This window comes from Leptopilina boulardi, unplaced genomic scaffold (genome assembly GCF_019393585.1).
Source record: "Leptopilina boulardi isolate dan_hultmark-lab unplaced genomic scaffold, ZJU_Lbou_2.1 LbouV2_405, whole genome shotgun sequence".
NCBI lineage: Eukaryota > Metazoa > Arthropoda > Insecta > Hymenoptera > Figitidae > Leptopilina > Leptopilina boulardi.
Genome location: NW_026137980.1, coordinates 1 through 822,726, shown reverse-complemented (window position 1 = coordinate 822,726; position 822,726 = coordinate 1). Strand labels below are relative to the sequence as shown.

The 822,726-nt window shown below is 26.1% G+C and overlaps 37 protein-coding genes across 63 annotated transcripts; 21 read left to right on the top strand and 16 right to left on the bottom strand.

Annotated features, from left to right (window-relative positions):
- Nucleotides 1-788: 788 nt before the first annotated feature.
- Nucleotides 789-15,919, top strand: LOC127289299 (dynein axonemal heavy chain 7-like; the record flags this gene model as incomplete). Of its 3 annotated transcripts, XM_051317146.1 has the most annotated exon segments (20): nucleotides 789-1,028; nucleotides 3,307-3,536; nucleotides 3,831-4,050; nucleotides 4,406-4,594; nucleotides 4,765-5,139; nucleotides 6,775-6,947; nucleotides 7,384-7,629; nucleotides 7,808-8,095; nucleotides 8,363-8,554; nucleotides 8,875-9,101; nucleotides 9,896-10,266; nucleotides 10,625-10,805; nucleotides 11,153-11,341; nucleotides 11,640-12,237; nucleotides 13,213-13,423; nucleotides 13,633-13,650; nucleotides 13,754-13,985; nucleotides 14,475-14,626; nucleotides 15,184-15,465; nucleotides 15,651-15,919. In XM_051317146.1, coding segments are annotated over 20 exon segments (4,821 nt in total), but the record flags the coding sequence as incomplete, so codon positions are not given.
- Nucleotides 15,920-17,214: 1,295 nt separating this feature from the next.
- Nucleotides 17,215-68,078, top strand: LOC127289329 (dmX-like protein 2). 2 transcript variants are annotated; one of them, XM_051317189.1, is made up of 26 exons: nucleotides 17,215-17,469; nucleotides 18,476-18,673; nucleotides 21,487-21,640; nucleotides 22,870-23,082; nucleotides 26,172-26,304; nucleotides 26,746-26,943; nucleotides 27,268-27,449; nucleotides 27,572-27,690; nucleotides 27,859-27,952; nucleotides 30,074-30,230; nucleotides 30,444-32,008; nucleotides 41,350-45,623; nucleotides 45,776-45,960; nucleotides 46,045-46,639; nucleotides 48,578-48,830; nucleotides 51,020-51,224; nucleotides 51,440-51,713; nucleotides 51,901-52,074; nucleotides 53,315-53,413; nucleotides 58,436-58,522; nucleotides 61,364-61,424; nucleotides 61,803-62,011; nucleotides 62,605-62,749; nucleotides 63,041-63,258; nucleotides 63,340-63,423; nucleotides 65,183-68,078. In XM_051317189.1, the coding sequence occupies exons 1-26, from the start codon at nucleotides 17,383-17,385 to the stop codon at nucleotides 65,297-65,299; spliced, it is 10,080 nt and encodes a 3,359-aa protein (XP_051173146.1). In that variant the 5' UTR covers nucleotides 17,215-17,382; the 3' UTR covers nucleotides 65,300-68,078. The 2 variants fall into 2 exon arrangements, with proteins under 2 accessions (XP_051173146.1, XP_051173147.1); XM_051317190.1 differs by lacking the exon at nucleotides 58,436-58,522.
- Nucleotides 68,079-78,302: 10,224 nt separating this feature from the next.
- Nucleotides 78,303-84,730, bottom strand: LOC127289333 (toll-like receptor 6). The gene is made up of 5 exons (XM_051317199.1): nucleotides 84,596-84,730; nucleotides 83,298-84,460; nucleotides 82,257-82,488; nucleotides 81,515-82,147; nucleotides 78,303-79,448 (listed from the first exon to the last, which is right to left on the bottom strand). The coding sequence occupies exons 2-5, from the start codon at nucleotides 84,443-84,445 to the stop codon at nucleotides 79,197-79,199; spliced, it is 2,265 nt and encodes a 754-aa protein (XP_051173156.1). The 5' UTR covers nucleotides 84,446-84,460; nucleotides 84,596-84,730; the 3' UTR covers nucleotides 78,303-79,196.
- Nucleotides 84,731-85,316: 586 nt separating this feature from the next.
- LOC127289334 (uncharacterized) lies at nucleotides 85,317-88,591 on the top strand. The gene is made up of 8 exons (XM_051317200.1): nucleotides 85,317-85,423; nucleotides 85,495-85,625; nucleotides 86,195-86,614; nucleotides 86,742-86,881; nucleotides 86,981-87,047; nucleotides 87,229-87,751; nucleotides 87,832-87,971; nucleotides 88,205-88,591. The coding sequence occupies exons 1-8, from the start codon at nucleotides 85,357-85,359 to the stop codon at nucleotides 88,580-88,582; spliced, it is 1,866 nt and encodes a 621-aa protein (XP_051173157.1). The 5' UTR covers nucleotides 85,317-85,356; the 3' UTR covers nucleotides 88,583-88,591.
- Nucleotides 88,592-94,083: 5,492 nt separating this feature from the next.
- On the top strand, nucleotides 94,084-116,601 carry LOC127289335 (cytochrome P450 4C1-like). Of its 7 annotated transcripts, XM_051317208.1 has the most exons (14): nucleotides 94,392-94,595; nucleotides 94,774-94,880; nucleotides 107,376-107,460; nucleotides 107,542-107,727; nucleotides 108,637-108,703; nucleotides 109,035-109,161; nucleotides 109,469-109,520; nucleotides 111,146-111,264; nucleotides 111,483-111,551; nucleotides 111,705-111,882; nucleotides 112,020-112,199; nucleotides 112,773-112,827; nucleotides 115,222-115,323; nucleotides 116,105-116,195. In XM_051317208.1, exons 1-13 carry the CDS (start codon nucleotides 94,433-94,435, stop codon nucleotides 115,286-115,288), a joined length of 1,455 nt encoding a protein of 484 aa, XP_051173165.1. In that variant the 5' UTR covers nucleotides 94,392-94,432; the 3' UTR covers nucleotides 115,289-115,323; nucleotides 116,105-116,195. The 7 variants fall into 7 exon arrangements, with proteins under 7 accessions (XP_051173160.1, XP_051173161.1, XP_051173158.1 ...); XM_051317203.1 differs by lacking the exons at nucleotides 94,392-94,595; nucleotides 115,222-115,323 and adding an exon at nucleotides 94,084-94,135 and having other exon boundaries at nucleotides 116,105-116,598; XM_051317204.1 differs by lacking the exons at nucleotides 94,392-94,595; nucleotides 115,222-115,323 and adding an exon at nucleotides 94,284-94,380 and having other exon boundaries at nucleotides 116,105-116,598.
- Nucleotides 94,892-107,128, bottom strand: LOC127289331 (protein slit-like). Its single transcript, XM_051317197.1, has 5 exons — nucleotides 107,058-107,128; nucleotides 104,749-105,915; nucleotides 103,108-103,342; nucleotides 98,899-99,537; nucleotides 94,892-97,648 (listed from the first exon to the last, which is right to left on the bottom strand). Exons 2-5 carry the CDS (start codon nucleotides 105,894-105,896, stop codon nucleotides 97,397-97,399), a joined length of 2,274 nt encoding a protein of 757 aa, XP_051173154.1. The 5' UTR covers nucleotides 105,897-105,915; nucleotides 107,058-107,128; the 3' UTR covers nucleotides 94,892-97,396.
- Nucleotides 116,602-130,617: 14,016 nt separating the features above from the next.
- LOC127289330 (vitellogenin receptor-like) lies at nucleotides 130,618-208,122 on the bottom strand. 6 transcript variants are annotated; one of them, XM_051317191.1, is made up of 34 exons: nucleotides 208,010-208,122; nucleotides 203,814-204,001; nucleotides 200,758-200,935; nucleotides 199,470-199,667; nucleotides 198,043-198,177; nucleotides 193,902-193,943; nucleotides 182,598-182,712; nucleotides 180,629-180,775; nucleotides 180,317-180,421; nucleotides 179,385-179,543; nucleotides 178,449-178,667; nucleotides 176,140-176,305; nucleotides 171,510-171,705; nucleotides 170,519-170,707; nucleotides 165,603-165,723; nucleotides 162,044-162,184; nucleotides 161,557-161,809; nucleotides 159,399-159,610; nucleotides 159,064-159,210; nucleotides 158,742-158,875; nucleotides 158,393-158,514; nucleotides 158,099-158,289; nucleotides 156,951-157,132; nucleotides 156,517-156,761; nucleotides 155,554-155,861; nucleotides 154,998-155,249; nucleotides 147,570-147,722; nucleotides 147,315-147,457; nucleotides 146,873-146,964; nucleotides 146,509-146,740; nucleotides 132,176-132,362; nucleotides 131,476-131,788; nucleotides 131,268-131,373; nucleotides 130,618-130,997 (listed from the first exon to the last, which is right to left on the bottom strand). In XM_051317191.1, the coding sequence occupies exons 4-34, from the start codon at nucleotides 199,662-199,664 to the stop codon at nucleotides 130,896-130,898; spliced, it is 5,304 nt and encodes a 1,767-aa protein (XP_051173148.1). In that variant the 5' UTR covers nucleotides 199,665-199,667; nucleotides 200,758-200,935; nucleotides 203,814-204,001; nucleotides 208,010-208,122; the 3' UTR covers nucleotides 130,618-130,895. The 6 variants fall into 6 exon arrangements, with proteins under 6 accessions (XP_051173148.1, XP_051173151.1, XP_051173152.1 ...); XM_051317194.1 differs by lacking the exon at nucleotides 193,902-193,943; XM_051317195.1 differs by lacking the exons at nucleotides 180,629-180,775; nucleotides 193,902-193,943.
- LOC127289337 (zinc finger and SCAN domain-containing protein 31-like) lies at nucleotides 200,006-207,172 on the top strand. Of its 3 annotated transcripts, none has more exons than XM_051317211.1 (3): nucleotides 200,006-200,086; nucleotides 204,750-205,677; nucleotides 206,685-207,169. In XM_051317211.1, exons 2-3 carry the CDS (start codon nucleotides 204,902-204,904, stop codon nucleotides 206,842-206,844), a joined length of 936 nt encoding a protein of 311 aa, XP_051173168.1. In that variant the 5' UTR covers nucleotides 200,006-200,086; nucleotides 204,750-204,901; the 3' UTR covers nucleotides 206,845-207,169. The 3 variants fall into 3 exon arrangements, with proteins under 3 accessions (XP_051173168.1, XP_051173170.1, XP_051173167.1); XM_051317213.1 differs by having other exon boundaries at nucleotides 200,023-200,172; nucleotides 206,685-207,170; XM_051317210.1 differs by lacking the exon at nucleotides 200,006-200,086 and adding an exon at nucleotides 203,543-203,764 and having other exon boundaries at nucleotides 206,685-207,172.
- Nucleotides 208,123-208,165: 43 nt separating the features above from the next.
- LOC127289336 (ATP-dependent RNA helicase me31b) lies at nucleotides 208,166-222,835 on the top strand. Its single transcript, XM_051317209.1, has 8 exons — nucleotides 208,166-208,507; nucleotides 209,980-210,150; nucleotides 211,279-211,485; nucleotides 212,454-212,625; nucleotides 212,775-212,925; nucleotides 213,502-213,697; nucleotides 214,114-214,284; nucleotides 217,841-222,835. Exons 2-8 carry the CDS (start codon nucleotides 210,010-210,012, stop codon nucleotides 218,135-218,137), a joined length of 1,335 nt encoding a protein of 444 aa, XP_051173166.1. The 5' UTR covers nucleotides 208,166-208,507; nucleotides 209,980-210,009; the 3' UTR covers nucleotides 218,138-222,835.
- A 5,667-nt stretch (nucleotides 222,836-228,502) lies between these two features.
- Nucleotides 228,503-239,490, bottom strand: LOC127289319 (protein toll-like). Its single transcript, XM_051317177.1, has 5 exons — nucleotides 239,432-239,490; nucleotides 236,301-237,127; nucleotides 232,159-232,495; nucleotides 231,436-232,029; nucleotides 228,503-231,365 (listed from the first exon to the last, which is right to left on the bottom strand). The coding sequence occupies exons 2-5, from the start codon at nucleotides 237,071-237,073 to the stop codon at nucleotides 231,039-231,041; spliced, it is 2,031 nt and encodes a 676-aa protein (XP_051173134.1). The 5' UTR covers nucleotides 237,074-237,127; nucleotides 239,432-239,490; the 3' UTR covers nucleotides 228,503-231,038.
- On the top strand, nucleotides 238,923-608,386 carry LOC127289325 (speckle-type POZ protein-like). The gene is made up of 3 exons (XM_051317184.1): nucleotides 238,923-238,933; nucleotides 606,157-606,277; nucleotides 607,325-608,386. Exon 3 carries the CDS (start codon nucleotides 607,367-607,369, stop codon nucleotides 608,264-608,266), a length of 900 nt encoding a protein of 299 aa, XP_051173141.1. The 5' UTR covers nucleotides 238,923-238,933; nucleotides 606,157-606,277; nucleotides 607,325-607,366; the 3' UTR covers nucleotides 608,267-608,386.
- LOC127289320 (leucine-rich repeat-containing protein 24) lies at nucleotides 267,898-271,683 on the top strand. The gene has a single exon (XM_051317179.1). It carries the CDS (start codon nucleotides 268,854-268,856, stop codon nucleotides 270,696-270,698), a length of 1,845 nt encoding a protein of 614 aa, XP_051173136.1. The 5' UTR covers nucleotides 267,898-268,853; the 3' UTR covers nucleotides 270,699-271,683.
- LOC127289328 (uncharacterized) lies at nucleotides 324,721-348,017 on the bottom strand. Of its 2 annotated transcripts, XM_051317186.1 has the most exons (7): nucleotides 347,415-348,011; nucleotides 341,272-341,394; nucleotides 333,624-333,686; nucleotides 333,190-333,252; nucleotides 333,006-333,047; nucleotides 331,989-332,063; nucleotides 324,721-325,020 (listed from the first exon to the last, which is right to left on the bottom strand). In XM_051317186.1, the coding sequence occupies exons 1-7, from the start codon at nucleotides 347,472-347,474 to the stop codon at nucleotides 324,916-324,918; spliced, it is 531 nt and encodes a 176-aa protein (XP_051173143.1). In that variant the 5' UTR covers nucleotides 347,475-348,011; the 3' UTR covers nucleotides 324,721-324,915. The 2 variants fall into 2 exon arrangements, with proteins under 2 accessions (XP_051173143.1, XP_051173144.1); XM_051317187.1 differs by lacking the exon at nucleotides 333,006-333,047 and having other exon boundaries at nucleotides 347,415-348,017.
- On the bottom strand, nucleotides 412,712-498,525 carry LOC127289317 (uncharacterized). 4 transcript variants are annotated; one of them, XM_051317175.1, is made up of 14 exons: nucleotides 497,962-498,520; nucleotides 496,805-497,565; nucleotides 495,362-495,587; nucleotides 481,269-481,384; nucleotides 479,553-479,789; nucleotides 473,805-473,956; nucleotides 447,473-447,689; nucleotides 444,107-444,268; nucleotides 438,829-439,026; nucleotides 437,636-437,745; nucleotides 435,739-436,076; nucleotides 426,608-426,910; nucleotides 413,711-413,993; nucleotides 412,712-413,465 (listed from the first exon to the last, which is right to left on the bottom strand). In XM_051317175.1, the coding sequence occupies exons 2-14, from the start codon at nucleotides 497,438-497,440 to the stop codon at nucleotides 413,303-413,305; spliced, it is 3,141 nt and encodes a 1,046-aa protein (XP_051173132.1). In that variant the 5' UTR covers nucleotides 497,441-497,565; nucleotides 497,962-498,520; the 3' UTR covers nucleotides 412,712-413,302. The 4 variants fall into 4 exon arrangements, with proteins under 4 accessions (XP_051173132.1, XP_051173131.1, XP_051173130.1 ...); XM_051317174.1 differs by having other exon boundaries at nucleotides 479,553-479,783; nucleotides 496,805-498,525; XM_051317173.1 differs by having other exon boundaries at nucleotides 496,805-498,523.
- On the top strand, nucleotides 526,370-588,820 carry LOC127289326 (icarapin-like). Its single transcript, XM_051317185.1, has 4 exons — nucleotides 526,370-526,575; nucleotides 568,508-568,693; nucleotides 584,886-584,989; nucleotides 588,236-588,820. Exons 1-4 carry the CDS (start codon nucleotides 526,512-526,514, stop codon nucleotides 588,509-588,511), a joined length of 630 nt encoding a protein of 209 aa, XP_051173142.1. The 5' UTR covers nucleotides 526,370-526,511; the 3' UTR covers nucleotides 588,512-588,820.
- Nucleotides 593,202-595,662, top strand: LOC127289322 (speckle-type POZ protein B-like). Its single transcript, XM_051317181.1, has 2 exons — nucleotides 593,202-593,503; nucleotides 594,455-595,662. Exon 2 carries the CDS (start codon nucleotides 594,476-594,478, stop codon nucleotides 595,520-595,522), a length of 1,047 nt encoding a protein of 348 aa, XP_051173138.1. The 5' UTR covers nucleotides 593,202-593,503; nucleotides 594,455-594,475; the 3' UTR covers nucleotides 595,523-595,662.
- On the top strand, nucleotides 597,143-600,726 carry LOC127289321 (TD and POZ domain-containing protein 4-like). Its single transcript, XM_051317180.1, has 2 exons — nucleotides 597,143-597,445; nucleotides 599,197-600,726. Exon 2 carries the CDS (start codon nucleotides 599,226-599,228, stop codon nucleotides 600,276-600,278), a length of 1,053 nt encoding a protein of 350 aa, XP_051173137.1. The 5' UTR covers nucleotides 597,143-597,445; nucleotides 599,197-599,225; the 3' UTR covers nucleotides 600,279-600,726.
- Nucleotides 601,888-605,616, top strand: LOC127289323 (speckle-type POZ protein-like). Its single transcript, XM_051317182.1, has 2 exons — nucleotides 601,888-602,024; nucleotides 603,894-605,616. The coding sequence occupies exons 1-2, from the start codon at nucleotides 601,986-601,988 to the stop codon at nucleotides 604,893-604,895; spliced, it is 1,041 nt and encodes a 346-aa protein (XP_051173139.1). The 5' UTR covers nucleotides 601,888-601,985; the 3' UTR covers nucleotides 604,896-605,616.
- A 1,117-nt stretch (nucleotides 608,387-609,503) lies between the features above and the next one.
- Nucleotides 609,504-614,939, top strand: LOC127289324 (speckle-type POZ protein-like). Its single transcript, XM_051317183.1, has 2 exons — nucleotides 609,504-609,669; nucleotides 613,557-614,939. Exon 2 carries the CDS (start codon nucleotides 613,560-613,562, stop codon nucleotides 614,538-614,540), a length of 981 nt encoding a protein of 326 aa, XP_051173140.1. The 5' UTR covers nucleotides 609,504-609,669; nucleotides 613,557-613,559; the 3' UTR covers nucleotides 614,541-614,939.
- A 4,148-nt stretch (nucleotides 614,940-619,087) lies between these two features.
- LOC127289309 (probable phenylalanine--tRNA ligase, mitochondrial) lies at nucleotides 619,088-629,681 on the top strand. The gene is made up of 4 exons (XM_051317164.1): nucleotides 619,088-619,496; nucleotides 621,763-622,463; nucleotides 623,086-623,378; nucleotides 628,996-629,681. The coding sequence occupies exons 1-4, from the start codon at nucleotides 619,447-619,449 to the stop codon at nucleotides 629,284-629,286; spliced, it is 1,335 nt and encodes a 444-aa protein (XP_051173121.1). The 5' UTR covers nucleotides 619,088-619,446; the 3' UTR covers nucleotides 629,287-629,681.
- LOC127289308 (uncharacterized) lies at nucleotides 623,415-628,470 on the top strand. The gene is made up of 2 exons (XM_051317163.1): nucleotides 623,415-625,171; nucleotides 626,983-628,470. Exon 1 carries the CDS (start codon nucleotides 623,832-623,834, stop codon nucleotides 625,167-625,169), a length of 1,338 nt encoding a protein of 445 aa, XP_051173120.1. The 5' UTR covers nucleotides 623,415-623,831; the 3' UTR covers nucleotides 625,170-625,171; nucleotides 626,983-628,470.
- A 261-nt stretch (nucleotides 629,682-629,942) lies between the features above and the next one.
- On the bottom strand, nucleotides 629,943-663,763 carry LOC127289302 (probable phospholipid-transporting ATPase IIA). 4 transcript variants are annotated; one of them, XM_051317155.1, is made up of 15 exons: nucleotides 662,603-662,834; nucleotides 661,852-661,992; nucleotides 660,438-660,582; nucleotides 654,014-654,286; nucleotides 653,259-653,510; nucleotides 652,726-652,917; nucleotides 650,643-651,256; nucleotides 638,875-638,925; nucleotides 638,298-638,714; nucleotides 636,993-637,158; nucleotides 636,135-636,513; nucleotides 634,210-634,450; nucleotides 633,814-633,980; nucleotides 631,004-631,207; nucleotides 629,943-630,144 (listed from the first exon to the last, which is right to left on the bottom strand). In XM_051317155.1, the coding sequence occupies exons 2-15, from the start codon at nucleotides 661,908-661,910 to the stop codon at nucleotides 630,011-630,013; spliced, it is 3,294 nt and encodes a 1,097-aa protein (XP_051173112.1). In that variant the 5' UTR covers nucleotides 661,911-661,992; nucleotides 662,603-662,834; the 3' UTR covers nucleotides 629,943-630,010. The 4 variants fall into 4 exon arrangements, with proteins under 4 accessions (XP_051173112.1, XP_051173109.1, XP_051173111.1 ...); XM_051317152.1 differs by lacking the exons at nucleotides 661,852-661,992; nucleotides 662,603-662,834 and adding an exon at nucleotides 663,181-663,763; XM_051317154.1 differs by lacking the exon at nucleotides 661,852-661,992.
- LOC127289307 (uncharacterized protein MAL13P1.304-like) lies at nucleotides 640,746-648,875 on the top strand. Its single transcript, XM_051317162.1, has 2 exons — nucleotides 640,746-640,911; nucleotides 647,019-648,875. The coding sequence occupies exon 2, from the start codon at nucleotides 647,024-647,026 to the stop codon at nucleotides 648,470-648,472; it is 1,449 nt and encodes a 482-aa protein (XP_051173119.1). The 5' UTR covers nucleotides 640,746-640,911; nucleotides 647,019-647,023; the 3' UTR covers nucleotides 648,473-648,875.
- LOC127289304 (recQ-mediated genome instability protein 1-like) lies at nucleotides 641,906-645,788 on the top strand. 2 transcript variants are annotated; one of them, XM_051317157.1, is made up of 8 exons: nucleotides 641,907-642,219; nucleotides 642,403-642,546; nucleotides 642,791-642,997; nucleotides 643,116-643,273; nucleotides 643,349-644,633; nucleotides 644,730-645,023; nucleotides 645,099-645,194; nucleotides 645,324-645,787. In XM_051317157.1, exons 1-8 carry the CDS (start codon nucleotides 642,106-642,108, stop codon nucleotides 645,486-645,488), a joined length of 2,463 nt encoding a protein of 820 aa, XP_051173114.1. In that variant the 5' UTR covers nucleotides 641,907-642,105; the 3' UTR covers nucleotides 645,489-645,787. The 2 variants fall into 2 exon arrangements, with proteins under 2 accessions (XP_051173116.1, XP_051173114.1); XM_051317159.1 differs by lacking the exon at nucleotides 642,791-642,997 and having other exon boundaries at nucleotides 641,906-642,219; nucleotides 645,324-645,788.
- On the top strand, nucleotides 654,917-658,588 carry LOC127289314 (speckle-type POZ protein homolog). Its single transcript, XM_051317170.1, has 2 exons — nucleotides 654,917-655,083; nucleotides 657,008-658,588. Exon 2 carries the CDS (start codon nucleotides 657,031-657,033, stop codon nucleotides 658,054-658,056), a length of 1,026 nt encoding a protein of 341 aa, XP_051173127.1. The 5' UTR covers nucleotides 654,917-655,083; nucleotides 657,008-657,030; the 3' UTR covers nucleotides 658,057-658,588.
- Nucleotides 663,764-664,334: 571 nt separating the features above from the next.
- LOC127289301 (coiled-coil domain-containing protein 103) lies at nucleotides 664,335-667,413 on the bottom strand. The gene is made up of 3 exons (XM_051317151.1): nucleotides 667,254-667,413; nucleotides 664,801-665,057; nucleotides 664,335-664,611 (listed from the first exon to the last, which is right to left on the bottom strand). Exons 1-3 carry the CDS (start codon nucleotides 667,404-667,406, stop codon nucleotides 664,335-664,337), a joined length of 687 nt encoding a protein of 228 aa, XP_051173108.1. The 5' UTR covers nucleotides 667,407-667,413.
- A 2,521-nt stretch (nucleotides 667,414-669,934) lies between these two features.
- Nucleotides 669,935-674,569, bottom strand: LOC127289312 (actin, muscle). The gene is made up of 3 exons (XM_051317168.1): nucleotides 674,415-674,569; nucleotides 672,525-672,672; nucleotides 669,935-671,079 (listed from the first exon to the last, which is right to left on the bottom strand). The coding sequence occupies exons 2-3, from the start codon at nucleotides 672,648-672,650 to the stop codon at nucleotides 670,075-670,077; spliced, it is 1,131 nt and encodes a 376-aa protein (XP_051173125.1). The 5' UTR covers nucleotides 672,651-672,672; nucleotides 674,415-674,569; the 3' UTR covers nucleotides 669,935-670,074.
- Nucleotides 674,570-678,429: 3,860 nt separating this feature from the next.
- On the bottom strand, nucleotides 678,430-685,159 carry LOC127289311 (actin, muscle-like). The gene is made up of 2 exons (XM_051317167.1): nucleotides 685,006-685,159; nucleotides 678,430-679,834 (listed from the first exon to the last, which is right to left on the bottom strand). The coding sequence occupies exon 2, from the start codon at nucleotides 679,807-679,809 to the stop codon at nucleotides 678,679-678,681; it is 1,131 nt and encodes a 376-aa protein (XP_051173124.1). The 5' UTR covers nucleotides 679,810-679,834; nucleotides 685,006-685,159; the 3' UTR covers nucleotides 678,430-678,678.
- A 5,458-nt stretch (nucleotides 685,160-690,617) lies between these two features.
- LOC127289313 (actin, muscle-like) lies at nucleotides 690,618-695,270 on the bottom strand. The gene is made up of 2 exons (XM_051317169.1): nucleotides 695,112-695,270; nucleotides 690,618-692,536 (listed from the first exon to the last, which is right to left on the bottom strand). The coding sequence occupies exon 2, from the start codon at nucleotides 692,509-692,511 to the stop codon at nucleotides 691,381-691,383; it is 1,131 nt and encodes a 376-aa protein (XP_051173126.1). The 5' UTR covers nucleotides 692,512-692,536; nucleotides 695,112-695,270; the 3' UTR covers nucleotides 690,618-691,380.
- A 5,811-nt stretch (nucleotides 695,271-701,081) lies between these two features.
- Nucleotides 701,082-709,038, top strand: LOC127289306 (angiotensin-converting enzyme-like). 2 transcript variants are annotated; one of them, XM_051317160.1, is made up of 9 exons: nucleotides 701,082-701,227; nucleotides 702,793-703,058; nucleotides 703,604-703,973; nucleotides 704,159-704,477; nucleotides 706,152-706,376; nucleotides 706,644-707,169; nucleotides 707,293-707,547; nucleotides 708,443-708,618; nucleotides 708,789-709,038. In XM_051317160.1, exons 2-9 carry the CDS (start codon nucleotides 703,048-703,050, stop codon nucleotides 708,818-708,820), a joined length of 1,914 nt encoding a protein of 637 aa, XP_051173117.1. In that variant the 5' UTR covers nucleotides 701,082-701,227; nucleotides 702,793-703,047; the 3' UTR covers nucleotides 708,821-709,038. The 2 variants fall into 2 exon arrangements, with proteins under 2 accessions (XP_051173117.1, XP_051173118.1); XM_051317161.1 differs by lacking the exon at nucleotides 701,082-701,227 and having other exon boundaries at nucleotides 702,713-703,058.
- On the bottom strand, nucleotides 708,882-715,159 carry LOC127289303 (replication factor C subunit 1). The gene is made up of 12 exons (XM_051317156.1): nucleotides 714,992-715,159; nucleotides 714,478-714,594; nucleotides 713,984-714,214; nucleotides 713,744-713,897; nucleotides 712,437-713,657; nucleotides 711,757-711,986; nucleotides 711,167-711,504; nucleotides 710,850-711,068; nucleotides 710,600-710,764; nucleotides 710,329-710,404; nucleotides 709,803-709,988; nucleotides 708,882-709,671 (listed from the first exon to the last, which is right to left on the bottom strand). Exons 1-12 carry the CDS (start codon nucleotides 714,998-715,000, stop codon nucleotides 709,546-709,548), a joined length of 3,072 nt encoding a protein of 1,023 aa, XP_051173113.1. The 5' UTR covers nucleotides 715,001-715,159; the 3' UTR covers nucleotides 708,882-709,545.
- An 8,295-nt stretch (nucleotides 715,160-723,454) lies between these two features.
- LOC127289316 (odorant receptor coreceptor-like) lies at nucleotides 723,455-724,237 on the bottom strand. Its single transcript, XM_051317172.1, has 3 exons — nucleotides 724,107-724,237; nucleotides 723,819-723,951; nucleotides 723,455-723,700 (listed from the first exon to the last, which is right to left on the bottom strand). Exons 1-3 carry the CDS (start codon nucleotides 724,211-724,213, stop codon nucleotides 723,650-723,652), a joined length of 291 nt encoding a protein of 96 aa, XP_051173129.1. The 5' UTR covers nucleotides 724,214-724,237; the 3' UTR covers nucleotides 723,455-723,649.
- Nucleotides 724,238-728,789: 4,552 nt separating this feature from the next.
- Nucleotides 728,790-736,130, bottom strand: LOC127289300 (uncharacterized). Its single transcript, XM_051317150.1, has 4 exons — nucleotides 735,896-736,130; nucleotides 733,431-733,563; nucleotides 729,051-729,176; nucleotides 728,790-728,843 (listed from the first exon to the last, which is right to left on the bottom strand). Exons 1-4 carry the CDS (start codon nucleotides 736,069-736,071, stop codon nucleotides 728,790-728,792), a joined length of 489 nt encoding a protein of 162 aa, XP_051173107.1. The 5' UTR covers nucleotides 736,072-736,130.
- Nucleotides 736,131-744,110: 7,980 nt separating this feature from the next.
- LOC127289315 (odorant receptor 9a-like) lies at nucleotides 744,111-754,046 on the bottom strand. Its single transcript, XM_051317171.1, has 7 exons — nucleotides 753,868-754,046; nucleotides 746,320-746,578; nucleotides 745,996-746,118; nucleotides 745,813-745,903; nucleotides 745,012-745,148; nucleotides 744,474-744,606; nucleotides 744,111-744,338 (listed from the first exon to the last, which is right to left on the bottom strand). Exons 2-7 carry the CDS (start codon nucleotides 746,547-746,549, stop codon nucleotides 744,282-744,284), a joined length of 771 nt encoding a protein of 256 aa, XP_051173128.1. The 5' UTR covers nucleotides 746,550-746,578; nucleotides 753,868-754,046; the 3' UTR covers nucleotides 744,111-744,281.
- A 247-nt stretch (nucleotides 754,047-754,293) lies between these two features.
- On the top strand, nucleotides 754,294-779,850 carry LOC127289310 (uncharacterized). 2 transcript variants are annotated; one of them, XR_007844153.1, is made up of 11 exons: nucleotides 754,294-754,485; nucleotides 754,544-754,663; nucleotides 757,874-757,991; nucleotides 758,080-758,335; nucleotides 763,322-763,438; nucleotides 764,513-764,603; nucleotides 767,411-767,547; nucleotides 767,933-768,065; nucleotides 774,842-774,959; nucleotides 775,048-775,303; nucleotides 779,401-779,850. XR_007844153.1 is itself a non-coding variant. In XM_051317165.1 (9 exons), the coding sequence occupies exons 1-9, from the start codon at nucleotides 754,342-754,344 to the stop codon at nucleotides 768,244-768,246; spliced, it is 1,170 nt and encodes a 389-aa protein (XP_051173122.1). In that variant the 5' UTR covers nucleotides 754,294-754,341; the 3' UTR covers nucleotides 768,247-768,582. The 2 variants fall into 2 exon arrangements, 1 of the variants encoding a protein (XP_051173122.1); XM_051317165.1 differs by lacking the exons at nucleotides 774,842-774,959; nucleotides 775,048-775,303; nucleotides 779,401-779,850 and adding an exon at nucleotides 768,193-768,582.
- Nucleotides 779,851-783,252: 3,402 nt separating this feature from the next.
- On the bottom strand, nucleotides 783,253-787,349 carry LOC127289298 (uncharacterized). The gene is made up of 3 exons (XM_051317145.1): nucleotides 787,202-787,349; nucleotides 786,075-786,927; nucleotides 783,253-784,260 (listed from the first exon to the last, which is right to left on the bottom strand). The coding sequence occupies exons 1-2, from the start codon at nucleotides 787,347-787,349 to the stop codon at nucleotides 786,080-786,082; spliced, it is 996 nt and encodes a 331-aa protein (XP_051173102.1). The 3' UTR covers nucleotides 783,253-784,260; nucleotides 786,075-786,079.
- A 211-nt stretch (nucleotides 787,350-787,560) lies between these two features.
- On the top strand, nucleotides 787,561-791,930 carry LOC127289296 (odorant receptor 42b-like). Its single transcript, XM_051317144.1, has 8 exons — nucleotides 787,561-788,369; nucleotides 788,804-788,921; nucleotides 789,003-789,258; nucleotides 790,391-790,507; nucleotides 790,829-790,919; nucleotides 791,143-791,279; nucleotides 791,377-791,509; nucleotides 791,720-791,930. Exons 2-8 carry the CDS (start codon nucleotides 788,804-788,806, stop codon nucleotides 791,771-791,773), a joined length of 906 nt encoding a protein of 301 aa, XP_051173101.1. The 5' UTR covers nucleotides 787,561-788,369; the 3' UTR covers nucleotides 791,774-791,930.
- Nucleotides 791,931-822,726: the final 30,796 nt, after the last annotated feature.

The following is an 822,726-nucleotide window of genomic DNA, read 5'->3' as shown; positions in this document are numbered from 1 at the left end:
CTAATTCTAGTCAGGAAAGAAAATAAGTTTTGTTTTTTTAGTTTACAATAGAGATTCGTTGTCACATATTAAAGTTGGTCGTTTCATTTTTGTTTTTGTGTTTTTTTTTTACTTATTTCCCATCTCAAAAAGGATGAAAAAATTGACTTTTTCTTAATTTCAGTTGAGAAGGAAAATAGAAATTTTTTTTTTGTTGTTTTCAATGAAGAGTCGTTGTCAAAGATAAGGGTTGCTTGTGTCACGGGTTGTTTGGTGGTTTTTCTCCTTAGAATGAGAAGTAAAATAGTTCCTTAGTTATATTGTGTTAAGAAATTAGGAATTTTTTTTTAATTTTTCAATGAAGAATAGTTGTCGAATTTTTCTAATTTCTGTTATTGGTTTATCTTGTTTTTTAAGCTAGTGTAACTCGCGCTTGATAAATTTTAATTGTATATTAAGTTACAAGAATAGGAGCAGTCGTCAAAGTTAACATTTGTCCACCTTAAATCCATGATACGATTTGTTTTTTTCCAAAGGCACAAACGTCGCGCTTTTATGTTATCTGACGGCGGGCGATAAAGCCATTCATTAGTTCTACCGTTTGAAAATGCTGTTCATTTTTACCCTAGGGTTAATATAGACTCCTTTTTCAGACGGGAGAATAAATGATTTCCTTTATACTTGGATTTTAGGTATCTAAAATCGCCATGTTTGTGCCTGAGAGATAAAGAAATTTTTTTTTATTTATTTATTTAATATTGTTGAAAATAAACTTAAAAAATGTTCTCTTGTATATAATTTAGGTGCCGAATTTGTTTAACGCTGACGAGAAAGCTGAGATTTGTGAAAAAATGCGTCAAGTGGATCGTCAAAGGGAAAGAACAATGCAAACTGATGGAAGTCCAGTGGCTCTTTTTAATTTATTTGTTCAATTGGCTCGTGAGCAATTACACATTGTGGTAGCGATGTCAGCAATTGGAGATGGTTTTCGAAATAGAATCAGAAAATTTCCTGCACTTGTCAATTGTTGTACCATCGATTGGTTGCAGGTTAGTATCCCAAAAGAAATATAAAAATTTCAATTAATCCATTTTTTCAATATCTTTATTATTTTTCAAATTAATGATCTATTATTTATTTTTCTTTACATTCACTATTTTATTTTATCCTTTTATTAATTTTCTTCTTCTTATTAACTATTTATTATTTTTGTTTATTTATTTTTCCTTTTATATTCACCTAGTTTTGTTAATTAATTTTTAAAATTTTATTTCATTTTTTATATTACTTTTTATATTCTGAACACTGTTTTATGAAATTTCTTGATTCTATTCTTTAATTTTTTTTCCCTTCTGTGCAAGTCCATGTAAGATTTCAGCTATTTCGGAGTGTGTAAACCAAATTTCAATAAAATTAAATAATTTTAATCTCTATATAAAAAGTAATAATTTCACTAAATATAAAATCCAAATATTCACTAGTTTTTGGGATTAAAAATTTAGCAAAAATTTTGAAATCGTCCTTTTTTTTCATTTGGACGGAATCACTTAATTTTTTTTTAATTCATCGTAAAAAACTAGTGAATATTTTGATTTCATATTTAGTTGACACATTTCGTTTTATATGTAGATTAATATTCCTGAGTTTCTTTGCAATTGTTTTATTACTCCGAAATAACTGAAATCTTAGTTAGACTTGCATTTTAATTTTATTTTCTAATTTGTTTTCAAATTAGGGTCAGTCGGGTTAAATCCGAACGGGGGGTAAATCCGAACGCTAATTATTTCAGCTTAATTAAAATTTTTAAAAATAAGTTCGATATGAGAATTTTTACCTCAGATCCTCTTGAAGAGATTCTAAGTATTATCCCATTTTTTGTTTGTTAATTAGCAACAGCATAAACAAAGATAACAAGTATTGCAAAAAAGATTGAAAATCAAAGATGACACTCTTTCAGTATTTTGTCTCGTATTTGAAGAAAAAGAAGCTAAAAATTCATTTTATTATTTATAATTGTTTGTTATGAATACTAGAACAGAAACTATATTTGATTTTTGCCTTCTGTAAAATTTTATTAATAATATCAGACCGTTCGTATTTACCCAAGAAAATTGGAAAACTGGGGTAAATCCGAACGGTATTTTTAATAATTTTTTTTTACATCAAAGCCACACAAAATTGTTTTTATTTGATTACACTATTATTTTAACATTATAAAAGTACATAGAAAAAAGTTTTTCTTTCTATACGTATCCTCGTTAGTAATTAATAAGCAGAAACTTAATCTCTGTTCTCTCGAAGGAGTGTTTCAATTTTTTTGCCAAATGGTTTGTTGAAAAAAGTTTTTCAGGATCTTAATAAAATTTGGTATTCTACGGTTTTTGGGGTCGCTAATTACCAATTTGAAGTCAGTTTTTCAAAATTCAAAATGGCGGACGAGAATTAAAAAATTCATTGGATTCGCTCGAAAATTGTTACTCGGGAGGTTTCAGGGTTAGCAAATTTGATCATTTTTAAAAAAAAGTTTTAGGAAAGTCCGCCATTTTGAATTTAAAAAATTTGACTTTTATTTTTGTATTTACATTCAATCACTCCAAAATACTTTCTGTACCAAGTTTTGCAAAAATCCGTTATGATTTGATAAAGTTATTGAAGGTTTTAATTGTGTAATGCATTTTAATTTTTAACCTGTTTGATTTTTGTATTTATATATGATGCATTATTACATAATAGGTTTATTATCGTATTTTTTTGAGTTTTTATATAAGTTTAACAATTGCAATACTTTAAATTTATTTTCCCTAAGATTTTTCTGAAATACAGTGGCGTTCGTATTTACCCCCATATTTTAGGAAAGTTGCAAAGTATCGAGGTAAATACGAACGCTAAGTTTCCTGCGATTGTAATTTATCAAAAAATTTTTCTACCCCATAAAATTGTTCTATGGAAGTAAAGTAACAACTTCATGCACCAGAATACCGGAAGTATTTTTTTTTTAAAGAAAAAACTTATGTTATTGTTGAAACTTACTAAAAGCGTTCGGATTTACCCCAGTTGACCCTACTATTTTTTTCTTTTTTTCTAAAGATTTCCTAAATATTTATTTGAAATGTTCGGAATATTTAATTGCAATGTTTAGTGAAAATTGTGTAAAGATTTAAATGTCCCGATTAAATAAATGTTTAGTGTAAAACTTTGTAAAACTTTCCTGAACATTTAAATAAAATTTTCTCCTAATTATAATTATTATTATAATTAGGAAGGAAAGTTTCGGTGCTGTGGGGGCACGGACTTGTTATTTGTTTATTTTTTTAAATTTGTAATTAGCCGTGGCCTGAAGATGCTCTATTGGCTGTTGCAACACGATTTCTTGGGGAAGTAGAATTAACAGAGCACGAGAGAAAAGCTGGAATAGATATGTGTCAATTTTTCCACATTTCCACTCAAAATTTAAGTCGAGAATTTTTCATACGTCTTGGACGACAAACTTACGTTACACCAACTTCTTATTTGGAAATGATAAACACCTTTAAAGATTTGCTGAATAAGAAGAGAAGGTGAATTTATTTTTTATATTTTACAAATAATTGATATGATTTATTTTATTCAATTTTTATTTAACTCCTTAACTGCGATGACGAAGATTTGACGATCAAAATCTTCGTCATCAGCAATTAAGGGGTTAAACACATGGACAAAAAATATAGTAATATTTAAAATACTTACTATATATTTAATATTTACTAAACTAATGAAATTAAAATATTACATTACTAGATAAGACAAAACATTTTAACAAAATAAGTATTGTAAACTGTAAAGTAAATAAAAAATTTTTTTCTTTAATTCAGCGAAATTCTCTTGGCCAAAGCGAGATACGAAGGTGGTCTTGGAAGATTAGACACAACACGACAAGAAGTTCACGAAATGCAGGAAACATTGAAACGACTTCAACCTCTTTTAGTTACAGCTGCGCAGGATGTTCAAAAGATTTTAGCCTCCGTTGAGAAAGAAAGTTCTGAAGTTGCAGAAATAGAAAAAATTGTTAAAATCGACGAAGAAGCAGCTATGGTATTGAAATTTACTAATTATAATAATTATTTGCTTTTTATTAACTAGTTTTCCATTAAATATTTCAAATAAAATGTTTTTCATTTAAATTACAAAAATTCGTAAAGTTGCATAAATTTAAAAAGAATTTTATTTATTTTCACATTTACGTTAAGCTTTTTGCGTTTCCAGTTTAAAAATGCATTTATTTAGTCAAAAAAAAAGCTTTTAACTTAATTAAAAATTGCTATAAAATTTAAAAACAAAATTTAATTCGAAATAAAAAAATAAAATTCTTTGTCTATAAAAGAAAATTTTAATACAAAATGCAAAAAAGAAGAGAAATATTAAATTTTGATATTATTATTGTGAGTAGGAAGTTGCTGGAAAAGCTGCAGAAATAAAAGCTGAATGTGATGCAAATTTATCGGAAGCATTGCCAATTTTGTTGAAAGCACAAACCGCACTCAACACTCTAACTGTAACTGATATTGCTGTAGTCAAGGCAATGAAAAGTCCTCCAGCTGGAGTGAAATTAGTCATGGAAAGTGTCTGTATTCTTAAGGTAATAATCAATTTATTTTCCCAAAAAAAAATATTCTAATTATATTAATGTATAATAAATTTTTTTAATTTATTATCAATTTTGCTCTAAATTGGATTTATTAGATTTTCAATTTTACTGAATTTCATTACCTGGAATTTACTATTAATTATTTATAAAAAAAACTATAGGAAATGAAGCCGGAAAGAGTACAACAGCCGGACGGAAGAATGGGTGATGATTATTGGAAGGTGTCATTAAAAGTATTAAGTGATGTGAAATTTTTGGATTCATTAATAAATTTTGACAAGGACAATATTCCAGAGAATGTGATGGATAAAATTCGCAAGCACTATTTGACGAATATCAATTTTGATTCAGATAAAATAAAAACAGCGTCAACAGCTTGCGAAGGTCTGTGCAAATGGGTTTATGCAATTTCTGAATACGATAAAGTTGCAAAAGTTGTTGCACCAAAGAAAAAAGCATTGGCCGAAGCTGAAGCGGTTTATAATGATGCTATTGAAAAATTGAATATTAAGAGAAAGCAGCTACAATTAATTCAGGTAATATAATTAATAATAATAATAATAATAATAATAATACTTTAATCTTCCATTGCGAAATTAAATTAAAATTATTATTATTATAACAATATAACTAACAATAATAATATTAATAATAATTTGTTTATTTATATATACGTAAATATTTTTCAAAATAATTAATTATTTTTTAATTGGCTGATAAAAAAATTTTTAACTTTAAAATTTTTCCAGCGAAAATCTTTAAAAAGTAAAAATTGTGCTAAATAATATTGTAAAATATTTTTTTCAAAAAAATTTATTATTTTTTAATTGGCTGATAAAAAAATTTTTAATTTTAAAATTTTTCCAGAGAGAATCTTTAAAAAGTAAAAATTGTGCTAAATAATATTGTAAAATAATATTTTTTTCAAAAATTTAGCACAACTTAAGTTTTATTAAGAGAATATTTTCATTTTTCAATACTTAGTTGCTAGTAAATTTTTATTTTTAAAAAGAACATTTTGTGTTATAATAAATTAATTTTTATTTTAATTTTACGGAACTTTAAAACACAGTCTAATCAATATAATGATTATTTTTTTAATACTTATTTGAATTTATTTGTTTTTTTATGATTTAAATATTAAAAAACCTTGTAATTTTTTTATAACCTATAAAAAGCCGTAAAAAATTAGTTTTATTAGAGTATGTGTTTTCCCGAAACACGGACACTTTTTACAAAATCGGCCAAAATACCAAAGAGTTTTATTTTATAAATCTACTAAATTCAAAAGATTGTGCGAATCCATACAAAATCGCAATTGCAAAGTGAAAAGTAGGAAAGTAATATAATGAGAGGTTCATTACGTCCTGCCTCCGTCAGATGGCAGAAGAGAGCAGGGAGGACAAAGTCGCAGTTGTTATTATATTACATTCCTACTTTTCGTCTTACAATCGCGTTTTTGTATGGATTTGCACAATCTTTTGTATTTAGTAAATTTATAAAATAAAACTCCTTAATATTTTGACCGATTTTGTAAAAAATTTCCGTGTATCGAGAAAAAAGTATTTTAAAATCAATGTTTATCATTTTCACGTTCAATGTCGTTTTTTTTATCTTTTCAGTATTTATGTTTTTTTCATTGATAACTTATTTAAAGGCTTTTTTCATCAAATTCTAAAGAATTAATTCTATGAATTTTTAGAAATTTCAATTTTTTCAAAAAATTAAATTTCTAAACAAGGCACAAAAAAAATGGTGAAAAATCATTTTTCTTCAATTTTTCATTATGAAAAAAATATGGTTTTAGATTTTATAGAAGTAAATAATTTTTTAATACCTCTTTTGTAATTTTGAACAAATTAATTGTATGGGTTTGAAAAATTTTTTTACTTGTCTATCGCTTCTTAAGGACATGTAGAAAATTATCGCCTGATCTAGTATGGGAAAATGTGTTTTGTAAAAAATGAAAACTAAACTTTCTTTAAAATGTGAAAAGATTTTGGGTTAACATTTTTTAGTGTATAATAGAGAAGGGTACAATGTACCTTACTTTTCTGAAAAAATATAAATTTGAGTGAAATTTAAAAAAAAAATATGTTTAAAATGCATATTTTGAAACTAGAAAATTTTTAGTTAGAAAAATTTAAAAAAATTTCACTTTTCACTAATAGGAAAAACTTGGAGCATTAGAGGAAAAGTTATTAGCAAAAAAAGCCGATTATCAAGCAATGACGGATAAAGTTAGTGATTGTGAGCTGAAATTAAAACGAGCTGAGGAATTAATTGGCGGTTTAGGTGGAGAATACATTAGATGGTCTGATTCTGCTAAAGCATTAGGAGAAAGGTATATTTTTATTTAATTTCCTTTAATTATTATTACAAAATAATTTTTAATTTTAAATTTATTTTTAAATTAATTTATACAAGAATAAAAAAAAAAATTTTAATTATGTAGATAATATATTTTGAAATTAATAAACATTTCCGATTTTTAATAACGCTTTTGAATTTATTACATTTCAAAAAGCAAAAAAAAAAACTAAATAAATTTAGTTCCTTTTATTTTAATTTTTTTGAATTATTTTTAAAAAACATTATAAATTCTTCTTTTTCTATAGTTTTTACAAGATGAGAAATTAAAAATTTTCAGCAAATTGTCTTATTTTTAACTAATGAAAATTGTTAATTTTTTTTAATTTATAAATTTATTTTTGTTTTTAATAATTCACTTAATTTCACTGTTAGAAATTTTCAAAAAAAAACCTGAAAATTTTTTTCAGATATCATCGTCTAACGGGAGATGTGATTATTGCCTCGGGTATTGTCGCCTATTTGGGACCATTTACAATGCCCTTTAGAATTCAACAAATTGAAAATTGGATTCATCTATGTAACAGTTTAAGCGTTATTTGTTCTCGAGATTTTCAGTTACGTGACATATTAGGCGATCAAGTTTCGATTAGATCTTGGAACATAGCCGGCTTACCGTCAGATTCATTTTCCATTGACAACGGCATCATTGTCAAGTAATTAAATCGACATCTCCTCGTACACAGCACAAGCTATTGATAAACAGAAAAAAAAACTAAAAATATTGATAACAGAAATCGAAAAATAATTATTTCGAAAGAAAATGATAAAAATACTAATTTCTATATTATTAATAATAAATAATTAAAATTTGTAATTTAATTAAAATTTCAGAAATTCAAGACGATGGCCACTTATGATTGATCCTCAGAGCCAGGCTAATAAATGGATTAAAAATATGGAGAAGCAAAATAATATGAGTATCATTCGATTGTCACAGGTCGATTATCCTCGAATTCTCGAAAATGCCATTCAATTTGGTCAACCAATTTTATTGGAAAATGTTGGCGATGAATTGGATGCAATGTTAGAGCCAGTATTGTTGAAATTGACTTTCAAACAAGGTGGAGCCCTGTGCATTAAACTTGGAGAATCTATTGTCGAGTACAATACTGATTTTAGGTAATCTATAGTATTTGCTTTTTAAAATTATTCAAAATAAAAATAAATTGAAACTATTGTAAAAATATTTCATCAAATTTTCATAAAAATTTATTAATTTTTTTTAAATTTCAATTTCACTGTATAGTAATAAATGTTTATTATTTAGAGATAATAAAATACTAATTAAATAATAAATAATCATATTTTTAATTCGACTAATTAATAAATTTAAAAATATCTAAATTTTTTTTATTTAAAAAAAATTTTTTTTTTTTAAACTTTTAGACTATATATTACGACAAAAATGGGCAATCCGCATTACCTGCCTGAAATTGCGGTTAAGGTGACACTCATAAATTTTGTGATAACTCCAGATGGATTAGAGGATCAACTACTCGGAATCGTTGTAGCTAAAGAAAGACCTGACCTAGAATCAGAAAAAAATACCCTTATCATTCAAGGCGCTGCAAACAAAAAGTATTTTATTTTTTAAATATTTAATTTAATATAAAAGAAATACTTAAATAAATAATAAAAAAAAGCGATCAAAAATCTATTGAATAAATTAAATTTTAAGTCAAAAATCACTTTTTATAGAAATTTATTTAATTATTTTACAATAATATCAAAGGGGAAAAATTTTTAAAAAATTGAAAATAGAAATAATTATAAATCGATAATTTTTCATTGAAAAATATATTATTTCATATTCTGATAATAATAATAATAATAATATTCATGTAAAATTTTATTCAAAAAAATGATCAGAATCTAATGAGAGATAAATTTCATTTCAGACTTTTAAAAGAAACCGAGGATAAAATATTGGAAGTTCTGTCAGTGGCAGAGGGAAATATTCTCGAAGACGAGGAAGCAATTAATGTTTTGACTTCCTCGAAAGTATTGAGCAACGAAATCCAAGTCAAACAAGCGACGTCTGAAGTAACTGAGAAGTCGATCGATGCCACTAGATTGCAGTATAAACCAATAGCAGTGCACTCAACTGTTCTCTTTTTTACCACCGGTAATATTTGCATAATTAATAAAAAAAAAATTTTTATTTAAAAATTCGAAAAAAAACCAACTAGATTATATTTATATGAAAAAATGGAGACACATCAAAATTCCCCACATTATTTTTACATCGAAATTTTTGTGGTAACAAATTAAAAATTATCGAATTTTTATTTAGCGGAATTTTGTAAAGTAGATTTTATAATGAGACGAATTTTCATATCGAAGAATTTCTATTAAACTAAATTTTGATTTAATTGAATTTCTATTTATCTGAACTTTTGCCTAGCAGTTTTTTTAATATACATATAGAATTCTGCTAAATAAAAATTTGATAATTTTCAATTCGATATCTCAAAAAAATTCCAACAAGTTTAATGTGAGGAATCAATTAAATTTTTTCAGAAGAAACTTTTCTTTTTCCTAACATTTTGTTTTTGAAACTTTTTTATGATTCGAAATGTAAAAGGTATTTAAAAACTCAATTTTTGAGTTTATGACATGTTTTTTTTAATTAATGAAATTTTAAGAGAAATACTTATAGAAACACTCAAATTTTGTGTAAGGTAAAAGAAAGATAAACATGAGATGAAAAAAAAACATTTAAAATCGATATAAGAAACAATTTTCTAATTATTGAAATTTAGATAATTATTTATATTTTTTATATTATAGAAATTATATTTATTTTCTTGGTTTATTTTTATATTTTTTAATTTTATATAAATATTATTAATTTAAATTTAAATTACAAATTTTATTTATAAATTTAATGAAATAAAAAAAATATAATTATGTTTTCAGCAATTTTATCAAATATAGATCCAATGTATCAGTATTCATTGATGTGGTTTGTGAATCTTTTTAAAATGTCAATTGACAATACAGAGCCACAGGAGAATGTCGAAATACGTTTAAATGATTTAACCAAGCACTTTACTTATTCTCTCTACGTAAATATCTGCAGGTCGTTATTTGAGAAAGACAAACTACTTTTTTCACTTTTACTCGCTGTGAATCTTTTAAACAATCAAGGGGGAATTTTAAAATCTCAGTGGATGTTCCTATTGACCGGAGGCGTTGCTCTTGAAAATCCTCACGAGAATCCAACAGACTGGCTTCCTGTTAAAATGTGGAATGAACTTTGCCGTCTCAATCAAGTCGAAGGATTTCAAGTTAGTTTCTTTTATGTACATATTTAATAGAAAGTTAAATCTCGCTCATTTATATAAATTAATGCGATTTTTAACTAAAGAAAAATAATTTAAAAAAAAAAGAATCTCTAAATATAAATTGAATATTAAGTTAAAACAAATAGAATCAAATAAAATAATTAAAATTTTGCTGACAAAATTTCATCGTATAATTAAAATTAATTCAAGGGAAATTTAAGAGAAATTATGAATATAGTTCTTATGCTTTGAATTATTTTGAGAAATGAACAATTTTTAAGAAGTCTAAAATAAAGAATAAAGAAATGAAACTGTAAAAAAAAAAAATTTATCGTTAATCGAAATTATTTTATGGACGCAGAATATTCGTGAGGAATTTACAAAAAATATAAATGACTGGAGGGCATTTTTTGACGCAAAAGAACCTCAATTGTCAATAATTCCAAAACCTTTTCATAATCTAACGAAATTTCAAAAACTTTTAATTCTGAGATGCATTCGTCCTGATAAAGTTATTCCTGGTATTCAAGACTTTGTTGAAGGTTTGTTAAATTTTTTCCCCACAAAATTTTCTTTATAATTTCAATTTTTCTCATTCAATATCACAATAATATTCAACTAAAGAAGTTTCAATTCTTTTGGGTTTTTTTTTCTGTGTAAAATATAAATTATAATTTATAAGTTTAGGGAGAGACACCACCTTTATTTTATAATTAAAAAAAAAAAATTGTTGTTATTTAATTTATATGTATACTTAAAATTTTCTGAAATTTTTTTTTGTTATTACAGAAAATGTAAATTTAGTAAAGAACTTGTTAGTGAAATAAATAAAATAAAATGTGAGATAAAAAAATGTTTTCAGTGAAATAAATTTTTTTTTTTTCCTCAGCTCAAATGGGAACAAAATTTGTGGATCCACCTCCATTTGACTTGACAGCTTCTTATGCCGATTCCAACTGTTGCATTCCATTGATATTTGTTCTAACTCCTGGAGCGGATCCAGCACAAGTGCTTCTTAAATTCGCTGACGATCAGGGTTTCGGTGCAAATAGATTATTCTCTCTCTCCTTAGGACAAGGTAACATTTTTCACTTTTTTCTTATCCAAACAAACATTTAGTAAACTTTACTAAATGTTTAAAAAAAAATTACTTTTTTAAACTAATTTTTTTTCGAACATTATTTACCTATTTATTTATAACATTTTTTTAAAAATTTTTTGTAAAACACAGTTAATTTAATACATTTTTTTTGTATTTTAGAAAAAATTGAACACAAAATAATATGTCTAATTAATTTTTTTTAAAAAAGGATTTTTCAAGTTAAAATTGAAAATTAATTTTGGGGAAAAATGAAAAAAAATTTTTTTTTTTTTAGGACAAGGTCCAATTGCAGTACAATTAATAAATGACGGTGTGAAATATGGACATTGGGTGGTATTGCAAAATTGTCATCTTGCAAAAAGTTGGATGGGAACATTGGAGAAAATTTGCGAAGGTCTATTACCCGATACAATTCATTCTGATTTTCGTCTTTGGTTAACGAGTTATCCAGCGGAACATTTTCCCGTGTCAATATTACAAAATGGAATAAAAATGACAAATGAACCGCCAAAAGGCTTGAGAGCCAATATTATTAGATCATATTTAAGTGATCCAATAAGTGATATAGAATTTTTTGAATCATGTAATCAGAGTGAGACATTTAAAAAACTTCTCTATTCGTTGTGCTTTTTTCATGCCATTGTTCAAGAACGAAGAAAATTTGGTCCCATTGGATGGAATAAACCATATGAATTTAATGAAACTGATTTACGCGTTAGTGTACTACAATTGCATATTTTTCTTGATCAATATAATGATGTTCAATTTGAGGCATTGAAATATTTGACCGGTGAATGTAATTACGGTGGTCGTGTCACTGACGAATGGGATCGAAGAACTCTTGTCACTATTTTGGAAAAGTTCTACAATGAGTAAGTACATAAATGGAGTTTTTTTTTTATTTATATTAAATTATTTATTTATTAAATTTATCTAAAATCAATTTTTTACAATTTTCATTTGACAGAATTTCATTATCTATAGAATTTAATTTTAGATGATTTTTCCTTTCTTCGAATTATTATTTAACAGAAATTCCATGTGAACGAATTTTTATATTACAGAATTTTTATTTAAGGTCATGTGATTCCACATGTAAATATTCTCCTCAGGTTCTCTCATAAAAATTATTCTCGGATTAATCTAAAATTTTGTGGAGAACTCAAAATTTGTATAAGGATTTTCATTAGACAGAATTATTATTAAAAATCCCAAAAATAACGAATTTTTATTTTAAAAAATTTCTGTTTGTCCAAATGAATAGCTCAAAGAAATTTGGCCAACTAATTTTTAAATTAACCAATTGGCACAAATCAACAAAATTATTATTAGTTAATTTTTAAATTTGTGCATAAATTTGTCTGTCAAATGCTTATTCGAACAAATGAAAGTTTTGTAAAATAAAAATTCGGCGTTTTTTAAAAATTCTGTCAAATACAAATTCTATTATTCTTTGTGTAAAATAAAAATTCTTTTAAATAACTATTCTGTTTAATAAAAAATTAGAGCAAATAAAAAAAAATTCAAAAAATTTAATAAAATTTCTGTCAAATAATAATTTGAAGAAAAGAAAATTTGGCTAAAAGTCATTTTTCTTTCTTATAAAATGTAAAAAAAAAATATTTTTGACTATTTTTATTTTATTTTTTCTTTCTAATTATTTATTTCGTACGAAAATTTTATTTAGAACAATCATTATATAACTGAAATTCCTTTATATATATATATAGAAAAAGAAAATTCCGTTATATTAAAACTTGTCATAAAAAAAATTGCTTGATTATAATAATTTTAATAAATATTTCGAATAAAAGAATTTTTATCAAAATTTTTTTACGAATTTTCAGAGAACTTTTGGAGGAAAAAATGTATAATTTTGATGAAACATCCGATATTTACTATTGTCCAAATGCAAAAGAATACGAGGTTTATTTAGAGTATAGTAAAAAGCTTCCGCTCATCACGTCACCAAGTGTATTTGGAATGAATGAAAATGCTGACATCATCAAGGATCAAAATGAAACGGAACTTTTATTCTCCTCTCTTTTACTCACTCAAGTATGTTTTTTTTACTTTTCGTAAAATTCTTATATTAAAAATTAGTTAATTGCTAATAATAATAATAATAACTACAAAATTTTTAATATCATGCCTTCAGGATCGAAAGGTAAAAAAATATTAATTAATTAATTATTAAAATATTACATTTATTATTTAAAAATAATGTTATGTTTATGAAATGCTTTTTTTTTGTTATCTACTATCAGGATATTTGGGACCTTAAGGTAAGAAAATTAGTGTCAATTTTAATAAATTAATATTAGTGTCATTAATGTTTTCTGTTTTTAGTTAAAAATCTAGATATGATATTTGAATTTTTATTGTTAGGAAACATCAACTGGAACTGGAGAACTATCAAGCGATGATATTGTTTCTGGAGTAGCTACGGATATACTCAGTAAACTTCCGAGTGATTACAATTTAATCGATGCACTTGAAAAGTATCCAACTTCTTACAATCAAAGTATGAATACTGTGTTGGTTCAAGAAATGGGAAGATTCAACAAACTCTTGCAATGCATCAGGATTAGTCTCATAAATTTAAAAAGAGCTATTCGAGGTTGTCAAACGTTTTATTTTTTTATTAATATTATTTATTTTGGAGAATTTAAGAAATTTTTGAAAATTAATTTTTGAAACAAATATAATATAATAATTTTTATTTTGAAAATAAGTTTAAAAATTATAAATTAAGGACAAATTTTTGAAAAAATTAAAAAACTATTTTACACTATTTTAAATATTTTAATCATTAACAATAAAAATCATATATTTTTTAAATTGCATTGTTTTCTAATCAATTTTAAACCAATTTCACGATTTTCGGATCAAAATCGCGATTTTCGAATTTCATTTTTTTTTAAATTGTGTAATAAAAATAATTAAATTAAAATTTATTAATTTTTTGTATTAAAATTAAAGTAATTATTAATATGAAACTGAAACCTACTTATCAGTACCAAAGTTAATTTTCGAAAAAAATTTAATGATCTAATTAATTACTTAGACTAATTATTTATTTATTTGCCTATTTGTGTGGTTCGTTCAGGTCTTATTGTTATGTCATTCGAACTCGAAGAAGTATTTGGATCTATATTGACTGGAAAAATTCCAACTCTCTGGAAGCAGAATTCTTATCCATCTTTAAAACCCCTAGGAAGTTATATAATCGATTTTCTCGAACGTCTCAAATTTCTTCAGGTTCGTTATTTATTTTTTTTTCATTTCTTCCTTTTTACAGGCCTTGGATTGTATGACTTTTTCTGACTTTTTTTTGACTTATTTTACAAAATGAATTTATTTAAAAACAAAATACCTATGACTTTCTTTTTGTACAAAGAGTAGTTCTTCAAAAATTCAATTATTTTGAAAATTTGAATGTAAAAAGTCTTAGCGAAATGAATTATTTTCAAATAATTTAAAAAACAATTCTTTGAAAATTGAATTATTTAAAACATTTTTTAATTTGGAAATATTATTTATTTATTTAAATAAAAATTCTTGATAAATTTCTATGCAATTATTTTTATTAAGGAATTATTAAAATTTATTTTTATAATATCTAATAACAATTATTAATAGAAATAAAATATTTATTAAATTATAAATTTACATATTAACATTTAAAAAATCGATTTTTACTTCTAATTTAAATCGAATAAAACGATTTTTTGGGACTTAAAATCGATTCGAGACCTGATTTTATTACAGTTCAATTTCCAAAACTGTATCAAATTTTTTTTTTATATTTTTTACAGTTATGGTATGAAAATGGACCACCCGTAACATTTTGGCTATCGGGATTTTTTTTCACTCAAGCTTTTTTAACTGGCGCACGACAAAATTTTGCTCGAAAATATGGAATTCCTATTGACCTTTTGATATATGATTTTAAAATAATGAAAGAGAAAAAATTTGATATTTCACCAGAGGATGGAGTTTATGTTTATGGTTTATTTTTGGATGGCGCAAGATTCAATATGGAAAAAATGATTGTCGACGAAAGTCTACCAAAAGTTTTGTACAATACAGTACCATATGTAAGTTATGTATTAATTATTGTTTTTTAACAAATCGATGAAACTAAAATTTGTTTATTAAAAATGAGCAGTTTTTTAACTTTTTTTTTAATTAATTAAAAATTAGTAATTTTAATTTTTTTTAATGTAAAGTAAAAATTAACAAATATTTTAATTTGCTATAATTATATTTTATTTTTTTCTAGCTTTGGCTTATTCCTATGAAAAAAGATGAAATTAAAGAGAGAAAAACATACAATTGTCCAGTTTATAAAACTGGTGAAAGGAAAGGTGTTCTTTCTACAACGGGTCATTCTACTAATTTTGTTATTGCAATGAAACTTCCAACGGAAAAACCAGCAGAGCATTGGATTATAAGGGGCGTTGCTATGCTTTGTCAATTGACACAGTAAAAAAATGCATATTGTTTTGAAATCATATTTTCATTTAAAATTCACGAATGTAAGTAAATAACTTTTAATAAAATAAAATTTCGAATAAAAATTTATTTTAATAATTAGAACGCATTATTACGTTCTATATTATAATTACAATATTATACTTCTAATGTGATCAATATATTTCAAAATATATAAGAACAAAAAAAAAATTTTTTGTTTGTTAAATTTATTAACAATTGAAATTGAAAAAAAATTTGTTTTTTAATTTTTAGTGTCAAAATAAATGAAAAAAAACACTTGACACACTTTCGTCATTGATTTTCAAATGGTTTATTTTTTTATTGATACATCTATACATATTATTTTCCCCATAAAATTTTTTTTCAAAAATATTTATTTTTGAAGTAATTGATGATTTTTTTTTTGATAATGAATGTCTAAATCTTATTAACAATGTTTTTAAACAATTACGATTTAAAATAATATGTTCTCAATGTCACTGAAAAATCAGATTATTTTCTTTTGGTACGCAAAAGTTTAAGGATTAGATTAAAAAAAAAAAAAAAGAAAAATGAATAACCATTAAAATAACAGTTTTTTTCATTTATTTTGATTCTTCAGTAATTAAAAAAAAATTTTTTTCTAATTCCATTTTTGACTAATTTAAAAATAAAAAACAGGATTTTATTTGTCTTGAAATTTATTGTTCAAAAATAAATGAGCGTTCAAATGAACGAAATATTTTTTTCAATCTATAAATTATTAAAAATTATTATGTCAATTTAAAAATTAAACAATAATTTAATTAAATAACTTCTTTTTAGATATTTAAAACAATATTTTGTAATAAAATTCGTACTTAAAGAAGTTGCAAAAAAAATTTCGTTTAATGGGAAAATCACATCGACTTTGACCTGCCCTTAATGTTCATTTTAAGATTTTTGAAGAATTTTTCAATAATTATAAAACAAATTACTATAATTATTAAAAAAAAATTTCAAAGTTCTTAAAATGAATTTTAAAATTCTATCAAATACTAAAAAATAAATCAATTACAATTATTTTTCGATTATTCGATTATTTTTTAAAAACAGTATTAAAATATTTTTAACACTTTTTTGTTCCGCGTAAATGTCAATTGTTTGATTGAAATTGATTAAAAGAGCAGTTAATATATTTTTTTTATTATTAAAAATTAAATAGTTTTGATATTTTTAAAAAATGCTTTATTTCAAAATAAAATTTGAAAATATATTTTCAAATTTGAAATTGAGCGACATCCGTCGTTGGGAATATAAACTACTTATCCAAAAAGTGTGGTAAAATGAAGAAATGTGGCAACAGCGCAAAATCAAGAGTTCCATTTAAAGATGGCCGACACTCTACTGCTAGATTACTGTGTGTCACGTCAACTATTAAATTCCTTTTCGGGAATTTAGTTTTTAAAATAACGTGTGTTTGTCATAACGACAGCTAAATTAATATCTAGTATTATATAAATTTATTCGTGAAAATGATCTAAGTCAATCGAACAATTATGAATTGTCATCAAATATTAAGCGGAGCTTGCAATGCAGGTGATCGTTGCTTTGCTGTCGGCTCTGTTGAAGGAATATCATTTACCGTGAGTTGTTTTCTTTTTCATTATATTTAATTCTTTTATTAATTATTATTATTAATCGTTTCGTAAAAAAAAAAATTTATTTATTTTTCATCATTGTTTATAATTTTTATTTTACTCACAATTGTCACACGCAAAGTAAAGAAAAAAAAAAAAAATTCAGGCGATTAAAAGTATATGTGTGTGATTATAAAGAAAAGTCAATACGTATTTAACAGATCTTACATTGAAAGTCAGCTGATTTAATGACACTTGTCTCTTCTATTTAGAAAATGTATTTCATTTCACCCAAGGGAACATAAATTATCCTGACTAATGATTGTTATACAATATTCTTTTGTTTTACAAATTTATCATTTGTATTTTCTGTTGAAGGTTTAAAAAAAAAAATAAATAAATAACTTTTTTTAATGAAATAATTTCAATTTAGAATTAAATTAAAAATATTACTTTAATTTAATTGCTTTTACTTTTATTTTCTATTATAATAAAATAAGAATATACATTTAATTGAATCATTTGAAAAATTATTGATTTTTTTTTATTTTTAGGTTATATTTTGATATGTGGTGTAAATATTTTATTTTTGTTATTATTTTTTGGGAGAAATAAATAAATTGTAATTATATATTAATTATTTGAAAAAGATGAGTTTAAATAAATAATTTAATATTTGACACAGATATAATGGCTTTTTAATTGATTTTTACTGTTAATTTAATTACTTTAAAAATCAAATATTTTAAAATGAATAAATTAAGTTTTTTTTTATGTACTTTTAATTGAAATTTTAATAGAATGTTATAATTAAAATAATGGTAGAAATAAAATGAGTAGTTCATGTAAAAATTGTGAATAAATATTGATATTATGTGACTGAAATGCAGATAAAATGATAAGTGTAAAATATCTCTGCTTATATCAAAAGTTGCGTTTCAATTTTGAAACTTATATGAAAAGATGAAAAATATTATAAAATATGTTTTTTTTTCTTTTTTAAAAATTTTAGGCTTACGCTGCTGGATGTAACATTGTGATTCTCGCTAGTAATTTTGAGCGTGTTCAAATTATTCCTGGTGCTGTGCATAATTACATACGAATAAGTTGTTTGGATTGTAGCACCGATACAGGAAAAATTGCAGCTGCTTACGAAAATCAAGTTTGCATTTTTGAGCCAACACCGTTAATTCACAGCACTTGCTCTCACGTTAGTAATGTTTTAATTACAAAATATTTTTTAATTTCGTTACTTTTTTTTTTAATTTAAAAAATGACTATTTAATAATATCTTGAATACAAATTTTGATTTATTGTTTTGTTAAAACAGTATTTTTAATTGTTCAGATTTTTTTACAGACTCACATTAAAAAAAAAAAAAAAAAAAAAAAAAAAAAATCCTATTAATTTAACAAAAATAGGCCTCGGATTGTAAGACTTATTCGACTTTTTCTAACTTTTTTTCAATAATGTGATTTTTTCTACAAAAGTTTTAATTAAAATACGATTCTCTTTTAGTATACAATGCAGCTTTTGCAAAATTTAATTATTTGATAAATTTTTAACTAAAATTCTTCAAAAATTCAATTATCTGAAAATATATTTCAATTAAATGTTTTTAAAAATTGAATAATTGATCTAAATTTCAAAAAAAAAAAAATAACAATTTGAGCAATTAAAATTTTTAATTTGAAATCTTTTGAAATTCAATTACCTACTTTAAAAAATTTCAATTTAAAATCTTCTAAAATTTAATTACTTCTAAAATTTTCAATATAAAACTATGAACTTTAATTATTTCTAAAACTTTCAATTATAGCTCTTCCAAAATTCAATTACTTAAAAAGAAAATTGTTAAATTATTTTCAATTCTGCAAAATTTTTACAAAATTTTTTGAAATTCAATTATTTCTAAAAATTTTAACTGTAACTCATAGAAAATTCAATTATTATTTTTAATAATTTTAATATTTCTTTAAAAATTCAATTACTTAATAAAGTTTCAACTTAATTAATTTCCAAAATTTTTTTTTTAACCATTAAAACTAAAAACTATGTAAAAATTTTAAATTCAAATTATTTGCATAAATCAGACTTTAAAAAAAAAATTTTAATAAAACTTTAAAATTTTTTTTAGAAATTTATCCTGCTTAATTAAAATTTTGAAAATTTGTCCTACTTTGATTTTGAAATATTCGAAATAAATTTTTTTGTTAATATTCTGGTAGAATTATTCTTATTAAGGAATGAAAAAATAAATTAATAAATAATATACAATAACATTAGATATTTAAAGTAAAATATTTATTAACTAATTAAATTAAAAAATCGATTTTTTCGACTTTTTTTGCAATGTATATCGACTAAAACGACTTTTTTGCGCCTTAAAGTCGATCTGAGGCCTGAATAAATAATCCATTGTTTACTATAATTAAAGGATTGCATTAATTAATTAGTTGGAGTTATTTAAATTTAAAAGATATATATTAATGTGTTTTTTGTTCAGAAAATAAAAAGTAGTTTTCTAATTTTTGCAATAGAAATTTATATCTTTCTATCTTTAATTGAAGATTAATTTAATAAATTAATTAATAATTAATTAATCTATTTTATTGTAAATAAATAATCAGGATGTTCAGCGGTCAGGGAATTTAATTAAAAGTTAGGGAATTTTTTTTAAATTTGCCAAAAATGTACATTTTTATGAATTTTTAAAAAAATTTTCGATGCCATACAAAGTTTATAATGCTAATAAATAAAATGTTTTTTATTATCTTAAAAATACTTTAATATTTAATCCTGTTCATTTTTTAAATATAAAATATATTTATTAAAAAAAAGTTGGAAGAACCTTAGGAAAAAGTCAGGGAATTTTTTTTTGGACTTCTTGCTGGACACCTTGAATAATAAAAAGATTTTATTTTCAACAAAAATAACATAATTATGAATTGAACGTCAGGAAATTTATATTATTTTTTTCAAATTCAAAACATAATCGATATTTTTTAAAAAAAATTTGAATTATATCTGAATTATTTTCTATATTAAATTACTTTGTAAATTCAATTATTTTTATTGATCGTTTAAAAAAATAAAATAAAAACTTCAGTACCGCGATTTTGATATCGTAAAGCACAAAATTGGTTAAATTTTTATTTGTAACTAAAAAATGTTCGGAATATATTTTTTAAAATAAATTTTTTCTATATGTAGAAAATTCAAAAATTTTAATAGAATTGAATTTTTTCAATACCGTCAAGCGGGGAAATTATGTAACAAAAAATGCGATATTTTCAATTTTTTCTTCATTAAATATCTAAATTGTTAATAAAAATATTTTTTTAAATATTCATATAGATATTGTGAACATCCTTTTGAAGATTTCCTCCAATTTTCATTAACAGAAAAAAATGTTTGCCTCGCATTTATAGAATAACTATTGAGAATTTAAAAAAAAATTGTTATTTTAATTGTAAAAGCAAGTAAAACATATTTTCTTTTTCTGTATATTAAGAAAACTTTTTACTTAATACTTTAGAGTAAAGTAATAAAAGAAAAAAAATTATTATTTAATACCTTTTATTGAATTCGAAGAAATTCATGCGGATTTTCGCACTTTTTTGAAGTTTTATCATTTTTTTCTTATTGCCAATTACAATAAAAATAAAAATATTTGTCTTACTTTGTAGGCAAAATATTAAACTGTTATTTAAAACAAGAATCAAATTGAAACAATTTACTATGAATATTTTACATAAAAACGAATTGTGCGTTCGATATTTATTTCTGATGATCTATAAATTAAATAATGAACAATATTTAAACGACAGTAATTAAATTAAAAATAAAAAAAAATTAAATGCTAAAAAAATTCAAAGAAATTAATAATGCAATACAGTTTTTACGCGTGCGTATAATTTGCTAGTAAATAAATAAAAAAAATTGCAGAAACGAAAATTATTTATTACCATTTTTCAGATGATAGAAAATTTTGTTTTTAAAAAATTCTTGTTAAATTTATAGCAATTGGAATATCGATGGGTACAAACGGGTTCTCTTCAAACGGAATCAAATATCACTTCTCTATCATGGAATTTAGAGGGCACTCGTCTTTTAACTGGTGGAGAACTCTTACAACTTTGGCATCAAAATATTCTTCCTTTCCAAGAGGAACAACGTAAGTTTCAATTTCAAAAATAAAAAGATAAAAATTAATTCTCGAATTAAATTTAAAAAATTTTTTTTTTTTTGCCAAACAAAAAATAATTAACTTTTTTTGGGATTTATTAAATTTTTATAATATTAAATTAAATTATATAAATAACATTGAATGTACAATAGCGGCAAAGGCGAAACCGACACAAACAGAAGAAGTTACAACAACAGGAGTTGATCAAAATGTAACGGGGAATAATTCTTCGCAAGATCGTGAGTTCATTCGCTTAATGAATGAACGTATTGTCGCCTTTTTTTGCATGATTTTTTAAAAAAAAATGAACGATATAAAAAATACGATTTCACATTATTTTTTCTCATTTTAAGCACATATTATCATTGTCATCTATTTTTCAAGTTAAAATGAAATTATCATAAGTATCTCATTGCTAAAGAGGATTATTCGATTATTTTTGTTGTCAATTTTCTTGCAACTAGGCCACATTAAGAAAGTTCTCTCCTCCTACTATGTACTTGAAGCATGTTCTTTTGATAAGCAAGTTTTGAAGCATGAATGCTTAGAAAGTCATGCCCTGCAAATTTTATTTTTATTTTATCTTAATAATAATTGTAAATATTTATTAATTCTCTTTTTATCATAATTTATGAATACTGTTATTTTGAAAATAGTTGTAAAATAATTTATTGAAAATACTTTTGTTTCGATTCCTAATTAAATTTAATTAAATTTTAAATTAAGTTAAAAATAAATAGAATTAAAACTAATGAAGATCTTTCTAAATATTAAAGAAATAATTGAAAGTTATTATATTATTTATTTATTTAATTTAGTTTCTGTTTAATTTTTAAATTAATAGTAAATTTTTCTTGTCATTTAAAATTATTGCAGAATAAATATCTCGAATAGACAAAAAAATTTAACGATTTAAACGAATATTATCAACCCTTTGTTATATTGAACTTTCTGATTTAGATATTATTTATTTAAAAATTGAAATTTGTATATCATTTACTTATAAATATTATTTATTATAAATATTAGTTAAGATTCGTCACTTTTTTTGTCCCTAATTTCGACATTAATTGTGTATTTTTTTAATATGAATTTATTTCTAGGCTTTATTAAAAAAAAAAAAAAAAAATTGTCGCCTCAGTGTGATTTTTCAGAAAAATTTTGCAAAAAAAAAGAAAGAATTGTTTCTATAACGACAACATTTTGTGAATGTATAGCTAGCGCCGTGACATTTTCCATCGGCGGTGAAGCAGAGAGTCCAGGACCTGGTGATACGGGACCAACCAACGACGTTGGAACATGGAATTGTGTGTGGAAATGTCGTACGGCGACTCCGGTACATCTAATGACTTTTAGTCCCGATGGTACACTTTTTGCAACAACAGGAATGAACGACAGACTTGTGAAAATTTGGTTCGAGAATAAACAACGTGAGTTCATTTTTATATTTTTTTTCGTTTATTGAAAATTATCCCTTCATCTTTTTCTTCTTATTCAAGAAATTTTTTTATTAAAATGCAAAATAAAAATAATTATACAATTTTTTTTTTTTATAAAAAATGATTATTCTCGAATAGGATATTTTTCGAATTTTAGTTTGAAGAAGTAATAAACAAAAATTTTATTTTAAACACATAAATTAAAAAATTAAAAATTTAACAAAAGAGTGGCCACAAGTCAGGAAAGTCAGGGAAATTATTTACTTCCTGCATATATGTAAAAAGTTTTAAGAATTTTTGCCTCTAAAAGGGATCACAGGTTATCATCACCTGTTCACCTTTTTTAACCGTATTTAAAATTTTGTCACCTTTTTTTTTACCTATTTTGATAACTTGTTACCTTTTTCACTTTTCTCATACCACCAGTTTGATTTTTTAAACATAGAAAATAATTTTTTTTTTTACATTAATATACGTATTTATATACCTGCTAATAATGTATAATTGGATTTTTAATTGATTTTATTGTTTCCGTAAAAAAATCTTATAATTTGGTTTAATTTTCGTGCTCTACAACTTATATTAATTTAGAAAATATAAAATAGAGACTTTCATATTTTCTATAAATGATTCAATTGATCCAAGCTTGAATTTATCAAAAATTTCCATTGATTTAAAAATGATTTAGGTAAAACTTCAATAAATCTAAATTTAAATAAATTAAATCACTTATTGATTAAAATAGTAATCGATCTAAAATTTAAATTTCTTTTAATTCTAATCAACTATCAATTGAATCAATTCATAATTAAATTTATCCAATTGAATCTGTTCAAATTTTAATTAAATTAAATTTAATTCAATTCAAATTTTAATCGATACAAATTTCAATTCAATCTTAATTTTTAATATTTAAAAACAAACGACTTTTTTTGCGCCTTAAAGTCGATTCGAGGTCTGAAAAGAGAGAAATAGTAGGAAAACGCGTTTTTCGAACTTCAAATTATTAGATTTCTATTGAAATTCATTTTTAATGAAGAATTTTTGTCAAGGAAGGAAATGTCTGGAAATTAAAAAATTTATTCGTTTATCAACCATGAAGTTGTAGGGAAGTATGTAATGAAAGTTAAATGTTATTAAATTTCCCATTTAAATCAAACAATAATAATTAAAATTGAGCTTATTATTCAGAGAAAATAATATATATAATGAACATAAATAGGGTCAGTTGGGGTAAATGTGGACAAAATCCCTATTTTTGACAAATTACGTAAGTTTCTTCCTTTAAAAGGTAATATTTGCGGGTTTATTTTTTTTAAGTTGTTATTTACATTCCCAGGATTAATTTTATGCAGGAAAAAAAAATTTAAATAAGCTTTAAACGAATGAAACTGACTGTCCCCCTTTACCCCAAGATTTAGAAAATTTTATAAAATTTTGGGTAAATGGGGACAGCATAGTTCCTAAAAAAGTTTTTCGATTTTTAATTTTTGTTTTATAAATTTTTAATGTTAATGCAAACTGTAAAACTATTATTTTTTAAACATTTTGGTTTATTTTGCCTTCAAAATTTTTTTTGTGGTTAAGAGTGTCGAACGGTCTCTGAAATTCTTTGCCGAATCCATACAAAAACGCAATTGAAAAATGAAAAGTAGGAAAGTAATATAATAAATAGCTATACGACTTTGTGCTCCCTGCTTGCTTCTGCCATCTGACGTCGGCAGAACGTAACGAAACATAAACAAATATTTCAAGTAATATTAATATTTAATTTCAATATTCAGGTATAGAAGGACAATTAATACAATAGGGTTGTCATAAATGGTTTATTATAACCAGACTTTCAGTCCACTCTATTGTTGTTATGTCCCCTTTTCTCCTTATTTTTCTTTTAGAATATTTAATATATTAATTTAATATTTTATCACAAATTAACTTTTAAACCACAATTTTGAACCAAATTTAAAAATTCTTGTTTCCTCTAACTCAGAAATAAATTCTAAACTGATTAAAAATTCAATTAATTTCTGACAAAAATTATGGTACAGCGTACATATTTGTTTATAAAAATTGTTTCAAAAAAATATAAAAAATATCTAAATAAATATAAATTGATTTAAACTGTTCTTGAAATATTTTTTAAAAATGAAAAAAATATAATAACAGCTGTGACTTTGTGTTGATTGCATGCTTCTGCCATCTGACGGCGGCAAAACGTAATTTGGTTGATAATAACAAGCTGTCTCCATTTACCCCAAAAATTTGAAAACTCAGGGTAAATGTGGACAGCTTGTTATTATTAACCAAATTGATAAAAATCAAAGAATTTAAATGAATTTCTGTTATAGGAGTCATAAGGAATAAGAAAAAATTTTTGTATGATTTTTAAGTCTGTTTTCTTTGAAATGCTCGACAAAATACTGAAACAGTTTGACTTTGATTTTCAAGTTTTTATGCATTGAGCTATAACTTGAATTATCTTGTTGCCAATTGTCAAGATAAAAGCTTGTCAATACTCAGAACTTCTTGTAAGTGATCTGAGGTTAAAATATTGACGTTGAACTTAATTTTAAAACTTTAAATTAAGCTCCAACACTTCTTGTTCTAATTTACCCCCTGTCCCCATTTACCCCAACTGACCCTAAATATTGCATATTTATCATGTAAAACGTATTTTAATAACAGCATCAATTTCCAAGGATGTTGAAGTTCACAACGTTTGTTATCAAACAATTTTTAAAGAAATATTTTTTTAAATGAAAAATTCTATAAATTTTTGTCTCAGAAATATTTCTTTCAATGTTTATTGATCAAAAAATTATTAAAAAAAACACATTTTTTCTTGATAAAAATTTTTCGTCTTAAAAAATAATTTGTTTTCTAATCGTTGATCATAAAAAAACGATCATCTTTGTTAATAAATAAATATATATTTATTATTTTAAAAATCAAACATTGTTTTAAATTCATTATAAATATACAAAGTTTTTATATATGTTAATGCATAATTCTTAAATGAAGTAAACTAATTTAAATTTAAATTTTAAATGATCTAAATTTGATTATTTTTTTTATTTCAGTGTTCCCATCAAAGAGTATTGATCACTCGTCGTTTAATCTGACAGTCAATGATAGTTATAGTTTCGTTTACGTTGCTCATCCTCGTGCTGTCACTCACATTTCATGGCGAAAAACTAGTAAATACATGCCAAAGTAAGAAACTTGATTGAAAAGTCTTTAAGGTAGTTCGTCGACTACAGTCACTGAAAAAAGTTTAAATGTTTAAAATTGAAAATATATTTTCTAGAATGAAAATTTCAATTTTTATTAAATAAAAAATTAATATTATAATTATTAATCATCCACTTGTTTGAGAAACATTATTTTTTTAGATTTTTTCATTTGTTTCAAAATCAAATTGTAAAAGAAATTTAATAATTAGTTTATTATTATTTTTTATTTTAAATTTAGATGTAAATTAATTTTCTAAAAAAAATTACATTTATTTTGAAATGTTAGTAAAAATAAAATTGGTTCTTTTTTTTTGGTAAATTTTCGACATTAACTTTTTGCATTGACTATTGATGATGATGGAATTTTATTTCTTTTTTTGTGAAATGTAAAATAAAAAAAAAAATAATTCTGTTTAAATAGGGGATCAGTTTCAAATATGTTAGTTACTTCCTGTCGTGATAATATTTGCCGAGTTTGGACAGAGACGATACCACCGGAAATTGAAGGCTTAGCCAATATGAGTCAATTTGAAGGCAGTGATAGACATGGACATCATGGAAAAAATCGTCATCATAATATGCATAAACACAGGTTTATGCAACGCCTTAAACACATGAAGTAAGTTTATTTATTTTTTTTTTTTTGAGTCGTTATTTATACTAACTTCATGGGTTTAAAATTTTAAATCCAGAAGAAAAGATTTCAAGAATAAATTTTTTCTTTTTTTTATTATAAAATTTTTCATTTTTATTTTGTTTACCCAATTTTTAAAAAATCCATTTTTTGTTTTAAAATTAAATTATTGGGTAAAAAAAATGTAAAAATTGATTTTAAAGTTTGGTTTATTTGAAATTTGTAATAGTTTTTTTGAAGACAAAAAAATTTGACTTTAAAAATTCTCCAAAAACAAGCAGAAAAATAAAATTGTGCAATTATTTACAGAACGTGTTTTCATATTCGTCGTCATGCAAAACAACAACAACACCAGGCAGGACACACTGCCCCAACTCTTCCGACATTACCGTCAACGTATTCAGTTCATGATTTTCATAATAATTATCAAACATCAGCGCACTATCCTGGAATGCATTTTCATCTTGCCGCAAGCATTAATGCTGAAACAGGTGCAATAAATTTCATTTTATTCTCTTTATTTGATACGTGATAAATTAAAATTTTTCAATTTTACAATAATTTAACTAACTTAAACTAAACAATTGAAACGAAGAATTAACGAATGTTACAGATATTCCACTTGTACCAAGTTTAATTACCGGTGATCCTGATCGAGAACCGAATTTCATTTTACATTGGTTGAATAATAAGGAAATGCATTTTACAATGCAGGCGGAAAATATTTTACAGGTTGGTTCTTTTATATTTTTTCTTTGAAATTTAAATTTGAAAGTATACTTTTATTTTATATTTAAACAAATAATAAACAAATTTTTTTTTTTATTTTTTAGAACTGAAATATATTATGATGAAAATAAATTAAGTAAAAATATAAAAATTATTTTATAATAATTTCAGGAATTGACGCGGAAAGTCGTGGAAAAGGAGGAAGGTATGCAAAATCAGGAAGTAGAACAAACGGAACACGATTCAGAAGACGAGCATACACCAAGTACGTAAAATTTTGTTTGTTTGTTTTTTTTTAATGATTGTTTCTGATAATTTTTTCGAGTTTGTTCACTTTCTTAAATGCACTAACTCTACCATGAATTGAACTAACATTTTGCTTATATTTTGCATTTATTTAAAAAAAAATCAATGATTTGCGAAATAATAATTTATACTTTATTAATAATTTTTAATAATAATAAAATAATAATAGATAATAATAAAAACTTCATAATGACGTAGGTACCTAACTTAATAATAATTTTAAATTTATAAAGAAAATAAATTTGATATTATAACAAAATATTAAAGATTTTTTTTTATTATTAAAACATTTAAGTTAAAGTGCAAAATTTTTAAATTCACTCAAAATTTTGAAAAAAATACTTCAGTTATTAAATACATTTTTTTTTTTTTTGACAATTAAATATGTACTGTCAATTAAAAATCAAAAAAGTTAAAGAAGAATTGGACAGACAGTAAAAATAAAAAATAGTCCTATTTCATATTTTTGTATTTTTAATTTAAAAGTTTTTCAATAAAAATGTGAGCAATTTTACTTTTTAATACATTAAATCATTAAAAATTGTAATTGCAATTTTATTAAATATTTGAATTTTATCTATGATTTATTCTTTTATTAGAAAATTATGAAACTAATTAATTTATTTAATATTTGACAGTAAAAGTTAATCAATCCGAAACCTTTAATGGATAAAAAGTTTTAATTTAAATGTTTACACTTGCATTGAAATACTTTTAAAATTGTTAAAAGGTTCTTTATTTAAAATTACAGAAATATAAAGTTTGATTAATTTTTCTTCTGATTGTTTGTTCAATTCTTTTTTAAATATTCTAGACTTTGCCTTGCCAGTTTAAAATTTCTTAAAAATGAAATAATGAATAATTAAATAATTTAATTTTTGATATTTCTCTTATAAATCCGTAGCTTCTCTTAAAATGTTTTGCATTATTATAATTAACAATATTTTATCGCATCTATTTATTTAAATATAATTTTATTACATTTTTCGCTTTATTTCAATATTTTACACACTTACATTAAAAAGTATTTTCTCTCTTCGCTTCTATTAAACAAAAAATTGAATAATTTACTAATTAAATGTTGCACAATTCATCTTATATTTTTGCATAAAAAGAAAATTTCTGAACACAATAAGAAGAAATGAAAAATTAATTTATTTGTGTGATTCTCTCGAAATATTTCTTTTCATGAGTTTAAAATTATTTTTTATTTATTATATTTATCTATAAAAAATTGGAGATTTTTAAGGACTTACTAGAATAAAAAATTTCTTAGTAATTGTTCTTTTGATTTTTGGACCTATTTTTCACTGATAGTTTGTAAAAAATAGATTTTAATTACATAATTTATATTTCACATAATCGGAATTTCAATTTGTCTAAATTTTAATTGATTTAAGTTTCAAATTATCTGAATTTAAATTTTCTCAAATTTTAATTGATTTAAGTTTCTGATTATCCGAATTTTAATTTATCTTTATTTTAATTGATTTATGTTTCACATAATCCAAATTTTAATTGATTTAAATTTTTAATTATTCGCATATTAATTTGTCCAAATTTTTTATTGATTTAACTTTCAAATTATTCGAATTTCAATTTGTCCAATTTTTTATTGATTTGAGTTTCAAAATATCGGAATTTTAATTTTTTCCAATTTTAATTGAATGAAGCTTCAGATTATTCGAATTTTAATTTGTCCAAATTTTAATTGATTTAAGATGCAATTTATCCAAAATTTAATTTACCCAAAAACTAATAAAATATGATTAGATTTTTTTTTAAAAATAATTACTACAGTTAGAAAATCTTGAGGGTATTCAAAAGGAATATTTCGTGAAAATCACTTAATTATTTCTATAAAATTAAATTAAAATAAAAAATAAATAAATTAAATTTATGTAGAAAAAAAAGTTTCTCTCGAGAGATTGGTTCTAAATAAAGAATTTTGCAATTAAATTTATATTTATAGTAAACATATATAATTAGGTGATATTGGTGCATGTTTGCATGGTTGTTGGGTAGAAATATGGTTTATTAGGCAGCATCTTATCGTGTTATGGTATCGTGCGACCAACAGAGAAAGGCACTAAACATCAATCCAGTCAAAAAACAAATGTTGTTGGTGGACGAGCGATGAGTCAAGAGGATCACAGTAGCGATGAACATCATACGGCACATACAACATCGTCCCATCCTAGTCTTCCTCACAGTGCCCATTCTCACCAAAGCCTTAGGTAAAATATTTTCTCAAAAAAAAAATTTGTCTTGGTTTTCCCCCTTAAAAATAAAAAACTATTTTTTTTTCTTCTAAATATTGTCGTGAACTGACCAAAAATAATGGAATTTTTTTTCTTTCTCTCATTTTCGTTTTCCAAAACTGAAAATTTTTGTCATTTTTCTTTAAATTAAGGTCAAAAAAAATAATAATTTTATCTTAATTTTTACAGTAATACAACATCAATTAATTCAATAGCAACGGATGCAACATCGTCAATGAATCATGCACCCGATTCTTTGGATACAAAAATTGAAACACTACTTCGCGATTGGCATCACAATCCCGATCTTTTATTTTCAATTCATCCAATTGATGGTTCATTTTTAATTTGGCATATTGAATGGTTAGATGAATATCATCCAGGATCATTTCGTCAGGCACAAATATCATTTTCCACACGTATTCCAAATGCTTTTCCATTGGGCGATGCATCAACAATGAGTCACAATGTATCAATGTATTCGCACAATACAGGTGGTCCATTGTTAAGTATTCGTGAAGTTGCAAAATCATCGACAAGACATTCAGAAACAAATGAAGTGACAACACCATTGCCAAGTCTCATTGAACAAGACGAGGAACAATCGACACTAACATCAAAAGCTGGACAGGAATTAATGAAAAATGTACAAAATTTTTCAATAAATCAAGAAACAATACAAGAGAATGGCACTACGACAACAATGGAAAATGGAAAATCAACACAAGATAATGTCAACGATATATTAACACAACCAAGTCCAATTGTTTCAATGGTATCAAAACATGAGAATGGAACATTAAATCTTTGGCAATTGACATTTGCCGATAAGACAAAATTTTCACAAGTATTAAGTATTGGTCATGCTTGTCGTGCATCGGGTCATCGTTTTCGTGTCAATGATATTACTTGTCATCCGGTATTGCCACTATTAGTGACAACATCACATCATAATGTTGCATTACCTGATTTTCCAAATGTTGATCAACAGCACAATGAAGCTGAATCAATTGAGACAATTATCAATAAAGAAGATAAGGATATAATGTCACCTACTGGATTTTGCAGTGAATTAATACTTTGGCGTGTTGATGCTGTGGGTCCATTATCAAAAAGTGGCGGTGTTTCTGAATTGGCGCGCATTAATTCACCGGAAATATCGGCATTCAGTAATGTCGCCTGGATACCAACACTTCTTCCTAGTACAACATTGGGAAATTTGTCAAATTCACCGAGTGCATGTTTTGTCGCAAGTGACGGTGAATCATTACGTGTTTATCAAGCTGTCATTGATGCACGAACATTATTGGCTGAAGTTTCAATTAGTGAGAGACGAAGTCGAATGATGGATTCAATGGCAAGTTTATCGACTGATATTTCATCTGATGATGGTATTCGACATTCAATACATGATCGTATTAAAATTGTTTCACAACAATCGACAGCGCGACCTGGTTGTGTTATTCAATTGGATGCAATTTCTGATGCGACACATGATTGGCAGAATACCCAATTTCTTCATGTTTTTCAAGAGCAATTAATAACTGGCGAGAGAAATGATGAGAAATTACCTGGTCTTGATACGACAATTAATGATTTGGGTTTAATGGAATCGACACTCGATGCAATGGTGGATTTACAACAATCGGCAGTATTTGAGGAGCCGTTTTATATTGTTGTCTTGGAAAGGACACAAAGAGGAACGACTGTTCATATGTGGCGATTGGTAATTGCATCGCAGCCAGAATCAAATGGTTTGTATATCAATTTAATAATTGAGGAGTAAGTTTTTAAAAATTGATAAATCCATGTTTTCTTATTTTGAGAAATTTAAATTTAAACCTAATAACATGTCTCACATATCCACTTAAGAGTGTTGAACGGTCTCTGAAATTCTTTAGTTAAGAGAGACTTTTAATTATCGCCCTATAATAAACGGCACTGAACGTGAAAATGATAAACATTGATTTTGAAATACTTTTTTTCTCGAAACACGGAAACTTTTACAAAATCGGCAAAAATATCAAGGATTCTTAGCTTATAAATTTTCTAAATCCGAAAGATTTTGCGAATCCATACAAAAACGCGATTGAAAAACGAAAAAGTAGGAAAGTTATATAATAACGGCTGCGAGTTTGTACTCCCTGCATGCTTCTGCCATCTGACGGCGGGAGGACGTAATGATCCTGTCATTATATTACTTTCTTACTTTTTGTTTTGCAATCGCGTTTTTATATGAATTATTATTTAATTATTATTATTTATTATTATTATTATTATTATTATTATTATTATTATTATATATAATGATAATAAAATAATTATTAAAAAAATAATAATAAAAATAAAAAAAGCGATAATTAAAGTCTATCATAATTGGAGATTATTATGGTTTTAGTGATTTTTTCTAATAAAAAGAATTAAAACTATATATAAATTATCATGATTAAAACCAGATATTTTTAAATTGAAATTTCTTTGTTAATAAAATTTTTTTGTAATTCGTCAGTGACAGAGCGATTAGAAAAGGTCTTGTAATATGTTAAATCAGCGCGTTTATCTCCACTTTTATGAAAAATGGATTTATCGACTTTTGAAAACTTGTTTCACATATTATAAGAATTATAGAAATTTTTTGAAGATTTTGAGGATTACTGATGGTAATCTGTTTTGTTCGAAAAGTTTCCAAATAGTAATTGTCAAATATTTAGAATAAGACGCACATATTATTTTTTCGTTGATCCACTTGTGCTCTTTGATTTTTTTTTCACTTTAAAAACCTTAATATTAAAGAATTTTATTTACTTTTAATTTTTGAAATTATTTTTTCTTTAATAATCAAAAGCAAATTTACTTAAACAAAAAATTTTTTTTTTATTTGACCACAAACAGCCTTAAAGTGCAATTGTTATATAATTTGTTTATAACAATTTTTAAGTGTAAAAACTTTTTTTTACTACTTGTCTAATCTAAACACTAGGGGTAACTGCAAGTCTTTCATTTTTTTTTTATTTTCAGTCTATTTAAATAATTTTAAACTATAAATTTGAATACACCTATACAATTTTTGAATTAAATATTAAAGAATACATTATTGTTATTTTATTCTAAAATATGATTATTTAGATAAAAAAATAATAACAACATTAAAGTGACCGGTTTAGACAAATTTCCCATACTTCCAGTAATATTGCTAAATAATTTCAATATACAGGGTGATTTTTATATTCCGGACCCCCAAAATATCTTGAAAGGAAATAGTTTTTGAGAAAAATGTTGTATACAAAAGTTGTCAGGTTGAAAAAAATCTATTAAATTGAATAATTAAAAAACGGGCCCAGGGCCTTATGTGGGCCCTACAGACAAAAAAGTAAATTTTTTAAATGGAACCAAGTATTTTCAAACTCAGATTCTTGTAGCCAGTGATTTCCTCTTTTCAGACATGTGGTAACTTGTGGGCCCAAAGTTAAATTTGGGCCCAAAATTCGATTTTTTGTGGTTTTAAAGGTGATTTTAGTGTAACTTAGTTCCAAGGGGTTTTCGGGATCCCTGATTACGAATATGAAGTCAGTTTTTAATAATTTTCAATAACGGACCCAAAATGACTAATTAAAAATGAAAAAAATTAAGGAAAATTATGAAACTTCTTATTTTAGACTTACTTAGCCTGCTAATTGTTAATTCAATGTTACTTTTATTGCTGTTAATTTAGTATCATAAAACTAGGGGTAAAATAAACAATAGATTTTTTCAAATTTTAATATTTAGGGGCTTATAAGGCCCAAAATTAGATTTTCTTTGGTTTTAAAAGTGATTTTAGTGTGACTTAGTTTCGAAGGGGTTTTCGTGGTCCCTGATTACGAATCTGAAATCAGTTTTTAAAAATTTTCAATAGCGGACCCAAAATGACTAATTAAAAATGAAAAAAATTAAGGGAAATTATGAAACTCCATATTTTAGACTTATTTAGCCTTCTAATTATTAATTAAATGTTATTTTTATTGCTTTTAAATTAGTATCATAAACCATGGGGTAAAAAATTAGATTTTTATACAAATTTTAAATTTATGGGCTTATAAGGCCCAAAATTCGTTTTTTTGTGATTTTAAAGGTGATTTTAGTGTGAATTAGTTCTAAGGGGTTTTTGGGGTCCCTGATTACGAATCTGAAATCAGTTTTTAAAAATTTTTAATAACGGACCCAGAATGACTGATTAAATATGAAAAAAATGAAGGAAAATAATGAAATTTCTCATTTTAGACTTATTTAGCCTTCTAATTGTTAATTCAATTTTACTTTTATTGCTTTTAATTTAGTATCATAAACCTTGGGGTAAAAAATTAGATTTTTACCAATTTTAATATTTACGGTCTTATAAGGCCCAAAATTAGATTTTCTTTGGTTTTAAAAATAATTTTAGTGTGACTTAGTTTCGAAGGGTTTTCGGGGTCCCAAATTATGAATCTGACATCGATTTTTAAAAATTCAAAACAGCGGACCAAAAATGACATAGAAATTAATAAAATTAAGGAAAATTATAAATCTTTTTATTTTAGACTTATTTAGCCTTCTAATTGTTAATTCAATGTTACTTTTATAGTTTTTAATTTAGTATCATAAACTTTAAGGGAAAAAAAATTGATAGATTCTTACTAACATTAATGTTTAGGGGCTTATAAGGCTGAAAATTCTGTTTTTAGTTGTTTTAAAACTCATTTTTAATCAACAAAATTCGATTTTTTGTGGTTTTAAAGGGGATTTTAGTGTAAATTAGTTCTAAGGGGTTTTTGGGTTCCCTGATTACGTTTTAAATTCATTTTAGTGTAACTTAGTTCCGATGGGTTTTCGAGCTTCTTGATTACGAATCTAAAATCAGTTTTTAAAAATTCAAAATAGCAGACCCAAAATGACTGATTAAAAATAAAAAAAATTAAGGAAAATTATGAAATTTATTATTTTAGACCTATTTAGCATTTTACTTGTTAACTTAATGTTACTTTTACACAGCTCTAAATTTACTATCCTTTGGGGGCAAAAAGGAAGATTGGTTTATTTTTTAAATTTAAATTTTGGGGGCTTATGGGTTCCAAAATTGGATCTTCTGTGGTTTTAAGAGTCATTTTAGTTTAAGGAAACTTTCTGCTTTAGAATTGAAAAAAGACACGTTTTAAAACTTTTATTGTAAGGAAAGTATTAAATAAAATGCCAAAATTTTTTGGACATTGTTGCAAATTACATAGAGAAAATTAAAAAAAAAATTTTCAGTGTTTTTCATTTTTAATCAGTCTTTTTGGGTCCACTTTTTTGATTTTTTAGAAACTGATGTCCGATTTTTAATCAGGGACTAAAAAGACCCCTTGGAAATAAGTCACACAAAATAACTTTTAAAACTACTGAAAATCTAATTTTGGGCCTTATAAGCCCCTAAATATTAAAATTGGTAAAAATCTAATTTTTTACCCCAAGGTTTATGATACTAAATTAAAAGCAATAAAAATAAAATTGAATTAACAATTAGAAGGCTAAATAAGTCTAAAATAAGAAGTTTCATTATTTTCCTTCATTTTTTTCATATTTAATCAGTCATTCTGGGTCCGTTATTAAAAATTTTTAAAAACTGATTTCAGATTCGTAATCAGGGACCCCAAAAACCCCTTAGAACTAATTCACACTAAAATCACCTTTAAAATCACAAAAAAACGAATTTTGGGCCTTATAAGCCCATAAATTTAAAATTTGTAAAAATCTAATTTTTTACCCCAAGGTTTATGATACTAATTTAAAAGCAATAAAAGTAAAATTGAATTAACAATTAGAAGGCTAAATAAGTCTAAAATATGAAGTTTCATAATTTCCCTTAATTTTTTTCATTTTTAATTAGTCATTTTGGGTCCGCTATTGAAAATTTTTAAAAACAGATTTCAGATTCGTAATCAGGGACCACAAAAACCCCTTCGAAATTAAGTCACACTAAAATCACTTTTAAAACCAAAGAAAATCTAATTTTGGGCCTTATAAGTCCCTAAATATTAAAATTTGAAAAAATCTATTGTTTATTTTACCCCTAGTTTTATGATACTAAATTAACAGCAATAAAAGTAACATTGAATTAACAATTAGCAGGCTAAGTAAGTCTAAAATAAGAAGTTTCATAATTTTCCTTAATTTTTTTCATTTTTAATTAGTCATTTTGGGTCCGTTATTGAAAATTTTTAAAAACTGACTTCATATTCGTAATCAGGGATCCCGAAAACCCCTTGGAACTAAGTTACACTAAAATCACCTTTAAAACCACAAAAAATCGAATTTTGGGCCCAAATTTAACTTTGGGCCCACAAGTTACCACATTTCTGAAAAGAGGAAATCACTGGCTACAAGAATCTGAGTTTGAAAATACTTGGTTCCATTTAAAAAATTTACTTTTTTGTCTGTAGGGCCCACATAAGGCCCTGGGCCCGTTTTTTAATTATTCAATTTAATAGATTTTTTTCAACCTGACAACTTTTGTATACAACATTTTTCTCAAAAACTATTTCCTTTCAAGATATTTTGGGGGTCCGGAACATAAAAATCACCCTGTATATATTGAAAGTAAAAGTAGAAAAGTAATATAATAACAATTGCGACTTTGTGCTCCCTGCTTGCTTCTGCCATCTGACGGCGGCAGAACGTAATGAAACATAAACAAATATTTCAAGTAATATTATTATTTAATTTCAATATTCAGGTATTGAAGGACAACTAATACAATAGGGTGTCATAAATAGTTTATTATGACTAGACTTCCAGTCGACTTTATTGTTTTTATGTTCCTTTTTCTCATTATTTTTCTCTTGAAATATTTAATATTTAAATACAAATTAACTTTTCGACCACAAAAAAAATTTATATCCTTTTAAATTGTTCTAAAAAATATTAAATATGTTATATAATATTTATATAAATATTATATATAAAAAGTTGCATTTCAAATATTTTTTTAATTTTTTAAAACAATTTTTATAAACAAAAATACACATTAAGGTCAATTTAGATAAGAAGTTAATCGAATTTTTTAAAATTAATATTAAAAATCTAAGTCGCTATGATGAAAAAAAAATATATTAGCAGTTAATTTTATCATTTGTATAAATAAATCTTATAAACAATTACTCATTTTGGCTGTTTGTGTGCAAAAAAATTTGCGTTTTTTATAAAGTTTGGGATTTTTGCGCTTGCGTTTCCTTTTAATTAAACAATTGTTTTGCGATAAATTTTCTTATATCTTTAAACAGTTTATTTTAACAAATACACTGTCCAAATTTTTTTGTCCTTAAATTAATTGAATTTTTAATCTGCTCTGTTTTTACAAAAAATATTCATTTATTAAATTTAGTAGGTTTTATTTAAACAATATTTATATACTTTTTAGAAATAATTCATGTTTAATGTAATTTATTAATTTTTAATATTAAAATTGCTATATGTAATATAATAACAGCTGCGACTTTGCGCTCCCTGCATGCTTCTGCCATCTGACGGCGGCAGAACGTAATGAAACATAAACAAATATTTCAAGTAATATTATTATTTAATTTCAATATTCAGGTATTGAAGAACAACTAATACAATAGGGGGTCATAAATGGTTTATTATGACTACACTTCCAGTCGACTCTATTGTTGTTATCTCTCCTTATTTTTCTTTTGGAATATTTAATATTTTAATTTAAATATTTTAATACAAATTAATTTTTTGACCATAATAATGAACCAAATTTGAAAATTCTTGTTTTTCTCCTAATTCAGAACTAAATTCTGAACAGGTTAAAAATTCGATTAGTTTATGACCAAAAATTGCGGTACAATGTATTATTGTCTATATAAATTGTTTGTAAAATATGAAAAATTATATTTTAAAATAATTGAAATTTACGCACAAAAATCTAAACCAAATTTATTCACAAAAATAATTGAATGAAAAAAAATTTAAATACCTAAATGATTGAACATCTAATTAATTTACTTTTTTAGACCATTGATTTGTATTGTGAATAAATTAATAGTACAAATTGATTTAAAAATTTTCTTTTATACTATTGATAATTTTTTAGTTTATTTTAGAAAAATAGTTTTTTTATATTATTTGTTTAACTGCAACTTTGTGCTCCCTGCATGGTTCTGCCATCTGACGGCGGCAGGAAGTAACGAAACATAAATTCAAGTAATATTACTATATAATTTCAATATTCAGGTTTAAAAGGACAACTAATACAATAGGGGGTCATAAATGGTTTATTATGACTGGACTTCCAGTCGATTCTATTGTTATCTTTCCTTATTTTTCTATTGAAATATTTAATAATTTAATTTAATATTTTATCACAAATTAACTTTTAGACCACAATTATGAAGCAATTATAATATTCTTCGAAAATTCAAGTATCTTAAAGCATTTCCCAATTAAAAACTTTTGGAATTCAATTTTTGTATGTGATTTCTAATTAATTCTTCTCAACGAAATCACTTAAAACTCTTAGGGCCAGTTTCACCAACTCCGGTTAAAAGTTAATCATCGATTAAAGCCAATTTAACCGCTCATGATTGGTCGGTTAGGGATTTAATCGCTGATTTACTTTTAACCAGAATTGGTGAAATTGGCCCTTATTATAATTATTGTCTGAAATTTAACACAATCCTCGACACAATCTTTTGAAATTCAATTATCCTCAAAAATTTCAATTTAAAAGTTTCTAATATTTAATCATTTCTAAAATTTTTTGAAATTAATAACTTCAATTATAACTCTCTCGAAATTCAATTATTATTTTCAATAATTTTAATAATATTCTCCGAAAATTCAACTATCTGAAACCATTTTTAACTTAAAACGTTTTCAAATTATTGTATTTTTGTCTGCAATTTCTAATAAATTTTTTATTAACAGAAATCATCAAAAATTTGAAATTAAAATTATGACAAAAGTTTTAATTCAAATAAATTGCTTAAATCAGACTTGAAAAAATTATAAAAATGGAACTTTAAAAATTTTTTTTTTTTTAGAAATTTGTCCTATTTAAATAAAATTTTGAAAATATGTTTTACAATTAGTTCGATTCTGAAATGTTCAAAATAAATTTTCTTGATAATATTTTTATAGAATTATTCTCATTACAAAATTAATAAAATGAATCAAGATTCGCGGTAGAGAATCGACGTCAAGTAAAAAAAAAATTTTTCCGCGAATATATTTTCTCAAAATATTGTCATTTTTCAACCAAAATTGGATATCTCGAAAAGTTCTTTACCGATTTTGTTCAAACCTTTTTTGCCGGGTAAAAAATGTAAAAAAAATAATTTTTAGTGGTGAAAATGGGAGGAAGCCCAAAAAATTATAAAAATTAGGCTCAAGAAAGTGAAAAATTTATGATTGTTTGATTTTTAGCCACGCCTGGAGCCTATACAGTTTAACGGATTCGCATGAAACTTATAAATAATAATTATTAGTTTATAATCTCGATATACATTTCAGAAAATGTCAAAACACTCAAAAAATTTAAAAATTTTCAATTTTTTATGAAAAAAATTGTTTGCTTGATTTTTAGGTAGACGAGGAGCACATTATTTTTTACCGATTCGCATAAAACTTACTAAAAATATCAATTATGTTAAAAACTCGATAATAATCAAAGAAATCTGAATACAATCAAAAATTTTTGAAATTTTCAATTTTTTACGAAAAAGAATTGAATTTTTGGCTAATTAGACACACCTGGAGCCTATAATTCTTTACCGATTCGCATGAAACTTACCAATAATATCAATTAGGTTAAAATCTGAATACATAATTGTAGATATTTGAATACACTCAAAAAATTTTTTAATTTTCACTTTTTTATGATAAAAAATCGATTTTTTTGATAATTAGACACACCTGGAGCCTATAATTCATGACCGATTTAAATGAAACTTACCAATAATATCAGTTAGGTTAAAATCTCGATATATAATTGTAGATATTTGAATACACTCAAAAAATTTTGAAATTCTTAATTTTTTATTGTAATTTTTTTTGTAACTTTTGCTAGTAAATTTTTATTGTCTTTGATAACATTATGTTTATTTAAAAAGTTTTTTTTTTAATTTTTTCTTTTCTTTACTAACTTATTAAAATGTGATACGCGGGACCTGATCCCAACAAAAACATCTTCGATGCAAAAAGTTACGCCAAGCAAAAATTATCTTAACCATCGAAACAATTTGTGAAATGAATGTTAGCCAAGTAAATTTTAGGATTATGTTAAGTTTTAATTAATTATTTTTAATATAAATAATTAAATTTAAAAATGGGAAATTATACAAATTATAATTTTAAAATATGCGTGCTATGTAGAAAAAAAGAATTGTTTTGGTCTAAATATGAATTAGAGTTATTAATTATCAAAATAATTAATTGAAATCAATTTTTGATTAAGAAAAATTTCTATCGTACGCGCAGTTATAAAAACTTAATTATTTTGATAATTATTAACTCTAATTCATATTTAGACCAAAACAATTCTTTTTTTCTACATAGCACGCATATTTTAAAATTATAATTTCTATAATTTCCCATTTTTAAATTTAATTATTTATATTAAAAATAATTAATTAAAATTTAACATAATCCTAAAATTTACTTGGCTAACATTCATTTCACGAATTGTTTCGATGGTTAAAATAATTTTTGCTTGGGGTAACTTTTTGCATCGAAGATGTTTTTGTTCGAATTTAATATCTAATAACATTAGTTATTTAAAGTAAAATATTCATTAACCTTTTAAATTTTGTTAGAATAAAAAATCGACTTTCTCGACTTCTTTTGGAATATAAAAACGACTTTTTGTGCCTTAAAGTCTATCCGAGGCCTTTTTTCAAAAAAATTCCGTATACCCTGTTACAAAAAAGACGATTGTTTTGAATGAAAGCGAAAGTCAACTTTTCGAAAGATTTAAAAAAGAATTAAATATAGTCTTATCCCAAAATTTTTGCCTTCAATCTCCGGCAATTATTATTATTGTTAAAAAACCTTTGAATCTTAATAATCTTCAGACTTTTTTTTGTCTGTAAATTTACAGGTTTATCAGAATCAATGATGTACGTACCAGATTCCCAGTTGGTCCAGGACGAAGATGATGAAGGTACACCAGGACGATATAGTCACGCCGATGGACGTAGATCACGACGACCAAGTCAAAGTGGAAATCGAAGTCGTCGCGAGAGTCAAGCCGATTATGATTCAACATTTTTTCATCGACGACATCACAATAGTCATGTACTGATAACAACAACAAAAGTTTGTACACAAGATTTACCCTTACCAGATGGTGTTGAAGTTGTTCATGCAGCACCAGCCGCTGGACATTTGAGTAGTTCATCAATTTATCCCGCTTGTTTTGCGCCCTATATCGTTGTAACAGCGTGCAGTGATAGTACAGTGAGATTTTGGAAGTGTAAAGTGACAAAAGTAGGTGAGGAAAATCAATTAAATTATGAATGGTGTGAATGGGAAATGATACGCAAGGATAAAGAATCAACGATTGATATTACGGGACAACCATTAAATATCAGCGCTGCTTATAGTGGTAGAATTGCGTGTGCCTATAAATATGGAAAATCATTTACACGACCAACAAAAAGTGATCCAGATTCACGTTATGTGAATCTTTGTGTTGCAATTTATGAATGTGAAAGTACAGGTGGTAGTGAATGGATATTAGAGGATACAATTCATTTGAAGAATATTCATTTACCGAGAATTCAGGTTGATCAACATTTGGATTTGAGTTATTTATATGATAGTAGATTTTTACAAAAGAAACAAAGATTAACGCAAGTTTTACAAACATTGAGTCATGAGGATGTGAGATCGCCAAGAAATGGTGAGAATGGTGATAGTACAAAAGCTGGACTATTGGCTGTACCATCGTTTAGTACATTGCAATCGTTGAGAAAATCAATAATTGAAAATGGAAATACATGTCCATTGACACAAAAGCATTTAGTACAACTTGATTGGGTTTCAAAAGAGGATGGATCACATATATTGACTGTTGGTGTTGGTTCAAAAGTAATGTTATTCACGCCAGTTTGTTCAGATCTTGCTCAAGCTAATATGAAAGCAATGAAAGAATCACAGGGTACAAATCGACCGATATTACGTAAAACATCATCGCTTGCACAACCACAATTTGTTGATGAGATACGATGGATGAAATTAAGAAAAATTGAATTAACAACAGCCGATGGTTTACCACCATTACCAATGCAAATATCATGGGTTAGAGATGGTATTTTAGTTGTTGGAATGGATTCAGAGATGCATGTCTATTCACAATGGAAACCAAATCCAAAGAATGATTGTTTTCATTCGGGATTACAACATCAAGAATCGGATGAATTTCAAGCGAGTCGAAATTTACGCGATGAAGATTTACGAACATTGGCTAATGAAACATCACAGAGACGATTGGCAAATGTATCATCGATGACACATTTATCGCGTGTGAGTAGTATTAATTTAACAATGTTGGACGCTAAGAAAAAACGTGGCCTACAAACGGAAGGCGCTAATTATGATTATATGCCGGATTATGGATTATTTGAGGCATCACGTATTGCATGTCCTGTATTGCCGCAATATCATCCAAAGCAATTGATGGAATTATTGAATTCGGGTAAAATTCGATGGGTTAAAGCGATATTGGCACATTTGGTGAGATGTATAGCGAGTTCGTGTACAATACGTGCGGATGATGAGAATTTAATGAAACAACGTAGTGGTTGGTCGAGATCGAGGACAATGTCAGTGAGTTATGTTGGTACAACATCGCCATTGGAACCAAGGGGTTCAACAACACAAATACCCGAGGAATTGACATTGGATTATGCGGAGATAACGTCGATATCACCATTGCCATTGTGGACATTGTTGATAGCTGATAAGGAGACGAATACAATAATACAACAAAAGGAGGATAAACAGGATTATAATGAATTGTTTGATGGTAATGTTGATGAGGGTGATTCATTGGACGATATGCTCGATGATGATTATGATTCATCGCGACAAAAAGATAGGAGATCATCGGTACCGGAGCGTCAAGGAATTTCTCATTTTGGTCCAAGGCAGGGACGACTGTTGTCACGTCTATTGACACATACACATTTACCTGGTTTATCGAGTTTGGATCAAATGCATTTGCTTGCATTGGCCGATACTGTGTCAACGTGTAATGTTGATTTTGCCGAACGTTTTGCAATTGATGCGGCTAAAAATGCAATTGCAAAGGAAAATTTAACGGGTATACCTGATGGTGAAGCTGTATCGACAGATTCATTAGATGATTGTGGTCTTCGTTTTCTTTTGGCAATGAAGCACTATAATTATTTAATTCGTTGTTTGCCAATGTCACAGAGAGCACAATTTCAAAAACAAGGTGTTTCATCGAATAATCTTGTTTGGGCATTTCATTCAGAATCGGAGGAGGAATTATTGGGATTGATACCGTCTTATGCTAAGGGACAACCAAAATGGATGATATTAAAAGAATTGGGCGTTGGATGGTGGATTAGAAGTAATGCAGTGTTAAAAACATGTATTGAAAAAGTTGCTAAAGCTGCTTTTCAACAAAAACAAGATCCATTGGATGCTGCTATTTATTATTTGGCAATGAAAAAGAAAAATTTAGTTTGGGGTTTATTTAGAAATCAAAAAGATGATAGAATGACGGCATTTTTTGCGAATAATTTCACTGAGGATAGATGGCGAAAGGCGGCATTGAAGAATGCATTTGCATTACTTGGTAAACAGAGATTTGAACATGCGGCGGCTTTCTTTTTATTGGCCGGTGCATTGAAAGATGCAATTGATGTGTGTTTAAATAAATTAAATGATATTCAATTGGCAATGGTAATTGCAAGACTCTATGAGGATGATACAACATCGCCAAATTTAAAGAGATTATTATTTGAGGAAATTTTAGGCTGTGACAAAGAGGGTAATAATCAGGATATGAGTAAATTTCATCCAGATCCATTTTTACGTAGTATGGCATTGTGGATTCTTAAGGATTATTCGGGTTCGCTTAATACTTTATTGTTGACGAATGTTGGAACAATGCATCCGCAATATAATGACGAATCAGAGAAACCTGAGGGAACAACAGCGAATCCAAATGTTTTTAATTTCTATGTGTATTTAAGAACACATCCGCTATTGATTAGACAGTATATTGCATCGACTGCACAGGATAGAAAGAAGGGACATTCGGTGGTGATTTCGGGTTTTAGCTATGGTACAGAATCAAAAGGACAGCCTGATAAACAATTAACGTTGGAGGATAGTATTACACCATTGGAGAGACAACTTTATTTTACAACAGCACATGCACATTTTAAAGCTGGATGTCCTGCTCTTGCACTTGAAGTTTTATCGAAATTACCCAGTAAAGTTATGGATTCAAATTGTGAAGATTCGCCGAGTCTTCTTAATAGTCCGGTTAAATCGAGAGCTCAAGATTTGCAAATTGATACGGGAATTATTAGTTGGGGTGGTTCAAAAGCGCCGGAAATTAAGCAGGAGTCATCGACGGCCTTTGATTGGTCACAGCCGGAGGTTAAAAAGAGTGATGAATTGGTTTTGGATTGGGGAAATGATGATGATGATAATGAAGATGGTGAGAGTCCACCTTTGAGTATGAATTTTGATAAAAAGGAAAAGAAAATCGAAATTGAGAAAGATAAGGAAGAGGAAGTTAAGACAAATGGATCATTGGATATAATGGCACAGCAATTGAAATTTGTTGCGTGTCTTAAGATTCTTATGGAGGAATTATCAACTTTGGCAACGGGTTTTGAAGTTGATGGTGGACAATTGCGATATCAACTTTATGTATGGCTGGAAAGAGAAGTCGATGCTTTGAAGCAACTTTGTAATTATAGCGCCAACACTGATGGTGATACAATTAATTCCTCGGAATATGAAGGTGGAATGGTGGATGATGTTCCACCTTATAGACCTGGTGAACAGCCGACGTTACATGAAATTTTACTCTCTGAGAAACTTGATTTTGAAGCAAAAGTTCAACGGGCAGCGAAAAGAAAAAAATGGCTTAAAGCTAATGAAACATTACTCAGAACACTTTTGTCTTATTGTTCATTGCATGGAGCATCGGGTGGTGGATTAGCGTCAGTGAGAATGGAATTACTTTTGTTGCTTCAGGAACTTCAACAGGAAAAAACGCAACAACAATTGTTGAGTCCTCTTCCCTTTCCAACAACACTGCCATTACTCAGTGCAAGTGTAGCTTGCAATAAGACTGTCATTGCTGATCCAGTTCGTCATTTACAGGTAAATTATTATTTTTGATGCATGGTAAATTAAATTCATCTCAATCTTGAAATATTGAAAAAAGTGGTGAAAAATTCTCTTACTCCGAAATTTTGAATAATTGATTTGTTAATGTATTTTTGTGTATTAAATTGTGAATATATTTTTTTCAGTCTTTGACTCATGATATGCTGCAAACATTGGTGGAATTGAGAAATACTCCAATGCCTCATAAAAACACTCATTACTGTGAAGTTTTTATCATGAGAGATCTTGCCGTAGCTCTCAGTGCCTGCATCTATCAATCTCTCTGTGATTCCGATACATTTGTCATGAAACATCATCAGTTCGATAACAGGTATAATTTTAATTTGAAAAAAAAAATTCTTTTCCTTTAATTTAAAAATTTTGTTAATCACTGATTTTATAATTAAAAAATTAGCTTTCCGGCGTCCTCGGAAGTAGAACCATTCTCAGGTGGTCATTTGGTGGCGTCAAATAAATATCATCGTCGTTATTCCACGGAAGATGGAATTGTAATAACAACATCGCCGACAAAATGGCCCGGTGTAACAAGTTTACGAGCACTTTTGGCACGTGAAAAAGATGAAGATACACCAAAATTAAATATTCTTTTGTCCGAGGCATTTGTTGCGACTTACATGAGTCTTTTTGTTTATGCTCTGTCGAGCTGTGACAGTCATATTTTATATCGATTGGTGGGTCAAAAATTTGACAATAACACGTGGTCAACACTTTTTGGTGGTGGTGTTAAGAAACTTTTACGTGTCGCAAGCACTGGAGCACAATCATCTGGAACACCGGTGGTCGAACGAACTGAGAGTATCAGTGAAATTCAAACTGCAACTGGCATGTGGAATACAATGACATCATTGACGAAACAACGAATGAAATTAAATATGAAACTTCTTGGACAATTCACGGGACAACAGCCAAATATGAAGGAGGATAAGCCAACATATCGTGAACAATTTGTCTCGCCGCTAATGAGTATGATATCATATTTTCTTATAAAGGTGAGTTATTAAAATTATTCAACTTTAATAGCGTAGAAAATAGAAAGATTTTTTCAAAACTTAATTAGTTTTAAGTAATTTTTATTTTTTCAAAAAATTTAAATTTTATTTTTTATTTATTTTTATTTTCACAAAAATGTATTTCAAATTAAAAATATACTTGATTAAAATGTAAAATTTTAGATGTCAAAATAATTTAAAACAGCCACTTGAAATTCTTTTGTTTCCGAATGTCATGATGTTTATTGTGGATTCCAAAATCAGTTCATTACACTTATTTTCTTGACTAAATTACAAGCCTCGGATTGTATGAATTTTTCGATTTATTTTACAAAATGAAATTAAAAATTAATTAATTTATTAAATTACAAAAAAAAAAATACCTATGACTTTTTTACTACAATTTTTTGACTTATTTTACAAAATTAAATTAAAAATTTTTAAAACGTCTTCAGCAATTAAAAAATTTTCAATTCAAAATCTTCTTTAATTTTATTAATTCTAAAAATCTAGACTGTAGCTCTTCTGGAATTCAATTATTTTTAAATTTTCTATTCAAAAATTCTTCGCCAAGTTAATTATTTAATTAAATATTTTTTTAATACTCAATTATTGTCTGTAATTTGTAAAAAATATTCAGCAATTCCATTTTAAAAATTTTAAATTCTTCACCAATTTATTTATTTTTAATAATTTTAACCAAGTTCTTCTAAAATTCGATTATTTACAATATTTTTTAATATTCAATCATTATTTGTAATTTGTAACAAAAAATCTTTAGCAATTTAATTTTACAAAAATTTCCATTTAAAATCTCTTAAAATTCAATTATAATCTATAAATCTTAAATATGTAACTCTTTCAAAATTCAATTATTTTTAAAATTATCTAAAAAATTTTTGTCTTAAAACAAGAGTTCAAAAATGGTAATTTGCTGCTACATTAAATGAAAAATATTGTTTCAAATAATTATTTTTTTTTTTACATTTTGATTTTGTTTCTTTAAGTTCAGACAAAATTCAAAATTTTCATCCAATTTTTATAAACAATTAAATAGCTTTTTTTACTCATTGATACAACTTCTGTAATCGTAATTTTTGCAATGTTATTAAAAAATTATTTAATAAAAACAATTTGGATTTATTTATAATTTCTGAAAAAAGAAATAATTTTAACAACATTGAAAAATTTACAATTTGTTAAGAATGAAATTTTAATGAGTAAAATCAGCTATTGTTTATAAAAATTGGATGAAAATTTCAAATTTTGTCAAAACTAAAAGAAAAAAATCAAAATAAAAAAAAAAATTATTTGATGCAAGATATTTACTCAACATCATTTTTTCTGTAAGTGTAATTATTACAATTATTATAAGTTTTAACAAAAAAAAGTATAAAATAAATAAATGAAGAGTTTAATTATTAAGTGTCCTAATTGATACTAAGTAGAGCATTGTAGATAATATTTTCCATATGTATGCAAACGATTAGTAAAATTAACAAAAAAAAAACAAATTACGTTTCTTAAAAAATAGTTGTTTAATTTTTGAAAGATTCAAAAAAAAAATTTATTTTTTTCTTTGAATTTAATTTTAATTAAAAATATGCTCAAAGTATATTCTAATTTTTGAATGACATTGAAAACATTTTCAATTGTAATTGTTAAATGAAAAATTCATTGTCAAAGAGCTCAATCCCCAATTACTACCAAAATAAATATTTTTGAAAAATATTCAAGGGAGTAAAAATGTATACCTATAAAAAAACATAGATAACTTACAAATCGAAGACGAAAGTGTTTCACACTTTCAAGTGGTTGTTTTCACTTATTTTGACCCTTGAGAATTTTAAATTGAACATTGAAAATTAATAAATTTAAAAAAAAGAAGAAATTATTTTCTAAACGATTGAAATTTTGTTATTAAATAATTATTTGTAGCCGAGAATCGAGAACGAGTACGCTGATGAAATTGATTATGACTCATCGGATTCGGCGGTATCGGATCTCGATTCATCGGAGGATGAGGAAGACGTTTTTGATACGAATGCAAAACCAAAGAGTAAACCAAAGGATAATACCGAGCACTCGAATCCTAATTCGTACAGCTGGAGTATTCTAAGATTAGCCATTGTTCGAATTCTACAGCAGCAAATGCAAGACTTCTTGAATATCGCAGGAATTGAAATGCAAGGTATGTTTTTGAAAATTCATTTCAACAATTTTGTTAAATTTTCATTGTTTTCAATTTTTTCGAATTTAAACAAAAATGCGACTTATTTTGACTTTTCTTTAGTGTAAACTGGGACTTTTCAACTTTTTTTAAACTCGAATAGAATTTTTTTTTGTTTAAAATTGAAATGAAGTAGCAAAAATCTTTTTCCATAAAGGGTCAATCCATTATATTTCGACTGAAGTCGTCGCTGACTAATTTTTAAAAATTATAATACTTTGCAGGAATGATTTTGAAGTTATCAAGATCACGAAATGAAAAGAATTTTATTAAAATTTTAATTATTTATTGCAAAATATGAATTTAAAGTTTATGAGGTGCTGAAAACTGTCAATTTTTTAGCCATTAGAAAATATGCAAAAAAAACAGAATTTACCATAAAAATAAAAAAAAACTTGTTGTAATTTACTAAGAATGAATAAATTTCTCATTATCAATTGATATAATTATTTAAATATGTGAAATAATATATAAAATATGATTTTTCAAGTTCGCCTGTCAAATAACCTAAATTTGCAAATTTCATCTATTAAATGTGAGAAAGAGAAGTCATTAAATTGAAAAAAACCTTACCAAATATAAAGTACCTGTGACTAACTTTTAGTTTTTCTTAGCACTTTTTTCCTTTTTTCTTCATAAATGTGAAATAAAAAGCAATAAAAATTGGCACTTTGCTTATTTTCACTATTTTCAAATGTAAATAACTTTCTTGGAGAAAACTGAAAAATTACAAAACTTGGGCAATATCTAATTGATCACTAACTACACACACTGGAAAAAAATTCGCTTTGGTCCCGAAGATACTTTTTGAGATAATTATGTTTAAATTTTTCACAATTTTTATCAGGTTAATGCATGTGATTTTTATAAAATTGAAGTTAGTTCAAAATGTTTAACCAATAAAACCTAACTTCGTCCTTAAAAAACTACATGTATTAACCTGATAAAAATTGTGAAAAATTTAAACACAATTATCTCAAAAAGTATCTTCGGGACCAGAGCGAATTTTTTTCCAGTGTGTGTAGTTAGTGATCAATTAGATATTGCCCAAGTTTTGTAATTTTTCAGTTTTCTCCAAGAAAGTTATTTACATTTGAAAATAGTGAAAATAAGCAAAGTGCCAATTTTTTATTGCTTTTTATTTCACATTCATGAAGAAAAAAGGAAAAAAGTGCTAAGAAAAACTGAAAGTTAGTCACAGGTACTTTATATTTGGTAAGGTTTTTTTCAATTTAATGACTTCTCTTTCTCACATTTAATAGATGAAATTTGCAAATTTAGGTTATTTGATAGGCGAACTTGAAAATCATATTTTATATATTATTTCACATATTTAAATAATTATATCAATTGATAATGAGAAATTTATTCATTCTTAGTAAATTACAAAAAAAAAAATTTATTTTTATGGTAAATTATACGTATTTTTGCATATTTTCTAATGGCTAAAAAATTGACAGTTTTCAGCACCTCATATACTTTAAATTCATATTTTGCAATAAATAATTAAAATTTTAATAAAATTCTTTTCATTTCGTGATCTTGATAACTTCAAAATCATTCCTGCAAAGTATTATAATTTTTAAAAATTAGTCAGCGACGACTTCATTCGAAATATAATGGATTGACCCTAAAATATCTTATATTATTGAATAACACAGAACAATTATAATTAATTTTTTTAATATAACAAAGCAGATTTTTTTGCTCAAAAAGTGAAAATCTCAAATTATTAATATAAAGAATTAAAAATATAGTTTTGAAGAATTTTTGTAAATTTTGAATTAAACTTTTTTAAAAAAATCTCATTAGTTTAAATCTTGAAGATACAATTTAACCATAAATGAGATTTTTGAAAAACTGTTTTATTTAAAAAGGATATGCAAAATTTTTTAAAAATATAATTTATTAAATTCTATCTGGAAATTTTGTCTAAGAATTATTTTTATTTATTTAATTTTTTTTTCTTTGTTTACATTATTATTAAAGAATTAATTAAATTAATTAATTTATTTATTATAGTTGTAGTTTAATAAGAATTAAAAATATCGATTTTTTGTGACATTTGTTTATATAAAATAATGAAACTAAAGCAAACTTTTTTTTGCGCTTTCAAATTAATTCGAAGCCTATGAATTTTGCATTTTTAGAATTGCCAGTGTGTAGTCCATTGATTCATGGAACATTAGGGATCGTAGCTCAATGGCAAGAGTCATTACGTGAGGAACTCGATTCTAAAGGACCGCCATCAGCGAATTTTATTCCTGGTTGCGCTCCCGATCCTGCGCCTACGCCTGGAAAACCTGCAATTCATAAATATCGATCACTTTTAGAAAAAGGAAATACACCATTCAAGTAATTAAAAAGTTTTACATTAAAAAAATTAAAAAAAAGATGTTTCTTGCTGAACTACGTAAATTGAGATAATTTATAAAATTTAATATTCTATAATTTATTTTTACTAAAAGTAATTAATTAATAGAAAATAACAAAATTTTTGAATTATTATTATATTTGGTATATTATATTTGGTAATTTGTTTATATTTGGAAAATTTCTTTCTTTTCTAGTACTCGATTATCAGCTGCAGCTTCAGTGAATCGTTTATGGTGTTATTTGGTGAGACAAGAGGCTGTGCAGGATATATTTATTAGATCAGTATTTGGTAAAAGAAGATCACTATCAGCGTTATTAGATTCTAATCAAAGTGGAGTAGATAATCTTAATCGAGGATCAGGAACTGGAGAAGACAAAGGAAGCGACAGTGGTACGACCAGTTTGCCAGAGCCTGTTAGAATTATTCACAAGGAACAAGACAGCATTAGTGCCTTTTGTTTAAATCAGGTATGAAATATATATATATATATATATTTATAATTAAAAGAAAATATTATGAGTCTACAAAAATAATTCAGGGTTGCAATGTCACTTGGAAAACTGAAAATTCAGGAAAAATACGAGAATAAATAATATTAGAGTGAAAAAATTTCAAATTTTATTTACATTATGTAATTAAATATTATTGAAATAGGTAAACGCAGGACTGATGGCCTTGGCAACTCCACGAGAGGTGCAAGAAATGGACATATCGCTACTTCTTGAACTACCTTCGTGGTTGGAAGATGAATGCGAATTTGATTTAATTAATCTTAATAAGCAACCTGATCCAGAACCTCTTCAGCCCACTAGTTTTCTAGTCATACAGGTGAAAAATATTTTTTTCTATATATATATATTTCAGAAAAAATTGAACAAACAGAATCAAAATTATCTCTCTTTAAAAATGTTGCAAAATTAATACACAAAATGTTGACTTTTTAGGACTTAATACTTAATTTTTTAAATTTTTTTGGGGGAGAAATTTCAATTTTTGAGAACTTTATTATTGAAGTTTAAAAATTGAAATTACTTTTTCCATTAGAAATATTCAACTTTTTTCAAAAACAATTGAATTTTTTAAAATAAACTTTAATTTTTTTGTGACAAATATTTATCGATCAACAAATTTTAAAAAACAACTTTTTTAGAGAAAAAATTTTACATTTTTTGTTTATTAATATTCTTTTTTAAAATGTCATGTTTTATTTATTATTTATCTAGATGTTATTTTTACCTATTCTATTTATCATCAAAAGGAGGACCATAGTTTTTTAAAATTACTTACATTTTTTTTTTTTTAGGTAATAGAATTGTTTTACACAAGGAGAAAAATGGAAAAACGATTAAAGTAATTTTTACTACTTTAAAAGTAAAACCGGAACTGTCCGAAGTTTCTGCGCATTTCTATCAATTTTTACTCTAGAAATAGTAAAATTTACTATTCCCGAAATCATTTTTACTATTTTCAGAGTAAATTTTACTATTTCTGGAGTAAAAATTGACCCGTTTTACTTTTAAAGTAGTAAAAGTTACCTTGAAACATTATTATCAAATAAAATTTAATTATAGGATTATTTTATACGTCTCATATTTATAAATTAAGTTTTTGATTTTGAAAAAGAATTTTTATTTTTGTTAATTTTTATTCAAATTTTTATTTTTTAAACCAAATTTTTTGCAGTACAAATATGCACAAATCTGTTATAATAATAAATTTTAAATTTCATGTTCTTTTTTTTTAATAATATTATTAAATTTGTTAATTGATTTATTTTTTAATAATAATTTAAAATAATTTTAATTTTTTTTCTCTGTTTTTAAAGAAAAAATTGCATCTGTTTATCTTTTTTTTTTAATAAGTACATAGTACCAAGTAGGTACTATTATCAATATTTGCATTTTTATAGAAAATGTTCCTGAATTCTTTATTTAAAATTTAATTTAACAATTTTTTTTTTAATTTCTAGTGAATTGTTTGTTATATTTCCACTGTATTTTTTTTCAAATTTAAAGGAATTATTTTTGTATTTTTCATTACAATTTTTCAATATATATTTTTTTTGTAGACGGCAGCCGATAGACCTCTACTTGCACAAAGTCCGCAGCAAAATAGTCCACAACCACAGTCAGGCATAGCTAGTCAAAGCGGACGAGGCGCAAGTGTGGTAAGAAATTTCATTAATTTTATTTTAATTCACTCTTTTGTAGAAATATCGTAAATAATATCACTTTTATTGTGTATTTAAAGCCCTTCACTTGTAATAGATTACTTATATACAAAACTTACTTTCATTATAATCGTAACCGTGGCTTTTTATTCACACAAAAGTAACATTTTTACAAAGGCTACATTATAAACAAATTGATGATTTATTTTTTTTAAATATAAAATATAATTTATTTAATTTTCTTTATTAATTATTGACATTTAATACAATAATCTTTTCTTATATTGTAAAAAAAATCTCAAATGTTTAGTATTTACGAATATTATTGACATATAATTAAAGTGAATTACAGCGAAATTAAGAATTAAAGTTTTTGGTTATTAATGTACAGCTAAATATCTAAAAAAGAAATATAATTTATACTTTTTGCCCTGATCTTTCACAAAAAAAAAAACTCGTGAGGAATATTGAGTATGAACCAATTTGAAACACATGTAAAGTATTAACACACCTATTCGCACATATCTTTCTATATTATAGCTTCCGCTTATATTGACTTTGACTATTTTCATGTGAATTTTTTTTTCTCTTTCTAAAAAGTATCATTTCTCAACTTTTTTGAATATTTAAAATGAAAGTCTATTTATTCTTTGCTTTTGTTGAATTATATACAGTGAATACAATCAGATATAAATTATAAAAACGATAATTTTTTTTTATTATTATGGTAAAAAATTGTCAGTCATCACTTCTGTTATTCGAAAATTAGATTTTTTTCAATTTAATTTATCATTTCTACAATTTTTACACAATATAATTTGTGGGATAAATATATAACGTAGACAAATATATATTTTTTTAAATTAAGTTTTTAAAATTGTTTATTTAATTAAATTGTCAATTTAGTATGTGATTAACGCACCTGAACTCTTTAACTTCGAAAATTGATTAACTAATTTTTAAATGTCTGTTTTATATTAATTAATAAAAAAAATAAAAGTTAAGTAACAATTAATTGGTCGGACTTTCAAAACAAAAGTTAGTTCAACTTCATATTTTCTTATTTTAAAATAAAACTTAAAAAAAAAAACAGAATTTGGTTCAAATTAACTTTTAGACCACAATTATGAACTAAATTCAAAAATCCATACAAAAACGTGATTGAAAAATAAAAATTAGGAAAGTAATATAATAAATAGCTACGACTTTGTGCTCCCTGCATGCTTCTGCCATCTGACGGGGGCAGAACGTAACGAAACATAAACAAATATTTCAAGTAATATTAATATTTAATTTCAATATTCAGGTATAGAAGGACAATTAATACAATAGGGTGTCATAAATGGTTTATTATGACCAGACTTCCAGTCGACTTTATTGTTGTTATCTCTCCTTATTTTTATTTTAGAATATTTAATATTTTAATTTAAATATTTTAATACAAATTAATTTTTTGACCATAATAATGAACCAAATTTGAAAATTCTTGTTTTTCTCCTAACTCAGAACTAAATTCTGAACAGGTTAAAAATTCGATTAATTTATGACCAAAAATTGAGGTACAGTGTATTATTGTCTATATAAATTGTTTGCAAAATATGAAAAATTATATTTTAAAATAATTGAAATTTACGCACAAAAATCTAAACCAAATTTATTCACAAAAATAATTGAATTAAAAAAAATTAAAATACCTAAATAATTGAACATCTAATTAGTTTACTTTTTTAGACCATTGATTTGTATTGTGAATAAATTAATAGTACAAATTGATTTAAAAATTTTCTTTAAATATTTTTTAAAAATGTAAAAAAATAAAAATTTTTTTTTTAATATTATATTTTTAATTTGAAAAAAATAATAGATATTTTATTTAAAAATCTTTTATTCAATTGATAATTCTTTAGTTTATTTCAGAAAAATAGTTTTTTTATATTATTTGTTTAACTGCAACTTTGTGCTCCCTGCATGGTTCTGCCATCTGACGGCGGCAGGAAGTAACGAAACATAAACAAATACTTCAAGTAATATTTTTATTTAATTTCAATATTCAGGTATAGAAGGACAACTAATAAAATAGGGGGTCATAAACGGTTTATTATAACCAGACTTTCAGTCGACTCGATTGTTGTTATCTCTCCTTATTTTTCTTTTAGAATATTTAATATATTATAATTTAATATTTTACCAAATGTAAAAATTCTTGTTCCCTCTAACTCAGAAATAAATTCTGAACTGATTAAAAATTCAATTAATTTCTAAAAAAAATTGCGGTACAGTGTAAATATTTGTTTATAAAAATTGTTTCAAAAAAATATAAAATATCAAAATAAATATAAATTGATTTAAAAGTGGTCTTGAAATATTTTTTAAGAATATTTTGTTTTTAATTTGTAACAAGAATAATAGATATTTTATTTGAAATCTTTTATTCAAATTGATAATTCTTTAGTTTATTTTTGAAATAAAGTTTTTTTTTATATTATTTGTTTAAATTAAAATTGGAAGAATGTGAACAATTTTGTAAAATTATTTTTGCATATTAAAATAAAAAAATTATTATTAAATTAATTAATTGATCATTAATTATCATTAAAAATTATTATTATTAAATTATTATTATTAACATAATTATTATTATTATTAAAAATATTATGTTTTTAATTTATGAGCCAAAAGTTGTGAACGTTCAAATGAATGAAATATTTTTTTCACTCTATAAATTATTAAAAATTATGATGTCAATGTAAAGTAAAACAGTAAATTAAACAATAATTAAATTAATAACTTCTTTTTAGATATTTAAAACAATATTTTGTAATAAAATAAGAAATTTATGCTCATTGCATGCTTCTGCCATCTGACGGCGACAAAACGTAATGAACCTTTCATTATATTACTTTTCTACATTTCGTTTTGGAATTGCGTTTTTGTATGGATTCAGGTAATATTACTATTATAATTTCAATATTCAGGTATAGAAGGACAATTAATACAATAGGGTGTCATAAATGGTTTATTATGACTAGACTTCTAGTCGACACTATTGTTATTATCTCTCCTTCTCTTCTTATTTTTCTATTGGAATATTTAATATTTTAATTTAATATTTTAACACAAATTTAGACCACAAAAAAAAGATTTTACACTTTAAAATTGTTGTAAACAAATTATATAATAATATTGCAATTTAAGGCTGTTTGTGGGCAAGAAGAAAAATTTTTGTTTAGTAAATTTGCTTTCGATTATTGCGGTTAAACTTTTTTTTAATTATAATGTTGTTTCTCGATAAATTTTCTTATTTTTTTCAAACAATTTTTATAAACAAATACACTATACGGTCATTTTTGATAAGAAATTAATCGAATTTTTTACAATTTATCTTAAATCCAAGCCACTAAATTATTATTCTTATAAATAAAATTTTTTTACAATTAACTTTATCATTTTTATAAATAAATTTTATAAACAATTATTTTACTGCTATTTATGGGCAAAAAAGTTTTTATAAATTTTTTTTTACAATTTGCATTACATTAAAAATTTATAAAATAAAAATTAAAAAATCGTCTCTTACAGATCTCGACAGATCTATTCAAAATTTGGTTCTTAGTTAGAGGAAACAAAAATTTTTGAATTTGGTTCATAATTGTTGGTTAAAAGTTAATTTGAACCAAATTTTTTTTATTTTGTACCTCTGTGAAATGTAAAGAAGCCTTTTTCGATTTTTATCAATATAAATACGACTTTTGTATGTTTATAATGAGGCTTATTTTGGCTTTTATAGTGTCGAATGTGATTAATTTTTTATTTATTAGATATTTATATAATAATGTGCGGCTAACTTAGCACTTTAAAAAAAAATTTTAATTATAAATCAATGAGATATGTAAAAGAAAAGACGTAGTTTAAAATAATTTTTGAGTTAAATTTATTTAAAAAATTTGTATAAATTCAAATTTTTAAAACTTTTTCTTAAAAAATGTTTTTGAGATTCTTGATAACATACAATAATATTTCCATAAATCAGATTCGAAAAAATTTTAAAGAAAAAAGTTATTAAATCTAAAAATTAGTTCAATTCTGAAATATTCTAAATTCTCTATATAAATAATAGTATAAAAATAATAAGTACTATTTCTTACTATTATTATTATTTCTTACTATTATTAAATTGTAGGTTATTTTACGTATTTTATTGGCAAGAAATTGCAATTTTTTGAAAAATATAAATTTTATTAGTTGAAAATATTAAATAATTACATCGATGAAGTCATAAAAAATATTTTGTAACATATCAACAATTTTTAAAAGAAATATTTTATTATTTTCCGAATAAAATATATTTCTTTTAATCGTTGGTGATAAATTTTGTCAACTTCATCGATGTAAATTATTTACTCTTAGTAAACAAATTTATATATTTTTTTTATTTAAAAATTCGAAAATACAAATGAGTTAGACTAACTTTTGTTTCGATTGTTTGTCCGATTTCATCTTGAAACTTGATTTAAATATGAAAAATAATATTAGTTAATTAAAACATTTGGAATCTAAACGATGCATTAAGAAATTAATATATTGTGGTTTTGAATTTAAATTAATTAATTTCAAATCCTCAAGTTAATTTTAATAAATTTGAAATAGTGCGCAAAGGGGTAAAATGTTACTCTATAAAACTCTGTTGATCATGTTTGCATGAGAATGAGAGCCAAACAGTGTGCATTGCACTTCAAATTCCTGAATGATGTGATTCTCAAAATTGATTCATTATTTATTATTGAAAATTATAGTTTTATGTTCTTTTTTTTTTTTTTTATTAGAGTAAAAAGAAAAGAAAAATTTTAATTGATAGCAAATCAAAATTTGAAAATCACAGGGGAAAAAAATGAATTTTGGGTGGGTGGGAGGATTAGAGAGTAGCACAAGTGGTGACGGAGACAATGTTGCTTGTTCAATGCTTTCCTAACATCTAATTTGGTCTGCGTCACTGATCTGGTGGCTCACTCGCTCGCTCAGATGAAGGGGATGCCCGCTTTTCCTGGCTCCCACGATCTTCGTTTCTGTCAGTTTGTCGCTGATAGGAGTAAACACTTATTGAAGCCGGTGAGACTAACATCTAACAAGACCCTATGCCATTCCTAGTGCAATTTTCATTATTTCTCTCAATTATTTATTTATACTATAATATTTATATATATATTACACTTTCAATGACTTACAATATCCTTCATTATTTTCCCAATCAAATTGTTTCGAACAAAATTTTTTTCTAGAAATATTTTTCTAAATTCCAGGGTGCCTAGCGGTCAGGGAAAAGTCAGGGAATTTTTTATAAATAAATTAAAGTAACTATTAGTTTCAAATTTTTTTTTTTTTTTTACTTTTTTCCCAAAGCAAATGTAAATTAAAAATTTTGGCTTTCACACTCAATTATTAAGCATGTGATATATCTTATATTTATTAAGTAAATAATTATTTAATACTATTTATTGAATCTAATAAATGATTTTTTAAACTTGGTTAAAAATTAATTAATTTCTTTCAGTGAAATATTTGGTTTTTTAATAAAAATAAAAATTATATGATACAATTTTATTTTATCGGTTCAACTTCAAATAAAGTAAATTATTCATTAATACGAATATTATTTAATGCCAAAAAAACCACATTTAACTTATAAAAATTTTTACGGCGTCGAATATTAAATTATCGAATTTCTATTTAGCAAAATTGTATAAAGTGAATTTTTATATTATGCAAAATTTTCAATTTACATTTAACTAAAATTCGATTTAAAAGAATTTCTATTTAGCAGAACTCTTATAAAGAATTTTTTCTAATACTTTTTAAAAATTTTAAATTAATATAATTTCAATTTACCAATGTCTATAAAAATTGACAAAAAAAAGAACCAAGTAGAATTTTTCTCAAATGAGAATTCTGTTAAATATAAAAATTAGTTGGAATTAAAATTTTCTTTAATAAAAACTTTTCTAATTAAGAATTTTTTAAAATAGAAATTCTGTTAATTGTGGATTTATTCAATGACAATTCTGTTAAGTAAATATTTTGATAAATCGAAATTTACTAAAATAACAATTTTTTGTTAAAAAAAATTTTTCTTTATGCAATTTTTCTTGACAAAAATTCCGTTAAATTGAAATTGTATTAATTTGAAATTCCATGCATTAGAAAATCTGCTTTATATAATTTAACTAAATAAAAAATTGATAATTTAAGATTTAAGGCCGTAAAAATTCTTTTAAATTAAATGTTGAGAATATTTATACATCCTCAATTAGTTTATTTATTTCATTTAAATATTTTATTTTTTACAAAACATTATTTATTTGGTTCAAATACATATGAAATTAGTGGATAATAAACAGGTAAATGATTTAATTGTATCAAAATAAATTTTATTTGACCAAAATAAAAATTTTTTAGTGTAATTTAGGTCAGGGAAAACTCAGTGAAAAGTCAGGGAATTTTTTTCTAGCATTTGTTAGACACCCTGAATTCGAACAATTTTTTTTTTTATTGAAACAAAAAATGAGAGATGAATTTCTCATAAAAATCATTACGTTTAAATTTTCATTTTAAAGAATTTTATTAGATATAATTATTTTTTTAGACGAATATTCATTTTTCGAATTTTGACAGATGGTAATTCTGCTAAATTAATTAATTCGAAATTAGAATTAAAAAAAAAAAGTTTGGACAGAAAAAATCGGTAAAATAAAAATTCGTTCAAATAGAAAACCTAAAATTTTTGTTCGGAAGAAATTTTGTTAAATGCAATTCGAAAAATGAGAATTCAAAAAAAAAATTATATGTATAATAAAAATCTTTAAAATGATTTTGATGAAAAATTGATACGAATTTTTTTTTTAAATTAAAACATAATGAATATATTTGTAATTTCGTGATTTTTTCTTTTTTCCAGTACTGAAACGAAAAATAGACAATTTGAGATTATACATATATATATATCTATGGAAAATGTGTAATAAGGATATTGGAAGTCTTTCAAAATTAGTCCCACATTTAGGCATGATAGTGAATAAAAAGAAAATATGGACAAAATAAACACCCTTCTTTTTTTTCTCGCTCATTAACAATAAATTCCCTTTCGCTTGTTATTTTAGCAGTAATTAACATAAATATTTATATAAAAGTGACTTTGGATATTCGATTGATCGACATTCAAATGCGAATTTAGTCTGCATTTTTCTCTTTTAAATATAACAGTCGTTTCTTTTATAATTCCACATTTTTTTTCTCCACTCGATCCTATAGTATTGTACATTTTAATTAATCTTCAAATTATTGCAAAAATTTTTTCTTATTCTGCATGGTAGATATATATTTAATTTTCTTTATTTAGGAATATATTCTGCGCACGTTTTATACTATTTATAGTTTTGTAGAAAATTAGAAGTAGATTTAACCATTAAATTTCTATATAATTCTTCTTTCTCATTTAATTGAAAATAATATTGTGATAATTTTTTTAATTATTACAAAAACTCAGGAATTATTAACAAAGAACTATTTATAAATTATTTACATTACATTAAAAGTTATATAGTAATTATAATTAAAGTGATTCTGAAATTTAATGGTTTATAAAATATTATATCCGCTTGATAATTATTATTATTCTGAAACGTTTATGGTATTATATGAAATTAAAGCACATCAGCGATTTACAGAATGCCGATATATAATTTTATTAATTATTAATTGCAATAAAAATTAATTAATTATTATTAATTTTATTGACAGCAGTTTTGCAGAATTTAGTTGGCGTTTGCAGTGTTCGTTCTTCCCCTCCCTCCCTTTTTTTTTAATTTAAAATTTAAGTGTTAGTTTGACATTATTTTTTTTTTTTTTTACCAATTTACTATTATTCACGCATTTTCTTTATTTCTGCCGGTACAGATCTTGAAACATAAAATTGATGGTATTAGAAGAGTCTCTTCACATCCGCTGTTACCGCTGTGTAAGTATATTATTTTGTTCTAAAAAATTCATTCTTAATTTAATTGTTTTTTTATAAAGAGAAGCAAATTATTATTTTATTATTTTGAACACCATTATAATTGACAAAAAATAAATAATAATAATAATTATTATTATTATTCGTCACAGGATTTTCGTTCAATTTTATTTTGAATAAATAAAAAAAAATTTATTTGGACAAATAGGATTATATTTAAACAAATTTTTCAAAATTTTAATTTTAATTTAATATTTCAAATATTTAATTATAATAATATGTAATAATTATTATTTTTCTTTTGAGAAAAAGGATAACTTACGTTATTTATTATTAATTATAAAAATTATTTGTTTCTTATTATTTTTCTTTTGCCTGTAGACTTAACAGGATCTCAAGATGGATCAGTGTCATTGTGGGAATGGGGTCATCAAACTGCAGTCGCAACCCCAAGACCATCGGGCACTTTTGCAAAAGTCACTCGAGTGCGTTTCTCTCAACATGGAAACAAATTTGGAGTCGCCGATTCAGACGGACATCTCAGTTTGTTCCAAGTGGCTTGTAGAGACGGAACGGCAAGACCTTTCTTCGTGAGTTTCTATTTTTGTTTTTAAAAAAAAAGAATTTAATAAAATTGCTGCGCATGATTATTCCATAAAAATCATTAATTACCATTTTCATTTTACAGGCAGAATTTCTTTTTATACGAATTTTTACTTAACAAAATTTTTAGCTAGCAATTTTTATTTGTCAGAATTTTGGTATTTTATAGTCATTTAATTTACATGACTTTTTATTTAAGAGAATTTCAATTTAATCGATTTTTAATCTACCATAATTTTCATTCAATTTAATTTTATGTGTTTTGAATTTTTAAATGACAGAAATTCCAACTCACCGAATATTAATATGCTCAAATTTTTATTTACGTACTAATTTTTAATTGATAGAATTTTTAAGACACCGAATTTTCATTTGTCCGAACAAACAATCGATAGAAAGATTTTGGCGCAATTTTTAAAATTAACCAATCACAAAATTTTCTTGATAATTTCTAATTGGTCAATTTTAAAAAATGCGCCGAAATATGCCCTATAAAAGTGAAATGAAAATAAATTTGAAAAAAAAATTTTAATGAAAATCTATTATTTTTTGTTAATGAAAATTTTTTGTCTATTTTTAGAATTATCAGTGTCATAGTAAAGTCACAGCCGATTTTGTCTTCCTTGGAGCGTGTAGTCTTGTTGCCACTGCTGGTCATGGCTCTGAAGGACGAAACGTTGCTCTCTGGGATACTCTACTTCCACAAAATAAATCCCAAGTACAAGGTACGTTTATTTATTTATTTATTTATACATATTTCCCCGCGGTCACATTATTGGACCATAATTGAGTTACAAATAATTATGGTAGTGTTCCATATATCAAAATAAAAATAGAGAAAGGTTATTTATTTATTATTATTTATAATTAGCATTTATTTATTAATTTAAATAATTTAAATATTTATAATAGAAATAGAAAAATAACAGAAATATGTAATTAAGTATTTAGAAAATGAAAATATGAATATTTCTTTTCTGTTTGTAATTTATGTTTATTTTTTTTCATTTTGCCAGGATTTGTGTGTCACGATCAGGGAGCGAGTTCAGTGATATTAGCCCCACAGCATCAGCTGTTGATCAGCGGTGGGAAAAAGGGCGATATCAATATTTTTGACGTTAGACAAAGGCAACAACGTCACAGATTTCAAGCTCATGAGTCTGCGATTAAGTGCTTGGCACTTGATCCACACGAAGAGTTTTTTGTTAGCGGTGCCGGAGATGGTGATATAAAAGTAACATCTTTTTTTTTCTAATCAAAAATTTCAAATTAATTTTCGAATCTTTATTAATATTTTTTTTTATTTTAATTTCAGGTGTGGGGTCTAACCGTCCATTCTCTTCTTTACTCATTTCCTGGAGAACATCCTAGATCTAGCTTTTTCAAGAATATAGGCCAAGTGAGTGAATAAAATTTTTTTTAATATAAATAAAAATTTTTGTGACAAAATTTAAATTATATATATATACTAGCTGTCGCACCCGTCTTCGACGGTTATAATATTTAGATTTAATAAATTTTGAAATTTATAATTACATCCAACTATACGTGTTCTCCTGTATTAAAATATCTTTTTATAAATTTTTAATTATTATTTATTCAATTCAATTTAATTTTTTCACTGCTTTTAATAAAATTAAAATAATTTAAAATTGTATTTAATTTTATAGTATTGAAAATAAAAATTATTTTAATCAATACAATTTAAATTAAAATTTTAAAAAACTTTAAAAATTATTTGAAGAATAAATTTTTAATAGAAAAATTTCTTTTAAAAATTTATTCTTCAAATAATTTTTAAAGTTTTTAAAAATTTTAATTTAAATTGTATTGATTAAAATAATTTTTATTTTCAATACTATAAAATTAAATACAATTTTAAATTATTTTAATTTTATTAAAAGCAGTGAAAAAATTAAATTGAATTGAATAAATAATAATTAAAAATTTATAAAAAGATATTTTAATACAGGAGAACACGTATAGTTGGATGTAATTATGAAAATAATTTAATTTTATTATATCTATTATATTATATTTAAGTTTATTTAGTTTATTTAGTTTTATTATATTTAAAAATAATTTGTATCTATAATAATAATAATAATAATAATATTCAATAATAATAATAATAATTTAAATATAATAATTGTTAACTTCAAAGAGTAAAAAAGTAATTTTCGATTTTTTATTTTTACAATATCTGATTTCATATTCAGATTTGCAATTATTAATTTTAAAATTCTGATAAAATTCTTAAATTAAAATTCTTAAAATTTCTTGTTAAAAGCATACTTAATTGGTCACAAAATTTAAAAAAAAGAACGTTTAGTAAAGAATTATCAAAAAATAAAAAATGTTAAATTTTAAAAATTTTTTGAAAGTGTCATATTTTTGTTTAAATTAATATTTTTCATTGGTGTGCAGCTAAGATTGCGTTTAATACCCAACAGACTAAAAACATTATTGTTTTACTTATAAAAAGTTGAACATAACGAATTCTTATATTACAATGTTATTAAAAAAATTGGAAATTCAAAAATTTGATTTAGACTTTTAAATTCAGACTATTTATTAATTTAATAAAAAAATTGATTGTATTTATGTGAAAAAATTAGGTACAAATAGTTTCAAATCAATCTTACAAAAAATAAAAAATTTGCATTTTTTTGATTTTTTAAAATTTTTTGAAAAAATGTCATAACTTTCGTTCATGTTAATATTTTTTAATCAAATATGGCTAAGATTTTAAGTTACGTTAAGACTGAATACACTGCCAAGTTTCACCTCAATCGGTTGAGCCGTTTTAAAGTTTTGCCGGTACAAAATATTGACGACAGACAGACAGATAGACAGACAGACAGAATTTTTATTTATGGCATATTTGTTATCTTTACTACTTAAAATGATAAACTATGCAAGAAAAAATTAATTTGGAGCAATGTACAGACAAAAGTCTGATTTTATTAATATAGATATATATATATATATATATATTAATTAAATTGGAATTATATTTTAAACTAAAACTTTTCTATTAAATTACAGAAAAATTTTTAAGCACCTTTATAAAGTTAATTTTTAAATTACTTAAAAAAAATACGAAAAAATCGGATTAAATTATTTCATTTTGAAAAAAACAAAAACTTTTCTTTCAGGGCGTTACTCAATTACACGTGGATTCAGCAGGTCGTCTATTTTCCTGTGGGGCGGACGGTTCAATGAAAGTACGCCAATTACCAGAACGGGACTGTATAATTCAGAACTATTATTAGAAATTAAAGGATATTTAATAATGAGACACGGAAATAATGTAAGTAAGCCAGAGCAACTGCTACGATATCTTAAAAAAAAAACTAAAAAAAAAAAACGCAAAATGGCCTTTGATACGTGAGGTTATAATCGTAAAAGGGAACGAAGGAACAAAACCAAAAAAAAGTCGACACAATCTTGAAAGTATACTTGAAAATTAGAAAAAAAATATTTACAAAAAAAAAATATGACTCGTTAGGGCAAAACACGATTAACTAGTTCCCACGAAAAAAAAATTACGCCTTTGACGATGACAATGAAAAAAAAAAAAACCGAGAATTATTCATCTATTTTTCAAAAAAAAAAAAAAAAAGATAAAAAGCACTGCCAACGTCTTTAAAAACTATCGTGTAATACGGAAGAACAAAAAAAAAAAACTCAATTGGCTAATTTGCTTTCTTTTTGCAAAAAAAATCTCTACGTACACATTGAATAATTAATTACTGATCCTATATTTAAGTAATCACTAAGTAATTAATTATGACACTTATTAAATAGACGTTGATTTTTCAAAAACAATTTAATTTCAAATCGAAAAATCTCTTTTTCAAAAAAAAAAAAATCGATATTAATAAATTTGCGACAGTATTCGCAATTTTCAAAAACAGTGACAATTTTCATAAAAATCTTTTATATAAAAAAAACAAATTCTTTATTCTTAGACGTAAAAAATTGTCTTCTTCAAAATTTATCTTCAAATAAAAAACTGTCGTGTAAAAATTTTTAGAAAAAAAAAATACGTAATTTAAAAGAAAATTAAAATAAACTTTTTCCTCTAAAAGTGAAATTTTTGTGTGAATATTTTAATGAGAAAAAAAAATTGCTTTTTTCTTGTAAAAATTTACTTCTTTTTTTTTAACTTAATCCGTGTTACCGAAGCTTTTTCGAAAAGTAGCTTTCTTAACTGACAATATCTTTAATCGCTATCGTATCTACTAAATAATATCTCCTCTGAAGCCTATTTCATAATTGTATTATATCAAGAAAAAAAAATTATAATAATAATCTTAAACGTCAGTTTAATTATGTCCTAATAATAGTCTAATCTTGAAGAAAAAGAAGAAAAAAAAATAAAGGGAAAAAAAATTGACGTCGAATCTCTAACGATGCTACTCGTTTATTATAATATCAATTTCTCTCAAACATCTTTGGAGATATCTTTATACGTCTTATTACGAATTTATTAAATTTATTCCATTTTCAAGAATCGTCATTCATATAATGTTTGTTATATATATATATAAATATAAAAAAAAATTATTGTCACGTAGTCTATTTGTGTTTTGTAAATACTTAATTATAAAAAGAAAAAGAAAAAGACCGAACCGAAATAGCAAATTATATCAACTGAGATACCTCTCGTTGTTTTTAAGTCGAAGCGAATTAATTGTTATTAATTATAACCTGGTTGACATTTTCTGATTTTATATATATATACACATATATTTATTGTCAAATTTATTTTCTTATTAATCTGATATGGATAAGAATTTTTTAATGTTGTCCTTGTGAAATTTTTTTTTTTTTAATCATTATTGAATGAAGATAATTTTAAAAAAATGGATCTTTTGATCTCTAAATTATAGACGCATGAATATTTATAAAAATATTTTACTCTCGATTTTTATTAGATCAAATTTTAATAAGGTCGAAAATTTATTTTCTTACATTTTTCAAAAAGATGTAAAATTTTCATTTAACAGAATTTTTATTTACATTTTTATTAAATTTTTTTATTTTCTATAATGTAGCAAATAAAATAGAAATTCTTTCATTTAAACATTTTAAATTAAATTCAACTTCGGCCTAAATTGAAATTTTCTTAAATGAAAAAATTACGTAACAATTTTTAAGGTTTGAGAATTTATTATAAAAAGGGAATAAATATAAATTTAATTTTAGTTTTATAAAATTTAATCCACTGGAAATTTGAAATAATTATTTGAAAATATTCATGCAAATCCCATAAATTAATTTTTTTCAGTAGCTTTTAAAATTTTTAAATTTAAATACAACTATTTTCCCGATTTTGTACTTGCAATAATAGTTTTTCGATTTAAAAAAAAAAAAAAAATGAAATTACAAACCGGACGGTAAATATTTTCCAATAAGAATGTAAAATTCAAAGCAAAAAAAAAATTGAAATAATTTCCAAAAAATCTCAATTTCTAATCAAAATTTCAAGTACGAAAAGAAGGAAAATTTCAATTCAAAAATTATAATTTTTAACTTATCAATTTAATTGAATAATATATTGTTATTGTTTTTATTGCACGAATATCTGGAAAAACAATTAATTTCGAAAATTCGAAATAAATATTAAATTAATATAAAAAATTGTTATCACTCTATTGTTAAAAAAAAAATATATATATATATATACAAAAAAAATTATTACAAAATGCTACTAAAATGTATACATGTGATGCCGAGTTGATAAAGAAAAAAAAAAACCAAATTATTTCGATGAAACTTTTACAGCCATAACTTTGTCAAAAAAAATTCAAGATATATTCGAAATTAGTTGACAAAAAAAAAAAAAATTGTCAAAAATTTTTTCATGAATCACTTGAAATTTGTTGAACGAAAAACAAAAAAAAAGTCGAAACGAAATAATAAAACCACAGTCTCATCAGTACTTGATCGTGATTCACTGCTTTAATATTTAGACAATATAAAATTATTATTATTATAAAACATGAAGATAGTTGCAAATTAAACAGACAAATAAAAAAAAAACAATTGTCTAACATCGAATTTAAAATAACGAATTTGTAATTAATTAATTAGTTACTTAAATAATTAACTAATTAATGACAAAATTAATACAGCATTAATTAATAAAATCATTTTACAGGAAATTAGTTAATTAATCAAAATTATCTATTATTTAAAAATATTGATTGTAAATTAATTAGATAAATGTTAATTAATGCAACCATTATTAAAAAAAAGACATTTAAAAATTGAAACTAGAAAAATTAATTGACTCATAAAAACAAATTGACGAAACGAAAAAAAATTGATTAAAATTAATCAAAAAAATTTAATTCCATTATTATAATATTAATTATTAAAAATTTGATATAAATTATAAAATATATTTCAATGTACATTAAAAATAATAATAATAATAATAATAATAGAGAATTGGAATGATTTATTGTCCTTTTCTCATATTCTTCGATACGTGTGCCTCTTGTCTCACCATGTGTGCAATTTATTGTTACCAGGCCGTAAACCACGATAGATATTTTTTAAAACAAAAAATAAATAAAATTGCACTTGATCATTAATCACAAATCTAAAATTAATCGATGAAAAAAAGAACATTTTGATTTACAAAAAAAAAATTCTAATCAACCAATTTTACTAGATTGATATAAAAAAGAACTAAAATTACAAGTTTAGAAATTAATCATCAAATTGTTCCTTTTGAAACGATTTATTGGATTTTTGATTTCGATAAATGACAATTTTTCCATTTTTAAAACGAATTTATATTCGTTATACACTAATGATGATTTAAATTCCTATGATTATTAGGAAGAAAATATTTTTGAGAGTTCAAAATGTTTTTAATTCTTGTTAAACGCATAATATTTTATATATTTAAAAAGAAAAAGAAAGAATTTCCATATAATATAGAAAATGAGATTTTTTTTCAGTAAGAAATTGAGACAATTTTAGTAATTGTAAAGAAAGTTTCTTGATGAAAAAAATGTAGAAGAATAAAAACAAAAAAAAAGTAATTGAGACTTGCAAGACTTAAACTCTTATAAAGAAATATAAAAATACGTGCATCACTGCTTTTGATCAATGGCTGATGAGAATAGTCTATCATTGCGCAATTTGTTAGTGTTAATCGTATATAATTATTATAATATATGTATATGTCAATAATGTAGTAATTATTGAATAATATATAGCAATTATATTTGTGCATGTATATATATAAATATTCTGTAGAAATAGTACCAGATAGTAATATATATAAATATATTATATATTATAATGTTATTAAATATACAATTTGATTATAAGTTAAATTAATTTTCCTGGAATATTCATAGTGTTTATAAACACTAAAAAAATTCCAGAACCAGTATTGTATACACTGTGAGAATAAAAATAAAATTCACACTAATAACTATTATAAAAGATGTAAAAGTTGCTTTGGATTGCTTATCAATACACCAGAGTGATGACTTATATATATATATATATAAAAAACATCAAACTCACATCGTGTTTGACTATACGTAATAATTGTATGTAAATTGTAACTATTAAAGAGTCAGCTTGAAAGAGAATTCTCTTTTTTTTTGTGTTAAAAATTTTTTTTCTTTACACTTTTTTTGGTTAAAAAATTTTATCATACAAATTTTTTTTTCTTTACATAAAAAAATTCTTCAAATTAAATTAAACATTATTGGGGTAATAACGAATTGAATGTTTTTACAATTTTGTGAGTTAGGAGTGTCGAACGATCTCTGAAATTCTTTGGCATTTAATTATTGCCCTATAAAAACGGCATTTAACGTGAAAATGATAAACATTGATTTTAAAATACTTTTTTCTTGAAACGCGGACACTTTTATTTAAAATCGGCTAAAATATCAAGGATTCTTAGCTTATAAATTTCCTAAATCCAAAAGATTGTGTGAATTTATACAAAAACGAGATTGCAAAACGAAAAGAAGGAAAGTAATATAATAACAGTTGCGACTTTGTACTCCCTGCATGCTACTGCCATCTGACGGCGGCAGGACGTAATGAATCTGTCATTATATTACTTTTCTACTTTTCGTTTTGCAATCGCGTTTTTGTATGAATTCGCACAATTTTTTGGATTTAAGAAATTTATGAGATAATGATCCTTAGTATTTTTGCCGATTTTGAAAAAAGTGTCCGCGTTTCGAGAAAAAAGTATTTTAAAATCAATATTTATCATTTTCACATTCAGTGCCGTTTTTATATGGCGATAATTAAATCCCAAAGAATTTCAGAGACCGTTCGACAATCTTAAAAAAAAATTTTTGTCAATTAGAATATAGCAATATATATACAGGATGGCCACATGTCAGTAAAGTCAGGGAAAAAAATTTTTTGTCAAGGAGATTATAGAAATTGAGATGGCTATGACATTCGTTAGTTTTAAAATAGTTTGAAACCATATCCTATCAAAAATAATCCTCCTTATTATATTAAGTTCAAGAACGACCGACACCAAAACAAATTTTTTTTTGTTCTCTTTAATAATTTATTTACATTTTTCATTCCAATTTATAATTCACATGCCTAACGTACATATATGTATTGGAAATTTTTTTTAAAAGTTATTTACATGAATTTTGCCAAAAAAAATTTTCTACTGTAAAACTTATATTTAATATTTAACATCAACCGAGCGAGCGTCAGCGAGTGAGGAATATATCGCTAGTTTTTAGAATTGAGGAGTAAGTTTTCAAAAATTGATAAATCCATGTTTTCTTATTTTGAGAAATTTAAATTTAAACAAATGACATTTCTCACATATCCACTTCAGAGTGTTGAACGGTCTCTGAAATTCTTTGGTTAAGAGAGACTTTTAATTATCGCCCTATAATAAACGGCACTGAACGTGAAAATGATAAACATTGATTTTGAAATACTTTTTTTCTCGAAACACGGAAACTTTTTACAAAATCGGTCAAAATACCAAGGATTCTTAGCTTATAAATTTTCTAAATCCGAAAGATTTTGCGAATCCATACAAAAACGCGATTGAAAAACGAAAAAGTAGGAAAGTTATATAATAACAGCTGCGAGATTGTACTCCCTGCATGCTTCTGCCATCTGAGGGCGGGAGGACGTAATGATCCTGTCATTATATTACTTTCTTACTTTTTGTTTTGCAATTGCGTTTTTGTATGAATTATTATTTAATTATTTATTATTATTATTATTAATTATTATATTATATATAATAATAATAAAATAATTATTAAAAAAAAATAATATAAAAATAAAAAAAGCGATAATTAAAGTCTATCATAATTGGAGATTATTATGGTTTTAGTGATTTTTTCTAATAAAAAGAATTAAAACTATAAATATCATGATTTTTAAATTGAAATTTCTTTGTTAATAAAATTTTTTTGTAATTCGACAGTGAGAGAGCGATTAGAAAAGGTCTTTAATATGTTAAATCAGCGGCTTTATTTCCACTTTTATGAAAAATTTTATTAAAAAAAAAATTTTATAATAATTTTTGGCAGTAGTTTCGACATCCTGGGTTTAAGATGTTTGTCTTTAAATGGAAAAAACTTATTTCTTAATAGTACAACAAACATGACTAGTGAGTAAAAAATTCTATATTTTATAGAAAATTTTAAGGTTATATAATTGTTGTGATTTCACATGTAAATATTCTCCGCTAATTTTCTCTCAAAATACTCGATTGATTGAACTAAAATTTTGTGGAGAACTTAAAAAAATTGGTCAAGTACAAGTTACACTCGCTTACCTAGGGTTCCGTTCACGATTATTTGAAAAATATTTAAATATAATATTTCAAAAGGGTTAGATATATTTTTCGTGAAATCTACACATAAAATTAAATATGTGTATCAAGTTTTAGCTTCTTAGCTCTGAAACTGTAAAAGTTAAAGCGGGGAAGGATACGTTTTTTCCGAAATTTCGAGTTTTTGGAATATAACAATATTTAATTCAATTCCAATTGGGTTTTCTATAATTTTCCTTGAATCTACTTGTAAAATTATGTACGTATATTAAATTTGAATATCCTAACTCTAAAACTGTAAAAGTTAAGGGGAGACACGCTCTTTTCCGAAATTTCGAGTTTTTGTACTATAACTATATTAAATTAAATTCCAATTGGGTTCGCTATAATTTTTCTTTAATCTACTCTTAAAAATACGTATGTATACTAAGTTTGAGCCCAATGGGTTAAGATGGCTAGATTTTAGAGGGGGGGGGACAGGATTTTGTGGACCGACACGAGTGAAACCATAAGGGTTCCGTGTCGGTTCACTGCGTGAATGGAACCCTAAAAAATATAATGATTTGATTGTTATGTGCCAGAGTATATATTAATATTTTATGAAAAAGTTTATTCTTAAAACAATGAATATTAGGAGAAGTGCGACTAAAATCTTATTGCCGCCATATTGAATTTTCCTCAAATATGGAATAATAATATGTATAAAAATATAAACTTTTTGACAAAATATTAATACTTTGGTATATAAATAAAGCAACTCCTTGTACTATTTTTAAGTACTCTACAAAATTTATTTCTATAAAGTTAGCGTTGACGCTCAGCGCTGAAAATTATTTTTCACAGGACCAAAAATGTCAAATTATTTTTTCTTATGATTTTCGGTCCAAATAATGCCTTGAGAAATACTTTTTAATGTATTATGTGGACCCAAAACTTTTTTAAAAAAAGATTTAATATTTTTGGTTCCGTGAAAAATAAATTTCGACGCTAAGCGTCGACACCAACTTCATGGAGGTCAAAATTTTACCTCAATCAGTAATAATTTTTGAGAAAACATACGAAAAATATTTACACGTGAAATCACAATCACAAATAGTCAAAAAATTTATTTTTTAAAAATTGCATAGGTAGTTGAAAAAAATGACTAAAAACGTATTGCCGTTTTGCCGATGCACGGACCTGAAAGACCTGGGTGGGAGAAAGAGTCGAGTGATTTGACGGTCACAATTGGGAAGGGATAATGGGAAAACAGAATACCCCCACTATCAAAGTGAGTCGAGCTCTACCCGAGATCGAGTTCTCCTTCTTAGTTGTGACTGTCCATTAGCTCGACTCATTCTACCGCCTACAGTTATATTTTATATTTTATATCTTCGGTTAGGTCGTCTGATTAAGTCGAACAATTAAATTCTTCGTGATTTGTGAAAATTTCGTATTATTATTCAAAAAAGGTACAGTTACTTTGTTTTATATTTCAATTTACTACATTTACAAAGTAAATGAGAAATTTTTGTATTCAAATGAGATGCATCAAAACATTTGCATGCATATTGTTTACATTTTCTTTTTTTATAATTTCGCAACTTGAATGTTTACCCTTAACATAAAAAAATTAATTTTAATGTTACAAAAAGTATATAGTATTAAAATTAGGATAAATTTTTTCTTTTCCAAATATTTTTATGTAACGTCACATCATGTCACACGTTCTTAGAGATATAATTTTCACATTCACATAGATAAAAATGAATAGTATAATAATCATTAATTAATTTAAATTCATATTCGTATAATAATAATTATAATAAATATGTGACACGCTCTGAAGAAAGTGACTTAAGAAGCAATGACGAATTATATGTTATGTTTACAATAGTTTTATTTTAATTAAAAATTCCTTAATAATTATATGTAAAATTAAATTAGTTTTTATTGAATATTTTGGATGTAATGAAGTACATCAATTGTTTGTATATTGATCAGTTGATCCTCTATGTATTTTTTTTTAAACTTGAAACACAACCTATAATTTTTACGTCCCTTTCTTCATGTGGTTACATAATATTATTTAAGGAGAGATAATTTTTCAGATTTATAATCTTTATTTTTACTGCCGTGTTTTCTAAAAACTTAGGTAACTACAAAAAAATCGAAAAATGAGTTTTTTATATCGTTGGAATCGTGGAAAAAAGATACACCTGTTAATGCAAATTATTTTTAAAAATTGTTAATATTATTAATAATAATTTTTGCATAAATAATTGAAAATACCGGTACCTCCTTTTTCGAGCCCTCGTCGCATGGAAAACTTAGGTAACTACAGAGTGCTATCAGAGCACTGTAGTTACCTAAGTTTTCTATGCGACGAGGCCTCGAAAAAGGAGGTCCGTGTTTTGAAGGACCAAGTAACTGCAAAATCTTATACATTTCTTTAAAATTACAATGTTTTTTGTGCAATTAATAATTTATAATGACAATAAATAATGAAATAAAAAACTCCAATACTATACCCTGGCGGATTCGATTTGCGTAATGTCTACTTAACTAAGCGGACTTTAGGTAGACATTAGGTAGACATGTAAAAAAACGTATAAAAAAGCTATTAATCGACTTATTATGATAAAAAAAAGTTGATAAAAGGGTAAATGAATGTTTATAGAGTAAATTCGTACAAAATTTGTAATTAATAAAGCAATAAATAATTAATAATGAATGGAAATGTGCGCGAGGTACCTGATCAGTTCAGCTGTACAATTATTTTCGTGCTATTTTCATGGAAAGAATATAAATTAACTGCAAAAACAATTGATATTTATAAAAAAGTGTAAAATTGATTTAATTTTATTGTTTGCAATACGAATTATTAAATAATAATTAAGTTTTTATCAAATGTGAATAGTGTTGTGAAAACCTGTGAAAACTAATGAGTTACTACATTACCGATCGCATATGATAATAAAAAGTTCTCTATGAGTGTAACAAAAAAGCTGCAATCATGTCCGTAATTTTGGACGAGAAACAATTATGAAATCAATAATTATTTGTATAACTTTATTCTGCATTTTAAAATTCACTTTTTATTTTCTTTCAAAGCAAAAGCTTGGAAGAAAACATGCTCGCACTGTATTGTAAAGACTGGTGGCGCCATCTCTCATATGCGATCGGTAATGTAGTAACTCATTAGTTTTCACAGGTTTTCACAACACTATTCACATTTGATAAAAACTTAATTATTATTTAATAATTCGTATTGCAAACAATAAAATTAAATCAATTTTACACTTTTTTATAAATATCAATTGTTTTTGCAGTTAATTTATATTCTTTTCATGAAAATAGCACGAAAATAATTGTACAGCTGAACTGATCAGGTACCTCGCGCACATTTCCATTCATTATTAATTATTTATTGCTTTATTAATTACAAATTTTGTACGAATTTACTCTATAAACATTCATTTACCCTTTTATCAACTTTTTTTATCATAATAAGTCGATTAATAGCTTTTTTATACGTTTTTTTACATGTCTACCTAATGTCTACCTAAAGTCCGCTTAGTTAAGTAGACATTACGCAAATCGAATCCGCCAGGGTATATATATATATATATAATTATACCTAAATAATAATTTATCAATTATATTGAAAAATTAAGTATTAATTTTAATAAATAACATAAAAGCATTAATAAATTAAGAAAATGAAGTTCAGCAATATGTTTATTTCATGATTAATATATAATTAATTTAGTTCAATTATTTAAAAAATTAAAATCGTTTTTAATTATTTAAATAAACGTTAATAAAGCAGCGAACTACATTACCTACAATAATTTGACTTTAATATTGTATAATTAAAATGAATTCAATCATATAGTTTAATATTTGTAAAAAACAATAATTATAATGATAACTTTCGCATCTTATTAAATAATTACACTTTATTATTTATTATTTTTTTTTATTTATTTTTATTTTATTTCATATAATTATTTAATATATTTTTACTATTTTTTAATTTAATTTAATTTATTTTTTTAATTTTATTTATGTATTTTATTTTATATTATTATTTAATATATTCTGAGTTAATACAATATTTGACTCTAATATTGTATAATTAAAATAAATTTAACCATAAAATTAAATATTTGTAAAAAACAATAATTATAGTGACAACTTTCGCAGCTTATTAAATAATTATAGTTTATTATTTAATATATTTTTACTATTTTTTGCCCAGAAAGATGAAAATTCTTATATATTCCCTGCAGTTACCTAAGTTTTCTGTGCGACGAGAGGCCTAATACGGGCGCTCGTAGCACGAGGGACCAAGTAACTACCAGTTAAGCAGCGTCTACAATAAGCGCGTCGAACGTGGACGCGCTTATTGTAGACGCTGCTTTACCTAAGTTTCTCGTGCGACGACCCTCGAATCAGCATACCGGTAACTACATTTTTAATAATTTATTGAATGTTTAAACAAATACAACATTTATTTTTACATAATTAAAAAGAATAAATTTAGACGAATCGAAGGAACAAAACGGCATTTAAAAATTTTAATTACGCTTTGCGGTACATATCAATGAAGTTTAAACAGTTTTTCGCGTTTTTCTCGAAATCTTTCATTCTGCAGTTACCTAAGTTTTTAGAAAACACGGCAGTATTTTACTCATTTTTTGGATCCATATTAATTTTATATATAACAGTAATTTAATACATTTATTATTAATTAAAGCCTTGTAAGAAATTAACACGTGACAACACAGCACCTACACTTGTAGCAATCGCTGAGCAGTTCATTACATGAAAAATGACCAGCACTTTCTCACATCTTTTTTCTCTTAATTTCATTATTATTATATATAAATTGTTTTAAATTGGCTTGATAAATAATTTTTTTTTTTATTATTTATCATGTGTATATATATATTTATTTGTTTATATTTAAAAATACAACTCAATAATAAAAATTAGAATCGGAAATGACAACATGGCGGTAAATATTCAGAGACGTCACGTGAGTGTGTCAGTGGTCTAGAAAACAACGTCAATGCGCGCTTGTGTCTGCTGAATGAACTAGGAAAAACCGCAGATTAGGTTACAATTTACTGCTTTATTTTTATCATTTTTGCTTATTTTTTTGAATTGCAATTTTTTAGATGTCTTCAATTCAAGAATTCTCCATCATCATCATCATCAATTATGACGCTGATTAAATACAGGTAAGATAGAAATTTCATTATTATTCTTTTTTTTAATATACCTACCCAGTAAAAAATAAAAGATACAAGAACGGCGGATTGCGGTTACAAGCTCAATAGCTGGTAAACGAATCCATGATAATCTCGGATACAAGCACTTTTCGGTATCCTAAATGATCATAAGCTTGTAAACGCACTGAAACTGACGACTTTTGTAGGTCTTTTAATCAAATAAAAGCAATTAAATGGATGTAGAAACGATAGAAAATTAAATTACAAGCAAAAATAAATAATTATATTTATTAAAGAAACGTACATTTAAACAAAAAACAATTATTTTGACTAATTCTAACCTCTCCATTAAAAACATTGTAAAATCAGTGTTTTGTTGGTAATTTTATCTTGCTATTCGGAAAATATGGTTTTCTACCTTACCGACGTTGAATATTAATTTAACGAGGGTTTTTTTCGAATTTTCTATTTTAAAAGCAATCTAAAATTATTTAATTAAAAGGGGAAGAGGTAATTAAAAATGACCACCGTATTCTGTTTAATAATATTTTGATTATTTTGAATTGTTTCTGAAATTGGAAAATCGAAAAATCTACGTTAAATTAAAATCTAATGTTGGTAAGGTAGGAAACCATATTTTCCGAATAGCAAGGTAAAATTACCAACAAAACACTGTTTTTACAATGTTTTTAATGCAGAGGTTAGAATTAGTAAGATTAATTGTTTTTTATTTAAATGTACGTTTTTTTAATAAATAATTATTTATTTTTGCTTCTAATTTAATTTCCCATCGTTTCTGCATCCATTTAATTGCTTTTATAGATTAAAAGACCTACAAAAATCCTCCGTTTCAGTGCGTTTACAAGCTTATGATCATTTCGGATACCGAAAAGTGCTTGTATCCGAGATTTTCATGGATTCGTTTACCAGCTATTAAGCTTGTAACCGCAATCCGCCGTTCTTGTATCTTTTATTTTTTACTGGGTATATATCTATAAGGAATCTATGAATTTTAATTTGTCAATAGGGTTGACATTGGATTTGTGAGAAAATATGAAAAACTAGGCAGAAAATATGGTTTTTTTTAGATTTCCTCTTAAACCCAATGTTGTCCCATTTTTAAATTTATACAATTATGTTGGAAAAATCTAATACACTTTAAATAAATACAAAAAAAAAAAAACAATTTTTAAGGGGGCATAAGTGGTTAAAAATCGAAAATAAATGTTAATTTAAAAATAATAGGGTTAAATTTTTTTTATTGGCATTGAAAACTACATAAAAAATCCTTTAAGGCGCTTTCACACCTTTTTGGCTGCCTGCAGGTTACCATGGCAACGCATGAGAGTGAGTGCGACAGAAAATTTAAAAACTTGAATATTCAAATTTTCTGTCTCACTCACACTCGTGCGTTGCCATGGTAACCTGCAGGCAGACAGGGCAGCCAATAAGGTGTGAAACTTACACTAATTTTTCATTATTAATTTAAAATTAAAAAGGTATAAATGAAAAAAAAAATCTATACTCATTTTTTTTACAGAAAAATTTATTATAGTCGAAACCCAAATAGCACCATTATTTTGTCAATTTTTTTTTAATTTAAATAATTAAATCACAGAATAGAAAAGGAGAAATAGTGAAACAAGTTACTAACATCGTGGCTAATAAATTGTACTCCATTTTAAAAATGTTTCATAACAAATGTTTCCATATGTTTCCAAAGAATAAATTAAAAAAATTGTTTCGCTATTTCTCCTTTTCTATTCTGTGATTTAATTATTTAAATTCAAAAGAAATTGACAAAATTATTTTCCATAAAACTATTAAATATTTATTTTACTAAAAATTGCATTTTAAAATTTCTAAAAAATTTTCCGCGCAATTTTACTACAAATTGTTCTTGAAACTTTTCGACAATTTTGCTTAGCATGTTTGCAGAAAGTTTTTGTTGCTAAATTGCAAAGGGAGGACATTTCAATATTTGCCACAAGTTTTCTGCAAACTTACCTTACAAACTTTCAAACCTTGCACTGCAAAGTTGCTGCAAGTTTCCATGCTATTTGGGAAGTTAATTTAATTTTTAGTTATATTATTAAATCCTGTTCAGGAACAAGAGAAAAAAATTATAATGAATTTTTATTGTGACAATGTTAATTTTTCAAAGGGATAAATTAATTCGTTTGTATCAGGCTGCACACAAGATAATTGTCGAACATTCGAAATTAATTTAAACATTCTATAATTTTTTAGATTATTTATATTATTATTGCACACAAATAGACTCCTGTGTAAGGAAATTTGCTGCAAATGCTTCATATTACTTATTTCATTAATTTCATTCTCAGTTATTTCCCATGCAGTTTTTTGATTATAATTAATTTCTAAAATCTGAAAAAAATTATACCATCAAAACTAAAAATTCAACTCAAAACTTTTGTATTGACAATATAAATAATTTTTGTCAATTTAAGAAAAAAATCATTTCTTTAAATATATGTAGTGGATAACACAGGCTAACAAAATTAGAACATTTTTTTTTGGTAGGGGAGAGTGGTCCTATGTCGGCCCTGTGGGTAAAGTCGGCCCCCCCGGGTTTCTCAGAGCTGGCGTTCGCGGCGAATTAATAATTTTAAACAAACTCTTTTTTTACATACACTAAAATAATTATTTTAGTGTTTGTTAATATGTCACACTACAAAATTATTAATTTGACGCGAACGCCAGCTCTGAGAAACCCGGGGGGGCCAACTTTACCCACAGGGCCGACATAGGACCACTCTCCCCTACGGCAAATGTCTGATAGGTTTTTTTATGTTGAACACGAATCCGTAAACGAAAAGTTTCTATCAGCTCTAGTTTTTAAGAAAAACGGGTTTAAAATGTCAAGAAATCGTATTTTTTGCAAACTTTAAGTACCTCTATCACTGAAACAAAAGATCGTAGAAGCTTCCACTTGGATTTAAATTGAAGCTTAATGTTATTACTACAATCCCCAAAAAGCACCTTTCTGGTACCATGAACTCAAGGTCATTTGTAATCCATTTTTGAGTTGTAAAAATTAATTTTGGAATAATTTGGGTACGTACCTCCAGCGATGAAATTTATTTATTTACAGTGTGAACTCTCTATTACGAATTTCAAGGGACCGGGCATTTTGTTTCGTTATAGGGAGTTTTCGTTATATCGAGTGAGCAAAAAAAACAGTATTTCACATTAAATTTTAATTTTAAAAAAATAGACAGAATTAAAGAAAAAGAAGCTAATCCTTTGTGATCATGAAAACAAATTATTTATAATAGTCTTATCTTATCTTTATTCTTCCAAATAGTCGCCACAGTAGATGCACTAAGATCAAAACATTTCCCGACATCACTTTTCTTTTCGCCTTTTTCAATTGCATGAATTAACGAAACCTTTTCGTCTATAGAAAAACTTTTTCTTTTACAAGCCATGTACAATTAGTCACATTCGACTTCTAGTAAACTCAAACAGAGACTAAATTAATTTTTCACAATAACGAATACATTCTTATCTATCTACCTATACCATCAGAAATTGTCTGGCAGCAATAACAGCACACAGAAGTAAACAAATGAAGCAAAATTGGGAAAAAATATTTTTATTTTGAGACATTGTACTTTCGTTATAGTGAGTGACTGCTTCGTTAAAGAGAGTTTATCTATATACAGATTTTAATACAAACCAACCAAATTGAACAGATATTTACGTTATGGAGAGTTTTATCTTATAAAGAGTTTCGTTATAGAGAGTTTCCACTGTATTTGGAACATAACGGGACAATTTTGAAGTTATTGTTGCATCAATATAATTTTTATGGATTGTAGTCTAAAGTTTAAACTTTAGTTTAAGCCTAAATAAAAGGTTCTATGGCCTTTTGTTTCATTGCTAGAGGTACGCGCTCAAACTTTTCCAAAATTAATTTTTGCGACTTAAAAATGTAATACAAATAACTTTGAGGTCATGGTACCAGAAAGGTGCTTTTTGTGGATTGTTGTAAAAACATTAAGCTTCAATTTAAGCCCAAGTGGAAGGTTCTACGACCTTTTGTTTCAGTGCTAGAAGTACTCAAAGTTTGTCAAAAACGCGATTTTTTTGACACTTTAAACTCGTTTTTCTCAAAAACTACAGCTGATAGAAACTTGTCGTTTACGGATTCGCATTCACACTCTAAATCTGAATCAGTGGAAATTTCACTGAATTCAAATCAGTGGCTCAGTTTTCTTTAATTCACCAGTGGAATTTCACTGAGAATCAGTGGTTTTTACTGATTCCCAGTGAAATTTCACTGGTGAATTAAAGAAAACTGAGCCATTGATTTGAATTCAGTGAAATTTTCACTGATTCAAATTTAGAGTGCAGCATGAAAAATCCTATCAGAAAGAGCTTTGACATTTAATGCATCAAAATCAATGTTGACCTGTGTAATTTATTACCTCGAGATTTTTATATGATGAAATATCTTGAAGGTTGTAAATGGAATTGTTGGACAAAATTAATTTTCTCACTGCATCACAATAGTATTTATTGTCAAAAATTGGAATTTTATCGAATTCATTGTTTGTCAAATCTAGTTCTACACTGGTTCCTGGTACGATGCATATATCTTTTGGAAGCATCCGAAGATATTTATTAGTGCAATTGAATTTATAAATTTCATTTTCATTAGTACCATTAATTTCCATTGGTTGCTGCTTTTCAATGTCAATTTTAACATCACATTTTTTATTACATAAACTATTGTCATTGTTATGAAGAAGAAGTGATGGTTCACAGAATAAATGATCAACTTTCAAAAATGAAAGTAAATGTCCCTCGAGATTTTTCGGACGTTGACATTTTAAATTATCCATTATTATGTTCAAAAATTTCATTCTTTTAGAATTTTGATACTCCAATAAGCCGGAAATTTGACATTCACAATTAATGGGATTGTCATTTATAATGACAGTTATTGGTACTGGAGTTGTAATTTTTATATTTGATAAATTGAAGGGAACAATAGCTGCTAGTTGATTGTGAGACAAATCAATGGAAAAATTGTTTATCTGTACCAAACCTTGGTTAAACTGAAAAAAAATTTTTTTTATTCATTCTTATTAATTTGCATTTTTATAAAATTATAAATTATCTATTAATTAGAAATCTCATAAATGGCAAATAAATAAAGTGACTCACATCTAATTCAGATATTTTATTATGATCAAGATTTAAACTTTGTAATTTTAGTTTAGACAATAGAAACCAATCGTCATATATTTTTTTTATGTTATTATATGAAAGATCTAGATGCATTAAATTTAAACAATTGAAAAATATTGAAACAAAAGGATAATCTTTTGTCCAAAGTGTGTCAAATATTTTTAAAGTATTTATAAAATATCCCATTACTCTGCTTTCGAATCTAGAACTAAATAAAAAAGAAAAATATTTTTCAAAAAATATATAATATGAGGTATTTTATGTGAGGAATTTTTTTTTTGAAAACAATTTTTTTGGCATTGATTACTAGATGAAAAATTTTTTTTAAAAAAACCCCATTGACAAATTTAAATCCATAAAAAGATTTTTAGAAGTTATACGGATTTGAAAATGACAGTGTTAACTGAAAACTCAAAAATTTAACGCCCTCTACTTTTTATAACTTTTTTAAAAATGAGATTATATTTTAAGATTTTGTTACTTTCATATAAAACACCAATTTTCCAAAGTAACAAGCCAATTTCAGAACTTTTTTTTGATTGGTAATATATGCATTTTTGAAAAATAAATTTTACTTTTTCAAGGTGAAAGGTACGATTTTTCTTTTAATCGAAGGTTAAGGTTTTTTCATATAAAAATTTATAGTTGAAAAAATGGAACAAGAATGTTTAAATATTGAAAAATAATAAAAAATGATCAAAAATAACCAAAAATGGTCAAAGAAAGCAAAAAATGTTAATTATCAATATTTAAACATTCTTGTCCCATTTTTTCAACTGTATATTTTTATAGGAAAGAAGCTCAGCATTTGATTAAAAAAAATCGTACATTTCACCCCGAAAAAATCAAATTTATTTTTGAGTTTCATTTTTTTGGACAAAAAATTTTTTTTTCAAAAATACATATTACCAATTGAAAGAGCATCAAAACTGGTTTCGAAACTGATATTAATAACATTTTTTTATTTTAATATTTAATGTTTATTTATAATATAATTAAATTAACATAATTTCATACTCAGCAAGATTATCGAGTTGATTTTGACGAAGATTCAAATTCTGAAGTTTAATTAAATTTTGAAATGTCCGATCGCTAAAAGATTTAAATTTATTCCCACTAAGATTGAGAGAAGTAAGATTTACAAGCTTGGAAAATATATCCTGTGGTATCTGTTCCATTTGATTATTGCCAATATTTAATGTTTCTAGATTAATTAATTCATGGAATATTTCGCTTGGTAATGTTTTTAATTGATTATTTTGCAAATTAAGTGACGTGAGTTTCTTATTGTTTCGAAATATAGTTTCTAATAATGATATTAAACCAGTTGACGTTAAATCAAGATATTTCAAATTCGTTAATTTCTTGAAAGCGTATTCTGGCAGCCATGTAAAATTATTGTTATTGAGCGATAGAGTTTCCAAATTAATCATTGCATCAAAAATATCGTGTTCAAAATCATTTATTTTGTTATAGGATAAATCTAAATATTTTAAGATATTTAGATTTTTAAAAATTCTTGGTTCCAAATAATGTATATCATTGTAGTTCAATCTTAAATAACGAAGAGTTGAAGGAAGTTTAAAAAAATTATCTCGATTGCTAATTAATTTACAGTTAATTAAGAAAAAAGTAGAAATATTTGAAAAAAAATCAAGTAAATCATTGTTAATTATTATTTTTAAATTATCATTCATAATAAAGAGAGTTTCTACTTTGTGAAATTCTTTAAATAATTCTTTATTAAAGCCAATAGTATCCAGCTGAATAGTGTTTGTAAATTCTAGTTTTTGAACATTTATTGCATTAATATGTTTAGCGAATTCGCTTAGATTGGTATTTTTTTCTAGAGTACAATTCTCTAAAGAAAGTACTCTTTGCTCAACCATGTGGTTTCCAAAATTGTAATGAAATTTTGACCAATTTGGTGAATGAAAACATGTTAGTTCTACTTTATCTGTAAAAAAATTCACTTTAAAATATCCCATATTATTGGAATTTGTATTTAATAGTGGTCTGGTACAGTTAATATCTACGTAGCCAATAGAACGAATATCTCTACAAATACAATAGGGAGTTGAAGTCATGTCAGAGGGACATTTATTTGAGGTAATATTTTTTTCTATCAGAAGAAGAACATACAGTCTCAATAAGAAGTATCTCATTTTTTTTTCGAAATTCTGAAACCATAAAAATGGAATGATTGAGAAATTGCTTTTTTTAAAAGTATTTTGTTTGAAATTTGATGTTTTTACTGAAAATCAGAGTTTGGAATCGTAAAATAGTACTTATACCCTAATTATATTTAAACTTACCCTTTAATACGGACTGAAGTTAGGAGGAAGTATATTTCCTTTATAAAACTGCTTTTTCAAAAAAATTTTTTTTTTATTTCACTCAAATTTTAAAACAATTATGTGAAACTTTGAGTAGTATCAACGAACATAAAGTTTGAAAATAAAAAAAATATGCTATGGTATATTTCATGTTTTAGCATTATAAATATTTTATTACAAGGTCAGGTTTGTTGATAAATATTATTGTTTTACGTAAATTTAAAAAAACTTTATCTACCCTGCTTTAAAATAAGTTTAATGTTTTTGAAATATAGGATTTGGAATAATTTTCTTCTTTACATTTTTATTATTGTCCATTTATATTCTACATTTAATTACAAACTACGATTTTTCATGTTAAACTTTGTTTATTTATAAATCCGATTTAAAAAATTTTTTTTTTATTTTTACACACATGCACCGAAAAAAATAAAATCTCCAAATGAGAATAAAATTCCTCTCATAAATTACTTTTACATTTTATTTTCAATATACGAATATTCATCTACAAAAAGGAGGATTTTTATTCTTTATTTGAGAATATTTATATTAAAGGATAACTTTTAATCTTTTCTCTTTGATTGAATTTATTCATTTGCATTTAAGATTTTTTTTCTATAATTGAGATTATTCCTCTCAAAATTAAACAAATTTATGCTGTAAAAAAGATTTTTAAAGTTTTATTTTGTTTTGTTGTGCGCATCTTCAGACTTATTCACAAAGTGACAGTTCAAAATAAAATGGACACCGAGCTGAAAAACGTATTATTTGAAATTGGACTCGGAGATTACGTTTCCAGTTTTGAAAGTAATTGAATTTTTATAACTTTTTGTTGACTCTTTAAATTAACTTTCTTGTTGCTAAATTACGTTTTATAGATAATAAGGTTCTAAATCTTCAAACGTTGAAGCAAATTCAAAAAGTCCCTTTCCTGCTGCACGAATTAATTAAACCTATTGGAGATTTGGCAATTCTTTTATCCCGTTTAGAAGAAATTCAAAAAGCCGAGGTAACATAAATGAAAAATTTAAAGTAAATATAAATAAATAATATTAATAAATGATCGATTTAATGTGAGTTTTAAAGGTTAACGGCGTAAATAATAAACTTTCATGTAACTCAAAAATATTAAATCTCAAAATGTTGGAAACTTTTTGAATTCGGTATATCTCACGTTCTATTTGAAAAAAAAACTTCGTTTTAGTTTTGAAAAATTTATAATGAAAAATCGAAAATAATATATTTGGTGTTTTCCATGAATTCTTAAATAAAAAAATATTTAAACAATTTTACTTATGTTTTAATTTGTCAATCCAATTATAAAATTAAAAAGGTCAAAATAATCTTCAAAACTTTCTGTTTAATAATAGATTTTTTCAGGATTATTAAGAAGAAGGTTTTAAGATTATTTTGATCTTTTTATTTCTGAAATTGGACTAACAAATTAAAAGGTAAGTAAATTTACTTTGAAAAAGTCATGTAGCATCGATCAATTAAAAAAAAATAATTAAAATATAAGTTTACTAAAAACGAAAAATAAAATAAATATATAAAATAAATATTGCGTGCTTTTCCTAGAATGATCACTCTGAATTTTCCAATACCAAGAATCCAAACGATTTCGCAGATCCTTCACTTTTAAATGATGATCTATTGCGAGAAATAAATGAAAATTATATTGTACAACCTGGATGCAGCCAGGATATTCTATTTCATAAAACACCCAGCGGTAACCAACAAATTATTAAAAGTCTTCTACAGTCCAATAGTAGCAAAGATATTCAAATTATTGAACAAACTGTACAATCAGAACTCAACTGGAATCAAGACACTGAAAATATTGAAAAACTTGTAAACTCTATCTGTAGTGACAAAACTGAAATTGTTGACAATATTGGACAACCCAGCTGCAGTAGAAAAAGAGATAAACAGACACCAAGAGAAAGTAAATCTAAGCGCGTTTGCAAATGGATTGTGAGTCAAGAAATTTTGCAAATTGTAAGATTTGATTTTTAAAAATTTTTGTAAAACTTCCTGCAAACAACCTTTTAGAAGGACTTTTTTCATTTAAAAAAATACTTTAATACTTAATACTTTAATATTATAAAGATATTTTTGTTTCTAGAACCTTGAGGATTTATTAAAAAATTCTAGTAAAGGAAGGACCATCTTGCAATTTTATCAACAAAATAAATTATTGAATTCACAATCTCGTTCAATTTTGATTCACATTGTTGGTGAGAAATTGTTAGAGCTGAACAGGAAGTAGGTTTAATAATTAACTAAATTATTTTTAATTTGTGTATATCTAATTATTAAAATAGTAATCATGAAAATAAAATTTATTTTCTTTTTTACACACAGCCCCAGTGCAAACGATTATGAACAAGTTGACACAAAAATTAGGCAACTATTTCCATCGGAACCTCAAGTGAGTGTGATAAAGTTTTATGGAATTTTCTAAATTATATACGATTTGAAGTGAAAATTAAAAAAAATTCATTTTTTTTATTTTTGAACCGTTTTCTGAGCACATCTGTAGAATAAGAAATAAGAACCAATATAAAAATTCTGACCTCGGATTTTTAGTTATAAAACCTTTTCTTTTCTAGTTCGTTTATTTTATACGTGCAAAAGTTAATGGTAAAAATCAAAAAAATCACGAAGGAAAGTTGCCAAATTATATTAGAAACGTAAAATATCGCAATGCCAAGTTACTACACCAAGAAGGCGTAGTAGATACTGAAGATTCGGATGAAGCAGAAGTGAATGTTGAATCGAAAGTGAGCAATGACGTGTTAAATGCAGATGGATGGTTGAAAGAAAATTTAGAACCCTGGTCTGAAGTCGAAAAGAAATGGAAATCCACACATCATTTTCGTTTAAACAGTCTGACCTCATCTGAAAACACATTTCTGCCAATTAGTCAATATTATGAAAACTATAAGGTCCTCAGATTAGTGTTAGGATACACTCTGCTTGAAGCAGATTTCGAATTGAGATATCCAAACTCCGTTCAAGCATTATCTTCTGATTGGAACCTAAAACAAGCAGCATTACTAAAATTGATAGGACTAGAATGTCATTCTGCAGAAATAAAAGATACTATTGACAACTTTAAGTCATTTACAAACGGTATACTAGAATATTTTACACTTTGTATGAATAATACTGATTCCTAGTTTTACATTTTATTAAATATCACATATTTTTAGATGAAAAAGATAATTTACTTTTTCAACTGCTGCCTTACCTATTTCCTAAGCAGCCAAAGTCAAGGGGTAAAAAAAGTCAGTCGATTACACCCCGTCCAACGCAAATAGAATCTCAAGAAGCTTTTATTCTCCATGTGAAAGTATGTTAGGAAAATTTTTATGTTTTTGTAAAAAAGCATAATAAAAAAACAATCAAACAATTGAGCTGCCGGATCAAAGAAGGGCACATAACCCATTTGAATTACATTGGTTATGTGCCCTTCTTTGATCCGACAGCTTAATTAATTTAATTATCTTAATTATTTAATTTAATTAAATTTAATTAATAAAAAATTAAATTAAAAAACAAATAATAAATCATTTTGCATTGTAGTCACCTAATGACATTGATCCTGCCATAATGAGACGATTAAATCAAATGAAAAAAAAAGAGAAACTTCAACCTTTCATTCTATGTGTTGGAACAACTCGTGCAAAATTGTCAAGAAGTTATTGTATTATCGACACCATCAAGTACGAATTCCCCAACTTGAAAAAAGCTTTCGACGTTTGCTTTAAAGCCATCTTTGCTCTTCATACGGAATATTCACAAGAAGCTTATCAGCCTTGGCTCTTTGTTCAACAAGCTCTATACGATATTTTTACAGAGTATGATAAGAAGAGCGCAAATATTTCGACAATGGTGGGCAATTTTAAAACTTTAGTGAATATTCAGCGTACAACTGAAATTGTAAATTTAGAAGAGCATTAGAACGACATTAACTTTTGCATTAGAATTTGTTAATACTTTAATTTCTCTAAAACGGAATTTGAAGTGATATCGTTTTTATTTTCATCGTATTAAATCTTACAATACTCGAATTAAAATTAACAAAATGGTCTACTCGTGTTTCGCGTGTAAACATTTTCAATGCCTCAATGTGGACAACTTAATTTTTCATATAAAACTTTGTCACAAATCAGTTGATATATATAGATGTACAAACTCTAATTGTTTAAGATCCTATAAGAGTTTAAAATCGTTCATAAAACATTTCAAGGATAAAATATTACATTCCGAATACTCAGAAGTCGATAAAGGTAATTCCTCTTCCTCAGTTTTCATTAAAATGAATTTTGATGATAAAACTAGCACTGATTCCATTTCTTTTTGTGATAATGACAATGATAAGTTTGAGGATAGTTCGAAAAATGTAGAGTACAATCCTACCAATATTGAGCTTAAGGAAGACGTAGCAGATGCTGCTCTTTTATTTACGTCAAAACTATATTCATCTAGTATAGTGACTCGTAGCACAGTGCAAACTGTAGTGGAAGGTGTTTCAGAATTGTTAAGTGGTCCTTACATTTCATTTCTTGAAAAAAAAGTTTTAAATATTTTAAAATCAAATTCTGTGCCTGATAAAGACATTTTAGATATTCAAACTGGTTTTCAAACCATTTCAAATCCTTTCGATGGTCTAGAAACTGATTATTTGAGAATTCAGGCTTTCAAGGAAACGGGCATGTACATTGAACCAGAACCATATATCATTGGATCTGAATATGATACTAAAAAAGATGATCAAACAACACAACTTCAGCACTGTAATGTGTATGGTCAACATATCCCAATGAAGGAGGTTCTATCTCGTTTTCTTCAATTGCCTGGAGCACTCGAAAGTATTTTGAAAAATCTTGAAGAACTTTATAAATCAAAGAACGATGATTTAATTACAAATATTGTTCAAGGAGAAATGTGGCAAAAAAAGATTAAAAATTTTGGTGATAAAATAGTACTTCCAATTCTTCTTTATTTTGATGATTTTGAACCAGATAACGCTTTAGGATCACATGCCACAGATCATAAGATTGGTGCATTATATTATTCTATAGCTTGCCTTCCTCCAGAATTAATATCAAAAATTGAAAATATTTTCCTAGGTTTGCTTTTTCTATCAGAAAATAAAGTTTTCGGAAATGCTAATGTTTTTAAACCTATAATTGACGATCTTATTGATTTAGAAGTGAATGGAATAGAAATTAATGGACAGAGAATTTATTTTTGTCTTTGCGCAATTCTCGGGGATAATTTAGGACTTAACGAAATATTAGGATTTATTAAAGGATTCAACTCGAATTATCCTTGCAGAATATGTACCATTCACAAAGACAAACTTCACTCGCAATTATTTGTTGACCACTCTCTTCTCCGAAATTCTAAAAATTACATTGATGACGTTGAGACAAATAATGCAACAGAAACTGGAATTCATGAAATGTGTATGTTAAATAGAATTCCTAGTTACGTTGACCCAACTGAAAATCCTCATTTAGATATTATGCATGACGTTTTTGAAGGCGTTGCAAGATATGATATGGGTGAAATTATTTATTACATTGTAGTGGTTAAGAAATTCCTTAATCTTCTCACTTTAAACGAACGTATTCGAAGTTTTGATTATTCTTTAACAGATGATGGAAATGTTATCCCTACCATCTCGGAAGAAAACTTGCGCTCAAAAAATATAAAGTTATCTGCATCAGAAATGCTAACTCTTGTTAGAAATTTTGCTCTAATGGTCGGAGATTACATTCCTGAGGATGATCCCGTCTGGTGTTTTTTCTTAAGACTTAGGGAAATTGTTGATTTTATAACAGCTCCCTATGTTAACAAGGAAATGACAGAATATTTAAGGGTAATAATATCCGAGCACAATGAAATGTACATCTCGCAATTTGAGCAAACCCTTAAACCAAAATTTCACAACATGGAGCATATTCCTGACTTGCAACCGATACTTGGACCTTTGATTTTTATTGAATCTCGTCGTTGGGAGTCGAATCACAGACCTTTTAAACAAGCTGCTCATGTTTCTAATTCGAGAACTAATTTGCCATTGTCGTTGGCTACGCGATTTCAATTAAAACAATGCAGTAGATTTCTTGCAAACGAACCTTTATACATTGATCTTGTTTGTGGACCCATTTCGCGTAATAATGAGACACTTCATTCTGTTAAGGAATATTCTATGTTTAGAAATATCTTGCCGAATACATTAACGCAATCAAAAAGTACAGTAATAAACTGGGTTTTAATAAAAGGCACAAAGTACGAAACAAATGTCGCAATTGTATTGGGCTTCAAAAACGAACTCCCTCAATTTGGTTTAGTAAGATTTATTGTACTACAAGAAAATACTGTCTATTTTATTTTGTCGTTGATCAAAACAATAGGGTTTAATAATCATTTTTACTCATACGAATTGACAGATACGAAAAAATGGAAGTGTTGTCAATATAAAGATTTTTTTTATTATCTTCCACATAAGATAATAATAGCGCCCCGAAGTGGATCAAAAATGATAACACCTAAATTTAAATTTTAAATTTATGTACATGGTTATTTAAATAAATTTATAACTTGTAATCCATGTTGTATATTTTTTTATCATTTTTAGAGTTTAAAAAAAATAAAAGTTTAAAAATATATTGATGTATTTATTTATTTATAAAAAGTATTTACAATTAAAATTAAATTTAAAAGAAAAAAGATACTAATTTATTTTTTAGTAAAAATTAATGTAAAAATAAAATACAAAATATTGTGTGCAATTAATACTTAAAAAATACATAAAAAAATAAAATAAAATTCATAAAATTCATTCAGTTTCAAAAAACCACTTTTTTACATTAATTATTTAATTAACAAATTCTTCACTGCAAATTAAAGTTTTAATTTATAAAAACTTATTTCTGTTTAAATTAAAAACTGTCATAAATGTACTGTAATAAATTTATCAACAATGTTATGTGTTTAACATCTATTTTTTCTAGGGTTAGAATTTAATAATATTGCAATGAGAATTTAATATTTCAGCAATTTAACCTTTAAATTTTTTTAAATATATATTCACTTTAAATTAAATAATCCATAAGCCCTTTTTCACTTTTATACTGAGTACTTTATTTTAAAATTAACAAAAACTAAAAACATTTTAACAAACTGAAAATTTTTGGTAATTTATTGTATAGAAACTCAGCTCGTGTTTTCGCCGTCAATATTTTTTTTTCAAAAATGGTTCCTTTCACTATAAATTACATAATCCAAATAATAACAGGTAAATTAACCCATAAATTGCTTTTAACCAAGTAAAGAAGGTTGACATTTCTGAATTTGACGTAAGATTGAAACAAGATGAATAAATCTTATTTTGAAATTATTCCTCTCAAAATATAAGAGAGGAAAATCCTCTCAATTTGATATTAAAACTTTAGTGCCCATATATAAAAGGAAAAGTTGCTGCAAAAGAAGAGGAATCCTCTAAATTTGAGAACTTTTTTTTTTCGGTGTGAAAATAATACGAAAATGTTGTAATTACTTTTGAAGTTGGCCTGATAATCCTTTTGTTTATATAAATTGTTTAAAAAAATTTTTTACTTTTTTTTTATTTTTTAAAATAAAATGTATTTTAATTTTCTTTTCTATGAGTTTACTAAAAGATCCTAGTGCCCAAAACACTTTTCACTTCAAAAAATAAAAAAAAATAAAATAAAAATTTTTTTTTAAACAAATTATATAAACAAAAGGATCATCAGTCCCACTCCAAAACTTATTACAAAATTTTCGTAATATTTTCATATGTGTAAAAATAAAAAAAATCGGGCTTAAATTTAAAAAAATTTAATTTGTTTATAAAAAATCGTTATTTTTTATAAACAAACTCAAATTTTTTTTTTTTCGTTAACATATTTTGAAAATCGATGAAAAACTGAAACTTTTTTGTATCTTGGTCATAATTTCTAAATTCAATAATTTTAAAGTTAGATGTCATTGTAATTTGGTGTATTTTTAAAAAACTCGGAAAAATCAGATTTTTAAAAATTCATAACTCGAAAATTTGAGCACTTATAAAAAAATACGTAAACTTTTTCATCATTTACTACAACTTAACGCAAAAATAATAAAAATAAAGCAATAAATAGTAAAATAATGTGTTTTATCATAGTTCATTAAGCGGTCACTCTCTCGAATTGGCGCTGTTTACTAAAGCACTGACACACTTAAGCAACGTCTGTGTATACGCCGCCATGTTTCTTTTCATTTTTGTTTAAAAATGCCAATCTTTAAACTTCATTTTTTAATAATTTAACGCAAAATTATGTATTTTTCGGGGAACAGGGAGATTCCTTGTACCCAAATCTATCATCCCTGAAAATTTTAGACAAAAATCTTTTCTCGTTTTAGAGTAAGATGTTTACTACCAAACACTTTTTCCCATACTAGGTCACGTGGAAGATTCCCACATACCCTTAAACATACTTTTGTAATAATAATAGTGAAAAATAAAATAATAATAGTGTGAAATAAAAAGTATTATTTTATATTTACGCATTTTTATCTATTAAATAGATTTTTAAATACTATAATTTAAAAATTAAATAAATATTTTAAATAGAAATTAAATGCACTAAACCTGCATTTCCACGTCACGCCGTGCGTCACATATGAGGATGCATCTGCTTGCTCAAATGAAGAATATTTATTTTTAAAAAATTGCATACTTGATAAAAATTTAATAATATCGGCAATAAGATTTTAATCATTTCCCAAAATATGGAATTTGTTAAAAATAAATTTTTTAATATAATATGGCACATGACAACGAATTTTTATACTATTTTTGAGCTCTCCACAAAATTTTAGCTCAATCTATTAAATATTTTACGAGAAAATTTGCGGAGAATATTATAATGTGAAATCACATAATTTTAACTTATCGGAAAGATTACTGTGGTTTGTTATGCAGTATACTTTTTTAATGGGACAGGATGATTAAAATAAAAGCATATTCTAATTCCTTTTTATTAATTTTTATGATTCAAGATCATTGGATTTGCATTTATTAAGATGGAATAAGTGTTCATTGTATATGATAGGAAGGAAATTTAAATGAGGATCAGAGGAAAAAATTTAAATGCCTACATAATATCCTTCTAAATCATAAGTAGTTTTTTCATCAGTTTATCAATAATCTTTATTTATTTTAATTGAAAGAAAAAGGCAAAAAACAAAATTCACGCGCGCAATAATTAATAAATTATATTTACATCATACATTGAACATTTCAGTTTTATTTCGAACTAACAAAAAGTGAAATAAGAAATTGTTTACCTGCATTTTATTTACATTCGTTAAGTATTAAGTTAACTATTATGAATAAAAAATTTGTGTAATTAATAAAAATTTACATTTTCTTATTTATTGATAATGAAAAAAGAAAATTGTATTAATTCAGTTTGTTTCTGATTTTAGACTTATCAAGTAAAGTTTTTCTTATCAGAAATATAATTTCCTATGAAAATAATAAATTATTATTATTATTATTATTATTATTATTGTTATTAATAAATCAATTTTGATAGTCTAAAAATTAATTATATTTAACAATATTTAATCAATTTTGACAATATATAGTAAAATTATAAGTTTAATTATACCTATCTGCAGAAAAAATAATTAAAATAATTTCACTCATTAATTTTAAAAATAATGACAAATATTCAATGGTGAATCGATGTGTTATACATATAATTAATTGCATATTATTTCTTTTTGAAAATGTGGACTTTAATATTATTGTGTATTGTATTATTAATTTTTATAGTTATTTTTGATTTTTTTCAAAATAAAGAATTTTATAAATATGCATCTCGATTTCCTGGACCAAAATGTTTGCCATTAATTGGAAATACTTATTTGTTTAGTCTTACAAATTTGACTAGTGAGTAAAAAAAATTACTGTGTTGCATTTTTTTAAAATATTTAATCTGTTGAACAGTTGAACAGATTTATAAGAACATGTGAACATGTGTAATTTTAATTACTCGAACCTTGTTAAAAGTGAATAATTATTATTAATATTAGATTAATAAGTAATATTGAATTACAATTTTTTTTAGATGTCCTCAAAACGTACATGAGAATTCTTCATACATATCCATCACCAAGCCGATTATGGATGGGCAAATCTTTTTGGATTAATGTTTATGATGCTGATCAAATTCAGGTAAGAGAATATTTTTGTATTATTAAATTTTCCTATATGGTTCTTATTTTTTTATTCAGTTATTTTTGAGGCAAGAATTTCTTCTAATTATTATTTAACCAAAAAAAATAATCCATAAATATGTTCTAAAAATTAGTTCGAATTTTTATTTGTCAGAATTTTTATTTTCTCTTGTTTTCATTTTACATAATAGGCATTTTAAAGAACTTTTATTGGGTAGAATTTCGTTGCATTTAATTTTCTTTCAAATGAATTTTCATTTATTCGAATTCTGAGGTCAATTTAAAAGTTTGCGCATCAATTCTTCTGTCAGATATATTTATTCGAACAAATAAAAGTTCTGTAAAATACAAATTTTCACCATTTTAAGATTTCTGTAAAAATTAAATTCGAACAAATGAAAAGTCGACTATAAAAGAATTTTTTAATATTCTGTCTCTGTAAAATCTAAATTCTGTTAAATGGAATTTCTGTTAAATAATATTTCTCAAAATTCTGCTAAAAATAAATACTGAGTAATGAAGTCCTATCAAATGGAAATTGTAACATATTAATTTTAGAGCTTATTCATACGTCTCTTGTCTTTAAGTTATATGACAAATGTTATTTTATTTTATTTCTCTTTTGTGTAAGTTAACACAAATTTTTCATTATTTATTTAAAAATTAAATAAGTGTAAATAAAAAAATCTATATATACATTTTTTTGCAGAAAAAATTGTTATAGTCGAAAATTTATTTAAATTTTTAAGTAGGGCCAGTTGGGGTAAATGCGGACAAAATCCCTATTTTTCACAAATTACGTAAGTTTCTTTCTTTAAAAGGTAATATTTGCGGGTTTATTTTTTTTAAGTTGTTATTTACGTTCCCAGGATTAATTTTATGCAGCAGAAAAAATTTAGAAAAGATTTAAACGCATGAAACTGACTGTCCCTATTTACCCCAAGATTTAGAAAATTTCATAAAATTTGGGTTAAATGGGGAGAGCATAGTTTCTAAAAAAAAGGTTTAAGAAAAAAGTTTCCTTAATTATATTACTGTATTAAGGGATGAAAAACTTGAAAAAAAATTGTATTAGATATATAATAGTTGAACCAATTGAAATTTTTTTTTTTATTTGAGTATTTTGTATCGCATTTGAAAAAAAAAACAGACTTAAAAATAATACAAACATTTTTTCTTATTCCTTATGACTCCCATAACAGAAATTCACTTGAATTTTTGATTTTTGTCAATTTGGTTAATAATAACAAGCTGTTCCCATTTACCCCGAGTTTTGAAAATTCTTAGGGTAAATGGGGACAGCTTGTTATTATTAACCAAATTGATAAAAATAAGAAATTCAAGTGAATTTCTGTTATAGGAGTCATAAGGAATAAGAAAAAAATTTGGTATGATTTTTAAGCCTGTTTTCATTGAAATGCGAGACAAAATACTGAAAAAGTTTGACTTTGATTTTGAAGTTTTTATGCATTGAGCGATAACTTGAATTATCTTGCTGCCAACTGTCAGGATAAAAGCTTGGTAATACTCAAATCCTCTTGTAGGTGATCTGAGGTTAAAATATTGACGTTGAACTTAATTTTAAAACTGTAAATTAAGTTCTAACACCTCTTGTCCCCATTTACCCCAACTGACCTTATATCATTAAATTCTGTTTAGGACCAAGAGATTAAAATTATAATGAAGTTTTGAGGCCCATGATTAAACCCCAAATTTGTTTTTTTTCGAATTTTTATTTTCTCGAAAATCGTTTTATTTAAAAGGAATTGACTATAATTTTTTCAATTCGAATATTCAGATTATATGATAAAAATACTTTCAAATTATTATTTGACAAAGAATTTTTTAACTTCGAAAGAACATTTTTTATAATTTTCAATTCATCGAATAATCATTTCTCATAATTATTATTGTAGCGAATTGAAAAAATTATATAGTCAATTCCTTTTAAATAAAACGATTTTCGAGAAAATAAAAATTTGAAAAAACAAATTTGTGGTTTAAGGAGGTTCATCCCAAAATCGATTTTCTACAGATTTTTTAAAAATTTTTAAGATGTATTATTGACATCACTTTACATGTGTTGTTCAAATTTTATTGAATTTTACCGTATCATTTTCAAGATAAAAATTGATAAAGTTTGAAGTTTTACATGGGAACAGTGAAAAAACATGAAAAATGACCATATTTTCATTAATTAAAAAAAAAACGGTTCTACAGATTTTTTTCAAAAACTAATATGTTTTAAATTATGAGTTTTAACAGTCTTTACAAAAATATGAAATTTTTTTACCGTTTGGTTGTGAAGTAAATGTTAATCAAAGTTAGCAACTTTTGAACTTATCCCATGTAAATAAAAGAAAGAAGAGGAGAAACGGCAAATTAACCTCTAAATTGGCCAGTGGAGCTCAACTTTTATGAACTATAGCTGTCGGTTTTAAACTTACGGAAAACCCCTAATAGAATGAGTACTGCTTGAAGGGATGAACCTCCTTAATCATGCGCCTCGATTTTTTATCGTGACAATATTAATGTTTCAAAGGGATAAATTAATTCCTTTGTAACAGGCTGCACACAAGATAATTGTCGAACATTCGAAATTAATGTAAACATTCTATAATTTATTAAATTATTTATATTACTATTGCACACAAATAGACTCCTGTGTAAGGAAATTTGCTGCAGATGCTTCATTTTACTTATTTCATTAATTTCATTCTCAGTTATATCCCATGCTATCTGTTGATTATTATTAATTTCCAAAATCTGAAAATAATAACACCAACAAAATTAAAAATTCAACTTAAAACTTTTGTGTTGAGAATATAAATAATTTTTATTGGCAATTTTTTTTTAATTATTTCACTCAGGGGCTGTCTCGAAATATTTGTGTCGTGTCGTGTAGTGTCGCAACTCGACACATTTGGAAACAATTAATCGTATCGTGGAGGGACCCGACACTTTTAGAAAATTTTCAATCGTATTGTGGCGCGACCCAACACATTTACAAATTCATAATCGTATCGTGGCGAAGCACGATACGTTTAGAAATTTCTAATCGTGGCGCGACTGGACACAATAACAATTTGAGAATCGTATCGTGGGGCTGACCTACACGACACAATACAAAAATAATTATGAATTTCGTGTCGCATACAATAAAACTTGTTGATCAACATCTTGACAGTTTATTAAATGTTCAATAACATTAAATGTAAATTATTAAATTTTTATTATATTATATTATTTCCACGTATTTATGTTTTCATCCTACACTGTTTATTTTCATGTATTTCTTTTTGTATTATCAACAACTTATTGTATTTGTATGTAAACAAACCACATTGAAAATTAAAAAAATTTTTGTTTAATAAAATAATTAGATTAATTTAACTTATTAACGTTTTAATTATGATTTAAAGAATTTAAAAAAATGTAATCCCTGATTACGAATCCAATATCAGTTTAAAAAATTTTTTTAAATCAATATGGCGCATCCAATATGACGGATGAGAAAATAAAAAATTAAATAATTGCCTACAGGTGCAAACTGATGTTTGCTATCTGATCTATCAAAATTAGTAACCACAGCTAAATTTTTTGCTATGCGTGTAAATAAATATTCCATGATTTATATATATTTTCTGATAGTACCCGGTTATGATACACCCTGTATATTTAGTCTATATTTATTTTAATTAATGCGACTTTTTTATTTTATTTGTTTACTATATTGTATAAAATTTTCAATTTCTTTGAAATCTTTGAAATATAATATAATATAAAAATTATATGTCGTATCAAGTCATAATACGATACATTTCTCCATTTCTAAACGTATCGTACTTCGCCACGATACGATTATGAATTTGTAAATGTGTTGTGTCGCACCACGATACGATTTATTGTTTTTAAACGTGCCAAATCGTGACACGACACGACACTTTCTTAAAATTCAACAACATTTTGTGTCCGAGACAGTCCCTGATTTCACTAAATAAGGAATAATTTATTACCTCGAGATTTTTATACGATGAAATACCTCGAAAGTTGTTAATTAAATTGTTGGACAAAATTAATTTCGTCACTGTATCATAATAATCTTCATTGTCAAAAACTGGAATTTCTTTCAATTCATTATTTGTCAAATCTAGTTCTACATATGTTTCTGGAAATATACACATGTCCTTTGGAAGTGTTTTGAGATATCTGTTAGTGCAGTTGAATTTATGAATTTGTTTCATTTTTACATTAGTTTCATCATTACATATACGTTTTTCAAATTGAACATTAACATTACATTTTTTATTACAGCAACTATTGTAGCATTGATTAAGTGATAACTCACAAGATAATTCACTAGATCGCAATGAAGAAAACAAACGTCCCTTTAGTTTCTCTGGACGTTGACATTTTAAATTTTCCGATACTATGTTCAAAATGCTTACCACCAAATGTTTTATTTCAAAATTCATATAACGCAATAGATCTATAGTTTTACAATCGCAATTAATGGGATTGTCATTTATAATCACAGTTATTGGAACTAGGGATACAATTTTTATATCTGAGAAATTGGTGGGTACTATACCAACTATTTCGTTGTGAGACAAATCAATATAAAAAACTTCTTTTTGTATCAAACCTTGGTCAAACTAAAAATAAAATTATTTTTTATTTTTATTTATCATTATTATTTATATTATTATAAAATTATATTTTGTAACTATTTATAAATGGGGGGGTCTACGCCATATAGCGTTAATTCTTTTGATTTGGTTTAATTTAAAAAATTTTTTTGTATTCTACAAATAAGGGTTCCATGATTTTTTAAATTAAGTATTTTATAAATCTAAATTTTTTGCAATTTAAATGTTAAAATCTTATTTTACCAATCTAAAAATCACATTTTTAAAAAATGTCGTTGTATATATATATATATATATATATACACTACATTTTCATAAATATATCACGAATATTATAAGAGCTAAACGGATAATTTTTTTAAAATTGTAGATCTCATTGGCGGACAAATAATGAGAGTACTTTGATCCATATTAGTAAAGATTAACTATTATTCTTTTGCATTTTTTTTTCTTTTTTAGTATTAACTGGTTAATAAGGTTATCGTCTGCGTTTTTTTTGAAAACATCGAATTGAGGTTCAAAAAATCGGAACATATAGGAAAAAGTCAAATCACAGAAGTGGATGCACAGTTGTTTCATTTGCATTTTAATTGTTAAGATACATAAACAAATTTTAATATACTTTTAGGTAGTAGTTGAGCAAAACAAAAATTTTATAATTAAAATCATAAACCAAAATTTAATTTTTTCTTTACAATAATAAAAATTGCACGGAAAAAAAAGTATTCTAAAATTTAGTGTATATACTTGCCACCTATTTTAGAATATTTTATACTTAATTTCAGTATGTAATATTTTTAAAATTAGAATATATTCTTAGTATTCAGTATATATGTTACCGGCAAAACCCGAAGTCCAGGCAAAACCCGATTTGCCTAGGCATTTCGGGGTTAACCTATGATTTTAGGAAATACCAGAATTTCCTAGAGGTTCAAAGACATTTTCCGAATTGCTTAGGAAATTCAGGTTTTGCCTGGGTAAATCGGGTTATGCCGAGGTCGTTTTAGGCAAATTGAAAATTAAATTAAAGTTAATGGTATTGAGTCATGTATTGATGTAAACACAGAGTAAATGATCAATTCTTTATAGCTGGAATATATATATATATATATATATATATATTGTTCACTATAGTAATTAGTGTCTCTTCTGACTTGAATTTGTACACATCTTTCGAAATGAGTAAACGAAATTTCTATACAGAAATGGAAACGTGAGTTTTTTTCTGCAGTTAATAAATCTGCAAATTACAAAGTAATTAATCAAGCAGAGTATGACGAGATTTTAGCTGATATAAAAAGTGCAAAATTAAGTGAATCAAAAAGTAGTCTTCAGTACCGAAGGTTGAAGAGATACGATATTTTAGAAGTTGCGGGCGTTTCAAAATTAATAGCTATAAGTGTGACGACGGTGAAGTTAAATATTATGTAGCATTAGAAGAAACTTTCGATATTTTTCAATCTGCACATATCGGGACTGGTCATAGAGGACGTGATCGTTTAATAAGTGAAACCTCAAAAAATACGCCAATATAACTCATGAAATTATTTCAACTTTTTTGTCGATGTGCTAAACATGTCACAGTCAAGTCAGAAGAGACACTAATTACTATAGTGAACAATATATTATATATTCCAGCTATGAAGAATTGATCATTTACTCTTTGTTTACATCAATACATGACTCAATACCATTAAATTTAATTTAATTTTCAATTTGCCTAAAACGACCTCGGCGTAACCCGATTTACCTAGGCAAAACCTGAATTGCCTAGGCAATTCGGAAAATGTCTATGAACCTCTAGGAAATTCTGGTATTTCCTAAAATCATAGGAAACGTTCTAAGAACGTCCTTAAAACGTTTTTAGAACGAACATGGTTTTTTGCCCACAGGAAAGGCTCGCGCTCGCACTACGTAACTCGAGTTAACCAAGTTTTGCTTATAAAAAATAAAACGTAAGTCAATTATTTAATATAATTTCTTTAAATAATTAACTTTTGACTTCAGAATTAAAAAGAACTCTATCAAATTACCTAGGAAGTGAAGTTAGATTAAAGAATTATTTATATAACATTAGGTTTTTAAATACAAACAGTTTTTCGTCATTTTCTCCGTTCGAACAAAATATGACTTAACTAAGTTTTTATTTCGCACGGCAGTATACTCTTAGCATTTAGAATATATTCTAATTTTAAGAGTATTACATACTGAATTTTTGAGACCTACAACCTCTAATAGGTCGGATACGGAGTTTTTCTATTTGTTTAATATCGGTTTTTTTGAAATCGTGTACCCCCCCCCCCCCTAGCGGCCACACAAATTTATCTGGAGGGCTGAAAATTAGTACACATATGTATTTTCGCGTGTAGATTACAGGAAAAATATAGCGAACTTGATTGGAATTGATTAACATAGCGTTGTCAAGGAAAAACCATGAATTTTTACGAAAAATGCCTAAAAATGACTATGTACCCCCCCCCCCCCTAGCGGCCACATCTTTTGACATAAAGAGCTCAAATTTGGTACACTTACGTATTTTTACGTGAAAATTACAGGAAAAATATAGCGAACTTGATTTGGATCAATTTACATAGCGTTGTCAAGGAAAAATAAAAAATTTCGAAAAAAATGATTTATTCTCCCTAGCGCACACAATATTCAACCCAAATTGTTCATATTTGCTGTAAAACTGTATTTTTGCGTAAAAAATACAGGGATAAAATGTAAGCACGATTGGAGTTGATGATCAATTTTTATCAAATTTTTGAAGAAAAATGATAAATTTAAGAAAAAAATGTATTTTTCCGCAAAAAAGTTGATCTAAAGTGATTTAAATTAATATATTTTTACGTATTTTTACGTGTAGATTACAAAAAAAATATAGCGAGGATGATTGGAGTTGATTTTTCTGGGGCTGTCAAGAAAAAACTGATAATTTTCGAAAAAATCATGAATTTTCTCCCAATAAAGGAAAAAATTTTTTCTAAAGGGCTTCAAATTTACTATTTTTACGTATTTTTATGTGTAGATTATAGAAATAATTTAATAAACATGATTGAGTTTATTCCTTCAGTCGTTACAACTCTAAAATAAATAAAATCGAGTTACACTCGCACTGAAATCGAGGGTTCCGTACTCGAAGCGAACTTATTTGGTATAAAAAAAAATGTTTAAAAAATATATGTTGTATGTCAAATAAAATAAGTGATACAAAAAGGAACAATTTTGTAAAATTCAAGAAAATTGTTCCTCTTCGTATCACTTATAATAGTTGTCATACAACACATATTTTTTAAACATTTGTTTTTATACCAAATAAGTTCGCTTCGAGTACGGAACCCTCGATTTCAGTGCGAGTGTAACTCGCACTTGTCCGATTTTTTTTGTAACACAGTGTTATAAGTATTCAAAAAAAAAAATGTTTAATCTGAAATTTTCGAAAAATTTGCACCTTATTGTAAACTGCTTAATAAAAAAAATTTGAAAAAATCATGAACCCTTTTTCATGGAGTACAAAAAATTTTCTTGGATAATAACAATATGTTATTTATGATAATATAAAGTAAAATGACTTACATTTAATTCAGATATTCTATTATGAGTTAGGTTCAAAGATTGTAATTTTAGTTTAGACAATAGAAACCAATCGTCATGTATCTTTTGAATATTGTTATATGCAAGATCTAGATGAATTAGATTAAAACAATTGAAAATTATTGAAACAAGAGGATAATTATTTTTCCAATCACTTCTTTGAAATAGCTCTGAAGTAATAAGAAAATCTTGCATTTGCCTTCTCTCGAATCTGGAACTAAATAAAAGAGAAAATTTATTTTTCTCTTACTCCCTAGAATGTTAGTGTATTATATTTAAAAAAAAGGTACCCTTGTTTTTTTTTAAATCATTAAAATCTGGGAAAATTAATATTTTTCAACCGTACTTTTAAAAAGAGTGCAAAAAATGACATCCATATATTTATCTATTTGAAACGAAAAAAAATTCTTATAAAAATTGAAATAAAAATTATTTTCGTTTTTTAGAAATCTGTAAAAAAATATTAAAATTGAAAAAAATTGATAAAAAATCTATTTCATGTCATTTGTTGAATATTTCGAAAAATAAACAAAGTCATCAGTTTGAAAAATATCTTTTTTTTTTAAATTTTATAATATAGAGGCCGTGAAGTTGGCACACCAAGTGCAAGGAAAACAGGTTTTGTTGTATGGAATCGTTTGGTGGTGTTTGGCATCCAAGTTTGGAGGTTTGGTAGTCAAAATTAAAAAAATTCTACGGATTTCAAGTTTAGAGTGATAAGTTCACGACTTCACTGCACATTTATATATTTTTCAAAAATTCCTTTTCATATTATTGGGTGGTACTTACCAAAACTCCAAACTTGGACACCAAACACCACCAAACGATTCCATACAACAAAACAATGAAAACGGCCTCATATACTGTCAACCGGGGCTATTATATACTCACCCAGGGGCTATTATACACAGCGCCACTTTTTTAAATTAATTAAATTTTTATATTGAAAATTGTTTAAACTTGACGTTTGTATACATTTTTTACATCCTTTTGTGTAAAAAAAACCAGAACAATATAAATTATAATTTTGTAACTATTTCTCCCAAGAATAACTTAAAAAGATTGTTAGAAATTATATTGAGTTGTTTACTTAATCTAAAAAATGTTGATTTTAAAAATTTTTACTTTTTTTAATAAATATAAAATTTATTAAATTTTCAATGTTTAACTTTCAAATTTCTTAAACAATTTAAAAAAAATTTTTTTTAGATTTTCTATTTTTTTATCGTAATTTAGACTACATATTTGCAAAAAAGATTTCATATAGATAAAGCTATATAAAAAAAAATGTTGAGAATATTTTATAAATGAACAAACTTTGCTGAGTATAATAACATGGGGCTATTATACTTACCACTTCAAGTTTCTATAACTCTGGTAAAAAATTTTTTCTTGTCTTCTAACTTACAGCATATCTTCAGACGGATATTCACAACATAACATAAGAGTTAAAATTTTTTTATTTAAATTCTTAATTTCGCTAAAGCACTGAGTAAAAAAGTATCGTTTTTTGAGTATAATAGCCCCGGTTGACAGAAAAAAATGATTTTTTTCCATTTTTAAAAAATTTAAAGGGTTTTAAAGCACAGTTTAATTTAATATTTTACAAATATAATTTCATACTCAGCAAGATTATCGAGTTGATTATGACGAAGATTCAAATTCTGAAGATTAATTAAATTTTGAAAGGTGAAATCGCCAAAAAATTTAAATTGATTCCCACTAAGATTAAGAGAAGTAAGATTTACAAGCTTGGAAAATATATCCTGTGGTATCTGTTCCATTTGATTATTGCAAATATTTAATGTTTCTAGATTAATTAATTCGTGGAATATTTTGCTTGGTAATGTTTTTAATTGATTATTTTTCAAATTAAGTGACGTGAGTTTCTTATTGTTTCGAAATACAGTTTCTAATAATGATATTAAACCAGTTGACGTTAAATCAAGATATTTTAAATTCGTTAATTTCTTGAAAGCGTATTCTGGCAGCCATGTAAAATTATTGTTATCAAGTAAAAGAATTTTCAAATTAATCATTGCATCAAAAATATTGGGTTGTAGATCGTTTATTTTGTTGTAGGATAAATCCAAATATGTTAATGCAGTTAGATTCTGAAAGGAATTTGATGACAAAGATTGAATATTATTTCTGCTTAATCGTAGAATATTAAGATTTGGAAGATATCCAAAAAGATTTTCCGGTATCCTCTTTAAATTATTGTTGACTAGATGAAGATTTACAAGATGTGGCAAAAATTCAAATAAATCACTATTAATTGTTGTCAAATTTAAATTATTGGTAATGCGAAGAATTTTTATTTCGTCAAATCCTTGAAATAAGTTTTTATTAAAACCAATAGTATTCAATTGAATGGTGTTATCTGTTAGATGTATTTCTTCGACATTTATTGCATTAATCATTTTAGCGAATTTGCTTAGATTGGTATTTTGTTCAAAAGTACAATGCTTTAGAGTAAATACCTTACGTTCTTGTGCGTATTTTTGAAAATTATAATTAAATTTCGACCAATCTGGTGAATGAGAACAATTTAGTTTTACTTCATTATCAAAAAATTTTAGATGAAAGAATTTTATTTCATCGGTATTTGTTTCTATTATGGGTTTGGCACAATAAATATTTATTTTGTCAGGAGAAAAAAGTCCTTCACAAAAACAATGAGGAGTTGAATGAAATACTGTAGGACATCGGTTTGACGTAATATCTTTTGCTATGAGAAGAAAAATAAATGATGTCAAGAAATACCACATTTCTCGCTTTTTCCAACAACTGAAATAATTATGAATGAATTCATTATATTTCGACCAAAGCCGTTAAGATCTATTTTTTGAAAATTCTAATATTTTAAATATTTTTGTATATAGAAATAATCTTAAATGTTTTAATAATACATATTTGACCATGATTTTCTACATTTTTACTAGTTTACTTTCTAAATTGAATTCAGATTACAAAACAAGTAGATTTTATCAAACTAAAGATAGCTTGTGACAGACATCCTTCTCAATTTCATAACAGTAAAAAGAAAATAAGGGACGCATGATTATGTTCTAAAACTCATTGGTTTGAATTTCCATTTTATGGAATTTCATTTGTTATAATTATTTTTGAGCCGAATTTTTATTTTTTCAAATTAGTATTTTGCAGAATTTTCATCAAAACGATTTTCTATATTACACAATTTTTATATAATCGATAAATTCCCTTCAAAGAATTTTTATTTGTTCAAATTTTTATTCGAATCGACAGAAAGATTTCGGTGCGATTTTTAAAATCAAACAATCAAAAATTATCCATAAAATTGTGACTGGTTGATTTTAAAAATCTCACCGAAATCTTTCTGTCGATTGTTTGTTTGGCCATTTGCAAATTCGGACAAATGAAAATTCTATGAATTAGAAATTCTGTTAAATGATTTTTTGGTTAAGTAAAAATTCTGTAGCATGATAAATCGGTTATATGGAAATTCTATTAAATAATAATTCGAAAAAATGAAAATTCATCTGAAAGAAAATTCTATGCAATGAAATTTTACCTAATAAAAATTTTTTAAAATGCCCATTAATTATGTTAAATGTAAATTCCAGCAAATAAAAATTCTGTGAAGTTAATTTTCGGTAATATAAAAATTCTGTAATATAGAAAATAGTTTTGATGAAAATTCTGCAAAATACTAATTCGAACAAATAAAAATTCTGTTCAAAAAAAAATTATGACAAATGAAATTCCAGAAAATGAAAATTCTATAACTAATCATTTTTAGAACATAATCATGCGTCCCGAAAATAAATGAAATAATAAAAAAAAATAAAAATGTTGTGGGTATAAAATTAAAAGTTTGTATAACTTATAGTTATTTGACTTTAGATTGATTTTAAAAAAAGATATAATTGTTTAATTTAATAACTTACGCGTGTCAATTATTTTATAACTTGAAGCGAGAAAGACTGACACTTAAATAAATTTTTAACTAAATAGATGATATCTTTTATTTAAGTATAAAAGTTACAAAAAATTATTTCGTTTGTTTACTTATAAAAACATTCCACATATGCAAGAATGATTTATTAATATAAATTACCATAAAAGTATGTGTTTGTTAGATACGTGTCTGTAGATAAAGAAACACTTTTTTAATTAAAATATTTGATCTGTTCAGTATATTTTTAATCGATTAAATAATTGTTTAAATATTAAAAAGAGAATATTAAAGTTATTTTAATTTAAAGAGTATTCTCACAAAACTGATGGAGAAGGGATCATTTTATAAATTTTCCAAGCCCTGGCTAGGTAATGGACTTGCAGTTGGTCCAGGTAATATAATATAATTAACTATTTTTGTAGAATGTACATTTTTCATTTAATCAAAAATGAAAATTTTCTATTATTACTCAGAATCAATTTGGCATTATCATCGAAAATTTCTGCGTCCTGCATTTAGCATTAATGTATTGCGACCTTTTCTTCAAGTTTTTCAAAAGCATTCAAAAATTTTAACTGAAAATTTGTCAGTTAAACTTGATGGCAATGAATTTCAAATACTTCCTTATGTAGTAGATGCTTGTCTTGATATCACACTTGGTAAATATATCGATTGATAATAAATTTTATTGTTATATAAATTTTGTTTTAATTTATTAAAGAACCCCGCACTATATATACGTGGGAATTTGGGGTCCGGTGAAATTTTCTGCAACTTTGTAATTTTTGACCTCCTGAACAAAAAATGTAAATGGCAAAATTCCAAAAAATGGATAGATTTTTTTAAAAATTAAGGTTTTAGTTTAAAAAATAGTGTTAAACAACACACGACAAGCCATACTTATGTTGAGTCGTTTTAGTGTTTGTAACAAACCTGTAACGTGAGTCTAAAATGAGCATATAATCGGTACGTTATAACGTTAACTTAAAAAAATTGGTCGGCCATTTTGGATTTTCCTAAACTGTTGTCGAATTCGTAATCAGCGACTCCGAAAACTCTCGTGTAACGAGATTCAAGTGAATTCGATGCATTAAAAAAAATGGTCATCCATTTTGAATCCGCCATTTTGGATTTTCAAAAATTGACATCGAATTTGTAATCAGCGACCCCGAAAACCCCCGAGTAACGATATTTAAGAAAGCTTTTATTTAGTTCTTTTGGTTTTACTCATTTTTGAATTTTTTTCGCTTTTAACACTATTTTTTAAACTTAAACCTTAATTTTTAAAAAATCTGTCCATTTTTTGGAATTTTGCCATTTACATTTTTTGTTCAGGAGGTCAAAAATTACAAAGTTGCAGAAAATTTCACCGGACCTTAAATTCATATGTATATGGTGCGGGGTTCTTTATTTTATTTTATAAAATAATAATAATAATAATAATAATAATAATAATAATAATAATAATAATAATAATAATAATAATAATATTAATAACAATTAAAAAATGAAAAAAAATTTTAAGTTATCAAATAGATTATATTATTATAATTATTTCCTTTTTTTAGAAACCACAGCCGGCGTTTCCAAATATTCAAAAGCAAATTATGCTAAATATTCGAAAGAAGTTAGCAGGTAATTCTCATTTTTAATTAATCGTTTGTCTACATTATAAAGTTTTATCAATTATTATAATGAAAAAGTTTTTTTAAATTAACTGATAAAAGAAGATAACTTATTTTTAATACAATTTTTTTTGTTATAAAAGGCATTTTTTCCATCATGGAAGAATTTCTTTTTCAAACAAATGTGAAAGAAAAATATCATCAATTATTGTTTTTAAATTTATTATTATTATTATTTTTGTATAAATTTTCAAATTTAAAATCCTGAGAATTAAAACATTTTTATTTTAATTTAAAGTTTTAAGTAAAATAACAAATGAAATTTTTTTTTGTTTATATAGAGTTCTAGATTTAATGTTGAAAAGAGGTCTCTCTTTTTGGTTATATCCGGATGTAATTTACAAATTAACAAAAAACTCTCAAATATTTAACGAATCGGTTCAATTTTTACGCAACACTACACTTGATGTAAGTTATAATAATACTTTTTGAAAATTATAATATTTTTATTATATGCTCAACTGTTTCGTGTATAAATATTTAAATATCATTGTGGAATAGTTAATAAGACGTTGCAAATAGTTTAATATAAAAAAAGATAATTCTTTTTATTTACATCCTTTTATAAAAAAAGAATGAAAAAATTATTTCCATATTACATTTTAAATATTATAATAATGCAACAAGAATCAGTTTTTTATTTAAAGTTTTTTTTTTTAATTTTGTTATACTATTTAACATAATTAATAATTATATATAAAAATTTTATTCACAGATAATAAAACAAAAACGAATGGAATTATTGCAAACGGATAAAAATGTGAAAGGTAACAATAATATTGTTTTATACCGGTAATAAATTATTTTATTTATAATAAATATCTGAAATATATCAATTCATATAAGTTGAGATGATAAAAAATAAATATTTTTTTAAAAATTCGATAGCTCAGCTATCCTCATAAGAAACTATAAAAATTTATTTAAATATTAATTTCAAGATATAAATATAAATAATTATGTTATACAAATGAATATATAAATTTATCGTAAAAATGTAAAATTGAATAAATAAAATAAGTTACCTAAATAAAATGATTATTAAAATAACGAGGAGAATAATTAAAATATTTAAAAATTACACTGAGAAAAATGTTTAGTCAGAGCAACCAAAATTTGGTTGGGCCAACAACAAAATTGTATTGGTATTTAAGCAACCAAACTATTTGTTTGAGTCAACCAAAAAATTTGGTTGCATGTTTTTTGTTGGCCTAACAAAATGTTTGGTTGAAATAACTCTACGACTTTGTTTCAGCCAACCAAAATTTGGTTACAAGAACCAAAATCGTCTAACCAAACAATTTTGTTGCAAACACTACATTTTTTTCTCAGTGTATGTAGGGGAATAGTGTCAGGGTTGGACACTTGGCTTTTTTTAAATAAGAACACTAGCGCCACCTGTGTGCGTACGTGACGAATCTTCTAGTAGTGTAACCTAACTTTTTGTGCGGTATTACATTTTTTGAGAATCAAAAGTAGCGTCTCCTGTGACTTCGGTGCAATCGAAGAGACAAAAAAAGTTTTGTTTGACTTGTGAATAAACCTAAAAAATGTGTAAAAAAAAAGCAAGAATTCGGCAAGATAAGCTTATTGAATGTATTGTGGGGTACATAATTTAAGAAGAAAAAAAGTAAAAAATCGAATCGCGACACATGTCTGGTTATGGTTAGCACAATTCGAAAATGATGCTTCTAGTTAGGGTTGGACACTTTATACAGTTAGGGTTGGACACCCATATTAATTATGAATTTGACACAATTTATAAATAAATTTTATTTTATTGATATTTCAGTGCAAAATTGTGCCAAAGATATTAGAGAAATACTACTTAAATTGTATAAATTTTGTTCATCATTTCATTGAGTTATTTGGCACAATAAAGCGTTATTTTTTGTAATTTGAGTTCATTTCTTTTTTAAACCCATGAAGCTTTACAATTTGTAAACAATAAGTAAAGATAAACATGAAAAAATAAGAATAAAAAACATTACAAATGTTATTTTACGTTTTTACCAATAATGCGTTTCGATTTTCGAAAAGTCTCCAACCCTGCGTGAAAAGTCCAACCCTGACTAGATTTTTTTTTAAATGTTCATAACTTTTTTAATTTTGGACCAATCAATTTACGATCCACAGCAAAAGTGTTCCTCTTTTGTAGATCTTTCCACCCATATACCACAATTGACTGAATTTATCTAAACAAAATATTTATAAACAAAAAACCAAAACTGTGTCCAACCCTGACACTATTCCCCTATTTTTATCACATTCAATTGAATAGATTTTGATATATTATAGCTTTTATATTATATATTACTAACAAGTGATAATATCATATTCTAACTAATTTATATTATACATTTAAAGTGTGAAAATTTTTCATTCTTTTCAGACGAAACTGAAAGTGATGAAAAAAAATCATTTTTAGAATTTGTCATTAAATTAGCAGATAATGACAAGAAATTTACGGATACAGATATTATTGATGAATGTAACAATCTTCTTGCTGCTGTGAATAGATTTTTAAAAAATTTTTAAATCTTTGCTAAATTTTAATTTACTTTGGAAATTAAAATTCAACAAATTTACTAATTTATAATTTTTTAGTATATTTTTAATTTTTATTTTACTTTTTAAAATATCCATTTAGTAGTTGTTTCTAATTTTTTTTTTTAAATTTTTTGTACCGTTATTTATTTTGCTATTTTAATTTTGAAATTGCTTTTTAGGGGAATGATACAATAAGTTCTGCTCTACAATTTACATTACTCATTTTGGCTTCTCTGCCAGAAGTGCAGGTATTTCTTTAATTAATTATTCAATAAATATTTTTCAAAAATAATTATGTTCAAATAAAATTTTAAAAAATGGTTTAAAAAATTTTCTAGTTTCATTATCAGGCAAGATTCAGGAAAGAATAAAAAAATTTTGTAATATATATTTTTTTTCAGGAAGCAGTTTATCAAGAATTGTATAATATTTTTGGTAATGAAAGTCCTGAAAGTATTGCCATTACTACAGATATTTTAGCACGAATGGATTACACGGAGAGAGTAATTAAAGAATCTATGCGATTATTTCCACCACTACCAATTATTTTACGGCAAAGTGTTGAAGATGTTCAGATAGGTAGGTAAGCGTTTATTTTATTAATTTAATTTTTTTTGCCAATCTAATTTTAAATATGTAAACTTTAAAGTTTTAAATTAAAAAAACTTTAAATTTGAAATTTAATGTGTATATCATAAAAAAAATATTTTTTTAAGATGACTACATTTATCCAAAAAACAGTACAATATTCATTGTGATCTCAAAAATTCATCGAGATGAGAAATATTGGCCTGATCCATTGAAGTTTGATCCAGATAGATTTCTACCTGAGAAAATTGCAGAAAGACATTCCCATGCTTATTTGCCATTTAGTGCTGGTCCAAGAAATTGTATAGGTTTAATTTCATATATAAAAAATATAAGAAAAATTCCTGCGATATTTTTTATTGCAAAAAAGCTTAATATAAGTTTTCTAAGAACATCTCTAGAATTTATAGTACATATTATTAAATGTTTTAAAAATAAAAATAATTCGTTAAATAAAAAAAAATTAATTAATAATTTCAAAATAAAATACACTGTAAATTGAAGTGAAACTTGCAAATGAAATATTGAGTAAAGATATTTTTTTAACATTGAGGAAAATTAATTAATTTTCTCAATATTTTTGTGGAAGTTGTTTTTCCCTAATATTTCGATTTAAAAATTTTGTATGACAATTATTTTGAAATCTATTACTGAAAGTTGAGCGAAGCTTAGAAAATACATGCAAAGCTAAAATATAAATATTACTTAAATTAAAAATCTATTTTATAAAATTCGAAACATAAGATATTTTTTCTAATAAATTTTTGGGGTATATTTATGCGTCAAGAAAAACTAACATTAAGCATATACAGTTTTTAAAATATCGTTCAAGAAATTGCAAAATATATATTTTACTAAATTGATAATATTATTTTTTACAGGATTCGCCTACGCAATTATGGAAATGAAAATTATTTTAGCAACACTTCTTTACAGGTATGTTTTTAAAAAGGACAAAATTCAAGAAATCGCCGATATTAAATTAACATTGCATCCCGTTTGCACTCCCGTTGAACCTATTTTTTTGAAAATAGAGAAAAGAAATAATCGTAAATTATAAATTTTATATATACACTGAAAGAAAATTCATACTACTAAGTATTAAACTCATATTAGAGTTTAATATAAATGTTACAATTTCGGGAAAAAGTGCACCTATACTGATTACTATTACAGTTTTTATGAAAATATATAATGAATTTAAGAGTAACTATTATTTTAAGAAATAAGAATTAGTATATTTATTTTAAAAATTAGTATTTTCTTTATGAATTCACAGAATACGAAATATTATAATAAATAATTTCACAAAATAGTAAGAAAAATAACATATATCCGTATACTTATTTCACATTTTGTAAAACTTTATATTAAAAGTCACGGATTTTCCCGAGAGACTACGAATTTAACCGAAGTTCTGTCTGTTTGCGGCTTCGTGTCCTACTCGAACTTCTACGACTTGATCCGATTTTCGAAAGTGTTGTTAACCAGCAGAACGTATCTAATTTATTTTCAATTTATAAAAAATGTTTTATTAAAGTTATTTAATAATAATAAATTTATTATTATTTTTATTAATTTTTATTTTTTGATGTCATCTTTACAATTATTTAATTTTTATTTGCAATAAAAATTTTTATAACAATCATAATTTTTAATCTGAAAAAAAGAAAAATCTATATAAACAATTAATAATAAAAATGAACCCAGCGTAACCTCTATAAAATTACACCATTGGCACTAGTAAACTATTTTTTATTATTAAGTTATTATAAGTAAACTTCTTTCTCGCAAGTGGTAAAAATATTCAGTAGTTAGTATATAAGAAAACGATATATGCCGACCCCCAGCGAAATTTATCGTTATGCGTGTAGAATTGTAAGTGTAGGTTTCGTTGCGATCGTGTAATGTCTATGTATAAGCGAAATGAACGTGCGTGTTCATTAGTATGTGTATTAACCTGTATCGTAAGTGTGAATGTGTTGTTCCTAGTCTCACTCCTCTTCCTCCCGAGAATTAACGGAAACGTCCGAGTTTCCACTTTTTTTCCCTTTTCTTCCGACATTCTGAATTTTTCGTATAAAGTTTTACAAATATTAGAACGCTACATTCCATATAATGCAACAACTCTATGAGAATTTAATATAATATTTTCAAATATTGGTAATCTTTTTACGTTCTTTCTACAATAATTATTAATATTTGAAAAAAGATTTTAAGTTGGAACTTTAATATAAAGTATATTGAATTTTAATAAAAAGTACACTTTTCCCTAAATTCTAAAAGAATATATTAAAATGTAATACGCATTTTGTTATTTTTTCCTATGAAATTTCTTTCAGTGTAGTCTTTTATAACAAATCCCATATAAAAAAGTGAAAATTCTGCAGATTAAACCTGTTTAAGGGTATGTGGGGAAAGGGTGTTTTTTTTTGTAGTTTGAATCTTTCTCTGAAATAAAAAATGATTTCAGGTTGAAAATTTGGAGAAATGATTTAGTTTGGTACAAGAAATGTCGCTGTTCTACTCATTTACTACAACTTAACGCAAAAATAATAAAAATAAAGCAATAAATAGTAAAATCATGTGTTTTATCATAGTTCATTCAGCGGCCACTCGCTCGAATTGGCGCTGTTTACTGGAGCACTGACACTCTCAAGCAACGTCTGTGTATGCGCCGCCATGTTTCTTTTCATTTTCGTTTAAAAATGCCACTTTTTAATCTTCATTTTTTAATAATTTATCGCAAAATTATGTATTTTTCGAAGAACAGCGAGATTCCTTGTACCCAAATCTATCATCCCTCAAAATTTTAGACAAAAATCTTTTTTCGTTTTAGAGTAAGATGTGTACTACCAAAACACATTTTCCCATACTAGGTCACGTGGGAGGTTCCCACATACCCTTAATCAAAGTGGACATTTTAATATTTATATAACCTTTACTTAACCTCGCAGAAATAATAAAAATGTAATAGACATAAATAATATACAAAATATTAGATAAAAAGTTTTTTAAATCGTTCATCTGTTTGTAAAGACCAATAAAAATGCTTGCACCTTCAAAATGATTTTTTCTTCTCTTCAGATGGTTAAGCAGTAATCGGGAAATAAACAGGACAACAATGAATGATGATTTGATTGCATATAATTATCTTTTCCTCGGTCTCCATAATCTCGCCTGAGCCGCAATTACCTATTTTTCACCCTTGATACGAAAATAATTATTCTAGAAGAAATTTTTAATACTATAACATTAAAAATAAAATAAAAGAATATTAACAAAAAGACTAATTATTTTCAGTTTTTAATACGTACTAAATGTTTCCAGTGCAATATGTTATGAGTCTAACGCTTTACCAACAACGCCACACACGCTACGTGAAAACGAATGTTAACTTCTTGATGCTATTTAAACTTGCAAAATACCTAGGTGAATTTTCAAAAAAAGTGAAAATATATTTTTATTAAAAACGCGTTTTTCCTTGTTCTGAATCATTGTAAACATTAATTTTTTGGTTCCTGCAAGGTGCGCTCGTGTAGTTCCACAACTTCGAGGTTCGTTTTTTTAAAAAAGTTAATTAATGTTTATTTCAAATGCTTTAAAATGTTATTTAATGCATATTCCACACGGGCACCTAAATAAATAAAATTAAATTTATAATTACAGCTTTTAATCAAAAAACTATAAATTATTTAATTTAATTTTATCTCATGTAGAATATATTTTTAAAAAATTTGATTTGAAGTTTTAAGGAAAATTTAATATTAAAAACTACTTTATTATTATACCTGAAATTTATCTCCGATAAAATATTATATACATTTTTCTTTAACATAAAATTAAACTTGTTCAATATACCGCTATTGAAAACAATTTTGTAAGCAAATCGGAAAGAAGTGAAACAGTGAGGGTAAAAAAAAATGTGTCACATAATTGTTGAATGGCCCCTTATAAAAAATAGTTTATTTTATCTCTTAAAGGATATTTAAAAAAAAAATTCTTGAATAATTTTGCGCTTTTTATAGAGGAATAGGCTTTTACAGACTATTATATATCAAATTGTAATTTATTATTCAACCTAAAAATCATTTCCGATAAATTATACTAAACATATTGTGAATTTATTGTAATTATTTATATTATTGTTTATAATAATTATCATTGTTAAAGTGGAAAATATTAATTCTTATATTATTTATTGAATTTTCAGACAATTCCTAAGAAGAAGAGATCAAAGACAACATCAGGAAATGTTGAAAACAATTCTATATGGACACCGGAAAGAAATTCAATATCAATTTTTAATAAAAACTGGAATTTTGGTCATCGAAGAATTCAAATTTAAATGGGCGCGCGGCATTTCCAGTAGAGTAATATTATTAGCCAATGAACGTCAGGCGTTTGGTGTTTCACCACCAACAGCGTCCCGCGCCACTTCCAATAAAGAGAAATTATTTGCAACCAATCAACGCCCGGCATTCCTAGCGCCCCACCACTTCCATCGACACTTTTCGACGCTGCAGCCATTTAGTCCGCCATGAGCCACGTGCCAAAGAAGATGTCCTGAATTTTGGTGAGTTTTTCTCTTTTACGTAACCCTGATACTACCTCCTTTTCCAGGAAGTTAACCAGGTGAAGTTCCATACTTAATCTGTTAACTTCCAGTTAAGTTCCATGCATGTCTATATATTTCCCTTCTTTTTTTTCCTTTGTTAACTTTCTAGTATTTATCAATTATTTACTAGAAAAATACAAAGGATTTTTTTGTGAAAAATTAAAGTCTTAAGATTTAAAGATTGTGGTTTTAAATTTTTTATATGAAACTGTAACTGGCACATGGCTATCAGCCCCGAGTTAATTATGAAAAAAATTATGTTAGCATTAACATAAATAAAGATAATAAAATTTACTCTAGTTAATAGAGTTAATTTTTATTAACATTATTTATACTATTGCTAACATAAATTTTTTCAAAATTAACTCGGGGCTGATAACCATGTGCCAGTTACAGTTTCATAATTTTTTTTTAAAGTATCCAATCAAAGTACTTTAAATAATAACATTTGAATTTCCTCGAAAATAAAAATATAAATTTTTTTAAAATGAGATTTTTTATTTGAAGCAGACAACCTCGATCTTGTTTTTTTTTTAATATTGTTTCTTTAAACATTATTAATTTATTTAAAATTCATTAAACAAGAGAAAATATGTGTATACTTTGTATTAAATTTAATACAAAATATTCACCTATTTTTCTTCATTTGATGGATTTTTAATAAAATAATCATATTTCAAAGTAATAATAATAAAAAGAAACAAGAGGGGGTTGTCCGCTTTATTTAAAAGGTCATAAATATCATTAGATAATGTAAATACATATTTATATGTAACCTGGACAGTGAAAAAGGGGCTTACGTGCGAAAATTGTTTTTTTTATTGATCAGTGATTCTGATAGAAAAAAAGTTTTCTCTTTCAGAATCACCAATCAATAAAAAAGCGATTTTTTCGCACGTAAGCCCCCTTTTCACTGTCCAGGTAACATATAATATTTAATTATATATAATTAATTTTTACTTTATTTTTTAATTAATACTTTTGTATGAATATTATTGTCAATATTATTGTTATTATAAATAAAATATCTACAATAAAATAAATAAATAGTTTTTTACAGTAAAAAATATTAGTAAATAATAAAAATAACAATAAAATAATAATACAGAATAATATTCATACAAAACTACTAAGTAAATAAATAAAGTAAAAAATATGAAATATATAAATAAATATTTTTAAAAATATGTAAAATAATTTAACTAACCGAGGAAATTCAAATGTAAATAAACATTTAAAGTACTTTGAACAGATATTTTAAAGAAAAACTTAAAACTATAAACAATCTTTAAAACTTAAAAAGACTTTAAAATTTCAGAAAAAAATCCACTGTATTCTTGTAGTAAATAAACAATTGATAAATACAAGAAAGATAAGAAAGGAAATGAAAAAAAGAAGGGAGATGTAGATAGACATCCGTGGAAGATAACTGGAAGTTGCAGAATTAAAACAGAAACGGACCCTGGTCAACAGAGAGGAAAGGGAACCGGTAGAAGGAGAAGTAAAAGAAGAACTCTACTAAATCTCTGGACACGAGGCACCTGGTTCGAAGGAGGAGAGAGGAGGACACAGGAGACTGTTGAAGAAGAAAGAATTGTTAATAAATATTTTATTAATTGATCTTCTACATATTATTATACAGTCCTTCATTCATCAGGTCCTTTCCTTCTTTCGGTGTAGTCTTTCTCTTACTTCTCCTTCTACCGGTTCCCTTTCCTCTCTGTTGACCAGGGTGTGTTCCTGTCTTAATTCTGCAACTTCCAGTTATCTTCCACGGATGTCTATCTATATCTCTCTTCTTTTTTTTCCTTTCTCATCTTTCTTTTATTTATCAATTGTTTATTTACTACAAAAATACAGAGGATTTTTTTATGAAATTTTAAAGTCTTCTTAAGGTTTAAAGATTGTTTATAGTTTTAAATTTTTCTTTAAAAGTATCTGTTCAAAGTACTTTCAATGTTTATTAACATTTGAATTTCCTCGGTTAGTTAAGTTATTTTACATATTTTTTAAAATATTTATTTATATATTTCATATTTTTTACTTTATTTATTTACTTAGTAGTTTTGTATGAATATTATTCTGTATTATTATTTTATTGTTATTTTTATTATTTACTAATATTTTTTACTGTAAAAAACTATTTATTTATTTTATTGTAGATATTTTATTTATCTGTAGACAATAATATTCATACAAAAGTATTAATTAAAAAATAAAGTAAAAATTAATTATATATAATTAAATATTATATGTGACCTGGACAGTGAAAAGGGGGCTTACGTGCGAAAAAATCGCTTTTTTATTGATTGGTGATTCTGACAGAGAAAACTTTATTCTATCAGAATCACTGATCAATAAAAAAAACAATTTTCGCACGTAAGCCCTTTTTTCACTGTCCAGGTTACATATAAATATGTATTTAAATTATTTAATGATATTTAGGGCCTTTTAAATAAAGCGGACAACCCCCTCTTGTTTCTTTTTATTATAATTACTTTGAAATATGATTATTTTATTAAAAATCCATCAAATGAAGAAAAATAGGTGAATATTTTGTATTAAATTTAATGAAGTCAAAGCAACTAAATTTAATTCAAAATATACAAATATTTTCCTTTCTTTAATGAATTTTTAAAATAATAATATTTAAAGAAACAATATTAAAAAACAAGATCGAAGTTGTCTGCTTCAAGTAAAATATCTCATTTTACAAAAATTTATAGTTTTATTTTCGAGGAAATTCAAATGTTATTATTTAAAGTACTTTGATTGGATACTTTAAAAAAAATTATGAAACTATAACTGGCACATGACTATCAGCCCCGAGTTAATTTTGAAAAAATTTATGTTAGCAATAACATAAATAATAAAGTTAATAAAATTAATTATATTAACTTAATTTTTTGTATTGCTAACATAAATTTTTTCATAATGAACTCGGGGCTGATAGCCATGTGCCAGTTACAGTGTCATAAAAAAATTTAAAACCACAATCTTTAAATCTTAGACTTTAATTTTTCACAAAAAAATCCTTTGTATTTTTCTAGTAAATAATTGATAAATACTAGAAAGTTAACAAAGGAAAAAAAAGAAGGGAAATATATAGACATGCATGGAACTTAACTGGAAGTTAAGAGATTAAGTATGGAACTTCACCTGGTTAACTTCCTGGAAAAGGAGGTGGTATCAGGGTTACGTAAAAGAGAAAAACTCACCAAAATTCAGGACATCTTCTTCGGCACGTGGCTCATGGCGGACTAAATGGCTGCAGCGTCGAAAAGTGTCGATGGAAGTGGTGGGGCGCTAGGAATGCCGGGCGTTGATTGGTTGCAAATAATTTCTCCTTATTGGAAGTGGCGCGCGACGCTGTTGGTGGGGAAACACAAAACGCCTGACGTCCATTGGCTAATAATATTACTCTGCTGGAAATGCCGCGCGGTCCATTTAAATTTGAATTCTTCGATGACCAAAATTTCTTTCCGGTGTCCATATAGAATTGTTTTCAACATTTCCTGATGTTGTCTTTGATCTCTTCTTCTTAGGAATTGTCTGAAAATTCAATAAATAATATAATAATTATTATTTTCCACTTTAACAATGATAATTATTATTATCAATAATATAAATAATTACAATAAATTCACAGTATGTTTAGTTTAATTTATCGGAAATTATTTTTAGGTTAAATAATAATATTTAAATATATGTTAAAGAAAAATGTATATAATATTTTATTGGAGATAATTTCCAGGAATAATAATAAATTACTTTTTAATATAAAATTTTACTAAAACTTCAAATCAAATTTTTTTGAAATACATCTATACATACATCATAATCCATAGGTTTGATTCCCCCCATGCGTTATATTTATTTATTTCTCAGGTGTGCGTTTAATCATTAATTCTATGTATGAATTAGTTGAAAAATGAAAATATCTGTTAAATGTATGCAAAAATTACAAATTTTTTTTAATTAATTTATTTATTGTATGTATATTACAGTTAATTAATTAGAACTTTAATTAATAAATTTAATTTGAGTAAGAATTTAATTTAGAAATGGAAGAATTAGTAAATAAATATGTTATTTATTCATAATTTAAGCTTATTTATTATTAATTAACTATTATTATTAATATTGTTGATTAAAAAACATTAAGGCAAACTTGAGGGCAAGATGAGAGCAATCGTGAAAATCCATATAGAATCCATGAGGATATTCCATGAGGGCACCCATGAGGGAAAGCATTTCACGCCTTTAAGGGCCCCCACAGGGGTTGCCCCTATGGATTTCATACGGGATGAGGGCAATCCATGGGGGGTCCTCGCGGGGCCCTCACCATTTTTCCACACGGGTATAGATTACAAAAAAAATTAAAGAATTATTTTGAATTTTATCTAAATTTTTTAAGTAATTGTGGTTCATTAAACGTAAGAATAAATAATAAAAAATACTTTTTAACTCATATACATGGGGAGTTTCATATGAGAACAATTATGATGTCGCAGATTTTCCTTAACCCCTTGACAGTCGATAGCCCATATATGTCCAAAACAAGTTGTGCCACCTTTGTGATTTTGAAATGAATTTTGAAATGATTTTTGAATGAAAAGGGACCACTTTGTCAATTACAATAAGGATTATTTTTGCGTGAACATCATGAATATCGCCCTCATGAAAGAAACTAAAGTGGTTCCTTTTCATGCGGACGTACACATATGTCCACATTAGAAAAAAAATATACTAAACATAATTTAATTAGAGTATCAATGTATATACTAAGGTTTTCGGGGTCGCTGAATCCAAAATTTAGGCCAGATTTAAAAAATTGAAAAGAGCGAACTCAATATGGCGGAAAATTCCAAATTAATTCGATGCGTTCAAAATTTGATTTTAGAAGGTTTTTGGGGTCGCTGAATCCAACTTTGAATTCAGCGACCCAAAAGACCCCCAAATACCGAATTTTAAACAAATCGAATCAATTGCTTCCTCATGAAGGAAGCATTGTAATACCGAAATTTTTGTGAACTTGATTTTCTACTTTCGTACTAATGTTTTTTGACTCCCGGCTTAATTTAGAATAATGCATTGAAAAATTTGACAAATTTACAACATAATCTTTAAGGTCTTAGTTTTAATTTGCATTTTTGAAACTTAAAAAATGTTTTGTGGTTCCTGAAATATGTTAAAAATGGTCCCGAGCATGTTTTTCTACAACTCAGCCGCCAATCGTCACTTTTCGCCGCCTCGCTGCTGGGTTGTAAAAAAACATTCTCGAACATTTTTTAACATATTTCAGGAACCACAAAACATTTTTTAAGTTTCAAAAATGCAAATTAAAACTAAGACCTTAAAGATTATGTTGTAAATTTGTCAAATTTTTCCATGCATTATTCTAGATTAAGCCGGGAGTCAAAAAACATTAGTACGAAAGTAGAAAATTGCATAATATTTTCTTGAAATCTTTTCGGTGTAATAAATACCAAAAAAAAGAAAAAAAATTTCTTAATATATACATTGAGAAGCAGAGTCTCTATCTTTTTTCTAACTTAAAATATCTTGCTTTAAAGTCAGCACCAAATTTGTACTCCTCGCACCTTAGCCGTACCGACAATTTCCGACGGTAGTGTATTTACACTACATTTTCTTAAATATCTCGAATACTATAAAAGCTAAGGGGATAATTTGTTTTAAATTGTAGGTCTCACTGGCGGACAAATAATGAGAGTACTTTGAGCAATATTAATAAAGATTAACTATTATTTTTTTGCATTTACAAATTTTTGAAAAATCGTTTTTTGCCCATAACTTTAAAAAAATGTTAGGACACCTATGTATATTTTTCTATAATTTTGTAGAAATTTTTAAGACGCATCTTTTGAACCTTTAGCGAATATTCTACTTATATTCTATCAAAAGTTATTGAATTTTTAAAAATTAAAGGAAATTGTTTTTTGCCCATAACTTAAAAAAATGTATTAATACCAATAGATATTTATCTCTAGTTTTGTAGAGTTTTTTAAGACACATCTTTTGACCTATTAGGAAATATCCTACTATTATTTTATCTGAAGTTATTGACATTTTGAAATTGAAAAATTTTGAAAATCCTCCCTTTTTTTGCCTTATTTATTAAAAAATATTTATGTATCTTTAAAAGTACTTGGAGAACAACTTGGAGAATGATTAAAAACGAATCAATTGACCTATTATTAAACCTTTTATTGTGAAATATTACGAAGTTATTGATGTTAAAAATCTATCTCTGCAAATACCCAAAAATACAATTTACCACCTTCTTAAAATTATAATAATACCAAATAAGTTACCATAAATTGATCATAAAAAATCTCCATGAGGAAGCAAAGTGTTCATTTTATGAACACAAAAAGTTCATACTTCAAATTGGCAGCGGTTTTTAAATTTTTCCTCCACATTGGGTGGCAATATTGCGTCCGCCATTTTGAATTTTTAAAATCTGACATCAAATTTGGATTCAGCGACCCCGAAAACCCTTGAGTACCAAATTTTGAAGGAATCGAATCTACTTTAAATTTTTTCCGCCATATTTAATTATTTAAATCTGACCTTAAATTTGGATTCAACGACACCAAAAACTTTTAATACGATGATATGATATTTTCTTGGTAACCTTTTTTTTTGGCCGTTTTGGGCCCACGTACGATTTTTCTACTAGACTGCGAAGGGGTTAACTTCTGGGTTTTGAGAGACATTTTGGTGTTAAATAAGCACGTAAATTTTTAATTAAATTTTTAAAAATATTTTTTAGAGATATTTGCATTAAAAAATTATTGTAACATGTTTATTGTATATGTTCTTTTGATCCTACAAAAAAAGTTCTAAATGTTTTTACTCTAAATTGTTGAAAGGCCGTAGCCGGATAAGCAGGGTCCTGCGGCCCCCGCTCAAATTTCGTCGATATTTACAGGATCAATTAGTCTCAGTATGAAACTTTTTTTCGCCAAGTTTCAACTTCTAAAAATAATTTTGAAAAAAGATATGGCATTTTTAAAAAAAAATTAAAAATTGGATTTTCTCTTAAGCGTTTATAGTTTTTTAATCGGGTAAAAAATATGTTATAGGGGAAGCAAAAATGCATCTAACAAAAATTTGGCGACCATTTTTGTGTAGTGGAAGGGGTAAAAAAAATTTTTTTTTTACTTTTTATATTTTTTAAAAATATTAATTGACTTGGCACAATCACCATATTTTTTTCCTACATTCTTTAACATCCAAGAAGCAACATATTTTTTTGGCAGCTCGATCTGAGGGGTACTTGCCCGTTAAAATTTAAAAAAACTTATTTTTGGCCCCTAAAATGTATAGTATCTCTTGAAAATGGGAGGCCAACATCACCGGGCAAAGAAAATGTTAAAAAGGAAGCAAAAATCCATCTAACAAAAATTGGGCGACCATTTTTGTGGAGTGGAAGAGGTAAAAAAATATTTTTTTTAATGTTTATATTTTTTTAAAATATTAATTGACTTGGCACAATCACCATATTTTTTTCCTACATTTTTTAACATCCAAGAAGCAACATATTTTTTTGGCGCCACGATCTGAAAGGTACTTGCCCGTTAAAATTTAATAAAACTGATTTTTGGCCCCTAAAATGCATGGTATCTCATGAATATGGGGGGCCAACATAATCGAGCAAACAATATGTTAAAAGGACAGCAAAAATGCATTTAAAAAAAATTTGGTGTTCAATTTTCTGCAGTGGAAGGTGTAAGAATATATTTTACTTCTTACTTTCTTTTAAAATTTTTAATTGACTTGGCACAATCGCCCTATTTTTTCTTCCCTTCTTTTTTACATGCAAATGTGTGCCTTCTTTTAGCAGCTTTATGAGTGAAACTGAACACAGTAAAAAGAGAATCTTATTTTAAGGGCGGAATTAAGTCTTATTTTAAGACGCAACATTTAAAAAAAAAAAATTTTTTTACCCCTTCCACTACACAAAAATGGTCGCCAAATTTTTGTTAGATGCATTTTTGCTTCCCCTATAACATATTTTTTACCCGATTAAAAAACTATAAACGCTTAAGAGAAAATCCAATTTTTAATTTTTTTTTTAAAAATGCCATATCTTTTTTCAAAATTATTTTTAGAAGTTGAAACTGGGCGAAAAAAAGTTTCATACTGAGACTAATTGATCCTGTAAATATCGACGAAATTTGAGCGGGGGCCGCAGGACCCTGCTTTTCCGGCTACGGCCTTTATGAGAATATAAAAATTATTGCAATAAAAAGTTATTAAATTTTAATTAATTTATTTAAAAAATAAAAATTAATTTTACCTTTTAAACATGTTCTTCCTATTTCTTAACCCTGAAAAAATCATGAATGAAGTTGATAATGTAATGAAGAATTCCTGAAATTTTCAGCTTAACGTTATTTTTTGTTTTCGAAATAAAAAAACTCAATTAAGTTCCTTGAATTGGTATATGTCACCCGATTTTTCTTCATGGTCTTAACTTCCTGGAAGTAATTAATTTAAATTTACTGGAAACATGCAAAGGATAGTTTGTTAAATATTTTTTATATATTTTAAAATATATTCCGAACTCACTGTTAAGTCCAAGTCCATGTCCTGCCTCATTCTTCTGAATTCAGTAATTCAAAAAATAGAAATGATTTGACAATAATAAAACATGTACATGGGTGATTCCACGTCAGATTTTAGTTCAAATTTTAAATTCGTCCAAAACTATTTTTTTTTCATTCTTCATAGTAAAAAAACGTATACGTATTTTTTTTTTTTTTTGGTGCCCAAATTTTTGAGTTATGAATTTTCAAAATTTTGGTTTTTGAAAAGTAGACCTATTTTCAACGACCTACAACTTGAAAACTATTGAATTTAGAAAAATTTCATTAAGAGAAAAAAGTTTCGATTTTTTGTCGACTTTTTAATAATGTCAAAAAAAAAATTATTTTTGAATTTTTATTAAAAAAATAATAATTTTTTATAAACAAATTCATTTTTTTTCAATTTGGACATTTTTTTTTCATTAGATACCTGAAAATAATAAAAAACGTTTGCACAAAGTTTTGGAGTGGGCCTGATGAGTTTAATGGGTGAAAATGAATTTTTAAACTCTGCGTGCAAGTTGAGCGCGCGACGTACAATCCGAATTTTGCTAGTTTAAGTAGGAGTGTTTTTTTAAAGTTAGTTTTTAATTTGTTTTTTTTATTTTATAACATATCTATTACAATTAATACTTTAAAATAATAATACTGATAATATAATTATTATTTTCTTATATATATTCAGTTTATGTTTTTCGTTGAGATTTAGTTGTTTACTTATTTTTTGTTATTCGTCCATTTTTATTTCAACTAAACGTCAACGAGCAACAAAATCTGACGAAAAAACCAAATCTAAGAAAACTGGTGAACCTCAACGAAAAAGAAAATCTCCGCGAACGACAAAATCTGGACGAATAACAAAAAATAAGTAAACAACTAAATCTCAACGAAAAACATAAACTGAATATATATAAGAAAATAATAATTATATTATCAGTATTATTATTTTAAAGTATTAATTGTAATAGATATGTTATAAAATAAAAAAACAAATTAAAAACTAACTTTAAAAAAACACTCCTACTTAAACTAGCAAAATTCGGATTGTACGTCGCGCGCTCAACTTGCACGCAGATTTTAAAAATTCATTTTCACCCATTAAACTCATTAGGCCCACTCCAAAACTTTGTGCAAACGTTTTTTATTATTTTCAGGTATCTAATGAAAAAAAAAATTAAAAAAAAAATGTCCAAATTAAAAAAAAATGAATTTGTTTATAAAAAATTATTATTTTTTTAATAAAAATTCAAAAATAATTTTTTTTTTGACATTATTAAAAAGTCGACAAAAAATCGAAACTTTTTTCTCTTAATGAAATTTTTCTAAATTCAATAGTTTTCAAGTTGTAGGTCGTTGAAAATAGGTCTACTTTTCAAAAACCAAAATTTTGAAAATTCATAACTCAAAAATTTGGGCACCAAAAAAAAAAAAATACGTATACGTTTTTTTACTATGAAGAATGAAAAAAAAATAGTTTTGGACGAATTTAAAATTTGAACTAAAATCTGACGTGGAATCACCCACATATATCACTTTTGTATATTTAAACATTGGAATATTTGTTGCATCCTGCTTATACACATGAGACCCTTGACTCCCCTGCAAAATTACCCAGCAGTCTATGCTAAATTTCTAATTACAATTTTTACTTTCGTTTACATTTTGAATAAAGGCTTTAATAAATAATAACTGAAAGCAATATTTTTTAAGTTATAAAGATGTCGGAGTCCAGGTCAGATGTATTATAGACAATAGTTTTTAACTTTTCAGATTTAATAAAGTTTGTATTTCAAATTACATCAAAATCAACGTTGTGCTACTATAATTTCAACAATTACATTAATATTAAAAAGAGGCTTGTTTATAATTTAAGGATTATAGTTCACAAGGACTATTGGTAACGGTTCGTACTCTACAATATCCTATTGCCCATCCTAATTGTGTATAACAAAATCCTGTACAACAATAGGTTAACATGGTTACACTGCTCAAGTAGCACGGAATATTGCTTGAATGTCAAGGTGATATCAAGTGCAAATATTCCTGTGCCATTCAGGCGATATCATAATGTCCTCTTTACGGGATCATTCCACGGTGATATTCCTGTGACATTCGTATGATACCGAGGGAATATTCTCGTGAAATTTGTGTGGTTTGCGGGAAAATCCCTGTGATATTAAGTTGAATATTCCTCTGATATTAAGGGAATATCCGTTTCATATTCAGAGAATATTCCTGTAATTTATATAATTCTAAAATGTTATTTGTTTTAATTGTTTTGAATATTTAAATAAAAAAATAAATAAATGGAAAAAAAAGGAAATTTTTATTTAGAATTTTATAAATTATCTCATCAATATCACTGGAATATTCCCTCAATATCAAAGGAATATTACCTCAATATCACAGTAATATTTCACTCAATATCACAAGGATATTCCCTCAACATCACACAAATTTCATAGAAGTATTCCCACTTGATATCTCCGTCCCACACAGAACATGAGATTTCCTAAATATTTCTGAAATATTTCATTGAAATTTTGAAATATTCCAATGCGAAGTCCTTGAAATATTGCTGAAATTAGGGAAATGTCCGCCTATAAGAAATATTGCCGTGTAATTTTGCTGAAATATTTCATTAAAATATTGTAGAAAATTTCCAACTTAAATGATGCGCACTGGTCGATCTCAGTTTCTATGGCCTGTACAGCTGCGCAGTAGTTTTTAATTTTCTAGGATCCTAAGCTGTTGAACATATTAGAAAATAACGATTGATAACATATTTTAAAAAAGTTTCTAACTTTCTTTGAAATATTTCCTGAATATTGCAGAATCTTCATGTGTAATATTGCAGGAGTCTTAAAGTGTAATATTTCAGCAAAATTGTACGGCAATATTTCTTATAGGCGGACATTTTCCTGTTGTCATAAACATTTCATGAACCTTGCATTGAAATATTTCAAATCTTTCAATGAAATATTCATGAAATGTTTAGGAAATATAATGTGCTGTGTGGGGTGACATTTAACCAATACTCCGTGCTACATGGGTGTGTTACAAAAAAATGGTGATGTGGTGTTTATTTAATATTTATATGTTGCGTTTATTGAAAGTTTTTGTCTCACTGAACAAGAATATACAAAAAAAAAAAATTTCTTTCTGTCAGTTCCATAAAAAACGTGATTAAAGTTTCAAAAAATCGCTTTTTCAGCATATTTTCAAGCACTATACTCTCTTAATTTGAAAACCTAACATGATAAAAATTCTACGAGGGCTTAAATGAAAGTTTAAACTTTCAAATAATAATTTTTTTTTATTTATACAAAATTGATGTCTCTTCTGCACTGAGAGAACAAAGTGGTTGAGGCAACTAATAAAATGGTCACGAATACCATTTTTGTTAGTAAACTATACTGCAGTTAATTTGATAGTCAGGAATACCATTTATGATAGTAAAAAGTTAAATAGTTGCCGTTACCATTTTATTAGTAAGAGGAACTTACTTCAGTTAGTACCAACAATTAATAAATATTGTAACAGATAACACTTAGTTAGTTAACTTTACTAATAAAATATGTAATTCTATATTAAAAAAAAAACTACTGCAATTATTTATTTAATATTATTCACATTCAAAAAAATCTGTTTATTATAACCCAGTGGGCAAAAAACCATGTTCGTTTTAAAAACGTTTCATGTCTGCCAAATAATATTCTAGAACATTATTTGAACATCTATTTTCTTAAAATATTTCAGAACATTATTTGGCAGACATGAAACTTTCTAAAAACGTTCTTTAAATGTTTTTAAAACGAACATGGTTTTTTGCCCACTGGGAAGGTTAATAAAACTTTCTTGCTGTACCACACAGTTTTCCTAAAAGTATCAAATTGAGACCAAAAATTGCATCAAATCTTTGCAACGTTTTGATGCACATAATTTATATCAAAAAGAGATCGTTTTGTGTATCATTTTTAGAAATGATACAAGAAACGGTCTCATTTTTTGATGCAAAAAATTTAATCAATTTATATCAATCATGGCCGAATTGAATCGACTCAAAATTAAACGAATTTTTTTCAGATATTTTGGTAATAGTACAATTGCGGAGACCATTTCACTATTTAATTTGAAAATGAAAATAACAGAAAATCAAAGACAATGTGCAATTCGATAATTAAAAAGTGACAGCTTATAAACATAACCTAAAATGCATGAGAAAAAATTTGTCGATAAAATCAATATAGCGGAGCTTTTTAGAAGGTAGATGGCAGTTTTGCTTTCTATAAAAACGATTCAGAAAAAATTTAAAGAAGGAAAATAGGTGAGTGCTGCCATCTACCTTCTAAAAAGCTCGGCTATATTGATTTTATTGACAAATTTTTTCTCATGTAGTTTAGGTTATGTTTATAAGCTGTCACTTTTTAATTATCGAATTGCACATTGTCTTTGATTTTCTGTTATTTTCATTTTCAAATTAAATAGTGAAATGGTCTCCGCAATTGTACTATTACCAAAATATCTGAAAAAAATTCGTTTAATTTTGAGTCGATTCAATTCGGTCATGATTGATATAAATTGATTAAATTTTTTGCATCAAAAAATGAGACCGTTTCTTGTATCATTTCTAAAAATGATACACAAAACGATCTCTTTTTGATATAACTTATCTGCATCAAAACGTTGCAATAGAAAAAGATACAACCAAGTTTACTGTGCATGTAAGATATAAATCTTATATTAAACATATTCTTTGTATGATGCGAATAATAATAAATAAATTTTATAGGTTAGATTTATTGATTAAATTGTAACTTACATTCAAAATGATCTACATAATCTTCGAATCCCCCTTAGATTAATAAATTTCGCAAATCCACGCACTTTTTTAACACTCAATAAAATAATTTATATAGAAATAATACAATTATAACATAAACACAAATGACCACGTTTTCTTACGACATTGCTTCACGAGCATGAGCAAGCATGAGTGTGCTTCACAGTGTTGCCAACCGAATTGCTAACAATTGCTAACTGCGTTTACTAAAAATAATGGTAAACCCAACTACTCTGTCAGTTAAACTTTTTCATGGAACTGTTTTGGTAGGTTCGGTTATTATTTCCTGTTGACCAATTCTAAGTAGTTGCGCTTGACATCGAAAATATTAAAATTTACTAAAAACAATACTGAATTTTACTAACTAAATAGAAAGAAGAATAAATACCTCCTGTACTAATAAAAAAAGATTAGTAGCCCCAACCATTCATTTCTCTCACTGTGAATATCAAAGACTGCAATGCAAGAAATTTTTTAGTTCATACGTCATTTAATTTTGTCATCTCGCTGAAAAATTAACTTTATTTATTCAAATAACTTAGTTAATTAATAAATTATGAAAAAAATGTTAGTAACACAAAAATTCCAACAAGTTTAATGTGGAAAATATTCATTCGTTCCAAAAAAATGTGTTACATTGAGTTGTTTTAAAATATTTATTAAACCCTGCTTGATATTACAATAATAGATTCGGTAAGCTTCTTATTATTGGATATTATAAAAAATGTACATATTTAAAGAGACTTATATTAATAAACAAAAATAAATAATATTGAATATTTACGCAATTAAAAATTATAAATATTATTCAATTCTGATAAAAGTATGTAAAAATCGATTAATTAAAAAAATTATTCACAGAATCAATGCGCCAAGTATCTTTTGTATGAGAAAAATCTAAAATTATATTACATTTAATTTCTTAACTTTAGGTAGGTTTTGGATGAGGTCCAATATTAAAATCTGTTAGTGACAATTGTTCTTTGTTAATTAAATTTCTCCTCTCACTGTCAGTCTCTACGCTATTTCTCTGAAAAAAATATTATGTCTACTTTAAAAATTATTTAAAACATTTTTTTCTCCTTTTTTCTTTAATCTAATCAGAATTTTATATACAATACTTTCTTCAATATTCTAAACTGCAATATAGTTAAAAGAATGTTTAAGAAATACTTAAAATTTTGTATAAATATTATCACAGTAAAAATTTTGAGTTCTGTTAAATCAATTTTAAAACTATTAATTATTTTTTTCATTTTTATGAATTGTAATAATACTTTATTTATATTTTGTACTTTACCGGAAGAGATGGTGATTGTTCATCTTGAAACATTGGATTTTCAAATTCACTGCCAACTAATCTCAATTCTCTGTCACGATCTTGAGATAAATTTGCATTACTTGTTCTGAAAGGCAAATAAATAATAAATAAAAGACAAATATTTTAAAAATTAATAAAAATTTAATTATTTTTTAAAATAATTTCATAAATTTGTATCATTCCAAACCTGTTATTATTACTCAATCGTTCCATTAATGATCCAACAATAGAAATATTGGAAAATCTTTTTTTGAAATAAAATTTATAAACAAAAAATCCAAGAAAAATAATTACAACTGGTACAATTCCAATGTAAATATATTTCCTTCGTGAATAATATTTCGTTGGTTTTGAATGATTAATTATTGTTAATTCAGTTTCTGTACTTGTACATGTTCCATTTGTTCTCGAGGGATAACCATGTTCACAAATACACGCTGAATCATCTTTCGTCAAGACGCATATGTGCTCACATTTATGTTCTGCACATCTATCTTTTACTGCAAAAAAAAAGAAGAAATTCATAATTTATTATATTAACAATATTATTATTTTTATATTTTATTTTTATTTATATTCATATTTATTATATATTAATTATTATAATATTATTTTAGTTATTCATTTATTTATCAATATTATAAAAGTATGATTTTTATCAATTAACCTTAGCAGTGAATTAATGATGAATTGTTTAGTCTTTAAAGAAATATATCAAAATCAAAAAATTTATTTATAATTAAAAAACGGAACATAATTATGAAATAATGAATTATTTTTAATTATTTTATTTTTCATTTTGCAAATAAATAATATTAGATTTTGATAAATTTTTTATGTTTTCAATATTTATATTAAAAAATTAATAATAATAAATTTATCAATACCGAAAGGTTGTCGTGATTTTTGCATAATAGTGAAGAATTTGTGAATATCTGACATTCCTGTATCAATTATCTCACATTCTTCTGTATTATTATTATTTAATAGTGGACATTTTTGAATTTTTTCACTAATGCCTGACAACCAATATAAATGGTCTTCGAATATATTTAGTTGCATTGGATGATAAACCTGTAAATTTAACAATAAATTTATCAAATCAAATAATGTAAATGTAAAAAATATCTTTCATTGAGTTATTTATTATTTTTTGCATTTGAACCGCGTAAAGTATTCAAAAATAAATTGTCCTTTTTTGGGAAAAAAAAATTATTTAAATATGAGATGAATCGTATAACCCCAAAAAGAAGGTAATCCCGCCACTGATTCTGATCCAGTGAAAAGCTCCAGTAGTCAAAATTTACCCCATGGATTTATTGAGGGGGACCAAAAATACAAGGAACGAAGGAATGTGCAGAAACTTTGAGGAAAACGTTGCTGAACAATTTAATATTATTCCGCAAGTTTTGGAGAGTATGCGCCAAGCTTGTAAGAAAAATATTAGTATAGACATTTAAGATGAAATGGCTGCTTTAGGGAAGGTGTTCGATATAATTAGCAATAATTTGCGTTTTATTCCCGTTCCCTTCAAATTCTCAGAGTAGCAAAATTCAAACTCTGAAACGCCAGTACATATGCTTCATTGGGCAAAAGATGAAAAAACGTCGCAGAGATGGACGTAGACCAGATGCAAGCCCCCAACCGGCGAATCTAACAGGAAAAAGAGTAAAGCTTTGGAGATGGATTTTAAACCAACAAACGATGGGGAAGCCTCAGGTAAAATCATAAATAAAAAAAGAGGCGTAAAGAAAAAGTCCCCAAAGAAAACAAAAAAAAAAGAGCAACAGAAGCGCCCTTCAAAGCTCAGAACCAACGAGGCAGTCCAGATTTCAGAAAAGAACCCAGAGTGCTACAACGAAATCTTCACAGAAAAAAACTGAACTCAGAATGAGCCGTGTAGGCGGCTCATTTTGATGTGCAACAAAAATGAACCAGGTTGGTGGCGCCACTGTCTATGTCGTTTAGCATTGGCTCATTTTGATTTGCATCAAAAATAAGACAAGGTTTTTTCTGTGTTGAAAGCCACAAAAACTACGGTAAAACTAAAGAAAACTGGTACCGAGATATTAAGCATCAGGAGAACTCAGAAGAATAAGGTTCTTCTAGTAGTAAAGAAAGGAGAAAAAACCTTCAAGTTTGCACAATCAAATACCTCTGCATTGCTCGACAAATCCAAGATTGAACGAAAGCACATTACAACCAACTGTAAATAGAAAAACAAAATCAATGTCTCCATTTCTCAGGTAGAAAATGAGTTAAAAAACTGCCAGAAAACAGATGATACGATTCACTTTTGTTTTTGCCAAAGATTATATCTTAAAAAGTGCAGAAAAAATTCATACCTACATATTTCACTAAAATAAACTGAAAAAAAATTTTTATCTGGAATTCTAAAGTGGAAAATGAGTAGGAAAACTACTAGAAAACTGATGTTACGATCAAGTTTTTTTTGACAAAGATTTTTCCTTGAAAACAACACAAAAAGCCTACATACTTTCTTCCTTGACTAGAATTAAGTAAAAGACAATTTTTGTCTCCCTATCTGAGGTGGAAAATAAGAAGAAAAATTGGTCAATACGAGTTACACTCGCTTACCTAGGGTTCCGTTCAGGATTACTGAAATTTAAATATAATATTTCAAAAGGGTTAACTATATTTTTCGTGAAATCTACACATAAAAAATAAAAATGTGTACGCAGTTTCAGCTTCTTAGGTCCAAAACTGTAAAAGTTAAAGCGGGAAAGGATAAGTTTTTTCATAAATTTCGAATTTTTGAAATATAAAAATATTCAATTCAATTCCAATCGGGATCTATATAATTATCCTTTAATCTACTTGCAAAATTATGTACGTATATCAAATTTAAATATCCCAGATTAAAAACTGTAAAAGTTAAGGGGAGTCACGCTTTTTTCCAAAATTTCGAAAAGGGTTACGTTTAGGTCCACTGCGAGAACAGAACCCTGAAAATTCCCAAGAAATTTAATTTTTCTAAAACAGACAATTTTATTGCAATTTCTTGCACAAAATACACCTAAAAGTGTAGAAAAAAATTGACGGCCAAATCCAAGTAGAGGATGACACATATTACCACTAAAAAGCCATCCAAAATCATAAAAAAGTTGCCAAAAAAATTCAAATTTTCTTAGGCAGACAATTTTAACGCAATTTCTTGCACGAAATACTCCTAAAAGTGTAGCAAAAAATTGAGGGCCAAATCCAAGTAGAGGAAGACACATATTACCACCAAAAAGCCATCCAAAATCATAAAAAAGTTGCCAAAAAAATTCAATTTTTCTTAGGCAGACGATTTTAATGCAATTTCTTGCACAAAATACTCCTAAAAGTGTAGCAAAAAATTGAGGGCCAAATCCCAGTAGAGGAAGAAACATATTACCACCAAATAGCCATCCAAAATCATAAAAAAGTTGCCAAAAAAATTAAAATTTTCTTAGGCAGACGATTTTAATGCAATTTCTTGCACAAAATACACCTAAAAGTGTCGAAAAAAATTGACAGCCAAATCCAAGTAGAGGAAGACACATATTACCACCAAAAAGCGATCCAAAATCATAAAAAAGTTGCCAAAAAAATTCAATTTTTCTTAGGCAGACGATTTTAATGCAATTTTTTACACAAAATACTCCTAAAAGTGTAGCAAAAAATTGAGGGCCAAATCCAAGTAGAGGAAGAAAAATATTACCACCAAAAAGCCATCCAAAATCATAAAAAAGTTGCCAAAAAAATTCAATTTTTCTTAGGCAGACGATTTTAATGCAATTTCTTGCACAAAATACTCCTAAAAGTGTAGCAAAAAATTGACGGCCAAATCCCAGTAGAGGAAGAAACATATTACCACCAAAAAGCCATCCAAAATCATAAAAAAGTTGCCAAAAAAATTCAATTTTTCTAAGGCGGAAGATTTTAATGCAATTTCTTGCACAAAATACACCTAAAAGTTTAGCAAAAAATTGACGGCCAAATCTAAGTAGAGGAAGACACATATTACCACCAAAAAGCCATCCAAAATCATAAAAAAGTTGCCAAAATAATTCAATTTTTCTTAGGCAGACGATTTTAATGCAATTTCTTGCACAAAATACTCCTAAAAGTGTAGCAAAAAATTGAGGGCCAAATCCCAGTAGAGGAAGACACATATTACCACCAAAAAGCCATCCAAAATCATAAAAAAGTTGCCAAAATAATTCAATTTTTCTAAGGCAGACGATTTTAATGCAATTTCTTGCACAAAATACTCCTAAAAGTGTAGCAAAAAATTGAGGGCCAAATCCCAGTAGAGGAAGAAACATATTACCACCAAAAAGCCATCCAAAATCATAAAAAAGTTGCCAAAAAAATTCAATTTTTCTTAGGCAGACGATTTTAATGCAATTTCTTGCAAAAAATACACCAAAAAGTGTCGAAAAAAATTGATGGCCAAATCCAAGTAGAGGAAGACACATATTACCACCAAAAAGCCATCCAAAATCATAAAAAAGTTGCCAAAAAAATTCAATTTTTCTTAGGCAGACGATTTTAATGCAATTTTTTACACAAAATACTCCTAAAAGTGTAGCAAAAAATTGAGGGCCAAATCCCAGTAGAGGAAGAAACATATTACCACCAAAAAGCCATCCAAAATCATAAAAAAGTTGCCAAAAAAATTCAATTTTTCTTAGGCAGACGATTTTAATGCAATTTCTTGCACAAAATACTCCTAAAAGTGTAGGAAAAAATTGAGGGCCAAATCCAAGTAGAGGAAGACACATATTACCACCAAAAAGCCATCCAAAATCATAAAAAAGTTGCCAAAAAAATTCAATTTTTCTTAGGCAGACGATTTTAATGCAATTTCTTGCACAAAATACTCCTAAAAGTGTAGCAAAAAATTGAGGGCCAAATCCAAGTAGAGGAAGACACATATTACCACCAAAAAGCCATCCAAAATCATAAAAAAGTTGCCAAAAAAATTCAATTTTTCTTAGGCAGACGATTTTAATGCAATTTCTGGGACAAAATACACCTAAAAGTGTCGAAAAAAATTGACAGCCAAATCCAAGTAGAGGAAGACACATATTACCACCAAAAAGCCATCCAAAATCATAAAAAAGTTGCCAAAAAAATTCAATTTTTCTTAGGCAGACGATTTTAATGCAATTTCTTGCACAAAATACTCCTAAAAGTGTAGCAAAAAATTGACGGCCAAATCCAAGTAGAGGAAGACACATATTACCACCAAAAAGCCATCCAAAATCATAAAAAAGTTGCCAAAAAAATTCAATTTTTCTTAGGCAGACGATTTTAATGCAATTTCTTGCACAAAATACTCCTAAAAGTGTAGCAAAAAATTGAGGGCCAAATCCAAGTTTAGGAAGACACATATTTCCACCAAAAAGCCATCCAAAATCATAAAAAAGTTGCCAAAAAAATTCAATTTTTCTTAGGCAGACGATTTTAATGCAATTTCTTGCACAAAATACTCCTAAAAGTGTAGCAAAAAATTGACGGCCAAATCCCAGTAGAGGAAGAAACATATTACCACCAAAAAGCCATCCAAAATCATAAAAAAGTTGCCAAAAAAATTCAATTTTTCTAAGGCGGACGATTTTAATGCAATTTCTTGCACAAAATACACCTAAAAGTTTAGCAAAAAATTGACGGCCAAATCTAAGTAGAGGAAGACACATATTACCACCAAAAAGCCATCCAAAATCATAAAAAAGTTGCCAAAATAATTCAATTTTTCTTAGGCAGACGATTTTAATGCAATTTCTGGGACAAAATACACCTAAAAGTGTCGAAAAAAATTGACAGCCAAATCCAAGTAGAGGAAGACACATATTACCACCAAAAAGTCATCCAAAATCATAAAAAAGTTGCCAAAAAAATTCAATTTTTCTTAGGCAGACGATTTTAATGCAATTTCTTGCACAAAATACTCCTAAAAGTGTAGCAAAAAATTGACGGCCAAATCCAAGTAGAGGAAGACACATATTACCACCAAAAAGCCTTTGAAAATCATAAAAAAGTTGCCAAAAAAATTCAATTTTTCTTAGGCAGACGATTTTAATGCAATTTCTTGCAAAAAATACACCAAAAAGTGTCGAAAAAAATTGATGGCCAAATCCAAGTAGAGGAAGACACATATTACCGCCAAAAAGCCATCCAAAATCATAAAAAAGTTGCCAAAAAAATTCAATTTTTCTTAGGCAGACGATTTTAATGCAATTTCTTGCACAAAATACTCCTAAAAGTGTAGCAAAAAATTGAGGGCCAAATCCCAGTAGAGGAAGAAAAATATTACCACCAAAAAGCCATCCAAAATCATAAAAAAGTTGCCAAAAAAATTCAATTTTTCTTAGGCAGACGATTTTAATGCAATTTCTTGCACAAAATACTCCTAAAAGTGTAGCAAAAAATTGAGGGCCAAATCCAAGTAGAGGAAGACACATATTACCACCAAAAAGCCATCCAAAATCATAAAAAAGTTGCCAAAAAAATTCAATTTTTCTTAGGCAGACGATTTTAATGCAATTTCTTGCACAAAATACTCCTAAAAGTGTAGCAAAAAATTGAGGGCCAAATCCCAGTAGAGGAAGAAAAATATTACCACCAAAAAGCCATCCAAAATCATAAAAAAGTTGCCAAAAAAATTCAATTTTTCTTAGGCAGACGATTTTAATGCAATTTCTTGCACAAAATACTCCTAAAAGTGTAGCAAAAAATTGAGGGCCAAATCCAAGTAGAGGAAGACACATATTACCACCAAAAAGCCATCCAAAATCATAAAAAAGTTGCCAAAAAAATTCAATTTTTCTTAGGCAGACGATTTTAATGCAATTTCTTGCACAAAATACTCCTAAAAGTGTAGCAAAAAATTGAGGGCCAAATCCAAGTAGAGGAAGACACATATTACCACCAAAAAGCCATCCAAAATCATAAAAAAGTTGCCAAAAAAATTCAATTTTTCTTAGGCAGACGATTTTAATGCAATTTCTTGCACAAAATACTCCTAAAAGTGTAGCAAAAAATTGAGGGCCAAATCCAAGTTTAGGAAGACACATATTTCCACCAAAAAGCCATCCAAAATCATAAAAAAGTTGCCAAAAAAATTCAATTTTTCTTAGGCAGACGATTTTAATGCAATTTCTTGCACAAAATACTCCTAAAAGTGTAGCAAAAAATTGACGGCCAAATCCCAGTAGAGGAAGAAACATATTACCACCAAAAAGCCATCCAAAATCATAAAAAAGTTGCCAAAAAAATTCAATTTTTCTAAGGCGGACGATTTTAATGCAATTTCTTGCACAAAATACACCTAAAAGTTTAGCAAAAAATTGACGGCCAAATCTAAGTAGAGGAAGACACATATTACCACCAAAAAGCCATCCAAAATCATAAAAAAGTTGCCAAAATAATTCAATTTTTCTTAGGCAGACGATTTTAATGCAATTTCTTGCACAAAATACTCCTAAAAGTGTAGCAAAAAATTGACGGCCAAATCCAAGTAGAGGAAGACACATATTTCCACCAAAAAGCCATCCAAAATCATAAAAAAGTTGCCAAAAAAATTCAATTTTTCTTAGGCAGACGATTTTAATGCAATTTCTTGCAAAAAATACTCCTAAAAGTGTAGCAAAAAATTGAGGGCCAAATCCCAGTAGAGGAAGACACATATTACCACCAAAAAGCCATCCAAAATCATAAAAAAGTTGCCAAAAAAATTCAATTTTTCTTAGGCAGTCGATTTTAATGCAATTTCTTGCACAAAATACACCTAAAAGTGTCGAAAAAAATTGACAGCCAAATCCAAGTAGAGGAAGACACATATTACCACCAAAAAGCGATCCAAAATCATAAAAAAGTTGCCAAAAAAATTCAATTTTTCTTAGGCAGACGATTTTAATGCAATCTTTTACACAAAATACTCCTAAAAGTGTAGCAAAAAATTGAGGGCCAAATCCCAGTAGAGGAAGAAACATATTACCACCAAAAAGCCATCCAAAATCATAAAAAAGTTGCCAAAAAAATTCAATTTTTCTTAGGCAGACGATTTTAATGCAATTTCTTGCAAAAAATACTCCTAAAAGTGTAGCAAAAAATTGAGGGCCAAATCCCAGTAGAGGAAGACACATATTACCACCAAAAAGCCATCCAAAATCATAAAAAAGTTGCCAAAAAAATTCAATTTTTCTTAGGCAGACGATTTTAATGCAATTTTTTACACAAAATACTCCTAAAAGTGTAGCAAAAAATTGACGGCCAAATCCCAGTAGAGGAAGAAACATATTACCACCAAAAAGCCATCCAAAATCATAAAAAAGTTGCCAAAAAAATTCAATTTTTCTAAGGCGGACGATTTTAATGTAATTTCTTGCAAAAAATACACCAAAAAGTGTCGAAAAAAATTGATGGCCAAATCCAAGTAGAGGAAGACACATATTACCACCAAAAAGCCATCCAAAATCATAAAAAAGTTGCCAAAAAAATTCAATTTTTCTTAGGCAGACGATTTTAATGCAATTTCTTGCACAAAATACTCCTAAAAGTGTAGCAAAAAATTGATGGCCAAATCCAAGTAGAGGAAGACACATATTACCACCAAAAAGCCATCCAAAATCATAAAAAAGTTGCCAAAAAAATTCAATTTTTCTAAGGCGGACGATTTTAATGTAATTTCTTGCAAAAAATACACCAAAAAGTGTCGAAAAAAATTGATGGCCAAATCCAAGTAGAGGAAGACACATATTACCACCAAAAAGCCATCCAAAATCATAAAAAAGTTGCCAAAAAAATTCAATTTTTCTAAGGCAGACGATTTTAATGCAATTTCTTGCAAAAAATACTCCTAAAAGTGTAGCAAAAAATTGAGGGCCAAATCCCAGTAGAGGAAGAAACATATTACCACCAAAAAGCCATCCAAAATCATAAAAAAGTTGCCAAAAAAATTCAATTTTTCTTAGGCAGACGATTTTAATGCAATTTCTTGCACAAAATACTCCTAAAACTGTAGCAAAAAATTGACGGCCAAATCCCAGTAGAGGAAGAAACATATTACCACCAAAAAGCCATCCAAAATCATAAAAAAGTTGCCAAAAAAATTCAATTTTTCTTAGGCAGACGATTTTAATGCAATTTCTTGCACAAAATACTCCTAAAAGTGTAGCAAAAAATTGACGGCCAAATCCAAGTAGAGGAAGACACATATTTCCACCAAAAAGCCATCCAAAATCATAAAAAAGTTGCCAAAAAAATTCAATTTTTCTTAGGCAGACGATTTTAATGCAATTTCTTGCAAAAAATACACCAAAAAGTGTCGAAAAAAATTGATGGCCAAATCCAAGTAGAGGAAGACACATATTACCACCAAAAAGCCATCCAAAATCATAAAAAAGTTGCCAAAAAAATTCAATTTTTCTTAGGCAGACGATTTTAATGCAATTTCTTGCAAAAAATACACCAAAAAGTGTCGAAAAAAATTGATGGCCAAATCCAAGTAGAGGAAGACACATATTACCACCAAAAAGCCATCCAAAATCATAAAAAAGTTGCCAAAAAAATTCAATTTTTCTTAGGCAGACGATTTTAATGCAATTTCTTGCAAAAAATACTCCTAAAAGTGTAGCAAAAAATTGAGGGCCAAATCCCAGTAGAGGAAGACACATATTACCACCAAAAAGCCATCCAAAATCATAAAAAAGTTGCCAAAAAAATTCAATTTTTCTAAGGCGGACGATTTTAATGCAATTTCTTGCACAAAATACACCTAAAAGTGTAGCAAAAAATTGACGGCCAAATCTAAGTAGAGGAAGACACATATTACCACCAAAAAGCCATCCAAAATCATAAAAAAGTTGCCAAAATAATTCAATTTTTCTTAGGCAGACGATTTTAATGCAATTTCTTGCACAAAATACTCCTAAAAGTGTAGCAAAAAATTGACGGCCAAATCCCAGTAGAGGAAGAAACATATTACCACCAAAAAGCCATCCAAAATCATAAAAAAGTTGCCAAAAAAATTCAATTTTTCTAAGGCGGACGATTTTAATGCAATTTCTTGCACAAAATACTCCTAAAAGTGTATCAAAAAATTGAGGGCCAAATCCCAGTAGAGGAAGACACATATTACCACCAAAAAGCCATCCAAAATCATAAAAAAGTTGCCAAAAAAATTCAATTTTTCTAAGGCGGACGATTTTAATGCAATTTCTTGCACAAAATACACCTAAAAGTTTAGCAAAAAATTGACGGCCAAATCTAAGTAGAGGAAAACACATATTACCACCAAAAAGCCATCCAAAATCATAAAAAAGTTGCCAAAATAATTCAATTTTTCTTAGGCAGACGATTTTAATGCAATTTCTTGCAAAAAATACACCAAAAAGTGTCGAAAAAAATTGATGGCCAAATCCAAGTAGAGGAAGACACATATTACCACCAAAAAGCCATCCAAAATCATAAAAAAGTTGCCAAAAAAATTCAATTTTTCTAAGGCAGACGATTTTAATGCAATTTCTTACAAAAAATACTCCTAAAAGTGTAGCAAAAAATTGAGGGCCAAATCCCAGTAGAGGAAGAAACATATTACCACCAAAAAGCCATCCAAAATCATAAAAAAGTTGCCAAAAAAATTCAATTTTTCCTAGGCAGACGATTTTAATGCAATTTCTTGCACAAAATACTCCTAAAAGTGTAGCAAAAAATTGACGGCCAAATCCAAGTAGAGGAAGACACATATTTCCACCAAAAAGCCATCCAAAATCATAAAAAAGTTGCCAAAAAAATTCAATTTTTCTTAGGCAGACGATTTTAATGCAATTTCTTGCACAAAATACTCCTAAAAGTGTAGCAAAAAATTGACGGCCAAATCCAAGTAGAGGAAGACACATATTTCCACCAAAAAGCCATCCAAAATCATAAAAAAGTTGCCAAAAAAATTCAATTTTTCTTAGGCAGACGATTTTAATGCAATTTTTTACACAAAATACTCCTAAAAGTGTAGCAAAAAATTGAGGGCCAAATCCCAGTAGAGGAAGACACATATTACCACCAAAAAGCCATCCAAAATCATAAAAAAGTTGCCAAAAAAATTCAATTTTTCTAAGGCGGACGATTTTAATGCAATTTCTTGCACAAAATACACCTAAAAGTTTAGCAAAAAATTGAGGGCCAAATCCCAGTAGAGGAAGAAACATATTACCACCAAAAAGCCATCCAAAATCATAAAAAAGTTGCCAAAAAAATTCAATTTTTCCTAGGCAGACGATTTTAATGCAATTTCTTGCACAAAATACTCCTAAAAGTGTAGCAAAAAATTGACGGCCAAATCCAAGTTTAGGAAGACACATATTTCCACCAAAAAGCCATCCAAAATCATAAAAAAGTTGCCAAAAAAATTCAATTTTTCTTAGGCAGACGATTTTAATGCAATTTCTTGCACAAAATACTCCTAAAAGTGTAGCAAAAAATTGACGGCCAAATCCCAGTAGCGGAAGAAACATATTACCACCAAAAAGCCATCCAAAATCATAAAAAAGTTGCCAAAAAAATTCAATTTTTCTTAGGCAGACGATTTTAATGCAATTTTTTACACAAAATACTCCTAAAAGTGTAGAAAAAAATTGAGGGCCAAATCCCAGTAGAGGAAGAAACATATTACCACCAAAAAGCCATCCAAAATCATAAAAAAGTTGCCAAAAAAATTCAATTTTTCCTAGGCAGACGATTTTAATGCAATTTCTTGCACAAAATACTCCTAAAAGTGTAGCAAAAAATTGACGGCCAAATCCAAGTTTAGGAAGACACATATTTCCACCAAAAAGCCATCCAAAATCATAAAAAAGTTGCCAAAAAAATTCAATTTTTCTTAGGCAGACGATTTTAATGCAATTTCTTGCACAAAATACTCCTAAAAGTGTAGCAAAAAATTGACGGCCAAATCCCAGTAGCGGAAGAAACATATTACCACCAAAAAGCCATCCAAAATCATAAAAAAGTTGCCAAAAAAATTCAATTTTTCTTAGGCAGACGATTTTAATGCAATTTCTGGGACAAAATACACCTAAAAGTGTCGAAAAAAATTGACAGCCAAATCCAAGTAGAGGAAGACACATATTACCATCAAAAAGCCATCCAAAATCATAAAAAAGTTGCCAAAAAAATTCAATTTTTCTTAGGCAGACGATTTTAATGCAATTTTTTACACAAAATACTCCTAAAAGTGTAGCAAAAAATTGAGGGCCAAATCCCAGTAGAGGAAGAAACATATTACCACCAAAAAGCCATCCAAAATCATAAAAAAGTTGCCAAAAAAATTCAATTTTTCCTAGGCAGACGATTTTAATGCAATTTCTTGCACAAAATACTCCTAAAAGTGTAGCAAAAAATTGACGGCCAAATCCAAGTTTAGGAAGACACATATTTCCACCAAAAAGCCATCCAAAATCATAAAAAAGTTGCCAAAAAAATTCAATTTTTCTTAGGCAGACGATTTTAATGCAATTTCTTGCACAAAATACTCCTAAAAGTGTAGCAAAAAATTGACGGCCAAATCCAAGTAGAGGAAGACACATATTTCCACCAAAAAGCCATCCAAAATCATAAAAAAGTTGCCAAAAAAATTCAATTTTTCCTAGGCAGACGATTTTAATGCAATTTCTTGCACAAAATACTCCTAAAAGTGTAGCAAAAAATTGACGGCCAAATCCATGTAGAGGAAGACACATATTACCACCAAAAAGCCATCCAAAATCATAAAAAAGTTGCCAAAAAAATTCAATTTTTCTAAGGCGGACGATTTTAATGCAATTTCTTGCACAAAATACACCTAAAAGTGTAGCAAAAAATTGACGGCCAAATCCAAGTAGAGGAAGACACATATTACCGCCAAAAAGCCATCCAAAATCATAAGAAAGTTGCCAAAAAAATTCAATTTTTCTTAGGCAGACTATTTTAGTGTAATTTCTTGCAGAAAATACTCCCAAAAGTGTAAGAAAAATTGACAGCCTGATACGAGTAGAGGAAGACCCATATTACTGAAGGCAACCCCTATCTTAAAAAATTTCCAATAAATTCAATTTTTCTTAGACAGACAATTTTATTGCAATTTCTTGCAGAAAGTACAACAAAAATTGCAGAAAAAATTCCCTTTTTTTTCTTGACTAGAATTAACTTGTACAAACTGTTTGTTTCTCTTTCTGAAGTGGAAAATAAGTTGAAAAACTGTAAGAAAACCAATGATACGATTAACATTTGTTTTTGCTGAAGATTTTATCTTGAAAACTACAGAAAGAATTTCTACCTATTTACTTTACTAAAATTAACTGAAAAAAAATTTTGTTTCCAATTGTAAGGTGGAAAATGAGTTGGAAATCTGCTAGAAAACCTACTATACGATTAACTTTTTTTTTTGATGAAGATTTTGTCCTGAAAAGTACAGAAAAAATTTTTTTTTAGTTAATTTTAGTAAAGTAAGCTTCACTAAAATTAACTAAAAAAAAATTTTTGCCCATATTTCTGTGGTGGAAAATGAGTAGAAAAACTACTAGAGAACCGGTGATACGATATATATAATTGAGGAGCAAATTTTCAAAACTTGATAAATCCATTTTTCAAAAAAATTGAGATAACCATAAATTTAATATTTTAAGGACCTCACAAATCGATCTGTCACTGTTAAATTTAAGGAAAAAAATTTATTAATTACAAATTTTTTATTTAAAAACTTATTGACATAACCAAGATGATTTACAATTTGTATGTTTTATATTAGAAAAAATTACCAGAACCTGTAAATCACTCAATTATGACAAAGTTCAATTAGAAATATAACGTCTTGAATATAAAAACATTGTTATAGAAATAAATTATTATAAATTTTTTATTTTAAAATTAACTCTAGTGGTTATGTGTGGAAAGTCATTTGTTTGAATTTCTCGAAATAAGAAAATATGGATTTATCAGGTTTTGAAAACTTGCTCCTCAATTATAGGCGGACATCGGGAGCAAATAGGAGACTAGTGGGAATGTCGTCTATGCTAAGTTGATTTACGCAACATCAGCGTGGGTCCCATTCCTGAGAACAAAATCATGTACGGAGAGAAATTTCTCACTTTAAAAGTGCCAATACTATACTAGCGATTTTCGTATGTCCGTTTTCTTTACAAAAACGCTTAAAGTTATACTAAAATAGTTCCAAAAATTCCCATGCGTTAAAAGATCAATGGTATTAACTTTATTAGTAGCAGTTTTTTTTGTCTATTTTGCACGAATGACGAGTGAACATGGTTCCCCGCTCTGCCGTGCGAGATTCGTTCAAGGCATATACCAATATAGCGTCAACATTTAGCGATTATTCCAATTAGTTGTCAAATAATCGCTAGACGTTTGACGCTATATTAGTATGTGCGTTGAACGAAATTCGCATAGCAGGATGAAGAACTATATTCACATGAAATTCATACGAATATAGAATTATCAACGACACTTTATTTTACATAAAGCAAAAATATTTTATGTTTAAAACTTAAAACATGTCTCAAATTTTTTTCAATAACTACTACATATTACCATCCCAATCAGCACGAAAACTTGCAGGAAGTTTGTCGTGCAAGATTGCAGTGCAAACATGTAGTAAGTTTGGTGCAAGCAACAAAATGTTCTCTTGTGGCAAGGTTGTTAAGCAAGCTTGTAGCGAACTTGCGAAAACCTTGCTGCAAGCTTGTATAATACAAAAAAAAAAATTTTTCGAAACAATTTTTTACTAAATAAACATAAAGGGCACCCTGCTTTAAGGGTTAAAAACTTTATTGCGCAGCCATAGGAGCTTCCGTTTACAACTGTGCATCGTATTAAGTTTTGAAAATTTGCAGCAAGGTTGCACTAACGTTGTCTTGCAAGCTTGCCACAAGAGGACATTTTGTTGCTTGCACCAAACTTGCTACATGTTTGCACTGCAATCTTGAACGGCAAGCTTCTTGCAAGTTTGCTGCAAGTTTTCGTGCTGATTGGGATGTGGGATCCTATGTGAGATCTCATGTAGTATCTCATATGACAAACCATAAGTGATCTTATACGAGATCACATACGGGCATTTACAATAGAGTTGTTTATCGGACAATATCTACGAATGTTGTTGAGGGAAAAAAATAAAATATCTCCTTCAATAATAATAATAATAATAATAATAATAATAATAAAGAGAAGAAAAACTACTCACATCATTTTCGTAAATTAATTTTCGATCATTTCCATCAAAATCGCAACTTTCAATGACTCTTAAAAGAATATCACACCAATAAAGTCGGGATCTTTCATGATCGATAGCAAGACCAGAAATAATTGTCACTCTTGATTTTACAATACTGATTGGATTAATTCCGCTCAATTCGGCACGATATATTTCCGATTTACTGTAACTTCCTTGTTTACTGAGACTCCAAAAGATCCATCTATAAGGTTTTTTTTTTACTATTTGTGATAATTTTGATTAGACTCTTTTATTTTACATTATTATAAAGTGAACTTTTACTTTAATTTTAATATTTTATATACAATATGGAAAATATAATTTAAAATCTTACCCATTTACAGAATCGACAATAAGAGCAAATACATTTCCAACTTTATCGAGAGATATTGCATTCGCGCAAATACCTTTATTGAGATTGCAAACCTAAATTATTATTAAAAATAGAATACAATTTGACAAGTTTTTCTTTTTAAAAAAAAGTATGGAAACTTATAAATATCTCAAAAAGTACGCATTTTTGTGATATTTCTTTTTTCACTATTGGGTCTCGGGCCCAATGTTTTGGGTTCAAAAATGTGTTCCTTTTTATTGGGAACAATTTTTGTGTTAAACATTTTTCACAAAAATGCGTATTTTTCAAAATATTTGTAAGTTTCCATTCATTTTGAAGAACCTGTATAATTATTTTTATATATTATTTAAATTTTAATGAACATTGAAAAATATTTTTAAAAAGCTAATTAATTTTAGTATTATTTATTTATTTTTTGTACCTTAATTGAAGCAAGTGATGTTTTACTGTAAACGTAGACATTATCAGTTGCCCAATCAACTGCCAAACGATCAGGATTTTGAAAGAATATTTCCTTCCTTTCTCCTGTTGTTAAATTTAATCTCGAAATGGTTTTCATATTTTCTAGAAGAAAAAAAAAACAAAAAAAACCCAAACGATTAAATCTTATAAATAAACTGTTTTTAAGAAATAAGAAAAGAATGGTAAAATTATTCAAATAATACCGCTAATTTACCGTTGCTCCAATAAATTGTATTTTTTGCAATATTCACATCTAAACCGGAAATTTCATCATTCATATCGGAAACAATAATTTCGGTTGCAATTCCGCCTAGAGACACTTTTTTGATACCCTCATTACTGGCTATGATGAATTTCATTGATAAATCTGTCAATTGGATTAAGAGTAATTTATCAGATGAATACACAGTGGTACAAAATGACAAAATTTAGTTTAAATTGACTTTTGGACAACAATTATGAAACAAATTCAAAAATTCTTATTTCCTCTCACGGGGTACCTAAACAAACTTTAAATGACCACTTTTTTTACTTCGGATTTTTTTCTTGCATTCGATTCAGCAACTTAAAAATAGTGTGAAATAGGTAGATTAATAAAATTACAGATTTTATTCTTTAAATAGAATGAAAACTAATGTTTACATATCATAAGATATTAAAAAATTAACATTTTGTTAACAAACAATGTTATACATTAAATTTTATATTTTTCTTTTGTTTATTATATACGTAAATTACCGCAACATTGGTAGATTTTGAATAAATCAAAATTAATTTTTTTTTTTGAAAAAATTGATTTTTAACATAAAAAATATTTTTTTTTAAAAAACGGCTCGATGAACTTCGCTAAAAATAATTTTACACACTATATTTATTTATTTATTTATTTTATTTTACACTTTATTTACTATATTTATTTTATTTATTTCTATTCAGAAATTAATCGAAATTTTTTACAATTAATTTTAATTTTTTTTGTAATTAACTTTATCATTTTTATAAACAATTACAATTTATGACTATTACTAGGTAAAATTTTTTGTTGTAAATTTGCTTTTGGTTATTAAGGGTGAATTTCCTTTTAATTTTTGTCAGAAATTAATCGATTTTTTAATTTATTTAGAATTAAGTTATAAGTTAGAGGAAACAAGAATTTTCGAATTTGGTTCATAATAAATTGTGGTCTAAAAGTTAAATTGTGTTAAAATATTAATTTAAAATATTAAATATTTTAAAATAAAAATAAGGTAGAAAGAGAATTTATACAAAACAATAGAATCGACTGAAAGTCTAGTCATAATAAACCATTTATGACACCCTATTGTATTAATTGTCCTTCTATACCTGAATATTGAAATTATATTAGAAACTAGCTAAAAGAAACGCGCGTAAACGCGCGCGATATCTACAATTTTTTATGAAAAATTAAAAATTTATTTTTATTTGACGGACACTTATTGGACTTTTGATCTCACAAAAATAATAATATTATTTTACAAGTACGCCTAAGATATGTATGCTTAAGGTTAACAGTCCATCCAGGATCACCAAAAGGAAACAATGTAGGATATGTCATGGGATTAAAATTTTCCCTAACAATAAGACTAGAAATTATTTTCTTATTATTTTCTGTTGTGCATACTGAATTTACATCAACATGTAAATCCCTCGTCAATTTTTGTAGATAATTTCTTCATCTTACAGGACAAATTTTTTTCTTTGGGTATTTTCTTTTCATTCTTAGTTTCAGTAGACAGAACTCTGTTGTCATTTTTACTGGGAAAAGTCTTTACAAAATATGAAAGGTTTAGCTCACCATTTTGAAGTTCTTTAGCTCGATTTATGAAAAGACAATTCCAATCATTCTCTATAAATCGAAATCCTAATATTAGACATTCTAAATGCCGGAAAATGATTTAATTAATTGTTTTCAAAAAATGATATCAAAATGCTTGCTCATTACATTATTATCAGTTCCATAAATTAATCTTTTAATTTACACTGTTAACCAATACAGATGTTGCAAATGCTATTGCATTATACTTCACACTTAACTGTACCAACCGGTTCTTGATCAACATCTACAAAAAATTCTGTTGGTTTAAAAGGGAACAATCTAATTAAATATTCTATTTGAAGAATATTCGAACACCCTGCATTAAGGTTATCAAAAATATAAAGTCTTACTTCATCGTAATAAACACAAATCAAATGACCAGAATTGTTATTACCGCTAAAAACTATTTGAATATGTTTATCTCTTTCTCTAATTGGAACAATTAAATCAAGCATTTGTAAATACAAAAGTACTTTGCATAATGAAAAGAGAATTTGAATCATTTTTTGATAATTCTTGAAATTTATACATATGCATATCATTTAACATTTCATTTACATTTTCAATAATTTTAAAATCTTCATTACTTAAAATAAAATACTCTTCTATGTTCGACATGGTATCCTTCTTCTACTTTCAAACTGTTGATAAAGCCAATTTTCAAAACATATCGTTTATTTTAGTTTATTGCTTTAAAAAATTTACTTACATGTGTTTCACCTATAAAAAATTTCATTAACTATAATTCAGCTAACTAATGCAACAATGATAGTCTTACATGAACGTGAATTAGCGTTGTTTAATCTTTTTCCATATTATATTATTTTCGATAATGATTATTATTTAACTTATTTTCCTCTGCACTTTTTATTAACTTTTTTTTGACTTTTTTCCGGGTAAAAAAATTTTTTTTTTTCATGAACTATTTTTTTCTTAAAATAGCATCTTTTTGTGAGAAATTTGAAAAAAATTGATCTCATTTGTATAACAGGAAAAAAAGTTACATGGTTTTTTTTTTAAAAAATGACATAAATTTTTAATTAGAGATATCTCAAAAAATTTTGAACATTTTTAAAAATTGTCAAAAATTCTTGTGATCACATCCCATGGAATTGCTCTATACCCAACGAATCTTTAGACAGTTCTTGGGAAAAATATTTTCTAAAAAATCTTGTTTCTATCTTATTGGCTTGAAATTTGTTACTCGGGGGTTTTTGTGGTCGCTGATTACGAATCTGAAGTCGGATTTTAAAAATTCAAAATAACGGATCAAATATGTCGGACAAATTTTACAAAAAATGATCAGATTTCCTTGAAACTCGTTACTCGGGGGTTTTCGGGGTCGCTGATTACGAATCTAAAGTCGGATTTTAAAAATTGAAAATGGCGGATCCAATAAGGCGGACGAATTTTACAAAAAATGATCTAATTTGCTTGAAACTCGTTACTCGGGGGATTTCGGGGTCGCTGATTACGAATGTGAAATCGGATTTTAAAAATTCAAAATGGCGGATCCAATATGTCAGAAAAAATTAAAAATTCATTGTATTCGCTTGAAATTTGTTACTCGGGGGTTTTGGGGTCGCTGCTTGCGAATATGAAGTCAAATTTTCAAAACTCAAAATGGCGGATCCAATATGGCGGACGTATTTTATTAGAAATTGTCGGAATACCTTGAAAATTGTAACTCAAGGGTTTTTGTGGTCACTTATACAAAATCTATTGTCAGTTTTAATTATTCAAAATGTGCGATCCAAAATGGCCTACATTTTTGAAAGAATTTCAATAAAATTTCGTTTCTCTGAGGTTTTTGAACCAGTTAAGACAGGCCATATTGGATCCGCCATTTTGAATTTTTAAAATCCGATTTCACATTCGTAATCAGCGACCCCGAAATCCCCCGAGTAACGAGTTTCAAGCAAATTAGATCATTTTTTGTAAAATTTGTCCGCCATATTTGATCCGACATTTTGAATTTTTAAAATCCGACTTCAGATTCGTAATCAGCGATCCCAAAAACCCCCGAGTAACAAATTTCAAGCCAATAAGATAGAAACAAGATTTTTTAGAAAATATTTTTCCCAAGAACTGTCTAAAGATTCGTTGGGTATAACGTCTATTGGCGTAACTGAAACTGTTAATTTTAACATGTCATAACTTTTTTTTAAAAAATCCTACAATAATTTTGAAAAATAGGTTTTAAAGCTAAAGAGTTGTACTATGCGACTTTTTCGTCGAAAATTGAAAAAAAATTTCTATCCCAAAAAAAATTATCAAAAATGGCTAAAATGGTCATTTTTTTACCTTTTAGGCTTCATTTACTAAAAATCCTGACGGGATGAAGCATTTTTAAGGTCAGATTCGTTTTCAGCGCATAAAAAGCTACAAGAAACAAGTACAGCCATTCTAGAAACTCACCCTCGCAGGACTGTGTAATAAATGTTAATGTTCAAAAGTTTTATAATTTTAGTTCCATTCAATAAACGTACATGATGTGTTGTAAATCGATTTAACCCAATGGTGCTGGCACCAAAAATTTTCTTCTTGTTTTTTATTCTCCAGTACATATAACCACATGGTGATTGTTCAAACCGGGCTGGTAAAGTGGGGGACACAACTTCACCTCTCAGGACAGTATTTAAAAGGTCATCGACCATCTTACGAACCCTTAACCGAAAGCTGTTTTGACAAATCAAATTTCAGGTAGAAACCTTCGAGAACCCTAATTATCAAAGTAAAGATATATATGTATATATAATCTAATAATAATGAGAAAATTCAAGTACTAAGAAAATGTGAATGAATGACGGAATGAATACAAAGATTATTATTCTATAATATTACTTGAAGTACTTGTTTATGTTTCGTTACTTCCTGCCACCGTCAGATGGCAGAAGCATGCAGGGAGCACAATTTGAGTTGAAATATTAAATTAAAACATTAAATTTTCGACCTTAAATAAATAGATAAAAAAAAAGAATTTTCGAATTTCATAATTGTGGTCTAAAAATTAATTTTTGTTAAAATATTATATTAAAATATTAAATATTTGAAAGAAAAATAAGGAGAAAAGGGGACATAACAACAATAGAGTCGACTGGAATTCTAGTCATAATAAACCATTTATGACACCCTATTGTATTAATTGTCCTTCTATACCTGAATATTGAAATTATATTAGAAATATTACTTGAAGTACTTGTTTATGTTTCGTTACTTCCTGCCACCGTCAGATGGCAGAAGCATGCAGGGAGCACAATTTGAGTTGAAATATTAAATTAAAACATTAAATTTTCGACCTTAAATAAATAGATAAAAAAAAAGAATTTTCGAATTTCATAATTGTGGTCTAAAAATTAATTTTTGTTAAAATATTATATTAAAATATTAAATATTTGAAAGAAAAATAAGGAGAAAAGGGGACATAACAACAATAGAGTCGACTGGAATTCTAGTCATAATAAACCATTTATGACACCCTATTGTATTAATTGTCCTTCTATACCTGAATATTGAAATGATAATAGTAATATAACTTGAAGTATTTGTTTATGGTTCGTTACGTCATGTCGCCGTCAGATGGCAGAAGCATGCAGGAAGCACAAAATTAAAGCTACATATTTAAAAAAAACTTTTTTCGAAAAAAAACTAAAGAATTATGAATTGAATGAAAGATTTTAAATGAAATATTCTATTTTTTTTCAAATTAAAAATAAAATACCCAAATATTCTTAACAAATTTTTGACTTTTTTCATTTTTAAAAAATATTTAAAGAACATTTTTAAATCAATTTATACTATTAATTTATTCACAATACAAATTAATCAATGATTGAAAAAAGTAAATTAATTAGATGTTCAATCATTTAGCTATTTAAATTTTTTTAATTTAATTATTTTTTTAAAATAAATTTGCTTTCGATTATTGCGATTGAACTTTTTTTATTAAGAAGTTTTTCTTCGACAAATTTTCTTATTTTTTAAAAAAAATTTATAAACAAATACACTGAACCGCAATTTTTGATAGAAATTAATCGAATTTTTAATTTGTTCAGAATTTATTTCTGAGTAAAAGGAAACATGAATTTTTAAATTTGGTTAAAAATTGTGGTCTAAAAGTTAATTTGTTCTAAAATATTAAGTTAAAATATTAAATATTTCAAAAGAAAAATAAAGAGAGATAACAACAATAGAGACAACTGGAAGTCTAGTCATAATAAACCATTTATGACACCCTATTGTATTAATAATTGTCCTTCTATACCTGAAATTATTGAAATTATAATAGTAATATTACTTGAAGTATTTGTTTATGTTTCGTTACGTCCTGTCGCCGTCAGATGGCAGAAGCATACAGGGAGCATAAATTGCAGTTAAACAAATAAGTTAAAAAAACTATATTTAGAAAATAAACTTAAGAATTATCAATTGAATAAAAGATTTTAAAATATAATTTCTATTATTTTTTTCAAATTAAAAACAAAAAATATTCTTAAAATTTTTTTTTTCATTTTTAAAAAATATTTAAAGAACATTTGTAAATCAATATTTATACTATTAACTTATTCAAAATACAAATCAATAGTCTAAAAAATTAAATTAATTAGATGTTCAATTATTTAGCTATTTAAATTTTTTTGAGTAAATTTGCTTTTGATTATTGCGATTGAACTTTTTTTTACTAAGAAGTTGTTTTTCGATAAATTTTCTAATTTTTTTGAAACAATTCTTATAAACAAATACAATGTTTTGCAATTTTTGTCAGAAATTAATTACATTTCTAATCTGTTCATAATTTATTTTTGATTTAGAGGAAACAAGAATTTATTTAGTTAAAAATTGTGGTCTAAAAGTTAATTTGTTTTAAAATATTAAATATTTCAAAAGAAAAATAAGGAGAGATAACAACAATAGAGTCGACTGGAAGTCTAGTCATAATAAACCATTTATGACACTCTTTTGTATTAATTTTCTTTCTATACCTGAATATTGAAATTAAAATAGTAATATTACTTAAAGTATTTGTTTATGTTTCGTTACGTCCTGTCGCCGTCAGATGGCAGAAGCATACAGGAAGCATAAATTGCAGTTAAACAGATAATTTTAAAAAAATTATATATTGAGAAAATAAACTAAAGAATTATCAATTGAATAAAAGATTTTAAAATAAAATATTGTTTGAATAAAATAACTATAACAAAAAGTTTTTATGTTTAAAAATGGTTATAAAAATTTTTTTTAACAATTGCCGTTTAAGGATATTAACTATCAAATGAAAAATGTTTTTAAGTAAATTTGCTTTTGATTACAGCGATTGAACTTTTTCTTATCATGAAGTTTTTTTTCTAAAAATTCTCTTATTTTTTAAATAATTTTTATAAACAAATACACTGTACGGTCATTTCTGATCAGAAATTAATCGAATTTTCTACGATTAATGTTAAAACTAAGTATTATTCTTATGACAAAATATTTTTTTAACTATTATTTTTATAATAAAATTTAATAGTGCTTTTGAAGTATTTAAATTTTTGATACAATTTTATAAAAATTGTTTGAATAAATAAAATTTATTGAAAGCAACTTTTTAATAAAAGAAAGTTCAATGGCAATAATAAAAAGCAAATTTATTTAAACTTTTCTTTTTATTTGACCTCAAACAGTTTTAAATTGCAATTATTTATATAATTTGTTTATAACAATTTTTAAGTTTAAAAACCTTTTTTTTGTACTACTGTGAAACGCAACGTCAAAAAATAATAAAATATTAAAAGAAAATTTTGGTAAAATAAAAGTGTTCTTTACCTGTACTTTTACATGTTATTCCATCGTTACGAAGCGTATAACCATTATAGCAATCACATTTGTACGATCCTAAAGAATTGATACAAATTTGACTGCAAAATTTTGTTCCCGTTGGTAAACTACATTCGTCAATGTCCTTACAAGATTTACCATCTTCTTGCAATTTATATCCTTCAACACACTGACAAACTGGTCCTTTTGGAGATTTAATACATAATTGTTCGCAAGAAGATGTATGATTACAAGAAGATTCTATAACAAAAAAAAAAAACAAAAAATAGATTTTAAATTTCTTTTTCTCAGTGAAAGAATAATTTTAAAAATCTAAAAACACATAATTAAAAGAAGGAAAATTTAAATTAATTAATTATCAATGAATTAATATTAAAAATTAGAAGAAGATTAAAATAAAAAAAATAGTATTTGAATTGTGCTCCCTACATGCTTCTGCCATCTGACGGCGACAGGAGGTAACGAAACATAAACAAATACTTCTTTTTTTATTTTAAAATCTTGAAATAATGTTTTTTTTCATTGAAAAAATTTGGATCATTACCACACTGTCCTTGTTCATCGCTTTTATCATTACAATCGTAAATTTGATTGCAAAGTTTGCTATATGAAATACATCCACCGTCATCACATTTATATTCTTCACATGAACTTGTTATTGATGGCGAATTGTTCACTTGACGAGCAGTTCCGCAATGTGTCTCATCTGAATTATCTCCACAATCATTTTTGCTGTCGCACATCCAAGACAAATCAATGCATCGCAAATTTTCACATTTAAATTCTGATTCTTCACATTGAAAACAATTTTTCTCATCGTCACCATGTGGACAATCTAATTTGTTATTGCATCTGAAATTAATTTTTTCCTAATAGTAATAAGTTGAAAATAAAACTCTAATTCACTTTTTTTTAAGCAACTTTTCGGTGTCTTGGTTTGACACCATCATCAGATCACTTTATTCAATAAAAAGAAATTAACGTTTCATATTAACAAATTAAAAACAATGTATTTAAAAAAAATTAATATCTACTTGGTCATTTTTTAATTAAATAATAATAATATAAATAATTTTAATTTAATTAAACGCGATCGCAAAATTAGAAATAAAAAATTAATATAATGACAGCTCAGAGACTATGTGCTCCCTGCATGCTTCTGCCATCTGACGGGGACATAAAGTAATAAACCTGTCATTGTATTGCTTTCCTATTTCCAATTTTGAAATCGTGTTTTTGCATGGAACTTCTTCTCGTTTATACGAAAGTATGGTTTTTTTTACAGTCAAAATACTATTTACAGTTTTTTAGTACTAATAATCAATAAAGAGCATCATAATTTTTATCAAATAAAAAAATACGTATTTTCTTATTTTTCATAAAGATTTCAAAAAAAAAAAATATATATATATATCAGTAAAAAAAAATAACTGGAAACGCCACATATGAAAGTAATTATAATTATAAACTGTATAATTATAAATTAATTTTTAAAAAAATTGTTTACCGCAAATTTTGAGGAATACAAATTTCACTTTTGTTGCATTTATATTCAGTGGCATTACAATTGATGGGATCAATTTTTTTATAATTTATACATCCTGTTTCATCAGATAAATCGCCACAATCATCGTAACCATTGCAAACTAATAGCTGATCAACGCAATTACTATTTTTACATTGAAACATTTTTTGAGAACAAATTTTGGATATGCATTTTTCACCTTCGTCCGAACCATCCGAGCAATCAATCTGAAAAATATGTGAAGAATTATTATATTTAATAAAATAATAATTATTATGTTTCCAAATCAGCATTGAAAAATCTGCTAATTAGAAAGATGAATTTTTACGGGTTTGTAATTATTTCAAATTTAAAAAAATACTTTATATTTTCCTGATTTTTTTTCTTTTCTTTTTTTTAAAATAATCTCTCCTTACCTCTCCATCACATTCCCAGTGTTTTGGAATACAAACGTCTGTTATATTACATTTGAAATGATTTGAGTTGCAAGTAAAATTTTTACAATTAAATTCATCGGAAGTGTCAAGACAGTCGATTCGTCCATTACAGACAAGTGATTTCATTATACATTGACCTTTATCGTGACACTGGAATTCTCCTAAAATTATTTCTTAATTTTATTTTATCAATTTTATTTTTCATAATATAAAAAATTAAAAAGAAAAAAAGATTTTGCAAATTTTATTCAAATAAAAATTGAATCTTTATTTACTCTAAAAATATACTTTTATAATTTAAAATATATACATTTAACTAATTAAATTTTAATTTTTAACTAACATTTTTTATAACTAATTAAATCTTCAGAACAATTGTAATTGAAAGTACATAATAATGAAAAATATAAAAATAAATAATTAAAACAAATTTATAAAAGTATTTTTATAAATAAATAGGGTAAGTGTACTAATTACGGCGAGTGCACCAATAACGGCGCGTTCATAAAAAATAACTATTATTACTATTATATTTAATATAACTGTTGCCAAATGATTAAAAAAAATTATTTCAATCTTTTTTTGATACAAATACTTATAAAGATGCACATTTAAACAATTATTAATTTAATTATTTGAGATCAAATTTTTTTCCGCGCCGCAATTGAAACATTTTTAAGATTTCCATTGGCTTCAATTTCGGCGGGCAAAGTATCTTCAAAATACACGTAATTTTGGTCACCGCAATTGATACACCGAAACTGATACAAACTCGCCGCAATAGAAAATTACGGTATTAGTTTTAATTTCTCATATTTGTTTAAATAATCGATTTTTATAGAGTTAAAAATTTTTTTTAATATCTTAATAACATAAGCTTTAAGTTTAATAAGTCTTAAATTGAGTTTATGCAATAGAAATGTCGAATTTTCTATTTCAAAAGTGTTTTGACTCGAATCGCGCCGCAATTAGTGCATTTACCCTATAAAAAAAAATGTAAAAATAAACAATATTCTGTAAGATTAGAAAATAAATATATTTCCTTTTTTTAATTTTTTTCTAATTAGAGAAATAATTTCTTTTTTTCAAAATTCTTCTTTTTAAAAAAAAATCATAAATAATGTTACCCTCGTCACAAGATTTTCTTGTACAATTTTTCTCGTCTGTCTCATCGAAACAATCAAAAATATAATCACAATGGCCTTTAATGTCGATACATTGTCCATTTTGGCAACGAAACTCTAAATTTGAACACTGACTATTTGAATTGCAACTTATTTCATCTTCTCCACCAAGACAATCGACTTTTCCATCACATCTGTAATCGTGAAAAAAAATTACAATTGTGTTTATTAAAAAAAATTTGAAAATTATTATTTAAAAAATTAAAATTAAATAATTATTTTAATCATTGAAATCACTTTTTCCTTATATCGATGCAATGACCAGTTCTTACGCATCTCCATTCATCTGTTTGACATGTTCTTGTCTCGCATGTTTTTCCATCATCATTCAAACTCATTCCATAGGGACACTCACAAATCTAAAAAATAAAATGATAAAATTTATTAACTATTTTACTTTATTATTTAATTAGTTATTTAATTATATAGTCTATTACAAAAAGGACACATTTTGAGAGATTGAACGTTACAAGATAATGATCATATCAAAAAGTTCCTCCTTGAAACAAAATTTTTTCTTAACGTGATTTATGAATTTAAAAAAAAATAATAATAATTAAATTAAAATAAATAATAATTCACTTACATAATTATCTGTTCCTGTTGTAATGCAAATATGTGAACAAGGTGATCCCTGGCTACAATTGTGATTATTCATATGCCTGTTATGTAAAACTGTCAATTGCATGGACATTAACTTTCCCCTAATAGCATTATATTCTGTAGATTAAAATTATACTTTAAATTAATATTAGAAATAAAAACTAAATTTTTTTTATAAAACTCTTATTTCATTTTTTTTTTATTTCAAATATTTCCAAATAGAAATAAAAAAAAAATTATAATAAAATTAAATTCATCTTTCTATATATTTATTAAAATAAATTAAATATTTTGTCGACATTTACCAATTTTTAATTCACTACTATGAAATCTATTTTTATTAGACCAAATTAATTTTGGATCATCTCGTTCCGTCCAATATATTAAATCGTCCATAACCGCCAGGCTCACCGGTCTAAAAAGTGAGCTAGTGAAGAACCTTTCACTACTGCCTATAAAAAAAATTTTAATTAATTGTCATTTAAATTTTTTCAACTAATAAAAAAAAATATATTAAATTTAATTTTATAAAATTTTTTATTAAATTGTAATAATAGCAAAAAATAAAATCAAATATATGTAAAATTAACGAAATTTAAATTTAATGAAATTAAAAAAAAGAAAAATTTTGTTAACACACCTTGTTTAGATATACTGTAAATAGTATGGCTGCTGATATCATTGGCCAAATATAATTTCTCATCATAAAAATCATAAGCGAGAAATATTTTTATCTCCCTATTTAAAAAATTGATGATTTCAAAAAAGTTTTGAGATTTTACTTTTCCTGACATGTCCAACTTTCTTAAAACATACTTCTTCATTTTCGTTTGAAATACCACGAACATAATTCTGAAGTAATTAAAAAAAAATTTTTTAATCATTAAATTTAAAAAACTTTCAAGATTATTACAAAAAATTGCCAACACTCCATAAGTTAAGTTTTCTATTAAAAAAAAAAATCTTTTATTTGGAGAATACTTTTTTGACATTCTGACAGGACTGCAATGCCTTAAGGCCAGGTCCAAGTGAGGCAGCGCCATCTACATTGATACTAAAATTTTGGAAAATTTTCAACAGCCTTTTCTTGAAAACAAGATGGTAAAATGCTTTTTCCTTTATGGATAATTGATTATTGGCAAGATATATACCAGCTAAAACTTTTTTTGAGTTAAAATAATAAAAAAAATTTCATGTCGATAAATTAAATATGAGCACTTTTTTTCACAAAAACTGTAACAGTACTTTCTCACAAATTACAATCAAAAATGCAATTTCCATTTGGAAAATTAATAAACGCTAAAAAATACACCACCTAACATTTACCAATCACGAAAATAACAAAAAAAAAATTTTATTAAATATTTAACATATTGATACTGCTTTACTGATTGTGACAGCCCTTTGGTAGATTATGTATTTCAGGTGGTTAGCAACAGCGCCAATCTCCTCCTTTCGGCAAAACTGCGAAACGTCTGGTGACATATATATAACCTACCAAACGGCTGTCATAATGAGTAAAATATGTTATGTTAAAAAACTTTTTTTTTGTTATTTTCGTGATTGGTAAATCTTAGGTCGTGTATTTTTTAGCGTTTTCTACTTTTCCAAATGGAAATTGCATTTTTGATTGTAATTTATGAGAAAGTACTGTTACAGTTTTTGTGAAAAAAAGTGCTCATATTTAATTTATTGACATGAAATTTTTTTTATTATTTTAACTCAAAAAAAGTTTTAGCTGGTGTATATCTTGCCAATAATCAATTATCCATAAAGGAGAAAGCATTTTACCTTCTTGTTTCCAAGAAAAGGCTGTTGAAAATTTTCCAAAATTTTAGTTTCAATGTAGATGGCGCTGCCTCACTTGGACCTGGCCTTAAATCAAAAGGTATAATTTAAATTTATCTAAAGTTCTTTACTTTTTATTTTTTAAGAATAAAAAAATTATAATATGAAATTTGGAAAATGAAAGGTAGATTGACAAAAGGAAGACACGATTTGACATATAGGAATAGACATGGGAAATTTAAAACGTTGGTCTATGTATAAAACCATATGAATTCCTACGTGGGATCCCATATAGGTTCCTCTACAAAAACCCATATGAAATCCCAAGTCAACATATAATGAAAATGTGAAACGTAATATGGTGTTTGCATCACGCGTTTCTTTTTGTGTGTGGTGTGACGCTAAACGACGCGTGAGTCAGTGTTGAGCCACCCAAAAATTTTGCAATTATGAAGGGTTCTTGCTATGGAAATTCATTTGTCAACTTAAAGAGGTGTCAAAAACTTTATTTCCATTAGAAAGAAAGGAAATACAAATTTTTAATAATTTTTTTTTTTCACTTTTCAGACCAGCTTTGCGATACAAGCGAAAATCTGAAAATTATACAATAAGGGCTTTTTATTTCAATTTCACTGTTCCTTTTCTCATTTTCAAGTGTATTTGAGCGCCATTCTATTATTTGAAGGTCATTATTAATCAATTTATCTGCATATTTCATTGATTTTCTACAGTTGCTCAACCCTGACTACCTGGTTCAACTCTAAATACCTTTTTTTTAATTGACTATAACTCTGAAACTTTTGATCAAATATTTTTACAATGCTCAGTAAAAACATTACATTTTAGTAGATCTTTCGAACCATATGCGAGAAATCTCAAAATTAGGCCTACAGGGGAAGTTATAGAGAAAAGTCAAAACTATGTCTAACACTGACTACACTCCCTTATGTATATGTATATATTAATATTATATATGAGTTACTATATATTGTAATAAAATTGAACATTACCCTTCCTCTGGTACGAGAGCAATTTCATGTGGTTGATCGACAAAAGGAATTTCTAATCTACTTTGCGTCTTCATACTGTAAATTTCAATGGCATTAAATTCCATGTTTGACAAATATAAATTATTACCAGCATAATCAAAATCCATGCCACCAATATACTGATTTGTTATGTCTAAAATTAATTTCACTTCACCACTTTTCCAATTAAAACTGAACAATGAGTCTGTAAATCGATCGGCTACAAGTATATTGTCTGTAAAATAAAATGTGATAATTAACAAAATTTATTCGAATAAAACAAAATATTGGTAGAAAATTAAATTCTTTGTTAATAAACATATATTATTTAATTAATTATTATTCTATTAATAAATTTTTATATATATTTTTTATTTTCTCCATACATAAAAGCAGGATTCAAGACTCTCAATCACAATTCTTACCCTAATTACACTTAAACACACTTTTAGGTACATATTCAATTTACCTGCAATTGAATCATATACGATATGTGTAATGTCTTTTAATGTGTCATTTGATTTCATTGATGGTCGTCCAAGAAGATTTTTGTAAAATTTAAATAATTTATTGCCATATCCAATTATAATGTGTTCATAATTCAAAGATTCTAAAACAAGATTTAACAGTACGTAGATAATCAAGTAATAAAATTATTACATTCTAGTCTCCGTACTAACAAGGTATATACAAGCAACAGAAATTCCAAAGTAGATTCAAATTTTTCAGTTATGTCCCACACAGCACCTAAACTTGCATCAATATTCGCAATATTGTCTCAATATTTTAAAATTGCAAAAATAATGAGATTTAAATGAAATTTCAGGTGCTGTTGGAGGTTAAGCGAAAATTGCATTTAATTTGTTTTATAAGCATAGAAAAAATTTTCTGTGGCAGCGAATTATTTGCTGTCACATCAAATTACGTCTAGCTAATATAGGGACAGCGAAGAAATTTACTGTGCACGGAGAGAAAAATCTAGCTTTTATAGTATGAGGAGGCATACGTTTAAGGTATGAAACTTTTTCATGCAATTTTAGTCAAAAAATTCTAGCGATAGCTGTAAGAACTCTTGCGTTTGCAGCATGAAAGCAATCAATGGTAAAATGGTATGTTGAACATACTCTCATAGGAAGAACTTCATGCTCTGAAAGCAGGAGCGCCATGCGGCAAAAGTATAGAACACAGTCCTACTAGGATTGCAGGAGTCTCATGCTTTTTCGGTATGAGACTCTTGCAACAGGAGTTTAAGCCACGCCCCCTTTAAATTTACATCGTTCAAAATGATTTACGCGTTTTTATTAAACTGTGAGATACTGTACCTATACGAATAAGTAAATGTAGATAAATGATTTTAATATATATAAATATATATATATATATATATAAATTTGTTGCGACTAGATATAATTTTTATATTAAATAATATATAGTTATATAATGATAAATATCTTATTTCAAAAATAATGTTAAAAAATTATATAATATAAATAAAAAAGTATTATATTTTATTAAAATCTAATATAGTATTGTAAAAATATTTTGAACTTATATTCATATTTAGTAATTAAATATAAACTATTTATATATATGTCGCGCTACAAAGAAAGGTACATAAGAAGCAAATAATTTTAGATTATGTTTTAAATTTTAGGAATGGAAATACACAAATAGGATCAACTTATAATACAAACCATTGATCTTCAAGTTTTCATTACACCAAAAATATTTAATAAAAACTAATTTTGATCTTACTTAATGAAATAGAAACTTCTCATCAAGGTAAAATTGTATCAAACATTATAATAATGCAATAAATTTATACTGTCTGTTATCAATCACTGCGATTCACATACTGATATCAGAAATTCGAAATAGCCCATGCCTCGCTAACGTTTTCACGCAAAGTATATAAGTGGGCGTGGCTTAAACTCCTGTTGCAAAAGTCTCATACCGAAAAAGCATGAGACTCCTGCAATCCTAGTACGACTGTGTTCTATACTTTTGCCGCATGGCGCTCCTGCTTTCAGAGCATGAAGTTCTTCCTATGAGAGTATGTTCAACATACCTTTTTACCATTGATTGCTTTCATGCTGAGAACGCATGAATTCTTGCTCTAATTGTAGGAAAAATTCATGCTGGAATAGTAAGAACTACTTTCATACTATAAAAGCCAGATTTTTCTCTCCGTGTGGGGTCAAAAAAATTTGCTGTGATAGTAAATTTTTAAAAATTAAAACTAATATTGTTTATCATAGCAAACTTTTTTGTTGTCATAGCAAAAAATTTAGCTGTAGTTACTAATTTTGATAGATCCGATAGCAAACATCAGTAAGCATCTGTAAACAATTCCTCATCTTTATCCATGTAATTATATATAATTATATGAATAATGTAAAATATTATATTATAATAATAATAATAACAATAAAAGTTAAGTTACTTAAGGGTATGTAGGAACCTCCCACGTGACCTAGTATGGGATGATAAATTTGGGTACAAGAAATCTCGCTGTTCTCCGAAAAATACATAATTTTACATTAAATTATTAAAAAATGAAGTTTAAAAAGTGTAATTTTTAAAATGATAAAATACATTACTGTACTATATTTATTGCTTTATTTTTATTATTTTTGCGTTAAGTCATCGTAGGGGAGAGTGGGGTAAAACCGGGTACCCCTAGTTTTCCATGATAGGTATTTCCATTTGTGTCACCCATTATACATATATCTTTTATATTACAATCAACATCATTTTAATTATATATCCGCTGTATAAAAATTTATTTATTATATTTTATGCGACTTTTAAATTTTAGGTCAAAAGAAAATCCATTTTTGATCGAAAGTAAATCACTTATAAAAATTTTTGTGTCGATATATTCTTTTAGGCAAGTATATAATATATTTTGATTAAATTTATTGAATATTAATTATTTTCTATAATGTTAGTGAAGGATAATAATAATTGAATAAAAAGTTAAATAATATTTCATGATTTAAATATTTTCTTGATAGTACCCGGTTTTGCCTCACCATCGGGGCAAAACCGGGTACTTTGCATTTTTTTTTTTGAAAAACCTTGCTTAAATTGGTCAAAAAAATTTTTTCCATGCCATCGACCTTATTTTCTGATTCTCTAATGTTCAAGGAAGAATTTTCAATGAGACTTGAACTAATTTGTTTGATAGATTCTTTGTAAACCGAGAATTACAAAAAAGGTACCCGGTTTTTCTCCCACTCTCCCCTAAATGAGTAAAACAGCGAAATTCCTTGCACTTAACAAAATTATTTCACCAAAATTTTAATCTAAAATCATTCTTTATTTCAGAGAAATTTTGGAACCACAAAAAACGTCGTTTGCCCACATACCCTTAAGGCCAGGTCCAAGTTGAGTCAGCTGTTCCTTTGAAGTTTCAATGGAACAGCTGACACGACTTGGACCTGGCCTTAAAGGCGCTTACCACCTCACAATTTTTGAGTATAGACAAAAGTGAAAAGAGCCTTTTTCGTCTAAAATTTTGTAAAGGTTCAATTTCGTGACAGAGAATTTGTAATTAAATTAAAAAAAAACTTTTGTTAAATTCAAAGATTTAAAGTAGTTATAAATGAAGAATAAATTATAATTATAATATTTAATAAACATAAAATTATGTTTTCTGTGATTTCTATAAGAATATTGTTATAATTATTGTAAAAGATGATTTTTAACATGAATAAGCTGATGTTCTTGAAAAAGGTTATATTTTACAACAATTATAAAAATATTCTTATAGAAATTGCAGAAAACATAATTTTATGTCTATTAAATATTATAATTATAATTTATTCTTCATTTATACATTAAATCTTTGCATTCATCAAAAGTATTTTAAATTCAATTTCAAATTCTTTGCCACGAACAAGAAACATTTACAATATTTTAGACGAAAAAAGCGCTTTCCATTTTTGCGAGTTGGCTATACTAAAAAATTGTGAGGAGTCCGGGATATATGTAATTAATTAAAATAAATAATTTTTCAAAAATACCTTTACAAGTTTGATTATCTGACGCTAATTCATGATCTAAAGTACAAGCACAGGAATAATTTCCAGTTCCAGTCGGAAGACAAAGTTGTGAGCATGGATGCCGATAACAAGGATTATCTTTCTATAAATTTTTGTAATTGGTCACAAAATAAATAATATATAAATTTATAAAAATTTCACTTAATATTAGTTACAAAAATAAATTAATTTCAAATTAATCACAGTGGGCACCGGAACGTCTAAAATACAGTATCGTTGCGGAAATTGTTGGTACACCTGACGTGCAAGGAGTGGAAATTTGATGCTGACTTTATAAAAATATATTTTAAATTAAAAAAAAGTTAGTAACTTGTAACTTAGATGGTTGGAAAGCTGATAAAATTCTGTGTTTGAATGTATATCAAGAAATTTTTTTCTTTTTTTTTTAGCATTTATAACACCCAAAAAGGATTCAAGAAAAAATTATGCAATTTTCCTACTTTCGTACTAATGTAATGTTCTTGACTACTGGCATAATCTAGAATAATGTATGGAAAAATTTGACAACATAATCTTTAAGGTCTTAGCTTCAAATTGCATTTTTGAAAATTAAAAAGTGTCTTGTGGTTTTTGAAATATGTTAAAAAAGGACCGAGCATGTTTTTCTACAACTCAGCCGTCGATAATTTAAAAAAATATATTTTAGAAGACGACTTTTGGCCCAGACGTAGAATCTCTTTAGAAAATATCTAAAATATTAATGACTTCTTTTTCCAAAGTCTAAAAGACATCCACAAAAACACATATTCAAGACGTCTTACACTGAGAAAAAAATGTTGTTGAATCAATGACATATGGGTTTGATTCATTAAATAGTGTCATATCGGGCTGCCTAACTGATATATATGTCATTGTTTTGAAATCTATAGTATATGCTTTTGAGTCAATCGAAAAAGTTTTTAAATTTAAAGCATATGCTACAAAATCTATAGAATATGCTCTTAGTTTAATAGCACCATGCTATAAATTCAATCCTCTTATGAGGTTAAAGGAAAACAACCATAAATTAAAAAAACTAATCTAAGCTCATAAATTTTTTATATATTATAATTATTTCTCATATTCACACTTCTATATATTTATTTTTTTTAATTTGCACTCTCACATACACACCACACTTTTATATATATATATATGTCATTACTATATTATAAAAAGATATCGCCGCCGCTGATTCAAGAATGAACGCTAGGCGAGAACTTCGACGCTACGCGGAATTTCACAGTACCTCCTACCATTCAACTCAGGAAGCATTCAGACTCACATACCATTCATAATTTGTCTCAAATGAACACTAGGCGAGAACTTCGACGCTACGCGGGAGCTCACAGTACTCGCCTACTGTTCAACTCGCGAAGCATTAAAACTCGCGTAGGGTGACTGCCCCCCCCCCAGTGAATGAACATTCGTCTGAAAAGTACATATAACTAAGGCTAAAAATTATTATTTAATAAAAGAATGGTTCATTAATTATAACACAGCCCCACAAAAAAAAAAGTGTCATGTACTTTTGACCGGAATACCCTAACCCTATGTATTTTGACGCGCTGAACACGAATCCGAAGTCCGTTTTGCTCCATCACGTCAGGATTTTTTTCTAACCTCAAAAAACATGTCGGATTTTGAGAAGTAGGCGATTTTTTTAAAAATTGATGTATTAACTTCAAACTTGGTATCTGGGGGTTTTTTGAGTCGCTGATTACGAATCTGAAGTTAGATTTTCAAAATCCAAAATGGCGGATCCAATATGGCGGACGAATTTTGAAAAAATTTTAAGATTTACTTCAAACTTGGTATCTAGGGGTTTTTTGGGTCGCTGATTACGAATCTGATGTCAGTTTTCAAAAATTGATAATGGCGTATCTAATGTGGCCGATAGAAGTCCATGTTGGATATTCCATTTTGAATTTTTGAAATCTGACATCAGATTCGTAATCAGTGACCCAAAAAACCCCCAGATACACTATTGCACATTAATTTTTGAAAAATTTCGTAAAATAATGTCTCCCTACCAAAAAAAATTCAAGGGGTATTTCCCCCCCATAAATCAGCTTTTGGGGAAAAACAAAACATACGTGTCAAATTGTTTTCAAAAAACTACAAAACTGCCAAGTTTCAGGAAAATTGGCGTATGGCACTTCCCTAGTGTTACTTGTCAGCAACTTAGAAAACCTGTAGATACCAAATTTCATAATAATCTGACAATTTTTTAAAAATAATTCCTTAATATTGAATCAGACATATCGAATTTCGGAAATCTGACATCAGATTCGTAATCAGCGACCCAAAAAACCCCTAGATACCAAGTTTGAAGTAAATCTTAAAATTTTTTCAAAATTCGTCCGCCATATTGGATCCGCCATTTTGGATTTTGAAAATCTAACTTCAGATTCGTAATCAGCGACACAAAAAACCCTCAGATACCAAGTTTGAAGTTAATACATCAATTTTAAAAAAAATCGCCTACTTCTCAAAATCCGACATGTTTTTTGAGGTTAGAAAAAAATCCTGACGTGATGGAGCAAAACGGACTTCGGATTCGTGTTCAGCGCGTCAAAATACATAGGGTTAGGGTATTCCGGTCAAAAGTACATGACACTTTTTTTTTTTTGTGGGGCTGTGTTATTTAAAAGGTTCTTTTTATTAAAGAACATAAAAATTATGAAAAATCATTTTAAAATAAAATAAATTTTAAAGGAATACCCGATTTTGCGATCTAGAATCAGAATAATAATTAGATTACATAGAGAGCGCACTCAAAATTAAAACATTTTTTTAAAATATAATTCTTTCATAAAATATATAAAATAGGTTATCATTAAATTTTTGTAGCTTTAAAGTTTCATTATCAATATTTTTTTACAAAAAAATATTTATATTACTGAAAGTTTTAAACTGTTCAAACACTGGTACATTTTTTTCAATGATTCAGTAAATAGCCACTGTTTATTCACTGGTGCAAACAGTTTTTATCTTTTGATCCAGTGAATGAACACTCACTTTAAATCGATTCAGCTAGGAGGCGCTAATGTCAAAAAGAGCTGTCAGAATAATCCAAAGCAAATTGAAGGTTAGGAAAATATAAACAAGTGTTTTAAATAAACATCTGCATTAAATATTTGTAGTAATGCCACCTAAAAAAAGAAAATACGAAAGATTTCGTTATTCGAACGAACAATTACAAAGTGCAGTAGAACAAGTGAAAAAGTTTGGCTTTACTTGCTCTATTTTATAAGAAAATATTTTTGTCATTTATTTTTATAAATTTTTAATACTACATTGTAAATTGTAATTCTTAAAACGACTGATTAAGTTTACTTGTTATTTATTTAAAGTTGTTTGTTTAAATAATATTAATTTCTATTATATATTACTAATATAAACAACTACACCGAAAAAATGGTATTCTAGTTTTAAGATTATTATTTTCTTAAAAAAATATTCTTAAAAATATTCTTAAAATATTCTAGTTTTAAGAATGTTATATTCTTACATAAATATTCTTAATAATATTCTTAAGCATATTCTAACTTTAAGAATATTTTCTATGTACTAAATCTTCTTCTTCTTAAAACAAGAATATGCGCTAGAATTGACGTGCTGCTAGCTTGTTCGCGTCGCCATTGACTAACGAGTCGTCGTGCAATTATTTTATTAATATAATTATAGTTTTTTTGATTAAATGTTGATTACCAAAAGTGGTCAACATTACCTCTATTTGCCGCGAAAACTGTCAAGCGTGTGTGCAGTCGTCGCCACGATCCAACAACGTGTATATAGCTATATAGCTGTTATCGATTGCTTTTTCAGTGTAGCATCGATAAAGACGAGTGTTCTAACGTTGTTGTTGTTTTTTGCTTTTTTTTGTTCTATTTTTCAATGTTTTATATTATTATTTATATTTGTGTGTTGTGTGTAGGTAATAATATAAACACCATGAAAAGAGTGAGAGGTCTTACTATGGATTTGATAATTAAGTTTATAGTATTCTTAAAACTGCTAAAAGTATATTTCTTGATACAAGAAGAAAATATACTTATTTTAAGATTATATTCTAAAAAAGTGATTCTAAGAAAATATTCTTAATATAAGAAGATTCTATTCTTAATTTAAGAATATATTCGTGGCACCTATTTAAGTCTCGCATATTCTTAAAATAAGTTGAAAATTCTTAAAATTAGAATATCGTTTTTTCGGTGTATAGTGCAGTCACCTCAAAGAATTTGTATTTCTGATTCTAGTCGATATTTCTTTAACAATAATATTTAATGTTAAATTTTAAAAGAATATCTTTTTAAAACAAAGGATATAAGGAGGGGCTCGCTTCATTGAAGTAAACAATTTTTCGTATGATTCAAACTTACACACATTTTCTTCAAATTCACCTTTTACTCTCTAAATTTGAATCAGCGGAATCTCGCTGATTCTCAGCTATAAGTATACCACTGATTCCAATCAGCTTATATGCACTGATGAATTAGTGGAATTTCACTGATTTTTCAGCGTATATCCGCTGATTGGTACCAGTGGTATACTTATCGCTGATTCAAATTTAGAGAGTAGATGCTTGAAATAAAAATTGTCAAAGAATCAATAAATTATTCTGCTGATATAAATAGATTAACTATAGCATCAATTTACACAATGGCATTAATTTTACAGTACCATACTTTTAATTTAAATAGTTTCGTTTTTTCGTTTTATGTAATATACTTTTCAATCAATAAAATTGTTATTGAATCAATAATGGGAAAATGCAATAGCATTGAACTATTTGATTCAACAGTATTTTTTTCTCAGTGTATAAGCAAGTGCGTGCCCACTGTTATTTAATGTTTTTTTTATTTATAATTTAAATATTTATAATTAAAATATACCGCAGAATGATTTTGTAGACCGTGATAAATAATATTATCATATAGAACTTTATCGCTATTAATTACAGTTTTTAAATTCTTGCAAGTAAATTTGTTACAGGATTGAATTTGATCAAGAGACGCAAAATACAAATCGTCTTCGAATACTCCAAAAACAGAAAAACTGTTCCGCACAGTTTTCAACACTATCTAAAATTAATGAATTATTTTATATTAATGAAAAAGTATAATAATAAATACGCTGGGTTAGTGGAAAAAAAGGACACGTCGGATTTTCGTTGAAAAAGAGGACACGTCGCGTTTGAGTTGAAGAAAAGGACACGTCGAATTTTATATTTTTTTTAAGAAAATTTAAGTTAGTAACACTTTTTTTGAGGTTGACATTTAAATATTTATTTATTTATCACTTAACTGAAATAAATTATATTGGATAGAATGGTTAAAAATTAAATTATAATATTGAAAATTTAACCTTGTAATTTTATCTTAATTAAATTAAATTAAAAAATTTATAACTGTTATAAATTTTTTGCTGCATATACATCTTTCATCTTTTAATAAAGATAATTATAATTTTAATTTTTGTAACTTAGCGAAAACTGAAAATTGTATTAAACAAAAATATTAATTAAGATAGAATTACAAGGTTAAATTTTCAATATTATAATTTAATTTTTAACCATTCTAACCAATATAATTTATTTCAGTTAAGTGATAAATATTTAAATGTCAACCTCAAAAAAAGTGTTACCAACTTAAATTTTCTTAAAAAAATATAAAATTCGACGTGTCCTTTTCTTCAACTCAAACGCGACGTGTCCTCTTTTTCAACGAAAATCCGACGTGTCCTTTTTTTCCACTAACTCAGCGAATAATATTATTTTTTATATATGAATAATAGTATAAAATAAATTTAATGAAAAAGTAAACTTATTAATAATATTATTATTAATAATAATAATGACAATAAAACAATAAAAACAAATTATACCCTCATATCGGTCCCATCTAACTTAATTGATTGGATCATATGGTATTTTAAATCAAGCCAATACAATCGTTTATTGTATTCATCAATAGCCAATGCAAGTGGAGTAGTCACATTCTGTATGAGAATCTTTTGATTTTTTCCATTCATTCCAGCTACTAATATAGAGTTTGTTTCCCTACTATACCAATATATTAATCTGTAAAACAAAATTTACCAATTTTCTTCCTCTTCTGTAGTTATATCTCAGATATAGTATAATTTCTTACATGGAATTTGACACGGTGTTACAGGGTAAGTTTGGAAATATTACATTGCTATATTCAAGCAAGGTTTTAGGAAGAAAAGAATTTAAGTATGTTTCTAAAATAATTTAAATATACTACAAGTTTAGCTCGTTGGTTAAACTCAGGACTCACGCGGAGTAGGTGTACGATGTTTCAATACTTAGGATTTTACTTACACAATAAAAAGAAAACAAAAGAAAAAAAACTTGCAGTTTTTAATTATTTGAATTTTATTATATATATATATGTCGTAGGCCGATGGACATTTCAGGCCGTTAGCCAAAAGCATGGCTTATATTCTAATGGCCGGCCAGTAGAATACTGCGCTAATGGGCTACTAGACTGACATTCTTCAGGCCGTTAGAAGAAACTCTGTTTACATTATAATTCAACACACGTTAATTAATATAAATATTAGTAATTGCCTAAGGAGAAAACGAGGTATACAATTGAAAAGGTAAACAGAAGTAATAAGCTTTCATTTTGATTTATTTTACCAGGCAGAATATTCTGCTAATATAAAATTTTAAGAAATTCGAATTTTTAAATGTCATAATTTTCAATTCGATGAATTTTCATTTTCCGAAAATTAAAAGGGCTGAACAAACAATCGACAAAAAGATTTATTTATTATCAATTATTAATAATAATTATCTTTATTATTATTTTTATTATGCTGAAAGTTTAATTTATTTTTAGCGTTTACGAGACTCAACCTTCTATTTCGAAAGTCTGTGGTGAAGATGATGAGGCAAGTTCTTCAGAAGCTTCTGGTATTAATGCAGTCCTAAATTCTATTCCTCCATAATGTTCAATTTGTTAAATGAACATTGAAAATGATCACGGGAATCCATTGACAAATGATGAGCAAGATTTGATTTGTTCATTATGTGTAAGAGGAAAGTGTTTGAAAGATGTGCAAAATATCTTTAGCTGTACCGACTGTCGATCGCGGCACTTAGGTTTTAATAATATTCTTGGTGTCATAACTGACTTTAAAAATAACGTGTATCAAATTGGTACAAAACACGGTTTTATAAAAGGATGGTTTCCCAGGACTGATATAAAAAGTGTAGAAACTACGGTTTTATTAATAAATGACGTGCTTATGGGTGAATATTTAAGTTTACGAGAAGCTGCATCTCTGCAGTCCCTAAGTGGAGGTCAGGGGTACAAAAAATGCAATTGCAAAATTAATGAACATCAGTGCAGAACGAGAAGATGTGCTTGTTTTAAGGCAAATATTCTGTGCAACTCACGATGCCATTTGAGTTCTTCGTATTGCAATAAAATTTAACATAAAAATAGAAATTTGAACATGAAATCGTTAAATTATTAATGTTTCCTATAAATTGTTTCTTTTAATGGCCTAAAAATTGTCAGGCTAGTAGCCATCCAGCAAGTTATTCGGCTAATGGCCTATGCTATTGACTACTGGCCGGCCATTAGAATATAAGCCAGGATTTTGACTAACGGCCTGAAATGTCTATCGGCCTACGACATATATACTTATGTTGTTTCAAGGAAGAACGTCAACGAACTGTCTGAACGCGAGACTAACAGGTAATAGGAAAAACCCTTAGATCCTACATCACAATATAAATATATCATCTGATGTGAAAAAAATAGTTAAATATTAATAAATAATATTCATTAATATTAATTAACAGTAGTGTAAGCTTAAAGGAAGTTTACATGAGGCTTATAGTAATTTTATATGAAAGCATACATTAAGACTACACGAAGCTTACAGTAAGTTTACGGGAAGCTTACATTAAGGTTATATTAAGGTTAACTGTAAACTGACTACAATCTTACTCTGCACGGAAAAAAAAGTTCCGTAGGAATTCCCAAAATCGTTCCGAAAACGAGGATTTGTGCAAAAACCCGTAATTATTACAGACCTTTTATTCAGAAAAAGGATGGAACTTTTGAAGTAGATATTCCTGAATTATACGTAAAAATTCCGAACTATACAGTAATATTCAGTAATATTTAGAATTTTAGCGTTTTTTAATATACTGCTTTATTATTATTAGTTATTTTTTAATTTAAAGAATAGGTAATTATTTAAATTTATATATATTTTTTTGATGTAAGAAATTTATTACTTTATAAACAATTTTTAATTAAATATATATAATATTTATAGGTCTACACTGGACACAGACGACTAATTGAAATATCGCTCCACGTTGACGCTATATTAGTATGTCCCTTGAACGAATCTCGCACGGCAGAAAGGGGAACTATATTCACTCGTCATTCATGAAATAGAGCCATAAAGTTGCTACTAATAACGTTAATACCGTGATCTTTTAACGCTTGGGAATTTTTGGAACTATTTTAAGATAACTTTAATGCTCATATCGTACAAATTTATATAAATACAGCACAAATTTTACGCATATGGGGCATGTAAATTCTTTTGCGAAATAAGGATGACTGTTCATACTTCAAACGCTTGATTTTTATCTTCGTGTAACTTTTTCAATCTTCGACAAAAAGAGTTAAAACTTACAATTAGTACCTATACGTACTAACATGTAGATTACAGGAAAAATATAGCTAAACCTCCCTTAACTTCTACAATTTTTGACCTAAAGAAATACAAATTAGTATATGGGCATATCTCTAGAACCTTTAACTTTAATGTCCCTCGCATATATTTTGGTAATTTTAATAAATTTTTCGTTGGTTTTTGTTGGAAATATTAATGCTTGATACAATCAATCATTTCCAAAAGATTCCACTTTAATTTATTAAATACATAAATAATTATTTCAATTTTAATACGCGATTTTTAACAATGTCTACTTGTCCTTAACCATCCTTTCTGATGCTTTAAACGATATAGTTTTAGATTTAATAAAAATTACTAATTCTGAAATATGTTTTTTCAATGTTAATTAATCGGTGAACACATTTTCGCAGGGAAATTAATATTTTATTAGTTGTGAAAAAATTTATAAGCTTTTAAAAGTTGTCCCTCACTTTTAACCTTTTCGACCGTAATCATCGTATTAATGATTTTTCTTTTATAAGACAAGCGGCACGTTAAAATAACTTATGGGAAATCAAAGATCAAGTTACTATAATTATTTTGAGACATAATAAATTGATGTGCTTCATGTCTTCAAAAAACTATTATAAGTTAAATAAACGAAAACACGCGTGGACAAAATTTGAAAACAACCGTAATACGAGTGATACTTGATGAAAATCATATAAAAGTATTCGAAAAGTACTTGTATATATTTTCACATGTGCCATTTAACATCCCGTGAATGTGCTTCGAGAAAAAATATTTTATTGCAAAGATAATGTAAAAATATTCATCAATTACGGTCGACCGTAATCGACCGAAATTTTTTAGAAAGAAATTGTTATGTACGAAGTTGCCGATTATAATTTTTTTTATAGAAACTGTCATTAATTATTATTAAAACCTGAAGGTTAAGTTTTAATGTTTATTTCGAGACACAAAAATGGATCCAAAAAAATTCATTCTGAAAAAAGATAAGATGCGAGAGAAAAGAAAAATAGAAAAGGAAAAAAGAGAAAAGAAATTGGAAAGTTTACGAATATTAAATTTAAATAGAAAAAAGTCTATGAAAATTGTATGGTAAATTTTAAAAATTACAATTTTACATTTTTAAAACAATTCACTATAATAAAAATCTATTTTAAAATGTAATGTAAATATTCAAATAAAAAATTTATATATCTAGTTAATTTTTGATACATGCTTTTATACCCAGTGCATTATTTCAGTATTTTATTATTCATATAAATAATGAAAATATTAAACGAATTTTATTGCTTTTTAAAATTATAACCTATTAGAAAATTCCCTTCAACTGTTTTTTATCCTAAAAAGCAAACACCTGTTGAATATTTTTTTGTTACAGGTTAAAAATAATTCTCAATTTTAAATATTTATAACTTTTTGAAGACAACTTGTTTTATCTGTCCACTTGTATAATTGGAAAGCTTAGTTCTTGAAGTTTATGTAGACAGAGTTTCAATACTGTGCTCAAAAAAAAAAAAATTTTCTTATTGAAAAGTTAAAGGTTTCAAAGGTATGCCCATATATGTGCATTTTTACGTGTTGATTACAGGAATATTATATCGAACGGTTATAAGTTAATAAGGAAAGAAAGAAATTTTTTTTTTGAAAAATGACGAATAAAGGCACTTTAGCCCTCCTTAACAAACTATCGAGTTTGCATTTGTGTATGGTTTTAGAGCGAGTGCAACTCGCATTTATACAATTTTTAATTTTTAAATTAATAATGGAAATTTATAATATGATTTAAAAAATATTTTAAAGTTTTATATCTCACCCTGTCGTTGAACTAAGGGCAATGCATGTGGTGATTTGTTCAGTGATAATTACAGTACAATAATCTCCATCCTTGTTGCAAACTGCAATATGTTTGTTTCTGATATCTGAGAAGAAAATATTTTCAGTTTCACGATCTACAAACATATCTTGAGAACTAAGGAGACCTAATGAACAAAAAAATTCTTATTATATCACATTTTTAAGATTCTTCATCTATATTTTTAAACTTTTCAGTTTATTATTGAGAATGCTATCATCATAACCCCTCATCACGATTTATTCACTCTAAATTTGAATCAGCGAAAAGTATACAACTGATTCCAATTAGCGTATATACGCTGCAAAATCAGTGAAATTTCACTAATTCAGCAGTATATATATGCTGATTGGAATCAGTTGTATACTTATAGCTGAGAATCAGCGAAATTTCGCTGGTTCAAATTTAGATAGTTCGTATTAAAATGTTGATTAAAATCTACTGCGCAACCGTAAAAGCTACAATAAAGTGCTGCGCATAAATAATTGTTTAATTTATTTATTAAAATTTATTAATATTAATGTAAGCTTAACTGTAAGCTGACTACAATCTTACACTGCAGCTTGCGCACGGAAAAAAAACTCCGTAAGAATTACCGAATTTGTACCGAAATCGAGGATTTGTGCAAAAAACCGTAACTTTTCATGAATATTACGTAACATCTATCTAACTGTTCTGAAAGAATTCCGGAACTGTATCCGTAAGTCTTTGAACTTATCAATAAAAATAAATTCCTGAAAAAGTCTACAACTATTTCATAATATTTCAGGAATTCTCCCGTAGAAGTTACGTTTTTTTTTGCCGGAATATTTACAATCACCTTATTCGAAAAACCTACGTTTACAATTCCGGAAGAATTCCCGAACTCTGCCGTATGATAGGCGCACAAACTCTTCGTGCACGTTTTAATAGTGTGTGTTTGTGTCTATAAATTTTTTTAACATCAAAAGCATTTTTTACTGAAAATATTGCATCTAGGTAATAAATAATTAAAAATCGCTGTCAAGTTAAAGTATGAACTTTTTGTGTTGATGAAATGAACACTTTGTTTCCCCATGCAGATTTTTTGTTATCAATTTATGGTAACTTATTTAGTATTATAATAATTTTAAAACGGTGGTAAGTTGTACTTTTTGGGCGTTTGGAGTGATAGATTTTTAACATCAATTACTTCGTAATATTTTACAATAAAAGGTTCAATAATAGATCAATTCAGTCGTTTTTAAATATTCTCCAAGTTGTTCATAATATTGTTAAAGATACATACAGATTTTTTAATAAATAATGCAAAAAAGGTAATTTTTAAAAAATTTTCAATTTCAAAATTGAAAAATGCTTTTTCCTTTATGAATTATTGGCAAGATATATACCAGCTAAAACTTTTTTTGAGTTAAAATAATAAAAAAAATTTCATGTCGATAAATTAAATATGAGCACTTTTTTCACAAAAACTGTAACAGTACTTTCTCAGAAATTACAATCAAAAATGCAATTTCCATTTGGAAAATTAATAAACGCTAAAAACTACACGACCTAAGATTTACCAATCACGAAAATAACAAAAAAAAAATTTTTTAACACAACATATTTTACTCATTATGACAGCCGTTTGACAGGTTATATATGTCACCAGACGTTTCACGGTTTTGCCGAAAGGAGGAGATTGGCGCTGTTGCTAACCACCTGAAATACATAATCTACCAAAGGGCTGTCACAATCAGTAAAGCAGTATCAATATGTTAAATATTTAATAAAATTTTTTTTTGTTATTTTCGTGATTGGTAAATCTTAGGTCGTGTATTTTTTAGCGTTTATTAATTTTCCAAATAGAAATTGCATTTTTGATTGTAATTTCTGAGAAAGTACTGTTACAGTTTTTGTGAAAAAAGTGCTCATATTTAATTTATGGACATGAAATTTTTTTCATTATTTTAACTCAAAAAAAGTTTTAGCTGGTATATATCTTGCCAACAATCAATTATCCATAAAGGAAAAAGCATTTTACCATCTTGTTTTCAAGAAAAGGCTGTTGAAAATTTTCCAAAATTTTAGTATCAATGTAGATGGCGCTGCCTCACTTGGACCTGGCCTTAATAGAATGTATGCATTGTGTAGAAAAGAGTTCAAACTTTATGGTAATACCAAAAATTGTTCAAAAATTTTCAAAATTGACATATTAATATGTCTTTGAAAAAAAGGTGTCCCTTTGTTGGTCACTCTCCTTTACTATAATAAAATAAGAATAATAATAATAATAATATATACCTTACCTGTATTCAATATGATTTCTGGATTCGATCCATTTTTAAAACTTTTGTAAATTAATTGAGTGTTAATATTATCTTCGACAATCCAATAAATGTAATTCTCATGACGAGCAATACTAATAACTTTCGATTTACTTGAAACCAAATTTGAAATCTTTCTCGTTGCTAATTGCATTTTATGAATTTCTCTTTGCGTCGCAAATAATAATTCAGCGTCATTACCTGTTAATAATAAATTGCGGTGTATAATACATAAAATAATACATTTTTCAGAAAAAAAAATTATTTTTTGCAACACTAACCTCTAAAGTTAAATTTTACACACCGAAAATTGTGTATAGAAGCTCTTTTTCAAACGGTGTGTAAAGTGATTCACTTTACGCACTTAAATTTACTTTACGCACTGAAATATTACTTTACACACTGAAATTTACTTTACGCACCGAAATTTCTCTCACATAATATAAGGATTGTTTTAGACCATACAAAACCACAAAATTAAAAAACGAACTTTACTATTAAATTTATACACTCCTACTTAATGATATTTTTCCTGATCTTCAATTGATTTTTTTAATTCTATACAATCGAAATTATTCTAATAGAGAGTTGGAATTCTTCATAATAGGTACTTAACTTTAGAGGTGGGTGTTGCAAAAAATGTTGTATGATACACGTGCGTAAATCTGATTATACTCGTGTGATTTGCATCACTCGTAAAATCACTCACTTTACGCACTTGTATCATAAATAACTATTTTTTAATAAACAAAAAAATAAATAAAGCTGAATACTTCTTTTAATTTCTCGATTAATTTCAAAAAAATTTGAGAAAAATATCTTGACAATTATTCAAATGTATTCAAAATATTGATCTTTTGAAAAAATTATAAAATTTAATTTAATTATTTTATATACATAATTAAAATTTATTTTTACCTTCATATTTACAAGAACTTTTAACAGAAGTATTATGAATAATATCCCAAGGTGATACATGATATGCAACATATCCTGGGCTACAACGGCATTCATAGCCACCTATTGTATTTATACATTCATGACTGCAAATTCCATAAATTTCACATTCATTAATATCTGAAAAATAAATAAAGCAAAAATTTCCCACTTACATGTATCTAGAATAATAAAAAATTAATTTTAAAAATGTGCGTGAAAATTTTATAAAGAAATTTATTTTTCTCCTATTTAATAATTTTTCCGTTTATTTTAATTATCCATTTTTTTTATAGAAAAAAAAACATTTCACTTATGAAAAAAAATATAAGTAAAAAAAAATAATTAAAATAATTTTTTTTTTTAATATCGAAAATTGAATCTAATTAAGGAGGTTATATCGCTTTACTGAACTAGTCAAAACATAATACATTTTTTTCTGATTTGATTCACTTTGTAAATTAGAAAGTTTGGCAACACTGCTTATATTATTATAGAATTAAAAAATTATAACATTAATATAATAAATTAATAATAAAATATAATATTATATTATTATATTATTTTTCATAATTTATCTTATTTATATGGGCGATTCCACGTGAAATTTACCTATGACCCTCTAAATTCGTTTAAATACATTTTTTCTCGTTTCTTTGTAAAAAAAATATGAAATACGTATTTTTTTATTTTTGTATAATTATAGCCAAATTTTTTAGTTATGAATTTTCAAAATTTTGACTTTGTGAAAGTAGACCTTTTTTCAATGACTTATATCTCTGAAAATATTGAATTTGGTAAAGTCTTTTAAAAGAATAAAAATTTTAATTTTTCTTCAACTTTTAAGAAATTTAAGAAAAAAATCAAAAAAGATCAAATTCAAAAGAGAATTATTTATATATTTTATTTATTACCTTCACAGAATGAATTATTTTTTAATGTAAAACCTTCTCTACAGGAACAAAGCGGTCCACGAGGTGTATTTTTACAAAAATGTTGACATGTGCATCGTTTGGTCGCTAAAAAAAAACTTTTAAAATATATATTTAATACTTAATTTAATCATATTTAAATATTCAACTAATTTTTCTTATAAAAAAAACTCTATTGTAAAAGTAAATGAAATAAATAATAATAATAATAATTTCCCAAAAAATTATCAAAGAAATTATGAAAAGTGATTACAATTATAGGGCTTAAAATACAATTTTTAAAAATATTCTTACAATTTTTACAATCGCCACCTTCATCGGAATTATCACCACAATCATTGTTTTCATCGCAAGTTAAATTTAACGAAATACATTTAGTATTGTTACACAAATAACGATTAATCGTTTGATTACAATCCTTGGGCGACACTCGAAGATTTTCTATAACAATTTTTTATTTCTTTTAAATAAAATTTTTGTGCACAACATAAACATATAAAAATTTTTCATTTTATAAATTTGAAAAGAATAATTTTAATGAATTCTCTTACTAAAGAGAATATACTTATTTATTTAAAAATATTTTATTTTTTTTACAAAATTTTGTTTATAATATTTAAAAAAAAGGGTAAGTGCATCAATTACGGTGCGTTTATAAAAAATAACTATTATTGGGAGAGACCGGGGCTATTTGGCGCAGGGGTTGCTTGGCGCACTTGAGTTTATTTTAAAAGTGTTAAGTTACATTAATTTTTCTCTTTATTCTGCTTAAAGTACTTGATGAACTGTAAGTTTGTACAAAATTTCATTAATATTCATTAATTATTGTGGAGTATTAGATTAAAATAACTGATTTTGGCACTCCAAAGTAATTTTTTAACTTCTTCATTTTTTTATGATATCTCTTTAAAAAATTAATTTTAGAAAAGCTCAAATATTAAGTTTTGAGCTCTATACATTTGTTATTAAGAAACAAAAAAATTTTTTTGATTTATATTAACAGTTTTTATAAAAAATTAATAAATATTGCAAAAGTACATTCGGGGTTAAGTGGCGCGGTTATCTGAAAATTTCGTTAAATATTAATAAAATGAAGTTGATTATATGAAATTTACACATTAATAAGCACCAATAACAATCCTGTTAAAAAAATTTAACCGAATAATGGTTTTTAAATATTCACAGCGTTATTATAAAAAAAAAAATATTTTTTGGTAATTTTACGATTTCATTTAAATCAAATTTCATTTAATTTAAATGAAATTTTCTAATTTTTAAATTTAAAATAATTTTATTGTAAAATTACAATACAAGACTTATTTTGTTAAGTCTTATATTATTTAAAATTTAAATCATATAATTTAATTTTAATTTCACTCCTGCGCCACGCATCCCCGGGCCGGGGTTGCTTGGCGCGCTTAGCGCAGCTTCAAATAAAGTGGTATAAAAATAAAAGTATTAAATATATTTCAACTTTTTTTTTTTTTTTTTTTTAATTAAAGCTGATATGTTACAACAAGTTTTCTATAAATTAACTTTTTAAAAAAAGGAAAAATGAGTGAGTTACACAACAAAGAGTAAAAAGTGCGCCAAGTAACCCCGGTCTCCCCTACTATTATATTTAATATATAACTGTTGCAAAATGATTTTTAAAAAAAATTTTTAATCTTTTTGATACAATAATTACTAATAAAGATGCAAATTTAAACAATTATTTATTTAATTTTTTGATATGAAATTTTTCCCCTCACCGTAATTAAAATATTTTTAAGATTTCTATTGGCTTTCAATTACGGTGAGCAAAGTATCTTCAAAATATACGTAATTTTAGTCACCATTATATTGACAAACAAAAACTAATTCAAATGGACCTTAATATAAAATTATGGTACTAGTTTTAATTTCTCATATTTGTTTAAATAATCAATTTTTATAAAGTTAAAATTTTTTTTATTATCTAAATAACATAAACTTTTAGTTTAATAAGTCTTAAATTGACTTTTTACCATAGAAATGTCGAATTTTCTATTTCAAAGATGTGACTATAATCGCGCTGTAATTAACACATATTTACCCTATAGAATTTATTTTTATTTCTCTTTTTTAATTATTTAAAATTGTAATTTTTGTCAATAAAATATTCTAATATGCATTAAATAAATCTAGAATAATGTTTTGTGATTTATTTACATACAGAAATTATATAATTTAATGAAATTTTAATCATTTAGTAAAATTATATAAAAAAAAAAAAAATTCTCACCACAATTTATTTCATCGCTTCCATCGGGACAATCTTGTGTGCCATCACAACGTGAATTATTATTGATACAAACTCCGTCTTTGCACTTAAAACCCGAGCAGGATATTTGTTTTAACTAAAAATAACAAATGTATTTTCAATACATAAAGAAGCCAAATAATTGAAATTAATACTTATATCGAAACTAAAATTTTGTAAAATTTTCCACAGTATTTACTTGAAAACAAGACAATAAAATGCTTTTTTCCTTTAGGATAATTGATTATTGTCAAGAAATACACCAGCTAAAACTTTTTTTGAGTTAAAATAATGAAAAAAAATTAATGACAATAAATTAAATATGAGCATATTTTTTTATGAAAACTTTTAAAATATTTTCTCGGAAATAACAAAAAAGAATGCAATTTTCATTTGGAGAATTAATGAACACCAAAAAATACACAAGATAAGGTTCACCAATCACGAAAATAACAACAAAAACTTTTTTTTAACTATAACACATCAACACTATATAATTGATTTTGACAGCCATTTGATAGGTAATATATGTCATAAGACGTTTTGCGATTCTGTCAACAGGAAGAGATTATTGTTGCTAACTAAAAAAAATATCACTTCCCAAATGGCAGTCAAAATTAGTAAAATAATGTCGATATGTTATATTTAAAAAAAAATAGTTTTTGTTGTTATTTTCGTGATTAGTGAACCTTAGCTGGCGTATTTTTTAGTGTTTATTAATTCTTCAAATGAAAATTGCATTCCTTTTTGTTATTTTCGAGAAAATATTTAAAAAGTTTTCGTAAAAATATATGCTTCATATTTCATTTATCGTCATTAAGAGCATTTGAACCTTCGTGACGTCACAAATCATGGCGCATGACACGCAAACTTCTCAGGTATGTGAAAAGCACAATTTTGAATATTTTTTAAAAAAAACCTTTTGGAAAATGTTCAGAATAACATAGACTCTGTCTGTTATGTGCGGAAAATTCAAAATTTTGCGTTTAAAACGTTTTTTAAACAATGTTTAAGTTGGTTGTCACAAGTAAGGAAAAATACACGAATTGCTTATATGTAGGCCATTTTTGGAAAGACTAGGATAAAAATTGGAAAATTCTCATGTAATTTATCAAATATTTAAATTAATTTTATTATAAATAATAATTAAAATTGCTTATTACTAATTGAACAATAAATTGTTGTTGTTTATTTACTTTTTTTAAAAAGCACATATAAGAAAGCATTTTTTTGACAGCTTTCTAAATTATTCATCTCAATTTTGTAAAAAATAAAGGCCAAAAAACCAATTTATTTTTCAATTTTTCAACTAAATAATTATTGTTTTTTATTTAAAAAATTGCAAAATGTTTGAATTTTCAACATTTTTTACAACATTGAGATGAGTAATTTAAAAAATTCTCAAAAAATTGCTTTTTTATATGTGCTTTTTGAAAAAAGTACATAAAAAAACAATAATTATTTATTTAAAAAATTAAAAATAATTGGATTTTTAACTTTTTGTACAACATTGAGATGAGTAATTTTAAAAATTCTGAAAAACATGCTATTTTATATGTTCTCCTTTAAAAAAAAGATGAAAAACAATAATTAATTATTTGCAAAATTGAAATACAATTTGAAATTTAATCTCTTTTTTATACAATATTGAGAATAGCAATTTAAAAAATTGTCAAAAGATTGCATTTTTATATGTTCTTTTTGAAAAAATTATATGAAAAACAATAATTATTAATTTAAAAAATTAAAGAATAATTCAATTTTTAAACAAATATTTTTCACAACTTTGAAATTTGCAAATAGCAAAATTAGGAAAAAACTGCATTTTTGTATTTTTTTTTTTTTAAAGTAAATAAACAACAATTTATTGTTTAATTAGTAATAAACAATTTTAATTATTATTTATAATAAAAATTAATTTAAATATTTGATAAATTACATGAGAATTTTCCAATTTTTATCCTAGTCTTTCCAAAAATGGCCTACATATAAGCAATTCGTGTATTTTTCCTTACTTGTGACAACCAACTTAAACATTGTTTAAAAAACGTTTTAAACGCAAAATTTTGAATTTTCCGCACATAACAGACAGTGTCTATGTTATTCTGAACATTTTCCAAAAGGTTTTTTTAAAAAATATTCAAAATTGTGCTTTTCACATACCTGAGAAGTTTGCGTGTCATGCGCCATGATTTAAGATTTAACATTAAAACAACACGTAATACCTTTAAAAAAAACCTACCAATTGAACCTAAATTGCAGTAGACTAAGAATAATCAATTTTATTCCATTTTCTGGGATAGAATGTTTTCCTGGAAAATGAAAAAATTCCTTACAAATTCAAATAAAATTAATCAGCATGTCTCTATTATTTTTTTACCTTAAAACAACACGTAATACCTTTAAAAAACCTACCAATTGAACCTAATTTGCAATAGACTAAGAATAATCAATTTTATTCCATATTTTGGGATAGAATGTTTTCCTGGAAAATGAAAAAATTCCTTACAAATTCAAATAAAATTAATCAGAATGTCTGTATTATTTTTTTACCTCAAAACAACACGTAATACCTTTAAAAAACCTACCAATTGAACCTAAATTGCAATAAACTAAGAATAATCAATTTTATTACATTTTGTGGGATAGAATGTTTTCCTGGAAAATGAAAAAATTCCTTACAAATTCAAATAAAATTAATCAGCATGTCTCTATTATTTTTTTACCTTAAAAAAACACGTAATACCTTCAAAAAAACCTACTATTTGAACCTAAATTGCAATAGACTAAGAATAATCAATTTTATTCCATATTTTGGGATAGAATGTTTTCCTGGAAAATGAAAAAATTCCTTACAAATTCAAATAAAATTAATCAGCATGTCTCTATTATTTTTTTACCTTAAAACAACACGTAATACCTTCAAAAAAACATACTATTTGAACCTAAATTGCAATAGACTAAGAATAATCAATTTTATTCCATATTTTGGGATAGAATGTTTTCCTGGAAAATGAAAAAATTCCTTACAAATTCAAATAAAATTAATCAGAATGTCTGTATTATTTTTTTACCTCAAAACAACACGTAATACCTTTAAAAAACCTACCAATTGAAATTAAATTGCAATAAACTAAGAATAATCAATTTTATTACATTTTGTGGGATAGAATGTTTTCCTGGAAAATGAAAAAATTCCTTACAAATTCAAATAAAATTAATCAGCATGTCTCTATTATTTTTTTACCTTAAAAAAACACGTAATACCTTCAAAAAAACCTACTATTTGAACCTAAATTGCAATAGACTAAGAATAATCAATTTTATTCCATATTTTGGGATAGAATGTTTTCCTGGAAAATGAAAAAATTCCTTACAAATTCAAATAAAATTAATCAGCATGTCTCTATTATTTTTTTACCTCAAAACAACACGTAATACCTTTAAAAAACCTACCAATTGAACCTAAATTGCAATAAACTAAGAATAATCAATTTTATTACATTTTGTGGGATAGAATGTTTTCCTGGAAAATGAAAAAATTCCTTACAAATTCAAATAAAATTAATCAGCATGTCTCTATTATTTTTTTACCTTAAAAAAACACGTAATACCTTCAAAAAAACCTACTATTTGAACCTAAATTGCAATAGACTAAGAATAATCAATTTTATTCCATATTTTGGGATAGAATGTTTTCCTGGAAAATGAAAAAATTCCTTACAAATTCAAATAAAATTAATCAGCATGTCTCTATTATTTTTTTACCTCAAAACAACACGTAATACCTTTAAAAAACCTACCAATTGAACCTAAATTGCAATAAACTAAGAATAATCAATTTTATTACATTTTGTGGGATAGAATGTTTTCCTGGAAAATGAAAAAATTCCTTACAAATTCAAATAAAATTAATCAGCATGTCTCTATTATTTTTTTACCTTAAAAAAACACGTAATACCTTCAAAAAAACCTACTATTTGAACCTAAATTGCAATAGACTAAGAATAATCAATTTTATTACATTTTGTGGGATAGAATGTTTTCCTGGAAAATGAAAAAATTCCTTACAAATTCAAATAAAATTAATCAGAATGTCTCTATTATTTTTTTACCTTAAAAAAACACGTAATACCTTCAAAAAAACCTACTATTTGAACCTAAATTGCAATAGACTAAGAATAATCAATTTTATTCCATATTTTGGGATAGAATGTTTTCCTGGAAAATGAAAAAATTCCTTACAAATTCAAATAAAATTAATCAGCATGTCTCTATTATTTTTTTACCTTAAAACAACACGTAATACCTTCAAAAAAACATACTATTTGAACCTAAATTGCAATAGACTAAGAATAATCAATTTTATTCCATATTTTGGGATAGAATGTTTTCCTGGAAAATGAAAAAATTCGTTACAAATTCAAATAAAATTAATCAGAATGTCTGTATTATTTTTTTACCTCAAAACAACACGTAATACCTTTAAAAAACCTACCAATTGAACCTAAATTGCAATAAACTAAGAATAATCAATTTTATTACATTTTGTGGGATAGAATGTTTTCCTGGAAAATGAAAAAATTCCTTACAAATTCAAATAAAATTAATCAGCATGTCTCTATTATTTTTTTACCTTAAAAAAACACGTAATACCTTCAAAAAAACCTACTATTTGAACCTAAATTGCAATAGACTAAGAATAATCAATTTTATTACATTTTGTGGGATAGAATGTTTTCCTGGAAAATGAAAAAATTCCTTACAAATTCAAATAAAATTAATCAGAATGTCTGTATTATTTTTTTACCTCAAAACAACACGTAATACCTTTAAAAAACCTACCAATTGAACCTAAATTGCAATAAACTAAGAATAATCAATTTTATTCCATTTTCTGGGATAGAATGTTTTCCTGGAAAATGAAAAAATTCCTTACAAATTCAAATAAAATTAATCAGCATGTCTCTATTATTTTTTTACCTTAAAAAAACACGTAATACCTTCAAAAAAACCTACTATTTGAACCTAAATTGCAATAGACTAAGAATAATCAATTTTATTCCATATTTTGGGATAGAATGTTTTCCTGGAAAATGAAAAAATTCCTTACAAATTCAAATAAAATTAATCAGCATGTCTATTATTTTTTTACCTTAAAACAACACGTAATACCTTCAAAAAAACATACTATTTGAACCTAAATTGCAATAGACTAAGAATAATCAATTTTATTCCATATTTTGGGATAGAATGTTTTCCTGGAAAATGAAAAAATTCCTTACAAATTCAAATAAAATTAATCAGAATGTCTGTATTATTTTTTTACCTCAAAACAACACGTAATACCTTTAAAAAACCTACCAATTGAACCTAAATTGCAATAAACTAAGAATAATCAATTTTATTACATTTTGTGGGATAGAATGTTTTCCTGGAAAATGAAAAAATTCCTTACAAATTCAAATAAAATTAATCAGCATGTCTCTATTATTTTTTTACCTTAAAAAAACACGTAATACCTTCAAAAAAACCTACTATTTGAACCTAAATTGCAATAGACTAAGAATAATCAATTTTATTCCATATTTTGGGATAGAATGTTTTCCTGGAAAATGAAAAAATTCCTTACAAATTCAAATAAAATTAATCAGAATGTCTGTATTATTTTTTTACCTCAAAACAACACGTAATACCTTTAAAAAACCTACCAATTGAACCTAAATTGCAATAAACTAAGAATAATCAATTTTATTACATTTTGTGGGATAGAATGTTTTCCTGGAAAATGAAAAAATTCCTTACAAATTCAAATAAAATTAATCAGCATGTCTCTATTATTTTTTTACCTTAAAAAAACACGTAATACCTTCAAAAAAACCTACTATTTAAACTTAAATTGCAATAGACTAAGAATAATCAATTTTATTACATTTTCTGGGATAGAATGTTTTCCTGGAAAATGAAAAAATTCCTTACAAATTCAAATAAAATTAATCAGCATGTCTCTATTATTTTTTTACCTTAAAAAAACACGTAATACCTTCAAAAAAACCTACTATTTGAACCTAAATTGCAATAGACTAAGAATAATCAATTTTATTCCATATTTTGGGATAGAATGTTTTCCTGGAAAATGAAAAAATTCCTTACAAATTCAAATAAAATTAATCAGCATGTCTATTATTTTTTTACCTTAAAACAACACGTAATACCTTCAAAAAAACATACTATTTGAACCTAAATTGCAATAGACTAAGAATAATCAATTTTATTCCATATTTTGGGATAGAATGTTTTCCTGGAAAATGAAAAAATTCCTTACAAATTCAAATAAAATTAATCAGAATGTCTGTATTATTTTTTTACCTCAAAACAACACGTAATACCTTTAAAAAACCTACCAATTGAACCTAAATTGCAATAAACTAAGAATAATCAATTTTATTACATTTTGTGGGATAGAATGTTTTCCTGGAAAATGAAAAAATTCCTTACAAATTCAAATAAAATTAATCAGCATGTCTCTATTATTTTTTTACCTTAAAAAAACACGTAATACCTTCAAAAAAACCTACTATTTGAACCTAAATTGCAATAGACTAAGAATAATCAATTTTATTCCATATTTTGGGATAGAATGTTTTCCTGGAAAATGAAAAAATTCCTTACAAATTCAAATAAAATTAATCAGAATGTCTGTATTATTTTTTTACCTCAAAACAACACGTAATACCTTTAAAAAACCTACCAATTGAACCTAAATTGCAATAAACTAAGAATAATCAATTTTATTACATTTTGTGGGATAGAATGTTTTCCTGGAAAATGAAAAAATTCCTTACAAATTCAAATAAAATTAATCAGCATGTCTCTATTATTTTTTTACCTTAAAAAAACACGTAATACCTTCAAAAAAACCTACTATTTAAACTTAAATTGCAATAGACTAAGAATAATCAATTTTATTTCATATTTTGGGATAGAATGTTTTCCTGGAAAATGAAAAAATTCCTTACAAATTCAAATAAAATTAATCAGCATGTCTCTATTATTTTTTTACCTTAAAACAACACGTAATACCTTCAAAAAAACATACTATTTGAACCTAAATTGCAATAGACTAAGAATAATCAATTTTATTCCATATTTTGGGATAGAATGTTTTCCTGGAAAATGAAAAAATTCCTTACAAATTCAAATAAAATTAATCAGCATGTCTCTATTATTTTTTTACCTCAAAACAACACGTAATACCTTTAAAAAACCTACCAATTGAACCTAAATTGCAATAAACTAAGAATAATCAATTTTATTACATTTTGTGGGATAGAATGTTTTCCTGGAAAATGAAAAAATTCCTTACAAATTCAAATAAAATTAATCAGCATGTCTCTATTATTTTTTTACCTTAAAAAAACACGTAATACCTTCAAAAAAACCTACTATTTGAACCTAAATTGCAATAGACTAAGAATAATCAATTTTATTACATTTTGTGGGATAGAATGTTTTCCTGGAAAATGAAAAAATTCCTTACAAATTCAAATAAAATTAATCAGAATGTCTCTATTATTTTTTTACCTTAAAAAAACACGTAATACCTTCAAAAAAACCTACTATTTGAACCTAAATTGCAATAGACTAAGAATAATCAATTTTATTCCATATTTTGGGATAGAATGTTTTCCTGGAAAATGAAAAAATTCCTTACAAATTCAAATAAAATTAATCAGCATGTCTCTATTATTTTTTTACCTTAAAACAACACGTAATACCTTCAAAAAAACATACTATTTGAACCTAAATTGCAATAGACTAAGAATAATCAATTTTATTCCATATTTTGGGATAGAATGTTTTCCTGGAAAATGAAAAAATTCGTTACAAATTCAAATAAAATTAATCAGAATGTCTGTATTATTTTTTTACCTCAAAACAACACGTAATACCTTTAAAAAACCTACCAATTGAACCTAAATTGCAATAAACTAAGAATAATCAATTTTATTACATTTTGTGGGATAGAATGTTTTCCTGGAAAATGAAAAAATTCCTTACAAATTCAAATAAAATTAATCAGCATGTCTCTATTATTTTTTTACCTTAAAAAAACACGTAATACCTTCAAAAAAACCTACTATTTGAACCTAAATTGCAATAGACTAAGAATAATCAATTTTATTACATTTTGTGGGATAGAATGTTTTCCTGGAAAATGAAAAAATTCCTTACAAATTCAAATAAAATTAATCAGCATGTCTCTATTATTTTTTTACCTTAAAACAACACGTAATACCTTCAAAAAAACCTACCAATTGAACCTAAATTGCAATAGACTAAGAATAATCAATTTTATTCCATATTTTGGGATAGAATGTTTTCCTGGAAAATGAAAAAATTCCTTACAAATTCAAATAAAATTAATCAGTATGTCTCTATTATTTTTTTATCTTAAAACAACACGTAATACCTTCAAAAAACCTACTATTTGAACCTAAATTGCAATAGACTAAGAATAATCAATTTTATTCCATATTTTGGGATAGAATGTTTTCCTGGAAAATGAAAAAATTCCTTACAAATTCAAATAAAATTAATCAGCATGTCTCTATTATTTTTTTACCTTAAAAAAACACGTAATACCTTCAAAAAAACCTACTATTTGAACCTAAATTGCAATAGACTAAGAATAATCAATTTTATTCCATATTTTGGGATAGAATGTTTTCCTGGAAAATGAAAAAATTCCTTACAAATTCAAATAAAATTAATCAGAATGTCTGTATTATTTTTTTACCTCAAAACAACACGTAATACCTTTAAAAAACCTACCAATTGAACCTAAATTGCAATAAACTAAGAATAATCAATTTTATTACATTTTGTGGGATAGAATGTTTTCCTGGAAAATGAAAAAATTCCTTACAAATTCAAATAAAATTAATCAGCATGTCTCTATTATTTTTTTACCTTAAAAAAACACGTAATACCTTCAAAAAAACCTACTATTTGAACCTAAATTGCAATAGACTAAGAATAATCAATTTTATTCCATATTTTGGGATAGAATGTTTTCCTGGAAAATGAAAAAATTCCTTACAAATTCAAATAAAATTAATCAGAATGTCTGTATTATTTTTTTACCTCAAAACAACACGTAATACCTTTAAAAAACCTACCAATTGAACCTAAATTGCAATAAACTAAGAATAATCAATTTTATTACATTTTGTGGGATAGAATGTTTTCCTGGAAAATGAAAAAATTCCTTACAAATTCAAATAAAATTAATCAGCATGTCTCTATTATTTTTTTACCTTAAAAAAACACGTAATACCTTCAAAAAAACCTACTATTTGAACCTAAATTGCAATAGACTAAGAATAATCAATTTTATTCCATATTTTGGGATAGAATGTTTTCCTGGAAAATGAAAAAATTCCTTACAAATTCAAATAAAATTAATCAGAATGTCTGTATTATTTTTTTACCTCAAAACAACACGTAATACCTTTAAAAAACCTACCAATTGAACCTAAATTGCAATAAACTAAGAATAATCAATTTTATTCCATTTTTTGGGATAGAATGTTTTCCTGGAAAATGAAAAAATTCCTTACAAATTCAAATAAAATTAATCAGCATGTCTGTATTATTTTTTTACCTCAAAACAACACGTAATACCTTTAAAAAACCTACCAATTGAACCTAAATTGCAATAAACTAAGAATAATCAATTTTACTCCATTTTTTGGGATAGAATGTTTTCCTGGAAAATGAAAAAATTCCTTACAAATTCAAATGAAATTAATCAGCATGTCTGTATTATTTTTTTACCTCAAAACAACACGTAATACCTTTAAAAAACCTACCAATTGAACCTAAATTGCAATAAACTAAGAATAATCAATTTTATTCCATTTTTTGGGATAGAATGTTTTCCTGGAAAATGAAAAAATTCATTACAAATTCAAACTTAATTAATCAGCATGTCTGTATTATTTTTTTACCTTAAAACAACACGTAATACCTTCAAAAAAACCTACTATTTGAACCTAAATTGCAATAGACTAAGAATAATCAATTTTATTCCATATTTTGGGATAGAATGTTTTCCTGGAAAATGAAAAAATTCCTTACAAATTCAAATAAAATTAATCAGAATGTCTGTATTATTTTTTTACCTCAAAACAACACGTAATACCTTTAAAAAACCTACCAATTGAACCTAAATTGCAATAAACTAAGAATAATCAATTTTATTTCATTTTTTGGGATAGAATGTTTTCCTGGAAAATGAAAAAATTCCTTACAAATTCAAATAAAATTAATCATCATGTCTCTATTATTTTTTTACCCTAGAACAACACGTATAATCTTAAAAAAAACCTACCAATTGATTATTGTTTAATTAGTAATAAACAATTTTAATTATTAGTTATAATAAAATTAATTTATCCTGGTCTTTCCAAAAATGGCCAACATATGAGCAATTCGTGTATTTTTCCTTACTTGTGACAACCAACTTAAACATTGTTTAAAAAACGTTTTAAACGTAATATTTTGAATTTTCCGCACATAACAGACAGTGTCTATGTTATTCTGAACATTTTCCAAAAGGTTTTTTTAAAAAATATTCAAAATTGTGCTTTTCACATACCTGAGAAGTTTGCGTGTCATGCGCCATGATTTGTGACGTCACGAAGGTTCAAATGCTCTTAATTTTTTTCATTATTTTAACTTAAAAAAAGTTTTAGCTGGTGTATTTCTTGACAATATAATAAATTATCTTAAAGGAAAAAGCATTTTATTGTCTTGTTTTCAAGTAAATACTGTGGAAAATTTTTCGAAATTTTATTTCGATATAGGTGGTTCTGCCATACTAGGACCTATCTTTAAGGCCAGGTCCAAGTCGTGTTAGCTGTTTCATTGAAACTTCAATGGAACTACGAATCACAAATGCAAAGAATTTAGGATAAATATCGTAAAATTAATGAGATATTGGCAAAAGAAAATTGTTATACCGAGTGACTCACAAAAAATTCATTTAAACTAAAATCATTATAAATTATAATTATTTGAACGATTTTATGTGTATTATCTATCTGTGAAATACACTAACACTAAGAATAGCTAAAAGTAAAATCTTTTTCAAAATACATTAAGGGGGGCGCCTACTTTAGAAGGTAAAAAACTGCGTACATTTCAGGAAATTTTTTCTCAAACACATTTAAATAAATCGATGCGAGATTTAGTGTATGTTTTCTTATATACCATATATACCTTATGTACCATTGCGTACAACCTAGGGTCCACAATTCTTATCTAAAACAAAAAAAAATTTTTTTCTTTAAATATACATTATTGCCTTCTGTATGAATTAAAAGATTTCAATAGAAAGTAAAAACTGACATTTTTACATGACTTTTTTAAAAAAAATTTAATTTTCGCCAAAAAAAATCTCATTTTTTCTTTAAAAGAAAGCACTAAATTTAACTCTATCAAAAACAAATTTAATTCATACAGAAGAGACACTTTTTATCTTCAAAACAAGCCCAGGTAGACCTTAATCGGTTGAATAGATTTTTGTCTATCGTGTACGCAAACTACAAAAACAGTGTTTTGAGAAAAACGAGTTTAAAGATTGAAAAACATATAAGTGCTGTTTATTAAAAACTTACGGCAGTCACAGGCCTCGATGAACGACTATTTTTTTTATGGGTAGCTCTTGGATAAGACGACATTTTACTGATAAATGGTAATTTTAATGGTAGGTGTAATAGTAGATAAGCGCAACAAATTATGAAAAGTATTAGAGACCGCGAGTGGAGTCGCGCGCCAGGCCACGCGCTTTATTGCATTCTACAAGCTGTAATTCGAAAAATACTTTGTATTTTGACGTAATATTTTAAGAGCATATTCTCTGATAATTGTACTTTCAGTTAAGACAACTTTTAAAAAATCGATTTTTTTGACCCGATAAAGTAGGCGCCCCCCTTAAGAATTATAGATTCTATATCCAAATTTGAAAAAACGAATAAAATTTTTAAGAAACGTTGCAATGATGCATTTGATTGAATATTATAAATAACCTTTTTTGAATCGCGTAGTATAATCAGCAGTCTTTTGTTTATGTTTTACTGTCACTGATGACATCAGATAAATAAACATAGCGTCTGAAATTAATTTATTTAAAGACAAAATGACGAATGGCAAGTTGTCGAAAAGCCAATACGTCGAATGGACAAAATGTCGAAAAGCCAATACATACGTCGAACTCATGTCGAACTGACAAAATGTCGAAAAGCCAATTCATCGAACGAACAAAATGTCGAATATTTTTATTGTAATAATTATACTTACTTCAATACAAATATTCGACATTTTGTCCGTTCGATGTATTGGTTGTTCGACGTCTTGACTTTTCGAGGTTATGGCTTTTCGACATTTTTGTCTGTTCGACGCATGAAGTAAGAATAAGGAGTCTTCACTCCATACGTGGATTCGAGGAAAAATGTCCCCAATTCTGGTAACATCATTCCGAAAAATTAGAATACTCGGAGGTGGTGATTATAAAATTACATAATTCCATATATTTTTGAAAAATTAAGTAATTGAATAAATATTAAATGTGAAATATGAAATATTATTTGTATCTAAAAAGTCATTTACAAATTAATTAATTTTATTAATTTTAATGAAGTTTTTTAAAAATTCACTAACTTTAAACTTCTTTTTAATACACATTCTTTAACAAACAATTATTGTTTTTACAGTACGACGACCGACAATTCGAAAGGTAATTTAATTATACCTTTCCAATGGTATATTATTTATTTTTGACAAGCTAATTTTTTTACAGGTGAATTTAAGTAACGTCACACCTCGAAAATGTGTTTTTTTAGATTCAGCAAAATTGCACGAAAGAAAAAAATATCCAAAAATATGTTTTTCTTACTCAAAAAACAAAAAAATGTTTCGTTCAATTGGCAATTTCACTGTAAACTGGTGTGATTTATGACAATTTGAAGAGTTTTTAAAATGTTTTAAATTATTGAATTTTACTTAAATATGATTAAAAACATTTTTATTACATTTACTTATTTATAAAGAATTTTAAAAATAATTGAATTTCGGAAGTCATATATTCGCAAGATTCTTAGATCGAATTAATTTAATTATAAGAGATTTTTAATGGAAACTTTTTTTTACAATTAAATAGCTACAGATTACTGTAAAAACAAAAAAAAAACAATAATTGATTGTTAAAGAATGTGTATTAAAAAGAAATTCAAAGTTAGTGAATTTTTAAAGAACTTCATGAAAATTAATAAAATTAATTAATTTGTAAATGCCTTTTTAGATACAAATAATATTTCATATTTAACATTTACTATTTACTATTTATTCAATTACTTAATTTTTCAAAAATATGGAATTATGTGATTTTATAATAAATATACTTTTCAAAAATAGCAGACGACTTTCATTAGGGAAATCAATAGTTTAAGGTTTTTCCCGTTACGAACGCCACCTTCGACTATTCTATCTTTCCGGAATGATATCTCATGTTTTTGTGTAGCAGTTTTTAAATTTCGCGCCAAATTACGTTTAATTAAAAAAATGCAATGTTGCCATGTTTCACGGAACTTTTGCTGAAATATTTATTTAGCTCACTTTAATTTTCATATATTTATCGACGATGAAAAAAAAGCAGACGTTGAAAATTGTTTAAACTTTATACAAAATTACGTAAAATTAATTCAACTTTAATATATTTTAAAAGCATGAAAAAATCTTTACTTTTTGTTATGGCACATTCCTCTTTAAATTAACTGTATAAATTATATAAAATTATGATATAGGGTCAGTTGGGGTAAATGGGGACAAGAGGTTTTGGAGCTTAATTTACAGTTTTAAAATTAAGTTCAACGTCAATATTTTAACCTCAGATCATCTGCAAGAGGTTTTGAGTATTGCCAAGCTTTTATCTTGACAATTGGCAGCAAGATAAAAAAAGTTATCGATCAATGCATAAAAACTTGAAAATCAAAGTCAAACTGTTTCAGTCATAAGGAATAAGAAAAAAATTTGGTATGATTTTAAAAAAAAAATAAAAAAATTTCAATTGGTTCAACTATTATATATCTACTACAAATTTTTTTCAAGTTTTTTTTATCTCTTAATATAGTAATATATTTAAGGCCAGGTCCAAGTGAGGCAGCACCATCTACATTGAAACTAAAATTTTGGAAAATTTTCAACAGCCTTTTCTTGAAAACAAGAAGGTAAAATACTTTTTCCTTTATGGATAATTGATTATTGGCAAGATATACACCAGCTAAAACTTTTTTTGAGTTAAAATAACAAAAAAAATTTCATGTCAATAAATTAAATATGAGCACTTTTTTCACAAAAACTGTAACAGTACTTTCTCAGAAATTACAATCAAAAATGCAATTTCCATTTGGAAAATTAATAAACGCTAAAAAATACACGACCTAAGATTTACCAATCACGAAAATAACAAAAAAAAAGTTTTTTAACATAACATATTTTACTCATTATGACAGCCGTTTGGCAGGTTATATATGTCACCAGACATTTCGCGATTTTGCCGAAAGAAGGTGATTGGCGCTGTTGCTAACCACCTGAAATACATAATCTACCAAAGGGCTGTCACAATCAGTAAAGCAGTATCAATATGTTAAATATTTAATAAAATTTTTTTTTGTTATTTTCGTGATTGGTAAATCTTAGGTCGTGTATTTTTTAGCGTTTATTAATTTTCCAAATGGAAATTGCATTTTTGATTGTAATTTCTGAGAAAGTACTGTTACAGTTTTTGTGAAAAAAGTGCTCATATTTAATTTATTGACATGAAATTTTTTTTATTATTTTAACTCAAAAAAAGTTTTAGCTAGTGTATATCTTGCCAATAATCAATTATCCATAAAGGAAAAAGCATTTTACCTTCTTGTTTTCAAGAAAAGGCTGTTGAAAATTTTTCAAAATTTTAGTTTCAATGTAGATGGCGCTGCCTCACTTGGACCTGGCCTTAAGGAAACTTTTTTCTTAAAACTTTCTTAGAAACTGTGCTGACCCCATTTACCCAAAATTTTATGAAATTTTCTAAATTTTGGGGTAAATAGGAACAGTCAATTTCATGTATTTAAAGCTTATCTAAATTTTTTTCTGCTGCATAAAATTAATCCTGGGAACGTAAATAACAACTTAAAAAAAATAAACCCACAAATATTACCTTTTAAAGGAAGAAATTTACGTAATTTGTGAAAAATAGCGATTTTGGCCCCATTTACTCCAACTGACCCTAATTAATTTAGAAAATTTTTTTTAACCAATTATATATGTAATTTTGAATAATTAAAAACAAAATTGCATTGAATTAAAAAAAAAATCGAACCATTCTTTCGCAGCCGTCATATTCATCGCTTCCGTCTAAGCAATCTTCGCGTATATCGCAAAAATCATTTATCGGTATGCATAATTTATTTCGACATTGAAACTCATCCTTTGTACAGTTATGAATTGTTGGTGGCTGAAATCAGAAAATAAATATCAGTGAAATTAATAATTACCTTTATTATTTTAATAAATAAATAAAACAATTTTAATAAATAAATACATTATCTAATATTTTTTCTCTAACTTTCAATACAAATTATCAATATACAATTATGAGCAAAAAATTACAAGCCAGATAGAAGAACTTTAAAAAAAAAAAAATAAATAAAATTTTTTTTTACAACTTTTTGTCAGCAGATAATATTAGGAAATTAATATTTGCAAATTCAATATTAAAATAAAGTGAATAATTCATCATTGAAGACATTTGAATTTAAAATAAAAAAATTTATAATTATAATTTAATTTTAAAGCTTTAAAAAAAATGTTCAAGTTGGATTTAGATTTTTTAAAATTTGTCAAATTAAAAAATTACAAGTGCTATTAAATTAAAATTTTTTAAAAATATATTTATTTAATTATTCCCTTCTATAGAAATGTCTATTGTCCCCGCAATCGTATTTTTTAATCGTGTTCTTACAATTGAGGACGATTGACTTTCTTATAATATTCAATTGTTTTTATAATCGTGTATTATAGGAGGCATTTTACATGTAATGTTCTGAGTTAAAAAATTGATTTCTGGAAAAAAAGTAAAACTTAGGGAAATTGTTATCCTACCTGATAGTAAAATATTCCCAAAAAATTTTTTCTACTATTTGAATTTTTGATGTCTATAAATACAATAAAAAAAATTTTGGCAGGTATGTTTTTTGAAGGTTTTTTCATGCTCTTTCCAATGGTGAATTTTGTTTTTAAAAATTTTTGAATTTTGATCTTCATTTTCTATAATTATAGAAATTTAATTTAATTATAATTAAACATAAATTTGCTATTTTCACTGAAATCGGTCCGTTTTTTTTTTTTAAATAAATAATTGCAAACGAAAGCTGAGGTTTTTTCCGATCTATATATAACAGTCTAGAAAAATATCATTCTTTCAAAGATTATTTTTCAAATTAAAAAATTTAAATATTTATCGTTTTATTTGTCACCAATCAAGAAGAAAATCAAATATTTTAGCACAAAATTAATTTAAAGTTATTTTTTAATTTTTCTTTGAATGAAGCTGCACAAGACGAAATTTTAAAATGGAAGAAATAAAATTTTTTTTTCTTATATTTATTTTTATATGTACCTAATTATTTATTTTATTTCTGTTTATATATGTAAAAATAAAAATAATAAAATAATTCAAAACAATTAAGAAATTTCTTTTTTCTAAAAAGGTTAATATGAATAATTTTTTATAATAAAAAGACAAACCTTGAACTCTTCACAATTATCTTCATCGGAATTATCACCACAGTCATTGTAACCATTACATTTTGCAGTAAAAAATAGACATTTTTCATTATTGCAAAGAAAATATCTTTTTGGATATATCACACACAAATATTTACTAACAGTAGGTAAAGTTATTACGCTGAAAGGCAATAACAAAAAAAGCACTCGATACATAATCTGAAAATAAATTAAATTTTATAATTTAAAATTTTCTAAATTAATAAACTAAGATAAAAAAAAATTAGTTAAATACTAAATATTTATCTATAAAATTTAAGTTATCTGAATTTTAAAATATCAAAAATTTATATTAAAAAATAAATAAATAAATAAAAACTGCTACTAAGTTGAAGTATAAATTTTTTGTATTTTTTTTTGTGCTTCCTCATGGAGATTTTTTGTGATCAATTTATTGTAATTTATTTAGTATTATAATAATTTAAAAAAAGCCGTTAAGTTATAGTTGAAAAAAAAACTTCACGATGTCTGTTGGATGGGAAGAGTATTCTATCAATCAGACGATGTGAAAGAGCCCTACTGATAACAACTAAATCTACTTATACAATTTATTAAGTGCTAGGGAGCAATCATATCAGGTTGTTCACAATTTATAATACACGATCATAAAATTTAAACAAGAAATTCAAACATAATATTCATTTAATAAATATTTTCACAATCGGTAAATATAAAAAATATTTGTTTAAATTTCAACATAATTGAAAATTTCAATTATTATTAGTAAATAAATAATTTGTAAAAAAAAACAACGTTAAATTGCTATTATTACATATAATTATTAAATAAATAAATTAATTATTAATAAATTTTTACACTGTTATTAGATATAAATAAAAATTATTAAAAATATATATGACTAGGTAATATCATATTTTTTTTACTTTTATAAATAAAAATGTGATGAACAAAAAAATTTAATTAACAAAATTATTAAATAAAATCAATCAAAATTTCTGGAAAAACCAGATAATTTAGTTGCTTTTGAAAGAAGTTTTCTTTTTTTTTCAAAAAAAAAGTCTAAATGGAAAAAAAAATTTTTAAAAGAAAATAAATTGTTTGAGATAAAAAAAATGTAAAAATCTACTATTTAAATGATCGAGTAAATTATTAAATTAAAAATAAATCGTGTATATCTATTGTAAATAAAAACAATATTGCTCACATATGAAATATCTTATAAAATAGTAGAAATTGGTTCATCAATAATCTTAAACGAATAATATAATAACGGGTAAATAAAACTTACGAATGAAGAGAATCATAGAAAATTTTCACAAATTTGTAAATGATAACACAAACTTGATATAAGTTTCATCTTTGTTTGTAATATTAAATTGTTGTCATTGTCATTTATCAATGAGGATCGTATACTTCCTTTATTTCTTTATTATTTCTATTATTCCATGGATTATATTTTGAAAAATCTGTAAATTTTAAAGCAAAAAGTAAAATTAGTTTTATAAAAAAAATAATTTCATTATATTACGTGTTGTGTGATGTAATATAATAATATTATTTATTTATATAATATCTTGGAAAAAATTATTTTTCAATTATTATTATTAAATGAAAAAAAAACACAAATATTTTAATTATTTAATTAATAAATAATACTAATAATAATTAAACAAATTTTAAACCGAAATTGCATAAATAAATTTAAAAAATACAAACTAAAATTATTGTCATAATTATTTGTTTGATTTATTAACTTAACTTTATAAAAATTATATTGTAATTAACCAGAATTGTATTTAAATTATTATTTAGAATTTACAATTTTTATACAAAAAGCTACAGTTTTTGTAATTCCTTTTACATGTATTTTAAATAAATAATTGAGGAAAATTAAAAGTTTGAAAAGATAAATCAATTAAGAATATAAATAAACGTATACCTAAAATAAAATAAAAACAATTAAATTAAAATAGTTAATAAAATTGTATTTTATATTTTTTTTATTTGATTTTTTTCAATCTCTGAAAATAAAAAATTATAATTTTTTAAAATAAAAATAGAAATTAATGATTCAATTCAAAAATCAATGAACAATACAATTGTATTTTTTTACTTTTTTAATTGAAATTACACTTTTTTTTTTACTTATATGAAAATGAAAACTAGAAAAAAGGAAATATGATTCAATAATATAAATAATTAAATAAATTAATAAATTGATCACAATTTTTCTTTAATCGATTAAATAAAAAATATTGCAAACAAAATAATAATAAAGTGTAATAATAAAAAAACACATTTTAGGAATTATTTTTTTAATTTTCAAAATTAAAAAAAAATTATTCAATTAAGAAATTAATTAGTAGAAAAAACTGAACAATACAATTGTATTTATTTTATTTTTTAATTTAAATTACCTATTATTTTTTTTTAATTGCATGATACAGGCTTCGAAGCGTTAGTAAGAGACTAAGAAAAGTATGAAAAAATACCATTTTTAAAAAAAAGTATCCCCAAAATTGAAAAAAAGTATTAAAAAAACGGCATCTTTAGAATGAAGTAAATTTAGTTTTCTAAGTTTGACGTTAAAGTGAATATATTTTCTTGTCTAAAAAAATTGAAAGAAAAATTCTGAGGAATAAAATTAACATCATTTTTCTCCTGATTATTTAAAAAAAACTATCTATTGTTAAATTTCGATTAACTTTTTGTTTTTAGCACAACGGCAGGAGCTTATGATTATTCCATAAAAAAGATTTTTCACATAAATTTTTATTTTACAAAAAAAGCATTTAATACAGAATTATTTTTAAACAAATGTTTACTCAACAGAATTTTCAAAGTACCGAATTTTTATTTGACAGAATTTTTATTTTACAAAATTTCTCTTTACCCAAATTGTTTCTTGAACTAATTCTAATTTAACCTATTTTTAATTTATTTAAATTCTCATTAAGTAGAATTTTAAGTAATTTGAATTTCTAAATACTAGAACTTGGAATCAGAAACTAATATAAAATATTTAGTATTTTAAAACAAACAATTTTAATTAAAAATCTCCAAAAATTCAATTATTTCTAAAAATCTTAACTCGAACTCTTTCAAAATTCAATTATTTTTAAAATTTGTAACTAAAATTCTTTGCTAAATTAATAATTTCAATAAATTTTATCCAATTATTCAAAAATTCAATTAAATAAAACATTTTTTTTAATTAAAAATTCTCTAAAATTCAATGACTGTTTGAAACTTTGTTAATAATTTTCAGTAATTCTAATTTATAAAAATTTTAATTCAAAATCTGAAATTCAATTATTATTAAAAATTTTAATTCAAATTTTCGGTTAAAATAATTATTTCTATTGACTTTAATCAAGATCTAGGCATTTCAATTTATTTAAAACATTTTTCAATTCAAAATACTCTAAAATTAAATTATTGTCTGAATTTTGGTTAAATTAGAATTATTAAAAAAAAAAAAAAACAACGGTTGAGTAAAGAGAAATTTTGTAAAATAAAAAATCTATCAAAAAAAAAATTTGACAAATTAAAAATTCTATTCAGTAAAAGGTCGTTTAAAAAGAAATTATGTTAAATGCTATTTTGAAAAATGAAAATTCGTGTAAAAAAAATTATTATATAGTAGTTTACGCGGCCAATAATAAATTATCAACTTGGCAAGCTTTCAGGAATCAAAAAATTCGCTAAAATTTAAAATTCTTGAATTCTGTCATTTTTTAAAATTATTTTTTGAAAAAAGTAGCATTTAGTGACTTTTGGCCAAAAATAGTAGTAAAAAAAGTATCAAAAAAATAAAAAAGTGTGTCACTTCGAAGCCTGATGAAAGTAAAAAAAAAAAGAAAAAATATTGTTCATTGAATAATATAAAAAAAAATTAAATAAATCGATTAAAATTTTTCACCAATTGTCTGAATAAAAAATATTGCAAATAAAAAAAATAATAATAATAATAATAAGAAGTATAATAATGAAAAAACACCTTTTTATCTGCCGGGCGGTTTTTATATGTGATTTAAAAAATTAACTCCCATTTGTTTTGCGCTTGCAGCGTCATGTGAAAAACAATTGACTGTCGCTTATGGCCACAGTAGTAGTGATAGTGATTTTATATGCTTTCTTTCACTGTTCTCTTTTTTAACATGTAAAATTATTTGCAATTTTATTTTTCTGTTAAATGTGAGTTGCTGTTTTTTTTTTCATTATTCCAATCGAAATGCCACGTTGTTTAATAAAATGTCTATTACGTTATAATCGAATCAACAAAAATGAAGAAGGTAATTAATATCATAATAAAAATCGAATATAGATTTCACATATACATACTTGACAAGTTGTTATCCTCAATAGTGTTGAACACAGTTTAAAAAGAAAAAAAATGTCCACTCTCTTTACAATTTATCTTCTCATATCATAATTGTTTGAATTTAATTTCTTTTCTTTCATCCTTGAACATGAGTAATTGAAAAATATTCGTCTTTTTGAATCGAGAAAGTTTGTTGTTTTCCATATTTCTGAAATATTAAGAATATTTTTAAATATCTTTATTTATCATTGAAATTTTTATTTTTAAAGAAGAAATTTTTTTTTTAATTTTATAAAAAAAATTAGGATGATAGCAATAAAAATTTTTTATTTTTTATTGATGATATTTCTTCAATTCTTTGTGTCAAAAATTTGAATTTTTTAATTATAGAATAACATTTTTTTATTTATGTGACAAATTTTTTATTGTGCGTTAATAATTTTTTTTTATTTACTTCTATTATTTAAATTAGATGGATAATTTAATAAAAAAAAAAAATTTTTTTAATAAACGAATATTAATCATTTATTTTATTTATATACTCTAAAATTATTGTAATAATTAATTAATATTAATTTCTACGTTTATTTTACGATATCGTTTTGATTTTCTCTCAAAATTTCAATTCTTTGCTTAACTTTATATTTTCATTTTAACTTCCTTTTTTACTTTTGTCATGAAAAAAAAAAATTATTATTCTCTTCTGTTATAATTAGAAAATTTTTTAAATAATCGTAAACCTAAATCATAAAAGAAAATTGATTAAATCTGAATATTTTTTATTTTTTTATTTTCATTTTCTAAAAATTCCAACTAAACAAATAAGTAACTAAAATAATTAAAAATCAATATTTTTCCAATTTTTCCGAAATAAAAATATTGAAAATTAATTAAAAAATACCTTTTTGTATTTGTAATAAAAAATAATAAATTTAAAAAAACAAAAAAAATTTCAGATTTAAATTCGAGTATCGCGTGGATTGCGCCTGTGACGAGTACAAGAAAAAAGAAAATAATCAAAAATAATAATTACAAAAAATTTCCAACTCTATGGAATTGTTCGAAATTGTCAATTGTTACAAGATATGGATTCAAAGACAATGATGAAATGCTTTGCAATTCAGAAGTTCCCGAGGAGCTTGGATTGTGTCTTATTGCTAAACAAGACGAGAATAATTTCGAATCAACAATTTCTCTATCTGATGATGATAATGATAATGATAATGACGATAATTCCAATCCAAGTGATCCTGAAATTTCCGACGAGTCTCAAAACGATCTCGAAATAACAGACGAATCATCGCCAAATGATCCTGACGATATATCGGATGACTCGCAAAATGATTCAAATTCATCAAATTCATCTGAATCTCCAAATGTCGTGACACAAAATAATTTTGAAATTTATTGTGATAAATTTGAGACTGAGAAAAAAAATTCCCATGAATTATTATTTAATAATAATAATAATAATAATATTATTATTAATTATCCATCGGATAAAATTATTGAAAGAGAAAAAATTTCCACTATTTTGGAAATGAAAAAAAAACAACAAAATGAATCGGAGATATCGATGAATGTTTTACAATTACAAGATTATGATGAATTAATTGAAATTTCTGAAAATTGTAATGAAATTCAAATTGAAGAAACATTATCATTAGATAGTCAATGTTTACAGTCAAAGGAAAAATTAATGGAAAAAACGACAATAATTAATGAAAGTGATCAGTCAAATTGGAAACGAAATAAAGTTATGCATTGTTGTCCATTTTGTAATAAAAGTTTCGATCGTCCTTGGGTATTAAAAGGACATTTGCGACTTCACACTGGTGAACGACCATTTGAATGTCCCGTTTGCAATAAATCATTTGCTGATCGGTGAGTTATGAAATTTTTTTCAAAATATTTTACAATTTTTTCTCATTTTAAATATTCAAATAATTAATAATAATAAAATATATTTATTTTAATTATTTTATTTAATTTTAAATAACAGGCCTTGGATCGATTTTAAACTCTAAAAAAAAAAAACACACATTATATTATAAACAAAAATAGTTAAAAATCGAATTTTTTAATTATTAATAAATTTAATAAGTTTATGAATATTTTATAATAATAATAATAATAATAATAATAATTATTATTATTATTATTATTATTATTATTATAATTATTATTATTAATTATAGTAATTCTTAGACAAAATTACAAATATGAATTCAGTAAAATATATATTTAAAAAAAAATTCTAATTTTCTTTTTTCTTGAAAGATTTTCAAAGTTTGATTTATGTAAAATAATCGAATTCAAATTTTTTATAAAATTTTTAAAATGAAATCAAGAAATTTTGTATTTTTTATATAGATTTATATAAAAAAAAATTTACTATGACAATTGAGTTTATTTATTGAGATAAAAATTTTAATGAATTTTTTAGTTAAAATAATTCTCAAGATTTGACATCAAAAAAAAATTTTTTTTTAAAAAAGACTAACTCAAAAATAAATTTCCCCTACATTATTTAAAACTATCTAAACTATTTTTTCATGATATCATTTAAAAAAAAAAATAATTAATCGAATGTATATTAATATTTATGATCAACAAAATTTAGAAGAAATTATATCTTTGTAAATTATTATAAACATTTTTGTCTAATATAATTTTTTCAATTTTTTATGATCAACAAATTTTTAAAGGAAAAATTTCTAGGCAAAAAATTAATTATTTTTTCGAATAAAAATATAGAATTTTTGAATCGTTGATCATAAACGTTATAAATGTTAATTTAAATTTAAATTTTCTGTGATTTAATTTGAAATATAAAAAATTACGGTACTTTATGTAAAATTTAATTTTAATTGAATAATAATAATTTATAGATCAAATCTGAGAGCCCATCAAAGAACAAGAAATCATCATCAATGGGAATGGAAATGTGGAATTTGTTTAAAAGCATTTTCTCAACGTCGTTATTTAGAACGTCATTGTCCAGAAGCATGTCGTAAATATAAAATATCCCAAAAACGAAATAATCAGTAATATATTATGTTTATTAAAAATTAAATTTGTAAAACATTAATTTTTTGTTGTATAGCGATTTATCAAAGACGATTCCTGCAAATGTATAATATGATTTTAAATATTATTTTTATCTTCCCTCTACTTATTTACTATTATTATTATTATTATTATTATTGTTATTCTTATTAATTAAAAATTAAAATTCAAAATAGCAATTTTAAGAGAAAAAAATTCATTTTTATTTAAATAAATATGATATAAATCATTATATAAGTAAAAAAAAAAATTTTATCTTATAAAAAAATTTGATAAGTCATTCATGTAAATAAATATTACAAAATTCGTAGAATTTTAACAAAATGTAAAAATTTAATAAATAATAAATGAAAAAAAATTATTTATTTATTTATTTATTTATTTAAAATAAAAATTATATTTTGTTGAAATATTTATAATTAACAAATTAAAAAAAAATATAATAAAATAGTTATAAATATTTATTAAAAAGAAATAGGAGAAAATTTCTCAAACATATTATATAAAATTAAAAAATGAAATTTTCAAATGTTAAATCGTTTTTTTATTTATAATTATTTATTTAGTTATTTTTTAAATTGAGCAACTGGATCTCGAGAAAAAAAAAATTTATAAAATTAAATTTAGTTTATTAACAATTAAAGTAATTCAAAAATAGTTTTATAAGAAAAATATTAAACTTGTAGAATAAAAAAAAGTACTAGTCAAATTTAACCTATAATATTATAAAATAAAATAATTTTTCTCACATGATATAATATTAAAATAGAATATAAATAAAAAAAATAGTAAAATAGTTATACCTAAATATATTGTAAAAAGAAATGGAAAAATATTGATTATTTGAAATATTTTTCCATTAAAAAAAAAAAATTATAAAGAAAATAAACAAATGAAAAATATATTTTTCTCTCAACAATGTTAATTATTTCAAATATCCCGCCTCAGTTTATTTTCCATGTTTCGCTTTGTCAGAAAAATCTGTCATCACACACGAACATAACCCTCAAAATTTCATCAAAGAAATTCAAAATCAACATTTAAAAAATAACATCATTAACAAACACAATTTTTGTGATTATTTCATTTTTAAAATATTAATACAATTAATCTTTATAAATAATTTATAGAAATTAAAATTTATTACCTGTAATTTGTGATGAAACATTTGCGCATCTTTGTTTTAAATGCTTGAAGAGTGGGGGAGCAGGTCATCATTGGTCATCCAAATGGTGGCGACAATTCCAATTTCCACGTTCCAGTCTTTATGATTTCTTTGCCCATGACAGAAGCCGTGTATATTCTTGTTCGCCGCCTTGTCGACAGTTAACAAAATATTCTCGCATTTGACGCAGTGCGTTAATTTGCAAAAAAAAAAAAAAACTTATATTTCTTTTGAAAAAAGGACGATAAAATTGATAATCGATAAAAAAATAAATTACGTGAAATATTTCCCGAACGAAAATAACAGAAAAGAGACAAAAAAAAAAAAAAAAACCATAAGTGCTTTCGACGGGGGTTATATACATCTCTGCAACTTTATACCGTGTTGCAAGATTTCTAGACTTGACATTGGAACGGCCATTTTGGCTTGTTGTTTCCTAATCGAGTGCTTCGAACAGCATCGACATCCATCCGTTTTAAGGTAAGATATATAAGTTTTCTGAGTTGTTTTTTCATTAATTAACATTGAAAATGAAATTATTTTTGTTGTCGTTTTTTTGACAATTTTGTCTATCGCATTTTTTTTCACCTTTGAAAAATGCTCATCCCCCATCTTAAGAAGAAACCAGTTTATGCTGTATAGCTTTCGTTTCGAACGACCGTTACGTTATTATTCGACGAGAATTAAGATTTTGGAGTTTTTTTTTCTTTTTGTAAGGGAAAATTAGTTTTCACTAATTGTTTTGTTTTTTTGTCTTACTTTTTTTTTAAGGTTATACAGAGTAAATTTGTATAAATTATGTTCTTTTTGAATTTCCACTAGTATCCTGATAACCATACGGATGTTCACAAGAGTATGGCTTTTTTTTTGTTAAAGTAATGACATTTGGTTTCTTTTCGTTTCTAATTGAAAGTTAAAGAGAAAATTTTCTCTTCAATTAATTTACTAGTTTTTTTTTCCACTCCCAAGCAATTTCTAGGTGTTTATTTAATTTTTATCTTGTTTATTTTCCAAATGCTTTTGAATAGTTTTAAATCTCAAATTTTGAAGGAAAAAAAAAACCTAATCTTTTTTTTATCTCATTTTACTTTTTTTGTATTGAACTTTAGACACTAAAATTATCGTTGAATTTATTTTTCTTTTTTTTTTTGTTATGTATCGATGAAAAATTTTAATGATGCAAAATTGATATAAAAATGAGGAGAAATTCTTATTTAAGAAATAAAAGGTTTATTTGTCGATTTAGAAGTTTTTCTATTTAATTGTGTACTTTGATGTTTACATTGAAGACCCAAACATAAAAACTTTGCCTCGTGTTAGGTATCTATCTCTCTTTATTTCTTTTTGTTATTGTAGCTACTATTTTCAATTTTAATTTAATGATTTTGAAATATTTTCCCTTCACGTGTACAATAAAATTTTAGGCGAAAATTTTGTCTAAAGTTAAATGAGTCATTTAATTTTCAACTATTTAAAACAATGCAAAATTTTCTTTGAAAAAAATAGATAGCTTTAAAAATTTTAACATTTTTTTTTTTTTAAATTTGAGAAAATAAAATTTCCAGAAAAGATTCTTTTTTAACATTTTAAAAAATTTAGGTTGTAATTTTTAATTTTCGTTTAATAAAATTAAATAAGAAAAATTTCTTTATTTATTTTTTTTTTTGAATGGTGAAATTTTTTCAATTAAATTCTCATTTATAATTTGTTTAGGCGTATTATCTTTTTAATTTATAATTATTTTTCCCCACTTTATTTGGATAAAATAATGAGTGGTTTTTTTTTTTTGTTTGTTGAGTGAGAAAGAAAAAAAAAAACAAAAGTCAATGAAGCCTTTTTGAAAGAAAGCGCCAAGTTTTATCGGAGCATTTAATCTAATTTCTATATTTGGAACAATGGAAATGCAAGAGAGATTATAAAAAAAAAATTGTTTTTTATTTATGTTGATGCAGGACGTTAGAAGCACTTAAATATTTTCCAAGATGATGACCGAAACACATATGAATTCCAATCACATGCTAAATTCTGGTTTGGGTCCAAAAACAGATCTAGCAAAAATGGATGATGCAGGTTGGAAAGCCAAGCTAAAAATCCCACCGAAGGATGCACGAATAAAAACAAGTGTAAGCTATTCAAAAAATATTGTTTTTGTTTCATTTTTTTTTTAAATTTGTTTCTATTTTAATAATTATGAAAAATAATTATACTGAAATTCGAAAATTTATTTAATTATTAATCAAATTATTATTTAATTAAAATGTTTTTATTAATTAAATTTATATTATATATTATTAAATTGAAACTAAAAATTTATGTTTATCAAAAAATAAATATGGATTGTTGATTAAAGTCGAGAAGAAAGAATATCCTTTAAAATTATTTAGTAAAAAATTTCCATTGATTAAAATGTTATAAGATTGAATTTGTATTTTTAAACAAAATTTTATAAAGTTTATAGAGAAAAAAAATTGAATTGAATTTTCACAAATTAGAATTTTTATTTTGAACAAAGTTTATTTTATATAACAAAATTTCTACTTTATTTTTTTCCGACACTTTCTTTAGTTGATGAAATTTTTAATTAATGGACAAATGTTTCATGTAACAAATTGTTTATTAAATGGAATTTTTTTTTTTTTTGTATTCAAAATTGATATAAAACCGAATTTTCGAATAAGTCTTGTAATGAAATTTGTTAAAGTACGAAAAAGATTTTTATTTTCATTTTGTTATTAATATTAAAAAAAATATATATTTATTTATTTGTAATTTACGAGCGAAATAAAAATATTGCCCGTAAAAGTATTTACCCATAAATTAAAGAATTATAAAATAAACATGAAAAATATATTTACATTATTCTTTCAAATAAAAAATTAAATTTTTTATACAAGTTTTTCTTTTTTTCCAATATAATAATTTTAAATTAAAAAAAAAAAAAATTAAAATAGAATCATTGAATGTAAAAATAATTAAATTGCAAAGAAAATTAATTGTAGTTTATTATAATTGAATTTTTTAGTTTTTTTTTAAAAAAAGTTGTTGATTCTAGAAAAAAAACATAAAATTTGTAAGAAAACAATTTTTTTTTTAATTTGAAAGAACAAATTTGTAAATATTCTGCAATTTATTAATCTTTAATTTATTTTTCAACAAAATTGTGTTTTTTTTCTCTTTTTGGTTTAATTTGTTAAAATAAAATTGTTTTCTTTTTTTTAAATAAATTTAATTAAATGATTGAATTTTTGTAGGATGTAACAGACACACGTGGCAACGAGTTCGAGGAGTTTTGCCTGAAACGAGAATTGTTGATGGGAATTTTTGAAAAAGGCTGGGAAAAGCCTTCTCCAATTCAAGAAGCGAGCATTCCCATTGCACTCTCCGGCAAAGACATATTGGCGCGTGCCAAAAACGGAACAGGCAAAACTGGAGCATATTCTATTCCTGTTCTCGAACAGGTGAGAAAAAAAGTTTTTTTTTTTCTTTTTTTTAAGAATTTTTTTTTTTAAACCTAAATCTTTATTTTCTTTAAATAAAATTTTTCAATTTTAATATTCTTTTATTTTGATTTCATTTTTTTTTCGAGTTTTCTTGATTTTATTATAATTTAGTAATTTAATATATAAAATGAATGAATTTATAATTTAATTAAAATTTCAATTTCTCATTATTTGACAAATTAAAAACAATATTTTTGGAAAAATCTTTGATTTAAATTGTATGGAAACTTTAAATTACGTATTCTGTAAATAAGTTTTAAAAAGTTTTAAGACACTTTTCTCCTAAAATACTTAATAAAAAGTTTGCCCATCGAGTATATATTTTTATAACTAAATTTTTAACATGTATCTTAAATATTTCTGAAACTAACCTTTATGAATTTTTATAATTGATATAGATTTTCACAGAATTATGAAGCTGAAGTACGTAACGTTTATGATGAATGATTTTTAAAGAAATAATTTTTTAAAATGAAAAATTCTATAATTTTTTGCCTAAAAAGTATTTTTTTTTTATATATATAATTTGTTGATTAATGAAAAATACAAAAAAATATTATTTAGGCAAAAAATTATAGAATTTTTCATTTTAAAAAATCGTTTATCTTAAACGTTGCGTACTTCAGCTTTGTACAGAATTTTCCAATTTCCAACAAAATTTATTCGTCATAAATTTTTTTTCTGATTTCTAAAACCGAATTTACTAAATAAATTTACTAAATGTGACAAAATTATAGTTACGTGTAAAAATTTTAACATTTCGAAATGAATATTTTACAAGTTAAAAACTAGTGTATACCATAATAGCTCCTGGTGTACCATAATAGCCCCGATTTACAGTATTTGTAATTAAAAAAAAAAAAAGGTTTATTAATTTTTGATGATGAATGATTTTCGATTTTCTTTTTTGTGTGTTTCGTCTAAAGGTTGACTCAAAGAGAGATGTGATACAGGCGTTAGTAATTGTGCCCACCAGAGAGTTGGCATTACAGACTTCACAAATATTGATCGAGCTTGCAAAGCACTTGGAGATTAAAGTGATGGTTACCACTGGTGGAACAAACTTGCGTGATGATATCATGAGGATTTATCAGAAAGGTATACACACACATTATTATTATTATTGTTATTCTAACGAGAGAATACTTTTATAAATTAACTAGCGTTGTCTCTCACTCTTTTTTTTTCTCTTGAAAATCTTGATCTCATAAATTTTATTAATTTGCTCTTTTTTTTTTTTGAAACAGTGCAAGTTATCATAGCCACACCAGGTAGAATTCTTGATCTCATCGATCAGAATGTCGCAAATATGGAGCACTGCAAGATTCTCGTGTTAGACGAAGCTGACAAACTTCTGTCTCAAGACTTTAAAGGAATGTTGGATCACGTGATCTCGAGGTGTGTTTTTATTATATTTGCCACTGTAAAAAGGGTATGGTATTGACAAGCAAACGTTTTGTTGGTATTTAAGCAACCAAAATTTTTTTGTTGAATCAACAAAATTTTAATTGTCTCAATCAGACACAACCAAAATTAGAAAAAAAGGATTTTTGTTGTCCTAACTAAAGTTTGATTTGAACAACCAAAATTTTGTTGATTCAACAAAAAAAAATTTGGTTGCTTAAATACCAACTAAACGTTTGGTTATCAATATCAAACCCTTTTTTCAGTGTGTACATAATTTAAAAGAAAAAATTTATTATTATAATTAATTTAAATATAAATTAAATTTCCGAATTCGAATATTCGTGTTACAATTTTTAATATTTTTTATTTATCTTTGAAATTTTATTGGGGTAAGGAGAGTATATAACTATTATTATATGTATTTTTTATTTTTAGAATACAAAATAAGAGAAATTTAAAATATTACTTTTTTGCATTGCTGAAGAAAAAAAATTTTTCAATTGAGAAAATTTATTTTGAAAAATTGTTTTTTTTTATATTTATGATATTTTATAAATTTATTTTCAGATTACCGCAGAGACGTCAAATATTGCTGTATTCAGCCACATTTCCTCTGACTGTGAAGCAATTCATGGAAAAACACTTGAGAGATCCATATGAGATCAATTTGATGGAAGAGCTGACTCTAAAGGGTGTGACACAATATTATGCTTTTGTACAGGAAAGACAGAAAGTTCACTGCCTTAACACGTTATTTTCCAAGGTTTGTTTATTTTTATTATTACTTTTCAAATAAATTTTTCTATTAATAAAAAAGAATTCAATTTCAAATAGCATTTTTCAAAATTATCTTCAGAAATATTATTAAACATGGCATCGAAAATCTAAAAAAAAAAAAAAAAACGAAAATATCTATTATAATAAAAGAAGAGAAATATTTTGAAATGGTTAAAACTTTTTTTTTTTTTAAATACACAGTGATAAACATTTAGGATAAAACAATAATTTACAAAGTATGTAAAATATTTTTAAAATTACAAAATTTTTGAAAACAACAAAAACTTAATTTTTTTAAAATGAATTTTGTTAATTCGATGTTTAATAATAAAAATTAGTAATAATTATTTATAGATTATTATTAATATTAAATAATAAATATTTGTTTGTTTATTTTTATAGCTGCAAATAAATCAGAGTATAATATTCTGTAATACGACACAGCGCGTGGAATTACTGGCAAAGAAAATTACGGATTTAGGATATTGTTGTTATTATATCCACGCAAAAATGGCTCAGGCTCATCGTAACCGCGTTTTCCACGATTTTCGCGCAGGGCTGTGCCGAAATTTGGTAAGCAACTATTTATTATTTTTTCATTCTTTACTATTTGACGATGTTTTCTTCCCGCTCTAAAAAAACTCATTTCAAATATTTTCTTAAACAAATTTTAAATGTTTAATATTATTACCTACAAATTAATAGATCTAAATAAATAATTAATAAAAAAAAAAAAAAAAAAAAAACTGAAAAATGGGGAAATGATGTTAATTGAGTTATGCCTTGAAAAAACTATGAATTTTTAAAACTCATTCATTTCAAAATAGAAGAATCTTCTGATTTTACTTTGAATATAAATTAAATAATTTTCTATGCAAATTATTATAATTTAAAAAAAAAATTTCCGCAATGCTCTTCGAGCAATAATTTTTAGAAGAAATATTTGTAGTCAAAAAATTATTATTTTTCGAGTTAAAAAATATATTTTTTTTTCAATCATTGATCATAAACTTAGTGAACTTCACTGAAGTGTTTTTATTTTGAAAAAATAATTTGTAAACATTGTTTATGTTCAATTTCTATTTCGTTAATTTGTTGAACATTTTTGAATGAAAATTTGTTTTTAATTTGAAGCAAATTTTACTATTTTTAGAAAAAAAAAAACATTTTTACTTTAGGTATAGAGAGTTCAAGTTTTTGAATTTTTATTATTATAATATATAAAAAAATTTAGACCAAATAATAAACTTATTTATTATTTGAAGATTATTTGATGTAAATTTTTATGTAATACATTTTTACATATAATTTTTTTTTTTATTTTCATACGATGTATAACAAGATGATTATTTTTTTTTTTTAATAGGTAATTATTTGGAATTTATTTGTCTGTTACTGTAAAATTTTTAATTTAGAAAACCTTGAATTTTTTTTTAAACCGGAAAAAAACAATAAATTTTATTATGAAATTTTAATGGATTCCGTGAATTAATTTTTTTTTTTCAACGAAAATTATTTCAATAAAAAAAATTAATTACTAACTAAAGAAATATTTTTTTAAGTCAATAAAAGACAATTTTTTAAACCAAATTCTTGGCTAATTTAATTATTTTCAATTATTCTAAAAAAAAATCTTCAAAAATTCAATTACATATCTAAAAATACTTTTCAATTAAATATTTTTAAAAATTCAATAATTCTTTGAAATTTTTAAAGAAAACAATTACAGCAAATAAAATTACCAATAATTTCAAATCAAAATCACATGAAATTCAAGTATTTTTAAATACCTAAACTTAATAATTTAATAATTAATAATAATTTTAACCAATAATTTCCATCAAATTCTTCAAACAAAAAAAAATAAATTATTTAAAACATTTTTTAATTAAAAATTCTGTAAAATTTAATTATTGCCTAAATTTAGAAAAATTTAAAAATAATTTAAACTACGTTGGTTTCTCTTCTAAAATTCAAGTTTTTAAAATTATTAAAAAAATTTTTTTTTGAAATTTAGGCCATTAAAAAAAGTTTTAATTAAAAACTTTGACGTCCGAGAAGTTGGGAACGCCATTTTATTTTTTCAAAAAAGCAATTTTTGTGCTAATTTAATTATTATTATTATTTAATTATTTTTAATTAAAAATAGGGGTCAAAATTTGGGAAAAACAGTTTTAGTCTCAAAATTTATAATTAATTTTTATTCCAATCAAATCATTCTGCAAGTTATCATGTAAAACCAATAAAATCTACAAAAAAGATTTAAAAAAAAAATTTTTTTTCATAAAAACGAAAATTTATTAATTAAAATCCCTACAAAAAAAGCTAAAAAAACATTTTTGAAAAATTGTTTAAATTCCAAAGAAATTGCAATTTTACTACTCAAAAATGACATTTTCAATCCTAAAATGGGCAAATACTAAAATTTTTGTAAATCAATTTTTGTGCTATATTCTGCACGACTAGCACAAAAAAAAATCTGTAAAAACATTTTGGAAAAATTTAAAAGGAATAGCAATTTTATTACTCAAAATTAAAAAATGTAACTCTAAGATGGTCAAAGATCAAAATTTTTATAAATTAATTTTTGTGCTGAATTCTTCTCGACTAGCACAAAAATAAACACCAAAAACATTTTAGAAAAATTGTGTAAATTTCAAAGAAATAGTAATTTTATTACTCGAAAACAATATTTTTAAGCCAAAAATGGACAAATGTCAAAATTTTTGAAGTTCAATTTTAGTTGTGTTTTTTTTTATGTAAGCTTAAAGCAAAAAAGAATTATTATAAATAATAAATAAAGCACAAAAATTGATTTTTGAAAATTTTGATATTTGCCCATTTTAGGGATGAAAATTATATTTTTGAATAATAAAATTGTAATTTCTTTGGAATTTATACATTTTTTTTTTTTCTAAAATATTTTTAGGAATTATTTTTGTGCTAGTCGTGCAGAATACAGCACAAAAATTGGTTTTCAAAAATTTTGATATTTGCCCATTTTAGGGTTAAAAATGTTAATTTTGAGTAGTAAAATTGCAATTTCTTTGGAATTTAAACAATTTTTCAAAAATGTTTCTTTTAGCTTATTTTTGTACTAGTCGTGCAGAATACAGCACAAAAATTGATTTTGAAAAATTTTGATATTTTCCCATTTTAGAATTAAAAATTTTAATTTTGATTATTAAAATTTCCTTTTTTTTTGAAACAAAAATTTTTTTTTAAATCTTTTTTTTGTAGATTTTATTGGTATTACATTATAACTTGCAGAATGATTTGATTGGAATAAAAATTTATCATTTTTGAGTCTAAATCTGTTTTTTTTTTTTCAAATTTTGACCCCTATTTTTAATTTTTTCAAAAAAATTTTTGCAGCACAATTTAGCACAAAAATAGCTTTTTTGAAAAAATAAAATATAGTTGCCAACTTCTCGAACGTAAAACTTTGACAAATTCAATTGGTGTAAAAAATTAAAAAATCTACAGCTATTCAAATTTGCAAAAATTTATTTTAATTTAAAATCTTCTTACATACCTGTGTTTCTGAAATGTCTAGATCTTCAATTTCCAATTAGGATCATGACAAACCGTGTTTTTTTTTTTTTTTTATTGACGAGATATAATACATTTGGTCACCCCGAGTTACCTCGAGTCTAACCATAGGGGGGGGGGGGGGGGGTTAATTCAATATTTAATCAAAATAGTTATTAGAAATAAAATATTTATTAACTAATTAAATTTATTAGAAATAAAAAATCGACTTTTTCGACTTTTTTTTAGGATTGTAAATCGACTAAAACAATTTCTTTTGTATCTTAAAGTCATGAGCCAAAAGTTTTGAACTTTCAAATGAACAAAATTTTTTTTGTAACTTCTTTAAATACGAATTTTATCAAAAATTATTGTTTTAAATATCTAAAAAGAAGTTATTAATTTAATATTAGTTTAATTTATTGTTTTATTTAACATTGACATTAAAATTTTTAATAATTTATAGATTGAAAAAAATATTTTATTCATTTGAACGTTGAAAACTTTTGGCTCATCTTAAAATCCATCCAATGCCTGATAGTAAAAAATTCTAATGTAATTTTGTTTTTTTTTTCTTTTCTTATTTTTTTTATTATAGGTTTGCAGTGATCTATTCACACGAGGAATTGACGTGCAAGCAGTGAATGTTGTGATCAATTTTGATTTCCCAAAAATGGCAGAGACATATCTGCATCGTATCGGTCGTTCAGGAAGGTTCGGCCATTTAGGTATTGCAATTAATCTAATCACATATGAGGATCGTTTCAATCTTCATCGTATTGAACAAGAACTTGGCACTGAAATTAAACCGATTCCAAAAGTGATCGATCCCAGTTTATACGTCTCGCGGCCAGAAGACAATAATAGTTTGGAAGAGGGTAATGTGTCGAAGTAGTTTCCATAATAAAAATAAAATCGCTTTTTATTATCGCTCAAAGAGACATGAAGAATAAGAAGATGAAGAAAAGAAAACGAAGGAAAAAAGTTTCAAAGTGTGTGTGATTTTTTTTTTTTTTTTTTTTTTTGGTCAAGAAGAAGAAGAAGAAGAAGCGAAAGTGATATTGAAACTTGAACTTGGAAAAATTTAGATGATGATTAAAAAAAAAAATAAATAAACAAGTGTGAAAAGTTTCAAGTTACTTAAGTCTGATGAAGATTTATTTACAAAAAAATGTGCATTGAAAGTGTATTATGGGAAAAAAATAATAATAGTAAGTAGAAGTGAGATAAGGAACAGTGCTATACAAACATTTAGATAAACATGTTTGCACGCGAAGAAACTATGATGATGATGAAAAAAAAACAAACACAATAATTATCCTCGAGACTTATATATGGACAAAAAACAAATGGTTTACTTGTAAATAATGGTATACTGAGCATGAAATAATCATTCGCTAAGCGCTCGGTAAACTCAGTGAATGAAGTGATTTGAGTGCCAGTGCGAGTCATTCTTTGTATATAAAACAAAAAAAAAAAATATCTTTAAGTGTACATAATGCTAATTCAAAGTCAAGCCATTATCTAAAAAAAAAAAGTAGCACGCAAAAAATAAGAATTTTCATCTCATTCTGCCGAAAATGTATATACAAACATTTCATATATTGTCATTTTCAAACAGCAGATTTTTATACCGATTCTATCTCATTCTAAACGGTTTTCTTTTCTTTTTTTTTCATTTTACAACATAAAAATGGGTTTAAAAAGGAAAAAAGAACTCTTGCTGTTAATCGATATTCAATGTATAGAATTAAAAAAAAAAAACACCCATAACATTTATTATTTTCGAGATTTATGTATAAACGTTTTTTTTTTTTATTTTTTAAATCGATTTTGGCTTGATTTTGTTTCAATTCTTTACTGTCATACAACTCTGAAATTCAAATCACTAAATTGTTTTTTTTTTTTTTTCAAAAAGAATTTTTTTTTTCCATTTTTAATAGACATTTTTTTTTTCGTTTCTTTTTTAAGTTTTCAAAATGTGATTGGATTTTTTACTGATATTTATATAAATATATACATACTGTGATTGAGTGTCAGATGTTGTAAAATTGACCAGTTTTATACAATTATTTTTATAAATAATCTGGCTGGTGGATGTAAAATAGTAAACAAACAAAAATGTATTCGTAAGAAATCGGGAAATTCTTTATTTAAAAAAAAGAAAGAAAACAATCTTTTTCTTAAAAACAAAACAAACAATCGCACATATTAATTGAGAATTTTTTTTTTAATGATTACGAAAAAAAAAAGAAATTATATTCAAATCGAAATATTGTGTGATTGAAAAGAAAAGGAAACCCTCTTCAACAAAAAAAAAAAAACAAAAAAACATTGAAAACGAAAAGTTTTCAAAAAAAAAAAAAAAATGACTTGAAATTAATTGATTGAAAAAGAATTTCTCCATTCCTTTGAGAAGCATTTTTTTTTTTCTTTTCCTGCATTATTTGCACATCTCACAACAAAAAAATTAAGAAACTGTCCAAATGAAAAAAGCGCTAAAAACTATATATATATATAATTTGCAATTTTAGCATATTTAATATTTTCAATTAATTTATGGAAAAGAAAAAAAATTTTTTTTTTTTTTTTTCAATATTCATTAAACCACCAGCCGAATATGTGACCTAGATTTATGAAAAGAATTTCGTAATACACAAACAATTAAACAAAACAAAACAAAAATCAAGTATTTCGTAATCGAAGAAAAAAAAAGTGACATTTTTCTTTACGAAATCTTCATTTATATACGACAAAAAAGAAGTAAAACAAACGGTTTACAATGCTTTTGGGTATATTAATCATTATTTAAAGTTAAATTAAATTTAGTGTGCGATTGTGAGAAATATATCAAGAAATCAATGGCAAAAGATATTTCTTTTTTTTTATTCACGTGAAAAAAAAAAGAAAAAGAACGACAATTTTAAAACGTGTTTTTTCTTTGGCTACACAAATTTTATTCGTCAATTTGCCAAAATGTCAAGTTAAAAAAAAAAAACACGTTGAAGACTGGCAGAAAAAAAAAAATCTCATTGAACTCTTGGTATGTTTCAAAAAAAAAAAAAAAAAAAGTATGTGTCAAAATCGGTGCGTTTGTTGTGCGAATGTTTGGCGGGTCCATTGATGGTAAAAAAAAAAAGAAAGAAAATTTCCGTATATGAAATTTTTTTTTTTTTTTTAAATACTGAGAGCATTATAAACCGTTCCCCCCCTCTACCCTCCCCCCCAGAAAAAAAACATCTTTTTTCTCGCGAGGTTTACTAAATTCACTATTATATGCATTCTATAAGAAGTAGTGAATATATATAAAAAAAAATGAATTCCAATGAGATAAAAACCTCGCGTCTTAGATTGATTCATTTTTTTTTTTTTTTTTAAATTATGCGTTTCTTTTTTTTTCTCTTCCGATAAATGATTTAATTGAAAAGAAGTACAATCGGCTTTTTTTTATTCTTCAGTATTTAAAAAAAAACTCTTTAACAGCTTTTTTAAAAAATTTCTATTTATCTAGTGAAAAAAAAATATATAAAAGCCAATTTAGAAAAAAGTTTAACGGCTTAGAAACTAAAAAATCAACAAATGAACTAGCTTGTGATCTTTTATCTGCAATTTTTGCCTCTATTATTATAATTATTATTATTGTATTATTATTATAATTATTATTATTATTATTAACATCGATTACCGGTTTTTTTTTGTCAATTACTTCAAATGAAGTGTGATCTCTTCCGAAATATATAATTTTTTTATTATGGATTTTTTTCGATTCTTTTTTTCTCATCAAAAAAAAAAAAAAAAAAAAAAAAAAGAATTGAAAAAACACACCCTCACCCCAAACCCCATGTTAGATGTGATATTGAAACAAAAGAAAAAAAAATATGATAAAAAGTCACGAGTCTGATTATAAGAGTAAAATTTGTGATGATAAATTTATTTACTTGTTGCAAACTGTAAAATTAAATTTTTATTTAAATTTTTTTCTATTATTTTGGGCGCATTCGTTTTGACTGCCTTTCAAACGATTTATTTTCAAAGAAATAAATTTTTAAATATTATTTTTTTTTTTCTTTAGAAATTTATCGTGATGAAAGAAAAAAAAAATTTTTTTCCACTATGGCAGTTTTGACGATTGAAAGATAACAAAAAAAAAAATCACGCAGAAAATGCGTGAATCAATTTTTTTTTTAATCTACGTGAAATTTCAATTTACATTGAAATAATTTTTTTTTTTGTGAAATGACGAAAAAAAATGTCTGATGAAATAAATTTGAATGATAAAAAAAAAATTCTTTCAATGTAAAATTGTAAAAAAAAAAAAAGAAAATAAGAAAATTTCAATGTAGATAAAAAAAAAAATTCACGCATTTTTTATGTGTGTGTATGCGTGCGTGTATGTATGTGAAAAAAAAAAATCAGTCGCAAAATACATCGAATTATTATCAAGGTGTTGTGTGAAGTCCATAATATTGTTCCTTGGTGATTATAATATCAATTGATATTTTGTACAGAAACTTTTTGATATTTGAAATTTTTTTCGTTTTTTTTTTTTATTTGACAAATTTTTTGGAACTTCACACACGCAATTTTTCTTGATAAAGCGACTCTCACTTTTCTCTGTCCAAATTATATATAAAATATATACAATAATTCGAGAATTGTTGCAGTTGTGCGCCGAAAAAAAAAACACGAAAGTAAATAAATGGTTCTTTTTTTTTTTAGAAAAAAAAAAACAAAATGAAAAAAGGAAAAAAAAAGAAAAAGTGTGACGGAGTATTTGTATAATCGTTGATTAGCGACGTTTATAGGTCTAGTTTTTGAAAACAGTGAATTTTTTCCTTCCCTTTTTTCGGTTCTTATTTTCCTTTTTTTTTTTGAAAAATGATAAAAATTCACAAGATTGAAAAAAACACTGTTTTCAAAATTAGTAGTGAAGAAGAAAAATTCCAAGTGAAGAAAAAGGAATTTTCTTGTAAAAAAGAAAAGAAATCGTTTCACGGAATTGTTGTGAAATGTTTTTTTAAGCGATTGTTAACATCGGATAGGCGAAAAAAAAAGCGAAGCGAAGAAAATAATTTCAAAAATAAAATCGAGTGGAATTATTTTCTTTTTTAACGAAATTTTTTTTTTATATATATATATTATAATCGTACAACTATTTTGTACGTTTGAGAAAAGAAATGAGATCTTTACTGACTCTTTTTTTTTCTTTTTTTGAGAAATTAAAGTTCTCATTCCGTTTCTTATATAGGAAAAAAAAAAAATTTTGTTCTCTCTTTCTCTCTCTTTTTTCTCAATATTAATACAATGTACATTTTTTTAAATAAGCAGAAAAAAAGATTTTTGTTTGTATTTTTGAAATATCTTTCAAAAATCTTTATGATGCTTTAAAAATCACATTATATTTGTATAATATTGGAAAAATTAATAAAATCCCCTCCATAAAAAAAAAGAAGAGTCGAAAATTAAATGAACAATTTTTAGTTAAAGTTCTGTGAACCACTAAAATTGTCTTGAGTGATTTCGTTTTAGTTTAAAAACTGAAATTCAATAATTTATTGTCACATGACAAAAATGAAAAAAAATAAAATAAAAATAAATTGTTGTTCTTTTATGAAGCTTATGGATAATTGTTATCAATTCAATTTGATATTTGCTACATCAAGACAAATTAAAATAAAATTAATTGTCAAGTGACAATAACATTTGGTTTTTTGACATAAAAATTTGAAAAAACAAAAAAAATAAATAAATATATATCGGCACTAGAGCATTGCGATATTTTTTTATAATTACAATTTAAGTAATTGTGGCGAATTTTAATTAATAAAAAGTTAAATTTTGAAATCGATAATAAAATCAATTGATTTGACAATGAAATTTCGCAATGCTTTATTAAAAAAAAAAATTTTTTTTTCCACAAAATTTTGAAACAAAAAAATAGAATAATAAAACAAATGTTGCGTAAATTTTAAATTTTTTTTTTTTTTTAATTGAGTGATAAAAATTTTTTTGTAACGCTCAATGTAAGAATGATAAACCATTGGAAAAAAATAGTCTTGTAAAAAAAAAAAATAATTCTGGTAAATTGGCCATTATTTTTTGTAGCCAACAATAGTAGATTTAATAATTTTTTTTTTGGGTAAAAATGATTGAGTGCACATTTATATTATATTCAGTGAAAAAAAAAACAAAACAAAAAGAACTTCTTTTTCATGTTGAAAATTTTCTGTTGGCACATATACATTTTCGAACGCAACGCATGTTAAAATTTTATTTTTCTTTGAGAATGAATTAGTGAAGATTTATTCCATAAATAAAAGTCCGATATGAACATGTAAATATGTCTTTGTTTTTTTATTTACGATGTAATTATAGGCTATTTTTCAAAGTTCTTATAGTTCTTTTTTTTATTTTATTAAAAATATTATAATTTTATATATTATTTATTAAGTTACTTATTAAATATTTCCTTTTTAATACTATTTTTTGTATTAATAATATTATAAAATGAAAAGGAAGAACAGTTCTAGGCCTTTTGATTTTATAATTATTAATATAGAAAATTTATAATTTTTTTTTTTAATTTAAAATTTAAAAGAATTTACACTATATTTAATTTATTAGCAACCTTAATTTTATAATTTTTTGTTTATGTATCTAGAAAAATTTGTTTCATTAATGTTTAAAAGCAAATACTACCCTTCACGTAGTTAAAAGTTGGAACCTCTGTTAAACTATTTTTATGAAAAGTTGTTATACTATTTCTAACTTTTCATTAGAGAGTGAAGCTGGGGAAAGTTGATATACGATTTTGAGAAAATCTCTTAGTTACTATATTGAGTTTAACTCTATTTGTTTTGTCCATGTGATTAAATTACACTAAAGACATTAATTGTTTTTTAGTTAAATAATTAAAATTCGTAATTTATTTATTTCAGGGAGCTATTAAGCCATTCTTTTATCATTATTATTATTATTACTAATTTATTAATTAATTTAAGAATTACTAATTTATTTTAAATCAAATTACTATTGTTTGAAAATTGCATTTATTATTAATTTTTTTTATGATTTTTAATTAGATAATTATTAAAAGTTAAATTTTTTTTAAAACGTGATTTATTAAATATTGTATATTTTTCCGAATCCTTGAATCATTATTTTAACAATAATAATTTTTTTTATATAAATTTTCCAGTGCAGAAAAAATATTTTTATTATAAAGTTTAGTTGTTTTTTTTTCTTCTTGAAATTGCGAACATAAAAATGTTCATGGAAATAAATTCTAATAATATAAAAAAAAAGAAGGTGAAATTAAAGCTCACACTTTAAATTCAAGGTCTCCTCAATGGAAATTGCAGATTTTTGATTTATTTTAGTATATTTAATTACTCATGACTAATTTGTAAGTCGGTAATTTATAAGGCATGTCGTGCTTGACGTATTAGGGGGTATAATTATAAGAGTTATAATTTATAATTTAAAATTTAAATTTACACTCAGTGATAATAATGAGTGCATTTTTTACCTACCTATAAAATTAATATTACATAAATATTTAAATATAATATTCGTTTGAGAAATATTTTGTGATGAAATATAAAAAAAATTTTTTTTTACCGTTCAATTTTCATATATAAACAACCTGTGTGTAAATGTCGTAAAAATAATTGTCCAATAAAATATTAAATTCATAATATATTTTAAATTTAAATATCAATTTTTTTATTTTATAATAGATATTTAATATAGCAATTTTTTTAAATTTTATTTATTTACAATCTACTTTAAAAGGAATATTATTATAATTTTTTTTTATTCACTACAACATTATTTGTACGATAAAAAAATAATTATTTAATGAGAGAGAAATTTTGAAGTTTATAGGATAGGATTATTTGAAAATATATCAATAATCAATATAAAAATATCAATTTTCGCGGTAATATAAATAGTTCGAGTAATCAACACCAATGCGCTTCGACCCTCTATATCGAAGAAAGAGGGATGTGGGCACTCGGCCGATAACGTCGTAGAAAGTATATAGTGATTGTGTATTGTTGAAGAAGAAGAAGAAAAGTAGAGTGATCATCATCAAACAATAATAGTTGATTTAATTACAATTACGAATAACAAAAATTAAAAGTGTATAAATATTTTGAAGCGGATTTCATAATAAAATTAAACTTGAAGCAAAATAAGTAATAAAAAACATGTTATTCTTGAAAAAGGTTAGTATACTATTTTTTGAGGTTAGTAAATCTATTATTATGATTATTATGTATACTATAAAAAATCTTTCGATGAAAATTATCCACATATGATTTATATTTGTATCGAAATTCGTAAAATTGCATATATAATATATATTGAATAAGGTTATGTTCGCACTTTAAATATATAATTACTGTAAAAAATCTTTATGGTATTTATTCATATAAACGGTTTATTGTGTCAAAGTCGCTGTAAAATTATAATATTCAATAATATATTTAAATTTTTCTTATTTTTTTTTATTATAATAAATATCATTATTAATTTAAATATAGCACTTTTCCATTATATATATATCGATATTTTTTACACTTATTCAAATAACTAGGAAATAATTGAAAAATATTACCTTATTGTTTGAAAGTATTAAAAAAAATACAATTCAACAGATTTTTTTTATAAAAATACGAATCATACATGGATAATTCGAGTAAAATTTACTTACTATTGGATAAAAAAATAAGGTAAATTTATTTCTTCATTGTACGCACGTGTTTTAAGTTTAACAATATATTATTTCCCATCAATTTTTCTCTTATTTTTTAACACAATTAAATTATTTATAATATAAAGTTCAAACAAGTAGTATATACCTCGAATTTACTTTTGACCGAATTTTTATTTCTTCGAATTATTATTGTCCATTTAATCGAATTTTTATATTACAGAATTTTGTTACTTAAGGCCAGGTCCAAGTCGAGTCAGCTATTCCTTTGAAGTTTCAATGGAACAGCTGACATGACTTGAACCTGGCCTTAAGGAGAGAATGCGCGGTGACCTTAATAACATAACCTCAAACTGAAAAATGGTTTTTATTGAAAACAGAAACATTAGAAAATACAATCGTAATTTTTTCAATGTTATTAAAAAATCATTTAATATAAACAATTTGATTTGTTTACAATTTCTGAAGAAATATATATTTATAACAACATTGAAAAAATTACAATTGTCAAGAATATTTCAAGGAGTAAAAACTGAGCTATTGTCTATAAAATTTGCGATTTTTGTTTAAACTGAAAGGAAAATTTTTAAAATTAAAAAAATAATTTTTTGACTCATGATTTTTAGTCATCAATTTTTTTTTAAAAAAAAGTGTATTTAATTATATATATTACAAAATTGATTAAAATTAATTTTTATTATATTTTATTTTGTGTTATAAATATATAGTTAAAAATCATTTTTTAATATCAATAAATTCTAAAATTTGTTAGAAAATACATTTAACAGAATTTCATTAACTCGAATTTACTTTCAGGAGAATTTTCATTTCTTCGAATTATGTTTTAACCAAAGAACCCCGCACAAAATGTACAGAAAATAGATCCCTGTCGATTTTGATTAAACTTTGGGAAATTGTTGCTTTTGTAGTACCAAAGAAAAAAGTCTTATGATAAAATCCAAAAAATGGACAGATTTTTTGTTAATTAATGTTTAAGTTGACAATTGACTGTACATTAGTTATCAGCGACTCCGAAAACTCCCGTGCAACAAGTATCAAGCATTTTAATTTAATTATTTTCGTTTTGTTCACTTGTAAGCATCACCGACTTTTACACTGTGAATTGTCAACTTAAACATTAATTAACAAAAAATCTGTTCATTTTTTTGGATTTTATCATAAGACTTTTTTCTTTGGTACTACAAAAGCAACAATTTCCCAAAGTTTAATCAAAATCGACAGGGATCTATTTTCTGTACATTTTGTGCGGGGTTCTTTCTATATTACAAAATTGTTTCTTAAGGGTATGTGGGAACCTCCCACGTGACCCAGAATAGGAAAATGTGTTTTCGTAGTATACATTTTACTCTAAAACGAGAAAATATTTTTGTCTAAAATTTTTAGGGAAGATAGATTTGGATACAAGGAATCTCGCTGTTCCCCGAATAGTACATAATTTTGCGTTAAATTATTAAAAAATGAAGTTTAAAAAGTGTCATTTTTAAACGAAAATAAAAAGAAAAATGGCGGCGCATACACAAACGTTGCTTGAGTGTGTCAGTGCTTCAGTAAACAGCGCCAATTCGAGCGAGTGGTCGCTGAATGAACTATGATAAAACACATTATTTTACTATTTATTGCTTTATTTTTATTATTTTTGCGTTAAGTTATGGTAAATGAGTAGAACAGCGAGATTCCTTGTACTAAATTAAATCATTTCTCCAAAATTTTAAACCGAAATCATTTTTTATTTCAGAGAAAGATTCAAACCACAAAAAAACGTCCTTTGCCCACATACCCTTAAGGAGAGAATGCGGTGAACTTAATAACATAACATAACTTCAAACTAAAAAATAGTTTTTATTGAAAACAGAAATATTAGAAAATACAATTGTAATTTTTTCAATTTTATTAAAAAATCATTTAATATAAACAATTTGATTTGTTTATGATTTCTGAAGAAATATATTTATAACAACATTGGAAAAATTACGATTGTCAAGAATATTTCAAGGAGTAAAAACTGAGCTATTGTCTATAAAATTTGCGATGTTTGTTTAAACTGAAAGGAAAATTTTTAAAATTAAAAAAATAATTTTTCCACGCATGATTTTTAGTCAACATTAATTTTTTTTAAAAAAAGTGTATATAATTATATATAGTCAAGCTTTTATCTTGACAATTGGCAGCAAGATAAAAAAAGTTATCGCTCAATGTATAAAAACTTGAAAATTAAAGTCAAACTGTTTCAGTATTTTGTCTCGCATTTCAAAGAAAACAGACTTAAAAATCATACCAATTTTTTTTCTTATTCCTTATGACTTCTATAACAGAAATTCACTTGAATTTTTGATTTTTGTCAATTTGGTTAATAATGACAAGCTGTCCCCATTTACCCTGAGTTTTCAAATTTTTGGGGTAAATGGGGACAGCTTGTTATTATTAACCAAATTGACAAAAATCAAAAATTCAAGTGAATTTCTGTTATAGAAGTCATAAGGAATAAGAAAAAAAATTGGTATGATTTTTAAGTCTGTCTTTTTCAAATGCGAGACAAAATACTGAAATAAAAAAAAAATAAAAAAAATTTCAATTGGTTCAACTATTATATATCTGCTACAAATTTTTTTTTAAGTTTTTTCATCCCTTAATAGAGTAATATACTTAAGGAAACTTTTTTCTTAAAACTTCCTTAGAAACTATGCTGTCTCCATTTACCCCAAATTTTATGAAATTTTCTAAATTTTTGTAAGGAGAATCTGTAGTGATTTCCCCACTTGGTGCCCAAGGTTGTGTCCCTTCCTTGAAATAAACTTACTTTATTTCTATCTATGAAAATGATTTAAGGAAATACATACAGAACTAAATGTAGACATTGTGATTTATAGAAAATCAGTATTATTGAACAATAACAATTATTTTTGAAATTAATTGATATAATGGTAAAGCAGATTCAATTTATCAAAAATTAATCTTCTCCTTTGATAATAATGTAATTAGATTTATGTTATTCTTTACTGTATAAACTTATACTGAACTTTAACCATTATAGCGCCTACCTAGATTTAGTTAATATTTTATATTTTGTATTGTTACTGACGTAACTTTTAGAATTTAGGAGTACTTTTGTACGAAAGGGCATGTCCCGTTAATAAATGAAATTGAAATTGAAATTAAATGGGGACAGTCAGTTTCATGCGTTTAAAGCTTATCTAAATTTTTTCTGCTGCATAAAATTAATCCTTGGAATGTAAATAACAACTTAAAAAAATATAAACCCGCAAATATTATATATTTTAAAGGAAGAAACTTACGTAATTTGTAAAAAAAAAAGCGATTTTGTCCCCATTTACCCCAACTGACCCTATTACAAAATTGATTAAAATTAATTTTTATTATATTTTATTTTGTGTCATAAACATATAGTTAAAAATCATTTTTTAATTTGAATAAATTCTAAAATTTTTTAGAAAATACATTTAAAAGAATTTCATTACCTCGAATTTACTTTCAGTAGAATTTTCATTTCATCGAATTATGTTTTAACCAAATTTCTATATTACAAAATTGTTTCTTAAACGAATTTTCATTTAACAAACTATTTATGTTTTATCAAAATCCAATTTGACAGAATTATTATTTGCTTGAATTTTCATTAGACAGAATGGTCATTTAAAAAAATTTTTATTTTAAAGAAAAAATATTAAAAAAGAATTTTTTTCTATCCGAATTTTCATTTGTTCGAATTTATATTTTACAGAATTATTAAAACGCAGAATTTTTCTATTTACAGAACTTTTTATTTGTCCGCATAAATATCTGGCATAAAAATTTGGTTTTTTAGTTTTTCTTTCTAAAATTTATTCGATCAAGTGAAAATTCTGTAAAATAAAAATTTTAAAATTAAGAATTCTGTAAAATATAAATTCGAGTAAGAGGTCATTCAAATATTACGTAAGCATCTAAGGGGGAGGGGGGGAGGTTCCTCAGTTGCTTACGCACCATATAAAATTCTTATTTTTTCCATTACAATATGCTTATTTGGGGGGAGGAGTGGGTTCAAAATCCTTGAAAATATGCTTACGTAATACTTGAATGGCCTCTAAATAAAAATTTTAGATGGAAAAAAATTTTTTATAAATATTTTTTCTTTAAGGATGTTCAACCCATTAACATAATCTCAAACTAAAAAGTAGTTTTTAACAGAACTAAAAATATATTTAAAATTTATTACACCCAAATTCGACAGATCCAATTGTACAATTTTGGAAAAAATTATTTTGAGTTAAAATTTGTTAAGGGTATGTGGGCAAAGGACGTTTTTTTGTGGTTTGAAACTTTCTCTGAAATAAAAAATGATTTCGGTTTAAAATTTAGGAGAAATGATTTAGTTTGGTACAAGGAATCTCGCTGTTCTACTCATTTACCATAACTTAACGCAAAAATAATAAAAATAAAGCAATAAATAGTAGAATAATGTGTTTTATCATAGTTCATTCGGCGGCCACTCGCTCGAATTGGCGCTGTTTACTGGAGCACTGACACACTCAAGCAACGTCTGTGTATGCGCCGCCATGTTTCTTTTCATTTTTGTTTGAAAATGCCATTTTTTAAACTTCATTTTTTAATAATTTAACGCAAAATTATGTACTATTCGGAGAACAGCGAGATTCCTTGTACCCAAATCTATCATCCCTCAAAATTTTAGACAAAAATATTTTCTCGTTTTAGAGTAAGATGTATATTACGAAAACACATTTTCCTATACTAGGTCACGTGGGAGGTTCCCATATAACCTTAAATAATAATTCAAAGAAATAAAAATTCGGCTAAAAATAAATTCTACATAATGAAATTCTGTCTAATGAAAATTTTTATTTTATAGCTCGATTTTCTCGATGATTGTCATAAAGATTTTTTTACAGTGATAGCACTTTTCTGTTTTCGATATTTTTTGCCACTTTTAAAGTAGATAATATATTGATTTGGTCGATGTGTGTCAATTATTACCTAATTTGAATATGATAAAAATACCGAAAATAGAAAATTGATATATTTAAAAGTGTGATAACATAATTTATAGCACTTTATTTTTTGCCTTGATTGAACAAGTATTTTCCCAAATTTGCTCAACCTCTTCTCTATCTTGATGACATAACGAAAGTTTTGCATATTCAGAATAAATTATTTGTTTTCCTTCCTCAATTGTTTTTAGTGGTTCATCATGACAAGTTAAATTATTTCTATCCTCAATTTTGATATAATTTTTAAGTACATTAAAATTTGAATCACAAATGAAAGGATTACCACTCAGAGTAATGTGTTTGAGATTTTTTAAACTCTTAAAAATCCATATATCATTATTTCTTAAGTTACTTATTTCATTATTCTTGAGTTCTAAAACCTGCAAGAAAAAGAAGACATTACTCTATATATATTGTAGATTTTTCACAATTTTACAAAACAAATATTACCTGAAGATTTTCAAACAATTCAATACCAGAGATTCCTTTAATTTTATTTCCAGAAAGATTTAATTTTGTAATTGATTTTTGTTCGGCAATACTAAATTCTGGAATATATTCGAAATTATTATTTTCTAAATTAATTTCATTACTGAAACTAACTATAATTCCAAGATGTTCCGGAACCAATGAATAATCATTATTAGCACAATTAATTATTGTTAGCATTTTTTCAATATAATACTTTGGAGTACATGATTCTTTTATATTGTCAATTTTTACATTTACTTCACACGATAAATCATGCATGCTTAGAGCAGACAACATTTTTCCCTCATGTTCTTCTGGTCCATTGCATATTAAATTTGTTGTATCAATATTTAAATGTTCATAGATTTTACTTTCAATATTGCCCTTTATGTACTGTAATAGTTTGTCATTTAAACAATCGCAAATAATTGGATTATCTCTTGCGTCTATATACATTTTAAATGGTGTTTTAAATTCTAATGATGATAGGGAAAATAAATTAATTCCTTTTATCATGTTACTGGTCAAGTTGATGTGAAAATCTGATTTCATATTCAAATTTTTTTCGGATAACTGTAAAAGAAATTTATTATTAATAAATGAAATTTCAAAGTTTAGATTAGTGTGTTATCTTATAGAAACGATATACATCTTTTATAACAATTCGATATTTGAAATTAAAATTATTGTTCAGCAACTTACTTTAAAAAAAGGTATCTGATTGTGAGAAAGTTTTAAAGAATTCAATTTCAATTCGGTTAATTCAATCCAATCGTCATAAAATTGTTGAATATTATTGTAGGAAAGATCCAGTTCTTTTAAATTATGACATAAAGTAAATACTGAATAGTTATTCCAAAATACAGCTATATTTGTCATTGTTTTTTCATTCATGCTTGTTAGATCGGTAATATTATTTTTTCTTAGATTTATTCGTTCTAATTTTAACAATTTTATAAATGCATTTTTATGAATTGTGGATATTAAATTTTCAGCTGCATTAAATTCTTCCAAACTGTATAGTTTGTCTAACAAAAATCTAAATGAAATACAATTTTATTATTAATACAATGAAACTGAAGTATGCAACGTTTATGATAAACAATTTTTAAAGAAATAAATTTTAAAAATGAAAAATTCTATAATTTTTTGCCTAAAAAATATTTCTTGTAGTTTTCATTAATCAATAAATTATAAAAAAATATTTTTTAGGCAAAAAATTATAGAATTTTTCATTTTTAAAATTTATTTCTTTAAAAATCGTTTATCATAAACGTTGCGCGTACTTCAACTTCGTATTAATATATGAGGTATTCCACGCCGAATCAGACACCATTTTGTATTTACAACTCTGATTTTTTTTTGAAACTTTCTTTTCATTTAACTGTCCTCGGATTGTACTTACGACTTTTTTCGAAAATACAACTTTTTTCAACTTATTAAACCTTTATGGAACTGAGGAAAAAACATTGCTAATAAAAAATTATCATTATTAGTTGATTCACAATTTCATTGATCTTTCATTGAATAGTATCCGTGTACCTATATAATAGGTACATATAACAGGTACATATTTAGGTGGATTATTTATGAAATCAAATATAAAAATTTATGAAATTTATTTTTTATCATTTAAAATACATTTTTAATACAAATTAATTCTATTCAGACTTCATTTTTATGGTAATTTTGAAGTTAAAAGCTGACGATTTCTTATATGAATATTATTATTTAACTATAGTAAATAAATTACATATTTTATAAAAAAAAATTATGTGCATTACTATAAAAATTAATAAAAATTGTTTAATGTAATTTTTCAAAATTTTTTAAGGAGGTTCATCCCTTCAAGCGGTACTCATTCTATTAGGGGTTTTCCGTAAGTTTAAAACCGACAGCTATAGTCCATAAAAGTTGAGCTCCACTGGCCAATTTAGAGGTTAATTTGCCGTTTCTCCTCTTCTTTCTTTTATTTATATGGGATAAGTTCAAAAGTTGCTAACTTTGATTAACATTTACTTCACAACCAAACGGTAAAAAAATTTCATATTTTTGTAAAAACTGTTAAAACTCATAATTTAAAACATATTAGTTTTTGAAAAAAATCTGTAGAACCGTTTTTTTTTAATTAATGAAAACATGGTCATTTTTCATGTTTTTTCACTGTTCCCATGTAAAACTTCAAACTTTATCAATTTTTATCTTGAAAATGATACGGTAAAATTTAATAAAATTTGAACAACACATGTAAAGTGATGTCAATAATACATCTTAAAAATTTTTTAAAAATCTGTAGAAAATCGATTTTGGGATGAACCTCCTTAGAAATTTCTACATTTATCTGCATAAAATGTACAGAGGTAACCGGGTACCTTGTCCGCCTTCTAAGGGTGAAGAAACTTTGTTTATTATTTCCGAATAAATAAATAAAAAAGGTACATTATAAATAATATTAAAACACTTTGTATTGATAAATTTGAGATGTTAAAAAAACTTTAGGTCAATACGATTTTAAAAATTATGAAAAAAATCAATTTGAAAATGCAAAAGGTACACGGGTACCTCGTCAGTCCCATAAAGGTTAAATAAGATGCAACTTTTTCGACTTTTTTTTTACAAAATTTTTAAACAAAATATATCTTTTTTTTAGTAGGTATACAATGCAGATCTTCTTCAGATCCATTTTTTCAAAATTTCAGAATTTTAATGATATTAATTTTAAAATTTTTTTCATTTAATTGTGTTTTTATGTGCACTTTTCAAAAATTCGTTGCGAAAAATTCGAGATAAATAATTTACTACCTATATTTTTTGCAATTTAAAGATTAAAAATTTTATTTTAAAAACAGTTCGATTTTTTTTTAATTTTCAAAAAAAAACTACTCCCTCTTACAAATATTTTAAGTCTGATCCGGTCGTAGTGAAACAATTTAAAAAAATTTTTTAAAATATTTTCGGTTTTTTTATACTATACGTACATTTATGTATTTTGTTGATTACGAAAATCGTAGTAAAAATACGTAATCAGCGCATTAAAATACATAAATGTACGTATAGTCTAAAAAAACTGGAAGTATTTTTTAAAAATTCAATATTTCGAAATTTTTAAAAAATTGTTTCCCCATGACCGGACCAGGCTTCGAATTTTTGTAAAAGGAAGTAGTTTTTTAAAAAAAGTTTAAAAATACATTGAAGGATACAAACAGTTTTAAAAATAAAATTTTTATTTTTCAATTGCAAAAAATATAGTAAATTAATTTTCTAGAATTTTTCGTATCGAATTTTTGAAAAGTTCACGTAACTACAGACAATTTAAAAAAACTTAAATTGTTGCATTTTTAAGGAAATTTTATGATTATTCAAAAATATAAGATCATTAAAATTCTACGAAATTTTGAAAAATTAAAAAATTCATATCTCGTAAACAGTTTGATAAAAAACATTGAAAAATATCATGAAAGCAAATTCAATTAGTACTAATAGAAAAAAAAGTTTTAATAAAATCAAAGATGTAAATGCAAAATAGTGTCTGATGTGTTGTGTAATACCTTATTTACCTCAGCATTTATAAAAAATATTTAGGCAAAAATAAAATTAAGAATTTCTGTTGCAAAATAATAAAATTTTGTTTTTAAATTAATGTTAACATAGTTTCGAAAATTAATATCCATATTTTACGTATAGTAAAACATAACAAAAAAAAGTTGTTGTAACCAGAAACCACACTACACTTTTTCTTTATATTTGGGGGATTTCACGTCAAGTTATCGGGACGCTTGAATATGTTCTAAAAATAATTAGTTAGAACTTTCATTTTATAGAATTTCATTTGTCATAATTATTTTTGACCCGAATTTTTATTTGTTCGAATTAGTATTTTGCAGAATTTTCATCAAAACGATTTTCTATATTACAGAATTTTTATATAATTAAAAATTCACTTCACAGAATTTTCATTTGTTCGAATTTTTATTTGTCAGAATTTTTATTTGCTCGAATTTTCATTTAACATAATAGGCATTTTAAAGAATTTTTATTGGGTAGAATTTCATTGCATAGAATTTTCATTTTATTCTTTCAGATGAATTTTTATTTGTTCGAATTATTATTTCATATAATTTCCATATAACCGATTTTTTATTACTGCAGAATTTTTACTTAACCGAAAAATCATTTAACAGAATTTCTAATTGATAGAACTTTCATTTGTCCGAAATTACAAATGGCCAAACAAACAATCGACAGAAAGATTTCGGCGCGATTTTTAAAATCAACCAATCAAAAATTAACCATAAAATTGTGATTGGTTGATTTTAAAAATCGCGCCGAACTCTTTTTGTCGATTGTTTGTTCTGTCATTTGCAATTTCGGACAAATAAAAATTCTATAAATTAGAAATTCTGTTAAAGGATTTTTCTGTTAATTAAAAATTCTGCAGTATCGGTTATATGGAAATTATATCAAATAATTCGAATAAATGGAAATTCATCTGAAAAAAAAAATGAAAATAAAAAAGTAAATTAGCCTTTTTTTGGGTGAAAGACACAATTTTTTTTAACGAGTCTTTAAAAAATCTACTCATTACAAAATTTTTAAACATCATATTAGTTTCAAAATACGTAGAAAAATTATAATTTCTAATTCAGACAACTTTTTTTTGTGAATATGTATAAATTATAATAAATTGTACAAAAATGATATAAATATATGTAAATTAAAAAAAAAAATTGAACTTGAAATTAAATTATATACTGTATAAATACAATTGGCAATTTAAATTCTTAATTTCATGATATAATAATATTAAAACTAATTTTCATAAAAGAAAATAATATAAAAATTACTCTGATATTGTTGTGAGTTTATTTTTTTCAAGATTCAAATTCTTCAGAACTTGTAAATTTTGAAAAATTTTATCATCAAGTATTTCAAGTTGATTTCCACTGAGATCAAGATCAGTTAGTTCATGTAAACTATTGAATATTTCCGATGGAATATTTTTCAATTTATTTTGCGATAAATTCAATTTTATTAATTGTTTTAAATTAATAAATGCATTTGGTGTAATTGTTTGAACAAAACATCTTTTTATTGTAAGATAATAAATATTAGGAACATTGTGAAATAGTTTGATATTTACTAATTTTAAATTATTATCATCCATAATATTTAATCGAAGCAGTGAATATAATTCATAAGATGGATTTTGAATGAGAATATTATTTAGTTGAGAATTATTAACTAAATTAATCTTGCTCACATACTCAGTGGCAGTTAGTTCTTTAATTTTCGATATATCTGTTTTTCTATTAATATTACAATTGTCTAGAACAATTGTTGTTAAATCAGTTTTTAAAAAACGAAAGTCATAATGAAAATTTTCTAAACTTGCTGAATTTATGCATTTTATTGTTGTTTCAAAAGTTCCAATTGAAATTTCAAAGTGTCGTAAATTGATGGAATTTTTCATTTCCATTGGATCAATACATGAATATTGAATTATTCCATTATCAAGATCATTACAAGTGCAATAATTTATATTATTTTCAAAACAATTGTATGATGTAATAATTTTTACTATCAGAAAAAATGAGATCAATCTCAAAAAATTCTTCATTGTATTTTATTGATTTCTGTATGCTTATATTTTACTTTTATATATTATATACAGCTGAAAATAATAGAAGGAAAAAAGTGACATCAATTCGTTGAATTTCGAGAAAATTATTATTTAAACCAGCAAAATTAAACGCGCGCAAGCGCGCCAAATTGAGTATTTACTTGTTTGTTCTAAAGAAATTAAAGATTAATATTATCAATAATAATTTAATTTATTAGAATATTATTACATATTAAATGATAATAATGAAAATTATATGTTTACAGGCCTCGGATTATACGACTTTTTCCGACTTTTTTCAAAAATACGACTTTTATCGACTTATTTTAATAAAATGCGACATTTTTTTTTACATTTGAAAAAATGTAAATAAAATGCATTTTTTAGTATAAAATGTAGATCTTCTTCAGATCTTCTTCAATTCAATTATTTAACAAATTTTGAACTAAAATGATTCTTCACTAAATTAATTATTTTTAATAATTTTAATGCAATACATCACAAATTCAATTATATCAAAATTATTTTTTCAATTAAAATTTTTATGAAATTTAACAATTGTTTATAATTTTAAAAAAATATCACAATAAAATTGAATTATTCTTCAAAAATTTCAATTCAAAATAAACTAAAATTAAATTATTACCCGAAATTTTAATTCAAAATCAATTAAAAATTCAATAATTATCAAAAATTTTCAATTTAAAATTTAATTATTTACCAAGTTTTCAATTTGAAATGTAATAAAATTCAATTATTTTCTAAAATTTCTATTCAAAATTAATTATCCAAATTTTCAATCAAAAATGAACTTCAATTAAATTATTATCCAAAATTTCAATTAAAATTCAATTACATATTTCCCAAAATTTTCAATTCAAAATGAACTGAAATTCAATTGTTTTCCAAATTTAAAATCAAATAAAATTTCATTATTCTCAAAAATTTGAATTCAAAATTAATTGAATTTTCAATAATTTGAATTTAAAAGCATCTAAAATTTAATTATTTCTAAAATTTTACATCGAAATTTTTTTTTTTAAATTTAATAATTTCATTTATAACTCTAAGGAAATTCAATTATTTTTAACTATTTTAATAATATTCTTTGAAAATTTAACTATCTATAACCATTTTTCAATTAAAAATGATTTTCAAATTATTGTATTTTGTCCGCATTTTCTAATAAATTTTTAGTGAAATCATCTAAAATTTTAATTACAAAACACTTAAAGTTTCAATTAATTTCAAAAATCTCAATTTTAAATCTTTGAAAATTCAATTAAATTTAAAAAATGTTTTCCAAAAATTGTTTGATAAATTATTTTTAGTTCTGTAAAACTTAATAATTGTTTGAATATTAACAATATCTTTTGCAATTTAATTATTTCTAAAAATTTCAATTTTAACCCTTAGAAAAGGATTATTATTAAACAAAAAATTTTTATTTAAAAATCTGTAAAATATTTTTGTTAAAATAAAAAACAAATCCACTTTTTTTTGGAATATAAATCGACTAAAACGACTTTTTGTGTCTTTAAGTTGATTCGAGGCCTGTGTTTTTATAATTAATATTTAATAGGTATTTGTTGGCCCCTTGTACCTTAAAAATTAATTTTTAAAAATAAATTTTTTTCAAATTACTATCTTTTACGAAATTTCCTGGCGCATCTTTTTTCTCATCATAAATTTTTTGTATTTGTATACAATTTTTGAATCAATATACAACTTTAAAAAAAGTTTCGTTGGTAAACGAATTTTCGAATTTGGAATTTTAAAGAAACTTATTCCGAAATTTGGAAACACAATTATACAACTTTGGCAAAAATGAGAAAAAGAATTGTCAAAATTTGACACGTCATAAGATTACTATTCAAAAAAACACGTGAAATCAGAAAAGGCCAACATCAAGTTAGGACAGAAGGACAGAACAAGCATTTTATTATTATATAATTGTGTGAATATTACTTCTTTGGTTTTTAACTTAATTAAGGGTATGTGGGAATCTCCCACGTGACCTAGTGTGGGAAAATGTGTTTTGGTAGAATACATCTTACTCTAAAACGAGAAAAGATTTTTGTCTAAAATGAATGAACTATGATAAAAAACATTATTTTACTATTTATTGCTTTATTTTTATTATTTTTGCATTAAGTTGTTGTAAATGAGTAGAACAGCGAGATTCCTTGTACCAAACTAAATCATTTCTCCAAAATTTTAAACCAAAATCATTTTTTATTTCAGAGAAAATTTCAAACCACAAAAAAACATCCTTTGCCCACATACCCTTAAAACTAATTTCAATTTTAATGTAATTTCTTAATGATTTTTTTTACATAAAAAACATTTACTTACTTCGTTTTATTTTTAAACGTAATAAAATTACTTTTATTTAAGAAGCTTTAAAACAAAACCGTTTTAGAGTAATATAAATACAATTGTAATAATTTGAAACTATTTATTGCTTCAATTATTTAGTTTGTATACACAACTGAAAAAATTGATATCTTATCAATGATAAAATATTTTCTAATTTCCATTTCTATAATGAAGTATAATTTATTTGTATGTTCAAATTGCTGGAAAAAATTAAATATTTGATAAAAATTTTAATAAAACACATATCACATTTATTTCTTTTATTTTATGTAATTAAATAAAAAAAAAATAAGTTTCTGAAAATATTAGCCCAAAAAACTTTTTTTTGGTAAAGTTATTAAAAATTGTAATTTTAAAGAATTTTTAAATTTTACATCAAAAACACTATTTTTGTTTTTAAATTGATCAGTTTATAATTTTAACACTTTTTTTTTATTTAATATTTTCAGTAACTTATATTGATTTTAAAGTACACTGAAAAAAAATATTTGATTCAAATAATGTGTTAATTGACTATTATCAAATAAATATTTATTTGTATCAAATAATTATTATTTAAGTCAAGTAAATATTTATTTGATAATAGTCAAGTATTATTTGAATCAATTTAATCGTTTTTTCAGTGTAGGAGTAAAAAAAAAACCATTTAACATTGAAAATTAAATTTGTTTAATTTTATTGATGCTTCGTTGGAGAAATTATGAGCCACAGTAATAAAAATTAATATAAAAAAAAAATACAAATAATTTGGATTTGAATTTTTACTGTATATATGTGCGGGGTTATACATCACATTAGATTAAATAGCGAGCGTTATAGTAGCTTAAATGAAAATAATTGAGAAAATTAAAGGGACCCCAGAGTACGTTCCATTTTATAATTCTCCTTCATCTCCTCGGTGTGCTTTATATACCTATACGTATATATATGTATATGCAAAATCGAGCTTGGAAAACTATGAAATTAAACATTGCACTCTGCGGACAAAACGATCTATCGACTTTTTTTTTTTTTACCTCTGTATAATGAATTTACGTGAAAAATGGTTTAATGATAAAATCGGCAGATGAATCAAATGACCAATAAATCTCTTCCTTGCAATTTGTTCGATTGTTTTCAATCTCTATATAACCCAATGTACATGCAGTGAAAGTATTAAATGATCAGATTCAATCTTTAGTTGCGGAAAAAAAACACACCTTTTCCCCCCAATTGAAAATAAATTTTGTTTTTTATTACACATTTTTTTTTTCACTATTGTTATTATTTTCTTTGTTTATTATATTTAATAAATTTCGCGCGCGCCAACCCCAATTATTTTCCAATATTAATGATTAATTTTTTAAAGGCTTGCAAAGTATTAAAATTATTAAAATTTTATATAAATTTTGAGGTTATGTTCGTTTCTTGGTTAGGGGAATTTGAAGTTATGTTTTTTGGACATAGCCTCAAACCCAACGGTCCCTTGACCTATGTCCTTGAATTTTGAGGTTATGTTTGAACTAAGGCTTTGAATTTTGGAAACCTATGGTCTGGAATTTGCAGGTTATGTTTGATCTCTGACCTTGAATCCTGGAACCCTATGCCCTTGAATTTTAAGGTTATGTTTGATCCATGACCTTGAATCCTGGAGGCCTATAGGATCTTGAATTTTGAGGTTATGTTCATTTTAATACTAATATAGGTGGAGATATATATGGGTCGCGTACCATATCAATTCACCTGTGGGTTTGAGGTTAAAATCAGAACCAAAATACTAATATAGGTATATATGTGGTTCATTCCATATCAAGTGTAACCAACCCATGTTTTTGACATGGTTAGTACAATGGTTGGTTACACTTGAGCCATTCTTAACCTAACCTAACCTAACCTAACCTAACCTAACCTAACCTAACCTAACCTTGTAAATAACATGGGTTGGGTACACTTGCGATGGAATGACCCATACTGGAGACAGCGGCGAATTTTTTTTATAATATAGAGAGATATAAAATAAATAATATAAATAAAAGTTAATTTTATTAAAAAAAAAAAGAATAGTTTTTAAACAATATTTTTGTCGTGTGCGCAAAATTGAGAGAGAAAAGATTTTTGTAATCGCAATTGAATGGAACTTATACATATGCTGTGTAACTTCATTAATCCGTTTCCTGCCTTATATAAAAGCCGCACGGAGAAACAATTTTCAATATAAAAGTATATATATTGTACTTTTTTATAAAACACACAATGTTTAGTGCCAGTTATATAGTGCATAAAATTCTATTGCAGAATAAATAATGTACTTTTAAAACTTGGAAAATTGAGTAAACTTTTTTTTTTCAAAATTTTATTACATTGCTTATTATATTTAATTTATTGATATATACGTTTATAATTTAATTTTTTTTTTATTTCGTATTTTGTCAATTTCGCAATAAAATGGAATAATTAAAAAATTCTATTGTTAAAAAATTATAATAAAAAATTTTATATTTTATTTTTATAATGAAATGTTTGATTTTTTATTCAGATATACTGCAAATTACTTCTTCTTTCTTTTTTAAAATGAAAACTCATAAAAGCGTAAAATAATATAATGATTATTTTTTTTAAACAAATATAGTTTTAGTATTGTATATATATATATACTTTTTACATCAATAAATATTTCTTTCCACGAATTGCATATAACAAGTGCAATTTATCGATTTCAATCAGTGCAATATTCTAAAATCAAATTGTTTCTTTACTGAATATATGCATATAAATTTACTCGAGATTTAAATTTGTTTTAATTGAAAACTGAAGCAGAGAGTATACAAAAATTTATTTTAAAATATTTTTTTCTTTTTTTTTCGTTTATTAATAAATTTTTATGTACAATATTTTGTATCATTTGCTATCAAAAAATATTCTCTTTCATTTTTTATTACATTTTATTATTAATAGAATATATATATATATAAAGTTAAATAATATTTAGGTCATGTTTCGATAATTTTTTTTTCATATACATTTATATTTTTAAATTGCACCGAAAAGAATTACCTTCAAGAAGTTAGTAACAGTATTTTGTTTTTTAAATTAAAAAACAATTAATAATATTGGGTCTGCCATTTTGAATTTTTAAAATCTGACATCAAATTTAGATTCAGCGACCCCTAAAACCCCCAAGTACCAAATTTTGAACGAATCGAATCAACTTTAAATTTTTTCCACCATTTTGGGTCCGACATTTTGAATTTTTTAAATCAGACCTTAAATTTGTATTCAGCGACCCCAAAAACTTTTAATACGATGATATGATATTTTTTTGAAAACTTTTTTTGTTTTGGGCCCACAAACGATTTTTCTACTAGACTGCAAAGGGGTTAAAGTATTTTTTTTAAATTTGACTACTAATTGACATTTAACCCTTTGCGGCATAGTGACACTTCTGAGTGTCATCTTTTTTCTTGCACTTTTTTGAATACTCCAGCCACTATTTTACACATTTCAGTAACAAAATGTATTTAAAATGTATTTTAGAATGTCTATTACAATATAACTACATTAAAAAAGTGTTTTTTATAAATAAAATAAATGTTATAAATAAATTAACTTTAAAAATAGCGTTTTTTTACAATAAATGTAATGGTGACTAAACAACAATAGTAAATAACCTAACAATAATGTCTATAAAGTTTTCGGGGTCGCTGATTACGAATCTGGCATCAGATTTTCAAAATTCAAAATGGCGGATCCAATATGGCGGATGACAAAATGAAAAATTGATCGGATTTGCTTGAAACTTGTAACTCGTGGGTTTTTGGGGGCGCTGATTACGAATATGACGTTAGATTTTCAAAATTCAAAATGGCGGATCCAATATGGCGGATGACAAAATGAAAAATTGATTGGATTTGCTTGAAACTTGTTACTACAGTGTTTTTGATGTCGCTGTTTATGAATATGACTTTGGATTTTTATAATTCAAAATGGCGCTTTTGTGTGTGTGTCTGTGATCAATTTGATCAATTTTAACAAAATTGTCCGCTATATTGGATCCGCCATTTTGAATTTTGAAAAACTGACATCGGATTCGTAATCAGCTACCCCGAAAACCCCTGAGTCACCAGTTTCGAGCGGATATGATCAATTTAAAAAAAATTGTCCGCCATATTGGATCCGCCATTTTGAATTTTGAAAATTTTTTAAATCTGGCTTAGGATTCGTAATCAGCGACCCTTAAAACCCCCTATAATGCACTTTAAAGATAAATTCCTGTTAAAGAAAAATGTATGCTTTAAAGGGTTAGAAAAAAAATTCTTTGCAGTATAAATTAGCACAAAAATTGGCATAAAAAATAATTTTAAAAAAAAACTAAATCTCGGACGTAAAAGAATTGTCTTTTGAGACTATCTTTTTATTATATTTATTATAATTTATAGTTTCAATTGTATATATTTGGGGTTAATAAAAATGTATTGCTTTGAGAAATATGACATATATTTTGAAAAGTTTTTATAAGAAAGTGATGATGTTATACCAACAAGGTTTTGAGAAGCTACCCCATTATGTGACACAACCCCTAACGTTTCACTAACCCCATCCACTAAATTCTCCCCCTTGATAAATGTTTTACATACTTCATATATGTTCTGGAATAGATTAAACTCACAGACTATAAAAAACAGTTGATCCTGATAAATCAACTTTATTAAAAATACTTTCAAAATATCTTCTTTAACGTGCGTGTTTCAAATTTCAAAAGATAACAAAAAAAAAATTTAAACTAATTTCTGAATTTTCAAAATCTTATTTTTCAAATACAATTATTTATTTTATTATTTATTTTTATTATATTAGACTAAATATTAAATAAATTTTTGTACTCTTGATGATTCTATTATAACCATAGAATTGCTTTATTTTCTTTTTCTAATTTTCCCTTAATTATTTTTCTCTAGATTTCTTTATTATAAAAGTATGCTCCATATATATATATAAATAGTTTTGGAAAATTTATTCCTAGAACCTTTTTTTTTTGATGCGGCTAAAATAGCCTTAGTCATGAAAAGTTTCAGTAAAAGAAATTTTTTATCAAGTACTTTTATTTACCAGCACATAAAGAACTCTCCATCCATTCACACAAAACTTTTTATTATAAAAAGAATGCTTAAGGAAACATCTTTTTCTTGCCAGAATGGTCTCTAAGGACCAATTTCTTTTTTCCCCCCTCTATAGACAAAATTTATGTTCAAGTCAACCTCCAGTCATCCAATCAGAATTTAAGATTTCAAGACTATATATATATGGCGAATTTTTGGGGACGAATCATAGTAGTAAAATAAATCCCGATAATGGTCAATTCTTGGGATCCTAATTGAATAAAACTCACTGGGCATAAATACCCTAAACATCATAAATTCACAATTTTAATATTAAAAAAAAAAAAAGAAAGAAAAAAATGAATAAAATTTAATTAATTATATACGTAGATTTTTATCAGTTGGGCGACTACATATACAAATCATATTTAATTTTATTGAGAAGGGGAGAAAAAAATTTTAATTCAGTAAAAACACGAGATTCAAAATATATGGAATATAATCTTGGCTTTTATTTATAAGAACATTTTAATCTTACAGTTAAAATATTGTAATAAATAAATTATTTTTAAATTAAAAAATAATATTCTTCTATTAAAATTATAATATTTTAATTATAAAATATAATTATCGAATTACTCTTATCGAAAAACTTACAAAATTACTAAGAATATGTCAAACTTATATTTTAAAATATAAAAAATATTCAAAAGTTACACATTCAATTAATTTGAGCTCAAAAATATGTTCGGGTCTACTGGACCCATTGTGCAATGTAAAAAATCCATAGAAGAAATTATCTGAATTTACAAATTGTTGTAACCTTCATTGTTTGTTAACTTTATTTGTTTATAATTTTTAAAATTTTATCTCTACAATTTTTTTTTGTTTAAGGGGTACTACAAAAATTATTTTCACTACTTTTTAATACATAATATTCAATTATATCAAAGGGAGAGCAAATTCTTTTCAAAATTGTTACTTTTGTTCAACTTTGCAATAAACAAATAATTATAAACAAATAAAAAATTTTAAATCGGACTCGACAAAGCTCTTCTAAATGTTATAACCTTCAATTTAAAAAAAAGTAATAATAAAATCGGTTGAAAAATAAAGCCTGTAGACCTTTTTGAAACTCAATTTTCAGATTTGCACCACTGTGGCGCCCGCATGGGCCCTCACGTTATCCTTAACTATGCCTCAAGTTTGCCTTAATGTTTTTTTTTAATCAACAATATTAATAATAATAGTTAATTAATAATAAATAAGCTTAAATTATGAATAAATAACATATTTATTTACTAATTCTTTCATTTTTAAATTAAATTCTTACTCAAATTGTATTTATTAATTAACGTTCTAATTAATTAACTGTCGGATATAGATTAAAAGCAATAATAAATAAATTAATTAATAAAATAAAAAATATGTTATGATCGGATATTTTAATTTTTCAACTAATTCATACATAGAATTAATGATCAAACGCAAACCTGAGAAATAAATAAATCTAACGCATGGGGGGAATCGAACCTACGACCTACGGACTATGAGCCCAACGCTTTACCAACTACGCTACGCACGTTACGTGAAAACGAATGCTAACTTCTTGATGACATTTAAACTTGCAAAATACCTAACTCAGAAAAGTGCTTAACATCATTTAGTTACAGTCAAATTTAGTTTCCAATCAAATGCAATTTATAAGCAATTTATAAGCGAGATTCCTTGTACCCAAATCTATCATCCCTCAAAATTTTAGACAAAAATATTTTCTCGTTTTAGAGTAGGATGTATACTACGAAAACACATTTTCCCATACTAGGTCACATGGGAGGTTCCCACATACCCTTAAATAATAATTATTTCGCTTTTTATATTTTTTGTTTAAAGTTCGTAAATCATTGTATTTTTATATATATGTAATATATCCATAATATTTACAAACAATAGCTCATTTAGCTCTTTGAAATATTTTCTATAGTTCTGTTCGTTGAATTTTATTAACAATATTTTATTCAAAAGTTTATAAACAAATAAAATTTTTATTTTTTATATTAAAAAGAAACCATTCATCAACAAAAATATAAAATAAAAATTGTATGAGCCGAAAGTTTTGAACGTTCAAATGAACGAAATTTTTTTTGCAACTTCTCTAAGTACGAATTTTTATTACAAAATATTGTTTTAAATATCTAAAAAGAAGTTATTAATTAATAATTGTTTAATTTACTGTTTTATTTTACATTACCATTATACTTTCTAATCATTTATAGATTGGAAAAAATATTTTGTTCATTTGAACGTTCACAATTTTTGGCTCATAAAATTGTAGAGAATCTTTCAAAAAGAAAAATAAACTATTGTTTGCGTAAAAATTTTATAAAAATTAGAATTGTTCACTAACTTTTCAGAAAAAACACAAAATATTTATTAATAACTAGCGATGTATTCCTCGCTCGCTAACGCTCGCTCGGTTAAAATTGTACTTATTGTTGTTAACTTATTGTAGTTTATGTATATTATATATATAATTTATGTTTTAAATTGATATCTTATTAATATTGTATAAAATTTATCTTAAAATTGAAAAAAGATGTTACATAAAAATAGATTGTAAGATTTTCTAAAAGCATATATGCAAAGTATTTTGATTGATTTGAAAATAATTGAAAATAGATTTTTCAAGGACGGTGTCGAGGTCACGGGGTCGGTGTCGTTTTCCGAAATTTGTTAACTTAATATAATAGAAGATGTTTCGTTTTAAATTAAGAAATGTTAAAATTATTAAGTTAAAAACATTTGATTTTAATGACACTTAAAATTAGACACGTTATTATAGGTTACTAACTAAAAATTGAAAAAACAACAATAAATAATAAAAAATAATAATAAAAAATTGAAAAAATCAAAAAATTCTTAAAAAATTGCAAAATAACCCTTTTTCGGGATAAAATTGCAAAATAACCCTTTTTTGGGTTAAAATTGAAAAATAACCCTTTTTCGGATTAAAATTGAAAAAAGATGTTACATAAAAATAGTTTGTAAGATTTTCTAAAAGCATATATGCAAAGTATGTTGATTTATTTGAAAATAATTGAAAATAGATTTTTCAAGGACGGTGTCGAGGTCACGGGGTCGGTGTCGTTTTTCGAAATTTGTTAACTTAATATAATAGAAGATTTTTTTAACAACAAATTTTAACACAAAATAAATTTTTTTTTTTTGAACAACTGAATCTTTCCAATTTGGGTGAAATCAATTTTAAATACATTTTTAGTTCTGTTAAAAACTATACTTTTTAGTCTAAGGTTCTGTTAATGGATTGAACCTCCTTAAAACAATATTATATTATTAGATTTTTAAGTTTCAAAATTATCTCGTTATTTTTAATAAATATATATATGTATTGGATAATTTAAAAAAAAAACATTTTTGTAAAAAATTATTACTTATTTTTATTATTCATTAACAGAAGAAGATACAATTATTTTAATAATAAAATACAAAAAATAATTTATTTTTTATAAATAAATATTAGTTAATTTAATATAATTATTTGTGAGATTTTTGATTCTGTCTGATGAATAAGAAAAGAAAAATTATTTATATACAAAATAGAAATAATAATAAATGTAATAATCGGTACGTTCAGTTTTCCAGGAATGGCAGCAAAACATTGGCTTTCGGAGAATCGGACTTCTGTTTCTAATTTGAGCCATATACTGTGTTTGACGTTTGATTGTCGGAACTATCAAGTCGGTTCGAATAGCAGTTCAAAACAGATGATATTTAAAATTCTCAAATAATAACTTTGATTTTTAAATTTGTGAATTGTCGTGTTATAACAAGTATAACATATATCCTCGATGGGGAAAATTCAAGTTGTGGACGTTTAGATTTCGCGTAAGCTTGCGTTGTGCTTAGAGGAATAAATAAAACTCACTTGGTCAGTGTAGATTTTGAGTGGGGGCAAAAAAGAAAAAATTCAAATTTTTTTTCGATTATTGAAAATTTGTGAACGATTTTATGAATGTTTTTTTTAAATACGTATATTTTTATCTAATTTTTATTTTTTTTTTAACAAATTATTTTTATCTCGGGAGTGTTTGAATTTATATTATCTTAAATTGCCAACGTATTAATATATTTTTTTATAATTTTAAAAATTTTATTTATATTTTATTTCGATTCTAACCTTCACGTGGTTTTGTGAGTGCTCGGAAGTTTTTTTAAAACCGTATTCGTTCGACAATAGTGTAGGTATTTAATGTAATTATCGGGAGTGTTCGAAATTCTTAAAATCGGGTGTGAGTGTTGTGTGTTAGTTTGGTAAACAACCTTGAAGTGGCACTCCAGGATGGAGATCGGGCATAGGCGCATGAAGTCCATGGTAAGATTTTTTGTTTTATAGTTACAATAATAATTACATAACATATACGATTATAATAATTATTGTCGAAATGATATGGTAACCATTACCATAATTACAGGGCAGTACAATAAATTATGGCCACATATTTTCTACAATGCATTTTTTAATAACCCATATAGCATGTAAGCTTGCAGCAACCTTGCGGCAAGCTTGCCGCGCAATTTTGCCAACCTTGCACGGCAAACTTGCCGCAAGCTAACTGCAAACTTCAAATGTTACACCTGACCCAAGCTTGCATGGTAAGCTTACCGAAAGATTGCAGTGTAAGGTTACTGCAAGATTGCACAATATGATTACCGAAAGATTGCAGTGGAAGATTACTGCAAGATTGCACAATAAGATTATCGGAAGATTGCTCAGTAAGCTTGTAGCAAGGTTGGTGCACGGTTGCCAAATAACCTTACTTTGAACCTAAAAAAATTTTTTTTTACTGTTTCGTCCAAATTTATGCAATTTTATTATATAAAGATTATATAAGTTAGACGAAGCATTAAAAAAAAATTTTAGGTTTAAAGCAAGGTTATTTGGCAACCGTGCACTAACCTTGCTACAAGCTTACTGAGCAATCTTGCAACAATCTTATTGTGCAATCTTGTAGTAACCTTACACTGCAATCTTTCGGTAAGCTTACCATGCTAGCTTAGGTCAGGTGAGTCAGCTTACGGTAAGTTTGCCGTTCAAGGTTGCTGCAAGTTTACGTGATATCTGGGAAAATTTTTCTAATTTTTAAATATATATTTTTTTCTTAATGTTTCAGATTGAAGGACACGAAGGATGGATGTTGCAATCGCTATATTGAAAAATTCTGCGATCGGTAAGTCGAGTTTTTTTTTTTAAGAAAAATATATTAGCTTTACACAAAGCAAATATATTTTTTATGTCCCAGTCGAAAATCAGAAATTTCCCTGGAGCGTTCATACGGCCTTCAGGCAATTGTTATAAAAGTCTCAAATGCTTTGTGACAACTATTTGTACATTAGACCTAAAAAAAATTATTATTTGCTTGCTGGCTTCTAAACAGAAAACTTTTTCTAACATTTGTTAAATATCTTTGGATAGCTTGTCGCAATATATCTGACAGTTTGCTAGTCTAATGCTCTCTAAATACCTGGTTTAATTTATAAAAAAAGCAATTTTATTCGCTTTTCACTAATTATTTGAGAATATGTATTATCATTATTTTTTTATAATTCCTAGGAACTAGGTGTATCTATTTATATTAATATTTATAAATTGAATTTTAAACTAACCTGAATTTTTTAAAATTTAATAATAATTTGTAAATACGATTATATAAAATTAATTAGTTATATCTTTTCTTCCAATTATTTCTTCTTTCTGCATATTTTGATTCAAAACTATATAAAATCATAAACGAGTATTATATTTTTCTAAAATACCTTTGTTGTTTCTATAGCAAAATGTTCTTACATATGATGTTCTTTAAAACTATTTGAAGGGTAGAATGACAAAAGGGGTCAAGCGCCAATTCACTGTTTTTACAGGAAGTAAAAAAAACATTTTTAAAAATTTTGCAGGTCATTTAAAAAAAAACTGAGAAAACCGTTTCGATATATTAGTATGTTTTAATAAATAAACAACAATTTGTTGAAATAAACCTACATATTAACGATAAAATTAAAAAAAACTGTGGTGCCTTGAGGTTATATCAACTGCGCACATTTTCTTTAAGCATTAATTATAAAAAAAATATACAGTTTAAAGAAAAACTGGAAAATTAGTTTCTTTCTATGGAATCGACGAAATGAATAGAAAAAAAAATTCCTTTAAAAAATTGTTTGTTTTCAAGAAAATTACGAATTAATTGCTTGCTTTGGAATTGAGCAATACTTTCATCTTTAAATTCAATTGTTCACTTAGTATAATCATAAAAATATTTAAAAATTAATAACAAAATGATTTTAAAATTGTTTAAAATTGAAAATATATTATTATTATTATTAATTTTATTAATTAAAATAAAATTAAAATAAAATTAAAATAAAATATTAAAATAAAACCTAAAAAAATAATATTTTTGATCAAAATTGAACACCACTTTCTTTTGTTTTTTAATCAGGTTGCAATAAAGTAAATTTGAGGCTATTTTATTAATTTAATTTTTATTAAAAACTGATTTAAATACGCAATAAAAAAGGAAATCCTTCTACAGAAATGTGTAAATGAATTTTCTTGATTTTTTTATGCAAAAACCTCATTTTCGATAAATTGGCGCTTGACCCCTTTTGTCATTCTACCCTTCATTTGATGTAAAAGAATACTTTAAAATAAATACAAATAATTAATTTGAAGAAACGTTGTTAAAATTCTTTACGAAATTATACAATGAAATGAAAAATTTTCAGTCATAAATCTGTATAATTTATAACTTAGAGAATAAAAATCTGTTTGAATGTTTCTATAAATGAAACATTAAATTATTAACCAATATTAATTGTGTAATTTTATTATGAAAAATTCATTCACAATTTTAACTTATAATTAAAAGAAGATAATATTTAACTTAAGACAAAAGTATTTAATATTACCACAGGATAGATATTAATAACCTAGACAGCACAAAAACTCAAGTAACAAAATGTCCTACCTTAGCAAGCTTGCAATGAAAGATTGCAGCAACCTTTCATGACAAGCTTGCTGAGGTGGGACATTTAGTTACTTGAGGCAGTCTTGCTGGAAGCTTGCCGCGCAAGCTTGGGAACCTGGCATTTTTATAATGCTGCAAGGTTGATGCAAGTTTTTGTGCTATCTGGGAATAATCAAATGAATAAAATTTTAATGAGATAAATAAAGATGGAAAAGAAGGTTAGATTTAACTTTTGATACACATCCCAGGCGCGAAGTGACGATAAGTTGAGGTTTTATAAATATTGTCTGAGCATTGGTCAATATTGCGATTGAGCCTTGGTGAGAAAGCGGAAGTAAGGCTGCTCCAGTCTAGAATGTAACACCGATCTAAACCTGACGCTTGAGGCTGGGTTGAGCATTGGCGTCCAAGACTAAATCAATTTTGCCGAATTCTGATTCAGGCTTGGTCAAGACTGCTCCCACTGTTACTTACTATTCTCGCGTTCATATAATTACTACAAATGATACAAATTATGTATCATATAATTACTATTTTAATAAATTAAATAGTATTTCTTTCAAATACAAAAATTATTGGTTCAAATAATTTTTATAATTAATTAATTTTTTTAAAAAATTTTATTATATAAATTAGACGAACCATTAAAAATTTTTTTTTAGGTTTAAAGCAAGGTTATTTGGCAACCTTGCACCAACCTTGCTACAAGCTTACCGTGCAAGCTTACTGAGCAATCTTGCAGTAATCTAACACTGTAATCTTTCGGTAAGCTTATCGAGCAATCTTGCGATAATCTTGTAGTAACCTTACACTGCAATCTTTCGGTATGCTTACCACGCAAGCTTTCTGTCAGGTGGGACATTTGAAGCTTGCCGCAAGCTTACGTACTATCTGGGTAGCAAACTTATTTCAAATTTTTTTTTTTTTACTTGAAAATGTCTTTTCGGGGGTTTTTGGGATCGCTGAATTAGAATATGTGGTCAAAATTAAAAAAACCAAAATGGCGGGTTCAACATGGACGATTTTTTTTCCGAAAATTCATATTTCCTTTAGAAATTTCCACTCAGAGGTTTAGGGGGTTGCTGAAACTGAATCCATTTTTAGTTTTTTTATAAAAAATTTAACTCGGAGTTTTTAGATTTGCCGAAAACGAATTTAATGTCTATGAATTATATTGTTTCTATATATAATATTATCTGATTATTATTTTTGAAAACAGGTGTATTAGATAGCCGAAATTATTTTTATTAATATATATATATATATATATATATATGTAAAAACTAAGATAACAGAAAAGACTCATGGTAATTATTTTTTTAAATAAATAAAAATAAATTTTTGATATTAAATTTCTTATAAAACAGACAAATAATTAATATATCTAGCTTACGTAAGCGTAATCGTTACAGTGGCGAACTAATAGTCCTGTTTTCGTTATAGTCGGAAGTGGGCAAATCCATATGATGGGATTGGAATGGATAATTCGTATGCGCAAAGGGAGACGTCACAATCGAGAAACGATGCTATATATATATATATATACACCTATGGCTATTGTTATATTGGCAACGGATAGGTCTTTTGTAATTGGTATGCTTTCGAGAAAAAAAAAGCTGGTTAAGTTTTTCATTGGCACAGTATATTGACATTCGCATCACGATGGCGCGCGGATCTCAATAGCAAAGAAAAAGTCGTCAAATTGGTCAGTCCCGACTCAAGTGAGAATTACGATCCCCTCGCTGTACTTGGCGAAATCTAGACTCACGTTATTGATTTTATCCAATGGCTTCAAAACGAAACTTTGACCACCTATATAGTTCACACAATATCGAACACAAATTTCCAATTTATATTGTTTCTTTTTTCTTCCTTTTCTTTTTTTTTTCTTCCTTTTTTTTGACGAAATTCACTCACACCGCTTAATTTATTTCAAATCGATTTAACAGCCGATTGTTCAGAACCTTATGATTTTGTTGTCCTAGTTAGAAGAGAGCGTTTTAGAATAGAATAAAAGCACTTATAGTGAAAAAAGATTTTCTTAGTGAAAAATTTCTTGCAACATATATAGTTCTCTAAAGTAGCGCGTAATATTACAAAATTTTTAAAAAAATGACAATCAGAAAATATCAAAGGTATTTTGAAAATATAAAAAAAATTATTTTATTCCTTTAAAAAAAAATTTGTATTCTTTTTTATCATACACACTGGGGGTCAATTACGTAACTTTTTCCGGATTCCACTTTTCAGTAATTCCGTATTTCAGATTCCACATTCCAGATCAGATATTTCACATTCCGGATTTCACTTTCAAAATTCCGTATTCCAGATCCTATATTCAACATTCCGGATTCCACTTTCAGAATTTGGGATGTGAAATCCGAAATTTTGAAAGTAGAATCCGAAAGGTGAAAAGTGCAATTCAGAATGTGGAATCCACTTTTCACATTCCGGATTCCATATTCTGAATTCCACATTCCTGATCCTACTTTTCACATTCCGCATTCCGAATTCCGGATCCCATTTTTTACATTCCGGATCCCACATTGCGAATTCCATTTTCCACATTTTGGGAAGAATGTTGAATCCGGAATGTGGAAAATGGAATTCGCTATGTGGGATCCAGAATACAAAATGTGAAATGTGGAAACCGGATTACGGTATTTTGAAAGTGGATTCCAGAATGTGGAATTTGAAATACGGAATGTGAAAAGTGGAATCCGGAATGTTGAATTTGGAAAACAGAATTTGAAAAGTAAAATACGGAATCTGGAATCCGAAATGTAAATAGTGGATTCCGGAATGTGGAATCCTGAATACGGAATTTGGAATTACACTTTTCAAATTCCGTATTCAGGATCCCACATTCCGGATTCCACTTTTCACATTCCGGATTCCACATTCTACGTCCCAAATTTCACATTCCGGATTCCACATTTCGGATTCCATATTCCGATTTACATATTTTGAATTCCACATTCCTGATCCTACTTTCCACATTCCACATTCCGGATCCCACATTGCGAATTCTATTTTCCACATTTTGAAAGTGGAATCCTGAATGTGGAAAGTGTTATCGGGAATATGGGATTCAGAATGTAGTATCTGGAATGTGAAAAGTAGAATCCGGAATGTGGGATCCAGAATACGAAATGTGGAAACCGGATTACGGTATTTTAAAAGTGGATTCCGGAATGTGGAATTTGAAATACGGAATTTGAAAAGTGGAATCCGGAATGTTGAATTTGGAAAACGGAATTTGAAAAGTAAAATACGGAATCTAGAATTCGAAATGTGAAAAGTGGATTCCGGAATGTGGAATGTGAAATATGGAATTTTGAAATTGGGATCCGGAAAAAGTTACGTAAATGACCCGTTGAAAAATTTTTTATTCTTAACAATTAAAATTTATTTGCATTAAATAAAAATATATATATTTGTCTCTAAAGCTAAAATAACTATTTATTTGTTTTAAAAAAATAAAAATTATTTAGTGCAAAATAAAATTTTATTTCAAATAAATTTTTTGTTTTAAATCCAATAAAATTTATTTGAAACAAATAAATATTTTTTTTTAAAGCCAATAAAATTTATTTGAAAAGAATAAATATGAGAAACGCGCAAATATACATTTTTTTCTCTTGTGTGTGTATATGAGATTTTCAATTCACTGTTATATTTAAGTTTAACTATATAAAGTTATTAAGAAAGTTGGACTGAAAAATTTTAAAAATTCAAACATGAAACTTTTCTCAAACAAATTGTATATAATGGGAGGGTATCGTTTCGAAAACTTTTGTTTTTTATCTGCAAATTTTATGAAGAGATAAAAAATTTATAACCTAAAAAACAAGAGAAGAAAAAACTTATATTAGCTAAAATATCATATTCTCTGATTGAAAATTGATGTTTTGTTTTTATATATATATATATATATAGAATTTGAGACTAAAATTTAAAAAAAAATTAAATGATTTAGAGAGAAAAAGTATGGGAATAAAGTTTTTTTTTATTAGTTACTTGTCTGCGTGTATAAATTGAGAACAGAATATAATTCTAGCTTCTCTCCTGTCATGCCTACTTTAAATGATAAAAAGGAGAAGCTGAAAATTTCTGATAATAAAAGGGCTTCATGTTCGTATATATATATATATATATATGTATAAAGAAAAAGTTATATTCGTCATAATTTTTTTTACTTAATTTTGAAAGCTGTTTTTGCTTCGCTCATTTTTTCCCCCCCTAATTCCCGGTATTATTTTTTTTATGCGTTCTCTAAAATACAACAATTGTCGGTGTAGATTTATTTATTAGTCCATTCGCTGTTTTTTTTCTCTCTCTCTCTCTCTGTTCCTCTTTCATTTTTTCCCCACTTTAAAAAAGTTTATATTCGTCCAAAAACTTTTCATCAACACATTTTTTGAAAAATATGAATTATTAACTCTATAAAACAATAATAATACGTTGTTTTTTTTTTTTTTTTTTTGCAAAAAAATAATGTGTTTAACTTTGTGTTAACAATTATTTGCTCGTATGCATAATTACAAATAATTAAATAGTCTGAGTTTATTACTAATTTAATAATTTCTTTGTTAAATAAAGTTAGTATAAAAAATTATTTAAAAAAAGAATTTACGTTGTTTATTATACACGGAGAAAAAAGGATTGTTGTGACAACTAAAAATTAAGTCCGCACAACAATTCCAGTTTGCTAATATAGAACTAGCAAATCTATTTGTTGTGGAGACAAAAAAAATTTGTTAAAGCGAGATTGTTATAAAAACTATTCCGATTTGTTCGGTGAACAAGCAGAATTGTTTTCAGCAATATACCTGGATTGTTAGTTTGACAAAATAATTTGTTGTACTAACAAAGCGTTGATCAAATAAATTTTTCTCACCTTAATTAATATTTTTTTAGAAATAATAAAATTAATTGATAATTAAGTACAAAATTTATTAAAACTTTTTTCTTTACAATTATAAAACATTATTTTAGTACATTAAATATTAAAAATTAAGAATTACAGCCGAGTATCACAATAAAGTCTATACTTGGTTATGTTTAACACTATTTAAACACGTACCAATATAATCAGACACAGTCTTCTCATCAAGTCCCCATTTTAACAACAATTCCCGCACTTTTGCCTCCTCTCCTGGGAGCATTTTCACTTCACTATATAATAAAAACTTAAGTTAAAATAAATAAATAGAAAGGCACAAGTGCCCTAATCGCGAGACCGACGCGCAAGTAAAGATGAACACGTCACATTGAGCAGTAAACCTGTCAGCTCAACAAATCCGAATTGTTCCATCAGCAATCGCATGATGCGCTACCAGAAGTTTGTTACTATAACAGTACGGATTTGTAGACTGAACAAGTTAAACGTAGCAAATTCGTATAATCGTTAAAACAAGACACATTTGTATTGACAACAATCCGAATTGTCATTTCAACATTCCGAATTGTAGCAACAACAAATCTGTCAACAACAATCCAAAAATTGTTATCGCAACAATATCTTTTTTCTCCGTGTAGGGTTGCAAATTTGTATTATTTCGAATTTAAAATTATAAAAGCTAGATATAATCATAAAAAAAATTGAAATCAAAATTTACTGGTCAATTTATATTTTATTATTATAAACTTGAAATTCTGGAAAAATTAAAATATTAACTTTTTCTATCATTTTACAGTGAAATTTTTTTTTTGTTTTTTATGATTCTGAATAATCAATCAATAATGGTCCTTGTCGACCATTAATGAGTAAGCAATGTTAATCGAAAAACTATTCAAAAATTAAAGAGAACAAAAAATATTCTTTTTCAATTTTGAAAAAATATTCCACCATATTGTATCCGCCATTTTGAATTTTGAAAATCTAATGTTAAATTCATGTTATCAACGAGTGATAACTAGGTGCCAGTTTCAGTTTTATCAAAAAAAATCCTAAATGTCGATTTTTTAAGTGAATTCAATAAATTTTGTTTAAAAAATAACTAATTTTTAGTCAAAATATAATTTTTAAAAATTATCAAATTTTATTAATAAATTGAATTTGTTACTAGAAATTTTTATTTTGACATAACCTAAAAATGAATTTAACTAATTATTGGGTCAGAATTTCTCAAATAGATCATCTGAACTTTTCAAAAAGTAATTAATTTTTAATGTTAAATGGTTTTTTTTTACTTCCACTGTAATCAAAATTTTCTGAAAATATTAGAACAAAAAAAATTGTTCATTAAAGTTATAAACAACTGATATTTTTAGCTGTCTTAAATAAAAAAAAAAATTTCTCGACATCCAGTTTTTCTCATTTTCAAATGTAGTAATTAAAAATAATTTTTTAATTTTTTTAATTCTTTAATTATAAAATGTTAATAAAAAATATTGTTCTTCATGTCCTATGTAAAATTTAAAAAATTATTTTATATTCCGCATATACATTTCTGAGTATAAAATCATTAAGAAAAAAAATGACATTTAAATGGAAAAAAGTTAATTAATAATAATGATTAATTTAAATAATAAAAATCATTATCATTAATTATAAATAATAATGACGTCTAACGAGATATAATTATTAGGAATTAACTTTTTTCCAATTATTGAGTGTTGTTTTTATTCTCAACAGTTTTATAATGAAAAATTTATGCGGAATACCTATGAAACAATTTTTAAATACATAGGACATGAAAACGCTATATTTTATTAACATTTTATAAATAAAAAATTTCAAAAACTGTTTTTAATTGAATTTTTTTTTTTTGTAACAAAAATTTATTATTAAATATTATACATTCCAAGACGCGAGAAAAATTTATTATTTTATTTTTAAATGTCAACTACTGGATATTGAGAAACATTTTTTTCTTATTTAAAACCTCTAACAATTTCAATTGTTTAAAATTTTAACAAATTTTTTTGCTGCTATATTTTCAAAAAGTTATTTTAATCTTATTTTAACATAAAAATTAAATTTGTTAATTATAAGTGATCCGTTTAAGAAATTCTGACCCTACTAGTTATTTTTAACTAAGCAATTAATAGAGATATTACTATTTGAATCAGTGACTAACCTCTTTTTATCAAATTGGTTATTTTTATATAATTTAAATTTAAAGATTATATTTTCTTATTCATGATTAATAATTATAGTAATAAAAGTAATAATAAAAATAATTATATATGGGCAAATCCACGAAACTTTTAACTTTTGTGATTCTCGAATCGAACACTTAAAAATCTGAATTATTTTTAATTAAAACTTTGGGTATAATTTTTTTTTTTTTTTGCTAAATTATATACAAAGGAACATTTATGTACAGTATTAGAACAAAATATTTATTTGACAATTAGTTTTATAAGTTAAAAAGTGAAAAAATGCTTAAATTTCATTTGAATTTCTTGAAAAAGTTTATATTCTTAACGTTTTTATTTTTGCGGCGTGTAAAATATTACTTCATAGCTACTATGGAAATATCTACAGACATATTTTGTCAAAAAATTTTCACTATCCTATTAGTGTCTTCTTATGAAAATATCTATTACGGCGTTGGATAAAAATAAAAGTTCAATGCATTTCTTAAAAGGTGATGAAAAAACAAAAATTTTAAGACCTTTTTCAATGATGTGCCTCTAATTGCATTCCTGTGGCAACAATTTAAAGATAATAATAAAAATCGTGATTTCATTTAAATTTATACATTTTTGAAAGGCACAACTGCATTTTTGCCTTAAACAGGTCAATCTATGGTGTGATCGAAACATTTTCATACATATATTTGAACACAAAAACGCCGCTTAAGGATTTTGAGTGAAATAAATTTTATTAAGTTGAGAATATGTTGAAAAAACTTTTTTGGAGTCTTTACCCCCTCTTTTCTCAAAATCCTGACGTGCTAAGCAAATTTTGGAGCCAGAATCGTGTTCAGAGGACGAAAATACTTTGGAAACCACTCCGATATCAAAAATAAAAAAAGTTGAATTTTTCAATTTTATATGTAATTTATTAACATTAAAGAGTTAAACATTGACGGCGTGAGCTAAAAATGAATCACGCATATGAATTTGTAGTGCTAAAATGTACTTAAACATGTATACAAAGTGACATCAATATGCCTGCAAATTAAAAAAAGAAATTTTCTTTTCTTGAAAGTTAAAAGTTTCGTGGATTTGCCCATACACCGAAAAAACGATATTCTAATTTTAAGAATTTTCAACTTATTTTAAGAATATGTGAGACTTAAATAGGCGCCACGAATATATTCTTAAATTAAGAATAGAATCTTCTTATATTAAGAATATTTTCTTAGAATCACTTTTTTAGAATATAATCTTAAAATAAGTATATTTTCTTCTTGTATCAAGAAATATACTTTTAGCAGTTTTAAGAATACTATAAACTTAATTATCAAATCCATAGTAAGACCTCTCACTCTTTTCATGGTGTTTATATTATTACCTACACACAACACACAAATATAAATAATAATATAAAACAGTGAAAAATAGAACAAAAAAAAGCAAAAAACAAGAACAACGTTAGAACACTCGTCTTTATCGATGCTACACTGAAAAAGCAATCGATAACAGCTATATAGCTATATACACGTTGTTGGATCGTGGCGACGACTGCACACACGCTTGACAGTTTTCGCGGCAAATAGAGGTAATGTTGACCACTTTTGGTAATCAACATTTAATCAAAAAAACTATAATTATATTAATAAAATAATTGCACGACGACTCGTTAGTCAATGGCGACGCGAACAAGCTAGCAGCACGTCAATTCTAGCGCATATTCTTGTTTTAAGAAGAAGAAGATTTAGTACATAGAAAATATTCTTAAAGTTAGAATATGCTTAAGAATATTATTAAGAATATTTATGTAAGAATATAACATTCTTAAAACTAGAATATTTTAAGAATATTTTTAAGAATATTTTTTTAAGAAAATAATAATCTTAAAACTAGAATACCGTTTTTTCGGTGTATACACTACCGTCGGAAATTGTCGGTACGATTAACGTTTGAGGAGTGGAAATTCGGCACTGACTTTAAAGCAAGATATTTCAAATTAGAAAAAAGTTTGAGACTTCTAACTTAGATGGTTGGAAAGCTGATAAAATTCTGCTTCTGAATATATATCAAGAAAATTTTTTTCCTTTTTTTTGTATTTATAACACCGAAAAGATTTCAAGCAAAAATTATGCAATTTTCGTATGTCGTACTAATGTTTTTGACTTCAGACATACATAATCTAGAATAATGTATGGAAAAATTTGACAATTTTACAACATAATCTTTAAGATCTCAGCTTTAATTTGCATTTTTAAAAAACTTAAAAAATGTTTTGTGGTTTCTGAAATATGTTAAAAAAGATCCGAGCATGTTTTTCTACAAATTAGCCGTCGATCATCACTTTTTGCCGCCTCGCTGCTGGCTTGTAGAAAAACATGCTCGAACATTTTTTAATGTTTAATTTTTTTTTTTTTTTAATATTTCAGGAACTACAAAACATTTTTTAAGTTTTCAAAATTTTAACACAGTCTTTAAGTTCTTAGCTTTAATTTGATGTTTTGAAACTTAAAAAATGTTTTGTAGTTCCTGAAATATGTTAAAAAATGTTCAAGCATGTTTTTCTACAACCCAGCAGCGAGGCGGCACAAAGTGATAATCGACGGCTGATTTGTAGAAAAACATGCTCGGATCTTTTTTTAACATATTTCAGGAACCACAAAACATTTTTTAAGTTTCAAAAATGCAAATTAAAGCTGAGATCTTAAAGATTATGTTGTAAAATTGTCAAATTTTTCCACACATTATTCTAGATTATGCCGGAAGTCAAAAACATTAGTACGAAAGTACGAAAATTGCATAATTTTTGCTTGAAATCTTTTCGGTGTTATAAATACAAAAAAAAAGACAAAAATTTTCTTGATATACATTCAGAAGCAGAATTTTATCAGCTTTCTAACCATCTAAGTTAGAAGTCTCAAACTTTTTTCTAACTTGAAATATTTTGCTTTAAAATCAGCGCCGAGTTTCCACTCCTTGAGCGTTAATCGTACCGACAATTTCCGACGGTATAGTGTATATGAAAAATAATTAGGTATAATTATAATAATAGTAATAATAAAATTTATTAGTGTATAATATATAAATAAACTTTAAACTGTTTTTTCTAAAATTTTAATTTCTGGTAAATATATAATCACGGGAATTGTCATTTACAGAAAACATTTTGTATAATAGTTTGAAATGCTGAAATTATAGAACATGAATGCATTTTGACCCCTGAGGTATAATTAAGTTTCACCCCTTAACCTTAAAGAATGTGTGTTGACCCTTCATGGGTTATAAATGAAATTCTATGAAAGTTAGATGTACGGTGGATTGTATAACTAGTCCCCTATTTTAATTATATGGTCAAAGACCCCTTTTTCGGATTACGTCAACATTTTAAATATTTTATTAAGTTTATAACAGGCTTTCATATGAGAATTTTGCTAAATGAGACTAATTCACGTTTAGCGGGTTTATATGTGTAGAATCATTATGAAGTAATGAAGATCCTTCTCTTTGTATATATATATATATATATATATATATATATATATATATATATATATATATATATATATATATATGTGGGTGATTCTCTCAAAAAGGACAAATTACGCTTTTAAGATATTTTGTTAAAAAATATGAAAATTAATTGAAATTATTTAAAATTCTGTCAGCCATACGTTAGGATTTAACAATTTTCAATCGGACCACTAAAGAAAATTTTAAAAAAAGGTAAAATAACTAAAATATTGAATAAAAACTGATGTTACGGAATGGAGTTACGGAATGGAGTTTTAACACTAGTTTTCATTCAATAATTCAGTTGTTTGCCATTTTTTTGAAATTTTCTTTAGTGATCCCATAAAAATTTGTTGAATTTTATCGTATGGCTGGGAGAATGTTTATTAATTGAAATTAATGTTATTATTTTTTAACAAAAACCTCGTTCAAAATTGTGCACAAATAATTTGTTCTTTTTGAGAGAATCACCCATATATATATATATACATGTTTGTGTATACCTATCTGTATACCTTTTACGCTAGCAGAATCAAAATTAAGGCAAAAGCTACAAGTAGCTGTATATATATATATATATATATATATACTTTTAAAACAGAATCTCTTATTTTATGGATTTTCGTGTAAACTTTTTTCTATTTCTAAAGCAGAGAAAATTTCTTTGAAATTATGTATAATGAACTGATTGTGGTTTGAGAGAATTAATGAAAATATGAAATCTACTTTTTTTTTAATTAAAATTTATAATCACTGAGAAAAATATATGGGTGATTCTTTGTGTGGTGTACAATTTGGTTGCTGATATTATTAAAAAAAAATTACACAGAAAATTAAAGGGCATTAAAATAAGCTGCAACGCTTATTATTTTAATCCAATTTTGCTTATTTTAATCCATTTTGGTATTAAAATAAGCAAAATTGGATTAAAATAATAAGCGTTGCAGCTTATTTTAATGCCTTTTAATTTTCTGTGTATACCAATATCATACATATCAATACATATATTCTTTAAGAAAAAAGGTCTAAAATAAAATATATTGACGTAATAAAGACATATCTTTAAAACGTTCAAAGAAGGGTAACTGACCCAGTTATTTGCACTTTAAGCTTAATTTCGACTTCATGAATTAAATTAGTATGTAAAAGATATAAGAATCTGTCATTTATGATATATTATATATATATATATATATATGGTATTATATGGTATTATATGGTAAAACGTTCTAATTAAATTGAAATGAAAATGTTTTTACCTAACCTCACTTTTTTCGTACAGGTTAAAAATCACCTACTTACACCAGTTAATGGCACTATAGATAAAAGTTTATTAATTATTTACAAATTAAATATTTACTTATGATAGATAGGATTCAATCCACTCCCTTACTAAAACTTCAAAATTTGTACACAATTTCATTTTTTTAAAATATTTTTATTACCATATTATGTGCAACTGATTTTTTAAAAAATATAAGAGATATGAAATTGTGCGCTATACGAAGAATCACACATATTTTGCTTTGCTAACAAATTATTGATATTTTTATAAAATTTATTTTTGTTTTCTTAGTCTCTTTTCTTGTTTGTAAAAAATTTTAGATCATTATTACATCACTAAATTCCACTTCTCGTAGTGAATAACTTTTTAATCTTTCACTTATGTATATAATACAGATAACAATTTTTCATCGTTATTCCCCTGACAACATCTTTAACAATTATCAGCCAACGATGACTTAACAATTTTGACTTAGTAAATACTTTCGTTATTTTTGATATATTGAAAGAAATGGTATAAGGTATAGTCGATAGAGTCGTTTGATCCCCTATTGTAAATATATTATCCTAGTGGATTTGCAGTAGTCTTAAACAATGTTTCTCGGTAAAATGAAAATATCCACGTACGTTACTGCGCTATTATTTTTTTTGTGTTAGGGTCAGTAGAGAAAAAGCCCCTAAAGTTGAAGGAAGAATGTATACATATATAGTAACCCCTCATGATGAACGTCTTTGCACGTCCCTTCCCTTCCCTCCCTCTCTTTTTCTTATTATCTCCCTTTCTGTTTGTAGTTTTTTTTCACATTTCTTGAAGAAAATAAAAAAAAAACACATTGCATTTTAATATTTTTAGGTTAGAAATAAATTTGTTTATTATAATGAATTTTAAATCGTTTTTCATTTACTTTTCAATGCCAAAACAAGTTTTTAAAAAAAAACTTAACCTCTTTTTTTTTAAGTTACACTATTATCGGAAAATATTTATTCCGTTCATTATTCAAAAGAAAGAGAATTGCGTGTTAAAATATCGGAATATATTATTTGAAAATATTTTGAAATATTTGAAATTATCTTGAAATATCTGAAAGTATCATCATATATGCAGAGCGATAAAATGAAATATCTTGAATTATTTTCAAGTATTGAAAAAGTTATATATGTGCGAATATGAAGTCAGATTTTTGAAAAATTCAAATTGACGAATCAAATATGACAACTTTTTTTTCAAAAAATTGATCCGCTTTGAAACTTATATAAAACTTGGGGATTTTCTTGGTAGTCACTGAATACAAATCTAAAATCAGATTTGTAGTTTTTAAAATTTGATTGCAGAATCGTAATCAAAAACTCGGGAAGTTTTGATAATTTTTCTAAACAGAAAGTAAATTTACCAGTCATACATATTAAAATAGATTTATTGCATTTTATAAATTCTGTTATAGGATTCAAAGAAAAAATTTTATTTAATTTGATAAGCAACGAAAATGAGCCCACGGGTTTTTTTTTTTTTTTTGTATATTTTTCTGATAAATTAAATATTTTTGTGAAAAAAATATATGTAACGTAAACTGTATTTATTTTGTTCATTTAAAGAAAATCACATTTCTAGAGCTAGTGAGCCCTCTGAGTAACAAAGTACATTATTGTATAATTGATTACATTATATATATAACGTTTCATTCGGTGAGGTCATAAAAGAACACCCTACAATAGTAATAATAGTATTAATACTGAGTTTTGACGTGTTTCTAAATTATAGTAACTTTTAATCTAATTACAGATTAATTTAACATAATAAAAAAACATTAATCTTCTATATCTAAATATATAACAAATGTACATATGTTATGTTGAATATTTAATTATTTCAAACTTTTACGGGTTTATGAAGCAAACTTTTTCGTATACAGAAAATATCTGATTGTTGTTTCTAAATATTAAAAATTGAAGTAATCATTTTTAAATATCCAATGCTTCCGTATACATCACGTATCATATTTGACGACTTAAAAAGGAGTCTGTATTATTTAGTCACAAATTTTTTCATAGTAGATTATAATTTCTTTTAAAATTTTTGCAATTTTTTAGGTCAGGAAAGATATATCTAAAAACATCTTTAACGTTTCGAAACCAGTAGCGGTTTCCACATAAGAATATAAATCTATAATTATATAAATGAGTATTAAAAATTATTTGTTTTATAAAAAAATTAATTACTACAAATTCAATCAGAAAACTACATTCCCGTCAAATTCTGACAAATTAATACAAATTTTCGAGTATTATTGTGATTAAATTCAATGGATTAATATAACCTATAAAAAATTGTTTACTATTTGGTCAAAATTTACCAAAAATATAATTTATGTTAACTTATGTTTTTTCAATAATATATGTAATTTGATGATTGTTTTTATATATTTAATGAAATAGTTAAAAATTTCATATAGGTTATATTAATCCATTGGATATAATCACAATAATACTCGAAAATTTGTATTAATTTGCCAAAATTTGACAGTATGTACCCAGATAGCACGGAAACTTGCGGCAAGCTTGTCTGAGCTAGCGAAATGTCCCACACAGGGCAAGCTTGCCGTGAAAGCTTGCTGTAAGCTTTCCAGGAAAGGTTGCTGCAATCTTGCCATGAAAGATTGCTACAAGATTGCTGCAAGCATACTAAGAATGATTGCGGCAAGCTTGCCGTGAAAGATTGCTGTAAGCTTGTTACGTAAGGTTGCAGGAGAATTTCAACAAGCTTCTGGAAAGGTTGTTGCAAGGTTGCTGCAATTTTTAAAAAATACATTTTTAATACTCATTTATATAATTATTATTTATATAATTATTTAAAAATGTTTTTCGATGTATCTCATCTGTTCCAAAAAATTGCCAAAATTTTTAAAGAAATTAATTAATTTATTATTAATTGGGACAAAATATCATATGAAGATTTTGATAATGGTTATACTGTACAACTGGCGATAATGTTAGTTTGCACTACTATTAAAATACAAAATGTTATTTTTTACTAATAATATATTTTCAATTTTAAGAATAAATTACCTTTATTTATTTTCTATAGTACAAAATAATATTTTGAATTTTAATACAGTTGTAATAAAAAACCAATAAAACTAGATAGTTGTTAAAACCAATTTTTTGTTTTCTCAATAGTTTTATTGTTATTACAATTTCGAATTGTTTGTTGTAACAAAAAAAAATTTGTTGCAACAACAAAACACATTTTTTACTTGTATATTAACAAGCCGATTGACATAGTGTAACTTTATATATGTGATTTTGCGTCAAAATAATACCGACACAAAAAAGTAGCATTGTTTAAAAAATAAAACCTTGTCCGTATCTGATAAAATTTTCTTAGATCAAAAAAATATTGAATTAGATACGGACAAGTAGATGGGTGATTTAATTCTAAATTTCTCTTTCCAGTGAATTTGTTATACATATTCTCATACCACTAACAATAATAAATTTTTGCAAACTACTAAAAATAATCCATAGAATCTGATTAAAAAAGACTTAACACATTTCAGAAACAATAACATTCAATTGAATGAATTAGATACAATAATGTTTTTGAAATGGGTCAATGAACTATTATTATGATTTTCGTAATCAATGCATGAAAATTATGTAATTACAGTGAAAGTAAACAATTGTTGAGAAATGGAATTTTAGAAATTTTATTCTGTTTTCTAAAAAACATGTTGTTTATTTCTTTTTTTGAAAATTTTCTCACAAAACGTTATTCAAGCAACAATATTGCGAATCGATAAACACATGGAATGCTGCAAGAAGACAGACAAGCGAGACAGAGAGTGCACTTGAGCCAGCTGCAGTACCATTCAGCACTCGTATCATCAATATTCTTCCTCGGTCTGTCGGCAGCAGCCGAGAGTGATATCGATCCAATAGCCAATTAGGGCTAAAAGGTCCTTCAAGGAAAATTAGTGCTCCTCAAGCCTCTTTTCTCATTCTCTCTATTCTTTTCAAGTTTCTCTCTCTCTCTCTCTCTCTCTCTTATTCTTACATTCTAGTCTCATAAAAAGAGATCCCTTGCAGAAAAAATGTTAGAGGTGTCTTCTTCCTACAAAAAAAAAGGAAATCTTTTCGCTGCAATTATAGAGGTTAGGTCATGAGCAGAAAATTCCTCTTTTCTAAAACAGAATTAATACATATTTTTGTGATGGAATAGTGAAATAAAAAAAAAAAAAAAAAAAAAAAGAAGCAAACGAACTGAAACAAACCATCCCACGCGGTATTGGTCTAGCGTAATCTGACAGTGCATTTAACCACTTTACGAAATAGCCGTATATCTCTCGTAGCGTGACGTAGTATTCGATACCTTGGCAAGTGATGCGCGCGCGCGCGCCCTCTCTCTTTCTCTCTCACTCTCAGTTGGTACGCGTGGAAGTGGGGATATGGAAGTGGAGTTGAAGTCTGGAACGAGAAGTGGGATAAGGGTGAGTTTAGTATCGAGGGAGCACGAACTATTGGGGGTGGTTGTGGAATCACGGAGTGTGTGTCGGTCTATAGTTCGCCAACGAGAGAAAGCAAGAAGGGTGCGCCCACTTCGCGTCAACGTTTACCCTCGCGACAAGAGAAAGAGAGAGAGAGAGATAGATAGAAATTGTACATGTTGTGTGGTGCGGTTTTGCTTACGAATGTTTTTTTTTTCATTTCAATATAATTTCAGCTCTCGATCGGGGTTTAGAGAAGAAAAGATTCATAGGTTCCATTTTGTCGCCGCGAATGTTGTTCATCAGAGTGTCGGTTGAGAAATAGTGTATACCGAGTCTCGCGCAATGAAATGCATTGTGCAATGTATCGAGACTCGTGTTCGCCATAGAGTGTCGGTATAGTGAGCAAGAGATATAATCCTGTGGATATTACAAGATTTCATATACAGGAGATGTTTTTTTTACTATATGTATATAGTGGATGTTAAAATAGTGTTTGTTTGGTGGGATTTTTGTGTTCGGAGTGTGTGATTCGGAATGGAGATCCGGAGATATGTTCATGAATCAACCGGGAGGAACTTAAATATATCCCTTTGCTCTCGTTTATATAATTAGTTTGCGTGCGGGTTAAAATTACCAGTTGAAGGGAAAGAGAACGTGTGTAAGAGCCCTTTGATCGTACGTAACCAACTGGAGTACTTGGTGAAAAAAGGGAGCAAAGAGAGAGAAAGAGAGAGAGATGAGTGCGAGTGCACCGGCCTCAGAAGGGTTTGTCGAGAAAGCTAGGGTGAAAATGTTTTTTGCTCGCTGAAAGAGAAGCTGCGAGAGATAGAGGAACAAACTCTGGAGAGAGAGAGAGAGTGAGAGAGAAAAACAAAGAGACTTGGTAAAAATCGGAGACAAAGGCTTATCAAACGTCATGGATTTACTTCTGGTTTTCGCCATCTCGACCCTTTGCTGTTTTGCTTTTGGGGACAAGTGCGCGAACGAGTGTTCTTGCAAGTGGAAAGGTGGCAAACGGACCGTAGAGTGCACTGATCGTGACCTGACCAGCATACCCGACTCGATCGATCCGGAGACCCAGGTCCTGGACATCAGCGGCAACCTCATCAAGATATTGCCGGAAAATATTTTTGCCAAAGTGTACCTGACAAATTTGCAACGTCTCTATTTACGTGAATGTCGTATCGACCAGATTGACGACAATGCCCTGTCCGGTTTGACGAACTTGGTTGAACTCGACTTGAGTGGCAATCAATTGAAAGCCGTTCCCAGTCAAAGCTTTGCTAAAGCTCCATTTTTAAGGGACGTGGTACTCGCTGGTAATCCTCTTGAACGAATTCCCTCTTTTGCCTTTAAAAAGACACCAAATCTTGTTAAGTTAGATCTCTCTAATACAAAGTTAATTGAACTTCAGGAGAATGCTTTTTTGGGCTTAGAAAATCTCGAGAGTCTTAGGTTGAATAATAATAAACTTTCAACCCTTCAACAGGGGACCTTACATCCCCTTAATAAACTTCGGAGTATCGAACTTCACGAGAACCCCTGGTTTTGTGATTGTCATCTAAGGGAGTTGAAGATGTGCCTCGTCAAGCACAATATACCCACGCTTATTGCCCCTGTTTGTCATGGACCCGAGCAAAATCTCAACAAAATGTTTACCGATCTTGTAGTTGAGGATTTTGCATGTCAACCTGTTTTGTTAATTGCCAGTCGATATGCTGAGGCAACTATTGGAGAAAATGCCAGTATTATTTGCAGGGTATCTGCTGTACCACCGGCAAAAGTAAAATGGTATTGGAATGGAAGATTATTGGCAAATCATTCAGCGTTCAGTAGTTATCAAAAAGTTCTCATTTACGAAGAGGGACAATTTCGAAAAAGAAGCACTTTAGTTCTCACCAACGCCCAAGAATCAGATTCAAGTGAATTTTTTTGCGTGGCTGAAAATCGTGCAGGAAGTGTTGAGGCTAATTTTACATTGCACGTATCATTAAGAACAGCGGGTATGTCAACATTAGGATCGGGTCAAATAGCAGGAATTTCAGCAGCACTTGTCGTTTTGATTCTCTTTATTTTGTTGATAATTCTCGTGTTATTCCTTCGTTTGAGAAGAATGCCACAAAAAGATCACAAGAGTCCAACTCCAGCGGAAATGGCACCAGCTGAAAATGTGGACAATATGCAATCTGCAACATCGACAATTAGTCGAAGAAAACAAGAAGTTGTTGAAACAACATCTTTCACCGAAACAAAGCATCCAGTTTCATTAAATTTGAGTTATGTCCAAAGGCCGCAACCATGTGTCGCTGAAAGTGAATACGTGGTAAAACGATTTGAAAATCATCAGGAAAATCATCAGCCAATAATTCCTGGTCCTTGTTTTTCATCAACGACATCACTGATGCCAATTGATAATCCTGATCTTATAAGGGATACTAGAAGAGGTTCCGGTGATGAACCAACAGTTGTTCCCTACAATGGGGAATATAGTCGCGTCGAGCTTGAGGACAAACTATTGTACGGTGGATGCCTCTGGGAGAGAGACGTCAGGACCACAGTCTCCGTTAATCCTTATACGTCCAAGGAGATGTTGGCCAGTATGGCTTCTGTTGAAGCCTTTCCACCTGGAGCAAAACAAATGCGAGTCTGGCAAAAGGGTGTTCCAGTTCTACCTCCAGTTTCAGCATTGAAACGTGTTCTTGGATCAACACGAAGTTCACCTGACGAAGGATATCAAGAAGGTACTGGTACAGATGTCTAGGTACCACTACTTCATTACTGTGACGCCCGACATCGATACATGGAGCTTCGCAGACGACATCAAGAGGAAACAGACTGTTAATAAATATTAAATAATAATAATAATTGTAGTATCACGTTGGGTGACCGGTAGTGAATACCTCGGCATTGTGCAGTTTTTTTTTTTGGTCTATTCTTTTTTTTGGCTTGAAGACTTAAAATTCAGTGGTGAATTTCTATTTCAAGGATATCAAGAAAAAAAAAATTGGGGTGAGGATACCGACATAATCCATAATAAGATATTCTTGACTTGCGTAATATTATAGTCAAGAAAAATATCTTTAAATATAATACATCTGGATTTTTAGGCTTTAGACACACACATATCCGGATTATAATCTTCGAAGACATCTTAATTATAATCTGTGAAGATATCTTGTATAAATAGAAAAAGGGGGAAAACGAATTGTATTATCAGTGAAGGAATTAGGGATTGTAATATCTGTGAAGGCATTAGGATTGTAATCAGTGTGAAAGCATTTTTGGCTTTTTCTAATCAGTGAAGAAATCTTATTTGAGATTGTTGTCTAAAGAGATGTCGTTGTCGAAAAAGTAGAGGTGATATCAGAAACTAAATCGAGACAATATCGTTGTTCAGTGTTCTCACGCAGCACAATATTGACGGGTAATTTCTGTTGCGGATATATGCTCGTACGTTATCGTAACGACAGATTTCTAAAGTATACAAAGACTGTTTAATGTTCCAAAGATATATAGGTAGAAAAAAAAAAAACAAGTGAATCAATTAAAGGGGACATTATGTGTATGTGTGAATTATACGAATGGATTTTTTCTAGTCAATTCTGTAATTAGTTTGAAGGTTTAAATAACTCGTTTGAATGAATCTTATCAGGATATTCAATCACAAATTGGATGATGTTATTTGAAAGAGGGTGTTTGGCCGAAATAAACCCTTTTTTGGATTTATCAGATTTTCAAGAAGTTTTTTTTTTCTATTAATGTTAGGTAGTGGTAGTTGGGAATATTTGGAAATCTTTATTCGGAGTTTGGTATTTAATTATTTAGTATTCTTTTTTTTTTTTTTGAAGTTGTAAGAAATTAATTTTCTTTTTATCTTTTGTGAATTAATTATTATCAAACGCATTTTTTGTGACATATTTTTTTATCATTCATTTTTTTCGTTTATATTTAAAAAATGAGAAAAGATATGTCAGAATTGGGGTTTTGATAAAGAATTCTCGTTTTTCATATATATGAATAACCCATTAGTACTGAAATGAGAACATCATTTTTGAAAATTCTTCTATAATTTGCCAATGTGGTTTTATTATATACATATCTAATCCTCAAAAGGCTTCAAAAGAGAGGCTTATGGAAAATGGTATCTATTCATTCACGCTTACTTCCTGGGAAATTATTGGAAGTCCCGCGCTACTAAAGCCGGAAGACAATGTGACCTACTCTATTGCAGTGTCAATATTATTGATGTGCAAATTCAAGAACTTTTCTCTATTCCCATATACATATATATATATAAATATATTTATATACTGAACATGGGCTTCCATTTTTCATATATTTATGTACAAGAGTTTCTTCGAATACCAATTTATTGTATTTACTCTTGTCATTTATTTATATAGTGACAAGTTACCAATAATAATAATAATAATATAAAATTGTGTCAAGGCACGCTTAGTGTTTACTTTGGTAAATATTTATTAGTTCATTTTCCATATTTACAAAATTTTATTTATTTAGTAATCAATTTTATCCATTTTATAAATTATTGTGATGGATTGTTTTTTTTTTTCTTATTTTTATTTATATATAATTCTCGATATGCATTAACTTTTTTTGTATAGGTGAAATTATATATTTAATGGAATTTATTATAAGAAAATTAAACAAAGAAATTAATAATCTGATTATTATTAATTAGTAGAAATATTTACCGAAGCACATAATAAGCGATATATAATGACACTTATCTTTTTGTTTTCATTATATATATATATAATAGTATAATATAGTATATCTAATAGAATTATTTTCATAAAAAAAAAAGTTAATTAACGTTTGAAAGGTGTGTTTTTCATTTCTCTTATTAATTTGATCTAAATTGCATTTAATATAATAATATGTAAATAAATTAAATTTTAGTAACTTATATAGATTTTGTTGAAATAAAATGTAATTCAATTTTGGTTTACAAAATGGTTCTTCTCTTTTATCAGATAATTTTATTTCGTACAATTTTTTTTTAAACTAAAGCAGTCTTTTTTTAACTAGGAAAAAAATTTAATTAAAGGGAGTTTTTAAAGAATTTTAGTAATTTTTTTTTTTTACATTTTTTTAAAAAATTAACTTTTTTGTTTTATTTAGATGTCACAAAAACAAATTGAGGAAATTGAGTTTTATAAAAACAAACAAAACAAAAAAATAAAAAAGAAACAAAGAGAAACCGAATATAAATTTCTAAATTTAAAGAACAGGTGAACAACAATTTCATCATGTTTCAAAGGCTTATCCCCTAACGTGAAAGCTTTTAACAAAACATTGTCAACGCATTTTTTTTTTGCTCGAAACAATTTAAGGGTTGATCCTATTAGTTATATGTAACAATTGTTTTGTTTTTTTTTTTGTTATTTACAAACACAAATTGTTGAAAATAATTTTTTTTTTTGAATTCACATAAAGTATTTAGAGTAAAAAAATGTAAAATATAAATAATAAATTAAATTAAAAAATTTTGTAATTAAAATTTTTTTAAATTTAATAATTAAATATATAAATTGTAATAAAGATAAAAAATTTTTATTTATTTTATTCTTTTTGAAATGTGTGAAAATTTTTTATTGATATTTTTATAATGAAGTTTTTATTTTTTTGATGTTTAAAAGTTTTTTTTTCTTTTCGTTAAACAAAAACGATTTTCTGTTAACGCATGAAGGATTTTTTTTACATTATTATGTTTAATAAAGTTTTCATGTTAAAACTTTAACGTTAAATAGACGTGTGAAAGGTCTTGTTATCGATTAATATAGAGGTAAAATATTCTGAAAATATATTATATGCTTTTAACCAAAAAGTGGGACATTTTTATTGTTAGAAATAATTCGAAGTTTTATTTAAAAAAAAAAAAAAAAAAAAAAAATTAATTATTTAATAAATTTTATATTACTTATTAAGAATATAAATTTTTAATTACTAGAATTTAAATATTTTCTATAATATTATATTTGAATTTCAAACAAATTCTAAACCATTTATGATAGAAAAAAAATTAAATTTTTTATTTTCATTCTTTTGTAACATATTTTTTTGTGATTTTTTATATATTTAATATTTACTTTTGTCACGTATATTATTTATATGTTGTAATGGAAAAATGACATTTTGTCATGAGAAATACTCCAGAGGGAATTTTCATGGTTCCATAGTGACATTTATTAATTTACTAACCGTTTTGAAAAAAAAAAAAAAAAAAAAAAAGGAGAACGCATAATTTTCTCGAGCGAATCTCACAAATTGGATTAGAGGTTATTGTACTCCAGCAAAAAAAAAAAAGAAAAAAAAACGAATTTTTTTTTCGTACCACCATAATCGATATTTCCTTACGTATATATATATATATTCTTGGAGAAAAAAATGCCTCTATATATTATTTTCTTCAAACACATATGTCTTTTACCCTGATGAAAAAAATTCTTTATACGTTCCGACATATTATTCTTTAAGAAATCTATCGAAAAAAAATATTCTCAATATTAGAGGATTTTCTCAATTTGATTCATTTGGACGAAAATTTTTTTTTTTTTTTTATAAAGAGAGGATTTTCCTCTCATTGTAATAACTCTTTCTTCTATCATGAAATCTTCTCCAATATAGAGGAATGCTTTGAAACATAAAGACATAATTTCTACCCCAAGGGAAAATTTGAGAATCTCATATTTATTTAATTTATTCTGATTTTAAGTGGAATTTTGAATTCCTTTCAATTTGAGAGTAATTTTTTTACAATCAGAAAAAAGTATATAATATAATTTGTGTTTTAGTGAAGTTTTTTCATTTTCATGGCACTTTCTTTATTGTATATTATATCGAAAAATATTTCCTCTTCATTTGATAGGAGAAATCACTGATTCTCATTGAAATTCTACTGACATTCTGTGAAGATTTTTTACAAAATGATTTACTAGTTTTTATTATTTTATTAAAATAATTTTAAATTCAAATTTTTCCTCTTTAAGTCCTAAACAAAAACTCTCAATCGAAGAGGAAAAGCCGCTCTTTTTGTCATTTTTCTTCTAAAACGAATCTTCTATTTCAAAGAGGAATGATCTTTTTTTGAGAGGATAATGTAAGGGGCTATTAGAAAGGAAATTTTCCTCTTACTATGAGATTATATATACTTTTATTTGATTAAAGTGTTCTGGTAGGAAATTTTTTTTATAGATTTTAGGGTTTAAATATCAGATTTGGGTCAGAATTTCTCAAACAGATCACCTAAAATTCAGAAATTTTTTTTTAGTCTCATTTTTTTTCTCAACGGTTTCTTACACAAAATTGTGTGAAGAGTTCAAAAAAAAAAAATTTAATTTTCTGTAGGACGTCAAGAACACTATTTTTTAATAACTTTTTATAAATAAATAATATAAAAATCTATTAAATATGAAATTTTTTCAAAATAAAAATTATATTTAGAAACTACATTTTAAGACGAGAAAAACCCTTTTTTTTTAATTAGTGAACAGGAACTCGAGAAAAAAATTTTTTAAAATAAGACTGCAAAAAATTTCAATTGTTTATAACTTTAATAAAAAAATTTTTTTTACCTAAAAATTTCAGGGACTTATTTTTACCATGTAAGGAGTCAAAAGAAATGATTTTTGTTTAAAAAAAAAATTTCTGATTTTTAGGTGATCCGTTTGAGAAATTCTGACCCATTTAATACAAATTTAGTGCATTTTTTTTTTAAATATTGATGTGCTATAATTTTTTTTTTAGTAATCTTTTTGATTGACGTAATGTATGCTGATGATGTGCTAAATATATTAATTCAATTTTAAAAACAAATTTTGATAGAAGCAACTGTCAAACTTTTGAAAAGGAGATTTATTTAGGGATTTTACAATTTGAAATAATTTTAGAATTTTGTTTATCCAAATGCAAGTGCTTTTTGAAACGATCAAATCAGAAATTTCAATATATAATTTTGATCTTTGACAGCTGTCAATATGTTGAAATTTGTTGAAAACGTTATTTTTTGAAATTTATGTATTTCACTTTAATTTATACCAAAACAAAAAAGTATTTTTTTAAAACATTGAGATCAAAGAAAATAGCAACATATTATTTTGACGAAACTGTCATTTTGATATTTAATTTCATCTTTCAATGTTTTAAAAAAAAAATACATTTTCAATTTAGTAAATTAATGTAAAATTTCAACAATAAAAAAACTATTGTTTTCATAATTTTGACAGCTGTCATATGTCAAAACTACCTTTTGCTATTTGGTTTAATCTCTCAGTGTTCTAAAATTTTTTTTTTTTTTTTTTTGGTAAATGTAAAAATTTTCAAAAATTCTCATTTTCAAAACTTTAACAGCTTTTCTGACTGAACTGGCTTTTGTTAAAAATTATTTTTGACAGTAAAAACAAAAATATTAATAGAAAATAAAGTTAGCATAAAAAAAATTTAAAAAGTGCACTAAATCTTTGTTAAACTTCATTTAAATTTTAACCCTTTTGTTGAAGAATTTTTATTTAGTCGAAAATTTAATTTCCATTCTTGCAATTTTATTATTCGAAAAAAATTTGACAAAACAAACCAATTTTCTAAATTGTACAACCAATAAAAAATTATTCATAAAATTGTGATTGGTAACTTTTAAAAATCGTGCCGAAATCTTTATGCGTTCTAAAATTTTATAATTTGAAAATGGATATAAAATTTAGCTTCGGATAAATTCGGAATAAAATTTTACTATTAGGATTCAAAAGTATTAAAATTAAGATATTCAAAATGAAACGGATTGATTTGTAATGATCCGGAAAATTTTTTTTTTTCTTGTGTTATGTAGAAATTTTGATTTCGAATAAAAACTGATTTGCTCGGAAACAAATTTCGAAAAAACCTCTAAATAATATTTAACAAAACTAATTGAACATAAATCGGAAACTTTTTTCAGGGCAGTATTAACTAACTTTACGATATTTATGAGGCATTTTATCTTAAATCGTTCCACCTTTAAAAGACGATCGCCGGCAGAGCGTTTTTTAAGTTAATTTTTTTTATATAAAAAAGACATAATTTATATAATGCGTCACACACTATTTCGAAAGAGAATTTAACGAGCTTTTCGATTGGTCTTAATATTTTTCTTAATTTTCCACAATTTCATAAAGAAATTTCGTTTTGAAATATTAACCTCTTGATATCTTAAAATACCTTCATTTAAAATTTTCTTGTAACTTACGTGAAAATAAAATTTATAATTTTTCTAGTTTCCAATTCCCTGTGATTTATTATGAATATTTTTGAAGATTTTTGGATAACATAAATTCAAAATGTGTGTTTTTTGAAAAATTTGACACAAAGCATAAAGTTGAATACAGCCTTTATCAGAGACGAATTTCATTGTTTTAAAGCAATAATAATAATAATAATAACACAGCCCCACAAAAAAAAAGTGTCATGTACTTTTGACCGGAATACCCTAACCCTATATATTTTGACGCGCTGAACACGAATCCGAAGTCCGTTTTTCTCCATCACGTCAGGATTTTTTTCTAACCTCAAAAAACATATCGGATTTTGAGAAGTAGGCGATTTTTTTAAAAATTGATGTATTAACTTCAAACTTGGTATCTGGGGGTTTTTTGTGTCGCTGATTACGAATCTGAAGTTAGATTTTCAAAATCCAAAATGGCGGATCCAATATGGCGGACGAATTTTGAAAAAATTTTAAGATTTACTTCAAACTTGGTATCTAGGGGTTTTTTGGGTCGCTGATTATGAATCTGATGTCAGATTTCCGAAATTCGATATGTCTGATTAAATATTAAGAAATTATTTTTAAAAAATTGTCAGATTTTTGTGAAATTTGGTATCTACAGGTTTTCCATGTTGCTGACAAGTAACAAGTGCCGTACGCAGTTTTTTCTGAAACTTGGCAGTTTTGTAGTTTTTTGAAAACAATTTGACACGTATTTTTTTTTTTTTTTTTTTTTTTGAAAATCTGACGTCAGATTCGTAATCAGCGACCCAAAAAAACCCTAGATACCAAGTTTAAAGTAAATAAATTAATTTTTTAAGAAATCGCCTACTTCTCAAAATCCGATAAGTTTTTTGAGGTTAGAAAAAAATCCTGACGTGATGGAGCAAAACGGACTTCGGATTCGTGTTCAGCGCGTCAAAATACATAGAGGTGGGGTATTCCGGTCAAAAGTACGTGACACTTTTTTTTTGTGGGGCTGTGTAATTATAATTATTTTTGAGCCGAATTTTCATTTGTCCGAAATTGTAAATGTCCGAACAAACAATCGACAGGAAGATTTAGGCGCGATTTTTGAAATCAAGCAATCACAATTTTATGGATAATTTTTGATTGGTTGATTTTAAAATTAGTCTGTAACGCGGTTTGAGATAGAATGCCTCTCATATAAATTTTTTTTTTTTTACACTTATATAAAAGTATATCTAATTAAAGAGAAGAACCTATTGGGAAAGAGAGAGAAAAAGCACTCATAATATTTTGCCAATAGAGTATAAAATTATAGCAAATATTGATATGATGATACAGATTTAAGAGATAGGGGAAAAAAAAAAGTGAATCTATTAAATTTGAATACTAAACTATTAGGATTTAAAAATATTGTAAGAAGAAGAGCGTGGATGTATAGAAACAATATATATATATATACATTTGTTGTCTATATAGGTGTTGAAAGGTTTGAACTCGGTACTAATGGGTTATAAGTGATAGTTTGAAAAAAAGGGAATATTGGCCATATTGATATATGAAGAAGGAATGACTATATATATATACACGTGTATATGTAAAATGGTACGTTTATTTCAAGAATATCGATCGAACCTCGTATATATATATATTCCAGAGAAAGAAAGACAGAAAATGTATGTATGTATGAGTGAGAGTGGAAAGCAGGGATTTCGATATCAGGAAAATTTTCCCAATGGGAATATATCTCTCTTTTATAGTAGATGTTCTGTCTTAACACACACACACACACATACACACAAAAAAAATCACAAGGAGAGAGAAAGAATCTGCTCAGAAAAAAAAAAAATATATATATATAAAGTGCAACAAGATCTTTAAAACAGGGTATATACCATATAATCGCGTATATATAAGCAAGTCAACCAAAAGAAATAAAAAAAAAAAAAAAAAAGTATTAAATGTCTCTTTGCTCATTCGTTTTAACGAAGCTGCGCTTTGGGGTGCATTGCACTTTCACAGGCATTGCATGTTATTGCTCACTGACTATAATAAAAGTCGTGTCCAAGATTGGTTGTCTCGCTTATGTCTTCTTTTGTACATTATTTCTTTCGTGTATTATTGCACTCTATATATATATATATATATATATATATATATATATATATATATATATATATATATATATATATATATATATATATATATATATATATATATATATACATATTGTTCAATATCGATATAACGACATCGATTGTTCAATGAGAGGAATAGAATTTTTATAGAGTTGTAACACGACAATTGTTATAACTTTATAATAATGTTTATTATTGTCGATAAGCTTTATATGGGACATTCCATGTGAGAATTTTGTTCAAAAAACACTTTCTTTTGACTGGAACATTAAAAAATTTTTAACTTTACACTACAACCCCTAAAAATTATATTGATGGAACAATAATCTCAAAATTTTTGGTAATCATTGTTAAAATAGCTTCATTTGTTGAAAGTAAACACTTTATTACTAATGATTTTGAGGTCAAGAAAATTAATTTTCAGTGATTGTAGTCTAAAGTTCAAACTTTAGTTTAAGCCCAAAAAAAAGGTTATATGACCTTTTCATTTCATCGTTAGAGGTACGCACTTAAATTATTCCAAAATTAATTTTTGCAACTCAATAATGTAATACAAATTACTTTGATATCATGGTGCTAGAAAGGTGCTTTTTGGGGATTGTAGTAAAAACCTATTAGCTTCAATTTAAGTTTAAGTGAAAGGTTCTAAAACCTTTTGTTTCAGTGCTAGAGGTACTTAAAGTTTGCACAAAAAATACGATTTCTTGAAATTTAAAATCTGTTTTTCTTAAAAACTCGAACTGATAGAAACTTTTCGTTTACTGATTCGTGTTCAGAATGAAAAAACATATCAGAAACAGCTGTGACATTTCACTGAGAAAAAAAAATTTAGTGTTTGCAACAAAATTATTTGGTTAGGCAATTTTGGTTCTTATAACGAAATTTTGGTTGGCTGAAACAAAGTCGTAGAGTTATCTCAACCAAACATTTGGTTAGGCCAACAAAATTATTTGGTTGAACATTTTTAAATTCCAACCAAAATTTGAATACGACAAGAAAATAATTTGGTTAACACTACAAAATACAAAAGACATAATATGGTAGAATAAAATTTTTAATTTTACAAAAAAAAGGTAGGTTTGATCAACTAAACATTTTTGTTGACCTAAACATAAAAAATTTGGTTGAGCTTACCAAACATTTTTAGTATGCCAACAAAAAACACAACCAAATTTTTTGGTTGACTCAAACAAATAGTTTGGTTGCTTAAATAACAACAAAATTTTTTTGTTGGCCCAACCAAATTTTGGTTGCTCTCACTAAACATTTTTCTCAGTGTTGCTGCACCAAAATCAGTTTTGATCTGACTTACACTGAGAAAAATGTTTAGTGAGAGAACCAAAATTTGGTTGGGCCAACAACAAAATTTTGTTGGTATTTAAGCAATCAAACTATTTGTTTGAGTTAACCAAAAAATTTGGTTGAATGTTTTTTGTTGGCATAACAAAAATGTTTGGTTAGCTCAAACAAATTTTTTTTGTTACGTCAACAAAAATGTTTGGTTGATCAAACAAACAGTTTTTTTTGTAAAATTAAAATTTTTATTCTACCTTATTTCTTTTCTTTTTATTTATTTCATTATTTATTTATTATCAATTTAACATTGAATTTATATTTATCCAATTGAAATATTTGTGGACTTTGAAAAATCTCATCTCCACCTGGGATCGAACCTCTGTTTTAAAACTGAAGATCGGGAGCTCTGACCACAGGACTACCCATCCTTGTGAGAGATTTAAACTAAATGTTCTCTTAAGCTATGAGATGAGAGCGAATCAAATTATTTAGTTGTCGCAACCAAATTTTGGTTAGGACAACAAACGATCATTTGGTTTTTTAGACTAAACTATTTTGTTGTGTTAACCAAATTATTTTGTTGTCGTATTCAAATTTTGGTTGGAATTTAAAAACGTTTAACCAAATAATTTTGTTGGCCTAACCAAATGTTTGGTTGAGATAACTCTGCGACTTTGTTTCAGCCAACCAAAATTTGGTTTCAAGAACCAAAATTACCTAATCAAACAATTTTGTTGCAAACACTAAATTTTTTTTCTCAGTGTACTATTGTATGTAAAATTTCAAAAGGGTCAACTTTGAGAGACTAGTATATCAGAAACTGTTAGAGCTATTATATTGTTCTTTTTTGCAAATTTTCAGGAATTTAGTCAGCTTTAGCTTTCCTGTTGGTAATTTTTTTTTCAAAAAATCATTAGTTTCAAAGCTATATTGGAAAAACTGAAAAATACAAAATTTTGGCTAAAATCACCAAAAAGTGGGTAATTTTGCAAATTGCAAAAAACTATATTTTTGCACGTATTTTTTAAAAAAAATTTAGGTTCCGGTAGGAGTTCGAAGTACCAAATTTAGGTACTTTATTTTTACCCCAAAATAAAGAGTTTAAACAAAAAAAAAAAAAAAAAAAAAAAAAAAAAAAAATTGAGGTTCTGAGTTAAAACATGATATGCTTTGTTTTTCAATTAATGTGACTGGATTAGTAGGGGAATGTATATCACTGAAAAAATTATATTCTAATTTTAAGACTATTTTCTTGGCGTCTATTTAAGAATATTTCGCATGCATTTTATTCTTAAAGTTAGAATATAATATTCTTAAAATAAGAAACATTTTTTAAATTAAGCATTTTTTTATTTTGTCTGTAGAATATTTCTTAGTTTAAGAATTGTTTTTTATTTTAAGAATATTATATTCTAACTTTAAGACTAAAATAAATGGGAAATATTTTTAAATAGGAGCCAAGAAGTTGTTCTTAAATTAAGAATATAATTTTTTCAGTGTGTATTTAATATAAATTATCAGGGTTGTCAATTATGGAAAAGTCTGAAAATTTTATAAATCTGGAAAAATCTAGCATAAAAAATTTACGAAATTTTCCTCCAAATACTGGAAAAAAAAACAAATTTAAAAATATAAAAATATATTATCCCAGTTAAAATTTTGCGATTCACTGAGAAAAAAAGTTGTATAATTGAAGTTACTAAATGCATTTGGTTAAAAGAAATTTTCAATTTTTGATTGAAAATATCACATGGAATAATGCCCTCTATATATATACTCTCATACGATGTCGAAAAATTTGTTTTCTCTCTCTAATGGAATTTTTTTCTGTTTTTTTTTGTAAGTAACAAAATTTTTTTTTTTATAGAATTTTCTATTTAAAAGCGGATTATTGAATATGCAAAAAATTATTGAATTTTGTAGAGAGAAATTCTAATTTTTCAATTTGAAAAATAAAATTAAACATTTATTTCCTTTTATATTTGATTTTTTTTTTTTAAATAATTAAAAAGAAAATGAAGTTATATCTTTTTATTTTGTGGAATAATGTTTAATTTCGCTTTTTTATATTGACATATAGACGTGAATTTTGCACTTTCTTTTTTTAAATCATATCAACTATTCATTGAAAAATTTTTATTAACAAAAATTTTCTTAAAACGCAAATGAATGAAAAATGTGTCAAATATATACTCTCGTATTCATGTTTCTACTATTAATAATCATCTAAAATATTACACGAAATATGTTTAATTGATTCAATAAAGTAAATGCAGTGCAATAATCCACTTTTTATAAAATAATTTATTTGCCTTTTTTTTTTGTCGAAATGGTATTTTAAGCTGAAAATGCGCATATCATTATATAATAATTGTAGTTTTAATTTCTTTTATTGTTTTTAATATAATTTACTATTAAAAATATTATATAATAATTTGAAATTTCAAAAATTACATATCTTATTGTTATAGAAAAAAAATTATGCGAATATTTAAATTTGATTTTTTTTATTGCATCTTGAAAAGAAGCAATATAAAATTTTTAAACTGCGATATTATCGTAGATTTTTTTTTTTAGAAATTTTGATGATTAGGAGTCAATTAATAAAAATAGGAAAATGCATATCTTTACATATTTCATATATTAATAGGAATGGATTTTTTGTATTAAAAAATTATTACAGTATTTTCTCATATAATGAGATAATATCGAAAAAAGATGTCGCTGGGAAAATAAATTTATATTTTATTGAATCGATAATATACAATTTTTAGCATACCACACATAAAATTGAAACTACCATTATTTTAAATTATTACTAAATGATAAAACAAAATTAATTGTACCAATTACTGCGAATTGAAATCCAAAGCCAATTTTAATTAATTTAAAAAAATGTGTTAAAAAATAATTTCACATTTAATCTTGATAATTTTGACACTTAAAATGAGGCGATTTATTTTACAAAGAACAACAATAATAGTAATAATAATAATAATAATAATTTATAATTACTAAATTATTAGTTTATACATTCAATGTAAAGACATACTAAAAGGTAAAAAAAAGGAATAAATATAAAATAATTATAAATACCCAGTGGGAAATTTACCATTGGCCTAATATTGGCCCAATATTGGACCATCATTGGTCCTATAATGGCCCAATGGTTATAATTGGCAATTTCCCACTGGGTAATAAATTATTAGTTTATTATTAATTATTATTATCTCCTGTAAATTTATATTTACAGGTATTTTGAAACCGTAGTAATTGGATGACACAATAAATTTTTATTGTACCAAATACTGTGTTGTCAAATGTAAAAAAAAAATGTATAAACTACAATCGCAGTAATTGGTACATTAACTTCATTGTCTATATTGAATAACAAACAGTATAGTTTGCAAATATAAAAGATTAATGTATTTTTTAAATAATGATGATCGTTTCAATAATAAAAATATAAATCCAATGAAAAAATTAATTTCTCCGGAAAATGAAATTTTTTTTATTAAAAATATTTCATCTCTTCTTTTTTTTGTAAAATTATTGGAAAATTAAGCTCGCCCATCCATCTATTATAGTTATTGGATGTTGAACTGGCACTATTGTATTATATTATATTATATTATATATATATATATATCACCTATTATTTAATGCTTTTGAAGTCAATACATATTGATTAAAGCAATAGTCTAACTGCTTCGGGCACAAATAATAACCAATATCATTCCTTCATAAAGTGCATTATCTGATTAAATTAGTCTCCAACAGGTGGATGTTTCGTTTCAACGACACATATATATATATTAATAATAGAAATGACTGTTTCAGTTTTGTCAATATTCATTTCCTTATTACTCAATTATTGTATTGAACTTTGATTGACATATAAATAATAAAGTAAACTTCATTTTATATATATATATATAAATATTCATTTATTCAAAAAAAGTAATAAGTATAATTTAAAGTGATAAGAATATCCTACTCTTTCTTCAGCGATATTTTTTCTATATCTATATATAATACAAATGTATTATTCCTTTTTTTATCTCTAATTTGATCAGAAACATTTACAATTGAAATATACGAGTTGGATCTAAAGTAGAATTTCATTTACGAAAATCGAAACTGAAAAATTATATAATAGAATATAATACAATTTTGCCGTGGTTTAAAAATAAGTTTCAAATCCACTTAAGTGATTCATTATAATTTTATGGAGTGGTGTTTATGTATATTGAGGTGTACGTATGTATATATTACATGCGGAAAGAGATATTTTTATCCATTATTATTTTTAAGAAATTTTTTATAGGTCGACGCTCCATGAGAGAAGGGACCTTATACGTCAAAAAAAAAAAAAATTTTAGGTTATGTTTAAGTCTCCATTACATTCAAAAAATTCAATAAATAGTATAATTTTCATTTTATCTAATTTTTTAAAAAAAAGAAAAGATTAAGAATGAAAGGAATGACTTTTTACCATCAAATGGTTAAACTATCACTAAACATAACCTAAAATTTTTTTGACGTAAGGTCCCTTCTATCGTGAAGCGTCACATATTGTGTCCATTAGAGTGTCCATCAAAAGTTATAAAAATCAGTATATTAAGTGGTTTTATAATTATATTATTATACCAATAGAGTTTTGTTTTGATTTTTGTTGTTGAATTAAAATATAATATAATATAATAATATATTATAATAGAATGAATATTAAAATATATTTTATTACTTTTATATATATTTATTTTATATTTTTTATATTTATTTATTTATTATGTAATTAAAAAAAAAGTAATTTTAATTATCATGATAACTATTGCCATGGTAACTGATGGCATATAGCAACCGTTGCTATACACAGGAAAAAAATAGTATTAAATCAAAGAAACTCACTTGACTCAATTGTTTTTTTGAAACAAGAAAATTTTATTAGTTATTTTCACAAAACAGTTATTTTTAACTAATTCAAATTTAGAAAGTAATAACTAAATAAAGTTACTAAATAAATATGTAATTTTTCTTTGCAACTTAAATAAAAATTTATTTTTCATATTACATTAAATTTTAATCTTATGAATAATAAAATAAGTTTTAGTACCATATAAAATGAATTTAATTAACATAAAATGAAATTAAGTAAAACAATCCTGTTTATTTTCAAATAGAGACGGCATTAAATCAAACTAAATTGATTTAATTAGTATTAATTAAATTAATTAAGGGTGATAGAATAAAATGTTTAAATTTATAATGAGAAATTAGTTATATCCTATTATTGAAAATATAATTGTTCCTTTAATAATATAAAATCATTCTTTTTTTTCCTTTTCATTCGCTATAATTAAATTTTTTTCATTTTATCACACTACACTAATTTAAAATGATCAAATTTATACCAAAAATATCAAATTGATAGAAAAAGAATTTATTTGAAAATTTCAGTATCAAGTTTATAAATTAATGTGGAATTTATTTTTAAAAAATTTTTTTATTGTTAACAATTGGATTTATTTATATTATGTAATTTTTCTCCAGTATTAAAATTTTTTCCTGTTATATTTATTACAAAATTAAAATATTTTATTATAAATTATACACGGAGAAAATTTATTATTTGTTTCAGAGCCATAAATAAATATTTATTTGATAAATGAAAATTTACATATAAATAATAACATAAATATTTATTTGTGTTAAATAAATTTTTATTTGGTTTAAAAAAACATTTTATTTGCGCTAAATATAAAAAATTTATTAGATTATGTGACAAATATATTTTTATTTCATTGAAATAAATTTTATTTGTCTTAAATAAAACGCAAGTATGTAAAATATTTCTTTTAGGTGTATATATTTAAAAATAAATTATTAATAAATTATTATTGAAATTAAAAATTTATTAATTGATAAGATAAGATAAGATTTATTTCATTGATGCTACATATTATATTAATTATATAAAAATTCTGATAAAAAATTCCACTATTTTGACTGACACTCTAATGACAATTAGTAATCTCTAAATTTGAATTAGTGAAAATTTGTCCACTAATTGAAATTAGTAGAAATTTTCACTAATTTTTAGTAAAATATTAAAGTATGATATTGTAATTTATTTATTTAGTTATTTTTTTACTGAAATTTTAGTGACAATTGATTAAAAATTAGTAGAAATTTTTACTAATTTTTAGTAAAATATTACTATATGATTTAGTAATTTTTTTTACTACAGTTTTAGGGGACGCATGATTATGTTCTAAAAATTATTAGTTAATATTGTCATTTTATGGAATTTTATTTGTCATAATTATTATTTTTGAGTTATATTTTTATTTGTTCGAATTAGTATTTTGCAAAATTTTCTATATTACAGAATTTTTATATAACTAAAAATTCATTTCACAGAATTTTTATTTGTTCGAAATAATTATTTCATATAATTTCCATATAACCGATTTTTTACACTACTGAATTTTTACTTAAGGGTATGTGGGAACCTCCCACGTGACCTAATATGGGAAAATGTGTTTTGGTAGTATACATCTTACTTTAAAACGAGAAAAGATTTTTCTCTAAAATTTTGAGGGATGATAGATTTGGGTACAAGGAATCTCGCTGTTTTCTGAAAAATACATAATTTTGCGTTAAATTATTAAAAAATGAAGTTTAAAAAGTGGCATTTTTAAACGAAAATGAAAACAAACATGGCGGCGCATACACAGACGTTGCTTGAGTGTGTCAGTGCTCCAGTAAACAGCGCCAATTCGAGCGAGTGGCCGCTGATTGAACTATGATAAAACACATTATTTTACTATTTATTGCTTTATTTTTATTATTTTTGCATTAAGTTGTAGTAAATGAGTAGAACAGCGAGATTCCTTGTACCAAACTAAATCATTTTTCCAAAATTTTAACCCGAAATCATATCAAATAATAATTCGAACAAATGAAAATTCATCTAAATGAAAATTCTATGCAATATGAAATTCTACCCAATAAAAATTTTTTAAAATGCCTATTATATTAAATGAAAATTCGAGTAAATAAAAATTCTGACAAATAAAAATTCTGTGAAGTGAATTTTTGGTTATATAAAAATTCTGTAATATAGAAAATAGTTTTGATGAAAATTTTTCAAAATACTAATTTAAACAAATTCAGCTCAAAAATAATTTTGATAAATGAAATTTCATAAAATGACAATTCTAACTAATTATTTTTAAGAACATAATCATGCGTCTCAGTTTTAGTGACAATTGATTAAAAATTAGTAGAAATTTTGGTAAAATATTCACTAATTTAAATTTAGTGAGCAAATTCTCACTAATTCAAATTTAGAGAGTATCTAATTTTTTTTTTTTATAAAGAAAAGACCATGTGTTCAGAGGTTTATTAAGATCTGTTTTACAAGAAATAATTTTTGTAATTATCATTTTTTTTTACCAGACATCTTAATTGCAAAATTGAAACTATTAGTCATATCAGGAGAAAAATATTCGTGGAGTAGATGATTTTATCTTAGCTTTTGCATATCAGTGATTTTTTTACACTCGGTTATATGAAAACACCCAGTTACTAAATTTATAAGTATACAATTATACATATATATTTATAAAAAAAAAAAAAATTTGTGCTTATACATGAACCATCATTTTATGCATATCTTGGTTTATATGGATGCATATCGGACGGAATGTCTACGACATTAAAAGAGAATTATATAGAAAAGAAAAAAAAAGTTAATAAAGTGTACATGTGAGTGTATAAGAAAATAGAGTATGCGTTTGTGTGAATGTGTATTTTGTGTGCGAATAATTTGTATATGTATGTGTGGAAAAGAGAACGCGAGATGATACCTTTTTGCGTGATAATTATATAAATGAACCCTTGCATAACAGGCAAGAGGTTATGAACGTATATATATAAATATATATATTCTATAACGAACTCGAAGCTAGGTAATAATCCTTAAACAAAGCAAACTTAATGATGTTAATGATGTACAAATGTGTAATTTAGTGTTGCAGAAATCCGTCTTCGGATCGTATGAAAATTCCTTTTATTTTACAAATGAAAGAAAAAAAAAAAAAGAAATGAAAGCGAAAACCGTTTAGATCCACGACCATAGTTCGCCAATTATTTACAAAATAGAAAATCTTTTAATAGTCAACGTTATTGGGAATGAAAATCGAATTTTTTTTTTTTCTTGAAAACTTTTTGTAAATTTTGGTTTAAGAAAAATGTGTTTTGATTCGAGAAACGCAATAAGCAAATGAAAAAGATGGCAATAATTTTTACTAAACGCAAAAACTGCGTTTGCGCAACTACAACTCTCTCATTGGTAGAAAAAGGCGCTCTTATTTGAAATTATTTAATAGAAGAAAATTTAAAGAACAACAAAAAAATGGTAGGCAACAAATTTATTGTGTTTATGTTTAGTTATGTTTTCTCGATTAAAATTAATTATCAATTATTATTATTAATTAATTATCAAGGGAATTTTTTAAATTTAAATTTATAAATGATAATAGTAATAGGTAATAATAAATATCTTATAATAATTGTTAAGAATTAATTTTGATTAAAAAACATTGCATCTAAATATAAAGACAATAAATTTAACACTTAAATTATTTTTTTTTTTTTTTGCTTTTTAGATAATTTTTTATATTAAAGCATTTGAAATAAGAGCGCCTTTTTGTACCAATGAGAGAGCTGTAGTAACGCAAGCGCAGTTGGGAATAGGAGACACGAAATCAAAGTGGGGAGATGAGTGTGAGAGAGAAGGGACTCAGAGACTAGTTTTGTCTCTCTCACTCCCATCTCCTCAACTTAATTCAAGGTCATGCTTATTTCACTAGTCTCGAATCAACGCAAAATTAATCGCTCAGTGTTTTAATAAATAAAAATAAAACAAATATTATCAATTTTTTTTTTATTTTCTTTCTTTTTTCTCTGATTCTATCATTAAATGTACAGAGAATAAAATAATTTTTATTAAATTTTATAAAAATTTTTTGTACACATTTAAATTACTTATGTTACTAAAAGTCAGATTTAGAAAATAAAATTTACTTTTTTTTATCCTTATCGATCATTGAAATTGATTTTCATTCCTCGAAACATAATCATTTTATTGAAAAAATATTATAATTCTATAAATATATATATATATAAATTAAAAATAAACAAAAAAAAAAAGCAGAACGTTGTTTTGATTGAAAATTTTTTTGCGTGACCATTTTTCTTTTCAAAATCTCCGAGAGCAAATTTGCTGTATTTTATATAATTTAAAAAAATATAGACTGGATCATTTATACTTCCGGTTTTTGAAGACTGTTTGCAATGCGTATATATTTAATATACAAAGCTCTCGAGAAATTGAAAGCAATGGTAAATCGATTTTATGCTTTGTTTACTAGATTTGTGTAGAGCGCGAGGGTAAAAAAAAATCGAGCTTTATCTTAAATCTTTCATCGTCATCTCTATTTATATACATATGAAGTTTTTTTTTTTTTTTTTTTGCATAAAAAATAATAGAGGTTAATCAAACGAGAGTGCGGTACTCAATGATATGTACTGACTGTTTCATTTTAGTTTTTTTTCCTTTTTTTTTTTCTTTATGAAACATTAAACTGCACTTTGAAAAGCATTGTTAAAATAATACCCGAAACAAAAACCAACTCATATTTTTCTCTCGACAGTATCATATATTTTTTTCTCATGTCACTTTTTTTTTTAAAATGAAACTTCGAGTTTTTCTTCCGTCTCTCTTTTTTTTTTTTTGTTGTTTGATGTTTTTCGACAAGAGATGATCATTAGTGAAATGTATGTGAGTGTGTGTGTGTGATTTTTTTTAATTCTTTTTTTCCTCCTGGATAAATGGAGGCGAAACATGTCGATAAAAACAAAGTTCTGCTTTTTTTTTTTGAGAAAGAAAAATCCTTAATGACTGGTGGATAGAATGAACAATTAGTAACTACTACTGTTATCGAGTATCATACACACATGCATTCATTGTAAACAGAATATCACACACGCGATTTGTAAATTAAAGATGATCATATACAAATAATATGATGAAATGATCCTGAACAGGTGTTTTTTTTTTTGGTATATTATAATTTCAATGAATTATTATTGAATCGAATGCGAGTTGCAATTATAAAAAAAAAAAACATATCGAAACGAACAAATATTTTCAATATTATTGTGGAATCCTAATTATTTTTAGTGTTTATTTTTTTAATATCAAATTGTAAAATAAATTCAATAAGTCGCACAAGTATATTATATATAGTATGTGTAAAAAAAATTGGAGGTTATGTTCGTATTAATTGCCAAAGTCAAAGTAGCACGTTTTATTACATGGAAAATTTGTAATATTATATAAATATTATTATTATATAATTATAATTATATTATATAATATTATTATACATATTATAATATTATAGAATGTAATATTATTATAATATTCTACAAAGTAATATAGAGAGAATTTTTGTTTTAAGAAAAATATCTTGCAGTTGTTTACAGTTATTGATATTTAGCAAAAAATGTTAAATACTATACAAGTCATATTGGTTCATTGGTTAACATTTCCGACTTGTGTCCCAAAGGTTCGGAGTTCGATTCCCATTAGCGAGATTTTTTCCATTAAACCAAGTGTCTCTGAATATTAAATTGTAATATTACCTTAATATTATCACAATATTACATGTAATATTACAGTGATATTACAGTAATATTAAAAAAGATATTATAGTGATATTACAGTGATATTACATGTAATATTATAGTGATATTTCAGTGATATTACAAAGATATTACAGTGATATTATAGTGATATTGCAGTAATATTACAGAGATATTACAATGATATTACATGTAATATTATAGTGATATTACAGTGATATTACAGTTATATTACAGTGATATTACAGTAATATTCCAACAAAATATTATCAATCTTTCACATAATATCCCAGTGATATTAAAATAATATTACCTGCTACTTGGAGGAGGTAATTGGTTATTGTTCTTATAAAAAAATATAGTCCAGGATTCTCCAAATTTGAAAAATTAGTTCGTTTCCTTGATATATAGTAGTGTGATGAGGGTTTATTGTAACAAAAAAAAGAGACAGTTGAGATATTAAAAAAAAAAAAATAAAAAAAAATGAAAAGAATTATTGTAAAATGTTGATTGGTGACTGATTGGCGAACGTTGGTAATATTATAGACATGTATTTCCAAGGTTACAACACTCTTGAACATAAAAAAAAAGAAACCCATACACAATAGAGAGATACGTAAATTTAACGCAAACACATCACAAAAGTCAAACAACAAGATAAATTCACGAAAAAAAAAGAAAAAAAAAATATCGTGAAACGTGGTAAATATGTGCTATAAACGAAAGTTGTCGAAATAAACTTTTTTTGATCAAAGTACATGTGGTTTTTTTTCTACCGTTTACGCGCATATCATATATCCCATATATAAATATATTTAAAATACGAATTTTCACCTTTGTTTATAAAATATAAAATGATTAAAAAAATTGTTCATTTTTGTTGTATTTTATTTTTTATATTTGGTTACCAATTAAGAGTTGAAATAATATAAATTTTTCAGTTTTTAATAATAATTTTGAGTTTTTTTTTTAATTGAGTAAATAGACACGTTATATAGTTGCTGTTTAATTAACTTATTGTTAGCATAATTAAACTATTTTACTATTTTTCAATTATGAGTGAAAAATTTGTTAAAGTTGTTGTTTCAGGATTTTTTTTCAACCATTTTGAGAAAATAGGTTTTTAAAAAGTTTTATTTACTTTCTAAGATTAAAAATACTATTTTCTTTTCACGGATTACAAAAGGTAGTTTATTTCTTGTGATTAAAAGGGTTATTTTTGTTCTGAGGACTAAACTAAATAAACTAAACTAAACTAAACTCTTAATTTAGTCCGTAAGATTAAAAAAAAAGGTTTATTTTTGTCCCTAGTATTAAAAAACGTATTTTAGACCCTAAGTTTACAAATGTTTTAATTTCTTCCCTAGAATTAAAAATGCTTATTTTAGTCCCTGAGGTTAAAAAGATTTAATTTTGTCTCTAGGTTCAAAAATTCTCATTTTAGCCCCTAAGATTAAAATGGGTTAGTTTTTTTGCTAAGATTAACCCCTTGACAGTCGATGGTCCATATATATCAAAAAAAAGTTGTGCCACCTTTGTGATTTTTGACATATATGTCCACATTAGAAAAAAAAAATACTAAACATAATTCGATTTGAGTGGCAATGGATATACTAAGGTTTTCGGGATCGCTGAATCTGAATTTGAGGTCAGATTTAAAAAATTCAAAATGGCGGACCCAATATGGCGTCCATAAAATTTTTAAATTGATTAAATGTGCATAAAAAGGGTTCCTTTAGGGTTTTTGGGGTCGCTGAGAAAAATTTAAAATTGATTCGATTCGTTCAAAACTCGTTACTTGGGGTTTTTGGGGTCGCTGAATCCAAACTTGACCTCAAATTTGGATTCAGCGACCCAAAAAACCCCCAAGTGCCGGATTTTGAACGAATGGAATCAATTTTAAATTTTTTCCGCCATATTGGGTGCGCCATTTTGAATTTTTAAAATCTGACCTTAAATTTGGATTCAGCGACCCCAAAAACCCCCGAGTACGAAATTTTGAACGAATCGAATCAACTTTAAATTTTTCCGCCATCTTGGGTCCGACATTTTGATTTTTTTTTAATCTAACCTTAAATTTGAATTCAGAGACCCCAAAAACTTTTAATACAATGATATGATATTTTTTTGGAAACTTTTTTTTTTGACCGTTTTGAGACCACAAACGATTTTTCTACTAGACTGCGAAGGGGTTAAATAGGTTTAATTTTAGTTACTAAGATTAAAATTGCTTACTTTAGTTCCTAAGATTGAAATGAGCATTGTTTTTATCCCTAGGATTAAATAAACTTATTTTAGTCACTAAGATTAAAAAGATTTAATTTTGTCTCTAGGGTAAAAAACACTTATTTTAGTCCCTAAGATTAAAAGTAGTTGTTTTTGTCCCTAAGGTTAAAAAGGTTTAATTTTAGTTATAAAGATTAAAAATGTTTATTTTAGTCTCTACTATTAAAATTTTTATTAATAATAAATAATAAGATAATAAACTAACTAAAACTAAAACTTTAAACTACTAAGTTTTCTTATTATGAGAAAATTTTTACAATTTGGAATTACACTGTTAAAAATCGGGCTTCAACTTTACACTAAAAAGATTGAAATAATATATTTTCAATCCGAAAAGTGTAAATGTTTGCATGTCATTGGTTGGACAAAAAACTTTAAGCCAATGAAATAAAAACATTCGCACTTGTCGAGATTGAAAATATATAATTTCAATCTTTTTAGTGTAAAGTTGAAGCCTGATTTTTAACAGTGTAAAATACCAAATATTAATCTATTTTGTGAAATAATAAAATAAATAATGAAAATAAGGAAAAAATTCATTATTGCACAATTTAATGTATAAATGAAATAAAAAGTTGAATCTAATTTAGAAAATAGTCATATAGGGAAAGGTAATATATACCTATACATATATATATATATATATGTGAAATAAAATGCAACATCTCGCGCACTCCACTCGAATTTGTTTCCAGGTCAAAAGTAAAATGTCAATTTGGCTTCTTGTGACATTTTACATGCGAGAAATTTTATATATTTTTAAAAACCTCATTTTGAGGTTCACAGAGTTGAAAATGAGGTGTAGTATTTTTTTTCTCTTCTTATCTGTAGCGAAATAATAGTCTCGTTCTTTTTAAATATATTTGTATATTTTTCATACGGTATCTTAGAAACAACTTCTTTTGTTTAGTAAAAATTTGCTATTTTTTTTTTTTTTTTTTAATTGAATTTTGTAAAATTTTGCATTCTTACGAATTTTATTTTCAATTTTTCCTAATGAAGTCAATGAGAATGAAATTCGTTTTTATCCCCCTACCACCACCTTAATAACACTTGAGGTCGCGTTAGGTTTTCGTTTATTTTTTTTTCCATGTCGTTTTTTTTTTCTTTTTTTTTTTTCATTTCATGCTACTAGTCTTTCAAGTAGTCCTCATGAATCAACCAAAAAGCGAGACGCGGTTTGCTGCTGATGTCAAGAGTATAGAGAGAAAGAGAAAGAGAGCTGTATAATGGAAAAGCTGCTATTTTTCGAGCAGGAAATGCATGTTTCAGCACCCGGTGAAAATTCATATTGAGGCCTAATAATGATACTGAAGGTTTTACAAGCTGCGAATTTTTTTCGAATTTCCGGACCTCTCTACAACACACATCACACGGAGATATCCAATGATGATGAGCAGAGAGAAATCCGAGCAGATGAACATTTTACTCTCTCTCTCTCTCTTTCTCTCCTTTTATTCACATTTATATAGTATAGTGGCAGTGGGCGACGATCGATATTACATGGAAACTCGAAGTATAGAGGATGATGATTAGGTGAAAGGTGACGCGCACCGAAGCTCGTTACAGAAGTGAATTACTATGTGTACAAAGATCGTACAAGAACAGTGACTTGTACCTTAATTTTAATATCCTCTGCTTTTGATTTCTCTCTATTTACCCTTTAATTAAAAGATATTATTGCTTCATTTCGTCAAATTTTTTCTCTTAAAATATTTCACTTTACTTGTATATATGTACTCATTACTAAATCGAAATTATCGAACAAAAATCTGCAGATGATAATTGAGCCGCCAGAAAGTAAAAGGGCGCATAAAATTTGTACAGCCGGCCAACTTAAACGGCCGTACAAACTTTATGCGCCCTTTTACTTTCCGGCGGCTCAATTATAATTTTTCCTAATTCAAAAATTTTTTTGTTTTAAATTCACTCGTGAAAGAGTATTTACTAGAATTATCCTAATAGAAAAGGCAACCATATTAATTCTGGAAAGTTCATTTATTCAAATTTTTTCTGTTTAACGATTTTTATTTGGTTAAAGTTTCATTGAATCGATTTTCAAATCTAAAATACAAAAATTTAAAGGAAAATTAACAATTCACTGCAAAAAGAAGTATCTTAATATAAGATGATTTGGTAGTCGCACGTTTTAGTCATTTGAAATATCTTATTATTAGTTTAAAGATGTTAATAGTATCTTTGACAAAGTGCTTTACATATTTTTGGGACCCATGAATATGTTCTAAAAATCATTAGTTAGAATTTTCATTTTTTGAAATTTCATTTGTCATAATTATTTTTGAGCCGAATTTTTATTTATTCGAATCAGTATTTTGTAAAATTTTCATCAAAACGTTTTTTTATATTATTCAATTTTTATATAACCGAAAATTTATTTCACAGAATTTTTATTTGCTCGAATTTTCATTTAACATAATAGGCATTTTAAAGAATTTTTATTGGGTAGAATTTCATTGCATAAAATTTTCTTTCAGATGATCAGTCATTTGTTTGAATTATTATTTGATATAATTTCCATATAACCGATTTTTCATATACTACAGAATTTTTACTTAACTGAAAAATCATTTAACAGAATTTCTAATTGATAGAATTTTCATTTGTCCGAAATTGCAAATGTCTGAACAAAGAATCGACAGAAAGATTTCGGCGCAATTTTTTGAATATCAAAAATCATCCATAAAATTGTGATTAGCTGATTTTAAAAATCGCACCAAAATCTCTCTGTCGATTGTTTGTTCGGCCATTTGCAATTTCGGACAAATGAAAATTCTATCAATTAGAAATTCTGTTAAATTATTTTCCGGTTAAGTGAAAATTCTGTAGTGTGAAAAATCGGTTATATGGAAATTATATCAAATAATAATACGAACAAATGAAAATTCATCTAAAATAAAAAAATAAAAATTCAATGCAATGAAATTTTACCCAATAAAAATTCTTTAAAATGCCTATTATGTTATAAATGAAAATTCGAGCAATTAAAAATTGTGACAAATAAAAATTCTGTGAAGTGAATTTTCGATTACATAAAAATTGTGTAATATAAAAAATCGTTTTGATGAAAATTCCACAAACTACTAATTCGAACAAATAAAAATTTGGCTCCAAAATAATTATGACAAATGATATTCCATAAAATGAAAATTTTAATTAATGATTTTTAGAATATAATCATGCGTTCCAAAACTACACATTAAAAAACGTCGACAAATCGCGTCAAAATGAAGAAAGAGAGACAGTGAAGAAATGAGGAAATTTTTCGATTTGAAATTACTGGAAGCATTTGATATTTTTAGTCGTGCGGACAATAAAAAATGAACTTTTACAATAGTTTACTTAAAAAAAAAAAGTTTTCAGAAAAGTTTACCACTCCCGCGCGCGCGTTGCTTTCAATCTTTTTCCCTTTTCACAGCTTTCTTTCATATATCGAAGGAAGGGAAATTCAGCGCGCACTCTTCTCTCAAGGAATGGTTCGACTAAAAGTCAGGGTATATTTTACACTCAGGTGCTCTTAAATCACCACCCATTGTATCTTCCTGCTCGTAAAAGTGTCTTATACTTTCTTTTACTATTTGTTTTCCACTTGAGAAACGACATCGCCCATCAATTACCATTACTTGAAAAATAAAATAATATATATTAAAAAAGAAGGAACTTCTTTTTGCTCTCTTATATATTTATAGATGGCAGTTTAAAAAAAAATGTCATTATCGCACAATGTAATATAAATGGAGGCTAATTTTGTTTAAAATGGATTTTATATTTCAGTTAGAATATATAATATTCTTTTATTTGGAATATAATATTCTTAAAAAAAAAAAGAGTAATCTATTCTTAATGCATTAGGGTCATTTAGGGTAAATGTAAACAGAATATCTATTTTTAACCAAAAACGTAAGTTTTTTTTTCGTTTAACGATAAAATTGACGGATTTCTTTGGAAGAAATTGTTACTTCACTTTCCTAGCATAAATTTTATGGGGTACAAAAAAATATTAATGATCTTGAATCGTATATAACTGAACTGTTTACATTTACCTCGAGATTTTGAAATTTTCCTAAAATTTGGGGTAAATGTAAATACCAATGTACACTGAGAGAAATGGATAGTAAGAATTTGATAGTAAAAAGAAAGATTGTACAAGGTACCATCATTGTGTTACTGACAAGAATCTACTATCAACATTTTACTATCCAAGATGTTACCCAAAGACGTAAAATATGTTAGCTTTTGGATTGTAGTCACTACTATCAAATATTGTAAAAATTAAATGTGAGCGCATGCGCTGATTGTGGTGTATACTTCGCCTATTCAATTGCGGTCCTTGTGTTTTCACGCACGTGTTTATATATAGTGAAAAAAGTTGTGAATAAAAAAATGGACGAGTTTGTTAAAAATTTATTAATGTCGTGGAATATGGAATCTTTGATTCCATCTTTTGGAGGTAGGTTTATTATTTTGATTGAATTAGCGAAGACTGAAGTGTGAACGTGTTTATAACCTCAAAACAATTTTGCGTTGTTTAGACGGTGAAATTGATGAAGAATCGTTTTACTTACTGGACAATGATACAATATCACTCATTATACCAAAACCAGAACCTCGCTTAAAATTTTTTAAAAAATTTCAAGATTACAAAAATCAAGTAAGTTTTTTTTCGTTTGTATAAATGTACATGTGTTTATTGAAATTTTTTTTTGTAAAAAAAACTTTTTCATATTTTTTCTTACTTTTTTTAAACTTAAAAATTAGTAAAATGATACAAATTCAATTGACTCTCTGAAAAAAATATACCGTTTGATAAATATATTTATGTTTAAGCAAGTCCTTTTTATAGACGGAGTGAAAAAATAGACATACTCTTTTTTATGTAAAAAGTTTAAAGTTTAAATTCTTATCGAAATGTCTTATTAAAATAAAATGAAATTATTTAAGTTTACAAAAAAAGCGAGGTTAGGTTCGTGTATATTTGCCACTCAAGAACGTAAAGAGATCGTATAAAATTTTTAACATCAAAGATTGTAAATTGTACAATCAAATTTCTATAATCATCTGATAGTAAATACTACAATCTATATCGCTGTCTGTATATTTAGCACTAAATATGGTTGCCTTTAACATCATTATGTTACCCAGTAGCATAAATTTCTCTCCGTATAGTTAAGAAAGAGTCAGAAAAAAACTTCTCTGAAGTATACTACTGTATTAAATCACTGCGATATCTAAAAAAAAATCTGATTTTTAAAAATTTATAACTTATAAATTTGGACACTTCACAGAAAAAACGCTGGGTAAATTTTGTTGCGGGTAATTTTCACCAATGCTAATTAACATAGACGGTGGCGCCCTCAACTAGGATAAAATTTGTTGCAGGTAATTTTTATACCGATTTTGGGTTAAAAATTCTACTTTTTTTTCGTGTGTTATAAAAAAAATATAAAAACACATAATATCTACCATTTTTTTCTTTAAAGAAGGAAAAAAAATATTTATCCGTATTTAAAAAGTCATGGGTAAATTTCACGTCGAATAAATATATATTTATATATACCATAATTTTTAAAGTCTTTGTTTAACGAAGCAGTAAATGCGAAGAATATAAAATGATTAATTCTGACGTGTTCCAGGTGTACTGTTTAGCATTTTTCTCGCGTGTTATGACGCCCCTGCGAATTGATAAAAATCTGCATTTTACGATTTATTTACCACGTGTCCCATTAGGGATGATATTAATCTCTCACATCACTTTATTCTGTTTTAACAATCAAACACATATTCCAAAGTCATTCACGTGTGCTATTCACATATTTGATGCTGATTCACTTTTTTTTTTCTTTTTTACTGCAAAACGATAGAATTATTGTGTCTTATAATCCTACGCAGTCAATATCTCATATCAGCTAATAAAAATATTTCCCGGCCCTTGTATATATATATGGGGCATTCCGCGAGAAATTTTCATTCAAAATTTTTTTTTGCCCGAAACATTTTTTTTTTAATCTATATGAAAAATAAGAAAATAGGCATTTTTTGATTTTTAGGGTTCCGTACCCGAAGTGGGAACCCTATTAATGAGACTAGTGAAGCAAGGCATGTACCCCCCCCCTAGCTGCCACACGAATTCATCTAGAGGGCTGAAATTTGGTATACATATGTATTTTAGCGTGTAGATTACAGGAAAAATAATTAATTATCATAGCGTTGTCAAGGAAAAACCATGAATTTTTACGAAAAATCCCTAAAAATGACTATGTACGCCCCCTTGGTTGCCACATCTTTTTACATAGAGAGCTCAAATTTGGTACACTTATGTATTTTTACGTGAAAATTACAGGAAAAATATAGCGAACATGATTCGGATTAATTTACATAGCGTTGTCAAGGAAAAATCAAAAATTTTGAAAAAAAGCGATTAATCCTCCTAGGGCACACAATATTTGACGAAGGCAGTTCATATTTGGTATACTTACGTATTTTTGAGTGTAGATTACAAAAAAAATATAGCGAGAACGATTGGAGTTAATTATCATAGTGTTTTCAAGGAAAAACTGATAATTTTCGATAAAAATCATGATTTTTCCCCAAAAAACGAAGAATATTTTATCTAAAGAGTTTCAAATTTATACACTTTTATGTATTTTTGCGTGTAGATTACAAAAAAAATTTAGCGAGAACTCCAATATTTTCATGCTCACATTACAGGAAAAATTAAGCAAAATTGGAATTTTTCCATCGGCCTTCACACTTTAAACCCCTCAAATTTTAGGATTAGGGGTATGGAACCCTCGGTTTTAATGCAAGTGTAACTCGCACTTGTCCGATTTTTTTTATTTGATATAAATGAAGGAAGTTATGATTTTTTCAAAATTTAACGTCATCAAATGCAGTGTATTTTTGAATAATTTTTTTTATTGTTGTTACTTTACTTCCATAGAACAATTTTATGGGGTAGCAAAAATTTTTGATAAATTACAATCGCAGGAAACTTAGCGTTCGTATTTACCTCGATATACTTTGCAACTTTACTAAAATACCGGGGTAAATACGAACGCCACTGTATTTCAGAAAAATCTTAGGGAAAATAAATTTAAAGTATTGCAATTGTTAAACTTATATAAAAACTCAAAAAAAATACGATAATAAACCTATTATGTAATAATGCATCATATATAAATACAAAAATCAAACAGGTTAAAAATTAAAATGCATTATACAATTAAAACTTTCAATAAGTTTATCAAATCATAACGGATTTTTGCAAAACTTGGTACAGAAAGTATTTTGGAGTGATTGAATGTAAATACAAAAATAAAAGTCAAATTTTTTAAATTCAAAATGGTGGACTTTCCTAAAACTTATTTTTAAAAATGATCAAATTTGCTAACTCCAAATTCGTAATCAGCGACCCTGAAACCCCCCGAGTAACAATTTTCGAGCGAATCCAATGAATTTTTTAATTCCCGTCCGCCATATTGGATCCGCCATTTTGAATTTTGAAAAACTGACTTCAAATTGGTAATTAGCGACCCCAAAAACCGTAGAATACCAAATTTTATTAAGATTCTGATAAACTTTTTTCAATAAACCATTTAGCAAAAAAAGTGGAACACTCCTTCGAAAGAACCCAATCAAAAATTTACTAATGGCGCAGTACTGGCGCAGTACTGACAAGTGTTCGCGCAGTACTGGCACCCAGTATTGGCGCCAGAGTTGGCGTAACTTTGGGATGATAACATTTTACCAGTATTGGCTGCCAGAGTTGGCACCAGTACTGGTAACCACTGCTGGTTCAGTACAGGTCGAGTACTGGCAGTTTTGTAATTTATTGTATACGAAAAGAAAGCTTTAACTGTAACAGAGATAAGTTTCACTGCAATAGTGAAATCTCTGCTCCAGGTAATACTTTTTTTTCAGGAAAAAGTGTGTGAAATTTTTAGTAACCCAACACAAATTAAATATTATTGAAATTAGTCAACTAACTAATTAATATTTTATTATATATATAAAATCGAAAACACCAAGAGTTTTTATTTTTTATTAAGTATAAAATATATTGCAAATTATTATTTAAAAATATCAAAAAAAAAATATAAAAATATGTTTATTATAAAACCAAAGTTTTTATGATATATATAAAAACAGTTCAGTAAAAATAAAAATGTTTATAAAATAATTATAATGTATATAATTATACAATTAGCTATTTAATTATTTTATTATTCACTTTAATTATTTGCATCAAAATAAATTTCCAAAAAAACTTTTTTAAGAAAATAAAAGTTGTTTTTTAATATTTAACAAGTGTTGTCAAGAAAATTTTTTTGAATTTTTATTTTAAAAATTATTAATTTTTTTATAAAAAAATTTATTTATTTTTAGTTTGATCGTTTTAAAATGTTTTTGGTTTATTGCGCATATCTGAAAACAATAAAAAAAAAAAATTGCAAAATGTTTTGGAATTAGTCTCAGGAAACTTTTTGTTTAAATAATTTTACCCACAAAAAAGCAAAATAAAATACCTTTTAATTTTCAAAAATAACATCAAAGTAAAAAAAATTTTTATAAACAAAATATTTAAATAAAAAGATTCATCAGGTTCACTCTAGAACTTTTTGTAAACTAGTATTAATCAAAAAGAAAATCTATTTGAGCCAGTACTGGCTCAATATCGGCTCAGTACTGGTTTGCCAGTACTGGAAGGTTGGTACTGCACCAGTACTGATACAATGAAAATACCAGTACTGGTTCAGTACAGACTGCCCAGCCTCGGCAGCCAATACTGAACCAGTACTGCGCCAGTAGTTAACTCTGGTATAATACTGAAATTTTTGGTTGGGAACAGAGATTAAGTTTCTGCTTATTAATTACTAACGAGGATACATATAAAAAGAAACACTTTTTTCTATGTACTTTTATAATGTTAAAATAATAGTGTAATCAAATAAAAACAATTTTTGATATAAGAAAAAATGATTGAAAATACAGTTCGGATTTACCCCGGTTTTCTAAATTTTCCGGGGTAAATACGAACGGTCTGATATTATTAATAAAATTTTACAGAAGGCAAAAATGAAAAATAGTTTCTGTTCTAGTATTCATAACAAACAATTATAAATAATAAAATGAATTTTTAGCTTCTTTTTCTTTAAATACGAGACAAAATACTGAAAGAGTGTCATCTTTGATTTTCAATCTTTTTTGCAATACTCGTTATCTTTGTTTATGCTGTTGCTAATTAACAAACGAAAAATGGGATAACACTTAGAATCTCTTGAAGAGGATCTGAGGTAAAAATTCTCATGTCTAACTTATTTTTTAAAATTTTAATTAAGCTGAAATAATTAGCGTTCGGATTTACCCTGGCTGACCCTAATGGATTTAAAAACTACATTAAATTTTAAAATAGATAGACTATAGATTAAAACAAAAAGTTCTCATTTTACTAGCATTTTATTTATAAAGTTTTCTCCCCACTTGGAAAGATTCCATGGAAAGTGTCCCCTGGAGGTTCTATCAGAATTCCGCCGGAACTTCCAACGTAATTCCGTCGGAATTCCATCGGAGTTCCAAAGAATTTCCGATGGGATTCCGACGGAGTTCCGACGAAATTAGGACTCTAAAAATTTTGAAAAAATTAATCGGAATTCCGTCAGAATTCTGTCGGAAATTTTTTGGAACTCCGATGGAATTCCGACGGAATTACGTTGGAAGTTCCGGCGGAATTCTGATAGAACCTCCAGGGGGCAATTTCCAGGGAATCTTTCCAAGTGGGTCAAAATTGGCACTTTCAGCCCCGGTCTCCCCTACAGCATAAGTTTTTATTCATTAGTACAATAGATAAAAAAAATGTTTCAAAAATACACTGCCTTTGATGACGTTAAATTAAAAAAAATCATAACTTCCTTCATTTTTATCAAATAAAAAAATTAAAAAATACTTATTTTCTTATTTTTCATATAGATTTTGAAAAAAATGTTTCGGGCAAAAAATAATTTTAAATGAAAATTTCCCGTGGAATTCCTTTATATATTTTTACACGTTTGATTAAAATTTACTCCCTTTTTTTTATTATTACAATATTTATCGCGTTAATTCTATCAGTTTCCGGATAAAGAAGAAAAAATCGCACCCCCTGAGCGCACTGGGATTTATATATACAAAATATTTATAGTGAAAATAAAGTCACATGTTATATGAAAATATTATTTGATACATTACAGTATACACACTACTGTGAAAAGGTTACACAACTTCTTAAGAAAACTTTATTATACCTAGGTTCTAGAGAGACGCGTGAAAAAATAAAAAAAAAATTATAAGTAATGTAGAGATAAAAATATATATTTTTTTTGTCAAGAGAAATCATTAATTTTTTTTTTTTTGTTTTTTGCGAATAAATTATTTCATGTCTCAACAAAAATTTTAACTAATTCAAGCAAAATTTTTAATAACAAATTGATAATTATTTCATCGCTAAAATTAAATCTACACAGCGAGTGATAAATTTGAAATATGTATTTAAAATACGTAAATAATTTTTTTAAATTGTAGTGCAAAGGTAATTTTTATTTTAAGACAGAGTGTGAGATATAATATTTTTTTTTTATAACACTGGCTAGCTGCTTCAATTATTTTTTTTAACATCTCCTAAAATGGACTTGAAGCAAAGAATAAGTGCTTTTCAAGCTCTCCTTGTTCAAACTTCTCAAGAGGAACCGCAAGACTTTATTCTGAATCGTGTAAAATTCAACGTCTAAGAAAAATAAAATAATTCTCAGAGACAATAAGTTATCTTATTTTTTTTTTTTTTTTGCTATATCGCGCGTGTTCTTTTTTTGGGGGGAGATCTCGAATACAAATTTTAAATTACAGAAAAAAATAAAAATTGCAATATAGAAAATGTTAAAATTTATATATTCATGGAATGAATAATTTATTTTAAATCTGTGCTAATTTTTTTTTATTTAGAATCATTTAAATTTTTAAATGGTAACTTTATTTTACGATTCAATGTATATATGTGCATCTAACTATAAAATGGATGTAAGAAAGTCCTCGTAACTCTTGAAAAAGTTTAGACGAATCTATTAAACTTCTGTTTTTTATATTTAGTTGATCTTCTTGAAAAATTACAAAATGTCTACTTTGTTACATAAAGATTTAACTTCATGTACACTAAAAAAAAAATTTTGTGTTTACAACAAAATCGTTTGGTTAAACAATTTTAGTTCTTGGAACCCAATTTTGGTTGGTTGAAACATATTCGTAGATTTATTTCAACCAAACATTTGGTTAGATCAAGAAAATAATTTGCTTAACACAACAAAATAGTTTGGTCTAATAAACCAAATGATCGTTTGTTGTCCTAACCAAAATTTGGTTACGACAACCAAATAATTTAATTCGCTCTCAGCTCGTACCTTAAGAGAACAATTAGTTTAAATCTCTCACAAAGATGGGTAGTCCAGTGGTCAGAGCTCCCGACTCGCACTTTAAAAACAGAGGTTCGATCCCAAGTGGAGATAAGATTTTTCAAAGTCTACAAATATTTCAATTGGATAAAGATAAATTAAACGTTAAATTGATAATAAATAAATAATAAAATAAATGAAAAAGATAAAATGAAAAAAAATAAGGTAGAATAAAATTTTTAATTTTACTCGAGGGGGAATTTACTAGTTAAAAACGTGTACACTTGACTACCGGTATTACACCTTATATTACCCTTATTACTAAGTTATTACACGTTATTACAGAGTATTACACATTATTACAGAGATATTACAGATTTTTTTGCGTTATTACAGCACCGTAATAACGCATTATTACACGGTATTACACGTTATTACACAAATATTACAGGAAGAGTGTACACTTGACTACCTGAGTAAATTCCCCCTCGATTTTACTAAACAAAACTAGGGCTTCTCACGAGACTTTGATAAGTCTCGTCTCGGTCTCGGTCTCATTAAAGTCTCGAGCAGAAGAATAAAAAAAAGAATTGATTCCTTTTAAACAATAGTATATTTATTTAAATTGAAATTTAAATACATAAATTAAAAAGATAAATGAAATAAAAATTATTTTTTAAAATTGTAATATAATATTAGAGGAGAGGGCCCCAAGATGGACATTTGATATAAAATTTTCGTATAAGTATATATCGCCTCGTGGTTTTTTTTTACTGATTTAGTTTGTTTAGATGATGCTTTTTATATAAACACGGATCGGAAGGAATTATTTTTCTTCCTGTAACACATATCACATGGATTTTTCGTTTTAAAAAGTTTTGTAACAGTTTTTATTTCAGTCGGTAAAATTATTTATATTTTTGATTTCGAATAGGTGCATATCGTAATAACCTCATTTATTTATCGTATAATAGTATTTTAAAATGATTCGTTTGACACTGTGTTTGTAAATAATTTTTATTTGCGCCAAAAAAATGATGTCATTGGTCTTAAGATGGATATCACACCTTAATTTCTTAATTTTATTTATTTTCAATCTTACAGTTCCTTAACCCTTTCAGGGGCAGTGGGACGTATACGTCCCACCTTTTTTGTTGTTGTATTTTTGGTATTTCCGGCATATTTATCTAATAATAATCATATATTTCTTATTTTTAGATTCTAAGGATATAATATAACGAATCTATAATATTGTTTATGAATAATTTATTATTGTTAACATAATATTATTCCATCAATCTGAAAAATATACATTTTTTTAATAATTAATTCAGCTATTTGTAAACGCGAAGTGCTACGACTTTGAAAATCTTTACTCGGGGGTTTTTGGGGTCCCTGATTACGAATCTGAGGTCAGTTTTTCAAAATTCAAAATGGCGGATCCTATATGGCGGACGACTTTTTAAAAATATAATGCAATTTGTATGAAACTCGTTACTCGGGGGTTTTCGGGGTTGCTGATTACGAATCAGATGTCAGTTTTTTTAAAATTCAAAATGGCGGATCCAATATGGCGAATATATTGAATTTTAAAAAAAATGTCCGCCATATTGGATTCGCCATTTTGAATTTTTTAAATTTGCAAAATCTGACCTCGGATTTGTATTCAGCGACCCAAAAAACGTATAAATACGTAATGAAACAAAAATTTGTATGCTTAGAATAATGTGCCCCTGAAAGGGTTAATAATGCTCTAAGCCTCATCATTGAAATTTTTTCTTTTTCTACTTCGAAATTGTGTTGTTATCAATAGGGAATTGAAATCTGTCAAAGAGAAGTGCACTTAAAGTGCGCCAAAATCTGCGGACCCTGGTACGAATGTCCAAATTGCGATTCAAACAATTCAGCTTAGAGCAGGATTTATTGTTAATTTCTTTTAATTAATTATAAAATAACTAATCTCTTATTAAATAAATTATAAATTAAATAAATTAATTTTATTTAATTATTCTCGTTATAATTAATTTTCTTACAATATTATTTAATTTTTAACATTTAAAAATGTTTGGTCTTTTAAAAAATATAATAAAGTAACAGAAAATTGGTTTAAAAATTCTTACTTGATATTTTATTTTTATTTTACCCGTTTTTTAATGCATTTTATGAAGGTGTCCATCTTGGGGACACTTTTTTTCAAATCGAAATTTACAACAATTTGAAAAAATTCTTTAAAAAATGTTTGTTTGCAAATTAAAATTTTTTCTTAATGCAGGATACCTTATTTATTGTACTTTCATACGGTATGCACTAAATATCATAAAACGTTTGGATTCTAGAGCACAAAATCAAAACTATGTCAATTTTGGGGTCCTCTCCTCTATAAATAATGTAAAAAAAGATAATAATTTTTAAGATAAAAAAGGCATATTGAAATTTTTAACTCTGACTTTAATTCAGATGAGGCCTCAGAATTTAAGCACAAAAGTGATCGATTCATTTTTTAATGAATTTCTGAGTCGAGTTACAACTAAACCTTTTAAAGAGAAGAGCCTCTCAACGGGAACCGATGATGCAGTAACCGAAAATACATCGCGGGACATTTTTTATTAAAAATAAAAGATTCACAGATTGTTCTCTATTTTTATTAGATAATATTTAATAATATAAAACTATTATGATTCAAATTAAAAATATTTTATTATAAAAACATATTTTTACAAAATTATATGTATGAAAATCTAGTCAGTCGAGACTCTCGACGAGAATTCGAGACTTTTACTAGTCTCGTCTCGGTCTCGTCTCGAATTTTTTTGTTTTGTCTCCTCTCGGTCTCGTTATTGAAAATCGAGACGAGACCGAGACTAGTCTCGTCCCGTGAGCAGCCCTAAAAAAACTGTTTGTTTGATCAGCCAAACATTTTTGTTCACCTAACAAAAAAATTTGGTTAAATTTGGTATTTAATTTGGTTAAATACTTCGGTTGCTTAAACAACCAAATTTTTCTGTTGGCCCATCCAAATTTTGTATGCTCTGACTAAACATTTTTCTCAGTGTATCCTTTGAAAAGTCATAATTATTATATATGGTTAAAAAAAAATGTTTGGCCTAGATATGTTTACGAATAGTATATTATGTGGCAAGCACGTAAAGTAGTACTTTTTAGGTGAGGATGTAATTTTCAGTACGAGCTGTCGTTAGTGCGACGTAGGTGAGATGAAGACGAGCCGAAAGCGAGCCAAGTCGAACCGAAGTCGCACAGACAGCGAGTATTGAAATCATCCGAACCTAAAAATTACTACGTGCGAGCCACATACGCTATTTTTTCGCCACTGTTATGAAAAAGTGATATATAATATATAATATAAATATATATATATAATATATATATATTATATATATATATTTAATTATAAATGAATTAATATGTTATAAATATATATATATATATATATATATATATATATATATATATTTATATAATATATATAAAATAGTTTATAAAATAAAATAATAAAAATTGATAAATAAAATAAAAGCAGTTTACTGCCTAAAAAAGTCTTTTTTAGGCAGTTGGCTCAAACTGCTTTAAAAAGTGCTACTTTATCTGCCCAAAAAAGTCACTTTTTCATGTCAATGGCAAAAAAAGGTATTTTTGACTTTTTCTAAAAAAACGTCAATTAAATTTTTTTTTTTTTATTCTGAATTTTATGTGTAGAGTAAAAAAAATAACGTTTTTGTGGGTATAATTACTCTGGTTAACGGTAATTAATTTAATTTGAAAAATGTATCGTATTACTACCTAATTTTATTTTTATATCTCATCTATACTTATATGTTAGATAATTTTAATTTAATCCTGTATAAAATTGTAATTACTTAAATAACGTTGATTATAAGGATTTAAAATACAAACATTGTTTCAAATTCTATTCTGATGTGTATATAATTATCTGGGATAAATTCTATAAATACTAGAAATTTATACTTAAATATAAATATATATTTAAATATTTTAAATGAATAAAGAAGAGTATTTAAATTACTTGTGTCCTTGTTTCCGGTTTCTTTTATAATTATCATACCTACACTGGAAATTGCAAGACTTTCTTAATTTAAAAAAAAAAGTAGGCAGATGCTTTTAATTGTTAAAATGACCTTGCAGTGAAATAAAAAATAGCTAGCTTGAAATTGTATCTTCTATTTTTAAATTTCAAGCTTGTTTTGTTATTTTTAAAAAAATTTTTTCTATATATTTATATTATATACTTTATTATAAATATTTATTTATTCATCCACTATTTACAATATAATAATTTAACAGTTATAATTTACTTGTAATTTGCTTTTTTATTGTAATTCACTATTCAGATATTGAGGATTTTTGAATTAATTTATGCCTCATAACAAAAGGATATTCCTAGGATATCCATAGGATATCCATATCAATGGTCGATATCCTAGAATGGTTCCCAGGATATCTTAGGATATCCATAGGATATGCCTAGGATATCCAAACCGACGGTCTGTGGGACATCAACAGGACATCCATAGGATATCCACAGGATATCCCTAAGACATCCACAAAATATCTATTGGATATTATATCGCAGGATATCCATGGGATATCCTCAGGATGTCCGTGGGATATTCTTAGGATATTCACGGGATATCTAATATAATGAATAATATAATATAATAAAAAGAAAAATCTTATGAGCTTCTAATTTATTTTAAATGAAGATTTGAAACGCATTTTTCAAAGTTTTTAAATAAACTCATGCACTTAATGTACACTGAGAAAACTGTTTGGTATCATCTACTGAAGTTTGGTTCTCCAAACCAAATTTTTTATTTGATATATGTGCAACTAATCGGGTATACCTAAAGATCATCTTCGAGGATTTAGGTAGGCACCGCCTGCTTTAATATTCTGTTTCTCACAAAATTATTGTTGTCCCACTTTCATATTTACATAGCTCATGGGAAAAAACCTCAGCTTTCCAATGAAAATAAAAAAAATAGAAAAAAAAATTCCCGAAGGGGTGAAAATCGAAAAATAAGGGTTGATTTTAAAAAAAAGGGGTCAAAAATTTTTTTTTTTAATTTTGGATACATTTTTGAAAAGTACGTGAAAAATGCATTAAAATTCATTATAGATAAATTAAAATCCATTAACTTTTGTCATAGTTATACGGATTTGAAAATGACAATGTTACCCTTAACGTCAAAACTTCAACCCCCTCTACTTTCTACAAATATTTTTTTAATGAGTTTATATTTTAGGGATTTATTACTATCATATAGGACAACAATTTACCAAAGTATGAAGCCAATCCCAGAACATTGACTTTTTGGGCTGGGGCGATTGAAAAAGAATCTCTCATATACAGTTACATTTAAAATTAATTTTCTGGTATAAATATATTTCTATGCAATGAAAATGAAGTGTTTCTGACCAATGTAAAGGATATGTTAATTTTGTTGCTCATGAACAATAAATAAATATTAATTACATCAATGTGAATAAATTCTCTAATTAAAAATGAAGTTTAATTATACATTAACTAAATTAATTAAAAATTAGTTAGATGCATATTAACATTAATTAATTTAAATGCATTATATACTGGTTTTTTTTATTGACGAATTAATTATAAATTACAATCATTTACAATTAGTGAAATATTAATTTATTTTAAAAGAAAAATTAATATTTTTTCAAATTAAAAATTTTAAATTAAAAACAATTTGTTTTTGAATTCAGAGTTAATAATTTTCTAAATTAAAAATAATTTTTTTTTAAAACTAGTTTTTTCTAAACGAATGTTTGAAAATTTGCATTTTAATTTTTCAAAACTCAATCTTGTGAACTTTTCAGAAGAAACTACTAAATTTAATTAAAGAAAGTACTGAATTATTTTGAGATTTTTCTGTTACTTTTTCGGACTTTAAACTGAACATTCATGAATATATCTGAATTTTTCCCTCGTATCCATAGTTACTGAATTATTTCAGGACTTTTTCCTGAACTTTTTCTTTCCGTTTACAAAAACGCGCCGTAATAGAAAATTACGGTATTAGTTTTAATTTCAATACTTTTTCGAGTTCTGTATAGTGCGACTCAGCTTTGAAGCTGTAAAGCCATGATACCATTTTTTAGTGCATTTGTGGATTTTTCTTTTATTAATTTATTTTAAAATTTAACATTTTTATTAAATAGAAAAACTTAAATAAAAAATAAAATACAAAAAAAAAACTTTTTCGTTAAGGTAGGTCGGTTGGTTCAGGAGGAGGTGGAACTCGATGCGCAGCCACCTTCATGTGGTGAGTTCTGAGTAGTTTTCTAAAAACTAACAACAGCTGCAATAAGAAATTAAATATGACCTATTTGACCTAAAAACATGACATTAGTGTTTTTTACATAAAAATTCTTGCCCTGACGATTCATTGCATAAAAACTTGATCTTTCTTCATGAAAAATTATTTAATCTAGACTAGACCTATAAGCAAGGCCTTGTAGGTGAAATTGATTATGACCTATTTGACCTGAATAGGTCGACCTGTCGAATAAAGTACTTTGACCCCGTATATTTTTTCACAACGTGGAATTTCCTGCTCTTCCGATTTGTAAGATGAAAAGTAGATGATACAATTAAAAAAAAAAAAAATGAGTTGATATTAAAATGACCTAATTAAGGTTATTTAGAACAAATTTAAGGTCATCACTGAATGTTCCCCTTTAACCACAACAACTTTTGACTGAAACATGTTTTTGTAAAATTAATTAGTTTAAAGTTTTTTACCCAAATACAATAATAATTAAATGACCTATATTTGTCCTAAATAAGTCGATCTATCGAAAAAAAGTGCATCAACGATTTCGACGTGGAATTTCCTGCTCTATCGATTTAGGTCAAATTCAAGTTTACCACTGGATGTCCCTCTTTGAGCACAATAACTTTTGTCTCTGAAACATTTTTTTGTAAAATCAACTGATTAAAAGTTATTTCGCCTAAAAGATTAAAATGGGACACCCTGTATAGAACAATTATTACTTGAAACAAATTTCCGAAAAAATCTCATAGGTACTTTATATGTATATAGATGAAATATTGGGTTTCGATTTTGATTTCCATTTTTCAATATCATCTTGATGGAAATGCAACCAGAAATCTTTTAACTTTGATATTTCGTTTTACCAATTTTATATATATATATATAAGTTTGGAGGTGGCGTGGGGGGAAGAGGATTGAATCAAGTCGTCATATCGGCTACGACAGTGAATCCAATTTGTCAATTTTTTCGCTCGGACAAGCCCGATTTGTTCGGAAGTGGTATACGCGAAATCTGGAGACCATCTTGAAGTAAAGGGAGTTCCCCTAAATCAATAACGAAAAAAGGGAATGTGCCTGTCCCGCGTTTGGCTCGTTGAGCCTGGCTGAAAGGCGTAAATCTTGAAAATTGCTCTACCTCGAAAAAGTATTGCAATATTAAGAGAAAACAGATGTTAAAATCGATATTGACTGCTCTCCCCCCCCATCTAATGCTTTATTTTTCGTTCGACAATTTTCGCGGACGCAAAAAAAACAAATAAAGCTGAAAATTTGTTGAAAACATTTTTTTTTCTTTACTAATTTTTATAATTTATTTTCTTTATATAATAACTTTTTTTTAATTATAAATTAATAATTTATTTAATTAATTATTATGTAGTATTAGAATAAAAAAATTGTTTAAACAAATTAAAAAATTTATGAAAAAAAATTTTAAAGCTTAAAAATAGTAGTACTATAATGATAGTTTCGGTAATACAAGGTTCTTAATTTTTTCTGCATAAAATTGTTCTATTATGCACAAAATGTTGCAAAAAAATATAATTACTAATTTTTAAATAATAAAATGAGAGAAATCATTTAAAAATATTTCCTAGCAGAGTTGTGTTTAATGTCAATTTTTAAAGATAAAAATTTTAAACTAATACTCGTTATGTCACAGTTAATGGAGAAAAAAAATACAAGAATTCTGGACGTTAATTTGAAACAATAAAGCACAAACTTGGCTGTGGTCCCTATGACCCAAGTGTGTATGCCATCTAAGGGTTAGAAAGCTAGTATATTAATTAAGCACGACTGTAGTTCATATATGATCGTATCATTTTAATTTTTTTCTTCATCTACAAAATTTTTATTTGTGAGTCTCCCGAAATATTTTTTTAAAAATGATGTTCTCAAGATTTTATAAATAACACAGCCTTGCAAAAAAATAAAAGTATCCTGCCCGGCAGACGACATTTTACATTTTAAAACTTCAAAATGGCGGATCCAATATGGCGATCAAGTTTTTCGAAAATTAGTAATTTTTTAGAAATAATTTTCTTAAATATTTAGGGATTTATAAATTAAACATATATCAAATGTAAATTATTAAATTTCTATTATATTATATTCGTGTTAAAAAGATTTTTGAATTATTTTGCTTCCTCGTGAAGGTCCTTTCGTTTAAAAATTTTTAAAAATGGTGAAAACAAATTTTCCTCTATATAGAAACATGTTATATGAGATCCTGATCAATTGTCCGGATGTATGTATGTGTGTGTGTGGATAATTTTTGTGAACACGATATCTTTAACAGGTTTTAATGGATTTGGGTAAAATTTGGTAGGCTTATTTAACACATTAATCTCTCAAAAATGACGAGAGGATTTTTAAAAATACCCCAAAAAAAAATTTTATCGTCTTTTTTCCAAAAATTTTTTTTTTAATTGAAAAAATTTTTAAATCGAAAAATTTAAGGTAATATATAATATAATCGTCTTCTTTATGTCAAGATGAATCACAGTAAAAACAAAGTCTTAAACCGTTTACACCTTAAATTAAGCCCATATATTTTGCATAAGTCTGTCCTTTTTTAATTGGTCTTACTCCGTTTACACCTTAAATTTAGCCTCAAAAATAGGCTGAAATCAAGATTTCTTTTTTAATGTGATCGATTGATATATATATATAAAGTATAGATTTGATTGAAATTTAAAGAATTAATGAAAGTTACAAAATCAAAAATTCTCATTTTAGCTAAAAAATGATGTGTTTATTTAAATTCATGTTTATATATGAAATAATTTTATTCCCTGCATTGAAACGAATTGATTGGTATATATAAAGTATAGATTTGATTGAAAATTTGAGAATTAATAAAAATTGAAAAATCGAAAATTCATATTTTAGCTAAAAAATTTTGTGTTTTTTTAAAATTCAAGTTGATGAATAAAATAATTGTATTCCTTGCATTAAAACGAATTGATTCGTATATATAAAGTTTATGTTACACTCAAAATTAATAAAAATTTTCTTTATTTTTCAAAAAATTTAATTAATTTAAAACATTTTTAACTCGAAATTTTTTAAATCAATCAATTGTATTGGACAAATTCATTGCTTCCTTCACGAGGAAGCGAATTTTTTGCTTCACATAATGAGGAAGCATAATGTTTATGAAATAAACATAAAGGTCCCCTCCTTGTTTATATCTGTGCAACCCGAGCTCTTTATGTTTACATTTAAGTACAAAGGGTAACTGAAACACTGAGTAATAAACAATGCGTGCAGGTAGAAAATCTCAAGTGATAATTCAATCAGTTGCAATTCGTGTATCAACCTGTTTAGTCATGATCGCAACTTGAGTGTAAATTTTGTAAATTAAATAGCAAAATTTGTATTTATTAAATATTAAATATATATTTTCTTTATCGTCTTTTCATATTTAAAGTAAATAGTTTCGTAAGTGTTCGAATTTTTTTAATTCGTGAATTAAGAATTTTCAAAACTTTTTTTTATCATTTTAATTTTGTTCCAGGAGTGTTCAAGATTCTTAAAATCGCGATCGTTTAAATATTTAGGAAAATTAATTTGTTTTTTTAAATTTATTAAACGTGATTTTGGGAGTGTTAGAAATTTTTTAAATATCGCGTGTGTTTATACTACAGATTTCATTGTTCAAAGTATAATATATGATACATCGGCTGTTGTCCAAGGTTAGAAATATATTTTTTTAAGTAATAATTACATGCATATGTTTTTTACCAAAAAAAATTGGAATATATTACATTCATGTTTTTACAAAAAAGTTATTACTATTTTCAAGCTCATGAAAATTATTATTTTTTTTATATTGTTATATTACATATATTATGAGCACGTTTTCACCTTGTGGATAAATTTAATCTTCCTTGAGATTAAAGGCAGTAGATATTTTCTGCGTCTGCGCAGATGCTGTAAACAAACATTCTGCGCAGATGCAGAATATATCTACTGCCTATAACCTCAAAGGAGATTAAAAATTCATTCATACAGTGAAAACAGACTCTATTATTATTATTATTAATTATTATTATTATTATTTTTTCAAAACATTAATTACAATTTATATTTATTAAAATATTTTATTATATATATTATATAGGAAATAAATAAAATAAATAAGTCGCATACAATAAAAATTGTTGATCAACACCTTGACAAGCTATTAAAGATGTTTAATAAGATTTCCGAGAATTTTAATTGAAATAAAATAGATATAGACTAAATATATAGAGTGTATCATAATCGGGTACTATCAAGAAAATATAAAAATCATGGAATATTCTTTAACTTTTTACTCAATCATTATTATTATATATCACTTACATTATAGAAAATAAATAATATTTAACAGATTTAATTAAAATATTTATATTAATAATGAATAACATTTTAAAAAATTGTTTGGCATATTAAATACACCATTTTGAATTTTGAAAAACTGGCATTGGATTCATAACACAGGCACACAAAAAGTAAAATGTGGTTTGGCCGAGATACTACACTAGTCTATTTCCATGTATTTTTTCACGCTGAATCCGAATCCGAAGTCAGAATTATCAGATTGGCTTTTATTTTTGAGATAAACTCAAAAACTGCTCAGAAAGAAAAATAAAATCAAAAAGATACAAAATTTTTGAATGTCACTGCGATAGTGTAATTCCATGTATTTTTTGTCGCTGAATCCGAATTCGAAGTCAGAATTGACAGATTGGCTCAAATTTTGAAGATAATTCCAAAAAACTGATTTTGAGTATTTTGAGTTTTTTGTTACTTGCGTTTTTTTGCAATTATCTCAAAAATTTGAGCGAATCTAACTATTTTGACTTTAGATTCGGATTCAGCGACAAAAAATACATGGAATTACACTATCGCAGTGACATTCAAAAATTTTTTAACTTTTTGATTTTATTTTTCTTTCTGAGCAGTTTTTTGAGTTTATCTCAAAAATAAAAGCCAATCTGATAATTCTGACTTCGGATTCGGATTCAGCGTGAAAAAATACATGGAAATAGACTAGTGTAGTGTCTCGGCCAAACAGCTTTTTATTTTTTGTGTGCCTGTGTAATTAGCGACCCTGAAAACCCCTGTAAAACTAGTTTCAAGCCATTCCGATTAATTTTTTATTTTCTCGTCCGACATATTAAATCCGCCATTTTGAATTTTGAGAAACTGACATTGGATTCATAATTAGCGATCGTGAAAACCCCTATATAAGGAGTTTCAGAAGAATCCGACTATTTTCTGTAAATTTTCGGCCATATTAAATTTTGAAAAACTGTTGTCACATTCGTAATTAGCGACCTCGAAAACCCCTCAGTGACAAGTTTTAGACGAATATGCCCATTTTTAGTAATTTTGATTTGCTATATTGTATCCGCTATTTTGAAAATTTTGAAAAACTGACATTAGATTCTTAATGACCGATTAAATTTTTTTAAATTCTTTAAATTATAATGAAAACGTTAATAAATTAAATTAATCTAATTCTTGAAAATAATTATTATTTTTATTTGGATTTTAAAAAATACCAAAAAAAAAAATTTATCGTCTTTTTTCCAAAATTTGTTTTAATCGAAAAAATTTTTATATGGAAAAATTTAAGGTTATATATAATAAAATCGTATTCCTTACGTCAAGACAAATCGATTGGTATATATAAAGTATAGTTTCAGTTTAAATTTAAAGAATTAATGAAAGTTAAAAAATCAAAAATTCACATTTTGTCAATAAAATTTTATGATTTTTTAAATTGAAGTTTATATATGAAATAATTGTATTCCTTGCATGAAAACGAATCGCTTGGTATATAAAGTATACATTTGAGGTAAATTTAATAAATTAATGAAAGTTAAAAAAAAAAATTCCCATTTTAGCTGAAAAATTTTGTATTTATTTAAGGCCAGGCTCCTCCAAAAACCGTGTTTTTTTCAAACAAATTTTATTTATATTACAAAAAATATTTATAAATCAAAGTTTTTATAAATTAAAAGACTTATAAAAGTACTACTTGAAAAAAATTTTTTTTCTTATTTTTTCAAAATGGCGGCTCCTAAAATCGCTGCCGAAACGCGTCCTTCGTGTTGGTGGGTGACAGGATAACTCAAAAACGAATCATCTGAAAGCAAAAATCAAAACGGTTTCTTAATCTGTATCACATTGGCTATGGTGTGAACTACAATAAAATATTTTCACCAAAAAAAAACAAAATGGCAGACTTTTTAAGTTTTTTACCCTTTTTTTTCACTTTTAATTGTTTATAACTTTTGTAAATAACAATGAATATTTTTTGTTGTAGTTTACACCATAGCCAATGTGATACAGATTAAGAAACCGTTTTGATTTTTGCTTTAAGATGATTCGTTTTTGAGTTATCCTGTCACCCACCAACACGAAGGAAGCGTTTCGGCAGCGATTTTAGGAGCCGCCATTTTGAAAAAATAAGAAAAAAAATTTTTTTCAAGTAGTACTTTTATAAGTCTTTTAATTTATAAAAACTTTGATTTATAAATATTTTTTGTAATATAAATAAAATTTGTTTGAAAAAAACACGGTTTTTGGAGGAGCCTGGCCTTAAATTCAAGTTTAAATATAAAATAATTGTGTTCCTTGCATTAATACGAATCGATATAATTGTAAATAATTATAAATTATATATTATTTTTCTTTAATTTTCCGAAATTTCAGCTAAAATGTGAATTTTTGATTTTTTAACTTCCATTAATTCTTTAAATTTAACTCAAATCTACACTGAGAAAAATAATTTCGTAATAATAAGAAAATAATTTAGTTGAGCTTTTTTAGTTGGCGTTACTAAAATATGGTTGTCACAACAGAATAGAAAGTGGCAATAAATCGGGAAGTTTAGTTGGCTCTACCAAAAAATATATTTGAAGCTTTCATGTTTACGAACTAAATAGTTTGGTTCCCAGTACTAAATAGCTGACATGCTGTATTGCGCACGCGCTCTTCTCGTAAATATGGCGTCGCTTCCCATTCACGGGATGTCAACATTAACCATATGTCGTTCGCGTCGTGAAGTTTCAGTGTTGAAGTTTTTATGTTTTTCAGACATTTTTTAAAAAAAAAGTTTGTGTAGTGAAAATAAATAAATAAAACTTGTTACAAGAACGAAAGTTTTTTTCCAGCTTTTATACATTGTGAAAATGATTTAATCTCAAATTGTTAGTAGGATTCGTAGAGTAGTGGTCAGCGTTCTCGACTAGCGTTGCGTAGTCTGAGGGTTCGAGCCCCAGCAGTGTTAGGTTTTTTCCGCGATAGAAATTAATTTAAGTAGGCATAGGTAGGTTATATAAAGAGAAAAGGGTGAAACAAAAAAATAAGTTGGTTGAGAAAACAAAAAAAAATTTTCATTTAACTAAATTTTTTGTTTGCTTAAAAACAATAAGTTAGTTGTGCAAAACAAAAAATTTGGTAGACCGAACAAAATGATTCAACGAAAAAATTTAGTAGCCCGAACCAAACGGATTAGTTGCACATATATCAAATAAAAAATTTGGTAGAGAGAACCAAACTTTGGTAGATGATACTAAACATTTTTCTCAGTGTATTGGTACTCAAATGTTTATATTATTATTACACCATCCGACAAAATTCAACTTTCTTTTTTGACCCACAAAAAAATCCAACATTTTCGGAAACTAGGACCAAAAAAAAATTACCCGTGTCTGGCCTTTTTGCTAGATCAAGTCGTTTGTGGTTTTTAGGGGTGAAAACAATCCCTGAATGAAAAGTGACAAGATATCTTTTAAAAATTATTAATATTTTATAAAATTTGGTATCTGGGTGTTTTTGGGGTCGCTGATTATTAATCTGATGTCAGATTTTCAAAATTCAAAATGGCGGATCCAATATGGCGGTCAAAATTTTAACAAGTTATTAATTTTTCACTTTAAATCCGAAATTTTGAAAATTTAATATCTGATTCGACATCAGCGACCCCAAAAACCCCTAGATACCAAATTTTATAAAAAATTAATAACTTCTTAAAATTTTGACCGCCATATTGGATCCGCCATTTTGAATTTTGAAAATCTGACATCAGATTAATAATCAGCGACCCCGAAAACCCCCAGATACCAAATTTTATAAAATATTAATAATTTTTAAAAGATATCTTGACACTTTTCTTGTTTTCACCCCTAAAAACCACAAACGACTTGATCTAGCAAAACAGCCAGACACGGGTATTTTTAATTTGGGTCTTAGTTTCCGAAAATGTTGGATTTTTTTGTGGGTCAAAAATCGTGTCGGACGGTGTTATATTATTTTTGTATGTTTATTTCAATGTTAACCCCTTCGCAGTCGAGGCCAAAATCTCATAAGTGGGCCCAAAATGTCAGTAAATTTTTGAATAACCAAAATTTGTGCAAATGTGTATACTATGGTATTTAAGGTCGCGGAGCCAATATGGCAGACGATTTTTCAAAAAATGGCAAAAATGATTTTAATATACTTAAAATTGATTACTCAGGGGTTTTGAGGGTCGCTGATTACGATATTCAAGTCAGATTTTGAAAATTCAAAATAGCATAGTATGGGTGTGATTATTATTGTATCCATTTTGAAATTTTGTAATTCTTACATCAAATTCGGAATCAGCGACCCCAAAAACCCCCGAGTAACAAGTTTCAAGCGAATATGGTCAATTTTCAAAATTTTTGGTCGCCATATTGGATCCGCCATTTTGAATTTTCAAATTTTGTAATTCTGACATCAAATTCGGAAGCAGCGACCCCAAAAACACCCGAGTAACGAGTTTCAAGCGAATATGGTCAATTTTCAAAATTTTTTGGTCGCCATATTGGATCCGCCATTTTGAATTTTGTAAATCTGACATCAAATTCGGAAGCAGCGACCCCAAAAACACCCGAGTAACAAATTGTAGGCCAATTCCGTCTTATTTTTGGGCTCAAAATTTATTTGCGTGTATACACGTCATCGACACTTTGAGCCCACCTATTCCATGACGTGTATACACATCATCGACACCCAAGGGGTTAATGCTTTCTCCACGAGGAAGCAAATTTTTTTGCTGATCTTAAAGAGAAAGCAAAATATTCATGTAATGAACATCTAAATTTACAACTTGTTACTTTTATTTCCAATTTCATAAAAAAGGGAAAAATTTCGAGAGAATCATTCATATATATATATTTTTTTTTTTAAACACTGTATTATATGAATGAGAAAAAAGAAAAATTCTTTTTAGACTAGTTACTTCACCACAGCTTCTTTTCTTTTTGGAAAATATGTTTGCCGATATGGATTTAAAATGTATGAAGTGATTGTGATAGACATTATGGAATATGTTGGAGACAGTAAGTCGAATTTGCTCGCTTGGTCGGGTCGCAAGCTTCGCGCATGTCGATGCTTACAGTGGCCAATGGACTGGTTAAAATATTAAACGGGAGCAAAGACCCTCCGTATCTATATAGCAGGCTGTCGCGGTTCAGTTTGTCAGTGCTTTTAGAGGGTGAGAGAAGAGAGAAAGAGAGAGGGAGAAAGAAGGGTGTGGGTTGACGGAATGAAGAGGTGAGAGAGGGTCGGGGAAAAGTGTTGGAAGGGGGTGTGGGTGAACGCTCAACGGGAGGTGGGAGGGTATAGGAGAGAAGGGAAAAAGGTGAAGAGTGACTGAACCAAGGAAAGAGACAAAGTAAAGTGAGATAGCTATATATACGTTGGCAAAAGAGTATAAGGGTAAGAGTGTAAGGATAAGGGTAGAGAGGGTGAGGGAGGGGGGAATGGTTGGGTGGGCTGTCAAAGCTACCAACCATGAACCTACACTGCCATCTACAAAATCATCAGCTCTTTGAGCATGCGCCACCTATATACTCCATCCACTTCTCGCCGAGAGTACGCGTACGTGGGCTTTTCAAGATTACAGAGTCTTACGTTTCTTTTAACGTTGTTTCGGACCAAAGAAGCGCGAGCAGACTATATATATATATATACTTTCAGATCACTTGAATTTCTCCTGATTTCGCTCTTCTTTTCCAAAAAATAAACTTGCAAGACACGAGAGAAACTTTCTTCTTCTTCTTCTTCTTCTTCTTTTTTTTGGCCTCTTCAAGAGTAAAGGTTAATCCATCTAATATGTGGGTAGGGAAAACAAAAAGATTTCAAAAATAAGTTTTTTTTTGGGACTAAAGTAGGAAAGTACATTTTTGGGACAAAAATCAAGAGCTGTCAATCGATTTTGTTGAAATTGATTGATGTAGAAAGAGTATAAGAGCTTTTTTCGAAAATTGTTTTCTTTTTGTTGAAACTTTGTCTTTTAATGAAGCTCGACAATTTAGTAAAATATTATAGTCGATTTGTAACCCTTTAGATACATTGAAAAAAATAGTATTGAATCAAGAAAACCTATGTACTTGACTGTATTCAATACAAATATTTTCTTGATCCAAGAAATTTTTATTAGTTTAAAGTAAATTTTCTTGGATCAAGAAAATATTGGTATTGAATATACGGTCAAGTACATAGGTTTTCTTGATTCAATACTATTTTTTTTAGTGTATCAAATTTTCGATTTTGTGTAAAAACAACATTTATGTGATTCTCTACCCCTCACAACAAAAGGATATCCCGAGGATATCCTCAGGATATCCTAAACTAATGTAGGATATCCTGAAAACGTCCATAGGATATCCTAGGATATCCTGAGGATATCCTCAGAACATCCAAACCGCCGTTACGTAGGATATTTTTGGGATATCCTGGGGATATACTCAGGATATTCTAGGGATATCGTGGGGATATTCTTGGGATAAACTTGGTATATCGTTAAAATATACTAGAAATATCGCTAAGATCTCCCTAGGATATCATTATGATTCAAATTTTGACTATTTGAGATAGCGATTTTTTGATACAAATAGATTTCCCGTGATTGTCAATCATCTTTCAAATCTGGGCCTTAAAGTTGATAATTAGAGCATATATTTAAGACAAAAATGCGATTTTCGACACTTTAAATTCGTTTTTTATGGGACTGACCGAATGAAATTTTTTTTTTCTAACACACGCACCGAAAGTACATTTTAGATATCTTGGAAATACATTATAAATACATCCAAAAAATATGTTTTCCACTTTTATTTAATTAATTTGTAGGGTCGTTTTATGGATACCTTAGGGACATTTTTAGAACGACTCAAGGATATTCTAACCCTTAAGATAATATAGACATACTGTGGATATCCTTAGGACGTCCTAAGGACATCCCTAATTATTCCAGGGATATCCTTAGGATATCCTAATAATATCCGGGGAAATGATTAGGATATCCCTGGGACGTCCTAGGGACATCCTTAGATATCCCTAGGATATCCTAACCACCGCTACTTTGGATATCCTTAAAGTATCTTTAGGATATCCCTGGGGTATCCCTAGGATATCCAAGGGCTATTTTTGGAATATCCTAGGATATCTAGTGCTGTGAGGGACAGTGCGAAAGGGACCTTATCTGCAAACAAATTTTAGGTTATGTTTAATTTTTTTTTAGAGTAATACTACAAAAAGATTTTTTTATAAACAAATGAATTTTTTTTAACTTTGAACCCAATTTTTTTTATATATTTTTTATTTTTTACACACCTGGAAATACTAAGAATATTTTGCAAATTTGTGCTCATTCTAGACTTAGCTTGACACTGAAAGGGGTTAATATTGTCGATAGTGAACGTTAGGAGCGCCACCTTCGCGTCACGTGACAATATCACTAATTAAATGAATAAAAACTATACTCATTAAAAAAGTAAAATATAAAAAGTAGGATTCAAAATCCTACTGTTTTTTTTTGTAAATTAAAAATTATTGTTAATTTATTAAATTCATTTAAAAAAATATAATCACGTAAATAATTTTTTTATTTTATTTTTCGCAAAAACTATAAATTTCAATATATATAATTTTTTTTTTTTTTTTGTCATTCTAGAGTAATAATTTAAAAGTAGCTGTTGAATTTTACGATGTGGAATATTTTTTTTTCTATAAAGTTACAATGAAAGAATAATAATATTTACATGTCAAAGGTATATATTAATATTTACAGTAGAATGATGGGCAGAATGGGAGACATAAAGTGGCAAACCCTTGTTGGTTTTATATACATATTCTTATCGTCTCATATAAGTTAAGAGACAAATTGTGTAATGCATTTTTTATTAAACTCGACACAGGTCCTGTTTCTCGATTATGGCAAATATTAATTTATTGATGCAATTTTTGGTCCCTCTAAGAAACGTGCTTGTCATCTTATTTTACCCTTTTCATTCATGCATAATATTAATAAAAAATGTAAGTTCCAAAAAAGAATACGATTCCGTTTTTTTTTTTTAAAGTTTAAAGAATCTGTTTAAAAAAAAGGAGAAAAAATTATTATTATTAGAAGATAAATAGTGGGTGATAAATAAATATATAAATAAAAATAATATTAATAATAATAAATAAATAAATAAAAATAAAAAACGTACACTGAGAAAAAAAATTTAGTGTTTGCAACAAAATTGTTTGGTTAGGCAATTTTGGTTCTTGTAACCAAATTTTGGTTGGCTGAAACAAAGTCGTAGAGTTATCTCAACCAAACATTTTGTTAGGCCAACCAAATTATTTGGTTGAACATTTTTAAATTCCAACCAAAATTTGGTTCGATCCCAGGAGATGAGATTTTTCAAAGTCCACAAATATTTCAATTGGATAAATATAAATTAAACGTTAAATTGGATAATAAATAAATAATGAAATAAATAAAAAGATAAAAAGAAAAGAAATAAGGTAGAATAAAATTTTTAATTTTACAAAAAAAAACTGTTTGTTTGATCAACCAAACATTTTTGTTAACCTAACAAAAAAAATTTGGTTGTGCTAACCAAACATTTTTGTTATGTCAACAAAAAACACTCAACCAAATTTTTTGGTTGACTCAAACAAATAGTTTGGTTGCTTAAATACCAACAAAATTTTTTTGTTAGCCCAACCAAATTTTGGTTTCTCTGACTTAACATTTTTCTCAGTGTAAAATAAACTTCCAATTCGAAATTAATCCACTTTTTATTTTGCACTACTAAAAATTTATAATTATTTTTTGAATATTAATTAATATTAATTTATTCGTAATTATTTATGTTTATTAATTAATTTTTATATTCTATATTTTTCTTTTTCTAAGTCAATTTACATAAAAGAAAGTAAAAAAAAAAAATTTTCTTTCTAGTGTCACAAATGGTGATTTTAAGCCCTAGCGTTGAAAAGAGATACTTAATCACAATTTATCATAAATTATAGATTACGCAAGTAATTTATAAATATAAAATTTTAATATTTTTCTGTTTTACATTTTTCTCTAAAGAAAATTTTACATAGTTGATGTATAATTTATTACTATAAAATAAAAAAAATTCGCCTCATTTATAATTCGTGTACTTTTAGAAAGTTTTTTTTTCTGCTTTCGATGATGGTGTTTGCCAAAATAAAAAAAAAAAAAGTTTAAAGTAAAAAATTAGCTGTTTTCTCTTCGGACAGGTTCGTCCCTCAATTTAACTTCAGGACTTATTGCTCTGCTGAACTCCTTGCGTGACCTTGACCTTCTCCATTGAGTTTTATCCTGCAGCGAAATGAAATATTGTTATTGAAAATTTTTTTTTTTTTTTTTTTTTTTTTATCATCAAATAGAAAAAACTTTTGAAGTTTTTTTTTTCAACAGTGAACATTAAAGAATAATTATCACCGTCTAGTGGATTCGCACACATTGATGAAATATAATGATAAGAATGGCAAAAATGAAGCGTAATAATGAGATGTCCAGATTGCGGGATCAATATTTTTTTTCATATATTATATATATATATATATATATATATATATATATATATATGATGAAAAAATATAAAAGAACGCGCAGTTATCCCAGACGCGAGAGTGTCAAGTTCAAACATCGCAAAATTTCACATTAATATTTTATATATATCATAAATTTTAAACGCCATATTTATGATATACTCCGCATGTTTTTGAGAAAGGTCAGACGTGAGCAAAAAAAAATAGGGGGAATAAAACTTAAATTGGTAATTTTTAAAAATATTTACTTTTTAATACAATATACAATATAATTTAACAAGATACTGTGAGAAAAATAAAATGGGACGCATGATTATGTTTTAAAAATCATTAGTTAGAATTTTCATTTTACGGAATTTTATTTGTCATAATTATTTTTGAGCCTAATTTTTATTTCCTCGAATTAGTATTTTGCAGAATTTTCATCAAAACAATTTTCAATATTACAGAAATTTTTATATAACCGAAAATTTACTTCACAGAATTTTTATTTGCTCGAATTTTCATTTAACATAAAAGGCATTTTGAAGAATTTTTATTGAGTAGAATTTCATATTTTCATTTGTCCGAAATTGCACATATAGCCGAACAAACAATCGACGGAAATATTTTGGCGCGATTTTTAAAATTAACCAATCACAATTTTATGGATAATTTTTGATTGGTTGATTTTAAAAATCGTGCCGAATCTTTTTGTCGATTGTTTGTTTGGACATTTACAATTTAGGACAAATAAAAATTCTATCAATTAGAAATTTTGTTGATTTTTCGGTTAAGTAAAAATTCTGTAATATAGAAAGTAGTTTTGATGAAAATTCTGCAAAATACTAAATTGAACAAATAAAAATTCGGCTCAAAAATAATTATGACAAAAGAAATTCCATATAAAATGAAATGTTAATATATAATAATTAAAAATATCAATAACTTGAAAGAATAATTAATATTGCAGAAGGGGGACTTTTTAAAAGTATTACGTAAGAACTTAGAAAGAGGGATGGTTTTGCTTATTTACATACCATTTCTTATACAGGAGGGTTAGAATAGGAGGATTTAAATAAAAACTTAATTCTAAATACAAAAAAAAAAAATTACAATATAATAGGATCTTACAGTTGAAAATTTTGGACAAATTTCCTTTTATATTATATTTTTAATCAAACTACAACCTTCAAATAAATATTAGTATAACTGTCTGACTAAAACTGTGTCTTACTACTGAATATCAAGTTGTATGGATTCAAAACGTATTGTCTGACTAAAACTGATTTTTACTACTGGCATTAATAGGAAACTTATTTCTATAATACTATAAAATTAGTTAAGAAATTTTAAAGCATCTAAGAGCAAACAAATATTTATTTGGTTTCAAAAAAATTTTATTTTATTTAAAATTTTTTTATTTATTTCAAAAAATATTTTATTTCCTTTTAAAAAAATATTATTTGTTTCAAATAAATTTTATTTGGATCAAATAAAAATTTTATTTTTGACAAATAAAATTTTATTTATGTGAAACAAAATATTTATTTAAAGCAAATAAATTAGTTATTTATCGATGATTCTCAATAAATATTTTTTTTTTTTGTGAGTTGGAAACAAAAAAAATAAAAAATTAATTATTTAACCCTCCAAACATTGAATCATATTCATATTTATATTCATTCATTTAGATTCATTTAGAGAGTAAAATTTTTAGTTAAATTTTACTAATTTCATATTAAAAGACATTATTTTTAAAAACTATTAATTAGTAATTTTTTAACTTTTTTCTCTTAGAATAATTTTAAAGACTTTTTAGAAATTATATAAAATTGTTTACTTAACTTAATAAATTTTAATTTTAAAAAAATTTTACCTTTTTAGTACTCTCTAAATCTGAATCAGTAAAAATTTTACTAATTCAATCAGTACTTTTCATTTTAACTGAAGTTTCAGTTATTTTTTGAAATTTACTAATATAATTAGTGAATATTCATGCAATAGAAAATAACTTATGCACTGAGAAAAATATGCTATTAAATCAACAGCATTTTTGCTAAAGGTATAAAAATTACTGATTCTAAAGCATATGCTATAAAATTTGTAATATATTTTATAGATTCAATAGCATATGCTTTTAAATCAATAATTTTTATACCTTTGGCAGAAATGCTATTGATTCAATAGCATATTTTTCTCAGTGTGTAAATCAGTAATTTGTATATAACATAACCTTTAAAATTAACTATTAAATCAGTAGATTTTGTGGCCGCCGCCATATATTTATATTACTGATTCAATCAGTAATTGATATTTTACTAATTGAATTAGTAAATTTCTACAATTGTCAGTTGCTCAATTCTCGCTATGGCAATTAGTATAGATTTCTACTGCTAATCAGTGAAATATGACTGATTCAGATTTAGAGAGTAAATACAGATTTTAGTACAATTTCAACGTCAATTTTTCAAATTTGTTGAATAATTTTGACAAAAAAAATTGAAGCGGGGGTCTGTATTTGTTACACGGACAGAGATTTTTGATAGTGACAACGTCTTTTCTATTTAATTAAAATATATTTTATAAGATTATTACTCTCTAAATCTGAATCAGTCATATTTTACTGATTAGCAGTAGAAATCTACTAATTGACATACGAAAAAAAAATTTATTTGATTCAAATAATCGGTTGCTTGACTATTATCAAATAAATATTTACTTGAGCCAAATAATTTTTATTTGAATTAAATAAATTGTACTTGAACCAAATAATTTTTGTATTTGAAACAAATATCATTTCATTAACTCAAATAATAATTATTTGATACAAATAAATATTTATTCGATAATGATAAAGTAACCGATTATTTGAATCAAATTAATTTTTTTTTTCAGTGCATAAATTTAGAATAAACTGACAATAATTTCCAAAAAAAAATTAAATTTAAAAATATTCAATACGAAATGCCACATTATTGCCAATTGCTAAAATTTTGCACCGGAATAATATCAAAATATAACCTCAATTATGTATTTACTCTGTTCAAGAATATTGTGGTGGACCAGTTAATTATAACAATTCTTGAACAGAATACATCTATGATTGAGGTTATGTTTTGATATTATTCCGGTGCAAAATTTCAGCAATTGGCAATATTATGATTATACTATATTGTACACAGGCCAACACTACACTATACACTACACGATCGCGGATCGTTCGAATAACGATACATGTTAAATCTTTAAGGCTGCGTCTACAATAGATTAAAAAATGTGTAACGATCGTGTAGTGTAGTGTAGTGTAAAGTCGAGTATCTTGTCCCAAATAGCACGGAAACTTGCAGCAAGTTTGCAGTGCAAGGTTTGAAAGTTTGTAAGGTAAGTTTGCAGCAAACTTGTGGCAAATATTGAAATGTCCTGCCTTGATAAGTTTGCAGTAAAAACTTTCTGCAAACATGCTAAGCAAAATTGTCGAAAAGTTTCAAGAACAATTTGTAGCAAAATTGCGCTGAAAATTTTTAGAAATTTTAAAATGCAAGTAAAAGTATTGTTCAAAATTTTATAACTATTTTGTATTTAATTAAAAAATTTATAAATATTTTTACTTACCTTATCTCGATTTTTAATGTTTTTAAGCCACTAACATCGGGGCTAATAAATTGTACTCAATTTTAAAAATGTTCCCATAACAAATATTTTCAAATGTATAAAGTCACTGAGAATAAATTAAAAAAATTTTCTTTCAAACAATTGTTTCGTTATTTCTCCTTTTCTATTCTGTGATTTAATTATTTAAATTCAAAAGAAATTGACAAAATAATTTTCCATAAAACTATTAAATATTTATTTTACTAAAACTTCCATTTTAAAATTTCTAAAAATTTTCTGCGCAATTTTGCTACAAATTGTTCTTGAAACTTTTCGACAATTTTTCTTAGCATGTTTGCAGAAAGTTTTTGCTGCAAACTTGCCAAGGGAGGACATTTCAATATTTGCCATAAGTTTGCTGCAAACTTACCTTACAAACTTTCAAACCTTGCACTGCAAACTTGCAGCAAACTTGCTGCAAGTTTCCGTGCTATTTGGGGAATGACTTAGAATATTGGAAATTAACTGCTATTAATAAACAAAAACATAACCTCAAATTCAGATTTTTAATATTAAAAATTAAAATTAATAATTAAATTAATATTAAAAATTTGAATTTGAGGTTATGTTTTTGTTTAAATTAACAGCAAATTAACTGCTGTTAATAAACAAAAACAAAACCTCAAATTCAGATTTTTAATATTAAAAATTAAAATTAATAATTAAATTAATATTAAAAATTTGAATTTGAGGTTATGTTTTTGTTTAAATTAACAGCAAATTAACTGCTGTTAATAAACAAAAACAAAACCTCAAATTCAGATTTTTAATATTAAAAATTAAAATTAATAATTAAATTAATATTAAAAATTTGAATTTGAGGTTATGTTTTTGTTTATTGACAGCAGTTAATTTGTAATATTCTACACTGAGAAAAATAATATCGTAATAATAAGAAAATAATTTAGTTAAGCATTTTTAGTTGGCCTTACTAAAGTATGGTTGGCACAACAGAAAAGAAAGTGGCAATCAATCGAAAAATTTAGTTTGCTCTACCAAAAAATATTTTTGAAGGTTTCATGTCTACGAACTAAAGAATTTGGTTCTCCGTACTAAATCGCTGGCACGCAGAATTGCGCACGCGCTGTTCTCGAAAATGTGGCGTCGGTCGTAGGGCCTAGTCAGTCGTGGACCTCTTCCGCGTTATGCTTATCCGATCATTTATGTCATGTGTTTTTATTGTTCGGCTGGTCTATTATCGTAGCAGTGTCATTAAAGTTTTATAAATATTTATTTTTTAAAAGTGTACTGAAAGTGTTTCTCTTATTTCGAAAGAATGGCTGACGAAGTGACAAAACGTTTGCTAAGAGAATGGGGGTTAGAATGCCTCGTGGCATTCTGTATCAACTTTTGAAAACTTGCTCCTCAATTTTATGCGATATTATTTTGAGATATTTCATGAAACGCGCGTAGTGTGTACTTACGGGAAGATAAATTATTTTTGTAATGTCTAAGCATAATGAATTTAATAAAGTTATATTATTAATCTCATCTCTCTTGAATTAAAATACCTTATTTTTTATACAAAATCGTAAAAATGACCAAATAAACTATTTTATATAAAATAAATTATTTAGTTATTTCTACAAAAAAATTTTTTTTAATCAACGAAAACAGTAAGTTGAAATAACTAAATTTTATTTACGTCAACAGAACATTTTTTTTCATTCTAATAAATGTATTTATTACGTAGACTAAATTATTTGGTTACACCTACTAAATAATTCAATTGAGCGAAATTTAACGGTTGGACAAAAAAATTTAGTACTCCCAACCAAACGGGTTAGTTGCACATATATCAAATAAAAAATTTGGTAGGGACAACCAAACTTTGATACATGATACCAAACAGTTTTCTCAGTGAAGATACACGACTTTACACTACACTACACTATACGATTGTTAAACATTTTTTAATCTATTGTAGATGCAGCCTAACTGGTCGGTAACATAGAAAACTATAAAAAATTTCATTTCCAAATTTGACAAAAATAAGTTTGGCATCGAGATTAGATCAAAAGTAATCAAATACCACACACAGAGAGAAATAGATGGTACGGGGTACTATCTAGATAGTATCAGGTATCATATTTGATCTTACATATGTGACAGTCCCCGAGAGAAGGGACCTTAGCTCACCAGAGGTCAATATTGAGTTTTATATGGTAAATGATAGATTTTGAATTGCTTTTTCACATGCAAAAGTCAAAAACTGATTAGGATAATTGCTTTTGACACAATAACATTTTGAAGATGGGTATGTCAAGCGCATTTCGAGGCGGATTGTGGCACTCAAGAAATCAGCCCCACTACTTTACTTACACAACTATACTCTCGCGTACGTGAGCTTCGCTCGGTTCGTGCTGACTGAGACCCGAAGATACACGAAGTAGACGAAGCTCACGTATACAGAAACACAACGTTGTGTTAGTGTGGTGGGGGAACTTTTCAGAAGTTCCGCCCCACTCTTCGAGTTCCGCGTTTCTGCTTCTTCTTCAAACGCTTGCCCTGTGAAATTCGTTTTGGTGAGCTAAGGTCCCTTCTCTCGAGGACTGTCACATATATACGGACAGGAATCTAGATTGTACGGGATACTATACATATTGTACGGAGTACCATCTTGATTGTAAAGTGGGTAACATAACCTCCCTTTTTAACATCTAGATGGTACCGAGTAGCATATAGATTGTACCGGATACCATCTACTTTTTACCATCTTAAGATCATAATTTCTTACCATCTATTTCTCTCCGTGCAAAAATCTTGAAAATATGACTTATAGTTTTCGAGAAATCGACGGCAATATGAACGACGGCGATTTTGACGTTGTCACGTCAAAATTTATTTTTTAAATTCTGTCTTTTAATTACGTGTTGAGTAAAAAAAAATATCAGTTTCAACATCATTATTTGTGGGTACATTAACCTCGGTTGATGCGGTAATATTTTTTATACTGTTTTCGACAATACCTACATTATTAATTTTATATATTAATAAAACATTTATATGCACCGTACTAATCACCTTTCCTACTCTTTATTTTAAAACAATGAAATTTGCATTTGACTGGAAATAAATATGAATATTTAATAAGTTTCTTACATTTGGTTCCAAGAGGCGACAAATTGTTGACATGTCTCTGCAGATATTTTCTATTTTCAATTGTTCCATAGTTAACTGTTGGAAATAATTGCAATACGTATTTAATAATAATAATAATAATAATAATAATAATAATAGTACATTTTTTATAATAATTTGTTTTTAGTCTTTATTATGCTTCAATATGAATTTTTAATTACACAGAAAATTAAAAGGCATTAAAATAAGCTGCAACGCTTATTATTTTAATCCAATTTTGCTTATTTTAATACCAAAATGGATTAAAATAATAAGCGTTGCAGCTTATTTTAATGCCTTTTAATTTTCTGTGTAATAATTTTTGTAAATTGACAATTTTTGATTCAATAAATTTTTTATAAGAAAAGAATTTTATTTTTGTTTTTTTAAAAAATAAATATTATTTTAAAATATGAAATTTCAATAAAATTAAAAGTATTTTTAAAAAATATTCATTTATTATGTATAATCAATTTATATATATTGAAAAATTCAAAATTGGTTTTAAAATAATTTTCACAATTTTAAATATATATATATATATATATATATATATATATACGTTTTTTGTATTGATTATATAAATAAATATATTTATTATCTTGTTAAAAATTATTTTGATATAAAATATTTTTATTTTATTAATAAAAATTGAAAGAATTTATTTTTAATAACCTCTGATATTTCATATTTAATTTTATTTTTTTTTTAATTAAATTTTGTTATAATTTTTATTTTATCAACGAGATAAAAAATAATTATTATTTTATATATAGTAGAAAAATAATATTGAATGGTTCTTTTATAACCGATAATAAAAATTATATAAAATATTATAAGAACAAATATTTTATTGTTATTGAATGATGCTGATGTATTTTTTTTTTTTTTTTTATAGCGATATTGAAAAAGTTTTTTTCCGCAAAAGTACTCAAAAATCGATAAAGCATGAACGCATCACGTTATATGCGATAAATAAAAGAAAAGTTGAAAGCTTACTGTTTTTTTGATGTTTTCTTGGAAGAGATCCCTGTGACGTAGCTATAAAGTCAATCGAGTATAATATCAGGTTTCCGACGAGTGACTTACAAAAAAAGAGAAAAGAAAAAAAAAAAAAATTCACAGAAGAATCAACGCCACTATAGGGCATCAATCACTAATTTTTGAAAATGCTTAAACTTACATGTTTATATACACAGTCATAGACGGGTTTTATTCTCAATAAACTCTGCTTTCTTGGCATTTTCTAAAAAGAATTTTTTGTAATTTTACTTTTTATTATTTATTTATTAATATTAAATCTAAAATTCATATTTGATTGTATAAAAATAAATAGAAATATATATATATATATATAAAATATTATATGAGGGCATTCAACGGGAAATTTTCATTCAAAATTTTTTGAATCATTTTTTTCGGGCAAAAAAAAATTTGAATGAAAATTTCCCATGGAATGCCCCATATGTATAAAAATATAATAATAATAAAAAATATTATATACTTTAGAATTATTTGTATCCTGTCGAGAAAATTGATTGTATTATAGCAGTAAATAATAAATAATATAAGTGATTTTTGGAATACAAAAGAAAAAGAAAAATATAATTCATTTACCTCGTCAGAATCTTTTTCCAGGCTTTCAGCAAGTGTTTTATTCATTTCAGATATTCTTAAACCCTAAAATAAAAAATAAATTCTTTACAATTTTTATATTATATATATATATATATGAAATTGAAGGCTATATACTATTTTACGATTAGTTTCGATCAATCATTGAAAGTGTATATATATACAAGTTTTGATTAAAAATGAATTCAATCATCAAGTAGTTTTCGAAGTAAATTGTATAAAATAAGTCTTGTGTGTTTTGCAATCAATAAAAGTTCACCTAACAGCAAATGAAATATAACGAACTATTTCGTTTTTCTCGTAAGTATAAATATAAGAAAAATAAAATTACTCTCTTCTTCCTTTCATCAATGAGTACTAAAAAAAAAATTAAGTTTTTCAATTGTTTATTTATTTAATGTATTAACGGGCATTACAAAATAATAAAATTGCCCAATTATTTTTTATAATTTTAAATAATATTTGATAGATTTTTATGAAACTTGGTATCTTTCTGTACATTTTTTATCGGCCATTTTTAATTTCGAGCAAATAAAAAATTCGGCTTTTTAAGAATTTTGTTAAATGAAAATGATACATTTTTTTAAAATTTCGTTTTAATATATGTGACGCTCCACGAGAGAAGGGACCTATCTCCGAAATAATATTAGGCTTACTTTTCATGTACGATGCACGGAAAACTGAGCCTAATGTTATTTCAGGGATAGGTAAAAATCATTGACCTAAGAATGTTATTTTACTCCCTGTTATCTTCGCCTCTGGACTTCATTTTTTGTGTTATGTTCGTATCATGAATTATGATATTTGACTTAATTTATGTTATGTTGTTTAATTTATTAAATGACTTAATTTAGGTTGACTTAATTTAGGTTATGTTCGCCTTTTAACCTGACATATTTGACCTCATTTTAACCTCATTTTGAAGTTATGTTTGCCTCTTGACCTGTGACCTAATTTTTGAAGTTATGTTCGCCTCTTCACCTGTGATATTTGGCCTGATTTTGAGGTTATGTTCGACTCTCGACCTCCCGAACATCATATTTTGAGGTTATGTTTGCCTCTTGACCTATGGCCACTGACTTGCGGGAGAGGGAGGTGGGGGAGCATCATAATTTGAGGTTATGTTTGCCTTTTGACCTATGACCTCTATGGGTCGTAGGTCTTGTGGGGGAGGGGGAAGCTTCATATTTTATCTAATTTTGAGGATATGTTCGCCTCTTGACCTGCGATATTCGACCTAATTTTAAGGTTATGTTCACCTTTTGACCCGCGATATTTGACCTAATTTTGAGGGTATAATCTAACCTAACCTAACCTAACCTGAAGGTCAAGAATTCTTGAAACAGCGGCGGCGATATCTTTTTGTAATATAGGAATATATATATATATATATATATAACATTTTTGTAAGTCCTGGAATTAACGTATTTTTAATTAAAAAATTTACAAATTTAATATTTTCGAAACAGAGCAAAGTACCTTCGTCAAATTCTATAATAGCAGATAAATTATATTAGTAAACAAATTATCTGCAAAACATCAAATTTTTTTTTATCTTTCAGAAAAAAAGTTATTAGCTTTAAAAAATTATGAAATTATTTTATACACTTTCAGGTCCTTCAACTATTACGTAAGTATCTAAGGGGTAGGGCTTACGCGCCATACAAAATTTTTATTTTTTCTATTACAATATGCTTATTTGGAAGATGAAGGGGGGGAGTCAAAAAACCTTTAAAATATGCTTACGTAATACTTGAATGACCCCTTTTAAGAAATAGAAAAATATATCATAATTATATTATACATTAAAATCTATTTTTATAATAAAGGGGCTAATTAAATTAAATTTTTTTTTAATGTAATTCAATTAACTGGATAATTATAATTTTTTTATTAAAATAATTTTACATTCATAAAATATTTAACACATATCATATATATATTTGAGACATTTTTCATTTCAATTTTATCGTTTTAATTGTCAAAAAGAAAAGAAATATAATTTGCGAAATAAGATAATAATTTACTGTCATTATAAAAAGAGAATTTTAAAAAAAGATAGAAAGAAATTACAATGTGCAAGTAAAAAAAAAAATATAATTCTCATCGTGTACAATTCATCTTTAAAGAACATTAATATTATATTATTAGATGGGAAAAAAAATGTAATATCCTTTTTTTATACAATGAAAATTTCAAAGGAAATAAAAAGAGAAAAAAAAGAGCGTCCGTTATGAAAAGTGATTTTATGGTGTAATAAAAAAATGCATATTTGAAGTACAGTTTTATTTGCAGAAAATGTATCAAATTGAATTTCGATTTCCGACGGATCGAAGCATATAAAAAGTAGTTAGTACTCTTTATTTTCTTCGTTTCTTTTTCTTTTCTTTTTTTTTTTCTAAACGAGAATGTGCAAAATGATGGTGCGGTACATTTTCTTGCAAACTATATACTAACATACTTTATACATATATACGTATATATGTTGGCTGGCATAAAAAGCGATATTAAACCATCTACAGGCTTTGTGTATATATGCTTGCACTTAAAAATGCGTGAATACGTTGCTCGCGGCCAGCGTATCAGCACTGAGATATTACTTTTTGCCGGCTATAAAACGTTACTTCATCTATGGGCATGTATACGTTGAGAACATCCTCGAAAATATATATATAACTTATATGAATTACTTTTTTTACTGGAAATGACGACGACTAATCTTCTAAATTTTAAATATATATATTTATTCTCTCTATATTATAAACAGATTTCTCTGCAGTCTCCAGGATTCAAGTTCATTGGTCAAACATGAACTCAAAATTCAAAGTCATAGGTCAAACATAACCTCAAAATTATAGATCATAGGTCAAACATGATCTCAAAAAAGATCATAAGGCAAGCTGTGATAAAAATTAAAAAGATATCGACGCCGCCTCTGATTCAGAAAGTTTTAATGATGTGAATATAACCGAAAGTCTTATATGACCAGAACAAAATATCAAATATATCAAGGATTTTTGTCTTAAAAAATTTCAAAAATTTATAAGATTGAACGAATTCATGCAAAAGTTCGATTGCAAATCGTAAAATAGGAAAGTAATATAATGATAGTTTGTAGGAGGTTCATTACGTTCAGTCGCCATCAGATGGCAGCAGCATGCAGGGAACACAAAGTTGCAGCTGTCGTTATATTATATTATATATAAAAATATATTATTTTTATCTTATTATATATTTTTAAATTAGTAATTACTAATTTTCTATAACATGTTATTAAAAACAAACAAAAAATTTGTTAAAGAATTGTAATTTTAAAATAAAAATAATACAAAATTATTTCTTAAAAAAAATGAGGAAATTTTGTTCAATTTTTTTTTTATTTTTGTCTTAAAAAATTAGATTTTTGTTGAAAATTACGTTTGAGAAATACAAATTAAATTAAATTTTTTAATCCTCTATTTATTAAATCAATTATAATTACAGACCATAAGACCACGCGAATGTTTACAAACGTGAATTTAATAGGATCCTTTATTTATAAAAAAAAGATAAAGAAATTTTTCAAAAAATTATAATTGAGAAATAAATTGATAGTTTTTTTATTTCTCAATTATAATTTTTTGAAAAAATTCTATGTTTTTTTTTTATAATTAATGGATCAAATAATTGAAAATGTTTAACGTCCGAGAAGTATATTAATTAGAATTGTGTTAATTAGTTAATTAGAATTCTGTCAAAGAATTGTGATTTTGAAATAAAAATTAAGCAAAATTATTTCATTTAAAAAAATACAAAGAATTTCGTTAAATTTTTTCTTTATTTTTGCCTAAATAATAAATTTCCATGAAAAATTATGATTGAGAAATACAAATAAAACGAAATTATTTGATTATAAAAAAAAAAAAATTATTTGATATTGAACCAAATCTAAATAAGTCGATTATTTGCTGAAATGTATTTTATTAAAAAAGAAGGATATAATAGTTTAAATAAAATGACAGATTTAGAAAATTTTTATGTATGAAATAATTTTCAATTTTATTTCTAACAATTTAAAATGATAAATTACTCATTCTCGTTATTATCTATTTTTCGTATAATTGTTTTTGTTTTGTTCAATTTGCAAATTTATTGTAAGGTGTCGATAGTATTTGGAATTCAGTTTCAAAATTGACGTTGCAAAACAACTTACATATTTTATTTTTTATTTATTTATTTAATTACAATGTACGGGCTTTTACTTCTGTATTGATTTTATTATGTTTTATTAATTATTCTGATTATTTATTTAATTATTTATTGTTTGTTTATTTAATACTTGTTCTTTAAGAAATGGATTCATTTAATTGGTATGCATTTATAATTTTAATTTTCCTTTTCGATTATTTAAAATTAATAATTTATTTTAATTAATGCCATGAGGGGCGCATATGGATGATCCATAGGGGCCCCTCATGGAAACGACATGCTCATCGATGAGGGCGCCCTTATGGGCCCTCACGTTTGCCCTCATCTTGCCCTCAAGTTTGCCATAATGTTTTTTAATCAATAATATTAATAATAAAAGTTAATTAATAATAAATAAGCTTAAGTTATGAATAAATAACATATTTATTTAATAATTATTCAATTTTAAATTAAATTCTTACTCAAACTGAATTTATTAATTAACGTTCTAATTAATTAACTGTCGGATATACATAATTAAAAGTAATAATAAATTAATTAATTATAAAATTAAAAAATATGTAATTTATGCATACTATTAACGGATATTTTCATTTTTCAATTAATTCATACATAGAATTAATGATTAAACGCAAACCTGAGAAATAAATAAATCTAACGCATGGGGGGAATCGAACCTACGACCTACGGACTATGAGTCTAACGCTTTACCAACTACGCTACGCACGCTACTTCAAAACGAATGCTAACTTCTTGATGCTATTTAAACTTCAAAAATACCTAACAAAGAAAAGTGCTTAACATCATTTAGTTAAAGTTAAGATATTAAATTATACTTTCCAATCAAATGCAATTTATAAAATATAATTAATTATATGCTTTATGATTATTATCATGAATCATCTCAGGTGAATTTTCAAAAAAAGTGTAAATATATTTTTATTAAAAACGCGTTTTTCGTTGTTCTGAATCATTATAAACATTAATTTTTTGGTGATAAAAAAATATTTGATTTTTGGACTTAGAAAATTTTGCTAATCGATCATGAGGGCGATCCATGCGGGCCCCTACGATGGCCCTCATCTATTTTGCCATAAGTGTGAGTGTTATTTTCAAAAAAGTGTAAATATATTTTTATTAAAAACGCGTTTTTCGTTGTTCTGAATCATTGGAAACATTCATTTTGTGTTGATGAAAAAATATTTGAATTTTGGACTTAGAAAATTTTGCTAATCGATCATGAGGGCGATCCATGCGGGGCCCCTACGTTGCCCCTCATGGATTCGCCATATGGATCAGCCCTCATGGGCCCCCGCCGGGGGCCCCGAACTCTTGAGGGCAAGATCTTGGCTTATTCCACACGGGAAATTTAATTTTTAATTTTATATTCAAAGTCTAAACTCTATGTTTTTCCAACGTTAGGGTTATTTTTATTTAAATTTTGTTTTTGTTTAATTTGACACCGCAAATGTTTGTCAACTTTATAACTTTGACATCTGTTTTAACTTGTATTTAATTTGTATTTCTCAATCGTAATTTTCAACAAAAATCTAATTTTTTTAGTCAAAAATAAAAAAAAAAAATTTAACAAAATTTACTTGTTCTTTTTTTAAGAAATAATTTTGTATAATTTTTATTTCAAAATTACAATTCTTTAACAAATTTTCTGTTTGTATTTAATAACATGTTATAGAAAATTAGTAATTACTAATTTAAAAATATATAATAAGATAAAAATAATAAACTTTTATATAATATAATATAACGACAGCTGCAACTTTGTGCTGCCTGCATGCTGCTGCCATCTGATGGCGACTGAACGTAATGAACCTCCCACAAACTATCATTATATTACTTTCCTATTTCCCGTTTTGAAATCGAACTTTTGCATGAATTCGTTGAATTTTTTAACTTTTGAAAATTTATAAGGCAAAGATCTTTGATATATTTGCCAATTTTGTAAAAAGTGTTTGTGTTTTGAAAAAAAAATCACACTTGTAATTCATTGCAAATCTTTTGATGCATTCCGACGTTCGAAATTGGAACATATTTTACTATAAGTATCGTGCATAACAAAAGCGACAGGTTTGAGAAATTATACTTTTTACATTAATAATTAAATAATTATAAATTAATTTAACATAAGCAAAGTAGAAATTGACTCTTAAGAAGTTTTTTTTAATTGTGTGTTTTTACGTGAATTCTAAAAAATACATTTTAATACAATTTAATTTTTTACTGCATTTATATTTTATAAATATTGTTAAATTGTAAATAATGCAATGCATTTTCATTAGTATTGTTTTTGAATTTGATTATTAATATGTAATTATTTTGTCTCTTCATTATTATTATTATTATTATTATTATTATTATTATTATTATTATTATTATTAAAATATATGCATTTTGTTTTCACAGTTTACAGAGGTAAAAGAAATAAATTTAATAAATGTAATAATTTTGCGGCTATATAGTGCGCGCGCTTTAGTTTTATGTGAAATTCTACGTCATTCGCTACTGTTGCCTTCATAAAATTGCTGCAATAATTAACCATGCGCAGTTTAGTGGTTTTAATAAAAAATATTTGTTTAGATGAGAAAAGTTGTGAAAAAGAATTGTTTTTTTTTTAATTCAACAAAACGATTTGAACTTTATTTTTTCATTTGTTAAAAACACAAAATTTTCTAATATAATATAATAAATAATATAATAATAATTAATAATTATATAATATTTTATAGTTTAAAGAAAGGAGGGGGGCCCCTAAGGCCTATATTTCGCCCCCTTGGGATTTGAATTTAAATGGTTGAAAACTTTTTCTTATAGTAGAAAAAGTAATTTCTCATTGATTATAGGTGAAACGGGGGTGTTTTGGTCAAATTAACCCTTAGATTTTATGGTTTTCTTTTCAAAAAGAGTGTCAAAAAAACATGCAAAAAACATTTTCCAAATGTTGAGCAATTGGCTTGAAAATCATTGCTCGGGGGTTTTCGGGGTCGCTGATTACGAATCCGATGTTAGTTTTTCAAAATTCAAAATGGCGGATCAACACTTAACGAAAACTCTTAATTTAAGAGGAAAAAGGCAAAACTTTTATTTTCGACATTCTTACTCTCAAAATAAAAATAAAATCTAATTTAAAAGGAAAATACAATTCGTTTTTTTGATGGAGGAGTTTTCCTCTCAATATGAGATTATCGCCGTTTTCCTAAATATATGGTGTAAATAAAATGAAAATAATACTTAAAGTTTATGGGCGATAAGTTTAGTGCAGTTGTGAATTTGTTTCTTTGTAAGTGTTGTACTTTGTATAATGTATAATAAATTTCTAACATTATTGCTTTTACCCGGACCCCTTCAATTATAATCATTTTTTTTTTTTTTTTTTTTTTTTTTTGTCTAGAAATTACAACAATTTTGTTCTTTTTAGGATACATACGGCCACTGCACACGCGATTATTGTGACTGCTACAGCGCACGTGAAAAAGGTGACGGGTCCACAATTCGAATCGGTGCCAAGAAGTGTTCTAAGGTTGCTGTCCGTGACCAGGAAGCGGTAAATCTAAAATCAGAAAATTTACTCTTAAAAGCATGCACGCGGGAAGAATGGCGGCCAAGATTAATAGCAAAGTCTGTGTAAGAAAGATATGGTGAGTTCTTGTTCATTTTTTTTTTTTTTCATTTCTTTTCAGCCCCCATCTCTTTTATTCTGCGCACCTTTATTTTATACAATTTTACGTGTGAATTAGACAGAAAATTTGCATTCCCTTGAGTCTCATTATCTAAAAGCTTTACTGTGATATAAATCTTTGGCGCTTTTATATATAAACTCTCTTCTCTTTCCATTTCATTTTAAGAGCATTTGAACCTTCGTGACGTCACAAATCATGGCGCATGACACGCAAACTTCACAGGTATGTGAAAAACACAATTTTGAATATTTTTTAAAAAAACCTTTTGGAAAATGTTCAGAATAACATAGACTCTGTCTGTTATGTGCGGAAAATTCAAAATTTTGCGTTTAAAACGTTTTTTAAACAATGTTAAGGTCACAAATCATGGCGAATGACACGCAAACTTCTCAGGTATGTGAAAAACACAATTTTGAATATTTTTTAAAAAAACCTTTTGGAAAATATTCAGAATAACACAGACTCTGTCTGTTATGTGCGAAAAATTCAAAATTTTGCGTTTAAAACGTTTTTTAAACAATGCCTACATATAAGCAATTCGTGTATTTTTCCTTACTTGTGACAACCAACTTAAGCATTGTTTAAAAAACGTTTTATACGCAAAATTTTGAATTTTTCTCACATAACAGACATAGTCTATGTTTCTCTGAACATTTTCCAAAAGGTTTTTTTAAAAAATATTCAAAATTGTGTTTTTCACATACCTGAGAAGTTTGCGTGTCATGCGCCATGATTTGTGACCTTAACATTGTTTAAAAAACGTTTTAAACGCAAAATTTTGAATTTTCCGCACATAACAGACAGAGTCTATGTTATTCTGAACATTTTCCAAAAGGTTTTTTTAAAAAATATTCAAAATTGTGCTTTTCACATACCTGAGAAGTTTGCGTGTCATGCGCCATGATTTGTGACGTCACGAAGGTTCAAATGCTCTTAAATCATCATGTTTTTTTACACTAGTCAACTTTTACAGCTCTCAAGGCTAATACATTATTTTTTTATTGTTCTCTTGTGAATAGAAGGGACAGTTTTTAAATTAGTTAATAATCTTTGATGAGCTAATCGGAAATGTATAGTTATATATAGCTATTTTCTTTTGAAATAAGATGATGTAACGTTAAATTGTCCTTGGATGGATACACACTCTTTAAATCTGAATTAGTGGAAAACTACTAAACAGTAAAACCGTAAACGAATCGGTCCTATTTCAATTTAGTATAAAACAACTAATTTTTAGTAGAAAACAACAAATTTAACAGTCAAATTTGACTAATTATTTGTAAAAAAAAATTACTAAAATATTTGGTACACTGAGAAAAATATGCTATTGAATCAACAGCATTTCTGCCAAAGGTATAAAAATTATTGATTCAAAAGCATATGCTTTAAAATTTGTAAAATATTTTATAGATTCTATAGCATATGCTTTTGAATCAATAATTTTTATACCTTTGTCAGAAATGCTATTGATTCAATATCATATTTTTCTCAGTGTAGACATAAATCTACTAATTTTTTAGTCATGTAACATAACATAAAAATTAGATTAACTAATGAATTAGTTATTTTTGACTAAAATTTAATTATTACTGTTACTAATTCATTTAATAAACGATTCGCTGCTGTTGAATTAGACAAAAGTGACTAATACGAAATTAGAGAGCACCATGCAGAAATGCACCTAGTTATCAGCACCAAGTTAATTTTGAAAAAATTTATATTAGCAATAACATAAATAAAGTTAAAATGTAACATCACCCACTCTCTAAATCTGAATTAGTTAAAATGTTTACTAATTTGAATAAGTGATTCACTTTTTGCTTCTGAATTAGTAAAATTTTACTAATTATTAGTAACTTTTACTAACAATTAGTAACTTTTACTAACAATTAGTAACTTTTACTAACAATTAGTAAAATTTTACTAATTCTAAAGCAAAAAGTGAGTCACTAATTTAAATTAGTAAACATTTTTAATAATTCAGATTTAGAGAGCAAACACTTTCAAAAAATCGAATTTTTTTTTCTTAAATGGTTCCTTAGGATGTTAGGAATAATATTCCATTAGTTTAAAGTCGAAAAAAAACATGGAACTATTTTTAAAAAATAACTTTCGGCGGAATGACACATTACATAGTAAGATAATTTAATATCACGGAGAGAAATTTCTAGGAATATTTACCGTGCTGCCACCTGAAAGTGAGTGCAAAGTAAATTCTGGCAGTTTTTACTGTGCTGCCTCTACAATCTGTAATGCAAAATTGTAGGGTCAGCACAGTAAAAACTGCCAGAATGTACTTTGCACTCACTTTCAGATGGCAGCACGGTAAATATTCCTAGAAATTTCTTTCCGTGCACGGAAAAAAATTTATTGGTACTGATTACAATACAGTGGAACTTCGATTATTCGAACTAATCTAGGCAAGGCCGGGTTCGGATAATCGAAAATTCGGATAATAGAGATTTTATTTTTTTTTAATTAAAGTAAAAAAATGTACAGTTGAACTATATATTTAACTTAATACATATGTTTTTAAATATACATAAGTATATACATAATATATGTAAATATATATTAATTAATAATATATTAAAACCTCAGAAAATTCGGAAATTTTTAAGATTTTTTTGGCATAAAGTTGGTTATTTTGCTTTGAAAGATAGCATCTATTCGTTTTTTAGATGCCAAATCACGCATTCTTCTCAGAAATGAATGAACGATAAAATAAATAGAGAAAATAAAATTTAAAATTCGGGAGACCAAAAAATAGTTCGAATAATAGAAGTTCGGATAATAGAGGGTTCGTATAATAGAGGTTCGGATAATCGAGGTTCCACTGTAGTAGAACATTACTGCTCGGATATGTGGCCATTTTTTGTAACGCTTACAAGAGCTTTGTTATTTATCATTCCTCAAGTTAACTGTACTTATTACGAATTTATTGAAAATAAATACAAAGTAAATATGAGTGAACACAAAGTCTACGCGAGTGATTACAGTAGTCTACATAAGAAGGAAGTCTCGGATTCTTTCTCATGTTTGCTGCAGAATGAAGTAGTTAGTTATGCATACAATCGTAGCCACTACTGCAGCACTACAGTAAATTAAGGTGAGCGCGTCCTGCCTCCCTATTTTACTGTAGTCCTTTGTAAAGGCTAATGTTGCGATATAATAGTGCCTACAAAGGACTACAGTGAACTAAAAAAAGAAATTTTTAACTAAAATACAATTTTTTTCAAATTAATGTCTACCACTCATTATTTTACTCTTTAGAGACACCCAACTTCGACCTTAACTATATTCTCCCAATCAAAAATTTACTAATGGCGCAGTACTGGCGGAGTACTGACAAGTGTTGGCGCAGTACTGGCACCCAGTATTGGCGTAACTTTGGGATGATAACATTTTATCAGTATTGGCTTCCAGAGTTGGCACCAGTACTGGTAACCACTACTGGTTCAGTACTAGCCGAGTACTGGCAGTTTGGTAATTTATTGTATACGAAAAGAAAGCTTTAACTGTAACAGAGATAAGTTTCACTGCAATAGTGAAATCTTTGCTCCAGGTAATACTTTTTTTTTAGGAAAAAGTGTGTGAAATTTTTAGTAACCCAACATAAATTAAATATTAATTAAATTAGTCAACTAACTAATTAATATTTTATTATATATAAAATCGAAAACACCAAGAGTTTTTATTTTTTATTAAGTATAATATATATTGCAAATTATTATTTAAAAAAATCAAAAAATAAATATAAAAATATGTTTATTATAAAACCAAAGTTTTTATAATATATAAAAACAGTTCAGTAAAAATAAAAATGTTTATAAAATAATTATAATGTATATAATTATACAATTAGCTATTTAATTATTTTATTATTCACTTTAATTATTTGCATCAAAATAAATTTTTGAAAAACTTTTTTAAGAAAATAAAAGTTGTTTTTTAATATTTAACAAGTGTTGTCAAGAAAATTTTTTTAAATTTTTATTTTAAAAATTATTAATTTTTTTATAAAAAAATTTATTTATTTTTAGTTTGATCGTTTTAAAATTTTTTTGGTTTATTGCATATCTGAAAACAATAAAAAAAAAACTTGCAAAATGTTTTGGAATTAGTCTCAGGAAACTTTTTGTTTAAATAATTTTACCCACAAAAAGCAAAATAAAATACCTTTTAATTTTCAAAAATAAAATCAAAGTGAAAAAATTTTTATAAACAAAAAATTTTTACAAAAAGATTTATCAGGTTCACTCTAGAACTTTTTGTAAACTAGTATTAATCAAATAGAAAATCTATTTGAGCCAGTACTGGCTCAATATCGGCTCAGTATTGGTTTGCCAGTACTGGAAGGGAAGTACTGCACCAGTACTGATACAATGAAAATACCAGTACTGGTTCAGTACAGACTGCCCAGCCTTGGCAGCCAATACTGAACCAGTACTGCGCCAGTAGTTAACTCTGGTATAATACTGAAATTTTTGGTTGGGCTTAATCGCACCACTTTTCAGAAATCTAATATTGCGTAGAAATTTTGTTGTAAACAAATTTGGGGGAACGGGGGATCGAACGCGGGTTTGACGAACGCAAACGAATTACCTAACCAACTGCTGGAGAAAAAAAAATCTTGCCCTTAAGGTGAAAATGATTTTATTGGTTGAAATGGCGCGCGTTAATTTTAAATACACTGAAAAAAAATTTATTTGATTCAAATACCGGTGTATCTGGTTATTATCAAATAAATATTTACTTGAATCAAATATTTCAGTATTTGAAGCAAATACCATTTATTTGATTCAAATAAGAAATATTTGATTCAAGTAAATATTTATTTGATAATAACCAAATACACCGGTATTTGAATAAAATAAATTTTTTTTTCAGTGTACCTATTTTTATGTTGTGCTTTTCCATAATGCAGGGCCATAATGTTTCAAATTAGAAAATTCAATGTAAATAATTATCATGTAATTAATTTAATTTATATATTAAAATTAGATGAATAATTTTCAATTTATGTGCTGACATACCTCGTGTCCACTAACCGAAAAATTTGAAAACTCAGGGTAAATGGAAACAGCTGGTCATTATTAACCAAATTAACAAAAATCAAAAATTCAAGTGAATTTCTGTTGTGGGAGTCATAAGGAATAAGAAAAAAATTTGGTATGATTTTTAAGTCTGTTTTCTTTGAAACGCGAGACAAAATACTGAAACAGTTTGACTTTGATTTTCAAGTTTTTATGCATTGAGCGATAACTTTTTTTATCTTGCTGCCAATTGTCAAAATAAAAGCTTGTTAATACTCAAAACCTGTTGAAGGTGATCTGAGGTTAAAATATAGACATTGAACTTAATTTTAAAACTGTAAATTAAGCTCCAAAACCTCTTGTCCCCATTTACCCCAACTGACCCTACTATATTTTTTTTCATTATAAAAAATTATTTTAATTCATATATATATATATGTTTTTATTAATAATTACTTGTTATACGACAATAATTATATTGTCCTTTTATGTTCAATACCAGAAATGAATAATTAAATCGATTTCTACTTTTGTTACATTTCAAAATAAGTGTAAATAGTGTCCCAGTTTTTTTTTCTCTGAAAACGATTTTTAGTTTCTATTTGTGTATTTTAGTTATACAATAAAATAAAAAATTTTTCTTTTTCCACTAGAAATAATATTTGTTTGGTTATAGTTTTGAGTTTAAAAAAATAATTTAGTGGATAACAAAACGTTTCTTATTGTCTCAACCAAAAAAAAAGAAGGAAATTCAAAATTAAATTAAATTGTAATTATAAAAAATTTTATTTAAATATAGTAGCAAAAGAAAAAGAGTTTAAAAAATTATTAAATTGGAAAACAAATATATGTACCGACTGTTGAAAACCATCCTTAGCGTAACGAGAATTTTTGTGAAAATGATAACCTTCCATGTTGATATGGTGACTTTTGCTCTTTTCTTTCTTTTTTTTTTTTTTTTTTTTGTTGACACTATTTTTATGTATGTGTTTTTTTTTAATTATGTCAAAAATTGGCTTCTTGATAATTTTGTTGACGTGTGAGATAATATAATAATAATAATATAAGGCACTTGTACAGTCACATTAATTTTGAATCGTCAATAACTGTTGGTAAATTTGCACAAGGGAGGAATATTTTTTTTTGACATGGTTGAATCATGATGGATTGAATGAGTGAATGATGGCATGGTAAACATGCTTGTACTGCGAGCGTTGACATTCGTCACTTCACATTTTGACAAGTGACAAATGTCAGCAATAGAAATGGCTTTTCGATGATAAATTTATCTTCACTGGTTACGCGCAGGGTTATGATTAAAAGCGTGTTTTTTTGGACGATTAAAATCGACGATAATAAACTTCAAATTTTCGTTATTTATAACCTTGTTTTCTACTTCATATATTTACAAAAAATTTTTGCCTATATATATATATTGTGAAAAAAATTTTTTTACGAAACGTTAACCTTACTTTTTTTATTTACAACTTGAAATATTATATATAGAACGGTATAGTGTTATTTTTTTTTGTTTTAAACAGAAATTTTCAAAATTAATAATAATTATAAAATTGGCAAAACTTTTTTTTTAAATCAAAATAATTCTGTTTTTAAAAGGAAAATACATCCAGAAAAAAGATTTCTTTGATTCAAAGAAATGAATTTGTTTGACAAATTTTTCTTTGATACAAAGAAAATTCATTTGTATCAAACAAATTTTCTTTCATTCGAAAAAAAAATCGTCTTATAAATAAAGAATTATTTTCATTATATTAATTATTAAAAATTATTAAAAAATATCTTCGTTTCATAGAAATTTTTTATTTAATTCAAATAAATGTTTCTTTGACCCTGTATCAATGTTAGAATTTTTTTGATTTAATGCACAAATTTCTTTCATTCAAAGAAAATTGTATTTTGAATGCAAGAAACCAAGTCAAAGAAATTGATTTCTTTAAATCAAAGAAATCTTTTCTTTAGATGTAAAACGGATAAATTTAAAAAAGAAATTTTGAATTTTTATGAAACTTTGATTCTAAGAGTTTTTAGGATCGCTGACTACGAATTTGAAATCAAAATTTCAAAATTAAAATTGTCGAATTTAAAAAAAAAATTGGTAGATTTTTAAAAAAAAATTGTTGTTTATTGGTTTTTGAAGTGGGTAACTGATTGTAAATATTGATTTATAATCAGCAACCCCAAAAACTCCTAGATATCAAATTTCACAAAAATTTAACAATTTTTTGAAAATTCATTCGCCATTTTGAATTTTTTAAATCTAACTTTACATTCGTAATCAGTGATCCAAAAAAAAGCTACAAATTTCATGTGAATTAGATCATAAAAATTCATCCGCAATATTGTATCGGATATTTTTAATTTAATTTTTTTTACCATATTGTCAGTCCTGGAATTTTGCAATTGGGAAGGTATCACGACCAATTTTGACTTAAATTTAAATTACCATACGAGGTTATATTTTTTTTATGCCTCATTTGGGTCCTAAAAATACATATACATGGTGGTCAAAAATAGAAAATAATCATTTTTGACCAGATTAGAAATTAAAGTTATAAAAAAATTAAAATTTTCAAAATTGTACTTCTTTTCCAATTTTTACTATTTTCTTTCTCCAAATTTTTTCCACACTTTTTTTGTAATGAGTGGGTCAAAATTGAATATTTTTGTCATGAGAAAAATTTTTATTAAGAAATTGTCATAGGAAATTTGATATTTGTGGCCATTTTGTTATAATAAAAATTTCTAGGTTAAAGCCAATATATTTCAATTAAAAGATGTTTTTTTCATTTTTGTCCTAAATGGCTTTTAGTTTATTGCAACAATTGACATGACGCGTTTCAACACAGAATTCTGTGTCCTCATCTCTGCAAAGATAAATCTTTTTAGAATTTTTTTGAAAATAATTTACTAAAATTGCCTAAAGACTGTTTTCCCAATTTCGAAAAAATTAATTTAGTTTATGAAATAAATTGTAAAAATTGTAATTCATGTTATGTGGCTGAGACATCACAGCATCTAAAGAATAGAATATCTAGACACAAATATCAGGAGTCGATAAAAAGTAAAGAAACAGCCCTTTGTAAACATTCAACGGAACTAAAACATCATTTTAATTTTTCATCAAATGATGTTAAAATTTTACATTCAGAAAAAAATTTACGAAAACGAAAAATTATAGAAATGCGTATTATATTTTAAAAGAAAATAGTTCAATTAACTTTAAAACTGATGTTGAAAAGTTAAGTTATATTTATTTACAGTTAATATCATAACATTTTTTTTATATACGTTTGTGAACCGACCTTTATATATTCAGCACTTTTTATATGAACCTTGGCTTGATACCGTTTTGATTCTCGATACTAAATCTACTTTTAATTTACCTTTCTAACCTACAAAATTGAAACACATGTCAAACATGTGTTTCAAAAAAAGTTATATTTTTAATTTATAATTTTTAACTTAACACATATAATATTTTTTCAATTCAATTTTCAAAATTAATTAAAGGTACATGTTTCGTAATTATATAAAAAATAATTTAAGGCCAGGTCCAAGTGAGGCAGTGCCATCTACATTGAAACTAAAATTTTGGAAAATTTTCAACAGCCTTTTCTTGAAAACAAGATGATAAAATGCTTTTTCCTTTATGGATAATTGATTATTGGCAAGATATGTACCAGCTAAAACTTTTTTTGAGTTAAAATAATGAAAAAAATTTCATGTCGATAAATTAAATATGAGCACTTTTTTCACAAAAACTGTAACAGTACTTTCTCAGAAATTACAATCAAAAATGCAACTTCCATTTCGAAAATTAATAAACGCTAAAAAATACACGACCTAAGATTTACCAATCACGAAAATAACAAAAAAAAGTATTTTAACATAACATATTTTACTCATTATGACAGCCGTTTGGCAGCTTATATATGTCACCAGACATTTCGCGATTTTGCCGAAAGGAGGAGATTGGCGCTGTTGCTAACCACCTGAAATACATAATCTACCAAAGGGCTGTCACAATCAGTAAAGCAGTATCAATATGTTAAATATTTAATAAAATTTTTTTTTGTTATTTTCGTGATTGGTAAATCTTAGGTCGTGTATTTTTTAGCGTTTATTAATTTTCGAAATGGAAGTTGCATTTTTGATTGTAATTTCTGAGAAAGTACTGTTACAGTTTTTGTGAAAAAAGTGTTCATATTTAATTTATCGACATGAAATTTTTTTCATTATTTTAACTCAAAAAAAGTTTTAGCTGGTACATATCTTGCCAATAATCAATTATTCATAAAGGAAAAAGCATTTTACCTTCTTGTTTTCAAGAAAAGGCTGTTGAAAATTTTCCAAAATTTTAGTATCAATGTAGATGGCGCTGCCTCACTTGGACCTGGCCTTAAGTAATAGCTGCTTCTGACAGTTTTACATTTTTACAGCCCAGGTGCGAATTTCGGTCGGCCGCCAGAGTTGGTTCGTCGGCCCATGGTCGGCCCAACTCTGGCTGCCGACCGGTCGGCAGCCAGAGTTGGGCCGACCATGGTAAATATTTGCACCCAAAGTTGGGCCGACTATGGCTGCCGACGTCGGCAGTCACGGTTGGGCCGACCATGGCAGCCATAGTTGGGCCGACTATGGGGGATTATGGTCGGCACAACCTTGGCAGCCATAGTTGGGCCAACCTTGGCTGCCATAGTTGGGCCGACCAGGGGGGGTAATGGTCGGTCCAACTATGGCAGCCACAGTTGGGCCAACCATGGCTGCCATAGTTGGGCCGACCATGGGGGTAATGGTCGGCACAACCTTGGCAGCCATGGTTGGCCCAACTGTGGCTGCCATAGTTGGGCCGACCATTCTTCCCCATAGTCGGTCCAACTATGGCAGCCACAGTTGGGCCGACTAAGGGGAAAATGGTTGGCACAACCTTGGCAGCCATAGTTGGGCCAACCTTGGCTGCCATAGTTGGGCCGACCATGGGGGACAATGGTCGGTACGACCTTGGCAGCCAAGGTCGGTCCAACCTTGGCTGCCATAGTTGGGCCGACCATTCTTCCCCATAGTCGGCCAAACTATGGCAGCCACAGTTGGGCCGACTAGGGGGAGAATGGTCGGCATGACTTTGAAAACCGCAGTTGGGCCGACTACGGGGAATGTAGTCAGCATGACTGGCAGCCGAGTATATCGATGGTCGGTATATCAAGGATTACAGAATTATTTTTCTCAAAAGAAACACGATTGTTGTCGTGTTGTGCTAAACAACAATAAATTTTCTTGCGAGATATTATTTGCTTACAAGTGGAATGTCAAAAGTTAAGTTCGATTGATTTATAAAATGATTAAAGCGAAATCGAATTATATAAATATATATATATATATATATATATATATATATATATATATATATATAAATATATATCTCGCAAGAAAATTTATTGTTGTTTAGCACAACACGACAACAATCGTGTTTCTTTTGAGAAAAATAATTCTGTAATCCTTGATATACCGACCATCGATATACTCGGCTGCCAGTCATGCTGACTACATTCCCCGTAGTCGGCCCAACTGCGGTTTTCAAAGTCATGCCGACCATTCTCCCCCTAGTCGGCCCAACTGTGGCTGCCATAGTTTGGCCGACTATGGGGAAGAATGGTCGGCCCAACTATGGCAGCCAAGGTTGGACCGACCTTGGCTGCCAAGGTCGTACCGACCATTGTCCCCCATGGTCGGCCCAACTATGGCAGCCAAGGTTGGCCCAACTATGGCTGCCAAGGTTGTGCCAACCATTTTCCCCTTAGTCGGCCCAACTGTGGCTGCCATAGTTGGACCGACTATGGGGAAGAATGGTCGGCCCAACTATGGCAGCCACAGTTGGGCCAACCATGGCTGCCAAGGTTGTGCCGACCATTACCCCCATGGTCGGCCCAACTATGGCAGCCATGGTTGGCCCAACTGTGGCTGCCATAGTTGGACCGACCATTACCCCCCCTGGTCGGCCCAACTATGGCAGCCAAGGTTGGCCCAACTATGGCTGCCAAGGTTGTGCCGACCATAATCCCCCATAGTCGGCCCAACTATGGCTGCAATGGTCGGCCCAACTGTGACTGCCGACGTCGGCAGCCATAGTCGGCCCAACTTTGGGTGCAAATATTTACCATGGTCGGCCCAACTCTGGCTGCCGACCGGTCGGCAGCCAGAGTTGGGCCGACCATGGGCCGACGAACCAACTCTGGCGGCCGACCGAAATTCGCACCTGGGAAACTATCAATTAGTAAAAGCTCAAAGTATCTAAAATAAAAATTTATTTAATTGTTACATAATTTTTATTTATTTTGAAATTAAAAGTTTTATATAAATAATTTTCTTATCTAAATTGTTTTATTTTTAGATTAATTTTTTTTTCATTATTATAATTAACATTTTATTTTTATTTCAATTTTCTGAAGAGACAGTCGGCCCGTCCAAGGCCCATAGTTGGGCCGACCATCATAAAGTAAATTTCTCTCCTACCATTGACAAATGTAAAATGTTTTTGTTAATTTACTTGTAATTGATTAATTTAAAAAGAAAAAAGGTTATATGTGATTAATTTATTATTTTGAATTACTAACTTTAATTTTTTTCAAGCTGTAGCTTATAACATTTATTTTTCTCCGTGACTCATATGTCATTGCGTAGTGTAGTGGTTAGCGTATTAGACTGCGGTGCGTTAGGTTGCGAGTTCGATCCCTGCGAGCGTTAAAAATTTTAATTTGTATATATGTATGTTTACGATTGCGTTTAGTGTTTAAGTATATAAAATAAATGTATAATGAATTTAAAATGATTACTAATATATGTTATTTGTATAACAAATTTTTATATTTTAATGTTTATGGTCGGCAAAATTTTAGCTGCCAAGGTTGGCCCAACCATGGCAGCCATAGTCGGGCCGACCAAGGCTGCCATAGTTGGGCCGACTATCATAGCCGACGGTCGGCAGCCATAGTCGGGCCGACCATGGCAGCCATAGTTGGGCCGACCTCGGCTGCCTTAGTCGGGCCGACTATGGCTGCCGACCGTCAAGTTGGATGGTCGGCAGCCAAGGTTGGCCCAACTATGGCTGCCATGGTCGGCCCGACTATGGCTGCCGACCGTCGGCAAGGATGGTCGGCCCAACTAGGGCAGCCTTGGTCGGCCCGACTATGGTACCCATAGTCGGTCCAACTTAGTCGACCATAGGTCGGCCGACGTTATCAATTCGCTAGTTGGCCCGACCTCTGGCTGCCCGAGGTGGGCCGACCATGCACATGGTCGGCCCGACCATGGGCCGACCGACAATTCGCACCTGGGAGATGACTAAAATTATTATAACTAAAATAACAAAAACTCATTATGTATATTAACTAAAATGAAACAGACGTGACAATGTCGGTATGTATTCTTCATAAAAAGAGCTTTAATCTTCGTTTGAAAAAATTCTAAAAAAGTTTATCTTTGCAGAAATGTATCTGATGAGGACACAGAATTCTGTGTCGAAACGCGTCATGTCAATTGTTGCAATAAACTAAAAGCCATTTAGGCCAAAAATGAAAAAAACATCTTTAAATTTATTTTGTTATAATGGTCAGAAGTCGAGTTATAAAGTTAATATCTTTACCCGATGTGATCGTGTCAGGTGTGACAAATTGTGTATACATCTATATATATATATATACACATCCGATTCTAAAGCTCACACCGTCTTTGCTCTCGACCTCTTTGATCCCATAATCGAGGAATTTCATGGGGGGATTTCGGTTCACGAGACGTACATTCACCATTTGACTGGGTCGATTCAACAATTCTTGGGAACCTCCATCCAACTGTGGAAAGTACGTCATTTTGACGAGAGAGAAAGAGAGAGAGAGTCAGAAATGTGGTAGATCTCTCAAAGGCTATCGCTTCAATTCCAACGCACACTATATGACTTTGCGAGGATCACTATATCTTGACTTCAGAGATATACAAAAAAAAGAAATAAAGAAAGAAAAAAGTGTGAGAAGGCCGGTAAAAAGAAATCTCAAAATTATTCCTCAAGAATAATTCATTGGAATAATTCCAGGCTTTAGTCTCTTATTAGATTTCTCTCTCTTTAAGATTTCTTCTTTTTTTTACGTTCTCTCTAAGAAAAATGTAAATTCAAGTCGTTCAGAGATCAAACTCCTTCGATTTTAAGATTAAAGACTTTTATATAAAAATTGTCTTTTTTTTACTAGTTTTAAATTTTAAATCCCTATAAGCTGTGCATAATTTAACTTTGATTTTTAAGAATTGTTAATTACTGCGTTTATAATACTAATGTCACAAAGTATTTTCTTTTAAATTAAAAAGAAATTCTTTCAAATCAGTGACACCAAAAATCCCTGAATATAACAATTTTTAAGCAAATCCGTTATATTTTTCATTTTTTCGTTTGACATTTTGAATTTTTCAAAATATGATGACATATTCGTCATTAGCGACAGGAAAATTCCCCGTGTAACGATTTTCAAGCGAATCCGATGAATTTAATGAAAATAAGTCCGCCATTTAGAATTTTTAAAATCTGATGACAAATTTGTAATTATAGTGACCTCGAAAACCTCCAAATGACAAGTTTTTAGCAAAACCGAGATACTTAAAATTTGTATGTCCTCCATATTGGATCCGTCCCTCATATTTAAAAAAAATAATTTCTCACTATTTCCTCATTCAGAAAAAATGTAATCTCATTTTGAGAGGAAAACTTCTGTTTTGGATCTGCGCTCGCGTTATATTCTCTCAAAATACGAATATTTTGCTTTGAACCCTTTCACACCCAGGCCAAACTGCATGGAAAAAAAAAAATTCAGAAAAAATTACGGAACTCAGTTGAGTAAGTCTGGATATCGCGACCATTTCGGGATATTTTCAAACTTATCTGTTTGAATAAGTAATAAAATATTTTGGATATAGTCTAAAATATTTTCTCATTTTCTGCTAAAATGAACATTAATAATTCAAGAAGAAATTAAATAATTTGCTTAGTCCATTTCAGAAATTTTAAAAAAACTTCCTTACTTATTGACGAGTTACTACATGAATTTCTCATAAAGCCTCATATGAAAAATTACGGAACTATTTCTGAAAATTCTTAGCTAAGAAAGAGGAAAAGAATTTTCCTCCGTTTTTTCCTTTCATTACTCATAATTTTTTTATAAGCACACATAACTATTACGTCACACTTGACAATTTATATATAGCGATCAAATACACGGAGAGAAATAGATGGTACGAGGTACTATCTAGATAGTACCCAGCAGTGTTTGGTAAGTTACTTTCTTTTAAGTAACTCGTTATATTTAAGTTACTTAATGAAAAAAGTAACTAGTTACCGTAACAGTTACTTTTATAAAAAAGTAACTCGTTACAGTTACAGTTACTTACAAAGTAACTTAAGTTATATTTCAAGTTACTGAAAAATTATTTTAAAATTTGTCTTATCGAAATTCAATTTTTTTATCAAATGGGAATCAAATTAAAATGTGAAATATAATTGTAATACATGTATTTATTCAAGTTCTTCATATAGATTTGCATTCATTCACAGAAAAAACTTGAACTCATTTTTGTTGCAACTCATTTTCTTTTGGGTATCGAAAAGAGTATGGGACAAACTTCATGTTATTCAAAATGATATTGGCTGGAATTTCAGATTTCTAAGTTGGTATCATAAGCAGAGTAATTTTGTATTTCAATTATTGTTTCTAATATTTCAACAACACCAGAAAGATTATTTTGACCAGTACGAATATTTAGAAGTTTTTAAATAAAAATTATTTATTATTATTTACGTAGATAATAATTAATTTCATAAGTTTTGAAATTTACCGCTATTATTCAAGTTGGCAGTACCGTTCCTGTTGTCAAAACACATGTTTTCATTTTTCTAACCTAAAAACATATTTCCTTTATTATTTTATTACGCGATTACAAGCAATTTTTAATCAAATATATTAAGTCTAGCGTGTTATTTACTTCTTTGTAATTATTATATTTCATGTTTTTGTGCAAAATTATTCGTTATTTCACAATATTTTTCGATTTTTCTTTTTCTCAAAATGAAACTTGCCTGTTTCATTTTGATACTTTTACCTTAGAACTCGAAATGAAACAACCAGTTTCATTTTTGTTGCGAATCAAATTGAGTATAGAATCTATACTCAATTTGAATTCAGGTTTTTTCTGTGTTTTAATAAAAGCATAATCTATTCTTTCTCCTAAAGTTTTAAAATTTCCTGGTAATCCAAGTAACACTAGGTCTTTAAAAGATGATTTTTCTACAACACTTGTATTACATAATCCATAATTTTTTTATCCAATATTTTTTGAGTAACTAGCTTTGAATCGGAAGTCCAGTTTTCCAAAAGAGTTTGCTTCTTATTTGACTGTGATTAAGAATCTGAGAATTGTTCTTCGAATTTTCTCTTTTTTTTTCTTTCGCTATAGCTGCTTCTAATTCTTTAATGCATCCATGTTTAACCTATCCAAGTATTTATTTATAAAAATTTTTAAAATATTATCATTATTAGAAAATTAGTTTTTATAATCATGGATTTTGTTTGCCATTTTAAAAATTAATTTACAAATCAAATAATAAGGTACAATTTCGACACGGGGTTGCTAAAAATTATTTTTATAAAATCTTAAATAAAAGTCTTTATAAAACTTCCGAATACAAATAAATAAATTAATTAAAATCTTATTTTAAAAAATCTTGTACACTGTTTAAATTATGCAGGTAAATCCCCTATATTGCAACAGTAAACCAAACAAATACGATGGAACACGAGCACATGAAAAACATAATGTAAACACTCGGTACAATGCGCAGCATGCGAGCGCAGAGGCCATGTTCTTTTGCTATCACTTTGCGCGCTTTTTTTGAAATACGAAATTATTAAGTTTTTAAAGCAATAAAAAAGTGCAAAGAAAGTAACGAAATAACTTAAAATTAAAAGTTACTATTAAAATAGTAACTAAGTTACGTTACAAGTTACTTTTTAAAAAAGTAACTTAGTTACGATATAAAAAACAAGTAAAGTAACTTTTTCAGTAACTTAGTTACTAATAACTAGTTACTACCCAACACTGATATATATATATATATGCATAAAATTTAGTTCGTTAAACTTTTATACAACAATTTCTATATAGTATAAAATTCAAGTCTATAAATATTATTAAAAAAATAAACATTTAACAATAATACTTGTTTTTTTTAACAGGACTAGAAGTTGAGAATCCGTGAATACAAATTTTGTATCGTACACATATGTGTCAGGGTATATATTTGAGACTCTAAAGACACTTGAAGAAGATCTGAAAGGAATGTATTATCCTCTTGAGGGAATGGATAAGACAACACAACAAGAGACTGATATAGAGGTATACTTCCTCTCTTCAAAGAGGGCAATCGTTTTTCTCCAAGCAACCAATGCATGTCAATACTGCGGCCAGTTGGTAAGTTTACCAGAACCAACTTTATATATATATACATTTTATTTCACCACAAAAAATTTCCAATTTAATATAATATAAACGTTCATTACGATTTTTAAATCCCATATTTATATATTTTATTTTATATACATTAATCAAAAAAATTATTCTTGAATGATCCTCTAAAAAAAAAACAATAATCTACTTATATTTTAAAACAAAAATACCTCTTTTGATATCCTATAAATTTATTGTCTCAAAAATAGAAAATTCATCTTTAAAATTGAATTAAATTATTTTTTATTTTAAACAAAATATAACGAAAATAATATTTAAATATCTTCATCTTCAGTGAAGAGGAGAAAATTAGAATTTAGTTAGAATTAGTTGAGTTTTAGTCGATAAGGCAAATTTCTGTTTTGCCGACAACTGCTTTATAGCCCCGACTAAATCTCGGTCGGTAAGTTACAATCAATTGATTAGGTAGATCCCCATAGCGGTAAGTTACCACTGGTTGGTAAGGCAGATTTCTTTATCAATTAACTACTAGTCAGTAATGCAGATTATTTTGTCGAATAGTTAAAATCGGTTAAAAGTGAAGATCTCTGTACCGGCAAGTTACCATCGATAGATAAGGTAGTTTCCAATTTATCAGCAGTCGATAATGCAGATCTTTTTATTGGTAATATAAAAGCGATGGGCAACATAGCGGCACAGAATTCTATGGAATACGAACCGATGGTAACTTATCAGTACAGAGATCTACATTATCGACTGATGATAAATTACAGATACAGGTATCTGCCTTAACAACTGATATTAACTTACTGATACAGACATCTGCATTATCAACTGATGGTAACTAACCGACCAAGTTTTTTCGGACTCGAACCAATGGTCGGTAAACCAGCGATCTACTTTACCGATTGGTGGTAGGTGTCTCAGGACCTTTAGAGTCACAATACTGATTCAGTTTTTCGATTTTAATTAATTAATGTACATTTTTTTGTATTATTATTAATTTTTGCAAAAGAATATAAAAAAAAGTTTTCTTTTAAATTAAATGAAATTTAATGAAGTTTCTCATATATTTATTATATAAAAAAATAAAATTTCTTCAAATTGTAATTCAAAACTTTGGAATACACAATGAAAAGTTTATTTGTATGTATATACGTATACTGTTGTTTAATTTACTCTCCAAAATAAGTAAAAAGTAATTTTATATTTACTTGAGGTTGGTCGAAATTGCCAAAAAAAAAAACAAACAAACAAAGAAAAATATCATTTATAGAAACTCGAGCACTCATTATAATTGGTAAATTAAGATTCCACTTTTAATGAGCTTGAAAAAGTCTCACTCTTGAAATATCCATTACTTTTCCATTGAAAATGAGAATTTTTGCTTATTTCTGACACTTGAGACAAAAAAAAAAATTAGTTCTAGAGAATAGAAAAAAAATACAAGGTTGATTTTTTTTATTTTGGTGTAAATTTTTTAGCTCAAAGATCGGAAAATTCAAATTACGTTTTACGAGAGTATATATATATATATGCATAGTAATTGGTTTCGTGGGGCATTTTTTCAAAGAGATATCGGATTTACCTATCCAACTCGGTTTGGTTTGTACCGGAAACGAAGTTTCGGTCGTGCACATATATGTATATGTGTGTGTGTGTATGTCGCATGGAAGTTTAACGAGAGGATGTAAATGGATGAAATGAATCAAATACGTTATGTGCATATATATATACAATATATATATGTATATATATATATATATATATATATATATATTTAGTTAGAGGGGAATATTTTATATAACGAGGACAAAACTTTCCTCGTCTGGGTCAACGAAGAGGATCATCTGCGCATAATATCGATGCAAAAAGGTGGTGATCTGGTGACCGTAAATACGACAGACTGGGTGAAAGCTGTGACGAAAATTGGAGAAAAATTTGCATTCTCTCGACACAAGCGAATTGGATTTCTCACTTTCTGTCCAACGAATTTGGGCACGACTGTCAAATATAGTAGCACATTCGCGTTCCGCAAAACTCTCCGCGGATCGCAAAAAAAGAAAAATCGCCTATGTTGGCCAATATGAATAATCTTGAGGTGATGAAAAAAGAAAAATTATATTTACACATTAACCACTGCTCGGAAATTAGCCTGAAATTAAAACATTAAAAATAATTTATTTTTTTAAAGATTTCTGTGTCATTCGCATACTTAAGATCTAATTTCGATTTTTTTTTTTTTTTTTTTTGAAGTTGGCAGTAAAATTTTAAGCTAGATTTTTGAATTACCGACCTTTAAAAAATATTGAACTGATGTTTCGTTAAGTGGTGGCGCTACGATACTTGTAACAATTTGACATTCGCTCGTTGCATAACCGTAAAAATGATGAAATATAATATGTGACGCGCTCTGAAGAAAGGAACCTGAAAAGCTAACGAATTATAGGTTATATTTACAATTTTATCTTGATTGAAAATTCCTTTTTATTTATGTAAAATAAAAATTAGTTTTTATGAAATATTTTGGACGTAATGAAAACTCAAAAATTTTAAAACATAACCTATAATTGTTTTGCTCCTTAGATCCCTTTCTTCAGAGCGTGTCACATGTTATTTTTCTTATTATCCACATAGTTCATGATATTTTTTGAAATATTTGAAATATTTTTTATTTTAATATTTTTTGTAATTTGCTATTTTAGTTTTTAAAAAAATTCCATTTAATGCAACTTTTGCTAACTTTGGCGGACATTTACCTAATTGCATCAACATTTCAAACATATTTTATTGAAATATATTTCAAATCTTTCAATGAAATATTTCTAAAATATTTAGGAAACATTATTTAATTTGCTATATAGATACTGACCTAATTTACTTTGTTTATGTTCTAATATTAACTCTACCTCCATTAAATTGAGGGTACCGATCAAATAACTCGACCGATGTTTGGACGGTCACTCTAATGGTAGTCAAGACCGTTCAAAAGTGAAAAAAAAAAATATAAAAATTTGAAATTAAAATTTTTAAACGCACTACCATGTAGAGAACAGAGATGCTTCTTTTGTCGCTGAAGTTGAAAAGCCATGCAAGTATTGTTACAAATAATTAAATAATCAACTTTTTAAATTTTTTTTTATAATTTCATCGTCTTCTCTGGACCCCAATACGTAAGTACACCAAATTTTAATTAATTTCATAAAGATTTATTTAAGTTAGGACAATTTATGTTTTAAATTTCAATGAAATTAAGAAAGAAAATGTATTTTTGTTTTTCTTCATTATTATTAAAAATAATAATCCTACAAAAAAATTTCAAAGACAAAAAAATTGAGCACTTCTGTTCTCTACGTTGTAGTGTGTTTAAAAAATTGTTACGATGCCATCTTGAATTTTTGAAAACTGACTTCAAATTCGTAATCAGCGACTCTGAAAACCCCCGGTTAACGAGTTTCAGGCGATTACGATGAATATTTCGAAAAAGTGTCCGACATTTTGAATTTTTAAAAACTGACATCAGATTCGTGATCAGCGACCTCAAAAACCCCCGAGTAACGAGTGTCAGGCAAATCCGATGAATTTTTCAAAAATGTGTCAGCCATTTTGGATCCGCCATTTTGAATTTTAAAAAACTGACATTAGATTTGTTATCAGCGACCCCAAAAACCACCGAGTAACGAGTTTCAGGCAAATCCGATGAATTTTTCGAAAAAGTGTCCGCCATATTGGTTTGTTGAGGTTATCTCAAAATCCTGATCTGATGGGGTAAAACGGACCTCGAATTCGAATTCAGCGACCCAAAAAACGTAAAGTAGGCATAGTCCGACACCTAGATCAAAACTTTTTTTGTGTGGCTGTGTAATATATAATTGATTTTTAAATTCATTTTATTCTGATTTTCTGTCTTCACAGTGGTCTAACCCGGTAAGGGACAATCCGACACTTATAGAATTTTGTGGTCCCAATCACCCAAAACTTACCGAGATTGTACTGTATTATTTGTTGGATAATTTGTCATACAAGCATAAAAAAAAGTTTGCTGTTAAGAGTCAAATTTAAAAAATTTTGACTGATATATTGTTTATCACAGCAAACTTTTTAGTTGTCATAAAAATAATAATTAAATATAAATTTTATAATTTCAAATTATTTGAAATGACGTCGAAGCGAATTTGCAATTATATTATCCCTTATGCGTGTCTTGAGCTGTATGTTTACATTAAAGTACATTAAATGAGTTGCAATTCATGTATTGACCTGTTTAGACATGATCAAAGTGAACGTAAATATTGTAATTTCAAAAGCAAAATTTGCCTGCGTTAAACATATATTTTCTATATCGTCGTTTATTTGTTGTTTACATATTTGAAGAGTAAAAAGCTTCGGGAGTGCTCGATTCTTTTAATTTGCGAACCAAAAAATATTTTAGTGTGTTAAATTTTTTTTTCATTTTAGTAAATTTTTTATTCTTATAGTGTTCGAAGAATTCTTAAAATCGCGTTCGCTCAAATCTTTAAAAAAATGTATTTTGTTTCATAATTTAGTTTCGGGAGAATTCGAAATTTTTTAAATCGCGAGTGTTTCCAAAACAGGCATTATTTTCCGAAATAATATAATACATCAATTGCAGGCTAAGGTTACTAACACATTTATTTTTTAAAAATAAATGCCATTGTTTTTATACTGAAAAAAAAACAATTATTACCAGAAGGTCAAAAAAAAATCCGTGACATCAACTTTTGTTTTGATATAATATGCCTCATTTCGAAATAAATAATTAATAATATAACAAAAAATTGTAATATAGCATGTAAGCTTGCCGCGCAATATTGCCAACCTTGCACGGTAAACTTGCCGCAAGCTTACTGCAAGCTTCAAATGTCCCACCTGACCCAAGCTTGCATGGTCATAATGTTTCGTCTAATTTATATAATAAAATTATATAAATTAGACGAAACTTTAAAAAAAAATTTTTAGACTCAAAGCAATGTTATTTGGCAACCTTGCACCAACCTTGCTACAAGCTTACTGAGCAATATTGCGATAATCTTATTGTGCAATATTCTTACACTGCAATCTTTCGGTAAGCTTACCATGCAAGCTTGGGTCAGGTGGGACATTTGAAGCTTGCGGCAATTTTGCCGCGCAAGGTTGGCAATATTGCGCGGCAAGTTTGTCAGAAGTTTGCTGCAAGCTTACGTGCTATCTGGGTACGTTTAACCGTTTCCTCTTCAAATAAGAGTTTTCGAATAAAAGTTTAAGGCCAGGTCCAAATAAGGCAGCGCTATCTATATTGAAACTAAAATTGTGGAAAATTACCAACAGCCTTTTCTTGAAAACAAGAAGATAAAATGCTTTTTTCTTTATGGATAATTGATTATCAGCTAGAAATACACCAGCTAAAATTTTTTTTGGGTTAAAATGATGAAAAAAATTTCATGTCAATAAATTATATATTATATGAGCACTTTTTTCACAAAAACTGTAACAGTACTTTCTCAGAAATTACAATCAAAAATGCAATTTCCATTTGGAAATTTAATAAACGCTAAAAAATACACGACCTAAGATTTACCAATCACGAAAATAACAAAAAAAAAAGTATTAAATATTTAACATATTGATACTGCTTTACTGATTGTGACAGCCCTTTGGTAGATTATGTATTTCAGGTGGTTAGCAACAGCGCCAATCTCCTCCTTTCGGCAAAATCGCGAAACGTCTGGTGACATATATAACCTGCCAAAGGGCTGTCATAATGAGTAAAATATGTTATGTTAAAAAACTTTTTTTTTGTTATTTTCGTGATTGGTAAATCTTAGGTGGTGTATTTTTTAGCGTTTATTAATTTTCCAAATGGAAATTGCATTTTTGATTGTAATTTCTGAGAAAGTACTGTTACAGTTTTTGTGAAAAAAGTGCTCATATAATATATAATTTATTGACATGAAATTTTTTTCATCATTTTAACCCAAAAAAAGTTTTAGCTGGTGTATTTCTCGCTAATAATCAATTATCCATAAAGAAAAAGCATTTTACCTTCTTGTTTTCAAGAAAAGGCTGTTGGAAATTTTCCAAAATTTTAGTTTCAATATAGATGGCGCTGCCTCATTTGGACCTGGCCCTAATAATGCAATATAAAAAATTTTTTTAATTTAGTAATGATAATGAAAAATTTACACGGAATAAATTTTTTATTATACATTAAAAAAGTTTTGTCAGATTTTTTTTTTATGAATTATATTATCAAATTTTTTTTCTCCAATTTAAAAAGTAAACATAATATTTTTATTCTTTTTATGTTTATTCTCGACAAAAAAAAAATGTAAATTTTCAATTGCAAAGTATCGTGCAAAATACTACAAAATTTCCAGTTATAGAACGCAAAAGACAATTTGTCAAACTGGGGAAAAAACTTTTTTTACACAAATTCTAGTGAAGTGCGATATATGCTTCTGACAGGTGGATACATTTTTTTTACGTGTGAATCTTTCTTCTCATTTCTCTTTAAATTTTTTCACTTGTTTTTGTATAGACATTATATTATATATAAAATTATACATATTATATATACCGATTTTTCTTTTCTTTTTTTGAATTTATTCATTAAAGTATTTTGATAACAAGACAGACGAGGAATTATTTAAAAAAATTTTTTGGTTGAGATATTTGGATTTAATAGTTTGACTTTTTTAAAATTTAACTTCAAATTCAGAATCAAAGACCTCAAAAATCCCCGAGTACCCATATCAAGCTTCAAACGAAGTGCATTGATTAAAAATTTTTCCGTCCTTTTGAATTTTTATTGATAAAAATCAAATTTAGCGACTTCAAAAATACCTTTTATATGATAATTATATGTCTTTTAAAATTTTTTTTTTCTTATTATTGGACTGAGAAAAATGTCCGAAGTGATGCAATATATATATGAAAAATGAGAACAGTGGATTTTTAAAAAATAATAATTATTATACAATAAGGTTAAACAAATTTTGACCTACATGTTTTCGAAAGGTTTTTTCCTGCTCTTTCGAATAATGTAAAATCTTTCTTCAAAAAACTCAAAATTTAATCTTTTTTTGAAAAACAAAATATATTTTTCACTTTTTCTCAACATCGGCATTTTTTTTTAAATTAAAAATTTTTTTTTATAAAGTTTAAAATATCCACTTTTAGTACATCTCAAAATAAATTCATGTTAAATGACATAGAACGTGGCGCCATCTGCCTGTCTCATTTTTGATGCGTATCAAATTGAGTATAAATTTTGTACTCAATTTGAGATTAGGTTTTTTCTGTGTAGCGATAATCATGTAATTGGTCTTCGGATTGTTGAATTTATTACTAATAAATAAATAAATAATAATAAAATAAATATAAATAATAAATAAATAATAACTTAATAAAACAAGGAGGGGGTCCTTTATGTTTATTTCATAAACATTTTTCTTCCTCATTGTGTGAAGCAAAAAATTTGCTTCCTCGTGGAGGAAGCTATATGAATTTTTCTAATTTAATTAATTGATTTAAAACATTTCGAATTAAAAACTGATTTAAATTAATTAAATTTTTTGAAAAATTAAGAAAATTTTAATTCATTTTGGGTGTAACATATACTTTATATATATATATATATATACGAATCGATTCGTTTCAATGCAAGAAATTCAATTATTTTATGTATTAACTTGAATTTAAAAAACAAAATTTTTTAGCTAAAATATGAATTTTTAATTTTTTAATTTTTATTAATTCTTAAAATTTAAATCAAATCTATACTTCAAATATACGAATCGATTCGCTTTAATGCAGGTGAAAAAATTAACGTTACTAACGTTACTAATGTTACTAACGTTAGTACCTATAAATAAATTAAGAGTTTCTAAAATATATTCTCGCAGAAACTTTGACACTACTTTCCCATTACCACTTTCACTTCCACTTAAACCTTTTATAATTTTCATTCCCATTTCCACTTCTACTTTTTCTAATTCTCATTCGCACTTCCACTCTTTCTAATTCTCATTCCCACTTTTTCTAATTTTCATTCCCATTTCCACTTCTACTTTTTTATATTCATTGCCACTTCCACTTTTTCTAATTCTCATTCCCACTTTCACTTCCACTTCCACTTGTTCCAATTTTCATTCCCATTTCATCTTCCACTTTTTTATTTTCATTACAACTTGTTTATATTTTCACTCCCATTTCCACTCCTATTTTTTAAAATTTCCATTACCACTTTCACTTTTTCTAATTTCCATCCATTGTAATTAAAAAAAGTGGAAATGGTTGTGTAAATGGAAATTAGAAAGAGTTTTAGTCGAAATGGCAAAAGCTAATGAAAATTAAAAGGGGAAAAAATGGGAGTAGAAGTGGGAATGAAAAATAAAAAAAGTGAAAGTGAAAATGGGCATGAAAAATATAAAAAGTGGAAGTGAAAATGAGAATGAGAATTAGAAAAAGTGGAAGTGGAAACGGTAATGAAAATAAAAAAGTGGAAGTGAAAATGGGAATGAAAATTATAAAAAGTGCGAGTAAGAACATTAAATACATCCTGATGGTCGATTATCGACAAGTTTCTGCAAAAATATAATTTAGAAACACTTTCTTAATTTTTTTATAGGTACTAACGTTAGTAACGTTAATTTTTCAACCTGGGAGGGAATAAAATTATTTCATATATAAACTTGAATTTTAATAAACACAACATTTTTTAGCTAAAATGTGAATTTTTGATTTTTTAACTTTCATTAATTCTTTAAATTTCAATCAAATCTGTACTTTATGTATATACCAATCGACTCGTATTGATGTAAGGAAGACGATTATATTATATATATTACCTTAAATTTTTCTATTTAAAAATTTTTTCAATTGAAAAAAATTTTTTGGAAAAAAGACTATAAAAAATTTTTTTCTGTGTGTATTTTTAAAAATCCTCTCGTCATTTTTAAGAGATTAATGTGATAAATAAGCCTACCAAATTTTACCCAAATCCATTAAAACCTGTTAAAGATATCATGTTCACGAAAACGATATTGGACTTGTTAGATGCGGAATCTCATAAGCTTTCGATTAATAAGTTCAGAATATTAGAAAAAGTTTGTAAAATATTTCAGTTTTTATTAAATTTGGAACATTTATTCCTTAAAAATTAAAAATTTAAGCTTTAGTTTAAATATTTAAATAAATGATTAATATTGAAATTATTTATTAATATTTCAATTAATATTTAATTATTATTTTACTATATATACTGCAATAATTAATTTCTTAATCAATTATCGTCTTTCTATAACTAGACATGTGCACTTACACGTTCAACTTATTCTCTTATAAAATATGTAAGTCATAAAGCGTTTCAAAGAACATTTATTTTCCATTTTGTGAAATAATATAAATTTTAAATGATTTTAGAGACCTCGTCGAATGAATGTTAAAGTTATATATCTCAATTTTAATTTAAAACTGATGACAGATTTATGTTAAAAAAAAAAAAAATTCTCCCTTAATTGTACTTCAACTTTATAAATTTTTAAATTTCTGTACCAAGTTTGTAATTTAATTTTAAAGAGTGTAAAATCATATTACATATTAATATTTCTTTAAAGACAAAAAAATTTACTAATCGGCTATTTAAAGTTTAAGAATTTTAAATTATGTACATATATATATAGAGTATAACTTCACACTGAGAGGGACTTTGTGTTTGAAATATTAGAATTTTGTATAACAAAGTTTAATATGATGTCTTTTCAAAATAAGAAAAAAAAAATTTCATTATTTTTGTTTGTTTTATTATATTTCACGTGAAATTATCGAATCGGAAAAAATGAGCTTTTTTCTTGTAATTATATTTTTTCTCTAAATATCAAATTAAAATTTTTTTATCAATATCAATTTTGAAAGCTTTTTTGATGCTCTTTCAATTGTTAATATGCATAGTTGAAAACAAATTTTTTTGACAAAAAAAAATTAAACTCAAAAATAAATTTAACTTTTTGGTGGTAAATGATAGATTTTTTTTCTTTTTCTTTAAATCGAAACCAAAGGTTTTTTTCAACAAAAATATATAGTTGAAAAAAATGTAACTAGAATGTTTAAATATTAAAAAATAGTACAAAAAAATGGTCCAAAAAAAGCAAAAAATGTTAATTAACAATATTTAAACATTCTTGTTCCATTTTTTCAACTATATATTTTTGTAGGAAAAAACATCAGCTTTCGAATAAAAAACAGTAAATTAAAAAAAAAATCGTACCTTTCACCACGAAAAAGTGAATTTAATTTTTTAGTTTCATTTTTTTTGGTAAACAAAATTTTTTTTCAAAAATGTATATTACTAATCAAAAGTGCATCAAAAAAGCCTTCGAAACTGATATTGATAAATAAAATTTATTTTGATAATTAAGAAAAAAAAATTATTAAAACTTGCGATTTGAAAACGAAAAGTAGGAAAATAATATAACAGCTACGAAATTGTGCTCCCTGCATGCTTCTGCCATCTGACGGCGGCAAGATGTAACGAAACATAAACAAATATTTCCATTAATATTACTATTTAATTTCAATATTCAGGTATAGAAGGACAACTAATACAATAGGGTGTCATAAATGGTTTATTATGACTAGACTTCAAGTCGACTCTATTGTTGTTATCTCTCCTTATTTTTCGTTTAAAATATTTAATATTTTAATTTAATATTTTAGAACAAATTAACTTTTAGACCCCAATTTTGAAAAAAATTTAAAAATTCATGTTTCCTTTAACTCAGAAATAAATTCTGAACAGATTAAAAATTCGATTAATTTATAACAAAAATTGCGGTTCATTGTATTTGTATATAAATTTTTTTTAAAATATAAGAAAATTTATCGAAGAACAATTTTTTAATAAAAAAAAAATCAATCGCAATAATCGAAAGCAAATTTATTTTAAAAAAATTTAAATAGCTAAATGATGGAACATCTAATTAATTTACTTTTTTAAATCATTGATTAATTTATATTGTGAATAAATAAATAGTATAAAGTGATTTAAAAATGTTCTTTAAATATTTTTTAAAAATGAAAAAAGTCAAAAATTTGTTAAGAATATTTAGATATTTTATTTTTAATTTGAAAAAAATAGAATATTTTATTTAAAATCTTTTATTCAATTGATAATTCTTTAGTTTATTTTCGAAAAAAGTTTTTTTAAATATGTAGCTTCAATTTTGTGCTCCCTGCATGGTGCTGCCATCTGACGGCGACATGACGTAACGAACCATAAACAAATTTCAAGTAATATTACTATTATAATTTCAATATTCAGGTATAGAAGGATAACTAATACAATAGGGTATCATAAATGGTTTATTATGACTATACTTTCAGTCGACTCTATTGTTATTATATCTCCTTCTCTACTTATTTTTTTTTTTGAATATTTAATATTTTAATTTATTATTTTAACAAATTTCAATTCATTTTATCTGAAATTAAATTGTTTTTAACTGAATTTTCATTTTATAGATATTTCAATTAACATAATTTCTGTTTGACTTAATTTTTTTCATATTTTAATTTAATATTTTAACACAAATTGTGCTCCCTGCATGGTGCTGCCATCTGACGGAGACATGACGTAACGAAACATAAACAAATACTTCAAGTAATATTATTATTATAATTTCAATATTCAGGTATAGAAGGACAATTAATACAATAGGGTGTCATAAATGGTTTATTATGACTAGACTTCCAGTCGACTCTATTGTTGTTATCTCTCCTTATTTTTCGTTTAAAATATTTAATATTTTAATTTAATATTTTAAAACAAATTAACTTTTAGACCACAATTTTAAACCAAATTTAAAAATTCATGTTTCCTTTAACACAGAAATAAATTCTGAACAGATTATAAATTTGATTAACTTCTGCCAAAATTGCGGTTCAGTGTATTTGTCTATAAAATTTTTTTAAAAATTAAGAAAATTTATCGAAGAACAACTTCTTAATAAAAAAAGTTCAATCGCAGTTATCGAAAACAAATTTATTTTAAAAAAATAATTAAGTTAAAAAAATTTAAATAGCTAAATGATTGAACATCTAATTAATTTACTTTTTTAAATCATTGATTAATGTGTATTGTGAATAAATTAATAGTATAAACTGATTTAAAAATGTTCTTTAAATATTTTTTAAAGATGAAAAAAGTCAAAAATTTGTTAAGAATATTTGGCTATTTTATTTTCAATTTGAAAAAAATAGAATATTTTATTTAAAATCTTTTATTCAATTGATAATTCTTTAGTTTATTTTCGAAAAAAGTTTTGTTTAAATATGTAGCTTCAATATTGTGCTTCCTGCATGCTTCTGCCATCTGACGGCGACATGACGTAACGAAACATAAACAAACACTTTAATTAATATTACTATATAATTTCAATATTCAGGTATAGAAGGACAATTAATACAATAGGGTGTCATAAATAGTTTATTATGACTAGACTTACAGTCGATTCTATTGTTTTTATATCTCCTTCTCTTTTTATTTTTCTTTTGGAATATTTAATATTTTAATTTATTATTTTAACAAATTTCAATTCATTTTATGTGGAATTAAATTGTTTTTAACTGAATTTTCATTTTATAGATATTTCAATTAACATAATTTTTTTTGACTTAATTTTTTTCATATTTTAATTTAATATTTTAATACAAATTGTGCTCCCTGCATGCTTCTGCCACCTGACGGCGACAGGACGTAACGAAACATAAACAAATACTTCAAGTAATATTACTATTATAATTTCAATATTCAGGTATAGAAGGACAATTAATACAATAGGGTATCATAAATGGTTTATTATGACTAGACTTTCAGTCGACTCTATTGTTATTATATCTCCTTCTCTACTTATTTTTCTTTTGGAATATTTAATATTTTTATTTATTATTTTAACAAATTTCAATTCATTTCGTCTGGAATTAAATTCTTTTGAAACAAATTTTCATTTTATATATATTTCAAATAAGATAATTTCTTTTTGGCATAATTTGAATTTTTTAACTGAAGTTTCAGTCGAGATTTCAAATTATCAAATTTTTTAGTAAACAAAATTTTTATTTCAAAAAATGTTTACCCTGTGGGCAAAAAACCATGTTCGTTCTTAAAACGTTTTAAGGACGTTCTTAGAACGTTTCATGTCCGCCAAATAATGTTCTGGAACATTTTAAGAACATGGATGTTCAAATAATGTTCCAGAACATTATTTGGTAGACATGAAACGTTCTAAAAACGTTTTTAGAACGAACATGGTTTTTTGCCCACAGGGTAGTTAACCCTATTACGGAGAAAGACCCAACGTTGGGTCGTGAATATATTATAATTATTTAATTATTATTATGCAATAATTAACTAAATATTTATTAGTTATTATTAATATAACAATTGTAAAATTCGTCAACCACAATTAATTGAACATTTTGGGACTATGAAATTATATTTTTCTCATACACCGAAGGAGTTAATAGAATGTCTATTTATCGAAAATTTATTTTATGTCTTTTCTATTTTAACGTTGTTCCTTTTGCAGAATTTTCATATAACAGTTTCTATTTGGCAGAAATTTTATTTTAAGGGTGAATCTCTCGAAAAGAACAAATGCTGAATTAAGAAAAAAAAAAAAAAAAAAAAAAGTTCAAAACCACTGTTATGACTATTGCTATGTGAAGAGAAGGACCTAAATAAGTCTCTAAAATACGTTGTTACGATCTTTATGAACATTATTGTTTAAAAAATAATTGTTTAATATTTTGTCACCGATACAATGATCGAATCCGTTTAAATCTTGTTACTCGATGGTTTTTGGGGTCGCTAAACACGAATCCGGTGTTAGTTTTTCAAAATTCAAAATGACAGATCCAATATGGCGGACGACAATTTCAAAAATCAGTCCAATTTACTTGAAAATGGTTATTCGGGGGTTTTCGGGGTCGCTGATTACGAATTTAAGATCCGTTTTTAAAAATTCAAAATGGCGGACGACAGATTTAAACATCCATCCAATTTACTTGAAAATAGTTACTCAGGGGTTTTTGGGGTCGCTGATTACGAATCTGGAATCAGTTTTAAAAAATTCAAAATGTCGGACAATTATCTTTTAAATCTATTTAATTGGCTTTAATATCGTTAATTAGGGGGTTTCAATAACGGTGAACACAAATCTGAAGGTAACCCAAGTAACCATTTTCAAGTAAATTGGATTGATTTTTGACATTGTAGTCCGCCATATTGGATCCGCCATTTTGAATTTTGAAAAACGGACCTCAGATTCGTAATCAGCGACCCCAAAAACCTCCGAGTAACCATTTTCAGGTCAATCGGATCGATTTTTTAAATTGTTGTCCACCATATAGGTTCCGCCATTTTGAATTTTTGAAAACGGACTTCAAATTCGTAATCAGCAGACGAAAATCTTGAAGGAACGATTTCGTTTGATTTTTTTAACATTATTATTCGATAATATTACATGTTCTTTTTTTTTGACATGGCCCCCTTTGACCCCCTGTAATTCCGAAAGGGGGCATATGCTCATCTTGAAATTTTGCAGGGATTATTGGGTCATCATATGTTACCATTTGGCATAAAGAAAGTTTCAAAATTCGAGGTACGAAAAAGGTGCATTTTTTTGCATGAGGCTTTATAATCGATGGATGTGACTAGCGATCACGGAGGGGAGTTTTCTTCCTTTAGGCGTAGCCAAAATTTATTGATTCTAATATAAAAATAATAAATTTTATAAAAAAAGTAATAATAGTATTCGCGATATTTAAAAGAATATTCTAAAAATTATTAATAATATTTATTATTTATTTATCAAAAAACTAAATTTAAAGTGGTCACGGAGGGGAGTTTTTTTGTGTCGACGAACATTGCGAAACTGAAAATCTTTCTGACACTTATTGTTTTCATTTCTTTCATGATGTTGTGTACTGACCAAAACAACATCGTCACTGTAAACACTTTTGAATTCTTCATTTCTCAATTATCATTTTTTTTTTTCATTTACTCATTATATTTGTAATTGGTCACGGAGGGGAGTTTACTTTGCGAACAAAACTTATTTAATTCTAGGAAAAAATATTTTACAAATATTCTGTTTTACACTTTATAAATCAATTATAAATAATGTAATTAGTAGATGTTACTAGACAAAAGATGATTTCCTATTGCAGTATGAATGCAATAATTCTTCTTTAAATAAAACTTACTTCGCGAACGGTAACGGAGGGGAGTTTTTACACTATATAAACATGATTATATTCAATTATTTAAAATTGTCAATTTTTTTTTATAAAATCTTATTAAATTCTGTTGACTTCTATAATAAGGCCCGCAACATTTTCAATTATTATAATTATTTATTAAAAATAATGTCATGAACGTGTCATTTGTCCTTTTTGTGAGAATGACCCTTAAACATATTTTTATTTAACAGAATTTCTATTCAACTTTTTTTTATTTAAAGAAAATTTTCATTTCTAATAGAGTTTCTATTTAACCAAATTTTTGTTTCTCAATAATTTTTAAGACAGAATTTCTATTTAACCTGAATTTCTATTTAGATTAGAGAATTTCCATTTAATAAACTGAATTTTTAAATAATTAAAATTTCTATTTACCTGAGTTTTCATTTTACAGAATTCCTATTTAGCGAATTTTAATTTCTTAGACTATTAATTTATGTTAAGATTGTTTTCGATGTCGACTAAAATTAATAGGGAGTATAGGAATAAATTATTTAATTTCAATAAAATTATAATTTAAAAACAAATATTAATATTTACTACATAAAGTAATATATTTAATGTAAATATAGTGATTATTTTATATACATATAATAATAATTAAATCTTAATTAAACTTGCTACGGGGAGGATCGCAGCCACCCTAGTAATTATATATATTTAAATTATAAATCTTGTACTTAGTTTGAAATGAAACATTATTTGTGTATGTGAAGTTTCACACCCGACCTTGTTAGTAATCGTTCCAGTCGAAGTAGTTTTGTGTGACATATTAGTCACAGGCAACTAATTGCTCGACAAACTTCTTCCAACAAGAAGTTATACGGGTATTGTAAATCGGTCCAGTAGAAATCGATGTCACGCTATTTACATATATACTCATTCTCCTGGAAGAAGAGAAGAATCACTGACTATGTATATATATTCGCGCGATCATTAAATAAAATACAAAAAGCCAAATGAAAATGAAATAAAAGTATTTTTAGATCAGTCAATGATCTGTTTTCAAATACATATACTCTATATAGAGATTATATCCTGTCTATATGTATAATTTTTATTTGGGTCAAATGGAAGACTTGATAAAAATAGATTTCAAAAGATAAATTGTGGTTATATATTTTTAAAAAATGAAAGGAAAAGAAAAGAAAATGTCAAATAATAAATGAAATATCGATAAGTTCTTGATAAAATGCAGGAAATGTTTACTTATTCATAAACAACGTGTGTACTATTTTGAAATTTTTAAATTTCGCGTCATTCTCTACTGTTTTGTGTTACATGGTTGGTATTTGTACTTTTCGATATTGGCGATTCAAACAGCTACACTAGCGCCACAGTTGAACTAATTTAGGCGTGACTCGCTCTGTAGCACTCCATGTGTTTTAAATTATTTTTTTTTATTTAACGCTTAAAAATAATTTTACAAACGCAATAAAAATATCAAAATAATTAAATAATTTGAAATAAACTGTCAAAACAGAGACTGCTTTAGAGCGAGTCACGCCTAAATTAGTTCAACTGTGGCGCTAGTGTAGCTGTTTGAATCGCCAATATACAAAAATTTCTAACCTAAAAATTCTACTATCCACACAGCACCTGAACTTGCACTAATATTTGCAAATGGCCGAACAAACAATCGACAGAAAAATTTGGCGCGATTTTTCTGTCAATTATTTGTTCGGTCATTTGCAATTTCGGACAAATGAAAATTCTACGAATTAGAAATTCTGTTAAATGATTTTTCGGTTAAGTAAAAATTCTGTAGTTTGAAAAATCGGTTATATGGAAATTATATCAAATAATAATTCGAACAAATGAAAATTCATCTGAAAGAAAATTCTATGCAATGGAAATTCTACCCAATAAAAATTATTTAAAATACCTATTATGTTAAATGAAAATTTGAGCAAATAAAAATTATGGAAAAATAAAAATTCGAAGAAATTTAAATTCTGTGAAGTGAATTTTCGGTTATATAAAAATTCTGTAATATAGAAAATCGTTTTTATGAAAATTCTGCAAAATATTAATTCGAACAAATAAAAATTTGGCTCAAAAATAATTATGACAAATGAAATTCCATAAAATGAAAATTCTGACTAATAATTTTTAGAACATATTCATGCGTATCCCATATTCTAATATTTGCAAAAATCATAAAAATATTTAGCCAATGTTGGCAATATTTCTGCAACTTTAAGTGCTGTGGGGGGTATTTAATTTTGTAAATTGTAAATTACTTTCAAGAAGTTTTTTTTATGATAATGTTAATAAAAAATCATTATTTTATAATTTCCTATTTTTGTACATATAGTCATTCGTTTTCACACTATAGTAATTAAAAATTTCAGAATTAATATAATTGGAAGTAAACAATTCAATAAATTCCTTTTGTACTTCAGTAACATCCATTTCGTTAATTTTAATCATGGTTGACTGAATTAGTAATATGTAATTAGATAAATTATAATTTAATATTTTGCCTCCTTTAATAATAATTATATATAACATCATTAAATTTTATGTTCACAGTGTTTGCGAAATTATTTAAAAGAGTTACTTTAAACTATTTTGAAAATTAAAATTTAATTATATATTTATATTTTACTTTTAAGATAGTTATTTATAAAGAAATAAAAAAAAAATACAACTTTAAACATTACTCTCTAAAGTTGTATATATAGTTAAATGTTCCTGAAGTTCTGAACGTTCAAATGAACGAAAAGTTTGTTTACTACTTATTTAACTTTAAATTTTATTATAAAATATTCATTTCTGTATCAAAAAATAAAATAATAATTTATTAAATGTTCAATGTACTTTTTAATTTTTCATTTCTGTAGTAATTTTTAAAAAATTTATAGACCAAAAAAATTATTTCGTTCATTTGAACGTTAAGTACTTCAGGCACATATACTTAAAAATAACTAATTATCGGTTAATTTTATGTTTAGAGGTTATGTAAAAGTAACTGAAATTTCAGTAAACTTTCTATTAATTAATTCAATTACACAGGCACACAAAAAAAAGTTGTTTGGCCGAGACACTACAGTAGTATATTCCCATGTATTTTTCGCCGCTGAATCCGAATCCGAAGTCGGAATAGTCAGATTGGCTCTTGTTTTTGAGTTATTCAGCGCACAGTGGTCTGAAACCCGGATTTAGCTGGACAAAACCTCAAAAAAAAGTTTAAAAAATGCTATTTTTACTTGAAGATTAGTTAGTTGGGTACTTGATGCATTTAGTTATAAAAGGACAGATCATTAAACTGCATACTTTCGTTGTAACAGAACGTCAAAGTTGTCATGTCAGCACAACTGGAAAAACTGTATAAAGCACAGAAAAATTGACTTCTGTTAAAGGGTCCATTACTTTTGTCTGGAATTTTTTTTGGCATTTGTGTAAAATGGAGGTTGTTACTAGAAGTATATACTTAACGAATTTCTATTTTAAGCAGATTTAATTGGATTTGATAATTATTTTTAATACTTCCAAGAATTAAGATAAGATCGATGCAAGCGATAAATTATTTTATCGTAATATTTCAAAAAGTTTTTTGCTTCATGGTTCTCCGCTTTCTACCCTTGATAAAAATGAAGGTAAATAGTTACAGAATCATATAAAAGCAAGTTTGGCTGCTACTTTTTGCAACTTTGTTCTGAAACTTCAATTGAGTGACACAAAATGGAGGAAAACGCTTAAAAAATGCAAAAATGTGTACAAACATTCCATAATAAATTTAAAGACTAACATTGATTACTGTTTAAGAGTTATTAGAGTCAATAATTACAAATCTAAAGTCAGTTTTTAAAAATTCAAAATGGCGGATCCAATATGGCGGACAGAAAGTTTAAAAAGTTAACGGATTTTAATGAAACACGGTACTTGAAGGTTTTTTGGGTCGCTGATTACGAATCTGAGGTCAGTTTTAAAAAATTGAAAATGGCGGATTCAATATGGCGGACAGAAAGTTTAAAAAATTAACGGATTTTAATGAAACACGGTACTTAAAGGTTTTTTGGGTCGCTGATTACGAATCTGAGATCAGTTTTCAAAAATTCAAAATGACGGATCCAATATGTCGGACAGTAAATTTAAAAAATTAATTTTCACTTATAAAATAATTGTTCGAAACAATTTTGCTATATTAAATCTAATCTTTTGAAATTGTTAAAATTTTATTTGGGAATAGTAATTAATGACACTAAAGATTTTTAAAATTAAAGTCTTATAAAAATTAATAACAACTGTCCGCTATTTAAAGTTTTCGAAAATTACATAAAATTTTCATTAACTGACTTCAAAAAAATTTAACAAATAAAAGTTTTAATGATATATATTTTAACTCTTTATATTTTTTAATAGTTAAAATTTATTAATTATTCTTAACTATTATTAAAATCACTTTATTTTAATTTTTAACTATTTTTTGTAAATTTTTCAAAATTATACGTATTTCTCTAAATTAAAAATTATTTTTTGAATAAAATGCTATGAGAGGAAGTTTGTGACAAATAAGTAGTCATTCATTTGTTTTTTTTTTATTTACACGGCTTTAATTCAATAATTTTTTTATATTACTGTCAGACAAATTAGATTCGCCATTTTGAATTTTTAAAAACTGACCTCAGATTCGTAATCAGCGACCCAAAAAACCTTCAAGTACCGTGTTTCATTAAAATCCGTTAACTTTTAAAACTTTTTGTCCGCCATATTGGATCCGCCATTTTGGATTTTTAAAAACTGACCTCAGATTCGTAATCAGCGACCCAAAAAACCTCCAAGTACCTTGTTTCATTAAAATCCGTTAACTTTTTAAACTTTCTGTCCGCCATATTGGATCCGCCATTTTGAATTTTTAAAAACTGACCTTAGATTCGTAATCAGAGACCCAAAAAACTCCCGAGTAACAAGTTTCATAAGAATTCATCGAAGCAATTTGGAGAAAACAGTTTTGTCCAGCTAGATTCGGGTTTCAGACCACTGTGCAGCGGCGAAAAATACATGGGAATATACTACTGTAGTGTCTCGGCCACACCACTTTTTTTTTGTGTGCCTGTGTTATTTGAATTTGATTATATTTCTAATTATTTTTAAACTAATAAATTAGTCATTTTTTGATCAATTTTTGTTCTGAGCTCGAGGTCAAACCATGACTACTTTATGTTTTTGGGGTTGCTGAAGCCGAATCTGAAGTCAGTTTAACCCTATCACGTCAGGTATTTAATATAACCTCAAAAAACCTCAAAATTCGTCCTCAACATTTTAAAATCAAGAAAAATTTGGATCTTTAAGTCTTACTGTGACTACTTTTTGTTTTTAAGGAAGATGAAGCCTAATTTAAGGTCAATTTACCCCAACCCGTCAGGCTTTTGAAAGTAGCAAATTTTGAAATAAAAAAGTTCTAATTTATAAGTCTTGCCATGTCTACTTTATGTTTTTTGGGGTCGCTGAAACCAAATTAGAAGTCTATTTAACCCCATTACGTCAGGCTTTTGACATAACCTCAAAACAATCCCAAAATTTGAATAAAAAAATTTTTTTAAGTTATGTCAAAAGCCTGAGGTGATGGGGTTAAATAGATTTCAAATTTGGTTTTCAGCTACCCCAAAAACATAAAGTTAACATGGTAAAACTTATACCTAGATCCGAAATTTTCTTGATTTTAAATTTTGAGGTTTTTTGAGGTTATGTCAAATTCGTGACATGATGGGGTTAAACAGACTTCAGATTTGGTTTCAGCGATCCCAAAAAATATAAAGTAGTCATAATTTGACCTCGAGCTCAGAACATGAATTTTTTTGTATGCATATGTCATTTATTTATTTATTATTAATTGCTGAAGAGAAAAAAGAGTGTAAATTTGACTAATAATTAATTATTTTTAACTAATTCAAATTTATAGAGATTGTGATATGCGAAACATAGAACTATTTCACAAATAACTAAAATATTTTTTAAAAATATTATTTATTTTGAATTATTAAAATAATTTTTTTTAAATAAACTCGACCAAAAAAATTTCTCTGTCCATAAAATTTAATTGCTTCAAAACTATATTGGTTTAAAAGGGAATGAAATATTTTTTATTCCTCCAGAATTTAATTACAACATATTTTGATTCATTTAACTATATTTCAAATTTATTTTTGAAATTTTTGCATTTGCGGAAAAGGGATTAATATAAAAGAGCAATTGTTATTATTACAATAAATAAAACAGTCCTTTTTTTTAAAAAAAAAGTAGAAATTAAAAGAGAATGGAATCTTTAACAATTTTTTTTTCAGGCCACTTTTCCTTTCTGGTTTTTTTTTTTTCTTCAGCTTCATCTTTATTTTCAACAAAACAAAGACTTTGAATGCTATTCTTTTGTATATAGAGCTCGAGCTGAAAACATCAATTGTTTAATAACCATCCACAAAAGGGAAATTTCCAGTCTAGAGAATTTCAATTTCGAGATTCATTATGCATATGAAAAGGCAGTGTAATTATGAGTTTATTTTTTTATCTTTTTTTTTAAATATAATATATATAAGAAATTTGACATTTTTAGAATTTTTTTTTTAATCAAGTTCCTTTTTTTACAGAAGTTAAATATTAAAATGAATCTTTATTGTATATGCTTGAAAAGTTTCGAGTAGTTTTTTTTGACATCAATCTTGACGAATTGCAAATAAAGTCCGCTTTTAAATATATATAGTTGTATATATACATATATATATATATATATATTGTTCTGAGAAATGTGCCTTTGGGACAAGAACCCAGTGCTCCAATCTCATAAAGACATTGGGGACTGGTTCAATCGATCGTATACTCTGTAATTGCATACATGTATTTACTCTATTGTTGCTTTTACTATATTTGCGAGAGCAACATATTTGTCATCAGTATATCGTTTAAATCGCAATATACATTGCTTGACCACAATCAATATATATATAGATATATGTGATTTTAAGGACGATTTCATATCAGTCAGTTGTGAAATATATATATTTATACTTCCCGCGCGTGCCATCCCCTCTAAATCTTAAATTTTTAAGGTTATGTTCGTATTTTAGCTCTGATTTTTGACCTAATTTTAAGGTTATGTTTACTGATTTTTGAACCTCTTGATGAAGAACTTAAAATCTTACACTCAGAGAAAAAATTAATTTTAAACAACCTGTTTGAATCAACCAAATAAATTTCTTCCTATATTACAAAAAGATATCGCCGCCGCCTCCGCCGCCGCTGTTTCAAGAATTCTTGACCTAGGAGAGGGGAGTCCCCCCTCCTAAATTTTGAGGTTATGTTCGTTTCAAGGCTCTGAATTTAGCCGCAAGTCCCCCTTTCTCCTCTCATTTCCCCTCCTCCGTCAAAAATGACCTAAATTTTGAGGTTATGTTCATTTCAAGACTCTGAATATAGCCGCAAGTCCCCTCCCCTCCCCCGACAGAAATGACCTAAATTTTGAGGTTATGTTCGTTTCAAGACTCTAAATATAGCCGCAAGTCCCCCTCCCTCCTCTCATTTCCCCTCCTCCGCCAAAAATTGACCTAAATTTTGAGGTTATGTTTGTTTTAAGACCCTAATAAAGCAGTAAGTCCTTTCCCCTTCCCTCATCTCTCTCTGTATTTCCTGCCAAAAATGACATAAATTATAAGGTTATGTAAATTTCAAGACTTTCAATATAGCTGCAAGTGAAGAGGTGGAGTTTCCGCCAAAAATGACTTGAATTTAAAGGTTATGTTCGTTTCAAGACTTTTTAATAATTTATTGGTTGTTAGGCAATTTCATTGAAATTATTTTTAAAAATAACTTCTTAATGTCGATTTTAATTTATTTAATTATTTATTTATTATTAATTTATTAATTAAAATTTAATAATTTTAATTTTAATAATATTTATTAAGATTTCAATGAATTTGTAATAATAATTCTTTGAAATAGGTGGTTCATTTGGAAAAATAAGATCAATGGAAAATTAAAAAAAAATGATTAAAAATAGGGGGGTTGGCGCGCGAAGCGCGCAAGGGGGCGTAGCCCCTCTAGTATTAATATAAAGTTATCTTTAAACCTCAGACCTAGAGGTCGCTTAACTAATGATTTTTCAATGTTGATGGCCAAAATACTAACAACCTTGAAGACATAACCTCAAAATTAGATGATAAGTAAGGTTCAAGAGGCAATCATATGATAATTCAAGGTCAAATCTTAACCCTGCACTGTCACGAAAATGAAAAATTCAAAATGGCGATCAAAAAAATTTTTCAAATTAACGAATCTGGCTGAAAATGGTTATTCGGGGCTTTTTAGGGTCGCAGAATCCGAATTTTTGGTCGAAATTAAAAAATTAAAAATGGTGGCTTCTTAATTTTCAAACAGATTCAATAATTTTTATTTTCTGGTGAAAATTTTGAAGCAGCTATTTTAAATTTTTTATGTTTGACCAAAGCTTCGGATTCAGCGACCCCGAGAACCTCCGAGTAACCATTTTCAGCTTGATTCGTTAATATAAAAATTTTTTTGGTCGCCATTTTGAATATTTTATTTTCGATCAAAAATTCGGATTCAGCGACCCCAAAAACCCCCGAGTAACCATTTTCAGCCAAATTCGTTAATTTAAAAAATTTTTTTGATCGCTATTTTGAAGCCGCCATTTTGATAAATTTATTTTCGAAAAACTGATGTCAAATTCGTAATCAGAGATGCCGAAAACCCCCGAGTAACAAGTTTCAAGAGAATCCAATAAATTTTGAAAAATTGTTCGCCCTATTGGATCCGCCATTTTAAATATTGAAAAACTGATGTCAAATTCGTAATTAGCGACATCGAAAACCTCCGAGTAACTCATTTGAGAAATATTTAATAAGTTTTTTTTCTATTTTTTTATGTTTATTTTTTATGACGTATATTGCGTCATGAGCATTTCTTTTGATCAGTTTTAATTTGACGATATATGCGTCAGCGACAGGGAACGGGTTAATCAGTTAAATCAGATTTTAAAAAAATAATAATTTTCAAATTTTTCAAAGGTGTCGAAATAATTATGGGATTTTATTACCTTTATACCTGTATTCCGAGCTGTATATGTCAACATTGAAGTTACAATATAAAGATTATAAACAATGTATAGATGGAAAATCGCAAATATAATTAAATCATTTGCAATTTGTGTATTGACTTGTTTGGTTGAGATCAAAGTCAGTGGAAATTTTGTAATTCTAAAACCAAAATGAGAAATGTATATATATGTATATATTTTCTACGTCTCCTTTTAATATTTTCTCATTTGTAGTGAATAGCTTCGGGAGTGTTCGATTCTTTTAATTCGCAAAGTAAAATATTTTAAAGAGTATTAAATTTTTTTTTTTTTTTTGATATTTTAGTAAAATTTTTGTCTCGCGAGTGTTTGAAATTCTTAAAATCGCGATCGATTAAATTTTTTTAGAAAAAATTTTTTTTTTGTTTCATAATTACAAAAAAAAGTATTTTTCTTAATTTAAAAAAATGCGGTTTCCTGAGAGTACGAAATTTTTTTATTCGCGTTTGTTTGGAACAAATCTTTTTTTCAACAACACATCATACATCGGTTGAAGACTAAGGTTGGAGATATTTCTTTTTTATAACTAATAATAATTACACAGAAGAAAAAGTGTTAAAAATAACACTAATAACTTATAATAAGTTTATAGTGTTATATAATAACACTAACAAATGTCGAACTTACTTTCGAAAAAAATAACTATTTTTTAGTTTTTGTATTAAAATGTGATTAATACTTTTTTTTACGTGTAGATTTAATTATATTTTCTATCAAACATTTTTTAAACATTACATTAATTTTTATTACGAAAAGGTTAATACTATTTTAAAATATACGAAATTATCCTTTAAGTTCATATTTAATATTAAAGAATATTTTTAATAAAATAAATTTTTTTTTTAAATTATCTAAAAAGGATATGTTTCTGTTAGTGGTACACATTGATATAAAATGACCTATATCGCATATAAATATATAACCATTTGAATATTTTTTTAAAATTACATAAGTAAAAAATTTATTTTCTTTTAAATAATAATAATAATCGACAAAATTATTATTATTATTACATTTTTTATATTTTGCATTAAAATTGAAAATCCCAGGTAATTTAATATGTGAAATAATATTTCAAGGAATTTTAATTTCTAAGAATTTTAAAATATTGTTGAAATAAACTTTATTACCTTTATACCTGTATCCCTATCTGTATGTTTACATAAATAGTTTCTGTTAAGGCGAAAGTCATAAACAATGTGGTTGAAAAAATCAAAAAAATAATTAAATTAATTGCAATTTTTTTTTTATTTACCTGTTCATATATATTTTTTCATATTTTCACATTTAAACTGAATAGCTTTTTTAGAGTCTTACTTTTTTTTTATGAAAACAATAAAAATTGCGAATGGGAGCAATAAATTTAATAAAATATTTTTTATAGTAATGGGTAAAAGATATTGAAAATTAATCGGGAAATTTTTTTTATTTGGATATTCGGGAAATAGAATTTTTTTTTTTTAATTTTCAAGGAAAACTCTTTTCAATTGATGCTATATTAAAAAACAGATGTACGGACATTTTTTAAAAGACATGAACGAAAAATGCTTTTTCAAGAATTGAAAAATGCGAAAAATTAGTTATGATTAATTGGGGCAAAAATTCTCCCACTTTACGTCCCCCTGCAAGACTTACAATTTAAAAAATTTATTAAAAATAAATTTAAAAAAAAACTTAAGATTTTATAGCACATATATTTACATAATATTTATATTAATATGTATATATATATATATATATACTTTACATAATAATACTCAATGATAATAGTAATAAAATTTGTAAACGTAGCTTCAAAAGTGATAATTTTAAAATAAGTAATCTTAAAATGTAATTTACGGACGCCCTAATAACACAAGATATCTTGGGATATATTGATAATATCCCGCAGATATCCTAGGGATGTCCCATGGATATCAAAAGGATTTCTTAAGGATATCCAAAAAATCGGCGGTTTAGATATCCTTTGGATATCCCATGGATATCCCATGGATATCCACAGGATATCTTCTGGACTGTTTTTAAAGTCATTATGAGACTACGAGTGAGAATATTCTGTGAATTGAATTTTATATAAATAAAATAAAATGCAACTTGTTTTTCGAGAAAGTTGTTTAATTTGAAAAATTATTAACTAATTTTTTTTTCTCATTCGTGATTCATTCCTTTATTCATATGCTTAATATTGTCAGAAAATAAATTGGCTTTAAACAATATAAATTCTTCCTTGCAAATAACGAATAACTATTAATATTAATTATACATTAAGTGCATGAGTTTATTTAAAAACTTTGAAAAATGCGTTTCAAAGCTTCATTTAAAATAAATTAGAAGCTCATAAGATTTTTGTTTTTATTATATTATTATTCATTATATTAGATATCCCGTGAATATCCTAAGAATATTCCACTGACATCCTGAGGATATCCCATGGATATCCTGCGATATAATATCCAATAGATATTTTGTGGATGTCTTAGGGATATCCTGTGGATATCCTATGGATGTCCTGTTGATGTCCCACAGACCGGCGGTTTGGATATCCTGGGGACCATTCTAGGATATCGACCATTGATATGGATATCCTAGGGATATCCTTTTGTTATGAGGGCGGTTTGTAATTTTTAATTACTGATTAAAGCTCTTATGAAGCTGACATTGACTAAAACTATCAACTACTAACTGAAACTACAAGCTACTGAAAACATCACTAAATAGAACTTTTAAAAATTTAAACTAGCTTCTTTAACCAACAGTTGAAGGTATAATTGACTAAAACGATATCAGCAATCGAAGCCTCTGTTGACTGTTCTTGAAGTTATCGCATTGACTGTAAAAAGCAGCAAGAAACTATCATTGTCTGTAATAACTACACGGAGAAAATTTGTTCCGGACATTTTACTGAATTTTAACTGAAAGTTGGGATATAGTTGCACAAAAGGAATTTTTCAAAATATTTTTTTTATTTTTTGTAGTGATAATAATAATAATAATAAATTTTGTAATGTGAATAAATTTTTTCTCAACTCTTTTTTGCGTGTGTGTGTGATTTCTATGTAATATATAGTTAGACAAATTCTCAACTTTTTGATTCGATGCTTGTATACCATTTGAATGAAAATGTTTAGAGTCTTTTATGAAATTCACAGCACGTTTGCGTTTCTTTAGGACGTTAAGTTCTATTAGGATTCTGAAATTCTATAACAGCGAGATTGCACGGAATTGGAATATTAATTTGAATTCGCTTTTGATAAACTTGTCTCCTGGCGCACATTCGATTCATTGGAAAATTGGTTCCTATTTCTCTCGAACTAAAGCTCAGGAGACGTGATCCTGACGTTATTCTAGAGACTTTACTTCAATATCGACATTCATAACGATGTATAACATTTTTAATTATTTGATTCAAATTAAATTAACGTGACAATACGCCTGACAATTAATTATTATTATATCATTTTTGCTAATTTTCATTGGATGTGGTAAAAATAATTAACACACATATATTGTTATCAATTATTTTAATCTTTTTAAATTTACAGCAGGTAAAGTTTTACTGATGAAATAGTTAAAATTTAGCAAAATGAATCATTTTAGTAAGAATTACATTAAAAATTGGTAGATTTCTAAATACAGTCAAATCTGTTTTTATCGATTAATATAATAATGCAGATTTGACAGTTGTCATAGCAAAAAATTTAGCTGTGGTTACTAATTTTGATAAATTTGACAGCAGTTAGCATTTGTAACTATTCCATTTTTTCCGTGTTCATTAAATCCCTCCAAAAATAAATCTTATATTAAGGCCAGGTCCAAGTGAGGCAGCGCCATCTACATTGATACTAAAATTTTGGAAAATTTTCAACAGCCTTTTCTTGAAAATAAGATGGTAAAATGCTTTTTCCTTTATAGATAATTGATTATTGGCAAGATATACACCAGCTAAAACTTTTTTTGAGTTAAAATAATAAAAAAAATTTCATGTCAATAAATTAAATATGAGCACTTTTTTCACAAAAACTGTAACAGTACTTTCTCAGAAATTACAATCAAAAATGCAATTTCCATTTGGAAAATTAATAAACGCTAAAAAATACACGACCTAAGATTTACCAATCACGAAAATAACAAAAAAAAATTTTATTAAATATTTAACATATTGATACTGCTTTACTGATTGTGACAGCCCTTTGGTAGATTATGTATTTCAGGTGGTTAGCAACAGCGCCAATCTCCTCCTTTCGGCAAAATCGCGAAATGTCTGGTGACATATATAACCTGCCAAACGGCTGTCATAATGAGTAAAATATGTTATGTTAAAATACTTTTTTTTGTTATTTTCGTAATTGGTAAATCTTAGGTCGTGTATTTTTTAGCGTTTATTAATTTTCCAAATGGAAATTGCATTTTTGATTGTAATTTCTGAGAAAGTACTGTTACAGTTTTTGTGAAAAAAGTGCTCATATTTAATTTATTGACATGAAATTTTTTTTATTATTTTAACTCAAAAAAAGTTTTAGCTGGTGTATATCTTGCTAATAATCAATTATCCATAAAGGAAAAAGCATTTTACCTTCTTGTTTTCAAGAAAAGTCTGTTGAAAATTTTCCAAAATTTTAGTTTCAATGTAGATGGCGCTGCCTCACTTGGACCTGGCCTTAAAAAGAAATTTTGTCTTTCTAAATGTTAATGATTATCTTCTTAATCGTTACTATAAATTACACAGCCTCACAAAAAAAAAGTTTTGATCTGGGGGTCTGACTATGCCTACTTTATGTTTTTTGGGTCGCTGAATCTGAATTCGAGGTCCGTTTTACCCCATCAGATCAGGTTTTTGGGATAACCTCAAAAAACCATTATGGCGGACATTTTTTCGAAAAATTCATCGGATTTGCCTGAAACTCGTTACTCGGGGGTTTTTGGGATCGCTGATCACGAATCTGATGTCAGTTTTCAAAAATTCAAGATGGCGGACACTTTTTCGAAAAAGTGTCCGCCATATTGGTTTTTTGAGGTTATCTCAAAATCCTGATCTGATGGGGTAAAACGGACCTTGAATTCGGATTCAGCGACCTAAAAATTATAAAGTAGGCGCATAGTCAGACCCCCAGATCAAAACTTTTTTTTTTGTGTGGATGTGTTATTTTATTTTCTTTTAAAATAGAAATAAAACTTTTTTAATTTGAAGAAAAATATTCTTGTTTAAATATAGAATAAAGTGTAAGAGAGCACCAAAAAAAGAAGTTTTTCTTTTAATGTAAGATTACTTTTTTCTCAAATGATGCGATGATGTTTCTTTTGTGCATTTAAACGGAGAAAAGGATGAAAATTGTTGTTCGTAAAATAAATGTTTTTAGTCTGGATTGCAATATGCCTTTTGGTCTTTGTTTTTCGTTTTTGAAAGCACGTAATAAAGTTGAGCACCGAAGAAATAAGATGCTTCTTATATTGCATCCTTATTTCGTTACGAACGGTTTTCTCTTGTATATGTATGTATATACATATATACAATGTATGTTTGGTGAAAAGGTCAACTTGTTTTGACATAATAATAAGTTAGCTATATATATATATATAATATACATGTATTATATCACTATGGTGACTTTAGTCAGAGAAACCACCTGTACCTTCAATAATAATGCATATGTTGTGAAGCTCTTTGACAAAGAGACTTTAACATGTTCCTCCCTTTCTATACCCCTCTTATCCCCTCAGTTACTCCTCTTAGTCGACTTCCGTCGCGTCGAACTGTTCCACTTCGTCACTTCACGACTGAATATGAAAGCTTATTCGACTAAGTGCTGGACCACTTCCCACTTCGCGTCTAGGTTCTATGTATATATGTACTTGAAGTACATTTCCCTTAACGTTGAATAACGCTCCCTCTAAAAGGCTAGTGAATGATGATTAAGCTCAATTTTGTTAGGGTAGAGTAGACAAAAGATTTGCAATTTTTTAAATTCAACTCCTCTATATCCACAGTATCAATTTGAAATAAATAGTGAAGGGCGTGCAGTGTGTCTTTTTTTGAAAATGTATTCAAAACCTTATATCTCTGAAGGAATTAACAAAAATGAATGGTTATTGGACGAAAATAAAGCTTAATAAATATGCAGAATAGAGGAAAATTACAGAGAAACAAGTTTAGAAATTTTTAAAGTCTAGATTCAATATTTAAAGTTGAAATAATAATAAGAATAATAATTTTTATTGAAAAAATTATAAAATTTTTTCTGTAAACTAGTGTAACGGCACCAGTGAAGGAACTGACACCAGTGAAGGAACTGACACCAGTGAAGGAACTGACACCAGTGAAAGAACAAATTTCATGTTTTGCATTCTAATTAGTGTAATAAGCAATTTGGTATTATAAATTATATATTTTTATGTTCCTTATTTAATTTACGTCTTTAGTATCTAAGATACCTAGAGAGTTAACACGTAAATTTTATAAAAAAAAAATTTTTTTAAATATTGTGTTGCAAATTTATTTTCAACAATAAGAACTCTTCTCTGACACGTTATTTCTTTTTTCACATTTAACTAATTTAAACTGCCTTAAATCGTCGGTCTTCTTTAAACTAAATTTATCTTGTGTATTAGAAATACTTCTTTTCATTTAAAAGCTAATAAAATATTAATTTGCCATAAGAAAAGCAAATTCCGTCATTGGGGGTTTTTTTTTTTATTTACTAGTGAAAGAACAGAAATGTTTTTTCACTGGTTCCAATGCAATCCAATGAAGGAACACCTTCAACGAATAGTCTGAAGTCAAACAAAAAAATGACAAAATCAAATAGGTTAACACTGTTAGGTTACAATAATATTGTCAAAATAAATTGCAACTAGATGATTGATTGTAGGTTATAAATGCATTTTCAATTAAAAATAAGATTCTGCAAACTTAGTTAAAAAATATTCATAATTATCCTTAATTTACCTTTATTTTAGTATATTACAAACATTTTATTACTTTATCTTTGTTTTAATATATTTTTTAAATATATTTTAAATATATATTTCACATTGTTCTTTCACTGGATGCAGAAAATTCTTTCATTAGACAATTTGTTCTTTCACTGGTGAAATAGGTATGTTTTACTTATTAATTAAAATTTTAATTAACATCTTATATTTATGAAAATTAAATATGACCTTCGCATTCTACACTTAATTAGCTATCGAAAAAAAATGGTAAAAAAATTTTCAATAACTGCATTCAAAAATAATAAATAATAAAAATATGCATTTCCTTAAATGTTCTTTCACTGGTGCCGTTACCCTAGAAATTAAATAAAACCCAAATTATGTAATATTGCTCATTTTGGATGGTTTTGGAACGCTAATTAGCAATTTGAAGTCAGATTTTGGAATTTAATAATGACCGATCCAATATGTCAGCTTTTACAAAATTTTTTGTAGTCAGTGTGTTAAGCTGAACGTTGATTACAAATCTGAAGTCAGATATAAAAAGTTAAAAATAAACGATCCACAATGACGGGAAGCATGAATGTGTTCTAAAAATCATTAGTTAGAATTTTCATTTTATGGAATTTTATTTGTCATAATTATTTTTGAGCCGAATATTTATTTGCTCAAATTTTCATTTAACATAATAGGCATTATAAAGAATTTTTTATTGGGTAGAATTTCATTGCATAGAATTTTCATTTTATTCTTTCAGAAAAATTTTCATTTGTTCGAATTATTATTTGATATAATTTCCATATAACCGATTTTTTATACCACAGAATTTTTACTTAACTGAAAAATCATTTAACAGAATTTCTAATTAATAGAATTTTCATTTGCCTGAAATTGCAAATGGCCGAACAAACAATCGACAGAAAGATTCGGCGCGATTTTTAAAATCAACCAATCAAAAATTATCTATAAAATTGTGATTGGTTGATTAAAAATCGCGTCAAAATCGATTGTTTGTTCGGCCATTTGCAATTTCGGACAAATGAAAATTCTATCAATTAGAAATTCTGTTAAATGATTTTTCAGTTAAGTAAAAATTCTGTAGTGTATGAAAAATCGGTTATATGGAAATTTTATCAAATAATAATTCGAACAAATGAAAATTTTTCTGAAAGAATAAAATGAAAATTCTATGCAATGAAATTCTACCCAATAAAAATTCTTTAAAATGCCTATTATGTTAAATGAAAATTCGAGCAAATAAAAATTCTGACAAATAAAAATTCGAACAAATAAAAATTCTGTGAATTGAATTTTCGGTTATATAAAAATTCTGTAATATAGAATATCGGTTTGATGAAAATTCTGCAAAATGGTAATTCGAACAAATAAAAATTCGTCTCAAAAATAATTATAACAAATGAAATTCCATAAAATGAAAATTCTAACTAATGATTTTTAGAACATATTCATGCGTCATTTAATTGATTGACGTCAAAATGCTCCAAAATAAAATTATTTTATGTAGTAAATTTACATACAGGATTACTCTTCAGATTATTTTTGACTTTTTGACATATAATTTCAAAAAATAACGAACTAATAATATTGTAGATAACAAGAGGAAAATCTGTCTTTCACGAATATTGCGTGCTTCCTGATTTTAGTATAAAAATTAAAAAAAATTTAAATTTGAATTTTTTTTAAGTTAAAATATCGATAAAATATAAAAAAATTATTGAAAATTTTGTTTCTTTATTAACCCCTTTACTGTCAGCGACACATACGTTGTGCCATGATCACCTTAACACAAAATAAATTAAATTTTCTATTTAAATTGTAAAATAAATTCTTTTATATCATTATTGGCACTCTACAGGTGTGAATGGTATTTTATTATGTAATAATTAAATAATTATTTATTATTTTTAACTAATAAACAATTAAAAAACTATAAAAAATTATGAATTTTTTTTTTTAATTCAATGACTCCAAAAACCCTTATAAACTAAGTTTCATGAAAATTTGTCGACCAGAATTTGTTGGACATTTTGGGACCACAGTATCAATTTTTTCTCTAACAGTGAAGGGGTTAAGGGTATGTGGGAACCTCCCACGTGACCTAGTATGGGAAAATGTATTTTTGTAGCATACATCTTACTCTAAAACGAAAAAAGATTTTTGTCTAAAATTTTGAGGGATGATAGATTTGGGTACAAGGAAGCTCGCTGTTCTCCGAAAAATACATAATTTTGCGTTAAATTATTAAAAAATGAAGTTTAAAAAGTGGTATTTTTAAACGAAAATGAAAAGAAACATGGCGGCGCATACACAGACGTTGCTTGAGTGTGTCAGTGCTCCAGTAAACAGCGCCAATTCGAGCGAGTGGCCGCTGAATGAACTATGATAAAACACATTATTTTACTATTTATTGCTTTATTTTTATTATTTTTGCGTTAAGTTGTAGTAAATGAGTAGAACAGCGAGATTCCTTGTACCAAACTAAATCATTTTTCCAAAATTTTAACCCGAAATCATTTTTTATTTCAGAGAAAGATTCAAACCACAAAAAAACATCCCTTGCCCACATACCCTTAAGTTCATTTTAGAGCGTGATCATTTTTGGACTACCAACAAAAAAATGTCTGAAAGTTTTTTTTTTTTGTAACTATACTGATTTTCATAAATGTTTTTATTTTCCAAATATCATTAAAAATTTACTGTCACAATTGACGTGATTTGATTTATAATAAATCTATTGTTCCGTTTTAATGCAGTATAGAATTTGGTTAAAATTAAAATTTCTATACTAAGAAAACAATTATTATTTAAACTTAAATAGTCAATGAACTATATTTTCGCGCAATCTATACGAATACAGTGGTTAAAATAAATTTTTACAAATGTCACGTTATGAAGTATTTTTAATCAATCCGTTAACACGCGCCGGTGATATAGATAATGACCTGTTTTCTATGTTCAATGAAATATAAATTGTTGAATTAATTCGTCTGCCTGACGAATATACAATATATATGATGATGGTAGATAACATAATTTTTTATATAATTAATATATGTCTGTCTAAGATTGTGTCAATATGCAGACAATGATTAAATCTTCTCTGTACACAAAAATTCTTATCATGATTTTAATCCCTTTAGGCGGAAAATTAAGGGGAGGGACCGATGAAATTTCAATCTATGGAAATTAATGTTGTTTAGGGTTGTCAACTTTTTTTTTCCTAACAATATTGAGTATTTAAAATTATAATATATAATATGAAAAATTAATTAAAACAAAAATTAATTTAAGATTTTTTTAAATGTAACTAATTGAAAATTTTAACTTTCACAATTTCTCTTATTTTTCAATGATGAATTTTTTATAAGTTTTTTTTAAAAATGATTTTACGCAATCGAGGGTATGGATTTTCAAAGATTTAAATGTTTTCAAAAAATAAAAATTTGTAAAATAGTTTAAAATTATTTTTTTTTAATTTTCAAATCGCGAAATAATTTTTTTTGTATAATAATCTCTGTATTTTAATTCTATATATATTTCCTCATACATTATAACATTTTTAATTTTATAAGTATTTTAAAATCCTTTTAAAATTTCATTTGTGACATCTAAATCTACAAAAAAGTATATTAATTTTGATTTTTTATGAAGCTTGGTGAAATGGGGGTTAATTCTTAAATTTTGACTCAGTTCACTGAAAATTTTTTGGTGCAGCAGCTAACCTAAATGAAAAATTTCTATATTCAATTAACTACATACTTAATATTTGCCACGTGCTTTTATATGAGTAAAGTGAACTGAGTATAAAAATTTTTCGTCTGAGACTGCTGTTACACCAAAATTTTTTCAGTGTAGGTTTAAAGCAGGTTCAATATAAGTTTAGTATATTAAATTATGAGCAAAGTTGGTTTATAATAGTTTCAATGTAGGTTGGATTTAGTACTAAATTAGGTCCAAAGCAGTTTTATAATATTTTAAATGAAGATTTAATTTAGTATTAAAGTAGGTCTAAAGTACATCCAAAGCAGCTCAAAAGTAGGTTCAATGCTCAATTAATATAGTTTAAATGAAGCTTAAACCCGAGGCGAAATTTGAATCCTCTTTAGCTTCCCTTAGAACCTAAATAGGCCCTCTTTACGATCTTGTAGACTCCCGTAGGCCCTCCTTTGAATCCAAACGTGGAAGAAAGGTAAATTTGCGACTGGTTGAGGAAGCTAAAGAGGGTCTAGTTCGATTAAAAAAGTACAAAAAAATACAAAAAAAACTCTTTTAATTATTTTGATTAAAGCAAAATAAATTTTTTCTTCACACAATATTTCTTTAATTACCCTTTAAAAACTGGAATTAACATATTTTGAAGCGTTTTCAAAAAATTAATAGAATTAGAGCAATTTCAAAATTTTCAATATTTCAATCAATTTTTAGACCCTACTTTAAATCCAAACGTGGAAGAAAGGGAAATTTGTGACTAGTTGAGGAAGCTAAAGAGGGTCTGTTTAACTCTACTTTACTCCTTGTAAATTAGGGCTTAAATTTCGTCTCGGGAATGTATTTAGATGTAGTTCCAATGCAGATTAAATGTAGTTTAAATGTGGATTGAATGTAGATGGAATATAGATCGAATGTAGTTTCAATGCAGTTTGCATATATCTTAAATGTAGTATGAATGTAGTTTTAATTTAGATTGAATGTAGATTGAATGTTGTTTAATCATAGCTTAAATGTAGATTGAATGTAGATTGAATATAGTTTGAATGTACTTTACATGTAGTTCAAATGTAGATTGAATAGTTTAAATGTAGATTGAATGTAGTATATTGATAATCTAATCTACATAATTTACATTTTAAATGTAGATTTTAAATGTAGCTTCAATGTAGTTTGAATATAGATTGAATGTATAGATGGAGTATAGATTGACTGTAGATTAAATGTATATTGAATGTAGATTGCATATAGTTTAAATGTACTTTACATGTAGTTCAAATGTACTTTACATGTAGTTCAAATGTAGATTGAATGTATATTGTATAGTTTGAATGTAAAATGAATTTAGTATATTGATAATCTAATCTATATATTTAACATTTTAAATGTAGATTTTAAATGTAGCTTTAATGTAGTTTGACTGTAGATTGAATGAATATAGACAAAAGATTGACTGTAGATAGAAAGTACATGGAATATAGATTAAATGTAGATTAAATATAGATTGAATGTAGCTTGAATGTATTTTCAATATAGTTTGAATTAAGGTTGAATGTAGTTTTAATTTAGATTGAGAGTTGTTTAAACGTAGCATAAATGTAGATTGAATACAGTTTAAATGTGTTTAAATTTTTTTCAATTTAGATTGACTGCAGATTAAATGTAAATTGAATGTAGATTTAAAATGTGGCTTTAATGTAGTTGTAATGTAGATTTTCTGTGGATTTAATGTAGATGGAATATAGATTGAATGTAGTTTAAATGTTGTTTGAATGTATCATAAATGTAGTTTGAATGTAGTTTGAATTTAGATTGAATGTAGATTTTAAATGTAGCTTTAATGTAGTTTGAATGCAGATTGACTGTGGTTTGAATGTAAATGGAATATAGATTTTTTTTTGAGGAGTGTCCAAAAATGCGTTACGAATTCCCGAAAGATGAAAGGTAGTTGTTGTGATATGTCGAACTCCAAATAGTTTACCGACTAAAAATCTAATCTCCTCTTTTTTACGCTCTCCCAAACCGGAACCGCGTGAGCATATCATCAGTTTGGCCGCTGTCTAGGTCCTCTGTCTAGGTCCTCTGTCCATTTATAGGCAACTACTTGTCATTAATTAAAAACAATATTTTAGTCTGTAGGTTAAAACCCCAAATTCTCTTTAATTCTCTATTCTCATTTTTAGTTTCCTGAATTTCTTTTTATATCTCTGTGTTCCTCCTCTTTATTTTTAATTATTGAACGGATAACTTTGTAGGTAATTAACCAACCTTCCTCATCTTGTAATAAAATTTTCATCATGTTTATAATGTTAAGTTCAACTTTAGATTCTCTCTTAAATTCACTTCTATTTAGTGTTCATCGTGGGCATTTAAAAAGTGTATGACTCACATCATCACGTTCGCTACAATAATTACACAAACCAGTGTAGTGCCTTTTCCTTACATATAAATAGTCCACAATACAGCCGTGGCCTGATAGAGTCTGAGTGATGTAATAATCTACCTCACCATATTTTCGATTTCTCCAAGTTTTGATAACAGGTATCAGCTTCCATGTCCAACGCCGATGTTTCGCTCCGTCACACTTTTCTTGCCATCGAGCTAACATTCCGCTTTTCACATCTTCCTTAGTTTTCCCTTCATTAACATCTTTTCTTTCGTAAACAAGTAGTTCTATTGGCGGTATATCAGCTATTACCCCGGCTGCTGATGCGGAAATTGTTCGATACCTACTACACACTCTTATTCCCATAACCTTTTGCAATCTAATTATTTTTTTTAAGTATTCTTTGATTTGTAATGCGCGGACCCAAACTAGTACAGTGTATAAAATCTGCGAGTGAGCCACGCTAACAAAATTTTTCTTTTTGATGCACTTGGTCCTTTAATGTTTGACATTAGACTGGCTAAAACTGACATTGTCTTCTCTGCTTTTTCTAATACTTTATTTACGTGTTCCTTGAAAGTTAGTTTTTTATCAATCCACACTCCTAACTGCTTTATATAATTTCCCGGCTTTATTTTAACTTCTTGCATATCGAATTCAGTTGGGTCCAATTTCGTTTTGTTAGTAAGGAGCACTGCTTCTGTCTTTTTCGGTGCAAGTGCTAATTTCTCTCATGTGTTACCTACAAACTGCAGTTGTAGTCTCCATGAAACAGCTGATTTTGAAAATACACAAATCTGACTTGTGAACAAGTCAAAATATTTTTGGCCCACATGAAAATTTTTTGTGAAGAAAACAGATTGTTTTGTAATTTACCCAAACCTACCTGTTAAAAACACTATTTTATTTGTTTACACCGAAATTTTTAAAATTTGCCTATTCTAAAATTGAAGTTGGGGTAGCCAGAATAAATTTTTTGTCTTGTAGGTTTAAACTTGGTTCAATGTAGCTACACGGAGAAAAATGAAAATTGAGATATCGGACTGAGTATAAAACAATTGGAATAATTTCTATTACCGTAGGAATGAGTTGAAAAGTTTAGGTTTCTATCCCAAAAAGTTTTATAATGATTATCAATTAAAATGAATTCTAAACATCTTAGTAAACGCTAATATTTTCCTTTAAGCGAGTGCTATTCAGTTTCCGTGATTTGTTTTAACTCGTGAAGGAATAACTTTGAAATAGATTTTATGATCGTGTTGTAGAGAGAAATGTAATCTTAATTGAAGTCTTTATTAGCGGTTGCATTAATTGTGTACATATTAGTATTTTTGAAAGCAATGTATTATAAGTCGCAAGGTATTGAGAACAATTATTATATTTACATTTATTTCAATTCAGTTTTTCAATTATTAGAAACTGTGTATCAGCGTTTACTTGAAGCGGATTGTTCGCTCCAAGTTTCATTGGATTCATTCCCAAACAATTTTAGTCAGCCATATACTCATATAAGCACACAGCCACACAGGTACAGCAGAGATAGACGCGCCTGCGCTGTGCGCTCGTGTCAGTGTGTTGCTCACCATTGCATTACGTCCAGAACGAGCATTATAAACGTAATACATCCGCGTGTATATACCGCTATTTATTAATAATTTTGTGCGTGTTTTATTAGTTTATGATGAATGAATCAATGCTACCTTTAGACGTGAATTCGAGTGTGTCAATTACAAAATGGCTTCAGTTTCGTGGTCAATACATTAAAGCAGATTCTGTTCTCGTTATTCCAGACGAAAATGGTCCAAAATTTCATTCCATTCAATGTATTTTATTAGAAACTACTCATGAAGTGGTAGTAGTTACAAAAATCTTAAATCATTGTTACTATTCCAGACATTTTCAAGCATTTGAAATAACAAGTTATAGTGATACAACTTGGAATGTTCTGACGTGGAAAAATATTTTATCTAGTATTGTTTCACATAAAACTAGGTTGAATGACGGGAAAGAATATATTTTTAAAAAATGGATATAAATTTAAGTAGTTCACCTAGTTATTTATTTTATATTATAAGTTCTTTGTTCAACGAGATAAAAATTGTAAAAATAATATTTCTTAAATATTTGTAATAAAATAATTCTAACCTGAAATAATTGTCTTTTCTTTTCAAACATCTCAAAAAAGTTAAATATAAATTTTAAATCTATATATATTTATATGTATATTACTATGTAACAATACAATAAAAGTTGACTATAGATTTATAAAAGAATAATGAAAAAAAACAATTGTTTTTAAAATTTTTCAATTCATTAAATGTCAAAAACTTTAGTCAAAATAATTGTAGAAGGTTTCTTGATAGGTCTAAAAATTCACTTGAAAAAATCTACGAAATAAAAAAAATATCTCTAAGTGTAACAATAGTACTCGCATTATTTGTCCGAAAATGAGAGACCTATACAATTAAAAAAAATTATTTATCTATCACTTATTCTATTCGATATATTTATGAATATGTTTCCATGAGGAAGCAATTATTTTATTGGAATATTCAATTAGAAATTCAATAAAAAATCTAAAATCTAATAATTAAAAATATTAGAATAGTTTGAATTTTAAAAATCTTTACAAATGAGATTTTTATTTATCTTTATATGCATATATTTAAGTGTGGAATCTTTTTAAAACTTTTTTAAAAACAAAGCCTTTGGTGAAAAAGATGAAAAAAAACTTAGATTTAATTTTTAAAGAGATTCGATGTTTAAATATTTTAAAGATACAACAAAAATCCCTCTAAAAAGCTGCTTAAAATTAAAACTATTCTAATATTTTTAATTATTTTATTTTTAGATTTTATATTTAGTTTCCAAATTGAATATTCTAATAAAAGTAAATATATATACTTTTTATAGAAACATAAATAAATAATAATGAAAAATAGTTAGTTTATTAATAATCGCAAGAAATATGAATGCTTTGATTAATAAATATAATAATATAGGTTACAAAAAGATTGCAGTTATTGCATTAAATTTTAAATGAAACGATCCACACCGCTTTGCACACATTATAAGCGTGCTTGGACTCAGTTCCAAACTCGCATAAGAGCATTCTCCACAAGCGCCTACCAATATGTGCATCTGCTTTGGACTGCCTATAAGCAAGCGTATGAACCTAAAAATGTAAAGCCTATTAACGTGTTATTTCCCTTTTATCATTCATTTCCAAATTTTTCATCCTGGAGCGGCAAAGGTAGACTAGTTTGGGAATTATATCTAAATTACTAGTACTGGAGCCCAAAATTTTAAATCGGATTTCTCTGCGTGTATATAAAGTATGTTCAAAGTAGGGCTAAGGAAAATCCAATATAGTTTTAATGTATACATACATAATTTAGGTTCTACGTAGATTTAAAATAGTTTAAATGTATGTTTTCAATATAGTTTATCTATTTAGGTTTTAAATAGTTTCAAATTAGGATCAAAGTAGGTTTAAAATAAAATAAAAAAAAATATATATATATATTATATTGAGTATAATAATAGATTTAAGTATAATAATAGTATCAATATATTAAATTGTAATGGATATACTTCAGTTGCAATAAAATAGCAAGTACAAATCGATACAATTCTGGAAGTGGAAGGCGTTGACCAACTATGTATACATAAAGACACGCAGCTCATTCCTATTCAGAGTTCGATTTTACACCCCCTCCCCTCTTCTTTACTCTATATATATATATCTATATATTATGAGTTAACCTTTTCGTAGCAGCATGTTGAAAGCAATCTATTATTTTCTCAACATTGCGGAAACATTTATTTTAAATAACGGTATTTATAAAATAGTGTAAAAGTCGTTATAGAAAATTTACCCTTTTTTTTACAATTTATATAACTGTCAAATGTTTTTCTATACTGTCACATTATTTTCATATAAAATGGGAAAAAAAGTTCTAAATTTCTATCTGTTTTTTTAACGTTTAATATATATATATATTTTTTTTTATACTGAGTTTGCACATACTTTTTATGTTAAACGTAAATCCATTAGTAAAAAATACAGGTACACTTTATTCAATTATTAAGTAATTGTGAATATATTTTATATGCATTAAATAAAATAAACAAATTTTTTTTCGTGAAGTGATACAAAAAAGTAAAGAAATATAAGTAAAAATATTATTATTATTTTTTTGAAACTGACATATTAAAAAATTTTACGTGCCTCGAATAATTAAATAAATTAATGTCTAATGAAACATTTTGTTTACGTAAGTGATTAAGTAAATATTTGTATTTTATCTTTTTTTTATTTGCGGAAAATACCAGCTAATATTTGCCCCCAGGTGTTCTAATGTTAACTTTGTGATTAATATATTGTACATACAACTTTGGTAACATCAACAAATTTAATCATATACTGTAGTGAAATATATATATGTATATTATATATACTGTGAATTAGGAAAAAAAATTATTTTCAAAATTATTTTCAAAATTATAAAATGAATATAATTTTGTTTGGGAATTTCTATCACGTTTATTTTTCAAAATTAGAATATATATATATATACATTTTTTTCATATTAATTTATTAATTAAACATAAAATAATGGTGTGCCTAAATATTGTAGTTAATAAAAAGGGATTTTTAATATTATCTGTAAAAATTATACAAGGGTTCTAAAAGTTTTATTCAAAGCCACACTTTATCTATTCATATAATACTAAAATCGAGGAACTTTTCACTCTAGATTACTTGCAAGTACCTCAATGGGAAACTGCCACGACTAACCATTGGCGTATTAATTGGCCCAATGATGGGAGTCAATGAAAAAACCATTGGCACCCAATAATGGACCATTATTGGTAAAGTCATGGGCTGTCCACGCCGATGCCAGTGATTGGCATTATTATTATTATTTTATTTTTAATAATTAAATTAAAATAAAAAAAATGGTCATCAAAGTATTAGTGAAACCATTTCTTCCAAAAAAGAGTTTGTCTCAAATCTAATAAATAGGAGAGACATCGGGCAGAAAAAAATTTCGAAAAAAAAAAAATTTTCGATCACTGCTTATATACCAATCTAATGGCACCTCAACTGCGAGAAACAGTTATGATGTTCGTCCTCCCTGTGGCGTTGAGCGAACTAAAGTCCAGAGCTGAGCCATCAGCGCAACGCGGGAACATTTGAAAAATTTGATTTTATTAGATATTTTATTTTATAATTAATGAATTATTAAGTATGACATTATGTTATTAATAATTATTTATGACATTAATTATTTATAAGGTTAATTATTTGTCATATTTAAAATAAAATATCTAATAAAATCAAATTTTTCAAATGTTCCCGCGCTGCGCTGATGGCTCAACTCTGGACTTTAGTTCGCTCAACGCCACTGGGAGGGCGAACATCATAACTGTTTCTCGCAGTTGAGATGCCATTAGATTGATATATAAGCAGTGATCGAAAATTTTTTTCTACCCGATGTCTAAATTGACTAAATTCGCTTGAAACTTGATATTTTAATTTATTCAAAAGTAAAATTTTTTAATTTCGCTCTTTGCCGAACCCGAAATCACGAACGAAGACAATTTAAAAATCTTCCGCCATATTGGTTCGCCATTTTGAATTTTTTAAATTTGACCAAATACCGCTCGAGACTCCCAGGTACTCCCGATATTCTCGGCAAATCTCACAGTATTCGTACACTATACTACACTATTCTTTCATTAATCCTATAAAATTCCCTCTTATTCTCTTATTATTTTACATGATTTTTTAATTAAAGATGCTATTAATCAATACTCATGATATTTTTGCATTGAAATATTATTCGTTCTTTTACGCTTTATTCTTCGTTTCTTCGACAAATAATTTTCAAAATATTCTTTGCACTAAAATAGTTATATTCTAGAGTGAAAAGCCCCTCAACTAAAATTCTAACGAATTTAAATCTTTTTTGACTGAAACTTATTTTTATTACATATTACTCTCTAATTTTGAATTGATTAAAAATAAATAATTTCATAGCAAAAAGTAAGTTACTGATTTAAATAATAATATTTATACTAATCTTTTATAGTTAAAAGTAACTAATTATTATAATTAAATTCAATTTTATATTATGTCAAATTAACCAAAATTTCTGGTAACTTATTCAATATTAGTTAAAATTTGACTATTTTTTCAGTTATTTTTTTTAACTAATTTAGAATTAGAGAGTAAAAAAAATACAATTCAAAAAGTTTTATTCTGTTAAAATTGACGTTTACTACTTATTATGAAGTTACAATTTATGATATGTTCCATCTGACTGAAAATGACTTTTACTACTGATGATTAATAAGTTTCAAGAGTTCAGAAAATGTTTTGTTCATAATTACTCTAATTAAAAACTGTCTTTAATTACTGAAAAAAAAATGGTATGAAATCAAAACTTTCAGGTGTGGCAGAAACAACTTTTTTTGAAAGTGTCTTTAAAATTTCATTTCCAAACAGAGACTTGTACTAATACCGATAGCAAAATTAGATTCAATCAATACAGCTGACGATTAAAACTGACTTTTACTATTTCAATACAATGAAAAAAAATAGTATTGATTCTAGAAAACACATTTTCTTGTTCGTATTTGATTCAATAATTTCTTGATTCAAAAAAATTTTTAAATTTTACTAATTTCAAGTAAATTTTATTGAATTAAGAAAATTTGTGCATTAAATACGGACAAATAAATGATTTTCTTGAATCAATGATACTTTTTTGCAGTGTAGATACTAATGTTGTAGACATTAAAAATTTAAAATAAAAATCATCTTAATAAGAGCAGAGTACATATTTCTACTGAAACGTAAGAAATGAAATAATTATTTTACGTTGCAGACAACATTAATGGGATGCAAAAATATTATCTTTGTTCAGTTCCCTTCCATTTTTATTGCAATTTTTCTCCAGTGAATTGTGGTATCATTCCCCTCTCTCTTTTTAATTCTGAGCCCTCGATTCTTTTTCATTTCTATTCATCACCCCAAAGTATATTCACAAAGAACATTATAATTTCTGTATAAATACAAGAATATATATACATACATATATATTTGCGTACGCGTTTTTGTACGTGTGTTAGAGAAATTCGCATACACTATATAATATGGTGTGTGGATCGAGCAAATCCAGCAGTATAACGAGTCACGTCATCGTCTAGTTGTGTCGGTCTCGTATACCCAATCCAAACATGAAGTGAATTGCTCGAACCATGAGTAGAACGCAGGAATAATAAAAATTCTTGACACCGGCAATCCTTTCATTTTGTACGCATATGACACTGACATCTACGTGTCACATGTTACCTAAAATTGCCGATTCAATATATACTCGACTTATTCAGTTGATAACTGTTACTTCATATATATATATATATATATATACCGCTATATAAAACCATTTTCGAAAAAAATTGTTTATTCTTCATGAAAAATTTTTGAATATTAATTCTAAAAAATTTTTATTAATCATAAATTTATTAATAATTCATTATTATTATTAATTTTTAAGTGTTCATTCTAAAATAATAATTGTTAAATGTGTGACGCGCTCAGAAAAAGAAAAAACCAAAGCAAATAGGGTAAGGGGTACAGTGACCGACACCCTGGGCATACTTTCAACTTTAAATGACATTTTATCGTAATTTATTAAAGATTTAGTTATAAAATAAATTTTAAATAAAAGATTTGGGTTAAAATTTATAGTACACAAGTTTAAAATTAAAAAACACCTTGATAAGAGTTTATAATATTAATTTAAAAATGTATGGTATGAAAACAGTGAACGACACCCTTTAATAAAATAAAAAATATTTAAACTTCTATTTAAGTAACATGATATTTATTAGTATTATCATAAATTTTATTATTCAGACTTAATGTACAAAAAAAGTTGCTTTTAAAATATAATTATTTAACAATTTTTTCATATTTATAAAATTTGTAATCAATAAAGCAAATTTTTTGAGGTTAGTTTTCTAGAAAGTATTAAATATTGAGGAAAATATAAACATATAAAATTTTGTATAAACTGTATAAGTTTTTAAATATTGTATATTAATTAATTTACTAGTGATATTTAATTAAATATTATTATTTTTATAGTTATTATCGTTTTTAATAGCAGGTGTCGTTCACTGTCTGGGTGTCGGTCACTGTACCTTTTACCCTAATTGTAGGTTATGTTTAATGATAAAAAATGTACGATTTACCGATCGCTGATAAAATGGGTATTCGTTTTACTATCAGTCGGCAAAAAAAAATAAATAAAAACTTACTAATTACTGACTACTAATAATGTAGAAAGTTACCATTAGTGACTAAAAAATAAAACATTTGCTATTTACCGACTGATGGTAACAAGGGAATTTACTGTATCATCAGTCGATAAAGAAGTGAAGGCAAATTTTACTGTTTGTTTCTTGCTGGTAACATAGGAACCTACTTTACCATAATTCTGTAAAAAGAAAACAAAATTGACAATTTACCAGCTGCTAATAACGTAGAAATCCACCTAATCATCAGTCGGTAAAGAAGATACCAAAATTTTACAATATACCGATAGCTAGCAGAGTAGAAATCTAGCTCATCATGTATCGTTAAAAAGGAAAACCACAATTTACGGTTTATCTACTGTTGATAATGTAGAAATCCAACTTATCAGCAGTCAGAAGCTATATTTTTTTTGCTTCTTAAGTTCCTTTAAGAGCGCATGACAAAACTAAACTTTTTTTTTGTAAAAGATTCTCATTGTGAAAAAAATTATATTCCTAACTTACCCCTTGCGTGCCTGAGCTGGGTCCCTCGGACCCAGACAATTTGTTTTTTCATCTACTTCTATTTAAAATTTTTTTTTTTCATAATCGTTATTAAATTGGATAACCTGATGCTATAACGTACATTAAAAAAAAAAGAATTTTTTTATGTAAAAGTCTTTCTAATACATTATTTTATAGCTCTTATGTACGTAATTGGCTAATTGTAAGCCAACTTTTTTTTTATGTACTTCAACATATTAACTTGAAAACTGTTACTCGGTAGTTTTCGGGGTCGCTGATTACGAATCCGGTGTCCGTTTTTCAAAATTCAAAATGGCGGATCCAATATGGCGGACAAATTTTTAAAAATTAAACATATTTGCTTGAAAATCTCTACTCGGGGATTTTCGGGGTCGCTGATTACGAATCCGGTGTTACTTTTTCAAAATTCAAAATTTCGGTACCAATATGGCGGATATATTTTTTTTTAATTTGACGGTTTTGCTTGAAACTCGTGATTCAGGAATTTTCATGGTCGCTGATTACGAATCTGATATTAGTAAATTGTATTGATTTTTAATTTTCCTGTCCGCCAAATTGGATCCGAAATTTTTAATTTTAAATTCGCCCGCTATATTGGATCCGCCATTTTGAATTTTCCTAATCTGACATCTGACTTGTAATCATCGACTTCTTGTGTTTTTTTTTTTGTTAAAAACAGGTATATCTTTAGTATTAACAATTTTTTTGTTGACATAAATTTTAAATGAATGTTTCCATCAAGGGACAATTTTTTTTATTTTCACCTAGTTTTTTTTTTTTTGAATATTCATCGTTTCTTCTTATTTTTTTGTCGATTAAAAAAATAAAATTATTACTTTAATAGTTATAAAAAGAAATAAAATATTACTTGTTATAATATAAAAAATTTATTAACATTTTTAATGAATTTTTTTTATATATTTATTTAAAATTTTTATTTAAAAATTTTAAAAATTTTAATAATTGAATTAATTCAGAGTTTTCAATAATTCTACATAGTGTGCGCATACTAAAACTTAAACGAGATCAATGAAAGTAATAAAAAATTTATTTTATCAATTAGAAAAAAGAAGTAAGTACCATAGCCATTGTGAAGGAATATAATTTTTCTCTCGAGTATATAATTAAAATTTTACAAGCTTTGCGCCCTACAACTTTGCAAGACACTAATAAAAGCCTCTTCATTATAAATAATTAAAGACTATAAACACTCAAGTTGTTAAGTGGAAGTCATTGTAATTTTTTTTTTTTAACCAACTTTTGATGTATTTATGTAATATAATAATTTTTTGCTCTTGCAATCTCAAAGAGGAAGGAATATTAAATATTTAATAATAATTTAATATTAACCAATTTTTTTTGAGTAATAAATTATTAATATTTTCAAATGGATTTAGTATTATATTAATTTTTATATAATTCTTAAATTTAGAATATCCTTGTGATTATTAAATAAATTGAATTATTTAATATATATTAATAATCTTGCAAAGTTATATTTTTAAATTATCATTGAATTGTATTATATTTTTAAATTGTATTACAAATGAATATAAAAAGGTTATTCTCTGCCAAACGGACACCCCCTACTTCCGAAAATTGGTTTGATATTAAATCACAGAAAATTAAAAGGCATTAAAATAAGCTGCAACGCTTATTATTTTAATCCAATTTTGCTTATTTTAATCCATTTTGGTATTAAAATAAGTAAAATTGGATTAAAATAATAAGCGTTGCAACTTATTTTAATACCTTATAATTTTCTGTGATAGATATTTACATTCATTTAATTAATTCTGCAATACGAGAATAATTCTATAATGAATATTAATAAGAAAATTTATTTCGAATATTTCAGAATCGAACTAATTGTAAGAGAAATTTTCAAAAATTGATTTAAGTAGGACAAATTTCTAAAAAAAATTCTTAAAGTTCCATTTTTATAATTTTTTCAAGTCTGATTTAAGCAATTTATTCGAATTTAAAATTTTGTCATAGTTTTTAGTTTTGATGGCAAAAAAAAATTTCAGGCATCACTTAATCAAGTTTTACAGATTTTTAAATAAATTTTTTTTTTTAATAATAAGAATTTTGTTAGAGTTGAAGTTGAAAATTTTTAGAAATAATTGAATTTCAAAAGATTCTGTTAATTTTCAGACAATAATTAAATTTTACAGAACTAAAAATAATTTATCAAATAATTTTAGATAAAATTTTTTAAAAGTAATTGAATATTCAAAGATTTACAATTTAGACTTTTGAAATTAATTCAACTGCAAGTGATTTTTAATTTAAAATTTTTTATGATTTCTGTTACTAATAAACAATTTATTGGAAATTGCAGACAAAAATAGAATAATTTGAAAACTTTTTAAGTGCAAAATGATTATTATTGAAATTATTAAATTTTCAAAAATTTTAGATAGAAAATTTTAGAAATGATTAAATTTTAGAAGCTTTTAAATTGAAATTTTTTGAAAATAATTGAATTTTAAAAGATGCGATAATCTATTACCACCCCAAAATCTGCAAAATCTTCCGCAATAATTGTAACTTAATATACTAAATATGAGTGTCAAAATATTAAATATATTCGCAGGCCTGTGTAATTATAATAAGAGAAATTTTTAATTATTTCTGTTGATGAAGAAATCACATACAAAAATTGAATTCCAAAAGTTTTTAATTGAAAAATAAATATAACTGAATTTTTGAAGAATATTATAAAAATCATTAAAAATAATTGAAATTTTTGCAAATAATTAAATTTCAAGTGATTTTGAATTAAAATTTTTTGATAATTTTATTTGCTAATTTTTTTTTAATTATTAACAATTATTAAATTTCATAAAAATTATTAAAAATAATTAATTTAGTAAAGAGTTTTAGTTAAAAATTTGTTAAATAATTGAAATAAAGAAGATCTGAAGAAGATCTGCGTTGTATATTAAAAAAACGTATTTTATTAAAATTAGTCGAAAAAATCGTATTTTATTGAAATTAGTCGAAAAAAGTCCAAAATTAGTTGAATTATTCAGACAAGCCATATTAAGGGCTTCTAGGGGTCATTGACTACGAATATGATGAATTAGAAGTTAATTTTTAAAAATTCAAAATGGCGGATGATTTTTCTAAAACTTTATCAGATTTGTCTGGAATTTTTAAAACTAGACATCTTAAGCTACAATTTCATGTATTGAATGATTTTTTAATATCAAACCAATTTTGGGCGATAGGGGGTGCCCATTTAGCAGAGAATGACCCAAAAACATTTGTTTGTCATCAATTTTACAAAATTGTAATGAAATTAAATTTTTTTTTCATTTACTTTATTAATTTGACATGACACTTTTATTGAGATAATAAGTTTTCTTATATAATAATTACAAATCAAAATATTTGACAATGTATTGTTGTCGTTTATATTATGTATATATTATAAAATATCTCTCCTATTACTGGTTAATTCATTGTCAGGAAAATGATAAATCGCTATAATCGAACCGTCCATCACGCCTGCATAGAGTATCGAAGCAACGCATAAATATTTAATGGCTACTTAAAAATGATTTTCCCAAGGAACGAGTCTCCCACACATAACTCGATATAATTCTGTCTCATCGACAACATCTAAAGTGCAAGAAAAAAAAAAAAAAAAAAAAAAAATTCCAATAAGTCGATGTGAATTTAATTTTTTATTTTCTTTTTCATTTCAAAAAGTGTCACGTATCATGAAATTTTAAATATTTGAAAATTTAATTCATTAAAATGTTAAAACAAGGAAAAGATTTTTACATTTTTTAAAATAACTCTTACGAATATTGATGTTAAATATTTTTAAATATTAATTTCTAGAATTTTAATTTTTAATTAATTATAATCAATTCGTTTTTAATGTTTATTGAAATGCAACTTTTTAATTATTTAAAGTAATGTCAAAAATAAAATTTTCCACTCTAGAACTTTTTAATTAAAAATTGTTTTCTTTTTATTTAAAATCAATAAAAATTTGAAGTTGCACTTTTGTTTTGATAGTCCCTTTTATTTTTTTTAAATTAATTTTTTCGATGAGAAAGAATTTTTACCCACTAGTTTTTAATTTTTGAAATATTGAAATAAATTTTTTTTTTACTGTTATAAATGTTTATTGATCTGAAAGGAATAATATTTTCTTTTTATATGAATATAATTGAGAAATGCGTTTGTTTAAAAAAATGTGATTTACAGTAGAAAAATTTTGCACTATCTCCGTCGTGTGTGAAGTTGACACCATTTTAGAAAGGCGTCTGACTAGTCATTTATATCAACTACTTGAAATTCCACTTAGAACATTTTCTGAGACATTTTTACTTTTTTTTTCTTCTATAAACAATTGATATAAACAAAAAAAAAATAATATTAAATATACACTGAAAAAATTTATTTAATTTGTAAAATATTTACTTGGATCAAATACTTTTTATTTGCTACTGAAAAAAATAAATATTTGATTTAAATGACTAATTTTTTAAATCTCAAACAAAAGCTGACAAAGTAGGAATCTATCTTGCCATTAGTCGATAATGGAGAATATAAAGTACCATATACCGACTGCTGTTAATATAGAAATTTATCTTACCATCAGTCGGTAAAGAAGAAAATTATAAAACATTTTTTATTAGTACAGATTTCCTAGTAAAAAATATTTAATTATTTTTTTCTATCATTTTATTAATAAATTAAAATATCATAATCAATAAATTGAAAATTTTCTTTCTTTATACTGCTTTTAATCAAATTTATCAAAAAAAATGATTATTTTCCTCATATCGGAATAACAAGAGAAAAATTTTTTCGTTATTTAATTTTTTAAATTAATCATGTGCATTAATCCGCGTGCAATATAGCGAATCTAATATCGCAGAGTTAATAAGAATTGAGGGTTGCTTTTTCAAGTATATAGGGGGGAATGAAAAAAAAAAATTGCTCGAGGGTAAAAAAAAAGGAAGAACGAGTTTCTTCTTTTGAAAGGCGAGGGTTCAATTTTCCAAGAGATTTTTTTTTCTTATTATTATATACGTATAGGTATATGTGTATAAAGAATATAACCCTTACACACTGATTTTTTTTTCTTTGTGTATAAATATATTTATGTATTATTAAGTTTTATCGCATTGATCGAAATGACTTTAATGTCAAAAAGGTCAAAAAAAAAGAATGTTATTTGAAATGTAAGTTTCGCTTCTTGCGAGAAACCTACGGTATTTTTATTAAAAGAAATTCGTTGCGTCATGTTATAAGATTCAGTTTCCCTTATCTGAGAATAAATCCTCGATTTCCGTCGCCTACGACTCTTCTTTTAAGAAGGAAAGAAGAAGGGCTTTGAAATCGATTTTCGATTATGTCGAAGAGCTTTGTTCGTAATGGAAAGCTGGAAAACTTATGAAAAGCGAAGCCTTCCTTCTCTTTACCTCCCACACCTCACCATCTATCTTTCTTCTTCGTCAATTTTTATTTTTCTATATCCCTTCGTTTCATCCTCTTTGCCATTCTTTTCCTCTCCTCTCTTTCTCTCTCTCTCTCTCTCTATATATATATATATATACAACTTTATTTTTGTATATTTCCGATACTTAAAGGAATTAACAAGTTTTCTGCGCTCAGCTATATAGAAAGCCACAGAGACCAGCTCTGTGTGAAATGAGTTTGTAATTATCAAGAGTTGTTGATTAAGAAATACGAGGAACATTCGTGACAAAGAGACTCCAATAAAGTTCAATTAGTGTTTTTGCTTGACTTCTCAGTTCGTTGCTAATTGTTCTTTGAATTCACTATTTATCTTTCATTTTGTTAACTTTTTGTATTGTAAATTGTTTTCGCAAAGAACTTATTATTTTTTCACATCTTTTCTTTTTTTCCCTATCAGAAAACACATGAAGAAAATTCAAACCCGGAGAAAAATTAAAAAGTTTTATTTTATTAAATTTTCGAAAATTAATTTTACAAAATTAAAAAAATTATTTTCACCTATTAGTTGTTCAATTAATAATTATTTAAATTTTTGTTTTTCATTTGAAGTTTGTTAAACAATTACTACTTTACCGAATGATGGTAAAATAGATTTTAACATTACCATTAGTCGAAAATCTTTCTTTTTCTACTTTACCGACTGATGGTGATGTAGAAATCTACTTTACTATTAGTCGGTAAAGTGGGAAAAATAAAGTCTGACATTTATTACTATTGGTAATATAGAAATCTACATTATCAGCAGTCGATTAATCCACTTTTTCATTATTTAACTTCAGTATTTGTAAAAATTAGGTAGAAAGAATAAAATTTGACTGCAGTTTAAGTTATCTTCTATTATATTAAGTTAACAAATTTCGAAAAACGACACCGACCCCGTGACCTCGACACCGTCCTTGAAAAATCTATTTTCAATTATTTTCAAATAAATCAAAATACTTTGCATATATGCTGTTAGAATATCTTACAAACTATTTTTATGTAACATCTTTTTTCATTTTTAACCCGAAAAAGGGTAATTTTTTAATTGTAACCCGAAAAAGGGTTAATTTGCAATTTTTAAAAATTTTTTTGATTTTTTCAATTTTTTATTATTATTTTTTATTATTTATTGTTGTTTTTTCAATTTTTAGTTAGTAACCTATAATATTGTGTCTAATTTTAAGTGTCATTAAAATCAAATGTTTTTAACTTAAAAATTTTAACATTTCTTAATTTAAAACGAAACATCTTCTATTATATTAAGTTTACAAATTTCGAAAAACGACACCGACCCCGTGACCTCGACACCGTCCTTGAAAAATCTATTTTCAATTATTTTCAAATAAATCAAAATACTTTGCATATATGCTGTTAGAAAATCTTACAAACTATTTTTATGTAACATTTTTTTTCAATTTTAACCCAAAAAAGGGACATTTTGCAATTTTTTAAGAATTTTTTGATTTTTTCAATTTTTTATTATTATTTTTTATTATTTATTGTTGTTTTTTCAATTTTTAGTTAGTAACCTATAATATTGTGTCTAATTTTAAGTGTCATTAAAATCAAATGTTTTTAACTTAATAATTTTAACATTTCTTAATTTAAAACGAAACATCTTCTATTATATTAAGTTAACAAATTTCGAAAAACGACACCGACCCCGTGACTTCGACACCGTCCTTGAAAAATCTATTTTCAATTATTTTCAAATAAATCAAAATACTTTGCATATATGCTGTTAGAAAATCTTACAAACTGTTTTTATGTAACATTTTTTTTCAATTTTAACCCGAAAAAGGGTAATTTTTTAATTGTAACCCGAAAAAGGGTTATTTTGCAATTGTTTAAGAATGTTTTGATTTTTTCAATTTTTTATTATTATTTTTTATTATTTATTGTTGTTTTTTCAATTTTTAGTTAGTAACCTATAATATTGTGTCTAATTTTAAGTGTCATTAAAATCAAATGTTTTTAACTTAATAATTTTAACATTTCTTAATTTAAAACGAAACATCTTCTATTATATTAAGTTAACAAATTTCGAAAAACGACACCGACCCCGTGACCTCGACACCGTCCTTGAAAAATCTATTTTCAATTATTTTCAAATAAATCAAAATACTTTGCATATATGCTGTTAGAAAATCTTACAAACTATTTTTATGTAACATCTTTTTTCAATTTTAACCCGAAAAAGGGTTATTTTTCGATTTTAACCCGAAAAAGGGTTATTTTGCAATTTTTTAAGAATTTTTTGATTTTTTCAATTTTTTATTATTATTTTTTATTATTCATTGTTGTTTTTTTAATTTTTATTTAGTAACCTATTAAGTTAGTTATTGTGTCACACTTTTCATCTTCTTCAGATGAATCTATACTTAAATATTCTCTAGGTTCACCTGTCATTCGTTTAACAATATTATTATTGAATTCAAATACAGCATTATTCCGGAGAACTAGTAATATATGTAAAATCAAACAAGAATCTCTTTATAACGGTTTACTATAGATAATAAAAATAAAAACCGATATTTTAAAAAGTATTTCGATTTATTACGAATATTTTTCTCAAAAATTTGCAAAATCTACATGTGTTTGTGGGACAATTTACATCAATATAATATAATATAATATAATTTAAGATAAAAAAAATATATTATAATATAATATAATTAATATTGTTGTCATAATTATAATAAAAAAAATCTAATATTTAACAATTGTCATTTCATCCTTCAATGAAACTGATCAAAATTAAGATAAATTTTATACAATATTAATTACATATCAATTTGAAACATAAATTATATATATAATATACATAAACTACAATAAGTAAACAACAATAAGTACAATTTTAACCGAGCGTGCGTTAGCGAGCGAGGAATACATCGCTAGTAAAAATGATAAATTTCCTGAAACAAAAATTACTGTCATTAAAATGAGAAGGCAAAAAATTCACCATGGGAATTATTTTGATTTTAATTAAGTTTTTTCGACAAATAGTTAAAAACAGTTTTTGTGTTAATTTCAAAATCAACAAATTTGATTTCAAATTACATATTTACAGAATCATTTTCAGAACATGAAACTTTAGTAATGTTACATTTATTTGCGTTTATATTCGTAAATTTCAATTTAATAGTCACTATTAATTTAAATGCATAAATTTTGAAAATTTGTGCTATTAAATATCACCACATTTATCGTATACGCTGTTAATTTCTTTTTGAAAATAGAACGAAACTGACCCTTTTTAATAATAATTAATTATTCATTTTCTCTGTTAAAGAGAAATTCAACAAGATTTATTTATTTAAGCAGAAAATAGTTTTTTTTCATTTACTATTTATGAAAGATATATTTTAGACAGAAAGACCATTATAATATTACAATATAGATATTGTGAAAAATTTGTTCCTTTTGTTAAAAATAATATACTAAGGACTATCGGGTGTTGTCTCTTTCCAAGCAAGAATGGTATTCATATCAGTGATGCCTCGAGTGCTCCATGGTTCTAAAGGATCAGTGGGAGACGATGGAAGAGATTCTTCTTTCTTTATCTCTTTCGATTCTGACTGACTAGTTTCTTTTGGTGATATTCTTTAAAGAATAAAATTTATGTTAGTAAAATTTTATTATATTTTATAATAAAAAGAAAATTTTAAAAATTTTATCATTAATTTTTGACTAAATTCAAAAGTCAAAAATGGATAGCTTGAAGAATGTTAAATCTTTTTATGGGGTTTTTTTTTCAAATGAAACAAGAATAATTTTTTCGATATACTTTCAAATCAATTTTTTTGTGGGTGAAAAAAAAATGTTATTTTAATTTGTATTCTCCTTACCTATTTCGAGCAGTTTTAGGTCTGCGTTTGTGACTTTTGCCATTTTGATTTTTGCTGATCGTTTCAGTTGATTTGGAATCGAGTTTGAGTGACGGTTTTGCCTGTTGACTAGAAATATCTTCTGGCTCGTTCAAAAGGAGATGGTATCCGGAATTGTTCTCGACGGATGGCGAGGAAGAGGAACTGTCGTCATCCTGTCCGGATTTCCTTTTTGTCGTTACATATCTACTATTGGCAGACTTGATCCTACGAAGACGAGCTTCCGTGCCCAACAGATAGTCATCTTGAATAAAAAATATTATGTCTTTTTATATATAAGGTAAGAAAAATAAAAAAACTATTTTTTTTTAATAAAATATGAAAAAGGGTATTTAATAATGATAATAATCATTATATACAATAGTAATTATTCTTACAATGAAAAAGAATTATTAATATAATAAATGAAATATTTTATTTAAAAAAAATCACATTTTACCCCAAAAAAGTGAAATTCATTTTTGAGTTTCATTTTTTTTGGTCAAAAATTTTTTTCTCAAAAATGCATATTGCCAATCGAAAGAGCATCAAAAAACCTTTTGAAACTGATATTGATAAAAAAAAATTTATTTTGATATTTAAGAATAAAAAATTATTAAAACATGCGGTGTATTGTAAAACCCCAAAAACTTTCACCCCCTATCCCTCGGAAAAATATTGGATTAAATGAAAAAATATTTTTACCAAAGATTAACATCTATGAGTACTACAAATACCCCGAATTTAAACGTGATCGGAGAAAAAATTTTTTGAACCTTGATCACTTCGCGTGTGATCCCCCATATATATATATATGTATATGGATACAGAAAATTCTTTTTAATCGAAGATGGATGCTTAAAGGTCAATCCGAAGACCCTCGAGCAATATAATAGATAATGTGAAAATGTACAAGGTTGAGAGAAAAATTCATACAAAAAAAAAAATTGGGAAGCTGATAGAAATTCACTATACAAAAAAAACAATTTTCTTTTTATTAAAACCAATCCATCAACTTCTTTTATATATATTATATTATATGCATTATTACATTTAATAATTTATAAAAATGATAATGTGACTTGTTCTGTTAATATTTTATAATGAAAAAGATCTTTTCTAATAAATGATTAAAATACAATTTGCTTTTCAATAATGATGAATCGCAACACTATTTTTAATTGCTGAATTGAATGTTTTGTGGTTTTTTAGGATCCTTAATGTAATACAAATGAAACATAAAATTCTAATATATAGTTTACTCAATTCCATGCAAAGATTATCAACGTCCATATATAGGACAAACAAAACGATGTTTAACAAATAGAATATATAAGCATAAAAGAGAACTGCCCTCACAAAACATATTTTGATTTTGAAAAAACAAAAAATTTAAATAAAACAACTAAATATAGAAAAAGATTGGTTCTTGAAATGACTCTAATAGTTACTTCCAACTCTGTGAATAAAAGAAAAGACATAGAACGTTTGTCTGAGATTTATTTACCAATTCTTCAAAAATTTAATTAAATAAATTAATTAAAAATGTTAGTAAAATAAAAATCGTCCATTTGTTTTGTTTCTAATCGCTGTGATATTTACCAAAGGTATTGAATTTTTATAAAGAATGTTTTTAAAGTTTATATTAAAAAAAAAAAAAAAAAAATTACTGATTTTTTCCAATATTTATAAATAAAAAAAGAAAATAAAAACACTTTCTTAAGTATACATTTTTCTCTTTAAAACTTCTTTCGGCTATGCCTTTCTCAAATTTCTACAAAAATTGAGAATAGACTCCTTAAAACTACATAAAAAAAAATTACAAAGAAAAAACACATGTTAACTCCAAACTCAAATGTCAAAATATCCTCAGTATTCAGAAAACTTTCAAACCTCTAACACCGCAATATTTTAGTGCAGTCCATTTTTTCTCATTCACATAACATTGATTAAAAATTTAAAAAGAAAAAAAATTTATTTTTTAAAAATAATGTACTTCCGCATATATCAATTTTTATAAACTATATGTTATAAGGTAAGATTATACTAAGTTTTAATGTCTTCCATTTATCAAACCATTTAAAAATAGACTAATTTATATAAAAAATAATAAAAAAAAACATCTTGTTTCTTATAATATAAAAAAAAAATATCACAAACAAATAATAGAATTATGTTCCTTACTGTTAACAACTATGTAATTTACAGAAAATAAAATATTATTGAAGAGGACCCAAACCAAGGGTCGAAACGTCTAACAAAAAACATCTACTTTCATTTGTATTACATTAAGGACCATAAAAAACCACAAAACATATTCCATTTAGCAATTTTACATCTTTTGAGTCGCAAAATAGAGTCCAACATTACTATTTTCAATATAAAGAACAATATTTGTTTAACAAATAAATAAATAAATGTTTAACAAAACAAAGTTTCATTTAATCACAATATGCAAACAGGAAAAAAAGGTTAATAGGTGAAAATTTTTCAACTGGGCCATGAAAAAACGATAAATTGAATAATGTAATTTTTTCAAACAGAATCATGGTTTCACATCAATTTTCCGCTCTAATTGCCTATTTTTTAAATAAACTGTTTTACTTGGCAGGAAAGAATTTTTAAAATTAGATAGACATGTTACTTAATCTCATCCCTAATAACACAAGATATCTTGGGATATATTGATAATATCCCGCAGATATCCTAGGGATGTCCTATGGATATCAAAAGGATCTCTTAAGGATATCCAAAAAATCGGCGGTTTGGATATCCCTTGGATATCTGAGGATATCCACAGGATATCTTCTGGATATCTCTATAGACTTTCATAAATGTCCTCCAGATATCCCATAGATATCGTCAGGATATCCCACAGATATTTTCAGGATATTCTCAGTATATCTTCTGGATGTCAAGAAGATATTCTCAGGATACTGTTTTTAAAGTCATTATGAGACTACGAGTGAGAATATTCTGTGAATTAAATTTTATATAAATAAAATAAAATGCAACTTGTTTTTCGAGAAAGTTGTTTAATTTGAAAAATTATTAACTAATTTTTTTCTCATTCGTGATTCATTCCTTTATTCATATGCTTAATATTGTCAGAAAATAAATTGGCTTTAAACAATATAAATTCTTCCCCGCAACTGCCCGCAAATAACGAATAACTATTAATATTAATTATACATTAAGTGCATGAGTTTATTTAAAAATTTTGAAAAATGCGTTTCAAATCTTCATTTAAAATAAATTAGAAGCTCATAAGATTTTTGTTTTTATTATATTATTATTCATTATATTAGCTTAACAATTTTAACCTTTAAAAATATATGTTGAGATATTAAATATCTTGTGAATATCCCACAAGCATCCTGAGGATATCCCATGAATATCCTGCGATATAATATCCAATAGATATTTTGTGGATGTCTTAGGGATATCCTGTGGATATCCTATGGATGACTTGTTGATATCCCACAGACCGGCGGTTTGGATATCCTAGGGATATCCTGTGGATATCCTATAGATGACCTGTTGATGTCCCACAGACCGGCGGTTTGGATATCCTAGGGATATCCCAAGATATCCTGGGGACCATTCTAGGATATCGACCATTGATATGGATATCCTTTTGTTATGAGGGATGCGTAATAAATAATAGTAATCAATTTAAGGGAAAATGTTGAAATTGATCTCTCGATTACATCACTTCCATTTTTGATGAAATGTTTCTATATTTAATAATGTGTCAATGTTGTATATTTCGTTTGTTGAAAAATCATGTAAACTATCGCAGGCAAGTTCTAAACGTAACCTCAAACTTAAGCAGTTTTGATTCAGAGTATACGAAATACGTACATCCTGCACAGCTCATAAAAGTTAGTTAACTTCCGAAAAAGTCTCACAAATTAAGTACATTTAAAAAACAACATTTAATTTACGTAACTCCTAAAATATTTTTCACTTATAAGTGTACGTTTGACTTGGGGTGAACGAATTGTTCTACCGGTTGACTGATGAAAATTCATTTAAACTAAAATCGTGATAATTTGTAATTATTTAAACGATTTTACATCTATTAGCACATTATCTCTAAGATTAACTAAAAGTAAAATATAAAATTTAAAATATAATTTTGCTGGTATTTTGACTAGGAGTGTGATAGGATTCTTTTAATACTATACTTATATTTTATCAATATTTTTATTTATTTTCCAAACATTCTTAATACAGCAGTAACTTAAAATCAGTTAATAACAATATTAATCGGAGAAATAATAAAAATGTAATAGACATTAGTATGGAAAATATTTTATAAAAAGGTTTTTTAAATAGCATCTCCGTTTGTAAACACCAATAAGAACAATTGCACCTTCACAAAATGATTTTTCTCTTGAGATGCTTGAGCAGTAATCTAAAAATAAACAAGAAAATAAAAAAAAAATAAATAATTTTTAAATATTTTAATGCATATAATTCATATTCATGTTTTTCATCTTTTATAATACATGAATAGAAAATATAGGAAAACTACATTACCAGAAGTTTTCAAATAAAGAAATTGAAGAGACAAAACTAAAAAAATATGTGACTAAAGTCCGAAAAAGGTTATAAAATTTTTAAGCTACTAAGAAATAGGTCATAAAAGAATAAAAACATAATAATAATTTTGATTTTTTATTATTGTTTTGTATTGAATTATATTATAATATTTTCCATAAATTATTATAAACATACAGTGAATTGATAATAATTATTACTTATTATATTGTTAGTAATAATCGTTGAAATAGAAAATAATAAATAATTTTTTTATTTTTTAGCTGTTTCCTGAACGAGAAGAGGTTTTCGACATTTTCGATGCGAATACGAGCAACAGAGACGTCCGTCAATCGTATGACAATATTTATTTTTAAAAAATTCTCTAAAAATTATTAATATAAATTAATATTAATAATTAATATTAAATATTAAATATAAATATTAATATTAAATATTAATATTAAATATAAATATTGACATTAAATATTAATATTCAATATTAATATAATTAAAATTATCGGAGAATTCAAATTAAAATCGGTTGCGCGCAACTTCCAGTAAATAATTTCAGCCAATCAGCGCTCGGACTTCTGTGTTCCACCACCACCAGCGTCGAGAGTCACTTCCATATTATCAGCCAATCAGCGCCCGGCGTTCTGCGTTCCACCACCTCTAGCGTCGCGCGCAACTCCAGCGACACTTGTCGAGGCTTCATGCAGTCAGTCCGCCATCAGCCACGTGCCAGCATCGTCCTGAATCTTTGGTGAGTCTTTCTCAATTATTTAACCAGATACCACTCCCTTTTCCAGAAAGTTAACAATGTTAAGTTCCTTTTTTAACTTTGTTAACTTTCAGTTAAATTCCATGAATGTCTATATATTCCAATTCTTTTCTTTCCTTTGTTAACTTTCTAGTAATTATCAATGATTTACTAGAAAAATGCAAAGGATTTTTTCTGAAATATGAAAGTAGAAGTTTTAAAGATTGTAGTTTTAAATTTTTTTTATAAAACTCAAACTGGCACCTGGTTATCAGCCCCAAGTTAATTTTGAAAAAATTTACGTTGGCAATTACATAAATAAAGTTAATAAAATTAATTCTATTAACTTTATTCATGTAATTGCCAACATAAATTTTTTCAAAACTAACTTGGGGCTGATAACCAGGTGCCAGTTTCAGTTTTATAATTTTCTTTCTAAAAGTATCTAATTAAAGTACTTTAAATAATTACATGTGAATTTCCTCGAAAATAAAACTTTCCTTTTTTGTAAAATGGGGTTATCTACTTAAAGCAGACAACCTTGATCCTGTTTTTTTTTTAAAATATGGTTCCTTTAAATATTATCAATTGATTAAAAATCTATTAAACAAAGGAAAATATATGTGCAGTTTGTATTAAATTTAATTACTTTGACGTCATTAAATTTATTACAAAATACTTTTCTGTCTTTTTCCGTTCAATAGATTTTTAATAAAGTAATATTTAAAAGTAATAATAATTTAAAAAAAAGAAGAGGGGTTGCCCGCTTCATCTAGAAAGCCCCAATTATCATTAGATAAGTTTAATATATATTTATATAATATAATATTTAATTATATGGAATATATTTTCACATTATTTATTAAATTAATATTTTTGTATTAATATTATTAAATACAAAATTGTTTAAAAATCATAAGACTTGAAATTGTTTACTTATTTAATTGGTTTAAAGAAATAAAAAATAAGCAGTAATAAAAATAGGAAAATAATAATATTAATACAAAAATACTAAATATATAAATAATGTAAAAAATATGAAATTATAAATAAATATTAAAAATAAATGTATAATTAAACTTATCTAACTGAGGAAATTCAAATGTAAATAAACATTTAAAGTACTTAAAATTGACACTTTTAAAGAAAAATTTGAAACTACATGGTCTTTAAAACTTAATACTTTAATATTTCCGAAAAATCCTATTCATTTTTCAAGTAAATAAACATTGATAATTAATAGGAAGTAAACAAAGAAAAGAAAAAAAATGGAATATACATATAGACATCCAGGGAAGTTAACTGAAAGTTACAAAGATAAAACCGGGACAGACCATTGTTAACACCCTGGAAAGGCAGTCGTAGATATCTGGTTGAGTAGTAGAGAAGACCACCAAAAATAGGAGGGCAGACTGTTGCAGAGGCGGACGACATGAGGAGGGAGGCTACACAACATCCCAGAGAACGACAGATAATCAGAACAAAAAAAATATTAATCATCATAATCATTATATTCTTCTTCTTTTAATTCTTCCTCCTCTTCTGCTTCCACCTTCTCGTCACGTGCGTCGGGTCCTTCCTTTGGTACGGTCCTCCTCCATTACTAAACGAGATACCAATCCTTTCTTCTTCCAGGTCTGATAACCATTTTTTGTTCCGGTTTTAACTATGTAACTTTCAGTTAATTTCCATGGATGTCTACATGTTTTCTCCCTTTTTTTCTTTTCTTTGTTTACTTTCTAGCACTTATCAATGTTTATTTACTTCAAAAATGTAGAGGATTTTTTTTGAATTATTAAAGTATTAAGGTTTAAAGAATTTATTAAGTTTTAAATTTTTCTTTTAAAGTATCAATTTTAAGTACTTTAAATGTTTATTTACATTTGAATTTCCTTGGTTAGATAAGTTTAATTATACATTTAATTTTAATATTTATTTATATTTTCATACTTTTTACATTATTTATTTTATTTATTATTTTTAAATGAATATATATATTATATTTACTTTTTTATTATTTCTGAGATTAATATTGTTATCAATTAATTTTAAGTTACTGCTGTATTAAGAATTAATGGAAAATAAATAAAAATATTAATAAATATATAAGTATATTATTGAAACAACCCTATTACAACTGCGGTCAAAAGAAAATAGCAAAATTATTTCTTAAATTGTATATTTATTTATTATATATATTATAATTTTTTTTTAATAATGAATTTTGTAATTAATAATATTCATACAAAAGTAATAATTTTATAAATAATGTAAAAATATATTACATATAATTAAATATTATATAAATATATATTAAACTTATCTAAATTGGGGCTTTCTAAATGAAGCGGACAACTCTCTTGTTTTTTTAAATTATTCCTTTTAAGTATTATTATTTTATTAAAAATCCATCAAATAAAGGAAAATAGGTGAATATTTTGTATTAAATTTTTAATATAAAATATTCACCTATTTTCCTTTGTTTGATGGATTGTTAATAAAATAATAATATTTAAGGGAACAATATTTAAAAAAACAGGATCAAGGTTGTCTGCTTTAAGTAGATAACCCCATTTTACAAAAATTTAGAGTTTTATTTTCAAGGAAATTCACATGAAATCATTTAAAGTACTTTGATTAGATACTTTATAAAACTAAAACTGACACCAGGTTATCAGCCCTAAGTTAATTTTGAAAAAATTTATGTTGGCAATTACATGAATAAAGTTAATAAAATTAATTTTATTAACTTTATTTATGTTATTGCTAACATAAATTTTTTTATAATTAACTTGGAGCTGATAACCAGGTCTAGTTTCAGTTTTATAAAAAAAAATTTAAAACTACAATCTTTAAAACTTCTACTTTAATATTTCAGAAAAAATCCTTTGCATTTTTCTAGTAAATCATTGATAACTACTAGAAAGTTAACAAAGGAAAGAAAAAAAAGGAGAATATGTGTGACCTGGACAGCGAAAAGGGGGCTTACGTGCGAAAAAATTAATTTTTTATTAATTAGTGAATCTAATAGAGAAAAGTCTTTCTTTATCAGATTCACCAATCAATAAAAAATTTAATGTTTTCGCACATAAGCCCCTTTTTCACTGTCCAGGTCACATATAGACATTCATGGAATTAAACTGAAAGTTAACAAAGTTAAGTAAGGAACTTAAAATGGTTAACTTCCTGGAAAAAGGAGAGGTATCTAGGTTTAGTAATTGAGAAAGACTTACCAAATATTCTGGACCATGCTGGCACGTGGCTGATGGCGGACTAAATGGGTGAAGTCTCGAAAAGTGTCGATGGAGTGGGGCGCGACGCTGGAGGTGGTAGAACCCAGAACGCCGAGCGCTGATAGGCTGATAATATGGAAGTGACTCTCGACGCTGGTGGTGGTGGAACACAGAAGGCCGAGCGCTGATTGGCTGAAATTATTTACTGGAAGTGGCGCGCAACTGATTTTAATTTAAATTCTCCAATAATTATAATTCGTAAAAGCAAAGTAATTTTAAAGTTGGAGAATAAATTAGAATTTAATATAAAAAATATCAAAAATTATTTAAAAAAGTATTTTTTACATATACCTAAATATTACATTGTTACATTTATATTTCTTTTAATTGAAAACTGTAATTTTAAATTTTATTTTATCTATTTAAGTACATTTTACAAAAAAAATTCACGAATAATTTGAAAAAAAATTGTGATAGAATATTATGTAAATATATTAAATTTGTTATTATTACTTATGACACATCATAATAAATGATGAAAACATAGTAATAAAATATAAAATATTATAATAAAAATAAAATATAATAAAAAAATAATAATATTATAATTATAAAAAAAAAATAAAATATAATAAAAAAATAATAATATTATAATTATAAAAAAAAAATAAAATATAATACAAATATAAATTTGTAATAATAACAAAAATTTGTGCTTTATTTTTTACTTTTACTTATAATCACACACTTACCTTTATATATGCTACCTTTATAGAGGTTATGTTTCCTCGTCGTTATTGGCTATTACCTATAACAGTATACGCCTACTTTCCAAATTTCAGTGCCGTCTTTGTGCGTATATTGTGTGGGACTATAACTATGTGCACTTAGTTGGAAAAAGTATTTTTCTTAAACATAAACAAATATATTTTATTATTTAAGATTGTATAAATGTTTTTGACCTTTTTTTTACTAAATTGCGAATTTTTCGACTTATTTCATAAAATGAAAATTAATTTATTAAATTAAAAGAGAAATACCTACAACTTTTTTTTTAGTATAAAGTGTACCTCTTTCAAACTTCAATTACTTTGAAAATTTTTACATCTAAAATGTCTTTATCAAATTAATTATTGACAATAATTTCAATAAAATTCTTTAAAAGTTCAATTACATTTAAAATATTTCAAAAAATTGAAAATTCTCTGGAACTTAATGTTCTTAAAAATCAATCAAAACCACTCAGAATCTGTTAGGCGGGGATTTTTGGAGTCACTGATCACGAATCTGAGGTCAGAATTTCATAATTCAAACTGGCGAACGAATTTTAGGAAAAACACTCGAATTAACTTAGAATCTGTTACTTAGAGGTAACAGATTCTCAGTGAATTTAATTGATTTCTAAAAATAGAACATTCACAAAAAGCCAAGTTCTGTACAAAAAATGCGGGGTCCTTTCCATTTAAGAGTTTTGTTAATTATTTTTAATAATTTTAATAAAGTTTTTCTACAATTTAATAATTTTAAATAATTTTAATATTATAATACTTTTATGTACAATTATTGTTTAAAATTTGTAAGAAAAAAAATCGGATAAGTGCGAGTTACACTCGCATTATATCCGAAGGTTCCGTACCCTTAAACCTAAAATTAAAGGTGCTTAAAGGGTGAAGGCAGGTGGAAAAATTCCAATTTTGCTTAACTTTTCCTGTAATGTAATAAAAATACATAGATAGACACATAGTCACATATAACGAAAATTATCAATTTTTCCTTAAAAACGCTATGATTATCAACTCCAATCATGCTCACTATATTTTTATTCACTGAGAGAAGAAAAGCACGAATTCTGAAATGGAGAAGTTCAGCATCTGAACACCAAGTTGAGCGCAGCAGCAGCGTCACTGTGTGATGGATGCCGTACTAAAATGTGAAACTGATGTTGTGCATGGCTTGAGTACAAATACTGTACTTCACCGAGGACGAATGCTTAATTAAATTAATCGTTCAATAGACTCGAAAACATATAGTCAATATAATTAATTATTAATATTATTATTCAATAGAATATTATTAAAAAATTAAAATTAAATTTATAAAAATAATTGAATATATTTATATAACTAAAAAAATTAAAACTATTATTAAATCCTAATAAATTTTGTATAAAATTTTTAAAAATGTCATCAATATACTATTGAGTAAACAATGATTCAAATTACATCAACAAAATCTCAATATCAAGAAGCCTCCTCAAATCCAAAATGATGCAATGACCTTAAATGAAACTTCCTTAAACGAAAGCAAGTAACTAATAAAAAAATTGAACCCACAACTACATGAATCCCATGAAATCTAGTTGTTAAAAAAAAATGAATCCCTAAATATAAAAGCTGCCTCTCTATACTCAAATATCTGGATACAAGTAAATAACATCCCTAAATAAATTGTTATTAATAAACTACATTTTGCCCTCCCCCAATTTTTATTTAAAATTAATTAAATTTATTATTATTATTATTCTTTCTTTGTTATTATTATTTATTATATTTTTTTATTATTCTATTTATTATTTCTATTCTAGTTTTGAGGTTATGATTTTTAAAAATAATATATTTTTTTTATTTACTTTATTCATACATTTTAAAATTTCTTATAAAAAATTGAACCTACATTTTTGAAAAATAAATAATTAATAATAATAATCTTTACGATAATGACATTTTAACTCAAAAAAATTTTCTTTTTAATAATAATTAAAACCGTTTAATTTTATAATTTATTTATTTTTATTCATTAAATTATTTTTATTATTAACTTTTTATTATTATTATTGCATTAGTTTTGCGGTTATGAATTTTGAAAATAACATATTTTTTATTTACTTTATTCATAGATTTTAAAATTTCTTATAAAAAATTGAACCTATATTTTTGAAAAATATATAATAATAATAATGAGCTTTACGATAATGATATTTTAGTTTAAAAAAATTTTCTTTATATAATAACTAATACCGTTTTGATTTTATAATCAAGCACAGATATGGAACTGTCTAGAAGTACAGTATCTGTCGTTCGCTATGAGACAGATTCTGTATAACTTAGTTCACACCGCTGCTGCGCTACTAGAGCATAGTATCTAAACTATGAACGACACCAACTGAACAAAACTAAAAAACGGATACTGACACCCATTTTACAGGGCCGGCGTTCGCCACAGTACAGATTCTGTGCTTTTCTTCTCTCAGTGTTGTAATCTACACGTAAAAATACGAAAAAATGTATAAATTTGAAGCCCTTTAGATAAAATTTTCTTCGTTTTTTGAAGAAAATTCATGATTTTCATCGAAAATTATCAGTTCTCCTTGAAAACGCTATAATAATCAACTCCAATCGTTCTCGCTATATTTTTTTTGTAATCTACACGTAAAAATATATATAAATGTATGTATATGAATCCCTTAACATAAAATTTTCTTCTTTTTTTATTCAAAAAATCCATGATTTTTTCTAAAAATATGAGTTTTTCTTAAAAACAATATGATCATCAACTCCAATCGTGCTCGCTATATTTTTTTCTGTAATCTATACGCAAAAATACGTATGTATACCAAATATTAACTGTCTTGGTCAAATAGTGTATGCGCTAGGAGAATTAAACGCTTTTTTTCAAAATTTTTTATTTTTCCTTGACAACGTTATGTAAATTAATCCGAATCATGTTCGCTATATTTTTCCTGTAATTTTCACGTAAAAATACATATGTGTACCAAATTTCAGCCCTCTAGATAAATTCGTGTGGCCGCTAGGGGGGGGGGGGTACATGCCTTGCTTCACTAGTCTCATTAATAGGGTTCCCCTTTCGGGTACGGAACCCTAAAAAATGAGAGAAACAGGCGCATGGCGCCTCCATTGCAGGGTTTCATGGCCTGCTAAGGTAACGTTTGCCATCATGGTAACGGTTATTATGGTTACGGTTGCTATGGAAACGGTTACTATGGAAACGGTTACTATGGTAACGGTTGCTATGGAAACGGTTACTATGGTAACGGTTACTATGATAACGGTTACTATGATAACGGTTACTATGGTAACGGTTGCTATGTTAAATGTTACCATCTTAAAGTAAAATATTTTATTCTTTGTCATTTTGAAAAAGTTTAAGATCAGAATTGAAACGCTTCGAAAGCAGTAATATTTTAAAACTAATTGGAAAAATATATGACATAAAAAAAGTTACGAGGTAATTTTTATAGGTATACTTATTAACGAAAATACCGGTTTTAATAAAAAAAAAAAATACCAAACTAGAGTATTTAAACAAAGCAATACTTACTTCCGCAAACGTCATTATCGCTCGACTCGATGAAGTATTGCTTCCTGATGAGGGTAGATTTCATCGTGGCGGCAATGGCTACGTTGGTAATGGAAAATCCTTCCAAAATAGTTGGATCGATAGTGGGTTTCACTGGTTTTAGTGAAGCTTCGCTCAAAAGTCGTGAGGATTCCGCGAGTTTCAGCAAAGTTTTCGGATTGGAGCCTTCAACCTCTGAAGTGATTACTAGAGCCAGCAAGGGGTCGGGATTCTCTTCTATACCTGAACTCTTATCTGCTTCAATGATCACACCAAAGCGATTCACTGTAATCAGTCGAGTGAAAGGACACTTTCAATAAATATCGCTTTTTATTTAAAAAAAATAATCATAATTTTTCTTTCCATTCAATTTATAAAAAAAAAAAATTTTCTTTTTTTTTTTAATTTATTTTGAAAAACTAACATCGGGTTCATAATTAGCGATATCAAAAAATCTTAAAGTAAGACACTTCAAGTAAATTTGAGATTTATTTTAAAATTTCCATCTCTATTTTCAGATTGTTTAAAAAAAATTGATTTTTACAATTAAAAAAATTAAACATAATGAATAGTAACAATGTACGTTGTTTGCTTTCTCCATAAGAAAAATAGTTTCAAAAAAAAAAAAATAGTCAATTAAACGAATTTTATTTTCTGTAAATATAATTTAAAAACGAAAAAAATATTAGTTGGCTTAAAAAAATGTGAAAATTAGTTTAAAAAAAAAATTTATTCTACGTAAAACGTGACTGCGTGTAAAAAAAAGAAATTTTTTTTCCATTATAAAAAAAAGATTTGTTGATTCTTGAAAAAAGAAATTTTTTTTCAATTTCCAGTCAACATTCACCTCACTCATCCTCTATTTCTCTCTGTGAGTGAAGATTTTTCTTATTCTATATGCAAAGCGGATAAAAATTGTGAGAACATAAATTTAAATGGTGGTGTATACTTTGATTTGGGGTAAAATTCAAAGTTCCATCACTTGGAACATAGAGGCATGAAAATCTCCAGTTTAGGAGACCCGGATATCCCTTGCGTTCTCTGAATCCTCAAAGAATTGAGTCAACGTAAAAGTAAATGGAATCGAGGTAGAAAATGTTTCAGAGAGAGAGAGAGAGAGAGAGAGAGAGGAATTTGAACTAGAGAACTATCTCTTTCTCTCTCCTTTAGTCTCTCTCTCTCTCTCTACCTTGATTTCAAGCCTTACAATTGTGTCTTTTGAACGTTCACTAAATTAAATGTAAACTCCTTCCTGTAATAGAAGGATTTCAAATGGGGATTTGTCAAGCCGAACAATTTTATGAGTAAACGTAATTCATAAATTGCTTTTTGTTGAAAATTCTACTCTGATTTTCCTTATAATTATATAAATTCACGACAAAATTCAATTATTTTTTTTCCTCTCTAAAAAATAATTTCCAAAATATTACCAGTTATAACTTTTTTTCAGGGACTGACACGGGAACGAAACAAAACGCCAAATCAATTTTGTGTAGTGTCGTGTTCAATCACAAACACATTTAATAATTTATAATGTTTTCGTGTCCTAACCAGACACTTTTAACAAAATTAAATGTTTTCGTGTCCGGACACGACACTTTTGAAATAATTAAATGTTTTCGTGTCCGGGCACGACACTTTTAAAATAATTAAATGTTTTCGTGTCCGGACACGACACTTTTGAAATTTTAAAATGTTTTCATGCCAGGACACGACAATTTTAAAATAATTAAATGTTTTCGTGTCCGGACACGACACTTTTGAAATTTTAAAATGTCTCCGTGTCCGGACACGACACTTTTAAAATAATTAAATGTTTTCGTGTCCTGACCGGACACGACACTATTAAAATTTTTAAATGTTTTCATGTCCGGATATAACCCACTTTCTCATTGTACAATATTCTCATGAACAAATTTACTTGTTACGCCAAATTAGATCCGCCACTCTGATATTTTTCATTTTTGAAATTACATTTGGATTCAATGATCTCAAAAACTAGCAAGTAACAATTTAAAAAATAATTCCATGAATTCTATGACTGTCATGTTGGATCAGCCATTTCTTGTTAAATCTAACATAAAATTCCGAATCAGCATCCTAAAAAACTCATGAGTATTAAGTTTGAAAGGAATTGACAGCCATTTTGTTTTGTTATAAATTAAATAATATTAAGTAATTTTTGTCAAAAAACACAAAACGATATTCGATGAGAAAATGTGTCGTGTTTTGACACGAAAACATTTCTTTATTTTAAAAGTGTCGTGTCCGGACACGAAAAATTATTCGACGAGAAAATGTGTTGTGTCCAAACACGAAACGATAAAATCAATATAGAAATGTGTATTGTCAGAACACGAAACATTATTCGACGAGAAGATGTGTCGTGTCCAAATACGAAACGATAATCAATGTAGAAATCTATAGTGTCAGGACACAACACATTAGTCAATAGGGAAATGTTTCGTGTCAGGACACAACAACACAAATGTGTTGTGTATACAACAGAAACGGAAACGACACAAATGATTCGGTCAGGTCCCTGCTTTTTTTTAAATGAAAATATATTTTAAGAAAACAAGAAAGTTTCACTTGGAAAAACAATATTTTTAAATTGAGGCATAGTTAAAATTTTCATTTGAAAGAATTTTTATTTTAGAATTAATTTCTGAATAAGCATTAGACTTTATTTTTAAACAAATTTTAACTTAAGAGAATTGAGAGAATTTTTAGCTGCCAAATTTTTAGTTAACAAAATTTCTCTTCACACAATTTTTAATTTAAAAAAATTTTAACAGAATTTTTATTATATTTATTTTTTTGAACCTATAGGAAATAGGTTTATCACGATAATGATTGTGATGTAAGAATAATTAATGGCATAAGTCTATAAATGGGGATCAGTAGTTTTTCACGCTTTCTAATGCGAAAATATTGAAGAATACCTGCAAAAAACGAATGACCACAGTGGGATTAAAACATTTCAGTAAAGACCTTAATGAAACATTTCCAGGGTCAACTCTGTAATTTAACTCCCAATTAACTGTTGCTGTAATCGATTAAGCCCTCTACGTGAGGTTAATTGTACACTTGTTGACCGAGTGCTCATAAATTATTTCAGCAACTGGCAATTATTGAAACTACTTGATAAATACAATTAGGAGTATGTAATGTGAGTTTTTAAAGTTATTCATTGACCTATACTGAAAAAAACATTGTATTGAATCAAGAAAATTTTACTTGCTACATAGAAACTCGAGAAAACTTAAACCTATGAAATAAATAAATCTAACGCATGAGGGGGATCGAACCTACGACCTACGGACTAACAGCCTAACACTTTACCACTGCGCTACGCACAATACATAATAATAAATATTATTTTCATTGTGTCTTTATGACTTGCAATACATAAATTAGAAATGCAATTAACCTAATTTCGTTAAAGTAAATATATCAATTTTTTAATTCATATATACAAGGTGTTCCATTTTAATCTATCAGGCGAAATAACTTTTAATCAGTTGATTTTACAAAAAAATGATTTAGACAAAAGTTATTGTGCTCACAGGGGGACATCCAGTGATAAACTTGAATTTGACCTAAATGACCTAATTTAGGTCATTTCAAGGTCAACTCATTTTTTTTAACCCCTTCGCAGTCCAGTTAAAAATCGCTGGTGGGCCTAAAACGGTCCGAAAAAAAAGTTTCCAAAAAAATATGACTTCATCATATTTAAGGTTTTTGTGGTCGCTGAATTCTAATTTAAGGTCAGTTTTTCAAAATTCAAAATGGCATATCCAATATGGCGGACAAATTTTAAAAAAAAAATTTTAAATTTGTCCGCCATATTGGATCCGCCATTTTGAATTTCAAAAAACCGACCTTAAATTCGAATTCAGCGATCCCAAAAACCCCCGAGTAACAAATTTCAGACAAATCGGTTTGATTTTTTAAAAATTTGTCCGCCATATTGGATCCGCCATTTTGAATTTTGAAAAACTGACCTCAAATTCGAATTCAGCTACTACGAAAACCCCCGAGTAACAATTTGTGGTCAAAACGCATTAATTTTTAAATTATCCGCCATATTGGATCCGCCATTTTGAATTTTGAAAAACCGACCTCAGATTCGCAATCAGAGACCCCGAAAACCCCTGAGCAACAAGTTTCATGTAAATCTGATAAATTTTAAGTTTTCATGGTCGCCATTTTGGGTCCGCCATTTTGTTTTTTTGAAATCTGACTTCAAATTTGGATTCAGCGACCCCAAAAACCCCCGAGTAACAAATTTCAGGCGAATCAAATTAAATTTAGTATTATTTTTTTGCGATGGCCATATATGGCCACTTGCACAAAGGTGGCACGACTTTTTCTGGCCACATATGGGCCCTGGACTGTCAAGGGGTTAAATGGAACCACCTACTTTTTATGCCGGAAATCGATAAAGCTGGAAATTCCACGTCGAAATCGTTGATGCACTTTTTTTCGATAGATCGACCTATTTAGGACAAATAGGTCATTTAATTATTATTGTATTTGGGGAAATAACTTTAAACTAATTAATTTTACAAAAACATGTTTCAGTCAAAAGTTGTTGTGCTTAAAGGGGAATATACAGTGATGACCCTAAATTTGTCCTAAATGATCTGAATTAGGTCATTTCAATTTCAACTCATTTTTTTAATAGAACCATCTACTTTTCATGTTACAAATCGGAAGAGCAAGAAATTCCACGTTGAAATCGTCCAAGCACTTTTTTCGACAGGTCGACCTATTCAGGTCAAATAGGTCATAATTAATTTCACCTACAAGGCCTTGGTTGAGTCTAGTGTTTTTTACATAAAAATTCTTGCCCTGACGATTCCTTGCATAAAAACTTGATCTTTCTTCATGAAAAATTATTTGTCATAGACTAGATCTAACCAAGGCCTTGTAGGTGAAATTAATTATGACCTATTTGACCTGAATAGGTCGACCTGTCGAAAAAAGTGCTTGGACGATTGCAACGTGGAATTTCCAGCTTTATCGATTTCCGGCATAAAAAGTAGGTGGTTCCATTTAAAAAAAATGAGTTGACTTTGAAATGACCTAAATTAGGTCATTTAGGTCAAATTCAAGTTTACCACTGGATGTCCCCCTGTGAGCACAATAATTTTTGTCTAAATCATTTTTTTGTAAAATCAACTGATTAAAAGTTATTTCGCCTGATAGATTAAAATTGGACACCCTGTATATATATATATATATATAACATTATTAATTCTCGTCTAATAAAATATTCCTTTGAATGGACCAGTATATATTTGGTCACATACTTTGCATCACTGATTTAACTCTTCTTAATGTGAAAAGCAGAGATAATTGCAAACGTTTGAAGGGATTATACCTTAAATTTGCTCAGTAGGTACGGGTGAGTTTGTCAAACTCACGAGTTTCTATAACAAAGAGAAAATCATTTCTATTCCCTCAAGTTTCGAGAAATTTATTTGATTTAAGGTTTAAAGACATTTTTTTTTCTCTATCCGAAAATTTTAACATTTCATTCATACAATTAATTAAAAACTTTTCGATAATTCACAATTCAATTTTGAAAAAAAAAATCAAAAATTTTAGTTTTTCTTTTGTTTGCGCGCCTTGTATAGTTTGCAAAAAATTTTATCCCATTAAAATGAACTCTTATAATTGAAAATTTATTTTAATTATTGCAAAACTGTTTCACACTACAATAATTAATTTTGTCATGTATTATACATAAATGAGGTAAAATTCCTAAAAAAAGGCCGATTTAAAAAAAAAGTTATCGAATTTAGTCTACCAGTGTTGGGTAGTAACTAGTTATTAGTAAACTAAGTTACTGAAAAAGTTACTTTACTTGTAACTTGTAACGTAACTAAGTTACTTTTTTAAAGTAACTTGTAACGTAACTTAGTTACTATTTTAATAGTAACTTTTAATTTTAAATTATTTCGTTACTTTCTTTGCACTTTTTTATTGCTTTAAAAACTTAATAATTTCGTATTTCAAAAAAAGCGCGCAAAGTGATAGCAAAAGAACATATGGCCTCTGCGCTCGCCTGCTGCGCATTGTACCGAGTGTTTACATTCTGTTTTTCATGTGCTCGTGTACCATCGTATTCGTTTGGTTTACTATTGCAATATAGGGGATTTACCTGCATAATTTAAACAGTGTACAAGATTTTTTAAAATAACATTTTAATTAATTAATTTATTTGTATTCGGAAGTTTTATATAGACTTTTATTTAAGAGTTTATAAAAATAATTTTTAGCAACCCCGTGTCGAAATTGTACCTTATTAATTGATTTGTAAATTAATTCTTAAAATGGCAAACAAAATCCATGATTATAAAAACTAATTATTTTCTAATAATGATAATATTTTTAAAAATTTTTATAAATACTTGGATAGGTTAAACATGGATGCGTTGAAGAATTAGAAGCAGCTATAGCGAAAGAAAAAAAAGAGAAAATTCGAAGAACAATTCTCAGATTCTTCATCACAGTCAAATAAGAAGCAAACTCTTTTGGAAAACTGGACTTCCGATTCAAAGCTAGTTACTCAAAAAATATTGGATAAAAAAATGATGGATTATGTAATAGAAGTGTTGTACACCCAGAGAAATGTTTTATTTGAATTAAATAAAATATATTTGACTTAAATAAAAATGGATATTTGTCTCAGAGCCTACTAAAGTTTTCTTTGTCTCAAATAAATTTTTATATTTAAATTTGAGACAAATAAATTTTTATTTGCTACAAATATATTTTATATTTAGGACAAATAAATAAAAAGTTTTGAATGTAATAAATTTAATTGCAAAATTGCCTGGTATTCAGCCAAATATTCTGGAATTGATATAATTAAAATTTATAATTCAAATTGAAAATCTTAAATTTTTACATTTCGTGTTTATTTTTTTGTATGTTCCGTGGATATTGTTGAAACATAACAATTTCCATTTCTCTGTGTCAATGATAAGTTGATTTGAATTCTGCTTCACATTTGAGACACAACAGGGAGAAAGGCACTCAAAATAAAAGGAAAGTGTGATTTAATTAATAAACACTCGCGAATAAAAACATTTCTTTAATTATCCTGAAATTAGTATTTGTTTTAATCAAATAATAATCAATCCTTGTACAAATAACTGCTTGGTCGCGTTAATCTGTCACCTCGTTTTCACTACGTCCGACATCTTTAAAGTTATATCGTATACAGTATTCTGCGCATGCTTGCGTTGAACTCGCATAAACTTTTATTTGAATTAAATATATTATTTATTTGCCACAAATGTACCTTTTTAAAAAGTACTAATAAAATTGTTTATTTGTAAGAAACATATACGACAATTTCAAACAAACATTTATTTATTTAATTTAAATAAAATATTTATTTGAAATAAATAAAAATGATTTAAATATACGTTTTTATTCAAAACTAATAAATTTTTTCTCTGGGTGTAGAAAAATCATCTTTTAAAGACCTAGTGTTACTTGGATTACCAGAAAATTTTTAAACTTTAGGGGAAAGAATAGATGATGCTTTTATTAAAATGAATGCAAATCTATGTGAGGAATTTGAATAAATACATGTATTACAATTATATTTCACATTTTAATTTGATTCACATTTGATAAAAAAATTGAATTTCGATAAGACAAATTTTAAAATAATTCTTTAGTAACTTGAAATGTAACTTAAGTTACTTTGTAAGTAACTGTAACTGTAACGAGTTACTTTTTTATAAAAGTAACTGTAACAGTAACTAGTTACTTTTTTTCATTAAGTAACTTAAATGTAACGAGTTACTTAAAAAAAAGTAACTTACCCAACACTGGTATATACTCACGGTACCCTGGAACCAATCTCAACCCTCAACATTCTCCCTTTCAAAAATTCCTGTTGCAACTTGTTCGGGGTACCTCACTGAATATTTTTCAACAAGAAAAATCAAAATCCGTCGGGCGCTTTTTTTTAATTTCAATTTTTGTGATTTTAGCGCTAAATTAAAAAAAACTGGTTTTTATAATTATTTAAAGTAAAATTCAACTTCACATGGTCAAATTCTGTTCAAGAAATTATACTAAATCATAATTCCGGTAAAAAATTTTCTGTAGAATCGAAATCTGACATTGGCTTTCGAATTTAAAGTAGAGGAATCCCAAAAAATCCGGAAAACTGTAAATATTCTAAAAGCAATCTCACTGTCGTTTTTTTCAAGTTTTCTGTGTCGAAATTTTTTTTCTGTATTAAACACAGAATTCCTTACGCCATCTACAAACAGCAGTGGTAAATTCCACAAAACTGCTGCGTTGGTTTTCGAAATATACAAATTGTTCTTTGTGAAAAAGCCAAGATTAATTGGCGCAGGCGCAAATTTCTTGGGAAAAAACAGACTAGAAACGAATTAAAAATTGTTTATATATTTACATATATAATAACAGAAAGAAAATTTGAATCAGAAAATTTAAAATCAGTAGAAACGTCGTAAACATACCCTAGATTTTGTTAACTTTTAAATTCAAAATTTTAATCACTGCCAAAAAAATGTTCATTCTATAATATTTTGTTCTGTAAATTTGAAAATGTAACTGTTAGTTATTGGGAAATTTCGATAAATTTTGAAATTGCTCTTATTTTTATAAAATTTAACAGACAATTTGGAAAAAACGACGCTACGGTGAGATTGTTTTTAGAATATTTACAGTTTTCCGGATTTTCTGGGATTCCTCTGCTTTTAATTCGAAAGCCAATGTCAGATTTCGATTCTACAGAAAAATTTCTACCGGAATTATGATTTTGTATAATTTCTTGAACAAAATTTGACCATGTGAAGTTGAATTTTACTTTAAATAATTATAAAAACCAGTTTTTTTTTAATTTGGCGCTAAAATCACAAAAATTGAAATTAAAAAAAAGCGCCCGACGGATTTTGATTTTTCTTGTTGAAAAATATTCAGTGAGGTACCCCGAACAAGTTGCAACAGGAATTTTTGAAAGGGAGAATGTTGAGGGTTGAGATTGGTTCCAGGGTACCGTGTACTGATGATATATACTCTCAGTAATATAAATGCAAAATAAATAATCTTACCTGGATTCTGTTGAAATTTCATGGCATTTCCAATTGTTGGCGCCATAGGTTTAACAGTAGTATCTTGAGTTTGGACTTGAATAATTGAATTCTGGACACTTTGTTGAATTGGAATCGTCTCAATTTGCCGATCATTAGTCATTGTTCTTATTTGACCATTTGATGTAACTTGCGAAGGTGCAGTTAGCAAATTCAAATTTTGATTTATGATATTTGTTGCATCATTTGTTCCTGGTGTCATTTCAAGATCATGTGAAAAAGCCATTACATCCAAGGCTGCTGTTAATGCATCGCCAAAAACTCCTCCTTGCATTATTCCAGGGTCGTCAATATTTAAACTGTTTAAACAAATATTAACGAAAAATTTTGATTTTATAATTAAATTTCATGGGATTAATGAAAAAGTTAATAAAATAATTTAATTTCTATATTTTCAACAATTTTTACACATATTTTTAAGGTATTTTAGGATTCAAAATTATATATAGGGCCAAAGATGGCAACGGCATTCACCAAATGCAATTGCGCTTGCGCTAGTACAACTCTCTGATTGGTAGAAAAAGGCGTTCTTATTTAAAATGCTTTAATATAAGAAAATGTTGTAAATTTACAAACCGAAAAGTTAAAAAACTACATAACCTAAAAGTTTTTTTTTTATATATTATAAATTTTTCACTTATTCTAGTGCTTTCAGTTAAATAAGTATTTACTTTTATTTTGTAAAACACCATTTTATCATATATTACAATACATAAATAAAACACTCAATTGCTAGTAATTAAGTGACGTATAAAAAAATTATAAATCTTTCCAAAACTTATAAATTATAAAACTTATCATTTTTTTATATATCACTTAATTACTAGCAATTGAGTGTTTTATTTATGTATTTTAATATCACAAAATGGTATTTTACAAAAGAAAAGTATACCTATTTAACTGAAAGAAACAGAATAAGTGAAAAATTTATAAAATATAAAAAAAAATTACACTGGCATTTTTTTGTGTGTACAAGATTTAATGTATAATATTATAAAATTCAAATAATATGGAGGTTGGTTTTACTAAATTTTACATAAATCAAATTGGAAATACAGGGTAGAAAAGTATATTTTTTATATATAACGAATGTTGTCTTGTTATAAATGTAACTGACGTCAAAATATATGTCAAATATAATTTGTAGAAATTTTTCAAAAGTAGAAACATTTACATAAAAAAGTAAGCAAAGGTGGAGAAAAAAAAAAAATGTGAATGATATTTCTCCACACTGCACATTTATGTGAGACATAATGTTATACGTCGCGTGTCGTGTCGTCACTTCATTTTATTCAACTCAGCTCTCACACATCAAGAGGATGCAAACTTGAATAAAGAACTTTATGAAATTTCAACAAACAATTTTCTTATCGACGTAAAAACATTTCACCGCTTTTTATATCCCGAAAAATTCATTTTTTTTCTAAAATTAAAGAAAAAAATTGATTAAAAAAAAAAATAAATAAGTTACATCCTTTTTCGACATTTGACTTCATATTTTATTTTCCGTTAAAAATTAAAAATAATTTTTAATTTAAAGTTATCTTACGTTCACCATCCTCTTTAATACTTTTGAGTAAAAATAGAAAATCAGAATTTTTTTTATTACACTTGAGTTAAAAATTGTAATAGTTTATATATATATAGATATTTTATGTAATATTCATGAGTTCGATAAGAGCCGTTATCCAAAATTGAATTTGATTTTTCGAGTCTCTTGCTAATATATATATATTTATTCATATTCTCAATATATTTGAGACTGATTTTAATGCCAAGCTGGTAGGTCGACTTGATACGTATAACTGATTTCAGTAGAATGGATATATAGGATATACTATTAAAGATTAAAGATTACCTTGCTCGAACAGGAGTAGAAAAGGACGCACGTCCCCACATAATGCGCCGTAATTCCTCTCCGGTCATCCCACGTTTCCTCAGTTCGTTTATGGTTACTTTACCAACCCTCTGGGTAAAATAAGATAAACGTCACATTTAATAATAACACTCATATTTCATATATATATCTATATAACGTCCCACTTTTAAAAACCAAAAATATAATTTACCTCATATGTATATACATATCTGAAAACTTGATTTTCAATTAATGACATATCAATGATTGATATTTTTAGAATGCTGACAAAAATATAATTCTATTTTGTAATTATATATTACATTTCAAAAAAAAAAAGAAAAAGAAAACAGTGAAAAATTATCCGTTTTAAATTTATAATAAGAGTCATATTTTCAGTAAATAATTAAATAATAATGTAATTATATTAATAGAAAATAGATAACGCTGACGCTATTTCAGAAATTTAGGGACGCATGCATATAAATGTTCTAAAAATCATTAGTAAGAATTTTCATTTTATGAAATTTCATTTGTCATAATTATTTTTGAGCCGAATTTTATTTGTTCGAATTAGTATTTTGCAGAATTTTTATCAAAACAATTTTCTATATTACAGAATTTTTATATAACCGAAAATTCACTTCACAGAATTTTTATTTGTTCGAATTTTCATTTGTTAGAATTTTTATTGGGTAAAATTTCATTGCATAAAAATTCTGTAATATAAAAAATCGTTTTGATGAAAATTCTGCAAAATACTACTAATTTTAACTAATGATTTTTAGAACATATTCATGCGTCTCGAAATTTAATGTTTTGTATCCTTTAGAATTAAGTTTTTTTTTTGAATTTCATACCCTAGGTTAGAAAATGTTCATTTTAGTCACTAGTGACGAAACAGGACATTTTATATCCTAGTGTTAAAAATAATGATTTAATTAAATAATGATTTTAAATAAAAATGTTTTTTGAAGAATAAATATTTTTTAAAAGTTCTGAACATAATGTTAATCTTTTATATATTATTATTTAATACAGAATATTAAAAAAAAAAAAAATTTAATTATAATTTGTTAGTATTCTAAAAATAATTAGATCTACATAAAAGAAATGCATTTTGTGGAAAATTTTACGATACACTTTTTGAGATGAAAGAAATGCAAGTGCAGCAGAGAGGAATAATAAACGACCTTCCAATTGGAAACGGCGCCCTTTCTTTGCTTTGCTTTAGTCTTGGATTTGCTTTTAATCACCATGACTCCCCTTTGTTCGGATGCCGGATTATTAGGATCATCTCCTGGACCAAGTTTGATGCTGTATTCTTGTAGATAGTTCTGTGCATCCTTTTGAGACACTGCACGCTCCAGTGAGACGACAATTTTAGCCCACTTGGCAAATGTAAAAAAAAAAAAAAAAAAAAAAAACGAAGAGCTCATTTATTCTTTTGTTACAATTTACCGGATGTTAATTAACGTATTTATGTAGCCTCAAGCAACATTCTAATATATATATATAGGGGAGAGTGACAAACAGTGGGACACTTTTTTTTCAAACACATATTAATATGTCAATTTTATATATTTTTGAAGATTTTTTGGTATTACCATAGAGTTTGAACTCTTTTCTACATAATGCACATATTCTATTAAGGCCAGGTCCAAGTGAGACAGCGCCATCTACATTGAAACTAAAATTTTGGAAAATTTTCAACAGCCTTTTCTTGAAAACAAGAAGGTAAAATGCTTTTTCCTTTATGCATAATTGATTATTGGCAAGATATACACCAGCTAAAACATTTTTTGAGTTAAAATAATAAAAAAAATTTCATGTCAATAAATTAAATATGAGCACTTTTTTCACAAAAACTGTAACAGTACTTTCTCAGAAATTACAATCAAAAATGCAATTTCCATTTGGAAAATTAATAAACGCTAAAAAATACACGACCTAAGATTTACCAATCACGAAAATAACAAAAAAAAATTTTATTAAATATTTAACATATTGATACTGCTTTACTGATTGTGACAGCCCTTTGGTAGATTATGTATTTCAGGTGGTTTAGCAACAGCGCCAATCTCCTCCTTTCGGCAAAATCGCGAAACGTCTGGTGACATATATAACCTGCCACACGGCTGTCATAATGAGTAAAATATGTTATGTTAAAATACTTTTTTTTTTGTTATTTTCGTGATTGGTAAATCTTAGGTCGTGTATTTTTTAGCGTTTATTAATTTTCCAAATGGAAATTGCATTTTTGATTGTAATTTCTGAGAAAGTACTGTTACAGTTTTTGTGAAAAAAGTGCTCATATTTAATTTATTGACATGAAATTTTTTTTATTATTTTAACTCAAAAAATGTTTTAGCTGGTGTATATCTTGCCAATAATCAATTATGCATAAAGGAAAAAGCATTTTACCTTCTTGTTTTCAAGAAAAGGCTGTTGAAAATTTTCCAAAATTTTAGTTTCAATGTAGATGGCGCTGTCTCACTTGGACCTGGCCTTAAGATTATATTGTGATTAAATAAAAAATTTGAAGTTTTTCAAATTTGATACATTTTTCTTGTTTTAAAGGTTTGTGTTAAACAGTGCGGGACACCTATTATTAAGTATCGAATAATTATTTCAATAATAATATTCTGCTTCAAACTTTGTAAATATATATATTTTGCATTAAATAACGTTAACAAATGTTGCAAAACACTCATAATTTAATAATATTTTACATTTTTATAATACGATGTCAAGTTTCATATAAAAAATTGCTATTATTTTTTTTCACGTTTACAGTACTGCTGATCATACGTCATAATTTGGTCATAACCTAAAAACAATATGGAGCAAAATTTGAATAGTCGTTCTCTTATCAAGTGTTACTTTTTAAATGTTGTCGAACAATAATTGTAATAATTATTAATTATAAATTTTGAATTTTTTAATGTTTTTTAGCAGAAAAAAATCACTTTTTTAGTCGCTGTGTAAGTAAAAATGCGCATGCGTATAGCTGACACAACTTATAATCAGTGTTGCTAAAAACCACGTTTCATAAACTTAAATTTTTGCCTGTCCCACTGTTTAAATTGAACAATGCTAAGAAATTATTTAAATAAAAATTGTTTGTGAAATTTTAAAATATTTTTAATTATTGGATATTATACTTGAAAATATGAGTAAACGAAGTAACAATTACACTTTTTTTTAAAACTGTCCTATCTATATAAAAATCAGCATTGTAGTTCAAGAAAAAATTTACTTTGGAACGTTAAAAACAGTTTTTTTCAATTTTCTTTGTAAATAATGAGTCAATGTGGCTAACATTTTTAGAGATAGTGTGTTGTCATAAACATGGTTTACATTTAAATTTTGCTCGAGTTTCTTTAAGTAGTTTTTCAGAAAATTAAAGTGTCCTACTGTTTAATCAGCGGCGGCGGCGGTATCTTTTTATTATATAGTAATCTTTTTATAATATATATATATATATATATATATATATATATATATATCATTACTATATAATAAAAAGATATCGCCGCCGCTGATTCAAGAATAAACGCTAGGCGAGAACTTCGACGCTACGCGGGAGCTCACAATACTCGCCTACCATTCAACTCACGAAGCATTCAGACTCACGTACCATTCATAATTTGTGTCTCAAACTAGGCGGTACTCGCCTATTGTTCAACTCGCGAAGCATTAAAACTCGCGTACCGTTCAGAATTTGGCTCGAAAATTTCAAATATTGTACTATCTATATCAAAAACATAAGTTAAAAATTAACATAACATCAATACTCAAGGTCAAACCTTTAAACTTTTTTAAAGGTCATAGGTCAAAGGAGAACATAACCTTAAATTTACGTTGAAGGTCATAGGCGTGTAGGCGAACATATCCTCAAAATTTGGTCAAAGTTATAGAAAAAAATCTGACATTATCCCAAAATTAGGGTCATAGGTTAGAAGAACGTTATCCGTGGTGCATCTTAGAAACAAATTCTTTAAAATGAAATAATAAATTTTATTTAAAGAAATTGGGTAAAATTAATCTTTAAAAACATATAAAAACTTATTCGGTCCCTTATTAATTTTTCAATTGCAGAATAGATGAAAATTTAGTTTACGGATGCAAGTTAAAATATAATACACAACCTTAAATTAAAAATTGGTTCTTTCGCCAAACAACAAAACTATAATTAAAATTAATTTTATATCTTCGATTTCTTTTTAAATTCATGAACATTCTCTACAATATCCTGAATTAATTTTTTAGTTTGAGGTTATGTTAGGGGATCGAATCGCCTAAACATCAACAGATTTTACTTTGCAATGCCATAGATATTGTCCTGCATGTTTTTAGGGTTTCGTGATCCAGGGCCGAAAGCATCCGTCCGTCTGTCGTACACTCATATGGTTTCCACGGCAACAGTTACCATAGCAACCGTTACCATGACAACTGTTTTCATGGTAACCGTTTCTAAGACAACCATTACCATAGCAACTATAGGAATTCACAAATAATGTAATTATAAATTATTTATTATACACGGAAAAACTTTGTTCAAGAATCATTCCTAAATTTGTTCAGGAACTGAGAATATGAGAAAAATTCTGCAAAATTTACAGAAAAATACAAAAATCATTCAAGAAAATACTTGTATTTTTATTATGACATTGAAAGACTTCTTGTTAATGCCGCGATCGGAATATCTCAGTCAATGGGCGTTGAAAGTTTCTTGAACTGTTTTAGAAGACACAGTACAGTAACCAAGCACTAGGCAGAGATTGGTTGCGTCAAATACGTTTCCAATGCATAATACCATAAGCTGCTAAGGTAGCTGAGAGATGGAAAGCGGAGTTTTTGGACTCTCGAGGACGTGGGATCGAGTCCTCCCAGAGTAAATTTTTTTTCTCGTAAACGTAAAAATTTATTCTAAAACAAGTTCAAGACTTTCTGTAGTGAGTTTAGGAAGTTGTCTCGAATTTCTCTACAATTCTTATAGAAATACTGCTTAGAATTTTTCAAAGAAAATATAAATAAGATTTCTTAAATTATTATTCTCATATCCTCAGTTCCTGAACAAATTTAGGAATGATTCTTGCACAAAGTTTTTCCGTGTATACAAATAACTTTTGATCTGAATTTAAAAAGCTACGAAATCCTAGATGTAAGCGCTTTGCGCCTGCACGGAAAGAAATTTAGTAGCAATATTTGATAAATCTGATAGGAAATTTTAGTATTCTCTTTTTCAAACGCGGAACATTTGGGTTTGATAACGAAAATCGGTATTTTTTTACCAATAGTCTTTTTAGTAAATATATTCCAGAAATTGAAATTATTATTTCGTAAATTGATAAATTTATACGAAAAACCAGAAGTAAGTTAAATCGACGCGCACTTCGTTATTTACTAAATTTATAAGAAAATTTGGAAAGATTATTTCGAAATTTGTTAAAACTATACTAAAAATTCGAAGTGGTTCAGTCGTGACAGATGACGACAGAAACACCAACAGATTCTACTCCAAAGTTTTATCTCTTTCTCGTCTCGAGGATAGACGAGGATATGAACTTTTAAATGCACACACACACATACACCGCATTGTTTTACATCGATTGGCTTATTTTTATTCCTAACCTATACTAACGATAATACGTATAACATTCGCAGAATTACGCTTCATATACAAATTTACACTCATGTGAAAAACTGATGTGACCATTCTTATATACTAACCAGACATATTTTTCACCGCTTATGAGAAAGGTGAAATTATATCAAAACATGTTTAAAAATATAAATAAAAATCATTATTTATTGGGAAATAATGAATTATTTTATTATTTTTTGAAGAACAATTTTTTTTACTGATTTATTGTAAAATCTTCGAAATTAATTATATAAAAGAAATTCAGGTCTGTATCAAGATAATGGTAAAAAGGGGCTTGTCTAAAGAGCTTCGTCAGTCTTCGTTACCACTCGGTGAGGATCGGGCAATTCCGAACGTTCAACTTCGGCAAATTTCGTCGAATCTCGTTAACTTTGAATTTCTTTTTCAATTTTCATATCAAATATATCAAAATCTGAAATAATTATATCATTTTATACAATTCTAATTACGAAATTTGAAATATTTGGTTAGAATTGATAAAGAGCTTATTAAAATTTGACATTTTTGTGTTTCAATAAAAAGATTTCAGATTTCGTAAATATTATATCAAATTTTCTTTCCAACTATATTAAATATTCTTATTTTAATCTCAATCATTCTTAAAAATAGTATCGAAAATCGTTATCATGCTAAAATGTTCCGCAATTGTAACCAAATATACTAAAAAGTAACACCATAATATCAAATATTGCTACAAACTTTTTTTCCGTGTGCTTCTTTTTCTATTTTTTTTTTTTTTTTTTTTTTTTTTTTTTTTAAGAAGAAATTGGAATGAGAATTTAAAAGACGCAAAAATTTACCTGCTTGACCCATTCCTTTTCGCTTTGTTCGATAACATGAGCGTATGTATTTCCCATCATGGCAATCAACATGTTGAGCAAGAGAATTGGCACGAGAACCATAAAAATGGCAAAAACAGTTTTACTGAGATTGGGATAGGTCGTATAGCTCAAGTCCGAATACTGTAAACAACAAATACATAAAGGAATTCAATATCAACAATTGCGTACATATAGATTTCAAATGTGTGGTGGGATAATAATTTTTGAAACTGTAAAAACAATAACCCAGTTATGCCATTCGGTCCATTCGGTTTACTCGTGTGTCGCAAACAGTCGTGCTTCCTGGGTTGATTCCTAGAATTTACAACGTCGTATTGCCAATCGGAGAAATGAATTGGCAACTATACCTGGGACAATAATCATTTCTGATACGTTAAACAATATTCCCCATATAGTATAATTTACTGAATACACACACACACACAACGTACCCATCATTTTCATATTTATGTATTATTTGCAAATTATTATTATTTTTATTATTATTATATATATTTCAATACATGTCTTTGGAATATTATTTATTGTGTATATTATATCAGTTATTTCCATTTGTACTTTATTATTGTAGATGATGAAAGAGACAATGAGTTGAAATTTATATTTCAAAGGATTTTGATTAAAATTGAAACGAATTGTTCGAATAGTATATGGGTCAAAATTGTAGAAATGTCGGAATCAAAAATTTAAATTTATCAAATTTAGTTCAAATTTTGCCAAAATATTGTCATGCGGTTATGTGGAATTCTAACTATCAAATATTATTGAATATAAAATATTTTTTTGAGTTATAGAGTTTTGAAATTTCTATTTCATTGAGAATTTATTTTTTTCAATGTACGATATTTATAAGTAAGAAAAAAAATTTATTTATTAAAAAATTGTTAAAAAATAAATATGAGTGTGTAATATAAAATTTTTTCAAAAAGAAATATGTGATTGAAATTGAAAATGTTGCAAAAAATTTTGTAGAACTAAAAAGCAAGTTATTTTTTGGTTCATTGCATTTTAAAGAAATTAATAATAATGCAATAACTAATTTCATTTTTGTTTCAAAAATTTTTACCTTTTAGTCATTATAAACTCATTTTTAAAAACATATTTTTTTCAAATATTGATTAAAAGTACAATAGAAAATAGCTCGAAGGTATAGGTAACGTGAAACTCTGATATCAGGTAAAAAAAAGAAGATCCCATTTGAATATTAAAACAAAAATGAAATTGTTTTGAAATTCGATATTTATTTGAGGTTATTTTTTTTTTTTTGCAAATGCTATAGGTGTAATTGTCAATTTATGATCAAAAATGGCTAGCTTATTTTTTTAGAAAAAAAGAATGTAACAAGAAATTTATATTACAAATAAATTTTTAAATTTTCTACCTCCCAAACATTTTTTTAATAAAGAAATTTATGCAAATAATTGAATTGTCCATAAAGCTAAAAAAAAAGTATATCAAATTTATTATTGTTATTAAAAATATTTACTATATTAAACAGAATTGATTTTAACTCGAATTTTGATAAAGTTTTAAACTTGTCATATAATAATTTTTAATAGCAGGAATCATAGACTATTTGTCATCTTTTCAACTTTTTTTAAAAATTTTTATAATCTATTTTGTTCTTTTTTTACATTACCTATTTTAATCCAATTTACAATTTATCAAAATTTTTTATTCATCTATATAAATTTTTGCTACCTATAAACTATTAACAATTGCCGAATTTTTATTTGTTCGAATTAGTATTTTGCAAAATTTTCATCAAAACGATTTTCTATATTACAGAATTTTTATATAACCGAATATTCTCTTCACAGAATTTTTATTTTTTCAAATTTTTATTTGTCAGAATTTTTATTTGCTCGAATTTTCATTTAACATAATAGGCATTTTAAAGAATTTTTATTGGGTAGAATTTTATTGCATAGAATTTTCTTTTTGGTTAATTTTTATTTGTTCGAATTATTATTTGATATAATTTCCATATAACCGATTTTTCATACTATAAAATTTTTACTCAACCGAAAAATCATTTAACAGAATTTCTAATTGATAGAATTTTCATTTGTTCGAAATTGCAAATGGCCGAACAAATAATAGATTTTGGCGCGATTTTTAAAATTAACCAATCACAATTTTATTAGATAATTTTTGATTGGTTGATTTTAAAAATCGCGCCAAAATCGATTGTTTGTTCGGCCATTTGCAATTTCAGACAAATGAAAATTCGATCAATTAGAAATTCTGTTAAATGATTTTTCGGTTGAGTAAAAATTTTGTAGTATAAAAAATCGGTTATATAGAAATTATATCAAATAATAATTCGAACAAATAAAAATTCCTCTAAAAGAAAATTCTATGCAATAAAATTCTACAGAATCGAGTACAGAATAAAAATTCTTTAAAATGCCTATTATGTTAAATGAAAATTCGAGTAAATAAAAATAAAAATTTTGTATTATAGAAAATCGTTTTAATGAAAATTCTGCAAAATACTAATTCGAACAAATAAACATTCGGCTCAAAAATAATTAGGACAAATGAAAATTCTAACTAATGATTTTTACTGAAAATTTGTACGCTCCTTTTTTTATTAATAAACAAGTACTGTGATCTCTGTTATTGTTTTAGAAATTAGGTGAATAAAAACGAAAACATTCGGGCAAAGAACAAAAATATATTTACTCCCAACGTTTCGAAATCGAATTGATTTCCTCTTTAGGGAGTCAAAAAATTAATGAGTCAAATGAATAGAAACATTGATATTTAACCCTGACAATGGAGTAGAGTCATAATAAATAAATAAATAATTCGTCTTGTATAATAATAAATCAATTCGATTTCGAAACGTTGAAGTAAATATATTTTTGTTCTTTGTCCGAATGTTTTCGTTTTTATTTACCTAATTTTATAAAAGATCTCGGACGTTAAAGATTAATTTTAAAAGTTTTAGAAATTTTTTTTTCCAAACAAAGTTTTGCAATTTTATAAATTATTTTATTTAATTTAGAGTAAATTAGTTTAAAAATAACGATTAATTTTTTATCGACAAAAAATAATATTTTTTTTTTTTTTAGTATTTTTTCACATCCAGCAGCAATGATTCAAATAAATTGTTTACGATTTTGACACAACATCAATCATAGATAATTTTCATGCTATATACATATTATATATAAAATATGCAAATAAAAAAAAAGCGAAATATTATCTCTTTAAAGGCATGAGAAAGTTTATATAGTGTGGTGGAAAAAATTTGAATGCATGATGTATTGAAGATTATGGAAATAAAGTAATATGATCGCACATAAAGATACTTACACTATAATCACCGAGGGTTATCTGAAACAGTGCCATCCAAGTTGAATGATAAGAATAATAGAGGGTTGACTTCACCCCTGGATATCCTTTATAAAGAAAGTGAAACGACTGTGAAAATCCAAATAATACAATCGTGTATATGATTCCAAATGTTAGCATATCTCCTGTGATCATACTGTAGATCATTGTGACAAATGGTCCAGTCAATCGAATTGCTCTGCAACAGAAACAAAAAAATTTACACAATAATATAATTTCGTTTATATAAAATATTTTTACAAAATACCACCAACCGGGGTAATTATACTCATAAAAACGCGTTAATTTTTTATTACTCAATACGTCATTAAAATTCAGAATTTAAACAAAAAATTAAAATGACAAAAATTCCAATTCACTGAATTTTAATTAATTCAAATTTTTATTTGTACCCTAATAATACAAGATATCTTGGGATATATTGATAATATCCCGCAGATATCCTAGGGATGTCCTATGGATATCAAAAGAATCTCTTAAGGATATCGAAAAAATCGGCGGTTTGGATATCCTTTGGATATCCCATGGATATCCTTTGGATATCCCATGGATATCTGAGGATATCCACTGGATATCTTCTGGATATCTTCTGGATATCTCTATAAAATTTCATAAATGTCCTCCAGATATCTCATAGATATCGTCAGGATATCCCACAGATATCATCAGGATATCCCATAGATATCGTCAGGATATCCCACAGATATTTTCAGGATATTCTCAGTATATCTTCTGGATGTCAAGAAGATATTCTCAGGATACTGTTTTTAAAGTCATTATGAGACTACGAGTGAGAATATTCTGTGAATTAAATTTTATATAAATAAAATAAAATGCAACTTGTTTTTCGAGAAAGTTGTTTAATTTGAAAAATTATTAACTAATTTTTTTCTCACTCGTGATTCATTCCTTTATTCATATGCTTAATATTGTCAGAAAATAAATTGGCTTTAAACAATATAAATTCTTCCCCGCAAATAACGAATAACTATTAATATTAATTATACATTAAGTGCATGAGTTTATCTAAAAACTTTGAAAAATACGTTTCAAATCTTCATTTAAAATAAATTAGAAGCTCATAAGATTTTTGTTTTTATTATATTATTATTCATTATATTAGATATCCCGTGAATATCCTAAGAATATCCCACGGACATCCTGAGGATATCCCATGGATATCCTGCGATATAATATCCAATAGATATTTTGTGGATGTCTTAGGGATATCCTGTGGATATCCTATGGATGTCCTGTTGATGACCCACAGACCGGCGGTTTGGATATCCTGGGGTATCCTATGGATATCCCAAGATATCCTGGGGACCATTCTAGGATATCGACTATTGATATGGATATCCTATGGATATCCTAGGGATATCCTTTTGTTATGAGGGTACGAATTTTTAATTGATAGTATTTTTAAAACGTCGAATTTTCATTTTTCCCAAATTACAAATGGCCAAAAAAAACAATCGACAGAAAGATTTCGGCGCAATTTTTAAAATTGTCCATTCACGATTGTCTTGATAATTTCTAATTGCGGTCAATTTTGTTTGTTGGACCATTTGTAATTTCGGAGAAATGAAAATTCGACGTCTTAAAAATTTTATCAATTAAAAATTCGGTGTCTGAAAAAATATATATCAATTAAAAATTCGGACAAATTAAAATTCGGTAGCTAAAAAATTTTGTTAAGTAAAAAATTCGTATAAAATATAGTTCCAACAAACGAATAAAGAGATTTTATTAGTTCTATATACATACCCAGATAACACACGTACTAGTACGGTAGTAGTATAATACTAGTACGACGTACTAGACATACTAGTACTGTACCAGCCATGTACCTTCGCACGGTACCAGGTACTGTACTAGTACGGCGTACCGGTATGCAATATCGGTAGAATACGAGTACTATACGAGTACGACGTACTGAAAACTTTTGTGACTTAGTATAACGTACTGTTATTGTACTGGTACAATACTAGTATGATGTACAATATAAAATATTATATACCCTCCCCTTTCTCTTCCCACAATAGTATTTTCATTATTTTCATTTATTATTCAAAAGAAAATCTGTGGGAGAACTGAAATAATAATAATTCATTTTTATTGAATCATTTTTTTTATTTACATCATATATGTAACTTGTATTCTCACTTATCTTAAAATATCTGGTATTTTATATTATTTTAATTACTTAACTTTATCAAATATTAATTGATTATTTCTTTACATTTAAACATTATTTCAAAAGAATTTTAAACTTGATGTTATAAATTGCTTTGAAATTTGCTTTGAAAAACATATTATCACATCCTAACCTATAAATATGTTATATGTATAAGAAAAACTATAACGAAATAACACACAATTGAATTTAAAAATATATCAATATGATCAAGACCGAATATATAATATATAAGTACAGAAGCACAAGTTACAAACGTTAAAACTCTTTTGCTGCATCATAAACGACTTTTTTCACTAACATTTAATGCATTGTTTTCAGTGACGCGTTCATATTTGACAATTGTCAAGAAAGTGAGGTTGGGTTGGCATTACCAGCAAAGATTCCCAGTACGACGTACCAGTCTTATACTTGTATCGTACAAGTATGTTGTGCTTCTTATTTCAGAAGTACGACGTACTGGTATTGTACTAGTACTATACTTTTATCGAGTAATCATATTTTACAATTCTAACAGTACGACATACTTTTATTGTACTAGTACCGTACTGGTACGACATATATAATTATTTTGTACTTGTATAAAACTAGTATAATACTAGTACGCCGTACTCGTAAATAACGATTAGTACGCTTGGTTATCTGGGTATATATATATATATACTTAAACTAAGACTTCTTCGGACAGATTTTCTACATGGGATTTCTTGAAAATATATAATATTATCTTCTTTTCTTTTTTGTACACATATATTTATAAAAATAAGTCGAGCCCTTACGAGAATTCAACTTTTTACTTTGAAATATATTATTAAACAGAAGCTTTCTTGCTAAAAGAACTTTTCCAGTTATACCAAGTTTGTAATATTGTTTGAGAAATGAAATTGGAATATAATACAGGATAAGGTCCTTTTATGAAAAATAAAATACTTTGCGTATATGTATGTATATATATACGTTAAAGGAAGCGTGTTTTATAATATTATAAAATATAATTTCTATATATTATTTTTTTTTTTTTTATATGAAAAATTAGTTCAACGGAAAGTGCTTTGACATATTTTTAACAGTACATAAAGCGTCAAATCACTGTGAAATCTCAATAAAATTCGCATGGATAATCCTAATAATTTCAAAAGCATTTCTTTAAACATTAATTAATCATTCATAAAGGAAAATAAATATATTTAATTACTACATGCATTATATAATAAATTGTACAATTTGCACACACATCAATGCAAATAATTTATTATTCATGAAAATAAATTTTATATATAATCAATTTTGTTTGTCATTTTTTAAACAAATTTAATATTATTAAATGTTAATTAAATATGTTCTTTAATTTATTAAAAAACTAATTTTTTCCTTAATTTTAAATATAAACAATAGAATTTAATTATAGAAATATATTTTTATCTTAAGACTTTTTAACTATATATATATATATATATATATATAAATTAATGTTCACTGTAATTTATTTTAAATTATAATTTATATTTTATTGTCAAAATATCTCAGTGAAAAAACAAAAATAATTCCAGTTGTATTTTACGATTTTCACTTTGCGTCTTGATCAATGGACCTTCTATATATACTATATAACATTCACATCACACCTGTGTGTCTACGACTTTTGGTGCGGTAAGCAAAAATCAAAGAAAATCTAGAGAAACAAACAAATAAAATAGGTACGAGAAATGTATATGAAAGCACAGAATTTTTGTAAACAGAAATAAGTGAATTTCAAAACTTTATTACCGAAAGTAAATGTAGAAAGCTAAAAAAAAACATATATGAAACAAAAGTTATTTCTCATAAAGTAGATTTAATATAATATTGAATTATTTTCAGAAAAAGATTCTGACAAAAAAAAAATTATTACATATTTATAATACAATCAGAAATATTGGATTTTTTAAAATAAACCATTTTATGTTTTTAACAAGATCAGAATGACGAAAAAATTAATTTATCATCTACTTTATTGAAGTATTTTTCAATTAAATTTTGTCATTTCATTATTAACGTTAAATTAATAATTTATTTGAATTTTAAATATTTGAATTATAAGCATTAATTGAGTTTATCTTTGAACTTTGACACTTTCCATGTTCGACTAAGCAGATTAAGTAGATAATAACTAAACAAAAATGTAGATATCTACTTTACCATGAGTCACAAATATAAATCTCTACTTTACCATGATTCGATAATGTAAATCTCTACTTTGCCATGAGTCGGTAATATAGATATATACGTTACCATATGCCGGCAATATAGATCTCTACTTTACTATGGGTCGGTAATATAGATCTCTACTTTACCATGAGTCACAAATATAAATCTCTAGTTTACCATGAGTTGGTAATATAGATATATACATTTTCATATGCCGGTAATATAGATCCCTACTTTAATATGAGTCGGTAATACTGGTTTTTTATTTACCGACTAGCAAAACGAAGGCAAAAAATACCGATTTGATCAGCAAAGTAGGGAACTGTTTTATCATTTTTAACAAAGATAGAAATATTTATTACCGGCATAATAGGAATCTGCATTATCAACCAAAAAGTTATCGAATAAAAATAATAAAAACTAATAAATGGTAATTTTCAATTTTTTAAAATATTATAATTTTTCATTCTGAATAAAACATTCGATCATGAGTGTAGAGATGGTTTTTTTTTTGACAAATCGAAATAAAAAAAAAATTTTGTTGATTCAAGCACACATATATATATCACATATGAGGCTTTTAGTCGGAGATAAATATACATGGAAAAAAAATTTGAAATTATAATATTTTTAAATATTGAATAAGACGATGCAAAACGTGTAAATTTGGACTCGGGTAAGATTATAGGAAAAGGAGACCCTTTAAGTTACTGGGTCAGCGAATATCGATACCTTCTGTTGAAATAATTCTTCCTATACGCGACTCTCATCTCGAGGTACCCCTCGCGCGTTTATATACATATGTATAGAGTAAATAAAAAAGCCCTGGGTTCTGCGTCTGATCGAGCAGTGAAAAGGGGGTTTTATGGTAGGATAAAAATCCTCAAACTACTTTTTTCCCATTTTCTCTTTTCGGCAAAGTACTTTCCTACTTACATTACGTTTCTCTGCCAATAAAGGCACTGTCGACATATTTTTCAAGCCGTCCAAGAAAATAATTCCCCCCCCCTCCCCCTCCTCCCTCTCCTCTCTTCACTATATGCAAGCCAGCCTATATAATACTAAACGAAATTTTCAGCATTTAAAATTTAGTTTCTTATAAAATCTTTTCAATTTTTCTCAATACTAATCTTTTATATTTATAGGCCATACGGATAATTTTCTTTTACAAATATTTTTTGACCCTTGAATATTTTTCACTATGCAATATTTTACTGTTCTAATAAATAAATTTTAAATTTTGTTTGAAATGTTTTAAATATGAAAATTTTGCCCTATTATTCGATAAATAATATATTTCTTGAAAATTTTAGTAAGATGGGGTTTTACAGAATTTTACTATAAGTCGACAATATAATAAAGCAGGTAATAAACCACACTGCTGTTGTGACCCTGTAGGTCATATAGTGCTTATCAAAGTTTCTAAATAATAATAAGTTAACTTTAATATATGTAATATTTAATAAAGTAGAATATTTTAACAGGGCATTTTATGTGAGATTTTCATTTAACATTTTTTTTTCAAAAGTTTTTATGAAAAATTAAAAAATACGTATTTGATAAACTTTTTTTTTAAATTAACTTGGTCGGTACGTATAAATTTCCCATAAAAATTAATAATTAGAATTATTGTTTTAAAAATTTTAATTAGAAATAATTATTTTTTAGACGAATTTTCATTTTTTTTGAATTAAAATTTGACAGAATTTATTTTTATACATATGAATTTTTACAAAATAATTTCTGTAACACTCGGCGATAAATCCACTCGGAAAGTTTTATTTTCACAATTCTTTAAGAAAATTTTTACAAAGATCAATTACGCAAATTGAACTCAGAATCTCACCAAAAATCTGGTGTGTTCTAAATGACTTCAACATTCATGGATGTAAAGAGATCTGCATCTTGCACATCTCTCTGCATCCATGAATGTTGAAGTAATCGGTATTTTTTTTACAATAACCACAAGCAAAAATCCTCATCTCAAAGAAACGGTCCGCCTTCATTTTGTGCCAAACAGTGAGTTCGAAATTTGGTGAGCCAAATGCTCCCAATTTTTTCCCCGTATATTCTTTTACTAATAATAATAATTCTTCCCGATATTTTCTCTCAACATTTTTGGTTCTTTCTTTGTGCACAATCTGCACATAGTACTGTGCCCCCTCGGAACTGTTCAAAAAAGGGGATCTCCAAATTGTAGTAAGATTTGAAATTCTCCCAAAATTTGGAGACCCCTTTCGCTGATAGACGAAGATTTTTTATTCTTTTTTTTTCATCTTCGACTTCAATTAAGTCCGGAATCTGCGAAAGAGAAAATATATATATATATATCTTCTCTAAATATATTCATCACATCTTTATTATTAAAATTTTTTTTTCTAACGTAATTTTCCTCTAAGATTACGCTTAGCACTTCCATCGGTTTATTTTAGAAATCAGAAAAAACAGGTTTTGCGTATTAATTGTAATTCTTTATTTGTTATCTATTTCAATCTAACCCCTTTGAATGTCGATGGCCCATATATGTCCAAAAAAAAGTCGTGCCACCTTTTTGATTTTGAACATATATGTCCACATTAGAAAAAAAAAAACTAAACATAATTAGAATTGAGTGTCAATGTGTATACTAAGGTTTTCGGGGTCGCTGAATCCGAATTTGAGGTCAGAATTTAAAAATTCAAAATAGCGGACCCAATATGGCGGCAAAATTTAAAATTGATTCGATTCGTTCAAAATTCGGTACTCGGAGGTTTTTGGGGTCGCTGAATTCAAATTTGAGGTCAGATTTGAATTCAACGACCCAAAAAACCCCTAAGTGCCGAATTTTGAACGAATCGAATCAATTTTAAATTTTTTCCGCAATATTAAGTGGCCAAATTGGGTCCGCTATTTAAAGTTTTTTAAATCTGACATCTTTGGATTTAACAACCCAAAAAAATCCCAAGTACCAAATTTTGAACGAATCGAATCAACTTTAAATTTTTTCCGACATGTTGGGTCCGACATTTTGAATTTTTTAAATCTAACCTCAAATTCGGATTCAGTGACTCCAAAAACCTTTAATATGATGATATAAAATTTTTTTGGAAACCTTTTTTTTGGAACGTTTTGGGCCCACAAACGATTTTTCTACTCGACTGCGAAAGGGTTTATTTACAGTTCCTTTTTTAGATTAAAAAAAATCACTTTTGTCAATTGGACTTCAGTAAAAGAAAATCTTGGAAAAAATTAAATTTTTTTATTTTATTGTTTTTTTATTTTTTTTTTTTTATTTTTTATTGTTTTTTAACTAAAATTGAACAAAAATACTTCATATAGGGCTTTTGGATGCTTGTTGTTAGTAAAAAATAAAATATTTTACAAACAAATAAAGTTATGGTAATACTGAACTTACCAATTGAAAGTTAAGCTAATTCCGCATCTAACGAGCCCTATATGAAGTATTTTGGATAAGTAGATTGTTAATAAACAATTGCAATGTTAACTAATTGTTTATTAACAATCTGCTAATCGAAAATACTTCATATAGGGCTCGTTGGATGCGGAATTACGTTAAGTTTCAATTACAAACTTCAGAATTACGGTAACTTTATTCGTTTGTAAAATATTTCATTTGTTATAAACATTAATTAATTAATTAATATCTCAAAAACTTTAAAAGATCCCACTCTGAAAATTACATGTTTTGTAGGAAATTAGTCAAGCTTTCCATTGAGATAGTTAAAAATAATTTTAAAAAATCCGATTTTGAGATAAACGTAAATTAACATTTTGACCTTGAATTTCAAGGTCAAATGTTATTTAAAAAAAAAAATTTATTAACAGCGTGTAGCCCGTCAAAAAAGCTTTAAAAATCATTATATATATGTTAACTTTTATGCATTCTACTTATAAATATGGTACATAGAAAAAAAATTTTTTTTTCAAAAGTCAAAAATTAAAAACGTTGTAATTCAAAAACTATTTTATTAAATTCAATAATAATTGATTTTTAGACTTTCACCAACAATAACAACATTTTAGAAAACTATGGATTAAATTCGAGAACTTTTAATTTTTTGTTCGGACATTTCAGGAATTATGCCTCATATGTATATATTTTTTTTCTAGAATCCAATATCTCCTTTTATTTGAAAAAATCTAACATTTAATTTTGTTTAAATTAGTAATTTTATTTATTGTGACTTTTCTTTTATTAATATTGTCACAAGTTTCTTAAGGGAGGTAATAAGGGTCTTCCTCCACTCGTATCGGGCTTTCCATTTTTCCTACACTTTTGGGTGTATTTTGTGCAAGAAATTGCAATGAAATCGTCTGCCTAAGAAAAATTGAATTATTTGTCGATTTTTTTATGATGAAAAATGCTTTAAGGGTGGTAACAGGGGTCTTCCTCTACTCGTATCGGGCTGTCAATTTTTTCTTACACTTTTGAGTGTATTTTGCGCAAGAAATTGCAATGAAATTGTCTGCCTAAGAAAAAATGAATATTTTTGTCGTTCTTTCTATAACGGTGGGTGCTTTAACCTAAAACCGGCGAAAATTTAAATATCTTTTTTATTTAATTTTCATTTATTTAATATTTTAATAATCTACCAAATTTTTATTTGATAAAATTTTTATTTTATAGTCATTTAATTCACATGACTTTTTATTTAAGAGAATTTTAATTTAATCGAATTTTAATTTAGCTAAATTATTATTCAATCGAATTTGAATTTGTCCGAATTTTTATGTGTTCGCATTTTTAATTGATAGAATTTTTAAGACACCAAATTTTTAACATTAAAGGGTAAAAAAATTCTAAGTGATTTTGTAAAAAAAAAAAAATTTTTTTTTTTTTTTTTTGTTGGACAAGACGTAAAAATAAAAAATCCGCAAGTTTTCATTAGAAACGCGTGATTACACGTGAATGAACTGAAAAAGCAGTTAAGCATTACGTTCACGTTTCACACATATGTCACATACGCTTCAAAAAGCATCGTTTCTCTCACGACTGGACTCTATGGAACATTGTGCCGAGTTATGATTCTAGTAACGACATTCTGACACCATCCAGAAGCAAGAAGTTCGTCAAAGTGTCGTTACACCGAGATATTAAAGTCCAGAAATGTTCAGTCTAAAGACCTACACACACACACACATATTGTGTAAAGAAAAAAGTTTTATTTTAAAATCTTAAAATAATAAAATTAATAAAATAAAAATTGAAAAATATTATATTACAATTTTTTAAATTATTCATTTTTTATTGTGGAAATTAATAAAACCTTTATAAAAAAAATTACGATGTTTTTTTTTCTCATTATTCGTTAAATTACGATATTTCTCTTCCTAGATATAGAAAGTCAGACAATTTTTAATTTTTTCTTATATTATTAACCCTTAACTGGCACAACTTCGCGTTCAAACGTAAAAGGCACAATGGGTCTGCTGGACCCGACGTATTCAAACGTATATTGTACAGCTGGTATTGAATATTTTTGCATAAAAATTTAATTTAAGGTAGCTTATGATGTGTTTTTTAAAATTTCATTAGTTTTACAGGGATTAATTTATTTTAAGTTAGTAAAAAAAATTGTGAAAAATAAAAACGAAAAATTGCGTGTTTTTACTTAAAAATTCATGAGTGATTTAAATTTTAATATTATAACTTCAAAATTTAAGGTTATACTCTTAATATATTATTCTTTTAGGAAAGAATTACCAGAACAGTAGGACTTGCAAAAAAAAGAATTTATTTTACAGAATAAAATGTGATTTTTCAGATTAAAATTAAAAATTTATAATTATTAATGTTTGAAGCTAATTTATTCTTTTGTATCGAATTAATTGTACCAAAAAACTTAGAAAATTACTAAGAATATGTCAAACTAATATATTAAAATATAAAAAATATTCAAAAGCTACACATTCAATTAATTTGAGCTCGAAAAAATGTTCGGGTCTACTGAACCCATGGTGCCAGTTAAGGGTTAAATGGAATTTCTTTTAAATAAATAATATAAATATATGTATATGTATATTATGAAAATTATGAATTATTAAAAGAAAAGAAAGGAAAATTTTATATGTCGAATGTTATTATTATATTTATAAGTCGAAACAAAAAAAGTACATCCAACATTTTCATAATTAAAATATTGAATATTCTAAAAGAAAAGTAAGGAGAGAAAAAGAAATAACAATAAAGTCGACTGGAAATCTAGTCATAATAAACCATTTATGACACCCTATTGTATTAATTGTCCTTCTATACCTGAATATTGAAATTATAATAGTAATATTACTTGAAGTATTTGTTTATGTTTCGTTACGTCATGTCGCCGTCAGATGGCAGAAGCATACAGGGAGCATAAATTGCAGTTAAACAAATAAGTTAAAAAAACCATATTTAGAAAATAAACTAAAGAATTATCAATTGAATAAAAGATTTTAAATAAAATATCTATTATTATTTTTTTCAAATTAAAAACAAAATATCCAAATATTAAAAAAAAAAAATTTCACTTTTTTTCATTTTTAAAAAATATTTAAAGAACATTTTTAAATCAATTTATACTATTAATTTATTCATAATACAAATCAATGGTCTAAAAAAGTAAATTAATTAGATGTTCAATTATTAAGGCATTTAAATTTTTTTAATTCAATTACTTTTTTTCAGTAAATTTACTTTAGAGTTTTGCGCGTGAATTTTTTTACGAAATAATTTTTTATTTTTGAAATAAATTTTTTTATATTTTTTAAACAATTTATATAAGCAAATACACTGTACCGTAATTTTTGGTCATAAATCAATTGAATTTTTAATCTGTTCAGAATTAAGTTCTGAGTTAAAGGAAACAAGAATTTTTGAATTTGGTTTACAATTGTGGTCTAAAATTAAATTTGCGTTAAAATATTAAATAAAAATATTCTAAATGAAAAATAAGGAGAGATGAGGACATAACAATAATTATAATAGAGTCGACTGGAAGTCTAGTCATAATAAACCATTTAACACCCTATTCTGCCGTACGAAGTAAAAACTTAGTTAACTCATATTTTGGCGAAAAATGAGTTTTTGGTATCAATGGATTCGTAATAAAAAAACGCGTCTGATGGTATTATTAAAAAATTTTTATTTAATTATTTATTGCAAAAAAATAATTATAAAAAATTGTCGAAAACCCAGAAAATGAAGAAATACTACATAAAAAGTATGCTAACTCGAGTTAAGGAGTCCGAAAGTCGTAGCTCGAGCATGATATAAGAAACAAAAACTCAGTCAACTCGAGTTGAGTATTTTTGCTGTCAAAAACGTAGTCGAATTTCATGCATAGTTTCGAAACGAAAACCTTAACTCGAGTTAAGTGAGTATTTATTTCGAAAAGTGGCGTGAGCTAGACCCTGTGTTTCGAAAGCAAACTCCTCAACTCAACATCGTTTAACTTCGGTTTCTCGTCGGGTTGGTTCGGAATCTCGCGTGCTATGATCATGCCGGTTTGTTATTCTTGCAAATAATGCACCGGCTTTTTAGAAAAAGTTTACTTTAGAAAAAAATAAATAAGTGAATAAGTGAAAAAAAAAAACGAAAAAAATACAAAATTTTCTTTGATTTTTTTTACTTTTAAAAAGTTTAATTAATAGTTTTTTACTGTTGATTATTATATAAAGACTGTTGTAGTAATTATAAACAGCTGTTGTAAGTTATTTGAATATTATAAGCAAATATAATCAATGTTTTTCCACTAATAACGCCGTTTTTTCATACAATCCTTCTACACATTTTTAATTGTAATAAATTTTATACTGAAACATGTTGATTAAAATTTAATTTTTAAAAAAATATTAATAAATAATAAAATAATAAAAAAATATATAAATTAAAAATAATAAAAATAATCTTTGTTAATCACAATCAGAATAAAATTTAACTCAAAAACAAATTTTTTATAATGTGTATTTATTCCCCCACCTCGCGTGCTAGCTTGAGTTAGGTGAGTTTTTACTTCTGAGCGGCGGCTCGAACTCGCCTACCTTTTCGGAAAGCACTCCTTAACTCGAGTTAACTAAGTTTTGCTTGTGTAAAAAAACACTTATCTCAATTATTTAATATAATTTGTTTAAATAATCAATTTTTGACAACGGATTTAGAAAGAACTCTATTTATTTACCTAGAAAGTGAAGTTAGATTAAAGAATTATTTATATTATATTAGGTTTTTTAAGACAAACAGTCTTTCATCATTTTCTCGGTTTCACGAAAATATGAGTTAAGTAAGTTTTTATTTCGTACGGCAGTATTGTATTAATTGTCCTTCTATACCTGAATATTGAAATTATAATCGTAATATTACTTGAAGAATTTATTTATGTTTCGTTACGTCCTGTCGCCGTCAGATAGCAGAAGCATGCAGGGAGCACAATTTGTGTTAAAATATTAAATTAAAATATGAAAAAAATTAAGTAACAAAGAAATTATGTTAATTGAAATATCTATAAAATGAAAATTCAGTTAAAAACAATATAATTCCAGATAAAATGATTTGAAATTTGTTAAAATAATAAATTAAAATATTAAATATTCCAAAAGAAAAATAAGTAGAGAAGGAGATATAATAACAATAGAGACGACTGAAAGTCTAGTTATAATAAACCATTTATGACACCCTATTGTATTAATTGTCCTTCTATACCTGAATATTGAAATTATAATAGTAATATTACTTGAAGTATTTGTTTATGTTTCTTTACGTCATGTCGCCGTCAGATGGCAGAACCATGCAGAGAGCACAAAGTCACAGCTATTAAAAAAAAACTTTTTTTTGAAAATAAACTAAAGAATTATCAATTGTATAAAATATCTATTATTATTTATTTTAAATTAAAAACAAAATATTCAAATATTTAAAAAAAAAATTTTCACTTTTTTTCATTTTTTAAAAATATTTAAAGAACATTTTTAAATCAATTTATACTATTAATTTATTCATAATACAAATCAATGGTCTAAAAAAGTAAATTAATTAGATGTTCAATTATTTAGTCATTTAAATTTTTTTAATTCAATTACTTTTTTTCAGTAAATTTACTTTTAGAGTTTTGCGCGTGAATTTTTTTTACGAAATAATTTTTTATTTTTGAAATAAATTTTTTTATATTTTTTAAACAATTTATTTAATCAAATACACTGTACCGCAATTTTTGGTCATAAATTAATTGAATTTTTAATCTGTTCAGAATTAAGTTCTGAGTTAAAGGAAACAAGAATTTTTGAATTTGGTTTATATTTGTGGTCCAAAATTAAATTTGTGTTAAAATATTAAATTAAAATATTAAATATTTCAAAAGAAAAATAAGGAGAGATAACAACAATAGAGTCGACTACAAGTCTAGTCATAATAAACCATTTATGACACCCTATTGTATTAGTTGTCCTTCTGTACCTGAATGTTGAAATTATAATCGTAATATTACTTAAAGTATTTATTTATGTTTCGTTTCGTCCTGTCGCCGTCAGATGGCAGAAGCATGCAGGGAGCACAATTTGTGTTAAAATATTAAATTAAAATATGAAAAAAATTAAGTCACAAAGAAATTATGTTAATTGAAATATCTATAAAATGAAAATTCAGTTAAAAATAATTTAACTCCAGATAAAATGAATTGAAATTTGTTAAAATAATAAATTAAAATATTAAATATCCCAAAAGAAAAATATGTAAGAAGAGAAGTAGAGATAATAACAATAGAGTTGACTGAAAGTTTAGTCATAATAAACCGTTTATGACACCCTATTGTATTAGTTGTCCTTCTATACCTGAATATTGAAATTAAATAGTAATATTAATAAAAATATTTGTTTATGTTTCGTTACGTCTTGCCGCCGTCAGGTGGCAGAAGCATGCAGGGAACACAAGTCGCAGATATTATTATATTACTTTTCGTTTTTCAATCGCGTTTTTGTATGGAATCGCATAATTTTTCGAATTTAGGAAATTTATAAGACAAGGATCCTTGTTATTTTGGCCGATTTAAAAAAAATTGAAGGTCTCTCTTTACTAAAGAATTTCAGAGACCGTTTTACACTTTTAACTACAATAGGGGAGTTTTTATCAAAAGTTTTTTTGAAAATTTTAATGGATAGATTAGGTCCGATTTATATAAAAAAAATTTTTAGTGAAAAATAAGCACTAAATTAAATAAAAACGTTTTACATTAGTACCGAAGACGGTCCAAAAAGACCCGAATTCTATTGACGGTATCACATTGGTACAAATAAAACGCTGTTGTCATGAGTTTTTCATGTAAAAACAAATATTGTTTTTGAAATTGAATTCAATATGCAGGGAAATAAATATAAAACGTGTTTTGTACCACTGTGTTATTATGGATAATAAAAATTTTGTTAACCCTTAAATGGCACAATTCCGCGTTCAAACGTAAAGGGCACAATGGGTCTGCTGGACCCGACGTATTTAAACGTGTATTGTACAGCCGATATTGAATATTTTTGTCCAAAATTTTAATCAAAGGTAGCTTGTGATGTGTTTTTTAAAAATTCATTAGTTTTACAGGGATTAATTTATTTTAAGTTAGTTAAAAAAAATTGAGAAAAATAAAAACGAAAAATTGCGTGTTTTTACTTAAAAATTCATGAGTTATTTAAATTTTAATATTATGACTTCAAAATTTAAGGTTATACTCTTGATGTATTATTCTTTAAGGAAAAAATTACCACAACTGCAGGACTTTCAAAAAGAATATTTATTTTACAGAATAAAATGTGACTTTTTCAGATTAAAATTAAAAATTTATAATTATTAATGTTTGAAGCTAATTTATTCTTTTGTATCGAATTAGTTGTATCAAAAAACTTACAAAATTATTAAGAATATGTCAAACTAATATATTAAAATATAAAAAATATTCAAAAGCTACACATTCAATTAATTTAAGCTCGAAAAAATACCCGGGTCTACTGGACCCATGGTGCCAGTTAAGGGTTAATTATAAAAAAAAATTTCGATTTACAAGGAAAACATTTTTTAATCTTAAAATTTGTTTATTTACCCACATTTTTAGACATTCAAACTTCATTTCATATTGCTATTATGCAAATTTTGAAAATTGATGTAATTTTTGTTTAGGATAGCTTAGTTTTTACATAAATAGATTATCTACAACTTCACCAATAGAAATTTTGTAAAAAAAATGCACCATTTTGAAAATATGATTATTTATTTAACTAAAAAGTACATTTTTTATAAACAATTAATTATATTTTTAAAATGTTACATTTTTGTCAAAAAATTTTTTGGTGAAGTTGTAGATAATCTATTTATGTAGAAAATAAAACATCGTAATTAAAACTTGCATTACTTTTAAAAATTTTTCTCCTGAAATAGTAAAAATTATTCCGGAAATAGTACATTTTACTATTTCTAGAGTAAAAATTGACAGAAATCCGCAGAAACTGCGGACAGTTCCAGTTTTACTTTTAAAGAAGAAAAAATTACTTTATTCGTTTTTCCATTTTTCTCCGTGTAAATTAATTTTCCGAAAGTTTGCAATTTTAATCATTGGATGGATTTATTTTAATCTTCGATAGATTAAATTATTGCCTCTTATTTTAATCAAATTTGGTATTAAAATAATATCTTCAGACCTACGATATCCAAAATGTGACATGCGACATTTGTGATATGCATATTATATATTTAAATATTAAACCACTAAAAATAATTATCAATTTTACATCTCTTTATGTAAATATGAATATTTATAAATATTTATGTATTCTCGGTTTGTACGATCAAAGTAAAAAAAGAATTTTTAACCCATCTGCAATTATATATTATTATCATTAAGTGTTGAAATTTTGAAATTTGAATAATTTATCAACTTTATAAATTTAATTTTGATTCTCAGGCCCTAAATTTAATTATTTGACTTAACTATCATTCGTTACTTGAAAACAGAAATAATAATTAGAATCAAATATAAATGACATCTGATTTAAATGATTAATTTAATATTTTATACCGATAAAACGTTATTCTAAATTCAATAATTTAATATTTCCTATTCTATTTATGAATACATATATATATATATATATATATATATATATAATCAGTGCATATTTAAATTTAATTGAAACTATACTTATTCGACGATTTTTGGGTTGCTGATTAAGAATATGACATTAGAATTTTAAAATTTAGAATTGTGGATCTAATATAGAAAAAGTTTTTTTTTTGAAATTGGTAGAATTCGATTGAAATTGTTACATACGCGAGATCTTTTAGTGTTATTGATTACGAATTTAATGCTAGATTAAATAGTTTTGATCAAATAATAAATATTTTTTTTAATCAAAAATATTGGTGAAATAAATTGATTTTTTAATCAAAAATATTGGTGAAAGAAATTAATTTTTTTATCAAAGAAAAGGTGAAAAATATTAATTTTTAACTGAAACATTATTGGTGAAAAATATTTATTATTTGATCAAAAATATTTGTGAAAAAATTAATTTTCCATTAAAAATATTGCAAAAAATAATGAATTATTTTATTAAAAATATTGTTGAAAATAATTAATTTCTGATTTAAACCAATATTATTGATTACAATAGGGTCAGCCGGGGTAAATCCGAACGGGGGGTAAATCCGAACGCTAATTATTTCAGCTTAATTAAAATTTTAAAAAATAAGTTCGATATGAGAATTTTTACCTCAGATCCTTTTCAAGAGATTCTAAGTATTATCCCATTTTTCGTTTGTTAATTAGCAACAGCATAAACAAAGATAACGAGTATTGCAAAAAAGATTGAAAATCAAAGATGACACTCTTTCAGTATTTTGTCTCGTATTTGAAGAAAAAGAAGCTAAAAATTTATTTTATTATTTATAATTGTTTGTTATGAAAACTAAAACAGAAACTATTTTTCATTTTTGCCTTCTGTAAAATTTTATTAATAATATCAGACCGTTCGTATTTACCCAGGAAAATTGGAAAACCGGGGTAAATCCGAACGGTATTTTCAATAATTTTTTTTACATCAGAGCCACACAAAATTGTTTTTATTTCATTACACTATTATTTTAAAATTATAAAAGTACATAGAAAAAAGTTTTTCTTTCTATACGTATCCTCGTTAGTAATTAATAAGCAGAAACTTAATCTCTGTTCTCTCAAAGGAGTGTTTCAATTTTTTTGCCAAATGGATTGTTGAAAAAAGTTTTTCAGGATCTTAATAAAATTTGGTATTCTACGGTTTTTGGGGTCGCTAATTACCAATTTGAAGTCAGTTTTTCAAAATTCAAAATGGCGGACGAGAATTAAAAAATTCATTGGATTCGCTCGAAAATTGTTACTCGGGGGGTTTCAGGGTCGCTGATTACGAATTTGGAGTTAGCAAATTTGATCATTTTTAAAAATAAGTTTTAGGAAAGTCCGCCATTTTGAATTTAAAAAATTTCACTTTTATTTTTTTTTCACTTTTTTTTTTACATTCAATCACTCCAAAATACTTTCTGTACCAAGTTTTGCAAAAATCCGTTATGATTTGATAAAGTTATTGAAGGTTTTAATTGTGTAATGCATTTTAATTTTTAACGTGTTTGATTTTTGTATTTATATATGATGCATTATTACATAATAGGTTTATTATCGTATTTTTTTTTGAGTTTTTATATAAGTTTAACAATTGCAATACTTTAAATTTATTTTCCCTAAGATTTTTCTGAAATACAGTGGCGTTCGTATTTACCCCGGTATTTTAGGAAAGTTGCAAAGTATCGAGGTAAATACGAACGCTAAGATTCCTGCGATTGTAATTTATCAAAAATTTTTGCTACCCCATAAAATTGTTCTATGGAAGTAAAGTAACAACTTCATGCACCAGAATACCGGAAGTATTTTTTTTTATAGAAAAAACTTATGTTATTGTTGAAACTTACTAAAAGCGTTCGGATTTATCCCTGTTGACCCTATTACTTTTTTTGATAACATAATACATCTTTTTGACCAATATTTCCGTTTAGCAAGTAAGAGTTTTGCTTTTTATAAAAACGATTCAGAAAAAATTTAAAGAAAGAAAAAAGATGAGTGCTGCCATCTACCTTCTAAAAAGCTCGGCTATATTGATTTTATTGACAAATTTTTTCTCATGTATTTTAGGTTATGTTTATAAGCTGTCACTTTTTAATTATCGAATTGCACATTGTCTTTGATTTTCTGTTATTTTCATTTTCAAATTAAATAGTGAAATGGTCTCCGCAATTACACTATTACGAAAATAACTGAAAAAAATTCCTTTAATTTTAAGTCGATTCAATTCGGTCATGATTGATATAAATTGATTAAATTTTTTGCATCAAAAAATGAGACCGTTTCGTGTATCATTTCTAAAAATGATACACAAAACGATCTCTTTTTGATATAACTTATGTGCATCAAAACGTTGCAATAGAAAAAGATACAACCAAGTTTACTGTGAATCTGATACTTTCCCACTTAAAAAAAATTCCCGGGAATTGACCACTGGAAACTCTTGAGAAAATTCGTGTTGGAAATTTCAACTAATTTTTTTCATATAACTTAGCATAAAGAATGCTATGTAATGAATGTAATGAACAAACACATTGTACTTAAGGAAACTATATTATTTAAAAACGTTTTATATTTGTACTATTTATGAAAGTAAAGAAACAAAAATTTTAGGTTATAGAAACTTGTTTAATTGACAACCATTTCTTTTCTAACTTAACCTAACCATTCCTAAACTAAAAGTTTTGTTAACTTTCATAAATATTACAAATAAAACTACTTTAAGTTATAAACTATTCTTAACCCCTTCACTTGGAGGTAAATACGTCTATACACATACTTACAAAAAATTAAAAAAAAAAAATAAAAATTAGCAAAAATACATCACACTGACGTTATTTAAGGTATTTTGAACGCTGAATCCAAAGGTGTGTTAAAAAAATTAAGAATTCGAAAATCCAAATCCATTATGTCTTCTCAAAAGAGACCTATTTTGAAATTTGCTTGAAACTCGTCACTGGGGTTGTTTTTGGGGGTTACTAATTTTGGGAGGTTTTTGGGGTTTTAAAAGTCGCTGAATTCAAATCTCATGTTAGTTTCTCAAAATTCAAAATGGCGGATCCAATATGGAGGATAAGAAAATGAAAAATCATTAGACTTTATTTAAAACTTGTTACTCAGGGGTTTTTGGGGTCGCTGAATTCGAAACTGATGTTAGTTTTTCAAAATTCAAAATGGCGGACAGAAAGATTAAAAATCAATAGAATTTACTAATATCAAATTCGTATAATTAGCGACTTTGAAAACCCCCGAGTAACGAGTTTCAAGCAAATCCGCAGAATTTAGAAAAATATGTCTACCATATTGGATCCGTCATTTTTTATTTTTAAAAACTGATTTCAGATTCGTAATCAGCGACCTCGAAAAACCTAAGTGTACACAGTTTTAAAAATGTTCTTGGTATAAAAGTTTCTTAACATTTTGGATCCACATTTAAGATTTTGCTCCTCACAGTGAAGGAGTTAAGTGCAATGTTTTTGTTCCTTATACAAACAATAATTTTAATTCAGTTATGTTGAAAAACTGAGTTTTTATACTAAGTTATATGAAAAAAATAATTGTCGAAATTTCCAACAGGAATTTCCACAAGAATTTTCAGTGGTCAATTTCCAGGAACTTTTTCACGTGGATTAAACTAATTTGAATCAAATCCGATCATAATTATTAAAATGTCTTTTGTCATATTTGATCCGCAATTTGAAATTAAAAAAAGAAAAAACATCAGATTCGTAATTAGCGACCTTAAAAACCTCCAAGTAACAAATGTCGATCGGGAATTTTTTTTTTATAAAATCATAAGTCTTATGACTAAAGAATTTCATTCGTTTTTTTTTTAGACTTGTAAGAATAAGGAGTCTTTTCATTTGATTAGAAATTATTGGAGAATCTTGATAAAGTTCTTGACCTACCTTGAACTAATTTTCTTTTCTTATGATTTATATATATATGGATATTAAGTAAAAGTTTCTCTCTTTGAATCAGATATTTAGGAAGCGGTGATGAAGAGGCCTTAAGCAATACACGAACGCTATTGACTTAGTCGAAATTCGTCTCAAAGACGACCTACTTACATCTGACCTGGGTTTTGTCACGTTTTAGCACCTCACTAGCCAAAATCGATATAACAGCTAATTGTCACGCACATATAGCGACGACAGGAGAAAAAAATATATATAATTTTTTAACATTTTTTTTTTAATTCCATTATTTTCGTTTAAAAAACCAAAAAAAAATGAGAATAAAAAATTTTTTTTAGGGGTTCCAGAACATAATCCCTGTATATATACACTGGAAAAAAATTTATTGGATTCAAATAATCAATTACATGACTATTATCAAATAAATATTTATTTGTATTAAATAATTATTGTTTGAGTCAATTAAATTGTATTTGTTACAAAAAAAAGAAATTATTGGTTCAAATACAGATTATTTAACTCAAAACAAAAATAAATTTGGTTCAAGTAAATATTTATTCGATAATAGTCGCATGTAAATGATTATTTGAATAAAATAATTTTTTCCAGTGAACTAAACAAAAAAAAATGTAAAATTATTAAATATTGATTTTTGTTCTCAGCATTCCAAATTATCAAATACATAATATGTGTCCTGACGCGGTGAAAGGGACCTTATGGTCCAATAGCAAATTGTACTTTAAATGTCCATAATAAAAAATGAATTGAACCAAATAATTTCTAGTTTTTTTGAAATGAAAGAGCAACTCAAATAATTTGATTTCCAAAAATTAGAAATTATTTTGTTCAATTCATTTTTTGTTATGAACATTCAAAAGTACAATTTGCTATTGTACCATAAGGTCCCTTTCACCGCGTCAGGACACATATATTGAATTAATATTGAATAGAAATTTTTATTGTGTAAAATTTAAATTCCTAATACCATTAATAATAATAATAAATTTCAATGCAAAATGAATCACGATATTTTTTTAAAATGAAAATTATTCAAAAAATATTTTGATCAGGTCAAAACAGGTCAATACACGAACTGCAATTGATTTAATTGTCTTTGATGTAATTTTCCATCGACATTGTTTATGACCTTCGGCTTATTAAGAGAACCTTTGTACTTAAATGTAAATATACAGTTTGGGATGTTCATGTATAAAAATAATTACGATTTCAAAATTTAAAATACCTACTTCGAAATTATAATTTTGAATTAAATTATTTTTATATAAATTACTTGAGGTTTTTAACAGGTAAAAAAAAATTTGCATTTTTAATTTGCCAAAATATCGTACACTGATAAAAAAATTTATTTGATTCAAATACTCGATTACTTGACTATTATAAAATAAATATTTATTTGTATCAAATAATTATTATTTGACACAATTAAATGGTATTTGTTTCAAATAAAAAAATTATTGGTTCAAATACAATTTATTTAATTTAAATAAAAAATTTTTGCTTCAAGTAAATATTTATTTGATAATAGTCAAGTAATCGAGTATTTGAATCAAATAATTTTTTTTCAGTGTATGACAAATTATTAAACAAATCATAAAAAAACTTATACTATATAATAATAAAAAATATGACAAAAAATCTAAACAGGTGAAAACATGAATTGCAACTGATTGAATTGGATTGAGATTTTTAATCTTAGTGCAAACTGTAAACGCTAAAAATTGTAATTTTTTTTATGAAATTTGGTAATCAGGGGCTTTTAGATTCGCTGATTACGAATCTGAAGTCAGATTTTCAAAATTCAAAATTACGGATCCAAGATGGTGTACAAAATTTTTTTTTTTAATAATATTGATAGTTTTTTATGAAATTTAGTACACTGACAAAAAGAATTACTTGAATTAAATAAAATTTACTAGATCTAAGTTTTTTTTATTTTATCGTATCAAATAAATAGTAATTTGTATCAAATACAAATTACTTAAATCAAATAAATGGAATAATTCAAGCTAATAAATATTGCTTTAAATCAATTATGAAAATTAATTTATTCAATGCTGCAAGTTTTTTAATTCAAATAAATATTTATTTGCATGAATAAAATATTTTTTTTATAAATAACTAAAAATTTTCTTGAAGCAAATATTCAATTATTCAACATGAGTAATTGTTTTAATTGAAACTAAAATCTCTTTAATTGCAGCAAATAGTACTTTTTTCGATCTAAATACACAATATATTTGCATCAAAACAAAAAAATGTTTAATTATTTTAATTAAGAAAAATAAATTTTTAATGGTAATTTAAAATAATATTAGTTACAAGTAAATAAATTTGTCATTGGTACCGTACGGCTTTAAATAAAATGCTTATTCTTAAATTTTTTTTCAAAAGATTTTAATAAAATTGGTTTTTGAATGTAAAATGATTTATTTGAACCAAATAAAATATATTTGAATTTTAAATAAACGTAGGGTCATTTGGGGTAAATGTAAACGGATTTGCTTAGTTTCGACAATAATGTAAGTTTTTTATTTTAAAAAGCAATACTTCCGGTTTTCTACTGCATGAACTTGTTACTTCACTTCCCTAGAAACATTTTATGAGGTACAAAAAAATATTGATCAACTTGAATCGCTTAAAACTGACTGTTTACATTTACCCCGAGATTTTGAAATTTTCCCAAAATTCGGGGTAAATGTAAACACCCCTGTAGTTTAAAGAGGTTTAAGAAAAAAGTTATCCCAAGTATACTACTGTGTAAAGGGATGTAAAAACTGAAAAAAAATTCTTGGTAAATGTAAAATAATTGAACCAATTGATTGATATGCAGCATATAAAATAAGCAATCATTACCATAACAAAACTAGTAATGTAAAAACTTGAATAACTTCAATAAATTTTAATAGATTTTCATTCAACTTGGTGAAAATAAGTTTTTAAGGTTGCTGAATAAGATTCTAAAATCGAATTTTTAAATTTCAAAAAGGCGGATCCAAAATGTCGGACAAACATAAAAATATTGTTAAAAATTGATCAAATTTGCTTGAATCTCGCTACTCGGGGATTTTTGAGGTCACTGAATACGAATTTGAAGACAAATTTAAAATTTTCAAAATGGCGGATCCAATATGGCGGATGAACCTAAAAATATTTTTAAAAATAAATCAATCATCCAATCAATCACTCAATCAATCCACCAATCAATCACTCAATCAACCAATCTATAAATCAATCATCTAAGCAACCAATCTATCCACCAATCAATCAATCACTTAATCAACCAATCATCCACTCATTCCACCAATTAATCAATCAATCAGTCAATCAATCAAGCAATCCACCAATCAACCACTCAATCAACCAATCTATAAATCAATTATCCAATCAACCAATCAATCCACCAATTACTCAATCAACCAATCCATAAATCAATCGTCAAATCAATCAACCAATCAATCCATCAATCAATCAACCAATCAATCACTCACTCTTATTCTAGGATTCCTACGTACCTGAGTTTTATTCACCAATCGTGAAGAATCGCTTTCCTATATTTTAAACACGTAAATGCACTATGCAATACTATGCAGGTCTATACCTTCAACTGACTAACACGAAGGAGATGTAAAAGAAGATCCAATTTCGTTTTTTATGTAATTTTACAGGGCCAAAATAATGTAATTGTGAAATAGAAGCAAATTTATTCAATTATTTTCTTTTAAAATGCAGCAGAAATTCTGTTTACATTTACCCCGAGTTTTCGAATTCTCGGGGTAAATGTAAACACTTAATTATCTATTAACTGAATTGACGAAATTAAAAAATCAAAGTCAGCTTTTGTTAAGGGATTCATAAGGAATAATTAGAAATTTTAGTTTGAATTTTTAGTTCATTTTTATTCAAATGCGAGACAAAATACTAAAACAGTAAAACTTTGATTTTCAATCTTTCATGCATTAAGCGACAAATTGGAGTATGGCTTTGACAATTGTCGAAAAAAAAAATTGGCAATACTCAGAACCTGTTGCAGGTGAGCTGAGGATAAAATATTGGGGTCGAACTTAATTTTAAATCTGTAAATTAAGCTGCAATATCTGCTGTTTACATTTACCCCTTGTTTACATTTTCCCCAAATGACCCTATTACCCGAAATTTTAATTCAAAATCAATTAAAAATCCAATAATTATCCAAAATTTTCAATTTAAAATTTAATTATTCACCAAGTTTTCAATTTAAAATGAAATAAAATTCAATTATTTTCTAAAATTTCTATTCAAAATTAATTATCCAAATTTTCAATCAAAAATGAACTTAAATTAAATTATTATCCAAAATTTCAATTAAAATTCAATTATTTCCCAAAATTTTCAATTCAAAATGAACTGAAATTCAATTATTTTCCAAATTTAAAATCAAATAAAATTTAATTCTTCTCAAAAATTTGAATTCAAAATTAATTGAATTTTCAATAATTTGAGTTTAAAAGCATCTAAAATTTAATTATTTCTAAAATTTTCCATCCAAAATTTTTTTTTTTTGAAATTTAATAATTTCAATTATAACTCTAAGGAAATTCAATTATTTTTAACTATTTTAATAATATTCTTTGAAATTTCAACAATCTGAAACCATTTTTTAATTAAAAATGATTTTCAAATTAATGTATTTTGTCCGCATTTTCTAATAAATTTTTAGTGAAATCATCTAAAATTTTAATTAAAAATCACTTAAAGTTTCAATTAATTTCAAAAATCTCAATTTTAAATCTTTAAAAATTCAATTAAATTTAAAAAATGTTTTCCAAAAATTGTTTGATAAATTATTTTTAGTTCTGTAAAATTTAAGAATTGTTTGAAAATTAACAATATTTGTTGAAATTTAATTATTTCTTGAAAAAGATTATGTTTAAAAAAAAATTTTTATTTAAAAATCTGTAAAATATTTTTGTTAAAATAAAAAACAAATCTACTTTTTTTTGGAATATAAATCGACTAAAACGACTTTTTGTGTCATTAAGTTGATTCGAGGCCTGTGTTTTTATAATTAATATTTAATAGATTTTCGTTGGCCTCTGGTACCTTAAAAATTAATTTTTAAAAATAAATTTTTTTCAAATTACTATCTTGTACGCAATTTCCTGGTGCATCTTTTTTCTCATCATAAATTTTTTGTATTTGTATACAATTTTTGAATCAATATACAACTTTAAAAAAAAAAAAAATTTCGTTGGTAAACGTTGTGTACTTCAGCTTCGTGAATTGAATTTTCGAATTTGGAATTTTAAAGAAACTTATTCCGAAATTTGGAAACACAATTGCACAGAAAAAATATGGTGTTATTTTTGTTGCGGGTAATTTTCTCCAATGCTAAAACCCATAAGATTTAACCCAGATTTAGGGTGAAATTTGTTGCGTGTTATGTTAACACCAATTCTAGTGTTAAAATAACACTTTGTTTTTCCTGTGTAATATTATCTTTATTTTATATAATGAAATTAAATTTTCTCCTTTTGGGTCATCAAATAGTAATTTAAAAAAAAAAAAAAAAAAATTGGAAAGCTTTCATTATTCATAAAATTTCGATATACAGTCACATTGTCCATTTTACCCCCTTTCGATAGTAGTTTAACCCCTCTCTTCTCTCCCACATTTTCAAATACATTGAAAAATAAGAGTTGAAAAACTAATTTAATAATTTATAATACATCAATCATATTTGAGAGTTTTCCAATTAATTGCGAATTTAAGTTAAATTTGGAACAGCAAAAATCGATTTCTCCTTTCTATGCATACATGTATATTATGTATATACATTTGTATGTGTATTGAGAAATTGATCATGACTGTTCTTGTATCAAAAGCAAATAACTTACCCTGCAAAGAACATCAATAGAAACCAGGAACCTGGAACTGCTACTATCAATATAGCATCTTCAGCAAGACGATTCCCGGACAAACGACAGGGAATGCAGGCCAGTATCAACAAGTTGCTGATAAGAAATATAAATTTTGCTGGCTCATGACTCTATAAACAAAGAAAAAATTTAAAACAATATTTATTTATTTTTTTTTTTAATATAAATAATATATATCTAATTCTCCAAAATATAGAAGGAATAAAAAATTAAAAAAACTTGTATAAAGTAAAGACGCATTAAAATAAACTTTAAAATTATGTAATTTGTTAGAATTTTCAATTGACAGAATTTCATACTGAAAAAAGGATTACGTTTTGACAATAAACTGTTTCATTGGTATTTAAGCAATCAACATTTTTCTGTTGTGTCAACAAAATTTTTGTTATACCAAACAAAACTTTATGCTAAGACAACAAAAATTCATTTTTTTAAATTTTTGTTGTGTCAACCAAAATTTGATTGAGAAATTCAAAATTTTGTTGAGGCAATAAAAAATTTTTGATTTCTTAGGGACGCATGATTATGTTCTAAAAATCATTATGTAGTTAGAATTTTCATTTTATGGAATTTCATTTGTCATAATTATTATTTTTGAGCCTAATTTTTATTTGTTCGAATTAGTAGGGGAGGATGGAGTAAGGATAGTTAGGTAAGACATTTTTGGATCTAGTATAGCTAAAATTCAACAGGCATCGGAAAAAGAATAGTACCGTTCGAAAGCCTGTTTATTTAGCTACAATTTTTTAATACATTATTTTACTGTGGATTGTAATGCCTTCGAGATATTAGCGGAAAATTTAAAAAAAAAAATTTTACTATCCTCGCCTCACTAGTGGGACAAGGATAGTTATCAAAATTCTTTTTACGAAAAATAATCAAAAACAGACATTAAATTTGGGTTTTTTTTAATTTCATTGGATAAAAGCACCTCAAAACACTTTAAAGCAATACCAAAAAAATTTTTTGGACAGAAATAAATATTTAAAACAGTTAATATCTGAAACAGTGTTTTAAACAGAACTGAGACATTTTAGAAAAAACAGGATTTTCACAAATAAACACGTATCACGGTGAGCTTGGATAAAGTTCAACCCAAAAGTTAATGAACATCGCCATTTTCTTTTGGATATTCTTTGGGGAGTTCTTCTGGTTATTTTAAGGCCAGGTCCAAGTGAGGCAGCGCCATCTACATTGAAACTAAAATTTTGGAAAATTTTCAACAGCCTTTTCTTGAAAACAAGAAGGTAAAATGCTTTTTCCTTTATGGATAATTGATTATTGGCAAGATATATACCAGCTAAACCTTTTTTTGAGTTAAAATAATAAAAAAAATTTCATGTCAATAAATTAAATATGAGCATTTTTTTCACAAAAACTGTAACAGTACTTTCTCAGAAATTACAATCAAAAATGCAATTTCCATTTGGAAAATTAATAAACGCTAAAAAATACACGACCTAAGATTTACCAATCACGAAAATAACAAAAAAAAAAGTATTTTAACATAACATATTTTACTCATTATGACAGCCGTTTGGCAGGTTATATATGTCACCAGACGTTTCGCGATTTTGCCGAAAGGAGGAGATTGGCGCTGTTGCTAACCACCTGAAATACATAATCTACCAAAGGGCTGTCACAATCAGTATAAAGCAGTATCAATATGTTAAATATTTAATAAAATTTTTTTTTGTTATTTTCGTGATTGGTAAATCTTAGGTCGTGTATTTTTTAGCGTTTATTAATTTTTCAAATGGAAATTGCATTTTTGATTGTAATTTCTGAGAAAGTACTGTTACAGTTTTTGTGAAAAAAGTGCTCATATTTAATTTATTGACATGAAATTTTTTTCATTATTTTAACTCAAAAAAAGTTTTAGCTGGTGAATATCCTGCCAATAATCAATTATCCATAAAGGAAAAAGCATTTTACCTTCTTGTTTTCAAGAAAAGGCTGTTGAAAATTTTCCAAAATTTTAGTATCAGTGTAGATGGCGCTGCCTCACTTGGACCTGGCCTTAAGACCAAAATGAAAAAAATCTATGAAAGGAAATTAAAATTATCTTGATTTTTAACTTTTTTAATAGTGATTTTAAATGATTTATCAAAAAAAAAAAACTTTATTTAAATTTTTTTCTTAATGCAAAAACATGTATTTTGATATTAATAAAGAATTTCTATAAGAATTAGTCGATTAAAATATTTTAAAATATTATTTTTTTTTTAAATTGATGAAAAACAAATGAAAATTCATCTGAAAGAAAATTCATTGCAATGAAATTCTACCCAATAAAAATTTTTTAAAATGCCTATTATATTAAATGAAAATTCGAAAAAATAAAAATTCAGCTCAAAAATAATTATGACAAATGAAATTGTATAAATTGAAAATTCTAACTAATGATGTTTAGAACATAATCATGCGTCCTAAATTTTACTAGTTTGAAGTAAATTTTTTTGAATATTAAGAAAATTAGTGGATCAAATACGGACATGTAAATATTTTTCTTGAATCGATGATTATATTTTTTTTTTTAATGTTTGTGCCAGTTTTGACCTAATTTGAAAAATTATTTTTTTTAGTTGAATCACTGCAAAAATTTTGCCCCATATATAACTGATTTTAAAATATATGTATCGTTCAAATTTTTTTAAAAAATTTAACATATAGAAGGCAGTGCATGAAAATAAAAATAAAAAAATAATAATTTTCAATTATACTTTAAAAAATAAATAATAAGATTCGAAAGTCACTTGGCTCCCTTTCCTAAATAACTGTGTGTTGATAGCAGTTTTAGTTAAATGGAGATTTCAGTAGAGTAAACAGATTGTCGTCAGACGTCTAGATTTCGTGATTATTATCAGAGGATAGAAATAAATTACGAGTGAAAATCCTCTAAATTGAAGTGAATTCTTTTAGAATCATATTCAAAATTAATAATTATTTTTAATTTTAAAATATTTATTATAAATTTTTAAATAAATATTCTAAATTAAAATGGAATTATTAAAATTTTTCACACATAATATTATTTTACAACTGAGAAAAAAGTTTGATTTATTTACATATTTATATTATTTTATTTATTTATATATATGTAATTAATCAATAATTGCACACTATATATTAAAGTATTTTATTTGTTTTTCATATAAATAAAATAATTTATTTCGATCAAAATTTATAATCAGTTTTAAAATAACATAAAATAAAAAATTTAAATTACATAAAATTAATTGAATTTCCTTGAAATCTTTCCGATATAAATATTTGCTAATAAAATTATATAATTCAATATTGAATTAATTATTCATTAAAATATTATTAACAATAAATATACTATGAGATATACCTAATTTTTCTTAAATCTGAAATGTTTGTTAATTAGAATAATTTAAGTGATTTTCTCGATCATAACATTTGCATTAGAAATTTATGTTTTTCTTTTTTTTTTAAAGTAAAAATCTTAAAACAAATAAGATGAATTAAAAAATATTTATTATACTTTCATCTAGACAAAAAGAAAATAAATATTAATAAAAAAAAAAACAAAAAAAAATTGCGTTATTAAATAATACTGGCTGCTATATAGACTATATAAAGCTATTTTAAAGATAGTAAGATGTTAAAAAAATAAATGAAAATATTATCCGTAATAAATCTTGTAAAATAATTATCAATAATTAATTAAGTGAAAAATGAGTAAAAGTATATAATATTGTGAAATTTATACATATATACATTTTAAATATTCATTATAAATTTATGTTTATAGATTTCCTTAAATATATAAAATATTCTCACGTAAGATAAGGAGAAAAATTTGCAATATTGAAATAGTAAATTGTGAAAACAGAAAAAAAAGTTACTGTAGGTATCACTGAATAAAGTATAATAAATTTTAATACCAAAAAAAAATATTTTCCATTTATTTTTATAATAAAAATTAAAAATTCGTCTCCAAATTACTTTAAGGGGTTTTGTAACTTTTTTGGGTCCAAAAAAACGAATTTTTTTTTTCTTTCATTTTTTGATAGCAAAATATGTCAAGAATATGTGCTTAAAATATTAGATTGTTATTTGCTCAAAAACAAAAGTTATTTAACAAAATACGTATTATATATATGGGTCCTAGTACGTCACTCAGAGACCCATCTTTGTCGAAAAATGGATTTGATGAAAAAATTCGTAAGTATACTTAAAATTTAGCTTATTATGTCTACTTTCAAGTGCATATGGTCACCCTTTGAAATTCAAGATGGCGGAGCCAATATGGCGGTTAATATAAAAAAAAATTTTTAAAAGTACCCAAATGGGCTGGAAAATTTTTATTCGGGAGTTTTTAGGGTCACTAAATACGAATTTCACATCAAATTTTCAAAGTTCAAAATGGCGGATCCAATATGGCGGCAAATAAAAAAAAATTTTCAAAAAATGAGCGAATTGGCTTGAAACTTGTTACTCGGGGTTTTTCGGGGTCACTGAAGCAGCTTCCGAACTTCTCTATGAACCAGGAATAGCAGATTAATGCAGCTGTAAGTGAATAGTTTTTATTGTTATAAAAAAGTTTGAATTTTTGAAATCTGATATCATGTTCGATATCAGTGACCCCAAAAACCCCCGGGTAGTAAGTTTCAAGTAAATTCGTTTAAATTTAATTTTTTCGTCCGCCATATTGGATCCGCCATTTTGAATTTTTGAAATCTGATATCGTATTCGTAATCAGCGACCCCGAGAACCCTCAAGTAACGAATTTCAAGCTGCTTTGGTTACTTTTGCTAGAAAAATTTTAACCTTCTAACATCAAAACGCTATTTTTAAAAATGGCTGCAAGCATAACTCGAAAACCGTTTGACCGATTTCAAAAATTCTTGTTGCACTCGATTCTTTGGAAGTTTGTGGAGGTACTGAACCTTTGATATACTAATAATATTTATTATTACAGTTTTTGTGAATTATTTAATCTAAAAAAAATGTTGTTTTTTCAGATTTTTGAATTCAAAAGCTTGCCACTTTTTTCATTTATGATATTTTTGAGTAACTCGAGGTTCAGTACCTGCGGAAAGTCATCTATTTTAAAATCATATTTGGTTTTTTGATTTTAGATGATTCTGCGATGAGCTACTGTTGCAGCCATTACTGAAAGTTTTTTTTACCAGTGCACAAAACGCCCTCTGTAGGGAGAAGATATTTTTATCTTTTAAGATCACAAAATTTTTTTTCAACAGTTTATTACATACCCAATAACATGTAAACACTTTTTATGAATTATATTTTAAAACTTATAAGCAAAAATTTTTTTAAAAACCTTCATTTTTAGGCCTAAAAAAGTTACAAAACCCCTTAACGACAAGGAAAATACAAAACAAAAAAATTGATCAGTATATTCTGTAAAAAAAAAAAAAAATCCATAGAAAAAATTTTTAAGAAACGTTCCGAAAGTTCATATATCTTTAGTGTATATTAATAAAATTTATACCCACAATTGTTTCTATATTTATAAACAAAAAATAATTCAATAAATTTATAAGAAAAACTAAACTTTTCTCTCAGAAATATATATAATATAGGTGTGAAATACAAATACCAGTGTATATAGACTTTGTGTGTGTGCAAAAATAAAAAGAGTAGTGAATAAAGTATATATTGGAGAAAACGAAAAGCGATTTAAAAACATCTCAAGCGTAGGTGTGGATTGTATACTAGCTGTTTTAAGAAAGAAGGAAGTCCAACGTTGACTATTTCACCACCCAACTGAACCAGAATATAGCCCAAAACGCCAACGACTGTAATACATTCGGCAATAGTACGTCCCACGTCCGTTATTTCCTCTGGCCACTTGAGAAGTTGAGCATCAATTTCCGCTGGTCGTAAATAAACGGCCAGAGACAACGATGCCAAGTGAAAGATCAGGATAATCAGACGTTTTAGAAACTGCAACTTAGAGATGAAAGAGTTCTGTTAAATTTCTTTCACAAAGTATTATACATAAAATATATATAAACACTTGTGTTTTGTCTAAAACAAAAAAAAAATCATTCCTAAAAAAAGATATAAAAATATATAAATATTCCTAACAAACTTCGATTCACACGTTCATAATATACAAAAAATTTTTTTTTTTTACTTAACCATAGAAAAAAAATTAGAATAAATTACCGACCGATGATAATGTAAATTTCTGTAACGGCAATGTACCAGCAATCGATAATACACGTGTATCAACAGTCGGCATTACAGATTTCTACATAAAGATTAAGATCGTGTAGATTTTCAAATTTTAAAGCTATACATCTGTTACTATTCTCCTAAAATACTGAATAAATTTGAACTAGAATTTTGTGTAAAAATCTAAAGTGTTATAATAAAGAGCAGTCAGGTGCGAAAATCACATGCTATTAATACCGTCACAAAACCGTAGGTAAAATAAACAGACAGATAAGTGACCGACTGTCAACAATGTAGATTTCTACTACGCCGATGTAAAATTAACTTTACGGTAGTCATTTGGACTTAAAAATCACATGCTGTTAATACAGTTACTAAACCATCAGGAAAATAGACCGCAGCTAATTTAACCCGTGTCGATAATGTAGATTTCTTCTGTTACGAGGCAAAATTAACTTTGATGCAGCCATGTGTTCTGACAGTGCTGTTAAGCAGCTACAGGACCGTCGGCAAAATAGACATCAGATAAGTTACCGACGGTCGATAATGTAGATTTCTACTGTTTCGATATCAAATTAACTTTACGGCAGTCATGGGACCTAAGCACATAGGTTACCAACTGTCGATAATGTAGATTTCTACTGTTTCGATATAAAATTGAACCGCCGGATCGTAGAAGGGCATACGCGCAATGTATTTTAAATGGAGCGTGTGCCCTTCTACGATCCAGAGGTTCAATTAACTTTACGGCAGTCATGCTACCTAAAAGTCAGACGCTATTAATAAAGTCACGATATCTACTGTTCCAATGTACCGGCAGTCGATAATACAGATTTCCTTCTTGACAAACGCAATTAATTAAGAATCATCAGTATTTATCAAAAACATTTGTTATTGTCACATAAAATTATATACACATTAAAAAAAATTGTATTGTAAAAATTTAGATTACCAGAATATTTGAAAAAAAAATTCTAAAAAATGAATTTTCCAAAAGAAAACGTATTATTGAATTGGAAAAAAACATATTTATCTTGGAAAATCAACATTTTGTATCACTGAACGTTAAATGCGACTTATCGCAAATGTCGGTTGTCATTAAATTTAGCTATAAAACACACACACACACACACAAAGTCGACTGGAAAACATCTTAAAAGAGTTTATGTTTGCAAGTTCCACAGCATATTATAAATAATAATCAGGGGAACAAAGTGCCGTGATAAAAAAAATATATATATGTATTCTTACCCGAGCGAAAGTCTTCCACTTTTCCTCGAGTAATTTCTGTATGATGCCACCATCAAGCATAGCCAAATGTTCTTCCTTTGTTCCATTGAGAATGATGAACAAGGCAGAATTCCAATCTAAAAAAGAAAAATACCTATCTCTGAATAGTGCTGTCCATTTTAAGATAAACGTTAAGACGACTATGACAATGTCTCAGCTAATATAGTATCAAAAGTTTTAGTCCCGAGGGGAATATATATATATCTATACACACATTGTAGTGAAGCACAAGGAAGTCTTCAAAAAAAAAAAATTTTAACAAGTGGCTTCTTTTTTTATTGTTCTTTCCAAAAGAAAAGAACTCTCAGAGATTATAGTAGGTATAGTAGCGTACCTAGGAAAAATGAAGAAATGGAACAATAACAAAACAAGAAAGATTATTCAAAAATAATAAAAATAACGAGACCATTTGTTTATGAAAAATATACAAAATATTATTGAAAAAAAATGTTTAGTCAGAGTAACCAAAATTTGGTTGGGCCAACAAAACAATTTGGTGGTATTTAAGCAACAAAACTATTTGTTTGAGTCAACCAAAAAAATTTTGAGTGTTTTTTGTTGGCATAAGAATATTTGGTTAGGTCAACCAAATTTTTTTTTCAGGTCAACAAAAATGTTTAGTTGATCAAACCAACAGTTTTTTTTTTGTAAAATTAAAGATTTAATTCTACCTCATTTCTATTCATTTTATCTTTTTTATTTATTTCATCATTTATTTATTATCAATTTAACGTTTAATTTATATTTATCCAATTGAAATATTTGTGGACTTTAAAAAATCTCATCTCCTGGGATCGAACCTCTGATTTTAAACTGCGAGTCGGAAGCTCTGACCATTGGACTACCACCATCTTTGTGAGAGATTTAAACTAATTGTTCTCTTAAGGTACGAGCTGAGAGCGAATTAAATTATTTGGTTGTCGTAACCAAATTTTGGTTAGGACAACAAACGATTATTTGGTTTTTTATACCAAACTATTTTGTTGTGTTAACCAAATTATTTTCTTGTCGTAACCAAATTTTGGTTGGAATTTAAAAATGTTGAACCAAATAATTTTGTTGGCTTAACCAAATGTTTGGTTGCGATAACTCTACGACTTTGTTTCAGCCAACTAAAATTTCGTTACAAGAACCAAAATTGCCTAACCAAACCAATTTGTTGCAAACACAAAATCTTTTTTTTCCGTGCATTCTAATTTAAATGCACTAAAAAAAATGTCTTTGAAACAAAGAAATCGTTATTTTAAAATCATTTTTTGAATAAAAGATAAAATTTGTTTGAATTAAAAAATAATTTCTTTGCTTTTCACAGTGGCCTGAAACCCGAATCTAGCTGGACAAAACTGTTTTCTCCAAATTGCTTCGATGAATTCTTATGAAACTTGTTACTCGGGAGTTTATTAGGTCGCTGATTACGAATCTGAGGTCAGTTTTTAAAAATTCAAAATGGCGGATCCAATATGGCGGACGGAAGGTTTAAAAAGTTAACGGATTTTAATGAAACAAGGTACTTGGAGGTTTTTTGGGTCGCTGATTACGAATCCGAGATCAGTTTTTAAAAATCCAAAATGGCGGACAAAAAGTTTTAAAAATTAACGGATTTTTATGAAACACGGTACTTGAAGGTTTTTTGGGTCGCTGATTACGAATCTGAGGTCAGTTTTTAAAAATTCAAAATGGCGGATCTAATTTGTCTGACAGTAATATAAAAAAATTATTGAATTAAAGCCGTGTAAATAAAAAAAAAAAACAAATGAATGACTACTTATTTGTCACAAACTACCTCTCATAGCATATTATTCAAAAAATAATTTTTAATTTAGAGAAATACGTATAATTTTGAAAAATTTACAAAAAATAGTTAAAAATTAAAATAAAATGATTTTAATAATAGTTATGGATAATTAATAAATTTTAACTTTTAAAAAATATAAAGAGTTAAAATATATATCATTAAAGCTTTTATTTGTTAAATTTTTTTGAAGTCAGTTAATGAAAATTTTATGTAATTTTCGAAAACTTTAAATAGCGGACAGTTGTTATTAATTTTTATAAGACTTTAATTTTAAAAATCTTTAGTGTCATTAATTACTATTCCCAAATAAAATTTTAACAATTTCCAAAGATTAGATTTAATATAGCAAAATTGTTTCGAACAATTATTTTATAAGTGAACATTAATTTTTTAAATTTACTGTCCGACATATTGGATCCGCCATTTTGAATTTTTGAAAACTGATCTCAGATTCGTAATCAGCGACCCAATAAACTTTCAAATACCGTGTTTTATTAAAGTCCGTTTACTTTTTAAACTTTCTGTCCGCCATATTGGATCCGCCATTTTGAATTTTTGAAAACTGACTTTAGATTTGTAATTATTGACTCTAATAACTCTTAAACAGTAATCAATGTTAGTCTTTAAATTTATTATGGAATGTTTGTACACATTTTTGCATTTTTTAAGCGTTTTCCTCCATTTTGTGTCACTCAATTGAAGTTTCAGAACAAAGTTGCAAAAAGTAGCAGCCAAACTTGCTTTTATATGATTCTGTAACTATTTTCCTTCATTTTTATCAAGGGTAGAAAGCGGAGAACCATGGAGCAAAAAACTTTTTGAAATATTACGATAAAATAATTTATCGCTTGCATCGATCTTATCTTAATTCTTGGAAGTATTAAAAATAATTATTAAAACCAATTAAATCTGCTTAAAATAGAAATTCGTTAAGTATATACTTCTAGTAACAACCTCCATTTTACACAAATGCCAAAAAAAATTCCAGACAAAAGTAATGGACCCTTTAACAGAAGTCAATTTTTCTGTGCTTTATACAGTTTTTCCAGTTGTGCTGACATGACAACTTTGACGTTCTGTTACAACGAAAGTATGCAGTTTAGTGATCTGTCCTTTTATAACTAAATGCATCAAGTACCCAACTAACTAATCTTCAAGTAAAAATAGCATTTTTTAAACTTTTTTTTTTGAGGTTTTGTCCAGCTAAATCCGGGTTTCAGACCACTGTGCTTTTATACAAAAAAGAAATTTTGAAATGTTTTGAATTAAAGAAATTTTTTTCTTTTAATGATATTTTTAGCATGAATTTAATTGAGATACTGAGACTAGTTATAAATAATTGAAATGATTTGTATATGAAAAATAGGAGTCAATGAACTTTGCCGAAATAAAGGAAATCGATATAACCACAAATCATATATATATATATATATATATATATATATATACGAATACATTGAAAGAGAACATCGGAAAATGTTATATATTTAATTAGTAGAACTGAATTTTAATATTTATGAAAAAAGTTTTTAGAATGATAATTAAAATTTTTTTATATCATTTTTTTTATTTAAAGAATTTCTTTCTGATTTAATATGAAATTATTTTAGACATTATTTTTTTTTGCTAAACCGTTCAATCTTCACTATATTTTCTCAAGGATAAAGAAAATTATTGTTTAATTAATCTTTATTTAGATTAATTGAATCGATTCGTTTTTTAACAAATTTTTTATTACAAAATTTAAAATTAAACCATTGGTTTCTTTTATAAGTAAAACATCGACATAAAATATATGTACTAACAAAAAAAAATTATTTGTAGAACACTCTTGAAATACAATTTATATTACTAAAAGAACTCTAAATATAAAGTGTAATTAATTCTTTTAGAAAATCACAATTATTATTTAAAAAAAAAAATATCTAACCTTAGCCTGCAACATCTGCTGAAAACACATTTGATTTGAAAAATTTTGGAACACTACCGACACCGCATGCGTTTAAATAAAAAAAAATACATTTTTTAGAAGATTTAAGTCATCGAGATTTTAAGAATTTTAAACACTCCCGGAACAAAAAATTTACTGAAATGACAAAAAAAATGTTAATGACTCTAAAATATTACTTCGTTCACAACTTAAGATTCAAGCACTCCCGAAGCTATTCAACAACATAAAAATAAAAAAATAATAAAAAAATATTAAAAAAAAGAAAATAAAGGAAATATTTTTTTTTTAACCCTTTGAGGACAAATGTTACTTTCAGGCAACATAAACATATTTTTGTTATGTTAATCATAAGTTCCTTAATTTTTAAAACTATATATTAGACAAATGTTTTTCATTTAGTATAATAAATGTCCAATTCTAAACTTTGATTTTGAAACAAAAAACCTTAATTAGTTTTGCTGAAAAACTTGTATAAAAGAAAGTTGAAAAAAATTCGATTCTTGAAATAAAATAAAATAAAATAACATAAAAAATGTATGTTATTAAATGTTGTTTATTGCAATATCCTGACTTTAAAAACTTGTTTAAAAATTTAAAAAATCATGATTTTTAAAGAAATAATTTGGTCCTCAAAGGTTTAAAAAAGGCATATTTTGTTTTTCAAATTACAATATTCACGTTCACATAGATCATGTCTAAACAGGTCAATACACGAATTGCAACTGATTTAATTATTGTATTTTCCATACACATTGTTTATGACCTTCGGCTTATTAAGAGAACCTTTATACCTCAGTTATAAAAATAATTACAATTCCAAAATTTAAAATACCTACATCTTGAAAATTTAATTTTTAAATTAAATTACATTTATATAAATTACTTGAGGTTTTTAATAGGTGAAACAATTTTTGCATTTTTAATTTTTTGAAATCGCATGACAAAATATTAAACAAATCATAAAAAAACTTACTCTCTAAATCTGAATTAGTAAAAATGTTTACTAATTTGAATTAGTGACTCACTTTTTGCTTTAGAATTAGTTAAATTTTACTAATTGTTAGTAAAAGTTACTAATAATTAGTAAAATTTTACTAATTCAGAAGCAAAAAGTGAGTCACTAATTGAAATTAGTAAACATTTTTACTAATTCAGATTTAGAGAGTATACTATATAATAATAAAAAAAAATTCAAAACTCTTATTAAAAGTTTTTTTGAACCCAAAAACATTTCAACGCACTATCTGAAGCTATATTGTTTCTAAAATAACAAAATTTTCACTCACTATAAAACACGTCTAAACAGGTTAAAACATGAAATGAAACTGATTGAATTGCTTTTTAAGATTTTTAATATTAGTGCAAACTGTAAACGCTACAAATTGTAATTTTTTTTTATGAAACTTGATACTTTTTTTAAAAATAATATTAATAGTTTTTTACGCAATTTAGTACACTAAAAAAAGGATTACTTGAATCAAATAAAAATTATTTGATTCAAGTAATTTACTTGGCTATTATCATTGTGGCCTTAAATTATTGTGATAAATTTGATTTAATAAATTAATAAGGAATTTAATATATTTAAATATTTGTTTAACCCCTTCGCAGTCGAGTAGAGAAATCGTTTGTGGGCCCAAAAAAACTTTATATCATATTGAAGGTTTTTGGGGTCGCTGAATCCGACTTTGAGATTAGATTTTAAAAATTCAACATGTCGGACCCAATATGGCCACCCAATATGGGGGAAAAATTAAAAATTAATTTGATTCGTTCAAAATTCAGTACTCGGGGATTTTTGGGGTCGCTGAATCCAAATTTAATGTCAGATTTTTAAAATTTTAAATAGTTTACTCAATATGGCAGAAAAATTTAAAGTTGATTCGATTTGTTCAAAATTTGGTACTCGGGGGGTTTTTTGGGTGGCTAAATCTAAATTTGATGTAAGATTTTAAAAATGTTTAATGGCGGACCCAATATGGCCACTTAATATACCGGAAAAAATTTAAAATTGATTCAATTCGTTCAAAATCCGTTACTTAGGGTTTTTTTGGGTCGCTGAATCCAAATCTGACCTCAAATTTGGATTCAGCGACCCCAAAAACCCCCGAGTACCGAATTTTGAATGAATCAAATAAATTTTAAATTTTTCCACCATATTGGATCCGCCATTTTGAATTTTTTAATTCTGACCTCAAATTCGGATTAAGATACCCCAAAAATCTTAGTATACACATTGACACTCAATTCTAATTATGTTTAGTATTTTTTTTCTAATGTGGACAGATGTGTCCAAAATCACAAAGGTGGCACGACTTTTTTTGGTGGACATATATGGGCTATCGACAGTCATGGGGTTAATAAAGGTATCTTCTGTTTTTAAAATTACAATATTTACGTTTACTTTGATCACGTCTAAACAGGTCAATACACGAAATGCAATTAATTTAATTGTCATTGTAATTTTCCATCGACATTGTTTATGACCTTCGGCTTATTAAAAAAAACCTTTGTAGGTATACTTCAATGTAAACATTGAGCTCGGGATGCTCAGGTATAAAAATAATTACAATTTCAAAATCACATTGACATACATTTAAAATACTTGGAAAATATAATTTAAAATTTAAATATTATTTATTATATATTATATTTATACACGGAAAAAATTTTGCTGTGTTATCAACAGCACCTCTGGCGCCATCTAAAAATCGCAGTTGAAGTATTCATAAACAGCTGACTTTTGAAAAATACACACAATTATGAAAACTATTTAATTTATTATTTTTCGGTAAATTATTTGTTATTTAAAAATGTTTTTACCTTGTATGTAAAAAAAAATTTCACTTTTAATTTTACAGATATTGTATACGACAAATTGAATGAAACAAATCGTAAAAAAAAATTTACATTGACAAAAAAATAAATCACTCTTAATAATATTTTTTTGATTCCGAATTAAAAAAAAAAAACAAGCACTATCCAGTGGTGCGATTTGAAATAAGAATGTTCGTTCTTAAATTTCTTTTTAAAAGATTTTAATAAAAGTAGACTTTTAATATAAATTTAAATAATTTCCAGTTTTTTTTAGAAAGAGGTTAGGTTTCTTTTCCAGTCGATGCAGATCCTATACTTTCATCAGATTTTTTTTTTTAATTAAGCCAATTTTTTTTAAAGAATTTTTTACACATTACTACAGATAGAATTAAGCAAAATTTACAATCTAACAAATTTTCTGTTAGCAATGTAAAATATTTTTCTCATTGCATAAAAAAAAAATTTCATAAACACAATATTGTTGTAACTGTTTTACAAAAAAGAATTGCTTCATGTAAAATGAATTTATATATCAGAAAAGCAAGCACTTCGAAAGAAACTAAATTGAAGGTTTAAGAGAACAATAGAACGTGGCTTAAAAGTAAGACTTGCAATTGATTATTATTTTTCTTCGTCATTCGTGTCATTTCGATAAGTATCACTGTGAAAAGAATGAAAAAGTTTATCTGATTCAACTTCTTTGAACAAAATGTCAATCTTCATGACGTAAAAAAAAAATAATAAATAAACAACTTGGGGAAGAAGATGCAATAATAATCAATATAGGAAGTTTTTCATCTCACCGCCAAAAAAAAAATATATAAAATATTTTTATCATTAAAATCTTACAGTTTCATTTAGTGCCAACAAATATTAAAATTTCGCACATGTTGGTCCATTTAAATGAAAAAAATTACACTTTTAAATTGAAAGAATTTAAATTTAAAAGTAACAGATGTACAGTTCAAGCAATGAGAAAAAAGGAACGAGAAATAGAATAGTTATTATTGTAGTTTGCTAAAAAAAAAATATAGTGCCCGAATTTTATCGATTCCCTTTAAACTATATTTATTTTCTAAAATTTATGATATACAAAATTTTTTGTAATATATAACAAAAAAATTTTCTAATAATAATTTTGAATTATTTAATATTATATTACAATTTTTAATTAATTGCAATATTTTCCCTTGAAAATTCCATTTTCTGTCCTCTGCCTTGCGAAATAATTAAACTGTTCTCAAAGTGTTCTCATTTTTCAGATATTTTTTTTTTATCTTAATTCAAATTCAACTTTCACAATGTAAAGTTTAAAAGTTCCATAGCAGAACTTGGAGAATGTTTCATATCAAACATCACAGAGAGATTTTTGTTTTACATTTATATTGATTACATTTTTTAATAGAAATGAAATTTAATATGTGCGTGAAAATAAAAAATTACTATGACATGTTTACTTTTTTATGTGTTTAAATTTAAAAAATAGTAATCTCAATATATTGAAGACAATTTTTACAGGAGGAAATTTTTTTTTTTTTAAGAAAAATAAGACTTATTCTGTAAATATTAAAGTAAATTATAAATTATTTTATAATATTTTAAGATTTTAGTTTGCACTCTTTTTTTTAATTAACATAACCTCTAAATTGGGTCAATTTTTGTTAAAGGTCACAGGCCTGAAGGAGAAAATAATGTCTAAATATAAGGTTATAAGTCATTGGTGGATTGTGGATCATAAACATAACCTCAAAACTAGGTCAAAAGAGGTTGATAACCTCAAAATTGTAGGTCATAAGTTACTAGTTTGAGGTTATGGTTAATATAACCTCAAAATAAATCAAAAGACGAATATAACCTCAAAATTTAATGACATAAGTCACTGGTTTTAGGTTATGGATGATAAATATAACCTCAAAATTTAAGTTTGTAAATCACTGGTTTAAGGTTATGGATGATAAACATAACATCAAAATTAGAAAAAAAAACTCAAAATTAAATATCATAAGGCAAGAGGCCCCTGAGTTTTTAGGTTATGTCGAGCGAAAATAATCTCAGAATTAGATTAAAAATTCGGCTCAAAAAACGAACATAAACTTAAAATTTAAATTTATAAGGCAAGGCCGAAAGTCTTGAAAAAGAGGCGAACATAATCTTAATTTGTAATGATAGTTAGAAATCGGCTGGTAAATATTTGTACTAAATATTATCGCGCGTCGATAAACATGTTACCGACTGCGGAGCACATAGACGTAGTACCCGATTTCGCCGCGCGGGCCGCATCGCCAAAGCTCACTCGCGTGCGCCCCGCCCACCGATCGGGTATATAAGCTGCGCTCTCGCTGAGGACCGTCACTTTCGTGCTACACGGAGTCCGGGTGGGTCTAACCCACTTGACTAGGAGTTTTACTCCGAAAATCTTTGTAGAGAGTTTCACTCTCGTTCGTCGGGTTTTACCCGTCGAACATCATATCGGTTTTTAATGTAAATAGTGTATAGTAACGAATTGTAAAGTAATGTATCGTAATGTATAGTAAAGAAATATTGTAAAGTAACGTATCAAGAGGTAAAGTAACGTAACAAATGTATAGTAAAGAAATATTGTATTCCTGCAGTTTAAAGAAAATTTTCCGTTTTATTACCGTTTGTAGATATACTTAGAGTTTTACTCTTCGTATAATTAGAACACGAGTTTTACTTGTAGTTCAGCAGAATATCGCGAATTTTTAGGCAGTATTACAATTGATTTCACGGCTCATCGCTGCGAGTTGAAGCCTAGGAAAACGTCGCTGTATACGTTCGCCTGTATATTTTCCACCTGTAAATACCGTTGTAAATAAATAATTTGTTTCAGTTTGTAATTATCCTGTTATTATTTTTGTTGAAATCAAAACGAATTCTGGCTCGGCGAGCTAAAATATTGATTCTTACAATTACAAACGTTACAAATTTTCAAGGTCATATAGATCAGGGGATAACATAACCTGAAAATTTAAGCTTTGGAAAAATAAAAAACTTTTTATGTAATTCTAAAATTATTATTTTTATTATTATATTAATATTATTAATTTTATTTATTAGTAAATTATTATTATTATTATGACTTTAAATTAGTGTTAATATGGTACAAATAAAAAATTTGAATCAATAATTTTGCCATACAATAAAAAATAAATGCGATAGTGAAAATTCTTCCACAAGATTATATATATAAAGCAGTAATAATCTCTCGTCAATCAAAAGGTTAACTGTTTTCGAAAATCAATCTAATGGAATTAGATTTATCATTATTATTAAATATAACATGAGGCGCATGTGGTGCGGCTTCTGAGTTTTGCCAACTACCTGATGCAATTACGGGACATTTAACGAAGTTTTGGAATTAGCCTTGCCTCCAGTCAAGAACGCGTCTCATTTAGTTTCGGAAGCCATTATCCCTCCACGTCGTGTCTCATTGCAAATGTCATTGGACTTGAAAATGCGCGCAAATAGTCCAGGAAAACTTCCCGCATTACCTACTACTGCGTTCTACTTTTTTTCTTTTTAATTACGAGCAGTCATCTCTCATTCCCTCGACGCAGTGGAAAAAAAAGAAGAAGAAGAAAAAGAAATAGACGTAGAATAAAAAAAAAGGTGGAAACTTGCAAATAAAAAAAAATCACTTTATTTCCGTAGTTTACGCGACTTAAAAAGAACAAACAAAAAAAAAAAAGAAAATAAAAAAAGAAAATATTTTTATCAAAAAGTTTTAAAAATTGAGGGACATGAGGTTAAAAAAAGAGATTTTAATCGCATGAACGAGTGCACTCAACTAATTTAAGTTTAATTCCTTGTAGGACTCAATTTTCACACTCTCGCAGTAAAAGGATATAATTTCCCCTGGGCTAATCGAAATAGTATGAGTTTAATTTCATTTCAAGGGTAATTTTCCAAACTTTGCTGATGAATTCTTTTATTTTATGTATAATTGCAATTCGAATTTTGTGGTAATTATTTTATTGTCAATGACGAATTTTTTTTTTCTAATAAAAAAAATATGTATATATATATATATATACCAGAAAGAGAGATATTATATTATCATCTTTCGCATGAGAAACTTTATTTCTTTTCGTAAAAACAATATTTCTTTTATGAAGTGTCTTATCTATTTTTAGAACTGCATATATTTGTGTTTATTACTATTGTTATCACTATTCGCTTACTGATGACTAATATACATACTGACACTTTTTCTAATAATAACATTTTTGTAACTGAATGAATATAGCAAGAATTTAATTTTATATAGGAAAAAAATTATTTAGGTTGAAATTCAAGTTATAGAATGAAAATTTGGATAAATGGTGGGAGTAACGAGCGTCGTTTCTCCCACTACTCACAAAAATGCTCGCGCATTCAAAATTTCCAATGAGAGTATCTAAACGCAACTGCGCTTGCGCAAAGACTTTCTTATAGGTCGAAAAAAAGCGCGCTTATATAAAATGATTAATAATTAAGAAAATGTTAAAAAAGCAATATAAACCCATTTTCACTGTTGAATTTATTGTTTATTATATTAATTTTTTTTTCCACTCTACAAAAGTTGCGCGCGCAGTGTATAGACAACGCTATCCCCTCTCTTTCATTGAAAAATATCCCACGCAGTATTCGACCTTAATCGAAAAACGATTCTATTTTCTAACCTCTATTCTGATTTATCATTGTAACAATAATCATTTTTCCAATAATTATCATCGATTATAAATAATGTGATTATTATAATTTTGATTAATTATTATTATTATTTAGCTCAACTTGTAGAAATTTTGATAATCTAATATTCAAAATTATTTTCATGAAATTAGTCGCAAAACAATCCAGACGTATTTTGTCATAATAAGTGCAAATTCGGAAGGTGGATGGTGGGGGAGGAAGAAGGGGGGTTGTGTGGGGGGGGGGTTAGAGAAGAGAGAACGACAGACATTAATGAGAAAATACTAATGACGCAGCGAACAAAATAATTACTCTGAGGTTCGCTGATTCTGAAATCAAGCTGGAACTTTCTCGCTATACTTAAGCCCTCGTAATTAGACCTACGCTTTCATAGTTGGGTGATAAAGAACTTTAAGATGGTCCTTAAATTCGAGACAAAATTTCTCCCGCTTTACGCGAGAACTTAAAAGCATATATATATATATATATATATATATATATATAAAGAAGTTTAATTTTCACTTTGTGCGGAAACTTTACATTGTGTGACAATATCCAAATTTTAACACACAAGGGTACCCACATTTTATTGACAAAAGAACTCAAATAAGAAGTCAAATAAAACCACACTGAAAAAAAATTTATTTGATTCAAATATTTCAAATTATTTCAAAAATATTTAATTGGTTCAAATAATTTTTTATTTGGATCAAAAAAAAAAATGTATTTGATTCAAATAACTTGAATTATTGTATGTTGGTCATAATTACTAAATTCAATACTTTTAGAATTAGATGTCATATTGAAATTAGATGTATTTAAAAAAAAAACTCGAAAAAATTAGATTTTTAAAAATTCATAACTCAAAAATTTGAGCACTTATAAAAAAATAATTAAACCTTTTTTTTCAATAAAGATCGAAAAAATATATTTACCGAATTTAAAATGTCACAGGTAAATTTCACGTGGAATCAATCACATATATATATATTATCCATTTGTCTTGTAGGTGGTACAATGACATTTTTTTATTATTAAAAAAGCGTTATCATTTTTTTATTAAATCTTTACGAAATTAGTAAGAATAATACAAACTCTCGATAATTGAAATAGAATAAAGTAATAAACGGGAAAAAAAGGTTAAATATTTAAATATCTGTGTGATAAAGGTCAAACCTCCTGCCTATATATGGTCTAAAAATAAAATAAGCTTTATATATATACTATGTATCATGAAATTTATATTTCCATAATTTCTTTTTCTCTATCAATTTTTTAAGAAATTAAAAATACTTATTTTTTATTTTATGTCAAATTAAATGTGTCAATATATTATTTATAAAAATATATTTATAAAACCATATTGTAGGTTTCCTTTCAAACTATGTATTAAAATGTATATCATGTTTAATATTTATAAAACTTAAGAAAAGGAATGCTGATTTCAATATTCTTAAATCAGATTTATAAAATTCAAAATGGCGGATCCAATATGGCGGACTTTTTTTTATAATTCATTGAATTTGTTTCAAAGTCCAGTATTGGCTTCCCCCAAACAGATAACTTGCCCAAACTGGCTCAAAACTGGTAACAATAAGAATTCTGTACTATGCTAGTAATGGCTCACTACTAGCATTAATAATAATTCTGTACTACTCCAGTACTGGGACAGTACTGGCATCAATATTAATTCAAGCCAATACTGGCTCTGTACTGGTATCAGTAATAATTCTGTACTCTTCCAGTACTGGGTCAGTACTGGCATTAATATTAATTCTGTAGTACGCCAATACTGGCTCTGTACTGGCATCAGTAATAATTCTGTACTGCTCCAGTACTGGGTCAGTACTAGCATCAATATTAATTCTGTAATAATCCAGTACTGGCTCTGTACTGGCATCAGTAATAATTCTGTACTACTCCAGTACTGGGTCAGTACTGGCATCAATATTAAGTCTGTACTATGCTAGTAATGGCTCACTACTGGCATTAATAATAATTCTGTACTACTTCAGTACTGGGTCAGTACTGGCATCAATATTAATTCTGTAATACGCCAATACTGGCTCTGTACTGGCATCAGTAATAATTCTGTACTGCTCCAGTACTGGGTCAGTACTAGCATCAATATTAATTCTGTAATAATCCAGTACTGGCTCTGTACTGGCATCAGTAATAATTCTGTACTACTCCAGTACTGGGTCAGTACTGGCATCAATATTAAGTCTGTAATATGCTAGTAATGGCTCACTACTGGCATTAATAATAATTCTGTACTACTTCAGTACTGGGTCAGTACTGGCATCAATATTAATTCTGTAATACGCCAATACTGGCTCTGTACTGGCATCAGTAATAATTCTGTACTACTCCAGTACTGGGTCAGTACTGGCATCAATATTAAGTCTGTACTATGCTAGTAATGGCTCACTACTGGCATTAATAATAATTCTGTACAACTTCAGTACTGGGTCAGTACTGACATCAATATTAATTCTGTAGTACGCCAATACTGGCTCTGTACTGGCATCAGTAATAATTCTGTACTACTTCAGTACTGTCTCAATACTGGAAGGCGGGAGTTCAGAATCTCTGATTTATTAACCTCAACTTAATTTTACAAATTTAAAAATTGCGGATCCAATATGGCGAAAGAATTTTAAAAAAAATTTTAATGATTGTTTATAATAATTATTGTTGCTTTAAAAAAAGGTCTATGACATCAGACCGTACATATATAATATATATATATGCACGTTCGTGGTTGTGTAATTGAATTAAAATTCTTTTACGACGTACTCGTCCTTCCGTCAGGCAGCAGCGTGTCGAGTGCGTTGAGCGGATATGCCGAGCAAGTGATATTACTATATCTCCAGAACTCTCGACAAGACAGCTCCAGCATCTCACGAAAGACTTCAGCACGTCCCAACTGGCATGCGAGTGTCAGCGGAGTTAGCCCAGCACTATTCACGATCCCATTGCGAGCAGGCAACTTTGGATGTCGTAAAGCGTAACCGAACATATCCTGAAATTTTTTTTTCCTTTTTTTTATTGCCATCCAAGAGCTTCCTTTTTCTCTTTTCAATCAAAAAAGATTATTAAAAAAAAAAAATTTAATTTAAAAAAAAGAAATTAGATTTTTAATTTCTGTGAACTGAAATTTTAATATTTGTCAATTTTTTTTTCTTATCTTTTGTCACAATTGTCATATGACCTAAATTCTAATTTGACGAAATCTTTATTAATAATCTAATCCTTATTTAGCCTAATGTGTGTTCCAATTTTTGCTTCAACTATTCTTTTTTGTAGTCTAAAATGTATTTGAGAGAATTATTAGTTGACCTAATTTGCATACGACTAAATACTGAATATTGGTCTAATATTTTATTTTGACTAGTTCTTATTTAGTGAATTCATAATTTTTAGTCTAATCCATATTTTGCCTAAAAATTATCTGTCCTAATTTTTCTTTGATTTAATCTTTATTTGATCTATAATTCTTATTTAACAACATTTTGATACTTAATTTGTATTTGGCCTAAAAATTATCTACATTAATATATTTTTTTTTAATTTTGTTGAAAATTTTCTCGTGTACAGTTAGCGGTGTAGAATTTTCTTTTGTAGGATTAATACCACCCCATTAAATTTTATATCAAAATAAAATCAGGTAAAAATTAGTCCAAGGTAAAGATTAGGTCAAGTAAGAATTAGGCCATACGACGATTGTGACAATTTAGGGTTATTTAAAATTTGATAGAATATTTATGTTTATCCATTAAATGCTTGTCGATTTGTCCAACTGTTCCTTTTATCCCGCCTCCTGCTTCCCCCTCTTTTCGTATTCTCCTGTCTTAGCTCGTACAAATACAAAGAAGGAGGAGCCAGCCAAACTTGATAATCTATTTTTTTCGTTTACATAATAACTAATTTCCATATACAAAAATAAAAATAGATAAAGGTTCAACATAAAATATCACAAATATCTCAAATAAGTAAAACTACTCACGAAGGCTCTCAATATATTGATTTAAGCATTTCAAAAACGCCAAATGATTCGAAAAAAATAAATCCAAATCTGGTTTCATCAATGTAAACATTTTGTTGATATGATTAGACGCAAATATGATAGGTGAATTTATACTAACAATCGACAGTGGATAACACATTTCATAAGTTCTAGCAGACAATCTAGGTATTTTAAAGAAAATTTGAAAGAATATAAGTGTATAGAAATCTTACCAGCTTATCACAAACGACAACCATATGCAATATCATATTTCCAAAGGAGTCCTGCTCATCAGGATCGGCTCCCGAATCCAATAGAAGATTATAAGCACTCTCATTAGCACAGCATGCAGCCCATGCCAATGGATATTCACCTAAATAAGCTAAACCCTCATAATCAGTGTTCTTGGCAGGTCGATGTCTCTGTTGATCCCTGGGCAAGAAGAAACTACCCGTTGCTCTCTCATTCACTATTGCACCGGCTTCCACCAAATCTTGAACCAATTCATTATTATTGTACGCAATCGCAAGATGAAGTGCACTTGCACCAAGATATTCCTCTCCTTCAACAACATCAATAGCCAAACGGGGAAAGCACTTTAGTAAAGTACGAGCTATTCTAGTGTGTACTCTCGAATCGCAGATGATCAGAACATGAAGCAAACTCTCTCCCAATGACCCTCTGTATTGCATTTGCCAGCATGCCTCATGATCACTCCATTGTGAGAGGGGATCAAATCTTGACAATGATGCTTCAATTGGCAAGATCACTTGATCCTGATCTCGAAATTTCCATCTTAGATATTCAGCGCGATTAATCGTTTGACCTTTACCATCGGCGTACATTAATATTCCAAATTGTTCCCTCATTACACGTTCAACTTCCTGTTGTCCACCTTGATTATATGATTCAATTAATTCACCTCCTTTTTTATAATTAGCCAATCGATAAAGAAGACATTGATCCTCATTGCCCGCTTGACTTATAACACGATCTAAAATTGAACCAGAATTCACCTGATTCTCACGACCACGACACGAGCACGTACCACCCATTTTTTTCTTTTTTTTTCTTTTCAAAATCAAGTTTTAAAATGAAAATCAATTATTACTTTTTGCATTATGATTTTTTAAACTAAAATCTGTTATCTGTTGTATATCAAAAAAAAAAAAAATTTAATAAAGATTCATTTTCAAAACAATTTGCAATTTTGAAATTGTACTCTCGCCAATTGGGAATTATTTCCTAAGGTATTTTTTTACCTCACAGGTTACCAAATAAACAATTTTCTCAACTGAAAAGCATTTAAGTTGAGAAAAATAAAAACAACCTCTCAAAGATAAAAATAGAATGCCTGTGAAGTAGATAACGTCCAAACCATGAATTGTACCATCTAATTCCAATTTACTGTGGTTCCTTTATCTTCTAAAGAGTCTATTTTCCTTGACCTTTCTCTCTCTCTCTTTCTCTTTCTTTTCTCTTGTTATCCACGTGATAAATCAAAACTGGTCATGATAAGTTGGTAAACAAGATTCCTTCAATAGAAATCCCATCATCGGTGAGATAGAATAAAAAGGAAACAGTGATAATGTGAATAATCTTGAAAATTTAACTTGGTACATATTTGTTGTCAAAGTGATAAATATTGATATTATTATTCTTTTTTTTTCTCTAAGGTGCCCTTCGCCGTGGCTTACCTGGTTAAACTAATCCTGATTAAGTTTGTCTGTACACAGGTTAAAAGGTTTTTGTCTATAGCAACGCGGCACTTGCGCAATCTATAAACAGTACCAGGCACTGTCCGATACGATAAGGTCACTAGGTGATAAGACAGACGGAGAGAGAAAATTTTCAAGAAATTCTAAATAATTTTCACCTTATTGGATATCAAATTTTCGTTTCCAAATTTTTTGACTCGTTGATATTCATATTATCACAATATAAACAAAAATAACTGAAATATAGCAAAGCAGCTGAAAATTATATTTAGAGAAAAGTTTTGTTAGAATTTGAACCAAATATAAAATTTTTTTATACTAACCCAAGTTTTTGGTTATTTGAAACAAAATAAACATTTTGTGTATTTAAAAAAAAGTTTTAAACAAAGATACAATTTAATTGAGTCAAAAAAACTTTTGGTTGATTCAAACAAATTTTTTTCTGAGTGCAGACTCGCATGAATATTTCCCAAATCTCATTTGGTATAAATTTTATTTCACATAAATTTCGGGACGCATGATTATGTTGTAAAAATCAGTTAGAATTTTCTATTTTACAAAATTTTTATATAACCGAAAATTCACTTCACAGAATTTTTATTTATTCGAATTTTTATTTGTCAGAATTTTTATTTGCTCTAATTTTCATTTAACATAATAGGCATTTTAAAGAATTTTCATTGGGTAGAATTTCATTGCATAGAATTTTCTTTCAGATGAATTTTCATTTGTTCGAATTATTATTTCATATATAATTTCCATATAACCGATTTTTCATACTACAGAATTTTTACTTAACCAAAAAATCATTTAACAGAATTTCCAATTGATAGAATTTTCATTTGTCCGAAATTGCAAATGGCCAAACAAACAAACGACAGAAAGATTTTGGCGCGATTTTTAAAATCAACCAATTCACAATTTTATGGATAATTTTTGATTAGATGATTTTAAAAATCGCGACGAAATCTTTCTGTCGTTTGTTTGTTTGACCATTCGCAATTTCGGACAAATGAAAATTCGATCAATTAGTAATTCTGTTAAATGATTTTTTGGTTTTTTTAGTATGAAAAATCGGTTATATGGAAATTAATATGAAATACTAATTCGAACAAATAAAAATTCGGCTCAAAAATAATTATGACAAATAAAATTCCATAAAATGACAATTCTAACTAATGATTTTTAAAACATAGTTTTGCGTCCCTAAATTTTATTTAACATAATACTCATTTGGTATAAATTCATTTGTCATAAAAATTAAATTATCTGTCCTTGTCTACAATACATAAAAGAGTCATTCTCTGAAAAAAAGTCACTACAAAAAAATGTTCTAGGTTTGTATTGATACACTGAGAAAAATGTTTAGTCAGAGCAACCAAAATTTGGTTGGGCCAACAAAAAAATTTTGTTGGTATTTAAGCAACTAAACTATTTGTTTGAGTCAACCAAAAAATTAGGTTGAGTTTTTTTTGTTGGCATAACAAAAATGTTTGGCTAGCTCAACCAAATTTTTTTTTGTTAAGTCAACAAAAAAGTTTGGTTGATTAAACAAACAGTTTTTTTTGTAAAATTAAAAATTTTATTCTACCTTATCTCTTTTCTTCTTATCTTTTTTATTTATTTCATTATTTATTTATCAATTTAACATTGAATTTATATTTATCCAATTAAAATATTTATGGACTTTGAAAAATCTAATTGTTCTCTTAAGCTATGAGCTAAGAGCGAATCAAACTATTTGATTGTCACAAACAAATTTTGGTTAGAACAACAAACGATCATTTGGTTCAACCAAATAATTTTGTTGACCTAACCAAATGTTTGGTTGAGATAACCCTACGACTTTGTTTCAGCCAACAAAAATTTGGTTACAAGAACCAAAATTGCCTAACCATACAATTTTGTTGCAAACACTAAATTTTTTTTCTCAGTGTACTTTGGAAAATTGTTGTCCTAAATGAAAGTAACAAAATTTCAAATTATAAACTTATTATCAAAAAAACTTTATGGATTTTAATTTGTAAGTACGTTTTATTGTTGGATTTTTCATGTAGATTTCAATGGTAAAAAATTTTTTAGTCCAATTTTTTCAAAATTAACATTTATTTTTCATTATTAACCCCTTATCCCCCCCTTACTTTTTTTATTTTTATTTGAAAGCAGAGATTGTTTCCAACAAAACTGTATAAATAGGTATAAAAATAGGCCAACATTGGGTTTAAAATAAAAAATAAAGAACAGGGCAAAAAAAATTGTCTTTTTTTACATTTTCACTATTCCAATAATTCAAAACTTTATTTATGACAAATAATATTTATGTCAAATGAGATTTATATCGTCAACTAAAAATAAAAAAAAATAAATTAACATTATTTTCTTCTTTGCTAAAATTCAGTAAATTTAATATAAACAATTTGTCAATATTGTAAATTATCCTTAGAGAAAAATTTGTTTTTTTTTCAAAAAATTCAAGATTAAAATCTTTTTTTAAAAAAGAAATTAATTATTTTTAAATTTTCAAGTGCAAAAAATATGAAAAAGAATAAGCTTTGATTTTTCACAAGTTGGCTGAAATTCTGACAACTGACACTAAACGATCATGAAATTCAACGCTAATGGAACTTTCTTTTTTCTTCTAATATCTTTTTACAAGGTTTCATGTTTCATTTTTTTAAAAGCCAATTCAACTCAATCAATTCCAAACGTCTACAAATGTTTTTTAAAAAAAAGTTTCAATCAATTCATTATGAATATATAATTTAAATAAACCATTTGCCTCTCCTAGACATTAAAAAATTATTATTATTATTAATTAAATTTTTTTTAATTAATAATATAATTTTCATATTACTAGTAATTGAAAAATTCCGTTTTTTTCATATTTTAATCAATCGATCTGTTATTCAGTGCTCATTAACGAAAAAAAGAGCAAAATAATTTTCTCTTGAAAGAAGTCTGTGTGCAGTATTTTTTTTTTTTAATATTTTTATCGGAGAAATGTGGGTTTTCCCCCAAAGTGTAAACAGCATCTTGTTATCTATATTAAGAATTCAAAAAAAAAACTTATTTTATAAAACCAACAAGACAAGGTGTTATCATTATACTTAAAGCACATGTCAAATATATTTTTATTAAATAACAAGAGCCACAAATTAAAAATTCCCTCTAAAATCAAGAAAGTGGAAATTCCAAACAGAAGATGATTGTGTATAATATAAAGATTATTATAAAGGGATTAGGGAACGTTCACATATGATGTCACGTTCTAGGGGGTAGGGGGAGGGTCTTTACACTGAAAAAAAAAATTTAATTGATTCAAATAATTGATTACTTGACTATTATCAAATAAATATTAAATTGTATCAAATAATTATTATTTGAGGTTGTATTTGTTTCAAATACAAAAATTATTGTTTCAAATACAATTTATTTAATTCAAATAAAAATTATTTGGTTCAAGTAAATATTTATTTGATAATAGTCAAGCAATCGAGTATTTGAATCAAATAAATTTTTTTTAGAGTACTTAACGTGAAACACAATGTGTCATTCTCATACTCTCTAAATCTGAATTAGTGAAAACTGAGCTACTAATGTAATAATTAGTAAGAATTTTCACTAATTTTTAGTCACTTTTCACTAAAATTTTAGTAAAAAAATTTTAAACTACTAAATCAAATAGTAATATTTCACTAAAAATTAGTAAAAATTCTTACTAATGTGAATTAGTAGCTCACTTTTTACTAATTCAAATTTACACAGAAAATTAAAAGGCATTAAAATAAACTGCAACGCTTATTATTTTAATGCCTTTTAATTTTCTGTGTAGAGAGTAATCTAAAAATTACTAAAATTCATTTAATAAACGTCAAAATACAGATTTAAAGAGTAGAAACCTCCGAGTTAAAATTTTTGAGCTTTACTTATCAATCTGCAAATCTGACCAAATTTTTATTTTTTTTGGGCGCCAATTGGATCCGCCATTTTAAATTTTCAAAAATTTACTTCAATTATATTAATCAGCCACCCCAAAAACCCCCGAGTAAAAAGTTCCAGGTAAATCTGATCAACTTTTTATATTTTGGGCGCTATTTTCTACCCGCCATTTTGAATTTTCAAAAACAAAATTCAAATTCGTAAACACCCAGTGGGAAATTGACAAGACTGAATATTGGCTAAATATTGGACCAGTTATTTTAGTCAATTTATATATTATATTTTATTATATATAATAACATCCCAGATAGCACGTAAGCTTGCAGCAAACTTGCGGCAAGCTTGCCGCGCAATATTGCCAACCTTGAATGGCAAGTTTACCGCAAGCTTGTAGCAAGCTTCAAATGTCCCACCTAACCCAACCTTACATGGTAAGCTTGTCGCAAGATTGCTCCGTAAGCTTGCACGGTAAGCTTGTCGCAAGATTGGTGCAAGGTTGCCAAATAACCTTGCCAATCAGCACAGAAGGTTGCAGCAAGCTTGCCATGCAAATTTTCTCGACAACCTTATGGCAAGCTTGGCCCAAGCTTGCGGAATATAACAAAAAAAATTTGGGGGGGGAGGAAATTTATTTTTGTACATACATTGAGCACCAGTTCCTGGGAGGTCAAAAAAATTTACTGCGCAGCCGTAAGTGCTTATGATTGCAAGTGCGCATAGTCCTCATTTTCAATGCAAACTTCTCTGCTGATTGGGCAAGGTTATTTAGCAACCTTGCACCAACCTTTCGACAAGCTTACCGTGCAAGCTTACTGAGCAATCTTGCGATAATCTTACTGTGCAATCTTGCAATAATCTTACACCGCAATCTTTCGGTAAGCTTACCATGCAATCTTGCGATAATCTTACTGTGCAATCTTTCGGCAAGCTTACCATGTAAGGTTGGGTTAGGTGGAACATTTGAAGCTTGCTGTAAGCTTGCGGTAAACTTTCCATGCAAGGTTGGCAATATTACGCGGCAAGCTTGCCGCAAGGTTGCTGCAAGCTTACGTGCTATCTGGGATTATTATTTCCCTTCGGATCAAGGATTATATATAAAATTAAAAATAAAAGAGATATTGTGAAGATTCTGTACATATCGCGGATACTTATACCCTAACCGATTGATGTTGTTTATGAAAGTGAAAAAAAACACTGCCATCTGGCGGATAGTTGGAAAGATAACGTAGCGCGAAATTCAAATTGCGTGAAGGAAAAACTATAAGTATTTATCGTCCATATTTATATTTTCAAAAACTCCTAAACGGCAAATGAAACTAGACATCTTAAGCTACAATTTTATGTATTGAATGATTTTTTAATATCAAATCAATTTTGGACACTAGGGGGTGTCCGTTTTTGGCAAAAAATGGCCCATATATAAATCAATTAAATTAAAAAATTGACGACAATTAATAGTAAACTAATATTTCATGAGGATTTTATTTCATATATATATGTATATAAATTGCACATTCCCATGAGGAAAATACAGGAAGAAATTTTATATATGTCTCTTGTGGCTTTATAACGTATGTTGTATACACATCAAAAGAGCCAAATTAAAATATATCTACTGACAAAATTTCATAATAATAATAATAATAATAATAATAATAAAAATAATAATAATAATGATAATACAATGGGATATAGAAATGCAATCAGAGTCAATGAGAATATATAATTTTAAATATATGTAGGTATCATCTACATATGTCATGTGATGTGATGGTTCTTTAATTTCATTTTTATCGTGAATCAACAATTAATAAATTCATCGTTATACGATATATATCAAACGAAATTATAAGTCATCGCTCGACATGTGTATTTATATATATATACAAATGTGTATGAAGCTAAAGGTACATTGAAAAAAATAATCATTTTAAAATGTTTATTGGTATTGTATAGATGTATTGATGCGATTTATTTAATGGCTCTATAGGCTTTACTTTAATTTTAATGATTGAGAATTAATTGATGGAGTATGTGTTTATATATGAATACAAGTACAAAATGCTTTTTTGAAGGGGGGAAAAAGTGGGCAAATATGAGGTAATATTACAAAATCCCCTTATAACGGAATTAACAAAGTGACAATTTATTGATGTAAACTGCTTATTATGCTGCGATATAGAGACTAATGAATGAATATAGAGCTTCATATATGTTATACGCGGGTCTTCAATGAAAAATATATTATCGCATATAAAGTTATCATCAAAAATAAATAAAAGTACACTGGAACAAAAAAAATCAATCAATTCAAATTAATTTCAAAAATATTTGTTTGAATAAAATATTGTTTATTTGCATCTAAAAAATATATATTTAATTCAAATAATTTCAAATATTATTACTTATTATTATTATTATTCAATTACAAAATAAATGTTAATTAGGTCAAATGAATAATTGACATAATACAATAACATTCTATCAGTCGGTAAAGAAAATACCAAATGTTACTATTTACCGACGGTTAATAATATAGAAATCTACCTAACCATCAGTCGTTGGTGGAAAAACGACTTCTCTACTTTACCGACTGCTTGCAATGCAATGATTTATCTTGTTGTACATAGACGAGGAAGTAGAACGAAATTTCAACTGTACCGACTACTGGTAATACAGAAATCTACCTGACCTTCACTCGGTGAAAAAGGAAAATAAAAGAAAGAAAGAAGGTAAAGAAAATACCAAATGTTACTATTTACCTACTGTTGATAATATAGAAATCTACCTTACCATCAGTCGGTAGTGGAAAAACGATTTCTCTACTTTATCGACTGCTTGCAATGCAAGGATTTATCTTGTTGTACACAGACGAGGAAGTAGAACGAAATTTCCACTGTACCGACTACTGGTAATACAGAAATCTACCTGTTCTTCACTCGGTGAAAAAGGAAAATAAAAAAATGTATTATTTACCCAGTTAGTAACACAGGAATCTACCTTACTGCCAGTAGGCAACAGATAAAAAAAAGAATTTGTTTCGCTAGCTATTAATATTGTAGAAATCTACTTTGTCATCAGTCGGTAATGAAAAAAAACCTAAATTTCTTTCACCGACTGTTTGTGTTTATGTATTTTTGAGCCACCGCAGTGAATGAACAGAAGAGCGAAATTTTTAATTCGAATATAAGAATTTTATTTGAAACAAATAAATAGCTCTTTAGCTCTGAAACAAATATATTTTTATTCAATTCAAATACATTAAATCTGGTTAGAATACAAAAAAATAAATTCTCTGCATGTATAATATAACAAAAATTTAATAAAATTATCAAAATAATGAAATATCATTGATAAAATTGAGAATAGTGAATTCAACCGATACGATGACAATAAATATATATACGTCATTTGAAAATTGTAGAAATTTCTTTACTTGAGTATTATAACAATGCCGTATTAGATAATTGACTCTTTGTATAAAATTAACAGGAAACCCTTTGTATTATATTATTACAGGAAATACTCTATCAAATGACATATTTTATAATATATAGAATCAAAATAGTATATGTACAATATTAAAAGCAAAACAAAAAGAAAATTATTTATCATTAAAAATCTAAAGTATTTTATATACAACTGAACAAATAAAATATAATATAAATATATATAGGGATACGTATATTAATAATAAATTTACTTTTCCTTAAAAAATGGATGATGCTATAAATCATAAAGTGTGACTAATTGTTTATATTGAATCAAGAATGATGTATCGTTAATAATTTCACAAGAATAAAAAATTATTTCACTTATATTCCGCGTGTCTAATTAACATATCTTTTAATCAATTAAAAAAATTTCCACAATTTATTGAACACTTGTTTCAACTTTTATGAATTTTAAAGAATTTAAAAAATATTTACTTTATTCAATTCGTAATTTTTTAAAATAATATTTTAAAAATAAAAAAAAAATAACACGCAACAGAACATTCTATTTTATTGATCAATCAAGTTTCTCTAGTTAATTAACGTTTAAAAATTTTAAATATGGATTAACAATAAAAATAGAAAAATTTGTTTTTTCAAAATATCTTAATTAGAATTTTTTAACATTTCAATTAGAATATTTAATTATAAATATATTTCTTAATCATTTCTTAAACTGCAATTGTTATATAATTTGTTTATAACAATTTTGAAGGGTACAAATATTTTTTGTAGTCCAAAAGTTAATTTGTGTTAAAATATGAAATTAAAATATTAAATTAAAATATTAAATAATATACTTGAAGTATTTGTTTATGTTTCGTTACGTCCTGTCGCCGTCAGGTGGCAGAAGCATACAGGGAGCACAAGTCGCATCTATTATTATGATTACTTTTCGTTTTTCAATCGCGTTTTTGTATGGATTTGCCTAATCTTTCGAATTTAGGAAATTTATAAGAAAAAGATTCTTGGTAATTTGTCCAATTTTGTAAAAAATGTCCGTGTTTCAAAATATCTTAATTAGAATTTTTAAAGATTTCAATTAGAATATTTAATTATAAATATTTTTCTTAATCATTTTTTTTTGTAATAATAATAGTAATAATAATTAATAGATTTTTAATAAATTTCGTTTGTTTTTATCATTTTTACACTATATAAATATTTATTGAGAGACATTAAAGTTTTAATTTTAAAATTTATGTGAAAAATTTTCTAAACGTTTTACATCATAATTTAGTCGAATGGAAAATTTGTCAAGTCATTTACATCTTTAATTAACATTATAAAAACTTCAAAATAGCAAATTGTAAAAAAGTGCAAACCTCATAAATTTTCTTTCTGAAAAGAAATGAACCGGCGCAAAAGTTTTTTATATCCCATTCTAATGATTCATTTGTTATGTACCGGCTGGATGAAACTAAAATCAGATAAAACCCTGAATTTGTTTTTTCTTTCTTCTATTATTTTTATTATTATTATTATTATTGTTTTTCATTATTATCATTATTACGACATTATATTAATCATATTTACGTACACAGACAAAAATTCTTTCAATCAAAAAATGACTGCACCTCTTATCTCAATTCCTAAAATAATATAATTGATATAGAATAATTTTTATTATAACTAGCGATGTATTCCTCGCTCGCTGACGCTCGGTTAAAATTGTACTTATTGTTGTTTACTTATTGTAGTTTATGTATATTATATATATAATTTATGTCTTAAATTAATATCTTATTAATATTGTATAAAATTTATCTTAATTTTGATCACTTTCATTGAAGGATGAAATGACAATTGTTAAATATTAGATTTTTTTTATTATAATTATGACAACAATATTAATTATATTATATTATAATATATTTTTTTATCTTAAATTCTATTATATTATATTGATGTAAATTGTCCCACAAACACATGTAGATTTATTATACTGTTCATATCGCCTATAAGAGGAAAAATACACATTTAAAAGAAGAAAATATATAAAATATGATCTAGCAATAACCAAAATTTTAGAATGGCTGCGCTGAATAGTAACGGCTGCGCTATGAGAAATATATATATATATAATTAATATTATAATGATCATATCACCTAGAAGAGAAAAAACACATTTAAAAGAAGAAAATATATAAAATATGATCTACCAATAACAAAAATTTTAGAATAGCTGCGCTGAATAGTAACGGCTGCGTAACATAAAGAAAATAATATAATAAATTATAATAATTTATTAATAACATCACTCATATAAAACTAAATTCTAAAAAATTAATTTAAAAATTAATAAGAAATAAAACAACAAAGTATTTTGATTTATTTGAAAATAGATTTTTCAAGGACGGTGTCGAGGTCACGGGGTCGGTGTCATTTTTCGAAATTTGTTAACTTAATATAATAGAAGATGTTTCGTTTTAAATTAAGAAATGTTAAAATTATTAAGTTAAAAACATTTGATTTTAATGACACTTAAAATTAGACACAATATTATAGGTTACTAACTAAAAATTGAAAAAACAACAATAAATAATAAAAAATAATAATAAAAAATTGAAAAAATCAAAAAATTCTTAAAAAATTGCAAAATAACCCTTTTTCGGGTTAAAATTAAAAAAAAGATGTTACATAAAAATAGTTTGTAAGATTTTCTAAAAGCATATATGCAAAGTATTTTGATTTATTTGAAAATAATTGAAAATAGATTTTTCAAGGACGGTGTCGAGGTCACGGGGTCGGTGTCGTTTTTCGAAATTTATTAACTTAATATAATAGAAGATCTGAAAGATGAATTTTATAATAGACAAATTATTTTAAATTCAAAAAAAAATAATCTGATCTCCAAAATATTTTCTACTTTAAATTCACTAGCCTCTTGGCCAATGACCTTGAATTTTGAGGTTACGTTCGTGTCTTAACTTAAACCATTGATATATAATTTTGAGGTTATGTTTGCCGATCATAACATTTTAAATAATAAAATGAATTATTTTTTTCAATATTAGTTTCTACAGCTTTTTTGACTTACCTTTCGATTGGTAAAATGCAATTTTGAAAAAAAAAATTGTTAACTCAAAAAAAAAAAATTAAAATCAAAAATAGATTTGACTTTTATTGGATCGATTTTGTTTTGAAAAATTATTTTACCAATTGAAAAAGAATCAAAAAAGTTATCGAAATATATTGAAAAAAAAAAATACCAAAGGATTAGCGCGTTTGAAAAGAAACGTTTTTTCACCTTTATCACTTCAAGTGAAATCCCCCGTATAATTTTAATATAAAATAAAGCACCACTTTTGCGAGATAAAGTAAAACATTTTTCTTAACTATACAATGGAATTTAATTAAACTCAATTCCTACTTACTCATTGTGAAAAAAAAATCATAAAAAAAAATCCTTTTATTTATTGAATTCCAAGAAATATATTGATATTGGGAAATTATATTTAAAAATTAAATTCTTAAAAAATTTATAAGCTTATAAAAATGTATACGTTTTCTTAATATATATTTATATATATAATTATTTTTAAAAATGTAATTTATAATTAATATTATTTTCCAATTTAATATAAATAAATTATTTTTATATTACTGATCATTAAAATAAAAAGAGGAAGACGTTATAATATAATATATTGTTTTTATGACGAGCTGCTCGATTTTTACGAGACTTTCCGTTAACGATACCCAATAATATTTACGCTCAATTACGAATTATGGAAAATTATTATTTTTAAAACAAGATGATCTACATTCCTTCCATCTCAGACCAATAAATATTGAATTCATTTCAATTTAAGATTAAAAAAATATAATATTCAAATTTAATTGTGCATTTATTTATTTATAATACATTAACAGTTGTTAAATTAAAATTCTCAGGAACTAATATTTTTTTATTTTAATTTTACTAATATTTGTCCCACATTTAGAGATAAACGTCAGAAAGGGTAATTATACCCACAAAAATGCTATTTTTTTGAAATTTAATTTCAACATTATTTTTACTTTTATTTTTCAACTTTTTCATAGAATCATAATTTAACCGATTTCACTACATTTTCAAATAGCAGAATTCTCATGTAACTTAATTTTGAATGAAAAACATAACCTATAAAAAGAATTTGGTGCGAATTTTACTCGAAACACGGACAATTTTTACAAAATCTGTAAAAATACCAAGGATCCTTATCTTATAAATTTCCTAAATCCGAAAGATTGTGCAAATCCATACAAAAACACGATTGGAAAACGAAAAGTAGGAAAGTAATATAGGTAGGGGAGCGTTGGGCGAAGCGGCGCACTTTTTTTTATTCGATAATATTTCTTGACCCGAATCGAATTTTTAGTTTAGTTAAACATAATACGGTAGGTCAAGACATAATTGATTTATTGACTTCAGCAATTTTTTCAAACGATATTAGAAAAATATTAAAAAATTAAGAAAAAAATTTATTAATTTTTAATAAATAAGTGATTAAAAGTTATTTCGCCTGATAGATTAAAATGGGACACCCCGTATAAATGATAAAGTTAATTATAAAATTTTGTTTTTATAATAGCGGCTTGGATTTAATATTAACCCCGTGGGTGTCGATACACGTCATGGAATAGGTGAGCTCAAAGTGTCGATGACGTGTATACACTCACATAAATTTTGAGCCCAATAATAAGACGGAATTAGCCTAAAATTTGTTACTCGGGGGTTTTTGGGGTCGCTGCTTCCGAATTTGATGTCAGAATTACAAAATTTCAAAATTCAAAATGGATAAAATAATAATCACACCCATACTATGCTATTTTAAATTTTCAAAATCTAACTTGAATATCGTAAACAGCGACGTTCAAAACCCCTGAGTAACAGATTTTAAGTAATTTTAATTAATTTTTAAATTTTTAGAAAATTATCTGCCACATTGGTAACGCCATTTTGAATTTTTGAAATCTGACTATAGAATCGTAATCAGCGACCCACAAAACTTCTGAGTAATAATTTTTAAGTATTTTAAAATCATTTTTTTAAAAAGTCGTCCGCCATATTGGCTCGGCCATTTTGAAATTTTGAAATCTGACTTTAGATTCGTAATCAGCGACCCCAAAAACCTCCAAGTAACAATTTTTAAGTATTTTTAAATAATCTTTGACATTTTTTGAAAAAATTGTCCGCCATATTGGTTCCGCCATTTTGAATTTTTGAAATCTGACTTTAGATTTGTAATCAGCAACCCCAAAAACCCCCAAGTAACAATTTTTAAGTATCTTTAAATCATTTTTGCCATTTTTTAAAAAAATTGTCCGCCATATTGGCTCCGCCATTTTGAATTTTTAAAATCTGACTTTAGATTCGTAATCAGCGACACCAATAACCCCCAAGTAACAATTTTTAAGTATTTTTAAATCATTTTTGCCATTTTTTGAAAAATCGTCCGACATATTGGCTCTGCCATTTTGAATTTTTAAAATCTGACTTTGGAATCGTAATCAGCGACCTTAAATACCATAGTATACACATTTGCACAAATTTTGGTCATTCAAAAATTTACTGACGTTTTGGGCCTACTTAAGAGATTTTGGCCTCGACTGCGAAGGGGTTAATTGTAAAAAATTCGATTAATTTCTGATCAAAAATGATCGTACTGTGTATTTGTTTTAAAAAATATGAAAATTTATTAAAAAACAACTTTTTAATGAAAAAAAAGGTTCAATCGCAATAATCAAAAGCAAATTTACTTAATAAAAATTTTTTATTTGACCATTAATAGCCTTAAACTGCAATTGTTATATAATTTGTTTATAACAATTTTGAAGGGTACAAATATTTTTTGTAGTCCAAAAGTTAATTTGTGTTAAAATAATAAATTAAAATATTAAATAATATTCGCCATAAAAAACTTTCTTTTCTTTTAATAAGTCATAACTATAACTTATTATAATAATTATATAAAAATTATATTATAAAACAAAAAAATATACCTATATTATAATATAAAAATTATTACTTATTTAAAAAAAAGAAAGGAAAGTTCGAATATTATTATACTTATTTATAAGTCGAAAATAAATAAAAATAAATCAAACATTATCATAATTAAAATATTAAATATTCCAGAAGAAAAGTAAGAAGAGAAAATAACAACAATAAAGTCGACCAGAAGTCTAGTCATAATAAACTATTTATGACATCCTATTGTATTAATTGTCCTTCTATACCTGAATATTGAAATTATAATCGTAATATTACATGAAGTATTTGTTTATGTTTCGTTACGTGCTGTCGCCGTCAGATGGCAGAAGCATGCAGGGAGCACAATTTGTGTTAAAATATTAAATTAAAATATGAAAAAAATTAAGTCACAAAGAAATTATGTTAATTGAAATATCTATAAAATGAAAATTCAGTTAAAAACAATTTAATTCCAGATAAAATTAATTGAAATCTGTTAAAATAATAAATTCAAATATTAAATATTCCAAAAGAAAAATAAGAAGAGAAGGAGAGATAATAACAATAGAGTCGACTGGAAGTCTAGTCATAATAAACCATTTATGGCACCCTATTGTATTAATTGTCCTTCTATACCTGAATATTGAAATTATAATCGTAATATTACTTGAAGTATTTATTTATGTTTCGTTACGTTCTGTCGCCGTCAGGTGGCAGAAGCATGCAGGGAGCACAAGTCGCATCTATTATTATGTATATTACTTTTCGTTTTTCAATCGCGTTTTTGTATGGATTTGCCTAATCTTTCGAATTTAGGAAATTTATAAGATAAAGATCCTTGGTAATTTGTCCAATTTTGTAAAAAATGTCCGTGCTTCGGGAAAAAAAGTATTTTAAAATCAATGATTATCATTTTCACGTTCAGTGCCGTTTTTACAGGGCGATGATTAAAGGTCTCTCTTTGCCAAAGAATTTCAGAGACCGTTCGACACCTTTAAATACAATAGGGGAGTTTTCATCAAAATTAAAAAAAAAAATTTAATTGGTAGATCGGGACTGATTTATGTAATAAAATTTTTTTAGTGAAAAATAAGCGCTAAATTAAATAAAAACGTTTTACATACTTTTGAAGTACCGAAGACGGTCTGGAAAGACCTGAATTCCACCGACGGTATCGTGACGTCACATTGCTACAAATAAAACGTTATTATGAGTTTTTCATGTAAAAACAAATATTTTTTTTTGAAATTGTAATCAACATGCAGGGAAATAAATATAAAACGTGTTATGTGCCAATGTGTATATGTAATATAAAAATTTTGTTAACCCTTAAGGCCAGGTCCAAGTGAGGCAGCGCCATCTACATTGATACTAAAATTTTGGAAATTTTTCAACAGCGTTTTCTTAAAAACAAGATAGTAAAATGCTTTTTCCTTTATGGATAATTGATTCTTGGCAAGATATATACCAGCTAATACTTTTTTTGAGTTAAAATAATTAAAAAAATTTCATGTCGATAAATTAAATATGAGCACTTTTTTCACAAAAACTGTAACAGTACTTTCTCAGAAATTACAATCAAAAATGCAATTTCCATTTGGAAAATTAATAAACGCTAAAAAATACACGACCTAAGATTTACCAATCACGAAAATAACAAAAAAAAATTTTATTAAATATTTACTGATTGTGACAGCCCTTTGGTAGATTATGTATTTCAGATGGTTAGCAACAGCGCCAATCTCCTCCTTTCGGTAAAACCGCGAAACGTCTGGTGACATATATAACCTGCCAAACGGCTGTCATAATGAGTAAAATATGTTATGTTAAAAAACTTTTTTTTTGTTATTTTCGTGATTGGTAAATCTTAGGTCGTGTATTTTTTAGCGTTTATTAATTTTCCAAATGGAAATTGCATTTTTGATTGTAATTTCTGAGAAAGTACTGTTACAGTTTTTGTGAAAAAAGTGATCATATTTAATTTATTGACATGGAATTTTTTTCATTATTTTAACTCAAAAAAAGTTTTAGCTGGTGTATATCTTGCCAATAATCAATTATCCATAAAGGAAAAAGCATTTTACCTTCTTGTTTTCAAGAAAAGGCTGTTGAAAATTTTCCAAAATTTTAGTTTCAATGTAGATGGCGCTGCCTCACTTGGACCTGGCCTTAACTGGCACAATTCCGCGTTCGAACGTAAATGGCACAATGGGTCTGCTGGACCCAACGTATTCAAACGTGTATTGTCCAGTCGATATTGAATATTTTTGTCCAAAAATTTAATCTGATGGTCCTGATTTTGGGCCTGGGCTGAGATACTATACTCAGAAAAAAATAATTCGTTTGAAGCAACCAAATTTTGGTTAAATCAACAAAATAAATACATTGATATAAAGTTAACCAAACATTTGGTTGCATAAACCAAACGTTTATTTAGCTCAATCAAATTTTTTCTTTGTTCAAAAAATTTATTAAAATAAACCAAACAGTTATTTAGATCAAATAAATATTTATTCGAATTAAACAAATTTTGTTTGAACTAACCAAAAAATTGGGTAAATATAAAAAAATGGTACATTTGGTTCAAACATATCTTTTTTTTGAGTGTATACGGGGCAGGAAAGCACTCTTGCTGACGCAAGAGTAATGTAATATAAAACTATATCTTCCCAAAAGGGAGGATCTTAACGAAGTCAATCGATTTCAACGACCGATTTGTACGCGCGGTACGCGTCTTTCTCTCATTTTTCTGTTAAAGAAGTATTATTCGATCGTTGTAAATAAAATATAATAAACGTCAAGGTTTAAACGAAAATTTACAGTGCTTATTATTTATTAAAATTCTTTACCTTACAAGATTATTGAAATTCTATAAAATGCTTAATTCAAAGAAATTAATTTTAGAGCTTATTTATGCGTTTCAGGATGGTATAATTACAATTACCCCTATTGATGGTATTATTAATTACTTTTTAATTTCTTTTTTTCAGAATTTGATGACTACTCAGGTTTGTTTCGAGAATAAAATAAGTCATAGAATTGGTTATCACGTTTCTTATTGGCTTTTGAATTAATTATTGATAACAGTGCAAATTACGAATTCATAATATATATATATATATATATATATATATATATACATACGTTCTATAATTTTTCAACATACACTACATATATCAACTATATACATCAAGACGAAGACTTATTAACAATTTATGAAAAAAATGTTCAGGTTAATTTTTAATTTTGCGTCTTCTTAACCTATAATAATAACTAAATATTTTCTGCTTTATTATTAAATAAATAAAATATATACCTATATTAATACTGAAGCAATGCAAAATGAGAACAATAATTTATTTATTTAAAGTATATATTGATATAAAATTTTTATAACAAATTCAAAGGATTTTTAAATTTTATTTGTAATTAATTTTAAATACTGTGGATAAAAATAATATACGTGAAATCATAAAAAAAGAATTCAAAGAGGATCTTTTGAATTCTGTGAAAAAAATTTTTCATGAATAATTCTATTTTTCACAAATTGATTCATGTAAAGATAAAAATTGTTGGTACAGGTGTAATTTTTTTTTTCGAGAATCAGTGAATAATAAAAAAAAAAAAAAAAAAAAAATTACATATAGATAGTTTTTAACTAAAAGATTTATGTTTAAAAAGAAAAATTATACGCAATTTCAAAATAACGTATAAAAATGTTATACTCAATAATATTCTTGATAAATTTATGTAGTGAAAAAAATATTTATTTAAGAATAGTCAAATAACTAATTATTTAAATCAAATAAATTTTTTTCTCTATTTATTTAAAATAAAAAATTCAGCATCTAAAAAATATTTTATAAAATACGAGACATTTTTTTATTCGAAACAAATATATATAGTTTATTTTTATTAAATAAAAAATATATTTGTCTCTAAATTAAATAAATATTCGTTTCAAAAAAAAACGTAAAAAAAATTTTTTGACGCAAATAGCATTTTTTTTTTTTTTTGGCGTAAATAACATTTTTATTTAATTATGTCAAATAAAATTTATTTGAGCTAAATAGAATTTATTTGAAACAAATAAATATATTTATTTAGAGACAAATACATTTTTTATTTTATTTAAATAAATTATATCTCTGCTTCGAGAGTACAAAAATTTATTTGGATATAAATATACTTATAATTTTTTTCCCGATTAAAATTTTTTTTAGGAAATTTATCAATTACTGCTGCAATGATAAATATATGTATACAATATTTTAGAAAATCAGTTGCACTTTTCTAAGTTCAGGATCAAAAGAAGCGAAAAGAATGTTGAATGCATTTTTATTGAAAAATTCTATGCATACGCAAGTAACTGTAGCTTACATGAGGGGATCTCTTTCTTTCAAAAACTTTATTAAGAATTTCTATGCATCCAGAAGTTAAAAAAAAAAGAATTTAGTTATAAGCACATAACCTTTTTGATTTAACTATATTATTATGAAAAAAAATAAATGTGTCAATAATTGCGTAATATACATAAAAATCCCGATTGAATTTTGTTTTCTTTCCTTCTAAGATAGTCCATACCTTATCATTAACTTATCATATATGCTTCCAAGTCATTTCCAACATTAACACTGTGACTCATTTTAAATGTTAAATACATAGACATAATATGTTATACGGTAACTTGGCTGTCAAGGAAATTTAAAGAAAAATATTTTATTTTATTTTTTTTATTCGTTTCCTTTAATGTTTTGTGAGTGGAAATTTTTTTTTTTCAATTCTTATTATAATAAAAACCTAATGATCAAATAGAAAAAAATTATTATTTTTAGATAATTAAAAATTATCATTTTGAAAGAAATAAAAATTTTGAGTTTTTTTTCGTAAAACTACTATACAGATTTTAATTTTGAACATATTAAAAGAGAGAAAACATATTTTTGATAAAATATACTACAATATTATTCCAGTAATAAAATAATAAAATATTAACTTTTCTTTCCTTACTAAATAAGTAAAATGTATTTTTATTACATTTTTATTTTCCATTTTTTTAAATTGTCTTTTTATAATATATCTATTTTTGCACGTTTAAAAGAAACAAGTATCAGTAAATTATCCCGAAGACAAATAGTAAATCAGGATTTTCTAAGAAAAATTATGCGTTCAAGATATACATCGATAACAATGTTTCATAACATCTTAGGAAAAAAAAGCCCCATTGCATATTTCATTTTCAATATTCTCTATATATTTATATACCGGTAAAAGTTGAGATAAAAATAAATTTACTGATTTTTTTAACACAAGAGGACATCTTTTCAGAAATTTATTTATTTTACATAATGTAGAAAAATTAACAAGAATTCACAAATTAATAATTATTCCACAATAATCTTGTGTAAAAAAATAACGATTAAATAAATAAATAATAATAAATAAATAAGTATTAAACAAATAATAATAATAAATAACTATTCACTGGTTTAAAAATTATTCGAATTTTCATTCAAGGAAAACTATTTTTTTCTTCTTCAAAACAAGTATTTTTTTTTTATTTCGAAAAAAAAAATTTCTTTGAAAAATAATGCGTCTTTTCTTATACAATATTGAAGAAGAAAAAATTATAATCACAACAATGACTTCGTAGAAGTAAATTTTCAACACTTATTTATTTATTATTTATTTTTTTTTAATAGCAGTCTTATCATCAATTATTATTACTGGTTTTGCTCTAAGCTTTCGTTCTATATATACATATATATGCATTCTGAATAGATGTTTCAAGCAAGTACATTTGATGAAGCTGTACTGTACCTGGAAAATACAATGGAGAGTACAATGCCCATGAAAATTAGAGGTCGTAACTTGTCACGCAACACTGTCCACTGTATCTGAATTTCTGATGTTATAATCAGAAAAAAAAATCGTGATTTTTATAAAAGAATATAAAATTATAGTTTCATCACTTTCTAGAATTTTTTTTTTCGAAATTATAGGGATTTTATAATTTACGGCTATTTGAATTAATGCTTAATTGATAATAACAATAATAACAATAATAATAATAATAATAATCCTAATATTAAAAAAATAATAATAATAATCCTAATATTAAAAAAATAATAATAATAATAACAATACAAAAATTATGATGGTTATAATGATATTGTCAATTTTCGGCGCCCCAGTTGAGAACAGTGCGCGCGCAGCGTGCGAATGACTAGCGATTGGTAGTAGGCGTCCCCTTCCACTTCGCACATGTAACGCGCGTAATGTTCTCAACCTAAGGGTGTTTCCACAATGAATTAGGATTTAACATAAGATATAACGTAATTTTTTGTTCAGACACTTTCAGAATCAACGCTACCAAATTGAGACGCATGATTATGTTCTAAAAATCATTAGTTAGAATTTTCATTTTATGAAATTTAATTTGTCATAATTATTTTTGAGCCGAATTTTTATTTGTTTGAATTAGTATTTTGCAAAATTTTTATCAAAACGATTTTCTATATTACAAAAATTTTATATAGGTAACCGACAATTCACTTCACAGAATTTTTATTTGTTCAAATTTTTATTTCTCAGAATTTTTATTTGCTTGAATTTTCATTTAACATAATAGGCATTTTAAAGAATTTTTATTGGGAAGAATTTCATGGCATAGAATTTTCATTTGTTCGAATGTTTATTTGATAAAATTTCCATAAAACCGATTTTTCATACTAAAGAATTTTTACTTTACCGAAAAATCATTTAACAGAATTTCTAATTGATAGAATTTTCATTTGTCAGAAATTGCAAATAGCCGAACAAACAATCGACAAAAATATTTCGGCGCGATTTTTAAAATCAACTAATCACAACTTTATGGACATTTTTTGATTGATTTATTGATTTTAAAAATCACGCCGAAATCTTTCTGTCTATTGTTTGTTCGGCCATTTGCAATTTCGGACAAATGAAAATTCTAAAAATTCGAACAAATAAAAATTCTGTGAAGTGAATTTTCGGTTATATAAAATTTCTGTAATATAGAAAATCGTTTTGATAAAAATTTTGCAAAATACTAATTCAAACAAATAAAAATTGGGCTCAAAAATAATAATGACATTTCATAAAATGAAAGTTCTAACTAATGATTTTTAGAACATAATCATGCGTCCCGGTAATAATGAGAAAAATAATAATAATACTAATTATTACTGTTATTACAACAACAACAATAATAATAATAATACAAAAATGATGATGGTTATAATAATATTTAATTGTCATCTTTCGGCGCCCGAGTTGAGAACAGTGCGCGCGCAGCGTGCGTATGAGAAGTCATTGGTGGTGGACGTTCCCCTCCACTTCGTACATAAGACGCGCGCAATGTTCTCAACCTAAGGGCGTTTCCACAATGAATTAAAATTTAAAACAAGATATAATATAAATTTTTTTTCTCAGAAACTTTCAGAATCAACGCTACCAAATTGTGTCATAATTATCAAATGGTACATATAATTTTTATTTTATCATTAACTTTAACTGGAGTATTCTTTTTTGTAAAGTTTTTTCTCATCTAAAAAAAAACAAGACTGTTTTAAATACTTGCTATATAAATATATGCTAATTGTAAAGAATAAAAAAAAACTACGTTTTAATTTAGCAAAACTATATTTGCTTTTTGTAAATATTTTTCCTTTTCTACTATCTTTTTTAATGGTATAAGTTTTTTTTTAAATCTAACATAAAAATAGTTTTTTTATCCGCTCATGAAAATTATTAACATTCTGTTTGCATTTGAAATTAATCAGTTTTTAATTTAAAAGTTTATTGTTGAATAAAGTTTTGCGTTAAAGAGAGATGAAAGTGGTATATATATATATTCAAGGGACAAAGTGAACTTTATGCAGCGTAACATTATCGATAAAATTTCTATATAGTAATTAACGGTGAACTTGCAGTCACCGCTAAGAAATATATATATGTATATATGCTTAAAGGTGAGTTACCATCCCAACAAACATATATATATAAGAGAACATACTATATATGTATATACCGCGGTTATAATGTCTGCGTAATAGCAACTGACTGGTTCTGGAGTGTCTCTCTTCCTCTGGTAGAAGCTGAATAATAAATATGACTACATTTTAGCATAATAATACACTCTCATGTACAGGAAATCCTCCGCAAGTTTCTAGAGGTAACACTGACCTTGAGGGAAAATTTATTATTTATTATATATATACGCAGATATTATATTAAATGTATTAAACATTTTCCAAAACAATTTTTAATATTTATATTTAATAAAAAAACAGAACATTTTATCTAACGGTGCAAATTTTTTTTTTACTTTTGGTAATATATAAGGATTCATTAATAAGTAAATGATGAGAATAATAAATATATATGCGAGTGAGGACATTGACATCGTTTTTGCTAATTAACAACTGCTGAGTTATATTTAACTGTTAGGTATTTCTATTCGTTTTTGTTAATACAATTTTTGACCCCCAGAGTTTTATATACACAAATTTTAAACTCATCAGTAACAATTATTATTATTGCACTGCAAAAGGTCAGTGAAAAAGAATATATATATATATAAAACTCTCTTTTAACTGGATAAACGTAAAAAAAAGAGAATAAAAAAAAACCGTTCAAACTAACAGACACTTAGTTTAAATTTTATGCTTCATAGATTACAATGATTTTGAAATGTTTACAATACGAGTGTACTTTCTGTTCTTGGCAACGAGTAGATGGGAAGTTGTAATTACAAGAGTCCTTTTTTAACGATTTTGTAATATAATTGCCCAGTTCAAAAGTTTTGCGGAAAATGTTGCATTAATATATATATATATATATATGCATATATGTATGTACATGAAAATAATAATAATAATTTACTTTCTAGAATATCGGGAGAAAAGTTTTGTGCCAAAACAAATGCAAAATTATCATCTACAACTGATGATCGTAATGAGAAAGGCAAAATTTTTTGTTTCTGTTTTCTCTTGGAAAGAAACAATAATAATAATAAATGTATAATAAAAATTAATAGAAATTTTTTTTTTAATATTACCACTTTTTGGAGTACCCTCAGTACTAATTTAAATAAAACTTTGTAGTATTATTAATTATAATTATATATTATTAATTTATATTAATGTTTCAGAAAGTCGATCTTCAATGATAATTGTTTATTTACAAGATACATTTTTTGCTAAAAAAATTGTTTAAATTTATTATTTAAGCATAGTACACGGAAAAAAATAGTTCACGAAACTTTCGTAAACTAGTTCTTCACTTTTGGACGGTCCCAAAGTTCGAAAATCTTTCATTAACTTTTTTCCAAGATTTCACGAACGTTCATCATTCTCTTTATGACAATCAATGTCTGCGCCCGCGCACAAAAAAAAGTTCGTGAAATTTTGAAAAAAGTTAATGAAAGATTTCCAAACTTTGGGCCCGTCCAAAAGTGAATAACTATAGTTCACGAAAGTTTCACGAACTACTTTTTTTCCGTGTATAGGAAAAATTTTACTAAAATTTTGTGAACTCAAAAATAGTATTGGGATGTCCGTTACTGTGAAGCGCTCTCTGTTGAAAACATTTTTGACCCTTGAAAGTAGGATGTTTGTCAATTTTTGTCCAGTTTAAACCAATCAGAGTAACTTTCAGACATAGTGGTGAAAAATGGTACTACTGAACGTAGGATAATATTCTAAGCCACGCCCCCAGCGGATATCCCATTAAGGAGTTGCGCTCTGTTATGTACCATAATATTTTGTCAAAAAATTTAAGTTTACAAAATTGCATATTTGAGGAAAATTTATTATCTCGACAATGAGTTTAGTAATTTTCACAAATATGCAATTTTTTAAGAATAAATTTATTGACAAAATATGCTAGTCAAATCAGCACAGCTCCAAAAAATTATTGAAAAGCAAAAGATGAACTGCTTCAGAATTGTGGGCTTTTTTGGGCTCAAAAGAAAAACTTTTTTTTTGGTAAAATCAGAACAAATACATAACCTTAAATATAAAATACGATATTTGAAATTTTTTAGTAGAAAAAACAATTGTATGTAATTATTATTTATAAAAAATATACCACTAACCTTAATCTGCAAACGATGTATCATCTATTGTCTTCAATGGAATGATGAGATCTGATAGAAACACACGCGATTTTAAAAATTTCGAACACTCCCGAAACAAAAAATTTACTAAAATATGACAAAAAATAGTTTAACAGTAACATTTTTTACGTTCGCGAATTAAAAGATTCCAGCACTTCCAAAGTTATTCACGTCAAATCTGAAAATATTTAATAAAAAAAAACGATAATGAAAAAAATACATATATATTGAACACAGACAAATTTTGCATTTAATTTATTTAAATTTACATTAAATTAATTAGTAAATTTAAACTAGGTAACGTTAATCACGTCTAAACAAGTCAATACACAAATTGTAACTGATTGAATTATAATTGGGATGTTTATGTTTCAAATTGTAATAACCTTCTGTTTAGGATATCCTTTGTACTTTAATGTAAACATACAGCTCGAAATGTAGATATAAACATCTAAACTTGATGCCTATTTTTAAAATCTTTCTTTTTATAAAGTTTAAAATTTGTATTTTTAGTACAAAAAATATGAAAATGTTTTCTTTTTTTTTTGTTTTGGAGATATTAAACCCTTGCGAGTGTATGACATTTATAAACTGAAAAAAAATTTATTTGATTGATTCAAATAATCGATTACCTGACTATTATCAAATAAATATTTATTTTTTTTAGACTATCAATTATTAAATGAATTTTTAAAATGAATTTTTTTTATTAACTGTAATTAATTATTTAATATGAAGATTCCGAAAACAAAAAAAGGACATTTTCATTTTTTTTGTATTGAAAGCATACATTTAGGTTATGGTTTAAAATTTATTTATAGATTTTTTTTTACTCTAAACACTGACATTTTTTACAAAATCGACTAAAATACCGAGGATTCTTATCTTATAAATTTCCTAAATCCGAAATATTGTGCGAATCCATACAAAAACGCGCTTGCAAAACGAAAAGCAATATAATGACAGGTTTATTATGTCCTGCCGCCGTCAGATGGCAGCAGCATGCAGGGAGCACAAAGTCGCAGCTGTTATATTACTTTTGTACTTTTCGTTTTGCAATCGCGTTTTTGTATGGATTCTCACAATTTTTTGGATTTAAAAAATTTGTAAGATAAGGATCCTTAGTATTTTGGTCAATTTTGTAAAAAGTGTTCGTGTTTTGAGCAAAAAGTATTTTAATATCAACGTTTATCATTTTCACGTTCAGTGCCGTTTTTATAGAGCGTAAATTGGATTCGAAAATTAATATTTCGGAAAATTTGAGCGTCCCAATTCCATAACTCGTTCGACGCTCGGATGCACGTTCTATTGGTAGTCGGGTAGCAGTGAGCAGCAATGGTATTCCCACTGCTACCTGACTACCATTATAGCGTGCGTCCGAGCGTCGAACGAGTTATAGAATTGGGACGCTCATTTGTTGTTCGGAAAAATGTCCGGGAATAATTCCAGATAGCACTTAAACTTGCTGCAATATTGGCAATATTTCAGAAATAATGGCAATATTGAGACAAGGTTGGGAATATTGCTGGAATTTTAGTTGCTGTATGGGGTTTTAAATTAGGTTAGGCATACATTTTAAGATTGTTTTTTTAAATTTATAAATACTAAAAAAGTTGAAAATACAATTTAAACATATTTCGCAGAAATTCGTCAATCTAGCCCTGGCCTGGATAAAACAGGGAACTAGACTGGGACCACACCAGGCTCTAGTCTGGCCTCGATTTGAATCGGGCTAAAATAGGGCTGCCTGTGTGGCCCCAACTGTATTTAATGTTTCATGTCAATTTGTAGCTTCCTGACTTGGGTCCTGCCAGGTCCCGTCAAATATTTCTGATTCCTTTGAGATTTTTTTTTCCTTCGAAAAATATGTACATTTAAGGGTTATGTTTCGTATCTTAAATTAGATTAGACTCTATAACCTCCAAAAGAAATTTGTAAATTTGTCATCTTTTGAAACATTTAGAAGACGCTCGTTTTTTTTCAGTGCTTATGCAAATGTGAGGCTCGCTGAAGTGAACCTATTTATTCAAAAGAAAATTAGGAATATTGCCACTAAAAAAAAAAAAAAGATTTTGTATTCATATATAAAGTTAGTGACCGTTATAGTTTATTAATATGATTTATAACAGGCTTATCGGTCAAAAATATTTTTTTAACTTATTATAAAAATGAAATCAATGTGTCGACGTTTCGGGTCGGTACCAACACATCTTCAGGACTAAAAAATAATATATAAATAACATAAGTTAGTTATAAGAAATACTTGAACTATTTACAATTATAAAATTAAATAACATACCACTAGATACTAATTATACACAGAAAAAACCTAGTCTCATTTTTGTTGCATCTCAAAATGAGCTAAACGACATAGACAGTGACGCCACCAACCTGGCTCATTTTTGTTGCACTTCAAAATGAGTAGCGTACGATACTCATTTTGAGACCAGGTTTTTTCTGTGTATTAAAAATTATCAAGATTAATGTGAAAGGTCGATATTGAAAAAATACACATGACGAAGACTGTAGTGAGGTGACATATAGATACTCGAGACTGTACAGTGATGCGCATGACAAAGGCGCACTGAAAGACTTTTCGTTTGAAAAATTAATATGGTTTGTTTGAAAATGAGGATAATTCTATTTTTATGCGATTTAGTCGTATGAAATGTAACAATTTTTAACCAAATAATACTGAAAGTTAATAAGACCATACTAATTTTCGGTATGATTTGGTTTAAACACTGATACATTCATACGACTAAATCGCATAAAAACAGAATTATCCTCATTTTCAAACGAATCATATTAATTTTTCAAACGAAAAGTCTTTCAGTGCGGTAACAATTTCAAATTTAAATTTGAATCTCAAAAACTATTATTGTTGTGAATCAGAATTATTTTTATTATTAGTAAAAATTAAATTGTGATATAATGAACTTAGATTTTGAACATCTGTTTTGAGAATTATGTTTTTAGGATTATTGGAAATAATATGTAACATTTCTAGAGTTTTTCTTTTAAATAAATTTTCAGAGTAGTATACAATTTTTGCGTTTTCAAAATCAAATTTATGAAAATTAAGAACAGAATGCTTTCTAAGCGCGGAATTGGTTTTGAATTTAGAAACATCGTTGACCCGGGTAGAAATTTTGTCATGGGCCAAATCGGGCGTTCATAAAATTGGCATGAAACGCCTTACCCGATTTGGGCCACAAGATGATGAAGCCACATTTTGAAGCTTCCCAGGTCTGGTGAGGCGTTTCAAGCCATTTTTGGGCCAAATATGGAAATTTCTACACGGGGATATGTCTCTTTTTTCTTACATTCAATGATCTGTTAGACTCGCCGGTGTATACACCGGTACAGTCGACACATTGATTATATTTTTATAATAAATTAATAAAATACTTTTGACCGATAAGCCTGTTATAAATCTTATTATTAAAAAGATTTTCTGTTTGCAACAAAATCGTTTGGTTAGGCAATTTTGATTCTTGTATCCAAATTTTGGTTGGCTGAAACAAAGTCGTAGAGTTATCTCAACCAAACATTTGATTAGGCCAACAAAATTATTTGGTTAAACATTTTTAAATTCCAACCAAAATTTGAATACGACAAGAAAATAATTTAGTTAACACAACAAAATAGTTTGATCTAAACCACCAAATGATCGTTTGTTGTCGTAACTAAAATTTGGTTACGACAACCAAATAATTTAATTCGCTCTCGTATCTTAGAATAATTAGTTTAAATCTCTCACGAAGATGGGTAGTCGAGTGGTCAGAGCTCCCGACTCGCAGTTTAAAAACAGAGGTTCGATCCCAGGGGAAGATGAGATTTTTCAAAGTCCACAAATATTTCAATTGAGTAAATATAAATTAAACGTTAAATTGGATAATAAATAAACAATAAAATAAATTATAAAAGATAAAATAAAAGAAATAAGGTAGAATAAAATTTTTAATTTTACAAAAAAAAAACTGTTAGTTTGAACAACCAAAAATTTTTGTTAACCTAACAAAAAATTTTGGTTGAGCTAACCAAATATTTTTATACCAACAAAAAATACTCAAAAATTTTTTTTGTGCTTCAAACAAATAGTTTGGTTACTTAAATACCAACAAACTTTTTTTGTTGGCTCGCAATCAAATTTCGGTTGCTCTCACTTAAACATTTTTCTCAGTGTGTCATGCAAATATAAGTAGCTTATATGTATGTGTTAATTACCATATTATCATTTTATATTATACTTTGATATTATAGTGGGACAAAAATACGGAAATTCCAAGAAACATTATAATCATCAACCAATGGGAATTGTTTATGACAGTGTGTGATGACACACAATTGAATGCATTCTCATGAAACAACTATAAACAAATGAATACATATGTATATTTTTTTATGAATGTGTGTTTACTTTAAGAAGTCGCGGGTGCCGGATCAGGCAACACTATAAGAGTATATAAGCTGGAAGCAAATCGCACATATATATGTTCACATATATATATATACAATCGTGAGTAACGAAACAAGGTAGAGAGCGTTGTCGTGTTTTACTTTTCAGTTGGAGTCTCACAGTGTATAGTGCAGACTGACCTTGATCCTCTCTTTTGTACCTCGTCCGCAATCCTCGATCATCAGTTAGTGTCGAGTCTTTTCCCGAAGCGATACGCGCGCAACATGAAATACTTTGGAGCACTTTTCGTCTCATGCCTATTCTTTGCTCTCGTGCACTCTGCTCCAAGTAAGAAAATTTTTCACTTTTTTTTCCCCTCTTTTTTTTTCTTTTGGTATAAATTTTTCATTTCTCGAAGAAAAATATTTTCATCTTTAGTTTCTTAGGAAAAAAAAAATTTTTTCAACTTTTAATTTTTCTACTTTTTTCTTTCTTTTAATTTTTCTCATTTCTTTGTTGTGTTTGTTTTGTTTCGCATTCAGTGTTTTTTTGCCATTAAAAAATTATGAAAACAAAAAAAAAAGAAAAAAAAAATAAGATGAGAAAAAACTTGAAAAATTATTTGTTTATAAAATAATGTTAACTAGAATTTTTTTTTTTCATATTTAATAAGTGAACAGGCAGTGGCTTTTAAATACAAAAAAAAAAAAAATTCGTATCATACAATTTGTAAATATTAATACGGTATTAAAAATAATTATAAAGTGTACTAATACTTCTAATTGAGAAACGAAAAATTAAAATTAACAAAAATGAAAAATGACGATTAATGATTTTTTGCGAGTTTTTTTTCTGGTGTGTCATTTTTTTTTTTTTTGTATTTATAGAACCAGATCATCGGAATAATTTTTATGTATATCAGTCGCAATTTAAAGTTTCAAATCCTACGGCTTTAGGCGAAAATAATATACGTTTTTTGAAAAAGACGGTTAAATATAAAAATTTTTAAATTTTTCCAAAAATAATTTTTGTCATACTCTTAGTATAACTCTAAAATAATAATAAAAATATTAATAAAAATAATAATAATAATAAATCAAATAAAAATAGTAATAATAATAAATCTAATATTAATTATAATAATAATTATTATTATTTATAATAATAATAGTAATAAAATGGAAAAAAGTGTATAAAAAGTGTGTGCCACAAAATGTTAATAAATAACGTCGTTTTCGGGAAAGAAAAAGGAAATTTACTATCACTCAACATAGCGAGGTTATCAACTTTTCTAGACCTTAATAGAGGTTAGGGAAGTAATTATTTCTTTAAGTAGAAGAAATTATCAACAATTTGCAGTACCGTTCAAGCGAGTATATATAATATGAATGTCCAGACACTAAACGATTGAAAAAATATATCGTTACTTTATATTAAAGCCTTGTATTTTCGTGACGGTAACAAAAAAAAAAAAAAAAAAACAAAAGAGTTGCAATAAAAAAAACTGAAAATTATTTCATAATCTCTGCAACAATTAAAAATGATGTAATATTAAAACAAAGTGTATAGCGAAATATGAAAATATGTATATATTTTACCAATTAATAAAAACACTCAATTAAATCAATATATGATTAAATGATAATAAAATATTAACGATCCAATATTTTTAATAAGCATGTGATTTTTTGAAAAGAGGGTTTATTTATTAGTATATAAAAAATTTTAAAATTCGTGTACAACACATTTATATGATGAGCAATAATATTTTTTCGTTATAACTTTAGAACGAACTGTATATATATATATATATATATAGATTACGAATGCACGGAGTTTATTAATAATCTCTGGAACCTTCGATAATACAAGAGTCATAGCATTCATAATTTATAAGCTCCCTCCTTCGCATAATATATTATGAGTCCGGGGTTGACTAATTTATTTAGTTTATTAAATGTAATCACATAATAGGTGTCAATTTATATAAAAAAAATTATTTATTACATATTCTACATTATATCACTGCGAAAAATGTTTAGTCAAGCAATCAAAATTTGATTGGAACGAAAAAAAAATTTTTTATTGGTATTTAAGCAACCAAATTATTTGAGTCAAACAAAAAATTTGAGTGTATTTTGTTGGCGTAACAAAAATGTTTCATTAGCTCAACAAATTTTTTTATTACGTCAACAAAAATGTTTGGTTGATCAAATCAACAGTTTTTTTTTTTTTTTTTGTAAAATTAAAAATTTTATTCTACCTTATTTCTTTTATTTTATCCTTTTTAATTTATTTTATTATTTATTTATTATCCAATTTAACGTTTAATTTATATTTATTCAATTGAAATATTTGTGGACTTTTGAAAAATCTCATCTTCGCCTGGGATCGAACCTCTGTTTTTAAACTACGAGTCGGGAGCTCTGACCACTCGACTACCCATCTTCGTGAGAGATTTAAACAAATTGTTCTAAGATACGAGAGCGAATTAAATTATTTGGTTGTCGTAACCAAATATTTGGTTAGGACAACAAACGATCATTTGGTTTTTTAGACCAAACTATTTTGTTGTGTTAACCAAATTATTTTCTTGTCATAACCAAATTTTGTGTTGGAATTTAAAAATGTTTAACCAAATAATTTTGTTGGCCTAACCAAATGTTTGGTTGAGATAACTCTACGAATTGGTTTCAGCCAACCAAAATTTGATTACAAGAACCAAAAATTGCCTAACCAAACGATTTTGTTGAACTAAATTTTTTTTTCAGTGTATATTATATATTATATAAATATAGCTTTGCTGAAAATTAATTCAATATGGAATGATAATTAAGTACATGCTTTTAATGTCACTTTTCTTCTCTTATAATTTCCGTTTTTTTTTTTATGAGATGGCCATTAATTTAAAGAAGAGATTTGTTTCGTAATTGTATTATCCACCTATTATAATTTAAAAGTTAAGAAAAATAATTTTTCCCCCTCTATATATATATATGTGTATACATAGATACCTATATACATACAGCCGGGTTAAATTTACTTTTTAATTAGCATTTCTACATTTCCGGAAAAAGTATAATGAACTTTCCTTGAAATCTTATCCTCTCAAGACCTTCGGATTAATTAATTTTGAAATTAAAAGCGCAAAATTGACTTTTGTATAACTAAAATTGCTCTTCTTTCTAGCGCGTTGGATATATATTATATATGTATATATTTGCAAAAAAAAAAAGATGCATTTTAATGAAAAATAATCTCTCTTAGCGATTTCAAGTACTTTAACAAGAAGCGAAAATATTTTAATCTCAGAAATGTGCTTTGTTCTCTCTCTCTCTCTCTCTCTCTCTCTCTCTCTCTCTCTCTCTCTCTCTCTTTAACACATCGCCCACGGGGAGGTCAGAAACGGTGCATAAAAAAACGAAGGTTTCGTCGAGGTAAATAAGTTCCTTGTTGCAAAATATAAATATACATATATATATATATATATATATATATATATATATAATCTCGATTATTCGCGATATTAATTTGTAGGTTTTCTTAAATTTCGTAAATCAAGTTTTTCTTTAACAATTATCTATTATTTAACTTAAATTAAAAAAAAATAATACAACATATAATAATAATAATAAAAAATAATAAAGAAATATTATATTTTATTTATTTTTATGAAAAAAAAAATTCCTTTATTTTATCAATTTCCATGTAAATTTATGCAATTTTTTTTTCATAATTTGTTGTTTAAAAAAAAGCCTCGCAAAGAGTGGAGTTTATCTAAAGGTTTTTTTTTTGTCTGGATAATATGACGGAAAAAAAATGAAGAAGGCGTGAACTAATGTTTTCTGCTGTAATCGTGTGAAATCGAAAGATTCAAGTCGCATTCATATATTATGTACGTGTATACATATAAGTGATTTTGTTCAACAGGAAGAGACTTATTTCCAGACGTCTCTGAATTTATAAACTCAATTTTAAACTCAAAATATAAATGACACGGCTTATTTTATTTTTTTATTTTAACTACAGAAAAAAAGTTTATTCACTCTTTTCATATATATATATATATATATCTATATGTTTTATAATCATTGTTTTATTATATAAAATAATATGAAATTTCATTTAAATATCATATTTTTATATTGTTTTTCAATTGTTAATTTCAATTAATTCCTTTTGTTTAAATTTAATTTTTATAAATTTTATATTATATTTCTATTTGATCGAAGTTTTTATAACACTTATTATTTAGTAAAAATTATAATTGTCATTTAGTATAGAATTTTAAAAACGACGAATTTTTGTTTGACCGAACTCACATTTTTCCAAACAAACATAACCTATAAAATGATTTCGGCAGGAATTTTAAAATTAACCAATTAAAATAATTATAAAAAAAATATCCTATATTGTGATAATGAATTTGTTTGTAATTAAAAAATTTAACTAATTGTTAATTTAAATAAAAAAAATGTACTAAATCTATCTATTTTTATACAAAATGATTCAAAGGCAATAATTGTTGCAGTGAAACAAACGCATTCACTGAAACCTCAATTGAGTGCTAAATTTGGGGATTTACTGTACACTCTCAATATATAGAGCACTATAAACAAACGTTACTGGACAAATAGAGGCAATATGTAGTTTAGAGATATTTTAACTGGTAATTTTTATTTTTTTTTTGCTTTTTAGTAACAAAATATTTGAATTAATTAATATTTTTGACAATTTGTTTGATGGGATAATTAATGTATTTTGACGCTTTATACACATGTGTTTAGTTGTTAAAACTGTCACAAAGTGAAACTTAACTCTATCAGAAAGTTAATGCCCTTTATGGAAATGCAGGATCTCTGTTTGTAAATGACATTCAAATTTCGTACACGTGAGCAAACCAATCTAATTTGAAATTCCTCGTTAAGAGATTTGCTGAGTTTGTAACATTCCACGAGTTGTTATATATATAAATAGACATTGGTTTATATTATTATATGTATTATATATTTATGCGTTTTGTGACACGCAAAATACATTATTTTAATAATCATTTCATAAATTATGTTTATCGTAACATCTATCTAATCATTAAAATTTGTTATGTGCCTGAAATTTTGAACGTTCAAATGAACGAAATCAGTTTTTTGTCTAAAAAATTTTTAAAAATCACTACAGCATAAATAAGAAAAAGTATATTCAAATCTTCATTGATGTTATGTTCCAATTAATGGGACGCATGATTATGTTCTAAAAAACATTAGTTAGAATTTTCATTTTATGGAATTTCATTTGTCATAATAATTTTTGAGCCAAATTTTTATTTGTTCGAATTAGAATTTTACTGAATTTTCATTAAACCGACTTTCTATATTACAGAATTTTTATATAATCGAAAATTCATTTCACAGAATTTTTAATTGGTCGAATTTTTATTTGTCAGAATTTTCATTTAACATAATAGGCATTTTAAAGAATTTTTATTGGGTAGAATTTCATTGTATAGAATTTTCATTTTATTCTTTCAGATGAATTTTCATTTGTTCGAATTATTATTTGATTGAATTTCCATATAACCGATTTTTCATACTACAGAATTTTTACTTAACCGAAAAATCAACAGAATTTCTAATTGATAGAATTTTCATTTGTCCGAAATTGCAAATGGCCGAACAAACATTAGATTTTGGCGCGATTTTTAAAATTAACCAATAACAATTTTATTAGATAATTTTTGATTGGTTGATTTTAAAAATCGCGCCAAAATCGATTGTTTGTTCGGCCATTTGCAATTTCGGACAAATGAAAATTCTATCAATTAGAAATTCTGTTAAATGATTTTTCGGTTAAGTAAAAATTCTGTAGTGTGAAAAATCGGTTACATGGAAATTATATCAAATAATAATTCGAACAAATGAAAATTAATCATAAAGAAAATTCTATGCAATGAAATTCTAACCAATAAAAATTTTTTAAAATAGAATGTAATTAAGTAATAATTCTTAAAGCATTAAATAAATATAAATTATTTGAAAATTACTCACCAAATTATTTATAAGTTCCAAATTTCCAGTTTCCGTACTGTACTAAATTATCCATTTTCTTCTTTGAATATCTTCTGTGGAGAAAAATAAAAAATTTTAAAACCTTTTGAGTTTATTATTATTAAAATTATTAAAATTATAAATTTTATGAAATATTTATATGACCTCGACTCGTTGTCAATTTATTTTAGTTTAAAAATTATGGAAATTTAAAATTTTGATCCTATAAATTATATATACAGAGAAGATATAAATATAAGATTCTGCAGGTTAGGAATCTTTTTAATTGACAAGTACAAGTACCAACCATATAACGCAAAACTATATATATAATGGCGCTAAATTTAAAAGTTGTCGAAATAAATAAAATAACCTATTTAATGAACATTAATATTTAATATGAAAATGTTTAATGTGAAAAATTTAATATTTTTAGAATTTTTATTATTACACATATAGTCTTACTAAAAACCAATGAAAAAGAAAAATTAAGAAATATGTTTTCCTTATATATATATATATATATATATATATATATATATATATATATATATATATTGCACACAATATTTTTGTATATTTAATAATAAATAATTAATTTACATTTAAAGGCAGTGCACAATAATGAGTATATATTGTATAAAGACACCTTGCGAAATTACCTTAAGAAATAAAAGTCCGTACAAAGGAAATAATTAATGTTATTCGATTGACAATAATAATATTTTTACACGACGTGAGTTTTACTTGCTGAGTAAGCTTTTACTGTTTCATGCGAATTTTATAAACATTGCAATATATACTAAAGAGTCTAAAGATCACTTTGATGAAAGAGGGAATTTTTTTTTTAGAATTATATTTACACATTCTCGTGTCAAATGAAATTGAAAGAAAGCTAATTTTAATTTTAAATTAGTGTATTTTTTTTAATTATTTACATACTATATACAGAGTGATCACATTGTATTACAGAAACAAAAAAAAAGTTTAACTTCACTTTTTTTCATTTTTTGCAAAGAAAATTAGTCTTATATTTTTTGGGGGGGGAAACAAAATATGAATTGAATAACAATTTTTAAAGAGAAATTCTGCAAAATAAAAATGATGACAAAATAAAAATTCTGTCGAAACGAAAATTCGGCTACACAGTTTTCTTGTGTGTATCAAATTGATACAAGAATTAAGATCAACTCATGCAACGTTTTGAATCAATATAAGGTATCAAATTGACCCAAATATTTGGATCATATTCAAGAAATGATCCAGAATATGGGATCATTTTTTGATACCTGAATTGGTATCAAAGTATAACTGTCATGGTTGGCATGCTCTTATTGACAAGTTTATTAATTAATTTATTCACTGCACTGAATATTCAGATATTAAAAATACTTTTATTATGAATTTTAAGAAAGAGAGAAGCGAAAACTTATAAATTGCGAGCAATTAAATAAGAAAAAATTTATTTCGAAATAAAATGAAATACACTAACCTTTATTTATGTTTATCACATAAGATTTAAGTTAAGTTCACAATCACAACACTTGAAAATTTTTAATTATTTTTATGGTTCAAATAATTATCAATTATTTATTTATTATAAATGAACAAAATTTAAGTAATGCACGCTTGATAAATATTTCTAATGCGTTGTCAATTAATGCAATTAATAATTTCCTATTATACAATATCATAATCGACATATATGACATTTGTAAACAAACAGGGTTGGGAAACAAGAGCCCAAAATATGTTCGTACAAAGCAGAGTTGGGTAGGATTGAAATTATGTCCAACAATAATTTTCAGAAAGTGTATGCATTTTCCAATTTCTCGCTATGAGCGCTCAGTTATCACGAAAAGGTTCTCAACCTGTTTATAAAAGTATAGTTTAGTTTCATTGATTGAAACATTAAATTTAAATTAGCATTAAACATTTAATTTTAAAATTTTAACACTTAAACATTAAATTTCATTAGTTAAAACAATGCAATTAAGAGGTGAACGTGAAACAGACTATAATTTTTCATGTTTTTGATCAAGACAACGTTCGACACTCTTATCAGAATTTCTAATTAATAGAATTTTCATTTGTCTGAAAAAAGATCGCAACATTTGAATTTTTTTCATTATTTTTACAGTTCAAATTATTTTTAACAAAACTATTAAAAAATAATTATTCAGTTTTTCCCTATTTCAAAATTACATGTGCGTTAACCTTAAACGTGAAACAGAATCCTACCCAACTCTGCTTTGGACAAACATATTTTGGGCTCTTGTTTCCCAACCCTGTTTGTTTACAAATGTCATATATGTCGATTATGATATTGTGTAATAGGAAATTATTAATTGCATTAATTGACAACGCATTAGAAATATTTATCAAGCGTGCATTGCTTAAATTTTGTTAATTTATAATAAATAAATTATTGATAATTATTTGAACCATAAAATAATTAAAAATTTTCAAGTGTTGTGATTGTGAACTTAACTTAAATCTTATGTGATAAACATAAATAAAGGTTAGTGTATTTCATTTTATTTCGAAATAAATTTTTTCTTATTTAATTGCTCGCAATTTATAAGTTTTCGCTTCTCTCTTTCTTAAAATTCATAATAAAAGTATTTTTAATATCTGAATATTCAGTGCAGTGAATAAATTAATTAATAAACTTGTCAATAAGAGCATGCCAGCCATGACAGTTATACTTTGATACCAATTCAGGTATTAAAAAATGATCCCATATTCTGGATCATTTCTTGAAAATGATCCAAATATATGGATCATTTCTTGAAAATGATCCAAATATATGGATCAATTTGATACCTTATATCAAATCAAAACGTTGCATTCCAAAATGATACCATCAAGTTTACAGTGATATCTAAAAAATCTGTTAATAAAAAATTCGTCTAAAAAATAATTATATTTAAAAATTTATTCTTTAAAATAAAAATTTTAACCAATTACAAATTTTTAGGGAAAATTTATGTCAATTATAATTGTTTCGAATAAAAACTTTTTCTTTGTGTTTAAAAAAAATATATATTAGAAAAAATATAAAAACTTGTGTGCGTATAATATAATGACAATATTCACGGCACAATATTGTATACATATATATATATATAGTCAACAAATTGATTATTAGATTTTGAACGAATGATTGGTATTTGTACGTGTGGAATGATAATATGACATTAGCAACTTCCAAGACTAGAAACAACAATGAAATAGATATATCGACATCCGCTAGGATTTAATTACGCGTCGAATGAGCACGCGAACAATTATTTCCGACTTCGTTTGATTCCTAATTGAGTCAGACAGACAGACGTATAGACGAACATTGTTAATATATTATTTGATTGCAACTGTCCGTTTTGTAAGTTAAATAGTTTTTTTTTCTCCTCGTATATATTTGCATGTTAAAATGTCCTTTTGATCAATAACGTTCAATATCATAAAATAATTATTACTGATGATTCATTTATATATTTATGTATATGAAACATAAATTCCGCTCCTTTAGTGAATTCGCATTCGGCATTGATTAATAAAAAAACAAAAAAAACAAAAAATTTCCCTAACCATGTTAACAAACGAGTTTTATTCAGAGAACCAGAATTTTGAATATTTGTTTACTTTTTTTTTCATTAAAATTGTATATGAGCTAATTTTTCAAACTTTCAACTAAAAAAAAATATATGTTAAAAGTTTTATTTAACCAAAACAATTTATATAACTTTACAGGTGGAAAATTTTGAGTTTCCAATCTATGAACAGTCGGTAAAGTAGAAAATTGATTTACGCGGGAAATTCAAATCGTTATAAAAATTTAAATTACTTGTATTATATGCTATTGGGTTCAATAAAAGATCTGCTGAATGAAAATTTGGTTAAACAGAAATTCTATTAAATGCGTATTATAAATAGAAAGTTAAATTAAAATTTTTTTGTACAACACAAACTCAGTTAAATTCACTTTTAAATCAAAATTGAATATAATTACGTTTAACTTAACATTTTTATTCAAACAAATGTTTATTCAATTGAATTTTTATTTAAAGAGATTTTTATTCAATCAAAATTCTATATTTCTTAGAATTTTCATTTAACTTCATAAAAAAAGAACTGTCTAAAAAAAGTCAATTTTTAAAATTATCAGATTTCTTTTAAGCAGGTCAAAACAGTACAATTTTCTCGTCTGTAACTGAATTACTATGGCAAATATAAGCTTATCGTTACCGGTCTGACCGCGTTAAGAATTTAACATTTCAACATGATTCTTGTCACATTTGTAAATTTAAAAAAGGCCGAGTATAAAAATATCTCAGTTAATTTTCTCTAAACCAAATATATATATATAGTATGTTATTTAAATTATATATAAATAACAATATATTTTTATCTCAGAATAAAATAGCTATTTATTTGTTTTAAATAAAAAAAAAAATTCAGCACAAAATTTAATTTAAATTCTATATTGTATTTTTAAAAAAATTCAATATTTAAAATCAATAGAAATTATTTGAACGAAATAAAATTTCTTTGAAATATTTATTTGAAATAAATAAATATTTATTCAGCTCTGAGATAAATATATACATTTTCATTAGGTGTAATAATTTTTTTTTTTTTTTTTTGAAATTATTGTATACGTGAAAATATTCACATTTATCAATGTCATTGTAATAGAATACATTTTATTTTCTCTATTCATATATATATATATATATATATATATATAATCGTTATTTTATATATTCGTCTAATTATTATTCAAACAAGAGAAATTCATTTAACATTTTGATTGTTAAAAATTCAATAACTTTTTTTTTCGTTTTTTTTTTTGCATACATGAAAAATATGTTATCTAGATTAAAATCGCCTCGAGGGATCGCGGTTTATCAACTCTGAATCAAAGAGTTATGTGTATTCGACCTAAAAAAAAAAAAGGAAAAAAAACTTTTTAATAAAATATTCTTTTTTCTTCTTCGTTTTCTTCTAACCTTGAAAAAACAGGAAAAAAAAACGTTTGCAAAAAAATGAGCAATGATGATTAATATATAATTCATCAAACACTAAGAAGCAGACTCAAAGGAATAGGAAAACAAAAAGTTAAAAGAAAAAAAAACTTTTGTACTTTAATATAAAATTACAACCCTCCTTTTATGGTATACATGTACAATGTACATTATATAACCTCTGTTATCTATGAATTTCATAATGAACTTTGCTTTTTAAATTTTTTTTTGTAATGAAAGAAAAATTTTAATTTTTAAAAAACTATATTTTATAACATTTTATAATTTAATAAATATTAAATGACGTAATCGCAATAATAATAATAAATATGATTATTAATATAGTTATAAAATAATATTAATTAATATTTTTGTTTAAAAATAAATTTATTACTAATTGAATCTTTAATTAAAAAAGACAAGTAGAAGGTTTTAAGAATTCAATCTAATTTTTCGAATATTTGACAAAGATTTTTCATTCTTTTTAACTGGTAGAGAATTGTTTACAAAACAATAAAGGTTAAGGCCACTTTTTATACTTTCCTTTCGAACTAAACAGTTCCTTTCCAATTCTCACTATACTACATTTCATACTAATAACACATCTATAATAATGTCATTTATTGGAAAATATTGAATTATGTATATATACTCCGTATATATATATACTCTAAAATTTGAATCAATGAGATTTCACTGTTGAAATAGCTAGAATTTAGCAAATTATCACTTCAGTAATATTTACACTAAATATCAGTCGAATTATTACTGATTTCAACAGTCAAATATGCATTATCATTAATCGATAAAACAGATTTTACTGTTTCAATGAGTAATAATTCGACCTTGTCAAAAACATAATATGTTTCGAGGCTATGTCCGACAGACATAACCTCAAATATCCCTAACCAAGAAACGAAAATAACCTCAAAAATTACCTAACCTAACCTTGTCAAAAACGTAGGTTGGGTATATTTGACATGGAATGACCCATACTGGAGACAGCGGCGAAATATTTTTATAATATAGCTGAGAGATATATATATCACCGTCCGACAAAATTCAACTTTTTTTTTTGACCCACAAAAAAATCCAATATTTTTAAAAAATTGAACCCAAAAAAATACCCGTGTCTGGCCGTTTTGCTAGATCAAGTCGTTTGTGGTTTTTAGGGGTGAAAATAGCCCCTAAATAAAAAGTGACAAGATATCTTTTAAAAATTATTAATTCAAAATGGCGGATTCAATATGGCGGTCAAAATTTTAAAAAGTTATTAAATTTTTTTTAATCCTTGGTATCTAGGGGATCTTTGGGTCGCTGATGACGAATCTGATGTTAAATTTTCAAAATTCAAAATGGCAGATATAAAATAAAAAATTAATAACTTTTTAAAAATTTGATTGCTATATTGAATCCGCCATTTTGAATTTTGAAAATCTAACATCAGACTAATAATCAGTGACCCCGAAAACCCCCAAATACCAAGTTTGATGTCAGATTTTCAAAATTCAAAATGGCGGATCCAATATGGCGGTCAAAATTTTAAAAAGTTATTAATTTTTTATAAAATTTGATATCTAGAGGTTTTTAGGGACGCTGATGTGGAATCAGATGTTATGTTTTCAAAATTCAAAATGGCGGATATAAAATAAAAAATTAATAACTTCTTAAAATTTTGACCGCCATATTGGATCCGCCATTTTGAATTTTGAAAATCTGACATCAGATTAATAATCAGCGACGCCAATAACCCCCAGATACCAAGTTTTATAAAAAATTAATAATTTTTAAAAGATATCTTGTTACTTTTCATTTAGGAGTTGTTTTCACCCCTAAAAACCACAAACGACTTGATTTAGCAAAGCGGCCAAATACGGGTATTTTTTTTTGGGTCCTAGTTTCCGAAAATATTAAATTTTTTTGTGGGTCAAAAATTGTGTCGGACGGTGTATGTTGCTGGTGAATTTTGTCAATTTCAATGAAGTTGGCTAAAAACCAATATTTTTAAAACCCGATTTAAAAAAAAAATCAGAAGCTTGGCGCTCAAAGCATGCAGAGTCCCCATAGTATATAATATATGGGGAAGTCATGTAAATCACGAAAAACGGATAATGCATTTAAATATGGATGAGAAAAATTGCGAATTCACAAACAATTAGACTTACGATTTTTTTTTCGTTGATATATTTATAATAATTTCCTTGAAAGAGGGGGGTATTTTAGATTTGTGGAAAAAAGGACAAAAAAAATTGATTTATACAAAAAAAAAAAAAAATGATATTACGACGAATGACAAGATAGAAAGAAAAAAGGGAGAACCTAATTTGCACAGTACTCCGCCTACAGTGTAAGGACTTAAAAATTTATATATAAAACAAAGAGTAAAAAATTGTATTTGGAAAAAAAAATTCAGCGTCGATGAAGCGAGGCAATTATTTGTTGTCTTTTTAACATTATATATTTTTTTTATTTTAAATTTCTTGATAGCTATATAATAGTTAAGTATTTATTTATTTCTACATATCAATGTCAGTCAAGGTGGTGATTAAAACAGTGTCAAGTCACATTTATATGATACGAATATTCCGATAAAGAAAAAGAAAACATTATTTTTCTTTATTGGAACCCTGCTTTGCAGGAAGAGTAATAATATTATAATATAATAATATAATATAATAATATATTATATTATATATAATATATACAATATATAATAATACTATTATATATTATATTATATTATTTGTACAGTTTAAACACCAGTATATTATTCTACGCTGTGTTACTATTAAAAACAAAAAGTAAATTATTATATTACATAATAACCAAATTTTCTATAACATTCAGAAAAAAGATATTTTTGAACCAAATGTACCATTTTTTTATATTTACCCAATTTTTTGGTTAGTTCAAACAAAATTTGTTTAATTCAAATAAATATTTATTTGATCTAAATAACTGTTTGGTTTATTTTAATAAATTTTTTGAACAAAGAAAAAATTTGATTGAGCTAAATAAACGTTTGGTTTATGCAACCAAATCTTTGGTTAACTGTATATCAATGCATTTATTTTGTTGATTTAACCAAAATTTGTTTGCTTCAAACGAATTTTTTTCTTAGTGAATATTGATTATTATGTATACTAATACAAATGTGTAAATTTTTTTTTATAGTAATGCGATTCTAAAATATAGATAATTCAATGATAACAACGTTTATATTATAGTAAAGTGAATGTACTTACAAAGTCCTAGAAATGATTATGGTTAAATAATGGTTGAACGTCACTAACAATAGAATAATAATCTTAATAATTTCAACACATTAATGACTTCTTCAATTTAAACGATTGCACTTGACACTTATAGAGAAATATTCAACGAAGCGGAAGCCATTTGACGCTGTACGACATTTAGTATTACCGATAGTGAACGCTAGAAGCGCTACCTTCGCGTCTCGTGTGACTATATAATCTGTCAAGTATTTTTCGAGAAAACATTTATGTATTGTAAAATCACAAAATTTCACTGAAAAAAAATATTTTATGTCTGAAACAAAATCATTTGGTTAGGCAATTTTGGTTTTTGTAACGAAATTTTGATTGGCTGAAACAAAGTCGTAGAGTTGTTATCTCAACCAAACATTTGGTTAGGTCAACAAAATTATTTGGTTGACAAATTTTTAAATTCCAACCAAAATTTGGTTACGACAACAAAATAATTTGGTTAACACAACGAAATAGTTTGGTCTAAAAAACAAAATGATTAATTTTACTAAAAAAAAAACTGTTGGTTTGATCAACTAACATTTTTGTTGACCTAACAAAAAAAAATTTGGTTGAGCTAACCAAATATTTTTCTTATGCCAACAAAAAACACTCAACCAAACTTTTTGGTTGATTCAAACAAATATAGTTTCGTTGTTTAAATACAAATAAAATATTTTTGTTGGCCCAACCAAATTTTGGTTGCTCTGACTAAATATATTTTTCTCAGTGTCACATATGACCTTAATACACACATGGTGGAATATTAAAAATGAATTATGTATATTAAATTAATCTAATTAGTATGTTATAACATACTATAATGATACAGTAAATTAATATAGCAAACATATCAGCATGAACACCGCAGCGTTGAGAAATTCTATCATTATATATGCCGATCAATCTAGGTATAGTCGATAAATTTATTGCAGTTATATATATATATATGTATATAACTGCAACTGGCTATCAATTCATACAGTATATATCAGAAAACGCGCTAAATGGTGTGGAATAAAAAAGAGAAATTTGTGAAATTTACAAATTGGAAACCTATATATATATGGGTGATTCTCCAGAATCAGGGCACTTTTGATAATAGTAAATATTTTTTAAAAAAATTTTTTAATTTAATTTTTTTCACACTAATTACATTAGTTATCACTAAAAAGAAAATTAATCAATAATTATTTGAGCTTAAAAAAATTTTTTACGTCCTGTGCGAGATATTGTGGAATTTATCTTTCCCACTCTAACTGAGCGTTTTAATTTTAATTTCAAATATTAAGTTATATGATCTTAGAAGTAAATAATTATTTTTAAATAATTTGTAAATATTATAACACAGCAGTAGTTTGTAAAACTGTCTTTATTTAAGATGAGTATTTTTTAGTTTTACATGTAACAAATCATTTTAAATTTATACAAATAATTCTATTTTTTTGACTTTGCACTCGTTTTTACATAAAAACATAACCTCTCAATTTACCCATCAAATATATACTTACTCGGATTTATACAAAACTATAAATAATTCACCAAAGTTAAAGTATATAATTAATGTTAAACTTAATCTTAAAATTAATAATATGATTAATTATACATGACCTAAAATAAACTAAATGTAAATTAAATACTAAAGACGAACGTCTAAACGACTTCGTCGACTTGTGTTGTTCGTATAAACTGACAATCAGTAGTGGACGAATTGTATTATTATATATGTGCTTTAAAAAATTTTAATTCTTATAAATTAAAAATATTTTAGTTATTTATCTCATTAATACCAAAAATTGCTTTCTTTAAATGTAATTATTATTTTCTGTATTCGTATTTAAATACAAGTAAGATATTTTAACAAAAAAAAACGAAAGGGCCCAACATTTGTGTTATACGTACCTGAGCTCAGAAACAGGAACCGGAGTTTACAAACCAAAAAAAATAGTTTATTATAAACAAAATACCCAATAAAATAAACTGTCCTTTGGTATTTATATAAAGGTTTGCTAACTCTAACTAACTAGTGGGTTGATTTTATCCGAAGTTTAAAAAAACCTTCATTTTAAGTGGAACCGGAGTTTACATGTAATAAAAATACGCAATATAAAGACGATTATTATTATTATAGTTTTAAGTTCAAAAATCTCATTTTTTCACATGATTCAAGCATCAACATAATTTTTTAACTTGATTACACAAGGAATCGATAAAAATAAGTTATAAGGTTGAGTAAAATCACAATTATGTAAACTCCGGTTCCACAAAAATAAAATCGGGGAAAAGATTTAAAACCGATTTTTGTTAATACAATTTATGAGAATCAAAATAAGATACACAGTAATTATACCTTTTGAGTTAAACTTTCGACTAGTACATTTCAAAAAAAATTTAAACCCACTATATACGTAAAAAAAATTCCTAATCTTGGCAAGTGTCCCATAAGGAGAACTGCAAAAAGTGCATTTTTCGAGGTAATTTTGAATTTTTTAAAGGTTTATAAAAGCAAAAATGTTTCTTTTGCTTTTGCTATTGATAAATATAAACACGAAGAATATCTGTAAAAAATTTCACAATCTTTTAAATAATACTTTTTTAGGTATTAAGTGGGGAACGAAAAGTGCCACGTTCCTGGAAAATCACCCATATATATAAGGTATACTTTATGATTTTGAAAAGAATTTTATTTTTCATTTCTCTACATGATTCTCGTGCTTTGGATAATTATTATGAAATTGAATAGAAAAATCTCATTTCAATTATAACTGAGTGCCAAAAAAGAATACTAAGTTCATAAGTATGAAATTTTAAAAATTTTGTATGACGACTATTTGTGAAAATATGAAATTTTTCTTTAGATTTATATATTTTTTTTCATTACATATTCACTTTATTTTAACAATGTTAATAGTAAAATTTACTATTTCCGGAATAATTTTTACTATTTCAGGAGTAAATTTTATTATTTCTGGATAGGAGTAAATTTTACTATTTCTAGAGTAAAAATTTCCAGAAATACGCAGAAACTGCAAACAGTTTAGGTTTTACTTTTAAAGTAGTAAAAGTTACTTTATTCATTTTTCTCCGTGTAGAAATTTTTCGTTTATGCTACACCAAAATTTTTTCAGTGTACAATAATTAAGAATAATACATTTTGTTAAAAAATCTTTATACAACAATAGAGAATTATTCTTTATATTTAAGAAAAAAGACTCCTCTCTATAATGAATCACTCGAAAAAAAAAAATTAAAGAGGAATGATTTCAATTTGCACGAGAAACCTAAAGGGATAAATTCATTCAAAAGCGATTCAAAGGCTTCTATTCTTTTTGAGGCGTGCATGTAATGTTCTAAAAGAGAATATGTGATGTAACTTATTATATACATATATTGAAAAGGATTTGTTGGATTTAAACTTAAGCGACACATATATTTATAAGCCATCAAAGTTGTAAAGAGGTCATTATCTGTTATTATCATTATAATTGTTTAGTGCAACGAGGTATATAATAAGAGCTTTTAGGCATTGGTCTGAGCACTTATGCACGATTACAGAAGTTTATAGTTTCCTTTAAGGGCACTGACCTACCTTCTTAACACCAAAATCACTATATAGAACTACTACTAAAGTAGAATACAGCTCCTGCTACACGACATATATAGAACATCTATAACATAAAGAGGATGGCGGCAAACTAATGATTTACATTTACAAATTATAGAGGAACTGGGGTCGGTTGTAACAAATTTCAGAATATTGGATAAATTATTAAAATTATTAATATTATTATTATTCAAGGTGTTTTATAAGCATAATTGATATTAAAAGACCTTCTCTTAAAAAATCAGCTATTACAACCTACCCGTGTTGGGGCTTAAGATAGTAAATATTTTTTAAAAACAAAATACATGTAATTTTTTTCTGTTTGAGCAATTTATAATATTTTCGTTGAGATTATTAAAAAAAAAAAAAAAAGTAATTTAATAGAAGAAAAACTAAAGTGTTACAACTTGCCCCACAGCACGAATTTTTAATTAAAAAATATATCTTGCATAATACTAAGGGCTATATAAGGATAAGATTGAGTCAAATAATTAAAATTAAAAAGTTCGAAATTTCTGTAGAAAATGACATGTTACAACCAGCGCCTAACTTCTCCAATCAAAAATATAAGTAAATTTTAATAACAAAATTTTCATTACTTTCTTTAAAAATTTATTTAGAAATTTAAATTTTTTATACAAATCTTTTTATTTATAAAAAAAAATATACCTTCCACTATGACGAGAATTTATAAAAAAAAAATACGTAAAACATTAAATGAATATAATTTAGAGCTATCAATCGATTCACTTTAATGACTCGTTAAAATAAATCCATTACAACGTTCCTAGCTTTTAAATTGGAATTCTGTACTATTTTAAAAAATCTAATAACCATGAAATGCCCCCATTGGGACAAAAATATTATTCTCAGGGTTAATCTATTTTAACGAACAGCTTTTGATCTCCAAAAAACAAGCTTCTTTCTAGAAAAAAAAAAGAAATGAAATACAAATTAACTACATAAAAAAATATAAAAAATATATATATAATCGATTACAAAAAGCAAGACTGCAGAGAAGAGAAAAAAATAAAAAAGATAAATCGCAGATTAAATTAAAACCGTAACATTATAAACGTTTAAAAGATTTACTTTTGAGATGAGAGCATTCATCTGTGGAAAATTAAATTCTTTATTAAAGGAATGTATATTTAACAATATTTTTGTATTATCTTCAAAGAGAGTGCTGCTCATGACGAGTGCTTTGGATATAACTTCATTTTATATTCGAGTTGAATTCATGTGTCACAATATTTTCAAAATGTGCTACTTCTGAACCTTTGGGTTAACATAACTTCTATACAACTTAATCGAAATAATTTATATTAGGGTCAGTTGGGGTAAATGGGGACAAGTGATTTTGGAGCTTAATTTACAGTTTTAAAATTAAGTTCAACGTCAATATTTTAACCTCAGATCACCTGCAAGAGGTTTTAAAAATCATACCAAATTTTTTTCTTATTCCTTATGACTCCCATAACAGAAATTCACTTGAATTTTTGATTTTTGTCAATTTGGTTAATAATGACAAGCTGTCCCCATTTACCCTGAGTTTTCAAATTTTTGGGGTAAATGGGGACAGCTTGTTATTATTAACCAAATTAACAAAAATAAAAAATTCAAGTGAATTTCTGTTATGGGAGTCATAAGGAATAAGAAAAAAATTTCGTATGATTTTTAAGTTTGTTTTTTTTTCAAATACGAGACAAAATACTGAAATAAAAAAAAATAAAAAAATTTCAATTGGTTCAACTATTATAATATCTACTACAAATTTTTTTCAAGTTTTTTCATCCCTTAATACAGTAATATACTTTAGGAAACTTTTTTCTTAAAATTTTCTTAGAAACTATGCTGTCCCCATTTACCCCAAATTTTATGAAATTTTCTAAATTTTGGGGTAAATGGGGACAGTCAGTTTCATGCGTTTAAAGCTTATCTAAATTTTTTTCTGCTGCATAAAATTAATCCTGGGAACGTAAATAAAAACTTAAAAAAAATAAACCCGCAAATATTACCTTTTAAAGAAAGAAACTTACGTAATTTGTGAAAAATAGCGATTTTGTCCCCATTTACTACAACTGACACTATGTATATAATTTTAAAACTTGATTTTCCTCTACTTTAAGAATATAAAATCCAAATTTTTTAATTTTTTAAAAAAAAAGTCTTTCTCTTACGAACCTGAAGTAAGCAACGTTTATGATAAACGATTTTTGAAGAAAAAATTTTTTAAAATAAATGAAAAATTCAATAATTTTTTGCCTAAAAAATATTTCTTGTAGTTTTCATTAATCAACAAATTATAAAAAAAAATATTTTTTAGGCAAAAAATTATAGAATTTTTTATTTTAAACAATTTTTTCTTTAGAAATCGTTTATCATAAACGTTGCTTACTTCAGTTTCGTTTTTTCTTGAAAATTAAGGTTATGTGAAATCGTTACTCGGAGGATCCGCCATTTTGAATTTTTAAAAACCAATGTCATATTCGTAATCAGCGACCCTGAAACCCCCCGAATAACGATATTCAGGCAAATCCAAGCATTTTTTAAATTTCATGTCCGCCATATTGAATCCGCCATTTTGAATTTTTGAAAACTAAGGTCATTTTCGTAATCAGCAATCCCAAAAATCTTCGAGTAACGATTTTCAAGCGAATTCAATCACTTTTGAAACTTTTGCCCACTTGTTGATAATATATTGTTTAAAAAAAGTGACTTTAGCCACCATTTTTTGGCAGACATTTTAAAATTTAATTTTCTCAATAGTCCTATCTTATAGCCCAAATATTTTTGACGCGATCACAGAAAACTAAAAGGTATTAAAATAAGCTGCAACGCTTCTTATTTTAATCCATTTTGGTATTAAAATAAGTAAAAATGGATTAAAATAAGAAGCGTTGCACCTTATTTTAATACCTTTTAATTTTCTGTGATATTTATAACATTTAAAGGTATTCTATAGCGATTAGCTATGAAAAATTTCAAAAAACTGAAAAAAATCTTTTAAAAAAACGTGTTTGTTTTTGCTAAATAGAGATTTTGTTAAATGAATTTTGTTGAATTCGGTTTTAAATAAAAATTCGATTGAACAAAATTTCTATTAAATGAATTTATTGGGTTGAATAAAAATGTGTTAAATATAGAAAAAAAAAGAGGGGGGATGGGTAATATTCATAATTAAAAAAAAAAAAAAAATTCAAACCAAACCGTATATATTCAATTGATATTACTCATCTAAAATTATTATATAACGTATATAAGGATACGATTATTCATTTGAGGTTAAAACCGTAATAGGATTTAAGTTAAAAGTTTGTTCCATGATCAGTTTTGCCCTGCGTTATCTCGCAAGTAAAGTAGAAATTACGGTTGAAACTCTGATTTTCTGTCTCTTTCCTCTTAATGTTTAAGTGTCGCACAAATTATGGTAGCGAATACTTAGTCGAAAGACAATCCAATTATTGTAGCAGACGACGCCGTAGGGAGGAGACTAGACATTACGCTAAATACCTGCGAGAGACTCGCTTTTTCAATATTTAATTAAGTCATCCACCTCAATTAGACATTTATTACTTTTTTTTTTAATTAAACGAATTTCAAAGTGTAATTGCAAAAAAATTCACTTTATATGAATTGTGTGCAAAAAAAAATAAATAAAAAATTTTCAACATTCCACGTCAATTTAAAAATTAGCGGGTAATTTTTAAATTAAAAAAAAAAAAAAGAGAGGGAGATAGAGATAGAGACAAAAAATTACAAAGTTGTATAAAATTATGATCAATCCTAGGGAAGTGAAGTCTAATCAAAATAATTTTCCGGCATATAATAACATTATAACAAATGTGAGCTTTTCCGAGATCTTCCGCGCGACCAAAGGTAAGGTAGGTGAGGAATGTCTGGCTTTGTGTTCTGAATATTCATAGAATATATATGTATATATATATATTATAACTATGGAAAAAACATATGCCACTAGTATTTAATATTCCACGCACATATATTGTGCATATATTTTTATAAATAATTATACAGACTCCTTCTTTTTTAACACTACTGTGTTGATTGAAAATAATTAAATGCTTCATTTTTTTTTTGTAAAAATAAGTTAGACCATCTGTTTATTAAACATAATTGGCATTTTTTTTACAAACTGTATTGTAATTTTTTTAATTAACCGAATAAAAAAAACATTTTTGTTAATTTTTTTTATTTAAATAAGTTTATTTTACTTCCTAGTGTTGAAAATGTTTATTTTACTACCTAGAGCGAAAAAGGTTTATTTTACTCCCTAGGGTTAGAAATAGCTACTTTAGTAGTCTAAGTCAAAAGTAGCCATTTCTAACCCTAGGGAGTAAAATAAAACTTTTTTCGCCCTAGGTAGTAAAATGAACATTTTTAACCCTAGGGAGTAAAATAAACATTTTTCGCCCTATGAAGTAAAATAAACCCCTTTTAATTCTAGAGTGGAAAAAAGTATAAAACTATTTTTATAAAAATAAATTACGAAAGAAAATTGATATGAGTTAGAGGGTTTTTTTTAAAAGTTTATATATAGTGTATATTCGTGTGTGTGTGTATGTATCTGCATCGTGATAAAATGCGCAACGTCGAGTGGTGCATCCAGCGTGTGTCTCTTTTACATAATTTCTTGCGAAATTCAAGCTTCGTTAACTCGTAAACTTTCCAGTGAGAACCGCCTCGAATTGCTCAGCCCTTTTGTTAAAAAAAAAACATATATTCAACAGCCACGGTTTGTATTTGAAATTTGATACAAAAACCTGCTACGGCAATTGGCAAACTACGTGAAAATTGTTATACATTCGAAGTGTATATATATATATTTTTCCCCCTGTTATTTTTCTAAAAGCACAAATTTAAGCGCATAGGCGTAATGAATGCCAAATTAAATTTTCCTTTATAAATATACTTAAAAACTAACTTTTTTGAACAGCTATTATAAAATTAAGGCTATTATTTCAAATTAAATCCTTGGCCGTAAAAGGTTACTAGATTTTGAGAGAAGGAGATGAAAAAAAAAAGAAAACTTGGAATTAGTTCAATGTGGATTAAGGAAGCAGCAGCATCGTTTAGTGGCTAATCGACCCTATATATACATATATATAAGTCCTGGCAAGTTTTCTGCAAAGAGTGTCCCTCCCACATCGCCAATCTTTCTCTCTCCCTTTTATTTTCCATTTCGTTATATTCTCTTTTTGCATTTAAAAAGAAAAACCGCGAGAGGCACAAATGGTAAGAACGTGAATTAATATGTACCACGATTATGTTAATTTTATAGCCAAATGCACGTAACTATCGTTGCGACGTCATTAAAACCACGAAAGTTAAATTACACACACGAACGAGGCAAGATTAAATTCGACCTCGTGAAATGTTGCGGTGATTTATCTTTTCTTTTTTTCCCCCAAGGTGTCTTTAATCGAGGCCCCCTCTCACCCACACGATCAGTTTCATCTATTTAACTCTCAAAGTACCTGTATATATATTATTTAATCAGTGCAAAACATTTCTAAACTGTTTTGAAAATAATTTTTCAAAAACAAAATACGATTCATTTATATATATATATATATATATATATGTTACGACTATATTAACTTAAACAATAATATTGTAATTACCGTTTGGAAAATTTTTAACTAGCAAAATTCTTTTTAAAAATATTTTTATTTACAATTTAATTTTTAATATTTACTCAACTAGGGTAAGTGCATCAATTACGGCGCTTTCTTAAAAAATAACTATTATTACTATTATATTCTCTCTAAATCTAAATTAGTAAAAATGTTTACTAATTTGAATTAGTGACTCACTTTTTGCTTCTGAATTAGTTAAATTTTACTAATAATTAGTAAACTTTTACTAATTCAGCAGCAAAAAGTGAGTCACTAATTCAAATAAGTAAACATTTTTACTAATTCAGATTTAGAGAGTTTAATATAACTGTTGCAAAATGATTTAAAAAAATTATTTTAATCTTTTTTATGATACAATTACTAATAAAGATACACATTTAAACAATTATTAATTTAATTATTTGAGATCAAATTTTTCCCCTCGCTGTAATTGAAACATTTTTAAGATTTCCATTGGCTTCAATTACGGTGGGCAAAATATCTTCAAAATACAAGTAATTTTGGTCACCGTAATTGATACACCGAAACTGATACAATCGCGCCGTTAAAGAAAATCACGGTATTAGTTTTAATTTCTATTTATACAATAGAAATGTCGAATTTTCTACTTCAAAAATTTTTTTACTCGAATCGCACCGTAATTAGTGCATTTACCCTACAATGGAAAAAAATTTATTTTGATCGAGTAAGAATTATTTGATCTAAACAGTTTTTTTTCTTTAAATAAATAATTTATTTGTTTTTGTTCATTATTCATTTATTTGAATCAAATAAATATTTACTAAACCTATAAATATTTTAATTTATTGTATCTATAATAAATAATATAGTAATTTGGATTAAATTTAAATTGATAATATTAATTGAAGCAAATAAATAATATGCTTGAAGTCGATTGTAAAAGTTATTTAATTTAATGATTTTTTTTTTATTCAAATAAATATTTATTCCCACATATAAATAAAAATTTTGTTTTGAAATAAAAGCCCGTTTTCATCGTATATGGATAAAATTAATCTTCCGAGAGGTTAAAAGCAGTAGATATATTCTGCGTCTGCGCAAAAGCTGTACACAAACATTCTGCGAAGACGCAGAATATATCTACACTGCCTTTAACCTCTCGGAAGATTAAATTTATTCATACGGTGAAAACGGGCTCTAGCTGAAAATTTTTTTTTTGAACCAAGTATTTGATTATTCAACATAAGTAATTGGCATTAATTAAAACTTGAAATTTCTTTATTTGAGTGAAATTCTTACAACCGCAGTTCTCTAAATCTGAATCAGTCATATTTCACTGATTAGCAGTAGAAATCTACTAATTGCCATAGCGAGAATTGAGCAACTGATAATTGGTAGAAATTTACTGATTCAATTAGTAAAATATCAATTACTAATTGAATCAGTAATATAAATATATGGCGGCGGCCACAAAATCTACTAATTTAACAGTTAATTTTAAAGGTTATGTTACCTATATACAAATAACTGATTTACATAAGTTATTTTCTATTGCTTGTATATTCACTAATTATATTAGTAAATTTCAAAAAATAACTGAAATTTTAGTTAAAATGAAAAGTACTGATTGAATTAGTAAAATTTCTACTGATTCAGATTTAAAGAGAGAGAGAGAGAGAGAGAGAGAGAGAGAGAGAGAGAGAAGATATTTTTGTCTCAGAGCCAAAAAATTATTTATTTATTTGAAATAAATTTTATTTGAGTTAAATAAAATTTTATTTGTGGTAAATAATTTTTTTTATTTAAAAGAAAGAAACTGTTATTTATTAGGCTCTGAGACAAATATATTTTTATTTAGTCCAAATAAATTTTATTTATCTCAAATAAGCACCAATAAAATATTTCACTGAGTGTAAATCAACTCTAAGAGTTAAATAAAAATTTGAACCCTTCGGGGAATCGAACCCCCGACGCACACTATGTAATCTAAGACCTAGCTTAAAAACGTTTTAACGACCACGGCTATCAAAAATATCTAGAAAAAAGATTTCTTTAATACAAAGAAATCGATTTATTTGGCAAATTTTTCTTTGATACAAAAAAAAATTATTTTTTCAAACAAATTATTTTTGATTCAAAAAATTATCTTCGCTTCGAAGAAATTTTTTATTTAATTCGAATAAATATTTCTTTGACCCTATAACAATGTTAGAATTTCTTTGATTTAATGCACAAATTTCTTTGAAACTAAAAAGCTTTTTTTTGTTTCAAAAGAAAATTTTATTTTGAATGAAAGAAAACAAATCAAAGAAATTGGTTTCTTTAAATCAAAGAAATCTTTTCTCTGGGTTTTTAATTAAAATATATTTTATATATAAAAATTTAGTTGTTTCAAATAAATGTTTTTCTTTGTACGTATTCTAAATTTGTTCTAAACAATTACCGGCAATAAAATTCCTGGTTTGATTATAATTAATTTTTACTGATTTTGATTTAAAGAAAGCTTATGAAATTTTAGTTCTTTTAAAAAAAAAAACTGTTATTTCTAAACACAGAAAAAACCTGAATTCAAATTGAGTATAGATTCTATACTCAATTTGATTCGCAACAAAAATGAAACTGGTTGTTTCATTTCGAGTTCTAAGGTAAAAGTATCAAAATGAAACAGGCAAGTTTCATTTTGAGAAAAAGAAAAATGGAAAAATATTGTGAAATAACGAATAATTTTGCACAAAAACATGAAATATAATAATTACAAAGAAGTAAATAACACGCTAGACTTAATATATTTGATTAAAAATTGCTTGTAATCGCGTAATAAAATAATAAAGGAAATATGTTTTTAGGTTAGAAAAATGAAAACATGTGTTTTGACAACAGGAACGGTACTGCCAACTTAAATAATAGCGGTAAATTTAAAAACTTATGAAATTAATTATTATCTACGTAAATAATAATAAATAATTTTTATTTAAAAACTTCTAAATATTCGTACTGGTCAAAATAATCTTTCTGGTGTTGTTGAAATATTAGAAACAATAATTGAAATACAAAATTACTCTGCTTATGATGCCAACTTAGAAATCTGAAATTCCAGCCAATATCATTTTGAATAACATGAAGTTTGTCCCATACTCATTTCGATACCCAAAAGAAAATGAGTTGCAACAAAAATGAGTCCAAGTTTTTTCTGTGAATTACTAAAGTAAGGTAAAATTTTTGAAAGTTGAAAATATTTTGATTTATTCAATCAGTAGTATAACAGGTCAAATTGGTTGTTATATAATTTTAATCTGAAGATATAGATATACATAATATATACATATATAAATAGCTTTACTGTTGAGGATCTTGTATAACCAGTTCTGTTACTATAGTTCATAAAGTATGGATATTGTCGATGGCATGCAACACTTGCTCTTATGTTCCATAATGATATATAAAATGAATCCTATTATAGTAATTCAGCTCAATATATATATATTTCTTGCTTTGCTTGCATACTAAAATTTTATAAAATCTATTAAAAAATAATAAATATCAATTTCCGTAGTAATTTTGCATATATTTATATTATTATAATACAGAATAACATTTCAGTTTTTAAAATAATTTATTCTTGAGTGTTAAAATCAGACATATTTCCTGTCTCATATTCTTCGAAAATACTTTTTTCTTAAAGTGAAAAATTAACTTTTCTTTTTTTGTAAAGAAATCATTATGAAATATATTATCCAAAGAAACGTAAAATTATTCCCCTAAAGTATTAAATACTTTTTTTAAAAATAGATTTAAAATTCATTGGATGAAATATATTGAATTGACCCAATTACTAATTGCCTTTCTTTTTTTTATAAAAATATTTTATAACATTTTATTTGGAATATTTTTATCTTTTTGAAGTATACAAGAAAAAAATCGTACCAAGATTCATTGTCAATATTTAAAAAGAAAAAATCATTTACCACAAAATCTGACATGATTTTTTTTATAATTTATTTTCGTGATTTGTAATATTTGCGTAAAAAAATTTGCTGAATATTATATTTACTTGTAGAAAAAATTTAAAAGCCTTTTAAAAAGCTGTTACTGAGACTTTATAAAGCTTCATAATATACACGTGTGTATATATATATATAGCATTGAGGAACTCAAGTATAAGCTAAATGTGATTGCACTCAGTCTCATGCTTCAAGGGGAATAACCTCTTTCATCTTAGACAAATTAGACGGATTAAATCAAGTTATTTAATCGCGGCACTTAGTGATTGGTTTTCTCTTATTTCGTCGAGCGTGTACCTTCATTACTGGTCGTTGAAAGATAATAATTAAAGTAATTAGGTCAATGCGACTTTGTCACATGTATATATAGGAAATAACCGCAAAAGAAAAAGCACAAACTCTGTGTTAATATATACATTCATCCATCATTTTTTCTTTCATTTAAAGCAACAATGAAAATTCAATTTGAATAATCAGCTAATAAATTCATAATATGTGACCTGAACAGTTAAAAGGGACATATCTCATTCGCAAAAAATCGACTGTTTATTGACTAGTGATTCTGTTAGCAAAAAAAGTTTCTTCTATCAGAATCACCAATCAATAAAAAATCGATTTTTGTCGGATAAGATGTCCCTTTTAACTGTTCAGGTCACCTACAATCAAATACTAATAACACAGCCCCACACAAAAATTAAGTGTCATGTACTTTTGACCGGAATACCCTAACCCTATGTATTTTGACGCGCTGAACACGAATCCGAAATCCCTTTTGCCCCATCACGTCAGGATTTTTTTCTAACCTCAAAAAACATGTCGGATTTTGAGAAGTAGGCGATATTTTTAAAAATTGATGTATTAACTTCAAATTTGGTATCTGAGGGTTTTTTGCGTCGCTGATTACGAATATGAAGTTAGATTTTCAAAATCAAAAATGGCGGATCCAATATGGCGGACGAATTTTGAAAAAATTTTAAGATTTACTTCAAACTTGGTATCTAGGGGTTTTTTTGGGTCGCTTATTAAGAATCTGATGTCAGATTTCCGAAATTCGATATGTTTATATTAAGATATTAAGAAATTATTTTTAAAAAATTGTCAGATTTTTATGAAATTTGGTATCTACAGGTTTTCTAAGTTGCTGACAAGTAACACTAGAGAAACGACCGTACGCCGTTTTTTCTGAAACTTGGCAGTTTTGTAGTTTTTTGAAAACAATTTGACACCTATTTTTTTGTTTTTCCCCAAAAGTTGATTTAAGGCGGGAAACTATCCCTTGATTTTTTTTGGGAGGGGGACATTATTTTACGAAATTTTTTAAAAATTAATGTTCAATAGTGTATCTAGGGGTTTTTTGGGTCGCAGATTACGAATCTGATGTCAGATTTCAAAAAATTCAAAATCGCATATCCAACATGGACTTCTATCGGCCATATTAGATACGCCATTTTCAATTTTTGAAAACTGACATCAGATTCGTAATCAGCGACCCAAAAAACCTCTAGATACCAAGTTTGAAGTAAATAAATTAATTTTTTAAAAAATCGCCTATCTCTCAAAATCTTGCAAGTATTAAAATTATTAAAATTTTATCTAAATTTTGAGGTTATGTTCGTTTCTGGGTTAGGGGAATTTGAATTTATGTTTGTCGGACTTAGCCTCAAACCCAACGGTCCCTTGATATATGTTCTTGAATTTTGAGGTTATGTTTGAACTAAGGCCTTGAATCCTGAAAACCTATGCCCTATAATTTTGAGGTAACCAACCCATGTTTTTGACATGGTTCGTACAATGTTTGGTTACACTTGATATGGAATGACCCATTCCTAACCTAACCTATTTTAGAGGTTAAATTACTTAAATTCAGTATGTAGTATTCTTAAAATTAAAATATATTATTGAAACTTAATATATACTTCAAATGCTAAGAATATACACTAAATACTAGGAATATATTTTAAATTTAAGAATATTACATACTGACTTTAAATGTAAAATATTCTAAAATACGTATGCCTATAAATTTCAGAATTTATTTAAATCCACTTAATCATCAGTCGGTAAAATAGAACACAGATTAGTTGCCTACGTCAGATTAGTGTAACATCAATCGGCAAGGCAGATTTCTGTATTACCATTTTCACCTCACATTCGCCACTCGCAATCTATTTTACCGTCGTAGAACCAATCTAAGTAATTATTAAATCAAAACGCTAAAGTATGGTAAATTTTTATTATCTACCTACACTTAAATTTTTCAAACTAATTGTCCGATAATCTCTCGTAAATATGGTATCATTAAAATTTTCCTAACGTTGTTACATTCGCTAATAATTTACAGAAATAATAATTGGTTAAAAATTAATTATAATTAAAAAAGCTTTTAAATTTTGTCATTAAATAATATTAAACAATTTTACAGAAAAAAGTACATATCACAATATTGCAATTAAAAATTGATGAGCAAAACGAAATGTAGAACGAAAATTTATGAGTGAAATCAAATAAATTAATGTGAAACAATATACAATTTAAATTAGGAAAAAAAAAATTTTTTAAATGTATTGTTTTAATAAAAAAATGTAAAGCAAATTGATTAATTACTGTAAATTATGATATACTATTAAATATAATACTCGATTATTTGATAGTATAATATATTTAATTTTAATTAATAAAGCAAATCAATAGGGCCGATGTATTGTAAATAATCCGTTTGCTCGCTATAAACCCCTCCAGAGAATTGAAACGTTGGAAGCAAACATTTTGATGCGCTTTCATAATATAGATTTTCCAATTGATATTTGTAATATTAGTATACGTCAATTAACTCACAAATATAAAAAAATTTATATTCTTTCTCATTTTTTTTTCCACGTGTGTTTGTCACTTTAAAAAGAAATTATTTTATAGGGAATATTTTTTTTTTTTACCTTTTTTGTCTTTGTTCTATTTTTTTTGTGGGTAATGTAATAATCGCTTTTTGTTTTGCATCCTTTGTAATTTTGGTAAATTGACAAAAGTGAGATAAATTGTTTATATAGACTCGGGTTTTGAATTGTTAATAGAATAGAGCGATTAAATTGCCTTGAGCTCGTTTTTGTTGGCAACAGAATATATATATATATATTTAGACACACACATTATTCCTATGGAAAATGACCGATTAAGGATGTGGTTCATCGTTCTAAAACAATCACCATTTTAATGAATCCGCAGTACGCTTCTCGCGTTGGCGAATTGCAAATCATCTGTGCCTCTTTGGAGAAGCGTGATATCGCGTTAAATTAACGAATGCCGGACGCACTATTCTGGACTAGAGGTATATCGTATATATTATATATATATAAACTACATTGTGGCCTATGAATTTATTAATTCAACCTTCAAAGAGAACGTTACAAACTCTATTTATGGTGTATTATGTATTGTATATATATATATAATCTGAATTAGTGGAAAGTCTAATTCAAATTAATTAATTAACTTATTTAACCTTGTCGAAAGTTTCGAATATAATTTCAATCAGTAATAATAAATTTATTTCGAGACATTACAAAAACAGGGTGTCTAACAAATTACAAAAAAAAACAATTCACTGACCATGATTTTTCAATGACATCCTTAAAAGATTTCCATGACATATTATTTAATGTATGATTTAATGATTTATTTTTCCGTAAAACTAGAGCAGAAATTAAAATGACATCAAATTACAACGATGCCATTTTAATTTCTGCTCCAGTTTTACGGAAATATAGATCAAAAACAATGCCAATTCAATTTCTCCTCCAATTTCCATTTTCCAAAATTTTAACCCGAAATCATTTGTTATTTCAAAGAAAGATTCAAACTACAAAAAACATCCTTTGCCCACATTCTCTTAACTTAAGAGCATTTGAACCTTCGTGACGTCACAAATCATGGCGCATGACACGCAAACTTCTCAGGTATGTGAAAAGCACAATTTTGAATATTTTTTAAAAAAACCTTTTGGAAAATGTTCAGAATAACATAGACTCTGTCTGTTATGTGCGGAAAATTCAAAATTTTGCGTTTAAAACGTTTTTTAAACAATGTTAAGGTCACAAATCATGGCGCATGACACGCAAACTTCTCAGGTATGTGAAAAACACAATTTTGAATATTTTTTAAAAAAACCTTTTGGAAAATGTTCAGAGAAACATAGACTATGTCTGTTATGTGCGAAAAATTCAAAATTTTGCGTATAAAACGTTTTTTAAACAATGTTTAAGTTGGTTGTCACAAGTAAGGAAAAATACACGAATTGCTTATGTGTAGGCATTGTTTAAAAAACGTTTTAAACGCAAAATTTTGAATTTTCCGCACATAACAGACAGAGTCTGTGTTATTCTGAATATTTTCCAAAAGGTTTTTTTAAAAAATATTCAAAATTGTGCTTTTCACATACCTGAGAAGTTTGCGTGTCATGCGCCATAATTTGTGACCTTAACATTGTTTAAAAAACGTTTTAAACGCAAAATTTTGAATTTTCCGCACATAACAGACAGAGTCTATGTTATTCTGAACATTTTCCAAAAGGTTTTTTTAAAAAATATTCAAAATTGTGCTTTTCACATACCTGAGAAGTTTGCGTGTCATGCGCCATGATTTGTGACGTCACGAAGGTTCAAATGCTCTTAATAGGCATTTTAAAGAATTTTTATTGAGTAGAATTTCATTGAATAGACATTTTTTTCATATGAATTTTCATTTGTTCGAATTATTATTTTATATAATTTCTATATAACCGATTTTTCATACTACAGATTTTTTACTTAACCTGAAAAATCATTTAACAGAATTTCTAATTAATAGAATTTTCATTTGCCCGAAATGGCAAATGGCCGAACAAACAATCGACAGGAAGATTTCGGCGCGATTTTTAAAATCAACCTATCAAAAATTATCTGTAAAATTGTGATTGGTCGATTTTAAAAATCGCGACGAAATCTTTCTGTCAATTGTTTGTTCGGCCATTTGCAATTTCGGGCAAATGAAAATTCTATCAATTATAGAAATTCAGCTAAATGATTTTTCGGTTAAGTAAAAATTCTGTAGTATGAAAAATCGGTTATATGGAAATTATATCAAATAATAATTTGAACAAATGAAAATTCATATGAAAGAAAATTCTACATGCAATGAAATTCTACCTAATAAAAATTCTTTAAAACGCCTATAATTGAATAGTGAATTTTCAGTTATATATAAAAATTCTATAATATAGAAAATCGGTTTGATGAAAATTCTGCTAAATACTAATTCGAACAAATAAAAATTCGACTCAAAAATAATCACAGAAAAAACCTGAATTCAAATTGAGTATAGATTCTATACTCAATTTGATTCGCAACAAAAATGAAACTGGTTGTTTCATTTCGAGTTCTAAGGTAAAAGTATCAAAATGAAACAGGCAAGTTTCATTTTGAGAAAAAGAAAAATGGAAAAATATTGTGAAATAACGAATAATTTTGCACAAAAACATGAAATATAATAATTACAAAGAAGTAAATAACACGCTAGACTTAATATATTTGATTAAAAATTGCTTGTAATCGCGTAATAAAATAATAAAGGAAATATGTTTTTAGGTTAGAAAAATGAAAACATGTGTTTTGACAACAGGAACGGTACTGCCAACTTAAATAATAGCGGTAAATTTAAAAACTTATGAAATTAATTATTATCTACGTAAATAATAATAAATAATTTTTATTTAAAAACTTCTAAATATTCGTTCTGGTCAAAATAATCTTTCTGGTGTTGTTGAAATATTAGAAACAATAATTGAAATACAAAATTACTCTGCTTATGATGCCAACTTAGAAATCTGAAATTCCAGCCAATATCATTTTGAATAACATGAAGTTTGTCCCATACTCATTTCGATACCCAAAAGAAAATGAGTTGCAACAAAAATGAGTCCAAGTTTTTTCTGTGATTATGACAAATGAAATTCCATAAAATGAAAATTTTAACTAATGATTTTTAGAACATATTGATTATGTTCTCGAAAATATACGTTATATTATGTAACAGGGTGTCTAACGGTCAGGGAAAAGTCAGGGAATTTCAGAAAATTTCATTTAAAGTCAGGGAAATTTCTGTAAATTTCTACAAAAATTAAAATTTTTTTGTGAATTTAAAAATGTTTTAATCTAAAAAAACTTGAATGGTTTTTATTACCATTTGCTACTACCATTAAACATTAATTTATTGTTAAATATGTCAGTAACCATATTTTTGTCCAAAGAAAGCAAAAATAAGGTTATTAAAAAGTCAGGGAAAAATCAAAAAATGTCAGTGAGGAGTCAGGGAAAAGTCAGGGAATTTTTTTCTCAATCCTTGTTAGACACCCTGTGTAAAAAAAAAGACAGTTAACTAAAACCTATAGCTGCGTAATATAACTTTTGTCATGAAAGAAATGACCAAAAAGGGGTCGTATATAAGTTTATGAGAGACAGAGATTATTATCCTTTTAATCTAAAAAGGTCCTGAAACTTTAGCCTGTCACACTCATTCAGGAAATTTATTTTTCAAGAGAAAAGGTTAAAAACGCGAGTTGCATTTGACGCATGAAAGAAAATGAAGCCCCTTAAAAACATTGAGTATAAAACTTTTTTGAAACCCCTTTTGTTTCTTTTGCTTTCTTTTGAATTAATATATATATATATATATATATATATATATATTGCTTTTCAAAAGCAATTTTTAACAATTTCTACATATTCTATTATATATAATTATTTTTTACACGAATTGTCATTTTTCAAATTAACATTTGTCAGAATTTCTTTTTTAAAGAATTATTAATTAAAAGAATTTTTAGGCACCGAATTTTTATTTGATAGAATTCTTAAACCGCCGAATTTTCATTTGTCCGAAATTGTAAATGTCCGAAAAAATAATCGACAGAATGATTCGGCGCTATTTTTAAAATCTACCAATTACGATTTTTTTTTTTTTGACAACTTTTGATTGTTGGATTTTAAACATCGTGCCGAAATCTTTCTGTCAATTGTTTGTTTGGCCATTTGCAATTTCGGACAAATGAAAATTCGGCGTTTTAAGAATTCTGTATACAAGAACAAATTCGATACATATATATATATATATATATATATAAGAATTCTACGGTAAAAAGTTTAAAAAGAAATTCTGTCAAATGTTAATTCAAAAAATAAAAATTCGTCTAAAAATTAGTTAAATATCTAATAAAATTCTTTAAATAGAAAATTTGAACTAATAATTTTTATGGGGATAATCATACGCCCCAAATTAATTTTATGCATTATTAATGCTTCTCGGTAAATTTCACTTGTAATCATCCATAACATAGAAGGGGAAGAACATGATTTTATCGCTTTTGGCATAGTTGAAAAAACACTAATCTGCTTTTGTCTCGATAGAAAATGAAGCCATCTAACATGCAACTTAATGTAATAGGTTAAAAGAATAGAGAGAGAGAGAGAGTGAGTGAGAGTGAGTGATTTCTGAATGAAGCTAGTGCGGAGACTATCACCTCTCCCTTCGGGGGATTTTATGTGTGAATGTGCATGTGTGTGTATATGTCAGTTAAGCAGTCGCGAATGGAAAGGGTATATATATATAAGGTGGAGGTGGTCGAGGGATTGATAAAAGACTTTATTAATAATGACGTGCAAACGCTGTCTTATTTGCAAAGCAGGTCTCGCGTTGCAGGCTTCTGGAATAACCTCGGGCTTCCGCGCGCATTGTTATCCTGCGATCAATGGCACGTTCATTAAAACTCTATTTTGCACATCTCGTCGTGGCGTATGTGTGCATGACTGAGCGAGGAGGAGGTAGATATATATATTATATATATACGTATATAAAAGGGCCGAGCACTCGCGGTGATGTATCGATGATACAATTGTATTTGCTCTACCGGTATAATAAAAACCCCTCTTGAAAGGATACATTGTTGTTCAATTGTGTGCTCGAAAAAAAAGAACTAAATCAATGACACTCAATTTTCACTTGTATTCCGAAATACTTTTGTTATTTTGCCGCTCATTTACATTCATTCAGCTATCAAATTTTTTTTTTTCAAGTACATATCCATGCGTGTGTAACACACGCTCTTGAAAATTCATTGGGGCTTAATAATTTGCAACGTGCTCGTCTGGGAATGAAGTGCTTTTTATCAAACACAAAAGTGCAAGCGAAAATTGGCGTATTTTAAGGGTATTTAGTGTGTAGTGTGAAAAAAAAACCCCATAGTATTTCAATTAGGTTACGCTCACGCAATAGAAAACTATGTTAATAAAAAAAAATCTTTACTTCTGAAATCACACTAATTTTAAAGTATCAAATTGATACCAAAAATATCAAATTGATACAAATTTTTATATCAATTTGATATTTTTGGTATCAATTTAATACTTTTAAATTAGTGTGAAACAGATTTAAAATACACAAAATTAAATAACAGAATTTATAGGTTAGAAATTTTGTGAATTGTTACAACCAAGTACCAACTTTAAAAGTCAAAACCACTGATCTCTATATGTACAAGGCGATGCAGTGCTACCACCCACACAGCACATGAGATTTTCTAAATATTTCTGAAATATTTCATTGAAATTTTGAAATATTCCAATGCGAAGTCCTTGAAATATTGCTGAAATTAGGGAAATGTCCGCCTATAAGAAATATTGCCGTGTAATTTTGCTGAAATATTTCATTAAAATATTGTAGAAAATTTCCAACTTAAATGATGCGCACTGGTCGATCTCAGTTTCTATGGCCTGTACAGCTGCGCAGTAGTTTTTAATTTTCTAGGATCCTAAGGTGTTGAACATTATAGAAAATAACGATTGATTACATATTTTAAAAAAGTTTCTAACTTTCTTTGAAATATTTCCTGAATATTCCAGAATCTTCATGTGTAATATTGCAGGAGTCTTAAAGTGTAATATTTCAGCAAAATTGTACGGCAATATTTCTTATAAGTGGACATTTTCCTGTTTTCATAAACATTTCATGAACCTTGCATTGAAATATTTCAAATCTTTCAATGAAATATTCATGAAATGTTTAGGAAATATAATGTGCTGTGTGGGCAATATAAAAATATATATGACAAATTGCGAGAACATAACCTTGATAATTTTTCCCTACGCACTTTTTTCGCAGTTCATTCAAATTCTTTATATTATACTCATGGTAAAATAAGAAAAATTTTTAAGTTACAATAATTTACTTGTATTTGTAACGCATTCTGTTATAGAGAGTACACGCTTATTATAAGGTCATACCTTTTAAAGCAAAATGCGATATATCTCGATCGTATGCAGAACTTAATTGGCTGGCTTTAATAGCAAAATTATTTTGCTCTTAGAGCCAGGCCAATTAAGTTCTGCATACAATATCGATATATCAATTTTACTTTTAAAAGGTACAACTTTTTATATTGCGCAAAAATGTGTAACCAAAAAAAAAAAAAAAAAATTACATCTCAAACTGTCTTGAATAAATTTATTATAGCCTCCTTATTTTGGTCTAAATCTGAAAAATTCGAATTATCAAGAGATCCAATTCCATAAAGTCGAATTATCATTTAACCAAATTATTAATATAGAAACCCAAATTGAGTTTTTGGGTAATTAAATCTTTTTAAAATTCGATATTTTGATAAATTTCAACAATATATATTGAAATGGAATTTTGAAAAAAGAGAAAAAAATTCGTCATTTCCTATCACATATATACGACTAGAAATTGTAACAAATATTTGTTTATTTAAAAAAAAACACATTCTTCTTAAATAAACAAAAATTTATTAAAAAATAAATTATTCCACTTGAAATTTGCAGTTTGAGTGTAGATGTATATATATACACGTATCATGTTTGCTTGCACATGCGCAATGATTAGAGGTTCTAGTATTACACTGCAGATTATCTAATTTGCACAGAGCGCCGTCAATCCACATACAAGATGTGGGTGTCAATTTCAGTCAATTTACTATTGAACGGACATGTTCCTATTGGACACTACAATAGAAAGCCTTCCACACATAATTAATACGATTCACTATATAAGAATGTTGCTCGAGTTTTTACACGAAAAAATTGTTTATAATTTAATTAATTTAATTTTTTCTTAAACTCTTTTTATTTTTCTATTACTAAAAAAAAAACATCGTTTCCCAGAAACTGATTTACGACAACTTACAAAATTAAGTAAAATAATTTTTAGGTTAGGAATTCAGTGACTTGAAATTTAACAGTGCCAACCATGTAACACAAAACTAAATAGATAATGGCGCTAAATTTAAAAATAATATTAACTATTTAATGAAAAATTATTTTTTTAATATTTTTAGAAATTTTATTATCACATAAAATATAAGGAACATATATTTTAATTTTTTTTTTTACAATCATTGCAAAGTATGATTAATCCTTTAATATTGAAAACATTTTTTTTTTACTGATGTACAGAATAATTATAAGGTATTTCCCATAATATAATTAGAAATATTTAACTAAAACAGTTGAGAGAGAGAGAGAGGGGGGAAGAGAGAGAGAGGGGAAGAGTTTAACTACACTCCAGTGAATATTTCCGCTATATTATCTCCTTTTCATTTTGTTTTTATTTTCAAAGAAAATTGTTGAACTAAATTCAACCTAAATCTAATTAAATGAAATTTAAGTAAATTTTATGTTTTTGTGGAAAACCATTTCTCCAATTTCGCTGCATTTGTAATTTGCATTAATTTATCTCACACACGTTAATGTTAAAACGCAAATAATTGTTTATCAAATAAAATAATTTAACGACTTTCGTGTAATATTATTTTAGTTTGTATTTGAAACAAACGCTAATATAAAACTCATATTACAAATATTTAAATATTTATTTAAATTGTTAAAAGTTTTCTACTTATTTTTTTATTACAATATACACATATAGGTGTGTAAATTTGGGACGTTCTTTGTCAACCGGACCACCCCATCTCTCCATAATTGGTTTAATTTAAAAAAATTTCATCATATTGGAAAAATTAGCTTGGAATGTCTACTTTATAATCCCGTTGGGCGCTTTTTGAAATTCAAAATGGCGACTTAAATATGGCGCCTAAACGACATAAAAAACACAAAAAATCCACTAATACGATCTATATTAATGTTTAAAGCTTCACATATGACGATAAAAATAACCACAACATAGTTTACTTACAAACTGATAACGTATCTCCATTCAAAATTCAAAAATTCAAAATGGCGGATTAAATATGGCGGATAAAATTAAATATTGAGATAGGCTCGTGAAAATTACTACCTGGGGGTTTTCGAGGTCGCTGTTTACAAATTTGATGTCAGTTTTTAAAAATTCTAAATGGCGGACCAAAAATTTAAAAAATTGAGCTAATTTCGTAAAAATATCTTCATAGGGGTTTTTTTGGTCGCTGATTACAAATTTGATGTCAGTTTTAAAAAATTTTTAAATGGTTGATGACAAATTTTTATTTAAAATTCAAAATGGCGGATAGAATTAAAAAATTAAGCTAGTCTTGTGATTATTAATTAAATAATCCTCACGAAATTTCCATAAAAAGTTATCTGGCGTTGTATTTGATAAGTTCAAATGGCACTTTTTTACGTTCAATATAAAAAAGTTAGATCAATTTTTTATATTTTGGTCCTCCATTTTAGATTCACCATTTTGATTTTTTAAAAAGTAACGATGAATTCGTAACAGGGTGTCTACTAAAAATCTGAATTAAAATTCCAGGATTTTTCAGGACAAATTTCATATTTTTCCAGGACATTAAATTGGATGACTTTAAGGAATAAAAAAATTTTTAGTTTAACTATTGTTATCAGAAATTATTAAAAAATTAATTAATTACTTAAGTAAATTTTCATTTTACTTATTTAACGAATTTTTTTTTAACTTGATTGACAAAATTAGAAATTTTTGAAAATTTAAAAGCAAAATATAAAAAATTCAAGGACAAAAATTAAAATTCCAGGACTTTCAAGGACATTCCAGGATATTTCCAGGACTTCCAGGACTAGTAGACACCCTGCGTAAAGATTGTCCTGAAAAACCCTTAGGTAGACATTTTAACGAGTTTAGCTCAATTTTTTGGATTTTTGGTCCGCCATTTACAATTTTTAAAAACTAATATCAAATTTGTAACCAGCGACCTCGAAAACCCCCAAGTAGTAATTTTCACGAGCCTAGCTCAATTTTTAATTTTATCCGCCATATTTAATCCGCCATTTTGAATTTTTGAATTTTGAATGGAGACACGTTATCAGTTTGTAAACTATGTTGTGGTTATTTTTATCGTCATATGTGAAGCTTTAAACAATAATATAGATCATATTAGTGGATTTTTTGTGTTTTTTATGTCGTTTAGGCGCCATATTTAAGTCGCCATTTTGAATTTCAAAAAGTGCCCAACGGGATTATAAAGTAGACATTCCAAGCTAATTTTTCCAATATGATAACATTTTTTTAAATTAAACCAATTATGGAGAGATGGGGTGGTCCGGTTGACAAAGAACGTCCCATTTATATTTATTATAATTATAATCCAATTAATAAAATAGCATTTTACAAGAAAAATGAAATTAATTATTAAAAGATATAGATATAGTATTTAAAAAAATTTATATTTAATTCATTTTATATAAATATAGAAAATTTTCTGGCGAAATCCATTTAAATTTAATATCATTAATTATCACTCATTTCAGTATTATATTATAATTCAATTTTTACAATTATTCATTTTCAGAAATTCAGCATTTTTGCATGTTTCATAAATGACAAAAAAAAACACTAAATTATTTTGCACTTATAGATTTTTACTTTTACTACTTATATATAAACAGATAAGAATCATAAAAAAATAAATAAAACTGTATAGGTATAAAAAAATGAAAAAACTTTTTCAAACCTTTGGAATATTTGTACTATATAAAATTATTCTATTTGCAAACTAAATTGTCGTGTGTAAAGTGCAAATTTTAGTTCAACATTGATAAAAAAAAAAAAAAAAAAAAAAAATTTCTATATGGAAAAGAAAATTATTCAAGGGAATAAAAAAATTACATTCTTTTATTAAAAAAAAAAATAAAAATAACATTAAAAAAAACCTATTTAATTTTCATTTATTTTAATTTGTTTTTATTAAATATAATTAATTCTATAGCAAAATAAATATATAGTGTGTAAAAATTTTAAAACGCGTCAAATATTTTTTTTAAATTGTTATTTATGTGATTTATTTTTTTCTCTCTTTTCACAATTCACTTTTGACAAAATATTTCCCCTGTTTTTATTTTCAATATGAGAGTTTGGTATATATAACATTTTTTTTCTACGTTTTTTATTTTTCGATTTATGTAGTAAATTCTCCGAAACATTTCGAGGAAGGCAACAATCAATTCAAACTCGTTTGTACGAAAATTCGTGAGAGACGATTTTTCGTGGGTCCCAATTTATGCTGTCAAAACGAATATGTGAAATATATATATATATATATACATAGTCCATATGTATATATGGACATAGTTGCACTTGCGATACTTTCGAGTAGCCGCAGGCTTCATACACAAACATGAAAACTGTAATGGCAACCAACAAATCGTCCTAGTGATATGACGACTTATAGTAAAGGCATACCATTTGAAATTACTGTTTATTTTATTCAAAAAATAAGTAAATAAATATACAAGCCAAACAAAAATATCTCAAAGTTACAAAATTGAAATTTTCATTTTATCATTTCTCGACAAATTCAAAGCTATTTCAATAAAATATAGAAAACAAAACTGAATTCAGTGTTGTTATGTATCATTTATGAAATTCAGTATCTTTAAGTAGCAAACTTCATATTGCTCAAAATAATCTTGACGATGTTTATTTTGAGTTTGCATCATAGAGAAAAACTTTTAATTTATAGATTATGATCAAGATTATAAGAATTTTATACTGTAATTAATAACACTGTATGACCTTGCAATATACTATTGGGAAAATATTAGGGTTAATTACATTGAAAATTTTTTTAAAAATTCAAATTTCGCGCCATTTTTTTATAGTTTTGTGTTACATGGTTGGCACTTCTGCTTGTCAGTTCATAAGGGCGCACTCACACCTTTTCGCTGCCTGCCTGCAGGAGTTGTCATGGCAACGTGAAGAAGTAACAGAGATAGTAAATTCAAATTTGAATTTTCTCTCTCTCTGTTACTCCTACACGTTGCCATGACAACTCCTGCAGGCAGGCAGGCAGCCAAAAGGTGTGAGTGCGCCCTAAGATGCGCCTAACCTAAAAAATTATATTTAATTTTGTAAACTGTTGCAAATCAGATTCGAGAAATAAAAATAATTAAAATTTATATAGTTATATAAATCATTAAATTGTACAACAATAATCATAATAATAATAACATCATATCAGAGAGAAATATAAAATTGTCGAAAGGAAATCATAACTAATTCTTTAATTTCAAATTAATTGAAATGAATTCTCAAGATTAAATTAATTAATTTCATATCCTTTTCTATATCCGTAATATCGTCTCGCCTTGACATATACGTTATCAATTAAATATATCTTCTTTTCTCTTATTTTTTGCGCTCTAAGAATTTTCTTCGAAGCTGCAATTGAAAACTATTTATTAAATGATTTCTTTCTTTTAATTTTACAGGAGTGGCACCAGATTCAGAAGAATTTAACGATAAAAATGACAAAAAAAATACAGATATCGTTCTAATAACACCAGGAGGAAGACGTGTTGAAACATTTGGATCACCTTTTGAAATGTTTCCCAGAGAAAATATAGATACAACACAAGATGACTATTTTGATTTTGGAATTTTTCAAAGTTTGAGAGGTAAGTCACAAATTAAGTATTCAGGATCATTAAAAATTGAAAATTACAATTAAAAATGATATTTAAATATATTTTTTTTAAAAATCAGCTAATTATAACATTGGAAAAATCATAATATTTAAAACGTTCAATATTGGTGAAGAGTTTATAAGGGATGCAATTTCATTAAATAATACTAAATTTTTAATGCCTTCCTACTTAAAACAATGAGAAGTGAAAACTTCAATATACTTTTGAAAGTTTTGTGCCTTCTGAAGTTTGAGGCGTTTACATCTTAATGCTTTCTATTATGAAATATTCAAAGCCAAACTTTCAATAATATGGACTGATTCTATCAGAAATCCATGAAAGTTGAATTAATAAAATCTGCTATCAATTTGTCGAGTCTCAACAAATTGAAATTTAAATATATAAAGAAATTGTAAAATTTACATATTTTAAGGGTTTAAAAATTATTAATCTCTATAAAAAAAGTATAGATCAAATTAGGGTCAGAAGTTCACGTCGTCAATGACAATTTGACCTTCACTTTTCAAAATAATCGCTATTTCATATTTTTTTGGATCCATTGCAAAAAAAAACAATTTATTCCTAATCGAAGAGCATCGGATTCACTTTAAATCCGTTACTTGGGGTTTTTTTGGGTGTCAATTTTAAAAAATTGACAACAAATTTGTAATCAACGACCCCAAAAACTCCCGATTAACGGGTTTCGAATAAATCCGATGCTCTTTGATTAGGAACAAATTTTTTTTTTTTCATAATGAACTAAAAAAATGTGAAATGGCGAATATATTGAAATTTTGACCTTAACTTTTAAAACGGCTAACGTTATTGAATTATTATTATTCATTTATCTTGTAAAAAGTTTGTTCAAAAAAAAAGTTATCGATTCGCGCACAGTGTAATATTTTGCAAATTATTTTTGAGTTAAAAAATTAACCTTGTATTCGTATTCAGCTATCCCTAATCAGATATACCCTACAAACTGCTAAGTAATTAGTATCAAGTGCATCCGATGAATTGTTCAAAAATTCGTTCACTATACTTTAAATTGGAGAAAATTTCTGGAGCGGTGTTAATCATATACAAGAAAATTCTACACTGCTAACTGTACACGAGAAAATTCTCAACAAAATTTTTCAAAAATATATTCTACACAAATAAATACTACATCCCAAAACCCTACACAGTAAACTGAAACTTCTCACCGTAAACTGTACACAAGTAAAGTCTATACATATTAATATAAAAATGAAAATGACATTTTCAAATAATTCTACACAAATAAATCATATATTTGTAAACTCTACACAGCTATAAAAAATAATTAATGATATTGTTTTATAATTCTATACACAATTAAATTCTATACATGAAAATTGTCATTTATCATTTTGGAATATTCTTAAAATTGGGTATAGGTTATCATTAATTATTTTATATGACTATGTAGAGTTTACAAATTTAAGATTTATTTGTGTAGAATTATTTGAAAATGTCATTTTCATTTTTATATTAATGTGTAGAGTTCGGTGAGAATTTTCTAGTGTTCAGATTACTGTGTAGGGTTTTGGGATGTAGTATACATTAAAGACCTGGAAAGAGTTAGTTTCTGAAAAATCCGCAGTATCTCCCGAGTTTTTATTTATGGGTACTTACGGTTTGCATACCAGTAATAATGCATTCAAAGAAGGTGCCAAAGCTATATAGTGGAAACCTACCGAATTCCTAAGAGCAATATTTTATTTGTTCAAGGATTCCTCCGCTCGAGGAGAAAATTACACAGAGTTTTCAGGAACTGACGAATTCGCATTAAAATTTTCTTCGGTTAGATAGCTGTGCATCACATAAGATTTAAGTTAAGTTCACAATCACAACACTTGAAAATTTTTAATTATTTTTATGGTTCAAATAATTATCAATAATTTATTTATTATAAATGAACAAAATTTAAGCAATGCACGCTTGATAAATATTTCTAATGCGTTGTCAATTAATGCAATTAATAATTTCCTATTACACAATATCATAATCGACATATATGATATTTGTAAACAAACAGGGTTGAGAAACAAGAGCCCAAAATATGTTCGTCCAAAGCAGAGTTGGGTAAGATTGAAATTCGCTTTGGACGAATATATTTTGGGCTTTTTTTTGGATACGTAGCTGGAATATTGGAACCGTTTTTGAAAGAATTCCAAAGTGAAAACCCAATGGCTTCTTTACTTTTTTCTTCGATCAAGGGAATAATTGTGAATTTAATGAAAATTTTTCGTGAAACAAGAAGTTCTCGAGAAAGCAACAAAAGTTACCAAGGTAGATCTCAATTGTCAAGAAAATTTGAAAGTGGCTGCAGATATTACTTTTCAAGACAGTTTTTCGATAAATGCAGAACTCTGATTGCTAAGCGTATTATAAGAAATTATTGTTAGGTTTACAAAAGATCAGATCGCCTTGACACCTTCTGGATCTCGAGAAAGAAAAATAGTTGCATCTGCACTGCAAAAAGAAGTATCTTATTTTCAGATGTTTTAGTCGCCTTTTTAAGATGTTTTTTATAACTTGCTTCTAAATTATCTAAAACAACTTAAAATGCATTAGTTTCTTAAGATATAAGATGGATAGGAAGATACTTTTGGTAACTTGCTTCCAATGTATCTTATAATAAGATACTTCTTTTTGCAGTGTGCTGCACGTGAAAAGATCTTCCAAAATAAGCGATTAAATGAGAAAGAGCTTCAAGAAAATAAGAAAACTCACGCTTGAATATAAGAATATAAAACTGATTAAATCGATGATATTATTCAAACTCTTGCGTTGCAATTAAAGCAAAAGACTTTATATTAAAATTTAAGAAAATTTTATAGTAATATTTTACTAAAAATTATATAGTTTTTCCCTACTATAACATAGAATTATAATATAGAATTTTAACGCGATCCTTGTTTGACTTTTCCATGTGAATAGTTCGAAATATCCGCTTGTGTGTAAATAATACGTAAATATATATATATATAGCGCAATATAAGCATTGACTATGATGTGCATATAAAAGACAAAAGGGCAATGCTAATACGGCCTTAGATATTATATACCAAATGCACTTATATCAATTTTCCATTACCAATGGCTGGTTGATGCCATCACACATTTATAGTCATCCACATTTCGCTTACGTGAGGATTGTGGAACATAACTTCCGGGCGTCTCTAGCAGTGGTTTGTCGATAACTGCTTTCCAGTTTCACGAGAACGACAAGAACGTCTATATATACATATATATATATATATATACATACATTTATATAGAGGAACCAGTCAGCTCACTGGGACTTCAGATTACCGGAACTTCAACTTAACTGGAACGCAATTGTCCTCCATAGCCATTCGAATAATGTCACTATTGCCCTTTAAACCACATCTATTTCAAGGTATACTCTCATTTTATTTTGCACATTTTCTCCAATATTTTATATTTTTATATTATACACGGGAATGTAGTCATGAGTGGACCACTTCCTGGTCTTTTATGTAAAATAAGTTTGTGCATAAAAATGTTTATTGTAATAGGTGCGCATTGTCACAAAACTATTTTTTAGTGAAAATCCGAACGCATATTTGTATTGAGAACAGGTGATTGAAAAAATAACCTAACGAAAAGTAGCGAAAAAGTATTGAAATCTCATTTAAAAATAGGAATCTTTTTGCATTTTGGAGGTGAAATTTGCTCTTCACGTATTATATAGACAGTGAAATTAATCATGCAAAACGGATAAGCAAAAATTTTAATGTTTATTCAAAAAAAAATTATGCTCACAAAAATGGGGCGCATGATTATTCCATAAAGTGAATTATTTAGAATTTTATTAGATAGAATTGTACTTTATTCGATTTATTTATGTTTTTCGAATTAATGTTTAATCGAATTTAAATTAACCAGAATTTATACTTAACAGAATTTCTATGAAGTCAAATTATTATTTAACAGAATATTCTTTCAACATAATTTCCATTTACCACACTTTTTATTCAAAAGAATTATTTTTAACACAAATTTTGATTTATTAGAATTCTTATTAAACAGAATTTCGTCTGAGTCGAATTTTTAAATGCCAGAATTTTTATTAAACCAAATGATCATTTAACCGAATTTTTATTAACACAAAATGTCATTTAATAGAAATCTTAAAACTCAGAATATTTATTTATCCTACATTGCAAATAGTCGAATAATCAAACGGCAGAAATATTTCGGCGACAATTTTAAAATTGTCCAATCAGAAAATGTCAAGAAAATTGTGATTGGACAATTTTAAAATTGTCGCCGAAATATTTCTGTCGTTTGATTATTAAATTAAAAGTCAACTTACTTTACTTTGTTTTAGATATAAAAATGAAAAGTAATTTCCTTTTTAGTTTTGTGTTTAACATTAAAAAATTAAAAGTTAACTTTGTTTATAGATTTGATTTAAGTTATACTTAAATCAAAAGTCTCTTAATATTTATTTAATATTTAATTTAATATTTATTCAGCCGCAAATGTGAAAGTGAATCCAATAAAGGGTTTTGAGCAAGCTTCTACATAAATTCCCCACAACATCAATAATTTAATGCTATCACGTACACTTTAACTTTGCGCATTATTGTCGTGTGCACTTTTGACATACATAAAATGAACAGATTTTGTTTCAATACAAAATAGAATTCCAGTCGACTTTTGTTTCTTTAAAGGAAAGCAAAATTAATGGAAAGTAGTTTTTTTTTTGTTTCGATACATTTATTTAATCAAATTTTTATTTGTCAGATCTTTCATTTGTTCAAATAAACATTCGGCAGAAATATTTCGGGGAAAATTTTAAAATTAACCAATCAAAATTTAATGGATAATTTTTGCTTGATTAATTTTAAATTTTGCGCCGAAATATTTATGCCGAATGTTTACTCGAACAAATGAAAGTTTTTTGTCAAATAAAAATTCTGTTAAATGAATTTTTGGTTAAGTAAAAATTCTGTAATATGAAAAATCGATTTAATAGAAATTATGATGAATTAATAATTCCAAGAAATGAAAATTTAGCTAAAAGAAAATTGTATATCTAATGAAATTCTATATGAAATAAAAATTCTAAAAAATTAATTTTCGGCATTTATTCATGCCTCTCAATTATAACAGTTTCTTTCTTTCATGTATTGTGAAATTTTTATAGTTATATCATATTATTTTCAATGCTATCTTTCATATTTTCAGTAGAGTACAGTTTTTACTTCTTTTCAATATTCCAGTGAATTCATAAATTCAAATTTATCACGAAAAACTCGATGTTTGGGAAAACGATCCCTTCACGAAAGTATCAAAAGAAAAATGATCATAAGTCAACTTTTCCAATTTGTTTACCCCAATGGCTGCACAAGACGAATGTATATTTAAAACAAAAAGTTTCTTCATGTCTCCGTCGAATATGTATATGTATATATATAAGTATATGTATATGTCGAGTTATTTATAGAGTTTCTGCTTAATTAGAACGGAACTAACTTTTGTGTACTTTAAAGTTAATTTGTTACAGCAAACTTTAAAATTTATTCATTAATTTAAAAATAACAATAATACTACGTATAATAATATTAATATTTTCTTAATAATAAAGATAATAAAAAGAATAATAATAATAAAAATTTTAATTAGGAATACGTAATTCTTAGTTAAGAGATTTTTAAAACAACTCCACAACATTGACTCTGGTTAAAACAAAACATATGTCATAATTTTGCGGATTTAAAAATTTTAATTATATTTTAGTAAAAAGCGCATGAATTTTCAAAAATAAATCAATGGTTAAAATTTTCATTTCGAAGAGTATTATTAGATAAAATTATTTTTAAGACTTCCTTAAAATTTTAGACAAAAATCTTTTCTCGTTTTAGAGTAAGATGTATACTACCAAAACACATTTTCCCATACTAGATCACGTGGGAGGTTCCCACATACCCTTAATAAAATTTTATTCGATTCGATTTTTTAAATGCCAAAATTTCCAATTCATCGAATCTTTATATTTGTCCGAATTTTTATTTACCTTAGGTACAGAGAAATTTTTTAAAATAAAAATTCTGTCAAACAAAAATTCAGTACCTAAAATATCTGTTAATAGTAATAATTCGTTTAAAAAGAAATTACATCAAATGATAATTTGAAAAATGAAAATTCCTCTTAAAAATAATTATATCTAATCAAATTCTTTGAAATAAAAATTTTCACAAGATTTTTATGGGAAATTCTTGCGCACCCCTTTTGTAGGTGTATAGGCATGTACTTCACCTGAATTAAGCATTACTAGATTGATTTTTGAAGAAAATAAATAAAAATGTTCTGCTTCTATATTCAAACGAAAGCACTTAATTAGCACCAATTTTCTGTCTGCATTTGAAAATTTTCTTCATTTATATATTGTTAATGGAGAGATTTTTATACCAAAACTGTGAGTTCATCTATCAAGCATATAGTATTACTATATATAAAAACATATAAGTATTTTAATTATTTTATTTTTCATTTAATACACTAACACAGAAAAAAAGGAATTGCTTACAGATGCTTACTGATGTTTGCTATCAAATCTATCAAAATTAGTAACCACAGCTAAATTTTTTGCTATGACAACGAAAAATTTTGCTATGATAAACAAGGTCAGTTTTAATTTTTAAAAATGTACTGAGACAGCATACTTTTTTGACTCCACATCAAATTTGTTCGCTATCTCTATATTAGCTAACGTAATTTGATGTGACAGCAAATAATTCGGTGCCACAGCAAATTTTTTCTATGCGTGAAATTATATGACATATAAATTTTGTAAACGCATATAAAAAGTTTGCTGTCACATCAAATTACGTTAGCTAATATAGAGAAAGCGAACAAATTTGCTGTAGGGTCAAAAAAAGTTTTCTGTGACAGTAAATTTTAAAAAATTAAGACTGATATTGTTTATCACAGCAAACTTTTTCGTTATCATAGCAAAAAATTTAGTTGTGATTACTAATTTTGATAGATCCAATAGCAAATATCGGTTAGCATCTGTAAGCAATTTCTTTTTTTCCATGTATATAAACATATATACTCTCTAATTCTGAATATTGGTAAAATTTTTAACTAATTTGAATGAATGACTCAATTTTTTTTCTGAATTAGTTTTCAGTACTATTTAAAAATACCCGCATCAAAAATATCTAATATTTACAAAAATATGACCACTGGTGTAAACTCTCTACATGACTTCTGGTATATAAAAAAAATATTTCAATTACCAAAAAAATGCAAAAAAAAATAGAGAAAAAAATTAATAGGCACAATAAAATGTGATGAAGCATGCATTCGATAAAGAGGACACGAGATTGAATTTCGTTTTGCGAATAAAATTCTTTCATGACAAAACGCAAATAATTCATTGGACATATGGCATACAAAGCGAGCTTTTAATATTTCCTATTTGCAATTTTCAAATGTCCAATTTTCCCTCTACTATAATCATCTGCAACATCGCTTTTCATTATCAACAATTCGAAAAATTTCTGATTTTAGTTCACGATTTTAATTATTTCGAAATACACGCGCATTCAAAACAAAAAGCATAGAGAAGTTTATTGAAAGAGAGAAAGAGAAAGAGAGGGAAGGATGGAGAAATTTTTCGAGTTCAAATAAAGAGAATCTAATTTTAAACTAACAAATTTTTGCGCCTAACATTTTTTTCAATAATTTTCTTATATGTTTTAAATTTTTTAATATTTTGTATATATTTTATAAATTCTTTTTATAAATTGTTTATAAAACTAAATCAATTTTTATCAAAATATCCAAATTTCTAATTAAATTAATGATTAGCAAAATACAAAGTTTATTGCAAAAAATAATATTAATGAAAATGGAGTCTCATTTTAGCCCCAAATCTTAGTAAAATTTGGTCCCGCCATTGTGTCATATTACCCCAGTTCATTAAAATAAATAATTTTAATTGAATTCTACTACAAACTTATGTCATATCCTCTGTCATTTCAGTATAAATGTATTAATATATCTTGAAACATTTTACTTACACGGAGAAAAATGAAAAAACGAATTAAGTAACTTTTACTATACTTTAAAAGTAAAACCAAAACTGTCCGCAGTTTCTGCGCATTTCTGTCAATTTTTACTCCAGAATTAGTAAAATTTACTCCTGAAATAGTAAAAATTATTCCGGAAATAGTAAATTTTACTATTTCTGAAGTAAAAATTGACAGAAATACGCAGAACCTGCGGACAGTTCCGGTTTTTACTTTTAAAGTAGTAAAATTTACTTTATTCGTTTTTTCATTTTTCTCCGTGTAAAAAAAATATAAACTTAAAAATTGACAGTTGTATCTTGATAATATGAAACATTTTAATGAATTAGGCTAATATGACACAAAGATTATTGCGATATAATCACAAAAAATTAAAAGGCATTAAAATAAGCTGCAACGCTTATTATTTTAATCCAATTTTGCTTATTTTAATGCCTTTTAATTTTCTGTGATATTCTACCTAATTAAAATTGAACCTTAACGTTCGTGTCATTTTACCCCATCTTGATGACATTTGACCCCGTCTTTATGTCACATTATCTCATTTTATAAAAATTACACATTAAAATTATTAAATGCTACTTTAAATTATAATGTTTTTATTTTAATAAAATGGGGTAATATGACACCTGCACCTCAAATAACACCAATATGGGGTGAAATGATACACATTAAGAAAAATATTATTACATATTTTTTTTCACGATTTTTAATTGTCATATATATCAGTTTAATTTCAATTCGAAAAAATTCACAAAAGTATGTTCAAATTAATTTAATTAAATTATTAAATTAAGAATTAAGAATCTCTTTTTGAAAGAGATTTTTTGACATTAAAATCCAATACCGTGAAAGTAAATAAGTTGCTTAAGTTCCATAAATATATGACAAAATATGTATGTTTAATAAGACATATCACTTAAATAATTTATCGTGACATTCGTCTAGAGAGAGAGAAAAAGATCAAAAGTCATTTAATCATGAAACATGATCGGGAGAACTGAATCTATAACGATATTATAATACAAAGGTCGAAATTATATATTATGCAGGTTATTTGCAAGGTCGCTGCCACACGAACTTTCCATATGTGACTTTCACCGCCAAAAGGCGTGATTGTGAAACCTTCACCTGTTATAATTCCACCGCCCAAAAAAAAGAAATTCTGTATAGTAGCATCAATACATATTTGAAAAGATTTTCGTTTTCCGTTTTTTTTTTTTTTTTTTTTTTTATCGAACTTTCAATCTACAGTTGCTTTTATGGATGTTGACTCTTCTTGTGCTCTCTTCAAATCGAACGAAAAGAGTCAATAAACAGAAAATTGGTTTGCACAGAAAATGAAAAACTATTATTATTGTTTCGTATTTTTTTTTGCCTTTTTTTTAATTTCAAATTTCATTCAATTATTGCAATCTATTAAATTTCCTTTCTACAAAATTAATTTAGAAATATTTCTTTTATCATCACTAATGAAATTGAATTTGTTCAAATTTTCAGAATAACTTCTAATAACAAAAAAAAATAAAGATTTTAAACAGAAAACTTGATCTTTTTTTGACTCTATAGACGAAAAATTTGGTTTTCGATAATATTTGGACTGAGATAAAAATGTTCTTAATGTCAGAAAAAATTCTCTAAATTTTTACTTATTTTTTAAGCAATTTATTCTCATTTATATAAAGGAATAATTTTAAACGAATAGGAAAACTTTAAATTTCGTATCTTTTTATAATGAATTTTTCTCTCGAACTGAGAATAAAAAAAGGTTTTTTTTATCGAAAATTCTTATTTTAAAAACAATACGAAACTTAGGAAACTTAAAAATAAAATAAATTTTAATTAACATTAAAAAATAATAATTCTGATATGGTTTTGGGTTAAATGAAAATTTCTACAATCATAAATGAAATCTCATCATTAAAATTGTTTTGGAATTTACATTACACTAACCTGAATATGCAATCCAGAGATAACTATATATAAAGTATGTAAAATTTATCAGCTACCGCACATGTATGACTGATCCTCACTTAAATAGTAATTACTTTGAGAAGCAAGGATCGTATTGTTATCTACTTCTACATTATTTGCATTATTGTCGGCTTTCTATGTATTAAATTCATATATCTATAGCTCGATTGCAAATTAAAGCCGCACAAGTTTTCAAATAATTCAAATTCAAAATGTATTTAATAATATAGCAAAATATTAAAACACATTTTCATTTTTTCCTTTCATTTCAAGAATTTTTATAAATTATTTCCTGCACAAGAAACTATCAATTATCTCGCTTAACGATCACAACGTTTAAATAATCATTAAGCTATATTATTTAAAATAGAAACGCCAAATGCAATATTTCCAATCTTAAAAAAATTTAAATATTAAAAGGATTGAATCGCAAAAAAGCAAATTTTAAAATTTTGAATATTTAAAAGTTTTTGTCCCTAAAAATTTGATATTTCCAAAAATGCAGTAACTGTAAATTTAAAACTCCAAAAGTTTGAATATTTAAAATTTTCAATATGTATGTTTTTAAAGATTTTAATTTCCAAAAGTTTGGGCATTCAAAACTTTGAATCTCAAAAATTTGAAAATTTAAATAAACGAATCTTTAAAAATTCGTATGTCCAAAAGTTTAAACTTTTAAAAGTTTGAATCTTTAAGATTAAAATTTTAAAAACTTCTAATTTCAACAAAATCTGAATCTCCAAAAGATCAAATTTCCAAAAATTTAAATATTTAAAAGTTCTAATTTCTACAAAATTGAATTTTTAAAAGTTTGAATTTAAGAATTTAGAATATTTTAATAGTTTTAGTTTCTAAACCTTCAACATTTCAAAAAATCGAATATCCAAAAGTTCAAAACTCTAAATATTTAAATATAAAAAAGTTCTAAATTAAAAAATTAGAATTTTTAAAAGTGCGAATCACTAAAAATTTTATTGTCAACATTTGAATTTCAAAAAAATCGAAATCTTCAAAAAAATAAAATTTCCAAAAATTTAAATATTTAAAAGTTCTAGGGTAAATGCACTAATTACTGCGCGATTCGAGTCAAAATACCTTTGAAATAGAAAATTCAACATTTCTATTGTATAAAGTTAATTGACGACTTATTAACCCTAGAAGGAGTAACTGGGGTGTCTAGGTACCCCAGCAAAATTCAAATTTCGACAAATTTGGAAAATTTTTCGTTTTTTGTTTTCGTTATTGCAAGTTTTTTTCAACTTATTTTTATTTTATCAAAAAATCAATAAAACTATTGTTTTTCTTACTAAAAAACCAATAAAAATCACTATATATATAATTAGTTTTATGTCAAATAGAAACCTTTTTACACAAGTTTCAAGTTGGGATGTCTAGACACCCCAGTTACCATTTAGAGGGTGAGAAAATTCATATACTCCTTCTAGGAGTATAATTAATAATAGTTATTTTTTATGAACACACCGTAATTGATGCTCTCGCCGTAATTGGTACATTTACCCTAATTTTTACAAAATTGAATTTTTAAAAGCTTGAATTTAAGAATTTTCAATGTTGTAAAAAATTTTTATTTCTAAAACTTTAAAATTTAAAAAAAATCGAATATCTAAAAGTTCAAAACTCTAAATATTCAATTATAAAAAAGTTTGAAACTAAAAAATTAGAATTTTTAAAAGTGCGCACAATTGTAAATTCGATTTTAAACATTTTAATCTCAACAAATTCAATTTCCCAAATTTTTTAAGGTCAAATCTCCAATTGTTGGTAATTTTAAAAGTTCGAATTTCAAAAATTTGAAAACAGTTAAAAATTAAAATCTTCAAAAATTGAAATTTCAAATATTCATATGTTCTAAAATTCTAATTTTCAAAAGTTTTAAGGAAGTTCTCCCCCTCCAACGTCAGTCAAATCAATGCCCATTTAAGTTTTCATTTGTATCACGTAGTACTAGCTGAACGCTTGGCAACGTTGGATTATATTTCCCCCGTTCCGTTTCGTGTCGTCTGCTATTGTTTGATTTATTTTCGTTAAATAATAATAATAATAATTTATTATTTTAAAAATCTTAATTTTTTATAAGCAAATTCAAATTATTATTCATTATTATGAATCTTTGAAGAATATACTATTATATGTATATACTACTTATATTACTTTCAAATTTCGCGCTTTTTCTATACCTAACCTACAAGACGCAACGTTGCCAAGCGTTGTGCTAAGTAATTTCTGATTGTCAAAATACGGTGTTTTTTTAGACAAAATAATTAATTGTGAGTCTCCTAAGCCAGGTCTGATCAATTTTATTAAAAGTAAGTGAACATTGGCTATTAAACTTTATGTATATAAAGTTCCAGTAATATCTTTTCGTCAGATTTTTCACAATTTGAGATTTCTGACCAAAAAATTCAATTTCCCATAAGAACCCGTGTTAAATGTGAAAAGAGAAAATTATTTATATCTTTTGTCAAAATCCACCTAGACCCCTAAAAATTTAACTACATCTTCTTTAAACCATTATCTATCAGTTTATCAAGTTTGATAATTAACTCTTCGTCATTTCTGTTTGCGAGAGAACTTCCTAAATTCATTAAAACTCGAATTTTAAACAAAAATTAGTCCAACTGTGTGTTTTTGTATTTTTAAAGAAAAAAATAATTAAAATTTTAAAAAACCTTCTGTGAAATTTTAAATAATTCAGTTTTTAAATTTTTAAACAATTATAAATTAAATTTTAATCAAAATTAAAAGTTTTTATACATAGGAAACGATTTTGATAAAATCTAAAAAAAAACTAACGAAGCTTTTTTAAAATTTAAATCATCTTTTTCTTTAAAAATCCAAAAATACACAGTTGGACTAACTTCTGTTCCGATTCTTTGTCTGATTTTTCCTCAAGTTATATGATCAATTTATCGAAAAAGCTAAAAAATTATTTAAAATTTTGAAAATAATTCGTCATTATTTCCTTTTTTTAAATTACAGTGTATATTTCCGTAATTCCAATAAATTTTGATACACAACTACATAACATAAACTGCAATGGACATTACGCGTCGAAGGAATCGTGTGAAAACGACGAAATGTCGATGGTTGATTTCCAAGCGATTTCCTTCCTTCCTCTATGTAAATATATATATATACGTCTGCCATGACAATTCAGTCCTGCAATTTTCACATCCCTCTATATCCAGTTATTCTGAACCCTTATCGCCCCTAGCACCCATCCCTAATGAACAATTACACTCGATAAATCATGCAACCATTTCACCCTATACTTCCGCCAACTAAAACGGGGAAATGTTTAAAGACCATTTTTTTTTTTTGCTCCCTATAATATTTTTCCCCGCGATTGAGAACGGTTAGTAAATTATTGATAAATTTAATTTACGTTTCTTTTACATTTTCGCGATTTTTTTACAAAAATACATAATCAAAAAAAAATTCTATTAAATTTTAGAATATCCTACTAATATTAAATAGGATATATTATATTTATAAATATATATGTACAAAATAAAATAAATATAAAATAAATAATAATAAATAAAACAAAAATATGAAACAAATATAATAAAATAAGAGATAAAAATTTCAGTTTGATAAAAAAAATTTTTTGTTAGGTCTACAGTACATTTTTGTTGTCTATACACGGAGAGAAAAATCTGCCTTTTATAGTATGAAATAGATTGCTGCTATTTTTCTTTAAACTTTTCATACTAATAGAGCAAAGATTTGAGAATTTTTAGGATAGTATTTGTCCGTACTAAAAAAGCATAGTATATATGCTTCTATAGTACAAAACATGTAGTTTAATAGCAACAACGCCATGCGAAGATCGCACATAACATCATCCTACTATGTTTGCATAAGTTCTATGCTTTTTCGGGGATAGACTCTTGCAACTTGGCGATTAGGCCACGCCCACCTTTACTGAATTGGAACTGCCCTAATCGCCAGTTGCAAGAGTCTATCCCCGAAAAAGCATAGAACTTATGCAAACATAGTAGGATGATGTTATGTGCGATCTTCGCATGGCGCCGTTGGATTAAAAGTATAATAAGTATGTAATAAGAGGCTATATGACAAACTTTATTAGCATAGACAAGTTTCATGCTAAAAAGACATACGATTGTACTATAATTACTCAAATTTCATGCCTATATAGCATAGAAAATTTCTGTGCATTAAATGTAAACCTTTCTATACTATAAAAGGCAGATTTTTCTCTCCGTGTAGGATATCGGACAATTTTGCTTCACTACGTAGAAAAATAAAAATTTTTTTTTTAATTTCAGTTAAAATTACAAATAGTTTTACGCAATTTCCAGATATTTCATGACAATGGTATAATTTATTATTACCGTAATCAAAATTAACACATTCCCTATAATTTCCTTCTGCGCGTTTTAATAATTTCTTCTATCTAAAAATATGTAAGAGAATATTGCATATATGTATACATAAAAGTTTCATTGTCATTATTTAAAATATGAATTAAATTTCCTGTGTAAGCGAATGAAAAATTTCTTTTTCCTTTTCAAATGAGTTCTATAATGACTAAATAGAAGAAAGAAGTTGAATAGATAAAAAATTACATGTATGAGTAAAAATTTTCTTTCTTATACGAATGTAAATTTCTCAAATATGTATAATGTATATATGAGAGATTCTTTTTCAATCGCCCCAGCCCAAAAAGTCAATGTTCTGGGATTGGCTTCATACTTTGGTAAATTGTTGTCCTATATGATAGTAATAAATCCCTAAAATATAAACTAATTAAAAAAATATTTGTAGAAAGTAGAGGGGGTTGAAGTTTTGACGTTAAGGGTAACATTGTCATTTTCAAATCCGTTTAACTATGACAAAAGTTAATGGATTTTAATTTATCTATAATGAATTTTATTGCATTTTTCACGTACTTTTCAAAAATGTATACGAAATTTAAAAAAAAAAATTTTTAACCCCTTTTTTGTCAAAATCAACCCTTATTTTTCGATTTTCACCCCTTCGGGTATTTTTTTTTTTTTTTTTTTTATTTTCATTGGAAAGCTGAGGTTTTTTCCGATGAGCTATGTAAATATGAAAATGGGACAACAATAATTTTGTGAGAAACAGAATATTAAAGTAGGCGGTGCCGATAAGGGGTGTACCTGGAGATCATCTTTGAGGATTTAGATAGGCACCGCCTAATTTAATATTATGTTTCTCACAAAATTATTGTTGTCCCATTTTCATATTTACATAGCTCATGGGAAAAAACCTCAGCTTTCCAATGAAAATAAAAAAAAACAAAAAAAAAATTCCCGAAGGGGTGAAAATCGAAAAATAAGGGTTGATTTTGAAAAAAAAGGGGTCAAAAAAATTTTTTTTTAAATTTTGTATACATTTTTGAAAAGTACGTGAAAAATGCAATAAAATTCATTATAGATAAATTAAAATCCACTAACTTTTGTCATAGTTATACAGATTTGAAAATGACAATGTTACCCTTAACGGCACCCTTATCGGCACCGCCTACTTTAATATTCTGTTTCTCACAAAATTATTGTTGTCCCATTTTCATATTTACATAGCTCATCGGAAAAAACCTCAGCTTTCCAATGAAAATAAAAAAAAAAAAAAAAAAAATACCCGAAGGGGTGAAAATCGAAAAATAAGGGTTGATTTTGAAAAAAAAGGGGTTAAAAATTTTTTTTTTTAAATTTCGTATACATTTTTGAAAAGTACGTGAAAAATGCAATAAAATTCATTATAGATAAATTAAAATCCATTAACTTTTGTCATAGTTAAACGGATTTGAAAATGACAATGTTACCCTTAACGTCAAAACTTCAACCCCCTCTACTTTCTACAAATATTTTTTTAATTAGTTTATATTTTAGGGATTTATTACTATCATATAGGACAACAATTTACCAAAGTATGAAGCCAATCCCAGAACATTGACTTTTTGGGCTGGGGCGATTGAAAAAGAATCTCTCATATGTATTTTTAGGCAATAACTATTACAATTTAAAGCTTAATTAGATCAATTTATTATTCAATAAGTATTCATATTTATTTATTCAAAATCTTTATAATTTATTATTTTTTTTCAGAAATGTTCCAGAGAAGATTGCAAGAAATTTTTAGAAGTCAAGTTGATGGTTTCAAACCATTGGCTGATATACCCAAAGGTTCAAACAGCACTTCCACCACTAAGGTGAGTCGATAGATTTTAATTGTAAACGAAAAATGAGTAAATCCCGAATGAAACGATTCTACGGAAATCACTCCACGGAAATTCCATACGGAATTCCGCAAAATTTTGAAAGTATTCCTTTCGTAATTTTGCGAATTTTATTTGGAAGAATTCCATACAGAATTGCACAAAATTTTCAATAAAATTCCACAACTTTATTTTTTGCTGATTTTTTTGTGATATTAAAATAACTGCTGCTACTATAACGAAAACTAGTCGACGATGATGTTCCTGGTGGATATAATATAGAATTTATGATAGATTAATTAATAACAAGTCGAACTTATTTGAGAGGTCAATAAAACGTTTTCCAAAAGAAATTTACTATTTTTTAGTCAACTAACTAACGATAGTTCAATTTCTCGACTAATTTTTTTCAGTGTATCCACCAGCAGTTATTTTAAAATTACAAAAAAAATCAGTAAAAAATACACTCAATAAAAAAACTAGTAGATTTGACTACTTTTTAACTACCCTGCATAGTTCAATAGATCCTTAACTGAATTTAAAAAGTTGTATGAACTATTAAAAAGTAGTTAAAAGAACTAAGAATTTAGTTTGGTCAAGGAGGTTTTGTAATTGTTCTAATTTTTGAAGTTGATTTAACTACTTTTGTTAAGTACAATTCTGCCCTACAACGGAAAAAGATACATAAGCCACAAATAGGTCGAACGGAGATATTTGAGAAAAACCATTTGCATCAAAAACTTCATTTAGAATTCATTTTTTATGAATAAAAATATCCCTAATGGGGTAAATCGGATGTGCTCTTTCTATTTTTGCAAAAAAAATTAATTATTTAAACAATCCCTTTTAAAAAATGCACTTGCGTAGTTTTTTTAGTGCAAATGCAACGTAAAAAGAACACAAAGTCGCTTGTGGTGTTTTTCGTTGTAAAGTCATCGAGCGGATCAAAGATGTCCAGCGAAGAATATACATAAGGGACAAGAGAGTATGGGATTAGAGTATGGCACTTGTGTATAGTCTCCACTGGACATCTTTGCTCCGCTCGATTATTTTACAAGCTAAGAAATACACAAGCGCGCTTGCGAATATCGTTCTGTAAACCAAGCCGAGCTCGGCCGATTTTGCAACGGAAAAAGATACATAAGCTACCTCGCGTATATTCTTCCATTGTATTTTGTGACGTATTTCATGCCTCCTACAGAATTTAGGCAACGCAAAGTACCTCATGTGTCTTTTTCCGTTGTATTTTCTCATTTTTCGCGAATTGCAATATTTTCAATCTTAATTTTTTATTATAAATAATTAAAATTTTCAATTTTAATTACGATAGTCAGATGCAGCTTTTTATTACGAATCCATTGATACCAAAAACTCATTTTTGACCAAAATGTCACTTATGTATCTTTTTCCGTTGTAGGGCAGAATTAACTACTAATTCTTAACTCCATAAAAAATAGTTAAATTGACTACACGCACATAGTTAAAATAACCAAAAAAAGTAGTTACTTTTACTACTTTCAAGTCAGTTAACTAAAGGTAGTTGAGGATTTCGGCTAAATTTTTTTCAGTGTACAGTTGTGAAATTCTAACAAAAATTTTGTGCAATTCTGTATAAAGATTATGTGTGTAATTCTTATAAAAAATTCGCATAATTACAAAAGAACTTCTTTCAAAAATTTTGCGGAAATTTTTGCGAAATTCCGTATATAATTTTTACGGAATTCCGTGTGGAATTGTGGAGTAGTTTCCGTAGAATCGTTTCACCTGGGATGTACACTGAGAAAAATGTTTAGTATCATCTACCAAAGTTTGGTTCTCTCTACCAAATTTTTTATTTAATATAGATGCAACTAAGCCGTTTGGTTGTCAGAACTAAATTTATTGTAACGTAATAAAAATCGCTAACTATAATTTTGAAATTCCGATCTCACATGAGTTTCATAATTCTTAAAAAATCTCCAAATAACAAGCTTCAAGCAAATCGGATCAATTTTAAAAATACCCGAAATTTTTTATACGCTCTATTAGATCTGCAATTCCTAATTTAAAAAATCTATTCAAGTGTTATGTAATTTAAAATTCTGAATTTTAATCAACAGTCAGAATTTTCAAATTAGTTCTACTGTTTTTATCTTAAGATAAAAACAGATTATGTTATCTAAAAATCATTAGTTATAGTTGGAATTTTCATTTTATGGAATTTCATTTATCATAATTATTTTTGAGCCGAAATTTTATTTGTTCGAATTAGTATTTTGCACAATTAATTAATTTTGCACAAATTCACTTCACAGAATTTTTATTTGCTCGAATTTTCATTTAACATAATAGGCATTTTAAAGAATTTTTATTGGGTAAAATTTCATTGCATAGAATTTTCATTTGTTTGAATTATTATAACCAATCGACAATTCCATAGAATCAATTTCTAATTGATAGAATTTTCATTTGCCCGAAATTGCAAATGGCCGAACAAACAATCGACAGAAAGATTTCTGCGCGATTTTTAAAATCAACCAATCACAATTTTATGGATAATTTTTGATAGGTTGATTTTAAAAATCGCGCTGAAATCTTTCTGTCGATTGTTTGTTCGACCATTTGCAATTTCGGGCAAATGAAAATTCTATCAATTAGAAATTCTGTTAAATGATTTTTCGGTTAAGTAAAAAACTCTGCAGTATGAAAAATCGGTTCTATGGAAATTACATCAAATAATAATTCGAACAAATGAAAATTCATCTGAATGAATAAAATGAAAATTCTATGCAATGAAATTCTACCCAATAAAAATTCTTTAAAATGCCTATTATGTTAATTGAAAATTCGAGCAAATAAAAATACGAAGAAATAAAAATTCTGTGAAGTGAATTTTCGGTTATATAAAAATTCTGCAATATAGAAAATCGTTTTGATGAAAATTCTGCAAAATACTAATTCGAACAAATAAAAATTCGGCTCAAAAATAATAATGACAAATCAAATTTCATAAAATAAAAATTCTAACTAATGATTTTTAGAACATAATCATGCGTCCCTAACAATCTATCAAAAAAGTGTTCTTTGAGGTTAGAAAAAAAAATAACAAACCAAATTTTAACACCATATGAGATTTGAATTCAGACACTTAAAATACGTAAAAAAAATTACTAGTCTGGTCCGCCGGAAAAAAAATTCTCTTTTTTGTAGAACTGTGTTTTTAGTTTTTTTTTTATAACAAAATATAATTTTTTTTTCTAGGTCATTAATGGTCATGTTGTGACCGTCAACGACACAACCTATTCTGATGGTGATGAGAATAGCGGTTCAGTCTTTCGTTTTCGAGTAGTCGAAATTAAGCCGCAAAACGATACACTTGACAATGGTGGCAATGGAAGTTTGGAACCAATTACTTCATCACCATCATCGTCTAATGCTCCAAAGAAAACTGAAAATACAACTCCCGATCGCAGCGTTGAAACAGTTGAAGATTTAGACGATAATGTAATTCCAAAGGCAGAAGTAGAGATTATTTAAAAACAACAATGTATTTTATCGAGATAATTTTCTTTTGTGACAATATCATAGACTATAAGAAAGAATCGACTTTTATATATTATATTATAAATATATTTTATAATACTGCGTCTTAAATATGAAATATGAAACACGAGAATTGATACCTGAAAATCTACCTCGTGGTAGTGATACATAAACCATAAATATCTCTTTATATAAATTATATTACATTCCTCTTATAAATTATTATAGATCTGTGTAGTATATTTACCAATAGCAAAAGAAATTAATTTTACATCTAAGAAAATAAAGATTGTATAAAGAAAAGCTGTCTCTATTTTTATCCTTGAAATTTACCGCGCAGCAAATTAAAATTTTAATCCTTCATAAGGAACGCAATAAGCTCTCAATATTAATTAGTTTGCAAATTTTATTTGGCAAAATTTCATTATCTAAAAATTTATTTTTAGCCGAATTTCTATTTCTCCGAATTATTATGTTACAGAAATTAAATTCATCCATTTAACCGAATTTCTATACTACAGATTTGTTACTAAAACGAATTTTCATTTTACACAATTTTAATTTCATCGAATTTAAATTGGACAGAATTTTTATTTACTCGAATTTTCATTAAACAGAATAGTCATTTAAAAGAATTTTCATTTTACAAAAAGATTATTAGAAAGAAATCTTTTCTATCCAAATTTTAATTTGTTCGAATTCCTAAAATGCAAAATTTTTGTTTTGAATAATTTTTAATTCACCAAATAAATATCTGGTAGAAAAATTTTGGGCTGAATTTTATAAAGTAGATTTTTAATGAACCAAATTTTCATATCGAAAAATTTCTATTTAAGGCCATGTGGGCAAAGGACGTTTTTTTGTGGTTTGAAACTTTCTCTGAAATAAAAAATGATTTCGGGTTAAAATTTTGGAGAAATGATTTAGTTTTGTACAAGAAATCTCGCTGTTCTACTCATTTACTAGTAAAATAATGTGTTTTATCATAGTTCATTCAGCGGCTACTCGTTCGAATTGGCGCTGTTTACTGGAGCACTGACACACTCAAGCAACGTCTGTGTATGCGTCACCATGTTTGTTTTCATTTTCGATTAAAAATGCCACTTTTTAAACTTCATTTTTTAATAATTTAACGCAAAATTATGTATTTTTCGGAGAACAGCGAGATTCCTTGTACCCAAATCTATCATCCCTCAAAATTTTAGACAAAAATCTTTTCTCGTTTTAGAGTAAGATGTATACTACGAAAACACATTTTCCCATACTGGGTCACGTGGGAGGTTCCCACATACCCTTAACAGAATATTTATATCTAGTAAAATTTTCAAAGCAAAGAATTTATTGTTTTGAAATGTTTTTTAAATTTTTCTTTTATCGAATTTCTGAATTTATCCGAATATTCACTTAACAGTATTTTCATTTAACAGAGTTTCTATCAGATGTGTTAAAAATCGTAGATTTTTTTTTAATTAAAAAAAATCCAATTTTTTCGATTTAAATCACAGTTTTTTGATTTAAATCAGAAAATATTCATATTTTTATCAAAGAAAATAACAATTTTGAATTAAAAATTAAAACTGTCCAACAATTCATATATTTTTAAATTGTTGATTTTTAAAAAGTCAATAATTTCATAATAATTTTTGAATAATTATTTTTTTTATAAATTAGTCAAAAAGTTTCAACGAAAATTATCCAAAAATAAATATTTTGATTTTTGTAACGTACAATAACAATAACAATTTAACGTCGATGAAGTTCACAACTTTTATGAAAATTTTGCTAGACATAAATATACTGTTAAAAAGAAATTTTATTATTTTTGTCAATTATTTAAAAAAATTTGTAAAATGAATATTTATAAATATTAGAAGAGTAGAATTTTTTAGAAGAAAAAAAATTTTAACACCAGTATATTATTATAATAGTGTTAACATTTTTATTTTCTTTTCTTTTCTCTCTTCTCTTATTATTATAATTTAGTACTTTTGTGTACGAAAGGGAGTTTTCAATTTAAGAAATTATTTCTTAAGCAACTTTGCAAAAGAATTTTTTCTTCAATATTTTATACTAAAACAATTTTTTTCTTTGTCAACTAAACATTTGGGTAATAATTATAAACAAATTTTTCTAATAGATATTAAATCTTTACTCACATTAAAGAAGTTCTTCCAATATCCTCCTCTGTTGGACCTGAGAATATCAGCATTTTCAGCAGAACCATTGTCTCTTATACTTCTGTAGAAAAACCTAAAAAAAATTACATTCATTGAAATTTTGTTATAAAAAAATGTATTAATTATTAAGAAAATCAGAATCTGAAAATTCAATGCTTTGATTTTTTTTTCGAAAAAATTTTAAAAAATTGTTTCCCTATATGACACGAATAGGCATACAATTTTTTTTAGAAAACACTATTTTTTTATAATTTTTCAAGAAAAATCAAAAGATACAAACAATTACAAAAAAAAATTGTAAAAATCTAGTAAATTATTTTTTGGGAATTTTTTGCACAAAATTTACAAATTTAAAAATTAAACAAAATTCTTTTTAAGAAAATTATTTTTAAACAATCAATAAAAATTGCAAGAAATATTTTTCAGACAAAAATTGATAGATGTTTTCATTACATTCAATTCTAATTCTCTTAACCATTGCTCGGTTAAGAAATTAATGCACTATTTAATTCTCGATTCAAATTTGTGAAAGTACCCATAAAAATTAGAAAAAAAGGAATATTTTTTGTTATTGAATTTTATTTCTTGTTTAAACGCATTTAACACTTTAATTTTCTGAAAAACTACATAAAGAAACTCGAGCAAAATTTAAATGTAAACCATGTTTATGACAACACACTATCTCCAAAAATTTTAGCCACATTGATTCATTATTTACAAAGAAAATTGAAAAAAACTGTTTTTGACGAACCAGAGTAAATTTTTTCTTGAAATACAATGCTGATTTTTATATAGATAGGACAGTTTTTAAAAAAAGTGTAATTGTTACTTCGTTTATTCACGTTTTTAAGTATAATATCCAATAATTTAAAATATTTTAAAATTTTACAAACAATTTTTTTTTAAATAATTTATTGCGATTGCTTAATTTCTTCTTCAATTGCTTAATTTAAACAGTGGGACATTCAACACTGGGACAGGCAAAAATTTAAGTTTATGAAACGTGGATTTTGGCAACACTGATTATAAGTTGTGTCAGCTATACGCATGCGCATTTATATTTATACTTACACAGCGACTAAAAATGTGATTTTTTTATGCTAAAAAACAATAAAAAATTCAAAATTTATAATTAATAATTATTACAATTATTGTTCGACAACATTTAAAAAGTAACACTTGATAAGAGAACGACTATTCAAATTTTGCTCCAAATTGTTTTTAGGTTATGACCATATTACGACGTATGATCAGCAGTACTGTAAACGTGAAAAAAAATAATAGCAATTTTTTATATGAAACTTGACATCGTATTATAAAAATGTAAAATATTATTAAATTATGAGTGTTTTGCAACATTTGTTAACGTTATTTAATGCAAAAAAAAAATATTTACAAAGTACGAAGCAGAATATTATTATTGAAATAATTATTCGGTTCTTAATAATAGGTATCCCACTGTTAAACACAAACCTTCAAAACAAGAAAAATGTATCAAATTTGAAAAACTTCAAATTTTTTTATTTAATCACAATTTAATCTTAATAGAATATGTTGCATTGTGTAGAAAAGAGTTCAAACTTTATGGTAATACCAAAAAGTCTTCAAAAATATATAAAAGTGACATATAATTATTTAATAATTAAATAAATAAATATTTAAATTAAATATAAATTAAAATAATAAAATAAATAATAATAATAACTAATAAATATTAAAATAATAAATTAAATAAATTAATTAAATTTAATTAATATAAAATATATTTGTTATTTTCTCATATGATGAGAAATGTAAAAAAATGAAATGAAATATATAAAAAAAAACAATAAGCAAAAAATTTTGTTTAAAATTTTTTTATTTGATTAAAAATTATTTTATATTTGTATTTGTCAAAACTCGATTTTAATATTTGTCAACAAACAAAATAAAAATTATATTTACCTAATCAACATGTTGATCAAATTATTCATGCACTTTGATTTTGAGGTTATGTCGAAAACTTTTTCCAAATCGTAGAAATGCTCGTGTTTTTCACGTAAATTAACAAAACTTATAATATAATAAATATATTGAGTTAAAAACAAAGTTAATTATTAAATAAAATTTATAATAAATAATAAAAGATTTAAGTATATATGTATTATCTTTTATTGTTGATTCAACTTCTAGAAAGATTCTCTTCAATTCACTTCACTTATTTTTACGACGGCCATTTTCTTGTAATGCTTGTAATGTACAGGGATGCCAATCCAAGATTAACAAAAACAAAATTCGACTTTTTTTTCATTGTACCAATTTTTTATTTAATAATTATGAATTCTAATTTATCATGTCCTTTATTATTTTCATAATAATTATTTTAAAACTTGAATTTTTCTATTAATTTCTTTAAAAAATAAAAAAAAGATTGCGCGCTGACATCTAGCGACAGCAAATTGAAATATTTCTCCTCCATTGCTAATTTTTTTTTTGTTGGTCTATGTCTATAGTACCGTGACTCAATGACTCAATATTAATCTTGTTTTTGTTCATTTACTTCAATTTTTTCTACTTCACAAACAAAATTTAGATTAAATTATTTAATTCTTCATACCCGCAATTATTTTCCATAAATAATGGTCAATATTACGATGTGCATAATATTAAATATTAAATATCACAGCATTATGTGAGAAGAAATCGTTTTTTTTTGCGTCTGTATATCGTATATCGTTTTCCGTCAATTATTTACAGAGTTAAAAACACGTGGATTGTCAATAAAATTCATATTCGAGATTTAATAAAAAGGAATATAAAATTCAAACAGGTAAATAATAAAATAAAATTGTACGTATACAATTAAATTAAAATGGCAAAATTTCCATTCATCGAAATATTTATTATTATTTTTTAACTGCGCGTCTATTATTTATGCAGCATAATAAATATTTCAAGGTTTTTAAAATTACGTCCACGTACACGAAAAATGACAAAAACTATTTTAATTTTTAATAAAGTATACAAATTATAAATTTCTTTTATAATTTTAATTATTTTTTAATCGCGTTTTTCATGTAATTCCCAAAATAATTAAAATTTTCATTAGGCCAAAAGTTCTGAACGTTCAAATGAACGAAATATTTTTTCCAACCTATAAATTATTGAAAATTATAATATATAACAATGTAAAATAAAACAGTAAATTAAACAATTATTAAATCAATAACTTCTTTTTAGATATTTAAAACAATATTTTGTAATAAAATTCGTACTTAAAGAAGTTTAAAAAAAAAATTTCTTTCATTTGAACGTTCAAAACTTTTGGCTCATAAATTTTCAATTTTTTGAAAAAACAACTTATTGTTTTTAATAAAAAAAATTAATAATTTTTTACAAATGAAAATTTCTATAATTTTTTGCCTATGTATTATTATTATTATATTTTTTTTATAATTTGTTGATTAATGAAAAAACTACAAAAAATATTTTTTAGGCAAAAAATTATAGAATTTTTCATTTTAAAAAATTATTTCTTTAAAAATCGATTATCATAAACGTTGCGAAAATAATAAATTATTATTAATAATAATAATATAATTAATTAACTAATTAATAATATAATTATTAATATTAATTCAATATTAATAAATTAATAATAGCTGCGTCAAATTTAAATGTTTTTATTACAAATTAACAAAAAAATATTCAATTAAAAATTTTATTTACAAACGTAATTTGTTAAATTTATTAAAATCGTATGTGACTTATTAAATTTCAGAAAAAGAAAATTGTCGCATATATGTATATGTGTAAAAAAAAAATGGAGACAACCGTAAAAAATATGGATAATGAAAAAAATGTAAAAAAAATTCATAATGAATTGCACGACGGTGGAGTTACAAATTTCAATTGGATTGTCAAAAATTACGACAATGTTATATCATCTGATGGTGTAATTACTTCGAATGTATTTTCCATTGAAGGTACTACTCCAAAGTTGAAGTGTACCATTCAAATCGACAAAATAGACAGTTCTTATTGTTCATCGCGAATGAAAGCAGGTGATTACGTTCACATTCAAATATTCAATGTCCAACAGTTGGAATTGCATTTGGAAAAAATGGTTAAAATCAAACTCACGCTTGGCGTCATTAAGAAGAATAAAATTCACTTTAAAAATAGATGTATAATATCAAAATTTAAATATTTTATTGATGAAAATGAAATAAAAAAATCACTATCTGCAAATGGTTCATTACATTTAAATCTTCAAATTAAACAATTGGAAAATATGAAAAAAACCACTAATACAACAATTGACAATAATTTTCAATCATTTTTCTTAAATAATGCATTGAGTGATGTGACATTTAATATTGATAATCATAATTTTCCAGCTCATAAAATTGTATTGTCATCAATGAGTTCTGTATTTGAAAAAATGTTTTCACATCAAATGAAAGAAAATATTACAAATATTGTTGTTATTGAAGAAATTGATGGTGATGTTTTTAAAGAAATGTTACGCTATATTTATATGGGTAAAATAGAAAATTCAAAAAATGTTGCCTACGATCTTCATGAGCTGGCCAATAAATATGATATACCAAAATTACGATTAATTTGTCAACAATATTTGGAAAATTATTTAACCGTTAATAATGTAATATCAATATTACAACTTGCCGATTTTCATAATTCTTTGAATTTAAAGAAAAAATGTATTATTTTTATTCAAAAACATTTTAATGAAATTGGATCAATGGAGGCGTATAAAAATTTAAAACATGAATTGTTGTTAGAATTACTTTTCGCCATGAATACTAAATGCTCACGAGCATCGTAATTTTATTTCTTTTAAAAAAAAAAAAAAAAAAAAAAAAAAGATCAGATTTTATTTTTTTACGAAAAGAAAAAAATTGTTTTTAGAAAAATACTTCCTTTTTTTCATGTTATTAGCGAATTGATGAATATTCGTGTATTGATACAGCGTTCAGTTTTATTTCAATATTGTTAAACGAAATATCGTTAAAAAAGTAATTTTATGAAAATTTTATTTGCATTTTAAATGCATAAAATGTTTAAAATTTAAAAATTAATATTTTCAAATGTAAAAGGATTTTTCAAATTATTTAAATTTGAAAAATCCTTCAATTTCTCGAAATATGAAAATTTTGTGGAAAAATTTTAATATCTTATTTTAGGTGTTAAATTTGAAAAAGTAAATTAAGTTTAAGGAAATTTTTTTTTTTTCAAATTATGTAAATTTACTCTAAAATTTTTCCGAAAATTTTTATTTTTATCGTCTGAGTTTAAAATAATAATACGAGAAAAGTTTTCTTTCCTTTTTTTTATGAACAGTATATTTAAGTTTTGTATTGTTCGTCACATTCTTTTTTTTTACATATTGAACTGTAAAAAAAGAAAAATATTTAAACACAAAATATAATTACTTGTATTTTTTGAAATTAAAATATATTTTTCTTTACTGTTTCATAATAATTACTGGGTTTTTTTTTCAATCAGAAAATAATAAAAATCTATTTTTTGGAAATCTATATTTTAGAAATTACATTTTTTTCTAAAAACATTATATTTTTATATTTATCGTTGTAAAAAAATTAATAATTAGATTTCAATTGTTTTGAAAAACTAATTGTTTAGTTGGAATAATTGAAATAGAATTTATTTACTGATTCTAGATTTAGGTATTTTTTTTATATTGAAAAGTATCTGCTTTATAAAATAAAAGATAAAATAGATAATTTTTTAATTAATTAGTCATAATTAAAATCAATTTAAAAAGAAAAATTAGAATTATTATATTTCGATTAAAGTTGATAAGGCGTAATTTAAAAAAATTAATACTTATTTTGAAAAATGATTCTGTATATCAGAATTAATTATTAATTTAATTAATCTAATAATAATTAATTAATAATTACAGTAATCTGTATGTCAGAACGAAATAAAAAGAATTATGTTAAAATTTTTATTATTTCGCTTAAAACATTTTGTTTAAATAAGTAAAGGAGGTACAGAAGATTCACTTTTTTTAGCAATTCGAAAATACTATTAAAATAATAAAGAATAATTCTCAAAAGTCTAAAAAGAATTATTCTTTCTTGTTTAGAATCAAAATTAATTTGTTTTTATCTAATTATTAAAGTAATAAAAAAAATTTAGAATCATCGATAAAATATGTTTTAAAATTTCGTCTGTGAAATAATTTAATTTTGTAATTTTCAACAATTATTTGTAAAACAGTTCTTTTCATTTACTTCACACTGGATAAGTTGAAATTTGTTTTAATTACTCTATTCTTTTTACAAAATAATAAAAAAGCACACCTTTTAATAATTAATTCAAATTTAAAATCCTTGATATATTTTTCACTAGGTGGCACTAATTTTTTGTCGTCTTCTCTATAATCGTTTTTCAATCAATAATTTATTATTACACTAATATAAAAAGAAGGATATTTCCAAGATACAATATAAAATTTAAAGTAATTATGATATATCATTACTTTAAATTTTAAGAATAAATAAAACTATTAACAAAAATCAGAAGATGAAAATTTAAAAACTATAATTAATGAATATGCGCGTGCGTGATCCTTAGAATTTTTTGGGTTATGTCTGATGAAAATATCAAAACACGCGCTTTGTAATATTATTTATTATTGTTTGTTTAAAAACTCACAATTTTGATATTTAACGCAATATTTTCCGAGAGTAGGAAAAAAAAGGACCAAACTAATAAACAGGTAAATGAGAATAGAACACATTAAAAGAGACAATTTTTCTCGTTTTTTTTTGTGTAAGATAAACAATGAAATTATTAAAAAAAATATATATATTTTATATTGAAATTATATGTTGATCGATTTAATGAAAAAAAAAATTATTTTTCATTAAAAATTTAAATACAGGCCTCGGATTATACGACTTTGTCCGACTTTTTTCGAATTATTTTAATAAAATGCGACTTTTTAGACTTTTTTTACATTTTTTTAAAATAAATTTAAACAAAATTCCTTTTTTTAGAATATAATGCAGATCTTCTTTATTTAATTCTTTAATTTTAATTTTAATGAAATTCTTCACAAATTCAATTATCTTAAACTATTTTTCAATTAAAATTTATATGAAATTTAAAAATTGTTTATAATTTTAAAAAAATTAGCAAATAAAATTACCAAAAAATTTTAATTCAAAAAATCGCTTGAAATTTAATTATTTGCAAAAATTTCAATTATTTTTAATGATTTTTATAATATTCTTCGAAAATTAAATTATACCTAAAAGCATTTTTCAATTAAAAACTTTTAATTTTTTTTTTAATTTTTAATTTTTAATTTCTAATAAATTTTTCTTCAATAGAAATCATTAAAAAAAATTTCTTATTACAATATTATTGTTTGAAATTTAATACAATCTTTTGAAATTTAATTATTTTCAAAAATTTCAATTTAATAGCTTCTAAAATTTAATTATTTCAAAAACTTTCCATCTAATTTTTTTTGAAATTTAATAATTTTAATTATAATTCTCCTGAAATTCAATTATTTTTAATGATTTTTATAATATTCTTCGCAAAATTCAATTATCTGAAACAATTTTTCACTTAAAAAGTTTTTGTATTTTTGTCTGCAATTTCTAATAAATTTTTTAGTGAAATCATCAAAAATTTTTAATTAAAAATCACTTAATGTTCAATTAATTTCAAAAATCTAAATTGTAAATCTTTGAAAATTCAATTTACTTTTAAAAAAATTTTATCTAAAATTATTTGATAAATTATTTTTAGTTCTGTAAAATTTAATTATTGTCTGAAAATTAACAAAATCTTTTGAAATACAATTAATTCAAAAATTTTAACTTTAACTCTTCAAAAATTATTTTTATTTAAAAATCTGTAAAATTTGATTCTAAAAAAATTATAAAAATGGAACTTTAACAATTTTTTTAGAAATTTGTCCTGCTTAAATAAAAATTTTAAGAATTTGTCTTACAATTAATTCGATTCTGAAATATTGAAAATAAATTTTCTTGATAATATTTTTATAAAATTATTCTCAATACAGAATAAATAAAACGAATTTAATGTCTAATAACATTAGTCATTTTAAGTAAAATATTCGTTAATCAATTAAATTTTGTTAAAAAAACAGACTTTTTCCATTTTTTTTTTTTTTTTGTAATAAAAATCAACTAAAACGACTATTTTTGTGCATTAAAGTCGATCCAAGGCCTGGAAATATTAAAAATATAATTATTGCCACTTATGTAATACTGAAACATATTTTTAAAGTCTTAATTGTTTTTTGTTATTTAAAGTTTCATCATTTTTTATTTCTATAAAATCTCTAAATTTTTGCAAACAAAAAAAAAAAAAACAGGAAAGGTAGAGGAAAATTAAAAAAATCGAGAATTTCGATCAAACAATAATAGATAGTTGAGAAAATTAGAAAAAAAAATATTACAAAATAAAAAAATTTTACTTTTATTGTTTCAGAAAATTTAGAACCCAATAAAACATCAAATATGGAAGAGAATAATTCATCTGACAATAATAATACAGAAAATATAGAAAATAAAAATAGTAATCAGTACAATAATAAAAAATTGCCAAAAATTACGAACTTCAATTGGATAATAAAAAAATACAAAAGTAAAAAACAAATTTACATGCGATCACAAACATTTCACATTGAGGGAAATTCTAAAATGAAATGGTATTTATTTTTAGAAAAAAATGAAATCACCTCTTCATTATTACGAGAAAATTTTATTAACATTAATCTTCAAAATATTTCATTGGGAAATAATTTTTTCACACCAATGAAATTAAAATTATCACTTGGATCAAATAATGAAAAGAAAATATTCACAAGAATTATAAAATTGACACGCATAAAATTGGGTGCAACTTATAAATTTTATGATTCAATGAAAGAACAAGAATTAATAAAACTCATATCACCATCAAATTGTTTTCGCATGAATTTAACAATTGTACCATTGAAAAATAATATGAATAAATCTATTGTCAATAATAATTCTTCGTCAATAATTATTGAGAAAAATTTCGAGTCTTTTTTCATCAATACATTATTAAGTGATGTAACATTTAAAATTAATGAATATGAATTTCCAGCCCATAAGATTATACTAGTTTCTGTTAGTTCTATTTTCAAGGAAATGTTCATTGAGACAAATAGTAAAGATATAACGACAATTATCGAATTAAATGAAATTGATCCGAATGTTTTTAAAGAGATGTTACGATTTATTTACACTGGCCGTGTGGAAAATTTGGAAAACATTGCATTTGATCTTTGCAAATTGGCGTACAAATATAATCTATCAGATTTGATATTAATATGTGAACAATATCTTCAAAATTCATTATCAATTAATAATGTCATTTATATTTTGGAATTGGCCAATTATCAACGAGCTGAAAAATTTAAAATTGAATGTATCAAATATATTGATGAAAATTTTGAAGAAATCAAAAAAACGGAATCTTTTCAAACACTTAATAGAGAATTATTAATGGACATACTCTGTGAGACAAGGATTAAAAAAACATGAATTTTGAAAACTGTATTCAATTAATTTTGTTTATTTATAGTTTATCTTAAAAAGATATTGCTTTTTAAATTGCTATTTTTATATTGATTATGTTTTAATTATTTATTCAAGAAATATCTAAAAGATTTAATTTCTACATTTAAAAATTAAGAATCATTTTTCATTAAATATTAATTTTTAATTATTTATTAAAAAAAAAAAAAAAAAAAAAATTTTCTTTTAACTTAAAGTATTGTCTGTGTCGACAATATAAGAAAAAATTAAAAGATTTATGTACATTCATATTGTTATATGAAAACGTAAAATATTTAAATATTGCCTTAGTAAAATCTAAAACTATATTTTTCTTTACAATTAAGTGTAAACGAAAACTGTTAAAAAGATGATTTAGCGATTGTTAATAATAACTTGTATTTCTAGGATCGTGAAATATATTTTTATACGATTGTTTAAATACTATTGTTTTTCTTCAGTTAGACTAATACAATAACATTTAAAAAAAACTCATTTAAAGTTTAAATATTAAAAAAATATTAATTTATAAAAAAAAAAGAAATTTATTCTATACAAATGATTATATTATTTGGCTATCATTTTTTTTTAACTTTTGTAATCTACAAAAAAAAGTTTCATAATTTTTTTTTTTTATCTAGCCGTTTAAGAGATGTAAATTTTTCGAAAATTACAGATTTTTATACATTTTTGTTTAATTGAAAAAAAATTTTAATCCATCAATTTTAAAAGTTTTTTTTTTAATTGTATGGTTTTAAGTACATTTTTGAAAAATTTTATGCAAAAAATTACCAAAAAAAAAATTCACTAGATTTTTGCAATTTATAGATTAAAATTTTATTTTTTAAAATTATTTATTTTTTAAGAAAATCTATCAATTTTAGTTTCTTTTTATGGTTTTCACCATGAAAATTAAAGCAGGTATTTTCACTATAATTTTCGTAATCAAAAAAAATTTTATCCATATTTCGAAAAATTCAAAGAAATTCTGAAAAAAAATTTTTAAAATCGTTTCCTTATTTTTTAAATAAAATAAATTTGGTAAGTAGTTTTTTGTTGAAAATTTTTTCAAAAAATTTGAAGTGAAAAAATTTTGAAAATAAAATTATAATCTATAAATTTCAAAAAATTCAGTAAATTATTCGAAAATAAATCATTGAATCCTTTTTTGTAGTGCACAAAAGGTTTTTTTTTTTTAAATATTTTGTTCGTTTAAAAATTCGATAAAATTAAATAAAATGAAAATATTTTTAATATTTAAATTTACTTATTTTTTTCTTTTAATATTTTTTAATTCTAATAATAAATAAGCAATCAATTAAATTCATATTCAATGGAATAAAAATTCAGATAATATGTTAGGAAATCGGTAAAACAAAAATTATACTAAAAAATAATTCGAAAAAATTAAAATTAATAACAAATTTTTTTTATTTTTATTTAAAAAATTATCTAATTTATCTAAATTTATTTTAATTATCTAATAAAATTGTTTTAAAATCAAAAAATTTATTAATACATTTTGAAATTACGCGCCAATTTGCCATCTAGCAGCAACAATAAGAACTGTTTCATCAACAATTTTTGAGGTTAAGTATTACTCGCAGCTCGTCCAAACAAGCAGCAACTGTCAAATGTGGATTATTTTCGCAGTTCTTTTTTTTTATTGAAAATTTATTTGAATAATCATTATAAATGGCGTCAAGAGTAAAAAAGATCGTAAGATTAAAGCAGGTAAGGGATAGTTAAATATATATATATATATATATATATATATATATATATATGCGTTAAATTTATCAATTTAAGAAAGTAAAATAATGTCATTGTTCGCGTCACTTAAGTTTTCGACATCTTTATTAATTAATATTTCTTTAAAAAAGTGTTTATATGATTATTTTTTTTTACTAATTAACGGATTGCACTTGTTCACTTATTTTTCAATTTTGCCTAATTTCGTTATCGAAAATATAAAATTTAAAAAAAAATATTCAGATTCAATATTTAAATTTAGTGCGTTTTATTTAAAATCGAAATTTTTTTAACAAAAGTATCACGGTGGGCTTGGATTAAGTTCAACCCAAAAGTCTTTGCACATCACCGTTTTCTTTTGGAATTACTTCGGGGATGTCTTCTGATTATTTTAAGACAAAAATGAAAATAATCGGTGGAGGGAAACTGAAATTATCTTGATTTTTCATTTTTTTTTATAGGTTATTCTATGTAATTTCTTTAAAAAATGGTTTCCTTCAATTTTTTTTTCTACAAAAGTTGTATTTCGGATTCAGTAAAGAATCTCTATGATAGTTAATGAATTTAAAAAATTTGAACTATTAAATTTGTTAATAAATAATGGAAGAACATGGTTTTTCATTCGTTTTTTGAAATTAACTCGTCTTGTAATTAATTTACACCAAAATTTTTCAAAGATAATTTGAAGTACATAAGATTATCTGTAAAACTGAAAAAAGAAGACTGTTCTACCTATTACCGTTCCTTAGATATGACACGTTGAAGTTGCTATTCAATGAAAAATTTAAACTTGGGAGCTCATTATTCGATGAATTCTTTTATTTAATATCCTAATATAACAATTATAATAAAAATTATTCAAGGGAACTCTTTTTCGAATAATTTCAGATAGACAAAATTGATTTATCTCTAATGGTATTATTATTATAGGTATTTCAAAAACACATTTCTCTCAATAACTGGTTATTTTGTATTTATTTTGAAGATTCAATGAAATCATATTACAATTATTAATTAATTGTTTGTGAATACAATGGTTTGCACATGTCTTAAAAATGTATATGTTTTACAATTAATAATTGTAATATGATTTCATTGAATCTTCAAAATAAATACAAAATAACCAGTTATTGAGAGAATTGTGTTTTTGAAATACCTATAATAATAATACCATTAGAGATAAATCAATTTTGTCTATCTGAAATTATTCGAAAAAGAGTTCCCTTGAATAATTTTTATTATAATTGTTATATTAGGATATTAAATAAAAAAATTCATCGAATAATAAGCTCCGAAGTTTAAATTTCTCATTGAAAGGCAACTTCAACGTGTCATATCTAAGGAACGGTAAAAGATAGAACAGTCTTCTTTTTTCAGTTTTACAGAGAATCTTATGTACTTCAAATTATCTTTTAAAAATTTTGGTGTAAAGTAATTACAAGACGAGTTACTTTCAAAAAACGAATGAAAAACCATGTTTTTACAATATTTATTAACAAATTTAATAGTTCAAATTTTTTAAATTCATTAACTATCATAGAGATTCTTTACTGAATCCGAAATACAACTTTTGTAGAAAAAAAAATTGAAGGAAACCTTTTTTTTAAGAAATTACATAGAATAACCTATAAAAAAAATGAAATATCAAGATAATTTCAGTTTCCCTCCACCGATTATTTTCATTTTTGTCTTAAAATAATCAGAAGACATCCCCGAAGTAATTCCAAAAGAAAACGGTGATGTGCAAAGACTTTTGGGTTGAACTTAATCCAAGCCCACCGTGGTATTTAAAATTATTATTATTATTATTATAAATTTGTCTATATTTTTTATGTTTATTTTAATTTTCAGAAAACAGAAAAAGATGCAAAAGACATACAAAAATCACAAGGAGTCACTGATATCAATTGGATTATTAAAAATTGTAATTACGATGATATACATAGTTATGATCATACGTCAAGTCCATTTGAAATAGAGGGAATTCCAAATAAAAAATGGTATATTCAATTTTTTAAAACAAATTATGATTCATTTTTTTCATCAAAAAATTCTGAAAGAAAATACATTCGATTTCTTCTCTACAATGAATCAAATTATAAACATAATTTTGATAATCAAGTGAAAATAAAAATTATATTTGGCATTGTACCAAAGAAAAAAGTATTTAGCAAAATAACAAATTCCATTGCACATTATGAAATTCTCATTGAAGAAGATGAATTAACACAATTTATTACAAATGCACGTTGTTTACATGTGAATTTAAAAATTAAACCATTGAGAGATGTTGAAAAATTTTCAACAGTTGGTAATAATTTTTTACCATTTCTAAACAATAATAATTTAAGTGATGTTGTATTTCAAATTGAAAATGAAGTAATTCCAGCGCATAAATTAATGCTCGCCTCAGTGAGTCCAGTGTTTGATAGTATGTTTGCACATCAAATGAGGGAAAATATTACAAATATTGTACAAATTGAAAATGCCGATCCAAATGCATTTAAGGAAATGTTACGTTACATTTATACCGGTGAGATAGAAAATTTAAAAAACGTTGTCTTTGGACTTTATGAATTGGCCGACAAATATGATATAACAAAATTGCGTTTAATTTGTGAAGAATTTTTCGAAAGATGTTTATCTATTGACAATGTTATTGGAATTTTGGAACATGCTGATCGACATAATTCTCAGGATTTAAAGAATGAATGCATTGTATTTATCGATAGGAATTTCGATAAAGTTGGCAATACTGATGCATTTAGAAATATGCATAAAGATTTATTGTTGGATTTTATATTTACTACAAAAACTCTGAATAATAATATTAAAGCAGAGAGAAACAATTAAAAAATTGAGAAATAATTTAATTTCTTCGACAGTCAAAAGAGAAAGAGAGACTTTTTTTTTTTCCTTAAAAATAAACGAATACTTGGAGCTGAAAAAAAATATCATTTTGATTTAAATATGGAAAACGATTTTTCATAAATGAATTGAAAATAATTTTTAAGTCATTAGAAAATTAATGAACATTTTTGAAAGTATGAGTGGATTTATTTTTGTTGAGTAAAAAAATGCGCTCTTTAATGATTTTTCAACTATTCCATGAATTTAATTTATCACAAATGTTTTTAAAAAACGATAATTTAAATTTTAAATTTTAAATTAAAAATGTGTGAAAAATTTTTTTCTTTCAAAACTGATATAGTTTGGGGACAAAAATATAATTCTAAAATAAGAATTTTATTTAAAAAAAAAAGAAACTATACATTTTTAATTCGAAAAATTTTAAAAATGTAAAATAGGACTTAAAAATGTGAAATTAAAAAATTTAATTAACTATTTAAAAAAAAAAATTCAAAACTGTTTTGACTTTATATTATAAGTGTCAGAAATAGAAGAAAAAGTTGAAAAATTTATTTCATCGTTACACAAAAAATGTAAAAAATTTATATTGCGATATTAAATATTTTTCTGTTTTCCTTTACATATTGAATTGTAAAAAAATGTAAAAAAAAAGATGCTTATGCGAATAATAATTAAGTTGTATTTATAGATCGTAAAATATATTTTTTCTATCTTTAAATATAATGGTTCTGTATGTTTTTCTTTAACTAGAATCCTAAGAAAATCCTTTTTAATAAGAGAAAAATATTTCTTCGGATAGGAAATTAAAATCACTCATTCAGTTATGTAGATGGACAATATATCGATCATTTTCAAGCATCAATTTATTTCATACATTAATTCAAATTTTAATAAATAAAATATTTTAAACTAAATAATTTTTGTTTTATATTTCAAGTTTTTTAATAATTATGAATTGCTATAAATATACTAATCGTTTTTTTAGATTTTTTATCAATTGATTTAATTTTTAAAAATCAAATCAGTTTTGCGCATGCCTGATCCCCATTGATCATTATCACAAAAACTGTTAAAAACTACTTAACAATTTTTGTATTTTTTGTATGGTACAATACAAAATTAGTATTATTTTTGTTAAAATTAATTATTATTACTTCTATAATTTTTTTTCAATTATAAGAAAAACAGAAATAATTGATATTAAATGCAAAAAAAGATTATTGGGAATATTTAAATTTGACAGCTTTTAGGTTATGGTATCAAAAAACATTCTTTAAAACAATTGAAATACATTAATTATCGCAAGTGCGATCAAACATTTTCCGAATTTAAAAGAAAATAGAAAACATTCGCAGTTTTAATAGGTAAGATCTAAAATATAATTATTAAATTAATCATTTATTAAATATAGAAAAATCTATCTAAAAATTTTCTATAGAAAAATCTTTTAATTCGTAATAAGGATTTTTGACATCCATACAATTCAATTTTGGCAATTATATTATGAAATAATTGTTCAAAATAATATAATTTACATATGGGCAATTCCACGTGAGATTTACCTATGACCTTTTAAATTCGTCTAAATATATTTTTTCTTATTCATTGTAGAAAAAAAAGGTTTACGTATTTTTTTATTCGTCTTAATTTAACACAATTTTAATTATTCATTTCTAGAAAGTAAGTAAATAGTTATTTATTAAATACTGCTTTATATGATAAGTACTTTTATTATATACTTTCTTATTATTTAGGTACTAACCATTTAATTTTATATTACAGAAATATTGAAAATTTTACCTTTAATATTGAGGTTTTGAGAATTTTTCCTGATTTTGAAAAATAATAATAACTCTTTTCTAGAAAAATGAAAAAAAAAAATTTTCCTTTTCATCCAACCTATTAAATTTATTAAGATGTAAAAGTTGTTGATCAGGATATTAAATTTATGTTTATTGAATTTAAAAAATCTATTTAAAAAAATTAAATTAAGAACTAAAATGCTAACTTTATACTTATAAAACTACTTGAATTTTATATTTTAATTTTGTTTTTCGAAACAGATTTTTTAAATTTAATAAAACAAAAAGTATCAAGTTGCATTAATTTTTTCTTTTTTTCATGGAAAAAAATTATTGACACAGGTAATTTTAAAAATAATTTGAAAAATCGATTTTCGCCTACTATTTTAATATTTTTTAAAAAATAATCATTATACATGTAAATTGGACTATTTTGAACAATCCTGAATGAAAAAATTAAAACTAAACTTTTTTCCGTGACACTCATCTTTTAAATTCAAAAAATAAATCCTATATTGTATATACAACCTATATAAAATTTTACAAAATAATTGACAAAATTAAGATTTTGTTTATTATTATTAACTTATTGTAAATTTAAATTTTTAGAAAACTCATCAAAGTGAACAAGATACATCTAATTCAATAGAAATGGCAAATTTTAAATGGAGAATTCACCAACACGATATTAATAAAATATATAAATCTGAATCGTTTAACATAAAACACACTACTAATTTAAAATGGATTTTTGAATTTTTTGAAAGCGATCAAGAAAGAAAGTATGTCAAATTTCGACTTTACAACGAGGATAAAGATGAATTTTATTTTTCTAGTCCAGTACAAATAGATATTGTGTTTGGATGCGAAAAAATATGTAGCATGATAACAAATTCTATTAAAGAGTTTAGCGATATTATTTGGAAAGAAAAATTACTAAATTTACGTCATGATGACACTCTATACGTAAATATTAGAATTGAAAAATTTAAAAGTGAACAAAAATTGAAAGATATGATAACTATATCAAAAATTGAACACAATTTCCATCCATTTTTAATAAGCGATGTTTTAAGTGATGTTTCATTTCAAATTGAAAATAAGGAATTTCCAGCTCATAAAATAATTCTTGCTGCTGCGAGTCCAGTTTTTGAAAAAATGTTTACGCATCAGATGAAGGAGAATATTACAAATAATGTTCAAATTGAAGACACTGATCCGGATGTTTTTAAGGAAATGTTAAACTACATTTACATGGGCAAAGTTGAGAATTTAAACAGCATGGCCTTTGATCTTTATGAGTTGGCCAATAAATATGAAATAACAAAATTGCAAATAATTTGTGAAGAATCTCTCGAAAACTGTTTAGATGTGGACAATGTAACATTTATTTTGGAATTTGCCGATCGTCATAATTCCGTGAATTTAAAGAATGAATGCATTAAATATATCAACGAAAAATTTGACGAAGTCAGGAATACTGAATCCTATAAAAATCTCAAAAGAGAATTGTTAATAGATATTATTAGCTTTATAAAAGATGAAATTTAAATTTATTCTCTCGACATTTAATTCAGAAGATATCTTATATGACTTTATTTTAAAATGTTGCTGTTTAAACTTTAATAGTATAAAAATTAAATTTAACTGAATTGATGTATGTTTTTTTTTTAAGAAGAAAAATACTGGAATTTTCTGTTTTAAAATGTTTAGATTTATGTTATGTTGTGAACGTTTAAAATTGCAAAAAACATATTGAAATTTAATATAAAATACTTATTATGTAATTTCATTTAAAAACTTTAAAATTAAACCCAAAAATTTTAATTTGTTTAGTAAGTGTTAAAACACTAGAAAAAGATGAATGTTTATCTTGTTTAAGTAGAAAAAAAATGTATGTTATTTTTAAGTCTGAATATTGCAATGAAAAAAATTTTTTTACCAGTTGTATTTTAAGATCTTAAAATATATTTTTTTATTATTATAATAAATAAAATAAAATAAATAAAAAATTATTATAGTTTCATTTACATTTTATTACTTATACTATTTCGAAAAAAATTTAACTAGAAATAATAATGAATAGTGATTTATAAGAATTATTTTCTTAGTATGATGAAAAATAAACACAAATAAAAAAATTAATTAATTAAAACTTGTTTTTAATTAGATACTTTTCCAGCCGTTACTATTGACTCTTTGAAATAGTTAAAAAGAAAACACTAAAACTTTAATTTAATGTGCGGGAATGGATATGTCTATAGATTTGAGATATTCTGATTACGTTTTGGGAACAGAAAATGTTTTTAAAAAACAATAAAAGAATTTTAAGTATTAAATTGATTGTTTTTATCTTTAGTTATAATGTTTTTTAATCAAAATTAATTTTTATCAATAATTATTTCAGGATTATTGTTAAGTGTAAATAATTTTAATATTCCTAACAAATCAGATTTATTTATTATTACTATTATTATTTATAAATTTAAATTTGAACAAATTCCCATGATAATTATAATTAGTCCATTGATTTACATCCAATTTAAAAATTGATTTTTATAGAAAGAAAAGATATTTTAAGTTAAAAATTAATTTTAATTATAAAACATTAAAACCAATAAATTCATTATATTGTTATTTAAACAATTTTTCTCATATTAAAGTATTTTAAAATAAGTGCGCCATTTTCTACCAATGAGAGAGTTATAACAGCGCAAGCGTAGTTGCATTTCGTGTCGGTGGTTGCCATCTTTGCCTATATTTGGCATCTTTCTGGGAATAACGATAACGTATATAACTGTAACCAAGTTTTAAAAAAATCCAAACCAACAGACAGTTGTTTTCAGTTATACGCACATATAAGATTAATTTTGTCATCTTTTTTTGTTAAAATTGCATACATCATTCAATTCAGAGAGGAATAGAATAATAGATAGCATTTGCAATTGAAACAGGTAAAATATAATGCAATAAAATACATTAAATTATAATCAGAATGATTTAACTTATGAGACACGTGTTCTCAACATTACCTGAATTTTAAAGTTATTATGATAATACAAAATACATATGCATATACATATATTTTTTTAATTTATATAAATATATTATATTCTATGTAAGCAGTCCCATTATATATACTTTTCTAATAACTGCTTTCCATAAAAAAAAGAAAAAATTCCGTTTCTTAATATTTAAATTACAACTTCTTTTGCACATATGATACGATGAGCTATATACTTATTGAATTTTAAAAATCTGGTTTAAAAACGGAATACAAATTAAACTAAAAAACTTATGCGTTATTTAGATATAATAATAATTTAAATATTACAACAAATATGTGACGCTTTACGAGAAAATGGATCGTAAAAGAAAAAAATTTTAGGTTATTATAGTGATAATTTGAGCTTGATTAAAAGTTTATTTTTAATTATATGTAAAATTAAAATCTGTTTTTATTGAATATTTTTATTCGAATAAATACATAAGCATTAGTGATTTATATTAAGAGTTAATTCAATTCGTGTATTTTCAATCACAAACATAACGTAAAATTTTTTGGCTTTTAAGGTTCATTTTGTCGTGGAGCAATACATAAGCTGGATTTTTTTCGTTTTTCTGGAAAGGAGTTATTAGAAATTAAATTAAATTAAATTTTGTATTAAAAACAGTCAGTTTCATGCGTTTAAAGCTTATCTAAATTTGTTTCTGCTGCATAAAATTAATCCTGGGAACGTAAATAACAACTTAAAAAAAATAAACCATCAAATATTACCATTTAAAGGAAGAAACTTAAGTAATTTGTGAAAAATAACGATTTTGTCCTCATTTACCCCAACTGACCCTAATCATTTAACTTAATTTTTTTTATATATTTCGTGGATTCCATGTGAAATTTATCAATGACATTTGAAATTCTGATGTTGTATATTTTTTTCGTTCTTTGCCCAAATTTTTGAGTTATGAATTTTTAAAAATCTGTGTTTTTCAAGATTTCTTAAAAGTTTATAATCTTACTTCAACGACATCTAACTCTAAAAATATTGAATTTAGGAAATTTAACAAAAAGAAAAAAAATTTTCTGTTTTTCATTTACTTTAAAAATGTATTAACGAAAAAAACATTTTAATATTTATGTTAAAAAAAAAAAGTTTTAAAGTGGGTCTGATGATCCGTTTTTTAAATTATTTGTTTGAAAAAAAAGTTTTTTTCTCTTTTTCATTTTAAAATAAAAAGTTTTTTAGCTACTAAGATTTTTCACATTACTCATAAAAAGCATATAAAAATGATGTATTTTATTTTGCAAAATAAGAAAAAACGAAAAGTTTTCTTTTTAAACAAAATTGATCATTAAGCCCACTCTAAACTAAAACTTTTCACAAAATATTCTAATAGTGTTTCCAGGTACTTATATAAAAATAAAAAAAAAAATTTAATCATGTCTAATGTTAAAAAAAAAATTTGTTTAAATAAAAACATTATTTTTTATATACATAAAAATTTTAAAACAATTTTCATTAACACATTTCGAAATTATATAGTATTTAATATGAGTCAAGAAAAGTCATGAAAAAGTCGAAATTTTTTTTCCTGAAGACCGAATTCATTTCAAATCAGACAGGCTTGACTTGGTCGGAGCTGAAAATAATTTTCACCTTCAAAATGTTGTTCTTCAATGAATTTTAGACGACACGTATTTTTTTATTTTGCTGAAAAAAATTTTTTCTTTAAGTTATAAGGAGTTCAAATATATAAGTCGAGAACTTCGTTTTTTTTAAAATGAAGAGAAAAAATCTTAAAAGTGATGTAACTTTTTGAGTAATTAAGATAATTCACTTTTTCCTTTTGTATCTGAAAGGACTTTTATTTTTCTTTCGAAATCCATTGGAAAATTAAAAAAATATTTAAAAATAACAAAATGGCGGCCATTTTACTAAAAAACTTTAATTTGAAATTAATTCATAGGGAGGAATATTGCCCACAAGAATTTAACTTGTGCCCGATTCTTGCACAAGAGAAAAAATTTTTTTTATATTTTTTAAAAGAAAAACATCATTTTTCTCAAAAAATACAATAGATATGTCTCAGATAAAAGTTGTTCCTCGTTAAAAGACCTAAAAGACCTTTTCATATTTAAAAATAATAATAGTGACATTACAATACAAAAATTATATAAACATACCTTATTTTGCTTTTTAAAAAATAATAACTGATTCTTTAATTTCTTAATATTAATACTCGCTATTATTTTACTGAACACAAAAAAATTAACAATTTTAACCTCTGTGACAGTAAAGATTATTAATTATTATTTGATTGTTGTTATGGAAAAAGACAAAAAACGAACTATTTCAAACAGATTTATGAAACTATTTTAAATGATATTTAAGGCCAGGCTCCTCCAAAAACTGTGTTTTTTTCAAACAAATTTTATTTATATTACAAAAAATATTTATAAATCAAAGTTTTTATAAATTAAAAGACTTATAAAAGTACTACTTGAAAAAAATTTTTTTTCTTATTTTTTCAAAATGGCGGCTCCTAAAATCGCTGCCGAAACGCGTCCTTCGTGTTGGTGGGTGACAGGATAACTCAAAAACGAATCATCTGAAAGCAAAAATCAAAACGGTTTCTTAATCTGTATCACATTGGCTATGGTGTGAACTACAATAAAATATTTTCACCAAAAAAAAACAAAATGGCAGACTTTTTAAGTTTTTTACCCTTTTTTTTCACTTTTAATTGTTTATAACTTTTGTAAATAACAATGAATATTTTTGGTTGTAGTTCACACCATAGCCAATGTGATACAGATTAAGAAACCGTTTTGATTTTTGCTTTCAGATGATTCGTTTTTGAGTTATCCTGTCACCCACCAACACGAAGGACGCGTTTCGGCAGCGATTTTAGGAGCCGCCATTTTGAAAAAATAAGAAAAAAAAATTTTTTCAAGTAGTACTTTTATAAGTCTTTTAATTTATAAAAACTTTGATTTATAAATATTTTTTGTAATATAAATAAAATTTGTTTGAAAAAAACACGGTTTTTGGAGGAGCCTGGCCTTAAAAAGCAATAAATGTGAGCTTTTAATCCATGTTTTGCAAATATTGTTGAACAAACACAAGATGGACAAAAATGACAACAGACATTTTTTTAGGTCTTTTAACGAGGAACAACTTTTATCTGAGACATTTTTTTATATCTAGTGTATTTTTTGAGAAAAATGATGTTTTTCTTTTAAAAAATATAAAAAAATTTTTTTCTCTTGTACCAGAATCGGGCACAAGTTAAATTCTTGTGGGCAATATTCCTCCCTATGAACACAATTCCCAAAAAAATTTTGAGCAAAAAAAAAGGTGGGGTTTTTGAGTAATTTCAAATTAAAGTTTTTTAGTAAAATGGCCACCATTTTGTTATTTTTAAATATTTTTTAAATTTTCCAATGGATTTCGAAAGAAAAATAAAAGTCCTTTCAGACACAAAAGGAAAAAGTGAATTATCTTAATTACTCAAAAAGTTACATCACTTTTAAGATTTTTTCTCTTCATTTTAAAAAAAAACGAAGTTCTCGACTTATATATTTGAACTCCTTATAACTTAAAGAAAAAATTTTTTTCAGCAAAATAAAAAAATACGTGTCGTCTAAAATTCATTGAAGAACAACATTTTGAAGGTGAAAATTATTTTCAGCTCCGACCAAGTCAAGCCTGTCTGATTTGAAATGAATTCGGTCTGAAATTGTTAGACACTCTGAATAATTTTTTAAAAATTATATTAATTTCTGATAATTGCTATTATTATTATTATTTAGGTCTTTAAAAAAAAATTTACTTTTTAGAAAATGGATCAAAACGGACAAGATATATCAAAATCAAAAGATGTGAAAATAAATTTTGACTGGGAATTAAATTCTTACAATAAAAATTCTAATTATACATCAACACCATTTGAAATAGAGGGCATTTCCAATGTAAAATGGTTTCTGGAAATGCAACAAAGCAAAGTTTACGTCAATGCATTATATGCTAAAAACGAAGAATATATTCGATTTCGACTACTCAATGAGACTAACATTGAATATTATTGTGAGAATCCCGTAGAAATTGATATAAAGTTTGGATATTCTTATCCCAAAGTATTTACTATGACAAGAAACATTATAAATTTCACAATGTTAATTCCTGAAACAAAATTAATGTCATCACTTGGCAATAACTCTTATGTAAACGTTAATCTTGCAATTAAACAACCGAAAAATGAACAGAAGTCCATCGACATCGTTTCTCCTTCAACCACTCTAAATGACTTTCAGCCATTTTTAATGAGCGATGTTTTAAGTGATGTTGTATTTAAAATTAATGAGAAGCAATTTCCTGCTCATAAAGTAATATTGGCTTCTACGAGTCCAGTTTTTGAAAAAATGTTTACTCATCAGATGAAAGAGAATATTACGAACAATGTTCTAATAGAAGAAACTGATCCTGAAGTTTTCGAAGAAATGTTAAATTATATTTATACTGGAAAAATTAATAATTTAAATACCATGGCCTTTGGTCTTTATGAGTTGGCTAATAAATATCACATAACTAAATTGAAAAAAGTTTGTGAACAATGCCTAGGAGAATGTTTAGCTATAGACAACGTTATTTCCATTTTAACAATTGCTGACCGCTGTAATTCGACACTTTTGAAAAATAAATGCATTGAATATGTCGACATGAATTTGGAAGAAGTGAAGAAAACTGAATCTTTTAAAGATCTTGGCAAAGACTTATTAATTGATTTACTCTTAGCTATAAAAATTAAGACATTAACTGTATAATTCTATTCACTCGTTATTCAGATCTTTCATAAATAAGTCGTTTTTTTATTATTGAACGAATATTTGCATTAAATTATAAGTAAAATTTTTGCAAACTGATGCTTTTAAAAAAAAGGAAAATTGAAATTTTTTATTTCAAAATATTACTATAAGCTTATTAAAAAGTGAACAATTTAATTTAAACTAAATTTATGTACGTTTGTTAAAAAAAAAGTTTTTTTTCTGAAATTATATATGTTTTGAAATATTTAAACATATTACGTTGTAAACGTGAAAAGCACAAAGAATTTAAAACTTTATTTTGTGTTTCAAGTGTTAAAGATTTAAAAAGAGATTGAATGTTTATTTTTATAAGATATTAAGAAGAAAATAAGGTAGTTGTAATCTTTCTCTTTTTCAGTATAATATAAAAAATGATGATTTTGGCGATTTATATTATAAGCAGTTGTATTTTCATAATAGAAAATATATATATATTTTTTCTACTATCAAGACTCCCGATGTGTTTTTCTAATTATACTAATAAAATATTCCTTCCTTTAAAAATATACCTGCAGGACATTCAACGAATGATTTTCATTCAAATTTCTTTTGACGAACATATAAAAAAATACATATTTGAATTGATAAAATGAATTGAAATAAAAAACATTTTCCCGTTTATGCTGACGTTTTGTTACAATATATTTTTTATTACATATTTAAAATATTTAAGAAAAAACGAACAAATTTCATAATTAATATTTTACTATTTATGTATTTTGCCTGATAGAGAAAATGAGTTTCAAAAATATTCTGTATCTGACGAAGTTGAATTCAAATAAATCACAGGCTTCGGATTGTACGACTTTTTCTACATTTTTTTATTATTTATAGATATTAAAAAACTTTTCAGCAATTTAAATTTTCAGAAATTCCAATTTGAAGTCTTTTCAAATTCAATTACTTTTAAAAATGTGGATTTTAAAACATTCTAAAATTCATTAAATTCTTCAAAAATTGAATTATTAAAAACATTTTTTATTGAAAATTCTATAAAAATTTAATTATTTTCTGAAATTTTTAAAAATCTTAAAACATTAAAAATGTTCGAAAACTTAAAATCTTTTGAAATTTAATTATTTCTAAAAATTAAATTATTTATTATTTGTTTTTAAATTCAATTATTTAAAAAATTTCCAAATTTAAATTCTTGTCCGAAATTTAAAAAAAGTACTGCAATTCAAATTTATAAAAATTTATTTCAATTTCTGTATAACTTAATTATGATCAAAAAAGTTTTTTGCCCATTTAATAGTACTCCGTGCGAATAGGCCTTGGCCGTATATTTTTTAATAAATAAATAAATAAAAATAAAAAATCGTTTTTTCTTAAAATGTAAATCGACTAAAACGACTTTGGAATCATATAACTTCCATTATTTTTACCAAATAAAAACATGTATAATTTTTTATTTTTTTATAAAGAAAAAAAAAATTTTGAATGAAAATCTAATGTGAGAAGCTTCTCTTATTTAATAGATGTAAATTTAAATATTATTTCTATCTAGTAGAACCGCGGGTTCACTATATTGTATTAAATAAATAAATAAATATAGTACGTTGATACATCAGATGTCAATTGTATAAATTGTAAAAATTAAAGTAAAATATATAAAAATTGTTTCAATTTATATAAAAATACTACAAATGTTTTTCATTACAAAAAATATTTATATTTTTTTTATAAAGGGGTCCGAATTTTTCAAAACCGATCTCCTAAATGGTACTAATATTTTTGTAAAAAGAATTAATGTAATATTTTTAAATTTTATAGTAGAAAAACAATTGCATAATATAATTATTTATAAAAAATATATAAAACTAACCTGATGGCCTGCTACCGATGTATCATTGATTTGAGTTGATAAGATCTGCTGGAAACACACGCGATTTTAAAAATTTCGAACACTCCCGATACCGCACGTTTCATAAAATTAATACATAAACAGAATACTATTTCTAAAGATTTAAGCGAACGCGATTTTAAGAATTTCGAACACTCCCGCAACAAATTATTAACAAAATGAAAGAAAAAAAGTTTAAATCTCATAAAATTTTTTCGTTCGCGAATTAAAATATTCGAACACTCTCGAAGCTATACTTTCAAATTATAAAATTGACCACGTCTAAAGGTAAATACACAAATTGCAACTGCGATTAAATTAACTTTGAGATTTTCCAACAACAATGTTTATGGCTCTTTGTTTCTTCAAAAATGTAAACACACAGCTCGGAATACAGGTCTACCTATAAATATAATAAAATTCCATCATATATTTAAAATACTTTGAAATATACATAAATATTAGAGTGAACCAAAAATGTATTACTATTTTTCAAATCCTTTTCAATACCTGGTTCAAAGTATAGAACTGACTTAATTGATTTTTAACAATTTTACAAACAAAAATCGCACATGTTTTATGGGGAATTTATTGTAAATTTTATGGGCTTTGAACAATCTCTAAATATTCTCCGATTTCAAAAAAATAAATAAATAAAGGTATTTTTTTCACTTTAGAAAAAATTGAGGGGGGGCAGAGGAAAAAAATTTCTGCCTTTCAAATTTTTAAACCATTCTCATTTATATATGGAAAATTCTAAGTGAAATTTACCTGACATTTTAAATTCAGATAAATATTTTTTTTTCGTTCTTTGCAGAAAAAAGTGGTACATATGTGTATAAATTTTTTTATAATTGCACAAATTTTCGAGTTATGAATTTTTAAAAATCTGGGTTTTTCAAGGATTTTTAAAATCATCTAATTCTAAAAGTATTGAATTTAGGAATTTTTACTTAGAGAAAAATAAATTAATTTCTCATCGACTTTCAAAATAATATGTTAACGAAATAAAATTTTTTAATTTTTATATGTAAAAAATAACTATTTTTTATAAACAAATTAATTTTTTTAGGCTCGATTTTTTATATACTCTTTTTTTTTTATTTTTACATACCAGGAAATACTAAGAATATTTTGCAAAAAAGTTTTACAGTGGACTTTGATGATCTTTTTTGTTTAAATGTGATTAAAAAAAAATTTTTTGTTTCTTTCACAGAAAGTTATAAGGGATTAAAATAAGCTGCAACGCTTATTATTTTAATCCAATTTTGCTTATTTTAATACCAAAATGGATTAAAATAAGCAAATTTGGATTAAAATAATAAGCGTTACAGCTTATTTTAATGCCTTTTAATTTTCTGTGTTTTCCTATTTTCTTATTTACCAAAATAAAAAGTCATTTGGCCACTAGAATTTTTCACTTTACTCATAGATAAACCATTCATTTTATTTTAAAAAATAAGAAAATAAAAAAATATAGGGTAAATAGGGACAAAATCGCTATTTTTCACAAATTACGTAAGTTTCTTCCTTTAAAAGGTAATATTTGCGGGTTTATATTTTTTAAAGTTGTTATTTACGTTCCCAGGATTAATTTTATGTAGCAGAAAAAAATTTAGATAAGCTCTAAACGCATGAAACTGACTGTCCTCATTTATCCCAAAATTTAGAAAATTCCCTAAAATTTGGGGTAAATGGGGACAGCATAGTCCCCATTTACCCCAACTGACCCTATGAAGAAATATTTATATTTGACAGAATTCTTGAAACGTCGAATTTTTATTTTATGGAACTTCCATTTTTTTGAATAAATCTGTCATAAAAATTTGAGTCCAAATTTTTCATTCAAATATTTATTCGAACAAATGAAATTTTTGTATAAAATAAAAATTCTGCGTTTTAAGAATTCCATCGAAATGTAAATTAGAACAAATTAATTTTTGAGTTTATTCATGCGTCTCGATATAAATAATTTATATTTATCACAAAGTTTATATAAAAAAAAAAAAATTTTTGTAAAAAATAAAATAAATTTTCAATAATTTCAATTAATTTTGAAAAATATTTTTGAAAATACTTGCGTCAAATAATTATTTTTTAGCATTAAAAATTTTTTTCTTTCAACTACTCAGACAAAAATGAAAATGGTCTTTGAAACATTCTTATAGCAATCGTTATTTTTTTTCAATATTAAAAATATTTTCTTCAAAAATTATAAATTAAAAATTATAATATATTTATGTATAAAATTTTTTTATTTAAAAATTATTAAGAAATAATTGAATATTTATTTGAAATAATGAAAAAATTACAATCGCAAATTATGTTTCAATAAGTAAAATAAACTATTGATTATAAAAAATTGGATAAAAATCATTATTAGATGAAAGATTTTGTTTCAATATCATATTTTTTAAAATGTAAATAACTAGATCTCTCAAAATTGATTGAAATTAATTTTTTAAATTATTTTTGTTTGCGATAAAAAACACTTTTTTAATTTGAGGTTATGTTACTCTCATTATTCTACTTAAATTTAATTATGTGAATAGTCCATGAATATTATTTTGTATTTTTAAAATAAATGTAAAAATGTAAATTTGTAAGTATATCATCAGTTATTGAATTCAAATTTAAATTCCTTACTTCCATTATTTCCCAATCAGATGGAGCTTCAAAATTTTGTCGTCTGCTATTGAAAATTGCAAATATTTATATTCTTCAAAAACATTAATTTATATTCCATTATTGTAAATATTTCTTGTCAAAAACAAGTGTTGAGAAGTTAAAATTTGTAATATTGATTTATTTTGTCAATTTAGTGCAGTTGTAACTCTTTTTAAATCAATAGTTATTTTTTTTTATTTTCACGCCTTTTTATAGGTTATGTTTTAAAAAAACATGATTTTTAAATAATTATAAATTAATTGCTATAATGAATAATTTTAAAATTGTAATAAAAGTTAATTTTACCTCTACATATTTGTCATAGTAATTTGAAGTGATAGATTTTCAAGAAATATGCGAATTATTTTGAGTATTTCCTCACTTTGGAGAAGCACAAGGCAAAGGTATATTATATTCGTCTCTATTGCAATATTTTCAATAACGTTAAAAGTAGAAAAAAAGTACTCAATTTATTATGAATATTAATCTTATTTTTTGCAATCGTTTATTATATTTAAATGTGTAATTATTATAATGATATATTATCAAAAACGACAAATGAAGACAACAAAGAAAGATGTTTACAAATATCAGAAATGATGAACATGAAACTGATATTAATAAAAAAAAGATTATCACTATAATTTTTGTTACTAATTATAATAATAATAAATTTAGTACAAGACTACTTTTTTACTACTAATTTCGGCAAAAAACCACTAAATGCTACTTTTTTCAAAAAATTTTAGCGAATTTTTTTATTCTTAAAATCTCGCCAAGTTAATGATTTATTATTGGCCGCGTGAACTACTGCTTTATATAATTATTTTTTACACGAATTTTCATTTAACATAATTTCTTTTGCAACGACTTTTTACTTAATAGAGTTTTTAATTTGGCAAATTTTTTTTTGATAGAATTTTTATTATACAAAATTTTTCTTTACCCAACCGTTTTTTTTTAAATAATTCTAATTTAATCGAAATTCAGACAATAATTGAATTTTAGATGATTTTGTATTGAAAAATGTTTTAAATAATTGAAATGGCAAGATCTTGATTAAAATTATTAGAAATAATTATTTCAACAAAAAATTTGAATCAAAATTTTTAATAATAATTGAATTTCAGAAGATTTTGAATTAAAATTTTTGTAAATTAGAATTGCTGAAAGTTATTAACAAAGTTTCAAACAGTAATTGAATTTTAGAAAATTTTTAATTAAAATTATTTAATTGAATTTTTGAATAATTGGATAAAATTTATTGAAATTATTAATTTAGCAATGAATTTTAGATACAAATTTTAAAAATAATTGAATTTTGTATTAAGATTTTTAGAAATAATTGAATTTTTGAAGACTGTTAATTAGAATTTTTGTTTTAAAATACTAAATATTTTATATAAGCTTCCGATTCAAAGTACTAGATTTTAAAAATTCGAATTGCTTAAAATTCTACTGAATGATAATTCTAATAAATTTAAAATATATTAAATTAGAATCCTTTTCAAGAAACAGTTGGGTAAAGAGAAATTTTGTAATATAAAAATTCTGTCAAATAAAAATTCGATACTTTGAAAATTCCATTGAGTAAACATTCGTTTAAAAAAAAAATTCTATGTTAAATGCTATTTTATAAAATAAAAATTTATGTGAAAGATCATTTTTATGGAAAAATCATACGCTCCTACTGTTGTGCCAAAAACAAAAAATTAATCTAAATTTAACAATAGATTATTATTTTTTAAAATAATCAGGAGAAAAATGATGTTAATTTTATTCCTCAGAATTTTTCTTGTAATTTTTTTTTTTTTTTTTTGACAAAATATTTACACTTTAACGTCAAACTTAGAAAACTAATTTTAGTTAAATTAAAAAAGTAAAAAAAAATGTTAATTAAAGAAAATAAGGTGTTTTTTTTAAATAAATTATTGAATTAAAGGAATTTATGATTTATAATTATTTACAGTTTTTAATATTGCTTTTTATACTTAATATTTAAAATTGCTTGTCTTTTTTTAGTTATTTCTGAATTTTAATATATGTGAAGAATATTGTATTGTAAAAAAAAATTTTGAAGAGTCTTTTTAAATTTTTGTATATAAATTTTAATAAATTTGTGTACTTTTACTTAAATATATTTTATAAAAATAAAATTTTTAAAGAGGACCATAAATTCGACTTTTGAAACCTTAAAATGTTAATTTATTATTAACATTATATATTTTATGCCCTTATGGTCGTTTTTTTATACCATAAACAAATTTGGGGAACGTTAATTAATATTATTATTATTATATATAAAATTACAATTTTACGAAGCTGAAGTACGCAACGTTTATAATAAATAATTTTTTTAAAATGAAAAATTCTATAATTTTTTGCCTAAAAAATATTTTTTTATAATTTGTTGATTAATGAAAATTACAAGAAATATTCTTTAGGCAAAAAATTATAGAATTTTTCATTTTAAAAAATTATTTCTTTAAAAATCGTTTATCATAAAATATAAATGTTGCGTATTTCAGTTTCGTCTATTTTTAATATTATAATAAAAGTAAAAAAAAATGTAAAAAAAAATGAAAACGAAGAAAAAAATGTACAGTAAACAAAAAAAAAAAAAACATAAATTCAACATATTATATATAAATAGTAATTAATAATTTTCAGGAATTTTTCCTGTCTATTGTGTTCGTCAAACAATAATTTCTCAACAGCACCAAATATTGAAAATACACAAAATGAAATTGAAATTAATAATCAAAAATATATGACTGACAATTGGACAAATATCACGCCAAGAATAATTTCAAAAATTGGTCAAAATTTACATCGTCAAGAAAAACATCCTCTTGGTCATATAAAAAGAAGAATAAAAAATTATTTTTATAAAACTTACTTGAATAATGCTGGTAATCCACTCTTTAGCATTTATGACAATATAAATCCAATTGTCACGATACAGCAAAATTTTGATTCCCTCTTAGTTCCCAAGGAGCATGTGAGTCGTAATAAAACTGATTGTTATTATATCAATCAAAATTTATTATTAAGAGCACACACAACTGCACATCAAGCCGAACTCGTTGCAATGGGTTTAAATAATTTTCTTATTGTTGGCGATGTTTATCGACGTGATGATATTGATTCACAGCATTATCCAGTTTTTCATCAGATCGATGGCGTTCGTATTTGTACTGTCGATGAAGTTTTTGAGAATGTGAAAAATTCACGTGATTTAAAACTTTTTGAACATAGAGGCAATGAAAATTCTGATAAACAAGGTTGTCATAGTTTCGATGCAGTGAAAATAATGGAATTTGATTTGAAAAATTGTCTCGTTGGTCTTGCTCAATATCTCTTTGGAAAAGGTAATTTTTATTTTATTAGTGTCGTTTGAACTTTGTATAAAAAAAAATTGTAGGTAATAATTTTTAAAAAATTTATTCAATAAAAGTGTGGACAATTTTATTTTTAACACTTTTTATTGTTAAAAAAGTTACATTTGGATAAAGTTGAAAAAAAAATTTCTCACAAAAGACGATTTAAAAAATGTTAGACTGTTAACTAAATTTTTTCTATTGTCTAGAATTGTAAATTTTATTCAAATGTAACTTTTAATATTGTTCAAAATTGTAAAAATTAAATTATTTACACTTGCACTGAAAAACTTTTCACAATTTTTATTTTTTTTTTATTTAAAGGTACAAAAATATAGATTTGGACTAAATTTTGTTCTGATTCTTTCTTAACATAGTTTTTAAATAAAAGAAGAAACGATAAATTCACTATTATTTCATTCAATAGTCCGTTGAAGTCTATTTTTATAAAAATCTATCAATTCGTAGGAATAATTATAAATTATTGACTTTTTTTTGGCAATTGTAAAATTTTCTAGTACTTTTTATTATTTTCGATGAACTAAATTCTAGGTTTTTTGTTTTCTTCTTTTAATTAATAATGATATTAATAATAATCAATCTTTACTTACAGATATTCAATATCGTTGGGTTAACGAATACTTTCCATTTACACATCCATCTTGGGAATTGGAAATATTTCACAATGGTCAATGGATGGAATTATTGGGATGTGGAATTGTGAGACAAGAAATTTTACAAAAAGCAGGAGCTTCCGAACGAATGGGTTGGGCTTTTGGTTTGGGACTCGAGCGATTGGCAATGCGTTTATATAATATTCCCGATATTCGACTTTTCTGGAGTACCGATTCGGGATTTTTACATCAATTCGAAGTTGATAATGAAAATTCTCCTGTACAATATAAAGTAATTAAATTAATATTAATTAATATAGTTGAATATTTTTAAATTAAAATTCATTTATTTGATATTATTAATATTTTAATTAATAATTAAATAAATTAATAAATCAGTTCACTGACTTTCGTTCTAAAAGTGGTTGCGATTAAATTTTTAAAAAATCTACTTTTAATATAATTGTGAAACTCGATGATTTTCTGAGTTCATTAACCATAAAATTGTGGTAAAAATTTTATTCCCTTTAAAAATATTAATTGTATTTCGCTGCCTCGTCCTCAAGATCAAATTAGGTAGTTGCGTTAGTAACCGTTTGTTCTGCCACAGTATTTCAAATTATAAAGTTTTTTAGCGCTACTCTTAGGTGTCGCTCCTATCTCTTCCGGTTCCTGTCATTACGTTTTTCTGTGCGTTCTGAACCACATCGTGGCGTATAAAAAACAGTTAAAAATCAGTTTAAAAATGGGTAGAAAAGGAAATTCTACAGATAAACTCTTACAAAAGATTAAAAAATTAAAGAAAGAAATTAAGAAGAAGGGAAAAAGAAGTAAGAAAAGAAATTCTTCATCTGAAACAAGCCATTCTAGTTCCAGCTCATCGAACAGCAGAACATCACATCGATCCCGATCGCGTAGTTCTATCCGCGACTCTAGGTCGAGAGGTAGATCACGCAATAGATCGGAAAAGAAAAAGAATCCGAGCAATGAGAGATCCCGAAGAGGCTCATCCGAAGACTCGTATACACCAAGAAAAAATCCACGAGGTATGTCCCGCGGCCATGACAGTCCATTGGAAGAGCACAGTCACAGCGGAAGGCATAACCCGAGAGATTGGATAAGAAGGTATGTCGCTCAGCCAGAGAATGAGGAGGAATATAGCTACCGAGACTCGGAAAACTCACCACATTCTCCTTTACACGATCCGGAGGATCCAGAGCGGAATAACCTGCAATCGACAGGTAAAAAAGATGGCGCGCCCTCACAAGAAAAGAATGATAGTCAACAGTCGGTAAAGAAGGTCACGGATATGGACGAAGCGGATTTAGTTCAGTTAGGGGGCGACCCCTTCGCCAATGTCAAGCTCAGTGGACCAATAAACAAAACATTAGCGACAGTGTGGCAAAAAATTATGCAGATCGGTCTATCAAAAGAAATTCGTAAGGAATTGATCGAAAAACATCCTCCGGCTGAAAATTGCAATATGATGGCAGCCCCTACATTAAATGCAGAAATTAAGAATATTATTGGTCAGACAGGAGTAAAAAAGGACCAATTTCAGATAGCTTCACAAAATCAGCTGGGAGCAGCTATAAGTTCCTTAGGTACAGCTGTAAGTAAACTTTTAAATTTTCAACTGTCAGACAATAAATCAGACTCGAAAAATCATTCGATAAGCGAAATACTGACTCTTCTCAGCGATTCAGGAAAACTCTTAACAGACCTGCACCATGAAATATCTCTAACCAGAAGGAATTTCATCTCTTCTGGCAGAGACTCAAAATTAAAAATTGTTGCTGAAAACTCGCCGGTTGACAATTCTCTATTTGGAGAAAACTTTCCTGAACAATTTAAAGCTGCAAGGGAAGTCGAGAAAGTCGGTAAAGAGCTGACTAAAATAACAAAAACAGATAAAAGAAAGCCATATCATCAGCCATATCACCAGCCCTCTCGCTCACGACAAACCGCACCCAGAACTGGTGATTTAAACTGGAAGGGCCCTCCCAAGAAGAGTTACTCGAACCACAGACGGGGAGGGCCGCATCCATCTCGAACAACTCGCAACCCGCAACCGAGGAACTGAAGGTAAGCAAGATAGGCGGTCGCCTAGCTAATTTTTACAATAATTGGAAAATACTAACGTCAGACCAGTTTATTTTAAAATGTGTAAGTGGGTATAAATTACCTTTTTCAAAAACTCCAATTCAAAAGAAACTCCCCTGCTGTCCACAACTCTCATGTCAAGATCACCTAAGGACCGCAAATGCTATAAAGAAATTAGAAAATAAAAATGCCGTGGTTATGTGTAAACCTCGCCCAGGTCAGTTTCTTTCGCCCTTCTTTTTAAGGGAAAAACAAAATGGAGATGACAGGTTTATACTCAACTTAAAAGGTCTTAATTTGTTTATGAACCCGCCACATTTTAAAATGGAGGACATAAAAACAGCCCTCCGATTAATTAGACCAGATTGTTATTTTGCATCTATCGATTTAAAAGATGGATATTTACACGTGCCAATTCAATTAAAATATAGAAAATATTTAAGATTTACCTTCGATAATAAGTGCTATGAGTTTTCCGCGTTACCATTCGGTCTCTGTACCGCACCCTATATATTTACAAAAATTTTAAAACCGGTTGTAAAAAAGCTTAGAGAAAATGGAGTAGTACTAGTAGTGTACCTTGACGATATTTTAATAATTTCCAGGACAGAGGACGAATGTAAAAACAATATAAACTTAACAAAAAATCTGCTAGAGAACTTAGGATTCGTAATTAACTCAGAGAAAAGTGAATTAACACCTTCAAAAAATTGCAAGTATCTCGGATTTATATTAAATAGCGTATCGTTCTCAGTTGAACTCCCACTAGAAAAAAGAAAGTCCATAGGGAACTTAGCTGAAAAATTTTCGAAAAAGAAATCTTGCAAAATAAGAGAGCTTGCACGGTTTTTAGGCACCTTGGTAGCGGCGTGCCCCGCTATTCAGTATGGCTGGTTATACACAAAAAGATTAGAGCGCGAAAAGTTTCTCGCACTAAAAAATTCCAATAATGATTTTAATGCAAAAATGAATATATCAGACACAGTGATTGAAGACATTGAATGGTGGATTAGAAACGCGAAAACTATGATTAATCCAATTAGAACAAACTCTTATACAAAAGTAATTTTTACTGACGCGTCCCTTTCTGGTTGGGGTAGTTTCTGCAATGGTGAAAAAGCTCACGGTTGGTGGGACAAAGAAGAAAAAGATGCTCACATAAATTACCTTGAACTGAAAGCAGCGTTCTACGGCTTAAAATGTCATGCCAAAAATTCCAAAGACTGTTCAATTTTATTAAGGATAGATAACACAACGGCCATCTCATATATCAATAGAATGGGGGGAATTCAATACCCGAAACTAACAGAAATTACTAGGAGTATATGGAAATGGTGTGAAGATCGTATGATTTGGATACACGCTTCCTACATAGAATCAAAAGAAAACAAGGAAGCAGATGAACAGTCGAGAGTACTTCCACATGACACCGAGTGGGAACTGGCAGACCTAGCTTTCGAAACCATTGTGAAAAAATTCGGAAAATTTGACATTGATCTATTTGCCTCAAGGGCAAATTCGAAATGTAATGAATACGTCTCCTGGCACCGCGATCCCGATTCAATAGCAATAGACGCTTTTACAATAAACTGGTCTGGTCGTTATTTTTACGCTTTTCCTCCTTTTTGTTTAGTTTTGCAAACTTTACAAAAAATACAAGAGGACAAAGCTGAAGGAGTAGTCGTGGTACCCATGTGGCCCTCACAGCCATGGTATCCCCTCTTCATCCGATTAATGACTTCAGAACAAATCTTTCTTAAGCCTAATATTAATTTATTGACCTGTCCTTTCAGGAAAATACACCCTCTACACGAGACGCTTACCCTGGTGGTGGCACGCTTATCAGGGAAGCGTTCATGAAAAGAGGAGCATCCGAAGAAGCAGCCAATGTAATGTTAGCCTCAATCACCGAAGGAACGTTGAGACAATATGAGAAGCCGATTAAACTCTGGTGGAAGTACACTCAAGAAAACACCATCTCTTTCCATCAGTGTTCAACATCAGCGGCATTAGACTTCTTTACACAAATTTTCCACTCAGATATCTCATACAGCACACTAAATATTTATAGAGCAGCTGTATCCCTCCTTACGGGCAATGAGCTAGGGAAGGACAGCTCAGTCTCGAGGTACTTTAAAGGAGTCTCGTCAATAAAACCACCTAAGTCAAAATACGAGGAGACCTGGGATCCTCAAGTGGTTTTAACTTACCTGGAATCGCTTGGAGAAAACAACAATCTATCATTAGAAAATTTAACGGAAAAGTTAGCAACTCTATTAGCGCTAATATCCGCGCAAAGAGTTCAAACATTAGCATCCATAAAGTTGCAAAACATAAATATGGAAATCGAACCTATCCAAATCAAAATTACATCAAGAATAAAAACCACAGGTCGCAACAGGTACCAGCCAATATTAGAAATCCCAACATTTTCGAGCAATGAAGTACTCTGTGCAGCAACAACCCTCAGGGAATATATCCGCAGAACATCAGAGTTAAGGACAAAGTCTAGAGAAGAAAATCTTTTCCTGACCTACAAGAAACCGCATCATGCAGCCACCACGCAAAGTTTAAGTAGGTGGATAAAAAATATTCTAAGTAAGAGCGGAATAGATACGGAAACTTTTTCTACACATAGCACTAGACATGCTGCGACTTCAGCAGCAGCTCGCAAGGGAGTCAATTTGGAAACAATTCGTAAAGCAGCTGGATGGACACCTAAATCCACGGTATTCGCAAGGTTTTATAATCGTCCAATTGCAAAAGAATCATCTTTTTCAGCGGCAATTTTGAGAAAAAATTAAAAAATACTTTGTTTCTATTTTACTATTATCATTCTTATATTTTTATATATATACTCTTCTCATCATCATTCGTTCAATTAAAATACAACTATAGGTATTAACTAATTTGTACTTGTAATGAAAGTAAATATATTTACCACATTACAAAAACAGAACGACGTAAATCACTTCTAACTCTGAATATCTACCTAATTTGATCTTGAGGACGAGGCAGCGAAATACAATTAATAAATTGAACGAACTTACCTAAAGTGAAGTTCAATTGTAATTGTATGAGCTGCCTCGTCCGAAAAGATCAAACCCTCCCGGCCCTTAACTCCTGACGAAGCCCAAAAATGTATTACGTGATTTACTCCAGACTTTAAAATGTAATGACAGGAACCGGAAGAGATAGGAGCGACACCTAAGAGTAGCGCTAAAAAACTTTATAATTTGAAATACTGTGGCAGAACAAACGGTTACTAACGCAACTACCTAATTTGATCTTTTCGGACGAGGCAGCTCATACAATTACAATTGAACTTCACTTTAGGTAAGTTCGTTCAATTTATTAATTAATTATCAAAAATAGTATTTTTTTAAAATCATATATCATTTAAATATAATAAATTTTTGTAATAATTCTTTCGTTCCGCAGAATAAAGTGATTTATGTTTTTGGTGAGTTCCAACATCTAATTTTTAATTTTTTTTTAATAATAACGTTTTTAAAAAAAAATTGAAAAATTTAGGGATACGAAATCACATCGTGAACTTCCTACTTTTAATAATTAACATTTTTAAAGGGAATAAAATTTTTACCATAATATTATGGTTAATGAACTCAGGGAATAATCGAGTTTCACATATATTAAAATTAGAATTTTTAAATATTTGATCGCAACCCATAAAAATAAATAAATTAATATATTATTATAGATTATTATTTAGTAGATTTTAAATTTTTTAAATTTTTATCATTTTTTTTTTTTGCCTTTAATTAAAAAAATAAATTTTTTTTCAGCCTGTTAGCATTCATCCACAATGTTATAATGACATAAGTTTCTGGTTACCTGAGAATGAAACTTATTCTTCGCAAGATTTTTATGACATTGTGCGAGAAATTGGAGGCGATATTATTGAACAAATCTCATTGATCGATAATTTTACTCATCCAAAGACAAAAAAAACTTCACATTGCTATAGAATTATTTACAGACATTTAGAAAGAGCTTTGAATCAAGAGGAGGTGAATAAAATTCATCATCAAATAGAAAATACATTAAAAGATCGACTTCAAGTCATCATTAGATAATTTTTCAATAATTTTACTGAAAAATTTTTATTAAAAATTTCCATTAAATTATAAATGTTAAACATTTTAAATAATCTATAAAAAAAAATTAATTATTTAAATTTTAAAATAAATGTAAATTAAATTCAATGAAAAATATTCCAATGGAATAAATTTTTTTCATTTAATGATTATATCGATATTTTTGGAATGTGTTAAGTTTTTTCATTTAAAAAAACATTCTTATTACTAAGAAATATTTCATCGTTATTATTTATCTATGTAAATAACATACAGTTGTTTTTCTTTTTATAAATATATTACATACAATTAAAACTAGAATATGCGATACGAAAATTTATAAATCTGTACAAATGCTGAAGCATAAAAGTGAAAAATAAAGGGATATAACTTAATTTTACAATATTAATAATAATAATAATAATTAAAAATGCCAACTTTTAAAAGCTCGTTGTGTGTTACATAATGAAAATATTAAAGCGCAATAATAATAATGGTAGAGAAATTTTCTCAATTCAAAATTACAATTATCGCAAATTAATATAAAAAATTATTAAAAATGAAAAAAAAAAAATTTTTTCCCCAAATAAAAACGAGTTATGAATGTGAATGATTAAATTTGTCATTTTTGTGGCCATTAGAAAAATAATTATTCATCTCAGTTTTGTTAATTACAAAATTTTTCTTTTTTTTTGGAAGTTTCTTCACGTTTAATATAATTGAATTACGATAATTTTGTATAACTTGGCGGAGAAAATTTCTTCCTTAAAAATTTGAGTATATACAATGGTAAACATGAAATTAACGTTATCACCAATACTTTCCATAGAAAATCTTCAGTTCTTATAAATTCAGCATCTATGCAAACAAAAGATAAAAAAAAACAATGATTAAAAACAATTTATTATTAGGTCTTAATCATTCTTTTTTAAAATTAGATTTCTATACTAAAATTTTCATTGTTTATTAGGTAACAATTTTTTTTTTCCTGTCACTATTTAGAATTTAAAAATGTTTTACGTTATTAAAATTAAAAAAATATAATAATTATCAAAAATATTTTTGACAATTTTAGAAACACTTTTCTTTGAAAAAATGAAAATTTTTTAAAAATCTATAAAATTGATTGTTTAAAGTCATCAAGAAAAGTTTAAAAAAAAATGTTAATGAAAAATATTAAAAATTGTAAAAGAAGTTCAATTTTTAAAAAATTACCAGTGAAATTTCAATTAATCAAAATTTGCATTATGTAGAGTTATTTAATTTTTTTCGAACCTAAAATCATATTCCATATTATTGAAAATTGAAGAAAAATAATTTTTGGCTGAATTACATTTTTAAAATTTTTCAAAGTGGCCGCAAGTCAGGAAAAAACTGTAAATCAGGGAAAAGTCAGGGAAATTTGTTCAAAAAATTTTTAATGCAGAAGAAAAATTAGTCAGGAAATTTTTAAAATGAGATTTTAAGTTCTATAAAAAAAATAATTAAAAAATTTTTTTTCCTAAATTTTCATAACGCATCATCATTTTATACCCTTAAAAAAATTGATACTAAAATAACGAAAATTTCACTGGTACCTCATTAAAATTATTATTATATTAAACCTTTTTTTAATTCAATTGAAATTACTAATTATATGAAACATTTTTTTTTTAAATTAAAATAATTATATATTTAATCTAAAAAAATTATTTAGAAAAATGATTTGTTTACTTACCGAAATAATCTTTAAGAACAACCAAAGACAAAAGATACAACGTGAGAGAGAATACTTCGGCAATAATCATAAGATGATGCCACGTTCTGATTGTCAGTGCAACCATTATTAATTCTGTAAGGACCAAGGCAGTAAAACTAATAGCCACAATGTGAATGAATTCATCTTCGAACATTATTAGCGCTCCGTACATTATAACTCCACCTGGAAATTTGAAAACGTCATTTTTGTCTCTTCAAAAAAAAGAGATATATATATATATTTTTTAATTTAAATTTTCCTGAAAAATCAAAATTTTACACCAAAAGAAACATTTGTAAAAATAAAAACCAATATTTTTTTTTTTTTCCAAAAGCGATAAAGTTTAATTCAATTTAAAAAAAAAAAAATTATTTAGAGCATAAAGAAAATTATTTATGTGAATGAGAAAATAATTTAACTCACGTGAAAAGGAATATTTGATATCTTTCTATAAAAATAAACATACAATTTTAAAATGAAGAAAATCAAAAACAAAAAACTTAAGGATATTGAATCTATTGACGTGACCTCAAACGAAAAAGTTGATTTTAATAACAAATAAAACTATAATAATTAAATCGTGAATTTCAAAAAGGTTTCAACTCTAAAAACCTTAAAAGTCATTTTCACTATCAATTGTTATGCAACAATGATACACTTTTTCGAATTAAGCCTTTTTCGATATTCACGATTCAATTAAAATTCATTTTAATACAAATTTGAAGGTTTAAATTGTACAATTTAAAAAGAAATTATTTTTTAAGTGTCGAACGGTCTCTTACTTTTTTTAAGTAAATTTGCTTTTGATTATTGTCATTGAACCTTTTTTTTAATTTAAAGAGTTGTTTTTTAATAAATTTTCTTATTTTTTACAATAATTTTTATAAACAAATACAAAGTTCGGTTATTTTTGACCAGAAATTAATCGAATTTTTACAATTTAATATTAAATTTAAGCCGCTATTAAGAAAAAAAAATGTTTTGCAATTAACTAATTATTTAAACAAATTTTATAAACAATTACAATTTACAATTATTTGAGGGCAAAAAAATTTGTTTTTTTTAAAATAAATTTGCTTGGGATTTTTGCGCGTAAGTTTCCGTTTTATTAAACAATTGTTTTGCAATAAATTTCTTTATATTTTTAAACAATTTATATAAACAAATAGACTGTACCGGAATTTTTGGTAAAAAATTAATTACATTTTTAATTTGTTCAGAATTTATTTCTGAGTTAGAGAAAACAAAAATTTTCGAATTTGATTAATAATTGTCGTTAAAAAGTTAATTTGTGTTAAAATGTTAAATTAAAATAATAGTTTAATATTCCAAAAAGAAAAATAAGGAGAGATAATAATAGAGGCGACTGAAAGTCTAGTCATAATAAACCATTTATGACACCCTATTGTATTAATTGTCCTTTTATACCTGAATATTGAAATTATAATAGTATTATTAATTGAAATATTTGTTTATGTTTCGTTACGTCCTGTCGCCGTCAGATGTCAGAAGCATGCAGGGAGCACAAAGTCGCAGCTTTTATTATATTACTTTTCTACTTTTCTACTTTTCAATTTTCAATCACGCTTTTGTATTGGTTCGCACAATCTTTAAAATTTAGGAAATTAATAAAATAAGGATCCTTGGTATTTTGGCCGATTTTATAAAAAGTATTCGTGTTTCGAGAAAAAAGTATTTTAAAATCAATGTTCATAATTTTCACGTTTATAGTGCAGTTTTTATAGGGCTGTAATTAAGGGTCTGTGCCAAAAAATTTCAGAGACCATTCAACACTCTGAAGTCAAAATTTGTTAAAAATATAATAATTTTTTAAGCTTCTGTGTTTTTTATTTAAAATTAGTAAACAATAATAATTTTTTCTCTAATGTTTACAAATAACAGCTCATTTTACGCTTTAAAAGATTCTTCACAATTTTGTTTGTTGAATTTTATCAACAATATTTTGTTCAAAAATTTGTGTTTTTTTAATATTTTTTTAAACAAACTATAATTTAACAAAAACCAACAAACAGAATTGTAGAGAATCTTTCAAATAGCAATACAATGAGATTTCTTTTATAAAAATTGAATAAAAAATTACAATGTTCACTAACTTTAAACAAAAAATGTCTCTTCTGTTCTAAAAAAATTCACAAAAAATTTTAAATCTTTGAAAATTTAGTAAAATTAATTTTAATTACAGTTTCATTTTGATGACAAACACAATTTTTAGTTTGAGGTAATGTCAAGGGGTTGAATCGCCTTAATAGCATATAAAATGAAACAAAACCAAATACAATTCGTTAGATCAAAAAAAGCATAAATCAAATTATGAAAAAATGATTTTAACAAAACAAATAAAATGATAAAAATTAATGCAGTTATTGCCTTACATTTCAACAAAAGTCGTAATACCGAATAATTTAAAAAAATTATTATAATTTACATAAAAATACAAAATGAAAAATATTTTGATTAATTTTATTATTTCTCGTAAATGATGAATTTTAAGTAGAAAATATAGAAAAAAACTGAATTTTTTTTTAGCTAGAGACAAAAAAAATGTAGAATTAGTCTTGACATTTTTTTTTTAATTTTACATTTTAGAATGCAAAATTTTGTTGGTAAATATTAAATTTTGTAAACAAAGGCACTACTGTATTGTGCATAAATATTATTAAAACATTAATATTTTTTTACAATAATTAAATTTATTATTTTTAATTTATTTAAATTAGTAAAAGATATAAAAATAATAATATAGTACTTAAAGATTCTATGTGACTCACCTTGATATATACTAATTAAAACCCACATGAAGAACGTTTTGTAGGATAGAGAACGACCTTTGCTTAATTCTTTATAAAGTTCTGGATAAGTAAGAGCAATTTTTCCTGATACATCTTTATCGAGAACCAACGAGAATACAGGAAACATTGTATATAAAGTTCCATATCTAAAGAAATTAAAATAAATATTACTTTAATTATTTATTATTACACCACTAATATGTATAAGAAATAATAAATTATATAAAAATACACACCTAACAAAATCTAATACTATTTTTTTATTCTACATCAAAAAACCATGTTTCTCAATTTTTAATATTAAAGTAAATTTAAAGTTAAAAAAACAAAAATAAAATTTCAATTGTTCATTAATAAAGTTTCGAAAATACGTACCCAACCATTAAAGATCCCTGATAAAGAGAAATTGATGCAAAATAAAAGACCGCTGAGAATATTGCTTGCATCGTTGAAATAATTAGTCCCCGATGAATAACAAATTGACTAAGTGCAGCAGACCTTTTATAACTGCGTCTTCCATGGACCAGTAATAGATTTGCTAAATTACAAAACTGGGGAATTGAAAAATCAGCGGCTAGTGACGCTTGTCTTCCCTCAAGACCTTCCAGTCCGATGCCTGAAAATAACAAATTTGCCATTTTTATATTATTTCTACATTCAAAAACACGTTATATATTTTTAGATTTTTATTTTTTATATTAATTAAATAAAAAAAAAACATTTTAATGAAATGTTTATTTAATAAAATTTCAATTTCATCAAATATATATGATAAAATTTTTCGTTCATAGAATTTCAACGTCAATAACAAATTTTTGCGTTAAGTCGTAACAATTTTATTTTTTGTCAAATAATCAGATATTAAGTGTTATACTAATAATAATAATCTTCGTTTAAAAAAAAGTTTACTTGTTTATTTAGGACAAACATTTGCCTATAAATGTTTTATAGCAATGTATTTCAATTCTTTTCTTTGAAAATTTCTCAAATTTAGTTTTATAACGGGATTAGGATCAGGATTAGGACAAAATTCAAAAGCCACACTTATTGTCATTATAATCATTGTTCCTCTCTTTTCGTAATAATAACCCTAATAAACTGTTAAACTATTTTTTTGAAAAATATTTTACGTCAACAAAACGATGACAAAATAAATTCTAAAATTCATTGGTTATAATTTTCATTTAAATGAATTTTTATTTTTTTAAATTAACGAAATTTTTATTTAATTTAATTTTTATCAAATAAAATACCTACTTTTCGAAATTTTAACTGAGCCGAACATTTAAATACATAGAATTTCGATTTTATTATAATCGATCATAATTTTTGTTCGAATTTTTATTTGCACGAATAATTGTCAATTTTATAGAATTCCAAAAAATGTCGAATTTTCATTTCACAATTATTAATTATTCTAAGAAATGAAAATATCCATTTAACTAAATTTATATTAAACTGCACTTTTTAAACGAATTTTTTAACTAACCGAATATTTATATGATGACATTTTTTCTAAACTGAATTTTATATTCAATAGAGATATTATTTTTATACAAATCAATTTTTATTTAGCATAATTTCCATTTAACATGAGTTTTATTTAACTGAAATTTTAATAAATTGAATTTTCTTTTCAAAATTGGTTTTATCAATTTTTTATTTAACAGAACTTTTATTTAACCAAATTTTGAATTGAGAAAATTTTTATTAAGATTTTATATTGAGACAAATTTTCATTTAAGTAGCGAATATTTATAATTCAAGTTTTATTCAATTGAATAAAATTAAACAAAATTTCCGTTCGACTAAATTTTTATTAATAAAATAATTTCCATTTAGACAAATTTTTCAGGTAGCTAATTTAATTATTTCATTTTCTTATCTAACTAGAGATAAAGCATAGATAATTAATTTAATAAAAAAATGAACAATTGCTAAAAAATTAAAATTTTTATATACAATTTTAATATTTACTTTACTTTATTTTACGTATAAAAAACTGCAAAAAAATCTTTTAACTAAAAATTTGATTAAATGACAATTACCAAATTTTTAAATAAAAATAGAAATAAATTCCCAATTATGCTCTAATTTTACATTAAACTAGAAATTCTATCAAAAACAAAAATTCAGTGAAATGGAAATTCTACTAAATAAAAATGTGATTAAAAATGGAAATTCAATATTTTGAATTTTGATTTAGTTAAATTTTCATAAGTTTTTCAAAAATGGTTTCTTCTTTTTCTTTGTTTAAATATAAATTTTTCTCTCTCAGTTTAATTGAAAAAAATACACACCAGCATCGGCGGCTTGGATCATCGACACGTCATTTCCTCCATCGCCAATTGCCGCTGTTCTTTTGCCCGTATGCCTTTGAATAAGACTGACAACATCGGCCTTTTGAGTTGGCGAACAACGACAACAAACAACAGCCGGTGCACTACATGCCAATTCCAAAAATTCAAGTTCATAATACTGCAAACATACTTCCAATGATTCGCCGCTGATAATCAATGCACAGTCTTGTTTCTTTCGAAATGTATTTAACTCTAAATGTGCGTCGGTTCTTGTCACCACGGATTTGAAAATATGAAGACTTTGTGTTCGAGAAACAAGACGAGATGATTTTGCAATACAAGTCGCGGTTTCCATTTTATCTCCCGTCAACATCCATATCTGAAAAATATTTAATATTAATTAACCAATGGCCAAAAAATGGCTAATTTTGTCCAATTTTCGTGAATTTTTTTTTTTTCATTTTCCCAAATTGCAATTTAATAAATTAATTCTACATCCCAATTTTACTTTATAACAAATTTTTTTAATAAAAAAAAAGTAAAATTTTTAATAAAATTTAATAAATGTTAACAATTTTTAAGCAATAAAGAGGTACAATATGTAAAAAAAACTGTATCCTTGAAAAAAATATCGGTTTGTCGAGAATAATAATAAAAAAATTATTATTTAACAATTCTGAATATAAAAAAAATTATAAAATTTAGTTTGATAAATGGGACGCATGTAAAAGGTCTAAAACAAATTTTTTATAATTATGATATGATAGAATCTTATTCTGTAGAATATTACTTTTGAAGAAAATTTTAAATAAAATAAATATAATAAAAACTAATTAAATAAGAGAAAAAGTAAGGTACCTTTATTCCCGCATTTCTTAATAATTCTAACGTTGATCTGACTCTGTCTTGTAATTTATCTTCAACTCCAGTAAGACACAAAAGTTCCATTTCTCTTTCAAGGCTTTCGACAACTGCTGCAACTCTTGACACTCGATTACTAACACACAATCTTGCTGCATTATACCTGAAAATCATTTTTTTTTTTTGCTAATTAAATGTATTATTAATTAATATTAATATAAAAAAATTTTATCAAAAATAAATTAGAAATAAGTGTATTAAAACAAAATTTTTTACATCCAAATAAAAAGAAAAATAATTCAGTTAAATATGATTTAAAATTAATTTTTGCACTTATTTTCATTCGATATATCAAAAAAGATAAAAAAAAAATTTAATTAGAGCTTGCTGCTCTAAAATTCCCAGACTTTTCCAGGTTTTCCAGAACAGAAAAAAAAAAATTCTATCTAATAAAATTCTTTGAAATGAAACTAATGAATATTATTAGAGCTCATGAATTTACCATAAAAATCATTAATTAGAATTTTTATTTTAAAGTATTTGATTAGAAATATAAATAATTATTTCTTAGGTGAATTTTCAATTTTGAAATTAAAATTTGATATTCTTTCTGTCGATTGTGTTTTCGGCTATTTGTAATTTCGGATAAATGAAAATTCGGCGACTTAAAAATTTCATCAATTAAAAATTCGTACAAATAAAAATTCGGAAAAATTAAAATTCAGTGAATAGAAATTTTTGTTCTTTAAAAATTCGAATCACATAAAATTCAATTAATTGAGAATTTTGCTAAATTAAAATTCGATTAAATTAAAATTCTCTCAAATAAAAAGTCATGTAAATTAAATTACTATAAAATAAAAATTCTGCCAAACAAAAATTCGGTAGCTAAAAATTTTTTTAAGTAAAAATTTGTATAAAAAGAAATTCTGTCATATTTTAATTTCAAAATTGAAAATTCATCTTGAAAATAATTGTTTCTAATAAAATACTTTAAAATATAAATTCTTATTAATGATTTTTATGTGAAATTTATGCTCCCTATGTTATTGAATAATTATGTTACGTGAAATTTGTTAAATAAAAAAAAAATTTGATTAAAAATTTGAATATGAATAAATTCCGTGGTTCAGTCAATTAAATTCTTATTTAATTGGATATTAAAAAATCAACTGTGATCCCTGCTAAGATAAAAAAAATCATTTCAACGAATAATCGCAGATTTTTCTAAAAACAGACCATAACGACTTGGAGCAAGATATAATGAATTACAAAATGAAATTAAAAAAAAAAAATGTTTACCTGGCTTCAAAATCTAAATATTGTTCTTCAGTCAAATGTTTCTTGGCAACAACCAAAGTTCGTAAACCTTCACGAGCCATATTTCCACATTCTTCATCAAGCCAATCATTATATTGAACAATTCCCGACATTACAATATCGGCACCCTTCAAATAAAATGTTATCTCGCCAGTTGTTTCCTCTCTAACAATAATTCCCATTCTTTTTGTTTCCGAGGTAAATGGAAAAATTTGCAATATATTATAATTGAGAATTTTTCCACATGGCGTTTTTAATTGCATTGAATTTAAATCACGTTTAATAAGTGCCAAACCAACTTCCTCAGTCCATTTAACTAAGGCAACTTCATCTGGACTTGAAGCTTGATAATTTCGTGTTTGCTCCGATGGATAATAATGTTGATCTGCCTCTGTTTGACTGGAAAAAAAAAACAAAAAATGAATATAGAAATTTGTAAAGTCAAATACAATATTTATATAAAAAAAAACAAAAAAGAATTATTTTAAGAGTTTTTATTTATATAAAATGTTATTGTCATTTCTTTTTTTGCTTTTAAAAATTTAATGAATGTACCTACTGAATTGAATTTTGTTGGAAACGGAAATCATATCGGATTTTTAAAGGTAAACTGAAAAAAAAGGAAAATAATAGTAAAATCATTATTTATGGATAAACGATATAACTTATTCTGAAATATTTAAAAAAAAATAAAGGGATTATTTTTTTAAAATAAATAATAAATAAATAAATAATAACAAAATAATTAAATAGTAAAATAAATAATAATTATTAATTTATTATAAATAATTATAATAATATAAAATTATTATTTATTTTTTGTAGAAAAGTTTAGAAAAATAATAATAATTTGGTTTTAGATGTACAATAGAATATAAAAATAGGGACGTTTTTATTTCAGGTTTCTTAAAAGTAAAACAGAATTTTGTCAAATTTGGATATTTCTATGATTTTCGTTAATTTTTAATTTACCTGCTTCAGGTAAAATTTGAAAAGGTTTATTTAGTGTGTACCTAAATTTTATGACATTTAAAAATATTTAAATATATAGAGGGAGGTTACAATCTGTTCGAGTAAAATATCACACTTGTAGAAAAGGAGCAATAAAAAATGGTCATTAATGGTCTTAAAAATACAGAAAAGAAAAAAAAATCACTTTCACCAAAAATATGTACAAGAATAAAATTTTCTTTAAAATACGAACTTGTATTGAATATTTTAATGTACAAAAATGAACTTATTTGTTAATCGGTGAAATTTAAATTCATCGAAATTAATGTTGTTAAAGGGTGTCAATTTTTTTTCTGGCATTATTTTGGATCTAAAATTATTGTGAATTATCGAAATTAAAAAAAAATGTTTCTTGACTATTTTCAAAATTTTATTTTTTGAAAATATTAAAATTTTTAAAAATCTATACGATTGATTGTTCAGTATCATATGAAAAAAGCCTACAAAAAAATTACCGATAAAAAATAATGAAAATTGTAGAAGAAGTTGAATTTTTAAGGAATAATTGATCAAATTGAAACCAAACATAATTGGTTTGGTTTAGGGGTAACAATTTTTTTTTTACAAATTTTTTTACAACCTGAAATTATATTTCACTATGAAAAAATGAAAAAAAAGTTATTTTTAACAAATTTTGCATTTTTTTATATTTTTCAAAAATTGAATTTTTTCAAAATCAATACAATTAATTGTTCAGAATCTTGAAAAAGTGTATTAAAAAATCAGTAGTGAAAAATAATAAAAATTGTGACAGAAATTAAAATTTTTAGTTTTTGAAAATTTCGAGTTTTATTTTAAAAATTATTATTAAATTAATTGTTTATCAATTTCCCATAGTATATTACAGTTTTAAATACTCAATATTAACTGGAAAAAAAATTGACACGCTCAATTTTGAAAGGTTGAAATTTCAGCGGTCCCCCCCCCTTAAAATCAAATAAAATAATTATAAATTATACTAGAAAAAATTTACTAAATTTTAAAAACAAATAAAATATTAATAAATATTTTTCGAAAAAATATTTTTTTAAAACTGTGAAAATTAAATTTTTTATCTCCAATCTACTAAAATTTTATAAAAACAATAAAATTGCCCAAGATAGAAAAATAAAAACAATCCACATGTAAAACAGAATTTAAAATATTTCCAAAACCTAATCTTATACGTTTGTTCATGTGTGCATCATGATATTTAAAATTAAATTTTTTTTTATTTATATATAAAATAGTATTTAAATCTTGAAAAACATATACATAATACAATAATAAAAAAAAATAAAAATAAACAATCATTATTTTAATAAAAACAAAAAGAGTTATTTAACTTTAATGTATTTAAAATACGCGCGTATCTTGGCCAATGAGAGCAGTTATTTTCACGCATGTGCATTGTTGAGAATTCATTAAGATTTTGGAAGTATCGCAAATGCATTCGAAATTCATAATGGCGACAAAAACAGAGAGAGAGACAAGTCACAATCGATACTCTGTCAGATGATTTTCTATTATAAATGTTTTAAATATTCAATATCATTGTAAATTTTTATTCTGTGTTTGTGATTAACGAGCGTTTCATTCTACTAAAGTAAGTATAATTCATTTCTATGTGTTTTAATTTAAAAAAGTTTTAGATTAATACTATTAATAGTTGTCTTTGAAAATTATAATAATATTTGTTCAAATTGATAAGTTGTAATTTTTTTTTATGATTTTACTAATTACAACAATTGCAAATATAAATAAATTACAAAACAGTGAATTTATTTTTATACGCTTTTTACTAAAAATAGTATCTATGGTGCGTATTTCTTTGATAAGAATATTATAGAATTTTATATTATGAATCACCGGTGAGAACACATAACCAACTCATAAAATTCAAAATATTATATCACTGCAGAAAAAAACATGACTTTCGTACCTATTTTATTAAAAACAACATTGATTTTTTTTATGAAATTGAATTGAGCAAAAAAATTAAACTTGTTTTTTTTCTATTTTTGAAGCTTTTCTTTATATAATTTGTTCTTTATATTTTGATATTTTTTTTATAATTTAATATTTATTAATTCGTAATTCGTAATTTAGTAATTCTTTACATTGGTATTTTTAATTAAATTTGAAATATCAAAAAAAAATTTTTTTTCAAATATTTTAAATAAGACAGTTTTAAAAATTTGAATACATAAAATAATTTTTAAAATATTTCTAATATTTTATATTAATTTTGTGAACAATAATAATTTTATCAGCAGATAGAAAATATTCGAGAATTTTCATTTTGTTCTACTATTACATACTTAATATTACAACGAAGTGGTTTGAAAAGAAATTCAAATAGCTGACAGATGTAAAGCGTGTATATTTAGATCTGTCAGCAATTTAAATTTCTCTTTTTAAAACATTCAAAAATTTAAAATAATTTAGAAATTAATATTATATTCAATTATTTTTTCTTAAAAAAAAAATCTATTGAAATTAAATTTTTTCAAATTTTCCCGCTTTTTTACTTAACGATTATTTTAAAAATAAATTTAACTTTTTACCGAAAAAAAAAATTATTCGCGAAATATTTCCAAGTGACGTACATTTTTTCATGCATTTTCGTAATATTTCCAGAAATTCTTTTAAAGATTCCAAAAGTGTGAAAATTTAAAAAACAAATTAGTGAATAAAAAGATAGTGACAAAGGAAGAAATTATTTATTGTTAAACATAACCTCAGTGAATTTTATTGTGCTCGTTTTTTTGTTTATAAAAAAAAAACTAATTCGTCAAATATGAATGAAACAATATTTACACGAGTGAAAATTAATATGAAATCAAAGTATTTTACGTTTAATGAATCCTGGTTGAGAGAATGTGTTCAATATTGTTTAAAAACTCATCCAAAAGTAAGTAAAAATATAGATTATTGATTTTTTTTTTCATTTGTTTGTAGGTTAAAATTTTTTTTATTGTTATTTCTTATTTTTTTTTCAAATGCAATTTTTTTTTCAATGAAATGGATAATTTCTAAAATTGAAAATTTTTCGCTTCAAATATTAATTTAAAAATTAAAAAATATATATGTGCAGATACCAATTGAAGAAATTCAATCATTTGCTATTGAACAATGGCTTTTAGGCGATTTACGTGAAATTAACAACGAAAATGGATGTTTACCAAAGAATCTTTCTGCAGAAAAATCAACAATACTCAATGATTGTTATATTCTTCAGGTAATAAATTATAAAAATGAATTTTTTAAATTTTCTCGAATTAAAAATTTATTGTTAGTAAATTTATTTGTTAAAATTTTTTTTTTTTTCTCAACAATTGCAAATAAAAGAAATTATTTTACCCTATACAATTTTTCGGAAATTTGGAAATGAAAATAATTAAAAAAAAAAAAAAATACGAAAATTAATTGATTAAAAAAAAAAGGGATACTTAATTCGTTAATATGTATTTTTTAATAATCAGATAGAAAAGATGTACGATATTTCAACATCAAAATACAAACAATTGAATAAAATTCGAAATATTAACGTTGAAAATATAAAAGCAACGAAAGAAAATGAAAAAAATGAAATTTTCCAACCAAAAGGAAAAAGGATGTATCAATTATATCTTAGCGATGGTTTACAAGAAATTCAAGCAATTGAATACAAGTCTATCGATCTTTTTAACGTTAGTACTGAAATTTGATTTTAAATAACTTTATATTTTATTTAATCAAAAGAATAGAAAATTTTTTAAATATCTAAATTTTACACTACATAACAAAATTTATTCCTTTTTTATTTAGGATACATTATTGCCGGGCAATAAATTAAAAATCATTGGACCAATAACATGTAGACGTGGAATAATTTTACTTGAGAAAAAAAATATTGTCATTCTCGGTGGCGAAGTTGAAGATTTATTAATCGTGAATTCTGTGGAAAATGTTTTGGCTCGATTTCTGTTAGTTTTTTTTTTTTAATTATATTATTTTAGTATTTTGAATCTTTAACTTAATAATAATTATTATTATTTTAGGAATTGGCAAGAAAATCCAGATCCATACAACGATGTAAAAAAAGAAAAAGAATGTGAAAAAATGGAACTCGAGGAAGAATATTTAAATGATTTAGTACAATTGGTACGATCTCAAGACAGTAAAGATAAAGAAATTTCAAATTCACTTCAAAATATTTCAACTATTAATCGTCAGTCCGTGAGTAAATTAAATTACGAAAAAAATTTAATTTCTCAAGATAAATATTCCTTCGACGATGAATTAGAAACACTATTAAATGATCCCGATTTACTTCATGAATTTCCATCAATGACAAATGAAAATTTTCCAATTCCCAACGAAACTTGTAAAATAAATCCACAAATATTAAAATTGGAAAACTTATCCAATAATCGTCAATGTGAAAATAATTCTTTATCAATTACAAAAATTTATAAAAACAATATTAGCGAATTGAAAAATCAAAATTTTGAGGAAAAAAATTCCAATTCTGTAAATTTATTGAAATCATGGAATATTGAGGAATCGAAAATATTCCAAAATGCTAAAACAAAAAATGAAGAAGAAAAAAATGTAAAATTTATCGAAAATGAGAAAATAAAGAATTTGCCAAATTCACCAATTTCCAATGATTTAATTTTAAATGATAACGATGTGATAGTTATCGATGACGATTCGAATACAAGTGAATATTCAAAATTCTCAAAATTAAATTATCGACAAAACGATAATAATCTAATTAATATTGATTTTGATTTGGAAATTCAAAAATTCAAAATTTCTTCCAACAAAGAGGAAAAATTGACTAAAAAAACATTTGATATTAATAATTTGAATAAAACTTATGAAATTGACGATAAAAGTTCATCCAATGATTCGATTAAAAATAAAACTTCAATAGATTCCATTGAAAATGATAAATACAAAATATCTCAGAATGAAAATAAATTATTCGACGAATTTTCTCAAAACAAATCAAATACCATAAAAAGACCAAAATCTCTTGGATTTAAAGGATTTCTAAACAACAAAACATCTGATATTGATGAGAAAAAAATTTCAAAACCATTTAAACCTCTATTTCCAAAATTCAATTCAAAAATAAAAAATTTAGATATGGAAATAAAAAATACAAATTCGGAATTATTTTCCAATGAACAAATAAATTTGGAAACAATTACAAAAGAATCGTCAAAAAATGATAATACAAAAATTTCAAATCATAACCTCGATATGCGACTAAATAAATTATTAAATTTGCCAAGTGACATGGAAAAATCACCAACTGGATCAAAACGATTGGCGGTAAAAATATTTATAAAATATTTTTTTTCAAAAATTACAAGTTTTCTATATAGTAAAAATAAAAAAATAAATTTAAATTCGATATTTACTTTTCAGAGTGTGGATAATCTTTTAAATTCACGTGAAAATAAAACACCTCGAGTTTCAGAATCGGAGGGAATTTTTGAAATCGAAGAAAAAATGGAAATAACAAATAGTGAAGAATATCCGAAAAATTGCGATTTAATTTGTGATTTAATTGTCATGACATTGACGGATCAAGTTTTATATAAAACAATTAAAGCGCAAGTTAAAGAAATTGTTAAATTAACCAACAAATGTGGCGTTTATAAATTAACTGGTGTAATAACGGATGGTACTGCAACTTTAAAAGTTAAATTTTCATCTCAGGTATTTTCATCTAGAAAAATATTGCAATATGTAAATTAAAAAAAAAAAATAAATAAACTAAATTGTATTTTTCAGTTTATAGAAAAAATTATAGGAATATCTGCTCTCAAATTTTCAACACTGAAGAAACAAGCAAAAACTGATCCCAATTTGGAACATAAATTATTACATGTGAGTATGAGTTTGAATTTTTTGAAATTTAATGAAAAATTAAAATATTATGGCTAATTTATGATTAAAAAAAAAAAATATTTCACTAACAATGGACAATTTAATAATTTTTAAATATTATTTTTGCAGAGTTTGCGAAAAGGTCAAGAAAAATTGGTGAAAACAGATTGGTTAATGCATTTGGCATTGGTGAAAAATGAAAAACCAATTGTTATGGAAGGTTTTGAATTATCTGAAAGTGAAAAAGAAATTTTTCAGAAAAGATTGCAAATTTTAAAAACACGTCAAATTTAATGAAATTTATTTTTAAAAAAACAATTGCAAAGAAATATTCATAATTCTAATTGAATTCTATATAAAATCAATTAGTTAAAAGCTAATATATTTTTTAATTTTTAAAATTACTTCTAAATAAATTTAATGAAAACTTTGAATTTCAGATGAAATTAGTTCAAAATTTTGTATTTAATTCCAATTAATTCAAGGACTTTTTTAAAAATCTGGAAATTGTTCATTAAAAGGTGAAATTAAATAATTTTATCAATTTTAGAAAATAAATGTATTTAAAAATAATTTGTTTGTTATAAAATACCAAATGTTAAATATAAAAACTCTAATGTACGTTAATTAATGTAAAAATGGGCAATAATAAAAATCAAAAATAATTATTTAAAAATGTGAATTTCTTTTCTTCCAATTAATGAATTTAATAACTAATTTTCTTTTTTTTGGACAACAATAAAAATTGATACACTAATCTGATTAATTAATATACTAATTTTAGCAATAATTAATTTATTCGAAACAGATAAAATAATTTTGAAAAAAAATGTAATTTTTTCTTTAATTTCAAAATTTCACTGTTTTTAAATCTATCATTTAAGGCGGTTTAATCCCTTGAAAATAAAACCTTAAACTAAAAATTGGTTTTATTACCAAATAAAATTATAATTCAAATTAATTTTACTAGATTTTTAAAAGATTTAGTTGAACAATTTTCAAAAAATAGTAGCTCATTTTTCTCTTTAAAGGATTCTTTACAATTTTATTTGTTTTTGTTAAATAATATATTTAATTGAAAAAATATAAAGAAATACAAATTTTACTTATTTAATAATTTTTCAACCAAAAATTAAATAATTATTATGTATTTAACAACAAATTTTGGTTGAAAATACATTTTTTTGAAAATTGTACAACTACCTACATCTTTTAAAATTAAGTAAAATTAATTTTAATAATTTTATTTGTTAATAAAATCAATTTTTATTTTGAGATTATGTCAATAGGTTGCACCTCCTTAATTTAGAATAGTAAAAAAAAAAGTTCTTTATTATTTTGTCCATAAACGACCTAAATTTCAATGTAGTAATTTTTTTTTTAAATTCAATTTTTTTAAATCAATCATTTAAAAAATTTATTAAAAATTACAATTTACTCGGCAATATTGAACTATTTATAAATTAAATGATTGAAAATCAAAATAGTTTCCAATGTTTATTATTTGGAAAATTTTGAAAACTTAAACTTTTTAATATTATTGTCATTTATTTCTCATTATCTACAAAAAAATTATTTTTATTTTAATTTTCAATTTAGAAAAATAATTATAATATAACTATTGTGCTTCGAAACGTCAAATATAAAAATAAACATTCGAAATAAAAATCGTTTAAATCAAAAATAGTACAAGAGCTTTTTTTTAATTACTCTTTTAAAATTAAAATACAATAAAATTTTTTTTTTAAAATTATCACGTTCAAGAAATAAAACTTTTAATTCGAAAAAAAAAAAATTTCTAAAATAATTTCATTTTGTGTGCAGAGAAAATGTTTGATAAACATAATCGAAGAAGCAATCAAAATGCAAAAAAATTGGATAACGAATCGGAGGAAAAATTATTGGAGAAAATTGCAAAAATTCAAGCTCTACTCAACGAAGTTGACGACAACACAAACAGTAGTGATAGTGTCATTGAAATTGCCTCGTCAAACGAAGAAAATAAAGAGCCAAAAAAATATAATAATTCACCAATTCCATCAGTTCGACCAGTGACTCCAATCAAGAATGAATCAGACGATAGAGATGAATACTACAATCATTTTTCACATTACAATGATAATAATCCATTTTATTGTTTACCATCAACGTCAAAGGGAAGTTATTCCTCGTCTCTTGCCAATGTATTTGTCGATACAGAAAGAGATATGCAAAATGAAACCAAAATTGAAAATGATACAAATGATAATGATGACGATAACGCATGGGTTCCATTGACATTTATTGAGAAAAAACCAAATACATTTCGAAAACGTACTCCACCCATGACATATAAACCGCCAAAAAATGTTGATTTAAGTTTTAAAACACAAATGGAACGAAATAAAAGGGAACAATTATTGAATATCAAAAATCACCGAAATTTATATGACAGATCACATTCTCCATATTTGGAAAATGAAAAACGTTATAAAACAAAGAAACGCTACTATTTTCCCGATATGGCTGAGAAAAGAAGAAAGAAACGTAAAATAAAAGAAGAAAAAAGAAGAAAACAAGAAGAGGAGAAAGAAGCACAGAAACTCAAAGAAAAGGAAGAATCAATTATTGTAAATCCATTAGCATTAATTAAACAAGAATATAATGATGATGATAATAACGATGATTCTGACACTGATAATTATCATAATTCTAATAATGATTCAGATTCTAATGATAATCATCATGATTACAAACATTATAATAATTTTGCAATTGAAAAAAAACGCAAATTCGAAGAAATTTCAAATAATGTACGTAATATTAAAAAACAACGACTATCTGATGATGATGATGAAGATTATGAGAAACAAGAAAAAAAATGGACCAACAGAGAAGAAAAAATAAAAGAGGAAATTATTTCCGAAGATATAAAACCAAATGTAAATATGCTTAAAAATTTGGGTAAAAATTTCAATGCCTGTGTATCGATTGCATCGAAACTTCCCGATGAGGCATTATTACCACTTAGATTTTTAAATGTATTACCAATTGATAAAATAAAAACAGAAAATACATATTCTGATTCTTCAAGTGTCAATGAAAGAACATCATCGTTGAAGAATGATATTTCAACGATTGTTACCAATATTCTTAAACAAGAAACACCAGACGATGATGAACAAATTTTATCCAAAACTAAAGAACCACAAAAATTGAGGAAAATTGATTTTTCCAGTGAACTCAAGAGATTTTCACAGAAACTTCAAAAAATAAAGTACGACGAAGAAAGATTCTAAAAAAAAAAGTATTTAAATTAAAAAGTTAAAAAAAAAGTTTTTTGAATATTTAGTTAAATGAAAAATGTTAAAAAGTTTAATTTTTTTTTCTAAATAGATGTTAATGTAAACGTTGAGTATTATTTTGTAATGTTAATAACTAAGTTTAAGAATTTGCATTTGCTATAAATAACAAGAAATAATATTTTTATATACAAAGAAAAAAAAGTTATTTTAATATTTAAACCAAAAAAAAGAGCAGGTTTATTATATATAATGTTATTAAAGACTTTTATTTTTAGAGACAATAATAATGTAAGTTCCAAGAGAAAATAATATAATCAACGTATTAATACTTTATGTAAAATAAAAAAAAAATTGTGTTTAATTGATTTAAATTTTTTATTAAAGAGTTTTCTATTGATTCTACGATCTTTTCATTTAATTTCCTTTAAAATCCTTTTTACTACAAATTTATTTTAATATTCAATTGTTAATATTTTCAATTTAACTAATTGTTAAAATTTTGTTTATTTTTTTTAAATTAATTTACTGTTAATAAATTGTTAATATTTTTAATTAAACTGTTAAAAATTGTTAAAATTTATTTCTAGAACTTTGTTAACATTTTTTAAAACACTAAAATATGGTATTTCAATAGTCAAAATTCAAATTGTTTTTAAGAAAACTAAATTTGATTTTATAAAAAAAAATTTAAACAATGTAAAACAGTTATGATTAATAACTTAAAAGATTCTGAGAATGTAATTAAAATTAATTTTACCAATTGTAATTTAAAATTAAATTTGTTTAGTGTAAAATTTAAAAGAAATAAGTATTTCAGTATTAAAAACAATAAAATTGCTATATACTTTTACTTTATTTGATATTGAAAATAAAATTTCTATGATTTCCAATGAAGAAAATTTTTTAATATCGAATTTCTATTTAACGAAAATTTTACAATAGAATTTTTTTATTCAATTGAATTTTCATACTGTGCAATTTTTATAAAACCGAATATCCCTTTAAGGCTGTTTTTAACTTTTTGACATAATCTTAAATTAAAAATTAGTTTTTTCAGCAAATAAAAAAAATTAATTTTACATTTTAAAAGATCCAGTTGTATAATTTTCTAATAAAAATTATTTTGAGCCAAAATTTGTTGTCAAATAATAATAAAAGTGAACTTTTTTTTTTTATTTACAGTTAGTGAACAATTAAAATTTGTATCCAATATTTATAAATATTAGTTTGAAAGATTCTCTACAATTCTGCTTGTTTTTGTTAAAAAATATTTTGTTGAAAAAATATAAAAAACAAAAATTTTATTTCTTCAATAACTTTCAACAAAATATTGTTAATAAAATTAGAAAAAAAAAACAGAAAACAACTGCTATTTAAACATTATTCAGTTAAATAAAAATTACAATTCTATTAACTGAAAATTCAGGTTCAAAATTCTGATTAATAAACATTTTAATAAAAAAAAAAAAGATTTGACAAAACAGAAAATCTCAAATATAATAAAAACGCACAGTAAATAATAAATAAACAATTATAGTACGCGAAAAATTTAAATTTTCATTTACCGATTTTAATTTCCCGCTTAAATTATATTTATTTTACCTGACCTTCATAGATTGGAAACTCGATAGATAAATTATTGTTTCTTGCAAAATATTGTGCCAAATAGAAAAAAATCGATAAAATAGAAATTATAAATTAAAAAATTCTTTTAAAAATATATACATATTACATTTCATTACACTTTAGGTTTAGATTAAAGAAGATTCGGTAAAATTGAAAATAATAGTAAAATAAAAATTCTACGATATGAAAATTCATTTCGGTGAAAATTGAGACGAAAATTCAATTGTTCTCGTGGAAATGCCCCGCTTAAAAATTGCATTATTTTGTATATATAATTAAATAGATTATCTAATGTAATGTTAGTTTCGAAAAATATATACAATTTCACAAAAAAAAATGATGTTAATCTTGTTAAACAATATTAGAATTTTTAATTTTAAAAAAATAAATAAAATAAACATCAATATATCACAGTAAAAACTCACCTCAGCAAAAAGTAATTGTATCATCAATTTGTTAATAATTATACACATGTTAAAAAAAATTTTGCACAAAACTCACCTTAAAAAACAAAAAAAAAACAAATTAATCCACTTACCTCTCAATTGAATTTGTATCTACCGTCTCGACAGTCTCAACACTTTCCGAATCCAAATTATTACTGCTATTGTCATCATAAACTGGAGTGACATTATGACAAAGTGCCAAAGCCTTAACAGCGTCCAAAATTCTTGTATTCTCTGATCTTCTCACTTTTCCCGAATGATTTTGTATTACATTTGGATACATACATACATTTGGATATGCATTACCAGGTAAACTTCCCGATTCCAATAATGTATAATAACTCTTCAAAACAGATGTGATTTCATCAAATGTCTCCTGACCATAGGAAATTGTTCCAAGATGAAGTTTCTTAAAGACCATTTTATTTTGTGTCAATGTACCAGTTTTATCGCTCAATAAATATGAAATTCTTCCCAATTCTTCAGATATTGTTGTTGTTCTTGCAACAGTGCCGGCAATTTCTTTATCACGTTGTATGCACCAGGCATAAAATGTTTTTCCCATATCGAGATTAACACGTAAACTAATGGGAATTATATATGAAAATAATAGGACAAAACGATACATATATCGATACCAAGGCCCACTGAATCCTTTTAAAATCATCATCACTAATGCAAGACCAATCATGGCGCAAAATAAAACCTATTAAAAAGAAAACAAAAAAGAAACATTGTTAAATATTTTATCAAAAACCAAAATCATATAAAATCAATTTCAAAAAAATTCAATAAATTTTTTAAATAAATATTTTGCAAAGAACCAACAAGTTTTTTCATTTCTTATTTAAATATGTTTTAATTTATTTTTAAAATATTTTATTTTCTTATAATTTTTGGTTAGAGCAAATAATAAAAATATTTTCAAATTAAAGAATTATCTAATCAATATTTATATTATTCATTATTCAAATTAAAATCAATATTTTAAACAAGAAGTTTATAATATTTTTTTCGAAATTTAAGAAATTTTTTAAATAATTAAAAAATTCATGGAATTAATTCTTGTTAAAAAGTGCAGACCTCGGAATGTACGAGTTTCTCTGAATTTCTTTTTTAAAAGAAACTTTTTTCGACTTATTTTAATAATTGTTAATAATAATTTTTAAAAAATAATAATTAATCATAATAATAATAATTTAATTTTTAATAATAATTTCAAAAATGTGCAAAATTTAAAGTTACGAATTCGCATTTTTTTTTAAATAAAAATTTTTGAAATTCATTGAAAAATTGTCTCACTTCAGTTTTGAAATAGTGTCTAAATAAATTTCTCGATCTTATGCAATTATTCTTATTAAGGAATTTTTAAAATTTATTTTTAATATCTAACAACAAATGGTTAATAGAAATAAAATATTTATTAAATTAAATTTAAAAAATTTTTTAAATCGACTTTTTCTACTTGTTTTACAAAATAAAATTTAAAATTAACTAATTTTATTAATTTAAAAATATAATACTTATGACTTTTTTTAAGTACAAACTGTATCTTCTCTGAAATTGAATTGTTTTGAAAATTTGAATCTAAAAAGTCTGTAAACTTAATAATTTGGAATTTTTCAAAAATTAAATTATTTAAAGCATTTTTTAATTAAAAATTCCCTAAACTTCAATTATTGTCTAAAATTTTTGTAAAAAACTTCGGCAATTCAAATTTAAAAAATGTTCAATTTAAAATTTCTGAAATTTGATTAATTGTAAAAATCAGGAATGTAGCTCTTTTAAAAAACCAATTATTTTTAAAATATCTATTTAAAATTCTTCGCCAAGTTAATTATTTTTAATGATTTTAACAAAGTTCTTCTAAAATTCAATTATTTAAAAAAATTTTGTATACAAATTCTCCCATTTTCCATAAATTATCTCATCTAAAATTTTTGAAATTCTTGAAAATTTGTCTCATTTTAATTTTGAAATATTATCTAAATAAAATTTTTTGTTAAATTCCTATTTTATTTATTCAGTGAATTTTGAAACAAAAATATGGTGGTCATCTTTATCAGAGAATTATTTCTGGAAGAATTAAATTTTTTTTTGGTCCAAATATAATGGTCCGACCCTATTATCATTATATATTTAAAAATAAAATAAAGAACAAAAATTTTTAAATACCTTTGTTAATTGGTTAATTTCCTGATCTAATAAGCCAATTTTCGATCTCGGAGCTGAGTGATTCATTAACGATCTCGTTTCTTGACCGGTATAAACAACAACTCCAAGCGCCGATCCTGAAGCAATCGCCGTATTCGCCCACAAAGTATTGTCCACTCCCAAACTTTCTTCGCTACTAAATCCATCGTATTGCTGCAAAAAAAAAAAAAAATATAATCTAAATTCAAGACAAACCAATATAGTCAAATATAAAAAAAATAATAATTTTAAAAATAAAATTTTTCAAACTACAGTATAAAGAATTACATTCAAATTTTATATCTCCTTATAATTATAAATTAAATTTATTGGTATATTTATAAATAAATTTAATTGAAAGAAAAAAAATAATAAAAATAATATATCTGTAAAAAATATGTTTAATTAAGTTAAAATGTAAGTATTGATAAAATTTGAAAAGAATTAAATATATAATTTGTTTTAGTTAGAATTTAGTGAGAAAAAAATTAACTACCGAAAAAAAAGAAACTTACTCCAGTAATTAATGTAAACGTTCCAATGAAACTGTGAATGTCTTTTTGCGGCTTTTCAACGAACAAGCTCGCTTTAATATCGAACAATTGTAAATCGTTTTCGAGTTTTTGTGTCGCTGGAATTGCTAATCGCAATTTCCAATCTGTCTCTCCATCCAATTGATCAGTTCTTACGAAACAAGCACCTGATTTTTCAGTCGTACGCAACAAAACAAGATCGGCAGGCACTCGTTGTCCTTTTTCAACAATCACCTATAAACAAATTCAATCATTGATTAGTCAGATAATGATAATTGACAAATAAATTAATTAAACTGATAATGATTATAAAAAATCAATCAAATAATCAATAAATACAAATTATATATAGTTATATCAAAAAAGTAAATTAGTTTTCAGTAAGTAATTAAATTTATTTTAATTAAAGAAAAATTTTCTTTTATTGTAAATTGATTTAAGTGAAAGGGATTTTTGAGGGGAGAACAATTTTTATAAATATGTATTCAATAATTGATAATTTAATAAAAGTAGGAAAATGTATCGTAAATTAATGTCAAAATTGAAAAATATTGATATTGGAAAAAAATGTAGAGATAAAGAAAACTTAATTGTATTAAAAATTTTTAATTCAAAAAAAAAAATAATAATTTAAAATAATAATAATTAATAAAATTAGTTTAAATTTTAAATTCTATGTAAAAAATAAATTTTCTTTTTTTAAAATTGTAAAATAAAAATAATAAAATAAAACTCACCAAATCGCCAACCCGCAGTTTTGAACTGGGCACTAATTCCGGAGTATTGAAACCTTTAACGAGTCTATAATATTTTTGATTATTGACTTCTTTGTCTCGTTTATATCTTCGAAAATCGTCCACAGCTTCTCTGCAGACTGTTACCATTAAAACGAAACCCAAAGGTCCCCAATAAGTGTACAAATATCCTATTCTTATGTCTGGTATAAATTGAGATAACGCCATTATCAGGAAGAATAAATTCAAGAAAAACTTGAATTGTTGATATAGTACCTGAAAAAAAAATTGTTTTTTTTTCACTTTTTTTTCATTAATTTTTGTTGATACATAATAATAATATTTATTGTTTTCAGAAATTATCAACAAATTAAATATTATTAAGTAAAAAAAATTAATTAAATTTTGTTATTTAATTTAATTTATTATTAATTTGTTAAATGTAAACATTTCTTTTTTTCATCGATTTTACCTCCTTAAATAGAAAATTTTTTTAACGATGACGATTTACCATAATTTCTAAAATTTGTCAATTTATTTTTAAGTTTAATAAAACTCAAATTTTCGAATTTTTTAAAACTTTTGTTAAAATTTGTACAATTTTCTATCGGAAAATGCAATTTTTGTAAAATAAACATAAACCCTTTTTTTTATAATCTTTTAAATATATACCATCAAATACAAAACGTTGTATCAACATTTATTTTAAACCTCGTGAGAATAATAAATTTTATTACACATAATTATTAACTGTTACAAAAGCAAATTCACTGTATTGTTATATATATATATATATAATTATTTAAAATTTCCTTTAACAAAGTTGGCAGCACTAGCTTTGAAAATCACATTCATGAAAATTAATATATAGAAAAAGTGGTCAAGTTCTAGTATATATTGTTAAAGTCGTGCGTGTCAAGAGAATAATTTAAATTGAAATTCACAAAAACAATATAAACGTTTAGTTAAAATATTTCGATTCTATTTTTTAAATAAAGTAAGAAAATTATTTTATATATTAAATTAAAAATATGGGACATGAATTAGAGAGAAATTGACCTTCTTTCTTCCAGGTTAGGTGACTTATACTTTTATATTGATTTTCATTCTATTTAAGAAAACATACAAAAAAGAAAATTCAACAAAATCATAAAAATGGCAAAATACTTTAAAATGTATTTTTCATTAATTACCAATTTTACTTTTGTTAAATTTTATTTATTAATTTAATTTTTATCCAGATCCTTTTCTCAAAATTAGATTTATGAAAATAAGGACATGCGATACTTTACTGAAAAACAGATTTATTTATTTAATAATAAACGGAATCATTTTATAACAAAAAAAAAATGAACAAAATAAATTATTAACAAATAAAAAATTTGAAAAACAAAAAAGTTAGAAAAATAGTTGAAATGTTTGTTTAGTTAAGCAGAAGTTAGTTTATTTTTGTATTTTTAAATCAAAAATAAATTATTAGAATTTTATTTAGTAATTTTTAAAAAAATAAACAAAACAGTCCAAATAGTAAATTTATTTATTTTTATATTATTAGTTTTTTTTTACTATTTGTAAATAAGAGTAAATATTTCAAAAAAATACAAAATAAATAAAAATTTTAACTTCAATTTTATTTAAAATAATTATTTAGAAATTACAATTTAAATTTTTGATTGTGAACATTTCGTAATAATGAATACTTTTCAATTTTGTTACTTTTATCATTTTTCTCCTGATTATTAAAAAAAAAAAAACTATCTACTGTTAAATTTTGATTAACTTTTTGTTTAAGTAGCGTATGATTATTCCATAAAAATGATTTTTCACATAAATTTTTATTTTACAAAATAGCATTTAAGACAAAATTTTTTTTAAACCAATGTTTACTCAACGAAATTTTCAAAGTATCGAATTTTTATTTGACAGAATTTCTCTTTACCCAATTGTTTCTTGAAAATAATTCTAATTTAACCTATTTTTAATTTATTAGAATTCTCATTCAATAGAATTTTAAGTAATTCGAATTTTTAAATCCTAGAACTTGGAATCGGAAGCTTATATAAAATATTTAGTATTTTAAAACAACATTATTATTATTACTATTAATAACAACATTATTTACAACATTATATCTGAAAATCATAATCCAAAATTCAATTATTTTTAAAATTTGTATCTAAAATTCTTTGCTAAATTAATAATTTCAATAAATTTTATCCAATTATTCAAAAATTCAATTAAATAATTTTAATTAAAAATTTTCTAAAATTCAATTACTGTTTTAAACTTTGTTAATAATTTTCAGCAATAATTCTAATTTACAAAAATTTTAATTCAAAATCTCCTGAAATTAAATTATATTATTAAAAATTTTGATTCAAATTTTTGTTGAAATAAATATTTCTAATAACTTTAATCAAGATCTTGGCATTTCAATTATTTAATTATTTATTTTCATTCTTCAATTCAAAATACTCTAAAATTTAATTAATGTCTGAATTTCGGTTAAATTAGAATTATTTAAAAAAAAACAGTTGGGTAAAGAGAAATTTTGTAAAACAAAAATTCTGACAAAAAATTTGACAAATTAAAAAATTCTATTGAGTAAAAGGTCGTTTAGAAAGAATTTATTTTAAATGCTATTTTGAAAAATTAAAATTTGTGTAAAAAATAATTATATACAGCAGTAGTTCACGCGGCCAATAATAAATCATCAACTTAGCAAACTTTTAGGAATCAAAAAATTCGCTAAAATTTAAAATTCTTAAATTTTGTCATTTTTAAAATTATTTTTTGAAAAAAGTAGCATTTAGTGGTTTTTTGCCAAAATTAGTAGTAAAAAAATAGCCTTGTCGAAAAAAAGTATCAGAAAAATAAAAAAGTGTATCACTTCGAAGCCTGTTACTTTCATGGCTTTTCAATAAACCCAAATTTAATTAATTTTAATGATTTAAAAAAAAAAAAATAATAAATTTTCTTTCTTTTTTTTTTTTGCAGATAATAACACCAACTCAAAGAAAATGTCTGACAATTCATCGGAAAGAATATACGAAACTGGTATACATTTAACTACAAGTATAATAAAATCCGAAAGACTTTGTACATGGGAGATAAAAGAATTTTCCTCTCACATTGATATTTTTCAAAGTACACCACCGGAATCAAAAAAATTCCCCTCCAATTATAATTATGAGACAAAATTTCAATTTCGTTTAGTTTATTTATCAAAGCATACACGTCAAGCTGGCAAATCAAGTTATTTCGTTCAATTGGAAATAAAGCCAAGTGATGAATTACAAAAATGTATTATGGAAACATCATTACAAAATCAATTATCATCGTCTGATTCACGAATTTATAAATCAACAAGTTCATGGACAAAAAATCAGGATTTAGAAATTTGGATGTTAGAAATTGAAAGTTCATCAATTGAAAAAATTGATCCAAGCAATTCATTAATGATTAAATGTAATGTCATTGAATTTTATATATCGAGCAATGAAAATCCTGGTTTTCATCGTTGTCCATTGTCAATTGATCTCAATAATTTACGACATGAAAAATTATTAACCGATTTTACATTTAATGTTGGCGAATCAAGTTTTAAAGTTCATAAAGCAATACTATCAGTTCGTAGTCCTGTATTTCGTGCAATGTTTAAACAAAATTTATCAGAGAAAACAAAAAATGTTATTAATATACCAGACATACATCCAGTGGCATTCAATGAAATGTTACGTTTCATTTATACTGGCAATGTAAAGGATTTAAAGAATTATTCATTTGAAATTCTTGAAGCGGCCGATAAATATCAAATTGAGGAATTAAAAGAGATGTGTGAAAAAGTATTTTGTGATATTACAATAAGAGAAGCACCAAGTATTTTATTATTAGCCGATCGGCATAATGCAAAAAATTTACGTGCAAAAGCATTGAAATTTATTCGACAAAATATTAAGGAATCAATAGCGACATCAGAATTTGGTGAACTCTATTCACGTCAGGATCTTATGCAAGAAATTCTAGAAGCAATTGTCGATAAATGAAGATTTACCTATTTAGATTTCGAATTTTTTAGCAAAAAAAAAAAAAAAGAATTATAATGTATTGAACTCTTATTTATGATGATTAATTTCAGGAGAATGTTGATCGTAAAATAATCTCAAAATTAAAAATTGATTTTTTAACTATGTTTTTTAAACAATAAAACTAAAAATATAATAAAAATTAATTACAATCAATTTTGAAAGATATCGTCAAAAATGTTGAGTCAAATATATTTTTTTTAACATTTTGATTTTTTTTTCTTTCACCTCAGATAAAAATCACAATTTCCTTTTAGACAATTTTTATAAATAATTATTGTTTATTTTACTTCTCAAAATATTCTCTACAATTGTAATTTTTTCAATGTTAAAAAAAATTGCCTTTAAAAAATTATAAACAAATCACATTTGCTTTTATCTAAATAATTTTTTAACAACATAATTTTAATAATATTGAAAAAATTACGATTGTAGAGAATGTTTCAATGGGTAAAATAAGTTTATAAAAATTTTAATAAAAATTGTGATTTTTGTTTGAGATCAAAAGAGAAAATCATTATTTGACAAGAGATTTTGACTCAATAATACTTTAAAAAAAAAATATATATATATGTATATATATATAACTAGTTCTTCCAAAATTAATTAAAATAATTTTTCTAATATTTTTGTTTACGTTAAAAAACATTTTTTTAGTTTAAGATTATGTTACGATCACCATTCTCTTTAAATCAGCTTTAATTATAAATATAAACTCAAAAGAAATAATATTATTAAATATTTAGATATTTTTTATTTATATATTTTTTATTTTTACTTTATAGATAAATACCAACTTTTTGTTGAGAAACAATAAATATTTCAAAAATTTGTTTATTTAAAAATATTTTAAAGTTTTAATTATTTTGAAAAATACCTATATTATATTTTATAGGTATTCAAAAAAGTTTGCTTTCTATTTCTTTATTTTTAATAAATTTCAAACAATTTATTGATAACAAAAAATTATGAATTGTTTTAAATTTAACGTTCTCAAAGCAGATTACTTTTAAAATACATTTTTCTCTGTTCTACTAACTGATAAAAAAATAATAATATTAGTATATGAAATTTAGATGAAAAAGTGATTTTTCTGAAAACCGAATTGATTGAATTTTGAAAATTTTTTTTCTGTTTACGTTTTTTTATGTTTTTGCGAAAGTGATGTTTTTATCGCTAAAATACTATTTAAAATTTTTAAGCTAGATGCAAAAATTTGCATTATGTATTTCTGAAAATAATATACAAAAACAAATGAATGATAAGAAGAAAAGATTATATTTAGAAAATAAATACTTGAAAATCTATATGAATATACAAAAAACTGTAAATAGTTTTTTTAACTACAAAAAATGCTGTTTTCGAAAAAACGGAAAAAATTTTCTTATTTATTAGAGACACAAATATTTCAAAAATCATTTATTTCGGTTTTGAGAAAAGTTACTTTTTAGACTTAATTTTAATTTTTTAGATACTTCCGTTATATTTACGTTATTTTTCACGACATATTTAAAATATCGAAGAAAAATCGAACAAATTTCATACATAATATTATTTTTTATCTGTTAGTGCTGAAGAGAAAAACCGGTTTTAAAAGTACTTTACTTCTGACGACGTTAAATTATAAGAAATCATAACTTTCATAATTTTTGTCAAATCAAAAATTACGTATTTTTTTATTTTTCATAAAAGATTTCGAAAAATATGTTCCAGTCCCCCAAAAAAAAGAATATGAAATGAAAATCTCACGTGGAATGTCCTATTTATGTTACTTTCACCTTTTTTTTTTTTTATTTATTTAAAAAACATTTCAGCAAGTAGCCTTTTATTTAATTTATTTTTCTTATACGTAAAACTTCAACATTTTGCCAATCATATTCATATTTTAGGTCTTTATCAAAGTTAGAATTTCTATGTTTAAAAACAACATTATGATAACAATTTTTTTTTTATGAATAATATTAATTTTTAAAAAAGTAAAAAAATAAAATAAAAATGTTTTGTTTCTAAAAAATTTTAAGAAAATAAACTGTGTGATTTTTTTATAAAAAAGTTATTGAGTTAAAGGAAATTTATGTTTTATAATTTTCAAACATTATTATTTCTACTCATCAAATTAATTAATATTATTATTTATTTTTATTTAAAGTGATTTATTAAGATGAGTTTTTTTTTTTTAATTTTTCTAATAATTATTAATTTTGTTTTATTTTTTGATTTTTCAATTTAAAAACAATAAATGTTTAATTAAAAAATGTAAAAAAAATCTATTTTGTTTTTAATTTTGAACAATTTTAATTTGCTTGAATTTAAATATTTTTTTTTTTTAAACAAATACTCACCATTGGAAGAAATGTAATAATGTTGTATTTCTGGTTTCGAATAACGTTCGTGGGAAATTTGTGGTGAATCGGTTGGCCAATGTGTATCGTTCTGGCCCGAAGTTCCCGTTCGCGGCAACATCTTCGCCACATCCACGAGCAACACCTGTAAAAAAAATAGCGGATCAAAATTTTCTTTTTTTTTTCATTATCAATTTTTTTTGTAATATAAGAAACAGTAGTCCAAGTTTTTCTTACATTTTCATAATAATTTCAATGCAAAATGTTAGAATTCAGTAAAAACAAAATTAATACATTGAAAAAAATAAATTTATTTAACTAAAATATAATTTAAATATTTAAGATGAAAAAATTGTTTTCAGTGGAAAAATTTTAATTTAATTTACAAAATAATTAAATATTACAGTAATTAAATTGAGAATAAAAAAATTGAATGAAAATAACTTTTTTAATTCCAAAAATTATATGAAATTTAAAAAAAAAAACATTGAAATTTTATAATAAATTAATTAGAAAATAATTTACTACAACCAAAAGTAGAATACTTTATTTATTAATTTAAATTTTTTTAATGAATTTATGTTCAAAATACCAATTTTTTATAATTTATTGAAAATATAATTGGGAATATATTTTCCATATCACCAAAATAATTTTAGTTTTTTTTTTTTTGAAATGTAAAAATAAAATTTACATTTTTATGTTAATACCATCACCCCCGTAAATTAGAAAAACTAACAAAACTACCATTCTTACGAAGAAGCATTTATGAGGTAATTTCTTTTTTTTTCGAGGAAACAGGAAGCATTTCAAGCGACTTTAAATTATACAAAATTGACAAACATAGGAAAATTGAATATTTGACTGTAAATTATTCTACATTTTCTAAATATTTTCCAAAAGAGAAAAAAACGAAACAAAACACAAGTGCTAGAATAAAAAATTATATTTAAGAAAAAATGAAGTTAAAATTAGTGGAAAAGTGGACTAGTGGAAAAAATTACATTTTCAACTTTTATTTACTATTTTTATTTTATTTGCTATTTTCTTTTTCTTCCTAAATGAAAACGTTCAGCAAGAGAGGGATACATTCCGAACTTTAGCAAAGTTGGTTTGTTATCCAACTCTTGCCAAAATTTCAAGCGTATATACGTGTGTATCAATACTGCGTTACTAGCGATAATGAAGCAAAAGCCAATAAATAAAGATGACCCTCATTTCTAGATAAAGTGTTAAAATATTTTGATAAAAAAAAAAAAGAAAAGCCCCAACCGAACCAAAATTTTTTTTTTTTTTAATCGTGATTTAAAAAAGTAAAAAGAAAAAAACGAAGCGTAAAAAAAAAATGTTTTCACCCAATTTCACCAACAATATATTTTTTTTTCTTTGTTTCATTTTCAAAAAAATTATTTACTTCGCCGTTTTGCTTCTTTGTTCTGTTTGAACATTATTTGGTACAGCTCCCTCTCTCATTGTACTCTTCAATTGTAATTTTAAATTTCACAATTCTCTCCTGCGCTTCCTTTTATAATACATAAAATTTTATTCGGCAATTCTGAAATAAATTTTAGAAAAAAAGAATACTTATTTATATTTAATTCAATAATTATTTCCACTGTTAAGCTGCATTTCAAATTTTTTTTTCATTAATTTAGCAGTGATTAGTTTGCAATGAATCCCTTTTTTTATTGTTAGAAAAAAAAAAAATTCCGAACAAAGAAAAATACATTTATATACAACAAAACTTAAAAATTACAATTAACTAAAAAATAAAAATTACAAAGTCCTAAACTTAAAAAAAAAAAAAATTAATTAAATTCCCCGTAAAATAAAAAATAATACTTAAAAGTCAAAATTTGTTTTATAGTCACACAAATATTTTTCTACAAAAATAAAACAAATTTTTATTTGAAAAAAATAGTTATTCATTTTTTAAAAATGCAATTTCAATGTAAATTAAAAAAAAAAATATTTGTATTTTTGTAAAAATAACCTATAAAAATGAAAGGAAAACAATATAACCTAACAATTTATATACACATTGTAAATAATGTTTTAAAAAAAAATCTATTCTCTTATTGTGTGTATGTTAAAGTTAGTATAAAATGATATTTGTGCAATATTAATAAGAAAGAATTGATTTTTCATGCAATAAAATGTGTCACCTAGAAAATGGTCCTGCCACTCGAGGTTTCGATATCAAGGGAATATCTTCCTTGGAAAGTCGTAATGTCACATTACTTGAGCCCTCCATTTAAATTCTTTTCACTAACATGAGTAATTTTTTTAAAACACTTTTTATCAAGTAAAATTAATTTTTATTTTATTTACTAAACACCTTTTTTTAAAATCAAAAATGACATTTACAATCTGACGTTTCGCCAGCTGATTCAATCTCGCCATAGATTATAGAAATAAGTAAAGAAAGGAAACTAAAATATTTTCCCCTAGCATTTGAACGCCACCTATTAAGTATTGTTACAAAAAGTGTGATAACAATTTTAAAATAAATTTAAAAATTTACAAAATAAAAACAAAAAATATAAGAGGTTTTAAATTGGGTAAAAAAAAAGATTAAACTGAAAAAATAAATATAAACGCAAGAAATATTTAGTGTAAAAATTAAAAAATGCGCCAAAGCAGTACTGCCACCTGTAGATATCAAAACAAACTTGCATGCTGATTTGTTGACATAAAAATATTCATTGGCATTTTATGTTGAAATCATTTTTTTAAAACTCACCCACAAAATAAACGACGCATTGAATTGAAACAATTGGAATATCGACGATTTCTCGCTGTCATTAAACGAATATTAGTTTCGGAAGTTTGCAAAAGATAATCAGTCTCCTCGTCCATTTCGAACACTTGCTCCTCGGAATTGATTCTCAATGGCATTTCGTTCAATCTTCTTTGCATTTTGATGATGATGATGATGGAAATAATGTTTCACAAATGCACTAAACATATTTTATTATTTCACTAAACAGCTGGTTTCCATTTCTTCAATACATATAATTATTTTAACGACACGTCTTTAATCGCGAAAGATTCATTACGATTTATAAAAATATACATACGATAAGGAACTAGCACATATATTTTTTTTTTTCATTAAAAATAAACAATCACGCGTCAATTATTTTCGTTCGTAAATCGAAAGTTTCAAAAAAAAAAAAAATTTATTGATATCGTTTATTATATTTTTGATTTTCTATAAAAGAAACTAATTTGTGCGACGAAAATTTCACATCGAGCAGAAGAGACCAACATATAGATGCGTGCACAAAAACCCGGCTGTTGTTGAAAGGAGAGATATCGATTTCTAGAAAAGGCACCGGTTGCGTCATATGCCTTATTGTTATCCTCATTCATCAACATTATAAAGTAGTGTGAGTTTATAAAAAAAATAATTATTTATATATAAAGGGAAAGTTAATTTTAAACGTTTTCAACAATAACAGTTCATTTTTTGATTATCTCTATGTTTTGACGTTGAATTCTAACCTAAAAATTAAGGTGTTCACGATAATTTTATGCCACAAATTTAAAAATATTTCGAATATTTCTAACAATTAAATTTCTATTATTAAATTTTCTAAGCTTTTTTTTTCAGTAAAAATTTACATTTGTAAATGTTTTTAATTTTTAATTTAGTAAAATAATTTCAAAATGAATTTTATTAATTTTTTGCCTTTTGCCGGTTTTTTTACTTCCAGTGGAAATAAATTTAAAAGAATTTATTTTTATATTCGAAAAATAATTAGGAAAATTTCATGGAAAATAAAGGAATATATATTTTAATTACATTTTTTTTATTTCTATATGTGAAATGAAATGAACTGGAAAAAATATTGCCGTTTTTTTTTTTTTACAAATTTAAAAATAAGAATTATATTATTTTAATATTATTTTATATTTGCTGGATAATTGTTGAGAATTTTTTGTATCCATTAAAAGTAAATCTTGAAGTAATTTTTTTAAAATCACTTTTTTTTCTTCGGATAAAAAAATTAAATTTAATTCAAATCTATTGCATTGACTCAATTTAATAAATAGGTCAATTATATCTTCCACTTTATTATTTATTAATTGCTTTGAACATAAAATAATTATGTCTTCTAAAAATTCACAGGGAACTTCGATAATAAATATATTTTTTCCCAAATTTACTCTAAAAAATTGAGAAGAGAAATTTTGAATTTGTGAATTTTATTTTTAATTGACAATTTAATTTTCTCTATTTAATATCCTTTAACAAATGAATTAATTTGATTTTTATTAAATTCTACTTAGTGAATAGTTTTTTTAAAATTAATATTCCTGTTAATTAAAAAAAAAAATTAATTAATTATATTAATACCTCGTATTGAGTAAATAATTAAATTTAAATCCAGGATCCTTGATTTTTTTCCAAACATTTAAAAATTCTTTAGTATTCTTTGGAACATTTTTTGAAAGTGTTTCCTCATTTTCCAAAAGTGGAGCAATCAATTTTAAATTTTGTGTTTTTGACACAAAATCCCAATCTTCTGATCGATTAGCGAAAATATTTTTGGAAATTAAAATTTTATTTCTCTTCTCACTATTTGTTAATGGTTTAAGGTGTGCTGCATTTACCTACAAAAAAATATTATTTTTATAATTATTTAAACAAAAATTGTTTCAATTTTCGAAAATTTTGTTTGAAAATAAATTTTCAATTTTGACTAAATTTTACCGATATTCATTTCAGTGGAAATTGAATAAAATTTTTTAAAATTAATTACAATAGTAATTCTTAAAAATATTCGAAAAAAATTATTTATTTAAAAATTATATATATAATAATAAAATGCTTGGCCTGTCCTTCTGTCTTAACTTGAAGTTGGCCTTTTCTGATTTCACGTTTTTTTTAGAATAGTAATCTTATGTCAAATTTTGACAATTCTTTTTCTCATTTTTGACAAAGTTGTATAATTGTGTTTCCAAATTTCGCAATAAGTTTCTTTAAAATTCCAAATTCGAAAATTCAATTCACGAAGCTGAAGTACACAACGTTTACCAAAGAAATTTTTTTTAAAGTTGTATATTGATTCAAAAATTGTATACAAATACAAAAAATTTATGATGAGAAAAAAGATGCGCCAGGAAATTTCGTACAAGATAGTAATTTGAAAAAAATTTATTTTAAAAAATTAATTTTTAAGGTACCAGGGGCCAACGAATACCTATTAAATATTAATTATAAAAACACAGGCCTCGAATTAACTTAAAGACACAAAAAAGTCGTTTTATTCGATTTATATTCCAAAAAAAAGTGGATTTGTTTTTTATTTTAACAAAAATATTTTACAGATTGTTAAATAAAAATTTTTTTAATAATAATTTCGAAGGGTTAAAGTTGAAATTCTTAGAAATAATTAAATTTCAAAAGATATTGTTAATTTTCAAACAATTATTAAATTTTACAGAACTAAAAATAATTTATCAAACAATTTTTGGAAAACATTTTTTAAATTTAATTGAATTTTCAAAGATTTAAAATTGAGATTTTTGAAATTAATTGAAACTTTAAGTGTTTTGTAATTAAAATTTTAGATGATTTCACTAAAAATTTATTAGAAAATGCGGACAAAATACAATAATTTGAAAATCATTTTTAATTGAAAAATTGTTTCAGATAGTTGAAATTTCAAAGAATATTATTAAAATAGTTAAAAATAATTGAATTTCCTTAGAGTTATAATTGAAATTATTAAATTTCAAAAAAAAAAAATTTCGAAGGAAAATTTTAGAAATAATTAAATTTTAGATGCTTTTAAATTCAAATTATTGAAAATTCAATAAATTTTGAATTCAAATTTTTGAGAATAATGAAATTTTATTTGATTTTAAATTTGGAAAACAATTGAATTTCAGTTCATTTTGAATTGAAAATTTTGTGAAATAATTGAATTTTAATTGAAATTTTGGATATTAATTTAATTTAAGTTTATTTTTGATTGAAAATTTGGATAATTAATTTTGAATAGAAATTTTAGAAAATAATTGAATTTTATTTCATTTTAAATTGAAAACTTGGTAAATAATTAAATTTTAAATTGAAAATTTTGGATAATTATTGGATTTTTAATTGATTTTGAATTAAAATTTCGGGTAATAATTGAATTTCAGTTTATTTTGAATTGAAATTTTTAAAAAATAATTCAATTTTATTGTGATATTTTTTTTTGAATTATAAACAATTGTTAAATTTCATAAAAATTTTAATTGAAAAATAATATTGATATAATTGAATTTGTGATGTATTTCATTAAAATTATTAAAAATAATTAATTTAGTGAAAAATCATTTTAGTTCAAAATTTGTTAAATAATTGAATTGAAGAAGATCTGAAGAAGATCTACATTTTATACTAAAAAAAATGTATTTTATTTACATTTTTTTCAAATGTAAAAAAAATGTCGCATTTTATTAAATTAAGTCCATAAAAGTCGTATTTTTGAAAAAAGTCGTATAATCCGAGGCCTGTAAACATATAATTTTCATTATTATCATTTAATATGTAATAATATTCTAATAAATTTAATTATTATTGATAATATTAATCTTTAATTTCTTTATAACAAACAATTAAATACTCAATTTGGCGCGCTTGCGCGCGTTTAATTTTGCTAGTTTTATATAAAATAAAGAATTACGTTTCAATTAATTGTGTTTATTTTTTAATTTTTTTTTTAATTAGAAAAAAAATATTAATAGTATAAGATATTAAAATTCAATATTTTTTAAAAGAATAATTAATTTATCATTTAGTAAATTGAAATTATTTACCATTTCTTGAAAATCTTTGTAGGTTGGTACCTTTTGCTCAATTGCCCTAAACTTTGCATTATTTTGCAATTGATACAATTCATCATCTTTTATAGCCTGATGTAATTCTTCTTCTAGTGCTTTATAATTTATTTTCTCATTTAAAATACTCATTTTATTGTTACAGATGGTGCGACATAAATTTAATAAATTGGTAATCGACACAGGCAAAAAAAAAATTACGAGGTTATTACGTTGCTATAGTTACAGGATTAATTTCACGTTTTGTTCAATGAATTCAACAGTCGACATTCCAATAAATTATGATGAGGTAATATAAATACATTTTTAATATATTTTATTTTATTAAATTTTTTTAAATTTGATTCAGTTTTTATTTTGAAAAATTCTCTTTTAAATCACAATAATCTTTTATTGTTTAAATTAAAGTTTTGAATTTTTTTGAATTTTAAAAATTGATTCTAAATTATCAAAATTTAATAATTTTTTTTTATAAAATCGATAAATATTTTTCTATGTTCTTTTAAAGTTAAAATTTCTCGAAATGTGGAAAGTTGATGGGAATTTTTTAAAAATGAAAATATGAAAATTTGAAGAAAAAAAAATGGAGAAATTTCCTAATTCTCTTGTGATCTATCTTTACTTATAAATAAATTCAAAGCAATGTGTTAAACACATTTGTATAGGGTTTATTTTCGAACGTTCGGATTTAACTTTATACTCCAAGGGACCTTGTAAGGTTAGACGCAGCTGGGGTCCATGACCAAAGATTAAAGTTCGATGTTCATCTGTAATCCTAATTTAAATAACTTTTAATGTAACAAGTTAAAATTCTTGTTTTTTTTTTGAAAAAATTTTTAGACACACAAATATTTTGTTTTTATCCTATTTTTATTTTATGGTTTTCTTTCAACTTTTTTTTTGGAAATCAACATTTTAAAAAGTGAAAATTGAATAAATTGATGAAAAAATGTAGGTATTAAATTTAATAAATTATTTTTACATAGTTTTGAAAAATTTAGAAAATTTATTAATTTATATTTCAAAAATTAAATATAATATAATATATTTAATTTTTTTTTATTTTCTTCTGTTTGTCAGTGTTTTCTTTCAATTCTAAATTTAAATTCTAAAAATAATTAGGGTTTGTTTTTAAAATAGAAAGAAAGGTTTCTGTATATTAAAGGAATGGAGAGACAGAAAAAGGGATATGTTGCCATATGGTGTGATCTTGGCAAGAGAGATTTCTATTTTTACACTCTTTATTTTTCTTCTCCCTTCAAATTCTTCTTCTAATTTTGAATCTCATTCTTTCTAATGACAATGAAGATAAATTAAAATTTTATAATATTCACTTTTTTGAAAAAATTAACCCCTTGAAGAAAATAATAAAAAATTATTAGAAAATTGATTCTGATTATTGAATTTCTAAAATTATAAAAAGAGTAAATATGTTTTTTTTTTTTGTAATCCGTATGTTTAAATAAATAAATAAAAGAAGTGATAGTAAAATATTTATTAATTTCAGTCTAATAATAATAATAATAATAGAATTAAAACGAAGAGAAAGAAAAATTTACATACATAATGTCTTTATTATATCATTATCATTATATTTATACAAGTTAAAATATTATATAGGATGATGTGTGAGAATGACACAATCGCTAGGCATCAATATGAGACTAGCGAGACTGAATGGTATATAATATGCGACAATAGAAACCTCCCTGTTTATTTTCTTTTTTTTTTTTAATCAATCTTTAAGCAAAATAATACCGTGAAGTCTTTAAAGGCGAGGTTTTCTAGATCTAAAAGAAAAAAATAAAATAAAACGCGATCACAAACAGCCGTGTGTACCTTTTATTGTACACGAAAACGCGCTTTTATATGTAGTGCAAGGACTAGCAATAAATTAATTAACGTTAAGTTAACAAACAGTCATGTTGTATTAAACTACAAAGTACAATACAGTCTGATAAATGTGTGTATAAAGGCACTTGAGTAGTTTTTTTTTTTTTTTTTTTTTTTTTTTTTTCTTCCTCCAATTAGCAACGAGAGTTAAAAAATCTTCTTTTCTCATGTCGAGAAGAGCGGATTTTGTTCTTTTTCATCATCGGATTATTCTTACTTCCTTCAGTTTCTTTTGTTTGGCAGTGATTTTTTTTCTCGACTAGTTATGATAAAAAGGTCTGTCTTTGGTTGCCTTTTTGCTTCATAGAATCCAAATTTTTTTTCGCCGTTTTGAAATGAAGAGAAAGGAATTTGGTGGCCTTTTTGTAAGAAAAAGAAGGAAGCTTTGTTTCGATTTTCGATTCGGAAAGAAGAAAAAGAAACAAAAGAAGAGTAAAAAATGAAATTTGTCAGGAGAAAGATGGATTAATTTGTTTAAAGAAGGTTTTGTATTTTCTTTCTCTTGATAGTGGGATTGTTTTCTTTTTGGACCCAATAGATTCCTTGACATTAGAAAAGGATATTTAGTGATAAAACTCTTCTTTTTCTTCTTTTTCTTCATAAGTAAACTTTTGATTTATCAAGCGACTGTATCCGAAATGGAAAAAAATAGCTAACGATAGTGAAAAAGAATTTATCCTTGTTCTCAACGAATGGGAGCAAAGAAGACTTTCCATGTGGCTCTTTTTTCCTCTCGAGCATCTCGATTCGTGAGTTTCTAGACGGTAAAAATATCCTCGCGAATAGGTGAGAAATAGAGCTATGGAGTAGCATGGTCCAGCCGACGAAACTCGTGGATGTAGATGACAGAGATGACATTGATGAAAATGACAAGCATGTGTAAGAGGTATGAAAAGGATTTTGTAATTTAGAAGCATTTGCGGTGAACGATTCCAGGACCAGATTCGTCGTATTCCTGTTTGGAGATCCACATCTGTTGGAAGGTGGACAAAGAGGCAAGGATGGAGCCACCGATCCAGACGGAGTATTTCCTCTCGGGTGGTGCGATAATTTTGATTTTGATGGTGGATGGAGCGAGGGCGGTGATTTCTTTTTGCATACGATCAGCGATACCTGGGTACATTGTGGTACCACCGGAGAGGACAGTGTTGGCGTACAAGTCCTTACGGATGTCGACGTCGCACTTCATGATGGAGTTGTAGACGGTCTCGTGGATGCCGCAGGACTCCATGCCCAAGAAGGAAGGCTGGAAGAGGGCCTCTGGACAGCGGAACCTCTCGTTGCCGATGGTGATGACCTGTCCGTCGGGCAACTCGTAGCTCTTCTCGAGGGAGGTGCTGGCGGCGGCGGTGGCCATTTCCTGCTCGAAGTCGAGGGCCACGTAGCAGAGCTTCTCCTTGATGTCGCGAACGATTTCCCGCTCGGCGGTGGTGGTGAAGGAGTAGCCCCTCTCGGTGAGGATCTTCATGAGGTAGTCGGTGAGATCGCGACCGGCCAAGTCGAGACGGAGGATGGCATGGGGAAGGGCGTAACCCTCGTAGATGGGCACGGTGTGGGAGACGCCGTCGCCGGAGTCGAGGACGATACCGGTGGTACGTCCGGAGGCGTAGAGCGAGAGCACGGCCTGGATGGCGACGTACATGGCCGGGCTGTTGAAGGTCTCGAACATGATTTGCGTCATCTTCTCCCTGTTGGCCTTGGGGTTGAGGGGAGCCTCGGTCAGGAGGACTGGGTGCTCCTCGGGTGCGACTCTCAATTCATTGTAGAAGGTGTGATGCCAGATCTTCTCCATGTCATCCCAGTTGGTGATGATTCCGTGCTCGATGGGGTATTTCAGGGTGAGGATACCTCTTTTGCTCTGAGCCTCATCTCCCACGTAGCTGTCCTTTTGACCCATACCGACCATCACACCCTGGAAAGAGAAAAGTTAAATTATTTAAATGGTATTTAAATAGTTTTGTTGGTTTAAAATTTTTTTTCTTGAAAATTAATGTTTCCTTTCTCAGAAAGTACAATTAATAATATTATTTTAATTATTTGAATGTTAATTAATTATTTTTTTCTAGAAGTCTGCAGTTCCGATGATGAACATTCTTAAAGAAGGGAAAGGTGTACACGTTGGCGTATACGGATGATGTGGTTTTTATGATTGCGGATGAGAAGAAGGTAATAATGCTAATTGGAATTTTAGAAGTATGTGAGGGAAAAGGATTTGTGGTTGAATGTAGAAAAAACGAAAATTTAATTATCGCCCTATAAAAATGGCACTGAACATGAAAATGATAAACATTGATTTTTAAATACATTTTTCTCAAAACGCGAACACTTTTCACAAAATCGGCCATAACACTAAGGATTCTTATCTTAAAAATTTCCTAAATCCGACAGATTATGCGAATCCATACAAAAATGCGATTGCAAAACGAAAAGTAGGAAAGTAATAATTAATGACATGTTCATTACGTCCTGCCGCCGTCAGATGGCAGAAGCATGCAGAAACATAATCTCGCAGCTATCATTATATTACTTTCCTACTTTTCGTTTTTCAATCGCGTTTTTCTATAGATTCGCACAATCTTTCGGATTTAGAAAATTCATAAGATAAGGATAATAAATAATGAAAAAATATTTCGAAGTAATTAGAAGTATTTAAAAAGACTGAAGAAGTTTTTGAGGTGGAATTAAAGTCTATGTAGGTTTTATAATAGATAAAGGAATTAATAAATATATAAATACTGAATAGATGAACAGGAAAAGGAAGTGTAGGATATGTGGGTATGAAAAAAAAATTATACAAAATGTTCATAAGGAAGAATATATGGAAATTATAACATAATTTTTAAAAGAAGTTTCACAATGGAAATTTTATGTTAAGTCGTTGCGTTAATGTAAAATAAAAAATCCTATAGTGATTTAGTGAACCAATGCGTTGCTTAAACGTTGACGTTTTGAAATCAGTTGACATTCTGAACTCAATTTAAGATTTATTGAGAGCATTTTGTTTTAGCCGAAATAGATATTCAAAATAACATTTACGTAGAAGTTTATAATTATCTACTTCAGCTATATATATATATAAATCAGCTCATATAAATTTCTACATAATAAACATAATCTCAAAATAAATATTCTTTTTACTGTTCAATTTTGAATAATAAATAATAATAATAATAATAGACAATAAATTAATAAATAATTCTATTGTCTCAAATACTTATGTATATTCAATATTTTAATCAAAGACTGAATTTTTTTCTATTTTTATTCATTATTAATTATAATAGAAAAATTAGAAAGATTAATTAATTATGTCTGTGAATATCTGGAGTTGAATGAATGAATATGTGATTTACTAACCTGATGTCTTGGACGACCGACGATACTGGGAAAGACGGCACGTGGAGCATCATCTCCAGCGAATCCGGCCTTGCACATACCGGATCCGTTGTCCACGACCAGTGCCGCAACATCATCGTCACACATCTTGTTGGATGTTTTTAATTACCTTTAAAAAAATTTAGATATTGATTTCGATTAGAATTCTGTTTTTTTTTAATTTTTCTTAATTTAGTGTCTTTCTATTTAGCTGAATTTTTTTTTAAGTAGAATTTTTAGTAAATCAAATTTTCATCTGATCAGTTTCATTTAATTTGAATGTTCATTTAACTGAATATTCAATCAATTAAATTTTTCATTTAACAAATTTTTATTGAACAGAATATTTTCCAAAAATAGAATTTTTCATTAAACGTAAATTAATTCAGTTAATTGAAAATTTTGTTAAAATAGAAACTTTATTAAATAAAAATTTGGTTCTATAAAAATCCTGCGAGATAAAAATTCCATTTTTAAAATTTGGCTAAATAGAAATTAGATATCACAATAAGTTTCAATACACTGGAAATTTTAACTATTGTTATAACTTTGGATAATATTTTTGCACATTGAAAAATAAGTGAAATTTTATTAAAATCATGGAAACTCTAGAACAAACAGATTAATAATGAGTAATTTTTTTCAGCCATTTCATCACATCATTTTTCACATTATTAAAAAATATTAATTTTTAATTAACTTTGAAAACAAAAAGAATAAATGAAGTTAATCATGTTTAAAAAAATAATTAGACTTGAAAAATGTAGAATATTAAAAATTTATTATGTAGTTATTTTAAAAGTATAGAGATACTTTATCAGTGCTGCCAACTTTTCTTTATTAGTATTAAATTTAGAAAATTCTTGAATATTCTCTAAACTAAATGAAATAACTTTTCAAAACAATTAAATCTCTTATATAAAAATGTAACAATATTAAATTTTTACTTTCATAATTTGCGCTCCAAAATATAATTCTGCAAATTACAAATTGTATACATGAGAATTTGTATCAGCTATTACAATATTTATATTTAGTGTAGTATAAGTTTATATAACATTTTTTTTTTTTAAATTAATAATTTCTTAATTAAAAATTACGTTCTTTTTCTATATTAAAAAAATTTCAATTAATGTAAATTATTTTGAGATATAATTTTACTTTTTCTTCATTGATAATTTGTGCTATGAATTAAAAGTTACAAATTATAAATGAAACATATTTAACCGTTCAAAAAAAAAAAAAAAAATTACTTAAAATTGAGAATTATGGAAAATAAATTTTTTTTTTACTAGAAACGTTCAAATAAATAAAAAATATCACTTTAATATTTGAAATCTACAAAAAATGTTCATGAATAAAAGTAGGGAAATCCCTCAACTTCTGAGAGACATTAAAGTTGGCAACACTTTCCACAAACATTGAAATCTTAATTTTAAATGAAAAAACCGTTATATTAACACCATTTTAATTAAATTTCAATTCACAATCACAAAATATCCTTTAAAAAGCACTTTTTTTTGTATAAATGAACATTTTCTTTGTTTCAGAGGTTTTTTGAAAGGACAAGTGGAAAAATTCGATTTCCATAAAGAGATAAAATCTCAATCTTTTGTTTCTGGATTTGAAAAAATTTTCCTCCACAGAGGCAGATGTGTTCGTAATTATATGAAAATGATCTTCAAACAAATTTTCAATGATCATTAAATTTTCATACACTAAGGAATTCGAATTAATCCAAAGCAGAGGAGGCACAATTATTTAAAAGCACAAAAACAAAATCCAGGTGAGTTGTGTAGAACTTGAGAATATTGAAAAAAAAAAATATATATGTAAGATTGCAAAAAAAAAAAAAGAAAATAGAATAAGTACCGTGAACGAGAATAAAAAATCAGTGATGCACTGTTTGGCGTTTTGTCGTGCAAGAGACCGAGCAGCGAGTGGTGCTTTGCTGGCGAAGTTAGGTCCCTTTATCCATATCGGTTCGTGCTGAAAATAGCGATCCGCCCCTTAGAAGGAAATCTGCTTGACGAATACTCACACACCAAACAAAGTTTCGTTTATAGTCCTTAGTTCGCCCTAAAGAAAACTTAAACGTTGCGACGCATTAGCATATGTGTCTCAAACACACACGTTTAAAGGCGACGCCCCTTGAACCCAAATAAGGGATCAGCGTTCCCCACCAGATGTGAAAGAGTGTCTTTAAGCCCTCCATGAGGTGGCCTTCCACCAGCAACCAATATTCAACATCGGGAGATTCGCATTCCCGACTTTCAACCCCGCGAACGCGACTTTCTTTCTTTCTTTCTTTCTTCTTGACCTAAAATAGAAAAAAAGAAATAAACAAAATTTTTCCGCGAATTACTAACACTTTGGTTTTTTTTTTTTCTCTAACACGAGATTCCATCTTTCCAGGCGGAGGAAACTTTTTTCCAATGATCCAGTGAAAGAAATTAGTTGGGAAATAATTGAAATGAAGAGAATGCCTAATGAAAATATTCAAATGAGGAAAAATTTTTTGATGAAAGACAAAATTAAGACGGAAAAATTCAGGTAAGGAAAATGATTTATTTAAATGAAGAAATGGAAAATATTCTTATATTATTTAATTTCAAAAGAAAAGAAGAAATTTCTCATAGTGGACTCAAAAGGACGAAATTTAAATGAAGGAAGCAATTTTAGCGATTATAGAAAAGAAAAAGAAAAAAAAATCGCAAATAAAAATGAGATGAAATGATCCTGAGAAAGAGAATTGGATCACGATAATCTTCACTAGTATGGAAAACGAGGGAAAATATTGAAAGGTGACAATAATTTTTTTTTTCCCCCCTTTTTGACACGCATGACCCTTTTGTTTAGGAAATTAAATTGAATCTCACGATCGAAAAAAGATGTTGAAAAATAGATTCAATTAATTCTTTTTCCACTATTCCTCTTTTTAGTTTTTTATTTTTAATTTTCCTTTTTTTATGTTTGAATTTTTTCCCTTTTTTTTAAATTTCTATTTTAATTTTTAACTCGTATTTCATGGGAAAAAAAGATTAAGAATTAATAGCTCCTCTTTTGAAAATATTAAAGAAATTTTTTTGCTATTAAAAAAATTTTAATTAGGAATTAATTTGTTTAAATATTATTGAATAAGTACAAATTTAAATTAAAATGAATGAAATTTAAAGGTCAAGATTTCTCATACGCATATTATTAATGCGTTCGTTATCCTCGAGATTTCGTAGAGAGAAAGAAATATTTCATATTATTGGCTTAATGCCAATGAGTAACAAGATCATGTCATTTTCCTGTGTAATTGAGGTGAGGAACCTGTTAATTTTTTTTTGATATTTTTGATTTTAGAATTGAAAATTTATAAAGGAAAGTTATTACGAAAAATTTTTAAAACTATTAATAATAATAATTAATTACTATTAATTATAATAATAATGATTAATTACTATTAATTATTATTAATTTACTAATTGATTTCGAAAATATTTTTAATATTTAGATTTCTTAAAAAAAATTTCTTTTTTAAAATTTTTATATGACGAAAATCTCATTCCGGAAATTTCAAAATCGACGTAAATTTTTTTCCTAATTTCTATAGATTTAAGTAAACTTCCGATTTGCTACAGCTATATATTATTTGTGAGGCATTTAAGTAATCAGATTATTATGAAATTGATATCATTTCGATATGATATGTAATAGTTCTATACTTTTATCAACGCCTATTAATTGTACGTGGATCAATATCTCTTACGAAAAATATTATAATTGTATGGAAAAAGAGTTGTTTCTCTCTTTTTTTTTAATTCTTATAACTACTTGTTAGACATCGTAATTGTTTTTGGGAAATAATAAATCTATAAAACACTTATTAAAAATTAGAATAATATAAAATTTTTTTTAGAAATATTTTTATAAAAAATTACTACAAAGAAAAATATTTTAATAATCTTTTATGTGTTCAACTTGATTTTTGATTTTAGGTATACATATAAATTTTAATTTGTCTTTATTTTTATTTAATGTTTTTTTTTTTAAATTGTATATTATTTCAATTTTTAAAAAATGTTTTCAATAAATTTTTTTATAGTTTCTGATGAGGACATTTAAGCTGTAGAAACGAGAAAATACTGCAAAATGCAATTTTCGTCTTATATTGTTTGACAATGTGATGAATGAACATATTATTATAATTTATTATTTCAAAAGTAACTGAGAACATTCTATAAGACTTAGATGTATTTAAAAAATTTTTTAAAAAAATTAAAAATTGCTGAATGGATTAAATAATGTCCCTTTTTGTTTTTATTTTTTCTTTTGTTAAATTGAATAGAATTAATAGTTTTATATTATAATAATAAATTATACTAAAACTATAATAAACCATAATTTCTCAATTAATTTAAATTTAATTGTTATCAACTACTTATTTTGAATTTAATTATTAATTTATCATGTTATCGATAGAGAATTTAATTATGAAGATTTAAAAATAATTAATTTGATTAAAAATTGAAACCTATAAAGTGATTTAAATCAAAAAATACATTTTTCCTTTATGAGTACTAAAATGGGACTTAAAATGTTTAGGACACTTATCACTATTGTATAAATTTTAAAAATTTATGTCATAAAATTCACAATGTTTATATAATCAACGATTGAAAAAAATATATAGTATATTTTTCATTTGGAAAATAATAATTAATTTTTTGCCTAAAAAATTTTATTTTAATAATATAGTTGATCGAGAATCGTTTCAAACATTTTTTTTAGACAAAACATTATAATAATTTGAACAGAAAAATATTTTATCTTCTTATTTGTTGATCGTAAACATTTTGAACTTCATCGACGTTTTTTAAGCAACGTTTATGGTTATTATTACCATACTGTCTCCTTAATTTCCTTATTAATCAATTTCAATTAAAAATCATCTTCACTAAACATTGAAAGAAATAAAAATAAAATTGAGGAGCAATTTTGCAAAAGTTGATAAATCCATTTTTCAAAAAAGAGGAGATAAACGCAAATTTAACATATTAAAGACTTTTCTAATTGTTCTGTTATTGTTAAATTTAAGAAAAAAAATCTTTCTTAAAAAAAATTATTAACAAAGAAATTTTAATTTAAAAACATCTTGGTTTATGATTTATAATTTTAATTCTTTTTGCTAGAAAAAATTACCAAAACTTAAAAATTCTCCAATTATGATAGAATTTAGTTAAAAATGAAACAAAAAAAATAATTAAAAAAAAATTTTTCTTCCTTAAAATTAACTGTGGTTAAGTGAAAAATGTAATTTGTTTAAATTTCTCGAAATAACAAAAAATATGTCCTTATGAAAAATAATTACTGGCATAATTATAGGGATAACTACTGGAATAATTATGGTAATAATTACTGTATTAATTACTGGAAACTCCAGTAATTTTTTCGCAAAATATATTTTTTTTAAATTTCAATGGAATCATAATTTTGTGTTAAACATATTCCTATGCATTTAATTTACAATAAAATACTATTACATAGGCATTGAAGCTATGGAAACTTAGTGGCGCAAAAATTTCTCATAGTTTTCAGTAAATATCCCAGTCACTATTCCCAATAATTATTTTAGTAATGATTCCAATAATTATTCCAGAAATTATTTTTCATAATGGTAGATTTCTCATTTTTTGAAAACTTATTTCTTAATTTAAATTCAAAATTTTAATCCTCAGCAATAAAATTTGAATAGTATTAAAATGAACAACAACAAAAAAAATTGATGCATAAAAATTAGAATTGAAATAAATTTTTTCGTAAGAGATATAAGAGTACCACTCATTCTTTCGCCTTCTTATGATGAAATGTAGGGTATACCGAAATGAAAGATTATGAATTAAACCGCTGTAAGAATATAAGATTATATTTTATTCCATAGATGTAAACTTATATACAAAAGATGACGTTTCTGTTTGAATGACGACCATTATCAGCAAACTCGCGACTAAGTACAAAATAGTAATAGTAATTAAAGTAGCTGATTGGCCGACGCGGCAATGTGTGGTACTTCGAAGGAAAAGTGTAAATAATAATAATAATATAATTAATAATAATAATAATAATAAATTGTATTGAGATAAACTGCTTAGAAGCACTTGCGGTGAACGATTCCGGGACCTGATTCGTCGTATTCCTGTTTGGAGATCCACATCTGTTGGAAGGTGGACAAGGAGGCAAGGATGGAGCCACCGATCCAGACGGAGTATTTCCTCTCGGGTGGTGCGATGATTTTGATTTTGATGGTGGATGGAGCGAGGGCGGTGATTTCCTTTTGCATACGATCGGCGATACCTGGGTACATGGTGGTGCCTCCGGAGAGGACGTTGTTGGCGTACAAGTCCTTACGGATGTCGACGTCGCACTTCATGATGGAGTTGTAGACGGTCTCGTGGATGCCGCAGGACTCCATACCCAAGAAGGAAGGCTGGAAGAGGGCCTCTGGACAGCGGAACCTCTCGTTGCCGATGGTGATGACCTGTCCGTCGGGCAACTCGTAGCTCTTCTCGAGGGAGGTGCTGGCGGCGGCGGTGGCCATTTCCTGCTCGAAGTCGAGGGCCACGTAGCAGAGCTTCTCCTTGATGTCGCGGACGATTTCCCGCTCGGCGGTGGTGGTGAAGGAGTAGCCCCTCTCGGTGAGGATCTTCATGAGGTAGTCGGTGAGATCGCGACCGGCCAAGTCGAGACGGAGGATGGCATGGGGAAGGGCGTAACCCTCGTAGATGGGCACGGTGTGGGAGACACCGTCGCCGGAGTCGAGGACGATACCGGTGGTACGTCCGGAGGCGTAGAGCGAGAGCACGGCCTGGATGGCGACGTACATGGCCGGGCTGTTGAAGGTTTCGAACATGATTTGCGTCATCTTCTCCCTGTTGGCCTTGGGGTTGAGGGGAGCCTCGGTCAGGAGGACTGGGTGCTCCTCGGGTGCGACTCTCAATTCATTGTAGAAGGTGTGATGCCAGATCTTCTCCATGTCATCCCAGTTGGTGATGATTCCGTGCTCGATGGGGTATTTCAGGGTGAGGATACCTCTCTTGCTTTGGGCCTCATCGCCCACGTAGCTGTCCTTCTGTCCCATGCCGACCATCACTCCCTGATGACGGGGGCGACCTACGATGGATGGAAAGACGGCACGTGGCGCGTCATCTCCGGCGAAACCGGCTTTGCACATACCGGATCCATTGTCTACGACAAGAGCTGCTACGTCGTCGTCACACATTTTGGTTTCGCTGTCTTTCTACGTTCTGCAAATTAATCGAAAATTGTTTGTTTAGTTTTTGGTGTTTTTCATTTTTTTTTTCTTTCATGATGAGATTCATGAATATTCTCTAACAAGTCGGAATTTTCAGTGTTTCTAATTTAATAATTAATCGAATTTCTATTTTATTGAAAATTTATATAAAATTACCTATAGAATTTATATTGAATCGATTTTTTATGAATTGTTACTTAATCGAATAGTACAGAAAAAATTTGGATTATAAATGATACACGTACGATATGGATTTTGAGAAGCAGCAAAAATGATACCGCTTCAAGTTATTTCGAGTTTAAGCAAAAAATTTCAAAATGAATGAGATCAGATTCATTTTAATTTTAAGGGTACTGCCGTACAGTTCAACTATCTAAGTATGGTTGTCATGACAACGTTTAAGAGTGAGAGAAATAAGAACATTCTTTATTTCTCTCACTCTTATACGTTACCATGACAACCCTACTTAGATAGCTGAGCTATGGCCGTACCCTTGAAATTAAATAAAAATTGTAATGAAAAAACGAATTATTATTTACAAAATAATTTATGAAATAATTTTTTTAAATTAAAAAACGCAAAGTACAGACAGAAACTTTAATTCTCAAAGTTGATGTACAAAAGTAAAAAAAAATTAAATAATTAAATTTTTAGGTTATGAATCTGGTTGACAACATTGCCAACCATATAACGCAAAACAAAGCGCAAAAGGCGTTTAATTTAAAAATTTTTGAAATAAAATGACTAGCTGAATTTTCATTGAAAAAAAATGGAGCACACAATCAGAACAGAAGTTAGTCCAACTCTATACATTCAGATAATTTTTAAATAAAATTTAATATATATATATAATTAAAAAATATTTCAGTAAAAGTATGAAAAAATTTAATTTTTGTAACTTGGACATATTAAAAGTTGTCATTGAATAAAGATTAAAACTTTCGGAGATTGAAAAATAATTATGGAATTTTATGTTATGTTTACCGAAATTTATTCTTAATCTCAGAAATTTTTAATATTTATCCATTGTGAATTTTTAATAATTAAAAGTGTCAAAAATTAAAATTATTCATTATTCACTGAAATACTTTTTAATTGTAAATTGTATTTTATTTAAAAATTATCAAAATGTAAAGTGGAAGTAACTTCTCTTCCTATTGTGTGTCAAAATTTTCCTTAAACAAAGTTAATTCTGTTACAATAAAATTTATTTTTAAAAAATTTATTTTATAAAAATTCTACAAAAATTTGAGCGAATATAAATTCAATTAAACAAAAATTTCCTTATATAGATATTCTGTTATATGGAAATATAAATGTTGTTAAATGAAAATTTTGTTAAACAAAAAATCAGTAAACTAAAGAATATGATATGAAAAAATTCGAATAACTAGAAATTCTTCAAAAGAAAAAAAAATTCATGAAATTTTTTAATTTTATAAATTTCGATAAATAAAAATTCGATTTTATAAAATTCCATCCACTGAAAATTCAAATTAATAAATACATTTGTAGAGAATAATAATAATAATAATGCTTCTCCATAGATAATTGACGAACTTCGATTGATCGTAGAATTCTTTGTTATTTTTTTTTCTTAGTGTATTTATTACTTTCTTATTTTGTACTCCTGTAACTTTTTTTAAAATTTATTTTATTTTCTTGTCACTTAGTAGCTTTTGATTAAAAGTGAAATAGTAATTTACCGATTTTAGTGATAAGATCTAATATGGTATGTCTATCATTGAAGAAAATTAATTTCATTTTCGCTTAATTCGGAATGAACAATTATTCTCAAATTTTGAGAATTTTAGGGCTTTGAGATTAAAATAGCTGTTAAGAATTTTTGGCTCATCCTGCTATCCTTTTCAAATGAATCACTCTTGTTTCGCAAATAATCTTGTGACGCGCATTGATTGGATAATTCTTCTCATGAACTAAATACTAATTAATTTCGCAGTACCGGTAACATTAATTTGTAGCCTTCAATTTATTATATTAGACATAAAAAAAAAAAAAAAAATTTCAGCTTACATTAATTTAAAAAATGCTGTAAAAATCTTTATAAATTGAGAATAATTGGAAATTTTTATTGATTTTGTTTCAAATCTAAAGAAAAGAATAAAGAAAAAAAAAGAGGACTAAAAATTTTAATAAAAGAATTTTGATGTTAAATTTGAATTTTATTGATAAATGTGTTTCGGAAAATTAAAGAATTTTTCAAAGAAATATGTAACGTTTTCTGGTTAATGTTGCAGGTTCGCGTGCCAGAAATGACCCAGTTGCCTATAAAACGATAGGCGTCCTGAGGAGTAGCACCGAGAGGAGAAAGAGAAAGAGAGTGAGATATAGCCACGGCGTCGCGACGCTATTTTCAGCCAAGCACGCTAACTTTAGACGAGAACGACGGACGCTCCCTATAAGTTCAAGAGTCGTTTATGGACCCCGACGCCTTTTGCCAGCGTCGAAGAACGCATACACGCGTGCCAAGATTATGTGATTCTTACAAGAAAAGCGTAATCGCGGAAACCGGCCAAAGACCTTTTAAACAAAAATTTCGATTACGAGGAGAATTTTATTTTTCAAAAAAAAAAATCGAGATAAAATTTTCATATATTTTTCTTCAAATAGAATGTGAGAAAAATTATCGTCCTGAGAATAGAAATCTTCAATTTGATATTTATCACACACGTGGGTAAGACTTTTTTCTTTCTTTTTTTTTTTACTTCTGCTCTCACAACACACACGCTGGGGGGGGGGGGGTTCTATATTTATAGAGAGACCATCACGTTTAAGGGAGGCATGACCTTATAAAGCCTCGTTGAGATATTTTTGGCACTCGTGAAAACTTCGAGTCCATTCAGACCTTCGGCTTTGTTAATTTCTCCAAATTTAGAATATGTTCAATTATTTGTTCTGAAATATTTCGTCTTCACAAGTTTTTTAAGAAATCGACAATTTTTTTTTATTTCTTTTTACATATTCAATTTAAAATTAATTTTTTTTTTAAATAGACTTCTAATTAAAATTTCAAATTTATTATTTAATAATTCTAAAAATCGTTTATTTGAAAAAAAATTGAAAAAAAATATTTATTCTGAAATTTTTACAAATTAAGTGATAAAAAAAAAATTGAAAATAAGTTATAAATTACGTTTAACAAATTTGTTGAGAAATTTTTATTCTTAAATTTATTGGACAATTAACTTTTAAAGAGAATATGAATTCTTTTGTATTTTTTTAGTTTTATTACTTGCATAAAAATAATTTTTCATTATTTTATTTTTGTTAATGAAAATTATTTCAATTAAATGATTACAAATTAAAAATCATATCCATTTAACAGTTAAAATAAAAATAATTAGTTTATTGAAATAATTTTCATTTTCAACGAGATTTAATAATTAAAATCGAATCATATTATTTCTTGAATGATAAAAGTTTTTATTTCCATGTTTTTCTTATCAGTTGGATAAAAAAATGTTGAAAATTATGATAAAAAAAAATTATTTTGTGACACAATTTTTTTGAAAAATTGATAATTTCTTTTTGTTTTTGAATTTTATTTTTATATAGAAAGTATATTTTACAAAAAAAAAAAGATGATTCAATATTTGGGTTTCCTTCAAAGCATAAAGTCACTCACGCGATCATGAACTTGGATATTTTTCAAAATGGCACTTTGCCATATTCTGATAAACAGAACTTTGTTTACTGATATTGGATTGGAAATGTGGAACATACCAATTAAAAAAAAGAAATGTAAACAACAGGAAACAATATATTGGTATTTCTATTCTCGTAATATAACTTTCACGTCTATGAATTTCAACTTTTTTTTTACGTTAATTTTTAATTTTTATTTTAAATTAATTGTAAAATTTTATTTAAAAAATATTTTATGCTATTGAAAATAATAGAATTTCTTTATCAATAAATTCGATTATTATATAAATAACGGATCAATAGAACAAATAAGTTATGAATTCTTTTAAATAATTAATTTTAAAATATATATAAATTATTTGTGTCACAGATAAAATAATCCTGTATTTATCAAAAATTAATTTTTATTTAAACAATTTTCTCTTGAAAGTATTTTATATATTTTTTTTTTACTAAAATTGTCTATTAATTTGAACAATAGCAGAAAATTGTAAAAGCGATAATATATTACGAGAATATTTATATTACGACTTTAGACGAAATATTTCAGAAATTAATTGCAACTTTGAGAAACTTTTTTATTTTTATTGCTTGTAATAATTGTTTGAACTTTTTGACTGCAAATTTCGTAATAATTACATTTTCTTCAAAATTTATGTTTTTTTTCGTTTAGATACTAATTATAATAATTTATAACAATAATTATAAATTGACATTATAATAATATCAATAATCTATTAATATTAATTATTGCAAGTAAAGATGATTTAAGTAATCATAATTATAATAATAATATACTTAATTTTTATTTTAATAATGAATTTAATTTTTAATTTCAGTTTGGAAAATTTCAAACAACACTTTCAATTTCAAATAGTAATTTCGATTACTTCCGGTTTTTGAAAATTTTTTCATTTACTTAAAAATTTGATTATTTTAAATTCATAAAAATTTTGAAAAATATATGAATAGAAATTTAAAGGAAATTGAATTTCAAAATATTGAAAGTTAAATTTTAAAGAATTTCAATTTTCAATTATTTTAAATTCATAGAAATTTGAAAAATATGAATAGAAATTTAAAAAAAAATTGAATTTCAAACTATTGAAATTTAAATTTTGAATGAAATTTTAGACATTAAAAAAAAAATGAAGACTAAAAAATTTCTAATTTTTCTTTTTTGTATACTCAGGAAGACTGATTGGCGAAGGAGAGCTTCTTGAAGGAAAAATGTAACGTGACGAAGAAATCTTTTAACCACGAGCACTGAATGTGTATAGAGATAATTTCACCATCGTGTTCACCACCGAACCGGAAGTTGGAACCGCGAAGCACAAAGTGGAAAAAAAAATGTTTTTCTTTTTAAAGGTAAACCGCACAAAATTTTCTTTTTTTTCCGTATTAATCCCAGAATCGAACAATCGAAGTTTAGAGAGAGAGATGATAAGATATTTTTTTTTTTTTTTTTTTGATTGATCAGGAAGTGAAAGTACGTACCGTGCACGGGACAGAGTGTAGTGGCGTCTGTGCCGAAGAAGCGTCGCGACGTCGAATATATGCTCTCGTTTAAACGCCCCCGCATTTTTGGATGATGGTTCCTGCCCAACAGGCACGAAAAAGGCTTGCTTCCCGAGGCGTCGCGACGCTTTCCGAACTAGGCGGCACCAGGCTTCTCCAAACAGACCGCAAAATATGTCAGTTTCATCCCCCAAGACACTTAGTATCAGTGATTCTGTCTTTCTTCCGCTCTATCATCTTCATGAAAATTAGAAATTCAAGGGAGAAATAGAAATTCTCATCATCCCCTTTTAATGGGAAATTTTTATTTTATTGTTTTTCTTTTTTGGAAATAACAATTTTACTTAAAAAAAATAATTCAAATTACGACACAAAAATATGTTTATATCTCAAAATTGAAAAGATTTTTTTTTTCTTGTGAATTTTTCAAATTGATTTTTTTCTATGTTTTAGAAAAAAAAATTTCTTTTTTCTAAAGTTGGTTAAAAAATTTCTTCTTGTAATTTTTTTCAATAAGTTTACTTTCTTATGAAATTTTCTAAGATCCGAAAGTTCCAATTCTTTGCTGTCAAAAATTGATTAGGGAAGTGATTTTTCTTTTTATGCATTTTGCAATTCTATTTTTTATTTTGATAAAAATTTGTTTATTTTCTTAAATTTTTTTAAAAAAAATCCTTTTCTATTTATTTTTAATTTTTCTTTTTTTTTTAGATTTTTTCTAAGATAAAGAAAATTCCATTTTTATTGTTTACGGAAGTACTTATTATTTTTGTGAGTTTTTTTTTACTACTATTTTAAATCTTAAACAGAAATTTTTTATTAAAAAACTTTTCGTTTCTCAAATCAGAGGAAAATTTGTTTATGTAAATTTTTCAGTTTTACTTTCTCTTTGATTTTTTTTAAATCTTGAGAATTCATTTTGTTTTCATTTTGTTTCAAAATTAAAAAATTTTAGTATAATTCTTTTTTTTTGTTAGCTTCTCAATTCTAATTTATATCGAAAAGACATTTTCTTTTAATTTAAAATTTTCTCGTTTTCCAAAGTTGATTAGAGAAAAATTCTTTTTGGAAATTTTTCAATTTTTTGAAAATCCAAAAAGTTTGCAATTTTTCTTTGGCGTTTCAAAATTTATTAGAAAATTCATTTTTGTTTCAGTAAATTTTTAAATTCCATTTTATCATCAAAACCATTTTTTTTATGATCCAGAAAATTTTTGCCTTCGAAAAAGAATAAAATTTTTTTTTAATTTCAAGGAATTTATTTCTTTTCCTGAAAAAATAATTATTTTAAGATGAAAATTTTTTTTTCTAAAGTTGATTAGGATTTCTTTCATTTGAATTTCTCCCGCAGTTTTTTTTAGGATTCAGAAAATTCCTTTTTTTTTGCAAACAAAAATTTATGAGGGAAGTGATTTTCTTTTTTCTGTAAAGTTTCCCAAGAATTTCTTTAGTTTCAAAAAAAAATTGTGAAACAATTTCTTAATCTAGAATTTTTGTTTTTGATCCTGTAGATTTCGATAGTTTGACAAATATTTTTTTTAGAAATTTCATTCTCCAATGTGACGGAAAATATTTTTAGTTTTCAAAGTCATTGCAGTGTTTATCTTTTGAAACAAGAATCCAAATTTGGCGAGGGAAAGTTTTTTTTTTTTTTTTGACACGAAGTGAATTCAGTTGAATTCTTATCCAATTTTTATTTTTATTTTACTTTTATTTATTTATTTTTATAATTAAATTTAATAAAAATAGCTAAAATGATAATAATTTAATATGATAAAATTTCGTAAATAATTTTAAAATAATTTTTTGTAACTTGTTTAAATTTTTGCTTATTTTCCTAATGAATGTAAGGTAAATGAAAGTAAGTTTTCTACAAATCTTCGAGAATAGAATTCCCTTTGATGTTAGAGAAGTTGAAACGTCATTCAAGCCTCGTTTCGTGAAAACGTTCTTCCGGTCTAGAATTATTATTATTTTTTTTCTCCACTCTTTTTTTTTTTAAAGCAAACGTACGATTTTAACATGAAGCTGTTTGTCTTAAGGAAATCATTACTTCCGCTGTTGTGTTTTCATAATTTCTCAGTAACTTTACGAGATTCTCGCACAATTTAACATATTCAATTGTCCAAAATATAATCAATTTGCTTCGCGAGATGTTTTTTACGATCCTTTTGATTTATTATTATTGCAATCATATTTGTAAATTCGAACATTTATATTGTCATACAAAATGACAATATATTTGAATAAAAATTAATAATATAGTGAAAAATTATCAAAAATTACAAAATTAATTTGGTTACTTTACAATATTATTATCTAATTAATTTGTCTTTTAATTTCAAATAAAAATAGGAAATAGAATTTTCCTTTTTAATTTCTTTTTTTAAATTACATAATAATTGACATTAATGAAGATATGGAAAAATAATAATGAAAAATAAATTGACGTTTATTTGATTTCAATATAATTAATTGTTTTGTCAAATTATATGAAAAATTTTTATTGACACAAAAAGGCAAGTGATTGAGAATAATTTATTTTTTCATATTGATTGTTTGGCCTTGATACCTAATTTCTAAATTTATCAAGGGTGACTCCAAATATTCACGCTACCATGCAAGGAAGGACGTGTGTGATTCCCTCACGTCGTGTGAAATTCGTTTCGAAACAGGTGGATGTATTCGAGACTATAACGAAAGATTTTTCTTTAGTCGTGAAATATTTTACGTCACCCGCGAAGAGAAAAAAAAGAAACCCACGTAGAGATTGACATGATCGCTTACAACAAAAATAACTTGCATCCGAATTTATTTCGAAGTCTTGTCTTCTTTTTTCTAATTTTCTTAAAAGACGAGCTTCCTCCTTCTTCTTTTTCGTCGTTTTTTTCTTCTTCTTCTTCTTCTCTCAGATATCCAGTCTGAGATATTTTCAACCGTGTTCCAGATTTTTTAATTCCATTGATGAAATTTTAAATTAGTGAAACTTTTTAAAAGGGTTAGAATCTATTTCAAGATTTTTTTTTTATTTTCTTCGTATTATTGTAAAAAGTTTTTGAAAATACAAGAAATTTTTTTTTTTATTTATTTCAATAATAAAAAAAATTTTTTGTCAATAATTTAATTTTTAAAATATCCTATTTTTGTAATTTTTTATTTCTAATATATAAATGAAAACATAATCCTTGTTTATCATAAAAAGGAATTCAAAATTCTATAAAAGTATAAAAATAATTTCTTCAACTAAATTTAAATAGGTTTAGATTAAAAATATTATTTTTAAACATGAAAGCGAAAGAAAAATAAACATAATTATGTAAGATGATTTTGGCCAGACAATTTATTTGTTGATAAAAATTTGATAATATCGCTTGTTAAATTTTGTTATTATCTTGGACATAAATCTTATCAAAAAAAAAAGTAGATCACGAAAAGCGTGTGATCAGACTAAAAAACAAATTTTATACAATATTTTTTTTTTATTAAAGAAGCACATGTAACTTTGTTGAAAATAATTATGAAAAAAAAATTTGGTGGGTGAAATTTAATGTTCTAAACTATTATTTATTTTTTAATATTAAAAATTAAAATTAATTTTTGAAATTTGTGAATTCGAAATTAAAAAGGGTGATTCTTCTGAAAGTACATACTACTTTTTAGTTTCGGCTTTTGAAATTTATTTTTTCTTTTGAAAATACTTTATATGATATTGAAAAGTCAGAATTAAACTTGCACTAAATTAATACTTGTAAAATTTGTAATTTATAGCGCATTTATTGACTTGAATTTAGAAAAGAAAACAATTTTAAATAAAAGACTTTTTTCTTGTATTTTAAAAATTAAAATATTTATTTATTTATTTACGGGACTTCAAAAGTAAAGTGCCCTTTAAATACAAATTGTATAATACATATGTATAACGCTGCTATTTATAAAATAAAGAAACTAATTACTAAATAATAGATAATATTTAAAATTAAATATTTAGAAAACAAAATCAATCGAATTTTTTTTTAATACTACCAAATATTTCAAGTTCAAATCCCGCAATAAAATCCAGGTTAAATATTTAGGTCAATACTTATCAAAATATGTAGGAGTTAAAATAGTATAAATTAAATATTGAAAACAATAGAAATCTAATTTTTGATTTCTTATAAACATTGGAGTATAATTGAAAAATAGTTTTAAATAAATTAAGAAAATATTTTCTCACAATTTTATATTATGAATAAATAAATGAATGAATAAGGCAATTTTAACCTAAACCTGAGTACAAAATTGAAAGATTTTCATTGTTCAAAAAACTGCAGGCTAAAAATTCAAAATATGAAACAATAAAAATTGAAAAAACATAGTTTCGAAAAATATTTTTCAAAATTTGAAAAGTTAAAAAAAGTCTACAAAAAGTTAATCGAAATTCTGTTTAACAAAATTGCTTAATTTTTTTTATGATATAAAGTAAATGCAAAATTTCTACTATGAAAATTGACATAATTATTAGTGAATAGATTTTATAATTAGGTAAATAACAAGAGCATTCTAAAAAATTCACCTTCAGAAGAATCACTTAACAGGGTTGCTACAAAAAGAAATTTTTCAATTACCCTGAAATTTCCCGGACGAAAAAATGTGTTAAAAACCGCAATTAACTTGCAAAATGACCAATCAATAAAAGATTGGGTAAATGGAAATTTGGATAATTTGAAACTTAAATCAATTAAAATTTGGACAAATTGAAATTCGGATAATTTGAAATTTAAATCGATTAAATTTTATCTAGATTACAATTTCGTTAATTTTAAGTTTCGATGAATTGAATTTGCATTTGATTCACATTTTAATAAATTAATAAATTTGTTTTCACCAATAGAAATTAGAATTTATTGAAAGTTGGATCACACTTGAAATTTTAATCGAATAAAATTTAGATAAATTGAATTTTTTATTGATTGAATTAAAATTAAAATTTAGTGTATTGAAATTTGGCCTAAATAATTTTTAAATGAATGAAAATTTTTCATAAATTCAAGCTTTAGTCTATTGAATCATTTATAGTAAAGATGAAAATTTGTAATTTTTTTTTCTCTAAATTAATATAAATTCAAGAAATCTTAAAGAAATTCTTTTTAAATGAATAAATTATTTTTAAACATTCCTAAACTTTAATCAATGTTTTTACATTGAAAATTTAATTACTTTTTCAATATTACATTAAAAAATTAATTGAATTTTGAGAAATGTGAAAAAGGTAACAAATTATCAAAATGGGTGAAATAGGTATCAAAATTTTAAATTTGTGAAGAATAACCTCCTTTCTAGAAACAAAAATTCAATCTTTTTACGCATACCGAAAGTATATACCTAATTGACTTTTTCTGTAAATTTTTAAATTTTCCAAATTTCCCTGAAAGAAATTGTTTTTCCATGACATTGCCCTGCTGACCACGGTAATAAAAAATATTTTCCCAGACTTGTGGCTACCCTGCCTAAATAAGAAATAAAAATATTTGAAAAAATAAAATTAAAATAAGAAATGACCCGTTAATAAATAAAATGAAAAATGAAATGAAAGGAAAGAACAGAAAGAATAATATGTGAGATAATGTATATTCTTTGACTTTGGCATTGTATAACAATATAATAATATATAATATTTACAAAATAAATTAAATTATAGATATAATATTGTACGTGAATACCGGTGTTTATACGGTTCGCTGGTGTGAGACTAGATTACACATTAACTTAGACACAGACGCGATATACAGTTATTTCTATATCATAATTATAATATTATAATCTTTGAGGAGTCGGCCGGATCTCTAGCGCGACAGTAAAAAAAAACAAAGCGTTGCACCACCAAGATGCTGCGTGGCTCGTTCATAGACAATTTTTTCCAAATTTTCTTCCCCACCCCTCATCAAGTGTCCGAGATGTCCTTTTCGAAGTAAATAGAAGCGACTCTGGACACTTCAAAAAAAAAAAAAAAAAAAGAAAAAAAAATTCCCCTCCTAATTTTTGTTTCGAAAATAATTGTCTTTTTGGAGCTACGCAACCTCTGGTGGATGCACTGTTACGAAGAGCCCACCGTGTTTTTTTATCCCTTTTATTTTCGTCGATTCGTCGAAAAAAAGCCCTTCGAGACGAGATGAGAATATGAACGTGAACATTAAAACGATAATGAAGTTGTTCCTGACCAACCGGGACAGGAGAACAACTTTTGATAACGATAACGATTCGACATATTGATGATTGTCGAATTTTTTTTGTTTCGATCCACCTTTGGATAGGTTTTTGTTTTTTTTTTTTTGTAGGTGGATAAGGTTTTTCTTTGATGATGAGAGAAGATATTTAGAAGCACTTGCGGTGAACGATTCCGGGACCTGATTCGTCGTATTCCTGTTTGGAGATCCACATCTGTTGGAAGGTGGACAAAGAGGCAAGGATGGAGCCACCGATCCAGACGGAGTATTTCCTCTCGGGTGGTGCGATGATTTTGATTTTAATGGTGGATGGAGCGAGGGCGGTGATTTCCTTTTGCATACGATCGGCGATACCTGGGTACATGGTGGTGCCTCCGGAGAGGACGTTGTTGGCGTACAAGTCCTTACGGATGTCGACGTCGCACTTCATGATGGAGTTGTAGACGGTCTCGTGGATGCCGCAGGATTCCATACCCAAGAAGGAAGGCTGGAAGAGGGCCTCTGGACAGCGGAACCTCTCGTTGCCGATGGTGATGACCTGTCCGTCGGGCAACTCGTAGCTCTTCTCGAGGGAGGTGCTGGCGGCGGCGGTGGCCATTTCCTGCTCGAAGTCGAGGGCCACGTAGCAGAGCTTCTCCTTGATGTCGCGAACGATTTCCCGCTCGGCGGTGGTGGTGAAGGAGTAGCCCCTCTCGGTGAGGATCTTCATGAGGTAGTCGGTGAGATCGCGACCGGCCAAGTCGAGACGGAGGATGGCATGGGGAAGGGCGTAACCCTCGTAGATGGGCACGGTGTGGGAGACACCGTCGCCGGAGTCGAGGACGATACCGGTGGTACGTCCGGAGGCGTAGAGCGAGAGCACGGCCTGGATGGCGACGTACATGGCCGGGCTGTTGAAGGTTTCGAACATGATTTGTGTCATCTTCTCCCTGTTGGCCTTGGGGTTGAGGGGAGCCTCGGTCAGGAGGACTGGGTGCTCCTCGGGTGCGACTCTCAATTCGTTGTAGAAGGTGTGATGCCAGATCTTCTCCATGTCATCCCAGTTGGTGATGATTCCGTGCTCGATGGGGTATTTCAGGGTGAGGATACCTCTCTTGCTCTGGGCCTCATCTCCCACGTAGCTGTCCTTTTGACCCATACCGACCATCACACCCTGATGACGGGGGCGACCTACGATGGATGGAAAGACGGCACGTGGCGCGTCATCTCCGGCGAAACCGGCTTTGCACATACCGGATCCATTGTCAACAACAAGAGCGGCTACGTCGTCGTCACACATTTTCAGTGGTTTTTATTTATGACTTCTGAAATCAAAAAATTTTTTCATTTATTATACAGAGATTTTGTATTATGAGTGTCGAACGGTCTCTGAAATTCTTTGGCATTTAATTATCGTCCTATAAAAATGGCACAGAACGTGAAAATGATAAACATTAATTTTAAAATACTGTTTTCATGAAACGTGGATTCTTTTTCTAAATCAGCCAAAACACCAAGGATCCTTATTTTATAAATTTTTTTAAATCTGAAAGATTTTGCGAATCCATATAAAAACGCGATTGAAAAACGAAAAGTAGGAAAGTAATATAATGATAGCTTTAATACGTCCTGCCGCCGTCAGATGGCAGAAGCATGCAGGAAGCACAAAGTCGTAGCTGTTATTATATTACTTTTCTACTTTTTGTTTTACAATCGCGTTTTTGTATGGATTCGCAAATTCATTCGGATTTAGGAAATTTATAAGATAAGGATCCTTCGTGTTTTGACCGATTGTTTATTATTCAATGTTTATCATTTTCACGTTCTGTGCCGTTTTTGTAGGACGAGAATTAAATGCCAAAGAATTTCAGATACCGTTCAACACTCTTAAATGAGTTTGAATTCAAATTTTATCACTTCTTGGGAGTTTTAGTTGCATAAGAAAATCGAAATAGTTTAGATATCTGTTTTTTTGCAACAATTTCTAATGAGTCTGGCCTCTAGTTATTTGTGGAAATAAAAAACAAAAGATTTTTGAGATTTCTTTTGCAAGAACTATCAATATTTTTCTAAAAAACAATTTGTTCCAATCAAAATTATTATTACGTTTTGTGTTTTTCTTCAGTTTTGGAAATCTTGTAAATATAATATAAATAATAACTCATTTTTTTCATTGAATGATTCCGTATAATTATATTTATTGAATTTTGTTGAAAATAATTTGTTTTGAAAAATATAAAATTTAATTTTATAATGAAAAGGCTTTTTATTGATTGAATTAAACAATCTTTTACCAAGATTGAAGAAAAACATAAAGTTTAAAATAATTATTATAACAATAATTTTAATTGGAACCAATTGTATTTATTAAAATTGCATTGGTAGTTACTATATCCTGATATTAAAAGTTTTAAGGGCTTTAAATATTTTTAAAAAATATTTACATTTACTCGTTTTAAAATATCGTTAATAATCTTCAAATTGAATTTTTTTTTTTATTGAAATATATAGTAGGAAATTTATGGCTCTTAGAGCAGAGAATGAAAAAAAATTCTTAGGATTAATTTTTGAAAAAATATTTCATCACTTTTATTTATTTATAAAATTTAATATTGTTCGAAGTTTATTTTTATATATTATGTGATTTGTTGATTCAACTTTCTTTCAAGTCTTTGACATTTCTTCTGACACAATAATGTATAGAAAAAGCGGACGATTATTTTTGGATTCACGTTAAATGATATAACTTCTCGTGATGAAGCCATATATCTCCAGCCTTAATATAATTTTGTTTTTGGATACGTTTACGTCATGCTCGATCCCTTTTTAGTATGTAGAAGACTTATTTTTCATCAATTTTTTTTTTTTTGCGTGAAAATATTTTTATTTTATTCTCATGACAACTAGGCAGTTTTTTTATTATGGATAAAATCATTTTTAAGTCATGGTGTTTTTTAAATTTTGAAGTAGTGGAGAGATTTTTTGAAAATTGAGGTGATCTTAAATCATAATAATGCTCTTGTCAGATTTATGTAGGATTTGTCATTAAATTTTCTGATTTTTATAATGTTGCTATTTTTCAATTTCCAGAGAAAGGGAATTTTAATTTCATTATTTTCAATTAAAAAGATGTTTCTTCTTCGTTTAAATGTCAAAAAATTTAAATTTCCTTCCTCTAGATTTTTCTCTTTCTTATTTTCAAAATTACTAGAAGAAGAACTTTCATTCCTCTCTTATTATTCTTTCTCTTTTCTCAATTTTCAAATAAAGAAGTTTCAATCGATTGTTTCATTTAAAAAAAAAAAAAAATTAAAATTCTACCTTTATATAAAATAAAAAAAAAAATTTTTATCAAAAGTTCCAGCTTTTGTAAGAAAAAAAAAAAAACTCTTCTCTAGAACCATTTGTCAGGTTTACTACAAACACCTGACATTTCATCAGAAAAATTCTTCACTCAATCACTATCCAGTTTTTCCAAAAAAAAAAATCACCTCTTCTTCAAAAATCTTTTCCACTAATTATCCACTGAATCTACTCTCCAAATTATAAATTTTTCTAAGAGGCCTCTTTCAACCCCTTGAATCACAACACCTCCTCCATCACAAGAAGATGAATCATATATCCTCAAATAATCGCTCTTCCGTTCGGATAAATATACTTCACTTTCAAGATTAAAAATCTATTTTTTCTTCACTATATATTATTATATATTAATCACAATTATTAAATTTTGTATATAATCACTAATTCCAACACTTTTGTTTTTTTTTACAGACTCAAGAAAAAATGTATTTGCTTCAATTTGGATAAAAAATGTGTCTGAATATGAGGAATGATAAAATTTTGACACTGGTGAAAAAAAGAAGAAAAAAAAACAATAAAAAATTGAGGACTACTAACCGTGGGAATGAGTAGTGAATTGACGGGCGACTGCGGAGCGGCTGAGGGTCGAAGGCGTCGCGACGCCAGATATAATGTCCGCTGAAGTGCTCGACGTTACCCAAGATGGGCACGCGAGACGCTCCAGGGCTGGCCAACGGCTCATCCCACGCAGGGGTCCCACGCGCCGGTCACCGTGAACCAGGAAAAAGCGTCCAAAACATTTCGAAGCTAGAGGATTCAATGGACGAATTGAGGGGGCAAAAACGCAATGGCACAATCAAGAGAAAACCCTCGGGTAAGAAGATATTTTGTTGTCGGCCCTGGCTTTTCTATATATCTTCGAGGGCGTTGAGAGAAATTAGCAAAACTATGCGTCGATATATTTCCTCTTGATATTCCCTCCTCCTACGATCTTCTTTCCCAAAATTGAGCAGTCTCCTATTCTGGCTTCTTCTCTCCTCTTGCCTAGCTTCCCTTCTTCTTCTTCTTCGTCTTCATCATCATCATTTTCTTCTTTTTCTTCTTTTGCTACAATTTGGTACACTATGTACACTTCCTTTTTTTTCGTCTACTCCCTGGAGCAAAATTGGATTATTTAAAATATTTCGCGCCGCTGACTGATCTGCCCAAATTCGGACATAAGACTCTTTCTCTGTTCGAATTGACGAAGCTATTTGTTGATACAGTTCGATTTCTCAAAATAAAAATTTGTTTGTTGTTATAAAAATAACTTGACCTAGTGCTTTTTCTCAACGATAAAACTAAATTAATATAAATACCAAATTATAATTTAGAAAAAAAGAGGGGAATTCTCGTGGAATTTTATTTTGATTTATGGAAATATGGAAATTTATTTTTTGTCAATTAATTCAATTTCTTTAGTTTTATACTATTCAGTTATATTTATTGATTATATAAGCACTTTTACTCGAATTTTTTTTAAGCGAATTGTTATTTGACTGAATTTTTAATTTTATTCTATTTTTCATTTAATGAAATTTTTATTTGAGAATTGTGTTTAATAAAATTTTTTATTTAATGAAATTTGTTATTTTACCGATAGAAATTGCATTTTATTGAATTTGCTATTGACACAATTTTCATTTAATCGAATTGTTATTTGACGGAATTTTATTTTGAACGAATTTTTCATTATACGAATTTTAAATTAATTAGATTAGCATTTCATTGAATTTTCCTTTAATCTACTTTTCTTTTCACACAATTTTCTTTTTTAATCGAATTAGTAATTGAAAGACTTTCCTGTTGAAAAAAATGTTATTTTATAAAATTTGTATTTAACAGAGATTTTATTTAAACAAATTTTCATTTTTCACTCAATTAAATTATTATTTTACGAGGAAGTTTGCATTTCATCCAGTTTTCATTTTATCGAATTTTTCTTTATTCAAATTTGTTTTTTACACAATTTTCATCTTCAACCTATTTGTTGATTGATGTAATTTTCTTTTGAACGAATTTTTCAGTATTTAAATTTTAATTCAATTAAATTACCATTTCAGTGAATTTTCCTTTAATCCTTTTTGCTTGTAAACAAATTTTAATTTTTAAATGATTTGTTTATTTGACGAAATTTTCATTATCTAAGTTATAATAATATAATAAAATTAGCATATCATCGAATTTTCATTGGATAAAATTTTTATTTTTCTGAATTTTGCTTTTAATCAAAATTTCTTATTTAATCGAATTGTTAATTGATGAAATTTTCTTTTAAAAAAATTTGTATTTTCAAAAATTTGCATTTCATCAAATTTCCATTTAATCTAATTTGCATTTTACAAAATTTTAATTTAATCAAATTTTCATTTCACCGAAAATTGTGTTACTTTGAATTTGAAAATCATATGAAAAACTAAAGGAATTTTTTATTAAAAGAAAATTTGCAGAAATTTTATAAACAATATCAAAGTTTTTAAATTTTGCTTTTTTTTGATTCCTTACGTTTTTTCAAATCATATAAAAACTAAAAACATGTTTTTGATATTATTAAAAACCTTTTGATTTTGAAGAGTTTTTTTTCAGATTTATTATTATAAATTCTCAGTCTATGTATTTTTATAAATAAATTAGTATTTATTTAATAATTTTCACTCTATTTAGAGTAATTAACATTTGAAAAATTGAAAATTTTAAGAAACGATATTTTTTCAGAAGTTTTTGTTTTTTTTATTTTTGACTTTTTCCTCCATTAATGTTTTGCTAAAATTTAAAATAAACTTTATTTTTTCTAATTCTTGTTTATTCGTAATTTTTATTTTTGTTGTTGTTGTTTGGATTTTCGTTTATCCTAATTTTCATTATTTTTAAAATTTTCGTCTATTTTAATGTTAAGAAAAAATTGGACAGAATGAAAACAAAAGTTAATCTAATTTCACATTTCCGTATTTATAAATAAAAAAATATATATTTTTAATTAAAAGACTTTTTGTCAGAAAAAGTGTGAAAAAATTTTATTTTTTTAATCATTTTAGATATAAATATTTAAAATTTATATTTTTTATATATATATAAATTTATATTGTAAATTGTAATTTTTATAACAAAGTTTTCATTTATTCCTTGTTTTTACATTTTTAAAGTTAACATTATGTTTTTTTTTTAATTAAAAATTCTGCTTCTTTCTTAATTTATCCAAATTTCTATCTCTTTATTTTTCAAATTTTCATTTTTTTAATCTTTTAATTTTATTTATTTATTTAATAATAAACGGAACAAACTTATACATTTTATTTTATTATTTTACCGATTTAAATTGTCAAATTAAAAATTTTATTTACTTATTTTATTTAACAAATTAATATAATCATAATTAATATAATTTTCTCAATTATCTAATTAAATTTACCTTATTAAAATAAAAGATAAAAGTAGGGTAAGAATTTTTTTAAATTCACTTTTTATTTAATAAAAAGAATTTTTTAATTTTTACTAGGCGAAATTTTATGTTAAAAAAAAATTTATTCGTATCTTTTTTCCGGAATATTTTTGATAATAATTTTTATAAAAGCATAGCTAGGAAACGCAAAGGTTAATTGCCAAATGTATTTTAGTGGATTTTATTTTTAAATAGTAGGTCTGTTATGAGTTTTAAATATTGATGCCTTGAAAATGAGAACCGGAAGATTTTCTAACAATATATATATATATATATAACGAATGGCTTCCCAATAATGAACATTCTTTTTCTCAATATTTTTGTTCCATTTTCTCACTGTTTGAAATTTAATCCGAAAAGAATATAACATGAAAAATAAAATAAATTTAAAAACAACAAAAATTAATTCCAAAATAGTATGGAAAAAATATTTTTATATTTTTATTATTTACATTTTATTCATTATATTTAATATTATTATTTTTATTTTACATATAAATATAGAGAAAAAAAAATAGAAAAACAACAATCGAATCATCTTCTTCGTGTATCATAAAACTCAAAAACCAGTCTTCCACACATTCTTTAAATAACTTTCCAAAATAGAAACTTGTGAAATTATGGAATTGTTGACTAGATAAAAAAAAATGATGAATAAAAAAAATGCCAGTAAATTTATACTGTTTTTTTGTTTCAGGTTCAAGGATAAAAAAATATAGGAGAATTAATAGGGAAGAAAAAAGCAAATAAAACAAACAAAAAAAAAAAACGTTTTCGACCAATTAACGCAGAGAGTAATAAAATTCTCTTCTTTGCAATATCAAAATCAAGGATCAAAAGGAAACCGAATTGTCATAAAATTCGGTGTCTAGGTCTTCACTTAGCATTGAATTATCATGATAAAAATTGGTTTTTGTGCATTGGGAAAGTTTTCATATTATATACATATACATAAATATACAAGATGTGGACTATTAACGTTCAAGGTGAGGAACCTGAGAAGCGAAACAATTAGATGATGGTCAAGCCTCGACGACAACCTTCTCTTTTAGTTATCTCTCTTGTTTCGAATCATTTTATTTAGCATTATTTGTCTTTTTTTTTTTTTATTTTATTATATACCTGAAATTTTCGGAGATCAATGATTTTTTTTCAAACGTTCATAAACATCAACTGTAATTCACTCATAGAAACAAAGTTTTCGATCTTTTTCTTCTTTTTTTTTAGTTTACTATTTTTATTCGGAATTTAAAAAAAGGAATTTTTTGTTTTTTAATTAATTTATTTATTTTCATTTTTGTTTTTTAATTAAATATTGAAATTTTTAGTATTAATTCACTCATAGAAACAAAGTTTTCGATCTTTTTCTTCTTTTTTTTTAGTTTACTATTTTTATTCGGAATTTAAAAAAAGGAATTTTTTGTTTTTTAATTAATTTATTTATTTTCATTTTTGTTTTTTAATTAAATATTGAAATTTTTAGTATTAATTGTTTTCAATTCTTGAAAATAATTATGAAAATTCGCTAATTACTCCTGATAATCATTAACAAAAAATTGTATTTCCTAAAAAAATTTTTGGTAATTATATTAAAAAATTACAGAAATTTTTTTTTTTAATTCTAAATTTAAAAAACTACAATAATGTAGATATTTAAAAAAAAAAATTTAAAACAATTATTAGCTAATTAAAACAAATGATATAATTTTTTTAGTGTGAATATTGTCACATTACGTCAGAATTACGTCTTTCTTTACGGAAAGAGAAAAATTATTTTTTAATATAATAAAAAATCAAAAAAAAAAAAAAAAAAATTTTTGATTTCTCCTTTGGGGAAATAAAACAATATTAATATGCAAAGCAGAAATAAAGTGCAATTTCTTGGTCAACGACAAGGACATATTTTGAGGAAACAGTAGTGTGAAATTAATACTAGACTCACGTACAACAATAATTCAGAGGACATGACGCAAAACCTATATAAAAGATATAAAAATATATTTGTGTCAGGTTACATTTAATGATGTATTCTATTATTTATTCAATTTTTTTAATATATATATATATATTTCTTGTTTTCCGTTTTCCTTGAAGAACTTCAGTAATAATGCAAATTTCATTTTTACTAAAAAACTTTTCTAAAAAAATTAATTTATTTTCATATTATCAAATTTATTTATTGATTTGGATATTAATTTACTGTAATTTTTCTACAAACACTGATTATTTATTTACAGAAAAAATGAAAAATATTAACATATTATTGACAAAAGTAATTACATAAGACAATACATATTTTTACAAATTTGTTTGTATGTAAAAAATTATATTCCAACTAAATTGACAATTAATAATTTTTAATTTTTACAATGTCAAAATTGGTTGGTATATTAAAAATTATATTCCAACTATTGACAATATAATAATTTTTAGTTATATTGATTATTCATTTCTTTAATTGCAATTTAAGCAATTTAGAATAATTTAATTTAATTTTCGATTATCTTTGTTGAAATTTTTGAATAAATTTAAAAATTACAAAATAAGTGGACATAACAAAAATTTTGATAAACATTATTTACCGATATATATTTATATTGTTTCATTTTTCGAAACTTATAATTGTTGATAAGAAATTAATCAAATGATTAGGTTTTTTTTTTTTGTTTTTGATAATAATCATTTGCAGGAGAGATTAGTATATTAAAATGATAGAAAGGAATCAAATTTGTTCTTTTTTATTTTACATGAAAATGAATAACTAAAAAAGTGGAAGATGAATGATTGAAATTTTTTTTCTCTTAATTATTACATTACAAGAAAATATTTGATTAATTAAATTTCAATTTTATTTTGGTAAAAATTAAATTACTTTTATTAAAAAGTAAAAATGGAAAGAAAAATTATTATCTCCAATAAATAATAGAAAAAAATATAAAAAAAAACCTAAATATAAAGAACAAAATAATAAGAAATTTCATTAATTCCCTTTGTAAAATTTATGTGGTAGTTTTAAAAAAAATATATATATTTTTACTTTTTTAAATTCTAAGACACGAATCTTTTCTTTGTCTAGGAATTGACGAATTGGCAAATATAAGAAGGACCATATTTGGTGTTTATTACGTGCTCGTGGTTCCAAATTTACTCGCTCTGAAGGAGTAGGAGACGGCGAATCATCTCTCGCTCTCATTCGTCTTATTATAAACTGCTCTCCAACCGAGCTTCTTAAAAGGTCTGAAATACATTATGAAAATAACTAATTATAATATTTTTCTTTCAATTTTAATGAATTTTTACGAAATTTTCCATTTTAGTTTATAAATTATTATTAATTTTAAAATGATGGCATTCTACTTTGTATTGTTTCATTTAGAAAAATTCAAAAAGAATTTTCTTCAATTTTCTTTTTCTATTTCTATTTCCATTTTTCTTCTAGTCGTTCCGGCTAAAATAATAGAAGAACATTTTTTTAGTTGCATATTCTTCAAAATTTTTATGAAATACATTTTTTTTATAAATTCTATAAATTAATAATAAATAAAAAATAAATTATTTATTTACTAAAATATACGGGCCCTTTATTATTATAAATTATTTTTATTCTAAAATATAGTAAAATGATTCTTCTTTCTAGGGAATTTAGTAAAAATTGATTAACTCTAATAATTAATCAATAATTAATTGAAATTTAGAAATATATTTTATTTTTTGGAATAAAACAAAATTTGTCAACAAATTAATTATTTATTTTTTATTAACATTGTCAGTTTCTTTTTGTTTTTCTAATTTTCAATTTTCCAATATAATTGCCTCTATTGAAATATAATTATTCGTACCTAGTAATTTATTGAATTTATTTTTTAATTTTTATGAATTAGGTAACATGTTAATTTTAAATAAAAAAAAAAAAGTTTTAATATAGAAAATTGTAAATTTATTTTTAAGTTGTGTTAAAAATTCTCTATTGTGTCTCGTTTATGAAAATTTATTAAGTTAGAGAGAAATTTTCCTTATTATTTTTTTTATTAAAATTAACACGTGGAAAAATGGTACATTTTATGACACACAAAAATTCGTCAAATTACATAACAAAATTTATACAATGCGTCGATAAACATTAGCGTTATTTAAATTTCATTGAAAGTAATCAATTTTAAAATAATAAATTCAATATCGATCAAGGAAAAGGAACGTAACAGTAAAACATGTTTTTGTTTATCATATATAATATACAATATATACAAAATTATTTAAACATTTTCCATTCTTATTAAAATTTTTTCTATTTACATAAAATTTACGTAAATTTACGCGCATTAACAATAAACAAAATATTTTTGTCGTTGTAAATTAAATTTTTCTAATTAATGTCAATATTTGTTTATTTATAATTTTATAAACAAATTATAATTTTTTGTTTTTCTATATAAATTATAATTTAGTTATTATTTATCTATTATTATTATTATTTATTATTTTATAATTTTTATTTTAAAAATTATAAAATTAATTTCCACAAAAATAATAATAATAATTTATCATTATTTATTATATTATATATTATTTATATTCTATGTTGAGGAGATTATAATCGCGATAATTTTAATACTTGTGTAGCATTTTACTATTATTGATAAATATATATCGTGTTTATTATGAGTTACACTAGAATCTATTAATATTGTATTGAAAAGTAGAAATTAATTTAATAATATATAAAAGTCAAAAAATTTAAATGAAAGATAACGATTAATTTATATAGAAAATATATAAAAAATGGTTATTTTTTTTTATCAGTTACAATCTGAAGAACAAGGTCCATTAAGGAATATTGAAGCACAAAGGAGTGGGGAAGTAGCATAAAAGTAACAGCTTGCCATTGAAAACACATTTACTTTTTAATAGTAGTGGGCAGTGTAGGACTTGAATACACCTTTATGAAGAGTGTTTTTAATTTTTCCATCACTGTGAAATTGTGACTTTTTTTTGTGTATAAATAATTTTTCTAATTCTACAAATCTCGATTGGTTTCTTATTAAAAACAAAATCGAAATGTTGCGAGCGTAAGTTTTTTACAATTACTTTCTTTATTTTCTTTATATTTTAAAAATAAAATAAAAATTATGCTATTAAAATAATGAAATGAAAAATATTTTTACTTATATATTTAAATTGTTTTTAATTATTTTTACATTGCTTAATTTTTAGAGAAAAATTTCGTTTTATTTTTTTTTTATTTCTAAACAATTATATAAATAATTTTAAATTATTGACGATTATTATTTGCAAATTGTAAAAATTTAATTTTAATTTTATTAATAAATTACTATTGTATAATTATTATAGTAATAATGGAAATTTAAAGGTAAATTTTAAATGAAAGTAATTATAAATATTTGTTTTTCAAATAATAATGACCTTCTAGACTCTCAAATACTTTTTTTTATACAAATTTACAACAAATTGAAAAATTTGTACGAATTACTTAAATTGTAATTTATTTTATTTTGTATTTTTTTTTATCACTTAATTCAAAAGTGCAAAAAATTGTGAATAAGAAATAAATGTTTATAATATAATATAAATTTTCTTTCATTATTATTTACAGTCTGCTGATATTGGCAGTTCTTGTAGCAGTGACATTAGGATTTCCACAAGAAACTAAAGAATCAGAGACACCAGTAACTGAAACTGATTCGAAAGAGTGTTTGGAAAATGCGAGACAATTTTTAAAAAAAGTAAACGATGAACTTGGAGTCTGGAATAATAAAGAAGTAATAGCGACATGGAATTATGATAGTAATTTGACAGACGCTAATTTAGATGAGAAAATAAAAGTTTCGAGTCAAGCTGCAGCCTATAAAAAAGAATTGTGGGAAAAAGTGAAAAAAATTCCCTGGAAGGATATAAAGGATGAAGATGCAAGGAGACAATTTTCCAAAATTAGCAACATTGGAACATCCGCTTTATCCGAAGCTGTAATTATTAAATTTTAATTTTATTTCAATATTACATTTTTTTTTAAATAGAATTTCTTTAATTTATTTAAAGCAATTTGAAAAAAAATTGTAACTAATTTTTTAATAATTTTCAAACTACAAAAAAAAATTGCAAGATTATTATATAATTATAATAAATTATATATTACTAATGGTAATTACAGAAATTCGAAGAATATGAAAATATCACGAGTCAAATGTCGAAAATTTATTCAACTGCAAAAATTTGCGAACTAAGAAATCCAACAAAATGTGATTTGGCCCTTGAACCAGAAATCACTGAATTATTGGCAACCAGTCGTGATGCTAATGTTCTTAAACATATTTGGATTGAATGGAGAAAAGTTTCAGCTGAAAAAATGAAACCTTTCTTTCCTAGATATGTTGAACTTGGAAATGAGGCAGCACGTTTGAATGGATTCAATGATAAATCTGAAGAATGGTTAGATGAATATGAAGCCAAAGATTTTCAGGAACAAGTTGGTGAGAGAAATTATATTTTTAATTAATTTCAAATAATTTAAATATTATTAAGCAATTTTTTTTTTAAACACAAATATAAATTTTTATCTTTAAAACAATATTTCGGAATTGAGGAAAAAAAAAGATAGACATAATAATAATAATAATTTTTATATTTTTTTGAAATCAGGAAATTTTGTCAATTTGTTTTTTCTTTTTGTTGGTAAACAAGATTTTTAAAAAATTTATCCTCTTTTAAAATTTAACGAAAATGGTAAATAATATTTCATGTTAATAAACAAAATTTTTTTCTTTTTTAATAATAAAGTAAAATTTTCTAAATGTTTAACAATTTTGTGCTAAAATTAAAAGCCACTGATTAACTTTTAATTAGAGTTAGTGAAACTAAATGGAGATTTGAATGTACAAAAATTTATTTAAAAAGACACTTAATTTTAAAAACAAATTAACATTTATCGAATTTGTTTGAAGGATAAAGGAGGGAAAACTATTTTTCTAAATTAGTACAAAATAAATGTACAAAAATTTTTCCAAATCAATTATATTTGTTTTAAAAGATAAAAGTATTTTATACTTACTAAAAAATTGTTTTTAAAAAATTAAAAATTTTTAAAATGTGTCAAATATTTCAAAATGCATTTATTGATAGAAGTATATTATAATTTTATTTCAAAGAAACTAAATTTCTTTTTTTTTTAACAAATTAATATTATTAACTAATTAGAATATTAATTGTATAAATTGAAAAAAAGTTTTAAAAATCGAACTCAAATGTAAAAAGACTTAATTTGTTTGTCAATTAATTAAATGAAAAATTAAAATTTTCAATACATTTGACAAAAATTTATTTAAATTTAATAATTTCCGAATTATATAAGATGTTTAATTTTACAAAATTAACATTTGACGATTTTATAAGTGAAAAATTTGGCTTCTTATGCAAATAAAAAAATAATTATAAAATTGAAAATTGCAATTATTATACATATAATATTTTCAAAAAGTTATATTTCTTACGCCATTGAAACTTAGTGTTTTTTAAATTCAGAATTAAAAATTAATTAATAACAGAAAATTGTTTCGATTGTAGTTAAAAAATATTTTTAAAAAGTTTTTATTTTAATATTTATTATCATTTTAAATAACAGGTTCCGTTTAGTGTATTCTCCAAATAGGAACGCAAAATGAAAAAAAGAATTGAAAAATTTTAATTCTTGTGAATATCATATTTTTTTGTCTTTTTAAGAAAAGAAAATTTATTTCATAATATAAACGGGACAATTAATTAAATATTAGATAATAATAAATATTAATTTTTTCAAAATTCGTAAATAAAAATTATTTTCATGTTCGTAGGAACAATAATATATATAACTAAGAAAATAAAACCACAAGTATAGAATATATAGTTTGTAAGGTTATTACGTTCACAAACAGGGAAATTAACTACTACAACTGGAAAAATTTTCTATTCGTGTAAAATATACAATTTGTATACGTATAGATAACTAATATTTGCTTTGCATACGTAAAAGTAGTATTGCAAAAAAAAATTCGAATTTTTGTCTAAAAATTTCAATGCTTCATTTTTTTTTAAATAGAAATTTTTAAAATGAAACTGAAATTGAAATAAATGTAAAAAAATGTTGTTATAAATATAATTTTTTCTTTTAGAGACTGTTTGGAATGAAATTAAACCACTTTATCTTCAAATTCATGCCTATGTGCGAAGGAAGTTGAGAGCAAAATATGGAGATGCCATTGTCACCAAGGATGGACCAATTCCAGCTCATTTACTTGGTAACATGTGGGCCCAAACATGGGACAATATTGCCGACTTTACTATTCCATATGAGGGCAAAATGTTGCCTGACGCCACTCCAGCTATGGTTGAACAAAGTAAATAATGTTTTTCTCAAAAAAAAAAAAAATTATATTTTTTATTTATTATTATTTTTATATTTGTTATAAAAATATAATCTAAACCATAAGTTTAAACAATTTACAAAAATACATTTTCGAGGATGAACAGATACGATAAAAATTTGAAGAGAAAAATTTTATGAGAAATATATTTTTTTAAAATTTCATAAAGTAGAGAAAGAAAATAAAAAAAAATGTGAATTACTATTTTATGTTATCTTTCGTTTTTCTTCTTTATTGCAGAATACAATGCAGAAAGAATATTTAAATTGGCCGAAACATGTTTTGTATCAATGAATATGAGTGCAATGCCCGAATTATTTTGGAAAAATTCAATATTAGAAAAACCAAAAGATCGTGAAATGGTTTGTCACGCTAGTGCATGGGACTTTTATGATGGTAAAGATTTTCGAATTAAACAATGCACACGAATTACATCGGATTCATTATTAACTGCTCATCATGAAATGGGTCATATTCAATATTATTTACAATATAAGGATCAGCCTGTTGTTTTTCGTGAAGGTGCTAATCCAGGATTTCATGAGGCCGTTGGCGATGTTATGAGTTTAAGTGTCTCAACGCCTGATCATTTGCAAAAAATTAAACTTTTGGCAAATTATACAAGTGACGATAAAGCATCATTAAATCATTTATTTTTGAAAGGAATGGAGAAAATTGTCTTTCTTCCGTTTGCTTATATTATGGATTTATGGAGATGGAATATATTTAGAGGCGAAGTCACACCCGATCAATATAATTGCAATTGGTATGATAATAATAATGAAATTTATTATTGTTTATTTAAAATTTCAATTCTTTCATGAAAAAAAAAATGTTTTTGCAATTACGATTTAATTAATGTTAATAATTAAAAAAAAAATTTTTTCAGGTGGAAATTGTCACAAGATTATCAAGGAATAGAGCCACCAGTTGATAGAACAGAGCAAGATTTTGATGCTGCATCAAAATATCATATAATTTCGGATGTGGAATATTTGAGATATTATGTGAGTTTTGTCGTTCAATTTCAATTTCATCGAGCCTTATGCATTGAAGCTGGTGAATTTGATCCAAATAATCCAAAATCAAAACCACTTCACGAGTGTGATATTACGGACAGCAAGAAGGCAGGAAATCGAATGAAGTAAGTCAAATATATATATTTTTTATATAATTAAAATAATTAAATAATTTAACAAATAATTTATTAAATAAAAAGAAAATGTTTTTAATTCATTAATTTAATATTACAAAAGAATTTAAATCGTCAATTTTAGAAATTTTTTAAATTCTAATATTTTATCATCAAATTTGCTTTTGACAATTTTTGTCATCAAATGTAAAATTGGTTCAATAACAAATTATTATGCAGTTAATAATTTTTTTTCAATAGTAAATTATTAATATTTTTAATTTTTTAATTAATAAATATTTTACTAAATTTCTATATGAAGAAATTATTATATTATTTATTAATTTAAAAAACATTTTTTAGTAAAAAAATATTTAAAACCTTTATGTCACATATTTTTTAATTAAAATAATTAAAAAAAATAAAATTAATTAAAATTTGGAGTTTTTATGATAATTTTCAATGTAAAATTAGATTTAATTTCTTGACTAGAGAATTTTCAAATATAATCAGACTAATTAATTATTATTTTTCTTTTTTTAATGACAAATTTTATCTTTAAATATTTCAGTGAAAATTTTTGCCGTTATAAAAATAGTTAATTTCTTTTATCCTAATTTTATTCATAAATTAAAATTTTGTTTTTCAAATTTTTACCAGTAAATTATTGTTTATAGAATAAAGAAATTATTTCAGAATTTCTTGTAAGAATTAGAAATTCATAAACAAAAAAAAGGAAAAATGCAAAAATAAAGAAAAATTTTTGTTTTTTTTCCTTTTTCTTTAAATTTGTTCAATTTCCAAAATTTCTCTGATTTGTGACTAATTTTAATATTTTAATTTTTGTTAAAAATGTCTAAAAATAAAATTGAATAATATAATAAAGAAATTTTTTTTTGATTTTTAGGGCAATGTTGAAATTGGGATCATCTAAACCTTGGCAGGATGCTATGGAGGTATTGACAGGTCAACGAAAAATGAGTAGCTCAGGTCTCTTGGACTATTTCAAGCCTCTAATGGATTGGCTCACTGCTGAAAATAAAAAAACCAATGAATATATTGGCTGGAAAAGCAGCACCAAACGTAAGTTTAAAAAAAAAAAGTTTTCTTTCCCCGAAATCTAGAAATAAAAAGTAATTTTTCATTTATCAATAAAAACAAATGATTTATTTAACAAAAAATAAATAAATTTTTAAATAAAAAAAAGTAGGTAATTCAATAACAATTGTTTTAAAATAAAAATTTGTTTTCAGAATGCGTGCAAACCAGAGGAGAACTTGTCTAATTCTGTGATAAATGTAACAATTCAATAAATAAATCATTTATTTTGTATTGCATTGATAGAATGATCAAAGACATGAAAAAAAAACAAAATTGCGTGATTTCACATCGAAAACATTCCATAATACAATAAAAAACATCACCTTTCATTTTATCCGCGATTATTGCATAAACTTGTATTTTTTTTAAGTATCTAACAAATAAAAAAAGAAATTCGAATGATTCTTGATGTTTTTTTTTGTCTGTCAAATATTTTTCACAAGAAAAAAAAAACAATGATTAAAAAATTTATTTAAATCTATTCAAAAAGAAATTTTTTCTTTTTTCGAATACTCATTTAAATAGTATAGATATGGAAAAATTTGGAATAAACAGAATAATTCAAATTATTTTCAAAAAATATTTATTATTTGACACAAAAATTCATTGAGAATAAAACAAATTATCACAATTAGCGCATAATAAACAAATCAAATAAATAAAAGAGACGATGATGATTATAATATTATAATAATATCGAAAATAATTGCATACATGATTAAAAAAAAAAAAAAAAAAAAAAAATGAAAATATCAAAATAGAAGATAATTTTATAAAGAGAATATATCCTAAAAATTTGTTTTAAAAGAATGCAAAAAAAATTTTAGGAATCATTGACAAATTTTATCCTTTTTTTGTTTTTTGAAAAAATGAAAAAAATTTTTCGTTCACTTCTTGTTATTTAGATTTTTATTTTGCTTTTCCTCGACCTTTCCCTCGTTTCGGTTTATCATCATTTTTCGAATTCTTCTTACTCGTGGACGGTTTATCTTCATCTTTTGAAGAAGTTTTCTTACTTGCTGTTGCTTTCTTCGTCTAATTTTTTAAATATAATATATTATTTGTTTATTATCATTTAAGAAAATTTTTCATTTTACAAAATTAAAATTAATGTACCTATTTCAATTTAATTATATTAGAAGAAAAATATAAAAATTTTTAATTACCTTCATCATTTTCGAAACATCAATATCATCTTCCTCCTCAGAATCCGCAATTTCTTCATCTTCTAAACCTTCCAATTCTTCGTCCTGTGAGGCTGTGGTTTTCTTCTTTTTACTTACAGTGGCATTCAATGCGTACGCACCAGTTGCAGCATTTTTATTATAAGCCCTTGTAAATGCCGATTTTACCTAAATATTACGATTATGTTTTAAAAAGTGAGAAATTTTTTTAAAATTCGAGTAAAATGCCTTCGATTAAATGATTTTTTCCCTAAATAATATAATATATAATTTTTCAAAAAAACATTTTCAAGGATTTATCAATTCTACTGGAATAAAAGAAAATAAAAAAAAATTATTCCTGTGAATATAACAATGAAAAATATAATTTTCTTATTGTCGATTAAAATTAAAAGGTTACTTTTGACATCAATAAATATTGATTTTCGACAGGACAGAAAAATGACAATTTATTAACCCATATATATAATTGAATAAAATTTTTTAAAATAATTGCAAATTTACGAACCTTTGTTTCAACGAACTGCATTGGATTACGACTTCCAGGCCATAAAGAAACTTCCAATATTGAATCAAAATCATCCCTAAAGCGAAAGAGTACATAAAAAAAATGTTTGACAATGAAAAAAAAAGAAAATAAAATAATTTATGATAATGATTTACCACAACTTTATAATATTTAATAATTAATTAAATTAATTATTATATTATATTTATATAATAGTAATAATTAATAAATTTCAATAATTTATTTTCAAAGAAATAAAAATGAAATAAACCTTGATAAATGATATTGATTCATAACATCGATAGATGTTTCAACATCTTCTTCAATTAAAGGTCTCGTGATAGCGTTTCTTAATTGAGGTAGATAATCCAAATTCATTGCTTCTTTACTTGCTCCTGTCGTTGTCCGAGCGTGAACCGTAATTTCTTGCAATAATCTAAGAAGAAAATTCATTTTTTTATGTTTGTTTTTAAAATTTATCTTGAATAAATTTATTTTCAAAAAATATATACAATTCTCACCTATCCATTTTATTACGTTTTGAATTTCGTCCAAGCCATGATGGAAATGTAATTTGACCGGCCACATAACCGGACATTAAAGAACCAGGAATCACTGACGAAAACATTGCTTGAGTTGGTAAAAGTGACCATGCGCCATTACCACGAATTGCATTTTCAATGAGATCGCCAATACACAAACTCTCAGCACTTTTTGCAACTCGCTCCAAAATTTCGTTCCTCAAATAGTTAAAAGTTAAAATTATAATATAATTATTATAATTATAAGTTAAATTTATAATAATATTAATTAATTAATTAATTAATGAAAAACTTACTTTGGTGCTTTTGGAACAACGGAGAGATAATTTTCTTGAACAAATAATGGTGCAATACTGTAATCGTGGAAAAATAATCCACTTTTATCGTGAATATTCATATTTTTATGCTCGGATTCAGTGAAAACTTTTCGAACAACATCCCATGGTCCAAGTTTCATATCTTTATTTACAACTTTTTTATTGTCCGTTTCATCCTTACCCTCGACGTTTGCACCAAGTAATGCTAAATGATTTATTACTTGACGAATATCTTGATTTGTTGATTCAATTAATTGATTTAATTCCTCGGACTTGATTTTTATGTTTTCCTTGAAACACAACGACATCATTGCCCCCTAAAATTATAATTAATATTATATATTAATAATTTAAAAAAACAAATTTTTTAAATACAACTTTTAATAATTCAAATTGTTAAAAATAAAGTTGCTCGCACATTTTTACTAAATAATATTCTGTTTTTTTCTCCTTATTCTGTAAATTTTTGTTCAATTTCCAAAATTTCTCTGATTTGTGACTAATTTCAATTTTTTGTTAAAAATATCTGAAAATATAATTGAATAATTGTTTTTTTTTTTAATATTCACCCTAATTTGCTCAATCCTTGGTCTTTGGAAGCGAAGATCGAATGTGTAATTTGCCAATGTTCTCATTTTTGGATTATTTCTATCGTTACAAACGCAAACAATGGGAATATCCGTGGATTTAATTAATGCAATTAATTCCTGTAAACCACCACGATCTTCATTTCCTGCCATTCCATCAACTTCGTCCATCAGTAAAACATGATTTTTAGTTGATTTTTCCGTTTTATCGTCTACGATAGAAAAAATTCTACACTTTTTTTTTTGTTTTTTAAACAAACAATAAAGTAATCAAAAAGAAACAAAAATAAAAATTAATAAAAATATTTAAAATTTGAAAAAAATAACGTTTATAATAAACGATTTTTAGAGAAATAATTTTTTGCCTAAAAAATATTTCTCATAGTTTTTATTAATCAAAAAATTATTAAAAAAAAACTATTTTTTAGATCAACAATTTTATAAATTTCCGTGTTAAATAAAAATTGATTTCTAATCGTTGATTATAAACGTTGCGTACTGCAGCATCGTTATTTTTCTAAATTATTATTCCCTTTCTTTATTGTCCTAAAAAAGGGACGATACCAACAAAATTTTTGAAATAATAATTACCAAAAAGTCTCTATTAAATTTATTTTTAATAAAAATTTTCAATTTAATTAAATAAAAATAAAAATTCTTACTTGTGAAGTAACCCTTCACGGTTGTATTTGACAGTAAATCAGAGACTTCATCTTTTAATAATTTTTTACTCCTCGTGTCCGAGGCATTGAATTCAAGTAAATCAAAACCAAGTTCTTTGGTAACAACATAGACAGTTGTTGTTTTTCCAATTCCCGGTGGACCAGAAAGTAAAGCAGCTTTGAAAAATGATCCATCGTCATTTTTTGTCCATGGCGTTGGTTTCGATGGTTTTACTTTTGAGCTACGATTCTTGTACCAATTACTCAACCAAAAGTGAAATTTCTTTGCATTACTCTTGTCGCCCTGTTGACCAATTAATTGTTTCATTGTTTGCGGTCGATATTTTTCAACCAAAGCATCTGTTTTTGTGAATGACGTTGAATTTGTCGATTCACTATTTTCCAATGTTTCAATTTTTTTATTCTTTTCAATTTTCTCCGTCGATTTATTATTCTCACTCGTTTTTTCGTCTTTTTTCTCATTTTTACTTTCTTGATTTATTTCAATAATTTTCTCCTCTAATTTTTCATTTTTATTTTCATTTTCAAATCCATTGGGTTTATTCTTTTTTCTCGGCGGTGAAATTGGATGAATTGGCTCGGGTTCTGGTGATTTTGGACGTACATGTCCTTGTGCTTTGCTGTGAGATTTTATAATATTTGTACTACGTCCAGCTGGTCGTGTACGAATTAAATCAAATAATTCATCTTCCGATATTATTGGCACTTTTAAACTCTCGGCTTTACTTAATTTTGAAGGACCAGGTTGATCGCCACAAATTACATAATCAGTTTTACGTGAAACTTGATGAAGCATTCGACCACCGTATTTTTGTATTAATTCATCAGCCTCCTCACGTTCAAGTGAATCGAGAACACCAGTTACTAGAAAACTTAAACCAGCGAGACAATAATCAGCGCCAATGGGAATTTCTTTTGAACCAGGATTACGTGCACCACCTCGATGTAAAAATTGTTGATAAAGTGCCGAAGTTTGTTTTTTCTTTTCAATTATTTCCTCAAACATATCGGAGGATATATCAAATTTTGCTTTTTTTGTACTCTTCTCACTAACATCAATTTCCAATTTACTGTGAGTTTTATTTGATTTACGTTTTATGCCCGTTTTTGAATCTTTATCAATTTCCAAATGCTTTTTCGGTGATTTTTTTTCTTTCATTTTTTTCGGCAACAAATCCGATGGTTTTTCTTTCTCGATAACTGAGAAATAATTCAAATTTCGTTAGAATTTGTGCAAAAAAAAATAAATAAATAAATAAAAAATTTATTTTCCAATAAATGCCAACCTTGATTTTCATTGTTCTTTTTTAAAGTGCCACTGACTGAATCAATTTTTTTCAATTCCTCTGATTTGACGGCAGCTAAACTTTCTTCAATTGCCAATGATTCGTCAATAGCAAGAATTGATGAATTCATATCATCATCGTGAAATTCTAATTCCTAAAATGTAAAATTTTAAATTAATAAAATTGAATAAAAAAAAAAATTCAAAAGCCAAATAAAAAAAAATTGAATTTTTCACACACGGTTTTGATTTTCTTGTCAACTTTTTTAATTTCCTTTGTTTCCTTTGGTTTTTTGACAATTTTTGTCGCAGCTTCCCTTTTTATTGGACCTTTACCAAATATATCGGATGCCGAAACATTTTTATGATTTTCTGTTATTTTTTTCTCTGTTTTTTTATGTACCTCCTTCTTAATTGGCTCTTCATCCTCAGAATCTGACAATACATGTTTCCTACGTTTTTTCTCTACAACCTGAATTTTAAAAAATTCCAAATTATATAATTTGCAAGTTCTTTTTTTTTTTTTTTAATAATTTAATTCTAAGAATTATAAATTAATTACACAAAATTGTAGAAATAAAATTATATCTCCATTAAGAAAAATTCTTATATTTCAAATTTAATTGTTAAAATTAAAATTGATTAATTAAATTTATTGAAAAACAAAAATATAGAAATAAAATAACATTAGAGTATAATAATATAAATTAAATTAAAAAATATAGAAAAATCAACCTTTGATTTTTTTGTAATTTTCGAGGATTTTGCATCTTCTTCGTCAGAGGAAATAACTGGTTCTTTTTTTGGAGCAGTTGTTTTACTGCCAATTGGTTTGAAAAAAGATCTGATATCCTAACAAAAAAAAATTCGATACTTTAGTTTTTTTTTTTTTTGTATAATTTATCATTAAAACAATTTGTTTCTGTTAAGGAATAAAATTAAATTTTGTAAAACTATACCAATTAAAAATATTTTTAAACTAATTGTGAAAAGAAATTAAAATTAATATTTTCTAGAAAAAACTAAATTATGTTTTTATTAAAACATATTCTCTCGAAAAAAAATTGTAAAAATGATCTAGTAGAAAAAATTTTGTCACTAATTACTTATTAAAAAAAATAACTATTGACAATGTAATATTTATAAATATATATATATATATTTAATATTGAAAGTATTTCCTAACCTCAAAGAAACAAATTGAATTTCAAATAGAATTTAATGTAAAATATAAATTGTCAATACGTACTTTTGACATATTGTTTTGTTACAAAACTGTACAACTTTATAAAAATACTTATTTCACGCGTTTTAAATATAAAAATCAATATCTACGTTGTATTTGTCACAAGGAGATAATATATGACACAAAGTTATCAGTGATTTTGTATATCACATGCCGCCTAAATTGTAGTAAATAAAAGTGGCGGTATATTTTTGTCGCGTCGGTAATAGAAATATCTGCGTGATCTGCGCATAATTTACCACCTGAGTCAGGGTTGGGAACGTATAATACTCCATGGCAATCAGATATGCAACACGTGGTGGAAACACGTGCGTTAGAAAAGGAGAAAAAAGTGTAGGCAAGTTATATGTATGTATACGTATTTAATGTATATTCAATGTATATTTTCCGGTGTGCTTCAAATTGAATTCTAGTCTCCATATTGTTTATTCCTTGTTTTGTACTCCTGTTATTGTGCGCGCACGTTTGTGTGATTCGTGAGATAGTAGTGGTTTTCATTTGTTTGACACGAGATTTGAAGATTTTTCGTAATTTGTTTTATTAATATTTATGTAATTGAAATTAACATTAAAGTGAAAGTGGTTATAGTATCTGCGTGCTGTAGGAAAAAAAAAATATGCAAAAGGTGTTTCTTTTCACGAGTGAGTACATATTTTAATATTACTAGCGCCTCCGCTTCTATTCCTTTGTCCATTCAATTTAATTTTCAATTTATATGTTTCATAATTCATTACAATTATTTTATTAAATATTTAATAATATTGTTAACAAAATGCAAAAAAGGCATGTAATTATAGAGAAAGTTTCAAACAGAAAAATAATAATCTACTATATTTATAAAATTTGTCTGAAAATAATAATAAAATTGTTGAATAATTTTTTTCTAAACAAAAAACACTTTTTTATTCAAGGTAATATTATTTTCATAATAATTTAATTTATTGCAATTATTTTATTATAATTTAATATATTTTCATTATTTTAAAAAAGCGCGCGTTATTTTGTCTTGGGCCGCAATCAGGTGATTTCAACTAAATGTAGGTTATGTTCGTTTCTGATTCATAAAATCATAACGCAGCTGCAATCGCATTTACAACAAATAAATGCTTTGCAAGTGTACATTTATTAAAAATAAGTAAGTTATGCAAAATATATATGTGCTGGAACAATAATTTAAGGTGATTTTCATAAAATGAATATTGATTTAGATGCTCTGGAAAGCAAAGTTCATTTTTTCTACTACTTCGTGATTTTTTCTTACATTCGATTTTTTTGACCATCGAGATATTTTGATACATTTTCATGAAAGTATTATGATTATTATTGAAGTGTCTAATTTTTAGGTTATGTTTTGTTCTTTTTACATTTCATACTGCAATATTTACATAAAAAGAAAACATATATATATTTTATATAATTTATGCATACTCTGATAACATAACCTTGTACACTTTGTCTTTGAAATTTAATGTGTTTGTGCTTTGCCAACTATTATAAACAAATTAAGTATTGTGAAAAAATAAGTAAAGGTGGAAGAGCTAAAAGTAAATTTTAGGAACAAATGTACTAATATATTTGTAAGAAAAACTATGAAAATGGTAAGAGTAGTGCAGCGTTATTATCCCTGCTTAAAAAGTTGGATAGAATTTGATAGAAAAATTTTTTAATATACTTTTCAATACGTTTTTTGAATCCGTTAATTTGTGCATATTGTATAAGATTCTATCAATTATTTTTGATAGAAAGTCTATCAAAACGAATACTTTTTTTTTTATAGAATTGGATACAAAAAAATTTAATACTTGTTAATATCCGTTCTTTTTGAATTCGCAAACTTTGTGTATATTGTATAAAATTCCATACAATATTTTGGATAGATTAATATTTACTTTAATTTGAGAGTATTACAAAGACTCAATAGTTGCGATTTCAAATAGCAGATGAGTTTTACTGGGAGTAAAAGTAATTCATTTGTTCGATTTAAAGAAATAACGTTCATTCTCATACGGTCGCGAATACAAATAATAAAAGACTTTACTCCCTGTCGTCTGTTATCTAAAAGCCCCATTTTCGTATCTGTGGTATAAAAAATATCCATTTGAATAGTTAGTAAAATTATTCCTATTGAAAAATTAATTTCAAAATAATTTATAAAAATTAATTTTCATTAAAAAAACATTATAACTAAACATAAAAATAATAAATTTAACACATATAGGGTAAATGCATTAATTACGGCGCGATTCGAGTCAAAACATATTTGAAATAGAAAATTCGACATTTCTATTGTATAAAGTCAATTTAAGATTTATTAAACTAAAAGCTTATGTTATTTATATATTAAAAAAAAATTTTAACTTTATAAAAATCGATCATTTAAAAAAATATGAGAAATTAAAACTATACCGTAATTTTCTATTACGGCGCGTTTGTATCAGTTTCGGTGACAAAAAATTACGTGTATTTTGAAGATACATTGCTCGCAGTAATTGAAGCCAATTTAAATTTTAAAAATGTTTCAATTACGACGAGGGAAAAAATTTGATCTCAAATAATTATAAATTAATAATTGTTTAAATGTGTATCTTTATTAGTTATTGTATCAAAAAAAGATTAAAATAATTTTTTTTAATTATTTTGCAACAGTTACATTAAATATACATAATAGGTAGTAATTAGGTTGTTCAAGTTGGGTGGGGAGAAATCCAAAATGGCGATTAAGCGGTGTACCAACAAACATAAGAAATGTACAGGATGAAGTCGAATTTTTTTAATATCTCGCTTAAATGAAATTTTGGAACCTAAGTGTATTAAGATTTTAGTTTCTATTTTTAATTACCTATTTAATGCTATAATAAAATTAATTAAACAAATAAAATCGTTTTTTATTATTGCATTAAATAGGTAATTAAAAATAGAAACTAAAATCCTAATACACTTATAGGTTCCAAAATTTCATTTAAGCGAGATATTAAAAAAATTCGACTTCATCCTGTACATTTCTTATGTTTGTTGGTGCACCGCTTAATCGCTATTTTGGATTTCTCCCCACCCAACTTGAACAACGTAATATGTAATTGCTATTTTTTATAAACACGCCGTAATTGATGCACTCGCCGCAATTGGTGCTCTTATCCTAGAATTTTTTTTAGTGTTTCAAAATATTTTCTTATATTATTATTAAGGGGTTAGTACCACATCTCACAAGTAACACTACCCAAGTGCCAATCGCCGATTGACTTGAGTCTTTGCGCATTTTTTAGAGGAGCTAAAAATATTTGATACGTACATTTTTATATCGGCAATGAAGATGTTTTAAGGGTTGAAAACAGGGGTTGAAAAGTCATATTTTGAGTGTCAAAATATACATATCATGATCATTAAAGAAAGTTTAATTAAAATAATTATTTCATTATTTAAAAAATTTTTGACACTTCTTTCTTCATTTCCTAAAAATTACTGCTCGGTAGAAATTACCGTTATAAACCTTTTTGAATGGGGTGAGTGAAACCTTTAACCCTTTAAGAACCAAATATACAAAATTTTTGCATGATTTCACAACCAATTTTTCAAAGTGATTTGAATCGCTTGAAACTTATTACTCGGGGGTTTTCGGGGACGCTGATTACGAATTCGATGTCAGTTTTTCAAAATTCAAAATGGCTGATCCAATATGGCGGAAGACATTTTGAAAATCAACTGCAATTTGATTGAAACTTGTTACTCGGGGGTTTTCGGGGTCGCTGATTACGAATTCGATTAAAAATTGGAAAATTGAAAATGTCGGATTTAATATGGTGGGCGAAAAATTGGGAAAGGGGTGATTAAAATTTCGTAACGAAACTCATGTAGAATAGGTAAAAAATAAAGTATCTTTGGATTTTGAAAAACTGACATCGAATTCGTAATCAGCGTCCCCGAAAACCCCCGAGTAACAAGTTTCAAGCGATTCAAATCACTTTGAAAAATTGGTTGTGAAATCATGCAAAAATTTTGTATATTTGGTTCTTAAAGGGTTAAAGGTTTCACTCACCCCATTCAAAAAGGTTTATAACGGTAATTTCTACCGAGCAGTATCTTTTAGGAAATGAAGAAAGAAGTGTCAAAAATTTTTTGAATAATGAAATAATTATTTTAATTAAACTTTCTTTAATGATCATGATATGTATATTTTGCCACTCAAAATATGACTTTTCAACCCCTGTTTTCAACCCTTAAAACATCTTCATTGCCGATATAAAAATGTACGTATCAAATATTTTTAGCCCCTCTAAAAAATGCGCAAAGATTCAAGTCAATCGGCGATTGGCACTTGGGTAGTGTTACTTGTCAGTGACTATTCTTAAATATTTTTTTTTATTACAAAATTTATTTTATTCACGGAGAGAAATAGATGGTAATGAAAAGAAACATGGCGGCGCATACACAGACGTTGCTTGAGTGTGTCAGTGCTCCAGTCAACAGCGCCAACACGAGCGAGTGGCCGTTGAATGAACTATGATAAAACACATTATTTTACTATTTATTGCTTTATTTTTATTATTTTTGCGTTAAGTTGTAGTAAATGAGTAGAACAGCGAGATTCCTTGTACCAAATTAAATCATTTCTCCCAAATTTTAACCCGAAATCATTTTTTATTTCTGAGAAAGTTTCAAATCATAAATAAACATCCTTTGCCCACATACCCTTAAAGCATTTTATTTTAATAATGTGGTAATTTTTAAAAATGATTAGGCTTTTACATATCTACATATTTTATTTCCCATTTTTTACATTTCGAGATATATCACGGTGAGCTTCGTTTAGGTTCAACCTAAACTGCATGACCCTTCTCAGGTTTTTTTTTTATATCAGTTCGGTGATGCCTCACGATCATTCTAAGACGAAAATTAAAATAATCGTTGGAGGGAAACTCAAATTATATTGATTTTTAAATTTTTTTTCTAGGTTATTGAAGATATTTTCATTAAAATACCGTTTGGTAAAATACTTATTACTTCAAAAGCTACAATTTAACATAAAAATAGATTATATATAATAATTAAACCATTTTGATACATAGAATTAAGAAAATGTTTAAAAATAGTCGAAAAAACTGAAATTTTTCTAATTCTTTAAACTTTACTCCTTTATTTAACGTTATTTCAATAAAGTCATGTAGAAGTAAATTAAAGTACATAAAATTTCCTGTACATTAAAAAAAACTCTTCTATCTATTACCGTTACAAAAATATGGTCATTTGAATTTTAAATTTAATTGATAAATAGTTAAAATTTAACATTAGGTCTAGATTATTTGGTAAAATTGTTTTCGCAGAACTTCATCTCAATTCCATAATATAATACGTATAAGAAGGTTTAATCTTGAACAGTTTCAAATTGAAAAAACTGATTTATCTCACTTACATCGAAAGTTACATTGGTTTAAAGAATGTCTATTTCTATAAGAGAGATTTGAGTAGTTTTTAAAAATCCGTTTATTTTGAAAAATGCAACATAATCATATTTAAAATATTTACTTTTTTAAAAAGTAAATATTTTCAAAAAAAAGTAATTTTTTAAAATAAACGAATTTTTAAAAACTACTCAAATCTCTCTTATAGAAATAGACATTCTTTAAACCAATGTAACTTTCGATGTAAGTGAGATAAGTCAGTTTTTTCAATTTGAAACTATTCAAGATTAAACCTTCTTATACGTATTATAATATGGAATTGAGATGAAGTTCTGCGAAAACAATTTTACCAAATAATCTAGACCTAATGTTAAATTTTAACTACATATTTATCCATTAAATTTAAAATTCAAATGACCATATTTTTGTAACGGTAATAGATAGAAGAGTTTTTTTTAATGTACAGGAAATTTTATGTACTTTAATTTACTTCTACATGACTTTATTGAAATAACGTTAAATAAAGGAGTAAAGTTTAAAGAATTAGAAAAATTTCAGTTTTTTCGACTATTTTTAAACATTTTCTTAATTCTATGTATCAAAATGGTTTAATTATTATATATAATCTATTTTTATGTTAAATTGTAGCTTTTGAAGCAATAAGTATTTTACCAAACGGTATTTTAATGAAAATATCTTCAATAACCTAGGAAAAAAATTTAAAAATCAATATAATTTGAGTTTCCCTCCAACGATTATTTTAATTTTCGTCTTAAAATGATCGTGAGGCATCACCGAACTGATATAAAAAAAACCTGAGAAGGGTCATGCAGTTTAGGTTGAACCTAAACGAAGCTCACCGTGATATACGACACTGAAAATTGACCTCCATGAAAATCATTTTCTTCCATAGGATCAAAAAAATTAAAAGATTTTTTCAAATATTTTAGGGGATTTATTGATAGGTATATATAAGAATTTAAAATGTGCAATAATATATTTGGTACTTAAAAGCTTTTTTAAAATGATTTAGTTTGTTTGGTCCTGTGAAAAAAATTTTTCGACACTGAAAGTCGAAACCATCTTCATGAAGGTGTCGTGACTTTTGCGGAAGTGATTTAACACTTAGATGGAATTCGGTAGATATATGGTATAAATTACACAGGCACATAAAAGAAAGAAAAATTCAATTGCCAGGACTGCCATATGGTAGATTTTCTTCCTTAAGGTGTATCTAAAGAAAAATTGCTTTTGAGAAATTGATTTCTATGGGAATTTACTCAATTTCTATATCTAAAGCTGAATTTTTGCTTCTTCTGAATGTAGATTTGGATTCAGTGACTTTAATAACATAAAAATTGGATATATAAAAAAAATTTTAAATAGCGGATCTACAATGGTGAATTTTTTCAAAAAATTGCTCGGATTTCTTTGAAACTTGCTACTCGGAGGTTTTTGGGGTCGTTGATTACAAATATGATGTTAATTTATAAAAACTCAAAATGTCGTATCCAATATGGCGGACAAAATAATTTCGAAATGAATGAAATCGATTGAAACTTGTTACTCGGTGGGGGTTTTCGAGGTCGCTGAAGACGAATCTACTGATGTTAAATTTAAAAAATTCAAAATGGCGTATCCAATACGGCTTACGATGATTTAGTTTGGTACAAGAAATCTCGCTATTCTTTTCAATTACTAGAACTTAACGCGAAAAGAATAAAAATAAAGTAATAAATAGTAAAATAATGTATTTAATCATAGTTCATTCAGTGGCCACTTGCTCGAATTGGCGCTGTTTACTGGAGCACTGACACTCTTAAGCAATGTCTGTCTATGCGCCGTCATGTTTGTTTTCATTTTCGTTTAAAAATGTCACTTTTTAAACATTATTTTTTAATAATTTAAATAAATATTATGTATTTTTTTCAAAATTTTAGACAAAAATCTTTTCTCATTTTAAAGTGAAATGTATAGGGGAGGATGGGGTAAGGATAGTTAGGTAAGACATTTTTGGATCTAGTAGCTAAAATTCAACAGGCATCGGAAAAAGAATAGTATCGTTCGAAAACCTGTTTATTTAGCAACAATTTTGTAATACATTATTTTGCTGTGGATTGCAATGCCTTCGAGATATTAGCGGATATTAGCCCCACTATTGGGGCAAGGATAGTTATCAAAATTCTTTTTACGAAAAATAATCAAAAAAAGACATTAAATTTGGGCTTTTTTTAATTTCATTGGATAAAAGCACCTCAAAACACTTCAAAGCACTACCAAAAAAATATTTTTGACATAAATAAATATTTAAAACAGTTAATATCTGAAACAGTGTTTTAAACAGAACTGAGACATTTTAGAAAAAACAGGATTTTCACAAATAAACACGTAGCTTCCACAAATGATATCGCATCAAGATCAAATTTGTCTTGACGTCTTTTGGTGTTAAAACAAGTATATATAAAGAATAGTGCCCTTTTTGAAGAAGCCGTATAGGCAATAGAACCACTAACTATCCTTGCCCCTTAACTATCCTTGCCCCATCCTCCCCTAGGTACTACCAAAACACATTTTCCCATACTAGGTCACGTGGGAGATTCCCACATACCCTTAAAGTCATCGCCGAATTTTCACTCCTTGAACGTAAATCGTACCGACAATTTCCGACGGTAATGTATATCCAATTTTTATGTTATTAAAGTCACTGAATCCAAATCAACATTCAGAAGAAGCACAAAATCCAGTTTTAGATATAGAAATTGAGTAAATTCCCATAGAAATCAATTTCTAAAAAATCACACCCCCCCCCCACACGGAAAAAATTAATTCAGTAGATTTTACAGAACTATCACGGAGTAGCGGATACAGCTCTTTACGAAACTGAGTGTTGTAAAATGTCACGAAATATTCAGGACAAACTCCAGAAATATTCAGTATAAACAACGAAATTTCTGTAGTTTATCCGAAAATATCCATCATATTTTACAAAACTCAGTTTCGTAAAGAGCTGTATCCGCTACTCCGTCACAGTTTTGTAAAATATACTGAATTAATTTTTTCCGTGCACCATGTTTGTAAAAAGAAAACACGAACTTTCTTTTAGGTTGGACTACGTTTTTCTCTTTAGATACACCTTAAGGAAGAAAATCTACCATATGGCAGTCCTGGCAATTGAAATTTTTTTTCTTTTGTGTGCCTGTGTTATATTATAGCCGATTTCGTTGTCCAAAAGTAACAACACTGTTTTCTTCATTTTTAAATTTAATTATTTTATGGTTGATAAAACTGTGAAATATGAAGCTGCTGAGCTTAAAATCTAAAAGATAAAAATACTTCTAATATTATACATTATAAAGACAAAAAAGTTTAAAAATATATATATTTTATTATAAAATAAATAAATATATATATATATTTTTAAAAAATGTTCATACCTTAACGAAAGTGTGATAAGACATGTCAAAGAATTTTCCTCCTGTTAATTTACACACCTTTTCAGATTTAATTAACATAATGTACAACATTTTTTTTGTCCTAAGTGATGTGTTATACCAATTTGAATTATAGCTGAAATTATTGTATATATTTTTTATTAATTTAATTAGAATCTATATAAAATAATTTTTCAACTATATATACGAATATAATATAAAAATTAAACAAAAAATAATAATTACTAAATATACCTAGTGTCTCAAATTATTTTTAACTTTATTACTTACATAGAGTTTCTAAATAAAGTGCTGTGATCAATTAATGTTTGACATTGCCAAAATTTATGGAAAAGTTGAAAAATCTCAACTAAAGTCAAGATCATGTATCTAACCATAATAGAGGAAGTATGTCGGTATTCAAGAGCCTTAAAAATTTATACCATTAAATTTACTATACATATTTTAAATTATTATAATAAATGTTTAATTTTAAACATTCATTTTTAGTTTATTGTAAAAACGTATGATATTATAAATAAAAAATAATTCTTACGCAAAATACTGAAAAACTTAAGAGTATCGTGTTTGAGGTAGTTGATAATAGTAGTCCTAAAGTAAAAGCCGAATTAACTTGATCTGAAAATCTGTATGATAAAATCCATTTTAATAAAATTATACTTTAATAATATAAGAAGATGATATCGATCATTCCGAGTCAAGGATTAAATAAAAGGGGCCGTGTACAAATTACGTAAGGGCCACAGGGGGGGGAGGGGGTGTATGAAATCCTTACGGACTCTTACGTGGGGGGAGGGTAGATGCGAAGATTTTCTTACGTAAGGCCATATATTAAAAAATTTCATGAAACTTGCGGGCAGTTCTGCCGGTAAACTTCTACAATAATATATGATCTAATAATGTTGAAAAATGTATTTTGTTCTCTACAGTAATGACTGTTTAACTATGTTAACTTTGTTTTAAATATAATTAAAAAAATTTATTAACATTAAGAATAAAACGTGTAATACATAACTTTAATTTTTGACCTATATTTTCTTTAAACCTTACGTAAGAAAGGGGGGGGAGGCTAACAAAATCTTACTTAACCTTACATGGGGGGAGGGGGGGTTTAAAATGTTTAAAATTGACCTTACGTAATTTGTACACGGCCCCAAAGATAAAAACATTATTCTTTACGTTTCAATGGCACAGCCATCCTCTTCAGAAACTGAAAGTTTATTACAAAATATAAAAAAATTTTTTTATAAAACTTTAAAACATTTGTAAAAAATAAAAAAATATTTCTTATAAAAAAATTAAAATTAAATGACTAAATTTACCTTAAAAAAAATGAAAACATTATTCAAAAAAAACTTTCTTTGACTAAGTAAATTTAAAAGTGATTAAACGTCTCAATTGACACGATTGCTAATAGACACTGATCAATTACAAAGTAGTATGAAGAAGCGTAGAGTGAAATTAGGTTCATTGACCTTATTTCAATAATGTAAATAGAGAAACGTCAAGGTATTATTAGACAGGGATAAAAGTTATGAATATTTTCTATCATTGAGAAAATGGAAGTAACAATTACTGAGATTTTGAGTGTCATCTTTTTTGTTTATTGCATTCTTTTGCAGATTAATATGAATCATTTCGGATATCAAGCGTTTGTTCTCATTTGATTCTCTGTCAAGAATTAAAAAGTTATACCAGTCAAAATCATGCTTTTTAGAATCTCTATGAGTAGCAGTGACACCAACTTTTGATTTTTTATGTTCATTAACGCGAACCCCCACCATTCTCTTTGTTTCACCAACATAAGATGCGGTACAATTTTTGCAATTTAATTTATAAACAACATTAGTTACCTCTGTTTTTTTGTTTTTGTCCTTACCCTTTCTGATCAAATTATGACTCATAGCATTGTTATTTGTAGGAATTTGTAGGAATTACAATTCACTCATGAAGTTGAAATTAATCATTCAATTAATTTTTTAGATGTTATGATAATTAAAGACGATAATGGACTCATTACTGACTGGTATAAAAAACCTACTTTTTCTGAACGAACAATAAATTATGATTCACAGCATCCTATCACTCAAAAAATTGCTATTGTTTATAACTTAATTGACAGAGCAGTAAAACTTTCAAATAAAAAATTTCATTCAAAAAACATTGAATACGTTAAAAAAGTTCTTCTACGTAATAACTACCCCACTGACTTTATAGATAAATACATTAACAAACGTATTTGTTCTCCCTCGAAGGCAAAAGTCTTCACGACAGTACCGAGGGTGGATCAAAGGGCTCCCAAGAAGGGTTGACGGGTTTTTAGTGGGTCGGGGCTGGTAGTAGTTCGCCAGCTTATTTTGTTTATTGTTCTCCTTTTTTTTTACCAACCCCACATAACCTTGGCATGCGGAAGCCAAGGTATCTGTAAACAGATTTCCCAATAGTCCCTAAGCAAAAAAAAAAAAAAAAAACGTATTTGTTCTATAAAGTCCAATACTCAAAAAAACGATGCAAATATTATTTTATACAAACGAACGCCCAAAGTCTTTTTACCGTATGTTCCTAATCTATATGAAAAAATGTCTTCAATGCTTAGTAATTATAATATTTTAACGATTCCTACAAATAACAATGCTATGAGTCATAATTTGATCAGAAAGGGTAAGGACAAAAACAAAAAAACAGAGGTAACTAATGTTGTTTATAAATTAAATTGCAAAAATTGTACCGCATCTTATGTTGGTGAAACAAAGAGAATGGTGGGGGTTCGCGTTAATGAACATAAAAAATCAAAAGTTGGTGTCACTGCTACTCATAGAGATTCTAAAAAGCATGATTTTGACTGGTATAACTTTTTAATTCTTGACAGAGAATCAAATGAGAACAAACGCTTGATATCCGAAATGATTCATATTAATCTGCAAAAGAATGCAATAAACAAAAAAGATGACACTCAAAATCTCAGTAATTGTTACTTCCATTTTCTCAATGATAGAAAATATTCATAACTTTTATCCCTGTCTAATAATACCTTGACGTTTCTCTATTTACATTATTGAAATAAGGTCAATGAACCTAATTTCACTCTACGCTTCTTCATACTACTTTGTAATTGATCAGTGTCTATTAGCAATCGTGTCAATTGAGACGTTTAATCACTTTTAAATTTACTTAGTCAAAGAAAGTTTTTTTTGAATAATGTTTTCATTTTTTTTAAGGTAAATTTAGTCATTTAATTTTAATTTTTTTATAAGAAATATTTTTTTATTTTTTACAAATGTTTTAAAGTTTTATAAAAAAATTTTTTTATATTTTGTAATAAACTTTCAGTTTCTGAAGAGGATGGCTGTGCCATTGAAACGTAAAGAATAATGTTTTTATCTTTTATTTAATCCTTGACTCGGAATGATCGATATCATCTTCTTATATTATTAAATACTACCGAGTGAGAGAATCAAAATTTTATTAAAATTATACTTTTTTTAAACAGATAGCACGTAAGCTTTCAACAACCTTGCGGCAAACTTGTCGCGCAATATTGCCAACCTTGCACGGCAAACTTGCCGCAAGCTAACTGCAAGCTTTAAATGTCCAACCAGACCCAAGCTTGCATGGTAAGCTTACCGAAAGATTTCTCAGTAATCCCACCGAAAGATTGCAGTGTAAGGTTACTACAAGATTGCACAATAAGAATATCACAAGAATTATCACGGTAAGCTTGTAGCAAGGTTGGTGCAAGGTTGCCAAATAACCTTACTTTGAACCTAAAAAATTTTTTTTTAATGTTTCGTCAAGTTTATACAATTTTATTATATAAATTAAACGAAATATTAAAAAAAAAATTTTGTGGTTTAAAGCAAGGTTAATTAGCATCCTTGCACCAACTTTGCTACAAGCTTACCGTGCAAACTTACTGAGAAATCTTGTGATAATCTTATTGTGCAATCTTGTAGTAACCTTACACTGCAATATTTGGGAAGGATTACTGAGCAATCTTTCGGTAAGCTTACCATGCAAGCTTGAGCCAGGTGGGTCATTTAAAGCTTGCTGCAAGTTTACGTGCTATCTGGGTGTATTAGAATGTATTAAAAATTTGCAATTTGAATTGAGGGTTCACATAGAATAAGGGGACGCGCAGGATTTTCGTTAGCCCCTCGCGCACCCGCAGAATCGCTGTACGCGGAGACTTTCACTTTCATGCCTATCCTCTTATTGCATGTGAACCCTCAATTTCATGTATAGACTTACTCAATAATAATTTTATGTAATGCCAAGCATCTAATTGCAATTTCACAATTTTTAACCTGATTTTTATGATCGTTGTGCTCATCAAAACTGTCACTATTTACAGTTATATTTTGCAAACGAAGCCTAGAAAAGTTTGTTATCTAATTTTTTTAAAAATATATATATGTAAATGTAATATAATTTTCTTATTAAAATAATTTATTTAATATCATACAAACTTCACATTAAACGTCCACATAATAAAATTTGTTCTTACATCAATATTGTAAACATTCCACAAGCATGTTGGATGAAAATAACTAATACTGTATCAAATGCAACATATGCGGTGATTATAGCAAGAGTACCAAAATATGTCATCGCAACAATACAGTAATAATAATTTTGAATATTTAAGAAATGTTTCACTGGATAAAGAAGTTGCATAGTTGTCTCATTTTTTTGTGGAAATGATTTAGTTAAGATGGGATATAATAAAAAAACCATATATGGGATAAGAGTTCCGAAAAAACTCCCTGAAATAGCATTTAAAAATGGTAATTAATTATTATGAATATGTTTAAGATAATTAATCTCATATATATATATATAGAACATTTTTTAATAAAAAAATTCTATATGAGAAAAAAAAATTTTAATTGTGCATATTTACTATATAAGCAATACGTGAAAAATATAATTAGTTATTTCACTTGCAGGCAAAGATTATAGTGATCTTTCGACTTTTATTTGCATATTTCTCCAAAATTGTTCTTTCTTCTGGAAGAAAATAATCCCAAGTCCAATAGATATTTTTAAAAATTTGTTTTATCTACAAAAAAATACAAGAAATATACATATATTCGTATAAAATTTATTACCTGCACTGTTCAAGATATAATACTGTTATATCAACTTTTATCTAATTGAATAACATTTATTAAACGATTTATAAAATTTCATTTATAAAAGTAAAAAACAACTTACTTTAGTGAAGTTAAATAACCACAATATAATATTTGATAAAACTATAATGTCGATAAAAATATTTAGCGATGCTTCTAAAACAACGACAATGTCTCCTTCTTTTGATGCCACTATTACAGTTCCAACCTTAAAAAAATCAATGACATAAAAATTTACCAACTTTAAAATTTAATATATAGATAATTAAAATCATTCAGAACACTGTGCAACAGAATTTAATTTTTTTTTTAATTTCTGGGATCGCATATTGTAATTCTTACAGGTTTTTTGACGTTGAACACGATCCGAGAAATTTGATCTTGAAAATCGAAAAAATGCCGTTTTATATACATATGGAGCGAAATTTCTGAAGTGATCCAATAGCCAAAATGTAAGCATTGCATTTTTTGAAAAAACATAACTATTGTATAAAAGGATGGAAAAAGTTATGACCTATATGATTTCGAAAAGTTTTTTCCTGTGGAATTACGTTAACTTTACAGTGCAAAAAAAAGGTATCTTCTTGGTATCTTAAAACAAGATGTTAAGATGGAAATGGTATCTTCCATTCGCTCCCATCTTAGAATAAGATGTTAATTTTAATATTAAGATGCTTTATTCCTATTATAACATCTTAAAATAAGACACTTTAAATAAATCAAAAGATACTACCAAAACGTCTTAAAACTAACTACCAAAACATCTTATATTAAGACACTTTTTTTTGCAGTGTATTTGTTTGTAAAATATTTTATTTTTTATTAACATTATAATTAATTAATTAATATCACTTCAAAAAATTCGCATCATATTTATTTTTCAATAAACTTTTTATAAAAGATTTTACTTACTTGTAAAAATGTTTGACAAAAAACTAGAAAAACTAATAGTGAAAAACACAATTTTTGTTGCCAATTTATCTTAAGCGGCCATAAACCAGTAGAAATTAATAAAAATCTATTAATCTTAAATTGAGAGAATTTAAAAAAGTTGTCCATTTTTTGATAAACTTTTTGAGAACTAAAATAGTATAAGAAAATATGTTGTATACACTTTGAAAAACTAGTCAAATTATGAAATTTCTTTTTCCTTTTATTTTTGTCAATGCGTCTGTACAATTTTATGTACATACAAATTAAGTATTTGCATATACATTAAAAAACGACAACCAATTTTTATGTCATTAGGAGAAAATCAAGTTTCCCTAGATAGTAGATATTTACAAACGTATTTATCATATCCGAAGTATATGATATATGGTATATGCTGAAATTAATCAACTTCTACGATGTTCAATAATTTCATTTATAATGTAATTAAAAAAATATAGACTTTTATTTTAATCATTTAGTTTAAACGAGGGAGAATTTACTAGTTAAAAACGTGTACACTTGACTACCGGTAATACACTTCATATTACCCTTATTACTAAGTACTACACGTTATTACAGTTTAGAACACATTATTACTGAGATATTACAGACTTTTTTGCGTTATTACAGCACCGTAATAACGTATTATTACACGGTATTACACGTTATTACACAAGTATTACAGGAAGAGTGTACACTTGACTACCTGAGTAAATTCCCCCTTGAGTTTAAATTATTATTATACAAAATTTTTTTGTGATAAGTTCACATGGAATTGCTCATCAGTTGATTCAATTACCCGTTACAGATTGACAATGACTTTTTATTTTTAACTTTAACAAAATTTTTGTGTTTTTATTTTAGGTTGTTTAGGAAATTTTTATACTATTTTTTATGGTTACTAACGGACTGTGAAATATGAAGCAGCTGTTTTTAAAATCAGGCATGTAGAAAAAAAAATTTGATAAATAAAGTTTAATTTTAAATGTAGTGTACAATGACCTAACTATTCGCATATTTAAAAAAAATGTCCATGCCTTTCTGAAAGTGTGAAAAGACATATCAAAGAATTTCCCTCTTGATATTTTACACAATTTTTTAGATCTAATTAACATAATGTATAAAACTTTTTTTGTTTTTGGTGATGCGTTATACCAATTTGAATCATATCTAAACTCATAAATAGATAAACAGGGAATGTTTGATACAGATTCTTGTTACCGACACTTGAGAAAAAAGTTGTTCTGATCCGTGCTAAATGTAAAAAGCTACTATAAAGATTAAGGCCAGGTCCAAGTGAGGCAGCGCCATCTACATTGAAACTAAAATTTTGGAAAATTTTCAACAGGCTGTTCTTGAAAACAAGAAGGTGAAATGCTTTTTCCTTTATGGATAATTGATTATTGGCAAGATATACACCAGCTAAAACTTTTTTTGAGTTAAAATAATAAAAAAAATTTCATGTCAATAAATTAAATATGAGCACTTTTTTCACAAAAACTGTAACAGTACTTTCTCAGAAATTACAATCAAAAATGCAATTTCCATTTGGAAAATTAATAAACGCTAAAAACTACACGACCTAAGATTTACCAATCACGAAAATAACAAAAAAAAAGTATTTTAACATAACATATTTTACTCATTATGACAGCCGTTTGGCAGGTTATATATGTCACCAGACGTTTCGCGATTTTGCCGAAAGGAGGAGATTGGCGCTGTTGCTAACCACCTGAAATACATAATCTACGAAAGGGCTTTCACAATCAGTAAAGTAGTATCAATATGTTAAATATTTAATAAAATTTTTTTTTGTTATTTTCGTGATTGGTAAATCTTAGGTCGTGTATTTTTTAGCGTTTATTAATTTTCCAAATGGAAATTGCATTTTTGATTGTAATTTCTGAGAAAGTACTGTTACAGTTTTTGTGAAAAAAGTGCTCATATTTAATTTATTGACATGAAATTTTTTTTATTATTTTAACTCAAAAAAAGTTTTAGCTGGTGTATATCTTGCCAATAATCAATTATCCATAAAGAAAAAAGCATTTTACCTTCTTGTTTTCAAGAAAAGGCTGTTGAAAATTTTCCAAAATTTTAGTTTCAATGTAGATGGCACTGCCTCACTTGGACCTGGCCTTAAAGGGAGTAGAATATTTAGCGCTGTTTCGTGAAAAAAACAAAGAGTTTGATGAAACTTTATACATTTGTTTTTTACGAAATATTATTAAATATTCTCCTTCCATTAATTTGTATGACTTTTTACATTTAGCACGGATCAGAATCACTTTTTTCTCATGTGTCGCTAACACGTCGGTAACAGAAATCTGTGATTAGAACGCTCCCTGTATATATGATATTATTATTATTATTTAATTGCAGTTGCTAAATTTAACGACTGATAAAAATAGTATATGAAATAAATGAAGTACGATATCAATTTGATAATATGTGAGCATGCTCACATATTATACTATGCATAGAAAGGTGCAAATGTACAATAGAAATTAAATTGAAGTTTTCGAGTAATATTAAAACTAAAAATTCGTGTTTGTTATTTTTGTCATCGTGTCGTGTCAGACATTTTTTTTAAAGAGTGAAATCAGTCGTTATTAAAAATAAAAAGAACGTTTTTCTTGTTTTGTATAGTTTTTTTATATGTAAATTATTTAAATATGTGATTACTAGAAAAATTTTTATTAAGCAGAGAAGTGTTCCTTGATCTTGCGTTTTATGATTTTTGACATATTTTAGAACGAAACTCACGAAAAAAATTTTTTTTTTCAACATTCCAAAGATTTTATTTTAATTAAAAAAGTTAGGCTCATATTGACGATTTTTTGATTTTTACCTCTATATTCCTACTGTTTTGCTTTGTGATGTACACTGTAAAAAATTAGGGAGTTAACAGCACTGAGATTTGGGAGTTAAATTTGTCGAGTTAAAAATAATAATTATTACAATCAAATATTCGGTTGTTAATATTTATGTTTTAATTTATATAGATATTTTTATATAGGTATTTTAGATTTGAAAAAAATATTAATCTTAATCCATATGAGAAATTAATTAATTGTTCGTCATTAAGAAAGGATAGACAATTTAAAAATGTTAATGTTTGGTATTTCAATGTTTGCTGATGAAGTACATCTATCCCAGTATGAAGCGAATAATTATTGAAATAATTCAATTTTTTTATTTTTAAATTTAATTATTTTATGGTTGATAAAACTGTGAAATATGTAGTTGCTGAGCTTAAGATCTAAAAAATAAAAATACTTTTAATAATTATACATTATAAAGACAAAAAAGTTTAAAAATGAATATTTTATTATAAAATAAAATATATTTAATATATAGAGCCAATTTTGACCGTGTGGATAAATTTAATCTTCCGAGAGGTTAAACGCAGTAGATATATTCTGTGTCTGCGCAGAATAATCTTAACAGAATGCCTTTAATTTCTTGGAAGATTAAATTTATCCACACGGTGAAAATAGGCTCATATATTGTCAAAAAATTTTCATACCTTGACGAAAGTGTGATAAGACATGTCAAAGAATTTTCCTCCTGTTAATTTACACACCTTTTCAGATTTAAGTAACATAATGTACAACATTTTTTTTGTCCTAAGTGATATGTTATACCAATTTGAATTATAGCTGAAATTATTGTATATATTTTTTATTAGTTTAATTAGAATTTATATAAAATAATTTTTCAACTATATATACGAATATATTATAAAAATTCAACAAAAAATAATAGTTACTAAATATACCTATAGTGTCTCAAATTATTTTCAACTTTATTACTTACATAGAATTTCTAAATAAAGTGCTGTGATCAATTAATGTTTGACATTGCCAAAATTTATGGAAAAGTTGAAAAATCTCAACTACAGTCAAGATCATGTATCTAACCATAATAGAGGAAGTATGTCGGTATTCAAGAGCCTTAAAAATTTATACCATTAAATTTACTATACATATTTTAAATTATTATAATAAATGTTTAATTTTAAACATTCATTTTTAGTTTATTGTAAAAACTTAAGATATTGTAAATAAAAAATAATTCTTACGCAAAATGTTGTAAAACTGATAAGTAACGTGTTTGAGATAATTGATATTAGTAGTGCTAAAGTAAAAGCCGAATTAACTTGATCTGAAAATCTATTTTAATAAAATTAGACATTTCTTAAAGTACATTGTATAGGGTCAGTTGGGGTAAATTGGGACAAGAGGTGTTGGAGCTTAATTTACGTAGTTCAACGTCAATATTTTAACCTTAGATCACCAACAAGAGGTTCTGAATATTGCCAAACTTTTATCTTGACAATTGGCAGCAAGATAATTCAAGTTATCGCTTAATGCATAAAAACTTGAAAATCAAAATTAAACTGTTTCAGTTTTCCCCTTTTCCATAAGAATTTGAAAACTTGGGGTAAATGGGGACAGTTTGTTATTATTAACAAAATTGACAAAAATCAAAAATTCAAGTGAATTTCTGTTATGGAAATCATAAGGAATAAAAAAAAATTTTTGTATGATTTTTAAGTCTTTTTTTTTAAATGCGAGACAAAATACTGAAAAAAAATTAAATAAAAGACATAAACGAAGCAAATTTAATCAAATTATAAGAAAATTTTTAAGTTTGTCTGCCGTATTACCAATTTTTTTCAAGTTTTTTCATCCCTTAATACAGTAATATACTTAAGGAAGCTTTTTTCTTAGACCTTCCTTAGAAACTATGCTGTCCCCATTTACCCCAAATTTTCTAAATCTTGGGGTAAATGGGGACAGTCAGTTTCATGCGTTTAAAGCTTATCTAAATTTTTTTCTGATGCATAAAATTAATCCTGGGAATGTAAATAACAAAAAAAAAAATAAACCCGCAAATATTACCTTTTAAAGGAAGAAACTTACGTAATTTGTGAAAAATAGCGATTTTGTCCCCATTTACTCCAACTGACCCTAGTAATATATTAAAAATTTACAAATTGAATTTTATGTATAGACTTACTCAATAATAATTTTGTGTAATGCCAAGCATCTAATTGCAATTTCACAATTTTTACACTGATTTTTATGAGCGTTGTGCTGATCAAAACTTTCACTATTTACAGTTATATTTTGCAAACGTTGCCTAGAAAAGTTTGTTATCTAATTTTTTTAAATATATATATGAGGCAAAATTCCTGAAATGTCCGAACAAAAAACTAAAAGTTCTCGAATTTAATCCATACTTTTCAAAAATGTTATTATTGTTGATGAAAGTCTAAAAATCAATTATTATTGAATTTAATAAAATAGTTTTTGAATTACAACGTTTTTAATTTTTGACTTTTGAAAAAAAAAATTTTTTCAATGTACAATATTTATAAGTCGAATGCATAAAAGTTATCATATTTTAAAGCTTTTTTGACGAGCTACATGCTGTTAATGAAATTTTTTTTTTTTTAAATAACATTTGACCTTGAAATTCAAGGTCAAAATGTTAATTTACGTTTATCTCAAAATCGGATTTTTTAAAATTATTTTTAACTATCTCAATGGAAAGCTTGACTAATTTCCTACAAAACATGTAATTTTCAGAGTGGGATCTTTTAAAGTTTTTGAGATATTAATTAATTAATTAATTAATGTTTATAACAAATCAAATATTTTACAAACGAATAAAGTTACCGTAATTCTGAAGTAAATGTAATATAATTTTCTTATTAAAATTTAATTAATATCATACAAACTTCACATTAAACCTCACCATAATAAAATTTGTTCTTACATCAATATTGTAAACTCTCTAAATCTGAATAAGTGAAATTTCACTTAAAATGTGTCAAAAGTCTTCCACGTAGAAAAATAAGTGTATATGCACTTAAAAATAAGTGAAACTTCACTTATTTTTGAGTGAAAACCACTTATTTAAAAGTGCATATACACTTATTTTTCTACGTGGAAGACTTTTGACACATTTTAAGTGAAATTTCACTTATTCAGATTTAGAGAGAACATTCCACAAGCATGTTGGATGAAAATAACTAATACTGTATCAAATGCAACATATGCGGTGATTATAGCAAGAGTACCAAAATATGTCATCGCAACAATACAGTAATAATAATTTTGAATATTTAAGAAATGTTTCACTGGATAAAGAAGTTGCATAGTTGTCTCATTTTTTTGTGGAAATGATTTAATTAAGATGGGATATAATAGAAAAACCATATATGGGATAAGAGTTCCGTAAAAACTCCCTGAAATAGTATTCAAAAATGGTAATTAATTATTATAAATATGTTTAAGATTAATAATCTCATATTTATATATATGTGACGCTCCACAAGAGAAGGGACCTATCTCCGAAATAATATTAGGCTTAGTTTTCATGTACGGTGCACGGAAAACTGAGCCTAATGTTATTTCAGGGATAGGTCCCTTCTCTCGTGGAGCGTCACACATATATATATATATATATATGATATATATAGGTAGAACATTTTAAAAAAAAAAATTCTATATGAGAAAAAAAATAAATTTTCTTAATTGTGCATATTTACTATAAGCAATACGTGAAAAAATAATAATTAGTTATTTCACTTGCAGGCAAAGGTTACAGTGATCTTTCGACTTTTATTTGCATATTTCTCTAAAATTGTTCTTTCTTCTGGAAGAAAATAATTCCAAGTCCAATAGATATTTTTAAAAATTTGTTTTATCTACAAAAAAATACAAGAAATATATATATATATATATATATATATATATATATATTCGTATAAAATTTATTACCTGCACTGATCAAAATTTAGAGATGTAGTAAAATGTATAAATTTAATAAAGAAAGAATATTTTTTTAAATATAAATATATTAAAAATAATTCCTATATAATTTGCCTTCAAAAATTATCAGATATATTACTGTTATATCAACTTTTATCTAATTGAATAACATTTATTAAACGATTTATAAAATTTCATTTATAAAAGTAAAAAACAACTTACTTTAGTGAAGTTAAATAGCCACACTATAATATTTGATAAAACTATAATGTCAATAAAAATATTTAACGATGCTTCTAAAACAACGACAATGTCTCCTTCTTTTGATGCCACTATTACAGTTCCGACCTTAAAAAATCCAATGACATAAAAAAATTATCGATTTCAATTTCAACATAGATAATTAAAGTCATTCAGAATATAATAAAAATTGTCAAGAATAAAAAAAAAATGTTTATAAAAGAGGATAAAAAAAATTATGACCTATATGATTGCGAAAGGTTTTTCCCTGCTCTTTAGAATGGTGCAAAAAATGCGGAATTACGTTAACTTTATTTGTTTGTAAAATATTTTATTTTTTATTAACATTATGATTAATTAATTAATATCACTTCAAAAAATTCGTATCATATTTATTTATCAATAAACTTTTTATAAAAAATTTTACTTACTTGTAAAAATGTTTGACAAAAAACTAGAAAAACTAATAGTGAAAAACACAATTTTTGTTGCCAATTTATCTTAAGCGGCCATAAACCAGTAGAAATTAATAAAAATCTATTAATCTTAAATTGAGAGAATTTAAAAAAGTTGTCCATTTTTTTTTATAAACTTTTTGAAAACTAAAATAGTATAAAAAAATATGTTGTACACCTTGAAAAAATAGTCAAATTATGAAATTTCTTTTTATTTTATTTTTCTCAATGTCTGTACAATTTTATGTATATATACAAAATAAGTATTTTCATATAAATTAAAAAAATGACGACCAATTTTTATGTCATTAGGAGAGAATCAAGTTTCCCTAGATAGTGCATATTTCCAAACGTATTCGTCATATCACAAGTATATGACATATGGTATATGCTGAAATAAATCAACGTCTACGGTGTTCAATATTTTCATTTATAATGTAATAAAAAAATTATACACATTTATTTTAATCATTTGTTCAATAGAAAAATTAGTCTATAATTATCCACACAGCATTGAGACTTTACTAAATATTTATTAAAGGTCTAAGTACAAACTACCGGATATTTAGTTGTAATATTTAGTAAAGGTTGAATAAATATTAAAATGTCCGCCATGTTTAAAATGTTTAGATAAATTTACGTAAATTTACGCTTTTATTCAATTCCTTGATGAAGCGAAAAAAAGTAGAAAAATCTATTCTTCTAAATTGACTCGGCCAAAAATAATATAAATTATTTTTTGTTTGTCATAAGAGTGACATATAAAGTAGTCATAACATTTAGATGGAATTCGTCAGATATACCATAAATTATTATTTTATAGCCGATATCATTGTCCAAAAGTAATAACACCGTTTTATGTTGGAGAAATTTAATTTTTAATTTTTAAATTTAATTATTTTATCGTTGATAAAACTGTAAAATATGAAACTGCTGAGCTTAATATCTAAAAATTAAAAATACTTTTAATATTATACATTATAAAGGCAAAAAAGATTAAAAATTCAAAAATGTAAATTAAAATATGTAGAGCCCGTTTTCACCGTGTGGATAAATTTAATCTTCCGTGAGGATAAATTTAATCTTCCGTGAGGTTAAAGGCAGTAAAGATATATTTTGCTTTTGCGCAGAATGTTTGTATACAGTTTCTGCGCAGACGCAGAACATATCTACTGCCTTTAACTTCTCGAAAGATTAAATTTATCCACACGGTGAAAATAGGCTCATATATTTTCAAAAAATTTTCATACCTTGACGAAAGTGTGATAAGACATGTCAAAGAATTTTCCTCCTGTTAATTTACAAACATTTTCAGATTTAAGTAACATAAAGTACAAAATTTTTTTTGTCTTAAGTGATGCTTTATACCAATTTGAATCATAGCTGAAATTGTATATTTTTTTATTAGTTTTATTAGTCTATATAAAATAATTTTTAAACTATACGAATATATATTATAAAAATTAAACAACAAATGATACACTGAAAAAAAAGTTTTTTGATACAGTTTAATTATTTCAAATAAAAATTTTTTGGTTCATGTAAATATTTATTAGATAGTAGTCAAAAGTAACCGAATTATTTGAATCAAATAAATTTTTTTTCAGTGTAGTTACTATATATGTTTCAAATTATTTTCAACTTTATTACTTACATAGAATTTCTAAATAAAGTGCTGTGATCAATTAATGTTTGACATTGCCAAAATTTATGGAAAAGTTGACAAATTTCAACTAAAGTCAAGATCATGTATCTAACCATAATAGAGGAAGTATGTCGATATTCACGAGCCTAAAATGTAATTATCATCAAATTTGCTGCATATTTTAAATTATTAATAAGTGTTTAATTTTAAACATTTATTTTGTAGTTTACTCTAAAAGAACCTAAGATATTGTAAATAAAAAATAATTCTTACGCAAAATGCTGTAAAACTTATAAGTACCGTGGTTGAGATAATTGATATTAGTAGTGCTAAAGAAAAAGCCGAATTAACTTGATCTGAAAATCTGATAAAATTTATATTAATAAAATTATAGACTTCTGTCTAAGTATCTACATTCTATAGGTTTAAAGACACCACACGGAGAGAAATAGATGGTACGGGGTACTATCTAGATAGTACCAGATACCATATTTGATCTTACATATACGGACAGCAATCTAGATTCTATCAGTTACTATCCAGATTGTACGAAGTAACATCTTGATTGCAGTGGGTAACATAACCATACTTTTTGTAACATCTTTGACAGTACCGAGTAGCATAATGATAGTACCGGATAATATCTACTTTTTACCATCTTAAGATCATAAGTTCTTACCATCTATTTCTCTCCGTGCAGGAATATATTATACACAGAAAGAAAAAAAAGACTACGGTCAAAACTGAAAGACCGCAATTTCATTTTTCAATCAGGTAATGTTGACCATTACATTTTCACATTTTTTCTATAAAAATAAAGAGATTAAAATTTTGATCAAAATTTGTTTTGTTAAGGTAGAAATAATTATTTCTACCTGATGTGGATCAAAATTTTCATAATTTCAATTTCTATATTCTTGCAAAAAGGAAAAATTTACACTCTAAATCTGAATCAGTGAAAATTTCACTGAATTCAAATCAGTGGCTCAGTTTTCTTTAATTCACCAATGGAATTTCACTGAGAATCAGTAAGAAACCACTAATTCTGAGCCACTGATTTGTATTCAGTGAAATTTTCATTGATTCAGATTTAGAGTGTAACATAAGCTAGGTATTTGAAAAATAAAGTTACGCACGGAGAGAAATAGATGGTACGGGGTACTATCTAGATAGTACATATACATATACGGACAGCAATCTAGATTCTATTAGTTACTATCCAGATTGTACAAAGTAACATCTTGATTGTAGTGGGTAACATAACCATACTTTTTGTAACATCTTTGATAGTACCGAGTAGCATAACGATAGTACCGGATAACATCTACTTTTTACCATCTTAAGATCATAAATTCTTACCATCTATTTCTCTCCGTGCGGTTTTTCAGTTTTGCACGGCAGAACTTAAGACCCAAGTAATTTTTGGCTGGCAAACACAAGCTGTATTAAAAGTCTGGTTAAAATTAGGAGGGTAAGGTAGGAAATGCTTGAATTTTTTAATTTTCAATTAATTAATTTTTAGATGGGCAGCGTCAACAATTTTTGATAGAGAATATAATTGGGGATGTAAATCTTTTCTACCTTCCAATATTTTAAAATATCTTCATCTTTTGAAATATTGAGAGCTTTTGAAAAATCATTTAAAATATCGTTAATTGTTGAAGAAGTTGCTTCAAACATCTTTTGATGCTCAACATCTTTTTCTTCAATCATGAATTGAAGAAGATCAGTCGAATCTTCTTCGTCTTCGATCGTCTAAAAATAATTTTTTTTTCTTTGAAACAAAAAAAGCTTCTTAGTTTCAAAGATATAGGGTCAAACAAACATTTATTTGAATTAAATAACAAATTTCTTTGAAACGAAGATAATTTTTTTTTAATTAAAGATAATTTGTTTGAAATATATAAATTTTCTTTGAATCAAAGAAATCTTTTTTCTCGGTGTACCGTCTGAGTTTTAACTATGCAAAAACTAGTTGGGACCCAAATTGTGTTGATTTTAATGCTACTGGTCATTCAGGCAGTTACTACTTGGGTCTCCGGTTACCGTAGCCTTTTTTTTCTCTACGTGAAAGTTTACTAGTATATATTTAGTTATATTCTTCATATAGACTTACTCAATAATAATTTTATGTACTGCCAAGCATTTAATTGCAATTTCACAACTTTTATCCTGATTTTTATAAGCGTTGTGCTGATCAAAACTGTCACTATTTCCAGTTATATTTTGCAAACGTTGCCTAGAAAAATTTGTTATCTAATTTTTTTAAAAATATATATGTAAATGTAATATAATTTTCTTAGTAAAATTTTATAAAATCATGCAAACTTCACATTAAACATTAAATAATATTTGTTCTTACATCAATATTGTAAACATTCCACAAGCATGTTGAATGAAAATTACTATTACTGTATCAAATACAACAAATGCACTGATTATAGCAAGGGTACCAAAATATGTCATCGCAACAATACAGTAATAATAATTTTGAATATTCAAGAAATGTTTCACTGGATAAAGAAGTTGCATAGTTTTCTCATTTTTTTGTGGAAATGATTTAGTTAAGATGGGATATAACAAAAAAACCATATATGGGATAAGAATTCCGTACAAACTCCCTAAAATAGTATTCAAAAATAGTAGGTAATTAATTATTATGAATATATTTATGTTTATAATTAATAATCTCATATATTAAAATTATTTTTGCTTAATGTGCATATTTACTATAAACAGTACGTGAAAAATAATAATTAGTTATTTCACTTGCAGGCAAAGGTTACAGTGATCTTTCGACTTTTATTTGCATATTTCTCTAAAATTGTTCTTTCTTCTGGAAGAAAATAATGCCAAGTCCAATAGATATTTTTAAAAATTTGTTTTATCTACAAAAAAATATAAGAAATATACATAGAATATTTTTTATATATGAGGGCTTCCATTTAAACCAACATATCGTTGAGTTTGACCTCTTTGATTTGGCTCAAATTTTTTTTACCGTTTTGTAACCTTGAAAAAAGAGCACGAAACTTAAGTACTCAACGTTTATGATAAACGATTTTTAAAGAAATAATTTTTTAAAATGAAAAATTCTATAATTCTTTCCCAGATAGCACGGAAACTTGCAGCAAGCTTGCGGCAAGTTCACCGTGCAAGCTTGCCAAGCTTGCCGCGCAGGTTTGCTGCAAGCTTGTCTGAGCTAGCGAAATGTCCCACCCAGGGCAAGCTTGCCGTGAAAGCTTGCTGTAAGCTTTCCAGGAAAGGTTGCTGCAATCTTGCCATGAAAGATTGCTACAAGATTGCTGCAAGCATACTAAGAATGATTGCGGCAAGCTTGCCGTGAAAGTCTGCTGTAAGCTTGCTACGTAAGGTTGCAGGAGAATTTCAACAAGCTTCTGGAAAGGTTGCAGCAAGCTTGCTGCAATTTTTAAAAAATACATTTTAAATTAAAAAAAAATTTATTTGTTTTTTTTAAATATGAAAATCCTTGTGACGTTTATTATTATTAATTATGTCCTGTTTATTTTCATTTGGAAACTTAACGAGAAAATTTTCGAAACAAATTTGAGGGGCAAGCTTGGCAAGCTTGCACGGTGAACTTGCCGCAAGCTTGCTGCAAGTTTCCGTGCTATCTGGGTTGCATAAAAAATATTCCTTGTAGTTTTCATTAATCAACAAATTATAAAAAAAATATTTTTTAGGCAAACAATTATAGAATTTTCTATTTTAAAAAATTATTTCTTTAAAAATTGTTTATCATAAACGTTGCGTACTTCAGCTTCGTAAAAGCTACACATTCAATTAATTTGATCTCGAAAAAATTCTTAGGTCTACTGGACCCATGGTGCCAGTTAAGGGTTAAATTACAAAATATATATAAAAAATTTTAATTTTATAATTTTTTGCATGAAATTTTTGAAAACTTTAGTTAAAAACACACATTTTGAAAGAAAAACTTTTAAAATTGATGCATTTTTAAGGAAGTTATGAACATTTAAATATGAAACATTAAAATTTTATAAAAATTCACATCTCGAAAACGGCTTGATAAAAAAATTTGAAAAAAACCATGAAGTGCTTTTTTGAAGGGTACAAAACGGTAAAAAAATTTTGAGCATAATCAAAAAGATTAATGTCAACGATATGTTGAACATGATTCAAATTAAAAGAATATATTACTGTTATATCAACTCTTATCTGATTGAATAACATTTATTAAACGATTTATAAAATTTCATTATAATAGTAAAAAACAACAACTCACTGTAGTAAATTTAATTAGCCACAATATAATAAATGATATAATCATACTGTCGATAAAAATATTTAGCGATGCTTCTAAAAGAACGACAATGTCTCCTTCTTTTGATGCCACTATTACAGTTCCTACCTTAAAAAAAATTTAATCTCGTAAAAAATTACCTACTTTATTTTAAATATAGAAAATTGTGATTATTCAGAATATAATTAAAATTGTCAAGAATAAAAAGAAAAATGTTTATAGACTCATATATACATATTTTTCGATAAACTTTCTAAAAAGAATTTTACTTACCTGTAAAAACGTTTGACAAAAAACTAGAAAAATTAAGAGCGAAAAACACAATTTTTGTTGCCAATTTATTTTAAGCGGCCATAAACCAGTAGAAATTAATAAAAATCTATTAATTTTAAATTGAGAGAATTTAAAAAAATTATCCATTTACAAAATTTTTTGAGAATTAAATTAGTACAAGAAAATATGTTGAACACCTTCAAAAACTAGTCAAATTATGAAATTTATTTTTGTTTTGTTTTTGTTAATGTTTGTAAAAGTTTTTGTAAATACAAAGTAAGTATTTACATAAATATATTTAACAAAAAAAAAACCAATATTTATGTCATTAGGAGAGAATCGAGTTTCCCTAGAATGTGGATATTCCCAAACGTATATATACGTCACATCAAGAAGTCTGACATACGGTATATGTTCAAATAAAATCAACTTTTACAATGTTCAATATTTCCATGTATATAATGTAATTAAAAAAATTCACAGACTTTTATTTTAATCAATTGGTTTAATAGAAAAATTTGTCTACAATTATATTAATTCTCCATAGCATAATTATTATCCAACAATTTTTTTGTGATAAGTTCATCTGGAATTACTCATCAGTTGATTAAATTTCGCGTCACAGTTTGACAATTATTTTTGTTTTTAGCATTTAACAAAATATTTGTATTTTTATCATAGGTTGTTTCGAAAATTTTTATACTTTTTTTATAGTTACTAAAACTGTGAAATATGAAGCAGCTGTTTTTAAAATCTTGAAAGTAAAATTAAAATTTACATTATATATTTTTAATTATATATATATATATATATATATATATATATATATCAATTTTAAATGTAGTTTAAAATGACCAAACTATCCGCATATTTAAAAAAATTTCCATACCTTCCCGAAAGTATGAAAAGACATTTCAAAGAATTTTCCTGCTGTTATTGTACACAATTTTTTCGATCTAATTAACATAATGTACAAAACTTTTTTTGTTTTAGGTGATACTTTATACCAATTCGAATCATATCTAAAATCATAAGTAGATATACAGGGAGTGTTCGATGCACAGATTCCTGTTACCGACATGTTACCGACACTTGAGAAAATAGTGGTTCTGATCCGTGCTAAATATAGAAAGTTAAAAGGGAGTAGAATATTTAGCGTTGTTTTGTGATAAAAGCAAACAGTTTGATGATAGTTTATACGTTTTTTGATATTTTCTTTCTCAGTTTTTTACAAAAAAAATTCGCGATTAATGAAGCATTGTTTGTTTTTTTCACGAAATAGCGCTAAATATCTCCTCCCATATTAATCTTTATGGCTTTTTACATTTAGCACGGATCAGAACCACTTTTTTCTCAAGTGTCGGTACATGTCGGTAACAGAAATCTGTGATATACCTATACGTATATTTATATTTATTAATACTTACATAGAATTTCTAAATAAAATACTGTGATCAATTAATGTTTGACATTGCCAAAATTTATTGAAAAGATGAAATATCTCAACTACAGTTAAGATTATGTACCTCGTCATAATAGTGGGATTATGTCTATATTCACGAGCCTAAAATATACAATAGAACTTCATGCATAGTTTGTAATAAAATTATAACTTTAATCTATATAGGGTAAAGGCACTAATAACCATTTATCCATTTAGAATTGACAATTTTTTCCTTTTTTAAAGAAAATGATGAATTACATAATATTTTTTTGAATTCCATTTCTGTCCAATTCTTTTGTATTCTCTGTTGGGTCAAGTTTGAATTCCAATATGTTCCATTTTAATATTTTGTTCACTTTTAAATTCTTTTTAATTTCTAAAATACTAAAATAAGTTTCATTTTAAGTATCTTTAAAATTATCTATAAAATATATAGCTGCACTGACAAGTTGTTCGAATTCAGCACAAAAAAATCGAAGGTTTAAATCTTCAAACCAATACATTTTTTTAGCATAAAATTTTTAAATGGCATTGAAAAGAATTGAATTGAGATTATTTTTAATTACTCCAAATGAAAACAAAATAATTTGACAGAAATGGAATTCTCGCTTCTTACTGAGTGTAAAATATAATATATTATTTTTAGATCCACAAAAAAACTATTTAAAGACAATGTTTTAGGTTCTTAATTGGAACGGTCTCTGTAATTGGTTCCTTCACCCTATTTAGGTATCTGTAAAACAAAATTTTGATGTTGAATAATAATAATAATAATTAGTCTTACGCAAAATGATGTGAAGCTTAAAAGAATTGAGTTTAAGATAGTTGATATTAGTAGTCCTAAAGAAAAGGTAGAATTAACTAAATCTGTAAATCTAAATATAATAAAATCATGTTAATATTTAATTCAAAAGTAATGTAAAAAGTTTATATTAATTTAATTTTTTTTTCACTAGAAAAAACTTACTCAATAATTATTTCATGTACTGCCAAGCATTCAATAAGAATTTTACAATTTTTATCTTGATTTTTATTATTGTTGTGCTTGAGAAAAATGGCATTATCTCCATTTATATTTTTTAAACGTTCACTGTAAAATAATTTGGTATTTATTCTTTTTCAATATATGTCAATGATATAATGTTTTTTTTTTTGAAAAATTGAAACATGCAAACTTCATAAATATTATTAGGTATGAATTTAAACAAAATTTTTCTGTAACTCAAATTTTTAAGCATATTTTGTTTCATAAAATTGCAAATGTATGAAATTGTATATTACATATTCTTACATCAATATTGCAAACATTCCACAAGCATGTTGAATGAAAATGACAAATATTGTATCAAAAGCAACGAATCCACTGATCATAGCAAAAGTACCAAAAAATGTGATTGCAACAACCCAGTAATAATAATTTTGAATATTCAAAAATTGTTTTACTGGATAAAGAAATTGCATAGTTGTCTCCGTTGTGTGTGAAAATGAATTTGTTAGAATTAAATATAATTCAAAAATCATGAATGGGAAAAGAGGTCCGTATATACTCCCTAAAATATAATTTAAAATTATCTAATTATTTTTAAGTATAGGTATACATTGCGTTGATATGACTTGAAACTCGGAGGTTTCTGAATTACTGCTCTCTAAATTTGAATTAGTATAGTTTTCTACTAATGAAAGAGTGCGAATTCGTTTATCAATTGAATTAGTAACAGTTTTGACTCTTTTTTAGTAGAAAACTACTAATTGCTAGTAGAAAACTACTCATTTATGGAGTAAGTCGTTTTTTTTACTATTCCAAATTAGTAAGCCGATTTACACCATGAATTAGTAGTTTTCTACTAGCAATTAGTAGTTTCCTACTAAAAAACAGTCAAAACTGTTACTAATCCAATTGGTAAACGAATCCGCACTCTTTCATTAGTTGAAAAACTACTAATTCAGATTTAGAGAGTGATTATTAAATTTATCATAAGCAACCCCAAATACCTCCAGGCACAAGTTTTGGGCAAATTTGATGAATTTGAAAATTTAATGTCAGATTCGTAATCATCAAACCCTAAAACTTCCGAGTAATGACTTACAAGCTATACTGAGAAAATATATTCCATTTCAACATAAATTTTGTTTGATTCAAACTTAATATATATTCTTAATATGCAGTTAAATATAATAAATTTAAATGAAAAATAATGCATGTACTTTGCATACAAGGATTTTTGTTGTTGTAATAATTCAAAGAATGAAAATTTTTTAAGTTAAAAATATGAAAAATTCAGATTTTTCAATTTTTTTGACTTTTTAATCGTTAATAATTCCGTCATATTTTATTTTTAAAGGTAAACAAAAATAGGACAAAAGATGCGTCTTAAAAAGGTTTACAAATTAAAAAAAAAATATCTATAGGTGTTTTTTTAAAGTTATGGGCAAAAAACATAGGGTAACTGCACCAGTGGTGGATCAGTTAAGCCCTTTAACTTTCTTATTTTGACTTTGAAGTTCTGTATAGGTTGCTTTTAGACAAAATCGAGGTTATTCTTTATAGTATTATGGACCAGATAGTTCCAATAGACATTTCCTTTAAGGTTGGACTTGATTTTGACACCTACGTTTACTTTAATGCTCCATCAAAGATAATTTGTCAATGATCCTATTCTGGATCACTGTTTGCACCAGTCATGGTTATAGATTGCTCCAGTGGTGGATCACTTAAAAAATCATACTAAAAAACATTGCATTTCAAAATTACGGACAGATTTTCAAATTCACTTTCCTATCCATACTTATCCCCTCCTCTTTCATTTCTATAGGTATAATGTGACTAAATGTGCTAATAAATAAATAGAAACTCTTAAAGCTTCAGTTTCAATGATAAATAACATTTATTAATTCTGGGTATTTTAATTCAACAATAATTTAACAATTTGAAATCAGATGTTAACAATTGATAAACATTTGAATTAGTGTTAACTAAAATTTAACTCATAAAATTTTCAATAAAACAAAACTAAAAGTTAAATTAACGTTAAAAATTAAAAAAAAAAATTAAATTCACAAATTTTTTAATTAAACAAAACTAAAATTTGAATTTATGTTAAAAATTTTAGAAGAAAATTTAATTCATAAAATTTTGAATTAAACAAAATTTAATTTTATGTTAATAATTTTCGAAGAAAATTCAGTTCACAAAGTTTTTAATTAAACGAAACTAAAATTTTTACTTAAAAAAATTTAACATTTGAATTATTAATGTCGAGTTTTAAACAAAATAAAACTTAAATAAGTTTTTGAATTTAAATTTAAGAAACATATTTTGAAGACAAAAGAAGAAAGTAGTTGAAGAACAAATAAAAACTCAAAAACTTCATGTCAAGTGGAGCGTCCACAATGCGTCAACAGGCGAAAAGTAGGATTGATCCACCACTAGATTTTGTTACTTTTTTGGTTCCAGTCGTGGATCACCCCAAAACAATGGACACGCGCTACTTACAGACGTAAATATTGTTCTCAGGGCTCTATGGGGATGAAACGAAGTGCCTCCTATTGTGAAAAGAATTAAAAATTGTCCTAAAATGGCTCCAAAGCTTTCTATTCCAAAATATACTCTTAACTTACATGCTAAGGAAAACTCTTGTTTTCTGTCACCACTTTAGTAATTGTCCTGCTTTCTTCGCGATGAATTTAAAAAATTTTTTAAATTGTAATATTGATCTGTATAACTTTCTTAACAATTACCGACACTTGCGGTTCATTTACTTACAAACGTGTAAACACAAATGACCATTTTTCTCTCAGTTGATCCACCTCTGGTGCAGTTACCCTATTTTTGAAAATTTTAAAATGTAAAAATATAAACTTGATTAATCAGGTTCAAATACTACTATGTAATATCCCCCGCAATAAGATTTACAATTTGAAAAAAATTCAGGTCAGAAACTTTTCTGGTACATGAGATATTGAGGCAAATGTAAAATTAGTACACACACATTACATACGGATATTTTTTTTAAATAAATTAAAATACACTATTTACTTTCCTGGTCTTTCCTACATTACACAAGACCACAAAGGGAAATTGAGGTGGACATGTTTTAAGCGTAGGAGACCTTTATGTTTTTAGGGTCGCTGATTACGATGCCGGTGTCCGTATGACCCCATCACGTCATCCTCAAGGTCAACACAAGGTCAAATACCTTAATTTGAAATATTTAATTTTTTTGACCCCGGATTAAGAAAGGGCGGAAAATTTTACGTCCAGATACGTTTTGACCTTTTTTTCAATTAACATTTCAAGGTCACCTAGAGGTCAAATTCTTCTTTTACTCTCTGGCCCGGAATTTTAGTCTGGCATTGGTCCTAGAACAGTTGCTTCTTATGTTTTTGGGGTCGCTAATTAAATATTTTAAATTATGGTGTTTGATTTTGAGTTGACCTTGATGCTGACCTGATGACGTCACACGGACACCGCACCGGCATCGTAATCTGCGACCCCAAAAACATAAGAAGCAACTGTTCTAGGACCAATTCCAGGATAAAATTCCCGCTTAGAAATTAATAGAAGAATTTGACCTCTAGATGACCTTGAAATGACCTTGAAATGTTAGTTTAAAAGAAGGTCAAAACATATCTGGATGTAACATTTTCCGCTCTTTCTGAAAGTGGGGTAAAAAAAAATTAAATATTTCAAATTAAGGTATTTGACCTTGTGTTGACTTTGAGGTTGACGTGAGAACGTCATACGGACACCGGCATCGTAATCAACATTCGCTCAATATGATTTATAAACGCTAATTAAAAGAATTAATTATTTCACTTGCAAGCATAGGTTACAGTAATTTTTCGACTTTTATCAGCATATTCCTCCAATATTAATCTTTCTTCAGGAAGAAAGTAATGCCAACTAGAGTACATATTTTTAAAAATTTTTTTTATCTGAAAAAAATATAAGAATTTAAAATTATAAAACCGTTAAAAATTTTTAAATAACTTTACTCTAGACTAAATTTAATATAAATATTACTATAATTTTTAATATTTTTAAAATTTAGTTAAACCTTAAAAATATTGGTTGAATTAACAAAATTTTGATTTTGGACAGTGAAAAAAATTCTGTTTTTGGCTAAATAAAAACATCAAAATTTTATATGATCCAAATGTTTTGTTGTTAAAATAATTTTTTTTTTAAATTTTGTTATGCATTTTTTCCTAATAATGATTTATCAAATGAGTTTTAAAATTACATTTAAGAGTTAAAAAAAAACTCACACTAGTGAAGTAAATTAACCATAAAATGATATTTGCTAAAATTATCAAGTCGAGTAAAGTATATGGGACAGTTTCTAGAGTAACGTCAATGTCTCCCTCCATAGATGCCTTTATTATAGTTCCTAGCTTAAAAAATACAATAAAGGACAAATTTGCAAATAAATAGAACTCATTTTAATGAAGTTAAAATGCAACAAAATGTTGCATTTATAAGGAGAGGTTTATGCACTGAGAGAAACGATTGGTTGTGATTACCATTTCGTTAGTAAGAGTATTTTTGCTAATTTATATTACTTACTGTTACCATTTAGTTTGTCAGCCTAACTATTTCGTTAGTAAGGTTACTAATTAACTCTTTGACTGTCGATGGCGCATATATGTCCAAAAAAATTCGTGCCACCTTTGTGATTTTGGACATATATGTCTACATTAGAAAAAAAATACTAAACATATAATTAGAATTGAGTGTCAATGTGTATACTAAGGTTTTCGGGGTCGCTGAAGCGGAATTTCTGGTCAAAATTAAAAAATTCAAAATGGCGGACCCAATATGGCGTCCAAAAAAAAATTTTTAAATTGACTTGATTTTCATAAAAATGGTTCCTTTGGGGTTTTTGGGGTCGCTAAATCCAAATCTGAGGTCAGATTTAAAAAATTCAAAATGGCACATCCCAATATGGCGGAAAAATTGAAAATTTATTCGATTCGTTCAAAATTCGGAACGAATCGAATCAATTTTAAATTTTTCGCCATATTGGGTCCGCCATTTTGAATTTTTAAAATCTGACCTCAAATTCGGATTCAGCGACCCCAATAACCTATAATATGATATAAAATTTTTTTGGAAACTTTTTTTTTGGACCGTTTTAGGCCCACAAACGATTTTTCTACTCGACTGCGAAGGGGTTAAATAGTTATTCCAACAAACTAGTTAGTTAAACCAACTAATAAAATATAGTTATGCCAACCAATAGTAACTACAACTAATATATGTTAGCAGCAGTATAGTTTACTAAATAAAAATGGTCACCTCAAAATAGGGTTACCCCAATCAATTTTTTCTCTCAGTGTGTAATAAATATATATATACATAACATTTTTAAGGTATCTAGAAAAAGAAACGAAAAAATGATTCAAAATTAACGTACCTGTAAAAACGTCTGACAAAAAACGAAAAAGATGAAGAGTAAAAAACACATTTTTTGTAACACTTTCATTCTAAATGGCCAAAGACCGAGAGAAATCAATAAAAATCTATTAATTTGAAATTGAGGAATGTTAAAAAAGTTTTCCATTTTTCACAAATCTCTTGAGAATTAACATTAAAAGGAAAAAAAGTACTTGGAAAAAAATTTCTATAGGGAAAACTTAAATTAGGAATCATAAAAGTAGATACACTGTATACATAGAGGAACTATTATAATTATGAATTTTTTATTTGATTTTATTGTTATGTCTATACAATTTTATGTGTATACGCAGTATGTATATTTGCATTTACATTAGAAATTTTTTTTAGTCTATTAGAGTATTTCACTTCTACATTAGAGTATAATAAAATGAAGTGAATAAAACTAGAATAAAATTCTAATATAATTATAATCAAATATTTGATTGTTAATGTTTATATGTTTTCATTTATTTATATAGATATTTATATATATAGGTATATTAGATTTGGAAAAAAATATTAATCTAAATGAGAAATCAATTAATTATTCGTCAACAAGAAGGGAAAAAAATTTATGAATGTCAATGATTGGTATTTCAATGAATGCTGACGAATCCAGCATATCTATTAGAAGAGATCGTCGTTGACGATCTTCAATCCATTATCGCACGAAATTTTATTATTTCATGTTCACTACTCAAGCTATATTTTTCTAAACAAAATAAATAACACTATTTACCAAGGATACGTTTTTCAAAAAATTTGAGTGTATTTCTTTTGATTCTGGGTCTAAAAATTAAATTATATTTCGAATTAAATCGTTGCGGTCTTATTTAAAAGTTACTTCTATATGATATATGTGATATAAAAATTTAATTTTTTATTGATTGGTGATTCTGATAGAAAAAAGTTTTCTCCATCAATTTTTCGTTTTTATTTTTCCAAATTTGACGTCAGATTTAAAAAATTCAAAATGGCGGACCCAAGATGGCGGAAAAAATTTAAAGTTGATTCGATTCGTTCAAAATTCGATACTAGGGGGTTGTTGGGGTCGCTGAATCCAAATTTGAGGTTAGATTTAACAAATTCAAAATTTTATATTCATAGACTACTAAAACCCCCGAGTACCGAATTTTGAACGAATCAAATTAATTTAAAAATTTTCCGCCATAGTGGTTTGCCATTTAAAATTTTTTAAATTTGACCTCAAATTTGGATTCAGCGACCCCAAAAATTCCCGAGTACCAAATTTTGAACGAATCGAATCAATTTTAAATTTTTCCGCCATATTCGGTCCGCCATTTTGAACTTTTTAAATCTGACCTCAAATTTGGATTTGGCTACCCCAAAAACCCTAAAGCGATCATTTTTATGTAAATTTTGTCAATTTTTAAATTTTTTGGACGCTATTATTTTGGGTCCGTTATTTTGAATTTTTTAATTCTGACCTCAAATTCGGATTCAGCGACCCTAAAAACCCATTTCTAATATATCCAAAATGACAAAGGTGGCATGACTTTTTTTGGACATTTATGGGACAACGACTGTTAAGGGGTTAATGATTAAACTAGTGATAAAATTAAAATAATAGGTATTATTACAATAGATATTAAAATAACCTAATTTTGCGATTTTTTTCTATTAATTTCGAGAAAGTGGAATTATTAAATAAAATAAAAATTCACGTAATTTAGAGTATTTGTGATGAACTTTCAGGTTTTCTTAGCGCTTTCTTTATTTTTTATTTTAAATATAAAATAAATATTAATTTGAAAGTATGCAATTTCTGAATTTTTACGAACTTTGCAATCACAGAAAAAACCTGAGCTCAAAATGAGTCCAAAAAACGTTCACAAAAAGATATCCTCAGAACGTCTTATGAGCAAGTGTGCTCACTGGGTAACTTTGCAAAAAAAAGTTGTTTCATTTTATTAGATCATTTTTAAGAAATGAAAACAATCAACAAAGTGATTACAAAATCTGAAATTTTCATATTTTTACCTATAAATTGTAAATTTTTTATTTGTTAATAGTATTGATATAAAATAAATAAAATTTGTATGACACCAAGTGGGTAAATTTTTATTAAGTTTTTAAAATTTCAAAATTTGTTATAAGCAACGTAAAGGCTGCTTAAATTTTTCCCATGGTTAAAAAGTCAATTCATCGATTTCATCTACTAAGAAATTTGAGACAAAATCGATGTTAGAAACATGTCTTCTTGATTTTGCCTTGTGGTCACTTTATCAAATGGAAATTAACTAACAACAAGCTAATATTTTTGTATTAACTAATAAATTTTGATATATTTTAATTGAAGATTTTCTATTCTTGTTGTCTGATAGAAATATATGACTTTACCAATTTATTTTGTAACGGTAAAATTGTACATAAACTAACCAACTAGTAAATGGTAAAATCCACTAACTCATTTTTATAAAGAGAAGAATAAGAACCATACAAATATCCAAAACCCCACCAAGATTATATATCTTCTGAAATTATATATTTTCTTTGTTGTTTGGAGACAACTACAGAAACATCAGATTTTATTTGTCATAAGAGTATAGTAAGATCAGTGAAAGTCACAGCAAGACTGGTATTAGCTTCAGCTTTATCTATAAAGAATCTATAGACACTGCTATTGCAGTGATATTGATTAAAGTTTTACGAAGAAACAAAGTAAAGAATATTTTAAAGGATTATTATTCTATTTACAGAAACGATTATCAGATCTCAAGAAAACTGTTTGCGTAAACATAAATAATTTATTAGTCGACGTGATATTTTTACATGGTATTGGAGTGTTACTAAGCGGAAATAAACTTCACATTATTTTTTTTTTTGCCAATATAGCATAGATACTGAAGCGAAATGGATATATTAGAAAATCCATACTACACTCTAACTAAATATGTTATAATAGCAACAGGACAAAGTCCTTATCATCCAAAGTGGTTAAAATTTTTGATAAAATCTTACTATTCATTTGTTATACTGTCTTGTTCCGTTGGGCAGGTAATATACTTTATTTTGAAAAGTTATTCTAAAATAAATAACTAATTAATATAATTAGATTGTAGGTCTTACAGAAATATATGGTGATATTGATTTGGTACTGGAGTGCATTCCACCACTCTGTTTCGCATCAATAAGTATTATAATTTTAATAAACAACAATGTCCAAGAAAAACAAGTAATTAGTTATAATTTTTTATTCTTTGTCCTTCCCTATAGTAGAAATTTGTCCTAGCTATAATAAAAGAACTGCGGCCAGTCGTGCTTGAATTTGTCTAGTTACTTTACTAGCCAGCTCGCTAAAAACTCGAATGTCATGTCACGCTTTTTTCATCAAGTTATATTATCCAGCACAACTTGATAATTTTTTATCAATAGGACTTTTGAAAAACTAGTCAAATTAATTCTTTTAAATATTTCGAAATTCATTTAATAATAAGATTTAATGTAGTAAACACTTTTATTTTATGTAATTAAAAAAAAAAATTACAATTATCAACAAAAATTATTATATGAAAATATAATGCACTAAATATAGTAATTCGTTATAAAAAATATTATTTTTCATTCACAATTAAACTGGATTTAAAAAAAAATTACATAAGTACAACGATTGATGCAACACATCCACATCTTGACTGAACTATTAACAACACTGAAACAATTATAATTATTATATTAATATGAATGTCATAAACATGTACCTTAAAACACTTCTCGCAGTTTCAACGAAAAAATCTTGGGGGTACCGAGGAGCGAACACGGGTCTGCTGGGCGCGAATGATAGAAACGCACGCTTTATGCAACTCGGCCGTTCTGATTAGTGATATTAGAATAAATGCTTGACGTGTTTCACTGTACCTAATAATATTATGAATTTGTGCATATTATTTTTATTATTTTCTAGGCAAATAAACATTTTAGATGTTTATTTGATTTTAAATGATTTATTTATAATTTAATTTAAACATTAGATAATTATAAAAAAATTAATTACTAATTTTTTGCTTCCTCGTGGAGGAAGCTATGTAGTCCTTTCGTTTATAAAATTTTTAAAAATGGTGAAAACAAATTTTCCTCTATATAGAAACATGTTATATGAGATTCTGATCAATTGTCCGGATGTATGTATGTGTGTGTGTGTATGTGTGTGTGGATAGTTTTTGTGAACACGATATCTTTAACAGGTTTTAATGGATTTGGGTAAAATTTGGTAGGCTTATTTAACACATTAATCTCTCAAAAATGACGAGAGGATTTTTAAAAGTACCCCCAAAAAAAAATTTTATCGTCTTTTTTCCAAAAATTTTTTTTTAATTGAAAAAATTTTTAAATCGAAAAATTTAAGATAATATATAATATAATCGTCTTCTTTATGTCAAGATGAATCGATTGATATATATATAAAGTATAGATTTGATTGAAATTTAAAGAATTAATGAAAGTTAAAAAATCAAAAATTCTCATTTTAGCTAAAAAATGATGTGTTTATTTAAATTCATGTTTATATATGAAATAATTTTATTCCCTGCGTTGAAACGAATTGGTTGGTATATATAAAGTATAGATTTGATTTAAAATTTGAGAATTAATAAAAATTGAAAAATCGAAAATTCATATTTTAGCTAAAAAATTTTGTGTTTTTTAAAAATTCAAGTTGATGAATAAAATAATTGTATTCCTTGCATTAAAACGAATCGATTGGTATATATAAAGTTTATGTTACACTCAAAATTAATTAAAATTTTCTTTATTTTTCAAAAAATTTAATTAATTTAAAACCTTTTTAACTCGAAATTTTTTAAATCAATCAATTGAATTGGACAAATTCATTGCTTCCTTCACGAGGTAGCGAATTTTTTGCTTCACACAATGAGGAAGCATAATGTTTATGAAATAAACATAAAGGACCCCCTCCTTGTTTTATTTATTATCCTCAAAAATTATATATAAAATTTTATAAATAAAAATTATTTTAATAAATTAATAATTATTGATATAATATAATATTATTATTATTATTATTTTATTATAATATACTCAAACAGAAAAATAATATTCTACTATATTTGTAAAATTTGTCTGAAAATAATAATAATTCTTTAATAATTTTTTTTAAAACTAAAAACACTTTTTTATTCAAGGTAATATTATTTTCATGATAATTTAATTTATTGCAATTATTTTATTATAATTTAATAAATTTCATTATTTTAAAAAAGCGCGCGCTATTTTGTCTTGGGCCAATCAGGTGATTTCAACTAAATATAGGTTATGTTCGTTTCTGATTCATGCGACAGTTGGCAAACATTTACAACAAATAATATTTTGCAAGTGTATATTTATTGCAATTAAGTAAGTTATGCAAAAAATATTTATGTGGAACAATAATTTACAGTGATTTTCATAAAACGAATATTGATTTAGATGCTCTGGAAAGGAAAGTTCATTTTTTCTCGAGTTTAACACCGAAAAAAAATATTCTTGTATTCAGAGGAAAATTCCTCTTACAGAATCCTCTTGAATTTTATTCTTAAAACAAGAGTATTACTCTTTAAATGAGAATATTTTCCTCTAATTTCAAGAGGATCGAAACAAAAGGACTATTCTAGAGCATTCCTCTTATATTCAGAATAATCTTTTTAGAATAAAAATAATACTCTTAGAATTTAGAATAATCTTCTATGTTTAAGAATATTCCTCTATAAATTATAAGATACGTGCCTATTTTTGAAGGTAAAAGAAATTTTTAAAAGTAATTTTTAAGAAAATTTAAATAATTTTGAGGTTATGCTATTTAAACATTTATTTTATTACGATTTTTATTTATTTTAATTATATTTGAAAATTTATTTAAAATAAATTTGGGCATAAAAATATTATTAAAAATAGATTTAGTTGATTTATTCAAAAAAATTAAAATCAATTTCAATTTATTTATACTCAAATAGATGTAAATCATGGAATAGCAAATTTTATTCCTTTTAATTTTATAGATTATATCTATGACATACAAATTAGATGATTGCATTTTTATTATTTCAGAATTCTTTTTAAGATGATATTTTCCTCTTAAATTAAGAAGAATAATTTTACATAGAGGACAATCCTCTTAAACCTAGGGGACATCCTTTTGCAGCATATACTAGAGGAAAATATGCATTGAAATAAGAGGAATCCTCTTGAAACAAGAGGATTTTTTTCGGTGAACTTGAATTATTTCCAAGAGTGTTGGTCAGCCACTATATGTATATAGTAATTTGCAAGTTTAGCTAGAATCATCCAACACGAAAAAAACTGTCCAGTAACTTGACGAATTCTAGTGCTGCCATGACAAATTTCTACTAGGGTATTAAATAATGTAACAAAACAAAAAATGTCTTTTTAGATGATTCTTGTTTTCTCAAAAATGCAAAGTGATTGGAAAACTTTAACATCAAAACATGATGCCTATGTTTTATGCAAATATGCAAAAAGAAGTAAATTTTATAATGCGTTTTACCTAGGTAAATTCATTGTTTATAAAATGAGATATTGAATAATTTATGAAATATCATTTACAATTAACAGATAAAATCATACATCTCTTTTCAGTTGGTTTTTTGGGAAATCTTACTGTCTTCTTATTTTCACGTACTATTTTTTTGCTCATTTATTTTCTAAATGATAGTTATGAAATTAGACCTGTTTTAGCTATTGTTGATTTTGGTATAGATCCAGAAAAATATTATTATTGGATATCAATACATCTTCATCTTTGTGCTTACTTAGGTTCTGTTTTAACTATAAGTGGAACTATGATTTTTACAATGTTAATTGAACATGCTTGTGGAATATTTGAAATTATAGGGTAAATTAAACTATAGATATTAAAAATTTTACATTTTTAAAGTAGATTTTTTTAAAGGAAGTATTAATCGCATTCAAGTATAAATTTATATAAATTCGTATAAATATCGTAATCTGTGAACAAAATGATCAGCTTCTTAATACTTAAAGCCAGCAGCTTATGTCTGCTTCCTTTAAATTCTTTTCTAAGTGTCCATTTCCTAAGGACTGATGACAACGTACAACTATTATTTGATTCCTGATCGGGTTACATTTAAAACTACTCTCTAAGTGTCCCAACTTTTTTTTTAGCCTACTTGCCTTTTCTTAGTCACTTTTTATGTATATGTTATGTATTTCTGTTTATTATTGAATCTTGATTGACAATTATGACAAGAGAATGAGGATATAATTTATTTTTGAATTCAAAATTAATTTAGTACTATTGAAGTCTTACTCGAAAGCGTATATTATTATCGATTTATAAAGGTTTCTATTAATATGAAAAACGATTTTGAAAATAAATTAAGTTCGTTAGTTTTTTCGGAAAATTCGATTTCAATAAGCTCAGTACAAAAATATCTGTACCAAGCCCGGGAATTTTAGCTTTGTACAAAATACCTTGTTTCAATCGCGGTCTGTACAAAAATCGTTGTTCACACCGCGGGTCTGTATAATTTCGGGCTTTGTACATAACATATACGACTGTAAGTTTTCGTAGCTGAATTTTAGTTCTCCCAATCCTTTTCCTATAAACTTCTTCTTGAATTCAATTGGTTACCCTATTAAAAAAAACCCTGTACAAGATTTTGTACAAGAAAATGTACATGTTGAGCACCTAAACTTGTACCAGCCCAAGTAGAAATATCCGTAGCTCGCCGTAATTAAACACCGGCATGGTACTGATCCAATACTGGCTGTCGGTATTGACTTTCAGTACTGGCAGTGTACTGACTAATACACCGAATCAGTACTATGTCGGAGGTAAAAAAATATTAAAACCAGTACTGGCAGTACACTGTCATTCACACCGAATCAGTACTATGTCGGTGATAAAAAACATTAAATGAAAAAGTCTTTAAATTATTCCAATAGGTAAAAAACGATGATTTTTTATTTAAAAAAATGTATATTAATTTCTTTCGAATACTTTCCCTCAAAATTTTGGATGTAATTGTAATGTATTATTATATACCTATATAAAATATATTTATGTTTTTTTAGTTATTTTAGTACTCATTGAAATATGTGCATTAAGTTATTTATCATGCATGCAATAACAATAAGTTGAGAATTTTTTTCTAATAGTTTTAAAAATAAAGCAAATGTAATTTTTTCACTGTAATTTTTAAATATTATTAATAATTAAATATTAAATTTAAAAAATTTTTTACCATTCATATTTTACAGTCGTCTTTTATTAACTTATTTTTAATTATGTAATTCATCAATCATTTTTGTCTGTTTTAATATTATTTACGGTAAAAATAATTTATTAAAAATATTTAACTGAAATTGATATCCAGTTTTATTTCCTTAAATCTTTGTAAAAATTGAAAAAATTTTATGAGTTTAAAAAATTTAAGAATAAATTCATTTTATTTTCGTGATCAATAGATAATACAAACTTTGAAATCAAAACTTTTGTATTAGGTGAACTACTTCAAGTCAGCACTTCAAGCCAGCGCGGCTGTGCGGTATGCGTATCTGACTTGCGTTCTAAGGGTTTAGGGTTCGATCCCCCATGCGTGCGAGATTTTTCGTTCTTAGTTTTAAGTGTTATAAGTACAATATTTGTTCATGTGTAATATCAATTTTTAAATAATTATTAAATTAAGTATAAGTGCAAAGTAAAAAAAATTAAATATTATGAATTTAAAAAAATAAAAAAATTTACAACACAAATTATTTTTTGTAAAATAATTTATTAAAAATAAAATAATTTAATTAATATAAATGATAATTATTATTTTAATTATTTATTGTTAATAATATTTTATATATTCTAAATAACATTAACTATTATTGGCTTCACATTACCTGTTCGTGGTAAAAATGGGAGTAATAAGCTAATAAGGATGAAATTTGCATTGGAAAGCGTGTTTTAGCATTTTGTAAAAAAGTGAGATTTTAAGTCCGGATGAGTACTTTGCCAGTATTATGCCAGTATTATTCTAGTACTACGTTAGTACTGGTGAGCGGGACAAAATCAGTACTGGACAGCGTTACCAGCCAGGGTTGGTCCACTACTGGCCCAGTACGGCAGTCAGTACTATTATACTGACTGGCAGTGTTGGGTCAGTACTATGCCAGTGGCACATTTCTACTTGGGAGTTCTGGTGAAGAAAATATACAATTTCGGCACCAGTTCCAGCTAGAGGTTGACAGAGCCGTGGCGTTTCTGCAGATCAAATGTTAAACGTTTGCCTTCATGCGTTTCGTGTGAGTCAAAAAATTGAGAATTTGTCCCAAAAGCCTAACGGTTCAACTGTGCACGGTGTGCCAGAAGGTGGTTTAAATAAAAATGAATTAGCACTTAAAAATTCTTTTTGATTATGATTCTTAGATGAATAACAAACACTTCTCAATAGTTTTTAAAATCAGTTTACGTGTCCGATTTAAATTTATCGCCCTATAAAAACGGCACTAAACGTGAAAATGATAAACATTAATTTTAAAATACTTTCTTCTCGAAAGACGGACACTTTTTACAAAAGCAGCTAGAGATTCTTATCTTATATAAATTTTCTAAATCCTAAAGATTATACAAATCCATACAAAACCATGATTGCAAAACGAAAAGTAATATAATGACAGGTACATTACCTTCTGCCGCCGTCAGATGGCAGAAGCATGCAGGGCGCACAAAGTCGCAGCTGTTATTAAATTACTTTTCTACTTTTTGTTTTGGAACCATTTTTTTCTATGGATTCGTACATTCTTTTGGATTTAGAAAATTTATAAGATGAGGATTTTGGCTGATTTTGTTAAAAGTGTTCGTGTTTCGAGAAAAAAGTATTTTAAAATCAATACTATTTCACGTTCAGAGCGATAATTAAAGGTCTTTTCTTGCCAAAAAATTTCAGAGACCATTCCTCGTAAATTTTGTCACTCTTAAAATTGTTCTTTTAACATTATAATTTAATTTTTTAAAATTGGACACAAACACTACAGTAATATAATTATTTATATGTAAAATTGAAAATAAGTGATTATTTTATCATTTATTACAGTATTTATAAGATTAAATAAATTCTGATTCCCCATAAAACACTGTTTTTATAAAAAAAACTCAATTTTATTTAAATCGGGCACGTAAACTGATTTTAAAAACTATTGAGAAATGTTCGTTATTCATCTAAGAATCATAATCAAAACTCTTCTTTCGTACTCGGCGTGTTAGTTGCACTAACTCAATTCGGACGGCAAATCTGGAGAGTTTTTAGGGATTGAAAAGGTCCCACCTCTTACCAAGAGAAGTAATCGTGAATTAGGCCGGTCGCATTGCAAATTGGAAGATGACTGGAAGAAATTCTGTGTCATCGGTGCTGGTCAGGCACTAATTCTTGGTCCGCGACCTTGGGTCCGTGTGGGTATACCTATACAGGGAGTTCTCGCACGTAAAACTATAGTTTTACGGGTTACGAATATTTATATACATAGCCTAGTATACTAGGCTACGTATGCAAATATTCTGGTGCCGAAATTGTACATTTTCTCAACAGAACTGGTACAAGTTCAGCTGCTGAACACACTGAAAGAAATACTATGTTCTTCGTAACTATACGATTATGCTTGTTAAGTTGTTTGTAAAGCAATATAATGTACCATTTCTAGGTTTATATATTGTAGTTTAGGGACACTTAAATAAGAGAAACATGAAATCCAATATGCCTGATACCTTATGTCTTATTTAACCATATGTTGGAAAAAACGTCGAATAAAAGATTTATTTGATACACACATTTGCTGTAAAGTTAGTACAGGCATAGTTTAGTTATTCAATATAGAAATAGCAAAATTGAAGTTCTAATATTCCTTTGCTTGAAAGAGAGAGATTTTTATATTTATTTTATGGCAATAATGCTGTATCTCTGTTCTAGCTATACAAGTTGTCACAATTTCCAATCCATATTCGTGCTCTCTCTATATTGTATCGGTGTTTTTGCCATAGTGTATCTTCACGGAGTTATCTTAACTGCGACTTTAAAAATGGCTGCCACGAAGAGTGACAGTTCATAAATATCTTTGTGAATGTGAAATTAAGTGAGTGCGGTTTTTTATATGTGCCTATTTTGGGAGTTCGTTTAAAATCTTCTGAATCTCAAGTCCTTCATATTTGTGAGTCATTAAAATTTTTACTCTCAAGCGTTAATATAGTTGCGTGGTTATAGGTTTCGAGATCGTAATCGTTAGGTAGTGCGTTAAAATCCTTCTTGCGTCAAATAGTTTTCGATATAAAACATTACAGTGTTGTGTTTAATAATTGCAGTGATTTTCAAAAGTGTTAAAATAAATAATTTAGTTTGAAAATTTAATGAATTCATTTGTTTTTCTTTTATTTTTTTGAAATATGTGTCGGTGGCATTATCGAAAGAACCAATATGCTAAGCTGTTTTCAAGGTAAAGTTAAATGAGTAATACGTATGGTTAATCTAGAAATATCACAGAAAATTAAAAGGCATTAAAATAAACTGCAACGCTTATTTTAATGTCTTTTAATTTTCTGTGATTTTATTGTATGGCTTTAACATTGATACCGTGTGGCAGTATCTATATTAACAATATATTATTGTTCGACAACCGATAATTATCGCTGTACTCCATAGTTATTTCTTTTAGTGCATATATAATTTCTTGTACAAGGTCTTGTAGAAGTATTTTCAATAGGGTAGTTAAGTTTCTGAATGATAAATTAATTATACATTTTCTTAACTAAAGCATTTAACTGAAAATGCTTTTAATAGAAAGTATCATGTTTTATTAACTATAAATCAAATGTTTATAGACACAAATTGACAATTGCTCTTGAGGAATACCAAAACCAGAGTAACGAACTAATTTTTAAAAAAAAGTTTCAGCGAGAAATAATACTTTGTGTGAGAATGCATAGAAGGGTTCTATCGTTCGTATAATATTGTTTTTTTCTAAAATTTATTTAACTAATGCTTTGAATTGCAGAACAGGATCTACACTCGAACATAGAGCCAGATTGAACAGTAACTTTGTAAAGTTAAAAAAGACGAAATCTAATAAAATAAACAACTACGATTTAAAATCACTGCTTTCATACAGAATAAAATTCTAGCCTGTTCTGCAGTTCATGATCATAAATCAAAAGATATAATTATATTGACAGCACTGCAAAAAGAAGTATATCTTATTATAAGATACATTGGAAGCAAGTTACCAAAAGTATCTTCCTATCCATTTTATATCTTAAGAAACTAATGCATTTTAAGTTGTTTTAAATAACTTAGAAGCAAGTTATAAAAAACATCTTAAAACGGTGACCAGAACATCTTAAAATAAGACATTTCTTTTTGCAGTGAGTATATTTAAATTCTAGTCGAAAAATTTCTATGATAAACATCACTGCAAAAATAAGTGACTTACTTGGTATCTTACAGTAAGATGTAATATGGAAAAATGGTATCTTCCATCTTAAAAAAAGATATTTTGTAAAGTATCTTATTAATATTTAACATGCTTTTTGCGTTTTAACAAGAATTAAAATATTTCTTCCATGATCTTAAAATGTAAGTTACTTCGGTAAGTTTCTATAAGTAACTTGATTTAAGATATTTGTGGAGTCATAAGATGTTTAGAAAAAAGATGCTTGTAAATTCTAAGATACGTCAGAATTTGAAGTTACTAAAATATAAAATACATTAAACATCTTACATAAGAGGCCTTAGTTAATCTCAAAATTTTTTTCATCAAAAATGTGTGAAGCACTTTGGCAAAGATACTATTAATATTTTAAACTAAGATATTTCAAATAACTAAAAAGTTACTACAAAAACATCTTAAAAATTACTACCAAAACATCTTATATTAAGATACTTCTTTTTGCAGTGATTATACATATAAAATTTCACTGAATGATTTTATAAAATTGAGGTAGACGTATTCTATACACTCATTCAATGATTGTAGTATTTTTTTTGTTATTAATTGGAATATTTTACTTTACAAGATTTGTCAATGATATTCAGAAGTTGTTTTCAACTGCGTATTTTTTTATATTTGGATTCTGTATAGTTGATTTAAGCATCACGGGAGTTCAGGTGAATTATTTAGATTGTTACACTGAAAAAAATATTGCCGAGAAATTCAATTACCATTGGGTAGTTGACTAGAAAGTAGTTAAAATAACTACTTTTTTTAGTTAATCTAATCATGTTCACACAGAAAATTAAAAGGCATTAAAATAAGCTGCAACGCTTATTATTTTAATCCAATTTTGCTTATTTTAATCCATTTTAGTATTAAAATAAGTAAAATTGGATTAAAATAATGAGCGTTGCAGCTTATTTTAATACCTTATAATTTTCTGTGCATGTAGTAAATATAACTTTTTTTAAGAAGTTAATAAGTAATAGTTGATTTTACGTAAATTTGTAGTTAAAGTACAACTACAGGTCGGTAGTAAAATTAACTTTCTTAAGGTAGTAAAAACAAGTGGAATTGTAGTCAACTCAAAATTTCAAGAGTAGTAAATCCAACTACTATTCATCAGTTATGGGAGGGGTATGGTATAACGGGCCAAAAAAATCACTTTTAAAAATATTTTTTTTTTATGAAATTACTAAATATTTTGCAATACTTTTATTATGACATTCTTCAGTAACATTTTAAGTATATTTGTGAATTTTTTTGACTTAAAATGTCGAGAAACAGCGGAGTTGTAGTTACGTCAAGTAGACAATGTCACAAATTGCACCTCTTACGGTGGTCATGATATAAAATCGAAGAATCATCTGAAATACACGGGATTAAAGAAATTAGTTGTTTGGAAGTATACCTCCCAGCCAACGATGCCCTTTTGTTAAAAAAAATTTTTAATTTTTTAACGATCTGTTAAAAGGTAAAAGTGCGGTTTTTAGCATAAAAAGGCGCCATTTTGTCGCTGTACGATCGATTAGATGCAAAAAATAAATAAAAGGGGATCGTTGGCTGGGAGTCAAATATATATTAAAGAAGTGTGTAAAATTTCAAATCGATCGGTTTACAAATTTTTGAGTTATCGTGACCACCGACTTCAAAAAAGTGGTTTTGAGAAAAACGCGTTTAAAGTTTATAGTGAGAAAATTTGAAGAATAAATATTGTTTATTCGCACTAACATAGAGTCATCGATGCCAGCACCATAAAGTAGTGTTCCTGCTGCATCGTATTTTTAGGACTTTAAACTATAAGAAACCGTCTTAAGAAAAAAATCAATTTTTTGGTCGATAACACCCTTTTCTCAGACGCGGTCACATATAACTTTTCGACACGCTCGATCGGTTTCAAAAGGCGTTTGGCTCCATATCTCCTTCAATTCAACTTCAAATGAGTTGAAATTTTAGTACAATATTTCTGATGAGTTGTACTTTCGATTAAAAAAATAAAAAAAAAATCGATTTTTTTTCGTTTTTAAACCATACCCCCCCCCCCCTTATATGAAATGTAGTAAAAGGAATTATGTTCTTTAATTAATATAACTGCTTTTTGAGTAGTAAATTTTTTTATTAATTTTTATGATTTTATAGGCTTCAATAAAATTCTTGTTGTAGAATTAACAAGTTGTCTGTAATTAAAACTACTACTTTAAGTAGTAGATTTTTACTATTTTAATTAATTCGATAAAATTAAAGAAGATTTTTGATGTAGAATTTACAAATCGTTTCCAGTTAAAACTACTACTATAAGTAGTAGATTTTACTACTCAAAGTGGTACAATAGGCTTTAAGAACATTTTTGTTGTAGAATTAACAAATCCTTTGTGATTAAAACTACTACTTTAAGTAGTAATTTTTTACTATTTTAATTAATTCAATAAGCTTGAAAAACGTTTTTGATGTAAAATTTACAAATCGTTTCCAATTAAAACTACTACTTTGAGTAGTAGCTTTTACTACTTAAAGTGGTTCAATAGGCTTTAAGAACATTTATGTCGTAGAATTAAAAAATCCTTTGCAATTAAAACTATCACTTTAAGTAGTAGATTTTACTGCACTATGCAATTAAACAACTTATAATATAATTAAAAGATGAAAAATTTATAAGTCAAAACTTAAAAAGGATAGTTATAGCAACTAATAAAAGTAGTAAAAATGACTACTTTAAATAGTTAAATTAACAATTGGACAAGCAGAAAGTAGTCTTCGAGTAGTTTGCAGACTGTCGTAGCGAGCGTGCGTGGTTAGTCGGTTAAGGTATCGGATAGCGAGCGTTAGGGTCGAGGGTTCAATTCCCGTCGGTTAGAAATTTTCTCTGTTAGGTACATAATCGTTAGGGCATAAAATAAGCGTCAGTATAGGAGAGAGGATGAAAAAGTCAATTCTACTGATAATAAACAATTATAAAAAAAATAATGTTATTTTCCTATTTTAAGTAGTAAAATCTACTACTTAAAGTAGTAGTTTCAATTGCAAAAGATTTATTAATTCTACAAAAAAATGTTCTTAAAACCTATTGAACCACTTTCAGTAGTAAAGTTTACTACTTAAAGTGGTAGTTTCAATTGCAAAATATTTATTAAATGTACCAAAAAAATGTTCTTAAAGCCTATTGAACCACTTTAAGTAGTAAAATCTACTACTTACATCTTGAGTTGTTTTAACATTTTTAAATTGAATTAATACAATAACAAAATGTCATTCTACCAATTACATTTTTAATTGGTTTAACTATTTTTATATAGTTAATAGAACTGTTTAAATATTCAGTTGAGGACCTATTGTACTACTCAGAGTAGTTAAAAAGTAGTAAAACCTACTAGTTTTTTTTTCAGTGTAATAAAAACAGCATTGTGCATGCAGTGTTTTAAAAATGTAAAATAGACGAATAATTCAATAATAGTTCTGGCTTTAATTTAAAATTTTTCCTTAGGCTGTAATGAATCTAGATAATGCCAGGGAAGCCACAAGATATGGACTTCATTCAGTTGCTCAAATTCTTAATATTCTTTTTTTAACTTTTCCAACTCAACATTTAATAGATACGAGCACTTGCATTTCCGACTGCATGTATAACTTATTTTTATCAATTTCTTTTTTTTTACATTTTCCTAAGTAATAATTGTGACAGCAGAGTGTTTAGAAAATCTTTAAATATTTTTTCGTTGATGCATTTGAGCTAGATGAAAAAGATAAAGTCTTGTCGGAATGGAAAATCTTCTAAAAAAAACAATGAAAATAATTTATTTAATTTTTTTATTCTGTATATATAAAAGAAGATTTTTTTGAATGCATAATTTTTCAGAAATTATTTTTTAGGGAATTAGGATGTAAATATAAACAAACATTTCTTTATATTAGTGATCAGATATATCTATATGATATTTAAAGATTTTGTGAGTATTTGTTGTTGTAAGCTATCTAAAATGATTATATTAAAAAATGATTTAATTAGATATAGTGCAAGTTGGTATCATTTGACATCCGAAAATCAAAAATGGTTACTGATCATAATGAGAAGAGGCGCTGAACCTACAAAACTGGTTGTTGGAAGAGTATTTATACTTTCTTTGGAGTTTTTTAAAAAGGTTTAAAAATTTCAGTATTAAAATATATATTTATAAATTATTTTATTACTTCTTTGTTATGTCAGGTAATATTTGTTATTTATATTAAACTACTTATAGGTTATCTTATGCTTTTAAATACTTATAGGTTCTTCAAACATCAGTATCCTATTTCACTGTATTGATGGCTGTTCGACAATAAAATAGAATTTTTTTTATATGCGACATCCATCTGATTACCCATTTTTAACTGTTTAGTGGTAGACTGGTTATGTTTGCACTTAAATTTTTATCAAACAAAATTTTTCTCTTATTTTAATATTATCTTAATTAATTATTGAATGCGATTATCAATTTTTAATAATATGTATTTATATATGTGTATATTGTGTGTGCGTATAAGTGTATTATAATATTCACAGATAAAATTTAGTTCTAATTATATTAAATCTTAAAATAGTTAAAGTCCATAATTGTTGAGATTCTAACGATATATATACGATATACCGTTAATATTAAGAATTTAAAGAAACATATATTTTCCAAGCTTTTTATGATCTGTATAATTGACTGAATTGATAATATATTAAAATAGTTTCTATTCACATAAACTTGGATAAACAGATTTTCCTCAAGTTTCTTTTCATCTTTGAATATTGTTGTTCTATATAATTGTACACATGTATTGTATTTTTATAATTGTATTTTTTTATATTTCAATTAGTTATTTATACCACTTATGGATTTTTTAATATTGTACATTATAATTATTCATGATAAATTTCATACTCTCTAGGGTGACATCATTAATATAATTTATTTTTTGTTTAAATTTATAAACAGAATTAATGTGATCTATTGTCATTTATAACGTATGCAGAAATGTCATTAATAAAATTTCATTAATAACTTTATAAAGATTTTTAATTTTCTAAAAATGAAAAACTGTAAAATTCATTAAGGGGTAATAGATTTTTTAGGCCATAAGTATAAGGTTTAAAAACACGATTTTAAAAGCTTCCGATTGTAATAAATGTAATGTTAATTTAGAAATTTTAGATTGCCAACAAGTAAACAACAGGATTGAGAAAATTATTAAAAATTATTTTACTGTTTCCAGCAAAGCATTTCAAGGACCATAAAAATTCAAAATTCCACCCACTTTGTCTGGTCCAAGAAATTTATTTATTTTGCATTACAAAAAATGGCTACAGTCTTATATGTTTTTTACAATATGACCTTGTTGGAGCAACAAAAATCAGAAGAGAGTTTATAATTCGATAATGTCAGAATATTTAAATCATATAAAAATAATAGTTTCCTGAATTCTAGTTCTTTTTAGAGAGAAATTTAGAAGTTAATCTGTGATGTGAAATCAATTGAAGTAACAACAAAACTGGTATTCTTTTCAGTAGTATCTAAAGAATCTATAGACATTGATATTGCAGTGGTATTGATTAAAGTTTTACGAAGAAACAAAGGAAGAACTTTTATTAAAGGGGTATTATTATATTTTGAGAAACAATTACCAGTTCCCTAGAAAGTGTTTGCGTAAACGCATGAATATTTTATTAGTCGATGTAAAGTTTTTACAAAGTATTGGGGTGCTGCTAAGCAGAAATAATCCTTACATTGTCTTCTACCGAATATTGCATAAAGGCTAAAGAGGAATGGACATATTAAAAAATTCGTACAACATTCTATCTAAACTAAAGGGGCTACGCCCCCCTGCGCGCTTCGCGCGCCAACCCCCCTTTTTTAATTTTCCATTGATCTTATTTTTCCAAATGAACCACCTATTTCAAAGAATTATTATTACAAATTCATTGAAATCTGAATATATATTATTAAAATTAAAATTATTAAATTTTAATTAATAAATTAATAAAATTAATAATAAATAAATAATTAAATAAATTAAAATCGACATTAAGAAATTATTTTTAAAAATAATTTCAATGAAATTGCCTAACAACCAATAAATTATTAAAAAGTCTTGAAACGAACATAACCTTTAAATTCAAGTCATTTTTGGCTATATTGAAAGTCTTGAAATTTACATAACCTTAAAATTTATGTCATTTTTGGCAGGAAATACAGAGAAAGATGAGGGAAGGGGGAAGGACTTACTGCTTTATTAGGGTCTTAAAACAAACATAACCTCAAAATTTAGGTGAATTTTTGGCGGAGGAGGGGAAATGAGAGGAGGGAGGGGGGACTTGCGGCTATATTCAGAGCCTTGAAACGAACATAACCTCAAAATTTAGGTCATTTCTGGCGGGGGAGGGGAGGGGACTTGCGGCTATATTCTGAGTCTTGAAATGAACATAACCTCAAAATTTAGGTCATTTTTGACGGGGGAGGGGACTTGCGACTATATTCAGTCTTGAAACGAACATAACCTCAAAATTTAGGTCATTTTTGACGGAGGAGGGGAAATGAGAGGAGGGAGGGGGGACTTGCGGCTAAATTCAGAGCCTTGAAACGAACATAACCTCAAAATTTAGGAGGAGGGACTCCCCCCTCCTAGGTCAAGAATTCTTGAAACAGCGGCGGCGGCGATATCTTTTTGTAATATAGGAAGATATATTGTAATAGCATCAGGACAAAGTCAATATTATTCGAATTGGTTAAAACTAGCGATAAAATCTTTATTTTTATTCTTTATATTGTCTTGTAGTTTTGCGAAGGTAATACTATATATTCAATAAAAATAATTCAAAGCTAAATGATTAATTATTAAAATTAGATTGTAGGAATGATAGATGTGATGAGTAATATTTATTTGGTATTGGAGTGCATTTCACCACTGTTTTACGGTTTAATAAGTATTATTATTTTAATAAATTACAATCTCCAAGAGAAACAAGTAATTATTATTTATAATGACTTTTAATTTTTATATTTATAATTTTTCAATATTAGTCTCTAAATAAAAATATATCGAAATAAATTTTTTTTTTAGATGAATATAGTTTTCTTGTGATTGGGAAATGCTAACATCAGAACATGAAGCATTTTTTTTACACAAATAATGACAAAAGGTGCAAATTCTATAATATGGTTAACATGGGTAAATTCACTGTTAATAGAATGAGATATTGAATAATATATGAAATATCATTTTAAATTAAAGATACAATCTTTTTTTCAGTTGCATTTTTTGGAAATGTTACAATATATTTGCTATCGCGTATTATTTTGTTGTTTATTTGTTTTCTTAGCGATAGTAAAGAATTAAGACCAGTTTTAGCTGTTGTTGACTTTGATATAGACGAAGAACAATATTATTGTTTAATTATGTTGCACCTTCATATGTGGGAATACTTATGTGCTATTTTGACTATGAATGTTGATATGATTTATTCAATACTACTTGAACATGCTTGTGGAATATTTGAAATTATAGGGTAAATTTATTTATTAAAAAATCAGTAAGGGTTTCGTGTCTTTTAAAATTCAGGTCAAAAATATATAATAAAAAATAGTTGGCCATGGTAACGTTTAGTGTGGCAACGGTTGTCATAATAACGGTTGCTATGGTAAAAGTTGTCATAAAATCGGTTGCTATGGACCTATGGAAATAGTTACCATGGAAAGGGTTGTCATGAAAACGGTTGTTATAGAAATGGTTGTTATGAAAACAGTTTTTATGGTAACGGTTACTATGGCAATGGTCGTCTTGGAAACGATTGCCATGGTAACGGTTGTTATGGTAACGGTTGCAATGGTAACTCATACGACGGACAGATGGACGCCAAAGCGCGAAACTATAAGGGTTTCGTCCCTAAACCATAAAACCCTAAAATTAAAAATTACCTATAAGTATCAGATTATTTTAAGAAAGCATCAATCGCATTCTGTTGAAAGTTCATCTAATTTTAAAAAAACACATATACTAGTAAACTATTCTTGGATTTCTTCTCCTTGAATGCGATTGGTTTGTTTAATTTTTTAATGATTAAATTTATATGTTAAGAAAAACATTCAACTACTAATACCCTAAAAGTACCTATTCTGAATTTTGTTTTCTTTAAAATTATAAATTGATTCATTACAGATTTAAATTGACAACTGCTATTGAAGAAAACAGAGATTGCATTAATAAAATTAGTTTTGACAAACACCTTCAGCAAGAAATAATACTTTGTGTGAGAATGTCTAAAAAGTTTCAAATGTTTGTATAAAATGATTTCAACCTCTAAAATTTGTAAAGTTCATTTTGTGAAATGTAGAACAGCATCGACGCTAGAACTTATAGTGTTAAACAGTGAATCTGATAATAAGGGCTACACTAAAATGTCAGAAATGAAAAATAATTAAATAAACATATAACTGCCATTTAAAATTATTTTTTTTTGATACTAGTGAAAAAGTCTAACCTGTTCTGTAGTACATAATCTAAATCCAAAATCATTCAATGTTGTTAAATTAATATTGAATGATATACAAAATGCCAATGATATTCAGAAGTTTTTTACAACTGCGTATTTTTTAATATTTGGATTTTGTGTAATTTATTTAATTATCATGAAATTTAGCTTAGTTGTTTAGATTGATAATGTAAAGAGTATTCTCATTGCGTACGGATGCATGGTTTATTTTTATCCTGCTGATTACCACGGTAACCAATGAAACGTGTAAGGTATCAAATTCCATCTTCTTACCTACTATCCGCGAGAAAATTCAAGGCCCCTGAAAAATGATAGACTTTCACTTTGAATAATCCTTTAAAAAAAATTGCTAGGAAAAAACGGAAACAATATTTGGAAAGCTTAGAATCTCACAAGCTTGTATACTTCAGGCTGTTTCTCCAAAAAAATTTTTCTTTCTGACAGACGCAATAATAGATCAAAATGCACCCTATTTTTTGTTACTTTAGAAATTACCTGACTTTGCATAACACTTTTATATGAAAATCTTCATTGAAAAAATTTGAAAAAAGTATCATTTATTCATTAAATCCTTCGGAATAAAGCCATTTTTGAATTTTTAAAAAATATTAATTATTATTGTTTTTATTGTAAAAAAAAGAAGACAGTGTTATCTCTCGATCTACTGGGCCGATTTTAATGAATCAAATTTCTGTGCATAAATATTAAACCCAACAATTAATTCAATTTGTTGGAAAAAGTGTAATTATCGTTCTTTTCGCGATTTTGGTCATTTCTGTAGACAGTTTTTTTTCTAGGAACAGGTGAAAAAGGGTAGCGGTAGGCAAAATTTTCTTGAATAGAACTATTAAGCCTGCCATAAAAAAGATCTCGGCCAACTCCTTTGCCTGGACTCAGAATTTTTTTCACGAAATATTATCAGTGCTGTATAAATGTTGTGACTAAAGGCCCAAAAATTGGTAGTGTAATAAACTTTAAGTATTAATTGTTATAAAAAAATTTATTAACAATAATTATTGTTTGTATTTATTATAATAATTATTATTAAAAAATAAATGTCATTTATAAGTAACATATGAATTATTATTTTTGGGCCCTTAGTTACAACATATATACAGCACTGATAATGTTTCGTGAAAAAAATTCTGAGTCTAGGCAAAGGAGTTGGCCGGGATCTTTTTTATGGCATGCTTAATAGTTCTATTCAAGAAAATTTTGCCTACCGCTACCCTTTTTCACCTGTTCCTAGAAAAAAAACTGTCTACAGAAATGACCAAAATCGCGAAAAGAACGATAATTACACTTTTTCCAACAAATTGAATTAATTGTTGGGTTTAATATTTATGCACAGAAATTTGATTCATTAAAATCGGCCCAGTAGATCGAGAGATAACACTGTCTTCTTTTTTTTACAATAAAAACAATAATAATTAATATTTTTTAAAAATTCAAAAATGGCTTTATTCCGAAGGATTTAATGAATAAATGATACTTTTTTCAAATTTTTTCAATGAAGATTTTCATATAAAAGTGTTATGCAAAGTCAGGTAATTTCTAAAGTAACAAAAAATAGGGTGCATTTTGATCTATTATTGCGTCTGTCAGAAAGAAAAATTTTTTTTGAGAAACAGCCTGAAGTATACAAGCTTGTGAGATTCTAAGCTTTCCAAATATTGTTTCCGTTTTTTCCTAGCAATTTTTTTTAAAGGATTATTCAAAGTGAAAGTCTATCATTTTTCAGGGGCCTTGAATTTTCTCGCGGATAGTAGAGAAATATCAATTAACAGAAGGATTCAGAAATTTACAAAAATTAAGTTACTAATGTTTCCAGAGAAATATAAGGGCCACGCAAATTCAAACCCTTACCTACATTGCCTGATCTGAGAAATTTATTTATTTTACATTAAAAAAAAAAATGTTTACAGTCTAAAGTATTATTATAAGTAGTTGCTAACCAGAAATAACCCTCAAAAATTTTATTTGCAAATATAGTGTAAACGCTGAAAACAAATGGATATATTAGAAAATCCGTACTACATTCTAACTAAATATATTATAATAGTATCAGGACAAAGTCAATATCATCCGAAGTGGTTAAAACTTTTGATAAAATCTTTCTTTCTATTCGTTTAATTGTTTTTTATCTCTGGAATGGTAATATTGTATTTGATTAAAATAATTTTAAGCTATATAATTAATTATTAATAAAATTAGATTGCAGGAGTGATAAAAGTGTCGGATAATATTGATATGGTATTAGATTGCATTTCACCAATATGTTTTGTTTTATAAGGTTTAATTATTTTAATTAACAACCATCTTCAAGAAAAAAAAGTAATAACTAGTTATAATTTTTAATTCTCAGTCCCTAAATCATATATAGCAAAATAAATTTCTTTTTAGATGTATGTAATTTTCTCAAAAATGTAAAATGACTGGGAAACATTGACATCAAAACATGAAGCCTATGTCTTACACAAATATGGCAATAGGTGCAAATTATATAATACAGTTTACTGCGGTAAATTCACATGACATATTGAATAATTCATAAGAAAATAATTTATTTAAAATAATTTATAGATAAAATAATACATGTCTCTTTTTAGTTGGATATATTGGCAGTGTTACAATTTTCATGGTTTCACGTTGTATTTTTTTATTATTTCGTTTCACTGAAGATAGTAATGAACCTAGGCCGCTCCTAACTCCTGTTGACTATGGTGTAGATGAAGAAAAATATTACTATTCTATATTAGTGATGAGTCATTTCTATGGTTACGTAGGTACTATTTTGTTAGTGAATGGAGCTATGGTTTTTTCAATGCTACTTGAACATTCTTGTGGAATATTTGAAATTATAGGGTAAATATAATTATAAATGTTAAATTTCGAATTTCATTTGCGAGCGCAATGTGATCATTAGGGTTATTTCACATGGTAAAACAGATTTTTAAAAAATGAAAATATAAAAAATTACACTGCTCTGCATCGATTTTGCGAATAACATGGGACATAGTGTATCCGAACGGATTTTTTGTGCTGAACACGAATCTGGGGTCGAAAACTTCCCATCACGTCACGTTTTCGAGAAAATAGAGGTTGAAACCTCTAAAAACAGGGTTTTTGGCCATTTTTGAAAAATTATACAGCGAAAACCTGACGTGGTACAAACTTTGCTGATATCAGAAATTAAAGGTTGGTTCATGCCCTTTCAAACGAGCCCTATTCGAAATTGATCACACTCACCCTTAGAGCAGGGGGTGTGTTTTTGTCTAGGGGTGCACGAAAAAAAATGTAAACATAACATAAAAATTCAAAATAGATAACAATTCAATAAATCATTTTGAATTTTTGAAATCTGACTTCAGATTCGTTATCAGCGACCTCAAAAACCCCCGAGTGACCATTTTCAAGTGAATTGGATCAAATTTTTATTTTGATATCCGCCATATTGGATCCGACATTTTGAATTTTTGACATCTGACTTCAGATTCGTAATCAGCGACCCCGAAAACCCCTTAACTATCATGATTTATTGAATTGTTATCCATTTTGAATTTTTATGTTATGTTTACATTTTTTTCGTGCACCGCTAGACAAAAACACACCCCCTGCTCTAAGGGTGAGTGCGATCAATTTCGAATAGGGCTCGTTTGAAAGGGCATGAACCAACCTTTAATTTCTGATATCAGCAAAGTTTGTACCACGTCAGGTTTTCGCTGTATAATTTTTCAAAAATGGCCAAAAACCCTGTTTTTAGGGGTTTCAACCTCTATTTTCTCGAAAACGTGACGTGATGGGAAGTTTTCGACCCCAGATTCGTGTTCAGCACAAAAAATCCGTTCGGAAACACTATGTCCCATGTTATTCGCAGAAAAAAATTTGAAATTTGCTGGGCAGTGTTATCCACATAGAGATCTACGTTAGCGACTGGTGGTAAATAAATTTTTTGAAATTTTAACAGCCTTTTTAAAACTGTTTTACTATTAGTCGGTAAGGTAGATTTCTGTGTCGGTAATTTTTATATTTTTATTTTTCAAAAACTGTTTTACAATCAGTCGGTAAGATAAATTTCTTTGGCGGTATTTTTTATATTTTAATTTTTCAAAATTAACCATCAGTCGGTAAGGCTCGGTGAAACTAGCGACCCGCCGGCCGCCAGACATTAGTAGAATCCATACGCGTTTCTGCTACTGTCGGGTAAGGTGCTGGCTATTCAAAATTAATGAAAACATTTAACCCATTAACGCCCAAAAACTGAAAATTCTTTGTACACATTCAGGCTACGTTATTTTAAATAAATCGGTCAACATTTTCTACGAGAGGTACATTTCCTATAGGTCTTGAGTGTGCTCTTTCCGATTCCGGTATCAAAAATTAATTTTGTCTAAGCCGAAATTAAATATGGCGGTTTAAATGTCAAAAAACACAAAAAAAGTTTCATTTTTTTCAGTTTGACATTTTTTTTCAATCGGAAAAAATGTAAGAATAAAATTAAATTGTCTACCATAGGCGCACAAAAGTTGTGTACTTTCGAGAAACGTAAAGTAGAATAAAAAATTTCAAGATGGCAGACCAAATATGGCGTCAAATTCATTGTAAAATGTGAAAATTTTGTGCAATATTGGTCAAATTGACAAAATGTAACTGGATTTGCCTGAATTTTGTTACTCGGGGGTTTTTGGGGTCGCTGATTAAGAATCTGAAGTCGGTTTTCAAAAATTCAAAATGGCGGATTCAATATGGCGGATGAAATTTTAAAAATGCATTCAATTGGTCTGAATTTTCATACTCGGGGGTTTTCGGGGTTGCAGATTACGAATTTAAACTTCATTTTTAAAAATTCAAAATGGCGGATCCAATATGGCGGATTAAAATTTTAAAAATGTATTTATTTGGTCTAAATTTTCATACTCGGGGGTTTTCCGGGTTGCTGATTACGAATTCGAACTTCATTTTTAAAAATTAAAAATGGCGGATCCAATATGGCGGATTTTGAAAAAAATCCATCGTATTTACATGAAATCAGTTTCTCGGGGGTTTTTGGGGTTGCTGATTAAGAATCTCAAGTCGGGTTTGTAAAATAGAAAATGGCGGATCCATAACCAGTATCTCCATAAATCCAATGTTTGCGCATGCGCACAGAAAAAGTTGATGAATTCGTCGAAAAAGTTAAAAATTTACTAACTTCGTGCCCATCCAGAAGATAATATCTAGTTCATGAAAGTTTTACTAACTATTTCTTTCTGTGTGTATGTCACTAGAAATATTCAGATATTTGAATAAATAAATTTTTAATTCAGTATTAATAATTAAATCTAAAATAAACAAATTATATTTAAAAAAATAAAAAAAAATAACATTCTTAATTTTGTCTACCTCCACGTGGTAAGAATTGGTAAACGCCTAAATGGGCGGCTAAAAAAAAACTGAAAACCCCTTCAGGCTATTTGAACGGATTTTTACATTTTTCATTTTTCATATTGGATCCGCCATATTGTATTTTTGGAAACCGACTTCAGATTATTAATCAGCGACCCCAAAAACCCCCGAGAAACTGATTTCATGTAAATACGATGGATTTTTTTCAAAATCCGCCATATTGGATCCGCCATTTTTAATTTTTAAAAATGAAGTTCGAATTCGTAATCAGCAACCCGGAAAACCCCCGAGTATGAAAATTTAGACCAAATAAATACATTTTTAAAATTTTAATCCGCCATATTGGATCCGCCATTTTGAATTTTTAAAAATGAAGTTTAAATTCGTAATCTGCAACCCCGAAAACCCCCGAGTATGAAAATTCAGACCAATTGAATGCATTTTTAAAATTTCATCCGCCATATTGAATCCGCCATTTTGAATTTTTGAAAACCGACTTCAGATTCTTAATCAGCGACCCCAAAAACCCCCGAGTAACAAAATTCAGGCAAATCCAGTTACATTTTGTCAATTTGACCAATATTGCACAAAATTTTCACATTTTACAATGAATTTGACGCCATATTTGGTCTGCCATCTTGAAATTTTTTATTCTACTTTACGTTTCTCGAAAGTACACAACTTTTGTGCGCCTATGGTAGACAATTTAATTTTATTCTTACATTTTTTCCGATTGAAAAAAAATGTCAAACTGAAAAAAATGAAACTTTTTTTGTGTTTTTTGACATTTAAACCGCCATATTTAATTTCGGCTTAGACAAAATTAATTTTTGATACCGGAATCGGAAAGAGCACACTCAAGACCTATAGGAAATGTACCTCTCGTAGAAAATGTTGACCGATTTATTTAAAATAACGTAGCCTGAATGTGTACAAAGAATTTTCAGTTTTTGGGCGTTAATGGGTTAAATAAATTTTTTTCTTATACAGTAACATTCCAGCAACAATTCCTGACTTTGAAATAATTTTTTCATTAAAAATTGTTAATGTTAGACCTTTTTGAATCGACAAATTTCAAAAAATCCGACAGTAGCAGAAACGTGACTTTTTGATATTTTATTGTTTACAAAAAGCAAGCATTAATAGTATCAATATTGCAATTGTTAAGAAACAATTGAAATAAGATTGAAATTTGTTAAATATATATGTGACGCTCCACGAGAAAAGGGACCTAACGTGCTTTTGACTTAAGGTTCGCTTTTACCGTGCAATGACACAGTGAATGAACCTTAAGTCAAAAGCACGTTAGGTCCCTTTTCTTGTGGAGCGTCACATATTTTGAATATCTTTTTAAACGAGGAATATATAATTTTTATATTTTCTTTTTTCAAAAAACCTTTTTTACCATCATTTGGTAAGTTAGATTTCTATGTATGTAATTTTTTATATTAGGAAAAAAGTTCTTTACCATCAGTTGATAAGGTTGATTTCTAGGTCGGTAATTATTTATATTTTTCAAAATTTTTTAACCATCTTGTTAATTTTTTAATCATCTTATATAAATTTATTCTTTACAGGCATAAATTGACATCTGCTATTACGGAAAATCAAGGTAGCAGTAAGAAACTTAGTTTTGAAAAAAATCTTCAGCAAGGAATAATACTTTGTGTTAAAATGCATAAAAGTGTTTTATTGTTTGTATAACACAAATTTTATCTTAATCTAAAGAATTATTATAGTTACCCTAATAGCATCTAGATATTCAAGATGTCTTACAGACGTTGGAGGAATATCCGTTTGTCCATAGGATATCCTGATATTTTTGTTTCTGTGAGGGTAAATGCAAATAGGACTTATAATTTTCATTAATCGTAATATTTTATTTTTCAAGATTTGTCAACTATATCGAGAAGTTTCTTTCGATTACGTATTTTTTAGTATTTGGAATCTGTGTAATTAATTTAAGTTTGACGGGAGTTCAGGTAAATAATTCACATCGATAATAATAAAAAAATACGGACACGCAATTTTATCTTTTAACTGATTTGCATAATTATCAACATATAATGTTTTAGTTTTTATATGCACTTACTCAAATAGTATATATCTTTTTTTAACTCTTCCTTCTCAGCATTTATTGGATACGAGTCTTTGCATTTCTGACTGCATGTACAACTTATTTTTATATGTGACCTGGACAGTTAAAAGGGACCTTTTGTCCGAAAAAATTAATTTTTTATTGATTGGTGATTCTGATAGAAAAAAGTTTTCTCTATCAGAATCAACAAACAATAAAAAATCGATTTTTTCGGACAAGAGGTCCCTTTTAACTGTCCAGGTCACATATATATATTTAGAAAATCTTTAAATATCTTATGAATATTTTTAAAGAATCATGATTCATTAGATATAATGCAGATTGGTATCAACTGTCAACTGAAAATAAAAAGTCATTGCTTATTATAATGAGAAGAGGCGCTGAACCTACAAAATTGGTTATTGGAAGAGTATTTATTCTTTCTTTAGAGTTTTTTAAAAAGGTATAAATATTTCAGTATTAAAATATATATTTACAATTTTATTACTTCTTTATTATGTCGAATAATACACTGGATTTTTTACTTATATTTACCTACTTATAGGTTATGTCAACATCAGTATCGTACTTCACTGTATTTCTAACTGTGAGACGGTGAACTAGAAGTTTTATTGTACTTACATACAATATTCAAATGAATTTCCTATTTCTAATTATGTAGTATTTGAAGAATTAAATAGAGAAGTAATAATTACCAGAAACAATATCTGTAGAATGAAGTATTTATCAATAAACTTCAACTGTATTGAATTCTGAAATATGAAAAGTTTTTTATTACAATTTTCAAATAAATTGGTATTTATCTATCATTAAATTTCAAATAAATCTGATTAGATGCACAGAGTTTCCTCCAGAAATATGATTCATATCCCTGTATGTCTCTGAAATACGACTTAAAGACTTACTGAGTGACTGAATTAAAACGTCGATACATTGATTCTACCTAATACGACATTTCAGAAGAAATCGATGTTACGAACTTGTCTTATTGCTTCTGCTTTGCTGTCGGATACAAGCTTTATTAAATTAAATAATATCGACTTATGGCACTGCCGATGATTGTCCGCTACCAAGAGCCTTGTAAATTCTTGGTAGACCTTGTCGTGGTGGTGGGGCTTTACACTAAAGGACTTCTAAAAACTTAAATGTAAAATAAGAAGAAAAAGATATATGAAAATCAAAGGATTAAATAAGGATATTTACGGTGCAGGTGAAAGATACCCCAGTGCCGTCGCTGCTGCAAGTGAGCAAGTTTTCTTTCCAGCATCGAAATCTAGTGACAACAGTGCTGCAGTATTGGACACCTTGGGTACTGCAGCATTCACTGCCACAATTTGGAGGCACCCTGTTTCTTAAGGTACCTTAGGTCCCTTTGGAAAGACTTGGAATCAGAAGAAGAAGTGTTTCTAGTGTCAGCAACAGAAGAAGTTTGATTCCGCCTGACCTAGACAACGAGATAATTGAAGGAGAGCGCGAGAAGTGTTTAAAGTTTAGGCAGGAGGAAGCTGATAGTCTTCAGAGGATCGAAGAGATCTCCAAGATGGTAAAGTCTGTCGAATTCTAGAAAAATTTCAACATGACTATTAAGAACGGACTTAAGACTCTTCAGAATCTTGTCAGTGAGGCGAAGACAAAGCACCTCTAGCAGATAATGGAGATAGCAACCTTAGTGGCGCTATAGGCAATATGGAGGTGAACCAAGAAGATCGAAACAGGAAAAGAGAGCGTATCCATGAGAAGCAAACCATTAAGAAAATAGCGACAAGTAGATCCAGAATAGTGATCCGAGTCGCAACAGGAACAACGTATGCCGACGTATTGAGCAAACTTTGGATGGAAGTGAATCCGGACGTCAGACACACGTGGGTCCTGATCAAAATCGGTGGGGACTTCAATAAGGAGGTTTTCACAGCTGAGGTCACCAAAGCGGTTGGAGCGACCTGGATTGCCTAATTCAGGCAGAAGAGGTCCAACAGGCGTTGGTGGAAGTGCTCCAGAAGCAAAGAAGCAGGGAAGTGACGGTTCTGGACCCAATTGATAAGGAACGATGTTCACGGTTGTAGTCACTAACCCAGACGAGGTGGACAGGCTGGAGAAAGTGGAACGCATAAGGATTGACTTTATGTATTGCCTAATAAAAAGAAGGGTGATGGTCGTTTAGTACCAGCGAACAGATCGACTGCGTGCTTCAAGTGCGGTGAAGTCGATCATAAATTTGTAAACTGCAGTAGAAGCCCAAGCTGCTTTTTATGTAGAGAAAAGTATGGCGATAAGGTAAACATTAACCATATTGCAGGCAGAGGAGGATGTAGAGTCTTCAGGAGTCGAAGAAGACTCTCGCACGAACGAAGAATAAACAGGCCAGAAAGATCGGCAACGACATCCGAACCTTCACCTAGGAAGTTTAAAGCTTAATGGCAGTTCGGTAGCGTGATGATTAGTCCAGCCAAAGGGTGTGGTTTTTAGTGGGTCGACTAGAACAAAAACAGTCATCCCCACATAACCTCGGAGCCCCGGGCTTCAGGTATCGGCCTTGGATACCAAAGGTTATGCAGATTTTCCACTTCCCTCGTAAAAAAAGAAAAAAATCGACTTATGATATTCAATATCGATAAAAATATCGATTTTATTTTTAAGAATAAATAATCTCCAAAAGGTCAAGCAAAGATTTTTCAATTTGAATTTTTTTGAAATAAAAAATTACTGTGAGACAGCGCTTATAAAAGACTGTATTCAGTGCTATAATTATAAAGATTGATCGACTTACCTGATAGGGAAGATCAATCGAAATTATTTGAGCTCGTCTTCCGAAAATAATTACACCCGGTAGTATTTCCTTATTTACACCCAACAGTACAAGTTTACAGCACCCAGGTATCAAATTCTCGAAAATCCCCACTCTGCCTCTCTTCGGCCGGTGTCCTCTCTGATTACCTCACTTCGTTGTTTGAATTCGTTCTTTTTCAGATCACTTGGGATATATGAATGGGAGGGTGGGAGTGTAATTATTTTCGGAAGACGAGCTCAAATAATTTCGATTGATCTTCCCTATCAGGTAAGTCGATCAATCTTTATAATTATTTTTCGCTCGTCTTCCTCAATAATTACACCCGGTAGATGTTTAAAGATCTGTACTCGGTGATCTGAATGTCAATTTATTTGTTTTATTGAAAACTATATATTTTTGAATAATAGAACATTTTTTTTTTTTTTTTTTTTATTATATAACGAAGAAAATTTTGGAACAAAGAACCAAGAATTTTTTTTTTTTTTTTTTTTTTTTTTGAACAATTACATGGGTAAGAAAAAAAAAGAACAATTACAATTAGTTTAGGCTTAGAACTGCTCTAGCGAATTCTTCTGAATGTGAAGAAGTAACCGGTTTATTATAAAACTTATTAAATGTTTCCGAAGCATGCGTCCACCCTGCAGTTTTACGTATTGTTTCTATATTAACACCTTTTCTATATGCAGCGGATGTAGACGCATGTCTCGTACTATAACCAGAGAAAATTTCTGTATTTATTCCACTTTCGTAAAGTGTTGATTTCAACCATCGGCTGATAGATTGAGTTGTGGCTCTATGAAAAGGTTTTTTATAGGTGATAAATAAAAAACGTTCGTTTTCTGGACGTAAATTTTTAGTTTTTTCCATATAGTGTTGGAGAACTGATGCCACACAGAGTTCAGGGCATTCTTGAAAGAATGGCAAGACAATAAACGGTTGATACCTATTTTTTTCTGACGTTTTTACTTTTTCTGGTATTTTAATTTCTATTTTATTATCTAATATTACTATATTTTTTAATTCGATTAAAGAAAATGTCTGGACTCTATGACCTGTCGTGAGCGCAAGAAGCATAGCTAGTTTAAGAGTAATTTGGCGAAGATTTAATGACTGCAGTGGATGCAAATTTTTCAGGAAAGATAGAACTGGATTAGGATCCCATGTTGAAGCGTATTTCGGAGTAGGTGGTTTTTTATTGTATATTCCTTTGAGTATTCTTTTTAATACTTTTTCGTCTTCTAATTTAATGGAAAATAAAAAGGCAAGCGCGGATTTATGAGTGTTAACATTTGAATATGATATTTTTCTTTCTGAAATTTCTATAAGGTAATTAGATATTTTTTCTAGACTATATTCATACGGATTTTGTGTGTGTTTAATTGAAAATTCCCACCAATTTTTAAGAACGCTATTATATTGTTTCAATGTATTTTCCGAAATAGAGTTCAACATAGTAGGGATTGCTTTTTGTGGAATTTTATTTTCTATCCATTTTTTCCTGACAAATTCCCTGCAACCAGGGTAAGTGATTTGTATAGTGGATGCGGCAGGCTGAAAGGAGAAAGAATTAAGTCATATTGAGGTTGAAAATAGAGTGCCTTAGTACATAAAAGTTTATGAAAAAGCGGGTACCACGGTTGAGTGGGCCAATTGGGAACTATTAATATTCCTTCCGCGTTTTCTTGAATTATTTTGTCTAATATTCGCGATATTAATGAGAAAGGGGGGAACGCGTAAAAGTATTCGTTTTGCCAGCTTACAGTGAATGCGTCTACATTTTCTGAGTAAGGATCGGGACCCCACGATATGTACCTTTTGCATTTTTTATTAAGCATAGATGCAAATAGATCTATTGTGGGGTAATTAAATTTTGAGCAAATAATATCGAATACTTTATCGTTTAATGCATATTCTGTTTCTATGAATTGGGATCTAGACTGGCGGTCAGCGAGGTAATTGTCTTTGGTAGGAATATATGACGCAATTATTTCTATATTTTTTGTTTCGCACCAAAGCCATATTTTATTTGCAATATTATTTAATTTTGGGAATTGAACACTTCCTTTTTTATTTATGCAAGCTATTGCTGTTTTATTGTCTATGCGCAATAAGATTGCGCAGTCTTCATAATTTTTTGCAAAGGATTTTAACCCGTAAAAGGCTGCTCGTAATTCCAATTGATTAATATGCAAGTTCTTTTCCTCGTTTGACCAAAACCCCTTTGTTTCTATTCCGTTCGCGTATGCTCCCCAACCAGACTGTGATGCATCAGTATAAATCTCGATATCGAAGTTTGTTGGGGTTTTCATATTTTGATAAGATGAGCTTAAATTATTTGACCACCACTCTAAATCTTGACGTGTGTATGAAGGTATTTGAATTTTTTTATTATAATTTTGGGGTTCACTTTTTAGAGCTTGGAATTTTGCTCGTTCTAGATTTTTTATGTGTGCCCAACCATATTTAACAGCTGGGCACGCTGCGACTAATTTCCCGATTAAACTTGCAAAATCTCTTATTAAACAATAATTTTTGTTTTTTATTTTATTTAATAATTTATTTATTTTGAGTTTTTTGTCATCGGGTAACGTTAGGGTCATGTTTATACTGTTATAGAGGAAACCTAAAAATTTTATTTCTTGAGAGGGTGATAATCTACTTTTTTTGTAGTTTATTAGAAAACCTAGTTTTGTTAACGTTTTAAGTGAAAGTTTTACTGATTCGGAGCATTCTTTTTTTGTTTTCCCTATTATTAATAAATCGTCCAGATAAATGACGCAGAGAATGTTTAGTTTTTCGCGAAGGTATTGAATTACTGGTTTTAGGAGTTTTGTAAATATATAAGGGGCAATATTAAGTCCAAATGGTAGGCACTGAAATTCAAAGATTTTATTTTCATATTGGAATCTTAAGTATTTTTTATGAGGTTCGAAAATTGGCAAAAGATAATATGCATCTTTCATATCTATGGAAGCAAGGAAACATTTTTCTGATATTAATTTAGAGGCCGTCCTGTAATCTTCTAATTTAAAGTGATTTGTTTGGATAAATTTGTTAAGGTTTTTTAAATTTAAAATAAATCTATATTTTCCATTAGGTCTTAAAGCCATAAAATATCTGGAGAAAAATTCATTTTTCTTTGACCTCTTTTCTACAATTGCTCCCATATTTTTTAGGTCTTTTATCGCAAAATCATATTCTGCTTTTTCATTACAATTTATAATAACATTTGGTTTCACGTTTTGTTTTGGTAATTTAATGAAAGGGATTTTTATCCCTTGAATCCATTGTAAAATGGATTTATTTTTAGTAATACGTGTCCATTTGTTATAAAAATGTTTTAAGCGACCAGCGTGAAAGCTTACCTCATTTAACGTCTCCTGGTTGGACTCCGCCTGCGATGATTCTGATGATAATCCCTGTTGAATTTCTTCTTCGGACTCTGACGACGTCGCGAGTAGTTTAAATGCTCTCGTTGCTTTTTGTTATTTTTTGAATTATATTCCGACGATTGTGGTTGTTGGTTTGATGTGGATGGTTTGTTTGTGAAATTTTTTTTGGATATTATTTTTAAATCTTTTGCGACTTTTTGAACAGCTTCTGTCGCTTTTACATCTTCGGCAAACTTTGAACCTAAGAGGAATTCATCTCTACTACTATTTTCTATCAGTTTTCTTGAATTATAATTTAAGTAAGGCAGGATTTGGTATTTCCTGCTTGTAGTGATAGCGTGATGAATATTGCATAGCAGTTGACCAATGTCTGCGAGGGCGGAACACGTTTCTTTTGATTTTTCTTGATCTTCTGACTTTAGAACTCTATTTAATTCAACTCCTGTTGCTGATAGGGCATGGGCAGTTTGAAGTTGGAGTTTCTCCAAAAATTGATCATGTCGTGTGGCTTTATTATCCATGCATTGTTGGATTTCTGCATTTAATTTAGGTGGTGTCATCAGTTTGCAGTTTTCAAAAATTGGATATTTTTTCATTAATTCCTCCTTTTGTTCTTTATTTAATCCTTGTTTCAGGTATACATCCCAACGCAAACATATTTCCTCATGTAAAGGGTCAATTTGTTTATTTAAATTATCGGGATTTGAGCCGAGCAGGTCAATAAGTATATTTGGGTTTTCCTCGGTTGTTGTGGTTTTATCCTTGTCCTGTTCATTGTTTGTCTCCACAGTTGGGCCCGAAGAATGTGTCATTTCCTCAGTATCGCCTACAATAATAAAATTAATGTAGTGAGTCTCTGAAGTCTATAGCGAGACTTTATAAGAATAATTGTAACTTTTTCGTATACAATTATAATATTATATATATATATATATATAAAATATTATAAGGTATAGACTTATAGCGAAGTCTTTTTATAATTGTAATTTTTTCTGGACCTATAGCGAGGCCTTTTTTTTTTTTTTTTTTTTTTGATTTTATAGCGAAAATCGATTGTTACCTTCTTGCAGATGATGATGATGACGAGGAGTCGTATTTACTCGCACTAGTAGAATTAGAGATATCATCTCTAATTCGTCGCACCTCTTCCAAAATAGCATCTAATTTTCTTTTCTTATTAGCACGATCACGGTGATGTTTAGATCGATCTTGGTTACGGTCACGATTATTGTATTTAGCACGTTTCATTTCTACTTATTAAATTTTTCGTGTTGTTCTGTCGGGTACAAATAACGAAGTGAGGTAATCAGAGAGGACACCGGCCGAAGAGAGGCAGAGTGGGGATTTTCGAGAATTTGATACCTGGGTGCTGTAAACTTGTACTGTTGGGTGTAAATAAGGAAATACTACCGGGTGTAATTATTGAGGAAGACGAGCGAAAAATAATTGTCATCTTTGGCTTCATGAAAATTAAACTCAGTTTATAATGATAAATGTTCCAAGTGTGATGAGAAGAAGGCATGAATTTAAATTAAGAATTCTGATAAAGCGAATAGTCGAAGATAAAAATATTCTTTTTTCCACTTTCCAAACAGAACTATATATAGAAAGCTAAGAGTTAATCTGACAAGTGAAGTGAGATCATTGAAAGTTACAGCAAGACTGGTACTCTCTTAAGTTTTACCTAAAGAATCTATAGACACTGCTATAGCAGCTGATAAAATTAAAATTTTATAAAGAAACAAAGTAAGAACCTTTTGCAGACTGTAATTAAATGTTTCATAAGTATAATTAAAAATAACAGAAACGATTAACTCAAGAAACTGTTTGCGTGTACATGAATATTTGATTGGTAAAAGTGATATTTGTACAATGTATAAGGGTGTTGCTAAGCAGGAATAAATCTCACATTATTTTTTGTCAATATTACGTAAACGTTGAAGCGAAATGGACATATTAGAGAATCCTTACTATATTTTAACTAAATATATTATAATAGTATCTGGACAAAGTCAATATCATCCAAAGTGGTTAAAATTTTTGATAAAATCATTCTTTTTCTTGACAATATTGTCTTGTATTTTTGCTCTGGTAATATTATGTTTTATTAAAGTAATTTTAAGATAAATAATTAATTACTAAATATAGATTGCAGGATTGATAAAAGTATTTGGGAATATTGATTTAGTACTGGAGTGTATTCCACCAGTATGTTATAGTTCAATAAGTTTTATTATTTTAATAAACAACAATGTCCAACAAAAACAAGTAACTAAATTCAACCATTAAAGATAAATTTTCCTATGCGGCATAGCAGAGTATACTCACTGAGAAAAAAGGTTTGAGCTGACAACCAAATATTTCATTTAATATATGTGCAACTAAAATTTTTTGGTTGACACAACTAAACTTTAGTTGATACAACCAAAGTTTGGTTGAAACTACCAAATTCTTTTTCATTTTCTTATTTAGTCGTCTGAAACAAACTTTGGTTGTTGTCAACTAAAGTTTAGTTGTGTCAACCAAAAAATTTTAGTTGCACATATATTGAATGAAATATTTGGTTGTCAGCTCAAACCTTTTTTCTCAGTACAGGATTATTGTATTCTGCTCTTCCGCGTAGGATACTTTTTTTTGTAGTCCTGTGTAATTTTTTATTTTTAGCCCCTAAATAATGTATATAAAGAAAAATTTTGTTTTAGATGAATGTAGTTTTTTTAAAAATGCAAAGTGATTGGAAAACGTTAACATCAAAACATGATACCTATATTTTACACAAATATGGCAAAAGATGTAAATTGTATAATATAGTTTATATTGGTAAAGACACTTTTAATACAATGACATATTGAAAAATTATTTAAAATTTATATGTAGGATAAAATACATCCTTCTTCTCAGTTGGATTTTTTGGAAGTGTTACAGTTTACTTGTTTTCACGTACTATTTTACTACTGATTGGCTTTTTTAGAGATAGTAGTGCACCTAGACCGATTATATTTCTTTTGGACTTAGGTATTGACCCAGAAAAATATTATTATTTGATATTGATATATAGTCACGTATGTAGTTACATAACAACTACTTTGAATGTAAATGGAGCTATGGTTTTTTCTATGCTACTTGAACATGCTTGTGGAATATTTGAAATTATTGGGTAAATTTAATTATGCAAATGTTAAAAATTTTACAAGTACAAATTTTTTTTAAAGAAAAGCATCAATATCATTCATGCTGGAAATTCTTTTAAGGCCAGGTCCAAGTGAGGCAGCGCCATCTACATTGAAACTAAAATTTTGGAAAATTTTCAACAGCCTTTTCTTGAAAACAAGAAGGTAAAATGCTTTTTCCTTTATGGATAATTGATTATTGGCAAGATATACACCAGCTAAAACTTTTTTTGAGTTAAAATAATAAAAAAAATTTCATGTCAATAAATTAAATATGAGCACTTTTTTCACAAAAACTGTAACAGTACTTTCTCAGAAATTACAATCAAAAATGCAATTTCCATTTGGAAAATTAATAAACGATAAAAAATACACGACCTAAGATTTACCAATCACGAAAATAACAAAAAAAAAGTATTTTAACATAACATATTTTACTCATTGTGACAGCCGTTTGGCAGGTTATGTAGGTCACCAGACGTTTCGCGGTTTTCCCGAAAGGAGGAGATTGGCGCTGTTGCTAACCACCTGAAATACATAATCTACCAAAGGGCTGTCACAATCAGTAAAGCAGTATCAATATGTTAAATATTTAATAAAATTTTTTTTTGTTATTTTCTTGATTGGTAAATCTTAGGTCGTGTATTATTTAGCGTTTATTAATTTTCCAAATGGAAATTGCATTTTTGATTGTAATTTCTGAGAAAGTACTGTTACAGTTTTTGTGAAAAAAGTGCTCATATTTAATTTATTGACATGAAATTTTTTTTATTATTTTAACTCAAAAAAAGTTTTAGCTGGTGTATATCTTGCCAATAATCAATTATCCATAAAGGAAAAAGCATTTTACCTTCTTGTTTTCAAGAAAAGGCTGTTGAAAATTTTCCAAAATTTTAGTTTCAATGTAGATGGCGCTCCCTCACTTGGACCTGGCCATAATGTAAGAAAACTACTTTTTTCTCCTGAATGAGATTGGTTTTTTTATGTACATATTATAATAAATAATATATATATATATATATATATTTATTATTATAAATATTCAATCACCAATGCTTAATCTAAAGTGCCTAATCTGAACTAATTTTTTTTTTTAAATTATAAAACAATTCTGTACAGGCATAAATTGACTACTGCTCTTGAGGAACGTCGAGAATACAATAATAAACTAAGTTTGAAAGAAAATATTCATCGAGAAATAATACTTTGTGTGAAAATGCATAAAAGAGTTCTATTGTTTGTATAACACAATTTTTATTTAAAATATTTTATAGAATTTCTATAGAATTATTTTTTTGCATAAATTCGAGTTAATGTTCAATAGAGAAAGAACATAAATCCTAAACTTGAAAATAATTTTATTTTAATTATCTTAAGAAAAAGAATTAATAAATAATTTATCAAAACGATTATTATTAAAAAAGGTATTCTTTTTATAAAATATTAACAAATATTCATATAGAAATTCTAAAGAATCGTTTAAGTGAAGTTTAATGAAATTTTTTTTTAAATTATATTTCTTATTTTCTTTTTATTTGAAATATTTTACTTTCCGAGATTTGTCAATGATATTGAGAATTTCCTATCAACTGCATATTTTTTAATATTTGGATTTTGTATTATCGATTTAAGCATCACTGGAGTTCAGGTAAATAATTTCAATTGATTATGTAAATATTATTGTTAGCATATTGTAATAACTTTTTTCTTCAGTTATTATATTGAGAATAATGCATGCGATAAAAAAATTTATCATGATGATGATTTTAATCATTTAATTTTCATTGCCTTGTCTACGCAGTATTCTCAAGATGTTAAATTAAAGAACAATATAACATTAGTGTTTGCTTTCATGTTAAATTGTGGTTTAGTTTGTGATGTTTATAAATAATGCCAGTGAAGCTTTAAGATTTGGATTTTATGCAATTACTCAAATCTTTCATATTTTTCTTTTAACTCTTCCAACTCAACATTTATTGGATACAAGCCTTTGTATTTCTAGCTGCATGTAAAAAATTATTTTTATTAATTAATTCTTTTTTAATTCATTAAAAAAAGATTTCTCAACCAATTGAACTGTCGATATTAAATTATAATTAAATTAGATACAGTGCAAATTGGTATCAATTGTCATCCAAAAATAAAAAGTCGTTACTTATTATAATGAGAAAGGGCGCTGAACCTACAAAATTTGTTGTTGGAGGAATGTTTACACTTTCTTTGCAGTTTTTTACAAAGGTAAAAAAATATACATTTCAAAATTGAAATATTATTATTTTTACCATACTGAAAATGCTTATACAAAAAAAATGTACAAGTTCAGTAGGTGAACTTCTACATTTTCTTGTGTAAATAGATTATAAGTACAAAAATTTTCAGTGGGTATCACTTTTTTGTAATGTTAGATAGTTATTCTCAATTTTTTTATTTATATTTTACTACTTATAGGTTCTTCAAACATCAATGTCTTACTTTACTGTATTGATGACTGTGCGACGATAGAATGGAACTTTTTATTATGCGACTTTCATTTGATTCTCCTTTTTTTTAAATGTTTAGTGGTTGATGAAGTACTTCAAGGATTAAGTGTAGTAAAAATATAATTATTAGATATAATTTTTGTAGCATTGCCTAGTAATAAATTTCAGTTGTTTTGAATTTTCGATTAAAGAAATTATTTTTTATTTAAAAATTTGCAAATAAATCATCAATTTTTTAAACGTTAAATAAAGTTTATTATTGAACCTCTTAATGAATTTAAATTGTTTTTCTTTTATGATTCTTTCATTTATGTCTAAAAAAAAATAATCAATGAAGATAAAGACAAATATTTATATATATTTTACCAAGATTTTAGTTTAATTTATTCTTAATTTGCAAAATAAGAGGAAAGGGGTTTAAAAATAGACTAAAATTTTAATTATTTAATAATTTTTAGAAATTAATTTGTCCTTTGTAGAAAATTTTGATAATTATTTTATAGTTGCTAAAACTGTAAAATATGTAGCAACTGCACTTAAAATCTGGAAAGTAAAAAAAAATTACAATTAAACTTTATTGTAAAGTTAAAAAGTATTGGATAAATAGAGTTTAATTTTGAATCTGGCTATTTAAAATTAACAAAATTTTTTTGCATATTTCACAAAAATTTTCATACCCTTGAAAAAGTGTGAAAAAACATGTCAAAGAATTTTCCTCCTGTTACTTTACACACTTTTTCAGACCTAATTAACATAATGTATAGAATTGTTTTTGTTTTAGGTGATGCGTCATACCAATTTGAATCATATCTGAAATCATATCATTATAGTTATTTAATTTGAGTGCTTATTATTATTATTATTATTACTAACCCAGATAGCACGTAAGGTCCCGGCTGAAAAAAACTTGTACAAGGAAAAATATTAATGAAATTTTACTAAAATACAATATAAAACGTGACTGAAACAATAAAATAATTGGAATAATTTTCAGTTATTTCAAACATAACCTAAAAGTAAATTTATTTTGAGTTATTTTTAATTGATATGTTAGTTTCGCTTTAAACATTTGCTCACATGCGGACATATTAAGATTTAAACCATCTTTCGGAGATAAAACTTTCCCAAGGTAACCTAAAAACATTCAGTGAAGCTTTAGGGAATTATCGGTGCTGTGTTGGTTGCCGCAAGTTTTCCGTTCAAGGTTGGCAATACTGCGCGGCAAGCTTGCCGTAAGGCTGCTGTAATCTTACATGCCATCTGGGAATACTCACATAGAATTTCTAAACAAAATACTGTGATCAATTAATGTTTGACATTGCCAAAATTTATGGAATAGATGAAAAATCTCAACTAAAGTCAAGATCATGTATCTCCCGAAAATAGTAGGACTATGTAGGTATTCACGAGCCTAAAATGTATGATTTAATTTTGCTACATGCTTTCAGTTGACAGTACAAGTATTTAATCTAAACAGTATTTTATAATTTACATATATATATGTAAAAAACTTGATCTTACGCAAAATGATGTAAAACTTAAAAGAACGGAATTTAAGGTAATTGATAATAGTAATCCAAAAGAAAATGCCGAATTAACTAAATCTGAAAATCTAAATAATTAAATCGTATTAATATTTGAAAAATTAAGAAACTTATTAATAAATATTTTAATTAAAATTATTTGCATAATTAAATGTTATTTAAAATTTTTAAATTCTCTAGCAACCTAAAAAGTTTATATTTTCCACAAAAAAAAAACTTACTCAATAATAATTTTATGTACTGTCAAGCATCCAATAACAATTTTACAAATGTTGTTTTGATTTTTACTATCATTCTGCTTAACAAAAGTGACACTATCTACAGTTATATTTTTCAAACGTTTTCTGTAAAATGATTAAATATATATTCTCTTTTTAAACATGTAATTTTCTTTAAGAAAAATTAAAACATGCAAATTATCTAATTAATAAGTTCTTATTTATATGGATTACTACATTATTTTGATAATAGAGAAAATTTATTAGAGAAATTTAACATTTATTATAATATTATAATATTATAATATTATTTATTATATATGGGCATATCTCTGGAACTTTTAAACTTTGAGATATTAGAAAAATTAATTTTTTTTTTCAGGGCACATTCGTGAAACAAATTTTATTGTCTTCAGTATTGATCAAATACTATAAAAAAATTTGCGTAACTCATTTTTACACATTGTTACGCAGCACAGTGGGCCTTATTGCAAAAAACCTGCCCAAAATCTCTAGATGTGTTTAAAATACTCGCGGATTTTTTTGGTCACTGATTACAAATCCGACGTTAGTTTTTCAAAATTCAAAATGGCGGTCCAATATGGCGGACGACTTTTTAAAAAATTGATCGAATTTGTCTGAAATTTGTTACTCGGGGGTTTTTTGGGTCGCTACTACTTTTTGTTACCTTTAAAATGATTTAATGCTACAGTTTCGAAAATTTTATGTCCTATGGCTTATAAAGTCATAAGTAAATGTAGTTTATAACAATTTTTGAATTTTATAAAATTTAATTTTTTAAAAATTTTTTAAAAAATTTTGTTTGCAATTTTGAATTCACCATTTTGAATTTTGAAAAATTAAGTTCAGATTCGTAATCAGCGACCCCATAAACCCCCGAGTAACAAATTTTAGGCCAATGGGATCAATTTTGTAAAAAGTCATCCGCCATATTAAATCCGCCATTATGAATTTTGTAAAACTAAGTTCAAATTCGTAGTCAGCGACGCAAAAAACCCCCGAGTAACGAATTTCAGGCCAATTGGATCAATTTTTTTAAAAGTCATCCGCCATATTGGATCCTCCATTTTGAATTTTGAAAAACAAAGTTCAGATTCATAATCAGCGACCCCAAAAACCCCCGAGTAACAAATTTGAGGCCAATGGGATCACTTTTTTAAAAAGTCGTCCGCCATATTGGATTCGCCATTTTGAATTTTGGAAAATTTAAAATTCAGATTAGTAGTCGCAGCGACCCCAAAAACATTCGAGTGAGAAATATCAGACAGATTTAAACATATCTATTAGTTAATACTTACTTTAACTTACGTTCGTCATTTCCTACATAATTAAAAAAATTATATAACATATGATACATTTAAAAAGCCCTATAATTGGTCAAATTATGGTATTGAAAAATTATTAAAAAAATTCTTAAGGTATCATAATGAGCGATAACATAAAGTTTAAAAGTTCTAGAGATATGCCCATATATTATAATAAATATATTATAATTTAACATCATAAATTTTGTTTTAAATATTATTACTCTAATATTGCAAACATTCCACAAGCATGTTGAATGAAACTGACAAATATTGTATCGAAAGCGACAAATGCACTGATTAAAGCAAATGTACCAAAATATGTCATTGCAAGAATATAGTAAAAATAATTTTCAATATTGAAGAAATGTTTCACTGGATAAAGAAGTTGCATTGTTGTCTCCGTTGTATGTGAAAATGAATTTGTTAAAATTAAATATAATTCAAAAAGCATGTATGGAATAAGAGATCCATATAAACTCCCTGAAATTTTATTAAAAAGTGTCTAATAATTTTATTAAATATGTTTATAATTATTTATCATACATAATACAACAACAATTTTTTCAATAAAAATCCGGTATAAGAATTTTCAAAAAAAAATTGCTTAATGTGCATATTTACTATAAATGGTACGTGAAAAATAGAAATTAGTTTTTTCACTTGCAGGCATAGGTTACAGTGTTCTTTCTACTTTTATCAGCATATTTTTCCAATATTAATCTTTCCTCAGGAAGAAAGTATTGCCAAGTGCAATAAATATTTTTAAGAATTTTTTTTATCTGAAAAAAATATAAGAAACATACACGGAGAAAAATGGAAAAACGAATAAAGTAACTTTTACTAATTTAAAAGTAAAATTGGACCTGTCCGAAGTTTCTGCGCATCTCTGGCAACTTTTACTCGAAAAATAGTAAAATTGACTATTTCTGTAGTAAATTTTACTGTTTCCGTAGTAATTTTTACTATTTCTGAAGTAAATTTTACTATTTTTGGAGTAAAAGTTGCCAGAGATGCGCAGAAACTTCGGACAGGTCCAATTTTACTTTTAAAGTAGTAAAAGTTACTTTTTCTTTTTTTCCGTGTACATACATATATATATATATATATTCGAGTAAAAATTATTACCTGCACTAACAATAAGTAATGTAATTTAACAAAATTAAAAATGAAGAAAAATGTTTTGCCTTGACAACTAAATTTAATATATATATATATTTTTTTTAATATTACTAAACTGTTTAGTTAATCAAATTTTTTTTTAAATTAACAAAGAAAATTTGATTAAAAAACTTACTCTTGTGAAATTAATTATCCATAAAATGATATTTGCAGATATTATACAATCAAATAAAATAGTTGGAATTGTTTTTAAAGTAACTTCAATGTCTCCCTCCATAAATGCCACTATTATAGTTCCAACCTTAAAAAATGCAATAAAGAATACAAATTTACAAAAAAATTGAATTCATTTTAATTTTGTTATTTATATAGAATTAATAATAATAAAAATTTTTAACTGTGTAAACTGATCGAATAAAATGTTAAAAATTTTGATTTATTTAATTATTTAGTTTTCAGTTTATAAATTGTAAGTTTTGTTTTTTAATAGTTTACTGGTTTGTATTCAATAGAAAAATAAATGTTTTGAAACTGTCGTAAACTTTATTGTCTTGAAACCCTGAAAGGTTCGACTACCTGAGAGAATAGAATAATACAAGTAATAATAGAGGGGATAGTATGATTCGAAGGAAAGAGATTTCATTTTAGTTTTGATCAGTGTGTGAGTGTTTTGAAAGAGATAAGGGAGAAAATTGCGTGTGTTTTTTGTCAGCGGAATTTTGGCCGAAAATTTTTCTATACGAGGTGGAGGGCCGATTCTGAGTTGGTGTTTTAGATCGTCTGAACGGTGAGTAGAAAATTAAGATTTTATAAATGTTTGTCTCGATTATGATAAGAATGAACACAATAAAAACCTGGGTTCACTTTTGCTGCGTTTCATTCTGAGTTTCGGATCAAAATGAGTAATTGGTCTAAGTAATAGGGCGCCATCTGTTGATTAAGAAACAAAGCAATTCAAATCTCATATTAGAATTTAATTTAACAGCATTGACAATTTATTTATCATTGAAAATTGAAACACTGAAAAAAAGTGCACCATAATGAAAGTCAATAAACATTATGTTATTAATAATTAATTTAAAAAATAGATGAATGTAATTTATCATTATTACTACTTTTGTTATACAACAATTGAGAATATTGAAGAATAAGAATTTTTAGATTTTGATTTATTGTGATTGTTCATTCATTTCATTGATTTTAAAATAATTTTGTTTACACTGAGAAAACTGGAGGTTCAAATTTAGAGGTTCAAAAAGTGTATGATTCCCTTTATTATTAAAGAGAGTTTAATAGTCATTCTAGAATGATTTTTGAATAGATAAAAGAAATCTGCTTGTATATTCTGTTTTATTATATTTAGAGGGTTAAATTGCTTATCGTCTCAAATTCACACTCTCAACATCCAACAGCGTGTTTAAATTATGATTACGAGAAATATTTTCTAAAATTATTATGGTTTTTCGTATACGTGATGATGTCTGTCGAACCCTGGTTTAATTCCCAGTCCCCTCAAATTTGTTTCGAAAATTTTCTCGTTAAGTTTCCAAATGAAAATAAACAGGACATAATTAATAATAATAAACATAACAAGGATTTTCAAATTTAGAAAACAAATAAATTTTTTTTTAATTTAAAAAGTATTTTTTAAAAATTGCAGCAACCTTACAGCAACCTTTCTAGAAGCATGTTGAAATTCTCCTGCAACCTTACGTAGCAAGCTTACAGGAATCTTTCACGGCAAGCTTGCCGCAATCATTCTTAGTATGCTTGCAGCAATCTTGTAGCAATCTTGTAGCAATCTTTCATGGCAAGATTGCAGCAACCTTTCACTGCAAGCTTGTCCTGGGTGGGAAATTTCGCTAGCTCAGACAAGCTTGCACGGTAAGCTTGCCGCAAGCTTGCTGCAAGTTTTCGTGCTATCTGGGTTGTCACAGACCGAAGTGGTTTTAAGCCACCATAAATCATGATAGACGAGTTCGAGGTCAAGTGGAGGAAACATATAAAGTATTTTAGTGTGGAGTTGGATGGAACATTGAGCTTTTCTACCACCACATAGTTAATTAAATTTGATAAAAATTATTATTAATACGTACCTGTAAAAACGTCTGACAAGTAACTAGAAGAATGAAAAATAAAAAACAAATTTTTTGAAGTACATTTATCTTAAGTGGCCAAAGACCAATGGAAATCAATAAAAATCTATTGATCCTAAATTGAGAGATTTTAAAAAAACTATCCATCTCACACAAATTGTTTGAAATCTAAAATTAAAAGAAGACACATAGATCTCAACAGGCTATTTCATTTTTGGATTTTTTTTTGTATGTTTCGTCGATATTTGCACAACTTTATAGTAACACAGTATTTGCATTTATATTAACCCTTAAAATTGTATGATTATCTCCGTTATAAATTTTTTAATTTGTGTAGTACATTGATTGATTTTATATAGAACAACATGTGAAATAATCCGATAGCATATTTTCTCTTCCATTATTTGTGTATTATTATTTTTTTATTACTCTGAAACATATCAAAGATGTACATTTGATAACAGGCAAATTAATCAATAGAATTAATTCATGTCCATTTTTTATAATATTACACCATACTTATGTATAGGCTATGTACCATTGTAAAAATCTCGATAACCATTTTAAAAAATTTATAATCTTTGAAATTATCAAACCAAACTTGAAAATTTACTTCCTAAAATCTCTCGAAAAGTGGATTAGCGAAAAGAAATAGTTTATCATCAGTTATTAAAGGATATATTATTACCATCTTTTGCTTCAACAATTTGCTAAAATTATTTTCGAAAGCTTAACATTATGGTAATGATATAGGGAAACATCTCCTTGTAGAAGTTACTAATTATAAGAGCACGTATGAGTTTTAAAAATTATTAATGTTAAATCTTAATTTTTTTGATTTATCATTGGATTTTTCGAGTGGCATTGTTGAGACGAACTGGTTTCAAAAGAATAATCGCTTCGGTAATTCTTTGAATTTTGAAAGTCATCACCATTTGAATGTTAAGATAGGCATTGTTTACACGTTAATAGACAAAGCGATTAAATTATCTGAATCGAAATTTTATGTGCATAATATTAAGTTGTTTTTTTGATATTTTAAGACAGAATGGTTACCCTATTTCTTTTTTGAATAAATATATTAATAAAAGATTAGAGTCATATGAAAATGAAAAAACTAATGTAGAAAAAGATTTTACAAATACGGTTGTTTTACCTTATGTAAAAGATTTCGCCTCAACAGCTATTAGAATTTTTAAAAAACATAATATCAATGTAATTTTTTCCACGAAAACAAAATTAAACAAAATTTTATTTATATTACCAAAAGACACAATTTATAAACTTGAGAAAACCAACTTAGTATATCAAATTTCATGTGGAAATTGTCCATCCTTATATGTTGGCGAAACTATACAATATTTAAAAAACAGATTGACACAACACAGAAGACAACAAAATAAAAAAGAAGATTCTACTGCTTTGTGTCAACATTCAATTGAATATAAACACACTTTTGAATTTTCATCAAATAATATAAAAATTTTACAATATGAAAGTCATCTTAAAAGAAGAAAATTATTAGAAATGTTTTATATTTATTTATTATTCTGATGTTTTTTATTTATTGTTATTTCATACATTTTACGGAAGATTTATATTTTTCTAGTAAGAATTTATAAATTATTTATTTATTTTATTTTATTTATTTAGTTAACGGGACAAGCCCTTTCGTACATAGGTACTCTTAAAACTAAGTATGTTTTCAATTTATTAATATTAAGCTAATTAATTTATAGCTAGGTAGGAACATTATTAATATGATTCAATATTAGTTTACGCAATAATAAGGTGAATCTGGAATACCTGTCATCAAAAAAATCAATATCATTTGCAACTAAATTTGCCTCTCTACTAAGCCTATTAATCAAGGCATTATTACCATAATTAGTTCTAGAAAATTGTATCTCCTGGACCTTCCAGGAACTGACAAATTAACCATTGAAAGTAGAGCAGGACAATTAATCATACCATTTACAAGTTTATAAAGAAAAATCAAGTCAGCATAAAGAAAACGCGAAGAGATCATAGGCATGTTAAGTATTGAACGCAAGTTATCATAGTCATGTGAATGAGCATCGTATGGTATAGCAAGCTGTCTTGCTGCAAATCTGAGAAATCTGTTTTGAATACGTTCAAGTCTAATAATATTATATACATAAATTGGTGACCAGATAACTACAGCATATTCAACTATCGTTCTAACAAGCGTCAAGTATAATACTCTTAATGTCGCAGAATTACGGAAAACCGACGCATTTCTCATGACGAACCCCAGAGATCTTAAAGCTCTTGAGATCACTTCAGATATATGTTCATTATACGAGAGATCACTACACAACAGTACTCCCAAATCTCTCACTCTTGTTACTCTGATCAACTCTTCACCAGCAAGAGTATAGTGATATATTAACGTACTTCTCTTTGAGAATGATATTATATTGCTCTTCTTAATATTAATAGTCATAAGATTACGGTCACACCAATCAGACAGGCGATTCAAATCAGACTCAAGATCCGAAGAGTCCTGACATGGTTGGGAAGGACCTATAATCCTATAACATTTAAGATCATCTGCATACAATAGAATTAATGAGTGAACAAAAACAGAATTTATGTCATTCATAAATAAAACAAAGAGAAGTGGACCAAGATTCGATCCCTGAGGCACGCCGGAGGTTGCAAAAAAAGGATCAGAATAAACATGCTTTACTTTAACTACTTGACACCTGTCAGAAAGATAGCTTCCTAGAAAAGAAACAAAGCTCTCACACATTCCCATGGCAACAAGCTTCCTCAATAATAATTTATGATCAACTTTGACAAACGCCTTAGATAAATCAGCATAGACAACATCAATCTGTTTACCAATCTCTAGGTTGACAGTCAAAAAGTTAGTAAAAACTCCAAGGTTTGTTACCGTAGAGCGACCCCTTACAAACCCATGTTGCTCTTCAATAATAGTACTCGATACAGAAACATATAGAATATCAAAAATCAAACTTTCAAAAATTTTTGAAAAAATATTTAAAATCGTAATTGGTCTGTAATTAACAATATTATTTTTATTATCAGACTTGTAAACGGGAACAACAATACCCCTTTTCCATTGAGTCGGAAAGGAGGTAGAGTTTAATGATTTATTGTAAATAATAAACAAAGGTTCAATAAGCGAATAACCACTTGCTTTAATTAGAGAACCAGGAATTTTGTCAGGTCCTGGACCTTTATTTACATCAATATTCTTTATCTTATTAAAAATATCATTTCTAGAAATATACATATTTTGAAGATTAACTTCAAAATTATAGTTAAAAGATTCATTGGAGATCTGAGGATGTGATTAGATTAGAAAGATTAGAAACAGCCAATGGCGTATTATTTAGTAAATTTAATTTCGTAAAATTTTATAAAATGTAAATATTATTGTCCGCTTAATTACTTTATCATCGTTAATTAGCTTATTATTTACTACAAACCTTTATGATTTGAATTTAGTTATAAAGAGAGAGTCACGAGGAATAGACTCGGACGGAGTTTTATCTTCCTTTTATTATTTTTTCTTTTTTTAATGTTTTAATTGTTTTGACATCTATTTGTGATTTTTTTAATTTTTTAATTTTGACAATTGTTTTTAAAAATTAGTGACACCGGAAAAATTTTTTTATTGTGGCAAAGGATACATTTTCCTTTTTATAACTCAACAAACTTTTGTTTGATACAGGTAACAAAATTTATTTTCTTTAATTTATAAATATTTTTTTAAAAACTTTCTTTGGATAATTTAGAGTTTTCATTTTTCTTACAGATGAGTTTTAAATATGTGTCCTTTTTTAATTGATATGTATGTTTCATATACCTTTTTTTGGCTTCATAAATAATAACATTATACGTTTAATTGAAGTTTCCGATGAGGACACAATATTTGTGTCGAAACGTCAAACAAATAATTTTTTAAATTTCAATAAAAGTCGTATAGGCCAAAACCAAAAAGAAGAGTTTTTATTTTACTTTTCTAAACTGAAAATAGTTTTTCCTTCGATTCTAGTTCTTTTCAAAGAGAACTACAGAAAGCTAAGAGTTAATCTGCAAGGTGTAGTGAGATCATTGAATGTCGCAGCAAGACTGGTACTCTCTTTAATTTTATCTAAAGAATCTATAGACACTGCTATAGTAGCAGCTCTAATTAAAATTTTATAAAGAAACAAAGTAAGAACCTTTTACAAGCTATAATTTAGTTTCATAAGTATAATTAAAAATAACAGAAACGATTAACAGTTCGCAAGAAACTGTTCCCGTAAATATAAATATTTTATTAGTCGACTTGATATTTGTACAATGTAGGGTGTTGCTAAGAAGGAATAAACCTCACAATTATTTTTTGCCAATATAGTGTAAAGTCAAAAGAGAAATGGATATTTTAGAAAATCCATATTTCATTCTGGCTAAATATATTATAATAGCATCAGGACACAGTCTACATTATCCAAAGTGGTTAAATCTTTTAATAAAATCCATCTTTGTAATTATTATTTTTCCCTGTATTTTAGCGCAGGTAATAAACTATATTTAATTAGAGTAATTTTAGAATAAATAAAATAAAAAACTTAGATTGCAGGATTGATACAATCGTTGGGCAATATTGATCTAGTATTGGAATGCATTCCACCTCTTTGCTATGGTTTAATAAGTTTTATTATTTTTATGAACAACAATTTACAAGAACAAGAAGTAACTAGTTATAATTTCTTATATTTACTCCTTACACGGCGAATTGCATAATGCGAATGATCCACGAAATTTGTGGAGCATTCGTGGAACAAGAGGTTGAGATTGAAAATTTGTCACAAATATATAAAAAATGATAAAATATATAGTTAAATGATTAAAACAATAATATCTATGATTTTTATAATGATTATTGTTAAACAATCATAAAAATTTAATGTTTTAATTCATTTCAATGTTCTAACTGATAGAATAAAATGTTGAAAAGTTTTATTTAATTTATTTTATTTATTTAATTACTTAGTTTTCAGTATATAAATGTTAACTTTTTTTGATAGTTCACAGTTTCACAGAAAATTAAAAGGTATTAAAATAAGCTGCAACGCTTATTATTTTAATCCAATTTTGCTTATTTTAATCCATTTTGGTATTAAAATAAGCAAAATTGGATTAAAATAATAAACGTTGCAGCTTATTTTAATACCTTTTAATTTTCTGTGTTTGTATTAAACAGCAAAATAAATGTTTTGAAACTGTCGTAAACTTTATTGCCTTGAAACCCAAAAAAGTTCGACTACTTGACAGAATAGAGTAACAGAAGGAACAATAGAGGGTATAGTATGATTCTAAGGAAAGTTTTAAAAAACTTAAAAGAAAAAAAAAGTGTTTTTGTTGGCGGAGTTTGGCCGAAAGTTTTTTCTAAAAGAGGTGAAGGGCCGTTTTCTGAGTTGGTTTTTTAAATCGCATGAACGGTGGGTAGAAACTTAAGATTTTAGAAATGTTTGTCTCAGCTATGATACAAATGAATACCTCATGAGAAGGTGACTTTCTTATCTTATAAAACTGACTTGAATAGATTTAAAGGTTTGTTTAATCAAAAAGTGCCCTATACATTTTTTGATCGTCTTTTTTGACGAAGAGATTGATGTACTATAGAGTGCCAAATTAGTTAATTTTTTTTCTCAAAAAATCCGACTTTATACGCGATTATCTTTGAATATATTGGTTTAATCAAAAAGTGCGCTATACATTTTTTGTTCGCCATTTTATGACTATTATATTGATGGTATTCCGGAGCAGTTATATCGAAAATATAATTCTTCGAAAATTTTTCGGTAATTTATTTGAGTGTAGCTCAGCATCCGCTGGACCAATCTAAAAGTACGCCATACATTTTTTGTTACAAACTTTTTGACTATTTTTTTGGTGGTATTCCGGAACAATTATCTCCCAAATTTAATTTTTCTAAATTTTTTTCAAATTTTTTTTTTTAGTGTAGCTCACCATCCGCTGGACCAATCAAAAAGTGCAACATACATTTTCTGTTCCAAACTTTTTGACTATTTTTTTGGTGGTATTCCCGAGCGATTACCTCGCAAGTTTATTTTTTGAAAATTTTCAAAAATGTTTTTTATTGTAGCTCAGCATCCGCTGGACAAATCTAAAGGTGCATATAATGGTCGTATTTTTTGGGAAAAATAAATTCACAGATTTGGGCTTCTATTATACATGAATCTCTTCGTCATAAAAAGGCGAACAAAAAATGTATGACGCACTTTTCGATTAAACCAATATATTCAAAGATAATGGCATATAAAGGTCGGATTTTTTGGGAAAAATAAATTAACAGATTTGGGCTTCTATTATACATGAATCTCTTCGTCATAAAAAGGCGAACAAAAAATGTATGGCGCACTTTTTGATGCATGCAATATATTCAAAGATAATAGCATATAAAGGTCGGATTTTTTGGGAAAAATAAATTAACAGATTTGGGCTTCTATTATACATGAATCTCTTCGTCATAAATAGGCGAACAAAAAATGTATGGCGCACTTTTTGATTAAACCAATATGTGTCCTGGTGCGGTGAAAGGGACCTTATGGTGCAATAGCAAATTGTACTTTTGAATGTTCATAATAAAAAATAAATTGAACAAAATAATTTGTAGTTTTTGGAAATGAAAGAGCAACTCAAATAATTTGATTTCCAAAAATTAGAAATTATTTTGTTCAATTCATATTTTATTATGAACATTTAAAGTACAATTTGCGATTGGACCATAAGGTCCCTTTCACCGCGTCAGGACACATATATTCAAAGATAATGGCATATAAAGGTCGGATTTTTTGGGAAAAATAAATTAACAGATTTGGGCTTCTATTATACATGAATCTCTTCGTCATAAAAAGGCGAACAAAAAATGTATGGCGAACTTTTCGATTAAACCAATATATTCAAAGATAATGGCATATAAAGGTAGGATTTTTTGGGAAAAATTAATTAACAGATTTGGGCTTCTATTATACATGAATCTCTTCGTCATAAAAAGGCGAACAAAAAATGTATGGCGCACTTTTTGATGCATGCAATATATTCAAAGATAATGGCATATAAAGGTCGGATTTTTTGGGAAAAATTAATTAACAGATTTGGGCTTCTATTATACATAAATCTCTTCGTCATGAAAAGGCGAACAAAAAATTTATGGCGCACTTTTCGATTAAACCAATATATTCAAAGATAAAGGCATATAAAGGTCGGATTTTTTGGGAAAAATAAATTAACAGATTTGGGCTTCTATTATACATGAATCTCTTCGTCATAAAAAGGCGAACAAAAAATGTATGGCGCACTTTTCGATTAAACCAATATATTCAAAGATAATGGCATATAAAGGTCGGATTTTTTGGGAAAAATAAATTAACAGATTTGGGCTTCTATTATACATGAATCTCTTCGTCATAAAAAGGCGAACAAAAAATGTATGACGCACTTTTCGATTAAACCAATATATTCAAAGATAATGGCATATAAAGGTCGGATTTTTGGGGAAAAATAAATTAATAGATTTGGGCTTCTATTATACATGAATCTCTTCGTCATAAAAAGGCGAACAAAAAATGTATGGCGCACTTTTCGTTTAAACCAATATATTCAAAGATAATGGCATATAAAGGTCGGATTTTTGGGGAAAAATAAATTAATAGATTTGGGCTTCTATTATACATGAATCTTTTCGTCATAAAAAGGCGAACAAAAAATTTATGGCGCACTTTTTCATTAAATCACTATATTCAAAGATAATGGCATATAAAGGTCGGATTTTTTAGGAAAAATAAATTAACAGATTTGGGCTTCTATTATACATGAATCTCTTCGTCATAAAAAGGCGAACAAAAAATGTATGGCGCACTTTTCGATTAAACCAATATATTCAAAGATAATGGCATATAAAGGTCGGATTTTTTGGGAAAAATAAATTAACAGATTTGGGCTTCTATTATACATGAATCTCTTCGTCATAAAAAGGCGAACAAAAAATGTATGGCGCACTTTTTGATGCATGCAATATATTCAAAGATAATGGCATATAAAGGTCGGATTTTTTGGGAAAAATAAATTAACAGATTTGGGCTTCTATTATACATGAATCTCTTCGTCATAAAAAGGCGAACAAAAAATGTATGGCGCACTTTTTGATGCATGCAATATATTCAAAGATAATGGCATATAAAGGTCGGATTTTTTGGGAAAAATAAATTAACAGATTTGGGCTTCTATTATACATGAATCTCTTCGTCATAAAAAGGCGAACAAAAAATGTATGGCGCACTTTTCGATTAAACCAATATATTCAAAGATAATGGCATATAAAGGTCGGATTTTTTGGGAAAAATAAATTAACAGATTTGGGCTTCTATTATACATGAATCTCTTCGTCATAAAAAGGCGAACAAAAAATGTATGGCGCACTTTTTGATTAAACCAATATATTCAAAGATAATGGCATATAAAGGTCGGATTTTTTGGGAAAAATAAATTAACAGATTTGGGCTTCTATTATACATGAATCTCTTCGTCATAAAAAGGCGAACAAAAAATGTATGGCGCACTTTTTGATTAAACCAATATATTCAAAGATAATGGCATATAAAGGTCGGATTTTTTGGGAAAAATAAATTAACAGATTTGGGCTTCTATTATACATGAATCTCTTCGTCATAAAAAGGCGAACAAAAAATGTATGGCGCACTTTTTGATTAAACCAATATATTCAAAGATAATGGCATATAAAGGTCGGATTTTTTGGGAAAAATAAATTAACAGATTTGGGCTTCTATTATACATGAATCTCTTCGTCATAAAAAGGCGAACAAAAAATGTATGGCGCACTTTTTGATTAAACCAATATATTCAAAGATAATGGCATATAAAGGTCGGATTTTTTGGGAAAAATAAATTAACAGATTTGGGCTTCTATTATACATGAATCTCTTCGTCATAAAAAGGCGAACAAAAAATGTATGGCGCACTTTTTGATTAAACCAATATATTCAAAGATAATGGCATATAAAGGTCGGATTTTTTGGGAAAAATAAATTAACAGATTTGGGCTTCTATTATACATGAATCTCTTCGTCATAAAAAGGCGAACAAAAAATGTATGGCGCACTTTTCGATTAAACCAATATATTCAAAGATAATGGCATATAAAGGTCGGATTTTTTGGGAAAAATAAATTAACAGATTTGGGCTTCTATTATACATGAATCTCTTCGTCATAAAAAGGCGAACAAAAAATGTATGGCGCACTTTTTGATTAAACCAATATATTCAAAGATAATGGCATATAAAGGTCGGATTTTTTGGGAAAAATAAATTAACAGATTTGGGCTTCTATTATACATGAATCTCTTCGTCATAAAAAGGCGAACAAAAAATGTATGGCGCACTTTTTGATTAAACCAATATATTCAAAGATAATGGCATATAAAGGTCGGATTTTTTGGGAAAAATAAATTAACAGATTTGGGCTTCTATTATACATGAATCTCTTCGTCATAAAAAGGCGAACAAAAAATGTATGGCGCACTTTTTGATTAAACCAATATATTCAAAGATAATGGCATATAAAGGTCGGATTTTTTGGGAAAAATAAATTAACAGATTTGGGCTTCTATTATACATGAATCTCTTCGTCATAAAAAGGCGAACAAAAAATGTATGGCGCACTTTTTGATTAAACCAATATATTCAAAGATAATGGCATATAAAGGTCGGATTTTTTGGGAAAAATAAATTAACAGATTTGGGCTTCTATTATACATGAATCTCTTCGTCATAAAAAGGCGAACAAAAAATGTATGGCGCACTTTTTGATTAAACCAATATATTCAAAGATAATGGCATATAAAGGTCGGATTTTTTGGGAAAAATAAATTAACAGATTTGGGCTTCTATTATACATGAATCTCTTCGTCATAAAAAGGCGAACAAAAAATGTATGGCGCACTTTTTGATTAAACCAATATATTCAAAGATAATGGCATATAAAGGTCGGATTTTTTGGGAAAAATAAATTAACAGATTTGGGCTTCTATTATACATGAATCTCTTCGTCATAAAAAGGCGAACAAAAAATGTATGGCGCACTTTTTGATTAAACCAATATATTCAAAGATAATGGCATATAAAGGTCGGATTTTTTGGGAAAAATAAATTAACAGATTTGGGCTTCTATTATACATGAATCTCTTCGTCATAAAAAGGCGAACAAAAAATGTATGGCGCACTTTTTGATTAAACCAATATATTCAAAGATAATGGCATATAAAGGTCGGATTTTTTGGGAAAAATAAATTAACAGATTTGGGCTTCTATTATACATGAATCTCTTCGTCATAAAAAGGCGAACAAAAAATGTATGGCGCACTTTTCGATTAAACCAATATATTCAAAGATAATGGCATATAAAGGTCGGATTTTTTGGGAAAAATAAATTAACAGATTTGGGCTTCTATTATACATGAATCTCTTCGTCATAAAAAGGCGAACAAAAAATGTATGGCGCACTTTTTGATTAAACCAATATATTCAAAGATAATGGCATATAAAGGTCGGATTTTTTGGGAAAAATAAATTAACAGATTTGGGCTTCTATTATACATGAATCTCTTCGTCATAAAAAGGCGAACAAAAAATGTATGGCGCACTTTTTGATTAAACCAATATATTCAAAGATAATGGCATATAAAGGTCGGATTTTTTGGGAAAAATAAATTAACAGATTTGGGCTTCTATTATACATGAATCTCTTCGTCATAAAAAGGCGAACAAAAAATGTATGGCGCACTTTTTGATTAAACCAATATATTCAAAGATAATGGCATATAAAGGTCGGATTTTTTGGGAAAAATAAATTAACAGATTTGGGCTTCTATTATACATGAATCTCTTCGTCATAAAAAGGCGAACAAAAAATGTATGGCGCACTTTTTGATTAAACCAATATATTCAAAGATAATGGCATATAAAGGTCGGATTTTTTGGGAAAAATAAATTAACAGATTTGGGCTTCTATTATACATGAATCTCTTCGTCATAAAAAGGCGAACAAAAAATGTATGGCGCACTTTTTGATTAAACCAATATATTCAAAGATAATGGCATATAAAGGTCGGATTTTTTGGGAAAAATAAATTAACAGATTTGGGCTTCTATTATACATGAATCTCTTCGTCATAAAAAGGCGAACAAAAAATGTATGGCGCACTTTTTGATTAAACCAATATATTCAAAGATAATGGCATATAAAGGTCGGATTTTTTGGGAAAAATAAATTAACAGATTTGGGCTTCTATTATACATGAATCTCTTCGTCATAAAAAGGCGAACAAAAAATGTATGGCGCACTTTTTGATTAAACCAATATATTCAAAGATAATGGCATATAAAGGTCGGATTTTTTGGGAAAAATAAATTAACAGATTTGGGCTTCTATTATACATGAATCTCTTCGTCATAAAAAGGCGAACAAAAAATGTATGGCGCACTTTTTGATTAAACCAATATATTCAAAGATAATGGCATATAAAGGTCGGATTTTTTGGGAAAAATAAATTAACAGATTTGGGCTTCTATTATACATGAATCTCTTCGTCATAAAAAGGCGAACAAAAAATGTATGGCGCACTTTTTGATTAAACCAATATATTCAAAGATAATGGCATATAAAGGTCGGATTTTTTGGGAAAAATAAATTAACAGATTTGGGCTTCTATTATACATGAATCTCTTCGTCATAAAAAGGCGAACAAAAAATGTATGGCGCACTTTTTGATTAAACCAATATATTCAAAGATAATGGCATATAAAGGTCGGATTTTTTGGGAAAAATAAATTAACAGATTTGGGCTTCTATTATACATGAATCTCTTCGTCATAAAAAGGCGAACAAAAAATGTATGGCGCACTTTTTGATTAAACCAATATATTCAAAGATAATGGCATATAAAGGTCGGATTTTTTGGGAAAAATAAATTAACAGATTTGGGCTTCTATTATACATGAATCTCTTCGTCATAAAAAGGCGAACAAAAAATGTATGGCGCACTTTTTGATTAAACCAATATATTCAAAGATAATGGCATATAAAGGTCGGATTTTTTGGGAAAAATAAATTAACAGATTTGGGCTTCTATTATACATGAATCTCTTCGTCATAAAAAGGCGAACAAAAAATGTATGGCGCACTTTTTGATTAAACCAATATATTCAAAGATAATGGCATATAAAGGTCGGATTTTTTGGGAAAAATAAATTAACAGATTTGGGCTTCTATTATACATGAATCTCTTCGTCATAAAAAGGCGAACAAAAAATGTATGGCGCACTTTTTGATTAAACCAATATATTCAAAGATAATGGCATATAAAGGTCGGATTTTTTGGGAAAAATAAATTAACAGATTTGGGCTTCTATTATACATGAATCTCTTCGTCATAAAAAGGCGAACAAAAAATGTATGGCGCACTTTTTGATTAAACCAATATATTCAAAGATAATGGCATATAAAGGTCGGATTTTTTGGGAAAAATAAATTAACAGATTTGGGCTTCTATTATACATGAATCTCTTCGTCATAAAAAGGCGAACAAAAAATGTATGGCGCACTTTTTGATTAAACCAATATATTCAAAGATAATGGCATATAAAGGTCGGATTTTTTGGGAAAAATAAATTAACAGATTTGGGCTTCTATTATACATGAATCTCTTCGTCATAAAAAGGCGAACAAAAAATGTATGGCGCACTTTTCGATTAAACCAATATATTCAAAGATAATGGCATATAAAGGTCGGATTTTTTGGGAAAAATAAATTAACAGATTTGGGCTTCTATTATACATGAATCTCTTCGTCATAAAAAGGCGAACAAAAAATGTATGGCGCACTTTTTGATTAAACCAATATATTCAAAGATAATGGCATATAAAGGTCGGATTTTTTGGGAAAAATAAATTAACAGATTTGGGCTTCTATTATACATGAATCTCTTCGTCATAAAAAGGCGAACAAAAAATGTATGGCGCACTTTTTGATTAAACCAATATATTCAAAGATAATGGCATATAAAGGTCGGATTTTTTGGGAAAAATAAATTAACAGATTTGGGCTTCTATTATACATGAATCTCTTCGTCATAAAAAGGCGAACAAAAAATGTATGGCGCACTTTTTGATTAAACCAATATATTCAAAGATAATGGCATATAAAGGTCGGATTTTTTGGGAAAAATAAATTAACAGATTTGGGCTTCTATTATACATGAATCTCTTCGTCATAAAAAGGCGAACAAAAAATGTATGGCGCACTTTTTGATTAAACCAATATATTCAAAGATAATGGCATATAAAGGTCGGATTTTTTGGGAAAAATAAATTAACAGATTTGGGCTTCTATTATACATGAATCTCTTCGTCATAAAAAGGCGAACAAAAAATGTATGGCGCACTTTTTGATTAAACCAATATATTCAAAGATAATGGCATATAAAGGTCGGATTTTTTGGGAAAAATAAATTAACAGATTTGGGCTTCTATTATACATGAATCTCTTCGTCATAAAAAGGCGAACAAAAAATGTATGGCGCACTTTTCGATTAAACCAATATATTCAAAGATAATGGCATATAAAGGTCGGATTTTTTGGGAAAAATAAATTAACAGATTTGGGCTTCTATTATACATGAATCTCTTCGTCATAAAAAGGCGAACAAAAAATGTATGGCGCACTTTTTGATTAAACCAATATATTCAAAGATAATGGCATATAAAGGTCGGATTTTTTGGGAAAAATAAATTAACAGATTTGGGCTTCTATTATACATGAATCTCTTCGTCATAAAAAGGCGAACAAAAAATGTATGGCGCACTTTTTGATTAAACCAATATATTCAAAGATAATGGCATATAAAGGTCGGATTTTTTGGGAAAAATAAATTAACAGATTTGGGCTTCTATTATACATGAATCTCTTCGTCATAAAAAGGCGAACAAAAAATGTATGGCGCACTTTTTGATTAAACCAATATATTCAAAGATAATGGCATATAAAGGTCGGATTTTTTGGGAAAAATAAATTAACAGATTTGGGCTTCTATTATACATGAATCTCTTCGTCATAAAAAGGCGAACAAAAAATGTATGGCGCACTTTTTGATTAAACCAATATATTCAAAGATAATGGCATATAAAGGTCGGATTTTTTGGGAAAAATAAATTAACAGATTTGGGCTTCTATTATACATGAATCTCTTCGTCATAAAAAGGCGAACAAAAAATGTATGGCGCACTTTTTGATTAAACCAATATATTCAAAGATAATGGCATATAAAGGTCGGATTTTTTGGGAAAAATAAATTAACAGATTTGGGCTTCTATTATACATGAATCTCTTCGTCATAAAAAGGCGAACAAAAAATGTATGGCGCACTTTTTGATTAAACCAATATATTCAAAGATAATGGCATATAAAGGTCGGATTTTTTGGGAAAAATAAATTAACAGATTTGGGCTTCTATTATACATGAATCTCTTCGTCATAAAAAGGCGAACAAAAAATGTATGGCGCACTTTTTGATTAAACCAATATATTCAAAGATAATGGCATATAAAGGTCGGATTTTTTGGGAAAAATAAATTAACAGATTTGGGCTTCTATTATACATGAATCTCTTCGTCATAAAAAGGCGAACAAAAAATGTATGGCGCACTTTTTGATTAAACCAATATATTCAAAGATAATGGCATATAAAGGTCGGATTTTTTGGGAAAAATAAATTAACAGATTTGGGCTTCTATTATACATGAATCTCTTCGTCATAAAAAGGCGAACAAAAAATGTATGGCGCACTTTTTGATTAAACCAATATATTCAAAGATAATGGCATATAAAGGTCGGATTTTTTGGGAAAAATAAATTAACAGATTTGGGCTTCTATTATACATGAATCTCTTCGTCATAAAAAGGCGAACAAAAAATGTATGGCGCACTTTTTGATTAAACCAATATATTCAAAGATAATGGCATATAAAGGTCGGATTTTTTGGGAAAAATAAATTAACAGATTTGGGCTTCTATTATACATGAATCTCTTCGTCATAAAAAGGCGAACAAAAAATGTATGGCGCACTTTTTGATTAAACCAATATATTCAAAGATAATGGCATATAAAGGTCGGATTTTTTGGGAAAAATAAATTAACAGATTTGGGCTTCTATTATACATGAATCTCTTCGTCATAAAAAGGCGAACAAAAAATGTATGGCGCACTTTTTGATTAAACCAATATATTCAAAGATAATGGCATATAAAGGTCGGATTTTTTGGGAAAAATAAATTAACAGATTTGGGCTTCTATTATACATGAATCTCTTCGTCATAAAAAGGCGAACAAAAAATGTATGGCGCACTTTTTGATTAAACCAATATATTCAAAGATAATGGCATATAAAGGTCGGATTTTTTGGGAAAAATAAATTAACAGATTTGGGCTTCTATTATACATGAATCTCTTCGTCATAAAAAGGCGAACAAAAAATGTATGGCGCACTTTTTGATTAAACCAATATATTCAAAGATAATGGCATATAAAGGTCGGATTTTTTGGGAAAAATAAATTAACAGATTTGGGCTTCTATTATACATGAATCTCTTCGTCATAAAAAGGCGAACAAAAAATGTATGGCGCACTTTTTGATTAAACCAATATATTCAAAGATAATGGCATATAAAGGTCGGATTTTTTGGGAAAAATAAATTAACAGATTTGGGCTTCTATTATACATGAATCTCTTCGTCATAAAAAGGCGAACAAAAAATGTATGGCGCACTTTTTGATTAAACCAATATATTCAAAGATAATGGCATATAAAGGTCGGATTTTTTGGGAAAAATAAATTAACAGATTTGGGCTTCTATTATACATGAATCTCTTCGTCATAAAAAGGCGAACAAAAAATGTATGGCGCACTTTTTGATTAAACCAATATATTCAAAGATAATGGCATATAAAGGTCGGATTTTTTGGGAAAAATAAATTAACAGATTTGGGCTTCTATTATACATGAATCTCTTCGTCATAAAAAGGCGAACAAAAAATGTATGGCGCACTTTTTGATTAAACCAATATATTCAAAGATAATGGCATATAAAGGTCGGATTTTTTGGGAAAAATAAATTAACAGATTTGGGCTTCTATTATACATGAATCTCTTCGTCATAAAAAGGCGAACAAAAAATGTATGGCGCACTTTTTGATTAAACCAATATATTCAAAGATAATGGCATATAAAGGTCGGATTTTTTGGGAAAAATAAATTAACAGATTTGGGCTTCTATTATACATGAATCTCTTCGTCATAAAAAGGCGAACAAAAAATGTATGGCGCACTTTTTGATTAAACCAATATATTCAAAGATAATGGCATATAAAGGTCGGATTTTTTGGGAAAAATAAATTAACAGATTTGGGCTTCTATTATACATGAATCTCTTCGTCATAAAAAGGCGAACAAAAAATGTATGGCGCACTTTTTGATTAAACCAATATATTCAAAGATAATGGCATATAAAGGTCGGATTTTTTGGGAAAAATAAATTAACAGATTTGGGCTTCTATTATACATGAATCTCTTCGTCATAAAAAGGCGAACAAAAAATGTATGGCGCACTTTTTGATTAAACCAATATATTCAAAGATAATGGCATATAAAGGTCGGATTTTTTGGGAAAAATAAATTAACAGATTTGGGCTTCTATTATACATGAATCTCTTCGTCATAAAAAGGCGAACAAAAAATGTATGGCGCACTTTTTGATTAAACCAATATATTCAAAGATAATGGCATATAAAGGTCGGATTTTTTGGGAAAAATAAATTAACAGATTTGGGCTTCTATTATACATGAATCTCTTCGTCATAAAAAGGCGAACAAAAAATGTATGGCGCACTTTTTGATTAAACCAATATATTCAAAGATAATGGCATATAAAGGTCGGATTTTTTGGGAAAAATAAATTAACAGATTTGGGCTTCTATTATACATGAATCTCTTCGTCATAAAAAGGCGAACAAAAAATGTATGGCGCACTTTTTGATTAAACCAATATATTCAAAGATAATGGCATATAAAGGTCGGATTTTTTGGGAAAAATAAATTAACAGATTTGGGCTTCTATTATACATGAATCTCTTCGTCATAAAAAGGCGAACAAAAAATGTATGGCGCACTTTTTGATTAAACCAATATATTCAAAGATAATGGCATATAAAGGTCGGATTTTTTGGGAAAAATAAATTAACAGATTTGGGCTTCTATTATACATGAATCTCTTCGTCATAAAAAGGCGAACAAAAAATGTATGGCGCACTTTTTGATTAAACCAATATATTCAAAGATAATGGCATATAAAGGTCGGATTTTTTGGGAAAAATAAATTAACAGATTTGGGCTTCTATTATACATGAATCTCTTCGTCATAAAAAGGCGAACAAAAAATGTATGGCGCACTTTTCGATTAAACCAATATATTCAAAGATAATGGCATATAAAGGTCGGATTTTTTGGGAAAAATAAATTAACAGATTTGGGCTTCTATTATACATGAATCTCTTCGTCATAAAAAGGCGAACAAAAAATGTATGGCGCACTTTTTGATTAAACCAATATATTCAAAGATAATGGCATATAAAGGTCGGATTTTTTGGGAAAAATAAATTAACAGATTTGGGCTTCTATTATACATGAATCTCTTCGTCATAAAAAGGCGAACAAAAAATGTATGGCGCACTTTTTGATTAAACCAATATATTCAAAGATAATGGCATATAAAGGTCGGATTTTTTGGGAAAAATAAATTAACAGATTTGGGCTTCTATTATACATGAATCTCTTCGTCATAAAAAGGCGAACAAAAAATGTATGGCGCACTTTTTGATTAAACCAATATATTCAAAGATAATGGCATATAAAGGTCGGATTTTTTGGGAAAAATAAATTAACAGATTTGGGCTTCTATTATACATGAATCTCTTCGTCATAAAAAGGCGAACAAAAAATGTATGGCGCACTTTTTGATTAAACCAATATATTCAAAGATAATGGCATATAAAGGTCGGATTTTTTGGGAAAAATAAATTAACAGATTTGGGCTTCTATTATACATGAATCTCTTCGTCATAAAAAGGCGAACAAAAAATGTATGGCGCACTTTTTGATTAAACCAATATATTCAAAGATAATGGCATATAAAGGTCGGATTTTTTGGGAAAAATAAATTAACAGATTTGGGCTTCTATTATACATGAATCTCTTCGTCATAAAAAGGCGAACAAAAAATGTATGGCGCACTTTTTGATTAAACCAATATATTCAAAGATAATGGCATATAAAGGTCGGATTTTTTGGGAAAAATAAATTAACAGATTTGGGCTTCTATTATACATGAATCTCTTCGTCATAAAAAGGCGAACAAAAAATGTATGGCGCACTTTTTGATTAAACCAATATATTCAAAGATAATGGCATATAAAGGTCGGATTTTTTGGGAAAAATAAATTAACAGATTTGGGCTTCTATTATACATGAATCTCTTCGTCATAAAAAGGCGAACAAAAAATGTATGGCGCACTTTTTGATTAAACCAATATATTCAAAGATAATGGCATATAAAGGTCGGATTTTTTGGGAAAAATAAATTAACAGATTTGGGCTTCTATTATACATGAATCTCTTCGTCATAAAAAGGCGAACAAAAAATGTATGGCGCACTTTTTGATTAAACCAATATATTCAAAGATAATGGCATATAAAGGTCGGATTTTTTGGGAAAAATAAATTAACAGATTTGGGCTTCTATTATACATGAATCTCTTCGTCATAAAAAGGCGAACAAAAAATGTATGGCGCACTTTTTGATTAAACCAATATATTCAAAGATAATGGCATATAAAGGTCGGATTTTTTGGGAAAAATAAATTAACAGATTTGGGCTTCTATTATACATGAATCTCTTCGTCATAAAAAGGCGAACAAAAAATGTATGGCGCACTTTTTGATTAAACCAATATATTCAAAGATAATGGCATATAAAGGTCGGATTTTTTGGGAAAAATAAATTAACAGATTTGGGCTTCTATTATACATGAATCTCTTCGTCATAAAAAGGCGAACAAAAAATGTATGGCGCACTTTTTGATTAAACCAATATATTCAAAGATAATGGCATATAAAGGTCGGATTTTTTGGGAAAAATAAATTAACAGATTTGGGCTTCTATTATACATGAATCTCTTCGTCATAAAAAGGCGAACAAAAAATGTATGGCGCACTTTTTGATTAAACCAATATATTCAAAGATAATGGCATATAAAGGTCGGATTTTTTGGGAAAAATAAATTAACAGATTTGGGCTTCTATTATACATGAATCTCTTCGTCATAAAAAGGCGAACAAAAAATGTATGGCGCACTTTTTGATTAAACCAATATATTCAAAGATAATGGCATATAAAGGTCGGATTTTTTGGGAAAAATAAATTAACAGATTTGGGCTTCTATTATACATGAATCTCTTCGTCATAAAAAGGCGAACAAAAAATGTATGGCGCACTTTTTGATTAAACCAATATATTCAAAGATAATGGCATATAAAGGTCGGATTTTTTGGGAAAAATAAATTAACAGATTTGGGCTTCTATTATACATGAATCTCTTCGTCATAAAAAGGCGAACAAAAAATGTATGGCGCACTTTTTGATTAAACCAATATATTCAAAGATAATGGCATATAAAGGTCGGATTTTTTGGGAAAAATAAATTAACAGATTTGGGCTTCTATTATACATGAATCTCTTCGTCATAAAAAGGCGAACAAAAAATGTATGGCGCACTTTTTGATTAAACCAATATATTCAAAGATAATGGCATATAAAGGTCGGATTTTTTGGGAAAAATAAATTAACAGATTTGGGCTTCTATTATACATGAATCTCTTCGTCATAAAAAGGCGAACAAAAAATGTATGGCGCACTTTTTGATTAAACCAATATATTCAAAGATAATGGCATATAAAGGTCGGATTTTTTGGGAAAAATAAATTAACAGATTTGGGCTTCTATTATACATGAATCTCTTCGTCATAAAAAGGCGAACAAAAAATGTATGGCGCACTTTTTGATTAAACCAATATATTCAAAGATAATGGCATATAAAGGTCGGATTTTTTGGGAAAAATAAATTAACAGATTTGGGCTTCTATTATACATGAATCTCTTCGTCATAAAAAGGCGAACAAAAAATGTATGGCGCACTTTTTGATTAAACCAATATATTCAAAGATAATGGCATATAAAGGTCGGATTTTTTGGGAAAAATAAATTAACAGATTTGGGCTTCTATTATACATGAATCTCTTCGTCATAAAAAGGCGAACAAAAAATGTATGGCGCACTTTTTGATTAAACCAATATATTCAAAGATAATGGCATATAAAGGTCGGATTTTTTGGGAAAAATAAATTAACAGATTTGGGCTTCTATTATACATGAATCTCTTCGTCATAAAAAGGCGAACAAAAAATGTATGGCGCACTTTTTGATTAAACCAATATATTCAAAGATAATGGCATATAAAGGTCGGATTTTTTGGGAAAAATAAATTAACAGATTTGGGCTTCTATTATACATGAATCTCTTCGTCATAAAAAGGCGAACAAAAAATGTATGGCGCACTTTTTGATTAAACCAATATATTCAAAGATAATGGCATATAAAGGTCGGATTTTTTGGGAAAAATAAATTAACAGATTTGGGCTTCTATTATACATGAATCTCTTCGTCATAAAAAGGCGAACAAAAAATGTATGGCGCACTTTTTGATTAAACCAATATATTCAAAGATAATGGCATATAAAGGTCGGATTTTTTGGGAAAAATAAATTAACAGATTTGGGCTTCTATTATACATGAATCTCTTCGTCATAAAAAGGCGAACAAAAAATGTATGGCGCACTTTTTGATTAAACCAATATATTCAAAGATAATGGCATATAAAGGTCGGATTTTTTGGGAAAAATAAATTAACAGATTTGGGCTTCTATTATACATGAATCTCTTCGTCATAAAAAGGCGAACAAAAAATGTATGGCGCACTTTTTGATTAAACCAATATATTCAAAGATAATGGCATATAAAGGTCGGATTTTTTGGGAAAAATAAATTAACAGATTTGGGCTTCTATTATACATGAATCTCTTCGTCATAAAAAGGCGAACAAAAAATGTATGGCGCACTTTTTGATTAAACCAATATATTCAAAGATAATGGCATATAAAGGTCGGATTTTTTGGGAAAAATAAATTAACAGATTTGGGCTTCTATTATACATGAATCTCTTCGTCATAAAAAGGCGAACAAAAAATGTATGGCGCACTTTTTGATTAAACCAATATATTCAAAGATAATGGCATATAAAGGTCGGATTTTTTGGGAAAAATAAATTAACAGATTTGGGCTTCTATTATACATGAATCTCTTCGTCATAAAAAGGCGAACAAAAAATGTATGGCGCACTTTTTGATTAAACCAATATATTCAAAGATAATGGCATATAAAGGTCGGATTTTTTGGGAAAAATAAATTAACAGATTTGGGCTTCTATTATACATGAATCTCTTCGTCATAAAAAGGCGAACAAAAAATGTATGGCGCACTTTTTGATTAAACCAATATATTCAAAGATAATGGCATATAAAGGTCGGATTTTTTGGGAAAAATAAATTAACAGATTTGGGCTTCTATTATACATGAATCTCTTCGTCATAAAAAGGCGAACAAAAAATGTATGGCGCACTTTTTGATTAAACCAATATATTCAAAGATAATGGCATATAAAGGTCGGATTTTTTGGGAAAAATAAATTAACAGATTTGGGCTTCTATTATACATGAATCTCTTCGTCATAAAAAGGCGAACAAAAAATGTATGGCGCACTTTTTGATTAAACCAATATATTCAAAGATAATGGCATATAAAGGTCGGATTTTTTGGGAAAAATAAATTAACAGATTTGGGCTTCTATTATACATGAATCTCTTCGTCATAAAAAGGCGAACAAAAAATGTATGGCGCACTTTTTGATTAAACCAATATATTCAAAGATAATGGCATATAAAGGTCGGATTTTTTGGGAAAAATAAATTAACAGATTTGGGCTTCTATTATACATGAATCTCTTCGTCATAAAAAGGCGAACAAAAAATGTATGGCGCACTTTTTGATTAAACCAATATATTCAAAGATAATGGCATATAAAGGTCGGATTTTTTGGGAAAAATAAATTAACAGATTTGGGCTTCTATTATACATGAATCTCTTCGTCATAAAAAGGCGAACAAAAAATGTATGGCGCACTTTTTGATTAAACCAATATATTCAAAGATAATGGCATATAAAGGTCGGATTTTTTGGGAAAAATAAATTAACAGATTTGGGCTTCTATTATACATGAATCTCTTCGTCATAAAAAGGCGAACAAAAAATGTATGGCGCACTTTTTGATTAAACCAATATATTCAAAGATAATGGCATATAAAGGTCGGATTTTTTGGGAAAAATAAATTAACAGATTTGGGCTTCTATTATACATGAATCTCTTCGTCATAAAAAGGCGAACAAAAAATGTATGGCGCACTTTTTGATTAAACCAATATATTCAAAGATAATGGCATATAAAGGTCGGATTTTTTGGGAAAAATAAATTAACAGATTTGGGCTTCTATTATACATGAATCTCTTCGTCATAAAAAGGCGAACAAAAAATGTATGGCGCACTTTTTGATTAAACCAATATATTCAAAGATAATGGCATATAAAGGTCGGATTTTTTGGGAAAAATAAATTAACAGATTTGGGCTTCTATTATACATGAATCTCTTCGTCATAAAAAGGCGAACAAAAAATGTATGGCGCACTTTTTGATTAAACCAATATATTCAAAGATAATGGCATATAAAGGTCGGATTTTTTGGGAAAAATAAATTAACAGATTTGGGCTTCTATTATACATGAATCTCTTCGTCATAAAAAGGCGAACAAAAAATGTATGGCGCACTTTTTGATTAATCCAATATATTCAAAGATAATGGCATATAAAGGTCGGATTTTTTGGGAAAAATAAATTAACAGATTTGGGCTTCTATTATACATGAATCTCTTCGTCATAAAAAGGCGAACAAAAAATGTATGGCGCACTTTTTGATTAAACCAATATATTCAAAGATAATGGCATATAAAGGTCGGATTTTTTGGGAAAAATAAATTAACAGATTTGGGCTTCTATTATACATGAATCTCTTCGTCATAAAAAGGCGAACAAAAAATGTATGGCGCACTTTTTGATTAAACCAATATATTCAAAGATAATGGCATATAAAGGTCGGATATTTTGGGAAAAATAAATTAACAGATTTGGGCTTCTATTATACATGAATCTCTTCGTCATAAAAAGGCGAACAAAAAATGTATGGCGCACTTTTTGATTAAACCAATATATTCAAAGATAATGGCATATAAAGGTCGGATTTTTTGGGAAAAATAAATTAACAGATTTGGGCTTCTATTATACATGAATCTCTTCGTCATAAAAAGGCGAACAAAAAATGTATGGCGCACTTTTCGATTAAACCAATATATTCAAAGATAATGGCATATAAAGGTCGGATTTTTTGGGAAAAATAAATTAACAGATTTGGGCTTCTTTTATACATGAATCTCTTCGTCATAAAAAGGTGAACAAAAAATGTATGGCGCACTTTTTGATTAATCCAATATATTCAAAGATAATGGCATATAAAGGTCGGATTTTTTGGGAAAAATAAATTAACAGATTTGGGCTTCTATTATACATGAATCTCTTCGTCATAAAAAGGCGAACAAAAAATGTATGGCGCACTTTTTGATTAAACCAATATATTCAAAGATAATGGCATATAAAGGTCGGATTTTTTGGGAAAAATAAATTAACAGATTTGGGCTTCTATTATACATGAATCTCTTCGTCATAAAAAGGCGAACAAAAAATGTATGGCGCACTTTTTGATTAAACCAATATATTCAAAGATAATGGCATATAAAGGTCGGATTTTTTGGGAAAAATAAATTAACAGATTTGGGCTTCTATTATACATGAATCTCTTCGTCATAAAAAGGCGAACAAAAAATGTATGGCGCACTTTTTGATTAAACCAATATATTCAAAGATAATGGCATATAAAGGTCGGATTTTTTGGGAAAAATAAATTAACAGATTTGGGCTTCTATTATACATGAATCTCTTCGTCATAAAAAGGCGAACAAAAAATGTATGGCGCACTTTTTGATTAAACCAATATATTCAAAGATAATGGCATATAAAGGTCGGATTTTTTGGGAAAAATAAATTAACAGATTTGGGCTTCTATTATACATGAATCTCTTCGTCATAAAAAGGCGAACAAAAAATGTATGGCGCACTTTTCGATTAAACCAATATATTCAAAGATAATGGCATATAAAGGTCGGATTTTTTGGGAAAAATAAATTAACAGATTTGGGCTTCT

Excerpts from the sequence above, each read along its gene's own strand:
- LOC127289329 (XM_051317189.1), top strand. The coding sequence starts at position 17,383 with ATGAATTGTCATCAAATATTAAGCGGAGCTTGCAATGCAGGTGATCGT. Across the intron at positions 27,450-27,571 it reads AAGCATTAATGCTGAAACAG|ATATTCCACTTGTACCAAGT; the intron begins GTGCAATAAATT and ends CGAATGTTACAG. Across the intron at positions 51,714-51,900 it reads GTGCCTTTTGTTTAAATCAG|GTAAACGCAGGACTGATGGC; the intron begins GTATGAAATATA and ends TTATTGAAATAG.
- LOC127289333 (XM_051317199.1), bottom strand. The coding sequence starts at position 84,445 with ATGAGATACTTCTTATTGAGACTGTATGTTCTTCTTCTGATAGAAAAA. Across the intron at positions 82,148-82,256 it reads ATAAAATATCTGAATTAGAT|TTTAACCAAGGTTTGGTACA; the intron begins GTGAGTCACTTT and ends ATTTTTTTTCAG. Across the intron at positions 79,449-81,514 it reads CATCATATAAAAATCTCGAG|ATTTTAGAAATTAATTATAA; the intron begins GTAATAAATTAC and ends AATTTTTTTCAG.
- LOC127289334 (XM_051317200.1), top strand. The coding sequence starts at position 85,357 with ATGGACACCGAGCTGAAAAACGTATTATTTGAAATTGGACTCGGAGAT. Across the intron at positions 87,048-87,228 it reads TATTTCCATCGGAACCTCAA|TTCGTTTATTTTATACGTGC; the intron begins GTGAGTGTGATA and ends TTTCTTTTCTAG. Across the intron at positions 87,752-87,831 it reads CTTTAAGTCATTTACAAACG|ATGAAAAAGATAATTTACTT; the intron begins GTATACTAGAAT and ends ACATATTTTTAG.
- LOC127289335 (XM_051317201.1), top strand. The coding sequence starts at position 94,433 with ATGTGGACTTTAATATTATTGTGTATTGTATTATTAATTTTTATAGTT. Across the intron at positions 94,596-94,773 it reads TAGTCTTACAAATTTGACTA|ATGTCCTCAAAACGTACATG; the intron begins GTGAGTAAAAAA and ends AATTTTTTTTAG. Across the intron at positions 112,200-112,772 it reads TGGTCCAAGAAATTGTATAG|GATTCGCCTACGCAATTATG; the intron begins GTTTAATTTCAT and ends TATTTTTTACAG.
- LOC127289331 (XM_051317197.1), bottom strand. The coding sequence starts at position 105,896 with ATGTGGTATTTCTTGACATCATTTATTTTTCTTCTCATAGCAAAAGAT. Across the intron at positions 103,343-104,748 it reads CAACTCGATAATCTTGCTGA|TTCCAGATTCGAGAGAAGGC; the intron begins GTATGAAATTAT and ends TCTTTTATTTAG. Across the intron at positions 97,649-98,898 it reads CATCGTATAAAAATCTCGAG|ATTTTGGAAATTAATAATAA; the intron begins GTAATAAATTAT and ends TATTATTTTCAG.
- LOC127289330 (XM_051317191.1), bottom strand. The coding sequence starts at position 199,664 with ATGTATCGAGTGCTTTTTTTGTTATTGCCTTTCAGCGTAATAACTTTA. Across the intron at positions 193,944-198,042 it reads ATGACGGCTGCGAAAGAATG|ATAAGAATTGTGGACCCTAG; the intron begins GTTCGATTTTTT and ends TTTTTGTTTTAG. Across the intron at positions 180,422-180,628 it reads AGGTGGCGATTGTAAAAATT|CGACCAAACGATGCACATGT; the intron begins GTAAGAATATTT and ends GTTTTTTTTTAG.
- LOC127289337 (XM_051317210.1), top strand. The coding sequence starts at position 203,704 with ATGCCACGTTGTTTAATAAAATGTCTATTACGTTATAATCGAATCAAC. Across the intron at positions 203,765-204,749 it reads AATCAACAAAAATGAAGAAG|ATTTAAATTCGAGTATCGCG; the intron begins GTAATTAATATC and ends AAAAAATTTCAG. Across the intron at positions 205,678-206,684 it reads AATAAATCATTTGCTGATCG|ATCAAATCTGAGAGCCCATC; the intron begins GTGAGTTATGAA and ends AATAATTTATAG.
- LOC127289336 (XM_051317209.1), top strand. The coding sequence starts at position 210,010 with ATGATGACCGAAACACATATGAATTCCAATCACATGCTAAATTCTGGT. Across the intron at positions 212,626-212,774 it reads CATGAGGATTTATCAGAAAG|TGCAAGTTATCATAGCCACA; the intron begins GTATACACACAC and ends TTTTTGAAACAG. Across the intron at positions 214,285-217,840 it reads CAGGGCTGTGCCGAAATTTG|GTTTGCAGTGATCTATTCAC; the intron begins GTAAGCAACTAT and ends TTTTTATTATAG.
- LOC127289319 (XM_051317177.1), bottom strand. The coding sequence starts at position 237,073 with ATGAAGAATTTTTTGAGATTGATCTCATTTTTTCTGATAGTAAAAATT. Across the intron at positions 232,496-236,300 it reads AAACTCACAACAATATCAGA|ATTTTTGTTAGACAAACTAT; the intron begins GTAATTTTTATA and ends TATTTCATTTAG. Across the intron at positions 231,366-231,435 it reads AATTGTTTGAAAATCTTCAG|GTTTTAGAACTCAAGAATAA; the intron begins GTAATATTTGTT and ends TTTTTCTTGCAG.
- LOC127289320 (XM_051317179.1), top strand. The coding sequence starts at position 268,854 with ATGGATTTACTTCTGGTTTTCGCCATCTCGACCCTTTGCTGTTTTGCT.
- LOC127289328 (XM_051317186.1), bottom strand. The coding sequence starts at position 347,474 with ATGGAAGGTTATCATTTTCACAAAAATTCTCGTTACGCTAAGGATGGT. Across the intron at positions 333,048-333,189 it reads ATGACTGTGTATATAAACAT|CTACGTCACAGGGATCTCTT; the intron begins GTAAGTTTAAGC and ends TTGACTTTATAG. Across the intron at positions 325,021-331,988 it reads GTCGCCTCTTGGAACCAAAT|GATAAAACTCAATGGAGAAG; the intron begins GTAAGAAACTTA and ends ATTTCGCTGCAG.
- LOC127289317 (XM_051317173.1), bottom strand. The coding sequence starts at position 497,626 with ATGGGTGGTACGTGCTCGTGTCGTGGTCGTGAGAATCAGGTGAATTCT. Across the intron at positions 481,385-495,361 it reads GCTGCCTGACGGAAGGACGA|ATTGGAATTCTGCCTTGTTC; the intron begins GTACGTCGTAAA and ends TTTCTTTTTTAG. Across the intron at positions 444,269-447,472 it reads TAACCCTCGGTGATTATAGT|TATTCGGACTTGAGCTATAC; the intron begins GTAAGTATCTTT and ends TGTTGTTTACAG.
- LOC127289326 (XM_051317185.1), top strand. The coding sequence starts at position 526,512 with ATGAAATACTTTGGAGCACTTTTCGTCTCATGCCTATTCTTTGCTCTC. Across the intron at positions 526,576-568,507 it reads TCTCGTGCACTCTGCTCCAA|GAGTGGCACCAGATTCAGAA; the intron begins GTAAGAAAATTT and ends TTAATTTTACAG. Across the intron at positions 584,990-588,235 it reads ACAGCACTTCCACCACTAAG|GTCATTAATGGTCATGTTGT; the intron begins GTGAGTCGATAG and ends TTTTTTTTCTAG.
- LOC127289322 (XM_051317181.1), top strand. The coding sequence starts at position 594,476 with ATGTATATGTGTAAAAAAAAAATGGAGACAACCGTAAAAAATATGGAT.
- LOC127289321 (XM_051317180.1), top strand. The coding sequence starts at position 599,226 with ATGGAAGAGAATAATTCATCTGACAATAATAATACAGAAAATATAGAA.
- LOC127289323 (XM_051317182.1), top strand. The coding sequence starts at position 601,986 with ATGGCGTCAAGAGTAAAAAAGATCGTAAGATTAAAGCAG. Across the intron at positions 602,025-603,893 it reads AGATCGTAAGATTAAAGCAG|AAAACAGAAAAAGATGCAAA; the intron begins GTAAGGGATAGT and ends TTTAATTTTCAG.
- LOC127289325 (XM_051317184.1), top strand. The coding sequence starts at position 607,367 with ATGGCAAATTTTAAATGGAGAATTCACCAACACGATATTAATAAAATA.
- LOC127289324 (XM_051317183.1), top strand. The coding sequence starts at position 613,560 with ATGGATCAAAACGGACAAGATATATCAAAATCAAAAGATGTGAAAATA.
- LOC127289309 (XM_051317164.1), top strand. The coding sequence starts at position 619,447 with ATGCGAATTATTTTGAGTATTTCCTCACTTTGGAGAAGCACAAGGCAA. Across the intron at positions 619,497-621,762 it reads TGGAGAAGCACAAGGCAAAG|GAATTTTTCCTGTCTATTGT; the intron begins GTATATTATATT and ends AATAATTTTCAG. Across the intron at positions 622,464-623,085 it reads TCAATATCTCTTTGGAAAAG|ATATTCAATATCGTTGGGTT; the intron begins GTAATTTTTATT and ends CTTTACTTACAG.
- LOC127289308 (XM_051317163.1), top strand. The coding sequence starts at position 623,832 with ATGGGTAGAAAAGGAAATTCTACAGATAAACTCTTACAAAAGATTAAA.
- LOC127289304 (XM_051317157.1), top strand. The coding sequence starts at position 642,106 with ATGAATGAAACAATATTTACACGAGTGAAAATTAATATGAAATCAAAG. Across the intron at positions 642,547-642,790 it reads ATGATTGTTATATTCTTCAG|ATAGAAAAGATGTACGATAT; the intron begins GTAATAAATTAT and ends TTTAATAATCAG. Across the intron at positions 642,998-643,115 it reads AGTCTATCGATCTTTTTAAC|GATACATTATTGCCGGGCAA; the intron begins GTTAGTACTGAA and ends TTTTTTATTTAG.
- LOC127289307 (XM_051317162.1), top strand. The coding sequence starts at position 647,024 with ATGTTTGATAAACATAATCGAAGAAGCAATCAAAATGCAAAAAAATTG.
- LOC127289314 (XM_051317170.1), top strand. The coding sequence starts at position 657,031 with ATGTCTGACAATTCATCGGAAAGAATATACGAAACTGGTATACATTTA.
- LOC127289302 (XM_051317152.1), bottom strand. The coding sequence starts at position 663,356 with ATGCAAAGAAGATTGAACGAAATGCCATTGAGAATCAATTCCGAGGAG. Across the intron at positions 653,511-654,013 it reads AACTGCGGGTTGGCGATTTG|GTGATTGTTGAAAAAGGACA; the intron begins GTGAGTTTTATT and ends ATTTGTTTATAG. Across the intron at positions 651,257-652,725 it reads AAATTAACCAATTAACAAAG|GTTTTATTTTGCGCCATGAT; the intron begins GTATTTAAAAAT and ends TCTTTTTAATAG.
- LOC127289301 (XM_051317151.1), bottom strand. The coding sequence starts at position 667,406 with ATGAGTATTTTAAATGAGAAAATAAATTATAAAGCACTAGAAGAAGAA. Across the intron at positions 665,058-667,253 it reads ACAAAGATTTTCAAGAAATG|GTAAATGCAGCACACCTTAA; the intron begins GTAAATAATTTC and ends ATTTTTTTGTAG. Across the intron at positions 664,612-664,800 it reads AATTATTTACTCAATACGAG|AGTAAATTTGGGAAAAAATA; the intron begins GTATTAATATAA and ends TCAATTTTTTAG.
- LOC127289312 (XM_051317168.1), bottom strand. The coding sequence starts at position 672,650 with ATGTGTGACGATGATGTTGCGGCACTGGTCGTGGACAACGGATCCGGT. Across the intron at positions 671,080-672,524 it reads TCGGTCGTCCAAGACATCAG|GGTGTGATGGTCGGTATGGG; the intron begins GTTAGTAAATCA and ends TTCTCTTTCCAG.
- LOC127289311 (XM_051317167.1), bottom strand. The coding sequence starts at position 679,809 with ATGTGTGACGACGACGTAGCAGCTCTTGTCGTAGACAATGGATCCGGT.
- LOC127289313 (XM_051317169.1), bottom strand. The coding sequence starts at position 692,511 with ATGTGTGACGACGACGTAGCCGCTCTTGTTGTTGACAATGGATCCGGT.
- LOC127289306 (XM_051317160.1), top strand. Across the intron at positions 703,974-704,158 it reads CATCCGCTTTATCCGAAGCT|AAATTCGAAGAATATGAAAA; the intron begins GTAATTATTAAA and ends TGGTAATTACAG. Across the intron at positions 707,170-707,292 it reads GATCAATATAATTGCAATTG|GTGGAAATTGTCACAAGATT; the intron begins GTATGATAATAA and ends AAATTTTTTCAG.
- LOC127289303 (XM_051317156.1), bottom strand. Across the intron at positions 714,215-714,477 it reads AAATTACAAAAAAATCAAAG|GTTGTAGAGAAAAAACGTAG; the intron begins GTTGATTTTTCT and ends TTTAAAATTCAG. Across the intron at positions 710,405-710,599 it reads AATCAATATCATTTATCAAG|GGATGATTTTGATTCAATAT; the intron begins GTTTATTTCATT and ends CTTTCGCTTTAG.
- LOC127289316 (XM_051317172.1), bottom strand. The coding sequence starts at position 724,213 with ATGGTTAGATACATGATCTTGACTTTAGTTGAGATTTTTCAACTTTTC. Across the intron at positions 723,952-724,106 it reads ACTTTATTTAGAAACTCTAT|CTATAATTCAAATTGGTATA; the intron begins GTAAGTAATAAA and ends CAATAATTTCAG. Across the intron at positions 723,701-723,818 it reads CTTATCACACTTTCGTTAAG|ATTTTAAGCTCAGCAGCTTC; the intron begins GTATGAACATTT and ends TTTATCTTTTAG.
- LOC127289300 (XM_051317150.1), bottom strand. The coding sequence starts at position 736,071 with ATGCAACTTCTTTATCCAGTGAAACATTTCTTAAATATTCAAAATTAT. Across the intron at positions 733,564-735,895 it reads TTCTCTCTAAATCTGAATAA|CTATAATTCAAATTGGTATA; the intron begins GTGAAATTTCAC and ends CAATAATTTCAG. Across the intron at positions 729,177-733,430 it reads CTTATCACACTTTCGTCAAG|GTTGGAACTGTAATAGTGGC; the intron begins GTATGAAAATTT and ends GATTTTTTTAAG.
- LOC127289315 (XM_051317171.1), bottom strand. The coding sequence starts at position 746,549 with ATGATTTTTGAATTATATTTAATTCTAACAAATTCATTTTCACACACA. Across the intron at positions 746,119-746,319 it reads GGAATGTTTGCAATATTGAT|TGAACGTTTAAAAAATATAA; the intron begins GTAAGAATATGT and ends ATTATTTTACAG. Across the intron at positions 745,149-745,812 it reads TAAGCTTCACATCATTTTGC|GCTCGTGAATATAGACATAA; the intron begins GTAAGACTAATT and ends TGTATATTTTAG.
- LOC127289310 (XM_051317165.1), top strand. The coding sequence starts at position 754,342 with ATGGATATATTAGAAAATCCATACTACACTCTAACTAAATATGTTATA. Across the intron at positions 754,664-757,873 it reads ACAATGTCCAAGAAAAACAA|ATGATTCTTGTTTTCTCAAA; the intron begins GTAATTAGTTAT and ends ATGTCTTTTTAG. Across the intron at positions 758,336-763,321 it reads GGAATATTTGAAATTATAGG|ACACAAATTGACAATTGCTC; the intron begins GTAAATTAAACT and ends AAATGTTTATAG.
- LOC127289298 (XM_051317145.1), bottom strand. The coding sequence starts at position 787,349 with ATGAAACGTGCTAAATACAATAATCGTGACCGTAACCAAGATCGATCT. Across the intron at positions 786,928-787,201 it reads CTCTAATTCTACTAGTGCGA|GCGATACTGAGGAAATGACA; the intron begins GTAAATACGACT and ends TTATTATTGTAG.
- LOC127289296 (XM_051317144.1), top strand. The coding sequence starts at position 788,804 with ATGAATGTAGTTTTTTTAAAAATGCAAAGTGATTGGAAAACGTTAACA. Across the intron at positions 790,508-790,828 it reads ATGCATAAAAGAGTTCTATT|ATTTGTCAATGATATTGAGA; the intron begins GTTTGTATAACA and ends TTACTTTCCGAG. Across the intron at positions 790,920-791,142 it reads TAAGCATCACTGGAGTTCAG|TTTGTGATGTTTATAAATAA; the intron begins GTAAATAATTTC and ends ATTGTGGTTTAG.